This window comes from Anabrus simplex, chromosome 10 (genome assembly GCF_040414725.1).
Source record: "Anabrus simplex isolate iqAnaSimp1 chromosome 10, ASM4041472v1, whole genome shotgun sequence".
NCBI lineage: Eukaryota > Metazoa > Arthropoda > Insecta > Orthoptera > Tettigoniidae > Anabrus > Anabrus simplex.
The window spans coordinates 19,617,214-20,770,646 of NC_090274.1; the positions used below are offsets into that span (position 1 = coordinate 19,617,214).

At 39.4% G+C, this 1,153,433-nt stretch overlaps 6 protein-coding genes and 1 pseudogene across 11 annotated transcripts; 2 read left to right on the plus strand and 5 right to left on the minus strand.

Annotated features, from left to right (window-relative positions):
• Positions 1-3,930: 3,930 nt before the first annotated feature.
• On the minus strand, positions 3,931-73,714 carry HPS4 (Hermansky-Pudlak syndrome 4 protein). 4 transcript variants are annotated; one of them, XM_067154845.2, is made up of 12 exons: positions 73,617-73,714; positions 73,218-73,513; positions 72,998-73,064; positions 62,638-62,872; positions 57,041-57,268; positions 52,585-52,679; positions 52,242-52,311; positions 38,483-38,644; positions 33,442-34,758; positions 28,871-29,097; positions 23,490-23,641; positions 3,931-4,137 (listed from the first exon to the last, which is right to left on the minus strand). In XM_067154845.2, the coding sequence occupies exons 3-12, from the start codon at positions 73,003-73,005 to the stop codon at positions 4,073-4,075; spliced, it is 2,559 nt and encodes an 852-aa protein (XP_067010946.2). In that variant the 5' UTR covers positions 73,006-73,064; positions 73,218-73,513; positions 73,617-73,714; the 3' UTR covers positions 3,931-4,072. The 4 variants fall into 4 exon arrangements, with proteins under 4 accessions (XP_067010946.2, XP_067010949.2, XP_067010948.2 ...); XM_067154848.2 differs by adding an exon at positions 17,763-17,907 and having other exon boundaries at positions 3,931-4,134; positions 73,218-73,690; XM_067154847.2 differs by having other exon boundaries at positions 3,931-4,134; positions 73,218-73,690.
• Positions 73,715-95,812: 22,098 nt separating this feature from the next.
• Positions 95,813-137,025, minus strand: Rad51D (Rad51 recombinase D). 3 transcript variants are annotated; one of them, XM_067154432.2, is made up of 5 exons: positions 136,762-137,025; positions 136,516-136,634; positions 109,041-109,251; positions 106,731-106,920; positions 95,813-98,460 (listed from the first exon to the last, which is right to left on the minus strand). In XM_067154432.2, the coding sequence occupies exons 1-5, from the start codon at positions 136,903-136,905 to the stop codon at positions 98,135-98,137; spliced, it is 990 nt and encodes a 329-aa protein (XP_067010533.2). In that variant the 5' UTR covers positions 136,906-137,025; the 3' UTR covers positions 95,813-98,134. The 3 variants fall into 3 exon arrangements, with proteins under 3 accessions (XP_067010533.2, XP_068085617.1, XP_067010535.2); XM_068229516.1 differs by lacking the exon at positions 136,516-136,634 and having other exon boundaries at positions 136,762-136,995; XM_067154434.2 differs by lacking the exons at positions 136,516-136,634; positions 136,762-137,025 and adding an exon at positions 128,068-128,195 and having other exon boundaries at positions 95,814-98,460.
• A 172-nt stretch (positions 137,026-137,197) lies between these two features.
• On the plus strand, positions 137,198-622,513 carry dom (domino). The gene is made up of 45 exons (XM_067154429.2): positions 137,198-137,393; positions 137,742-137,979; positions 186,981-187,851; positions 213,341-213,561; positions 220,423-220,608; positions 222,985-223,125; positions 231,652-231,868; positions 235,977-236,188; positions 242,070-242,216; positions 259,444-259,552; positions 274,310-274,455; positions 274,548-274,646; positions 294,519-294,696; positions 309,517-309,654; positions 356,975-357,149; positions 357,238-357,424; positions 370,121-370,257; positions 380,646-380,832; positions 403,913-404,198; positions 408,835-408,915; positions 420,783-421,058; positions 425,556-426,004; positions 438,456-438,763; positions 451,761-451,963; positions 458,099-458,268; positions 467,479-467,675; positions 476,121-476,235; positions 476,328-476,447; positions 490,938-491,174; positions 493,437-493,658; positions 526,567-526,602; positions 532,638-532,806; positions 539,698-539,936; positions 550,021-550,157; positions 554,835-555,225; positions 568,122-568,430; positions 570,002-570,140; positions 570,269-570,543; positions 573,331-573,519; positions 581,789-582,037; positions 583,827-583,952; positions 584,346-584,474; positions 597,993-598,163; positions 604,446-604,592; positions 615,203-622,513. Exons 2-45 carry the CDS (start codon positions 137,794-137,796, stop codon positions 615,212-615,214), a joined length of 8,919 nt encoding a protein of 2,972 aa, XP_067010530.2. The 5' UTR covers positions 137,198-137,393; positions 137,742-137,793; the 3' UTR covers positions 615,215-622,513.
• On the minus strand, positions 472,506-473,190 carry LOC136882214 (uncharacterized; annotated as a pseudogene).
• Positions 622,514-631,087: 8,574 nt separating the features above from the next.
• On the minus strand, positions 631,088-653,546 carry RpL19 (ribosomal protein L19). Its single transcript, XM_067155130.2, has 6 exons — positions 653,488-653,546; positions 652,183-652,289; positions 640,964-641,127; positions 634,917-635,025; positions 632,190-632,271; positions 631,088-631,332 (listed from the first exon to the last, which is right to left on the minus strand). The coding sequence occupies exons 1-6, from the start codon at positions 653,490-653,492 to the stop codon at positions 631,200-631,202; spliced, it is 600 nt and encodes a 199-aa protein (XP_067011231.1). The 5' UTR covers positions 653,493-653,546; the 3' UTR covers positions 631,088-631,199.
• Positions 653,547-665,216: 11,670 nt separating this feature from the next.
• On the plus strand, positions 665,217-741,351 carry LOC136882056 (acyl-coenzyme A oxidase 1). Its single transcript, XM_067154559.2, has 13 exons — positions 665,217-665,638; positions 676,306-676,462; positions 693,462-693,630; positions 694,821-694,944; positions 695,334-695,453; positions 695,540-695,664; positions 700,411-700,571; positions 710,804-710,966; positions 712,963-713,153; positions 724,670-724,822; positions 733,140-733,245; positions 734,869-735,015; positions 740,122-741,351. The coding sequence occupies exons 1-13, from the start codon at positions 665,512-665,514 to the stop codon at positions 740,380-740,382; spliced, it is 2,004 nt and encodes a 667-aa protein (XP_067010660.2). The 5' UTR covers positions 665,217-665,511; the 3' UTR covers positions 740,383-741,351.
• A 20,814-nt stretch (positions 741,352-762,165) lies between these two features.
• LOC136881995 (solute carrier family 35 member G1) lies at positions 762,166-794,407 on the minus strand. Its single transcript, XM_067154475.2, has 6 exons — positions 794,278-794,407; positions 786,223-786,358; positions 782,085-782,378; positions 774,021-774,242; positions 773,469-773,779; positions 762,166-766,045 (listed from the first exon to the last, which is right to left on the minus strand). Exons 2-6 carry the CDS (start codon positions 786,352-786,354, stop codon positions 765,889-765,891), a joined length of 1,116 nt encoding a protein of 371 aa, XP_067010576.2. The 5' UTR covers positions 786,355-786,358; positions 794,278-794,407; the 3' UTR covers positions 762,166-765,888.
• Between the last annotated feature and the right edge of the window lie 359,026 nt (positions 794,408-1,153,433).

The window sequence follows — 1,153,433 nt, forward strand, 5'->3', positions numbered from 1 at the left end:
CTACCAAGTTGGGGTCAGAAGACCAGCGCCTCAACCGTCTGAGCCACAGCCCGGTGATCAAAATTCTACCAACAAGTATGAACATTTTTATGGGATGACACGATTCCAAAACCGGCCAAATTGATGATGTTTAACAGCTATTTCATACCAATATTGACCTATGGTATTGAAGTGTGCACCCTCACAAAAAGAGATTCATCAAGACTACAAGCATCAGAGATGAAATTTCTTAGATCTGCCATCCAGAAGACCAAGATGGACAACTTAAGAAATGAGGATGTGAGGAAAGAAGCCGGAAAAAAGACATCCCTATTAGACCGAATCGGCCCATCCAGACTATGGAGGTACAGGCGTGTGATGAGGATAGAGCCTACAAGAACACCCAGAATAAATTTGGAAAGACAGGTGGAGGGGAAAAGACCTGCAGGAAGACCTAAAACCTGATGGATGGACATGATCAAGGTTGATCTAGTTACCAGAGGATGGACAGTGGACTGGAAATGTACAATGATAATGATGATGATGATGTTTGGCTTGTACACACCCCAGCAGTCTGTACCTACCATTCTGAAACACCCTGAAGAGAAAGACAGGAACACATAATAGAAGCAACACAGTGACAGCAGCAGGAGCAACAGAAAGAGGCAAGGACGAAGAGCAGCAACTTGCTAGAATGAGGCCAACAGCGCACACACGATGGGTCAGGACAGGAGAGCATAGATGAGTTTTTTCTTTGTGTGAAATGCTGGGAGAGAAAGGTATGGGCCTTGTGATCCTGAGTGCAAAATACAATGTCCAATTATAATTTCACCGTCACTCGAGACGTGGCATTTCCTCGATGTTTAATTTCATCTCCTGTTCCTTTCTCTTGTGGCAGTCGCAGTTAGATTATGTAATAAAATATTGATAATAATATACACCATGAATTAGAGAAGCAACTGGGGATTTCAGAGGTCTCCGTAGTAGGTGCAGGACAATAAATAAGTAAGGAATAGTCTTAAGTACAACATTATATTAGAACATATATTTTAGAACTTAAAGTAACAACATTATGCAAAAGAAGGGAGAGGACCCGATTTGACAACCATTTAAGAAAAGATTAACAGCGAGTAAGAAAAGATCAATAACATTATCAAATGGAGCAACAACAACAACAACAACAACAACAACAAGCGTTCTCAACGAGGAATTCGAGCCACATTTACAACATTGAAAAAAGGGGATATAACCCAGAAACACAGTATTCGAAGTTTAAATTACAAAGAAGACAAATGTAATGAAAGACACAGAGATCTGAAATAATCTAACAAGACACAGAACCCTAACTGGAGGAGGGAAAAAGGGACGGGGACCAGGTGCATGATGGGAGGAATTGAGCGCAACACTTTATTAGAAATGTTTGTAGAAAATATGAAGACTAGTTCACAGATGATGAAGCTAATAGCCATAGATAAATGACCTTAAAGTTCCTTTTTACTGGTACTGGCAAAATTCAGATATAACAAACAAGATTTAGAAAATAAAACACTACGCACTCGCGAACAGTTCATGTCCAGAGAGACTGATATACACAGCCAAAGTAATGCTCTAAAATATAGCCTGAAGGGCTGTGGGAACGAAGTCCCGAAATAAACAACGAAAAGCCATTTTGCTCACCCAAGTTCTTGTAGATAAAGTTCAGCCGGTCTGGAGATAAACAAGAGCATGTAAAACACGCAATGAGCGTAGGTTACTGCACCACACCGGAGTCGAAAGCAGACTGAATTCCAAGTGGATCAGGTGGTCCTTTTATACAGACTGGGTGAGAAAAGATGAGAACATATCTAGAAGAGAGACTGTTCCAGAAGGTGATGTCAAATTGACGTCAGAATCACGTGGCAAACAGCTGAGATGAAGAGCGGAGTGTTCAGATATGTAAAGGCAGAAGGCGATGGCGGGTGGAAAGAGCGATTCGGGGCGTAGAAAATCGAATCAAGGTAGCTTTTTCTTGTAGATTAGCAGGAGAATATTACGCCCTGACTTCCCCATGTACTCCAGCAGTGTCCAGGGGTAGCCTCATCCCCCATGAGTGGGGCAGTAGAATATATTGACAGTCATAAAAGCGTGTGTCTACTTGAGAGTGTGGTATTGCTTCCACTTCTACTAGTCTCCTCACTTTATCTTTCCTATTTGATCTCCCTGGGTTAAATATTGTTCTCTTGCATTTTCATGTTCTTTGTGCCCTCTACGATCATAATCTAAACAAATTTACACACCTTCAAGGCTCTTAGTTTCAAAACATTTCCTCCCACTGGGGCAGTAGGTGTGTGTAGCCAGAGCTCCAGTAGCGCTTAACTTGTCTGATGACACTCCAGTGCCTTTGAGACATTCCTGATAAGCCTTTTGATGCTCGGCTCTATCCCTGCAGATGCGTTTTCAATTTTGAAGCCATTTATTTTCAAAATATCACGATTTCTTCACAGCACAGTTTTCTCAAACATTCACCACACAATTGTTTTTGCATTGCATACCTGTAGAACTCGCAGACACAGTGTGCTACCATGCTGTGACACAAGGGAGAAATTATTTCCATTTTAAAACTTTCACCAACCCAAGTGCAGCATTCTACGTACAAAAGAACAGGCATAAGCGAGCCTAGTTATTTTGAGACGAGGGTGAGAATGAACAAGTACAGTATTATGGAGGCCGTCAGAAATAAGTGAATGCGCAGTTGCCTGGGTTCTGCTTTCTTGATTGTTGTCATATCATATTAGTAGACATCTTAGAGCTTAGATGGGAGTAGTAGACTTATTCAGCTGCTTGAACGTTCTTACCTTATATGTGAGCTCTCTTGGGGCCCCTTAGCCGAGTCCTGGCATTCCTTCCACTTACTTGTTCCAGGCTCCTCAATTTCATCTATCCTATCCGACCTCCCATGGACAATACTTGTTCTTTTCCGACCTGACGGTATTAGAGCACTCGCTGTCTAGGGAGTCTTTCATTTTCACGCCCTTCATAGCCCTTGTCTTCCTTTGGTTGCCCAGTTGTTCTTCCTCTTAAAACAATAATCACCACCACTACCTTACACTCAGCCTCGGATATTTTAGATTCCTTTTGACTCATTCTTTATTCTTATATTTGTTTGTGAAAATTACCGAAATGCCTCAGTATCTTAATTTAAAGAAAGTTCAAACATATTGCAAAGTTCACAACTACTTCACAATTTTTCACCCACTTTGTCAAGAGTTCTCACAAAGATTATTAGAGATATTGATAGATCTCATGTAGACAAAACGAACGACACCTCGTAGTATAATTTTAAAGCATACTCTGAGCTTCAATTTCAGCACGAAATGGCGGTAGGCTCACTGCTGCACCATCAGACCTTCAAAGCTATTTGGACCTCTTTCTTTCCAACTCAGTTCTTACAGTTTTCTAACTTTTATACTTTTTAAATTACTGGAGGAAGTCCGAAGTCCAGTATACACTTTGAGACGCAAATATTTTCCAAGAACTCAGTACAGAAATGAAACTGTACACGTATTCTAAGTTTCCTATGTTTTACAAGACCTATTTCATCCAAGTTTTGACATATTATGGAACAGAAACAAGCGTAACAACCGCCAAAGTAGAAAGTGATGAAATGCAGGGAACTGAAATATATCTTCTGTGAAAAAAAAAAAACAGATCGTATAAAGAACACAGATGACAGACTAGGACTGGAGAATCTTTAGAGATGATATGCCATGTCAGAAGGATGCAAGAAACAAGAATTCCACGAATAATGCTGAAATGGACGGTGAACAGAAGTGGAGAAAGAGTTGACAGAAATGAAAGAGACTGATCAATTATCCCATCCCACAGGGAGTCTGATAAAGGGATTAGGAGAGGAAGAAAAATATTTTAAAAGCAGGCCAAACCTCATTATGGCTGAAGAAGGAAAAAAATAGATATGAAAAATATGCAGGTATTTATTCCAATTATAATACTAACAGGTTCTATTGTTAAGTACAACAGAAAATTAAAAAAAAAAATGAGTTGTTAAAATACAGTGGAATAAAGAGTTGTGTGAAGAGTTCTTGACAGTCTTCATTCAGAGCAACCACGTGGTGTAAACAGGAGTTCTTAAGCGGCGTTTCTTTTGCAGTACTCCACCTGCTTCAACACAGAGACTCAAGTTAATAGGAGCATCGGCAACAGAACAATGTAACTGTTACATAGGCCTAGAGTACAGGAACTGTGGATGTAGGAACATGGAAACAAGGCTGGGTTCTGGTGAAGGTTTGTCCCTCTCGTTTTTCGTGACAATGTCATGGCTTGTTAGATAGTGAGGCCATACCGTACCAGCGAGCGTATGGCCTTATTCTGTGGAGTTATAATTTAGATGTTAAGTTCTCAGAAGAGTTATGTAGAGTGTCTGCCTCCTATGATGGCAGAAAAAAGGCCATTTGTCACACCATTTGGTGTTTACTCAATAAAATTAAATAAAAGATCACCCAACAGAGATCCTGCCATCTCATAGAATAAAATGCAACGTTAAAGTTGATGCACAAGCAGCCTAGATCACATCAAATTAAAAACTTTGCACTCTCTGGCTGCGGTCATATGATTTCCTTTTTCCAGGGATACCATATATAATAAAATTTAAAAACATTTGGTAATTTTCTAAATTTCTTATACCATGATTCTTCTGTCCTTTTTGCCCCAAGTCTACCACAATTGTACTGTTATAATGTTGGCTCCATGGCTGAATGGTTAGCGTGCAGGCCTTTGGTCACAGGGGTCCCGGGTTCGATTCCCGGCAGGGTCAGGAGTTTTAACAATAATTGATTAATTTCGCTGGCACGGGGGCTGCGCGTATGTGTCGTGTTCATCATCATTTCATCCTCATCATGACGCGCAGGTTGCCTAAGGGTGTCAAATCAAAAGACCTGCATCTGGCGAACCAAACTTGTCCTCGGACACTCCCGGCACTAAAAGCCATACGTCATTTCATTTTCTTTCACTGTTATAATGGTCATGACAATGACAAACGTATCATTCGTCAGAATTTATATTCAGTCAGAAGACCATACGAAGCAACTTAAGACATTCTCACATCATAGACCCGCACATAACTTTGTCCCTAATGATCATAGGAGAACCAATGTGGTACATCATCTCAGAATTCAGATACAGTTTTCTCATGACATCTCAGATGAAAGACACTACAACAGATGTTTTTGTTTTTTCCCCCCGAAAAATTCCCTCTTAAGATTTTGGACCACTCCCTAACAGTGTTGTTATTCTTTTGGGATTCTGATCATTTTGTTGTGAATGTAAGGTGTCTTATGACTTTTGGTTTTAGTATTATACATCGCAAAGCAACCAGCCCTCCCCCCACCCTCATATTCATATTTTCTCTAGTGTACCACGTTTCCTGAATGCAAGCAGTGTCTTGATGTGGGAAGTGTAGACAGAAGGAACTCCACCAATAAATTACAGGTAGTACAAGCTAGGAGTGAAAATTAAAAAATAAGTGAAGACTGACTTGACGACCATGGATGTAATTTTGAAACATGGGTTGAGAGAGCACCCACAATGAAGTGGACATGTTGGTAAATCTGTGCTTTCATGGCAAAATATAAATTTGTGTCCTCATCCTGGGGTGGAGCAACTCTTTTCAGGTACAACTCCAATGGAAGTGAGCTGCATGTACCTATTGAACCTCACACCAGCACTTCTGCCAATCTTAAAATTCTGACAGTATCAGGAATAGGACATGGGCCGCCAAGGATGGCAGTTAATAGCACTAACCATTAGACTATTGAGGCGGCTTGCGAGGACAGGGAGTACAGCCAGAGTGACTCACTAACTGAACTACCAACGAACTAGGTGGTAGTCCACTTCTAACCAAGTCTGTATCTCTCTGTCATTAGAATGAAATGTACTACAGTGAGGACAATTCTTGCCTTGTGTACAAAGAATATCAGGAATAAGTAACTGAAAAATTGGTGCAGCAGGCAGCTACAGCCAAGTGTTCAGTTTGAAATAATCTTTATTATAGCCCATTCACCTTAACAATTGTATACTTTACCCTATAACAGAGTAGACTTGTCTACATGTGTAACATAATACCACCTACCAATGTCACATTTCTGAAACCTGCGCTGTGAAGAACAGGTCTCAAAGGTCTAATACACAAAATACAAAATCTCTTACATGCTTATTTCTAAACTAGGTGATGCAATACCCAACAAATATAAACCGATTATCATGCTTTGTTCAAATATATCATACATATAGGCTCCAATCAGTTCCAATATCCATGCATGTTACCTAGAACATCAAGATACTCAAGCATATCCCTGAATGTGGGGAATTCCTAAACATGGATACTGGAACAGTCAAGTACAACCTCATAACACATTACTCCACACCGACAGCATTGCGCCAAAAGGAGACCAATATTGTATTCAATTACAGACACATTTCCTACTTTTATTACAGACACACTAACATAATCCTACAATGGCCTAGATTTTTATTGATGCTGTAACTTGTGGCATCCTGAGTCAGAGTAGTCTTCTATGACCAGGCTGAATCTACTGATCAATATTAGAAACTTCTTCAGAGCAGAAAATTAAAAATTTTCCCTAATACTTTCTGAACTACAGGAATCCAAACCTTGGCCAACTTAGTGAAAAGCCAGTGTTTGCGTTGCTGGGCTATCACCGTCCTTCCCTCAAAAGCGTCCATTTTCAAACACCAAGCGAGTTGGCCGTAAAGTTGGGGTCGTGTAGCTGTGAGCTTGGATTCGGCAGATGCTGGGTTCGAATCCCAAATCAGCAGCCCTGAAGATGGTTTTCCATGGTTTGGAATTTTCACATCAGGCAAATGCTGGAGCTATACCTTAATTAAGGCCCTTTACCGTCCTTGCGTCGCTGAAAACCTTGTGCTGGTGCAACGTTAAACCACTTAAGAAAGGAGGGGGGGGGGGGGAAAGAAAAAAAAAGGTATATTTTCAAGTTCATGACCCTTCCCTCATTCATCAAAGAGTTGGATAGTCTGATAAGAGTTAGAAAAGGATGCTTTCACAGCTGAAATAAGGTCTGTCTAGCAAAATCGCTCAAACCCTGCTGACCTAAATGAAGTCTTAGAATAACACCAGAGAGGATCTTGCTTTCTTACTGCACTACCTATGGAAGTACACTAAGGTTGACCATCATACCAAGTCAACAAGGAGACCATCTTATATTATTCTAGTCATCACTACTTCAATGTTGTCCAAAATAAATACAAATTTATCACAATTTTGCAGATAGAAACACATTTAAAAATTCCTATCCAACTTGAACTGGAAGAGGAATACTGGAGGCACGACGGTGTCATGAAAATAGCCATGGACAAGATTGTAATCAATGGTACTGCAGATAGCAGTGACGATTGTGAAAATGAAAAACTGAAACTGAAAAAGGGTAAGTAGCCTACATATTTCAAAATTAATGTATTCTTTGCAAGTGTTCATGCATGCAAAATAAGTTCCACCCCTTCAATATCTTACAAGTTTCCAAAGCAAGGGTGTACAAAGATGTCAAAGTTACATTTGGCACACATATATTATCTGCAAAACTTTTAGTGATATGTACTTTGTTTTACGGGGGTGAGGAGTAAGGAGGGTGCTACCCTGGTTCCAGCAATACTGCCAACTGATTGGAAATAAAATCTGAATTGAATCGATAGTATGATAGATCGATAATGAATTTTCTAAACCTTTATTATCTTAAGCCAACAACTGTGACACACACATTATATAACATTATATAACATTTATCGATGTGAATCTTGCTCCTAGCATGAATTCTCAGAAATATCATTTTCACAATCGTCACTGCTATCTGCAGTACCATTGATTACAATCTTGTCCATGGCTATTTTTATGACACCGTCGTGCCTCCAGTATTCCTCTTCCAGTTCTTTCACCTTTCTGCAATGCCCCTCTCAATCTGCAGCAGATACTGAATGGAATGCCTCGACGGTCAGTCGTCGTAAGTTAGCTGCTGAAATGTCTCCCTTAATATTTTCCTCACTCATGTTCAATCCTAATATTTTGGCTTTGTTGTGTAAACAACAACAGTACGTAAAGTGTTGCAATTACACTGCCAGATGTCTCACGGCGATGCATAATCGATTCATAGTTTTTGTGTCAAAGGTTGCCAATATGAATCTGGAAGATAACCGAGGTCTACCGATTCAGTACTAGGGAAGTATCATTAAAAGTTTTGCGGATAATACTTTCTTTCCCTCCTTTCTTTAGTGTAGTGTTTGAACACACATGGCAATATCTTGCAGAAAATTTCTTCTGAGGAGTAGGTGGCAATTTGTCACTCGCTCGCTTATAGGTTTGGGGTAAATTTCTCTTAAGAGTTTGAGCTGAAAATCAGCAAGTGAAACCTTTTGTTTGACAGTTCCAGTTCAATAGAGTGTTCTGCATAAGGGCTCATCATATCAAACTCCCACTTCTTCCTCGCCTTTTTCCAATTACCTGACATCGGTACTTTCTATGGATTTAGCCCACTTTCAATATACTGAAGAATACAATCTGGTCATTTCTGTCATTTGTATGCTGCGATCTCATGACCAACATGTTTTCTAGTTTAATTTGCCCCAGTTGTAGCCTCTTTGTAAATTTAGGCATTCCCTTACAGTTCCTCTACTGTTCCACATATGTTGTTGTTATTATTATTATTATTATTATTATTATTATTATTATTATTTATTTTCCACTAATTGTAGGTACAAATTAAGGATGGTGAATGGAGAAAGGGCATAGCCCCGCATACTCGAAAGTGCCACCATATCTCTCTCTCTCTCTCTCTGATCCCCACATATACCTTAGCTAGACTGGCTCACTCATACCCACATACAATCTCACTCACTCGGGATCCCATAAATTTTCATCCGTCCTCCCACTCATACTGAACATTCACACAATAGAAAAATTATGTTATGTACAGAAGGTTTTGTTATATATACATACTTTTTACATCTTTACAAAATTTTTCTGCAGTTAGTTCTTTTATCTGTGGTGGGAGTTCATTCCACAGTCGAGCAGAACGAATAAAGAATCCACTTTGATATGATGCTGTTCTTGCAAATGGAGGGAAAAGGAACACACCTAGACCTCTTTGAGCGGAACGATATGGAGGCACAAATACCGATTATCGAGAACGGGAAGTGTACTGGCCTTGAGAGCGTACTCTGGAATTGTCAAACCAAGCGGCTGCTATTTTGTTGCATTATCCCACCCACTCAATACGCTGTGCTCTGTGGAAAATTCGACTGTGTTAAATACCACTTGTGCTAGACCAAAATATTTTTACTTCATGAAAACAACCACTCAGAAACAGTTTCCCATATGACACATTCTATAATTATTGAAGAGGGTTTAGTGAAGTTTTAGTCCATTCCAAAGTGGGTGTAGAGATAAAAAAGGAAGTATGTGTGTGCCAAATGCGACGTTCTTTGCTGGCGGATGACATAATTTACTCATCCCTGCTGCAGATCTCGCTACCAACTTGTGTACTATACATTTCACAGCTATTAAAAGCTTCTCATGAATGAATCTGAAGATAATCATAAAAAAAGCCTTAAATCTATTGCAGAGGCAGCCACACACGTCCACGAAGCTTTAATGCTTTCCGTCATCAAAATTGCGTATTTATAAATGGACGTATGTATCTCATAATAATATACGTGCAGCAGAGCAGCAGTCATCCTCCGGGTTCGCAAATGCAGCAATCTAAAGGTTACATCAATCGCACCACACAACTATCAGTCCCCTCTGCATTAAATGCATACACAGTAATTTCACGTACAAAATATGCAGCTGCCACAGAGAACTTCCCTATTTCTGTTATTTTTATCAGTAACTAATTGGGGGAAGATCTTTAAAAAGAGAAGAAATGTGCCAAAAACATTGGTCGGTCCTTTTGATTCAAGACTGTCAACATAAAAAGACTCTGACAATACAGCTACCTTATGGAAACTAAATTGTATTGCAAGAATACAGTATAACAATGATAAAATAATACTGCCCAATGTTCCAGTTTGTCACATGCAACACCCAAGTCTGCCATGCAGACCATGTTCACTGAGAAGGGATAGAGATGGTCGATAAATCACAGCCTGTTACTTTGTCACTGATATTCAGATACGCTGTCATGGTAGGATCTGTGACAAAATACCGTTCAAGTTGTGTACTTGGATCACGTTCACAGGGCTATGTTATCTGCTGTAGGTCAAGGTCTATATCTGTTTTTCATTTAATAATAATAATGCTATTTGCGTTACGTCTCACTAACTACTTTTACGGTTTTCGGAGACGCCAAGGTGCCGGAATTTAGTCCCGCAGGAGTTCTTTTACGTGCCAGTAAATCTACCGACACGAGGCTGTCGTATTTGAGCACCTTCAAATACCACCGGACTAAGCCAGGATCGAACCTGCCAAGTTGGGGTCAGAAGGTCAGCGCCTCAACCGTCTGAGCCATTCAGCCCGGCCGTTTTTCATTTACCAGTTACCTACAGCGATATTAAAGGGGTTAAATCATACATTTGATCATAATTACTGAAAGTGAAAACAAAATGTCAATATCTTTAACTGTTCACAGTTATTTGAGATGAACAACTTTGCTGAAGAACCCTGTATAAGGGAGGAATCTTTGTATTAAGTTCATAAATTTATTCTTTTTAGTCATTTTATTTTTAAACCTACATTAAGTACTGTAAATAATTGTTAATCACATTCCGCCTGTTAATTTAGCGTGCATCAGGTTAACAACCTTTTCTCTGTGCATTATCGAAACTTCAAATTATAAATTTGAATATTATTTTACCCGTTTCTTATGTCCCGAATCTTCTGAAAAATACTACCCGACATTGTCATCATATCAACTAGAAGTATTTCAATACTGGCTCCTGCGACCAAAGAGTGATCGTGGCGATAATCATATGCTTCCTGTGACTGAATCACAGATAAAATTCACAAATATTCTGAAATGTCATTTAAGCTCATCTCTACTTGTGGATTTGTTGAGGAACCCATAACACACAACAATGATGGGTTCAAGGTAACATCCGCAAATTATTACGTTTAGCAATCACCTGCAGCCCTAGAACAAGGATGATACATCTGGAGAGCATGCGGTTCACAGCAGAGCCTCACTATCTCAACTTTGTTGGTTATGCATTACTGTCTGGAGAAGTAAGATTGTGTGTGACATCAGGAAGGGTTTTTTTTTTAGTCATGGATAGAAATACAGTAACATCAAAACAAAACACAGAATAGGAAAAACACAATTACATGTCAGTACAGGAAAAGGGGGGAATAGAAAGAAAAAACGAAAGGGCAAAGACAATCTCCACTTCTTCATTGATTGCTGTCTTGTCTCTCTCCTCTCCAGATTTTCTACACTGATCTCTTCTCAGACCCGATGAGCTCATTCTTGTTTTCCAGCTTTATCATGAGGGTGGGTTTCAACTCTCATTGAGGGACCATCTTGACTGATGTTCAGTATTAATGTAGGAAGTGTAGGATTAGATAAAACAGGAAAAGGAAAGTCACATGGTAAAGATGAAAACAGGTGATGAAAGAACAGGAAGAGAGGACCAACACAGGAGGAAAAAAGTCTATCGCGAAGTAATGGAAAGGAACAAGCAAAAGCAAATCACTTGTTCATTTGTTTGTTTGTTTGTTTGTTTGTTTCCAACAGGCGTCTTGTGATGTTTTTACATGGTTTAGAATGAAACTATGGCAGTTGGGAAAAAGAATAAAGCTTTTAGAGCAGTGAATTTTCACAACCGCATTGTAACCGAAATAGACTTTCAACCTATTAGATGGTGTTACGAACATACAGTATGTGTTGAAGGTGTGTAAAGTTCAGAACAAAAATGGCCAACCAGACACCAGCATCTGTTGCTCTACTAATTCAGCTATGGTGGTCTAGGTCATCTTTGTTCTGTTGGAAAGGATTTAAGCTACAGGTCTGGCACTACTGCCAACACACTGCAGAGTGCATGCAAGTCGCCCGTTGTGAGCCGAGTCAATGAATATTGAATGTTCACGACCGCATTGTAATCAAAATAGCTTCCAATTGCTGCATCCTCCTAAGCTGAAAGCTTTGTCAAGATTCTCGTTGAAAATTCGACCTTGTTACCCAAGAACAGGTCTCTGGTGTTGTCTTTCTCTCTAGCCTCAGAACCCCTTAGTGTTTGTTTTTCGTAGCCATCACACATCTTCACCCCCTGCCAGTTGTAAGAGTCACCTAAAAGTGGGACTCCTTGAGGTTTTAGAGCATGAGATGGTGACCATAGGGTCTGGAGCTGTATCTTGTGCCAGTCTTCCTGTGTCAACTTTTGTTCTCTTCTGACTTTGATGGTATTATGTTTGCAAGGAGCATGCCTTTCCTTTCCATTCAATGAAACAAACTTCTGTTCAGAATCACAGCGCTTTTGTGTGTGGAGGGAGACACTAATGGCTGCTGAGCACAAAAAGCATACGGAAGATCCATGCCACCCTCTGTATGGACATCATCCAGCTAAATGCCACAAGAAGTTTTCACTAGATCCCCGGCTGTTCAAAGATCTCAAGAAATCATTCACAAGGAAGGAGAAGCTGAATCATCCAGAAATTCAGGGAAGGGAAGAACTAGCCCCGAGAGGAGACCTCCGTTACACCATCTGGTGTTTCAAGATGCAAAGTGGAAACTACTTTCGGCAGGAAAAACCATCGCCAGGACCAACTACATCTTCTAGTCTGTGGGAGACTTGGTGAGGTACATCCTGTACAAGGCCATATTCTGACTGGGATACAGAAATTAAGTATTATTATTATTATTATTATTATTATTATTCCATTTTTCCTCTGGTTAGTACTGCGAGAGGATGGTCGCCCAATCTGACTACCTCTTAAAAAATATAATCACCATGAGATACAAGACAGTAACTAATACACTTACTGTTGAGTTGAGTGTCCTTTCCGGACACTTGGAGGCACCTACATCATGTTTACACGCCTTGTCTATGGCATAGCTATTGCATGGTGTTCTAAACTGCAGAGATAGCTGAACATATGGAGGAAGAGTCCGGCTCCATGGCTAAATGGTTAGCGTGCTGGCCTTTGGCCACAGGGGTCCCGGGTTCGATTCCCGGCAGGGTCGGGAATTTTAACCATCATTGGTTAATTTCGCTGGCACGGGGGCTGGGTGTATGTGTCGTCTTCATCATTTCATCCTCATTACGACACGCAGGTCGCCTACGGGAGTCAAATCAAAAGACCTGCACCTGGCGAGCCGAACTTGTCCTCAAACACTCCCGGCACTAAAAGCCATACGCCATTTCATTTCATTTCATGGAGGAAGAATCCTTTCCTGTCTGCATCTTGCCCCAAGAAACCAGACAACACCAGTAATTGCTTTGCAACTGTTTCAGGAGGAAAATCTGGTGTAAAGGTACAGTTACACAATACAGTTGAACCTGACTTATACGTATATCAAGGGGAAGAGAAAAAACTACTTGTAACTCAGCATTACGTAGAAATCAGACTTACACAATGAATCACATATTTACTGAAAAACCAATGGAATAGACATACTTGTGTAAATCCTTGCAAATAATAAATACATTAAGACAGAAAATATTATTTTGAACTTGGTCCAGCTTTAAAGAAATCAGACAGTTTGGCTTGTTTCACTTTTCTTGCATTAAGAGTATAAACCTTTGCAAACTTAGTAATGAATTCAAAGCATTTCCACTACAACTTTTTGCACCAATGTAACACCCACACACACTGATTGCACTTAACACTTCATTCAGTTCAGGTGTTTCAAGATTCAAGTAGTTATCTCCATCCATTACCATCAAAATGCACAAAGTATCAACTTCTACACCCTCCGGTAGCATTAGCTCATTGCCAGACAAAACTTCGTTCCCATAATCATCATTAGTTGCAGTCTCTTCTAGTAAGACACCAGCTTTGCGGAAACAGTTGCTGATTGTGGAGGACGACAGGCAGCTGAAAGAAAGTCCATGCTTTGTAGCAAATTAATGGAGAGAGGTTCATTTCCTGCATCACTGTGTTAAAAACATATCAGATGTAAGGCTTTTCCGGCGTTTGCTCTATTAACCAGCGTTTCGTCTTAGGTCTGACACTAGACTCATCAGAGTGGGATGTGTCAGACCCTACCCACTGACGCTGGGGTGTATGCAGGTGAACTTATCAGAAGCCCTTATAAGAGGCACAGTCTGATAACTGCATATGGGAGATAAATCTCCACAATGGAATTACTGTCCGCCTAGCAATTCCGAATGGATGCCTAAATCAAGTGGTTGTAGAACACTGGTACAGTTAGGAGGGAAAAATTCCACTCTGACATTCTCCAGAACGATTTGAGGTGGATGTGCTGCACATCGATCCATAAGAAGAAGGATCTTCTTCTGTTTCTTTTTCATTTTAATGTACAGTTTTTTCAATCACTGTTCCATTAGAAGCACAGTCATCCAGGAATTTATGTTGGATTCATATTCCGTAGGTTTTGTTTTTGCACCCTTAAAACACCTCGGATTCTTTGGTTTTCCTACCACAAGTGGAGGAAGTCTGTCAATCCATCTGCATTGGTGGTGAGAAGTACTGTTACACAAATTTTATTTTTCTTCCCTCAGTGGCATGAGTCACCTTTTTCAGTTAATGTTTTGTTAGGAAGGAGATTGTAGAATAGGCTAGTCTCATCACAACTGTAGATGTTTGGAGGCTGATAATTGCTTACGATACCCGGCAGAACCTCTTCTTTCCAGTGTTGCACCGTGATGTCGTCCATGGCTTTTGAGCCACTGCAAATTATTCTCTCTGCGATTCCATGACGATCTTTAAATCCTTGCAACCATCCTGATAAAGCCTAGAAATTAGCAGTGATCCTCATCATTTTAGCTAAATCTATCACCTTTGCCTTCGGCATGTCTCCACTAATTGGTAGAGCTGCAGTCCGCTTTGTTGAAACCATGTGAAAAGTGCTTTCTCCACAGCTACGTACCTTCCTTCTTGCTGACTGTTGCGCTTTGCTGATTTTGAACCCAGTTTTAAGAACTGTGCATAGCGTGGTATAAGCAGTCCCTAAGTCTGAAGCAATTTCAGTTTTTGTTTTGTGTGGATTAGCGTCCACTTCTCGTATACATTTAACCTTTTCATCTAGGGTATAACTTTTCCTTTTTCTGTTTTCCATGGCTAATCAAAAGCAACTGAATGACAAAACTACTTTTCAACAGTAAACACCAGATACCGGCACCATGAACATTTTACTTCTCTGTTGTTCCCACAAAAGAAATTCTCATATTCAAACAAATTTACTCTATTTTCTTTTGTTTCCACACTGAAACCGTCCACTATGCTTGTAATGTAATCTTTGGCGGCATTGTGAAGGTAAAAAACAATGAAGATTGAGGAGGAGTGAGATAGAGAGCGAAGGGGAATCGCTCGGCCGACCTTTGTTAAGCCGCCAGTAAGTAAGGGTCAACAATGTCACTCGGCGAAACTCTGTGTTCTGTTTCAGCACCGAAACCCGACCGCTCCACTTCTGCTTAGGCCAACAAAGAGGAAACTCCGTAAATACAGTAGTTTCTTTTTTTTAAAAAAAGCATGTGCTCATTACAATTATGCAAAACTCAGTTATATTTCAATAACACTTAATATGTATAACAGTGAATTATGTATAAACGGATTAAGTATAAGTAAGGTTTAATAAACACACTTTTAAATTACAGTTTGCCGGGACCTAGAGGAAATTACATACAAATATGAATTACGCAGAACAGAGTTACGTATAAAGCAGGTTCAACTGTATTTCCATAAATGCACTCTAATGTTTTCGTTAACTTTGTTAATAAACACCATTAACCAACAATGTTCACGAACATTTTTGTCTGTTAAAAAACAAAATAGACTGTTGGTTAACTTTTCAAGCACGTTAATAAACAGAACATCTTTGACTTCCGTGAATTATACTTTTCATGAACTTTTCGTGTTTTCATTAACATTTTGGTTCACACATGCACAAGGATGCAAATTTGTTGCGCAGAATACAATGCTTTCTTATTTCTTCTAAAAATTGACTTATCAAATTGCAAACGAAAGTTCTAATATACAGTATTTTTAATTCTATATGATACTCTTTCAGCTGTGTTCTAATGTTTTATTTCCAGCTTCGCTCTTGGATGAATAATCTAACCTTCCATAACCACTTGTATATCATCAAAATAATTAGGTTAAATGAAGATTTTATTATGTACCTTTACCAATTCCTTGAGATTGTTGTATAAAGCTTCAAACACCTCAGGCACAATAACTGAAATTCCTTGTATTGACACACTAGACAAATATATAAATGAATGTTCGAGTCACCATCTTACAGTTATACCTAGCCTGTCATTAGTGGCTTTCCGATAATCTATCATTTCTTGCAATTTCAGGCTCAATTACTGTTAACAAGAACTGAAAGTCATGTGGGGGCATTCTCAAAAAAATTTGAAAGCCTGCTGCATAACAAATTAAAAGTTCTGATGAAAGTGTTCTCTCCAAACTCAATTCTAAACGCTTTTCCAATATTTTTCCTTGCCACACTTTGGATCTACAGTAGAGTCTTGTTAATCCGAACTAATTGGGACCGGAGTCTGTTCGGATGATGAAATTTTCGGATTAACCGGAAAATATTTTCTGATAATAATGTTATTGTTTTTACGTCCCACTAACTACTTTTACGGTTTTCGGAGACGCCTAGGTGCCAGGATTTTCTCCCGCAGGAGTTCTTTTGTGTGGCAGTAAATCTACTTACGCGATGCTGACATTTTTTGAGCACCTTCAAATACCACCGGATAAAGGCACGATTGAACCTGCCAAGTTGGGGTCAGAAGGCCAGCGCCTCAATCGTCTGAGGAAAATAGTTTCTACAATACAGTACAGTAGTCCTGTAATTTGAAATGTCCATTCTTTAGCAGTTACATTAATAAAATACTGTATAAAATTACAGCAGGGTAGTTAAGAACCCGTAGAGGAGAAAATGACTAAAACTAGGTTAAAACTTGTCTCCTAAAACTGCTAAAATACGGTAACGGGTTACACTTTTGCATTGTGCCCAGGATGCGAAGAGCTGCTTGTGATGTTTATTTAATAGTTCTGCCGCTCTCTCAGTGGTAGTGATTTAACACTGCATCTGCGAGTAGGTTCCAATCGCTACGGCAAAAGAAACCAACAGACTTTGTAAAGATAAACGACCAGTGATTGATGGTTTATGATGTGTAATTATGTTTACATTAAATATGACTAATAAAATGCAAGTAAATCTTCATTCTATACTAATGTTCTTTCATCTCAATAAGGAGAATTTTTAAAAACATTGAATATTTAAGCTCGGATTAACCAGATATTTGGATTAATAGGGTTCAGATTAACGGGACTAAGCGTATTTTCTTCTTCCTGACCCTATGCATCGTAACCTCACAAACAGCTTTTCTGGTGTGGACATAATGTTGAAGTTTGTTAAAGAAAGTTGATTAACTATGTTGAGAAATGTTTTCAATGACATTGTTTATTAACTCTAGTATGGACTAGCCATAATGTTGTAAAGGTATACACACAGGACAGAAAATTTTACTTAATATGTTCTGAGGAAAGGAACTAAATGATTTTACTGATATCAACCGTCTAGTCTAGTTCCTCCAGAAACGTTTGAAGCAGCAGCGAAACACACATACTTTACCTTTAATTTTACGGCGTAAAACACTCTGTTGTTGCGGACCTGTCGAGGTAATAATGGCAGCTAGTGAATGCTCTTTTCATTGTAGCGCACGACTAGAAATGGTCTGTGCCTCATCACAGACCAATAATCTGTCACTAACTAGAACCTAAAAGTCACAAACAGTTCAAGTTGTTACATAGCCTTGAACAAAAACTGTGTTCCATCAACAAATGTTAACGTAACAATTTGTTAAAAAATGTGTTGAACATCCTCAGCACCCTGTGTTAAACATCTAACCTTTGCTAACTGTTCCGAAATGGCTTCTATGAATCGTGCTTTGGATGTGGAATTGCTGTATTTAGATCTTTTGAGTAATATTTCTGATAGATGAATGTAACTGCTACAGTATTTTTACAAAGATACAGATTACTGAAGAGAATTGTTAGTAATTAGTTGATAAAATTCACAACTGAGGTTAGAATATCCCCCAAAGAATATCCCATGCTGCCGTTATAGTACTGATTAACTGAAGATTTTATGCCACTAAGTCTATTCATGTAATAGTTGGAGACAATGGTACGATTATTAGTAGAGTCTCTGCAACAAGAAAAAGGTACAGTATCTAACATTTCCTTCAGTAGAATAACGTCAACATATTATCTAAGAATTCTATGAAATAGAAATTGTACTTTAGGTGGAAGAGCTTGAACACACGTAAGAACCCAATCAACTGAAGGCTCAAATACAGCACGTGGAAAGGTGATTTTTCTGTTAAAGTTCAAGTGATTAGTGATGTTAGCGATGTAGTTGCTAGAAGGCTAGGTTCTTAACACAATATCAGAGCACTGTTTAAACTCGGGACAGTTATCCTGTTAGGTGACAGTACTCACATTCTGTAACAAGACCTCAGAATTGTTATAACACACATCAGGACATGGAACTGTGTGGAAAGGATGACAGGGGTATGAAAATAGTGTTCTGTTCTTAGCTTGCAAATCCAAATTAAATGTCAAATAACATTTTTATGTTCACTTCATGCACTATGTTTTACAGACAAATGTGTTTTGAAATGCATCATAAAAAAGCAAGGTTCTGCCATTGCCTTCTTGAACTGCATTGTTCATAATTTTTGCAACAGTTAACAAAGAAATACAATAATCTTAACACGCTACTAACAAACAACAACTAACAAGTGGCAATGAAACCAGGCTCAGGGTGATAAATAAACACACGTAAATTAAGTCCAATCCCTTATGCCTCATTTCACTTGGAATGTACACTGTAAGTATTCACAACCATAGTTTTACCCAGTCTAAAATGAATCAACAATCCAATAACAGAATTATTTGGTCCCCACATAAATGTTACACCAGCAGAATACCTAAGAATCACAGCCAGTTGAGAAATTAAACTGTTTGACTACAACTGGAAATACATGGGGCAGTTAATATGCAAACGATCCCAAATGGAGAGAAAATATAGGACTAAACCTGCAAATCTTCACAATATGCCCTATTTCTTGTTATGGTCATTACCACATTTTAAGATTGGCAGCATGAAGGATGTTGCCCTCAGAGCAAAGTTGAATAGAAGTTTTGTCTGTGGAAATGGTCCAATTAATACAACTCTGAAAACATTTGTTTATAGGTGTTCCTTCTTCCTATATTAAATTTTGCTTGTCACTTAACATGACACTGAATATGTATTAAGAAAACTTTTTCTTATTTTTAATTTGGTATACAGTAGAACCCTGGTAATCTGAACCTTGCAATTCCAAAATTTTAATTCAAATAGAATCACTGAGAGAAGAAAAATGTTTAAATCCCACTTGCAATGTATGGTTGATCATAGTATGTACTTAAGGGGGCTCATACACCATGACATGTCAAAATTTCCATTTTCTCTTTTTTGGATTTATATGACTTAGCACATATGTTAAGTTTCATAGCTAAATTTGGCATTTTGGCAGAGATATAGTGTATTATGTGAGGCCATGTGAACATCTACAGATATGGTGTTGAACTTTCAAAGTTACTTTCCCAAAAGTTGGTTTTTTGGAGGGAAAACACAATATCTCTGGAACTATTTGAGACTGCATGAAATTTGGCATAAATATCCCTATTAAAGGTCTCTAGAGGATAAAGAGGTTCATGAAGTTATATTTTAAAATAACTCAGATATACTTTTAAACAAAAAAAAAAAAAAACTGCTAGATTTTTGAGAGACAATTTTAATTTTTAATTTTTTAAAAATATTTTCCATTATAACATTCATAGTGCTTCATCCTTTCGATTTAAGCATCTTCTTTACACGAAAAAAGAATCAATGCAGATCAGTATTTTTGTTACATTGTTTTTTGTGATTTATGAAGTTAAAAAAGACAAGAATATGTTTTTTTAATAACTCATGTAATACTTAATATGCTGTTCCCACTCATTTATCAAATGGAAGCGCTATGTGTCTACTATAAGTATGTCAAGTTTTCTTAATTCTATGTTGCATATTAGCGAAACTATAACGTAATATTTATTTGAATGCGGGGATGGAGGCTGTTCCGTGTACGTGGGGCCTGCCGTTTCTCCATCTACCATACAATTTTTTAAGGAAAAATAAATAAATAAATAAATAATGACATCTCGGGGTGTATGAGCTCCTGTAAACATTATTATTTAAGCTTGCATCTAGCGAAATGAAGTCAAAATACAATACACTACACAGCTAAGTGTTTTCAGTGTGAATCACAATCTTCCACTCAATCACTATGCTACTGTTCCTTGTGGCTACTAATACTGCCACGTCTTTTATCAGATAATCCGAATAGACCACATTACTACGGTTCTACTGTATGTTGTAACGTAACACAGTAGTAAAATCTATATACCACCTTTCTTCAGCTTATTCCAGATATTTCTGGGGTCTTGAAGTTTGTTTTTGGCCAGAGTTTAAGGCCTGGTACCCTTCCCAACACATCACAAGATAATTCCAACCCAGGATTCGAACCTTAGCCATTCGAGCGGCAAGCCGGCAAATAAGTGACTGAACCCCCAGAAAATAAATATATGATTTATAGAAATAATCATTTTATGTTCAGAGCTTTAGCAGATTTGAAATCATAAAGAAATGCAAAATGATTTTGAAATCAACCAAATGTGGTAGAATTTTGCTGCAGTAATGACCGGCAGATATGGGATGTTTAGCATTATTACACTTTAAGCCCAGGGATATAATAAAAACAAATTAAAAATACAATAATGTGAATGTCATCATCTCAATAGCACATATCCTCTCAGTGACAGAAACACAAGACATCACAAACACAAAAGTAGCCTACCACCTTATTTCTCTGAATATAAGACAGTAATTTACTTCCCCCCCCCCCCCCCCCCCCCCAATCAAAATACTCCATGCACACTAACTTATTGTTTTCTGGTTTGAAACTTGACTGTTAAGGGGAGTAAAAAAGGGGGTATTGGTAAAACATTTTTTAAAAATTGTATATGGAAAATTATTGTTTGGAGTTTCCTCTTTATTTTGATGTATGTTTCATTGATTTTGGATGACTGTAACTATTTATAAATCTAAACAAAAGATGTTACTGCAGAAGTCATTTCTCCAGTTTTCATGAGCACTTGTTCAGTGTAGATATCTCAGCAACTATTTGTTATAGAAGGCGGTAATTTATGGTGATTTATAGTAAACATCCTGTTGCAAAAGTTGGCTGCATTGGTTGGTATGATACCACTTCATTTCTGGTGTTTATGTGGTAAGAAACATGACAGCATCCACGTTTTGTAAGTGGCCTTACACTTTCAAGTGAGATTTCTGAAAAACTAGGGTTTTTTTTTTGCAAATGTTTCCTATTTTCTCAGAAACTTCTGAAGATAAATCTTTGAAATTTCTCTCTCTCATTAACAGCATTATTGTTTTTATATTGATCTACAATGATAGAGATACCACACATAGTTTGATCAAAATATTTTTTTAAATAAATGAATTTAAAAAGACATGAAGCTGATTTAAAAAAATCCATATCTTGATTTTTAATAAAGCTAGAACCAAGAAAGTACATCATTAAATGTATTAGAAGGTCAAAGGAATAATTTGTAGCATTACATTTGTTATTAATTAAGCTATTTTTTCAACAACATTTTAAAAATATGTAGCGTCACATCTTAAAAACAGAAATTTTTCCGAGCTTTAACTAAAATTGATGAAAGTTAAAAAATATGAATAAGGGATTTTACAACTCATATTGGTGCACAAAGTTTGAAGCTAATCAGATTAAATCTGGTTTGTCTGGACCATTTTGAGCGCTTCGGAGAAGAAGCAAGGTTGGAGTTGGTGTGCCCAGTTAAAGGGAACTGCACGTGTCATTTAAATGTCTCCACGGGACCTTTAAAACTGACCTCACAAATAAAAACAAGGTACTACCATGTGCCACGACTGTCTACTAGTACCAAAATCTCAGTTTTGATTTTTTGTCCATTTTTTGTCCAATATCTCAGCAAGTTCTCCCTTAAAAGAGTAAAGAGTGGTAAGTGTGGGAATACTTACATAATATCATTAATTTAGTGCTCAAATGTGATGCAATATCTCTGTGGAGAGAAGGTCAAAACCAAAGACAAAATGCAATGTGGAATTCAGGAGTGGTGCCTTATGCAACATTGTAAACATAACTTGAAACTTTGAGGAAAATTAGTCTACTGGATGATTCAAAAGTCTGCACAGGAATTGAAGTAGCTCATAGAGGAGCCAAAGTACAACATTTGTCAGGGCAATCCTGTGTATGTAGAAAGAACCTAATGGAAAATTTTTCCTTTTCTTAAAATGCTCTGACATTCCTAATTAATGAAGTTAGAAACTGGAACAGGGTTTTGTCCTAGACAGGGTTTTGTCCTAGAAAGTTCTCTATAGGTTACTTCAGTTTCTGTGCAACCTTTTTAATCGCCTGGTATATACAATCTTGGCACACCCCCGACATATAGGTACATATATCCCTCAAGTGTACCATCACTGCATGTGCTTGCAGTGATGTCAACATGCACTAGCTGCTAGCACCTTGGAGAGGTGAGGCAATCCAACTGATTAGCCTAATACCACACTGGAAATAGACAGTATATATTTTAACACAGTTTCATTGTTATTAATGTGATTTTAAATGTGATGAAGTAGATGTCGATAAACTTATATGATTGCCAATTTTTCTAAAAACCTCTGTTCAGCTGATGATGACGCAGTATAGTTTCGAAACTAGTACTGAATTAAACATAATATGTTGTAATTACATCTATGCAACAAAATTGTAAGGTATTGAATAAGGTGGACTCAAAAAAATTAATGAAATGTTATATTAGTTCAATACGGACAAAAATGAAGTTAATAATTTAAAAGGGAATTTCACGACTGAAAAAATGTGAAGAGCTTTAATACTTTTATAATTCTTACAATCTAAAACAAAGAAGACTACTTCTCATTGTTTTCAACCATGATATCAGGTGTTGTCTTATATTCAGAAAAATATAGTATAGGACAGCACAAAACCTATTTGTCTCAGTAAGTTTGTTCTCACGGACATTATTTTACAATCAATATTTACACATAAGCGCTACACTAAATTCTTGTACTATAAAATTAACAGACAATATTCAATTACTGTCCACGTCATACTAAAGTAAGTAAAAAGCTGCTGATCTATAAACAATATTCACATCATCTTCTACAGTTAAAAAGCTTAAAGCAGAATGATACCATGGTCACGTTCCAACCTCCTCCTCGCTTTCAGAGGCACAACACCCATCAAGTCAGCAGGAGTGGGAAGCCCGGCAGTGATGCCTGCGGGCTGCTGGTAGAACACTTCAGTCTTGCCACACTGATAGCCGTAAACTGTGCTGTCTTCACACCTGCGGGGAACAACCAATAAATGAAAATTCTATGCATAGGTTTCGCTGCCCCCATCAAAGTTTAGATGAACTAGGTGAGGTAAAAATGTTGCAATTCAATGTTTATAATCATTGCCCCTGTTTGGCTGAAATAGTATTGTAATATAAAGGAGTGGAAGGAGTTGCAAAATGTGTAAGAGTTTAGCAATGGTCATTTCCAGAAGTATATTTCATACCATTTTTTTCTACAAAAGTGACCTAATTTAACCCTTAATCATGGGTTTTCTGTGCAACTGCAGCTATTTTCCCTTTCCTCTCAAGAATTTGCTTGTTTATAACATTGCATGTTACAATGAGGGTGACCCACAAGTCAGCAGTTCTGTGTGTAACAATGAGTCAGCGACCAGGTACCTCAGCATGTGCCCAGAATTATGAAAACATTTTTATAGAGTAAATAAATTCAGGTAACTCACCAGTGTTTCTTGGGCTCACCGCACCTCTCCAAGACAGTGAAGTGAAACCACTGCAAGCTATCCTACGATAAGTACACTTGTCATATTTGCCCTCCTACGAGATATGTCTCTCCCCTGCATTGTGCTCATCTGTGTGTTAGCCAGCCAGAGTTTCCAACCGATGAACCCAAGCCACACTAGTGTTTTTATGATTGAGTTACCTGAATTTATTTAATTACTTCCAATTGGAAGCAGTATTTACAAAATGCTCAAAAAAAAAACTTTCAATGTATTAGGTCATGTTCATAAAAATATTGAAGAGATAAGTACAGAACAAAGGGTCACCCAGGAACCAGTGCAATCTGAATCCACAACCTCCTGATTTTGAGCCTGCTGGTTGTGGGTTTGGTCTGATTGGCCATTTTTGTTGAAAGTTTATTTTGAGTACAATGCAGTTGTGAAAATTCAATATTCATTCACTAAGTTTTTTTTGCTAGTTGCTTTACATTGCACCGACACAGATAGGTCTTATGGCAACAATGGGATACGAAAGGGCAAGGAGTGGGAAGGAAGTGGCCGTGGCCTTAATTAAGGTACAGCCCCAGCATTTGCCTGGTGTGAAAATGGGAAACCACGGAAAACATATTCAGGACTGCCGACAGTGGGGTTCAAACCCACTATCTCCCGGATGCAAGTTCACAGCTGCGCGCCCCTAACCGCACGGCCAACTCGCCCGGTAAAGTGGTTTTTAACAAAATACAAGTGATGCAGATGAAGGGGAGAAGAAAGAGAAAGTGATCTTTTTCCAGTTTTATGACCGGACTACATGTGGCGGTTTCTAAATGAAGATGTGTTTTAAGATGAACCCATCTGACCTGGCCATTACAAGGAGCCAGGAAGAAATCATAATATCAATACTGTGACAAGCAGAAAAAGAGGAAAATAAAATTTGTAGGTCACATTCTGCAGGCATGCAACATCTTTGAAGGATAAAGAGGAAGAGGACAAACTAGTGCATCTTAACTCATGAACCAGCTTCCGAGGATGAACTACAAGACCTATGTAGAGTCTAAAAGTCTGGCTGGCTGCAGCGACAGATGTTGATGGGAAGAGTTTCTGTGTAACTGTGACTCCAAAATAAACTAGTCCCTTTCCTCTCAAACACACACTACCGGCAGGTGTTGCAACAAGCCCGAAGCGAACAAAGCCTGGATGGAGAGCGAGTAGGTTTACATCGTTCCAGTACATTACAATAAGAACATCTATCTTGCACTCATTCCAGGGGCAAGGCGGGATTGTTTGATCCGCTCTGTTTATATATGGCCAAGCACCATCAAAGGACAAGCCTGTACAACTAAATTACAGTTCAACGGGCAACGTTTCTCTAAACAGATCTTATTAGGTAGAAAGAAATTCAGTGGAGGATAAGAACATCTTAAATGGATTTTTAACAGCAAGCAAAACCTAGATGTTAATTGTTTTATTTTGATTTAATTCAAGAGATCAACAATGGTTTTAATACAAATTTTTAAAAAATCTTCAACAATAAGGATAAATACAATATTTTTTTTTTTAAATAACTTGCTTTACGTCGCACCGACACAGGTCTTATAGCGACGATGGGACCGGAGAAGATTAGGACTGGGAAGGAAGTATCTGTGGCCTTAACTGAGGTACAGCCCCAGCATTTGCCTGGCATGAAAATGGGAAACCACGGAAAACCATTTCAGGGTCACCAACAGTGGGGATCGAACCCACTATCTCCCAAATACTGGATACTGGCCGCACTTAAGCGACTACAGCTATCGAGCTCGGTCAACAAATATTAATGCTGTTTAGATAAGCATTATTAAGGAAACTTTTTAGTGTGTGTGTGTTAAAAAAATTTTATGATTTCAACTAGTTATGTTCCTAGTGTAAATTAGTATAATAATAGATCTTAGAATATGAGGAATTTTGTTTTGGGATGTCAAGTTTGCTGATGAAGAGAGTGGGCCATCTCTTGAAACATGTACGAGAAGTAATTATGTAAAGTTATGAATTCTATTATATATACTGACAGGGCGGACCAACAATTAACCGTGGCATTATTCTTCATGAGCTTAGTCAATACAGACCAACTGAAGACCAAAAATGGTCAAATTTACTGATTCTGGCATGCAATGTTTTGATAAAAATTATTTTTATATAAATGTTTATCTAATCTGTAAATAAATGTTCAATGTTCATACAAAATGGTATTTTCACAGCTATTGTGATGATTTTATTAATTTTATCTGTAATTTCAGCGCAACTCCAAACCTTTGGGAAAAAATCCACTTAATTTACACAGCTTGATTTTAGAACAAAAAATATGGGTAGAAAACTGAAAATTACATAGGCAAATATGATATTCCAGGTTCATTGAAAGAGTTACCAAATCAAAGAGGAAATTATACAGTTCAGAATGAGTGTAATTTTTTACTTGGGACAGAGACCTTCAGAAAGGTGTATATAAGATATGTGCACATTTCTAGAAGACTGATCTCCAAGTCAGGTTTGTTCCATGGTTACAGAAAGGAAGCATGTGAAAAAATTGTTCACCTTCACTGCAAGATAATAAATTTTCAGTGGTAATTTCCTTTATGGAAACACGGTCTCTCTGCACTTTCTGATAAATGTTCTGTTCGTTTACCTTTTGAGTTGTTATGCACTGAGCAACTCGTGTGGCTATATACTTACATTCAAACCTCACCATCAGCATGTCTAAAAATGGTTTCCCAAAGTTTCACCATTTTTACACCAGGCAAATCCTGGAGCTGTCTCTTAATTCCTTCCCTTGCCCAAAACCTGTATGATTTTGAGCAACATTTACCCTTATTCTCACACGATGCCTATATACCCATCAACGGTATTCTAGACAGCAGTAAATGTCATTTTAACTTTGTGTGGCTATTTCTAGACGAGAGCAGCCCTAGTAAGGCAGACCCTCCGATGAGGGTGGGCAGTAATCATCATAATGACAAAGTATGTCATTATTTATCTCCAAATGTCTCAATGCTTTGCAACTGTACATATGCTCCCTGGAAACAAATGAATATCACTGAGCATACTTGTTTACCTCATGGCCGATGTGCGTGTTTATCTTACAGTGTCCTGTTTGTTTTTGATATTTGGGTAGTTTAGTGAACTTGCTTCGTGCTCATTTGAAATTTAGTTTGTTTATTATACTACCTTATTTTGTGTTCACGTTTCTGTGTGCACTGCTGTACGGTATTGTAGGTACGCCAATGATAATGGTGATGTCTCATTTTGACAGATGGAGCTCCTTATCAAAATGTTGGTTGTGTTTTCAAGTGATAATATCCCTCTGATTACTTCACAGCTGAAATCCACATTATGTATTTTATAAGTGTGTTCATTATCATCATCATGGCGTGTGGCCTCCGGAGAGGCCTGGTGTAGGTCTTTATTGGCGACTTGCATGTTGGTGAGGATCAGACCTTACCTAAGTGGAATTCTAAGACGGTACAAACACCCAACCCCCAAGCCATAGGAACTAACGTATGAAAGTTAAATTTCTGACCTGGTCAGAATCGAACCAGGGACCTCTTGAACAAAAGGCCAGCCATGGAGCCGGACATAAGTAGAATTCACTTTCAACTAAATCTAGTTGCCCTACAATTCACAGGTGCTAGCAAGAGCATCCGAAACTTGTCCTGAGCAAGGTTAAAAACTAGTCTCTCCGTGACTCAATTCATTCTGCTTCACATACATCATTATATTAAAATCTTTTACCTAGGTCAGGTTAGCACTCACAAGGGAACCTTCTCATTCGGAAGATTTAAACATTCTACCCATCACAACACATTTAAGGAGGAATTCATCTAGAAGTTATAACAAATTATAGATGATGGAACAAACAAAAACAGTTTGATGTGAGGTGAGATACGATAGTATATAGTCTAGCAGATGATTATTTTGTCGAGCTTTCGCAAGGTTGGTCGTTTCTCTCTAATCTCGGATGGGATTCATTTTTTTAGATTTTCAAATGCTGGTTGTAGGTCAAGCTCCCTGACTCTGATATGGCAGAGGTGGTTACATTTTTGAATGGTATACAATGTCCTCTGAACATTGAAGCAAATTAAATATAGCCTACCTTTGTGTCCTATAAGGTCATCAGCCCAGAGGCTGGTTGGATCCTCAAATAGCACCACCAAAGGCTATGAAGTTATAGGGAAACCACAAAAACCAATGGCAGAGCCCAAATGAGGCGTACTAGGCAAGATGAGGAGTGAGGTAGTTTGCCATTGCTTTCTTCACTGGGCCAGAGAGTGCTACTGCAGCACGACTGATCCTATGAGCAACACCTTTCATAACACTCAGACACACTAGTTGTGCTCCAAATGTCATCACTCAGCACCACTCATACCCCCGCAGCATCCATATTGTCACAGCCATGGACGAAAGTGGGACTGCGGTGGAAGCTACACTTTGCTCTGGCCTGTGCCAACAGACGGATACAAAAAATACTGCGTTCATCAAGAAATGGCAACAGGCAGCAATAACTTAAATATTTCAAATATTAACTTCAAATCAGATGTTTCATACCTTGCGAGGGTTAAGGGGAAAGCTATGAAATTATCACAGCAACAAACACTGATCATAGGAGAATGAAGAATTTCGACCTCTCAAAGAATCAGGGCAGTGTCAACAAGAGAAGAGGCATACTGGATTATTGTCACAAGCAGAATTTATTATGAGAAGTTACTGTTAAGCCATAATATCTACCAATATAAAAGGGTGAGAGAATACAAACCTTACTACAATTTCGGTGAGGCTGTTGGACTGGGTGAAGTCGTGGTGCATTGAGCTGACGACATCGAGCTCGACAGATCCCCATGGCCCTCCTCTCTGCAGCATATCCCACCTGGGATCAAGACATATGTAACTGTAGGGCTCGATGCCATCGTTTTGAGGAAAGTGTTCGAGACACTGTCGCAGGTGGATCTCCAACCGTCCCAGTCCGTTCAGGCTTGTTTCCCACTGGAAGTGCATCAAGTCATGAGATTCCATTACTTTTTTTTTTTCCATAGGATAACTAGTATCTTCTTCACACAAATTTCCTATTTCTGACAGTGACAAAGCAGGAAGAATTCAAAGAGAGATGCTGAGTAGAAAATGTAAATGCTGTATATGGAAAGAGACAAAGGTGGAAAAGATCAGTGGAAGAAAAAAAAAAAAAGACCAAGGTGATAATTTAAAAAATGTCAAAAGAAGACCTGTAGTTACAAATCAGAGGAAAGAGAAGCCGAGGAAAATACAGATCAAAGATTAACTCACTGGTATATACTCATGGCTCCCAGCTATGCAATGTATACACAAAAGTAATCAATGCTGCAATTGTCAGCAAGCGCTGCTATTTTGAAATTCCAAATAGAAGCAAGTGAAAGTCGGAAATGAAAGTGCTGGGAGTGTTCGAGGATATGTTTGGCTCGCCAGGTGCAGGTTTTTTGAATTGACGCCCGTAGGCGACCTGCACATTGTGATGAGGATGAAATGATGATGAAGACAACACACACCCAGCCCCCGTGCCAGCGAAATTAACCACTTATAGTTAAAATTCCTGACCCTGCCGGGAATCGAACCCAGGACGCATGTGACCAAAGGCCAGCATCTAACCATTTAGCCAGGCGGTCAGAAATGTCAGATTTTGAAGATTTGTTAACAAGTGATAGTGGCAGATCTGAGGAAAGCGACAGTGAATACGGATGTTATGTGGTTAAAAAGAGTGCAATTGGACTTGACAAAGGAGTGACTGAATGGGTGGCTATGTTTCTAGAAAACAGAACTCCGAATTAGAGTAGGTGGAGCTTTATCTGTCCCTGTAATAATTAAGAGGGGAATTCCTCAAAGCAGTATTACTGGAATTTTATGTTTTCTTATATATAACAATGATATGTGTAAATAAGTGGAATTGGAGATAAGGCTGTTTGCAGATGATGTTATTCTGTACAGGGAAATAAATAAGTTACAAAACTGTAAGCAACTACAAAATGACCTCGATAATGTTGTGAGATGGACAGTAGGCAATGTTATGATGATAAATGGGGTTAAAAGTCAGGTTGTGAGTTTCACAAATAGGAAAAGTCCTCTCAGTTTTAATTATTGCGTTGATGGGGTGAAAGTTCCCTTTGGAGATCATTGCAAGTACCTAGGTCTTAATATAAGGAAAGATCTTCATTGGAGTAATCACATAAATATGATTGTAAATAAAGGATACAGATCTCTGCACATGGTTATGAGGGCACTTAGGGGTTGTAGTAAGGGTGTAAAAGAGAGGGCATACAAGTCTCTGGTAAGACCCCAACTAAAGAATGGTTCCAGTGTATGGGACCCTCAACAGGATTACTTGATTCAAGAACTGGAAAAAATCCAAAGAAAAGCAGCTTGATTTGTTCTGGGTGATTTCCGACAAAAGAGTAGCGTTACAAAAATGTTGCAAAGTTTGGGCTGGGAAGACTTGGGAAAAAGGAGACGAGCTGCCCGACTATGTGGTATGTTACAAACCATCACTCTCATTTTTGTTCCGTATTGAAAACTGCGATCTCACTTAGTTTACAAAAGGAGTACATTTATTACCCCACCTATTCAATACAATTAGTACCATGTTAAGTGGTTAATTAAACATAGAAAATCTAAATATTATGGGGACATGTTTCGCCCTTCGTTTATTGGGCATCATCAGCGATATTAATTTAATCTTAAAACAAACATTGTTTAGAGGACAATGACATTTATAATTTGTAAAAATTGAATTATGATTTCTTATGATATTAATGTTATGGAATAGTAGTTATAAAATATGATGTTGGGACATGCCATATACAATACATGTTAAAATCATTGTAAACAAATTTAAAATCTTGTCCAAAAGAAAACTTGTGTCATATAAAATTCTAAAAACGGCACATGTCTGGTACTGAAATGGATCCCCTTTGTAAGAAAATTCAGCGTATACTTGCTGGGGCAGTTGTCAACATAAGATTTCAATAGACTAGAATGGTTGATAACTTGAGGTGAATTTTGTTTATATTTTGCATTCCAGCGCTATAAATTGGCCAAGAGAAAAGGCAAATGTTATAAAATTATCTTAATTAAGTTGATTGATCTAAAATATTATCTTGGTATAATCAATGCAAGCAGCTACAAACAGCACATCAATTTTAAATTTTAAATTTGTTTACAATGATTTTAACATGTATTGTATATGTCATGTCCCAACATCATATTTTATAACTACTATAACTACTGCCCTAAATGCAGATCAGTAGTGACTGACTGATTAAACGTATCTTCAGTATCTTAGAGGTGAAGCTTCCATGGTGTGTAGAATTGTTTATTTTATTTTACGGGTTGAACCGTATTATTGTTGGCTGTAGATCACGTATAATTTGCAGACGTTTCAAATACATTGCAGTATTCTTTGTCAAGGCGACTGTAATACCCCTACTCGATCCGAGGTAGTAAGTCTCCCAGTCCCCAGTTTCTGGAGTAAATGAAACTCAATTTTTAAGCAAGTTTATATACTTTAGGGATTTTCAGTTAATGTCTTAGCATAGTACCGAGGAACGATTACTTTTATCCAATTACGAAATTCACGCAAGCGAAGCCGCAGGTAACTGTTAGTTATGTTATATAAGTTGAAAAGCTAGTAAATTGGTTCCACCTAGTCAAAATAGCTGGGTTAAATATAAATAACCTGAGATATGCAGATGATGCTATTCTGATGGCAGAAAATGAAGAAGAATTTAAAACCCTCTTACTGAAAGTGAAAGAAGAAAGTTCAAAGGCTGGACTAATGTTGAATGTCAAGAAAACAAAAATTATGGCAACTACATCTGTCAATTCATGGCATGTAGGAGGAGAAAAAAATGGAGGTAGTCTCCGTTTTCAACTATCTTGGCTCACAGATTTCTGCTGATGGTGAATGTAGCCATGAAATCAAAAGACGATTGCTTCTTAGTAGAAAGGCAATGACCAATCTTGACAATATCTTAAAGAGTAGAGACGTAACAGTAACAATAAAGATCCGTATAATAAGGGCTATGGATTTTCCAGTTGTGATGTACGGATGTGAGACCTGGACTATAAGAAAAGCTGAACGCCGTAGAATAGACTCCTCTGAATTGTGGTGTTGGGAGGAAAATCCTTACCGAGTCCCATGGACTGCGAAGAGAACAAATAGGTCAGTCTTACAGCAAATAAAACCAGTGTTCCTTGGATGGCCTAATCCTGAAACAAAAAACTAAGCTACTTTGGACACATCATGAGAAGACACAGTTCATTAGAAAAGACCTTAATGCTGGGGAAGATCGAGGGCACAAGGAGAAGAGGGCGGCAAAGAATGAGACAGATTGATGGCATCACAGAAGTACTAAATTCCAGCTTGGAAGGCAGTGCAGGACAGAAGAAATTGGCGTATTTTAGTTCATGGGGTCACGGAGAGTCGGAATCGACTAAACGAATAGAGAGAGAGAGTCAATACCTATAAGTTAATGTACAAATCAAAGATGTGAAAACATCATATTAAAATAGCAGGACATGTTTCGGCCACATTAGGCCATCTTCAGCTGTCTACAGTAAGAATTAACTTAAAATCAATATACTAATAGTTACAAAACATGAATAAAATTCACACTAATATGATATACAGTATTTATAAATTAAGATAAATGCATGTTGAATCATCATCAGATGAAGTTGCTAGATGTAATGTGATTCTTAGACAAAATACTGCAGGGTTCTCACTGGTGCAGCTAGATTCAACAATACTTCCCCTAGTCTAGTGAAACTGTCATTGATGCGACACAAGGCAAGGAATAACCACCCAGCTTTTGTTCCCAAAGTCAGCCTGAAACAGACCAGTGAGCCAACTTGTTTTTTGTTTACGGAATACCATTGAGTTTCACTGCTTCATTTGATTTCACTTACTATACTACCATCCATCCACCTGCTCCAGTTTTGTATTCCCTATTGACATCACTTTAGTCTTGGAAATCGTTCTCGCTGCACCCATTCTCAAGTCCCAAGAAATTAGACTCATCCTTTCAGCACAGTCGGACATTGGCAAAACTATTTACTATATTTCCACCCAAAAGAATTCCTCCCTACCATTTTACACCTTCCAGTAAATGATGCATGCATGCTACAAAAAAAAAAAAAAAAGTGAAAGATTACAGTTTTGTCAAACCCCTGTTACTTTAAACGAAGAATTTATTCTTATCTGAAAATATAATTTATGCAAATGCTTACAGTCCAAAATGTACTGGGAACGTTACCATTGAATGCAACATTGGTTGCGTACAAGGTACGGTACTAGAAACTCACCAAAGAATGTATGAGCTCTGGATCTTGTCCCAGCTTTTCCTCCAGGAGCAGTAAGAGAGCCATGTTCTGCTGACCACACACAAACATCACGGCCTTCTCAGGAGTTCCTTGCTGCTCTGGTCTGCTGTTCACCTCGCACTGCATGTCTTCCTCCTGCTTCTTGTCCGTCCTCTTAGATACGCTGCTCTCGCTGCTCGTACCAGGAAAGCCAGAGTCTCTGAAGTCACCCGGAGTGGTCTCTCGACTGCAAAAGCCACTAGTTCTGTCCTCCATAGCCAGAATGCTCAACTTTGACATCAAGGGCGTCAGCTGCAAACTACCTAGAGTCCTCCCCCGCACTGAAGGCGATTCCATATTCGCAGAGTTTTTCATTTTATCATCACTGTCACATCCATTAGATGAGAGGGTTTTTAAGGGTAAACTAAGCGATCGCCTATAAAGTTCCTGCTTTGTAGATCTCGCTTCCTTTCCATTTAAAGGAATAATTTGATCTTTTTCACAAGGATTTCCTACTTTGTGCTCATTTATGCCATTAGTCAATTTGATATCCATACACAATTTATCCTCAACCAAATCATCTGCAGAGGACAAGGAGAAGTCCAAACTCCCGTTCTCAACAGGACTTGTATCTGGACTTCGAGCCATGTTTAGCAGCTGATAATGGTGAGAAAGGTATTCGTCGAAAAGAGAACGGGAAATTGGAAGACGGTTATTACGGAAAAAGGGATGCAGAGGGTCGGATATGGTGTTGTAAAAACGTTTTCCTGGAGGGAGTTTCTCAGTTGGAGAATCCATCACATCCTCGTCTTCGCACATGCTGTGAGTAAGACGGGGCAAACCAAAACTATAATAACGCAGAGGTATTCGTTTCGAAGACCGAGATATACTCTGATTCAAATCGTTCATGCTTAGACTACGTATCTCACTGTCACAGTAGTTGACGTGAAAATCGCCCAAACACTTGGCATTCTTTATTCTGTCAGCCTGGGGCTTTGTTTTGCCGTTTAGAGTCATGGATTGTGAAGACTTCATCTTTCTACCACTGTCTTTGATGGCAGAGTTGACAATGTCGTCCTCTGAACCTCGACAAATAGACAGAACTTTGGCATGAAGCACTTTGTCCACGTGGGGAGTGGGACATTCACTAGCTGAGTGGCGCCTGTTATTCTGCGAGGAGAGCATCCTGCTAAGGCCAGTAACACTATCTTCTGTTTCGCCTTCCTTCTCTTCCACAACTGTGAATATTCTTGAAGTATCTCTCTTCATGGATGATATCGGTTCCTTGTTCACAGCAGGTGGCATCTTCCCAGGAGGAGCCTGAATCAGAAATAAAACAGACTTTATTCTGTTTGGAACACACAAACAGTAAATCAAGTCATTATGCTATTTGCTAGGTTTTGCTCATGGCTTTGCATGTGTGGAAATTAGCCCAATAATGACAGGTTTAAAAACCTTGAGAGCTCACTTAGAAATCAATGAATCATAGATGTCATAACTGCAAAAGTAAAGTACACCTGCAGTTTTCCCAAAGAATTGTATGAGAAATCAGACCTTAGAGTTAGGTTGGAAAACATCTGACAGAAGACGAACTGTGTTTTAGGAATATCAGACTGAGTCCAACGAATCCCCAAATGGTTAATAACAATGTAGTAGAACATTGATGAAGGGAAGGGAAAAATTGATGGCGTGTGTCCTCCAGAGAGACCTGGTGCAGGTCTTTCGAGTTAACACCTGATAGGCGACCTGCACATCTATGAAAATGCGGCCCTATCTATGATGAATTTTAAAGTTCAAGACATGCACAGCCGCCGAACCATTGGAATTAACCAAGGACGGTTACAATCCCCGACCCATTCGAGACCCCTCTGGACCAAAGGCCAAAACTCTAATCATTTAGCCATGGAGCCCGACGTGCTCATACTATATACACTACAACATCAGAATATTGCAACCACGATACATACGATTAAAATAAAAAGCGTGAGTTTTAAACCACTTTGTTTCAGTTTTCTTTACGTCTCATAATGACAGAAAACCTTTAAGGTCAGTTCTCTTACTGCATAATGATGTATGTGGATATTACAGCGGTAACCTGCATTTTGGTAAAGATTCCATAGAACCTTCGCGGACGATAGGTTAGAGATCCAACATGGCACGGCTCGATGTGACAGAGGTTAGAAATTTAACACGTGTCTCGGACCAGTGAACTCAATGTCTCGGATAATGTCACAGCGGACTATGCAAGGCTGCCGACTTAAGAACTAGTTACAAGACCAGCTAGTGAAAAGACCATTGGTCTGGATTGGGGCAACAAAGCAGTCAACAGGCCTCTAGCATACTACACACTCCACAAAGTACGATGCGATTAATCACCCTACGACTAATTAGAAAGTACCCAGCACACACCTTGACTATTTTAAACTGTGCAATTTTCTTGTTTTCAACGAAGGTGGCAGCCCTAGCCAGCTGACAGCAACACAGAAAATGGTGGTAAATTTGAGTTTTACAGCGTCTCCATTTTAAGTCTTCTAGAGGTCAGTTAGTAAGCCAAGAAACGGTGGTGCCAGGAGGTCCATAGGCATGGTTAAATAGTGTGGTTGTGCGTGAATAACCTGCGCACAACACTCCAGCCTACAAGATCCTTGCTCACGACCAGCAACACTGAATCGCTCTTAGATTCTCGCGTAACAGGTTGCCGCTATTCTATGCTACAGTACTGAGCTGTTGAATCAAATTCAACAAACTTTTGAGTATATTTTTCTTATTAACGATTAATCAACCGGGAAAATTGTGTCCAAGGGCAAATATTTGTTTTTGCCGATAGATTTAAAGTAATAAACTTCATGGTTGGGTTCCGTATTGAGTTAAGACTTAACTTAAAATGAATACAAGATTTATTGCTCCACCTTCTCAATACTTAAAATCATTTAACGTTTATCAAAACATTACAATATGATAGTGTCGGGTACTAGTTTCGGTCCGTTTTTTTGGACCATCATCAGCCTAGCCAAAATTACAAGCAAAAGACATAATCTAAAATGATATGGATGAACAAGAGGATGGATGGTGATGGAATGACACACAAGTAAAACCTTATACATAAATTACACTGAATATAACCAAAATATGTTAAAATTAACAGATGAATAAAATCATTGTGATGTCGCTTAAAATTTCTTGATGTCAAAGTCTTTTTTTTTTTTTTTTTTTTTTTTTGCTAGTTGCTTTACGTCGCACCGACACAGATAGGTCTTACGGCGATGATGGGACAGGGAAGGACTAGGAGTGGGAAGGAATCGGCCGAGGCCTTAATTAAGGTACAGCCCCAGCATTTGCCTAGTGTGAAAATGGGAAACCACGGAAAACCATTTTCAGGGCTGCCGACAGTGGGGTTCGAACTTACTATCTCCCGAATACTGGGTACTGGCCGCACTTAAGCGACTGCAGCTATCGAGCTCGGTGTGTCAAAGTCTTAGGTTGATGGTTGAACACATGTTGCACACTTAAATTTGAGTGAAATCTTAAGTTTCTGGAAAGTTATGAGAGCGAGTTCCACTATGGCGCCGAGGGAATTGTCCAATATGACCAATATAGACTTGGCGAATTGAGAAAGCTGGACTTGTTCTATGTAGTATGAACAATTGTTGTGTTTAAAGGAAGTCTCAATTCAGTCGGAACCCACAGAACCTGAAGAACAAAATTAGAATTAACTCGAAAAATCTAATAGAGAAAGTAGAAAGGGAGGGAGGGGGTTGAAATAACGAGTACTCACCTTGCGCTTTTTATGGAACAAGCTGCTGGAAGGAATGCAACAGGCTGAGTGAGTGTCACGCAGCGTAGATCAGCAAGAGAGGAGAGAGGGATAAGGAGGGGAAGTATGACGTAAGTGTGGAAGGAAGGGGAAATGGTTCAGGGCGGGTTAGGAGAGAGGGAAGTTAATGGTATTTGTGGGGGAAGAGGACCCTTAATTGATTTAAAGAAAGGGTTATGAACAGATGATTTGTTTTTCTTATAATAGGAAATAAAAAGATCGAATAAAATGTTGGATTTCTCGGTAATTTCGTTAAGATTGTAGTTGTCATTAAAATATTGATCCAAATGTATGTAAAAGCTCTCAGTTATGTTGAGTAGAGGTCCCTTTTTAACTATTTCGAGTATGTCCATGTCTGTTTCAATGCTCGTGAAACTATGGTTATAATCGACCATATGTTGGCCGATGGCTGAAAATTTGTTGTATTTAGCTGCGTTAAAATGCTCAGAGTATCTAATATTAAAACTCCTACCGGTCTGCCCTATGTAAGAAATATTTGAACATGTGTTACATCTAATTCTGTAGACACCCGATTTTGAGTATCTATTTATTTTAGTAATATGTGAAGTGTTATGTGAGATTTGCATGTTGTTGTTGCTGGTTTTGAAGGCTATTTTCATGCCTTTTTTTCTTTAGAACATTAGTAATTATGTGAATTCCACTGACATAGGTAAAAGTGGAGAAAGAGTCATGTTTAGATGGTTCTTTTTTAAGCGTGGTCTTAGGTTGGAATTTGTGTTTACTAATGATATTTTCTATGAATTTATTATTATAGCCATTGAATCTAGCGATGTGATGGATAGTATTCAGTTCAGTGTGAAAATTTTTTTTGTTCATGGGTACGTTAAATGTTCTATGTATAAGACTATTATAAGTTGCTTCTTTGTGGGGGAAAGGATGGAATGAATCTTGTCGGATTGTGACGGCCGATTGGGTGGGTTTTCTATATATCTTGTAGGTTAAGGATTCCTGTTGTCTAGTAATGGTGAGATCCAAAAAATTAATTTTTTGATCTACTTCTGACTCCAAAGTGAACTTAATGTGAGGATCGATGTTATTTAATGTCTGAAGTGTGGTGTTAGCATCTTGAAGGTTCTCATTAATAACTGCAAGGACATCGTCGACGTATGTTGAGTAGAGGTCCCTTTTTAACTATTTCGAGTATGTCCATGAAAGGTTAGTGTAAAAGAAGAATGTAATTCACATGGGTTTTATTTGCTAATATCTTACCTTTCTTGGTTTGGCCTTCTGGAAAGCAACAGATTCGAACGCTGATCTCAATGAAGCAGAATTTTGCAGCAAATTTTGATAATCCTTGTTCTCTACGTAGACGTACAGGAGCTGAACTCCAACAGGCAGGTGGAATGGAGTCTCCACTGCTTCTGCTGGGATCTGTATACATAGAGCAAACAGATGAACGTTATGTTTAGAACAATTAGGTTGTGTAAAATCAGGAACACAATGACTGATTAATTTATTTATACAACAATAAATACAAACACAGCAATGGAATGAACGTGTGTGGGAAGAGAGACGACACCAACAATCTTCAAATAGAAAGATGGTTTGTTTTAATTTGGTGTTCGAGCAACAGTTGCGTTGATCCAGACTAATGTGTTCAAGCAGGTTCTCAAACTAGCATCTGTGACTATCACAGCAATCAGAGGTTCAGAAGAAAACTAGCGATCAGACACAGGCATATTAACGTATATTTAAAGTTAAAAACTTCATAATTGATCCGTACTGAACTGAGAATCACAATGCTAAAAAGAGAGATGTTCCACCTATTCAATACAATGATAAACTGTTGCACAAATTAATGTCACAATATTTATAATTTGGTTTGGGACCGGTTTCGACACATATCTATGTCATCATTGCCGACAGAAAAAACATGGCAAGAAGTACACAATTATCAACACACACACAAAAAAAAAACACATTAAAGGATAACTAACACATGACACTTTCTTGAAGAAATGAACAATCGAAGTTCATGTAGTACTTTTCCGATCTAACAGTCCAAAGGTCCAGAGCTTGAATGACCAGGCCGCAGACAGCCGTGAATACTCCTCTGCGATTATTCCGTTAAATATGCACACTGCTCATTCCACTCGCCAACGGTCGTAGCCGTGTTGAAACGCTGGATCCCGTGAGATCTCCGAAGTTAAGCAACATTGGGTGTGGTCAAGATTTGGATGGGTTGCCACGCGCTGTTGGTAGGGGGTATGAGAATGGAGGAGCGAAAAGGAACTGGCCACCCTACCGCACGTTAACTCCGGCTCAGGCACACCTCTGTGGAGGTTCGGACCTGCCTTCGGGCAGAATACACCCTTACCTACCTCATTCCAATCAGTGCCTCAGAGTAGGGATTGAATAGCTCGAATGCTATGATGAACCAGTGTGCTACATACCAGTAGTATCAAAAAATTTATGAACCAGAGAAGTGGCATGCTAAAGAAGAAAGTTATCAAAATCCCCAGCTACTTCCCGCCAATATTCAGGCAGGCTGTTACAATAGGTACGACCGGGCAAGTTGGCGTGTGGTTAGGGGCGCGCAGCTGCGAGTTTGCATCTGAGAGATAGTGGATTCAAACCCTACTGTCAGCAGCCCTGAAGATGGTATTCCGTGGTTTCCCATTTTCACACCAGGCAAATGCTGGGGCTGTAACTTAATTAAGGCCAAGGCCACTTCCTTCGCACTCCTAGCCATTTCCTATCCCATCATCGCTATAAGACCTATCTGTGTAGGTGTGACGTACAGCAAATTTAAAAAAAAAACTTGGTACGCAGCAGTAATCCTATCCATCGGAGATGAGTGGCAACAGAAGGCACAAAGCACATCACAACAAACAATAGTCAATGTAATGTTATTGTTGATCAATTTTACGAGCTTTCTATATTGTAGGCCTTCACACTTTTCTTTGATTTTAGGGTGTCTTATAAAATTATATATAGCGTAGACTGTAGTTCCTTATTCTCCAACTTTACATATCAATTTTCATTAAATTCTGTTTACCCATTTTCTCATGACTCAGCGCTGATATGGCTTTAGTAACAAAAATCCAAATTCATGATTATCTCTGTGATCATAGTCGGTACGGTAACAAAGTATAAGACATAAATGATCAGAAATTTAATAATATATAACTTTAGTTATGTAGTATTTATCGATACGACCACCAATAACCTAAATATTTGAGAATTAAATTTTAGGCCTTCCCCTAAACTATCATTTTTCTCAGCGTGAATATAATTATTTATGACCTAGATTTTAGCGACTTATTCTCCGACTTCGCCTACCGATTTTCCTTAAGATACGGCCACTAATAACAAATTTTTGACAATTACATTTTAGGCCTTCCCCTAAACTACTATTTCAGTCAGCGTAAATACAATTATTTACAGCCTAGACTGTAGCGACATTCCTTGACTTTGCATACCAATTTTCATTAAATTCTATTCAGCCATTTTCTAGTGATGCGTGTACATACGTAGACAGACAGATATTACGGAAAATTAAATAGCGCATTTCCTTGTTACTGTGGACACGAGTGATACAGAAATACCATCCTTTTTAAATTCTGAGCAGTGTACAGACAAAACTCTTATTTTATATATATATATATATATTTATTGAACGGATCAACGACTTCCCGCAATTACGGGTTGCCACAATGGACAAAGTAAAGCATATCAGGATAGAGAAAGTTTTTATCACATAGAAATATAGTGATAACAAGGATTTCTTAGATTATGGATGTCCGAACAGGTGAGATTTCAGGATTTGTACAGATCCACGTATGGTGGTGGTAACTATTCTTTCAATGCTGTTGATGGGCAGGTCGAACTTTTTCCAGAATTCTCCGAACAAGGCAGGTATTGTGCCACGAGCACCAATCATTAGGCCGATAATCTCTACTTCATTCAGCTGGTATTTATTTTTGTAGAACAGAATGGTGGGCGGGTAGATGTTCTGCTTTTCAAGATGAACTTCAGTAGACTGGCCGACATGGTGCTCGAATCGGATAGTCGGATCGATAATGAAGCCTTTCGTGTCGTTATCTTTAAAGGCAATTGTGTCAATTCGTCTTGTGCTCCCTGTCGTAGACAAACCGTGGACTTCTTCATATACACGGAAGTTTTTGCTACGGAGTTCTTCTGCAATCAGTGATCTTATCTTGTGGTGACGTGAGTTTCTCAGTACTTCGCCGTAGGGGCAAGAACCCTCTCTGACGTATCTGCGACAGAAGTTTCCGTCCTGAGTTCTGTCCGGGATAGTTCGTACTGCAGAAACATTCGATGTCATCTTGATTGCCTCTCGCCATTCGCTACAAGAAAGTCCCTGGTGATGCCTAATCCAATTATTGGCCGGTGTGTAGTCTTTATACAACTCTACACCGATCCCCTTCTGAGGCAAAGAGCACCAAGTTGCCATTTCACGACTTCTTAGTTCTTATACAATAATAAAGTTTTATTATGAATCCACCTGTTCAATACATTATAATGTTGTTACATTAAAATAACTTCATTAGTTAAAAAGTTACATATGGGACATGTTTCGCTCTCTTATAGAGCATCATCAGCCAAATCCGAATCTCAAACAATTGTTATTTACGTAACAAAGACTTAAGAACCATTAGAACACTTTTGACAAACTTAAAACTTATTCTATTCAAAAATCATAAAATATAAAATCCTTGTATACATGGCTCAATTACATGTGCTTAATAGGAACATACATTAAAATTATGGAAAAGAGAGTACTAAAATATAAAATAAATAATATATATATCATGTCCAAAATCCTAGAAAGATGTGAAGATCAATCTTAGGAGCAATTTGTGGATCTTCTTAGTAATGAGATCTGGTAAAAAAGTTATTTATCCCTTGTGGATAAGAGTCTATAAAGATTCAAAATTTATCGTCAAATTTGATGATTGAACTTATAACAGGATAAATGTTAGTTCTTGGCAGAATTTTCTTGGATTTGGAAGGTCACTGCCTTTATTGGAGAATCGGTTAATATCTGTGATGTTGAGAGCCTGTAGACAATGCGTCGTTTCGGATGTCAGATCACGCATCTTTAAAATGTAGCTATTGCTGGCTCGGCGAAGAGCGTTGCATGCGCTTATTTGTTGCAGGGGTACTTCCCAGGTTGCTTGTTATATACCCAATAGAATATTATTAAATATAGGACAAATTTACGGATACAATGAGACTGTGACAAATTAAACTTTTAAGCCATTTGGAAAAATTAATAACAAAAGACTTACATATCAAATACACAATTTTTTGGAAATCAAATGTACAAGATGGTATAAGCAAGTACAGCAAAATACTGTATCACTGAATTCGGATCACCAAATCTGCAGGATAGGAATATATGAAGGGTGTGTGCAAATGAAAATCAGGTAAACTGGAAAATTGTTCACACAAGGCGATTTGAGGAGGACGAGAAGAAATCAACACAATATACATGGTCGGAGGAACAGAAATCATAACAATAGATGAAAATGAAGAAATAATGGGCAAGGAGGAAAGGTCAACAAATGTTGAATCCGCGTGGTCCTAAGTCACCCATTTGCGTAGAATAATAATAATAATAATAATAATAATTTTTAAAAAACAGGACAGTCCATACAAGCCTTCACAATTTTTATGACAACTTTTGAAGCAATATTAGCAAACATGATCAACATGTTCTGAATTCTGTGCGAGATTCCTTTTCCACCTGCATCCATACACAGCTGTACTCATCGTACCATACTCTGTGTATATTCGTCAACGTTACGAATTACATTCCTAATGGCCTCAAATGACTGAAGTCTGTTCTTTAGATAGCCCCTTAAGTAGATCAAACAGGTCAGACATGACATGTTGCTGGAAATAGCCTCCTGTCAATACAATGCTGTCCAGTTGTACCATGCCCATAAAACTGTGTTTATTGTATTTTTTTATACAAACTTTTTAAAATGCTTCCTCAACAATAAGAGAAATACAACAACTATTAATGCTATTAATATAAGCATTAGTAAGGAGAAATTTTAGTGTGTGTTTTTTATAATAATAATATTTTACTTTTAACTACAGTGCAACCTCGATTCTCAATTTTTGGAGGGACCATGAAAATAAAACTTACAACATGGAAAAACTGAAAATCCAGGAATGAATGAAAACCATCAACAATTAGCTAAATATCACAAAATTGAAATATGTATAATTATAATCTTATAAACACACCTAAACCAAACCAAACTACAGCCTCAATGGGCCTTTGCCTGCCAAGTGACCGCTGCTCAGCACGAAAGACTACAGATTATGAGGGGACACATGGTCAATGTGACGAATCCTCTCGGCCGTTAATCCTGGCTCAAGACCGGGGTCGCAATCTCACCATTAGATAGCTGAGTGGACCAGGAACCAGCCCTTATATCCAAGTAAAATTCCTGATCTGGCCGGGAAACAAACCTGGGCCCTCCGAATGAGAGGCAGACAAGTTAGACTGCGAAACCACCATCAAACATTAATTACCGGTACGCAAGTTCAAAATCTCCATACTTTATATTCAGTTTTACAGGGGAAACTACCTTCTTTTCTTAATCTTCCATTGTAATTTGGTCTCCGATATACTGTTCGTAGTCAGCTTCTAGAAAACTTGTACCACGGAAATTAGGCCTACGTCCACTTTTAAAGGTTATGCTGAACTCTAGAACATGGTTTCGAATGTATGTATCTATTCTCTAAAGTTCTTGAATGCATTATATTCATTTCTGCCCATCACTAATCCAATCAAATTGGAAAGAAAAAGAAAATCATCAAAACTTCAGAAATTACGGTTATTTGTGACCTTGAGCTCAGCTGGAAAGCGCACTCGCTGCACAGGCCAGTACAAATTGGAAATGATACAAACCATTTAAATGTAACGTGCACAAATAAAACGGCTGCAGTTTTTGACATTTTAACACGAAAGCGTAAAATTCTCAGTCTTATATTAGGACCGAAACAGTAGTAGGCAATCCCAAGACCTCCCATGGCTTTTTGTATGTTAGGTGCAACATCTGTTCTGGTCTCGATAACATAATCGTAGGGCTTATACAATAATAATGACATATTCGATTTGTGTTAAGAAGGAATAGTTTCGATTACTGCCTGAAAGTCCAGTAACTATACAGTGCCCTGAGGAAAGTGCCGAAAACCTGTTCAGAAATATAATCGAAAAAGTATGTCGTAGGTATGACATCGTAACCGACGTAAAACCTTCAATTATTGTGTTTAATATATTTTAATTATAGTTTATTTAATGCTAAATTATCTTTTATTAAGTGTTAAAGATGACTAGTATATGGTTTCTTTGTAAGTATGTAGTATAAAATTGCATAACCTAAAATACGTATTGTTTAACCTCAAAATCTATATGGACGAAAGCTGTAGAAAATTCTATAATGTTCGTATATTAGACTTATTGTACTATATTTGGTATATCTGAAGGGTTCTGGAAACTTACAGTAAGGTTTTATTATCCGGATACATGTAGAGACATTACGAATGTTGTAGATATTTCCATGTACATTTTTAAATATTGAAAGAACATTTGAGTACCCATTCGACTAGCTGGTCGATCGATGTTTCGAGTGTGTTTCATTAGAGTGTTGGAAGAACCCTTCCAGAAGTCTATCATTCTAGATGGTTAATCGAATAGTATAAATATCGAACTGTCAGTCAGTGAAGGCAGTTCTCAGTTCTAAGTTCGCAGATCTTGGTTCTTGGGACTCAGGCAAGTGATGGACTGGGAGTGACAGTTGGGCTCCGAGGTGGAGTCAGTCAGATCATTGGACTTGAGTGAGTGAGTGAGTGAGTGAGTGAGTGAGGCGGGGAATTCAAGAGAGAGCATGTTATAGTGCGCGCGTCAGTTTGTTGATATCTGTACTTGTCAGAATCGACTTTAGGGTACTCCGCTATTGAGTGTTGTATATAGTGTCATTTGCTACTGTGTATAATTGTGGGTTGTGACATACAGTGTAAATAAAGTAATTTATATAAGGAAGTGAACGTGTTCTCGTGTGATATTTATGTCAAATAAAATCGTAACGTAGAACGATCAGTATAACAATCTAACCCTGGACATAATGTGGACGTTTTATAAGTGCGAACATTTGACGAAACACGTTCCGTCTTAAAGCAGAGCTGTCGAAATGCGCTGTGTCTCCGTACAATTGTTGTGGTCACCCTCTGCTTTATGATTTCTGAGATTCTCTCAAAAATACCACCCGAATGCGATGCTAAGATGGTCCCTTATGCAAGTTCACCGCCGATCACTTTTGCAGGACAGTACTTGTTCTAATTGTTGCAATGACTGGGCGTTAACGCCAAGATCTGTAAGTATGCCATAGCCGTCCTTTCGTGAGATACAGTTCATTGAAAAACGTTTCATCGAGAATTTAGTGTTAACGGGACTGAAATTACTGGACGGTTGATCCAGGAAATCGTTTCTTCGAGGAATGGATAATGCAGGATTTTTACAACATGATTTAATTAGGATGCTTGCGGGACCACGCAATTTGAACGCACAATCCGGGAAAACGTACATTCTGGGAACAGATAATCAAGGTTCCACTGTATTTATGTTTTTAGTGTAAGTTAGTATTGATAGATCTTAGAATATGTAGAATTTTGTTTTGAGATGTCAAGTTTGCTGATGAAGAGAGTGGGCCAGCTCTCGAAACATTTACGAGTAATAATTATGTAAACTTATGAATTTTATAGTAAATATTGAAAAGGTGGCCCAACAAATAACCGTGGTATTTTTAAAGAGCTTAGTCAATACAGACAAATTCGGGACCAAAAATGGTCAAATTTATTGATTCTTTATTGTATTGTCATAGAAAATGGGTCTAACAACTTCAGTAGCTGATACAGGGCATCAGGTTCCAACCTTCTCAGAATGTACTAATCTATCCTATCCGACCTCACTCAGTCAACTCCTTTTCTTTTCCAACCCTGGTGGTACTGTATTACGTATGGAGGCGTAGGGAGTCTTTCATTTTCACGCCCTTCGTGTCTTCCTAGGGCTGATAACTTCATATTTTGAAGTGTCTGATCCCCTCCATTCTTTCTCTCTGATTAGTGTTATACAGAGGATGGTTGCCAAGTTGTATTTCCTCTTAAAACAATAACCACCACCACCACCACCACCACCACCACCACCACCACCACCCTCAGAAGGTAGGATATTCTAGCCCTTTCATTTCCTGCACTGCATGCAGCCTGGTCGTCATCAACACAATCTTGTGTGTGTTTTTCCAACACCCTCAACTAAATAGCTGGCCCGCACACAGAATTCTCTTCGAAATGTCCCTTGCATTTCAATCAAAGAATTTGTCTTCAAACAAGTTTTCACAATAAAAAGATGCTGAAAAAGCGAGTGCTACATGTTCGTGTTATGATCACAAAAACGGGAGCTGATGAAATAATAGATAACCGTCAACAATGGATGGTAAGAACCACTCAAGTTGAAGTTTACATAAGCTTTCAGAGAGAAATGATTGCTCATTAAAATTATAAAGGTTCATATGGATCACTCTGCCTCAAGATACCATAACGTAAAGAAAAGGAACACATAATAGCGCAAACACATTGGCAGAGGGCACTGCTGACTTCAGATAGGATCTACATCCATCTCTTCTCAGCCCGTCTTCATCTGGAGGGCCATTCTGTCAGGAAGTGTCGGATATGAAGAAAGCCAGATAAGTACAGGAAAGGGGAGAAATACAAGCGCAAGCGGTAAATGATCAGGAACACAAGACAAACACAAAAGGAGATAAAATATAAAAATTATTATATTTCTTCCCTTTTCCTGTGCTTATCTGGCGTTCTTCTTGTCCTTCATGAAGACTGAAGATCTGACAAGTCCGTCCGTCCTAATGAAGTTGGAAGAACTGGGACTGTCGAGAAGATGGCAGTGTATGAAGATTTTCCTTGTGTCCTCTTCCTCTGCCATTGTGTCCCTTTTCTTGTTTCTAGATACAGCTAGATTTGACACTTATTTGTTCCTTTCCAATTCTCGTAAATTTCCATATCTATTCTGTACACACCAATATTCATACTTTCGCCTTTAATAGGTTTACTCATTTCCCACAGTTTTATTTGGAAAAATTTAACTGTTGGTAATCTTAGCTGCTGTTCTCTGTAGTCCACATTATATTCCCAGTACTACCAGAAGTTTAAGGAGGGCTGGTGTGTGGTTAAAATGGTACACACAACTCACAACCATGGGGAGGGGCTGATATAAGGAGCTGAACCACCTTGGAACGAGGTCATGAATTTAGAAGGCAATCTTTATTATTGTCACATTACTTGAAAGAGTTCACAACCCTAAATACCTCATGGATCATGCCATAACGTATATACACCAGAAAGTCAGTTACACTAGATGGGGAGTGCAGTCTAGTAAGGGATTCTGCCCATGCTAGCCAGGCGGATATGGCATCTGGTACCACTTGCTTTTTGGAATGGTGAATATTCTCAATCAACTGAGAAGTGGAGTTTAATCATAAGTAATAAATTTCATTGTGGTCCGTATTGACGATTGATCACTTTCCAAGAAGGGGATGGGAAGGTCCACCCACCTATTCAGTACCAATCAGATTGATGTTATTTTCTCTGTGCAATATTAGGACTAGTTTTGACCTTATGATATTGGGTTATCTTCAGCCATTATCAAAAGATGGAAAAGATAGTACATGCAGTTATAAACACCATAAGATATTACAATTTGTGTGTCGAAACTTGTTAACATAACGTTGTAATTACATGCGAGTCTTAATCAAGTTGATGTTTACATATGTATTCGTAGTTTAATAAGGTAACTTGACCTCATTCAAAAAATTAGAGTCTTGATATAAAACACAATTATTTATTTATTTTATGTGTATATAAAACAGTGCAAAAGAACATGAACACTATAATATGACACAATGAAAATTTTAAATATTAAGCAGAACTTGTGGATCGAATATATCCTCCACATACATGGCAAATATTTAACATCAACGCTAATGTAAGACTCAGAAAACATATCAATGAACATCGCAATAATTATGCAATAATAGAAAAAATAATTTTTAAATTTTATTTTAATTCTTTCCTAATTGTGCAGTATTTACATTCTTTTGTACTGTCTCACATCAAGACTAATTTTCTCAATGAGGTCTTTACCCCATTCAACTCCAGAAGCATGTGTAAACTATGCAAGATTTAGAATACATACGAAAGGACATCATATTTATTATACAATGATACAAGAGGTTATTAATGTGTCATTTTTATCCCCTCTTTTAATTGTGGTGTTCACATTCTTTCATACTGTTTTATATTGAGACTAATTTTTTCAATGAGGACAAGTTACCTAGACTCCGAATACATACGTAAACAACATCAACTTGATTACGACTAATATGTAATTACAACAGGTTATGTTAACACATTGCTGGCCGGCCCATCCGACGTGTAACTGGCCTCTGTGGCTGGAAGGTTTTGGCAGAGATGGAGTTGTTAGAGTTCATTCACAGTTATATCTGTTCACTTTAAAGTTTTTGGTGAAATTTTATAGTTTGATTCATTCTGGTAATGATATCTGTTTGAATCCTCCACCATATACTCCAACAAATCATCGCCAATGAGCAACTTGACAACACAACCTAAACTTTCAGCTTTATTCGGCAAACTTTTAATGCCAGGTGTCCCCGAGAAAGGCTCCAAAACCAGTATAATATTTTGTACAGACCACTTACTGCCAGAAATAGGGAGAATATTATCAAAGTTCCTTACATCTAGATCATCGCTATCTGAAGCAACAGGTTGTTGTTCTGACTGCCCGCATGGTGCAATAAATGTGTCATTCACAACATCACTTCCACGTAAATGCATGACACTAGCACTAGAATTATCATTAGACACTTCATCTTCACTCTCCTCACAATCATTGGGAACACCTGACAAGTTATCAGCGTATAATTCACGTCCGGGAGTCAATCCACTGTTTACCAGTGCTCCCATTTTTGTTTGCTAGCACTGATGTATACACGGGAGATATTCAAAGGCAAAAACAAATGCCACTGATGCACTAAAACGGGGAAAACTAGTACTATAAGAAGCGTAGATTATGTACCGTTTAGGTACATCAACGTTAGATGGCATAAGAAGACAGAGCTGCACCAACACGTATTCATTTGTGATCAGCGGAAGAGCACCATGCTTGAAAACACGTATCGCTACATGAGTGGATAGCAATGTGTTAACAAGTTTCAACACAAATAGTAATATCTTATGGTGTTCGTAACTGCATGTATTATTTTTTCCATCTTTTGATAATGGCTGAAGATGACCCAATATCATACGGGCCAAAACTAGTCCCTACATTTCATAAAGATAATAACATCAATATAGCCTAACTGGTATTGAATAGATGGATCTTCCCATTCCCTTCTTGGATAGTGAGAACAGGAATAGCACGATGCAAAGTCTGATGAACAATGTGAATATGACTAGAGGCAGGCTTCACTACACCTGCTCACCTGTGCCCATCTGAATAAACCTCTCAGCAATGACTACTCAGTGCAAAAGACTAAGTCTGGTAATCACTGGATAGGAATATATAGAAATATATTGACTGTACAACATTTCTTTGTAAACATTTTGTGTGTCAGAAATAAATATGGGAAGAAAGACTTAACCTCTTCAGTGGCACGCCCGTGAAATTCTCAGGTGGCACACGATTGCCCATAACGTAACCACCCGAGAAATTCTCGTTTAGCTGCAGTGTTCATTTCGTGATCGCCCAATAATTTCTGGGGTACTGTAATCTCTTTGGAAAATGTTTTCCAGCATTTTCAACAGATGGCGGGAGGGTTTCCAGCTGTATTCATGAAATCTCATTACCAGAGGTGAGTGGGATTGACTGTTTTGATCTGTTTCTAATGGATGAAGTTGTAAATTTGACAGTGACCGAAACAAATTCGTATGCTAAAAGTGCATTGAAAACCTTGTAAATAAATCTCCGCATGCAAGGGCACAGAAACAAATTCTTATGAAATTCAGCAGTTTATTGCGTTAGTGTTGTTGGTGTGAATAATACAAAAGCCTGAAATAAAAATGTATTGGTCAAAGGACAGTATTCTCAAAACACCAATATTTTATGAAACTATGTCACAGGCCTACTGTAAAAAAAGTGTAAATAGAGTGTAACGTAAGTTTTTATTAACCTTGAGTAATATATGAATGTGTTCCCTTTATAATTGTTGCTCATTCCTTGCATCCTAAAAATAAATAATTTCCTCCGAAAAAACCTCACCTTTCTGGTACAGGAGGTCTGCCCGAACATGCCACTGAAGTGGTTAAAGAAAGGGGTCTCCAACACGAGATAAGATTAGGTTCAAAGCACAAAGGTATTGGTGTAAACTGTTTGGCCTTTGCTGATGACATAGCAATCCTCTCTGGAAGTATAGAGACTGCCGTAGAGCAAATCAACCTTCTGAAAGAAATAGCAGGAAAAGTTGGACTTCAGATATCTTTTGAAAAGACTAAATTCATGTCAAATATTAGGGATTCATCTACAGTGCTAAAAACAGAGTATGGGAAAATCAACAAGGTTAATAAATTTAAATACCTAGGCGAAATAATTCAGGTTAATGGACTCGATAACGAAGCAAACTGGAACTAGCATACCAACTCACTAAGATACCTACAATAAGAAGAATCTCTCAAGGAAAACTAAAATCAAATGCTACAACACAGTAATTAAACCAGAGAGTTTGTATGCCACAGAATGCATGTTCTCTATGAAAACTGGTGAAATAGAAGAGATAGAGAAAAAAGAAAGGAAAATATTGAGGAAAACTTGGGGACCATTGAAAACGAAGGATGCAGAGTTTAAACGTAGGAGGAATAAAGATCTATACAAGGATAAAGAAAATGAAAGACAGATCAGAAAGAGGAGAATTAAATTTTAGGCACATAATGAGGATGGATAACAGTAGATTGACAAAACGAGTGTTTAACGAGGTTTACAAGAGCAACATGGCAACCAGTGGATCCAAGGAGTAAAAAAAGATATGACAGATTGGAATAACATACAATGTAATACAAGAGAGAACAACTTTCACAGGATTGATACAAAACTTCAAGGGTTTCCAGGAGAAGAAGAAGAGGAAACGTAATAACAACATCTGGAAACAAGAGAGGAGGAAACAGCAAAGTGAAAGGATGAAGAATTATTAGAAGTCAAGAAATGAAGGATTAAGATGAATGCACAGGGTTACTTTCAGTGGTCCTGAGATGGCCAAAATCGAACAAAAATAAATAAATAAATAAATAAATAAATAAATAAATAAATAAATAAATAAATAAATAAATAAATAAATAAATAAATAAATAAATAAATAAATAAATAAATCAATCTGTCATGAACAACGAACATCGTGATTCCATCTTCAGATGGCTAATACAAGAACTGACATCTTCTAGCGATACTCTTTATTACATTTATTACGTGGTGCTAAACAGATCTTTCAAATATCATGTAACAAGGTTGCAATTAATCCATCTTCCATAACAGAACTTCCTGATCTTGATTTGACATTTTTTATTCCTTTCCAATACATAGGGATATTTTTTTCCTTTTTTGTTTGTCCTGTGTTATTCATCTTAGTTTCCTCCGTTTTCCTCTGTTTATCTGGCTTTCTTCTTATCCTCTACTACCTGTCTTGAAATCTATCAAGACGACCGGTGGAAAGCACAAATGACCACATCGGGGGCTGAGAGGAGAACCGGGACTGATGCTGACAGTAGTGTTTCTGTTCCTCGCTCTTCCCACACTATGCTGTTTATTTTATTACGTGACTTTATTTGGCACATGTTTCCAACATTTATACCAGAGACAATTTTTATAATGTCAAAGCTAAGTCTGTTAGAAAGGTGTGCAACATCATACCTTCAAACGATAGGGATCAGAAGACACGAGCCTTTTCGTAAGATCACAGCCGAGTTGAGTAGCAACGACCCTGGAAGCAAATACCACAACAAATAACATTTTTCTAGTTAAATTTTACGAGTATACTTCATCAGCTTCAACAAAGCTTTAAGCCTAGAGCAAGGAAGAGAGCACCAAAGTATATATTTGACACATAGTTCATATACTTTCTAATGACATACAAGGAAAATGGTCAATTTTAATTTCACCAAAGCAAAATCATCACCTTCATGGACTTTGGGGTCAGCATCACCGTGTTTATGGCCTATGTGTTGTGTATATATGAGTATGGTAATAAACTTACTTATTATGATAGAGCACAATGCCACCCAACACTCCACCTTTTTCCTGACAGCACTGAAGAATTTGTAGAGCCTCCAAGTAAACATTACTCGCACTCTGAAAATGAAAGAAAATACACTCAAAATAAAGCAGAAGTATGTAACATGGTACAAGACCACACAACACATACACAGTTTGTACCAAAACATAGATAGCAACTAGTAACAATCGGACTTACAATCTATCCTTCATGTCTGCAGAGCAATGACCACAGACTATGTATGTACTGTATTAGGTTACAATGTTCTCATATGTTTACGAATTACCATATTTGGAGCAATTAAAAAAACTAATCTTATTTTTCATATATGTCCACATGTCCATATTTCCTGCTTTAATACATGTTCTTACATATTTGAGGAAAACTCACATGTATGTGTATCTAACCCTTGTTCAGTTCCTCTACGGTGTTAGGTAAAAATTGAGATGAATCATTTTAGATGAATTGAACGTCGTGATATATGATAGTAGGAAGGGAGAAGGTGGAATTCCAGTGCCGGCACTTAGCCTATTCCTATCAAATAGCACCAAGCTTAATGTCCTCATCCAACGGACGAATCACCAACAGCGTCAAATGCCCACTCCACATCAACACTGCGGAAAGGTATGGAATAGAATCCAGGTTTTTGGCAAACAATCTAGTGATTAGTAATTGTATACCAGCACCTCCTTTACTCTGCCAGCCCAAACTCTGATGGTGAAAATGTTTTAGATCAACAGGACTCAAACCGACTATCATGGCCATCAGGCGGGCTTGAGGAAAACTCCCCTACTTTTACATAATTTAACATTTTATTATAAATATATTTTGGTTTCTAAGTTATTTGTATGTACAGAACACGACCTAACAGGTTGGGAAAGTTAACACTTTAGCGTCGATGTGCACATTTGCTTTTTTCGTGGTAAACTGCTGAAATACGATATACATTTTTCAGGTTGTTGTGGGCTACGGATGTTCGTAATTTCATTCTTAGATGATAATCAGAGACATAATTTATGTTCAAAGTTACTATATTTGTGTCCCCCCATTGGGGCGACATATGGTTATCATGTTGACTATGCAACAGGGGTGACTGCCTTTTTACCTTTGTTGTTGTGGAACACTGTGCTCTGTGTTGTGAGCTGTTGATTTACGCATCTTTCAACGAGTTCCTTGTAATTTACAGTTTTGTGACAAGAATTTAATTCATGTTATGTGTTTCTGTGTTGAGTAAGCCATGATTACCGATAGAGAGATAGAACAACAACTTGAAAAGGGTTCGAATATTGAATCAAGAGATGTTGACATTTAGGATTTGCAATGTAATGCCACCTTTTCCGAGTCGCAATTCGACAGTAGTTTGTGTAGTGAGGACACTAGCAAAGATTCCGGTGCTGTATCGGACGATGATTCAACCAAATCACCAGCCAGTGACAATTACTGGGGAACATTCTCAGGTTTGCAGAAACATTTTTTTATTCACGCGTAGCTCCAGTTTACAACTTCATCTGAGTGCTAAATCTCAACCAGTATGTAAGAATAAAGCAATAATAAACGGGGTGACGAATGTCGGAGAAATTCCACTGTGTGTTGCGCAATGCACAGCATGCTGAGAAAGGAATGGGCACTGCTCTGCACTCTATGAACACCTTACGTGAACAAGCAATGCAATACAACAGTGAATGGTAGCGCTAGTTTCGTGCGACAGCCTAAAGTTGAGAGGCCTGGACACACTACCGTGTCACCCCATGAGGGGTGACATACTATATTTTGTATGAGAGTCCGTCACCCCACATGGGGTGACATCGTCTTCAAAGTGTTAATTTTGATTACAATGTGGTCGTGAAAATTCAATATTCATTGACTTGGCCCACAACGGGCAACTTGCACGCACTCTACAGTGTGATGGTAGTAGTGCCAGACCTGTAGCTTAGATCCTTTCCAACAGAACAAATATGACCAAGCCCACCACAGCTCAGTTGGAAGAGCAACCAATGCCAAATCGGAAGGTTGTGGATTTGGATCCCACTGGTGTCCGGTTGGCCATTTTTGTTCTGTACTTAACATCTCTTCAACACATACTACATCTATGTAACAGAATCTAACAGGTTGAAAGTTAATTCCAATTTTTAACTTATGAACCCCAGTCGATCTATTGAAGTTGCCTTTTGTCATCGCTTCTATGTCATGTCAGGAGGTCGACCTCCTGACAGCTTCAACAACGGCTATCCTAGTTTAGTTTTCATTTCTTAATTTATGTATTTACTTATAATTTACATCATTTCTGTGTTTTTGTATTTTTGCCTTTCTATTTTTCTGTATCGTACATATCTCTCTTGATTTCTACTTTATGTTTTACCTTGACTTTTTATATTTATTCTGTTCTGTAAATTATTTGTTGCTTTTACAATGTTACTCAATTTGTGCGCACCTTAACTTGTACCATAAGCTAAATAAATATGTCATGTCATTCTTATAATAACAAATAATTTCCTCCATACTATACTATACTCGCCTAGACACTACAGTCATTTTAACCTCTAAAAGTCAAGGAGTGCTAATGGTAATTTATGTGGTACAAAACCTAAGCTTACAATATACACCTGTGACCAAATAAAAGAAGATTTTAAAGAAGGGATTTAGACCATAGTGTTGGACATTTTTTTATCGCATGTGCTTTATTTTATTATATGAGATAACTACGAAAACTACTTGCGATCCATTCTTTCTTAGCTTGCCATTATCCAACATATTAATACACTAAAGTTCACTATTAGTGAGGATATGTACTGCGTTTAATGACTTATTCAAAAACCCTGATATAGATCTGTCAATGTCCCTACCAGACTTTAATGTCTACTGAATTACTTCAGCAAATATATTTAAACCATCTTCACAAAAATCAATTTTATACAAAGAAAATTGAATTCACTATACAATATGATTGTCAATTATACAAACGAACATAAATTGTCTGTAAACTTTGGGATTTTATTTCCACACTATTAAACATGCATCTAACCTCTCAGTATATGCTTGTGCCTGCACATAAATATTTTGCTATTTCTCGTCAGTAGCCAGTAATTGCAACACAAATAGAATCTACTCTAATCTAATCCAACAACCTATTGCAAATTTTTGGTGATTTCTTCCTAATTCGCATTGTCTGTTAATAAAATAAATAAATAAATAAATCAATATCAATATTTTTCTATGAGCTTGGCTGATCCAAGTTGCTGACCTAACAGAAATTTCCATCGAAGAGTGACGAAATTTCTCCAGTAAAACTGAATTTAAAGTATCAAGACTTTTAACCCTTGTACAGTAATTTATGAAGGAGTTTTTGTACGATTATTATTATTATTATTATTATTATTATTATTATTATTATTATTATACATACGACGGAAATTATATATCTGGATAGAAGAATAATATAAAAAGAACAAATTAACACTGACAAAATACAAGAGCAAACCACAACACCATCAAGAGAATCTGTTATCATCTTGTCACTGTCCATCGTCCTTCCACCTTTTATTGTTCTTTCATACCACCAACATCAGCATCACACACATTTAATTATTATGATGTTTAAGCAAATTGTTGATGGTTTTTATTCGTTCCCTGATTTTCAGTTTTCCGATATTGTATGCTCCAACCTCCCCCCCCCTTCTTCAGGAATGCCGCCAGTAGGGTTCAAAATCCACTATCTCCCAAATATGCATTTCCTGCTGTCACATTAGGTGACGCGATGACATTACACTGTAATTTCTGCCAATAATCCCCCAATGGAGGAGAACAGATCAAGTAGCTGAAAGCTTGCATTTGAAAGACAGTTTATTCAGTTCCCTATAGTTTCCCATTGTCACCGGGTGAGTTGGCCGTGTGCGTCGAGGCACGCGGCTGTGAGCTTGCATCTGGGAGATAGTAGGTTCGAATCCCACTATCGGCAGCCCTGAAGATGGTTTTCCGTGGTTTCCCATTTTCACACCAGGCAAATGCTGGGGCTGTACCTTAATTAAGGCCACGGCCGCTTCCTTCCAACTCCTAGGCCTTTCTTATCCCATCGTCGCCATAAGACCTATCTGTGTCGGTGCGACGTAAAGCCCCTAGCAAAAAAAAAAAAAAAAAATGTTTCCCACTGTCACACCAAGCAAATGCAAGGCCATGTATTGCTACCTTGCCATTCCTAGCCCTTTTTCATCTCAACATAATGTTACACAAAACAAAGCCTGAGTTCTAACAGCAACACTTACAATTGCCTACTTATCTCTTTCTTTATCCTTTGATTTGTATTGCATAAGGCTAAATATTAAGTTACCACATGTCAGTCAGTGTATTCCTATCGCTTATGTCCAGCCCATCTAGCTAGATGAATGCTTTAAATACACTAAGCTATCTGGATGAAGAAACAATTCCCTATAGAAAGGCTTACCTTGGGAAGTCTTATAGTTGGTATATTTCCAAATATGTTTCCAGAAAACTGTACAATGGGAACATAAACTTCAAATATCTGATTCAATTTGCTGAGAAACTGATTTTCACTGGAAATGGCAGACGACATGGTGTCGAAATCCTTGTGATAGAACTGAACCAACTGGTGCAGTGTGTCTGCTCGGTGTTCCAGAATCCAGTTAGGAATGTTGCGATCAGTGCCCACCGTCTAGAACAAAAGTAATTTTCAGCTTTGTCACAAGAACAAAACACATTCTCACTGAAGAGAGAAAGGTTGGAATGTCATATGGTAAAAAGTGGAATAATAAAATAAAGAAACTGGAAGGAACAAACAAGCAACGGAGAGACAGGAACAGAAAAAGTGGGCTAGGATAAAGATGAAAACACAAAATGGCAATCTTCAAAGAGCTGATATCTTTCCTCATCAATCCCAATTCTTATCTTTCTCCGACAAGCTAGTTTTTGCTTCCCAGCTCCACCAGGAGATCGCCGCCTTGACAGTCTCGATGTGGGTAATGTAGGATACTCTAGAACAGGGATGGCGAACCTATGACATAAGTAAACACAATTTGTGTGGCGTGCCACTAACATACTAACATATTTTAACAATATGTTTTAATAAAGAAGTATGTTACAATTAGTTCTATGACCTTTTTTCTTATTAGGTTAAAGCAGAGTCTCCGTGGCTCAGGTGGCAGCGCGCTGACCTCTCACCACCAAGTTCAGGGGTTCAAGTCCCGATCACTCCATGTGAGATTTGTGCTGGACAAAGTGGAGGCAGGACAGAATTTTCTCCGGATACTCCAGTTTTACATGTGATAATTCTCATGTTAGGTCCGTATTGAAATGTACGTAAATACAAAGTATGTTACAAGTGTTATAATTTTTTTAATATCCACCTATTCAATACAAAGAGATAATTTTTAGAAATGAAATATTATTGTAAAATGTTAAGGGATATGTTTCACCCATATTAAGGGCATCATCAGTCTCAAACTCAAACCTGTATGGTGAAAAATCAGGATCCTGATTGCTTTTACAAGTCATAAAAAGAGGATATCAATGTAGGTGTCTGTCCAAACATAAAAATTATTAGAACGTCCTTGGCTAAAATCGCAGTATCAAGCTGCATGTCAAAAGTTCACACGATTATACTTTCCGGAGCATTGAGTCAATGCGCCCAAAAATTTTTTTCGTGATCTTCGACAGGACTAGGCTAAACTAAAGTTAGGCTGAAGGAAGAATCCCATCTTCCAATACTTATTTGTTTTTAACTGCTAGTTTATGTGATTATAAAACATATTCCAGCTTAAAATTTAGTTACATTATTTTTAAAAGTACAGGTTTAGTTTCTAACTAGCTGATGTACCCGTGCTTCGCTACGGGATTCTCAGAAAGACTGACTTTGTGGTTTTCCTAACTGAAATCAACATAGGTCATTACAAAAACGTAAGTATGAATGTAGCGATTGAAAGCAATGCTATCGTATAAAATACTCGATCAAATGGAAAGCCGCACGTTTTATCACTTTTAACGAACAGTGCTGCGGTCCAAAGTTCCAGAGCTGGGATGACCAGGCCGCAGATTGCCATGAACACTCATCTGCCATTATTCCGCTAAATATGCACACTGTTCATTCCAATCAGTGCCTCAGAGTAGGGATTGAATAGCCCAAATGCTATGATGATCCAGTGTGTTACGTACCAGTAGTATCAGAAAATTTATAAACCAGGGGAATGGCATGCTAAATAAGAAAGTTATCTAACTCCCCAGCTACTTCCCATCAATATTCAGGCAGGCTGTTACACTCTGTACGACTGGGCGAGTTGACCGTGTGGTTAGCGGTGCGTAGCTGTAAACTTGCATCCGAGAGATAGTGGATTTGAACCCCATTGTCGGCAGCGCTGAAGATGGTATTCCGTGGTTTCCCACTTTCACACCAGTCAAATACTGGGCCTGTACCTTAATTAAGGCCTAAGGCACTCCTAGCCCTTTCCTATCCCATCGTCGCCATAAAACCTATCTATGTCGGTGTGACGTAAATCAAATAAAAAAGTACTCTACGCAGCAGTAATCCTATCTACCGGAGATGAGGGGCAACAGAAGACACAAAGCACATCACTACAAACAATGGTCAATGTAATGTTATTGTTGATCAATGTTATGAGCTTTCTATATTGTAGGCCTACAGATTTAGTTTTCTTTCGACTCTGTGATTTGTAAAATATTTTATACTGTAAACTGTAGTTTCTTATTCTCCGACTTTACATACCGATTTTCATTAAATACTGTTTACCCGTTTTCTCGTTACTCGGCGCTGATATGGACTTGGTAACAAAAATCCAAATTCATGAATATCTTTGTGATCATAGCCAGTACGGTAACAATGTATAAGACATGAATAATAGGAAATGTAATACTATATAACATTAGTTATGTAGCATTCATCGATTACACCTCTAATAAGAAATATTTGAGAATTACATTTTAGGCCTTCCCCTAAACTACCATTTCACTCAGCGTGAATAAAATAATTTACAGCTTATACTATAGCGACTTATTTCCTGACTTTGCATACCGATTTTCATCAAGACAGGACTACTAATAACAACAATATTTGAGAATTAAATTTTAGGCCTTCCCCTAAACTACCATTTTTCTCAGCGTGAATACAATTATTGACAGCCTAGATTGTAGCAATTTATTCCCCAACTTTGCATACCCATTTTCTTTAAAATACGACCACTAATAACATAAATAGTTGAGAATTCAATTTTAGGCCTTCCCCTAAACTACCATTTCACTCAGCGTGAGTAAAATGATTATAGCCTAGATTGTAGAGGCTCATCCCCCGACTTCACATGCCGATTTTCATTAGACCACTAATAACATAAATAGTTGAGAATTCAATTTTAGGCCTTCCCCTAAACTACCATTTCACTCAGCGTGAGTAAAATGATTTATAGCCTAGATTGTAGAGGCTCATCCCCCGACTTCACATACCGATTTTCATTAAATTCTCTTCAACCGTTTTCTCGTGATGCGTGTACATACATACATACAGACAGACAGACAGACAGACAGACAGACAGACAGACAGACAGACAGACAGACAGACAGACAGACAGACAGACAGACAGACAGACAGACAGACAGACAGACAGACAGACAGACAGACAGACAGACAGAAATTACGGAAAAGTAAAAAGTGCATTTTCTTGTTACTATGGACATGACCGATACAGAAATACCATTATTTTCAAATTCTGAGCAATGTACAGACAAAACTCTTATTTTATATATATAGATGTGGAACACCTACAGCTGAAAATGGGGTACACAAATCGGCACAAACGAAATAAAAACACTTACGATTATGACGATGATGATAATGATGAGATAAAATGTTCTTTCATGTTGAGCCAAAACACTCAAGCCAATGTTCAAGCTTGAGATAAAATCTGTAGGTAAGGGATCTTCTTTCTTGACAATGCTGGAGAAATTTGTACTTTAACACGTTGGGTGCCACGTGCCGCCATATGGCGTCACGGTGGTCTTCAAATTTGAGATGGCGTGACGCCATATGGCGGCACACCGTTCTTGAAATCAGAGTTGGCGTGACGCCATATGGCGGCACAGTTGAGTTTCAGGCGATGCACCATAGATAATCAGCTGTGACATCTATGCGCGTAAAATTGGTACTACGTGAAGGGCGAACTTCAGGGTCTATTCCAGCTACGTATTTTTACTCTATGCCACCATGTGGCGCCACAGTATTCTTCCGAAGCCACTGACTGGCCAGTGGTCATTGTCACAGGTGAAAGCGCGCCAGGCATTGTTTATTCCTCGTTTATGTACGTATTATCACTCAGTTTATATAGTTGTGCAAAAATATAAAAAATGGAAGATATTGGCAATAACCTTACGAGGGAACACATACATGTGTTACACTCGGATTCGGTTGAAATTTGGTAGGAATATTCGTGGGAGGCAGTAGAATGCTAAGGTGAAAACTGCATGTACCCAGCGCAACTTTAAACGCCAAAATTGAACAAATAACTAGTCATAAAATTAGAAGTGCCGCGGGAGTATCGGGGTGTGGCGGAGAGGTAGGGAGGAGCGAAGCAGCGGACGTGAGCCAACCGGGCTGTGCCGAGCTGTGCTAGCAGCCAGGTAGCGTATAGTTAGCGTGTTCCCCTTAACTTCCCGATGAGATGTGCAAAACGTAAATATAAAACTTGCACATGAAACAAGTGTACAAAGGACGATGTTTGAACAACGATGCCAATAAGGTTTGAAAAATTAGGAGTAACAAGAACTCGGGCGTGCCGAAACGCATATTTTAATTGTTTAGAGTTATCAGAAAACTGTTGACAACAATATGTAATGTAATATAAGTACTTGTTTTGCATTTTACTAGGTTTTCATAAATATTGCGTTAATTTGAATTAGCAAATAAATATCCCGTATTTGAAATTCGTATTGCACATTCCATGACAAAAAATTCTGTGACACCATATGGCGTCACGCTATATTTTACCTTTCCTAAAAATTGATGTGACACCATATGGCGTCACACATGACCATGGTATGGTGAGATAAAATTTACTTAGTACATCATATAAATACATCCCAAGATTATATAAACAAACTACAACGCGTACAATTGCTTTGGCACCAGCGGAATGCAATTCAAAAACATGCCTGGCACCAGTGGAATAGTGTGCTACAATCGGCTCGGCACTCAACGTGTTAAATAATTTGAGGATAGACTTCAAATTTTTAAAACTTAAAATTAAAAATATGATGGCCGGGGGAACCTCCTAAGAATAACAGAAGTTGAGGTAAGTTTTTGTTTTGTTTTAAACTACCGTATTATAAACTGACAGTCAGCTTCACAATTTGAATTGAGGGAAGGCTCAACCTATTCAATACTATGTATGTCGTATAAGACGTTTACAACATGTTATTTATTGTTACTAGTACCGGTTTCGACGCTTGGTGGTGTCATCATCAGCTAGAAGTTACAAAGTGGACAGGGTACATAACAGAACATAACATAACTCAGGCAGATGGCGTAAAGGAAGAAGTAAACATAACAGAACTGGCTGGGAGACTCCCTTCAACATCTTAAACGTCCCAAGTTTTCAGTTTCTCTCCAACTTAGGTACATAATTTATAGGCAATAGTCCCAAAATGAGATGGTTTGAGCACCTGTATACCAATAAAAGAGTTTGAAATTAGAGTAAAGTAGAGTAGGGGAAGAAGAACTTTTTGATCCGTAACAAGACCCAAACTTAGGTGGAGAAGAACTGTGATAAAAACCATGCGAAAGTTACTAAAAACGAGGAACAAACGTATGACACAGTCAACATAGCAAGTGACGAACACTTACAAACACATCTTTTGAAGTAGTAGAGATAATTAAAAACAATTTCACCACAGGAGAGTGTATTCTATAAAGATTTTTATTTTTATTTATTAACCAGTAAAGATTTACCCCCCGTTAAAGGACACATTATTGGTATGTTTCTTGTGTAGCCTATATGCTGTTTAGCGATGCAAAACTAGGCTTACCAGGATGTAGCGACCACACTTGCGAACCACAAACTTGCCGCTATTGAGGGAGAGTATCCGAGGACAACTGAATGCAGAGAGGAAGAAATGCGTGGCTCCCATGAGCTGACCGCAGAGTGCCAATCTCTGCTGATCGCTGACCCAAGCAGGGTGGAAGTACAACACTGCGTCTTGAGGATCGTCCTCCTCCCTCTGACAGCGCTGGGTGTCGTACACAAACATAATGAACAGCTCCCTGCAACAAAACATCTCAATTACAGTCTTGTGCATATTAATGTGAACAAGTGTCAGGTAATTTAAAAAAAAATGCTATTTGTTCAGGGCATCGACACATGTGGGTCTTTTGCCCCTACTGGCACCATATTGTATGAACCTGCATGTAATTGGAATGGCAGTAATGTGGAATGTTGTGTGTGAGGAAAGGAAGATTAAGGACGTCACAAACACCCAGTCCCCAGGCCAGGGATATTAATAATTACAATTAAAAACTGCTGACCTGGCCGGGAATCAAACCTGGGGCCGCCACGTGACAGGCGGACGCATTGCCCCCTACACCGCGGGGCCGAACAAAATTTTGTTTTGTAAGTAATAAAGAGGTAACAACTGTTTCCTGCCAATTCTTAACAACAGTATGGATACCCATTGTTGAGAAACGCAATTGTAGTTAATACTCTTATTGTTTGTGTTTGAAAGCGTTTGGAATGTGTTTGTAGTTGTTTGAAACAGCATTCAGTGAGTATTAACCCTTTCACTCCAGTGTAGCTAGTATGGTATCATGACCCTCTGGAGTGGCTCACCGAGCCTGCTGTACGGGATAACTTGTCTCGCTCTGCTCTCCCGTCCGCATGCGGTTCGAGATGTGAGGAGAGAACAGGAAGAGGTTAAATGTATTTTATTTTATTTTTAATGTGGAACTCCACCTGCAACCACATTCTGAGAAAAGTATCTATTAGTCTCCTCACAGAGAAAAATTATGATACTCGTGTTAAAAAACAGCTGAAAGAAACTTAACATGCTAGCATGGTCCACTAAACTTTTCAGTTCGAAATTAGCTGCGTCAAAATTGTGTTTCTTCGGATTCAGGTTCTTTTTCCAATTTAGTTTTCTGCTCGGTGGTTCAGGCATCCGGTCTTCATCCTCTCACTATCTTAATCTTCAGTCGAATCGTCGAAGTAGGCTGACCTTTCAGAGGGCAAAGCGGTAACAGAAGTAGAAAATGTGCCTGAAGTAGGTGAGATTGAAGTCATTCCGTCACCAGAATCAGATGATGAATCACTATAATCGTCATCATCTTCAAAGTCACAACCCAATATGAGGGCAAGAGCTTCCTCCGCAGTATATCTTTCCTCCGTCATTAGGCCTTTCACAATTTAAAAGCAACTGAAAGCTAAATCGAAAAGCACAAGCACGTCAGCACAGGGGAGAAACCAGGCGTGAAGTGAGTAGCATACCGGATACATTCCATTTGTCTTCGAACTGGTTACTCCTGTCATCTGGTGATCATAGCTGTAACTATAGACTAAGTCAGCCACGAGAGACCACCAAGGTCAAACTTCCCCAGCAGTCTATCGTAGGGAAATGAAGAACAGCCGAAAGACACGAATTCTACAGCAGTCGACTGGCTATGAGGCACAGCTTCAGCTAGGCTGCTAACAGCAGTCCACTGGGTGTGCAGCACGGCTCTCTCTCAACTGCTAGAGCAGTCGATTGGAGTGAAAGGGTTAACCAGTCATAATGGATATCACATCAAAGAAGAGAGGTAAGATATTTTTTTTTTTTTTTTTTTTGTCATTTGCTTTACGTCGCACCGAAACAGATAGGTCTTATAGCGATAATGGGATAGGAAAGGCCTAGGAATGGGAAGGAAGCGGTCGTGGCCTTAATTAAGGTACAGCCCCAGCATTTGCCTGGTGTGAAAATGGGAAACCACGGAAAACCATCTTCAGGGCTGCCGACAGCGGGGTTCAAACCCACTATCTGCCAGATGCGAGCTCACAGTTGCGCGCTCCTAACCGCATGGCCAACTCACCCGGTAGAGGTAAGATTATAACCCTCAATGAATTTAGTGGTTTGACTCAAGAGACAAATATCAGCTGAATGTAATGTAAGTCTGGGTGCTGTCTGTAATATAATTAGGAGGAAAAATGAGAAAGAGTCCATTTCACCTCAAGGGAAAGGGTGATGTGGCCGAAAACGGAAAACTTTGAGCAAAGCGTTGCCTTATCTCATCAGAACAAGTAAAATTAATCCTGAAATTAATAGTTTCGATTTTTAAAAAAAACCTGAGCATGCAGGAGTAAAAACTGATGCTTCAACAGTGCATAGGCAGCTTTTAGAAGCTGGAAGGAAAGCTCAATGACCTTTCAGAAAACAGCTATGAACGTGTTCCATGAAGAAAGAAACATTGGAATGGGCAAGAAAATATCAGAAATGGACAAGAAGAGTGCATCTCACATATAAGGAGAAGCAATAACTAGAAAGTCTTGCCGAAGCACATGAAACGTACAGTCAAGTTTAAAAAAAAAAGGGTTATTTTATATTCATGGGCTCTAAATTTTTGGTTTCTGTTAATGGAATGATGAACTGCAACAGGTACATCCCAACTCTAGAGCGAAAAGCTGCTTCAGAACTGAAGAGGAACTAACTGAACGTCGAACAAGCGATTTTTCAGGAAGATCTCGCCATGTATTGAAAAACGTCGAAGGCTTTATGACGAAAAATTGTTTCCGGTATTTGGACCAGCCTGGAAATTCACCGGACATAAACCCTACAGAAAATCTTTGGACAACTATCAAGAAACTGATGAGGAAAATGGATTGCACTACCAAGGAAAATATGTTTTGTGCTGTAGTGAAAGTGAGGTTCCATGACCAAGAAATAAGGGAAATATGTATGAAACTCATTGACTCTATGCTGAAACGAGTGAAAATTTTAATTAAAGCCAAAAACATTGTTTAATAAGAAGTAACCTATATGATTTGTAAAAGAATTTAAAAAAAAAAAAAAATTATATCTATTTTTCACATTAACCCTTGTCTAGTCGCACATGGAGGTAACCTCCGGATTTAAAAATGCCTGTCATTTTCATCCTTTGAGATGTTTTGGCATGTCTGTTTGCAGTATTCTTCGGTATAACTAAAAGAAACCCTTTTAGGTACTTGTTGGTTATTTTTACACAGTTTGTTTGATCTGAAAGCAGAATACTGTAGACCTTAACTATGTCGAATGATCTTCTGATATTAAATTTGTGAGACTCGCCATTACCTACGACGATCACATCATATGAAATATGAAATAATATTTTTCTAACATAAGTTTTGAACAAAACAACAAGGTCATCGACCTACAAAATAAAAAATTATGCACTAAAATATAAGGTAATTTACTTAATCGCACACGGAGGAAACGTCCAGGCGATGTCACTCGCCACAACAATGATCCCACATTATAAGTTAAAAACTTCATTTTCCCGTATTGAACTGAGATTCACAATTAAAATATCAAGGAAGGTTCAACCTTTTCAATACAAAACGTGTTGCATAAGATGTTCACAACATAATATTTATTAAATAGTTAGAACCGGTTTCGATGCTCATTGCGTCATCATCAGCTACAAAAATCACAATGGGCAAAGTACATGTCATAAAAATTGCATTAATAACTCTTGCATGGCTGAATACAAATGGTAGACTGCTTTTTCTTAAAAGCTAGAAGAACTTGAGTAAAATATGATGATGTGATGTGACACATAAAAGCATAGTAGTTTGATGGGTAAGTATTGTGCATAAAATTGAACTGGTGATGATGCTTGTTGTTTAAAGGGGCCTAACATCGAAGGTCATCGGCCCAGATTGAACTGGTGCTTTGAACATAAAAGTCTGAATATGATGATAAAACGATGTGGTAAAAAACAAAGTAGTAAAATAGTCCACTCTTCTGATGTTCAATTCAGGCACAAAAGTCCAGGTCCGATGTTATATAGCAATACCAACAATACCAACAAAACTCTTCTTACACCACACACTCAGCACGCTAAACAAGACTCGCCGCCCTGTTGAGCTGAGACTAATTCGAAGATCAACCTTATTCAATCGCCCAACATCAGGTGTCCCGGCCTCGACAAAATCTTTTTGTTGGTATTGCTATATAACATCGGACCTGGACTTTTGTGCCTGAATTGAACATCAGAAGAGTGGACTATTTTACTACTTTGTTTTTACCACATCGTTTTATCATCATATTCAGACTTTTATGTTCAAAGCACCAGTTCAATTTTATGCACAATACTTACCCATCAAACTACTATGCTTTTATGTGTCACATCACATCATATTTTACTCAAGTTCTTCTAGCTTTTAAGAAAAAGCAGCCTACCATTTGTATTCAGCCATGCAAGAGTTATTAATGCAATTTTTATGACATGTACTTTGCCCATTGTGATTTTTGTAGCTGATGATGACGCAATGAGCGTCGAAACCGGTTCTAACTATTTAATAAATATTATGTTGTGAACATCTTATGCAACACGTTTTGTATTGAAAAGGTTGAACCTTCCTTGATATTTTAATTATGATCCCACATCGCACACAGGATACACGATCACGCCAAAATGCTGACAGGACGAGTCCAAATGAACAAGGAGAAAGGTATAAGGATGGGGAGACCCACAGTTCAATTGGGAAGTTCAGTACCATGCAAAATGTAATCGGTCCGGAGGAAATCTCCGTGAGCGAATAATTAAAGGTTAATATGCACAAGACTGTATTTAGGTGTACTCAATCAAAAAAAAGAATAATCCATGCTCCTCACATTTAACTGTAAGATAGTTCATCCCCTGTACACTGCAGAAATATCTACAGGTTTCTGAGAAAAGTGTACCTGCGAGGAATTTACAGTATGTACTAGAAGTTCTGATCTTTTACATTTGATGTGCTTTTACTGTACGACAAAGATCAACACAAACTTCTAAATATCTTATTCAAATGAGTTGGAAAGAACTTGCTAGCAACATTAGAATTGAACAGATTAGTGCCAAGAGGGATGGCAGTAAAAACTGGAACAGCATCTTTGGTTAGACAGAGCAAACTGAAAGACTCTTACTGTCCAAATTAATTGGAACAGGTTCTTTCTTTTCCCTATGTTTTGCAACAGGGCAACAGTGTGCTACACAGCTTATTTATAGATCCTGTACAGTGTCACTCACTGGTAATTAATCGGTGTGACTGAGTGGATAAGACTCCCAGGAAGCATGGTGTGATTATAGAATATAGATTATGATATAGTACGCGAACCTTTTCTTGATACCAAGTTTTACGGGGGTGAGGAGTAAGGAGAGAGCTACCCACGTAATACTGCCAACCGAATGGAAATGAAATCTGAATTGAATCGATAATATGATCGATCTATATGAATTTTCTAAACTTTTTTTTTGGTGCTTGTTGCTTTATGTCGCACCAACACAGATAGGTCTTATGGCAACGATTTCTAAACTTTTATTATCTTAAAGACAACAACTGTGTCACACACACACATTATATAACATTAAATAACATTTCTCGATGCGAATCTTGTTCCTAGCATGACTTCTATCAACCGGCTTTGCTGTGTAAACAACAGTACTAGCATGTAAAGTGTACACCAGATGTCTCACGGCGATTCATAGTTTGTGTCGTAATCTATGAGCTTCATATCAGTATTGACGATTCATACAACATGCTCCCAAACCATATACAACCTCAGAACTACAACAGCACTAATCATTACACTCTCACACAACTACAAAAAGGGAAGGAGCTACCACTCTGGTTTAATGCCATAGAATTTTCATTTTCATGGCACAGGACACCATGACTCATCTTTTAATGTAAACAACAGGATTTTATATATGGCAAGCTGTAATCTCTACACTTCCGTCCAAGCCTCAACTGAATCTACACTACTTCAATGTTTTTGCTTTTTAGAAATGTAAAGTGTTTCTTACCCTTCATGTATATATGGTGACAAAAATCTTTTAAAACGAGAAATTGGTATTTTTAAAGTGTATCTCACATCACAATTCAAGCCATTGAGTTTTTTATATAATGTACAGCTATGGACAATAAGCCTTAATTATAGCAGTCAAACTGAAGAATCAAGAAACAGTGCAAGCCATAAACTCAAACATTTACAAGCATGAAAGTGTTTTACATATATATTGTTTTTATTCTATGTATTATTTAGAATATTCACTTCTCATAGATGTACATTCACGCATGTTACATAGATAAATGATAACACACAATTTCCAATTTGATGAATGCCCTACTCATGAGTACAACCTGACGTGTTATCGTCACAAGATATTTGTTTTTAGATATGGTTATGTTTGCAATTGCACGATGTGTTATATGTGTATGTGTGTTCAGCTGAGGATGACCCGCTAGAGTTGAAACCGCGCAGTCTCGTCCGGACGACCTGTGACTGTCAGAAGTGAATGAAAAGTCCATACTCTAGTTGGGGTCTCACCAGAGACTTATATGCCCTCTCCTTTACATCCTACCCTCATAACCATGTGCAGAGATCTGTACCCTTTATTTACAATCATATTTATGTGATTACCCCAATGAAGATCTTTCCTTATATTAATACCTGGGTACTTACAATGATCCGCAAAGGGAACTTTCACTCCATCAACGCAGTAATTAAAACTGAGAGGACTTTTCCTATTTGTAAAACTCACAACCTGACTTTTATCCCCGTTTATCATCATACCATTGCCTACTGTCCATCTCACAACATTATCGAGGTCATTTTGCAATTGCTCACAATCTTGTAACATATTTATTACTCTGTACAGAATAACATCATCTGCAAACAGCCTTATCTCTGATTCCACTTCTTTACACATATCATTGATATATATATAAGAAAACAAAAGTCCAATAATACTGCCTTGAGGAATTCCCCTCTTAATTATTACAGAGACAGATAAAGCTTCACCTACTCTAATTCTCTGAGTTCTATTTTCTAGAAACAGAGCCACCCATTCAGTCACTCTTTTGTTAAGTCCAAGTGCACTCATTTTTGCCAGTAGTCTCCCATGATCTACCCTATCAAATGCCTTAGACAGGTCAATCGCGATACAGTCCAATTGACCTCCTGAATCCAGGATATCGGCTGTATCTTGCTGGAATCCTACAAGTTGGGCTTCAGTGGAATAACCTTTCCTAAACCCAAACTGCCTTCTATCACTGAGCACAGAAAGCCACATAACACTACCTCATTGTGCAAAACCAAGCAGTAAACTTGTTGAATTATGTAAATATATTACTTTTGCTGAATGAATAAAAGAATTTTTTTTTAATGGATATAGACTGTCATTCCCACCCAAGAAATTGTAAATTGTAGCTTGTATGCTTGAACCCTATATCTTTTTAAACTGTAACACAACAATTATAACATGTCACTTTTCTTTGAAGCATAATTAAATATAAGAAAATAAAACCCACCATTTATCTCAAGTACAGTATAAATCAAACCAGAATATCTTAGAGGTTGGTTTCCTTGCGATTATAATGTCTTTTTTAAAACAAATACTGTACTCCAATCAACATTTTACTGAATAGTGAAAGAAAGCTTTGTAGCCACGATCTAAAGTCACTGCTCCACTTCCCTGCAAAGTGTGTCCGCTTTCTCGCGTCACTGTGACGTATGCTTTCCACGTAAGCTGCCTGCATTTACGTCAGGCCAGCCTGGTTGCACTGGACTAGCCTCAACAGGCACCCGGCTGAGCACCTCTGGTGAAGACGCTATAAATAGCGACACAAACAGATAGGCTCAATCTCACCGAGGTGAAAAAGGAAACTGTGGCAGGAAAAATAAAATGATGCCAACTGATGAAGGTTTTTTCCTCAGAAGAAGCAAATCAAATTACAGGCTCACTGCTGTATAGTTAGCTTGTGAATTGGGGAAGAGGGAAGTGAATTTGCACATTTCTAATGTTCGTAATAGAGCCCGCAAACCTGAAGAGAAACGTGTTCACAGGAGAAATGTGCAGAAAACATCTCTTGTGGACACAGTCATCAGGATTGGAAATTTGCTTAACGTCACACTGACACAGAAAGGTCTTAAATGGTGACGATGGGATAGGACTGGGAAGGAAGCTACCATAGTCTTAATTAAGGTACAGCACAGCATTTGCCTGGTGTGAAAATGGGAAATCATCTTCAATGCTGCCGACAGGATAGTTTGAACTCGCTATCTCACGAATGCAAGCTGACAGCTACAAGTCCATCAGGATTGGACAATGGAACTCTGGAAAAAATATTTTCTCTGATGTGAATCACTTTGCAGTGCAGGGGCAGAGGGCTTGATACAAGTGCCGAGCCAACACTTCAGCACTTTGGCAATAGATCACAAAACATTCTTTGAAAAAAAGATGTTTTGTTGGTGTTTCACTCATGAAGGTTAGTACCAGCTGACCAGTACATCCAACTACTGGAAAGGACAGTTTTGGTGAGCATCAGAAGAGGTTTCGAGATGCTGATGGAAATTTCCAGCAAGATTAGGCTTCTTACCATACTTCAAAGAAAGTGAAGAAATTCTTCCGTGAGAACAACTTTGATGGGCCAGGGAATTACTCTGACATTAATCCAATAGAAAACTTGTGGGTTAATTGCAAGAGGAGTTGTGCAAAACTTGATTGTTTCAAAAAAATATGGATAATAAAGTGTCTAGTTACATGCGGTAGCATGATGATGAACTTAAAAATGTGTGCTCAAAAAACTTGTAGAATATTATAAAACAGAAAGGAGGGCATATTAGCTTTTAACAAAGATTAAAGGTATGTAGGTATTAGATGAAAACCAAACCAAACCAAACCCCATGGTGCAATAGCCCCAAAGGGCCATGGCCTACCAAGCAACCGCTGCTCAGCCCGAAGGCCTGCAGATTATGAGGTGTCGTGTGGTTAGCACGATGAATCCTCTCGGCCATTATTCTTGGCTTTCTAGCAATATAAATATTAAATTAATGTAGTAATGGTCCACCTTTCAATATTATAATATGCCATATTCTAAATTACATTAATTAGGGACTAGTTTCGGCATGGGGCTGACCATCTTCAGCCTTTTACATTTCTACATTAATTTAATAATTATATTGTAATTACAATTCAATACGGATCAGAACCATGAAGTTTATAACATATGATTGCCTTTCTAGACCGGGGCCGCCATTTCACCGTCAGATAGCTCCTCAAATGTAATCACGTAGACTGAGTGGACCTCGAACCAGCCCTCAGATGTAGGTAAAAATCCCTGACCTGGCCGGGAATCGAACCCGGGCCTCCAGGTAAGAAGCAGGTACGCTACCCCTACGACGCGGGGCCGGCAGGTATTAGATAAACAAGAGCAAAAAATATATAAAATGTGTATGTTATTAAACCACGCCTGTATTTTCCAGGCTTGTAGGCTGTGGTCCAGGAGCATGTGATGGTCCCGACGTTTCATCGAAGACTGCATTCGGCATTATCAAGGATTCTGACCGACTTCAATGACTTAAGCTCACATTTGAATGGAGTGGTGTTGCAATTCCACAGTGCAGGCTACGGTGTGCTGCTTGCCTATTGGTCTGCCATGCTGAAAGGGCAGTCACTGACTGGCTGTTCTTCGGCCAATGATTGGAGCATCAAGGAGCCCAACCTGCCTTGGCGGAGATAGGTAACGGATCACCTATCACTTTTTCTGGTCTGTTATGGCCATCATGTCCTCCAGGATTTAAAGCTTTCAGGACTTAATGCCCAAAATTCTTTCTTCAGTTAATACAAAATGCTTAACAAAATGTTGATTTCCTTGAAATGCTCTTGTTGCAATACTTTTGTCATGTTAAAAATAAATAATTTTATTTACAAACACTTGTGAGTAAGAATCACATTTTACCCATTACAGCAACTATCAGCCAGTAGGTATATTAAATAAATAAATTCACACTTTCCAATTGTTTAGCTTGTCCTGTGAAACTTACTCTGTTCCAAACATTTAAATACTGTATAAACCCACCTCATATTATGGTACTGCTGTGGTAGTTAAACATAATGCAAAGGGATGTCCCAGATTTTAATTTTGATTGGATCTTGACAATGAAATAGGACAGATTAACCTTTCCCAATGATTCTTATCCCAGTAAATTAGATGAAAATCGAGCAGAAAAAGATCTTTTATCTGCAGGATTTGAGTACCCGACTTCGCGATGATCGTAACAAAATCCATTATGAATGAAAACATTAGGGCACGTAGGAGAAAGTTGCTTTTGAGAGGCGTAGACATGGAAGGGGGTGGGGCTCTTTATAAGACAAATTAAAAGTAAACTGTGACTCACTCACTTTGCCATGACGTCTAGTAGAGGCGCGCGACTTCTCACTTTAAATTTCAGAAAAATGTTGTTGACGCCTGGAAGGAAATATAAGCAACATTAAGGTTATGCACAACTTACGTAACAAGCAAGTTATTTCAAATAAATAACAATGCAAGGCTAGAAAGGTGAAGCAAGTACTTCAAAAGCCACTCACACATCTCAAGCTGTCACTGTGCAATGAAGCTTACCAAGTGGTTTTCCATTCGAAACTGACAGAAAAATGAAGTATCAGCTGAGGAGTAGACATCGTAAATGCAGCATCTGGGCATTTCTCTTCATCCCATTTTCATTCGATCACTCTGTTTACACTCAATTACGTGCTAACTGGCCACGATCTTTGAGACGAACTCAGCAAACAGTACGCAGGGAACATCAAATGACTGAACTATAGGGCGCAAATGACGTTCAGATGTAATCACCTGCTTTGCAGCTCGCCATTGACTTCGTTTGCCAACTAAGCCGTCCCCCTTTCCCCAACGTGCGCCTGCGGGCAAAGAGTTTAATGCGACCTGACCGTAAGACCACAGAAAGACAGTCAGTTTTAAATTACTATTTCAACAGGTATTAATATGACGAATATGTTTTACCTTTAGAATGGTAATGTTCAAGCATTTGCCACACCTACACAATACCACGGGGTCAAGCGTGTCACTACATGAAAGGCGCGATGCTCCTAAATATTTCCTTGTCGTTTTCAAGTGCCTCCCCTCCCTTCCCAACTCCACACAAAATTTCGGCAGCATTCCTACCTTGCAGCGATGCATAAATTACGACTGACCTGTGCGTTACGTAAAGATCGGGTTCTGCCCGTGTGTATAACAATATACAGACCAATCCTCTTTGATACAGACACGGGTATGAACATTCGTACCGGTACAGTAAAACATGTTATAGTAAGCGACTTATAACTCAATATTTCGTGTGCTTAGTCTATAGCCCCCTTGGGTAACCTGTAAGTAACTAAGTATGAGATTTCCCGTTAATACCACAGATCAGCCACAAGTGCAAGGCCGCATTCTGTGGGGAAACGAAAAATGTTTACACTGTAACGTCCAGTTCTTCCCGGACAGATGTACCGTATTCATACACTTGGGTGTGAACAGGGAAATAACAAACTAGTTGTCTACCACAGTTTCTCTCAGGCGTTATCAAACGAGGTGTACTGAGTGATTGGTTGGACACAAGTCGTTGAAATGGGTCAGGCAGGAAAGAAAGCTACAGCGGATATGAGGCGGCTGATTGTGTCATGAACTTGTAAAGGTAAATCGTATATTAAAATTACAAACATCATTGGGAGAAGTCGTTCGACTGTCCAGAGTATAATTAAGCAATTCAAAGAAACGAACTGCTAATAAACAATGAAAGTGTTGCCCACAAGAACTGACTACCAAGGAAACGAAGCATGTGATGCAAATGACCAAGGACCCAAAATCTAAAACTGGTGCGATATCTGTTTATTTTGGAGAACAGATCGGAAAGCAAGAAACACGCCGAGGAATAGGGCGTCTCATCAATTGTGCAAGATACAGAGCTAGGGTTCCCAAAAAGAAGCCCTATATAGACAAGAAGAATTGGAAGAGCAGATTACAGTTGGCAAAATTTATGCAGGAAAGGACAGTGGAACAGCGTTGTTTTCTCTGACGAAAGTAAATTCAACCTGTGAAGGGTTGCCATAAGGTTCAGGATGGAATTCAGGAGACCACATAAATGTAGGCGCCGACTCCACGGGAGCACTTGTCTTCATGCATATATATATATATATATGCATAAAAATATTTTATACATTCATCCTTGCTCCAGTGCTCAAGACCAAAAGTTGGCGTCTGTGGTTCCACCGAGTGTATTTGGGTAATTCCATGTGAACTGTCCCAACCATTACCAAAAGACACACTTGTTATATGATGCTAATGTTGAAAATCAAATAGAGAAATAACAAGAAATCATATTTTAAGTAAAATACGTACCTACTTTACACACCGTTCCAAAATTAAATAATATTCAATAGTATTTGCCTAGATTTTTAAGTAACAGATGGGACATTCCCTTTCAGAAGCATTTGAACAAAATTTTAAATAATTTGCTTTGAATTTGAAAATTCAGGACATTTGGGGATTTTTAAAAATCCAGTCAGGACGTCGGTACACATGCTCAAATTCAGGACAATCCCTCTTTTTCAGGACTCATGGCAACCCTAAACCTGTTCCATAACAATGACCAAGTTTTGTATTTGAAATCCAGAATCTTCACGCTACTGTGAAACATAGCATAGAAGCGATCTTATAGTCTAGGAGTGTATGAGCGTTTCTGGTGTCGGGGACCTAGTTTCAATCAATCAGTCACTACTGATCTGCATTTAGGGCAGTCGCCCAGGTGGCAGATTACCTATCGGTTATTTTCCTAGCCTTTTCTTAAATTATCGCAAAGAAATTGGGAAATTATTGAACATCTCCCTTGGTAAGTTATTCCAAAGCCTAACTTCCCTTCCTATAAACAAATATTTGCCTCAATTTGTCCTCTTGAATTCCAACTTTATCTTCATATTGTGACCTTTCCTACTTTTGAAGACACCACTCAAACTTTTCGTCTTCTGATGTCCTCCCACGCCATCTCTCCACTGACAGCTCAGAACATACCACTTAATCGAGCAGCTCGTCTCTCAAACTTTACAACATTTTTGTAATGATACTCTACGAGACATTAGGCACAGTAAAACTTAACAGTTCAAATTTGTTTAGATACGCGCCCCTTCACTAGTTGTAACTGAGAGCCGTGTAAGTAGCTGCTAGGCTGTACCTTACGTGAGAGCGCATACTCTTGAGCTGGAGCGTTGCTCATTGACCCGAACTGTGCCCGCATTTGGCTTAATTAACTTATTTTAACAAGAAACCAATTTCTCGATCATGATCTCAGTTTGCACAGACTACGAGCCTAGGACCCGGTCCAGTCCACATCCTTTAATCTCTTGCTTGATTTCCTATTTTCCTATATGGAGGATGTAATCACGATTGCGTGTTATTGTGGCGGTTGTCTGAATATGAGGAGAAAAGTTTCAGGGCAAACACAATCACCCAATCCCCGGGCCAAAAAAATTAATCAAAGGAGATTAAAATCCCAATCCGACCGAGGATCAAATCTGGGACCCTCTGATCCGAAAGCCTCAACGCTGACCATTCAGCCCATAAGTCGGACAGCAAGTAGATATACAGTACTTATGTGTTCAAATATATCACTTAAGTCATGTTATTCCCGGTATACATGACTGGATTGTTGATGAATTTATCAGGGCATTTAAACTCAATCAACAACACGCACAGTTTATCCGTTTTACTCCTTATGTTAGGAATGTTTGTAAAGTATACACCTCTTAAAATATAATAGTGAACATCGTAAATCATTGCGTAGGCTACCAGAATATTTTGAGGTGCGCGTAAGGTCTTTGTTGTATCCGTTCAGTATACGTAAACAGAGCAGGAGCAACTAATTTCTTTCAACGTAAGTTTGAAAATGACCTGGATTTCTGTCCACTAGAAATTAAAAAAGATAATAGTGCTATCATTGACCTTCACGGCCTGTGACGTAACCACAACGTTGCTGTCGCTGAAGCGCACACACTGATCGCTCGCCCGCCCACTTACATGGCGTGAGCTCACCCGCGGGCCGAAGCGCACCTCTGATCTACAATGAGTACACAATGATTTTCCTAAAACATCACTCATTCCTCCTTTCCCCCTCCTATGAATACGACGCTTTTGATGGTTATTCGTCTGTCGGATGGAGACGTTAAGCATTGAGCAGACCCCTTGGTGTTATTGGGTTTTTCATCTTCTCTCCCTACCTAAATATAATGCTCATCATTTCACACTCGCAAATAAATAAATAAATAAATAAATAAATAAATAAATAAATAAATAAATAAATAAATAAATCAATCAATCAATCAATCTAGAAATGCTACTTCAACTTCTGAGGGGGGACATGTTTCTGGGTTCATTCAGTATACGACTTAAGTGTGTGTCCATGGGCGTATAACAGAGTGCATAGTCACTGACTTGTCATCGAGGCGACCGGGGTTCGAATTCCAGCTAATGGAAATGTGACTATCCTATCGGTACTCTGACATATATCTTCTCTATTTCTTTAAAACATAATTGAAGACTTCGGGAGTTCATAATGACAACCCGCATTTTGCAAGTCCTGATATATAAAGGAACGAATGTTCACAAAATATTTACTGCTAAAATGTTGAATCTTTGAAACATCTTACTCAATGCAATGGCATATGCAACCCTTCTTTATATAACATCCTGAGAAAAATGCATACAGAACCAGTATTATATAGGTAATTAGAGTATATTAAACACTGAATATGCCTATCAATTTGAGGGTTGTAATTGTTTGCATGCAATATTGATAAACATAGTAAACTGACAATGAAAGAAAACATCTGTTTCTGAAGTTCTGGCTGAAGTGCTTTGTTTACCGCCCTAGATAAGGAAGAACAAAAAGGAACTTCATGTTGGATATAACTGTTTAAATAAAGACTTGAAAAGCCAAAAATATGAGGGTTATCACTTTTTACCCCCCCGAGCGTCTTCAATTATTATTACGGTACTCTCTGTTTGATAAGGGACACACCAAGCTCAGAGGAACCCCCTAGCTCCAGGTTTTTCGAACAGGGGTACGCGTGCGTGGTTGTCGGCATCCCGATATGATAAGGAGGACGTGTCATCAGATTCATAGTGGTTGTCCGTATGTCCAGATGGAGTCTCGTTTCTCGGAAGTACTCTTAGGTTCCCCTCTTCAGCTACTGGTCATCCGTGGAGGTTAAGGGGAAGGAAGAAGTTGCCCCAGGCAACCGTAGGCACAGTAGAACAAGATATATATACTAGCTGATGTACCCGGGCTTCGCTACGGGATTCTCAGAAAGACTGACTTTGTGGTTTTCCTAACCTGAAATCAACATAGGTCATTACAAAAACGTAAGTATGAATGTAGCGATTAAAAGAAATGCTATCATATAAAATACTCGATCAAATGGAAAGCCGCACGTTTTATCACTTTTAACGAACAGTGCTGCGGTTAGATTGTGGTGCCAATCTAATAGTCCAAAGTTCCAGAGCTGGGATGACCAGGCCGCAGATTGCCATGAACACTCATCTGCCATTATTCCGCTAAATATGCACACTGTTCATTCCAATCAGTACCTCAGAGTAGGGATTGAATAGCCCGAATGCTATAATGATCCTGTGTGTTACGTACCAGTAGTATCAGAAAATTTATAAACCAGGGGAATGGCATGCTAAAGAAGAAAGTTATCTAACTCCCCAGCTACTTCCCATCAATATTCAGACATGCTGTTACACTCTGTACGACTGGGCGAGTTGACCGTGTGGTTAGCGGTGCGCAGCTGTGAGCTTGCTTCCGAGAGATAGTGGATTCGAACCCCATTGTCGGCAGCGCTGAAGATGGTATTCCGTGGTTTCCCACTTTCACACCAGTCAAATGCTGGGCCTGTACCTTAATTAAGGCCTAAGACACTCCTAGCCCTTTCCTATCCCATCGTCACCATAGAACCTATCTATGTCGGTGCAACATAAATCAAATAAAAAATACTCTGTACGCAGCAGTAATCTTATCTACCGGAGGTGAGGGGCAACAGAAGACACAAAGCACATCACGACAAACAATGGTCAATGTAATGTTATGAGCTTTCTATATTGTAGGCCTTCACATTTAGTTTTCTTTCGACTCTGTGATTTGTAAAATATTTTATACCATAAACTGTAGTTTCTTATTCTCCCACTTTACATACCGATTTTCATTAAATACTGTTTACCCATTTTCTCTTTACTCGGCGCTGATATGGACTTAGTAACAAAAATCCAAATTCATGAATATCTTTGTGATCATAGCTAGTACGGTAACAATGTATAAGACATGAATAATAGGAAATTTAATACTATATAACCTTAGATGGCCTAGGGAGCGGTGATAAGGGAACAGGGAACTGGAAATCAAGTAGGGATGACATAAAATTGTTAGTGTTGAACTGTAGAAGTATTGTAAAGAAAGGAATAGAATTAAGTAATTTAATAGATATATATTTACCAGATATTGTAATAGGAGTTGAATCATGGCTGAGAAATGATATAATGGATGCAGAAATTTTCTCACGGCACTGGAGTGTGTATCGTAGAGATAGGATAGGAAAGGTGGGAGGGGGAGTTTTCATTCTGGTGAAAGAAGAATTTGTAAGCTACGAAAAAGTTAAAGATGAGACACATGAAATTCTAGGTGTAAGGCTCATTTCTAAAGATAATAGGCAACTTGATATATTTGGAGTGTACAGATCGGGAAAGGGTAGCACTGATGTGGATTCGGAATTATTTGATAGGATAGTCAGCTATGTGGGAAACGACATGGAAAGAAATGTGATTGTAGCGGGAGATCTGAATTTGCCAGATGTCAATTGGGAAGGAAATGCGAACGACAGGAAGCATGACCAACAAATAGCAAATAAGTTAATATGGGAAGGACAGCTGATTCAGAAAGTGATGGAACCAACCAGAGGGAAAAATATTTTGGATGTGGTGCTGATAAAACCAGATGAGCTCTATAGGGAAACTGAAGTAATAGATGGTATTAGTGATCATGAAGCTGTTTTTGTGGTAGTTAAAAATAAATGTGATAGGAAGGAAGGTCTTAAAAGTAGGACTGTTAGGCAGTACCATATGGCTGATAAAGCAGGTATGAGGCAGTTTCTAAAAAGTAACTATGATCGGTGGAAAACGGTAAATAAAAATGTAAACAGACTCTGGGATGGGTTTAAAGAAATTGTTGAGGAATGCGAAAACAGGTTTGTACCTTTAAGGGTGGTAAGAAATGGTAAAGACCCACCTTATTAAAATAGAGAAATAAAGAGACTAAGAAGGAGGTGCAGACTGGAAAGAAATAGAGTTAGAAATGGCTGTGGAAGTAAGGAGAAATTGAAGGAACTTACTAGAAAATTGAATCTAGCAAAGAAGGCAGCTAAGGATAACATGATGGCAAGCATAATTGGCAGTCATACAAATTTTAGTGAAAAATGGAAGGGTATGTATAGGTATTTTAAGGCAGAAACAGGTTCCAAGAAGGACATTCCAGGAATAATTAATGAACAAGGGGAGTGTGTATGTGAGGATCTTCAAAAGGCAGAAGTATTCAGTCAGCAGTATGTAAAGATTGTTGGTTACAAGGGTAATGTCGAGATAGAGGAAGAGACTGAGGCCAAAGAAGTAATAAAATTTACATATGATAACAATGACATTTACAATAAGATACAAAAGTTGAAAACTAGAAAAGCGGCTGGAATTGATCAGATTTCTGGGGATATACTAAAGACAATGGGTTGGGATATAGTACCATATCTGAAGTACTTATTTGATTATTGTTTGGCCGAAGGAGCTATACCAGATGAATGGAGAGTTGCTATAGTAGCCCCTGTGTATAAAGGAAAGGGTGATAGACATAAAGCTGAAAATTACAGGCCAGTAAGTTTGACATGCATTGTATGTAAGCTTTGGGAAGGCATTCTTTCTGATTATATTAGACATGTTTGTGAAATTAATAACTGGTTCGATAGAAGGCAATTCGGTTTTAGGAAAGGTTATTCCACTGAAGCTCAACTTGTAGGATTCCAGCAAGATATAGCAGATATCTTGGATTCTGGAGGTCAAATGGACTGTATCGCGATTGACATGTCTAAAGCATTTGATAGGGTGGATCATGGGAGACTACTGGCAAAAATGAGTGAAATTGGACTAGACAAAAGAGTGACTGAATGGGTTGCTATATTTCTAGAAAATAGATCTCAGAGAGTTAGAGTAGGTGAAGCTTTGTCTGACCCTGTAATAACTGAGAGGGGAGTTCCTCAAGGCAGTGTTATCGGACCTTTATGTTTTCTTATATATATAAATGATATGAGTAAAGGAGTGGAATCGGAGGTAAGGCTTTTTGCGGATGATGTTATTCTCTATAGAGTGATAAATAAGTTACAAGATTGTGAGCAACTGCAACGTGACCTCGAAAATATTGTGAGATGGACAGCAGGCAATGGTATGTTGATAAACGGGGCTAAAAGTCAGGTTGTGAGTTTCACAAACAGGAAAAGTCCTCTCAGTTTTAATTACTGCGTTGATGGGGTGAAAGTTCCTTTTGGGGATCATTGTAAGTATCTAGGTGTTAATATAAGGAAAGATCTTCACTGGGGTAATCACATAAATGGGATTGTAAATAAAGGGTACCGATCTCTGCACATGGTTATGAGGGTGTTTAGGGGTTGTAGTAAGGATGTAAAGGAGAGTGCATATAAGTCTCTGGTAAGACCCCAACTAGAGTATGGTTCCAGTGTATGGGACCCTCACCAGGATTACCTGATTCAAGAACTGGAAAAAATCCAAAGAAAAGCAGCTCGATTTGTTCTGGGTGATTTCCGACAAAAGAGTAGCGTTACAAAAATGTTGCAATGTTTGGGTTGGGAAGAATTGAGAGAAAGAAGAAGAGCTGCTCGACTAAGTGGTATGTTCCGAGCTGTCAGCGGAGAGATGGCGTGGAATGACATTAGTAGACGAATAGGTTTGAATGGCGTCTATAAAAGTAGGAAAGATCACAATATGAAGATAAAGTTGGAATTCAAGAGGACAAACTGGGGCAAATATTCATTTATAGGAAGGGGAGTTAGGGATTGGAATAACTTACCAAGGGAGATGTTCAATAAATTTCCAATTTCTTTGAAATCATTTCGGAAAAGGCTAGGAAAGCAACAGATAGGGAATCTGCCACCTGGGCGACTGCCCTAAATGCAGATCAGTATTGATTGATTGATTGATTGATTGATTGATAGTTATGTAGCATTCATCGATTACACCTCTAATAAGAAATATTTGAGAATTACATTTTAGGCCTTCCCCTAAACTACCATTTCACTCAGCGTGAATAAAATAATTTACAGCCTAGACTATAGCGACTTATTTCCTGACTTTGCATACCGATTTTCATCAAGATAGGACTACTAATAACAACAATATTTGAGAATTAAATTTTAGGCCTTCCCCTAAACTACCATTTTTCTCAGCGTGAATACAATTATTGATAGCCTAGATTATAGCAATTTATTCCCCAACTTTGCATACCCATTTTCTTTAAAATACGACCACTAATAACATAAATAGTTGAGAATTCAATTTTAGGCCTTCCCCTAAACTACCATTTCACTCAGCGTGAGTAAAATGATTTATAGCCTAGATTGTAGAGGCTCATCCCCCGACTTCACATACCGGTTTTCATTAGACCACTAATAACATAAATAGTTGAGAATTCAATTTTAGGCCTTCCCCTAAACTACCATTTCACTCAGCGTGAGCAAAATGATTTATAGCATAGATTGTAGAGGCTCATCCCCCGACTTCACATACCGATTTTCATTAAATTCTCTTCAACTGTTTTCTCGTGATGCGTGTACAGACAGACAGACAGACAGACAGACAGACAGACAGAAATTACGGAAAAGTAAAAAGGGCATTTTCTTGTTACTATGGACATGACCGATACAGAAATACCATTATTTTCAAATTCTGAGCAATGTACAGACAAAACTCTTATTTTATATATATAGATTGCAATTTGTTTTACGTCGCAGCGACACAGATATGTCTTATGGTGATGATGGTAAAGGAAAGGCCTAGGAGTAGGAAGGAAGCGACCTGGCCTTAATTACGGCCTGGTGTGAAAATGGGAAACCACGGGAAACCATCCTCAGGGCCGCCGACAGTGGGACTGGAGCCCAGTATCTCCCGGATGCAAGATCACAGGTGCGAGCCCCCAACCGCACGACCAACTCGCCTGGTAGAACAAGGCTAGAGTAAGCATATTTCCTTTCTATAGGATGCGGTTTGTGTGTATTTTTGGAAGTAATCTAATTTATAAGGAGACAGCTCTGTAAGATTATGGGTAATAAATTCAAATTGTATTATTACTCTCTATTCATCTCAAAATATTTTCAGACTTATAGAATCTACTGTAAATCTAGTCCTGACAGCCCCTATTCTTCTTCTACCACTTTTCCCACTCCTTGGTGGAGTCGCCCATGAGGATTTGGCCCAGTTTTGCGGCTGGACGTCCTTTCTGACGCCAGCCGTATGTGGGGGGATGCAGCTCTCTACCCCTTCGTTCTGTTTCCTGCTACGGAATCGGGATGTGGTGAGATGAAAGATAAAGATTATTATTATTATTATTATTATTATTGCTTAAAGGGGCCTAGCATCTAAGTCTTCGGCCCCTATAATCTCCACGTAATGGTAAAAAATAAAACGAAGTGAATTAATGTTTTAAAAACCAGCATAAGTACAAAAATTAAAATGAATCCAATATATAGGGCGTGATCAAAAAGTTTCCGTATGAGGGCGGTGCTACAGCGGACATGCAACGTAGCGCGACTCCGATGCGGGTATACAAGCACGGACATGTAGGTAAGGGGATTCATGTGGCAGTCGTGTCGTGCCGAGGTGAATGCGTTAAATGCGGCCATTTAAATATGGCAACGTTATTACCAAATGCGTCCAAACAGGACCAACGTGCTCTTAATCTGTTCTTGGCTGACAAAGGACAAACACCGGTGGACATCCATCGGAGAATGAAGACTGTGTATGGGGCAGCATGTCTGTCGAAAACCACCGTTTTGGAATGGTGCACCAAGTTCCGTGTGGGTCGCGTTTCGACACAAGACGCCGGGCGATCTGGGAGGCCAGCCTCATCCATTACGCCAACTCAAGTGGGAGACACTCGAGCACCCGCCCTGTAGTCCTGATCTCTACCCATGCGATCATCACGCATTCGGTTCCCTAAAAAAAGGCCTTGATGGGTCGAAAACAATAACAAATCCACAGATGTGGATGGAGAAGTCTTTCAAAGATTAAAAGCATTTAAACATCTTGAGGCAGTACTCAGTGAGAGGAATGAAACAGACCAAGAAATAATGGCTAGAATTCAAACAGGTCAAGGTTTGCAGTCGGAAAGCTGCTCAAGTCCCGGCTTCTATCGGGACACACGAAGATAAGGATCTACCGGACTGTAATACAACCCGTGCCCCATACGGAGCAGAGACCTGGACTCTGACTCAAAAGACAGAAAGAAAACTCGTAACATTTGAGAATGCTGGGCTGAGACAGATTTTTGGACCAGTGAAGGATAGAGGAGAATGGAGGAAAAGGAAAAACCTAGAACTTCAGGAATTGTACAAATTGCTACACATTGTGGCAGTCATTAAAGAGAGAAGGATGAAGTGGTATGGACACGTAATGCGTCCAGAAAGTCAGGTGACCAGGCAAGTGGTGGAAGAAAACATCAGTGGCATAAGACCAAAGGGAAGACCATCACTCAGATGGATAGATGGGGTCAGAGAGGATATGAGTAGAATGGGTCTAAACGAAGAAGAATACACGGATCGAAAAAGGTGGAGGTGGCTAATTTGCAAGGCCGAAAACCGACTACGGTTTTACGTAAGTAAGTAGTAAGTTTAAGGGGCGTATAACTGGGTAACAACAACTTCGGAATCTCAGCAGGCAACCAGCAGTCAATGTAAGCAACATATATGAAATTTTCTTGAACCGAACCGTCACACCGCTGCTCATTACTTCAACGTACAAACACCACATCAACAAAAACATATAAATACAGGGTAGCTTAATTACAAATGTTTATGCACTGGGGAGAAAATAGTTTTAGTTTCCACGGAAACAGTTCTGATTCTTTGAATAATAGGTATTGTTATTGATAACTTATTTATTTTCGACTATGAAGATTCTGAACTAATTAAATTTGTTTAGCCCTTCGTGGAACTTAATAATATATGATTATATGACAAATATTTTGTGAGAAATAGTAACATACGAAAAGTGATACTTAACAGTAAAATGCAAATAAATCCCGAATAGATTTACATTCAGTTTCAATGAAAATCCGCCATGTTCTGTATTTGCTTATAGTATTTACTGCATACTGGCATATATTTGTTTAAATATGAAAGAAATATCTGACACACAACCCATCAATAATCAATTAAAAACATAGGGGGATTAAAAATACAATTATACAAATGAAGGAACCCCTAAAAGATTTTCTTCTCTGGGAACATTTAACGACCGAAGTAAATAATAAACTTATTATTGCCGTGCGGCGCTGTTCACAGTACGATCCGCACCTTGATTACATAAGGAGTACGATCTTCAACAACGCATGTCAATAATGTCATACGAAGTATTATACCTGCTGTGAGGGCTTAGGGGCCTTCTCCATGTCGGAAGTTACACTGCTGTTACAAGAAGAAGAAGGTCAGCGAGGTAGTTTTATTTCAGTAACCGAACTCTTTCGATAGCAGAACTGCTGTATGCAACCAACATCCTCCAAAGTTGTTACCAAGATGGACGTGAAGTTGACTGTCGATGGACATCAGATGATTCTGAAGTCTCCACCTAGCCATCAGAAGATTTTGCAGTCACCAGCTTATCAATAAGAATAGTTTGGAATCGCTAGCCGACCATCAGAAGATTTTGTAGCTGCCAGCTTATCATCATAAGGTATTACAGTCACAAGCCGATATTCAGAAGATTTTGGAATCGCCAGCCGATCACAAGATTTTGGAGTCGCCAGCAGGCCATCAGAAGATTTTGGAGTCGCCAGCTGACCATCAGAAGATGTTGGAGGCGCCAGGTGACCATCAGAAGATTTTGGAGTCACCAGATGATCATCAGAAGATTTTGGAATCACCAGATGATCATCAGAAGTTGTGAATTAGCCTAAGATGTGTGTTTGTATGTGTGTGGGTGTGTGTGGATAGGTGGGTTTGTGTGTGTGTGTGTGTGTGTGTGTGTGTGTGTGGGTGCGTGGGTGCTGGGTTTTACCGGAAGTAATGTACGAACGTCATTATGTAACAAATTTCATACATTAGAATATTATTGGGTAAGGGAGAATTTATTAATCGGTTAGAGTGTCTGGCTGTTGTATGGGTGGTACTGAGTTCAATTACGAGCCCTGTACAGGGTTCTTCTCGCCTAAGGTGGTGCCTGCTCTGCCAGGACTCACACAGCCCAGAATAAATAATTGAGGTACTACTTATGCAATCGGTACAGAGCTCCAGGGGCGATCAATGTAGAAGGGTCTATTTATCTGGGGCTGATGACCTAGATGTTAGGCCCCTATCATCATCATCATCATCATCATCGTGAAAAACACCGGCGAAGGATAGCTGCACTACAACTGAGATCAGCTTTAAGAATTACAGAAGGTGGCTTACGAAAAACGAATGGAACGATGGCATCAAAGATGTCAGGAAGATCCACGAGGAGAATGGATTAAGCGGCTGATACCACGTTGAAGTTAATTATTACCTTACGTAGCTCTTGACAGGCCATGGATACTTTAGAAAGTTTCTACATAGAACAGACAAGCGAGCAATCCGTTGTGTGTTTATTGTAATGATGCTGACGATGTACTTGTATGTGAGTATTGATCTACATGAAGATATTTAGAAGTTGAGCAAGGAGAACTGAGACCAAAATCTATTGTCCTAGTGATGTTACGAAACCAGGAATATTGAGATCAGATAGCTGCGTAAGCAGCAAGTATTCTACGAGAGAAAGAGAGTGATTTGGATGCTCATGAACGTCAGTAAATAAGAAACGAAGAAAGAAGCAGCCTGAGTGGGCAAAAGCACGATGCCGCCCTGAAGTAATGCGAGAGCGGATTCCGGGGCGGACGTGCACAACGTGGGAAAGGGTGTGTGGTTTTTAGTGGGTAAGAATCCCACACGCTTGTGGAGTGCGGACCCTTCACAAGTGTCTCATGAAAGATTTTCCACACTCCCTCGTAAAAAAAAAAAAAGCATCATCATCATCATCATAATAATACATTTCATTTAAAATCAACGCAATATCTCCCTCCCACCTTCAGAAACTCATTGTCCTCGTATGACGATATACGGGCAGGCGGAGGCGACATATTACATTGGTTGGTCGCCACCCTTCTGGGGGAGCGGGGTGCTGCTCTCCCAGCCACACAACACTCAAAAGGCTTTGTGAGTGCTTTCCTCTCAATTTGTGTTTGAACGAAATCTGCTGCTATTTAAAAAATATAGCCCAATCTACTGCTGTACTAAACTGTGATGTGTCACCCAGATCTCAGAAGACTTAAACCAAATGTAATATTCTCAATAAATGTAATGTTTTTACATGTTTTACACTGTGACAATAAAACTGATTTTATAACTTTAACAACATGTATTTCTATTTTATGCGTAACATATGTGTGTGTAATTAATTCGTACAGAGACGGTCACATTTACAATTTAAGTAAGGTGGTTGCTGACATAGAATATAAATGCAAACGTTGATACGTTGAGTGAATATCGATGACCTACTTCTAATAAGACGTACCTGAGAATGCACTTCCTATCCAGTAATTTTCTTAAAACTCTTCACGCTTCCCAGTCATATTTGGCTATGCAATCTACCAGAACAATTTTCGTTGTGTTCCTTTTTCCCTGCACACGTGTAAATCGATGAAATCGTACAAGTTAAATCCCAAACATCTATAGCATTCAAAATAGAAACAGGCGTAGTTCAGGGTTCAGTCATAGGGAATTTTCTCTTCGTTGTGTATATAAATGATAACAAATGATATTGTAACTTACCCTGCAGTTCAGCACTCTATGCAGATGATATTGCTGTCATAACAAGTGGTAAGGAGTTAACAAATGTGGAAAATAAAAGGTTAGAGATGCTACAGAAATCATCCAATTGGTTGCAGGCTTTTAATTTCGTGTGGCTATTTCTAGCCGAGTGCAGCCCTTGTAAGGCAGACCCTCCGACGAGGGTGGGCGGCATCTGCCATGTGTAGGTAACTGCGTGTTATTGTGGTGGAGGATAGTGTTATGTGTGGTGCGTGAGTTGCAGGGATGTTGGGGACAACACAATCACCCAGCCCCCGAGCCACTGGAATTAACCAATGAAGGTTAAAATCCCCGACCCAGCCGGGACTCGAACCCGGGACCCTCTGAACCAAAGGCCAGTACGCTGACCATTCAGCCCACGAGTCGGACGGTTGCAGGCTGATAAACTATTTTTGAATAGTAACAAGACAGAAGTTATTTCTTTTCACTTAATTAAATGAACTTTAAATGAGAATGAACATAGTTCTGTCAAGTTATTGGGAATACATTTGGATTCTAAATTAACCTGGTATAGGCCTACTCACAAAAGTTACGTAAAAGACTGTCTAGAGGGATATTTTTACTTAGGAGGCTGAAAGAGTCAGTTAATAGTAATCAGATGTTGTGTGTATACTAGGCTTTCTTCCATTCACATTTGTTATACTGTACGGTACTATATTATGTGGAAATTCGACAGACGCACATGTTGTGTTTAAGTAGTAAAAGAAGGCAATAAGATGTATAAAAGGAAAGGCCAACAGGGAGTCATGAGGCCTATGTAACAAAGAACTTCCTATTATGACTCTCCCATCACTATACATATTTCATTGCATTCTTAATTTCAAAGAAAAACTCGATGATCTGACATCTCGTAGAAATATTCACTCATACGATACACGAAGAAGGAATGACTCAGATTTACCACACATTAGATTGATAAAGATGTAATTAATTTGAATTTACTTTATTATAAGACACGTCTAAAAATAAAATATTAATATTCAAATACGAAGTATAGCAAACTTACACCTAATAAATGAATTACAGCATCAACCCTTCAAGTACACTTGGTTTCCACTGAGGGAACTATGGACAGATTCTGAAAGAAAATTTGAAGAAAAGAGTAGAGAAACAGGGTTTGGGAAACGACTGCGGTACTACCTCCAGTACAATACGACAACGATACCAAGCATACAGCTGAGATTGTCCGACTGGGTGCTTTATTATGTGTTAAGGTCATCAGCCTAGAGGCTGGTTGGATCCTCAAATAGCATCACCAAAGGCTATGCAGTTATAGGGAAGCCACAAAAACCAATGGCAGTACCAAAATGAGGCGTACTAGGCAAGGCGAGGAGTGAGTTAGTTTGTCATTGCTTTCTTCACTGGGCCAGACAGTGCTATTGCAGCACAACTAACCTTATTAGCAACACCTTTCATGACACTCAGACACACTGGTTGTGCTCTGAATGTCATTAATCAGCACCACCCATACCCCAGCAGCTTCCATATTATCACAGCCATGGATGAGACTGGGACTTCAATGGAAGCTACACATTGCCCTGGCCTGTGCCAAGAGATGGATGCAAAATACTGTATCCATCAAGAAATGACAGCAGGCAGTGCTTTGTTATATGGTACCTCAAACCTATTGAGACCCTCTGGAATGAACTGGAAAGTGTACGAAAACACCCACATCTCTAGTAAATCTCGGCTAAAAGAATGGCATAAAGCTGGAGCAGAAAAAGCTGGAAATCTGCTGCACAGTATGAGCAAGGGACTGAGGGAAGTGATTCTCAAACACGGTGACAGTACAGTAAGTACACCAAGTACTGCGGGACAGAATTCACCATTGTTTTTCGTTTGATAAGATTAATACCACGTGAGTGTACGAATACTTTTTCCGGCTTAAACCTCGTATTGAGAGAATACCTTTTTCTTTGTATGAAGAAAGTTAACATTCTACCATTGCCGTCTCCATACGTTCAAGTGATTATTATATTCATGTCGGTAGGCCTATATCAGTCCGACTCGTTGGCTGAATGGTCAGCGTACTGGCCTTCGGTTCAGAGGGTCCCGGGTTCGATTCCCGGCCGGGTCGGGGATTTTAATCGCTTCTGATTAATTCTTCTGGCTCGGGGACTGGGTGTATATGTCCGTCCCAACACTCTCCTCATCATCTTCAGACAACATACTACACTACTAACCACCACAGAAACACGCAATAGTGCTTACATCCCTCCATAGAGGGTTGGCGTCAGGAAGGGCATCCGGCTGTAAAACAGGGCCAAATCCACATGTGCGACACAGTTCGCACCCGCGACCCCACAGGTGTGGGAAAAGCGGCAGGAAAAGAAGAAGAAGAAGAAGAGGTAGCCCTATATCAGAAGTACCGGTACGGTATTTGTACTGAGAGTTGTTTCGTAGTGGCTTACTTACGTCCATGTCTGTAGCTACTACAGTGTGTTACTCAGGTAGGCTACATGTTCAGCTTTCTCACACCGAGTCGTGTTGAAAGACACAGTTTCTCTTCAATACTGGTGCCATGCGATATCTTAAAAGCTTTCTCTATTCTCTGAATTACACGTACTGATACAGGCAGCCTTACCGGTGTCATATAAAGATGTCTGAGGCTGATACTTTTATAAATCGGTGTTTGAGGTACATTATGAGAATATGGTGGCCAAAGACCTATGGGAGGACCAAGTCAAAGTCCCATACAGAAACAGATAATGGGAATAAAATGGAGACCTATCAGCACCTGACTGTCTAGTTGCTGTCCATGATGCGAAGGGCAGTTACTTGGGATACTAACAGGTGGTCATAACGATGTGGTTCGATTACAAAAAAGGGCTAGGATAGGGAAGGAAGCAATCATGGCCTTTATTAAGGTACAGTCCCAGCATTTGCTTGGTGTGAAAATGGGGAAACCATCTGCAGGGCTGGCGACAGTCATGAATGCAAGCTGACAGCTATGTGACCAAACTACGTAGCTTGGTATGAATGATGTAGAATTGATAGGTAATGTCTAACAGTACCAGTTTATTAACTGAATGATCAGTGTAATGGGCTTTGATACAGAGGTCCTGGGTTCAATGATTGGTCTGATCAGGGATTTTAGCTCTGTCTGGTTAATTCAGGTGCTGGGTGTTTGTGTCTGTCTTACTGTACAACTATTAATTTATATATAATACATAATATAAAATTAATTAACATGAGCAAACTGTGTATGGATGGTAATGTTAGCTGTGTTTTGCTCAAGGGTAGAAAATCAAGTTCCTTCCAGAATAAAACTGGTCTGAGAAAAGGGGATGCACTATCTCCTCTTCTATTCAACATTGCACTGGAGAAGATTCAGGAAATTAGCTCTTGTACCTGCTGGCATCATATTGCAGATACAACATAAAGTCCTTGCATATGCGGATGATATTGTTCTTATTGGCCGCAATGAATTAGAAATTAGGCAGTTATTGGTGGAACTAAGGAAAAAGCAGCAAAAATTGGCTTACGGGTAAATGATAAAAAGGTTGTATAGAGACTGAATCATGAGGAAGTTGACAGGTTGCCTTTGAAGATGGGAAATATATACTGTATTATAAAGATTCGAAGCCTCCGTGGCTCAGACGGCAGCACATCGGCCTCTCACCGCTGGATACTGTGGTTCAAATCCCGGTGACACCATGTGAGATTTGTGCTGGACAAAGCGGAGGTGGGACAGGTTTTTCTCCGGGTACTCCAGTTTTCCCTGTCATATTTCATTCCAGCAACACTCTCCATTATCATTTCATCGCATTTATCACTCATTAATAAAAATCACCTTGGGAGTGGCGACCCCATTGTAATAACAGCCTACCGGGCGAGTTGGCCGTGCGCGTAGAGGCGTGCTGCTGTGAGCTTGCATCCGGGAGATAGTAGGTTCGAATCCCACTATCGGCAGCCCTGAAAATGGTTTTCCGTGGTTTCCCATTTTCACACCAGGCAAATGCTGGGGCTGTACCTTAATTAAGGCCACGGCCGCTTCCTTCCAACTCCTTGGCCTTTCCCATCCCATCGTCGCCATAAGACCTATCTGTGTCGGTGCGACGTAAAGCCCCTAGCAAAAAAAAATAAAAAAAAAAAAAAAAAAAAAAATAAAAATAACAGCCTATATATGTTTCATTCATTACATCCCTGACCTGGTCGATGACTGGAAAACAGGGTGTAGGTTTTCATTATAAAGATTAGAGGAGTTTAAATTCCTTGATGTATTAATCGATGAGCAAAACCGAAGGCAGCAGGAACACCAAGCTAGAATTAAGAATGCAAATAAGGCATTTTACTCTGAAAATGAAAATCCACAGCCTGTTTCCAGTTATTTGACCGGGTCAGGAATGGAATGAATGAAGCCCCCTTCTAGCGGCAAGGATGGGAATTGTGTCTGTTGCTGAAGTCTGTTGCACTCCTCTGGGGCAAAGATTAATGAATGATTAATGAAATGATACCGGAGAGTGTTGCTAGAATGAAAGATGACAGGGAAACCTGGAGCACCCGGAGAAAAACCTGTCCCGCCTCCGCTTTGTCTAGCACAAATCTCACCAGGAGTGCCCGGAATTTGAACCACAGAATCCAGCGGTGAGAGGCCGGTGCACTGCCGCTTGAGCTACGGAGGCTAAGCATTTTACTCTATGAGTCCTATATTAGTCTCCAAGTTTTTAACAAGGAATGCAAAAATGATTATCTACAATACAATCATTCGACCAGTGCTTCTGTATGGTTCCGAGACATGGACAACTTCACAGGAAAGAGCAGCAGCAGTTGCAAGTCTTTGAGAATAAAGTAGAAAAATATTTGCCTATGGATCGATCCTATCTCTCAAAGTTGGCAGAAAAGATCTAATTATGAGATTTACACCCTCTCTCAACAGCACACTATAATGGGTGTGATAGAATCCAACAGACTGCGCTGGGCTCGACATGTACTGAGGATGCAGGATAACAGAGCACCAGTAGATCTATACAAGGGATCTCTTAATGGGAAAAGACCTTCAGGAAGATCCTGAAGCACCTGGAAGAAGGAGATCAACAAAGTATGCTGGATTCTCCAAACTGATAACTGGGAAAAGCCGGCTCAAGATCGAAAAGGATGGAAGAGGATTGTGAGATCGGCACGGGAACTTCACGTCCCTCAGAAGCCTACGGAGTGAGCGAGTATAATACATAACAGTGGCCAGGAAGGATTTCCAGTCATAAGTCCTCATACAGTACGTCTTGCAGCATCAAACAAGATGATGGTAATGGGGTTTCTTGACCAAAAATTTCCATTTCAAAACAAACATAATTAAAATATTTGACAAAAACTTCACATGATCCCATAGTAAGATATCCTTCATATATTTATATACAGCATATATATATAACACACTTATTTTATGAGGTGCTATAATATTCCTTTATGGAATAAAACAATGGGAATATCAATTGGGAAATGAAGACTCGGAGACAGCCTATATATATTTTTTTCGTAGTAAGACGAAAAAAATGAGTATACTGTATATGGTACATGATGAACAGATGTTAAGTCATCGTCGTCATTGCTCCAGCAAGTCGTTTGTTCTTTCCATCCCTAGTTGTTGGTTCAATACAACATGAAAATTCACAAATTGTTTTTGTTTATTTCTTCCAAACATAACACTGTCTTCCTCTAGGCATGTTCTTCGAGTTCTATTCACATACCCATACCACTGTAATCTCTTTCCAGTCCAAGTTGCTGTATGTTTTATACATGGTACGGTAGCAACTGATAAATTGGGAAGCTGCTTCTATTGTGTCGAGGAATTCCAATCTGCCAATTCATGGAGATATACCCTACGCCTTGAACAACAGACTTCGGTCCAGAAATCCACCAATACGGACTGCCAAAATCCTGGTTGACAAATTCAGCCTGCAGCAGGATTGGTTTCAAGAATGGACTTCTATGGCTCCAGCTGAGTATCAGAACTTCCCCTGTATAACAAGTATACCAAAAGGATTTAACCTACCTCGCAAAACCTGGACAACCCTCAATTGTATCAGGGCAGGCCATGGAAAGTGCGCTGACTTCCTCTATAAATGGGGCAAACTTCCCTCCCCGGAATGTAGCTGCGGTGCCCCTAAGCAAACAGTTCGTCGTATAGTGGAACAGTGCACCCTGAGTGCTTATCAGGGTAACCCAAAAGACTTTCTTGACCCAAATCCTTCTTGTATAGACTATTTGCAGAGCTTGATGGTGAAATTGTAACCTACATAGTGTACTGGATATTTAATTTGTGATTGTGTGTTTTTTATTTTTAATGTCATACGCTAAATAATAATAATAATAATAATAATAATAATAATAATAATAATAATAATAATAATAATAATAATAATAATAATAATAATAATAATAATGTGTTGCCATTTCTTGTCGAAGATTGATGAGAGTATCTATTTCATCAGTTCCAATTCTCAAATGGACAGTTTCAGAATTCCTAGTCATCACCAAGCTGATAATGTCCCATTCCTTTAAAATTCTCTTTGCCAAAAGTGAAGTTAGACTAGTAACTTTGAAATATTCCCACCCTTTTTATAACATCATCAGCAAACACCGAGGCATTTGTTCTCTCGTCCTTCCTTTTAACTGCTACCTCATCCATTATTATGCTGAAGAGAACTTGTTTCAAACCAACCAGTTCCCCTCCCTGGATTTGTACACAAGTCTTGGTTTCTTGATATAATGTTACGTACAGAACAAAAATGGCCAACTGGACACCGAAGGGAACTGAACCCTCAATCTTAGAAATTCGATTCCGATTCTGTCCCGATCGAACTCCAGTAGCATCAGTCCTTGTTCTGCTGGCAGGGCTGTGAGAGTCACCTGGTGTGAATTATTCAGTAGACTGCAGTGTAACTGTAGAGTAGTACGAACCCTGGATATATTAGAAAATGAAATACCACAAATTAACCTGTAATAAGGATTGATAAAAAATCATGTAATTTAATTAAGTTAATACATATCATAAGCTTATAGTTAAGAAATGAGGAAGATTGTATATATTATGATGTTATTTGGTATAATTCAATAACTTAGGTGGGAGGCCATATGTGTGGAGTGGTCGTTAATATTGCTCAAGATTATGTAACTTGGGAAAGCAGCGGCTAAATTGGGAGAGGCAGTTGAAATCAGATGAAAATATCTGGAAATGTTGCATCAGTTTGAAAACCTGGGTGGCAGTTGGGACACATAAGTTAAAGATATGAAACAATCGAGTAATGCTAAGCACATTTGTAGTGACTTCCCAGTGTCCTGACTGGCCACTGGGAATATTTAAAGTTTGAATGAGATCTCATGGATTGTAAGATGCTCGTAGACAAGTTGTTTGGGATGCCACCACCTCATGGTTATCAGGCAAATATAAGCAGGCCCGACCACTGTTATTACGTGATGTTATGTAAAGTTATCACTGAGAGACTGTACTCCTGTGAGATGGTTTTTAAGAGACGGTGATTCTGTGGTGATATTATGAGACCCTTTTTCTGAGATTTAAAGCAACATCTTTGGGTGTGCTGTGTGGCAGCGTAGGTCAGTATAGCCGAGTGGAGTGTGAATCCTGTTGTGTCATGTCTGGGAGCTCGGATAAATCAACCAGTGAATTCCAACAGATGTCGATGACAAGACACAAGGTCCTGAACGCAAGAGTGAAGCATACATGTGACAATTTTAAGTTAGGGATCACACTGAGTAAATTAGTGTGATCAGACATTGAGGCAGATGGTGGTATCTCATCCTTATAAAGAATATACTGTGAATATATTCATGTTACCTAGATTTAATTCAGGGAGTTAGTAGGTGGCTGGTAAGATTAGGGAGCAAATCTGGAGACTCGTCGCATATGATCAATGCCCTGGGAAGAAGAAAACTCATGCTCTACAAATTTATTTATTTAATTCTGTAGTTACATTACAGTGGCACCCAATTCCAATTTCTGGTTTTACATTAGGAAGTTTATTTAATAGTATGGGTGGAGGGGGTGAAATTTTTATGTGAGCCCCAGCAAATTTAGGTCTACATATCGTTCCTGGAAAGGCAAAGTATTGTAAGTGACAATGAATTTTACAGGGGATGATAAAAATGATTAGCGAGTCGAGTACTTACAGTTTAGGCAGTTTCGGTATTTATTCTACTCCAGAAATGAAGTTTTCAGTAGGTTACGTATTTATTCAATCGTAGCGAAAAGGAACTTATTTAAAGTTATGAATGTCACTTACGATTGTTTGCTGGTTGTTGTCGAGTGCAATGTTTAACAAAGTGGTCCTCTTACGATAGATTCTGTAGCGCTTACAATATTTTTGAGGGATTTGTTTGAAGGAATGTAAGGCATGACAATAATAAGAGATTTTCTTAAATGACTGTATAAAGAAATGTAAAAAACAATAGGAGAATCAACGTTGAAATTACGCTAATTGTAGTACAATAATTAGAAAGGAACATTTTTATCAAATCAATATCTCTTTATTTGCTAATGAGGGGTCTACCTCGGTGGCAAATGGTACACTAAAATACATTATTGTCAAGCACTAAATTTTAAATTAACAAGAGAAGAAGAAAATTTTCCTAGAATACAATATTATACAATTTACGCCAACAATTTTTTCTATTAAACACACAGCTCATCCTTAATAAATTTATATTGTTTACAAAATACTACTTATAATATCTCCTGTACTTACAAACATGGTCAATATACAGTATGTGGAATTACTTCAAATAATACTATACAACTGGTATAAGATTAAAATTTACATTGCATTTTTTTTACTTATTTATTTTTTTACCCATTTTGTAACCGAAGTAGCCTAACGACCTGCTGCGTCTTAACCAGAGCCCCTTTTGCCACCACTTTTCAGAGTTCCTGAAGGGCCTTCACAGCTACCGTAGCGGTCCCAGGGCCCTCAAAGTCCCCACTGTACTTCACCCCTACAGGCAGTCCCCTAGTTCGGCTGTCCAAACTCCATTGACCAGGGGATGGAATTAATTTATTCGCACACATTTTTAAATTTACAATAACCTGCACTGGTCGAATGGCCTCTAACATTTCATTTATTTTCTCTGTTGCTGTTTATTCTCTTCTTGAAAATCTGTACAGATTTTAGAGAAGGATCAAACACTACTGAAATCCCCCGTTACAAATCTTTCTGCTTTCCTCTGCACACTATCTATTTCTTTTATTAGGTATTCTTGGAGAAGGATCCCAAACACTGTTTGCATATTCCAATAATGGATGAACCATACTTAAGTAACTTTTTTCTTTTAATTCTTTGTTGCATCCTTTAAGTAGCCTCATTATGACATGTAACAATCTGTATGCTTTCCCAACAATGTCATCAAAATGACCCTTCCAGTGCAAATTACTTTCAAATCTCATACCTAAGTATTTGCACTTGCCATCTTTTGGGATAACTACCTCATCCAAAGTATAATCAAATTCAGTTTTAAAGCTCCTGTTTGTATATTTTGTAACAGTTGATTTTCCTCCATTAACCTTCATATTATTTTCTTCAACCCATTGCTGGATACTTTCAAGGTCCCTTTGTAATTCTGAACAATCCTCAATGTTATTTATTACCCTATAAACAATTATGTCATCTGCATACAATCTTATTCTTGATGTTATATTGTTCCCTAAATCATTTGCGTATATTAAGAAAAGTAACGGACCGATTATACTACCCTGTGCAATTCCCTACCAAACTTTCTCTTCCTGTGATATATTTTCTCCTACTTTGACTTTCTGAACCCTTGAATTTTTTTTTTGCTAGTTGCTTTACAGTTAAATTGAAATAATAAATATGGTAGTTAAACCTATTCAACACAAGTAAATAAGAGATGTAGAGATTACAGTCTTATTTAATTAAAAGTGGAAATGGTACCGGTTTCGACCCCAGTCTGGGTCATCATCAGCCGATTATAACTCGAAAAACAATGCATAAGTAAGAAAGAAGTTAACGGTCAAGTCCACAAAATATCAGTTGAAGAGGCGATATAAAAATGACGGGGGTAGGCACTGTAAAAATTCAGACGAAGTGGAATGTAAGTCACTTAAAAGATGTAATGCGTAATTTTCCAAGCATCAGCACGGCACACGCAATGTTTGGCACTGTCTCACGATGTTCACGAAAACCTGAGAACAGTTAAATGAGCCAGACTGCATAAACCGTCAGGCACAAAGTCACAACACAATCCAAATATGAAGATTAAATGATGGTTAAATTTCCCGGCCCTGCCGGGAATCGAACCCGGGACCCCTGTGGCCAAAGGCCAGCATGCTAACCATTTAGCCATGAAGCCGGACAACTTTACTAAGACTTGACATCACTCCACTCCTCTACTGGATATAACGACGCTGCACAACTTTCCAACTTTAATACGTGTACTTTTTATGACACTTATGACAACTTCATCTGATTTACTTTTCTTCTCGAGGAATAAACGCGTACTAGGAACGTGAAGCCAATATTTTCCAAGAGTTGGTTTGATTGTTTCTGAAACGTCTGAACTACCATCGTCGTTTTCATCATCATCTCCAGGTGCTACGTCACCATGCCATCGCGTAGCAAAATTCACGAGTAAGAAGGCAATGTGAAACTCCTGAGCAATGTACTTCATGGTACTAGCCAAATGGTTCATCAGTCCAAATCCTGTAAAAATAAAACATAACTATTTAAACCAAAAAATCACTTCATAATGTTTGGGAAGAATTATAACTACAAAGAAGGATGACAAGAAGGTACGTAGTAACTATCGAGGAATCACTCTCATATCGCAAAGTAGCAAAAATACTTTAAAGGATACTACTAAGGAGAATGAGAAGAAAGACAGAAAGACAATTAGAAGAAGTGGAGAATGGTTTTAAAAATGGAAGAACAACGCTATATCCTTTCTTCAGTACGAGACTGATGATGAAAAAGTAATGGGAATATGGAAGAGAAATGGTGGATAGGAACACACTTGAGGAGCAGCTGGATAGAGGAAGATGGACCCAACCCAGCTGGGCTTGGAAAAGGGAAATAGATGATGAGACGTTGTTTGTTCCTTTCTGACACATCATCACAGTATACAAAAGTACATTACATCATCCAATAACTATAGGGAGGAGACATGGGAACACAGCGACATCTTAATACATATGGGCTCCCTTGAGCTTGAGGGCAACCAAGTCAGGATAGAGACATAATACAGGTGGTAAAAAGACTATGAGCTGGCCCCATGGTGTAGGGGTAGCGTGCCTGCCCCTTAACCGGAGGCCCCGCATTCGATTCATGGACATGTCAGGGATTTTTACCTGGATCTGAGGGCTGGTTTGAAGTCCACCCAGCCTATGTGATTACAATTGAGGAGCTATCTGACAGTGAGATAGCATCTCCAGTCTAGAAAGCCAAGAATAACGGCCAAGAGGATTCGTTGTGCTGACCACACGACACTTCGTAATCTGCAGGCCTTTGGGCTGAGCAGCAATTGCTTGGTAGCCCAAGGCCCTTCAAGGGCTAAAGTGCCATGAGGTTGGGTTGGTTGGTTAAAAATACTATGAACTCAGAAAAAATATACAAGGAGCAAAAGATACCAACATATAATGTGAATAACAGAAAGGATCCAACAAGGGTCAAATCAAGTTGTATATCATTACTAGACATCGGATTTGTATGCAAATACATATTTTGTTTGACGAGGTATAGACCTCCAAAAGTGACAAACATGTGCGTTTCAAGGTGAAATTGGACAAATTAAGTTTAACAGTGCATATACAGATATTTATATATACATATTTGCATATATTTGTGATTAGTGCATACATATCAAAGTTTGGATTTATTGTGCAGGTTTTCAACTTTTATTATGCATATTGTAACATGTTTTACAAGCAGTGTTCAAGAAAATGTGAAGTAATTAATGCTGTGAACTCTTTCAGCAATTAAACTGCTCAGAGGGAACTGGCACTTACCAAGCAAAAGCAAGCAGTCATCTCCGTACAGGCCATGAAGGTCCTTGGAGGGGTGGAAGGTAAAGGCTTCCACTATCCGTAACCTCGGCACTTGATGGGGTAGAGTGGTTAGCTCTGTGCCCGGCCGCCTTTGCCCCCCAGGAATTAACATGGTACAGTACTCATTTTTGGTGTAGGCTGAGCGAACCTCACGGCCATGTGCACCTCCGGAAATGGAAATCTCATTTCTTAAATTTTACGACTTCCTGGCGGGGATTCAAACCCCCGTCGTTCTGGGCGAACCGAGCATGCTTTTACTGCCTCAGACAGGTAGCCCCTGGCACTTATCAACAAACTTCAAAATCATACAAGCTAGAATCAATCAATACTCTAGAAACACGTGGGTCGTGTCTTCATGATTTGCTGGATATTATGGAGAAAGTGAAGCGTGAACTGGAAGGTATCACAGGACTCAAGTCTGCAAACAAAATATCGTGATGTCGTTAAGCGAAATCCGGGCTACAGCATCATGGTAGCTATAAACAAATAGTTGGCTGGCATTCATAAAGTGGATCTACCAAACATTTAACACCTACACTCGCTCCCAATTCAAGTACTGTCCTGTTACATCTGTAGATGTTCTCCGCACTAAAGATAGTTTTAACAAGTGCCACATACCTATACCAGAAAACTTGGAGAAGAATGTTGTAGTGTATTGCAAAGCTAATTATGGGCAGGAAAGTAGGGTGTGCAGTGTAAAATGGAAGAGGAATGTGTAGTTAAGTGTGTTTCTTGAAGCTTTTGTATTTTTAAACAGTTTTCTTACAACCTTGCTAATGGATTTATCACGTGTATTAATTAACACACTGTGTCTTATCTAGAAGACATATTCACATTGTTTTAACAGTGAACACGTCTCACAAACTATGCATGGATTGTTTGTACTAGTGGAAGAGCCACAGCTGTAAGTAATGTGGTTTTTTGTTTATTATTGTTTTTTAATTCATGATCATGATTTTATTTATTGGCGTGGGTGAATCATGTGTTTATGAGTGTTTAACAGCAATGAAATTAAGTGCATATTTCTCCACTTTTTGCAGCATAGTTGCATGCTTATATTGGTGACTGATACAGCATAGATTAACATGTGTAGAATGTAAATGTTCATATGTTGGCCAAACTGGCCGTAACTTTCTCACAAGATACTTAGAACACGTTAATGCTACAAAACACAACAAACATTCTGCGATGAGTGCTCACATGAGAGAGTCAGGCCACCAATTTACAACCATAGAGAAAGACCTAAAAATTATAAAGAAGATAGTAAAAGGTAAACTAATGACAGAATTAGAAAATATTTATATCCACTTAGACCAGTATTTCTTCTTCTTTTATGACCACATAGGATCACTTTAGTCAGTCCGTCGTTCAGGTCTCTTTGAAGGGATTGTTCGGGCTTTGCGGTCCTCCCAGTACTTCTTCAGACGCTCCGATCTTCGTGCCCTTTCCTCAGTTGAAAATGTGCGTGTTGTTGGTTTGTTTTGTGTAAGGGTAAAGCGGAGGTTTGTATTCTTGAGTTTTGTATTCAATTTTATCTTATTTTTGGTGTCTTCTGTTGTAAGGCCTATTTCCTTCAGATCCTCTCTTACTTCTCCGATCCATTTACATCCTGCCGAAAAATCAAAACAAATTGCCTGGGTTTTGCTGACGATTCAGCATTACTAGCAGTGGACATAAAAGAAGCAAAAACCCAGATATCAGAACTTCAAAACATTGCAAATAAAATTGGCCTCAAAATATCATTTGAAAAAAAACAGAAATTATGCCCCAAAAACCAACACAGCTAAAAGAAGTCACCATAAATGGTAATAAAATCAAAATAGTAACTCAGTTTAAATATCTTGGAAAAGTAATAACACATAACTTAAATGAAAAAATCTCAATCCAAGTAAGAACAAATAGATTAGCTAAAGCACAAAAATTAACATGGGATATCTACAAAAAGAAATGTCTATCAATAAATACAAAAATAAAACACTACAACACAGTTATAAAACCGGAAGCTACATATGCAGCAGAAACACTCTTTTACCTGAATAAACTATCAAAGACTGACAGACTTCAGAAAATTGAAAGGAGGATTGGAAGAACCTGTATCAACAAAAAATATCAGAAAGATGGACAGTGGCGGTTAATACCTAACAAAGTCGTGTACAAAGAGCTAGAACCCATTACAGATACTATGCGTAAGAGGAGACTGGGATTCTTTGGACATATCATGAGGATTGATTTTCACGTCTTTCTAAGATTTTGGACATGATATATATATATTTTTATTTAATTTAATATTTTAGTACTCTCTCTTCCATAATTTTAAAGTATCTTCCTATTAAGCACATGTAATTAAGCCATGTATACAAAGATTTTATATTTTATGATATTCTAATAGAGTAAGTTTTAAGTTTGTCAAAAATGTTCTAATAGTTCTTAAGTCATTATTTACGTAAATAACAATTATTCGAGATTCAGATTTGGCTGATGATGCTCTATAAGGGAGCGAAACATGTCCCATATATAACTTTTTAACTAATAAAGTTATTTTAAATGTGACCACATTATAATGTATTGAAGGTGGATTCATAATAAAACTTTATTATTGTATATAACAGCATAGAAATCTGATATCTAAACATCACTTAAGAATGGAGACCTTGTTTGTAACAAGGACCTGATTTAAAAGGAGAATGAAAATACCGTCCTAATTGTAGGAGAAGAAAAGAAGCCAATTTCAAATGGTGAATTAAATCTGATAATAAACACATTCTTCTTCTTGTAATACCATAATATCCTCATCGGATGTTGGCTGTCATCACGGCGATCTGGTTCATGTTCTTCGCAAGTCCGCCCGTCCGTCCGTCCGATCGATCGATCGATCAATCAATCAATCAATCAATCAATCAATCAATCAATCAATCAATCAATCAATCAATCAATCAATCAATCAATCACTACTGATCTGCATTTAGGGCAGTCGCCCGGGTGGCAGATTCCCTATCTGTTGTTTTCCTAGCCTTTTCTTAAATGATTGCAAAGAAATTGGAAATTTATTGAACATCTCCCTTGGTAAGTTATTCCAATCCCTAACTCCGCTTCCTATAAATGAATATTTGCCCCGATTTGTCCTCTTGAATTCCAGCTTTATCTTCATATTGTGATCTTTCCTACTTTTAAAGACACCACTCCAAATTATTCATCTACTGATGTCATAGTTAAATTGAAATAATAAATATGGTAGTTCAACCTATTCAATACAAGTAAATAAGAGATGTAGAGATTACATTCTTATTTAATTAAAAGTGGAAATGGTACCGGTTTCTGCCGCAGTCTGGGTCATCATCAGCCGATTATAACTCGAAAAACAATGCATAAGTAAAAAAGAAGTTAACGGTCAAGTCCACACAATATCAGTTGAAGAGGCGATATAAAAATGACGGGGGTAGGCACTGTAAAATTCAGACGAAGTGGAATGTAAGTTACTTAAAAGAAGTACTGCGTAATCTTCCGAGCATCAGCATGGCACACGCAATGTTTGGCACTGTCTCACAATGTTCACGAAAAGCAGAGAACAGTTAAATGAGCCAGACTGCATACACCGTCATTCCACGCCTTCTCTCCACTGACAGCTCGGAACATTCGACTTAATACAGGTTAATCTTCATGGTTAATCCGTATTGAATACTGTTATTAACAACAATTATAATAGGAAATTATTTATTGTTCACCTATTGGATACTTTCCGCCTTTAGGTGGTTACAGTTTCATACAATTATATCTCTTTATGGGACATGTTTCACTCACTTAATGAGCATCTTCAGCCTTAACTTAAGGTCATCATTTTAAGATTAAGTTAAAGATGAGGATGCTCATTATGTGATATAATTGTATGTAACTGTAACCACCTAAAGATGTATAGTATTGAATAGGTGGACAATAAATAATTTCCTATTATAATTGTTGTTTACATATCACTTAGTTGAGCAGCTCTTCTCGTTTCTCCCAAGTCTTCCCAGCCCAAACTTTACAACATTTTTGTAACGCTACTCTTTTAATCAACAAATTAATTTAAAAACCACCTAATCAACACTTTATTTTTGCCTTGGGCAAAATTAAAAATACGTTAGCACACGCAGAACATGTTTCGACCACTTAGTGGTCATCTTCAGCTGTATAAAGATAGCTTAGATGAAAACATTTGGACAGTAAGCACATTAAACCTTAAAACTATATCCCATAAAAACCAAACCAAACCCCATGGCACTACAGCCCTTGAAGGGCCTTGGCCTACCAAGCGACCGCTGCTCAGCCCGAAGGCCTGCAGATTACGAGGTGTCGTGTGGTCAGCACGACGAATCCTCTCGGCCGTTATTCTTGGCTTTCTCGACTGGGGCCGCTATCTTACCGTCAGATAGCTCCTCCATTCTAATCACGTAGGCTGAGTAGACCTCGAACCAGCCCTCAGGTCCAGGTAAAAATCCCTGACCTGGCTGGGAATCGAACCCGGGGCCTCCGGGTAAGAGGCACGCACGCTACCTCTACACCACGGGTACGGTTTAACTATGTCCCATGGGATCCTAAAATATGTATATTAGTTAATAAGTGTTTTTAAACACAATTGTAGATGTGAATTGTAATTTAAGTATCATCCACACATTATCTTACCCCCCCAACCTCCCCTTCTTTTAGAGCACCTAGAGCAATAGTTTTTAGGATCCTATGGGACATAGTTTTAAGGTTTAATGTGCTTACTGTCAAAATGTTTTCATCTAAGCTATCTTTATACAGCTGAAGATGACCACTAAGTGGTCAAAACATATTCTGTGTGTGCTAATGTATTTTTAATTTTGCCCAAGGCAAAAATAAAATATCGATTAGGTGGTTTTTAAATTAATTTAGATTGTACTCATCAATACGGTCATGAAGTGGACGGCTTGCAATACACTACTCTTTTGTCGGAAATCACCCAGAACAAATCGAGCCGATATTGTGCATGACCTCCACCTCTTTGTGTAGGTGTTGGAGTACTTCTATAAATCCATGATACTCTAAGCAGGTGTTGGTAGTCCATTGATGGTGTTCTCTTGAATGGAACATTTTCACTCGGCACTTACAAGGTATCTGTAGTCCGGCTCCATGGTTAGCGTGCTGGCCTTCGTTTTAGGGGGTGCTGGGTTTGATTCCCGGACAGAACAATTCCTCTGGCTTGGGTGTGCAGACTTCAACGTCAGAATTAATCTTAGCTGGGCCCCATTCTCAAAGTCGCATATATGAGGTTAACTCGAAAGACCTGCATCTGGCCACATGCACTGCCTTCGTGTCATACAGTCGTACTGTAGCTGTGGTGACGTCACGCTTTGGGTGGGACTTTGAGGCGATACGCATCCGCTCCACTTGAATAACACACTCGTTTAAATTACTTAAAAAAATGTTAACACCTTATAAAACCAAAAATTATTTATAAATATTTGTTAGTTCTGACATACAATGCATATCCTTCCCCATAACTTTCTATTTCTCGCGTATATACGTTTGTTTCCATGAGTAGAGGCTAACACTTTGGGACATATTCTTACAATTTCTAACCATTTTCTAGTCAACTGGAACATTCACATAATACACACTGATAGAAAACAAGCAACCAATTACCAATACATTATACTACAAATGTAAATTATTTCTGTACCAGCAATTCAGTACCTACAAGAAAGATTACAGGTAAGCTACCATTCAACAGTAACAAAACATTTACTGTCACTGTCATGAATTTCAGTTATTGTTTAAAAATGTAGAGTTTTAAACAGCAAATAATGCCTGTACAATTATTCTCATATTCAATTATCATGGAATAACCCTGTTCCATTGCCTATGATATGAAATTTGATAGAAAAATCTCAGTAGTGTTATTTCACAATACATTTCTACCTAGAATGGTAAAGTGCATAAGTTAGACTTGAATTATCAAATACACAAGCCGTTAGTCTGATTACATAAAAATATATCTAATGTTACGCAGGATTTTGACATACAGTAATAAGAAATTTAACTAGCCATCTGGACGAGACCTCTTATTTCCCCTCAGGATTTAGTCTTCAGGAAAGTGGTTGATACACACAACTGTGTGGCGATTAACTATTATTATCTCCCTAGGAATAGCCTTCTTCGAAAACCTAACTCTTTCTTCATCAGAAGGAAACACAAATACTGGAGTGTACTCTCCTAGTTTATAATTGGCTTTGCAGCTAGGCACACAGCAGCTCTTAGCATGGTGATTTCACTCACCGATAACTTATAATTCAATTATATACACATTGTGGTTGATAATAACATGCTGAATGCACTAACTCAATTCATTTTACACTATGGAAAACATTACACAAATAAACTACAAAATTAAAGCACTACGGAGTGATATTCTTAACCTACAGCCTCAGATGAATACACGCTCACACTAAGTTTTCTATACTAATTAAGGACTTTTCACTTAATAATGCAGTCGATAACAACTTAATCTGATATATATCTGAGTAAAAATGTGGCCAACGTTAAAAATTTCAATAAAACAGTGAAGAATACACATGTAACTCAACTAATTCACGTTCTTAACTTCCCCTCTAACGATCAGCCGAATGCTTTCCCGCTAGTGCTACAGTACGGCCTGTACTTCACGAAGGCAGTGCCACAAGCCATTATTATAGGTATCTGTGGACAAGTGTTATAATACAGAAGATCAAAGGTTCATTTTAAACAATTCTATTGGATACTTTGTTATGAGATTTCCACAGATTGGTCCGGAGTCTTCGTATAGCGACAACAAAAAAAGATTTCAGAAAACTTGTAGATACGAGATCTCCACTCTTAAGCACCAATCATTAGACTGAGATTTGGAACATCCAGATAGTGTTCTTACTGTACATGTCAACACATTACACTCACCACCACTGTGAGTTTCTCCAAGGAACGGGAAGAAAATTGTAGGCAGGGAATCAATGATTATGAGTCGTACCCCCGACCTTTCATCCTGCTCATGTTGTAAACGCTCCTTCAAGCTATGGAGGAACGAAAATAGCTGGAAAACATCTTGAATTCTTGTCACCTTAATCTTTTCCATAACTTCTCCAATGAGCTGAAAAGAAATTGAAATCTCAAATAAACTACTTTCATTTGGTATTCACATTCAAACAAATAAACCTTCAAGATAGTCCTAATTCAAAGAAGGTGAATTTTTCATGATGGAAAAAAAAATCACACATATATACACTGCCTGACAAAACGAAATTAAGCACCCTGAAGGAGTGGCTGAAAGTGAATGAAACTACATATGCTGAAAGAACATGTGCCTTTGTTGAACTGATTGCAATATAGGATGAAAGAGACAAGGCTATTGGCAGTTACAGGTGGAATGTTGGCACCAGGTCAGTAGGGTATCGCACCCCTCCTGGTCGCAATGTATGTCCTTATGCGGTTTGGACTGGTGTCAAACAGCCTTTGGATCCTCTCCTGAAGCAAGTTCGTCCACAGTTGTTGCAGCTGTCCCTCTAGATCCCACAGGTTGGTACTGGGACGGAGACCCTTCCAATGTCATCCCACACGTGTTCATGATGGAGAGGTCTGGAGATCTTACTGGCCATGGGAGGACCTCAGCATGCTGTAGGCAGTCCAAAGACATACATGCTGTATGTGGATGTGCATTATCTTGTTAGAACACTGTCCCAGGATGCTGTGCCATAAAGGGTAGGACGTACGGACCCAGAATGTCTGCGACATATCGACGTGCCACAAAGTCAGCCGAAGTACTATTAGAAGCGACCTGAACGCATATCCTATGATTCCTCATACCATGATGCCAGGGATTAATGCTGTGTGTCCTTCCACAATAAGGGCAGAATCTGCCCTCGACACCGCCAAATCCGCACACAATGTTCATCGGAGGTTATGGAGAAGGGGGACTCATCACTGAACTTGATGCAATGCCAATCGTCCTCTGTCCATGCCTCCCGGGAAAGGCACCACTCCAAATGCAGGCATTGGTGTTCTGGTGTTAATGGCAACCAACGCATGGGGCGGTAGGACCCCAATCCGGCGGATGCGAGTCGTCACGACACTGTGCGGGAACTCACAGAATGTTGTAGAGTCTCCAGTACATGTTTGCAAATGGCGGGTGCTGAAGTTATTGGATCCCACAGTGCTTGGTGCACCATACGACGGACCTCCCTCGGAGCGATGTTTCTAGGTCGACCTGAACCTGCACTACGTGATTTGGTGCCCACATGTACCCAGCGAGTCCAACATCGGGCCACTGTGACATCTGAATGGCCCACATGCCTGGCAATTGCATGATATGACCAACCAGCCTCATGCAGTCCCACAATGCGGCCTCTGTCAAATGCTGTCGATTGGTGGATAGGCTGTCTAACGCGTCTGCGAGGCATCGCGGCTGCTCTCTGCACTCACAGCAGTTGATTGGTAACAACTTCTCAACAACACGACAGTGCACTCTGGTGGGCGTTCTACACATTACAGATCCTTGTAAATCTAATCATTTACTCGCACATCAATGGTATGCATGTATACCAAAATGGGATAATATTGGACCACTCCTGGGTGCTTAACATTTTTTGTCAGGCAGTGTATATAACTAGGATTTATTCACTCACTCTACACTTCTCAGATTCCTGGGTTGATCATCAGACAAAGTACATACATACATAATTCTGACTGTTATGCCTTTCAGTGTTTAGCCTGCAAGCATCTGTGTGAATTTACCAACCACTGCCACAATCCTCTATTTGTAACTAGTTCTGTGGCCTCGTTTATTTCTATACCTCTTATCTTTAAATCATTAGAAACCGATTCTAACCATCCTCGTCTTGATCTCCTTCTACTTCTCCTACCCTCCATAACAGAGTCCATTTTTCTCCTAGGTAACCTATCCTCCTCCATTTGCCTCACATGAGCCCACCACCAAAGCCGGTTTACCCGTACAGCTTCATCCATCGTGTTCATTCCTAACGAAGTATACTTAAGAAATTTGAAATCGGTTAACATTTTGAGTGTTCATCATGGCTTTCTTCTGAGGCAACACACACTCAACACACTACCAAACCAACAGCTCCTGCTTTTACTTAGGAAGGATTCACCAGCACTTACCAGAAATCTCTAAGATTTTGCATTTGCACGTATTTTCAAAGTTTGGTTATTTTATAATCAGGTCTCATATTAAAGAAATAAAGGAACACTACTAACCTCCTCATCACATCCTCTGCTTTCAAGCATAGCCTGAACTCTTCTGCCAGAAAAGTCTAATTTAGCATCAACATAATGAACTTGCTGTTTCAAATACTGCGTGACGTTTGTAGCTACTGTAAGACAAAGCTGTGTCTTTCCACTACCTGAGAACCCACAAAGCTCGTACAAACTTCCCGTCAGCAAACCTCCTTGTAGCATGGTATCAAGACTGGAAAGATTAAAAAGAAAAACACTTATACAAATAAGTTGTGACATCAGTCCGGCCACGTTGTAGATATGAACAAAGATGAAAGAGGAGTAAGACAGAAAACTTCCATATGGCAAAATTATTAGCAATTTTAATGATTAAATTGTATTTAATTTACATTAATAAAATTATAATTTTGTCTGTACACTTCAAAATTTTGCCTCAAACCGTACTTTGGTTTTATCTCACATTACATATAGGTTCAGTTCAATTGTTGTAGACATGAGAACTTGAAGTTCAGGGAGAGCTGGGGCGTGATTAGTGTAGGGAACAAAACAATAGCTGTACTGGAAAACAGTACGTTACAAATGCTGTGGAAACTATAATTTCTGATCCTTTATATATTGTGTGTTCTTGCTGTATGAGGAGTAATAAAGGAGATATTCACGATTATTACACTTTTAATCAAATTACAAACATCTATGGAAACGTTAGATCCATCTACAATGTGTACATAGTTAAAATGATAGAAATAATTTGCAATCTTTTAAGTTTGAGATATTTTTATCAGTGATATGGAAGTCATCAACTCAGTAGTATAATGAAATGGCGTACGGCTTTTAGTGCCAGGAGTGTCCGAGGACAAGTTTGGTTTGCCAGGTGCAGGTCTTTTGATTTGACACACGTAGGCGACTTGCGTGTCGTGATGAGGATGAAATTATGATGAAGACCACACACACACACGCCCAGCACCCCGCCAGCGGAATTAACCAATTATGGTTAAAATTCCCGACCCTGCCAGGAATCAAACCTGGAACCGCTGTCATCAAAGGCCAGCATGCTAGATGCTGTTTAAAAACAAAAAAAGAGAAAAAAAAACAATCCACTGTTGGACGCACTTGTCTTTCCGCAGTGATAAACAAGTTAACACCTATTAAGTTTGTTTAATTTTGTGTGAAAATCTTAACTAACAAGTTAAAAGGTAGTTGAGATTTTTACATACTGAAGATTCACTATGGATCAATATGAAGTTTATAACATGTATTTTTGTGCATACGTGATCCATTTAGTGCAAAATAAACACTGGTGTCTTAGTGTTTATTGGTAGTAATCAAGATCAGTGATTACTTCTTACATTTCATATTGAATAGTTCTGTTGGTATTCAGTAGATTATATATGTTAGATTTAGTTTGTTTCATCTCATTATTATGCCATCTTTATAAGATATCTGAAAGGCTGCTATTGAAGCGCCTATCACCAGAGATTGACAATTTACTTATACCTGAACAGGCAGGCTTCAGACCCCAGAGGAATTGTACAGCACAAATAACTCACTTAACACAACACATAGAGGATGGGTTTTGAGAAGGGGCAGATCACTGGAGTGGCACTTATTGATCTCTCATCAGCTTATGATAGAGTCGAACACCGCATAATGCTTCACAAGATCTACAGCTTGACCCTGGACTTTGGTTTCACTAGAATAATTGCCACCTTATTGTACAACCAAAGATTCTGCGTTGAATTCCAAGGAAGTCAGAGTCGTTGGAGGATCCAAAGGAATGGCTTACCCCAAGGGAGTGTACTGTCACCAGTACTCTTCAACATTTATACATTTGATCAGCCCAGAGCTCATGCAACCAAAAGTTTCATATATGCCGGCGACTTTGCTTTGATGGTACAGACAAGTGATTTTGAAGAAGCAGAACAGATGTTTACAGGAGCTCTAGAAACCTTTTCTGACTACTACAACAACAAGAACCACCTGAAGCCAAACCCACAAAAGACTCAGGTCAGTGCTTTCCATCTTTGAAACAGACAGGCAGGAAGAAAACTGAAAGAGACTTCGGAAGGCACAGAAATGGAGCACTATTTTATACCTTGGAATTACCTTAGACAGGTCATTCACCTACCGGTGGTATTGCCTAAACACCAAACACAAGGGGTCAGCCCGTAACAACATCATTCAGAAACTTGTTGATAGTAATTGGGGTGCTGAACCCCAAGTGGTCCGTACTTCTGCCATGGCACTTTGCTTCTCCGTCGGTGAATATGCCTGCCCAGTGTGGTATAAATCCGCCCATGAAAAGCAAGTAGATGTGGCACTTAATGAAACTTCGATACTAATTACTGGATGTTTGAAGCCAACTCCAGTTGACAAACTATATTGCATGGTAGGAATTGCTCCTCCTGATATACGCCAGGAAGTAGCTGCAAATGCCGAAAGGAAAACAGTTGAAGAAAATGAGCTACATCCACTACACAGACACACTCCACCAAAGCCGAGACTGAAATCTAGGAGGAGCTTCCTACAGTCGACATCTCCACTAAATACATCTTCAAAGAAAGCCAGAGAAAAATTGTGGGCAGCCAGAACAAGTCATCTTCAAACATGGACAAAACAAGCTGAATGCTTACCAACCGGACACAACTTGGACTGGATCACATGGAGATCACTGAACAGGTTAAGAACAGGTGTTGGAAAGTCTAAGGACAACCTAGTGAAATGGGGATATTTGGATGTATCACCACTATCTGAATGCGGAGAGGTGCAGACTGCCAAGCATCTGTGTCAGTGCTTGCGTTGCCGTGATACCTGCAGTGAGGAGGATTTGCTCAAGGCACAAGGAAATACAGTCGCAGTTGCTTGCTTCTGGGCAAAGACTATTTAATACCATTTTGGTATACATGTGTAAAAATTCCTTCTGTTTTATTACTACAGTAAATTGTAATGTAAAAACCAAAACAAAAAAGTTCTAATGTATGCTTCTGACTCGAGTAAAGAAAAAACTTTGTCTTATATCTGCAATGGAAGAAATAGGAAATAATATTCCATTTTTTGGTTTAAATATCCATAGTTTTGTTGGTAGGATAAAGATAGTTTATGCCTTTGTGCCTTCCGCACTCTTTAAATTTACATTCATATAGGTATTAGCACAATATTTCCTACAGCACTTCCATTGCACCTACCACGAGGTTGGCAGCCTTGAAGACGGTTTCCCATTTTCACGCCAGGCAAATGCTGGGGCTGTGCCTTAATTAAGGCCATGGTCGCTTCCTTCCCACTCCTAGCCCTTTCCTGTCCCATCGCCGTCATAAGATCTATCTGTGTCAGTGCGGCGTAAAACAAATAGCAAAACAGAATTTTAGTTAAAAATAAGAGGGACTTCAGGAGAATACAAGGCATTTCGCGGACAAAATAGTTAGCATTTTTTTTTTTTTTTTTTTTTTTGTTGACGATTAATTCTGCTCTTCGAATTCATACAGTGAAGTAAGTCAGCTGGTATTTGTAGGTTAAGTCTCGGCCTAGTTTTGAGGAAAGTTTTAGATGTCTTCCCTAGTATTTTAGAAATTTCAGGAATTAAAGGAAGTTTTTTTTTTTTTTGGGGGGGGGGGCATAGGTAGGAAAAGGAATAATAATCTAAGTAACAAGTACTTAATTTTAACTTCATTTCTACTGTTTCAGTTAACCTGTTATAATTAGGATATGCCTAAAGTGCAGTTTAGAATTGTAGTACAGTTATTTTATTAGGTAGTATTTTACTTGTTACATTGGCACCATCTTTGTGTAACCCTTTTGATATTTCAGCATTTAACTTCACGGCAGTTTTCATTTCTATTAGGCATAGTAGGTTAAAATAATAATAATAATAATAATAATAATAATAATAATAATAATAATAATAATAATAATAATAATAATAATAATAATAAGTCATATCTGATGAAGAAAGGGCAGCCAGGTCAGCCAGAATGAAGAGGTTTTGGGAAAGGAAGAAGATGATGCAAGCTAAACCTTCAGTTAATTCTTTGTTAACGTAAATGTATTTGGGTTTGATTTAAGTGCTCCAATGTGGGCGTAAACTATGTAAATAAATAAATAAAATAATAATAAGTATTATTAACAGCAAATGCTATTCAGTGTCCCCTAGATAGAGCTTGCCCAGTAGACAAAGCATGCCGAATATCAGTTTTATATACAGTGTGACACAAAAGTCCCTTAAGATTTGATGAGGCAATACTTCACGGAATATTGGAAGTATCATTTCAAAATATGACACAGTAAACCAAGAAATACATAATAGGACTTCATAAGTTCCTCAATTTTATTTTCAACTGAGAAATCGACTCTGGGATGATAAAATACAAAACTGACCATGTTTTATACCTACTTCATTCCATTTCTCACATATGGACTCGATAAATGTACCCTGCATTACAAGGCAAATAGAAAAATCCAGTCAACAGAAATGAAATTCATCAGAACAATGAACCAAAAGACCAGGAAAGACAAGATTAGAAATTAAGCAATCAGGAAGGAGGCTGGCATCAACATAACTGTTACTGAGCTTTTAGGAAGACGCAGGCTACAATGGTTTGGGCATGTTGTGAGGATGGACAGAACAAGAACAGCAAAGGTTTCGTATCTTAGAAGTGAAGCTTCCACGGTGTGAAGAATTATTTAATTTATTTTCCGGGTTGAACCGTGTTGTACTTGTACGCATATCACGTACAGTTTGCCGACGTTTCGAATACATTGCAGTATTCTTTGTCAAGGCGACTGAAATACCCCTACTCGATCCGAGGTAATCAGTCTGTTAATGAGTGGCTTGTCTGTGAGGTTTACTATTACATTCTTCTTCAGTGGAGCAGGTGGTTTCGGTTTCTGTTTTTGTAAGAGGCGGTTGAATTTCTTGTTTTGCTTGGCAGTGGCTAGTTCCAGTGTACGCTGGGATTGTGTGTTGCTAATGCTGTCTAACGTGGTCCAATCATTGAGCGACAGAGTGCTGGCAAGTTGCAGGTGGAGATGAAATAATTTATTGTTGAGGTAGTCCAGAGTCTGTCTTGTGTCACTGATCTGTTCTCTGAGGAGTTTTATGCTGGTTTCGTGAAGAATACGGTCAGTCCGTCAGTTCTTGGTGTGATATTTCAGTCTCACACATGCTGGTATAATGCTGTTGTCCCTGCAGCGTTTCAGAAAGGCGAGTCGAGCCAGGTAGTTACTCATTTTCTTCCGAAGGTTGTCGAACTGCCTAGTAGCTTTGAGAATATCCTCCCCGTAAAGGTTCCGTATCTTAGAAGTGAAGCTTCCACGGCGTGAAGAATTATTTAATTTATTTTCCGGGTTGAACCGTGTTGTACTTGTACGCATATCACGTACAGTTTGCCGACGTTTCGAATACATTGCAGTATTCTTTGTCAAGGCGACTGAAATACCCTTACTACCTCGGATCGAGTAGGGGTATTTCAGTCGCCTTGACAAAGAATACTGCAATGTATTCGAAACGTCGGCAAACTGTACGTGATATGCGTACAAGTACAACACGGTTCAACCCGGAAAATAAATTAAATAAATAAGAACAGCAAAGAATTACTTTGACAGAGAAGTGAAAGGGAAGAGGCCAGTTGGGATACCAAGGAATCGATGGATAGACACAGTGAAATCAAAATCAGAGATCAGCAAGAGGAATGTCAAGTGGGAGGACATAGAGCAATTGAAAGTATACTTTGACAGGAATAAGTGGCGAGCACTTGTACACCACACCAGGGAAACTGGAGCTGGAAAATGATGATGATGATTATAGCAACAGTTCATTGCTGTACCCTGTTGTATACAAGGAATTGGTATACAGAAAACACAACATAAATTTATTGTTACATTAAGTTTTTACACAATATGTACATAAATGCAACTAAATTTTCTTGAAGTTGGATGCACTTGTAAGCAATTAATGATGATATTACTGTAGACTGAGGGTCTGTGGAAATATACACTTTATATACATGAGAGTTCTATATACACACAAATCTATCTTGCGGAGATAGTCTGTCAATTAAGAGAGAGTCCAAGATAGTCGAAAACTATCTGCCTTGAAGAATTACTAGTATAACTTGCAATGAAAGTTCGTACTAACAGAATGCTAGTAGTTGCCGTAGGCTTGTCATGAGCTGACATAAATATTCACAATTAGTAGAATACTAATGTTAATGTCGGAGCCTAAGTGAGGACTATGGGATGAGTAGAATACTGACATCGGGGCTTGACTTGGTTACAGGAAGCGGGAGGTGAGGCAGTGTCTAGAGATGATACCTCACAACCAGAATTTCAGTCCACCTGTTCGATACACATGTTTAAGAGGGATAGCCTCCATGTTCGACTTGCAGTGCAATCTGGTGTTAGACACTGAGGAGTCCTCCTAAGGAGTGAAATGGAGCGTCCTTTTATAGCGCTGGCTGATGTCACAAGCAAGCGCACTGCAGTACCTCGTCGAGTCTGGAAAGATCCGGGCTGCGGCGTGTTGCGGAGCTATCAGGCGCAGAGCTGAGATTGCAAAGGACACACAACATACCCCTTAGCACATTTGTGCAAATCGTTCAATGATGCAATAGAGGATAGAGTCATTATGTATTATAACAGCACTGGATCTTGCATCTTCTCATTTTAGCTATAGGTCGCCTCCCTGCGACTTCATTCACATTTTTGACCCTAGCGTACAACAGCTGGATTCAGTCTGATCGAAAGCGGACAGAATCAGGTGCGACACCAGTAGGACTCACTCAGCTATACATCAGTTGGGCTGGGTAGATTCCCCATTGTGGAGACCATCCAGCATATCATAAACAGGAATGCCCCATGTATGCATTCTCTAGGTCTCTGGATGACTACATACACCCACCCCAGAAGCAATCTCCTGGATAGCACCTTTCAAGATAAAGATTTCAGATAGTAATCTTAATACCAAAAGCTTGTATATATTTGTATAAAGAGTATTAACTTGTTAATTTTTGTTGTTGTTGTTGTTAAGATTCATTTTGAATGCACTGTCATGTATGCATCATAATTATGCCAATAATAATAAAAACAACACGTATACACAAATCTGAGCTTTTAAATTTTACCCTGCTTGACATTGTGAATTCCACACTGAATCCAAATCTGCCATGAAAATGTTGCATCATTCATCATTATTCTATAATATCATTTTAAAGTTTTTTAAAATTATAGTATTTTTATTGTAATATTATGTCGACATTTAAAATGATTATTTTTGTGCATTTTGCTGTTAAATATATTTTAAATATAGTATTAAAATTTAATGTTTTAAAAATAGCAATTCTCTATAAAGAGATTATGTAAAAAAAAGTTAAATATATTATTACTTACATTTTTAGAATTTATTACAATTTTATCCTTGAACTCCTTTGTTTGAAAGAGGCACCAGAAAAAGCAATCTGCTAACATGTTCTGTAATGGCTTTCCCGCAAAACTTTTCTGCAGCAATATCCTGTGAAACCTTTCGCCTGCTCATATCTGACTGTGCCCAGAGTAGGAGGGAAGTCCAAATGGGAGTGTAAAAGGTGGATTTTCGATGACATATTGCATCCCATATGCTGATTCGCCGTCAAGTTCCCAACAAATTCCTAATATTTGTCGGCTTACACATTTCCAAGAAAATTAGTGCTTACTAGCCTGAAAGCTACCTAAGTGTTTCTCTCATTTTCTGTTAGCAACGTACATGTCAGTGTTCTCCCCAGAAATCTTCATCAGCCAGGTGGCAGGAATACTATGTAAAAAAAGGAAATCATAAAATTTCAGTTTATTCCCCTCGGGGCTTTAGGAGTAATAGGCAAACATTAACTGCAAAACTGAACCATTTTAGTGATCACGAACAAGACATAACAGAGTATTTTGAAATTCTAGTGTTGTACTGCTCGTTCCTAATCATGTAACACCGGGGCTTACCACTCGGTTGCTGTGGAGTGCCATACGGGTTTGTGATGTGCAGAATCGAGTGCTCGCATGCGGTTTCATGCTAATCCAGACACCGCTTGTGCACGACACTGCGTGATAGTCAAGCTAAATATTTAAACTCCGATGTAATTGGCACAATCATGCTGACAGTAAATAATATTTATCATTTAAATGAACTCTTTTACAGTATTTACATTTTAATTTGGAGCAACCAATGACTCAAATATGTATTAATATTATGTAACTAGCACACATCGAGGTTACGTTAGCCGGGCGGTCTGTAAGAAAGGCATAAAAGGTCCTAGGGAGAACTCTGCATATCATCATGAATGGTCTTATGAAACTGAGGTCTGATAAATATGCCCTCTTTTAACTAACAATATGAAATTTTGTTCTCAAATAATGAAATTCCCAACCATGTTTTTCGAAAGCTTTAATAACATTTTTCATTAGTCCTAAATTGATACGTAGTGGTGGCATGAAAATGTTTATTTTCTCTACTAAAGGGTCATTCTCAGTATTGGAATAGATAGGTTCTTTCCTCATCAATCTCTTCTCAGCCCCCGACGAGTTCGTTTCTGAATCTCAGCTTCATCAGGAGGGCGGGTATCAACAATGAATGAGAGGCCATCTTGACAGACAGTTATTCCAGTGGAGCTCAACTTGTAGGATTCCAGCAAGATATAGCACATATTTTAGATTCAGGAGGTCAAATGGACTGTATTGCTATTGACTTATCCAAGGCTTTTCATAGGGAAGGTCATGGGGAGATTAATGATGAAAATGAGGGTTAGTGGACTAGACGAAAGCGGGGTTGAATGGGTTGCTATCTTTCTACAAAATAGAACTAAGAGAATTAGAGTAGGTGAAGCGTTATCTGATCCCCTGGTGATTAAGAAGGGGTCCTGCAGGGCAGTAGTATAAAACTGGAATCACAGCTATTTGAGATGGTGTTACACTGTACAGAGTAGTAAATGAGTTGGAGGATTGTGAGCGATACACAGCATATAATGATAATGGTATGAACGTAACTGTGATGAAAATTCAAGTTGTAAGTTTCACCAAGAGGAAAAGTCCTCTCAGTTTTAATTACAATGTTGATGTAGTGACAGTACCTCATGGGGACCACTGTAAGCACCTAGGTGTTAATACAAGGGAATGATCTTCATTGGGGTAATCATATTAACGAGGTTGTTAAGAAAGGTTACAGATCTCTTTACATGGTTATGAGTTGTATTTAAGGATGTAAAAGAGAGGGCGTATAAGTCTCTGGTAAGACCCCAACTAGAGTATGGCTCCAGTGTATGGGAACCTTACCAGGCCTACTTGATAGAGAACTTGAAAAAATTTGAAGGAAAGCAGCATGGTTTGTTCTGGGTGATTTGCGTCAAAGGAGTAGTGTAAATACAGTAAATAAAAATACGATTGGTGGATGTTCCTCCTAATCAATACAATTTATATTTGGTACAGAATATTATATAATGGTACTAGTTTCGGCCCAGCACGGGGGCATCCTCAGCCATATAATGATAAATATCTTGGAAAAGACTAATTAGCCCAAGCATAAAAATGTTTCTCAATGTACACACTTTAAAAATCTTGTCAGTTTATTACATTAGGGCTTGGTAAAATGAGTCTATGCTTATGATCATGACATTTAAAATTGTTTTGTACACTCTTGAATTCTAGCTTCCCTTTTTACCTTGTATAATTCCCACTGTAGCAATTTCAGTTTCTCCTTATCTCCTACTGCTTTCCTAATTTTACTCCTTGTCACCCTACATTTCCTTTTTATTCTTTTGACATCCCTATTTTAGTATGATGTGTTATTTGTAATACAAACTGTTTTAATCAGTACATACACTCTTTCCCCTTCCAGAATTTTTGAGTCCTCCCCATAGCAATTCTACATTTTTGCCTCCATTTATCCACTTATTATTATTTTTTTTTTTGTTGCAAAGTAAGAACCTATTGCTTCCATGTTTGCCTTATCATACATTTAACTATCTTCCTTTCTCTTTTCTCTCCTCTTGCTTCAATGTTAATTTCTAACATAACTGCACTATGATTGCTCATTCCTTCTACAGCGATTTTCTCTCACTGGTTGGTTGCCAGGCGCTCCCAGAGCTTATCTGCCTCCCGAGACTTATCACTCCCCGTTCTGTGGCATAGCGAAAAGGACAGCACTTCGCTCACTTTAAAACCGTGAATGGTATGTGATAACAATTAAAATTAAGAAAATAAGCTCGTACCTTATGACAGGAGATGTTGGAAATGTTCTCCTCCTGCATCCACAAATTTCTGGCATTGTCTTAGGAAACTCCAATTCACATGCATAACTTTGTCTTCCGTAATTGAGGCTATTTCTCTCTAGATATGTTCTTTCAGTACGTACAATGTGTGAAGGTTTCTTGTATACACTTTATCTTTTAAGCTCCCCTATCCATAAAAGTTACAACAGGTAAACTTGGGGACCATGACGGCCATAAGTCCATACTAATAACACAGACTTAAAAAATTTCCACTGTATGTGCGGTGGCAGAGTCTTGCTGAAAATAACCATTTCTACAGTCTGTGTCAGTCAGTTCATCAAAAAATGGTTTGTGTATGTTATCCCTGTATCTTTGTGCATTAATTGTGTCCTGAAAAAAGTTAGGTCCTATAATTCTGTATCCATCCACTGCTCACCATACTCTGATCCATTCGTCACATTCCAATATTTGTTATACAGCGTCAAAACATGCCTGTGTAAATGGAACCATGCTTCGTCAGAGAAAAATATTAAGTGTGGATAAATTATTTCATCATGAATGTTTCTCAACATCCAATTACAGAAACATACCTGCTTATCATGATCACGTGGATGCAGTTCGTGTACTACAGTTACCTTGTATGGTTTTAATTTTAACATTTTCATAGCTCGCCATGATGAGCTCTTCGAAACCCTGGCTTCTTGTCCAAGTCGTCTTAGGGATTTTGTAAGCGTATGATTTTTTTTTTTTTTTTGCTAGTTGTTTTACGTCGCACCGACACAGATAGGTCTTATAGGATATGAAAGAGCTAGGAGTGGGAAGGAAGCGGCCGTGGCCTTAATTAAGGTACAGCCCCAGCATTTGCCTGGTATGAAAATGGGAAACCACCAAAAAACAATCTTCAGGGCTGCCGACAGTGGGGTTTGAACCCACTATCTCCCGGATGCAAGCTCACAGCTGCGCGCTCCTAACCGCATGGCCATCCCGCCCGGTAGCATATGATCTAATAATTTCTGCGATTTCATTTTACTTTTTCTCCGGTAAGTACACGTTTTTTTTCAACACTTTGCTTCTTATCGAGTAAAAAACCAGCCTCTCAATTTGTTTATGAGTTTCTGCACGGTCTCTCTATGTGGATGGCGTAGACCTGGAAATATGTGGATGGCATAGACCTGGAAACTGAGTTACAAATCGCTGAATGACTTCCCTATAAGACTCTGTTTTCACGTAATTATAGTACTTAAATACCCTTTTCTCTACCGTGTACACATGTGGAGGCATTGTGAGAATTATACCCCGAGTTAACACTTCACAACTCGAGAACAGTTGGAGTGACAGATCAACAATTAATACACATTCTAAGCTGCTGCTGCACTGTGTAATGGGGAGTGACGAGGCAACAGGAGGCAGATAAGCTGGGCGCACCTGCCAGCCAACCGATGAGAGAAACTCACTGCATTACCTCTGTTTTATTAAAAATTTCTTCAGGTTAGACCTGGAATACATCCAGCAAGTTATTGCCCCTTGTATTTTCTTTCACTGGTTGGGTATATCCACCTTCCCAGATCAACTTGTTAGATATAAGTTGGGCACGTCTTTCAGCATTTAAACTTCCCTCCCATACCATGTCTGGCATATTTAGGTCACAACCAATGATCATACTTCTACCACAATCCTCAGCCTCTACCCCATACTGTATTCACTAATTTTTCATCTCCCCCTTTCCGTGTTCTGTATGCCACATAAATGTCCACCTTTCTTTCTAAAACTCCATTTTCATTACATTTTAATATTTTGTAACTTGCATTTATTTTCAACAAATATGTACAGGATAAGAAAAGTCGGATAAATAGAGGAAGTGGGAAGAAACATAAGATAAACATGAATACAGGTGGTATATGATTAGGAACACAGGGAAACACAAAAGGAGAAAAAGATCCAATGGGATAATACTAGTCGTCGGCCGATACTCGCATCCGAGTTTTTGTTTCTCGCCTGCAGTTCCATAATCCTTAGTCCACACGATGAAGGTGGCGCTGATGGCTTCTCAGACCAATTCTTGCATAAAACATGCGGCCACATATGTTGCATCAATGGAAGGTGGGGGATGTTGCAGTGTTTGACGTAGCTTCTTTCTCTGGCGAGTTTCCTTTTCCTGTCTTCGACGTTTCTGCTCAAACTGTGCAACTGCAGCTGAGATGGTAGCACACCAGCGAGGGCGATCCAACGCAAGAGTATGCCAAGTACTTGGGTTTATATCTACTCTTCTCATGGTGTGCTTGATTTGGTCTTTACGTCGCTTTAGAAGAGCATCACGAGTCCTTTCGCCAGTGCTTCGATAGCGAACGGAAATGGGTGGGGCTTTGAGAGGATGTTTGTGGGGATCCGCAGTAGGAGTCTTGATGTGTCACACAACCACAGAGCGACCGCTCACTTCAAGATGCCACGAGCGAGCAAGAGGAACACAGGTCCGTTGTGCAGCGCATCATCATCATCATCATCATCATCAAATTTCAGGTGAAAGAAGGCTCCGTGCACGGGTTGGGGACGCAACTCTTTCAAAAACCTAGGTGTATGTATGGCACAGACAATTTTTGACAGGGTTGGAAGAAGTGGAAAACGAGCCTCACCAAAGACGACTGCGGACAAGCATAACTGCAGACAACATTCATGGTGTACGTGACCTTATGGAAAAAGATAGGCGCCCCCAAATATTTCTGAAATTGCTTCACTCATAGGAATAAGCTTTGGAAGTGTTCAACCCATCATCAATGATGAACTCAATCTTCAGAAATTGTCTGCCTTGTGGGTTCCTCGTCTCCTCACCCAGGAAAAAAAGTAATTCAGCCAGGATGTTGGTCGGAAGCATCTGAATCGCTACGAGGAGGAAGGATACCTATTATTTTTTGCGTTGCATTGTGACTTTTGATGAAACTTGGGTTCATTGCACCCCAGAGTCAAAATAAGCAAGCATGGAGTGGTGAGAACGAGGCGCAGCTGGCCAAGCCAAGGTCAAAACATGCCTTTCTGCTGGAAAGGTACTTGCAACTATTTTTTGGGACTATGGAGGCATTTTGCTTGTGGATTTCTTGCATGAATGAAGACAGTGAATGCAGCCTATTACTGCCGTCTTCTGGTCGACACAAAAGCTGCGTCTCGTAATAAACGTCGCCGGCAACCGATCTGAGATGTTCTTCTTCTGAACGACAATGCAAGGCACACACTCCTGTTGTAACATGGGAAAAACTGGAGGAAATGCACTGGACACCTCTGGAACATCCTCCTTACAGTCCAGACTTGTCACCCTGTGACTACCACTTGTTTGGACCAATGAAAGAACTGAGAGGAAAGCGATTTTAAGATGATGCAGCGGTAGAGGAGTATGTGTGCAACTGAGTGCACACATGCTCTTAGTTTTTTCGAGGACGGCATAAAAAAGTTGCCAATCCGGTGGCAAAAATGTGTCTCAAATTTGGGAGACTATGTAGAAAAATGAAGTCCTTGTGTATTTGTTGGAGGATTCATTAAAATTGTAAAAAATAATTCCGGTTTATATTCGATTCACCTAGTACATGATATGGGAAGAAACATAAGATAAATATGAATACAGATGGTATATGATTAAGAACACAGGAAAACACAAAAGGATAAGAGGATTCCAATGGACAGTGACAAACAAGAGTTAAATTAAGTCATAAAAAGACAACAGAATGAGCACAATGACAGGTCAGTTTAGGAAGAGGGAGCATTTATTTATCCATCGCAGGGAACAGCAAATACCGGGTGCCAGGTCGCCTAAAATTCTTTCCCTTTCAAGCCGAGTATGATCTCCCTGTTTATATATCTACTTCCCAGTTTGGTGCTGCTGAATTATTGCATGAAATAACGCACAATCCCTTGACACTATTTAGCGAACTCTGTTCAACAAGAGAATGGGGTTAGATAACGGCGGGGGTCTTGGCAAGTATGGGTGATTTTTGCCTTCATATTAATGTTATTACCATTTAAAATAATGATCAAGGTCACATTATATAAACAACTGAAGAAAAATTAACGTTAAATTTGAATGTTTGGGTGTCGAGAAAACCTCTCGTACAGAAAGTATTACCGACATAGAAATAACTCCAATATACTTCAGGTGTTAATGACACAAAAAATATCCTGTGATGCTTCTCTACTATCAAAATAGAATCTCTTGATTATTTCAACCGAGCTGTAATTGTAAAGTGGAATGTACTTTGGCAGAATTTATTTCCGTACGGTGACACTATACGAAGTTCCTAGGCATGTGCATGGACACAAAAGGCATAATAAGCATGTCTTGTAAAGTGTGAATGTTTGGATGGTAAAAGAGGTGTCAACATTGGAGATAAGAGAATTGAATGCATAAGATTTGCTGATGATATGGCAGTAATAGCTGAAAATGTGAAGGACCTCAGCAAAATGCTGTGGGAATTAAATAAAAAGTGTAATAATAATAATAATAATAATAATAATAATAATAATAATAATAATAATAATAATAATAATAATAATAATAATAATAATAATAATAATCGTATGGCCTCAGTTACCGTTTGCAGACATTTCGATTTGACGCCATCTGGCTGTCTGCTCATCAATTTCGACGTTCCAGTTTACTCTGTCTGCCATCTAGCCAGTGGCGGCGCGTGGATGAAACATCTGGGGGTTCACTGTTGTGGAAAATAACGTGTTCAGATTAATATTGTTACTTGATGTTTACATAGATGTAAAATAGTGACATTGCTTGATTAGAAACGCGACTTTGCTTTGCAGAGACACGACTACAGCTCGAAGAAGTTACCAAAACAATGAAGAATGAAAGACAGAGAATATGAGGTGCAATTACTTTAAGCTGATCCAATTTCCCCTCATTTTGAAGACGTTGCTTACGTAGGAATAACTTCTTCAAGAACATGTTAGGCAGACTACTGTTACTTATGTGTTGCCGTATTTTGCCGTTTACTTTTCATACAGCACATATTACTAATGAAAAGTTTCATTTAATTGCATAAACTTAGTTTACGTACGCCTATTGATGCTATACAAACCGTAGTTAGCAAAATATTCTGGCCCATTGCGGTTAATTACATCAGAATGGCAAAATTGCCAAATTAAAATCCCTTCAAAACCTACCACGTACGGCAAATTTTAACCGCGCGCTCTGACAATGCTTCGGCTAATTTCGGGACTGCTCGATGTAACTCGTGTCTATCGCTGGTCCAGTTGCCAGCGATTCCTGGGCTATGTTTTCCCTGGTTTTCCCCGCTACTCATAACCCCTCGCCTTGCGCACCCTCCTTACGTCTCACGGCCCCGAGCGTTCAGTCCTGAAATTGAACCTCTTCGCTGGTTCCGGAGAGCAACCGAATGTTGATGTCAAAAATACCGCTACGCGCGCTGATATACGGAGCAAATTTAAGGAATAGGCTCTGATAAACCATTTTACCTAGACTTATCTATTTCTAGGGGGTTCACTGAACCACTGAACATATAGAACGCGCCGCCACTGCATCTAGCGGACCTAGAGTAAACCGGATCTCTCTTGGGCGTCTATGGCTGAGATTTAATTAATTTTGTCGGGTAAATATCAAATGTATCACCAGAGATCTTTTACATGCCGACATCGTACGGCATGGAGTGTCGAATGGACTTTTTTCCACCCTTCAAAAATCCGACTACCTCTGCCAGGTTTGAACCTGCTATCTTGGGATCCGGAGGCCGACACTCTACCACGGACCCACAGAGGCAGCTAATAAAAAGTGTGAAGAGTATGGAATGAATGAACATAAACAAAAAGAAAACTAAATTCATGATACTTGGAGGTAAAGGTGAAAAAGTGACAATCAAGATAGGGGGAGAAATTATTGAACAGGTGAATAAGTTTAAGTATCTTGGAAGACCGTCACTCTATAACAGACATCAAAGCTTGAATTGCCTTAGCCAAGGAAAGATTCAACAAGAAGAAAAAACTGTTTTGTGGCCCGCTAGAGAAAGATCTTAGGAGGAGACTTGCAAAATGTTAGGTATGGATTATAACTCTATATGGTGCAGAAACATGGATATTAAGGGAGGAAGAACAGAGAAGAAGAAGAGGCATTTGAGATGTGGTTTTGGAGAAGAACTGAAGGAATAAGCTGGGAGGAGTCCGGCCCCACGGTGCAGGGGGCAACGCATCCGCCTGTCACCTGGCGGCCCCAGGTTTGATTCCCGGCTGGGTCAGGGGTTTTTAATTGTAAATGATTAATATCTCTGGCCTGGGAACTGGGTGTTTGTGTCGTTCTTACCCTTCCTTTCCTCACATTCAACACTCTACACTCCGCAATTACACTTACACGCAGGTTCCTGTCATATAGTGAAAGTAGTGGCAAAAGATCTACAGAGGTTGACGCCACGAGCAAATATCATTTAAAGAAAAAAAGCTGGGAAGATAGAATATCAAATAAGGAAGTTCTGAAGAGAGAGAGAGAGAGAAGTGAGGAGCATGCTGACCGTACCCGAAAAAGGAAGAAAAATTGGACAGGGCATAATCTAAGACATAATACTTTACAACAAGTAGCAATGGAAGGGATGATAACAGGAAAACGAGGAAGGGGAAGGAGATGATATCAGTTATTAGACAGCATTAGAAAAAGAAAGGAAGATTATGCAGAAGTGAAGAAAAGGGCACAAGATCGAGAGATATGGAGGTCACAGCCATGATTGGACCCGCCGAATGGCAGAACAACCTATGATGATGATGATGTAAAGTGTGCGTTTTTCCTTGTACCATTCTTTTTAGAAAGGTTGATAAATAATGTGTAAGCTCTAAGTTATTAATCCTTTCACATGTCAGACTACTACATATGAAGGAATTGTACAATTTGGTGCTGTTGACAATATCCACTTTGCTATTTACGTTTTACAATTTACAAGTTTCTTAGAACACTATCAAAATATAAGTATGCAACAATTGGCTAGTTTCATAAATTTGTATACATAGCGGTATGACTTATTTAGTTCAGTGTCCTTGTGTGGTAATCTTGTAAAAACCAAAGTCATCTCCGTACAGGCCCCTGGAGGGGTGGAAGGTAAAGGCTTCCGTAACCTCGGCACTTCATGGGGTAATGAGGTTAGCTCTACGCCTGGCCGCCTTTTGTCCCAGGAATTAACCTGGTACTCATTTTTGGTGTAGGCTGAGTGAACCTCAGGGCCATGTAAACCTCCAGAAGTGGAAATCTAGTTCCTTAAATTTTATGACTTCCTGATGGGGAATTAAACCCAAGTCCTTCTGGGTGAACCAAGCACGCCTTTACTGCCTCGGCCAGGCAGCCCCTGTAATCTGTTGTAGCGTATAAAACTATAAAATAACAATACCTATTGCTATTACTAGCATATTTTATTTTTCAGAAGGCTAGACGCAAGTATGTTAACGACGCAGGTATTAGAAAAATTACCTGGCTCCTAGATTTAAAAACATTTGTCATGGCCTGATTTACTGTATGGCTTTTAGTGTCGGAAGTATCCAAGGACACGCTCAGCTCCTCTGCGCAGGTCTTTCTATTTGACCTGCATGTCTGTATGTGGGATGATAAAAATGATATAGGGAGAGAATGAAACACGGTACTCCAGATGAATAGTACCAAGAGGTCTGCTCAAGGCTTTAACGACCCCATCAGATGGACAAATCACCATCAGCAGTGTCATATTACCTCACACTATGTGAACATCGTGGAGAGGATTGGAACTGAATCAAGGCTTCTGGCTAGGGATGCCATGGGTCCTGTTTTTTCCAAGACATCTCTTTTTAACAGCACAAAAAACGTCCGGCTGTATTTTCCAATAACTTGAGTAATGTCCTCTTTTTGGAATAAAAAAAATTAAACTTCACGCAGTGTTTAGTTATCAACTTCACTGCCACATTTAAATAGAGAGAATAGAATAGAATATATTTATCACCTACAGGATGTCCCAATTACAGATGATGTAATAGAAAAATTAAATAAAAAATTAAATTAAATAATTAAATTAAATAAAAAAATAAATTAAATAATATACATACAAATATACTTATAATATACAAGCAGATATAAATCTTCACGATTTATACAACTATTGTTTGCTTCCATTTTCTTCCTAGCTCGGCGTTGTTTAGAGATTGTGTCTGTGCGTAAGTGGTATATAAATTGAGTTCTATAAATTCATTAAGTATTATTTTGCTGCAAATACTAATTATTTTTTCGTATTCCAAGTCATCATGCAAACAAAAAGCGAATATTTTCATTGCTTAATTCACAGTGGACAAGAGGCAGAAACAGCTTCACAATCGAGACTGTGAAAGGTGTAGTTTGTAGTATAACTTGAAACATTTTAGTTGCATGCAGTTTCACCACTATTTGTTGGTGAACAAAGTACTTTTACAGAAGATTTCATCTTCAGAAAAGTGCCAATGAAAAAAAAAAAAAAAAAAAAAAAAAAAAAACGCATTAATGTCAAGGGTGATAGGCGAATGGTCTGCAATAAGCAATAAAAGTGATTAAGGTGCAGTGGTTCCATCAGTAGACTGAGCCCTCTTTTTTCAGGTTGATGGTCCTCTTTTTCTTAGATTGGTGATATGGCATCCTTACTTTTGGCAAGCAAACTAGTAATCAGAAATTTATTCCACCTCCTCTTTTACCCTACTGGGCAACATTCTAATGGTGGAAACGTTTTCCACCAATGGGACTTGAACCGGCTAACCACTGTGTCAGATCATAAAGACTTGATACCTTAATAATCATAGCTAGAGGGAGCAAGAGAAGACAAAAGGATGATTTTTTATGTTCTACTTACCAGGTATTAAGTTTTGTTGCAATGGCCAGACCATGATGATATAATGTTAATCCGCTGCTTGGCTGTTCCATTCATAAAGGAAACCACAACTTGTGTTGATGGGTAAATACTGCCATCATGCAAGACTATGACGGCAAGTATCTGCAATAAATTTTTATAATAAAAAAAAAAGTATGCCTTTGCTGGCAGGACGTAGTGTTTACAGTGCACTATGTCTTCTGGTATGGGCTAGAGCAATATTGTTACTTTCATTGATCTGTCTCAGCATTATCCTTGGCTTGGCCTTGACAAGATGAAAGTGACTGAGGTATGAGTGATGCTAGTAATGCCATTCCTTATGCAGCCAGTCCCTGCTATGAATGGTGTGAAAACGTTGCTTGTAGGGTCAGTTGGTGCATGCATTTCAGTGGACTTGGCAGACTGATATGTAATACCAACTTCTGGCTCAGTGAGGAAAGCAACGGGAAACTACCTCACTCCTCATTTCCCTAGTGTGCCTCTTCAGTGATGCCTAGGCCATTTATGACAGCTGATGGCAGAGCTGTTGAGGATCAAACCAGCCTTCGGGCCGAGGACTAAACATACATACAACAACAAAAAAAGTACACACTTTTTATTGATATAATTTTTCAACATAGTCACTGTGCATTTCAATGCACATGGTCCACCGTTTCACAAACTTTTTGATACCCTCTGCAAAAAAACTTTTTTTTTTCCTACAGCAAGCCACATATGCACCGTTTCCTTCACATGTTGATCGGAGCTGAACTGACGGCCTCTTAAGAGCATTTTTAGGTGGACCAAACAGATGGTAATCCGACGGGATGAGATCGGGACTATACAACAGATGCTCCAACACCTCCAAACGCAGAATGTAATGAGTTTGAGCCAGAGCCATCTACATTTAAAGCCGGTAGGTACGCTTGGCAACGCTGTATCTATCTGTCAAGTGGAGGCTGAGAGAAAAGGGGGCGTGTCTGATTTTGAAAGACTTCACTCATATTCACTACATTCAGACCAACATGATTAGTATGATAAAGGCACACTCTTCGGAAAATGTAGTAAGAAACACACACACCAGAAAATGCATTCACTGGAGTTAGAAATACACATTTTACAAGAATAAAAACAAAACACTTTAAGAACAATACTCACAAGCTCAATTATTGTGAGCGATGACAGGCTCCTCCGCTTAGTGTTTTTAACCTCACTGCTGACATAACTCGTGTTCTTCATCTGCTTTCAGCACTTATTTAACACGACATTGGAAAATGTAGACAATAAACAATCTATTGCACCATTATTGTCACGCCCACAATAACGGTGTGCAAATCAGAACTGTTGATTGTCATCTCTTCCTAAAGCAGCTCAGGATAGAGAGAACATAAATTCTTTATAATTTTCACAATCCAGGTAGTCTTCGTTTACCACTGTTCTGCAGACACACACAACACAATGCGATGCCACCACTAACCCACCTCTGAAGTTCTTCAAAAAATTTCTTGGCAGTAAATAATTTGCTTTCACAGTTCATAACGAAACTTTTCGTCGGGCCTAACTCTTTTTCCTTTTAGTGCATATAATAATAATAATAATAATAATAATAATAATAATAATAATAACAATAATAATGTTATTTGCTTTACGTCCCCCTAAATACTTTAATGGTTTTTTTGGAGATGCCGAGGTGCCAGAATTTAGTCCCTCAGGAGTTATTTTATGTGCCAGTAAATCTACCGACATGAGGCTGACGTATTTAAGCACCTTCTAATACTACCGGACTGAGCCAGGATCGAACCTGCCAAGTTGGGGTCAGAAGGCCAGTGCTGAGCCAATCAGTCCGGCCCTTTTAGTGCAAAGTTCGAATTGTTCCCTCAAAAATATGAGGCAAGACAAAGAGTGTGCTTTCACTACTTACCTCACGATACTCTATGCGATTGTGAAGCATTTTAATAGATTTATTTGTACACATTTAACACTAACACTACAAGAAGTGTTTCCTATATAATTTAATAAATACCCATTTAGTTGAGACCACTTTGATATTTTACCATCTGCTAAACATGTAAATTCTTTTAACAACACCTGATAACATATATAGTACAGTGACATTCATATCTTGGTGAATTTTGAGTAAATGGGTTACATTTGGCATATTATCCATCTTCTTGTTTACCCTACTCTACATTTCCAGGCTCCTACCTTCAGGATCTTTTCTTTTAACACTTTTCGATGACAAATATTTTGGCAAATTTGGGAAAATAATTGGACATGCATCAGGGAGAAGATCATTAGGTTTTGGTGGAAGTATAGTTACGTTGACTTTACTATCACAAATTTTATCCCCTGTTGAAAAACTTTCATGTGTGACATATTTTATGCATGCGGCTGAATCCTTCCCAGGTTCCCAATTATCCCGTTTAAAATGACAAATCCATTTTTGTTTTAATTTCTCGTGTGAAGGAAAATTAAACGAGGTAACAAAACCTTTTTTAATGCTATAGTTGTCACGATACATGGAAAAACAACATTTTCTAGGCATCTGCAAATTCATGAAATATTTTATTAATAAGCCAAATTCAGTCTGCACCTTCACAAATAATGTTATTGATTTAACAACCCACTAACTATTTTTATGATTTTTGGGAGATGCTAAGATGCCGGAATTTTGTCCCGGAGGAGTTCTTTAATGTGCCAGTAAATCTACAGACACGAGGCTGACGTATTTGAGCACCTTCAAATACCACCGGACTGAGCTGGGCTTAGAAAGCCAGCTCTACAGTCCAAGCTACTCAGCCCTGCTTAGCTTTCACATTTTTTTGATAATAGGCTCTACTTAAGCTTATTATATCACTTATCTTGTTATATTTACTGGAACCTATCTCCGTGAAAAATTTAACAAAACACGAGACGAAGTTCACTAAACATCAACATACATGGATAGATCCTGCGCTTTCGCCTTGGCCTCCACTGGACATTGCCAAACTTACAAGACTCTGGTTTGTAACTGTAGTCGGCTATGGTTTGAGCGGTGTGGGTGGCAGTATGTGTACACGCATTGTCATGCAACAAAAGAACTCCTTCCAACAATTGACCTCTGCGTTTGTTGCAAACTGCAGGTTTCGGCTTGTTTACCAGCATACACTGTAATGTTCACTGTTTCGTCCCTTTTCCTGGTAATGTTCCAGGATTGGCCCTTGAGAGTCCCAAAACTCTGTGAGCATCACCTTTCGTGCAGAAGGTTGACTCTTGAATTTCTTTTTGACTGGGGATCTAGGATGCTTCCATTCCATGCTCTGGTGTTTGCTCTCTGGTTCGAAGTGGTGAATCCATGTTTCATCTTCAGTGATAATCCGTTTCAGAAGCGTTTCACCTTCATTAGTATGACAGTCCAGTAGGTGCTGACAGATTCTAATATGATCACACTTCTGCTTTTCATCGAGTTGGTTTGGAACCCATCTCGAACAGACTTTGTGAAAGTTAAATCTGTTATGCATTATTTCATATGCAGAACCATGGCTAATGTGCAGATGCTTTGCCACGTCATCAACAGTGACTCATCTGTTATTCAGGATCATATTACGCACCTGTTCAATACTGGCATTAATTACGGCTGCAGATGGATGCCAGGATCTTTCCTCATCCTTCACGATCGTGCGATCTCTTTTGAACTGTTCAATCTACTGGTAAATACTGTGCTGTGGCAAAACATTGTCTGCGCATTGTGCTGAAAGTCTTCTATGAATTTCTGCACCTGGTACACCCTCAGACCACACAAAACTGATCACGGAACGCTGTTCTTCCTTGCTGCAAACAGAGAGTGGCGTGGCAATCTTTATGTCAGAACAGTGCAATCTGTACTGATCTAATAACGCTGAATCCTACTACAGAAATAGACAACGGTACCATCTAGCGGCTGGTGAGCACACAATGCCATAGATCCAACCTAAAGACAATTAGAGCAAAATTACAGATACTTATTGACTTGCCTACATACTTCTTTTAAATTAACCTTACATGAATCTAAAATGCGTCTCCACTTTTTAGGATTATGGCGGCTTCCTAGCTCTTGAAAGGAGACTAAGTTATTACAATAAGTTAAATCATTACTAATAGAAAACAGATGTGTCAGCATCGCTACTGCTTTCAAAATGACACGTTAACACCTTATTGCAATAAATTTCATCCCAGAAGACGAGACCTCAACAATTCTGCACGACTTCAAGATTCAGGCCTCTCACTAAATTATTTTAAGTCTTATTGGGAAATTCTATGAAGTATATTTGGTTTTGAAGAATTTGGACCAATGTTTCAACACTGCTTAGTTCCTGTTCATCTAATGTATAACCATGATTTATAGGTCTTTGAACTGAAGGAAGACTGGGATAAATTATAGCATGTTTCGAAGTTCAATTATGTCCATCTATCTTAGTTAAACAAAAGTAGCAATTAGTAATATGTTCTCTCCATAACATTAAGTTTTTGAAGGGCATTGCTTTCCAAGTATCAGAAACTTGTCCTTGTCAACTTTAGTTCCAAAATATACCAAAGAAGTGTTAGATTTTCTCTGTGACGTCAGGGAATAATAATCATGAATGAATCAAAACAAACTTGGGTTATGAACATAGTTTTATGATGTGATAAACACAACAAAAATAAATAAGTGTATAAATACTGGTAATAAAAAAACATTGAGTTAGATCTATGTACATAACTTATATTTCACAATTCACATGTGTAGATTCAGTGTCACAAAATACACGGTAACATCATGAAGCACAAGATATATTCAGAGGCATCGTGAAATGTTCTACTGTCAATGAGGACCATACTTCAGAAAAGAACAGTGTTTGTCAAACTTAGGTTATTTATTTAAGTAACTATTAGGCTAAGTACCATAAAATTGTGGTATCCTTCTTGTTTTGTTTGCCTGGCTGAATATGCTAACTGGAAACCTGTGAAATGAAAAAGCGTAGGGCTTTTAGTGCCGGGAGTGTCCGAGAAGTTCGGCTCGCCAGATGCAGGTCTTTTGATTTGATGCCCGTAGGCGACCTGCGCATCGTGATGAGGATGAAATGATGATGAAGACGGCACATACACCCAGCCCCCGTGCCAGAGAAATTAACCAATTAAGGTTAAAATTCCTGACCCTGCCGGGAATCGAACCCGGGACCCCTGTGACCAAAGGCCAGCACGCTAACCAATTAGCCATGGAGCCGGAAACCTGTAAATGAGCTCCATAGTGCTGAATGGGAACTTGGGCTCGAGAAAAGGTTCGCGTACTATACATGGTTCTAAAAAAACTTAGGTGTTACAACAAACAGTGTGAGAAATCTGAAATCAGTACATAGAAATACAGTAGAATCTCAGTTTAATTTAAAGAAAAATGTCATTACTTAATTTGTAATTGTAACATTAGATCATTGCCCTCTGAATTCTCAATGAGAACCGTTGTGATTTTTCTCATTTGAGTACATTTAAAGACAGCATGTAAAGGAGAAATTCTTCCACATTAGAACATCTCAAACATAATATATTAACAAGAGAGCTACAACAAAGGTTGTTGTTACAATTACTTTAGGTCGCAATGGCACAGATAGATCTTATGGTGACGATGGGATAGGAAAGGCCTAGGAGTCAGAAGGAAGTGGCCGTGACCATTTAAGTCTAGGTGTCCTAAGTCTTTCCTTCATCGATTCATTTAGACCTAGGTTATATCGTAGGGCAGTTCTAAGAAATTTCATTTCACAGGCTTGAATCCTACTACAATCTTTTGATGTTAGTGTGCAGGTTTCCAGAGAATATGTAAGGATGGGAATGAAGTATGACTTGTACAGGATCATTTTTGTTCTTTGTGGGAACTTCTCATCCCATAGTAGGTGTTTAACGATACTGTAAGGGCGGCCACAAAATGAGACGCAGGTCTGTGAGGTGACGCAGGGTGACTCACGTCGAATTCTTCACAGCAGAGTGAGTCACGGAAACAATCGTCACAATCTGGATCGCAGTTCCAGGACGCAGCTTACCACGAAACTACAAAACACAATATGAACAACAAAAATCACCGTGAGTCTTGCAGGAGACTGCGGTCCACAGGGTCACCAACTGTGTCACGTCACCCTGCGCCGTAACATGCGCGGGTCCAGTTATTTCTGTGGTTCGCAAAAGACTCACTGCGAGTCACCCTGCGTCACCTCAGCACCTGCATCTCATTTTACAGGCGGCCTAAAAGTTAGAGCCTTTGGTTACTCTGTTATTTCTATCTCAGCTCTATTATAACTAGCTATTACGCTTCCTAAATATCTGAATTGGTGCACTACTACAACTTTGTGGTCCTGTATGTTTATGTTGCATTCTGTACTATGTCGGGTGATTTTCAATGCTACTGTTTTTGATGTGTTCAATTTCATTTCATAATCATGAAACTTACACCATGCATTCAGATTATTTTGCACTCCCTCCTCTGTTTCATCCCATATTGCCACATCGTCTGCAAACACCAGAGCCTGAAGATCTTTATTACCTTTTCCTTTTAGTTCCTTTAAAATGGTATCCATAACTGCTATGAATAGCAGAGGTGATAAGGCACTTCCGTGTTGTACTCCTTTGGTTGTATGGAACCATTCAGAGTGACCATCAACAATACTGACACAGCTTTTGCAATTAATATATAGCATTTGGATCTTCCTGATAAGGTACTCTGGTACACCCAGACAATCCTACTGTCCTATATATAGAACAGTATATGTTTTGGTAGTCTAGTCTAGTTCAACAATTCTCCAGCGAGTGACTGTTGTCTTCATACCCTTGTTATGGTGTTTTGTTCTTGTTTGTGAGAGTTCCAGCAATGTAAGTGCTGACACTATTGTGCACATTGTGTTCTGATTGGAAGGTAACAAGATCCTATATAAAGGACAGTAGGATAATACAAAGAAATTAGTTCTAAAACGATATCTGTTACATTTTATTACAAAACTTTATTTTTTTTTGTTAGTGGCTTTACATCTCACCGACACAGATAGGTCTTATGGCGACGATGGGATAGGAAAGGCCTAGGAGTTGGAAGTGACCGTAGCCTAAATTAAGGTACAGTCCCAGCACTCCTCATATCCCTAGTATGCCTCTTCGGTAACACCTAGGCTATCTATGACAGCTGTCGGCGGAGCTGTGGAGGTTCAAACCAGCCTCCGGACTGAATAACCAACATACATACATCTTAGAAACAAATAAGTGCTCAAGTAAACCATCATGAATGGAGCACAATGGTTCTAGGTATGACTGGCTAGAACTTTTTGATCATCCCTTAAGAATCTCAAACAAGATGTTGATATTGTCACCAGAAGACGACAAAACGGTGTAGAAAGTGTAATGTTGGTTTGCATTGTCAAGTGTTTTACGGTGTATCAAACAAAGGAATAGGTGCAATGCTTGATAACTTTTATTTGATTGTGTGATTTATGCGATTCTCTGATAATTTGTCAATAATTATAATTTTATGTTACATGATTAAAAATGTAATGTTCTTCTCTGAAGTCTACCGTCCTATATACAGGACACCATTTATTTCACAGAGAAGCCTTTGAATGACCGAACGACTGTTTTACAGTCGTGTTTAGGTAACTCCATTGAAAAAATTTTGAGAGAAAATAAATTAATCTGTGAAAAATAAGTTTCAGGTTTATCTGGGTTAATTAAGGTACAGCCCCAGCATTTACCTGGTGTGAAAATGGAAAACCATGGAGCTACAATAAATAATGGAAAATATTTTAAAAGAAAATGCATACATTTCAGTATCTTCTTGCTAAAACTGGTTACACATACAACTCAAACTGGCAAGCAATGTGGCCAGTGTTTCAACCGTTGTTATGCAGGTAGCAAGTTGTACCTCGTAACAGATCGTCATGATGCAATGCAAGCGGTGGTTGTGGTGATTGTTTTATGGCAATCAATATAAATAGAGTTTACAGATTTACCGGTACATGTATGCCTTGATGCAAGTTATAACACAGTCTGTATTTTGGCCATGTGATGTTAAGAGACAATATGCTGTATTGAGTCAAGTTGAAGAAAAGTTGACCCGCACCAGATTGAACATGTTAACTTGGGCCCAGAAAACCAGCGTTCCACTGTGTGGGCTACTCAGTGGGGCAATAATATGGCTGATTATCCTACTTTGCCCTCTGGATAGGTTGAAATGTTTGAATAATTTGAAGGACAGAGAAGAAACCCCTTAGAACATTTAAAACATAACCTGTCAAGAAGAGAAAAAACCCACAGCCTGTTTCCAGTCATTTAACCGGGTCAGGAATGAAATAAATGAAGCCCCCATCTAGCGGCGAGGATAGGAATTGTGCCGGCGGCCGAAGCCTGTCGCACTTCTGTCAAGAAGACTTTTTTTTTTTTTTTAATAACCTACTTCTCTCTAGTACGAATATTGAAATATTTTACCTTTGAATTCCAGTTGCAATTAGGGCAGAATTCGTGACAAGATCATTATAGACATTAATACCTTTTTGAGGAAATGCTGATGTATTCGCAATGATGGTATGCCTTATTTGCAAAATTTCCTGAAACAAACAAACAGATGTAAATAGCCTATGCTAACGTGACACAAATTCGCACACTGGGATGGCTTAAAAGATGAGGAGAGAAAAAAACAAACAAAAAAAAAAAAACGAAAGGTCAGGATGTTACCTTATACGGTAGCTTCGAAATATACACCAATTTCTCCGGATCTTCGTGTAAAAAATCGAGTACAGTAAATATCTTTCTCTTATGTAACATTTCGAGAACATTTTCTGTTAAATGTATAGATATTTGGGAACACAGCTTTGCCATATTTAAATGGCAATTATATATTCATTATTAAAAATTCTCATTTAAAGTACAGTATTACGATGTCACAATCACTTTGATACTACGTATAGTATATTCTCATCCGTCACATCAATTTCCCGCTTGTTGACCATGATGCACAACGTATAAATGTCAGGCTACTCTTTGACGTTACCATTTAACATTCTAATGTTGGCTGCAACCACTCTCATAGCGCCTCTAGGGGCAATACAACCTACAAATCCATATACCAAAAAAAGAAAAACGAAGGTTTCTCATTCGTATCTTGTGAGAATTCGTCGCCATGTTGGAATCGGGTGTAGCGTCGTTGTTGTAAAACGCTAAAATGTCGTTAAAAACGGTAGATATAGTTTGTAACTTGAAAGTTACGTTAGGTACCTAATAACTACTTATATTTTACTGATCAATAATATGTATGAATTGAATATGGATGGGTAGGCTTCGCGGTAAAATTTTGTGATAACATAATGGTAAGTTTGCTGGTCGGCTATAAATGCCAATATGGCGGAAGGCAATGTATGTGGAATTTCCTTTGTGTTTCAGGAAATACACAATTTTTGTAATATATGATGAATTTTTATTTTGAGCCAATATATTCACTTATATGACGTAGAAAGGGATTGCTGTATATATACTAGTTTGTTTTTATGTTTATTTAACGTATTTTGTCCCGCGATTTGTTTAGACACAAGGTTATGTAGATATTCAAAATTTTAATTGAATACAGTCGTATAATAAATGGAGAAAGGTTTCTGGAGTATTTTCACAGGTTTACATGCGTATAATAAAATTTTTACTTAGCTTTTTATTGATGCTAGGGACTGAATTTTCTTCTATATCGTCTTGCGTATTTCGATAGTGTGTTAGAAGATGAGCGATCATCACGCAGGGACGGGCTCGCATCCGTCCCCGCAAGCTCTGAACGTGGCTGCTGGACAAACTGTAAGATTACAACAAGTATTAACTGCAACAGGCACTCAGAATGTGAATCTTTTAACTGCAAGAGGACAGCAATTTGTGATAACTTCACAAGTCAGTGTTCCTGGTTTAACCCAAGTGAGTGCTTACAATTAATTGATGTAATAGTTGTAGATGACGTTATCTACACGTGCTTTCGCTATGATAACTTTATCTTATGTTTGCTTATTTTCGTAGTGTGAAATCCTAATGAATGCTAATGGTGTGTAAAATTGTTTCCTTTCGAGTGTGGTATTATTGCCAACGTTATACTTTGCTTGTTACTTTTTAATAACTTTATTTTAAATTTCAGTCTTTTCATGAATTTAATTCGCTTTATTGGTCACCTACTTATATTCTAATATGTGGTGATTGGAATTGATTTGACTTCATATTGTTCAGCTTTTTTTTTTTACCTACTTTCTCGTGCCCTGTGTTGCTTAGTCTTGTTACACTCTGGTGTTGGGAGGTTTCAGCATCGAATCTGGACAGGGTTGGTCAACATTTAAGGGTGCTTTAGTGCATGCAAATATTAGTACACTAATGAGCACATTGAAGTTATTTCAAGGTGAGATTCTGGCACCTAAATTCCTCAAAAGATCATTGGCAGTTTCACAGGATTTAGGTATTATTGTATCTCTTCCTTGTTCTAGCTATAAATGATAGTCTTTGCCATACTCTTTGTTAACACAAAATGGTATTTTTGGGACTGCTTGCTTTCTCGCCTGTCATACGTAATGCATTACGGCCTGTAAATCGCCTAGTTTTTGTTCAGTTAATTTCTTTTAATGGTGTTGAATGCAAAGTCAGAAAAGTGGATAAATCGTGAATAATTTAAAGGGATAAAATTATTAGCTTAAGCCTGTCAGCAGTTGTGGTGTGTGTATTCATATAGTTCAGTTAAAAAGTATGCCATCTTTAATACCCATAATGTGACTCTATAGCAGACATAAGATGTTGATGAATCTAATAACAGTTATTAAGGAGGGAACATTTTAAGTTTTGATTTGAGATTTAATGAGTTTATTGTGTATAAGCAACGCAGTTTTGCTTTGCTCTGTTGTGTACTTGTGGTGTAATTGGTAGTTTGAGGGGGTTAACAATATTTTTCATTTTGATATTCACTCCAATTACAGGTTTTTACACTAGGCTTGTGAGGGAGGTTTATAGTCTCTGATAGGCATTTTAATGGCCTAGCTTTTGCTCTATATAATTTATGTACTGTGAGGTTGTACTTGACAGACGAAGGTTGCCAAGTTTAAAATGAGGAACGCCCAGTATTATTTTGGTTTTAATGGGGATCCTAAGCGGTTCGGCTTGCTGTGCGATGGATGATGCCCGGTGTATTGACATGTCTTGTAAAGGTCATTGCTGATTCCATAATAATTACATCATTGCTTAATAATCTTATCTACAGAGTCATTATTACTCCAGCCCAGCTGTCACGATTTTTTGCACCCGCGCAACGTCTGTCGTTCGACTTCCCCACCTGCGGAACGATTATCGTTTGTTTACACACTTACAGCCTTCTTGGGAAGGACGTTGTCAGTCGGTGCTCAGTGCTGACGACCGTACTTAGGAACTAATGAGTGAGTGGTGCGTTGATAGCTGGAGGGACAAGCGAAGGGGCTGGGGGTGCGTAAGCTCCCAGGTTAGAAGCCGCAAAGTGGCCCTTTAGTGTGGAAATACGATTGGTCTGGACCGGTTCTTGCCATGCGGACGGTTAGGATAGGACCTGGACAAGACCATTGGTCTGGAGTGGTTCTTGCCGTGCGGACAAGGAAAGGACGCCCCCAGGTTAGAAGCCACGAAGCGGCCCTAGGCCTGTACTTTTGTGTGGAAACAATTGGTCTGGACTGGTTCTTGCCATGCGGATGGTTAGGATAGGACCTAGACAAGAGCATTGGTCGGGGTTGGTAACTGATTATGATTAACATTATTGACGGGAACGAGATCACGTGCCACTTCACATTGGCCAATAGGAATGCAAGTAGCTACTTAAGAAATGAAAATGTCGTGTAACAGTCTTCATTAGGTTATAAAAATAAATGTACTTCTTCGGGTGGGATGGTGGGTTCCTGGACATTGCATTGAACACATCTCTCCTCTTGGATGCTCTCCAAGTAAGATTTTGTTTATTTCCACTTAATATAACATTACAAATAAGATGACAGCCAGGCTGGAGTAATACCGTAGAATTGATAAAGGCAAGATTTCTGAAGTAATAGTGACACGATTGTGATAGGTGTATGAATTGGAACAAGAACTTTTTTTTTTTTTTTTTTTTGAGGGCATCAAAAATACTTTGCTACTGTCGAGCACATACAGGATCCTTTAACACAAAGAAAGAAAAAGAGTGGAAATATATGAGATTTTCTAAGCCACGGACACCATGATGAACACAGGTTGGTAGGGACCAAACAAGGAACTATGGATTGCTATCACACGACTGGCTTGAACGGGTCATGACATAAATTCTGTGAGAAATTGTATTTTCATCAACTGGGTGCAAGATTCATGTACAAGCTCTGCAGGAAATTATGAGACTTCACTTCCAAATGCCACAAGCATACAAAATCTCTCACATCATGCAACCAAAAATAGATTAGATATTATACTATGCACATTCGTGCACTTTTCTGTTAATAATAATAATAATATTTTCACACGCTAACTTCACATTTTTTTATTTCGCTGATGAACCCTTAATTCCAAAGGATGATGGTAAAGTATATAATCGCGCGCGACTGTGAGCTTGCATCCGGGAGATAGTAGGTTCGAATCCCACTATCGGCAGCCCTGAAGATGGTTCTCCCTGGTTTCCCATTTTCACACTAGGCAAATGCTGGGGCTGTACCTTAATTAAGGCCACGGCCGCTTCCTTCCAACTCCTAGGCCTTTCCTATCCCATCGTCACCATAAGACCTATCTGTGTCGGTGCGACGTAAAGCCCCTAGCAAAAAAAAAAAAAGTATATAATCCTTTATATTCAGAAACTGACCCTCAGCGTGTTTGCTATAAGACACTGTATTGTAAGATTTTTATGTTTTTAAAGAATATAAATTGTTCCTTAAAAGAAGTACAAACCCATGCACAGCCGCCTATGCAATTGTGGCTAGGTAGCTTTCCTTGGGGACAAACCTCCCTTGAGGACAAACCTCATCCACAGCTCGGCCATCATCCCAAGTATGGTACCTCTTGCACACACGGACAATCCTTACATGGTGATGGAGTTTACAATATTTTTCCTTGATGAAATTTGATACTGGAACATAAATTGCCTGCTTTTCAGAGTGCAGATTGTGTGGCTGTTGTTCGTCTGATTCTAGCCGCACTGTTGGGTCCAGTATTACAGAACAATCTCTCAGTTTATTATTGGCTAGGATATTACTCTTCTCGTGCTACCATTTTCATCTAAGCAGTTAACTTATTTATTTCCCATCCGTTATCGTGAAAGGCCTCTGCAATAAGATCGTGAAGTGTGTGATGGCGAGTATTCCTAAGCAGTGAGCCAAATGGACAGTAGGCGAGAACATGGCCATGTTATATCCGCTCTTGATTCGCAGTTGAGTCCATAACTTTGTCTACTGCTGGCACCTTCATTAAAACGATTCATAATGTCTATTGCACCAAAGTATATTATTTTGAAGCCAATGTAGCTTTTTTTGGCAAACGTTCTTATATTATGACGTAACATTGTAAAAACTTTCCTTCGGATTTTGCATTTTGCCACGCAGAAACTTTGAGGGCAAAGAAAATTTTGCAAGATCCCTATAATAGGCTTAATTGCTTTAGCTACACCATAAGCCACAGCTCGGCAATGAGGGGTGTGCTGTTTCGCTTCGAAGGCCTGCTCCGTGACGCCCTGACGAGTAGGAGCACAAAGACAGTCCATGTAGAAATGTAATTGTGGAGAATTAAGTTTATTTCAATATTCATGGCTTTTATAAGAGGCGTGCCAATTGCACGGGTGACTTTAAATGCCATTTAAAGAACTTGCAGCGAAGCATAAACTATACAAACCATGTATATTCTGATTCAGAGAAGTCTCCTCTTTCATTTACAAGAAAAAATTAAAAAAATAAATTACCTTTTGGCCCATGTGTCAAAGGTCCCCTTAAAGATAACCCATCTGGCCACCGTATGTTGAAGCCTCCTGTCTCACTGAACTATGCAGTATATACCGAAGAAATAAACATCAGAAACGCTTATGCAATAAAAAAAAGGGCTGACTTATTACTATCGCTGTGAATCACCCGTCGTCACCTCATGGTTAAGAAAGCCCAATGTCCGAGACACTTCTTTCCATGCAGTGTTACCGAATAATTTGTGAACTAGCGTTGTCCTCTGTTGTAAATAAAACATTTTTTCTACAAGTTTGCTTTACGTTGCACCAACATAGATCTTATGGAGACGATGGGATAGGAAAGCCTTAGGAATGGGAAGGAAGCGGCCACGGCCTTATGTACAGCCCCAGCATTAGCCTGGTGTGAAAATGGGAAATGATGGAAGACCATCTTCAGGGCTGCCGGCAGTGGGGTTCGAACCCACTACCTCCCGGATGCAAGCTTACAGCTGCACACCCCTCACTACTTAGCCAACTCACTTGGTTAAAACATTTTCTCATAACTTGTATATACAGTATGTAGCCTACAGTGGAATCACTTATAAGCTCATGCAATTTGTGTATGAATAACATACTGTCAACCTAATAAGAACTTGGATTTTAATACATGTGTCTGCCTGTTACATGTTTTGTCTTTAATACATGTGTCTGCCTGTTACATGTTTTGTCAAATAATGCAGTGGAACCTTGATTCTCCATTTTTGGAGTGAAGGACCCCGGTAAAAGAAAAGTTCAGTATGGAAAATGGAGGAACGAACTAAAACTATAAGCATTTTGGCTAAACATCACAATGAAATGGTTATAATTATAATCCTAAAAACCCTTTCAAACCAAATTACAGTCCTAATGTGCCTTGGGCTACCAAGCAACTGCTGCTCAGCCTGATCGCCTGCAGATTAAGAAGTCTTGGCCATTATTCCTGGCTCTTTAGACCTGGGTTGCCATCTCGCTGTTAGTTCCTCAATTAACAGTAATCATGAAGGCTTAGCGGACCTAGAACTAGCCCTCATATCTTAGGTAATAATACCGGACCTGGTTGGGATTTGAACCCTGGGCCTCCAGGTGAGAGGCAGGCAGCAAGACTGTCTAGTTAGCTTCAACTGTTAATTGCATCATTTAAAAGTCTCAATACTTTACACTTCCACAGCAGAGCCACTAGGAATGTTTTAAGTCTGCTAAAAAAAAACTTGGAGATTTTTGGTAGTATGCTAAATGCAACTGCGCCAGTTTACTTGGCTGTTCCAGCATGTATGAGGCTTCATCGGTCCATTGAATGCTTTCCAAAAGATTATTATTAGCTTTATGTTTAATGAGATACCTTTTGCCAGATTCCAGACAATCATCCGGGTGTTTTTCATGCAGAGTTTGCAAAAGCTTTGATCTATATGATCTGTTTCAAATTGTGGTGCATAAGCCTAGAACTCCAAGGAGGGTGGGGGGTCATCGAGCCCACCAGAGGGAAAATTAAGACCAGTACATGTAAAACATAGTTTATGATCTCTAGAAAATGTTCCTAGCACGCAATAAGTTTGGTAATATTGAAAATGAATTAATAGTTTACGCCTTGCCACTCAATATTCGCCACATTTAGCTACACACAGAATGAATCTTGTTTGTTTACTTCTTGTGGAGGATTTGGTCAGGCAGTCAACAATATTGCCAACCTGTTTACTTAGGAATTAAGATCATTCTGTGGCTGAATTAATTTATGATTCTGGCTAGTGACAAAACTATTGGACTATGACCAAGTAAAGGGGATCTGGGGGCATAAGCCCACATGTTATGGTTGCAAAGTGGCTTTTAGGTTTCTAGCATCCTATAGGGCAATACCAGCACATTGTATGTTGGACAATGGCAAAAGCTGAATAAATCTATAATTTGGGTCAGTGACAAAGCGATTGGTCTGGATTGGTTAGGTTCGACTAGTGACAAAACCATTGGTCTGTATTGGTTAGGTCTGTTTAGTGACAGTGACTAAGGAAAGGGGGCTGGGGGCGTTAGCCCGCAGGATGGGACCATGAAGCGGCTTTTAGGTTCTAGCATTCTGTCGGGCGATAACAGCACATTCCATTTGGCGTAGCGCGATAGCAGAGCATTCTTTGTGGGTGATTGCAGTGCAGTTGATTTGACGCATCCCCGCGAATATTTGCTGTTCTATATTCTACATCGTTTCTTTTACATATCCTATTTATTTGTGTTTTCATTCTGCCTGGGTTGGTAACACAATATAATTATCATTGATAGGGATGACTTCACATCCCTTTTCACGTTGGCCAATAGGAATGCAAGTAACTACTTCAGCAGTGGACAGTGGTGAATGCTGCTCTTTATTAGGTTATAAAAGTAAATGTACTTCTAGGTGTGGGCTGGTGGGTTCGTAGTCATCGCAATGAACACATCTTTCCTCTGTAAGGAGTGCCGACAACCTCCTAGATGTTAGGACCCTTTAAATAACGAGCATCTGTGAGGAATTTCCTGTAGGATTTGCATAATTTATACTTCCTTATAATGTTACAAATGTGGCACTGTGTCAATTTTTGCCGAAATCTTTGTCATGGGAGTAATAGTCATATTTAGCAACGTGGTGCAATCATCTGTTTCAAGGCAACTGACACATTTACAAGTTTTTCGGAGAGTGCATTACATACATGTCTATTACACTGCACAATACTGCTTTGGCTTTTGCAAATTCTTGTACTTTTTATTTCTGATTTTTTACATTTCTCACACAAATGTAACACCGGCCTTTCCCTGCAGGAGGCTGATCTCAATTGGGGTCGTTCCAGATTTATTTTCCTATCTAGGATTGATTCCATTGACTGCATAATCTACTTGGAAAGCCCTTTTGGACTTACACTTCTGTCTTCCACTTGAGATGTCACCATTTTCACTTTGTCTTGCAAAAGGAATAGCTTTTGCCTGTTATGCTCTCTTTCTTTCCATTGTGGGTATTCTATTATAATTTTACCTTCCGCAGCCCAGTACTCGCTACATTCAGCAGCGTGCGGAACGACTGTCGTTTGTTTATTTAAAGATAAAAATTTCATGATGTTCCATATTGAACTGTATCACCTTATTTATTATTTCAATTTAATTGTTTGTTTACAAGCTCGGGATGGATGTTGTTGAGCAGTGCTCAGTGCTGCCAACGTCTGTACTTAGCAACTGATGAGTGATTGGTGCTTCGATAGCTGGTGGTGGTGATTATTGTTACACGATTGGTCTGGACTGGTTCTTGCCGTGCGGATGGTTAGGATAGGATCTGGACAAGTCCATTGGTCTGGACGATTAGAAGCCGCGAAGCAGTCCCAGGCCCGTAGTTTCGTGAGGAAACATAACGTTATCTGGACGGAAGACGATTGGTCTGGACGGTTAGGATTGTTGCCGTGGACAAGACGATTGGTCTGGACGGTTAGGATCAGGGGGGTGCATATCAATCAATCAATACTGATCTGCATTTAGGGCAGTCGCCCAGGTGGCAGATTCCCTATCTGTTGCTTTCCTAGCCTTTTCCGAAATGATTTCAAAGAAATTGGAAATTTATTGATCATCTCCCTTGGTAAGTTATTCCAATCCCTAACTCCCCTTCCTATAAATGAATATTTGCCCCAGTTTGTCCTCTTGAATTCCAACTTTATCTTCATATTGTGATCTTTCCTACTTTTATAGACGCCATTCAAACCTATTCGTCTACTAATGTCATTCCACGCCATCTCTCCGCTGACAGCTCGGAACATACCACTTAGTCGAGCAGCTCTTCTTCTTTCTCTCAATTCTTCCCAACCCAAACATTGCAACATTTTTGTAACGCTACTCTTTTGTCGGAAATCACCCAGAACAAATCGAGTGAAAGTCTAATGGGGCTTATGGTCCCAATCTGTAGCTAGCTTCAGGTAGTTTTAGTCTCTCCTTTTAGATGGCGCTGGAGGTCATTCATAACGTGTAAATAGTTATGTACACGTTCTGTAGATGGCATGCAATTAAGCATGAAATGAGCAATGTTAATAATTAAAGGCAGTTTGTCTCGAAGTGAAGTATTTCAAGTCTAACCTCAATCAGTGGGCCCTTCTAACAAATTAATTATGATGCTACAGTATTTGTGTTGTTTGAATTCCAAGTGTTCATGTGCTTGTGCTGTAAATCTTAGTTCCTTGTGCTTGTTTATTTGAAATATATCTTCACCAGTCCTCCTGAAATCCTGTATTTCCTGTTTGAGTACACATCAGTGGCTGAAAGCTGAATGGTTTTATTAATGTAGTTCTATATATTTCCTGTCTCAGTACATTTAATTCTGTTATTTTTATTTTCATGTGGTACTTGGATATTGATGTGATACCCCATTCTCTTGCATATGGTGTGCTCTGCTGTCTTGCTTTTGAAGGGATTTCTTATTTGTTATAATATCAGCTTTGTGTTGAATGTGTCAATCATTCATTTGAAGTTAAAGCTGCTTTGAGGTGTGTGGGTATGTTCTCAGTAACGTAGTATGTCATACAAACTAGGGGTATCAGATCATTGTTTACAACATAGTAAGTACTTGGAAATAAAAATATATGAATTACAATGTATTGGGCATGGAAGTAGTAGAACTGCATTATTATTGTCTTTGGGTGAGGGGCAAGGGAAAGGAGGGGGGAGGAGCTGTAAGCATACCCGGATGTGCGTCACTGCGCCGGATGTCGCTTCTCTGTGCTATCTGTTGATAATAGCGGTAAGATAGTGCACAAAATGTGCACTGTGACGCTATCTCTGATGAGAGACTGAAACTGCGAGTGGCTTGGTACCAAAATTTATCATAGAGTTTCATCTTTATTCTATTCTCTTTGGTTAGGATTCTTGCCATGGACAAGACGCTTGGTCTGGACGGTTAGGATTCTTGCCGTGGACAAGACCATTGGTCTGGACGGTTTGAAGTTGTGAAGCACCCCTAGGCCCCTAGTTTTGTGTGGGAACAAGATTGGTCTGGACCGGTTCTTGCCGTGTGGACAGTTAGGATAAGACCTGGAAAAGACCATTGGTCTGGACTCGTTCTTGCCGTGCGGACGGTTATGATAAGATCTGGACAAGACCATTGGTCTGGACGGTTACAAGCCGCATTGTTGTTTTACTTGGTGTTTTTTGTTTGTGCTTTTATTCAGCCGGGGTTGGTAACGCAATATATTTATCACCATTCATGGCAATGATGTCACATTCTGTTCACATTGACCAATGAGAATACAAGATGCTACTGTAGCCATGGCCGATGGCAGGTGCTGCTCTTTATTAGGTTATGAAAGTAGGTGTACTTCTTGGGGCGGGATGGTGGGTTCCTAGACATCACAATGAACACATCTCTCTTCTAAAAGGAATTCTAAGTAAGATTTGCATTATTTTTGCCTCCTTATAATGTTATAAACTCTGGGCTGCAGAAGGTAAAATTATACCGGTATTGTTTGATGAAGGGGGTGTATGCATTGATACCACAGATGTCTGTGAGGGAGTAAAATATTTACACTGGCCATTTCCTGGTTCCTCTCTTGCACATGTACATTCCTTTCTTTTAAACATTCCTAACTACTTCTGCTGGGTTTGAAAGTGGCATAGACTGCACCTTTACTTGCATTATAATATGTTTTTATGTGGGTTTTCTTCTCTCCTTCGATACCACAATTCTTGTGCATTGTTGACAGCAGACAGATTCTTGCTGTTTTGTTTTGTGATGTATGACAAAGCAACTGGTGGCCTGTGCCCGATTTTGGGTCAGTAAACAAAAACAATGATGAAGGAAGTTCTAGACTAGTTTTGACTTGTGGTATGTGCTCCCTGTTTTACTGCCGAGTTCCCACTGTTGTATTATTGTATTCTAGGTACAACTGTTTTGCCAAATCCACAGAGGTGTAGTATCTATCAGTCGGAATGTCTATTGCACCTGATGACATGCGTATTAGAATGCCATCCTTTCCTGGCTTATCTTTCGTAAAAGCTTTGAATGAACATCGTGACCACAGCAATATATCTATGATGAATAAAGTTGCGGGTTCAACAAAGGAGTCCTAGGGTTAAAATGAATTCACTAATCCTCAGTCCGTGGACTAATGACACAGCTATGGGCCTTGCGATGAACATTTCCTTCCGCTCTTAACAGTTCGTGGTAGCAGTTGTTTCCTTAGTTTGTTCAAATTTCTTATCACTTTCTAAGGTGGGGATTGAATACCAGAAAATAGGTGAGGAAACAATACTAAACATGAAAAACACAATGTTGGTTTAATTTACATTTCATTACAATAAACATGAATAGTTATTACAGGCAGAATAAAAATAAAAAAAAAATGTTGACAATCCAGGTTAGAAAATGCAGGAAATGCCCTCAATGTGGTTTGCAAGTTTGTTCAAGTTATGAGAGCTGTTTGTATTACATGGATAGGAAGTGTGAAAACTAGAATGAATTTTTGGGGGAAAGGCGACGACTCTAATTGTATCCTGTATATTACATTTATTTCTATTGACTTCTCTGCACCATATGTGCTGGGTAAAATAATAATGATTATGATGATTATTGTATTGACAGCTTCATGTGCAGTCATTTTGACTTAACACAGCATAGGCTGCGTGTGTGTCAACTTTGATCTGCTTCTTGGCAGAGAAAGCAAGACTCTGCCTGACAATGTTGCTGTATTTTAATTACTTTTATCAACTTAATGTTGAATGTGCACTGTAGCTAATTTTTTTTTTTTTTTTGCATCCCCTATCTTTCCTTTCAAAAATTCAACTACTTCTGCTGGTTTTGAACCACTGATCCTGGGATCTGACAGCTAAAACCCTAACACTGACCCGTCGAGGAAAATGTGCTGACTGATGTAGAGCGTCGAACTAGTGTGTGACTAATTAAACCCAGGAGAGTCCATGTGTACTGGAGAATATAAATGGAAGGAAAATGGGTAGGGAGGTAGATCATTCAATTAGCTTGGTAGTATCAAAGTATCAAATATTGTCCCTTTGGCCTAATTCTGTAACCATACAACGTAAAGGAGCAGTGCAGTGTAAAATGATATAAAGCTGAAAATAAAAGGTTTCATAAAAGAACACAACCATATTTTCCACATAAGAATCTGATCATGCGTTTGTGATGTCACTTGTACCATTTGCTAGTTCAACGTCAAGCAGTGGTGTACACACAGAGTTTACTGCAGATCTTAAATAAATCTGTGATAGTTTCAAAATGCTTGAAATGATTTGTGTTTGGTTTCAACTCTAATCAAGGGAAATTAAAATGGCTGGACAGAACTTTCGGCCTTCTAAAGCAAGTGATTTTGTCAACTTCACATTGGACAACTTTGGGACTTAAACAAAGGAAATTTAATGAAGGACTGTTTACTTAAATATGTATTGAAAACAGTAGCGGTGCTGACTCTATCTAAATGGGAAATTTTCTGATTTACGTTAGTCTAAACTTAATACTAGTAACTTATCTGAATAAAACTGTTGTTGCCGAGGTAGTAGCTGGTACAAGTAAAGATAATCTTGAAATCTTGCAGATATCGCTGAAACTACTTCTGAATATATGAAAAATAATTTGACTCAAAAGGGAAGTTTGGGAGGGGGGGTTATTTTCTATAATGTACAGGACTCGAGCGGAGATGGACAATTGGACCTGGTTACATTTTCCTGAATTGAAGACGTACAATTAGAATGGGAAATACCTGAAAAAACAACAGCTTAAGATTCTAAAGATGTGTTTTTCTGCAAGTTCATATAAACACTGTTATTTTTTTATGACTTCTGACTTACCAACTAGGCTGTGTGGAACCTCTAAGATGTCACAGAATGTTAGTATGAGTATGAGAGAACTAAAACCATATTGTCTTGAACCCGTCAAGAACAGTATGCATGTCCAACCCTTGTCCCGTTCCTCTGCGGGATCGGGTATGAATTGAGACGAACGTTCGCAGTAAGTTTTTATGACTGGATGCCAGGAATGACGTCAACCTCACCAGAGGAGTTAATGAGTTGAAATGCATGGACAAATTGCCACCAACAACGTTATGCCCTCACTCCATGTGAGCACCGCGGAGAGGTCTGGAATTGAATCCAGTCTTGGCATGCAGTCTAGTGATTAGAAATTGTATACCACCACCTGCCAGCCAACATACTGATGGTGAAAATGTTTTTTACTAACGGGACTCAAACTGGTTAACAACGGTGTCGGACCATATAGGTTTCAACGAATGATTAGGGCCACGAGGTGTGTCCATCAAGAACAGTACACAGTCAAATAGCGATGAGGAAAATCCATTGTATGTCCAACCCTTATCCTGTTCCTCTATGGGGTTGGGTATGAAGTGAGATGTATCTTAGTAATGATTTTTTATGACCGGATGTCCTTCCTGCTGTCGACCTCATCAGAGGAGTTAATGACCAAATCAAACCCTATGGTGCAACAGCCCGAGAGGGACATATCCTGCCAAGCGGCCACTGCTTAGCCTGAAGGCCTTCACGTGCCATGTGGTCAGAAAAGACCATTCTGCAAAGCAAAATTGAAGGCTCCAGACCAAGAGGCAGAACAAGTAGATGGTTAGACCAAGCAAAGATCACCGGTCTACCTCTTAACAATATCTTCTCTCCTCTAAATGTGTCCCAGGAACTGGAGGTAACTTTCACTAACGCGGGAAGATCAACTTTTGTGATGCTCGGTTCTTTTACAATGGAGGCATTTGTTCTTTTTTCTCTCCATGGTATACGGAGCATTTTCCGCCAACACCACATCTCAAAGGCATGTGTTTGGTTCTTGACATTCTAAACAATAAAACACCAGATTTTCTGCCAAGGACCAACATATGTTGGAGTTTAAGCTCAAATTCAGAAATATTGGGCAGGATTTGAAAATTCTTAAAGTAGCTGAGCCTTACTTAACATCATTGAAATATGTTTTATTCATTTAGAGCAATATTTAAATCCTAATTTTAATGTCAATGAGATTTTTGAGAAAGGTAACATTTTATTTGATGTAATTTTTCCGATGTATGATAAAAGAAAGTCCGATAAAAATCGAAACTCCAATTCTTAATACTTCATCATTACCCATTGTCCGGCTCTATGGTTAAATGGTTAGCGTGCTGGCCTTTGGTCACATGGGTCCCGGGTTTGAGTCCTGGCAGGGTCGGGAATTTTAACCATCATTGCTTAGTTCCGATGGCACGGGGGTTGGGTGTATGTGTCGTCTTCATCATTTCATCCTCATCGCGATGTGCAGGTCGCCTATGGGTGTCAAATTAAAGGTGAAGTTATCCTCAGAAAGCTCTGTCTCCATCTGCAAACAAAATATAATGATGTCCTTAAACCGAAATCTGGGCCATGACACCGTGGTAGTTATAAACAGATATTTGGCTGATAATGATAATGTGGATATACCAGAATGTGTAACACCTACACTCGCTTCTGAATTCAAGTACTGTCCTATCATATCCATAGATGTAGAGAGATCCTTCTTCGCGTTGAAGTTAGTCTTAACAAACGCTACAGATTATACCAGAAAACTTGGAGAAGACTGTTGTAAGGTACTGCAAAGCAAGTTATGGACAGAAAAAGTAGCGTGTGCAGTATAAAATGAAAGAGGAATGTGTATTTGTGTGTGCTTCACCTCATTTGTGCTTTTTTACATGGTTTTCTTACATCCTTACCGATTGATTTATCATGTGCATTAACACACTGTCATATCTATACTGAGAGTCAACTCAAGACCTAAGCGGTCCCTTTGATGTTAGCCAGACTTTTGGTCAGTGAAGAGGCTTCTGCAGCAGTAAATAGTTCCTATGTTTGTTGCTGCACTCAGGAGCTTGCCTCAGTTTGGTTAGATATTCTGGTGAACTGACTTGACCAGTTACAAATTTTTGTACTGTAAAAATATGTATGTTATTCGGGTTCGTTACAAACTCTTATTCCATACGTAGATGGCTGTGAATAATTATTGTTCTCGGTGATGTATATAGCAAAATAAATAATTATTTAAAATGAGTTTGATATCTTATTGCATTGTGTTCTTTTAAGTTTTGTACAAGTTCATTCCATTGCTGTTTAGATTGCATAATTTTTACGGCATTGAAGATGGATCCAAGAAAACTGTTGGCAGTATTGGCTATAATAGCATGCATGCTCAATATTCATAATGGCTGCCAGCCTTGAGCAACACTTGGGTGATGCTGTGACGCTTGAGTCACAAGTGAAATACTTTTAACTCTTTCACGCAGGTTGCGCAGTAAAGCGTTCTGGAGTCGCACATTGTCTCCCGCGGGTTGTGTAGTGAAGCATACTTGATTTTCAAACCGACTTCCTCTGCCATCTGTCTTGTAAACATATAACTTTTTGGAACCAGTGAATTCTCTACGCTTCCTAGATACAACTGGCATGCACGGCATCCTAAAATAAAGTGTTCTTTTATGTGTGTCCTTAGAACAGACAGCTGATTGAATGTAAACACAGTGCAGCAACATGGCTGCACATAACCAGTTGAGTGAATAGGATATTTGTTACAAATTAGATTAATATGTTGACGAATGCAATGGTAGTGAGTTTGACGTCGTAGGTATGATGATAAAAATTGTGTGGGAAGCAGTTAGGACAGGATATGAATCTGAGGGAAATCTAAATATGGGACAGTACAGGAAATGTTCATTCTGGTACAGTCTCCTTTTAAAATATTAGGCCTACTTGTACAAAACGTAAATTATCAGTTTTAATTCTCCAGTTAATTCTGTTTTGGACTATGGGCCTCTACGTAATTACATAATATTCCAACTGTCAGTTTACCTTCCAATCCCATTCAGTGAAAAATTGTTTATAATTTGTATGTCCGAGAGGAAGTTTGATTTGCTATCTAAATGTCTTCATCTGACGGATCCCGAAAATGAAATAAATTGGGGGATTCAGGGTGAATTCCTGCGTTCTTTGTATTATCAAGAAAATATGAGCCCCATCAGGTCGATCAATTTGGACTGACTTTAAGAACAAGCAATTTAACATTATGCACTATATTGGATTCTTCTTGATGTATTGTCCTGAACGGGGGTGGCGGGTTCCTGCATGTAATTAGGTGATCTTGTATCATTTTAGAATGGCTATAGTGTATTTTCCATTGTTACAAAATTCGAAAGCAATACCTTACGTGGTTTTTACAGAATAAATTATTTAATGAAGGTACAGGAAAGGCTTTAACACGGTGTGGGTATAGGATCCTTAGCGTACTCTAAATAAGAATGATAATTGATAAAATTTGTACTTTATTTTCGTAACTGCCCTGTATCTGCAGAAATGTTGTCATGAGGGGATTACAAGTTCGTTTCCATCTTCCAAATGAAGAGACTACAATATTTAAAACATTCCTGGAAACACTGTATTTTGCAATCCCATTCATAGGTGGGTTTTCAACTTGTTGAACTGTGAGAAACTGCCATGGACAGTCGTTGCATGAAAGAGGAGTCGTATACTTATGTCATACTTTTCGTTGTAAGTCCCCATGTTTCTCACACAAATTGCATTATGAAATAAAAATAAACCTTGCTTCTCTTGCCTTGGTGTAGGTTTTTACATGGTCAATAAAGGAGTAAGTAGGTATGGTACGTAATCAAAGTACAACTATGCGAAAGGAAGTGATTTCTTTTGATCCTACACCATTTGAGAATGAAGTACTTGTCAGATAGACGTACAACGTTAATAATAAGCTGGTTGTGCCGTATAAGGAGAACAGACGGGAAGGGGAAGAGGGGACGTGCTCACATGGGGAAGGATTCTTTTCTTCAGCTCTTGAGTTGACTTTCAGTATAGGACATGTGTGCATAATGTTTTAACAGTGAACACTGATAGATTAATGCGTCCTCAAACTATGCATGGATTGTTTATATTAATGAAACAACCACAGCTGTAAGTAGTGTTTTTTTTCCATTGTTTATTCGTGTTCATGATATTATTTATTGGCGCAGGTGAGTCGTGCAAGTTTAGTAATGTTCTGTTTGCATTTCATAAGTGTGTTTAATAGCACAAATATAAGTGCATATATAAATGCATATTTCACCACTCCTAGCAGCATAGTTGCATACTTATATTGGTGATTTATACAGAATATAAATGTGTCTACTAATCAGTGTACAGGTACCGGCGAAAGTTGACACTGTGCGACCCAAAGTTTGTAACATTATAAGGAAGTGAACATTCTGCAAATGTTACTTGAAATTGCTTTTAGAGGAGATATGTGTTAATTGCGATGTCTAGGAACCCGCCTCTAGAAGTACATTTACTTTAATGACTTAATACAGAGCAGCACCTGCCATTGTCCATTGCCAAAGTAGCTACTTGCAATCGTATTGGCCAGTGTGAAAAGAATGTGTTGTCATTGCCATCAACGATGATAATTAGATTGCATTACCTACCCCGGCTGAATAAGCACCAAGTAAACAATGTGAAATACACAACAGCAATAATTTTATATAAAACTTACTTTAATGCAATGGCGAATACAGGGTTGCGGCAGCCGTAGGAATCCATGCACCCTTGCGTCTAGAGGGAAGGAGCTCTTAAATACGGATTAGCCTGCTACCTTAGGCGAAATAGGATGCGCTGTTATCGCCCTACAGAATGCTATGAGACCTACAAGCCCGATTGCGGACCCAGGACCCCTTTGCTTAGTCACTGTCCAATGGTTTTGTCACTAACCGGACCTAACCAATCCTGATCAGTCGCTTTCTCACTGACCCCAAACATATATTAATTTACCTTTTGTGTACTGTCCAGCATAGACAGCGCTGCTATCGCTCTACAGAATGCTAGTGACCTAAAAGCCGCTTTGTGGTCCCAACCTAGTTCCCAACCAAACAGGTTGGCAGCATTGTTTATCGCTCGAGCACATACGTCCTTTAAAGTTAAAAATTTCATTAGTCCGTATTGAAGAATATTACAGTTAAAATTGAAATAATTGATAAATAGATTCTACCTATTCAATACAAAAGAATAAGAAATGTAGTAAATTACATTCCCATTTAATAATAAGTAGAAATGGTACCGGTTTCGATCCTAGTCCAGGTCATCGTCAGCCGATTAAAACATGAAAAACAATGCATAGAAAAAGGAAAAGATAAAGTACACTCCGGATCAGTAGAAGAGGCAATATAATTGAACGGGGGTAGACACTGTAAAACTCAGATGAAGTATAATGCAAGTCACTCAAAAGAAAACAGTGCGCAATTCTCTGAGCGGCAGCATGGCACACACAGCGCTAGGCAAAGTCCCACAATGTTTACGAATAGCGGGGAACGGTTAAATGAGCCAGTTTTTAAACACTGTCAGGCACAAAGTCACATCACAATCAAACACATACGAAGATCCATATCGTGCAGGAGTTGAAGACGAGTAGATCCATTGAAGCAACTTGCCAGTTCCTGGTGATCAGCGTGACACATTCAGTATCAGGCACTGTGGTTTCAAACGCCAAAGTAAAATGGAGAATAGCTTGAAGATCCAGTAATTTTCCTCGGTCGCGGGAAATTAAGTATATAGATAAATATAATACAATTCAGTATAATTGGATAAGTAATTGTGCTCCTATAGAATGCTTAGAACAGCGAGAAGGCCGTGAGAAAAGTAAACAAATGACAGTCTTAGTGCGTACAGCTGAATGTAGTGATTATTGGGTAGCACGGTGTCAACTATTGATCAGCTATCTACACAGTAGCCATAGTAAAACTTGATTGCTGCAAGTTTAAACTTTTATGCAATTTTCTGTTATTTTATGCCCTGCTGTAACACGAAATCATACGGAATGGTGAAGTATGGTAATTTTATTGGTTTTACGGCCCCTAACTACTATTGCGGCCTTCATGGACACCGAGGAGCCGAGATTTTGTCACATAGTTCTTTTATGTGTCAATAAATCTACCAGCACGAAATAAAGTTATTGAATTTTGTTTATCCTTTAGTCAACTATTATATTATCCTTGCTTATTCTTTCATTAACGGATCAGTGATTGTTGACGTCGTGCAGCGATGATATGTGTTTTAAAGTTCAGGTATGTGCAGAGTATTTCAGTATTTTTAAATAACAAAAATGTCGTATAGACTAGTAGGTAATGTGTTAAATATTCTTGATCTGATAAATGTTATCACGCCAGTTGATGTTTCGTATATGTCACAATATGTTGTAAAAAAAATATCCTGAGATTTGACTTGAAAATTGACATGTCCAATGTTAGCCCGATAGAGGTCTCAAGTGACGCAATGTTTACGGAACATCATTAATTAAATATTTTCAATAAAATTCTTCTGTTATCTGATAGATTAAAATGGAAGGTTGAAATTGATTTACAGACAATTGAATAAAATGATGTTTAAAAATCCTGGACATTGTAACAGAGCAAATTATTATTATTATTATTATTATTATTATTATTATTTTCTTGTTTAATATAATAGAAAGAAAGAGGGGACAAGGACAATATCCACATTGTCGTCGTAAAGATGAGCTCTCTCCTTACCACTATCAGTTCTTTTAAATTTTTTAATTTTTTTTATCAGCTCTTCACAAATTTGTTTCTGTTTCCCAGCTTCATTGGGAGGGGTTACCTTCACTTGTGCAAGAGCCATTTTAACAAATCTGCAGTACTCAAATGGGGGATTAGCCCTTGTCTCCATAGTGTCATATGCAGATGTAAGGTCCACAAATACTGCAAAGGTTGTTAAGATTTATTGGCAACACACTTCATTGTAGGTAGTCAGAACAGGAACTTACTCTTTGCAGGTACGCTCAGGTCTGAAGCAAGCTTGTTCCATGGGAACTTGTTTGAGAATTTTAGGTACAATTCATCGAGCAATCCACGTTTAAATTCTGATAGTTTGTTTTTATTACCTTGTACTTTCAACATTTTATTTAATTTTATTTCGTGTAATGCTATATGCTAAATAAATACTCATATGGGAAGAAGTGGATGAAACGAATGCTGGATAAACACAGGAAAATGAAAGAGAGGAAATGGTAAAGGTGAATGTAGAAGGCAACTTACAGTCGCAGTAGAGCAGAAGTATGGAAGGAGAAAAATGGACCTGTCTGGGATTGATGAGGAAAGAGCCTATTCATGTGAAGACAACATTTTATGAATATAGTCCTTTTGCATTTTCCTATTTGGCCCTCTTCTCCCTGCTGCTCCCTGTTATAGATGCATACCTACCAACTTTCCTGATTTAGGCGGGAGACTCCCGATTTTCGACACTTTTTCCCGCCTACTGATTATCTATTATTTCTCCCGATTTTAGCTTTTTTGGTGAACATTAAACATTTGTTTTCAAATCCTGCAATTTCAGCTTTTTACGCAAGTGACCGGAAGTCCTCGGCTCATTGGCCACTCAAATGAAATATCGACGTTTATTAATTCGAGAAATGCGCGTGAATGTGCGATGTTTATTGATACCTGTATATCGCGCCAGGTATATCGATTGTCATCTCTCGTTCTTGCGTGCTATGTTTGTGTTCGTTCAGATCAGTCTAGTCGATTCTAGAGACTAGTCGCTAGATTTGGAGTCCTTTTAAGTAATTTAGTGGCAGAATTTCAAAGATAGCAACTAGTGACTTTTCTAGAGATTTTAGGAGCCATTTGGAGACAATTCTGGCGAATTTTAATTTATTACTTGATAAAAATAACATTGCGCTCGCATAATCGCGCGGGCGCTTGATGCAATATATTAATGTATGAATTTGCTAAGTAATGGCATCTGTGTGCATGTCTGATTCACACATGTGGAGCATGAGTTCATACTATTTTCAGAAGACTTATCAGATACGATTATCTCACTTACTTCCTGTGAGGGAATAGAGAAGTGTAATTTTTAAGCCGTTGTAGCCTCGTATAGAAACAGTCGTGTTTTGAGACAATAAGGCCCGATTGTATAAAACAGTTGATCCTAGATCAAGGCGTAAAACTGATTCTAGATAACGTTGATCCTCAAATTTGTGTTGTATAAACGTTGATCCGAGATCATTTTTCTTTAATCACGAATCAAAATTGATCCAACGATTTCCTTGGATCAAGCCTTGTGATCCGGATCAAGTAGTGTTCTTGTACCGGTATTGTAGGCCGCATTTATCAACGTGAAAAGAAGAGGGCTTTTGTAGTGCAAAATAGTGCCGTAACAATAATCACGGTAAGAAAAAGAAAAGATGTTCTGCATTTTTACCGGTATTTAATCTGATGAAGGGATTTTTATCGCGATTCTGTCTTTGAATTACAGATGTCTGACTTCTCCGATTTTTCTTCAGATGACGATATTGAAGAATTTCGGCGGTCTCTCCGAGTATTCCAAGAAAGAGGAAACCCATTCTTAGAACTTAGTGACAAAGCTTTTAAGATGAGATTCCGTCTAACCAAACACACTGTTGAGGTTATGGAAAGTAGACTTCGAGACTCTCTAATGAGACGAACGAATAGAAACCAGCCACTTACTCCAATGTTCCAGATTCTATTGACTCTGCGATTTTACGCGACAGGGAGTTTTCAAATCGTAGTTAGTGATTTATTCAAAATTGATAAAGCTACGGTTTGTCGAGTCATCCACAAAGTAACGCGAGAAATTGCTGCGTTGAGACCTCAATTTATCAATATGCCGACTGACCAGAGAGAAGCAAGGAGAATCATGCGTAATTTCTATGACATAGCTCATTTTCCAGGAATTCTTGGTGCTATAGACTGTACGCATGTGCCTATCATATCGTCAGGGGGTAACAACGCCGAAGTGTTCAGGAACAGGCACGGATGGTTCTCCTTGAATGTACAGGTTATATGTGATGCTAATCTGCGTTGTCTAGACATAGTAGCAAGGTGTCCTGGATCTGCACATGACAGTAATATATTCGATAACTCTAGAATTCATGCTCGGTTTGAGGCGGGGGAAATGCCCAAAGGATTTCTTCTCGGAGACAGTGCCTACCGTTGCTGCGAGTACCTTCTCACTCCAGTATTACACGAAGCGACACCTGCAGAGATGGCATATAACAGAGCTCATAAGAGATCGCGATCCACAATTGAAAGAACTTTCGGGCTTGTTAAAAGACGATTTCCCTGCTTGAAGATGGGTCTTCGAGTGAAATTGCTTCGGGTTCCTCCTATTATAGTGGCAACGTTTGTCCTACATAACATGGCCTTAGATTCCATAGATGGTGAACCTGAAGTAGAAGGAGATATTTTTGTAGGAAGAAGGGTTTTCGAGGAACTTCCTGTCTTCGAGGAAGCTGGGATGAATGGAAGAAATATTGCTGTTAGGAATGAAATAATTAACAACGTGTTCAGGTATGTTTTTAATATTTCTAAGTACTAACAAGACTGTACATTTGCTTTGGCTTTAGCCGTCGCTAGCTCATATTTTTTAATTTCCTGGTCTAGTTTGAGATTTTCCATTTTAATGGCGTGTTCTGCCTCTAGACATTCCAGTCTTCTCTTGTAGAAGTTGTCCCTTAAACTTCCCTCAGCTTCAGCTCTTCTCTTTTTAAGAGGTGAGGTTCGGCTGCTGGGGCCAGGACTGACATCTGTATCTGGTACTTGTTCCTAAAATCAGTCAGTCAGAATTGAAATACGAGAATGTGATGATAAAGAAGAAGAAGAAGAACGGTCGTGCTGTAAAAGCTAGTCGAATAGTAATAAGGAACAGTTAAGCGTGTGAAAAGTATATTTGATTTATGACCGGTTTCTGGAATGACAGTTATCTATAGATGAGTAGTTATCAGTGACCGAACATGGTGATACATTTAAAATGAGTTTCCGAAACAACAGTTATCGGCTTATTCACAGTTATCTGCGCAAAGACTGGTAACTGCAGCTAGTGCTGTAGGTACCTCTATGCTAGAATTGATCCCAGCAAATTAGTTTTGTAAACATTAGTGATAATGAACTGACTATACTATATTTACAGTCATTCATTCTAGTTTTAACGTGCTTGGGTGTGCTAGAGTTTACAATATTTTGGTCCGTAGGTTTACTTCCACTTTATCACTGGCTTAGTAACTGATTCCACCTGTATGGTGTCATCTGTCCCAGCTGTTTCGATTACAATCACCTCGGAGCATGACGCTCCTACTGTAGATAAATATTCTAACACGGGAAATAAATCGTCAAATAAAATGGAACTCAAATCAAACGGATTTTTACCAGGCTCAAATGTTAAAAATTTCTTTCATCAGGCTTTGAACCACGAGTCTCACCAACAATTCGTGAACACCCAATCTGAAATTAGGGAGTATTTACCATTAGCATTTACATTTGTACTAAATGATCTCTTAGGTACCGGTATGCACTTACTATAAGCCTGCTGAACAATAAATAGTCTACCGATTTTTGTTGCTTTTTTTAATGTTACCGTATTATATCTTTTAACCGGTGACGTGAGGTCTGATAGACTCCCAATAAACATAAAACATCTGGACTTCTTTAATTAAAAATCTCGCAGGGAGCTGTAGTTTATGTTAGCTTCTTATCTGTGGACTTAACGTCAGCAGTTGCGAGAGTATTTTTGTCAAGGCATGTTGCGTGGTCAGTGTAAGTAAAACTTCTCAAGTGACTAGTCCGTTGCAGTTATAAGAAATACAAATCCTCAGTTCGAAGAGTACATTACGGAAATACTAAAATGAAAAATGTAGTGGTACCGGTATCTATTTTCTTTTGGCTATTGAAGATTGCAGTTTGTAACGCTTTTGTATTGTTCAAGTTGTGCCGTGAAAGCCCAGAAGAAATGGAATTCTTGAAGAGTTTGGCATCTGATCAGGTGAAATTACATGCACTTTTTTCATTTATATTATTATTGTTTACGCTTGTGTTCTGGATCAGAGAAAAGTGATCTGTTTGGTAATCGCGGTGTATTTCTATAATTTTAGTGACGAACGCATCTAGGTGAAATTTAAGACTATATATGCGTGCTGTGAATAAGAAAGAAGGGGAAATATAACTAGTTTTTGCGTTATTAGATCAGATATATTCTTATTATGAGAGATTATTACACGCTGAATCAGATTGATTGAAATGACTGTGTACATATTTGCCAACCAGTTCTCATTATAGGAAACTTCTGCTAGTAAAAGTAACTAGATATTACCAAAATTATCCTAAAAACATTTGCGTAGATACATCTATTGGAGGACGAGAAATACTAAACATGACGATATCTGTACTGTTCATTACCAGGGCTTATTAATATGGATTTAAGTTTCCAGTTAACAGCGCAGTTAGTTACAAGCACATTTAGGTAACTCATAGGGAAATGTAGTGTACCAAAAACTGGCCATTATATGTAATATCTATCTGAATTAACACCCTTAAGTTTTTTGCAACATACAGTAGTCACGTAACTTGATACATTACCATGTTGTAAGAAACCCCACTGACAGCTATTTCCTCCACGAAAGCAACGGATTGAGTTTGTGATTCGTTCACTGCAGTTTCCATTGCAAGTGCAGGATCCTCCACATCACATTCACGTACATCTAAATAATAAAATTAGACATTATGTACTTCCATAGTAAATGTGCACTGTATTTAGTTAACCTGTCATTCGTCAACAAGGGGTAGTTTGTAATTTTTTATTGGAGTTACCAATGATCGATTAATTAAGGTAAAGGGCTTATCGCAATATTTACTACAACGAAAAACAAACTAACATCAGACATAGTCCTGTGTATCGGTAATTAATTTACAATGCCTTATGCTTGTGAAAAGCGTAGCTCTGTACGAGTCTACACTTCGAACATCCTGTACCAGTATTCCTAATTATTTATACCAGGATTTCAAGATTAACTTACCAAAAATAACTTCTTGGTGGAAGTTCGCATCGCAATCGGACTCGCAGGCTAGTGGAAGGAATTGGGGTTTTAATGCTGCTACGAGTTTCCGTCCAGCTTCATCCACCGTAGGTTGTACGAATGGACCTCCGCCTGTTTTATGAATGCTGACCTAGTAAGAATGTACAGTTGGTTAAGTACGATACTCCGAAGTCTCAACTAGTGATTAATACGCAAATATGTATTTCTTTACTTACTTTATCGTCTGCAGCCGACTTCTTCGTTCGTCGTTTTACATTCTTGTAACATAACTGCAATGTTTTCCAATCCCGTCGCGCCACATTTGCGTGGGAATTGAAGTCTGAAGCTAGTGCTTTCCAGGCGTTTTCCTTCTCTTTCGTACTTACAGCATCAGTCTTTTTATTTTCAATCATATTCTTATATTTAGTAACAACTAAATCAATCAACAACTCCTTTTCGTATGCTGTAAAATTCGGCGCTCGATTTCTTCGCTCATTGACATCCAAGTTCATGTCCATTTTTCAATCGGTGTTTGAGATCTGATTGACACCAAGATTGACACTACGTCACAGAGATTAAAACATGAAATAACGTGACTTTACTACCAACATACTCCTGATTAGTACGAATTTCCCACGCTGTTTACGACGTTGCCAAGCGAAATTCTACGATGGCGGATCAAAGTTGATCCGGATCATGAGATCCGAGATCAATGTTATACAACACAACAAGCAGCTTGGAAAGGATCATTTTCTGATCTCGAATCAAAATTGATCTCGGATCAGCTATGTTTATACAACCGGCCCTAAGTGTTATAATAGAGTCTACCACAGTACTCCTGTATTGCGCAACACATGTAGAATAATAATTTTTGTCCGGTTTTATCTCCTGATTCCTCCCGATTTTTCCTGATTTTCGAATCTAAATCTCCTGATTTTTGGTTTTGTAAAGTTGGCAGGTATGTAGATGTTCCTATCTTCTTTATAAAGATCCCACCTAATAGTATTTTTTCCGCTTATGGCAGGTAGAATTTGGGAAACAGGAACGTCTTTTATAGTGAAGTATCATTTAAGACACAAGATATATAAATCAGCGTTGACCTACCACTTGTTTGTGGGTCATGAAAAGAACATATTTTCTTTCTTTTTCTTACGAGGGAAGTATTAGGCTATTATGTACTTGCCTGCTCGTGTTTCTGTTGATGTGCATGTTGAGAGAATGTGCATGTCTAATGCTTGTTTGTTAATTGTACTTGTATACTAATGCTTATTTCTTACATTTGTTATATCTGCAGTATAGATTTTGTAACATTGTCTTTTATTGAACATTGTTTACAAGTTTTGTTTACTAATTCTTTTATGTTGCACATGAGACAGAAAGGTCTTACGATGACGATGGAATAAGAATGGGATGGAAGAGTCTGACTGTAATTTACTACTTAACGTACTTTGACGGATCTCTCCGTCCTGGCTCTCAACTGCACTCTGGTACAAAGACGGATCTCTCCGTCCACGCGTAGTGTTTATTTCCGGACCCGCTTCAAGCCGGTTTCCTTTGTGAAAGGATTTGATATTAGTAAGGTAACCTCTTGACAGATGGAAGCACTGTTTTATTCCATTGATGTATTCGACAAACACTTCTGTGTAGTTATTCTGTGGAAAGAATAACCTGTATCTTAGCAACCTCATCATAAGCGAAATCATGGCTGCCTCCTAGTTGAGTGACGAAGCAATTATAACGGAATTTTTAGAAGAGAGTGGCATTGATATAGAAATAAGCGACGGAGAATTTAATGGAAGTTAAAGTAGTTCGTGTGACAGTGGCGTGAGCGTTGGGAGGGGTGAACAAGTGCTGTTTTGGCGTCATGTGTACTGAATTTTAGGGCTACATCTGATGCCACCAACAGCTTCTAATCATATTTTACACGATAGGGAATGGAACTGGGAGTACGTAAGTAATACTCCAGAGTATCATTCATGCATCGCACTAAACGTCTTATGGTTAGCTGTTTTCACAAATTTAGACTGGGAGTATAATGGTCTGTTTAGTTGAGTATTGATGATTTCTGTTAAGTTTGTTTTAATTATCTTGTTCGTTTAACCTTTGTATCCCCTGGCTCACTAGGCAATTCCATAGTCTGTGTTCTTGGAATTACTTCATTCACAGGGGTAGAGTAACCGTCTCTTCAAACGCATGTACCTGGTGCTATGAGTCTGGTATGTGTATCCTGTCGGAGAGAACAGTTTTCTAACAGAATAAGTTTTCCTATTTTAACATTGATGCTTTCATGGCCCGTACTTGTAGATATGATATGGGCTTTTGGATTTATGCTGTGTTAAGAAAACAAGGTGAAAATATTTGCATTTTTCAGTGAACTTTTGCTTCGCGTCTTCAGAAGTAAATCTCGACTGTTCACGAGGAAGACTTCTGAAGACGCGGAGCTAAGTTCTTTGCAAAGCTGAAGAGTTACACCCTGTTTTCTTGACACGGCATTAAACTCAAAAGCCCATATCATGTCCACAATGTTTCCTATGTTAGAATATTGTGCTAAGAAATTGGAGCATAATGCTGAGTTATAATGTTGGGCAGTTGGCAGCCACCTCCTTGGCCAATGGGTTAGCATGCTAGCTTTTGGTCAACAGGATCCTGGGTTCATTTGTCGGCTGGGTCGAGAACCTTCCTTGGTTAATTCTGCTGGCTCGGGAACAGGTGTTTCTGCTGTGTTCTTTATATATCCTAGGTAGGGCTCATCCAGACATGTGCAGGTCGCCCACGGCTGTCAACTCGAAAAACCTGCCTCTCTTCTAGGGCACAGGACCTTGATGCTCTGTGGAGGCTTTTGTGCTTGTTGATCCCGAGGACTGTGCTAGCTGAGGGTTACCCTTTCTGGATTTGCCTCAGAGTAGAGGTGCCCGCCCCTCCGAGCTGCATGAGAGATCCTGTGACCTATTTCTTCCTTATCTATCTTAACCTCTACATTTCTCTGTCTAGCCGTCCTCTCTGTCTTGGGTAGAAAGTTTGTTTTAGAGAGGGAGAGTGAGTGTGTGTGCATTTTTCATCCTTCTCCATTCGCAAGTTGCAGGATGCGGTGAGGTGATATTTGCTGCTGGGAAAGTAGACGATAGCGGCACACTTCCAGATTGAAATAATGACATTAAGTTATTTATTAGACCACCTAATCAATACAAAATCGTCTTGGATGATTTACATAAATTTGTTAGCTAATAGTGGGACATGTTTCGCCTTCTCTGAAGGCATCATCAGCCATAGTCTTAACCTTAAATTAAAAATAAGCGTCTAAATAACATGTAGTGATGAAATGAATTTTAAAATCTTGAAGAGATTTGAAGTAAAATAACATTAAAAATAACAATGATGGTTTGAAAATACAATGTGATGAGATACAATAGTGGAAGTATTAACAAAATTAACCTTAGAAGGTTGCTAAAATAAGTACAATGGAATAAAACAACAGATTGTTATACAACAAGTAGTAAGATTGCATAAAAGTAAAGTTGATAGTAATGGCGGTTCTAATTAGACGATGGCGAAAAATCTTATATAATCAAAGTAAAGAGGAGAGAGTAAAAGTCAAAGTTAGTCGAGAGATCCGAAGTTCATCATGATCTTGAAGATAAAAGACGAAAGTCAGATGCATATGGTGAAGTTGTAGAACACGTTGAGGATATGAAGTTGGTGAATAGAAGTTGAAGAACAGTTTCAAATAGGATCACTAGGGACCATCTCAAAATTTGAAGTGATGTTCAAATGTTGTAAATTGTGAGTTTGTAGATATTCTAGTTGAAAAAGCATATACAAGTGGAATCTGTAAATGGAAGCAAGAAACGTAGAGTTAATTGTGTGAAAAGATATTTGAAAAATATTGAAGTAGAATCGTATGCATTTACCACTTGACGGTGACAAAGATAGCTTGTAATATTATGAGTTAGAAGTATTTGCAACAGTAGACTTCTTGCTACGTGTGTTATAACTGAAGTTTTGTGCTGGAGGGGGATCTGTTTGCGTTGACGTAACTATTAGAGGGGGGCTGCTATTGGTGGGAGGGAAGGAAGAGAGTGTATTACTGCGCGTGTTGTAACGGTGTAAGGCTATTGGAGGGAGCGATGTTCCGGTGGGTGTGGCTATGGGTTTATTGGTTGTATTTGAATTAGAGGTACTAGCGGCGGGGGGAAGGGAGGGGGGTATATTAGCTGTAGGGGAGGTGGGAACTCTAATTGATGTGAGGTTGAAGATTTTTAAGAATTTGTTGGTGAGGGAAGTTGATTCTCGTAATAAAATAAGAATCTGTTCATACAAGGGGCTTTTTTTATCAATAGTGTCATTTAGATTTTTATCTTTATTAAAATGTTGGTCGAGGAAAATAAATAAGTTTTCATATTCTGTCATGAGTTTGCTTTTATCAACTCTTTTTAGGATATGGAGGTCTTGTTCTATTGTGGTGAATTTATGCCCGGTGTCCCTCATATGGTTGGCCATTGCGGAGAATTTGTTGTGTTTTTGGGCATTGTAATGCTCGGCGTATCTGGTAGAGAAGCTGCGGCCAGTTTGTCCAACATAAGAAAAATTACATGTAGAGCATTTCAATCTGTATATTCCTGATCCAGAGTAACTATTGTCTGTGATGTTGATAGAGTTGTGATTGAAGAATAAATTGCGATTAGTGTTTTTTGTTGTGTAGGCTATTTTTATTTCGTGCTTCATTAATGAATTGGTTATCGGGTAAATGCTATGGTTAGTGAACGTGAATTTAGCGTATTTTGGTTTGACGGGTTTTAATGGAGTTAAATTGGTAGCTAGTTTTAGTTTGGTTTTATTGATGATTTTATCAATCATATTCGTGTTAAATCCATTGAATTTAGCTATTTCCTTGATGAATAGTAATTCTTTCTTTAAATTAGTAGAGGACATAGGGATCTTTAATGCTCTATATATTAAACTGTGATAAGTGGCTTTTTTATGTGAGTTGGGATGTAAAGAATCATTTTTTATGGTTGTTGGAGAAAAGGTGGGTTTTCTGTATATTTGGAAGTCGAATTTGTTCAATGCTCGTGTGATTTTGATATCTAAGAAGTTCAAAGAGTTATTGAACTCATCTTCTTTAGTGAATTTAATATTATTATCTAAGTTGTTGAGGAATGATAGTATGTTATTGCTGTTGTTGATTTGTTTATCAATGATAGCTATGGTATCATCAACATAGCGATGCCAAAGACAGAGTCCGTTGATGTTATTAATAATCTTATTATGTTCGAGATTATCTAAGTATATGTCGGCTAGTATTCCAGATAACGGGTCTCCCATCGCTAGACCTTCTTGTTTGTAAATTTTCTTATTGAAGGTAAAATAGTTGTTGTCTAAAACGAAATTAAGTAATTTTAACCATTCATCAATTTCGATTTTACTCAATGTGCTATGTTTCAACAGATTGTTTTTTATGATGTTAATAGTATTGTTGATAGGGATATTAGTATACATGTTGGTGATGTCAAAAGAACATAAAACGTGGTTTGGTTGTAGACTGAACTTATTTAGGGAATTACAGAGTTCGATCGAGTTCTTTATGGGGTTGGAGTTGTGAAATTTGAAGTGTTTTTTTAGGAATTTGTGTAGGAATTGAGAGGTTTTATAGGTAGGACTATTGATACTATTAATTATAGGCCGAATGGGGACATCATTTTTATGAATTTTGGGCAGTGATCTGACTGTAGGTAATTTTGGGTTCATTACAGTTAATTTCTGATAATCTTGATCATTTAAAATGAAGTTAGAATTTTTCAGAAGGTTCTTTAAGTTACGCTGTATTTTGTTTGTTGGATCTTTGTTAATTAAGGTATAGGTATTGTCTGAAAAAAAGGTTTCAGTTTTATTGATGTAATCTTGTTTGTTCATTATTACTATGGTGTTGCCCTTATCTGCTTTTGTAATTACTACGTTGTTGCTATGGATTTTGGATTTCAGGTTTAGAATTTGTTTCGAGAGATTGTGGTTATTATTAGATGTTATCTCATTAATCAAAGTTGGGAGTTTCTTTTTTACTTCATATCGTACGTCATTCTGTTTATCAATTGGGATTTGTTTATCGATATTAGTTTCGGTTTCAGCGATGGTAGTGATGATGTCTTCTGCCTTTTTGTGATTAGGCCAATTATGTTTGATGCCTTTATCTAATAGATTTAATTCTTGGTTAGAGAAGGTTGCATTAGATAGGTTGATTGTAGTGGGAATGTTAGTCAAATGGGAAGGGGACACTTTGTTGTTTGTATTTTGGTCAGGAGTTTTACATTTGTTTTCTTGAAGACTAAGTAATTTATGGTTTAGGGTTTTCTGTTTCTTGTCTAATACGTAAGATAGTTTGAGGTCAGTGTACCTTAAAAATGAGCTCCATTCAAGTGGGGGTAATTTCTGAGAGATGGTCAAATGAGTCCTATATAATTGTAAATTTAGTAAAGATTTCTTCTTGTATAATAGTTTAATTTCATTTTTCAACCATATGTTGTTTACTTTCTTTTGAGTGGCATTAGATTTTGAATAGGGATGACTTTTTCTTTGTAAAGATTTGAGAAATTTAGGTACCAACTCTAATTTCAAGCAATCTTTAAGAAACTTGATATCTCTAGAAATCTTGCCTATTTTAATTTTTAGGTTCAAGTACTTGTTAGGTTTTACTATTGCCTGGTTGGCATTGACATTACATGTAATAAATATCATTTTTGGTCCGTATTGATGATATTAGATTGAAATAATAACATTAAGTTATTTATTAGACCACCTAATCAATACAAAATCGTCTTGGATGATTTACATAAATTTGTTAGCTAATAGTGGGACATGTTTCGCCTTCTCTGAAGGCATCATCAGCCATAGTCTTAACCTTAAATTAAAAATAAGCGTCTAAATAACATGTAGTGATGAAATGAATTTTAAAATCTTGAAGAGATTTGAAGTAAAATAACATTAAAAATAACAATGATGGTTTGAAAATACAATGTGATGAGATACAATAGTGGAAGTATTAACAAAATTAACCTTAGAAGGTTGCTAAAATAAGTACAATGGAATAAAACAACAGATTGTTATACAACAAGTAGTAAGATTGCATAAAAGTAAAGTTGATAGTAATGGCGGTTCTAATTAGACGATGGCGAAAAATCTTATATAATCAAAGTAAAGAGGAGAGAGTAAAAGTCAAAGTTAGTCGAGAGATCCGAAGTTCATCATGATCTTGAAGATAAAAGACGAAAGTCAGATGCATATGGTGAAGTTGTAGAACACGTTGAGGATATGAAGTTGGTGAATAGAAGTTGAAGAACAGTTTCAAATAGGATCACTAGGGACCATCTCAAAATTTGAAGTGATGTTTTCCTCGACCAACATTTTAATAAAGATAAAAATCTAAATGACACTATTGATAAAAAAAGCCCCTTGTATGAACAGATTCTTATTTTATTACGAGAATCAACTTCCCTCACCAACAAATTCTTAAAAATCTTCAACCTCACATCAATTAGAGTTCCCACCTCCCCTACAGCTAATATACCCCCCTCCCTTCCCCCCGCCGCTAGTACCTCTAATTCAAATACAACCAATAAACCCATAGCCACACCCACCGGAACATCGCTCCCTCCAATAGCCTTACACCGTTACAACACGCGCAGTAATACACTCTCTTCCTTCCCTCCCACCAATAGCAGCCCCCCTCTAATAGTTACGTCAACGCAAACAGATCCCCCTCCAGCACAAAACTTCAGTTATAACACACGTAGCAAGAAGTCTACTGTTGCAAATACTTCTAACTCATAATATTACAAGCTATCTTTGTCACCGTCAAGTGGTAAATGCATACGATTCTACTTCAATATTTTTCAAATATCTTTTCACACAATTAACTCTACGTTTCTTGCTTCCATTTACAGATTCCACTTGTATATGCTTTTTCAACTAGAATATCTACAAACTCACAATTTACAACATTTGAACATCACTTCAAATTTTGAGATGGTCCCTAGTGATCCTATTTGAAACTGTTCTTCAACTTCTATTCACCAACTTCATATCCTCAACGTGTTCTACAACTTCACCATATGCATCTGACTTTCGTCTTTTATCTTCAAGATCATGATGAACTTCGGATCTCTCGACTAACTTTGACTTTTACTCTCTCCTCTTTACTTTGATTATATAAGATTTTTCGCCATCGTCTAATTAGAACCGCCATTACTATCAACTTTACTTTTATGCAATCTTACTACTTGTTGTATAACAATCTGTTGTTTTATTCCATTGTACTTATTTTAGCAACCTTCTAAGGTTAATTTTGTTAATACTTCCACTATTGTATCTCATCACATTGTATTTTCAAACCATCATTGTTATTTTTAATGTTATTTTACTTCAAATCTCTTCAAGATTTTAAAATTCATTTCATCACTACATGTTATTTAGACGCTTATTTTTAATTTAAGGTTAAGACTATGGCTGATGATGCCTTCAGAGAAGGCGAAACATGTCCCACTATTAGCTAACAAATTTATGTAAATCATCCAAGACGATTTTGTATTGATTAGGTGGTCTAATAAATAACTTAATGTTATTATTTCAATCTAATATCATCAATACGGACCAAAAATGATATTTATTACATGTAACACTTCCAGATACCGGGCATCCTCTGGAGTATCCAGCCCTACCTTGCAATGCTGAGCTCTGCCGAAGGTTGTTTTATTTCTATACATAACTACTCTTGGGACCAAAAATGGAACCTCCTGTTTGTTCTAGTGTTGGCTACTGAATGCACGATTCGAAGCAGTGTGTCGATTCGTTCGAGTGTGCAAGTGAATCGATTCGCAGGAACGGCGAGCTCACGGCACACGATTCAGCTTACTTCCAGCGGAGAGTGCTGAGTGGTGTACTCACTGGACGTTAACGGGGAGTCGAGCTTTCGCTGCAGCGAGACAGTGAATCGTGGCACATCGAAAGAATCGTGAACAAGCACGGCTCAGTGAGACACAAGATACACACGGCTCCTTAGCGGTACACTGGACACTGGCAGAGACCCGAGCTTCTGCTGCAGCGAGACATACAGGAGCCATGCTACACTGAAAGAATCGTATGCTATAACGGACTCTTGAGCTCAGCTCATTTGAAAATAATACCCACTTGCGTTCACTGTCCTCTTCTTACAGGGAGGTTTAAATAATAGATGGATTTATTTTCAGTGTTAAGAAAGTAGTCAAAACATAATTCTGAAGTAGCTAGTAAGTAGGTATGCTATTAGGTTATACTATTTGTTTAATGAATCTTAGTATTATAACTTGGTTGACATTTGACAATTAAACTCGACTCTAGCCTGCCCTATGTCTGAGTCATGCTCATGACCACTCAAAAGTACCTGTTTTATATTGGGAAGAATGGCTCAGTATTCTCTCAGTTCATATGTCACATCGTTGCACAAGACTTCAATCATTTGTGGACAGTGAGTGAGCCGACTGATGCATTAACTTAACCAATAGTATGTTGAATCAGAAAACCAGCGGGCTACTGTACATCTCGGGTAGCCTATACAAAATATGAAGATAAAAAAAATCTTCAGCTGATAGAGAAATACATATTTTCAAAAATGACTGAGCAAGCTGGATGTGCGGTTAGTATCGTGTAGCTATGCGTTTGCATTCAAGAGATGGTGGGTTCGAATTCCACCATCGGCAGCCGTTAAGATGGTTTTCCGTAATTTCCCCATTTTCGCACGAGGAAATGCTGGGACTGTACCTTAAGGTCATGGCTGCTACCTTCCTTCGATGTATTAGGGTGACTAGCATTTTTTTTTCTAAGAAAGGAGTTCATAGTATGAAGACCAGATGGCAGCTGCGATCACTGAATGCTGTTGCTGCTGTCTTACCAGTACATACTACACAGATGCAGTAGGAGCTGTGACTAATGTGCCGTGAATCGGATCACTGTATAGATTCAGTAACGTGGACGGAATCAAATTAATCGATTCAGTAAAATGAGTCGAATGTCCCATCACTAGTTGTTCTACAAAGGGTGGCAACCTCAAAATGATGTCCTTGATATTTAAGAAGCAAAAACGATATACTCCAGTAATGAGAAATGCATTCCTCGATTCCGGGTTACTTCCAGGGTTGATGGAAAGAGTTTCCTAGATGAGAGTTCTTTTCTGGTCTGTAATGTAAAAGAAATTATTGCTGGTGAAGTTGACAAGATGCGAAAGGTTCAGGGCGGATCAATAATTAAGTCATCGATGGCTGAACAGTGCAGACGGTCACTTAAAGCCAAAATGTTCAGAAAGGTAGAGGTTAATATCGAGAAGCACAAATCCCTGAACTCCTAACAAGGAGTTACCTTGTACAGGAATTTGGTTAAAACTTCCGGTGATGAAATGATCAGGAAAATTTTCAGTCTGCGAAGCACTCAATTTCAATATAAAGTTTACTCTATAACATACCTGTAAAAGAATGCATTATTAAACAAGGAATAAATACACACTATGAAACAAAGAATGACATGTTTCGTTCTTGAAAGAACATCAGATTCTATCAAGTCGCATTCAATATTTGGAAATATTTATCTCTGTTCACCTGTATGAATCTAAAATTTGGAACTTTGTGAAGCCCTGCTTTATCACCATTCCAGTATACTCTGCGAGGTGTTCGAAAATCCGGTGCACTTTCGTTGGTTGGCTGTCAGTCTGCTGTCCCTGCATTACGTCACGCCTTCCACCCTTGTCAGGTCATTGACGTGCTGGCCTTCCCCTATAGGTGCTTTACCCTTATTGTTCCCTTAGAATTATCATTGTTGTTGCTATCTTTTATTATTATTTCTCATATTCTACTCTTTAAAAATTGTGTTAGGGTTGTTAATGAGCATTTAATGGTCTGCCTATTATAACAGTATTTTTAATTCTTGTAAGACGTTACTTTTAGTGATGATAACCTGTTTAAAAATAGGCTCAAGTTGCAAAGACGGTGCGTAAATTTCCGGTAATTTACTACAGACAAGAATATCCTAACCCACGTTCTAACATCTGTTATGATAATTGCTGCTATCCTTATTATTTCTCATGTTAGTATTTATTAAAAATTTATGCAAGGGTACTTAACCCCTCAGCGCCGACCTCTATACGTGGTATAGACCCTCTTCCGTAGCCGCCTACCTCTATACGTCATATAGACCCACACATGGTTTCACATTTACGACTATAGCGCGAAGAGTTTTGTAGTTATTGATATGCAAATTTTTTTGTTTCTAAGAAGACATTTTCAGGTTTATCAGTGGTGTAAATAAGAATTGAAAATCGATATAATGTAGTTGTTTTTGCAAGGTTAATTATTTGTCAAGTAAATCTGAGCACCAATTTCTGCTTTTTTTTAAAAAAAGGTCTGTTTGCTTCATTCTTTCCCACAGAAGAAAATAAAGAAATGATCTGAGAAGTTAGGCTTTTCGCGTGATATTCTTTGCTCTATTTGTACATTGGGAGTGCGGTTTATTTATTATATTTGTCTTTATATCTCAGCTCGTAATATTTTCGTAACTCTCCACGAGCGCTCTGTGTAGGCATCAGCAAGTGCTGCTTTTTGTCATATGATACGAGAGCCAGTTGTTCATGGTACATATCTAGCTTGAAAGACTATGTCTCGACCTTTCATCTGAAATATGTATCGAGTTGGTTTGTTTCGCATACAGTAAGTGTTATTCCCCTCATTCAGTTTCGTCCTGCTGCTTTCGGTCTCGCTGCAGCTTTATCAGTCCGTGTGGCGCTCGGCCGTGGTTTGACTGACAGTAACGTGCTTGGAATATTGTATAATTCAGATGAACGTTTAGTCGGAAGTAGTAGTGACAGTATTAGCAGCACTGATAATGAAATAGATGATGTGGCGGTGGTAAATGATGAGAGTGACGATGAGGAGGAAACAGTACTTGGAAATTTTGTGTAGGAGACTATAGATAATTATACAGGTCAAAGGGAAGTTTTCAACAGTGAATTATGATTCCTAAATTCTCTAATAATATTCACACATGTCACAGAGACAAATATTGAGCAATTAGGGGTACCTTATCGGAGCAGCTGGTGAAAGGTTTGTTTACAAAATACGCTCGCTCGGGCGGGGAGAGAAATATTCAAGGCCGGCGCGCATCAGATAATACAGTTCCAAGGTTGCAGAAAAGACATTTTATCAGGAAATTAGCACCGAAGAGTGAGAAATCCAAACCTCAGAGACGTATCGTGTGTTACAAACACGACGAAAAGAAGACATCAGTGTACTGCTGAAAGGAGTGTAACTTGGGTCCCTGTCGCGAAGGGTGCTTCGAACTCGATCACTCGGAACTAAATTACTAAGGAAATGTGAAACAATTATGTAATTATCTGCACGTACTTCGTTCTGTCATGAGGAATTCCAAATTTGTTGAATATCGGGCTACTCTTATACTCGTAAGTTGTTGTAAGTGAATCGATGTATTTCAGTCGCGCGTAGTTGAAATCTCATCCGGCCGCTCGGTAGGAAGCTCTTTAAATGGCTGCGACGCTGAGGGGTTAATGAGCATTTGTCAGCCTAGTATACCGGTAATTAATTTTTATTATGTTGCTGTACATTCAATGACAGAATCTATTGTCAATATATATATATATATATATATATATATCTGTTGTCAGAATATGGAGGAATGTCTCAGCAATCTTCTTACCTTATTCAGCAGAATATGGCGTGAGGGAGAGTTTCCATCTCGATGGCTTGGGGGAATTTTAATATCAGTTTCCCGGTAACGATACGATGTTACTGTTTAATTATAGGCCAAATTGTCGTACAAACGATTTGTTTAATCTAGTTGAACAAATGGTGAACTGGCGACTTGTGTGGGTCCTGGAGGCGAGAGGTTTCCTGACCACCTACAATTGAGGCTTTTGTTCTCGTTGGTCATTGATCATCTGGTACGATTGGAGGGTGCCATTCAGGGGGCCTTGTATTGGAAGGAACACCTAGTTATGGTGTTTTTTGACCTGTAAGAGGATTTCAACACTACTTGGCAATATGGTATTGTCTCCATCCTACTCCAGGAGGGATTTGGGGGCATTTGCCAAACTTTGGGAACTTCATGCCTCATGGCTCTGTTGGGTTCGAGTAGAGAACGCATGTTCTCAATATTACATCGAAGAAAATTGTGTACCACAGGGATTTATTTGTTCTGATCATCACACTGTTCGCAGTCACCATCAACATAGCTGCTGCTGGGTCTGCAGTCATTCCATTGCTGTAGGTGGTAGGCACCTGCAGGTTCCAACTGTCGGCGCGGAATGTATGTGCATCGAGTTTAAACGGTAATAAAATTTGAACTAGTCCACCAATCTAAAATGAAATCACACCATCGTAAAGCCTGTTTTATTCTGCATTCTTTGGTGGTATTTGCATATTTTTATTAGGTTTCCTGGCAAAATTATCTTAGGCAGAATGCAAATAGTACCTATTTTCACGGCCTTTTTTTGGTAAACAACTTTGTAGTACCATTACACGTAAACGCACTGTCTGATTTTCATGAAATTTAGGTGGATTATGGATTATAAATGTATTTCTGAAATTTAATTATTTTACACACTTTGGCAACACGTAAACGCACTGTCTGATTTTCATGAAATTTAGGTGGATTATGGATTATAAATGTATTTCTGAAATTTAATTACTTTACACACTTTGGCAACAAAGTTATAGTTTTTTTAAAAGGTTGTATGTTTGATTATGGGTGGTCTTCCAAAATTGAGAATGAATTCATCAGAAAGGTCTGAAGTTTTTTGTTTCAAATTGTTGTATAACAAAAACGTACAGTGAATTCTGTAATTTATAACAATTTTTATTTGAAAGCGAGCAAGCGATATGCACTCACGTGTGTCAAGCAGCTTGAACAAAGGGTTGTCCAGTAAGTGGGCAAACCCCGTTGCGTGAGCTCTTTCACGATAAGATGACAAGCAGGTGAATCATGGTATTTCCAGGCTTATTTGTGGTGTAGATATTTGCATTCATCTGGGCTTTCAGTATCAGCCTGTATTGGTCTGAGTTAAAGATGCATCCGAGGTTATGTTTTACAGAAGGTGAAATACGTATGATAGTAAATGCAATTCGCTTTTTCACACTAGAGGGTGCAAGGCTACATGAAAACAGATATCCTGTGTGCCAACGAGTGGCAAATATTCTTTTTATTTCGCTCCAATCAGTGTAGGAACTTCAAGTGGAAAAAGCGAAAAATTTGTGTGTTGATTTATCGATCTCGCCTAAGAGGAAGAGGATATTGAGCTGACGGCCGAGTATGCAAATGGATCAGTTCAATATTAGAGTAATTCGCCGGGCTATTCACAAGTTCTTTCTGGAGAAACTGTTTCCAACTATTAAAACATTGAAGGATAAACATGAAAAAAATATGCCGGACTTCCCAGTTATGTCATGTATAGAGTTTTGTCAACTTATTAAAGTCATGGATTTTATGTTTAAATTTAAAAAGAAGCCTGTCCTTATGGAATCAGTGTCTGTTGCTGCTTTACGTCATGCAATTTTAAGAAAGATACGACTTGGGGAAAGTGGCTATAAAGTATATTGCACAGATAAGACTTGGTGCGGTCAAAATCACCTGGTTAAATATGCCTGGCAAGAAAACTTAATAGAAGCGTTGATTTGAGTAATTCCTCAAACTATGACTACTATCGTGGTTATTTACTGTAAGTTTCTGGATGGAGAGGGGTCTTTAGAACCTCATCTGGTGCCGGAAAACATGTCATTATTCTAGATATAGGTAGTGAAGACCGTTGTTTGGAAGGGGCAGAACTTTGCTATGTAGGAAAGAAATTAACTGGAGACTATCACAAGATGAATTCTCGGCATTTTGAGGAATGGTTTCGCGAGATTTTAATGGAACTCCCACCAAAGTCGGCTATTGTGATTAAGGCATTTTACTATCCGATACTTGACCCGGAAACGAAAATTCCAATGATGGCTTGGCTGACTACCGGTACTATTTCCTGGATAGAGAAAAGGAACATTTCTCTGCCTCCCGATGGTTCCATCTACAATTTATTAACAAAAGCCACCCGGATTGATCACACTAAGCCTTGTTTTGGAATTCCGCAAAAGAGACTACCAAATTATGAAAGAATTGCGCCAAGATGTTGAATTGGTGTGGTTGTCTGCCATGCATTGTGCGTTAAATGCCATAGAACTCGCCTGGGCTTATGTGAAAAATAAAGTACGGTAGCAAGTGTTTATATGGCAAATACACAGGAAAAGGGGAACCTTGAAAGTGTAATCGGAGATCTGTACGAGGAAACGTTACATTCCGTGACACCTGAGCTTGGGAAAAAGTGTGTAACGCATGTACAAAAAATTGAGAATTATTATTGGGAGAAAGATCATCTCTCAGAAAGTACGTTAAAGACACAGCCTCTAAATATTGATCTTGAGGACTCGGATTCCGAAAGTGACCATAATTTCCATTTCATTGATATCGGATGTAGGCTAGATGAATAGATCACTTATGCAAACAGATGCTTACATTGTAAATAGTAACCATTATACAGTACTTTATATATATTGTACATATTATATTCTAAATCTACAAAATACGAAAAAACAAAAAACTATAAAAATAAACTAACTTCATTTTTAAAGCTGCCGTTGGAGGTCCAAAGCTCTCGTGTAAAGCTGATGGGATGCTGTAAGTATGCGACAAGTCAGTTAGAAACTTTCGCTTATGTAACATGTGAGCGCCAGAATATAAGTGAAGACGTTCAGGTTTGTGCTAACTGGCCTTGTCTGTTAGTTGTACTTCCCTTGACGAAAGCGAGCTGATTTCATGCTGGAGCATCTACCACTCGCTTTCAAATAAAAACCGGTATAAGATACAGAAATCATTGTACGTTTCCGGTATACAACGATTTGAAACAGAAACTTCAGACCTTTCTGATGACTAAATCCCGATTTCGGAAGTCCACCCAGTATCAAACGGACAGCCTTTAAAAAAACAATAACTTTTTTGCCAAAGTGTGTAAAGTAATTAAATTTCAGAAATATATAATCATAATCCACTTAAATTTCATGAAAATCGGTACTTTTTTGTGTAATGGTACTACAAAGTTGTTTACATAAAACGGCCACGAAAATAGGTACTTTTTGCATTCCACCTGATATAACTTTGACAAGAAACATACCGTCAACTGGGGTTACTATGGTCACTTTTTTAAGTTTTTTGTGAATATCTTGCACATTTTATGAGATATCCATGTAAAAATGAAATATGATTTAGTATAAAGTGTTGGGTATCATCTCCTTACTAAAATAAATTTTTCGAACATCCGGTAATTGTCTCACATCTGAAAATGTAGTGACCATAGTAACCCCATGGGGTGGGGACACTATGGTCATATATTAAAATCACTCAAGAATTGTTACTAAATATGCAGGAATTAGCAGGAGGCAACTACGGTCAAGCAGAACATGTTTTTACAAGCATATTGATGTAAGAAATCTTATATTTAACTATAGTCTAAAGCTAAAAAGTTACAATTATGACAAACATTAAAGAAAAATGTTCAAAATGTGTTTAATTTGTTCTTTTCATGTATAATTGTCTCATTTCAAGTTGAAGCCAGTAAACTTTATTATAGAAGCTTAGCTTACCCCCACCTCTGCTCAACTGGAGGTGGTAGTATTTTAAGAATTTCACTTTGATAACAGAAGAAATGTATGCTTCCTTTGGTCACACAAAATATTCATGACATCATCTAAGAAATGTAACTTTCACTTCATCTTCTTGATAAGTACCATCATCATCTATCACTTTACTATGTAATGCAGTTTTTTTTTTGGTACTAAACTCAACCAGAACATAGTCTCCTGCTGTTGGTTTCCTACAGCATTCATCATTATCTTCTTCTGCCATCCTGCCTACTTTAATCTCTTCCCAAGTTTCTTCATCACTTCCATTTAAATGAATTTCAACATCATTTTCAGAGTCTGATGAATCTTCTCTTGTATGCCTTTTCTGCTTCTTTCTGAAGACTGGTAGCACTGATGTTTCACCACTTGTTCCTGCTTGAAACTGATCTTGAAGAGGGGGACAAGGTTCAATATCCTCCAAAGAGACACTTTTTTCTGGCTCAACAAAACATCTCTTCTTTCTTATGGAACCATTTCTTTACTTTGAATAGCACATTTCTTCCAAGAAACTTATTTAAAACTGACTCAGCAATGTCACTAACAACTGAAGAATTACTGTCAGTTTCTAGGACAGACCTCACTATTTTGCCACTAACACTGAAATAAAAAGGACACAAACATGAAGTATGAAAGAAACAAGGGAATAATAAAATATAAATGTATTAATTGTATACAATATTTAACAAGAGTAATCTAATATTACCCACAAGACAATTGAAGACCTGAGTGCAAGAACTAGCTAATAACCCAAAGTTAAGTTCTGAGAAAAACGAGAAAAACATTGAAAACTATATAAATCCTATAATTCATTAAAGGTTTCAGTTTAATATGAAAGTATATATGAATATACACTAATGTTTCATTTTTTAACCCACTACTCCATTTAGAAATAATAAAAAAACGAGAAAATGTGTGATGGAATTATCCATATCTTGCACTCAGATGTTTTAAGGAATGTAAAAACGGAATAGAAATTGGATAATGAATGCCATTACATGTTTTAATGTTTAAATTATGAAATATTGAGTTTTGAAAGGCCAGTGCATGACATACATAATACGTATTACGTAAAATATGGTTGAAAGCCGTTTTTAGAACTCGTGGCATGATGCCTCACTTTTAGAGCCATATTCTTCATCCTCGCGTTCACATCTGGGATCAGAATACCATTTCATGTGTACAGGAGGAATATACTCTGTGCCAATTTCATCACATCTCTGCACTTCTTGTTATTCAAAGGCAGTGGAGTTTGGTACAACTTGGCGGGATGCAATATTGGAGTACGTTTCGTCTTGAACAGACAAAATTTTGTATGAACAAAAGTGTTTTGACCACCGGAAACAGACAGCTCTCTCCCTTCATAAACAAATTTATAGTACCTACAGTACTTATTCTTAATGATTCGGTACCATTCTTTATTATTTTCTTAAAATGTGACACCAAGTGTTGTTTAAAATCAAATGCCATGTCCTGGTGTACTTTCACCATAGCAAATTTTTGGGAAGCAGATGAAACAATATCGCACCATTCCTGAGGGACAAACACGTACTCTTTCTTGCGTTTTAGCTTCTCAATCTGTGCGAAGGTACGATCACAGGGCATGAACGAATGTCCACGTTCTGGAAAATGGTGATATATTTTGACAAATCTTCCCGAAGCCGCTAGTGTACTTAAGTACTGAACCATCAAAATATTCTTGTTTTGCCCTGCACAGTTGTCAATAAAAATTTGCAGAGTTTTAATTTCATGCGGAGTGTAGTTCTCTGCATAATGGTTCTACACCTATTTCTTCATCCTCATCTTCACTATCAGTTTCAATGTTTCTTGCAGCAAGCTGCCTCTTCCTTCTCCACTTCATGCTTGTGCCTTCTGCAACAAAAATATATAGCATTGTTGTGTGTTCAATGCTCCTACAAAATATATGTCTAAAACTAATATTTATTTAAAGCTTACCTTTGAATATTATGTGAGATTATTAAGCCCACGAGATGTTCATCCTGAGCATTCTTCTCACTCATTTTGTTGAAATTTCTAAGAATTCGTTCCTTAATATCTTTGGAGAACTTGGCTGTACATTTTCTCTTACAAAAACAATCTGGAGCAACTGTCTTTGCAGGCACAAGTTTCCCTGTTGTTGATATATATTCTTCTCCATTCAACATATTTCGTTTCCTAACATTCCTTTGCCAGTTATATTCTTTTCTTGTTCTTTTCTTACTCTTTACCGGAGAAGAATCAGTTGAACTTGGTAGCGGTATCTAAAAATTACAATCATTTATAAAAGCATAAAGTGTGGGCTTCAAACTTCCACATTTATTGGAATGTAATATTTTAGTCTAAAATATTGTTGTATAATACAATGTAACATTAAACTGAATATTCTGTAATATACATTCTATACATTTAGCACTAAAATACAGCTCTTAATGGAACCTACCTCTGAATTAAAGCTTGCATTTGCAGCACTCAATAACTCACTGCATACAGCCACCTTCCTTACTCTTCTTCAGCACGAGGGCAACTGAGAGCAAGAACTAGATAATTCCGGTTATTATCCAAGTCTTGCACTCAGAAAGGAACCAGTTGAAACTTCAAGGCCATCTAGCGAGAAAAATAGGCACTTTCTGAAATTAACTTCTATAGTAACTGATAGAGGGCAGTTAAGGCTACAAATAGAAGTTAAAAGCTAATTTTTGCTAAATGTGGTCATTATCTAGTTCTTGCACTCATGTCTTCAATTGCAATGAGTTGATACTCATGACCATAGTAACCCCAGAAAACAAGACAATTATACTATTGTTTATAAATTTGCACTTTTAAGGTACAAAACAATTTCTTATAAAGATAAAATTACATACATACCTTCACAAGGAATAAACAAAGGTGAACAACACTTTCAGATTACATTTAGAAGTGATGACCTAGGAGCAACAGTTTAGCCAACTGTTATTTTTGTCAAAAAATAAGTGTTGAAACAAATGATAGTCAGAAAAACGTATTTCAGGTTAGAATCACAAGTTTTCCCTTTCTGGAAAGAAAAATGTGCCTAGATTGGAGGGAAATTTGAAAATTGAGATTTTAAAAATATATAATATATAAATAAGCCTCAATAACATTTTCCCTCAGTTTTGACCATAGTCACCACTGGGACCGTTGTCACCCCGGCTGACAGTAAAAAAAATACGCAGATACAACCAGAGAACGCAGAATAAAACAGGCTTTACGATGGTGTGATTATATTTTCTACTGGTGGACTGGTTCAAATTGTATTAGCGTTGAAACTGGACCGCATATTCTTTCTGCGCTGGCAGTAGGTGTCCATTTTGATGAACAACTAATGTGGCAGCACCACATTGCCAGTTGAATGTTGTCTATTTGAAGAGAAGTTTCTTAGTGGCACTTCACGTGGGTTGAGTGGCTCAGGCGGTTGAGGCGCTGGCCTTCTGACCCCAGCTTGGCAGTTTCGATCCTGGCTCAGTCCGGTGGTATTTGAAGGTGCTCAAATACAGTGGCCTCTTGTCGGTAGATTTACTGGCACGTAACAGAACTCCTGCGAGTCTAAATTCCGGCACTTCGGCCTCTCCAAAAACCGTAAAAGTTGGACGTAAAGCAAATAACATTATTATTGGTTCTATCCGGAATGGATTATGATGTTGCGGTTCAGCTTTGCTGAACATTTTACGTAATGGAGTTATGCTGTCAACCAGAGCTTTCTGTACTAGTCCCATTCCCAGCCTGTTGCTGAATCAGGATTTCAGTCTAGTTCTGCTAGTTCTGCGGCCGGATGTAAGACTAAATCTCCTCTATGGATCCAAGGTGAACTTGAATGTCTTTGTTCATTTGCAGTATTTCCAGGACTTCATTCACCGGTATCTGGACGTGCGATGTGTTTTCACAGACACTTCTGAGATAGGAGTAAAATGGAGAATGCTCTTACATTTCTGATAATATTAGCATGAAGAATTTGCTGCCAAGAGTGGGTACCGTTTATACCACGGAGCTCTTTGCTATCTTAGAAACTCGGCCATTTGCGCTGAGTGATCAAAGAGTCTACTTTCTTTTGTGTACAAACTCCTTAAGCTCTCTGCAGTCTATTGATACCTGTTTTCCGCAACACCCACTGGTACAGCAAATTCATAACTTTGCCTGGTTGTATGACAAAAAATTTTGAAAGAAACTTTGTGAAACAGGTCCCTATTTAATACAATTGTCAAACTATTTAGTTATAATAAATATTTATTTGATGTTAGGATGTGTGTCGATCCTTGTGCGTGCGGTGTACGAGTTGCAGGAAAGCTGAGGACAGCACAAACACCTAATCCCCAACCCAAGGGAATTAACTGTTTTAAGATTAAAAATCACTCGTCCCGGCTAAGAATTCGGCCCAGGATCCCCTGAATCGAAACCCTTGACGCAGACCATTCAGCCAACGAGGTGGGTGCGGAATCTTTGAACAATCCTTGCTCTCAAGCATTTTCATCTCTAATTCTGAACTGTAAAAGACAAACTGCGTACTGCATTTCCACTTAAATAAATGGTTCCCAACTATTTTCTACCATTTTATAATGATCCATGTAAATGAACAATAAGTGCATTTTTGTACAGCAATACTTAGTAATAATAAAGCTTTGAGCTCATAATTGCTTCTCCTGCTACTGAGATCCTAGTCTGGTTTATTTCTCTTCTGCTGCTAGCGGAGGTGCCTGGAACTGTATAGTCTATTAAATCTTGCTTCAGCTTGGTACATAGCGAAGAACCTTAAGACAACTTAACTATGATCTAGTGGGTGACATACTAATAATAGTTCAGAGATCTTTTTAGTGTACAATTCCGAATTTTTTATTAGCATGTTGTAAATGGCCTTCAGATTTCCATTTTCTGTTCATGTTTGTCACTTCACGTACCTTCATTTAAACAGATGTTCCTATAAATATTTTGGCATCATAGAAGCTGAACATGGCTTATAATTGTTCTATAATACAATCTAAAGGGAACAATGGTGGACTCTGAATGAAGAATGAACTGCAAATCATGTTTCAAACCCTTGGAGAAATTCACATTATTGTGTTTGGCTGGGAGGTGATTGGACTGTTGCTTGACGCATGGGGAACGCTTTTTTTGGTTGTTACTAGACATATCTCAATTTTCTGGCACCCTCCCTTCAAAACATCATATTCCAAATATGTTATGGTAAAATAAATTTCCTTCTGGGGATTTTTATTGCTTTAGGATATCATTATAATAAGTACTGTATTGTTACAAGATGTGAATATTGTTACGTGTTTAAATATGATTGCACTTGGCCATGCTTATTTACGCCCGGTAATACAGAAACTGTACTGATTGTTACGGATTTCACAATGTCCTCCTCCCATGAACATGCAAAAAAGAAAGGTTTCATATGATACAGACTCAGTGTTAAAGAACAGTTTATGAAAAAATAATGAAATAACGTAATTTGTGTAAAACTGTTTTTTAACAGCCATTGTAACATCTTTGATGAATGTTAATTTCCAGCATATGTGCCAGTCTGTTCTATTGCCTATGATTTAGTAATGAGTTAGTTGTCTGTGCTGGTTAATACTTCTTCGCATGTTTTTGCTGCAAATTTGTTGTTTAATACAAGCATTTATTTTGGTTAAGAATACCATAAATTAAAATAACAAGAAGTTGTGTAGTAAGAATGATGAAGAGTAGGTGATTGTGGACAAAAATGATCTGTAGCGAATCAGTATTATCAAATGCAGTACACAGGAGTGTATTCATGCCTAGTACTATAAAAAATTTCCCTGAAACACTTCACAGTATGGGAAATCATCATCATACTCTGAAGGCAAAGCCTTGTCGCTGCAACCATGCTCTCAGTCCTAAAAAAAAGACATAAAGAGTGTGGATGCGTTGAAGAACAGTGAAAGATGCTCTCATGTCTTTTTATGGTAAAACGTGACAGTGGGCTAATAGTGTTCTTTGGGCTGAATGTTATTTCATACGTTTTTTGGTTGAACACAATCTTATCTGCAGCAGACCATGGCGCTATGGACAACCACCTTTGAAGTTTGGTATCTCTGCTTTTGCTTTTTCTGTAACGTTGTAGGACTCTCAGTGATCAATACATATTCAATTCTGAAATTGCCCTATTGTTTTACACATTTGTAATGCTCGCAGATATTTCTCCGAAATTCCATTTTGTCATGTTGGTAACGAAAGACTCTTGATGTCTCTATTTAGACCACTAATCTGCCTGCTCTTCACATGTGGGCTAATATGCTTTTTACTGTTGCCAACTGCTATTGTTCTTAAGGATGATAAATCAGTTCTCTTTGAGTGGAAAAGTAGTTGACATATATTTCTGCAATAATTTCTCATGTTGAGTATTTTTTGGTACTTTTCCAGAGATACTTACAGGAGCATAATGGGGAATTACAATGGTGGTGTCAAGAGCTTCTTTGTCGCTAGGCTGTGTACCTGTTTGTTACGTGATGTTTTCTATTCTTAGTGCAGGACATTGGAGTGCAGTTATTGCTAACAGTTGTGGTAAATTTCCAGTAAGAAGTTTTAGGTGACACTCGTGTTGTGAGGCTGTATATTTTGTGATCAATATATTTTTCTTTCTATGGAAATTCTCCAAGCCCTTAAATGACTCTCTTGTGCCCTGTTCTTAGGTGAGGATTGTCCTGAGCATTGGAAAGTTACCGTAACCTGCTAATTATGTGGGGACAAAGACGTAGTGCGATAATACGAGGAATATGCAAAAATTTCCGTACGAATTGATATGACTGCTATTCTGTTGTTATAGGTTCAGTATTATTACAGCAATGCGTGACTATGCTTTCATTGCCACTTTAGGTATTCTGTGTTAGCCATAGTTAGGACACTTTGAATTTTGTTTGAAAAATCTGGAAATCTTTTCTTGTGGCTAAAATACACATTTTTTGTACGTGTTAATTCATTTTATCTGTCTATTTATTGAACATTTTAAAGCAGTGGCCGCAACATGTGGTGTTGTAAGATCTACCCTTGAACACAAGCAAGCAGAAGCATGGCAACATAACACGTACCTTACCCAACTCTGCCTGTAATTGTCGGTATTGATTTAAATATTCTTAAAAATATTGATCCCTATAAATGTCCACTTCTCTGGTCATTTGCTGCCAGAATCACTGCTCTGTTCAGACTTTCATCTTTGAGAGGTATTTAAAATAAATAAATGAACTTCCTTAAAATCCACTAGATTTGGCAAGGTTAAGACTTTCACAAAGTAGAACTCTATATACAAATGTGAGCCTTCATACACGATCAGTGGCTACTTCTGAGGAAGTTTGAAAGCCTCTTGAGGTGCATTGCATGTTCCAGTGTGACAATGACTAAAATAGACGAATACAGTAAAACCTTGTTAATTCAAAGTTGTTGGGACTCTAAAATCGTTCGACTTAACCGCCAATTCGTAATTTAGAAGTGCAAACCCTTGCTGCGTTTCAAAATATTCTAAGGCCCGTTACTGCATGCAGTTAAGCTTGATTCAAAGTTTACTGTACTGTTTGCATTTTAAATGCCTTGTAATTGCACGGAAAGTGCCCAACTCACTTAAAACATTGTGGCGTATACAACTTTCCTATGACGAGGGGATAAAGTTTCTCACTTCAGTGTGCATTGCAGCTCAGTACAATGACCACCACCCTTGTGCGAACTTAGCAGTTATGAAGTACACTGTAGACACACCGAAGTGAGTGTAAGTGCGAAAAACAGCCTCTCCACGTTCCGGAACACGTGTTCTATCTGGATAAATTTTGAATTTAAATTACTCTTAACATACTATTGTTTTAAAATGTGAAGGCAGTTTCGAATTAAAAGTCTGAATTTCGGTAATGGGGTTGGCGTTGTGCTTTGAATTACGAATTTCGAATTAAACAATTTAAATATCATGCAAAACCATATCTCATGTTTCAGAGAACGAAAGCTTCTTCGAATTAGGCGGGATTTTGAATTAATCAAATTCGAATTATCAAGGTTCTGCTGTAATGGAAAAGCAACAGAATTGGTGAATATAGATAAAATGTATTTAGACATGATTTTCATTTTCCTTTTTGTTATTTCTCTGTTGTGAATCCAACTCTATGCTCTCCATCACTACAACGAACGAGTTCCACCTCTAGCCTTCACTCTTACGTCGAGCAGATAGTATTTGCAATATATCATATATCGTGATGTTTTGCCACCACTGTTTGTAAGGGGTAAACATACTCTGTTTCAGCCCTCAGAAAGTACGTAGTCCATTCTCAGGAGGTTCTACAAGTGTAGGTCTCAGTAGCATTTGTGTAGCCTAGAAAACACCATAGTAGTTCTGGATTGACTGAGTTGTGAAAAGTGGTACGTGCTTACCTGTTTTGCAAGAGACTTCTCAGAATGTTAATAAATTAATAAAATTTGTTTTCATTATTTATTGCAGGTTATCCCAACAATAGCTACGACAAATGCTGCTCTACAGCAGGCTGGTGTTACACGGATCCTGAATATAGCGCCTTCGCCGCGAGTGAATGTAGTGGGTGTTTCCCAGGTACCGGGACGGACAGGAACCTTACTAGCTACAAGCAATGCGGTTAATAGTGGGACGAGTGATATACCTGGGAGGGGAACAGTTTCGCTTGTGGCCATTAGTCAGGCTGCCACAGTCAATGCCTCGTCGCATCCGACTTTGGTTAGTACTCTTTCCTCCCCTCCTAGACAGAGGACCGTGAATAGTGCCCTGGGCATGGTGCAATCTTCTCCAGCATTAGTGTTAACTACATCCTCACCAAACTTGATACGGACCTCGGGTAATAATGCATTTGCCACTCCAGTGCTTGCGGCATCTTCTAGTATTGCTCCGCCCACATCGCATGCTGTGTCGGGGAGAAAGAGGTCACGTCAGGACCTGCAAGAAAAGCCTCCTGCCAATGAGGAGGTTGCAGCAAAACGAAGAAAGGTGTACGAATATAGATCTGCCCAAATGCGTAAGATCAAGGAGGACTATGCTGAATGTGTAGCAGAGGTTTTCTTTCTCCAAGCTTGTGGAAATATGATGGACTATTACGTGTGGCGAAAGCGGCCTCCCTCAGCTCAGTTCCTGCACTTCCTTCGTGCTCATCGTCTTGATCCAGATGATGATGACGAAGATCTTTCCCTCTCGCTGTCGTCGGTTCCAGGGAGTACGACGACGGGCTTGGAAGTGAAGCCGCCATCTTCTCTTCCAACACCTGTAGCCTCATCACCTGGTGTCACTGTACCTGTATCTACTCCTGCCTGTGTTCCTCCTGCACCGATATCATCATCCCAACAAGGTAAGACACTTTCATATAGCAATTCTGTAGGCGTTAGAATTTCCCAATTCAACCAAGATAATTTTAGATGTGAAGCTTCCACAGTGTGTTAAATTGCTATTAAGTCTTTTTCATTTCTCTGGGTTGGACTGTTTTATTTTATATAACTTATATACAGGTTGCCTATGTTTTGAATACATTGCAGTATTCTTTAATTGGTTTTACTGGTTTTACATCCCAAAAACTATTTGGATGGTTTTCGGAGATGCCGAGGCGACGGCAATTTGTCCCACAGGTGTTCTTTTACATACCACTAAATCTGACACAGGATCAAACGGTCAGGTTGGGATCACCCTGCCAGCGCCTCAGCCGCCTGAGCTACTCAACCCAGTCGGTATTCTTTATCGAGGCAACTGATATACCCCTACCTTGATCCAATTCGAAACATTGGCAACCTTAACATTAGGTTCATAAAGCAACACTATCCTTCAGATTTGCATTTTGATTTCAAAGTTGTTGCATTCTCAGTTAAAGTCTGCTTTGGCATAACTAAAAACAAAACACAGGACTAGACATTTGCACTGTGACCCAGTGTACTTGTGAGATGGGGTAAACACTAGCAGCTGCCTTGCTCTGCTGCCGCAGACACGTGCGGGGAACGCTAATTACATTTGTGAATACATGTGGTTCGCTGAGGCAAGTTCCGTTATGCAAAATAAAGATACGGAAACAGCTAAGAAATACAATAAATATTTATATTAATGAAATAACGGTAACAAGATAAAACCAAACTTAACATAACATAAACTGGCTCACCGATGAGTCACTGCCTACTATGGCTTCAGTCCCTTGCATAGTGTCACCCAGGTTGACGACAAAGCGTTCCATCACATCCTCTGCAAGCTCGAGATTCTACATGTTGCCTTCCTCAACGTTGATGGCATGTTGAACACACGACTTCCACTGATCTGGCAGCCCTTTGATCAGCATCGTCCTCACTTCACCATCGTAATTTATGATTTTAATGTTCCTTGTTGATGATTTCCTAATTTCATGAAAGTCCCTTAAAAGGATATTCCACCTAATCAACACTATATCAGTTGTATTAAATAGACTGTTTTATTATTTCAGGACTAGTTTCGGTCTCTATCTAGGACCATCTGCAGCTAACATACACAAACTTAAAAACCTATAAATAGCACACTTATATACAATAAACACAATATTTAAATTCATTAAAGTGAAATGATGTATGGCTTTTAGTGCCGGCAGTGTCTGAGGACAAGTTCGGCTCACCAGATGCAGGTCTTTTGATTTGACAACCGTGGGCGACCTACGCGTCGTGATGAGGATGAAATGATGAGGGAGACGACACATACATCCAGCCCCCGTGTCGGCGAAATTAACCAATTATGGTTAAAATTCCCGACCCCGCCGGGAACCGAACCCGGGACTTCTGTGACCAAAGGCCAGAACGCTAACCATTTAGCCATGGAGCTGGACATTCATTAAAAATTCACACTTCACTAGAATTTTATTTTGTCATAAACATTGAATACTTGACAGAAGTGTTAATCACTGATGTCTCCATGACCTGTTTCTTGTGATTTATTGTTCACCATGTTGTGAAATATTTTCTCTAATTAAAGGGGTATGTTCTCACATTCACATCTATGAGAAATATGTCTGTCTTTTTGATATTGTTTGTTGGTCTAGTAGTTTTCATAAAAACCTAAACCCTCTTGAAGCTGATGTATTAATAATGTGAAAATGTACCTTGTTAATGAATAAGTATTTAACAGTTGATTCTATAAGGTCTATTATAAAGTCTTTTTGATTATTTTTTGTTGGAAAATGATTTCTGTATTTAGGCTCTGTTCAAAATCTTATTTTGATATTGTGTTATTACTAGAGGCGAGAATTATAGGCACTAAAACAGTTAAAATAGGCAGGCATACAGGCTCTTAAATGAGCCAAAGTAGGCATTTATATAGGCACTAATGTGTAAAATAGGCAAAAAAATAGGCATGAAAAAATGACTTATAATTTAATAACATTCAATTACTATAAAAGGGATTTATAAGCAACGTTTCAGTGTTTTCTGGTAACAATATTGTTCTCTCACGCATAATGTTTCTGTACTGAAAGAAAGATCTGTCGACATCACATGAAGTGATAGACAAAACTTCAGTGAGGTCACTTCATCTGTCAGTCGCTGCCTCCTCAGAGGTTCGGATAAAACTTCCCCTGACTTCTTCCACAATCCTAAATGACTCCACCAGTTGCGTGCCACTCTTCTCCAACTTGGTGATTGCTCCTGGCAACTTGTTGAAATTTGAAGATGCTCCTGTTTATGCAGGGGCACGTAGCTTCCAACATTGCTGTGCATAGGTCTGAAGAAAATGGTTGTTGGTCACTCCACAAAGTGGACTGGTAGAAAGCTTGCGATGATACAGATTTCTGTACTCGTATCAGTTGCATCACAGTATTTCTAAGTTGATCTATGTGATATTTTTCTCACATTTGATCTGGAAGTAATAAAATTGACATAAATTACATTGTCCCTATATCTTAAATTTCTACAGCTGGGCTAATTGGCAATAATGTTAGGTATATATCATGCAATTGTTTCATACGGAAAGACTGTTCGAGATTATGTTTTTAGAAGTACAAAACTTTAAAGTAGGAAGAAGGGAATTAGTAATTTACATGATAACATGCCCTCAAGGATTTTCAGTTATAATTTGGCAGTATCGTGTCAAGTTTGCCGGGTGAAAAATATAATAAAAAAGACTTGAAACGATACCGTAGTAGCGTAGAGGAGAGATCCGTCATTTATGCTTGCCAAGGACCAACCAAGCTGGCCCTAGCAGTATTCTTACTTATATAGAAGAATAAAAGTGAAACTTAGACACTACAGCACAGTGCTAAAGTCAGAGGGTCTCTACGCTTGAGAGAGCCTGACAATGAATAAAAAGGGTGAGCTTCAAGACCTCGAAAAAAAGGGGAGGAGAATCTTAAGGGAAATATTAGGACCACAGAAAAATGCTGTTGGGGAGTGGAGGAACAGAAAAAATGATGATCTCTACAAATACACTGAAAACAATCACTGTCACCATGCGAAAGCGAAGGCTAAACTTCTATGGGCATCTAGAAGGAATGGATGAGGAACGGCTAAGAAAATATTCAAGTACATCACTGGACTGAAAGCTTCGACGAAGTGGATAGAAGATGTAAAAAGAGATGCAATAGGAAGTGGACTTACAATGGATACGATTCACAACAGAATTTAGAAGCCGAGTGTACAGCATCAAAACATTCCAGGAGAAGCCACCAAAATGTAGACCCAAATTGGTCATAATTGAGAAATAAAGGAAAATTAGAAGTGAAAGGATGAAGAGGTTCTGGGAGGAGGAGGGGGGGTAGAAGAAGGGAAAGTCTTAGGTTCAATGCGATCCATATGTGGCCAAATTCGGAAACAAGAAGAAGAAGAAAACGGAAGCACTATAAATCTCAATTTGTAAACATTTTATTTGTTTCTATTCGCCAGCTTTGGTCAGCCTGGTCAGCTGTCATGAAGACTTCTCTGTTGCCTGCAGTAGATCCTGCATCATGTTTGCCCACAAGGCCGCCACCTTCGTTGAAAATTAGAAACCACGTAATTTGAAATTGTCTTGACGTGCCCATAACCTTATATTTGTCACAATTTAGTAAGACTCTTGAGGGGATGCTAGAGGCTTGTTAACCTGGGAGCTTACGCCTCTGTACTGTCTTTGCTTCCCCCCCCCCCCACGCACAAAGGATACTAACCGGACCTCACCAGTCCAGACCAATGGACTTTTCGCTGGCCTGGTCTTGTAAAGATAGTCTTGGCCACCTTGTAAAACACACTGTGGCATTGTCCTAGCTGGGCTATATAGGATCTGCAACCTGTGTTTTGCGAAGGCTTGTCAGAAGTGTAATAGAATTCACGATTTTTGTTTGCAGGTTGCTTTACGTCGCACTGACACAGATAGGTTTTATGGCGACGATGGGACAGGAAAGGGCTTCGAGTGGTTAGGAAGCGGCCGTGGTCTTAAGGTACAGCCCCAGCATTTGCCTGGTGTGAAAATGGGAAACTGCGGAAAACCACCTTCAGGGCTGCCGACAGTGGGGTTCGAACCCACTATCTCCTAAAACTGGATACTGGCTGCACTTAAGCGACTGCAGTTATTGAGCTCGGTTCACAATTTTTAAAGGGAGTGTTAAAATTGCATTTCGGTTGTAAATCTGTATTTTTCACTGGAAACGAATCACAGTTCAAATTACCGGTTTAATTTTCATCCATTCTGTGACGAGACCACCAGCGTTCTAACTCCTCGTTCAGTAATTTAATGATATAAATTATAGCAATATAAACGATTAATTGAAAGTTCTGCAAAATAGTTTGATGTTGATTGCTTCTCGCATATGTCTTAGGAGGTTGGAGGGGTTGAAGGCTTCAAGGTCAAATTGTTCCTTGTTTCTCTTGATGGATATTTCCCTAGAACTATTTTTGGTGACTTCTGAAAATTCCCATTTTTGTTCGTGGGGTAAACAGATATTGAAAAAAGAGAAGATAATACTGTCGATCAAACTAGCTACAATATCGTGCACTGGAAGAAAACTGAATTTTTAAAAATACAGTCAAAAGGCATCAAGTAGGCATTTATAGTCCAAATAGGCACATACCTTTGAAATGGGCATTTATAGCCACAATAAAACCAATGAAATATAGCTAAAGAGACTCTAAAATGGATTTATATCTTAAAAGCCTACATTTCTGTACACAGGAATAAAATAGAACATCTCATCACAAAACTCAAAGAAATTATGGATGAAATCTGGCAAATTGAAAAAAATCCGTGGAGAATAGAAAATGGCGAACATACGTCCACTTTTGTCAAAAACATATCAGATGTAAGGCTTTTCAGGCGTTTTGCTCTATTAACCAGCGTTTCGTCTTAGGTCTGACACTAGACTCTGAGTGGGATGTGTCAGACCCTACCCACTGACGCTGGGGTGAATACAGGTGAACTTATCAGAAGCCCTTATAAGAGGCACAGTCTGATAACTGCCCGCCTAGCAATTCCGAATGGACTGTACAAAAAAAAAAAAAAAAAAAGGAAGCAAGACAGACCCCAACAATTATCGTGGAATTTCACTGCTGTCAATAGCCTATAAAATTCTATCCAATGCTCTCATGAAGCGTGGTGCAGAATCTCAACTGGATCCAGAAATTGGTGAATATCAAGGTGGATTCCGAAAAGGACGATCATGCGTAGAGTAAATTATAAATCTAAAAAACAATGAAATATGTCCACAGTTCATTAAACAAGAATTATGTCTTCACAATCGTCGACTTCAGAAAAGCATGCAATAGTATAATCACTTCTTCAATTATTAGCAGAATTTGGACTTGATCAGAAAACAGCAAACATTATCAAAGAAACCCTCATAGAAACCAAGTACCAGGTGAAGTTTATGGGAGAATTGAGCACAGAATTTCAAATAGACACAGAAGTACGACAAGGCGATGGGCAATCCCCGTTGCTCTTCAGTTGTGTGTTTGAGAAAGTTGTACGGGAAAGGAGAAAAGCTGGTGCACCAACCCACCGACTAGGGCCAAAACTGAAAGGCATAAAATTAGACTGCTTAGCATTTACTGATGACGTGGCACTAATTGCCAAAAATTCATGTATTTTTGACGCACAAATACAACTTGAGCTACTACAAGAACATGCAGCGAAAATTGAATTACATATCTCGCTTGAGAAAACAAAATATATGACCGATACCTATTGTAACATATGGACTAGAAATGCTGGTAACTAATAAGAGACAAGATAGTAAGATCCAAGCACCGGGCGAGTTGGCCGTGCATGTAGAGGCGCGCGGCTGTGAGCTTGCATCCGGGAGATAGTAGGTTCGAATCCCACTATCGGCAGCCCTGAAGATGGTTTTCCGTGGTTTCCCATTTTCCCACCAGGCAAATGCTGGGGCTGTACCTTAATTAAGGCCACGGCCGCTTCCTTCCAACTCCTAGGCCTTTCCTATCCCATCGTCGCCATAAGACCTGTCTGTGTCGGTGCGACGTAAAGCCCCTAGCAAAAAAAAAAAATAATAAGATCCAAGCAGTAGAAATTCAATTTTTAAGAACATCGGTTAAAAAGACGAGAAGAGATAGAATTCAAAATATTAAAATCAGAGAAGAGCTAAATATGGAACCATAGTACAGAACATACAGAAAGCAAGACTGAGATGGTTTGGACACGTAAAAATAATGGGAGAGGAACCGGTAGCAAGAAGGGAATTGGAAAGAGAAGTTAAGGGAGAGAGACCAGCTGGAAGACCGAGAAGAAGGTGGCTGGATCAGATTTGGAAGGACATTAGCAGGAAAAGTGGAAGGACATAGAGTGGAGGGAGCTTGTTAACCAGACCCAGGCGACTGGAGTGGGACATTGATGATGATGATGATGACTGACATCAAAATCGCATCAAATGAACTCCTAATTGGCAATAACAAGGTCTTTAGAGTAAACAAATTTAAGTATTTAGGTGGATGGATTACAGCAAACTGTAACGGAAAAAAATACAGTAAAACCTCGTTAATTCAAAGTTGTGAGGTTGGAAAAATCGGAATTCGAATTACGTGATTTTGATTTAACCGCCAGATCCATTACTGCATGCAATTAACCTTAATTCCAGTTTAAACCTCTGAAATGTCATGGAAAAAAATTATTTCCAAAATGTATCCAACAAGGAGCATTTACAGTAAGCATTCAAATAATGCACATTGATAACTCACTGGCAAGCACAACCTCATGCAATGAAATCAAAAGAAAGCATGTTTCAAAGACGACCGGGCGAGTTGGCCGTGCAGTTAGGAGCGAGCGACTGTGAGCTTGCATCCTGGAGATAGTGGGTTCGAATTCAGCTGTCGGCAGCCCTGAAGATGGTTTTCCATGGTTTCCTATTTTCACATCAGGCAAATGCCGGGGTTGTGCCTTAATTAAGGCCATGGCCGCTTCCTTCCAACTCCTAGGCCTTTCTTATCCCATCGTCGCCATAAGACACATCTATGTCGGTGCAACTCTGTTTCAAGACACTCTAATCTGCAACACAAAACATTAAATACCAAATAGAAGTGAAAGAACGTAAAATGAGAAAAATTCTTGGGCCAGGAACCAAAGACGGTGTTCATTGTCCAAAGCCTAACACAGAAATATATAAAAGAAATCCCGAAATCACAGACACAATGCAAATGCGATGAATTCAATTCATGGCACATTTAGCAAGAATGGACCCGAACAGACTACCGCAGAATATACATACATTCATAAAGATCAAGGCTACTAGACCGAATTGGTACAAGCTTACAGGACGAGACCCGAAGGCATTAGGGTCACGAAACCTGCTTGACCGGAATTAAATCAGGAAAATCACCCTCACATGGGGTTTCGAGGAAGAAGAGAAGACTACACAAAATACATGGTCAGAGCAACAAAAACAGATCCAATCGTTGCGTATGAAGGAATACTGGGCCAGCAGGAAGGTTAGCAAGTGTTGATTTTGCGTGATCCTAAGCGACCCATTTGCGAAGAAGAAAATAAGATTAATCCCTAAGGGTGTTAAATGGGCGTTAAGACCTGAAAACTAAAATATTCAAAACATTCCACCCCTAAGGGATTAAATGAATTTAGCTCCGGAAACAAAATTATTCACCCCTGCAAAACCATTTGACGTACGAAGCTGAGGAGTGTGTATTCAAACGATGCTATTTCCAGCCTACGAAAGTTGCAGAAAAATGCAAGGAAACGTGTAATGAAAGGCACATGGAACGTGCCTATGATCGGGTATGGTACCTTCAGTTATATGTATTTCTGATTGCAGATGTTGTTTGATCCTATTCAAGTACTGCAACGCATGTGGACGAAATACTAATTTTTTTAAAAATGTTAATAGCCCCTTTTGAACAGACACTGCTCAGTTGTGAGTACAAGAATGTTATTCTTTCATGTCCCAGGTGTCAAATTTCATGTACCTCAAAATGTTTTAAATAATAATCATATTGTTTTTACGTCCTACTAACTACATTTATGGTTATCAAGATGATGATGTACCGAAATTTAGTCCCGTAGGTGTTCTTTTGCATGCTGGTAAATCTACCGACGTGGGGCAGGCGTATTTGAGCTGCTTCAAATACTACCGTACTTGGCCAGGATTCAACCTGCCAAGTTGGGTACAGGAGGCCAGTGCCTCAACTGTCAGGCATTTAGCCCAATAAAAATCACTAACCAGAATTGAAAATGAAGTTTCAAAATGCAGTCATAACTCTCCTTGATATTATTTACAGGTAAAGAATTCAGAATTATTTACAGGAAGAGTGACACATGGAATCAGCACAAAATTAACTATTGGATTTTATGAATTTAGCATAGTGCAAGTAATAACCAAGAGCAAGGGACTTTATGAGACGTATTAATATCTGCTTTAATAATTACTGTACTTACACCACTGTCATTCTCACTGTCAAAAAAATCTTGCGCAGTGTTTTCATATCCCTGTTAGTTTTTATTCGTGTTTTAAGTAGTACGTTTTCTTGCATAACACTTTTCCTTGTCCCTTGCAGAAATGCCGTAACGAGGTTTTACTGTATTCAAAATATTATGATTATACAGAAATTTAATAGAATAAGTTGTCAGTCTACTCTAGGCTTTTTTGGCATTGACGTTTTGCTCCTGAATGATACAGTAAAACCTTGTTAATTCGTAGTCATTGGGACACTAAAGTCGGACTTCGAATGACGTGATTTCGAATTAACCACCACCAACTCGAAATTCAGAAATGCCAACCCTTGCTGCATCACAAAATATTCTAAGAGCCTTTAATGCATGCAATCACCTTTGTTCACAGTTAAATCTTTCAAATGCCGCGGGGGAAAAATGTATTTCCGAAATGTATCCAACGAGGTGCCATTGAAATGATGCTCTTGGATAACGCCATACACTGTCAAACGTAACCTCACACTCAGGAAAAATAAAACACATTTCAAATAGTGATCTTCTATACGCACGGCACAATTTAAGTACGGTATAAAGCACTTGCACTGGGGAGCCAACAACACTGTCCAAATTGGAAAAACATGACACCAACAAAATAAACTTAAAAAAACCCATACTCATGTTACACAAATATTATGAATAAAAAATAACTTTGTCAAGTACCTGAAAAGTTCACAAAATCTTAATGGTCCAGTAGGGTTTTTTGTCACACATAGGGCTTATTGCCTCTAACACACTGGAGACCGTGTCTTAAGGGGCATGTGGGCAGGCAGACCGCCATATTTTGAAGGTTTTTAAAAAATTGTAGAAAATAGTAGGTAGGTTGCAATTGTAACGCATATATATCATGAAAAAATTAAAAGTGTCTATTCTACAGATTAAAAAGTTGCATTAAGATCTACTGAGTACTTTTCACATTACACATTTTCCAACGGTAGGCCTTTTGCAACAACAACAACAAAGTCTTACAAACGATGAGCTTGAGTGCAGAATAGTTTGAAGCATTCAGGGAGACACAGTGCTAAAGAACGCATTTGATACCACCAGTACGTCTCTTTCCTTGTTACTTTCCAATTTTCCGCTTTTCCTTTATCTGCACGGGCGTTGCAAGTGCATCCAAATCACCACAAGTACCCGGCGAATGTGAATCACTCCCTGCCTTTGAATTATCATCGCTTGCGTCACTTCGTTCTAAATGAAAATCCAGTCGTATGAAGATCGCGAAACATTAGCTAAATAAACTACAAAGTGGAAAATCACACCTGGGTAGAATATGATAGAGTAGGTTATAAATACATCACTAACATGAAGTTTGATATCAGGGTCTATATCTGAATCATCTACTTCTTCTTCTGAACCACTGTCATCAAAAATATCTTCTAAAATCTCTACAATTCCACCTTCATTCAGTGATCCAATAATTATAGCAGAAACAAAACGCAGTCTAAACAGTTCACACGATGTAAACAAAACTCTGAAAGCGCGCGCCTTGAGCAGCTGGAAGCATGGAGTGTAGAAGCAAACTCGAGCAAAAATAAGCTGCTATAATTTAGAGAAAATGACAGGGGACACGAATGCACGGTATAGCTGTTATAAAAGTATTTTAAAGTGGTATGTATACTTTCCGAGCGAATCTCGTCCCGGCTGTGTTGACAATATAACAAATACGCAGGCCCGAGTTAGCCTCGGGCGTGGTCAGTCTGAGCTGTTACCCGACCTCGATACACACTCGGGCTCGGTCTCCAATGTGCTAAAGAATGTATGAGAGGTTGCTTCATTTAAAAAAATAAACACTGGCTACGAACTGCTCCAAATGGGCCATAGCCTTAATTGCAGCGTCGTTAGCATCACTTGCACTTACCACAGAATCGAACATGGCTAGAGCGACAAGTACAGCATTTGTTGCGGAATAATTGCCGCCTGCGCCATAACTGTAGCTGCATCTCCCTCTGGAGTCACGTGATCATATCCGATCATCGTGGCGGGATCCAGCTCTTCTGAAGTAGTCTCCGCAGGGTTTTTGGCAATGTATTCGGCGAAAGTTATACCGACATCAGGCTTTTGCCGTAACTCCTCCCATTCATCTCCATTGTCTTCTACTTCATTTAAGAAACCAAAACCGCGCTTGACAAGCAGTTCTTGATTGTCGATGAAGGAATAGTGTCCCAGGCAACTGTCACACTCCACATTGCATCAATCACGCTCCACTTGTGTATTTCTAGCAGCTTCATGGAGAAAGTAACGCACCAGTCGCTTTCTGTAGGCACGTTTCAAAGATGAAAGTATACCTTGTTCTACGGGCTGCAAATAGCTTATAGTGTTGGCCGGCAGAAAAAGGAGACTCGCATATTTTTAAAATTAAATTATATTTGTGTGCTGTGCACTGATCCAATAACAGTAGTACTTTTCTGTCCTGGCATGCCATTTTGCGCTCAAGGCATACCAGACACTCCTAAAAAATTTTGCCTGTCATCCAGGAATTTTTAGATGACTTGTATTTGCACGGAAAGTGCATGATGCCCTTAAATATCGTGGCTTCTCGAACTTGCTTATGACGAGGGGAGGAATTCTCTCGCTTCCGCCTGCATTGCAACACATGACTGTGACCCTATCCTTGTAAGACTTACCGCCATGGCACTTCTCTCGTTTAAAACCATAAGTCCGTTATGGTTCGGCATTAAAAATCAATGCAGTCTCATTGGCAATGAAGATATTGTTCGGTGCATACGAATTGATTATGTGAGTCATGCTTTCTTGCCTACTGTCTGCATCGGTAGTTACTGGTTCTGCTTCTCCACACACTTCCTGCCACGTGATATTGTGCCGTTCCTTAAAACGCTGAAGCCACCCGTTTGAACACTGAAACTCAAGCCCTATCTTAACGTCAGTTAATTCGCCTTTTCCTTAACAATCTCGCCATCAACGGTGATAGTTTTTGCTCGAACATGCCGAATCCACTCAATCAATTCCACTTCCAAATCAGAGTTTTTAGCTCCTCAAATGCGCATTTGCTTTGCTGTATTTACACCGTGCATTTCTTGAGCTTCTATGTTTTCACGATTTTTTAAAAGCGTGGACACAAGAATTTCCAAGTCTATAAGCTATTTCAGTTTTTGTCCTTTGTCGACCTCCCTTATAATTTTCATCTTCTCGCTCAGTGTCTTGGAAGAGTGCTGGCGCTTAGCCACGTCTCAATACAAAAAAGGAACACACATGTCCTAATTTAAAATACCATAGCTATATACTAAAACAAAGTATTATTAAAATATAACTTCAAAGATTATAACTGCACACTAAAACTTAAACGTAAAATGAGTAACTACAAGAATACAAAATAACTATGATTTCACTAGAACGCTGTAGCATACCAAAGTTAAAGATACCCCTGAATGTTCCGGAAGACGCATTCTATCATGATGCGGAGAATTTTTAATTTAAATTACGCCGTGAAATATTATTTAAAAAAAAATGAAGGACAGTTTTGAATGAAAAGTCTGAATTGCAATACTGGGACCGACATTGTTCTTCGAATTATCCGTATTTTGAATTAAACAATTTAAATAACATGAAAACTGTACCTCGTGTTTCCGGGAATGAGAGATACTTCAAATTAGGCAGCATTTTGAATTAACAGATTTTGAGTTATTGAGGTTCTACTGTATATAATTTTTTTATGAATGACCTATGTCCACATACGTATTGTTCTTGATGTTTGTGCATACATTTTGTACTTGATACTGGTGTATTATGTTCTTCCATAATGATGTAGCAAATAATCCCCTGTGCTCACAAAGTAAGCCATGTATGTTATATTTGGTTTTACTTATTATTCTGGGGTATATTAATTTCCTTTTTAAACTCAAATGCTGTGTGTAATTCATGGCTTTTGTATCCTGTCGGGGAAAACATTTTTTTTTTTAAATTTTTTTTTTTACTTATTATTTATTGAACATACTGTATCTTCCTTCTGGAACTTAAAATTGTTGGTAGATGTGTTTGCAGATGGTTCTTAATCTACTTGGAAGTTCACACTGGTCGCAGTTTCTTCACAAATATGAATAAATTATTGGTCCCTTTTCATTTTACTGCTTACTGTATAATACAACATTTTAATATCCAGTTGACATGTCATCTTCATTGTCTCAGAATTGGAATGTTAAGTTAGCTCAAATAAGTAAAAGGAATAATTTGTTTGCTGCTAACCTTGATATTTATGATTATCTTCCAACATAGAAGCCATGTGATGTATTGTTCTTATGCACGCATTTATTCCTTTGCCCTGGTATATTCAGACATATTGTAATATTAGCTAGATTGGATTGACATTGAATATACAATATATACTTGCCACTACTCATGAATCAACAAAATTTATTCACAAGTATGGGTTGAACTTGATATTATGTGGATGCCCAAGGATAAAGTTAACCCTGGTTTGTTAGACGTAATACAATGCAAGTTTAGGCAGAGAGAAATGGACTTCAAATAAAAATGTAAAACCTTAACCTTATTGTACATTATTTTCATATATAAACTAGCAGTTTCCCGCTGGCTCCGCCCGCAATGTACATAGTATGGTGTTGTTCGTTACTATCCTCACACATATATTTGCAAAGTTTCGAGTTAATGAAATAAAGCACATGATCTGCTGTGGTAATAGAATGTAATATTATGTCAACAAAATACTTGAAAATACATCACACAAAGAAATTGAATTAAACGTTCCTTGGAACAACACTATGTACCGAACTGTTAAAAAGTCCTTCAAAGATCTTCGTCATGGAGACAAATGTACTCATAACTTTTCCCAGAATGTACCAATTTAAGCAGTTATTACCTCAAAAGAAAGTGCTTGATTCATTGAGTGTTTTTAGACCAAAACGAACTGTGTACCTCAATTAGAACGAATGATATGATTGCTTCAATGAGAAAATATGTTGAAGAAATGAGATGTCAAATTAAATGTGCACTCATAACTTTCCTCAGAATCAACCAATTTGAATAGTTTAAAGCTGAAATGAAAGAGCTTGATCCACTGAGTGTTCTTTGGCCAAAATGAACTCCGTACCTCAATTAGAACCAAAGATATGATTGCATCAAAGAGACAAAAAGTTGAAAAAATCAAATAATTTGAGGAAGGCAAAAGTTAAGTGATTTATAGTACCTGATGACAAATCTGTGCATGAATACCTTTCAGTATAAAAAAGAATGAAGGAAATCAACCTGATAGAATGGCTGGACTGACTTTAGTTTTCATAAATTTTTTAAATATATAGATGTGTTAATAGATTGCACAATACTGTGTTTTACTTTTGAAGATACTTCTGTAGCAATATGATACACACTGGCCAGAAACTTTTAACTCGTGTCCGAAATTCTCTATATATTCTTGAAGCTGATACTCTTTTTATAGATTTGTGGAATTTTTGCTGTAGGTCTTTGGTCATTCTGATGTAGTACGCATTAATACATACATACATACATTATCATTATAGACTGTTATGCCTTTCAGCGTTCAGGCTGCAAACCTCTGAGAATTTACTAAACATCGCCACAATCCTCGATTTGCAACTAGTGTTGTGGCATCATTTAGTTCTTTACCTCTTATCTTTAAATCGTTAGAAACCGAGTCTAACCATCGTCGTCTTGGTCTCCCTCTACTTCTCTTACCCTCCATAACAGAGTCCATTATTCTCTCAGGTAACCTATCCTCCCCCATTCGCCTCACATGACCCCACCGCCGAAGCCGGTTTTTGCGTACAGCTTCATCCATAGAGTTCATTCCTAAATTAGCCTTTATCTCCTCATTCCGAGTACCCTCCTGCCATTGTTCCCACCTGTTCGTACCAGCAATCATTCTTGCTACTTTCATATCTGTTACTTCTAACTTATGAATAAGATATCCTGAGTCCACCCAGCTTTTGCTCCCGTAAGGCAAAGTTGGTCTGAAAACACACCGATGTAAAGATAGTTTCGTCTGGGAGCTGACTTCCTTCTTACAGAATACTGTTGATCGCAACTGCGAGCTCACTGCATTGGCTTTACTACACCTTGATTCCATCTCACTATATTACCATCCTGGGAGAACACACAACCTGAACTTGAAATTATTGACCTGTTCTAGTTTTGTATCACCAATCTGACATTCAATTCTGTTGAATTTCTTACCTACTTACATCAATTTAGTCTTCGAGAGGCTAATTTTCATACCATACTCATTGCACCTATTTTCAAGTTCCAAGACATTAGACTGCAGGTTTTCGGCACAGTCTGCCATTAAGACCAAGTCGTCAGCATAAGCCAAACTGTTTACTACATTTCCACCTAACTGAATCCCTCCCTACCATTTTATACCTTTCAGCAGATGATCCATGTAAACTACGAACAGCAAAAGTGAAAGATTACAGCCTTGTCTAACTCCTGTAAGTACCCTGAACCAAGAACTCATTCTACCATCAATTCTCACTGAAGCCCAATTGTCAACATAAATGCCTTTGATTGATTTTAATAATCTACCTTTAATTCCATAGTCCCCCAGTATGGCGAATATCTTTTCCCTCGGTACCCTGTCATATGCTTTCTCTAGATCTACGAAACATAAACACAACTGCCTATTCCTCTCGTAGCATTTTTCAATTACCTGCCGCATACTGAAAATCTGATCCTGACAGCCTCTCTGTGGTCTGAAACCACACTGGTTTTCATCCAACTTCCTCTCAACGACTGATCGCACCCTCCCTTCCAAGATGCCAGTGAATACTTTGCCTGGTATACTAATCAATGAGATACCTCGATAGTTGTTGCAATCCTTCCTGTTCCCTTGCTTATAGATAGGTGCGATTACTGCTTTTGTCCAATCTGAAGGTACCTTACCAACACTCCATGCTAATTTTACTACTCTATGAAGCAATTTCATCCCTGCCTTCTCACTATACTTCACCATTTCAGGTCTAATTTCATCTATTCCTGCTGCTTTATGGCAATGGAGTTTATTTACTATCCTTTCCACTTCCTCAAGCATAATTTCACCAACATCATTTTCCTCCTCCCCATGAGCTTGGCTGTTTGCAACACCACCATGATGATTTCCTTTTACATTGAGAAGATGTTCAAAATATTCCCTTCACCTCTCCAGTGATTCCCTGGGATCTATTATGAGTTCACCTGAATTACTCAAAACACTGTTCATTTCCTTTTTCCCTCCCTTCCTAAGATTCTTTATTACTGTCCAGAAAGGTTTCCCTGCTGCTTGACCTAGCCTTTCCAGGTTATTACCAAAATCCTCCCGAGACTTCTTTTTGGATTCAACAACTATTTGTTTCGCTCTGTTTCTTCCATCTACGTACCAATCCCTGTCAGTCTCGGCCCTTGTTTGGAGCCATTTCTGATAAGCCTTCTTTTTACGTTTACAAGTTGCTCTCACTTCATCATTCCACCAAGATGTTCGCCTTTTCCCATCTTTACACATAGTTGTTCCTAGGCATTCCCTTGCTGTTTCTACTACAGCATCCCTGTATGCCACCCATTCACTTTCTATATCCTGAACCTGCTTACTGTCTACTGTTCGAAACTTCTCACTAATCATATCCATGTACTTCTGTCTAATTTCCTCGTCCTGGAGATTTTCTACCCTTATTCGTTCGCAGACAGATTTCACTTTCTCTACCCTAGGCCTAGAGATACTTAGTTCACTACAGATCAGATAGTGGTCTGTATCATGGAAAAATCCGCGAAAAACTCGTACATTCCTAACAGATTTCCTGAATTCAAAGTTTGTTAAGATATAGTCTATTATGGATCTGGTACCCCTAGCCTCCCATGTGTAGCGGTGAATAGCCTTATGCTTGAAGAATGTATTCGTAACAGCTAAACCCATACTAGCACAGAAGTCCAGCAAACGCTTCCCATTCCCATTAGCTTCCATATCTTCCCCACATTTACCAATCACCCTTTCGTATCATTCAGTTCTATTCCCAACTCTCGCATTGAAATCGCCCATTAGCACTATTCTATCCTTGCTGTTGACCCTGACCACGATGTCACTCAATGCTTCATAAAACTTGTCAACTTCATCCTCATCTGCACCCTCACATGGTGAATACACGGACACATCATTCGCTCATTTACGGCCTAACAGAAACTATGTTGCGTGCAGTGGTATTCCTGATAAAGAGCCCTACCCCAGACTCTGCCCTTCCCTTTCTAACACCCGTCAAGTACACTTTATAATCTCCTATATCTTCCTCATTATCTCCCCTTACCCGCATATCACTTACTCCTAGCACATCCAGATGCATCCTCTTTCCTGACTCAGCCAGTTCTACTTTCTTTCTTCCATAAGCCCCATTAATATTGATAGCTCCCCATCGAATTTCATTTTGTTCGCCAAGTTGCATTAAATTTTTAAAAAATATTTAACCCTCACCCCTGGATTTAAAGTTCTCTGTGTTGTGTCTACTACTCGTATTTAAATGTGAATTATCTTATATGATCTTTATTAATCTTTCACGATTTTGCAGATAGCATTTGCTTTTAAATGGTGTATGAAATTCATAACCATCAAAGTATTTAGGTTATACGCGTTTTAAGCAAGCTGTACTGGAGCAAATCAAATAAAAGCGATATGTGCAATTTAAGACACATTATTTTGCATTATTATTATTATTATTATTATTATTATTATTATCAATCAATACTGATCTGCATTTAGGGCAGCCGCCCAGGTGGCAGATTCCCTATCTGTTGCTTTCCTAGCCTTTTCCTAAATGATTTCAAAGAAATTGGAAATTTATTGAACGTCTCCCTTGGTAAGTTATTCCAATCCTTAACTCCCCTTCCTATAAATGAATATTTGCCCCAGTTTGTCCTCTTGAATTCCAATTATTATTATTATTATTATTATTATTATTATTATTACTATCGTTATCTCATACCGATTGGTTTCGTTAATAATTTCACTGAATGAATTATCGGTAAAAAGCAATTGAAAAACTGGATTCAGTCTCTGGTTTCATACCTCACGGTAGTTTGTAGGCTAAATGGCGATTTCTTGAAATCAGGATCAGTTGATATATAATTGTACCAGCCATCAGCATCAGGCACGTTAGGTTATGGTACACAGGCCGAACATCGCCTGTTCACTTTTAGGGTATAAGCAAGGTGAAGAGGTGTGAAGATACTGTGGTTTTGTGTTACCCGACATATACAACATTGAACAGTGAACTATATATGACTAGAAGAGCACATGGCAACCATGTTTGTTTACTATCGCTCAACCTTCTGTGCGCGTGAGTGGACCGCTGACGGCTACACTGCCCTCTAAATAATAGATTATTGACTGACTGTCCAATAGTATCTGGATTCTACAAAGTGCCACGCTGAACCAAAAGATGGCAGTACAGTATAGCATCGTTTATTTTGATGGCCAAAAATCAGCAGACGAGCGGGGGTGATACAATGTCATCTCTGGTCTTGCCTGGCATGCGACGGGAACGTGGGGGAGTATCCTAATGTCGGGCCTCACCCGACAGGCGAGTGGTAAGGGTTACTTCGTCCTCATGTCGGTAAAATTATTGGCACGTAAAAGAACTGCAGTACAAAATTCTGGCATCTTGGCATCTCCGAAAACTGCTAAGTCATTAGTGGGACGTAAAAATAACATTAATGTTGTTGTTGGTCCGTCTTTACTATGGCTCACAGAGGGTAAGAAGCACGAGGGTTAAATGGGTGAAGAAAGCAAAACAAAAGTTCAGGAAATCGAGATGATAATGTCTTCGTTAAAATTTGGAAAGGTTTATATTTTCTTTCTCCTTTCAGCTGATTAACAATTTAATATTGCAAAAACAATAAATAAACTATGAAACGTTTGAGCTAAAAGCTCAGGCAACAACAATATTTAAGAGAAGCTCCATAACACCGCATAGCTTTGTACCTAAGGAAGAACTAGGAAGCTGTGAATGAATACATTACGCCATGACACCTCAGGGGAAGGTGATAATTCACATATTCAATGACCAGAAGTATCGGTACTTTGCAGTCAATAAGGGTGAAGCCCCAAGCAAATACAAGCATAGAAGCTTAGATACCTATCCTTATAATATTCAGCTAAACTTGATCTTTACAAGGTCACACACAGTTACGATTAGGCTGGCCTGTACAGTTTACCAAACTATTCTTGAAATAATTAAGTAGTCCTTGCCCCTCACGTCATTACAGAGGTTGGGACTCAAAACTTGTTGCCCATTTGACCAAAGAGAATACCGTATTTACGTGAATAATACCTGCACATTTTTTTAAAAAAAAATGGGGTGCGCGTTTTATTTGCGTCAATATTGGCATTTTAAAAAAATCAGCCTTCCTAAAGTTAGGGTGCGGGGATTATCGCGTAGATACGGTAATACAGTTGCTTAAAAGCTAGCTACACTCTTTATTTACAGGTGAAAATACAAGAAAAATGGATTGAGCAGTACAAGTAAGCAGGAGCAGAAGGCCCATATTACATGACCGTGAAATGGAATATAAAAAACGGTTAGGTTAAATTATCCTAAAAGCTGAGGGTAAAATGAATAGACTAAAATCTAATTATTCCAGAAAAGTTTACATTAAGTCCCTAACCGAGCGTAAGGCTTCACGAAGAAGTGGCTGTTCCATTCTACCAGTTATAGAAAAGTTTAAAGGCCGAAGGTATTTAAAATTAAATGTTTACAGTAAACTTGGTTACCAAGTTCATAGTTGAGGAAGTTAACGAGGATGCCTCAATGGTGCTTCCTTTTATTTTGCGAAGAACCATCTGTGAAAAATTCAGAGACCGAAAACTGAGAAAGAAAGTCTACATAGAAGTTGGTTACTAGAAAGATTCTTATCCTTGTACCATATCCTCATTCGCTGTCGGCTGTCATCAGGCCGATCTGATTCTTGTTCTCAACAACTTGAAAAGGAGCGGGGGTACCGAGCCCGTACCATTCTCATAGATTGTGTAGCCAACATGCTCTCCTTCTCCTTCCGTTAATTTTACCTTTTAAGTTAAACTGAAGGAGTGTATATTTATCATTTCGATAGATATGGGCAAAGTACAAAAGTTTCTTAGTTTTGACGTATTCTGGCAATCCATGCTGTTCCCAGCAGGCGTTGGTAGCACCAAATCTCAAGGAATCTTAAGTTTCTTGGAGGTATTCTCTGTAAAGGGTCAAAGTCTTGGCACCATTAAGTAAGACAGAAAATACTAAACACCAAGGTAAATGGAGACTGAGATTGATCTTAAAGTCCCTGTTACTGAGACGTTGGTCCCTTTAGGTTGTCGATGAAAATATATTAAAATTAACCACGTACCTTAAGAGCAGAAACCCAAATTTGAAGTGACTTGAAGACATAATAAATGTAGTCTCGTCATTTTTACACTGTAACAATGGCACAGGGAACACTCCTTAATATGTTCTGACATTGGTTAAGGACATTTCTCTGTATGTGTACACGATAATCCCATTCCTGGATACGGGTTTGGGGATGAGGTGATATGAATTCATGTGACTTGTTTGTATGGTCGGGTGCCCATCCTGATACCAACCTCAGTTGAGGAGCTAATGAAGTTGAAATGAATGGTGGTGAATGAAATTGGGTAAGTAGGTGGAAAGAAGAAAAACCCAGGTGAAGGTGCTAACTTCATTAAAAATGAACAGGAGGAAGTGATGATACAGAAGCAGGATATTCTGCAGAGGTGGGGAAAATACTTTGAACAGCTTTACTACGTGCAAAATACCTCGGCACAAGGAGAAATCGAAGAACCAGATTTAGTGCAGATTGAAGATCAGGAAAACAAGGTGTCCATGGCAGAGATTGAGTGGGCCACTAAAAGAATGAAATAAGGCAGGGCAGCTGGAATTGACAAGGTCACCATAGAAATGATATTAGCAGCGGGAGTAGTTGGTCTACAGTGGTTGTATAGACTCTTCAGAGTGATATGGAGAGAAAAGACTGTTCCAAAAGAGTGGACGAAAGGGGTCAGTATACCAATTTTCAAGAAAGGAGACAGGAAGCAATGTGAAAATTACAGAGGAGTGACACTGATACCTCATACAGCTAAGATCCTTGAAAGAATCTTGGATAGATGAATAAGATTTTGAGTAGAGGGAAAATTGGCAGGACACCAGTATGGATTCAGAAGAGGCAGGTGCACATTTGCCCCAATATTTACATTGCGTCAAATGATGGAAAGGTATTGGGAATATGGGAATATGGAAAGACCATGACAGATATTGAAAGGGCATATGGCAGTGTCCCAATAAATTTGGTATGGAAAACATTGACAGAGGCACAGATTGGGAATGAAACAATGCAGATGGTAATAGTATGAAAATTGCAAAAGCTGTGTTAAAACCAAAGTGGGTCAGAGTTGAGACAGGCTTTTAAGAGAGGGAAGTGTATTGTCTCCCTTACTCTTCATTAGCATCATGGATAGAATTCTACATAATATCAAGGATAAGATAATGGAGGAGCGAATAAAGTCTATGCTCTTTGCTGATGGCATTGTAGTTTGGGGAGATAATGAAAAGGATGTACAGGCACAGGTTGATTTATGGAATGAGGAGATAAGAAATTTTGGTATGAAGACTAGTACTGCGAAAAGTAAGACTTTGATCATGACAAGAGGTAACAGAAATTCCAGAAGAGTGATAAAAATACGAAATGAACCTTTTTTTTAATATTTGGAAATTCGGATGGAGAAATTGTTTTAAGAATACAGCAGTCAGCAAGTTTCTACCAGTGTGTGACACACATTGTTTGGAACAAAGATGTGCCAAAGAAGTGCAAGAAGGTTTTATACTCGTCCTTATTATAAACCTATACTGACCTATGCTTCAGCAGCCTGGACGTTAACTAAGCGGAACCAAAGTAAGATACAAGCAGCTGAAATGAGGTTCTTGAGCATGCAGGGAAGGACAAGATAGAATATGAAATGAGGAAATTAGGAGAAGCGTGGGAGTGTGTAAACTTCAAGAAGAGGTTGATATAGGAAAGATGAAATGGTTTGGACAAATGATTAGAATGACAGGAGACAGAATACCAAAGAGAACATTCATGGATACAGAGACTGGAAAGAGGCCTATGGGGACGTCCTAGAGTGAGATGGAGGAGCTCTGTTTTGGACTGTATTGCAAATAGAGGTGTCAATAGCAAAAAAGTACTAGAAGAGGAATGGTGGAAAGATCAAGTAAGATGGAGGGCTTTGGTACACTTCCTTACCCAGAGAGAATCTGGAAAAGGGAATGGATGAAGAAGAAGAAGAAGAAGGTGGATGGAAACGGCTGTGGGCTATGAATAGGGATTGTCCCGCCATTTGCCTGTAAGTGAAAATGGGAAATCATTCTTAGGACAGCCGATAGTGGAGATTAAATTCGCGTCCTTCAAATGCAGAGCTCGGCTGTTGCTCTCAGCACATTTAAAAGTATAAGCCACTTGCATTCACATTCCTCTTCCTCCAGGTAGGTTTAAATAAGAGTTGGATTTGTTTGCAGTGTTAAAATTTGGTCAAAACATAATTCCAAAGTAGCTGGTAAACTTTTCTATCATAATGTTATAACTTAGTTGTCATTTGACATTCAACTCAGCTCTATGGCCTTCTCTGACAGGGAGTCATGTTCATGACCATGAGTTTTACTTTTGGAAGAAACGCTTACTATGCTAGCGGTCCCAGCTGCATAATATCCTATTTCTAATTTCTCTGACAATGTCCAGGAAGGGCTGAACCTTTATTGCGGAGCAGTAGTGGAAAATTAAAATCGAAGATGGGGAAATTACGCCAGGATAAAACATTTTCGGAAAACCGTTAAAACATTCAGTTAAAAAACTCCTTAAATATGGATTATGCCTTCCTCCCCCCCCCCCGCTCCCCCTCCACAAAAAAATTTGAAAACATGCTCAGAAGAAGTACTCTTATTTTGGAAACGCAAAGTAATAAAAATGGTAGTACTCTGTTTGAGCTGTGTCTTAAGTTCCTATGTAAAAATGTATTCGCATGAAAGTCTAGTCTACTCATCAGCTTCTCAACCATAAACAAACTGAATCTGATTTTATCACAGTCAATCACCATATAAATTCAAACAGGCTGGTATATATAAAAATGCCTGTAAAGTCAGTCTGTGCTTTTTCATTGGACAGATTGGAAGAGAATTTGCCATCAGATTTCAAGAATGTTTGCTACATAATGACAAATTAGCAATTGCTGCGCAACTACATGGTTGACATCGGATGTATATGCTGTATAAGTCTCCAATATAGGCATGTACGAAGATCGATCAAATATAAACGGACGTTTTGTTCCTGAACTTCAACAGTTGATAGGACTGGCCCCGCGCTTCTGCTAATCTTAGGCGGGACCGTTGGGGGTGACGAGTGCGTGCCGTTAGATATTTCCCGACGTTTCATCAGTAACGCTCACGATGTCGGAACAACAGGTGCACCTCTCCACTGCGCAACGCATAATTATAAAATTTCTTGCTGGTGAAGGAGTTACAGCGACAGAAATATCCCAGTGATTGACTGCTCAGTTTGATGATCAAACATTGTCAAGGACGCGTGTGTTTGCCTTTCATAAAAAGTTCAAGGAAGTTGGAGAACGTGTGGAAAATCAGCAGCACTATCATCGTCCTCGGACCAGTCTTATGGACGAAAACATTCGTGTGGTTAAAGACATAATTGACAATGATCGACGGGCACGAGTGATGCGCAATGAATGCTGCGTACTACTGTGAGCTGTTGAACAAGACTAGGGTTGCATATTGCTGCAAAAGACGAGACCAACTGATTTGACAGGTCATCCTCCACGACAATGCGTGGCCCCATACTGCAGCTGTCCCCAAGCTACAGGAAATGCACTGGACTACACTTGATCATCCTTACAGCATGGACTTATCGCCCTGCGATTTCCATTTGTTCGGACCGCTTAAAGAAGCTCTAGGAGGGCAACGATTTGAAGATGACGAGAGTGTGGAGGACTTTGTCCGCAGCTGGCTCGTGACACGACCCTGTGCCTTTTACGATGAGGGCAATAAAAAGCTGCCCATACGCTGGGACAAATTAATTTCCAAAGCAGGAAAATGTGGAGAAATAATTTGTAATTGGCTTGTGTTTTTCAAGTAAATGAATTTAAATGAAAATTAAAACCCCATTTATATTTGATCCTCTCTCCTAAAATCTGTTGCAAAAAGTGGTGAAATATGCATTTAAGTATACAGTTATTTTCATGCTATTAGACACTCATATGAAATGCAAATGTAACATTCTTTTACTAGACTCACTCGATTCACCTACACCAGTACATAAAAACGTGATCATGAACAAACAGCTGCATGAAAAACAAGTGACACTACTTCCAGCTGCGGTTGTTCCACTAGCTCAAATCATCCATGCATAGCTTGAGAGACGTATCTGCCTTTCAGTTAACAATCTGTACATGTTTTCCAGATGTGGTACAATTTGATACACATGATACATCCATTAGTAAGGTTGTAAGAAAACTGTTCAAAAATACAAAAGCATGAATAAACAGACTTAAAAATACACATTCCTCCTTCCGTTTTACCCTGCACACCCTACATTTCCTGTCCATAATTAGCTTTGCAATACACTACAAAAATCTTCTCTTAAGTTTTCTGGTATAAGTGTGTGGTATTTGTTAAAACTAGTTTACATGCAGAGAACATCTGGAGATCTGAAGGGACAGTACTTGAATTCGAAGTGAGTGTGGGTGTTTAACATTCTGGTAGATCATGTTTATCAATACCACCTAAATATTTGTTTATAGCTACCATGATGTCGTAGCCTAGATTTCATTTAAGGACATCATGATATTTTGTTTGCAAAAGGAGTCTGAGGTGTCCTGGGATACCTTTCAGTCCACGCTTCACGTTCTCCATTATGTTCAGTGTATCACCAAGATGCAACCCACGCGTTTATAGCCCCTTAGTGATTTTGGTATAGTTGAAAGTGTTTCTTGATAAGTGCTAGTTCCCTTTGAACGCCGTCATTTCCAGGAGAGTTCTTGCCATTAATTGCTTCATATTTTCTTGACTGATTGAAAAACATGGTATAATATGCATAATAAATGTTGAAAACCTGCACAGAAAATCCATAATTTGAAATGTATTCACTAATCTACAATATACTGCAATGTTAGTTTTTTTTTTTTAATACATCCAATTTCACCTTCAGATGCACTTCCTTGTCATTTTGGAGTTTACATGTCGTCAAAATATGCATTTCCATACAAATCCGATGTCTGTACTTGTCACAGGTCATGCAGTGTCAGGTATACAGAATTCTCTCATGATTGTACCCTTCATGTTTGAAAGGCATATCATTATTTTAGAAACACTAGAAATTTATAGACATTAATTAATTGATCCAAAACATATTCTCAATGACAATTGAAAATGAATATACACAAACTTCTGCTTTGCAGCAACTTGTGTATTTTTGAGTTGTTGCAACATAAGTATAATACATTTGTAATGCACATAGCACCTAATATTAAATGCAACAGTATAATATACTCTGAAAATAATTCTGTAAAAGTAGAGGAGCAATACGTCACCGTTTCACCACCTGACGATGGAGCCAAGTCTTTGAAATGTGTAGTGGAGTGAATCATGTAATAAAACTTTATCCTGGTAACAGCTTTCATTATTTCATAAAGAATTATTTCGTAGTCACAGGCAAGGCCTACGTAAAGACGATTGTGTTTAAGATTGTAATTGATTATTATAAAGTTAAGTTTTATCGGTGTATATAATTTGTTAGTGATATATATATATATATATATATATATATATATATATATATATATATGTAAATAATTTGTAGTTTTGACTCTTGATGGATAGGTAGTGTTTTATGAGTTTTTTAGAGAGTAAATTGGGCCATTTATTTTCTAGGAGTCTCGTCAGTTGCTTCCAGTTCTAGTGGTAGTCCTGGACGAGTACCTGGGCCTGGTGGTTTAGTTAACCAGAACCTTTCACCCAATATATCTCCAGTAAAACATAAGTTGCCATCGTTTTCTAGTGCAAATCGTCAGCATACACGGCAACATTCCATTTCAGCAGTGTATGATACATCGCTTGGAAGCCAAGAACAGATCGCTGAAAAGGCTAAACAGGTTGGTTTTTTGAACTGTTAATTTTTATGGGTGATTGGAGGTACATTCATTATTACAATTTCAGTTTTTTTTTTTTCATTTTTAAAAAATTCCCAGGCTGTTGTTTTGCATGGTAAGCATATTTTCTGTTCAAATGTATGTTAATCAGCAGCTTAAGCCAGTGGATCATGTCATATATTGCTGTTGCTCTTGCAAAATCAGGCATGTGATTTTAATTTTATTTTATTTACAGCAGAAGGAAAAACCTTTTGTTGGCTGTATGGTAGTATAGAACCCAAACAATGCTAGTAATCTCTGTTGCGTTAACAATCACCCCTGCACCTTCACTTTCACGAACACGGGTATAAATATTATATTATTGGTAAATACCTTATTACTGCCAAGCGTGGCCTTTTGTACCTCCACCCACCCCTGTCATAGCGATTTCCTCCTTTAGATTAAATGAGATGGTAAATAACTTGTTTCTTATGTTTGAGTGACCAGATTTTTAATATAAATAAGCAGGACATTTCTGGAAATAAAAAAAAAAATGGGACGAAACTGGACACTGGTTACAAATGAAATCATTTTCAAACTTTAGATCCCCTGGTCCATCTGAGGCTTATTTTAGGTTTGAAAGCAGTATATTCATACTCAACTGTTGACTTGCTCGACCTAACACAGGTAGGGATTTTCTTTTGGGGTTTTCTCCCTTAGCCCTTGAAGATCCCTCTTCTCCACAAGGCAATGGTGTCCTCTTCTAATTTTCTCCAGGGAGGATGGGTTGCCTCATCCGCCATCTCTGCCATTCTGAAGGTCTCCTTCTCTTCTAAATATGCCGTTAAGGTCTTCACCCGTAACCCTGGGTATGGGTTCCACGTTATAGCCCGTGGTGCTGGGTCCCTGTCTGAACTTAGCCATCCTTTCACACCGGCCTACTGATGTGGAGGATGCCCACCCCCGCAGCATGGATGCGCCAGGCAAGAATTACTCAAGTGGAGAACAGGGAAGGTGACCCTCTCTCCCTTGAGCCGGGTTAATGGTTACATATGATGCCACAACCAAAGGACTAGATAGCGACCAACGGCTATTAATTGCTGACCTAAAAGATGTTCATGTACCCAAAATTAAACAAAAGAAAATGCCAAAAATTAAGACATGGCAGTTGAAGGACATGGAGAAGAAAGGAAACTATGAAGCAAGGATAACAGCTAAATTACCCAAAACTGAGAAAGGGGGAGTAGAAGAATGGTCCTTATTCAAAGAAACCCTTGTAAAAGAACCCACTGAAATTTGTGGAAAAACAAGTGCCACAGCAAAAGAGAAGAAAACACCTTGGTGGAATGACCGAGTGAAGACAGCAGTAAAAGATGGAAATATACTGAAAAGATAATTAGACCTCGAAAAACAGAAAACAGATGATAGACGAAATGAATTAGAAATTGAACATCTAGCACAGGAATACCAGATAAAGAAACTGGTTGTAAAAAGATTGATCCAGGAAGAAAAGGATAAGTGCTGGGATGACTTTACTACACGGATAGAGGAAGACTGTCAAGGAAGTAGGAAACTACTATACAAAATAGTAAACAGTAAAAGAAATGAAAATATAAACATCCTTGCACTGGAAACAGATGATGGTAGCTCAGTACAAACAGAGGAAGGGATCAGGGATGAAATGAAGTACTTCAAACATGCTGTTAAATGGAGATGGGGGGCAACACCACCACCACCAATGATTGTAGTGTAGATGAAGCCAAAAGCAACGAATACCCATTAACATGGCTTGAGGTAGAAACAGCGCTAAGAAGTCCCCAGGCTTTGATGATCTCAGCTCAGACATGATAAAGGCAGCTGGAATACCAGGCTTGAATTGGCTATATGGAGTGTTATCAGTTATTTGGGAAAGTAACAAAATTCCAGAAGATTGGAGTAAAGGAGTCATCATCCCGCTGTTCAAAAAGGGCAACCGACGGAAATGTGGAAATTACAGAGGCATCACGCTGTTGTCACACTCACTGAAGCTGCTGGAAAAGATCATAGAAACAAGACTTAGGAAGATAGTGGAACCTTTGCTTGAAGGAGAACAACACGGGTTCAGGAAAGGTCGAAGTACTGTGGATCTTATCTTTGGAGTAAAGATGATGACAGAAAAGTACTGGGAATACGGAAGAAATCTTGTGATTGCATTTGTGGACATTGAAAAAGCATATGATAGTGTTCCTCGAAACAAGAAATGGGAATGTCTGGAAGACCTTAAGGTGCCAAAGTACTTAATTGACAATGTCAAATGCTATACCAGAAGTACTACAGCTGTGTCCATATAGGCAGCGGACGATCAAAATGGTTTGAAACAGAGAGGTGTCCAACAAGGAAGTGCTGTTCATAATAGTAATGGACAAGGTCATCAAATCTATCAAGAAAATGGACAGTGAACCAAATGCCCTTTTATTTGCTGATGATGTGCTTTTGTGGGGAGAGACAGAAGCTGAAGTTCAGAAGAAACTTAATGAATGGAACAACACATTCAAAAATTTTGGACTGAAGATGGGCAAAACAGAGACAATGGAAATGACCAACAGGGAAGGAACAACCTCAGATATATTTCTGGAAGGAGCAAAAATCGAATCAGCTTCCCACTTCAACTACCTCGGAAGCACAATATCGAAAGACAACACTGTTAGGCAGGAAATTCTCAGCAGGACACAGAAAGCATCGAACTTCTACAGTCAAGTTAGAAATCTCCTCTGGGACTGCAAAATACAACAGAAAGCAAAAACAGTTATGTACCACACTTACTTTGTACCAATCCTCATGTACGGTTTAGAGACGTACCGTACTAAACAAAGACTTCAGTAGAATCCAACCAACTGAAATGAGATTCATTAGGACCATGAACCAAACAACCAGAAAGGACAAGATCAGAAATGAAGTGAATAGTAAAGTAGCTGGTATTGAGGTTCCTATTATCAGTGTATTAAGAAACGCAGACTTCAGTGGTATGGGCACATAATGAGAATGAACAGGGAAAGACCTGCCAGAAAATATTTCGACCTTAATCTTGTAGGAAGAAGACCAAGAAAACGTTGGATTAGAGACTGTAAGATGAGATGTGGAGGGGAGGGGATACAAATGGCAGGATGTACTGGATCAGAAGATGTATGAAGACAGGAGATAGCGAGCGCTTGTACACCACACCCGGGAAACTGGAGTTGGGAAATGATGATGATGAGATTCCCTGGTGGAGTACAAGCGCTCGCCGTCATTTCCTGTATGCATACATCCTCTGTTCCAGGACATCTTGTCATTTTAGACCTCTGTCCTACAAATCTGTTTTGAGTGTGTCTCTCCAGCATTTCCGGGGCTTTCCCCTTGGTCCTTGGACAGTAAGTTTGAAGTATTTTCTGGCAGGTGTCTCTCTCTTCGTTCTCGTAATATACCCATACCATTGATGTCTACGCATCGTTATTACAGTGGTAATTTGGACCTCAATGCCAGCTAACTTCCTGTTTTTTTTTGTCCTTTCAAGCAGTTTGATTGATAGTTCTAATGAATCTCATTTCTGTTGGCTGTATTCTGCTGTAGTCATCGTGTAGCAGAGTGCATGTCTCTACACCCTATGTGAGAATCTGTAAGATTGTAAAAGTTGATGCTTTCTGTGTCCTGAGTAATTCTTGCTTGACAGTGTTGTCTTTGGAGATTGTGCTTTCAAGGTACTTGAAATGAGAAACTGCTCCTTCCAAAAAGACTTGTGAGTTTGTACCTTTCCCTTTGGTGGTCATTTTGCTTTTTGAACATATTCTCAGTTTTTTCTGTACATCAGCTTCTGTTTCTCTCCATAATGGCACATCATCAGCAAATACCAGGGCATTTGGTCTGCTGTCTTGATAGTTTTTACAATCTTATCCATTGCTATTATGAACAAGAGTGGTAATAGGGCACTTTCTTGTTGGACACCTTCTTTCTCAAACCATTTTGTTTTTCCATTGCCTATCTGAGCACAGTTCTAGCAATTCTGGTAGAGCATCTTCACTTTGTCATTCAGGTACTTTGGCACCTTGAGAGTCTTCCAGGCATTTCCAGATCTTGTTCCGAGGGACACTCTTAGGCCTTTTCAATGTCGAAAAATTTAATTGCAAGACTCTTTGCATGTTCCCAGTACCTTTCCGTAACCATTCTTCCGGCAAAAATTAGATCCACAGTGCTTTGATCTGTCTTGAATCTGTGTTCTTACAAATAAAATATACTTTGTATATGACTCCATTGATTTACTGAAATAAATGTAAAAGAATTACACATAAATTACAAAAAAGGAATTCCTTTGCGATAAGCTAATGATCATGAATATGTCTTTCAATAAATAAAACTCAAATATTGATAACAAATGACAGTTGGTCGTGCGTTGAGGGGCACTCAGCTGTGAGCTTGCATTCGGGAGATACTGGCTTCAAACACCACTTTCGGCTACCCTTAAGATGGTTTTCCCATTTTCTCACCAGGCAGATGTACTTTAGGGCCACGGCCGCTTCCTTCTCACTCATAGCCCTTTCTTACTCCACGTCGCCATAAGACCTAGCTGCATTGATGAGACTTAAAGTCGATTCTAACAAGTAAATGGTAGACGTCAACAACCTGCTGAACATGAACTTGTGGCTTCTGAATCAGGAATATCACTATTAACTTTGTACTTACCAGAACACCTGATAAACTGTAAACTACTATAAAGATAAATATCACCTAGACCATATTTCCGTCCATGGACTCGTGATCGGAGCTTGAGGCACAATCCCTAAATTTCTTGTACAGCTGTGGGATTCTCTCGGTCTCAGCCGGACACGACGTTGCTATCGCCGCAATACGAGGTTCAGTGACCATACTCCGCAATCATCCATATAACATCTGAAGAACCGTATTGCAAATTTATTCCTTAGCCTTGTGGTGAATTTTCTACCTGGCATGCTAGCAAAGTCAACAGTAACTTAGAAAACAAAATACTGTGTAAATGTATAATAAACTATTATAAATAGTTATATTATACATTCAGACCAGTCAATACGGACCAAACACAATATTAACCTATCATGGTTAAGTTTATTAACAAAATACTGTGTAGTCGACATACTTTGTCCTTGTTGCAGCCTCCGCATGGGGGAAGTTGTAAGAATAATAAGAATAATCTTGCAAGAGCTTTGAATTACTTAATAGCAGGTTGTAGAATTCCTTACAGCTAAGGTCTTGAGAATGAGCCTTAACAATTACAATGGCATGAATGGTTTCGGTAGTAAAACTGTTTTTTTTTGTCAATCCAAGGGGAGTTCACAATTGAAAAGAGACTTTCCAGTACAGCATTTGTGTCTGGTACTGCCAGAGCAAAACTCACAACCACCCTTATGTTTTTATATGGAATGCCTATGCTTTTAAGTATATGGAAGACATCACACCATTTCTTATAAATTTCCATGTTACCTTTTCCCCATTCCCCCGAATTTTCTGGTTACAATATTGTTGACATGTCCTATCTATGAAGTAAAATAAATATTAAAATTTTATTTATTCCACCTATTCAATACATAGAGATTTAAATTAAGAAATTAAATCTTGAATAAAATTATAGGGACATGTTTTGCCCTTTAATTAAGGGCATCTTCAGCCTTAATCTCAATCTGAAAGGTAATTAATCAGGTACCTGATTGTATTAAAATTACATATGAATGTGAGGATGATGTTGGAAATGTGTTTCAAACAGTGAGCAAATGGTTAACAATAGTTATGATATTCTTAAAATGAAGCCTTAATAAAGTCTTAAAAAAACAAATAGTCATAAATTTATAGACTTTTTTGAATGTCCTTGTTTAAAAATTGGTAACAAATTGTATACTGGTAATTTTATAAGAACGTAAAAAGTTGCGCCCTTTAGAGGTTGAGGGCGTTAGAATAATGATAAAAGAAAAAATGTAGTTGATAATTCCAAATGGAGTTATTAAAACATATTAAAGCTAGTAAAGAGATGTTACTGTTACTCACTTCAAGTGAAGTTTATAATAAAGAGGTAAGCCTTTTTACCCACTTTGATTTCTCTTTGAACTCTCCTTTCATTCAAATTAATTCTTTAACACGTGTTTCTCCTATTGTTACAGACTTCAAACCTAATTTCCCTTTCGACTGTATACAATCACTCCTTCCAGCTAATATTTAACACAGCTGCTTACCATCAAGCACTCTTCTTCACTCATGCTTTTAGAAGACTACAGTTTTATCTATTCGCACGAGAGTTACAACATTGTAACCATTTTTATATTATTATAAACCCCACTTGTTCTGAGCAGCAGAAACGTCTCTTTACTATTTTTAAAATTGTGTTTAAACTCCACTAGGAGTTATTAACTACATTCCTCATCATTATCCTGACGCTTGAACTGTTCAAAACCCGATCATTTTATCTAACACCCTCAACCATCACAAGGCCCCGTTTTACTTGTTCCAGCGTAACAGTCTTTCCAGGTCAGGTTATGATTCTGACCAAAAAATTGTATGTGGGCTGAATATCCTCAAGTTGTAGTTGTGTAGTTGTATTTTCTGATGACTCTTACAATGTTTAATATCTGAAACCTGAACTGGCCTAATAAGTTGTAGCATTTAATATTAACTGTAAAATAGGAAATAACTCTCGTTTTTTATGAATGGGAAATGCTAGTAATTTTTAGGATAACCAGAGTAGAATATTGGTATAGAGATATTTGTCCTTGTCTCTCGTATATCCTCCTCCTCCCTCTGCTTTTTCTAAATAGTAATGATGCTTTTCTTTTGTTGTGTTACTAAATCCTTCCTAGCTTCCTGGTTTTGATGTACGTGATTTTAAATCTTGTTTGTTTTCTGTACCAGGAGGCATATGTTATGCAGAGGATAGCAGAATTGCAGAAGGAAGGACTTTGGTCTGAGAAACGACTCCCCAGAATTCAGGAACCACAAAGACTTAAAGCTCACTGGGATTACCTGCTTGAGGAGATGGTTTGGTTAGCTGCTGATTTTGCTCAGGAGAGAAAATGGAAGAAGGCAGCTGCTAAAAAGGTATTAAGATAAATTTTCCTTTTACAGCTCCAGGCGGGTCGGGATTGAGTGTCACCTTCCCATCTTCCTCTATCCAACCACCATTGGTACTGCTCAACTTATTTCCATTGTGTAGGCCAAATAGAGATGTTAATGTATTGAATTATAATTAATTAGTATATGTTCTGCCATCAGTGATGTCGTAATACGTCGCGATTCGTTGCCAAATTTCTTCTAATTTCTTACATTTGAAAGTTGGCTTGTTTCTGTTATGAGCATGTTTAGAAACTGGCATATTCACACTGGGGCAAAAGCAGCCAGGAATGAGTTAGCTGGAAACTTTATAATGTGCATTGAGCGACCATTTATGTTGGTATTATACTCACTCACGCCAATTTCAACAGTAAGGTCCCTGATGTACACAGGTATCAGTTTGAAAAGTGATTGACTGATGGCTTGGTGTGCAATGAAGTTAATCTTTGTTGTTCGTAGTGTTTCTTGTAATGGCTGTTTACTACCAGATTACCAGTAAACCACTTCACTTTATACGATGTAGCTTTTTAGACTTATGATGCATTATTTCAAGTTCTTTATGCCATTGTAAGTGTTTGTGTATAACGTGTTTCAAGATGATTGTGTATAATGTGTTTCAAGATGATTCCAGAGTATGATAAACATACTTGACCGTCAGTTTTATGTATCATGTCCCACTAAATTGAATGCAGGGAAAATTGGTATATCTTAGGGAAAATGCAGGAAAAACAAATTTAGGTTACTAGCCGGCACTCTGTATGAAGTTTGCAATACGAGAACTGACCATGAAGGTTTTCAATAATTGCGAGATGTAAAGAAAAGTGAAACAAACGGCGTAAAAGTCACGCTTTTTATTTTCATCTCATATATATTGTTTGCAATATTTTGTGTATAGTATGAGCATGTCTGGCTCCATGGCTAAATGGTTAACGCGTCCTGGCCTTTGGTCTAGGGGTCCGGAATGGGTCGCATTTTTAACTGTCCTTGCTTAATTCCAACAGTTCAGTAGCTGTGTGTGTTCGGTCTCATTATTTCTATTATGAGATTTCCGTAATGAAAAGTGTCTAAATACAGTACCCGTATTTTATTATTTTGCCTTCCCCTATTTTCAATATTATCCGCACTTTCTCCCTCGCCCCTTGAAAACTGTTGCATCAGCTTTTACTTTATTTCTTAAGGAGGATAATCTACTGCCTCTCTCCTGGAAATTGTATCATTGCTAAGGATCAAGATGGATTTGTACGAGTAGTCAATATTAATTCTAAAACGGAAACAATAAAACGTCCCATCAGTAAAGTTGTGTTACTTCCTTTTGATCAGTGATGATCACATTGGGCAGGTACAGAATTCATGCCATGTACTAATGTATAAATGGTGTTACGTTATTCATATTACGTTCAGCTTTTGTCTTTGTTTTAAAGATTTTCATATATGGTTGTTGATTGTATCCAATCGGGGAGGGAAGAGTAATGAATAAATGTTGATAACGGTCCTTGCAGCAGTCATATTCTCTCTCTCTGCGTATGTACTGAAAAACCAGTGGAGATCTTTATTAGAGACAGACTGCATGAATTATGGCCAATATGAATGGCCGAGGTCTAGAAGATTTTGAACAGACAAAATCATCAGAAGGATGTAGATAGAGTGGTTGAACAATTGAATTTAATTCTAAGAAACATATTTCAGTAAGTTTGGCTAAAAAGTAATCTGGGCTTTGTGTCCTAGTATACCGAAATTGCTGCCAGTTCAATATAGTGTTATTGTGCTAGTGTTGCCAGTGTACTAGGGTCCAGAATTATGCACGTGCCTTTCACCAAATATGAGGGCAGAGGTGCTGTATGTATTATAGGGGAAGGATTATGGGTGACAGTTCGACTTTGAGGTGAGCGCGGGCATGCATATTGATAGTTGAAAAAAATGCCGATGCAAGATTTAAGTGGGCGTTAATTTCCTCCCGCAGTTCCCTATAAATATTTAGGGTGTATGATATGCGCAACTAAATACAGTATTATTGCTGTACTGAGTAGCTCAGATGATTGAGCACTGTCCTTTTGGTTTTGAGTTTGCAGTTTCAGTCCTAGCTCAGTTTAGTGATATTTGGAGGTTCTCAGATACATCAACCTCTTGTCGGTAGATTTACCTGCACATGAAAGTACCCCTGTAGAATGAAATTTCTGCACCCCAGGCAGTGAAAAATCTGTTAAAGTAGATAGTGTTGTGTGAAACCTAGATGATTATTATTGTTATTATGTAACAAGTAAATATGAAATTGTATTTGGGAATGAATCTTGATAATTTGGTTTTATTTTTTGTGGGATTTTGTTGAGGATTCCGTTTCGCTTGAAACAGATTTTTTTCTTTCAGGTTTCTAGGAATATTTTAAAATACCACCAAGAAAAGCTTCAGAGACAACAGAAGGAGCAAAAGGACCATGATCAACGGTTGAGAAGGATAGCAAGTTTCATGGCTCGTGAAATCAAGAACTTTTGGGGAAATGTAGAAAAGGTGAGGTTTTGTTTTTAAGCCAAATTTGATGCCATTATATAAAATATACCTCCATTAAATGAATAGTGATGGAAATCATTCCTACCTTTAAAAATTATCCTGTTTCACCCCTATTGATTTTAAAACCTGCAGATTTATTTCTGTCAAAGGAGTTGTTCAGAACGGTCTAACAAAGTGGCTTCCGAGTTGTCACGTTATCCCTCCCAGGCAATGTGTTTTGCTCCACTGAATATTTCTCTTAATTGTGCCTTGTGCCTAATTAGCAATATATTCTTTGCCTCATGCAAATGACTGCAAAGCAAACTAATTACCATTTGATTATGCTGTGATATTCTAAGGAATAAACATGGCAGATATGGAAGTATGATAGATTTGTTGGTATGCCACATGAATCAGCTGATCTGAGGGCTATTGGTTTATTGTGCTATTACTAAACATATTTTAACTATTGAAAAGGAACAAACCAATGCCAAATCAAGGCTTATATAGAGTGGTATGAACAAGGAAAGTGAGACAATTGGAAAAACCCAATGGTAGGTCAGTGTGGGAAGTGGGAGCAACACAAAGAGGAGACAAGGACAAACATAACAGCATAAGAGGGCAAGGGCAATCTACTCGTCAGTCCCAGTTCTACACCCATCTCAGCCCCCCAACGAGTTTGTTTCTCCTTCCCGGTTTCGTCAGAAGGGTGGGTATTGACACTTGTTGAGGGACCATTTTCAAAGATCATCAATCTTGATGTGAAAAGTGTGGGATAAGAATAGTGCCAGATAGAGAGAGGAAAACACCATTTAAAAAAAAAAAAAAAAAAAGACAATTACACAAGAACCTCGTTTATCTGGCCTTCATTCATCCGGATCGAAAATAATAAAAATGTATTTTTAATTGTACAGTATTTCTTTTACGGGATCGACTCTTCTTGAATGTCTTTTCTGCCAAGGATAGTTAAGGACATGAATTGGAAGTAATTCGGCCACTGTCCATCAAAGATACCGTCCCGGCATTCGCCTGGAATTGAGAATGGGAAACTGAGGAAAACCATTTCCGGGACGGCCGAGGTGGGATTCGAACCCACGCTCTTCTGAATGCAACGCACTACCAATTCACTGATGGTGAATTCGAAAATGAAACGGGCGCTCCATCAGAAGAAACAATGACTCGTGGAGATGCAGCAATGCAGCTGGACAAACTGATGGCCTATTTAGAATCCTAGACTGAAACCACACCAACGTAACTATTGTTAGTAAAATGTCTTTGTTATCGTGCTGCGTGCAAACTCTATACAAATTTAACACAGAAAAAATTCACACATTATTTTAGTGCATAAAAAAAGAGTCTTAAATGTAAGAAAAGTGTTCTTATATTTTTTTGTACTATTGAAAAAAGGATATTGCTGTAAAATTTATGTTAACAGATAATATACCATGTACTGTATTTTTTTTTTTCCAGTTTTCCAGATTATCCAGATTTTCGATAATCCGGATCAGTTCCGGTCCCACCTAATCCGGATAAACGAGGTTCTTGTGTTCTAATAATTACAAAACTTATAGTAAATTATTAAGCAAGACAGTAATATTGAACAACAATTCTAGGAAAATCTGGACATCAGTACAACAGGAGTTCAATATTCCTCTTAGTAAATGGTGCCTAAGCAAACTTAACCCCCTTGGAGCCAAGAGCCGATCTGGTCGGCCGCTCCCCATCAGCTGGAAGAGGCCAGAGCTCCGCCTCCACTCTACTACTGTAAAGTGCCAGGCCGTTTTCAGTGGAAATACATGTATTTTAAAATTCGCGTGTATCTACCGGTGTATAGCAAATACCGGCATGAAATTTTCTACATATCGACTATGTAGAATAAGAAACTGGTTTGGAGTGATATAAAGAGTCGAGGACGTTTTATTGTTGATTTATAGGTGTCGATAACGTTTATTTTTAGGAAGAGAAAAATATTTTCGCACTTTCTCTCTCAATATCTGCTTTGAAAAAATTATTTACGATACAAAAGAATATACGTAATTATATATAATGTATTTCTAAATACAATTCTATAGAATAACTAATTTAAACGAGAAAAATAGAAACGTAAAAAATAAAAATTCAAACATACGTCACTAATAAAAACAACACAATTTTACTCACCGATAAAATTCGCATGTATGTATCGATGTTTGGAAAATACTGACAACAAATTTTCTACGTGCGGACAACACAGTATTAAAATAATTCTGAATTATTAAATAAGTAAAAAAATAGTAGTTGATATTATAGTTTTTTTTTTTCAGAAAAAATAGTCTCTCCTTTTCGGTTGTAGTATATATTAGAAAAATAATTTTACAATACAACAGAATTTACGAAATAAAGAAATGCATGGCACTAAAGCCGTGATTTGCTTTGACCTACTAAGCGACCGCTGCTCAGTTCGGTACCTGCAGCTTACGAGGTGAATCATGGTCAGTGAGACGGATACTCTCAGTAATTATTCTTGGTTTTCCAGACCGGGGTCGCCCTCTCGCCCTCAGATATCTCTTATTTAGTATTAAAAACTTCATTTTTTGTCCGTATTGACTCAAGATTTTACAATGCTTAGTAAAGCTAAAGGTTCCATCTATTCAATACGTTATCTTTTTTTTTTTTCTGAGAGCATTATTATTTCTTCTTGGTCGAAGTTAACTTTTGATAACTAATGATAACGTATTGAATAGGTGGAACCTTTAGCTTTACTGAGCATTGTAAAAACTCCGATATCTCCTCAATTGCAATCACTTAGGGTTACTTAGATTGAGTGAGCCTCGAGACGACCCTCAGGACTAGGCGAAAATTCTTGACCTGGGCGGGATTCGAACCCATGACCTCCGGGTGAGAGGCAGGCACGCTACACTTGGCCCGCGGAGACCGGCATTTAGGTAATGATAGAGGACTATATGTCACTATAAGGTTAAGCACAGAGTAAGTTAAAAGTAAACTGAAGTGTGATATGGGCGGAGAATCGGACGGTAGGGCATGTTTAGACCCAAGAACTTCCTTGAAGGAGACAGGAGGTTGAGGAATGTTGTCGGTTTCATCGGGACAAATTTCCACAAAATGTTCTCCAGAGACATCATCATCATATTCGTTATCACTAGTTTCATCTACCACCATATTCAGAGTAGCTTTAGTCCTGTTAGTCACAATTAAATGTCCCTTCTTTAGCTGCGGTAATTCTGCGGACGTGTCCGGTATAATTTCGTCGCTACTCTCTGAACTAAATTCCCTGTCGCTATCCGATAAATCATCCGTGTTAACTTCGCACTGTTCTAAATACTGCATTAATTTATTGTCATCAATACATGCTGAAAAATGATCACGTGAACAACATGCCATTTTCATTTTCATTTTCAAATCCACTCACTGCAAGGAGCAATCTCTTACTGACCGGTTAGCGGTATTTGTAAACACAGGAAACAACTCTTGTGAAAGGTATAACACCCTCTTAGAACTGCCAAAGCAAGGCCAGGCACACAATAACATGTAGCCCCTTTACTACAGGTTGTGACAAAAGTATGCACGTCACTATAGGTTGCCTCAAAATTATGTATATCACAGAATGTTAAGCCGGCCGATGTAATCGGCTCTGGCAACTTCCGACTGGATTGTTAACGGCCGACCAGATCGGCTCTGGCAATTTAAAGGGCGGATGCTTCCACCATCGCCTGGCACCAAGAGAGTTAACATACAAAAACACAAAGAACGTGTATGGGACAGTATTTTAAATTTAGGAAATACAAAGGTTGTTTACAAAATATATTTCAATAAACTATTAGGCCCTACAAAATACAGATTAACTAATGCAGTAACCGAATTAGAACATGGCACTGGGCACGCCTTCACTGATCACACTGTCATGCTTACTGGTTTGAAGAAACTGCTGTACAGATTAAAAAAGTATGTACAACACGTGTTTCACAAAGGTTGCCGTCCATCCAGCATGCTTTGTGTCAGTAAATCAGATCGCTGTTGCTGTGACATTGTTCCCCCATGACTGTAGAAAATACATTAACCTTAACTTTGATGAACCGATGATTAGATAGAAAGCAGATAGAAAATAATAAAATTTACTTCCTTGGATTAGGTGTTGAAAATACTCTCCATCATTGTGTAGATGAGTGTTGTGATGTATAATAATATTCTGGTTCCCTCTCTGCAGTTCAGCCTTCAGTTTTGATGTGAATTGCATTTGAAAATCTGCACCACATGAAACTACCTGGTTCAGCTCTTGATTCAGAAGCCAGAAATGCTGTAAACTTTTGATGTATTGCTGTATAAGTAGCAGTCACGTTGTAGGGAAGGTTATTGCAGACAAACTGAGACAATGACATCACTGGGCGTGCTATGCACAGTCCACTCGGCCAGAAACTGCATAGGAAAATGTTAATGTGGCTTTTTATTTCTAAAATCTCATGTCACATTGGTTGGGGTTTGAACCATATCTGCCTCACTGTGGCAGTTAGTCTGCCTAACAGTGAGGTTAGGGTACTTGCTTCGCTAAGAGGGGGCGTGTGATGGAAAGTTCTGCCACCCCCAATGTGATTCTCTACCTTTTTGATTTTGTGAAGGAACAGATAACAAGTCCTATGGTATAAGACTGGAAGACATTCAGAAAGCCTACAGGTTGTTTTTATGAAGTTCTAAGGCAAGGATATTTTCAGTCGTGCAGAACGGTTGGAACGTGCAAAGAAATGTAGATTATTTTGAAAACTGATTAACAAATCGTTATTGCAGAATTGTTTTTCGTTAGTTTATGTTCGACCCTGGTATTTTGTTGCCGTGGTTGGTGGAATTTATCAGAGAGTACTGTGTATTTTGTGTAGTGGTTGTATAGTAATATTTGTGGAAATCCATCCATTATCTAAAGGCTAAGCCTTGTCGCTGCAGCCACATCCCACGGTCTTCATCAGTCCTTTTCATCGTGACATACGAAGCAAAACCCAGCCGAGTGTCCTAAGGTATGAGAGATGTGGTCTTCCTCTTGACTTCTTCCCTAGTACCTTTCCTTCAAAGACATTCTGGAGAAAGGTGTCATGTCGTAGGACGTGTGCGAGAAATTTAGCTTTCCTCTGCTCTATTGAATAAATTAAGGTCAGTTTCTCATTAACGTCATTCAAGATTTGGATATTAGCCTTTTTTCCTGTCCAACTTGTCCCTGTCAGTCTTCTCCAGAACCACATTTCAGCAACTTCTAGTATTGATTGTGCTTGTTTTCCCGAAGTCCAGGTTTCACAACCGTAAGTTAGCACACTCCAAACAAAGGTTTTAACAAATTTCTTCCTGGTTTCAATTCCAATGTGCTTATTTAACAATAGATTTTTCCTGCTTTGAAACACTTGTTCCTGCAATTCTTCTTTTGAGTTCTGTCAGGCACTGATTATCATTGGTAATAGTACTACCCATATAACAAAAGTCTTTAACCTGGTCTATTTTTTCACAGCCTAATTTAATGTTTGTTTACAATTCAGTCTTCTTCTTTGGAGCGACCATCATTTTAGTTTTCTTTGTGTTTATTTTTAGCCTGAACTTCTCTAACTTGTTTAGTATACCGATCATCTTAGTCATTTTGTGCTCTGAATCAGCTATCAATGCAATATCATCTGCAAAGCGAATACTATGAATTTGTTTACCATTAAAATTTATCCCTTTGGTTGTTTCTTTTACTGTTCTAATAGCAAAAATTCTATGAAGATATTAAAGAGATAAGGTGATATGGGACAGCCTTGCTGCACTCCTCTTCTTATTCTTGCTTCTCTTGTCATTCCATTGATGTTTATTTCTGTGGTTTGGGCTCTATACAGGTTAAAAAGCAAACATCTGTCCTTCCAATCAAGACCCAACGTTCTCAGAGTTTGAAATAATTACTTCCAGTCAACCTTGTCAAATGCTCTCTCTAAATCCACAAAAGTTACATAAGTTTTCCTGTTAAATTCCAGTCTTCTCTCCAGGATTTTACTCAGAGCTAGAATTGCTTCTCTAGTACCCTTACCTGCTCTGAAGCCACATTGGTCGTAATCTAAATTCTGTTCAATTTTCCTACTGATTCGACCTTTAAGTATTTAAAACTTTAGAAGCATGGGATAGAATGGCTATTGTTCTGCAATCTGAACAGTTCTTGGCATTTCCTTTCTTAGGGGGTGTTAGTGTCCGGCTGTTTATGTAATCAGGTGGTATGATTCCTTCTTCATAGCATTTTGTAATGATATCAAACAATCTTTCTTTTATGATGTCTCCACAGTTCTTAAGGAGCTCTGCTGAATTGTTATCAGCGCCTATGGCTTTTTTTATCCCTTAATAATTGTAGAGCTTTATTAAACTCACTTTTTGTAATTGGTGGGCCTTTCCTGTCTACCTCAATCAGGCTCTAATCCTCTACATAATCCTGAATGTTATCCATTTCCTGACCTTCATATAGATCTTCAATATATTGCTTCCAGCGGTTACCTACTTCATCATTTTCAAAAAGAATCATTCCTGCTTGTTTTTAACCACATTACTTCTGGTTATTTTCTTGTTCTGCAATGATTTTATTTTAAAACATGCCTTATCAGATTTTCCTGCTTTTAAATCTTTTTCAATGTCCTCGCCAATTTCATTCATCCAGCTGTCTTTTGCTAAGCGACACTTGTCTGTTAAACATTTTAATGCTCTATATTGTTCAAAATCCCTGCTTCTCCTTTTGTTCCTCTGTTCAATGAGATCTAAAATTTCCTGAGTCATCCAAGGCTTTTTTGGTTCCAGTTTTCTATTACCCAATATTTCTGAAACGGCTGTCATTAAGCTGTTCTTGACATTTTTTTCCCATCCAGTACTTTCACTACCCCCTGCGGGTGGGGGACGCACATGTAGAATACACCCGCGGTATCCCCTGCCTGTCGTAAGAGGCGACTAACAGGGGCCCAAGGTGCTCTCAACTTGGGAGTGTGGATTGGCGACCACAGGGCCCTTAGCTGAGTCTTGGCATTGCTTCCACAGTGCCAGGCTCCTCACTTTCGTCTATCCTGTCCGACCTCCCTTGGTCAACTCTTGTTCTTTTCCGACACCGACGGTATTAGAGCATTCGAGGCCTGGGGAGTCTTTCATTTTCACGCCCTACGTGGCCCTTGCCTTTCTTCGTCCGTTACTCTCCTTTTTTCTCTCTTCTTACCCCCTGTGGGTGGGGGACGTGGACGAATAATACACCCACGGTATCCCCTGCATGTCGTGAGAAGCGACTAAAAGGGGCGACCAAGGGATGATTGAATTAGAACCATGAAACTACTTTTTATTCATACCATCATGCTGGGAACACCATGGGGTTCCTGTACTTGCGAGTAGTACCACTAAATTAGGTACGAAGTAGGTTTGTGATTAGTAGCAGTAAAGATCCTGGCCGGGTGGTTTCCAGTGCCCATGTGTCGTGCCCATGTGAACAACACCGCGGGTCTGGGCGTAGCCTGTGAGTTGTACCGCTATATGAGGGGCACTGTGGGTCAGCGTTGCCTGTGATTGGTACCCACTATGTTGAGGAACAGCATGGGATAGTGCGAGTCCCTATGGTTAGTACACTCGGTGAGGAGGCTTTTCGGTTTGCGTTGGCTATGAGTGGCGCTGTGGGTCAGCGCTGCCTGTGATTGGTCCCCACTATGTTGAGGAACACCACGGGATAGTGCGAGTCCCTGTGGTTAGTTCACTCGGTGAGGAACCTTATCGGTTTGCGTTGGCTGTGAGTGGCGCCATTGTGTTAGACACACCATAGGTCTGCGTTACTTGTATGATGTACAATACTTGTGAGTAGTACCATTTTGTGTGGAACACCTTGAGTCTTCGCTACTTTTGATTAGTACCCCAACATGACAAATACCATGGTTCTACTTTACTCGCGACATGTACCATTCAATGGGGCCTTAGACATGGATTTTGCACCCCTTTAGTCATCAAGCTTCATTGTGCTTTCTAAGTGGTCCCTTGGTCTGTAATACTATTATTTCCGATCTTTTTTGCATCTGATCCACTGTTTTTCCTTTGTTTTTTTTTCTTTTTTGTGTTCATGTCCATCCATTCATTCTTCATCGCATTTATAATTTTATTTTGGTCAGTGGATGAATGTGCACTTTTCGTTATTTCATTTTGTACCATTAGGGGCCGATGACCTCGATGTTAGGCCCCTTTAAACAACAAGCATCTTTATCATCATCAGTACTTTCACTGCTCAGTTGATTGGTTTTCTCTTTGAATTTTGAAGAAGCCAAATCTGCAATGTGTAAGTTATTCAAAGACCATTTCTTCCAACCGCACGCTATATGTTTTCTGAATTTAATACTGCACTTCGCTGCAACTAGTATGTGATCGCTGTCTACATCAACCCCTGCGTAACTGTGCCTAAAATTTAGAATACAGCTGTTACACTGGACATCCCCAGTTGTTCGCCACTCTTCAGCAATCTTTATTAATGCCCTCCACATTTTATATCTTTCTTTTTGTGTGTTTTACCTATAGTGAATAATATTAATTTTATTTCAGTTGGTGGAGTTCAAACATCAAACTCGGTTGGAAGAGAAGAGGAAGAAAGCCCTGGACCAACATCTCAAATTTATTGTGGATCAGACTGAAAAGTATTCAACTTGGTTAGCAGAAGGAATGAACAAGTCTAATGTTACCGAAGTTAACACAAGTGTTCCAGCTTCTGCCAGCTCGTCCCGACCCTCTTCACCAGTGAAGGACTCCACTGTGTCTGATGGTAAACATTGCACTGTAGAATATCATCTATAGAAAGATCGGTGTATGAATAGGGACACACAATGGGATAAGCACAAGTGACAGATCATTATTGGAAGAGGGATCATTATGTAAGTAGACAAGGAAAAACATGAAAACACAAAACGACAGTGACAATATCCACATCTTCATACACAGTAGTTTTCAAATACAAGGCTATCTCCTTATCGGTTCCAGTTCTACATCCATCGCTTTGGTTGCCTAGTTGTACCTTCTCTTAAAAAACTAATCACTACCCCCAGTCAATGATCTCAACCCTGACATGCTCATTTCTGCTTCCCAGCTTCATCAGGAGGGTGAGTACAGTAGAACCTTGATAATTTGAAATTGGTTAATTCAAGATACCGCTTAATTCGAAGCAGCTCTTGATCCTGGAAACTTGAGGTACGGTTGTGCGTGTTTTTTTTAAATTGTTTAATTTGTAATACGGATAATTCGTGATTCGAAGAACAGTTTCGGTCCCATTGCCGAAATTGACTTTTAATTCAAAACTGAAGTAGAATCCGCGAACACTGGCGATGCTGACAGTTGGCGAAGAAGTGTGCATACAATCTGTACGTACGCACCGAACAACTGCCAATGCCTATGAACCTGCAACCTGTCCCTATTGTACGGGACATCCCGTATTTGAGGTGAAAATTTTGCGTCCCGTATTATGAACTGTTGTTCTGTAAAAACAAGCGTTTGTCCTTCTTTGTCTCAAAATATTTTAAAATCTGTATTCGATTTGAGCGCGATTGAAGTTCAAAGTAGATCCAGTATTTTTTTTTTCTGTTTGGAACCTCGGAAGAAGGAAATTAATTTCTAATACTGTAAGGTTTTTTATGTATGTTTTGTCATACCAATGCATACCTGCCAACTTTCACGATTTAAGCGTGAGACTCCCGATTTTCGACATTGTTTTCCGCCTCCCGATTATTCTATTATTTCTCCCGATTGTAGCTTATTTTTTGTTGAACTAGACATTTTTTTTTCAAATCCCGCCATTTCAGCATTGTACGCAAGTGGCTGGAAGTCCTTCGCTCATTGCCACTTTCAAATTAAATATCGACGTTTATTAATACGAGAAATGCGTGCGAATGTGCGATGTTTATTGAAACCTGAATATCATGACGCATATTTCGATCGTCAATCTCTCGTTGTCACGTGCTACGTTCGTGTTCGTTCCCATCAGTCTAGTCGATTCTAGAGACTAGTCGCTAGGTTTGAAGTTTTTTAATAAATTAGTGACAGAATTTCAAAGATAGCGGCTAGTGACTTTTCTGGAGATTTTAGGAGCCATTCGGAGACAATTTTGGCGAATTTAAATTTATTACTTTGAAAAAATAGTATTGCGATTCGCATAATCGCGCGGGCGCGTGATGCAATATATTAATGGCATCTACAGTAAATGCATGACTGATTCACACATGTGGAGCACGAGTTCATACTATTTTCGGAAGACTTATCAGAGACCGAACATCTCACTCGCATACTTCCTTTGAGGGACTAGAGATGTGTAATTTTCAACCTTGTAGCGTCGTATAGCAACAGTCGTGTTTTCAGACAATAAGTATTATAATATACCATAGTACTCCTGTATTTTGGTTTTGAGCAATTGTATCTCCTGATTCCTCCCGATTTTTCCTGATTTTCATGTCCAAATCTCCTGATTTTTGGTTTTGCAAAGTTGGCAGGTATGCTAATGCATTGTACTGTATGTACTGTTAAGATGGTGTAAGTTAGTTTCTTGTATGCATTTCGATTGATTATCTTAATCTGTTAATGAAACTAAGTATGACCTAATTGAAATTGGTACCTTGCATTCTGGGGATAAGTCGGTTTGAACCCCACTGTCGGCGGCCCTGAAGATGTTTACCCATTTTCACATCAGGCAAATGCTGGAGCTGTACCTCAAGTCCAAGAGCGCTCCTAGCCCTTTCCTATCCCATCGGCACCATAAGATCTATCTGTGTCGGTGCTACATAAAGCATATTGTAAAAAACAAGTCAAGGTAGAGACCGTATGATTTTAAAGTGTTTATGAACTGTCCCTTGTTTTTCTGAATAATCACGTATTTTATAGGTAAATGTCCCGTACATCAAAAAGTGGCAACCCTAATGCCGAGCCTAAACGGATTTATGGTTTAAAGGCAGACTATGAGCTCAGGCACATAACGATTAAATTAGGAACACACGGTTTTCATTACCGTATTCGTGCTAACAAAACCCTGAGAAAGGAATGCATGTGTATTGTGCGAGAAGACTTGCGACTTATATCATGTTGTCAAGTGTACTAAGACAGATTGGACTAACCAAATTCTGTTTAATGTAATTGGTCATGTAAACATATTTTAATGGCCATTGGCTCCAGTAAAATCTTTATTTAAAGGAGAGAAGTGTCAGCCGGGAAACTGCACTCTATTGCAATGCACACGGAAACGAGAGTCTTCCTTTTCTTCATAGGAGAGTTCGCAAGCGCGTCAGGCACTTTCTGTGCAATTACAAGGCATCTAAAAAATGCAAAACAGTACAGTAGACCAGGAAGCGTCTGAAGAAGTACTGGAAGGACCGCAGAGCCAGAACAATCTCATCAAAGAGACCTGAACGATGGACTGACTAAAGTGATCCTATGTGGTCATAAAAGAAGACCAAGAAATAAGCATTTGCACAATGGAGCCAGCATAATTTGTCCTTGTCTTTGAATCCTGTGTGTGTATTTCTTTCGTTGCATAAGGTTAGGTTTGTCAGTGATTTACCCAAGTGCATTATTTGAATAATGTAAATGCACCTTTTTGGGTACTTTTCAGAAATAGCTTTTTCCATATCATTTGAATGCTTTAAACTGTGAATAAAGGTGATTGCATGCATTAATGAATCCTAGAATACTTTGTGACACAGCAATTACGAGAAGAATTACAAGAGAAGTACCATAAACGGAAATTGTACAAGTTTAGAGTCATTGTACAGTGTTGTAAATTGGTAACCCAGACGGAAGCGAGAGGCTTTCTCCCCTTGTCATAGGAAAGTTCGGTAAGTCACGATGTTTTAAGAGCATGGGATACTTTCCATGCATGTACAATAGAGGACATCTAAAATGCACACAGTCCACTAATCCAATGAATAAAGGACTTGCACTGGGGAGCCATCATAGATTTCTCCTTATCTTTAATTCACGCTTGTTTTTCTTATATTGCATGAGGTTATGTTTGTTAGTGAGTTATCCAAGTGCGTAATTTGAATGCTGTAAATTCACATTGTTGGATACATTTTGGAAATAGCTTTTTGTATGGCATTTGAAAGGTTTAAACTGTGTGTCAAAGTTAATTGCGTGCAGTAACGGCTCTTAATAATATTTTGTGATGCGGCAAGGGTTGGCATTTCTGAACTACGAGTTGGCGGTTAATTCGAAATTACATAATTCGAAGTCCGATTTTTGTGTCCCAATGACTTCGAATTAACGAGGTTTTACTGTAATAGCACTTCTTGAGGGGCCATTGTGATGAATTTCGATCATGATGAAATGGCGTATAGCTTTTAGTGCCGGGAGATCCCAGGACGGGTTCGGCTCGCCAAGTGCAGGTCTTTTGTTTGACTCCAGTAGGCGACTTGCGCGTTGTGATGAGGATGAGATGATGATGAAGACAACACATACACCCAGCCCCCATGCCAGGGAAAGTAACCAATGGTGATTAAAATTCCCGACCCTGCCGGGGATCGAACCCGGAACTACTCTGACCAAAGGCCAGCATGCTAACCATTTAGTCATGGAGCCGGACTTCATTCATGATGTAGTTATCGGACAGCTGCTTAAAACTAATATAGCCTCTTCATTGTCACATTTTGACACATCGTACATTCTGATGAATGTTGTAACTTGAGCAGTGAGTCTCTACACTGTCTGTCAGGAGAAAGATGTGGGATAAGAATGATGCCAGAAAAAAGAGAAGAGGAAGAATATAAGATTGCATGTTCCTATTTTCTGATCTTGGGATGGTGTTGGGTTTCTTTCTTCTTCGTTCTTTCTTTTTTCTTTTTGTACACCATCAGTTTTCTTGTGATAGAAGATGTATTATTGTTTTGAATTTTCAGATGACTTCAAACCTGGTCAGAGTTCTTCAGATGATGAGGAGACTATTGCCAAAGCAGAGGAAGATATGGGGACTATGGGCACCTCAGAGGAAGTTGAGATGCTGAAACGAGAATCTGAGCTTCCTCTGGATGACTTCCTGAAAGAATTGCCTGCTAATTATTTAGAAACAAGAATGAAGGAGGAGCCTTCAGGAAGTGAGGAAGTCAAACAGGTAGGTATAGTTGATTATGAGATCTGGGTTCTATTACAATGAAATCTCCACAAAATGATAATCCCCTCTCTAATGATAGAATATTCCTGTCCCGTTCCATTCAATTTAAAATTCGTTTTGTTTTTCTCCAAACCATAAATGTCTCCATTACAATTACCCTTTCAGACCCAGCCGATCTTTCCTTCTGGTACTATGATAATCCAAGCACAAAAGTAATTAGGAACATACAATGAGTGAACTACTGTGTAAGCATAGCAGGCTAGAGTTTATAGCTTCATACTTACCAGAGGGGTGGGTTTATTGAGCAAATCTAGGAAATTTGCAGCTATGGATTTGCAGTAAGATGTAGGAAGTGTGTAGGTAGAAGGATTGAAACAGAAGAACTGTATCTATTTAGACAGCTGCTTAAAACTAATACACTAGAGTCCCGAACCCTGTTAATCCGAACTGAAAACATTCATTTAAAAAAATTCTCCGTATTGAAATGAACGAACATAACATAGAATGAATATTTACTTGCATTTTATTAGTCATATTTTACTAGAATAAATTAATGTAAAAATAACTACACATCATAAACCATCAATCACTCATCGTTTATCTTTACAAAGTCTGTTAGTTGCTTTTGCCATAGTGATTGGAACCTACTCGAAGGTGCAGTGTTAAACCAGCGTCTCATGAACATCACATCAGTGTGCGTAGCAGCGGAGTGTTTCTCGTCGTAGCGTATGGCAAGTTCTAAGACGGCCTTGGCATTTGAATGTGACACTAGTTGTTCATTGTGGTCTTCTTCGTCGTCACTCTGTTCTTCAACAACTCCAGTTTCTTTGTCCACCATACCTACAATTACTTGGTCTGTTTGTAATTGATGACAGTCAGCTTCCATCCACTCCCTAATGTCGTTTTCATTGTCGTTTTTTCCTTTACGGGTTCTTAACTACCCTACTGTAATTTTAGACAGTATTTTATTAATGTAACTGCTAAAGAATGGACATTTCAAATTACAGTATCTACTGTACTGTATTGTAGAAACTATTTTCCTCAGACGGTTGAGGCACTGGCCTTCTGACCCCAACTTCGCAGGTTCGATCCTGGCTCTGTCCGGTGGTACTTGAAGGTGCTCAAATACGTAAGCCTCGTGTAAATAGATTTAATGGCACGTAAAGGAACTCTTGCGAGAGAAAATCTAGGTACCTAGGCGCCTCCGGTAACCGTAAAAGAAGGTAGCGGGACGTAAAAACAATAACATTATCATTAGAAAATATTTTCCGGTTAATCTGAAAATTTCGTGATCCGAACAGTCTCCAGTCCCAATTAGTTCGGATTACCGAGACTACTGTATATCCTCTTCATTATCATGTTTTGACACATCGTACATTCTAGAATTTATGAGCTTCATGGTCCGTATTGATAGTTTGAGCACACATTTGACCTATTTAACAGGTCAAAGCCAGTATTGTCTTTTAATCTAAAAATCTTTAGACACTTTGTAAAATAAAGTATTGATTAGGTGAAAAACTTCCATCCTTCATACATCGTACATTTTAAGGAATGTTGTAACTTGAGCAGTGAGTCTTGACATTGTCTGTCAGGAAGAATTTGAAACACCGTCATTTCAGATCTCCTATTTTTGGTAGTTTAAACACGTGGAGTCCTACATAATGTGAACAAGAATTCTTTGTGAGAAATTAAGATTACATGGTCAGTATGAATTTTTTTTGTATGTTTCTGTCGTCACAATCTTCATAATACCCTATTGGGAATGAAGTGATCTGATGTGGCAGATACCGTATTTTCTTGCTTAATTAACACACTTTTTTGATAAAAAATACAGGCGAAATCTTCAGATGCGTAAATTATTCGAGGAATTCAGATATATAAAAAAATATTTACAGTTCATTTACATTTAAAAAATACATAATAGATATATAACATAAGCGCAATGGGTTCTACTCGTTTGCGGATAATCGTTATTTGGTGTAAAATTCCAGCGTGAGATTTTTTTCTGCAAAGTCAAATAGGGTACATTAGGTAATTTGTACGCGTGGGTTTGAAGTACATCATCATTTCTTCGCTCTAGCACGTCGGGTGCGGTTGTGTACGAGCCTCCTCCAGTTATCCATCCACAGATACTGTTCATATATGCGATGCCAGATTCACATCTCTATAGTTCAGTTATTATCAGTTTCCACTTGACGTTTGAGCGCTGCCTTTTGGCGGAGGATACGCGAATTAATCAACAGCCAATCATAGACAGCCGATCGCTCCGATAGAGCGCGTTAGACTCCAGTTGCGGTTAACAGTGTTGTCGATTTGTTGTTTACTGTAAGCACGTGCTATCAGCTGTGTGTTGTATCCTGCATAGCTCTTTTTGCGGTCTTTGTGTGTCTCTGTGCTAGGTTGTTGTTCGTTTATATTTAGCAGTGTAGAGTTTATAAATGTATTGTTTAGTATTTTTAATAGTATAGCGTGTTATATTGTAGTATATAGTGTATAACAGGTGATCTATTTTATATAGTAGCTTAGTTTAACATTTCGTTCGGTAGTTATATAGTAGGTTAATTTTAGGCCTGTGTGTGAATTTGATGTTCTGTCATATCGATGCCTAAGTTTAAGGATGAAGCTCCCAAGAGAAGAAAGCCCTTCGGAGGAGGTACTCCACTAAGGAGCCGTGCCTGGGAAATTATTTGTAATGTTCGGGAGTCATTCTTGACAAAGCACCAACAACGGTGGCTAGAAAGAATGAGTTGGTTAAGTGGTTGAAGAAGCACAATATTTCGGTTCGCGATGACATGGGGAAGGGGGATCTTACGCATCTCTTGAAACAAAACAAGCCCCAGTACCCAGTTTATGTGGTGGATAGCCAGAAGGAACGAGCATAAAGTAGTTCAGATGATTATGTTGAAGACTTTATTATCTCTTTAGGGTCAAGCGAGAGTGAAACCTCAACAGACGATGACAATGCCGATAGTGACCGAGAAATGACTGGTATATTCGCTTTGTAGGATTATTTCCTTCGTTACGGGAAACTGAATCTAACAGCAATGCGAGATTTTGTACAGGGTGAGTAGAAATTTAATTCAATTTTCTCACGGTTTATCTGTCCGAGCATTGACATATTTTTGTCTTGTAGCCTTATCCTAAATGTGTTGTGCATTATTGATCTTACGTGAATCATGTATGCTGCTACAAAGAATAACCGATTATGGACTTGTATTCCAGTATTTACATTTCTGTTCCTGTTTTGTATCGTAAATCAGCTGTTTGTATTCCTGACAATTTGGCACCACCGGCTGACTTCCGGTTAACTGTCAAGTCGAAACTCATAAAAACGGAACTATAATTTCCAGGTCCTTTATTATGTTTTCCCCAAACATCACAGGTCTTCCTCTTGGTCTCTTCCTGGGAACATTGTGGTCAAAGTATGTTCGAGGAGTCCTGTGAGGTTTCATTCTTTTCATGTGACCATACCATTGCAATCTCTTCACTTCTAGAGTCTCCAGCAAGCTTCTCTCCAATCCAAGCTGTTGTCGGATATCCACATTCCTTATTTTATCCATTTTTGTTTTTTGTAGACAAAATATGTCAATGCTCGGACAGATAAACCGTGAGAACTTCATTTCCGTTGCCTGAAGACGACTCTTTGTTGGTCCAGTAAGTGTTGCTGCTTCCAGGCCATACGTCAATATAGGTACTAGAAATATTTTGTACAAGCTGATCTTGGAAACTAACGGAAATGTTTCATCCCAAAGTATTTCACGTAGAGCATGATAAAATTTGGAAGCTTTCTGTATTGTTACTAATCTCTTGATGTATGGTATTGTCTGATGACAGAACACTACCTCAATACTGGAAGTTATCTACAATATCCGTCTCCTCATCTCCAATTCTTAGATGAACAGTTGGAGAGTTTCTACTCATCACCAAGCCGACTGTCTTTGTTTTGCTGATTTTGAGACCTTCATGCCAGAGACCTAGTCTTGTTTGTTCTTCTGCTTCTGTCTCACCGCATACCATCACATCATCAGAAAAAACCAGGCCATTAGTTGTTGGATCCTTTCTCTTAACTGCTTTTAAAACTTCAACCATTATGATTATGAAGAGAAGTGGTGAAAGACAACTTCCTTCGTGGAAAATATTCTTCCCCTTACGAGCTCATAGTATGACCTGAAGTGAAATAAACGTGTACTAATGAAAGTACAATTCGTGTAAGTTTATAATAATGACGTGCTGGCAAAAAACAAAAATTGTCCAACACGGGTAGGGCTGGCCATTGGTATATCTCCCCAAACCCTTCGTGTCCATCCACCCTTGTTCTTAGATACGAACATGCATCCCTCGCGGAAATTTTACTTTAGGCATTGGTTTTCGTTTTTTAGCAACGTTATGTACAAGCTTTCTCCCATAACCTGCTACAGCAAGCATTGCCAAAGAGAATAGCATTGCTGTATATTGTTCTTTTTCGCTTTCGGTAGCGCATACGACAACACTCGGTGTCCCTTTCTTATCGATTGTTCGACCTTGAGGCATATGGAAGCTGATTGGCATCTGACCTGTGGGTCCTATTTGGGAGACTAAATATTCCTTCAATTTACGCTTAATCATAAAGCGATGAAAATCAATTACTTTTTGGTTGAAATCATTGGGTATTTTATGGCATAATTGTATTCTCCTTTGAAGAGAAAGTCCATTTCTCTTCATAAAATTAATCATCAAGCCTTGGTTAACCTTCAAATCCGAGACACTGATTCCATGTGTAGCAGCTATTTCTCATCCCTTAAAATACAGCATTTATCGGCAGCCCGAAAATGGCATTCCGTGGTTTCCCATTTTCACACCAGGCAAATGCTGGGGCTGTACCTTAATTAAGGCCACGGCCGCTTCCTTCCAACTCCTAGGCCATTCCTATCCCATCGTCGCCATAAGACCTATCTGTGTCGGTGCGACGTAAAGCCCCTAGCAAAAAAATAAAATACAGCATTTAGTGAGAAACGGCATATCCAACGTTGCGTAACGAAATTGCATATTTAAGCAGATCCTCCCCTACTTTCAGATACTTGCAGCTTTTTTGTCCGTGATATGCTTTGCGAGATTTGTTGGTCGCTTGATGTGCACTTATCTTTTACCGCGGTAGCGCACGTTGCATTCGACAATGAATACAGGCCCATTGCCCTGTTCCCGTATGTTTCGGTGTAATTGATCACTGCAAGTTTATATGGTGCAGTATTAGTCTGATGCTTGCTCACTGTGGACCAGCAATTCCAAGATCAGAGAAAGCGCATGCCGTGTACCCGAAACACTCATAAAATTAATTCTTACCAGACTGGAAAAGAGGGTCACTAGTCACTTATGCGCAGATTCTCTCACTGAAGGCTGCTACCTGAGTCGTTGACATCTTTATTTCGAAACTCATCCGGAACTGCGTGATGGATATTCGAAGAATACGTCAAATACGTGAACATTTCTTTTTCTCCACTTTGGAACCAAAAATATTGGGGTTTGTAAATTATACGAGAAAATGCAGTAGTTAGTGTAATTCAGTTTTCAGATGTTATTCTATTCGCCAATTGACATGAGAACTTTTATTCTAAATCCCTTTTTTATAACAATAACTCCCTAGACGACAATATTTTTCTTGCCCAGGCTGCATTGTGTAGAGATTTCACTATACTAAATAGAGTGAACTTGGGAATTATTGTTCATATCATAGTGATTAATTTAAAATTGTTTGCATAATAGTTACTATCTGTGCATGACATTTTGTAATATCACAGTGCATTTTCACTCCTATTCTAATGCCAGGATTTAATCTACCATATGTTGCCATCTTCTCAAGACCGGAACTGCTGTTTATTCTGTGGTGTGTTTTTTCAATAATCAGGAAGAAGATTACGAGTCCAGTAAAGGCGATGATGAAGAGTTCACGGTTGCTTCTGACAAGGACTCTGCAGATGATGAGGATACCATACAAGAGCAAGAAGCGGTGGAAGGAACTGTTGACCATAAACAGGAGTTGGAAGATCTGCAGGTTAGGAGGTGTTCACTAGACACTAATACATGAATTAGTAAGCTAGGATAATATAAGGTTTATTATTTTAGTTGATGCTATTTTTAAGACTAGTCTTCAGTGGAATATCATTACAGTAGAACCTCGATAATTCGAAACTGGTTAATTCAAAATCCCGCCTAATTCGAAGGAGGTCTCGTTCCCGGAAACGTGAGCTACAGTTTTGCATGTTATTTAAATTGTTTAATTCGAAATTCGGATAATTCGTAATTCGAAGTACAATGTCGACCCCATTACCGAAATTCAGGCTTATAATTCGAAACTGCCTTTGCATTTTAAAACAATAGTATGTTACAGAGTTAATTCAACTCGAAATTTACCCGCGTCATAATAGAACGCATGTTCTGGAACGTGGGGAGGTTCAACATTTAATATGTGGAGAGGTACCGTAGCTTTCCGCATTTACACTCATTTTGGTGGATCTACAGTGCGCTTCATGATTACTAAGTTGAATGAAATTCAAATTCTCTTGGATTCAACCTTTTAAGGTACGCCGTAATATCACGCAACAGGCAGTGTGCGGAAAAACAGAATCCGCGAACTCTAGCGATGCGACAGTTGAGGAAAAGTGTGGCTCATATCAATTCGTACGCACCAAACAATATTGTCATTGCCAATGAAACTACACTGCTTTATTTTCCCGAGCCCAAACGGTCTTATGGTTTTAAATGAGAAAGTGCCATCCGGTGGATCGTACAAGTGTGGGGGATGGGGGTCATTGTAGTGCATTGCTATGCACATGGAAGCGAGAAACTTTATCCCCTCGTAGGAAAGTTCGATAAGCCACAATGTTTTAAGGGCAGCGGGCACTTTCCATGCCAGTACAAAGCATCTAAAAATGCAAACAGTACAGAAATCCAAAAAATAATGCGTTTGCACTGGGAAACCAGCATAATTTGTCCTCGTCTTTGAATTTTGTGATTTTTTTCTTTCATCGTGTGAGGTTATGTCTGTCAGTGATTTATCCAAGTGCATTATTTGAACATTGTAAATGCACCTTGTTGGATACATGTCGGAATTTTGTGTTCCCCTTGGCATTTGAAAGGTTTAAACTGTGAATCGACGTTAATTGCATGCATTAACGGGACTTAGGATATTTTGTAACGCAGCTAGGGTTGGTACTTCTGAATTGCAAATTGGCGGATAATTCGAAATCACGTAATTCAAAGTCCGACTTTTGAGTTCCAACAACTTCGGTTTAACGAGGTTTTCTGTAATTTAAAATTAAAAGCCCCAGAAAGTAAATTTCTAATTAAGCTGTATAATATACTGTATTTAACTGAATCTTGTGCGTTTCAATTCCTTATTGGATTTTCATCAGTAGCGAAGGCAAAGGAAAACCTAGTTGTTGTCGATTAATCCATTTGCAAATGTATGTCCAACGCTTGTCTTGTTTCTCTTTTGGGTCTTGTATTAAGTGAGATAAACCTTTGTAGCAACTACAAACCTATGTGAATTTCGTGTGTCCATAATCCCCTGTTTGCAACTATAGTACCTGACATGTAAACTCATACACTAAAGGTACAACCTTACTGTTTTTCCCCTATTAAGGCTGAAGGTAGTGATTTATAGTTGTTTTCTATCTGTTGGGTTCGATTCGGTGTCACTAACCATTCAGTTTAGGGACCTTACTTTCTGGAACGTCTTACAGTTACTGTTAATCTTGCAGGTTGGCACTGTCTAGTCAATATTTTATTTCCCACCCTGATTTACAAGATTGAACATACTCCCACTAGAAATGTGAAAAGTGGGCGACCAGCAACCAAATACATCACGATAGCGACCATCAATATGGTGACACTAGCAGGGAAAGGAGAAGAAGTTGTAGATTTAATGGTTGACAAAGCTATAGCATTGCTGGGAATCCGTGAGACCAAATGGAAAGGCAAAGGTGAGATGAAACTGAATAAAGGATACACCTTATACTATAGTGGAGGAAGAGAAGCCAAAAATGGTGTGGGTCTCATAATTAGAAAATACCTAAAGGAATACAGTAGAACCTCGATAATTCAAAATCATTAATGGTTATGAACTTCATGTTTTTGGTCCGTATTGAACTGAGGTTATCAGATACCACGAGCACACTAACGCAAGAAAATACAACAGGTTTTCAGCTATCGGCCAACACATGCAAGATTATAACCATAATTTCACCAATATTGAACAAGACATGGACATCCTCGTATTAGCAAACAAGGGCCCTTTACTCAACATAATGGAAAATTACTACATACACCTAGACCAATACTTTAATGCCAGTCACAATCTCAATGAAATCTCAGAGAAACCCAACATACTCTTCGATCTATTTATCACTTTCCTCAGAAACAATAATGCAATCAACCTAAACTCAATCCTAAATTTAATCAAAGGTACTTTTCCAAGACAATTACACTTTCAGCTATCGGCCAACACATGCAAGATTATAACCATAATTTCACCAATATTCAGCCCCACCTTACGCCCTCTTCGTAAGCCATATTTCAGATTCACAATTAAGTATTTATTTTCCACCTAGTCGATACAATGATTGCTTAAGGCAATTTTTAATGGTCAAAAGTGGTACATGTTTCGTATATTATCAACATCTTCAGCCACATAACACTGCTTAGATGAAAAATGTATAAAATTGACAAAGTAATGCTTTAGAGGAAGTGTCCTTAAAATTAACATAAGGACACTTCCTCTAAAGCATTACTTTGTCAATTTTGTACATTTTTCATCTAAACAGTGTTATGTGGCTGAAGATGTTGATAATATACGAAACATGTACCACTTTTGACCATTAAAAATTGCCTTAAGCAATCATTGTATCGACTAGGTGGAAAATAAATACTTAATTGTGAATCTATTGAAGTGCGATACGGACCATGAAGCTGATTTTATGTAGCCATATTTCATTTCAATACAAGAACTTACTGATTTCCATGATTATAATTTTTACAACACCCCATTTATACTTTATTCTTTGTTAAAAACCTCTTAGTATGTATATTCCTTGTATTATTAACTATTACCATAATAACATCTCATTTCACTTGTTATTCTTTAAAATAACATTTTCTTAGGATTTCGCCAAAAGTGATCTTTGCTCCAATACGGCTGATGATGACCCCTAGATGGGTCGAAACTAGTACCGTGTAATTTATAATTTTGTGAATACATTTTAGCAGGGGTCGAAAAATACCGGGCGCCCAGTCGCCATGGTGCCTGAAATTTTTTATCTGGCGCCTGAATTTTGAAATTCGATTTTGAAAAATTATTTTCCGAAATCCAGAGCTCCTTTACATGTACGTCCCCACCACTTTGTAAAGTAACAAGTCGTAACTTATGGTGTTTCTCGTGTTTACTGTAGCTCATATATTCTAATATCTGCAATAAACATTTTCACTGCTTTTGGCAATCTTGGAATTCTGTAATTGGCGCTTCGTACCTTGGAACTTGACGTTTCAGTTCTGCGCGAGAGCTGCCTCGCGATCATGAGAGACATCGTTGTAACCCGTCAAACAAGTAGCTTTTCATGTGGAAATATCGAGAAATGCAGAGAACTACTACGTTAAATAATTCTACGAACATCATTTTACCGCCTTCGTTCCCGTGACTAGCCGACTTCCGTCTAACGACTGACACTCAGAAGCCGTCTCAGCTATATTCGTTGTTACTCAGCTCATTTACATTAGACGTTAAAATAACACATTAAAATACGCAACACAAACTAAAATGAAGTCAATAAGTTAAAAGCGCAATGGAAACAAATACACGAAGACAAAGGACATCACTAGACACGGTAAAACAGACCACTATCCCTCATAAAGCGGATGACGAGGTCTGCTGACTGCTCGTCATCTCGCATGATAAGGGAGATGGTACCTGGAAGGTTAAGACTACGGCGAAGATCGACCAGGTCCACACACTCCGTAAGGATGTGTACCACGGTAAGATGGTCGCCGCAGGTACACACCGGAGGGGGTTCTCCTTTCAAAAGATGCGAGTGAGTTATGATACCGTGGCCGATCCGAAGACGACATAATACCACGGCTTCCCTTCGCGAAGCCCGAAGGGAAGTCCTCCATACCTTCGTTGTTCCTTTTATCGCTCTCAGCTTATTGGGAAGTGGAATGGCCTGCCACGCCATCTCCCAATGAGACATGACTAGATGTCTCAGCTGAGAGCGAATATCACTTGCTGGAACCTTGAAAAAAACGGGGGCAGTGTAACTGCCTCCTTGGCAGCCCGATCTGCTAACTCGTTTCCCTCGATACCCATGTGGCTTGGAAGCCACAGAAAAGTAATTCTGGTGCCGGCATCCAAACACCCGGCCAGCAGGTCCTGGATCCGCTGCACCAGAGGGTGACGAGGGAAACAGGTATCAATAGACTGGAGTGAACTCAAGGAGTCAGTACACACAAGAAAGTGACGGCGTTCATTGTACAGTGCGTACCGCAAAGCTCTACAGAGAGCATAGAGCTCTGCTGTGTACACACTACAGGTTTCCTGGAGAACGAAAAGAAACCTATCATTGTCGACAACGAACGCACAGCGCACCCTCGTGTCCGTCCTTGAACCATTCGTGTAGACGACGACTGAGCCTGGATAGCGGCCAACGACGGACAGGAAGAGCCTCCGATAAATCGAAGGGTCCGTGTTTTCCTTCGGGCCAGTGTGTAGGTCCAGAATTATTTCAGGTCGCCGTACTACCCACGGAGGTACCCCACTTGGTTGTCTGACAAGGCAAGGAACCGAAGGTACGTCAAACAATCTGTAACTGCTATCTAAACGTATTCCAACCGGCCGCGTTGCTCGGGGACGAGCGGCGTACAGCAAACGGTTGCCATTGTTGAAAACGCTAGAATAGCTTGGATGTAGTGGCATTTGGCGCAAATTAGCAGCATAGGTAAGAAGCAGTTGCTGTCGCCTCAGGTGTAACGGCGGCACACCAGACTCAGCGAGCAGGCTAGCTATGGGGCTTGTACGAAAGGCTCCCGTCGCCAACCGAACCCCGCTGTGGTGAATGCTGTTTAGCTTCGCAAGAACGCTTGGTCTTGCTGAGCCATATGCTGCACTGCCGTAGTCTAGGCGAGATAAAATATGAGCCTTATAGAATCGTAGGAGCACCGCGCGGTCAGCCCCCCAAGAGGTGCTGCTAAGAAACTTCAGGATATTAAGCTTCTTAGCACATTGCACTTTCAACTGCCGCACATGTGGCTCCCACGATAATTTATTATCGAAAAGGAGCCCAAGGAATCGGTAAGTGTCAACTACAGGTATAGCTACATTTCCTAAATAAAGTTCAGGAGGAGGGTGAAGAGAACGTTGGCGACAAAAGTGGACAACACAGGTCTTTGTGGTGGAAAAACGAAAGCCACACTCTAAGGTCCACTGCTCTACCCTCCTAATAGCTTGCTGACCGGGCGAGTTGGCCGTGCACGTAGAGGCGCGCGGCTGTGAGTTTGCATCCGGGAGATAGTAGGTTCGAATCCCACTATCGGCAGCCCTGAAAATGGCTTTCCGTGGTTTCCATTTTCACACCAGGCAAATGCTGGGGCTGTACCTTAATTAAGGCCACGGCCGCTTCCTTCCAACTCCTAGACCTTTCCTATCCCATCGTCGCTATAAGACCTATCTGTGTCGGTGCGACGTAAAGCCCCTAGCAAAAAAAAAAAAAAAAATAGCTTGCTGTAACTGTCGCTCTGCGACTGCCATACTGCACGAGCTATAGTGCAGAGCAAAATCATCCACATATAGGGACGGTTTTACGGCTGGACCAGCAGCAGCGACATTACCGTTTATGGCAATCGCGAACAGAGTGACACTAAGAACCGATCCCTGTGGGACTCCATTTTCTTGAACGTGGTATTGCGAATATGTCCTCCCTACTCGGATACGGAATAGACGGAGGGACAAAAAATTTGCAATAAATACCGGCAAGTTACCTCGGAAGCTCCATTGATGCAGGACTGAAAGGATGCCATATCGCCAGTGGTGTCGTAGGCCTCCTCCAAGTCAAAGAAGACAGCTACCAGTGCTGTTTGCGGAGAAACGCATCCTGGATAGAGCTCTCCAGGCGTACCAAGTGGTCTGTGGTGGATCGAGCAGCTCGAAATCCACATTGGTACTCGGATAAGAGTCCTTGTTTCTCCAGACACCACACGAGTCTGCGATTTACCATCCTCTCAAATAGCTTACCCAGGCAACTTGTAAGACAAATCGGTCTGTAACTTCCTGCATACTTAGGATCTTTGTCAGGCTTGAGGACAGGGATGACTATGCCCTCTCGCCACTGAGACGGAAAATCACCCTCTGTCCAGATTCGGTTGAACACACGAAGGAGATATAATAAACTATCATCACTAAGGTGTTTCAACATCTGGTTATGGATGTTGTCCGGTCCAGGAGACGTGTCCTTGCAAAGCGCTAAGGCGCTGCGGAGTTCCCACTCCGTAAAGGGCACGTTGTAGTCCTCTGAAGCTTGGGTGGCAAAACTAAGGTGATGACGTTCTGCCTCCCGCTTCAGAGGGAGGAAATCAGGATAGTAATTCCCGGAGCCAGAGACATCCGCGAAATGACTAGCGAGATGGTTAGCAATCGCGAGGGGATCAGTGGCGACACTGCCTGCAATGGAAATTCCCGGTACAGCAGAGGATCCTTGAATACCCGAAATTCGTCGAAGTTTCGTCCACACTTGAGATGATGGAGTATGTGACGTCATAGACGACACATATCTCTCCCATGAAGCCTTCTTACTTTGTCGAATAAGAACTCGCGCCTTAGCGCAGAGTTACTTAAATGTTACCAAGTTGGCCACAGTAGGCTGTCTACGGTAACGCTTATGAGCGAGACGGCGTTCTTTGATGGCTGCTGCTATTTCATCGTTCCACCAAGGAACGAGTTTTCGGCGAGGAGTCACCGAGAAAAACGGAATGGACTCCTCAGCAGCAGCAAGAATAACTTGGGTGACGTAAGTTATTTCCTCGCCGACGGTCCGCCTGACATGATCGTTAAAGACAGCTAGTGATGTGTACTTTGGCCAATCAGCATGTTTAAGAATCCATCGAGGGGGAGCCTCGACGTGTTTATGTTTCAACAAGGTAAGAATGATGGGAAAATGGTCACTGTCACAGAGATCGTCGTGTGCATTCCACCGAAACAGTGGAACGAACGTTCGGCTGCATAGACTAACGTCTATGCGAGAGTATATGCCGTAACATACACTAAAGTGAGTTGGTTCCCCTGTGTTCAAAATACATAAATCCAGATCTGATAGAAGTGTTTCCAGCTCTCTTCCTCGGGGGCAAGGCGTCTCAGAGCCCCATATGGGGTGATGGGCGTTAAAATCGCACAATAAGAGGAAGGGTGGTGGAAGCTGATCTATAAGATCAGCGACAGCTGCCCTGGTGGAAGATAAACATTACACACTGTTGCTATGACAGGCAGCGAGACGCGAACAGCTACAGCCTCAAGAGGGGTTCTTAATGGAACCTCTTCGCTGTAGCTATCAGAACGTGCAAAAATGCCAACGCCTCCGGAAGCCCGGTGAGCATAGTATCGTTCTGATGAGTATAGTTTGAAATTCCTCAAGACCGTGTGATGACCAGGTCTGAAATTGGTCTCCTGAATACAGACTATACTCGCTGCGTACTCACTAATAAGCTGACGTAACTCGGCAAGATGCCTGTCATAACCGTTACAATTCCACTGTAACAGTGCCATAGTGTGGACTATAAAAGGAGTGTTAGGTTATGAGCGACAAAATGCTCGTAAGCCTAAACACTATCTAGTTCTACATCCGTAGATGTAGAGGACAGCGCGACATCCATCCCGTCATCAAAAGATGGCAGGGGTGCCGCCCAGAACTTCGACGCTTTTAGGGCGCGAGGGTGTCCCCTACGAGGAGAGCGCGCAGGTTTGGGAGCAGTAGTGCCTCCCGGCGCAGACTCATATCCCCCAGATGGAGGGCATGACTTCTCCTTCGCAGGGGAAGTCCGAGAGCGCTCAGGACGGGCGCTCTTCTTCCCCTTTTTCTGTTCTAGTTTAGACGGGCTGGGAGATGGTTTCCCAGCCCTGGTCGACGATGCCGCCTCCGCCGGCTGGGGCACGACTTTCGTCGACCTCCTAGGAGGGGGGAGACTTAGTCTTCCCCCCTTGCTCTGCCGGCTGGGAACTGCCAGCCTGCACAGACTTCTGGTTGGTCGAAGGTGGGGAGGTACCCCCCCCCCTCGAATTTTGACTTTTTGCGACGTTGCTGGGAGCAGCAACAGTCGCCTTGTGCGCAGCGGTCTGGACAGGTGTCGAGGTTGTAAATGACGAACCTGGAAGACTCTGAGATATCAAGCTATAGTCAAGTGTACGGGCAGGTGCATTCGTAGAATTAAACTTACGGCGAGCTTCCTGGTAGGAAAAACCATCCAGGGTCTTGATCTCCTGGATCTCCTTCTCACTCGTGTATGTCGGACAATTCCGATCCCGAGGAGAATGAAAACCGGAGCAGTTAGTGCACTTGTATGGAGTTGTGCACTCCTCCGCGCCGTGAGCTACTCGTCCACATGTACCACATACAGCCTGATTCGAACAGCGAGTTACCATATGTCCGAATCGCTGGCATTGATAGCATCGCATAGGAGGCGGGATGTACGGCCTCACATCGCAACGATAAGTTGTTACCTTGACTTTCTCTGGTAACACTGACAACTTGAAAGAGACAATGAAGGCACCAGTGGCAACGTCTTCACCGTTGACCTTGAGCGTAACGCGCCGGACGTGTGTCACGCCAAGGTTCTTCATGTCTTCCATCAACTCGTCGTCAGTGTTCAAAATAAGGTCGCGGTGAAAGATGACTCCGCGAACTAGGTTCAAGGACTTATGCTCTTCCACTTTGACTGGGAAGTCGCCAAAGTGCTCGCACTTAAGCAACTGATCAGCTTGCAGTGATGTACGAGTCTTTAAAAGCAAACTACCGTTGCGCATTTTCTTAAGTTCCTCCAGTTCGCCATAGACGCCTTCGATGTGTCTACTAAACAGGATCGACTTCACCAGCTTAAAATCGTGCCCACCGGTTCTGGTAGCGACCAGAAACCTAGGGAAGCTGGATCCCATTCCTTCACGCTGCGCATGTTCCCAGGGAGTAGAACCTCTCAGGGAAGCAAAAGTTAAAGACTTAGGTGGGCGACCACCTTGAGAGAGCCGACTTCGTTTGGAAGCCATGCCCGATAGCTTCCTCCCCGAATGCCACCCACTCCGATCAGGGGTCTCTGTAGCCGAACCAAGCAGCCAAGGCAATACCCACCTGGTCATAGCAGGTACTGCCCGGGGTCCGATGTTGAACGATACCTAATACGGGATGACTGAGGCAATGAGCACTAAGACTCCCTTCCTCCAGTCACCCGCAATAGCATGTACCCCATAGCGTGTACAGAGCACTAAATATAGAGAAAATAAAGAAAAATAATTAATAAGAATATGTCCTTCTGGCATTCGGCTGTGCGGGGACCTGCGTTGTCAGGCGGATACTACTGCCCGGGTACATGACACTCCCACCCGCCGCGTCCTGGGTGATTGCTGGCACGGGCTTTCGAGCGTAGTCGCACACATAGGAGCTCCATCGCCGAGCAGCACGCACATCAAATTTTAGAATAGTCTACATCTGACCCTCGGAAAAATAATAAAAAATAAAGAGGGGACCATGGCCACATGACCCTTTAAGTCGCCTTCTATGACAGGCAGGGATTACCTGTGAATGTACTCGACCCCTCCCATCCATAGGAGGTCCAACACATTATACCAAACCGCAATCCATGTCAGCACCTAGGTCGCCCCTTTTAGTCGACTCATACGACAGGCAGGGGGGCACCGCGGGTGTATTCTACATGTGCGTCCCCCACCCGCAGGGGGTAGTGTGTTTGGTCCGCGAGAGGTACTTTTTCCCCTCAAGTCCGCCGGCAAGCCGGTTAGGACACTCCTATCCGCCACCTGGGACGCGCCACGTGGGAGTATCACCTCTCCCCCCTGCTACGCCTTCGTAGCAGGTTCGTGGAATACGGTTGTTTTCATTCCTGTGCGGCGGTGGAAAATTGGCAGCGTTGCATCAGACATCGAAGCCCGCGAGCTCGTAAGCCATTTAACTCTGGTGATTTATTGTAGTCTGTTACGTGTTTTACGTTTCTGTGTTATACTTCAGAAAATTGGCAAAATGAAACGAACAAAGCCGCATAAATTGACTGATGCGAGTACAAAACAGTGTACTCTTTCAGATTTCTTCATAAGTAAATGACAAAGTGATACAGAAGAGAGTAAATGTGAGAAAACACTTGATGGAAGTGCCAATTGTAGTGTTCAGGACGACAATGACCAGAGTGAAATTTGTGGTGTTCAAAACAATGATAAGTCAAACATTAAAAATACGTCGAAATTTCAGTCAGGCAAACGGAAATTTCAGCAATCGTGGCTTTGATTACTACCGTGGCTGCGCTATAAAGAAGGAATTGCGAAGTGTGAATTATGCAGTAAATTTCCTAGTATTGCCGACCAAAATTCTAAAGTTGTATCCGGATTTTCAGCACCATTTAAACTGGAAACTTTTAAAAAACACGAAAAATCCTATCCTCACTCGCAGTGTCAGGAGGCTGAAAGTTTCAAGAAAAATCCCGAATGTGCACCTTTAGCTAAGTGTGTAAAGAAAATGGATGCTAATATGTTACAGCATATGAATGCATTGTTCATGGCATCTTACCATATTGCAAAAAATAACAGACCCTACACTGACTTTGAAAGTTTGGTTGCATTGTTGAGCAAGTTGAATGTTACTGATTCTAAGAAATATGTGAATGATAAACAATGCAGAGAATTTATTTCATACATTGCCTCAGATCTTTGTGAAGATTTGGTATGTGAAATTAAGGAAAGTTCATATGTCAGTATCTTACTCGATGGATCAACAGATAAATCTGATGATGAGAAGCTCATACTTTACGTTCGTTTTTTAAAAGAAAATAAGGTGAAGGAGACATTTCTTTCTATTGTGTCATTGGAGGATGCAACAAGTGATGGCTATATGGAAGCTCTGGAAACAGAATTGCTTCAGTTAGGGCTTGGAGAACTCTTCACAGGTACAAAACTAATCGGCATAGGAACTGATGGAGCACCATGTATGATTGGTGTTCGTAATGGTTTGGTAACAAAAATATCTGAAAAACTTGAGAACTTGATAAACGTTCATTGTGTTGCACATCAACTCCAACTCACCGTTCTTCACTCACTGAAAAATGTGAAACTTAAAATCATTGATGAAATTGATTCTATACTCAGGAAACTATACAAGTTTTATCGACATTCGCCGAAACGACTTCGCGAACTGAAGAACATTTCGGAGTTACTGGAGTGTGAAATATCTAAATTGCAGTACTTACACCAAGTTAGATGGGTAGCAAGCAAATTAAATGCTTTGCATGCAATTGTCAAAGACTGGGAATACCTAGTGGTGCATTTAGAGAATATTTCTGAAAAGAAAGGTGAAGAAGGAATCACGGCTAAAGGTCTTCTAAAGAAGATCAAGGACTTCAAATTTGTCATCACAATTCACTTCTTGTATGATTATCTGAATATAACCAAAAGACTTTCACTTGTATTTCAGACGCATGATCTGATTTTAAGTCAGATAAGAGTGCATGCAATAATGCAATTAATTCATTGCAGCAACTTCAGAACACCAAGGGCCCAATGGAAGAAAAATTTGTTTCTGCTACAACACTTTCAGGAGTTTTCAATGGAATACAGTTATCAGGTGTGTCGGATAACAATTTCACGACAGACAAGGAACATATTTTGGCAAGTGGGATTAACTTTCTGAAAAACACATTTCTTCAAAATGAAGATATTCAAAGTGCCACTGATGTTTTTGACACATATTCCTGGCCTTCAGGAAAACAATTGGAAAATTATGGTAACAGTGAAATACAGCTTCTTGCCACTCATTTTTCAAAACACCTTCAAATTGAGGAGAACAACGTAGAAGACATACTGAGCGAGTGGTACGAGTTCAAAATAATCGGGAAAGATCTTCCACTGAGTGATCTACATGAAAAATCGCGGACTATGAAAGGATGATTTCTGATTTTAGGAAAGCTCCTCAGTATAGTGGCAACAATTCCTGTATCGACCTCATCATGTGAGCGAGGGTTCAGTACAATGAATATAATTAAACACAAACTGCGAACCAAGCTTGCTGTGAAGAACTTAAGTGATCTCATGATGATATCTTTGAATGGACCATCTATAAAGGACTTTGATGCAACAAAATGTATTGATCGTTGGTATTTTGGTGGGAAATCAAACAGGCACATGTAGTATAATTTAAAAAGATCTTGACCTTGAAGGCGACTGGTGACTATTTGGGTTAGTATTTCTTAAAATATAAACTGTTTCTATTCCATTCTTATATGAATTAATAGACTAGACTACTTAGGGACACACTTCAAAAACAATACATAGCTTAATCCTAGTCTAACCTGTGGTTTTTGTAATGTTTATTTGCAAAAAATGTGCTGGCTCCTGATAAAAAGGTGCTGGCTACTGAATTATTTCTACTTTTTTCTACCCCTGCATTTTAGTATTGAAAAGGTGGAAACGTTTACGTTGTTATTATTATTACTTATATAATTCAAAATCAGTTCATTCAGATCTCGCTGGGGTAACTTTGCGCTTTTTCACCTACTTCGGGGTGTCTACAGTGTGCTTCATATTTACTAGGTTTGAGTGGAATCGTAATTATTTTGTATTCGGCGTTTTAAGGAACGCCACAATATCAGTGTGCGGAGAGGTAGAATCCGCGAAAACTGGTGATGCCAACAGTTGACGAAAAAGCGTGGCTTATAACCCATAATCAGTTCCGTGCCCAAAAAAAAAATTGTCAGTGCCGATGAAACTGCATTGTTTTTTTTTTTAATGCTGAGGGCAAGTGGACTTTTGGTTTTAAAGGAGAGAATTGCCAGCCAGGAAATGTACTGTGTTGCAATGCAGTGCACATGGAAGTGAGAGACTTCCTTCCCCCGTCATAGGAAAGTTCAAAAAGCCACGATGTTTTAAGGGCGTCGGGGACTTTCCATGCCAATACAAGGTATCTAAAAATGCAAACAGTCCAATAATCCAAGAGAGAAAGCATTTGCACAGGGGAGCCAGCATAATTTTTCCTCATTTTTGAATAGTGTTTTTCTTCTCTTTGTTGCGTGAGGTTATGTTTGCCATTGTTTTCTACAAGTGCATTATTTGAATAATGTAAATGCACCTTGTTGAGATACATTTTAGAATTTTTTTTCCATGGTATTTGAGAGCTTTAAACTGTGAATCAATGTTAATTGCATGCGGTAACGGGTCTTAGAATATATTGTAACGTTGCAAGGGTTGGCAATTCCAAAGTACGTGTTGGTGGTTAATTCGAAATCACATAATTCGATGTCGGATTTTTGCGCCCCAACAACTCAAATTAACGATGTTTTACTGTACCTAGAATTGGTCAAAAGCATAAATGACAGGTTGATTAAGGTCAGATTGAGACTTGAAACTGCTGTTACCGATATAATTCAAGGGTATGCCCCACAAACAGGAAATGCAGATATGGATCTAGAGGAATACCTTGAATATCTGGAAGGCCATATACAGGACAAACAAGTTGTGATCTTAAGAGACATGAATGCTCAAGTAGTTCAGGGAAGAAAAGGAGATGAAGGGATTATAGGACCATTTGGATATGGGAAGAGAAACAAGGCTGGAGGTATTTTTTTTTTAGACATTTATAGAAGAAATGAGTTGATTCGGCCAGAGTGTTCGCCCTGTTATGACTTACAGTTGTGAAATATGGACATTCAGCGAATTTGTTAAGCAAAAACTAAGAACAGCCCAAAGAGCTATGGAACGGTTTATGCTAGGCTTCACGAAGAAAGACAGGAAGAGAGCATATTACATGAGATCAGTCACAAAGGTTAGCGACATTTTAGAAAGTGTGGCTACCCTAAAAATGGCAGTAGGCAGGCCATGTTGCTCAGAGAACTGATGGTAGGTGGACAAAGCTTGTGCTTGAGTGGAGTCCGAAAGATCATCTGAGATCAAAGGGAAGAGCATCGGACAGCTGGGATAAAGTCATCCAGAAGATTACTGGGGTCAATTGGCGGAACACAGTTAGGACCGTCCCAGATGGAGAGACTTAGTGAAAATCTACCTTGTTTGGGAGTTACAGGTGCTACATCGCAAAAACGATTGAATATGGTTGATAGTGATTGTGCCTATTTACAACATTAACACCCCAGTTATTACTGATGGAAAACTACACAGTCACTTCTTCCTACCAAAATAGTCTGGAATCGATCTTTGTTTACACTTCTTACAATGTTCTGTATTTGTTTTTCAAGTTCATAAAAGTTACAAAAATTATTTTCTCCCTCTACAGATGACAGATATCTATGTAAAGTGTCCACTGCTGCATTTGACTCTGCACTCGTAGTCATCACTGTATGCTCAACTCCTGTAAATTTATCAAGAAGGAAACCCGCTGGTCGGAGTTATCATTCATTTTGCATGGCTTCCTCTGATATTCGTAATCGGCTAGGTTTGCCCATTTATTGTCATATAGTGTGTGCTGTCAGGATTAGTCATCATATCATGGCCACTCAAAACGTTATTAAGTAGATCCCGGATTTCCATGCAAATGCATGTTTTTGAATAAGCTAGTTACATTTCTTAAACTTCGCAAATATTTGTTTTATGACTTCACACTTCCAAATAACCGTTCTTTCTCCCTGCAAGTTTACATGTTTTATCCTTTTCAGGAGAAAATTCATTTTCAATGCATATTTTGAGGATTTTGTACTTAATAGCAATTATTTGGACGTTTATATTGCATAATATGACTTTTCTTCTGATTTTGGTGCATATGTAACGCTAACTTGCATGATGGTGCCTTTTATGAATGTTGGTTTGCAGAATTTGGGACAGAGAGAATGCATCTTATCTGGCAATCAAAGTTAGTATGTAAGATAGTGATCCTATAAATCCCTTAACCAAGCAATTTCTTATCTGTTGCTTTTGTAAACATTGATATAAGCGGGAAGGCTCCACGTCGATCTCTGTAATTTTGAGGAATAAGTTATCCCAGTTATAAATTGCTATAAATTGAACCGTAAATTGTGCAATACTAAATGACGGCTCATTTTTTTTCGTATGTTAGATGAACTAAACAAAACTTGTATCACGCTTCTGTGATACCGCGTTACTGAGGTATTAGCATACAAACATGGTTTTGCACTGAACCTTCCATTGTTATCCTGGAATTTCCTGCCACACATGTTTATTATTGTAGCTTCAATCTTTAGCAGTTATTGAGGACATCATCTGCAATCATTGCACGGAGAAGTAGCTGCGGCACCTAGATATCAGCTGAGCAAAATGCTCCGTTCAAATACTGAGTTTGAATTTGTCGTACTCATAAAAGGCGTATTATGGTGAAAATGCAAATACGTACAATTTGACCTCACTTTGTCCCAAATGTCTTTATTTAGTTATACACCTGTCACTTCTTGTGGCATAGAAAGGTCGTATTCTTGCTTAAGAATGTGCTGACAAATAAACAGATGAGGTTAAATCAAGACAATTTGACGGCGTTAGTTTTTGTGCAGTGTTTCAAAAGGAACTGAATTTTGATTGTGCATGTTTTCCGGTTTATTGTGCATGTTTTGCCACTTGATAGTGCATGGGTGCATGCATATTTTGAGATTTTTTAGTGCATGGAAATCCAGACTGTAGTTATAATTTAGTTGTGACGCCATTTTTCTTATTTTTTTTTTTTTTCCGCCTTGAACAGCCTGACGTGTAAATGGTAGGAAGCTTAAAATGTCGCAAACGTAAATTTCTCTCTGTGGTCAATTATGAAGCGAGACAAGTCTTCGTAGAGAGTTTTTATGACCGTATGCGCTTCCTGACGTCAACCTCATCAAAGGAATTAATGGGATGAAACAAACGATGCAATATGAATAATTAAAAAAGACTATATTTACTCTAACTTTTATGTAGGTCTAAATGTTGCATTCACCATTTATTGTTTTTTTACATTTAGAAATACTGCCTTCCAACGAAAGTAGCCAGTATAACCCGAACATATTCTTAGATTTGTTGAAGAATAGTGTACAATATCTACATGTACAATTTATAGCTCTTTATAGCCTAGAAGGCATTTGTTCACTGCACTAAATTTGAGGTTATCGCATATTGAACCCATCTTTAGGTTTTTTGGCTATAAAAGTGGAAAGAATGGGGGTCTAATACGTGAGTAAATATGGTATGTGAGTCGACAATAAATGTGCTGAACGTTGTAAGTCATCAACATAGATTTGCAGAACTTTTTTCGGAGTGTGTAATAGCGATACCTTCCTCTCCTATGCTTTTGTTTCCAGCATCTCTCCTATGCTTTTGTTTCCAGCATCTCTTTCCATACGCTTGGGATCACCTTCCTCTCCTATGCTTCTCTTTCCAGCATCTCTGTCCATATGCTTGGGTTCATTTCATCAGGTACATACAATATTTGACTTTTTTTTAAATCAAAGGAACATATTACTGTAGAAGCCTTTACGAGAAGGAAAATGTGGTATTGATAGATATTAACTAATCCAGTATATCATTTTAAAATTCAAGGTATCAGTGCGCATATTTGACGTTATACAACCGTAAATTTTAAGCACTGTAGGTGCTATTGAAAGGATGTTTGTGTTTTGCGGGTAACGTTTTCTGTAGCATTTGTGTTCATGAAGTTAAACTATGTTAGACTAGTACAAGTGATATTCAATTCTGTGAAATTTGAAAGGTTTGTAGAGTGGGTGGGAGAATGGCGACAACATGGACTTGTGGTTGGAAAATTCTGAGTAGTCTCTCTCGAGGCAAAAATTCTTTCTACTTGACACAGACTATAGTTCATATGATATTTAGCACAATAATGTTCATGTATTACTGCATCAGATTTTTACTTATTTATGAAGAAATAATTTTACTAATATTAACGTGCAGGTCTCGGATGTTTCTGTAGTGTGTACTCTGTCCATGTGATCTTGTGTATCAAGTAACTGCTCTCTACCTGTTTACTTGAGCAGAGATCATTTTCATCATGGTATCATAGTTAATTTATATGCTTGAATGAGATGTTCTTTGTTTACAGGTTGAAAATCAGCTCAGCGTTGATGAACTGTTGGCCAAGTATGGTGCTCCTGGTTGTGAAGCGCTGAAGTCAGATCATGAGTCTGAAGGGAAAGATGACTCAGATGATGGTAAGGCTCATGTGGTTTTCTTTGTGGTATGTAAATCGTTGCAACTTAGGAGTTGTAAATTAACTAACTGTCCTGAATAAAGTGTAAATCTATGTAGTGTGTAATATTGTTTGAACGGAAAGAGGACTAACCAAGTGATTAAAGGAACATACAAGGCAAGAAGGTAGGAAGTAGGATAGAGGAATCATTTTGGCGGTTCAGTACGGGAAGAGGGATTAATGAAAGAGAAAGTCTAGGGTAAAGATACGCAAATTTTTAAATGAAAAGTTATGTCCCGATGGTTTGTGTCTATAGTTACAAAATCAACAGTGATTTAAAACTTAGCTTATTGTTACTAAGACAGTCATAACACTAAATGACAACAGCTTAATGCTGTCTTCATGCACCACAGTTTTCCAAATTAAAACTTCTTTGAGATTCTTATGAATAGATGTTTTGTTTTTGTACACTTCATCAGTACTGAAGCTCTGATGATGTCGCACAATTTAAGTGACCAGACGAGTTGGCCATGTGGTTAGGGGCACGCAGCTGTGAGCTTGCATCTGGGAGGTAGTGGGTTCGAATCCCACCGTCGGCAGCCCTGAAAGTGGTTTTCCGTGGTTTCCCATTTTCACACCAGGCAATGCTGGGGCTGTACCTTAATTATGGCCAAGGCTGCTTCCTTCCAACTCCTAGGTCTTTCCTATCCGTTTGTCGCCATAAGACCTATCTGTTGGCGCGACATAAAGCCACTAGCAAAAAGAAAAAATAAGTGACTGATTTCGTGTCTTGACCCGTTCATTGCAAGCATGAATCAGTCATGCTATATGTCTGTTTTGTACATGGATGAAAACAAGCAAGCCTGTAATTAACCATCAGAGGACAGAATTTAATATATTAAATCGTGGATCAGGTTGCATGCGAGCGGAATTTCAACCATCAAAGATAGTGTTACTGCACTTGTTGCATTTTCATTAGATGTTACTAAATTAAACTTTTTGCTCTAGCTGAATGGACAAAATTGAGTGCCATTATAACTTTCTTGGCTTACCATACATATGTGAATGATCCATAGCATAGAATAATCAGCACACACTAGTTGTGGGAGGGAATTCAAACTAAGAGATATTCTTTTTGATTTTATTTATAAGAAATAAGTCCTTTGCAATGTACTCCAAACCTGAACAGAAAAAAAAAAATTGTTTTAACCTCTTGCCTTACTTCGACGGAATGTTCCATCCAATGATTGAGAGGTGCGAACATACTTTCATGGACACTTCCATTCCTACACGCGTTTAGCTACAAACTTGTATATGCGGTCACCAAACCAGTGAGGCTTGTTCTAAATGTTTCAGAATATGACCATTAGGTGTCTCATTTTTATATTGTAAGTGATTAATCCATTCCGGAATACGAAAGATAAAACGCACCTTAATATGTGTCATTTGTAAAGAAAAACAGAGTGGCGTTGATGATATTCGTTCTTGTTTTGATCCATTTGCAGCTGAGTGCTTGAACCTTATATAAACAGGATTGTTCAAGAAGTTTTAACTGCTGGTGAGAATGAGGAAGCTACTGAGATCCGAAAGAAAGGGGTGGATCATACAGGAAGAAAGGAAACCAGGAATTATAATTCAAGGTGGAAATGTTGTCAATATACCATCCGCATGAGGAGAACAATGCTTGTCGGACATATCTACAGAATGAACCTGGGAAGACCGATCAATAAGATTTAAAAAAATTTTATGCCACGAAAACTAAGGTGCCCTATCAGGAGTTAAGTACCTGGAAGAAATGGGAATACAAGAAACAGAAATCAGCAACGTGAATGCTTACAAGTCGAGGATGAAGGCCGCCAAGTGGTTTTAATACAACGTTGGATCCCATACCCAAGCGCCGTGGGCAGTAATGAGGAGGAGGTTGCATGAAGTATGAAGTACTGTTCGAGGATCAAGGCCAAGTAACAGATGAAGATGAATTCGAATTCACGTGGTCCATAGTAGTCCAAAACTTATGAAGAAGAAAGACCAGCTGACGATTTGAGACAAAACTTAAGCATGTGAATAAATTAGACACGTGAGTGTCCAAATTGTCATTGCCCTTTTGGATACAGTGACTGTGGAACTCATCACTGCCTTCTAAATACTACTTCGAATTACTTGTGAGGGGAATACAGTAAAACCTCAAGATTGAAAATAACTACAGATGCGGGAAAACGATAGATGCAGGCGACATAAAAATTAGGGGGAGGGGAAAGTAATAATATACGGATACTTTATCTGGACATTCTTCGTCATGTAAATATAATAATCATAATAATAACAACAATAATAGAACAATAATAAAAATGTTGTGTGGCCTAGGAAGCCAGGCGCAGGTCTTTAGAGTTGTCGCTTGATAGACTATCTACACGCTTACAAAAATGCGCTCCTACCTATATGAATCCTAATGCGTAAGTTTGTGCACAGGCACAGCCCCTGAAGCGTTGGAATTGACCAACAAAAGTTAAAATCCCTGACCCGATCAAGACCCCTTGAACCGAAGGCCAACGCTCTAAATATTTAGCCACGGAGGCGAACGTGCTTAACGGTATCAGAATATTGCAACATTGATATACGCCATGGAAATAAAAAGCATTACTTTTATGCAGTTTCTTTTCACTTTCTTTACATCTTGTAATAACTTTGAGGTTAGTTCTCTTATTGCAAATTAATGATATATGTGGACATTGTGGCAATATCCTGTAATATTGTAAACATTCCCGATATGTTAGAGATCCTACATGATGCGGCTTTGAGCGATTTGTCTTGGATGACGGTGTGTCTTGGATGATATTGCAGCGGGCTATGCGAGGCTGCCAACTTAGTTTCAGTACCAAGCTAGTGAAAAGATTATTGGTCTGGCTTGTAACAAGACAGTTGGGCAGGAGGCAACAAAGCGGTTAACAGGCTTCTAGCATGCCGCACTCCACAGGTATGACGCGATTAATCGTCCTTTGACTAATTAAAACGTGCCCGGCGCCAGCCGTTATTATTTTAAATTGCGTAATTTTCTCATTTTCAATGAAGGTGGCAGCCCTAGCTAGCTAATAGCAACACAGAAAATGGTGGTAAATTTGAGTTTTACTGTGTCCTCGTTTTATTCCTTGTAAATAAAAATACTTCTAGGGATCGGTTAATGGGTCATGGAGAAGCGTTGGCACCAGGAGGCTCGTTGTGTGGTTGTGCATGAATAACATGCACACAGCAGTCCAGCCTACAAGATCCTTGCTTGAAACTAGCAAATCTGAATCGCTCGTACATTCTCACCAAACAGGTTGCCACTATTATATGTTGGGAGTATCGAGCTGTTTCTTCAAATTCAAAAAAGTTTGCGAATATTTTTCTTAAGATGATCGATACATACGGGAAAATTGTGGCCAAAGACAAATATTGTTTTGACGATCAATGTGATAAAACGATAGTTCGAAGAATGATATGTGGGGGAATTTAACATTGGTTTTTATGGACAATTTTTGTGACCTAATAAATTGAACGACGAATACTGGAAAACGACAGTTCCGGGAACATTCTACTGTAATAGCAAGAAAGATAAGCATCAAGAGTCGGCGGTTTCAAAACAGAGATTAGCAGTGTTAGAGCAGGTTAATGACAACACGGTGGTAGGAGTTTTACCATAGTTTCATAGCACGTTATATTTATTAGGAATGATGCACTTTATTAATATATGTGTGGAGTTTTCTAAACTATAGTTCACAGCATGTGTGAAGTTTTATTGATATTAATATGCTCTGGATGATTTTGATGTTGCAAATCTTATGTGTGATTTTGGATTGAGATAAGAAAGCAAGTTACTGCTGTTATAACATTTGATTGACAATTTGCTTTCTGATTAAAGGAAAAGGAAGAAATGTGTGTACTGTATTAATCTGAACTTTTTTTTTACAATTAGCCTTACGTCGCACTGACACAGATAGCCTTTATGCTGACGATGGGATACAAAAGGCCTAGGAGTGTGAAGGAAGTTGCGATGGCTTTAGTTAAAGTACAGCCCCAGCATTTGCCTAGTGTTAAAATGGAAAACACAGAAAACCATCTTCATTGTTGCTGACAGTGGGGTTCGAACCCACTATCTTCAGGATGCAAGCTCACAGTCGTGCGCCCCTAACTGGATGGCCAACTCGCCATTTAATTTTCATGTTAGGTCCTCAGTATATATATTGCCGTTCTTTCTTGCTTCCTATGTTTGATTGTATTCATTATTTTCATTGTGCTCGTATCGGTTGTATTTATGCAATAAGTGCCAAATATTTTACTTTCTTAAGGGAGTGTTAATTCAGCGAGGCATATGAAGGCAATAGTATGTGCACATCGTCCCTGCCCTTTGCTTCATAATCGCTTGTTTATCCTTGTGCTGCTATCTCCTCCCACACTGACCTGTTGTTCATGTTCTGATTTTCCTACGTATGACTTGTTTTGTCATTTATTTGTTCCTTTCCATTTGAAGAGATTTAAGAACCAAGAATTCTCAAAAATGGTGCTGAAATTCTATGATGACCGAGTAAATGTCTGAACTTCATAATTCCATTCACTTATGAAGTTCTTTGTTGACAAGAGGCATTTGTCTGAGAATTTGTATCAGCATCACATAAAAGTACAGTCAAATCTCTATGTATCAGTTTTCAAGGAGGAGGGGGAATATGAGGATGGATGTGGAAAAACTTTAAATGCGAGTGTCATAAAAATAGGGCAAAAGCGCCCAAACCCGTTATTGGGCGAATTCCAGATCGATCATGTCGCAATCTCCAGAAAGAATATGTGTGAGATCCAAAATGTTAAGAGTACGGAAGGGAGTTGTCGACTCAGACCACTACCTAACACAAATCAAAGTGAGATTCCAACCCAACAGATGCAGATCTAAACACAAAAGATCTCTAAGAGTTGATCCAGAATGTCTTCGACAGAACGCCACGACCTTTCTACAAAACATACGAGAGCAGGACCCCAAGGACTGGCCAGGCCCTCGTAAAACACTTCTGACATCAGCCATGAAATTAGGTCAGCCTCCAAGGAAACTCAAACATAGGTGGTGGAACATGACCTGTGATAAAGCCATTGATGAACGGACGAAAGCATGGAATCTGTGGAATGGACATCAAACAACTAAGAGATGGGAGACCTTCCTAAAAGTTCAGAAAATCTCGTCAAAAATAATCTGCAGGGAGAAACAAGCCTATGACAAAAATAGACTCGTAGAAATCGAACAAGATTTCCTTAGAAACAATTCCAGGAATTTCTACAAGACCTTCCGTGAGAATTTTTCCAGTTTTCAACCACCATCTTTATGTTTCCGTCGAGCAAACGGAACATTAGAAATGAGCACCAAAGAGTACTGCACCATTCTAGCTGACTACTTCTGAGACCTCCTCAATTGTGATCCTCCAAAGGAAAGACTGAACTTTGAAAAGCCCATGCCCAACCTCGATTCACAACCACCGACAATACAGGAAACAGCAGAGATCATACGATCGCTTAAAAATAATTAAGGTCCTGGAGAGGACGGCATCACTGCGGAGATGTGTAAACTTGAAGATGATCTTGTAAGCAAAATTCATGCAATCCTAGTAGAAATATGAGAAACGGGAATGATTCCACAGGATTGGAAGTGTGCATTAATACACCCATTGCACAAGAAAGGTGACAAGGCAGATCTAAACAACTATAGAGACATATCTCTACTGCCAATCGCATACAAAATTCTTTCCAAAGCTCTCTTGAACCGGTTAGAAAAACAGGCAGATCACCTGATTGGCGAGTACCATGCGGGTTTCAGAAAAGGTCGATCATGTGCAGAACAAATATGGAACTTGAAGACGATATTAAGCATTCGCCGAAGTGCCAGCTCTATCGTCACCTTTGTGGATTTTAAGAAGGCGTATGACTCTGTGGACAGACAGACAGTATTTGATACTCTAGAAGAACTCAGAGTGGACAAGAAGACCAGATCACTTATCCACCAGACCCTCACAAATACAACCTCTAAAGTGAAATTCCTTGGAGAAATCTCTGAGCCTTTTGAAATATGCACGGGCGTTCGTCAAGGTGACGGCATCTCCCCTATTCTGTTTAACTTAGTTCTAGACAAAATTATTAGAGAGTGGGAATAGGATATCAAGGGTGTGAACATCAGAAATTTGGGAAGCAAGGTCAATGTGAAATGTTTAGTATTTGCTGATGATCTCGCAATCATTACTAAGACCAAGGTTGAAACAAGGTATGCCATACAAAGACTACACAATATAGCATCAAAGGCAGGCCTCCAGATATCCTACGAGAAAACCAAGTACATCTACGTCAAAATAGCAAAAGAACTCCGCTGGAGATGGAAAACGGCACAATTTCACAGGTGCCCTCCTTCAAATACCTTGGAGAAATTATACTGCCATCAGGATTAGACAGTAGTGCCAATGTAGAAACAAACACCAAACTACATAAGGCATACAGACTGACGTGGAATTACTACAACAAAAGTGTCATATTGCGTAGTGGAAAATTACGACACTACAAGACAGTTGTATTGCCTGAAATCATATGCTTACGTGGTCACTCTATAAGTAATTGAAAAGCAGGAGCGGAAAATTCTCAGGAGAATTTATGGTTCGAGAGAAAATGGAATGTGGATTAAGAGGAGAACAGCGGACCTCTACTCCTTCACCGACAGGTTTACTGATGCCGTACGGAAAAGATACCTTAATTTCTATGGCCATATCTACAGAATGAACAGTGGCAGACTAACTAAAAGATTATTCAAAGTAATCAACTCAAAGAAGGTCAAAATGGATAGAAGAAACTAAGGCGGACCTCCAAGAAATAAATATCACTGACATCATGGAAAATTGTGGAGCTTTTAGAACAAAAGTAGCCAATCGTAAATTTAGGGAGAAACCCAAAAAGACAACTGGTAGGAAGTAGTCGACAGAACGCAAGATTCAACTCAGTGCATTCATGAAGAGATTTTGGGAGTATAAGAAGGCACAAACCATCAAACCAACTAACAAGTTCAAACGCGCTCTATGAATGGGCATAACGAAGAAAGAAGAATAGTGCGTATGGCCTCTGAAAGGAAAAAGAGAAAGAGAGAAAGATCTGGAAGAGAGACTGCAGGGGTGGAATCAGGAGTTTGAGAGAGATGAATTAAACATCAGCAAGGCTAAAACAGTGATGTTAAAGGTACGGAAGGGTGACAATCAGCCAGAAATGATGCTAAATGGCACTAAGCTGGATAGTGTCACAGAATTTAAGTAATCGGTTAGTATTGTATTGAATAGGTGGTAACTAACAAAATTATAAGAATTTGTATCACATCCCACTTAATCGAGCAGCTCGTCTCGTTTCCCCCAAGTCTTCCCAGCCCAAACTCATTTTTGCCAGTAGTCTTCCATGATTACCCTATCAAATGCCTTAGGTAGGTCAACCACAATACAGTCCATTTGGCCTCCTGAATCCAGGATACTTGCTATATCTTGCTGAAATCCTACAAGTTGAGCTTCGTGGAATAACCTTTCCTAAACTCAATCTGCCTTCTGTCAAACCAGTTATTAATTTTGCAAACATGTCTAATATAATCAGAACGAATGCTTTCCCAAGGCTTACATTCAATGCATGTCAAACTGACTGGCCTGTAATTTTCAGCTTTATGTCCATCACCCTTTCCTTTATAAACAGGGGCTACTATAGCAACTCTCCATTCATTTGGTATAGCTCCTTCAACCAAACAATAAACAAGTACGTACTTCAGATATTGTTCTATATCCCAACCCACTGCCTTCAGTATATCCCCAGAAATCTTATTAATTCCAGCTGCTTTTCTAGTTTTCAACTTTTGTATCTTACTGTAAATGCCATTGTTATCATAGGTAAATTTTAATACTTCTTTAGTATTACTCACCTCCCCTGTCTGGACATTATCCTTGTAACCAACAATCTTTACATACGGCTGACTGAATACTTCTGCCTTTTGAATATCCTCGCATTCACACTCCCCTTGTTCATTAATGATTCCTGGAATGAGCTCCTTTGAACCTGTTTCCTTAAAGTACCTATACATACCCTTCCATTTTTCACTATCCTTAGGTGACTTCTTTGCTAGATTCAATTTCCTAGTAGGTTCCTTCAATTTCTCCTTCCATAACCATTTCTAACTATTTCGTTCCAACCTGCACCTCCTTAGTCTTTACTTCTCTGTTATAATATAGTGGATCTTTACCATTCCTTACCACCTTTCAAGGTACAAACCTATTTTCACATTTCAACAATTGCTTTAAACCCATCGCAGAGTCTATGTTTTTATTTACCATTTTCCAGTGATCATAGTTAATTTTCAAAAACTCCCTCATGCCTGTTTTATCAGCCATATGGTACTGCCTAATAGTCCTAATTTTAATATCTTCCTTTCTTTCACATTTATTTTTAACTACGACAAAAACAGCTTCGTGATCGCTAATACCATCTATTACTTTGGTTTCTCTATAGAGCTCGTCTGGTTTTATCGGCACCACTTCCAAAATATTTTTCCCTTTAGTTCCATCACTTTCTGAATCAGCTGCACTTCCCATATTAACGTATTTGCCATTTGTTGGTCATGCTTCCTGTCGTTCGCATTATCTTCCCAATTGACATTTGGTAAATTGAGATCACCTGCTGCTGTCACATTCCTTTCCATATCATTTCCAACATAGCTGATTATCTTATCAAATATTTCTGAATCAGGATCAGAGCTACCCTTTCTCAGTCTGTATCAAAGACATCAAGGTGGCTTTTATCTTTAGAGAAGAGCCTTACACCCGGAATTTGTTGTTTACAAATTCTTCTTTCACCAGAATGAATACTCCCCCTCCTACCATTCCTATCCTATCTCTACGATACACACCTCAGTTCCGTGAGAATATTTCTGCATCCATTATATCATTTCGCAGCCATGATTCAACTCCTATTTCAATATCTGGTAAGTATATATCTATTAAATTACTTAATTCGATTAGTTTGTTTACAGTGTGTGTACAGTTGAGCACTAACATTTTAATGTCATCCCTACTTGATTTCCAGTTCCCAGTGTGCTTAACACCGCTCCCTAGGCCACTCCATTTCCCTGAATGTACCTGCCTATAACCCTTCTAAACAAGTTTCCTAACTTATATGTACCACCGCAGTTTAAGTGAAGGCCATCTGAGTGCAGATCCCTGGCTCCTACCGACCCATTAGGGTCTAGAAATCTCTCTCCCAGTTTCCCACATACCCACTCTATAGTCTCGTTTAAATACCCAATCACCTTCCAGTCAGTATCTCTCCTACATAGTATTCCACTGATAACTATCTCCGCTTCCTACATTAACAAGAAAGGACATCTCGAAACTCCAAGTAGCAGAAATGAAGTTCTTAACCTTTTAAGTGCTGAGTTACCAGTTGACTGTTTGGTACCTCGGTGCTGAGTTTTTAAATTCGTATGTAAATTTTTTGAAGAAGCCTCAATTTTTAACTTATCAGTGGGGTGATTAGCTTAAAATGTTTATAAAAAGTTGGTTTTTTATAAATCTAAATGTAAATTGGAAATCCTACACTTATGTTCAATATTATTTTGAGAGAAAACAAAATTACAGTTGTGTGCCCGTGCATGCATTAACGTTATACAAAGGAAAGAGCCCAAAATACTATTATTTCCTAAATTCTGTAGGCAACTAATACATGTAACTTCTTAGAAGTATGTAAGTTGATATTTTAAAATACTTTGCAAACCTGGAATGTGGAGATAGTTAAATGTTTTCTACTGGTTTTTGTGATGCCGATATGTTCAACTATCTGCACCAACTCCACTTTCACAAAAGTTTGAAAAACGTCAATGATTTTCGGGTTGTCATCAAGGACTACTTGGCCCTCAGAGCCTGTCACAGTTACTTGAAACTCTGGTGAAGAAAAGTAATCAATCTGCCACAAAAATGGTGATAAAATAGCTTTTGTACTCGCCGTGTTTTTCTTCTTTCGTTTAGAAGGAGGCTCTTTTTCTCTCTCACATACAATATTTTCAGCACACTGTCTATCAATCTCACTTTAAAAATCGCTTACCAATTCATTAAACTGATCATCTCCATTATCACTTTCTGCTGTGGTCAATAACTGAAAGATTCTGTGAACCGAAGTAACATCGCTGCAAGAGCAAATAGACTGTTGTTCCACCATGTTTGTTTACATCACAGATGAACTCCACAGATGTCTACAAAAAGCTCTGTAATTTACTTCCTGAAGCTATATCCTCTGATCAATTAGTTCTACGTAATGCTCAATAGATGGCAGAATATGTTAAGAGATCAAATTCCCACTCGAAAGAGAACTGGGAAACTAAAAAGAAATTAAAATTCTCGTGCACCGTCTATAGGCGGGCGTAGCAGTGGTGGACCGGGCACGTCAGCTTGTCTATAGGCGGGCGTAGCACTCATCGGGTTAAGCACAATGATCCAGAAGACCAGAAGGGATAAAATCAGGAATGAAAAAGTCAGAGAAGACGTAGAGCTAGAAGACTCCTTACTCCAGAAGCTCCAAAAGGCAAGACTGGATTTGTCATGTGAAAAGAATGAGTGCCAACAGGTCTGCAAGAAAGGAGCATGAAAGAGAAATAATCGGGAAAGAGACCATTGCTCAGACCTAGAGAAAAAAAGACAGAGTTAGTGAAGAAGGATGTAGCGGAGAGAGGTCAGGATTGGGAGTGTATTGTGAACGAAGGGTGATTCATGGACTAAACAAAATGGAAGGGGCTCATATGGCACACCTGGAAAACTGGAGTGGTCAACGATGATGATGATGGCCTCTGAAGCCGGGTGCAGATCTTCAGAGTTGTCGCTTAATATGCGATCTACGCGCTTATGAAAATGTGGGTCTACCTAAGATTAATCCTAATGCGTAAGTCGGCACTCACACACACAGCCTCCGAAGCATGGGAATTAACTCAGGAAAGTTAAAATCTCCGACCCGATCAAGACCCCTTGAACCGAATTAGCCATGGAGCTGGACATGCTCTTACCATACATAACGGTATCAGAATATTGCAACCATGATATGTGCTATGAAAATACAAAGCGTGACTATTATGCCGTTTCGTTTCACTTTTCTTTACATCTTGTAATAACATTAAACCTTTAAGGTCAGTTTTTTTTTTTGCAAATTAATTATGTACATGGATATTACGGCGATAACCTGTATTTTTGGTAATATTCGTGAATGGTAGGTTAGAGATCCCACACGGCACTACATGGACAAAGTCACTTAGGTTAGAAATTCAATATGGTGTATCTTGGACGATGTCACAGAGGGTCATGCGAGCTGCCAACTTAGGAATTTGTTTCAAGAGCAGGCTAGTAGAAAGATTATTGGTCTGGCTTGGTTAGGTCCGCCTTTTAGAGACAATTGGGCAGGGGGCAACAAAGTGGTCAACTGGCCTGTACTATCCCACACACTCCACAAGGTATGACATGATTATTAACCTTATGATTAATTAAGATATACCCCTGCATGCCATGAGTATTTTAAACTGCGGGATTTTCTCATTTTCATCGAAGCTGGCAGCCCTGGCAAGCCAATAGAAACACTGAAAATGGTGGCAAATTTGACTCTTATGGTGCCCCTGTTTTAATTCTTGTAAATAAGAATACTTCCAGGGGCTGGTTAGTGGGTTGAGAAGCGTTGCTGCCGGGAGGCTTGTAGTGAGGTTGAGAACAAATAACCTGTCCACAGCACTCCTGCCTACATGATCCTTTCTCAGTACTTGCAACGTATGATAGGTCGTACATTCTCGCACAACAGGTTGCTGCTATTATATGCTAGAGTAAATAACTGTCTCTTTAAATACTGCATATTTTTTTTCTTAAGTAGGGTCGATCCATGCGGGAAAATTGTGGCAGAGGACAAGTAATTTTATGACTATAGATGCGATAAAACAATAGTTCGAGGAATGATAGATGCAGCAAAATTTAACATTGGTTTATATGGAACATTTTTGGGGCCGAATAAATTGAATCGATGAATACGGGAAAACGACAGTTCCGGGAACGATGCTTCGAGGTTCTACTGTAGTTCAGAAACCTTCTGAGAGAAACTGGAATGCGGCCAAAATGTAAGAAAAAACGCAGGGTTAATTATTTTAGAGCCTATTGATTTTTGCTTCTTTTAGTTTACTTCATTATTGCCTTATCTGCACGGTGACTGTGTGCTTCCTAGTAGTCATTGTGGCTTTTAGATCCGTTTCAATCATGTTCAAGTACAGACCCCGAAAAGTGAACAAATTTATGGAAAAGTTGCGTTTAAATCTTGGCCAAAGTAAGTTAAGAGCTGCAGTAAATAAATTTATGGTAAATCGGTGCTAGAAGAAACATGTAATTGTTCAAATAATGCCATATAAGCTCATATACACACTAACAATACTAAGAACCTAAATACACCTATGACATTTTTGGACATTGGTCTTGAAGTCTTAGGATATACCCATAATATGAGGAAATAGTACATTTAGTGTCCATATTTGAACACTGCATCCAATGTGCCCTCCCAACAACTGTCAACAAATAAAATGTGCTCTTGCTTCAGGTTCCTCATTGCTTCTTGTACTCCTGTCTGCCGTCCATTATGTGTTGTAAGTCTCTGTGTTTCAGTGTGTGCCCCATCCAGGTGAATCGTCTTTCAGGGAGGCGTTCAGGAAGTAGTCGTTCACCAGATTGAGTACATGGTTATTTGTTGGGAGCAGAAAATATTGAATTTTGCGTTAGCTGTGAATTTTTATGCAAATTTCAACTGAAAATGCGAAAAAGGTGAAAAGCAAAAACCTATGAAATGCGGAAACTACGTCGGAGCCAACTGCGTCCTCCACCCACCTTTAGATATGATCTGGGTGGCTGCATGTTTCGTGTGAAAATTGTCTTCATCAGTCATCAGTGACTTCTCCAGAACCAACAGACTTTCATTTAGCGTATTCTCGGAAACGAGTAGTGCCCGATGATGGCAATGGTCGTACTACTTTTTATCAATTATTACTGATAAACCTTATCTGCAAGATGTGCATAGTGTGTTCTTCCTGAATTCTGGTTTCATGTAAATTTTTACGGAAAAGCTGTGTTTCTACTTCCCATCGTTCCTGTTTGAACTTCGTTGTTCACAAGGTGAAGTGAATAAATCTCCGTTAATCATTGCGGCTATGGGGCGCATGGCCATAAATGCCCATGAGATGGCTTGGCAATATTCTGTTGAAGTTTTACATGTCACACATTTATTTACAAAGTTTCACAAATTTTGTAATTGCAGAGGTGTGCAGGTAAAGGACAATATTTTAAAACATTTTAACAGTGAAAATTACATATCAACTTGGTGAGAAATTTCTATCGCTATCACTTGTCTATTTCAATCTCAAACAGAAACAGCCCTCTATTATGGAGCGATTGGACAGCTGCAAATGTTAGTAAAAACTTCCAGAGATCACTTGGCTTGTTTGATCTGATTTTATAAAACCTAATTTTCAGAAAATGTATGCTAATTTAAAAAACCCTGTGAGTAGGGGACGCAGACGAATACACGGTATCCCCTGCTTCTCATAAGAGGAGACTACAAGGGGCGACCAAGAGATGATTAAGTTCAATGAGACTACTTGTGAATAGTACCATCACGGGAGGAACACCATGAGTCGCCTTGACTTGCAGTTAGTAGCACTATATTAGGTACACAAGTTTGTGATTAGTAGCAACAGAGCGGTTCACTGTGGGTCTCCAGCACCTGTGATTAGTACCACTACATGCGGAAAACCATGGGCTTATGTTGCCTGTGATTAGTACCATTACGTGAGAAACACCACGGGTCTGGACGCTGTCTGTGATTAGTAGCACTATATGAGCGACACCATGGGTCTGCTTTGCCTGTGATTAGTACGTACTGTGTGAGGAACACCACGGGATAGTACGAGTCCGTGTGGTTAGTACACCTATATGAGGAACACCATTGATTTGCGTCGCTTATGAGTGGCGCCATAATATGAGAAACACCATAGGTCTGCGTAACCTGTGCGACGTACAATACTTGTGAGTAGTACCATAATATGTGGAACACCATGAGTCGACGTAACTTTTGATTAGTCCCGCTACATGAGAAATACCATAGCTCTACTTTCCTACCAATAAGTACCATTATGAGGGGCTGTTGACTTGGATTTTGGACCCTTGTGACAAAAAGCGTAATTGATTCAGGATTGTGCTTGGGACGCAGTCCCTTGGTCAGTAATATTATTTTTGTGGGAAGGTGGGGTGTTGCCCGTCAGATCCACGGATTAAGTTCATAATCAATGTTAGTCGTCATTTTGAATCCTAGTCAGTGAAATTATTTTTAATTTTCAGTATTGTGAGCTGCCGATTTGGTATTTCATCCTATTTTATCGCGTCCCCTTTTAATTAAAATAGGTAAATATAGATAACAACTGTAAAAGTAGGCCTTTTAAAGGCTCTGAAATTATCTATTATGATTTTGTATGTGAAACAGATGTGTATAAACAAATTTCTTTAGAAATAGATACTCAGGAAAAAAATGCTTGTCTATTTTTCATTTACAACATACTGTACTAACAGAGTTAAGCTGAGAAATTGAGACCTCATTGGAACATAAACATGTAAGAATTCCTCTTGCATGTCATGAGAGTAATTACCTTTATTTTGTTGTTCTTGCATAGTCAAGTAGTTTTTCTTTCTCCTTTGTATAGAAGCAAGTGTTTCTGGAAGTGAAGAGGTGGAGGATGAAGAGGAAGAGGAGAGTAGTGATGAAGAGGAAGAAGAGGAATTGAGTGATGGAGGAGGCATTGGTTTAAAATCCTTGCTGGATGATACCTTGGAGACTTCTGGCACAACCGTTCGTATATTTCAATCATTTGTATTAAAATTTTACTTACAAGTACAATTTTTCGTTAGCTTGCTTGCTAAAATTTATTTTTGGTATTTTAGGGGCAAAATGACAATGAACGAGCTAATAAGGAAATTACTGACGTTGCAGCATTAGCTGAAAGTATACAACCAAAGGGGAACACCCTCTCGTCAACTAGTGTAAGTATTCTATTCCTAGTTGCTTTCACTCTTGAGTAGACCTTATTAAGATGTTATGACTTACATGCTGGCTGCCTGAACAGGGATCATTGAAGCTTGTCTCAGAAATTGAATTTTGAATATGTTATTCGTAACGGTGATGCAAGAATGCGTTTTATAATAAGGATTTTATGAGATGATCGTTTTGCATTCCCTGAAAATTTATCCACATAACACACTTTTTCCCATAAATTTTGCATTTGTTATGGGAAGAAAAATCTGTAATGAAGAAATTAAGACGTATTGAAACAGGCACGATCTATAGCGTGAAACGGTCGATTACAGTCATGACCGGAATTGAGGGCGTTGACTGTGTGAATTGAGAATCGGGCTTACATCGTATGCAAGAATTTGATTCCTCGTGATATCACATGCCTGTGTGCCACAATCTGAAAAGTAAATCCAGTGGTAGATGAGTACGGAAGAGTCATAGAATTCTAGACATTTGGAATACTCCATGTGTATTGTAACTCTAGCCAAACAACCTCCAAAATAACCACACAACAGCAAAGTTTAAATACTAACATCAACACAAGGAAGAAATTGATTACTTACCATGCTACAGTATGTTTAATACATGCGTGACGGGAGTTGCTGGAAATAGCCCAAAATTAGAAGGAAAAAACGCATGAACAGGGAGGGATCTCTAATCAAATAATGGTAGCAATCAGAAACTAAGGGACACCAATCTTGGAGAATGCAATAAAACAAGTCATCAATTAAATAAATAACTTAATAACCCGAACAAGTTACAATACGTTAAAATTGCCTCCAAAACAGTACCTTGTTGCCTATGGGAAATTCTCTATAATTAGTAGGTTCTTCTTAATTTACAAGAACTAAAAACCAACTAAAATAAGGAAATGCATAATTGATAAGATTCCTCTTAAAAATTTCTTTTACTGAAAACTTATGATTAATGAATGTGAAACCAGAAGAAAAGATGTATTATCATAATGCACTTGAATGGAAATTAACATTAAATAAGTAGATTGATGAGTGAGCCAGACAATTAATAAAGGATCCCATTGGATAACACAGACAAAATAACCCAAGGTAATCAAACACAATCAATTAATATCAGTCCAAGTAACAATAATAATAGTGAAAGCAAGAGAACTACGGGAAGAAAAACCCAAGAAAACTAAGCCCCAAGGAACCTTTAAAAAAAGAAAAGGATAGAGAAGTATTCATAGCAGGAAATTAACAGATTAAAACAAATAAGTCCGCGAGTAATGCCTTCGAGTTTCACTCACATTAATTTTACTTACTTCAAACTCCATTGAATGAAATAAATTCAACCTTTTGTTTTGAAATGATCAATCATACAAGATATCGGTAGAATGTTTCTTACACCTTCTGACTTCTTTAAAAAAAAAAAAAAAAAAAAAGACAATTCCTAACGATCCTTCCATGTAATTACTTCACGAACACCATTAGCGCAAGTTAACTAGAACTTTGAACCACCAAATACAGAAACATAACTCAAAGATCAAGAAAAATTTCAAAAACTTTCAAACCGACGTATATGGTAACAAACAGAATTAGGAACGTAAGGAAAGGATAACCTAACCATAAAATGAATCAACAATCATCAACTGGAAATATGTCTAAACCGAGGGCAAATTATTTATGTCAATTAACTAAATAATTAATAGAGATTCACTTAGTAAAAAGGATTATTCAACAGGAATCTACATTTCGCAATGGTTTACAATGTTAGATCTTCTTAGTAGTAGTTTCTATACAGTAATGTAACTAATGCGTATTACCATCTAATTATTTAACCAATTCAGAAGTTTGATGCTTAATTTTCAAATTCATTTTCATTTCTCATTACATACAATTTTATTTCAAATAATCAAATGTCTCCAACGCAAGTGATATATATCTGGTATTCACAAGCTGATGCATCGAAATCTTGAGCATCTTGTACATACACGACAAGGAATCGGCCATTACGAATAGGCAACTTTGGAAGATGCTCGTTTTCATATACCCTGCCCGGCTCGCTGGAAGGGCAAACTGATGATGATGATGATGATAGTACTCGGGATGAGTTCCTCAAATTTATTCACACAGAAGATATGTTAAACTTGATAGAGATAGTTTTAATCGTGTTATTCTTTTCGAATCCGTGGTGCATTACCATGTGGTACTTACAATTCACATCATGCAAAGTTGATCACAATCCTAGGGAAATATAAGTTGTTTATTGCATAGCACCCAGACTGAAAACAAATGACAGTGGAGTAGCAGGATAACCAATAAAGAGCGAACAGGGAGACTGTGGTTATATCAGCACCTTCGACTGTCATTATAGCATTAAAAAATAATTCATTCGCATGCAGTAAATAAAATAGCTGTCAAGAATTTCATAGTTTGGTCCGTATTGAATCTAGATTCACAAAGCAATGAATGGATGTATGGGCGTCCACCTATTCAATACAAATTATGTAGGAGTTTTAAATCACCACATTATTATTTATTGCATGGGGCTAACTCAGGGCGAAACGCTGGCAACCAGGAATGAGTTAGCTGGAAAATTTATAATGTCCAATAACGGACCGTTTATATTGGTATTATAGTGGAACATGTCGTCATTCATCTATTTTAATATCTTCATTTAAGGTGGAGGCAATCTGTGACCTCACTTGAATATGTCTGAAATTTTGACTTTGTAAGTTAAAACATCAGAGGGCCTTGGTGGTTGGTGAAGTCATCCTTAGGTTTACTGCAATGTTCCGGAATTTTTTGAATTTGATCATAATCAAGATGAGTAAGGTCAAGGTGTATCCCAGTATCATCATCTACACGTTCAAAGGAGACCAAAATAGAAAATTTAGAACACGTTACGCTAAAAGGAATTAATGGAGTAGGTCAAAATTAAAAGGTAAACACCCTATCTTGAAAGGTCAAGACAATACCGAGGTTGGCAGCTAAATTCCACTTTTGAGGCGGATGCTGTTTCTGATTATTATGTTAAAGTATCATGTGAACCTCTTGTACTTCATTGAACATATTCTATGATGACCATACTATGTCTGAATGTTGCAGATGGTGTTTTACCTTTATCTGTGACCTTGTTGTCAAGAGGCATTTGTCTGAGAATATGTTGTTGCTTTGTGGAAATTCTAGTCGTACTGTTGCAGTACGATTATACGGCAGATATGCAACAAGGTTGCACCTAGGATAAATTGGCAAGACAAATAACTATGAAGCATTTAACCTTCCAAGTAAATTTGCTAATTCTAATCTTAACAGTAATGTATCCTGATGTTTTATGTCTGTTTCCACCCGCACCAACACAATCAGCGACTTTAGGATTAATTTTGGGTAGCTTACATGAGCAGTAGTGATAATCATAAAATCTTAAAGTGGATTTAATCAGACTGAATTCAACTTTATGTTTGGAAATTTAATATGCACATAAATTGCACATTTATTTTTTGATGCTACTGTCATAGCTGGAAACTTCATTTATTTTTTAATTTTTATTTGTGTGTCCGGAGAACAGGGAAATGGTACAAATTCTTATAATTTTGTTAATTACCACCTATTCAGTACAATAAAAACGTAATATAAACTTACATATTTATTAAGATGTTGATATGGTACATGTTTCGCTCCTTTTTCGTGAGCATTATCAGCCAATTATTATTTACTTAAGGTTATATAAGATCATGAAACAATTCTTTTGGATTAAGATTATGCCTATAAACCTGATTGACAAATCTTATAATATTTTGCAAGTCATATAACAATAAAATTATGTCTAAGTTAAAACATATTTGTCTGAAATCTATCTAAGTCTAACGAAACTCATCTGGTGAACATCCTTTAAAATTATTTTTAAAAAATAAAAAAATAAAAAAAACTTTTGAGATCTGGCTAATTGTATTGATTCAGTGTTGCTTAACTTGTATGATTGTCGTTAAAACTTCGTTAACTATATTGGACATTTTTCTGCAGTTGATGTCTATGTTATGGACATTTAATTTGTTCTCGTTGTTGCTGGAGTAACATTTATACAAATGTATTGGCATTAATTTTATATTGTCAATACGAGAATATTGTTGATGAACAAACTTGTTGATGAAACACTTTTAAAATGTTCTCGTCTGTTCCAAAATGGGCTTGTTGGTATATTTTTCTTTCTGCTGCACAATTGTCTAGTATTACTCCTAGCCTCTTGAGAACTACTTGTTGTTGTTCTGTTTGCACTCCTTAAGGAGTAACCAAAATATCTGGAGTTTTGGTGATTTTTTTTTTTCTCTTTCCAATGTGCTTGTGATTAGCGATGGGCAGAATTTAATATCTAATGCGTTGGAGAACTTTTTAGAATCAATATTTACATTCAAAACCATTTTCTCTAGTTCAACATAACCTTTAAAAGTCAATGTAGGCCTAATTCACCCAGTACAAGCTTTCCAGAAACTTACTACAGTGTACCGGTGACCAAATTATAATGCAAGATAAAAAAAAGTTATTTCGCCATCATATTGGGCGGTTACTTTATTTTATTAGATTAGAGAATTAAAAACTACTAGTTATCGATTTTTGTTCAGCTTGGGCTTGCTTATTAGATTTTTCGACGAGCATGGACGATCATAATTGCTAACATGAAAGAAGTTTTCACGGGAAACTGTCAGTTTCCAACTGAATGTAAAGTATCGAGATTTTAACTCGTGTAATTAATGTTTGAAGACGGCTGTGCGGCCTATCTTGCCTGCCTCTCATCTGGAGGCCTCGGGTTCGATTCCTGGCCATGCCAGGCGTTTTTACCTGGATATGAGGGTTGGTTCTAGATCCACTCAGCCTACGTGATTACCGTTAATTGAGAAGCTATTGAACAAGATGGCGACTGCAGTCTAGAGAGCCAGGAATAATGGCCCATGAGATTTGTCACACTGATCGTGCGTCACCTCGTAATCTGCAGTCCTTCGGGCTGAGCAGCGGTCACTTGGCAGGCCAAGGTCTAATAGGGCTGCAGTTTGGTTTGTTTTCGGAGTGTTTGTAATATTATAATTATACATATTTAACTAGCTGATGTACCCATGCTTCGGTACGGGATTCTCAGAAAGACTGACTGTGGTTTTCCTATCTGAAGTTGATATAGGTCATTACAAAAACGTCAGTAGGAATGTATTGATTAAAAGCTATGTTATCATGTAAATAATCAAATGAAAAAGTGCACATTTTCTCACTTTTAACAAACAGTACTATGGTTCCGATCAAACAGTCCAAAGTTCCAGAGCTGGAAAGACCAGGCCGCAGACAGCCGTGAACACTTCTCTGCCATTATTCCGTTAAATGTGCACACTTCTTGATCCAATCAGTGCCTCAGAGTAGGGATTGAATAGTTCAAATGTTATGATGAACCAGTGTGTTACGTACCAGTAGTATCAGAAAATTTATGTAACAGGGGAATTGCCTGCTAAAGAAGAAAGTTACCTAACTCCCCAGCTACTTCCTGCCGGTATTTAGGCAGACTGTTACACTTGTATATGACTGGGTCAGTTGGCCGTGTGGTTAGGGGTGTGCAGCTGTGAGCTTGTATCTGGGAGAGTGGATTTGAACCCCACTGTCGGCAGCCTAAAGATGTTATTCCGTGGATTTCCATCTTCACACCAGGCAAATGCTGGGGCTGTACCTTAATTAAGGCCAAGGCCACTTCCTTCACACTCATAACCTTTTCCTATCCCATCGTCGCCATAAGACATAACTGTCAGTGTGACGTAAGGCAAATAAAAAAAATCCTATCTATCGGAGATGAGTGGCAACAGAAGACAAAGCACATCACAACAAAAAATGGTCAATGTAATGTTATCGTTGATTAATTTTATAAGCTTTCTATGTTGTAGGCCTTCACATTTAGTTTTCTTTCGACTCTGTGATCTTAGGGCGTATTATAAAATCATTTATAGTGTAGACTGTAGTTCCTTATTCTCAGACTTTACATAACGATTTTCATTAAAACCTGCCAACCCATTTTCTCGTGACTCGGCACTGATAAGTACTTGGTAACAAAAATCCAAATTCATGAATATCTCTGATCATAGCCGGTATGGTAACAATGTATAAGACATAAATGATCAGAAATATAATACTATATAACTTTAGTTGTGTAGTATTTATCGATACGACCACTAATAACATAATTATTTGGGAAATGATTTTTAGGCCTACCCCGAAACTACCATTTCATTCAGCGTGAATATAATTATTTATGGCCTAGATTATAGCGACTTATACCCTGACTTTGCATACCGATTTCCATTAAGATAGGACCACTAATATCATTGATATTTGAGAATTCAGTTGTAGGCCTTCCCCTAAGCTACCGTTGTTTACAGCGTGAATACAGTTACTTATGGCGTAGATTGTAGTGACTTATTCCTTCACTTCCCCTACCGACGTTCGTTAACATACTACCATTAATAACAAATATTTGAGAATTCAATTTTAGGCCTTCCCCTAAACTACCATTTCATGAGAATTCAATTTTAGGCCTTCCCCTAAACTACCATTTCACTCAGCGTGAGTAAAATTATTTATAGCCTAGATCATGGTGACTTATTTCCCAAATTTGTATACTGATTTTCATTAAGATATGACCACTAATAACATATATATTTGACAATTAAATTTTAATAATAATAATAATAATAATAATGTTATTGGCTTTACATCCCACTAACTACTTTTACGGTTTTCGAACACGCAGAGGTGCCAGAATTTAGTCCCGCAGCTGTTCTTTTACGTGCCAGTAAATCTACCGACACGAGGCTGACGTATTTCAGCACCTTCAAATACCATGGGACTGGGCCAGGATTGAACCTGCCAAGTTGGGGTCAGAAGGCTAGCGCCTCAACCATCTGAGCCACTCAGCCTGACAGAATTATATTATGAGGCCTTCCCCTAAACTACCATTTCATGAATAAAATTATTTATGGCCTGGATTGTAGCGACTTATTACCTGACTTTTGTATACCGATTTTAATTAAATTCTTTTCAGCCGTTTTCTCGTGATGCGTGTACATACATACATACATACATACATACATACATACATACATACATACATACATAAATTACGGAAAAGTAAAATGTGCATTTCCTTGTTACTGTGGGCATGACTGATACAGAAATACCATCCTTTTTAAATTCTGAGTAATGTACAGACAAAACTCTTATTTTATATATATATATAAAATTGTAATATTTAGCCAAATTGTTGATGATTTTAATTTGTTCCCGGATTTTCCGTTTTCCTGTGTTTTAAGTTTTTTCCTGTGGCTCCGCCCAAAACTGAGACATAAGGTTCCGCTGTAGTCATGGTTTTTTCCGTGATGTGTGAGATTTACGTATTGCCACTGCCGTATTGTGAAAATTACTGGTGTTATGTTTGCGGGTGTAAATAAAGCCTATTTTCTTTTTCTGTTGGATAATAAATCTGAGTAATGCCAGGTAATAGAATTGTGCCATGTTTGAATAATGCATTTAATAACGTAGCTTGCAGCAGTGATGAGCCATTAATAAAATTAGAAAAAGGAGAATGGGAGGCGATAATTGCTTTTTAGTGTATAGGTTTACGTGAGAGGTACTATAGCCAAGATCCCACTTGCCCTTCTTATAAATTCAAAATGTCCATTTTCATGAAATTTCTTCAAGCAGCTTTCCTGTGATGTTATAACAAATACATCGATCATTATTTGTCCTATCTGGTATTTAGTGTTCAAAAACTACTGAAATTATGTATAGATAAAATATGATCATATGCAAGACTCGTCTCCGTGCCTTGGGGTGTGGTGCAGCTGTTTTCAGGCACACTCGCAATGGAAGAGAGCTGCATTTACCATTTATAACTGCATACCAACTCACCTGCCATTTTTAGATCTGTGGCAGTACTGGGGATCGAACGCACGCCACTGAGGTCTGCAGCTAAATTCCACTTTGAGGCGGATGCTATATCTGATTATTATGTTAGGGTATCTTGTGAAACTCTTGTACTTGGATGACCACATTCTATGATGACTAAACAATGTCTAAATGTTGCAGGTGGTGTTTTACCTTTATCTGTGACCATGTTGACAAGAGGCATTTGTCTGAGAATATGTTCGTGCTTTGTAGAAACCCTAGTTGTACTGTTACGCTATGATTATATGACGCATTGATGGTTATGAATTTCATGTTTTTGGTCCGTATTGAACCGAGAATAATATATAAGTAATAATAATAACGTAAACGTTTCCACCTTTTCAATACTACAATATATTCACAAAATTACAAATTATACGGTACTAGTTTCGACCCATCTAGGGGTCATCATCAGCCGTATTGGAGCAAAGATCATTTGTGGCGAAATCCTAAGAAAATGTTATTTTAAAGAATAACAAGTGATCTTTGCTCCAATACGGCTGATGATGACCCCTAGATGGGTCGAAACTAGTACCGTGTAATTTGTAATTTTGTGAATATATTGTAGTATTGAAAAGGTGGAAACGTTTACGTTGTTATTATTATTACTTATATACAGTAGAACCTCGATAATTCGAAATCGGTTAATTCAAAATCCCGCCTAATTCGAAGAAGCTCTCGTTCCCGGAAACATGAGATACAGTTTTGCATGTTATTTCAATTGTTTAATTCGAAATACGGATAATTCGTAATTCGAAGTACAATGTTGACCCCATTACCGAAATGCAGACTTTTAATTCGAAACTGCCTTTACATTTTAAAACAATAGTATGTTGCAGAGTAATTTCAACTTGAAATTTATCCGCTCCGCGTCATAATAGAACGCGTGTTCCGGAACGAGGAGGGGTAGGTTTCCGCACTTACACTCACGTCGGTGGGTCTACAGTGCGCTTCATGATTGCTAAATTGAATGAAATCTGAATTCTTTCGTATTCAACCTTTTAAGGAACGCCGTAATATCACGCAACAGGCAGTGTGCGGGAAAACAGAATCCATGAACACTGGCGATGCCGATAGTTGACGAAAAAACGTGGCAAATATAATAAATTCGTAGGCACCGAACAATATTGTCATTGCCGGTGAAACTGCATTGCTTTATTTTAATGCGAGCCCAAGCGGTCTTAGGTCTGGTTTTAAAGGAGAAATTGCCAGCCGGGAAATCGTACAGTGTGAGGGATGGGGGTCATAGTAGTGCGTTGCAGTTGCAATGCACATGGAAGCGAGATACTTTATCCCCTCGTCATAGGAAACTTCTATAAGCCACAATGTTTTAAGAGCGTCGGGCACTTTCCATGCCAGCACAAAGCATCTATAATAAAAATGCAAACAGTAAAGAAATCCAAAAAATAATGCATTTGCACAGGGGAACCGGCATAATTTATCCTCGTCTTTGAATTGTGCGATTTTTTTTCTTTCGTTGCGTGAGGTTATGTTTGTCAGTGATTTATCCAAGCGCATTATTTGAACATTGTAAATGCACCTTCTTGGATACATTTCGGAAATAATTTTTTCCATGGCATTTGAAAGGTTTAAACTGTGAATCGGGGTGATTGCATGTATTAATGGGTCTTAGAATACTTCGTGACGCGGCAAGTGTTTACATTTCTGAAGTACGAAGGAAGTGCCATGGTGGGAAATCGTACAAGGATAGTCATAGGAAAGTTCGATTTTAAGGGCATCGGGTACTTTCTGTGTAAATACAAGGCATCTAAAATGCATACAGTATAGTAATCCAATTAATAAAGCACTTGCACATGGGAGCGAGCATAGATTTCTCCTCGTCTTTGAATCGTGCCTTTTTTTTCTTTCTTTCGTTGCGTGAGGTTATGTTTACCAGTGAGATATCCGAGTGCATTATTTGAATACTGTAAATGCACCTTCTGGGATACATTTTGTAAATAGTTCAATTTTCATGGCATTTGAAAGGTATAAACTGTGAATCAAGGTTAACTGCATGCAGTAACGGGCCTTAGAATATTTTGTAACGCGGCAAGGGTTCTGAATTGCGAATTGGCGGTTAATTCGAAATCACAGAAGCAGTTCGTACTACATTGTGTGCAAGAACATAGAAAAATTTACCCAGACTAAAAAAATTAGACTTTGAAGAGGAAATATCCAAATGAATAACTATAAAAATTGTATCTTTTTTTGTTACTTACAAGAAGAGCATTATATAAATTTCTGTTTTCATTTGTATTTCTCGAAGTCCGATTTTTGAGTCCCAACGACTTCGAATTAACGAGGTTTTACTGTATTATATGACGCATGCGACAATTTTGCCATTTCTAATTCTGATTATATTCTACTGTCCAGTGATATGTGTTTGTTGTTATTATTTATTATTATTATTATTATTATTAATACTGGAAAACTGGTTGAACAAATGCTCACACATATACAACCTCAGCAAGTGAAGTTTCTAAATGAACTTTCAGACCACTTACAATGAAGGCAGGAGTTTGACATCTTGATGGACATTCATTAGGGTGTCCCTTAAAAGGGCAATTTTTTTTTTTTCATTTATTGAAACGCATACCCCGTTATTGTGTTTATTAGTTTATTAGTTACCCAAATACAGAGTTTCAACTTTCTACATTAATTGAGAAAGAAAGATGAGAGAAGATTGGAGGCACTAGAGATGTGGGTATGGAGGAGAATAGAACGAGTGAAATGGGAAGACCGGGTAAGGAATTGGGAGGTATTACGAAGAGTTTGAGAAGAACAAAGTATGTTACAAACCATTAGAAGGAGAAAAATGAACTGGATCGGACGTTGTTTGAGGAGGGACTGTTTACTGAAAGAGGGAATAGAAGGAATGGTAAAAGGCAAACGAGGAAGAGGAAGGAAAAAATATCAAATGTTGGACAATATCCAAGGAAATAAATATTCGGACATGAAAAACTTGGCGCAGGACAGGCAACAGTGGAAGAGGTTCATTCCATGACAAGACCTGCCATAAGGCAAAACATCTAGATAGATAGACATTAATTTTAATCCGTGCCGACAGGGCCTAAAAGTTTTAGAAAATAGCTGCTGAAAGGGTCTCTTAAATGTAGTTGATAGATTATTTTAGAGAAATACAAATGAAAACAGAAATTTATATAATGCTCTTCTTGTAAGTAACAAAAAAAGATACAATTTTTATAGTTATTCATTTGGATATTTCCTCTTCAAAGTCTAATTTTTTTAGTCTGGGTAAATTTTTCTATGTTCTTGCACACAATGTAGTAAGGACTGCTTCTGTTCTTCATCTGCGGTAATCAAACCTTGAAAGTCTGTCATTAGTTTAACAGCTCTTTCAGCTGTGTCATTAACTGCTTTTAAGGTAGAAACCTTCTTTTTAGCTTCCACAAACGCTACGTTGTCTTTACATGAAGGTACAATTTCTTGAAGTCAAGTTTCAGTCGTGAAAATAAATCTTTACTCTTGACAGAAACCAAATCACTCAAAGATTTCCCTGAAACAAGATAAAGATACTTGTAGTGCCTATAAAGAAAACAAATAAGTCCTAATTTACATACCAGATTACACTACGGGCCGATTGCAGAAACGATGACTAGTTTTAAGCCTTAGACATCGTCCACCTAAACATCTAAATCATTCACGATCTTCCATTGCATAAACAATGTCGGATGTTTAACTAGACACCCCTTAAGGTTTCAATTTTGGTTTGAAAATGGAGACAGAAGTATCTTTCATGCAACTCTTTGCTTGTCGCAACCAATGAAATTCGTCGGTGCGCGCGCCAAACGCCAGTCAGCTGTTTGTCTTCCTACACATTACTCAAATATGGCTGAGCCTGGCTTGCCCACAGATAAGAGTGGGTGCAAATTAAATCTCATAATATCGACACTAAAGCGACACTCCACCGTACGGGGAAGTGTAGCTTACTCATTCATTGTTACAGTGAGTGTAGTTTACTCATAAATACAGTAGCTTCGACGAAGAGAAGATTAAGCAATAGTAATGTGTAACAGTGTGTGTTGTACGGGCCATATAGATGTAGCTTGCATTCTGGAGATCGTAGATTCGAAACGCATCATCGGCAGCCGTGAAGATTGTTTTCCATAGTTTCCCTATTTTTATACCAGGCAAATACTAGGGCTGTTATTATGGCCACGGCTCTTCTTCCCCAGTCCTCTTTAAATGATTATCACCACCACTTGCCTTTTCCTATCTGATAGTTGCCGAAAACCTATGCGATTATATATATATATAAATCCCATACAACCTACTTTTTAGTTTTTACTATTATGTGTCTTTACTTGGCAGTAAAAATAAGTTAATCTCTCCTGGTTGATGTATGTGACAGCCCTCAGACGATCGGGACACGTAATTGTGATATGTAGGCCTATGTAGTCGAAGTGACCTATAATTCCATGGAAATTACCCCATGTATATAATAAAATATATCGATTGCCAAGAATTTATTCAAGTTGACTGTTACCGGACTGTCACTTTGTCAGTCTCAAGAAACAAGTCTCGCGTAAAGCGAAATTTTTTTTTATGATTACCTCCCCGTGCGTGTCAAACGAATTGCTGCGATTTAGCAGTGGGCGACCCACAGAGAGACCGTCGGACTAACCTTTCTTCCCGGAATCGTCTCGACGTGATAATACAAATAACGTATTTCACGGTACATAACCGCTGAATGTGATTCACTCCTGTCATTTGAGGTTAAACAGTGCTCTCGGCAGTGTTTTAAACATGACCGGTTGAACATCGGTTTTAGACAGTGTCTAAGTGATAAATAACGTTTCTGCAATGCGGCAGCCATACTTAAGGCATTGTTTAACCATAGACATCGTCTAAATGATTTTTTTGCAATCGGCCCTACTAGTCTACTATGTACCATATAGAGAGCCAGACGTCTCTTCTTTCGATGGAACATATCTCTTTCCGGAATCACCAAAGCTTTCTTTTTGTAAGTTTTCTACAATGTTTCCTTTGGTCTGCTCATCAACTTCATCAAAAATTGAAAGGATGGCTATTTCCTCTGACAAGTACCACAAGTGTTGACTGAACTTGTTTAAAGCCGCATTGGAAATCAACTTGTCAACTTTCTCGTAATCTTTTAAGGTCTTTAAAAACCAAAATCTTGATTCGGCGCTTTTATCGCCAAACTACATCCAAGCCAGGGCTTCACATAAACTGTCGCAATGAATAAACAAACATCTTGTAAAGCATGTTTGTCCTTAGCGCTCATTTTAAACTGGGACTTCAGTAAATACATTTTTAAGGAGTAAATAGCTCTTGCGATCCATTGTGCTTGATGCATTGCACCAGGAGGTCTGATTTTTATTTTATTTTTAATGTCTCCACCCAGAAAAACAATAGCGAGCTCATTTTTTGAGCTTGCGATAATCATCTCGTACAGTCAATTTTGCCAGTTCATTGTTAAAAAACGTCACCAATTCAGTAATATTTGCCTCACAGAGATGTTGGACAAAATCAGTGCACGGTTCGATGGCATTAGGATTAATACTTCCAGTTGTCTCTAAACTTTTTAAACAGCAGAATATCAGGACTGCTAGTGATTTGCTGGATCTTTGATTCAAACACACTTTTGAGCACCATTTCGTAAATATGGCGGCGACAAGGAAAGAGTAACAACTCTCTTTCTAATTTTTGCTCTAAAAGCATACAAGCTCGTTCAAGTGTCCTGTATTAGATGCTGTTGTATCACAGCACATCATTTGTACCTTATCATCCAGGTTCCAGTCATGAAGGGCATTTGACACTGCTTTCGCTTGCTCTTTGGCAGAAAAGTTATCTAACTTCGGCACAGCAAGAAGTTGTTCTTCCTCGTCATATGAAATAATAATTGGTAGGCGTTCTTCTTTAGAACTTCTTACGTCCAGAGCAGGTAACAATTTTCCATCCCAATGAACAGTAACTATACTTCGGGCACGTTATTCTGAAAATCGGATTTAATGGATATCGCTCCATCTTTTCTCATTTGTGTTCGAATGCGTTGAATAGAAGATTTGTTGATCGGGTAATTGTCAGAACTAAGACCATGTGCTTCTACTACAGACCGAATTATATAAACACAATCTCTGATGCTGTCTAAAGTTGCAACTAATTTAGATGTGATAAAATCTTTTCTTGCTCTTCTTGTCGACGAAGCTAAAGAACTTACAGATTGAGATGTGGATGGCAGAGATTCTTCCAGGCTTTCTTCAGAGCTTGTAGATTGTTCTTCTATGTCTTCATGTGTATCAAAGGTCTGTAAACTTGCAGATTCCAATGAGCTCACGGAAGGCATTTGCTTTAGTCTCATCTTCTGCGAGTTTTCTCAGCCTGGCCCTTTCTTCAATTTCAGCCAACTTTTTGTCAACACCCGCTGGCTCTCTTTGCTTTTGCAAAAATATTTTATCTTCTTCGATTTTTATTCTTTCAAGAGCATCAGCATGTGCGATATCGAATAAATTATCTAATTCAAGTTGAAAGTTCACTTTGCGGCGCCTCTGTAAATGCTGAATCTTCTTGCTATTTTTTGCAGTTCTCACCAGACCTGATAAAGATCCACTAACTTCTTAACACAATTAGGCACAGCTCTGGTAAGTATTCTAGCCTTTTCCCAGAATATATTGCACTCCCGAATGACAAGATTTGCGCTTTCACTAACAGTCAACTTAACCTCACGTATGTTGAAAAATAGAACTGCAAGAACTTGACGATTAGAGGGTAATTTTGCGCCTGTTATTTGGTGATTTACTTCACCAACCAAGAAAATGCTTTTTCTTTTCATTGCTCCTTAGTTCCACTGACATCTTCGAAATATAAAACAATCCGTGCTAGCTAGTGGCAATAACAATGAGAGCGCGCCACCCTTGTGACGCAAATTGTATGGACATGTTTGCGCGTGAGTCGGCACGGGTTGCGCTTTTCCAAATAAGGAAAAAAAAATTGTTTTCGGGTGTTTTAGGCCCAAATGAATAAAACAATAACCTATGCATTGCAAAATTAAAACTTTGAAAAATAAGGGACACCCTAACATTCGTGAATCCTCTTTCATTTGGTATTAAATAAAATCATGAGCGAATGGGAAATCACACTAACCAGCAAAATTAATGGGTCAAGTAAATTTTAGAAGAAAAAGGCTTGTTATGTTTTGAAACAATTGTTTTATTATTTACCTATGAGTAGCACCCCTCTATGAGGAACACCATGGGTCTGCGTTGCATTATAGTAGAAACATTATGTGAGGAACACCAAGGGTCTGTTGCCTGTGGGTGGTACCATAATATGTGATACACTGTGGGTCTACATCGCCTTTGATTAGTACCACTATGTGAGGAACACCATGAATATATGTGGCCTGTGAGTAGTACCACTATGTGAGGAATACCACGGATCTAGGTGACACCTATGATTAGTCTCACTATGTTAGGAACAACATTGATCTGCATTGCTTGTGAGTAGTACCCTTGAATTGAATAATAGTCACATTTTTTGAAGAGAGAATCTTTCATGTATGTCTGATGTATTTTTTCGGCAAAATGTAGTACGTATCCTTCCTTAAAATGATCACCATTTCCCTTCGCACAGACCCTAAGTCTCTTCAGCCACTTGTCAAAGGCGTTGCGCAGGGTCTCAACGGGAAAATAGGCCACAGCCTTCACCTAGGATCGCTTAATGCATTAAATGTTTGGGGTGTTTTTTTCATACCATTCCCTGAAGTACTGCCCACAATTTTTAGCATAGCTCTGCAATTCCTGCCTTGTGCTTGGAGCTCAACCCTCTCTCAGTGCTCCATTGTTGGTTTGTGAACAGGATATCTTTCATTGGCTTCATAACAGTGTCCTAATGCAATTAATCAGAAGTCGTCGCCCCTCTCCCGCATAAATGGGGCTGTGTGATATTGCCGTCGGCCACTTCGCCAAACCATGACCAAAAGCTAGATGATGGTACCCCAGGAAGCTACGAGCTTTCTCATGAGCTTGTCATGAGTTTAAAGCATACTGAAATATTGTGATCTGAATGACTTGTTTTGTTGTTTGTTTTGCCAAAAATATTTCCATCTATGAAGACAATCTCCCTGTCACCTTTGTGGGTGTAATGCTGAAGGAGAAGTTTTGATTGAAACTTCAGTTGAAGAGTTAAGGAGTAATCTGTACTGTGTACAGCAGAAGTAGAGAGCTTGTTGCTATTATCTTAACAGGAGTCTTGGAACCTCTTGGAACACACTCATGTTTCACTCAGTGCCATCACACTACCCAACAACTTTAATCCTAACTATTTTGTGATTATTCTTGATTGGAAATTATCAGGATCATCTAATCCATAATGGTATTTTTCTTGCAGTAGGGCTGAACAACCCTTGTGTCAAAAAGATTGACACAATGCTGAAGGTAGGATAAGAACTACACTAACCTAGTCACTGTAATCGATGCCTGCGATATCACAGTTATAAATTGAAAGAACTGACTGAATTGTTGTATGCCGACCCCGTGGTTTAGGGTTAGCATGCCTGCCTCTCGCCTGGAGGCCCCGGGTTCGATTCCCGGCCAGGTCAGGGATTTTTCCCTTGACCTGAGGGCTGGTTCGAGGTCCATTTAGCCTACGTGATTAGAATTGAGGAGCTATCCGACGGTGAGATCGTGCCTCTGGTCTCGAAAGCCCAAAATACAGTGGAACCTCGATTATCCGTTCCCGGAAAATACGTTTTCCCGGAATATGAATTCAAATTACGTGGTCCCGCGAGCATGGTAATTAAATCACATTGTAAAAGTCCCGCATTATCCGTTCCTCGAAGAAACGATTTCCCGGATCAACCGTCCAGAAATTCCAGTCCCATCAACGCTAAATCCTCGATCAATCGTTCTTTAATAAACTGTATCTCACGAAAGGACGGCTGTGGCATATTTATGGATCTTGGCGTTATTAAAGGAAGTACTGTACCGGTACTGGAAAAGCGATCGGCGGTGAACTTGCATAAGGGACTATCTTAGCGTCGCATTCGGGTGGTATTGTTTAGAGAATCTCGGAAAATCATAAAGCAGAGAGTGGTCACAACAATTGCAAGGAGACACGGCGGATTTCGACACCTCTGCTTGAAGACGGAACGAGTTTCGTCAAATGTTCGCACTTATAAAACGTTCATATTATGTCCATGGTTAGATGTTTATATTTTTACATTTTTTCGATCGTACTGTCGAAGAGGTTTTCGGCACTTTGCTCAGGGCACTGCAGAGTAACTGGGCTTTCAGGCAGGAATCGAAACTGCTCCTTCTTAATACAAATTCAGTATTTTTGATATTATCGTGCATGATTATGTTAGCGAGACCAAAATAGATGTTGCACCTTACATTAAAAAAAAAGAAAGCTATGGGAGGTCTTGGGATTGCCTATTACTGTTTAGGTCCTAATGAAAGACTGGGAATTTTACGTTTTCGTGTTAAAATACCAAAAACCGCAGTCGTTTTATTTGCGCACGTTACGTTTTAAATGGTTGGTATCATTTCAAACTCGTACTGACATGTGCAGCGAGCGCGCTTTCCAGATGACCTCAAGGTCACGAATAACCGTAATTTCTGAAGTTTTGATATTTCTTTTATCTTTCCAATTTGATTGGATTTGTGACGCGCAGAATTGAATATAATGCATTCGAGAACTTTTAAGAATCGATACTTACATTCGAAACCGTGTTTTCGAGTTCAACATAACCTTTAAAAGTCGATGTAGGCCTAATTTGCGCGGTACGAGATTTCCAGAAACTGACTACGAACAGTATACCGGAGACCAAATTACAATGAAAGATTAAGAAATGAAAGGATTTCGTCATTTTGGGTGCTTTTGTACCTAATGTGCTTTATTAGATGAGAGAATTAAAAACTACTTGTGGTCATTTGGCTTGGCGTTATTAGATTTTTCGAAGAGTTTGGCTAGCCTAATCAAAGTTGCTGAACTGAAGGAAGTTTTCAAGGGAAACTGACGAAGATTCCCCTGTAAAATTGAATATAAAGTATCGAGATTTTGAACTCGCGTACCGGTAATTAATGCGGTTTCGCGGTCTAACATGCCCGCCTCTCATCCAGAGGGCCCGGGTTCGATTGCGACCAGGTCAGGCAATTTTACCTGGATGTAAGTCTGGTTCCAGCTCCACTCAGCCTACGCGATTACCTTTAATTGTGGAACTATCTAATGGTGAGATGGCGACTCCGATCTACAGAGCCGGGAATATCGGCCGAGAGGATTCGTCGCACTGACCAAGCGCACCTCGTAATCTGCAGGCCTTCGGGCTGAGCAGCGGTCGCTTGGCAAGCAAAGTTCCACTGGGGCTGTAGTTTGGTTTGGTTTAGTTTAGGAGTTTTTGTAAGAATATAATTATACATATTTCATTTTTGTGATGTTTAGCCAAATTGTTGGTGGTTTTCATTCATTCCCGGATTTTCCGTTTTCCCGTGTTGTACGTTTTATTTTCATGGTCCCTCGAAAAACGGAGAATCGAGGTTTCACTGTAATGGCCAAGAGCATGCGTCGTGCTGAACACACAGCCCCTTGTAATCTGCAGGCCTTTGGGCTGAGCAGCGGTTGCGGGGCAGGCCAAAGCTCTTTCAAGGGCGTTAAGTGCCGTGGGGTTCGGTTTGGTATTGTTGTATCCATAGTTGTAACGATCTCAGTAACTTCTTTGCTTCGGTTGTGTACCTGGTCTGGGGCTTCATCAGGCAACTGTCTGTGGTTGCGTGGTGTGAAGTTATTTTCCACACAGTATTTGTGTTTGCAAATTATTATGGGTTACTAGTATAATTGGAGAGATGGACAGATAGGTATCCAGCGAGTCCTTCCCTTGGAAATGATAATGAAAACCAAGTAAATTAACCAGAATCAGGTAAGTTGGCCGTGTGGTTAGTTGCCCGCAGCTTTGAGCTTGCATCTGGGAGTTAGTCGGGTAGAACCCCACTTTTGGCAGCCCTGGAGATGTTGTTCGGTGGTGGTTTCCCATTTTCACACAAGGCAAATGCTGGGGCTATATCTTAATTAAGGCCACGGTCGTTTCCTTCCTACTCTTAGCCGTTTCATGTCCTATCGTCACCATAACACCTATCTGTGTTGGTGTATAAAAAAAAAAAAGATAACCAGCAAATGATTACAAAAACATGACAAATGTAAAACTTCGTACTCAAAAGTTAGTGCTATTGTGGTTGGAATGAAGTAGAAATGTCAGAGTTCATGATTGAAATGCGACTTGAGAATTGAAGGGTGTTTTTCCAAATGCTTTTAATATTTTCAAATATTGTAAGGATTTTTATCTTCAGCAGATAGGTGTGTCTTCTTATTCTTGGTATTTTTGCATTCCAGATGTCAGATTGAAAGTACAAAAAATAACTGTATAAATTAATAAAAGCAAGACTGTATTTTATTTTGTTTGTTAAAAGTTGCTAGATCATATTGCCATTATTCACATTCGACATGAACATATTTAGGTTTCTTATCACAGCTGTCACAGACTCCTGTTGCACTTACCAGTAATATCAGGTGAATCTGACCTTGGATGTATTAAACTAGATGGGGTTTTGATCTGTGAAGATCTACATTTTTACCATTCTCTTTATAGTTGATTTAATTACCATAATTTTCCTAATTTCTGATAGAGAATGTCCACTTTGTTACCCACTACTTTCTGCTTACATTGGAAAAAATATATATATTTTTTTAGTGGGTATTGTTACTTATTATGTACTGCAATGAGAAAATTAAATTGTAGCACATCTATACGTCTCTGAAATGAATTTATTCCTATAAATTTGTTTGCTTACAGCTATTATATAATGATTGTTTTTTAATGTGAAATATCGAATGTATTTTCATTTTATATTCATTTTTTTGCAATCTGCTTGCTCACAGGTTGTTACAACGATACCATTCCTCCTCAAACACACACTGCGAGAGTACCAGCATATAGGTTTAGATTGGTTAGTCACCATGTTCGATCGTAAACTAAATGGAATTTTAGCTGATGAAATGGGTCTTGGCAAAACCATCCAAACCATATCTCTTTTGGCTCATTTGGCTTGTGAGAAAAGTAAGTATATTTTCAGATAAATATTAATATTTGTATGATTTAGTGTTGGTCTTCACAAAAAATGTGAGATTATTTGAATAATTTTTTTCAATCAAAACAGTATGATGTATGGATTAAAACAGTATTGTAGCTTTTTGTGGACTAGTGATGTGAGAACATATATTAATGCAGTTTCATTATTATTGATATTATTGATATGAATATGATATGAATAATTCCACTGTTACCATCTTCATAAAAAGCAATCAAGGCATCTGTGGTAATTAATGTGGCATATCCCTGCTCTTCATTGCTCGTAAAATATTTGGTAGAATTCTGTTTAATAGTCTCCAGGTAGTCCTCCAGAAGGTACTTCCTGAATCCCAATTGGAGTTCCTTGGAGAGTCACTCAATATGATCTTCTGTGCGATTCAACTTGAAAAGTGCAGAAAACAACAAAAGCATTTGCTTTTTTGAGTTCTACTATCTTGAAAAGTTAGTGTCGATGGTTTTAAGGGAATTCAGCTGCTCGTATCACTTTGTTAGATTGATACAGGCACTCCATAATGTGCGTGGACAAGTGTTGCACCAAAATGAAACTTCAGAAGAATTTCCCATCACTAATGGTCTTAAACGTGGCTGTGTACTCGCACCAATACATGTGTGGAACTTAACTATAGTCTTGATGGAGGGTTACTCTTGGCCTAACAATCAACATTCCTAAAACATAGATACTCGCACAGCCAGCTCCTTCAACTGCCATTTTAGATTTCAATATTTCTATCTCCAGTATGCCTCTATAACAAGTACATGATTTTGTTTAGCTAGGAGGTATTCTCTCTAGTAACTACTCAATGGAGGACGACATGGAGACCAGAATACTGGCTGTCCATAGAGTTATGAGTTAACAAGAATGAACTCGTAGTATTGGGCAAGTTCCTTGTAGACAGATTTTTCTCACAAACAATTGAACCTTGTCTACTGTGTTTGAATCTACATGGGAGGTGAAACATAGTTTGATAATTGAAGTGAAGTCTGACAAAATATTAAATTTGTTAAGAAGGAAGCCATACTTTCCAGTGTCGACTTGGTTAAATGTAACTTAAAAGCTTTCCAGTGTGTTGAACACACAAGCTAAATATTGCACTATAACATACCTGTAAACAAAACAAATTATTAATTAATAATAGTGTGTGTTTTTATTCCTTGTTCAATAATGTGTTTCTTACTGGTACATTATAGAGTTATATTTAACTTGTGCATTCAATAGACTGAAACCCTTAAATATATTAAATGGGAGGAACATACAATCGTGTACTAATTCTGTTTTTGGGTGACATTGCATGAAAGAACACTGTAGAACGTATTAGAACTCTATAACTGATTGTGGAATCTCCATTGCTGACCCATTTTGATCTACATTTTTTCTTCAAGGTGAATTCTGTGCTCCGCATCCTTCTGTTTCTTAGCTCAAGGCACAATCACTGTTCTGTGTGGGATAGATGTTATCTGTTGTCTCTACAGTTATGAAATTGGTGTTGGTTTTTCAAAACACCATCTCTGGTGGCATTAGTGTTTTCTTTTTTTTCCCCTTTTAAAGTACGATTTTTCTCTTGTGGCATTAGTGTGTATCATTGTTGGTAGATGATAACAGGGCAAGCAGTTCGTAGGTTGGTATTTGGGGTACATTCATCGTGGTAGTCTTGCCATTATTGACAGGTGAAAATTTATTGTAGAGAAAAACGTGTGAGAACTGTAGATGTAACCACCTGAGTGGCATGCGCCGATCAGACGGCTTTCGCTCCTCACGCGAAAAGTGCCAGAGCCGACTGAATCGGCGCAATGATTTCCTAGAGTTTAACGGCTTCTGCTAATGGATGCCTCTGGGTGTTTCGTTCCGTTAGCAAGCTGAGGTTTTGAGCTTTCACGAGTGTGGCATAGTTTTGGCCTTTGACACGAACGGAGGGAGTTAATCTGTGATGTTCACAAGCTTTTGAGTTGTTGACAACATGGCGGGCTGTAGTAGAGATAGTTTGGTTGCCGGCGTGGATGACGATAAGCTAATAGCCTATTTGGAGGACAATGATACAATAGCAGATGAATTAGAATCGGAAAGTGATTTTGGTAGTGACGTGATGCCACGAACACCGCCATTATCACCAGTACCGAAAAGGAAGTGCTATTCTGGCCGCAGTACATCGGGTGTTCAGGTTAGTACTCAATGCAGTCTGTGGAACCGACTAAAAATTCACTGCCAGTTCTGAGTGATTCAGAAAGTGACGGTAATGATGACGGAGCTATGGAAGATGCGAGTGATGACAATAATAATGAAGGCAATGTGAATGCTAATGTTTTTTTCCGAGAATTTTTTCCGAACCAGTCTGATAGGTCTACCACTCCCGTCGTTTACATGGAACTCGCTGGGCCTAAATATGCGCCTCCACGTAATGCCCCTCTAATAGATTATTTTCAGATGTTCTTCACTACTTCATTGCTAAATTTGATGGTAAATGAAAGAAATAAGTATGCCCAACAATTCATGTCAATATATGCCTTTTCACCACTATCAAGGGTTAAAGTTTGGCGGGCTACTTCTGTATTGGAAATGAAAGCATTTCTGATAGTAATTTTTAAGGGTGTATATTGTTGAAATATGATCATTGTTACAGTTTTCACTAATAATTATTGTGTACTCCAAAAGGGTTGTGCATTAAATTATTGTTAAATGCCAGGTACGATTGACAGTGGAACAAAAATTTCACTGAGGAAAATGGTGAGTGCAGATTAAAAAAAGTACTTTTTGGGCTGGTTGTAGTTAAATTAAATTTTTAATGACGTTTTGTTTAGAATTGTGTGTGTATTTTACCTATGTTCTTGGGTTGAGGCAATGTCACAAACTGAATTTCCAAAATTAGACTAAAACTTATAGAAAAAAAATTAACAATTGTTAAATTGTTGTCACTTTAAAAATAAATTGGGTATGTTTTTCAAATTTATAAGCATTTCTTGGTAAAGTCAGAAGTATATTTTATATAATACTGCAAGAATAATGCATATATTTTAAAAATAAATTTCGTGTTTAATATTTTTCTGAAGTCTGCAGAACCACTAAAAATAGCTTGGCATTCTTAGCCAGAATTTCAGAAAATGGCTTGACACTAAGAGGGTAAAAAAAAAAAAAAATCAGAATGGTATAATGATAGGAACATGAAGATGTAACAGGACAAATACAATGACAGATCAGTGTGGGAGGAGGTAGCAGTTGAAAGAGGACAACCAACATGAAATCGCAAACGAACAATTTCATACATGTAGTCTTCAAACATGTAGGTTCTCTCCTCATCAGTTCCAGTTCTTCTACATCCATCTTTTCTCAATCCTCATCAGGAGGGTGGGCATCAACATTAAGGGGCTATCTTGACAGATCTTTAGTCTTGATGTGAGTAATGTAGGGTAACAGGAGCAGGTGGTAAAAGATCAGAAACACAGGGTGAACACACGAGGGGAAAATGATCCCAGTGGGTTATATAAATATTCGAAATTAATGAGAGAATTTGATAAGTCGTATAAAGATAGGAATGTGAAAATGGACACGTAATAAAATGAACACCTTGATGGGTCGTGGAAAAAGAGGGAACATTTGAAATATTTTACTAGGACAAACATGAAAACACAGAAGTGAAAGGATAAACTCTACATCTGATGTAGATGTTGATTCCCATAGGGAACCTAAAATATTTGTCCTGAATGAGTAAATTTATAATACCAATATAATGGTCCGTTATTGGACATTATAAATTTTCCAGCTAACTCATTCTTGGTTGCCTGTGTTTCGAAAGGCTAGTGCATACCGTGGAGGCCACTGCATAGGCTATTTGAAACCACCAGCAGTGCCAATGCACTATGAGAGCTACGTCTCATTTCCAAAAAATAGATGCCTGCCTGGCCATCAAATGATGTAGATGTTGATTCCCATAGGGAACCTAAAATATTTGTCCTGAATGAGTAAATTTATAATACCAATATAATGGTCCGTTATTTATAATATATTTATATTTATGATGGCAGTGAAAATAAACAACCGTATAGCTGATGACTGGCGAGTCAAGTTGTGACCTCTCAGACTTCGTGGACAGTGATTCCGATGCTCATGACGAATCCAGTACCGATTTCACCTCGGACAGTGTGTGTGGAATGTGACTGTACGTAACCAAGTGAGTGATAGTGATGATGTTGATAATTATAGTGACTGGGAAGAAAGAAATATTGACCAGAACAATCCCGCACAGGCTCCGCAATATTTCCTGGACTTATCAGTTCTTTAATTTCCTACTTTCTTACACCACTTTTATTACACTTGACGCCATGCATTTACAAGTTGCGCATAAACAATCTCCAGGAACTTTAAATATCGTTGATATAATCAAAAGAAAACAGAAGAATGTTGTAAGCTTGAATTATCTTTAATGGTCGTGCCAGTTTTGGTCTATAAGCCTATTAAATAAAAAAGGAACGAAGTGTCTCTCTTAGTGATGCTCTCAATATTTGTTCTTTTTTTTTTTTAAGGATCGCTCGTAGTGATTTCGTCACTAAAGGAGTGAAAAAAGTTATGGCAAATAGGCATACATTAATCTTCATTAAAGACTCTTATGCCTTTTAGCATTCAGTCGGTAAGGGACAATGAACTGACTGCCTTCCGCAATCCTCAGTTTGTAACTACCTCTCTGGTACCGCTCAGTTCCTAACTATATCATTTAAATCATTAAAATCTGAATGTAACCTTCGCCTCCCTGATCATTTCACTTTTCTTACCGTCAGTGACAGAATCTTTTTTTGTTGTTAATTAGATGTGGCTATCGGCAGTTGTCTTGAGTGGGCCCATAGCAAAGTACCTCCGTGGCTAGTTCCGCAGCCGGATGTATGGCTAGATCTACTTTATGGACCTAAGGTGAACACGGACCCCTCTATTCATCGGAGTTATTTCCAGAACTTCATTCACCTTTATCTGGCCGTGTGACCTGTCTTTGTGGATGTTCTAAGAGTGGGGTAAATGTAGGATTCCTCTGAATATTGAATTTTTTCGACCGAATTGTAATCAAAACCGGCTTACAACCTATTAGGTTGTGTTATGCACTTTTTTTTTTTTCTAGTTTTACATCGCAGTATATGTTGAGAGATGTTAAGTCCATCCATCCATTTTCTAAAGGCTAAGCCTTGTCGCTGCAGCCACATCCCACGGTCTTCAGCAGTCCTTTTCATCGTGACATAGGAAGCAAAACCCAGCTGAGTGCTTATGTTCCTAAGGTATGAGAGATGTGGTCTTCCTCTCGACTTGTTCCCTAGGACCTTTCCTTCGAAAACATTCTGGAGAAAGGTGTTATATCGTAGGACTTGCCCAAGAAATTCAGCTTTCCTTTGCTTTGTTGAATAAATTAAGGTCCGTTTCTCATTAACTTCATTCAAGAGTTGGATATTAGTCTTTCTTTCTGTCCAACTCGTCCCTGTCAGTCTTCTCCAGAACCACATTTCAGCAGCTTCTAGTGTTGATTGTGCTTGTTTTCCCAAAGTCCAGGTCTCACAACCGTAAGTTAGCACACTCCAAACAAAGGTTTTAATAAATTTCTTCGTGGTTTCAATACCTATGTGCTTATTTAACAATAGATTTTTCCTGTTTTGAAACACTTCTTGTGGCATGGCAATTCTTCTTTTGACTTCTGTCGGCACTGATTATCATTGGTAATAACACTACCCAGTTAACAAAATTCTTTAACCTGGTTTGTTTTTTCACAGCCTAATTTAATGTTTGTTTTCAATTCAGTCTTCTTCTTTTGAAAGACCATCATTTTTGTTTTCTTTGTGTTCATTTTTAGCCTGAATTTCTCTAACGTGTTGTTTAGTATACCAATCATCCTAGTCATTTTGTGCTCTGAATCAGCTATCAGTGCAATATCATCTGCAAAGCGAATACTATGAATTTGTTTAGCATTAAAATTTATCCCTTTGGTTTTTAAGTACGGAACAAAAATGGCCAACCGGACACCAGTGCGTTCCGAACCCACAACCTCCCGCTTTCGCGTCGGTTGCTCTACCAGTTGAGCTATGGTGGCCGAGCCCATCTCTGTTCTGTTGGAAAGGATCCAAGCTACAGGTTTGGGTTCGGATCCCACTGGTGTCCGGTTGGCCATTTTTGTTCTGTACTTAACATCTCTTCAATACATACTTAATGTACATAACACGACATAAATGGTTGAAAGTCGGTTTTGATTAGGATGCCTCCGATATTCGCACGAAGATCTTGCATCCCAGTGTTTGTAGCATTTATACTGCGGGGCTTTTTGCCATCTTAGAAGCTGTGCAGTTTTCATTGGGTAATAAGAGACCACTTTCTCGTATGTACTGGCTTGCAGTTTATTGATATTTGTTTCCCAAAACATCCACTGTTACGGCCGATTCATGACATTCTAGCCAGGTTGTGGGATGCTGGCACTGGAATCACTTTCGTGTGGCTCCTAAGCCACGTTGAGATTGCAGGGAATGAACTTGTGGATGAAACTGTGAAAGAAGTGGCACTTTGACTATCTACTGCAATGAACGTACCTGCTACAGATATTTGTTCTCAGCTACATCAAACCACCTCGAGGCCCTGGGCTAGCTATCCAAACTCCTAAGTTGAGAGCACTTAAGAAGATAACTGCCATGTGGTGGTCCTCTTTCTGACCTTTACTTTTACATATGTTGAGGATAGGTCATGGAAGATCTACGCATTCTTCCCTGTTGAAGAGGGAAGATTTCTCCACCCCCACCCCAATTGTATTTTTATGGTGCTGAATTCACCGTTGCCCACATCCTCACGGTGTATGCTCATCTCGCTGGTTTAAGATGGAACCTCAGTCTGCAACAGACATCCAAACTCGTACTTGATTATGACGGGAATGCTGCTGATCTCGACATTCACTTTAGTGCGAGAAAGGGTTATTCAAGGACATCTAAATTTCTAGTTTTCAATATTCTTTCTAGTTTAATAAAACCTTTTTGCTTTATTTTTAAAATTCTTTGTTTAGTAAATAGTTCTAATTTTATTTTTTCATTTTTTGTTTCCACTTAATTTTTTGGGAGTGAATGGTTACCTAGTTGTACTTGCTCTTAACAGAAAAATCACCACCACCACCACCACCCCTCCATTTGCCTCATTTAACCACATGAGACAACCTGTTTTAAATGTTCATCTTCATCCTTTCAGTTTATTCTCAACTTAAGGGATGGTCTGACAATAAAATATTTTTGTGAGGTTTTCTTCTAAAATATCTTCATTCATGTATGTGCTTTCATAGTACAAAAGGATTTTGTGAAATTCGAAAGAGATATGTAGGAAAAATGTAATTAAATACTAGCCTGCAGCTGAGGAGTGGGCGTTGCATCATATGACATTTGTCACAGTTTTACTTGTTTCCTCTGAAAAATAAATCTGGACTTTGGTGCCATCTCTTGAGCATTCTGGGTATCTCTTGAAAATATGTATGTGTTCTTTGAGAAGCAGGTATTTATTTTCATGCTCTGTGATCGATAGTTCTTTGAAGTTGCTTGTAAACAGGCTTGTCAGAAATGTTTCGGTGGTTTTATTTCTGTTATTCAGTGTTCAATCATGCCTAAAGTCAGAGGTAAAACTGCACTAAAATGGAGAGCAAAAGAAATGCTTCCTAGGAGGTGGTCTACAAACCACACAGAAGAAACGCCCACATGTGAGATTGAAGTAAATATTTCTAAGGGATCAAATGAACCTGAACTTGAAGGTGAAGGCCAGTGTATGTTTATTGATATACCTTTTCTAAGATCCCGGTATTAAAATGTACTTGTAAATGTTTCAAGGCGCGTGTAACTACACAAATAATTTTGGTTTTAATAGAATATTGGTTGTGAAATGTGAAAACTGTGGTTATGTTGTGAACCAAATCTGCACATGCTCTCAGAAGCAGAAATCTCAAGATAACAAGAGGTTGTATGACATAAGCAAGAAAATGTGGAATCTTTCAACAGTTTTGGTAGGAGACATGCTGCTGTGGAAATATTATGTTTAGGCATGGACATGAATATCATGAGCAGATTTACTTCCTGGAATATTTAGAACCATATTGGAAGGGAAGGAAAAGTTTTTGCCAATCATGTTTTGGAAGAATCAAGGCGGCGAGTATGCTAGGGACATGTAAAGGAAAATATTGTTCTTGCAGGTGCATCCGTCGGTGACATTTCGGTCAGCTACGATGGTACTTGGCTTGAGAGGTTTTACTTGTAACTTCGGAGTTGGATGTGTGATTGATATTTTGACTGGTTTAGTGGATGATTGGGAAGTTTTATCCAAGTATTGTCACTTGTGTACTGCCGGGAAGAGGGACTTGGGTGAAGAAACTCCAGATTTTTATTTTTGGTACGAGGGTCAACAGGCACACTGTGATCGAAACTACAGTGGATCATCTCTAGGCATGGAAATGTCAGCTGCGGGGAGGTTATGGTTGCGCTCAGAAAATCTAGGTTGTCCGATGGAAGCTGCAAAACACACATTCACCTGCGGAAACTGAAAGTTTATGGCAACACAGAAATTGTGATGGAAGAATGTGTGAATCATATTGCAAAACGACTTGGGGCAGGATTAAGAAATGTGGTGAAGGAAAGTCGGGCACAAAACGCGACTCTCGGTGCGAAAGCACATGAAAGTTTGAAGGAGGAAATAATTGTAAAGCTCACTCATTACTATAGAAGAACCACTGTTGACAATGCTCCAGGTACTAAGGTAATGAAGAGTGCAGTCTATGCAACACAGTACCACTGTATGAGCACTGATAATGAGGGACCACAACATATGACGTGTCCGAAAGGCAAGTGATCTTGGTGTTCTTTAATCGTGCCCTTGCCAAAGGAGAGCAACCAGAATCACTCAAAACTGCTATCCATACTGCTCTGAGACCATCTGTTGTTAAGGATGATATCAGTTTATCAGAGGCTGGCATCTGATACAATTCTCTCCAGATGCACTGCTGGAAAGACTTAAAATGCAAATGAATTTGTCCATAGTATAATATGCTCAAAGTGCTTAAAAGATGTATTTATATCCAAGAAAAAAGTTCGAACTAGCTGTGACGGAAGCTGTTTCACAGTTCAGTCAAGGGTGCTATCTGACAGGAGCAACAAGAACAGAGGCCACTCCAGCAAATAAGGAATAAGCAAAGTTGGGGACAAACGACGATGGAATCAAAAGGCAAGATGGTGCTTATAATTCGGGAGAAGACGACGACTTGCATCCAGATTGACGGCCATACACACCAAGGAAGCTAGAAAGAGAAAAGAAGGAACAACATACAGCCCAGGTGGATTTTAGAGCAAGGAGCGGTGGATGATTTGGTTGTGTAACTTTGACTGCGTTTAACTTTACTTTGTGGAATTGAACATTTACATATAACTTTTTTGTAGTAAATATTCTCCAAATTGGTTGAATTTTTTAGAGGTAACTCCTACTAACACTGCAAAGAGTCTTGCATATCATTTTGAAATTATAATTTTGAAACGTGATATTGACAGACATGCAATTATTTCCATAAATAGATTCAAAATTTTGAATGAATTTAAAGGTCAGCACATTAGATGCCCCCAAAACCTTCTGCTGAACTGTTTGACTATATTACGAGACAATCTTCAATTTTTCAAACACATAGTAATATACTATAAAAAGATTTTTCAAAAATCTCTTTAAAAAATAAAAAAACCTGTTGGATCAATTGAGTTGTAAGTTTGGTTCTGTGTTTAATAATACTCACAAATTATATGTTTAAAAATTTGAGACCATTTGATAAATTAGGGTATTTTTTTTATTTTTTTATTTTATCAGACCATCCCCTTTACCTTTATTTAAATAACCTCCTGCCATTGCTTCCACTTGATTGTACTAGGAATCATTCTTGCTACCTTCATGCCTGTTTTCCCCTCCTCCCCCCTCTTCTCATAGCTATGTACCAACTGAACTATTGGGATTTTATCAGGCCCATTGGAATAAGAACGATGCTTCCCTGACCAGATTTGTGGAATATTAATTTGTTCATTTTCTGGCTTGTTTTTATGTTGTACGAGCACCATCGATCAGTTTACATGACTGTTCATGTTGAACTTTTGCAATGGTGCGAGATAAATACTGAGCAGTCACCAGCTTGCCTACATGATATTATTGTGGGCATTCTAGAACATTGCTTACAGTTCTTATTTTTCTCTTGAGCCTACACTTAAATCACACTGTTTTGTTCCTTAATTTTTTTTTCTTATGTTTTTTATTTAACTTTTCTAGTTTACTTTTCTCAATGTTATTAAAGTTGGAATGATATATTTTTTGTGCATGTGTCTTGAATTGTGAGGAAAGCTAATTATAAGAGATAACAGAAGATCTTGCAGTTCCTTAACTCGTTAATAATCTAATGAATTTGTTAACAATCTCTTCACTGTGTAAGGTGCCCAGCAGATAAATTTTTACAAGCGAGAGGCCAGGGGAGTGCGACGGTCTTCGGCAGCCGGCACAATTCCTATCCTCGCCGCTAGGTGGGGGCTTCATTTATTCCATCTCTGACCCGGTTGAATGACTGGAAAGAGGCTGTGGATTTTCATTTTCAGATGTATTTATATCCAAGAAAAAAGTTTGAACTAGCTGTGACGGAAGCTGTTTCACAGTTCAGTCAAGGGTGCTATCTGACAGGAGCAAATAATGCCTTTGAAAACGGTGTTAGATGATGAATGTTGTGTGTGCGCCAAATGTGTCTGTTGTAAAAATGTGCTAAAACACATATCAATTGATCTGTAATATGTTATTGATAACTTCTGCAGACCATACAGGTATCTCACCGAAACCTTGATCAATTTCCTCATTGATGGTTATGAATTTCATGTTTTTGGTCCGTATTGAACAATATATAAGTAATAATAATAATAACTTAAATGTTTCCACCTTTTCAATACAATATATTCACAAATTTACAAAATTATACGGTACTAGTTTCGACCCATCTAGGGGTCATCATCAGCCGTATTGGAGCAAAGATCATTTGTGGCGAAATCCTAAGACAATATTATTTTAAAGAATAACAAGTGAAATGAGATGTTATGGTAATAGTTAATAATACAAGGAATATACATAATAAGAGGTTTTTAACAAAGAATAAAGTATAAATGGGGTGTTGTAAAAATTATAATCATGGAAATCAGTAAGTTCTTGTATTGAAATGAAATATGGCTTAGGAAGAGGGCTTAAGGTGGGGCTGAAGGGTGCGGGAGAAAGTGTAATTGTCTTGGAAAAGTACCTTTGATTAAATTTAGGATTGAGTTTAGGTTGGGTGCATTATTGTTTCTGAGGAAAGTGATAAATAGATCGAAGAGTATGTTGGGTTTCTCTGAGATTTCATTGAGATTGTGACTGGCATTAAAGTATTGGTCTAGGTGTATGTAGTAATTTTCCATTATGTTCAGTAAAGGGCCCTTGTTTGCTAATACGAGGATGTCCATGTCTTGTTCAATATTGGTGAAATTATGGTTATAATCTTGCATGTGTTGGCCGATGGCTGAAAACTTGTTGTATTTTATTGCGTTAGTGTGCTCGTGGTATCTGATAATGAAGTTTCTCCCGGTTTGCCCGATGTAGGTTTTTTTACAGGTGGTACATTTGATCCTATAAACTCCTGATTTTAAAAAACTGCTGGTCTTGTTGATGTGTGAAGTATTGTATAAAACATTCATGTTCTTATTGTTGGATTTGAAGGCTATTTTAACGCCTTGTTTCTTAAAGATGTTGGTTAACTTGTAGATATCATTGTTGAACGTGAAGGTGGAAAATGTTAGAGGTTTGGTTATTTCTTTTTTGAGGGTAGTTTTTGGGCGATGTTTGTGTTTATTGATTATCCTTTCTATAAAATGATAGCTGAAGCCGTTGAATTTTGCGATTCCGTGGATTGTGTTGAGTTTGTTTTTTAGATCTTTATTGGACATAGGTATGCTGAAGGCTCGGTGAACTAGGCTGTTGTATGTGGCTCGTTTGTGGGACTGGGGGTGCACTGAATCTTGGCGAATGGTGGAGGCTGTTTGAGTGGGTTTTCTGAAAATTTTATAACTGAAAGAATCTGAGTTTCTAGTGATGGTTAAATCTAGAAAGTTGATTTTTTGATTTGATTCGGATTCTAGTGTGAATTTGATATGAGGATCAATATTGTTGAGTCTTAAGAGGGTGGTGGGTGCGTTAATTGATTTCTCATTCATGATTACAAAGACATCGTCGACATATCTGGCCCAAAAGAGAATGTTTTCGAATTCGTTGTCAATTTTGGTGTATTCGAGGAAGTCCAGGTATATTTCTGCTAAGATACCTGAGGCCGGTGACCCCATTGCCAAACCATTTTGTTGATATATGACATTGTCAAAAGTGAAGAAGTTATTGTCCATGATAAGTTTTAATATTGTGATAAAGTCTTGTATCTCTAGTTTGCTTAAGTGGCTGTTTTTGTTTAAATTGTTTATAATTATCGGAATTAATTTTGATACTAGACCAATACTTTAATGCCAGTCACAATCTCAATGAAATCTCAGAGAAACCCAACATACTCTTCGATCTATTTATCACTTTCCTCAGAAACAATAATGCAGCCAACCTAAACTCAATCCTAAATTTAATCAAAGGTACTTTTCCAAGACAATTACACTTTCTCCCGCACCCTTCAGCCCCACCTTAAGCCCTCTTCCTAAGCCATATTTCATTTCAATACAAGAACTTACTGATTTCCATGATTATAATTTTTACAACACCCCATTTATACTTTATTCTTTGTTAAAAACCTCTTATTATGTATATTCCTTGTATTATTAACTATTACCATAACATCTCATTTCACTTGTTATTCTTTAAAATAATATTGTCTTAGGATTTCGCCACAAATGATCTTTGCTCCAATACGGCTGATGATGACCCCTAGATGGGTCGAAACTAGTACCGTATAATTTTGTAAATTTGTGAATATATTGTATTGAAAAGGTGGAAACATTTAAGTTATTATTATTATTACAATTTCCTCATCCCAAATCGAGCTTGCCCGCTGTCTCGGAGGGCAGTGTAATACGTCAACGGTATCATCTGCCTTTTGTAAGAGGCAACTGAAAAGGGGGGGCTATCCATCGGCTCTCAACTTGTTCTTGTTGGATAGGAACTACTGGGCTCATCGGGGCCTGGCATGGCTTCCACTTTTCTCTGTCAGGTCCTCATTTTCACTTTTCGTTCTTGACCCTCCTCGGCCAAACTCGCTTGTAGTGGATTTGCAAGCCTAGAGAGATTTTCATTTTCATGCCCTCTTTGGCCTTTCTCTTTCTTTTGCTGATAGCCTCATTCTTCCATTTTCAGTACTGATTTGTTTGAGAAAGGATGATTGCCCAGTCGTACTTCTCCTTAGATCTGATATTGCTTCGGTTTTATATATTAGTTTATTTTGAATAATATGCCCATCTAACCACAAGGCATTCTTTGAATTGTGAATATAACAGCTCTGTGAATTTTTGTAAAATTCTATTGATATTGGTGGAGAATACTTTAGATCAAAATGTAGCTGCATATGTTAAGAGTACAACCTTACTGTTTCTGCCCTGTTAATACTGAAGGTAGTGATTTATAGTTATTTTTCAACTTTTGGGTTCAATTCATTGTCTCTAACCGTGCAGTTTATGGACCCTACGTGCTGAAACGTCGTCTTACTGTTACTGTTAATCTTGCATGTTGGTACTATGTAGTCATGATTTTCTCGTGGCTTGTGGGGTTATTCGTACTGCCACTGCTGTGTAGTGAAAATCACTAGTGTTACATTTGCAGGTATAAGTAAAGCATATTTTCATTCTCTGTAGGATTGTAAATCTGTTTGGGTAATACCAGGTAAATAGAATTGTGGTATGTTCAAATAATGCCTTTGAAAACGGTGTTAGATGTCGAACGAAACATTTTATTAATACTGTCTTGTTTTGTCCAATTCGTGTGTATAGAATTCAATTAGGATGTATATGATGCAAGACAAATCTGCAAGAACTCCCCTGAAAAGGAAAGCAACGACGTTACCTTCTCTGTAAAGATCAATTTAGTCGACATGGAAAGAAATTTCCTGATCAACCTAACCTTTTCTTGTCATGACTTTGGTATGTTTTGCGGACTTAGCCTGTATGTATTCTTAATGACTTAGTGCATGTAATATGGTTTCACTTCTGTCCGACAAGTAATAGCAAATATTCAAGAAAGAAGCTGAATTATTTGCACTGGGCAAACACCATAAATATTTTTATAGTATATCAAAGTGAAGGCAGAAATAGATAACATTAAATTGAGTGAGACTGAGGGAGAGTTTTTATTTCCATAGTTCCTCATTGAGTTTGAAAACTAACTTAATTACGCACATCTTAATTAATCATTTATTGCTATCAAAGGGTAGAGAAGAGTCTACCTTCTCTAGCCTATGATAGTGATCAGTTGTCAATACGGACTATAATGAAACTCATAACTTGGGATTATAATTATTTATTGGTTAAGGGAACCTTTATTGTTGTTACTTACATTGAGGTTAGTTGATGGGTATGTATCATGATTTCAAGATATAAGTCATGTTGGCAGCAGTGATGAGTCGTGAAAGAAAGAGAATAGGGTGGTTATATTCCTTAGTGTATAGCCATACGTGCCGAATACTATAAAGCAAGTAATTTTGCTGTAAAATATTTTCTAAATTAAGTCCCCTGGTAATTTGCCTAAATACTGTTTCGAGATTGAGATATGATAAATATTATTTCCTTTTTTAGGTAACTGGGGTCCGCACTTAATCATAGTTCCTACATCTGTGATGTTAAACTGGGAAATGGAGTTCAAGAAATGGTGTCCAGCATTCAAGATCCTCACCTACTATGGGACTCAGAAGGAAAGGAAACAGAAGCGAATTGGTTAGTAGATGTTTGAATGTCTTACTGAAAGTAATCCCTTTCTTATCTTAGGTGGACTGGTATTTTCTAACTAATCCATCGACAAAAAGAAAGGAGAGCAAAGTGACTATTACCAACCAAACTGGCTATTTTCTTCTGCCAGGTTTGGGTGACAAGTTCACTACATGTTCACATTCCAGTTTTATAGTGGTGATCTTTGGAATACTTGATCATAGTGTATACATGTATTACAATATTTTTCTGAAGGCATGCATTGAAAGTTGTGTTATGTCGAGTTTTTACAGCAGTTCTATTTGAACTATTTGGAATGTACCTGTTCTTACCTTGGTTGTTTCGTAATAGAGGTAATGTCTTGAAAGATGAGAACGGGTCTGTTACAAAGGTACACATAGGCCAGTTGAAAGTTATGATTTTCTGTAATGATTGAGATTAATGAATTGTGAAAGTAAAATGGGATTTTGACGCAGCCGTGTTTAACACTTTGGGGTCTAATATCGGACTGTGTCCGACTGTGTGAATTTTCTGTTCCTGTCGTATGCCTGACCTAGTTCGACACAACTGTTAAAGTTATACGTTTTGTACGTTGGAGAGAAAATGCTGCCAAGCTGTGTGCAGTGTAGAGCTTGGGCATTTCTCAATTTTGTGCTGCCATCTCCTGTTAAAATATTTGAACTGAATTGCTTTTTTCTTTGGAGATAGTTTGTTCCTGTTACTGTTGTGTTTATATTACTTGTGATCATGACGCCCAGATGTGGCATTGAACGTGATGATATTTACAAACAGTTGTGTGACAGTGGCGGTATCGATTTGTTGGTGGTTTCTGAAACTAACATTAGTTTTGCAGTATCACTGGTCCTTCGTTGGAAATAGTAAATCTTGCATCCAATTCGCTCTTGGTTGCCAGCATTTTGCCCCAGTTTGCCAATTTTGGCTCATCAGTTGGTAATTAGAACACCTACCACTACTTGCGCTAGCCATTCATTTTGGTAGGTGTGCTAGTTACTAACATTATGAGCCCAAATTGGCACACTGGGGTGAAACAGAGGCAACCGGGGAGTTGGCTGAAAAATGTCTAATTTGAATTAGTAGTAGTAGTAGTAGTAGTAGTAATAATAATAATAATAACAATAATAATAATAATAATAATAATCGTATGGCCTCAGCTACCGTGTGCAGACATTTCAATTTGACGCCATCTGGCTGTCTGCTCGTCAATTTCGACGTTCCGTTTTACTCTAGGCCCCCACTAGATGGCAGACCAAGTAAACTGAAACTCTCTTGGGCGTCTATGGCTGAGATTTAATGAATTTTGTCGGGTAAACACCAAATGTGTCACCAGAGATCTTTTACATGCCGACATCGTACGACACGGAGTGTCGAATGGACTTTTTTCCGCCCTTCAAAAATCCGACTACCTCTGCCGGGTTTGAACCCGCTATCTTGGGATCCGGAGGCAGACACTCTACCGCTGATCCACAGAGTGATAGACCAATTATGTTGGAATTATGAATTTTCTCATTCATGACAAATATTTGAAGTTCCCTGTGGAAATGGAAATATTTAACATCAGTTGATGACATTGATGAAAAATATGAAGGGGGGGGGAGGTGATGAATGAAGGTGACTGCAATTTTTTCAGTTTTTCTCCCAACAGTGCTATGAAATACATGCCTCCTATTACAGGAGACGAGCCTGGTAGTTTTGGTGATCATTGAAAGGAGACTTCATTTTATTGGGAGACTGTCTATATAACTCACAAAGGAAGTACCCCAGCTCGAATGGCTGAAATCGATTGGAAGTGCACTTAACATACAAAGATATGTCTGTTCTACTACTCATCAAGGGCATTTATCTGTAAAACCCCGCATTAGTGTACAATCAATGTTCGGACGTTACGGCATACGAAGATTCCAAAAACACAATTCGCAGCAGAAACTACCGTGCAACAGGTACTTTGGACCATTATAGTAACAAGAAACAGATGTGGTGCAGTATCATCCGGCAAAAGGTTGAACACGTGCTTGCAACAAGAACTCAACATATGCAGTACCGTGTTGAAGTAGTCATCTTTCCCACAGTAGAAGATACTGAGTTGTCCTTTGTCCTTTGACGTTGACAAAGCTTGATAGCTGCAGTCGCTTAAGTGCGGCCAGTATCCAGTAATCGGGAGATAGTGGGTTTAAATCCCACTGTTGGCAGCCCTGTAGATGGTTTTCTGTGGTTTCCCGTTTTCACAGCAAGCAAATGCTGTAAAGCTGTACCTTAATTAAGGCCACAGCTGCTTCCTTCCCATTCATAGGCCTTTTCTATCCCATGGTTGCCATAAGACCTATCTGTTTCAGTGCGATGTAAAGCAAATAACAAAAAGTGTGCTTGACGTCGAAGTGTAAACGTGGTGTTTCAGTGAAGTGATTAAAACACAGCGGAATGGAACAGTATGCACACTTAACGAAGGTAACATGTAGACATACTGCATTATTTACAATGTTCCCGCATGGCAATAGTCCAAGCTCAAATGCCACAGTGATCACATTATCAAACGAAGCAACACGAACATCCACATCATAACCTGATCTTTGCCATGAGTATGTTAACCTAGGTCTGTATCTCGGTGCAGATAGTTGGTTGTAGATGATGGAGTGAAGACGGATGATGAAGTATCGATCATGTAACGTGGCCTGCGTGGTATCCATTTGCGAACGTACAAAACCAACAAGATGTCTGGCAGAGCTTGTATTGCCTGAAAAAATATACATCCAGAGGTTGACAGTATTTAGTTGTCTTTGGTGGCAATATCTTTACTGTAATATGTATTTGGAAAATATTCTTAAATGACGTTGTAGTCTTTGTGTCCTGACCAGGAATCGCAAAGTAATAGACCTCTCTCACCAACATGTTCAGCGAGAACCGAATTGAAAGAAGCTCTTCATATGTGCTTTAGTCATTTTTCCAATTTTACTCGCTTCGGCATGGATGTTCTGTGGACACATTGCTGTCTTTTTCTCTGCAACCTTCGGACCAAACATTCCTGCAGACAAATGTAAAGCTTGGTCTTTAATTTGCCATTCATGGACACAGCCATATCTATTATGTAACTATGCATAGAACTATTCACAGACTGTACCAGACCAACTGTTGATTTTTCTCCTCCGTTTGAAAGAGTTGCAGAAGACGTTACTTCATAAAAAAAATTGGCTCTAATCACTGTTCCACATGCATTCCTTCAATATATTCGTGTCTTGTATAAACATGTTCACGTCTGCCACAAATGTTTCTGCTGTTTGTATAATAACATGCTCATCTTCAATATCTTTGCGAACCATGAACATAGTGATATGTCTGGACAAGATATTATATATATATTCGTCTTTGAAGGCTCTGAAAAAATGCAATGAATCTTAAAAATTGTCCAGAGAAACTGCTCTAGTGGCCTCCAGAGTCCACGCTTGAATGTGACAGTAGTGGACCACTGATCCATGTATCTCTAGCTCTGTCAAATTGTGCTTTTACAGACTCTTTTAAAGCCTTCAATTTTAATGTTTTGTTTCCCTTGAACAGACCTGGGTCTTGCCTTTTGCTCATCACATAATCTAAAATCACCTTGCAGTTTGTTTTCCACCTAATACAGCTATAACGCTTCATTAGTTTCTTATAAGAATTGTAACTGCGATTATAATAATCCTCATAAATGTTGTCCAAAGTTTGGTTATCAATACTCCGTATCACACTTGTTCGTACACGTTTTGGGGGGTGAAGGAGTGAAATCACTTGTTACGTGTAGTTCCTTCGGCTGCTGGATTGTCGGTAGGTTGAAACCCTCATACTTGTGTGCTGTTTCTTCTACGCCGTCTGCCTCACAGTCACCATTACTCTCCAATGTGTCATTATGTGGTTCTGTTACAGATCCATTGCATTTCTGCGTTATTATATCATATAACATGCATGCAAATGGCCCATCCTCCACTCCACTTACATCTTCATTATCCAGTGTGTAGCGTTAGAGTACCTTTTTGCGCAGCAACTTCACAACATTCACGGGATTGATTGGCTTCCACCTACTCATGTCGGACGTTTGTGTGTGCACCATACTATGACACACTGCAACGGACTAACAGGCACTGCGTGTACATCCCCAATGCAGCACGATCTGTGCGCTGACTGTCGGATGGCGCTGGCGACTGAACACATACTTTAATAGATGAATGGCCTTGATAGCTATTAACCCATTTATGCCTGGAAATTTTTATTTGATTTTTAAAATTATAATCATTTTATTAAGTCAAAATGAGATATATTTATTAAATTTAGAGTAATTTCCTCAAATATAGTTATCTTCACGCAATACGGGTGTGGGTATGAAAGTGCCCATTGATCACGAGTCCTATTAGAATACCACAGAAGGATATTTTGATTATAAATGTAGTTGATAATGATAAATTACATTTCTTTACTGTTATATAACTCTCTTATTTCATTACAGACACTATTTTACAAATCTTTTATTATATCATCCATTTCAACTAACGTTTGAGTGTAGTCTCAAAGTTAACAAATCTGATATTTTCATCATATTCGTTTAGAGTATATGACACAAAAGTTTTCTCTTTGTGATATTCAACAAAGCAATATCTGTAAAGTGGGACTTGGCTTCTCTCATAAGCCATTACCGTCTTCACCTTGTGACAAAGGGCACATCTTTTAGCTTGACCTTTTTTGATGAGATGACTTTCACGGGTCTCATGAGCAGGTTTGCTTTTCCAAAGAATATCGCATTGGCCCTGGTGTCTTCAGAGCGGTGTCATACTTCTGTAGAAGTGTTGTCCAAATCTTCATCTGAGCTACACTTTCATGAGGTTCAATACAAACGTCAGCATCAAGAGCATCTGGCATATCTAGAGTCTGAAGCTTCTCAGTTATCTTTGGCACAGTAAATGCCATGTGCTAAAAGATGGATGTTGAGATACAATGGTAATATTCTGTGCAGGAACATAACAGAAACAAGACCAAGGGTGCTTCATAAGCAGGCTAGTTATCCTTTGAAATTCAACAGAAACAACAAACATACTGACATCAAAAACATTTTTTAAAATCTGATTTTGATATTTGGATCTTTTTCTTAATTATTTTGTATCAAGGTTTAGATAATTGTCGGACAACCATATCTTCAGGCATTATATGCCAGAAATATTGTAGTTACTTTGGTAAAAAATGCCTAATAGGTTACAAACATGTTTGTTGGACTCATGTCCAATGGGCAATTTCATGCCCACCGTAATTTTTTCGTTTCATTGAATCACTCTGACACAGTCTAGTTACAATTATATCATTGCACATGTTGGTATGATCTTTCTCAGCTAAGAATTCAATTAGACAGATTATAGTGTGTATGAAGCTTACCTTGTCTTTGGAGCTTGTGATGGCATTCCAAACATCCTTCCTTACAATTGTCAATAAGTGATCAAATGTTATAGTTGATAGGCACACACGCATACATGCTCATTGTTGTGTCTATTTCTTGCTGAGAATGCCCAGCCATATTTAAAGCATCGTACATTCCTCTAACAATTAACACATTCAGTACCTGCTTCTGAGCAGGACACTTGAATGCCTGGACCAGCCATTTTCATGTCCGGCCCTCTTGACGTGCATCACTTAATACAATTTACAATTACTCCTAACCTATAAATGTCAGAAAAATGATACTTTGTGCTTACCTCTAGTAAATATTCAGGGTGTGATATCTGCTGTCACAGGTTTCAAAATACGTCTTATTTTATACCGCCTCTCTATATTTTCGGCATAATGATTACTTTCACTGAAGTGAAGACATGAAAGAATATGACGGAAGAGTATTCGGAACATTGTATTAGAAAATATCGGAGTATGAAAAACAGGGTCTTCGGTCCAGTACATTTTAATATCAGGATTTGATACTAATTGGTTTCCACGATTGCGTGAATGAATTCTCTGTGAAAGGCCGGGGCACCGCACTTATCACTTGACTCGCGAATAAATTGGTCTGCTCACACACATACTGATAAAATTCGTCATTCATGAAAATACTCGCGTAACTCAAAATATCCTGCTTATTTTATATTTGAACGTTTATATCTGAATTCTCTGTAAATGGTGGAACGGGTGGGCAATAACTAGGATGATCTATAGGCCTATCGAATTCGGGAATCGGAATTTCTTTGTCACTCTCGCTTTCACTATCTGAGTCTATTTCAGGAATAAGTTCATCACTAGAATAATCACTGTGAACAATATCTAATAATTAATCTTCCGTAAGAAACTTTGTTTTAAAGCCATTATACTACACTCGGTAAGAACGACACGCACTGCATTGTAATCTCAAGTACCGTCTTGAGGCGCGCAGAAGAGCTGAGATATTCCCGCTATAACAGCTAAGATAAACATGAGCCCACTCAACACGAGGGTTATCTCAAAAAGGTCAACCAACTTCCTGCTACAACCAGTAATGCTGACTAAGGTGTAAGAATGCATAGATGACGAATATAAACAGCATTGCTTAGCGCGGAACATTAAACGTCTTACGCCGTCCATGGCCCGCAGCATAGGAGCAAGCTTATACGTCATACGCCGTCCACGGTCCGCAATGAGTTAAATTTCCTAGAGGGCACAAAAGTGCCCATTGAGCACAAATGGGTTAACATAGGTACAACTGTATGCTTTAAGCCCACTTTCTGTCAGTTTTAGCCGTTCGACATGGGGTACTTCCCTCGTCAGAACCAAATGTTTCTGGAAGTACCACACTTTGACAAAATTCTGCTAGTAATTTCTTTTACATAATGGGTAATAAAGAAATGTGCAGTTCATATTTTTAATGTAAGAATTCAGCTTCTTCCTCCCCCTCTCCCCCCTTTTTTAAATACAAATATTTCCAACACTTGTCCAATTTTAAATTGGTGTCTTGCAGGATTCAGGCAGGAAATTAATTGGACCTCAAAGGGTTAATGATGTACAGTCTTTCTTGTACAAGATCATATTCTAAAATGTATGGTTGTTAGTACTCTATCATTGACATATTAATGAAATTTGTAGTTAAAATTATTCTTCCTGAGTTGATTATTTGCATAACTATTCACCATTGCTGAGAAATGCTATATTTATAGACAGGCAGCATGTTGCGTAAGATGGTTACTCCAGTAGTTGTAAATTTCTATTTGGTTCTACTGCTATTGTTTCAAGATGGTAAACTTATGCATGTCCTTTTTTAATACAATCATAGGTTATCGTACAAATATTGCATAAGCTTGTTTGGTAGGTAGATAAAGAAAGATGTTTGGAGAATGAGAATTGTTAATAAAATTATTTTTGTTAACCGTATAAGCAATGTGCCAGTGGTGATGTGTTAACGACCTTTGCTATGGTTGACAACTTTTGCGAATTACTTTAAGGACTAGGTAGTGTTAGAAAGGAAATTAAAAAAAGCAATATACACACAAATTAGAATCATTTTAATGCACATTTTGTATTTTTTTCCATGTTGATAATTTTACATTGTATCCATAACATGTTTGCTATGTTGAAGTTTTCCGACATGGTATTTCCTTACGTTACAGTGGTTATAATTTTTTTTTTAAGTTTACCATAATTATATATTTTTTATTTTTTATTTGAATGTATCACCAGTCTTAAGTTGTATGTGGGCTGTGTACCTTGATGTTCAGTTTATTAAGGCATTAATTTCAAATATATCTTATTAGTTTGTAGTAAGAATGTTTATGTTACTGTCATATTTGTTCATACATATTTTACACCTCATGATGAACTGGTAGGTCATTTAAATTTTTTTTACTGCTTGTGCTTGCTCTTGTCCTGAATCTTGTGTTAAGTGCTGTTTGTGATCGGACCTTTCCTGTGCAGCGTCTAATTCTTCCTTTCTCTTTCTTTATACTTTCTTAGTTTCATTTCTGTACTCGTCTAGCATTGAATATATCCTCTGGAGACTTACCTTAATTGCCAACATCATTAAAATGAGAAATTGACTGGTGGGACATGAATTGCTTTGATACATCTTATTTGGGAATGTATACAAGGGGCGTAGATTATTGAATTGAGATTAATTATTTGTTCTAGAAAGGAGGGCTTGTTTAGGTAAGTAGTTTATTAAGACCTGAGTAGAGTACAAAGTATGTAAGGATGAAAAGAGGGGTAACTTTGTTAATCTCTACCAGTCTATTGTGAACTGATTCTCTGTGTTGGTGTAGATTATGGCTGCCCAATTGTATTTCCGTTTGAAGAAATGATCAGCACCACCCTCTCTTCACCAGTGGGAGCTCCATAGGGAATAGGGTGGGGAGATGTGAACTTCAGACAGAAAGGCAAAGTTAGAGGGCAAATTGGGCTATGCCATATTCTCAATTGTTGTTTCCTGCTGGGCTCTTGTGTGCCAAGCTACCTAGGTGTAAAAGTGTCGTGCATAGAAAGATAGGAACTTTGAAATGCACATTACCATATAATCCCAAGTATTACCCGCTCCTGAATAAGAACTGCACACTGTATTATGGTCAAATTAAAAAAAAAAAATTCACGCAAATTTATAATATTTGCTACTCAACAAGAATGTCATTTCACTATCTATGTTTCATGAATTTAAAATAGTTGTACAGTTTTGAAGTGTTCTTGAAATAAAACCCACTAAACTATTTTGAACACACACAGAAAAAATTACCAATCATAGGACGATAGTAAACACTTCATTCATCATCAGAAGTACAAACGTCAAAGCTTTCAGTATGACTTTGACCACCACTTACTCACACAGCGTCATCTTTGCTACCATCCATAGCATTAGAAATTCCAATCTTCTGGAAACTATTCCGGGTGAGGTCACCAAAGATACGATCCCTTTACCCACAAACAAAGCAGTCGAATTTCTGGGCGCTTAATAATACCAGTTGGCGTCCTTGCACGATTGTCAGCCACCACCCACTCAGTATACAGCTGTTTCAAGGCTGCTTTGCACGGACGGTTTACGCAGACATCCCATGGTTGTAACCCCAGAATTATTTCTAGATTGGTTTTTGCATCCTTGGTTTGCTTCTCCACAGCTTGTATTGTGTGACCATGGTAGCTGTCGATAACAAGCTAGATTTTCCTGCCAAGCAATGCACCAGGGTGTCCTTCTCTTCAGGACAGCGTGCGATGGAAGTTTAGTTCCATCGGGAAGTATGCATAACATTACTGTACACCACTGTTTTTCATTACCACCCATTCTGATGGTAACCTTTTGACCCCTTAACACTCACAGTACTGTCCAATGGCATTTCAAAATGGATGGGCGTCTGATCTGCGTTTCCAATTTGGGAAAGCAGTTATGAATTTTTATTTTGCAGACAAATTTTTTGAAAAGAATGGCATTTGAAGGAAAACGGTGTTCTTTGTATGCAGTAGGAACACTGTAAAATTGTGGTATGCCTTCTAATCCACCCTTGACTTGTTTCAAACTCTGATGTAGATTGTTCTTTCTTGATTTCTGATGCTTTTAATTGGCGCATTTCTGTAGATACTAAGAATGTGACACTGTAGACTTACTGCTGCCGAGCGTTTTCGGTAAAAGTAAAATTATAAACGTGTGTTTGAGGGTTGAGTTTTGTCTGTATATTGCTCAGAATTTACAAAGAATGGTATTTCTGTATCGGTCGTGTCCAGAGTAACAAGGAAATGCACTTTATTTTCCGTAGTGTCTGTCTGTCTGTCTGTCTGTCTGTGTGTATGTATGTACATACGTGCTCCAGGAGAAAGCGGCTGAAGAGAATTTAATGAAAATCGGTATGTAAAATGGGGGAATAAGTCACTACAATCTAGACCGTAAATAATTTTATTCACACTGACTCAAACTGTAGTTTATGGGAGGCCTATAATTTAATTCTCAGATATTTGTAATTAGTGGTCCTATCGATAAATACTACATAGACTCAGATTTCCTTTCTCCAAAGGTTTCCTTCATTTTCTTGTATGCAGCATCTACCTTTCCCAGGACCATACAGCCTTCGACATCCTTGCACTTCTCCTTCAGCCATTCTTCCTTAGCTACCTTGCACTTTCTATCCACTTCATTCTTTAATCGCCTGTATTCTTTTCTGCCCTCTTCATTTCTAGCGTTCTTGTATTTTCGTCGTTCAATCAGGTCTAGTATCTCCTGAGTTATCCACTGATTCTTAGTTGATCTTTTCTTCCTTCCTAACATTTCTTCGGCAGCCCTACTGACTTCATTTTTCATGACTCTCCACTCTTCCTCTAAAGTGTTTCCTTCAGCCTTTTCGTTTAGTCCTTTTGCAACATGTTCCCTGAAACAATCCCTCACACTCTTTTCTTTCAACTTGTCTAGATCCCATCTTTTTGCATTCTTTCCTTTCTTCAATTTCTTCAACTTCAGATGGCATTTCATGACCAACAAGTTGTGGTCGGAGTCCACGTCAGCTCCTGGGAAAGTTTTGCAATCCAGCACCTGGTTTCTGAATCTCTGCCTAATCATAATGAAGTCTATTTGATACCTTCCAGTGTCTCCAGGTCTCGTCCACGTATACAGCCGTCGTTTGTGGTGTTTGAACCAAGTATTGGCAAGGACTAAATTATGATCAGTGCAGAATTCAACCAGCTGACTTCCTCTTTCGTTCCTTTGTCCCAATCCAAATTCTCCTACTGTACTACCTTCTCTTCCTTGGCCTACCACTGCATTCCAGTCTCCCATCACCATTAGATTTTGGTCACCTTTTACATATTGTATTAAATCTTCTACCTCCTCATATATTCTTTCAATTTCTTCATCATCCGCTGAACTAGTAGGCATATAGACCTGCACTATTGTGGTGGGCATTGGTTTGGTGTCTATCTTGACGACAATAATTCTTTCACTGTGCTGGTCGTAGTAGCTTACCCGCTGCCCTATTTTCTGATACATTATTAAACCAACTCCTGCATTTCCCCTGTTTGATTTTGTGTTGATAATTCGGTAGTCGCCAGACCAAAAATCCTGTTCTTCCTGCCAACGTACTTCACTTATACCAACTACATCTAACTTTAGCCTATCCATCTCACTTTTCAGATTCTCTAATCTACCACAACGATTCAAATTTCTAACATTCCACGCTCCGACTCGCAGAATGTCAGTATCCGTCTTCCTGATGATCGCTCCCTCTCGTGTAGTCCCCACCTGAAGATCCGAATGGGGGACTAGTTTACCTCCGGAATATTATACCCGGGAGGAAGCCGTCATCAGTACATCATTCATACAGAGAGAGCTGCATGTCCTCGGGAGGTAGTTACGGCTGTAGTTTCCCGTTGCTTTCAGCCGTGTAGCAGTATCAACACAGCTAAGCCATGTTGAGTATTATTACAAGGCCGTATCAGTAAATCATCTAGACTGCCGCCCTTGTAACTATCGAAAGGCTGCTACCCCCCTTTCGATGAACCATTCGTTAGTCTGGTCTCTCAACAGATACCCATCCGATATGGTTGCACCTGTGGCTCGGCTATCTGCATCATTGAGACACGCAAGCCTCCCCACCGCGACAAGGTCACATGGTTCGCAGAGGATAGGATTACAAAAAACATAAATATTTGAAAATTAAATTTCAGGCCTTCCCCTAAACTACGATTTCTATCAGCGTGAATAAAATGATTTATGGCCTTGATTGTAGCGACTTATTCCCCGACTTTGCATACCGATTTTCATCGAGTTCTCTCTGGCCGTTTTCTAGTGATGCGTGTACATACATACATACATACATACATACATACATACATACATACATACATACAGACAGAAATTACGGAAAAGTAAAAAGTGCATTTCCTTCCTACTGTTGACATGGCTGATGAAATACCATTCTTTTCAAATTATGAGCAATGTACAGACAAAACTCTTTATTTTATATATATAGATTATTTGTATGTCTTGTTAGTGAAAGTTGTGTTTAGAATCGATGTATATGCTGTCCTACAGCAGAGAATCTATTATAATTTAAAGCTTTAACATGTTCAAATATCTAATATTAAAGTTAAGTCCGGTTTGGCCTATATATGTGGAATTGTAGTTGTTGCATTTAAATCTGTGAACTCCTGATTTTGAGAAGAAAAACACTCCATTGCAGAGTTTTGCTTGTAGCGAAGCATTTCAGCCACTAACAGGTGCATGGTATCTTAAATAAAAAGCTACTATTTAATTTGAGCTGCTATCATTGAGATTACTGGCTTAATACTATTATGCATATTGTGATTCACTTCAGTGGCAGTTGTGGAGATAACCTTGTTTCAAGAAAAAAGCTAGAATTTTTACAGCAGATAAACGGTAAATCATGCTGCAGGATGAAGGTCTATACAAACGTAGTATCTTCTGTACTGAGGTGTTTCTGGAAGCCTACATACAGCAAGGGGGAAGATATTTTGAAGGGAAAACATTTTGCAGCGGATGGTCATTAGATTGGTGATTCAGTAGTATAGCTGTGTAGTGATGACAAAACTCGATGTGAAGTATTTGTGTAAGGGTTGTTCAATTGAAACCAGAACATGCATAGCACGATCACAGGGTTTGGTGGTGTATTAACAGTTCAGAATGTGTTCAGTCCGAGACATCCACTTGCTAAATAGAGGGGGGAAAGTTATAATATGGTGTTGCATTGTTATGTCCTAACAGTACAACTTGGCAGATTGTGCAAAGGAGCTGTCTTGGCTGGGAAAAATTTGAGTGTGCTTGGTTCTACTGCAGCATGCTAACAGTCGACAGTTGGTGTTTTCTTCATGGGCTGCTGGAGAAAGCCATGAAGACTAAGCGCTTCACAACCGATCAAGCAGTTCTTGATGCTGTCAAAGAATTGTTCAACCTTTATTCTCCATTGTGGAGGGTACATGTTCATTGTAGGGGCAGCCACCTGAATGGTTGGCCTAATCTGTATACTCTCTCAAACTAATCATCTGTAGAGGGAGACATTTGACATTGGTCAGTTATATTTTTCCTTTCCCCTTTCAGGGTTGTGCTGAATTTTTCATGAAACTTGGTGAAACATGAAGCTGCATGGTTTGATATCGGTATGAATTTCATCGTGAGATTTGTCTGATAATTATGAATGCTGCATTCAAAAACAGATAGCAATATTTTTCTCCAATGTCTCTCCTAGTATTGGATTACTTCTGAGACTTGCATGGGTGATTTTGGATAAACATTAACTCTTATACGCTCAGCGAGCCGATCTATCGGTTCGGGTGGTATCGCTTAAAACACTCAGCGTGCCGATCTATCGGCTTTGTGTTCGGATGGCTGTATAAGTACCTTATTGAACCCCCAGATGTCAGGAAAACACATCAATAGTAGCTTTTGGATTTGGTTTACACTTTTCTCGAGAGATAGACAGACTAAGCTCACCTGTTTGGAACAAATGAAGTTATCAAACCGCGTATGTTCACCGCATGGCGAGTTGAAGTGTGCTGCTTGTGAGTACAGTCTCATTTAAGCTTCAAAATACGTGTTTTCCTTCGTTTTATTGTTTCCATTTTAATAATAGATTATTGTTAATTATATTTTGTTTATATTCTACATTTATCGGTGTTCTCAAGTGAATTTTGGTTTAACATTTTGTGTTATTAGATTTTTGTGCCACGAGTAGCCCTAATTTTTTTTACATGGCTGGGCCACGTTCTAGGCTAAATAATTCCAATGTTTTGGATTATTTAGATGCTTTAGACGATGACGGTGACGTTATAGCCGATATTGATTCGTATTTCAGTCCGACTCATTGGCTGAATGATCAGCATTGAGGTCTTCAGTTCAGAGGGCCCGGGTTTGATTCGCGGCCAGGTCGGGAATTTTAATCGCCATTGATTAATTCTTCTGACCCGGGGCCTGTGTGTTTGTGTTTGTCCCAACACTTTCTTCTTCATATTCAGACAACACACTATGCTACAAACTACCACGGTAACACGCGATAGTGATTACCTCCCCCCCATATAGGGTTGGCGTCAGCAAGGGTATCCGGCCATAAAACACGAGCCAAATCCACATGTGCGACACAGTTCGCACCCGCGACCCCACAGGTGTGGGAAAAGCTGTAGATAAAGAAGAACTGATTCGGATTTTAGCGGTACTGATGATAGGAGAATGTTTTCCAAAACACAAATGCTGACTCCGGAAGGTACGTGTACAGTTCTTTACGTCAGATGCTATAACTAATGACTAAACAAGAATACAAAAAACTACATTATATCATGTTATACAGAATTAAATGCTCTTATTTTCAGAGGGACTGAACAACAATATCACTAAAGAACATACTACATTTTTAGTATTTAAAAACCGATTTTTATTTTTTGTAATATATTTTCAAATTTCAAAATTTATTTTGTAATAAAATATGCCATGAACAATTTTGGGATATTTTTTTCCTAAAACGATATTAAATAGTGTACCACTGTGATTTTTTTCTATTTTGTAATTCTGGATTTCTTTATACGGCAATTTTTTACGTTTTAACATGCATAATCATGAAAAATGGCCTGAGTGTTTTGGGCTTGACTGGTGAAAATAGCCTGAGATCAAAAGGGTTAACCCTATTACCAGTAAACGCTGCGATTATGATGTATTTCCTTGTAGCTCTACCGCTAAAGTCGCATTTATGGCGCATTATGTCAGTGGTTACTAATGTCATGATAGCAGAGGTGGCAACTATGCTGGATTATCCGTAATTATTACGGATTTCACCTCACGATTATGGCATTATGGTCTAAGGGGAAAATATTACGAAAAAGCTGCAATATCAAGAAAAAGTAATTTTGTAGAGCAAAGAATAGGAAAGCAGGAAAAAAATCCTTTCAAGCATTATTGCTCAACCCTCCTCATTTCAACGCTTGTGAGTTGGCAACGATATATCGATTGTCACTTCCTTTTGCTACTTGGGAGCCTTAAAAATCATTGTGATTGAACGATCTCTTCAACATTAGAAAACCTTAGGTAATATTGTATTTGTGCAGTATTAAGTATACCTGACAGTCACTCTCCCACAGGAAGGGTTTTCATTGTTGATAGGACGAATCGGGAGGGAATTCAGGTCTACATTAGCACATTTATACTGGAAACTCATACGGTTCAGAAAGCGAAAATGCCATCACAGGTGGAAGTATGCTTCAAGAAAATCCACACTGAAAAGCAGCTGCTGAGTGCAGAACAAGTTGCAAAGAATGTTTTATGACAGAACTAACTGGTAATGTGCAAATTTTATTTCGTAATATGAAATACTACAGAATAGGTTGCTGTCGGGAGGGGCAAAGGGGATATCATTATCCGAGAAGGTAGGAGATACTATAGATTTCGCTCGAAAATTTCATGGCCGGGGGTTTGGGTGGGTGGCGGGCGAAGGGGATTAAAAATTGGTACCTCTGTCATCCTTCATTATCAATGTATTGATCAGATATTATATCGCTTTAAAGAGGAAAGTCTGTTGATAATTATAACACATTGGTAATGTAATTTAGATTCATGGAAAAGGTTGGCATAATTGCAAAAAAGAAAGACCTTACATCTTTGTTGCTGTTGCCTTACACATGTCCCTCGTATTTGCATGTAGAATGAGTGAATTATCACGAAGCAGTGAAATTTGTGGCTGTCTATTCGATTTAGAAAATAAAGAAGAGAGAGATGATGTTCTGAAAGTAAGAAATTATAATTTTTACATCAGCCAGTACTCCTTGCAGGAAGGAAGCTGTGCTTGTCTCCAGTTTGCTCAATTGCAGGTAAAAAATGTAACGCAGTCAGTTCTGTTGCGTAGCATGTAATTGATGTGTCCATTGACAAAAAGCTCCAAGGACAGCAATGAATGTAAAGAAAGAAATTGTGACATTGCTGTCCCTATTGCTTTTTGTTGAGAGATTTAGGCTTCAACCTTCTTTCACATTGGACCACTGTCTTCTACCTCCTTGTCAGCATAAATTAGAACATTACTGGGGACCCCTCAAGGTAGGAAGAAAGATAAGCAACCCTGAGATGCTGAGGATGTGTCCACCTAAACAGTCTGTGTTCTGGAGTTATGTGCATGTATATTATTTTGTTCTTTTTTATTTCTCTTATTTTTACAACAATTAAAGAAAGTGAAAAATCAGCATAAACTGGTGCACATTTTGTATAAAACATAACGGTGATAAAGCTGTTTTTTTTTTTTTTTTTTTAACATCTGTGTTGCCTAGAACTTCATGGACTATTTAGGTGTGGAATATTTTATCGATACACCCTTAAAGTACTAAATTGGTGAGTTTGATTTCTTACTATAGTCTTTTTTTACGAATAAAACGACAATATTAGTCGTTTTTTGTGTGATTTTATGAAAAGTTGCTTGCAAAACTCTCAGAAATACTCAGCAGTTGGAGGTATAGTCACCTGTTAGTGTTAATAAGTAAAGGGATTTTTATGTTAAATTATTTTATTATTTATGTTTCATAGTTCTAGAGAAGGCATATGATAAGAGTACAGAGGGAAAAGATGTTCACCGTACTAGGGGATTAAGGGTAGATTATAAAAATCAATCAAAGGCATTTATGTGGGCAATTGGGCTTCAGTAAGAATTGATGATAGAATGTGTTCTTGGTTCAAGGTATTTACAGGGGGTTAGACAAGTCTGCAATCTTTTCACCTTTGTTGTTCATAGTTTACACAGATAATCTACTGAACAGTATTAAGTGGCAGGGAGGGATTCAGTTAGGTAAAAATGTAATAATCAGTTTGGCCTATGTGGACAACTTGGGGGTAATGGTGGATTGGGCCAAAAGTCTACAGTCTAATATCTTGGAACTTGAAAATAGGTGCGATGAGTGTAATATGAAAATTAGCCTGTACCTCACTAAATTGTCAGTAGCTAAGAAATCTGATAGAACTGAAAGTCAGATTGGTGATACAAAGCTTGAACAAGTAGATAATTTTAAGTATTTAGGGTGTGTTGTCGCAGCGTGGTAATATACAAAGGGCACTAGGAAAGTTTTGCAATGTGTGTGAACGCTTTAGACTCTTTCAAAATAATTTCCACCACACTCAATACATTTCTCCATACGTCGAAACCAGTCACTGAACCAACTTTGCCACTTTTGTTCGGTTACATTTTCACACTCTTGATCCCATGCTGCCAGAAGCTGCTCATTGGATGCAAAACGCCGCCCTTTCAGCTTCATCTTCACGTCTGGGAAGAGTGCGAAGTCATATAGGGCAAGATCAGGACTGTATGGAGGGTGATCAAGCACTGTCAACCCCGATCTGGCAAGAAAATCCATTGTTACATTAGCACGATATGCTGTAGCATTGTCGTGATGCAAGAGCCGAGTGTTGAGCTGTGAACTTGGATGGAGCTGCTAGAGAGCCTGGTTGACCTGAGGCAGACAGGTCTCACTGTACCACTTCGCAGTAACTGTCCATTGTGTTTCTAGCACAACCCGAGTCAGGATGCCCCATTTAGTGAAGAATACTGCAATCATTCTTTTCTTCACTGACCTTGACTTTTGCACTGTCACAGGAGTACCCTCATCTTCAAACAGCCACACCTATTTCCGGGATTTTGTTGGGACATCGTAATAATAAAGCAGTTTCGTCACCTGTAACGATGCTATTGACGTTACGCGAAGTCCCATTTTCAAACTGTTTTAGCCTTTTTCGGCATCATTTCACTGGATGTGGCCTTTGTTCCTCTGAAAGTGAATGGGGCACCCAAAGGGAACAAACCTTTCTAACGTGGAGATGGTCAAGTAGAAGTGGATGAATAGTTGGTTCAGAGATGTGGAGGGTCTCTTCTACCTGCCGATATGTCATCCGCCTCTCTTGCTGCAGAATTTTTTTCACAGCTTTGTTTTCCTCAGTAACTGATTCAGACGGTCGCCCAGAATGAGGTTTGTCTTCAACCCCAAAAATTTCCCCTCTGGAATTCTTTGTACCAGCGGAAAATTTTTGTCCGATGTGGACAGCCTTTCTCCCAGCACAGGAGTCATTTCCTCCAGGCACTGGTCAACAGTTAATCCACGAGCAAAATTGTAGAGGATAATTGCGCGATATTCACCTTTAGACCCCACTGACATCTCAACTTGCTTTCATTCCCACTGCTTGGTAACAACTGGTGGGAAAATCGCGCCTTGCTGTCTTCTAGCCCAGTTTTCACTCCCGTTTTCGTCCCTCACCATAACAGGGGTGTCCAGTCAACTGTTTTTGCGCATTGCATAACTTTCCTAGTGCCCTTTGTAGTGTGATTGAATCAAGGTGCAGTAAAGCTAATGCAGAGAGCTTGCAGTTGCGGTCAACAGTAAGAAGGAAGTGAGCTCCCGGGCGAAATTATCTTTGCACCGGTCTGATTTCAGACCAGCTTTGCTTTATGGGTGTGAAAGCTGGGTGGACTCAGGATACCTTCTTCATAAGGTAGAAGTAACACACTTGAAAGTAGTTTCAATGATTTGCTGGTACAAGTAGGTGGGAACAATGGTAGGAGGTGCTTAGAATTAAGGGGTATAAGCTATATTAGGAATGAACTTGATGGTTGAAGCTGTATGTACAAACAGCTTTGGTGGTGGTGATCATGTGAGGTGAATGGAGGAGGATAGGTTACTGAGGTGAATAATGTACAAAGAAGTAGATGAAGACCAAGATGATGGGTTAGATTCACTTTCTAACACCAAGTTGTGGACGACAGGGTAATTTGGTGGCTAGATCTTTTTGTTCGACAGTAAGTACATCAGCAACATCTGGGAGGTGGAATTTTCTCAACTTTTTGCTTCCTGAAGGAGATTGTACTTATTAAACTCTACCAGCAAAATAGATGATCTGAGTTTTCGTTGTGCATTTCACTGAAACAGAGTCGCCAATGCTCAGTTCTTCATCTGCATTGTTTACAAATGTCATTTTCTTTCTTTCATCCGTTTCATAACTAGATTCAACGCAGCCGTGTAGCTGATCTACATACGGCATATTCTGCACGCCCCTGATTTGAATATCCTTGCTTGTAGGCTGGGGCGATTAAATGCATCCACAGTGTGTGCTACTCATCGGAAGAGGCGATTTTGACCCTTTCAGGGCTATGTTTGTTATGTATACGTACACCCTCTGTGTTTGCTTTTTCCCAAGAATATGCAGTTATTGAAAAATAAATTTACTAGTTATTTAACTGACATTTTAGGTACTAAATTGAAATTAAGCATAAATTTACAACGATGTCTAAGAATGGACATTACTGCGGTATTGTTCAAAGTGAGGTATAACACACAACCCTAGATTGTACGGGTGACACACAACGGTTTTTCAGCCTATCTTGGGCATTGCAACTGCAAAAAACACACGTTTCAGTTCACATTTGCATCATTCAACTTCTGTAGTTGTAGAACTTGCGTAAACTGGTAAGACCTTCCTGGAATATTCATTGATAGCCTCCTAACTAACCTGTACCAGTGCAGAACTGAACAAACAGAGAAAGAAATGGTTTTCAGAGAATCATCACGTAATATAGTGTCTCCAACACCTGAAGAATTGCGTGACCAGAAAATGAGAAGTATTGGAGTAAAATGACCAGCAATTCAAGAAAATTAGGTTTATTTCTTATTTATTTATTTATTTATTTATTTATTTATTTATTTATTTATTTATTTATTTATTTATTTATTTATTTATTTATTTATTTCACAGGTGGAGGTCAATTCGTTTCACCGTCTTCCTCACTGACGTCTTTTTCATTGTCATCATATTCATCACTTCCAATGTCAAGAAAGTTATTTTCCGCATCACTATCAACTGAAAACTGTTCAATTTCGTCATTGCCAAGGCATGTCTTCTTTCACGATATATCCATGGAAGCATAGAAGTTGCATATTTCATCGATCCTAGGAAATAAAATCTAACATAAGTACGAAGAAAAGTGAACTATCTCTTCCTTAGAAGATCACTGAATTTCTGGCGCAACATTCGAACTGATCGGTTGCTGCACTTATTTTTATTGGCTTAGCAAAGTGAGCACTGCACAAAAACTTAAATTTATCGCTTTAGCATGGGCGGCTTGTCACCGCACAGCATATATTTAGGGGTTTGACATTGATTGGGTTAAACTTTTCCAAATTACCATGCTTCAAAAACTGGCTTTGCTTCTGTGTTACTCATTTATATATAGTACTCATATTTAAGTGAAGTGGGTAGCAGGTAGGGACCCTCTTCGGAGGCAGCCCTACCCAGGGAGTGACGCCCCTGCCTGTGTGAGTCCCAGAGCACACCGACCCGGCTCAGGGTTATGAGTGAAGACCTCAACGGCATCTACGGCGAGAAGGTGGACTTCGGTACGGCGGAGATTGCGGAAGGGGCATACCCGTAGCGTCTATTCTCCAGAGGAGCGGCTACGAAAGGCACCTGTCTCCATGTTAGGGGCGGCCTAATTTTGAACCTGGCAGTAGGTACAAAATGCCTTTGGGTGTGGCGAGCCCATCGTAACAATAGCCTATATGGACAAATCCGATATGGTGCCTCGGAAAAGGTTAGGACGTCCCCTGTTAAAAGCGATGCGCAGCTCTTCGGGTGCTGGGGGAACTGTGAAAAATGGGCAACCAACACCAAACTACATCAAAATTGCAACAGTAAATGTACTGAGACTGACGGGAAAGACAGAAGAACTGGTTGACTTCATGATAGAAAAAGATATAGCCATACTTGGACTGTGCGAGACCAAGTAGAGGGGTACAGGGGAGATCCCTCTGAGAGAAGGATACAGGCTGTATTACAGTGGACGACCTGAAGCAAAAAATGGAGTAGCCATCATACTTAAAAAAGAGAAAGCCAAGAATATGTGGAATATACAAAGTATGTCAGCGATAGGATGATGATGATGATGATGAGACTCCAGTTTGAAAATGGCGTGAAAGATCTATTTCAGTTGTATGCCCCACAAACTGGTTGCATAGATGAACATCTAGAGGACTTCTTAGAGGAAGTGGAGAGAGAGATACAAGATAAGGAAGTACTATTGATGGGAGATCTAAATGCACAAGTTTGAATGGAAAGACAAGGAAAGGAAGATGTTGTAGGGCCCTTTGGATATGGAAATGTAAATCCAGAAGGCGAGTTGTTGGTGGATTTTTGCATGAGGAATCAAATGATTGTTAGAAACACCTGGTTTAGGAAGAAGAACAGTCAGAAGATTACAAGGTATGGTTGGGGAGACAGACAAAGACCATGATTGATTATATAATCATAGAGAAAGAACACCGGAAGAACCTTGTAGATGTAACAAACATGCCTGAAGAAGCCTTTGGTGGAGACCATAGAGTTGTGATAGCAAAATTGAAAGTTGGAAAGATTGAAAAACCCCAATTAAGAAGAGAGAAAGGAATTAAAGTATGGAAGTTGAAGGAGAAAAGCATACAAGAAGAATTTCAAAGGGAAATACCCTTAGTACCCAGGACAGAGGTGGGGAATGTTGAAGAGGAATGGAAAAGATTTAAGGAAGCACTGGTTGGATGTGCAGAAAAGGTGTGTGGTTGAACATCAGGAAATGTGAAGGACAAAGAAACACACTGGTGCAATGATAGGGTAAAGATTAAAGTGAAGGAAAAGAAAATGGCGTGGAAAGCATGGAAAACATGTAAGACTGAAGAAAGTAGAAGAAAATATGTGGAGGCAAAGAATTTGGCCAAGAAAGTAGTGGAGGAAGAAAAGAGGAAAAGCTGGGCCTTATTCACACAGAAATTGAGAGATGATACGCAGGGCAGCAAGAAATTACTGTATGGTATCTTAAGAAACAAAAAGAGAGATCAAGTGAACACCAGATTTGTGAAGGATGAAGGCGGCATAATTTGAACAAACCCAGAAGAAATAAGAAATAGATGGAGAGAATATTTTCAGAAGCTGCTGAGCATAAGAACGGATGATAGTCATTCAATGGACGACCAGGAAAGGCAATTAGTTGTTGAAGAAATGGATAAGGAAATTACAAGGAATGAAATTGAAATGGCAGTAAGATGAAGAATGGAAAAACTGTTGGAATACATGAAATTTCAGTGGAGATGATAAAGGCAGCTGGAACTGTAGGCCTGCAGTGGACATGTCGGGTTCTCAGGAATGTCTGGGAGAATAAGGAGGTCCCTGAGGATTGGCAAAAAGGAATAATCATCCCAATTTTCAAGAAAGGTGATAAAGTTTTGAAGAACTACAGGGGAATTACTGTAATATCCCATGTTGCTAAGATAATGGAAAGGATACTGAAAAGTGGAATAAGGTTGAGGGTTGAGAATCAGATACAGGAAAATCAGTTTGGTTTCAGAAGTGGCAGGTCAACAATAGAGCCCATTTTCATTATGAGACAACTAAATGGAAAAGCATTGGGAGTACGGGAATGATATGGTGATGACATTCATTGATATTGAAAAGGCATATGACAGTGTCCCCAGGACGAAAGTTTGGGACAGTCTGGTGCAAAAAGGAATTGGACAGGGATGAATAAAAATGATCATGGCATTGTATAAGGAATGTTGTAGTTGCGTGCAAACACAAGTTGGCAGGACAAGTTGGTTCAAAATAACTAGTGGGCTGAGACAGGGAAGTGTTCTATCACCAATCCTGTTTACAATAGTAATGGATGACATCATGATAACAGCCAAAGCAGCATATGGAGGAAGAGAAATAAACATAATGTTATTTGCAGATGATATTGTGATTTGGGGAGAAGACGACATGAAGGTTAAAGAACAGTTGAATGTGCTGAATGGGAAGATTGAAGAATGTGGATTGAAAATAAGTGTAGAAAAGAGTAAAACTCTTGTTATGACTAGAGGGGAGAAAGAAGGGAAAGGTCAGATTAGACTTGCAGACAAGCCCCTGGAAGTAGTGGAAACGTTTAAATACCTGGGGAGTAAATTAATGGAGAATGCTCGACTGGATGTTGAGATTAGTAAAAGGATTCAAGCTGGAAGTTGTTTCTATCATAGTGTAACGGAAGCAAAGGATACTATGTACAAGATGTATTACGTACCCATAACAACTTACGGAGCTGAAACTTGGACAATGACAAAGAAGGATGAGAGTCGAATACAGTCAGCCGAAATGAAGTTCTTGAGGAGTATGATACAGAAGAGTAGAGACAAAATAAGGAATGAGAAAATCCGGGAAGAAATTGGAGTGGAAAAAATGAATGATAGAATAGAGAAGAGCCAACTAAGATGGTTTGGGCACGTAAAGCGAATGAGTGACGAAAGAATGCCAAAACAGGTGATGGAAATGCAAATCCAAGGAAGGAGAGGCCGTGGACGACCACGATTGAGATGGAAGGATACCATCCAACGCAGCATTATAGAAAGAAACTTGGACAGGGACACAGTGTTGGAGGAGGAGTGGTGGAAAGACCGAAGAAAGTGGAGAGGAACCATATTTGCCCCTACCCGGCTACAGCTGGATAAAGGGAAATGATGATGATGATGATTTAAGTGAAAACCTAAATATTGTTTCAGAGTTCTTTCTAGGCTGTAATGGCTGGTGCATGCTGGATATTTGACGATGTGTTTCTTTATGTCATCAGTCGGATCAGTTTCGGTAGCCGGTGAATGTTTTCCTTTCTGGTCAATTTTCACCAGTCCTCCAGTTCCTCATGATTGTGCAGTTTTTCTAAATTGTTCACTGACTTGACAACGTATTGAGGTACATTGTCTTGCAGATTTTTATTTTCTTGTCATTGTTTAATAGGAGCTTATAAACATTTGTCTTTTGTTCTCTCTTGTATTATCATTTGGTGTGTTTCTTTGAAGACTTAAGTGTGTCAACTGTTGATAATTCTGTCTTTTCAAATTCCATGTCTGACTTTCATTTCAATAGTTGTTGAATATTTTTATTCCTTTCGTCATCAGATACCTTTGTTGTACATTACCACCTCATATTAGGTTTACAAGGTGGTTTCTTTTCCCTCTTTGCACCATTCTTTCCACTGGGAGAAACATACTCTTGTCTAGATCATTTTCTCTTCCTTAGGGATTTTGTCTACTTATGCATATTCTTCTTCCTTTTCCTACTTTCTATTTCCTGATATTCAGAATCAGATTCTGAATCAGAAAACGCACCAAGAACAAACAGGTGGACACAAATGTTTGTTTTCTGTGCCCTATGAGAAGAAACCTTACTATTTATTTCAACAGTTGGTTCGTGTGTATTCGACTTCTTGGATCTAAGTTCATAATCATTGCTGCTACTTATAGTTATGAATTTCATTGGGTTCTGTATTGAAGTGGGAGTACAGTAAATTAAAATTCTTTCACGGTCCACCTATTCAATACAATAACATTTAATTGTGATGCAATCACATATGAAATGGTACTAGTTTTGGCATCTATGTGCCATCAATCTGCCTTAAGTACAAATTAAACAATTACATACATGTGCCTAAAATATGTAAAACACATTTAAACACATTATAAAATACATTACTGTAATGATACATGAGATACGTTAAAATTATGTTACAATTGAATACTGTAATATAAAATTCTTAAAATTCTGGCAACTCCTTATATAGTCCAGCCTGTGTACATCTGGGTTAAGTGAATTCGTGTTTTTTTTTTTTGCTGTCTGTGTGGGTGACACTTGTTCACTTGTTTAAATGTGTTCCAGGGATGTTTAATTTGATCATGTAAGATCGTGATATAAATAGAGTTGAATTCCCACTTCAATTTAAACCTGAAGAAGAAATTAACCAAGTTAGACGTTGGAAGCAATATATAGAAGTTACTAGAATCATTAGAATCATTAAATGATGATTGACTTACCTTGAACGGCATATCGAACGTGTTTGTTACACAGACGGAGCCGGACGATGTGTGTATGATAGCTAAGGTAGGCAGAAGCAAAGCAGGCGAGGGGAAGGAAAGAGGCGGGGCACTACTACTCTGCCATTCGGAATGCACCTTTTCACTTGGTCATTGTTTGAGGATTGTCCACTTGGCAATTCAGTAACGGATGAAGTACTTTGTGTCTCTAAGGGGAAAGTAATCGCATGTTCACTGACAGAAACGCTATTGAATCGCCCAGTTGCCTCAAGGTTCTCATGCACTAAACGTTCACTAGAGATTTCACATTATGTAACATAATCCAGAATGTCAAATGTTGTGGCTTTGTGTTCATTGTAGAAGGTTCCTGATAACAATCTTAAAGAACACCATTTTGTAGAATTTTCGTAAGTTTTGCGCCTGAAACAGGTTGTCTGTCCAGAATCCTTTTGATCTGGAATTATAGCTTCATTACAGTCATTCTTAGGCTTAGCTAACACTGACATGCATACTGCGGAATTTTCATGTACTTTGTATTCACATGGCCCCCCTAAACCATTGTACAATTAAACGTAAGTCGAGTACATTGTACAAGTTTAACCATTAGCAGTCATCGTAGTATATTTTACCATTGTGATATTTGGAATATGTTACTCAGTAATTATTTGTAATTAGAACATTGCTTATTATTAAGTACTTTATGCTTAACTTCATAATGTGAATGAAACTGTTACTAACGTTTTAGCAATGCCAGAGCCAGTATTTTTCTTGCTCTGCTAGTCATAACATATGATGATGTAAACCAACTTATCAATAATACAAGTTTATTTCACATTAAGAACAACGGTCGTATTAGCAACTTAGTTCCCTCCAATTATTCCAGTGTGATACCAACCCAAATCTTTAGAGCCAAACTATTGTAACAGAACTAACTAGATAAAAAGTCATTAAACCAGTGTATCTTATGTGAACTTGTGATAGCTTGGCTCTAAACCGGAAGGGACTTGCAGTCATAAAATGCTGATTATTTCTGTTACTAAGCATTTGTTTGAAGATACGTGAGTTAACTTTGGTGCACTAAGTCTTGGATTTTTCTTGATTTCTCCCTTAATAAACCTTTAATCTTGATTGGTCAATGCCTGAGGATGACCACTCCGCGGCCTGTCGGCACTTTTATAACGGAGTAACATAAAGACCAAAAATCTCAAATTTTGGACTTGCAGTGCGTGGCTCTGCGGTACAGAATTAGATGTTGGAAATACCCAAATTAAAAACTGGGACTTTCCCCTTCCACTATTCATACCTACATTCATAACCAGGTCTGTCCCATCTCATAAAGTCACTTGTTTAAATTTGTCAACCTATCTTTCCAGTCACTCTGTTAAGTTATAATGTCCATTGGAAACACAAATAGTAGATTGGATTAAATCTCTCAAAACAGTCGGCTTTTTCTAGGTTTAATATGTGCTTTTCTGGTGTGAAGAAAGCTTTCCTTTGTCCAAAATTTCACTTGTGCATTTAAAGGATGTTGTTCTGACCAGTCTCTTTGCTTCTGGAGTTCATATAGTCCTTCATGACGTGTAATAAGACCAACCTGGTTCAGCACACTGTAAGCCTCCCAAGAAACTGGCACTTTGTAATTTTTTAAATGCAGTCACCAATGTAAAATATATCCTTAAGCCATTAACAAATATTCTTCTAGTGCTTTTTCCCTCTGGTCATTAAAGACATGGCTTTTGCTAAAGTTAGATTCACCTGCCTGTGCAAAATTGCTTTACTTTTTTTTGATAAGTTTGCCAAAGTTGTCCTTTTCAATTCGTTCTCGTGAGTATTGGACAGATTGACTGGCCCCTCTATGATGGCTTGTATAACTGATTTCATGTCAGCAGCTGAAGGAGTTGGATTCTTTTTCTTGCATTTCCACAGCATTTCTAAAAAGATAAAATTGCTTAAGTTATCCAGCAAGTACATTGAAAGTTCCGGTGTGAAGGGGCGACTTTAATTAAAAGAATGTATTGGAATATTGCTTAGCCTACTAATCAACCTGTAACAGGTAATGATCGTACACTTTGCCTCTGAATGAGAATATAATGTCGCGCCAACATAAAACATAAAATCATGTATTGTACTTTTCCCTACAGTTTGCTTTCTGCATAACAACATAGAGGTCAGTATGTGGCATTACAAGTATAGTCTGTAGGTCCGAAGTGCTGCTGGAAATAATATGGTGAGAAATTTGAAGATGTCCAATGTCTTTCTGCCCTCCCTTAACCCATTAGTGCATACAGTTAATTTGTTGTGATTTATTTCAATTTATTTACACATTTCTACTCTTAATAATTGCAGAAACACATTCCAACAATCAGAAAGTACATACAAATGATAGTTTCATTTACACAGGCCGTCGGTTATATCGGATGCTATGCAGTCAGGTCAGTACGACAACACTAGCATTATATTGTACAATAATGTTGCAAGCTAGGTAGCGTTAGGCTGGCCTCACGGTGTAGGGGTAGCGTTTGTGGTGTAGGTTTAGTGTGTGTGCCCGTTTCCTGTAGGCCCCGAGTTCGATTCCCGGCCAGGTCAAGGATATTTACCTGCATCCGAGGGCCGGTTCGTTGTCCACTCAGCCTACGTGATTACAATTGAGGAGCTATCTGATGGTGAGATGGCGGCCCCGGTCTAGAAAGCCAAGAATAATGGCCGAGAGAATCCGCCGTGCTGACCACATGCCACCTCGTAATCTGCAGGCCTTCGGGCTGAGCAGCGGTTGCTTGGTAGGCCATGCCCCTTCGGGGCTGTTGCGCCATGGGCTTTGGTTTTTAGGTAGAGTTAGAGAGTTGGATTAGCTTATCCAATTTACACTGTAAAGTAGATCTTCAATTTCCACTAAAGGCTTATCACAATACTGTAAACTCTATTTATGGTTATGTATTAACTGATTAAGATAACCACAGAAGCATTGCCGGTGAAATCCAAACTGATCAAGCAGATGCCACTATAGGACATGAACAGCTTTCATTGCTGTACGGACATTTTGCATACTTTTTTTTAACGCTGGGCCACGTTGATGCAGCGCTTATCTCCATCTGTTTGTGGTTCTTAGCAGCAGTCACAACACACTTGTCATTCCACTGCACTAGTAATGCACCACCAAAACTCTTGCACCCATATGATCCCCTTCTGTTTCCTGCCTGCCTTTCTTTGAAGGTGGCACTTCTCTGTCTGGTTTTCTTGAAATGTATCTGTTGCACTTATTCCCTTTGAAACCAGATGCCTTACCAATTTCAGGAATGTAAAGTAGCTGTCAAAGAATACTGTATGCCCCCTGTTTCAGTTCCACCTGTATCAATGAGAGGTACGACTACACTTCCTCCAAGTCCTAATTCTTTCAGCCTTTAATTTTACATTGCTGTATACTCTTGGAAAGGTGGAAAGGTATCCTATAACCACTAGCAGAGAATTAAGTCTAGCGGAATTTCAAATTTTGTGTATCATCTTTTGAGGGGGGGGGTAGTGGGGGAGGAGTAGGAGACAGGAAAACAGTCACTAATCTTGTCCATTACCAGGTTGCTTCTTTTGTGTAACAATTTGACCTACTAATGGTTTTGAATTTTCTATCAGGGATATCGGGGAACAGGGGTACTGGCCCAATGTTACGTATGACTCTCTTTATGTTTGTATGACAGCTTCCTTTTGCTTGGCTTTCTGGTTTTTCAGTTCCATCTGTACACTTTCAGTATACCACTGGACTTAGCCTTTACTTTTTCATATTTTGCTGAAACAATTTGCCCCTCATATTTGTTACAAGTTGTCCATTTCATGACCGTATCGATGTTTAATCAAGAAGTAAGTATAAATAACCACCTAATCGATACTTTATTAATGCCTCAGGCAAAATTGAATAAAATTAAATCTTACAGGCCATGTTTCGACCACTTAGTGGTCCTCTTCAGCTGTATAAATAAAGAACTGAAAAGAAAAACATTGACAATAAGCACAAATAAAAGTTCTTTGGAGACTCCTTTGATAAAAATGGAGGTCGTCAGAATAGGTCATCTTGCCTTTCGTTCTTGTTTGGAAAAGATGTTTATTCTGCGCTGTCTAGAGGGTCTGTCTTTGAGCGCGACCTGGTGAAGTAACGATGTGATACAGTTTGACAGTTCATGGAAAGCTCTGGAGAGAAGGGAAGTAGAGTTTCATCGTCATCTAAAATAACATGTGAGGGAGGAGGGAGATTGGGCTGTGCTTCTGCGATGTCGTGTTTGATTATATCTCTTGTTCGTCTAGTCTGTTTCATGTCTACCCATTCTAAGTATTTGCTAATATTCTCATATAAGATGTTTTTATGCTCGTTGTTTTCGTTGAGATTCTCTTCACCGTTTTCCAATTTATCAAGAACGATGTGGATGTTTTCCAGGTTGTTCATAAGATTACCTTTATTAATCATACAGATAATTTGAAGGTCCTGTTTTATATTGGTGAATTTGTGGTTGGACTCTTTCATATGGGATCCCATGGCAGAGAATCTTTTGTATCTTTCAGCATTGACGTGTTCTTGATATCTAATTGAGAAGTTCCTTCCAGATTGTCCCACGTAAGTTTTTTTACATTGAGCACAAGTCAGCTTATAAATACCCGATTCCTGGAATTCGTCATCTTTAAGTTTATTAGCTTTATTATGACTAAAGAACCTATGTTTCGTGTTGTTGTTTGTAGAGAAGGCTACCTTGGTATTGTGTTTCTTGAATAAGTTGGCGATTTCGTAAATCTTCGGGTTATTAAAGGTGAATTTTACATATCCTTTTTCTTTTTCTGAATGCTGTTTAAGTTTAATTTGTTGTTGGTATTTGCATTTAGTGATGATTTTATTGATGAATTTCAAACTGAAACCATTATGTAGAGCCTGTTGACGAATGAAAGAAAGTTCCTTTTTTCTGTCTGTTTCTGTTAGCGGAATTTCAAAGACTCTGTTGACGAAACTATAATAAGCTGATTTCTTTTGCGAGATGGGATGTAAAGAATCACTTTTGATTGTAGTCGGGGTAAAAGTGGGTTTCCTGTATATTTTAAATTGGAAATGGTTGTCTTTACGAATTGTTTGGATATCCAGAAAATTGAGTATGCCTTTCTCTTCTTCTTCAGCTGTAAATTTTATGTTTGGGTCTAAATTATTCAAAGTATTAAGGATACTGTGACTATCATTTATTTCCTTGTTAATTATGGCATAGGTATCATCAACATATCAAAGCCAGAGATCGAGTCCTTTAATGTGACCTACTATCTGAGTGTGTTCCAAAAAGTCGAGGTAAATGTTAGCTAAAATTCCAGAAGCCGGCGCTCCCATTGGAAGTCCATCTTGCTGATATATTTTATTATTAAAAGAGAAGAAATTGTGGTTCAAAACGAATTCCAAGATAGTAATGAAGTTTTCTATTTCAGGTATACTGATACGTTTGTGAAATAATAAATTCGTCTTTATAATCTCAATGGTGTTCTTAATAGGAATGTTCGTGTACATGTCCTTGATGTCGAAGGAACTTGTTACATGAGATGAAGTTAACTTGAAATCTTTAATAGCAATGCAGAACTCTCTGGAGTTTTTTATCGAAGATTTGGTATAAAATACGTAGTTATGAGTTAAGAACCTATGAATAAATTGGGATATTTTGTATGTGGGGCTTCTCCGAAAATTAATTATAGGTCTCATAGGTGCATCCTTTTTATGTAATTTAGGCATAGCTCTTGCTTTAGGAAGTCCTGGATTCATATTAATGAGTTTTTGAATATCTTGGTCGTTAAAAAGGAAGGAGCTTTGCTTCAGTATCCCTTTCAAATTCTTTTGAATTTTTAGGGTGGGGTCTTTCTCAATTACCTTAAATTTGTTGTTAGTGAAAAAAGTTTCTGTTTTATTGATATATTCGGTTTCATTTAATATTACTACTGTTCCACCTTTTATCAGCTTTCGTTATCACTACATCACTTTGTCTAATTTTACGCTGAAGATCCTTCTCGATTTTAGTGTTTGTGGAATTGGTTAGTAACCCTCTAATTATGGAGGGAATTTTTTTCTTTGCTTCGTACCGTACGTCATTCTGAATGTCGACTGGAAGGGTTTGTATGGCTGTCTCTGTTTCTGCTAAAGTTTGTATTAATACTTGTCTGTTATTGAAACTATGCCAATTGTGATTAGGCCCTTTGCTTAATAATTGTAATTCTTGTTCTGAAAACGTCGTGTTCGACAAGTTCATGACGGGGGGTGGGAATTCTTCACAATTAAAAGAAGATTTAGGTTGATGCTTATTTAGATTTGTTGGGGGGTTGTTTTTTAGGTTTTCTAACTTCTTATTCTAAGTTGTACGTTTCTTGTTTATTAGAATTTCAACTTTATCTCTGCCGTATTTTTGTACAGAATCCCATTCTAGCGGAACTAAGTTACTAGAAGCAGAAAGGTGCGCTAGGTAAAGCTCCCGGTTGAGGAAGGATTTCTTCCTATACATAAATTTAATTTCTCGTTTAAGCCATATGCGGTTAACTGTTCTTTGTGTGGAAATTTGGAAAACTGAGCGTATGTTGTTCTTTGTGCCCCTTTTAAGAATTTAGGAATTAGATTATTGTTTAGACATTCTTTAAGGAAATATATATCTGTGCTTACTTTTGCCTGGTCGAAACATGTCCTGTAAGTTTTAATTTTATTCAATTTTGCCTGAGGCATTAATAAAGTATCGATTAGGTGGTTATTTATACTTACTTCCCTCATATTTATTCAGGAGTAAGTTTCTACCAAGGTAGTTTCCCCTCGTACTCATCTGTCATTATCATCAACTGTTTCACACCCATCAGGAGGGTTGATATGCTGCTCCTCTCCAAACGTCTGTTCTTCCTGCAAAACTTCTGGTATTTCACTCACCGTCAAACTGGTAAGGACCGGGCGAGTTGGCCGTGCGCGTAGAGGCGCGCGGCTGTGAGCTTGCATCCGGGAGATAGTAGGTTCGAATCCCACTATCGGCAGCCCTGAAGATGGTTTTCCATGGTTTCCCATTTTCACACCAGGCAAATGCTGGGGCTGTACCTTAATTAAGGCCACGGCCGCTTCCTTCCAACTCCTAGGCCTTTCCTATCCCATCGTTGCCATAAGATCTATCTGTGTCGGTGCGACGTAAAGCCCCTAGCAAAAAAAAAAAAGGCAGCAAACTTGTAAGGGAATACAAATGTCTTAAGACAGTAGGACTCCCTGTGCATAGCGTCCTGTTTTCAGGACAGCTATATTTTCAAGCCTCTGTCATGTCAATAATAAGACATAACTGACATCTTTGTGTTGGCAGATTCAAAGGAGTGTCAACAATAGGGTCCATACCAAAGTTCCAAAGTTTACGATTATTGGAAATATTTGTCAATTCATAAATAAAAATCGACTGTTGCACAGAACTCTGTAAGATCTTGCCGCCATGCTCGTTATAGATTCACAATTTATTTATTTATTTATTTTTCACCTAGTTGATACAATGATTGCTTAAGGCAATTTTTAATGATCAAAAGTGGTACATGTTTTGTATATTATCAACATCTTAAGCCACATAACACTGTTTAGATGAAAAATATATAAATTGACAAAGTAATGCTTTAGAGGAAGTGTCCTTAAAATTAACATAAGATTGACAATGTTATGACAAAGAATACTGTATGCCCCCTGTTTGATTCAGTTCCACCTGTATCAATGAGACGTACGACTACACTTCCTCCAAGTCCTTATGTTAATTCTAAGGACACTTCCTCTAAAGCATTACTTTGTCAATTTATATATTTTTCATCCAGTGTTATGTGGCTCAAGATGTTGATAATATACAAAACATGTACCAATTTTGACCATTAAAAATTCCCTTAAGCAATGATTGTATCAACTAGGTGGAAAATAAATAAATACTTAATTGTGAATCTATTGAAGTGCGATACGGACCATGAAGCTGATTTTATGTAATGCTCATAATGTGTGAGATTCAACAATGAATGATGTGGAAAAAGAATGATTTCTTTTTGGTTCTTGTTAGCTACAGCCATTCTCAAGCACAAGAAAGTATCGTGCGCTTAAAACCATGCATAAATATCACACAATTTTATTTTTTTACAACATCCGATATTTCGGGCGCTATGCACTAATGGGTTAAGCTGTCATTTGGTTATGGTCTATATCAGGTGTGCAAATATTGCCAGCCCACCAAAATATCAACAGACCCATTTTTTATTACCTGATTTACTGCTTATAGCAAGGCGAGCATGATTACTTGAGAAAGCAGTTTTGAATGGGTTCATTCAAGTCACTCAAGGTCTCTTGCACCTACATAGGTCTTAAACATTTTTGTCACCGTTTCTTAGACATATCTGTGTTACTAGTGAGGTATTTTCAACTGGAGTAATTTGTATGCTTTCCATGTCTTCATTGACTATTTTATACTCTGTTTATCGCAAACATCATGAACATTGCGCCACATTCACGTTTGATGATTACTACAGTCAGTACCGTAGAACCTCGATTATACGTTCCTGGAAACTACTTTCTCCCGGATATTGGTTCAAATTACGTGATCCCGCGACATCCTAATTAAATTGCGTTGTAAAAATCCTGCATTATCCCTTCCTCGATGAAACGATTTCCCGGATCAAACGTCCAGAAATTTCCGTTCCAAGATAGAGGTCAGTATGTGGTATTTTTCAAGAAGCTGTATCTCACGAAAGGATGCCTATGATATTCTTATGGATCTTGGCGTTATCGTCACGTCGTTGCGATGATTAGAGCAGGTACTGTACTGGCAAAGCAATCGGCGGTGAACTTGCATAAGAGCAATTTAGCATCGCATTCGGGTGGTAAACCTGTTGTTTAGAGAATCCTCAGAAATCATAAAGCAGTGAGTGGCCACGACAATTGGAAGGAGATAGATTGCATTTCTACAGCTCTACTGATAGTTCGAACTAGTTTCATAAAGTGTTCATATGGTACTTGTAAAGTGAGTACATTATGTCCGGGGTTAAATGTTTATTTATTAATTTTTTAAAATAATTTTTTCGTTTTCATCGCTGAACAGTTTTTCGGCACTTCCCTTGGGGCACTGGGCTTTCAGGCAGGAACCGAAACTGCTCCTTAACACAGACTTACTATTTCAATATTATCGTTTATCGATTGTTATCGAGACCAGAACAGATGTTGCACCTTACATAAAGCCGTGGGAGGTTTTGGGATTGCCTGTTACTGTTTTGGTCCTTATCAAGCACTCGGAATTTTACATTTGTGTGCTAAAATATAAAAAACTGCAGTAGTTTTATTTTGAGCATGATACATTAAGAAGTTTGTATCATTTCCCACTCGTACTGACTGTGGGACTTGTACAGCGAACATGCTTTCCAGCTGAGCTCACAGTCACAAATAACCCTAATTTCTGAAATTTTGATGATTTTTTCCTCTTTTCATTTTGATTGTGATTAGTAATGGGTAAAAGAGGATATAATGCATTCGAGAACTTGTGAGAATTGATAATTACATTCAAAACCATGTTCTCGAGTTCAACATAACCTTTAAAAGTCGATGTATGCCTAATTTACATGGTAAAAGAGATCCAGAAACTCTGTACGAACAGTATATGGATGACCAAATTACGATGGAGGATTAAAACGAGGGATTTCGCCATCATGTTGGATCACTTTTGTATCTGACGTGCTTTATTTTATTAGATGAGAGAATTAAAACCCACTTGTGGTCGATTGTAGTTTGGTTTGGCGTTACCGGTGTTGGTATTAAAAATTTTGAAGAGTTTGGCTGATAGAGGTTGCTGAACTGAAAGAAGTTTTCATGGGAAACTGACGAAGTTTCCCCCGTAAAACTGAACGTGAAGTTTTGAGATTTTTAACTAGTGTAACGATAATTGTTTAAAGCCGGACCTGTGATCTAACTTGCCTGCCTCTCACTGAAGGGCCCGGGTTCGATTCCCGGCCAAGTCAGGCTTTTTTACCTGGATATGGGGGCTGGTTCCATGTCCACTCAGCCTATGATTACATTTAATTGAGGAGCTATCGAATTTTGAGATGGCGACCCTGGTCTGGAGAGCCAGGAATGGCCGCCGAGAGGATTTGTCGCACTGACCATGTGTCGCCTTGTAATCTACAGGCCCTCGGTCTGAGCAGTGGTCACTTGCTAGGTAGTGATGGGCTGCGAATGGAGTTGCGAAGAATCGAGTCTGGGACTGTAAAACTCGAGGTACTCGAAGCCGAGGACGCTGGTAGTGTTACCTGCGAGCTGTGTATTGAAACAACACGATGCATAATATTGTAGGTAGGCCAAGGACAAGTATTGGTTCCGTTTCCCAACAATGCACAGTGATATAATGTACAAACTAATGTTGCGATGCGGTAATGAACATCACTTTAAAGAAGTGTGTACACAGTCACCCTTTGAAACAGTCATTAATCCCGAAGCAAACATATAGTACCTTACTGAAAAAATAAGTACGATATTATATGGCAGGACAAAATACCGGAGGTGGAAACAATATAATTATGTTATTTTTCGAATCCTCATCAAATGCCCGGAGCATTCCTTCAATCAATTGAACGTTGTGGGTGTTCAACTAGGGCATGCATTTTTCTACTGCACCAATAACATATACAGCCGAACATGTACATTATGCCATATTTACATGAATGTATAGGCCTACAGAACAAAACCTTTTTGTAACGTAAACTAAGGAACCTGTGGACACAGGTGCTTATGTACCACAGTATCTACGGCTGCGTGGCTAAATGGTTAGCGTGCTGGCCTTTGGTCACAGGGGTCCCGGGTTCGATACGCGACAGCGTCGTGAATTTTAACCATCATTGGTTAATTTTGCTGGCTCAGGGGCTGAGTGTGTGTGCGGTCTTCATCATAATTTCATCCTCTTTACGATGCGCAGGTCGCCTACGGGAGTCGAATCGAAAGACCTGCATCTGGTGTACCAAACACGTCCTCAGACACTTCCGGCACTAAACGCCATACGCCATTTCATTTTACCGGTGGTGTGAAATTTTAGAGATTAGGCAGGACAAAAGTACATTTTCGACTAATCTGTTTCTATTATAAAGGGCATTATTTTATGCTCTTGACTTCCTTTGGCCATTACCTTAATTTTTCGACGTTTAGGATCCCTTCCATTTTTTCTCCCTGATTCGTGTTATATAGAAGATGATTGCCTAGTTGTACTTCCTCTTAAAACAATCACCACCACCACCACCACCACCACCACCACCACCACCACCACCACCACCACACTGGAGGAAGTATGTAATACCTACAATGAATAGTTAAATTATATTCCTAATCTTCACTCCGTAAGTCAAGTTAGCAAAGGGCGATATAATGCAAAAATGACAACTCATGTCCTCATCCCGAAGTGGTGCAGCTCCTTTCAGGAAAACTGCCATTGCAGGTGAGCTGCACATACCAGCCCTCCTGACATTCCGAAATTTCTGGCGGTACAGGGAATCGAACCTAGGCACCCAAGGATGGCAGTTAACAACACTAACCGTTACGCTACAGAGGCGCTGTAATGACACAGCCCAACTAAATGTAGACGAAAGAGAAAACTAAGAATATCATTGTGCCACAAACTAAACGAATGGCATTTCGATACAAATATGTTACGGTCTTACACTAGCGTGTTGCACGTTATGGTCGTCATTTACTTAGCTGTTGTAATAGTACTTAATGACTGGAGTATTTATTCTGACTGCTCGGCAACAGGTCGCAGTTACGGATCGTGACGTCACCGCGGAGACTCAAGTACATCGCACGAGATACTCAGAGAGGCTCAGACTCGCCAGACTCGATTCTCTGCGTGTCCAAGCGTTACTCGCGCACATCACTATTGTTAGGTGCGTCCAAGATTGGCCGAAAACTCAAAACAAACTGCCTGGATTTTGCCGACGATTTAGCGTTACTAGCAGTGGACATCAAAAATCCAGATATCAGAACATCAAAACATTAAAAATAAAATTGGCCTCAAAATATCATTTGAAAAAAAAAAAATTATGCCCCAAAATCCAGCACAACTAAAAGAAGTCACCATAAATGGTAATAAAATCATAATAGTAACTCAATTTAAGTATCTTGGAGAAGTAATAACACACAACGTATATGAAAAATCTCCGTTCAAACAAGAACAAAGAGATTAGCTAAAGCACAAAAATTAAAATGGTACATCTACTAAAAGAAATGTTTATCAGTAAATGCAAAAGTAAAACGCTACAACACAGTTATAAAACTGGAAGCTACATATGCAGCAGAAACACTTTTTCACCTGAATAAACAATCAAAGACTGACAGACTTCAGGAAATTGAAAGGAGGATTAGAGGAACCTGCATCAACAAAAAAAATCCCAGAAAGAAGCACAGTAACGGATAATACGTAACAAATGTAATAAGTATCATTTATTACATGTAATAAATAAATTTAATAAATAACTTACTGTTATTATTGTAATAATACATAACAAAGTCGTGTACAAAGAGCTAGAAGGCATTACAGATACTATGCGTAAGAGGAGACTGGGATTCTTTGGACATATCATGAGGATGCAGGATTCGAGACTTCTGAAACTAGTACAACACAATCTCATCTCAAAAAATACCACAACAGGATGTAAATGGATCAGAGAAGTAAGAGAGGATCTGAAGGAAATAGGCCTTACCACACAAGATACCACAAATAAGATAAATTGAATACTAAACTCAAGAATACAAACCTCCGCTTTACCCTTACACGAAACAAACCAACAGCTCGCATATTTTCAACCGAGGGAAGGGCATGAGGATCGTAGCATCTGAAGAAGTGCTGTGAGGAGTGCAAAGCCCGAACAGTCCCTTCAAAGAGACATGAACGATGGACTAGCTAAAGTGATCCTATGCTGTCATAAAAGATCATGTCACAAAATAATTTGTTTTCAAAATTGATCTTCATTGTAGAAGGTAAATTTTTCAGCGATTTTCTCTAAAATTCTGTTGCCCATGGAAATAACTTGGACGCCCGGGGCATGTGGGTGTCCAGTTATCATCCCTGGTCTATATTCTCCAATACATACAGTGTAAGTTTCTAGATGCCAAACTATGAATTGAACAATCTTTATGAAAGGTAGTGGTAATACTGTATAGTTACTCAAGAAATAAGTATTATTCTTGAATTTTTGGTAGTAATATTGACAGTTATGTAATAAGTTCTAATTTGTTTTAAAACAGTTTTCAACGAATCAACTCGAAGGACATCATGACATATCCCACTGCCATTGCTTCTAACCTGGGGAGACAAATTACAGGCTTATATTGTTGATCAGTGCCATATTAGATCCTTGTTCTGAGAGTCTGACTCAAATGAGATTTAATGTAAGGACACATAGGGTAATTTTATGCATGTGATGGTGTGTCACATTTTTAGTTTGTTGGCAAGGTAAGTTGTCATATCCAATCCTTCCCACTTCCTCCACCTGTGGAACTGTTCCATGTATGTGCTCTGCTAACACTATATTAAAATCACTAACACCTTTAACAACCAAATCGCAGGTGATTCAGTTACTTATGCTTTTTTTTCTATACCTTCTTTTGTTTTAAAGCTGGTGCATGAGGGACAGGGCTTCAAAAATTGCTCAGGACTCCCTCGTATAGCCAAAGGATAAACGTGTACACTAGCCGAAAGTGATAAGTGTAGTAGTTGGTTTAGTATTTTAGAATGAAACGCCAGTCTAACCTAAGGTAAGAGACTTTATTAAACTTATTTGGTGTAATGAAATATGTTTGGCAAAATTTGACAGTTGTCTGAAGTGTTAGTAGAGTCTGAGAAATACCGCACGAAACTTCAAATTACATGCAGAGTAAAACTATGACTGGGCAGTTGTGTTATGAATTTTTTAATACACCATACACACACACAATATTGTGGAAATTACTTGTTATGTATGAGAACTCGTAACATCATTATCTAATTTTTTGTTCATCATTAGTTTAAATCAATTGAAGGAATAACATTTTCAGGGACTCCCCGGCCCCATTTGAGCTTTCTCTAAGAGACCACTAGCCAAACTGCTTTTTGCATTATTGTAACCCTTGTCAACTAGATTACATTTTTGGTTGTGAGCATAATTATAGTGATTTTAATTTTATTGTTAACAAACCCGAACAGTCTGAAAATATAACTAGTTAATTTCAATTTTTTTATTACATGGCATGAGGCACGCCCACAGTAGTTTCGACTAACATCGCAAAACACTATTTATTTTACATCTATAAAACTTGGTTGGAATTCACTCTCTTGCGTACTTAATAATTCATTACCACTAATACTGTAATTATTAAAATTGAAAAATTCATTAATAGTTATGCACAGTATACTATGTGTGTCTAAATGGGGAAGCAAATTGAAACTTTGATAAACTAGAAAAGTTTGCAGTCCTGGTTCCTGATTTGTAACCATACCATTCTGTGCTTTCATCATCACTATTATCGTGTCAAATTCTCGTGACTAGTTCCACCGATAATACCTAGGTACTCACCATATCGATCTGTCTTGTCGCTTATGTTGTTCTCGCACTCACTAGCATAAATTTCACTTTTTTTTTTTTTCTTTTCCCCCATTATTAATCATTTTTGAGTATTCATCAGATCTATTTAGTAATTATGACTATTTCAGACTCGTTTTGAATTCTTTTTTGGGATATAATGCCTAGTTTAGCTGACACACTAAAATTTACAATGTCAGAATATTCTGAGAAGAACATCACCACAAAAATCACACTAAGCGAGCACAACCTTTCATTTTTCATCCCAAACACGTGTGTTAAGCCTAACTAAGGGCTCCTGACATCTGTCGGCTAATATAAACATAATCTAAAACTTATGAACACAAAAATACGTAAATAGAATTTACAGATGAAGAAGTCCTTTGCTCTCGCGTGTTCATATGAGTTCTGGATAAACACGTGTAAGCTTGGCTAACATTAAAGTGGATCTGAAGTGAAGAATAAATTGTTTGGTTTAGGAATATGCTCATTTTCAATCATACCGTATTGTATAAGGAGCGAGCGCTTGAGAGAAGCAGCCCTTGCAGGCATCAGTATAAAGAAAATTGATTTAAATTTTCATGCAGGGTGTTGCCCTTACAGATAGTGAAATATCGTCTTAAATTTGGAAAGCAAGAAAACATTTGTTCACCTATCTTCGATACACATGTCAAAACAAAATTACACCACCTGAATGGGTACCCATACGTTTATTGCACTAAGAATGGTAAACCTTGCTGTCGATGTTTTTGCAATTTATACGGATTCGTCGCCTTATGAGCAACGGTTGCTGAGTTGTGCTAATACAGGCTCTCTCTTGTTAATATATACTATATATGGCAAGAAACAATTATGTATTAAGTGAAAGTCCCCACTAGTGTCTGCTATGTTTCTTGAGAACAACCAAAAGATTATTATGAGATTTTTATATTAAAGATAATTTAGCGAAATAATTAGGTGTATGGAACATTAATCTATGAAAATATGAACACGAACAGTGGTGATTTTAGTAAAGAAAGTCTGTAAAAAAAGAACCATACAAGTCCATTGTTAGCGTACACTTTCTGGGCCATCATTGAAGGACATGAAGTACTGTCTGGAAGAATTGAGCATAAAAAGCTTTGCACAAAACTCCTCTGCAGTATATTTATGTCTATGAAAGATAACTCTTAATGGGAAATTTTATGTTATATTTTGCAGATTAAAGAAAGTGAACTTGAAAAATGAAAAACCATATTTTGAGATTAATCTCATAATTCTTATCAAGAATTGTGTACTTATCTCGGTAATCTTAGGATAAAAATGCCCTGTAAAGTATAGAATTTTTACGAGATGTTTAGGAGACATCATTTTAGCTTGGGACTAGTCTACGTATCGCGTGGAGAGAAAATGTGGGCTAACAGGCTGGTGGCTGGGAAAATCTTGATGAAATATCGCACTAATCTACTTACCTTGTTAGGAAAAATGAATTAATGTCATATACCAAGGAATATTATAAGGCTCACAGCAATAAAGTCAAATTGCTTCCATACGAAACTAGGGTGGGTCATTAGCATTTTGTTAGTTCAGTGGTTTCTTTGTACTGCTTTGTACTCCAGGGGGATTGATTTGGGTGCATCTCTGATGTTGGTGATAAACTGTTTTGTTGGTGGCAATCTTCAACCCTACAATAGCTGCTATGTGCTCAAGAGATGATGGTTGATGGATAGCTTCTTCCACACTCGATGCCAGGAGTAGAAGATCATCTGCAAAGGCTAAACAGTTGACTGTTAAATATCCTTTCTTGTAGGTTATTGTCAATCCAGAGTCAACCTTTAGCATTTTTGTCCACTCACAAATGAACTTTTTTGAGTAGGCAGTTAAAGAGGATAGGAGATGGGCCATTCCCTTGTCTTAACACTTGTTCTGATCTCAAAATCTCTGGGACAGCTTCCCTCTGAATTTGATTCTTGCTGTAGTGTTGGTAAGAGTTGCTTTCACAAGATTCAAGGTGTTCTTATCTAGTCCCAGTTCAGCAAGTGTTTGGAAAAACGACAGTTGACAATTTGTTACATGTGAGTAACCACCTTAAACTTTTTTTCTAACCTCTCGCAACATGGAGAAAACTACCAATGTAAAAAATACCCCCAGTGGTATAAAATCCACCCGAGTTTTGATGGGGCAAGCAAGCCTTTGGATTCTGGGGAGCTTGCACCTTCATGTAAGACGAAAAAACGTTTTAAATACAGTCTTTTATTTTTATCAATTCAACTATAGGTTATTTTTGAAAGATTCATTCATTAAATCCACTTTTACTCCTGAAATCTTGCAAATACTATGTTATTTTATAACAGTAAAGCTTCATTTATGTTTTTTAGTAGCCTTAAGACAAGTTAGAAAAATGTGTAAATGAAAGTGTGTTCAGTATATGAAGATAAAAAAGAGAGAGGCGAATATGTTGCATTGAAACTTATATATTTCAGTGTATATAAACCCACTGCATACATTATACAGAATTCCTTAGTAAACCACACAGAAAAAATGTGTTATTATATACTGTTATTGCATGTTGGTATGGCATTAACTATACCCTCAAATTGTGATAAGTCTTGGATTATTTCACCAGACATTATGATTTGTCAAAAATGTTGATCGTTTGGCGAGAATTAACAACCTCTATGGCCGACCATCATCGTTGTCATCTCCCTCACCATATTCCTGCCAAATGCTTTCAGGAATTTTACTGATGGTCATTGGTTCCATTGTTATGACTGTCTTGTCTGTTTATGTATTCAAATAAAAGTGTCCGATCTCCCTAGGAGTTTCATTCATTCATCATTAGCACTGACAGTTCTGCCATAATTTGCATTGCCCAAGTTCAGAAATAGCTGATTCCCGCTTCTGAAAATGGGTTGCGAGACTCGTCTGTAAACTGTGATCGAATATATTCTCAATTGAAGATATTCAGCAGTTACATGTGTGTACAGCTGCTGTATTTCGAAGATAGTATATTAATGTAAATCCCTTTTTTTTTTTTTCCTTTTTTCTTTTCTCACCTATTGTTAATTTTATACTGAATAATCCTGTTGGTAGTGAATGTGTTATCGATAGGAGTCAATAGCGGGCTTCAGTTAGCGTTAACAAAAGTGTGTGAAAACATCTGATATTCGTCTGTGTCCGTGACATTATTTACTAGGGAGAAAAAGAAAGGGAAATCTTAGGTTGTAAAATGTGGATCTTCATGGCTTCTGTTTTTCCTATATCTGCACAGCAGATGGCATGTAGCATCAACAACCTGTAACAGTACAAGCTGCAATTGCGACGATGGTTGGCCATTACACACTCGACTCTGGAAATTTTCTGATAGTTCTAAGTCATTGATCATCTCCAGATTTAGGGATTGCAGATTGCTTGAACATAAACTGCACATCAAGTTATGGGAATAAGCTATACATTCGTTGATTGCCAAGACACCTTCCTGTTTTGTTCCCATATACTGCTGATCGAACAGTGAGAATTTTATCCATGTCTTTTGACTGCTATCATTAGTTGTGAAAATTTCATGTTTGAGAAGGATTGATATTTGTTTGATTCCCCAATCACAAAGGAATGAATTTTCTCAGAACTATTTGCATTCTTCCTGTATGACAGTGATACGCCTTTTTTTAATTCTGCTTGCCAGATAGGCTTTCTTTTTGTTAAGCGAGAGTCCAGTCTGGCCGGAGGCTTCGGAACTGACTCTTTTCAGTCACACTGAAAGTGTTATAAAGTTTCACAAATTTCTGAACCTTTGAATCTTCCAGGTGTGAATCATCCGCTCATTTACACTGTTCTATTCCCCCCAGATATAACCGTCTACACAGTAGTGCGCCTTACTTTTAAAAAAGGGTCTATACAGCAATTTTAAGTTGTAAAGTGTTTTATCCGCTGCATGATTGCCACTTTGCAAAATTTTCTCTCAGTAATACACCACTGTGTATAACATCTGCCATTTACACTCAATTTCTTGTTTGTCATAGTTGAGATTTTCTTTCCAAATGTGGACTGCATACAGAAGCACTTCATTGGATGGCATGTTTTTCATTATTGGGTTCATTGTGTACACGGAGATGACAGTTTCCTTCGAAAGCGCAACGTTCTTCCTTTCTAGTGAAAAGAAAATCCACAGTCTGTTTCCAAACGTTCAGGTGGGTCAGAAATGTAATGAATGTAGCTTCCACCAGCGGCAAGGATAGGAATTATGCCGGCTGCCGAAGCTTGTTGCACTCACCTGGGGCAATGATTAATGACTTGACAGGTGAAACGATCTGATATTGGGGAGTGTTGCTGGACTTGAAAGAAGACAGGGAAAACCATAATACACAGAGAAAAACCTGTCCCACCTCTGCTTTGTCCAGAACACATCTCAAAAGGAGGGATCTGGGTTTCAACCATGGAACCCAGCGGTGAGTGGACGGCACTTTGCGACCTGAGCCACGGGTGCTTTCTTTTCATGTGAACAAGTGGAAATGACTATTTGTTCATCTTTGAAATAACGTTGTACAACGGATCACTTTCGCCAACCAAAACACACTATATTTCCGAATACAAATTATGCAGATAACTTTCCATATAATGATCAAAGACAAGGATGCATTTGAATGTCTACAAAATAGTCAGGCAACAATCTAGGAACATGAGGCGAGAGAATGTCCCTGTTCAGCTTCATTTGTTACTGCAGTGCAGGACACGTAGTTTTATTAGTTTCCAAGACCATACCTAGTACAAAGGTCGATCACATATAAACGGGATATTTGTTTCTGAACATCAACAGTTGGCATCCCCCTGTGGTTGAGTGCAGTAGAATAACACCCACAGTATCCCCTGCCTGTCGTAAGAGGCGACTAAAGGGGGCCCTACGGACTTTGAACTTTGGATCGTGGGATGGCAACTACGGGGCCCTTGGCTGAGTATTGGCATTGCTTCCACTTACTTGTGCCAGGCTCCTTTCATCTATCCTCTCCGACCTTCGTTGGTCAACTCTTGTTCTTTTACGACCTCGATGCTATTAGCTTTCCGAGGGCTAGGGAGTCGTTCATTTTCGCGCCCTTCCTGGCCCTTGTCTTCCTTTAACCGATATCTACATTTTTTGGATTGTCAAATCCCTTCCATTTTTCCTTCTGATTAGTGTTATATAGAGAATGGTTGCCTAGTTGTACTTCCTCTTAAAACATTAATCACCACACCATGACCTCAACAATTGGTAGGACTGGACTGCACATTTCGGTGATCAAACATCGTCGAGAATGCATGTGTTTGCCTGGCATAAAAAGTTCAAGGAAGGGCGAGAACTTGTGAAAAATCAGCAACACTATCACCGTCCTCGGACCACCATTACAGACAAAACATTCATGTGGTTAAAGACATTATTGACGATGATCAACGGGCGAGAGTATCCGAAATTTCCAGAACAAGTCTGAATCAGTTACAGGAGCTGTCAATCAATCATCACAAACGACCTACAGTTCCATAAAGTGTGTTCCAGATGGGTTCCTCGCCTTCTGACTGAAAATCTGAAGTTGAGACGTTTGGAGGTTTGTTAGAGGCTTACGGCAAGCATACCTGCCAACTTTCCCGATTTTTCAACAGTTTCTCCCGCCTCCCGATTATTCTATTATTTCTCCCGATTTTAGCTTATTTTTTGGTGAACTTCAAACATTTGTTTTCAAATCCCGCCCTTTCAGCTCTTTTACGCCAGTGGCTGGAAGTCCTTTGCTCATTGGCTGCTTTAAAACGAAACATTGACGATTATGAATGCGAGAAATGTGCGCGAATGTGCGATACGACACGTATATCGATTCTCATTTTCGCGTGTCATTTTCATGCAAGACTGACTACATTATGGTTCGTGTTCGTTCTTAGTCGATTCTAGAGGCAAGTCGATAGATATGGAGTCTTTTTTAGTAATTTAGTGACGAAATTTCAATGATAACGACTAGTATTTTTTCTAGGGATTTTGGGAGCCTTTTGGAGACCATTCTGACTAATTTTAATTTATCTCAATGTAAATAAAATAAGAGTTTTGTCTGTTCATTGCTCAGAATTTTAAAAAATGATATTTCTGTACCGGCTGTGACCATGGTAACAAGGGGAAGTTCACATCTTTAATTTTCCGTAATTTCTGTCTGTCTGTCTGTCCGTACGTACATACGCTATTCATGAGAAAACGGCTGAAGAGAATTTAATGAAAATCTGTATATAAAGTCAGGGAATAAGTCGCTACAATCTAGGTCATAAATAGTTTTATTCATGCCGAGTGAAATGGTAGTTTAGGGGAAGGCCTAAAATATAATTCTCAAATATTTGTTAGTATTGGCTCTGTCGATAAATACTACATAAGATATATATTATTAAATATCCTATCCTTTTTGTCTTATACATTGTTACTGTACCAGCCGGCTATGATAACAGATGTTCATGAATTTTGATTTTTGTTGTAAATCCATCAACACCAAACCACGAGAAACTGGGTGAACAGAATTTAGGAAAATTGGTATGTAAAGTCGAGGAATAAGGAACTACAGTCTACGTTATAAATAATTTTATTCACCTTGTTCGAAATGGTAGTTTAGGGGAAGGTGCCAAATATTAAATTTTTAATTGTTTATCTTATTGGTCATATCGAAAAGTACGACAAAAGTTATAGAGAATACAATTTCCGATGACTTATGTCTTATTCAGTTTTATCGTACCGACTATAATAATATTGGTGGTGATGGTGATTAAATTGTGGTGGTGATTATTACAGCCGCATATAGTGTATAACAGCCTACTGGTATGTAATACACTGAATCATCATAGTATTCTAGCTATTCGATCCCTACTCTGAGGCAGTGATTGGAATAAGCAGTGTGCACACTTAAACAGAACAATTACACAGGAGTGTTCGGGGTTGTCTGCGGCCTGGTCATTCTAACTCTGGAACTTTGGACTGTTAGATCGACACCATAGTACTTTTTGTTAAAAGTGATAAAATGTGCTGTTTTTCATTTTATCGAGTATTTCATATGGGAGCGTTGCTTTTAATTGCGACTTTCGTACTGACGTCATTGCAATGACCGATGTTGACTTCATTTGGGAAAACTATAAGGGCAGTCTTTCTGAGAATTCCGTAGCAATACACGGATACATCAGCTAGCTATTTGATACAAATAGCATTGCGCTTCACATAATCGTGCGGTCGTTTGATGCTATATATCATGGGTTCTCAGTTTTGCTCATAGGAAATCCTTCAATGTGTGAAGCTTGGCAGTCATAGTGGCCGCTGTAGGAATGCTGATTTTACTTTTTCCAGGTCAGTCAGATTACCCTTTATCAGGCTCGCCAAACCCTTTTGATTTTAATACGTTTGAACTGTAATATTTTATTTACCATTTTATTTCAAAACTCTGAGTGGGGGTCTATGAAATAATTTCTGTCCTAATTGATCCATGAACTGGAAGGTTGGGGAGTCATTAGAATACATAAATTTTCAAGATCTGTTGTGTGGTAAAGAACAGATTTTTCTGTTAACGTTATTTCCTTATAGTACCTATGCGGCACCGTTATTTTACTAGATGTCATCAACTTAATGTGAAATGTCACATGGTATAGTAAGTCCACTTTGCCACATAATACTCCTCGGTTGAAGTTTAATTGGATTGTTAAATTAAAACTTGTGTATGCATTTATAATACAACCTTTTTCTCTCTATTACAGGTGGTTTTCAATTGTTTTCACATATTATTTAACAGCTCGGGGATGGCCTGCACAAAAGAATATCTTTTGCTTCCCTGTTTGAACTAATGCTGCTTAGATCACAAAGACGAAAAAAGCCATTAGGCAGTCCCAGTAGGTTCCCTGTGCCTCTGCTTTTCTTTCATACCTCTTTCTTTCTTTCTCTTTCTTTAATTTATTAATCTTGTAAATGTTTCTCCATCCTGTGACTATTTCTTACTTAACCAGCCGTGTTAATTGAATTTTTCAGGGTGGACGAAACCGAATGCCTTCCATGTATGCATTACATCATATAAGTTGGTCATCCAGGATCATCAGAGTTTTAGACGAAAGAAATGGAAGTACTTAATTCTTGATGAAGCTCAAAATATTAAGAATTTCAAATCTCAAAGATGGCAACTATTGCTGAACTTTCAGACACAGAGGTAATATTATATATTCAAATATATTTTGTAGTGACAGTGCAATCACTTTTCATTTGAGATGAGCAGCAAATATTTTTTCTTCTTTCAGACGTCTTTTATTGACGGGTACTCCATTGCAAAACAATCTGATGGAACTATGGTCTTTGATGCACTTTCTTATGCCCAATGTGTTCCAGTCACATAAAGAATTTAAGGAGTGGTTTTCAAACCCTGTGGCAGGGATGATTGAAGGCAATTCGGAATACAACGAATCAATCATCAAACGTCTGCACAAGGTCTGTGGAGATGTCAGCCTATTGCATTTATTGTAAGCTTCTTGTTTTTAATTGACCTGTTAATTAATATTAAAGAACGCCCTGTTGTTGGCTGTAAATTAATTCTTTTTGAAATAATATAAACTGTTACCAGTTACAAGTTTTATTAAATGATTCATTTCACGTGTTTTAGAAACTTAGCTCTGTGTCATCTGATGGTGAAGATGATGACATTTAATTGTTGCTCTATTTGATCCACAATTGTCTTCAAAGAAGATTATACTATTGTGTTTAAGAGTTGATGTTATGTGCGTTATGAATTTATAACATCAGTGTTGTGTCAACTATGAATTTCAAAATGTTAAGTTTTGTCCCTTTTAGATGTAAAATGATGATAGAAATTTGCTTTTTGATACTTTATGACCTGTGTCTTGTAGATGTGCCGCAACTGCTGATCTTTCATGCTTATGTAGCCGAAGTACCGCTATTTAAGCTCGAAATCTGATGTTTGTCCATTCTAAAAATGTTCAGTTTTTGCAGGTGATGGTTTTATATACTGCAGTTTCTCTTAAATTTGTCTGGTGTATTGAGTGAGTCTGGTGGGATCTGACCCAGGTTGTTTATGGTTGTTAAGCTCGAGGACATGCAGCTCTCTCTGTATGAACGATGTACTGATGATGGCTTCCTCTCGGGTAAAATATTTTGGAGGTAATATAGTAAACCATTCGGATCTCCGGATGGGGACTACACGTGAGGGGGCATTCGTCAGGAAGACGCCACTGACATTCTGTGAGTTGGAGCGTGGAATGTTAGAAGTTTGAAACGTTGTGGTAGGTTAGAGAATCTAAAAAAGGAGATTGATAGACTAAAGTTGGATGTAGTTTGTATAAGTGAAGTACGTTGGCAGAAAGAGGAGGTTTTTTGGTCAGGCAATTACAAAATTGTCAATATGTAAAAGGTAACGGGAATCTAATTGTGATGCGAGACTGAAATGCAATGCTAGGCCAAGTAAGGGGAAGGTAATACAGTAGGAGAATGTGGATTGGAACAAAGGAATGAAAGAGGAAGTTGGCTTGTTGAATTCTTCACCAATCACAATTTAGTCCTTGCTAACACCACAAACGGCAGATGTATACATGGACGATGCCTGGAGACACTGGAAGGTATCAAATTGATTTCATTATGATTAGGCACAGGTTCAGAAACCAGGTGTTAATTTGCAAAATTTTCCCAGGAGCAGACGCGGACTCTGACCACAACTTGTTGGTCCTGAAATGCCACCTGAAGTTGAAGAAATTGAAGAAAGGAAGGTACCGGTAGGCAAGGAGATTGGAGGTAGACAAGTTGAAGCAAACGAGTATGAGGGATTATTTCAAGGAACATGTTGCACAAGGACTGAATGGAAAGCTGAAAGAAACGCAATAGAGGAAGAATGGACAGTCCTGAAGAATGAGGTCTGTAGGTCTGCTGAGAAATATTAGGAAGTAAGGAAAGATCAACTAAGAATCAACGTATGACTCAGGAGACTCGACCTGATTGATGAACAACAAATGTATAAGAATGCAAAAAATGAGGAAGGCAAAGAACGACGAAAATACAAGAATGCTAGAAATAAAGAGTTCAGAAGAGCATACAGGCGATTAAAGAATTAAGTGGATAGAAAGTGCAGGACAGCTAAGGAAAAATGACTGAAGGAGCAGTGCAAGAATGTTGAAAGTTATATGGTCTAGGAAAGGTAGATTTTGCATACAGGAAAATCAAGGAAACCTTTGGTGAAAGGAATACTAGGTGTATGAATATTAGGAGCTTCTAGGGAAAGAAGACAAGGGAGAAAGATCGCAGGAACATATCCTACAGTTATTAAAGGCGAAGACGTAGATGATGTGGGTCTGGAACAAGAAGAGGCTGTTGATGCTGATGAAATGGGAAACCCAGTTTTGAGGTCAGAATTTGACAGATCTTTGAGAGATCTGAAAAGGAACAAGGCACCTGGAATTGATGACATTCCCTCTGAATTACTGACTGCCTTAGGAGAAACCAGCATGGCGAGGTTACTTCATTTAGTGTGCGAGATATATGAGACAGGAGAAGTGCCATCCGATTTTCGTCAGTATATTATACCTATTTCCAAGAAAGCTCTTTGCTGACAAGTGTGAACACTACCGCACCGCTACTTTAGTATGTCACGCCTGCAAAATTTTAACATGTATTATTCATTTTGCTTCTTGAGGGCTCTATCTGGTATGATGCTCTCCCAAAGAATGGTGTGCTTTTATACTTAATGTCTTGTTTTTTATATTCCATGATCTTGCATTGGTTTTTCTGAACATTTTAGATACTCTAGAAATTTATTTTTGCTAGGGGCTTTACGTCGCACCGACACAGATAGGTCTTATGGCGACGATGGGATAGGAAAGGCCTAGGAGTTGGAAGGAAGCGGCCGTGGCCTTAATTAAGGTACAGCCCCAGCATTTGCCTGGTGTGAAAATGGGAAACCACGGAAAACCATCTTCAGGGCTGCCGATAGTGGGATTCGAACCTACTATCTCCCGGATGCAAGCTCTCAGCCGCGCGCCTCTACGCGCACGGCCAACTCGCCCGGTCTAGAAATTTATAGACATTAGGTAATTGATTCTCAACACATGATCAATGATAAAATTGAAAAGAAATATTTAAACATGTTCCTGAGATGACACTGTAGTAGACCGAGCATAGTGTTATAAATTCATAATGTACATAGCACTAATAATACTATAGTATACTATTTGAAAACAATAGTGTCTGTACTGAGAGTCAACTCAATACCTAAGCGGTCCCTTTGATGTTAGTCGGACTTCTGGTCGGTGAAAAGGCTTCCGCAGCGCTAAATAGTTCCCTAGTTTGTTACTTGTTCCTAAGTCACGAGCTTCCTTAAGTTTGGTTAGATATTCTGGTGAACTGACTTGTCGAATTGGAACTTTTTCCCGGTATAAATATGGAAAATATATCACAGCTTTTATCTTACTCGGGTTCGTTACCAACTCATACATCATACGTAGATGGCTATGAATAGTTATGGTTCTATGTGGCATATGTAGCAAAATAATAATTAATATGAGATTGATATCTTCTTCCACTGTGAACTTAGTAAGCTCTGTTCGAGTTCATTCCATTGCTGATAAGTTCGCATAATATTTGCGACGTTGAAGATGGATCCAAAAAATTGTTGGCAATACTGGCTGCAACAGCATGTTTAGTATTCATAATGGCTGCCAGCTGTGAGCTACACGTGTGATGTTGTGACATGAGTCCCATGTGAAGTACTTCCAAGCTAACAAAAGTAGACAAAAATTAAGTAGGAAATCTAAACAAATGTCGCTCAACTAAGCTGCATTCCACATTTATGTGATAGAAAATGTTTGCTCGTTTGGCTGTTCGTCAGTAGGCCTATGTGTCAGCTCAGTTCGAAATATGCACTTGCCGTAAATAAAACGGGAAGGGCCTCAACACGGTATGGGAATAGGATCCTTGGCATATCCCATGCATGGCATTAATAATAAGCTGGTTGTGGCGGATGGAGAACAGTGACAGGAAGGGGGAACCGGGGACGTGGTCACATGCGGAAGGATACTTTTCCTAAGCTCTTGAGTTGACTTTCAGTATAGTAGAGCCGTGTCACAATTTGCACTTGACAAATGGAGCTAAGTTGTGAAATAAACCATTTAATAAAACTTGTGACTGGTAACAGTTTATATTATTTTATAAAGAAGTTTAATGGAATTGCACAGTTTTCTATTAAATATAAAAAGGAACTTATGATCCAATAAAAAGTAATCAAAGTTGTGTAAAGCACCTGACTTTTGTGAAAGCCTTTTATTTGTTAACAGTTTCACCAAAGTATGCAACGTGAAACTACCGTACTCCTAATTTTCCTAGTATGCCTCCTAAATAACGCCTAGGCTACTTTTGGCAGCTGATAGTGCATCCGTTTGATATCAAACCAGCCCTGGGAACCAGGACTGAATAATTTGTATTAACATCATTGTTCTGATGACGTCAGGCTAGTGGTGTTTTTTCCATGTAGCAAACCCTCACGAAGGAACTGTTGGTCAGATACCTTTCAGTGCAATTGTGGCTTTCCAAATGGGAAATCATGTCCCTGTAGCTTTGGTATCATTTCAAACTGCTGATTATGTACAAGATTAACAATAGCAGAAAACTCTAATTTATTTGTATATTTGCTATTATGCATGTAGTATTTAGGATGGTAGCACAGGTATTTCGAAAGGGATCTAGCGTTGTAAAGTTGAGATGTAATGTTTGACCTGTGTTCAACACTGAGTGATGGAGGTACACTGTCCAATCTTGTGTTTTCTACCAATACATTTAGAATTTCTCCATTAACAGGATTTGATATGTTGTTCTTTCTAAATACATATGCATCAATGGCAGAAATAATAGGTAATGCCCCGTGTTCACAGTCAAATAATTTGATGACGTATTCCCAATATAACGGGTTCAAACCCAGCAGAGGTGTTGGATTTTTGAAGGGTGAAAAATGTCAATGTCGGCATGTAAAAGATCTCTGGTGATACATTTGGTGTTTACCCAATAAAATTCATAAAGAAATTCAGTCATAGACACCCAAAAAATTCGGTTGACTCCAACATCTAATAGGCCTAGAGTAGAAACAGAATGTCAAAACTGACGAGAAAGCAGTCATGGTGTCAAATTAAAATCCTTGTATTTGGTAGCTGACGCTGGTTGATGATGATGATGATGATTATTATTATTATTATTATTATTATTATTATTATTATTATTATTATTATTATTATTATTATTATTATTATTATTATTATTATTGTAACCTATGGCTTTATTGGGAAGTAACTCCAATATTAGTAGTAGTAATAATAATTTTATTATTATTGAGCTTTATATGTACATGCTGCATGTGGAACACGAGCAATATATAGTAAAACTAGCTGACGTACCCGTGCTTCGCTACAGAATTCTAGGCTAGGTAGTGTACACATTGTGAGCAGGATTGTATTAAATTGCAAAGTTCTTAACGTTACCCTAGAAACACGACGGTGAAGTCAGTAAAGGTCTTTCCTCATATGAAGACTGGGTTAGGGAATTTTCATTTTAATGGTAGGCCCGCTTGTCTACCATCAGTCACAATCAGGTTGGGGAGTCTTCATTATAATGGCAGATACTCGCTCTCCACCTGCCTTTTTACATCCTCAGAAAGACCGTCTTAGTGCTTTTCCTAACTGAAATGAACATAGGTCATTACGATGACGTCAGTAGGAATGGCACCATCAAAAGCAGTGCTTTCAAATGAAATTCTCGATCGAATGAAAAACCATACATTTCGTCACTTTTAACTAACAGTACTACGCTGCCTGTCTTAACAGTACAAAGTTCCAGACCTGGAATGACCACGTCGCAGACAGCTGTGATCCGTGAACACTCTGTCTTTTTTCTCCGGGGGGGGTCAAACAGTGGAGATTCCCAGCTGTTTCCTAGGAGTACCCGATGAGTCAAAAAAATCTCAGTTCAGTCCAATGGTGGCGAAAAAATCTGACTTTGAGGCAAATTATTCCTTCAAGCCAGAGAAGAAACCACCTCTTCACTGCTAATTTGGAATAAAATGAATATAGAATTTAATAAATATGAAGAGGGAGAAGCTTTTTTTAAGACACGGCTCTCTTCAGTGTTGGATTTTGAGTTATTTCGTGAATTGTGGTGCTATAAGTTGGAAGAGGCCTGAATTGTAATGCTAGACCAGGTCATACTACTACCACTAAGCGAGCCTCTGCCTTAAGTGTGCACACTGCTCATTCAAAATAGTGCATCGGAGTAGGGATTGAATAGCTGGAATAGTATGATGAACCAGTGTGTTACGTAGCAGCAGTATCAAAAAAGGTATAAACCAGAGGAATGGCAAGCTAAATAAGAACGCAGCTATTTCCCACCAATATTCAATCAGGCTGTTATACTCGGTATGCAGCAGTAATTCCATCTATTGGAGTTGAGTGGCAGCGTCAAAGACAAAGAACATCCCAAGAAACAATGGTCAATGTAATGTTATTGTTCATCATTGTTATGTGCTTATGATATTGTAGGCCTTCACATTTAGTTTTCTTCTGACTCTGAAATATCACTCTTATCATAGTCATTACGGTAAAACTGAACAAAATATAAATGATTGTAAATTGTATTTTTTGTAACTTCTTTTTTGCTAGTTGATTTACTGTTAATAAACTTAACCATGATAGGTTAATATTGTGTTTGGTCCGTATTGACTGGTCTGAATGTATAATATAACTATTTATAATAGTTTATTTAAATCCGCCTTGATCAATACACTGATGAAGGGAATGGTTGAGATTTCCCGAAACGTATGGTTTAATTAATAATGTTTCTTTCATTTAATGAGTGTATTGATCAAGGCGGATTTAAATAAACTATTATAAATAGTTATATTATACATTTAGTTTATTTACGTCGCACCTACACAGATAGGTCGTATGGCAACGATGGGACAGGAAAGACCTAGGAATGGGAATGAAGTGGCCGTGGCCTTAATCAAGCTCAAACCCCAGCATTTGCCTTGTGTGAAAATAGGAAACCACGGAAAACTATCTTCAGGGCTGCTGACAGTGGGAATCGAACCCCACTATCTCCCGGATGGTAGCTTACAGCTCCACACTCCTAACCGCAGGGCCAACTCGCCCGTTTTTATAGCTTTTGTTATGTAGTACTTTTCAAATAACACAGGTATTTAAAAATTACATTTTTGGCTCCTTCCCCTAAACTACAATTTCATCCAGGGTGAATAAAATTGTTTATAGCTTAGACTGTAGTTTCTTATTCCCTAACTCTATATACTGATTTTCATTAAATTCTGTTCACCCATTCTCTCGTGGCTCGGCTGTTATCATAGCCAGTACGGTGAAAATGTGTAAGACATAAATGATCGGAAGTTTAATTTATATAACTTTAGTTTTGTAGTAATTATCGATAGGATCACTAATAATAGAAATATTTGAGAATTATATTTTCGGCCTTCCCCTATATTACCATTTCACTCAGCATGAATAAAATGATTTATAGCCTAGATTGTAGTGAGTCGTCCCCCGACTTTACAAACCGATTTTTATTAAATTCTCTTGAGCCGTTTTCTCGTGGTGCGTGGACATACATCCATACATACAGACAGACAGAAATTACAGTAAAAGTAAAAAGTGCATTTCCTTGTTACTGTGGAGATGAATGATACGGAAATATCATTCTTTTCAAATTCTGAGCAATGTACAGACAAAAATTATTTTATATATATAGATATGTTTTGCTAAAAACTGATGTATAGATTGTTGGGTATTCTTTCTACTAGGGCTGGATGTTAATGCCCCATGAAATACTCAAAAGTGCACTTTGAAACAATGCAGCTGTGACCCAGTAACCTCAAAAGGAGGTCTTATGAAAAGTATAAAATGCCTTTAAAGCTGCAAGCATGTTATTTTAGCAGTCGTTTAGAAAAGGTTTGCTCACTCGTGTTTAAAAACGAGTCAGGTTTTACACATTTCACACAAATACTTAAGTTTAACTAAACTTCAAATATAGGATTGAATCATTGACGCGGTTGATTTTGCTAATTCTGCATTTTTAGTTTTTTTACACATACACATTTAGTCAGTCCTGTAATTGACTCTTGTGTTGTCCAGGACGAAACAAACACTTGGATACAGACCAGGTTTCTTTTCACAATTTGCACAAAAGTTACACAAATGATTGTCACTATTCATTAATAACGTTTTGTTCAGTGTAATTACCTTCAAGAAACTTAATTGTCATTCTCAGTGCTTTGAAAATTATGGTTGTTAAACATCTTCTGCAAAGCTGAATATCTGTTGTATTTTTATAGCTTAAGAATGTTCTTGGTATAGCTGAATTAGTGATACTCTATTCCTTGCTGTAAAATGATATGCATTACAAGTGACCCCTATATACCCCGAATTTTTGTAAACAGCCTTTTTGTTGACAGTATTTAAATTGTAGTTTTGTTGTGGTGTTTTGTTTTTAGTTCTCAAAGCTGTTTGCAACCAATAAAAATGTTTAAATTACTCACAATTTTTAAAATTTCACTCCCTAAATGGCCAAATGTTACGTTATGATTACAATCATAAGGTTTTTCTTCACTTCGTTTCCTTTTTTATGTGTTATTCTGACTACCATTCCCTGTCTGTAACAATTCACTACTACAGTTTTTTATTTTTATTTCTTTCAATCTAGTTTCCTTACTGATGCAGATTCGTAGCAGTTTTTTAATGTAGCTGTTATATGCTGCTTTTGTGAGAATTCATGGGTGATGGAAATTTTTGTTAGTGGATATATGTAATAGATTGTTTGGATTTTCTGAAAATATGAAAATCTGCACTATTGTATTTTTATCGGTGTAAGATCTAAAAAATGTACTTAATATTTTCTTCTCCCATTGTAAATTTGATGTTATTCCTTAGTGTAAACTAGATATGAACTGAACACTTGTGTGCTGTTCGAATGTTTAATTTTAATGTAATAATAATACTATTCATGTAGCTAAAAGCTTTTAATATATTGTTGTCATTCCAATGGGTCATTTATCACTATTTCCCCTTCTCCAGGTGCTCCTAAGTCAGAGCAAATTCCAACACCACATTTGGGTCCAAATTTCATTGTCTTGTACTTTTCTTAACCAAATGGATTTCCTTTTGCAGTTTCTTCTTGCATCCTTGCTTTCAGGGTTTGCAATTATGTCTGTACCCTTCTTATCTTTGACAGAGTGAAGCATATTGTTGCTACTTTGTTGACTAAAAGAAGGAAGAATAAAAGTGTTCATGATAACCAAATTGGTTCCAATACTGACCAGTTTGGAGAGACGTACACAACATATCCGTGACATGTTTTTTCCTTTGTACTTATGCCATGCTCCCCGTAGTTTTAGCATTTTGTTATTTTATGCAAATCTGTAATGTTACATCATCTCAGTTGCTTACCCAACTTAATTGGTACACTCTGGTACAGAAAAATAAAAATGAGACCAATTTATAGACTTTCAAGGTTGATGCTTTCAGGATCCAGATTAACCCTTTGATGCCCATGGACCTAGTTTTCTTCACATGCTGCCAAACTTCAGCCTGTAAAATTTTGATTCTGTCATGATAGTGATGGTATAACTTTATAGCCAAATAACACTTCCTTCGTTCTTTGCAAGAATCAGCCCAAATCAGATTCTTTTTCTTTCATATAAATTGACATAGTCTTACTTTTCCTCTTGAGAATGTATAGGCTTAACTTTCCTACCTTTCTGCTACATCCGGATATATTTGGGGTCCACTACATGATGTTCCCTTAGGTAGGTTGATGGTAACTGCTTGAACTTCCAGGGTTATGTAGACCGAATGTCCTGTTTGCTTTCAATCAGTTCATCAATCACCATCAATCAGCAACTACTGATCTCTATTTTGGGCAGTTGCCCAGGTGGCAGATTCCCTATCTGTTGTTTTCCTGGCCTTTTCTTAAATGATTGCAAAGAAATTGGCAATTCATTGAACATCTCCCTTGGTAAGTTATTCCTATCCCTAACTCCCCTTCCTATAAACGAATATCTGCCCCAATTTGTCCTCTCAATTCCAACTTTATATTCTTATTGTGATCTTTCGTCCTTTTAAAGACACCAGTCAATATATTCGTCTAGTGATGTCCTCCCACGCCATCTCTCCACTGACAGCTCGGAACATACCGCTCAGTATGCTTACAATATTGTGATTTTTTTATATCCCACCTTTTCAATATAATTTGTTTTATGTTGTTAGATCATAATGCTACAACACTGTTTTATAAGGACATGTTTCGCTTGAATTTCAAGCATCTTCAGCCTATATAATCATCTCAAGGTTAAGACGTGTCGTATTTGATTAGTTTTGACAAATTTATGCTTAATTATAATTCTAACAATAAATTAATAAATATATAAACATAGGAATTTCTGAACACGTTAATAGTTAAACAATATGAAACCATTAATTCTAAAGATATTGACGTCCAAAACACTGTCTTCAAATGTTGAAAATTTAGCTAAAATTGTTTTCTCAAAGTTCTAGTTTATTAAAAACAATTGTAATTTGACTTCTATGTTAAAACTTGAGTAGCAATTATAGTTGAAACTTATTTGTGTCTTAAGATTAAAATCTTGGTTCCGTTTGGAATTCAGCTTCTTATTTTAATTTTGAGGCTTGCTACTGTAATTTAATAGTTTTGGGCAGTAAAATGTTGAATTAGTTTGTTTCATCGAACTAGTCTTGCTTTTACGATCAGATTTTCCATTGGTAGTAGTTTGTATTTATGAGGTATTTAGTCAAAAGGGACGTCAATCCAAAATCTTGAGTTGATTTGTTTATTTCATAATATTTGAATGATGGCTGAATTCAAGCGAAACCTGTCCTTATAAAACAGTGTTGTAGCATTATGATCTAACAACATAAAACCAATTGTATTGAAAAGGTGGGATATAAAAAATCACAATATTGTCAGCATATCATAGCAAATTCAACACGCGTCTAATCATGAGATTGTTTACATGTAACATAGCACTTTGTCGAGCAGCTCGTCTCCTTTCTCCCAAGTCTTCCCAGCCCAAACTTTGCAACATTTTTGTAACCCTACTCGTTTGTCGGAAATTGCCTAGAACAAATAGAACTGCTTTTCTTTGGATTTTTCCAGTTCCTGAATCAAGTAATCCTGGTAAGGGTCCCATACACTGGAACCATCTCTAGTTAGGGTCTCACCAGAGACAAATATGCTCTCTCCTTTACATCCTTACTACAACCCCTAATTACCCTCATAACCATGTGCCGAGATCTGTACCCTTTATTTACAATCATATTTATGTGATTACCCCAATGAAGATCTTTCCTTATATTAATATCTAAGTATTTACAATGATCCCCAAAGGGAACTTTCACCCCATCAACACAGTAATTCAAAGTGAGAGGACTTTTCCTATTTGTGAAACTCACAACCTGACTTTTTTCCCCGTTTATCATCATACCATTGCCTACTGTCCATCTCACAACATTATTGAGGTCATTTTGCATTTTCTCACAATCTTGTAACTTATTTATTACTCTCTACAGAATAACAGCATCTACAAAAAGCCTTCTCTCTTATTCCACTTCTTTACACATATCATTGATATAATATAAGAAAACATTAAAAGTCCAATAATACTGCCTTGAGGAATTCCCCTCTTAATTATTACAGGGACAGATAAAGCTTCATTTACTCTTAATTCTCTGAGTTCTATTTTCTAGAAACAAAGCCACCCATTCAGTCACTCTTCTGTCAAGTCCAGTTGCACTCATTTTTGCCAGTACTGTAGTCTCCCATGATCTATTTTTGCCAGTAGTCTCCCATGATCTATCCTATCAAGCGCCTTAGACAGGTCAATTGCGATACAGTCCAATTGACCTGAATTCAGGATATCTGCTATATCTTGCTGGAATATTACAAGTTGGGCTTCAGTGGAATAACCTTTCCTAAACTCAAACTGCCTTCTATCGAACCAGTTATTAATTTTGCAGACGTCTCAATGTCTCGATACTCCTTTCAAAACCTTAAAACATTGTACAACTTTTAATTGCTTGGTTCATAGTTTGAGATGTGGCAGTGCAGGAATGTCAGGGTAAAAATAGAATGAAAGTGAAGGATTAGACGTTCTGAATGGATCAGATCATAATTGCATCACCCACCCCAAACTGATCTACTATGATAAGATGATGTTCATAACCACTAAACAGTGTGGTCTGCCGCTTTGCATAACATTGAGGGTGCACTCTGCGTTTTATACTAGGTGATGGTTAAACACCTCAAAATACAAGTCCTCTTTCTCAAATGTAGTTCTTCCATTAACCTAGGATTTGTATTGAATGAATTTTTCTCAAGCTTTTTCACACTAAGTTTCTGAGGCAGCAACAGCACTACCACATTTCTTCCGGTATCCGTGTCTTTCCGAGACAAAGGAGATGAAAAAATTAAAGAGTTTTTTCAAGACCTCTCCCCTCCGATGCAATTCGTCAGAGAAGAACAATGGTACAGGTCGATGGTACTGCCTGTTATTTCTCAATAGTTCCTCTTTCGAGCAGAAATTAAGAACATGAGGGGGTGTTTTTATTTTGTTGCGGTAACGCAACGGTTTTCTTGGCTTCTACTGGGAACGCGCCGGAGTGCTATCACGTTGCAGTTCATTTTAATAGCATTAGTCCATTGGGAAGGTGAAAGTCCTTTCTTCGTTGTAATTCAGGTGTTGATTGTGTCCATTCTGAAAAATCCGAGACTCTTTTTCCACGGTGTGGTAGCTTTTTCCATGTTTCGAACTGCAGATCTGTCAGTTTACATGAGAGTTTGTTAAATTACTGTATATTGTTTATAGAAAAGCTTGAATATGTTATTATATTGATGTCGTATGTGAGGCTATTTCATATTTGAGCCAGTGCGGTATGTCATCGTACTTACAGCAACTGGCACCTACAGTATATGATATTTTGTTGATGTGTAATATTTTTTATTAGTTGAAAACTGTAGTGTACAGCTAGCTGTTCTAGTCTCCTGACGTATTTTAAATATACATTTTATCAATATATTATGTTGTCAGTACTGATGGTTTATGTTTTGTCATGTCATATGTAGGTCTTGAGACCATTTCTGCTACGCCGATTGAAGACTGAGGTCGAGAAGCAGTTGCCCAAAAAATACGAACATATTGTCATGTGTCGTCTGTCTAAAAGGCAACGGTTTTTGTACGACGACTTCATGTCCAGAGCAAAGTAAGTTTCCCTGAAATTTATTTCATTCCTGCTCTAAATGTAGAAGCACCATCGATCAGTTAGCATGATTGTTCATGTTAAACTTTTGCAATGGTGCGAGATAAATGCTGAGCAGTCACCAGCTTGTCCACATGATATTTTTGTGGGCATTCTAGAACGTTGCTTACATTACTGAATATGCGTACTAAATATGTTTTCTTTGTGTAGGTAAATACAGTCCTGTTTACTCATATAAAGTCTAGGGTGCCTAAAGAATTATGAATGTGCTTCCCCTCCCCTCCCATGTCATAATTATCACCACCACCACCACGAAGTACTGTAGCAGCAAAAATTTGTACAATTCATTTATTAACTTGTGTCGGACACATCATAATACAGATTGCATGTAACAATTTTCATTAGAGTGGTAATATATATAAAAAGCAACACTTGCCCAGTAAAGTGCAACATACAATGCCTGAAGTGTAACGAAAATTAATTGTTCACTAGAGCAGGTTAATGACAAGTAGAATAGTTCATACTAGAGTTCTCAGGACCGAGCTCGATAGCTGCAGTCACTTAAGTGCGGCCACTATCCAGTATTCGGGAGATAGTAGTTTCGAACCACACTGTCGGCAGCCCTGAAAATGGTTTTCCGTGGTTTCCCATTTTCATACCAGGCAAATGCTGGGGCTGTACCTTAATTAAGGCCACGGCTGCTTCCTTCCCACTCCTAGCCCTTTCCTGTCCCATCATCGCCGTAAGACCTATCTGTCGGTGCGACGTAAAACAACTAGGGGGGGAAAAAAAGAAAAGGATACCTCTTCTGATGGCTCAATCCAGTTTGCTATGTTGGAGAATCTGTACCTCCATAGTTGAATGCTCGTTTTCCTTCAGGGTATGTCCAATATGGTGGACATTTTAAGAAAACTCTTCCTCTAATTAAGCAATTCTTGAGCAAACATGGTGACCATGGAGAGGATGAGACTGTTGATGAGCAACCTCGTATCTCTCCACATTTGCCTTTCTGTCATCATGGGGGGCAAGGCCTGCCAGGTGTAATCAACCTACATGTCTCTTTTACAGCCGTATCCACTCTCTGTACATGGGTATATTTATACACCTTGGACTGACCTGTTCTGCTTCAGAATAACAGAAAGTATGTGCAGTAGTCTTCACTGTAGGTGGGTGTGCTCCCCTGGTAGGAAATGTTATCTTTCGAAGATTGTTGTTCTCTGCATTTTCTTTAACCTTTATGTTAGTGTTGCTTGTAAGTAAGAGTACAGTTTAGTGTGACACCCAATTATCTTGGATTCGCAAGTGTTCTCTAAACGTACTCCTTGCCATAACATCTCTGATTTTCCAGAAGTCTGTTTGTGCTATAGATGGAAGGCAGTGAGTAGCATCTTTGTTGAATTAGGTCTTAGCTGATAGTTGTATTTTTACTTACCAAGTTGTTCTAGTGCTATATGTAGATGTACAACAGTATCAATTGTTCTGTATTGGACTTGTTTCCTGCAACACCCACCTATGCTGCAGACCTTATAGCCTGGTTGTGCAATGCGGGCACCGATGCTAGCTTCCAAGCAATCGTGTGATTGTGGGAAATGAACTAGCGGGCCAGCTGCAAAAGAAGCTGTGCATTTACTACCTAGACCTGTGAACATACCTGAATAAGGACATTCTCCTCAGCTATGTCTGTTTTGGCGTTCTGGGAATCTGACTGATTAGCTTTACTATCTCCCACCAACCTGACAGCACTGAAGAAGAGAGCTGCCGTGTATCTGTTCTCTATCTGGCCTTCATGGAGAGGGCCTATAGTTTTGCGTAGGGTGGGGGTAAGTCATGGAACACCCACGCACTCGCACGCACTAAAGAGGCAAGACCACCACCAGCTTCTAATTGAGGTGCTGTATACACTGTGGCCCACCTCTTCACAGTGCGCCAGTCTGGCTCGCCTAAGGCAGAACCTCAGCCTGCAAGAGACACTCAAACTCATACTAGCCGATGAAGAGAATACTGCTGATCATGCCATTTACTTAATTTGTGAGAGTGGATTAATCAGAGAGTGTATAAATTTGATATGTTTTTACGAGTACGTTTCCCATTGTTTGATGATCTTGTCCAGGACATTTAAACAGAAGTGGAAATAAGGGAATCTCCTTGTCTTATGCCTGTCTTGACTTCTAAGGGTTCAGAGATCTCATAATTTTATTACTAACTTCAAATTTAATTTGAGATAAAACACACACAACTATCATGTAAATAAATAAACTGTAAATCATCTACAAGTCCCCAAAGTATGTGAGTGGAAAAGTCCTCCAACACTCATGTCGGATACGTAATTGGATTATAGCAATCCAATGAACTTCAGAAAAGTGAATTTTGAAGAAGTCAGTCGCGAATCCACATAACTCATAGTGCAGGAAAGTGCAGAACATGGACAAAGCAGAGATGCCAACTATTATGATTCAATCGTAATAATTAAGAATTACCCATCATAATTACGCCTTTACGAATCCCACACCACCAATTACGATTTATTGTTGATTTTTAAATCTAAGTGTGTGAAGTGTTCAAAAGGATACGGTACACAAGGAATGCTTCGGATTTCTCAGTAATCATTTATACTCATTTCCTGTCCCTCTTTTAAGAATAGTTCGAGTTTTTACGGGCCAGACGCAGTGTGTGCTTCCAGTACTGGAAAAATAGCCACATGTGAAGTGGTACATCTTGCGGAGTTGTTGTCTTTGTTCGTCACATGATCAGACTTCCATGCAGTGTGCGAGTTCTTTTGTCTTTGTTTTGGCGCAAAGTGGTGACAATCTCTGTTTCATTGTGTACTGTGTGCATGACTGTTGAAGTATTTATTGAGATTTTGGTTGCCAAACCTCTTCTAGGATATATGCTAATCGTGTGTTGCGAAATGAGAAAGGTCTGAAATAATGAAGCAATTTCTTGTGCAGGAAAATACGTGTGATTACGTTACCGTGACTAGTGATGCTAGTAATAAACCAAAAATAGTTTGAAAATTTAGAAAGGAATACTCGAAAGAATGGCCCTGTTTATTGCGTTCCTCAAAATCTCATTCACTCGTGTTTTGTAGTGTGTGTAGCCGGGATTTTTCAGATGCGCATGAGGAAGAACAAGCCTGAATTCCGTGCTAATATGAACACCGAACTGTTAGTGCGTAGAATGCACATGATATCAAAAGAAAAAGCATGTCACCAGTGTACATTTAAGAAACAGGAACTACAAGCTGCTAAGGGAGCAACTGCAGTACCCAACAAAAGAAATAACCCTTGAAGGATTTCGGGGGGAAAATTCTGTGCCCCCCCCGTCCCTACTGGCTGCATTACGAATTGCCTTTCTTGAACAGTTTCACCAGGCAGAAATCCTCTCTCCAACAGCAGCTGAAATCCGACTGAAATATGAGTTCATATGGCCAGGTTATATTGGAAAGTTGGAGAGATGTCTTTGGGTGGGATGAATGTAAGATAACACGCTTTCACACAACCAATAGACAGCTGATCGAACTCCCAAAGAACTCTTGAGGCTTCGAGACGTATGTAGAGGAGGCTTCAGTAGAAGTGCTGCCGGTGAGTAATGCAGTTCAAATGCTGACGTTGAGAATGATGGAAAGTAATGTAGAGACTTTCGAATATGGTTGGGGATTACGTAGCATGTCCATAGTATACGGCATTTATACGAGGGCTATTTTTTTTTTTTCATGGTCTGATTGGTCACGAAATGAAACAGCAGTACAAATTTGACACTTTTCTATTAGTAACACTTACTGATACATCACAGATATTTTTCAACATAGTCGCCTCGTAGATTGAGACATTTGTCGTGGCGTGGTACCAGCTTGTCAATGCCCTCTTGATAGAACGTCGCCGCCTGCGCCTGTAACCTCTTTGTACGCTGGTCTGCAGCGCCTCGTCGGTGTCAAAACGCTGTCCTCATAGCCAGCCTTTCATATGAGCAAAGAGGTGAAAATCTGATGGAGCCAGGTCCGGACTGTATGCTGGGTGATCGAAAACGTCCCACTGGAAACGCTGCAGGAGGTTCGTTGTGGCAGCTGCAGTGTATGGCCGAGCATTGTCATGGAGGAGGACAATGCCTGATGACAACATCCCTCTCCGCTTATTCTGAATTGCCCGTCGTAGACGTGGAATAGTCGCACAGTATGCGGCTGCAGTGATGGTGGAACCACGTTGCATGAATTCCACCAACAGAACTCCTTTCCGGTCCCAGAACACCGTAGCCATACACTTTCTGTTGGAGAATGTTCGCTTGAATTTCTTTGGCTTACTCGGGGAGTGCGAATGCATCCACTGTTTGGATTGCTCTTTTGTTTCTTCCGTTTTAAAATGAACCCATGTCTCGTCCCCTGTGACAGTTTTGTTAAAAAAATCCGGTCCTTCATCATGGTAGCGCTGGAGAAACGCTAAAGCGGCGCCCATTCGCTGTGTTTTGTGACGGTCAGACAGCATCTGCGGAACCCATCTCGCACAAAGTTTGCGGTACTGAAGTGTCTCACTCACAATTGTGTAGAGAGCTGACCTGTAAATTTCAGGAAATGAAGCACTCAACACAGAAATTGTGGACCGACGATTTTCTCGAATTGCCTGATCCACACACTGAACAAGATCATCGGTTGACACACGCTTCCTTCCCTGGCCGCTTGCATCATGGACGTCTGTACGCCCTGCTGTAAAGTTCCTGCACCATTCGTATTCTATAATCTTCATTTCCGTATTGACGAATTACACAATTAAAAATAGGAAAGAATTTCCACCAATCAATACTTGTTTATTGCTTATATTAAGCTACAGGACTGGTTTCGACCCCATATACAAGGTCATCTTCAGCTGAACCATGAATACATATCTATATGATGAAGCTTTGATTAAATTGCATTGTCAAAGGAATGTCATATGATGATGTGCATTTAGTCACATTCAAATGGGGCATGTCTTAACGTGAATTGGCATATATGTCAGTATGTACATTATTGCAACTGTATGTCTAAAATATTATGTTGAGGTCCTAAAATTAGTGTATAAAACATATCTTCACTTAAACTAACATATATATATATATATGTACAGGATAAAATACAATATATAAAAAACATTTCGTGCACATGAACATTTGTATCTTGCTTGTTGGTCAATTCTCGTATCTTGCTTGTTGGTCAATTCATCAACTCTCGTATTTAAGTCCCATTTACAGTTGTACACTCAGCTGCTGTTCTTGGAGTTTAAAAGATATGGTTGTAAAATTGCATGAGTAAAAGATTTAGTCTGCATGTGGGATAAAACACTTTCCAATTTTAAAAAAAGTTGCCAGATGTATGGATAAAATTCGGCTAAAATATGTTCAGCTCTGCTATGTATGTTGCCGTATGTTAGAATCAAATCTTGTTGTCCTGTGGTGTCCGTAAAATTGGGTTCAAAGTGGCTCCTTTCCTATTTGTAGCTGTATAATGGTGTTATGTTTATTATTGTTGGTGTAGCCGAGTTGCGTTTGACTCTGTACTCTGTACACTACAAGCTCGCACTCCTTATCGTTGTTTCTTTCAAAACTCTATAATTTTAAATGTTTGATTGCTACATTGGACCATCAAGTTTTTAATGTCACTTTAGTATGCCATAGTACTACAAGTTTGAACATAATCATTGCTTTTGTATCATGAATTTTATGTAAAGCCAAGCTGATACCAAAGTTGAAAAAATTGTCACTTAGTGACGTTTTCAAAGATACTTTTTTCACAATTTTGAAAACTCTAAAGCTGTTTACTGTATTTTGCATTTTAAAGTGGGAAATAATTTTATATTCAATAGAAGTATCTTTGCGAATCAATGATAATTTGTATCTGTAAAGAGTATAGGTTATTTATATATTCAGTTTAAATATACTATGTCTTCTTGTCTTGGTCTGTTTTCTGTTTTCAATTTATGTCCTATATCCCTGTCATCCTGTTCTGCGTGTGCATAATTTCTTGGGAGCGTTTAGTATTTATTGCGCTCTTCTGCGTCTTCCTCGATCATTCTTCCATTATTGTGTTCTTGCCCCACAGCTGGGCACTTTTCGAAACTTTCCTTGTATATTAATAACTAAATCTCCTTGACACTGTTGTGAAAAACTTCTGGTTACAAATTGGCGCAATTTACGATTACATATGTTAAGGAATTCATTCTTACGTTCATTTGCACAGTATTTCAATGGACTGATCATTAAATTATCTCAGTATTGAATAAAACTTGAACTGACATTGTTTCGTGTTCAGAATCTGCATCGTTATTACCATCACTGCCTCCATTGACAGATTGATCATAGGATTTTCTAATCATATAAGAAAGGGGGGGGGGGGGAACCAAAGAAAACATTATTCAAATATGGCATATGGCAAGCAACATACGGTAAGGGGTGTATCATCAATCACAATCACTCTTACCTTCTAAGAATTGTTACACTGCTCTTTCATCCCAATTAACCCTGATGTCATGAGTGCATACCAAATTTTCAGTCACGCTTAGAGCTGCTGAATCTGTCTGATACTCTGTCCATGTCAGAGAGAACATTCAAGTTCAACACTGAAACAGGATCTAAACCTCCAGGAAATTCTAAGGATTGGGAAAACCTTGTTAATCTTTATTGCCCAAACTTTGTTGAAACCAAAGTGATCAAAGAAATAGCACCACAAATGGTTATTTTCTTTGCTAAACCTGATGAACGGTCAACTTAATCCTTACGTGCAATCGCATAACGAAGAGCACCCTCGCGGTAGCCTAAGCATAAAAGCTTTGATAATTCCCTGATCAGGAAGTTGTAGTTCTTCAGTTGTTAGATGCAGGAACTTCAGTTTCACTTCGAAAAATTTCCCCAGTCATTCATGCTTTCTTGTTTGCCATGTAACCTCACCCATCTGTCTGAGGAGTTTATGAAATATCTAGAGTGGTCATGTGAATACAATCGGACTGTGCGTAAATCAAACTCGGAAACTGACAGTGGCCCGTCATTAGACGGTAGCAGGAAATAAAAGGAATGACAGAGGACAAGAGGGATAGGTAGACTGACAGAGGAAATTCTCCAATTATTTCATAAAAGACTGGACAATACTTATCTGTTCATCGCTGAACAGTCATTAAACCAAGCAGTTACTACAAGTTGGAAAGGTCTCCAGTTTATGCAGGGCACAGTTAACCCTTCGTTGTGAATATTTCCACGTGCACACTGGTCTGACTTAAACAATTATTTTAGACTGTAAAGTTAAAGAAAAGAAGTTTTCATCTATATTGTAAATAATTTGCATTGAATCCTTTACTAAGAGGGGACGTTCTCTCTGATCTTCACAAATCTTGTCATTTAAAATTCCTGCCTCAACACTTATTGCCCAGAAAACAATATATTTTTTTTGCAGTCTGAATCTTTCAAGAAAACCGTTCCTATCAGTGAAATCCAAAACCTCAATTTGTTTAGCGATTTCTGAAGTCTTGTATTAGAGGCCCACTAATATGAATGTACTTCAACGTAGTGCTTGTAAGACATTCTGCAATTAATGTTGTAACTGTTCGACCCCTCATCAAAACACTTGGGGAGATGAAAGTTATTATCTTGGGACACATGAATATCAAATAAACTATTTGTGGCTTGCCCGGAAATTGCCACGCAAATAGAAACAATTAACAATCCATGGTTTCCCATTTCTCTATGTGATGTTTGGGCGCCAGGGTTACTGTTTTAAACAAAACTGTAAACCAGAATTTATATTTACTAGCATAGAGACTTATACTTAAATCACAGGGGTAGGATTTTAAATAATTAACCATTAAGTATCGCTTAAGAAGGAAAATTAACGCAATGTAAAATACAAATGAATTTATTATACAAAAAAAATGAGATGAATCGGAAAAGTTTCCTTAAAGCGTGGAGGAATTTATAATTTACTGAATTTACTAATTGTTTGCTTTATCTAATTGAAGCTCACCAATTGCAGCTTCCGTTGAAGTCACCTGGTTTCCGTGGTTACTCGTTCTCTTCTTCTCGATGTAGAATTTGCTGCATGGGCATCCTTCCTTCTCTGATATGGTATGGGCTATCTGGACTAGCACCCCCTACTTGCCTAGTCTTTAAATTAGACATTGGCACTATACTTGTAAAAACTGATCAGCGTTGATCGTAAGAGGAGAAATTTCAGAGATCTGAATTTTTCCATATTAGTAGAAATCTCAATCCAACTGAGCTATACTTTTTATACGGTACAGACTTGTACCATATTCCGTAGACTTGAACTAAACATAGTTCTTCGTCCAGAAGATTTACTGAAAATAACACAAGCCGTAAGCTTGTTTCGTCTCACGCAGATCCGATAACATTACCGCACCTAGGTACTGTATCGAAGCGACAACACATTGTACAAAAATTACTATGTCGCGGAGCGACCACACACTGTCTCAAAAATCAAATAACGTCTTTCAAGGTAGATGTTCACAGTAGAAGTAGTAGTGATGGAGTATCCGTAAGTATCTCGCTCCGCACTTGATAATATCACCCGGCTCCCCCACTCTAGGTAACAGCTTAATCTCAGATCTCTATATAACAAAACATCTGATTCGTAGATCGTATTATCATCTCCCCTTCTCTTCTTCCTTGCCGAGTCCAGTAGGCGTGGTGATGATGTACTCTGACCAGCTTGCAAGCCTCGCGCACGGGTCGCTGTTTACTGCCTTCCCCAAACCCATGAGTCACGCAAAATCCCCAGCTTAAAGAATAACCCTCCGTATACACAAATATGAGATGAAATGAAAACAACTATGTCTCAACATATTGACCGTATTTACAACATAATGAATTCCTATCCTACATAATATAATAATTTAAATAATAAAACGATGTTATCATACATACAATATGATTCTAAAAGGCCTTGATTACAAATGATTGACGTTGAATAAATATATTATTACGAAAAATTGCCGATGGCGGATAAACTTGATATCAAATGATATGGTGTAAAATGATATTATATTAAGTTAGTAGGGCTGGAGAAGCCTGGACGGTTACAATGTGTTAACATCATGAATATTTTCCTACTGCTTCCTTTTTATACAGTGTCCTACATTTGAATTCCGAATACCTAAAGTGTTGTCCGATTTGAAAATCAAATTAATCTTGAGTTTTGCTTTATTTTAAGTTTGCTGTTAATATTAGTTCCGATACTCCACTCTCACACTTGTGAATGTCTTCAACATTTTCCTCTACTGATAATACACTTCTCATCTGAATTACAATTTTGCACTACTTCAATCTTTGCTCGAATATTTTGAAACTGTGAAACATTGTCTGACTGGGTATGTCACACCGCTCCCATCATCCTTTTTTTGTACATGCTGCCTGCTGCCTTATCTCATCAAATTTTCCTAAGCATCGTGCCTACAAGATTAGTGGATAGTACGTACAATACGAACAGTTTGTGGCGTTGCCAGGTTTTAATTTGCACGTGAATGGAGACTGTATACAGCAAATCTGGGCTTTTAAAGGGAGTAAAAAGAAAACTGCAATTCAAGGGTGATGGGGGAAAGGTGGTCTTTAGTAAGGAGTAAAAAGATACTTTGTTCTGATGGAGTTATAAATCATTTTTTAACTCAATCACTTCGGGGTTTGGTCTCCTAATAGGAGTAATTTTTCAGACAGGTTTTACTGTGGTATATGTTATCACTATACAGATTGTAAATGAAGTCCCTCTTTTCAGTTTTGAATTAATAATTCATGTGTAGTTTATTGGTGTAAATCTTATCCGTGCAGATTTATTTAGATCTATCTCTTAATGTTTTGTGCTAGAAATATAATTTGTATACTTTTATCATTATAGGCAACCCATGATTATGGGAAGTATTAATAAATAAATAAATAAATAAATAAATAAATAAATAAATGACTCTTAGGACTCGCGCAAGACGGAAAGCGAGTCTACTTTTGAACGATAGATCATAGAGCATTTGGTATGTTGAGCTGAATGACTGCAGGTGTTCTGTCGACCTATTAAATCAAACCGTTGTGAAGGTTAAGCCATACCTTACGGTTTAGTAAGGAGGAAGTGTCCTATCTTTGGTACATATATTCTTGCCTTTGATGATTGGAAATCTATATTTGGTGTAATGTACAGGGAAAGCAAGTCACACGCACTGCTCGTCTGTGTTCATTTGCTCTCCCCCCCATTTTCTCATTATCTCAACTGTTGTGTACAGCATTGTTCCTCATACTTTTCTGAGACAGACCATAATTATTTGCCTCATGCATCACCTTTACATTAGAGTACTTGAAATCTTTCAGAAAGCTCTTGTTCATTTTTGATAGGTGATTTAATGCGAGCACTAATATAATTGCTTGTCTGTTTGCAGGACAAAAGAAACGCTTGCTACTGGCAACTTGTTGAGTGTGATAAATGTGTTGATGCAGCTGCGGAAAGTCTGCAATCATCCCAATCTGTTTGAAGTGAGACCTACCATCTCTCCATTCCAGATGGAAGGCCTTACGTTCGATACTGCGTCGTTGGTGTATAATGCCTTGGAATATGATCCATTCAGAGTAAGCTGTTTACCTTCTTTGTGTTGGTTAATGGTTGGGTTAGAATAGGTCTTACAATTGTAGATAATATTATGCTTTCATATAATGAAAATGTGTGCAGAAATATCTATCATTGTGTCTGTTAGGAGCTGGACAGTTAAATTTTTACTCTCTTGTATCGACAATATGTCTGTGTAGACAAACAAAACACATTAGTTATCCCGGTTATACCTAACACTAAGTATTTCTAATGCCTGATGACCTAGATGTTAGGTCCCTTTTAACAAAGGAGATATCAATTAATGTCCTACAACTGTGGCTGGCGTGAAAAAACTTTGGTAGAATCTTCTTATTTATAAGAGTGAAAGGAGGGGGTCGTAGCCTTGAGGTACAGCGCCAGAATTTACCTGGTGTGAGAATAGGAAACCATGCAGAACCATCTTCACGGTTGCCGACGGGGTTTGAACCCGTTATCTCCTCAAGTACAAGTCGAGAGCGATGCAACCCATAATATAAACTAACTGTTGAAATCAGCGGTGCAGTTTGCAATATCTTGAGATGTATCACATTCTCACTTAAATTCAGTATACAGCATTAAAATTATGCAATTGTTTACTTCAGCCTTTATTTCTAACGAGTTAACTGCTATCGGCCACAGTATTTACACATTTACTACGAAAACATGTTCTCTATTTTCGAAGTTTCTGTACGGAAGAGCAGTCAACGGATAACACTAATAGACTTTAACATCACCCTCGAACGTTGCTGAGAGCGCTTGGTAGTGCATATAACGAGAAAGCGATACCGAAGACGATTGATCGCATTCTGTGGCAAACTTTTCACTTCTCTAATTCAAATAGTGTCACTTACTCTAACATAACCATATATGTATCATGAAAACAGCGCCAGTAGACAAATAACTTTCTCGGTATAAATTTACATGGGAATAGCCTTTCCACAATTTACTCAGGCTCAAGAAAATATAAACTTTGTTTTTACAGTTGCCGTTACTTTACACGGACACAGATAGGTTTTATGGCGATAGTGGGATTGGAAAGGGCTAGGAGTGGGAAGGAAGTGGCCATAACCTAAATTGGATATCTTTAAGGTACAGCCCCAGCATTTGCCTGGTGTGAAAATGGGAAACCACAGAAAATCATCTCCAGGGCTGCCGACAGTGGGGTTCGAACCAGCTATCACTCGTATGCAAGCTTGCAGCTGCGTGCCCCTAACCGCACGTCCGACTCACCCGGTAAAATATAAACTTACCTCTGAAATCAGTGAGGCACGCTGCCATATCTCGACATGTATCACTTTCTTACCCACTTTTTGTAGATATTATTAAAATCACATTCTTACTCACTTTTTGTAGATATTATTGAAATTATGCGATCTTTTTCTTTAGCTTTTATTTCTAATGAATTAACTGCTATCAGCCATATTATTAATGCATTTAATAGAGAAGCATTCTCCTCCCTCGTTAAGAGTTTTCTGTAGTGAACAGCAATTGATGGGTATTACTAATGGATTCCAACTTCACCATGAAGGGTGAGAAGGTCTACCTCTTCAATACTGTATATAATATGTTAATATTATTTATTGCATCGGGACTAGTTTCAACCCTTGTATTGGGTCATCCTCAGCCTTAAATTATAAATGGAAAAGAACATTACATGTAACTTGCAAACACCAACACCTAATATAACACTATTGGCATGTCTTGAAACATAGAAAAAATATTTTGTGCTTACGCGAGGCCATTAAAATTGATGTCTCTTGCCCATATCTCCCGATGTGATAATTAAATAAATAATATTAACATACTGTATACAGTTATATTATATATTATATCCATATTACATACTTCTCATCCTTGTTGATCGTGACAAATCGTCAGTATGGACCAAAACGAAATAAATTTCATCTGACATCGCATTTGAATGTAGACAAGAGAGCCTTGTTTCTTAAAGATGTTAAAATAGCCTTCAAAACCAACAATAAGAACATGAATGTTTTATACAATACTTCACACATCAACAAGACCAGCAGTTTTTTAAAATCAGGAGTTTATAGGATCAAATGTACCACCTGTAAAAAAACCTACATCGGGCAAACCGGGAGAAACTTCATTATCAGATACCACGAGCACACTAACGCAATAAAATACAACAAGTTTTCAGCCATCGGCCAACACATGCAAGATTATAACCATAATTTCACCAATATTGAACAAGACATGGACATCCTCGTATTAGCAAACAAGGGCCCTTTACTGAGCATAATGGAAAATTACTACATACACCTAGACCAATACTTTAATGCCAGTCACAATCTCAATGAAATCTCAGAGAAACCCAACATACTCTTCGATCTATTTATCACTTTCCTCAGAAACAATAATGCAGCCAACCTAAACTCAATCCTAAATTTAATCAAAGGTACTTTTCCAAGACAATTACACTTTCTCCCGCACCCTTCAGCCCCACCTTAAGCCCTCTTCCTAAGCCATATTTCATTTCAATACAAGAACTTACTGATTTCCATGATTATAATTTTTACAACACCCCATTTATACTTTATTCTTTGTTAAAAACCTCTTATTATGTATATTCCTTGTATTATTAACTATTACCATAACATCTCATTTCACTTGTTATTCTTTAAAATAATATTGTCTTAGGATTTCGCCACAAATGATCTTTGCTCCAACACGGCTGATGATGACCCCTAGATGGGTCGAAACTAGTACCGTATAATTTTGTAATCTTGTGAATATATTGTATTGAAAAGGTGGAAACATTTAAGTTATTATTATTATTACTTATATATTGTTCAATACGGACCAAAAACATGAAATTCATAACCATCAATCATAAATTGTAGGTACAGTGTTCTTGACCGTATTTTGACCGCCAGATATCAGTTATAAAATGAGTACACCTTTGTACTTCCCTTAATATTACCATATGCTTCAAATTTAAACCGACTGTGGCTGCTGTTGTATAGTAGCGAACCCTGTTGATGTGACAATATTACGCCATTGATAATTCTTATATTAATTTGTGCAATATCCTTCAGCAACATAGAGAAAAGTTTTACTGATTCATCAGTTATTATGGGCAAATTCAGACGTGTTAGCTTTTCCGTTATCAATATTCATACACTACTCCAGCATTGATATTGAATGCAATCAATCGTCTTCTGTAATGATTCCTAGCTACATGCACGAGCGAGCTCTCCCCGACATTCAAAGGCCCTGTCATACCTGCCAACCCTTCCGATTTACCCGGAAACTTTCCGGTTTTTAACTCGTCTTCCGATTTTCCGATTTATTTTTACTTCTTCCGATTTTTGACTAATATAACCTCTAGTACCGCCAATACTCTTCCCCTTCGATGAAGGATAAATTCTTACGTACTTGTGTAATTTACGAAACCTTATTCTCAAGCGTATTTATTTGTTGCTTTATTTCGTGAGTGTTTCGTCCGTCGCCTCCGTGTATCGTGTTTCCCGCACACCACAACAGCGTGCGCGCTTTATGCAGCTGGGGATTCGGGGCGACAATCGTCCCGCAAGCAAGATGCCAGCGCGCGCTAGCGACTCAGTTAATCGGGACGAAAGAACGAGTTTATTGTGCTGTTCGCGCGCTGTTGACATTTTTTCTGTGCACAGTTTCGTCGGAGTGGTAGGCCACGTGTTTTTCCCCCTCTCTGTCAAAGTCGTTTGTTAATAATGTATGGGACATATTGAATTGTTTTGCATGTGGTAGTTTCGCGTATTTAAGTGCATAATTTTAATGAATTTAATGTTTTTAAGGGGGGTTCTTGTCGGTGACAGTTTCTGGCATTTTCTTTTCTTGTTATGGCCAAAAAATATAACAAACGTTATCTCCAAGTGTTCAGAGATACCTATAAATTTCCGTTCATTTTACCGTATAAGGGAAACTACCGTGTTTTTCGCGTAATTAACGCCCTTGCATAATTTACGCATCCCAATAATTTTGGGTCCAAAGTGGAGAAAAAGAAATGTTCACGTATTTGACGCACCCATAACTTCGAACATCCATCACTCAGCTCCGCATGCGTTTCGAAATAAAGATGCCAACTACTCCAGTAGCAGGCTTCCTATCGCGAAGCAGGCATTCCAGACATAACTTGCTGTTATTAGCCGTCAGGAAATCCCACTACACTAGTTTTTCGAGTGTTTCGGGTACGGGACCTTCTGTGATCTCAAAATTGTTTGTCAGTACACAGTATTCCAGTAATACTGCATCATACAAACTCGCGGTGATCATTTACGTCGAAACATACGGGAATAGAGCTGCAGGCAGCAAGTATTCAGTGTCCAAATGAAACGTACGCTATCGCGGTAACAGAAGTGCACTTCAAGCGGCCAACAAGTCTCCCAAAGCATTTCGCGGACCAAAAAGCGGCAAGTTTCTGCAAGTAGAGGATTATCTGCTTAAATATATGATTTTGTCGGGCAATGTTGGATAAGCCGTTTCTCACGAAATGCTGTATTTTAAAGAATGAGAAATAGCTGCGGCACATGGAATCAGTATGTCTCAAGTGTTATTACAATATTATAAGTCCACCTGTTCAATACAATACAATATGATCCACTATTTCATATGGTCAAATGTTTTTTATACATAATACATAAAAGTCAAAGGTACATGTTTCACCCTCCTTAGGGGCATCATCAGCCTATATCAATCTTAAAAAATAATAATACATATACTTATAAATTATAGGTTAAAATGTTGAAAATGGTTTCGTAAAACATTATACAATAACATCTAAAACAACGATAATGCACCAAAGTATGTTAAAAGAGAGTGAAATTAACAGTTTGAAGATTAAAACGTGATTAAACATGAGATTTTGAGAGTCTAAAACTAAAATGGATCCATATTTTTATAATATCATTAAGACTGTGAAGCCTTGAGTATAAAAACAATCATCAAAGGGGGAGGTTTCTTCAATTCCCAAGTTGAATCCAAGATGGTAAAATCACTTTCAGTTATTTAAAACGGAAGTGTGAATGTAATAAACAAGTTTAAAATGTATATGATTGGGATATCTGAAAGTCAAGAAGAAAATGGAACTTCTGTAGAGGCGATGCTTGTGATAAAACGTATGTCAAAGCTAGCAGAGTTCGGAAATTATGGTAGTCGAATGGATCTAAAAGATAGTCAAGTTGATATATAATTCCGTTGAAACATGTGTTGGAAGAAATGTTCAGGATTTTCTGAAACAAAATGTAGAAGAAAGGATGTTAATAATACTGTACTGTACAAGAGACTTCCCGTACGTCAAAGATGGCTAATGCGGTACTTACTCGTACGGAGCGTATTAAGTACGTCAGGTTGTTACAGCAGCGCTAGCTTGACTGGGTTTTCGACTTCTAGTATTATAACGGTGTGGCTGAGGCAGTGAAGGGCATGGAGGGGGGGTAATGGTGGGTGGATCCTTGCGCGCATGTGTTGTTATTGGCGGGCTGTTAGGAGCAAGATGGGCGGGCCTATCATTTGACGAGGTGGTGGAAGCTTTAGAACAAGAAGTTCTAAAAGTTGGCGGGATTGTATTATGTTTTGAATTCACCATGCCTAATAACTTTGGAGTTAGCTCATATAAAGGATTTTTTGTTTCCGTGATATCGTTAAGATTATGGTCTTTGTTATAGGCTTGGTCTAAAAAGATGTAAAGATTTTCTAATTCATTCATAAGTTTTCCTTTGCCTATGCATTTTAGAATAGTGAGATCTTTATCAATTGATGTGAACTGATGTCCTGTTTCACTCATGTGTGAGCTCATCGCTGAATATTTGTTGTGCTTTAAGGCATTATAATGCTCCATATATCTCGTATGAAAGCTGCGCCCAGTCTGTCCAACATAACTAAATCCACACTGAGCACAAGTGAGTCTGTAAATACCAGATCTCGAAAAACGGCTGTTTTTATAATTGACTTTATTATGATTGAAAAATATACTTTGATTTGTATTGACTGTTCTGAAAGCAATATTAGTGTCGTATTTCTTCAGTGTGTTGGCGATCTGGTGGATGGCTGGGTTATTGTATGTATTAGGCATGGTGAATTCAAAACATAATACAATCCCGCCAACTTTTAGAACTTCTTGTTCTAAAGCTTCCACCACCTCGTCAAATGATAGGCCCGCCCATCTTGCTCCTAACAGCCCGCCAATAACAACACATGCGCGCAAGGATCCACCCACCATTACCCCCCCTCCATGCCCTTCACTGCCTCAGCCACACCGTTATAATACTAGAAGTCGAAAACCCAGTCAAGCTAGCGCTGCTGTAACAACCTGACGTACTTAATACGCTCCGTACGAGTAAGTACCGCATTAGCCATCTTTGACGTACGGGAAGTCTCTTGTACAGTACAGTATTATTAACATCCTTTCTTCTACATTTTGTTTCAGAAAATCCTGAACATTTCTTCCAACACATGTTTCAACGGAATTATATATCAACTTGACTATCTTTTAGATCCATTCGACTACCATAATTTCCGAACTCTGCTAGCTTTGACATACGTTTTATCACAAGCATCGCCTCTACAGAAGTTCCATTTTCTTCTTGACTTTCAGATATCCCAATCATATACATTTTAAACTTGTTTATTACATTCACACTTCCGTTTTAAATAACTGAAAGTGATTTTACCATCTTGGATTCAACTTGGGAATTGAAGAAACCTCCCCCTTTGATGATTGTTTTTATACTCAAGGCTTCACAGTCTTAATGATATTACAAAAATATGGATCCATTTTAGTTTTAGACTCTCAAAATCTCATGTTTAATCACGTTTTAATCTTCAAACTGTTAATTTCACTCTCTTTTAACATACTTTGGTGCATTATCGTTGTTTTAGATGTTATTGTATAATGTTTTACGAAACCATTTTCAACATTTTAACCTATAATTTATAAGTATATGTATTATTATTATTTTTTAAGATTGATATAGGCTGATGATGCCCCTAAGGAGGGTGAAACATGTACCTTTGACTTTTATGTATTATGTATAAAAAACATTTGACCATATGAAATAGTGGATCATATTGTATTGTATTGAACAGGTGGACTTATAATATTGTAATAACACTTGAGACATACGTCAACTTCAATACGGAACCAAAATGAGAATAGTCACTTGTAACATGGAATCAGTGTCTCGGATTTGAACGTTAGCCGAGGCTTGATTAATTTTCTGAAGAGAAATGAACTTTCTCTTCGACGAAGAACAACATTATGCCAAAAAATGATGAATAATTTCCACCATTGTCATCGCTTTGTGATTGAGAAGCGTGAAATGAAGGAATATTTGATCTCCCTTTATAGGAACCGCACGTCAGACGCCAATCAGTTTCCGTACGCCACAAAGTCGAAGAATCGATGAGAAAGGAACATATAGTGTTATCGTACGCGCTATCGAAAGCCAAAAACGATGTACTGCAATGCTTGCTGATGGCAGAAAGGTTACACTTTACATTGCTCTAAAACGAAAAACAATGCCTAAAGCAAAATTTCCGCGAGTGATCCACGTTCGTATTCAACAGAAAGGATGGATGGACACGTCAATCGTACAAGATTAGATACGAACGGTTTGGGGTAATGTAGCAGGGTCCCTTCTTCGATGCCCGGCCCTTCTCGTGTTGGATAGTTTTTTTTCTTTTTTTTTCGGTATGCCATTCAGGTCGTATTTTCAGCTCGTAATGAGAAGAATATTTTCTAGTGTCGGTACTTGAAACCCACGTGTCTAACTTACCTGATGTACCCTATTTGACTTTTCAGAAAAAATCTGACGCCGGAATTTTACGCTGTATGACGATAATCGCAAATAAGTTGAACCAATTGTCTTTATATTATATTTGATGTATCTTTTAAACGTAAATGAATTATAAATAATTTGTAAAGATCTGAATTCCATGAATAATTTACGCATCCGCAGTTTTCGCCTGTATTTTTCGTCAAAAAAGGGCGTTAATTACGCGAGAAAATATGGCATTATGGATTTTGTTGTGTGTGTCGGTGTGACATAAATATTATTATTCGTATGTAAGTGTCATAAATGAGAGTGATTAGGTACATTTTCTTGTAACCATTTTTATGTTTTCTTAGTTTAAGATTTTAAATTTAATGATCAATTCGCATTGTAACTGTAGGTATGTATGCCTTTTATCCTGAGCTATTTTCACGTAGACTGTGGTGAAATATGCGTGATGAAATCCAAGAATAAAAAATCTTCCTATTTTTGGGTTCTAAAAGTTGGCAGGTATGCCCTGTCGATGTCTATTCATAATGACCCAAAACTCCGACAGGTGTAAACAAACAAGCACATCAAGTTGTCCCAGTAACTTTTAGTTGAAGTTTAGCTATGATTTATTTTAATGGCCAGTGACCTAGATATTAGGTCCCTTTAAACCACAAACATTAATATTTTTAACTCCTGCTACCCAGCTATGCCAAAATTGTTAATAAAAATATGAGTTGCAAAAATTCCTCGGTGTGGAAATATTGTCAGAAGATTCAATCTTAATTCATCTTAAAATTGAACTGAACGACATTCACATTGAAAATGGTCTTTAAATGCACAAATTAACGTGTGGACAGTTATTATTACTTTTCTGATTACTAGTCATCAAAGTTAACCTAGAAATCGCTGGTGTAGAAGAATGCAAGTCTCGCACAACATGCTATAATTCTACCCGTCATTCAAGACACAAAATTACCATTACTAAGGTAAGAACTGAAATGGAAAGAATGCTACTCGATTGTTGCATCTAGTAGAAATTTACTAAAAGAAGGATATTATATTATACGAAAGATAGACAGAAACTATTACAAAATAGTTCTTGACTTTGGTTATGGGATTCGATGTCGTGGTGATGGCTTCGCTCCTCCTGCTGTTGCATTTGTAGAATCATGACAGCGCTCATATTTTTGCTGGTCTTCGTAGTAAAGGATTCTCAAGCTGAAATGCTCTCCATTGTAGTGTAGATCCTCTTGAAAGGTGTCTACGGGCACTGCTAATTTATTCATCCATTCTGGATATCTCTTTGGTTTCGAGCAAGCTGAAACTGACATAACATTAAGATATGCTCTGACCATGTGATAATTCACTGTGAAGGATATTTAGCTTGGATTGAACTATCAATAAGAGGAATGAGGTCTCTCGTCGTTGGCTTTAAGGTTTCACATTCCTAGAGGAGTGTGGCAACAGATATTACATTGGTTGTTCTGTAACAGTTTTCAGAGTCCGTTGGGTCACATCCCGCGTTTGGCATAACCCAGTCACGCTGACCTGGACATTTTCCACACATTCGCATGCTATAAATTTCTCCCTTGCTGTGTTGAGCTTACAGAAAGAAAAAGACATCATACTTGGTAAACGAGATAATACCTGGCCACTAGCTTTATCAAGCCTATCCCAATAGGAATATAAACTTTTCTACATAACGAATATTTTGATGCTATCTTACTTTGCTCACAATTTTCTTACGACAAGACTCCTAGAAATGAGGGTTTTTTGGTTATGTATCTTAACGACACGACAAGTTGAAGTATTTCAAGATTGATCTTGATTCTTGAATCTTGGGGCCAAAGCATGTACAGTTTATGTAAATTTACTAGTCTTTTTTAAGACACATTCTGTTTTGTTGACTAAGTTGGAATAATTACCTATTTTTTTAATAGCACTGATTCTCTCATTCTTAAAATTACTTGTCTTAGAACTCAGTGCACTGAAAGTCGATATAATGTAAGTTATTTGATATATTTCACAATCTTTTATATATGTAATTTATATAAGTACTGTAATAGACACGGAATTTATAAGTTTACAGATATTTTCATGAAGTGTTTTTACTGATCTCTATGGTTTTGGTAGATAGTACAGTAAAACTTTGTTTATACATTTTCCAGGGGACCAAAGGAAAAAGAAAACCATATAAGTGTGAAAAACACTTACATGAAATTCTGTAAATATGAAGATGAGTTATGTTCCAAAGTATATCTGGCAATATGAAACAATATAAACAGAAAAGAAATCCACGCAATACCGAAAGAGGGAAAAGGGTCACTTTATTGAATAAAGTAGTCCGTGATTTTGGTTGTGTTTTTTTGTTGGTCGTGGCCACGGCATGAACTGCATTCGCAAACCAGTACATTTTAGCCATTAATTCCTCAGAAACGTTACGGCGCATCACAAAATGTTTGACAGCCCATAGAGCATTGACAGCATCATTAAGGGTCACTGATTATTCTGTGGCTTTTTGGTAACATCGTCGTAGCCTTCATGATTACATTCCTCACTCAGACCCATTTGTGAGTCTTCAGCAATCTCTGAGATGATGGCTTCTGCAGTAATGAGCTTAGCGTCAACATTTACGTAATCGTCGAATGATGCCTCCTGTTCCCATTTCCTCCATTCGCCGTCATCAGGAGCATCACCATCATCTTCGGTGATATTACAATTATCATCAGAACTACCTCCAATTCCAGCTTCTCGGAAACGATTTTGAACTGTTAAGTCATTGCGGATCGTGGACGGCGAAAGACGTTGAAGATTGCTCCTATACTCTGGGCCGTGGACGGTGTAAGACGTTTAATGTTCCGCGCGAAGCAACGCTGTATATATTCGTCATCTATGCATTCTTACACCTTAGTCAGCGTTACTGGTTGTAGCAGGAAGTTGGTTGACTTTTTTGAGACAATCCTGGCGTTGAGTGGGCTCATGTTTATCTTAGCTGTTTTAGCGGGAATATCTCTGCACTTCCTCGCGCGTCAAGATGGTACTTGAGAGTCCAGTGCAGTGCGTGTCGTTCTTACAGAGTGTAGTAAAATGGCTTATAAAAAGAAAGTTTATTACGGAAGATTAATTATTAGATATTGTTCACAATGATTATTCTGGTGATGAACTTATTCCTGAAATAGACTCAGATAGTGAAAGTGAGAGTGACGAGGAAATTCCGATTCGCGAATCCCGTAGGCCTATAAAGGAAAGTGAAGTGCCGGATACATATCATCCTAGTTATTGTCCACCTGTTCCATCGATTAGAGAGGATTCAGGTATAATTGTTCAAACAGAAAATGAGCAGGATATTTTGAGTTAGGTGAGTATTTTCATGAATGACGAATTTTATCAGTATGTGTGTGAGCAGACCAATCTATGTGCGAGTCAAGTGATAGGCGCAGCGCCCCGGCCTTTCACGAAGAATTCGTTCATGCAATCGTGGAAACCAATTATTCCAAAATCCTGATCTGAAAATGTACTGGACCGAAGACCCTGTTTTTCATACCCCGATATTTTCTAAGTCAATGTTCCGAACACGCTTCCTTCATATTCTTTCTTTTCTTCACTACAGTGACAGTAATCATTATGCTGAATGTACAGATAGGCTGTATAAAATTAGACGTATTTTGGAACCTGTGACACCAGATATCACACCCTAAATATTTACTACAGTTTAGCACAAAGTATCATGTTTCTAACATTTATAGTTCAGGAGTAATGGTAAATTTTATTAAGTAATGCACGTTAAGAGGGCCGGGCATGAAAATGGCTGGTCCAGGCATTCAAGTGTCCCGCTCAGAGGCAGGTACTGAACATGTTAAGTTCAGAAACACGGTGCCATGGTGCTGTGTTATAATGCATTGCTTATCAGAAGAAAAGAAAACAGTTTATTTTAATTTATTGTTTTTAATTTGAAGACTCAAGATTATTATAACAACTCAGAGAATCATGTCTTTCAGGGCCGCTTCACACTAGGTAACCGAAATCAGCTACAGAGTAGCTTATCTGAATTTCTTGTCGCCGAGCGGTAGCCCGCTGCGCTTCTTAGCAGTGTTCCTCGCCCTAGTGCCAGCTTTCATCATCTTCTTGCCTCTTGTTATTGTTGAAAATAAAGAAGGGAAGAGAGTGTCATAGGTTTCGTTCACATCCTATGTTGAAAGATCATTTGGAAAAGGACTATTCTATAAATTATTCGATTATATGCGTGATAGGTTTATTAGTTACTTCAGGATGTCAAGCAAACATTTTGTAAACTCTTCGAAAGTTTGAAAGATGATATTACGGCAATGAAGAATTGAGAAAAAATAACTTCGAGGAGGTAGTTGAACTGAGATGGTCATTACATGAGGCCATGCATTTCTCTTCTCAACTCTGTTGCTACATTCGTCACATTTTAAGTCCAGATGGTTGTATAATTCGTGCAGTCGAACCTCCCTTCTGCGGACACCGTCTGTTCCGAGGAAAAATGTGTGTTACGAGAGGTGTCCACTAAAACAAGTTTGTAAAATTAATCGAACATTTTAACGGCAAAGAACCTTAAATATAAGAATACATGTCTTTATTTTTATTATTCTAAGTCATTTCTGTGTTAGTCTTTCATAGAGAATTATTATAAGTGATTTTACATTATTTACAAACATTACAACTTCGTGAAGCTTCGTCTGTGTAAATTTAAGCACGTTTTCTTAACTGCGATATTCTCAAAAACAGAATTAAGTCTGTTAAATGGTTCCATAGTGTTCTCGCTGTAGTCGCGGTTCAGCGTGACACACAAATTATTTATCTGTTTAAGCATATTTTGTCCCTGCTTCATTGACAGAACGTCTTGTTCTTCTTCCGCCTCACCGTCATTGTTACTTTTTGTTCCTGATTCGGGCTCTGTAAAACGATAATAAGTTTCATTCAAAATGATCCTTTTATACGATGAATGAAGTCTGCTATGGATAAATAGAAATATTTACGAAGTGCAATGAATTAAATTAAAGCAGAAAATTTAGCTTAAAAGAATTAAAAGCTGTCTATCACAAGAGGAAAATGAATGAGGAGTTGAGGTGCAAACAAACATGAACCTTACAAGACGTGCAACACACAATTACTGTATAATTTTTTAAAAACAGAAAGCTTAAAAAAAAAAAAAAAATTTAAATCAGATGTAAGGCTTTTCGGGCGCTTGCTCTATTAACCAGCGTTTCGTCTTAGGTGTGACACTGGACTCATCAGAGTGGTATGTGTCAGCCCTACCCAGACCTAACCGCAAAGTGCATCCAGGAGACGGCACTGCCAGTCGCCCTCGAGATCATCACAGCAATCCAGCGTCCGTTGCTAAAGTCTGAAGTTCATCATATTCATATCGAACCTCTACCTCTGCTTGTTCATTACTCTAGATATATCAATGCCGCGTTTTGCAAGGCATTTCCTGATTGTGGTTTCGCTGGCGGCATTCCAGGCTGCCATTGGGTGGTATGAATAAAAATTAGAATATAGTATGTACTGAAATTTTCTGAGTATATACTCCACTTCATAAGAATGAAGTTCATGAGAATGTACTCACTAGCGGAGTATATACTCGTGTTATGGAGATGGTGTAGTATATACGCACCTTCCTAAGAGTCTGAGAGTAGTTTCTCATATGTGCTATGAATAAAAGGGGGTACCTTCTCAGATTGACGAGTATATACTCACTTTGTTTTGAGTATGGCTGATAGTTGTCTGAAGCTTGAGTATATACCAATTTTTAGCTTCTGAGGAGAAATAACATGCCTGAGTTTATTAATAATGTGGTGCCTCCTGGAAAATTTACAAGGAGAGAAGTGAATATGTAGACTCTAATAATTTTAAAAGTCTATATCGTTTTTCCAAAGTTAATGTGGACTGGTTAAAACTATACTTATTTGGACTGGAGAAACTGGAAACAAGAGGTAGTGTTGTTAAAAACATAGTAAAATTAAAAGCATTTTTAAGATTGGTAGGTGACCCAGGATTCCAGTGTGGCATAGGAGAAGATCTTGGAATCCACCAAACAACTGTGTCTAAAAATCTTGTTGAGGCTATGGACCGCATCATGGCTAAAGCTGCAGTGTAGATAAAATTTCCTCAATCAGATATGGGATTTGAAGTTGCAAAACAAGAGTGGCAGGAAAAGTATTACTTTCCAGCAGCGGTAGGTGCTCTGGACTGCACTCATGTTGGAATTAATAAGCCTACACATAATGGTGATGAATATATAAACAGGAAAGGTTATACAAGTATTACTGTACAGGCAACGTGGAATGCCAAGGAAGTTTTTACCAGTGTCGATGCATCGTGGCCTGGATCTGTGCATGATTCTCGAGTCTGGAGAAATTCAGCTGTCCAGACAACAGTAAGTCTGAATAGGGTAAATGCGTTACTGTTAGCGAATAGTGGCTATGGTATTGCACCTTGGCTTATGACACTGTTCAGAAATCCACAAACATCTCAAGAAATTGCTTATAACAGGTGCATTACCAAAGAAAGAGTTGTGATCGAACGATGTTTTGGGCAACTAAAACATTTCCCAATTCTTCAGCACTAATTACGCCTATCTTTAAATAAAGTGCCAAAACTGATCATTTGTTGCTGTGTGTTGCACAATATTGCCAAGTACTTACAGGATGAGGACCCTGAACAACAACAACCATTAGGTGGCAATGTAAGGTTAGAAGATGGAAATGAGGATGACATGGCAGCTGCTGCAAATATCAGATGGAATGGTGAAGCTAGATGAAATGAATTGGCAGAGATAAAATATCAAGGTGTTTTTGAGTTGCAGCAAATACCAGTGTCGCTCTGTTTATTGTTCACAAAAAAAAAAAAAAAAAAAAAATGCAAAACAGTTTATTTTAAAATATATATATATATATATATATATATTCGACTATCATTCTTTCATCTCTGATTTTTTTTCTGTGAGTTCCAACACTCTTATCTGCTTTAACAGCACGAAGCGCTGCAGGTCTGTGTATTTAGAGTTCTGATTTTGTCATTTTTATAGTTGTCCAAAACACTTCATTTTCGTTTAGGGGTCGCTACTTTTAGAGAGTTGACGATTTCTACAGGACTCCCTTCTTCTCCCTCTTCCAATACTACAAATTCCACTACAGGTGGAGGAATATGTTGTGGCTGAACTTCAGGAAGCCCTACTCCAACCGCAGTTGCTCCTACGGGGAAAAAAGAAAAGAAAAAAAAAACCCGTTTTAATTCACTAATTCAGTTCTCTACGGACAATTGAATTAAACGGAGCTAAAATTCCGGGCCCAGAATTCAAACCCGGTACTCTGAACCAAATGCCTAGGTGCTATTTGGTTCTTATAAAGCAACAAGTAGAAATATCTTAACCTTAAAGTTTGTAGTGTTGGCACAAAAAATACTGAACTTTCTACAACCTCTATAAACCTGTTCAAGAACATAATCGTGAATATACTGTAGGAACATACCTGGAATTCGTGTCAATGTTGGATTAGTATCCCCATGCAACAGCTCGTGGATAATATTCTCCCAGTCCTTCAGCACTATCCTTTTATGCCCGGGTGGTTTAGGTCACACTTTTGTTTCACCCTCATTTTCATATTGTTTATCCTTTTCGTAATGGTGCCGATCTCAACTCTCTTGCCGCACATGGCTATCAATTTCGTTTGAATTGCCTCCAACGATTCGGATTTTTCTTTCCGAACCGCCGGCAGTTGGGACTTACTAAAAAGTACCGCGTGTTCCCGCAATATATTTGCAAATGTTATCGGATGATTACTTTCCATATCGACGAACTTGATGAACAATCAGTGCAAACTACAAACTAAATTGGATCCAGTTGAGGTTATGTTGCGATTCGAACCAAACAAGATAACGGTTGACGATCGTACACAACATGAGTATCTACTCAGTTTCAAACGATCTACATGGCGGTGCGCTTGAGTATCTACTCCATCGGAGGAGAATCTTTTTATTCTTACCAAATGGAGTACATATTACTTGGGCTGAGAATATACTCCTACTAAATGCGCATGCTCATGAGTATATAGTTTAAGTGCTCACGTTTTATTCATACCACCCATTGTCCACGAAACTTCATCGCCAACATTGATCTTCTTCATCAAATCAAATGCTGAGTCTCCTTCATCCATGTGTGCCACTAACGACCGTAAAACCCTTTTACAATAGTCTAATTTGAATGCTTGAATTATTCCTTGATCATGAAGATGAAAAGTGGTTTTGGGTGGAAGGAACAAGACTTTTACATTTGAAAGCTGTATTTCTAGATGACACGTAGCATTATCTAGCATTAAGATCTCGTTACAGTTTCTGGCCTTCATCTTGGAATCTAAAGCTAAGAGCCAATTCTCGAATATTGCTGACGTCATCCATGCCTTTTTATTTGCATACCATTCGATACCAAGACAATGTAAATCCATGTTTTTACAGCACCTGGGTCTAGAGGATTTACCGATTATTAGAGGATTTTCCTTTTCACCGAGTGCGTTGAACGAAACATGATTCTTTCTTTTAACATTTTCGCACACTTGCACCTTTCATTTGGTAAAGTTAGTGACTTCTTTGGGATCGCCCTAAAGAACAGACCAGTTTCATCAGCATTCAAAATGTCTTTCAGTTCGGAACTATTCAAAATGTCTGGTAACCTATCTTTCCAATCTGTTACTTCACTCGCAGACACATCACCACCTTCTCCACAGTCTGTTTTGAAACTAACGTTAAGGACGTTTTCTAAAACAATCTAACCAACCATTGCTAGCCGCAAAATTCCCAACTTTCAGATTATTTGCGATTTCTTTAGCTTTTTCTTGTAAGATTGGTCCGCCCACACACGGTTTCTTCACTCGAGCACACTTGAACCACTCATGTACCGCAACGTTTACTTCTGAAAAAAAAAACCTGACTCCCACTTTCTTTTCACTCCTCGATTCCTATTTTCCTCCCACTCCTTTAAAATTTCAGTTCTATTCTTCACAATAGTGTTTGAGATTTCCCGCTGTTGAATTTTTCGGCAAGCTTTCTCACTCAAAGTCCCTTGTCACTTTATATAATCATATTTCTTCTTGCCTCGAGATCTAAACACGATCATCCCTTGTTACTAGTGTTTAACGGACAATTGAAATTCCACGGTATTTCTGTCACGCTAATTAGAGCCTGTCCTGTCTTTTCCTTCTCATGTTGACCACCTGAGCTCGACCTTGTCGGCGACAATCCAAGTTATGAATAGAATGATGCAAGAAGGGAAGAAAGTCCCCAGGTAACTTGTGAGTTAGTAGTCTCTGGCAGCATTTCTGAGCAGTTAGAATTCTCGGAATAGGCCTATACATCACTAGGTAGAACTGCATTCCGATGTACCGTCTCTCCCCTTGCACTCGAAATACAGTAGAAATCCGCTATAGCGAGTATGGCATATAACAAGAACTCCGTTATAGTGATGACTTTTTCTGTCCCTTCAAAATTCCTATATTAAACTGTGTATCGTCCTTCGGTTACAGCGAGAACCAAATCACTGACGCATCCGTTATTACGAGCGATTAAGCGCGGCCGATTTTTTCCGTTACCGATATTTATGCACCCCAGTGATGATATTGCATGCGATCGATTACTTTCGGCATCGTGTCCTCGCTATGTGCACTAGCGAGTTCTGTCGTCGTCATTTGAAGGCTATGTTGGAGTTGATAAGTAATACCCTTTGACTGCTGTTCTCTAAAGAAAATTCAAAATGAAAGAGGATAACACGTTTTCGTAATAAATGCGTAAATAACGTGTCCGATAACGGTTGTTAACTCATTAAAAATTAAGGCTGACTAAACCCCCACTTGATTTAAGGATAAATACTGCAGTTAAGTAAGAATGGGGTACACCTTGAGATATGGCAGAGTGCTTAATTGATTTCAGAGGTTAGTTTATATTTTGTCGCGTCTGGTTAAATTACGGAAATGCTATTATGAAAATTTATAGCGAAGGTTTATCATTTCCCTACTGGCGCTTGAAATGTGTTTTCATCATACGCATAGTATGGTTAAGTTAGGATACGTGACGCTGTTTGAATAAGAAAGCTGAAACATTTGCAACAAAATGCGATCGATAATCTTCGGTACGTAATAGTTTTCTCACTTTGTGCATTTGCGAGCTTTCTCGTTGACATTCAAAGGCGATGTTGGAGTTGATTAGTAATACCCTTCGACTGCGTTTCTCTAAAGAAAATTCGAAATGAAAGAGGATAACACGTTTTCGTAATAATTGTGTAAATAACGTGGCCGATAGCAGTTGTTAACTCGTTAGAAATAAAGACTGAAGTAAATTATATCTTAATTTTAATGTTATATACGGAAATAAGTACTAAGAATGTGATACACCTCAAGATATGGCAGAGTGCATCACTGATTTCAGTGGATATTTCATATCTCCTCGCGTCTAGTTAAGTTTCGGAAATGCTATTTAACTTGCATGTAAATTTTTTGCGAGGAGGTTATTTCTTTACATGCGTTTCAAACATGTTTTCATGATACATATACGGTTAGGTTAGGTGACTCTGTTGAAGAACAAAGCTGAGGTATTTGCCACAGAAGTCTCTGGAGTTATACCCTATTTCTCCAAATCCAAGACTTTTTTTTTCTTCTAAGAATCCCATGCGAAAACTCAAGGGTTGTTGCATTTTGGGCCTAACAGAAAGTTAATGGATACCACTGGCAACTACCGCGGTAACCACGCTTCTTTTCACACGCGCACAGAACTTGTTGACGATAAACTACCACCTCTTTACTATGCATTGCTAGCCGCGACAACCGGTTGTTCAGTGCCTGTGTTTTTCTCAAATCTGCAGAATGGCATCAACACGCGATCCTTCGAATTCTTAGAAAAGCCATGGCTACTCAGTGGCAGAGTTATAACGCTTCTATTGTACTTGACGCTTAGTAAAATTAAGTTTTATAGACAGCAGGAATATTTTCGTGATGGATAGTCGTACTGTAAAGGTACGTGGAAAAGGTATTGCCGGCAAATTCTCAACGGGTTCTAGTCGATATTATGATACCAATTTTAAGTTAATGGTTATTAAACACTCGGAAATGTAGAATAATTGTACAGCCGCAAGAAAATTCATTGTAATCCATGTATGAATAGACCTTAAGGTTACCTACAGGCTGATGATGTCCTCAACAAGGGGCAAAACATGTCCCTGAGAAGTGTATAGAGTATTATGTAGATTTCATCCACATAGCACGTGGCTTGTATTGAATAGGTGGTGATAATAGAATAAATTATTTTTGTGATTATTTGCTTATTCAATTTTACCGTTCCAACTATAATAATATTGGAGGTGATGGTGATTGAAGATGAGTATAAGAATGAGAAAAAAGTCGTGAAGGAATGATCGATTGATTAATAACCCAAGAGGGAGTCATGAAAGAAAGGACGAATCACTTTACATTAGGTGCTGTAATATCACATATTCGGAAGAAAACTAAAATGAAGGCCTCCAATATAGAAAGCCCATACAATTGATCTACAATAACATTACATTGACCATTGTTCTTGTGATGTGCTTTGTGTATTCTGCTGCTATTTATCTACGATAAATGGAATTACTGCTGCATTTCGACTATTAACAGCCTGCCAGAATATTGGCGGGAAGAAGCTGGGGAGTTGTGAGTTGGATCTCTTTCTTTAGCATGGCATTCCTGTGGTTCATAAATTTTCTGATACTACTGGTACGTAACACACTGGATCATCATAGTACACACTGGATTATCATAGTATTCCACCTATTCGATCCCTACTCTGAGGTAGTGATTTGAATGAGCAATGTGCATACTTAGACGGAATAATTACACAGGAGTGTTCACGGCTGTCTGCAGCCTGGTCATTCTAGCCCTGGAACTTTGAACTGTTAGATTGACACCGTAGTACTTTTCGCTAAAAGTGAGAATATGTTCTGTTTTCATTTTATCGAATATTTCTTATGAAAGCATTGCTTTTAATTGTGACATTCATACTGGCATCATTGTAATGACATGTTGCCTTCAGTTGGGAAAACTATAAGGACAGTCTTCCTGAGAATTCCATAGCGAAGGAGGGTACATCAGCTAGTTATTTGATCTTCGCATAATCACGCGGGCGCTTGATGCAATATATTAATCTATGCATTTGCTAAGTAATGGCATCTAAGTGCATGACTCTCACATGTGGAGCATGAGTTCACATTATTTTCGGTAGGCTTATCGGAGACTGATCATCTCACATACTTCCTTTGAGGGAATAGAGATGTGTAATTTTTAGCCTTGTAACCTCGTATAGCAACAGTCGGGCTTTGAGACAATAAGTGTTGTAAATATATCGTAGTACTGTATTGCGCAAGATATGTAGAATAAGCAATTTTGACCAATTGTATCTCCTGATTTCTCCTGATTTTTCCTGATTTTCAAATCAAAATCTCCTAATTTTTGGTTTTGTAAAGTTGGCAGGTATATCGTACTATATATTTTCCTTCTTCTATTGCGTTTCCCACAGTGGTGGGGTCGCGGGTGCGAACTGTGTGCCCATGTGAATCTGGCCTTATTTTATGGCCATGTACCCTTCCTGATGCTAACCCTATGTGCATTCACTATTGTTTGTTTCTGGAGTAGTTGGTAGTGTGCTTTGTTGTATGAGTATGAAGAGGAGAGTGTGGGCACAAACACAGACCATACTGTAAACAGTTAAAATTTCCGGACCCACTGGGAGTCAATAGGAAGCCGATAGGTTTACATTTAGCCAAGGATCGGGACATCATTAATCTATATACATATATATAAAATGAAGAGTTTTGTCTGTACATTGTTCGGAATATGTAAAGGATTGTATTTCTGTATCAGTTGTGTCCACAGAAGCAAGGAAATGCACTTTTTAATTTTTCGTAATTTCTGTCTGTCTCTCTGTATGTATGTACACGCATCACAAGAAAGCGGCTGAAGAGAATTGAATGAAAATCGGTATGCAAAGTCAGGGAATAAGTCTCTATAATCTAGGCCATAAATAATTTTATTCACGCTGACTAAAATGGTACTTTAGGGGAAGGCCTAATATTTAATTTTTAAATATTTATGTTATTAGTGGTCCTATCTCAATAAAAATCGGTATGCAAAGTCAGAGAATAAGTATCTATAATAATAATAATAATAATAATAATAATAATAATAATAATAATAATAATAAATAATTTTATTAATGCTGAGTGAAATGGTAGTATAGAGGAAGTCCTAAAATTTAATTCTCAAATTATGTTATTAGTGTTCGTATCGATAAATATTACATAACTAAAGTCATATAGTATTAAATTTATGATCAATTATGTCTTATACAAGACAACCCTTAAGTTTTCGCATGAGATTCTCGGATTCGGAGAAATACAGTTTCACTCCAGACGTTTCTGTGGCAAACACTTCAGTTTTCTTCTTCAAACGGCATCACCTAACCTATTATTACATGTGATAAATATCATTTTTGGTCCGTATTGATGATATTTGATTGAAATAATTACATTAAGTTATTTATAAGACCACCTAATCAATACAAAATTGTCTTGGATGATTTACATAAATTTGTTAACTAATAGTGGTACATGTTTCGCCTTCACTGAAGGCATCATCAGCCACAGTCTTAACCTTAAATTAAAAATAAGCGTCTAAATAACATGTAATAATGAAATGAATTTCAAAATCTTGAAGAGATTTGAAGCAAAATAACATTAAAAATAAAAATGATGGTTTAAAAATACAATGTGCTGAGATATAATGGTGGAAGTATTAACAAAATTAACATTAGAAGGCTGCTAAAATATGTGCAATGGATAAAACAACAGATTGTTATACAACAAGTAGTAAGATTGCATAAAAATAAAGTTGATAGTCTGGCGGTTATAATTAGACGATGGCGAAAAATCGTATATAATCAAAGTAAAGAAGAGAGAATAAAAGGCAAAGTTAGTCGAGAGATCCGAAGTTAAGCATGATCTTGAAGATAAAAGATGAAAGTCAGAGGCATATGGTGAAGTTGTAGAACACGTTGAGGATATGAAGTTGTAGAATAGAAGTTGAAGAACAGTTTCAAATAGGATCTCTATGGACCATCTCAAAATTTGAAGTAATGCTCAAATGTTGTAAATTGTTTGTAGATATTCTAGTTGAAAAAGCATATAATAGAGGTATCTGTAAAAGGAAGCAAGAAACGTAGAGTTAATTGTGTGAAAAGATATTTGAAAATATTGAAGTAGAATCGTGTGCACTTACCATTTGACGGTGACAAAGATAGCTTGTAACATTATGAGTTAGAAGTATTTGCAACAGTAGACTTCTTGCTACGTGTGTTATAGCTGAAAGGCATAAATTCACCACAATAGAACAAGACCTCCATATCCTAAAAAGAGTCGATAAATGTAAACTCATGACAGAATATGAAAACTTATTTATTTTCCTCGACCAACATTTTAATAAAGATAAGAACCTAAATGACACTATTGATAAATAAAGCCCCTTGTATGAACAGATTCTTATAATATTACGAGAATCAACTCCCGTCACCAACATATTCCTAAAAATCTTCAGTCTCACATCAATTAGCGTTCCCACCTCCCCTACAGCTAATATACCCCCCTCCCTTCCCCCCGCCGCTAGTACCTCTAATTCAAATACAACCAATAAACCCATAGCCACACCCACCGTAACATCGCTCCCTCCAATAGCCTTACACTGATACAACACGCGCAGTAATACACTTTCTTCCTTCCCTCCCACCAATAGCAGCCCCCCTCCAATAGTTACGTCAACGCAAACAGATCCCCCTCCAGCACAAACCTGCAGCATTGTCCTTTTCTTGGAAATCATACCTTTACGCGCAAGTTTGGTACTGTGAGCAACTCACTATAATACATACAGGATTTTTTTGGGACCGGGAAAAAACCCGGGTATAAGTGTGAAACATATAAGAGTTTTACTGTAACAAGGATGGGAAATTGCCGCCTGTCGGTCGGACTTTGTAATGATGTCAAATATACTCCTGTAGCTTAATAATTACATAAGTGACGTGCATTAGCCTAAAAGTAGATGTTGCTTTATGTGTAACTTCCCTGTGGCAACACAGAAGTTACTATGCGGCAAATGTAGGGTTAATGTACCTCTGAGAACTGCACTTTGAGAAGCACTTATCAGGAATGTAACTGGGCTATTTTAATAGGACAATGTTGGCAGGTTGCTTTTTTCCCAGTGATTTTGGGTAATGCTTTTCTCTCTCTTTTCAGCATGTGAGCTTGTATTTTCTCAATCTTCTTTTGGTTGAACTGGAATTCTCCTGCTTAGCGTATGTGGCGCATCGTGTCAAGCGAGCCAAAGTTCCGAAGAAGTTGATTGAGGAGATTGACTCTGCTCCAGAGCCACCTCCTCGCTGCCCCTCAGGGCAAATTCGAATTCATGTACGTCAAAATCCTTCTGTTGGTTACTTAAATGGTGGACCTCCTGCGAACATGATGGGTAATCGGCCAGGAATATCCCCTATGGTGGCTGTTCCTCCACAAGGAATGAGTCAAGGTATATTTATAAGCTTTCACATTTGAATAAAGTTAGAAATTCATGTAAACATTATATCCTGTAGTATTCTCTTTTTATACCCTGTCATATATCCTTCCTTCATAAATTTAATATGAAGTAGACATATAACTCTGGAAAAGTATTTTGCTAATATACGAGAATTGTTTGGAATAATAAGGTTGCAAGAGAGCCTCCGTGGCTCAGACGGCAGCGCGTCGGCCTCTCACCGCTGGATACCGTGGTTCAAATCCCGGTCGCTCCATGTGAGATTTGTGCTGGACAAAGCGGAGGCGTGACAGGTTTTTCTCCGGGTACTCCGGTTTTCCCTATCATCCTTCATTCCAGCAACACTCTCCATTCTTATTTTATTGCATCTATCATTCATTTATAAATCACTTTGGGAGTGGCGACCCCATCGTACTAACAGCCTATATCTGCTTCATTCATTACATCCCCGACCCGGTTAATAACTGGAAAACAGGTTGTAGGTTTTCATTTTTAATAAGGTTGCAATGATGCAGTAAAGTTACAAAATGGTTCTTTTATCAGAAAGACATAAGACCTGGAAATGTAAATTTTACAGACTCAAAAAAGTTTTTCCTCCAATGTCTACCACTTAGTCGCATCTCCTGATAAGTTGTCGATCACAAGTAAACACTGACCTTTCATTGTGTTTTCCTGTTCTGTGTTCCATTCATTTTGTCTGACTTTCTATAGTAGACTCGAATTGCATTTGTGTGTTCCTTTCCTATACCTAACATTACAAAGCTTTTAAAAGTTTCAGGGTCCACCTAATTCAGTCCTATACCATTTGCTGTGTAGGTTTAATTACAACATATTTTGTTTATTCAGAACTAGTTTTGACACTATACTGTGTCATCAGCTGAACAGAGGCATTCGAAAACTGGCAATCATATAAATATTATTAACATTATCAAAAATTAAAGTCATAGTGCTTCATTACGCTTCGCTGAGTCAACGACCTTCTGAGGTGAACCATATAAATATTTGTTATTGGACACGATCTTATATCTTGCTTTCCCTTCAAGACATAACTATTATATTTATTATTATTCACAGGTTCCGCATTTAAACTGGGAAACGTAGTTCTTGTTAATAGCTTAAGGACTTAATTTGTACGCTTCTTCCTCATCAGGCCCGTTTCACAGAACAATACTGTCAAAAAGGACACTACATAACTTCCTGAATCTGTTTTTATGAATGCACTATACGCAGAATTACGAGGTGTATTTAATTAAGCACAAAGTGTTTTATGAATGGATCTATTTTAATAACTTTGTTAATGAATTTTAATTTCAATTCACCATAAATTACAAAAATTACAGCGAACCTGATCGCATAGGGTTTCAATAATTTGGTGCAACATCCCCGCAAGTCTTCGACTTGTTGAGAAAGGAAGGACAAACACTATATCTTTTTAAATATATATATTCATTTTAATTGTAAGATCATAAGATTTTAATTAGTGCTAATGTTAATGATAAAACAGTAAAAGTCCGTTATAGCGAGAATTCACAACGGCGAAAAATTTACTCGCTTTAGCGGATTGTCGTTATATCCGATTTTTTGTAAGATTCGGGAAAACCCCCAATCACATCAGTATGAAATGGCAATCAGTTTGTTAAAAACTTGCGTTTTTGCGGGTAATATCCACAATACGGCTTGTCGTTTTTCGGAATCCGATATTGCGTGGAAGCGTGTTTAATTCGGAAAATAATATATTAACGTATTTCTCCGAATCCAAAACGATCCCCACTTTTTCCTTCAAAAATTTTTAATGAGGCTTAAAAGTGCTTTGTAAAATCAGATGAATGTCTTTCTTACAGAGTACGCATTTTTAGACTATTTGTAGACGTTGAACATTGGCTTTAGTTATGCCGTATTTTTTGCGAATGTACATTTATGCTTTATTTCAGCGGGTTTAATAACCATTAACTTAAAATTGGCATCATAAGATCGAAGGGATCTTGCTGAAAATTTGCCGCAAATACACATTCCACGCGTCTCTACACTATGACGATCCATCAGGAAAATATTCTTGCTTACTATAAAACAGTTGCTTTCACTCAGCGTCTGATATAACTGGCTGCCGCTACACGCACGTCTTGCTTGCCAGATTCGGCCAACTTCAGCGCCTAGCGATGTATAGGTCTTAATCGCGGACTTTGAAAGTCAACGAACGAGTTTATTGTGCCGCGGTATGGCAATTCCGCCCTTGCATTTTTGTACACATACCACACAATTTCATCTTCGGCTTCTTTAGAGCGTCCTTGTTGCAGGCCACTGAATGCATTTTTTGGCAGTACGCATTTTTAAGCTATGTTTGTCTTCACGGTAACTTGATATTGGCTTTAGTTAGGAATATGCCGTATTTTCTTGTGGCTGCACAATTATTATAAATTTCCGAGTGTTTAATAGCCATTAACTTAAAATTGGCCTCATCACATCGACGAGAACCCGTTGAAAATTTGCCGGCAATACCTGGTCCACGTATCTTTACAATACGATGTTCCATCACGAAAATATTCCTGCTGTCTATAAAACTTTATTTTACTAAGGGCCAGGTACAGCAGACGCGATATAACTCTGGTAATGAGTAGCCGTAGCCTTTCTAAGAATTCGAAGGCTCGTATGTTTTGATGCCATTCTGCAAATTTAAGAAACGTTTTTGTAGAGGATAACAGAATGTCATTCTTTCTTCACTATTTTCCGAGAAATACGGTATCACACCAGAGGCTTCTGTGGCAAACATTTCAGTTTTCTTCTTCAAACGGCTTCACCTTACCTAACCGTATATGTACCTATCATGAAAACCTATTTGAAACGCATGTACAGAAATGATAACCTCCTCGTTAAAAATTTACATACCGGGCGAGTTGGCGTGTGGTTAGCGCGCAGCTGTGAGCTTGCATCCGGGAGATAGTGGGTTCGAATCCCACTGTCGGTAGCCCTGAAGATGGTTTTCCATGGTTTCCCATTTCCACACCAGGCAAATGCTGGAGCTGTACCTTAATTAAGGCCACGGCCGTTTCCTTCCCATTCCTAGGCCTTTCCTATCCCATCGTAGCCATAAGACCTATCTGTGCCTGTGCAGTGTAAAGAAAATAGCCAAAAAAAAAAAGACATGGGAATAGCTTTCCGAAATTTAACTAGACACGAGAAAATATAAACTATCCTCTGAAATCAGTGATGTACCTTGCCATATCTTGAGGTGTATCACATTCTTACTTAATTTCAGTATACGGTATACCATTAAAATTAAGAGATCGTTTACTTCTGCCTTTATTTTTAACCAGTTAACAGCTGCTATCGGCCCCGTTGTTTTACACATTTATTACTAAAACATGTTATCCTCTTTCATGTCGAATTTTCTGTAGAGAACAGCAGTCGACGGGTATTGCTAATCAGCTCCAATTTCGCCTTCGAATTTTGAAGAGAGCTCGCAAATGCAATTAGCGTGAGGACTATACCGTACCGAAGATGATCGATCGCACTTTGTGGCAAACGTTTCAATTTTGGTTTTTTTTTTTTCAATACTTCTAATAGTACTGCAATACTACTTAACTGTACTATACATATGATGATTATATACTTTAAACGCCAGTAGAGAACCTACTAGTCATAAATTTACATGATAATAGCCTTTCCGTAATTTAACGGACGCGAGAAAATATAAACTAACCTCGTAATCATTGACGCACTCTGCCATATCCTGCAGTGTAGGCCTATCTCATTCGTACTTAATTTCGGTATTTAGCATTAAAATTAAGGGATTATCTTTAATGAGTTAACAACGGTTATTAGACACGTTATTTACGCATTTATTACGAAAACACGTTCTCTTTCATTTTCCTTGCGGAAGAACAGTCGACGGGCGTTACTAATCGACTCCGACATTGGCTTCTAATGTCGACGAGATAGCTCGCTGGTGGGCATATCGAGAAACGATACGGTGTCGAAGATGATCGATCGAATGCAGTATAATGACTGTGTGCATAAATATCGGCAACGGAAAAATCGAGCGCGCATAATCGCTGGTAATAACGGATGCATCAGTGAAAGGGCTCTCACTGTAACCGAGGGATAATACGCGTTTTAATATAGCAATTTTGAAGGGACACACAAAAGTGATAGTTATAACGGAGTTCTCGTTATATGCCGTACTCTCTATAGCGGACTTCTACTGTATATATATCATTGCCAGTTTTCCAATGCCTCTGTTCAGCTGATGATGACGCAGTATGGCATCGAAACTAGTTCTGAATAAACATAATATATTGTAATTACATCTACACAACAAATTGTATAGTATTGAATAAGGTGGACCTTAAAACTTTTAAAAGCTTTGTAATCTCAGTTCAATACAGAAAAAAATGTTTATAATTTTAAATACCATACTACAATTTGTGTCTCTAGGAGTGTAATGAGAATCCAGTGTGGTTGGAATAGAATTCCAGTGGTTAAAATCTTCTCGTAGGTTGTTTTAGATAATTTGCATGAATTTAGACCTCGCTGACTCGTTGTAAGCGATGAATATTTCTTCTCTCAAAACTTTTACAACAGGTTGTGAAATCACCTAGTTTGCAAATGCTTATGCATTATTTTTTCTCATTAGGTGTGACCATAAAAGTTACTGGAGGACCTCAACTTCAGGGATACTCTGTGCAGATAGTGTCTCCTACACCGAATATTAAAGGTAAGGATGGTTTTGTTTGAAAGAGAAATGTCCAGATATTAAGTTTTAGAAGGGGATTTTTAAAGTCTTAATATGAAATGGTTTTGTGTTTAAAATTCTTCAATACTGCTTTGTTGTTCTTGAAAGATATTTTGAGCCATACTTTTTACCCAAGACTTAGGACAGGATCGTTTCCTAATATCCCATTTTAAAAACTTAGGTCGTACTCAATTTCTTCCCCTTCCCCATGTGTATTATTCACATTATAGTTGTTAATATATATTTTGAATAAACTTTCTACCTCACTGTTCTTTTCTGCTATACCTCAATACCTGCTAGTTGTGAAAATATTTTTGTCTGGGTGTTCAGAAGCTTACCACTGGCCGCAAAAAATATCCTGATACGGTACAATTGGTGATAAAATTTGCACAAAAAAATTGCTATTGGACATGTAAAGCAACTCTATGCCTTCATACCGCATGAGAAACTAGTAATCAAGTCTTTCATAATGGCATTTGGCCTAGAGAAATTACAAAAACTGGTCATATTTGGAGCGTTAGATGGCACTGTGTTTTTGATATGTATAACATTTCCTGGGCTTGTGTAATTTTTAAACTCTCTCTTTTATATCTTTTCATGGGGGTGATAAAAATATAAATTATTTTAATATTGTGAGGCTATGTAGTGGGAATAATATTTCTGGGGGAGTTGTCTACTTCTTCCTCTTCTACTAATTCTTCCTCTTCCTCCTCCTCATGTCACCGGCTTGACCGCCCATCACAACATAAAGCAATCATACGGGTTACTGCGGACAAAACATGGTATTTTGTAATGTGATTCACGCATCCCAGTACAGTTATTTGATAATTCGAACTAGCATTCGAACTTTGCTTGTTGTGGATGCAAGATATGTTTTTTATGTGTAATTTAAATTACTTGCTTCAAAATACAGAAATCTTATGGGCACATTTCCGTGAAGACCACAGTAAAGTAGTAGAATATCACTATTTTTGCTGTTGTAATTTGAACACACATACTTCATCCAGGTGGACTAAAATTATCATGTGGAATAAATTAACATTGTTAGATTATCATTAGCTTATTAGTTACTGGCTACACTTCATAGTAAATTTTCTATGACTGTTTAGTCCTGGTAATTTTTTTAAGGCTGCAAATTCGCTCCAAGCTGTCAGAAGGATAAACTCTGAAACTACTTACGAGAAATTACAGTGTGGCTTTACTGCTACTACCTACAGCATGTAGACACAAAGTAGACTACAGTCGTGATAATTGATAAAATAGGGTGTGTTTTTTCGTAGGACACTTTCAAATATTGCTATACAAATTTTCTCTTAGCTACAATATCATCACTGCACAGGCAAATCCTAGTATCCCACAATGCTCTTCCCATTCATTATTTTCCTTAAGACTGGTCACGCCTCCCAGCCGCATATGGATATCAGTCCTTCAGAACAATTTTCGTTGAGTTCATTTTCCTATGCCAATTGTAGAGGAATATAAGCCGTACTGTACTGTAGGAATGTATGTTTGCACAGCGTCTTTACACATTCCTACAGTATAATGCATTTAGGTTCATTTCCCTGTACACCTACGTATAGAAAAATGAGCACGGCGAAAATTGTTCTGAAGGACTCCATATCCTGATGTGCTTGCGAGGCATGACCAGTCTTATGGAGGAATGTAGATCGGAAGAGCTTTGTGGGGTCGGAGCTATTGCTCACGCACCGTCATCATGTTTTCCCTTTTTGTTTGAAAAAGCAGTGTGGGTTACTGGAGGAAATGCCGTATTAGATTAACCCTAGAACTGCTGCAGGTTTATCTCTCAATTGCTGCAGTTATTTTCCTCAGCATACACAAAGAAAAGAAAATCATCCCTGTAAACTCATATTAATTCCAATAAATCCATATTGCACACCAATAGAAAGCTGAAAGATTGTTCTACATGAAGATGTCCGAAGTAATTTAAAAAATTGTTACGATTTCTAACTATCAAAATATAAGATTGATTTTTTTTAACAAAGGGAATTGTCGACATATTTTGCTCTCAGATAATAATTTCTGATAGATAATTTATATCTGAAACATGATATTCTGAAATACACAGGTATGTTCTTACATTTTCCCCACACAATTCTTCTAAGTAAAACACATTTTTTCTCAAAACTGATTTTGAGTTCTTTTCACGAATTTTGAACCTACAGCTTATTTTGGTTTTCTTAGGGCAGTTTCTTTTTTTGTGTATTGCTATCAAAGTATTTATAACAATATACACAAACATCAACAGTTCACACTTATCCCTACACTGGTTTCTCCAAATATTGACGTACTGTCAATAATAATTGTTACGGGGTTACCGGTGGAGCAGAAAGAGGTTAAAGAAGATGCCGGCGGGCGAGTTGGCCGTGCGCGTAGAGGCGTGTGGCTGTGAGCTTGCATCCGGGAGATAGTAGGTTCGAATCCCACTATCGGCAGCCCTGGAAATAGTTTTCGGTGGTTTCCCATTTTCACTCCTGGCAAATGCTGGGGCTGTACCTTAATTAAGGCCACGGCCGCTTCCTTCCAACTCCTAGGCCTTTCCTATCCCATCGTCGCCATAACACCTATCTGTGTCGGTGCGATGTAAAGCCCTTAGCAAAAAAAGAAGGTGCCGGGGCAATAGGTCTATCTACAATATCAAGAATTGAATTAAAATTGTAAAAGGTTATATTTTTCTTTTAGAATTTCAAACTTAACAATCTTTCACTGAGTGAACACAATAATATATCAGGTACAATGACAATCTTAAAACACGTCAAGGAAAATACAAAATTAGTGAATCCTACAGGTCCTGGGCTTCAAGCCCCTTACTTTACAATTCCTGAGCTCCCAGCTCAAATTTACAAAAGAGCACAAATTTATTCAAGGGCAGAAATTCCCTAATTCACAGAGCACTTGCTCCCTAAATACGATATCTGGCCTTCTAGAGGCACTCTTTAGAGTTACGAAACTTTGAAAAAGAGCCAACAGGCTTACTGCCTACTCAGGGCAACCTTACATCAATCTCTTGCCTCCCTAACCACCACTTTCAAATTGAACTTACTTTACAGGAGTATTTAATACTCAACCTACTGGGCCTTCATGGAAAAAGAATAGGTTAGATAACTGGCGCACTGCTTTCCAAGATACTGAACACTTAAAATCCTAAAGGGCTCTGGGCCGTTGAAACAGGGGCTATTCCCAAACTACTGAGGTGACTCGTATAGAGTTGACATTACCACATTACAGAAGGAAAAACCGTTACAAAACGTAGTCACCTCAAACCAAGATGAAGCGGAGCTCGAGGGGGTTATTCACTCTCTATCCCCGATTTACAATTGAAGGGTTTACGAAATTTTTACATTAGCCGAAGGATGATTTACATTGTAGAAATGTAAGTTACATGGTTAAAGATTTGGACCTTTCACTTAGATTTAAACTGCGGAGGTAGCAAGAAAGAATAAAGTTATGTGGCCATTACCTTGTAGATGTTCTTGCTGCCGACGAAAGAGGCCACCCGCCTCCTGCTTAACACACACACTCAGACGTTGATCAGTTGGCCAAGAAACGTGAAAATCCGCAGTTTATAAACCCTCAGGGAAGGTTTGAGAGCATTCAAGATTAAACAGGACACACACCCTTAATTTTATTGGTTGAGTTCAAAAGTAACACAAGAAACCTGTGATAGGTTGAAATTTAATTACAGAAAATTTTCATTGGCCAGATTCAAAACTGGCGTAACTAATGGTTATCAACCGACAAAGTCAAATACCAATCCAAATAACAGGATGTCTGAAAGTTCTGAGGTTTGTGAATGATTGTGTATATCTGGGCTCCATATTCAGTAACACGGGAAATCGTGATAAAGAAATAAAACGACGGATTGTCCTAGGTCCGCAATGGTTAAACTCGCAAAGATCTGGCACAACTGGGCATTATCCAAAACAATGAAAATAAGATTGGTGGAATCACTGGTGTTCTCTGTTTTCCTATACAGCTGTGAGACCTGGACTGTGAAGGCTAGTGACAAGAATCGAATAGATGCCTTTGAGATGTGGTGTTGGTGGAGAATGCTCCGTATACCATGGACAGAAAGAAGAACAAATGCCTCCATTATAGAAGAACTGAGCATCACAAAACGTTTATCTTCCCGCGTTAGTGAAAGTTACCTCCAGTTTCTGGGACACATTTTGAGGAGAGAAGGAGACAATTTAGAAAAGACCATTCTGCAAGGCAAAATTGAAGGCACCAGACCAAGAGGCAGAACAAAAAGTGGATGGTTAGACCAAGCAAAGAAGATTACCGGTCTACCTCTTCACAATATCTTAAGAGGAGCTGAAGACCGCTCAGTATGGAAAATCTCGTTAAGGATGCAGTTACTAACGAAGTGAAGAAATGAGGTTACGACTCTCAGCAATGAGTAAACCAATTGATGATGATGATGATGATGATGAACTTAGCATGTTAAACTTTTTGTTATTGTACTCTTGACATCCAATATTAACTTTATGTGGCATATGTAACCTTTCCTGCCCAAATGCCAACCTCACTTTCCCAGGATGAGCAAACCTGTTTCCACAGACGAGGCTCTGTCGACTGAGTCACGGAAGTGTAACCGTTACATCAATTACGGAGAAATGCTGTAATTTCAGCTAGTCCATTAGCTGAGAGGTGGCAGCCCTACCAATGGTCTTAATTCCTTCAGGCTAGCAACCTGTCGGAAGGACATTTGATTGCTTTCAAGTCTTGCAAAAGGAATAGAAACCGGACGGATATGAAAGATAACGAACATGGCAAGGAAACGGTTAATGATAAGGATAATAAGTGGAAGAAAAAGAATAAAGTGTGGTACATGGAATGTACAGGGAGTAGCACACAGACGATCAAGTAGATAACATTCTCTCAAAAAAGGACATCTCACTTCAATCTCTGAAACAAAACTTAAACTGCAAGACTTATAGGAAACGATAAATTACCTATAATTCTGTAGTGGGGTCAAACAAGAGGATAGAGGCCATGCAGGAGTCATGATCATGATACATAAAACACTAAGATCGAGAATAGGTAACTACACTTTCTGGAATGAAATAATTATTTCGATAAGGCTAAAGCTATCCACCGAACTCGATAGCTGCAGTCGCTTAAGCGCGGCCCGTATCCAATATTTGGGAGATTAAAAAAAAAGGCTATCCAGAGGCTGTCGGAGTATCATAGACTATCATAGGTGTTTATGCCCCAGTAGAGGGATGATTAGAAGACCATGATAGTTTCTATAACAATTTACGGAAAGTAATTAACAAAATTAATATGCAAGATGTGATACCTTTACTGGGGGATTTTAATGCCAGAGTAGGAAATCGCAAAACTGAGAATAATATAGGAACAAATAGGAGGAAACTTGCAATAGCAATGTAAGGAAACTTACTTTGTTCTCTTCTATCAGTCAAAGACAATGACCAGTTTCCACACAAAGACAGTCATAAGTTCACATGGTCAGCTAGGAATCAGCGCTCTATTGATTATGTCATCTGCAACCAAAACCTAGCAGATTTAATTTTAGATGTTAAGAGTATATCGAGGTCCTGAAACGGAAACAATAATTTCTTAGTAGTTTCACCAGTCAGCATAAAACCAAGATGGATGTAGAAAAAATAAACCCTACATGGAACAAAAAGAAACAACTTAAAAAATTGGTCTTTTAAGAGATCCAAGCATAAAATGGCTACACTGAAATACACTTAATAGTCTAATTCAACCAAAACCAGTGAGAACAAATGTAGAGGAAGAATGGTGAAATATTAGCGTAACTTTGAAACAGGCAGCTTTTGAAAGTTTAGGAATAAAAAGAAAATGGAAGAGAAAGGGCTTGAGAATCTGGAATGAAAAGATAAAAATGGTGTTATCAGAAAAAAAAAAGATGCTTACAGGAAATTTCTTTCAATTGCTAAAATAGAAGATAAACTAAAATACAATTATAAGAGAGCAGTAGCTAAACGAGAAGAAAGACAAAAACATAGAGAAAGGTAGGAAAATTTTGTATCTACATTGGAAACAGACTTAACTAGACCACGACCACATACTTATAAAATTCTGAAGAAATTAAGCAGGGAAGTAAAGGAAGACTTAAAACATGAAATAATACCACCAAATGACTTTTTTAATTATTTTCAAACACTCTGGACAAGTTCGAAAAATGAATTGTTAACTTTACTAGTATCTAACAACTTTACATTGGAATCTATAACATGAGAAGAGCTAGACCAAACTTTGAAGAAACTAAGGAATGGTAAAGCATCTGGAGAGGATGCAATACATGCTGAACTTCAAATATTCAAGTAAAACTTTCAAACAAAGATTCCTCAGCATTTTTAATCAAATTTGGAATGGAGACAATCCACCAGAAAGTTAGCAGAAAGCAATAGTTATCCCTCTTCATTAAAAAAGGTGACGTAAAAAATCATGAAAATCACAGAGGAATTAGCATATTTAACTCAGGTTATAAAATATATGCAAATATCATTAAAGATAAGTTGCAGCAAGATTATGAAGATAAATTGGGGAATGAAGAACAAGGTTTCCGTAAAGGGCGCTCCTGCACTGATGCATATTACACTATGAAGAAATTAATAGAATAACGTAGAGAACTCAATTTGTAAACATACATTGCATTTGTGGACTTCAAAAAGGCCTTTGATCGAGTAAACAGAAACAAATTGCTTGAAATTTTAAAATAAGACAATGTCTCTCAACAGATTATTAACAATATCTACAATATCTACAAATCCAATCTCATTTCTGTAAAATTGAACAAGAACCAGACCGAGTGGAAATCAATAAATGGTGGTGTAAGACAAGGTTGCGGACTCTCCTCTCTACTTTTTATAATATACAGTAGAACCTCGATAATTCGAAATCGGTTAATTCAAAATCCCACTTAATTTGAAGAAGCTCTCGTTCCCGGAAACCTGAGATACAGTTTTGCATCTTATTTGAATTGTTTAATTCGAAATGCGGATAATTCGTAATTCGAAGTACAATGTCGCCCCCATTACCAAAATTCAGACTTTTAATTCAAAACTGCCTTTACATTTTAAAACAATAGTATGTTACCGAGTAATTTCAACTCAAAATTTATCCGCGTCATAATAGAACGCGTGTTCCGGAATGTGGAGGGGTAGCTTTCCGCACTTACACTCACTTCGGTGGGTCTACAGTGCGCTTTATGATTGCCAAGTTGATTGAAATCAGAATTCTTTTGTATTCAACCTTTTAAAGGAACGCCGTAATATCACGCAACAGGCAGTGTGCAAGAAAACAGAATGCGCGAACGCTTGCGATGCCGACAGTTGACGAAAAAGCGTGGCTCTTATAATAAATTTGTAGGCACCGAACAATACTGTAATTGCCGATGAAACTGCATTGCTTTATTTTAATGCGAGCCTAAACGGTCTTCTGGTTTTAAAGGAGAAAGTGCCAGCTGGGGTATCGCACAAGGGTGGGGGATGGGGGTTATTGTAGTGCGTTGCAATTGCAATGCACATTGAAGCGAGAAACTTTATCCCCTCGTCATAGAAAAGTTTGATAAGCTACAATGTTTTAAGGGCATCGGGCACTTTCCATGCCAGTACAAAGCATCTAAAAATGCAAACAGTACAGATATCCTAAAAATAATGCATTTGCACAGGGGAACCAGAATTATTTATCCACGTCTTTGAATTGTGTAATTTTTTTTTTTCGTTGCGTGAGGTTATGTTCGTTGGTGATTTATCAAAGTGCATTATTTGAACATTGTAAATGCACCTTGCTGGATACATTTCGGAAATAGTTTTTCCATGGCATTGGAAAGGTTTAAACTATGAATCTAGGTGATGGCATGTATTAATGGGTCTTAGAATACTTTGTGACGTGGCAAGTGTTTACATTTCTGAAGTATGAGAGAAGTGCCATGGCAGGAAATCGTACATGGATAGAGTCATAGGAAAGTTCGATTTTAAGGGCATCGGGTACTTTCTGTGTAAATACAAGGCATCTAAAAATGCATACAGTATAGTATTCCAATGAATAAAGCCCTTGCACATGGGAGCCAGCCAGCATAGATTTCTCCTCGTCTTTGAATCGTGCTTTTTTTTCTTTCTTTCGTTGCGTGAGGTTATATTTGCCAGTGAGATATGCAAGTGCATTATTTGAATACTGTAAATGCACCTTTTTGGATACATTTTGGAAACGGTTCTTCTCTCATGGCATTTGAGAGGTATAAACTGTGAATCAAGGTTAACTGCATGCAGTAACGGTCCTTAGAATATTTCGTAACGCGGCAAGGGTTGGTACTTCTGAATTGTGAATTGGCAGTTAATTCGAAATCACGTAATTCGAAGTCCGATTTTTGAGTCCCAACGACTTTGAATTAACAAGGTTTTACTTTATATGATTGTGATAATGGAAACAAAGTCGCCTCAAACACCTAGACGCCGTATTATATGCTGATGTTGAATAGCTGGCTACGACGGAAGGTGACCTACAAAGATCAGTTTACAATCTAAAAAATGTTTCCTCAGATTTTAATATGATTATTTCTCAAGAAAAGACAAAAATAATGGCCTTCAAGGGAAGCGAACAGATTCCTAGTAAAATATGTTTAGGTAATACAACATTGGAAAGAGTAAATGTGTTCAATTATCTCAGGTATGATTTATCACATGAATCAGAATTAGATATACCAGCAAAAATTAATAAATTCACAAAAACTACAGGGATAATAAACAATCATGAAACCATCACTTGTTCAGAAACATACTCGATTGTGCCTTTATAATACCCTAGCTAAACCAACACTTTGCTAATGACGTGAGGCATGGACGTTAAGATCTCGAGACTTCTCTCGAATTACAGCACAAGAAATAACATTCATGCATCGTACAGCAGGGTATACAAAATGGGACCAGAAAAGGAATGAAGAGGTGCTAAGAGAACTGAAAGTACAACCGATAACTGACTACTTCTACAATATCGGGAAAGCTGGAAATATTAATTACAAAGGATAGAACCTGGCAGATTGCCAAGAGAGATTCTTCGATACCAACCCAGAGGAAAAAGATCTGCAGGGCATCTGATGAAGAGATGGAGGGAAAATGCAAGACTGTAACGGGACAAGTGGCCACATACTTGGAAGGAAGATGATGATGATTGCCTGCTAATTTTGTTCAGTCAGAGGATAAAAGTAGCAAGTTTCAGTAAGCCTTACTTATTCTGCACAAATTTGGCCTACTCAACTTTTAATAGTTATGTCGAAGTCGAGAATATAGCTTCAGATTCAAGTACCGATTCTTAAACGTTCTTGAATGCATTACATTGTATTTGATTCCTCTTGTCACTATTCACAAGCAAATTTGAAAAGAATCCTCAAGACTCAAAATATTTTGATTAACAGCCTTAATACAAAACTGTACAAACACATCCAGTAACTAAAACAAATGTACAAACACAAACAAATGACATTAAAAAGTGTTAAAAAAAACATCTGGAATGAACTATTTGTACAACATGTAAAATGTGATGAAATTAAAATAAGGCTCTAAAATTCTCAGATGCGTTGCATCATGTTAAATTTTTCCATTAGTGCTTATTAAAATAACATGCAGATGCTGAAAAGTTCCTGTGTTGGACATTGTCAGTGGTGGAATGAATGAACAGCACATGAAGATATCGTTCCGCTTAGGTCCGTATTCACAAACGCGAGTAAAATATTTTTTCCTTACTTGAAAGATAAAGGAACAGAGATAACAGTTATATTTATATTCACCAACAACATTATCTGGGATAACGGTATTATCTTGGTTTAAAATTTTACCGGAGAAAAGTTGGCCGTTAAAATAAGAAATCTAAGGTGATAGCTTTTCAAGATGGCAGTGGGTAGAAGGCTGGAATATTTAACTGAAAGAAAATCAGAGTGATGAGGAATATAACCAGGATTATTCAATAGAAATTCCTACGTCTAAAAAGAACGCGCTACATATTTTGAAGACTATGTTGACACTGATTTTTGTAACACACACTAGGTTTTCTAACCCTTCAATATTGTCGTCATCCATGATCAAACCTGCCCAGATATTCCTAACAGATAGGTAGGCCTAACATGAATTCTCGATCTTGTACGGTACACAATTGGATGACCTTTTTAGTGAAGAATTGCGTTAGTTTTGGAGTGAAATATACAGTTGTGTAGGCTACAATTTTTTTTTAAATTCTCAGTGAAAATTCAGTAAAGTCATATTAGACTTCCTTCTTCGTTTGTGGTCAATAGCGGACAAAATTTATGATAAATTATTTGCAAACCCCAAATAAACTTGAAACTTGTTTACATTTTGTTGGTGGTAGTAGCACAGTTATTTGTTTTCCGTGTGTTCGTATGAAAATTTTAACGTGCAAATTCAGATTGAAAGGAAAATTTAGTTTCGGTAAACCGAGATAGTAAATTCTGTGGTGAATATAGAAGTAAGCATTATCAGAGTTTTGAAAATCTCTGATAGCAGCAAAAGTAACCGACATTTGTGAAGACGGGCCTTAGAGGTAAGCTAGGGCCAACGTTAGTGGTAAGAATATATCTTAGATCGTGAGACTTGAGAAAGCTTCCAAGGATATTGTCTACTCTCAAGAATCTAGTAAGATGTCAAGTAAATAAAAAAGCATTTGATCAGAGATTTAGCATTGATAGGACTGAAATTTGTGCAAGATTGAAATGGTAAGTAGTTTCTTTGAGAAACGGATAATGCAGGAATTTTAAAACATTATTTAATTGGGGTGCTTGTGTGACCACTATTTGAACAAATAAACCAGATTTTTTTTTTTCTGAAAATAGATAATTGGGATTTCACTGTTTTTCTACAGTCCATAAGTAGCTATCCCAGAAATGACTTTTTACGTGGGGCAGTCTCAGGTTGTTGTTTTTTAGTATTTTGTCCTAGTATCTCAGCAGTGTCTCGGTGGGATTCAAAATGTCCAGGTTTTCCATTATGAATTGCTTGTATACTTTTTAATTTCCTACTTTGGCTAGACCCAATAGAGTTTTCATATCAGAGCACAGTATTTTAGAAAACTTTTTCAAGGAACTTATATGCCTAGGTTTTTAAAAATTATACCGTGTGTATTAAACTCTTGGAAGATACTTGCTCTTCTGAAAAGTATGCTAGCCCTTCTTCCTCCCAGTCAACATATTTGTCTGAGGTCGAGGACTGTAACTGGCAAGTACTGGTGGGGACAATGTTAATAGTAGGTTAAAATGCACAAGAGCATTATTTTATTGAATTAGATGTATTTTTTATGAAATTAAATATAATTGGGTCTTTTAAACTTTTTTGTTTAAAATACTTTTACTTAGTTATGTATATTGTGTGTTTAGAAAAAAAATGATCTACATAATAACAAGGAGTATATGTTTTATCAGTAATAAACCTAGCCAGAACAATTTACTTTTAAACTCGAAATCTTTCAGTAACGGGAAAAGTTAGCACAGGATACCCTGGCATGTTGAGCTGCGTCAGAGCAGTGTACAAACTGATGAGAGCAAGCGCCACCAAGTAAATATGGTGTAGAAAACTTATAATTTTGTGAAACTGAATTTTGTCAATCTCCAGGATCATGTTGTTATATTTATAATCTTAGAACATTTCACTTACATGAATTTTTAATCTGTTTGCCTAATTTTGTTCGCAATTGCCGGTGAGTCAGATAATTATGCCTTTGACCTACTGGATCATTGCAAGGAAATGTATGAAAGGTGTCCTGTCTGGTTGAAAAGTATTGATTGAATTCTGTATTCCGATCAGCTCACCCCTAATGGTTGTCTTATTTTGAAGCCAACCCTGCATCTCCCGTGAGTTCCACTTCTCAGCAGCAGGTGTCAACATCATCATCCATTCCATCCTCACCACAACATCTACAACTGCAGCAGCAGTTACATTTACTTCAGCAGCAGCAACAGAAGCAGGGCGATGGGATTCAGAGGATCACTGTACCTGCTGGATTTGCACAGTTGGTGCAGACTACAACGGGGCGACACATCCTGTTGACATCTTCTCCACAAGTTGTTCAGTCCATGGTCAGTAGCCAGGCCATCCAGGGATGTACAACAGGTTTGTAGCCATAGGTCATTACTTGAGATTTCTATCAAGCGACACTATCTCCGGCTTCTCACCAAGGAGGCTGTGGTTTAAATCCCAGTCTGTGCAAATTGTATTTTTTGAAATGGAAAGTTTGGATTCCATGTATAAAATTGGTAATCTCATAATTGATTTTTATGATTGTCACTATGAAAAGGGATTAAACTATTTTTAGATTGCAATGGTATCTTTCAACCGTATTAGCTGCGGAGTAGGAGAGGGAGTGAAAAGGTGGTTTTTTATCCCTAATGAAAAGCACGTCATAAAATGCTTCGGCAAGAAAAAGAAATGCATTATCTGACACTGGTTTGTGTGGTATACCAGTAATGGGAAAAATTTGATTGACTAAAAGATTTATTATAGTAGTAGAGGAAGCACGTCTGTTGGAACTACCAAAAATTCCACTGACGGTCATTCAAATTTGGATTGGGAGCTCCCTTCACTAACACTTGCCTTCAATTTGAGAACGATTCTGCTAAGCACACTCCCGCTAGCTTATTTATTGGGCAAGAACTTCACTATCTTCTAGTAAAGTGGACATATATACATTTCCTATGGACGATCTGGTTAAGAGGCCCACAACATCAATATAGAAGACCTCAGTGGGGTATGACAGTAGTGCAGCAGAACCAGAGGTTAGTGTGTTACATGGTTTGGCCTTCTGGTAAGATGAGCAAATTCGCTCTAATCTGAACAGTATCGTGCTTTTTAGGCCAATAAAATTGGATGAGATGCTGGAATAAGTTTTGATATTCCGAAGTGGCCTGCAATACAGAAGCCATAGTAATAAGAAAGAACCATACTTTCTAATGCCCTGGGAAATATGAGTTTCAGTGTAGATTTTGGGGTGGGTTTTATACCACTAGGCCATTAAGAGCACAAAAGCATCTTTTATATTGGATACAGTAACGGTTGGTAAGTTGAAGGCTCTGGCATGATTTGAGGAAGGCAAGAAAATGGACTGAAGAGATAACAGCATTAACATCTATGGAGGGGGATAATGGCAGATTAGAAAAGGAATCTAAGTTAGAACCACCAGGCAGATCATAAAGTCTGAAAGTGATCCCATTAATTTTGCCAGTCAGTCCATATTTTCAGGTGGTGGAGTGGTGACATCAGTAACAATTATTGTTGCTCTATTTGATATACAGTTGTTTTCAGAGAATTCTTTCATTGATGGAAAGGGACCGTGTGCATTATGGATTTATGTCTATGTTGCGTCAATTATAGGTGTATCATCTCAAAAATATTATGGTGAATTATGTCCAAATGAAGGGCTAACTTGTCACCCTGGCCTTTGGTCCAAGGGGCCCCGGGTTCGATTCCTGGCCGGGTTGGGGATTTTAACTTTGGTTAGTTAATTCCTCTGTCTTGGTGACTGGATATTTTTGCCCTCTTCACAATTCATCTTCGCTGAGGCTCCATTTTCACAGACATGCTGGTCTCCTATATGGCGCCAACTCGAAAGGTGTGCGCCAACCCTCTCCAAAGGACACACTATTCTTCTTTTATGACCGCATAGGATCACTTTAGTCAGTCCATTGTTCAGGTCTCTTTGAAGGCATTGTTCAGGCTTTGCGGTCCTCCCAGTATTTCTCCACATGCTCCGATCTTTGTGCCCTTTCCTCGATTGACAATATGCGTGCTGTATTATTATTATTATTATTATTATTATTATTATTATTATTATTATTATTATTGAGAACGGTGACATTGTTATAGCATGTAACACAAGTAGGGTCCTGATTCTGTCCATGGCCATGCACTGGTTAATTACTGCACATGAGGCATCAGTCCGGAAGGTAAAGGGTTTTCTGGGCTTCTTTTTCCATGTCCGTGGTCAAATGCTGCTACCCATCTCGCTCATCGTGTTGGTTCGGTAGGGCATTATATCCCACAGCTTCCACAAGCTCTCTATGAGATTCTTTGGCATTACAACCATGGTGAACAGCCAGTTTTACATACACACACGATTCTTGCCCATCATATCTTTTTGCACAAAGCCTGACTCACTTATTAAGACTTACTGTTTTGTGTGTGGTACCTTTCCAACACCGAATCATCTCTTGCTATGTCTATGTACATTGATTTTTATGCCTTCCAGAACAGCACCATTAAGTGGAACCTCAAATGTCCATTTTTGGAGGGACCAAGGAAAAAATGTACAACACGGGAAAATGGAAAACCCGGGAGTGAATGAACCATCAACAGTTTGGCTAAACATCACAGAGATGAAATATGTAGGCTACACATATAATCTTACAAACACCCCTAAACCAAACCAAACTACATCCCCACTGGGCCTTCCGCCTACCAAGCGACCGCTGCTCGGTCCGAAGGCCTGCAGATTGCGAGGTGACACATGGTCAATATGACGAATCCTCTTGGCCGTTATTCCTGGCTCTCTAGACCAGTGTTGCCATCTCACCATTAAACAGCTCCTCAGTTAAAGGTAATCGTGGAATGACTGAACCTGGAACCAGCCTGATCTGACCGGGAATATAAACCGGCCCCTCCGGGTGAGAGGCTGGCAAGTTAGAGCTTCAAACATTAATTACCGGTACGCAACTTAAAAATCTCAAAACTTTACGTTCAGTTTTACTGGGAATACCGCATCAGTTTCCTCTGTAAACTTCTTTCAGTTCAGTAACTTTGATCAGCCAAACTTCGAAAAATCTAATACTCGTAACGCCAAGCCAAACAATATTTGACCACAAGTAGTTTTTAATTCTCTAATCTAATAAACTAAAGCACATTAGATACCAAAGCGCTCAACATTGTGGGGAAATCCCTTTTTTTAATCTTTCATTGTAATTTGGTCACCGGTATACTGTTCGTAGTCAGTTTATGGAAATCTTATACCGCGTAAATTAGGCCTACATCGACTTTTAAAGGTAATGTTGATTTCGATAATATAGTTTTGAATGTAAATATCGATCCTGAAGTTTTCGAATGCATTATATTCAATTCTGCCAGTCACTAATCACAATCAAATTGGAAATAGAAAAAAAATTTAACACTTTCGAAGTTATGGTTATTCGCGATGATGACTCAGCTGGAAAGCGTGCTCGCTGCACAAGTCGGTAAGACTGCGAAATGATACAAAGTAACATGCGCAAAAAAGAAGACTGCAGTATTTATAACATTTTAACACAACATGAAATTCCCAGGACCAAAACTGTAATGGGCAATCCCAAAACCTCCCATGACTTCATGTACAGTATGTAAGGTGCAATATCGGTTCTGGTCTCGATAACATAATCGTATACAATAATATTGAAATACTAAATTTGTGTTACTTGAAAGAAGGAGCCGTCTCGATTCCTGCTTGAAAGGCCAGTGACACTACAGTGCCCTGAGGGAAGTTTTGAAAACCTGTTCGGCGATACACTAAAAAAAAGTAAGAAAGGAAACATTTAACCCTGGACATAATGAACAGTAGACGTTTTGCAAGTACGAATATTGACGAAAATCGTTCGTTTTCAAGTAGAGCTGCCGAAATGCGCACGGTCTCCTTCCAATTATTGTGGAGACTGCTTTATGATTTTCTAAGATTCTCTAAACACCACCACCCGAATGCGATGCTAAGATGGTCCCTTGTGCAAGTTCACCGCCGATCACTTTTCCGGTATGGTACAGTACTTTCTCAAATTACTACAATGACAGGACTGTAACACCAAGATCTGTAAGTATGCCCCAGCCTTCCTTTCGTGAGATGCAGTTTCTTGAAAAACGCGTTAGGGAGGATTAAGCGTTGATGTGACTGAAATTTCTGGACGGTTGATCCGGGAAATAGTTTTTTCGAGGAGGAACACAAATTGTGGGAAATAATGTCGTTAAAAGTTTTGAATGGCGTTACAGTGTTTGCAATGGAGAATAACATAAATGCTAAGAAAAGTAATTGCAGAAACGAGAAAATGGAAGTGTACTATGTGTATGTAAAATTTTCTGGACTGGAAGGTCTCTGATTTATTTTGAACTAGCAGAAAAGTTGTGACTTTACATACCTGTCAGTAAAATATGCAACATCAGCTCATATACCTTTCCATCAAAAGATCTCTGCTCATTATAATTAGGGCACAAAAAGGTACAAATATTGGTTAAAAATATGATACCAATAAGATTATTTTATGTCTGTGGTCTAATGATGGAAGGGCTTGGCTACTTGACGTTTTGTGGTCAAGGATACCACATGGTTAATTGATCAAAAACTGCAGTGAACAAAACCAGCCTATAGCTTTGTTTTAGCAACTGAAGCATAAAGAGTTAATGGGTATACACGGTAGTGTAATACACGCCTAAGACTATTGCTCTTCTTCAGGTCAAAACTATATTTCCTTGATCTTCTTAGAAATTTCCTCTCAATTCCAACTTTCTGTGAATTATCACTATTACTGTATTTATTTCACATTTGTAATAATCTTTTAAGGTTTAATATTCTGATATACTATATTGTTTTATAATTTCTAGTCATGACTGCAAGTGGCCAGAGACTCACTTTGCTTCCGAAGTCTGTGACGGGTATAACAACCACAACAACAACTTCAACGTCGTCGTTGAGCCGTGTGGTAACGTCTTCTGGAGTAGTGACACGTCCCGTTATGAGAGTTCCGCCTCTGAACGTGACTGCTCCCGTGGTGTCCACTGGCACAGTGGTCAGTACTATACTACCAGGTACCACAACTGTCACAACTACTACAACAGCAACGCCAACTAAAACCAGTGTAGCATTGTCTCAACCGGTGTTGACTGCTGTTGTCCATCAAAACAGGAACAATGTCACGTGCAACTCCACCTTCTCCAGTACACCCCCTTCAGCTGTGTCGGGCAGTATGAAGACTAGGAACGACTCGAGATATCTTGAGAAGTTGAAGAGGCGGCGAGAGGAACAGGAGGAAAGCAGATCTGTATTTTATCTGGTAAATACCAAAAGATGTTCGTAAGTTATGAGGGCGGTTCTGAATTTCCAATCTTTGTGATGTTCTGCCCGATTTACACCAAATCTGTTGAGACAAATATAAATAAGAAAAATTCAAAATGTGCTATAAATTGAACTATTTTTCCGAGAATTTTGCCTTTTTAAAAAAAATTAAAATACTTTTTCAAAAATTTGTACACATAAACATTTTGGTTTCTTGTTGGGTTTGAAACATAGTAAAAACATTAATGCTGAGATACAGTATTCCCCGGAATCACTTTTCACACTACTGATGACCAGCTTTGAAGTTTGGCATATGTGCTAATTAAAGAGCTATAGCTCTTGCATTTCAACGAAAATCTGCTGGACACCAGATAAAGAAAACTGTCGCATACCAGTTATATGGTAGTCACTTTATAATCCAGTAGACATCAGTCCTGAGCCCTGCCCTATTACCGAAAACAAGGGTTTACTGGAAATCGCTAAGAATAATGCTTTTAAACAGAAAAAGCTATTACTTCCGTATTATATGTAAACAGTACAGTGTTACACAGAACAGAGCACACTATGAAACAGTAATACTGTATTTTGTATATTAAAATAAAACTTATAGTACCGTGTTGTTCTGTATTGATAACCTGCATTATTCTATTGAAGAATAAGGCATAAAATAATTTTCTATTTTCTGCTGGGGTTTTTTTCATCATTTTAAATGACATTTATAGCACTTAACTATCAGCAAGGATGAGGAGGTCCAGTTATTCAATGCTGTATATAATATGATATTATTTATTACATCGGGGCTAGTTTTGACTAGTTTGTATTGGGTCATCTTCGACCTTAAATTTTTAAATGGAGAACAATATTCAATACTTCCCAGGAAAAGTTGTCAAATCGTGTCAAAGATTGTTCTACATTGCTGAAAGTTTAACAAGATTTGTCTAGGTTTAATGACTTTTTTAACAAGGAGGAAAGGGAAAACGCAGACTTGGTAGTTACACTAGCAGTGGGATATATAATCTTAATAAGAAGAGAAACGTGCATTAAACAACAATTTACATAGGGAAAGTATTAATGTGTTTATCTTCACCATAAGTTTTGCAACATATTTTCTGTCATAACATCATTTGCAGAGGTTATTTTATCGGTATATTGCATGTACTCACATTCATTCATTCTTCTTCATGAAATGTTTGGGTTCTGCATTTCGCCTCCTTACATTAATTGAATAAAAATTATAGCAATGCAATCGAAATTTATATTTTATATGGAAACATATTGGGAATTCCATGAAAATGATATGTGAAGATCATCATAAATTGATCATTGCTGCCAATTTTAACTTACAGGTTACCATACGTTTATACCCATACTGTCCACTTCCTTGAGATATTTCTCTTGCAGTCTCGTTGTACGCTACCGTTTCATTCATTTTATTGTGATACTCTGCAGAGTCTACTGAATATAGGCAGGGATTTGGCCCGCAAGTAATACACATACAACATCCCTGAGTTTTGAGGAGGTTATTTCTCTTGTTTTGGATCCCATCCTGGCAATCCTAGCATGCCTAGCGGCATTGGCCACTCTGTTATTACTCGAATTCCATTGGTCATTTCTTTCGAAGACTTGGCAATTCTTGGTCGATTAGAACATGATGCATAGTTTGTTGACCCATAAATTGTTATAAAATAAACACACCATTTAAACAGTCGGCAGAATGAATCAAGAAAGTATTCCCATACCTGCCAACTTTCCTGATTTAAGCGGGAGACCCCCGATTTTCGTCAGTTTTTTCCGCCTCCCAATTATTTTATTATTTCTCCCGATTTTAGCTTATTTTTTGGTGAACATTTCAAGCATTTGTTTTCAAATTCTGCCATTTCAGCATTTTTGTGCCAGTCGCCGGAAGTCCCTCGCTCACTTGCCCCTTTCAAATGAAATATCGATGTTTATTAATGCGAGAAATGTGCGCGAATGTGCAATGTTTATTGAAACCTGTATATCGCGACGCGAATATCTGTTGTCAATCTCTCGTTGCGTGGTATGTTCGTGTTCGTTCGCATCAGTCCAGTCTATTCTAGAGACTAGTTGCTAGATATGGAGTCTTTTTTAGTAATTTAGTAACAGAATTTCAGTGATAATGACTAGCGACTTTTTTAGAGATTTTAGGAGCCATTTGGAGACAATTCTGACTAATTTTAATTTATCTCAATATAAATAAAATAGAGTTGTGACCGGTAATTAATTGATACCCGAGAAACGATGAGTCTTTGCCGATCACTAGAAGTTGAGTTTTTCGGTTGCCGTCATATTAGTTTCCAGCTTTACTGGAACCCTTTCATTACTTGTTAACTGTTCCTCACAAACCACGAATGTCGTATTGCACAGTTAATGTTGCACAAAATTTGAGTTACAGAGTATTTTTTGCCTTAATGGAGGAAATGTTTGCATCGAGAAATCTGTATAACCGAATTTCGAGAATAGAGAAATAACTACACATCAAAAATAAAACAAACGACCAGAAAATCTAAGTTAGTTTGAGATACCGAAAATTTGAATGATGGAGGTTAGAGGTATCAAGGTTCGACTGTATAATAATAATAATAATAAATAAAATTAATAATAATATTCATATGTATGTCATAAATGAGTGATTAGGTAGAGTTTCTTATAACCATTTAAATGATATTTTTAGTTTAAGAATTTAAATTTAATGGTCAGTTCACATTGTAACTTTGGATATGTATTTTTTTATCCTGTCCTTTTTTCACTTGGACCCTGGCACAATATATGTGATAAAATCCAAGAATTGAAATATCTTCCTATTTTTGATTTCTAAAAGTTGGCAGCTATGTATTGGTCATATAAAAAAGTACTACATAACAAAAATTTTAGAGAATACAATTTTTGATTATTTCTTATTCAGTTTCACCATACCAACAATAATAATATTGGGGGTGATGGTGATTAAATTGTGAAGATGATTATAAGAAAGAGAAAAAAGTCATGAAGGAATGACCGCTTGAATAATTTTTTTTAATTTTTATTATTATTTATTTGCTTTACGTCGCCCCGACACGCATAGGTCTATGGCGACGATGAGGGAGGAAAGGGCTAGGAGTGGGAAGGAAGCAGCCGTGGCCTCAATTAAGGTACAGCCCTAGCATTTGCCTGGTGTGAAAATGGTAAACCACGGAAAACCATCTTCAGGGCTGCCGACAGTGGGGTTCGAACCCACGGTCTCCAGAATACTGTATACTGGCCGCACTTAAGCGACTGCAGCTATTGAGCTCGGTGGTTGAATAATAACACAAGAGGGAGTCATGAAAGAAAGGAGGACTCTCTTTACATTAGATGCTCTAATTTCGCAGAGTCGGAAGAAAACTAAATGAGAAGGCTTGCAATATAGAACAGTCATAAAATTGATCAACAATAACATTACATTGACCATTGTTTGTTGTGATGTGCTTTGTGTATTCTGCTGCCATTTGGGATTACTGCTGCATACAGAGTATAATAGCCTGCCTGATTATAGGCAGGAAGTAGGTGGAGAGTTAGATCTCTCTCTTCTTTAGCATACCATTCCTCTGGCTCATAAATTTTCCAATAATGTTGGTACGTAACACACTGGATCATCGTAGTATTCCAGCTATTCGATACCTACTCTGAGGCAGTGATTGGAACGAGCAATGTGCACACTTAAATGTAATAATGACACAAAAGTGTTCGCAGCTGTATGCAGCCTTTTCATTCTAGCTCTGGAACTTTGAACTGTTAGATCGACACCATAGTACTTTTCGTTAAAAATGAGAAAATGTGCTGTTTTTCATTTTATCGAATATTTCATACGAAAGCATTGCTTTTAATTGTGACTTTGACTGACGTCATTGTGATGGCGTATGTTGACTACAGTTCAGAAAATTATAAGGACAGTCCTTCTGAGAATTCCGTAGCGAAGCGCGGGTACATCAGTTAGCTATTTGATACAAATAGCATTGCGCTTCACGTAATCGTGCGGGCGCTCGATGCAATATATTAATCTACGCATTTGCTAAGTAAAGGCATCCAAGTGCATGACTAATTCACTCGTGTGGTGCATGCAAGAGTTCATACTATTTTCGGAAGGCTTATAAGAGACTGATCATCTCACTCATATACTTCCTGTGAGGGAATAGAGATGTGTAATTTTAAGACTTGTAGCCTCGTATAGAATCAGTCGGGCTTTCAGACAGTGTAAGTATTATAAATATATCATAGTACAGTTTATAGAAAGACACGTAGAATAAGCAGTTTTGACCAATTGTATCTCCTGATTTCTCCTGATTTTCATATCAAAATCTCCTGATTTTTCGTTTTGTAAAGTTACCAGGTATGTATTTCCATAAAAGTAATTCTGGAAGTTACTGTACTCATTTAGGTTAGTAGCTCAATCCCATCCATAGAATCGTAATAATTTTCAGTCTCCCACACACAGTGCGATGAGTTCATTGTTATCTTCTAGTTCGGGTCCAAGGCTAAATGGTTGGCGTGCTGGCTTTCGGTCACCGGATTCCCGGGTTTGATTCCTGGCAGGGTCGGGAATTTTAACCATGTCTGGTTAATTTCACTGGCATGGAGGCTGGGTGTATGTGTCTTCTTCATAATAATTTTATCCTCATTATGACGCGCAGGTCGCCTATGGGTGTCAAATCAAAAGACCTGCACCTAGCGAGCTGAACATGTCCTCGGACACTCCCGGCACTAGAAGCCGTGTACCATTTAATTTTCCACTTGGTCTATGGCCCACACTCGTTTTCCTTCGTTCTCGATGAGATGTTTTTCACACATTCCTCAACATTTAGGAGTTGCTAGTTCGATGTCTTCCAGCACCAGCCAGCAACCCCTCATGCCGTTGCTATGCGCCTCACTGCTCTTTACTTGGCTCCACAGACTTTCAGTGGGTTTAAAATCAAGGCTATGGGGTAATCTTAAAACTTGCTTTTGTAATTGGAATGCAATATCATCCATCTGATATGCTCCCCACGAGTCCCTCACACTCTAGAGGATGTCGATAAAGAAGTTCCACCTCAACGGATTCCCTTCCTGTCCAAGTACTTGCATTCCCCTTACTCCACAATTGGTATTACAGTACAGTTCCACAGTTCTGACCAAATGGTAACTTGTATTGGGTTTAAGATGAGAGAATATTAGCTAAGCATTTTTTTAATAATTCTCCATTCATTTCCTCCTAATGCAAATTTTTGTAGAGTTAGATTTTAAAACATGGTCACCATTCTTCTGCAAAACCTTTCTCATAGGTGATATACAGGTAAGTGACTATCAAACATTTCCCATTTCCCCAAGGATTCTTTATATTCTTCAAGATTTTGAGCGATAATAAAATTGAACGAATGGGATGCAAAAGAGGTTGTGTTAAGTGAAAGCAGTGGTTAAGTTGGAAGTGATTACACTAGTTTTATACGCATAATTAGCATGCCGCCGTTGAACTCAGGTAAATATATTATGCGCGGTAATAGGATTGGACTTAACAGTGATTGAAAATTGAGATTTTGGTGTATAAGCAGTGATCATGCGATGACAATAGTTTGTCAGTATTCAAAAACAGTTTTCTAACTCGTGCAGAAAAATGTCACAACTTGATGAGAGTAGGCGAACCATTAACACTTTAGGGTCCAATTGATTTTCCGCCTGCATCCTGCACAGGTCCAACTTGACATTAGGCAAATATGGGAAGTACTTGCATTAAAGCTGAATTTTTACATTAATAATCCGAACTGCAAATAATTTATTATCAGTCAAGTTCACCACATTATCAGTGATATTTTTTCAAAGTATGGTACTTCCGGAAGCATTTGTTTGGGTGTAGTCCTGGGTTCTCTAGACAGGTGTAACAAAAAAAGTCTCCTTTCTGCCTCCCTTCACTTTTCTGTCGGAACACGCGGCACAGTCCTTGGTTCCCCCCCCTCCCTCACGAGCATCTATAATGTGTAGCTTCCCGTTCAGTCAAAATTCTTCGTCCCAGCTGCTCCGTCGGCCGCGCTTACGGGCATTTTTGTTCCTAACAAGTCCCATAATAATTCGTTATCTGAAAGTCTTGTGATTCACCTCGGGCTTATTTTCTACCTTTTGTTGCAAGTTATATAGGTGAAAACTGTTCCAAAGCTACCTCCAACACCCAGAATTAAACTTCCTCCACCACTTCAGGCTTTTCACTACAAAACCATAAGATGGGCAGTAGTGATCAGCATGATCGACCCCTCCCATTTTGACTGTGTAATCTACAATGACAACAGGCTTCAAAATTCTTTCTTCTCCTTGCCCATTGCTGTTGTGTCTGACTACCTCCACCATTGCTGGGTTGTGCCACGTACTAAGAACTGACACAGTACACTTGTCTTTCCACGAAAATACCATGAACTTCTTTGCATAGAGCACGGATTTCATGGTGCTTCAGATTTAGTCTCCCATCTTTCAGCTGAGATGGTAGTCCCTTCAGATTCAATAGCGCAGTCCCAGTTAGGTGAATTTTCCTTTTCAACAGTCCTCTTGCCAGGTCCATACTAGTATAAAATCGATCAGTAAACAAATTATAACCTATTGCTTGAGTAACATGAAGTACATCTGTCACCAGCTGTAAAAGTATTCTACTGCCAAATGTCAAACCAGGGAAAAGTAAATTTAGCGTAGTAAACGAGCCAAAGTAAGGAATCCTGGACAAGACGTACCCATTCAATACATCAGCAATAACATATATCCTAATCCCCCACTTTGTTGGTTTTTGTGGATTATACGTTTCGAAAAGGACATGCCCATTGAAGCTTACAGTCGATTCGTCAACTGACAGATACTAACTTGGCCTTTAAAATTCCAAGAATGATTTCCCTATACATTCTAAGACGCTTCTAACTTTACTCGTTTTTTTAACCATTGATTGTGGAGGGGGTGAAATATGAAAACCCCAGAATGTCTGGAGAAATAGTTTCCGAGAAAAAATATCCTTACAGAAGGTTGATGAATAGAGCCACAAGTCTGAAAAATGTACTTTTAGAGTTTTACTTTTTGTATGTGCCATATTCAGCAGATCACCATGAAATGCCATCATTTCAGCTACGGTAACATCGACCCAGTCCCACCGTATGGAATGTTGCTGCAACGGCATAAGTGTGGCAATACATTCCTTTAATACCTGTTAGTTTCCTTACATATTTCGGAGTACAGTGAAATCAGGAGCAGCAACAAAAAGAAATCCAAAGGAGTTACCGGCTTCTTTCCTGTCGTAGGAGGCATGTATCCCATAGCGCTGTTGTGTGAATACTTGGAAGGAACAGTCACCTTTTCCATAAACTTTCCATTAGTTACCCCCTACATCACTGCTTTCACCACTATCTTCCACCTCAATTTCCTCCTCCTCACTCGAAATATCATTCTCAGATTCAGGAATACTAATGTCCCCATCAGAATCCGTCAACAAATCATCGTCGGTATCACCACTGTCACATGACTGTTCGTAAATATTATTAGGCTCCATGCTGCGGCTGCTGGACGCCGTGTTGATAACAAAAGTAAACACAGCAGTGACAGTGAGGAATTATCTCCAAAAAAAAAAAAAACATAATTCAGCTTAAAGGAATGAATAGCAGTTGGCAGTAGGCAAGAGAGAAATGCCAAGGTTGTATACTGCATAAGGCTCTGCGCCATTTCTGCTCCAGCATACGAAATATATAACCTTAAAGTTGCGTCGGATATAGTCCGACACGGGACCGGAACTGAAAATTAACGATGAGTCCGACATTGGACCTTAAACAGATATAAGTTGGTGTGTAGTCATCAACATCATCGTCCCACTCCAGTCACCCGGGTGTGGTTTTGGGGTATATTAAATAATAAAATAATTCTCCAATTATTCCTTTCATTGGAATGTTGTATATTTCCACCATTCAATACTTAGTAAGGTATAAATACATACATTAGAACATGTTCCAGAATTCAGTAGCTTAAGAAGTTGTCTCAGGCAGTTGTGAAACTAGCCAAGGATGAACGTGCCCTCTGTTTCTGGTCATCGTTCTCTTCGACTCCAACCACCACTCTTCACCCCCCTCTCAATAGCTGCAAGTTTTGTATGGTATTCTTATTATTCATGAACCAAAATGGGTAGAGATTTTCAAAGGAGGGCACTTCTTGTACAGTTTCATAGATGGGCAAGTATTGATGGTAGATTTTTGCATGCAGTGATTGTTGGCCTGAGTAAATTGTGTAGAATTGATGGTCCTTTCTGGGCCAGACATAGATGCTTTGCTTTCTGATCAATACTCCTGTCTTAGCAGTTGCTATGCATCTTTCAAGCAAAGACAAGTTTTGTATTTGGTACAAGAATGTACTGTTGGCCTTTGTATGGATAAGAAATTGCCAGTTTTCCTCTACTAGCAGCACTTGAAGAAATCAATTTTGGGTAATGCAGGCGGCTGTTAGCTTGGTGAGATTCTGTGGTGTATTCCTTGGATAGGTTCTATGCAGATGCCCAAATTTGCCGCAGTTTCTTTTTGTTTCTCTGATTTTCTGTGAAGTTTGTATTTCTTTAAAACAATGTGCAGTTTTATCAGCTATTAGCATCAGTTGCAGAAATGTTTGGAGGTGGAAAAGAAATTGTACTGAGATGGCTGCCATGTAGACTGTTGTCAACATGCGAGAATGGGCTAAGAACCCTGAAGATAATACCAGTTTTAGGAGCATTCATTATTTCCCTACACGTGCCCTTACGATTATTTTAAAAATTTTAGGCTAGTTTTAATGCTTTATTCTCTCCTTGCACTTGTCTGAAGTGTTTTATTGCTAGTTCTTCAGTATCTCTAAACTCATTCCTTGCTAGTCCAACATGGAAGAGAGTCAACTTAAGGGCTTTTGGGCTTTTAGGTCTTTTTTCTTGTGTTGTTCATCATTACAACAGCCACTTATCAACAGTGCTTGGGAGCTTGCCTAAGTGTTATCGTTTTGAAGTACAGTTCAGTCTCGGTAATCTTGCTCTCTCAGAAATGTAGGTATGCCAGATCATCCTCCTTTCATGTATTCGGCCATGTGTCCCATTATAGTCTTGTGTTGTTGCACCGCCTCTTCATCAGAGGTCATATAGAACTTTTTCCCTTGAGTTGATATCGGAGAATTTCGTTTGAAATCTCGTAGGTTCCATCCTTTGTATACGACTCTTCCAGTTTTTCTGATAACTGTGGATGTAATCAGTTACTGGTTTATTTTTCAGTACTTTTAGCACCTCGTCATTCTTTCTATGATTTTGATGCGTCCATCAGTATGGCACATGAATGTCATTTCTGTTGCTGTGATTCTTGAAATATCCCAGGTTCTTAAAATCCATGCTTCACATCCATAGTAGAGGGTTGGCCTAGCAAGTTTGTTATAAACGCTTTGTGTGTGTGCGTGCGTGCGCGTCTGTCATTCGACATAATAAATTTTCCAGCTAACTCATTCCTGGCTGCCAGCGTTTTGCCCCACTGTGTTAAGTTGGGCTCATCAGTTGGTAAATAGCACACCCACCAAGACGCATGGCTAGTGCATACCGTGGAGGCCACTGCGTTACTGGCATGTTAAATGCAATGTAAGGTTTTTACACATGTGTTGTAGTCTCTCTCTACTAAGGCCAGGCGGGCATCAATTTTTGGTAATGAGACAGTCTCTCATAGTGCATTGGCAATGCCGGTGGCTCCAGGTAGCCTACACAGTGGCGCATAGTCTTTTTTGCCTTCCCCTGTTCCACATGCTGCAGTTTCTTAAAAGTTCCCATTTTTGCCGGGTTCTTATTAAAATTGTTTATTTTTGCAAGGCCAGCACTATAATGCGGAAAGCAACGGGAAACTAACATTTCCCTAGTATTCCTCTTCAGTGACACCTGGGCTATCTATGACAGCTGTTGGTGGAGCTGTAAGGGATCAAACCAGCCTTTGGGCTGAATACTCAACATACATACAGCACTATAAGGGTTTGCTAAATGTTGGTTTTCACCTCAGTCCAATTTTTTGAAAGGATATTGTTATTTTCACTTAATGATAATGTTTTGTGCTTTTCAAATCCAGTAGTTTGAATATTATACACCTGAGGAAAAATAGTGATCAAATTACTGAACATGGTGGACTGCTGAACAGGTGGATTTTAAAGTTTGTACCGTTCTGCTTGGTAATCCATCACAAAGACATCAAGGTGGCTGTTATTTCTTTGTGGAGGTTATATTTTCTCATCATGCATAAATATATCCTGATTTTGAAATATATCAAATATTACCTGAAGTTTAAAATCGATGTAACAACGGAGGAATGATGTAAGGAGAAAAACTTACGAATGTGAGGAGGCGGTGATTTTAATCCTATAATGCTCCTATAGGAATTTCTGAAATGTATGAGGGCAAGTCAGTAAGTGTCTGCATTTTTGCTCTAATTCATAGAACAGTCACTAGTCTTTTATTCAGGATCATATCACGCACTTGTTCAATATTGGCATCACTTACGTTTTTTTCAATCAATCAGTCACTACTGATCTGCATTTAGGGCAGTCGCCCAGGTGGCAGATTCCCTATCTGTTGTTTTCCTAGCCTTTTCTTAAATGATTGCAAAGAAATTGGAAATTTATTGAACATCTCCCTTTGTAAGTTATTCCAATCCATAACTCCCCTTCCTATAAACGAATATTTGTCCCAATTTGTCCTCTAGAATTCCAACTTTATCTTCATATTGTGATCTTTCCTACTTTTAAAGACACCATCCAAACTTATTCGTCTACTGATGTTCTCCCACGCCATCTCTCCACTGACAGCTCGGAACATACCACTTAGTCGAGCAGCTCTTCTTCTTTCTCTCAATTCTTCCCAGCCCAAACTTTGCAGCATTTTTGTAACGCTACTCTTTCGTCGGAAATCGCCCAGAACAAATCGAGCTGCTTTTCTTTGGATTTTTTCCAGTTCCTGAATCAAGTAATCCTGGTAAGGGTCCAATACACTGGAACCATACTCTAGTTGGCGTCTCACCAGAGACATATATGCTCTATCCTTTATTCTTACTACAACCCCTAAATACTCTCATAACCATGTGCAGAGATCTCTACCCTTTATTTACAATCATATTTATGTGATTACCCCAATGAAGGTCTTACCTTATATTAATACTTGGGTATTTACAATGATCCCCAAAGGGAACTTTCACCCCATCAACACAGTAATTAAAACTGAGACGACTTTTCCTATTTGTGAAACTCGCAACCTGACTTTTATCCCCGTTTTATCATCATACCATTGCTTACAGTCCATCTCACAACATCGAGGTCATTTTGCAGTTGCTCACAATCTTGTAACTTATTTATTACTCTGTACAGAATAACATCATCTGCGAAAACCCTTATCTCTGATTCCACTTCTTTACACATATTGATATATATAAGAAAACATAAATGTCCAATAATACTGCCTAGAAACAGAGCCACCCATTCAGTCACTCTTTTGTCAAGTCCAATTGCACTCATTTTTGCCAGTAGTCTCCCATGATCTACCCTATCAAATGCCTTAGATAAGTCAATCACAATACAGTCCAATTGACCTCCTGAATCCATGATACCTTCTATACCTTGCTGGAATCCTACAAGTTGGGCTTCAGTGGAATAACCTTTCCTAAACCCAAACTGCCTTCTATCAAACCAGTTAATAATATTGCAAACATGTCTTATATAATCAAAAAGAATGCTTTCCCAAAGCTTACATACAATGCATGTCTGACTGGTCTGTAATTTTCAGCTTTATGTCTATCACCCTTTCCTTTATATACAGGGGCTACTATAGCAACTCTCCACTCATTTGGTAAAGTTCCTTCATGCAAACAATAATCAGACAAGTACTTCAGATATGGTACTATATCCCAACCCATTGTCTTTAGTATATCCCCCGAAACCTTATCAATTCCAGCGGCTTTTCTAGTTTTCAACTTTTAGATGGACAGCCGTATCTTCCCAAATCCTTCACGCTCGTGCGACCCCTTTTGAACTGTTCAATCCACTGGTAAATGCCTTGCTGTTGCAAAACATTGTCCCGATATAGCACTGAAAGTCTTCTATGAATTTTCGCTCCTGGTACACCCTCAGACTACAAAAAACGGATGACGGAACGTGGTTCTTCCTTGATGCAAGCAGAGAGTGGTGTGGCCATCTTTACTTCGCAACAACGCAAGCTGTATTTATCTGATAACGCTGAAACATATCACAAACGTAGACAATGGTGCTGTGTAGCGACTGGTGAGCACACAATACCATAGTGTCAACTTGAAGACAATTGGCTCAAAATTGCAGAAACTTATTATTGACTTGCCTTCCTAGTGTCTCTTTTTTATATCTACCTTGTTTAAAATTTGTACAATATGAGTTCAACATATTGAAAACTAATAACTGATCCAGGCTTTGTTTTACAGCCGGACCTGGAAGAGAAGAAACTGAGGAGAAGGAGGGAGAAACTAGCTCTTTTAAGGGATATCAACGAGAGACGCTGTGAGGTCTGTCCTATATATGGTGCCGACTTAATAGCGTCTGTCCAAATTGTGGATCGCTTGAAACCTAGTCCCAGTCCTATTTTCTTTAAGGGCATTGGTTATTCCCATTGCCTTAGAGCGAAAATACCACATAGAAGACTTGATGAGTACTTTTCTCAAACTGAAGCACTTGTCTCAATTGTGCATAATCCTGAGGAGTATGTGGATGAACTTCGTGATATATTTTCAAGGTGAGTTAATGAGTTGCTTGGTTAGTTAGGTAGGGTTGAAAAGTAATACTGCTCAGGTTATAACTGCAGAAATTGAGTATGGTGTGTAATTTATTCCATTACTGGCCAGTGTTGAGTTATTGATGTGTTAACCTTTTCGCTGCTAATATTGTGAGGGACTATCGGAACCCTCCGTGCTGAATTCTTTTTAGAAAATATGCCTCAAAATACATGAATAATATGAAAATTGTGCAAGATATTTCGCATGAACTGGCAATTAGTTCTAGAACAGCTTTCAGTTTTATTTTTTGCACAAAAATTAACAGAAAAAATCAGGGTTGTCCGTGTGAGTCAAAAATGCACTTTCCTATAAAAAGTTCTTTATTCTTCTATCACAAGTGCTAAATTCTCACCAAGTTGTGCAACGCTCTTTCAACAATTACGAATGTGAGACATTTTAGCTATTTTTCAAATCAGGGTTGTCCATAATAGACAAAGTACTCACTGGTCATCGCCTTGAGTAGATCGGTTGTGACCAATTATTTCCTAATAAAAATCAATCAGAGAACATTTCATTATTACAGTAATGTTAAAAACTTACAGACACTCCAATGTGTCCATATTCAAAACTTCACTAATGTGTGGTATATTTCGAAGCAGGAGTGAACACAGAGGGCCACGTCACATTTGATGCACATGTACCAGGTTTCTCACCTCTTCTTTTCGCCAGTTGTTGTGTTGGAGCAAACATGGCCGAGTCTTGTAGGAAATTTCTTCTTTGGAGTAGGTTGTACAGGGGATGGGAAATGTCGCTCCGTCAGTCTGGGTTGTTGGTCACCAGATGTAGGACATCCTCTTTCACAGGTTTGTCTAGATACGTGGTACTTCTGGATGAGTTGCCTTATAAGCTGTAGCTGGAAATCTTCCAGAGATATGTTCTGTCCAGTTTTGACATAGAAGAGGGCATGAGAATTTAGAGCAGTGATGTCCAGCTGGTAGAAAAAGAACTTTCGGTACCATTTAGTTGACTTCCGCACACACTCTAAAGAACTGGTCATCATGTCTGTCCGGTCAACAGGACGCATGTACTTATTATAGTCAATAATGAAATGGGGTTTCTTTACAGGCAGTCTTGTCTGTCTGTCCGCCTTCCCTGTAGGTATTATGTCGTCTGTATGTCGCGTGGCCAACATACAAACTTCCTTACGATCGAACCACCTGATGGCAATCATGTTATCTGTCACTTCTGATTCAGTTGTCCTTTCTTCAGTTTTAGTAAATTTCGGCATACCCCTCCTGTTTTTCCTGATGGTACCATGTGTGTTGGTTTTGTTTTTGTGCAGGTGATCGTACAGTTGTGGACTTGAATACCAGTTATCTATCCACAATGTATGTCCTTTCTGCAAGTACCTTTCAATTAGTGTCAAGACAACTGCACCTGATACCCCAAATTCACGTTCAGGAATTATTTCTGTAGTTGACCCCTGTAAACAATAACATCCAGCACATATCCAGTCTCACAATTGCAGATAACAAATGTCTTTATTCCAAATAAGTTTCTCTTAGATGGGATAAACTGTATGAATGAAAGCCTGCCTTTGAAAAGCGTCAAACTTTCATCAATGCAAATGTTTTCAAACAGGCTTAACATTTCTCTGAACTTGTTTCTGAGATGGTCAATTACAGGCTTTATTTTATCTAGGCTGACTGTTGACATTGAAATGTAACAACCACAATAATAAGAGATGCCTGTCTCTGGACATGAAATCCAAGAACTGCGGGGTCATTATTAGAGGATCAGTTAGCCAGTATTCAAGAATTGCAAGTTTCTTCATTCTTTCCATAAGCATTGTCACGGCGAAAAAGACGTACAGTTCTTCAGGTGTGGTTTCCCTCCATTTCGGTAGCCTTGAACTTGGAAACGGTGGCATTGTTTGCGTAACAAATACAAAGTACTAGTTTGTTTCAACTGCTATGTGTTCCGTAATTTCTCGTGAAAAGAAGCACTGAAATACGTCTAAAACCGTTGGTTCATCATGAATCACACCGAATGATATGCCCGATGAACTGTCATCAAAACTGTGTATTACCCATGCGCCATTGAAATAAATCAGGTTCGGAATGAATTCTTTTCCAGGTTTGTGGAGCTGGAACTAGAGGCTCAGCTCTATCACTGTCACTAGGGCTGTAATCACTACTGAAATCACTGATATCTGAGTACTCATCTTCCGATTGAAGGGTATTCACAGTTTCTATAAGTTCAAACTCGAAAAGAACATGCCGTCCACTACTTGAAGCCATTTTTACAAACCCTGGATATAGCTGCTTTGCGGGACTGCCAACCTTGGTTGCGCGCTGAGCTGAGTGCATTATTTCAAATATATGACCGCAGATAGCGTTAAAATGCAGTCTCCGTTTTGACTGATGGTCCATTATGCTGCTAAAAGACGTAGCTTGTTGCCTCTCAGGTTTGAAAAACAAAGGAAACTCCAGAGTTATATATTTCCTTTTCAGAACTTCAGCTAAAGTTACCGATGAGATATCCTGGGCGCAGCAAGGACGTGAAGCATATCCACGCCCGAGATATCTCGGGCATAACAGTGTAAGGGTTAAATGCAGTGTAAGGTCTTTACACATGTGTTGTAGTCTCTCTTTACCAAGATTAGGAGACTTCTTCAAAAATTAACTTGCTGCAGGTGGAGGGGGGCTTACCTTCAGCCTGTTTTGCTTTGTATCCTCTTAATAAAATACTCCCAGCCCCATTTCTGTTAGTTTGCGTGACTGCATGCACCTACTATTTCAGTTCGATCTCTTCGGTTGACAGAAATCGTCCTTTCAGAGCAAGTCAGCTTGCTACGGCAAGTGAATAGGGTGCACGGGAGAGCTCAGTTTCGCTTTTGTCAAAAATTCACAAATCAAAAGTGATAGTGAAGCTGTCACAGTGGAGGCTCCAGGAAATATTTCTCTCAGACCCAAGATTTCCATGTAATACCAGTGGTTCGTCATTTTGCCTTCAGCTAACACTTCACGGTGCATAACACTCTCAAGACTTCCATGTAATACCAGTGGTTTGTCATTTTGCCTTCAGCTAACAGTTCACGGTGCATAACACTGTCAAGAGTTCCATGTAATACCAGTGGTTCGTCATTTTGCCTTGAGGTAACAGTTCACGGTCCATAACACTGTCGATGTTACAATAAAATTACAAATAGCCCTTTCACATTTGACATGCCACGCTTTCTCCTGTCTCAGCTTCATCTTTCCCACACCTCTCCAGTTTTGAGGCAGTAGCGAATGTTGATACCTTGCTGGACAGTCACAATACAAACACTATTAAGTTGTAAATTAAAAAGCTCTTGAGTGTTAACGAATCGTTTCAGAAATGCATGGCTAATAGCTAGTTACTAATGAAGGATAGCACAATACAGCATCACTTTCCAGTACCTGCTAAGACTTCACATTTTCAGAGTAGTGGAGTAGTGAAAAGTAATGCCCCTGAATTTATCAATCACTACTGATCTGCATGTAGGGCAGTTGTCCAGGTGGCAGATTCCCTATTTGTTGTTTTCCTAGCCTTTTCTTAAGTGACTGCAAAGAAACTGGAGATTTATTGATCATCTCCTTTGGTAAGTTATTCCAATCTCTAACTCCCCTTCCTATAAATGAAAGCCCCAATTTGTCCTCTTGAATTTCAGCTCTATCTTCGTATTGTGATCTTTCCTACTTTTCAAGACACCACTCAAATTTGTTCGTCTACTGATGTCATTCCATGCCATTTCTTCACTGACAGCTCAGAGCATACCACTTAAATGTAAAAATACAAGTGTTTATTTGTAATTTCACCTATTCAATACATAAAATACATTTATAATTAGGACTTCATCCTTGTTGTAAATTCTGTATTTGGTACATGTTTTGCCTGTCTACCTGGCTTCATCAGCCATAATAATGTCTCAAGGTTAGTTCAGGATCCTGACTTTAATCTATTTAAGTTATTTGCACTTAATTACGGTCTTAAAACTAGTTTACGAAAAAATTATATTGTACTTTAAGATCAGTTATTACATAGTATATAAAATAACAACTTGGTTGTGAACAAGTAAATTGACAGTTCTGTGCACTTTCAATTAGGTTAATTACAATAAAATTCTTGAATTCTTTTAAACACTGAATGACTAAATCTCAATACTGTTGATCAGACTTGAAATGGTGAAGGAAGACAATTATGTTGTAAAACACTTTAAAGTTTAGAGCGAGAAATCTGGCTAGAAGCTTCATGCGTTTCTTGGAACTTTTAAAATTGTTGAGTCTTTTTGGCCTTCCTCTTAACATTTACGTTCTACTTATTTAATTATTTGCAGCCATGATCAACACAACAAGTTGTAGTTTGGTCCCTATAAATTGTGGGGAGGGTGATCAAGTGTAGTTCTGTGCATTTCCTGTAGCTTGGGGACAGTTGGAGCTGCAGTATGGGACCGTGCATTGTCTTGGAGGAGGATGACCTGTCGAATTGGTTGGTCTCGGTCTTTTGGGGCAATATGCAACAGCTTGCAGTGGTAAGCAACATTGATTGTGCGTTGCTCATGCAAAAAATCAATCGGCAAAATGCCTCGCCGATCGAACAAACGGTTGCAAGAACCTTGCCGCTGACTGTCGAGTCTTGGTTTTCACTGGTGCTGCCTCCCCTTCCCTCTGCCACTCCTTACTGGCCTGTTTGGATTCGGGAGTGTAGTGGTGGACCCATATTTCGTCGCAGGTAACGATCAGACTATGAAAATGCATCACATTCTTTCGCAAGCCTTCCTGTAAGCCTGTGACAGACCTCCAAACGTCACAATTTCAGATTTTCAGTCAAAAATTGAGGGATTCAACTGAAACACACTTCATTGAACTGTAGGTCATTTGTGACGATTGCTTGACAGCTCCCATAACTGATTCAGACTTGTTCTGCAATTTCTAATGCTCTCGCCCATCGATTGTCGTCAGTAATGTCTTTAACCGCACAAATGTTTTCGCCTGTAATGCTCTTCCAAGGATGGCGATTGTGTTGCTGATTTTCCACACTTTCTAGTCTTGAATTTTTATGTCAGGCAAACACGTGCGTCCTTGACAATGTCGATCACCAAACTGTGCAGTCAATCTCTGGCAAATTTCCACTGCTTTAACTCCTTCATGAGCTAGAAATTTTATAATTATGCGTTGCACAATGAAGGTGGTGATTCAGCGGGAAATATCTAACAGCACGCTCTCGTCACTCCTAATGGTCCTGCCTAAGCATAGCAGAAGTGCGGGGCCAGTCCTACAAAACTGTTGATGTTCAGGAACAAAGATCCTGTTTATATTTGGTCGACCTTCGTATGAATAAAAATTTTCACCCTCCACTGAATCCCCCACCCCTTTAGGGACGTTGGTGTGGTGGCTGTTTTGCTTGTTGATCCCGATTGGCCCAAGAGGTGTCTGGTCTTTTTTCATCATTTGTCTTCCTACGTTTCTATCTTACCTTTCTTCAATTATATTTTTCTTACTGTCTAGCCAATCTCTCTGCCTTGGATAGTTTTTATGTATGTAGCTTTGACACACACACACTCACTCTCAATCACAAGTTTTGGTTCGTAACGCAGTGATGCATTTTAGTGACCTCCGCCGGATACCAGGCGCCCTCATGGGGTATAAAGGCTTACCTTGGCATTCTGGACTCTGCTGAGTGTGGACCGAATATTTCCCCTCGCTACTTACGCGACCAGTACACAGAAAGGAAGTGACTGAAGATTGCCTGCCTTGATTTCTTATTGTGACCATGGTTGTTTGACAGAGCTTTCTTCTGGATAATCCCTTCTTGATCAGTACTGCTGTGGAGAGTGTCGTTAGTGAACTGGATGAAATGAGCAAATTCCGGTATGGTTGTGTGCTTATGAATACAACTACGCTATACCAGAGTAAGAAGCACTTTAAAGCTACTATATTCAGGCCGGTGCATGCTAAGATTGGAAAGGTGAAGTCCCTTATTCTTATCCTATGCCTTATTCGTCGAAGTGTTTCCAACGTAAAACTCTGAAGAGGCGTGTTGATGACACTGTCGTGACACTGGCGCTTTCATGTTAACTTTTCAGACACACTGCCAGAATGTATTAAGGTGTTGATTTATACCCGCACTGTGAGACCGTACTTTCCTTCACCCTTTATGTGCTGTAACTGCCTGCGGTTTAGCCACGGCTCACCATGCTGCCAGTTATCAACAACATGCACAATATGTGGAAAAGGGGTGCATGCCGGTATGGAATGCACACCACCACCAGTGTCCATTAACTGCACTGTTGAACTGGCCCCTCGCTCCAAGGAATGTCCTACATTTAAGGAGAAAAAGATCCTGAGGTTAAGACCTTGGATAAACTTTCTTATCCAAAGTCATGGAGGAAGTTCCAGTCAGTTGCTCCTCCAGAATTCTTGGTCTCCTTTGTTTTGTAGCTTCCACACCACAAGCAAGCCAACCGACGAGAAAAAAATCTAGAATGTTACCCAAAGGACAGCAGATCAATGCAAACCAACAAGTGCGACATTGCCAAAATTGTCTGAGAAGAATTTTTCCCAGGCACATCCCGCTGGGAAGTCCCCCCAACAGTTCAGCGGGAGAAACTTCAAGGGCAGGAAAATCTCCTTCCAGCCCTCCTTCAGCTGCCCCAAATAGCGAGAAGTGAAGCCAAAGCGTTCCCCTATTCGGTTGGAGAAGACTGCTCCACCTCGATCAGGGTTCTGTCATCCTCAAGAACGACTGGCGAATCATCAGCCAGTTCTCCCCTAAAAGTGCTGAAATGGGGGGGGGGGGGGTTTAGAGAGAGGGATTTGGAATTTCTCTACGTGAACCTAGTTCTCAGAGGAAGAAGGCTCGCCACTCACTGATCACTCAGATTGCGGTGTGTCCAACTCTGTGTGCCTCTCGCTTCTGAGGACATCATTGAGGCTGAACCACTCATTATCGTGGATGATGATGCCAATACTGACAAGGATGGCAAACAATGGAAACAAGCAATTGACATAATTTCACGGACATGCCAACTCCCCCAATTGAAGCAGGAGACACCGTATTTTTGGTCCTTCCTCCCTCTCTCCTGGTCGCAGAGACTGATCTTCTGATTTTCAGAACAGATTTAGTATATCTGTATTTTTATGAAAATCCCACGTTTTCCCTTGTTATTTAAATAGCTGGAGAGAATTTGTATTCATTGGGCACTGGCAAGACAGATGTAATATCCCGGTGGTGTTATTAAACATGACAGAATCTTTAAAGTAATGCTGTTTTATCCTATCATTTCCACATAACAATGCCAACTATGAAACTATTTTTCAGCATATTTATAAGGACGAAAACTCAATTCAGATCAAAGCTTTCCAAAAAAGAATTCTGGAAAAAATTAAACCTTAAAACCCGTTCAACAAGGCAAGTGCTTTGAGCATAAATCTAGTTTGGTAAGAGGCCTAAGGCAGTTACAATAGTCAGGTGTCCTAAAGCTTATATACATGCTGTATTTCAGTATTTATAAATTACAAGCAATATTTCATTATGACATACTGCACTGAAAAACAGGATATAAAGAATATGTCTTGTTGATACTATGTTAATTAATTGTACATGTTTCGAGAACATATCATTCTCCTCTTCACCGGAAGTACTTCACAATTTCAAAGAATTTATTAAAATGAAAATAAATCGATGTTCAATTATTATTCTAACATTACTTAGGCACTTGAAATATAGCTATTACATAATGTCTTTTTTTTCTTTTTTTTTTTTTCTCCGTGATCGGAGATGTTTATCTAATAAAACGGTCCACTATAAAACAATAAATACTTGTTCTTCTGAGACTGTGAATGAAAATTAGCTCTGGTACCAATGTAATGTGGCTGACTTCTTAATTCTTATTGGAAGAATGTTCTGAATCTTGATAGGGATTAAGGTCATAGACTCATTACTACAGTGAAACTCTGTTAAGAAGTTTTTCAAGGAACCACAAAAAAAAAAAAAAAAAACTTACATACATGTGAAACATACAGCCAACAGATTTCCTTGTTTGTGAACAATACCGAAATGGCGTGATATATAAGAGCTGCTAAAAGACAGCCACAATATAAATACAGTGTTAGATTATGATTAGCCGGGCTGAGTGGTTAAGGCGCTGGCCTTCTAACCCCAACTTGGCAGGTTCGATCCTGGCTCAGTCCGGTGGTATTTGAAGGTGCTCAAATACAACAGCCTCATGTCGGTAGATTTACTGGCATGTAAAAGAACTCCTGCGGGACTAAATTCTGGCACCTCGGCGTCTCCGAAGACCGTAAAAGTAGTTAGTGGGACGTAAAACGAATAACTTTATTATTATTATTATTATTATTATTATTATTATTATCATGACATGTATTTTTAGAGGTAAAGTAAAATACTGTAATTGAACATACTGTATTATAAAAATTCTTGATAAGAGAAGGGAACATATTACATAAAACCTTGCACAAGAGATAAAAGAAATACTAAGAACATTAAAACGGTAGATGGTGACTGTACGTAAATTCCATACTGCATTGGACATTAAATACATTTCCAAACACAGAAGTCTAGGCTCCTACTTGGAAAAGAAATTGTCCAGGGTTGACTGTTTTTACTGCTTTCTTGAACTATAAACCACCAAGCTGGATAGCTGCAGTCGCTTAGGTGCGTTCAGTATTCAGGAGATAGTGGGTTCGAACCCCACTGTCGGCAGCCCCAAAGATGGTTTTCCGTGGTTTCCCATTTTCATACACACAAATGCGGGGCTGTACCTTAACTAAGGCCACAGCCGCTTCCTTCCCATTCCTAGCCCTTTCCTGTCCCATCGTCGCAGTAAGACCTATCTGTGTCGGTGCGACGTAAAGCAACTTACAAAAAATATATATATATATAAACCCTTCCCTTTCCCACATTACGTTCCATGTGTTCTGAGGCACGCTGACTGAACATTCCATAAACCGCTCAGTTTTTCGCACCCCCCGACATCTGCTTCAAGTTAATGGTAGCAGACAGGACATCAGCAACTTATTCTTAGATATTCTTGGAACCTATTCATAGGCCTATATCGCCCCTGCATTCCTACTGGTTGTCACGGCCACGGGCATAGTTTCTGGCTGTTTCGCAAGTACTGCATGGACAAGCCAATATTGAGTTTATTCTGCTTTAATCCTCTGCATGCTAAAGCTAAATCAGATCAAATATTAGATGGATGGCTTTTCCGGCGTTTGCTCTATTAACCAGCGTTTCGTCTTAGGTCTGACACTAGACTCTTCAGAGTGGGATGTGTCAGACCCTACCCACTGACGCTGGGGTGTATGCAGGTGAACTTATCAGAAGCTTATTTATGAAGCACAGTCTGATAACTGCATACAAAATCAAACTGGTTAGAATATTCGATTTTGTGGTAGATTAGGCCAATACGGTACTTCATTTTGCAATTGTTGGAGTCCAAATACAGTACGGTATGTCGGTACAATAATTGACATGGCTTGGAATGTACAGTATTTTCCGTGAACAATTTTGTAAGTGGCATTCCCTACGGTTGTCGTTCATGTATTCCTAATAAACAGTACTGTAATGCATTAGAAGCTGCTGTGTTGTGGACAAATACATTTTTCGGTTTTTAATTAATGTTGATGCCACCTCGATTAATGACCCCATCGCGGCATCAACTTACTGCATTAATGTTTTATGAAACCATCCATTGCATGCTTTGTGTTTCCCGCGTAGAATCCCATTCGATTCTATTCTGCTTGATGTAAATGGTGGAGTGGAAATTACGACTGATGGGTTCGATTCAATTCCACAAGGTGAAAGCGAGCATCTGGTGTTGGTGTTGTCATAGCGTGACGTGATATGGCCTTGGCAAGCCCGGAGAGGCTCCATGACAGGCTCAAAACGGTCTAACACCGGGTTCAACTTGCACGGGGACTGGAGGTTTCTAACCAGGAGCTGCTTTGAGCGGACGTTTTCTGTCTCAAGTGGCTCTAAAATTTGAACTGTTTTACCGGGAAAACTTCTTACGCGGGAAGTTCTTAACCGAGTTTCACTGTATTTAATTTTTTTAAAACATAATAGTTTGCCAATTTAAACGAGTTTTCTTCTGTTGAAATTTCCTTCAAATTGAATTTACTATTGCCTTTTTGTGTGTGACAAATATATGAACAGTTCTACCGAGTTTTATCATTCCATTCAAAAGTTAGAAGGTAATGACAGTAGAACCTCGATTATACGTTCCCGGAAACTACATTTTCCCGTAACATTCTTTTAAATTACGTGATCCCGCGAGCATCCTAATTAAATGATGATGTCTACAAGTTAGACGAAACATGTCCCGTATTATTTAATAATGTTGTTTAAATAAATAGACAATGAGCTTATGGTATTGTAAAGGTGGAATATTGACTTAACCTTAAAGTATCGTTTCCTCATACCGTTGTGGTGCAGCTCCTTTTAGACACCTCCCCAGTGGAGGGAAGTTACATGTACCTTTTTTTACCGCATATCAACGTTCCTGCCATTCGTAAATCTCTGGCAGTACGGTACCGGGAATCAAAATCAGACTCACGAGAACGGCAGTTAATTGTGCTAACCATTATGCTAGCGGACACACTTAGCTTTAAAACAGATGTACCACATGACTATGACACGTGTTTTCATTGTGTGGGTCGCGCGGACGAAACTATTCACAAATTTGTGCGATGTCATCAGAGCTGCAATAAGAATTGTACCAGCTTCAAAGCGGAATCGTTGTTCTTCTCTTGACGAATTATATTGGGGGGTCTTGTATGAGAGATTTATTTTTTTCATTTTCTTCATCTCGAAAAGCCAGGAGGGTTGTAATACACGAGTTAATACTGTAATCCACTCACCTGAAATTTAAGCTAACATTTGTTTTAGAAAGCCGGCCTCGCAGTGTAGGGGTAGCTTGGATGCCTCTCACCCGGAGGCCCCAGGTTCAATTCCTGGCCAGGTCAGGGATTTTTACTTGGACCTGATGGCCCGTTCGAAGTTCACTCAGCCTACATGATTAGAATTGAGGAGCTATCTGACGGTGAGATAGCGGTCCCGTTCTATAAGGCCAAGAATAACGGTCGAGAGAATTTGTCGTGCTGACCACTTGGCACCTTGTAATCTGCAGACCTTCGGGCTCAGCAGCTGTCGCTTGGTAGGTCAAAGCCCTTCAAGGACTGTCGTGCCATGGGGTTTGGTTTGTTTTATAAAAAGTGCGAGATGCAGTGATACGTTCATATTTTTATGGGCCGCCATTACAAATATTTTTATATTTGTCTTGTGTTTTACACACCTTTTAATGCACTGTTGTTATTTAATATGGCACATTGAAAAAGGTTTTCATATTTTCTCTCTCTCTCTCTCTCTCTCTCTCTCTCTCTCTCTCTCTCTCTCTCTCTCGTTTTTTTCTCTTTTTTTCCGCCCTTTAATCATCTCATGTCTAGAAATGGTTCATACCCTGTATCTTTCACTGTGCACGGACATACACAACGAAAAACTGTTTTATAATTTTTTTGTGCCCTTAATTGTTCATTTTCTTGCTTAACATGTGTTCTTTGTCTCTTTTAACTACCTCATGCCTGTCGGATTATGGTACTGCCTAATATGCATACTATTGCAGGCTTCCTATCAACCCCCCCCCCCACAATTTTTTTTTTTTTTCCCTTTTAAATCTTCCCTCTAGTTGGTTCCATCACCTAGTTCAGTTTTTCCTTCATGTTTAAATTATTTTTACCATTAGTTTGTCATGCTTTCTTTCAGTTACATTACCATCCTAGTTAACATTTTGTAAATTGAGATCGCCTGCTACAATCACGTTCCTTTCTCTGTTGTTTTCCACGTACCTGATTATCACATTCCTTACTCCTGCATCAGCATCACCCTTTCTGTGTGTCTGCACCCAAAAAACTTCAAGTTGCCTGTTATCTCTAATAGATGAGCCTTACACTCTGGTTTTCTTCCTTAACTTTTGCATATCTTTCTAATTCTTGTTTCACAAGAGTAACTACTTGCCCTCCTTTCAAATCTGTTTTCTCTCAGCAATGACATAGATGTTGATTCCTGTAGGGAATAACGGTCCATTTATGTTGGTATTATAAACACTAGGGTTCCGGAGAGAATTTTCGCATCACTTCTGCACCGGCCCTGTGGTGTAAGGGTAGCATGCTTGACTCTTACCCAGGGGCCCCAGGTTTGATTTCCGGCCAGGTCAGGTTTTTTTTACCTGGATCATCGGGCTGGGTCCGAGGTCTGCTCAGCCTACATGATTACATCTGAGGAGCTATCTGATGGTGAGATGGCGGCCCCGGTCTAGAAAGCCAAGAATAGCAGCCGAGAGGATTCGCCGTGCTGACCACACAACACGTCATATTCTTCAGGTCTTTCGGGCTGAGCGGCTATCGCTTGGTGGGATGGCCCTTCGGGGCTGTTGCGCCATGGGATTTGGTTTGATTTTTATAGTTATCGTTTGTGGACTGTGATTCATTTGCTATTATAATATTTATTTATTTACATCGTTTACGCCCACATTGGAGCACTTCAATCAAACCCAAATACATTTACGTTAACAAAGAATTAACTGAAGATTTAGCTTGCATCATCTTCTTCCTTTCCCAAAACCTCTTCATTCTGGTAAAATATATATCAGATATTCAATACTTCTACAGTTTACGACTTGGAAGTCCTTACTCGAATTCCAGCTTCATGTAATCGCAATACCCCTCTCTGGCCCACGCCATTCCCCAATCTCCCTATGATCCTTTTAAGCTTACCTCCTAGCATTTCTTTCCTATTGCATTATTTTTGAACTTTTACCTTTGTGTGTGACACTGGTCGCCATGTCATATTGCTTCATGTACTAACTATTGAATTGTTCCTGATCGATGTTCTTAATGTGCTTTGAAATGTAATTATCTATCTACTGATCTATTTTAATGGTATTGTTTATTATTGTGTGACATTTCCTTTTAGGTTTGTGTTGTTTGTTCCTGCGGTGGCTGCACCAGTCCCTAAATTCCACGTATCCCATCCACCTCCGTCTCGACTCTGGGAGGAGAGAAGAACTCAGGCGATTTTGCAGCAAGAGTTGTCGTCAAAGTGTGCATTACTTCATCCTATAGCAAGTGCAATGATTACTCAATTCCCTGACCCTAGGCTTATTCAGTACGACTGTGGTAAGTGAAACTCTGTAGCATTATTTCTTATTGCATGGTATTTCAACTGTGTAATGTTGCACTAACACAGCTATAAATTTGTTCCTTGATTGAAAAGTACTAAGACAGGAAAGGTACTGACTGTGGTGTTCAGGTTTGACCCTGGTATTAGCTAGATGGGATGTGTGCTCAGTGAGGTTGAAACTTTGGAAATTGATTTTCTGTGCTGTTTATCGATAAGTGTAAGCCTCCCCCTTTTATAACACAAAGTTTCGGCCTTGCCAACTTGCTCGTTGTCTGGAATGTTGTTGTTACTTGAAAATATTTCCTACCCAACAGTATTTCTCCTTAACCGATTGATACCGATCTCCATATGTCGTATAGACCATCTCTTCTTCGCATGCTGCCAACCTCCATGCATGGCATAGACCCATGTAAGACTAACTTCATTATGTTCTAACTTTTAAAGTTTTATAATACAGTAAAAGTCCGCTATAACGAGTACGGTATATAACGAGAACTCCGCTATAGCGACGATTGTTTTCTATCCCTATATAAACACGTTGAGTGCCGAGCCGATTGTAGCACACTATTCCACTGGTGACAGGCATGTATTTGAATAGTATTCCGCTGGTGCCAAAGCAGTTGTTCGCATTGTAAGCTGTTTATATAATCTTGGGATGTATTTATATGATATACTAAATAAATTTTATCTCACCATACCAAGATCATGTGTGACGCCATTTGGTGTCACATCAGTTTTTACGAAAGATAAAATATAGCGTGACGCCATATGGTGTCTCAGATTTTTTTTATTTATTTATTTATTTATTTATTTATTTTTTGACATGGAATGTGCAATACGAATTTAAATACGGGAGTTCTCCCTTCTTAAGCTTTGCATTTACAACATACTTTGGTAAACCTTTTCGATTTTTCCTAAGTGTGCCAAGAAAATGTGGCTTACGATCCAGTAGCACCTCAGCTAACTCAATTGATGTATAATAATTGTTGGCGCAGAGAAAGCGACCACTGTCCAGATACGGGTCCATAAGTTGCACTAGAACTTGAGTAGCCATGTTAGTGTATTCTGAGCATTCAAGGTACCTTTACCAGCGTATACTCTGGTTTTGTAGGTGTAGCCCGTGTCGTCGCACAGCTTAAATTGTTTTAACACCATACCTGTGTGCCTTATCAGGCATAAATCGCCTGAATTGATAAACGACCCCTCCATGGAATCATTGATTCCTCAACTACGAGGTTTTCACCTGGAGTTTTGACACTCTTGAAATTCATATTCATTATATCTAACTGTGGCTGAATCTTGCACAAGTTTCCAGCCAAAGCATCGTTGGGTCCAAAGTAGTAACTGAAAACGATTTTTGGCATTGCCTTACCAACTACACTACTTTCCATTTACAGAAAACTGGCTCCACTAATTTGATAATGAAGGCTTTCTTACAAGACCCATCCACAATCTCAAACCTATAAAAACTTTTCATTTTCTCCTTTGTAGTATGTACCCACTCCTTCAAACGGCTAGACCGCTTAATACATATACAGACACTAGTGTTTGATTTGCATCGATATTAGTTTGTAGTACCATCAAATCAAGAACTTCGTCTGTTAAGAACAGTCGGTTAAACTCCTATGGTGTGGCTGTAGAAGTATTAATTTGAAGATTTAGACGCTCCTGGTTTGTAAATGGAATATCTTTCTGTGCCCCTACACAAGGACCCCAGGCATCATTGTTCACACTATTGTCTACACCATTTGCACCAACACCGTCCCCTCCTATTAAATCACCATCAGTATTGTGCCGAAACCGGTCCCATAATGTATACCATGATATTTTAAATAAACATGTGATGTTTTAATTGAATTATGTTAATGTATTGAATGGGTGGAAACTTTTAACTTTATAAGCATTGTAAATCTCGAGTCAATATGGACAAAAAATAAAATTCTTAATATTAAATCCAGTGTCAGACCTAAGACGAAACGCTGGTTAATAGAGTAAACGCCTGACAACCCTTACATCCGACATGTTTTGACGTTTTTGACAAGCTCTCTTGTTGAAAAATATCTAATTCCCTTCATGGGAATTTAGAATTTTCCATTCGGAATTGCTAGGCGGACAATAATTCCATTGTGGAGATTTATCTCCCGTATCAGACTGTTCCTCTTATAAGGGCTTCTGATAAGTTCACCTGCATACACCCCAGCGTCAGTGGGTAGGGTCTGACACATCCCACCCGTACATCCAATATGTTTTGACAAATATGACGAGTGCGGTTTTATAAGGAATTTTTAACATAAAAACGTAAACGTAAAAATCTCAGTCTTATATTAGCACAAAACAGTAATCGTCTCGTATGTTTAACATTTCTTCTGGTTTCGAGAATGCAATCGTATCCGATCATATTAAAATACTAGATTTGTGTTAAGGAGCAATTTTGATTTCTGTGTGAAATCCCAGTGACTATATTATATAGCGCCGTGTGGGTCATGCCAAAAACCTGTTCGGCTATACGATAGAAAAAAGTCAAAAAATAATATCTAACCCAGGACATGATGTAGATGTTTTATAAGTCAAACATTGGATGAAACTCATTCAGTCTTCAAGTAGAGCTGCTGAAATACGCTCTGTCTCCTAACAGTTGATTCAATCGTAATAATTACGAATCACCCACCATAATTACGCCTTTACAAATCACACACCACAAATTACGATTTTTTATTGATTTTTAAATCTAAATGTATGAAGTGTTGAAAGGATACACAAGGAATGCCATTACAGCTCGAATTCTCAGAATATTCTTTTTGGATTTCTCAGTAATCATTTAAACCCCTTTCGTTATGAAATATTTTGAGTTTTCACGCACCAAACGCAGTGTGTGCTTCTAGTACCGAAAAATAGATACCTGTGAAGTGGTTTATCTTGCGGAGTTGTCTTTTTTCGTCACATGATCAGACTTCCATGCAAGTATGAGATTTCTTTTGTCTTTGTTTTGGCGGCAAAGTGGTAACAAATTCAGTTTCATTGTGAATACTGTGTGCGTGACTGTTCAAGAAGTATTTATTGCGATTTTGCTGGCCAAATTTACATATATTGCTCTTCTAGGATATATGCTAATCGTATGTTACGGAATGCGATAGGTTTGAAATAACGAAGCGGTTTCTGGTCCAGGAAAATATGTGTAAGGACGCTACCGTGACTAGTGACGCTAGTACGGTAATAAACCAAAAATAGTTCAAAAAAATGAGGCATGGATACTGGAATGTATGGCCCTGTTTACTGCGTTTCTCAAAATCTCATTCGCACGTGTTTTGTAGTGTGTGTAGCCGCGATATTTCAGATGCACGTGATGAGGAAGAACAAGACTGAATTCCGTGCTAGTATGAACTCTGAACTGTTAAGCGCTCTGTTAGTGCAAAGGATGCACATTATATCAAAAGAAAAAGCATGTCCCCAATGTACGTTTACCAAACAGGAACAACAAGCTGCTAAGAGAGCAAGTACAGTACTCAACAAAAGAAATGATCCTTCAACTTCCACTCAGATGTGTACTGCAGATTACCTGTTACTTTAGAAAAAATCATACACTCTTTATATGCCAGTCTTTATAAATTTTTACGTCTGGTGGAATTGTATGTTGTTCATTACTTTTTCAATGATATGTAAGTTTGTAAGATCACGGGGAAAGAAATTATAAGCCCCCTTCCGTGCCCTAACGGGTGCATTACGTATTGCCTTTCTTGAAAGTTGGCATCTCTGGGTATGTCGTAGCCCTCCCTTCGTGAGATACTTTTTTTCTTGAACACTTGATCGAGTATTTAGCGTTGATACGACTGAAATTTCTGGGCGGTTGATTCAGGTAATCATTTCTTCGAGGAGCGGTTAATGCAGGATTTTTACAACATGATTTAATTAGGATGTTCGCAGGACCCTATAATTTGAATGAATAATCCGGGCAAGCATAGTTTCCGGGAATGGATAATCGAGGTTCCACTGTATTTTGAGAAAGAATTTGTATGGAAATTATTCTTATTTTGTAAGATTTGCAATTTTTTGCCTTTATAAAATAAGATTCTTTCCCCTCATAATTTTGAGCTGAGTGGGTTTTTTCCTCTCTCCACCATCAATGAAGCAGGCTTTCTGGATAGGAGCAAGACGGTTTTGTAGGTAATAAGTCTGAAAAACCGAGCCATTTCTTTCCAACAGCAATCTGGCAACACTAGGTGACGTTATTATCCCCATCCGAGTAGGCCAGAGCACCTCTACTGCACACTAATCAGTGGCAGTGTGTGTGTCAGTTACTGTTGTTAGGGCGCGACGATACTTTTGTCGCTTCATGGCCCAGGTTGGTGTGGTGTTTCTATAACTAGTAGTATATTCAGATACAGTAACGAGTGATTTGGTTTGTTCTCAGTCAAAAGGTTTCATGGAGCTTGAAAAACTGAAATGAGTTTTAAAATCTATTTCATTAGATATCGTATTAAATATTATCAAAATTTAGTGTATAAAGTCAGCGACGTAAACTATGCCTAAACAATTCAGGGGAAGGTTATATTTAAGCTTGAAATATGAATTACATATTTTTGCATTATATTCTTCGTATCGTGCCTCTCTCTCGTATTATGTTCTTGAGTAGAATGAATGGTGACCAGCCATCTCTCGTAGATAGAAAACAATGAAAACTACAGGGGTCCAAAACTTTCTACTGCAGCCTTGTAGATATAGAATAAATATGGAGATGACCATTGTTGATAAATAAACATTGTAGTAAGGTAACAATACGGTTTATATATGTGAGATGAGAGGATGGAAAAAAGGTGTAGTCATGTAATGTTCACACCATTCGCTTCCCTTGCCACCAACTTATATCCACATTCAGAATAATTAAGTCCAACAGTGTGGGGAGAGTTGGTTAATTGTTTGAGGACTTTCAAGTGTAAAACAATGGTGAAATATTGAAATCGACTTTCAACCTATTAGGCGCGACATAATAGGTTGAAAGTCGATTATGATTACAGTGCAATCATGAAAATTCAATATCCAATCATGAAATATGATTCAGATTGAATTGCCATGAAAATGAATCTCTAAAGAACAATCTTAGGGTTTTTGTAGGTAGTCACATATTCATTAGCCAAAGTGCACTAACCAACTTTGGGTTGAAAAGCAGCATTTGCATTGATGTTGGCAGAAAATAACAAATTAAGTGATCTATGTCTACCTTGTTTGGAGTAACATTTCAGACGTTCTCTTCTTTCATATGTGGTTTTTAAATATGTTTGGTTTTTGCATTATTATTATTATTATTATTATTATTATTATTATTATTATTATTATTATTATTATTATTATTATTATTATTATTATTATGTGTGACTGGGGAAGTATGGATGGACGGACGGACGGATGGATGTTCTTGCAGGGGAAAGAGACAGCCTCTGACAAACTTACTTGTGCTTCAACCTTGTCATGGATCTGGTCATCTACACTCCTTGAGGAGGCTGCTCTTTAAGAGATGTTCTTGGCAAGGGACTTACAAGAGTGGAAGTAAACCAGGTAAACCTGGGATTGTTAATGAGGGGATAGTTAGGTAGTTGATGATGAACGTGGAGCAAACTCAGGTGATAAAGAAACCAACGTAGGTTTAAGAAAGGTTACTCTGTATGGTTGGGATGAGTGACTTCATGTTAACAGATTGAGAAATGTATAGTTATTCCCTTGAAAATATTGAGGTTTACCGCAGTTAGAGACATGGCTTAGAATATCTGATCACACATTTACTTTCTGAATCAAGTGCATGAGACCAGTCTAGAGATACGGTAATACGAATGGGATTTTTGAAAGGAAACATCGCTTGCATTCCATGTAAAATTGATGGTTCTATACTTAATGACTAAATAAAGTGGTTTAAAAGTTTGAGTTAGTAAATGACTACCATGTGAAGTTAATTTACGATATTTTTACATTGTTTTATATATGTGCGCTGTACAAAAGTATTAATTTATGCTGCAAGTATTTATATCAGGTCTTTGTTATAGCGATGATTGGCCCTATGTTTGCTACAACTCAGTGTCATATTTTTTTATATATTGCGTTATTTAGTTCATATCATAACATGTACATGTTGTAATTTGCAGGTAAACTGCAGGTGCTAGACCGATTACTTCGGCAATTAAAAGCAGACCACCACAGGGTACTGATATTTACCCAGATGACAAGAATGTTGGATGTTCTCGAAGCATTCCTCAATTTTCATGGCCATATCTACCTCAGGTTAGATGGCACAACCCGTGTAGATCAGCGGCAGGTATGTAAGCACATTTCCTTCTTCGAATTCTTAATTTGGAATACAGTAAAGCCTCGTTAAGACGTTTCTGCAGGGGACAAAAAAATGTTAAGGGATGAAAAGTATTGCTGAATATGCGAATAACACTTATCCAACAGGGATATGGAAACACTACATCATTTTTTTCCGACATGAGGGCATTTTATGCCGTGAGAAACCTATTTATATATATAATTTCTCAACAGGAAAGTATTAAAGGTGTGAAAAACACGAGAGAACAAATACGAAAACATATTCTGCTGGGGCTTATAAATTAACGGGTGTGCTGTAAGGTGTAAAAAACACCAGACAACAAATATGTAAACATGAATGGGGGGCCAATAAAAACATCAAAAGTATTATTGCAGATCACAGTCTTTATAAAACAAATGTTTGTAGAAGCATTTTCTGATCACACTTTTAGACAGTGAGATTACTCTCGACCATGTGCGACTGGGAGGAATGGCTTTAGTCGTCATTTTTAATCAGACACTCAACCAACTTGTGTCATCGAGTCGAAACTCGATGGTGCGCGTGCAACATTCGTGACTTTCGCACATTTTAAGGTGTGGACGCCAGTCCACTTTCTGACGGATTTTAATTTTGTCTTCATTAATATGGAATTTAAAGTCTTTTTCTGTATTCTTTACAAGACAAATATACATCATGCTAGTCAGTTTCACACGGTTATGTTCCTAATCCATATATAGGGTAACGTATCATGCTACAAATATTCGCTACATTTCACTGTCTTACGAAATTAATTTAATTTTGGCCCATATTGATGATTGATAATTATACTGTATTGAATAAGTGGATCATCACATCCTTGTTGATACAGTTCACTGAACATGAAATAAATTCCTAACTCTTGGATCAAATGTGAAATACAAACACAAGTAAGCTCACTGTGTCATTCAGCAGTCTCACTGCTAACCGTCAAACAATGAACATTCCTGAGGCTAACGGCTTGCTCCCCGAAAGTGCAGCTTATCCTGTGAAGTTCAGGAATTCAAGGGCTTTTCCTGTAATCGCGCAACTATGGCGACGGCTCTTACCCGAGTTTGAAATCATGTTTCTTTCACAAGGGATGACTAATAACATTTTGAGCATTAGGAAAAATGTTATCATACAAAGTGGTAATAGTGAAAATTTGTGATGTGATAAGTGAGGTATATTTATATAGATTTAATACGATGAGAATCGGGACTTCGAATTTAGGACATACTAAGTGGGAGAACGTGTTAATGACTAACTCGCTAACGAGGTTTCACTGTACACTTGTGTGGAAGGTCATCTTTGATTGACCAAATCCATTATTTCCTTGTGGCTTCATATGTTTCTGCAATACCTGATAGGTTTTCATAATCAAAGGAGGCAAGTTCGATTGCTAGTTATGGTAAGAATTGTTCTCATATCAAATGTTACTTGACTGCTCATTAGTTGGTAGCCTTTGTTAAACAGTTTCCTTTAAATTTGCACAATTTATTTTTCAAATCTTGGGGTTAACATCACCTGGAATGACCCACTATGAAGATTAGCATTTTTGGTGGAATGTGCTTGGCATTATCCTCTTTGCACATTATGAGTTATCTCCACCAATGACATGTGTGTTTAAAGAATCAGGATAAAGCTCTTGCCTCTTTCTTTCTCACATTTACAATGCATTTAACCAAGACTTTCATACATTGTTCCAACCACTGGCAGAACATGTCATTGCGATTGAGATCTTTACATCATGATAACTTCATGGACTGAGCCAAAAGATAATAGAAGGCTAATCCTAAGCAAGGAGAAATATATAGTTGCCTTAAATTCAAATGTTAAAAATGTGTAATTCCAGCGGTGGAGAACATTGCATATCCACTACAGAAATTATTTTGTTCATTTCACGAAATGGTTACTCTGAGAGTTGGAAGCAGATATATATACCTAGTCTTGTCATCATAAATACTGTTACAAGGTTTTGAAAGAAAAACATGAATATACAGTGGTTAAAGATATTTTATTCTCGTAATATATTTATATTACACCTATTATAAACACCCACCACCAGTCATTTCTCAAAATGGTCACCGTTTGCCTTTATGCAAACGGCTAGTCTTTTAAGGTAGTCATCTAAGGAAGCACACACGGTCTCCATAGGAAAATCCATCACTGCTTTCACCGGGGAGTACTTCAGGCTGTCAATACTAGGTTGTCTCGTCTTGCAGACCATCTCCTCAAGCACCACAGTCTGTAATCCATGGGATTGACGTCTGGGCTGGGGGTAGGCCAGTCAGTTTGTGGTATGAATTCGGGAACATTGGCGTGAAGCCACTCCTGGGTGGTCTTGGCCGTATGTGCTGGCGCATAATCTTGCTGGAAACTCCACTCTTGATTTTTAAAAGAGTGTGTTACTTAAGGGCTTTTCTACTGTCTCTAACACTGTCTCTTTGTAGACTTTTGCTGAATTTTTTATCCCTTGTTTGCAGAAATGGAGTTCAGTGGTGCCAGAGTAGCTTTCACCCCACAAAACCATTACTGAAGCAACATTAGGGCCTTGCTGGCTTCTCAGAGCTCATGCATGGGCTTCACGAGATGATAAATACATCTTGTTGTTTAGGAAATTAAAAGTTTCTTCGATCGTAAACATTTTATCATCTGTAAAAAGAATTGTGTACCCATTTCAAGCATACCTCTGCGGGAGGCGTTTTGATTTTAGCTTCCTCTGCATCTTCAGCTGTGCTTTGAGGAAGTATCCTGTGCTTTGCTGGTAAGCTTTCATCCGAATACTTAACACACAGAACCTATTTATTTTAAAATTGTCCCTCCCCCTCCAAGACATTTAGCTTACGAACCATGTCTGATTGTGTCTGCACTGCATTTATGCAAATACGAGCCACCACTGCTTTCACAAGTGCTGGAGGCCTGCCGGAAATATTCCTTGTCTGGCCTGGTCTGTAAGAGTCCCAGTCTCAAAGAATCGCCTGATAGTGCGGTATACAAACATTCCACTAATTTTCAATGTTTTTAATGTCTTGGAAATATCACATGCAGATTTGCGTACCTTGTGAAGGGCTATTGCAGCCACAAGCTTCTCATACTCTCCCAACTCGATCATAAACACTTCAGAGAAACAACCTCTCGCTTAGATACCAAGGCTCTCAATGCCAAGGGTGACTTGTGGCAAGGAAACGATTGCAATAAAAACCTGTTTTACAGTACAGCTCAAAAGTTTATAACAGTATTTATGACAAGAATAGGTATACTCCGCACGGCCTTACTTCTAAATTGAAGTTTCGCAAAACAAATTAGCATCGCCTTCCCTCTGTTGCCAGCACGCTACGCCTGCGAGAACAGCTGATGCAATATGACCGCGGTAAACAGCCCTTTTAAATTGTAATACATACTCAGAAAAACGAATGAATATGGATTGAAAACAAATTCACAAGAACTACACTTTCTAACAATATCTGGCACTAAAAGAGAATATATTATTAACAATAAAAGAGAATGAGGAAATAATACATCACTAACGGCTGATGGCTGGCACAGAAAGGAGGTTATGGCCTACAAAGGGAACACTCTACTGACCTCAGTGTCACTGGAACCCTCCTACAATATGAAAAACACACTAAATATTGAAGGAAAATGCAAAAGGTCGTGAACCGTACCGAATACCATACACGCTGAGCGAGAGAGATTAACCACGTGGCGAATGTAAATATTAGCAAATACAGTAGAGACACTGTATTTGATATTAGAGTTGGCAACTGGGTTTCGAGATCGTGCTCTGCCGATATAAATCGATATGAATGGCAGCTTGGGATTGGTTGGATGTCTATGCTTCAGCGCATAACCACCAGACAGAGCCAAAATCTGATAAAACGTCAATTTAGAAGTAGAGCCGTACGGAGTATAGAAGTGCTTGCAATAGCCAGTGTCCAAAATTAGCCATATTATTAGCAACAGTACGAGCAAGGCTTAATGGGCATCTTCGTGTGTAGTTTTGTGTTATTCTATGGTGATGTAATGAGTTAATAAATCATTGTGTTCTTATAAAGAGAAATCATTCTATTGCTTGTGTACATGCACGATCATGTTTTTACCCATGTTCTTGAATGTTTGTAATTTTATGTTGTATGTTCTGTTGCTAGTTGATTTAGTGAGCAAAGAACAGCTGGTGGAAATCTTGTTTCCATGGTATACCGACTGCTTTTGTTGGAAAGTATAATCTAACTTGCCTTTGTAATCCCCAGTGCTCACAACCAGATCTTAGCCTTTCTTGGGGAAGATCTGGCCTTACATTTTTGGGGTATATAAAATGTCTCTTTAAACTCAGGTGTCAGAAATTCCTATGACACTTGTATCCTGTCGGAGACTACAGGTTTCTTTTGGTTTTCTTTGATTTTCAATACAATGTAATTAAAACTTGTGAAAATTTAGTTATTTTATTACCTTCATTATACTCTTATAAGATAAAATGGGTAATCGGAAGGAAAATCTGATAAAGCACTGCTGCTGGAGTTCTTTTACATGCCGGTAATTCTGTTGACACAGGACTGACATAATGGAGCCTCTTCAAATACCACTGAACTGATTTGGCATCCCACCTGCCAACTTTGGTTCAGAAACCCAGCACTGTAAGTGTCTATAAGCCATTCAGTCTTGTGATTTATTAAAAAATGAAAAGTCTGAAGGAAACAATAGATGAATAGTGGACATTTGTGAAGAATGTGATCTGTAGGGCTATCGAAGGAAATTTAAGGAAGGAAAGTTCCACTAAAAGTCAATGAATAACTCAAGTGATAAAATATCAAGAGCTTAGATGAAAAAGAACTTCATGGATAAGAATGCATCATAGAAAGATGGCAGGATGATATCCAGCAGTTGTATCAAGGTAAAGAAGTAGATGATACTAAAATATGGTACTTTAAGTACGTAGGAGGCCATTTGTGTAGAGAAGAAAGAGGACATGATGAAATTTTGTGTGTATTGATGTTACCAAGATACGCGGCCTTATCTACGCTTCCCCTGTCAGGACTGAAGATCTTTGTAGATGGTCCCTTGCAGAGCGTTTATGTCTGCTCTCACACTGGAGCTGGGAAGCAGAAATGCTCTTGTTGGGGGCTGAGAAGGAATGGATGTTGAAAATAATTCCCATTTTGTCACACATAGTAACGTAGCATAAACACGATGCCAAGTCTGTACGGAAAGACCTCGGTTTGGTCTATTTATTCCGTCTTCCTAACTTGTTCCCTTTTTCCACACTGGTGGTTGTGTTTATATTTCTCTCCATGTTCTTATCCTCCTTCCTGGATTTCTGTATTGAAGGTATGGGTAACTGTAGTACACGTTGTTGAAGAGATAATCGCTTACTCTGTGCGTTGTTACAGTGTTGGTCAACCCCTCATACTGATCCTGAAGTTCTGAGGGACGTAAGTGTGAATGGCTCTCCCAATCAGTAGCTTGTAGTAATGTACTCACTTCCTTGCTCTCTTTGCAGTTTCAAATTTTGTGCAGTATTGCTGATCTTGATATGATCTCTTCCTTCCAGTATGAAAGAAAGCCAAATGATGGTTAAATATTTAAAAATTCTGGCATGTAGAAGGCCTTCATTCAAACTTTTCGGAATGATCTTTATAGCTATTCTCTTTGCCGTGTAGAGCTTCAGTTACTGGCTCAAGGGCTTGAATTTTTACGTGACTGCCACTGATTTCCTGTATTTATCACTGTACATGAAAGAAAGCCTTGCACTATTTTAGTTATACTATTTTAGTGAATAACCAACCATTAGCGACATCGAAGTTTATGCTTGAGGTCTCTTCTGCTGAAAATGTTTGAACAACTTATAGCTAAGATCCTACTTGTCCTTCTGAACAGAATACTGAGTTTCATTAAAATCCATTTTCCCATGATGCTTTAACAGATGTTTGGGTCATCGATTCATAGACTGGTTTGATGCAGCCTGCCATGCCACCCTATCCTGAACTAACCTTTTCATTTCTATGTAAATGCTACGTCTACTGTAATCTGTTGGTCATATTCATACCTTTGTCTATCCATGCCATATTTACCGCCTACACTTCCCTCAAAAACTAACAGAACACGTCCTGGGTGTCTTATGATATGTCCAGTAATTCTCTTCTTCTGGTCAAATTTTGCCAAATTGTTCTCACCTCGCCTATTCAATTCATTATCTCTTTATTTGTGATTCGATCTACCGATCTCACTTTCACCATTCTTCTGTAACACCACATTTCAGAAACTTCTATTACACTGTCCAGCAATGGTTTCATAGCTGCCATTGAGTATTGCTTTTTAGGATGGCTGAATCAGGATCCGATGTTAATTTTTCCCCATGACATCACATTTTCTAAAAAAAATCCTATATTACATTTATTTCATCACATGCACAAGTGCACTTCTTACATTGTTAGGAAAAGTGTTGCTTTAATTTAGATATCCATATTCTTTTATTAATTTATTTGATTCTTTTAGGGCCGGTTGCATAAAAGTTAATCTAAGTTCAACCACCTGAAACTGATCTCCAGTCAAGCTGAACTTAGAATTTTGGTTGTATAAACATTAATCCAAGATCATGTCTTCTTGATGGAAGATCAAATCTAACTGGTGAATTTTCTCAGATTAACCTGGTTGAACTAAGTTCACAGAAGGAATATAATTATTTTTGTGAGAAATAAATCTGTTTAGGTGTCTATAACACAATAACAAAGAAAATAATAAATAGGCCTACTGTTGATTAAAGTAAAATGGAAAGTAATGCTAATTGTAATTATTTAAACAATAATCCTACTATTAACAAGTTGTTTGTTCTCCACTGTTTTATGCGTAGGGCCTATAGGTTATGCTATTTTCAGATTTCAGATTACTCTGACGTTTCATCTGAGAATGGAGAGTTTGAACTCCAAAGAGCTCCTCGCGTGTTTCAACATAGAAGGAATCCCTTGTTAGAACTAAATGATCGACAATTTAAATACGGTTTCGATTACGAAAACGTGTAGTTGAAGAACTAGAACAAAGATTACATCTACAATTAAGGACACAAACTAAACGAAATCATGCACTGAATTCAATGTTCATGATCCTTCTCACACTAAGATTTTACGCAACTGGAAGCTTCCAAATAGTAAATGGAGATGTATTCAATGTAAATAAAGGAACTGCAAGTAGGACTATACACAAAGTCACTAGAGAGATTGCAGCTCTAAAACCTTAATTCAACAAGATGCCTGCTGAGGAGGGTAAAGTAAGAAGGACATATATTTTTCCTCTTTCTTAAAATTTGCAGTATGCGTCTTCTTGTTACTCATCTTTCTTCTCCATTTTGCGGCTTTGTTTACATATCGCAGACAAATGAATGTCGAATGGCGTCGAGAATTGTCGATCGTTTCTATCTAAATCGCATGTTCGATACAACTCGATTCGATACAATCGCAATTATCTCTCTTGTTTAGCGATGTTGTCAACTCTGTTTCGTCGACCTTAGATCAAAATTGAACTTGGTTCAGTGATCTCAGATTAGTGTTATACAACTCACGCAGAGAAAAGAACGAAGTTCATTTCCGATCTTCGATCAAAAGTGAACTACAGTTAGCGATTTTTATGCAACCGGCCCTTATTAGTTCGATGTCCTCTAGCCATCTCATAGTCCTGTATGACAACGCTCAGAGTGTAGTGCCGGAAACTATGTACAACGTAGCCGGCAATGCACGGTTTGGCTGAGTGGCGTTATTCTCTCGTGCTTCGTCCGCTACAGTCTGAGTTGTGTTTCGCTTGCTAGTGAAAAGAGATTTATCTTCATAAGGGGTCCATATGCGAGTGACGTACTGGGTAAATATTTTTATTGAACTTACATCTATCAACATGCCACGACATGGCTGCAAGATCAATCCAGATACATCCTGCTATGTATGTGGAAGTTTCGTGCCGATGAGACAGCGGCGCAGTATAACCAAATTCGTGAGAAAGGCCTACTATGCCTACTTTGGCTTGAAACTTGGAGACCAAGACAAGCTGTGGGCACCACATACTGTTTGTGGAACCTTTATAGAGCAGTTACGGCAATGGGTGAACGGTAAGCGAACTGCATTGCCATTTGGTATTCCAATGGTGTGACGAGAACTGCCAGACCACAGTACTCACTGCTACTTCTGTTCTGTGAATGTGAAGGGATTTAACAGCAGCAACGAAGGTAACATTGTGAATCCAAGCAATATTCGATCTGCAATTTTACCCGTTCCTCATGGTCCTGATACACCAGTATCACAGCGTCCAGAACATTTACAGGATTCTGAATCTGATGCAGAAATGACAGGCACTAACTCTGACTGCGATTTCTCTCCTGAACGTGTTGACAAAGAATCGAGACTGTTCGAGCAAAGTGCATTAAATGTGCATCATAGTTTTCTTCATGACTACTTGCACTTTTTTCTGAAGAGCTTTCAATGTCGAACTCGCATTCTTGAATGTCACTTGGGGTTCCGAATACTTGCAAATGAATCATAAAACGCAGAACGAAAAGAAATATCAGCATGGTATAACAAACACTCGACACAGATATCCTTTCGAACTTGACCACCAGCTAGTTTCAGAAAATCCCAACAGATGTCATCAAATGTACAGGTCTCTTGAACTCGGGTCATCTTTGGACGTACCAGCAACGTTCGGCTAACCAAACAAGAGTAAACTCTGAATCCCATCAGCAATGTGTCGAGGATTATGAAAATGGCTGAAGTTGATATTCTATCCCTATGAAGATCTATCACTGCCATACTGTTTACATAATCACCCCAGTCTATTGTACTACATCCGAAAACAAACTTCCTCTTCTACAGCTAACCTCAACTGACCTTCAGAGTACAGACTTGGCAGGTTTGATCCTGGCTCAGTCCGATCATACTTGAATGTGCTCAAATATATCAGCCTCGTGTCGGTAGATTGCCACATAAAAGTAGTTAGCGGGACATAAAGCCAATAACATTGTGTAGCTACACTCAGACTGTCTAATCCCCTAATGTATTGTTGCAAGGCTGGTTTCGGCCTTGAAAACCAGTGGTATTTGAACAGTAACAGGAAGTTGATGGTTTAATAAATCATATTGCTGTCTTTTTTTCTGGTATGAGTATGTAGGATTTTGTCATTTAAGAGTGTGATAATAATTCTGAAGTTTTGCATTGTTTACTTTAGATCCTCATGGAGCGTTTCAATGCAGACAAGCGCATCTTCTGTTTTATCCTTTCTACTCGTTCTGGTGGGATTGGCGTGAATCTTACCGGAGCTGACACTGTGATATTTTATGATAGTGATTGGAATCCAACAATGGATGCTCAGGCTCAGGATAGATGTCATCGGATTGGCCAGACTCGAGATGTCCATATCTATCGGTAAGGCTTTTGTATCTTCACTTGGTCTTGCCTGTGGAAAAATTATTGTTTGTTCTGGAATGAATTGTTAAGTATTCTATGTGCTGGGAAATTCTGCTGAAGAAGAGAGGGAATTTAATTCAATCTAGAGGAAATTTTCATTTGCTTGATGAATAACAAATTGAACACATTTCATGTATTACCTAGCTGCTATTTCATGGAGGATGGGCTAATAGGTGAAAAATGTGGTGTAAGCATACTCCTTACTGACCCCTTGCTCGTTGTTGTATTTCTGAGTATGGAATGGAAGGGAAGAAACACATGCAATTCAGTTCCGGTATAAGAAGACAGGAATAGATGGAGCACATAGGATGAAAACACAATGACAGGTCAGTGTCGGAAGAGGGAGAAATAGAGAGAAAACATGAAAGAACAAGAACAATCCACGGATATATTGGCTCTCTCCTCATCAATCCCAGTTCTTCTACGACAGGTCTCCTATTTTTGTGTGTTCTCACGCTGACCTGTCATTGTATATTTCCTGTTATGTCTCCCTTTCATTGGACCTGTCTTTGTATACATGACTTTGAATTGCTTTTGTTTGTTCCTTTCTATTTACTACTGATATTGACCATTTGCGTTCTTTTCCTCCTTTTGTCTTTGTTGTGTGTTCCTATTCTTTTGCTTTCTGTTTTCATCTTATTTTTTCCCATTGTTTATCCGGCTTTCTTCTTATCTGCCACTTCCTACATCATGATACGAGTTGAGGCACCTGTTTTTTTTCACAACATGCAAAATCACAATTATTCTGCAAAATTGAACAAATTTGACTCATAATGCATAACTGTTTACCTTAAAGCAAAATTTGCGAAATAATTGAGAGAATTATGGTGAATCACTCTTCGATCCAAGAATTTTAATGGATGGTAATTTAGAAAATAATGAGGTGTCTCATCTAAGAAAGCAAATTCCTATTCTACGAGAACATTCAGAATCAGAATATCTTGAACCTTGCACGGTGTTTAAGGATCTATTTAGTAGTTCATGCAAAGCAGGTAAAGATATTGATGTGATTACCATTCTTCTTTCTCTGAAACCACTGGGCGAGTTGGCCGTGCGGTTACGGGCGCACAGCTGTGAGCTTTCATCCGGGAGATGGTGGGTTCATATCCCACTGTCGGCAGGCCTGAAGATGGGTGTTGTGTGGTTTCTCATTTTCACACCAGGCAAATGCTGGGGTTGTACCTTAAGGCCATAGGCGCTTCCTTCCCAGTCCAACCCATTTCCTATCCCATCGTCGCCATAAGACCTATCTGTGTTGGTGTGACGTAAAGCAAATAGCTTTCCCTGAAATCGGAATATGGGCATTTTGTGGTGGGAACTGCAGTGAAGGAGTTTGGATACCAGTCCGTAATGCTGATAGAGGTCATTTCAACGTATTGTAATGTAATATCTGACAGCAGAACAGGTCTGACTCCCAGGAACATAGAATTCATGGTATCTGTCTTTTTCAGACTGATGTGTAAATTATGTACGTAGGCTTAGGCCCTGCTTGTTAAAGTGACAATATATTTTTTCTTAACGCCCATGCTTTGATGTATATGTAATACCATATTGAGCCGAATAATCCCCGCACCCTAACTTTAGGAAGGCTGATTTTGAAGAAAATGCCAACATTGACTCAAATAAAACCGGCACCCCAATTTCGTGCCTCAATTTTTTAAAGAAAATATGCGGGTATTATTCGCGTAAATACGGTATGTAATTTCTGCAGAAGCATAACTCTCATGTTTCTTCCACATGTATACTATCAACTATGTTCAGTTTTATTCCTGAAGAATGGAAATAAAATTTAGTGAAATTGGTGAATTAAAATAAAAATAGGGGAAAATATATCAGAGTAACTTCAAAAATGGTGAAATCAGGCAAAAATAATCGCTATAATCATGTGTCTCTAACAATAAGTGTTGGAGCCTGCCCTTCAGGTGAAACCACAGAACACCAATATATAACAGAAGTGCACAGTCCATGTTAGAGCTTGGAAACAAAGATGACTGCAGCGCTCGTAGTGGTCTGGATGCTAAGTGATAGCACAGCCGAATGGATTCCTTCCTGCGCTAGCGAGAGCGACGGATCAAGTTGGCCGTGGTTATAGGTATGAGAATCTTAGCTTGCAAATTACCTCCTGGTATAAGAACTTTCATTTAGTTATATAGGACAGGTCGCCTTCCCACACGTTTCTCAATATCTTAACATGTTGAATAATATGTAATAGTCTACATTTTTCCTCTCATAATGAATATGGCATGAATGAGCAATATGTTTTACTACTGGTTCATAAATTACTTTGTATTTTCAGACTTTCGTATACACAATGAAACGGAATTCAGTTTGTTAAAATACTGAGAAACGTGTGGGGACGCAGGATATTCTAAATAACAAATCAAAAGTTTTCATGCCAGGAAGTACTCTGCAAGCTAAGATTCTCATACCTATCACCGCGGCCAGCTCACTAAATTCGGAAACCTACAAGCTGAAAAATAAACTTTGTCATTGGGAACAGGACCACAACGTCGCATACAATGACATTGTGTGTTCAGTTTGGAATGAGGAGCTTTGAGTGGTTTGTATTCTGTGGGAGAAACACTAACTTAATCTTATCAATCAATAAAAACAAAATCATGATGACATTTGGAGTTTATTGAATTGCAACTTAATACATTGAAAACACTACAAACATTATAAATAACAGGAAAAGCAGATGAAACTGATCTTTCCATCAGAGAAAGGATAGGTACATGAAAGAAGACAGTCTGTCAATCAATCATCAGCGATCTGCGTTTAGAGTTGTCGCAGAGGTGGTAGTTCCATTACAATGTTTACCACCATACAAGTCTTCAAATTGCCTAGGCCTTCATCAGTTAATGAAGACTACAGTACCATGGTTTCAGCAAAACTACAAGCATCAATAAAATACATATATTTTCATTATAGACGGTTAGGCCCTTCACCGTTCACCCTACAATCCTCTGTGAATTAACTATGCCTCTTCAGAGCCCTCTTTTCGCAATTAGCTCTGTGGTTTTGTTTAGTTCTCGCAACTAGCTCCGTGGTTTCATTTAGTTCTACACCTCTGACTTTTAAGTGTTGGTTATGGTGATTATTGATTTGAGAAGTAGTACACATAACCAACCATCCTCTATAGGCCTATAACACTAATCAGAGAGAAAAAATGGAAGGAATCCACCACTTTGAAAAGTGAAGATATCAGCCAAAGGAAGACAAGGGCCATGAAAATGAAAGACCGCCTAGGATTCGCAACCTAGTACCGTCAGGGTCGCAAAGAACAAAAGCTGACCAAGGGAGGTCTGATAAAATAAGATGAAAGCGCGGAGCCTGACAAGTAATTGGACGCAATGCAGTACTCAGCTAAGGGTTCCATGGTCACCAACCCACGCTCCCAAGTTTGGAGCCACTAGGGCCACTTTTAGTCGCCTCTTATGACAGGCAGGATATACTGTGGGTGTTATTCTATCCCCCCCACCCCCCCAAAGGTGAACCTGACCTTAAAATCCCTAAGAATTCTATCTAATCATTGCCCAGGTCTTACCCTCCATAACCAAGTCCATTATTTCCCTAGGAATCATCTTCATCCATTAGTTCCTCCTGTGGGTGTGGCGATAGAACAACACCCACAATATCCCCTGTCTGTCATAAGAGACGACTAAAAGGGGCCCTGGAATTGCGAGCGTGGGTTAGCGACCACGAGGCCCTTACCTGAGTCCTAGCATTTCTTCCACTTACTTGGACCAGGCTCCTCACAGTCTATCCTATCCAACTTCCCTTGGTCAACTCTTGTTCTTTTCTAACTCTGATGGTATTACATATGGAGGTCTAGGGAGTAATTCATTTTCCTGCTCCTTGTGGCCCTTTCCTTTCTTTGACAGGTTACTTCATTCTTTGAAGTGTCGGATCCGAGGACTCTCAGGACCACTCAACCTTTGCCCAAGGTTCACGAACTAGGATGTGACTACAGAAACCCACACCATGAACCAATACAGCATATACAGATAATATTTACAACCACACAAGTCTTAAAATTCCTCAGCCTACGTATGACAATGTGTAACCTAATCAATGAAGGACAAGCAGTAGGCCTGTACAATACGCTATACATATATAATGCTTACAACCACACAAGTCTTAAAACGAAATTACCTAAGCCAACATATGGCATAGCAAACCCAATCGACCAATGAAGAAAATATATTGGTGCCAGCAAATAGGACAAGCAATCATATAGTCTATACAACTGCACAAGTCTTAAAACTACCTAAGCCTCCATACAGCTAACCTGATAATAAATTCTAGCAAAATTAACACTGTTTACAAACACAAACTAGGATTTGAATTCTTCTAAACCTTTTTGTCATGTCCAGCTGAATACTTTCTCTCAGCCAAATGTTTACACTCTTTTAAATGAGAAATGGAAGAGCTGCCTGCAAAATTACATTTTCAAGACAATGTTTCCTACAAAAAGAGTAGGCTGGCCTGGAAAATACACCTTTAAGGCTATCTTCTAATGCTTCTGTATGACCATATGTGTCCAAAAATATATACAATGGGTCATGAACATGAAGCAGAAAATCTTTCATTTGTTCACTGGCATACTGCAAGTTAGCTGATGAACTGTTTTCTTTGAAATATGTAAATAAATGGCCTTAAGTCAAGTTAGGTGAATATAGATTTCCCTTGCACACATCACACTCATTATTTATACCTAACACTTTCAAATATATCCTTCTACATACGTCACAGCTTGATTGTCCTCTTAAAAGTTCAGAGTGGGATTTACTGGTCTGGCTTGAGACAGTAATTTATACCTTCACAATCATCAGAGCCAGTGCCACATATGTACTCCTGGATTGTCATCATCAGCACTTTTAAAAACTGATATAAATTGCTAAAGGGAAAACAATTATCACTGTCACATTTACCCATAGTCTTGAAGGGCAAAGCCATATTATTTGCAATACAAGTTTCTAAAGGTATTACAAACTGAAAACATGTAGGATTTGTGTTGGAAATGCCATGCTGTCATATGCAACATAATGCATTCTCTAAGGGCTCCTGATTGACAGCTTTCATATTAAGATACCTGAATCCTACTTTCTTCTACCTATTCCACAAAAACATAAAAGATCTTATAGTAATCTGCCACCCATCAATGAAACTGAATGTGCATGTCTTATGTCTACCTGTTTTAAGGTCTCTTATTTTCCAGGTACCTATCTCTTTTAGAATAATGTTCCAAAACTCAGTGTGTGGAGAATTTCCTGAAAGAGCACATCTATACATCTTACTTTCATGGGCATTCTGGTTACAACTGTTCAAAGAATCCAGAAGGTTGTCACTTACTTCTACAAATTCTGCTATGTATATAGCTTCTGAGGGCAACACTTCGAGTAGCTACATATGTTTCAATTACAGCTGCCACAGTATGGCTTAACAGTGCAGCAGCAACTTTAACTTGAATTCACATAGCCATCCTGGAAGTTTAAATGTTTTTTCTCAGTTTGGACAAAGACGACAGACTAGGCAAACTGGAGCAAATATTCATTTATAGGAAGGGGAGTTAGGTATTAGAATAACTTACCAAGGGAAAAGTTCAATAAATTTCCAATTTCTTTTAAATCATTTCGGAAAAGGCTAGGAAAACAACAGAAAGGGAATCTGCCACCTGGGCGACTGCCTTAAATGCAGATCAGTATTTATTTATTGATTTAAATCTTTTCTCTTGGTCTATGTTGAATATTTAATGTACTTAAATTTTACCACCCTGTGATCATTAACCTGAATCTTATTTTCATTTAACGCACTTCTGGTATTTTTCAGAAGGGGAACATGATACATGACAACAATTGGTTCACTATTCACAAGAAAATGGAATGGACTGGGTCTATCTAAATTACCTTGACAATGCTTTCTGATTTTTCAAGCCATAGTCACAAATTGTGCAAACAACTTTCAACCCTTACTTATAACAAATTCAATCAGCTGTTGTAAGGCTACATTACATGCTGGTACTGAATTTGTGGTGAAATAATAGGCAGTTACAGTACTTGTTTCCATATTCTGTGAATACCTCTTAACATGAAAACTAATGCATGATTTGCTAGAACAGATGACCTTCCTAAAAGACCAAAAACTTTATACCCACATCTGTCTGTTAGGTCATCAGCCCAGAGGCTGGTTGGATCATCAAATAGCACCACCAAAGGTTATGCTATTATAAGGAAACCCCAAAAACCAATGGCAGCACCAAAATGAGGCATACTAGGCAAGATGAGGAGTGAGGTAGTTTGCCATTGCTTTGCTCACTGGGTCAGAAAGTACTATTGCAGCATGGCTGACCCTATGTGCAGCACCTTGCATAACACTCAGATGCACTAGTCATGTGCTGAATGTTATTACTCAGCACTACCCATACCCCCAGCAACTTCCATATTGTCACAGCCATGGATGTTGACTGGGACTTTGGTGGAAGCTACACTTTACTCTGGCCTGTGCCAAGAGATGGATGCAAAAGTATTGTATCCATCAAGAAATGACAGCAGGCAACATACCCACATATACCTTGTTTATTAGCCTCATAATATAAACCCTTTCCTAGCAACATTTCATCAAATAAGAGGGCACAGTATTTGTCAATATCAGACATTTTAGAACTTCTACTTTCAGCACTCCAACTATGGATGGATTCAGACCAGTGTCATAAGGTACTTGAGATGGTAAAGAGTTCAAAGGCCTGACAGAGGGAAGCTTATCGAGTAACCAAATATTGATATAAGCGAAGCCCACATTTATAAATTGAAAGTGCCATAACCTTATCCTCATTCCACCACATACCATATAGAGCTTTGTTAGCATTCTGTAACTGAGCACTGATAAATGATTTACTGACAAAAAAATGATACTCACCAGTTTGTGTGTTTTCTCCAATCTCAACCTCTTCAACATCACGTAATACTGAAAGATCTAGATTACAAATCTTGTTTGTGAAATTACTGAAATTTAATTCAGGAATACATTTCTATTTTATGCCATGCTATTACTTGACACAGGCATGTCTAAGTTACAGGGATTATAGCGGATAGTTTCCAGATGTTTAATATGAAGATAAGGGTGGAATTCAAGAGGACAGATTGGGGCAAATATTAATTTATAGCACAAGGAGTAAGGGATTCGAATAAATTATCAAGGGAAATGTTCAATAAATTTCAAAGTTTGTTGAAAATATTAAAGAGAAAGCTAGGTAAACAATTTATAGGTAATCTGCCACTTGGGCAACCACCCTAAATGCAGATCATTGATTGATTGATTAATTGAACGACATTAAAATTTAACTGGTGCCTAGTGTGCCGGTAGTTAATAAGGTCTTTCTCAATAAAATGAACTTCACAAACATAAAAACTAGAACAATTTACACCATCACTCACACGACACACATGCTTCCACTGCTTCAGAGAATCCTTATTTATAAAAATGCTTGTTCTTGATGTTGAGATTGCCAGTCATATAGACATAATAGCCACTTGTACATGCTGAAAACTTGCAGGAGTACTTTAACCTCAAGGTGTTACCTCTCTGAAATAAAGAACATGACGTTTATAAACAAAGTTTCAATACCGAAAACAAAGAAGGGGAACGAATGAAAAAATATAATTTAATACACTATTTACAATTTTATTTCCATAACTTACCTTCGCTGTACTTAGCATCTTCGGGCAGAAAATAACAATGTTTATGTTCCGATTACATGTAGCTTACAATGAAATTGCAAAACTACAGAACTCAAACATACAGCAACACTTGGACATTAAGCGTACCGTATCTAAAAATTTTAACCCGTTCCTTCTTCTTTGCAACTTCTTGTCATAACCATACAGAATTAAACAGTAATAAACAGTACAGAACTGAATCTCCATTTTCCATTTTACGAGCATAGGCCACGAGCACGAGGCAAGCCAGCCAATCAAGACGCTACTCTACACCCTGCAGCGCTTCCAAGTCGTCGGGACCTGAAATACGGCCTGTTGTACTTTTGTCGTATCTCACCTTCACCCCCATGGGTGAAACTGGGAAGCACAAACGGGCTCGTTAGGGATTTAGAAGAAATGTAATGTTGAAGTGCGAAGGAGGGGGGCAATCTATCTGTAGACAGCAGTGTATGTAGATGTGGAGTTTTTTTTTTTTTTTTTTTTTTTTTTACACCTGTGCCCATATTTACCTGATATTTACTTATATTGTCCTTACTAGCCTCCTGCTTATCAGTAAAATAAATTACGCCTGGATATGATGAAACTTGTCTATCTGCTTTCTCTGCAAGTTAGAGGGGATACTTTGATTTGTAGAATGTTGATTGTTTTTCAGTACTATTTCTGTACCACTGCTGTTTCTTTTCAGACTTGTTAGTGAAATGACTGTTGAAGAGAACATCTTGAAGAAGGCAAATCAGAAGAGATTATTGGGTGACCTTGCTATTGAAGGAGGCAACTTCACCACTGCATATTTCAAGAGTGTAAGTGGTGGATGTAGATTTTTCTTTATCTCATTTTGGTTCATATCTTGGTATTGATTCTGAGACTTAATTGATCTTATTTAATGTTTCAGTCTACGATCCAGGACTTGTTCAATATAGATGTTGCTCAGAACGATGCTGCAATGAGAATGTCAGAAGTATTGGACAGGGATAATGAGCGTGAACGAAGAAGACAGAGGGAGGATACCCAAGTAAGTAACACAATAGATTTATCTTGCGAACAAATGGCAGCCCTTTCTCCGAGTATGATACCACTTGATTTTTCTTCCAGGGACAAAGCTAAAATATATCATGTAAAGGAACTTACTATATGGCATGCAGCATTCTTTGTGCATGAGTTGTAGCAAGTGGCCATAAATTTGAACAAAACTGTAAACATACAGTTGTGGTATACACACATTCCATATTACAGATGGTTCAAGTTATGCTCAGTACTCAATATTCAAATGACACTATTTTGTTTGCTCTTTGGACTAGGATTGTATGATAGTTGACATTGCAGTATTAATACTACCTGTTTCTATTTTCTTAGTGTCAGTAGTCTCTCTTACTTTGGAAGAATATTGGCATTCTGCTAGTAAAGCACTTGTCATTGTTGGAAGCTCTCTATGATTGGCATTTCGATTTCTCTTTGGTAAAAATTGTGCCCATCTTGTCTTGAAAATATTCATGGTGGTTATTTTAGGTGATCCATTCAGTATAAATACGTGTATAAGTATCTTTTCTTCTATATCCAGTCGTTTCCTCCCAGACTTCTCCCCTTTGTCATATTTTTCACTAGCGTATCACACTCATGAGAAATTTCAAGAATTTCCTGATTCTTGCCAGACTAGGGTTTCGTGGAGTATCTGTTAACCCAATCGCATTATTTGACGACCCTAGCTCGTCATAGTTACTCATGGCATATGAATCAAATGACGGGCTCTGCTCGCGGCGATGCACAGCTGTACATCAATCCATATAATTCAGTCACTAACCCACGGACACCACTTGTATGCATTCTGAGCTGAAGTTTACACATGTGGCTTCGGTTTTTACCCTTTCACCAGGTTCTTGCACACTTGTGGAACAAGAGATAAGAGAATCTTTTTTCACATAATTTCGCTCTTGTCAGTTGCCATCATGGCGTCAAGCAGATATGCTGGTGCAGAGATGCCAACTATTACGATTCAATCGTAATAATTACGAATTACCCATCATAATTACGCCTTTACGAATCACACACCACAAATTACAATTTTTTGTTGATTTTTAAATCTAAGTGTATGAAGTGTTCAGAAGGATACACAAGGCGGCGTGAATTCTCGGAATATTATCCTCGGATTTCTCAGAAATAATTTATCCCCCTTTCCTGTCGTTCGTTTAAGAATATTTCGAATTTTCACGCGCTGGACGCAGTGTGTGCTTTCAGTACCAGAAATTTAGGCACCTGTGAAGTGGCATATCTTGCGGAGTTGTTGTCCTTGTTCGTCACATGATCAGACTTCCATGCAAGTATGAGAGTTCTTTTGTCTTTGTTTTGGCGGTAAAGTGGTGACAAAGTCTGTTTAATGGTGAATACTGTGTGCGTGACTGTTGTAGTATTTATTGCGATTTTAGTTGCCAAATTTACATATATTGCTCTTCTAGGATATATGCTAATCGTGTGTTACGAAATGCGAAAGGTTTGAAATAATGAAGGGATTTCTTGTGCTGATTACGTTACCGTGACTAGTGACGCTAGTAATAAATATAGTTGAAAATTTTGGGAGGTATACTCGGAAGAATGACCCAGTTTAATGCGCTCCTCAAAATCTCATTCACACGTGTTTTGTAGTGTGTGGAGCTGCGATGTTTCGGATGCGCATGATGAAAATGAACAAGACTGAATTTCGTGCTAATATGAACTCCGACCTGTTAAGTGCTCTGTTAGTGCAGAGGATGCACATGATGTATGTATGTTTAGTCCTCAGCCCAAAGGCTGGTTGGATCCTCAACAGCTCCGCCATCAGCTGTCATAAATGGCCTAGGCATCACTGAAGAGGCGTACTAGGGAAATGAGGAGTGAGGTAGTTTCCCGTTGCTTTCCTCACCGAGCCAGAAGTTGCTATTACATATCAGTCTGCCAAGCCCACTGAAATGCATGCACCAACTGACCCTATGAGCAACATTTTCACACCATTCATAGCAGGGACTGGCTGCATAAGGAATGGCATTACTAGCATCGCTCATACCTCAGTCACTTTCATCTTGTCAAAGCCAAGGATAAAGATGAAACAGATCAATGAAAGTAACAATATTGCTCTAGCCCATACCAGAAGTCATAGTGCACTGTAAACACTACGTCCTGCCAGCAAAAAAGAAAAAGGATGTTACCAGTGTATGTTCACCAAACAGTAACTGCAAGCTTTAAATTATATGTAAGTTAGTAAGATCACGAAAAAATCTACGACCCCCCCCCCCCCCCCCCCGGTGCCCTAACGGCTGCATGACGAATTACCTTTTTTGAAAGTTGGCATCTCTGCTGGTGTTGATGAAGAAGGAATACAGAAGCTAATAGAGAGTGTTTTAGAGAGTGATATTGAAGGCAGTGATGTTTGTGACGACGAAATAGACCCTGAAGTCCATAGTTCAAGTACTAGCGATGCGTATAATAGTTCTGGGGCCTGTTCCACAAAAGTATGGTCTTGTACATTACAAGTAAATTCTCTAGTAACTTGTACAAATACCAGAGTTTCTGTTCCACAAAAGAATTCTCTACAGTTGTACTTTGCTACTCCATACTTACAAATTACTAGTGAATTTTTATAGGCGTGTTCCACAAAAGTACTAGTACTTGTAACTTACTAGCGAATTGAGAAGAATTCTCTACCAGTGAAAGGACAATAATATATAAATGTACTAGTGCTATTTAAATACGCTTATTTTGGATACATTTTGATAAATATGTGGTCTAGCAGTAGTGATAGTGATGGTGATGAAAATGAAAACTATCGTCTGTACAGGGAAAGAATAAACTTCCAGTTTAACACTGTATTTGAATAAAATGAACGTTTTAGGTTAAGCACAGTACAAGTGGAAGAACTTTTGATAGATATTGGCTATAGTTTAAAATATCCTACGAACAGAAATAAATCTCTCTCTGCTAAACAACATTTACTAACAACATTGCATTGGCTTGGGATGGCAAAATCTTCGGTCTGTGGTAGCTGCAATAAATGATATAAAATTTCCTCAAATTGTTTGTTGGCCTGAAAATACTGAAAAAAACATATTCCAAGAAGGACATTCCTGGAATCATTAATGAGCAGAATATCTCTTACATACGTCCAACTTTTCCCCTCAAAAGCTCCATGAGCTTTTCCCAAGTCAAATATTTCCATCCAACCATTTATTTTGTCTTGTTTTTTCAGACTCTCGCTGAATCCACCGAAACAAATATCTTTCCTACCTTCTATTTCCTTCAAAATGAATAACTTTGTTTCTCTTGACATCCTTTTAACAATTCATGCAGAGTTTGCAATTTCGTAACAATTAAGTTTGGCGGCCGAATATCGGTATTAGCGGCATCTGATTCCTAATGACAGGCCAAGGTAGGTATGTTAGACTCTCGTAGAACATACGCGAGGATCGCGGAAGAACAGAATGGGTGATAATAACGGAGTAATTTCCTATCATCAAAGAAATAAACTGAAAAATAACATCGTAGCATTAAAAAATTCACAGGAATATTAGTTCTTTCAATCTTTGCTGCATAAGTTACAGTAAAATACGATATTACGATAAATGAGGCAAGCATAACCTAATTCAACGAATGGAATACGAAGATAAACAGCTGATTCATGCTATGACGTAGTATGTTTATTGATATGTCGTCACTTGTAAAACTTGTAACAATTCACTGGTAATATACAAGAGACTATCAATCTTTTGTGGAACAGAAATGTACAACTCCATACATTACAAGAACCCACACTAGTAACTTGTAATGTACTAGACCATACTTTTGTGGAATAGGCCCCTGATGACACGGAAAGTGAAACAAATAACGACGGTGTGCCGAGTCTTTCGAAACGAGCTCGTACCTCGGCACAGACTAACTTGACTGACTGGAACTGGACAAAAAGTGACAATAAACCTGTTCTACATAAGTTTAGTGAATACAGTGGGGTTAGTGAAAATTTATTCAAAAAGTTTGATACGCCGCCACTATCTGAACTCTCAGTTTTTTATGAATACATGAACCCTTTGTTTGACAAAATATCTGTCGAGACAAATTCATATGCAGCAAAACAGTTGAGCAATCCTGACAGAAAAAAGTTGAAAGACGATGACAAATGGTTTGAGACTACACCCGACGAAATTAGGGCATATTTTGCGTTAGTTATACTAATGTCACAAGTGCGAAAGTCAAGAATACAGTTATACTGGAGTAAAAACAGGTCTATAAACACTCCTATTTTTCGTGAAACCACGAGCAGGGGAATATTTATTATAATTTCACGATTTTTATGTTTTGTTGACAAACTAAGTAAGATTAGGCCTATAATAGAACATTTCTGCTCCAAATTTTCAGAATTATATTTACCTTCACAAGACATTGCTCTAGATGAAAGTCTAATGAAATTTAGAGGGCGCCTTTCATATGTCCAGTGTAAGAGGTCTAAACGTTCTAGGTTTTGAATAAAAATTTTCAGAATTGTGAATCAAGTTCTGGCTACTGTCTGTCTTTCAAAATTTATGTAGGTGATGATGTAACAGATCCAAGTCTGCCAGCAAGTACAAACGTCGTGCTCAACATGTGTGAGCCCTTGTTAGACCGAGGACATACATTGTTTTTAGATAACTGGTATTGTTCCCCAGATTTATTCAAAAGGCTACACGACAAGCAGATGAATGTAATTGGAACTGTTAGACAGAACCGAAAATAAATGCCTCGTGATATCAGTAAGAAGAAACTAAAACGTGGAGAGTAAGAGACGTGGGCTGCCAACAGTATGTTGTGTGTGAAGTGGAGAGATAACAAGGATGTTCGCTTTCTCACCACTAAACACAAATCAGCTGACATGACAGGGACAGGGAAACTCAGACGAAAGAGAGGACAAACCCCGAGGAAAGAAGTGATAAAGCCCAAGTGTGGCCTTGAATACCAGAAGGGGATGGGTGGTGTTGACCTTCAGGATCAGGTTACAGCTGTGTTCCCCGTCATGCGATGCACAGTGAAAGGATGTAGGAAAATATTCTTTTACCTCCTAGATATGTGTATTTTCAATTCCTTCCCTGTGTATCACAAGATCGATACTAACAGAAAGACGAGCTACACGGACTTCCAAACTAGCATTGCGCAGCAGCTACTAGAGACTGTTCAGTTACCGGAGTACTTGGTTCGAGATCGACCTTCAGCGAGCACCACCCCAACCGGATTACTAGCTATATCATGCGCCCACTTTCCCATGCGTGTTCCCCTACAGAGATGAAATCAAAAGTCACAAGATGGTGTGTTGTGTGCTACAGCCGGGGTAAAAGAAGCGAAAGTTGCTGGCAGTGCGAAATGTGTGGCATAGCTCCTCACTTAGAAGAATGTTTTGAGGTGTACCACACCCAGCAGACGTACTAAAATAGCGACATTGGTAAGTTTATTACATCTTTATCATGCATGCAAATTTTCAGAAAGGAATATTTACTGGTTGGTTTTGTATGATTTTCTAAATAATAGTGTGATGACGACGGCCGTAGAGCGGTATTTAAATGTGAATTCTTAGTGAACTCCTATGGTATTTAAATGTGAGGCGAATGGGTTAAGGATTATAATTCCAATCATCGGCAAACATAACCTCACATAAAGAATTTTTTTTTAAAGGAAAAAAATGATTAAAACAGAGTAAAAACTGTACTGGCTCCCCTGTGCGAGTGCTTTATTCATTAGATTACTGTACTGTGTGCATTTTAGATTCCTTGTATGGAAAGTACCCAACGCCTTTATAACATGATGGCTTATCGAACTTTCCTATGATGAGGGGACTCATTAATGCATGCAATCACCTTGATTATCAGTTCAAATCTTTCAAATGCCATGGAAATGTATCCACAAGGTGCATTTACATTATTCAATAATGCACTTGGATAACTGGCAAACATAACCTCACGCAACGAAGGATAAAAATTCAAAGTTGAGGACAAATTATGCTGGCTCTCCTGTGCTAATGCTTTATCTGTTTAATTCCTGTACCATTTGCGTTTTTGGATGCCTTGTACTTGCACGGAAAGTACCCGTCGCCCTTAAAACATCCAGGTTCATCGAACTTTCCTATGACATGGGAAGGAAGTCTCCCTCTTCCGTGTACATTGCAACACAGTACAGTGTCCCTACCCTTGTACGATTTCCCGGCTGACACTTCTCTCCTTTAAAACCTTAAGTCCGTTTGGGTTCGGCATTAAAAAATTTAAAAATGCAATTTCATCGGCACTGACAATATTGTTCGGTGCATGCGAATTGATTATGTAAGCCACGCTTTTTCTTCAACTGTCGGTGTTACCCGTGTTTGCAGATCATTTTTCTCCCCACACTGTTTGTTGCGCGATATTGTGGTGTTCTGTAAAGCGCTGAATACAAAAGAATTGCTATTTTACTCGAACTTAGCACGTATGAAGCACACTGTAGACACACCAAAGTAGTGAAAGTGCGGAAATCTACCCCTGCAGATTCCGGAAGACGCGTTCTTTCATGATGCGGAGAAATTAAAAAAAAAAAATGTAAAGGCAGTTTTGAATTAAAAGACTGAATTTTGGTAGTGGGACATTGTTCTTCGAATTGCGAATTATCCGTATTTCAAATTAAATAATTTAAATAACATGCAAAACCGTACCTCATGTTTCCGGGGACAAGAGCTTCTTCGAATCAGGCAAGATTTTGAATTAACATATTTAGAATTGAGGTTCTACTGTACAGGAGTATAGTACTGCTATCGACCGCTCATCAAGGTTGACACACAATAACAAAAGTAGTAGAAAGTGAATGAATGGTTTGGAACGTAATGTGAAATTGCCGTTCTAAAATTAACAGGATTTTATGATCAGGTAGACATTACAGTGTGTGACTTGTTCAATAGAGCGGCGGTATATAGCATATGTTCCAAGATAAGAGTTATTGAAATCTACTTTTAACCTATTAGTTCGTGTTACGTACATATAGTACGTGTTGAAGAGATGTTAAGTACAGAACAAAAATGGCCAACCAGACACCAGTGCGATTTGTAACCACAACCTCCCTATTTGTGTCTGTTGCACTACCATTTAGCTATGGTGGCCTAGGTCATACTTGTAGAATATGCTTTGGCATAACAGCAAGTTTCATAGCCTGAGCAACGTCATGTAAGATAAGTCAATAATGGTAACGAATACTTTTGCTACGCTGCGAGGAGGAGGTTAGACTCTATGATCGTTAGAGACGAGAATTATAGGCACTAAACACAGTTCAAATAGGCAGGCATATAGGCTCTTAAATTAGCCAAAACCGGGCGAGTTGGCCGTGCGCGTAGAGGCGCGCGGCTGTGAGCTTGCATCCGGGAGATAGTAGGTTCAAATCCCACTATCGGCAGCCCTGAAAATGGTTTTCTGTGGTTTCCCATTTTCACACTAGGCAAATGCTGGGGCTGTACCTTAACTAAGGCCACGGCCGCTTCCTTCCAACTCCTAGGCCTTTCCTATCCCATCCTCGCCATAAGACCTATCTGTGTCGGTGCGAAGTGAAGCCCCTAGTAAAAAAAAAAATTAGCCAAAATAGGCATTAAAATTACTTATAATTTAATAACACACTCAATTACTATAAAAGGGATTTACACGCAATGTTTCTATGTTTTTCCGGTAACAATCTTGTTCTCCTCTCATGCATAATGTTTTTGTATTGAGAGAAAGATCTCTCAACATCACATGAAGTGATAGGACAAAACTTCAGTGAAGTCACTTCATCTGGTTTTATTTCGCTGACAGCGGCTGCCTTCCCAGAGGTTCGTACAAAACTTCCCTCGACTTCTTCCACAATCCGAAATGACTCCACCAGGGGCATGCCACTCCTTTCCAACTTGGTGATTGCTCCCAGCATCTTGCTGAAATTTAAAGATGCTCCGGTTTATGCAGGGGCATATTAGCTCCCAACATTGCAGTGCATAGATGTGAAGAAAATGGTTGTTGATCGCTGCCCAAAGTGGACTGGTAGAAAGGTCCTTTGATATGAGATTTCTGTACTCATATCAGATGCATCGTAGTATTTCTAAGTTGATCTATATGGTATTTTTCTCGCATTTGATCTGAAATATAATATTGACATATAAATATTGACATAAATTACATTGTCCCTCTATCTTAAATTTCTACAGTTGGGCTAATTGGCAATAATGCTTAGTATATATCATGCATTTGTTTCATTAAAAAAACTATTAGAGATTATGTTTCTAGAAGTACAAAACTTTAAAGTAGGAAAAAGGGAATTAGTAATTTACATGGAAATATGTTCTCAAGGATTTTCAGTTACAGTTTTGGCAGTATCGTGTTGAGTTCACCGGGTGAAAAATATAAGAAAAAAGACATGGAACGCTACCGCAGTAGCGTAGAGCAGAGATCCTTCCTTTGTGCTTGCCAAGGACCCATCAGGCTGGCCCTAGCAGTATTCTTACTTATATAGAAGAACGAAAGTCGAAGCTTAGCCACAGCACAGTGGTAAAGCCAGAGGGTCTCTTATGCTTCAGAGAGCCTGGCAATGAATTAAAAGGGCGAGCTTCAAGATCTCGAAAAAAAGTTGAGGATATTAAGAAAAATGTTAGGACCCCAGAAAAATGCTGATGGAGAGTGGAGGAATAGAAAAAATGATCTCTACAAATACACCGAAAAAATCACTTGTCACCACGCAAAAGCGAAGGCTGAAATTATATGGGCATCTAGAAAGAATGGATGAGAAACGGCTAACTAAGAAAATATTCATAGGGGCAAAAGATCTTCTTAGGTTGACGCCTCGAATAAATAGCATTTGAAAAAATATTAAAGTACATCACTTCACTTAAAGCTTCGACGACGTAGGTAGAGGAGGTAAAATGAGATGCAATAGAAAGTGGACTTACAATGGGTATGATTCACAACAGAAAAGAATTTAGAAGCGGAGTGTACAGCTCAAAATTTTCCAGGAGAATCCACCAATTTGTAGACCCAAATTGGTAATATCTGAGAAAGAAAGGAAGATTAGAAGTGGAAGGATGAAGAGGTTCTGAGAGGAGGAGGAGAAGAAGAAGAAGAGGAAGAGAAAGCCTTAGGTTCAATATGGTCCATAGGCGGGCAAATCCGGAAACAAGAAGAATTACAACAGAGGCACTCTAAATCTCAGATATGTGAACATTTTAATTATTTTTATTCGCCAGCTTCGGTCACCCAGGTCAGCTGCCATGAAGACTATTTTCTGTTGCCTGCATCATGTGTGCCCACAAGCCCCCCCCCCGTTGAAAATTGAAAACCGCGTAATTTGAAATTGTCGTGACATGCACCCATAACATTATTTTTGTCACAATTTAGTAAGACTCTGGAGGGGATGCTAGAGGCTTGTTATCCTTGGAGCTTATGCCCCTCAGACTCTGCACAGTGGTTACTAACCAGGCCTCACTAATCCAGACCAATGGTCTTTTCGCCAGCGTGGTCTTGTTAAGATAGTCTTGGCAACCTTGTAAAACACGCTGTGGCATCGTCCTAGTCGGGCTACATCGGATCTGCAGCCTGTGTTTCGTGAAGGCTTAGCAGAAGTGTAATAGAATTCACGATTTTTTTTTTTTGCAAGTTGCTTTACTTCGCACCAACACAGATAGGTCTTAAGGCGACAATGGGACAGGAAAGGGCTAGGTGTGGTTAGGAAGCAGCTGTGGCCTTGATAAAGGTACAGCCCCAGCATTTGCCTGGTGTGAAAATGTGAAACAACAGAAAACTATGTTCAGGGCTGCCGGCAGTGGGGTTCAAACCCACTGTCTTCCGACTACTGGTTACTGGGCGCACTTAAGCATCTGCAGCTATCGAGCTTGGTTCACAATTTTTTGAAGGGAGTTTTAAAAATTGCATTTCAGTTGTGAATCTCTATTTTCACAGGAATTGAATCACAGTTCAAAATACCGATGTAATTTTCATCCTTTCTGTGACAGGAGACAATTATTATTTACATTTTAGCAATATAAAAGAATATTTGAAAGTTCATGACTAATACAGCATTGCAACAAAACAACTTGCCACAATACATAAATTAATAGGGCTATATATGTTACAATGAAATGCAGTCATAGTTCTCAATCACAAAGAAAGAATAAAGGAACAAACGAACTTGCCTCCTTACTGCAAGCTTGACAGACTACCCTTCCATCCGTAGTGAAATTGGGATCCCCTGTGATCCACTGCTTCAGCCAGTAGGACTTTGACGATTTTTCTTTGGGTATTGCCGCATTTTTCTTTTCTTCTTCCACTTCACAATAAATCACAACACGTTCTGAACATACAGCATACACATACAACAGTTCGCATCGAAAGGGAGGTGCAGGGCATATGGGTTGTGCAACATAGTTCGACATTGACTGGTTCTCGCATATGTTTCAGGAGATTGGCTGGGTTGAAGGCTTCGAGGTCTAATTGTTCCTTGTTTCTCCTTATGGAAATTTCCCTAGAACTATTTCTGGTGACTTCTGAGAATTCCCATTTTTGTCCATGGGGTAAACAGATATTGAAAAAAGAAAAGATAATTCTGTCGAGCACACTAGCTGCAATGTAATAAATTGGAAGAAAGTCGAATTTTTAAAAATACACTCAAAAGACAGTCAAAAGGCATCAAATAGGCATTTATACTCCAAATAGGCACAAACCCCCGAAATAGGCATTTATAGGCACAATAAAACCAACGAAATACAGCTAAAAGGGCCCTAAAACAGTTTTATGTTTCAAAACCCTACATTTCTGAACACAGGAATAAAATAGGCAAATTCCCGTCTAATGATCGTATATCCCTAGATCCTTAATGCCAAGATTTTGTTGTTTTCTTGCCTGTAAAGGAAGAAATGTGGCTTATGATATGATTATTCACAGGTGCAGAAATAAAAAATTTAAAGAAGAATCATAATATAGTCGTCCAATCCAGTAACATTCTTTGTGTGCATTGTTATTTTGTTTGGTGTTTCAAGTAGGTTTACCTATTTCTGACGCTTTAATTTTTCGGTCTTAGTCCATGCCACAGAACTTTCCTTTTATTGCAAGTCCATAACTTTCGAGATTATTGCACAAATCTGACTCTTTACCACTTTTTTTTGTATTTATTATTTTAACAATTGTGGTTTTATTTACTGCATTTCAGTGCCTTGCAATGCAGACTTCTTTTAATGCCTTCTATACTGCCTTCAGTAGACCTAATGTACACCATGCACGACAGTTACAACACAACGGGTCATTACAAAGCAGCACGCATGACTAGACAGCGGAGTATTAACTTATGCACTCATCTGTCCTTGGGACAGGAGCTCTGGTAGTAGGGATTAGGCTACACTGGATCATTCAGGGTATGCATGCACGGCCAGACGTCTTCCTAGCTGACCCAATCTGTATTTTAGTGGATATTTCAAAAACTCCAGCGCAAATGATTGTTGATCGGCATGAAAATGCTGAAATGGAATTGGACCATATTTTTTTGCAGGCAGTAGAAAGAATTTTCTCATAGTCCGGGTAAATGAAGTATTAAGTGTTGCTAATATCAGTTGGTCTTGATGTGACTCCATACCGCAGTATGAAACACCTTGAGCTTATGAGCCCTAGATGGCTAGATTTGTGCACATGGTACAAATAGGGATTGATATGCCTTATTGGGTGCTTGATGTAAGGCACTAAAGTACTGTGCACAGAAAGAAATGGTGAAAGAAGGCCGATGGAAAAGACACACTACTAAAAATACTCGCCTCTGGTTGGAATAAACCTTCATTACTACCCTCACTTTAGAAGGTGCGGCAATTCACTTCTCTTGATATTTCCTTCACCCAAAAAATAAATATGAAATGAATGTAGTGAAATGCCATTTTGGGTAAATATATGACGATGCGAATTTCAAAACGCAGTCTGAAAATATACCGTTGCATTGTGGCCTATTCCTTTTAACATTTTTTCAAATGTAGCGTCTACACGTTTGATGTTTCAGCATACTAACGAACTATATTTGATGAATTTAGACTCTCTACTACCAAAGTCCCACACATTGAAAAGAAAACATTGGAGAAGATGCGCTGATTTTCTTTGCTGCTCTTCGAATCGAGCAACCATATAAATAATACACGAGATTGTTGCATGTACTAGCTGAACTGATATCATTAACTAACAGATCTATGGGATCGAGGCTTGGTTCGATATTTGTCGCTGTAGTGGTGTCCCTTATCTGTTAATGAATATTGTTCTTAACCCCCTCTACTTCTCTCTCTTTCAACTCATTCCATTGATCTTAGTTGTTGTGCAAAGGAACATGTATGGTCACTAGTACCGGTTAAGGAGCTGGCTTTCTGAGCCCAAGTTGGCAGGTTCGATCCTAGCTCAGTCCGGTGTTCAAATGTCAGCCTCGCGTCCGAAATTTGGCAGTACATGAAGGAACTCCTGTGGGGCAAAATTTCGGCACCTCGGCGTCTCCGAAAACTGTAAAAGTAATGAGGGGAACGAAAATGAATAACATTACCATCATCATCACTGTTAGGCATAATTTTACGAAGAGGGCCGCAAGGATTATAAACACAAGCCACTATTAGGTGGCACACGCACATTGACTGTCCCACTAGTAGCGCTGATAGGGAGTGCCGAGAGGAACAACAATGCTGCAAACTGTTGGTTGTGGGTTTGATATGACTATACTTTGTTTTCTTGGCGTGTGGACAGTATGCGCCGCTGTGATAGAAAAAGCCTCTTGAAGGGAGTGTTGCCCCGATACGGGCACTGTTCTCAAGACAGAGACTGGCCTAAATGGGCAAACATACGTTTAAGACCTTTATTTCTCGCCTTAAGCCTCGAGATTAAAGGAGGAATTGAGAAAGTGTAAGGTTACCATCCGATGCCTACCTTGTTCCAAAATCACGCCAGCGCTTTTAGGCCTAAAAACTTGTTTATTTGCTTTGTATGAGAGAATGCTTTCGGTCGTTGAGCAGAATTATGCCGAATTCCTGTCCATTTATTACATTTACTCAAAAGATTGCGAAATATATGTATCCCCATTCTAAAAGTGTGTTGTTAGAAGACTTAACATGAGCAGTTAATTTTTTTTTTTTTTTTTTTACTTAACTGCAGTTGAACACCGTCCTATCTTATCGTGCATTTATCCCATATTTCCTCATTTCTGGGCTTTCTTTCTACTGGAAAGAAACGTCTCAAGTATACTGTAGTCTCTGAGAATTTTTACATGTAAGAAATTTAAACCATATCTATATCGACACAGTTTTAAAAGTCCCCTGTTTACATTGATGAGCACCGAGGAGCAAGCTTTTTGCCAAACGGCTGAGATTTCAACATGCTCTGCTGACTACATGATTCTCTTGCAGACTGTGGTGCCACTGCTACCTCTAATGTATTATTTACTAACTCTATGGTTATGACAGAATAGAGGGAGATAAACGCAGGGGATGTCTCGATAATATGGGTGAGTTTATTGAAAATAAAAATTATGAAATGAAAATCAGTGTGAAAAAGAGTAAGACTGACGTTGAGTGGAGGAGACAGAGAAGGTAAAGGCATTGTAAAAATTAGGAGACAAAACCTTGAAATTTTGGACAGCTTCAAGTACTTGGAAGCAAACCGATGCAGGGCTGGACATGGAGATCAGTAAAAGGATTCAACAGGGACATACATTCTACCAGAGTATGAGAAACCTGGTGTGGAGGAAGTACCAATGAAGTGTAAAGAGGTGCTGTATAAGATGTATGCAGTGAAGAAAAGATATGTGAATAAAATCCAGGCTTTTGAAGTGGAATACGAGAGATAAGACAAAGGATAGAGTGAAAAATAAGGAAATCAGAGTGAAAAGGCTTTAAGTTAGAATGGAGAGGGATAAATGTAGAAGATTTAATGAATACGTGTTCAGGTCAAACAATGTATGCATTGTATGGTGGTAGAACATGGAACTTCCTTCTATGGAACACGGAGCCTGTGAAATTTCAACACTTCACAATCTACTCAGCCTGTCGTGGTATAAGAATATTTTATGGTTTAACGTGAGGTTTCCCTCCCAAAAATCTTGAGAAATGTGTGATAATGTGGTACATTCATGGTGCAGTGAAAGTTGACTGGTTTGAAAGGGAAATAGAGTATTCTATTTCAATGTTGTATATCTAATTATTTATTTCCTTTGGAGGGGAGGAATATATTTTTCTATTTTAGTATATTTATTTTTGCCTTAGTCTGTCTTACATTTCAAGTCTGTTTCTTATATTTCTTTCTGTTTTGTAAGATTGCTGTATACATTTCTTTTCCCCTTCTCCAACCACCAGGTACTCTTGTTATGTGAGAAATCCTGGTTTTTATTTGTGGGGAATATTAATCTCTTATTTAAACACACAGGTTGAAGTAAATAAACCTAGTGTATCCTGTCTAAGAGAACACACATATATAGGTATTATTTTGCTTTCATCATCAGGAAGGCTCGTTTAATAATCTGTATTGTTCTCTTTTAGCTCCCACCATCTCCTGCGGAGGATAAGGCTGCTCTTGGTGCATTAGAATCTGCATTAGCTGCAGCTGAAGATGAGTCTGATGTGCAGGCAGCTAAGACAGCAAAGGCAGAAGCAGCTGCTGACTTAGCGGAGTTTGATGAAAACATTCCTCTCGAAGAAGGAGAAAATGGTACTGCTGTTTCTGCTGAACCAGAAATAAGCAAAGCTGAACTGGAAGTAGAAAATCTAGTAAAACAAGTAAGTTGTTGCTTTGTAATGTTTTCTTATCTATTCCTACATACACACTTTTTGGAAGTGTGATACCACAGTGACATTGTTAAATATATGGCTCAGTCTAAAAACAGGTGATTCACAAAAAAAAATTTGTTAATCTTTTCAACTAACCTATCTTCACAGTTGGCCAGTCCTATATAGAAAGAAGTTATACTGCAATATTGGTGACTTACGGTCAATACTAGAATCTGAATGCTTGGCAAAATGCCCTCTCTTCCTCTCCTCTCGCCTCTCCATCCTCTCTCTCTCTCTCTCTTCTCTCTCTCTCTTCTCTCTCTCTCTCTCTCTCTCTCTCTCTCTCTCTCTCAGCATAGTGCCATATATAATAGCATAATCAGAGAAAATTTCGTACAAAGAAATTGCTCTAGTCCAATCAACCTATTCAATAATATTCTTACTTTGTATTTGCCAGCCATTGCTGACTTTTGAAAACACTTGGTGCTAATTGGTGTGTGTGGTGGTGTTTTTAACAAACACGCATAATGTTTTGTTCTATTTTATTATCTTCATATTCGAAATATACAGTTCTAATGTTCGCTGTCTAAAATTCTGTAATTCTTGCTTCGGTGTGCAACTCGACCTCAGCTCCTCCTCCCCTTCCTCGCTCTGTCATTGATATACTTCTTTGATGATGTCCTCATTGTGGAGCTGTTGCTGCAGATCCTCCAGTGTTAGCAGAATGCACTTACCCTTTGATGTTGGAAGCTGCTTATGTTTCTCAACATCAGTGGAGCCATTTAGTTGATGTCCCTTTATATGTTCGACCTGTCTGGGTCTTCCTCTTTTTCGTACCCTGGGTAGCTTTTTTGGCTACATGGCTTTCGTCCTGTTCGCCCACCTTCTCATACCGTCATCTTTTCACGCTGAGCCTTCTCCACGACTGTCACCTTCAAGTGTAATGTGCTTTTAATAGGCTGATTTTGGATATGTTCTTCCCTTAAAATTCCTACTGACATTCTCAGCATCTACATCTCATTTAAATACTACTTGTGGTGGTTATAGAATGTCTTGCATATATGGTGGGAATTAATTAAGGGATGTTCTACTATTCAACTCAGTGTATAAAACATGACATTTATTGAGCGAAAACCACTTTCGATTCCCTTGGAATCATCATAAGTTTGCGATAAATAAAAAATCAAAGGATCCTAACAACAATCAACATGAAAACTGCCTTAAATACATTTTCAATGGTTGCCATAAAATACATATGACCATAGAACATATTACTATTTACAAAAAGTTCTTGGAACAGGTCACAGGTAACTGCAGACACACATCACAAAAAAACACATTAATATTTACAGAAAGTTAATTGGATTTAGGTCTCAGATAATTGCAGTGCATTTGTACACTGTTGAACAGAGCTTTAGGAAAATGTGTAAAAACTTGGAGTTGTAGAATACTGTGAGGTTCGTATTTATTACAGTGGGTATAAAGGGCCTACGCAGTGGCCTCCACGGTATGTACTAGCCATGCGTCTTGGTAGGTGTGCTATTTACCAATTGATGAACCCAACTTAGCACACTGGGGCGAAACTCTGGCAACCAGGAAAGAGTTAGCTGGAAAATTTATAATGTCCAATAACGGAGAACTATATTGGTATTATAACTTTACTCATTCAGAACAAATATTTCAAATTCCGTGGTCCTGCGAGCATCCTAATTAAATCATGTTTAAAAAATCCTGCATTGTCCGTTCCTCGAAGATACGACTTCTCTCATCAAGCATCCAGAAATTTCAGTCCCATCAACGCTAAATCCTTGATCGAGTGTTTTTCAAGAAACGGTAACTCACCAAAGGACAGCTACGAATAACTTACATACCTTGGCATTAGCATCCTGTCATTGTGGTATTTAGCGCGAGTACTGTACTGCGAAAGCGATAGATGGTAAACTTTCATTTAACACACACACACACACACGTGTCCGCTGCTTTAGATACCACGATACACTAAAGTCATTGTTTTGAGCATCTCACCTACAGTATGTCTTGTATAGGATGGGCCAGCAGGCTTGGGGAGTGGGTATAATCTTGTTTCAAAGACCTTCCGCTCGCTTTGATGCTGGTTGGGGATATAATACGCTATATTTGTTGGATGACAATCCAGGAACTCCCTGGATAAGGGTTACTGACGAAGATATATGAAGTGAATTTCATCACTGCAGTTATTTCTTTCTCTTGTCTGGAGATATGTTGCTTAGTTCTCTCTTGTTCTTTTTTCAGTTGACTCCTGTGGAGCGGTATGCAATGCAGTTCATGGAGGAAATTGAAGGTGTTGCAGCTGCAGAACAACTGGCTGCTGCGGAGGCCCAGATAGAACAGCAGAAGCGGGAATGGGAACAGAACAGACTACAAGCTCTCAGGGACGAAGAGGAACGGCGTTCCAAACTTGAAGAAGATGACGAGGAGCTGCTGACATATTCTCGAGAGGATGCGCTAAACCAGGTTAATAGCAATACCAAAGGGAGAAGGGTATCAGGTGGCAGAGGTAGGAAGGGTAGAGGAGGAGGGAGACGGAATAGGATACAGGTGGTTGAAAAATCATCGGATAGTGATAGTGAAGATGAATCTCAATCTAGTGTTGACAGCGTGTCTTCAAAAGATCGGGATAGTGATAGTAAAGATGATGTATCAGACGAGGGTTCTAGTGTGGAATTAAGACCCCGGTTGAATGCTAAAACTAACACCACTGTTAACAATCATGTTATTTTGAAAGAAGACACTCCAAGGACGCGTTCAAGGGGTTCTGTTGCCATCAATCTTTGGACTCTTGATGTTAGCCCAATTTTACCCGGAATCAAACCCGTTGGTGGTCCATCAGTTCGTAATTCCACATCACATTCACGTGGTGGAAAGACCCTCTCAAATCGTAATAAATCTGGACGTGGAGTTCGTAATCCTTCACCACCACCTCCTCCAGAGAAGCCGCACATATCACCGAGGCGTATATCAACCGGCAGTGTTCCTAACATTCCTTTTAATTCTTCTTCCCCATACACCCCATATTCTAATCCCAATCTCGTTATCAGAACCCGAAGATCATCTGGGACACATGTTGTGGCCACCGAAAATGAAGTCAATGGGTCTCTGTGCAATGAGTCGTCTGAACTTTTCAGCCCAAAGAGGGGAGGTAGGATCGTAAGGGCAATACGTAGATCTGATTTTAGTATTGAAGGAAATGGACCTATTACTTGAGTCATAGTATTCAACTTGGCTTTATTATCAAGAACCAGTCTCATCTCGATGGGGATGAGGCAAACAGTAGTATTACTGTCTATCTGTTCCTTAAACTGGTGTAATACAGATAGTCTAAGCTAACAGGTTGCTGTTAGGCCAATGAAATATACAAGCAATGGGTAACTGATGCGACTGTCAAAATGTATAATGGTGTAAATATTTAGTAAATAATTTTTTTACTTCATTTTAATTTTAATAATGAATGAATTATTGTATATAGAAGACCGTCAAATTTTTCCACCCCAAGAGTAAATGCATCAAATCTAGGAAACTGATCACAAACCCAGTTATAATTTAATGTTATAAAAGGACTGTTCATTTTCTTCTTATTTTCTTCTATGAAATACATAATTTATGTGAGCAAGTGTGAGTGTGTGTTGGCATGAAAGAGGTTTTTCCCTACCATGTGGTCTTTGTGACTGTGTGGTTTTGTAAAAAATAATCAATAAAACAAATAGCTTGTGACATGTTGTCACGTATAAAATTATCTGTGAACTAGTTCTAAGTGAAAAGATAAATAAAGTGATTTGTTTGTTTCCTTGCTATGACCTGTGTTTTACTTATTTCTTGGTATGTTTCCAAGTGAACTTACGAAAGGTTGAGCTCTGTTTTGGTGTCAGGCTTTGCTCGGTGTGCTTGTGTATTACATATTCCTTGCATTGGCTGTCCAAATTAGTTTGGTATGGCATAGGCTTGTCATAATCTTAACCTCATAGTTTAGCATGTAAATGTGGAACGAAAAGGGTTTTTAAAAAAGAGAAATTTAAAAAAACCTGAAGAATTAGGGATATAGCTTTAGGGAGTGCACCACATTATGCATATTAAATACAGTGCAGAGATAGTGTATTGACTATCTACCAAGTGGCAAAAGTGAATGTAATGGCAGTAATTTCCCTCATGATTGAACGTTTGTGCCACTAATTGAAACTCTGTGCGAAAGCACGCGTTCATGTAAGACGATCCAGGGTTTTGACGCATTGTATTTTACAGAATTCCTATGCTATGTATTTTCTTGTGATTTAATTTTGAAGTGGGTATTATTTTACTGCCCTTTTAAAGTAATGCCTTGTTAAACTGTATAACTGCTTTAGGTTCATAAATTCTCTGAATAGAATAGACCTTATCTATGCCACTTATTGGCAGTCTTCAAAAGTAGTCTACATTCTTTTCTTATGATCATGTTATCAGTAATGGTAATGGTTCAGTTTTTATTTATGAATTAGTTCATTAGTGTTATATCAAGTTCTAGTTTTGTTGTTAAACATACATGAGAAATACTTTCATCAACTCTCTCTTAGCTGTAGATACCATTTATTTGCTTGCTGCATCCACTTGGTTAGAAATAGTGCGTACATTTGCGTTCAAAATTGTACCTTGCCTCTGGGAAGTGGGTGAATTATCATGCATTCAGAAACCCTGGAAAGGTTCTTCTCATACTTACCACTTTATGTACTGGATGTGGTATGTGCATTGTGGTATAAACTTTCCTTTAGCTTACAAGTATTAGTGCAGGATTTACTAGTACCTTTAGAGTGCACTAGCATGGAGGTGTTCATAGAATAATGGGAGAAAGTTACATGAAAGGCAGTACACCCAGGGACCTGGCTCATTCCCTAAACTTCATTGATAATGTTTGAGGCCACTTTCATTCAGAATTCCTTTAGGATCGTTCATTACATTCTAATTGTTAAGAGATTCCACCTGGGTGGAGGTGGGGGAGATTAGTGGCCATGTTTTGAACATTACGTGGCATATACATTAAAAACAGTAAAATTTGTGTGCTATTTACAGTGTACATTACTGATTGTCAGACATGGCTATGAAGGTCGTCTGATCTTTTACTTTGCAGATTGATTGGTCAATTCAACACTAATCTATTTGTAACAGGCTTAGGTTGTGAAGGAAGTTAATGGTTTTAACAAATAGGAGAGTAATACACAGGAGCTGACATGTCTCTTTCAATGTAGGATTGAGCTTTAGACTTTGTACCTTCGTAGTAGCAAGTTTAAAAAAATAAATCAGTTTTCACATGAAGCTGTAAGCTCTGGTTTATTTACATTATTGACTCACAAAGATCATATTTCTACGTAATGAGAGATGTTGGCTTCACATGTACAAAAAAGTATTTCAAGAGACCCAAGTAGTTAATATTAGACTCTTGTTTTACTTGATAACTAAGAAAATTTTACTCTCATTTTTAAAATAGTGTAAACTTGCAACTGTATTTGAATGCTCAGGATAGGACCACAGGAATTTTCAATGATTTCATGCCACTAACAAGATAAGGATCTTCATATACCACACACTTTTCTATTGTTGCTGGATTAATTATCTGCTGGGTAAATTATCTGATTACACATCCAATATTTATACATCTGTTTTTATTAGCATTTACTTAGAAATGTAAACTCTCTTAAACCTGGCTGGAACTTGAAGTTTTTGGGTGGGGGGACTAGTCTGTAAAGCTGAGTTGTGAAGTAATTTTGGCATTCCTTTTCCTCACTGGGCCAGATGTACTATTCATGCTGTGATGTAATTACTCAGCAGCTTGCTTACTGTCGACAACAAATGAGATGAGACTTTAGTGGAAGCTACATTTTACTTTGGCCTGAGCTAAGAGGCTAAGGCAGAAACGCTCCATCAAGAAGGAACTCCTATGAGTGAATGAAACCCCTTTCTGAATTAAAAATTGACCACACGTTCTGCTTCTTACTTCAAGGATTTATTTACTTGAGAGTGAAGCTATACAAATGTTAACATAATTGTGTAAAGTAATGGAATATTACAAAGGAACAATGAAATAATTGCACATAAATCAGACATCTCTAAGGGAATAAAATTAAATGATCTTTGCACAGAATCAGGCAACAGCCAATGCATTTTCTTCAGCCTTCATTAACTCTGCATCACGGCGTGAATTAAGACAAAGTGGGTATTGGCATAGGTGAACCATTGTCAGTTCTTCTCCAGTCTCATCGTGTTAGTTCTTTGGAATGGCCACAAGGTTGTCCCTGGATTTACCAACACCTGATCATAGTCTGTTCAATGATAATAGTATGTCATTTAATGGATAAAAACTCTTGATAAATAAAGATAATTAGAAGGCCAAAAAAAAATCTCTAATTTTCTTACTAAATAATCTGAATAAACCAGTATTATTCCAGCAACCTAGGAAATTGTGTTTTTCATTTGGCAGGTCTTGTTTAAATGGATTGTGACAAATCAATTAACAACTGTCCATTTTTACCATTTGATCATTATGTGTAAACTACTGGAGATTGTATTGAGGATTCTTATGAACTGCACCTGAAAATCTAACTTATGTTCCTGGGACAAGATAGTCCAGTAGTATTGGTAACTTTTGCGGCATGAAATGGACTTGGTTTTTCTTAAAGTTCAGATTATCCAAAGAGAAAATGCGGTAGGGTGCGGGAACTGTACTATTTTCAGTAATTCAATAAATTGGGAGAACTTTGGTTGTACATGGGTTGAAATGTAATTGCTTGCATTCACGAGTGCATGAGACACACCTGGAAAAGTTAAAACACCGTTCATATTGGGAATGCCACGTAACTGTAATGTTCTCTTCAATTAGTACAATTTCTAACAGATTAATTATTTCTATTATTTTCTTTATTGGCACTGAAGGGAGAGAGGTTTTCTTGAAACTGATTTGTGTATACTGTCTTAAAGGGGTGGGAAATATTGAATGAAAAGCTAATATTTGGTTTAAGTGTTCTCCCCTTACTTTGTGATTAATCATTCAGAGAGAATGTTACTGTCCTTGTACCTTTATGAAAGTGGCACCAAAACTCTGCCTTTGCCATTCCAAACTTGGAGACTACCAAAGATAATAAGCATGCACAGCGAGCAAGAAAATCACTGAGGGAAAAATGGTTTGCCTGCTATTCACTCAGTCATTTTCATGCAGATCATGGTCCAGTATTCAATGTCTTCTCTCTGAGATCAGATACTGGGTGTAAACCAAGGCACCAGAGTCTCTGAATATGTTGGATGTATTTTTGGTAGCACAGAACTTAACCACAGCACCTGAGCTTCCTTTCCTTGCAACCAGTTTCATCTTACACACCACACAGCACAGGTATTGTCCATAACCTGGTCACCAGTCTGTTCGTAATATAGGTTTGTAGTCTTAATAATTTTATGGCTCCTTGTAATTGTTACCTTTACCTAAAAGGCTATTTTTGCCAGAATAAATTTTAGAATTGAAGGCAAAAGAATAATTGCTTACTATGTGTCGTGGAACATATTTTTAATAAATTCTATCACATAGTGTTTGCGTCCTAAATTCATGCTAGTCATGTTTGATGACTAAAGACATGAAAATATTGCAAATGCGATAAAAATGAACTAGTATTTCTTTTGCAAACTTTTTAACTTTTTCTTGTATCTCATCATGGTGGAACCCTTTAAGAAGGGTTCTGTTATTGAGAATTAATATCAGTGGATATAACGGCCTTAAATATGTTTTCAGCAAAATATGAGCAACTGCGAACAACGCATAATCATTTATTATTGAAATTAGAGAAATAAATTCGTACTGTTTTTTGTTCTTTATGTACAACATGGCTGAAAACATAATCATCAAGACAGATTATATTCTCTTAAACTGAGCATGTGCAGTATTGATCTTTGCTAAGGTCTGATACAGACCACATAGACGGGAGACTTTAACTCCAATAGCCTTGCTGTCTGACATAAATGCTCTGGTAGAAAGTTTGCAGGAGTGAAATATATTTATGTATAGAAAACCGGCAGAGAGTAGCAACTTACAGTGTTAAGACAAGTGTGGGTAGACTACATGCAAAAGTTAGACATGGATCCAAATTTTTCAACTGCAGCCTTCATCAGTGGAGTGGTCATTGTTGGCAAGTAAGTGTTGTATGAGGTAAAGGGAATGGGGAGACAGACAAGAGAATAGAAAAAAGGAGCAGTTATCTAATATTGAGGCTGGGTGCTTTGCTAATGTTCAATGTCAGAATCTCTTAAGGGCATGACGGAAAAGTTGGGGGTGGGGTAAAAAGGACTTCTAAGTAAGAAACTATCATCGAACGTGGTATGGAAGCTACTGCAGTGGCTGCATGTTTATTTGGTTAGTGTGTGTGTAGTTAAACCAATGTAGAAAGCTGGGCAGAATCTGCATTAAAGCTAGTAGGTGGCATTGGATCAGGTGCAGTTATGACCTGAAGGTGGTGCTAGGTATATGTAGACAGTAGTTCTAACAGTGGCCAGGGAAAGCCAGAGTGGGAGTGAAAAGGTTTTTGATGTTACACGAGTGCCTGATTGTGACCGTGGGGCTTTTTGGAAAAAAGATTGTGTGTGCAGGCTGAGGATGACGGGATGATTGAATGGTAGTTTTAAAATGTGAGTGATTTTTTTTGCAGACCAGGTGCCTGTTCCACGAACGAACTTTGCACTTTTCAGTTCAGATTTTGTTCCACCATCACTTTTCAGATTTAGCTTGCGAAGTGAAGAGTTATGAATCTTTTCACTTTTCAAGCCTGTTATGTTCCTTTATGTTCCTCCATTGGTACAGAGATGGTAAGTGCAAAGAAATGAAGTGAAAAGTTTTCATAAATCTTGCAAAGAGATGATTCCCTTTTCATCTGTTAATTAAGTATGTACACTACTTTCTCGGCGTAGAATATTATTTAGTGATATAAACATGTTACGATGTGAGCTTTTATTAGCATCAAGTGAGGACAGTGATGAAGAATACAATAAGAGAACGTACAAAAACTAGATTCGTTTTCATAACCTTACTCCGACGGATTTTCGCGAGTGAGTTCGTTTTACCCCAACACAGGCTGACTACATTCTTGAAATGATCAGTCATTTATTGAAACATGCAACAAAATGAAGTCAACTCCTTTCGAAAAAGAACAAATACTTATATGCATACATTGGTTAGTAAATGGTGCCCAGCTGCACGGTGTAGCAGCAATGCGTAGGACATCAGAATCAATTATTTGCAGAACTGTTATCAAAGTCGTAGATGTTATAGTAAATGTAATATTTCCTAACAGTAGGTTGGCCTGGTAATCCACATAATATAGCGACAAGATTTCTAATGAAGGGTGAATTTCCTTCTGCGTGTAGATGTGTTGACGGTATTCTCGTTAACATTGATGTGTGTCATCATTTGAGCGGTTATCTTTAAAGTTGTCAAAAAGGATGTCACGTTCCTCCTTGACAACTTCCAGTACAGCCAGCTTTTTGTAATACTAACCTTACTTAAATGGTACCACAATTATACCGTCAAGATTGCCGCGAAAAGTAAAGCATTACAGTCATAGAGTATTAGGCATATACATTTTGCTCATGGAATAAACTCGATCAGATCACTCTTTCACAAAGACTTTTCACTTTGCGAAGAAATTGAAAAGTACAACCTAGATCATGGTGGAACAGAAAAAATTGAAGAAGAATTGAAAAGTGCAAAGTTTTGAAAAAGTTGCAAAGTTCGTTCGTGGAACAGGCTCCAGAATGATAGGTGGTTATGAAGTGTAGGGGGTTATTTTGTGTATGGAGTCGGGGGACAGAGTTTATGCCTCGAAAGAACTGGCAGTGAAGCTGTTGGATGGGATAACCTCTCCTGGTAAAGACTTTACCTTCGGTTGTCATTGAAGGAGGCATGGGCTTTAGGAGTTGAACCAATTTGCCCCGGATAGAAAGGCTAAATATTAGATCTCGTTTTGTGTAATATGGGTGAAAACTGTTGAAATAGAGATACTGCTGCAGGTGGGTAGGCGTGGCATTTTCAGAAGTGTTGATTATGCCATTCTGCGGGTGGAAAGTCGGCGAATTGGGGGAATCTGCCTAGTGAAATGGACGCAGTAATTTGAGTTGAGATGGTGGAGGAATGAGTGAAGTAGTCTTGTTTCATTGTTCCTCGGAAGAATGGTATACCATCAATGAACCTCTGCCAGACGTGGGGCTGGAGAAGTTCAGTAATGCGGAAATCCTCCTCGAGTTTTCCTATGAAGAGCTTGGCATACGATGGGGCCATATTCTTCCCTATAGTTGTGCCGCGAATCTGGTTGAATAATTACCCTGTGAACTTTAAAAAGTTGTGGGTTAGGATATATTCAGGGTTATTCACCTAAGATGTTACACGGAAATAACGTCTAAACAGTTAAGGATATCGGTATTCTGTTTTCATATCCGTAAATGATAGGGGCTTGTAAAATAATGTGCTACTAATTCTCATGGGATGATTAATAACGAAGATATTGATACTAACTCGAAATTTTTAAATGGAATGGCACAAGTTCATACAGCTGCCTAAAAATTCAATTGCGTACAAGTTCAAATATGTAGGTATTTTCAAAATCAGACAGTTACTTTTTGAGATATCAATAAAAACCGCATTTGGGCTTTTGCATGCCCCAACAGACAATGGGTGGTCGGCCAAGGGCGTATTGGCACGCAAGCTGTTTCCTGGCATTGATTCCAGCCCCAGAACAGACACCAGGCATGTACTGTAAATTATCGTACACATAATGTGATGTAGCGTACCGTATCCTGGGTTTGCAACATTATTCTATGACTGGCGAACACACAACGGGGAAGGAAGATTCCATTTTTGTTTTGTTTCAAATCCATGTGTAACAGGTTGCGCTCAGTTTGGCGCTTTTCCCCCACGGATGGGAATGGGAAGGATTGGGAAAGGACGTCGGCCGTGGCCTCTTTCAAAGGTACGAATGTATTTATTTTATTCCTTATTCCTGTCATGAGTTTACCTGTCATACACACTTTGCAGACTCATCACATGTGTACGATATGCTTACATGCCTGGTATCCATTCTGTGGTTGAAATCACACCCAGGAAACTGCTTGCGCGTCAATATGTCCTTCCCTGACTGCACGCCCTCTGATGCAGCATGCAAAACCGCGCATGCTGTTCTTTCTGATATCTCAAAAGGTAACTATCAGATTTTGAAAATACTTACATATTTGAACTTGTACGCAGTTGAACTTTTTGGCCAGCTGTATGAATTTGTGCAGTTTCATTCAAAAATATGGAGTTAGTATCAATATCTCGGTTATTAATCCTCCCATGAGAATATGTAGCACATTATTTTACAAGCCCCTGGGTATCATCTACAAATGTGAAAACACAATGCTGATATCTTTAATGGTTTAGAAGTTATTTCCGTGTATCACCTTAGGTGAATAACCCTGTATATACATCGTGAGGTAGATGAGGAAGTAAGTCCAGGGCATTGGGTTGTTAGGTGTTGAACGATTCAATGGTTGGAGGGATGTTGGTTTATAGCAAAGAGACGTCAGTAGAAATTACGGGACCAGCTAAATTATAATTCCGGTCGTGTGCAGAGAGCGTATAAATCTTTTGAGGGAAAATTCCATCTCTACAATACTAGGATAGAATTTGAAAGTCATGCTAGAATAGGGTTATCTGGAACATGAATATATAAAAACCAGCATGTCGAAGGTCAGAACAGCTAAAAACAAACAGAGATTCCAGAGTGTTGATTGTAAAGTACTCTGATGAGAAGAAGTGGAAATACTTTGTTATAAATTAAGGTAGGACAAGCTGGTGTAAGAGAAAGAAATCTATGCCAATAAAAGAAAGGAACATCTGGATCAAATGTCGGTAGAGTTTAAATTGTGTTTGCGCAACGGGAAGATTTTAGGATAAGTAATGACTTGAGAAGATTCAAGAGAAGAGGCTGGCAAGTTGGAGTGTCAGTAAATATGAACAGAGACAAGGAAGAGGAGGTTCTAAGTGGATATCAAATGAACGAGGGAAATGCGTGGGAATGTATGATAGGATATGAAAAACCTACCCTACCTACAACAGATCTCTTACATGCTTTCAAACTCTCCATATTACGAGCTCATACTCTCTGCTTTCCCGCCTGCCATACGACACCCTGTTCTCGCTTTCTGCTACCAGCCTTCCTTAAACCTCATCAAACTAATACTCTTGCAAAAGACTGCCCTAATGCACCACCACCTCTCTTGTCTTCTCTCATTCATTAAAATTCACGTCTCATCTTGGCTGAAAACTTTAACACCAATTTCCACCAAAATTTGCAAGGCCAACCATGATCTTTTCCAGCATGCTACATAACACTTCCATAAACTTGGCATCGAGCGCCAGAACAGTCCACTCGAACCACCAGCTGAATTTCCCATCAGACCACAGCGGTCCACAGGGGACGCTGAGTAAGCCCCGAACCTCTTGTTTCCTAGAGACCAGAGGACCACTGCAAAATGGAAATATCTTAAGCTATGGACCACTGTGGTCTGTAGAAAGTTCGGTATGTCTGGGGTGGGGGTAGGGATGTTGTGAAGTACAATATTCATCACCATTTTATTAAGTGTTTTGTTCATCAAGTATTACATACATGACTCAAAACATGAAATGGAAAAAGTTTTTTTTTTTTCCCGTAACAATATTCAAGGGACCACCTTAATCGTGTCATAAATTTTCTTGCAGGGTAGCGGTATGCGAAAAATTCCTCACATTTGTAGGAAATACTTTTGTTCAGATATTTTTGGGTCATTTGTGCTTCAACACATCTGAATGAAAATATTTCCTATAAATGTGAAGGAAATTCACCCGGACTGCTGGTCCCAGCAAGACATTCTTACGACAGGACATTGGCTGTCCCTAGGGACTTGTACGAATATTGTAAGGAAAAAGCTATATTTTTCATTCCATTTATGTGTATTTATATTTTAGCCCATAGTTTTCTACATTTGAGAAAAAGCAGTCTAATAATAATTTAGTGTGGCTATTTCTAGCCGAGTGCAGCCCTTGTAAGGCAGACCCTCCGATGAGGGTGGGCAACAGTCTAATAAAATGGTTTTAAGAAATTCGTCTGTTGATCAACGTGTTAAAACACTTTGTATGGGAACTCTTAAAGCAGATATCTCCCGTCCCACACCCAGCATATGTACCATTTGTTCATCAGCGAACTAACTCCCATCTTTTAAGCCCAACTCTATCCCTGGCAGGTCTCTTCACTCTACCTTAGCCAGCCGCATAAATTTCCAATCTTCCCTAACCTCTTCCACCATGGACACACTCAAAATATCTTTGTCAGAAACCCAGACTGATTGTGCAACCCATACTGTTCTGAATCTCGCGTCTCTCACACCCACACCGACTACGAAACATCTGTCCTGTCCTGATATCTTAGTTTCTGCCCCTGTAAAAAATTTGCTCCATTTCTAATTCTTGGAGCTGCTCACTCTTGCGTAAGGGAACTCCACTGTGATTTTCATCACTAAGTGATATCGAGCCATTATTAACTCACTTTACAAGCCCATCTAATACTAACCTTAACACCTACCCCTTCAGGCAGTTAATTTCCTCCTACCCAGCTTAGCTGGCTCCTAATTCCTAGCCTCTCTGCCTACCCAACACAACCTGACTATGCACAAATTCCATACTCGTGACGGGACAGCGAGACAACCTGGACATCATCCTTCCCGTCGACATAGTGTCCACAACAGCTGTCATAAATCGCCAAGATTATGATCACAAGGCCTTACAACAACTCTTGACATGACCACGTCTCCCTCAATCGAAGACCCCACACATGATCAGAATTCTAACTTAGCCACTCACATCAAACTCTGTCGATCACATGAGGGCCCTTCTCGATTTTTCCATCAGTCTCCTCATCCCAAACCAGGCCTGTATTCCGAAGTTCCACATGATTTATGGCCAACAATTCATGTCGCCCTGTCGTTTCTACACAAGATTTTTTCATGGAACCCATTTCAGCACTGGTTCACATCTTCAACGCTTTGTGCATTCTGTTGACTTACATTCATGACATGGGTCATTTTGTAGAACATCTTGCCACTCTTCCTGAACCCCTCCCCCACAGACTCTCTTCTAGTTTCTATTGATGTCACTTCGCTATACACGATTATCCTTCAGGCCATTGAGTTCTTGAATACTTAATAACCCTGCACTGCATCTACTTCCTCGCACAGTATATCCCAACCTACAACTATGCAACTTCCAAGGGGTAATTATTTCAGCATATTCACAGCACCAGGGTGGACCCATCCTATGCCACCCTGTGCGTAGGAAACTCCAGAACGATTTCCTCGACACTGAAGCTCTCCAGCCCTAATCTAGTAGAGGTTAAATGATGATGCACGTTTCTTCTGTGGAACCATGAAGCAAGCCTACTCGACTCTACCTCACCTTCAGACTCTTTCCCTCCCGGACATAACTGCTGTAAGACTTATTTGCATATTCCTCCAAAAGCAGCATTACCATTAACAAGTCTTACCCCATACAAGGTCATCCTGGCTGCACCTCATCCAAAATCATCTACTTGCTTCAGTCCAAACTCAGCCCATCTTTCTACATTTGCTTAACTACCAACACTAGCCAAGGAAATATGCAGCCTCTGAAGTACCCATTAAACCCTTAATATGGGCCTACCTGTCCGCATTCACACCCAACACAATCAAACCATATTTGATGATAGTTTTACAGTGAAAGTCCTTGTTACATATACACCCAACTTCCACCCTCTCGCTCTTAGAGATTTTGAAATTTAACATCAACTGGTGATCAGGTCTTGAGAAGCACCAATCCTTAACATTAGCACATTGGAGGCAGCCGTATTTGCATGTGCTACCCTCTGGAAATAGCAGGTTTTTCTTTTTTTCTAGTGTACGAAAAACAATGAATGTAATAACTTTTTGAATATTTACAGAAGGATCACTCATTCTTCTGCTCAAAAATACGTTTTAATTATCATAATAATACAGTGAGAATTGTCACCCAATTCAAATACCTATGAGAAATAATAACAAACAGCCTAAATGATAAAAACTTTATCCAAATAAGAACAAACAAGCTGGCTAAAGTACTAAACTTAACCTGGGACATATACTAAAAATTATATATACCTGTCCATACACACTTCTGTTATGTTTTTCAGCATTCAGTCTGCAAGCCTCTGTAAATTTACTAAATGCCGCCACAGTCCTCTATTTATAGTTCCGTGGCCTCATTTAGTTCTATACCTCTTATCTTAAAATCATTACAAACTGAATCTAACCATCGTCGTCTTGGTCCCCCTCTATTTCTCTTACTCTCCATAACAAGAGTCCATAACGGGCGAGTTGGCCGTGCGGTTAGTAGCACGCAGCTGTGAGCTCGCATCCAGGAGAGAGTAGGTTCGAACCCCACTGTCGCCAGCCCTTATGATGGTTTTCCATTTTCACACCAGGCAAATGCTGGGGCTGTACCTTAATTAAGGCCACGGCCGCTTCCTTCCCATTCCTAGGCCTCTCCTGTCCCATCGTCACCATAAGACCTATCTGTGTCAGTGCGACGTAAAGCAAATAGAAAAAAAAGGGGGGTCCATTATTCTCTTACGTAACATATCCTCCTCCATTTGCCTCACATGAACTCACCACTGATTTCGTTTATGTATACAGCTTCATCAACAGAGTTCATTCCTAACATTCTTTCTTCTCCTCTTTCAGAAAACCCTTCTGCCTTTGTCCCCACCTGTTTGTACCAGCAATCATTCTCGCTGTGTTCATGTCTGTTGCTTCTACCTTACAAATAAGATGTGCCGAGTTCCCCAGCTCGTGTTAAGCAAAGTTGGTATGAAAACAGACTGATGTAAAGTTAGTTTCAATTAGTAAATATTCAAGATAAACTTATATATTATAAGTGAAGCTTCCACGGTGTGAAGAATTATTTAATTTAATTTCCGGGTTGAACCGTGTTGTACGCACATCACGTACAGTTTGCCGACGTTTCGGATACATTGCAATATTCTTTGTCAAGGCAACTGAAATACCCCTACTCGATCCGAGGTAATCAGTCTCCCAGGCAGAAATTACACTACCAGAGTGGCCTTGATCTTGGCCTTTTATATCCTAGCCTTTCTGGCTGACATAAGCCCTGGCTGCCTCGTGAGAATTCTAGAAAGTATGTGTCACAGCCAGGTAGTGGGGCTTGCCCGCGCTGTTACGTAATGGGGTTGCGGCCCGTGTGTTTATGTTGTGGTCTGTATGTCTTAAACTATGAATGATAGGCATCCAAGAATTACTGATTTTATATCCTCCTCCTAAATTTATGTTGTTCGGATGTTTTTTGATTTCGATAGCCTCGCGGATTTTCCTTTCCAGATTCCAAGGGATAGCTGCTAGGATCTTGGTCTTGTCAAATGATATTCCGTTCCTAGTTTCGTAGGAATGCTTGGCTACTGCTGAAATATCTGTGTTTTGATTCTTGGTGTGCCGGATATGTTCTTTTAGGCGGGTGGAGATCAGACGTTTTGTCTCACCTACATAACAAGCTCCGCAGCTACATTCAATGTGATATACTCCAGGGGCTTGTAATTCTATTGTATCTTTTACTGGTGGTAGATAACGGGCTAGCTTCCGGTGAGGTTTATAGATAGTTCTAGTTCTTATGTTCTATTTGTCCAGTATCTTGCCGATCCTGTCTGTAGTGTTTTTAATGTATGGCAGTATCGCTGTTTTCTGGCGGGTCAGTTCTTCTTTCCCGTTGTTTTCTTCTGCGGCAGCCTTTTCTTTGTTCTCTTCTGATTTTTTAAGGACTTGTCGGATGTTATTGAGGGAGTAGACATTTTTCCTAAGGGTTCTCGTGAGGTGTTCTTTCTCTTCCTCGAGGTGCTCTGCGTCAGATATCGCTATGGCCCTGTTCACCAGTGATGTTAGGACAGCCTGCTTTTGTGTTGGGTGATGGTGAGACGAGGCTTGTAGGTACCTGTCTGTGTGAGTGGGTTTCCTGTATACTGCGCGACTCAGCGTCCCATTGGGGTTGCGTATTACTAGCACATCCAGGAACGGTAGTTTTCCGTCTACTTCTATTTCCATGGTGAACTGAATATTTACGTGTATGGAGTTGAGATAGTCGAGAAATAGCTGTAGATTATTGCTCCCGTGAGGCCAAATTACAAAAGTGTCGTCTACAAAGCGGAGAAAACATTTCTGTTTCAGGGCAGATGTAGCTAAGGCTTTCTGTTTGAAGTGTTCCATATACATGTTTGCTATTATTGGAGAGAGTGGCGACACCATCGCGGCCCCTTCTGTCTGTTCATAGAACTCCCCGTTGAAATAGAAATAAGTGGCGTTAAGGCATTCTTTAGCTAGTGTTGACAGGTCTTCTGGAAGTTTCTGGTCTAATAGCGGAAATACTTCTGTTAGCGGCACCTTGGTGAAAAGTGACGTGACGTCAAAGCTTATTAATAGGTCCGTACTTTCAATTGATTGGTCCTTAAGGAGCTGCATGAAATGTCGGGAGTCCTTCACGTAGGTTTCAGTGTTTCCTGTAAGTGACTGAAGTAGTCCAGCTAGGTAATGGGCGATATCGTGCATGGGAGATCCTATAGCGCTCACGATAGGTCACAGAGGTATGCCTTCTTTATGGATTTTAGGAAGGCCATACAATTTAGGAGGTATCGGGTCCGAGGATATCAGCTTATTCTGTATTTTGGCTGGGATACTGGAATTTTTTACTAGTGTGTGGAGTTTGTTCTTAATGCGGTTGGTAGGGTTCCTAATTTTCCTGTATGTAGAATCGGTGATTAATTGTTCTATTTTCCGAGTGTAGTCTGTGCGTGTCATTATCACCGTAGTGTTGCCTTTATCTGCGGGTAGGATAATTGTTTCCGTATCGTGACGTAGTGTTTTTAGGGCATGAATTTCTTCTTTAGTCAAATTGGATGGCGGCGGCTTTGCGGTTTTCAGTAGACGCTATATATCCTGTCTGATCTCCTCTGCAGATTCAGTAGGAAGGTGTCGGATTGCAATTTCTACTTTGCTAATTATTTCTTCCACCGGTATACTATTCGGAGCTACTGCGTAGTTGAGTCCTTTTCTCAAGACCGAGGTAGTGGGTTCACTGAGTGGCTTGTCTGTGAGGTTTACTGTTACATTCTTCTGCAGAGGAGCAGGTGGTTTCGGTTTCTGTTTTTGTAAGAGCGGTTAAATTTCTTGTTTTGCTTGGCAGTGGCTAGTTCCAGTGTACGCTGGGATTGTGTGTTGCTAATGCTGTCTAACGTGGTCTAGTCATTGAGCGACAAAGTGTTGGCAGGTTGCAGGTGGAGATGAAATAATTTATTGTTGAGGTGGTCCAGAGTCTGTCTTGTGTCACCGATCCGTTCTCTGAGGAGTTTTATGCTGGTTTCGTGAAGAATATGGTCTGTCCGTCGGTTCTTGGTGTGATATTTCAGTCTCATACATGCTGGTATAATGCTGTTGTCCCTGAAGCGTTTCAGAAAGGAGAGTCGAGCCTGGTAGTTACTCATTTTCTTTCGAAGGTTGTCGAACTGCCTAGTAGCTTTGAGAATATCCTCCCCGTAAAGGTTTCGTATCTTAGAAGTGAAGCTTCCACGGTGTGAAGAATTATTTAATTTAATTTCCGGGTTGAACCGTGTTGTATGCACATCACGTACAGTTTGCCGACGTTTCGAATACATTGCAGTATTCTTTGTCAAGGCGACTGAAATACCCCTACTTGATCCGAGGTAATCAGTCTCCCTGGCAGAAATTACACTACTAGAGTGGCCTTGATCTTGGCCTTTTATATCCTAGCCATTCTGCCTGGGAGACTAATTACCTTGGATCAAGTTAGGAGTATTTCATTTTTTGCTAGTTGCTTTACGTCGCACCTACGCAGATAGAGGGGTATTTCAGTCGCCTTGACAAAGAATACTGCAATGCATTCGAAACGTCGGCAAACTGTACGTGATGTGTGTACAACACGGTCCAACCCGGAAATTAAATTACATAATTACATATTATAACTAAGAGGTCCGCCTATTCAATACAATATATAATTTATTATAGTTAGTACATGTTTCGTCCCCTAAGGAACATCATCTGCTATAATAAATTAACATTAATGTATCAGAAATACAAAATAGATATTATTAAAATTGGAAAGACACATTAAAATATTGATGTATGGTTACGACATTTAAAATGAGATCTTAGATGCACACTTACCTCGGTAGAAGTGAGTCCACTGGGCGAGTTGGCCGTGCGCGTAGAGGCGCGCGGCTGTGAGCTTGCATCCGGGAGATAGTAGGTTCGAATCCCACTATCGGCAGCCCTGATGATGGTTTTCCGTGGTTGCCCATTTTCGCACCAGGCAAATGCTGGGGCTGTACCTTAATTAAAGCCACGGCCGCTTCCTTCCAACTCCTAGGCCTTTCCTATCCCATTGTCGCCATAAGACCTATCTGTGTCGGTGCGACGTAAAGCCCCTAGCAAAAAAAAAAAAGTGAGTCCTTCTCCGCACATCAGGGCCAATAATAAGGAATAAAATTATATCCATTACTACAAAGAACTTTGCCACTGCGGCCCCGAGCTGACTTTGAATTCTGAAGCATTCAATATATTACACTATCTAGGGAATGCATATCACAGATTTAACAAATCTTTCATCAAGAGATTCAAATCAAGTGTGCTATTTACAACAATTGATCAGTTAAGATTTTATAAAGCACAACTGGTATTTTCCAAGAATATCATCAAGAGTATAATGCATAATTTAACTGTTTCATCTATCATATGACTTACAATTTTATCAAAGTTTCTAAGATCTCATTTTAAATGTCATAACCATACATCAATATTTTAATGTCTCTTTCCAATTTTAATAATATCTATTTTGTATTTCTGATATATTAATGTTAATTTATTATAGCTGATGATGTCCCTTAGGGGGCAAAACACGCACTAAATATAATAAATTATGTATTGCATTGAATAGGCGGACCACTTAGTTGTAATATTACAGTTTATGTTGAATATTTACTAATTGATTATAGCCAATACGGGATTAGTATTACTTAAAATGAAGCTGTTAAAGCTTATCACTTTTAAGATAGTTTCATTCGGAGCTACCTTCTTACTGAATACTTGTGATTGCAATTCCGAGCTCGCTGCATTAGCTTTACCATGCTGCAAGAACACGCATCCTAAATACTTAAAACTATCTACCTGTTCCAGCTTTGTATCTCCAATCTGACATTCAGTTCTCGTGGATTTCTTAGCCAATGACATCAAGTTAGTCGTGGAAAGGATAATTGTCATACTATACTCATTGCACCTTCTATCAAATTCCAAAGTATTAGACTGCAGACTTTCGGCACTATCTGCCATTAAGACCAAGTCGTCAGCATAGCCCTAACCGCTTATTACATTTTCACCTAACTGAATCCCTTCCTGCAGATGATCCATCTAAACTATGATCAACAAAGGTGAAAGATAACAGCCTTGCGTAACACCTGTATCTTGAACTACTCCTAAGCATCAATTCTCATTGCAGCCCAATTGTCCACATATATGCCCCTGAATGATTTTAATAATCTACCCTTAATCCCATAGTTCCCCAGTACGGGGAACATCTTTTTCCCTTGGTACTCTGTCATGTCTTACCTGGATCTATGAAACCAAGATAACTGTCTATTCCCCTCATAGTATTTTTCAGTTACTGGGGTGGTGGTGGTGATTATTGTTTTAAGAGGAAGTACAACTAGGCAACCATCCTCTATATAACACTAATCAGAGAGAAAAAATGGAAATGGTCCGACACTTCGAAAAATGAAGGTATCGGCCAAAGGAAGGGCCACAAAGGGCGTGATAATGAAAGACTCCCTAGCCCTCGCAAACCTAACAGCGTCGGGGTCGGAAAAGAACCAGAGTTGACCAAGTGAGGTCGGACAGGACAGATGAAAGTGAGGAGCCTGGCACAAGTAAGTGGAAGCAATGCCAGGTCTCGGCTCAGGGCCCCGTGGTCGCCAGCCCATGCTCCAAAGTTCAGAGCCCCTGAGGCCCCTTTTAGTCGCCTCTTACGACAGGCAGGGGATACTGTGGGTGTTATTCTACCGCCCCCACCCACAGGGGGGTCAGTTACTGGGGGCATACTGAAAATTAGTATAGAAGTTAATAGGGTTTTTTTCAAGTTTAAAGGTAAATTTTTAAGGTAGAATTTTGATTTTACGTAGAACTTGGAAAGGTAAATGAAGTTTTGAAAGTTGGACTATAAACTAGGTTTTCACCCACCTTCCTCTCAACAACTGATCACCCCATCCCTTTCAAAATGCCAGTGAACACTTTGTCTGGTATACTGATCAGTGAAATACCTCGATAGTTGTTGCAATCTTTTCTGTTCCATTGCGTATAGATGGGTGCAATTACTGCTTTTTTTCCAATCAGAAGGTACTTTACTTACACTCCATGCTAATCTCATTACTCTATCAAGCCATGTCATTCCTGGCTTCCCCCTATATTTCACCATTTTGGATCTAATTTTATCTTTTCCTGCTCTTTTTTGACAATGGAGTTTATCATCCTTTCCACTTTTTCAAGCATAATTTCACTAACATCATTTTCCTCCTCCCCATGAGCTCTTTTGTTCACGGCATTACCAGGAAGATTTCCTTTTACATTTAGAAGATTTTCAAAATTTTACTTCCACCTGTCCAGTGATTCCCTGGGATCTATTACGAGTTCACCTGATTTACCCAAAACACTGTTCATTTCCATTTTTCTTGCCTTTCCAGGTTATTACACAAAAAACTAAAACAGTACAACACGATTATAAAACTGGAAACAACATACGCAGCAGAGACCCTTCTCGCCTGAACAACCAATCAAGGACTGACACTGTAGAAGATCAAAAGAAGAATAATTGGAAGAACCTCCATCAACAAAAAATACCAGAAAGACTGATCGTGGTGGATAGTACACAATAAAGTCTTGTACAAATTGTTGAAACCATTACTGATTCTATCCATAAGACGAGATTGGGATTCTTTGAACACACGAGAAAACAGGATTTGAGACGTATGAGACGACAACTGGTACAGTATATCTCAACTGAGAAAATATAACAGGATGCAAATGGATCAGAGAAAGAAGATAGGATCTCAAGGAAATAGCCTTACAGCAGAAGGCACTACAGATAAGATAAAATTATACAAAACAAAATCCAGCACACAAACAACAGAAAGGGCACAAAGATCGGAATGCATGAAGGAGTACTGGAAAGGCCGTAAGGCCCTCACAGTCCCTTCGAAGGGAGTTGAATAATGGACTGACTAAAGGTGATCCTATGCGGTCATAAAATTGGAAGTAGTAGTAGTAGTAGTGTTGTTGTTAGTCGCTTTCGACTCTCCGTGACCCCATAGACCAAAGTGCACCATTTCTTCCTACCGTATACTATTTTCCGAAGTCTTTCTAAATTGAGAGCTATGGCTTCCTTGATGCCATCAATCCACCTCATACGTTGTCACCCTCTATTCCTGTTACCCTCAGTCTTCCCCAGCATTAAGGTCTTTTCCAGTGAATCATGTTTTCTCATAATATGACTGAAGTACTTTAGTTTTTGTCTGAGTATTTGACCTTCCAGTGAACAGCTTGGGTTGATTTCCTGTAATATGGACTTATTAGATCTCTTCGCAGTCCACGGAACTCTAAGGAGTTTTCTCCAACACCATAGTTCAGACGCTCAGCCTTTCTTACTGTCCAGGTCTCGCTTCCGTACATTGCTACTTGGAAGACCATAGCCTTCACTATATGAATCTTCGTTCTTAAAGTTACGTCACTACTCTTGAAAATGTTATCAAGGTTGGCCATTGCCTTCCTCCCAAGGAGCAAGCGTCTCTTAATTTCGTGGCTGCAATCGCCGTCAGCAGTTATTTTGGAGCCCAAGTAGATGAAACTAGGAACAACCCCCATTGTTTCACCATTTATATGCCAGGAGGTGATAGGTTTAGTTGCAATGATCTTTGTTTTCTTGACATTCAACCTTAGTCCAGTTTTTGCACTTTCTTCTTTCACCTTCATTAGTAGATACTTAAGTTGCTCTTCACTTTCTGCCAACAAGGTTATGTAACATATAACACAGAATTGAAGAAACCGGGCATAAAGGTTTTCGGCGACATAAGGATGCAGATTGCATTCATAGCTTTAACTACATTTGGTTCTTCGTTCCTTTTCTGCAAATACTTAGTTAAAATTTCATAACTGAATACAAAAATTTTATGGAAGAATAGTGAAAGCTTAACTCAGAAGAATAGTTCTTAATTTTTATTTACATTATTCGCAAGTAATATTTTAAACTAGGTTTTCTTTCTCTCATATCTTTCTACAGATAAGCAGTAATGTGAATCTTATCCAATTCTCCTCAAATGTTAGGTTGCTCCTGTATGAACACTTACTGTAGCTTTGTCACAAACTGCGTCAAAAATTTCGTGCTGAATTTCCACAGGACGGTTTAGGCAATGGTACAAATGCTCCAGATCCTGAAAAGGACTAGTTACAGATGCCATTTTTTTTTTTTAGCATGGCAATAATTCTTGCCATACCAGTTTTTATCCTGGTAAGTGTTCTCCATACTGGCAATGGTTGTGAGGCACAAGATGGAGTTCCCTCCGTTGGCTTATAGGAGTCCACTAGTATCAAATGTTGCTGCCAGTACTGGCTCCTGAGAGCACTTAGTTTAACTGCTGTAGACTTGATGCTGTTCATGAAACTCTTCCGTGATCTGAGACTTCTTACTGCTTAAGTAACATTCTTCTTTCAATTTTAAGTTTCAGCTGCTACTTGCTGTCAAACAGTGAGTGGTAGCATACCACACCTTTTCAACATTTGTAGGTCTGAAGCATCCAGATACAGCACAGCACGTCTCATTAGGCAGTATCCACTTTCCTGAATACACAAAATTGGCCCACACTGAAAATGCCTTCTTAGCTGTGCTAAGTCTGCAGTTTGCACATTTGCTGGATGTGCTCCCCAAGTGGACCTTGTTAACACCCTAGGTAAGCTGCTCCTTGCTCAAACCTTCATGCTGATGGAATTGCAATGTCCTTATATGTGCGAGAACGATCAAGTTGAACTCCGATGTAGTTGATGGCTGGGGAAAACTCAAGTTGGCTCAGCCTTCAGAAGGACTGAATGATTGATAACGCCCATTGTATCGATATTACCCCACATTACGGTACTTGCAGTGATCCCCATGCGTTCCTGTCATTCCATCAACATTGTAATTAAAAGTGAGAGGACATCCCCTGTTAGTGAAACTTACCATCTGACTTTTAACCATCATACAGTTATTTGCCATCCATCTCTCAACTTCGTTGAGGACTTTTTGCAGTTGGTCACAATCCTGTAACTTGAAGAAACTGGGCATAAAGGTTTTCAGAGACATAAGACTGGGGAAAGGCTAGGATTCGTATGTTAGTGGTCATGGCCTTATTTATGGTCAGCACTCCATACAGTGCAACGTCTGGAAAATCCTTATTTGTGATTCTAGTTCCTTACTCATATCATTTAAGAGTTATTCTAAATACCTATATTATCATTGGTCCTATCAAAAACTACTACATAACAAAAGATAGAGAATACAATTTCCAATCATTTATGTCATACAGGTTTACGGTACTGATTGTGATAACAGAATTCATGAAAGACTTCTGCTGCCTAGTCCGTAGCAACGCTGAACATTGGTATCATGGAAATTGTGTTACTGGTGATGATGGTGGGTTTTATGATTGCCTTGGTAAGGTGTCAAACTGCGTGGTCAATGGTCTGAATTGACAAGGAAAATTGTGAAGATGATTGTCACAATGAGAAAAAAAACGTAAAGGAACGATTGTTGGAAGAATAGGACTAGGGCGTCATGAAGGAGAAAGGGCTGGTAGATGCTCTAATATCAGAGTCAGAATAAAACTAAATGTTAAGGCTTATGATATCTAAAGCTCATGAAAATGATCACCCATAACATTACATTGATCGTTGTTTATTGTGATGTGCTTTTTCTCCTCTGCTGCCACTCGTCTCCAACAGATGGGAACACTCCTGTGTTCCAACTAAAACAGCCTGCCTGAATATTGGCTAGAAGTAGCTGTGGAGTCAGATAACTTTCATTTTTATTATGGCATTCCTTTTGGTTCATGCATGTTCTGAAACTGCTGATATGTATATAACACACTGGTTCATCATTTAATCCCATATACAGCGTTTGAGCAGTGCTTGGGCTTGGTTTTCTTAATAAATAGATCATCACATGCTGTAAATACACCAGTATCTCTTCTGGTAAACATGATGACATTACATACAGTTCTGCATACTGCTGTTAGATGGAAGCACTGACCCTTGCTGGAAAGAATTTTAAAAAAGAATGGTATTTCTGTATTGGTCATATCCACATAATAATAATATGCAATTTGTAATTTTCTGTGTCTGTATGTGCGCGCTGAACAGAATGTGATAAATACTTCATATTGTTTGAGTCATCAGTCCAAAGACTGGTTTGATGCAGCTCCCCATGCCACCTTATCCTGTGCTAACCTTTTCATTTCTACGTAACTATTGCATCCTACATCTGCTGTAATCTGCTTGTCATATTCGTATCTTGGTCTGCCCCTACTGTTCTTACCACCTACACTTCCTTCAAAAACCAACTGAACAAGTCCTGGGTGTCATAAGATGTGTCCTATCATTCTATATCTTCTTCTCGTCAAATTTATCCAAATCGATCTCCTCTCACCAATTCGATTCAGTATCTCTTCATTCGTGATTCGATCTATCTATCTCACCTTCAGCATTCTTCTATAACACCACATCTCAAAAGCTTCTATTCTCTTTCTTTCTGAGCTAGTTATCGTCCATGTTTCACATCCATACAATGCCACGCTCCACACGAAAGTCTTCAAAAATCATCTTTCTAATTCCTGTATCAATGTTTGAAGTGAGCAAATTTATTTTCTTAAGAAAGCTCTTCCTTGCTTGTGCTAGACTGCATCGTATGTCCTCCTTACTTCTGCCATCGTTAGTTATTTTCCTACCCAAGTAACAATATTCATCCACTTCCTTTAAGACTTAATTTCCTAATCTAATATTTCCTGCATCACCTGCCTTCATTTGACTGCACTCTATTACTTTTGTTTTGGAGTTATTTATTTTCACCTTGTACTCCTTACCCAAGACTTTGTCCATACCATTCAGCAGCTTCTCGAGATCCTCTGCAGTCTCAGATAGAATAACAATATCATCGGCAAATCTCAAGGTTTTGATTTCCTCTCCTTGGATTGTGATTCCCTTTCCAAATTCCTCTTTGATTTCCTTTACTGCCTGTTCTATGTAAACATTGAAGAGGAGGGGGGACAAACTGCAGCCTTGCCTCACTCCTTTCTGGATTGCTGCTTCTTTTTCAAAGCCCTCGATTCTTATCACTGCAGACTGATTTTTATACAGATTGTAGATAATTCTTCGTTCTTGGTATCTGATCCCAATCACCTTCAGAATCTTAAATAGTTTGGTCCAGTCAACATTATCGAATGCCTTTTCTAGATATGATGATGATGATGATTGTTGTTTTAAGGGGCCTAACATCGAAGGTCATCGGCCCCTTTTCTAGATCTACGAATGCCATGTATGTGGGCTTGTCCTTCTTGATTCGATCTTCTAAGATCAGACGTAAAGTCGGGATTGCTTCACGTGTTCCTACATTTCTTCTGAAGCCAAATTGATCTTCTCCCAACTCAGCTTCAACTTGTTTTTCCATTCTTCTGTAAATAATACGTGTTAAAATTTTGCAGGCATGAGATATTAAACTAATGGTGCGGTAGTTTTCACACCTGTCAGCACCGGCTTTCTTGAGAATAGGTATAACAACATTCTGCTGAAAATCGGATGGGACTTCTCCTGTCTCGTACATCTTATACACTAAATGAAATAACCTTGCCATGCTGGTTTCTCCTAAGGCAGTCAGTAATTCAGAGGGAATGTCATCAATTCCAGGTGCCTTGTTCCTATTTAGGTCACTCACAGCTCTGTCAAACTCTGACCTCAAAATTGGGTCTCTCATTTCATCACTATCGACAGCCTTTTCTTGTTCCAGAACCAAATTATCTACATCTTTACCTTGATACAACTGTTGGATATGTTCCTGCCATCTTTCTGTTTTGTCTTCTTTCCCCAGAAGTGGCTTTCCATCTGAGCTCTTAATATTCATTCACCTAGATTTCCTTTTTCAAAGGTTTCCTCGATTTTCCTGTGTGCAGCATCTACCTTTCCTAGAACCATACAAGCTTCGATATCTTTGCACTTCTCCTTCAGCCAATCTTCCTTAGCTACCTTGCACTTTCTATCCACTTGATTCTTTAATCGCCTGTATTCTTTTCTGCCCTCTTCATTTCTAGCATTCTTGTATTTTCGTCGTTCATTAATCAGGTCTAGTAACTCCTGAGTTATCCACTGATTCTTAGTTGATCTTTTCCTCCTTCCTAACATTTCTTCAGCAGCCCTACTGACTTCCTTTTTCATGACTATCCACTCTTTCTCTATTGTGTTTCCTTCAGCCTTTTCATTTAGCCCTTGTGCAACATGTCCCTTGAAACAATCCCTCACACTATTTTCTTTCAGTTTGTCTAGATTCCATCTTTTTGCATTCTTTCCTTTCTTCAATTTCTTCAACTTCAGATGGCATTTCATGACCAACAAGTTGTGGTCAGAGTCCACGTCAGCTCCTGGGAAAGTTTTGCAATCCAACACCTGGTTTCTGAATCTGCCTAATCATAATGAAGTCTGTTTGATACCTTCCTGTGTCTCCAGGTCTCGTCCACGTATACAGCCGTTGTTTGTGGTGTTTGAACCAAGTATTGGCAAGGACTAAATTATGTTCGATGCAGAATTCAACCAGCCGACTTCCTCTTTCATTCCTTTGTCCCAATCCGAATTCTCCTACTGTATTTCCGTCTCTTCCTTGGCTTACCACTGCATTCCAGTCTCCCATCACAATTAGATTCTTGTCACCTTTTACATATTGTATTAAATCTTCTGTCTCTTCATATATTCTTTCGATTCTCTCATCATCTACTGAACTACTAGGCATATAGACCTGCACTAATGATGGGCATTGGTTTGGTGTCTATCTTGACGACAATAATTCTTTCACTATGCTAGTCGTAGTAGCTTACCCGCTGCCCTATTTTCTTATTCATTATTAAACCAACTCCTGCATTACCCCTGTTTGATTTTGAGTTGATAATTCGGTAGTCGCCTGACCAAAAATCCTGTTCTTCCCGCCAATGTACTTCACTTATACCAACTACATCTAACTTTAGTCTATCCATCTCTCTTTTCAGATTGTTTAGCCTATCACTACGATTCAAACTTCTAACATTCCACGCTCCGACTCGCAGAATGTCAGTATCCATCTTCCTGATGATCGTGTAGTCCTCCACCCGGAGATCCGAATGGGGGGCTAGTTTACCTGCGGAATTTTTTACCCGGGAGGAAGCCATCATCAGTACATCATTCGTACAGAGAGAGCTGCATGTCCTCGGGAGTTAGTTATGGCTGTAGTTTCCCGTTGCTTTCAGCCGTGTAGCAGTATCAATACAGCTAAGCCGTTTGAGTGTTATTATAAGGCCATATCAGTCAATCATCTAGACTGCCGCCCTTGCAACTTCCGAAAGGCTGCTACCCCCCTTTCGATGAACCATTCGTTAGTCTGGTCTCTCAACAGATTTCCATCCGATATGGTTGCACCTGCAGCTCGGCTATCTGCTTCATTACACGCAAGCCTCCCCACCGCGGCAAGGTCACATGGTTCGCAGGGGAGGAAATACTTCATAAGAAAAGTTGTATAGAGTACAATTTCCAATCATTTGTGTCTAATACAATTTCACTTAACATTTGAAAACGCAGTAATTTCGATTTGATGCTGGGTGCTAGTTTTCAACCCTAAAGGCAAGGATTCCAGTAGTTTCAAAGCAATACCCTTGTTTAATAACTGATATCAAGTTCTCCTACAAACGAGGGATTATTGTCCAACATAAAAAGGAAGAAATATCTACTTACAATAATATTGAAGAGAATACTTAGAAGCTGCCATTTTCTTGTCCCTTAGATCCCAAGCTCTCAGTGGACACAGTAAGTACACTATCGAGATCATTTATAAGATAGAGGTTATACTACAATAAACATTCCATGAGTAATAGTAAATATGCCCAAGAGTGCCATGGTTGCGAATGTGACAGACCTTGGAGGATGCCACTAACCGACGGTGCTAATGCTTAATATCCTTAACCTGATTATCATGATATAAGAATGAATGACAACAATGCTGACAGTAATCATGGGATATCCATTCACATAAGTAGGTCCCATCCTAATATTCACCAAAATATTCTTGTTCAGAGGCAATCCCAAATTTTGCACAGTTCATGGATCATGAACAAGGTTAAACACTAATGCTTCCTACTTGAAAGTTGAAGGATGCCCCTCAAAATATAAGCATCTCTTTCTGAATTTGAAGGTTAAATTTGCCGGTGATCTTGATATCACTCAATTCAGTCAAAGTGTAAATGATCTTCTGATACTTTTATTCCATTCATTAACTGTTCTTCCTGGTCACAAGCATCCAGCTATTAAATGTTATGAAACACAGCGAAATTGAAGAAATGTAAACGTTCAGCGTAAATGTGCAAATAGCTCTAATTCAGAAAGAGGCACAAAGAGACTGAGAAAAGCATTATGGAAAGTACAAATACCAACTTGCACAATATCATTATTACAGTCAGAGGTGTAAAGCAGTCAGGTCAGTAATTGAACCACATAATCCAACACAGTGCTTACTCTTCCCATTTCTCATGAATATAGCTGCTCTTTAACGGAAGCAGAAAGACTCGAATTCAATGGGTTGTTCCAAACAAAGGTTGCTAAATATGAGATCTCATTGGTAACAAGTGGCATAGCTATTGACACTGCCCCAGGCCCTGATCATGTCTTGATGGTGTCCATTAAGGATGAGACTGTATTTAAGGTTGCCGATCATTATCTGCTCTATTTTGCGGAGATTTATTGACCAACTACTGGTGAGGCTTCTTAGGAAGTACATATCATTCAGTGATTGTCAACGTTATCATTCAGTGATTGTCAACGTGGATTTACCAGCTCAGCGGGAACCTTTCTCGGTACAATTATTCTCCATTCAATTCTAGCAGACAAAAGAGAAGAAGACCAAACAGTATGATTGTATTCTTAGATATATCATCATATGATATATATTCTCACAATGATCCATATTGACAGGTATTCCATGTTAAATGGGGTATGAGTGGGTCCACTTATTCAATATGTAATATCAATGACAATGTGACTCTATTTTCATGAAAACATTGGCTATATTCTCATTAAAACATTAACAGTACTAGTTTCGACTTTACTGGTGATGATGTTTGTTGTTTAAAGGGGCCAAGGTCATTGGCCCGTCGACTTTACTTGAGGTCATTCTCAGCCATTACCTAATCGAAATTGACATAATTAAAAATACTGAAAAATATAGAACACCCTCGAAAATAACACTTTTTTTAAGAAAACATGATTTCTTGGTGAAAACTATTTTTGAAGAAATAGTGTTTTTAAAGGTTAATGGCACTCTTTTGTTCCTAATAACACTACATTATACAACAAATGATGGAAAGCTGGCCTGAGTGGCTCAGACGGTTCAGGCGCTGGCCTTCTGACCCCAACTTGGCAGGTTTGATCCTGACTCAGTTTGGTGGTATTTGAAGGTACTCAAATAAGTCAGCCTCATTTCAGTAGATTTACCGGCACTTAAAAGAACTGCGGGACTAAATTCCGGCACCTCAGCATCTCCAAGAACTGTAGAAGTAGTTAGTGGGACATTAAGCCAGTAATATTATTATTATTATTATTATTATTATTATTATTATTATCTAATGAACATTGGTATCATTCTTCAAAACTTTCTTGGATATAAGAAAAAGAACTGGAAAATGTAGGACATGCACATCTTTGAAAGACTCTGCAATCCCTGACTATTTCAAGCAAGTTAGCTGGTCTAATATCAAACCTTTGAAAACATAACTTCACAAAAATTGAGGTGAATCACAAAATGACCTAGACAATTGAACTGAAACTGTGTGTGATGTAACATTCATCACTTTCACCTGTACTTTGCAATCTTGCTACAGATCATACTGGACGAACTGAGGAACCAGTCACTGATGAATGTGGCTACTGTGGTTCTTAGCTTTACAGATGACAGCGTTATTGTGGATAAAGATAATTGGTCTGCTATTGAGCTAACTCAATGGCAGTCCTGGGTTTTAACAAGATTTGTCTAGAGCCGAGATTTTTTTAAAATATATTGCAATTAGCATCTACAAAGAAAAATTGCAGAATGACACTCTAAAAATTTTTGGTGACACCACCATACCTTCCATATCACCTCGTGAATACATCCGCTATCTCGGTGTAAACTTTGCTGATGACTGCATATTTGATCTTAAGTCTGCTCATACTGCACTCAAGACCGATTGGGAGGTGACATCTTCACCTCTGGTGCATCCTGACCAGGTGTTTAGTACAACCAACTCATCAATTTGTCCCTCTTTAGGCCTAATTCATGTATTTCAAACAACACATCTGGCAAAATACCTCAAACATTCATTATCGTTGCAGACAGGATGATCCAAGAAACACTGAAGGAAACTGTACAGATTCCCATAGATACACCCGACTTGAATATAAAGGTCTTGGTTTGTTCAGAGCGGAATTGTAAGGTTTTATTCTTTATAAAGACTACACTCTTGCTAATACTTGGATCTGGCACCACAATGGACTATCTTGCTCTGAATGGAGAGATGCTCTGGTTGCTGCAGTGCCAGAAGAAGTCTGGATGGTAATCACTGTCGGCATAAAAACCCTTCCGTACGTCCTCATCTTTTGCCTGCACAGTGTAACTCTTTGCATTGCACATCACCACACCTTTTATCGCAGGCTAGCAGACTCTTTACAGAGGAGAGGATATCGCTACAAATTTCATTTTATTTTGTAACAAGGTAGAGAATATACCACTCATGAGGAAGTTTTTGGAGCGTGAAGCAAATAAATATCATAGTCTTTAAAGCTGACTCCAAAAAAAAACCCTATACTAGATCCAACTGTGAGGTTTGAACTGAGTTCAGACCAACCACAGGAGACTGACAGTGAGGAGGAGGCCATTGCCCTACTATAAGTTTGGATCACCTTCTTGCAATATTTACAGAAAACGTACACTAGAAATGATAGGTACAACAGTTTATTGAAAAAATAATTAATAATTAAATTAATGGATTAGTTGGAATGCTGTGGAATGCAAAGCAGTGGAATCTAGGAAAAATAAACTTGAACTGGCCTTCGAAGCAACAAAAGCTACATACAACAAGAAATCCCTTTCATGGGGGTCCAAAACTAAACATTTTTAAACTGTGATTAAACCAGAAGCACTACATGCAGTAGGAACACTAAACATGCATTTCAAAGGCCAGATGGGAAAGTAAGGTAAGGGTTATTCTGCCCGAAGGCAGGTCCGAACCTCCGCAGAGGTGCTCCTGAGCCGGAGTTTACGTGCAGTAGGGTGGCCAGTTCCTTTCCGCTCCTCCATTCCCTTACCCCCCACCAATAGCGCGTGGCAACCCATCCAACTCCTGACCACGCCCAATGTTGCTTAACTTTGGAGATCTCACGGGATCCGGTGTTTCAACGCGGCTACGGCCGTTGGCTCAGGCTAAAAGAAAGGAAAATTTTAAGAACATAGGACCAAAATTTCTGAATAATGATATACATCAAGAATGAAACACACTATAAGAAAATTGAAAAACTCTCAAGATACTATGCAAAAAAAGGCGGATAAATTTTTACGGTCATCTTCTGAGAATGAAGTCTAATAGATTAACCAAACAACTCTTTGACGTCTTCCATAACCGCAAAACAAAACCCAACTGGTTTAAAGAAACTGTAAAAGGCCTAGTAGAATTAAAAATTACAGAAAATTCACTATTCGATCGGTTCCAAGACACCTCCACATTAAAAACCAAACCTGTTATCTCAGAAGATGAGAGGAAGCAAATATCAGAAAGAATGGAGAAATACTGGGCACTTCGAGAAGAGAAATGGTTGATCCAACGTACCCCAAAGAGGGTGAAACGAAAGAAGAAGAAAAATTGTAAAAAATCTTCATCCACTTCAACTAAAGAAATGATACCGAACATTAGATTACCAACATTTTTGAGAAACATAATTTGAATATAGCTCACAAAACTAATAACAGTTCTTCCATCTTTTACACCACACACCTAATCAACCCATATAATAAATTCAATTCTGGAGCTTATAAACTTACGTGCAATAACTGCGGTGCAACATATGTTGGTCAGACAGAAGCTTCTTAGCACGTTATTTAGAGCATGTTAATGCTTTAAAAAAAAAAAAATTCTGCCATGGGTCAACATACAGTATGTCTGATTCCAATCATCAGTTTACTTCTATTAGCCAAAATATGGACATCTTAAAGGTCGCAGACAAATGTACTCTGCTTAGTATTCTCAAATTGTTTCATTTGTTTAGAACTATTTTAATTCCAAGTACAACCTCAATGAAAAGCCTACCATTTTATTTGATTTAATCATTCTTGTCTACATTAAACACACGTTTAATGCTAACAGAAAGTCCAATACCCCTACCAGCTTCTCACCATTCGTACATCTCCTTACTGCTTTCCCTCCTCTGCCCCTCCCTCGGGCTAAACTCCTACCGCCAGCCTCAGCTTCAATATAGCAATCATTGTGATGCACTCCACCTTAGTTGAAGCTATGTGAGAGCGGGGGTAAGTCTCATATAATACACGTCTTTTTCATTTCCTTTTCTTCAACCAAACAGCGGTTTGATTCTTTTTTTTTTTTCCCCTAGACATATATTCTGGATTGCACACATTTGATCCATGTTGTAAAATATCTACTGGGCCACTGTGTTCCACTGTTTTATTTCATAGTTGTTCCTCTCAGCCAGTTTTCAAGTTTATTAAATACATTCTTATATTACAAATCAAGATTATGACTTGTTCCTACGGCTACAACTTGAACAAAACAGCGCCATTTAACTTAACAAACATTTTCTTCTGAATAACATTACATCATACAACAACTGATGGACATTGGTGTGAATCTTAAAAAATTTACTGTTTCAACAATTCAGCTTAGATTATTTTCAAATGTTTACAGTAGAGACTCAGAAGAATGTGCTTTACATTTATTGACTTCGTATTTACCTGTTAGTTTACTCATGGAGAAGAGACCTTCCACATTTTATACAGAATGAAATTGATGGTCTTGTGTTTGCATGGGTTGTTTCATAAGGCAGTGTGAACTAGAGTAATTCAAAGATTCATTTAACAAAACTCTCAGGGTAATGGAACGATCAGTTCATCAGAAAGAGGGTATGTACTTCGGCGTGTTTCATTGTCCATTGCTTGGTCTTTTGCATCATGAACTCTCATTCCGTATGTTCTGCGTTCACTCTCGCTTTGCTCAGTTCAGTCTGTTGTAGTGTTGTTATCATCTGATTTATTAAATCTTAATTACTTCTTCTCTTTCGTTCAAACTGTACTGTGCCACACACTATTGTATTTCAAAAGGAAAGAGAATCAAGTAATTAAGAGTCATAAGAGGTTTCAAAGTCCTCACTAGATGATGCCAACTTGCATATCATTGAAAAGATGGTGATTTATACAACTACTACTTAAGGAAACATCGTGTAGTGTTACATACATCCGCTAGAATCCAGCAGAAATTTAAGTCTATATGCTCTTAAGCGAAAAGAGGTCAAACTATATCAAAATCTTAGAAAGAAAGAAAAAAAGGAAATGGTTATTTGGGGTGATTCTTACATGCAAGAAAGGCAGAGATCATCACTTTCAAAGATATACCATTTCCATCTCAACAACTTTAAAACTTCACAAGCTAAAACAAAGTGAAGTTCGGCCTATAGGGGTCTATATCATGCATGGAGGTCAGCAACATATGAAGAAAAGGTCTGTATGACATATGGAGATCAGCATCATGAGGTTAAATTTCTCCATTACTCCTGATTGTAATTGTTCCCTTTTCTTCTCTCTTGTCTTCACCACATTGATTCTCTCTCCCTGCTTTTAAATCAGGCTGTTTTCTCATCCTTTCTGCAAATTTATCATTGTCAGCCAGTAATACTATGTTCATTCCTCTAATATTGATACTTTTCTTGTTTGCAGGTCTGGGTGTCAGACAATCAGAAGGAACAAATGCCTGTAAGTACCTACCGATACCTTTAGCAACATTGTTTGTCTATCTCGGATGAAGTATACTAAAGTAGGCTTAGTTCAGTTTTTGTGTCTCTGTTCATTACAAGGGCTCCGGTTTCTGTGACATATTTAAATCATGGTCTGTTTTACAAACATCAGTAACAAGAATCATATTAGCTGCCTTTGTGGATCAGTAGTAGTGTGTCGGCCTCCAGATCGCAAGATAGTGGGTTGAAATCCAGCAGAGGTAGTCGAATTTTTTAAGGGCGGAAAAAAGTCCATTCGACAGTCCACGTCGTACGATGTCGGCATTTAAATGATCTCTGGTGACACATTTGGTGTTTACCTGACAAAATTTATTAAGGCCCGGTTGTATAAAGACATCTAATCGGAGATCAATTTAGAACCTAGTTCTGAAAATGAACTGATATTATGACTTCGTTGCATTGTATAAAACTGAACTCGGTTTGCACATGTGTAGTTCAAATGTAATCTGAGTTCATGAAAGTGGATGTTGCAACACCGCAAAACAAATGAAATACGAAATAGCTTTGCCTGTTGTATAATACTTAAATTGTGGGATTGACCTAGCCGTGACTGTCAACAAATGAAATACGAAATAACTTTGCCCGTTGGATAATAATTACACGATGAATTGAGATGGCAGTGACTGTCGGCAAATGAACATCGTTTGCAGCATGTACTGGAATTTCTCCATATTGTTTTCTTGCAGCAAACACAGGTGAAGGAAAAACGGATCTTTGACTTTGCTCAGTCAACCCTTGGTGGGTTTTTTTTTCCTGATTCCAGCGGTATTAGATTTGTGAAGCCTAGTGAGGAGTCTTTCATTTTCATGGCCTTTGTGGCCGCTTTCTTTCTTTCTTTCTTTTATTCATTCTTTGAAGAATCGATTAGTGTTAAGAAGGGGTGATTGCCCAGTTACACTAGGCTCTTTCGGTCTTGTGTGGTTTAATATCACGTCAGGAAAAAACTGTTGTCACATACAGCCCTTCGCATGTCTGTTTACGGTACCTGTTACCTACGGCGATATTAAAGGTGTTAAATCATACCTTTGGTCATAGTGCTTTTACGAGGCACAGCAAAGCGAATTCGTAGCTGTCAGGAAAAGATGAAGCAACTCTGCATGTCAATAGCTAGCTCATGTTTCATATGTAGCGCGAATTGAACAGGGCAGTCCCTAGCTGGCAAATGAAGCACATTTGAATACATTACATTTTCTCTAGTAGTAGTTTGATCGATTTTCGGAATAATCACAGTACTGAACTTGTAATGTTCACAGATTCAAGGGTAGGTGTAGAAAACAGGGTTGTTCCATTTTAAATACGAAGTTAATAACATTATCTCAGAGGATATTGACGCCATTCTATCTTGAACGGTCCATAGAATATGCTGAATAACCCTCTATATACCAGTAGTGAGTCATCTGAAAACATGAATGAGATAATGTAATATTGTAAGAAATTCATAGAGGTTATGTTGTAGAATTATGTTTCATTGCATTATAAGAAGCGTAATATAGCTTATATAAGGACAAATGTATTAGGTTTAGTCTTTTGTGTATTTTCTTATGATTCATCGTAACAACACAGGTAATATTTTCACAATCAGCTGTCCTTATATCTCGAATATAAAAAAAAAACGCCTTGAGCTGAGATCAAACAACTTGATCGGAGAAATTTCTCCAGTCAAAGTTAATCCTAGTTCAGTGCGAATTGATCTCAGATTAATGTTTATACAATTAAAAAATCAGAATTTAGTGCGAACTGAGATCAATTTCATCTCTGATCTTAGATCAAACGTTTTATACAATCGGCCCTAAATCTCAGCCACAAATGCCCGAGAGAGTTTCAGTTTACTCTGTCTGCCATCTAGTAGGCCTAGAGTGAAACGGAACGTCAAAAATGACTAGCAGACAGTCAGGTGGTGTCACATTAAAATGTCTGCACGCTGTAGCTGAGGCCATACGATTATTATTATTATTATTATTATTATTATTATTATTATTATTATTATTATTATTATTACTACTAGAATCATATTTCTAGCTTTTGTGAACACAATGGTACAGGTTTTATTGGTCATATACTGTAAATGCTTTTTTAAGTATATTTTATCATTAAGTCATGTTTGATCAAAGAATGGTATAAAGGTGTATTTTAGGTCACATTACAGTAAAACCTGTCTTAAGCTGAACCTTTATGAACCAGCAGAGTGTCCTTATCAGAAAATTTTCCCCGTCCGTTGAATAATAGTTTGTTATTCTTGTAAGTTTGTCTGTATTTAATCGAAGCAGAAGGAAATTTTGCGTATATAACAGAAGAAATGTGTAAATTTCCTCCCCAACCCTTTTCCATGCATGTGTATTCGAAATGGATTAAAGATGGAAAATATATCTTTTGGCCAGGTAATGAACTTAAGACTCTCTGGTTGGAAGGCGGCAACTCTATCTGTAAACCATAACAGAGATATTCCGTGTGGTTTGGATATCCTTTACTGCAGGAAAGACCAAAACTTAAGGCAGGAAACTTAGGGGCCTACTTCATCCCTTATTCAATTTTTTCATTAGGGGAGTGTAACCTTAATGATTTGTTGACTAAATGAACGCAGGAACATTGCAGTATAGTTTCCCTAAAAGGCAGGAATGAATGAAGGGCCGTTATGAGGAAATGGAGCAGTGAAAGAAAAGGTCGGAGTAACTGGGAATAGTTTGGGAATAGTTTGTTAGTGCAAGAGTAAGAAATTTGCCCATTTCGGGGACTGTGCTACAACACCACACAAGAGAAGTTGCAGAAAAGCTCAGAAAGAAGATTTTACCACTTCAGCGAGTGTTTTATAAGACAACATCAGATAGTGTTGAAGGGGGTCTGCAGCGGGGCTGGAGACATTGCTGATTAAACATTAGCAGACTGGACTTAAAAAATTGGCTCTCTAATTAAAGACTATGATTCCCAGAACATAGGTAATGGTGATGAAACCGTACTTTTTCCAAGCACTACCTAGCAAAATGTTATCTCTGTATAGGGGGGAAGCTTTCCAAAGAGAGAGAGAGAGAGAGAGACAGTATTTTTATCTGGTTTTCTTTCTGGGGAACTTGGAAGGATATTTAGTTACAGGAAAAGCAGCAAAACCCAGATGCTTCAAAAACATTGATTTAAAAAGGGCATGGATGACGACACCGAATGTAATAATGGTTGATGTCATTCAACTCGAGAATGAAACAACAAAACAGGAACGTCATTCTATTTATCGAAAATTGTACATGCAACTGTACAGCATTCTAACGTTAAGCTTGCATGGTTCCCGCCGAATACTTCTAATGTAACTTAGCCAATGGACCAGGGCGTCATTAATTATTTTAAGATTAATTACAGCTGATAATGTTATCATTGCGTGCAAAAATGGAATCGCAGCCTCTGCCAACAAACTAAATGTCTCTCTGTACGTGATGCTGTAATTTGGATTGCAGAAGCAGTGAAAGGGATATTAAGAAATATAATACATCAGAGCTTTTTCAAAGCCAAGTTTGTCTTACAACCTGATAAAGGACCTGTATTAAACAAAAATACTCATGTGTTGCAACAAACTCTCAGACAGAGTAATTATGGTAATGCCAGTGCAGAAGATTGAAAGATAAGAATTTCATTTTGGTCCGTATTGAACTGAGACTGCAATTAAATTAATAATATATTATGGCTCCACCTATTGAGTACAATAACACTCAGTAATGCGAGGTTACATCACAAGTCGGATCACAAATGGTACCGGTTTCGACCCCAGATCTGGGTCATCATCAGCCGATTGTTCAAAGATACAAGATAAAAGCAATGCACAGATGAATAACAAGTAATCATCTTCACATCAAGATTTTAAAGACATTTAAAACCTAGTTCTTTATACGCAAGTGTTATATAGCTCCACATGAACTTTCATCTTCAATAAAATCTTTATATCTTCTACGTTACTTGTTATTCATCTGTGCATTTCTTTTATCTTGTACCTTTTTGAACGGTTGGCTGATAATGACCCAGATCTGGGGTTGAAATCGGTACTATTTGTGATAAACCTGTAATGTAACCTTGCATTACTAAGTGTTATTGTATTGAATATGTGGAACCATAATATATTATTAATTTAATTGTAATGCAGAAGATTACATAGACATTGATCTAGAAGTTGAAACAGAGGGTGGTGTTAGAAAACAGTTCATCATTCATCACTTCCAAGTAAATATAACAGAAGTTGATGGCGAAGACTATGAAGTTGGCTTATATAACATCAGTTCCCACCGATATACCCTATCAGCCATAAAGGACATTCCGTTTCCTCCCCCGCAAGGAAGCACCGGAGAAGTTTTAAGCGAGAAAAGATTTGTGTTAGTGCTGGTGAGCTGGTGTACTGTATGTATGTGATTTGTATCATTATTGTATCTACTACCACATAAAATCATTTAAATCTACTGCTGGATTGTCTAACGGAGGTATGTACTTATGATTTTTATTTTATTTTTTAACCACCTTTATGAACACAAATCCCGCGTACAACAGAAAAATTTTCCAATCCCTTGGGTTTCCCCTGAAGACAAGATATACTGTTTAATAGTTTTAGTCATTCTCCAAGTATTATTCAGATATTTTGTACCAATAATGCGATGGGATTTTGTTTGTGTTTTGTTATTTTGGTTTTGTTTCCTTGGAAATATTTTTTTTAATTTTTACAATTGGTTTTACGTCGCACCGACACAGATAGATCTTATGGGCGATGATGGGATAGGAAGGGCCTAGGAGTGTGAAGGAAGCGGCCATGGCCTTTATTAAGGTTCAGCCCCAGCATTTGCTTGGTGTGAAAATGGGAAACCACGGAAAACCATCTTTAGGGCTTCCGACAGCGGGGTTTGAACCCGCAATCTTCCGGATGCAAGCTCGCCCGGTAGAGAAAAATTTTGTGGTGAAATGAAGTTCAAAGAAAGTTAGGAATGTAGCCAGTTTTTTTTTTTTTTTTTTTTTTTTTTTTTTTTTTTTTTTTTTTTTTTTTGTGCCTTTCTAAGCATATTTTGCACAACATTTAATTTATTTTGCTCATAGGGTCGATTAGTGCATGCATTTCAGTGGGCTTGGCAGACTGATGTGTAATAGCAACTTCTGGCTCAGTGAGGAAAGCAACGGGAAACGACCTCACTCCTCATTTCCCTAGTACGCCTCTTCAGTGATGCCTAGGCCATCTATGCCAGCTCATGGCAGAACTGTTGAGGATCCAACCAGCCTTCGGACTGACAACTAAAAACACATTTCATATTTAGTATGTTTTAGGGCCAACTCCCCTGATTTGAGCGGGAAACTCCCTATTTTTGGTCCTTACCTCCTTCTCTGATTGCGGAGACTTATCTCCCGATTTTGAGAACAGATTTAGGTGGTTTTTTTTTTTTAAGTAGCTAGAGAGAATTGATGTTGAGTGGACACTGGCAAGACAGACACAACCAGCTGGTGGTGTTCTTAATTATGACAGAATCTCTAACATAATGCTTTTTATGTTATCATTTCCACATAAGTATGCCGACTGTGAAACTATTTTCTAGCTTATTTACAAGGAGAAAACTCAATTCACCACAAAGCTTCCCGAGGCCGATGTTTTGAACATAAATCTAGTTCAGAAATTCATGAAGAGGCCTAAGGCAGGTACAATGAAGAGTCATGTGTTCTAAAGCTCAGACACATACAGTATTTATAAAAATACCTGCACTATTTCAGTATAAGATAAATTGCATAATTGAGTAGTATAATATATTGTATATTATTAAAAGTTAGTCATCAATGGTGTGTTGTTACATGTCGGGATATGCCGAAAAAGGAATAAAATCTCCTGATTCATGACTTTCATGGTTTTAATGTCGTAGAAATCCCAGCTCTAATCATGTCGGCCCAACAGAATTTCTTGAAAGTCTGTATTTAAGTTCAGGAAGGTGGCATAAAACAGGAAGTGTATGAAGTTGTTATCCAGCGGCAGTGTAATTTGCCCATTTCCAGATCTGGTGTCCTCCAACTCCACCGCAGGGAGACAACGATGTCTACATTGACCACTCAATTGGATTCCTGTACGAGCAGTCAATCATGTCAGAGGCACAGCTACCACCCATCTACGTACGTAAGGACCACAAGCGAAGGCTGGATACTTCTCCTGCAACTGACCGTGAAAGTACGTACAGTGATTTTCCTGAGAATTTGAGACATTTTCCTACTGATATTGACCAATTTCATACCTTATAACAATATGATTCAAAACCCAAATTGATGATGGATATGTCATAAACCTTAATTTTTTAGACAGGTCTACCTTTTCAGTACTATATAATACATTCTCGTAATTTAAAGGAACCTGTTTTGTCTTTACTTCAAGATATCCTCAGCTGCAAAGAACACCAAACCAAATTCTAACATTTTGAAAAGAGATGTGATCTCTTTCATGAAATTATGAAAATATTTTTCACAGGGAATATTTATGAAAGAATAATTTTTATTTCCTTCTGTTCTTCAATCTTATTTTTCTTTCTGTCTTAAACAATCAATCAGTCTATACTAATCTGCATTTAGGGCAGTCGCCCAGGTGGCATATTCCTTATTTGTTGTTTTCCTAGCCTTTTAGGGCAGTCGCCCAGGTGGCATATTCCTTATTTGTTGTTTTCCTAGCCTTTTCCTAAATGATTTCAAAGAAATTGCAAAACGTCTCCCTTGGTAAGTTATTCCAATCCCTAACTCCCCTTCCTATAAATGAATATTTGCCCCAGTTTGTCCTCTTGAATTCCAACTTCATCTTCATATTGTGATCTTTCCTACTTTTATAAATGCCACTCAAACTTATTCATCTAGTAATGTCATTCCACGCCATCTCTCCGCTGACAGCTCGGAACATACCACATATCACATGTAACATACCTGTTAGTCGAGCAGCTCTTCTTCTTTCTCTCAGTTCTTCCCAACTCAAACTTTGCAACATTTTTGTAACGCTACTCTTTTGTCAGAAATCACCCAGAACAAATCGAGCTGCTTTTCTTTGGATTTTTTCCAGTTCTTGAATCAGGTAATCCTGGCGAGGGTCCCATACACTGGAACCATACTCTAGTTGGGGTCTTACTAGAGACTTATATGCCCTTTCCTTTACATACTACAACCCCAAAACACCCTTATAACCATGTGCAGAGATCCATACCCTTTATTTACAATCCCATTTATGTGATTATCCCATTGAAGATCTTTCCTTATATTAACACCTAGATATTTACAATGATCCCCAAAAGGAACTTTCACCCCATCAACGCAGTAAGTAATTAAAACTGAGAGGACTTTTCCTATTTGTGAAATTCACAATCTGACTTTTAACCCCGTTTATCAACATACCATTGCCTGCTGTCCATCTCACAACATTTCGAGGTCACACTGCAGTTGCTCACAATCTTGTAACTTATTTATCACTCTATAGAGAATAAGACATCATCCGCAAAAAGCCTTGCCTCCGATTCCACTCCTTTACTCATATCATTTATATATATATATAAGAAAACATAAAGGTCCGATAATTCTGCCTTGAGGAATTCCCCTCTTAATTATTACAGGGTCAGATAAAGCTTTACCTACTCTAATTCTCTGAGATCTATTTTCTAGAAATATAGCAACCCATTCAGTCACTCTTTTATCTAGTCCAATTGCACTAATTTTTGCCAATAATCTCCCATGATCCAGCCTATCAAATGCTTTAGACAGGTCAATCGAGATACAGTCCATTTGACTTCCAGAATCCAAGATATCTGCTATATCTTGCTGTAATCCTACAAGTTGAACGTCAGTGGAATAACCTTTCCTAAAACTGAACTGCCTTCTGTCGAACCAGTTATTAATTTCACATACATGTCTAATATAATCAGAAAGAATGCCTTCCCAAAGCTTACATACAATGCACGTCAAACTTACTGGCCTGTAATTTTCAGCTTTATGCCTATCACCCTTTCCTTTATACACAGGGTTTACTATAGCAACTCTCTATTCATCTGGTATAGCTCCTCCGATCAAACAATAATCTAATAAGTACTTCAGATGTGGTACTATATCCCAACCCATTGTCTTTAGTATATCCCCAGAAATCTGATTGCTGCTTTTCTAGTTTTCAACTTTTGTATCTTATTGTAAATATCATTGTTATCATATGTAAATTTTATTACTTCTTTGGACTTAGTCTCCTCCTCTATCTTGACATTATCCTTGTATCCAACAATCTCTACATACTGCTGACTGAATACTTCTGCCTTTTGAAGATCCTCACATACACACTCCCCTTGTTCATTAATTATTCCTGGAATGTCGTACTTGGAACCTGTTTCTGCCTTAAAATACCTATACATACCCTTCCATTTTTCACTAAAATTTGAATGAATGCCAATTATGCTTGCCATCATGTTATCCTTAGCTGACTTCTTTGCTAGATTCAATTTTGTAGTAAGTTCCTTCAATTTCTCCTTACTTCCATAGCCATTTCTAACCCTGTTTCTTTCCAGTCTGCACCTCCTTCTTAGTCTCTTTACTTCTCTATTATAATAAGGTGGGTCTTTACCATTCCTTACCACCCTTAAATGTACAAACCTGTTTTCACATTCCTGAACAATTTCTTTAAACCCATCCCAGAGTCTGTTTACATTTTTATTTACCATTTTCCACCGATCATAGTTACTTTTTAGAAACTGCCTCATGCCTGCTTTATCAGCCATATGGTACTGCCTAATAGTCCTACTTTTAAGACCTTCCTTTCTATCACATTTATTTTTAACTACGACAAAAACAGCTTCATGCTCACTAATACCATCTATTACTTCAGTTTCCCTATGGAGCTCATCTGGTTTTATCAGCACCACATCCAGGATATTTTTCCCTCTGGTTGTTTCCATCACTTTCTGAATCAGCTGTCCTTCCCATATTAACTTATTTGCCATTTGTTGGTCATGCTTCCTGTCATTTGCATTTCCTTCCCAATTGACATCTGGCAAATTCAGATCTCCTGCTACAATCACATTTCTTTCCATGTCGTTTCCCATATAGCTGACTATCCTATCAAATAATTCCGAATCCGCGTCAGTGCTACCCTTTCCCGGTCTGTACACTCCAAATATATCAAGTTGCCTATTGTCTTTAGAAATGAGCCTTACACCTAGAATTTCATGTGTCTCATCTTTAACTTTTTCGTAGCTTACAAATTCTTCTTTCACCAGAATGAATACTCCCCCTCCCACCATTCCTATCCTATCTCTACGATACACACTCCAGTGCCGTGTATTGTATTTAATTATATTGAATATTTGGTAATTAACAAAATTATAAGAATTTGTATTACACACTCCAGTGCCGTGAGGAAATTTCTGCATCCATTATATCATTTCTCAGCCATGATTCAACTCCTATTACAATATCTGGTAAATATATATCTATTAAATTACTTAGTTCTATTCATTTCTTTACAATACTTCTACAGTTCAACACTAACAATTTTATGTCATCCCTCCTTTATTTCCAGTTCCCTGTTCCCTTATCACCGCTCCCTAGGCCACCCCGTTTCCCTGAATGTACCTCCCTATTACTCTTCCAAACAAATTTCCTAACTTATACGTACCACTCCTTTTTTCAAGTAATAGTCCATTCTATGTTACACATCTACACGTTTCTTCAAATTCTGACGTGTTTTTCTATCGGATTGTGTTTAACTCAAAGATAACTCACCACCAATCTTTTAGAGGAGTTCCTGTAGTTCATTTTGTACTATTACACATTTAAATATACCTCCTCGTTCGAACTGGAATGTTATATTACACTATCCAAAATTGTGTCAACATATCATCAAGACATCTTAAGGATAAATGTTAATTTTTAATGTGTGATTAGTTTTTAATTTAAGTGCATGTTTTATGGTGACAGCAGTATATTTGCCCCTTTACAAGCACTTTGACTTTTACATCACAGCATTATCACAATTTTAAGATTTCAAGCACAACATTGTTAGTTATGCACAATGCTTTCAAGAGAACTATTTTTAACCTTCAAATTTATAGCTTTTTAAAATGTTATAATTTTTTTTCTGATGTACTTTGTAACTGAGGATGTTCTGAAGTAAGAACGAAACATGTACTATTTATATTAAGTACTTAATTTAGGGATATTAGGTTGTGTAATGTTTAAAATGTGCTGGCACGTTTCAATCCTGCGACCACCATAGTCTTCAGAGCAATAACAAATAATGTATAGACAATAGTCGCTTCATAGTAACCAGACATGAGATAGAGAGATCCTGTTAGAAATATAGTTCATTCGGGGGCTTCCAGAGTTAAGAAAAAAAGATGTTGACGAGTTAACTATGGATGCTAGCCATGATCTACTCAGTATATAGCCATCACCTTTATTAAAGTTATTCGGTGTTTAGCAATTTCTATCGCCTCATGAACGATTCCAGGTCAAAATGTTTATCTTTATAAATGACACATGGTGCATCAAAAATGATTTGATCATCATTATGTATGGCATGTTCTGTTGCAGCAGACTTCTCTGGCTGGCATAGATGTAAGTGCCTACAATGTTCTTTAACCCTCATTGTTACCTTCCTATATGTTTGGCCAACATAAAATAATCTACAGAAGCAAGGAATCATATATATTCCAGCACAGTTTAGACCAATAGGATCTTAACAGATCGCAGGCAATTGCCTATGTTGACGTTAGGCTTAAAAATGGTCTTAATATTGTGCCTTCTGAGAATATTGCCAGTCCTATCCGTGACAGATTGTAGGTATGGCAAGAAGGCCAGGCTCAAAGGACGAGAATCACGTGGCAATCTTTTCTTAAGGTTTAGGATGTATCACTTTATCAATCTGTTTCCTTGAGTAGCCATTGCTCAGGAATGTTCTGGTTCCTCCTCATAAACCTCGACTGATAAGGGTGTTAAGCACTGCACGTTTTTGGCAAGGATGGTGATGAGAGGACCCACGAAGATATAGTACATATTATTAGTATGGGTCGATTTACAGTAAACCGAATGACCTGAAGTTCCATCTGATTTCCTAGAAACCAAAACATCCAAGAATGGCAAACATCCTTCACGTTCAGTCTCCATGGTAAATTCAATGTTTGGCTGTATGCTCTGCAAGTGATCGAAAAATATGGGTAATTCATGTTTACCCTGGGGCCAGGTAACAAATGTGTCATCGACATATCTCAACCACATGAAAGGGTTGAGTATGCAAGATTGAAGACAACTCTCTTCAAAATCTTGCATATAGAAATTAGGGATGACTGGTGCCAATGGTGATCCCATGGCAGCGCCATCTATTTGTTCCTATATTGTACCATGAAAACTGAAATACGTGGCGATGAGAACAAGGTGAAACAGATTAACAATGTCACCAGGAAATATTTTATCTAGTAGAGACAAGGTGTCCATGATTGGAACCCTAGTGAACAGAGAAACATCAATATCACTAGGAGAGACACGCAGATTGCATAAAATTATCCAGTGCTGAAAATTAAAATCTAAAATTCCATATGCAGGGCAAAAGACCACGCTTCAATCTACATTATTACGGCCTATATCACGCAATGTGAAGTTTTGTGTCAACACTCTGCCTGTTCAGACACAAATAATGTAACTCATATCAGATGCTGCTGCTTCTCTTGCACAGCTGGTGAGCATAATTGTCCAGTTTTGACATAGAATGTGGCCTAGAAAGCAGGAAGAAATAAGGCACATAAAAAGAAAAATTGTATGAACGAATATATCACTATTACAGATTAATCAAATCTGACCCAGCCGCAATTCCAGGTATATGTAGATTTTTCTCTAAATGTGTTGTCCCCAGAAATATGTAGGCAAGTCAATAATATCTGCAATTTTGCTCTAATTGTCTTTAAGTTGGCTCTATGGCATTATGTGCTCACCAGCCGCTAGATGGCACCGTTGTCTACATCTGTAATAGGTTTCAGCATTGCGATGTAAAGATGGCCGTGCCACACTCTGTTTCACCAAGGAAGAACAGCGTTCCGTAATCTGTTTTTTGTGGTCGGAGAGTGTACCAGGAGCGGAAATTCATACAAGACTTTCAACACAATACGGGGACAATGTTTTGCCACAGTGAAGTGTTTACCAGTGGATTGAACAGTTCAAAAGGGGTTGGACGAGCATGAAGGATGAGGAAAGATTCAGGCGTCCATCTGCAGCCGTAACTGATGCCAATATTGAACACGTGCGTGATATGATCCTAAATAACGGACAGGTGACTGTTGATGGCGTGGAAAACCATATGCACATTAGCCATGGTTCTGCATATGAAATCATACATAACAGGCTTAACTTTCACAAACTCTGTTCGAGATGGGTTACAAAACAAGTCATTGAAGAGCAGGTGTATTGGAGCATCCTGTGTAGTCCCGATCTCGCCCTGTCAGATGACCCGTCTGTTTGGTCCACTTAAAAATGCTCTAAGAGGCCGTCGATTCAGTTCCGATCAATAGGTGAAGGAAGTGGTGCCTACGTGGCTTGCTGCACAACCAAAAAACTTTTTTGCAGAGGGTATTGGAAAGCTTGTGAAAAGGTGAACCATGTGCATTAAAAAGCAGGGTGACTATGTTGAAAAATGATATCAATAAAATGTGTGTACTTTTTTTTAATAAATTATAAAAATTGATTGCAGATGCTTAATGACTTGCCCTTGTATGAAATTATGTGCTGGTCTTTATTACAGTTATTGATGAAAAGTCAAAAATCCAGGATCCCAAGTAAAACAAAAAGAACAATATAAACAAAAGAATTAGCAAACGTTCCGGTAATAACTCAGCCGCAGTTCTAGTGTTAAGTGATAGTCATCTCATATCTCATGCACAACTTCTCTGGTTATAAGATTTGAGCATTTTCTTCAAAACTTGTGGTTATTTATTTTATTTTTTTTCTCTCCGAGTTCTTACAAAAACTTCCTAGTGCACAAATAGGGTCTCTAGCTGGTATGATACTTGTGTTACCTTTAAATAAATCCTGTCCATTTGTGTATATAACTCCTGTTGTGCAGGTCGCCGACCGCTCAAGCGATATAAGGAAGACTCGCTGTATGCTCCGAGATCTCTGTTCGACCGTCCGTCTCCTGCCCTCATAAAGATGCGCCGAGACATGAAACTGCAGAAGTATCGTGGTATAGTGAGACCCCCTATCCCTATGCCAGGGTTGAAAACTCCAACCATGGCCAAGCCTGTCCCTGAGCCAGACCATGTTCCTGAATGGCTCATTCACGAAGATTATGGCATTTTACAGGTTTGTACTCTCATAGCAAGTATTGTCCTGTTGCTACATGGTTTAGCTCGGACCTGTTTGAGCGTAATCATTTTCAAGAATTCCTAGTTATAAATATCAGCCATCACATTATTAGTAGGGACCTGAACATTTAACATTTTCAAGTTATGGGCTAAATATTGATTTATTTTTTGTTACTGTGGACACTAATGTGAATTAAGGTGTCAACTGTACGTTTGAGGGTTAGTTGTATGATGGGTAAAAATGAAGATGATAACAAACATCCAGTCTCGAGATAGAGGAATTAACGAAACGTGTTTATAGTGGCCCTCCGGGAATTGAACACAGAGCCCTATGAGCCAAATGCCACAATGCTGGCCATTCAGCAAGGGAGCCGGACTAATTATTCATTTATTCTGGCAAGATTAAGACCATATGGCCTTCACCTACATCTGGCAAGTGGGCAGACACTGCAACCAATTAGATCTGTTGTGCTTCCCCCATAGGGAGAGGGTGAAGCCTGATGTCAACACGTAGCTTCATACTGTCCAATAACACTAAGGGGGCTGCTTCAAGGCATTACATCCCCGTTCACAACACACATGCCCCCACTCCATGTGAACACTGCGGAAAGCTGTTGGCTCCTTTGGGTTGACAGGTTATTTCCCACTGCCCAACACTCGGTGTAGAAACAGTGGCCGTACGGTCTACTCTATTACTGTAGCAGGATGACCTGGCCAGATACCAATTATATCCTTTTTTAAAAAGTCACCTGTGATTGTTACCTGAAAATAGATGCAAATTCAGCTGGAAGTAGATGCTAATTTTTCAGGTCCTAACTATTAGGCACAGTTTATTCATATGGAACTTGAACTATGCAATTTTGCAGCAAAGACATAAAGTTAACAGGAAAATAGATGAGGAGCAGTTGTTTGGCAGGTAAGAAAACATCTATAAAAACACATTACATAGATGCTAAATTTTCATTTGAAGCTGTGTGTTGTTTCTTTTGTGTATTTTCTCTTTGTTTGATCAGAATGACAATGGAGAACCTGACGTTACTTTTGGGAAGTGGTAACTCTCCTTTTCAGAGGTGTACAGACTGATGATTGAGCATGATGAGGATTTTGTTGAACCATTTACAGCTTGGAAGGGGAATGATATCAAAAGGATTAGTTTCATCTAAACCTTGTTCACTTGTGTTTGGTTGAACCCTCACCTCAACTCTCGTTTTATTATCTTCTTTTGGTACACTGTTAAAATATTAACATTTAATTTTACCAGTTATTTCCATTTTTTGCACATAAAAACTTAAGTTCATAATTTTTTACAAACATATGTACATTCCATTAAGTGATTCAGTGATGATTTTTCATTAATGCTTTGACTCACAGGATCTCATATGTGGCGTAACATACCTATGAGCTCACTCTGCTAGTAATTTCTAGTACTCCCCACTTAGCCTTAGGATGGTGGCAATGTGGCGTGGCATGGTTCCCCAAGATACTGGAAGCATTGGGAATCAATACTGATGTATGACCGCTACACAGCCTCCAATAATGCATTAAGATTGGTCGGAGCAGTGTCGAGGGCGTGACCGCAAGTTCCTACAGGGGAAACTTGTTTCTGTGTTTTTGGAGGGACCCTAGGAAAAACATGTACAATACGGAAAATGGAAAATCCAGATACGTATTAAAACCATCAACAATTGGCTAAATGTCACAATAATGAAATAGGTTTTCATTATAATCATACAAAACCTTGTAAACCAAACCAAACTCCATGGTGCTAAAGCCCAGTGGGACCTTGACCTACTAAACGACCGTTGCTCAGCCTGAAGGCTTTGTGATTATGAGATGATGTATGGTCTGTGCGACGAATCCTCTCAGGCGTTATACTAGGCTCCCTAGATCACAGTCGCCATCACACTGTGGGATAGCTCCTCAGTTGTAGAGCTCTACAAAAAATTATGGCAAAAACATGGAGCAAATTTTATACTTGCTTTTAAGGAATTGAAGATTTAAAATGTATTGAATAAGAATAAGAAGGTGGAACCTTGATTGTTTCCTTTCAAGGAATATATGGGTGATGTCAATAGAGAGCAAAAAACGTGAGATTTATAAATTGTACCGGCAATCTGGCAAAGATCTCATGTCTTACGCTTCCTGTGCTCATTCCATAGCTCCATTTCAGTGAAGATAAGGACATTGTACATGGTATCCTCTGGATGAATATTGTACAGCCCCTTAGTTCATTTGTTAGAGGAGGCTAGTTAACTCCCAGTCCCTTCCCCAGTCTGCATTACTGTTACTGTATTGCTGCAAGATTGAACACATCTTGTAACCCCCACTAAACGTGGCATGTAACAGTATTGATGTAGACATCTGGAAGAAGTTGAGTTACCACATTTCCTGCAACAGGTAAGGTTATTATTAAGAGTAGATGAGTGATACACTACAACAGTCTTTCTCAACCACTTTTTGCTTTCTTGTACCAAAGTGTAAAATATAAGAGTGTGGTTTTATATACAAGACTACAGGGAATACGTTTATAGTAATGGTTACTCAAGAAGTGGGCACTTTGAATTCAGTAGTGTTAAGAAATCCTCCATTTGATATCTCTCTCTTTAAGGTTACTGATAATCTTGTTGGGCCTGGCATACAATGCATTGTCTTCATTTCCTTACCTTACATGTCTCTTTTGCTGTCAAGTGCCTTTCTCCTCCAAAATAAATGACTCAATGAATGCAAAATAAATACAGTAAATACAGTAAAACCTCGTTAGGACGTTTCTATAGGGAACAAGGAAAAAGAACGTGTTAAGCAAGAAAATATACTAATGAATACATAGATAGATAGATACATACATACATACATACATACATACATACATACATACATACATACATACATTATCATTATAGACTGTTATGCCTTTCAGCGTTCAGTCTGCAAGCCTCTGAGAATTTACTAAACGTCGCCACAATCCTCGATTTGCAACTAGTGTTGTGTCCTCATTTAGTTCTATACCTCTTATCTTTAAATCGTTAGAAACTGAGTCTAACCATCGTCGTCTTGGTCTCCCTCTACTTCTCTTACCCTCCATAACAGAGTCGATTATTCTCCTAGGTAACCTATCCTCCTCCATTCGCCTCACATGACCCCACCACCGAAGCCGGTTTATGCGTACAGCTTCATCCATCGACGTGTTAATGAGGAACGCACTAACAAGGTTTCAGTGTGTTCGGGTAAGGGTTTTAATGTTGACATACAGTAAAATATGCGTTTAACTTAACTTTGTAAAAGGAGACGAGGATTGAGTCCTAGTCATATTGTGAATGAAAGGAACACATGCACAACTGACATCTTCAAACAGATCTTCTCTCTCTTCGTGGTCTCAGTTTTTCTTTATCCTAGACAAGCTTGTTTTTTCTGCTTTTTAGCTTCATCAGGTTGGTAGGCATCAAGGTTCATTAAGAGACATGTGAGCACATCTTCAGTCTTGATATTGGCAATTATAATTTAAAATGAAATCCAGATAAAGACCAAAGAAGGGAAGAGACGGAGATGAATACAGGTGGTAAAAGAGCAGCGGCAAAGGGAGAAAAGAATCCCAGTAGGAAAACGTAAGCGGCGGAAAGCAACAAGCAAGATATATCAAAAGATAGGCACATGAACTGAAAGTCATAATTGGACAAGAAAACCACTGGTATGATTTCTGGAGTAGTTAGGCTCCTTGATTTATTTATTTTCTGGAGAATATATGCTGTTTTATTTATTGATTGAGGTTGCTGAATCCAGTGAAATATTTACTATTAATAGAGTATATAAACCACAGTCTTGTATTTTATAGTCTCTAGAAGAACAGTGAAGAAGGGAAATATATGGTATGTACATCTTTTTAAAATGCAGTACCCTTTTTTCCACAAAGTAGTAGTTATTTTTAACTTTCGTGCAATTTTGGACAAAATTCTTGAAAGGAAGAAGACTTTGAAGTGTGTCACAGATATGTGTAGGTCATTGTATATTTTCACTTGGGTATTATTGTATGGATTTCTACTACATTGTTATTTAGATTTGTTTCTATACCCCATTTTACTTCCTTTCTTGTTATACTACATATACTTGTGGAAGGATATGTGCTACTTGAAGGTGTGTTGCATCTTTCAAAGTGACAACTTCTCCTCTGTACTGTAGCATGAGATGCAGGATGTTGAGGCTCTCACGTCCTATGCAAGTCAGTCGGCGAGAGAACCTCAAGTAGTTAGACTAGTTTCGTGTGGCAAGTTGAAGAAGAGGTGTTGTTCTTGAAGAGAGCACAGTGGTTGAGAAACTCTGTTCATAGAAGTTGCTGACATTCCTAAAAAATATAACACTTTGTTTTCAATTTCTAGGCTGATGATCTGCGTCATGATGATAATCATTCAGTGTAAATGTAATTCTGTGAGCCACAAGGAGAAGGAAGCTCAAGAAAGACTTTACATAGAAAGTCTAAAAATTTAAAGAAATTGGCAGAGCACATCCTGTTAACCAAGCAGAAGTTTATAAGGAATACAGCTTTCACTTGTACTGGGCCTGCAGTGTTTGGGGATAGAACTGTTAAGATCCCCAGATGAAGCAAAGTATACTGTATTTGTAAATGGATACCATATGTGGGGACTAAGTTACAGCCACACGGATAAAGACGATATTCAGCCATCCAATTGAATCATGGTGGCCACTCGAAAGCATTGTCAACATCTGCCGATAGATGTACATTTTGACCAGTTGTATGCCATTCAACAAAATTGGTCTTCAAATCACAGTTAAGCATGATTTCAAATATGTTTTTAAAAAAATTTAAAAAGCAATGAACTTTAACTCAATTAGTGGAAGTTGGTATGAAGACTCAGAACTGAAGTTTGTCCAGTTCCAACACAAATCGAAGACATTTCCACCAAATTTATTTTTTCAAAATGGAACATAATACAATTCATTGATAATTAACTGCACAAAAACTATGGGAAAGAAGTAAGTTGAGATGACATATTCACGGAATACAGAACTGTTTTGTGTTTGTACCCAGGACTTGGGAATGTGGTCATGTTTTACATGTTCTGCTCTTCTACTTGTATGTTGGATTATGTGTACATTATAATCTGCTGTGATAATTTTGAAGTTTGAGATTCTAACAATATAATTGATACCACAGTGCAGAGTGATATCTGTAGTTGACATTTCAGTAAATTCATTCTGTTTACCTCCAGAAATCATCAAAAGCAGGTGCTTGCAATGAAAATGTTTGTATGAATCTACTGTCAACTCCTGTAATATTTGAACTTACTTCTCCAATAATAGGCAAGAGGATACAGGTTACATCAAAATTCTACCACTCCATTCGTCAACTACTTAGGAATGACACATTTCCCCAAGCTTCAAAGATACACTGTACTAAACATATCTTGTACCAATTCTAATGTACAGACTGGAAGCAGCAACCTGCAAAACGTCACCTACAGGCCCCATTGCAATGAAGTTCCTCCAAAAGACAAGAAGAGGCAAAATAAAGAATGACAATCTTAGAGTTTAAGCAGATTACAGTGGCATGGATAAATGAGGAAGATGGCTGCAAGTGGACCTCGAGAGCATACCATGAAAGAGGGAGGGCTCTTGAAGGTTGGAAAAGTAAATTTTCAAAGACTTTGCCAAACGTGATGTAAATTGGTAGATTATCATCAGCTGTACTGTAGATGGACAGGGCAAACTGGAGGAGGCTCATAAATACCGGCGCCTGGCTTGACAGGGTTGAGAATAGATGATGATGATGATGATGATATTGATTTCTCCAATGGAATGCCCAGGCCATTTCTGTTTTGAGATCTGAAAGCAAAGTGTAAGTCCTAGAATACACGTGATGGGACCAGGAATGAAACATAGTCAAACAAGTAGAAAAGGATGAACCTAACTAAAATGGCCAGGAACATGCTGTACAAAATGATAGACCTTATCAGCAGTATTGGACCCTAAGCAAATCCTGTAATAGAAGCCTGAATGAAGGCAATTTACTGCCTAAAATTATAAGTCTGTTTGACAAGGGGCAGAGGTATTACATTTTCAGATGATAATATTGTTGATGCCCTTTTGTACAGAAGAGACCAAGGAAGAAGGTAGGCAGTAAGGAAACAATCACTTCAGATATTGAAAGTAGGATGTACATTCACATCTTTCTCTAGAACTAATTCAAAAATATCTATTTGTTGATGGTTTTCTGTTGACTTCCTTGCCAGTCAAAATGCCGTTAAACTATTTTAGAGAGAATTTGATGAGTTCATTCATTTGCCCTAAAAAATTTCTGTTCGATCGTCATAGAGAGAATTTTGTGAAGGAGATTGATTGCCATACAAAATACTGTTAAAACATTATGGTGATGAAATTTTATGAAGACATTTCTGTATCCTATTAAACACCATTAAAACAGAAACATTCGTGACTGATGACTGATATGCTCCTACTTTACATATGATAAAATTATTATCCAGGATTTGTACAAGTATTAATCAGATATGTTGAAACATGCTAATGGTGAAATATATAGTACCAGCTCTCATGTTTCCTGTTAGTTCCATCAAAATCAATTAAATTATCAGTATTCTTCAGAGAATACAAAGTGGAACAACCAAGCACAAATTCATAAGATGGTGGCTAAATTGAAATGCATTGTAGTGATGCTATTGGAAGAAACTATAACTGGTAAATGATCTGCAGTGAAGAAGTAGTTTACTTGGCTTTGATCAATATTTTGTTTCCAGTAACATTGTAGGTGAAGCAACTGGGAGCTCATTTTTTTAAAAGTATATATACGTTATACTTTTGTACAGATTTCCTTGTGAAGGAACTTGCAGCCCATACCCATTTTGAGATAATTTCATGAAGGGACTCAATTGCCCTAAATAACCTTGTCAGCCTTTATAGATTGTTGTCTTACATTCCACGCTTCATTCTTTAGATTATTTCATTTTTATTTATCCTATGGTGTATGCACAGATTCTTAAAGAAATATAAGTAAGACTTAAATACAGTATACCAAAAAGGTGAAGGATCATAAGATGAAGAATTCCAGAATTCCAGCCACCGTTCGACCTCATCACATAAATTGATCCGTTGAATGCTCTCTTCAGCTATTCACAGTCACAGTTTCCTATTTTAATCCAAGTCTTTGGTGAGAGATTGAGTGATCAAAGCCTGAAGGATGATTATTCTCATTAAACACAGAGGAGCACCATTCACTGATTCCATTTTTGCCTCTGAATATAAGTTGTTGGTCTGTTTTCACTGAAGTTAATACAGACTTCCAGCACTATAAACTTGCTGCTAAATTTGTGCGGATTGGCAGACATATTTTGAGAAACTTCACTGAGTTCCCAAACTATATATATATGTATATTTAGATAACTAAGCAAGTTACAAATAGAAGCTCTTGACACAGTGAAATGTCGGAAGACCTCTGGAACTAAACTAACTAGATTGGCAACAAAAGGAAGCGAGTTATACATCACTAGTGTTTATAGTAATATATTTTTTTCAAAGCTGTGGAATAGAAATATTGTGTTCATCATCTAGTCTGTCTTAATTTTATCAGTGCCTGTATGTTGGTCTATGATGTGAGGCTAACATGAATCTGAAAACGTGCCATCAAGGCATCGGTTGAGACACTGAGCGATCAACATTAAAATAGAGTATTTCTTTCATTAACATGGAGATACTGAATTATGTTGGACACAACAAACTTTGCAGCATTTTGAGATAGTACATGTTTTTCTTCATAACATAGCTGAAATCTCAGTAGAACATTCCGCTGTGAAATATACTTTCATATAATGCTACGGGATGAATCTTGAAGTTATGAAAAATTGTGGAAGTCATTGATAAACTAAGTCATATTCACATGTTTGTTGCTGAGCATTTATTTTCAAAGTGTACAAATTATATATTATAATGCCAAATGGATGAACTAGTCCGTTGACAATCACAGAGATCTAGTCGTAAAAAATAATGTAATGTCTTATTTTTGTAAACAGAAACTATTGAAACTCCAACTGACTGGTAGTAAATTAAGTTCTCAGCAAAAAAAAGGAAAGTCTAGACTTTGTAATTTCATTTAGTCATGTGTTGGATGCAGTTATTTTGTGTTAGTCTCTAAGACAAGACTGAAGATTTGCTGTGAAGATGGAAGTGTATGCGAGGTTCATACATGTGATTGTCTGGAAAGTTTCATGTTGCTACTGAACAACTGTGGAAGACTCACCAAGAGTCGTGTATGGTTCATAACCGTGCAAGAGGAAAGAGAGGAAAATTATTTGATGTTATGAAATATGTCATTGACACCAGTATGTTGTTGTGATTGGAGAACTCGTTCATCCAGCTTTACCATTTTGTATTTTGTCTCTACAAGGAATCTCACCACAAGCAGGTAGCAATTCCTTATCTTTTCTTACACTCTCATTAGTTGTTAAAGGGGTGTGGCAGGTTTTATCACATGATCTATGAATGCATGACTTGGTCCATCTTTGGGCAGTCTCTATTTACTTGTATACTCCCTTGTTATCCTTTAGTCTCAACATTTTGTAGTCATTGTCCCTTCACTTCTCTAATAATCTTGATGATCATAGAGCACTTGTAGTGGTCCATGGGATTGTTGTATAAATTCATAAGAATTTATGCAAAGAACTTCAGCAGTGAAATAAGTTTGACTGGTTACATAAATCTTTTCGTATTTATTTTTCTGACTGTAAAATATTCAAGTTCTTTACCAGTGTTACACCCCAGTGTGGTATTGGGCTCATCAGTTGGATTACCAGATGCTGACTGCTAGTGTGCTATTGTACAGCATTGCATTGAGAGTGCACTAGGGGAGATATGTACCTGGACTTACTTGTATTTCACTTTTGTATATTTTTTAAATTGTTTCTAGAAGGAAATCATAATTTCATTTCACAGATCGTAAATATTAAAGTATTTGGTGGAGTATTAAAGAGGCCACTGCTACACTGGTGCTAAACACTGGTCATTTCACAGAGTAGACCCATCATGTTTTCAAAATTCATTACGTTCTTTTTCACCTCATTCATCCATTGATCTCTTAGTGTAGTATCCGTTTCTTTCTGTAGCCATATTAATATGTCCAGAGCATGTTGATCTTGCTATAAATTTAATATGGGGTTCGTCAATTCGTATCTTGAATTTTTTTTTTTTTTTTTTTTCATTTTTGATTCCGTTCTGGACGTTTTATGGGCTAGTGTCCTAAGAACTGTGTAACCTGCTTTTGGTTATTTTTGATTTAACACACTTTTCCCGTGGTTTAGAGTTGAGGGAATACAGTATTTCTTGTACAGGATTTGGTGTTTATTATTTTATTTTGAATTCTTCCTACATCTTAGTGTCATACTATTGCCGTTTCTGAACTGGGTCGTCAGATAGTATTTAAGGTTTCTCACTTTCTAGAATTATGTTCTTTCAAGAGTTTAATTCTTTCTGCTAAGAACGGACAATTGTAGAGTTGACAGAACCCACAGCGTAGAACGGTTTCAGGTCCAGAGCAACATGTACAAATTATTATGTTTTGCCACCGTTCATAGGATTCTAATAAGGAATTTATGTTTGTTTTTGTTGAAAGGAGTGTACAAAGAAAGGATGGAAGAGTTTGATACTTTACAGCAAAACTGGTTCTGTTGCCATTTTGTATGTTCTCTGCCACATGAGATTGAAACAGTATTCAGAGTGACACAAACTAATAGCCGTATATTGTATACATTTTCTGGTGTACACGTCACTTTTGAGTTCCCAAACATATATTGATTTTTAAATAATATATCCCATAGTGGTTGAATACATCATACAGTAGGTACCAACCCAGCCCCATCAGGAGCTGCAGGCAGTTGCAAAACTTAATACGTTTCATATACTGCCCTGGAATCATAATCATACTAAATTGAAAGTTTCGTTAAGGTTTCTGTCATCAACTCCACAACTGTCCCTGGTAAGAAAGGAAATGCTACTGTTTATCCACTTTAATTAATAGGTAAATTATGTGATGTTATTTTTATAAAGTTCCTGTTTTCTCCCTCTAGGCTATTCAGAATTACCTTGAACTACCTCTGAATCTAATGGTGCTGTCACCTGCTCAAACACCCAACTGGGATTTGGTAGCAGATATTGTGAACAATGTGTCACGGACTTACCGTTCACCAAAACAGTGTCGGAACAGGTAAGGAATACCATCTATGGTGTTATCATTGCAAGCTTAAGCATTCTTATTAAAAGAGTAGAACCTCCTAATTTGTCACCTTCGGGACTGAGGGCAGGGTCTGTTTGAATATCAAATGGGAGGATTATGTAACCCATGTTAAAGTTCTTGATAGGGCACAGATAAACAGTATAGAAGCCTCCATCATCAGTCACCAGCTCAGATGGATTGGAGATGTCCCACACCCCACACACAAGTGACAATAGACTACCTCAGCAGTTACCATACAGTGAAGTCATTTTTGGCAGGAGTTGCAGTGCCCCTCTGAAAACACTACAGGGATCAGCTCATAAAGACCATGAAGAGCACAAACATTTACCCCCTCACTGGCGTGCAACTACATCCACTGCTGTCCAGTAGATGGCTCATCGTAGAAGAAAACTCAAACACTCAACCACGTCCATTCGCCTCTCTCAGGTGTACCAAATCTGGTCTCACGTTCTATGCAAGGATTAGCCTGTTGAACCATCAACATTATCTGCACAAAGCGGACTAAACATGAACTGCAGGTAAAAAGCGTATACTCGGATATGAGTAACGGCCGACAACAACGAATAAAAATACAATAATAATTAGGCATACTTAAGAATGAAGAAAAATAGTAATGCTCATTTCTCTGACGGATGACATTCTAGATTTTGCTGCTATATACCTCTATTTCCTTATCCACAAAACGTCCGTAGGTGTGGAACGAAAATTTTGTTCAATGTACAAAAGAGCTCAATCGAAGACTGCTTGGTGTCTGCATTGGATACTCCACCAGGAGATTCGTAGTTTTTCATCATCGTCTTCTTTTTCAGTATTTTCTGCACTCTGAATAACAGTTGTGATGATCTGGTTGTCTAGTTCTTCTTCCATAGTGCAGCCGATATCAGTTTCAGAAAGCTACTCGTCAGCATTCTTGGTTTGAACATCAGGTTTCAATCTTTGCAAACCGTGGACAATTGTCCTTGTATGAGTCAAGTGATGTTGGGTGGAAGAAGTACAACTTTTATTTCCCCCCCTCCCTTGAGTTCCTGTTCCGGTGGATGCAATTGTGCATTATCCAACACCAAAACGACACACACAGGGAGTTGTTTTACCTTCAAATGTTGTTCAGTTGCAGACTGCTCAAAGAACCATGATTTAAATAGGTTGCTGTTCATCCAAGCCGATTTTTGTTGGTGATAATATACAAGCACAAATGGCAAATTATTATTAATAACAATGTTATTTCCTTTATGTCCCACTAACTGCTTTTATGGTTTTCGGAGATGCCGAGGTGCCAGAACTTACTCTCACAGGAGTTATTTTACGTGCCAGTAAATCTACCAACATGAAGTGTGACGTATTTGAGCACTTTCAAATACCACCGGACTGAGCCAGGATCGAACCTGCCAAGTTATGGACAGAAGGCACAAATTTATATTCTTGAAAGCCCGGAATGTTTTCGATTTGCCGATTATAAAGAGCTGTGATTTATGACTATGATTAGCACAAGTAGCAAATGTCATTCTGTCCTTTTCAATTTTGCGCTTTCACATTGGTGTTCGGTGCAGTAAGAGTTCTTTGTGGAAGCATCTTACAGTTCAGGCCCGATTCAGCAATGTTATACATTTGATCAATGTTTTTAAAATAGTGAAACAAATCCACTTGGACAAGTTCAAAACATACCACTTAGTCGAGAAGCTTGTCTCCTTTCTCCCAACGTTTTGTAATGCTACTCTTTTGTCGGAAATCACCCAGAACAAATCCAGTTGCTTTTCTTTGGATTTTTCCCAGTTCTTGAATCAAGTAATCCTGGTGAGGGTCCCTTACACTGGAACCATACTTTAGTTGGGGTCTTACCAGAGACTTACATGCCCTCTCATTTACATCCTTACTACAACCCCTAAATACCCTCATAACCCTTTATTTACAGTACCATTTATGTAATTACTCCAATGGAGATCTTTCCTTATATTAACACCTAGTACAACTAGGCAACCATCCACTATATAATACTCGTCGCCATAAGACCTATCTGTGTTGGTGCGACGTAAAGCCGCTAGCAAAAAAAAAACTATATAATACTAACCAAAGCGAAAAAATGGAAGTATCGGCCAAAGAAAGAGAAGGGCATGAAAATGAAAGATTCCTTAGGCCTCACACATCTAATGTCATCAGTGTCAGAAAATTACAGGAGACGGTTGGATAGGATATGTGAAAGTGAGGAGCATCGCACAAGTAAGGAGAAACAATGCCAGGACTCCGCTAAGGCTCCTTTTATAGTTACATGCCACATGCTACACGCCACACGCCAAGCATGTGAATTAACATTGTTTAAATGGGACCATTTTATACTTACCTGCTCGCGTCTCGCGGTCGTATTCTCCCGCCAGGCATGTGACTGAGGCGGGTCGGGACGAGCAGGTGGCCGCCACGCCTGACATGTCACGCCGCGTGGGTGGGACCAAAACCTTATGGGAATGTTTATAGTTGATGCTTCATGCCGAGCGGTTCAGTGCAGTTTGTGGTCTAGTCGAGTGCTAACCAGGGCAATGGATGCTGGATTAGATACGGAACTGCTCATTAGCGAATGCAGTGTAGATCGGTATTATGGGATCCAGGTAACGAAGACTACAAAAATCGGCGTGGGAGTAAATCTGCAGCGTTATCACCCCTACGTATGAAGAAAGATTCATATAATGCACACTCTCGAAACCAAACCGATTCGGGTCAGTCCCAATTGAGTTATGTCCTCCCAAATCAACCTTCTACATCTTTGTCTGATCCAGATCAATTCCAAATTTACTATAATGATCCACATCAACGCCGGCCATCATATATTTGCCTAGATGAATCTACACATTCTTGGAAATCAGCAAGTTCTGAAGTCATGAAATGATTAGTCAGCAATATACAAAGGACATGAACTTTACTCAAAGCTAAAGTTACAAACATAATGTTAGAAATAATCTACATTTAGTTTTTTACATGGTATTTTATACAATGCTCTTTGTATTTAATACATCTGTAGATTGTAGTTTCACAGAACCGCTCTATTGGACGAATGGGCAGGAAGTCGTTTTCTTGTAATATGGAACTGACATTATATTTTTCCAAATAATTCATCAAATGATTTTGGGGTTATCCTATAGTAATTAAAAACATTGTTTCGTCCTCTCGTAGGTCAGTTTAAAGGATTTTGAAAGCTCCTATCATATACTGTATATTTGAATGTTCAGAGGATGAAAACTGAAATGCCTTTTCCTCTTTTTTTTTTTTCCTGCCCTTATCTTGCAGAGGTATGCAGCTGCGAATATTTTAGATGTAAACTCTGCCATTGTACCTGCTCGACAGATACGAAACTATAAAAGGGTCCTTTCCAAGTGCGAACGCCACTTGCCTGGCTTCAAGCATGTGGCATGTAAGTATAAAAGGAGCCTTAGGGCCCCAACGTAGCTCCCAAGTTAAAGAGCCTCTTACGTTAGGCAGTGGATACCGTGGTTGTTACTCTACTGCCCCCACCCAGAGGGAGAGGGTCAGATTAACAGTGTACATAAAATTGTGGGAGTTCAGTATGTAGTATGACCTTGTGAGATGGCTCATTGTTCAGATCATAATTTCAGGACCTCTGTAAAAAGAAAAATTTGTTGCTCTAGGTATCATGTTTCTTTACATAAAGAAATAAAAACGGTTCAAGAACCTCTGAATTTCCATGGTAATAATGTTAATAATAGTATGGCTTCAGCTATCTCGTATGCACATTTTTCTTTGATGTCACTTAAAACTACCTTTACATCAATCTTGTAATTCCATTTAATTTACAAGATGTTAAAGCAGAACAGATCTCAGTTAGCAAGTTTAGGCCTGCCTGTTGAGGTACATATTATTAATTGTATGGCATTACATCACTTTACAAATCAGTACTGTAAATAAACAATTACTTTACAGACATCTTGGCATCCAGAAAGTCTTGTGAGGGCACCAGGGTAGGGGTTCAGAGGACACCCTTCAACAACATGTGTGACTGTCTGCCTTGGGAGCCTGCACTTACATTCTGCTGAAGGGATTATGCCCCCATTTGAAGAGTAAATCACCACACCTGTCATGATTGGACCATATTCTATTTAGTGTTGACCACACCTTGCAAGGCTTGTTTCTGGCACAGAGAAAACTGTGGAGCTGCAAAGATACACTGTTGCACCATTCTTGAATCCAGGCCTGTTTAAGATTTAAATTATGCTCTACGAGGCTGCTGGCTCTTCTCATTGGTGGACGTCTGCTGCTGATGTCCTCGTAGATTGGTAACTGTTGATTCGTTGAAGGTTTCTTGAGTGGTGGTGCCCGTGCATAGGTACTTGGACTCAAATATCCCATACTGAACTGAACATCAGCATTGTCATCTCTTGGCACACCACGTCACTACAACTGTTGAGATACAGACTTTATCCGATGAGTGTGTTCAGTCAGACGTTAGGACATTACCTGCCTCAAGTAACACGCAGGAGCACACGTCTGTACATACCATTTCTTAGTAATGAACTCCTATGAGTCCATTGTGGACTACATGAGAATCTCACCTCTCTCTTTTCACTGATTCAGCTGTGTTATGCCTTTGGAACCACAATATTTTGAGCTCCTGTACTAAAGATGAAATTATCTCTGTTGTTTCAGGTACGAGTGTGTGATTGCTCCTCGTGAAGAGGGTAGGATTGTGAGCGATCCAAGCACAAAGAAGCAGAAGAAGAACAAGGCTCTCCCCAAAACTCTCCAACAGACGAAAACGAACCGGCCGATGAGGACAGCACAATTGTACGTCCAGGATAACCACCAGTCCTGGAGACAGTTGATGCAGCAGCGGTTTGAAGTGATCAAGGCCATCGCTAGCAAGAGGAAGCCTACCGTCAAGCCCTTGCTAGTGAACCCAACCATGAGGAATCCAAAGCACGCTGCTGTGCTAGCTGAATGTGGCATCAACTACGATGTTCCTCTGACTCCTATAGAGATAGCTAACAGAAGGGCTGAGAGGATTGCAAAGGAAAAGCAGAAGAATGCCCAGGCCGCAGTAAGTTATAGCCTTCCTTCCCTTTATTATGTCAACTTCTAATTAAGCAAAGACAGAAATCTATGACGGGTCTATGTGGTTAAGAGTGGGCTCTGTTCTCATCTGTCCCTGTTCTTCTAATGTCCTCTTAACAAATTGACAGCCAACATTGTATTTCTATGAATGAATTGTGTAGAGAATATACAGCAGTGGCAGCTCGTGACAAAGTTTTTAGGGGGTTCACAACAACATTTTTGTTCATGTCTCAAATCAGCAAAAAGTAACATAGGTACATAAATCACTTCACTAAAAGTTCCTTGTATGGTTCGTTTTTCACAAATAATATGGTAGAACCCCTATAACCAAGGATAAATTTTATACTAGACTAATCTGTTAGTGTAGAACAAAAGGAAAATTCATAATAACTTTACTGCACTGCGAACATTGAAGGAGGCGAGCCCTATTCTTGATTTTTAAATAGCACGATTTTCACCTGGGTGTACCGTATTTACAAACCAATTTTTTAAAATAATTGTTCCCGAATTGACCCCAATAGTCTCCACATTATCTCGGTTAATCAGGGTTCTACTGTAGCACATGTTAATTATTCTCGTCTTAGAAATTATAGACAACACTAGCATAGGAAATTCAATACTCACGTTTTTGTGTGCATGAGAATTTTCATGTTTATTTATTTTTGCACTCAAATGAGCAAGGTCTGTGCACCCAGCTGAATTCCATACACATCTTTCTTTGCTGAACAATAAACAGGGCAAACAAAAAAGCGCATTCCTAGATCTGCATCCACAGAGCCACTTGCGTGTTTCGTACAATTCTCTCTTGCACCTATACTCGCGTTTATTAGTTTCTGTAACTTTTCGATAATCAAATCTGGTCTTATCCTGAGATTAATATTTCGCTGGTTAAAACTACCTGAAATGAATTCATTTCCTCTTACACAAAGAATACCATGGTTACAAACCATACAAACAGAGAAACAAAACATAACACTCAAATTTCACTTGAAAAGATTTTCCAATCACAAGTCAAAGCAAATTTCTTCCCACAATTACAAACACCTGTACACAATGAGCCAGAAAATGCCTATTCAGAATTACTAGTGAAATCTGCCAGTAGTGTAATGCAATAGTAGCTCCTGGGAGGCTGTGGCTAACCGTAATAGGAGAGGTGGCAGACCCTTGTGGTCAACTGTAATACTGCCACTGGTTTGAGGGTGGCTCTAGATGGCAAGGCACGTACCTTACCGTGCTCCTCAGTAATGGAAATATCAGTGCATAAACCATAACGTCATCTGCTTTGCTCATGCGTGTAGTCTTCAGCACAATAGCGCATTATCTAGTGTGCTCGCTTCACTGTCAGTCAAAACGAACCACTGTCAGTGTAACGGAGCTTCGAAATAAGTCGAATGCTTTCGATCGATTGTCGAAATCAGGTCAAAAGAAAGGAAAGTTTTAAATTATCCATGAATGCGTAAAGATGTATTAAAACTGGGTGTTCGTGTACTCGTGTGCTCCTGAGAGCCCACTGCCACTGCACTATCAAGCAACTGAGAAGGAAACTGCAGTAGGTTGTCAATTTCTTAGAAGCATTTAAATGCTTATTGGAGAGCTTTTTCAACAATATTTCGCATTTTTCATACCAAGCGGAGTATATCTCGTGATTACAGTAGAACCTTGATAATTCGAAATCGGTTAATTCAAAATCCCGCCTAATTCGAAGAAGCTCTCATTCCCGGAAACATGAGATGCAGTTTTGCATGTTATTTCAATGGTTTAATTCGAAATACGGATAATTCGTAATTCGAAGTACAATGTTGGCCCCATTACTGAAATTCAGACTTTTAATTCGAAAGTGCCTTTACATTTTAAAACAATAGTGTGTTACAGAGTAATTTCAACTCGAAATGTATCCGCTCCGCGTCATAATAGAACGCACGTTCCGGAACGTGGAGGGGTAGCTTTCCGCACTTACACTCACTTCGGTGGATCTACAGTGCGCTTCATGATTGCTGAGTTGAATGAAATCGGAATTCTTTTGTGTTCAACCTTTTAAGGAACGCTGTAATATCACACAACAGGCAGTGTGCGGGAAAACAGAATCCGCGAACACTGGTGATGCCGACAGTTGACGAAAAAAAACACGGCAAATATAATAAATTCGTAGGCACCGAACAATATTGTCATTGCCGGTGAAACTGTATTGCTTTATTTTAATGCGAGCCCAAACGGTCTAATGGTTTTAAAGGAGAATTGCCAGCCGGGAAATTGTACAGTGTGAGGGATGGGGGTCATAGTAGTGCGTCATAGGAAACTTCGATAAGCCACGATGTTGATGTTTTAACGTCGGGCACTTTCCATGCCAGTACAAAGCATCTATAATAAAAATGCAAACAGTAAAGAAATCCAAAAAATAATGCATTTGCACAGGGGAACCGGCATAATTTATCCTTGTCTTTGAACTGTGCGATTTTTTATCTTTCGTTGCGTGAGGTTATGTAGTCAGTGATTTATCCAAATGCATTATTTGAACATTGTAAATGCACCTTGTTGGATACATTTCGGAAATAGTTTTTCCATGGCATTGGAAAGGTTTAAACTGTGAGTCGAGGTGATTGCATGTATTAATGGGTCTTACAATACTTCGTGACGCGGCAAGTGTTTACATTTCTGAAGTACGAGAGAAGTGCCATGGCGGGAAATCGTACAAGGATAGAGTCATAGGAAGGTTCGATTTTAAGGGCATCGGGTACTTTCTGTGTAAATACAAGGCATCTAAAATGCATACAGTATAGTAATCCAATTAATAAAGCACTTGCACATGGGAGCGAGCATAGATTTTTCCTCGTCTTTGAATCGTGCTTTTTCTTCTTTCTTTCGTTCGTTGCGTGAGGTTATGTTTACCAGTGAGATATCCGAGTGCATTATTTGAATACTGTAAATGCACCTTCTTGGATACATTTTTGAAATAGTTCTTTTTTCATGGCATTTGAAAGGTATAAACTGTGAATCAAGGTTAACTGCATGCAGTAACGGGCCTTTTGTAACGCGGCAAGGGTTGGTACTTCTGAATTGCGAATTGGCGGTTAATTCGAAATCACGTAATTCGAAGTCCAATTTTTGAGTCCCAACGACTTCGAATTAACGAGGTTTTACTGTATTTGAACAGTTGTGCAAATAAATCAGATTTTATGGTATTTCCAAGTTCATTTTGCTAAAAATATGGTACTTTAAGTACATATAAGGTCATAATATAGGTAAGAAAGAAGATATGAAGAAATGTGTGCATATCACTATTACCCGTTACATATAAACAAACTCACAGTCCCTCTTTATACAGTATAACCTTGATGCATCGTTCCCGGAACTGTCGCTTTCCTGTATTCATCGTTAAATTAATTTGGTCCCAAAAATGTTACATATAAAGCAATGTTAAATTTCCTCGCATTTTTCATTTCTCGAACTATCGTTTTATCACATCAATCGTAGAGAAATGATTTGTCCTCGGCCACAATTTTCCCGTTTTGATCGATCGTACGTAAGAAAAATACACGCAAAAATTTTTTTGAATTTTGAGGGACTGCTCAATACTCTTAGCATAAAATAGCGGCAACCTGTTATGCGAGAATGCACAAGCGATTCTGGGTTACTAGTCTTGAACAAGGATCTTGTAGGCTGGAGTGCTGTGCGCAGGTTCACGCGCAACCTCACTACAAGCCTCCTATTGTCAACGCTTCTCCTCGACCCACTAACCGACCACTAGAAGTATTCTTATTTTCAAGGATTAAAACGTAGACAGCATAAAACTCAAATTTGCCACTATTTTCTGTGTTGCAATAGGCTGGCTAGGGCTGCCAACTTCCTTGAAAATGAGAAGTCATGCAGTGCGGGAGATACGTTGTAATTAGTCACAGGGTAATAAATCGCATTGTACCTTGTGGAGTGTGTGGGATGCTGGAGGCCTGTTGACCGCTTTGTTGCCCTCTGCCCAATAGTCTTGTTACAAGCCGGACCTAACCAAGCCACGCCAATAATATTTTCTCATAGCCTAGTCTTGTAACTAGTTCCTAAGTTGGCACCCTCGCAGAGGCCACTGTGACAACGTTCGAGACATGCTGCGTTAAATTTCTAACCTCTGAGACGTCTTTTCTGTGCACAGTTTCGTCGGAGTGGTAGGCCACGTGTTTTTCCCCCTCTCTGTCAAAGTCGTTTGTTAATAATGTATGGGACATATTGAATTGTTTTGCATGTGGTAGTTTCGCGTATTTAAGTGCATAATTTTAATGAATTTAATGTTTTTAAGGGGGTTCTTGTCGGTGACAGTTTCTGGCATTTTCTTTTCTCGTTATGGCCAAAAAATATAACAAATGTTATCTCCGAGTGTTCAGAGATACCTATAAATTTCCGTTCATTTTACCGTCTAAGGGAAACTACCGTATTTTTCGCGTAATTAACTCCCTTGCATAATTTACGCATCCCAATAATTTAGGGTCCAAAGTGGAGAAAAAGAAATGTTCACGTATTTGACGCACCCACAACTTCGAACATCCATCACTCAGCTCCGGATTCGTTTCGAAATAAAGATGTCAACTACTCAAGTAGCAGGCTTCCTATCGCGAAGCAGGCATTCCACACACAGGGCAACGTGCTGTTATTAGCCGTCAGGAAATCCCACTGCACTAGTTTCACAAGTGTTTCGGCTACGGGACCTTCTGTGATCTCAAAATTGTTTGTCAGTACACAGTATTCCAGTAATACTGCATCATACAAACTCGCGGTGATCATTTACGTCGAAACATACGGGAATAGAGCAGCGGGCAGCAAGTATTCAGTGTCCAAATGAAACGTACGCTACCGCGGTAACAGAAGTGCACTTCAAGCAGCCAACAAGTCTCCCAAAGCATTTCGCGGACCAAAAAGCGGCAAGTTTCTGCAAGTAGAGGATTATCTGCTTAAATATATGATTTTGTTGGGCAATGTTGGATAAGCCGTTTCTCACGAAATGCTGTATTTTAAAGAATGAGAAATAGCTGCGGCACATGGAATCAGTGTCTCGGATTTGAAGGTTAGCCAAGGCTTGATTAATTTTCTGAAGAGAAATGAACTTTCTCTTCGACGAAGAACAACATTATGCCAACAAATGATGAATGATTTCAACCATTGTCATCGCTTTGTGATTGAGAAGCGTGAAATGAAGGAATATTTGATCTCCCTTTATAGGAACCGCACGTCAGATGCCAATCAGTTTCCGTACGCCACAAAGTCGAAGAATCGATGAGAAAGGAACACATAGTGTTATCGTACGTGCTATCGAAAGCCAAAAACAACGATGTACTGCAATGCTTGCTGATGGCAGAAAGGTTACGCTTTACATTGTTCTAAAACGAAAAACAATGCCTAAAGCAAAATTTCCGCGAGTGATCCACGTTCGTATTCAACAGAAAGGATGGATGGACACGTCACTCGTACAAGATTAGATACGAACGGTTTGGGGTAATGTAGCAGGGTCCCTTCTTCGATGCCCGGCCCTTCTCGTGTTGGATAGTTTTTTTTTTCTTTTTTTTTTCGGTATGCCATTCAGGTCGTATTTTCAGCTCGTAATGAGAAGAATATTTTCTAGTGTCGCTACTTGAAACCCACGTGTCTAACTTACCTGATGTACCCTATTTGACTTTTCAGAAAAAATCTCACGCCGGAATTTTATGCTGTATGACGATAATCGCAAATGAGTTGAACCAATTGTCTTCATATTATATTTGATGTATCTTTTAAACGTAAATGAATTATAAATAATTTGTAAAGATCTGAATTCCGTGAATAATTTACGCATCCGCAGTTTTCGCCTGTATTGTTCGTCAAAAAAGTGCGTTAATTACGCGAGAAAATATGGTATTATGGATTTTGTTGTGTGTGTCGGTGTGACATAAATATTATTATTCGTATGTAAGTGTCATAAATGAGAGTGATTAGGTACATTTTCTTGTAACCATTTTTATGTTTTCTTAGTTTAAGATTTTAAATTTAATGATCAATTCGCATTGTAACTGTAGGTATGTATGCCTTTTATCCTGAGCTATTTTCACGTAGACTGTGGTGAAATATGCGTGACGAAATCCAAGAATTAAAAAATCTCCCTATTTTTGGGTTCTAAAAGTTGGCAGGTATGGGTTTGGCTCTGAATTGAGTGAGTAGGGGCTAATTGTAACCCCGCATAAGATACTGGGGTGGAGGACCTCAACCCCGACACGGCGCGTCCCAATGGCTGATAGGGGAAGTTCCTGTAGATGTGCAGGACAGGTGTGAATAAGGCAGTGCCAAATAAGCACCCGCAGATCAAGTGGGTTCAAGAGAAAAACGGTCAACGGTCTCAACAGCGGAAGAAGAATCTCATTTCTCAGCGGCTGAGAGGGCGGAAGAACCTAGTAGAGTCAACCATGAAAAACAATAATTTCAGACTAACAATCTGATCTTACTTTGGAATGTTAAACGAAATTCAAATCTTAGCAGTACGAGAGACAAAATTTTTGGATAAGAATGTGACAGAAACAAAAGATTATCGAATCTTTAAAGGTAAACCTGCTATTAAAATTATTAAAGGAATGCCACTCTTGGGAACAGCTTTTTATGTCCATAAAAGATTATTAGACAATTCAACTGAATTCAAATCCCGCTCAGAACGGATATCTCTTTAACAATGAACTGCAAAAATAAAAAATATACTTTTATTAATTGTCATGCACCAATAAATGAAGACAACAAAAAGAAGCCAAATAAAGTAGAGGAATTCTGGACACTCCTGGATAATAAATTATCTAAAATTCCAAAATCAAATGTGGTGATATTACTTGGCGATTTCAATGCCCAAGTAGGAAGAGAGAAAATTTATAGACCAATAGTGGGAGAATATGCCGCACACCAAAGAACAAACATCAATGGAATGAGATTAATTACCATCTGTAAAAATTTTCAGCTGAAGTTAATGTCAACTTTCTTCAAGAAATTGCCAAGGAAAGCTAAAACATGGATTTATCCAAATCCATTACTAGGTGAATTTCAACTGGATCATGTAGCTGTATCCAAAAGAAACATGAAAGAAATTATGAATGTCAAGATAGTAAAAAGCAGAGAATTTGATTCCGATCACTACTTGTCTGAAATCAAACTAAAATTATTACCCACCAGAAATCACAGAAGAAGGAAAAGAGTAAACAAATATAACACAAACAGACTTCAAATTACACAAGAAACATTGGAAGCTTTTCAGGAAGAAATAAAAGTATTTCATCATGGGAAGTGGCAAGATTTATCTAAAGAAATAACCAATACAGCCCAAAAAACATTTGGGCTAGTGAAACCTAAAAAGAAATCTTGGTGGAATCAAATATGTGAAGATGCATTACAAGAGAGAATAAAACAATGGAAAAATTGTAAATCCTCTGGAAAGACTGAGCACTATGACAAATTCAAACAGCAAAGGAAAGACACTGCTAGAATAATATGGGGAGTTAAAAGAACTTTTGAAAAATCACAACTTATTGGCCTGCAAGACAGTTTTGTTAAAAATAACTCTTGAAACTTCTACCAGACTTTTAAGAGTCAGTTAAAGGGGTATCAAGCACCTAGCTTATGCTTCAAAGATGAAAATGGTAGACTTGACCTAAGCAGTGCTGAAAATTGTGAAATACTTGCAAAGCACTTTGATCAACTTTTAAACTGCCCTGAACCCGGCCATAAGTTGGAATTCTCTCAAACAACTGAAAACCAAGCTCGATAGCTGCAGTCGCTTAAGTGCGGTCAGTATCCAGTATTCGGGAGATAGTAGGTTCGAACCCCACTGTCGGCAGCCCTGAAAATGGTTTTCCGTGGTTTCCCGTTTTCACACCAGCTGTACCTTCATTAAGGCCACGGCCGCTTCCTTCCCACTCCTAGCCAACTAGCAAAAAAAAAAAAAAAAAAAAAAAAAAAAAAAAAAAAAAAAAACAACTGAAAATCTGGAATAAGATATACCACCCACTGTTGAAGAAATTAGAGAAGTATTTAACAATCTGAAAAATAATAAAGCTTGTGGAGAAGACTCTATACCAGCTGAACTTTTCAAATGGTGTCAGTCAAAAGTCATTGAAGAGCTGCAGTTAATCTTTGAAGAGATTTTGGAGAACAGAGATCCTAACTTCTCATAATACATCCATTGCATAAAAAAAGGCGACAAACAAAAGGTTGATAACTACAGAGGCATCTCTCTTCTGCAAATCGCATACAAGGTATTCTCAAAAATATTGCTGAATAGAGTAGAAACATCACTTGACAAGCAACTGGATAAATATTAAGCTGGATTTCAAAAAGGTAGATCTTGTTCAGAACAAATATTTAACTTAAAATCCATAATTCGCCATAGGATATTGAATTCAAAAGACATTGTTGTGACTTTTGTAGATTTAGAAAAGTCCTTTGACTCAGTTGATAGAGAAACCATAGATAAAACAATTTGTGAATTTGGAGTGAGAACTAAATTGGCAAACCTAATACGTGAAACCCTTACTGACACAATTTCAAAGGTGAAATTAAGGGTGAGATATCCAAACCTATTAAGATAAATACAGGGGGTACGGCAAGGTGACGGTCTGTCACCCCTTCTATTCACCTGTGTTCTAGAGAAAATTGTAAGAATTTGGAACGTAAAGCTTAAAGAGCATAACATTTTGCCAGTAACTTTGGGGAGGAAAAACAAAGGCATTGAAATAAATTGTCTAGCATTTGCAGATGATTTTGCTATATTGTCAGAAAACCTAACAAGTGCAACAACACAAATCAATCTCTTGGAAGAAATAGCCAACAAGACAGGTTTGAGAATCTCCGTAGAAAAAACAAAATTTATTACAAACATTAAGAATGCTCCAAAATTTTTGGCAACAGATATTGGTCCAGTAGAAAGAGTAACGAAGTTCAAATATCTGGGAGAAATAATTCAAGAAAATGGTTTAGACAAATCTGCAGTAGAAGAAAGGGTACACAGGATGGAAAGAGCATATGGTATCACAAAGAATTGTTATAACAAAAAGTGTCTATCTAAAAATCTTACAATAAGGCACTATACTACAGTGGTGAAACCGGAATGCTTATATGCAAGTGAATGCCTGGTACTAAACTATAGATTAGATAAACTTGAGGTACTAGAAAGGAGAATCATGAGAAAAATCTTAGGCCCTGTGAAAACAACAGAAGTATGGAAATTAAGATCCAATGATGAAATATACAGGAACATAGAAAACATAACAGAAACCATAAGAAAAAGGAGATTGCAATTTTTCAGACATATTTACAGAATGGATGATTCCAGATTAACAAAAAGGCAACAACTAGCTGGATTCAAGAAGTAAGGAAAGATTTAAAAAGAAATAATATAAGAGAAGAAGAAACTATGGACAGAGAAATTTTTAGAAAGAGGGTAGTAAGTATGGAAGGATTCCAAGGAAGATTGAACAAGAAGCCTGGTGTGAAGTGGTCCAAGGACAGAAGCAAACGGCATAGTGAAAGGATGAAAGAATATTGGAAGGAGCGGAAGAGAAAACAACACAGTATGAAGAACTGAATTGAAATTGGAACGTGGTCCTTAGCAGGCGTCATCGGAAAGAATAATAATAATAATAATAATAATAATAATAATATATTTACGTAACGAAAATTGTCCAAACACAGTCATCATCATCATCATCAATATCCCACTCTAGTCGCCTGGGTGTGGTTAACAAGCCGCCTCCACTCCTTTCTGACCTTCCACTTTTCCTGCTCCATTACTTCTGCCACATCCAATCCAGCTTCTCTAATGTCCTTCCAAATTTGATCCATCCACCTTGTGCTCGGTCTTCCGACTGATCTCCTTCCCGTAACTTCTCTTACCAGTTCCCTTCTTGCTACCCGTTCCTTTCCATTCTTTTTACATGTCCGAACCATCTCAGTCTTGCTTTCTGTATCCTTTGTACTAACGGTTCTATATTTAGCTTTTCTCTGATTTAAATATTTTTAATTCTATCTCTTCTTGTCTTTTTAACTGACGTTCTTAAAAAATGTAATTTCTGCTGCTTGGATCTTCTATCTTGTCTCTTATTAGTTACCAGCGTTTCTAGTCCGTATGTTACAATTGGTATGAAATATTGTTTATATAATGTTAATTTCGTTCTTTTGGGTACTTTGTCATCCCATAAAAGCTCTCTGACTTGATGATAAAATGTTGTACCTTTACTTAGTCTGTTGTTAATTTCAGGGTTGATTTCATGACTTCCATTAATAATGTTACCCAGATATGTAAACTGTTCTACATACTCCAACCGTTCTCAGTCTATGTTCACTTGGCTTCTCTTTTTCTCTTTTCCAGAGTGCATGACTACAGTTTTTTTTTTACTAATTACCGTTCCTCACTCCTTCAGATTTTCATTCCAAATGTCCAGTCTACTTTGTACTTCCTTTTCTCCCTTTCCCCATATCACCATATCATCTGCAAATACAAACGCATCCCTTCATCTCTACTGATACTCTGTTTTACACATTTTATGATTTCATCCATCAATATAATAAACAATATTGGTGACAGTCAGTGCACTTCCTTGCTTGAGACCCTCTTTTTTTTTTTTGTATAAAATGTTTCAGAGTCACCACTCTCATGATACAACATTTTTATCTTGTTAATTAATGATTTTGGTACATTCCTTTTCAGTGGGCATTCCCATACATGTTTTCTCTTAACTATATCATAAGCTTTTTCCAAATCCAAAAATATGAAGATGATATCCTTATTCCTTTCCAGATGTTTTTCCATTATCATTCACACTGTAAATATCAAGTCTATTGTTGATCTATTCGGTCTAAAGCCATATTGTTCTTTCTCTAACTGTGTTTCTATACAGTACAGTACCCGTATTTTATTATTTTGCTTTCCGCCTATTTTTTATGTTGCCCGCATTTGTTTTCCCGCATCCGTCGTCATTTTCCCTCTCACCCCTGAAAAACGATGCATCGAGGTTTTACTGTATAATTGCATATAATTCATTTTCCAACAATCATAATTACTTTTAAAATAGTTCCTCATGCCTTCTTTATCAACTACTGTATATATGGTACTGCCTCATATTCCCACATTTACAAACTTCCTTTCTTTCACATTTATTTGCAACTATGGCGAAAACAGCTTCATGATCACTTATGCCATTTGTCAGTTCAGTTTCCCTATAGATCTCTTCATCAGCACCACGTCCACAGAATTTTCCCTGTAGTTGGTTCTGTCACCTGGTTCAACTGTGTTCCCATATTAACATCATTTGTTGGTCACACTTTACCATCCCAGTTAACATTTGGAAAATTTATTAAATAATAAATAAAGTCCCTGCCTCATCACTATGTTATATTGTCTTGTAGCTGTATACTATATATATGGTAGCCTAACAAAGAAAACTTTTTTAACATTAATGAGTGGTGGTTCTGGTTTTGTTGTTACTAATTCCAGATCTGACCTCAGTTGTTTTCTATCACCCATGGTTTTGTTACAGTGTGACTTTGTTACAAACCAGAAAAGTAGCAGGAATGAAAACTGAATTAATTGTTACAATATGTACGAAGCTTTTATTAAATCTGAACGTGAAAATATCTCTTTATTACATGGGCTTGTGTGTCCATTTTCTTATACAGTACTTCCTTTTACCTTTTCTCGTTAAAGCTTCCGGTCTAGCTTTTTCTCCTGTGAGTCGCTTGCTGAAGTGCTCAACAGTAATCTCCCATCATGCTGGTATTCCAGCGGCCCTGATACCTTCTTTCCATCACTTTGATATCTTGATGGAAGCTCTCACCTTCCTCCTCACTCACAATTCCCAAAATTGTCTGTAAAAAAGTCAAGTTAACTGTTCAAAAAGTGAATATCTAACATGTGGACTACTATAAAAATATAATTTGGGTCCTTATTATTGCTGAAGAACTTAGTAACAACCTGCTTGAATGATACCCAAGCCTTCCTCTCATTGACTTTCAATCTTGGTTCAAACTGGGAATCGAATTTCATTTTTCAGGTATCAGGTCCAACAAACCAGTCTTCTTTCAATTTTGCTTCTGATAAATGAGGAAACTTCTCACAGAGATACTTGAAACATTGCCCATCTTTGGATAAGGATAATGTTTTCCAGATCCATGAGATTCTTGCACGAAAAGAAGAAAAATAATAAGCAAGAGGGCTGTGATCTAACTGTCCATATATACAAATCCACTGTAACCACTGCCGTCTTAATTTAAACCCATTTTTACCTATTTCAGTAGTGTGTAAAATACCTTTTGAATTTGCTAGAAATTTAATTTCCTAAAATATTTAGTTTTGAAATGTAAGAAAATGGTGGGTGATAGAGCTTTTTCAATTGTCATATTCTGATTTAGAATACTAACACCGATAAGAATATGGCAAATTCATTTTTAAAAGTTTTTACACCATTGGTCTGTGTTGTTACTTGTTATTTTCAGATAATCTGAAGACCGGGCGAGTTGGCCGTGCGCGTAGAGGCGCGCGGCTGTGAGCTTGCATCCGTGAGATAGTAGGTTCGAATCCCACTATCGGCAGCCCTGAAGATGGTTTTCCGTGATTTCCCATTTTCACACCAGGCAAATGCTGGGGCTGTACCTTAATTAAGGCCACGGCCGCTTCCTTCCAACTCCTAGGCCTTTCCTATCCCATCGTCGCCATAAGACCTATCTGTGTCGGTGCGACGTAAAGCCCCTAGCAAAAAAAAAAAAAAAAAAAGATAATCTGAAGAGTTTATATTCCTAATTAGTTCAGGTTGCTGGGTTTCCTCTTTTTTTAAAAAAGTATTTTTAAACTGCATTCATAAAATTGGCTAAACAAGGAATGTGCATTGTATTTATGATCAGGTGCTGACAGCAGAGCAGCTTGCTGCCCAGCGTGCCCAACAGCAGCAGCAACAGCAACAAACAACACCTGTAACAGCCAGCAAGGCAGTGGGTCCTTCAACAAGTCCTCAAATACAAGTACCTCTGTCTCCAGCTTCTGCTTCGACTTCAGCTGCCAGCCCGACTCCTCAAGCCGTCGTCGTAGGTATCAGTCAGGCTTCCCCGACATCGCAGCAGATTGCTACCGTGGTGTCGACTGTCATCACAGCGGGCACAGTGACTACTCTATCTCCTGGTCTGCGAACACAGAGGGCAGGCACTAATCTTCAGGTTGGTTTTCAGTAAAATTACAGTAGATACTGGTAAAGAGAAACGGAACTAATTACTGTATAATAATTCATCTTATAAACAGTGATCGGAGGCTTATCCAGTTGTTGCTGGCACCATTAGATGGTGGCATGTCAGGTGTAGCTGCTGTACGAATAGTGTAAACTGTGTACATTGGCATCAAGAGGAGAATTAATGTTGTCAATATATTAGAGACTAGGTTGTAATACGCTGAATATGGAAATGCAATCCGAGTCAAGGACATGGAGCTCATGAATAGATGTACACTGTTTGTGATATGGATTTTTTAAATTTATTTATCGTATGGCTTTTAGTGCCAGGAGTGTCAGAGGAAATGTTCGGATGGCCTGGTGCATGTCTTTCTATTTGATGCCCATAGGTGACCTGCGCATCTGGATGTGGGATGATGATGAGGTAGGGAAAGGGTGAAACCCGTTGTTGGCATGTAGCCTGCTGCTCTCATATAACACCAAGGGGTCTTCTCAAAGCTTTCTGTCCCCATCTGATGGACAAATCACCACCAACAGCATCATGTGCCCTCCAGGCTTTTGATACACGATCTAGTGACTAGCAATTGTATACCACCACCACCTCTCCTACCTTGCCAGCCAACATTCTGATGGTGAACATTTTTTCGACCAATGGGACTCAACCACTTAACCACTGTGTCAGACCCTATAGACTTCACTGCCTTGACAATCATGGCCACAAAGTGGGCTCATGATATGAAACTATTTTAAAATTTCACCTTACTGTATGTCAAACCCTCCTGTTCATATGAAGAGGGATACTGACAAACAGCAATGTCTACCAAAATGTGTACAATTACAAGTTTAACAAGAAAACATGGGAATTCTGTATTTAAAAACATTGTTTGATGGTGAGAACCAAGTGGTTGATTTCGCTAGGATCTGCCCTTGCATTTCCGGTAGATTTGAGTGATATGTCTCGCTACGTATTTCCTAGTAGAAATGACACTGTTGCCCTGTTACCGTATGCCTCTTCAGTTTGCCATGAGTTTCATATTAGTTTAGAACGTACAAGTAATACAAACAAAGGAGGCTATCCAGAAGAAGACATAGATTGAGGTTCAGGACCAGATGTAACATTTATGTTCTTACAGCAAGTCATTCCACAACGTGCGTAATGTTCTGTTTACGTAACATTTATATTTTTATATGAAATTAATTGTATTTGAGTAATGTGTTTCTAGTTATTTCTTGAATACCAAGAACACTATATCATACAACACACTCATGAGAGGTATACAACACCATATCCATAAAAAATCCGTAAGTAAAGAAACAAAGAGCATTAAATCTAAAACACCATGATACTTAATGAACAAAGAGTTAATTGGTAAAATGTTTTTAGGAAAATACTTCAGATAAGCAAGAAAATGAAGGGAGAGCAAAGTCAAACTTCTTCAAACTGCTCTGCTGTAAAATTTAGTAAATGTGACATAATGACCTATACCTCTGAGGTACAGATTTGAAGTTGGACCTGTCGTTCCATAGTTATTAATGAAAGGAATGTTTACAACTTGCTCCCAGGAGATGGTGGCTGGTCAGGTGCGCACGAGTTCTCCTGCGATCGTATCTGTAGCCAGTCTCACTCCAGCGGGCCAGCGACTGACCGGAGCGACCCTCGTCTCTCAGGCTCAGACGGTCGTTTCTGCAGCTGTGGCAAAAAGTGAGTTAGATTTATTGACCCTTTTTTGTACAAGAAGGCATTTCCTATATTCTCAGTTAAAATATGAAGTGTGTCAGTTTTGCATGTATTTTTAGCTTTAGTTGAACTGGAATGTCTTTATGTCATAGCTGTGGCTGGAGGAGCTGTTACGGCATCAGGGAAGACTCTGACCGCCGCTCAAGTTCAGTTCTATCGATTGCGACAGCAGCAGCAGCAACAGCAACTTCAACAGCAGCAGCAACAACAACGTTTAGCTTCTCAACAGCAGATGAAAGTGCTACAAACTGGACAGGCAGTTGCTGCTCCAGGGCAGAAGCTGGCTGTTGCAATCACGTCGGGAACTGTTGGGACAGTGACCGCTGTCCACGTGTCCCAGGCAGCTCAGCAACAGCAACGAGCTCAGGTAATACCCTATCAAGATGTTCTTGTTTCCATCAGTTCCTGAACTCCTTGATGCCGATGTCCATACCTGGCCTCATTTTCATAGCGCTCTACTGGGTAGTGTAGCATTTAAATGTTCTGCATCACTAAGGGCCAATTGTAGAAACATCATTGACTGGAGATCAGTTTTAATCTAAGTTCAGAAAATGGTCTGAGATCAGACCGGTGTCATGTTGTATAACACTGATCTAAGATCAACTAATCAAAGTTCAATTTTGATCCCAGTTCATATGTGAGCACTTGGCAACAGCGCAGAAACAGATGAGTGTCGCGTTGAGTAGTGTGAATCTGTTTTCCTTCGTATTCTGTGTGCTGAACAAAAGAAATGTCTCCTGTTTTGTACTGAGCATGCACTCATAAATTAATGAAGATATTGCTGTCATGAGCAGATCCTGGGGCCTGTTCCACGAACGAACTTTGCAACTTTTCACTTTTCACTTTGCACTTTTCAGTTCAGATTTTGTTCCACCATCACTTTTCAAATTTAACTTGCAAAGTGAAAAGTGAAAAGATAGGAATCTTTTCACTTTTCAAGCCTGTTATGTTCCTCCATTAGTACAGAAATGCAAAGTGCAAAGAAATGAAGTGAAAAGTTTTCATAAATCTTGCAAAGAGATGATTCCCTTTTCATATGTTAATTAACAAGTATGTACACTAGTTTCTCGGCGTAGAATTTGGTTTAGTGATATAAACACGTTACGACGTGAGCTTTTATTAGCATCAAGTGAGGACAGTAATGAAGAATCCAATAAGAGAACGTACAAACACGAGATTAATTTTCATAACCTCACTTCGACGGACTTTCGCGAGTGATTTCGTATTACCCCAACACAGGCTCATTATATTCTTGAAATGATCGGACATTTATTGAAACATGTAACAAAAAGAAGTCAATCCCTTTCCGGAAAAGAACAAATTCTTATATGCTTACATTGGTTAGTAAATGGTGCCCAGCTGCACGGTGTAACACCAATGCATGGGACATCAAAACAATTATTTGCGAACTGTTACCAAAGTCGTAGATGTTATAGTAAATGTAATATTTCCTGACAGTACGTTAGCCTGATAATCCACTCAATATAGCGACGGCATTTCTAATGAAGGGTGAATTTCCTTCTGTGTGTGAATGTGTTGACGGCAGCCTACTCTCGTTAATATTGATGTGTCATAATTTGAGAGGTTATCTTTAAAGTTGTCGAAGAAGTATGTCACGTTTCTCCTTGACAACTTCCAGCACAGCCAGCTACTTGTAATAACCTTTTTTCCCATGATAAAAACGTATACTGTACGACAATTATACCGTCAAATTCGCCGCGAAAAGTAAAGCATTAAAATCGTAGAGTATTAGGCCTATACAGTTTGCTCATGGAATAAACTCGATCGTATCACTCATTCGCAAAGACTTTTCACTTTGCGAAAAAATTGAAAAGTACAACCTAGACCATGGTGGAACAGAAAGACTTTGCACTTTGCAAAATTTGAAAAGTGAAAAGTGCAAAGTTGAAAAGTTGCAAAGTTCGTTCGTGGAACAGGCCCCTGGACATCTTGCTATGATATTTAAGGACCTGAGCCGAGCATCACAAATAACTTGAACATTTAACGAAAACCACCCATGACGATTCCTATAAACTTCTGGGTTATCACCCCCAGGGACGTGTTGTACATCGAAAACATCATGCATAATTTTCCTCAACGTCAATTTGTTCGGAAGGCATTTTGATAAACTCGTGTTTCAGTGCAGCAATAAGGTTAGATACACGATGAATGGCTCTGCAGGCTGTCGCTGCATCTACATGCAGTAAATCACCAACGACTCACAGAAGACTTCCCGTGGTGAAGAATCTCAAAGTTAGTAACAAAATGTACATTGGGTTGTTTCTCTTGGTAGGTTTAACTAGAATATCATGCAACCTGAGTTCTAGCTGTTCTACGGTATCTTTTCCCAAGCGATCCCTCAGTTTAAACTTCTTATCACTCAATTCTCTCATTGGATCGGAGAAATTTCTCCAGTCAAAGTTGATCTTAGTTCAGTGCGAATTTATCTCAGATTAATGTTGTATACAATACAGATGTCTGAGCTTTGCGTGAACTGAGATCAATTTCGTCTCTGATCTAAGATCAAACGGTTTATACAATCGGCTCTAAGAGATTCTGGTAATGTTAGCATGTGTCAGTTGTTCTTTTCCTCTCCAATTAATTATTGATATATGAGAAATTGAAAATGTCCCGGAACTTCTGGCCTGGGGCATATCCATAAAAAGTAGCCGTCAATAAGGTTTGCAGGTTTGTTTGCAGTAAAAGAATTATAATTTTTTTGAAAGTGCAGAAATGGTTTAAATATTATATGGGAATAAATGAGCAAAGTAACATGCAGGCAAGCGACCAGAAGGGTCTTGGAAAACCTTGCCCATACATCAGGATAATCTTAGTAAATCTCACAAGGCCTTTTACCATAAGTTCAAAATTGTTCCCACGCAAAGCGGAAGTGTGTCGCTAGTATGCATATAAAATGGTTCAGGAATCAGCAGGACAACATCAACTTATTAGCTGGAGAAATCTCACAGTGAAAATCAGTGAAAATTTTGTATTCATGATCTGTATCCTTTTCTTCCCAGTTCAGTGACCTCCTTCTGTTTCCTTAGTATGTACATTCTGCTCCTTTAAGTTTTCTTGAGATTTCTTAAATCAAGTATTGTTAGATTTAGAAATAGTCTATAATCCCATTCCAACTCTGAGCCATTTCTTGCAGTTCATGAAACAGACTGCTGGCGGAAAGCAGACCATGTCTCGCACTGTATCGGAGTCTGAGATGACAGCCATGATCAAGCGTCAGCAGCAGCTCGTGGCTCAGCAGAAGGCAGCAGCAGCTCAACAAGTACAAGTAACCTCTCAGCCTGGCTTGCCCCAGGCTCACCTACTGGCTCAGGCTGGTCTGCAGGTCAGTTTATTCAAGTCATAGAATTATTATCTCATAGGGATCCTTTTCCCCTGTTGTGTTTGTCCTGTGAAAATATTTTACCACCTGTATTTATCTTTATCCTATGTTTGTTCCCTTTTCTATTTGGCTTTCTTCTTATTTCAATAAACATCCCCCATCAAGACCGAAGATTTGTCAAGATGGCCCTTTGCTGGAGCTGGGAAGTAAAAACGAACTCATCGGGGCCTGAGGAGAGATGGGTGTAGAAGAAATGGAATTGATCAGGAAGGGGGCTGTTCATGATGATATTATCATATTACGGAAACTGTCCTTGTCCTTCCGTGTTTGTGTTTCTCCTCTTTCTGCAGCTCCCTCTTCTCACACTGACCTGATATGAAGTTCGTCCTTCAATGTGTTCCTTTACTTGTTCTGAAACCGACGCGTAATCAGACGTCTTTTAAGAAAAAATATGTAAGAGAACTGCTTACCTGCCTCACATACGTAACATGATGGATCATATTGCTAAAATCTTACTTAGGTACAATGTATGAACTGTATTTGGAACTTCAATTAAGATTAGGCAGCTCCTGCGACCAACTAAGGATATTCTTACAAAATTGTACTAAACAAGTTTTTAAAACGCATGGCGAGATCTGGACTCCGTAATCAGAGAACACGGGTGATACAAGCGGGCCACGTAACATAAGTTAATTCTCGTTCTTAATCTAAATGTCGTTCCTGTTAGTCACCATTTTTCAACCTTAATACGATTTTTATTATCCATTTCACAGACCAAAAATCAACTTCAATTATGCTTATGTACTGTATATCAGTCCATGTCGGAACACAACAACTAAGCCAACAGTATACAGGTACCAGTTGAACCACACCAAAGGACAAAAACATTGAAACAGAAAGACCTCCAGCTCAAGACTGTTTTAACGATCAACATTTCACAGTTTTTAACCCTCATCATGCTTTTTTAAAAACTTTCTAATTAACATTTCATTTTGTGTGTTTCCTATATTTTTAATTTATTATACAGTGTAAGAAACATGTTATGGCACAAAGACGTGCCAATTAGTGATGGGATATTCGATTCATTTAACTGAATCGATTCATTTTATTCCGTTCACATCACTGAATCGATACAGTGATCCGATTCACAGCTCATTAGAGTCACCGCTCCTACTGCATCTGTGTAGTATGTACTGATAAGACAGCAGCAACAACATTCAGTGCTCGCTGCTGCCATCTGGTCTTCATACTATGAACTCCTTTCTTAGAAAAAAATGCTAGTCACTCTAATACATCGAAGGTTTCCAGCGACGCAGGATGCAAAAGGTCTGGGATTAGGAAGGTAGCAGCCATGGCCTTAATTAAGGTACAGTCCCAGCATTTCCTGGTGTGAAAATGGGGAAACTAACGGAAAACCATCTTTACGGCTACCGGCGGTGGGATTCGAACCCACCATCTCCCGAATACAAGCGCATAGCTACACGATACTAACCATACGTCCAACTCGCTCAGTCATTTTTGAAAATATGTATTTTTTAATCAGCAGAGGATTTTTTAGAAATCGTCATAATTTGTTTTACCCGAGATGTACAGTGACCCACTGGTTTTCTGATTCAAAATACTGTTGGTTAACCCTTTCCTGCCCATATTAAAAAGCATGTTTTCCCCAGAATTAAAGCAATTCTTTTCAGCCATCATTATGATAATGCAGACATTTATAAAAAGTAAGCAGCATGCTCATTCATTTTCTGGGCAATTAAATCGAAAATGTTTTCATCAAATATAAGGGAGAAATACTCTAATGCTTTACTACCCACAGGAAGAGAATGGGAAGGTCCTACCTCTTCAGTAAAGTCCGCCGGTCAACGTAAGACAATGTATTTGTCCACTGGAAATTATGCCTACAATCTGTCATCATGCATGTGTACGTTGTCATTTCATGAAATATTGTCACTTTCATTTTCACTTTCATTTTCACTTTCCACTTCACTGAGTTCACTTAAGCCACTACTAACAGTTTCACAGTCAGAATTATCGTTCACCAAACGTTCAATATCGTTATCGCTTAAAATATTTTCACGCTAATTAAGCATCGACATGTTTGTTTACATTCTGTCACTGCCTTCCGTATTTCGTGTTCTAATATGCCTGCTAAGGTTTTAAAAGAAGAAAACTAATATCTTTGGTCTCTAGGAAGTGCACATGCTAGTAACAGTAAGTTATATTTGTCTATCGGCTGATAGATGGCTCATACATGCGACTAGAAGTACAAGTACACTTTACTATGCTATGGGCGGGAGAGGGTTAAGTTATTGCGTCAGTCGGCTCACTGACTGTCCACATATAATTGAAGTTTTGTGCAAGGATGTGACATACGAACTGAGAGAATACTGAGCCATTCTTCCCAATATAAAACGTACTTTTGAGTGGTCATGAGCATGACTCATAATCATAGGGCAGGCTAGAGTCGAGTTTAATTGTCAAATGTCAACCAAGTTATAATACTAAGATTCATTAAACTAATAAATAGTATAACCTAATAGCTTATCTACGTACTAGCTACTTTAGAATTATGTTTTGATTACCTTTTTAACACTGCAAATAAATCCATCTATAATTTTAAAGGAAATCATCCTGGTGGTGTTGCGAACAGCCAAGCTCATGGGGAGGAGGAAAATGATGTTGGTGAAACTATGCTTGAGGAAGTGGAAAGGATGGTAAATAAACTCCATTGTCATAAGGCAGCAGGAATAGATGAAATTAAACCTGAAATGGTGAAGTATAGTGGGGAAGCAGGGATGAAATGGCTTCATAGAGTAGTAAAATTAGCATGGAGTGTTGGTAAGGTACCTTCAGATTGAACGAAAGCAGTAATTGCACCTATCTATAAGCAAGGGAACTGGAAGGATTGCAACAACTATCGAGGTATCTCATTGATTAGTATACCAGGCAAAGTATTCACTGGCATCTTGGAAGGGAGGGTGCGATCAGTCGTTGAGAGGAAGTTGGATGAAAACCAATGTGGTTTCAGACCACAGAGAGGCTGTCAGGATCAGATTTTCAGTATGCGCAAGGTAATTGAAAAATGCTACGAGAGGAATAGGCAGTTGTGTTTATGTTTCGTAGATCTAGAGAAAGCATATGATAGGGTACCGAGGGAAAAGATGTTTGCCATACTGGGGGACTATGGAATTAAAGGTAGATTATTAAAATCAATCAAAGGCATTTATGTTGACAATTGGGCTTCAGTGAGAATTGATGGTAGAATGAGTTCTTGGTTCAGGGTACTTACAGGGGTTAGACAAGGCTGTAATCTTTCACCTTTGCTGTTCGTAGTTTACATGGATCATCTGCTGAAAGGTATAAAATAGCAGGGAGGGATTCAGTTAGGTGGAAATATAATAAGCAGTCTGGCCTATGCTGACGACTTGGTCTCAATGGCAGATTGTGCCGAAAGCCTGCAGTCTAATGTCTTGGAACTTGAAAATAAGTGCAATGAGTATGGTATGAAAATTAGCCTCTCGAAGACTAAATTGATGTCATTAGGTAAGAAATTCAACAGAATTGAACGTCAGATTGGTGATACAAAGCTAGAACAGGTAGATAATTTCAAGTATTTAGGTTGTGTGTTCTCCCAGGATGGTAATATGGTAAGTGAGATTGAATCAAGGTGTCGTGAAGCTAATGCAGTGAGCTCACAGTTGCGATCAACAGTATTCTGTAAGAAGGAAGTCAGCTCCCAGACGAAACTATCTTTACATCGGTCTGTTTTCAGACCAACTTTGCTTTATGGGAGCGAAAGCTGGGTGGACTCAGGATATCTTATTCATAAGTTAGAAGTAACAGACATGAAAGTAGCAAGAATGATTGCTGGTACAAATATGTGAGAACAATGGCAGGAGGGTACTCGGAATGAGGAGATAAAGGCTAATTTAGGAATGAACTCGATGGATGAAGCTGTACGCATAAACCGGCTTCGGTGGTGGGGTCATGCGAGGCGAATGGAGGAGAATAGGTTACCTAGGAGAATAATGGACTCTGCTATGGAGGGTAAGAGAAGTAGAGGTAGACGAAGACGACGATGGTTAGACTCGGTTTCTAAAGATTTAAGGATAAGGGGTATAGAACTAAATGAGGCCACAACACTAGTTGCAAATTGAGGATTGTGGCGACGTTTAGTAAATTCACAGAGGTTTGCAGACTGAACGCTGAAAGGCATAACTGTCTATAATGATTATGTATGTATGTATGTATGTATGTATGTATGTATGTATGTATGTATGTATGTATTATGTAAACCTCCCTGTAAGAAGAGGACAGTGAATGCAAGTGGATATTATTTTCAAATAAGCTGAGCTTGAGAGTCCATTATAGCATACGATTCTTTCAGTGTACCATGGCTCTGTATGTATTGCTTCAGAGGAAGTTCGGCTCTCTGCCAATGTCCAGTGTACCGATAATGAACCGTGTGTGTGTTGTGTCTCGCTGATCCGTGACTGCGTACGATTCTTTCGGTGTGCTGTGGCTCACTGTATGTCTCGCTGCAGCGGAAGTTTGGCTTTCCGCCAGTTTCCAGTGTGCTGATAAGGAGCCATGTGTATCTTGTGTCTCACTGAGCCATGCTTGCGCACGATTCTTTCTATGTGCCATGATTCACTGTCTCGCTGCAGCAGAAGCTTGGCTCCCCAACAACGTCCAGTGTCCCACTAGTGAGCCGTGAGTGCACCGCTCAGCACTGTCCACTGGGAGTAAGCTGAATCGTGTGGCGTGAGTTCGCCGTTCCAGTGAATCGATTCACTCAGGGCACTTGAATGAATCGATACACTTCTTCGAATCATGCATCCAGTAGCCAACACTAGTGCCAATGGAAGCAAAGGAAACTATGTACAAGATGTATTACGTACCCATAACAACTTACGGAGCAGAAACTTGGACAATGACAAAGAAGATGAGAGTTGAATACAGGCAGCCGAAATGAACTTCTTGAGGGGTATGATACAGAAGAGTAGAAGAGACGAAATAAGGAACGAGAAAATCTGAGAAGAAATTGGAGTGGAAAAAATGAATGATAGAATAGAGAAGAGCTGACTAAGATGGTTTGGGCACATAAAGCAAATGAGGGATGAAAGAATGCCAAAAAAGGTGATGGAAATGCTAATGCAAGGAAGGAGAGGCTGCAGATAACCACAAGTGAAACGGAAGGACACAATCCAACGCAGTATTAGAGAAAAAAAACCTGGACTGGGACACAGTGTTGGAGGAGGAGTGGTGGAAAGACTGAAGAAAGTGGAGAGGCACCATATTTGCCCATACCCGACTACAGCTGGATAATGGGAAATGATGATGAATAAGTGTCTTAATGAGGATGACCCAATACCGGGTCAAAACATGTCTATTTATGTGTGAAATTTCGTCTTAATTTGGACGTAAAATATATAGTATTGACTAGGAGGATTAAAATAGTTTTCTACAATTTTTTAAGAAGTTCAACCGTCGATATGGATTTAACATTAGATTCATAGTCTGTAACAACTAAGGATGGTTTGCCTAAGTTGCAACAACCTGGTATCTACAGAGTTCCCCGTACTTGTGGCAAGTTTTGTGTTGGGCAGACTTTGAGAACGATATGTAATCGCATTAAGGAACATAACAGGTGTATCAGAGTCAACCAATTGATAAATCAGCTGATCATGCCTTAACAGCTGGTCATGATGTCATGTTCCAAGGAGTGGATGTTTATAAAACATCACCCCAGAATCATCAGGGAGGCAGTTGAAATACGTAAACACCCAGATAATTTCAACCGTGATACAGGCTACGTTCTCAGTAAATCATGGCTACCTATGATCAGAACCATCAGAAAATTATATGCTTTACTGTTGCCATCCATTGTCCCTAGCGTGGGGCTTAAACGGCATCCCTATTACATCTTAGGGTTTCTTGCTTTCTCTTAGCAACCTTTGATGCATCGTGTTTTCCTTTTTTTCTGATGAAGAAAGGTAAGGTCCCTTTTGAGACGCGTTGAGAGTTTATATATAGTTCATTACACCGCATAAACGCAAAATATACATCCTGAATAGTTACACAGGCCGTGAAAGCATAAATGATAATACAAATTTGTCAAACTTCACTACAACCACTCCAAAAAAGGTCATTTTTATGAAATCCCTTTCTGAGTATCATGTTCTCCTGTCCTTCATTCTATTTATTAGACAGTGGTATAGCTTTGCACTAGACATAGCAAAATGTGTGAAGATCTCCATTGTTACAATGTCAGGTTTACATCATTATAGACGGCTGTCATTCCGTCTGCAAGCCTGACATAAATATAATACTGAAGGATGTTCCTCCTAATCCATACAAGTTCAGATTAGAACATGGATATATTATTGTATACAGGGTACTAGTTTCAGCCCTGCAGTCCTGGGCCATCTTCAGCCGTATAACTATAAACTAATTAGGCTATGCATAAAAATATTTTTGTAAATATATGCTTAAAATCTTTAGTCGTTTTTTTACATTAGCACTTGATGAAACAAGTCTTTGTTTATGTTCATGACATTTAAATAATATACACTTTTGTCAGTTACAGTAGCATTTGCTGAAATGAGTCTGTGTTTGTGTTGATGACATTAAAATAGTTTGCACACGCATGAATTATTGCAATGGTATTGAGCTTGATGTTGACATTATATAGTTAGTGTTGTCCATATTTTAGATGGATTAAATTCACAACGTGGTGCAAGTACACATGTAGATATTAACAAGTAGTTCTACATCGTTGTGTGGTAAGTGTCTCTTTTAAATCGGTTAATGGCTAGGAGAGAACATCTTTCTCAGTTCTACTTCATGTGGTTGAATGGAACATGTGATCATGTTAAAATCCAAGGTTGTAGGTCATTCGTGTACAGGTTCTCTCATATAAACTCAGGTGTGGCTGCCCTGCTTTAAGCATGTATACAGTCTTATATGAAATCTTACCTTATAGAAGATGCTGGAAGTGCCGCCCTTCCTGGGTTACACGGGTATTGTATCTGGTAACTACATTCTCGCTGACGCGAGAGTGTTCTTCTACTGCAATGTTACTGATTTCATTTTTAATGTTTTCTTTCAGTTTACCCCACAAGTAAAAAATCACACACTGTTAGATCTGGAGAACAAGGGGGAAGTAGACCAGTACTGATCACTCTGTCTGCAAACGCTTCCGAGATTGTAAGAATATAATTTTGTGCTGTATCTCATTGAAACCACCCATGCGATTTTTCTTCTTCCGTTAACTGATGGAAGAACGGCGTCAAAATGTCATCTTAGTACCTCTCTGCATTTACTGCCGTCTCAAACAAAATAGGCCCAATTATTCGTCTTGCACTAACAGCACACCAAACACCAATCTTCCTATCATAATGAGGGACTTCGTAAACACCATTAGGATTTTCTTACACCAATAGCGAGAGTTATTACTGTTCACACTGCCATTAAGATGAAACCAGAACTTTTACGTACGAAAATACGGTGTTGCAATGATAAGTGTGTCACCTTGTTAAAATCGGAGATTCAGACTCTGGGTTTATTTGAGAGACCCTGTATATCTAGATTGGAGTTGCTGGATCTTCTCTCTAGTGCAGGTCGTCTTAATACCACATTTGAGTCACATTGTCTACTGTCATCTGTATGAGATGACTCATACTCATGACCTATCCGGAATACCCCCCACATTCTTCACATATTTTCTGAATTTTAAGTCGGTTATGATATAGTCTATTATGGATCTGGTGCCCCTACCCTCCCTTGTGTAGTGGTGAATAGCCTTATGGTTGAAGAATGTATTCATAACTGCTAATCCCATACTAGCACAGAAGTCCAGTAAATGCTTCCCATTTGTATTCTGGTTTCCACATCTTAAAAAACACAGATATTCCACTAGACTTCTGATGTATGCGGTTTCAATATATTGGGATAATATTGTGCCATAAATCAGAATGTAAACGTATTTTTCAACAACAAAAATCGCCTACTGCTAGATGTCCCCATTTCATAAGATCAAGCAAAGATTTAACCAAGGACCACAAATTAGACCACAAGGGCAATAAATAGAAGGATTTCATAAGTTTTATGTTATTCTATCTTTGACTTCAAATGCATAAATAATCACTTTTTTAATTTCTTAAGGCGTCTCGTGTTATAAGAAATACGACAGAGAAATAGTTAAACTCTGGAGTATTCCAAAAGACTTTAAGACTGACATCTGCACCATTTTCTTATTCTTCTGCAGATGCAACAAGCAGGCACTTCAGGCCAGACACAGATGGCAACCTTGGTGAAGACCGTGTCTGCTCCTGGTGGCTCGTCCCAGAGTGTGACCATCCCCGTGACCAGTATGACCATACCGCAAGTGAAAGCTACCCTCTCTCCTGGCGTGAAGTCGGCCACGCAGCAACAAATACGGCAGCTCACCCTGCACCACCAGCAGATCATGCAGCAACGGAAGCTACCAATGCAGAAAGTGGCTCAGCTAGCTCAGGTACTATGTTTTATTTATATTTTCTCTCTTAAAAAGTAAAAAAGCAATAGTTTGTGTTCAAACATAAGCAATCCAACTTTTTACCACTGGAACAGTGGCACACAGAACTGATCCATTATAACTATAGATACTAGATCACGTCTAACAACATGTAATATCGCCTGTCTCAGATTGACTTGCGTTCAAGAGAGTGGCTTTTTTTAGACACGTCCTTTTATGACAATACCGGAATTAACGGTTTACAGTTTCTTATAGCAGTACTGCCAAACACCAAAATAATAATGGTAGTTTAGTAATACTGTCTCTGTAGATGAGTTTGGTGGCATGATCCTCTCAAGGCGTTTTTAGCCATGCATGGGAAACACCGTTTTCAGCTCTCATTTGCTAGCAGTAAACCTCTACACCAGGAAGCTGTTGCTGTGGAACCATTGTTCGTATCAGGAAATGGATGCCTTTTTTACTTTTATTTTCCCCCTCCTGAGAGGAACATTTTTTTTTTTTCTATGCATTTTCTACGTAATAAACCTTGCAGAGGAGGCAAAGTGTGAAAGGTTTGCACGGGGTTACTGGTTGTGACTCATCCAGATAAAACATTAGTTGAAAATAATTACAATTTTGTATTTAAAGTAAACTTATTAAACACTACACTTAGCCATGTGTAAATTTCAACATTATAATTTGGCTATTAATGTGGAGATGCAGGGGTTTTGGGAAGGGGACGGGAATATCCATTATTTACAACCTGGAAAACTTGTGAAGTACCTTGAATTTGAAAAGCCTGTAATGATTGGAATTCTTGTAAGCATGCATTCATGAGGCGCTTCCGTGCACTCCCAAAACTTTGGTTCTCACCAATGCGGCCACAGCCATTGCATGTGGAATGAGTTGCACGACTTCGGTAAAAGGGCAGAAGTTTGTACTTGCTGTATTAAAACGTAGACTGAGCAAGTGGCTGTTCGGTTTGGGTCACGTAGCTGTCAGCTTGGATTCCGGAGATAGTGGGTTTGAACCGCACTGTCAGCAGCCCTGAAGATATGGTTTTCTGTGGTTTCCCATTTTCACATCAGGAAAATATTGGGGCAACGATCGCTTCCTTCCTACTCCTGGCCCTTTCCTATCCCATCGTTGCCATAAGGTCTATCTGTGTCAGTGCGACGTGAAGCAGACTGTAAAAAGAACACATTATTATTATTATTATTATTATTATTATTATTATTATTATTATTATTATTATTTATTGATTTAATGAAGAATACACAGTGAAGACTCATAATTTGACATAAAATAAAACCAGGTTAAAACAAACCCTTGGAAATTTCTTTTGGAAATTTCTTTGCATCCAGGCGTATGTTCTTTGTTACAATTCGCTGCACAACAGTGGAGTTTTATTTCATTCAAATCATATTACTAAATACTGTGCTACAAGTCACATATCCAACATTCACTACAACAATGTGTAATCTGAACTGTGTAGCAGGGCACCACTGTCGCTAAACACTCAGTGTGATGTACATCGATTGCTAAAGTGGAACGATTACAATTTTATTTCAAGATGTAAATTTTGAGTTATGTTCTCATGGAAAAGTCAGTGGAAGGTAGAGGTTGATGTGGTTCATAGCGAGGGAGCTGATTTTGAGGTTCGGTGGGTGCCTGAATGAGACACGGAATTCCCCATACATGTTCAGTATATCATCAAGTGTGAAGTTCTTCATTCTTCTGATCTGTTTTAATAGGAATGATGATCGAAACTTTCTCAGCCTTTTTAACGTTTACATGTGATGTGTTCTAGGTGGCTGGTAAAGGGGGAGTCCCAGCTCAGTTGATAGTTCAGTCTCAGAAGCCTGCCACTATGACAGTTCAGCAGATCCAGCAGGTCATCAAACATGTCCCCCAGGGAGTTCAGCATATCGCTCATGTAAGTAACAGGTTCCGAAATGTAATGTAATGTGTTTTCTTGTTGCACTCGGTCAAACCAGTGATTCCTGTTTAAGGTAAGGTAGCACGCAAAATCGACTGCTTGGTTGATCAGTCGGTCTTCTGTGATACAGTGATTCCTTTTTACCACTTCCTTTTTCACTACTATCAAAATCCACATCAAACTTAATTTCTTCCAAAAAAGAAAGAATTTCCTCAGGGTGCATACTATTGCTGCAGGTGGAAGTCAGGATGGACAACAGTGTGTTTACAACCAAGTAACAGATTCTGCCATCTTCTATACATAAACACAGAAACTAAGTAGTGTAGATCACATCGGCAAATCTCTTCTCTTACAGTATGTGTGTTTCATGATGTTATTTGATATTTTTAGGTGTCTGGATCCCAGGCTGTAGTGACACAAGCTCCTGGTGTGCAGGTAGCTGCTGGAGGTCAAGCCCTGCAAACCAGAGTGATTCCTTTGTCAACCGGACAGCCTCAAACTCTCAAACAGACTATTCAGGTAGACATTTCTGCTTTCCTTCTTTGTAAGATACCATTGTCGAGACTGTATGGAACAAATGCATTGTACAAAATTCTTGAAACACATTTGGTTCCTGTTGCAGTTTTCAAGACATTCTTACTTTTGGAATTCCAACTCTTACATCTACAATGAGAAATATGTTATTTTTTAAATGATTAGTTTGGTATAAAGAGAGCTTTATTCCTTTCACATAATGTTCTATAGTCCAGTATTCATAAGAAAGAACTCAGGACTAAATACTCGTATCATCAACATATTGAGCCTTAGTATTCATGGTAGGTATATAAAATTTAATTCCCATGTTCGGTGAGATATTCTGTATATCAGCTTAAAAAATTTTCAGAGAAGTCTTCCCATTGGAAGCCTCTATCTTGGTGAAATTTTCCGTTGAAAGTAAAATATTAATTTTGCAACACTTCTTCTACCGCTTTTCCCACACCTGTGGAGTTGCGGGTGCAGACTGTGTCGAGCATGTGGGTTTGGCCCTGTTCTAAGGCCGGATGCCCTTCCTGGCGCCAACTTTATATGGAAGTATGTAATGCCTATTGTGTGTTTCTGTGGTGGTTGGTAGTGTAGTGTGTTGGTCTGAATGTGAAGAGGAAAGTGTTGGAAAAAACACAAACTTCCAGTCCCCGAGCCAGAAGAATTAAACATGATTAAAATCCCCGACCCACCTGGGAATCAAACCCGGGACCCTCTGAACCGAAGTCCATTCACCATTCAGCCAATGAGTCAGGCATTAATTTTACACCACTAATTTCAGTAAACTTGTGGTTTCATTTTTTTTCCATTAGAGTACTGTTGTTTCCTTATTGGAATATTCGAATACATGTTTGTAACATTGTAAGATATATACTGTCCTTGACAATTTCTATTGACTGTATTTGAGTAGCAGCCTTTAATGTATTAGAAATTGATCTGCTATTCTCGGTGATTACGTGTTGCTGTAAATATTTTGTGAAGTCTGAATTACAGCATTCTTGTGGCAATTGACAGTAGACCTAACAGGATGACTCTCTTCATGGATTTGCAGAAGAAGCATCGTGGATTCATGGGAGTTAATTCCCATTTCCATTTCATCTTCATTCAATATAAAGCATTTTCTCTTTAAAAGTTCACTGCATAGGTTCTTATTGGGGTCCTTTACTTCTTTTATGTTGTTCTTTTCAAAAAATTTACAATTATAATGTCATTATTTTTATTTATGACATTACCTTTATATCTGCTTTGGTTATGGTTTGCTTATTTTGTTCAATTTTTTAACTGAAATTGGATATTCTTCTCCTTAATTTTTTAACAGATTTAGTTTCTCAATTGCATATGCCATGTGTTTGCCGCGTCACAAAGTATTCTAAGACCCATTAATGCATGCAATCCCCTTGATTCACAGTTTAAACCTTTCATATGCCGTGGAAAAAACTATTTCTGAAATGTTTCCAACAATGTGCGTTTACATTATTCAAATAATACATTTTGATAAATCACTGGTAAACATAACCTCACGAAACGAAAGAAAAAACATGCGATTCAAAGATGAGGACAAATTATGCTGGCTACCCTGTGCAAATGCTTTATTTTTTGGATTACTGTACTTTTTTGCATTTTTAAATGCCTTGTACTTGCGGGGAAAGTGCCCGACTCTATTAAAACATCGTGGCTTATCGAACTTTCCTGCGACGAGTTAACGAAGTCCTTCGCTTCCGTGTACATTGCAACATAGTACAGTGACCTCCACCCATGATCGATTTCCCGGGTGGCACTTCTTTCCTTTAAAACCCTAAGTCCATTTGGGCTCGGCATTTAAAAAAAATGCAATTTCATCGGCATTGACAGTATTCTTTGGTGCGCACGAATTCTCGGTATTGCCATTGTTCGCAGATTCTGCTTCTCCACACACACTCTGCTACGTGATATTGTGGCATTCCTCAGAATGCAGAATACAAAAGAAAGACGATTTCACTTTACCTTATGCAAAAATGAAGCACACTGTAGACACACTGAAGTGAGTGAAAGTGTGGAAAACTACCCCTGCGCGTTCCCAGAAGATGTGCTCTATCATGACGCAGATAAGTTTTTAATTAAAAGTCTGAATTTCAGTAATGGTGCTGACATTGTTCTTCAAATTACGAATTATCCTAATTTTGAATGTTTCTGGGAATAAGAGCTTCATGAAATTAGGCGGGATTTTGAATTAACCAATTTCGAATTATCAAGGTTCTACTGTACATATTATTTGATCGTTCATGTTTCGAGAAAACATCGTTCTCTTCTTTGGTGAAGAAAATATTTACCAATAAGTAATGTGCATTAAACCGTTTTTTTGTATAGTATTGACAAGGCAGATGGTATTATCTCCTGTTTTTCAGTGTATTTTGATTGTTACTAGGTCTCCCACTCGCTTTCTTGCCCTTGAACTTCATCTCCATCATCTGTTTTGGTATTCTTTTCTCCTCCACCTTCTTTACATGTCTAAATCATCTCACTGTACTTCTATCCATTCTCTCATTAAGTATTCAGTTCTCAATCTGTCTTCTCTTGTCTTTCCTGTAATACAGTAGAAGTCCGTTATAGCAAGAATTCATAACAGCGAAAAATTTACTCGCTACAACGGATTGTCGTTATATCCGATTCTTGTATGAAATTCACAATTAAGTATTTATTTTCCACCTAGTCGATACAATGATTGCTTAAGGCAATTTTTAATGGTCAAAAGTGGTACATGTTTCGTATATTATCAACATCTTCAGCCACATAACACTGTTTAGATGAAAAATGTATAAAATTGACAAAGTAATGCTTTAGAGGAAGTGTCCTTAAAATTAACATAAGATTGACAAGATTAAAACACCCATGCATATTAAAATCAGTATGAAACGGCAATTATTTTGTTCAAAACTTGCTTTCCGCAGATGATATTCACACTACGGCTTACTTGTTTATTTTTCGTAATCCGATACTACGTGAAAGTGTGTGTTTAATTTCGTTCTGAAAAAATATATAGTACCGTATTTCTCTGAATCCAAGACGAGCCCTACTTTTTCCTTCAAAAAATTTAAATCAGGCTCAAAAAGAACTTTGTAAATTCATATGAATGCCTTGTTGTACAGTAGGCCTACATATTTTTAGACGCCGAACATTTGATTTCGTCATGCTTGTCTTGGATTCGGAGATATATGGTATCACTCCAGAGACTTCTGTGGCAAACACCTCAGCTTTCTTCTTCAACAGCATCACCTAACATAACCGTATATGTATCATGAAAACATATTTGAAACACATGGTGTAAATAGCATTTCCAAAATTTAACTAGACGCAAGAAGATATGAAATATCCTCTGAAATCAGTGATGTACTCTGCCATATCTTGAGGTGTATCACATTCTCACTTATTTCCGTACATAACATTAAAATTAACATATCATTTACTTCAGTCTTTATTTGTAACGAGTTAAGAACTGCTATCGGCCACATTATTTACGCAATTATTACGAAGACGTGTTATCCTCTTTCATTTCGAATTTTGTTTAGAGAACAGCAGTCAACGGGTATTAATTATCAACTCCAACATCGCCTTTGAATGTCAGCGAGAGCGCTCGCAAATGCACAAAGTGAGAAAACTATACCGTACCGAATATAATCGATCACATTTTGTTGCAAACGTTTCAGTTTTCTTATTCAAACGGCGTCACGTATCCTAACTTAACCGTACTATACTTATGATGAAAACACACTTCAAGCGCCAGTAGAGAAATGATAACCTTCTCGCTATAAATTTTCATAATAGCCTTTCCATAATTTAACCAGACGCAACAAAATATGAACTAACCCCTGAAATCAATTAAGCACTCTGCCATATCTCGAGGTGTATCCCATTCTTACTTAATTACAGTATTTAGCCTCAAAATTAAGTGGTTGTTTAGTCAGCCTTAATTTTTAACGAGTTAACAATCGTTATCAGACACGTTATTCAAGTATTTATTACGAAAATATGTTCTCTTTCATTTCGAATTTTCTTTACAGAACAGCTATCGACGGGTATTACTAATCAACTCCGACATCGCCTTTGAATGTCGACGAGAGAACTCGCTAGTGCACATAGCGAGGAAACCGATGCCGAAAGTAATCTATCGCATGCAGTATCATCGCTGGGATGCATAAATGTTGGTAACGGAAAAAATCGCGCCCGCTTAATCACTCGTAATAACGGATGCGTCAGTTATATGGTTCTCGTGTAACCAAAGTACGATACAGAGTTTAATATAGGAATTTTGAAGGGGCTGAAAAAAGTCATCGCTATAACGGATCACTCGTTTTATGTCGTACTCGCTATAGCGGACTTCTACTGTACTTCTTAGGCATTTCATTTCACTGGCTTGAATTATAGTCTCATCCCTACTTGTCATTGTCCAGTTCTCAGCCACATAAGTCAATATGCATGCATAATATGTTTTGTATACTCTTTCTTCTCACTTCCGTGGTCGTTCCTTATTCCAGACCGGGTCTCTTACACACTGATAGAATGAATTGTCCTGTTGCATCCTCTTGTTAATCTTCATGTCTAGCCTTGTAAATGAAAATCCGCAGCCTGTTTCCACTCACTCGACCGGGTCAGGAATGGAATGAATGAAGCCCCCTCTAGCAGCAAGGATAGGAATTGTGCTGGCTACCGAAGTCTGTCACGCTCCACTTGCGTAAATGATTAATGACTGACTGATGAAATGACACTGGAGAGCATTGCTAGAATGAAAGATGACAGGGAAAACTGGGGTACCCGGAGAAAAACGTGCTCCGCCTCCACTTTGTCCAGCACAAATCTCACGTGGAGTGACCAGGATTTGAACCATGAAACCCAGCGGTGAGAGGCCAACGTGCTGCTGCCTGAGCCACGGTGGCATCCAACTTTGTATTCTGCATTAATTCACTCCCTAGGTATTTGAAAGTGTCGTAAATTTCAAGGCTTTGACCACCAATTTTCACCGTGCCTTTCCCTTGTCTTTTTCCTCGTGATATTACCATGCTCTTACTTTCCTCTGTGCAAGTTTTCATACCTTACTTCTCAGTTGTCTCGTTCAGTGCAACATCAACTTGTTCTTGCACTTCTTTGCTGCATAATTTAGGCCTACGTGAACTTCTAAAGGTTATGTTGAACTCGAGAATATGGTTACAAACGAATGTAAGTATTGATTCTCAAACGTTATATGCATTATATTCAATTCTGCTTGTCACTAATCACAAGCAAATTGGAAAGAAAGAAAAGAAAAAAAAAGAAAAGAAAAGGAAAAAAAATCTCACAAAACTCCAGAAATTTTGGTTTATTTGTGACTTTAAGCTCAGCTGGGATGTCTGCAATTTGTCCTTTCCACCAGAAAGTAATCAATTACTGACTTTACTCTTCTCTCACCCCAGCCATATCTTGTAATTTTCTTGCTGTTTTTCTTCCAAAACCATTTGTTGCCCATCAGTTTTCTCCTTTTGTAGTTTCTCAAGGAATTCCTCAATATCCTTCTCTTTGTTCTCTGTCTGTGGTGTATACACTTGTATGAAGTCCTTCAGTTCATTCCTCATTCTCAGTCTAATTTTCATTATCCTGTCACTGATGTACTCTACCATATTCACATACTACATACTCTTCCAGCTGTTTTGATATTATCAGGCACATTCTATTTTTCACCTCTCGGCCACCACTCCAGTGTAGTGTATATCCTTTCCTCATCCTCCTCTGCCGGGCTGAGTGGCTCAGACAGTTGAGGCGCTGGCTTTCTGACCCCAACATGGCAGGTTCGATCCTGGCTCAGTCCGGTGGTATTTGAAGGTACTCAAATACTTCAGCCTCATGTCGGTAGATTTACTGGCACGTAAAAGAATGCCTGCGGGACTAAATTCCGGCACCTTGGCGTCTCTACGAAAACGCTAAAAGTAGTTGGTGGGACATGAAGCAAATAACATTAATTATTATTCATTCTCCTCTTTCCTTTCCTCTTCCATTAACTTTTGCTTAACACTGTCATTTTTGTACCCTCTTTCTCTAAAATTCACCACATCCTTTGCTTTTCTTGCCAGGGTCATTAACCCTTAATTAGTCGTGTCAGGTCTCGGATTCTTGCCAGGGTCATTAACCCTTAATTAGTCATGTCAGGTCTCGGAGATCCCAGTGAAATTTCTTTTGATATGTGGTAATATTAAATATCGCTGGCCCAATGTAATTTCAGCTGCTGTTGAGTTATTTGTCATAGAGCAGAACCGGTCATTGTTGACAGTAATTCCTTGCCCATCTGCTATTGTTACGAGATTCAACCCACAAATGTGGGTGTGTTCTGTTAGAAAGTATACATAGAAATAACTGGAAAATTAGTGAGCGGCTGAACAGACTTCTTATGTTATGTATAAGTGTTACGGTATGGTGTGGCTCCATGGTTTAATTGATGAGCATGCTAGCCTGAAGTTCAAGGGTTCCTGGGTTCGATTGCCACTGGGGCGGGGGTTTTGACCTTCATTGGTTATTTCCTCCAGCTCGGGACTGGGTGTTTGTGCTGCCTTCACCATTAGATTTATTGCATGTATTTCCTCCCTGTCACAAGTGGGGAGATCGCAGCAGACCTCTCTAGAGACTGCACACCCTTATATCAGTGGACAACGAATTAGGAATTTCCAAAAATTCTTATATTTTATAACTTTATTTCAATTTGTACAATATATTTACAATGCTTTTACCATGTTTCATAACTAATGCACTTATTTTCACATCATTTGAGACAGTCAGTACTTGGTAGTACCACCTTTAGCTTTAATAACAGCCATAACACGCCTTGGCATGCTTTCAATACTCCGTGCCACCATTTCAGTAATAGCCGCATCATGTTGCCATACTCGTTGCAGACGCTGTTTTAATTAAGGAATATTAGTGCACATGGGACTACTGACCTTATTTTTCATAATATTCCATATCCCTTCAATGGGGTTCAGGTCTGGGCTGTTCCCTGGCTAGTCCAACACTTTGATTCCTACCTGCTGCAGATGATTCATGACAAATTTTGAAGTATGGCAGGGTGCCCCATCCTGCATGAAAATTCCATCATTTTCTGGATACCACTCATTTATTTGAGGAACTAGGCAAGTATCCAGGACATGTTTGTATTGTTCCTTCCTCATAGTACCCTCAACAAAATACAATGGCCCAGTGCCATGGACAGATATCACATTCCATACCATAATTTTACCGGGGTATTTAACAGTTTCCTTCATGCACTCGGACATCAACTGCTCTCCACGTCGTCTCCACACATGCTGCTGACGATCTTGCATAATTTCTACTGTCGACTCATCCGAAAAGCAAACCTGCAACAAGGAAACGTATGGAGTAAAAAGTATTAAAAAATCAGCGACTCAAATTCTTTTTGAAATTTGATAAAATTTTGATAAAGCCGACGACAAAGTGTGGTCAAAGGGCTGAATTAATTCACAAAACAATAGAAAAAATGAACTTACCTTTGACCAATCACTTGCAGTCCAATCTTTATGCCTCAATGCCCAAGATAAGCGCTTTCTCATCATGGCTGGTGTTAACTTTGGCTTTTTTGTTGGACGGCGAGATCGTAAACCGGACTCGTGAAGTCGCCTACGAACTGTCTTCGCGCTTAAATTACAACCTGCATCACTCAAGGCATCTCTAATGTTCGTAACAGTAATCTTTCGGTTACACAAAGCAAGATTCCTAAGCATTCTTTCCTGCCTTGGCGTGGTCTTTCTCAGTCCCCTACAGTTTTGCTGCTTTGTTGGTGTAACTGGTTCACCTAAGTCCACCTTTCTTTTAATTCTTCCAACACTTTGTGGAGAAACATTACATTTTCTGGCAATTTCATATGATTTTAAGTTTGAACATTTCAACATATCCTCAATTTCCTTTTTCTTCCTTGGACTCAGGTCTCCTCTTTTACCCATTGTTATGTTTTCCTTATTAATCTCAGGAATAACAATAAATTAATATTATATTCACTTGGAAAACTTTGACACCTAATTAAGTTCAAAAAAACAACTTCCTTTATCAATATTCTGAAAAAAACTAAGAGGCACAAAACTAGACACACTTTCACAATGGCAGCACTTACACTATCTACTGGGAAAACTTGGAACTCTAAGACATCTAGCGGTGGAGAATTGAGTTATTACCACATTCAAACCAAGAGAAGAGCCTCACATTCATTTCCACCCGAACAAATAACCTAAGTGAGTAAAAAGTTGATAAAAAGTCCTGAAACTGAATCAAAATTAAAAATTCCTAATTCGTTGTCCAGGCACTGTATATAAAGTTCTGTTATAGGTGGCAGTGTAGTGTTGTATTAAAACGGACACAAACATCCAATCCCTGATCGAGTGGAATCAACCAACAAAGTTAACTTCATTGGCCCAGCCATGAATTGAACCCAGAGCCCATTGAACTGAAGGCCACTATGCTGATCAGGATTCCTATTATGCATAGATATGAATAATTTTGCTCATATTACTTATATTCCTTCATTTGCAAATTTGTGTCAAAAAGATGCGAATGTTTATGTACCTTTTTGTTACATGATTTCTTAAGGGTTAAGGTTAATTATTCCCATCATGATATTGGCTACTGGTTGCCTATTTTTCACAGTTCTCTCAATACCCAATGAACTGTGCATCGCTTGCAGGGTACACCCTAACCTTTCCTGAGGCAAGTTTAAAAGTCCATATTTGTATTTAGACTATTATTAAGGTTGGGTGCCACTACCAGAAACATTTTATACCTACTGCCAAGTGTAACTTTAGGTCACTCCTCAGGAGCATGCAGACTCGTTTTGCAACCTATTCACTGAAATACAGTTGTTGCTGACAGGAGAAAGTTCTTCTGTTTCATCTGCCATTGGGACTGGTGTCCTCTTCCACCATCTAAAGCGTTGAGCATGTTCTCCTTTCTGATGAATTTATATGACATTTCCTACACAAAGGCTTCCCTTGCCCTCCAAGGGAGATCTTTCTTCTCTGCCCGTAACAGCTGGTCTCTCCTTTGGGTGTCAAGTTCGGTAATGACCGCTCAACCCATGGCGAGACAGCCGCGGGTATTTCCGTCTGCTGTCAGGATGATCCTGATGTGACAGGAAAAAATCGAAATATTTACGTAAAATGCTAGGATATGGGAGGGGTTTGATGGCACTGTTGTTCATGTGTAATGTGCATTTGACAGCCATCCAGTTGGGAAAGTTGTTGATGTGTGGCATTGAAGTGAAGAATGTCCATTTTACCGCTCTAAAGCAAGTTTTCACAGGGTGATCAGCGTTCGTGGATTAAAATCGAGGTTGCCCATAGCAAAAATGCATCAGAAAGTTGTGAAGCCTGTGTTGAGAATGCATCACCTACCGTATAGGGCGGTTGCACGATGGGTCAAGGAGTTTCGTGCGGGTCGGAATGAGACTGTGGATTTGCACTGCACATGTTTATTGCGAGATGTTCGCCCTGTCGTGTGCATGACAACACACATTGTCATGTCGCAAACAATCAATGGTGGCGTTGGGAGGTCTTGGAACACCCTCCGTACTCGCCACACGAGTTCTCATGACTTGGACCTATTTCCGAAGTTGAAGGAACTCCTCCGAAGCCGCCGATTTCCTGACGTGGCATCTGTACACCATGCAGTAGGGCGCTCCGTCACTGTCGTCAAGAGGGACCACCTTGCCAATGGCTTACCAACATTTGGCAAAAGGTAATAGACTTTGTGGGTGACCACATTGAAGGAATGTAATGCAGTTGTACTTGTTAGTTCATTAAATATTGCATACTTTATTTACAGCCCTCGTATTAGTCTCCCAAGATCAGTGAAATGCACGCACCAACTGACCTGAAAGCGGCATTTTCTCACCAATCTAAGAATCAAAGAATTGTTTAACCACGTAGTCGATACCTTTATTTGCCTTTGGCAATTTTAAACCAAATAAAAATATTATTTAATCAAAGTTCAACCAATCGTTTGCCGTATTATATCAGAAGTTTTTGAAATGATGGCATCGCACATTAAAACATACTATTTACATTTTATTGGGGAAGTAAGTAGGCCTATTACAACGTAACGGCTGTGGCTGTATTTGTCAAATCATAAAAAACGTTGTAAGGCTAGATATTGTACATTTGGATGAATATTTGTATTGGTTCAAGTACCTGGATAACTATAAACATATTATAAGAAGAAAATTAGACTCTGGGCATTTTCGTAGTTTGCATTGTCCACAACAAGTTTTTCCCACGTCATTCATATTCTGATTAGAAACTGCGTCGGTCTGCTTGTTCTATATTATACGCATGTTCTTGCAGGTGCCATCTCAGCTCTGTGTTTTGTTATCCGTTCTGATAACCAAATACAGTATAGACGATCTTTTAACATCAAATATGTCACGCACGATCACGCAATGTCCTTCCATAAACAAAACACAATAGATCATCCCGCTATTTGGTAGCCAGAACTACACGATCCAAGAAGCATGGGCATAATATACAGCATTGCCATATCTCCAGTGAATACTTACTGTATCAATGAGCGTGCTCTTTAAGTGATGTCTATGAGATGTAAACTCATATAAGTGAATACTTTTTATAAGTGATCCCTTATACTTAAGGGTTCCACTTATGTATAAGTGCTGACTATGAATTCGGCCCTGAGACAGGTCAGTGTTTTACCACGTACCAGAAGACAGATGTGTCATGCCAGCAATTGATGGTCTTAACTACAATCGATCAATAACTAGCGTTAAGTTATGTAACAAAACATAGCAAACAGTAGAAGTGTCCTGTAACTTAAAATTGGAAATAAAGTACAGTAGATCCTCGATTATACATTCCCGGAAACTACGTTTTCCCGTATTATCCGTTCAAATTACGTGGTCCCGCAAGCATTCTAATTAAATCACGTTGTAAAAATCCCGCATTATCTGTTCCTCGAAGAAACGATTTCCCATATCAACCATTCAGAAATTTCAGTCCCATCAACACTAAATCATCGATCACGCGTTTTTCAAGAAACTGTATCTCACAAAAGGACGGCTACGGCATACTTGCGAATCTTGGTGTTAATGTCCAGTCATTGCGGTAATTTGAGGAAGCAGAAAAGCGATCGGCGGTGAACGTGCATAAGGGACCATCTTAGCATCGCATTCGTGTGGTATTGCATAGAGAATTGAAATCATAAAGCAGAGTGTCCACGACAATTGGAAGGAGACAGAGCGCATTTTGACAGCTCTACTTGAAGACGGAACGAGTTTTGTCAAATGTTCGTACTTGCAAAGCGTCTACATTATGTCCAGGGTTAAATGTTTACTTTCCCCCCCCCCCCGAGTGTATCGCCAAACAGGTTTTCGGCACTTCCCTCAAGGCCCTGTATAATCGCTGAGCTTTCAGGCAGGAAACACAAATTTGGTATTTTAATATTATCGTATACGATTACGTTATCGAGATCAGAATAGATGTTTCACCTTACAGACATAAAACCGTGGGAGGTTTTGGGATTGCCTATTACTGTTTTGGTCCTAATGTAAGACTAGGAATTTCACGTTGTTGTGTTAAAATGTGAAAACCGCAGTCGTTTTACAGTATTTGCGCACGTTACATGTAAAAAACTTTGCATCATTTCGCACTCATGCCGACTTGGACAGCGGAGCGAGCTTTCCAGCTGAGCTCAAAATCGCGAATAATAAATTTGGAAGTTTTTATGATACTTTTTCTCTTTCCAATTTAATCGTGATTAGTGACAGACATAATTGAATATAATGCATTCGAAAACTTGAGAATCGATACTTACATTCGAAACAATATTCTTGAGTTCAACATAACCTTTAAAAGTTGATGTAGGCCGTAGGCCTAATTTGCACGGTACAAGATTTCCACAAACTGACCTCAAATAGTATACCGGTTATTAATAATCTTGACCATGGTGGTCGGGATGGATCCGTATTGACTTAGTAACAGTAAATATGAATTTTTAATGGGGGCCCCCCTTATTTTAATCAGGTCTTATTGTATACTGAATTTTAATCCACTAGCTGAGGAAGAGAATGCATAATATTCTCGAATCATGTACTAGATGGTAAGGTGAAAGGTAAATAAATAAATAGTATTGACTAGGCGGACCATCTTCCAACATATTTACTAGTATACCGGTGACCAAATTACAATGGAAGATTTAAAGAACAAGGGATTTCGCCATCATGTTGGGCGCTTTTGTACCCAATGTACTTTATTTTATTACATTAGAGAATTAAAAAATACTTGTGGTGGATTGTTTGGCTTGATGTTATTAGGTTTTTCAAACAGTTTGACCGATCAAAGTTGCTGAACTGAAAGAAATTTTCACAGGAATCCGAAGAAGTTTCCCCAGTAAAACTGAATGTAATGTTGCGAGACTTTTAAGTCGCGTACCAGTAATTAATGTTTGAAGCCGGCCCCGCGGTCAAACTTGCCTGCCTCTCACACGGAGGACCCAGGTTCGATTCCCGGCCAGGTCAGGCATTTTTACCTGGATATGAGGGCTGGTTCCAGGTTCACTCATTCTGCGATTGCCTTTAATTGAGGCGCTATTTAATGGTGAGGTGGCGACCCCAGTCTAGAGAGCCAGGAATAACGGCCGAGAGGATTCGTCACACTGACCATGCGTCACCTTGTAATCTGCAGACATTCGGACTGAGCAGCGGTCGCTTGGTAGGCGGAAGGCCCATTGGGGGTGCAGTTTGGTTTTGTTTGGTTTAGGGGTGTTTGTAAGATTTTAAGCATACATATATCTTTTTTTGTGATGTTTAGCCAAATTGTTCATGGTTCATCCATTCCTGGATTTTCCATTTTCCCGTATTGTACGTTTTTTTACGGTGGTCCCTCCAAAAACGGAGAATCGAGGTTCCACTGTATACCACCAAACAAAATACCACCAACAGTTTATTGCTACTATTATGGTAAACTTAACCATTTAACTTTCCGACCTACAGAAACGTTGTTCGTTAACACAACCGACTACTGCAAGTGTTCCAACTCTTGAGTTATTAGCCATTCAGTGCATTTCTTATCATCCTGAATAAATACTTCATACTACCGTCCACTTCGCACATAAGCTATGAAAATTATTGCTGTCCTTCGTAACAGAGTCTGCTGCTGTTTACTCGTTACAATACATACATCAGTCTATCCAATTTTAAGATTTAAAATATACTTTTTTAAAAACATGAAACACATCCATTGTACAAGTAAAAAGTGTATTTTGTTCAAACCATATATATGTGCCTGTTAAGCATGTTCTGATCAATTTGCGGTGAAGGGTTGGGCACCATTATTCTTAAACTTTACTGGAAGAGGGGATTGCTTTCTTAACTGCTTCCTCTAGAACTACCATTTCTTCTCGGTATTTTTCATTATCCTGCTTCTGTAAATATCTGCTTACCTTTCACATGCTATGCGTTTGAAACCTTGTTGCCTACATGTGGAATCCCACTGTTCAACTGTGCAGGTTGTAACTGCAGCTCCCGGCGGTGTGCGAACGTCCGTTCCTAACGTAACCATCGACTCGAGTGGGCGTCCACAAGTGAGTGTTGCGTCTACGTTAGCGTCAGCACTCGCCGGGACCATCAAAGTGGCCCCGTCCGTCTCCACAGCTCAACAACAGGCCATTCTCTCGCAGGTATTCTTTCTATCTTAGTTTGCTGCTAATCAGCGAGAGAAAATAATACCTGCTGTTGGTAGGAAAAGTGAAAACAATTATGACAAACTTGTGGTTTCGTCAGTCCTTAATTATGTTGTGTTATTTTTTCTGACTGTCTTACCTATTTCTTCTCTTGGAATTCCGTAAGTATAGGAATTATTTTCAGTGCTCTGCCTTGTTCTTGTATATAATTCTTCAGGTCAGAATTTCAAATAAATATGGAACATAAAAGTATAATATTCTTCTAAGTGTTATGTATGATTGTATAATAACCACTGATATGATTTCCATGATAGATGCCTTAAATGAAAACTCTGACCTTCAGGTCCTAAAAATGACTTTTTCGAACTAAAGTACTGGCTTGTTTATATTGGCATACCTGTCAGCTCTTCTGATTTAGGTGGGAGAAAAGTCAGTGACTGCAGAACTTGCAAGTCATGCCATTTGAGCATGTTGCTTCACTGTCTGAGGTCCTCCTATTCATCATCATCATCATCATCAATGTCCCACTCCAGTCGAATACCAAAAATCCTTCACTAACTGTGATTGCCAGAAAGTGGTTGCTATGAGAAATCCTGTTCTCATTGAGTATCATGATGTTCAGATCTGGCATATCCTTTTTCTCCCTTGCATTGCATGGTGTTTTTGTTTGCCATTGTCATTTTTGTGTTCAGGAGTTTGATCAGTGGAAGTCCAGTTATTGTGATCAGTTGTTGAAGCCGTTTTGATTAGAAAATGTGATGTGTGCAGATATCCCAACTCTTATGGTTAAGAGGGAGGCTCCTGATTTTTTATTTCCTGTCACTTTCCTCATCGGAGAAACCTATCTCGAGAGCAGTTTTAGTATTCTTATAATGTTTATAAACCTCACGTTTTTCCCTCATTCTTTCAATTACCAGAGAGAATCTATTTTCATTGGGCATTAGCAGGGCAGATGCAATTAGTTGGTAGTGTTATTAATTATAACAGAATCTCTGATGCAATGTTTTTTTTTTCCACATAGCAGTGCCAACTGTGAGAGTATTGTTAGTACATTTTCAATAACAGAAACACTGTTCAGATCAATGCCTTGCAGAAAAGAACTTTGGAAAGAGCTGTTAATGTTCAGACCTGTTCAGCAAGTAGGGTACTTTGAGCAACAAAACAAAAAAAAACTGGTTCGGAGTGCAGTTACGAGGAGTGAGGATATATACTTTAAGGTTATTTAAATGTAAAGATTCGTGTCACAGGCTTCTGATAGGCAAGAGGGATGCATCGTGTAAGAAAGAACCTACCATACAGAATCCAACCTTGGCCAAATTATATCTGTACCATGGAAATACCTCCTGCATCTCTTTCCATAAACTCAGCTGTAAAAGTTCCATCTCTTGGTAACAGATCAAGGTAATTTATTCGCTCACTGATAGAAGATATTTGATATAGATTTTGATTCCTTAAGGAACTTGTCAATAATGGACCAATTATATTGCAGTTAGGAAATATTCACTAAACCATTAAAAGATGGTGGCCATCATTGCATTGTTTTTGTAAGCTATATCTGGTACCAACTTCAGTCTTGCAATAGTTCTTGGTTTCTTCCCAGCGCTGTGGCACATGACATGCGTCACTACTTAGCTCATTATAGCTCTAGTTGGCCATGCTCAGGTGTTAGTAGTTCTAGTTGTGTGCATCAACAGGTCGAAGATGAAATAATCGCTTCAATGGAAGAAACATTCATTTCTTTAAAAGGTTGAAAAGTCATAGTTGTGAGAGGTGAAGTGGAGGTATAAGCTCTTATCTTTTTTTTTTTTTTTTATAGGGGCTTTACGTCGCACCGACACAGATAGGTCTTATGGCGACGATGGGATAGGAAAGGCCTAGGAGTTGGAAGGAAGCGGCCGTGGCCTTAATTAAGGTACAGCCCCGGCATTTGCCTGGTGTGAAAATGGGAAACCACGGAAAACCATTTTCAGGGCTGCCGATAGTGGGATTCGAACCTACTATCTCCCGGATGCAAGCTCACAGCCGCGCGCCTCTACACGCACGGCCAACTCGCCCGGTTCTTATCTTTTGGTAATTTCAACTGTTGAAACATTGTTTTCTCAATATCACTGTAAAAGATAAGACAAAAATTTGGATCTTGGATATATAGAGATGTTTGGACAGAAAGGGTGGAGTATGTATTGGCAGAAAGAGAATATAGTGTATTAGATTTGCTGATGATGTGCTAAAGGCTGAAAGTGAAAAGGCATTAAATGGAATGTTAGTAAATCTGAACTAATGTTGTCAGTGGTTTGGAATGAGGGTTGGCTCCGTGCGAAAAAGAAACAGAGAGTATGGTGATCAGGGGAGCGAAGAGGGCTGTCGTCATGGTAGGCCATGAAATAATTGAACACGTTCTAGATTTCAGGTACATTGATAGTGCAATAACTGAAGACTTCATTGCCTCCAGGAGGTGAAAACCCATATTGCTGTTGCCTACAAAAGGAAATTAAGACACTTGTGTGGGCAGCTGAATGAATGACTGAGGAAAAGTGTTTTGCTTGGAGCGTGGCACACTTTGGAGTAGAGTCAGGGATGCTGCGAAATGAGACTGGAAGCATTTGAGATGTGGGTATGGCAGAGAATGGAAAAGATAAGCTGGGTAGACAGATAAATGCTGGGTGCTAGAAAGAGACGACTACTACAGGGTATAAGAAAAATAAGACAACTTGAATTATACACTGGATGAGACGAGATTGCTTCCTTAGTAGATGCTTTTGAAGGGTTGTTGAGTGATAAGAGAGGAAGAAGGTGGAAAAATTGTCAGATAGTGGAGAAGGAAGAGAGTAGCACCAGATCGGAGTGCTACCATGTAAATACCTACCTCAGGGTAGAACGTGACAATAATTAGTGCATGAATAATAATAATAATAATAATGTTGATTTTACATCCCAGAATGCACTAGAATTATAATTAGACAATTCATCTTCACTCTCCTCACAATCACTGGGAACATCTGACAAGTTATTAGCGTGTAATTCACTTATATCACCGGGAGTCAATCCACTGTTTACTGGCATTGATGGATACACAGGCAATATTCGAAGGCAGAAACAAACGCTGAGATTCCGGATTGTTGCCTTGCAAGAGTTCTCTTACGGGCCAGTAACTCAACTGACACACGGCTGACGTATTTGAGCACCTTCAAATACCCCTGGACTGAGCAAGGATCTAACCTGCCAAGTTGGGGCTCAAAAGGCCAGCGCTCTACCATCGGCACAGTGTATAAAGATGTATAACAAGAACAACACAGGAGCACCAATTATCCACAGCACTACTGTACAAAATAAGATGATGAACACTTGTAGGTTATTTACATTCTGAGGACTGTTCAGACTACTTTTCTTCGGTGATATATTTGTCTTACCATGCACAGGAGCGAATTGGCTGTGTAATTACGCGCATGGATTGCTGACACAATCCAACAAACTGGTGGTGATACCATCCACCCGAGCAAATTGGTTGTGTGGTTAGGGTCTGGAAATGATGGGTTTGAATCCCACTGTCAACAGCCCTTGAAGATGGTTTTCCATTTTCACACCAGGCAACTGCTGCGGCTATACCTTAATTAAGGCCATGGCCACTACCTTCCCAATTGTAGTCCTTTCCCATCCTTGTGTCTTCGAAAATATTTGCTGTGTTAATCATCAGGTTAAACCACTATTTAACAAAAAATCTAGCCCAGCACGAGCTAGAACTCTGCTCACTGCGGAGGGAGTGTGGAGTTTTGAGTGTCATGATAACAAGCTAGCGTGCTCATGATAACAAGTTAGCGTGCCGTGAGAGAGCACATTGCCCAGCATCTGTTAACACACTGCTGTCCGCTTACGCAGCGATACGTGTTTTCAAGCACGATGCTTTGCAGCCGATCACGTGTGAATACGTGTTGGCGTGGCCTATCTTCTGATGCCATCTAATAGTTATTGAGGAACTACTTGCAGATTATCACTGATGTACCTAAACGGTAGAAAATATACACTTCTTTTAGTACTGGTTTTCCCCATTTTACTGCGTCAGTGGCATTTGTTTTCGCCTTCGAATATCTCCCGTGTATCCATCAATGCCGGTAAACAAATGTGGCCGTGCCGGTAAACAGTGGATTAACTCCCGGTGATATGATACGTGAATTATACGCTGATAACTTGTCAGATGTTCCCAGTGATTGTGAGGAGAGTGAAGATGAACTGTCTAATTATAATCGAAAGCGACTTTCAACCTATTAGGTCGTGTTACGTACATTTAGTACGTGATGAAGAGATGTTAAGTACAGAACAAAAATGGCCAACCAGACACCAGTGGGATCCGAACCCACAACCTCCCGATTTCGCGTCGGTTGCTCTACCAATTGAGCTATGGTGGCTTAGGCCATCTTTGTTCTGTTGGAAAGGTTGTGGGTTCGGATCCCACTGGTGTCTGGTTGGCCATTTTTGTTCTGTACTTAACATCTCTTCATCACGTACTAAATGTACGTAACACGACCTAATAGGTTGAAAGTCGCTTTCGATTACAATGTGGTCGTGAAAATTCAATATTCATTGTCTAATTATAATTCTAGTGCTAGTGTCATGCATTTATGTGGAAGTGATTCTGTGACACATTTATTGCACCATGCGACCAGTCAGAACAACAAACTATTGCTATTTGCTTTACGTCACACCGGCACAGATACGTCTTATGGTGACAATGGGACAGGAATGGCCTAGGAATGGGAAGGAAGCGGCCGTGGCCTTAATTAAGGTACAGCCCCAGCATTTGCCTGGTCTGAAAATGGAAAAACATGGAAAACCATCTTCAGGGCTGTCGACAGTGGGGTTCGAACCCACTATCTCCCAGATGCGAGCTCACAGCTGCGCGCTCCTAACCGCACGGCCAGTTCGCCCAGTACAACCTGTTGCTTCAGATAGCGAAGATGATCTAGATATAGGTACTGTGATAATATTCTCCCTATTTCTGGCAGTGAGTGGTCTGAACGGGATATTATAGCGGTTTTTGGAGCCTTTGTCGGGGACGCTTGGCATTAAAATTTTGCTGAGTGAACCCGAAAATATAGGTTGTGTTGTCAAGTTGTTCGTTGGTGATGATTTGTTTGAGTGTGTGGTGGAGGAATCGAATGGATATCATTGCCAGAATGAACCGAAACAAACAATCTGACCAAAAACTTTAAAGTGGGCGGATATAACTGAGAATGAAGTCAAAAATTTCTTGCAGTAATTTGAATGTTACCCTACAACAGCTTCATGTCTCTGCCAAAGTCTTCCGGCCACAGGTGCCAGTTACACGTCAGATGGGCCGAACAGCAGTGTGTTAAGACCATTAAAGCAGATAAGCATTAGAATGGGACAAACAAATATGGAATCTAGTCGTGTATAGGAACACATAATAGGATAAGACAAACATGGAAATGACAAAGACAGTCTCCATATATTTGTACATTGTTGTCTTCTCTCCTCATCGGTCCCATCTCTTCTGATCTCCCCGGTGAGAGATGGTTTCTGCTTCCCTGATGGGAAGAAACATAATAATGGTTAAAGATCAGTAAAAGAGGCCAAATGCAAAAGGGGCAAAGAATCCCAACAGGATTGTGTAAGTATCAGAAGGGAACAGAGAAGCGTCTCTTCCTATCTTTGTATATGTAAACACAGATGACATGATTGAAGGAATTCAAGGAAAATAGTTTGATACATTTCATATGGATTTTGAGGTAAAGATGATTTATTGTGGAACCATCAACTTCCTTTTCAGATATTTTTAACCTTTTCTCTCACAAGTTTTATTCCCATCCCAGGTTTTTCGGGAAGTTTTGACAGTGGCTGAAATAGGCTAATTACTTTTGCATTTATTTACCCCTGGTCTGCATTGAGGGCTGCCACCCACATGGCAGATTCCCTATCAGTTGTTAGCGTACTTTTTTATTTCTAAAATTATTTGAAAGACGTTTGAAATTTAGCAAACATTTCCTGTGATAAATTATTCCATTCCCCAACTCCCCTTCCTATAAACAAATATTTGCCCCAATTTATCCTCTTGTATCCGAATTTGTCTTATTATGATCTTTCCTACTTTAAAAAAACTCTATTCAAGCTTATTTGTCTACAAATGCCTCTTCTTCATTCCTTTGTAACTAAACAACATTCAGGTTCATCATCAGTCCCTAAAGGCCAGGCTGACTGGTAATGATTCCTCTTATCTGTAAATAAACATCAAGGGAGAAAATGTTGATATTTGGGACGATTTTTCAGGTGAATGCTGCCCTGCAAGGCCAACAGTTACAACAAGTACGTCAGGCTGGTCAGAGCCCACTACGCATTCAGGCTGTGGCAGTACAACAGCAGCCAGCTGCTCAACAACAGGCCACATCCACGACCTCACAGCCTCAACAAGACGGTGTAAGTACCTCATTATTCCTGGAATGTGCAGGCCAATTCTATAGGGGATGTACTGGTTAGGGACGAGGACTAGTACCTCACTCACTGTCCCTTAAATGCATGGAGTAGAATATCCACAACATCGTTTGGGTGCCTATGGAGATGGGGGGGAATTTTGTGAAGTAGTGCATGCTTCCTACGTCCTCCATGCTCTACGGTATCTACTGATGAGGGGAAAGAGTGATTTTAAGTTTGGAATTCGCAATACCAAATGAAATTGTTGATGCAGTGGATTTCTACCAGTAGCCTGGAGCGAAATGGAAAATAACTGGAACCAAGAAAGTACTACATCGAGCTTCCCTCCTTGATGTGGGTTTGGCGCAATCTGACAGCTACCGAGCTCAATAGCTGCAGTGTCACTTAAGTGCAGCCAGTATCCAGTATTCTGGAGATAGTGGGTTCAAACCCCAATGTCGGCTTCCCTGAAGATGGTTTTCCGTGGTTTCCCATTTTCACGCCAGGCAAATTCTGGGGCTGTACCTTAATTAAGGCCATGGCTGTTTCCTTCCCATTCCCAGCCATTTTCTGTCCCGTTGTCGCCATAAGACCTATCTGTGTCAGTGCGACGTAAAGCAACTTGTAAAAGATAGTCTTGCGGCTGCGCCGATCCTGTATGTTTCATAAAACAAACCAAGCCCATGGCGCAACAGCCCTGAAGGGCCATGGTCTGCTAAGTGACTGCTGCTTAGCCTGGCGGCCTGCAGATTGGGGTGTCGTGTGGTCAGCACAACAAATCATTTTGGCAGTTATGCTTGGCTTCCTAGACCGGACCGCCATCTCACCGTCAGCTAGCTCCTCAATTGTAGTCACGTAGACTGAGTGGACCTTGAACCAGCCCTCAGATTCAGGTAAAAATCCCCAACCTGGCTGGGAATCGACCCGGTGTCTGTGGGTAAGAGGCAGGCACATTACCCCTACACCGTGAGGCCGGCACATTGTATGTTGTGTTAAGACTATTAAATTGAAATAATAAATTATTTATTATTTTTTATTTCAATTTGTGATGCAGTTCAATACGGAACATCATAAAATGTTTATCTTTAAGTGTTAAGACTAAACAAACACACACACCCCCATTCCCTAAGGCAGGGTATTTAACTAAACATACCTAGTCAAGAGCTTTCTGAACTGAAGGCCTCAGTGCCGACTGTTATGCCAAGGAGAATAAAGATGTTTCTAGTTTTACATTCCCCATGAGAGAAGAAGGAAAGGGTAAATAGCAGTGTGTAGTGTGCTACAGAAATAACTGATTATTTGTGCACTGAGGACGAGGCAAATGTGTAACGGAGCAGATTGCAATGTTAATTTCTGGAGAAAATTAAAATTAATCAAAAGCAAGTGTGTCTGGTCCCTTCTGCATGAAGATAAATGCCATTCTGGAGATCCAGAGCTCTACTTCTACCTGCCTTTGCGAACCAGGCTTCTTTCAAATGGAAGATGTTTCAACTTTAAAGTGAAAGGTGAACGGCCAGACTTCCAGGACTCACATGTAGATGAAGATGGACATAGGTCAGGAAATGCTTCATTTTCATTTTAGATATGCATTCGAGAGCTGCGTTAGATAAATACAGACCATGCGAGGACGCCGCCATGTTGTTTACAACGATCGACATTGATGAAACAAATTCTTTTTATGCTAACACAATGCTGCATTATGGTAGAAGATACTCCCCTGCATAGAATAATACCCTGTGTTGCAAGCTGTGCTAAAAGTTCACATTGACAACCAACAGATGGCACGCATATGTACATATAAAACATCGCTCGCCTAGTCCGTACACGTACATATTGAACCGACTTGGGCGGTTAATAGCCCCAAGAGGCTGTGGTCTACCTTGAATATACACCTGAAATAATTCCTGATAGGCTTTATCGTGCAGTGTGTACATAAAATTTCTGTGAACTATGGCAAACCACAAATTAGTTGTAATTTCAAATTCTTCTTCCGGGCCGTTTTTCCAAATTATTGATGTGCCAGATTTACCTATCTTTACATCTGCAGCAGAACCTTGATTCTCCATTTTTGGAGGGACTTCGGGAAAACGTAAAGTCCAGAAACGAATTAAAACAATCAACAATTTGGCTAAACATCTCAATAATTGAATAATTATAATCTTACCATACAAAAAGATTCTTCATAAATTACAAGTTTAAAAGCTTGATAATGTAAATGCATTTTTATTATAGAAACTACGTCAATTTTCTGTGAAAACCTCTTTGAGTTAAGTTAGTCTAAAATATGTTACTAAATAACGCCAGTCCAAGTAACAGTTGTAAGTAATCAGTGCGTGTTGATTTTGTCAACTGTCCGAGTGAATCGAATCACTGGTACAGGGAGCTCATGCCACACAAGTCAGCAGACAGTCCTGAGTGGCTAACTCACAGATCAATGAAACGCTACAAACCTTTCATTGTTGGAACACAGGACATTGGCTGTGTAGTGTGCACATAAAACTATTGCGATTTTTATAAGGAAATTTTAACATAAGAATGTAAAATTAAATCCCCAGTTCAGTATGACAATATCCCAAGTCCTCTCATTGCTACATAACTACTTTTAAGCCAAGTATCAGTCGGATGATAGGAAAACTGGATGATAGGAAAACTTAAAACGGTCCACCTTTTCAATACAAAAATGTTATAGTTTATTTATAACATGTATTTGTACTTGGAACTAGTTTCAACGTTGATTTGCATCATCATCAGCCAAAATGTGGGAATAGGCAAGCATTTAGGCATTTATATTACACAAGGCGTTACATTAAACAATACACATCTTACAAGGAGATAAAAACAGGGACGAGTATAGAAACAAATGAATCGTTGAGAAAACAAAAGTTATACATATTAAAAGTAACCTTAACCACACATCTTGCAGTGCGAAAGTGTTCTTCTTGAATGGTTCCTGAATATAAAACACACGTGCACACATTTCTGAAGAGCCAGCAGGCAGGACAAAGTAAAGTGATACCTTAAGAGTTCTCATTTTTCTATGTTCTGACTAACAAATGAAGTCTCCCTTGAGTTCCTGACAAACATACAAAACAGGAAATTCTCCTTCACTCTCAACAATAGCTATAAAGACCAACGGTAAAATTTTCATTTTAATTATTGTGCAGAAGCGTGAAAGCATGATTTTGAACATGATATAACTCCTTCATATAACCCAGTTTTTTACACAAGGTGTTACATTAAATAATACACGTCTTATGAGGAGATAAAAACAGGGACGAATGTAGAAACACATGCATCGTTGAGAAGGTAAAGTTATACATATTAAAAATATGCTTAACCACACAACTTGCAGTGCGAAAATATTTGCCTTGAATGATTCCTGAATACAAAACGCACGCGCACACACTTCTAAAGAGCCAGCAGGCGGGGAAAAAATAAGGTGAAACCTTAAGAGTTATTCTGAGAAGAGTTCATCATTCTTTCTATGATCTGAATAACTAATGAAGTCTCCCTTGAGTTCCTGATAAACATACACAACAGGAAATTAAACAATACACATCTTACAAGGAGATGAAAACAGGGAAAGTTATACATATTAAAAATAACCTTAACCACACATCTTGTAGTGCAAAAATATTCGTCTTGAATGATTCCTGAATACAAAACACACGCGCACACATTTCTGAAGCGCCAGCAGGCAGGAAAAAGTAAAGTGAAACCTTAAGAGTTCTTCTGAGAAGAGTTCATCATTTTTTCTATGTTTCGACTAACTAATGAAGTCTCCCTTGAGTTCCTGATAAACATACACAACAGGAAATTCTCCTTCACTCTCAACAATAGCTATAAAGACCAACGGTAAATTTCATTTTAAATATTGTGCAGAGACATGAAAGCATGATCTTGAATATAATATAACTCCTTCATTTAACCCGATTTTTTACACAAGGTGTTAAATTAAACTATGCACATCTTACAAGGAGATAAAAACAGGGACGAATGTAGAAACAAATGTATCGTTGAGAAAGCAAAAATTATACATATTAAAAATAAGCTTAACCACACAACTTGCAGTGCGAAAATATTTGCCTTGAGTGATTCCTGAATACAAGACGCGCGCGCACACATTTCTAAAGAGCCAGCAGGCAGGAAAAAGTAAGGTGAAACCTTAAGAGTTCTTCTGAGAAGAGTTCATCATTCTTTCTATGTTCCGACTAACTAGTGAAGTCTCCTTTGAGTTCCTGATAAACGTACACAACAGGAAATTCTTCTTAACTCTCAACAATAGCTATAAAAGACCAACGGTAAATTGTATTTTAAATACTGTGCAGAGATGTGAAAGCATGATCTTGAACATGATATAACTTCTTCATTTAACCACCTTTGAAAGTCTCTCTCTATATTACATAGCTTCATTAACACACCATTCTGTAGGTGCACAAAATAATCTTGTAATCTTCAAAGGTCCGGTATTCAGCTCGACAAGAATATAAAATAGGTATTAAGGAATACGTTGTTGAGAGTTTGGAGGATGACTGTGCCAGTATTTGTGGTGTATTGTTGCAGCGTTACGTGTAGGGTGGGGGCAGGTTTCTATGATGTTTATTGCGGGACATGAGGCGGTAAAGCTATGGCGCGAGATGAAGAGGAACAGAGCGTGTTGGATAGTTTAGGTCTCGGGAGCAGCCGTTGTTGGATTAGGAGGGGAGAGGGGAGGAGGAGTGGAAGGAGGGGAAGTATGGAGGGAGATGTGGTGAAAGTGTGTGGCGTGACAAAGTATTATGCATAATCTGAAAGACAGATCTGTTTTTCGGGATATTCATGTTTTTGAAAAATTCAATGAGAAAGTCGAATAGGATCTTTGGTTTTTCTGAGATATCATTTAAGTTTAGGTTGGGATTGAAATATTGGTCTAAATGAATATAGAGGTTTTCAGTGACGTCTAGGAAAGAACCTTTGTTTAGAATATCTAATACCTCAAGATCTTGATTTATTTCAGTAAAGTTGTGCTTAAATTCTTTTATATGTATATATATGTATATGTATATATCAGTCGATCACAAATAGTTTTTTTTTAGTTCTCTAATCTATGAAAATACAACAGTCGTCAAGACAGAGGCACTGTATAGCTCAAAATGCCTGGTACCAAATAAGAAAATGGAAATTGGGGAGCTAGAGAAGAAAGAAAAAATTGTAAGGAAGTTCCTAGGACCAGTTTAGGGAAAAGAGGTAATATGCAGAGACGATTAGACACAGTACACAACAGAAGATTGTGAGACTGAGTGAGAGTGGGCTGACTACATCACCAAAGTAAAAATGGGTTTAGGAGGTAAGTTGGGATCCGTACAAATGAGATCTGCAATCGATGAAAGTTTCAGACTGTTTATAAATTCAATCACAAGCCACAATTTGGAACAATAAGTCATCATACTTGAGAAATTTTTGTTTATTTGTAAACTTCAGGTTGGTTGTGAAGTGTGCACATAAAACTACTGCGATTTTTGTAAGGATATTTTAATGTAAATATATAAACTTAAATCCCCAGGCTAATATGGCAATATCCCAAGACCTCCCGTGACTACATATAATATAAAGTGCAGCATCTGTCTGCATTACGAGAACACAACCTTATATAATGTCTGTGGGTGCCTGAAGAAAGATAGGTAACACGTCAAAATGAGTAAACATGCAGAGAAATTATATTTTGTAAAGACTTTGTCCCACTTATCAGAAGTGAGCCATGACCACCCATAGCAGTAAGAATATGCTATCTCAGGCCATGAGAGATGAGGAAGCTTCCAAGCATATTGCTAACTCTCTAGACTCTATATCCTATCTAAAATAACAACCTGGAACTGAACAACAACAACAACTCCGGTCACATACATGTTGCCATACTACTTGCATTAAAATATCGGGCAAGAATCCATGAGATTGATAGGTTGAATAACCCATGATTAACATGCTATGAAAAAAATACAACATTTAAACAATCACCAGAATGAATCAAGAAGATATTCAATATAATTCTGAAGATTAATGTATTCACCAATTTAATCGCTGGGAGAAAGGTAGGTTAGGTACTCGGTCCCGTTCGTAGAATCGTAATCACTGTCAAGAGTTGTTTGCGTTTATTATGATGCGTTCAATGGCATCTTCTACTAGCCAGTGGTCTGTCCCATATTAATTTTCCTTCATCATCATCATCATCATCATCGTCATCATCGTTTCCCCTTGTCCAGCTCCTGTCAGTTTGGAGTTGATGGCACCTCTCCACCGTTGCCCATCCTTCCACCACTCCTCTTCAGTAATTGTATTCCAGTCCAGTCTTCTTTTTCTTATACTGTTCTTGACAGAGTCCATCCATCTTGCTCTGGGCCTCCCTCTTGACCACTTTCCCTTTATCTTAGCCTCCAACACTTGGTTTGGTAACCTTCCCTCCTCCATCCTCATAACTAGGGCCCAGATTCATATGCACTAAAATAAAACAAAATACACTTACAAATGCATTATTTAATTTCAACTCAGTGCTAAACTGATAAACAGTTAAATTACTTGCAAAATGATGTATGCCAGTAGCTTATCAACTGTTTTCAATGTTTTCAGGGGTCAGTGACTTTCTGTTGTCGGACATAATTAATTTATATATACATTGAAAATGATCGTTCCACGTCGATGGCCGTAACTGGGCAACACTTGTACGCTGGCACTGACTGCTCGAAAAATTATTCCGGCAAAGACTGTCTGATTCCACTTATCTTCTTCAGTCGTGGGTTTGAGTCCAACACCACACTGAGTTTCTTTTTAACCTTTTCGCCAGTTTCACCAGGGACACAATTTAAAGAACTAATGGTATTTTGATTTAACTGAAGGGATTCGTGTAGGGGTGCACCGCAAGTTTCTAGGTCCTTAATTGCCATCTAAAGTAATGAATAATGCACATAGATGAAACTCATATCTTTATATACAGTTTCAGATTCAAAAGTGCATTTTGCTTCAAAAACACACACAGTGTGACTATCATCAATACTTTTAACCCGTATACTGGGGAGCGCAACTTAAGTTGCTCGAGGAAATAACCAGCCAGGTGGGGAGAGCGACTTCAGTCGTACGCTGCTATTTTATTTTTTTCCTCGACTCTCAGCTTAGCCAGAGTTATGAAATTCAGTCCTCGTTATCTGCATACCCCTGTCATCAAGTGGTATTTTTAGTAAGTACTTCCGCTTAACAGAAACAGATCAGAGAGAGATGTATATCATTGAACATAATTCGCTTCCGTGCAAAAGCGCGCTATGTGTTCGCCTCGCACGGGAACTAGGCTAATCAGCTGCGTCCTTGTTATGTGCTTACTCGAATACTTTAGTGTTTTATGAGACTGAGAACTGTATAGTATATCAGTGTGAAAAGGAGTACTGTAATTTCGGGGAGGAGTGAATTTGAACTTATAGATGCGTTGCACTTCTGTTGTTTCATAAGAGTACTTTTTAGTCGTAATTATGTCTTCTAAACGACATCGAGTTGAAGAATTACGTGATGACAGCTTGCATTCACTTGTACATGAAATGTTGGAGTTTAGCGACGAGGACGATGACTTCAGTGACTTCCATTCAGACAGTGAAGATAATTCGTTCTCTGGAGAAGGAGGCACATGTGGTACAGGACAGCATTCTGGTGCTATCATAGCGAATGGTCGCGGGTTCGAAAGTAACACCTCGGGTGACAACAATGACGATGGAGAGATACAGGCAGATTCAAACTGCAGTGATATGTCAGGGCCTATTACGTGGGTAGAAGATGGACAGAAAAGGAGTAGATTTCCAACAAAGTTCATTCCTGGAGTAAAAGGACAGTTTATGGATGTAAAGACTCCTGAGGATATTTACGAACTGTTTGTGGACGATACTATCTGTCAGTATATTGCTGAGTAAACTAATATTTATGCGCAGCAGAAAATTTGTGGGAAAACACTGGTTCACAAAATGAAACGGAGGAGTAGGGAAAAAGACTGGATACCTACAAATAAGGATGAAATAAAACTTTTATTCGGACTTTTGCTTCTTCAAGGGATTATCCACAAACCTACAATGGGGCATTATTTTTCTCGTAACAAGTTACTGGCCACGCCCATATTTTACGAGACCATGATGGAAAAGAGGTTTTTCCTTCTCTTGAAATTTCTCCATTTTTCTGACAATGAGGCCTACGATGGGCAGATGCCTCCTAAACTATACAAGGTAAAGCCAGTCTTCGATCACTTTGTGAAAATGTTTCAACAGGCTTACATCCCGGATGACCAGCTATCCATAGACGAAAGCCTTCTTCTATGGAAAGGTCGCCTTGGTTGGAAGGTATACATTCCAAAGAAAAGGTCCCGGTTCAGAATGGAATCTTACAAAATTTGCGAAGCGAAAACGGGTTACGTGTGGAATATGTTGTGGTACATGGGAAAATCAACAGAACTCAAGAGTGAAGTCCATGGCATCGATCTATCACAGTCTTCCAAGCCGACGAGAATTGTGTGTACTCTGGCAGATAATCTACTGAAACAAGGATACCTGATAGGAATGGACAACTACTATAGCAGCCCTGAATTATACGACCTGCTAAATGACCTTGATACTGACGCAGTGAGTACAGTAAGAACCAACCGGAAAAATCTCCCTAAGGAACTTATGAGTAAAAAGCTGAAGAAAGGAGAGGTAACGGCTGCTTATCGAAAGAAACTCATGGTTCTAAAATGGAAGGACAAGAGAGATGTTTGCATGCTCAGTAGTATCCACGATGCTGAAATGCGAACTGTCCCTATCAGAGGAAAGGACGAAACCAAAGAGAAACCTGTAGTTTGCATAGACTACAATGATTCTATGGGGGGAGTTGACCTTTCCGATCAGTACGTCATTATGTACTCCACAGCAAGGAAGTGAATGAAGAAATATTACCAGAAAATTTTCCGGCATCTTCTGGACCTCGTGGTATTCAATTCATTCATCATTTTCCGGCAACATGGAGGAAAATGCAATCACCTGCAGTTCAAAATTCACCTCATCGATAAAATCCTCGAAAAGTACACAGGTTCAACCCCCGCTGAAGCAATGCCTGTCCTTTCAGTTAGACCACTTCCCGCTGCTCCCACAGAAAGATTCAGCGGTAAGCATTTTCCTGATGTGAATCCACCATCGGGAAGAAGGCAGCATGGTGTGAAGAGGTGCGTGGTGTGTCTGGCGAAAAGAGAGAGGCGTGAAACAATCTACAGACGCAGTGACTGCGACGTCGCTCTCTGTGCAGCTCCATGTTTCCGTGCTTATCGCATGCAAGATGTGTAAAAACAGTGCGCGAGATGTAAACTGTGTGACTAGTGTAAATAATATAATTAGTGAAATCAGTCCTGATGTGTAAATTCATTTCGATAAAGAAGTAATTATTGTGAGAAGACGATTAGAACCAGGCTACCACTGTAAGTACTTACTCTCAACTTATTACTGCGATTGCAAACCCTGAATGAAATGTATTTCTCTCAACTGCGGTATTTATTTCAGAAATTGTAGATTAGTTAATGATAAAGTGTATTTGCAGTGTATAGGCTTTTAATTTTCCTGAAATTAATATGAAAATATAGATATTCCGAAAAGAAATTTATATTTGTAATATACAGAAGTTAGTACGAGACTTAGGTCGTTTTTGCTCCAAAACTATAACACCCACAAATATTAACAAATAGGCAAAAAATCACTTTCTATATCAGAATTAGGATATACGTAGCATTTTATTATCAAGTATATCAAAATTTGGAAGGTTTCTTGAATTTATTTGATTATTTTTTGAGTTGCGAAAATTCGTCCCCACCAGAACAGAGTTACCGTATCACGCGCTCCCCAGTTAACCGGTTAATTACATCTTTTACTTGATTTAAGTTCTCCTGGTAGAATAATACTGCGGATAACCAAGTTCCCCATCTTGTGAGAACAGGTTCCGGTGGAAATAGCTGTTGTGAAAAGGGTCATATTTCGTGTATCTGCTTATATTGCGACACTGAAAGCACTTCCCTTGATCGGGAAAGGCTTCTCGTGTTGCCAGTGGATGTACAACATATAGAGTTCATTAGATTTTGCATTTCGTTCAGGAATCTTGGATAATTGATAACAATATAAGAGAAAAATATATCTATGTATGCACTTACATTCAAAATATGCACTAACCTTCAAAATATGCATTTGCATATGCGCATATGCATATTTTTTAAAATCTGGGCCCTACTCATAACATGTCCTCACCATCTCCGGTCATCCATCCCTCTCCATTCTGTCGTTAAAGCTTTTCCATTCGGATTTCCTTTATTATGTCCTCATTTTTGACTCTGTCCTTTCTTGTTTTTTCCTATCATACTTCTTAAAAATTTCATTTCACAGCCCTGGATTTTCTTCTCTCATCTTTTTGGCACTGCCCAGATCTATGCTGCATATGTCGGTATTGGGCAGTAGTACATCTTATGCATCACCTTGTTATACTTCATTGGTTCATTTACATCATTTTAACACGTGTGTTGAATAGATGGACCCTTTTCCATCTTATTGTTGTTTACAGATTGTTTTACTTATGTATTTGTTTTCTCTCTTTTGCAGTCGCAGTCGTAACTGCCAGCGATGGGCAATCCCTGAAGATGATTTAACTGTTCCTATGCAGTGTCCAGTAGCTGTTTCTCTTCATAGGTGTGACATAATGTGTGTTTTACTCTTTGGTACTTAGCATACAGGACAACAAGTTTTGGTTTGCCAGTATTGCACTGAGAGCATAATTTTGTATTGTCTCATTTAAAGAAATGTATTTTTTACCTGTATAGTACGTCTACGATCATCGGTGGAATTCCAATGTTAATATCCTGTTTACTCTTCTGTACGATAATTGATTATGTTTTAACTGATAAAAGTAATGCTGATGTAAGACTGTGTTCTTCAAGAACTGCATTTATCATCATTAGTGATGAGGATTTGTGCATTATTTTGAAAATAGTTACGAAGTTTGAAATCTGCATTTTGATTAATGAAGGCAGTTCATTTTTTAATTATTATTATTAACTAATGACACATAAGAGCCAGTTTCACAGGCTCTACATTTTTGTATCCTTCGTCTTTGTTAACCTCCTTTGCGGAAATATCACTAGTAGAGTATTTAATTTTCTATAAAGGTTCTTTTTCTTATAAACAGCCAGCCTGGTCGGGACTAGACCCTTCATCAGATGGTGAAACGGCCGGTTAATATTAAAATAAATGGCATATTCAGTCATTTAATATATTTCACCATGTTTGAAAGTGTATATATATTAAAAGAGTTTACTAAAAACATATTTGGCAAATCCATCTGTCCAATATACTGGACCGATTTGCTTCATTTTTGTTTTATACTCTCTGGAATTACCTGCTGGTGAATCAGGAGACATTGATAGGACTCTTCAGTTCAGTCAACTGTAAGTAATCATAAATCAAATCATTAAATGATCACTCCAATAATTGCAGGCGAAAGCTTACTGTAACCCGCAATGCATTCTGTACTTTAACGGGTTGCTAAGCGACTAACGCTTCCAGTAATATTCTGATATATGTGATTTTCATCCTTGGTAATACCATTGCATGCAGCCATGTTTGATTACTACCTATAAAGCCAGACACTATACACTTGTCTGATCACGGAATAATACTATTCCCTGCTAGGTACTCGATGATTCTCTAACCTTTCCCAGCTTCCAAGATGACAGAGCGTTTCTAATAACTTACATGCAGCTGAGAGAAAAGGTCTACCTACAGACAGACACCAACATGACATGCGCCTTAGACATTACCTGGGAACACTTATCGAAGCATAACCTAGCTATACTAGAAAGAGTGAAGGCCATGTATCTTAAAAAAGTTCTCTGCCTGGCAAAAAGCACTCCTTGGAGTCTAACCTATAAGCTCACAAGACAACCGTTCTATATAAGAAGAACTGCAATTCAAAATTCCATTGCCTTCTGCGACACAGTATCAAGCTTTACATTGAGAACTGTAGGATAAAAAAGTAAATATATGGATAGATTTTTTTATTAAACAGACTGCATGATGACTTCAGAATGGGTGAGTGCTGACTACGAACTGCGGCATTCCATAATGCGCTTCTTATTAAATGTGCATAAAACCGTTGAAAAAGGCAGGCAATAAAATATGACTAGGACAGACATATCAAGACGAGTTATCTTACTTATTCATATCAAATGCTGCAGAGCAGCACGGGTCCTCTTAGTATTATATTACAGTAGAAGTCTGCTATAGCGAGTACGGCATATAACGAGAACCCCGTTATAACGACAATTTTTTTCTGTCCCTTCGGAATTCCTATATTGAACTGTGCATTATCCTCCAGTTACAGCGAGAGGCTTATAACTGACGCATCCGTTATTACGAGCGTTTAAACGCGTGCGATTTTTCCCGTTACCAATATTTATGCACCCCGGCGATTATGTTGCATGTGATCGATTACTTTTGGTATCGTTTCCTTGCTATTTCTACTAGCAAGTGCTCTCATCGACATTCGAAGGCGATTTCGGAATCGATTAGTAGTACCCGTCGACTGCTGTTCCGTAAAGAAAATTCTAAATGAAAGATGACATTTTCATAATAAATGCGTAAATAACATGTCCGATAACTTGTTAACTCATTAAAAATAAAGGCTGAATAAACGATCACTTAATTTTAATGCTAAATACTGCAATTAAGCAAGAACGGGATACACTTCAAGATATGGCAGAGTGCACAATTGATTTCAGGGGTTAGTTTATATTTTCTTGCATCTGGTTAAATCAAGGAAAGGCTATTATCATGTAAATTTATAGTGAGAAGGTTTTAATTATACTTATAGTACGGTTAAGTTAGGATAGGTGACGCTGTTTGAATAAGAAAACTGAAATGTTTGCCACAAAATGCGATCAATCATCTTCGGTACGGTATAATTTTCTCACTATGTGCATTTGCGAGCTCTCTCGTTGAAATTCGAAGGCAATGCTGGAGTCGATTAGTAATACACGTTGACTGCTGTAATCTAAAGAAAATTCAAAATGAAAGAGGATAACATGTTTTCGTAATAAATGCGTAAATAACATGGCCGATAGCAGTTGTTAACTCATTAAACATAAAGGCTGAAGTAAACGATAGTATAATTTTAATGTTATATACTGAAATTAAGTAAGAATGTGATACACCTCAAGATATGGCAGAGTACATCACTGACTTCAGAGGATAGTTCATATTTTCTCTTGTCTAGTTATATTTCGGAAAAGCTGTTCACATGTAAATTTTTAGCGAGAAGGTTATAATTTCTCTACATGCGTTTCAAATATGTTTCATGATACATATAGGGTTAGGTTAGGCGACGCCTTTTGAAGAAGAAAACTGTAATATTTGCCACAGAAGCTTCTGAGTGATACCGTATTTCTCTGAATCCAAGACTACTTTTTTCCCTCAGAATTTCATGCAAAAGATCAAGGGTTGTCTTGCATTCACGGCCCAACAGTAACGAATACCACTGGCAACTACTGCAGTAACCACACTGCTTTTTTCACCCCCGCAAGTGCACGTACACACAAAACTCGTTGACAATAAACGACCGCCTCTTTATTATATATCGCTAGCCGCGACAACCGGTTGTACGGTGCCTGTGTGAAACATCACTGGATCTTGGGCAATAGTGAAGAGAGAATGACGTTCTATTAACCTCAACGAAAACGTTTCTCAAATCTGCAGAATGGCATCAAAACATGCGAGTCTTCGAATTCTTAAAAGGGCCATGGCTAATCAGTGGCAGAGTTATAACGCGTCTACCGTACCTGATGCTTAGAAAAATTAAGTTTCATAGACAGCAGGAACATTTTCTTGATGGATAGTCATTTTGTAAAGATACGTGGAACCAGTATTGCCGGCAATTTAACAACGGGTTCTCGTCGATATTATGATGCCAATTTAAAGTTAATGGTTATTAAATACTCAGAAATGTAGAATAATTGTGCATAGGCCTAACTAAAGCCAATATTTGACGTTATCGTGAAGACAAAGATAGCTAAAAAATGCGTACTGTACAAAAATGCATTCAGTGGTCCGCAACAAGGGCGCTTTAAAGAAGTCGAAGATGAAATTGTGAGGTATGTGCATGATAAACTCAAAGGCAGGCCATACCATGGCCCAATAAACTCATTCGTTGACCTTCAGCGTCCGCGATTAGGCCTATACATCGCTAGCCGCTGAAATTGGCTGAACCCGGCAAGCGAGATGTGCGCGTAGCGGTAGCCGGCTATATCTAATGCTGAGTAAATGTAACAGTTTTATAGGCAGTAAGAATATTTTCCTGATGGATCGTTGTATTGTCGAGACACATGAAATAGGTATTGCCAGCAAATTTTCAATGTGTTTTCTTCGGTATTACGATCCCAATTTTAAGTTAATGGTCATTAAACCCACGGAAATAAAGAATAATTGTGCAGCCCCAAGAAGTACGTCATAACGAAAGTCAGTGTTTGGCGTCTAAAAAGCGTGCTGTACAACAAAGGCATTCATATGATTTTACAAAGCACTTTTTGAGCCTGATTTTAATCTTTGAAGGAGAAAGTGAGGTTCGTCTTTGATTCGGAGAAATTCGGTACCTACTGTAATTTTTTCAGAATGAAATTAAACACACATTATCATGAAAAATAACAAACAAGTAAGCTGAAGTGTGAATATCATCCGCGGAAATGCAAGTTTTGGACAAACTGATTGCCTTTTCATACCGATTTTAATGTGTATGGGGGTTTTTCCAACTTTTATACAAAACCGAGTATAACGACAATCCGGTATAGCGAGAAATTTTTTCGCTGTTATGAATTCTCGCAATAACGGACTTCTACTGTATTTTTCTTTGATTAAATTAGCTATTATACTTTAACTCATTTGCTGTGGTGGGGTCTGCAGATAGTTTTTCACCACAAACGTTAAGAACGTTGACACCATGCAGTCTTTTCCAGTGGCCAAGCTATTCATCACTGGCTTTGAACTCGCCCCCATTTCTTTATATCTTTATTTTTAAATGATGCAGTACAGCCTTTTCCTTCAGTATTGATCTGGTAATTGGAGTTCCTTCTGCAAGCCATCCTTGATGATTTCATTTGTCAGCTTCTTTAAAGTAGATCCAATAGAAAATATTTTTTCTGATTCCACCCTAGTACAATAATCCTGCTAATCATTTCCTGAACTCCACCATTACCTAAACAGTCTAATGCATGATGAATGTGCTGGATACACCTGCTTACTGACTAAAAATGGCACCCACTATTATAAGCAGTAAGCAACCCATTTATTGTCTGTTGACATGGACCTGAAACAGCTTGGTCTTTATTTCATGAATGTACGACCCTAAGGATAAAATATATTGATATCTCTATTATGCTACAATGAGTGGTACTGTAGAATTCAGTATCTCTGCCAGCTATTGCCTGTGGTCGGCAGGGTGGGTGGCAGCTGCAACCTTGAAAACCGGAAGCAATTTTATTTACCGAGTTGGCTTGTGTCTTCTTTAACCCTAGAACCGGCAGCCATTTTGTGTGAATCCCTGATGGATTCTTATTTTCATCCCATTGGAACTATGTTCCATGGCACTGTTGCATATCGTTGGAAAGCTAATAAACCACAGATTCAGATGGTAAGGTTAACTTTTCTAAAATTACACTGAACATATTCGAGAATCATTCTGTCATAGGATGAAATCCTATATCTCCTTTAAACTTCTGATTACATTTTTACAAGTCTTCACTCTGCACTCACATCACTTCTTTAAATACAATGTCATTGTATTTTTTCTTTTCCTCTTCTTCATTTTCCTGTTGTGAAAACTGCTGACACTAGTGGTGATTAACAAAGATGATTGACAGATACTTACAGAGTATACAGAAAGTAGATTGTCCAAGCGAGTCAAAATAAATACTCAGCAGTTAATCCTCTAAACAAAAGAACTGGAAAACAAGGAATATACAGTGCTTACTGTGTACATAACTTGCCCTTCCATCATAGCCTGTCTGGAATGTATAGGACGTTTAGAATATTGCCCAATGATCCATTAAGAGGTGGGAAATTTTCCGTTCAAGGGCATGTTTTGACTTCTACTTTTGCATTTGACAGTTCCTGCTTAATCCAGACTGGTTAGCATTACACTCTATGCATCCAAGTCAAGGGACAGGGGTAATTTTCCATTGAAGGCATATTATTTTCTGCTTAGTAGAAGGGCCATTTAAGGCAGGTTTTACTATATAGTTTTGTGTCTGCTTCTGTTTGTGTGCTATCGTACCTGCTACATTGCTGATCTCTATCTGCCTCCTTGTCACTTGTATGTTAGTTAACTTTCCTACCTCAGTATTAATACCATAACTTAGAGCTGTGCAAATTGTATTGACTATTCTGTCTTGATTTAGTATTTTATTCGATATTCTGATGCATTCTTCACTGTTTTTACGAGGATGTTTGTATGTTAGTTGACATTAGCTGTTGTTGGGTGTAATAATATGTTGGATGTACCAACATAATTTCTCTGGTAGCAGAGGGACATTTTTGTGTACGAGGGCAGGTCAATAAGTATCTGCAATTTTGCTCGAATTGTCTTAAAGTGTGGCTCTATGACGTGTGTTCACCAGCCGCTAGATGGCACCTTGTCTACGTCTGTGGTAGGTTTCAGCGTTATCAGATCAGTACGGCTTGTGCTGTTGCAATGTAAAGATGGCCGCACCACTCTTTGTTTGCACCAGTGAAGAACAGCAGAACCATGGCTAATGTGCATATTGTTTGCCACGTCATCAACAGTCACTCGTCTGTTTCAGGATCATATTAACTTGCTCAATATTGGCATTAGTTACAGCTGCAGATGGACGCCCGGATATTTTCTCATCCTTCACGCTCGTGTGACACCTATTGAACTGTTCAATCCAATGGTAAACACTTTGCTGTGGCAAAACATTGTCCCCGTATTCTACCGAAATCTTCTATGAATTTCTGCTCCTGGTACACCCTCAGACCACAAAAAACGGATTACGGAACGCTGTTCTTCCTTGGTGCAAACCGAGAGTGGTGCGGCCATCTTTACGTCACAACAGCGCAAGCTGTATTGGTCCGATAATACTGAAACCTACCACAGACATAGACAGCGGTGCCATCTAGCGGCTGTTGAGCACACAATACTATAGAGCCAATCTAAAGACAATTAAAGCAAAATTGCGGATACTTATTGAATTACCCGCTTACATGCAAGTTTATTAATTGCTAGAGAAATTTATTTTGATATGTCAGCTGCAGACTGTAAATACTTATTAATTATAAACATGTTCCTGTAAGTTCATCTTGGCCAGCTTATGAACTGTATTGAGAAATGGCCGTTTATCAAAATGTTTTACTTAGTTTCATTTATACAGGATGGCCCACCTAGGTGGAGATAGGAACACGTAGCGTCCCTTGCTTTGGTAAGTATTAAGTTGCATACAGGCTGCCACATTCAGGGATACGTTGCAAACGTTATGTTTACTCTCCCTGGTGGGATGAGTCCCGTCGAACTCTTAACACTCCAGTGTTACAGTTCTGACTGGACGTGGCCGTGCGGCAGTTCTATTAAATTAACTTGGTATCGCTTCTTATTAAAGCACAGGACGCTACCCTTTCTTCAACAAGTCAGAAATAGGTGGACCGCCTGGAACCCGCAGTCACTGTATCTGGATGTACTCTTAACTTGGATGTGTTTGTTTTCTGGAATCACTCGTAAGTAGCAAACCTCATCACTGATGGTTATAAATGCAGACAGACAGACAGACACCTATTGGTCTACAAGTTTTATGTGGATAAATGTGATATTTGATTGTATGGTAAAGACATTTCACTGTAAATAAAGAAACCATTCAACACCCTAAAGGTAGTATTGTCCATCCTCATTCCCAGCATATACAACTCCCTCTGTCAATCACTGGCAGAGTGAATCCCACAGCTGGCAGAGGTAGTCCATGTTGTAAACCACGTCTGGTTAATTAACCTTTTGTGGACGTATTTCCATATATGATCGACAAGCGTAATATGTTTCCACAGTTGTTTGTCGAGGTATAGTCTACATCTCACATTTTCCGTTCTCTGTGGTCGCTTGTTGCTTATAGATTGCAGTGTCCCCAAGGGATGTGTTCAAGGAGCCATGGAGTAGCTTTTGCTGCCATCTCTACGCAATATAAGACAGCTGCAAAGAAAATAAACTACGAGATGCAGCATGTGGTCTGTGCCTCTTTGCAGCTGGCTTTTCCAGGTTGAATAGAAAGCGATATGATAATTTAGATGAGGAACAGATAAAAGAAATGTTAGGAGAACAATCCAGCGGTGATTGTGATTTTGAGAACGAAATACAAGGGACAGATGAACAATTGAGTGATGAAAGTGTGGGAAGTTTGCCGTATGTTCACGGGTGGAAGGAAGTGGAGTCTGATGATAGGGAACCGAAGGAACACGCATTCTGTAATAATTCTGGACTTAAGACGAACTTGCCATATGATGCAGAGTGTACTGACTATTTTTCCTTATTTTTTGACTATGAATTGCTCAACAAGTATAATTAAAGAACCACCTAATCGATACTTTATTTTTTGCGTTGGTTGAAACATGTTCTGTGAGTGATAATGTATATTTAATTTTGCCCAACGCAAAAAATAAAGTATCGATTAGGTGGTTCTTTAATTATACTTGTTGATTATACTCATTGATACGGTCATGAAGTGGACAACTTGCAGTCATTTCTAGTTATTCTTGTTTTTCTGCTACACACTTTTCTTTCCATCTTCTGCTCTGTCCTAATCAGTCTCCATTCCACTTTATTTGTATTTATTTCTGCTACAACTTTATTTTTTAGTTCACAACACACATATGATTGAACAAGGAACATTGTGACAGGAACTAGATGATGCCACCTCCGAAAGCTAGCGCACAGTGAGCCACGAGAGTACCACTTACAGCACACCAACGTTGAGCATGCTTGACCCTATGCCTCTCCTGCCTTGCCGAACGCTCCAAAGCGCTGTCACATGTGTGGTCATTAGAAATGTTATCATAAGCAATTAACTTCATGATGACCTGTATTGAAGAGCAATTACAAATGTGAAAGCAAGAGCTAGAGTTTCCACCTATTAAATACTCATTTACTGTAACAATAATTACGAGGTGTGTTCAAAAAAAGACAGAACTTTGTAAATTGCGTGCAAACCGCAACATTGAGCGAGTTGTGACTGTGGCGGCGCCTAGCGGCAACTTCTGACAACAGACCGCTGCTTTCCGCATTCCATTGCATGCATTATCAGTTGAGTTAGAGCCTCTGAAGTGATTGCGTGTGTCACATGTTCGTCCAATTCTATAATGAAACAGCTTGAGGAACAACGTGTGTGCGTGAAGTTCTGCTTCAAAGTTGGGAAAACATTTGTGGAAACACTGGAGATGAGACGTGGGTGTACGGTTACGATGTCGAAACCAAAAGGCAATCATCACCGTGGGTGGGGAAAGGTTCTCCTCGACCGAAAAAAGCACGAATGAGTCGTTCAAACATCAAGGTGATGCTGATTGTGTTTTTTGATTGGAAAGGCATTGTCCATCACGAGTTTGTACCCCGAGGCCAGACAGTGAACAAAGAACTGTACCAGAATGTTTTAACGCATTTGAGAGATGCTGTGCGCAGGAAGAGGCCTGAACTGTGGGAAAACAAATCCTGGATGTTGCACCATGACAGTGCGCCAGCACATGCCTCTCTCTCGGTTGACTTGGCTCCAGCAGACTTTTTCTTATTCCCCAAATTGAAAACCACCTTGAAAGGACATCGTTTCCAAGACATTGAAGAGATCAAGGAGAATGCGATGAGGCAACTTCGCGCCATCAAAGAAAGTGCATTCCAGGAAGCATTCCAAAAGTGGAAGAAATGTTGGCAACACGCTGTTGATAGTGCAGGGGACTATTTTGAAGGGGACAGTCTGTGAAATGATGTAAGCTAGCCACAGTTCGGTCTTTTTTTGAACACACCTCGTACATAGATTCGGGACTAGTTTCAGTCTCTCTGGAGACCATCTTCAGCCAAAATTAAAATAAAACAAGTCCTGACAAACAATAATAAAATAAGTGTTATACACGCTAAAAATCACAATGTAAGAAAACATCATCAATATTTTAAATTGAAGGCTTCAACAAGTGCAACCTTTTATATCTGACAAACTGTGATGAACATTTTTAATAATCTGGCCTAGCACCACAATTACGATTCGTAGCTGGTACAACACTTATTTTATTCAGTGTCCCCAACCGAGCAATATTTTATCCGCTAAATTTCGAATTAAATCAAAATAGCATATAGGAAATTGAAGTCAACACTCGCCAGTTTTAGAACACTGTTTCATAATCTTCTCCTCTCCTGTGGTGTGGGTTTTTTTTTTTTTTTACCTATTGAAACTGGCTGAGAGCTCTTTCAACAACAGCATTAGATCAATATCCTAACTCTTTCTGAGCAGCCAAAGGAACTTTCCATCAATTTTGCAGCTCACCAGCAATGCAAATTTTAAATTTTCAGATTTATTTCGAAAGGTTTTTCACCTTCATCACAGGTTTCATTGTTTTCATAGCAAAGAGATATTTAAGGAAATTTATATTTACTCAAGCCATTTGGAAAGGACACGATTTCTTGCGACTTGAATAGACAGCCATTTTGTGTTACTTTGCTGCACCTTTCCTTTTGGCATAGGAACATGGTATCAAACACAACACACCCAGCTCACCATGATTTCAGCGACGATTACAGCAGCAGCAAACAATGATGGTTTCTATTCAGTGAGTATAGCAAATTTTAAAGAGAGTTCTATATTATTGTTTTTCCTTACGATGAAACATGATAATGTTACCGCTGAAAACTGTTAACATAAGTTTGAAAATCCATCAAAAATTCCGCCAAATTTAGCGGAAAATCTGCTGAGTTGGCAGCACTGATTTTATTATTTTATGTCAAGACCTGTTTTTGACTGAAGATGGTCTCGAGAGAGACTGAAACTAGTTCCGAATCTATGTAATTATTGCTAGAATAAATGAGAGATTAAAGAAATAAAATGTACGTCCTCCAACGAGGGTGACCATTCACATACATTAAGTAATGTATTACTTGATACGTTGTATTGAAAAATGAAATGGCGTATGCCTTTTAGTGCCGAAGTGTCCAAGGACATGTTCGACTAGCCAGGTGGAGATCTTTTGATTTGACACCCGTAGGTGACCTGCACGTCGTGAAGATGAAATGATGATGAAGACGAGTGCCAGCGAAATTAACCAACGATGGTTAAAATTCGCGACCCTGCCGGGAATCGAACCCGCGACTCCTGTGACCGAAGGCAAGCATGCTAATCACTTAGCCATGGAGCCTAAAATGGTTTTGAAAATAATTGCACTTCAATACAGAACAAAAATGAAATTTATAGCTTATAATTACCAGGCCTCTGTCTGGCTTGTTGTCTGAATGGTCAGCATACTGGCCTTCAGTTACGAGGGTCCCAGGTTCGATTCCCGGACGGGTCAGGGATTTTAACCTTAATTGGTTCATTCCAGTGGCTCGGGGGCTGGGTGTTTGTGGCGTATTCGACATTAGAAATCATCCTAGGTAGGGCCCTCATCCTCACAAACATGCAGGTCGCCTAATAGGCCGTCTACTAGAAAAAGACCTGCACCAGGCTTCTTCGGAGCCCATACACCATTATTATTATTATTATCAGGCCTTTGACAATCCACCAATCATTAGGTACCGTATTTTATACTTTAACAGAAAAGAGGGAAACTTTTTAGCTCTTACTTTCGCATTTGTATTGGAAGTGTTAACGAAAATGTAGAAGGGTCTCGTGAAACCACGGTGTATTTCCATGACTTGGCAAGCTTTCAGCACTTCTGTGAGCCATTCCTGTGTGTACTTCAAAGCAGACCTTGTTTATAAACATCATATTCTGGTTAGGGATGATTTATGTTGAGTTCTCATCATGTCTACTAATTGCAGAGAAGTGTCGCAAGATTTGAAAAAATGCAAAATTGGAGTACGTTAGAAATTAGTGGAGATAGTAAACTTTTCAGCAGAGGTTCAGAATAATATTCTGATGTATTTCGTAGTGATGACTCCTAGAACCATGAAAAACATTTGACAAATAGTGTGAAGAATGACGGACAGGACTAGAGATATGTTAATTGTAATATCACAATAATCATTCCAATGAACCGAAGATGGGAAAACAATACTAGCTCAAATCATGATTTACCTTCCAGTTTAGATTTTTTTTTTCAATTGTTTGCAGAATGGGAATTTTATAAGTTTCTAGTAAAGCAAATATTCACGACAAATATTTACAAAGAAAACTGGCATTGTGGATACTACCTGGCAAAACATTATGGCAAGAATATAAGGGTGTACATGAAAATTAAAATCCTCAGCCTGTCATTCGACCAGGTCAGGAAGAGAAGCCCCCATCTAGTGGCGCAAGGATAGAAATTGCGCCAGCAACCAAAGCCTGTAATGGTGCACGTATTTGTTCTAATTTGTGTTCAGTTGCTTTAGCTGAAACTGATGATTACTTCTTAGGAGACATCTTGCCTGTGTCTGGTAGTTAGGCAGGCAATGAATGATATGGTTTAAGAAACTAGGACATTATTTAGATTCATGAGTGAAACTCTGTTAAGAAGTTTTTCAAGGGACCACAAAAAAAAAAAATTCTTAAGCAGGAAACTTCTTAAAAGGGGGTAATGCCCGAAAACTTATTCTGTACTTTGACAAACATGTGAAACACACAGCCAACAGATTTCCTTGTTTGTGAACAATACCAAGATAGGCTGATATATAAGAGCTGCTAAAAGAAAGCCACAATATAAATACAGTATCAGATTATCATGACATGTATTTTTAGAGATAAAGTAAAATACTGTAATTGAACATACTGTATTATAAAAATTCTTGATAAGAGAAAGGAGCATATTATATAAAACCTTGCACAAGACATAAAATACTAAGAACATTAAAATGGTAGATGGTGACCATACATTATGTAAATTCCATACTGCATTAGACATTAAATACATTTCCAAACACAAAAGTCTAGGCTCCTACTTGGAAAAGAAATTGTCCAGGGTTGACTGTTTTTAGGTTTTTTTACTGCTTTCTCGAACTATAAACCACCGAGCTGGATGTCTGCAGTCGCTTAAGTGCGGCCAGTATTCAGTATTCGAGAGATGGTGGGTTTGAACCCCACTGTCGGCAACCCTGAAGATGGTTTTCCGTGGTTTCCCATTTTCACACTAGGCAAATACTGGGGCTGTACCTTAATTAAGGCACGGCCACTTCCTTCCCATTCCTAGCCCTTTCCTGTCCCATCGTCCCCGTAAGACCTATCTGTGTCAGTGTGACGTAAAGCAACTTGCAAAAAAAAAAAACTATAAACCTCCCACATTCCCTTCCATGTGTTCTGGGGCACACTGACTGAACCTTCCATAAACCACCTCAGTTTTTCACACCCCCCGACATCAAGTTAACGGCAGCGGACGGGACGGACCTATTCATAGGCCTATATCGCCCCTGCATTCCTACTAGTTGTCATGGCCACGGGCGTAGTTTCTGGCTATTTCGCAAGAACTGAAAATCTTATCAGTTTAGGTCCAAAACGTAATTTCCTCTATGACAAGACCCATAAGCATTATTGCAAACACAATGTAAGAGAGAATGTCTGGAAGTAAATAAGCAAGGGAATGAAAAACCGAACAGGTTAGAATATTCAATTTTGTGGTAGATTAGGCCTACATGGTACTTTATTTTGCAATTATTGTTGACCTTATTTCGAGTGGACATCTTAGCTGAATAATCCTGCATAATTTTTGAATAACCTAAGATAGGATGTACACCTACTTGGATACTACGGGCGTGCATCATTCGAACTTGCGACGGGAAAGATGTGCTTTGCTATGTATGTAACCCCCATTACACGAGTGGAATGTGTAATCTAAAATGCACGACTTTGCTCCAGTTCTTTCTTTTCCGCTCTCGAGACCGATTCGGTCCGGCTCAATGGCTAGCGTGCTGGCGTTTGGTTCAAAGGGCCCTGGGTTCTATTCCCGTCCTGGTCAGGGATTTTAACCTTAATTGGTTCTTTTCACTGGCCCGGGGACTGGGTGTGTGTGTCGTCCTTAAACAGATAATAGGCTACAAGAAAAACAAAGAGAAAATAAGAAAAAGGTATCCGTAAAAGTCTAAAATGTATAAAAATACTTTTAAAAAATAAAAAAATCCTGTGTGCTGCGAGCTGTAGGATGTAAACCTGCCTGGATGCCTCGCAATCGTTGTCGACAGGGTAGCTTTTTGTGATACAGGCCGGACCAGATGTGTTCTGTGACTGTTCCTCTTCATTTATATTATGTGGTTTTAAGTGTCAGATCATCCCAGAAGTATTTTTGCCAACGAATTTTACTTCTTTTGAATAACACAGCGGGCTGTGCTGTGTGGCATCTCTTCAAAATAACCAACATCCACGACTTATGTTGCATTTCAGACATCGTCTTCGAGTTGTCGCGTACAACTAGACAGAATCACACATTGTACAGTCTTATACCGAAGCACCTATTTTTTATTATTATTATTATTATGATGATGAACAAATACATAGCAAATGGGAAATATCCCGGTGGCAGTGGTCACTTACGGTAGTGTAATAATAACAAGCATACTGATGTGGGCAAGTTATCCTTCGTAAACAGGACCATAACGGATTGCAATAAATAACCTGCAGCAGTCTGATAGATTCTCTTCCAGTATCAAGTCGTTAAAAAGATGACTAGTGCTAGTGTAAAGTAAAAGCTTTAAACGATGGACACTGAATTTGTGATTATCTGCTGGATTTAGAATGTTAAACTAGTAGTATTTTCTCTCCATGGAATTTCTTGTACTCTTGTTGGGTAATTATGCTAACTTTACATGAAGCAAATACTCTATAACATTGTAAGGAATTATTTCCTTCACCACCAAAATATCAGTAAATACAAGCAGTGGTCATAATATATTGAATGTGGGGTCTGATAACGATGTACACCTACCTGTCAAAAGAACTGGAGCAAACTCAAGCATTTTAGGCTACACATTCCACTCATGCGTAATGGTGGTTGCATATGCAGCAGACTGCATCTTGCCTCGTCTCGAGTTCGAATAATGAATGCCTCTAGTATCCAGGTAGGTGTACCTACAGTAGCCGTCGGTTTCCGTACTTAGCCTATTCATTCATGTACTTACTACACCACTGCATACAAGACCAGAATGCGTACCCTTTATAATTGTTATACTGCGTCCAAATAGACCTCGCTAGAAATGAACGCCCTAGTCGCTTGTTGACACGTATTTACGGAAAGGAGGTGCGTGGTTTGCTATTCGCATACTTGGCGAAAATAACATTCAGCTCCGCCTACCTGTAGGCCTACGACACGCTGCTCGCCACACAATGTGGGGACAACTCTCTCAAGATCTCTTGAAATTCCTTACGAGAATTAGTACCTGCGCTAGTCTCGAGAAATCTCGAGACTTTGTCTCAGACTGCCCATCACTAGTGCAAATAGTCTAACAGGGTTCAACTTGCATGGGGACTGGAGGGTTCTAACCATGAGCTGCTTTGAGCTGACATTTTCTATCTCAAGGGGCTCTAAAATTTGAACTGTTTAACCGGGAAATATATTTACAACAGAACACTTCAAGCAGGATAAATATACATATATCTTAATACAACCAATCAAGGGACTAAGAATATCACACTTCTTAGGCGGGAACTTCTTAACTGAATTTCACTGTATTTGATTTACATTCCACTAACCACTTAAGTTTTTATAGAGGAAATGACAACTTTGTTCCATACGAGTTCCATTACGTGCCAATAAATCTGGCATGGGGCTGACATTTGAGCACCTTCAAATACCACTGGACCAAGCCAGGATTGAACCTGCCAAGTTGGGGTCAGAAGGCCAATGATGGGCGACAATTATGCTTTTGCATCTACTGGGATTGCAATGCCAGTCAGAAAAATTACATTCCAGCCGGGCAGCCACCCTTAAATGGGGAATGGCAATGGGTTAAATTCACCCTTCAATGTTAGAGCAGTCTTTCTCGTGAACGGATGATCTTTTCTTAAGTTGCGAAGCAAAGTTCTCTGCGAAACGCAAAGAATTTCACCTTGTCTTCTAACATGACAAAAGCCAAAAGCTTACGTTTACAATTACAGGCAGTGAAAGATCAATCCAAAGGTTAGCAAAATTAGAATTACACTATTGGGGGGGGGGGAAGATTCTACAGTTCTGTTTAGGAATAACATAAAAGAGAAGGCTGCTACTTATGTCAATGTACATTTAATTGCTGAAAAACAATGACACAAAGGTACTGTACAAAATGTGTTAAAGGTAATCAACAAAAATTAATATCTTTTATAATTTTTATTTCGTGTTTTACAGCATATAATTATATTTAATTTCACATAACATCCAAAGAAAAGAAGGAAAATGACACCTTTGCTCCAGCAAAGTGCGACATTTACTTCTTAGCAGCAGCAGCGTCATCCTCTCGTTGGTATGACTGAAGGAGCTCTTGTTTCTTCTTAGTGATGCGCTCCTCGCGCCGCTTTCTCGCTTCTTTCACCTTCAACCTACGGGCCTCTGCTTGGTCCCTGCAAACAAAAACAATTTAGCATTCTTGAAAACCGTGCTTACATTCCTTTATCTTTTCAAGCACAAAGATTGGATGTGTGCTTATATCAATACTCATTGGTGAGCCATCTATATATTTTCATTTTAACCCTTTTAGTGCACAAGTCACTGAGAATGATACTCAGAAAATTCATGAAACTTGTCAGCAACACAGAGAATCATAACAGGCCTTATGGAGCAAAAATGGTGTTTACAAGTGTTCATGCAACGGTGACTGTTTTGTTTTTGATACTAACAGCGAGTTTACACTGCTGTTTATTAAGAGATTTGCTTTTCGCCCCGCAAACGCAAGCACAGTTTCAGAGAATAGCAAGCACTCGTTAGACAATGAAATCAAAGATATAAGTCTAGCAAATGTTTTTATTAATTTTCAATGATAAACATTGAACAGGAATGCCAAATGAAATTTTCCCTACTCTTGAAAAATCTGAATATTTGTGGCAGATTGAGGCCAATGACAATGTTCATAGCAAGGATACAGTTTGAGACAGAAACACAAGGTCTGTTCTAAGTATATGCTCCACAAACTGGAAATAAAAAAGAATACAGAACAATTCCTTGAAGGAGTTGAGTGAGACATACATAGAAGATAAGTAATTATAATGGGAAATCTACATGCACAAGTTGGAAGAGAAATTTATGGGGGCTTAAGGATACGACTAGAATAATCAAGAACGGGATATGTTGAACATCTTTTTGGTCCCTATTAGATCATGTCTACCTGAATCCAGTGTGTATCCATCCTCCCTGAATGTGGTTGGAATGGTATGAATTTGAATATTTTGGTTTTAATAGAGTAATATTTTAAGATACTCACTTCAACATCTTTGTCCTGGCCTTCTCTGCCTTCTTTTTGTGGATGAATTCCATCAACACTCTCTTATTCTTGAACACATTACCTGAAAATGCAATTCTACATTAATCATTATAAATGCATGAAATGCACAGAACAAGTGACAATTTACCATGAGAAGTCATATATGTAAAATTTGAACATTTCTGTGCTAAAAGAATCTTTGAACTATTGCCTCCAACTTCTCACAAAAATTTGAGGCAACTGGAATTGTATGCTATTTCTGAACTTGCCCCAGAAGAAGTTAGGGTGTACCCTGATGCAAGTGATATGTACCTTGGACATTGAGGGAATTGTCAAAAATGGGCGATCACTAGCGCACATCATGAAGGTGGGTATAATGAACTTTATGACCCTGACAAGAAAGGCAAAAAAAATGGTGGATTTTATATAGAAAGAGGGTATAGAAATGATGGGGTTGAGCAAAGTTAAATGGAAGGCAAAAGGAAAGAATATACTGGAGTGTACGCAGAGGAAAAAATGGAGTGGGCCTGATAATTCCAAAACTGGAAAAGTATGTGGATATGGTAAGAGTATATCAGCGACAGGATAATGTACACTAGGCTGAGAATGAGGAACGAGAAGGATATTGAATTCCTCGAGAAACTAGAAAAGGAGATGACTGATGCAGAGGCAAATATAATGAGAGCCTTACAATGCAGAGGTGGGAAACGAAAAACAAGGAAAGGAAGAGGTAATCGGACTATATAGATACGGGAAAAGAAATGAAGGGAAACTAGTAGAGTTTTGTGAAAGGAATGGAATGATTGTGGGCAACACAGGTTTTTGAAAAGAAAAAAAACCACAGCAGTAATTTATTACTTTCTGGTGGAAAGTACAAATCACAGGCAGCTGATGGATGAAACAGCTTTACCAGTACGAGCATTCGATGGAGATCACAATTGTGATATAAAAAATGAGTGGGAGAAATGGAAAAATTAAAGATCAAAGGTAGTAACATGAAAGTGTGAAATTTAAAAGATATGTACTTCAATAATAATAGCTTTACGTCCCGCTAACTACCGTTACGGGTTTTAGAGGCCGAGGTGCTGGAATTTAGGTCCGTAGGAGTTCTTTAACGTGCCAATAAATCAATATATACTTCAAACATTCAAGAAATAGTCCATAAAAATTTACACACTTGATTTTAGAACTAAATCCTTGGATAAAAACGGTGCAAAAATTACATAGTCAAATACAGTAATTGTCAGCTGTTCTATTGTCAATGAAACGAAGGAATCACAGTAGAAAGATTGGGAACTTCAGAAACGCATGCTAACGGTAATAATTTTTCAGAAGGGGCAAGTGCGAAATACCCATGAAGACACCGAGACCAAGCACCATATACATTTTGTCACGGCCCCCCTTGTCCTAGCTTCCAGGCACTTGCTTGTGTGGATTGCTCAGTATATCCGTTTGTCCACTACTTTATTTATGAATGAATAGTAAAAGTGCATTAAAAAACCAGCAAAATCCTTCTGTGGCCTTGGATGTTCAGGAAAAATGAATTTTCTACTCGCAATACACAGTGTACAACTCCTGCCATGCCCACTGAATGTCACTACAAGCAGATGTTAATTACAAGTGTTCATTTTTTTCTTCAAGAAGCAAAAATTCTTCTTGAACATAACATAAATAACTTTCTGTAAATTCTACATTACAAGTAGGCCTGCTTTCACTATTCTGCTGTCCTAATGGAGCACCTTCAATTTCAAAACTCTCAAGACTATACAAAGGCCCTACCATTTTTAATGGAAGCGACCCACCAGTACTTCCCCTAACATTATTTCCTCTTTTAACTAAAAAAGTTTAAATTCTTAGCAAAGCCGGCATTGAAGAACTAGGCATCTAGGAATTGATAATATCTACAGGGTCTCAATATAAAATTATACCTCACTTCAATGACTAGTAAAGCAGCAAGATTATGGAAGAATTTTGTTGTGAAATATAGGTGGTCAGGAACATCAAGGCTTCTAGGTCTCATTGAAGTTGCCAAGAATGCTTCATAGATACCATACAAATGTAGTTTTTATGTAGAAATGGGTAGAGCTTACATGTACATGGTGCACTGCTGCAATGGTTTTCAATCACAAGCATACTACAAACATGTAGAAATAGTCTGAGAGGTTAAAAGCACAATTCTTAGTTGCAAGATGAACAGGACCAGACTCTTGAAGCAGAAAGAGGCAGGCCTTTCTACTCAGATACAAAACCTTTTAAGACTTGACTCTGCAGCATTTTGAACATAAAGCTTACCCAGTATTAGAATGATGCCACAAAATTATGAACCAAACTGAAATATATGGAACTGCAACAAATTTATTTTACAACAATACAATTTTGTGAACATAAACATAAAATTTGTCTTTACAAATTAATCCATTTCCTGACAGTGAGAAAAGTAACATGTTGCTAAAAGACATTTGTACCAGACATGGTTTGTCTCCCTGGTCAGAGCCCACATGGACTCCAGGAAGTCTATGGAATATGCCGTGTCTCTGCTCACCCTGCAGGCAGCAGGTGGCAAAGTTACTCTACGATGCTGCTACTAGGAATAGACTGCACGGAATCAAGCAGCTCCACGTAGCCAAAGGACACTGCTCATACTAGCTAAAGCTAGCAGAACATGCCAAGCATCGAAAATATTAAACATACGTGTACACAAGCTTATACATTGGTCACAATACTTACCCTTTGCCTTCATATACAGCTGGTGGTAAAGATGCCTATCTATCTTCTTTGCTTCCCTATATTTCTTTAGAAGCCTTCTTAATACTCGCATGCGGTTGATCCAGAGAATCTGCACAAAGTTGAGTTTTCAGTAGAATAATTCATATAAAATATAAATGGAAAACTGCTTGCATTACACTATCTTAGCATGTGAATATATGGTAACTCTCTCAGCCCCAAGTACAATAGTTGACACTTCCCTTTTACAGTTTTAATTACCATGTCAATGGCAATAAGAATAAGGTTAAACACTAAATCCATTTCCTGTCAAACAGTGAGAAAAGTAACATGTTCCTAAAAGACATTTGTACCAGACATGGTTTGTCTCCCTGGTCAGAGCCCACATGGACTCCAGGAAGTCTATGGAATATGCCGTGTCTCTGCTCACCCTGCAGGCAGCAGGTGGCAAAGTTGCTCTACGATGCTGCTACTCGGAATAGACTGCACGGAATCAAGCAGCTCCACGTAGCCAAAGGACACTGCTCATACTAGCTAAAGCTAGCAGAACATGCCAAGCATCGAAACCCAAGCATTGTAACCAAAACTTGCAACATCAATTTTGTGCACAGCAGACACTAACTAATCCTTAACATTAACAACACCCCATAATGTATATTTTCTTGTCCGTTACATATCTTTTGAAAATTCTGATCAAATCTTACAGTGCACTGCTGTAACACACCAACACTAGTTCACATTATTTGTACACTGCTGTGCAAAACTTAAGGACGGGATAGATAAATCATAACTGCTCTGTGGAAATGAATGAAAGTGCGGCAACATGTTGCCAGAGGTCTCCTCCATGTGCATAGAAAGCTGGCATGAGGTCAGCATAACTACAGTGCCGAATGAGCCTGGCTCCGCAAAACAAGGCAGTTGAAGGAACAGGACAAGACGGTGTGAGTCAATCAGCGAGCTGTTACGGTGCGCTGTATTGGTGTTATTCATTACAACATGACCAGGAGACAACATTTGGATGTCTTCACACGAGGAAGAATCATCGGGGAACTGGAAGAAGGACGAAGTGTGAAGAGCGGTGTCTCGTGCTCTTCTCGGATGAGAACAGATTCAGTCTGAGTAGTAATTCTAGACATACCCCTTATCTGGTGAGAGGTGGGAACACATAAAAGCATCCAGGAACATTGTCGAACATGATAATTTTAGTGGTCAAAGTGTTATGGTGTGGGGAGGCATAATGTTGCATGGGCGAATCAACCTCCAAGTCAATGAACGGGGTATACTTGCTAGTCAATGTTATTGTGACCGTGTACTCTTTCTCGATGTGCATTCGGGCCTGATTTCATTTTTATGGATGACAATGCATGACCGCATCGAAAAGCACAGGTGGAGCAGCTCTTGGAACAAGAGGATATTCGGTGAATGGACTGGCCTGCCCATTTCCCCCCACCCCCAACTCAAATCCCATGGAGCACGTGTGGGACATGTTGGATAGATGTATTGCAGCACGCCCACATGCACAACCAATCATCCAGCAGTTGTCAACCGCGCAGGTGGAGGAACGGAACACTCTATGATAAGAACTCGCTCACCAATCTTGTGACCAGCATGGGAACACATTTCTGAGCATGCATCGCTGTCCATGGTGATCACACACGCTTTTAAGAACTATGTCCCTTCTTTCGTGATGTCCAGGGGACCATCACGAGTCGCAGTGACGTGTAATTTATTGCCCGTGTAAAAGTGTCATTTCTGTTTGTCACATCGCATATTCCTTTCAGCTGCCTACCATACCATACTGCAGCAGTTCTTCCTATGTATGGTTCACATTTCATCGAGGTATGTTATTCGGCAGTGATATAAAACTTTTGTCCTTAAGTTTTGCACAACAGTGTATCTCCAAAAAACACATACAAAAACAACAACAACAACAACACCCTCAATACTGCTCAAGTGAGATGAAAGTCTTGCTACAATGAGTGGCACAAACAATGCAACACCCAATAAATGTGCAATTATCTATTAAATCAAAATGAAGCACTTCAACTAATTTAAGATGTATGTTATTGAAGATGATTTGCGAGCAAACAATGAAGTGCTGATTGTTTACTGCACTAGCCTCAATTGTTTTCCCCCCCCTGTAACCTGAAAAACACATCACTGGATGTGAGCCAATAATGTTTTCCTGCTCTTGAAGAGCTTATTATTGTACCTTTAATTATTCCCCTTTCAATCACGTGTTTGTAGGATCATTCTGTGATTGTTTTATAATCAGCTTCGTGGAGTGAACATGCCATTAAGCCCTGAACAAACTGCGAAAGCTGTTGCTTTGGCAGAAGATGGTTGCAGCATGCATTACGTTGCAGAAGTTTTCAGGACTACACTTTCCACAATTTCCAGATTTATGTAAATTTGATGATAGGAACATGAACAGTCGTTCTTCACGTGACAAAGCATGGCTCGTAGTGTTATCAGTAGTTTCATTTCTTTTGGGTGAAACTGATGACTGGGTTTTCCTTTTAACTGAGGAGCCTTCAAAGTACCCATCTGAGAATCCCTACGCACAATTTCGCTCCTGAATGAAGTAACCAAAGGGTCCCACTGCAGCAAAATCGTAACTAAACACCCTCTTAGGGATATCAATCAAGTAGGCATATGCTTCAAAATTTTCTTGATTTCCGTGTTGTGTAAAGTCTGAAATTCTCTGGACTTTTCTTTCCTTTTTGCCCTCCTTTCCAGATAATAAAATACTGTATTTACGCGAATAATACCCGCATATTAAAAAAAAATTGAGGCACAAAATTGGGGCGCAGGTTTTATTTGAGTCAATGCTGGTATTTTTTTTTTAAATCAGGCTTCCTAAAGTTAGGGTGCGGGGATTATTCGCGTAAATAGAGTATATCAATTATACTTTCATCTACATTTACAAGCAAGCACACCGTACCCTTCTCTGGAGCAAGATTAATTAGGTGACAAGAGCAGCTTACGAAGACTACGTTACTATTTCCCCGCTTCAAACATCCTGTCACACCATTCTTTAATCCTACCATTACTGGAGCATTATCTGCACCAAGAGCTAGGTAGTTTTTTAATGGAATCCAGGATTCCTGAAAAGTTGAGAGTAAAAGATGGCAATTTTAGCTCCAGTAGCATCCCCTTCTAAATTAGGCACAGAGTAGACAACTCAATTCCATAGCAAGGCCTAAAAAATGTTACAATAGGATATATTTACAAGTCGCTTTTAATGCTACCATCAGTAGCAACAGAAAATGCATTCATGCAAACGTGATACAATTTTGTTCCTTGCACATTTCTGTAATGACAGCCGCTGTTTTCGTTCTAGCACACCCATACAGTTAAGCAATTTCCGAATAAGGAAACATTATGCGAAACAAAGGTCCCGCGTGGTCGTCACAATTCACAGGCAGGTTATTGTTCCACAATAAATGACTTAAATAAAGGCCCGGCATTCGTCACAGGATTTACATCTTGTTTTTTTTACATGAAGGGCTCAGTTTCTGGTTTCTTTCTACACAATGGACACTCTCCTTATGTTTTTTAGTTTGCACACGTTTAAATATATCGCACTTCCTGCCATGCACAACTGAAAAACCACAACTACATATAGTACAGAACGTGAACGTTGGTCCCTTCCTGGATTGACTGAAACGCAGAAACTCTTCTCTGTAAGAGCTTTTAAACACTGCATCTTTTTTTTTTTAATTTTTTTTTGACATTTTGGGCAAAACACATTAAGACATACTACCAAGAAGCACTACTACGTGATGTAACACAAGCACTTATGCAGGTCCTGCTCCGGGTAGACTTCTATGGTGCGCTACTTCTGAGGTTAGGTTACTCGCAACTTCCACTTGCTATTATTAAGCTAAATGAATATTTGACTCTTTTACAGAACAAGGAGCACATGGCTGGCCACCGTGCCCTGTACTGCCATTTAGTTGTGATTATTAGAACTACTACAAACCAGCCATCACTCAGCCATATAAATGATAGAATGAGGAAACGTGCGGGAATTTAAAATATAAAAATTACTGAAACTGTTCTGAAAATCAAGGGATCAGTCCCAGCGATTGGGAGAGTTTGCACATCTGTGTGTAGGATGCACCTGTCTAACAAAATCTTTAAGTGTATTTGAAAAATAAAATAAAAATAATTAATGAAATAATCTTTCATTTATATTCGTAAAGGTCCTGTACCTGCAGGAAATCTGTCATCTTGAAACGATCATGAGTTTGTTTTTATAGTTTCCGAATGAAGGGACTACAATTTAAAACGTTCTTGGAAACACATTGTATTTTGCAATTGCACTCACAGGCAAGTTTTCAGCTTGTTGAACAGTGAAATACTGCTACTTGAAAGTCCCTGCTCGAAAACAGCACCTTACAATTTAGGTCATTTAATAAGTCCCCATGTGCCTCATACAAATCACATTACAAAATACAAAGAATCCTTGCTTTTCTTGTGAGAAAAATACAGTTGAACCTGACTTATACGTATATCAAGGGGAAGAGAAAAAACTACTTGTAACTCAGAATTACTTAGAAATCAGACTTACGCAATACATCACATATTTACTGATAAACCAATGGAATAGAATTACATGTGTAAATCCTTGCAAATAATAAATACATTAAGACAGAAAGTATTATTTTGAACTCGGCCCAGCTTGAAGAAATCAGATAGTTTGGTTTGTTTCACTTTTCTTGCATTAAGAGTATAAACCGCCTTTAACTTTTTTTTAAAATGCAAGTTGCTTTACGTCACACCGACACAGACAGGTCTTTTGGCGACGATTGGACAGGAAAGGGCTAGGAGTGGGAAGGAAGCGGCCGTGACCTTAATTAAGGTACAGCCCCAGCATTTGCCTGGTGTGAAAATGGGAAACCACGGAAAACCATCTTCAGGGCTGCCAATAGTGGGGTTCGAACCTACTATCTCCCGAATACTGGCCGCACTTAAGCGACTGCAGCTATCGAGCTTGGTAAACCTCCTTTAACAAACTTACTAATGAATTCGAAGCATTTTCACTACAACTTTTCGCACTGATGTAATGCCTACACACTTCGATTGCACTTAAAACTTCAGGAAGTTCAGGTGTCAAGATTGAAGTCGTTATCTCCATTTCCAATGTCACTATCGCCTGTAGCTTGTCAATCACCGCCGCGTTGTTGGCATACATCAGCAATAATCTCTTCATCCGGTGGTTCACCACATACAGCCAGATTGTCTTTCGCGGCGTGCAAAAAACGACGAAGGTAGAGGAGGAGCGAAGGGGACCCGCCTTTGTTAAGCCGCCAGTAAGTAAGGGTCAACAATGTCACTCGGCAAAACTCTGTTCTGTTCCAGCACCGAAACCCGATCGCTCTAATTCCGCCTACGCCGACAAAGAGGAAACTTCGTAAATACAGTAGTTTCTTTTAAAAAAAGCACATTCTCATTACAATTACGCAAAACTCGGTTATATTTCACTGGCACTTAATACGTCTTACAGCGAATTACGTATAAATAAGGTTTAAATAGCACGCTTTTAAATTAGGCTATATTTTGTCGGGACCTAAAGGAAATTACGTACAAATACGAATTACGTAGAACAGAGCTACGTATAAAGCAGGTTCAACTGTAATTAAATTAAACCTCACTGCCTCAGTATCAGTCAGTAATCTATAGGTTACATGATATGAGCATAGTGCAAAAAATAAAGGAATAGCTACGGTACACAAAGTTCATTGGTGCAAAAGGGAGTCATTTCTTTTGATGGTACACAATTTGAGAATGAAGCATTTGCTTGATGTGAGGCAGGCAGAGCCGAGATGTAAAAGTGGAAAGAGAGAAAGAGCTCACACATCGAAGGATGCTTTCCTGTGTTCTAAGTCGACTTACACCGCAGACAACTGACAGGGCTAGAAGACTGAAAGGTAGAACAGGCAGTACCTAACTTCTACCAAGAAGTAATTCAATGAACACGAAGACATGTAATGAAGTTCCACACAGTTTAATAAACAGTGAATAGCCTTAAGAATCAGACCAACCTTTTGGGGCATACGGGCATTTGCAGTACCCTTCCGCTTGCCAAAACCACAGTGACGTCCTTTCCTTCTAGCTTCAGTGTTCTTCCTGACACGAGCCCTTGAATGTACTGCCACAGGCTTCTTAATTATCACACCATCCTTGATGAGCTTACGAATGTTTTGTCCTGGAAGGAAAAAAAAAAAAAAAAGATGCAGAGGTTTAATGAAACGTTAGAGAAATTCAGTCCTAATTTATTCCCAACAAGCAGCACAGTTCTTACATGACTGAACTGCTTTCAGATAAGGAGTCCATTTTAACATACATTTAACTCATGCATCCAGCTTTGAACTAGGAATGTGAAGGACCATCTGCTGGGGTGACAATTTTGTTCCATTGGGAACAAGCGATATGGAGTAGTCACGTTTAAACACACTAAAATCGTGCACACACAGAGAGAGCAAGAGAGAAGAGGGGACGACAGTCACAGACGTGCCAACCTTGAAAAGTCAAGAATCAGGAGACTGTCGCATATCGTGGTACATTACGATCCATAATTGGTGACCCAACTTGCATCAATTGAATATTTAACATATATTGCTCGATTAAATAATTTCTCTTATTTATTTATACTGCATGTTACTGTATCTGAAGTTTAGAACACTACTCTTCCATCGTAACTGCGTTAGACCTCTTAATAAATTCTGCCCTAAATTATTTACTCAAAGCACTTGTCTTGCTGAATATACTTTAAAGTTAAGTTTTTCTAGGATTCTTTTTTCAGGAAGCATTGAACTGAACTGTGATTTTGTCCTTGTAAATATCCTAAACCGTCTCACAGTCAGCACTGCTATATGGAAACGATAAAAGAAAAATCATTACGTCAGAGATTCTGTCATATTTAAGATCACAACTAGCTGATTACATCTGCCCTGCCAGTGCCCACTGAAAATCAATTCTCTCCAGCTACTTCAAAAATGAGGAAAACATGGCATTTTCAAACAATAAAGAAATCTGCTCTCAAAGTCGGAAGATAAATATCTGGTCAGGAGAATGGGACGAAGAACCAAAAATCGGGAGTTGGCATGTCAGTTATGTGCACTTAGCCGTCTTCACTGTTCCCTTCCTCAGACAGGCAGCATATGGACTACTGCAGTGGTGACTGCAGACTGGGTCATGCATCACCTGCTGCAACAAACCACTATGGCAGTGGCTGCACTTGTCACTGTATTTCCTGGTTGTGGTACAATTCTCAAAGTTTTTCCAACGACCTTGTAAAAATACGATATGAAATGTATTGTCAAATTATTTTGGAAAATAATGGCTCTTTCTCCATAATAGACGTCAGCTATTCCTTCCAACAGGGTTCATCACATCAATTATGGGAGCATACATCACACTCAACAATACATATTCTCAACTTATTCGATGACTTTACTAACCAGGGTGCATAAGAGAAGTCTGAAATGCAACAATCGCACAGTCACACCACGCCACATTAGGAACTCAGGTCCAGCTAGCGGCATGACAATTGGGTTGGGTACAAGCAAAGAGGGTCTTGGATCATTAAATACCAGGTTAGAACAGCAAGCACTCTGATCTCGCACACGCCACAACACTTTCATCAAACTTTGCGGTTTCATTATTTACACAGCCCCATGTACAGATATGACGTGAGCTCTATCGAAGACAATATCAAAACCTTGAGGCCAGAAAAAAAGCATTGCAGAAACAGTTGCCTGTCATCACCAAAGCAAGTTGGCCAACACCACATTGCTTCAATAATTGGCCATAAGAACAGCCAATCAGCGATCCTCCACCACGGCAGACCAATAGAAGAGTAGTGCACTGTGGCATGCACTATATACCGAGGTGGAATTACAATACTGCTCCATTCGACTGAGACCTTCACAGCAATCAAACACAGCAGAAACCATGAAAATGCCAAATGTAGTTTTCGATTTTTGGACCATGGGGGTTTGGAAAAAAGTCAGCCATTGCCAAGTCTGGTTTCAGAATTTTTTAAATCAAAAGGGCAAATTCTACTATGTTCAAGAACTTAGATGCAAAATTGATTTTTTTTAAATTTGTAAGTGATTATTTCATCAAAAAATTTGCCAAGTGGCACTGCCTTCGTGATGTCCAGGCCGTACTGTAACGAGCGCGGGAAAGCAATCAGCTGATCGTTAGGGGGGAAGTTTAGCACGAGTTAGTAGAGTTAAACATAGATTTTCGCAGTTTTATTGAAATTTTTAACGATGACCGCATGTTCACTCAGATATATGTGAGAATGAGTAGTCATCGACTGCATTATTAAGTGGAAAGTCGTTAATTAGTGAAGAAAACTTAGTGTGAGCGTGTATTTATGTGAAGCTATAGGTTAAGAAGATCGTTCATTGTTTTAATTTTGTAGTTGCCGGGCGGAGTGGCTCAGATGGTTCAGGCGCTATCCTTCTGACCCCAACTTGGCAGGTTCGATCCTGGCTCAGTCCGGTGGTATTTGAAGGTGCTCAAATACGTCAGCCTCGTGTCGGTAGATTTACTGGCACGTAAAATAACTCCTGCGGGACAAAATTCCGGCACCTCGGCGTCTCCGAAAACCGTAAAAGAGTAGTTAGTGGGACGTAAAGCAAATAACAATATTATTATTGTTATTATTATTATTAATTTTGTAGTTTATTTGTGTAAAGTTATATCTATAGTGTAAAATTAATTGAGTTAATGCATTCTGCGTTTTATTATTAACCACGAATTGTATATACTTGAATTAAGATGATCAGTGAGGGAAATCACCACGCCTAAGAGTTGCTGTGTGCCTGGCTGCAAAGCCAATTATAAACAAGGAGAGTACACGACGGTATTTGTGTTTCCTTCTGATGAAGAACGAGGTAAGTTATGGAAGTAGGCTATTCCCAGGGAGAATTTAATAGTTAATCACAACACAGTTGTGTGTATCAAGCACTTTCCTGAAAATCACACCCTGAGAGAAATAAGAGTGTCTCGTCCAGATGGTGAGTTAATTTTTTTTATTATGTCATAAACATGGGTAACATTAGGCAGGCCCTATATTTTTATGTAACCAGACCTACGGCTTATCTGAATTCGGTGTATTTGAAAATGCAAGTCTTATTTATGTGTATCACCGAGATCGATAGCTGCAGTCGCTTAACTGCGGCCAGTATCCAGTATTCGGGAGACAGCGAGTTCGAACCCCACTCTCGGCAGCCCTGAAGATGGTTTTTCCGTGGTTTCCCATTTTCATAGAGGATGGTTGCCTAGTCGTACTTCCTCTTAAAACTGTAATCACCACCACCACTTTCCCCATTTTCACGCCAGGCAAATGCTGGGTTTGTACCTTAATTAAGGCCACGGCCGCTTCCTTCCCATTCCTAGACCTTTCCTGTCCCATCGTCGCCGTAAGACCTATCTGTATCGGTGCAACGAAAAGCAAATAGCAAATATATATATGAGTATCAAACAGCAGTGTGTTTTATGTAAATCTTATCTTCTGACAGATTCAGATCTTATTTATGAATTACCTCCAGAAGTAAGATATCTGAATTTCCTAAATCGAGGGGGCTTAAAGTATCCATCAGACATGTCAATAGAACTTGGAATTGAGGTGTACAAAGTATTTTGTATATATATTTGTAGTATATGATGGTATTTCCAAATTCAGACAATCCTAAGTGTGTCGCAAAATCCTAGGCTTTGGAGTCAATGCAGTTGGCAGATTCCCTAGTCATTTGTGACTGCGGGAAGAAATTGGAAGACCTGGCCGGACAGTGTATATATATTTGGGTGAATATACTTTTAAATAACTTTTCCAAAATTCACACCGACTTGTGTATTCAACAAAGTGCTTCAAAGAGAACAGACCTACTCCATACTGGTGTAACTTCCTGTAAGAGGTCCAGGAAAGCAGCAGTGTTCATGGAGTGGAAACAGTGAGGTACAGAAATAACTTATATTTGTAATAAATAGTAATGGTATTTGGCTGCATGTTTTCTGTCCGTGTGTATGATCCAGTTGACCAGAAAATGGATAAAATCGCAAGAATATGTCTCAAAGTGTTAGGCTGTACTCACGCAAACGAACGTATATACGCGAGAAATAGAACGTTACGGAGAAGGATATGCATTGTGTCAGAATAAACAAATATTTGAGGATAGGTTTTGGTCTTATAAGGTGTTAACAGTTCTTTAAATAATTTAAACGAGTGAACTATTCAAGAGGAGCGTATGCGTGTATTGCCTTCAAGTCCCCCCCAAAGCGTGACGTCATCAGAGGTACAATACGGCCTGGACATTACGAAGGCAGTGCAAGTGGACACGAGCCACTAATTAAATGTCAGATCTTGAACTGACAGTAATGGTACCATTATCACGGGCACATGGTGATGGCAACCTGTTGAACTGCAACTAATTGCCACCCCTCCTTCGATCTACACATGAGCACGAGATCTTTCAATAGAAGTACCTACACAAAAAATGTTACCCCTTGAGGATAGAGGAAATGGATTGTGAAACAGCAGCCTGTTTCAATAGCATGAAGCAAAATACAACAAAATCACTCAGTAAAAAAAGCAACTCGCTCTCCTTATTCAGAGGGCCACAGAGCTACTTTGTGCAGTATCGAGTATCCACGCTTCACACAACAAATTCATCTATACAATGCGAAAGGGCTGATCATGACCTAAAAAATGCACTATGGGCAGTCAAACTCCACACACTGCCAAACGATAGGATCCGAGTATTATTCCACTTACACCTCGTCACCAGAAGAACTGCTTAAATCAGCTCCAGTACCCTTCAACTGCATTTGTGTGGCTGTATTCCACAGAACCTGAACACAATAAGCTGCCCATTCATCAGTGAAAAGTGTTGAGTCAGGAAGTATGTACTGCAGTATTAACATAATGAAGGCTCTGGTTCCTAGCAGCAATGTAGAGAATTAAGTCTCGCTTCAATACGGAATCACAGATGCAGAGTACCCATTTTGCTGGTACCAATACCATGCATACTACCCATGTGTAACCACAGACTCGTCAACCTGCACGACACCAGGGCAACCAAAACAGTACCCATCAACGTTATAGATTATCTTCCACGAGACCAGTGCTCCACAAACTTTATAACGCACCTCTCCTCCTGGAGCATAAAACTCCCCCACCCCCTCTTCCAACCCCTTCTACCTCGCGGTACCAATTATACTCTGCACGGCTTTACTTCTAAACTGACAGTCTGCGAAACACTTCAGCATTGCATTACCTATGTTGCAAGAGCTCTAATGCTGTAAGAACAACTGATACAATACGACCAAGGCACGTTTGTATCGTCACATGTAATCTAATCTCGAGACTCCCCCTAGATCCCCCCCAGCTTTGTGGACCACTACAGGGCGATATCTCTCAAGAGAGTGAAATACTGGACTACAGTCGCCTTTGTAGTGCTGGACTGAACCATACCCATGCCAACAGTACAGCTGGCAGTAGCCCACAAGTACATTAACAGCAGAATATCACGGCCCATAAGGTGTGTTTTCTCTAAGGTGGTGCCTTTGGCTAAAGACTTGAGTCTTCTTACACGTCAGGGACAAAGGACATGGCCGAGATGGGCAGTGATGCTCTTTTCTTCTTCCCCATCACATGCTTGTGCAGGTCCCCAATTATATTTTTACTGCTTTGGTGTTCTAAAAAATGAAATACCATGCAAATTATCTTTTACACAAAACTCCATAATAAACATCTAATCTCATCCCTAACTTCCCACAAAGTATACGAAAGGCTGAGATAAAGTCCTACAGACGATTTCCATTTCGGATCGTCATAATTCTGGCACATTTCATAGAAATCAGGTGAATGCCCTGCCCTCCTCTCAATCCCCAAGAACACACTAGTTACAAGTTCAGTGATCCAAATATTTTAACTTAAAAATTGATCTTTTATTTTTCATGGTACACATTTTTATAATAATCCACTACGTGCTGCAGATACGTGCATATTTTTGTAAACTCAAGCTCATAAGGACCACAGGAGTTATGCCCCCTTCCTTCCACAGAGTTGGCTGCCCTGGCTTGCGTCACATTCTCACAGATGTACGACGTACTGTCAATAGAAGAAAAATGGGCAGGAACACTTTTTTTGTCTATGCTGAAATGTTAAATTCTTTGCGCATGCACAGTAGCAGTAGTTTTTTTTTTTTTTTTTTTGCTAGGGGCTTTACATCTCACCGACACAGATAGGTCTTATGGCGACGATGGGATAGGAAAGGCCTAGGAGTTGGAAGGAAGCGGCCGTGGCCTTAATTAAAGTACAGCCCCAGCATTTGCCTGGTGTGAAAATGGGAAACCACGGAAAACCATTTTCAGGGCTGCCGATAGTGGGATTCGAACCTTCTATCTCCCGGATGCAAGCTCACAGCAGTAGTTTTTGGATAATACCCTGCCTCTCACACTCTAAGACAATCACCTCTCAGTTACCCAGTAAATATAGTCATATATAGTGAACTTTTTCTTACTACTTGTTCACACTAACATATTGCAGCTTTTTCGGCGACAGAAGCGCAGGAAAGGGTTAGGATTTGGAAGGTAGCGGCTGGGGCCTTAAGGTACAACCTGGTGTAAAAAGGAGAAACTACAGAAAATCTTCACGGCTGCCGACGGTGGGATTCGAACCCACTTTCTCCCCTATGCAAGCTCACAGCTGTGCAACCCTAGCCATATGGCCAAGTCGAGTGGTAGATAGTGTACTGTTCAATGCAGTATGTCAGGTAATTGTATAGAAACAGTATTTCTGCACCTCTACTCGTTCAATAGGATCGCAGAAAATAGCTACATTTTGCTGATTTATATGGTTTCAGCTTTAATCTTCGTACCGAGTTAGGAATGCTTCTAGGGGAGGGTTTTAGAGTCCCTGGCAAGCATAAAGGAAGGATCTCTCCGCTCTTGCTACTTCAGGTATCGTTTCACATTTTTACAGGCTTCTCGTTAATAAACGTGACTGCTATCACTTAAAGTGCACTGTGCATGCAATTTACTTTTTAAAATGTAATGTACTCTAATAAAAATTCAATTCAATTACAGCAAGGAAACTGACAACCTTCACAACAGAAAAGTGAGTATCTTCCAGTTAAATCAAGAGTAGGGTATTGTATTCTGTACATAGTACCTTAGGGTATGCAATCAGCAATTTTTCTGTGCAATACAGTGAAACCTCGATTATCCATTCCCCGAAACTACGTTTTCCTGTAATATTCGTTCAAATTACGTGGTCCCGCGAGCATCCCATTTAAAACCTGTATTAAAAATCCTGCATTATCCGTTCCTCGATGAAACTATTTCCCGCATCAACCATCCAGAAATTTCAGTCCCATCAACGCTAAATCCTCGATCAAGCGTTTTTCAAGATTTTGAGAATGGACGGCAGGAATCTAATTTGAGAGACTAGTGTATTTTAATTTCGTCAGATACCTTGGGCGATCATACTTACGGAACATTCTGTACCACGCCAACAATGAAGGCCTCCGCCGGCTTGCGCTTTGTTAAGAGGTTTCTGTTGAATGTTTCGTTCAGTTGGCTGTGTCACTAGCTGGTGAAAACCAACAATTTACGCAGTAGAGTTTCGGTTTGCTTACACAGTACAGTAGTGAAATGGCGCGACCTGTAAAGCATGTGAAAACCCTGCAAGAAAAACTTCAGATTATAGAGGAAGTTGAAAGAAATCCAACAGAAAAAAAAGTTGACACCGAGAAACGTTTAGGCTTACCTACTTCGACACTGAATACAATAATAGGGGAAAAACAAGAGATACGTGAACAAGTAAAAAAATGCAGATCCTCCGCAAAGAATAGAAAAACGGGGAAGGAATCGAGATATTCCAAAATGGAAGCAGTTCTTTTTTCTTGGTATCAGCAAGCTCGGGCGTCGAGAATTCCTGTGGATGGTAACATTTTGTGCGTAAAAGCTTGAAGCATCGCCGTAAGAATGGGTGTAAAAAAAATTTCCGCTTCGAATGGATGGATTTCCCGGTTTAAGAAGCGTCAGGGGCTGGTGTATAAAAAGCTTGCCGGCAAGAGTGCTGCAGTTGACGCTTCGGCTGTGGAAGATTGTGGGAAAAATCTCCCAGAGCTGCTTGAAGGATACAAACCAAAGAAAATCTATAACGCGGATGAAACCGGCCTATTTTTTAAATGTTTACCGGATCGCACGCTGGCTCTTAAAAGAGAATCTTGTCATGGAGGCAAAAATGCGAAGGACCACATAACTGTTTTGTTGTGCTGTAACAGTGACGGGTCAGACAAACGTATCCCTATCGTTATAGGCAAAGCAGCGAAACCGAGCCCAGGAACATATTTTTTCCTTTTATTGCACTGCCTACTACGGAGAGTAAGTTACCTGCCTAAATTTGCTATCTAGTGAGTAGCTTGTGAACTTAACAAAAATCGTAAGGAATGTTGTTAAGAACAATCAAATTTCAAAAAAACGTAACGTAGCAGTTACGTTGTCACGGTTGATTATTTCACAGTCTGGTGATCATGTTTACATTTTGTTTCAGATATTTTAAAAATATTTCTTCACTAAAAAAAAAAAGATTAAAAGGTGAGCTGCTGTCACTATTAACTTTCGAATTGGCACAAAAATGTTCATATCTATATATATAAAATAAGAGTTTTGTCTGTACATTGCTCAGAATTTGAAAATAATGGTATTTCTGTATCGGTCATGTCCATAGTAACAAGAAAATGAACTTTTTACTTTTCCGTAATTTCTGTCTGTATGTATGTACACACATCACGAGAAAACGGTTGAAGAGAATTAAATGAAAATCGGTATGTGAAGTCGGGCGATCAGCCTCTACAATCTAGGGTATAAATCATTTTACTCAAGCTGAATGAAATGGTAGTTTAGGGGAAGGCCTAAAATTGAATTCTCAACTATTTATGTTATTAGTGGTCGTATTTTAAAGAAAATGGGTATGCAAAGTTGGGGAATAAATTGCTACAATCTAGGCTGTCAATAATTGTATTCACGCTGAGAAAAATGGTAGTTTAGGGAAGACCTAAAATTTAATTCTCAAATATTGTTATTAGTAGTCCTATCTTGATGAAAATCGGTATGCAAAGTCAGGAAATAAGTCGCTATAGTCTAGGCTCTAAATTATTTTATTCACGCTGAGTGAAATGGTAGTTTAGGGGAAGGCCTAAAATGGAATTCTCAAATATTTCTTATTAGAGGTATAATCGTTGAATGCTACATAACTAAGGTTATATAGTATTAAATTTTGCTATTATTCATATCTTATACATTGTTACCGTACTGACTATGATCACAAAGATATTCACGAATTTGGATTTTTGTTACTAAATCCATATCAGCGCGGAGTAACGAGAAAACGGGTAAACAGTATTTAATGAAAATCGGTGTGTAAAGTCTGAGAATAAGAAACTACAGTTTACGGTATAAAATATTTTACAAATCACAGAGTCGAAAGAAAACTAAATGTGTAGGCCTACAATATAGAAAGCTCATAACATTGATCAACAATAACATTACATTGACCATTGTTTGTCGTGATGTGCTTTGTGTCTTCTGTTGCCCCTCATCTCCGGTAGATAGAATTACTGCTGCGTACAGAGTATTTTTTTATTTGATTTACGTCGCACCGACATAGATAGGTTTTATGGCGACGATGGTATAGGAAAGGGCTAGGAGTGCCTTAGGCCTTAAGGTACAGGCCCAACATTTGACTGGTGTGAAAGTGGGAAACCACGGAATACCGTCTTCAGCGCTGCCGACAATTGGGTTCGAATCCACTATCTCTCGGATCCAAGCTCACAGCTGCGCACCGCTACCCACACGGTCAACTCGCCCAGTCGTACAGAGTGTAACAGCCTGCCTGAATATTGATGGGAAGTAGCTGGGGAGTTAGATAACTTTCTTCTTTAGCATGCCATTCCCCTTTTTTAGAAATTTTCTGATACTACTGGTATGTAACACACTGGATCATCATAGCATCCGGGCTGTTAATCCCTACTCTGCGGCACTGATTGGAATGAACTGTGTTCATATTTAGCGGAATAATGGCAGATGAGTGTTCATGGCAATCTGCGGCCTGGTCATCCCAGCTCTGGAACTTTGGACTACTAGATTGGCACCACAATCTAACCGCAGCACTGTTCGTTAAAAGTGATAAAACATGCGGCTTTCCATTTGATAGAGTATTTTATGATAGCATTGCTTTTAATCGCTACATTCATACTTACGTTTTTGTAATGAATGACCTATGTTGATTTCAGTTAGGAAAACCACAAAGTCAGTAGTCTTTCTGAGAATCCTGTAGCGAAGCACGGGTACATCAGCTAGTCTGCTATAAATTTCAAATTCGATTGTCATATAGTTTTGACTGGTAAGTTTGAAGAATGTACGTTACTTTCTCAAAACCACAGTTAAGCATCAGCAGTAACCTACTGAAGTTTGGAAAGGATTAGTAGGACAGTGGTGTAGCATTTTTTGACTGTAACCTATAAAAAGGATTTTACTCTTGTTAAAATACTAGCGATTACCTTCAACATTTCACTTCTTGTTACTTGTAAAGCAGTAGCAGTTACAAAGAACATAAGGGAATGTTCATCTGAGTCCATAGTTTCGCTTTCGGCTCTCAGTCACGTGGTAATCGAATGAACAAGTCATTCTGGTGAATCGTTTTAAATGAATCAATTCTCCTAAATGAATCAGATTCCCTATCTCTAGTACTGACGCTCACAGATCAGAAAATCCGGATCAGCATCAGTACTGGCCTTCATTCCATCATTCCAGCCCAAACACGATCAGTATTACTGTCATTTTTTGACTGTGTAGGGTCTGTTTAAGGGCAGGATGGTGGGTTTCTTGCAAGCATAATGGAAGGATATTTCCTTTCTGCTACTTAAGGTATCGTTGCACATAATTTTTATATATCTTTATCATTCCTAAGTCTGCACGCCGAGTACGAAAGAGGCACCTCTGGAGGTAGTCATCAGATTATCTTTCTGAACCCAAATAACCAAGCTGCAATGAGGAGCCTAGCAAGGTGCAGGCAGGGGACTACACTGAAAACAAGTAGTAGGGCTACAAACCCTGCTGTTCCACTCAGGCAAGCTATGACTTACCAAAGGAGAACCTATCACTAAAGTTAGCACTTCTGACATCCTGAATGGAGGATTGAGGCAGTGTGAGATACTCTGATACAGACTGACATACTTACTGGAATTGGTGTTTGCAATCTCGTTGATTTCATTAGGATCCAACCACACCTTCTTCTTGCCACATCGCATAACCGAGGCGGCAAGCCTCTTCTGTAGTTTGAGGGAACTAAACAAGAATACAAACCCAAGTCAAAACATATAATTCACAGAGACAATGTACAACAGTGACAACATTATGCAACAATGAAAAAGAAAACAAAGGCACTCATCCTACCAAATTCTATGTCCAAGCAAATCAATAGTCGCAAGAAAATGCCTTCATAAAGACCCAGTTATACAAGTTTTAAAAAAAAACAAGAATAAAAAATATTACTAGTATAAATACAATTAGGGATTCCAAATCCATGGTAGAAAGAGACCTGCAGATCCCCTCAAAGAGAAAATGTGACTAAGCACACATCTAAGAAAGAAATATTGTTTTGATTATGATGTGTGTTGCGTAAAGGGGCCTAACATCTTAGGTCATCGGCCCCAAAGATTGTTTTAAGGGACCAAACGTCTAGATTATCAATCTTGGGAGATAAACAGATTGGTATTTTACTCAACATAAATTGACTTTATCAAGACGATAATGAAATGAAATGGCGAATGGCTTTTACTGCCGGGAGGACAAGTTCGGGTCGCCAGATGCAGGACTTCTGATTTGACCCCCGCAGCTTACCTGCTCGTCGTGATAATGAAATGATGAGAAAATTACAATGCCCATACACACGTCACACCAGTAAACAATGTTGAAGAGAACAGGGAATAAACATTAAAGTGTCAACACTTCTCAAAATTATGCAAGACATATTTAAAGAGTACATATTAGAGCTAGAAAGAATTTACCGTCATAGCATGACATCTCGGCTTGAAATTGAAAACTGAAAACAAGATTTGTACGAGAAAACGCACGTCGCACCAATCTGTAGATATTCTTAATGCATCATCATCTTGTTGTTGCTGTCGTCGTCGCCGTTCTATAATAATCACTGTACTACCACCAGCACGATTCAAGCCTCGCACAGTCTTTCTAGTAATCTTCTTCTTTTATAACGAATCGCAGAAACTACTAGTATTATCGCAATTTAAGCCTTGCACTGATTATTTAGCCGATCAAAATCTTTCAATTTCACTATGATAGCCATGTGGCTGGACTGACCCCAACTTATTTGAAGGCACTAGACACCAATATTGAGCGTTCTCGCAGTAGTAAATTAGATAGAATTATTCATTACAATACATTAAGTTCAATGATTTGCCGATTGAAGTTTTAAGACCAAAATAAACTCTTATTTTTTCTAAATAAAACGCACGATTCGTACCTCATGGTTATGAGTCCTCAGTTGTCTTGCACGTAGAGATCACAATATGGCGTGGTTAGCATGTGCACGTAAGGACATAAATAGTCAACTACACGTTTTAAATAAAGAACATAGAGGATATTACAACAAATAACTAAAATAATTGAAAATCCCATATTTTTTCATGAATAAAACTGCTAAAGAATACTTTAAGTTGTATATCCTCTATACGTTATAGACATAAATTTTTTAAAAGTAGTATTTTAAAAAAAGTAATGAAATGAAACACAAGTTGTCCAATGTTGCACCAGATAAGGTAAAATCCTATATTTTTTCATGATGAAAATTGCTAAAAAACACTTTAAGTTATATGTTCTCTATTTGTTACAGATATAAATTTCTTTAAAGTAGTATTTTAAAAAAAGAAGTAATGAAATGCACGCCGACTGGGTAAAATGAAACACAAGTTGCTCAATGCTGCACCAGATAGCGTAATATATTTTAAGCTTACGATCAGCTATTGGGTTGCACTCAATGATCGTTTTAAATATATACTACTGTATTTATTCGATAACCTTCCCTTTCCACGTAATGTTATGCTTGCTGTGATTTACTGGAAACTATCACGGGTATAAAAAGTTGTCCGTTTTCACTTATTTGAGCTAGGCTCCAGACATTCGTTTTTTCTCTTATATTATCCTTGTTTTTCCTACACTGCACTCTGCCTCACTTGAGCAACTCTTGTTCTATTCCGAAACCGACCGAAATTCGTTAGGACTATACAAGGCCTATGGCTTTCAATTTTATACATTGTATGGTCTGCTGGTTATCTACTTGTACATTTTCTTAGAACTATAATCACTACTACTACTACTACAGATGCTCATGTAAGCAGAAGCAGTAACGTAGATTAGGGGACATCAGCCCCCCCCCCCCTGGCAGGGACACTTTGCGGAGAAAACATTACATTTTATTCCATTTCAGCTGGCTGAAACTAGAAGTTATAGGCATTATTTAAAAAAGCAATTTGTACAAGCCTTGTTGTCTTAAGAGCTAATTCTTTACTTTATTTAATTGTTAACTAAAATGTTTAGTAAAAATATACACAAAACATCGTTTGTTGCGCCAAGCCGATTTGTATAGCGCCACAGTGAGTATGGGAGACTTTGCATGTGCTGAGAGCAATATTGAAGTCTTTGGCTGTGAGGAAGGGTAGCAGGGATTTTTTTTTTTTTTTTTTTTTGCCAAGTTCATGAACACTGAGATATGATTCACCCACAGACATACAGAAAACTGTCAACCTTTACCGCTCTGTCGAAATACTCTCAGAGAGCATTAACAACATATCATGTTGCAGCTTTTTTTTATTTTTATTTTTTTCGGTTTTGATGGGAACTCATTCTTTCTAATTACATTAGACATGTTTGCTAAATTACACTAGTGTCCAAAAGTTAAGCATAATCACTAAATGAGGCGATACCGCCTGATAGGAATGTCAGACGGATTGCTGAACAAACGGAAGCTGATTCACACACCATATGTCATACAACTTGTCCAAAAAAAACCAGTGTCAGAAAGGTTCTGATAGCTAAGGTACACCTTTGACAACAGCTAATAAAACTTGGCAATGACTTCCACAACAAAATGTGCTATTAATAGGGTCCATGGTTACCCCTAACGGCCACACATGCTTCGCAGCGACGTGGCATGCTCTCTATCAGATGGTCCAAGAGCTCTTGCGGCAGCCGATTCCATTCCTCCGAAAGGGCAATGCGAAGGTCTTGGAAGGTCCTTGGTGGAAGCTGAATGGATGCAATTCGCCTCCCCAATTCATCCCAGGCATATTATATAGGATTTAGATCCGCAAACCTCGCTGGCCAGTCCATGCGATGAATGTCTTTCCCAGCCAGAAATCCATCCACCAGAGCAGCGCGGTGCGGTCGGGCATTATCGTCCATCAGGAGGAAGTCTGGACCAACCGCACCTCTGAAGAGTCGGACATGTGGTTCCAGTACCTCATCCCTATATCTCTGAGCGTTAACAGTGTTCCTTGGACCACCCATGAAGATGCGCAGGTCCGTACGGCCATTCAACATGATGCCGCCCTACACTATGACACCTCCACCATACTGGCCCCGTTCCAGGATGTTCCTGTGGTTGTATCGGCTACCCGGTTCTCTACAGATTAATGAGCGATGGGAATCGTTCTGAAAACTGAAGCGGGATTCGTCTGTGAAGAGCACATGCCTCCCTTCATTCATGGCCCAGTTTCGATGTTGACGGCTTCACAGCAAACGGGCCCGTCTCTGTGCTGGAGTGAGCGGGACGCACACCGCTGCAGATCGGGCAAACAGCCCTGCTGTTCTGAGCCTCCGGTACACAGTTTGCCGCGAATAGGCAGCCCCTGAGACGGCTGCAAGCTCCGCCGACAATTGTCTTGCAGGTGCACTCCGATTTCGTCGGGTGGTTAAAGCCAGATATCAGTTCTGCTGTGGGGTGGTTACTCTTGGTCGACCTGATACTGACCTACGACTAACATCTCCTGTGTCTCGAAATCGTCTCCAAAGCCTGGAAATGACATTTGTGGCACATTCAAGGAAACGGCGACTTCGATTTGTGTCTGGCCTGCTTCCAGGCGGCCGAGTATTCTACCCTGTAAAATGGGGTACAAATGGCGAGGTTGTACCATTATGTTGTCACGTTCACCACAAGGCTAGACTCCGCACACAACAGGACAAACACGACTGAGGGAATATGGAGCACAGGCACTGGCTGTGCTTACCTTGCGGTTACGCCGCTAGTCAAGGCAGGGACCAGGGAACACTCCTTTCCTATACAAAGCGAACACGTAATGTTAGTAGGTGCATGCGTCGTGCGATTTGCGGTCTATTTGCTGATGCCCTGCTTACTCGTAACTTTTGGACACTAGTGTAATAACTGGGTCGATAATAGGCAGTTCGGGTTTAGGCAAGGTTATTCCGCTGAAGCTCAACTTGTAGGATTCCAGCAAGATATAGCAGATATCTTGGATTCATGAGGTAAAATGGACTGTATCGCGATTGACCTGTCTAAAACATTTGATAGGGTGGATCATGGGAGACTACTGGCAAAATTGAGTGCAATTGGACTAGACAAAAGAGTGACTGAATGGGTTGCTATATTTCTAGAAAATAGATCTCAGAGAATTAGAGTAAGTGAAGCTTTACCTGACCCTGTAATAATTAAGACGGAAATTCTTCAAGTCAGTATTATTGGACCTTTACGTTTTCTTAAATGATATGAGTCAAGCAGTGGAATAAGAGATAAGGATTTTTGCAGATGATGTAATAAATAAGTTATAAGATTATGAACAACTGAAAAATGACCTGGATAATGTTGTAAAATGGACAGCTGGCAATGGTATGATGATAAACGGGGTTAAAAGTCAGGTTGAGAGTTTCACAAATAGGAAAAATCCTCTCAGTTTTAATTACTGCGTTGATGGGTTGGAAGTTCCTTATGGGGATCACTTTAAGTATCTAGGTGTTAATATAAGGAAAGATCTTCGTTGGGGTAATCACATAAATGGAATTGTAAATGAAGGGTAAATACCACTGCACATGGTTATGAGGGTGTTAAGTGGTTGTAGTAAAGATGTAAAGGAGAGGGCAAATAAGTCCCTGGTAAGACCCCAACTAGAGTATGGTTCCAGTGTATAGGACCCTCACCAGGATTACTTGATTCAAGAACTGGAAAAAAATCCAAAGAAAAGCAGCTCGATTTGTTCTGTGTGATTTCCGACAAAAGAGTAGCGTTACAAAAATGTTGCAAAGTTTGGGCTGGGAAGACTTGGGAGAAAGAAGACGAAGGCTTGTCTAAGTGGTATGTTCCGAGCTGTCAGTGGAGAGATGGGGTGGAATGACATTAGTAGACGAATAAGTTTGAGTGGTGTCTTTAAAAGTGGGAAAGATCACAATATGAAGATAAAGTTGGAATTCAAGAGGACAAATTGGGGCAAATTTTCGTTTATAGGAAGGGGAGTTAGTGATTGGAACAACTTACTAAGGAAGATGTTCAATAAATATCCAATTTCTTTGAAATCATTTAAGAAAAGGGTAGGAAAACGACAGATAGGGAATCTGCCACCTGGGCGACTGTCCTAAATGCAGATCAGTATTGATTGTTTGATATATATCCCTCTCCCACTTCTAATGCCCAATCGCCTCTAGGCCTACTGCTTGTAAGATAATGTTTGTGTGACTGCGAGTGGGGAACGATTACCGTATCATATAACTATCAGCTAAATCAAATTATGTCTTAGATGGAATCCTCACTATTTATGCTGTCCTGTTTAAGAGCAATACTACCACGTTCGAGGTTTTTAAATACCACGATACTTGTTTAACGTTGCAGTAACTCATCGAAAGTTTTCGGAGACAGGAGGGTGGGAAAACGCTAAGATTGGGGAGGTAGCAGGCGTGGCTTTAATGAAGGTACAGCCCCAACATTTGCTTGGTGTGAACATAGGGGACCACGGATAACCATCTTCAGGGTTGCCGACTGTAGAATGCAAGCTCACCGCTGTGCGATCCTAGCCGCTCGGCCAACTCGCTTGGTAAAATATCACGTCCAGAAAATGTTTTTCATATTACCATATCACAGCATCTCAAACACAGTTATAGTATGCGCTGTAGACCAGTGTCTGAGAAATTATGCTGTCAGCTGCTGGGTTCTGTAGCCTGCTGTAGAGAAGTCATACCATCTCGTGAGGGGCAGCGTACTGCTTTGTGTGAAATTGACAACGCGCAGTTCGGGCATGTTTCCCGTTTGGGCAGTACCACGCAGTCGCCGGAGCATTCGGCGTACTCTTCACCAATTGTTTACTTTTCCACACAGGCAAATATCACAGCAACTATGGTAACAATGCAGTGCTTGACGTGTAGTCAAAGATGGAGCGTTACTCGTCACGAGAGTGACACTATATCAGAATTAGAATCGATATTTGCCTGATGGGAGGCATTTTTCGTGTCTGTAGTCGATGGTGAGATTGGCGGTCGTCACTTTAAACAATTACTATGAGCTACGTTGTTGTTTTGTGGTGTCGGCTGTGTATGTTCATAATACAATAAATACGCATGTCCGACCATTGGTTCCCTATCTCAATATAATCGGTTGTGAACCCACTATCAGCTGTTTCTTTTTTACATTGGCTTTACGTCACATCGACACAGACAGGCTTTATGGCGACGATGGGATAGGAAAGGCCTAGGAGTGGGAAGGAAGTGGCCATGGCCTTAATTAAGGTACAGCCCCAACATTTCCCTGGTGTGAAAATAGGAGGCCACTGAAAACCCTCTTCATGGCTGCCGACAGTGGGGTTTGAACCCACTATCTTCTGGATGCAAGTTCACAGCTGCGCGCCCATAACCACATGGCCAACTCCCCCGGTATCACCTGTTTCAATTTGACCCAAAAGTTTTGAGACATCCTGTATTGTAGCTATCAATCATCTCGGATCACCTATCAACTGATCGCTCAACCAACCTTTCAAGCTAGCTACCCTCACTCTATTCCCCAAACTATTAGCATGAGTTCACTGGACGATCCGGGTATAAGACCAGTCGCGCAGTTCAACTCACCCCGCAGTAGATCTGAGAGAACCAAACTTGGGCCTTTGTTTTTAAATCTTATTACACTGTAATTCTCGACCCGGGCTCTGAAGACTGCCCGAACACCACGTTTAAATGTAAAGGGGCCTAACATCTAAGAGGATAATTCTTTTGGAGGGGAGGGGACAAAAGAAACTTTGTCCCCATGGGACCATTTTTTTTGGGGGGGGGGGGGGACAAAAACACCATACCCCCAAAGTCGACGCCGCAGTAATTGTTAATATAAGGAAATATTTTCATTGGGATAATCACATAAATGGCATAGGATTCGGGTTATTGAATGGCGAAAATGTCCACTCTACGTCGCATAAATTTAGTATTCACCCGACAGCATTAATTGAAATTCGGCGTTAGATTTCTCAGCAGCAGATATAACTGATATTTTAATTACAGGAGTTCAGATAGACTGTATCACGATTGACCTCTCTAATAGACTGATAGAGTAGATCATGAGATACTATTGACAACAATGAGTGCGGCTGTACTAGATAAAAGAGTAACTGAATGGGTGGCTTATATTTCTAGAAAATAAATCTGAGAGAATTAGAGTAGGTGAAGCATTATCTGATCACGTAATCATTAAGTGGGGAATATCTCACGACAGTATTATTGGTGCTTTATGTTTTCTTATTTGGATATAAATGAAGTGCTTAAATAAATTAAATCAGAGATATGGATTTTTGCGGATGATGTTATACTGTATAGAGTAATACAGAAGTTACAAGATTGTGAGCAACTGCAGAGAGACATCAACAATAGCATGAGATGGACAGCAGATGGTAAACGGAGTGAAAAGTCACGTTGAGAGTTTCACAAAAAGGAAAACTCCTCTCCGTTTTAGTACTGCGCTGATGGGGTGGAAGTTCTTCATGCGGTATGATCATCGTTGAGGTAATTTCAAACAGGATTGTAAACAAAGGTTACCTACGCTGAGTGGTCAAACGTCGTGAGAAGACACTTAACGTGATTGATGTTAATAACGAGTTGCTCCCCCGCGAGCCCTCAAAACGGTCTCAGTACGACGAGGCTGCGACTCTGCAAGGTGCTGGAATCTTTATAAACGGATCTGGACCCAAACATCTTGCACTGCTGCCCACAATTGGTTTTGTGTACTTGGTGCGGGGTTCATGGGGCGTACACCAGCATCGACAGCATCCCATAAATGTTCGATTGGATTAAGATCGTGAAATCTGGAGGGCCAATTCATGGTCGTAACTTCACTGAAGTGATCCTCCAGCCACCTGCGTGCCACTACAGAGCGGTCCTGTTGAAACATGGCATCTGCATCAGGGTACTCTAGGGATGCAGATGGTCTGAAAGAAAGTCCACATAACGAGCATCTGTCAGAGCACCCTGAAGCCAGACAATGGGACCTAATTGCGGCCATGAGAACGCCGTCCAGACCAGAACTCAGCCACCTCCCGCCTGGACACAACCTTGTTGACACGCAGGATCCATAGCTTCATGGGTCATACGCCGCACTCTCAGCCTCCCATTAGCTCGATACAACTAGAACCGGGATTCATCGGACCATACCACACGCCGCTACTGTTCCATGGTCCGTTGCTTATGTTCGCGGGTCCATGCACGTTGTTGAACTCTGTGCCGAGGTGTCAAAAAAGGGGGGGGGGGGCACGAGTTGGTCGTCGGCTGGTGAAACCTGTGCGATGCAGTTGTCTCTTTACAGTCCTGGTAGAAATCAGTTCCTGACTCCCAAATGGGCGGTGATCGGACTCACAGTAGCCCGTCGAGCGCCCAGTATGGTTCTGCGGAGGCGATGTGATGACTGTTCATTAAACACCTGTGGTCTTCCTATGCGACAGTTTATGCGGGTGATAACATTCTCACTGCGATATTGAAGATCCACCCTCAACACTGTTGACCTCGGAAACCCGAATTCGCGTGTAATCTCAGCAATGCTTTGACCAATGCACCGTGCGCGATGATCACGTTCAAAGTCGGTTAACTCACGACGTGTTGCCATCTCACGACACTGGTATCTGTGACCATCGCCCTCTACTATGACTGCGCTAATACGCCTTCTCATTCGCCCAGTCACACATGTAAACGAGCGAACACGGCGTAGTTACAAGTTCAGGCGCTTGGAGCGCTGAGAAGTTGGTATTAGTCTGCTTGACGAGACACGCTCAGTGATCATTGCTAATAGTTCTGGTGTTATTTGAGCCTGTGTTTACCTTATTTGGCTTGTTTCGTTGGTCGTGAACCGTTTTAATGTTTAATGTACCGTACATAATATTGTTTACTACTGTGTGCCTTAATGTGAGATGAACAGCAGATCGGCAAGTGGGATTTCGTTTCATGAATCTACTTTCAACGAGTAACGTCATAAATGGCTAAATGTTACTTCAAAACAGAATTTCCCGCCGAATTTCAATTCAGTATCATCGAAACGATATGTTTGGCACACCGAATAAATCCACACTTTCACGCTACGCAGGAGATATAAAGTGCGAGACTGGAATAACACTCTTAAAGTAAAGGAGAGCCTCTTAGATGAAAGTCGATGCGTAAATGAAGAAGAGAGATTGTGATTGTTGGTAGTCCATCGAACAACAGATGTTATATGACAAGAAACTCGACACCTTCTTTCAACACTTAGACGCTTCATTCCCTGTTGAGCGAATAAAAACTACTCAAGATGACTGTCATGCAAGCGAAAGTAGAATTCGAATTACCCTAGTCAATAACCTTTTCTGTTTTATAATTTCTGCTGTGACAGCAGCATTTTTATTGTTTAAGAGGCTTTTAGGTATAGAGCTATATACTTTAACACTCAAAACAATGAGGTTTTTCCTTGTTGCGCATTGTGAGTGACAATCGTAAACTTCCGTCTAGCGCCTGACACTCAGGAGCCGTCATCGGCTATATTCGCTGTCACTTGGCTCATGGTGCCGAACTCATCGTGTCGTCACAGATCACGCTTACCTTTGCTTACTTGCGAATCTTGAAGTGAAACCAATTAAACTGGTGTATTATTTAATTCTAAAGTAGTCAAAAATAACTTCGTGTGTCCATTATGTTCTACCCGTACTTCATTTTATTATAGACAAGACTTTCTTTTCTTTCTTGTAGTGTACGCATTCTCGAAGATCCCGCGCGAACAGATGCTTTCAATCAGTAATCTGTAGCTTGGGGCAATGAGGTGAAGTTTGATAAAATGTGGACTTAAGTATTTTCTTTGAGAATTTTCAGTGAAATTATTACTTAAGCTAGCGTATTATTTAATTCTAAAGTAGTTGTGAATAACTTCGTGTGCTCAGTATGTCAGTATGTTCTACACCCTTTCATTATAGGAAAACTTGAATCATCATTTTAAGACAAAACATTCAGGTGAAAAGTGATATTTACAAGTCACGTTTTCACCTACAATATGACATGGGCCTCCATCATAACGATATAAATATGATAATATTTATATTTGTAAGTAGATGTAAGTGTTTCGTAATAATATTAGCGAGTTAGTTTCTCTTTAAGGTGTTAGAAATAATAAATTTGTACCAAGTGGCATTAGAACCGATCACAAATTTGGCACGCGATAGCATTGTAAGCGTTCAATTATATCACTGAGCCTGTAATTCTGTTCACAATACACTCTGGACTCGAGGAAAGTGAAAATCATAAGTTCTGAAAAGCTCAAGCAGAGGGAGAGTGTGGTGGCTAAATAGCCTGCTGCGACGATCATGCACGAACTTAGCCGATGACGGCTCCTGAGTGTCAGGCGCTAGAACAAAGCCAATCGTAAGACTAATGTTAGCAGAAAAAGAAGAATGTCTTCCTCAAAACACATTAAACCGAAGATCTGTTGTCCTGTTGATAGTGAGATGCCTCTTCTTGCTTTCGACATATGGCACATTCTGAAAAGTAAAAAAACTCCTTACTTAAAAAATCTCTGTTTGATGGTTTCCAGGATATAAAAAGGTGATTTTATCAAGAAACTGTATCAGATGCAATCAAATGAAACTGTGATACAGGTTCATTTTTCTTACATGCAAAACTTCGAGCCGTCTAAGTTTAAGAAAATGAATGTGCTGTGCGCGAAAGATATTTTCGCGACTGAAGTAGTAACAGCCCTAGAATATTTAAAAGACCAATCGTATACAGATATGCACGATTTTTTTAATGCAGGTACCACTGTCAAATACAAGTTATCGATTAAAAAAAAAGGCTTGATTCTTTTGACAAGACCAAGGTGTTCAACAGTGCTAATGGACTTGATATATACAAGAGATTAAAACAGCAGGCTGCAGTACCCATCTGATTTGCCAGTGTGGATTTTGAAAATTGTTTGTGCATAAAAATCCTGTTGCATCTATGAGTGACTATTTAGTGCCTGTGTGGCGTGATTTTCTTCACTTCAGTTGTCCTGAAATCGGACATTCATAGTTATTGAGTGAAGTTATTTGCGAGTGTGCTATTCCTGTATTCTTTGATAACATAGCCACATAAATAACAGAGATCTTTGAAAGATTTGAAAGCGAGAACGCGAAACACTTAAACAGAAAAGTGTGTGAATATAATTTTCTACAGTATTTACTACCTGCCGTTAACATTATTTTGTACAGTTTTCCGCTGCAGACGGGTATGTTCTTCACTGAATTTCTTTATCAAGGTGTAAGGTATGTTTCAAATTTGTTTTTTGAGTGATTGGCTATATTTTTGAACATAAATATACTAAACACTTAACGTGTGCTGTAATGAACAATCGTATTGCAATGCCAGCGAAGCAGCGGTCGGTGGTAGAAATGGGAACTAGGCCCATATCGCTCATATTGCTGTATTGGGAAGGCGTATTAGAGCAGTCACTCATAGTAGAGGACGATGCCGTGACAGACTGCTCAGCTATGCTGCAGCTAGCCGCAACGCTCAGGGGTCATACACTGCACATTTTCTGATGGGGCACCCCTTCCCGTGACTTTTGGCCACTCAGTGGATATCTTCATATTGTTATGAGGGCATTTAAGGATTGTATTGAGGATGTAACGGAGAGGGCGTATAGGTCTCTAATAAGACCGCAATTAATTATAGTACCGTATGGTTCCAATGTATAGGGCCCTCAACAGGATTACTTGAATCGAGAACTGAAAAAAAAAAAAAGCCAAAGAAATGCAGCTCAATTTGTTTCGGGTGATTTCCGACACCTGGGCGTTACGAAAATGTTGCGAAGTTGGTGCTGGGAAGTCTTGGGAGAAAGGAAACGAGCTGCTCGACTAAGCGGTATGTTCTGAGCTGTCAGTGGAGGGGTGGTGTGCAGGGACATTCGAAGACGAATTTGTGTTTTTAAAAGTAGGAAAGATACAATATCAAGATAAAGTCTCAATTCGAGAGGACAAATTGGGGCAAATATTCCTTGATAGGAAGAGGAGTTACGTGTTTGGAATAATTTACCACGGGAGATATTCGATACGTTTCCAGATTCTTTCAAGTTATTCAACTCTGTGGCTGAGGCCATACGATTCTTATCATATCAAGTATGTAGTTATCTATCCCACTGTATATATTAGACACCTGCGAAAGCTCCTCGCATTGGTTTCTGTAGCTGTGTTACGAGCAGTTGTGTATTGCAAAGAATAGCTGTAAAGCCCAAGATTTACTATCGTAGTTGGTCTTGATTAAGCCCAAATACAGTAGAGACTCTGCTGTATTTATTAAGCCGAGTTGAATGTCCCACCATCGCTTCACGGTCGAACGCGTCGAAAGCTATTGAAATCGATCCAGGATTGTATTTATACGTGACATTTTTTAAAAATACTTAAGGATCTCAGTCTCTTTTATATTCGTAACAGATAGCGTAGGCTACTATCAATAATAATAAATTATGTTCTGCATCCGTAATCGTATAACACATATTTACAATTGATTTTGACAAGTTTCTTCTCGATAATTCATGTGTGTTTTCAAAGCAATAAAACTTCGTTGTCACTGTCAGCTGATACGTTTGCTTGTTTAATAGCTGTCACCCATCGTCTTTGATAGCTGTCGTTTTGCTTATGAGGTTGGATGTCTTTAGTGCTGCTCTTACATAACATGATCTTTGTTTCATCCATCTCCACTGAAACATGTATTTTGCTAATTCCATTCGAATGTATCCAAGCAGGATAGAGAAACCTGTTATGACCCTAATAAGATGAATTGCGAACTGCTTGTTGTTCAAGATCGGCGCTTCTATGAGTTTGCGATTTTACTCGTTATCTTAAGCTTTGAAGATGTGCTTAACGGTACTTTCATCAGCATGATTGGGAGTTTCTGACTCGCTTCAGGGTACAAAGGGCATGACGACAAAAAAACTAAGGAGTGGATAAGGAAAAGTGTACTTCTAGTTCTTTTGTGCAGTTTGCTTTTCGTGTACCCAGTCCATTTCTAATATACGCATTATAGTATGAAGAAAACACGCGTATGTAACGAGGATTTGAAGAGAGAACGCAGCAAGTGTTCTTTTGATCCCGAGGAGTTGACAAATCTTTTGGATGGAGGACCTGATAAAACTGAAGAAAGACGAGAAAGACGTAAGATATTGTATCTGCACATTATGTTGTATTTAACACTTACCGTTGTGATGTTCTCTATCTTTAGTTTAACCTCTTATAATATTCTCGATTGTTATTTTCAGTAGATGCTGCATAATCGTATAAACCCACACGACCTGTATAGTGTACCCCATAAGACATGGGCTTTTTATAACGCGATTCCTTCCTTTTCATTAATAATTCATGCTTCTCGATAACTGTCGTAATTAATCTATGCGACTGACGTTTTTATTGACCAAAGTGAAATGATTATACCTTTGATAGAACTTTACTTATGTATTAACCTAACAGTGATATTATCTTCAACTGTTGGCATACTTGGAAAGTTTAATTTTCCCACCGAACGTCTTAACAAAGACGAGCGAATTGGGTACGCATTTTGGATCAAGTGGTTGTGACCTTACATTCGGGAGATGGTGGGTTTGAACCCCACTGTCGGCAGTCTTTAAGATGGTTTTCCGTGGTTTCCCCATGTTCACACCAGGCAAATTCCATGGTCGCTTCCTTCAGTCCCAGCTTAGTCCTGTCCCTTCCTGATGATGATGATGATGATGATGATGATGATGATGATGATTAGTATGCTTGTTTTTTAAAGGGGCCAAACATCTAAGGTCATCTGCCCAAACGTCCCTTCCTATTGTCGCAGGAAGACCTGTCTGTCTGTCTGTCTGTCTGTCTGTCTGTCCGTAGCAACGTTAAGCAAACGGTACCAAAAAAGTGTCCAACGAAGTTAAAAGTTCATAGACATTCGTCAACATTGGTTTGTTATGATATTTATTCATTCAGAGCCAGAAAGTGAAATGGGACAAGCATTGCCATGGTTACTGATACTGCAAAATTATGTTTCAATTTTTCCTGAATGAATAGAGGCAGCAAACTTATGAAGGGATTGTATTGACATTTTTCATAGATGGTTGTGTGGAGGCTGGGACATTAATTTAATTATTTCAAAAGGAATTCTAATACAGATATAATGAAAGTAGGCTAACGATGGAAGTCCAGAAAAATCAAAGCCTTAAGCACCAGCAATATAAATCCCTAAGTTATGTTTCTGCCATGTATGATTAGAACATAGCATAGATTTATACATATAAATCATACATCTGCTTTATCAACCTTTTTTTTTTTTCCATTGGCTTTACATTGCACTGACACAGATGGGTCCTATGGCGACGCCCCCAATCAAGGTACAGCCCCAGCATTTGCCTGGTGTAAAAATGGGAAACCAGGGAATTATAGACCATTATGCCTTTCAGCATTCAGTCTGCAAACCTCTGTGAATTAATGAAGTGCCTCCACAATCTGTATTTGCAACTAGCTCTGTGCTCTATTGCCTTGGTCTTCCTTTACTTCTCCTACATTACCTATACTCCTCCATTTCCGTCTCACAACCCCACCCCCCCCTGTGGGTGGGGGCGGTGGAATAACACCTACGGTATCCCTTGCCTGTCGTAAGAGGCGACTAAAAGGGGCCCCAGGGGCTCCGAACTTTGGAGCGTGGGTTGGCAACCACGGTGCCCTAAGCTGAGTCCTGGCATTGCTTCCACTTACTTGTGCCAGGCTCCTCACTTTAATCTGTCCTGACTGACCTCCCTGGGTCAACTCTTGTTCTTTTCCGACCCCGACACTATTAGGTTTGCGAGGGCTAGGGAGTCTTTCATTTTCATGCCCTTCGTGGCCCTTGCCTTCCTTTGGCCGATACCTTCAATTTTCGAAGTGTCGGACCCCTTCCATTCTTCCTCTCTGATTAGTGTTATATAGAGGATGGTTGCCTAGTTGTACTTCCTCTTAAAACAATAATCACACCACCACCTCACAACCCCACCTTCGAGACTTTTATGCGTAGAGCTTGATGTTTTTATGTCTTGGCCTTCCCCTATTCTTCTTCTTCTTCTTCTTCTTCTTCTTCTTCTTATGTGCAGTTCCCTATAAAATTATTACATACCTGTTGTGATAGGCTATCACTCTTGTCTTCCTCGGGTACCAGCTCGTGCTTGGCGATAGAGTCCTATTCTGGAACTGCAAACACTTCCAGTGTCAAAGTCAAAAGCCAGTTGCTGAGGAGTGCCTGCTCTTTCCCAGCATTTCGTTTTGTCAATTTGGAGTCTGTCACAAAGTTAAGAAAGTTGCATAGTTTTTTGGACAAGTCAGTGCCATTCTGGGCTGTGATTTCCCAGTTAGCAAAATTGATTTTTTTGACATTCATTATTGGATTTTAGAATATTTTTGTAACTTTTTCTTTACTGCCTCTTTGAGATCTTTGGCCATCTTTCAACTGAAAATACCTGATCACCTTTGGAAGATAAGGACGAAATTGTGATATACGAACATGACCTATCCATTGAAGTTACTGTTTCCATAATCAGCCTCGATATTGGTAGTACTTGCTTCTTCCTACACACTGATGTTAGTCTACGGAACTTGCCATTTACTTCCAAAAAGCCTCCTTGGAGAGTGCTAATGATATTTCTCCACGCTTGTTAGATACACCTGAAGCTTAGTATAATAGTCAAAGACCGTTTTACGAAGATGAACAAACCCTGCACTAACAGGTTTCAGACAGTATTGAATTTCAGGATTGATATTTGCTTTTTATTTTGATGAAGCGACTGTCAACATATGTAAAGTGCTTGATATTCTGCAATACCTCACCATGAACCGTGAAGGTTGGAGTAGCAGAGTTGGGTGGAGGTTGATGTATGGTCTGTGTCATTTTGATTTTGAGGCTTACTCCATTATTTTCACATGCTTTGGTAAACACATTTAAGATCGTGTGGAGGTCTTCTTCTGAGGTGGCCAGTATGACATAGCCAACATTGGCTGACTGACTACCTATTTTAATGACCATCATCTGTGGATCTCTCCATGGATAGGTGTCTATTGAATTGTGCCCTCTAAGCACTTCTGTCTTCAGTGCCTTCTTTCAACTGAGCTTACATTTGACTCCTCTTTAAATCTGTTATCAGAGCCTCCGTGGCTCAGGCGGCAGCGTGCCGGCCTCTCACCGCTGGGTTCTGTGGTTCTAATCCTGGTCACTCCATGTGAGATTTGTGCTGGATAAAGCAGAGGCAGGACAGGTTTTTCTCCGGGTACTCCGGTTTTCCCAGTCATATTTAATTCCAGCCACACTCTCCAATATTTCATTTCATTTCATCTGTCATTCATTAATCATTGCCCCAGAGGATTGTGACAGGCTTCGGCAACCGGCACAATTCCTATCCTTGCCGTTAGATGGGGGCTTAATTCATTCCATTCCTGACTCAGTTGGATGACTGGAAACAGGCTGTGGATTTTCATTTTCATTTTTCATTAAATCTGTTATCAGCACAATTCTTTGTAATCCACTCTGCCCTTTTATTTTCCCCTCTGTACTAACTTTTTATAATTTTTTTTTCGGTATACGTTCTCTTCTCAATATGTGTCCTAGCCAACTAACTTTCCTTTTCTTATTGCCTTCAGTATACCTCTTTCTTTGTTAACTCTCTTGAGAACTACTTCATTCCTTAGCTGTCCATTTTATTCTCTCCAACCTTTTCTATAGCCACATTCAAAACTTTGCAGGTATTCCTTTTCTTTCTTTTTTTCTTTCTGAGTGTCTATGTTTCTGCACTATTTAAAATGATACTCCATAGAAAACATTCATCAGATATCTGTTTTTTTGGCATTAAAGTCTTAGCCCTTGCTGTGCAATTTTTCCTTGTGTTATCCTGTTCTTTATCTTTCCTGTACAGTTTCCAGTCCATGATACAGTACTTCCCAAATGTCTCGGAGACTGTTGTTCCTTCCATCTCTACGTGGATATATCAGGTTGTTTTGAAATTTTCATCACTTTTGACTTTATGATGTTGATTTTCATTCTGTACTACTCGCCAGTTTCTTTTAACATGTTCCACAATCTCCTGTAATTTTGTTCTTCACTTTCTGCTATTACTGCTTTGTCATCTGTGGCATTTGTACTGTATTTCCTCTTCGAACTACTATCACACAGATGCAGGCCCGAAGCCAGCCTTATGGTTCAGGGGAACTGGGCAACCTAGATTTTAGAAATTGCATCAACATAACCTCCTAAATAATAATAATAATAATAATAATAATAATAATAATAATAATAATAATAATAATAATGAGCAAAACTACCAATAACCTTGGACAACCTTGAAGGAAGAGACGACATACATGGTGGAATACTGAATGCGATCTTGCAGTTGATGAGCGCGCCACAGCCTGGATGAAGTGGTACTCGACTAAACGAAAGGAAGACTGGGAAAATTTCAGTATGATGCGGAAACTGTCGAGTAAGACCATCAGACGTGTGAAAAGATCTTACGATCAGTCAAGACTGGAGAAGTTAGATGAAGAATTCAAAATGTACAACACCAGAAACTTTTATCGGGCCTTCAAAGAGGAACTCTCGGGTTATAAACCACGATGTCTTCACTTAAAGAATACAGACGGGGAGTTCCGGAACGTGGAACTTTTGGCAAACTACTTTGAGCAGTTGCTCAATTGCGAAGAGCCCACGGAAAGATTACCTGTTGAAGATCCTCGAGAGATATACCTCCCATCTAACCCACCAACAATGCAGCAAATTGCTAATGCCATCGGACATCTTAAGAACTGCAAAGCACCCGGGGAAGATGGCATCGTTGTGGAAGCTCTAAAAGCAGGTGGAAATAAGATCTCAGAGGCCATACACCAGATCTTGATAGACTGCTGGGAGACTGGCAGGATCTCTGATGACTGGAAATCAGCTATCATACACCCTTTACATAAAATAGGTGACCAGTGGTGTCAACAACTACCGAGGGATATCTCTGCTGTCAGTAGCATACAAAGTGCTGTCAAGGATTTTACCGGACAATGTGGAAAGCCAATGTGATCGAACGATTGGTGAATATCAAGGAGGATTTCGGCGGGGACAGTCCTGTACCGAGCAGATCTTCAATCTAAAAGCCATTCTCCAAGTAAAACAAGAAAGGAGTATGAACATCGCTGTGGTTTTCTTTGACTTTAAGAAAACTTATAATTCCATCGACCGCCAGACACTCTTCTCCGTACTGCAAGAATGAGGTGTCGATTACACCACATGCACCCTCATCTAACAGACTCTTACGGATACAACATCTAACTAAGGTGAAGTTCAGGGGAGAACTATCTCGGGAGTTTCAAGATAAAAACTGGAGTACGACAGGGTGATGGCCTCTCACCCATTCTGTTTAATCTAGTGTTTGATAAAGTCATCAAGAACTGGGAATGTACACTGAGGAATCTAGAAATCAAACCAGTTGCCACTGGAGCCGGGACCCGAAAAATTGAGATCAGGTGCCTAGCATTCGCAGATGACATTGCAATCCTAACCAACAACTCTAAGGATGCTGTCATTGCTATCGAAGCCCTGCACGAGATAGCGGTGAAGGCAGGATTACATATATCGTATGACAAAACTAAGTACTTTGAGACTCGGCATCCCGGAAACCCCCCTTTGACGACCATACATGGAACGATTGGGAGAGTAACTCGCTTCCGCTATCTTGGTGAATGGGTCCACCCCAATGGTAGAGACGGTATATCCATCTTAGAAAGATGTAACAAACTCAATGTGGCGTACCAACTATTCCACAACCATTATAATAAGAGGTGCGTTTTGAAAAATGCTAAAATGTGTCATTACAAAACTGTTGTCAGACCACAGTTTTCGTACGCCTCAGAGACCCTCCTGATGAACAAAAAAGGCACCATGGATAATCTAGAGAAAGGCGAAAGACGTATTTTCAGGAAAATTCATGGACGGAGATTGCTCCCAGATGGAACCTACAGACTTGAATCGAACTCTGAGCTGTATCGACAGTTAGAATCAGCCAATACCAGCATGCGACGCAGGAGGCTTAAGTTCTACGGACACCTACAACGAATGGACAGCAACAGGCTTACCAAGATCATCTTCTCTTTGGTTAAAAGCTACAAGACTAGAAGCTTGTGGCTTAATGAAGTACAGAAGAACTTGGGTTCGGCTGGGATCTCAGACATTGATATAGAAGATCGTTCCAAATTTTGTGCTATGGTACAGTCTTGGACCCCATCACCTAGAGTCCCTAGAAGTCGGAAGCCCCTTTCACAGGAGATAAAGGAGAAATTATTAGCAGGGCTCAAGAGATATTGGGAACGAAGAAGAGCATCGAGGAAGAACTAGTCATCAGCGCTCCTTAGTGGGCTTAAATCAATAATAATAAATAGTGGTGCAGTCTTGAAAATGAGACTCGTCCATTGACATTGTTTTTCGGAATGACAAGGTTGTAGAAATCAACAAATTAATATAAAGAACCACCTAATCGATACTTTATTTATTGCCTCGGGCAAAATTAAATATATATTAACACTTACAGAACATGTTTCGACCACTTAGTGGTCATCTTCAGCTGTATAAAGAAAAAACTTAGATGAAAAACATTTGGACAATAAGCAAAAGTGTTACTCTTAGGTTATGATGAAAAAATGCTGTGTTGACTGTTTGGTAAAAGTTCTTTGGTAACTTCTCTGTTATAAAATGGCGGTCATCTGATCAGGTTGTAGCAGTCAAATGTAAAATACTGACATCTGATATGTAAAATTAACACAATTTTTAAATAAAGGAAATTCAGTTTATTATGTGCGTATGTTTCTCAAATCTAACCAGTCAGCAGTTGGAATTTCTAGGATATGCTAAAATAATGCTGTTATGCAATGAAAGATACTGATTTGTCATTCAATTAAAAATACTGTTGAGGTGAGGACAGAAGTGAAAGGGAGAGGACATTGTGGGAAAAGGATTGGGATTTATAACGGGCACTTCATAATTTTGTTCAAAGCTATAAATTCGTACAAGTATACTATGTTCTTGCATCCTCATGCATATCGACGGCTTTCTTTTACAACCTCGTATGTCCTGATGTTGTTCCTACTCATTATCTTCCTTAAGAGTGGTCATGCCTCCCTGTCACATATGAATATAAGTCCATCAGAACCATGTTCATATTCCTATGCTAATGTGTAAAGAAAAATGAACCTTAAATACAATACATTATACTGTAGGAGTGCGTAAATTCGCTATGCAAATGACATCCTTTTTTCTCTACACATTAGCATACAAAAATGGAGACAACGAAAAACATTTTGATAGACTGCATATAAGTGTGCGACTGGGAGTCGTGACCAGTCTTGAGGAATATAATGGATAGGAAAAGCATTGGGACATACGGTACAAGGTTTTAAAAGAAAGCCATCGATATATTTTAATATAATCGTTTGCACTTGAACTAGGTAGGGCAGAAATTATGTCAGTATGGATCTGCACTCCCTGTGCTCCAATGCTTTTCAACACCTCTGTCAGTTTTTCTGCATATGTATTGAAAACACCATGTAGAGTTGTGTTTGTAGAGCCAACGTTGAGGTTGGCTGAGTTTTACTTGGTTCTCTGGTTCTCATCTGACTGCAGCAATATTGGGAGTAGGTCGTCTTACATTTTCGCTTCCTTTGTTGTCCTTCCTTCTCTTTTACCAATACACTTATTCTTCCTATTTTTGTGTTGATGATGGAGATTATTGTTTTAATAATAATAATAATAATAATAATAATAATAATAATAATAATAATAATAATAATAATAATAATAATAATATTTACTGGCTTTACGCCCCATTAACTACTTTTTTCGGTTCTTGGAGACGCTGAGGTGCTGGAATTTTGTCCCGCATCTACTGATGTGGCTGATGTATTTGAGCACCTTTAAATACCATCAGACTGAGCCACTTCCTCAACCGCCTGAGACACTCAGCCTGGTGATTATTGTTTTAAGAGGAAGTACAACCTCTCTTAACATTAATCACGGTAAAAATGGAGGAGTGCTACACAACCCATCCGTGCTAGCTTAAGAAGAGTCCAGTACTCAACCAACCATTATGTTTTTGCTAAGTCCTCAGCGGTTACAAATATAATTCTCAAGGATACTGTTATCAGAGAGAACTAGGGAAGAAGGAAATGTTTCAACCTCTTAGCACACATTATAATATTCTCAACCGTATTAAGTTATAGAACAAATTCTGGCCAAATTATTTCACCACTACGAGCAAGTTGGCTACACAGTTCGGGTGAATGCTGGTGGGGCTTATCTTAATTAAGGCCATGACCACTGGAGATATGAAGACTATCCTCAACCATTTTTTTTTTTTTTACTTTATTAGCTTCATTAGCTCCGTATTGATAGTTCCATCAATCACAATTATAAACCTGGATTTCTCACTTAATATTTGATTTATTTTTGATGTATTCAATACATTTAGCAGTACCAGTTTTGAAATCAATCAATCAATCAATCAATCAATCAATCAATAATCAATCAATCAATCAGTCAGTCAATGCTGATCTGCATTTAGGGAAGTCGCCCAGGTGGCAGATTCCCTATCTGTTGTTTTCCTAGCCTTTTCTTAAATGATCGCAAAGAAATTGGAAAATTATTGAACATTTCCCTTGGTAAGTTATTCCAATCCCTAACTCCCCTTCCTATAAACGAATATTTGCCCCAATTTATCCTCTTGAATTCCAACTTTATCTTCATATTGTGATCTTTCCTACTTTTATATTAAAAGACACCACTCAAACTTATTCGTCTACTGATGTCCTCCCACGCCATCTCTACACTGACAGCTCGGAACATACCACTTAGTCGAGCGACTCGTCTCCTTTCTCCCAATTCTTCCCAACCCAAACTTTACAACATTTTTGTAACTCTACTCTTTTGTCGGAAATCACCCAGAACAAATCGAGCTGCTTTTTTTTTTGGATTTTTTCCAGTTCTTGAATCAAGTAATCCTGGTGAGGGTCCTATACACTGGAACCATACTCCAGTTGCGGTCTTACCAGAGACTTATATGCCCTCTCCTTTACATCCTTACTACAACCCCTAAAACCCTCATAACCATGTGCAGAGATCTGTACCCTTTATTAACAGTCATATTTATGTGATTACCCCAATGAAGGTCTTTTCTTATATTAACACCTAGGTACTTACAATGATCTATTAGAGCTGAAGAACCTTAATATGATATAACAACATACAATAATGTTAAAATACTAGGTCTATTTATTTCTAAGTTTAAATAATACAATTTGTAATAAAACTCATGTCAAATTGGAGTTATAAAGGTCTAAAATTATGTCTAAAAGTTAATTTGGGAAGTGTCACTGGTATGGCACTGTGGGTTTAATTGTCCTATGTTTGGAAGTAAAATGGTGAGAACATCCCTTTGATTTTGTTTGTGTAAATTTTGATCTGTTGGAAGCTGGTAACGAGTTGTATCGGAATATTCTCCTGTTGTATTGCTTGCATGCTTGTCAGGAGCATGTTGTGGTATAAGACAAATCTGATGTCGACAAGCACCCAATTTTAGTGATAAGATTTTAACTCATTTTACTCACTTTACGAAAGTTTGCATCCTTCAAAACATGCAAAAATCCATACTTATTTTAATATAAAAATGTTCAATTCATCAAGTGGTTGTAGATAGAATATCAATGCCATACCAGTGACACTTTACAAATTAACTTTTAGACATAATTTTAGACCTTTATAACTCCAATTTGATGCAAGTTTTATTATAAATTGTACATATTATTTAAACTTGGAAATACGAAGGTCGATCAAATATAAACGGGATTTTTGTTCCTGAACATCAACAGTTGGTAGAACTGGCGCTGCACTTCTGTTATGCTTAGGTGGGACTTTTAGGAGTGGGGAGAGCGTGCTGTAAGATATTTCCCACCGTTTCGTCAGTAAAGCTCACAATGTCGGAGCAACAGGTGAACCCCTCTACTGCGCAACACATAATTATAACATTTCTTGCTTGTGAAGGAGTTACATCGGCGAAAATTTGCCAGAGATTGAATGCACAGTTCGGTGATCCAACATTGTCAAGGACGCGTGTGCTTGCCTGGAATAAAAAGTTCAAGGAAGGACGAGAACGTGTGGAAAATCAGCAACACGATCGCCATCCTCGGATCAGCATTACAGACGAAAACATTTGTGCGGTTAAAGACATTATTGACGACGATCGACAGGCATGAGTGATGCACAATCAGTGCTGTTTATTTCTGCGAGCTGTTGAACAAGGCGAGGGTTGTATATTGCCGCAAAAGACGAGACCAACTGATTCGACTTTTCATCCTCCTCCACGACAAAGCGCGGCCCCATACTGCAGCTCTGTCTCCAAGCTACAGGAAATACACTGGACTGCACTTGATCATCCTCCTTACAGCCCGGACTTATCGCTCAGCGATTTCCATTTGTTCGGACTGCTTAAAGAAGCTCTAGGAGGGCAACGATTTGAAGATGACGGGAGTGTGTTAGACGTCATGTGCAACTGGCTGGTGACACGACTCTGTTCTTTTTTACGATGAGGGCATCAAAAAGCTTCCCATACGCTGGGATAAATGCATTTCCAAAGCAGGAAACTATGTGGAAAAATAAATTGTAATTGCCTTGTGTTTTTCAATAAATGAATTTAAATATAAAAATATAATCCCGTTTATATTTAATGCCCCCTCGTAAGTAGTGTTTTAACATTATTGTATGCTGTTTTATCAGCCTTTTCAACTTCACCTATTTAATGTTACAGAACGATTCTTCCTGTCGGATCCCTACTTGAAGGATGAATTGCCACCGGAATATATGAGCCACAAAGAGAAGTATGAAAATGCAGTAAAGAAGGCCTGCTACTTGTTCAGGCGAGTCAGAGAGAGCCAAGATGGAGGTGGCGGCATGGAGAGTTTCAGGTAAATCAATATACAACATGTCATGTTTATCCTATCTGCGACACTACAGCTGTCTACTGAGTTCATTGAACAGGAGATGCGCAGATATCTGTCCTGGCCTTGGTCACAGGGCAAGCTTGTGAGTGAGTATGTGTCGAAAGTTGTGTTTGCGAGTTGTGTGCTGTTCTTGTGTGTGTGTGTGTGTGTGTGTGTGTGTGTGTGTGTGTGTGTGTGTGTGTGTTAAATCACACGGTGTATTATGGCTCTATACAGAGTTTCTCTTATAAACCCAGATCGTCCAGCAACGTTTCTACTCTCCAAGAGCTAAGCAGCTGTACGGGAGGCGCGCGCATAGTTCTTGACCTTGCAAGGAGCGTGCTTGTGTTTGACCTAGCATCAGTAGCCAGTCTGTATCTCAGTGGGTAATATGTTGAGACAGTTATCATTGCAACACTGTATTTTTGTATGTTAAAGTTATTTTATGATGATGATGCTTGTTGTTTAAAGGGGCCAAACATAAAGTTATTTTAAGTACGAGTCAACTCGACGGGGACACTACGCATTTGTTCAGCAATTTCCTGGTGAAGTGCCACCTTCATGAGCACAGATTCACATAACTGTAAATAAATTTGAAACTACTGACTCAGTGCTCAATACAAAAACATGCACTCACGCGAAGAGTTTCTGTTTCTATCAACATACTATGTCCCAATAATGTTGAGTCCCCAAGACTTGTCTGGCAGGTAAAGTCTCAAAGTGGTGACTTATGCTGTTGACAGCGTTACCCAGGAATGGTCAAGTTATGCGTTACTGGCCGTTTACCTTGTACTCTGGTAGGCTGCGAAGTCTTGTTTCTGAACGTTTTGACTTCCTGATTCAGTCCAATATTTTGTCACATATTCTCTCAGTTTAGCTCATTTCTTTCCTCTCACTTTCTTCACAGTCCTTGATCTCAGTCTGCCAGAAGGTGAACAGACACATGACCTCCTTTTCCTGGTGTAGTCAGTGAGCCTCTGGTATTTTCCATCTTCCAGTACCAAGCCTAGGATATTTCTGAAAATTCTTCTCTCTCTGACTTCCAGTTTTTCACTTTAGCCTTTTCTATGATCCATTTTGTTATTAATAATGTTGTGTAGAATCATGATAAAGTATACACAGAAACAAAGTGAAATCTTCTTTTCCACCAAGAATTATTAATTTATTTTTCAGCCATATTGCTCTTCAGAGCAAAGGAGTGTAAATTTTTTTTTTTTTTTTTTGCTAGTGGTTTTACGTTGCACCGACACAGATAGGTCTAATACCAATATAAATGGTCCGTTATTGGACATTATAAATTTTCCAGCTAGCTCATTCTTGGTTGCCAGCGTTTCGCCCTCGTGTGCTAGGGTGGGCTCATCAGTTGGTACCTAGCACACCTACCAATACGCTGGCTAGTGCATACCGTGGAGGCCACTGCGTAGGCTAACTGGAGCCACCGGCAGTGCCAATGCACTAAGAGACTTTGTCTCATCACTAAAAATTGATGCCTGCTTGGCCATCAGATGATATAGATGTTGATTCCCATAGGGAATCTGAAATATTTGTCCTGAATGAGCAAATTTATAATACCAATATAAATGGTCCGTTATTGGACATTATAAATTTTCCAGCTAGCTCATTCTTGGTTGCCAGCGTTTCGCCCTCGTGTGCTAGGGTGGGCTCATCAGTTGGTCCAATAACGGACCATTTATATTGGTATTATAAATTTGCTCATTCAGGACAAATATTTCAGATTCCCTATGGGAATCAACATCTATATCATCTGATGGCCAAGCAGGCATCAATTTTTAGTGATGAGACAAAGTCTCTTAGTGCATTGGCACTGCCGGTGGCTCCAGTTAGCCTACGCAGTGGCCTCCACGGTATGCACTAGCCAGCGTATTGGTAGGTGTGCTAGGTACCAACTGATGAGCCCACCCTAGCACACGAGGGCGAAACGCTGGCAACCAAGAATGAGCTAGCTGGAAAATTTATAATGTCCAATAACGGACCATTTATATTGGTATTATAAATTTGCTCATTCAGGACAAATATTTCAGATTCCCTATGGGAATCAACATCTATATCAACAGATAGGTCTTACGGCGACGATGGGATAGGAAAGGCCTAGGAGTTGGAAGGAAGCGGCCGTGGCCTTAATTAAGGTACATGGAAAACCATCTTCAGGGCTGCCGACAGTGGGATTCGAACACACTATCTCCCGGATGCAAGCTCACAGCCACGCGCCTCTAACCGCACGGCCAACTCGCCCAGTGGAGTGTAAATAACTGTTGCCATTGTTAGATATTTCCATTGTATAACAGATGTGACTCTAACTGTTAATTTGAAATTATGGTAATGTAAAGATAAATAAGCACATATTAGCTTTAAAGAAATAAATCAATCAGTGTAGAACTTTCTGGAATTTTTCCATTTAAACACTTCCCTTGGAATATGGAAAGAGTAATGAAGATGTAGAGGAATGTGTTAAGCGTGGATGATACCTGGTTCAGGAAGAAGAATAGTAGAAAGATTACAAGATATGGACAGGGAATCAGAAGGACGGCAGTTGATTACTTCCTGGTGGAAAGAGCAAATCGTAGACAGTTGTTAGACGTAACCGCTTTGCTGGAAGTAACTTTTGATGATGACCATAGGTATGTCCAAGCCTTGTCCTGTTTCTCTGCGGGGTCATGTATGAAGTGAGATGAATCTTCGTAGCAACTTTTTACGACCGGATGCTATTTCTGACGTCAGCCTTATCAGTGGAGTTAATGGGATGAAATGAATGACATGATATATGATAGTAGGAAGGGAGAGGGTGAAACCCGGTGCTGGCACATAGCCTACTCCTGTCGAATAACACCAAGGGGTCTGCTTAAGACTTAACATCCAATGGAGGCCATAGAGTAGTGGTAGCAGAAATGAAAATAGAAAAATTAGTGAATATGAAAGAAGAAAATAAAAGTAGGGAAATTTTAGTGAATGCACCAGAATGGTTTATTGGGAGAAAGGAGTGAACTTGCACACAGGCGACTAGAAAGTGCTTCGAAATATGCCACTCTGAGGTACGTACATACATCAGCACGAAAGCGGCTAATGTAGTCTACAAGAAAATTTTATAAAGACCATCACCATAAACTCTAAATTTTTTCCATATGAAGCTGGGACTAGTCTCTAGTTAGCTCTTGATATAATACCAACAGTAGTCTCACCATCAGCAGTGAAAAGCATGGTTTCTTACCAATCATAATACGAGGGTGAGTTAAACGTGTATTAAAATGTTGCGGCATGGTTGTGTCCATGGCACTAAAAGTCTTTCAAGGAATATCGTATTGGGATAAGCATCATGCTTTACAAGTGCTTGAGAACTTGCACTGTACGTAACGGAGACTACATAGAAAAATGATTCAGTTGTGAACCACTTTTGCTCAATAAATTACATACGTACATACATTATCATTATAGACTGTTATGCCTTTCAGCGTTCAGTCTGCAAGCCTCTGTGAATTTACTAAACGTCGCCACAATCCTCGATTTGCAACTAGTGTTGTGGCCTCATTTAGTTCTATACCTCTTATCTTTAAATCATTAGAAACCGAGTCTAACCATCGTTGAGGTTTTGACTTGCCCTCCTACTTAAGTAACACCTATGATAAGATGAAAGCTCGTAAAAGACTAGGAACACGTTCTACGGTATCTGTCAAAACAAACAACACTGAAATTATTGCTGTCCAGATTTCTGCAGCAACAAAGTTTTTCGTGTAATACTAATTCTGGCCATACAGCGTGGGGAGAAGGGGCTGAGTTGCTTCATGTTGAATAACAGTACAAGGAATGAACCAAATATCAGAACAATGTCAGCTGGCGTTGATAAGTTGTCATAGAGAATCAGTGAAAGGGGAGAATAGGGCATCACAAACGACAGTAGTTGAAGACTTCTCCAGCATGTGTTACAGTCGCTTACCCTTCTGCAACAACACTTTGGAAATAGCCTAATGTTCATTAATCTTCAGAAACATTGTGAAGAATGTGTACTAGGAAATTAACCACACTGATTGCAAGGAAACTTTGTGAAAACATCATACAGTTAACAGTAATAGTCATTGTACTACAAAGTAATAAATGATAGCAATTTTGAATGGAACGTGATGTATCGGAGACATCAATTGCAGTGAGACTTGGTAGACATCAGAACATCACTGCACAACTGCTATTGTAACATAGGCGAGCTACAACATGACGAAATGAGCGGTTCTGAAAAAGAATCTGGCAGTTTCCTCATTTGTGCTAATAATAGATTATATTAATAGCAGCATGTGTTTAGATAATCAAGATTTCATACCACACAATATTTTAGCTTTCATTACAAGTGGTACAGAAGTATTAAAACTCTAATATTTTGATATATTCATATACTGTATAAGTTAGTAAATTAGGTTCATGATTATCATCATCATCAGTGTCTGAAGGCAATGCTTGTATATGCAGCCAATGTTCTCTGTCCTCAGCTCCTCATTTCATTTCATAATAGGATCCAGAATGAAGACTCTGTGCCAAGTCTTGAAGGAAGTTTTTCCTCGGTTGTCCTCAGACATTTTCCTTGTGATTTTCCCTTCCAGCAGATTGGTAGGAAAGGTATTGTGTTGCAAGATGTGGCCAGTGAATTTAGCTCTTCTTCTCTGTATCGTTAGCATCAGTTCTCTCTACCCTTGAATTTCTTGCAGAACGCTTTTGTTTGTTCTCTTATCAATCCATTTAATCCTTAACATTCGTCTCCAGATCCACATCTCAAACGTTGCTAGTCATTTCCAATCCTCGTCTGTGATCGTCCAAGATTCACAGCCATACAATGGCACACACTATACAAAAGAAATCACAAATTTCTTCCTAATTTTAAAATATAAATTTGCACTGATAAAAAGATTTCTCTTATTTGGCAAGCGCTATTCACCTTTTGGTCTCTTTGCTGCACCTGTTGTCATCAGGCTTCCTAGATAAGGGAAACTGGTGACTTGTTCCTATTTTGTCAGTAAGCTTGATGTTGATGTGAATTTGTTCAGGGTGTTTACTCACAAGTAATACCTTGGTCTTCTTAACATTGTAATATTTCATAGTGAGTGAAATTCTGTTGGTGGCTGGTGTTAAAATCTTAGTTTTGATATAGAGTATTTTATGTAACTGTATTTCTAGAGTGCACTGAGCAAGTTGGCCATGTGGTTAAGGGCGCGCAGCTGTGAGCTTGCATTCGGGAGATAGTGGGTTCAAACCCCACTATCGGCAGCCCTGAAGATGGTTGTCCGTGGTTTCCCATTTTCATACCAGGCTGTTAATTAAGGCCATGGCCGCTTTCTTCCCACTCCTAGCCCTTTCCTTTCCCATCATGGCCATAAGACCTATAAACAAGAATTAAAAGGTTTCCACTTATTCAATAATTATTTATCATAACCTAAAAAAAATATATATATATATATATATATTTGAAACTAGTTTCGGTCTTGCTAAAGACCATCATCAGTCAAAATCATGAAGTTAAGACAAGACGTGATTTATAATAGATAAAATTTATGAAATACTAGCATGTGCCCACGGCTTTGGCCGCGTTTTTTAATTCAACCGTTAGATGTTTCTAAACTATATATTTAAAAGCAAATTAAAACATAATTATTAACTCACATCGTTTTGACGTAAATTGCATGAAGTACATTATTTTATTTTTATTCTTCTTCTTAGGACGCCGTCTCCGAGCGGAGGTTGGCGATCCACGTAACTAGCTCTGATCTTGACAGCGCAGAATGGAATGCCATTTCTGAAGTACAGCAGTGCCATCTTCGAAGGTCTTTCAGCCACGAATTTCTTCTTCTCCCAACAGATCTCTTCCCCTGTATCTTCCCTTCGATAATAAGCTGTAATAACTGATACCTCTCACCTCTCATGATATGTGCTAGGTATTGCGTTTTCCTCTGTTTTATGGTGAGCAGTAGTTCTTTTTGCTTTTTCATCCGACGAAGGACCTCGGCATTTGAGATTTTCATTACCCAGGATATCCGCAAGAGACGGCGATACAGGAACATTTTGAAGGTATCAATACATTTTTTTCTATGATTGGATCCAGAGTCCAGCTTTCACATCCATATAGGAGAACAGAAAATATGTAGCAGCGGATCATACGAATTCGTAGTTGGAGACTGAGATCTGACCTCACAAAGAATTTCTTCATGGTAATGAATTGTTTCCTGGCCTGCTCAATTCTAGATATTATCTCCCGTTTGGAGTTACATTGGTCATCCAAGATGGTACCCAGATATTTGAGAGAAGACACTTGCTGAACTATTTTATCTTTTATTGTGAGATTTGTCCGAATTGTCTTCTTAGAGAACACCATCAGTTTCGTCTTTGAGGGGTTAACATATAATCCAAACTCTTCACTGTGCTGAACTAAGGAGTTTATCATGCACTGAAGGGCAGGCATGTCATCAGCTATGACAACAGTATCATCTGCATATATGATGTTGTTGATGATTTTCCCGTTAATTTTGATCCCACCATAGTCTGCTAATGTTTCTTTAAAGATTGCCTCTGAGTAAATGTTAAACAACATAGGTGACAGTACACAACCCTGGTGGACGCCCTTCCTGATCGAAGCAGTTTCTGAAGTTCCTTGATCAGTTTTGACATTTGCAAACTGATTCCAGTACAGGTTACTGATTATACATAAGTCACCGGAGTCAGTACCTGCTGATCTCAGAATCTCTATCAGCTTATTGTGCCTGACACAATCAAAAGCTTTTTTATAGTCTATAAAACAGGCATAGACATCAACATTCATATCTGTACACCTCTGTAACAACACATTTAACGAGAACAGTGCCTCACGTGTACCAACGCCATTTTGGAAACTGAACTGATTCTGATCCATGTGGGATTCACATTTTTTGTATATTCTAGTGTGAATGATGTTGTAATCTATCAGTTTCATGTCCGTATTGATACTTGGTATCTACAATCACAAAGAATGGGTACTGTCCACCTAATCAATACTTTATTATATCTTGTTACTAAGCAGTACCGGTTTCGACCTTCACCTTCGACGGAGCAGTACACGACGTGCTCCCTAACTGTACACATTCGACCAGTCAACAGGATTATATTACTGAATGTCCAACAACAAAACTACAAAAAGGGAGCATCTGCACCTACTCAGTATCTTTTAACGAGATTAGTACCAAGAAAACTAATGACGCACCATAATATTTTGATGTTCATCATCCAACATTTTTAATCATATGAACTTAAAAGAAAAACAATATACATAGTTGAATATTCTAAAATGCTTGGTACAAACATGCCTGTGAACGTACAAAATTAATATAATTCCAAAACGTACCGCAAGAATACTGTGAACATTTTATCGTATTTTAATGTATTATTTGATAAATTTTTTTACATCCATATCATAGAATGTTCCAGAATGTTTAGTATAAACATACCATTGAATGTATACAACGATTCACCAATATTAACTGAACTTCAAAGTGTAACTCAAGAATGCCATAAACATTTTACTTGTTGAAATTGTATTTCACCAAATTATCTACTACTCCCGAACAGTACACTAGAATTTTATGTAACATATACATGTTGTTTTTAAACCAGAAGACACATCGTATCATTGTATATTTTATATTGTATATTTTAATATCACTCACAACATGTGACATTCTTCATTAGATTTAGTAGTGTTTTTAAAATTATATGTTAAGTTAACTTTAGATCCTATGACCAGCTGAGGATGACCTCTGTGAAGGTCGAAACCGGTACTGCTTAGTAACAAGATATAATAAAGTATTGAGTAGGTGGACGGTACCCATTCTTTGTGATTGTAGATAGTGTGGATGATTCGCAAGAATATTTTGAGCACGTGAGACATCAAACTTATCATACGATAATCATTGCACTGAGACGAGTTAGGCTTCTTCGGTAGTGGTATGAAGGTTGATTTCAGCCAGTCTGATGGTATTTCTCCTGATAAATATATTTGATTGAATAATGATGTTAAGATATTGAGGCTGGTAGATTCCTGTTCTGTTATTACTTTGAGAATTTCAGCGTACACACCGTCAGGTCCAGTTGCTTTACCATTCTTTTGAAGTTTTATGGCATGTACAACTTCACTTTTTGTTATTTCAGGGCTATTTTCATTTATTCTCTCGTCAGGTGAAGGAGGATCATTTCTGTCATCTTTGAAGAGATTTTCTATACATTCCTTTCATCGTTTGAGTTTCCCTTCCACACCCAAGATGATTTCATTATTGGCATCTCTCAAAATTTGACCATATCGTCTCCGTTTCAAACCAGCAAGTTCTTTCACTTTCTTATGCAAGTTAAAATAGTCGTGCTTCTCTTCAAGGATCTCAGTTTCTTTACATCTATCTGTCATCCATAATTCTCAGGCTTCCCTTCACTTTCTGCGTACAGCTTTGTTTAGAATTTTGTATTGAATGTGATCTGTACTTTTGTGCTTTCTCCTTTCATCCATAAGTTCTAGAATTTCATCTGTCATCCAGCTCTGTCTTTTGATGTTGTTGCAGTGTCTAATTTCATTTTCCTGGATTTCAATCGCACTATCTTTAATGGCGTTCCATGTGTATTCTACCTCTGATGATTCAGTGTATCTTATTAATTCCATCTTCTTTTCCAGTGCAGTTCCAACATTAGTTCTTGCTTTGGGATCCAGTAGTTTCTTAATATCTATATGCTTGGATGGTTTAACATTTCTTTTAATTTTTCTTAAACGTATCATTTTAACGTCCATTACAACTGGATTGTGGTCACTATTTACATCAGCACCGGGATATGTCTTAACGGATGTCACATATTTCTTTAGTTGTTGTTTTACCAAAATGGAATAAGTTTGATTTCTTATGATCTTTTCGTCGTTATTGGAGGGTGACATCCATTTATAAAGCCACGGAGGAGGAAGTTTGAAGAATGTGTTAGAGACAAACAGATTGTGCTCCATACAGAACTGAACAAGTCTATCTCCTCTTATGTTATGTTCACCAAGACCATGGCTGCCTACAGTATTGCCTTCAATGCCAGCCCCTACTTTTGAGTTGAAATCACCCATGACCAATGTTATTTCTCCATTCTTAGTTATTTTCATAGCTTCCTCTAAGGTGTCATAGAATGCTTCTACTTCATCATCTTTATCGGCAGTTGGTACATGGACCTGAATAATGTTCATGATCCGGTGTGATGTTTGTAACCTCAGCAACATTACTTTATCACTAAGAGGTACAAAATCTAGAACTGAATTTGTGATCATTGATGAAATAAGCACAGCAACTCCGTATCTGTGATTGGTGTCAGTTCCTCCCGAGAAGTACATCTATCCTTCCTTCGTGTTCTGAATTCCTGATCCAGTCCATCTTACCTCACTCAATCCAAGGATGTCTACTTTCAATCTACATCTTTCTGCTTCCACATTTGCTAGTTTTCCACTAATATACAAACTGCGTACATTCCAAGTAGCAACTCGTAATTTCTTGTCATAGATTTTGATTTTCCTAGCACTGTCAAGTACACAATAGTTCACAACTATGTTCGCAGCATCCCCCCCCCCCCCCCCCCGGAGATCCGATTGGGGGAATAGAAACTCCGGATACTAATTTCCGAGCCATGTTATGTGAATTTATAGGGATGTCCTTCAGGACCTTTAATGCAGTGGTTTTCCGTTGCCTTCTGCATTCTACTGCCGTTGACCACACTTGGTTCCTCCGCCTTTAGGGGCAATTTCTTACCCCTTGGACAATAGAGTGCCCAGACCTACACCCGCTCATCCACTCTCAAGGAGACTGTTGACATCTGGTGTAGGGGATCTCCTTATACCAGGAGATATTCGGTCCCCTTTTAGTCGCCTTTTACGACAAGGAGAGGTTACCATGGGTGAAATTCTAACCCGCAGACCACACCTTCCAAAAATGAACTGTAGAGTAGACACTATCAGTAAAATATTCTACAATATGAATTTTGATTAGTAGTATCCTTCGGAATACGACGTAGTGTATGTACATTATTCTTACACGAAGCCGGTTCCTCATAGAAAGAATTCCGTGATGTCATTATCATACCATCTCCTTTAATAGGCTTATAAGAATGATTTTAAGACCAATGAATACGAAGACCTTTCGTACCTTTAACGAATTTATCGCAGATAGGACAGTTTTATTAATTCGCACGATGGACACAACCACGAGTCAGCAGCGCTAGTAAGACCTTAAACTTCCACATCAGAGATGCCAGCGTAAACTCCGTGAATCCTCAAATTACATATCTCACAGAGAAGTAATGCAGTGAATATAACGTCACCTTATTTCCCACACCGACGTCAGGCAATTGTTCGTTATCTTCTGTCTGACACGCACAATAACAAAGAATAACTTATTTTTATTATATTGTTACTTTCAATGCTTAAGATACCGGGTTGATGGATGGTACAAATAATATTAAAACAATGTAAAAGACCATGTTATATAATGCAAAATATATTGTTTCCTTATAGAGCTTTGGGATAAACTATATTAATGTCCTTCCGTTTGGAGGTAAGATGTATACTGTATTGTGTTTGCCTTTCGAAGTCTTGAACAATCCATGTACAGTTTACAATGGCAAAAGCACCGTTTTTGAAGATGGAGTCCTACAACTTTAAGCGATTGTCCTATGTCAAAATTTCAGATCTCTGTGTGTCGTAGATTTGACTGGGCTTCGCGCGCGCGTGCGCACACACACACACACTTCCGAATATTACGAGCTGATGGCTCCTCGTGTCGCGGACCAAAAATGGCTTCCTACTCAATGGACTTACAGTCCGAGGAGTACTACTTCACCCGTGGCATGCTCAGTCATGATGGTGGCTTCAATAATATTCGTCATCAGTTTCAGAGCTGTGTTCATTGCAGAGGGAAGGATTCATATTCCTGAGAAGGATAATCGGTGCCACAATCATCCACCCCAAGATGTTCGAGGGTACTCCAGGTGACTCCAAATTGTTCAAAATGTCTGTCGTGTAGTTGACAGACTCATCTGTATGACATGTCATGTTGATAGATTTTTCAATTTATAGAAAACCGGATAATTCTTGTGAGTGTTGCTTGTTGATGACGTTGACAGCTTCATGTCTTGGTGCAAGAATTGCTCTTAAACACAGCCATGCATCTTGGGTGAAAACCTGTGTCCACCTATGACAAACATTTTAGATCTTTGTTTGTCGTGGATTTGGCTGGGCATCGCACACATGAACACAGGCAGACAGACGTCATGGACTGAAGAAAAATGGCTTCCTATTCCATGGACTTAAAATGGCATCTTGACTGATATATGTATTATTCCTTGTTTATTATTATCGTCTATCTTGTGTCCTATGTTTCCTATAAATGTATACGTGTCCAACCCTTGTCCCCTTTCTCTACGGGGTTTGGGTATGAATTGAGATGAATCTTCGTAGCGAGTTTTTATGACTTTCATGACGTCAACCTAATCAGATGAGTTAATGAGATGAAATGAATGACATGATATATGATAGTAAGAACGAAGAGGATGAAACCTGGCGCCGGCACATGACCCACTCCTCTCGAATAGCTCAAGACTTTACGTCCTGATCCAACAGACGAATCACCATTAACAGCGTCATATGCCCTCACACCATATAAGACCAAAAACGGCTTCCTATGCCCTGGACGTAAAATGGCTCCTTGAATTGTGTTCTCTACCTATCTTTTGTACGTTGCCTAGCGACAATGACTCTATGCATTTAGTCTTGGTGACAGCACGTTGGATTGTCATATCCCAATACATGTTTTCCGATGGTTTTTCGTTCATAACTCACCAATGAAAGCGAAAGTGAAAATTCCGGCTTTGAGGTGCATTCGAACCTCCTTCCATCTACCCATGTTCAAAAGTTTAGATCTCTGCGTGCTGTAGATTTTTCTGGACATAGCACACACGCAAATCACAGACAGACAGACAGACAGACAGACAGACAGACAGACACACACACATTTCCTTTTGTTGTTATAGACTAGCAGGTGCGCGTGGCTCCACCCACATTTATTAATGCAGTCATTTTTCTAAAATGTCGTTTTCTATTATTTTAATATTTCACCCCCTTTCAACCCCCGCTCGTAGTGGTGTCTTACCCTACAGTTTTCTTTCCCAAACAGTAAGTCATATGAGTATCATGTTTGGTTGAGAGCTATAATGGAATATGCACACGTACATCCATGATCTCGGTCATTTTGGACATTCCTTTCACCGTTTCTAACCCCCATCCTGATTGGGAATGAACTTTGGCTCAAACGGCATCCAGAGTGTCACGGTTCATCTCAGCTACCCCAAAGACTATGAACTCACCATTGATATCGCCCACTTTTAGGATTTTTATATTTCACCCCTTCCTTTAGGGGTGTTTAGGGATTTCTTGCCCCTACAGTAATTTTTCCAGATATTAAGTCATATGAGTATCATGTTTGGTTGAGAGCTATGCTGAAACATACACACACATTCACCCGTAATCTGTCATTTTTGACATTTTCTTTCTTTACTCCTTCTCATCCCCTATGCCATGGAGACTGAACTTGGACTTCTCATTTTTATATACCGTTTAATGAAGAACAAGAAGAATAGTTTTAAGAAACACATAATAATTTTTACATACTGTTGGTTAGGCAACCTGCTGATCAGACTTGTCATGCGGTTTACTTACCTTCCCCTTTTTCTTTTTTTACCCTTCTCGCCCCCTATGCCGAACTACACATCAGATTTCGTTCAAACCACTTCCTAAACACTCCCAGGGGTACTAAGAACAAAGTTGTGGAATTTTAAGCGAAATTGGTCCAGTAGCTTTGGGTCTATTCAAGACGTGTTTTTTAAGTAAGGGCCGTTTTGTTGTAGACACTTGTAGTTCGCGCACGCACGCGTGCTGTAATGAGCACGTGTGTCGTGTGCCGGCATGCCTCGGGAACAATTGTGCTCAGTTGCAGCTCTGTTGCTAATCTGTACGGTTTTGTTCTGTACTTGCTCAAATGTTCAAGATTTTTGACTTGCCTGCCCCGTGCGAGGTTTGGTCAGTGATGCGGTTTTTGTTGGCAAGGAACCTGTCTGCTGCAGACATTCACCGACAGATTTTAGAAGCGTACGGTGCTAATGCTATGAGTGAAGGCAAAGTGCGTAAGTGGGTACGAGACTTCAAAGATGGCCGTGACAACGTCCATGATGGGGCCCGCTCGGGTCGGCCATCTGTGATCACAGACAATTTGGTGGCTTCAGCTGAATATTCGTGAGGACAGACGCTTCACAATAACAGCTCCCTCAAATGCCTTTCCTGACGTGTCTAGGCCGTGAAGTCTTGGTTATTGGAGCAGGCGGCAAGTTTATATGAGGAGGGTATTCAAACTTAGTTGTAAGGTATGATAAGCTGCCAAGTTTGTTAAAAAACTTGGCGGCTATGTTGAAAAATAGAGTAAAGTATGTAGAATCTGCAAATAAATGTGGTGTTTGAAAATAGTCTTTCGTTGTGTAGTTATTTTCAAACGGCCCTTACGTAAAAAACATGCCTCGTATATACTGTACCGGGAGGTACACCGCTATGCCGCGCATTCAAAACTAGCGCCTAAATGAACTCCATTGGTAAAACAGTGAAACTGAAACTACACCAACTTGGAATTTTAATCAGAAGATGTCACCACTAAAATATTGAGTAATTTTGTTACTGTGAAGTTCCCTAAACGGACTGAATTTCTCCTAGTTTTGTTTGCTATACATCAAGAAGTTTGGACATTTTTCCACAGATGACACCACTAAAAACTATGATCATGCACCCTGGTGCGAAGTGAAAGAACTTGTAATTTAAAGAAGTTTTGTATTTCTAGTTTTTTGTAACTGATTGATATTCATTTATTTTTGGGTTGGCAATGTTTCCTTTTTATTTCTGCCAGTTTTGAATCCAGCCAATCATTTATTTATGTAATTAATGATCCACCTATCACAGGCTTCTTCTTCGATTCTGAGTGTAACTTTGAAATTGACCAATAAAATTGCGAGGGTGTGGATGGTTTAGTCGTGAAAGATCTCGAACCTTCCCTGAGGGTTTATAAACTGCGGCTTTTCACGTCTCTTGGCCATTTGATCGTCATCTTACTGAGTGTGTATGTGTCAAAGCAGGAGGTGGGCGGCCTCTTTCATCGGTCAGCAGAACATCTACAAGGTAATGGCCACATAACTTCTTTCTTTCTTGCTACTTCCGCAGTTTAACCCGAGGGAAAGGTCCGACTCTTTAGTTATGTAACAAGCTTTTCTAAAATGTAACTTCTTCCGGCTAATGTAAAAACCTTCACCAATCTTTAACTATAAACCGGGGATAGAGAGTGAATTACCCTCTCGAGCTCCCCTTCATCTTGGTTTGAGGTGACTACTTTTATAACTGTTTTCCATTCTGTAATGTGTTAATGTAATTCCGTACGAGTCACCTCAATACTTTGATATACCTAGGTATAAATATAAGGAAAGATCTTCATTGGGGTAATCACATAAATATGTTGTTGTTTGTCCAACCCTTGTCCCGTTTCCCTACGGGGTCGGGTATGAGGTGAGATGAATTTGTCGTGGCGGTTTTTTATGACCGGATGCCCTTCCTGACGTCAACCTCATCAGAGGAGTTAATGAGAGATGAAATGAATGACGTGATATATGATAGTAGGGAGAGGGTGAAACCCGGTGCCGGCACATAGCCTACTCCTGTCGAATAGCACCAAGGGGTCTGCTCAAGGCTTAACGTCCCCATCCGACGGACGAATCACCATCAATAGCGTCATATGCCCTCACTCCATATGAGCACTGCGGAGAGGTTTGGAATTTAATCCAGGCTTTTGGCACGCAATCTAGTGATTAGAAATTGTATACCACCACCTCCCCTACCCTGCCGGCCAACATTCTGATGGTGAAAATTTTTTCGACCAACGGGACTCGAACCGGCTAACCTCGGTGTTAGACCGTTTTTAGACTTCAGCGCCTTAACGATCATGGCCACCAGGCGGGCTGGGTAATCACATAAATATGATTGTAAATAAAGGGTACAGATCTCTGCACATGGTTATGAGAGTATTTAGGGGTTGTAGTAAGGATGTAAAGGAGAGAGCATATTTGTCTCTGGTGAGACCTCAACTTGAGTATGGTTCCAGTGTATGGGACCCTTACCAGGATTACTTGATTCAGGAAGTGGAAAATATCCAAAGAAAAGCAGCTCGATTTGTTCTGGGCGATTTCCGACAAAAGAGTAGCGTTACAAAAATGTTGCAAAGTTTGTGCTGGGAAGACTTGGTAGAAAGGAGACGAGCTGCTTGACTAAGTGGTATGTTCCGAGCTGTCAGTAGAGAGATGGCGTGGGAACACATCAGTAGACGAATAAGTTTGGATGGTGTCTTTAAAAGTAGGAAAGATCACAGGAATTCAAGAGGACAAATTGGGGCAAATATTCATTTATAGGAAGAGGAGTTAGGGATTGGAATAACTTACCAAGGGAGATGTTCAATAAATTTCCAGTTTCTTTGCAATCATTTAAGAAAAGGCTAGGAAAACAACAGATAGGGAATCTGCCACCTGGGCGACTGCCCTAAATGCAGATCAGTAGTGATTGATTGATTGATTGATTGATTGATTGATTGATTCATTGATTGAGAATAGTCCCTATTTCATCGGATTAGAGCCCTGTAAGTTTTAAGTTCATTTTCTTGGAGCGCAGTGAACGCCTCCATTCACTTTATGTTTTGGCCATTAATTTAACCTGTTATTATTTTTCCATGAAGGGGCCATGTAAGGCCAAAGAGTGTAAGAGTTTTGGTGTTGCCTTGAGTAGCTTGAGAAACTGAGAGCCTATTAGCTCTTTTTCAAGTTTTGTAATTGTAAAGAGTGCCTCTGGAAGGGAGCAAGGGCTCCATGAATTAGGGGATTTCTGCCCTCAAATAAATTTGTGCTCTTTTGTGAATTTGAGCTAGGAGCTCGGAAATTGTAAAGCGAAGGGCGTAAAGCCCAGGATTTCTAAAATCACAAAATTTTGGGGTTTCCTTGTCTGGTTTTAAGTTTGTCATTGTACCTGATCTTTCATTGTCATGAAAAATTGTTAAGTTTGAAGTCCTAAAAGAAATATAACCTTTGTAAAAGTTTCAAAACAATTCTTGATATTGTAGTTAGACCCATTCATCCTGGCACCTTCTTTAACCTCTTTCTGCTCCATGGGTATCCCCGGAACACATACAAACATTAATTTTTATATATATAGATAGAAGAGTGTGTTGTTGAAATTTGGTGCAAGACAGGTAAAGAGTTGAATGATAAAACACTCATCACAATCACCTTGTTCTAGTGTAAGTTCTCAAAGTTTTCTTCCAATTTGAAGAATGCACCTCAAAGAGAGAGAGAGAGAGGGGCCAAACACTATAATACTAGCACTTGAACAATCTTCCTGAATTTAGTTCAGTTGAAACAAGTGTGAACAGAATAATATTGATAATAATTTTCATTACGGATCCTTGAAAAAGTTGAAAGAGCAAAAGCTATATCTATATCAAAAATAAGTTTTTAAAACCTGCCTCCGATAGAATTTCAAGGATCTCTAGCAAGACCAAAGCTAGTTTCAAATATATGTAACTTTTTTAAGGTTACAATAAATACGTATTGAATAGGTGGAAACCTTTCAGCACTTGTTTTACATTATATTGCTCTTCAGTATGGAATAATATGAAATTTATTACCTATGAGACCTGTTTGTGTCAGTGCAATATAAAGCCAATTGTAAAAAAAGAAATTATAGAGTGCAACTAATACACGTCCATTGATTTTATGACCATTACATTAACGTTATGTTAATTGATCATTCACCCAAGATGTCTTCTGCAGTTGCAAATTAAACTTGAGGGAAGAGCAGTTTGTATGGTGTTTTGTATTCCAGGCAGGTGCTGGGTGGCATGCTGGGCAGTGCCATTCTCAAGGACGGGAACCCATTCGCTCTTCACTACGTTATGTTCATCCCGACTCTCATGGGACAGGGTACCATAGATCAGCAGGCCTACTGGATTGAACGAGCGTGGAAGCTGGATATGATTGGGACCTACGCTCAGGTAAACACCCTGCTTCACTTGTTCTTCTTCTCCTCCTCCTCCTCCTCCTCCTCCTTCGTTCTGGAGCTGATGACAGGTCAGGTTCTGTTCCATAGTCGTAGTGCTGCAGGATTTCAGACTTCATTAATATTGTTTTTCCAAATTTTTTCCTGTGTAGCAGTGACTTGGGCTTGTAGGTCGCTCTCAATCTGTTTAGCCAAATGTTTTCTAGGATGCTGTCTTTTTAACTTTCAACTGTGCTGGTTGCTGTTGCCATCTGTTTCCTCATCTGCCTTTGTTCAATAGTTGGTTCTTCATCACATGTACTCATGGAGAGCAGTGTCAAGTGTCTCACTTCAGATGGGTCCATACACCAGATCTAATGTTATCCTTGCGCAGGCAAATGTTGCCGCAGTCTGTCCTATCCTGTTATGTTTTCTGCGGCACTCAGTACCTCTGTCTTCTCCAAGATCAGTGAATCCATTGTCCCTACCTAAAGCTCATATTTAATTGTGTAGTTGTTAAGTCTTGAACTAAGAGTTCATTGTGTGGAAAGGTCAAGTGCAAGTTATCGGTCTTGTCTGGAGTTGAACAGCAGTCATGATTGTATGGAGCTGTGGTGTGTGAGCGACCGTTCCAGGTAAAGACTGCCAGCTCAGGACAAGAGACTAAGTGTTGATCCTCGTTTAAATTAGTTCAATAAAACAGTGAAATTTCATCTCAAAAATAGCACTGCATGTGAGAATTGATGGCAGCACTTCACTTGGTCAAGTGGTCTAGTCCAGTGAAGTTCAGAGTGTGGTACATGCATCACTGGGAGTACCCAGGTTCGTCTCAAGGGGTACACAAATTTATCATAGCTTCTGTTTTTTCCTAAGCAGTTCAGAAAAGAGTTGAGCCAGCTCACAGGGTCTCCTTCCTGAACTATTAATTCTAAAATATGTATCGGTCGTACCTCTCTTAAGTTCTTCACAAACTTGTGTTATTGGAGTTACTCAGTTCAGAGATGGCTCGGAGTGAGGCATTTTAAAATCGCAGTACATAACTGGTGTAGAAATAAGGTAACTTATTTTCAGGAGCTGAATGATTCGACAATTTCCTTGATGACCAATAATTCGGCGAAGTTACCGGCATCTTGACTACTGTGGATAGCACGTTATTGCCTTTGTGTTTGTTAGGTTTACTTATTTGTGTTAATGTTCTATTTTCAGACAGAGCTGGGCCACGGGACATTCATTCGGGGTCTGGAAACCACGGCTCACTATGATCCTAAGACCAAGGAGTTTGTGCTGAACAGTCCTACGTTAACATCGTACAAGTGGTGGCCTGGTGGACGTGAGTATCTTAACCACCCTCCCTTTTCAGAGGAATGAAGGTATCAGCCTCACAAACCATCTGAGCGTATAACATCAATGGTTGCTTATATCAAGCTCGCTAGTTTAGAGCTTTTACAGTGAGCGGGGGGGGGGATGTTTGTGTTTTGCATGTTGTTGGGAATGTGATTTGAAGTTTGTATGGAAAAGTTAGGGGTTATGGACGTTTCAGTCCTGTGAAGATCTTTCCTTGTATTTGGCCAGAATTCGAGGCTGGTTTGAGGGTGTCAAAAGGCATTCTGTGGTTTCTTGTGTTAGATCCTGCCGTATGCTCTTGAGATAAATATCTTCAATATTTTAATGTACAAATATATCTGTGTTTTTACACAATTTCATTTATTTATTCCACAGTGGGTCAGACTGCAAACTATGCCGTTGTAGTGGCTCAACTTCACACACAAGGCAAATGCCACGGCATCCATCCGTTCATTGTTCAGCTTCGTGACGAGAAAACTCACAAGCCTCTACCAGGTATGTACTGTACTGTACATTGGAAGTTGAATGCATATTAAGTCGTTTGACTTCCCATTACAGTTGTCTGACTTACTTTATCACAGGCATTAAGATTGGCGAGATAGGCACCAAGCTGGGAATGAACGCCACCAACAATGGATATCTGGGATTCGATATGGTACGAATTCCTCGGGAAAATATGCTAATGAAGAACGCTCAAGTCCTGGAGGTAAGTGTTGTGTGCTCCTGGGAGCAGTTGTGAAGGATTCCAGGTCTATGGTGGAGTGAGAGATACCCGCGATCGAACCTTGGAGAACACAGATCTTATGTAGGTCCCAGATCACAGAGACTAGAATTGACGTTTGTTGGCATTACAGTGTCCCATAACCATCTCCTTTGTTCTTCAGATGTACTTTTGGTCTTATTCAATTCCTTATTCAGTTTCCTACTGCATATGTTTTCATAGGCTTTTACCCACTTATAATTAGAACATTTTTGTGAAGTACGACATAAATATTTGATAGTTTTTATTTACATTCACATTTTAATTTCTCTGGTGTTTTCTGATAGATCTCACAGAGACGAATGAGAGAACACCTCATTTGTCTCGGCCTGACATCTGTACAACAAACTACACTGTGAGGCAACTGACTTTTGACAATCAAAACTTGTATTATGTAGATCACTTTAACCCCCCCCCCTTATTTCACTGAGGATGGCTCAAACGAGTCAAAACATGATTGAATTTTATTGCTCCATCTAATGTTGTAATTATGTTTTGTATTCAATAGGGATGTATCACGCAAAACTTGTCCGCTAGGCAGCGTAATGGTAGTACCCGGTATGCGCTTTCCGCTGCTCGATTGTTTTACACGAGACTTATATGGAGTATTCCTACAATCGCGGTAATCGAAACGAAACTTTTGCTTTAAATGCATTAAAATGGAGTTACCACATTCTGCTAATGTTTTCAACAAGACGGGGAACGGTATAGGTGCAATGACGATTGCGGATTTGAAAGCAGAATTGAAGAAAAGGGGCGAAAAAATATCTGGAAAAATGCAAGAGTTGATTGAAAGGTACCAGTAAGGAATAAATGCAGCAACTCCTTCTTTTAGCGTTTTTGTTAAGATTGAATTCTTAAAGTACAAATAGCATTTTGAAAACATTCCTAATACGGTATTTTTTCTTTTCTTTGCCGGTGATATGTGTACATAAGGCACGACATTGGTGTGACAGCAGTGCCTGGGGCTACGTCCAGTGCAACTGAACTTCATTTCCGTGTAGCGCACGAGTTTCAGGATCATGTTTTGGACCATAAGACAAATACCGGTATAAAAATTTCAAATTTGGAAGTAGTGTTCAGGAAGTCTGAAATTGATGGTGCTCCAGTGTCAAATTATAGGTCACTGTGTGATTCAGGGTACCGTACCGCACACGGTGTTATGGCTGTTTACCTACTTCTATATCTTCTTGTTCTCGGAGTTATTTCCAAGGTACCGGTGCCATACCATGACAGTATCGAAGGTACAGCGTTCTCCTTAAGTCTTCGTCTTTCGCCTAAAATTATTGAAATAGGTCATATTGACTTTTCAGAATGTACTACCTTATTATAAAATTATTTCTTAATTAGTACTAATTTGCTTACTTACCAGTTTCAGTACTGACATAAACTTCAACTGTAAAATGTTTCGAGCAGACTTTGATATTAGGAGTCATATTTTTATTTCGTAGGTCCTGCCTACGAATCACATACAACCATTTTTACGGAAAGCATCTTGCTTAGGAAATGGATGGTATGAATACGGTCGACTTTGATTGTGGGACATTGGGACACAGCAATTATTAGGCATCACAATTTTCTTGTCATCTTTGTTGTCGTAACGATATATTAAATCTTCAACTTCAGCATTTAACTAGGTAACTACCATTAATAACGTATACAAACAAATGACGATCGATAAGCGCATACCGGGTACTACACGTGAGACATCTATCGGTAGTGTTTCAATACATCCCTATTAGGAGGATACATTTAAATTTTTCCTTTGTAAAATCAAAACTACAGTTTATGAATCCTCTTGAATCTCTTTTCATTTTTTTTCTTCCAAGGGAATTTTGTATATTACCAAAACTATTTACAATTATGCTGGCCCCGTGGTGTAGGGGTAGCGTGCCTGCCTCTTACCTGAAGGCCCTGGGTTCGATTCCCGGCTTGTTGTTGTTTTTTGTTTTGTTTTTTTTGTTCATGTCCATCCATCCCTTCTTCATGACATTTAAAAAAAATTTTGGTCAGTGGATGATTTTGAATTTTTTTTGTTGTCATTTCATTTCGTACCATTAGGGGCCGATGACCTCGATGTTAGGCCCCTTAAAACAACAAGCATCATCATCATCAGCATCGATTCCTGGCCAGGTCAGTGATTTTTACCTGGACCTGAGGCTGGTTTGAGGTCCACTCAGCCTACGTGATTAGAATTGAGGAGCTATCTGACTGTGAGATGGCGGCCCCGGTCTAGATAGCCAAGAATAACGACTGAGAGGATTCGTTGGGCTGACCACATGACACCCCGTAATCTGCAGGCCTTCGGGCTGAGCAGCGGTCACTTGGAAGGCCAAGGCCCTTCAAGGGTTTGGGTTTATTTACAATTATACAATTGGATGTTGCCACCTAATCAGTACTGTATATAGTGTTGAATATATTTATATTTAAAATGTATATATGGAAGACTACTGCCAGGTTGTGTAGCTCAGACGTTGAGGCGCCGGTCTTCTGACCCCAACGTGGCAGGTTCGATCCTGGCTCATTCCGATGATATTTGAAGGTACTCAGATACGTCAGCCTTGTGTTGGTAGATTTACTGGCATGTAAAAGAACTCCTATGGGACTAAATTCCGGCACCTCGGTGCCTCCTAAAACCGTAAAAGTATTTAGTGGGACGTAAAGCAAATAACATTGTTATTGCAATCTAGTTTCGATCCATGGATCACCCTTAACTGCTGTATCACATCGCTAACAATTAAAATAGCACATTCACTTTTGTTAAAAGTCACTCTTCCCAAAGTTCTATCATAAATTCACAGTCTTAAAATCTAATGACACATTTGTAATTCATTTCTATTGATATGCTACATCAATGTCTTGATAAATGGGGCATCTCTAATATCATGTGAAAACAAAACTACAGTGAAACCTCATTAGTATAATGCCCAAGGTAACTTAGCTAAATATGAAGTAAACAGTCGAATCAGCAAAGCAACACATTTTTACCTCCAAGTAAGACAGCTACTGTGGGATAAACAATACCACTCAAAACCAAGATGACACTGTATAAATCATACTACACCCCTATCCTCACATACAGCCTGGAAACCGCTACATTAACAAGAAAGGACAACTCAAAACTCCAAGCTGCAGAAATGAAGTTCCTACGCACAATGATCCAGAAGACCAGGAGGGATAAAATCAGGAATGAAAAAGTCAGAGAAGACGTAGGACTAGAAGACTCCTTACTCCAGAAGATCCAAAAGGCAAGACTGAAGTGGTTTGATCATGTGAAAAGAATGAGTGCCAACAGGTCTGCAAGAAAGGAGTATGAAAGAGAAATCAGGGGAAAGAGACCAGTCGGCAGACCTACAGAAAAATGGATAGACTTAGTGAAGAAGGATGTAGAGGAGAGGGGTCAGGATTGGGAGCGGATTGTGAATGAAGAATGGTTCATGGACAGAACAAAATGGAAGGGGCTCGTATGCCACACCTGGGAAACTGGAGTTGGTCAACGATGATGATGATGATGATGATGATGATGACGATGACCTAGTTTTAATAATAATCATCACCACCACCACCACCACCACCACCACCACATTTCTCCCAGCTAGTCTCAGGAAGGAAGCAGGTGCATTACGATCACTCTGAGGGTCCCATGTCCTACATAATGTTTTGTGTATAACTTCTGGAGAGGAGCGTGACCATGAAGTTCCCTCAGCTTTTACCAAAAATCAGTACCAGATTAATTCCTTGGATCATGCCACCTACAGTGCCTGGATTACACATTACCTTCCTCTTCTCCCCTCCACCCATCCCCCCTGCCCCACACATCGCAGGCGGCTCCATGGCCTGTGTACAGTAAGAGGATAGATTTTTACTTTTCACACTTATACCATATTGGTCCACATGCATGACTATGTTCCTTTTATGTTTAAATGTACTTATAAAGTTGGGAGATAGTGGGTTCAAACCCCACTGTCAGCAGCCCTGAAGATGGTTTTCCGTTGTTTCCCATTTTCACGGGGCTTTACCTTAACGCCACGGGCACTTCCTTCCCACTCCTAGCCCTTTCCCATCCCATCGTCACCATGAGACTTATTTGTGTCAGTGTGATGTAAACAAAAAAATCTACAACTACTACTATTTTTTTTGCTATTTGCTTTATGTTATCTTATGGTAGCATAACATTTAAGATGACTCTTTTTTTTGTGAAGGTGTGTTTTTATTCTTCTCCAACTGTTCTGGTTTATACAGTGGGAGTCACCATGCACATTGCAGCAGAGCTCAAGTTCACGAATAAACCAATTCCCCAATTATTTCACGTTGCAGTTTTGGTCGTAATTCCAGTCATGGTGGACGTGTGGAAGGGAGAGTGTCACTGTTACTTCAGTTAAATAAAGGAGAGAGAGAGAGAGAGGGGGGTTATGGTACGAACGTCACGTTTCGGGTTTTATGAATGAAATTGGGGTTCATTGCATCCTTGTCATCAGAATTGGCTTGTGGATCAGAGGTTTGAAGGCATAATGCAGGTCTGCTTACTTGCTAGGGTTTTCACTGCTGGGTGAGGACAGTGGATATAAACACTGCCTCGGACTACATGGTAGTTGCGAGTGTAAAATGCAATGCCTCTGATTGGGTTCCCTGGGAGCGTTTACTATAATATTGGTAACCTTGACTCATGTGCTCCTCTGTGCTGTGTTTAAGGATGGGACTTACACCAAGTCTAAGAGCGACAAACTGACCTACGGCACTATGGTCTTTGTGAGAGTGGTGCTGGTACAGGACATGGCAGGCTATCTCTCTAAGGCTGTGACCATCGCCACACGATACAGTGCGGTACGCAGACAGTCCGAAATGAAGCCAGGGTAAGTGTATTCTTTCTTCTGCTCTTCAGGTATCGTACTCGTCACGTAAGGTTGTACACTAAAAGACAAATATCGCCACCCTATTCTCTTAATGGCTCATCACTGCTGCCAACTTGACTAGTTACATATTGAAATCACGAGACATAACTATCAACAAACTAACTTCAATGTAAGTATCAATAATGGTGGTTCCCGTACCCAAGAAAATGGTAAGAAATGATCAATCAAGATATTAATAATTAAGTCAGTTTTCAAGCTTAATGTGGAGTGAAGAAAATATGCACTCTCTCTCACCCTCGCTCAGTTTAATGTTATAAATTTCTGCCTTTATTTTGATATACTTCTTCTTTTCTAGCCTATTTCAATCCACTGCTGGATATAGGCCTCTTCCATATGCTTCCTTCGTCTTCGGTCTTGAGCCACTTGGAACCAGCATGTTCCAGCCAGCAGCTTTGTCATTGAGCCATCTCTTCTGGGGTCCTCCAGTGCCTCTCTTGTGTTCCCATGGTCTCCACTGAACAATCCTAGTCCACCTGTTGTAGTCTTGTCGAGCTACGTGTCCTACCCATTGCCATTTTAGTCTTGCTACTCTCTCTAGGATGTCTGTTACATTTGTTGTTCTCCTGATGTTATCTGAATGGATCTTACCCTAAGGCTGATCCCTAACGTCTGTCGCTCCATGGCTCGTTGTGTTCGCTGAAGCTTGCGAGCAGTTTCCCTCGTCAGAGTCATAGTTTCCAGACCGTAAGTAGTAACTGGCAGCACACACATATTATAAACCTTGGTTTTCAGGTTAATTGGAACTAGTGATGGGTCGTTCATGAACGAACTGGCTCTTTTGAACGACTCATTGAAGAGAGCTAGCTCTCTCAATGAGAGTCGACTTTTGTAAGAGCTAGCTCCCTCCTTGCTCCTTGAGAGCTAGTCGTTCAATACGAGTCGACTCTTGTATGAGCTAGCTCCCTCCTTGCTCCCTGAGAGCTAGCACGAGCCGACTCTTTTATCAACAGCGACTCCAAGAAAGAGCTAGCTCGTCACATCGACTCTCGTTCATTTCAAGCCAATGCCATGCCTCAAATAATCACGTGACGTACAGAGGCCGCTTTCTTTTTTGTAGGCTGCCCAGTCTAGCCTCTTCCCGCATTCAGTCAGTGCTCTGAGTCAGCTCTGAGTGCAGTGGTTGTGGTCTGTTTGTTAGGTACGTTTCTGTGCCATAGTTCTGGCAACCTGCAACGTAACGAAACAATGAAATGAAATAAACAACATGTTATTGAGCAATACTTACCTGTTCACTTCCTGTATGCACTCATAATCTATGAAGGATATAGGGCCTAGTATAGATCCAGTAGGTTAGGAGCAAATAAACGACACGAAGTTCGGGTTAACTAACCTCAACTAAGCTCGAACAAACAGTCACTATCCAGAATACTGAATATACCACTCGGCAAGCAGAAACGGCGTAGTTTTATTCTGTCTGAAATAATTAAGAAATACTCTGACAAATCCTCACCTGTTTCTTAAATGCGTTCGTAGTTATGAATTAACATATTGCCAAAATCTTTCGGTTTTACGGTACAGTGGATAAAATAATATACCGTAGTTTTAAATCGAATTAAGGCAAATAGAAAATAACACTAGTTTTGGCTTTAAAATATAGGCTAAATAACTCATACCAAAGTGTATACCGCAGTACATTTTCAAATAATTATTTATTGACGTGTAAGAAGTCCGACTCCTTAGCTGGATGGTCAGCACTGAGGCCTTCGCTGCAGAGGGTCCCGGATTCGATTCTCGGCCAAGTCGGGAATTTAATTCTTCTGGCTCGAGAACTGGGTGTTTGTGTTTGTCCCAACACTTTTCTCTTCATATTCAGACAACACACCACAATACCAACCACCATAGAAACATGCAATATTGATTACATCCCTCCGCATAAGGTTAGCATCAGGAAGGACATCCGGTCATAAAACAGGGCCAGCCGGGCTGAGTGACTCAAACGGTTGAGGCGCTGGCCTACTGACACCAATTTGGCAGGTTCGACCCTGGCTCAGTTCGGTGGTATTTGAAGGTGCTCAAATACGTCAGCCTTGTGTCGGTAGATTTACTGTCACGTAAAAGAACCCCTGCGGGGCTAAATTCTGGCACCTCGGCGTCTACGAAAACCGTAAATGTAGGTGGTGGGACGTAAAGCCAGTAACATTATTACTTATTATAAAACAGGGCCAAATCCACATTTGCGGAACAGTTCGCACCCGCGAACCCACAAGTGTGGGAAAAGTGGTCGAAGCGGAAGAAGAAGTAAGTTTAGATAGTGTAAGGAATGCCAATATATCGAACATATACGACTCATACGGTTTAATCGTTCTTGAAAAAAAAATAAAAATAGAAGAGACTGTGACCATACTGTACAAGAAAAATAGGCAAAATGCTATGCGTACTGTAGTATACTTGGTTATATGTACATTTGTGCTGATAGTAGTTTCCATTATTTTCGTTAAAAATCGCGTTTAATCAGCTATGTTTCCTACGCTGCATTTATGAATGAAAGAATCTGTTGTTCCAACGCGGAGTGTCGAAAGAGGATATTCTGATGACATCTTTTGAGTGAAATGTAAACTACGTGCACAGGTATAGAAATTCTTCTTATGCTTATCTGGATTGCCGGGGTCGAACGGAAGTATAGCCAATATCTCGAACATACGTCCCGTACGGTGCATTCAATCTTGAAAGACATCATTTTAAGGAGAATGGAAGTTAGGCAAAGTAATATTAGATGTCATCAATCAACACTGTATATTTGTGACACGTTTCTTCGTTACTGTGTATAAAACTTTATCATTGAATTAATTGCGAATGTTGCCAGCAGTGTACATTTGTTTTATTCCAAGAGTAGCGTACCAAACTGTACATTGTGTTGCCATCTGTAGTGGAAAAGGTGAACTATCTCGCACCATCTCGCTCCTTCAAATAAAAATGGGAGTCATGATTAATCTAGAAAATGGAAAATCACGCTATTTTGGGCGTTTATGAATAAATAACTCATGGCTTAGTGTATACTATAGTAACTTACATCCCATTACATTCTTAAACAATTATTTATTAACGTGTAAGTATTGCCAATATCATGAACATATGTCTCGTCACGGTACATTCAGTTTTGAAAAGCATCATTTTAAGAAGAAAGGAAAATGGGCAAAGTAATATTAGATGTTATCCATTAATACTGCATTTTTGTTGAACATTTCTTCGTTACTGTATATAAAGCTTTATCGTTAGATTATTTGCCAATGTTGCCAGGAATGGCATATATTAGTTGTTTATTTGTTTTATTTCAAGAGTAGCTTTCTGAACTGGACGTTGTGCTGCCATCTGTTGTGGAAAATATAAACTAGTTGCGCTATATCGTTCGTTCACGGAAGTCATACAGAGCTATCGGAAGTCATGAAGAGCGACCGGAAGTCATAAAGAGCCGTCTGCCCTAAACCGGATGAACGAATGAACGAACGAACCTGGAGCGGAGAGCGGCCTCTGACTTCTTGGCTCGCTCCTATCTTCCCGCTCCCAAGAGTCGACTCTTTTGAACGACTCTCAGTTAGGAGCGGGAGCGAATGAGCTAGCTCCCTCAAAAGAGCTAGTTCGACCCATCACTAATTGGAACATCCTTGTTGGTCAGGATGAATCTTAGTTTTTGGAATGCTATCCAACTCATACCTATTCTGCGAGGAATTTCTGCATGTTGGTTGTCTTTTCCAAGTTTAATCTTGTGTCCAGAATAGGTGTACGCGTTGGCAGCTTCTGTATATTGGTTTCCCATTTTAAGTGGTTGACTGTCTGGGCTTAGTATTTTCATTTTACTAATGTTCATTTCCAAACCAATCTTAGCAGAGGCAGTTTTTAATTCTTGGATCATGCTTTCTAGCTCGTCTAGATTTTTACTTATGAGCACAATATCATCGGCAAAACGCAGGTGGTTCAAATATAATCCGTTGATTTTTATTCCTTTATTATCACAATGAAGGGTTTTGAACACATCTTCCCAAGCAAGGGTAAACAGCTTTGGAGAGATTGTGTCGCCTCGTCAAACTCTTTTGCCAACTGGGATTTTATTGGTGATGAGGTCTTCGTCGACTCTGACTACCATTGTTGCTTGATCATAAATGCCTTCTAGGAGCTTTATATACCTTGAGTTTATCATGACATTTTGAAGTGCCTTCATGATTGCCGAAATCTCCACTGAGTCAAAAGCTTTTTTATAATCAATAAAGGCCAGATGAATCTTTATGTTGTACTCAGTGTTTTTTTTGAAGACGACGACGAATAGTCTGTATGTGTTCAACATTTTTTTTTTTGATATACGCATTACTATAACTGTATTTTTTCGGTGTTTGCCTTCTTGAAATTTACTATAACTTGTCAGACTGAAGAGAAACCATGCTGTAAGAATACACACAAGCAAATATCTTACATGTTCATACGCCATAATTCAATAAGAATATACAAAGGCTAAGTCTGCAAAACATATCAAACCGGGCGAGTTGGCCGTGTGGTTAGGAGCGTGCATCTGGGAGATAGTGGGTTCGAACCCCACTGTTGGCAGCCTTGAAGATGGTTTTCTCATTTTCACACCAGGCAAATGCTGGGGCTGTACCTTAATTAAGGCCACTGTGGCTTCCTTCCCATTTCTAGGCCTTTCCTGTCCCATCGTCGCCATAAGACCTATGTGTCGGTGCGATGTAAAGCAAAATAGCAAAATAAAACACATCAAAGTCGTGACAGTTGGGTTGATAAGGAAATTTCCTTCTAATTTATCTGATCTTTAAAGAGGCGGTAATGTTGCTTTCCTCTTCAGAGGAGTTCTTGCATATTTTTCTTGCTTTTTTGACATCGTAATCGAATTCTGTACGTAAGTATTGGACGAAATAAGAATGTAATTGATAAAATGCTGCGTTTGTCATTTCATACCAACTAAGTTATCAAATGCATTATTCAAACGTGCCACAATTCTACTTATCTGGTATTACCTAAACATATTTACAATCCCACAGTAAAATAAAATGTGTGTGGCAATATGTAGTTCTCACAAGTCATAAAATAAACCATGACTGCATAGTGCCAGCGTGCCAGATTAACAGTAACTGCAAGACGTCGTATCGGCAAGTAGGGTCCCTAATCTGTATGCTTAGCGACACAGAATCAAACCCAAGAGTTAGAAAATAACTATAAGTCACTACTTCAGTATTAACAGGGGAGAGAGAGTAAGTTTGTACCATTAGTATATAGTCTTACGTGCCAGGGAGTATGTACTTGATGACCTTGGTTCCCTAGCATAAAGTACTCATTAGAGCCCAAGTTACCTGTACTGCATACAGTAGAAGTCCGCTATAGCGAGTACGGCATATAACGAGAACCCCGTTATAATGCTAACTTTTGTCCGTCCCTTAAAAATTCCTATATTAAACTGTGTATTATCTTTCGGTTACTGCGAGAACTCTATCACTGACGAATCCGTTATTACGAGCGATTATGTGCCCTCGATTTTTTCCGTTGCCGATATTTATGAACACAGTCATTATACTGCATGTAATCGATTATCTTCGGTACTGTATCGTTTTCTCACTATGCCCACCAGCGAGCTCTCTCATCGACATTCGAAGGCAATGTTGGAGTCGATTAGTAATTAATACCTGTCGAGTGCTCTTCTGCGAGGAAAATGAAAGAGAGAACATGTTTTCATAATAAATGTGTAAATAACATGTCGGATAGCCGTTTTTAACTCGTTAAAGATAAACGCTGATAAACGATCGCTTAATTTTGATGCTAAATACTGCAATTAAGTAAGAATGAGCTAGACCAACACCTCAAGATTATGGCAGAGTGCGTCATTGATTACGAGGTTCGTTTATATTTTCTCGCATCCGTTAAATTACGGAAAGTCTATTATCATGTAAATTTATCGCGAGAAGGTTATTATTTCTCTACTTCCGCTTGAAGTATGTTTTCATCATACATATAGTACAAATAAGTTAGGATATGTGACGCCGTTTGAATAACAAAACTGAAACGTTTGCCACAAAATGCGATCAATCGTCTTCGGTACAGTATAGTTTTCGTGCTACGTGTATTTGCGAGCTCTCTCGTCAACATTCAAAGGCGATCTTGGAGTCGATTAGTAATACCCGTCGACTGCTATTCTCAAAAGAAAATTCAAAATGAAAGAGGATAAGACGTTTTCGTAATAAATGCGTAACTAACGTTGTCGATAGCAGTTGTTAACTCGTTTAAAATAAAGGCTGCAGTAAACGATTTCTTAATTTTAATGGTATACCGTATACTGAAATTAAGTAAGAAAGTGATACACCTCAAGATATGGCAGGGTACTATCACTGATTTCAGAGGATAGTTTATATTTTCTCGCGTCTAGTTAAATTTTGGAAAGCTGTTTCCATGTCAATTTTTAGCGAGGAGGTTATCATTTCTCTACATGCGTTTCAAATAGGTTTCCATGATGCATATACGGTTAGGTTAGGTGATGCTGTTTGAAAAAGAAACTGAAATGTTTGCCACAGAAGCCTCTGGAGTGATACCATATTTCTTCAAATCCAAGACTACTTTTTTTCCCTCAGAATCTCGTGTGAAAAATCAAGGGTCGTTTTGCATTCGCGGCCTGATAGTGATGAACACCACTGGCAACTACCGCAGTAACAAAACCACGCTGTTTCCTTTCACCCTCGCGCGTTGACAATAAACAACTGCCTCTTTATCATAGGCCTACATCGCTAGCCACGGCGACCGGTCGTACAGTGCCTATGTGTCACGTCACTGGATCTCGGAAAATAGTGAAGAGAGAATGACATTCTATTATCCTCTACAAAAACGTTCCTCAAATCTGCAGTACGACATCAAAACATACGAGCCTTCGAATTCTTAGAAAGGCCACGGTTATCAGTAGCAGAGTTATAACGCGTCTACTGTACCTGACGCTTAGTAAAATTAAGTTTTATAGACAGCAGGAATATTTTCGTGACGGATCGTCGTATTGTAAAGATACGTGGAATAGGCATTGCCGGAAAATTTTCAACAGGTTCTCGTCGATGTTATAATGCCAATTTTAAGTTAATGGCTATTAAACACTCGGAAATTTATAATAATTGTGCTGCCGCAAGAAAATACGGCATAGGCCTAATTAAAGCCCATATTCGGCGTAACCGTGAAGACAAAGATAGCTTAAAAATGCATACTGCACAAAAAATGCATTCAGTGGCCCGCAACAAGGAGGCTTTAAAGAAGTTGAAAATGAAATTGTGAGGTATGTGCACAAAATTGCATGGGCAGAATTGCCATACCGCGGCGCAATAAACTTGTTCGTTGACTTTCAAAGTCCGCGATTAAGACCTATACATCGCTAGCCGCTGAAGTTGGCCGAATCTGGCAAGCAAGACGTGCGTGTAACGGCAGCCAGTTATATCTGATGCTGAGTGAAAGTACTGGTAACAATTTTATAGTAAGTAAGAATATTTTCCTGGTGGATCGTCGTATTGTAGAGACGTGTGGAATGTGTATTGCTGGCAAATTTTCGAGTTCCCTTCGATATTATGATGCCAATTTCAAGTTAATGGTTATATTAAACCTGCTGAAATAAAGCATAATTGTACAGCCGCAAAAAATACAGCATAACTAAAGCCAATGTTCGGCGTCAACAGTCTAAAAATGCGTACTGTATAAGAAAAGACATTCATATGATTTTACAAATCACTTTTTAAGCCTGATTAAATTTTTTTAAAGGGAAAAAGTGGGAGTCATCTTGGATTCGGAGAAATACGGTAATATATATTTTTCAGAATGAAATTAAACACACACTTTCACGTACTATCGGATTTCGAAAAACAACAAACAAGTAAGCCGCAGTGTGGATATTATCCGCGAAAACTCAAATTTTGAACAAACTGATTGCCATTTCATACTGAATTTAATGTGTATGGGTTTTCCCCGACTTTTAAAAAATCGGATATAACGACAATCCGCTATAGCGAGTAAATTTTTCGCCATTATGAATTCTCGCTATAACGGACTTCTACTGTATTTTAATTTCTGCTGTATTTGTGTAGTAAAGCTACTCTGGAGGCACGATTCGCTCTGTGGATTCCCACTTGGAAGACTGGGGTTCGAACCCTATTCATCCTGGGTTGAGAATTTTATCTCAAAAATCACGTGCTGTCATGAAGGGAATTCAGCCTTAAACCCCCAGCCAAAATCAAAATGAGCCTGGATGGCTCCAGTGACTCCCGGAAGCTGACGAATGGAATATAGTAAAGCTACAAGTATGGAAATATAAATAATTTAATTGTTTAAGTGATTTGGAACGTTCCCAAACAAAGACACTAGATGTTAAGTGGAGCAGTTGACTCTGTATAGAAATCTCTTACTAATTTCTAATAATTCAGGATGCTGATGAGTGATGTATCACTCTTTATATCATTATCATAATCATTTCCCCTTTTCCAACTGACACCAGGTGGGCTCCTATGTCATAATTTTCACTTCCCCTTGTACAGCCCCTGCCAGGTCAGTGTGTTGCTGGCACTTATCGACTATTGTCTCTCCTTCCACCACTCCTCTTCAGTAATCCTTTTCTTATACTGTTCTTGACAGAGTTTATCCATCTTGCTCTGAGCCTCCCTCTTGCTCTCTTCCCTCCTATCTTAGCCTCTGACACTTGTTTTGGTATCCTACCCTCCTCCATTCTCATAACATGTCCAAACCATTTCAGTTTATCCTTCTCCATCCTATCACTCAGTTTTTCTACCCCTTCTTTTCTGACCTCAGCATTTCTTACTCTGTCTCTCCTTGTCTTTCCTACCTTACTCCTCAGGAACTTCATCTCACTGGTCTAAATTTTACTCTCTTACAGATTAAAGGAGAGGTGGCAGCTTTGTGGAAGAAAAAGAAACTGTGCAGTTTCTATGTTCGTTTGTTTTCATACTGCGTATATAACAATTTCTTTGATTGTTTTCTTCTTTGCAGTCATGTGCTTCTCATGTGTTCATAAGAATAATGGTGGCCAACTCTTAATGTGGCCTGCCCATCCTGCTGTAGGTGTAATGTCTGAGAGCAGTAGTCTTAAAAAAAGTTATCCTGGGTACTATATAACATAGGACGGTAGAACATTCTGTGGTGACGGGCAACAAATGAGGATCTCAAGAAATACAGAAATTAGAAGAGTGCTGTCAATTTTATTTACAGGGTGACCCAGATGTCTGTTAACATTTGATGAGGCAGTACCTCACGGAATATTGGAGGTAGAGAGATAATAATTGACACACATGCCTGGCATGATATGGGGATTTATTGACACCAAAATAAAGTAAATAAAGCTTCACTAACAGTGCCTTTTCTGGTAACGTCAACATGGTGCGATTGCAGACGCTCTCCCCGACAACAGCTACTTTTTTTTTTTGCTAGTGGCTTTACGTCGCACCGACACAGGTAGGTCTTATGGCGACGATGGGATAGGAAAGGCCTAGGAGTTGGAAGGAACCGGCCATGGCCTTAATTAAGGTACAGCTCCAGCATTTGCCTGGTGTGAAAATGGGAAACCACAGAAAACCATCTTCAGGGCTGCCGACAGTGGGATTTGAACCCACTATCTCCCGGATGCAAGCTCACAGCCGCGCGCTCCTAACCGCACGGCCAACTTGCCCGGTCAGCTACTTTTATACTGTACACGGGTCTCGTGCGGCATCACTGATGTGTTGCTGTCCAGCGCCATCTGTTGGCCTGTTTGTGCACTCGTTGTTGGTGTCAATGTCATGCCAATTATGTGTGTGAATTATTACCCCCAATATTCTGTGAAGTATTGCCTTGTCAAATGTTAACAGACTTTTGGGTCACTCTGTATACATTTTGAGTAACAAAGTCGATTATTTTATATTTCCTTGAATGTGTAACTGGTCATGTTCTTTCTTTACTAGTTCTCTAAATGGCATGTTGATATGCTGACAGTTTGGTAACATTTTCAAGGAAATTGCTTAAAAATTAAGGAAGTTGTGCTTGCATCTTTCCATGTCTGCATATTAAGCTGCTTTTTTATTGACATTCCTAGCACACACATGGGGTCCAAGGCTAGCACTAAGAAGGGTTAGTAGGGCATATACCAATAAGCATAAAAAATGTCTTTGACTGACGTACGCAGACACTCTCAGATTCTGGCCCATAGTCTCGTCTTGTCTTTGCAGGGAACCCGAGCCACAGATCATAGATTACCGCACCCAGCAGTACAAGCTCTTCCCCAACATAGCAGCTTGTTTCGCCATGAAGTTCTCTGCCCTCTGGCTATGGGACATGTACAACAACGTGACCTCAGAACTTGAGGCTGGAGACACAGAACGGCTCCCTGAGGTAAGTTTTTCTTCACACAGATGAGTGGAGTGATCACAAACATAGCTATCTCCTTTTTTATTTTTTTTCTCTGCAAGATTTCTGTATGGGTTCTAATAGAATTTCTTAGGGAGATTGCAGTTTTTAAGTTGACATGTTACAAGAACGGCCAGTAATGTGTTAACATTTACAAATAAAATGGCCACCGAGCTTGATAGCTGCAGTCGCTTAAGTGCTTCCAGTATTCGGGAGTTACAGTAGTGGGTTCGAACTCCACTGTTGACACCCCTGAAGATGGTTTTGCGTGGTTTTCCATTTTCACACCAGGCAAATGCTGGGGCTGTACCTTGATTAAGGTCATGGCTGCTTCCTTCCCACTCCAAGCCCTTTTTTTAATCAGCAATTTTCAGTTTGTTTTTGTGGTGTTGGTGAAGTACTGTAATCATTCAGAATGGAAAGTTAATAAACTGAAGCAAATGTTGATGATGTGACAGTTAGCAAAATGGCATAATCTAGAAAATGGGAAACAAATGAAGACTCGTATTATTTCTTACAAAACAATTTGAACCTTTTTAGCGTGATAAAACTTTTAGTTAACATTGTTAAGGATGTTTCTGCTCCTGTATGTTTCCAATATAAAATCATGTTCATTTTATAATATTTATAGATGAAATTACTACAGGTGCAGTTAGGGTCGCATAGCTGTGAGTTTGCATTTGGATAAAGGTGGGTTCACATCCCATTGTTGGCAGCACTGAAGATAGTTTTGTTTGTTTTCCCATTTTTACATCACGCTGTACCTTAAGGCCACAGCCACTTTCTTTCCCTTTCCCATACCACTTCTTTGGTTGAGGTGGACCAAGACCTGCTTTCTTACAACAAACTAGCCATTACCTGAATGCTCAACAATGGAACCAAAGTGACAAATTTTTAGCGGATATCTTCCCGTAATGTCCATGTGACCACACACACTTTGACCCAGCCGTCATACCTGTACTACGGAGGGACAGGTACTTTACCGTGTTTACTCTCTTGCTGTCTTTCTCATTACCTGTAGGACACAACAGTAACAGAACTGTTGTCCACAGAGGCACATGGGGCTCTGCGTACAGTTTCTTCATCGGTCCCTTCCCTAATTGTTGTTGCTCGCCCTTTGGATTTATGGCTTCTTGTCCATCAGGGTTGTTATGTCATGAAACAAAGAATACCACTTGTGGAACATACAAACATACGGTGCATTTCCTCAATAACCACTTTGATGCTTTAAAGTGTCGGTGGCAGTGAATGTTAATAGGTAAATAGAACTTGTTCTTGCCTGAAAAACAAACATCAGCATTATTATAAATTATTATTATTATTATTATTATTATTATTATTATTATTATTATTATTATTATTATTATTATTATTATTATTATTATTATTATTATTATTATTATTATTATTATTATTATTTATTATAAATGGTATTATAAATTTACTCATTCGGGACAAATATTTCAGGTTCTCTATGGGAATCAACATCTATATCATCTGATGGCCAGGCAGGCATCAATTTTTGGTAATGAGACAAAGTCTCTCACAGTGCATTGACACTGCCGGTGGCTCCAAGTAGCCTATGCAGTGGCCTCCGCGGTATGCACTAGTCATGCGTCTTGGTGGGTGTGCCATTTACCAACTGATGAGTCCAACTTAGCACACTGGGGTGAAACGCTGGCAACCAGGAATGAGTTAGCTGGAAAATTTATAATGTCCAATAACGGACCATTTATATTGGTATTATAAATTTACTCATTAGGGACAAATATTTCAGGTTCCCTATGGGAATTAACATCTGTATCATAGAAATAGCCACATGAAATTGTTACTAGTAAATGAAATGATGTGTTTTTTCAAATTACATTAAAATAATTAACCTGTCAGCTCATTTCTGTAACACATTTATCAACTATAAAAATGTGTCCATGTTGAAATTTTCTTTTGCCATATGACATGGCTCAGACTGTCTCTGTTCCAGCTCCATGCCATCTCCTGCTGTCTGAAGGCGGTGAGCACAGCAGATGCTGCAAGTGGCGTAGAAACCTGCCGACTAGCTTGTGGTGGACATGGCTACATGACCTGCAGCAACTTGCCAGCAACCTATGGCCTCGTGACTGCAGCCTGCACGTACGAGGGTGAGAACACAGTGCTTCTCCTCCAGACTGCTAGGTGGGTGTTTTACATATAGCCAAGGCTCATCATAGGTACTGTCACTTAGTCTGAGGTGTAGGATTTTTCAATAAATAACTCTGAAAAGTGGTGGCAAAAGGGGCTCTGGTTAAGACGCAGCAGGTCGTTATGCTACTTAGGTTCCAGAACGGGTAAAAAAAAAAAAAAGTAAATAAGTAAATAAATGCGATGCAAATATTAATCTTATACCAGTTGTATAGTATCATTTGAAGTAATTCCACATACTGTATATCAGTTGACTATATTTGTAAGTAGTACAGGAGATATTATAAGTAGAATTTTGTAAACAATATAAATTTATTAAGGATGAGCTGTGTGTGTAATGGAAAATATTGTTAGCGTAAATTGTATAATACTGTATTATAGAAAAATTTTCTTCTCTTGTTAATTTAATATTTAGTGCTTGACAATAATGTATTTTAGTGTACCATTTGCCACCGAGGTAGACACCTCATTTGCAAATAAAGAGATTTTGATTTGATTTGATTTGATTTGATTTAATCTTGGTCAAGCAGTCTGGCTCCACGGCTAAATGGTTAGCGTGCTGACCTTTGGTCCAGAGGGTCCCGGGTTTGATTCCTGGCCGGATCCTTCATTGGTTAATTCCAGTGGCTCGGGGGCTGGGTGTGTGTGACGTCTTCGTCATTGGAATTCATCATAGGTAGGGCTCCATCCTCATAGACGTGCAGGTCGCCTGTACGGTGTCAATTCGAAAGACCTGCACCAGGCCACTTCGGAGGCCACACGCCATAAATATATCTTGGTCAAGCTCGTTGTAAACACTAATTTTGCAGCCACATCGCTAAATTATATATCAGACAGGGACAGCTCATCATTTGAAAGGACTCCACCTTCCTCTAAAATCTAAAAATGAAATTTAGTAGAAGTCCGTTATAGCGAGAATTCACAACAGCGGAATATTTACTCGCCATAGTGGATTGTTGTTATAACCAAATTTTGTATAAAATTCGGAAAAACCCCCATACACATTGAAATCGGTATGAAATGGCAATCAGTTTGTTCAAAACTTGCGTTTCCGCAGATGATATCCACACTACGGCTTACTTGTTTGTTATTTTTTTTAATCCGACACTACGTGAAAGTGTGTGTGTTTAATTTCATTCTGAAATAATTACAGTACTGTATTTCTCTGAATCCAAGACAAACCCCACTTTTTCCTTCAAAAACTTTAAATCAGACTCAAAAAGTGCTTTGTAAAATCATAAGAATGCCTTTGATGTACACTACACATTTTTAGACTATTTTTAGACGCCGAACATTAGTTTTCATTATGACGCATTTTTTGCGGCTTTATTTCCGCGGGTTTAATGACCATTAACTTAAAATTGGCATCATAATACCGAAGAGAACCCGTTGAAAATTTGCCGGCAATACCTATTCCACGCGTCTCTACAATACGGCGATCCATCAGGAAAATATTCTTACTGTCTATAAAACTGTTACGGTACTTTTACTCAGCATCAGATATCTGTGGCTTGGTTCTAAAAGGGCCAATGTCATGTCAAAAAAACCTGTTTTTGAGCTATGAGCATTTGAAGTTTTGCTTATAGTTTTCCAATTATTTTTTTCAACAACTAACTTTAAATAACTTTAAACTTTCTTTGTGGAAGTCACCTTATTAAACGCTAATTTTTTCTATCGTATTCTTTAAAAATTGCCAGGTCTCCAATCTTTATTGGTAATCTAACATTGTTGGCAAGGGCTTATTTAATTAAACGTTAACTGTTCGTTTAGTACTTAACAGAGACATTGGCCCTTTTAACATGTTGTGAGCCAGGATAAAACGCGTTTGTATCAGTTAATATCTCAATTTCGATAAAAAATGACATTGGCCCTTTTAGAATCAAGCCACAGATATAACCGGCTACCTCTACACGCACGTCTCGCTTGCCGGGTTCGGCCAACTTCAGCGGCTAACGATGTATAGGCCTAATCGCGGACGTTGAAGGTCAACGAACGAGTTTATTGCGGCACGGTATGGCCATTCCGCTCTTGCGTTTTTCGTGCACATACCTCACAAGCGTCTGTTGCAGACCACTGAATGCATTTTTTGTACAGTGCACATTTTTTTTAGCTATCTTTGTCTTCACGCTGATGCCAAATATTGGCTTTGTTTAGGCCTATGCCATATTTTCTTGTGGGTGCACAATTATTCTACATTTCCGAGTGTTTAATAACCATTAACTTAAAATTGGCATCATAATATCCTGTTGAAAATTTGCCGGCAATATCTATTCCACGTATCTTTACAACTATCCATCACGAAAATATTCCTGTTGTCAGTAAAATTAATTTTGCTAAGAGTCAGGTACAGTAGATGCGTTATAACTGTACCACTGAGTAGTCGTGGCCTTTCTAAGAATTTGAAGGCTCGCATGTTTTGATACTATTCCGCCGATTTGAGAAACATTTTTGTAGAGGCTAACAGAATGTCAGACTATCTTCACTATTTCCTGAGATACAGTGACGTTCCACACCGGTTCTCACGGCTAGCGATGTACAATAAAGAGGCGGTCGTTCATTGTCAACGAATTTTGTGTGTGTGTGCGCGTGCGGGGGTGAAAAGAAGCAGCGTGGTTACCGTGGTAGTTGCCAGTGGTATTCATTACTGTTAGGCCGCGAATGCAAGACAACGCTCGATTTTTTGCACGAGATTCTGAGGAAAAAAACTTCATCTTGGATTTGGAGAAATACGGTATCACTCCAGAATTTTCTTCTTCAAATGGTGTAACCTAACCTAACCGTAGGCCTATGTGTGTCATAAAACATATTTGAAGCGCATGTAGAGAAATGAGTTATCCTCGCTAAAAATTTACATGTGAATAGCCTTTACAAAATTTAACTAGACGCGAGAAAATATGAACTATCTTCTGAAATCAGTGATGTACTCTGGCATATCTCGAGGTGTATCACATTCTTTCTTAATTTCAGTATATAACATTAAAATTAAGAGATCGTTTATTTCAGCCGTTATTTTTAACGAGTTAACAACTGCTATTGGCCACGTTATTTACGCATTTATTACAAAAACTTTTTATCCTCTTTCATTTCGAATTTTCTTTAGAGAACAGCAGTCGTCGTGTATTACTAATAGACTCTAACATTGCCTTCGAATGTCGACGAGAGAGCTCGCAAATGCACATAGTGAAAAAACTATACCGTACCATAGATAGCATCACCTATCCTAACTTATAGTAACCGTATTATACACATGATGAAAACATACTTCAAGCGCCACTAGGGAAATGATAACCTTCTTGCAATAAATTTACATGATGGTAACCTTTCCGTAATTTAACCAGACGTGATAAAATATAAACTAACCTCTCAAATCAATTATGCACTCTACCATATCTCAAGGTGTATCCCATTTTTACTTAATGGCAGTATTTAGCATTAAAATTAAGCGATCGTTTAGTCAGCCTTTATTTTTAACGAGTTAAGAACTGTTATTGGACATGTTATTTACGCATTTATTACGAAAATATGCTCTCTTTAATTTTGAATTTTCTTTACGGAACAGCAGTCAACGGATATTACTAATCGAATCCTACATCGCCTTCGAATGTCGACGAGAGAACTCGCTAGTGGACATAGCAAGGAAACGATACAGAAGATAATCGATTGCATGTAACATAATCGCTGGAGTGCATACATATTGGTGACGTAAGAAGTCGCGCACGCTTAATCGTTCATAATAATGGACGCGTCAGTTATAGGGCTCTCGCTGTAACCAAAGGAAAATACACAGTTTAATATAAGAATTTTGAAGGGACAGCAAAATATTGTCTGTATAACGGGGTTCTCATTAAATGCCATACTCGCTATAGCAGACTTCTACTGTACTAATAATATACTCCATCATATGTTGCAATTTTCCATTAGCAGTGTCATCCCCATTCTTTCTGTACATGATCACAATGCTTCTCAAGCCACCACCAGACCAATATCTTTCCAAAGACATTGAAGGAAGGGTATAAAGCAGCATAATTCTGCCATATATTTGTGTCCTGCCAAACTATAAATACCAACTCGTGATGTAAGTTCAGGACGTTGCAACTTGTGTTCTCTCTCTCTCTCTCTCTCTCACTCTACACCTAGACTCTGGACACCAGGTCTCCACAAGAGTCTCTCACATACACTATGTGATCAAAAGTATCCGGACACCCCCAAAAACATACTTTTTTCATCTTAGGTGCATTGTGCTGCCACCTACTGCCAGGTACTCCATAGCAGCGACCTCAGTAGTCATTAGACATCGTGAGAGAGCAGAATGGGGCACTCCGCGAAACTCACGGACTTCGAACGTGATCAGATGATTGGGTGTCACTTGTGTCAGAAGTCTGTACGCAAGATTTCCACACTCCTAAACATTCCTAGGTCCACTGTTTCTGATGTGATAGTGAAGTGGAAAAGTGAAGGGACATGTACAGTATGAAAGCGTCCAGGCCGACCTCGTCTGTTGACTGACAGAGACTGCCAACAATTGAAGAGGGTCGTCAGGTGTAATAGGCAGGCATCTATCCAGACCATCACACAGAAATTCCAAACTGCATCAGGATCCATTCCAAGTACTATGACAGTTCGGCGGGAGGGGAGAAAACTTGGATTTCATGGTCGAGCGGCTGCCCATAAGCCACACATCACGTAGGTCAGTACCAAACGACGGCACGCTTGGTGTAAGGAGCATAAACATTGGACGATTGTGCAGTGGAAAAATGTGCAGTGGAAAAATGTTGTGTGGAGTGACGAATCACGGTACACAATGTGGCGATCCGATGGCAGGGTGTGAGTATGGTGAATGCCTGGTGAACATCATCTGCCAGCGTGTGTAGTGCCAACAGTAAAATGCGGAGGCGGTGGTGTTATGGTGTGGTCGTGTTTTTCATGGAGGGGGATTGCAACCCTTGTTGTTTTGCGTGGCACTATCACAGCACAGGCCTACATTGATGTTTTAAGCACCTTCTTGCTTCCCACTGTTGAAGAGCAGTTCGGGGATGACGATTGCAACTTTCAACACGATGGAGCATCTGTTCATAATATACGAAACAATGTTCGTTACCTTTTTAGTTTGTCCCAGCCCCAGTTACGAAATTCCAGTTACCTTTCTAGTTTGTCTCAGCGATGGGTTTTGAAAGTTGCAGAACAGCTTGCGTTCTTCTCGTCTGTAGAGAGGGTGTTTCTTCCCGAGTAATGAGTCTTAGCATCATTTAGGACCATTACCTTCAAACCATATTTACAAGGCTTGCTCTTGCCTCTGAACCCAACCAGCATGCGTACTCTCCTATACAATAATTCCTGGCAGCCAGAATTCTTGGATCATCTTTACTTCTCTCAGCCCTGTCAGGAGAGTTTAAAAGCGGAGGCACACTAAAATGACTGATAAGCGCTTCAGTGATATTACGCAATGGAAGATGTCTCGACTGGTTCTGTTTGTTAAAAACAGAGCACCTAGGTCTTCACTGTTGGATTTGAAGACCGCAGTAAGCATTAGGAGTCTGAAAAAGTCCTTCTATTCCTCATTCCACAGATCTCTGTAATTGACTGTTTTTGTCGGCCAACTTCTCTCCGATAAATGCAAGCTTCTCATTTGTTCTCAGTGCTACTTCAGCCGTAATTTCTTTGGTGAAAAGCAGTTCCGATGCAGACTATTGTGTGCAATATTTTCCAAGCTGCTTTGTGGGTCCTGTGATCCCTGGAAAATGTGATATTAAGTTGTGAGCTTTGGTCCGAACATTAACAGCTCGTGCTGCAAAGGACCATTTGAATTTGTTCTTTCCAAAGCAGCTCTTTTAATTGATTTATTCTGAGTGTTGTCCCAATGAGCTATTAGCACAAACAAGGGACTGCCCTTTACAGTTTTGGGTTTACAAATAACAGTAAAAATGTTTAATATTCATAATATAATATACGTTGATCACAACAATGTTGGCAGTACACTGGAGATAATTAACAATTATATTTAACTGTGGCAATAATAATTAATACATTCCTATATATTTTTTATATTTTTGTAAAACATATTTAAAAACAGACTTCTTTTCTTAAATAGAGAATGTTTTTAATACTCCTTAACTCAGTTGGCAGTTTGTTATATTTTGTCTTCTTAGGTGTGGGTTGTTGTTCTCCTGCATCTGATGTGCTTACTACACTTGATGAAGATATGACTATTGGCGAATGTAATCTCTTGGGTACATGAATCTCTTGAGCAGGATGTTCATCATCATCAGAGAGTCTTTGTTCTGATGCACTATCATGCTGGCTGTGAAAATCACGTTCAACACACTCTCCTTTTCACCACTGAACTCGCTCTCTTCATTGTCGAGAATGTCGCTGGCCCACTCGGCTAATGCCGGTCATTTTCTCTAACAAAATTCTTTGAAGCAGCTATAATTCACTGGAACATTGAAAACAGGGTGAAAACTTACATAAACCCTTGAGGTGTGGATTGATAATATCCCATGCGCCGGAAAAATAACAATAAGCACGGATTACCTCAACCATTGTAACCGCTGCGACATTCACAGAGCAACTGGCTTCCCCAGAGGTACAAGCAAACAGCAAGACATTTCACTGGCTGGGGTACTCACAGCCACAACCTAACTGGACATTATGGGCCGACTGCAGAAACGATGACTAGTTTTAAGCCTTAGACATCGTCTACCTAAACGACGTCTAAATCATTCACGATCTTCCATTGCATAAACAATGTTCAGTCGATGTTTAACTAGACATCCCTTAAAGTTTCAATTTTGGTTTGAAAATGGAGACATAAGTATCTTTCATGCAACTCTTTGCTTGTCGCAACCAATGAAATTCGTCGGTGCGCGCGCCGAACGCCAGTCAGCTGTTTGTCTTCCAAAACATTACTCATATATGGCTGAGCATGACTTGCCCACAGATAAGAGTATCGCTTTCAGTGGAAATTAAATCTCATAATATTATCGACACTAAAGCGTCACGCCACCGTACAGGGAAGTGTAGCTTTCATTATGGCGTTGTTACAGTGAGTGTAATCTACTCATAAATACGGTAGCTTTGATGAACTGAAGATGAAGCAATAGTAATGTGTAACAGTGTGTGTTGTACGGGCCATATAGTTGTAGCTTGCATTCTGGAGATCGTAGATTCGAAACGCATCATCGGCAGCCGTGAAGATTGTTTTCCGCAGTTTCCCTATTTTTACACCAGGCAAAAACTAGGGCTGTTATTATGGCCACGGCTCTTCTTCCCCAGTCCTCTTTAAACGATAATCACCACCAGTTGCCTTTTCCTATCTGATAGTTGCCGAAAACCTATGCGATTATATATATAAAAATCCCATACAACCAACTTTTTAGTTTTCACTATTATGTGTGTTTACTTGGCAGTAAATATAAGTGAATCTCTCTCGGTTGGTGTATGTGACAGCCCTCAGACGATCGGGACATGTAATTGTGATATGTATGTACTCGAAGTGACCTGTAATTCGATGGAAATTACCCTCATGTATGTAATAAAATATATCGATTGCCTAGAATTGTATTCAGGTTGACAGTTACCGGACTGTCACTTTGTCAGTCTCAAGAAACAAGTCTCTTGTAAAGCGAAACCTTATTTTATGATTATCTCCCCATGCATGTCAAACATATTGCTGCGATTTAGCAGCGGGCGACCCACAGAGAGGCTGTCGGACTAACCTTTCTTCCCGGAATCGTCTCAACATGATAATACAAATTACATATTTCATGGTACATAACCTCTGATTGTGATTCACTCCTCTCATTTGAGGTTAAACAGTGCTCTCGGCAGTGTTTAAACATGACCGGTTGAACATCGATTTTAGACAGTGTCTAAGTGATAAATAACATCTCTGCAATGCGGCAGCCATACTTGGGCATTGTTTAACCGTAGACATCGTCTAAATACCGTTTCTGCAATCGGCCCTATATAAGTAAATTATAATTATTTTTGTAACATCATGTTGTATTATCAGTACAGTAAAATACCAGTATAATAAAATTTTGGGGACCTCAGAAATTAATTTGTTATAGTGGAATTTTGTTATACTGAAATAAGTTGATTCTTAAGAACTCGCCCATTGCTGAACTTGTTGAAGAATCTACATTATTTCAACATGAATTTACACATTTAAAAAACCTTAATACTGTATTTATTAAATGAGAGGAAAATTAGGGTAGATATGTATACATGAAGTAATGATATAAAGTACAGGTACTTGCAAGAAGTTTTCAGCATCTCAAATTTTACCCTTTACCGGTACATTATGTCCTCGACTTTATTTTTGACAAAGTCTGTGATTTTCTTCGGAACACTCCCAGACAAATGAATATTCAAAGTAGTCTTGAGTACTGTTGTCGAAGTAAACTTAAAATGTTTCTTTAAAAAAATCTGTACAAACTTTGCTGCCATATAGATTGGACTATTTCTAAAATTTACTATTGAACTTACGAGTGTGTTTATTTTATGAATGATAAATTGTGTGTTTTTATTTTTAATGTCATATGCTAAATAATAATAAATAAGTGTAGTTTTAGTATTCTTTTATGACATTGGTGATGTACCGTAAATTCTGGTTAGGACATATCTGCAGGCGCAACAAAAAAGAACGTATTAAGCGAGAAAACGTACTACTGAATATAGGTATGAATAAAAACTATCCAATAGGGATATAGAAACACTAAATATGTCTTTTTCCGACATGAGGGCATTTTACTTTGTGTATTCGCGGGTACAGTGTGAACTGTATCATATCTAAAGATGAGAAGAAAGTATTATTAAAAGGTCTGAAAAACACAAGAGAACAGATATGAAAACCTTTTCCACTGGGGCTTATAAAATAACAAGTGCACTGAAAGTTATGAAAAACACCAAACAAATATGAACACACGTGCACGGGAGCCAATAAAAAATATCAAAGTATTATTACAGATCACACTTTCTAAAACAAATGTTAGTAGAAGCCTTTTATTTCGGAGCCGGGGGTGATTAAACATTATTCTCTGGTCACACTCCTTGACATTGAATTGGAGGTTACTTTCGACCATGTGCGACTGGCAGGGATGACTTTGCTGCCATTTTGAATCGAACAAAACTTCGACCAACTTGAGTGATCGAGTGTGGCGTTCCTACCCAGCCAATAGTGTTACTTCTTACGTGTTGGTTACTTTGAAATCGATATCCAGCTCGACCAATTGCATACATGTATGGAAAATGGCTACCTGAACCGTATTCTGTAAATGCGAATATTGTAATCCAATTTGCGTACATATTGTTTGGTTCAGACCAGTGTTATGCCATTTGAATTTGTGGAAAATTTAGTTGAAACTGAAGAATTGGACGATTAAGACGACTGACATGGTTGGACACGATTAAGACTAGAAATTTCCGAATTATATGAGAGGTCTCAGAAATATAGCTAACTTACAGAAAAAGTTTCAGGAAGAGAGCAGAAATATTTTAAGTTCAACAGAGTGACTGACTTAATAGGTGTTATTTATTTATTTATTTAAAACAATCTATTTCAAGTGTTTTTATTAAATGACAAAGTAAATGTAAACTTAGACACAAAGAAACATTTTAGTTCTTTTTAGATGTAATAAGGACGTAAGTTCAAAGGGCAGAGCAGATTAAATTTTTTTAGCATATAGTTTACTAATTTAATAGATATCCATTTTATGATTTGAAAATTTCTATTTAAAGTCTGTAATAAATTGACATAGTAAGTAAGTAAGTTGAAACACAAAGAAATATTTTAACAATTGTTAAGTATATCTGTTACAATGTATCAAGTCCAAAGATTATTGATGTTTTGGCATAGCTGAGGAAGAGAGTAATTGGCTCTCGAAACATGTATGGGAATTAGGTATAATAAAATATGTAAAGTATTGACAAGGCGGGAAAGTATTTTATAGAAATTTGAATATAAGTCAATATGGACAGAAATAACCAACATGGTGAAAATAATCAATACGATTATGTTATCAAGACCAGAACAGATGTTGCACCTTACATACATAAAGCATTGGGACGTTTCGGGAATGCCTATTACTGTTTTCGTCCTAATATAAGATTGGGAATTTCATGTTTTTGTGTTAAAATGTTATAAAAGCTGCAGTCGTTTTATTTACGCACGGTACATTTAAAAACTTTGTATCATTTTGCACTCGTACCAACTTGTACAGCGAATGCGCTCTCCAGCTGAGCTGCAGGTTGCTAATAATAATTATAATTTCGGAAGTGTTAATGATATTTTTTCTCTTTTCAATATGATTGTGATTAGTGATGGGCAGAACTAAATATAATGTATTCGAGAACTTGAGGATTGTTACTTTAAAAGTCGATGTAGGCCTAATTTACACGGTACAAGATTTCCATAAACTGATTAGGAACATATACCGATGACCAAATTACATTGGAAGATTAAAAAAAAAAAAAGGATTTTGCCAACATGTTGGACGCTTTTGTATCTAATGCGCTTTATTTTATTAGAGTAGAGAATGAAAAACTACTTGTGGTCAATTGTTGTTCGGCTTGGCGTTACGGGTATTAGACTTTCCAAAGAGTTTGGCTGATCAAAGTTGCTGAACTGAAAGAAGTTTTTATAGGAATATGACTAAGTTTTCAGAGGAAACTGACGAAGTTTCCCCAGTAAAACTGAATGTAAAGTTTCGAGATTTTTAAGTCGCGTACCGGTAATTAACTTCTGAAGCCAGCCCCGCGGTCTAACTTGTCTGCCTCTCACCTGGAGGACCCGGGTTTGATTACTGGCCAGGTCAGGCATTTTTACCTGGATATGAGGGCTGGTTCCAGGTTCAGTCATTCTACGATTACCTGTAATTGAGGAGCTATTTAATAGTGATATGGCGGCCCCGGTCTAGAGAGCCAGGAATACGGCTGAGAGGATTCGTCACACTGACCATACGTCACCTCGTAATCTGCAGGTCTTCGGACCGAGGGCGGTCGCTTGGTAGGCGGAAGGCCCATTGGGGCTGTAGTTGGTTTAGTTTAGAGGCGTTTGTAAGATTATAAGTATACATATTTCATTTTTGTGATGTTTAGCCAAATTGTTGATGGTTCATTCATTCCTGGATTTTCTGTTTTCCTGTGTTGTACGTTTTTTTTCCGTGGTCCCTCCAAAAACGGAGAATTGAGGTTCCACTGTACCACCAATTTTGTTTTCTGAATGTTTTTTCAAGGCCAAACTTGTTGCTTAGTTAATTGATGAAATTGAATGTCTTCTAAATTGTCAGCAAGAATCAGTATCATTCACACAGCAGATGGTGTAATTTTTCTTTCTGTTTTGCAATATTTTCTTGTTTGGAATATCATCAGTATTTTATGTTAATAACAAGTAACTGCTTCTTTTAGTAATGAAAATGACTTCTCTCTCCCCAGTTACTGGTCACTGAAATTGAGGCAGAAGGATTATATGAACAGTTCCACCCAGGTTTCTCACAACATTGTACTTTCAGGTTCCTGATGAAGGCATGGCAGCAGGCAGTCACTGGCCAGCAAATGACACCCACAGTCAGTTATCTTCAGACTGAATCCTTGTACAAGCAGACGCAGAAATGGGAGGCGTCCCTGTCAGGCATTGTCAGGGCGTACAAGGAAGTGGCTGCTGGGTAAGTCTGATATAGCTATGATGTTTATTTTCGATTTCCTTTCCTTAGAAATATTTTGTGCTTAAATGAAGTTCGCGAGCAGTAGGTTGTTAAAATATGAATGTGACCATTATGTAGTTCCAACGCTGCTGTATAACTCTTCGTATATCTGCAAAGGCATTGCCATAGTTGTGTAGAGGACAGGTGCTCTTTGATCTTCTGTACAGTGAAGTTCATTTTCGTGGGTAATTGTATTCAGTGTTTTTTTAAATTTTTTTATTTTTTATTTTTTATTTTTATTTTTTTATTTAATGGGGTGAACTCCGCTGTGGTCAAGAACAGGGAGTTAATATTCACATAAATTTATACAATGATGAATGATGCAAGTCTCTTCTAAGTAACTTTTTGACACTAATTTCTTTAGGGTCATATTTCCACACTTTTATGTTTTATTTTGTGGTATTTTGTTTAGGGCATAAGTGCCTACATATTTCCGGAGTTTTTAGGTTATAGAATTCCGAGCCCTAGGGTGGCGTGCACCATCTTGGAGTAAATTACTACGGAAGTAGCGTTTACTAAAGAAGTCCATACTACAGAAGTAAATTACTACGGGAGTTATTTACTCCGGAAGTAACGTCGGAGAGTTGAAGTACAATTTACTCTTTTAGTTACTACTACAGAAGTAGCGTTCGTTACTCGTGGAGTAGTGCTGTGTTCGTGTATCTTCTTTAAAGAAATCCAAATAGATAAGGTTATGTGCGATAGGAAACGGGGGGAAAAACGTAAGCGAAAAAGATAAATGCTTGTTAATAGAGATAATGACCATCTATGCAAAGGATATAAGGTGTAAGAAACACAACATAAAGATGCTGGATAAGAAAGGAAATTCATGGAAAGTTGTGGCGAAAGAATTCAAATCTTCGAGTGACGGAAAACGCAGTGAAAAGCAAGTTAAGATTCTGTAGAAGGACTTTAAAGCAAAGACGGAAGCAAAGCAGAAAGTCATTGACACGCGGGAAAAATTAAAACTGATGGCGGTTTCTTCATACAGATGGCCTACATCCACAGCGAAATTTTCCCATTTTCACACCAGGCAGGTAGGCCCTACCTTAAGGCCACGGTCGCTTCCCAATCCCTAGGGCTTTCCTGCCCTATCGTTGCCTTAAGACCTATCTGTGCCGGTGCGACGTTAAGCAAATTGAAAAAAAAAAATCTTCCGATTTCTGAAAGTTCACTGTTGTCACCGAGAGGGCAATAAATGGGAATATGCGCGCAGTCACAGTCAATTGCACCCATGACGTGTGGAAACCTGCCAATGTGAAGAATATCCTTTTATTTTCCGAACGATCATCATCGTTTGCAGGCGTACCTCCCTCTTAGCCTCAACTACTGCTTTAACCACGCAATGAAAGATACGGCTAGCAGTTGTGCGGTAAACGTTAATTAGATCACCGGCAACTGTACTGAAATGTTACGGTACGAAACACTCGTAGGGCACACAGCAACTGTAATTTTAGATATACAACAAAATTAAGACAAGAATTCAGCTGTAAGTGATCTCCAAGTAGATTTAGAAGGAAAGTAAAGGATTCCTTCCTAAGACCAAAAACGTTCATGAAACTCGCCGTGTTCACATTACACGGCTATCGCCTTTCACGCACTGTAGGCCTACGCACTATTACATTTCCCATCGTTTACTGCGTCGAGATCGCCAATATAATTTAAGTAATCCATAAACACGTTTGAAACGTCTTTCCTCTCATATACAGCACGATATTATCATTAGTCAACAAGTCTAAACTTAGCTTACTCCATGCACGACGTGAGAGTAAATTCTAACCTATATTCGTACGTTATTTACTTCTTTAGTAATATACTACAAGATGGTGCTCTTCAACATTTTACTCTTGTAGTAATTTAGTCCAGGAGTATCTGAAAGGACTAAAATACTTCGGAAGTAATTTACTCTCGTGTGGAAGTCGCCGAATGCTGACTTCAAGAGTACTTTACTACGGAAGTAGAACTTACTCTTGGTTGGTGCACGCCACCCCTAGTCTAATTGTAGGAGGAAGAGGAAGAAGAAATCTGCTAAAAATTAGAAAGGGCTACGAAAGGCTGAAAATGAAAGATCCTCTTATATTCTGTTTGCTCTTGGTTACTGCAGTCTCAGTTGTGCTTGTAAATCTATATACTGGTATTTGGTATTAACTTTTGTAAATAAGCAACATACCTTATTTGGCCCCAACATATGACTATGCTTTATGTTAAAATAAAACCATAGCCGTCTTTAATGCACAACGTAACATTTTGAAATAACTGATTTTCATGAAGGTATGTTTGTATCTTTCCTCTACTGTACTGGTTTTTGTATTATGAGTCACCACGCACATTACAGCCAAGCTCGAGGTCACAAATAAAACATAATTTCTCAAGATGTGACCATTTCCCCCCCCGCCCCCAATTTTTGGCTTGTTATATACTATATTGTTGCTTGACGTGATTGCGTCATTATTCCCACCACAGTGGATTGTAAGCATAGGTGAGTGGCTTTGCCACTTCACTTCAGTGAAGGAGAGAGAAAGTTATAAAACTTCAAATTGTTTTATGTCCAGGCTGTGAGAAATTTTAGTGTTTTCGAATGAAACATATGATGTTTCTGGAAAGATGAAGAAAAGGTTAAGAATGTTGGCAGTTCTAGAAAAGTGTTCAGAGGACCTAGGACAGGAAATTGAAATGAACTTGATAGCCTTGTTACAGAATTTGTGCAGGGGAAACAATATCAGAATAATCCCATCATTCGCAAAGTTATCAGAATGACTATTAATTTAATGCATACCTCGTGTGGGACTGTATTTATGATGCGTTACTATTGCACAGCCAGCAGATTATGCTGATAAATTGGTCGTATTATGCAATAAAAGTGAGGAAAGTCCACTATATATTAAACTATTGTTTGTAGATTTACTTTTGGGCCCACAAAATTACCGTATTTACGCGAATAATCCCCGCACCCTAATTTTAGGAAGGCTCATTTTGAAAAAAAATAAAATTAAATGAACTAAAATTCCTTTCATCAAAAGATTAACATAGGCATAAACAAATATTTCATATTACTCCGCAAATATGAACATGTAAATTTAGGGTTATAGCAGCTTTGGCTGAGATGATAAAATACATTATCACTGCTATGAAATATATTTGCCATGAAAATTAGGTAGTACGTTTACTTACATGACAGATATTTAATTAATCTGAACTTGCAATAGACTCAATTCCCTGTTGATCGGAAGATTCGTTATCTCTTGCATCACTAGAATCCTCTCCTAAATGACTTACAAATTTGTCACACTCGATGTCTAAAACACTTCTCACACGCATTCTCTTTTTATGTGGATAGTAACACGACCGGTGGTGGATAATTCTTTCCGTGCAATGTAAACACTTGAAAAAGACACACTGGCGAATTTGGACGTTAGTTTTGCGATGCAGTAAAACCGTCTTAGGAACGCAGAAATCGGATTTCGAATTAACCACCAACTTGTAATTAAGAAAACCTGGTGAACCTAGAGCTTGTTGCCAACCTTAATGCAAATACAACCCACACCCCAATTTCGTGTCTCAATTAAAAAAAATAAAATGCGGGGATTATTCGCCTAAATACGGTGTCTTTGTTATAGGAAAGCTTGAACGTGTAATTAAATTCATTATTTAATTTTTCTTGTGAGTACTTTCCAAAAATTCAGGGTCATCTTTATGTGAGGTCATGTATGGGACGTTTCTTTAATCCCTGACCCTGTATCAGGAAGCGGCACTAGGGATATACGTACGTAAGTACGTATGTACATACATTTTCTGGGCAGAAAAGATATTCTTGGTTATAGGACGTATGTAGAAGTAGAGAAAATGGCTGAGATAAGAAATAAAATATAAAACACAAACACACAGGACAAATAATAGATCTAAGTAAATAAACAAAATTGATAGCCAGAAAATGTAAACTACTTCGTAATAATTCTTTTTAATCTAAGAGCGTACACTTCTTGGACATGCGACATGGGACAGGAGACACAACTGAAGTAACTTATCCTGTTCCGTGTCCCATGGGCCACGTACATGCACATCTGTGGGTCATTACTTAAGATGTCCTCTAGTGATTTGGAAGGCTTGTTGGTACAGTACTTCGGGAATTATGAAGAAAATGGAGGACTAGAAGAAAAAGGAGATTTTGGGTCAACTCATATAATGTGGACTGCCAAGAAAATGGTGCTTTCATGTTGGCTAAGAAACTTAAGAAAATTAAGATCCTTCACAATTTCATACATTTTATAGAATGAACTGGGAGACGTTTCAAGAGTTACTACATATGGTAAAGCCACTAATTTAGAAAAAATTATACCAAATTCAGGAATCCTATTCTGTTTGCTGAAAGATTATTGATAATACTCATGCTGAAAGCTTCTCCTAGTTCTCGCCAGATATTTTCACACATGGACCTATTTGAGTAATCCTTTAATCTGTAATTATACAGCACTTCATACTTGTCCACTTCCGCTATAAAATTTATAGTAATTGCCTCTGTTGAGTTCCACATACTTAAATCACTATACGTAACTCACGCGCGAAGTGATGGGACATGTCCTACGAAGTGCAACAGGCAGTACCTCGACAGTATGTGCCCGCTGACACATGGGATAGTCCATGCCCTTGACCAATAAGTGTGCGGGCTTCCTCTTGATTGCACGTGCTGCATCCACTTGGAACATTTCCTTTTTGTTGCATCCCATGTGTCGTGTCCCTTGTCCAATAAGTGTGCGCTCCGCCTAAGAATAACTGATCATAAACGTGCTAACTATTGTCGTGGCCACCAAATTAGGCGGGTGAGGAAAACTGCGCTGTTGTCAGATATGGGAACGGCGAAGCGACAGATGGTCGAGAGTCGCTTACCTCCAAGCACAGATTGGCAACGCTGATCGTGCAGTGCTGTCTAGTTGAAGCCCATCCGCTCCAGGCCACCTTACCGAGTCATTCCCTGTCATGCATCTGTTGAGCTCGCACCGTAAGTGCAGTTAAAGGTGGATAGTAAATGTGTTCAGCCTGGTGTTTTTCGGGTCTGTTATCTGAAAAGGACGAAGTAAGTGCGAGAAACGAACAACAAACTCCTCTGAAGCGTCATCGGTTGGAAGGGCTTAAGAAGAAGGATTTAGCCAGCCAGACAACATCCGTAATTGTGAATGTATTGCAATACGTGCAGAAGTTGGCCGACTCAAATATTTTGCAGACCATGAACTTCAATAAAAATCAAGAATTGACTGCAAAATGTTTAATTTTAGCCTTCGTTCAGCCCAGAGATGTGTTAATGAAGCGAAATATTCACCCAACCATAAAATACATTCATCTTCAAGGAGAACTTGATAAATTAGCTCCCTCTTGGGGCCATGATGTAGTAAGGTTGCCACCCTACCACTGCCAGTACAACGCAATTGAAATAATTTGGACTCAAGTCGAGAGAGAAGTGGCAGAGAGGAACAAAACATTCAAAATAAAGAACGTAGAAAAACTCACGTCAGAAGCCATCGACCGTGCGACTGCTGCAGACTGGGAAAAGCGCTTCAATAGCGCGGAAAATCTTCAAGCAGATGATTGGGCCAAGGAAATAAGGGAAGAAAGAATGGAGCCAATCATCATCAGTGTAAATGACGACTTGACTGATAGTGAGATGAGTGATGACAGTGACTAAGGAATCTTAGACTGCCTTTTAGCTAGAAACCGATTCTTAATTAATTGTAAATTAATGTAAACCTTTCTTTAAAGTAGTTATTTTCCTATATTATTCAGTACAATATACATTATTCAAATATTTAAGGTTATAATGTAATAAAACTCATACAGATTAATATGTACTCCGAAAGTACTTAGGCCATCCTGCAGCCTGTGCTTGCGCGCACACCCCGAACTGGCTCAGCTAGCGTCATTTACATGATCACTTTCTGGGCAATTTTCCAGGAAAACTACAAGACTCACGGAAATATGTTTCAGATAAAATATATAAGTTAGGCGATTTTTTTTACATTTTTCCCAGAGACAAAATTTTATTGGCTGAAGAAATAAAAACTTGGCCGCTTACTGAAATCTTCAATACATGATTCTACGGATTTAAATTTACTTGTTCAAGATTTTATTTTTAATTATTATTTAAAGTGGTTTATGTGTAAAATAGTTATACCACTGAAATCAGCAGTCTTTTCTGAAGCTTGTAGTATAATTTGTTTCGAAACATTGTATGAAGTAACATCAGGAGGTTGAGAGAGAACAACTTGCCTCGCGCTCCGAAGTGATGTGTTCAGTTAGACATTTCTTTGCCAGTTGCTACATAACCTTGGCAATAGCGTAATTTCTCTGACCCGCCTAATTTGGTGGCCGTGACAATAGCTGATGCTACGGAATTCTACATTGTGTGTGGAATATGCATCAAGAATCTCAGTGCTTATGACACTGTTGTGATTCTGTTCTTGAACCACAGTAAGATGCGGGCATGAAGCAAACTCCACAGTGTACATATAACTTAGGCCAAACATAGATCCTTTACTTTTAAATGCAAAACCCAAGCAATAATGTCACGTCCATCTTACGGCTTTTGTCTGACATTTAATACCTCTTATATCTCGGTCCATTTTGGGTTACATGTAAATGTGGTGAATATACCAGGACGATCATACTGAGGTAGGGCCTGCATATGTCATAGCGCCCTGAGTCTGCTCCTGCATGTAATGGAGCCCACTAGTAAAATTTCAATGTAACACAACCATCTTGCCTAGGTTCCCCCTGTGGGTGTGGGTGGTACAATAACACCCACGATATCCCCTGCCTGTCGTAAGAGGCGACTAAAAGGGGCCCCAAGGGCTCTGAACTTTGGAGCGTGGGTTGGCGACCACGGGGCCCTTAGCTGAGTCCTGGCATTGCTTCCACGTACTTGTGCCAGGCTCCTCCCTTTCATCTATCCTATCCGACCTCCCTTGGTCAACTCTTGTTCTTTTCCGACCCCGACGCTATTAGGTTTGCGAGGGCTAGGGAGTCTTTCATTTTCACGCCCTTCGTGGCCCTTGTCTTTCTTTGGCCGATATCTTCATTTTTCGAAGTGTCGGATCCCTTCCATTTTTCTCTCTGATTAGTGTTATATAGAGGATGGTTGCCTAGTTGTACTTCCTCTTAAAACAATAATCACCACCACCACCACCACCACCACCACTCTTGCCTAGGTCAGAAACATGTCCATTTCCTTTGTTCATGGCGTCCCACAGGTATAAGTAATTTTCCCATCGCAGTTTTCTTTGGTTGTGTCTAATGAAATTCAATCTTTCTGCTCTTATCTCGGTGTACATATCAACCAAATACTGATTAAGGAGACTGGGGTAGAGTAAGATGTAGTTTTCTTAACCCTATTCTTCCGTGATTTGATAAGAATTAAAAATCTGAAGATTTATTTATTTATTTATTTATTTATTTATTTATTTATTTATTTATTTATTTATTCCTTCATTAATAGTTCTCTTTGTCTTTCATTTTAAGTCAGTCCGAACCAGTGAAATCTCTACATTTAAATGTGATGCAACGGTTTGCAAAATTCATCCATTTTGTTTCTCTGAATTGCATCAGGTTAACGTTTAGTTAGCTGGCCCCACAGTGTAGGGGTAGCACACCTGTCTTTTTCCCGGAGGCTCCGGGTTCGATTCTTGGCCAGGTCGGGGATTTTTACCTGGATCCGAGAGCTAGTACGAGGTCCACTCAGCCTACGTGATTACAGTTGAGGAGCTTTGTGATGGTGAGATGGTGGCCCCAGTTTAGGAAGCCAGGAATAACGGCCGAGAGGATTTGTCGTGCTGACCACATGGCACTTTCAGGCTGAGCAGCGGTTGCTTGGTAGGCCATGGTCCTTCAGGGCTGTTGTGCCATGGGATTTGGTTTGGGTTGGGTTTGTTTGATTTGGTTTTTAAAAATGTTTAGTTGTTTTCATTTGGCTGATGGATTGCACGCACAACAAAATCACAGCTGACCAAGTCACAGTGAGACGGGGGTAAACCCGGCTGCCATGTGGAGGCAAGGCTGGGTCATCTACTTTTCTTCAGAATTGCTTCCACTTTCCTCTTATAATTTGTCCATTAAGTGCTGAAATTAGAAATTGGTTCTAATGTGAGTGTACATATGTTGTAAATCATAAATTGTATTTCTTCATAAGTATTTATTTTGTTTACAAAAATTAATTTACATATTTTGGTTGACAGAGGGTCAGTTAACGGAGATGTATATTACAAACTATAACTTTGTTGTGTGCAATTGATAGGAAGATCAAGTCAGCTGCAGAAAGCTTAGAGAGGAGGACGAGGGGAGGATATTCTCCTGAGGATGCGTGGAACATGACATCCATAGAGCTGGCACAGTGTGCTGAGGTAAGTGGGGTGTTCTGTCTGGACAGCTTTTTAGATGTCCACATTTATTGTAAATATATTGGAGCATTATTGAAAACTCAGCTTTCTTCTTAACCCTCTTTGTACCAAATAATTTTCTAAAATTTTGGCTAAAAGTGCAGAGTGCTTTTTAATGGCAGAAAAATAATCATAAAAAATGGAATCTGTATTTTATGAAGAATACTTCATGCTTTAATAACAAATGCTCAGAAAAGAAAAAAAACCCTTCCATATGACTTCTAAATTGGTATCAATTTGACAGTTTCTAGTCATTTTCAGAGGCTGAGAGAATTTGTGTACTGGGTGTAGAAAAGGACTTCCTCTTCGTTACTGTTGACGGTGGTGTTCCTGATACTATGTCACTGTCATAATCACTTTTAGAATCTAGTTCATCTCATATTATATCATTTCCCTCTAAATAGGCCACCAGTGTTTGACCATTCATGCTGGCAATAAAACCATCTGTTCTAGAGCTAGTCATGTTGATGACTTCTTTAGCTCACCTTAGATATTTTGGGTCTCAGCATGCTCACCCTGCATATTTCCACTGGAGACTTTGTTGCTTTGACTCAGGTTCGAAGTTTCTTTGTTTCTTTTTGAATGGCCCTCGTATATCAATTACTAGAAAGTAGTGATTACAATTTTATTTCAAGTAAACATTACTGTTTGTAAAATGTAAGGATTATAAGTAAAAAATTGCTAAGAATGTAATCGTTACAAGTAATCCGATTACATTTACTCAATTACTTGCCAACTCTGTATTCTCTAGATATCAAGTGATCACAAAATCTAGGAAGTGTTTTAGCAACATTAAGGGCCTTTCCATAAACAGCAGAACTGTACCATGCACATTATGGTCGGGACCACTGCAATTTCTTTTGTTGTTAGCTGATTAGTTAGTAACTTGCACATATGTTAGTTATGCTACCAACTGTTGTCAAAATGCCTCTAAGTGACAATCCATTGGACTAAATTGTTACAAGTGTATAATAAAAAGCTTATCTGGCAATGGAAACGGGCACGTTGCTTCATTTTACAGGCCTATTCATTTGTCGCGGTTTATAATCATACCGATCTGTATTGAATTCTGGGAGCAGGGCCAATCTTTCAGCCAATGGGAGCGACTGTTGACATGTGTGGAATGAAAAATGGTGAATGTTTTGAAATTATTTTGCTATAAAAGTAAAATACATTTTTTGACAATGTACACATCGTTTTCCTACAAATAATATGAGGTAGGTTTATATATGATGTATATTTTGGTGGATAGTACAGTTTCACCCAATAAACTACCAGGCACAGAAGTTGAGAAGTCAAGACCTAGTCTGGACATGTTCCATAGACCATGACAAGGAGACTTCTCAATAGCTTAAGAACAAGTTTTGGCATTGCATTAGTGTATAGAATGTCCAGGTCTGGTGGAGGTCGGATTGTTCAGCATGTGCTATGCCCAGGGTTGTCAAAGGAAGATACTTTTTTTCCTGCATACTTGTACTGTACGACGAACGAAGCCCATACTTTTTACTTGTCTCCAGAATCAAAATAGTTTGTTATTTTCAAATAACATTTGGAAAATGTTATATTTGGTGCTGTTTTCTGTTTCAGGCTCACTGCCGAGCCTTCATTGTGGAGAAGTTTGTGGATACTCTTCCAACGCTGAATATTTCTGATCCACTGCGAGCGGTGCTCACTCATCTGTGCGAGCTGTATGCTGTGTTCTGGCTCCTTCAACGATCGGGAGACTTTCTTAGGGTGAGCTCATTTTTGTTTTAAAGAAGAGTATGTAATATGAGGTAGGATCCACTAAATGTTTGGGGACATGGGTATATCTTCTTACCACTGAAATGAAAACTATACTGCCTCTGTGAGGTTTCAATTCATGAACAGGCCCCAACAAAGTCAGAGGAGAAGAAAATCTAGGTGGCTGAAAATATCATAAGGAACATTGCATGATTCCAATATAAGAAACATTTGTCAGAAGAAGTCAAACAGAAAGAAACGAGAAAATGGCTCCATATAGGGGAGTCCAGAAAAATGTAGACACTCTTTAATAGTTAATATCTTTGGAACAAAATGACATATCGTTGCAATTCTTGCGTGGTAGCGTAGTCCATTGTTTTCTCAACAGATAATGGTCACGTGAATGGCACAACAATCTTGGCGCACGTTTTCCAGCAGATGATAGTGCAGCAATGAATGAAGTAAGATTGTCATTTGAGCAATGCAGGTTCGTATTGAAGTGGTACTGGAAGTATGAAAACATGATGAAGGTACAATGGCAATGGCATAATGTGTTTGGAACTCAGCCACCAACACGTATAACAATCCATTGTATTCAGGACACATTTGAAGCGGGCAGTACTGTTCAGGATGTGCATAAGAAAAGGTCTGACTGACCAAAAACATCAATAAGTCCAGCTTCCAGCGCTGCTGTGTTGCAACATTTTACTAGGTCACCTCAAAAATCTTTGAATCAGGGTGCACGTGAAAGCAGGGTACGCCAATTAACCGCACGATGAATTCTGAAGGCTGCAAAGTGGAGAGTGTACATTCCAAGATCGCTGCACGTTATGAACGAGGACGACCTGGATCGAAGGCTGGAGTACTGCGAGTGGTTTGAAGATATGTTTTGCGAGGATGAATGGTTTCCAGGAATGGTTATCTGGTTTGATGATGGCGCATTTCAAACTGAACGGTACTGTAAACTGCCACAGCTGCATGTACTAGGCTCCTGAAAATCCTCACGTTCACCTGGACAAACATGTTAATCTACCCGGTGTTAATGTGTGATGTGGTCTCTGTCATCGCGCAGTTCGATTGGCCCATTCTTTTTGAAGGTACCGTAACTGATGAGGTGTATCTTCATATGCTGCAAGCATTGATTTTATCTGCCATCCGAGAGGTGTTTGGAAATGAAAGATTTTACCTACAAAAGGATGGTGCTCTGCCTCACTACCACAGATTTGTCAGAGCGTACTTGGATGAAAATCTACCTGGACGATGGATAGGTTGAAGGGGAGCTGTTGAATATCCACCACAGTCTTTAGATCTTACACCTCTTGACTTCTACCTATGGGGGATCTTGTAAACTGAAGTTTATCGACAGAAGCCAGCTACACTGAATGAGCTACGAGAAACCATCGAGGTGTCTTGTGCGACCATCACACCGGCAACACTGACAGCCTAGTTCAGTCAGCAGTTCAGCGGCATCGACGTTGTTTGGCTGCTAATGGGGGTCACTTTGAACACACAATAACCTTCCCCCCATTCAAGAATTGTAAGGGTGTCGTTTTTTTCCATTTATATTGTGAGTGTTTTCATTTTTCTTGACCCCTCTGTATTGAGATGTTATTCGGTGAGAATGCCACAGTCAAGATGGCTCACTGAAGAGGTCTAGGTAGACCAGAGGTGCTGTTCGGTGAAGCCTGTTGACCATTGGGAGTCCAGAAAGACGTGGCAAAGAGCAGTAGGGAATGCAGTAAGATCATTATGTACTCTGACCCTACCAAATGTGGGATAAGGGAGTGGTGTTGTTAGTGATGCTGATGACTATGATTTACTTTAACTCTCCTAGTATTGGCAAGATATCTACTTAAAAAGAGTGGCTGTCTAGCAGGGGCTGCAGTGGAAAGACCAAAGTGTCTCTAAAATATTTTGTAGTTCTTATTTATAAATCCGTAGTATAAGGTGTAATTAAGTTTTCTTGATGATTCCCTGTGCAAAATGTTGGTAAGATCACGCTTATTTACGCGTTATGTCAAATATTAAGATCATTGAGTCTGCGAAAGTCACCTCAAGGGTGCCAACACTAGGTGGTTAGGGGCGCGCAGCTGTGAGTTTGCATCCATCTTTCCTCTTTCATTGTCGCCATAAGACCTATCTGTGCCAGTGCGGTATAAAACTAATTTTAAAAATAAGGTGCCAGCGTGCCATACTTCTTCGATGCTAAGAGTAAGGGACTAGCCCACTGAGAATTTGACAGTCAAATTAAACCGGATTGAGTAAGAGTTTGAATTCATCGTTGGCTATCACTTGTGTTTTGGAATCGAGCTGATGTGGACGAGATATTACAGGTTGTCCTTTAGTAATGATGTGGTACTTTACATCATGCTTGATGTTAGTTGAGAAAACACTGGGGTTGGTGATGTTTGGATTACTTGCATGCTTAAAAAGTCCAAAGATTTTAGGTTGTTTCATAAAGTACTGACAACATTACTTTTCAGTGATTCTAGCCACATTACCATTTTGTACTTAAGGTCCACCAAGTCAGCACCCAAAATACCTTTGCTTACTATAGAAGGCCCTGTGAATGATACCAAAAGTAGGAACCACCGTTCTATTGGCAGCATAAAACTTGAAATCATTGTAATCCTTTTGAATGTTCTACTTTGAGACTGGTATTATTGATACTGTCGACAAGGAAGCTCAATCCCGAGTTTTTGTCAGCAACAGTTAAGCAGAATTTGCAACAACTTATTCGATCTTCTGCAGCACATTAAGCCGCTATTTCTGCCGAACCTATTTGCAGGTTTTTTTTTGCTAATAAAATAATGTATTAGCATCCCAGATTGAAACTGACAAGAAACATCTGTCAGTCATCTGGTATAACTGTTTCATAATTTACATTCTTGATCTTTTTCTTACCTTTATCATGATATATTTGCATTCACTTTGGTAGTGGAAATTATTTTAGATGTTCCTGTAAATGCCGATAATTTATTAATATGCTCTTTTAAGTCCTTACCTAACTCTGAACTACAATTTACCAACTCGCAACAACTCCCCAACCTAGACAACCTTGTTACATTGTTCATGTTTTCATTTGATTTCACTTGCTTTCTTATTTTATTTGTCAGATGCACAAGATCTGTAACACCGTTCTTTGACCAGGAAGAGGGAAAATGCATTTTTCTCATCACAGCCACATAACCACTTGTTTTTTGCACTAGGAACAACACCTGGCATTAAACAGCTGGTCAGAATCCAAAACAGGGCGTGGATCTCGTGAGGGACTGTTACTGGGTTCGTATCACAGCAGTCATGGATGAAATCCAAACCAGCGCATGTGGTACATTGGAAATGAGAGATCATATATCCATAGTTTGGATTCTTCATGAAACTAGTGGTCCTGTGTCTATGATCACGTCATCAGTTGCATAAAACGTTAAGTTTGCTTTTACCTCGATAAGGTGAATGAAATGCAAGAGCAGTGCTATGGATCTTTGACCTGTCATTGATTGCTGCAGGAGTATATTTCTCTCTATGAATTAGGAATCACGTTATCACAGAAATGTTTGAAGATCATAACTTTGCCTTTCCCTCTACGTACCTTTCCTTGTGTTGTCTAACTCTTAAAAGTGAATGCTACTTCTTTAGTTGGGCCGAATGTGTGAACATTTCACTAATCTCGCGACCAATCGTGTATAATCTGTGATAATTCTAGCTGTTTAACCAGTTGTTGACAGGTTGAATTTTATACACTTGCAGCAGTAATGCCATCTCTCAGCATAATGTTTTAAGCCATTGCAGCTTGGTGATAATATGGTACAAATGTATGAGGCACAAATTGTAGTTTCTATGACTTTTGTTTATATACAGGATATAGATGGAAGAAATATTTCTTGATCAGAATGATATTTTACGTAATTTCTGTACTTTATAGTTCATTGATACAACTAATATTAATGAAGAAATGTGACTTTTCCTGTTTTGGTCCCTTTGCCACTGTATGTAACGTCATGCACTCTGGGGATATGCCTGAACTTTTCCCATGATGTTCACGCTGTCAGTCAGTCAGTCAGCCAGCCAGTCAGTCAGTCAAAAATGGTACTGAACCCACTTTTAACTTTTGTGTACCTAATCTGAGATAAAATCTTGAAGTGTCCGAGCAAAATTGTAATTTTATTTATGAAAATGAAAATCCACAGCCTTTTTCCTCTCATTCGGTTGGGTCAGGAATGGAATGAATGAAGCCCCCATCTAGCGGCGAGGATAGGAATTGTGCTGGCTGCCCAAGCCTGTCACACTCCTCTGGGACAATGATTAATGATTTGACAGATGAAATGAAATAACATTGGAGTGTGTTGCTGGAATGAAAAATGACAGGGAAATCCACAATACCCAGAGAAAAACCTGTCCCTCCTCCGCTTTGTCCAGCACAAATCTCACGTGGAGTGATTGGGATTTGAACCACGGAACCCAGTGGTGAGAGGCCGGTTCGCTGCCGCCTGAGCCATGGAGGCTTCAAAATTTCATTTATATTGATTGATTTTATGAAACGAGTTAGACAAGGTAAATTCTTAGTAGAACAGAACAGATCATGATTAGTTTTAATGCTGACAAACATTTACAGTAATTGTAATCAGTATTAATTTGTGTTTGAATTTTTACTTTATATAATTATGAAGAGTGTAGTTTAGCCAGATAACAGCTGTGACTGACAAATCGTGTAAAATATATGAACTTTAAGTTTTTAAATCTGTCAGAAATAATGCAAGATTAGAAAAACATTAGAAAGTATGTGGAAAAGAAAACATTTTGATAGAATCTGATGATCTTTCAGGAATGAAGTATTGAATGTTTTATTTTCCTCGCATTAGGTTCAACACACTGAAAAATTTAAGGGTTATATGTTGACCAGGTCGAAACTGGAAAGAAAATGACTTTAACAAATCTTTTTAAACTCGTGTGAGGTGAAATGCTCATGCACAACCAAGTGCTTGACCTTAGACTTAGCGACAGTGATGGGCTATATTTCATAATTGTATGTACATGGTTTAGGAGGCTTTGCTTAATACATGACCTCTCATGGCTTACCATGTTGCCTTCATTTCAATGATGATTTTACCATCCTTCCAGTACTCCTGCGTGACGGCCAGAGACATGGACAGTATCCAGTTGTGGCTGGAGACTCTTCTGATCCAGATCCGTCCAAATGCTGTCGGCATCGTAGATGGCTTCGACATCTGTGACGAAATCCTGTCCTCCCCTCTTGGAGCGTGGGATGGCCAAGTATACGAGAGATTATTTGAGGAAGCTGCCAAGAGTCCACTGAATAAGGAACCTGTCAACATATCCTTCAAGAAGTATATGAAGCCATTCTTTAAATCAAAACTTTAAGGTTGCAGGTCGTGTTAAAGTACAGCAACATTTCTTCAGGGTGCGTCCACACCAAAGTGTTTTCATGCTATTTCAACCATTAGTGGGATAATTGAGACTCGGTGCAATTGTGAGTGAGGATGTCTGTTTTAAAGATTATTTTTTCTGTCTCCTTTTTATTTGCGTAAAGAGCATATGATTTTGCAATGTATATCAATCACATGAATGAGAGCAGTACACTCTAGTGTGAAGTGTACTTTATTTCCTTTAGCCCCAGTAAGAATCTTTACTCATTTCATTTTCTGGATCCTTTATTCTTCTCTTCTTCTTTTCATTCTGTTCAATATCGTCTTTCTTTCTTCCAATGGAAGAATTATAATTACACTCATGAATATTCCTTTTCTTCTTTTTGCTAATCACGTACAGTAAAACCATGTTAATCCGGACCCTGATAAGTCAGACTTTGTTTAATATGGACAGCAGTATGTATATTTGTAAAAAAAATACAGAATGCACGGTTTCGAAAGTGGCTGGAAGTCAACAGTTGCATGTGTCACACATGAAGTCTTTATACAAAATCTTGTAAAATATTACTCAGGAGAACACACTGAAGCCTACATCTGAACCTCTCCAAGTATAGGCTGGGGACACATTTCCTGTGTTGTAAATTTGTGAGTAGGAACAGAATTCGGATATGGGTTGCCACAGATATTTTTATTAGTCTTTAATGCTGTTGATTTGTTGCCACCTATCAATTTTAGGAAATATAAGACATGCATTGCACAGCAAGATGATCTTGCACCATCTTGGTAGAAGTTGAAGCAACTGTTTTTCATATGTCCTCATGTTATTCGCCTGTATTTATTCATAAGTGCGCCATAAATACCATGAGTTCTTCAAATTGATAATGAAATTGAGGATGTTCCAGTAGTAGTGATTGACAGTTCCGATTATGCTCATTTCACAGATTTTTCCTCATCATAACTTAGTGTTTATCAGATAAATTTAGAAAATCAAATATTGTTGTTGACACTAGATTCTTACCTTCAGAAACATCTCTCATCCTACTTCTTTCAGGATATGGTGATGGTTTTTGAAAATGTTCACAAAAATCTTTTACAAAGTGCCTTGAAGTAGTTTATGGAATGAGGGGTGAGGAAAGGGCTTATTCTTCTCTCCATATCTAGCAACTTAGCAAGCAGCTTGTCATTTGTTTGGAGCAAAATGTGCAGTATCACGTGGTAAGACACACCTTACTCCGACTCTCGCACGCAATTGAAAGTTCTCCACCAGAGGCAAATTCTTCCTTGGCTTTCAGGAAAGAATCATCCAGCTTGTTACTCCATCTTACAAGGCAGTTTTCTTCCTGCATCCCTTTCAGGATTTTGGTTCTTGAGAGGAAGCCGTTCCTTGGCCTAAGTCTTCATCTGGCTGGCCTGCTTTGTCTGTTCTAGGGCTAGGACTTTGGGTGTTAAACGTATTTTAATGCACTTTCTACTGCTCTCTTGGGTCATAATTCAGTCAATTTTTATCTCTGTATAGTGGAACAGTTGCAATGTTACCTGGAAAACCATACATAGTGTTATTTCATCTTGTCCCGGTGGTTTTACATTTATTTCTATTTTTTTTTGTTAAAAATTAAGTCTTTCCATTTTGTCCTTTCTTTCCAAATGTTTTTACAAATAATTCAGGGTGGCAGAAAAGTAACTTCACATTTAGTAAAATATTCAATAAAACAAATTATTTCACATCACTTCTTGTACCCGTCTATTCTTGATGACAGTATTACCAACTTACAAACATACGGTTTACACAAATTAAAATAAAGCAGTGAATTTCACCAAGAGTAAAGTTACTTTTGCTCCACTTTATATTTTGAAAGTTTCTGCTCTCAGATCCATGTTGACGATGAGAACAAATTTGTATGTACCACTGATCATCTCGCTACTTTCATGTCTGTTACTTCCAACTTACGAATAAGATATTGTAAGTCCACCCAGCTTTCCCTCCCATACAGCAAAGTGTCAAGATAATTTTATCAGGAAGCTGACATTCACATTTGAAACTCTTTTTTTCCTGTATAGAATGGACAATTTTAGTTACAAAAATATAGGTATATTATTACTTCATCATATCAATTTTCAGTTTAATAGATTTTCTGGCAATTTTTGAAAGATAGTATTAATTTCTAATGTAAGGCCTGAAGGTGGGAAGTTTGTAATTTGATGTTGAGTCAAATAAAAATCTTATGAAGATTGCAGGAATGTTTCCGAAAAGGTTGATGTATCTTGGTGGTGGTGATTGTTATTTTAAGAGGAATAATTGATTACTGAGGTGCCAATACAATATTAAAAAAGAAATCAAAAATAAATAATTGAATTTGTTTTCATGGTATTGCATTGAAAAAGAAAGAACAGATGTTCCGTTTCGATCCTTCAGAAATGTGGTTCCCTGTTCATAGGGGAATTCCCAGTCTGTCTGTTGATAATTGACAGTTCTCCCGCCTGCTTCTCTCTTTGTACTTGTCTCTAGGGCTTCCTTGTGATCTCCTTTTTGCCTGGGACAATCTGGTCAGATATTACCATATCACTCCATTGTCTTGTCGTAATTTTGAAATAGCAAGAAAGAGAATCTCTCCAAATGCATCATTAAAGTGATGATCATATTGGAGAAGATTCCAGCTTTTGTCTTGATTTTATTGTTAACTTTGCTGTGGACCTGCCCTTGGTAACCTACTTAAAATTGCTCAATTAAGGCTGTGTTTTAACCTAAGACAGGCTTGATCGATTGTGAGTCAGCCAGTCCATTAAGGTGCATGTCCAGTATCAGAAATGTCTACAGTTGGTACACGGCCATTGTCAGAAATATATATTCGATGTAACAATATTGAATGTATGCTAAATGTACGATACTGTGCAGCGTAAGTTGAATTCTCTCTAATGTGTACAACTGTACAGTCCGTTCAATTTACCTGTGATTTGTGATATACTGTATTTCTGTGAATCCAGGACAACGTTTTTATTTCACAGTTTCATGTAAAAAATCACGGGTCGTCTTTCATTTGCGACATAACAGCAATGAACACCACTGGCAGCTACCACGATCACCGCGCTGCTTCCCTTCACCCCTGCGCATGCATAAAACTCGACCTTCAACGCCTGCATTGCTAGCCGCGGAAGTTGATTGTACAGTGCCTCTGTGCAACGTCACTGGTTCTCAGAAAATAGTGAAGACAGAATGACATTCTACTAACCTTTACAAAAACGTTTCTTAAATCTGCAGTATGGCATCAAAACATTAGGCCTACTCTGTTGAGCTAATTGCAAGATCGACCATAATCTACCGTACTTCCGATCTCCAGCTGCACAGGAAATATAATTCAAATTGGAATAGCAAGGATGCTACCCCTAAAATTCTTAAAAAGGCCCTGGTCACTCAGTGATAGTTATTACGCAACTACTAAACTAGACACTTAATGAAAATATCCATTTTATAGACAGCAGAAATATTTTTTGCGATGAATCGTCGTATGTTAGATACACATGGAACAGGTATTGCTGGCAAATTTTCAACACGTTCTCTTTGATATAATGATGCCAATTTTAAGTTATGGTTATTAAAAACATGGAAATGAAAAAAAATATTTATGTATCCATGTATGCTTTCACGGCCCATACTTACAGACATGATATAGGTTTTTGAGCTTATGCCGTGTCAAAGTAAGGTGAAATTCTTTACGTTTCGCAGAGAACTCTGCTCTAGTGGACAGTCAAGATTTTCTTCTGAAGACGTAGGGCAAAGTTCTCTGCGAACCGTAAAGAATTTCACCTTATTTTCTTGACACGGCATAAGCCCAAAAGCCTATATCATGTCAATAATTGTGTAGTCACAAGAAAATAAGGCATAACTAAAGCCAATGTTCAGCATTAGCGTCAAGCCAAAGATAGCTTAAAAATGTGTACTGTACAAAAAATGCATTCAGTGGCCCACAACAAGGTCGCTTCACGGAAGTCAAAGATGAAATTGTATGGTAAGTGCGCAAAAAACTAAAGGGCAGAATGGCCATATCACAGTGCACAAAACTTGTTGAGCTTCAACGTCCATGTCTTTATTACACTGTAGGTCTACATTGCTAGCGCTGAAGCGAGACGTGCATCTAGCGACGGCAGGTTGTACCTGATGCTTGGTAAGAATTTTTTAGACAAGAATATTTGCATGATGGATTGTTGTATTGTTTGGTCACGTGGAACAAATATTGCCGGCAAATTTTCACCGGATTCTTTTCGATGTTACGATGCTAGTTTTAAAGTAATGATTATTAAATGTGTGGGCTCACGAATAGAAATTCCCTGAACTTTCAAAGTCGGTATCAGGTACCTCTAAGGAAAATGATTAGGGAAGAAGAATATTAGAGAGAATTTTATTTCTCAAATTAAATTTGAAATTTGCTGTAAATAAAATTGATTTCAAAAAGCACTTCTTAAGCCTAATTTACTTTTTTTGAAGGAAAAAATGTTGGTGGTCTTGGATTCGGAGAAATATGGTACTTCTTATTAGTGGGGCCATTTTGAATTCTCTGTGTGTGCAAAATTTGAAAAGATGATATGACCATCGGTACAAGAAATAAACTCATTCAATCTCTAGTCTTTTCAGTCTTTTTGTATGGCGCATCCTAGGTCGTGATCATGCCTCAATAGAAAGCTTCAAAATGTGCTGGTGGAGGATTTCTTGGATCATGTTTATTATAAATATTTGTCGTGCAAAGTCTATCAGAAATATAATGCGCCGAAAAGGTAGCTTTCAAGAATTCAATTGTCACTCTTGATCTGCATTTAGGGCAGTCGCCCAGGTGGCAGATTCCATATCTGTTGTTTTCCTAGCCTCTTCAAAGAAATTGGAAATTTATTGAACGTCTGCCTTGGTAAGTTATTCCAGTCCCTAACTCCCCTTCCTATAAACACATATTTGCCCCAAGAGTTAATTGTTGAGGATGAGTACCACCAACACGATGGATCAACATAGTCCCTTATAGAGTTCAAACCATACTGAAGAATGGCGATCACCCAGCTGGCAGCCATGAGGAAGTCTCATTGTGTTCTCTCTAAATCTCTGTATGATGTCCAGAAAGTTACCAGTGTGGACATTTCTGTATATTGTACATTTTTAATTGTGATCTTAATTGATTGGACTTCAGTACACTGGACATCCTTGATCTTATTTAATCACCTGTGTCATTGTTTTAGCCTTGTGTATATTATCAGCCTGCATTTATTTGTACTTCAGTATTACACCATGCCATGGTTCAAAGATGTTGGCAAGTTTGAGTTTCTGCTGCATGAGGGTAACAGTATATACACTGTCCTGGGATACACGTTGCCATCACTCTGTGCTCCCTCTATTCCACAATATGGTATAAAAGCCATGTCTTGCAAATATACATGGTAGAGACAAGTATGTCTCTTTGCGTAGCACCCCTGGGTTCATTTCTCGGCCACATTAGGAATTTTAACTGCATGTGGGGGCTGGTTGTTTTGTGTCTTCATATACACACAACACATTCCAGAAATGGTATTTAGACGATGTTTACAGTTAAACAATGTCTTAATATGGCTGTTGCATTGTGGAGACATTATTTATCACTTAGACATGGTCAAAAACCAATGTTCAACCGGCCATGTTTAAACACTGCCGAGAACACTGTTTAACCTCAAATTTTAGATGTGAATCACAATTTGAGGTTATGTAGTATGAAACATATGACACAAGTGACAGTCTGATAACTGTCAACTTGACTACAGTTCTTGGCAACCGATATATTTTATTATATTTGGGATAATTTCCCTGCAATTATACGTCATTTTGACTACATCCATATCAGAATAACTTGTCCCGATTATTAGAGGGCTGTCACATGCATCAACCAGGAGGGATCAAGTTATTACATTTACTGCCAAGTAAAAACACATAATAGTGGCACTACAAAGTAGATTGTATGTGTATTAACTTTTATTTGTGGATAATCATTGCGCTAATTCAGATAACTTTTCAGAAACTATGAGATAGGAGAAGGCAAGAACTGGGAAGTCCTCCAGCACTTACAAAGTTTATGGATTCTTCTTGGTGGGGGGAAAGAAACTTTGGTTGTCTGTACAAAAAATGAAATGGCGTATGGTTGTTAGTGACGGGAGTTCCGAGGGCAAGTTCGGCTCTCCAGATAAGGTCTTTCGATTTGACTCCCGTAGGCGACCTGCGTGTCGTGATGAGGATGAAATGATGAAGACACCCGGTCCCCGTGCCAGCAAAATTAAGCAATTATGATTAAAATTCCCAGCCGGATTTGTCTGTGCAGTCACTTGTGCATGGCCTTCATCTTCATCAGAACAGAATGTATTTCCTCCCAGTAACAACCAGGGGCGAGGTGGATGTTGACGACACTTAAAATGGTTGCAACTGTTGCACGGGCAATATGAGCTCGAGCGTTCTCATCTCGCTGCTGTGACAAACGTGCATCACCATACTGGATTGTCATTCACAACGAAGTGCAATAGATTTCACACCTTCACTCTTCAAAAAGCAAATAACAGACTGCTTTGCTTCTTTTGTGCATATCTGACATGGAACAGCTATAATTACACAAGTACTTTGATGGTGTTTGCTTGTCTGCACAGTGTTGCTAAGTGGATATTCATTAAAGTCTTCGGGCAGAAGCGTATTGCAACATTTTTATTACACTTTTAGGATTTCATTCAGTTCGCCCTCATATATACGCTATGTAGGAACACAAAGCATCAAAAGTTCTCCACGCCAAGAGGTTTAGGGACTGATTGTCAATGTGTACCCGGATGGATAATAACCACACCAGGTTGGATCTCGAGTGAACCTTCAGGTCCAGTATAACATTAGCATTTTGTGTGGAAAGCCAAGCTTGCTTTCATTTTACCTCTGGATATCTTGATTGGTGGTAACCATTGTACTTGTGTCCCATTCACAATGAAAATTAAACATTAACACAGTGACAATTCACAATGAACAAAACAAATGTAAGTATTAGCCAATGAGGAAAGAGAACAAAATGAAATATGTCATGTATGTATATTAATATAAACTACATTTTCTTATTTGCTGTTATACTTCAGTTCAGGTGAAATTGATGCCCATACATAGCTTTCAACATTACTTTTTTGTATTATCTATTATTCTTATCAGAGAAGCAGGGATGAGTCTGACAAATTGCAACCGTCCGATGATGTCATTGTGCAGTACGTTCTGATTGGCTGATTTCTTACGTTCCACACGAACTTAAGCGCAGAAGTTTGGACCTTGCAAGCTCCTATGTAATAGTGTAATTGAAAGTTTATTTTCATGTTTTTTGTGATTCATTGTGAGCATATTCACTGTATTACTTAGTATCTACCTTTTATGTTTACGTTTAATCTTCTTTGTGAATGAATGGGGCCGGATGTGTTGTTTTATATTTCAGTATGTGAATGTCAAGTGAATGAAATTATGAATTAAATTCTTTTGAAGCATTGTGCTATGTTTTTCCTACATTTTTATGAATTTGATGATAGCCTGCTTACCAGGAATGAACTGATTGTGTAATTGTTTATGTTGTAAATTAACCATTTTTGAGCATGTTAGTTGAGATTGCGATGTTTAGTCCTTTGACTTTTGTTTCTGGAAGGGTAATTTCTCTGTTGGTTATAAAATTAAATATATTTTTATACACCTGTATACAGTACATATATTATTGTTGTTACCATTATTAGGTGAAATTCTAACAATACAGTTATATGGTGCCTGTTACTTATTAGCTCATTTTGTTGAGCTTAACAAAATATCTTGTACTACAGTGGACACCCTCTTAATTGGCCTCCTCAGTAGTGGACCAATGGATAGATAACGAAATGCCCAGTTAAACCCATAACCTTAAAATAAAGGGCCTAACTTTAAGAAATTTCATCATGTTTTAAACAGTATTTCAAATCATATTGGGCTTATAAAGTGTGAATCTGCAGTATTACAAATTATTTAACCCCTTAAATGGATATCTCTTCTTTAGACTTTTTCACGCTGGGCTTCTATGGTGGGTAGGTCGATCGTAAATTTTTTGCTTATTTCTCTTGGGAGTGGTGGCATATGATGTCGCCATAGAGTCTACTGTATTAGTTGGTATTTTTCCACGATATTATGCTGTGTATTGTATAGCCGTCACAGCCCCCTAAAATGAATTGGTTTTGGCGCCTTGCACGACGCTCCTGCGCAGCCGTTTATGTCAAGGAGCATGGTTTCCAATGTAAAATAGATCAGTTTGATTGTGCTGGTGTTTTGGCAGTTCTAGAAGCAGAGGGTAATAATGAGGTATTGTTTAGCAAATGATGAGTGGATATATATTGAAGAAGAAGAAGAGAGAGCAAGTGACCCTGAAAGTGTAAAGTGAAGTGGTTCCAAATGAATCAAATGATAAGGAAGACGTTCATAATGTCACAGCCACCTCAGTTCATTGCTAATACTGTCCCAGGACCAAGATTTGCTTTTACAGTGGTAAATACGATAAATATAGTTTTAGTAATGTACCTAATGCCAAGAAATACCTCGGCACGTTCGTAGATGACCTTATTTCTGTCTATACCACACAGATAATAATCTACAAAACCTATAATCACCTAGATACAGTAGAGTCTCGCTCAACCGACCTTCGCTTATCTGACACTCCGTGTTATCCGACACTGGTAGTCTTAATTTGAACTTTAGGTGGATGCAATTCTGGGACACGGGGTGTGGAGGGTGCGACTGTGAGACAAGTACTGGCAGTCATGCGGTAGGATTGTTCAGTGTAGCATTGGTTGGGTGCGGATGTTATAGTTTTCATATCCTCTGTGAGTATGGCGAGTAAATTTAAGAAAGTGATTGTTTTTGTGGAAGACAAGTAGAGTGGGTTAAAGAGACTGGACAAAGGGTAAACTCTCCAAAAAGTGGCTTCAGATAATGCTGTTGGACGTGTTACAGTGAAAGACTGGATACATACGAGGGAATAAATTAAAAAGTGGTGCTATACCAGAGCAACAAGTGATGCACTGAAAATTAGAAAAAAAAAAAAACAATGAAAAATGTGAGTACGAAAAAGTAAGTGAAGCACTATTTCTTTGGTTCACTAAAAACCAGGAAAAGGGATTGTCAATATCTGGCCCCATTCTGCAAGAAATGGCGGTGTATATCCAGAAGGAGTTTAATAAAAGGACCCTAATTTTACTGCCAGTGCTGGGTGGCTTGATCGGTGGAAGAAAAGGTACGGCATTGGGCAGCTTAATATCTGTGGAGAAAAACTGTCAGCTAAATCCGATGAGGTTGTGAAATGTAAAAGACAATTTCAAGAAATAATTCTTGCTGAAGGATTATCTGGTGATCAGATTTTTAATTGTGATGAGACTGGGCTGAATTTCAAGATGCTGACATCAAAACTCTTGCAGCCCAAGCCAAGACATCTGCACCTGGCTACAGGTGTAGTAAGAAAAGAGTACTGCATCTACTGTACAATTGAATTAATAAGACAATAAATAGAGTCCCGTAAAACATAGTACGTTATACAGTACAGCCTTCCTGTTTGTTTCAGTTCATTTTCAAAGTTATTCCGTATTATCCGACATTTTCGGTGATCCGACGTACTCCAGGTCCGGTTTAAGTCGGATAATCGAGACTCTACTGTACATAAACACATAAATACCATTAGTAACCCATTATTGAAGTATAATAGTCATAATCACTATCATATATTAAACTAATTGTGACCAACCTCGATAGCTGCAGTCGCTTAAGTGCGGCCAGTATCCAGTATTCGGGAGATAGTAGATTCGAACCCCACTGTCGGCAGCCCTGAAAATGGTTTTCCATGGTTTCCCATTTTCACACCAGGCAAATGCTGGGGCTGTACCTTAATTAAGACCATGGCCGCTTCCTTCCCACTCTTAGCCCTTTCCTGTCCCATCGTCGCCTATCTGTGTCGATGCGACGTGAAGCAACTAGAAAAAAAAAAAAACCTAATTGTGTACACATTTTTTGAAGGAAATATTTAAATATCATAAGGGTGGGGGAATGTACCCATGGCAGGTTACACATGTAGAGAACTTAGTACCCAGTTAATGGGTTAATACAGTATAGGGGTACAGTATTAACGCACCAGTTCCAGATCCATTCCTTGGCCATCATTTGTATTTTTCACTTCACAACTGTGATTACAGTCAGAGTTTCCTGAATGCATAAAACATCGCTGTTCTTGGCATAGTTCGTATAGCAATTGTTGTTTCGGTGATGTTCACTGAGATTACAGTCAGAGTAGGTTCTGAAAAGAACCGTGTATTAGGTCCCATGATTGGATCTGTATATCTTGCTCTGTTACTCTGCAGCGGAATATGCATCCCCAGTATGGTACAAGTCAAGTTACGCCAGGAAGGTAGATGTTGCTCTAAACGATACCTGTCGCATCATTACAGGCTGTCTAAAACCTACTCCGTTGGACAAATTGTACAGTCTTGCTGGTATTGCCCCTCCTGATATCTGTCGAGTGGTTACAGCAAAAAATGAGAGGAAGAAGGCAGAAACATCTGAAGCTCGCTCTCTGTATGGATACAGGCCAGTTACTCCAAGACTCAAATCAAGGAAAAGCTTCCTCAGAACAGAGGCTCTTAACGGGACACCTCAGCAATCCCGAATTGATACGTGGCGTGCAAGTTGCACTCGCTCCAAAGAATGGCTGACGCCAAGTGAAGAACTACCACCTGGTCACATGGAGAAATGGAGTACTTGGAAATCACTGAACAGATTACGGGCAGGCGTGACAAGATGTAAAAGCAACGGGGTTTCAACATCGAGTCCTCATACATCTTGTCCTCATTGTGTGAGTGTGGTGCGATCCAGACGACGTCTCATTTGTTGCAGTGTAGTAGGTGCCCTAAAACATGCACAGTACAAGATCTACTTCAGGCAACAGAAAACGCACTAGATGTCGCCAGTTTCTGGGCAAAAGTAGTATAGACCTTTTTTTTTCTTGATAAGTGTGACTTTGTCTATAATCTATATAATTCAGTAAGAGTATATATGTATTTATAGTATTGACGCTTCTGATACAAATAAATAAATAAATAAATAAATAAATAAATAAATAAATAAATAAATAAATAAATAAATAAATACTTCACAACTACATGAACTTTTTGAAACAGAAAATTGAGAATCTCTCCTTAAACTGATAAAAGCTGCATTACAATAAAATGTGCTTAACCCTTGTCAAGCAGATTAAGATTGGGCATAATTAATTTTTGTGTTCTATCATTGTTAACACCCATAAGCATTCATACCCAATTTTATCAGAACAGATTGCAGGCATCCATTCATTCTTGAAGAAATAAATCTTCAACTGCCTATGTTTGTGCAAAAATGGTACATTGCCTACTTTGTAATGCAATATCACCAATGCTATAGTGTAATAATTGAAAATTACAAATTCGCTAATAGATATGTTGAAATGGGAAGCAAATTGAAACTTTTATTTATATCGTAAAGTGGATTTATTTATGGTTATGATTTGTGATTTCATACCTTACAATGCTTTCCTCTCCACTATCACTATAAATAGGTACTCATCATGTGAATCTGACCTGACACTTGTGTTGTTCTTGCAGTCACTTGCATCAAATTTCACTTTTCTCTACTTTTCCACAAATAGTCTTTCATTTCTGAGTATTCGTTAATACTGTTTAGTAATTATGACACCATTTCACACTCCCTTTGAGAATATTTTCAGGACCGAATGTCTAAAAAAGCTAAAACATGAACATTCACAGTGTCAGCGAACTTTTGAAAAGATTAATCACCATGGAAATTGTACTTAAGAGCTAATGAATTCTCCAGATCCCTGTGTTTAGCATAACTAAGGATCCTGTGTATATTCACCTGACATCTATTAGCTGATAATATTACCATAACTTAAAACATATGGTTACAAAAGTGTGTACTGTATTTTAAAATTACTTTGCTCTTGCGGGAGCAGGCTGGTTCCGGATAAACGTGTGCAACGCTCAGCTAAGGTTAACACTTAAAACTGAATTTTCTTAAAGTAATCTGTAATGGTACTTTGCCATTTTTTGTGTATGCAATGATTTTTTTTCTGAAGACAGTCACACTATTTTCTCATAAACATAACATCTGTAGCTAAGAATTCTTCCTTCTGTTCAACGAGCGTGGGAAATCAGATACGACATATTTCACTGGGTCGGCCAGTTATTCGGATGACTGCTTAATCTGATGTCGGTTGAGATTGTGTCCACTGTATTTTATATTTTTTTTTTGTTTTTTTTTTGTTTTTTTGTTTTGTTTTGTGTTTTAAAATGTTCAACATTGTCTGTAGATCACCATCTTTTCCTTCTTGTGCACCCTCCTCCTTTCTGTGTTCGCCTCTGGATCCCAAGATCATTCATCACTCCACGTTATACGATATCGTAATGTAAAAGATCTCTGGTGCCATCTCTTTACAGAACGACCATCACAGAGTTATTTTTCTTATTTTGCCTCTTCTGTATCAGTGTTGCTGTGCCGAGGCTGTATCAGACTGTACTTGTCATTCCAGAAGACATGACGGAAACAGGCTGCTTTCCTGTTTGCGAGGGTTACATCTTCATGTGATTTCCTGGCACAGTGTAATGCCTCCTCGTTGGCGACGTGGTCCACTCGTGGGCTTAAGTGTTCTGCAATATATTCACGTGTCAGAGGCTTTCAGTTAGTTCGATCTTCAGCGTCCATCCTTCAGCACCATAAAGGACTACCTGTAACACGACATGGAGACGAGATCTCATGTTAACGTACACCCTAGCTGACTGAAATGTGTTACTGCCTAGAGCAATGATAACAGCGGTGGTGGTTTTATGTTTGCAGATTAAGATTAATATTTACCTAGTAGATTTCCCAATAGAGTTTGGAACATCAAAACTGAAATGCAGGCAGCCTAAGTAACGTCAAATCAGCAGCTGTGCTCATGCAGTCATTTGATTACTCCTGTATTTCAATCCAGGTGGCTTACTGGGTCAGTGTTTATTTCCTTACTTAAAGGAGCTGATGATCCTGTTATTCAGAACTGTCTGACAATTGGTTTCGTTCATCACAGCTTTCAATTTTAAAAATTTATCTGTCCAGATTCTCTTGTCTCTTTCCCCCCCCTCTTAATTAAAGGATCACTTTTCTGCAGTTGGCTCTTCACTTCGTACAATATTTGGCACCATTTAAAACTACTGCTCCGTGGCATTGTTATAAATAAGTCGGATAACTTATCTTGGTGTGCCTGTTGTAGTCATATTGTTTTGCCTGCCCTTTCCAATAGTTCTATGAACATTTAATACCATTACATAATAACTGTTGCATTCGTAATGTAGTTTATAACACTTCTTTCCATACAGTATTCACTGTTCCTCGACCATTCAGATGTATCCGGATCTTAACATTTTCAAACGATCTTGCCCGAGATAATGCAACATACAGTTGGCCGTGACTGCATACTAGTAATGGTCATGCAGGAGGCTATTCGACTTGATACCTTCCCGTCTGTGAGTACGTCAATGTTTTCTTTTAGCTGCATGTAACTTATTAGGAAAGTTCTGCCATCTGTTGAGTATATTTAGAAGCTGGGGAAGGTCAGAGAATCGAAGGACATATAACACAGAATAATACACTTCCATGATCAGAGGAAGTGTATACTATCTGGCTTGACAGGAAGTAATTAAACATGACTGCATGCAATGACAGTAACTAAGGATGAAAATCACATATATAAGAATATTAATGAAAGTGTTAGTGTAAGCTTTTGCCTCCAATTATTGGAGTGATCATTTGATGATTTGATTTTGTGATTACTCAAAGTTGGCTGAACTTAGAGACCTATCAGTGTCTCGTGATTCACCGGCAGGCAATTCCGGAGAGAATGAAACAAAAATGAAGCAAATTGGGCCACTAGAGGGGACGGATGGATTTGTCAAAACTGTTTTTAGTAAACTCTTTTAGTGTATAGACGTCAAAACAGTTGGACTCGAAATTACAGATGCAGAAAACAAGAATAAAATTACCACCCTTCTTAAGAATCACAAATTTCCAACTGAAATGATGCACAGAAAGCCTGTAGAGATTTCAGAAGAATTAAGAACAAATGAAGAAGTACTAGGCACATAAGAAGAATCAAACAGTACAACCTTCAAAGAAAAAGTGCACATGGAAGACTCAAGTGGTCCAATGTGGCCAATAAAGTTAATAATATTATTGCACATGTCTTCCTACTGTGCCACTGTCAACCCATTTTTCTTTGCCACATTCGTGGTTGACTGCTCTTAGGTTTCAAATCTAATGCTGTCCTATATGCTATTACTGCATAACACATTGCTAAACCATCTCCCTTGTATTCTCAGAAATTGGGGCCATTCCAAGTGCCATACAAACATCCTGTGGCTCAATTTAGTGAATCCCAGAGGCAGTGCCATCAAGTTTCTTTGTGCCTGGCTAGCACTTCGCTCCATATGGTGCCACTTGTTTTATAATTTTGGTCTTCGGTGGAAATAGTCTTGTAATTTGATGCCTCTTTGTCCAGAGGAAGAATCTTGGATTATATCTCTCTATTTTAAGTAATGTTCTTCCCTTTCTCCTGTTCATAGATCTTCTTTTCTAATCTGTGCCTTGTCTCGTCTTCTGTAATGTATTTCTCAGAAATGTAATATTGCTGGCTGTATCTCTTTGTCTAGAAGTTATCTTCGCACTGGGACTGGTGGTGATCTTGCATGATTTGTTTCTTGTTATTAAATCCTTCGATCTAGAAAGAAGCTACAGACATACAGAGAAGGAACAGGCTTTGCTTCCGTGCATGTTATAACTGTATATAGTAGCAGCTAGTTTTTTTTTTCTAGAATTGGTTTTAAGTAACAATGGGTAGATATTTCCTCTCAGATTAGTTAAAATTGTGCATTTATCATGTCACTATGCAAGATGTTGATGTATATACGATGATTGTTACATAAGTCATGGCTTCTATGTTGAATCGTCCGATACAGCAGCAGTAATGTAATGCGTTTGAAGGAAAATGACCGAGCGAGTGGCTGCGTGGTTTGGGTCATGTAGCTATCGGCTTTCATCCAGGAGAGAATGGATTTGAACCCCACTGTTGGCAGCCCTGAAAATATTTTTTGTGGTTTCACATTTTCACACCTGCAAATGCTATCCCATCATCATGATAAAACTTATCTATGCTGATGCGACATAAAGAGTGGCTCAGATGTTTGGGGCGCTGGCCTTCTAACCCCAACTTGGCAGGTTTGATCCTGGCTCAGTCCGGTGGTATTTGAAGGTCCTCAAATATGTCATCCTCGTGTTGGTAGATTTACTGGTGCGTAAAAGAACTCCTGCGGGAACAAATTCCGGCACCTGAAAACCATAAAAGTAGGTAGTGGGACATAAAGCAAATAACATTATAAATATTATTATTTAAAATATTTGAAGAGAAATGCAATGTGCTTGTGAATGTTTGCACCAAATTGGTTCTGGATAAAGAAGCTAATGGCAATTGAAAGATAAGTAAATATAAATCATAGTTTTATTATGGACAAAATGAACACAAATCTGCAAGTTGTGTCGTAAAATTTGGAACACTGTCGACTGAAAATTTGTGGATAATTCCTGCATATTGCTACGCATGTAGTCTGTTTTATGGTGTCCTACAATGGCCACTTCTGACTCTGTGCGTGGGCTCTGAGTCAGTTCAACAGTTGTTAGGTGTCATGTTTGAAAGCCTAAATCCAACATGCAGCAGTACCGGCACGGAAAACTGCAAGTTTCATGTATAATTGCTGTTGACCTTTACTTACATCGACCTTGGAGCATGGCCAGTATCGCACTAACTTTTTCATGCGTTGTTAACTGTCCGAGTCATTCAGTTGTGTGTGATGCAGGTTTCCATGTTTTTCATGTTCAGAAGATATGCCATGACTTTTGAAACAACCCTCATATAATAGATTTCCTATATTGTTGTAGCTCTCAGGAAATAAATCAGGTTTGTTTCTCCTACCAGTGTTTGCTGTTTATTAGTCCCTTCAAGCCCAGTGATGCCATATTACAGCATCGTCATATTTGTGTTTATAATTCATTAAGTTAATAATTCAGTTAATTTTTTTAAATTTTAATTTTCCTTCCTTCCATCTCCACCAGGGTATTTGATGGGTCACAAATTTGTCTTGCCCTCTTGGTGAGTGTCGTGAGAATGCCTTGTTTTTGTGCTGGATGGTGGTGAGAATCTGCATGAAAATAGCAATTTGAGTGGGTAGGATTACGATAGACGGTATGTCGTAAGGAGCCGTCTGGTTTCTTTCTTACTAGAACATCCAAGAAAGGAAGGCATCCGTCCGACTCCATCTCCATAGTGAATTTAATTGAAGGATGTTGCTGATTTAGGTGGTTTAGAAATAGATGAAGTTTCTCAGGAGACATGACCGAGTCAATCAGTACTTTAGTGAACAAGGACTCCACATCGAAACTGTGATATGTTATGAAATAGAATTCCTGTCTGATTTTTATTAGATTGTATTGTTCTTAGTGTTACCTGAGAGACACCATAAGGAGGTCGCCAGACATCGTTTCTCATGTAAAATACGGGTTGGGGAGTTTTCATTATTATCGCAGGCCACACACATTTCCTACTGCCAGGTTGGGGAGATTTTATTTTAATGGCAGACCCTTTCGCCTACTGTCAATCACAATCGAGTTAGCGAGTGTTCGTTACAAGAGCAGGTCCCCTTTCCTAGTTCCGGTCATATTTGAGTTGGGGAGTTTTCATAATAATTGCAGACCCCATTTCCTACTGCTAGTCACTATCGAGGCAGGGTGTTTTCATCACAATGGCAGACTCTCTTGCCTACTGCCAGTCACACTTGAATTGGGGAATTCTCTCATTGTAATGACAGTCTCCCTTGCCTACAGCCAGTCACAATTGAATTCTACTACTGGTCAAATTTATGTTGCCCAAGGTGATGGTTGAAGTCAGGTTATTTTATAAAACATCCTTGTAAAGTACATTTTTCATTCATGCTTGTGGCTGCAGAATCACAAGGCTGTCAGAGAAGCTTACACGTAAACATCCCACGTAAAACTGGCCATGGAAAAAACAGTTAATTCCTTAAATTCAGACCAGCAACTTTTAACGACTGCCTCTGAGCTTTGTTTATTGCCATTGTGAAGTATAATTTAATGGTAAATCGCAGTCGTTTGAATAGGAAGTAATAGTGGGAGGGAATCAAAGGAATGAAAACTGTTTCTCCCCCACCACATCCGGTGAAGATGGTTACTTCGACCATGTTATTATTTAAAGACTTCACTTGCAGCCTGGTGCCATTACAAAACTTAGGAGATATCAGATTTCGTGGCAGCGTTATAGGTGCTCCAACTTTCAGACTTAGATTTTGAGGTGGAAAGCCTGGTGGACTTAAAGTATGGAGGAACTCCACAGGGTAGTGGACCACGTCCTCTATTTCCACCATGGAGTCCAGGCTTACATATCACTATCTTTGTAGGAAGTTTGTCCAGTAAGGGATCATTGATGCTTGCTACAGTGAGAATAGCTGTCTCCTTAAGCCAAATCGGTCAGCGATTAGTGTTGTACATTCAGTAAGATGAGGAATAGAAAAAAAACAGGACCTGTATCTTTTTGTGCATACAACCCGGTGAGGTACAATTTTGCTGCCTATAGCAATGAGCTCCATGCCTAACGAATCCTACTATGAAAAAGAAAAGAAGAGAAAAATAGAATCAGCTGTGAGAAACAGGAACTACACAATACAGGAGCTGTAGGCAAACAGAAAGGAAAACCTGATAGAGCAATTATAGCATTGTTTCTTACAGTAAATGAGCCTGAAAAGGTGGTTTGTGTGGATTTATTGGTTTTGTTCCAACGGTCCCCCGCTGTAAGTGTGCAATTCTACCTGGTACATCTATCTTGCTTCACTTAGAGTTGTTTGCACTTTGCACTGATTTTGGTTTATCTGCTGCGAGAACACTGAGCAATACATGTTTCTAAACATTTATTAAATGTCCACATTTAGGAGTGTCATCATTTACAACTAACTGAACATATGCACTGTACATGGCACATTCGGTATGACAAGAATTTTGACAGCAGCTTTTCTGTTCGATCCATTCTCAGCCACTTGAGCTACAATCTTAGAGAGTCTGGGACAAGCCCCAGTTACTGAGTCACTCTGTATGGGCCGAGTCCTGTAAGCTTGGTAGAATTGTAGAGCTAAGCAGAGTGTATCTTGGTTCAAGTTCAGAAACCAGAATCTTCTACTATTGGTAAGGGTTGCACCAAACAAGTGGGCACCTGATTTGGTCACGTAGCTATCAGCTTGTATTCGGCAGCTAGTGGATTTGAATTGCACTGTTGGCAGCCCTGAAGATGGTTTTCCGTGTTTGCTGTTTTCACACCAGACAAATGCTGGCTGTCTTTCGTTGCATTTTATTTCATTTTATTAGTTTCTGTTTATTTCTTCTATCACATTTATCCCTGATTCGTCTGATGTTCTCTCTGTTACTTCTCATGCACACACGGTGTGATAGAACATCTTAATTGGAGCTTAATGTTGTTCCGCTTGTAATACCAGCACTGTGCCACCATACAGCGAGCCACCTGGTGGCGAATTAGTGTACCACTATAGCTCCAACGATAAAGCATTCTTAAATTCAAACCCTCATTATTGTAGAAGACTTCCTCGTGATCAGTCGAGATTTTCTACTGAAGACGCGAAGCAAAGTTCTCTGCAAAACATAAAGAGATTCACTTTGTTATCTTGATGCGGCTGAGCCCAAAAGCCCTTATCATGTCTAGTCACATTTTATTAGGTGTAACATAATTCTTCTTTCATCACCCTTGCCCAGGACAATGCGGGGACGGTGCACTAGGGGAAGCATGTGTCTCCATTTGTGGCTTGCAGTTTTGTCTCAACAGCGCACTAGCCGCCAGCGTCTTCGAAAGGTGTAGCAATCCAGCAGGTTAAGCGTTGTGGTAAAATATGACACCATCACATAGAAATTTACACACAGTTTACAGAATGCTGGAGTCTATTCATGAAGCATCTTATATTTTTGGCAAAAGGCTCTAAGGCAGCTGCAGGTAATACATTCCCATCATCAATTTCCCTGATTTACAAATGAATGAATGAATGAATGAATGAATCAATCAGTCAATACTGATCTGCATATAGGGCAGTCACCCAGGTGGCAGATTCCCTATCTGTTGCTTTCCTAGCCTTTTCCTAAATGATTTCAAAGAAATTGGAAATTTATTGAACGTCTTCCTTGGTAAGTTATTCCAATCCCTAACTCCCCTTCCTATAAATGAATATTTGCCCCAGTTTGTTCTCTTGAATTCCAACTTTATCTTCATATTGTGATCTTTCCTACTTTTATAAACGCCATTCAAACTTATTCGTCTACTAATGTCATTCCATGCCATCTCTCCGCTGACAGCTCGGAACATACCACTTATTATTTATTACATGTAATAAATATCATAACATAACATAAAGAGATTCACTTTGTTATCTTGTTATCTTAATGTTATTATTTCAATCACATACCACTTAGTCGAGCAGCTCTTCTTCTTTCTCTCAATTCTTCCCAACCCAAACTTAGCAACATTTTTGTAACGCTACTCTTTTGTCGGAAATCACCCAGAACAAATCGAGCTGCTTTTCTTTGGATTTTTTCCAGTTCTTGAATCAGGTAATCCTGGTGAGGGTCCCATACACTGGAACCATACTCTAGTTGGGGTCTTACCAGAGACTTATATGCACTCTCCTTTACATCCTTACTACAACCCCTAAACACCCTCATAACCATGTGCAGAGATCTGTACCCTTTATTTACAATCCCATTTATGTGATAACCCCAATGAAGATCTTTCCTTATATTAACACCTAGATACTTACAATGATCCTCAAAAGGAACTTTCACCCCATCAAAGCAGTAATTAAAACTGAGAGGACTTTTCCTATTTGTGAAACTCACAACCTGACTTTTAACCCCGTTTATCAACATACCATTGCCTGCTGTCCATCTCACAACATTTTCGAGGTCACGTTGCAGTTGCTCACAATCTTGTAACTTAATTACCGGTATCACTCTATAGAGAATAACATCATCCGCATAAAACCTTACCTCCGATTCCACACCTTTACTCATATCATTTATATATATAAGAAAACATAATGGTCCGATAATACTGCCTTGAGGAATTCCCCTCTTAATTATTACAGGGTCAGATAAAGCTTCACCTACTCTAATTCTCTGAGATCTATTTTCTAGAAATATAGCAACCCATTCAGTCACTCTTTTGTCTAGTCCAATTGCACTCAATTTTGCCAGTAGTCTCCCATGATCCACCCTATCAAATGCTTTAGACAGGTCAATCGCGATACAGTCCATTTGACCTCCAGAATCCAAGATATCTGCTATATCTTGCTGAAATCCTACAAGTTGAGCTTCAGTGGAATAACCTTTCCTAAAACCGAATTGCCTTCTATCGAACCAGTTATTAATTTCACAAACATGTCTAATATAATCAGAAAGAATGCCTTCCCAAAGCTTACATACAATGCATGTCAAACTTACTGGCCTGTAATTTTCAGCTTTATTTCTATCACCCTTTCCTTTATACACAGGGGCTACTATAGCAACTCTCCATTCATCTGGTATAGCTCCTCCGACCAAACAATAATCAAATAAGTACTTCAGATATGGTACTATATCCCAACCCATTGTCTTTAGTATATCCCCAGAAATCTGATCAATTCCAGCCGCTTTTCTAGTTTTCAACTTTTGTATCTTATTGTAAATGTCATTGTTATCATATGTAAATTTTATTACTTCTCTGGCCTTAGTCTCCTCCTCTATCTCGACATCATCCTTGTAACCAACAATCTTTACATACTGCTGACTGAATAGTTCTGCCTTTTGAAGATCCTCACATACACACTCCCCTTGTTCATTAATTATTTCTGGAATGTCCTTCTTGGAACCTGTTTCTGCCTTAAAATACCTATACTTACCCTTCCATTTTTCACTAAAATTCGTATGACTGCCAATTATGCTTGCCATCATGTTATCCTTAGCTGCCTTCTTTGCTAGATTCAATTTTCTAGTAAGTTCCTTCAATTTCTCCTTACTTCCACAGCCATTTCTAACTCTATCTCTTTCCAGTCTGCACCTCCTTCTTAGTCTCTTTATTTCTCTATTATAATAAGGTGGGTCTTTACCATTCCTTACCACCCTTAATGGTACAAACCTGTTTTCGCATTCCTCGACAATTTCTTTAAAGTTTTCTGCGATCTACCTAGAGAAGAGGATCAAAGCTGTATTAGCACATTTCAGATATTATTGAATTTTAACACTGTTATGTGCATTTGACGAGAGGTGACTACCAAGATATGCAAAGTTGTTGATGTTCTGCAAAACTTTGCTATGGACTGTGATGGTTTTAGGAGTAGGTAGCATTGGACTTTGATGCAGGTTGATGTAGGGTCTGCTTCTTTTTGATGTTAAGGCTTAATCCAATACTCTCACTGGCTTCAGTAAACACACTTAAGATAGTCTGGAGGTCGTCTTCTGAGTTGACCAGAATGATACTGTCATCTGCATATTGCAGTTCAATAACATGAACTTTAGATACCTTCATCTTGGCTCACAGTCTCCAGAGATGATTATGTAAAAGGTAAATAAAAAAGAACACAGTAATTTAAAAAAGTTCTGTTTTATTTATTTTCTGTTATTCATCAGTGGTAACAGGCTAGATAACATTAATGTATAAATTTAATTGGTATGATAATACATTTTATTAGGGTGTGTAGAAGATGATACAATTACAGTCCATATAGCAATTGAGCCTTCCCTTGATGTTGTGGTAATGAAGAAGGTACAATTGAAACTTGGGGCACACACCGTACCGCAAGCTGACCCACAGAGACCGCTATCTTCAGAAGATGTCTAACCACCACCGACGACAAAAGTACAGAGTGATTAAGATGATAGCCGACTATGGAAGGAGAATTTGTCAACCTCAGCACTTAAAACGATGAGCTCAGCCACCTCAATATGGCCCTACTCGCTAATGGGTACAGCCATAAAGATATCCGGCAAGCACTCCCTGATGTCCAACAATCATGGAGAAAGAAGAGGAACGGCCGGTAGCTAAAGCCGTTCTGTCGTATATTGGGAAGACAACCGATAGAATAGGGAGGCTACTGGAATCCCATGGGGTAAAAACCACATATAGGCCAACAAAGAAAATCCAGGAATTACTTAGGTCTGCTAAAGACATGCGCCATCTTCTCTCCACAGCATGGGTCTACAATATTCCGTGCAGCTGCGGCCAGGTATACATAAGCACTACAAAACGCAGCATCACCTCACGATTGAAGGAGCATAACAGACATGAGTGGGACTAGCAGTCGGTGAACACTCGGTTCTAGCAGGCCATGACAAACAGTACAGCTACACCAAAGTACTGTCAACTAGTGTGTCTTATCACAAAGGGAAGCCATTGAAATCCTGAAACAGACAAACAGCTTCAACCGTAAGGAGGAATCTGAACGGGTAAACAAACTCTGGTTTCCAGTCCTGAAAGCTTTAAATTCTGAAGGACACAATAGTCGTGGCAGAACCAATAAAAGCAACGGTCGATCAGTTGCCTGTCTCTAGCATCAGGCTTCTTAATGCTTCAATCATTGGCTGAAGAACAGCCAATCAGCGACCGCCCCTCCAGCATGTTGGACCAATAGGCGAGCAGTGCACTGTAGCCTGCACTATATAGTGAGATGGAATTGCAACACAACTTCATTCCACTGCGAGCTTTGCTGCTATCAAAGTCAGTCAGAACCCTTGACAATGCCAAACGCAGTCTTCGGTGAAACGTCGGGGCCATCACATGCTCCTGGACCACGACCTACAAGCCCGGAAAACACTGACATGATTTACAGTTTTTTCTTCATTTACGTCCCATCCTCTGTCTGCTGATGTAATCTGGATAAAAAGTGTAGCTTCATGGCATTGGTGACTTATAGTTAGATCTGAATTGATCCCTGAGGAGTGTTTCTGACATCATAACTTGTCGTAGAGTCACAAAACAGGCATTATTAGGTTATTAGTGCCTTTAACAAGACAAGCAGTTTTATTGAATGATGAACACAGTTTGACTTGCCAAATAAAGGCAGAATACTGACAGTAAAGCAAGACCCATAATGTCTGCATCTGAGAAAGGGTAAAAATAATGATGGTGTTGATGATTAGTGAAGCTGGGAAGATCAAGTTATTAGTGAAGGATATGCTTGTTTTAAAAATAAATATTTTGACATAATATCAATTAGCTCTGTACAGGATAAATCATAAACATGGCTACATGTTTGATGACATAGTGTGTTGACAGTATAATGGCTGCCTGAAGTGAGCCAATACCACTAGACAGGCAGTTCTTGAAATTAAAGAACAGTACATCTCAGCTGTGTTGATTAACGTTTGTATTTTCGTGGACCACAGTTTTCTCAGAAGGGCACAATTTGTTAAATCAAAAATTCATCATTTTTCTATTCCCTAAAGAAATTCACACAGTTCTAACCTTCCTCAAGTTCATGGACATGAATTGGTTTCAAAGCACGAGAACTGGAGCAACTGATAACAAGCTCATGTGCACTTTGGCAGATCGATTTCTATGGGCTGTTGGCAAATACATCCACAATCCTCACTGAGGTTACTGTATTGGCACTACTGCGAGGCCATCCAGGTGGTTTTACTTCCTTTCCTTTTTATAAGAATATTATTTTAACCTATTAATAATATTTTAAATTTGGATAATACAGCATACCTTGTTGCTTTAAAATAATTGTTGTTCACCAATTTTTAAAAATTCTAATATAGTATAATGGGGTGTGGCCTGTGGAGAGGCATGGTGCAGATCTTTTGAGTTGACGTCGTGTAGGGAACCTGGCCATCTGTGAGTATAGGGCCCTATGCCGAAGACGGCACGTGAGTCATCGGAATTAACCAATTAAGGTTAGAGCCGTGAATCAAACCTGGACCCTTTGGACTAAAGGCCAGCACACTAACCATTTAGCCATGGAGCCAGACTAAATTCTAATGAAAGGAGGCATACATTTTAAATTCCATGGAGGAGAAATTTTTACCTGAATTTCATATCTTTATGGACAGATGACTTCGATGTTACGCCACACCCAGAAAGAACGAACATCTGATAATGATATTGTAGATGCTGATTCCCATAAGGAACCAGAAATGTTTGTCCCGAATGAGTCAATTTATAATATCAATATAGTTGTTCCGTTATTGAACATTATAAATTTTCCAGCTAACTCATTCCTGGTTGCCAGTGTTTCGCCCCAGTGTGCTAAGTTGGAGTCATCAGTTGGTAAATAGCACACCCACCAACACGCATGGCTAGTGCACACCGTGGAGGCTTCTGCGTAGTTTACTTGGAGCCACCGGCAGTGCCAGTGCCATGCAGGTATCAATTATTGAAAATGAGACAAAGTCTCTCATAGTGCATTGGCACTGCCGGTGGCTCCAAGTAGGCTACACAGTGGCCTCCATGGGGTGGGTGAATTCAGAGGGAGTCTCTGCCCACAAGTGGCCATGGCTGGTCCATGGTCCAACAGCTCTGCACTCCGACCGGATAACCGAGTGGAGGAGGGGTGGCCACGGCTCTACCATGGCTCTATGTCTGTGCATTTGGGATATGGGGCAGGGCTGGACCTCACGGGCTGACCCCAGCCTTCGACTGTGCTGAGAATGGTTTTCCGTGGTTTTCCATTCTGCTGCACTAAGGCGAATGCCAGGACAGTTCTTATTATAGGCCATGGCCACCAAACTCCTCATCTTCTCTGTGCATCTCTTTCATCGTAACAAATCTCCCGGTCTGAGAGATGGTGTTACCATCTAAGAGGCCTGCCTCCCCCTTCAGGGGAGGAATGAAAATGTTTTAGTAGCAGTAGAGGCCTCCATGATACGCACTAGCCATGTATCTTCGTAGGTATGCTATTTACCAACTGATGAGCCCAACTTAGAATACTGAAATGAAACGCTGGCAACCAGGAACGAGTTAGCTGGAAAATTTATATTGTCCAATAATGGACCAACTATATAGGTATTAAACATCTGATAATGTAATAACATTTCTTTGTATTGTTATGTATATGTCTCTCTTGTCTTTAGGGTTATTTATTTTCCTCTCTGATTCTACTCTTCCAGCTGAACTATTTGCCTGTGTTTTGTCTTTGACATGTTTAGTTTCAATGTTATTTACAAAATGTAACATGGATATGATTCTGATGGTAAGCAGCCACAACTGGGCTTAATCACTTACTACAGTAGTAGTCACAGAGCCACACGAGGGACCCTAAGAACTTATATTAACTTTTCATAAATTAAAAATCAACTGATATCTTGCTATTATGGGACAAGACCGGCCAGATATTGGACTTGACTTTCAAGCCCCATGCCCAGAACGCAGACTAAGACAAGTGAAGCTCCAAGTATGCTCATCCAATCAGGTATTTCACCAAATGCAAACACCTGCAGTACAAAAGCCAGCACAATATCAAGTGATCTGAAACAAGACATAAACATTAAAAATGTATTAATTTAAATATACCAGGAGGGAATTAAAGAATGTGTTTTCAAACAAAGAGGGCATAATTTACATGCATGGATACAATGTTTTATGTTTCCATTACAGAATAGAGAAGTTCAACTCTTGAGGGTATTTAGGGGTTGTAGTAAGGATGTAAAGGAGAGGGCATATAAGTCTCTGGTAAGACTCCAACTAGAGTATGGTTCCAGTGTATGGGACCCTCACCAGGATTACTTGATTCAAGAACTGGAAAAAAATCCAAAGAAAAGCAGCTCGATTTGTTCTGGATGATTTCCGACAAAAGAGTAGCGTTACAAAAATGTTGCAAAGTTCGGGCTGGGAAGACTTGGGAGAAAGGAGACGAGCTGCTCGATTAAGTGGTATCTATTGTAAATTCTAAATTCCCATGGAGGGAATTGGATATTTTTCACCAATAGAGCATGTCAAAAATGTCAAAAACATATCAGATGTAAGGCTTTTCAGGTGTTTGCTCTATTAACCAGCGTTTCATCTTAGGTCTGCTCTAGACTCATCAGAGTGGGATGTATCAGACCCTACCCACTGACGCTGGGGTGTATGCAGGTGAACTTATCAGAAGCCCTTATAAGAGGCACAGTCTGATAACAGCATATGGGAGACAAATCTCCACAAATTTTCCATACGGAATTGCTAGGCGGGCAATAGTTCCATTGTGGAGATTTGGCTCCCATATGCAGTTATCAGACTGTGCCTCTTATAAGGGCTTCGGATAAGTTCACCTGCATACACCCCAGCGTTAGAGGGCAGGGTCTAAAAGCCTTACATCTGATATGTTTTTGACATAAGTGGTATGTTCCGAGCTGTCAGTGGAGAGATGGTGTGGGAGGATATCAGTAGATGAATAAGTTTGAGTGGTGTCTTTAAAAGTAGGAAAGATCACAATATGAAGGTAAAGTTGGCATTCAAGAGGACAAATTGGGGCAAATATTTGTTTATAGGAAGGGGAGTTAGGGGTTGGAATAACTTACCAAGAGACATGTTCAATAATTTTCCAAATTCTTTGCGATCATTTAAGAAAAGGCTAGGAAAACAACAGATAGGGAATCTGCCACATGGGTGACTGCCCAAAATGCAGTTCAGTAGTGATTGATTGAAGTCTCTGGTAAGACCCCAATTAGAGTAGCCTATGGTTCCAGTGTATGGGATCCTCACCAGGATTACTTCATTCAAGAACTGGAAAAAATCCAATGAAAAGCAGCTTGATTTGTTCTGGGTGATTTCCAACAAAAGAATAGCGTTACAAAAATGTTGCAAAGTTTGGGCTGGGAAGACTTGGGAGAAAGGAGATGAGCTGATCGACTAAGTGGTATGTAATATTGAAATATTCAATTTATTTTAAAAAAGGTTCCACCTATTCAATGCATTTGTTATATCTTAAGCTAGGACTTATGCATTATTATTCACAATCCTAATATATACATGTTTCGCCCCATATATTGGGCATCATCAGCCTCAAAATCATGAAGCATCGGGATCCCAATTATGTATTAATTGACCTCATTATTGTTTAGGCATAATGGATGTGAATTGAAAGGTACATTTTTTTATCACTCTTAGCTGACTAGTTAAATATTACAAATTTTATATAAAAACACATAAAATGAATGTTGAACACTCTGTGAACAATTAATTAGAAATATGTTAAAACGTTCATTCAACTGTATTGACCAGTTCTTAATCTTTGGTTTTGTTGTCTTTTAATCAAAACGAAACACAATTAAACACTTATAAATAACAAACATAATGGTCATTTAGGAGGCTTAGAATCTGGTTAAAGATTTCTTAGTTTTGTTTGTTATCTTTAATGAACACTATTATTGTCTGGGATATCCATATAAACATTCTTTTAGGTAGTAAAAGTTTGGATGTCAACTATAACAGCCCTAAAATTGAAGGGTTTGTCCTAACTTGTGAATTTTATTAGAAAAAATTTGCACACCTCGTTTCTTGTTATTATTATTATTATTATTATTATTATTATTGTTATTATTATTATTATTATTATTATTATTATTATTAGTTATAGTGATGTCAAAACTGGCATCATTTTTATTAATCTGAATTTCCAGTAGTGGATGGTAGTTGTCCAAGTGATGTGCATTTGTTATGCTGAAATGTAAATTGCATGCCACTGTTGTTGGCGCTGATTGAAAGGGAGACTTCTCCAATTTTATGTTTGATGGAAACTACTAATTTTCACCATCGAACATAAGATTCAAGAAGTCTCCCTATCGATCAGCGTCAACAACAGTGGCCTGCAATTTACATTTCAGCATAACAAATGCACATCACTGAGACAACCACCATCCACTACTGGAAAATCAGATTAATAAAAATGACGCCAGTTTCGACATAACTATAACTAATATTAATAATAATAATAACAACAAAAAACAAGGAGTGCAAATTTTTTCTAATAAAATTCACAAGTTAGGACAAACCCTTCAATTTTAGGGCTGTTATAGTTGACATCCAAACTTTTACTAACTAAAAGAATGTTTATATGGATATCCCAGACAATGATAGTATTCATTAAAGATAACAAACAAAACTAAGAAATCTTTAACCAGATTCTAAGCCTCCTAAATGACCATTATGTTTGTTATTTATAAGTGTTTAATTTCAAGGAACAGGCTTACAAAGAATGGTCAAATTACTGGGCAACAACTCAACGCATCAAAGGCAAGCATTACGCCGCTATCCAGAGACACATCCCACAGAGACCATGGTTCAGTCTACTATCTCTAACTCGCCGCCATATGACATCAATTATCAGAATGCGACTTGGACATGCATCTTACCCCAGTCATCTGTTCAGACTCAAAGTCATAGACTCCCCAAATTGTCCCTCTGACCCCAATCAAGAAGCAGACCTCAACCATACAATTTTAGGATGCACTAGATACAAACCACAAGTGACCAATTTATATCAAACGCTTATACAACTGAAAGTTCCACTTCCCACTTCCGTTTTGTCGTTGTTCAGCAGCTATGACATCCGTATATATCAAGCAATAGCCAAATTTTTAAGTGAAGCCAATTTAACATTGTGATATGTTTGTTCTGAAGTCTGTAGTTAAACTGTTCTCATCCAACCAAAGTTCCTGTACCGTGGCTTTCCATCACCAATTAGTCACAATGCCATTAACGGTCCCATGTTGTAAAGATGTTGCTCTTTGACTTTCCTGTTTTCTAAATGTACAGAGCTGGCAGCATGGTCTTACGGACCAAATGCCAAAATGCTAAAAAAAAAAAAAAAAAAAAAAAATGTTTAATTGTGTTTCGTTTTGATTAAAAGACAACAAAACCAAAGATTAAGAACTGGTCAATACAGTTGAATGAACGTTTTAACATATTTCTAATTAATTGTTCACAGAGTGTTCAACATTCATTTTATGTGTTTTTATATAAAATTTGTAATATTTAACTAGTCAGCTAAGAGTGATAAAAAAATGTACCTTTCAATTCACATCCATTATGCCTAAACAATAATGAGGTCAATTAATACATAATTGGGATCCCGATGCTTCATGATTTTGAGGCTGATGATGCCCAATATATGGGGCAAAACTTGTATATATTAGGATTGTGAATAATAATGCATAAGTTCTAGCTTAAGATATACAAATGTATTGAATAGGTGGAACCATTTTAAAAATAAATTGAATAATTCAATATTATATAGACATTCAATACGGATCAATAATGAAATTTATTACTTGTAAGTGGTATGTTCCGAGTCGTGGATGGAGATGTGGCATGGAATGGCATTAGTAGATGAATAAGTTTGAGTGGTGTTTTTAAAAGTAGGAAAGATCACAGTACGAAGATAAAGTTGGAATTCATGAGGAAAAATTGGGGCAAATATTCGTTTAAAGGAAGGGGAGTTAGGGATTGGAATAATTTATCAAGGGAAATGTTCAATAAATTTCCATTTTCTTTGCAATCATTTAAGAAAAGGCGACTGCCCTAAATGCAGATCAGTAGTGACTGCTTGATTGATTGAGGGGCTGTTAAACCCACTAACCTTCCCAAAAATTATATCTTTAATTTTTAACAACACTGCATTATTGTCCTGAGTACAGTTACTACCTTGACATGCTTATATCCCTCATATCGATGTATTGCTACTGAATCCCTTGTCGTACGGTTAGGGGCGCGCAGCTGTAAGCTCGCATCCGGGAGATAGTGGGTTTGAATCCCACTGTTAATTTTTAACAACACTGCATTATTGTCCTGAGTACAGTTACTACCTTGACATGCTTATATCCCTCATATTGATGTATTGTTACTGAATCCCTTGTCGTACGGTTAGGGGCGCGCAGCTGTAAGCTCGCATCCGGGAGATAGTGGGTTTGAATCCCACTGTCGGCAGCCCTGAAGATGGTTTTCTGTGGTTTCCCATTTTCACACCAGGCAAATGCTGGGGCTATACGTTAATTAAGGCCATGGCCACTTCCTTCCCATTCCTAGGCCTTTCCTATCTCATTGTCGCCACAAGACCTATCTGTGTTGGTGCGACGTAAAGAAAAGCCAACTGAATCCCTTATAGTATCTTAGTTTGATGATAATGTTAACGTCATGCACCACCTGAAAGAAAAGCTACCTGATAAATATCCTAATAACATCGAAGATATAAAGAAAACAAACTGTAAATTTAGCAGACTGCGTAGCTGTGAGCATGCATCCAGGAGATGGTGGTTTCAAATCCCACCATCGACATCAGTGAAGATGGTTTTCTGTAGTTTACCATTTTCACACCAGGCAAATGCTGGGGCTATGCCTTAATTAAGACCATGGCTGTTAGCTTCCGAATCCTAGCCTCACTGTTTCGCTGAAAACCTGCTGTGTGTCAGTACGATGTTAAAACACTAGCAGAAAATGATTGGAAAAATATCATTAGCGCTGACTGAGAAGAATCTGTAGAGTGAAAGGACAAGATTGGTAGACTGTCACCAGTGTCTTGGAAGAAGCAAATATTACTGGTATTGAAGCTATAATACCAGGTGCATGCATAAGTTTTTGCCGGTTTTGGTGGTAAAGAGAACACGTAATTTTCAAGGGAAATTCAGTTTTTGTTTATTCAAAATATTGGACATCGGCTTCTACACACTTCGCCCATCTTTCGGGTAAGTTATGAATACCATGCCAGAAAAACTGCTTGTCTTTTGCGGCAAACCATTCGTCGAGCCATTTTCCAACATCCTTGAAATTATTGAAGTGCTGCTCTGCGATCATGTGCCCCATTGATGCGAAGAGATGATAGATGGGGCCAGGTCAGGAGAGTACGGCGGGTGCATAAGGATGTCCCATCCAAGCAATTTCAAGGTGTCTTTCACTGATTTTGATGTGTGAGACGATGCATTGTCGTGGAACGAAATCACTTTGCAATGTCTTCTGGCCCATACCGGTCGTATTTCGATCAATGCGTGATTTAAATTAATCATTTGTTCACGATAGCATTGAGTTTGAGTTGGTTCATCATCCAGAAACGTCTGCAATTGCTCGTCTTCGCACTTTTGTGGTTTACCAGAGCGCGCACTGTCTTTTACAATGAAATCGCCACGTTTAAATTGTCGAAACTATGTCTCACGTGTTCTAATCGATGGAGCGTGTTCATCATAATTATGTTTCTACCAGCAAACGATGACTTTCCACAGCCTTTTTCTTTTCATTCAATAAGAAAAGCCATGCGTGCCACAAATGTTCTTTGATTGTCAGTTTTACTCTCTATGATTACTCTTTACATAGGCTTGGTCCTCTGGCAGTGAGACTAAAATGTACTTCAGTTGCTTTCGGCTCATTAAGATTGTCAGTTTTGTTAGGACAACTACCTGTTTCACTGTTTCAGGATTGATTCATTATTTCAGAGTGCCTTCTAAGGTATCTGGAGTAATCATTTGTAGATTAATCTTTCTAAAGCAACAATTTTTCAGGTATCAATCATCTTCACCATCCAAGTTTCTGTAGGAAAGGGTGCGATGGTGATTGAGAGTTTGTGAAAGTTTCAGTTTCATCTTGGCAGTGAGGGAGGTGTCATTTGAAATTGGAGTAGGTTTTACTGATTAATTTGTCATCATCACAGTGCATCTAGAGATCTCTCTCTCTCTTTTTCACAATTTGCTTTACGTCACACCGACACAGATAGGCCTTATGGCGGTGATGGGATAGGAAAGGCATAGGAGTGGGAAAGAAGCGGCCATGGCCTTAATTAAGGTACAGACCCAGCATTTGCCTGGTGTGAAAATGGGAAACCATGAAAAACCATCTTCAGGGCTGCCGTCAGTGGGGCTCAAACCCACCATCTGCCAAATGCACAGTGGCGGGGTTCACAACAAAATTTGTGTTCACGTCTCAAATATACGGTACCAAAGTAGAATGCACATAAGTACAAAATCACTTACTTAAATCATTTCGCTAAAAGTTCTTTGTACGGTTGCTTCTCGACTCATAATAACTCTTATAACCGAGGATGCATTTTTCCAAGACTAATCTCTGAGTGTACAAGAAAACTAAAATTACGACTGCTGTGCTGAGTCGCTCATGATTTGGCTGAGGCTCTGGCTTTCTCTTCCCGTGATTACGAACACCTGTTCACAATTAGCTACTAGCGAAATCTTCCGGCGATGTAATGCAATAGTAACTTCTGCGAGCTGTGGCCAACAGTAACATGGGAAGTGGCAGGCCCTTGCGGTCAACTGTAATACTATCTCTTGTTTGAGGGTGGTTGTAGACGGAAAGGCACATTCCTTACCGTGCTCCTCGCTTATGGAGATATCTGTGCATAAACCATGACGTCATCTCCATGCGCATGCGTTTAGTCTTAAGGCTCTTAGCAAAATCTCCAGTGTGCTCCATTGTCTGTCAGTCAAAACGAACAGTTGTCAGTGTAACAGTGCTTCGATATAAGTCGAGAATGCTTTCGATCGATTGACTAAATCAGGTCGAAAAAGGAAAGGAAACAATTTTGAGTTACCGGCATCCATGAATGCGTGAATATGCGTTAGAACTGGGTGTTCACATGCTCATGTGCTCCTGAGAGCCCACCGCCACTGCAAATGCAAGCTCACAACAGCGCGGCATTAACTGCACGACCAACTCGCCTGGTCTCTACAGATCTCTGGCTCACAGTTTCCGGTATTAGTGATTACGGATCCCAAGTACTTGAAACAACTGATGACCTCATAATCGGCAACTCTTCTGGTGTCAGGTCTATTGTTATCGGGACAGTGTACGATCATCACTTTGTTCTTCATATTTCATTTCTGATCTCTTCATGTAGCCTTCGTTTGTAGGAATCAGAGCATTTCCACGCAGTGCTACTTTATGGTACAAAATTATGAATACTACTTGAACTTACCTGGTGACAGCCACTTTCCCTGCCCCTTCCATGCCGAGGGCTTGTGCTACCAGCACTTGTCCCGACAGTCCCAATATGCTGACGACCACTGCCATACCCCATTCGAACCAGTTGTGGTGAGCCAGGTTATGATGATGTCCTAGAGTGGCAAGAAGGATACTGGCAACAAGCAGAGACCAGGCTGACAGCTGGAATACCACGACGGCGAAATGAACGTCTTTACACTTGCGCATCACCACCATGTTGAGAGCTGTGAAGAGCGTTGCCGTGATAGCGCACGCGTAGCCTACCATGTCGTAGGAATGTTCACTCTGTAACAGGCATCTCCTATTTCAATATTTGAAATGTTTCTGCATTTCAGACACTTATCTTCAAGATTAATTTGTGAATCAATCCATCCAAAACATAATGACAAAAAGTTAAATGTAAATACCAATTATCCATCCCTCAAATAAACTGTTTGCCAATTATTAACGTAAGAACATTTATAAAATCAGCAGAATCATTAAGTATTTTAGCTGAATAATTTAGTTAATTACATACAATACTTACATCGATGTGAAACAGGAACGGTGGTTTGGAAATGAGAATAACTCCTGTGATGAGCATGAAGATGACCAAAGTCCGGAAGAAACCACATGGTTCCTTGAGGAACAGGAATGAGAGGATCATTACTACGACGGGCGAGCTGAAGATGATAGTGGTGGCGTCTCCTAGTGGCAAGCGTCGGAACGAGTAGAACAGCAGCACCAGAGTAACACCACCGACGACTCCCTGGAGAATAGATACACTCACTAACTGTAGACTAACTCATCATCGTTTGGTTATTACATGATACACCAACATGGTAGTTGTGTTGTTTGTGTCCTATGAGGTGTACACCACTTACGCTTGAACTGAGATGCGTTCGACACCTTCATGTCTGTTTCTTCTAACTTATGAATTAGATATCCTGAGACCATCCAGCATTCAATACCCTAAACTAAACTGGGGCTCTTAACTTGGGAGCGTGGGTTGGCGTCCACGGGAATCTTAATCGAGTCCTGGCATTGCTTCCACTTACTTGTGCCAGGCTCCTCACTTTCATCTATCCTACTCTGGTTATTTTCCGACCCTGATGGTTTGTGAGACCTACCTAGATATGTCTATTATTTCTGGCTGTGAAAGGATCAATCTGCACTAGTGCCGTCTACGCTCCCGCCCTGCGCGTCGAGCGTATAATAACTTGATGTCATGGCTAGGGGGGAAGGGAAAGATCAGCAGTCTGGCCACAGGACAGCAGCACAGTTACCTGCCGGTCTGTATACAAAGAGATTTCAAGACTTTGAAGGACTCAAGACTGATTTTGATTTACCTATCAGACCTTTCACGCTTTTGACTGAGAATATTTCCCATTGCTTCCAGGTTGAGCTGATAGATTTACAATCCAGTAACCAATTCAAGTATAAATTTCCGCAATCCCCAAATGTATACGATTTTTATAAAATATTTCCTCAACAGCAATATCCTCAACTCTACGAGGTAAGTTGTCGAAGTTCTTTCAGTTGTGACGGACCTCTTTATCAACTTCGGCTTGTCACCTCAAGTTCAGTTAGTTTTTCCGTCGCACAAGCAATCTGTGCTTTGTGTCTCAGCATGGTATGTGTCGTAGGACGTGAGAAATGTTCGCGCACGCGTGATTACGGCATTTTTGTGTCATCATTTTCACCTGCCTCCTGTTGCATACATTTCCGTTGTCTTGTTGACCAGTGCTTCGCAGAGCGAACATCGCCGTCTGCCAGGCGGTCCAAGATAAGACCTGTCTTCCTTACTGGTAGTCTGCTTTCTTAGTCAAGAAAGGTGCCCTTAATCACTACAGTAATAAGATATGTGTCGTATTTCAGTGGTGCCACTGTTTTATTTATTTTAAGATTTTATTTTATTTTCTCTATTTATTTTACGTTTATGTGCTGTCACATTCAACAACAAAGTAGGCCTGCTGTGACATTTTTGGCGACATTACTTATAGAATTTTACAGTGACCCTTTCTGAACATTTAATATGACTTGTATGGACTTTATATACCGGTAAGAAATATCTTCGATAAAGCAATCCAAAGGAGGTATATTTGTACTGTATATTTGTAGTCATATCTACATTTATGTTAGAAAGTTAACCTTCCTTTTTGTGTGTGTGTAAATTCTGCTTTAAATGTAATGCATCCACCGGGTGAAATCTGTTTATTTGGTCACCCGGCGGAAGCAATTTATTGGATGTCGGAATTTCCTGTCGAAGATTTAGTGGTACTCTTTAATCGTAATGTATTTTATGTATTCCTGGTTAATATTTCATCATATGGTCTGCTTTAGGTAAAATTTCGTAGTACCGGTACTACTTCAGAATTAATTTTCTCAAAATTTTGTTTGTTTTCTGAATTTTGGTGCAGGTTTCACTTGCTTCATGCCCTTCTTGATGATGATGATGATGCTTGCTGTTTAAAGGGGCCTAACATCTACGTCATCGGCCTTGCCCTTTTTTGATAGAGCGTGTTTGTACTGTACCGTATAATTTCATGTACTTCTTGGCTAGATTTATTATGTGGTGCTTGTTTCCTTGCGTGGAACTGTCTGTATTCTATACCCTATTTCCTTCAATTTTCTTTCTTTCATAGTTCATTGGATTTCGTATGAATTAGCCCTAGTAATTAACTTTATTATTGAGTTACGTCCATTAAGTACATCCTTTTTGGTTTGATATGAATTGCCATTATTCATGCTTGGCAATATTCTACGCTGTTATTATTGGCTTACTGAAGCATATTTGTTATCTTACTTTGTTTTTACCCTCCCTCGAAATCCACAGCAGTTGGATCCATGCCCTCGCTACACGACTTTTAACATTGCTACTCTGCTTGAGTCCCCTGACCTTGTGTATGACGTGCTTGCACTGTTTCGCATATAGTACCAAATACAGTAGAGACAATACACGACACTGAGCGAGATATCGAGGGACAGCTATTGGAGCACACTCTAGCGGATAGACCTGAACGGTACTGATTCTGTCATAAGAGCACGTGTATTTTTGTGTGAAGTTTTTGGTGTTATTTATGCGTTTTCAGTGAGTTGACATAATTAAATAGTAGCGTGTGTCATTCCTTGATATCTCCTCTCAACATGAGGGGAAAGGTATGTGCTGTGTTTGGCTGCAGTAATTACGAAGTAGAGAAAAATGCGCGGTCGTTCTTCAGGTTCCCTCGTGACAAGAACATGTAAGTAATATTGTGTTTGCATATATATTCTTCCAGTGACAGAGATTTTTATAGTACTTCATAATCTTCTGACCTGCTCGACCCATGTTTTAACGGGCTTAAAATATAATACGTATATTTTATTGTATAGTGCAGCAGTTAACCTTCAATACCGATGTGTTGTTGTAGGTGTGATCTGTGGGTTTTGAAATGTCACAGAAGCGATTTGGATAAAGTGTACAAGAAAGAAGGGACGTTACGCTTGTATAAGAATTATAAGATCTGTTCAGATCATTTCCAGGCCAGCGACTTTAAAAATTCTCGACTATACAGCCAAGGGTATGTTACATTTTTACTCTAATTGTACGTAAATATTCCTCAAAGCATCACTATCGACAACATTTTCAAACTTTTCTTTCTGTTAGTAGGCTTCATGTTAAGAGGAAAATTGTCCAGCTATTAAATGTTAATTCATTGCACCATATGTGTAAGGAATGTGCCGATATTTTTATTGACAAATGTCTTAATGTGATGATACATTGTTTTTAAATGAGGAAAAAAGACAAATCCAACCATAAGATTTCAGGCAGGTATGCTAAAGCTAAAAAAGATATGCATAAATGAAAGATCAAGCCATTTCACAGCAGTCCATTTCACACCTTGTTTATATGTCTAATTTCAGTCTTTGAATAATAACCTTTTAAATAATTCTTCATTCATCTATCCAGAATTGCTTTAGCAACTTCGAAGTTAATATCTTAATACCACTTTCTTTCTAGACGTAATTTATTTATCCATTTCCGTATATACATTTCCATTGATATTTGAATTTAGCGCGATTTGTTCAGGTCAAGTCACTAGGAGCGCCAGCGTCGAATTGTCTCCCATTTTAGCAAGGCGAAATCCGTAAGTGTCGTGTATTGTCTCTACTGTATTTGATAGTACCTCCCATTCACAGTGCAAACGTAAATAAACTAACACACTGTACATTCCATATCAGGCCAGTATTCTTTGTTTTGGCGAAAATTGTCCCCAATTACTACGTTGAAAGCACCGTTTGAATATGCCCTACAAGTAATTAAAAGTTTGTTCATGGGCGAAGAGGGAAATTGTAACCAGTCTAATAACCTCCACACTGTTTCTTTAGACACACAAAATAGTTATTCCAATAAGTGGATTTAGGTCATGTTTCAGATGATCAAGATACAAAATTGAATCGTTAATGCCATTCAAAATATTGAAACGTGCCGCCATCTTATTAGATGTCCGGATTTGACCCACCAAGCCAATCTATGGTCACTTATCACTGCCGTCATATCCTTCGTACAGCCTTGATCATGGCCAGTAGCGGCGCTACCTACTCGGTAATGTTGTGAGATAGACAACAAGCAATGGTATGATGATAAATGGAGTTAAAAGTCAGGTTGTGAGTTTCACAAATAGGAAAAGTCCTCTCAGTTTTAATTACTGCATTGATGGGGTGAAAGTTCCTTTTGGGGATCATTGTAAGTATCCGGGTGTTAATATAAGGAAAGATATTCTTTGGGGTAATCACATAAATGGGATTGTAAATAAAGGTTACAGATCTCTGCACATGGTTATGAGGGTGTTTAGGGGTTGTAGTAAGGATGTAAAGGAGAGGGCATATAAATCTCTTGCAAGACCCTAACTAGAGTATGGTTCCAGTGTATGGGACCCTCACTAGGATAACTTGATTCAAGAACTGGAAAAAAATCTAAAGAAAAGCAGCTCGATTTGTTCTGGGTGATTTCCGACAAAAGAGTAGCCTTACAAAAATGTTGCAAAGTTTGGGCTGGAAAGAACTGGGAGAAAGAAGACGAGCTGCTCGACTAAGTGGTAGGCTATCAAATACAGTAGAGACAATACGCGACACTCTGCGAGATATCGAGGGACAGCGATGAGAGCTCTATCTAGCGGAGTGACCTGAGAGGTACTGATTCTATCATAAGAGCACGTGTATTTGTCTGTGAAGTTTTTAGCGTTATTTATGCGTTTGCATTCAGTTGACATAAGTAAATAGAAGCGTGTGTCATACCTTTATAATCTCCTCTCAATATGAGTGGAAAGGTATGTGCTGTGTTTGGCTGCAATAACTATGAAGTGCCGAAGGATTCGCGGTCTTTTTTCCGTTTCCCTCATGACAAGAAAATGTAAGTAAATACTGTGTTTTCATACATATTCTTCCAGTTACAAAGATATTTTTATAGTACTTCCTAAACTTCTGACCTGCGCGACCCACATTTTAACTGGCTTAATAGTCTGATTTTTATACAAGCTAATCGCCCTCTTGCTATAACCCTTATTATCATTGTACAAACATGCATTATCTCTATAATCGTTGGGTTAATATCCTCCTCCTTCTGATTTTCCTACATGCTATTTTTGATTTTCTTAGGGGGTATGTTAGTCCTTTTTATTTACATTACTAGTTTGGCTTCTAATGAACTATTTTATACTTCTATAAAAACTCTTGTCATTATCGCACTATCAATCACCCTTATTCTAATAATTTCATCAATAAGAGATCCATATTTTACCAACATACTTATCAAAACATGGATCTTATATCTATTGATCTAATATCTAATTCTCTAAATACAGAAGCCACCCCTCATTTAATCAAACTTTATAATAAACCTAATCACCTAATTACCTTAATGTTGGTAAACTATTTATTTCTTACTTTAATTGTAATTGTAAAAATCACAAACATCTTCCAAGGCCCTTTACGACAAAAATTCTAATGGCCAAACCTATACGAGTATCACAGCCTTTATTTAAAGTTGCTAACAATGCTTTAGTAGACCTTCCAGCCCCTTCCAATATTTCTGCTTGATGAAACTTTGGATCTCTCCTCGGCCTTTATTTTATTGTATAGTGCAGCAGTTAACCTTCAATACCGATGTGTTGTTGTAGGTGTGATCTGTGGGTTTGATTTAATTCAGGAAAATACTTACACATATGAGTGTGGCTGGTTGTGTTCCAAGTTACCCCATTTGGAATGCCGTAATGCGTTGTCAAGCACTGAAGAAAATATGGATGATTTAAGAATTGTACATATTTTGTTGAAATAATATGACGATGCAAATTTGCTTTACCTTAATGTTATGGCATTATGGCAGGTATTGGTTATAGGGAAAGTTTGAATGTTTTTGAGACTAAATTTATAGATTTTCATTCTGTCAGTATACTTTAAGTTAAAAGGAAAATTGTTCAGCTCTTAAATGTAAATTCATTGAATTATATGTGTAAGGGATGTGCCGATATTTTTATTGACAATGTTTCATTGTGATGATACAATGCTTTTAAATGAGAAAAAAGACAAATCTAGTCGTGAACGTTCAGGCAGGAATGCTAAAGCTAAAAGAGTAATACATAAATGAAAGATCAAGCCCATTCACAGCAGTCCATTTCACATCTTGATTATATGTCTAATTTCAGTCTTTAAATAATAACCTGTTAAATAATTCTTCATTCATTTGCTTTAGCAACTTTGAAGTTAATATGTTAGTAACACTTTCTTTCTAGACGTAATTTATTTATCCATTTCCGTATATACATTTCCATTGATATTTTAATTTAGCGCGAATTTTCAGGTCACGCCACTAGAAGCGCCACTTGCGACTTGTCTCCCATTTTAACAAGGCTAAATCCGGAAGTGTCGCGTATTGTCTCTACTGTATTTGGTGGTATGTACCGAGCTGTCAGCGGAGAGATGACGTGGAATGACATTAGTAGATGAATAAGTCTGAGTTGCATCTTTAAAAGTAGGAAAGATCACAATATGAAGGTAAAGTTGAAACTCAAGAGGACAAATTGGGGCAAATATTCATTTATAGGAAGGGGAATTAGGGATTGGAATAACTTACCAAGGGAGATGTTCAATAAATTTCCAATTTCTTTGAAGAGGCTAGGAAAACAACAGATAGGGAATCTGCCACCTGGGCGACTGCCCTTAATGCAGATCAGTATTGACTGATTGATAGATAAGAAACTCGCCCCCCACCGCAATAATTAAAAATGGGCTCCTCGTTTCTTGCTAAGGAAAGTTACTAGTTTATTTCGTAGTACAAGGTTGTATATTATTAAAATGAATCACAATGATGGTATAATAAATATAATAATAATCATCATAACAATAAGAAGTACACAATTTACTTTTCAAATCCGAAGGAATTAAAATAATAAATTTATAATGTATGAACACACACACACAGATGCACACACGCGAAATGTGTATTCCATTTATTGTAACCAAAACACGCTGACCGTCACAATATTAAGAAATAATCTTGTTCCTAGGACTAAATAACCCGGTCTAGAAAGCCAAGGATAACAGCCGAGAGGATTCGTCGTGCTGACCACACGACACCTCATAATCTGCAGGCCTTCGGGCTGAGCAGCGGTTGCTTGGTAGTCCAAAGCCCTTCAGGGCTGTGGTGCCATGGGGTTATAGTTGGGCCCACGAGAGTTGTGAAGTCTGACGTTTAGCGCCACCGGCGAGAAAAAGTTGACTGACGCAGGTCGAAAATGGTCTGTTGCTATGGCAACGATAACAGAGATGCCACATTTAAGGAAGCTATATCTCCACGTGGGTTGGCTTGCTCTCAGTTGCTTTTGTGATATTATTGAGTAGTACTGTGTTAGCTGTGTTAGTTGTTGCTGCTTTATTTACCGTAATAATTTAAGTGCTTGTTTCCTGAATATTATTTTCGTTGTTAATTTTTTAAAGTTAATTATTTTTATCGGCAATGACGTGTTCTGTCTTAAATGCCGAAATTATTAGTACGAGCTTGGGAACTGGTCAAAGTTTATTGAATTGCATTAGGCCAACATAGTTGATTAAATATTAAGCCTGTATGAAAGAGTGATATGTCGCAGATCGAGGTAACTATGAGAACGCAGTGTATTTCGTAGTTACTGGTTACGCCGCTCAAATGTCAGACTTCAAAAGCCTTCTTGATTGTTGTGAGTGGCAGCAAGGGATGTTTATTATTGTAACAGGTTGGGAAAAAAAACATTCTTTCAGAAATAACTACCATACTCCTACTGACGAATGAAACTCTGCACTACGACGGCCTAAGTTTGGAATAACCTTCTGTGATACAAATAATACTGTGTTGTGTGCTGTAGGTTTATCATTATGTAAAACCAATCTTCAGCTACTGAATTAAGAAACAGTCATTGGCCCCTCATAAGCCATGGGTCGCTCGGCCCCGCGGGGTCTGCGGGGTACTTATCGTCGCCACTGATCATGGCCGATCCGCCAGAATTTTGAGTTGATTAGGGTCAAATGCGAATATGACTACGATGAATGCCGCATTCGCCACGCAGTGTAGCAACATAATTATAATACAACTCAAACTCACCTGTAGTTGAAGAAGCCACCGATAGCCCTTCATCCCTAGTGGATTGTCTCCTCTGTGAACTACGATTGCCAACATTACGAGTACTTGCAGCACAGAACGGATGACGAGGAGTTCCATGGGATCTACACTGCGGAGAGCTTTAACCGCTGCCGAGCTCAGTGTGAAGAAAGCACCAGACATGAAGGCGAGTAGCACGCCGCACCAGTTCGTCTTATGAGGGTCTCTTTCCTTCTCCTTGATTAGCAAGGGCTGCCATTCTGTAGGTGGAGGCGGTGGAACTTGCAGTACCGTCACCTGTGTACAAATGGAACATCTAAATCTTCTGACAGTGATCGTAATAATAATATGTTGTTAAATCTGTATGCAACAGAAATATTGGATATGATTGGAAAAGTGACACGGTTGTATCGTGTTCTTTTGCCTTCTCCTCTAACATTTTCGTTCTGGCCTATTTGCCGTAGAAATATGTGTCACGTTTTGTTTAATTCCCAACTTTTCTTCCAATTATTTCTCTGGGTAACGGGTCGGTTAGTGGTAGCAGAGCGTGGTTCGATCCACGGACCTCTGGGTTATGGGCCCAGCACGCTTCCACTTTTGTTGTTAATGAACTAGTGCATTTGGGTAACTGCTGGTTCGAAGTTTGACTGCCGTTAGCGTAGTGTTGGTGTTTGACTACGCAACGGGTCAAAAGGTAGGCTTGAAGATATCCGGAAAAGAGAGAGAAAAATTTTAGATCCAAATGTAAGAAAAATGGAATGAGTGGTGTCAAATCTAATAAAGCATTTTAACAAAGAACAGAAGGAGTGGTTGACTTGGTGAGGAAGCGAAAGTTACAGTTCTATGGACACTTGTTGAGGATAATCTTTGAGTTCATCAGGAAAAGGAAGACAGGGCTGAGTTGCTTTTGAGAATTGAGGTTGGACTTAACGAAGATGGGGGTTTATGAAGATTACATCATGGGCAGAATTCGATTTAGACAACTCGTCAAAAAGTTCCGTGGTTTCCACGAGACTGGGGAAACACTACCGAGAAAAGGGAGGTCCTATACAGAAGAAGGAAGTAAAAGATTGTTTTACAATTGGCTTCACTTCCACCGACACAGATATGTCTTATGGCGACGGTGGGTTAGGAAAGGTCTAGAAGTGGGAAGGAAGCGGTCGTGGTCTTAATTAAGGTACAGCCCCAGCATTTTCTTAGTGCGGATAGGGGAAACCACTGAAAACTATTTTCAGGACTGCCGACAGCGGGGTTCGAACCCACTATCTTCCGAATGCAAGCTCACAGCTGCGCGCCCCTAACCACACGGCCAACTCGCTCGGTGGGAAGTAGAAGAAAAAATGAAAAGATACTGGCAGAGAAGGCTAAAAATACCGCAAAGATTATCAAGCGTGGTCCATAGATAACAGAAACTAAGGAGGAAATAAAACAAGTTTGATCCAAAGGTGAACTGCAGACGTCTATAGTCACGCAGATAGTTTCATCAATAGTGTACAAAGGAGACATTTCAGAAAATTTTGTACTCATTTTAAGGATGGATAACAAGAGACTCGCAAGAAGATTATTCAATATAATAAATTCCCAAAAGAGGAGAATAAACTGGCTTGAGGAAACAAGAGGAGACCTGAATGAATTGAACATCGGGGAAGACATCATGAGAAATCGCCAAGTCTTGAGGACTTCAGCAAATAAACACACATTTAAAGCGAAAACTAGCAGCAGGACTGGTACAAAGTGGTCAGAAAAACGGAAGAGACAACACAGTAAGTTCATGAAGAAATTTTGGAAGACTAGGAAGGTGAAAGCCATCAAGCCAATAAACAACTTCCAACGCGCGCTATGAATGGCACAACGAAACAACAACAATAATAAAATAACTAGTGGACCCGCGCTGCTCCGTGGATTAAAATTGAAGTCGCCCGTGGCAAAAATGCGTCAGAATGTTATCTATGATTACGTGAAGCCTGTGGCGAGAATGAATTACAGTATAGTTCGGTTGCACGATGAGTCAAGGCGTTTTGTACGGGTCGGAATGAGGTGGCGGATTTGCACCGCACAGGTCGGGCGTCCATTCCTCAAGATGAGATCGACATCGTGAGTGGTCACGTTTCCGCAGACCACCCATGGACTGTCCGGGAATTACTTCAAACGGTGTGGCACATACGTCCCGTTGCGTTCCACGTCAACTCATTGACGTACAGATATGGCACCGGTATGGACTGGCTGGCATCCATCTGGACAGATACCGCTACGAAGGAGACGCATTTCTGCAGTGTATTGTCACCACTGATGAGACGTGCGCACGAGCCTGAATTAAAGCGTCAATCGAACGTATGGCGTCACCCAGTTTCGCCACGTTCACAGAAATTTCGACAGGAACCTAGTTGGGTGTAGCTTATGCTGATTGTGGAATACGACTTCGAGGGTGTTATTCTGTGTCTGAGGGACAAACCGTCAAGAGTGACTACTATTGCCAATTTCCGGAACGAAATCTGCGTCAGGCTGTCCACGTTTAGTGCCAGACGATCGCCCTATCGTGTTGTCTGACAACGCACATTGTCATGTCACAAACAATGTCAACTCTTATTACAACTGTGGCATTGGGAGGTCTTCGAACAGCCTCCGTACTCACCAGACATCAGTCCTTGTTTCTGAAGTCGAAGGAACCCCTCCAAGGTCGCCGATTTCCTGACGTGACATCTGTACTCCGCTCTAAAGATGGCTGAAGAATAACGTAACAGTTACTTTGTCACAGTTACATGCCTGTCATCGTTACAAATGAAACGAGGACAAAAAGTAACATGTTACCGAGTAACGACAAAAGAATAACGTACTGGTGAAAACGGTAACTGGAAAGTGACAACTGTCACTTGTAGCAGCTTACAGACACAGAATGTGACCTTCAGAGTTCAGATAGTACGCATGTCTCCCAAGTGAGAGCGCTTTCGTAGGAGATTGCTTTAAGTCAAATACACTGTAGTGTATAATATAGTCAATAGTGTATTTGTTTAAGTTACTGCTGACATCTGGTAACTAAAGTGTAACTGTTATGACATTTTCAACTGCTCAGGGGTAATCGTTGACTCAGACATCGCGTAGGGCTACCTACATTATAATATTATTATAAGTTTCACCCGTATAATTTTTCTTGTACCATAAGTAAATTAGTATTCTAACTTTCCATATTGATATTATAGAAAACATAACATTACTTCATTTTACTTAATCGATCCCGTTGTATCGGTTTGTATCGAGGTTTGGCAGACAGATCATCATGTTTTCTTGTGTTCTATCCTTCATCGGGACATTGTCAAACTCACTCCTTTAGATTTCAGGAGGGCCGATGACCTTCGATGTTAGGCACCTTAAAACAACAAGCATCAGTAGATTTCAGGAAAGACGCTATGTTGTCTTCTCATTTCGACCATTGTCTGCCTCTCGTTAACTTTATAGCAAATAGGAATGCGAGTTTTGCTGCACCGACTTTCAACAGTGTAGTGATGTGTGTGCGCATGTGCGAGTGAATGAATGGGACTTCGCAACACAGACAAGCTTGAAGCCGTGACCAATAAAAGGTGAGTAACGTTGGACGTTATTTTTAACTGTTACTTTTCACAGTTACTTTCTTGTAGCATGGACAGATGTAACAATTCACAAAAATAACCGTTTGTCACACCTCTACTCTGCGCAGTAATGTGCTCCGTAGCTGTCATCAACAGAGAACGCTTTGTCAACGGTCCCCAACGGCTTCCCGACATTTGGCAAAAGAAAAAGCGGGTGATTACGTTGAAGAAATGTAATGCAATTGTACTTGTTAGTTCATTAAATGTTGCGCTCTATCAATATTTCCATCACTTTATTTACAACCCTCGTAGAAATACTGTAGGCCAACAGAAAAGCATGTTTAGGAGTACAGCAGACACAGTGAACGACAAACGAACAGTCCGATTGTATTGCCAGGTTGCAATGCTGTGGCTTTGCTTGCGCCTTGACTGCCATCTAGTGTTTACAGCACGAACTACTAGAAGTCAGCCATTTTTGGCTCTTCCCGGGCTCTTGGAGCGCTCTCATTACCCAGCTATGCCCTAAACGAATTCAAAGAAAAATATTAACGGTGAAGTAGAAAGAGAAGTGTACTTACCTCGGGGGCAATAGGCTGGTAGAAGCAAGGGGAGTGTTCTTCGGGCAGGTTGAACACCCTGCCATTCGGCTGCAACTCCATAGGGAGGGAGAAAATAGGCTCTGCTCCACTCAGTCTTCGTTCACCGTGCATCGTTCTAAAACAATGAATAATATAATCAGCACGGTGGCGTCCTCTGTGGCTCAGTGGTAGATTTTCACCGTCCATACCTCAAGATCGCGGGTGCAAGTCTGGCCGAGATAGTTTGCTTTTTGAAGGGAGAAAAAAATCCATTCGATACTCCCCATGCCGTGAGGGTCAATCAATCAATCAATCAATCAATCAATCAATCAATCAATCAATCAATCAATCAATCAATCAATCAATACTGATCTGCATTTACGGCAGTCGCCCTGGTGGCAGATTCCCTATCTGTTGTTTTCCTAGACTTTTCTTAAATGATTGCAAAAAAATTGGAAATTTATTGAACATCTCCCTTGGTAAGTTATTCCAATCCCTAGCTCCCCTTCCTTGTAAATGAATATTTGTCCCAATTTGTCCTCTTGAATTGCAACTTTATCTTCACATTGTGATCTTTCCGACTTTTAAAGACGCCACTCATACTTATTCGTCTACTAATGTCATTCCACGCCATTTCTCCGCTGACAGCTCGGAACATACCACTTAGACGAGCAGCTCGTCTCCTTTCTGCCAATTCATCCCAGCCCAATTTTTGCAACATTTTTGTAACGGTACTCTTTTGTCGGAAAGCAGCCAGAACAAATCGAGCTGCTTTTCTTTGGATTTTTTCCAGTTCTTGAATCAGGTAATCTTGGTGAGGGTCCCATACACTGGAACCATACTCTAGTTGGGGCCTTACCAAAGACTTACATGCCCTCTCCTTTACATCCTTACTACAATGCCTAAACACTCTCATAATCATGTGCAGAGATCTGTACCCTTCATTTACAATCCCATTTATATGATTACCCCAATGCGGATCGCCGGGCTGAGTGGCTCAGACGGTTAAGGCGCTGGCCTTCTGACCCCAACTTGGCAGGTTCGATCCTGGCTCAGTCCGGTGGTATTTGAAGGTGCTCAAATACGTCAGCCTCGTGTCGGTAGATTTGCTGGCACTTAAAAGAACTCCTGCGGGACTAAATTCCGGCATCTCGGCGTCTCCGAAAACCTTAAAAGTGTAGTTAGTGTGACGTAAAACAAATAACATTATTATTATTATTATTATTATTATTATTATTATTATTATCCAATGGGGATCTTTCCTTATACTAACACCTAGATATTTACAATGATCCCCAAAAGGAACTTTCACCCCATCAACGCAGTAATTAAAACTGAGAGGACTTTTCCTATTTGTGAAAGTCACAACCTGACTTCCAACCCCGTTTATCAACATAGCATTGCTTACCATCCATCTCACAACATTATTGAGGTCACGTTGCAGTTGCTCACAATATCGTAACTTATTTATTACTCTATACAGAATAACATCGTCCGCAAAAAGCCTTACCTCTGATTCGATTTGTTTACTCATATCATTTATATATATATATATATATATATATAAGAAAACATAAAGGTCCGATAATACTGCCTTGAGGAATTCCCCTCTTAATTATTACAGGGTCAGATAAAGCTTCACCTACTCTAATTCTCTGAGATCTATTTCCTAGAAATATAGCAACCCATTCAGTCACTCTTTCGTCTAGTCCAATTGCACTGATTTTTACCAGTAGTCTCCCATGATCCACCCTATCAAATGCTTTAGACAGGTCACCCTCCAGAATCCAAGATATCTGCTATATCTTGCTGGAACCCTACAAGTTAAGCTTTAGTTGAATAACATTTCCTAAAACCGAACTGCCTTCTATCGAACCAATTATTAATTTCGCAAACATGTCTAATATAATCAGGAAGAATGCCTTCTCAAAGCTTACATGCAACGCATGCCAAACTTACTGGCCTGCAATTTTCAGCTTTATATCTATCACCCTTTCATTTATACACAGGGGCTACTATAGCAACTCTCCATTCATCTGGTATAGCTCCTTCAACCAAACAATAATCAAATAAGTACTTTAGATATGGTACTATATCCCAATCCATTGTCTTTGATATATCCCCAAAAATCTTATCAATTCCAGCCGCTTTTCTAGTTTTCAACTTTTGTATCTTATTGTAAAGGATAGGGCAACACTTGCGTGTTACATATTGTAAAGTAGCAAAGCATCGCCATTGCTCTGCAAATGGAAGGAATTCCATTAAATGTGAACACCGTTGTTGCGTTGGTTGTTTGTCGTCATTGTTGTCAAAGAAAATATTGGATCCATCGTATAATAAGTGACAGGTCATAGAGTGGACAATTTGTGCTTCTGCAAAATAAACTAAAAGACAACAAAGATACATTTTTGAGAATTACATAAAGTTTGTGTACTGATTTGAAATGCTTTTCTGTTTGTTGAAAAATGCTATCAACAAAAGAAACACGACTCCTTCAACACAGCGTCCATTGCTGATAACCACGCATCTCTCTTCATGTCTCTATTTTGAATTCTTGGTCCTTTGTATCGTAAAAGCACGGGTACCTTTGTACCTCCAATATTATTAATTCACTGTCTAATTCCATTTTGCAAAGTGAAAGTACAACACGAACGCAGATGGACCGCGCAGAGTATTCAAACAAGAGCGCAATACCGCAAGTGTAGCCAGGCACTGACCGGGAAAACACGCTGACAAAATGGACCTCGGCCCATTCTCGAGCTTGCGACCTTGAAGACGCGCCTTGTCTCATGTCCCGCGGCGGGAAATCACGCTGTGTGTGGTCGGTTCCGCCAAATTAATGTTGTGCATTTTTGACGCGAGGTTTCACGCAGTGACGCAGCGTGAAATTATGCAAGTGTGGCCCTAGCCCAGCGTTGCCAGGTCTCCCGAAATTCCAGATCTCCCAATTTTTTTGCAACACACCAGAAAACCCGAAAGAACAAACAAAAATCTCCCGAAATTACTTCTAATCGAAATTTAAGGGAAATTAATAATAATTATTGTAAATGGTGCGTAATATATTTATGCCGAAAACTCTTTCCTCGTTCCACTGCGTGACGTTTTATCGATAACGTCACTCGTTAGGTTCTTCCCCGCATTCATTTTAGGCTCGAATTACGTAATCTCTTTCCTCTTACTGAACTCAAAACTCTCGCTTGACTGCATCATTCGAAGGGAAATCCCCGACCTGCATATAGAATACAAAATCTGGATCCTGGTACCACTTCAGAATTGGCACACAGTGTCTGTACCTGATGCATAACTACATCTACAGGAAGATTGGGGAGAAAGAGAAGAAGAAGAAGAAGAAGAAGAAGAAGGAAAAAAAAGAAGAATCGATTGGCCAGAGATTACGGGTGAGTGAAGTTGCATATTTTTCTCATAATAACTTCAAATGACTATTGCATTCTTTAATTTAGTTACATTATAACATTTCGGTGCTCGAGAAACTACCAAAATTTTTATTAAAACTCCATAAAATTTTTACTTAGAACCTACCCATTTTTTATTGTAGATCTGGCAACACTGCTCTAGCCTAAGGGTTCTCTTCCGGGAATGAGTTCAGGAAAAGTATCGGCGAGGAATCGAAATGAGTCAGTGCGGGCAGAATAGGAGGGGGAAGACAAGTATTGCGAGGCAAGAGAAAGAGAATGGGAGGAACGGGAAACGAAGAATAGAGGATGGAAAGAGGGACGTGAGATAGGGTCATAAGAGGAAGAGAAAAGAGGAAGAAGTAGGTTCTGTAGCCATCAGGGAAATCAGGAGCGGAGGTGTCGGCATGTAAAAGATATCAACTCGACAGAAGTCATTAAAACGCCCCCGAAGTCTCGATTTCTCTGCCATCTGGTAGAGTAAGATGGAACGTTGAAATTGGCACGCAGGCAGTCTAATTGGCGTTAAACAAAAATGCTTGCACACTATAGCAATTATTATTCACCGTATGACCGCGACTACTCTGTGCAGGTATTTGTATTTTAACGTCATCTAGGCTGCTTCCGCGTCAATTTCAAAGTTCCGGTTTACTCCACAAGACGTCTAAATAAACTGAACCTCTCTTGGGCGATCTACAGGTGAGTTTTTTTTAGACTGATGTTGTCGGGTGAACACCAAATGTCTCAACACCGCCATCGTACGAAATGGAATATCGAACAGACTTTCTCCCACCCTAAAAAATCTGATTACCTCTGCCGGATTTGAACCCGCGATCTTCGGGTCTGGAGGTCGAGACTTTTTGTTTTGCGCCGCACCGACACAGATAGGTCTTACGGGCTTTGATAATAATACATTTGAAAATTGAAATTAAAACGTGTGTTAGGCAATAAAATGGACTCTCACCACTCTTGTTCAACTGGTGAAAGTAACACAGGAGTAACATCGGTTACTACAAAGTAGATACTTATTAAACCTTCACCGATTGGGACGAAGAAGAACGGAGTAGAAATCGACTGCTTAGCTTTTGCCGATGATACAGCAATAATGAAAGAGCATTTTGAAACTGCAACAGAAGGTAATGCGCTGAAACAGGCAGCAGAATGAACAAGCTTGGGGATATTCTTTGAAAAGGCGTTAAGTAACGTCAAACATTCAAGACATGACCCAAGTGAACACCAAATATTGAACAACAGACCGTGTGCATAAGTGGATCCAATCAAACGGACTAGATACAGGGGCCTTACCGGCCAGAACAAAAATTTAAAATGGAGATAGTTTCCGAAACCATCCGGAACATACACAGAAAAGGATGCTTTTCTATAAAAATCAAAATTCATCGGGGTGGTATCTCCCTGTGTGTCAGAATGCCTTATCCTCTCCCAGAAATGTATGCTTGCTAAGTAAGAGCAAAAAGAGAGAAACGGGACGTACAGTACATACGAAAATCCAAGCAAGAAATCTACTCTAAGATAGTGAAGATCACGGACACAATGCGCATGACAGAGCTCGCCTCTACGGCCACTAACGACGGATGGACAACGGATGGACAACGGATGGACGACTCACAATGGACGAAATGCATTTTTAACATTTTTGGCTCAAAAACTCCCTGGTACGAAGAAGTGGGCCTATGATCAGTTGACGCGCACAAACGGGAACTTTCCAGAACAACCATTGTGACTTTTCCGGATGCGAAGTGGACAACTGGTGCAAAGTGGTCGGATAAACGGCGTGCTCGACACAGCAAGACAATAAGTTAAATTGTACAAGATCCACCTTTTCAATACAAGATATGTTGTTGATTAAAAATTACAACCTCATTTATTAAATGGCACCGGTTTCAACATCCATGGGCGTCATCATCAGCCAAATAGGGTAATTATACAAAGATACCCATTAAAATACACAAAATTGACCCTCGTAATTAAAACTGTCTATAACAAGTTAAAATACAAAGCATATTTATGCTAAATGTCCAGGTTTGAATATATGTAATTATTACAAGTTTGACAACTTGTTAGTGCATACATTTCTCTACATACGTTGGCTGCTAATGATGTACAAAGCACCCACATCTACAAATTTTAAGACTGTCAAAGACTTCGAAATTATTTTCTGCGAGGCTTCTCAGCTTCAATTTTTTATTTTATTTACGACTAACAAGTTGTCAAACTTGTAATAATTACATATATTCAAACCTGAACATTTAGCATAAATATGCTTTGTTTTTTGACTTGATATAGGCAGTTTTAATTATGAGGGTCAATTTTGTGTGTTTTAATGTGTATCTTTGTATAATTACCCTATTTGGCTGATTATGACGTCCATGGATGTTGAAACCGGTACCATTTAATAAATGAGGTTGTAATTTTAATCAACAACATATCTTGTATTGAAACGGTGGATCTTGTACAATTTAACTTATTGTCTTGTAATCTCTATTCCATACGGACCAAACATGAAATTCTTGACTTTAAACGACACAGCAAGCTCATGAAAACCTACTGGATCACTCGAAAACTGAATAAACGCCAGATTGTATAATGAAACTTGTGGTCACTAGTTGGCCGATCAGCGAATAAATAAATAAATAAATAAATAAATAAATAAATAAATAAATAAATAAATAAATAAATAAATAAATAAATAAATAAATAAATAAATAAATAAATAAATAAATACATTACACTACTGTAGTGAGACCGTCAGTACTATGCGCCTCAGAATGCCTAAACATGGTAATAAAAGGGCAACTTAGAAAACTGGAGCTGAAGGAAAGGAAGATCTTGAGAAAAATCATGGGCCCTATTAAAGAAGAAGGCAAGTACAGAATCAGGCACAACAACGAACTCTACCAACAGTTGGAGAGCATTACAACATCTATGAGGAAGAGGATATTGAACTTCTATGGTCATCTCACGAGAATGAACAATCAGAGGCTCACCTCCAAAATCTTCCACACCATATTTAGAGGGAAAGCGGCTAATGCCAAGTGGGCAAGACTTGTGAGAAAAGACCTTCAAGAATTGGACATTTCTCCCAGTGAAATTTATAACAGGAATAGGTACAGAACGTTGATCAGAACATTAAACTTTCTCCAGTCACTAACAGAAAAACAGTACGTCCGGGAGGAGGTGTGAAATGGACTCAGGAGCGGAAAGACATTTACAGTGCAAGAATGAAAGAGTTCTGGTCAAAGAAGAAAGCTGCTGGAGATAAGAATCCCGTGGTCCATAGGAGGCCCAAACAGAACTAACTAACTAACTAACTAACTAACTAAATAAATAAATAAATAAATAAATAAATAAATAAATAAATAAATAAATAAATAAATAAATAAATAATATTGGGAGAGCAAGCAGCAAAAATAGGACTTTAAACTCTCATATAAGGAAACTAAATTTAAGACAAATATCAAAACTGCTCCTCCTGAATTTACCATTGATATGAATAAAATTGCAAGAGTGAAGTAATTTAAGTACTTAGGTGAATGGAAGACTGAAAATGGCAATGAAAATAAATCAGCAACTTCAAGAAATCAGAAAATGGAAGTTGCTTTTCAACACACAAAGAATGTTTATAACCGGGCGAGTTGGCCGTGTGGTTAGAGGCGCGCAGCAGTGAGCTCGCATCCGGGAGATAGTGGGTTCGAATCCCACTGTCGGCAGCCCTGAAGATGGTTTTCCGCGGTTTGTCATTTTCACACCAGGAAAATGCTGGGGCTATACCTTAATTAAGGCCACGGCCGCTTCCTCCCCATTCCTAAGCCTTTCCCGTCCCATCATCGCCATAGGACCTATCTGTGCCGGCGCGACGTAAAGAAAAGAAAAAGAGGAATGTTTATAACAAAAGATGCTTGTCCTGGAACAGTAAAATTCGTGATCTAACCTGAAGCTCATATGCTTCAGACACGCTCAATTTTCATTTTATAAATTTAAAGGAACAATTAGAGATTAAAGAAAGAAAAATCGTGAGAGAATTCATAGGACAAAGAATTAAAAATGGAATACTCGGAAATATACTTCAAAATATCTAAACTTACTGATGTAATGAAACTGCGACGAATTAAATTTATCAGCCATTTGTAAAGAATGAATTAGAATAGACTTACTTATCGAATGCACACCTTTTTGTAAATCAAATGTACGGGGAGATCAAAATGGTATAAGCGAGTGGAGAAAGACCTCACTGAATTAGGATCACTAAATAATCTGCATGATAAGAATATATTCAGGTAAGTTGTTCACACACTTTGATTTGAGGAAGACAAGAAGAAAACAACACGACGTTCTTGGTCGGAGGAACAGAAATTGCAACAATCGATGGAAATGAAGAACTGTTGGGCAAAGAGGAAAGCTCAAGAGATGTTGATTCCGCGCGGTCCTAAGTGTCCCATTCGCTAATAATAATAATAATAATAATAATAATGATAATAATAATAATAATAATAATAATAATAATAATAATAATAATAATAATAATAATAATAATAATAATAATAATAATAATAATAATAATAATAAACGTCTGAGTTAAAAACTGGTCCAATACAAATTCACATCTTTACTCCGCCGTACTTACCTGCAGCTTTTGTCTGCCAGGAGATGTTACTGACGTCTGCCAGCGCAGTAGCTAGGACGTTTGAGAAGATTATTGTGATAATCTGGAGGCTGCAGACCAACGTCACGACTGGATTAAGAAGTGAGGACCATGTGTGGTAGCACTCCTGTATCTTAATGTTAATATGTTCGTTGGCACGCTCCTAGCCTAACATTTCTTACTCTAGGTTGTCTTGTGAGCATGTGTTAGTGACGATGGTGTCCCAGATAAACCCCGTACTACTCTACATTTCTTGTTCCACTCCCATCTGTTTCATCTTTCCAATCCGAACTTCTTTGGTTATTTTCTCCTAATCTAGCGAATATTTATTTATTTATTTATTTATTTATTTATTTATTTATTTATTTATTAAATTTATGTAGCGTATAGCTTTCTCTGCGAGCCTCCGTGTCTCAGGCGACAGCGCGACGGCCTCTCACCGCTGCGCTCCGTGGTTCAAATCTCTGATACTCCATGTGAGGTTTGTGCTGGACAGAGTGGAGGTAGGACAATTTTTTCTCCGGGTACTGCGGTTTTCCCTATCATCTTTCATTCTAGCAACACTGTCCACTATCACTTCATTTCATTTATCAGTCATTTATCATAGCCCTAGAAGAGTGCGACAGGCTTCGGCAGCCGGCACAATTACTTTTTTTTTTTTGCTAGTTGCTTTAAGTCTTGCCGACTCTGATAGGTCTTATGGCGACGATGGGATAGGGAAGGGCTAGGAGTGGGAAGGAAGCGGCCGTGGCCTTAATTAAGGTACAGTCCCAGCATTTGCCTGGTGTGAAAATGGGAAACCACGGAAAACCATTTTCAGGGCTCCCGACAGTGGGGTTCGAACCTACTATCTGCCGAATACTGGATACTGGTCGCACTTAAGCGACTGCAGCTATCGAGCTCAGGCACAATTACTATTCTCGCCGATAGATGGGGGTTCATTCCATTCCTGAACCGGTCGAATGACTGGAAACAGGCTGTGGGTTTTTATTTATTTATTTATTTATTTATTTAGTGTATAACTTTTAGTGCTGGTAGAACATGCTCGGTTGGCCTTGTTGTAGGTCTCTCTATTTAACTCCCGTAGGCGACCTGCGTTTGTGGGTAGTTATGATAATGAGGAAACGAAGCGGGTGAAAGGTTGGCGGATACAGAGAGAGAGAGAGAGTCTCGGCCCACAAGTGGCCACGGCTCTACCGTGCCTCTGTATTCGGGAGACGGAGAGGGCTGTCCGGAGAATGGTTTTCCGTGGTTTTCCATTGTCCTGAACTACGGCAAATGCCGCGGCCACCGCCAACACCTCACCTTCTCCGATACAAATCTCCCGGCCTGAGAGACGGCGTTACCGTTTAAGAGGCCCGCCTCCCCCCTTCAGGGGAGGAATGAAAACACTTAGTATTAGTAGAGGGTAAAACCCGGTACATAGTCTATTCCTGTCGAATAACATCAAGGAGTGTGCTCAAGGCTTAAAGTCTCCATCCCGTGGTTGGATCATCATCAACAGTGTCCTATGCCCTCACTCCTTATGAGTACTGCGGGTAGGTTTGGAATTGAACCTAAGCTTTTGGGACATTATCTTTTGATCACCGAGCGAGTTCGCCACGCGGTTAGGGGCGCGTAGCTGTGAGCTTGCATTCGGAAGATGATCGGTTCGAATCCCTCCGTTGCCAGCTCTGAAGATGGTTTTCCGTGAATTCCCATTATCAAACCAAACAAATGCTGGCGCTGTAATTAATTAAGGATTCTGCTATTACCTTCCCAGTCCTAGTTCTTTCCTGTCCCATCGTCGCCATAAGAGCTATTTGTGTTGGTGCGACGTAAAAGCCAATTGTGTAACACTTCTTTTCCTAATCTAATATTTCCTGTATTACCTGACTTTGTTCGATTGCACTCCATTACTTTTGTTTTGGACTTATTTATTTTAATCTTGTACTCCTTACAAAACACTCTGTCCATAACATTCAGTAGTTTTTCCAGATCCTCTGCAGACTCAGATAAAATAACAATATCATCGGCAAATGTCAACGTTTTGATTTCCTGTCCTTGGATTGTGATTCCTTTCCAAACATCACCTGCAGTGTTATGAATCGAGAGCTTTGCAAAAGAAGCAGCACTCCAGAAGGGAGCGAGGCAAGACTGCAGTTTGTCCGCCCCCCTTTTTTATATAGAAATGGCGGTAAAGGAATTCAAAGGGGAATGTACTATGTAGAGTTGTTGACAATGAGGTCTAACATCGTATTAAAGCGTTTCCGGACCCATGACCATATAACATAGTGTTACGTACCAGCCCTGTGGTAGGCCCTCTTGGTTACTCACACGACGTTCTCGTCGGCTGGCTTACCTGTTAGTGTCTTGGAGATTCAATGGGAATGTTCTGCCTCTAGCCACCTCCTGAAAATTCTGGTACAAATTACCCGAGCTATAAAAAAAGAGTCTAGTCGCGGACAGTCATTCAGAGTTTGGCTCTGTGGTGGAGTCAGTGTGAGACTCAGTGCGTTGGCGTTCGGTAGTTGGGCTGACCGCGACAGAGGTGTTGGCTGTCACTAATATCCCACCGAGGTCTGAGCGAGGAGGTGTTGTTGTGGTGTCGGAGAGACCAGTGAGTAGGTGGGCTGGAGATGACGCGTGAGTCAGCGAGGGAGTGTGAGGGTAAATGGACGTGTGTTAATGTTCGCTGTTGTGAGTATCGTCCTGTTGTTGAATACTGTAGAGCTGTTTAGTTGCTTTCACTGCATGTGACTGTGTGAATTACTGGACTGTCTGTGGCCCGTAGACCTGTGTTCAGATCCAGCGGTCTACACACAGCTGCCGTATGAGGAGACTGGAGTTGGGAAACTGAAAGTAAGAATTAAGCGTCCGCAGGTATAGCAACGGGCTCGACCTCCTACCGTGCCGTAAGGAAGAGAGAGATAAGAATTGTGAGAGTAATGAAACAGACGGGGTTTTATTCGTAACAATAGTTTCTTCTTCTACATGTGAGAAATGCGCCCTGAAGTTTGGCCATATCTCAGTGTTACACCCTGTAGCATATCAAACAAGACCTATATAAGACAACGGTCGAAGGACTTGAGTGTATCTTGTGTATTCTGTTAATGAGACAAGTGTTCTTTAAGCAGTCCCAAGGACAGTCGCCTGTGCTTCCGTCGTCAAAGTGCGTCGCAAGCTGTTCTGAGAAGGATAACCTGCCCTCGTCGGAGCAATCGAAACAGGCTTAAATATTCAGGAAACGAAGTTTTTATTATGTTAACATATGTCGTAAAAAAGTATTTCTGGTTTACTAGATAGAATGTGGCTCACAGATACGAATTGGTATGATATGCAATGGGATAGAATCTGTATTTCAAAATGATTAAAGAAAATGAAGATAATAATGATAATTACGGTCCCGCGGTGTGGGATTAGTGTGCCTTCCTCTTACCCGGAGGTTTCGTGTTCGATTCCCGGCCAGATCAGCGATTTTTAGCTGGATCTGAGGGCTGATTCATGGTCCACTTAACTTACTTGATTACAATTGAGGAGCTATCTGACAGTGAGACGGCGGCCCCGGTCTAGGAAGCCAAGAATAACGGCCGAGAGGATTCGTCATGCTGACCACACGCACCTCATAATCTGCAGGCCTTCGGGTTGAGCAGCGGTCACTTGGTAGCCAAAATACTCAGCGAGTTGGCCGTGCGGCTGTGAGCTTACACTTGGGAGATAGTAGGTTCGAACTCCACTCGACAACTCTTAAGATGGCTTTACGTGGTTGCCCATTTTCGCCCCAGACAAATGCTGGGGCTGTACCTTAATTAAGGCTATGGTCGCTTCCTTCGTACTCCTAGCCCTTTCCTATCCCATCGTCGCCATAACCTATCTCTGTCGGTGCGAGGTAAAGCAAATTTAAAAATAATAATAGTAAGTCTGTGGTGTCCTTCCTGCAGTCCTTTACATGTCTTAGGTTGCTTAGAAGACACCAGTCCACGCTGATGGCCTGCAAGCATTGAAGTGTCACGACTTTCTCAACCGAATTGCTTGAGTTCTTAATCGGGTCTCCTGCTTCTCATACCGAGCAGCTCTTTAATTGAACTACCTCATGTGGGAGGCAGAATTACCGTCATGCTACCGCTACCTGTGCTTAAGTGCGGCCAGTATCCAGTAATCGGGAGATAGTGGGTTCGAGCCCCACTGTCGGCGGCCCTGAAGATGGTTTCCCGTGGTTTCCCATTTTCACACCAGGCAAATGCCGAGGCTGTACCTTAATTAAGGCCGCTTTCTTCCATTTCCTAGGCCTTTCCTATCCCATCGTCGCCGTAAGACATGTCTGTGTCGGTGCGACGTAAAGCAAATAGCACCGCTACCTGTGTAAAAGATGACTGAAAAGCGAACCATGAGGGGCTCTCAACTTTAATAATAATGTTATTTGCTTTATGTCCCACTGACTACTTTTACGGTCTTCGGAGACGCCGAGGTGCCGGAATTTAGTCCTACAGGAGTTCTTTTACGCGCCAGTAAATCTACCGACACGAGGCTGTCGTATTTGAGCACCTTTAAATACTACCGGACTGAGCCAGGATCGAACCTGCGAAGTTGGGGTCAGAAGGCTAGCGCCTTAACCGTCTGAGCCACACAGCCCGGCGCTCTCAACTTTATACCGTGAGTTGGTGTTCTTGGGGCACCTGGCTGAGTCTAACTTTACTTCTACTTTCTTGTGCTAGTTTCCTCACTTTCAGCTTCCCTTAATAAACTCTTGCTTCCTCCCGCCCTCAGTGCTATTAATCTTACGAGGTGAAGCTTGTTTTTTATTTTTATTTTCACGCAATACATGGTCTCTCCCTTTCTTGTGACGACACTTTTTTTTTTGCAAGTTGCTTTACGTGACACCGACACACATATTTTTTATGGTGACGATATTATAGGAGGGGAGGAAGCGGCCGTGGCCTTAATTAAGGTACAGCCCCAGCATTTGCCTGGTGTGAAAATGGTGAAACCGCGGAAAACCATCCTCAGGGCTGCTGACATTTTTGGTAAAAATCCAACTAGAGTATGGATCCAGTGTATGGGACCCTCACCAGGATTACTTGATTCGAAAACTGGATAAATCCAAAGAAAAGCAGCTCTATTTATTGAGGGTGATTTCCGACAGAAGAACAGTGTACGAAACATGTTTCAAACTTTGGACTGATACTTGGGGGGTAAGGAGACGAGCTGCTCTGTGAAGTGGTATGTTTCGAGCTGTCATTAGGGAGTTGGCGTTGAATGATATTAATAGAAGAATAAGCTTGAGTGAAGATTTTAAAAGTAGGAGAGATCATAATGTGAAGGTGAAGTTGGAATTTAAAAGGACAAATTGGGGGAAATACTCGTTTATGGGAAGAGGAGTTAGGGACTGGAATAATTCACCAAGGAAGATATTCGTAACATTTCCAAGTTTTTGAAATTTAATTTTTTTAAAGGCGTGTGGCCTCCAGGGAGTCCTTGTGCATGTCTTCTTAATTGACACCCAATAGGTGACCTGCGCATCTGTGAGAATGAGACCCTACCCGTGATTCGGCTCCATGGCTAAATGGTTAGCGTGCTGGCCTTTGGTCACAGGGTCCCGTGTTCGATTCCCGGCAGGGTCGGGAATTTTAACCATCATTGGTTAATTTCACTGGCACGGGGGCTGGGTGTATGTGTCGTCTTCAATATCATTTCATCCTCATCACGACGCGCAGGTCGCCTACGGGAGTCAAATCAAAAGACCTGCATCCGGTGAGCTGAATATGTCTCGGACAATCCCGGCACTAAAAGCCATACGCTATTTAATTTCTACCCTTGATATATTCTGATGCTGAATACGGAACACACACCCCGCCTCCGAACCATCGGAAATTAACCAATGAAAGTTAAAATCCCAGACTCCGATGGGATCGAATCCGGGACCCCTTGGACCACAGGTAGTGGTGGTGGTGATTACTGTTTTAAGAGAAAGTACAACTAGGCAACCATCCTCTATATGACAATGATCAGAGGGAAAAATGGAAGGGATCCCACACTTCGAAAAATGAAGATATCGGCCAAAGAGAGACAAGGCCCACCAACGGCGTCAAAATGAAATACTCCCTAGACCACGAATACTTTAATACCGTCGAAGTCGGAAAATAACAAGAGTTGTCCAAGGGAGGTCGGATAGGATAGATGAAAGGTTTTTTTTACAATGTGCTTCACGTCGCACTGACACACACAGGTCTTATGACGACGATGGGATAGCAAAGGCCTAGGATTGTGAAGGAAACGGCCGTGGCATTAATTAAGGTACAGCTCCAGTATCTGGCTGGTGTGAACATGGGAAACCACGGAAAACCATCTTCAGGGCTGCCCACAGTGGAGATCGAACCCACTATCTCCTGGATGCAAGATCACAGCTGCGCGCCCCTAACCGCACGGCCAACTCGCCCGATATTGATGAAAGTGAGGAGCCTGACACGAGTAAGTGGAGGCAATGTTGGGTCTCACCTAAGGGCCCCGTGGTCGCCAATACACGGTCCCAAGTTGAGATCCCCTGGGGCCCCTTTTAGTTGCCTTTTACGGCAGGCAGGGGATGCCGTGGGAGTTATTCTACCGTCCACACACACAGGGCGTCCTTGGACCAAAAGCCAGCACGGTAACAATTTAGCTGGACATTGATCGATTAACTGATTAGTTAATTAATTAATTGATAGGGCAGTGGTAAATATTGGGTTAAAAAGTAAGACGTGAAGTATTTTATTATGAATCACCAGAGTTCGGGACGAGATAAACTAAGTTTATCGCTGATTGTTTTTGTGTCACGAAATGTGCAAGAAGGTGATCGTATAATTCTCTCTGTGGCGCCAGGCCGAGGACGAGACAATATCCACAACAGAGTAACAAGTTCTCTGTAACACAGTTCTCGCTTTGAACGTGCCACATAAGAGAAGGCAACTTTATTTCTTCACGTACAAGTCTGCGCCATAAAAATTACAATAATAATAAAAACTAGACGAGTGGAATACATAAAGAACTTTCTGTTCTACGAGTTACCTCAAGTTATGATACTATCTTCAGGATGTGGACAGTTATTCACAGTTAGATGTTGTCTGAAGAATGGAATTTTATCTGTTCCATCAATCATGAATTAATTACCTCAGTAAAATTGAGAGAAAATAAGAGAAATTACTATTACACAGATGCTTTGCAAATGATATTTAGTTTTATATTGCTGGGAGCGCTCGGTATATGTCTGTGAAGTTGGCTGATAGTCTTGCTGATAGTCCTAGGGACCCGGTTTATTCAAGCTCAGTTAAGAGTTAACTGCATGTTAAAATAATTTAACAGTGAACTTAACCAAATTAGCATTTAATCAACACTTGTTAAGATTAACAATCTGTTAAACTCTCAGTTAACTTAATTGTCCAGGTTCAAGCACTTAAATTCTCTGTTAGATCAAAATATGGTAGCTGCATTAGATGCATAACTTTTCCAGAAAGAGCTAGGAATAGAAGAAATGATTTTCATACAGTTGATTCAGTTGCTTGATGGCACGTTGGCTAGCGTCAGTATGCACATACAATTCACTACAAATTTTCTGTCAACCGTCACTTTTAGCATTAGTTTACTTTCTATAATAGGTAAATACTTGGAAATAACTTCCAAACGAAGAGAAATTTGAACCACGTATTCTCTTCTCGGCTTTTTTCATATGGGTCTACAGAGCAACAGAAAATCCACGCTCAAGACAAAAAGTTCTAATAAATGTCACGCGCGTTGGTTTACAGCTGTATTCAAACAAAAGCGCATCGGAGCGCGCTCAAAAACTGCACAGCTCTGCCACTGCCTTCTAGATTCTCACTGATTGCGACTCTTGTGAGAGGTAACACCGTGTTAGCTAACAGTTCCCAGGAAATGTTTGGATGAACGCAAGAGTCTTAACATGCTGCTAAAGTTTTAACGCTATGTTAACAAACAGCGCGTTAGTGTTCTGTTAACTGAGATTGAATAAACCGGGCCCTAGTGTGATGTTTCAATCTAACGGTTTAGGTATCATCGGTTGTTAGTAAAATCCTAGACGCCTGAATGTAAGGAGGGCTACAACTTAGAACATATTCGAGATGCCTATTCCTGTTCCATAGCAGCCGGTCTGGTATCCCGACTGTCAGTATCACTAACTAGGCCACTCAGCCGTTGCCCTTGGTTCAAGAAACAGCTCATTAGTTTCAGTCCTTAGATTGGTTGACAACAATTTTCCATGCTTCTTTATTATGGAATTTCCTGTTAGTTTCTAGGTAGATGTTGCATCTGGCATTGTTGATAATCTGGCGAATATAACTATGTCGCGGCCTTCATCTGGAGCTCTTACCTTCCATGATAAAGTGCAAATATAGATTCGTAAATCTAATTTAGAATCAACCGCGCTAGGGCATCCCTTACTAAACTATGATCCCGAGTAATAATAATAATAATAATAATAATAATAATAATAATAATAATAATAATAATAATAATAATAATAATAATAATAATAATAATAATAATAATAATAATAATAATAATAATAATAATAATAATAATAATCGTATGGCCTCAGCTACCGTGTGCACACATTTCAATTTGACGCCATCTGGCTGTCTGCTCGTCAATTTCGACGTTCCGTTTTACTCTAGGCCCACTAGATGGCAGACCAAGCAAACCGAAACTCTCTTGGGCGTGTATGGCTGAGATTTAATGAATTTTGTCGGGTAAACACCAAATGTGTCACCAGAGATCTTTTACATGCCGACATCGTACGACATGGAGTGTCGAATGGACTTTCTTCCGCCCTTCAAAAATCCGACTACCTCTGCCGGGTTTGAACCCGCTATCTTGGGATCCGGAGGCCAACACTCTACCACTGATCCACAGAGGCAGCTTGATCCCGAGTATTTGACACTTATGATGTCAATGTTGCAACAAGGATCCTCGTACACAGTTCAATTGTAGTTGCTTTATATGGATCTAAATTCTGGACATGCTACAGACGATATATTAAACAATCTGGAACAATATTACCAGCGATGTTTAAGGAGAAGCCTGGCAAAACAGATGCACAGATGTCAGTGTACTTGAAGAGCCACAGACCACCAGTATAGAAGCCATGGTTTAAAGACGTCAACTACGATGGGCAGGCATGCAATACGCATGCCCAATAATCGTTTTACTCTGGGTGAACAGTGGATAAACGTTGTTTGGGAGGACAGAGCAAGCGATTTAAGCACGCAATCAAGTCTAACGTGAAGATGTGCCACATTGACGTTAACAACTGGGAGACCTTAGCCCTCAACGGTTCATCCTGGAGATAATTAGTTCATCGCGGTACACTACGTTTTGAAGAAAACTGTAGGCAAATAGCGAACGATAAGAGGCAACGTAGAAAAGAAAAAGAGCGAAGTAGGGGAACAGTGGGACTATCTGTGGCCTCTGTTGGTCTTTTGAGTACTTCATTTTAGTGTCAATAAAACCCCATGTCATGCCAAGCACGTGTGTCAATTATTACCTCCTTACCTCCAATATTAGGCAACGGCCGTAGCCGTGTTGAAACTACCGGATCCCGCGGGATCTCCGAAGTTAAGCAACATTGGGCGTGGTCAAGATTTGGATGGGTTGCCACGCGCTGTTGGTGGGGGTAAGGGAATGGAGGAGAGGAAAGGAACTGGCCACCTTAACGCACGTAAACTCCGGCTCAGGCACACCTCTGCGGAGGTTCGGACCTGCCTTCGGGCAGAATACACCCTTACCTCACCTTGCCTCCAATATTACGTGAAGTATTGCTTCGTCGAACGTCATGGCACTGTTGGGTCAGCCTGTATATTATACGTGAAATGTTTTAGTATTAAAGGCGGCGACTGTGAAGAAAATAATCTGTAATATAATGTTAAGTAATTTATTTCTGAGACCATGATGTCTGTAGTTATGTTCTCTTCAACCTACATTCGCGTCGTATGTTTGTAAAAGAAACCAAAGACTTGAAAAAGAAATACTGTACAGTATTTCCCTGTGGTCTCTGGAGTGACATTATAAGGAAGAGAATGATTATGCCTTTCGGGTCGAAGAAAAGAAGAAAAGTTGCTAAGCGAAGGAAGACGGAGAGAAAGAACTTCGTCTGCTTACTGCTTCTAAAGCGAACACACACAGAGCGAACGGGTGAGTTGTTGGTGGTAATACAATTTGTTCTCGGTAAATATCCTTCTCAATGTGGTCTTGCTTTCGGTTCCGGACGTTGATCTCCGACAAGAGGCAAGAAGGGGATTGACTGACTGGTCTCCTACATCTCTCGGCCGCCAGGATACGTACATTCGGGTAATTTATTTGGTATTCGCTCAGCCGTGATCTGTTCTGCGCTGCTACTCTTGACAATAAAACTACCACCGTGCCGGGTCTATCGTAGGGAACCTTGTTAGTGTCGGAACATTCCTTATTGAGACACCCATACATATCAATTACCCTTTCACTCCTGCTTTTTTGCATATATAATACTCTGTGATACACTACTGCAAGAAGGGTTGCATAACAGTCTGTTATTTAAGGGGACAGTAAGTCTTTCGTGCCAGTTATTGATCATTATTTTGCTGTGTTAACTTAGTCTTAAAACAGATAAATATGCTTGAAATAAATGTCGTTGGAATTTAAATTATGCAACACCAAGAACTTATGTAGAATGCTTTGATTATGCGAGGACATGTTCATGAGTCACATACCTTATAAACATTAAAAATCCATAGTTCCAGTCTTTCAGACAAGCAACTCAATGTTGGAAACATCCTAGGGATATGAGCTACAAATTTTAGGCAAATAAAATGTAATAAAGTATGAGAATATGTTCTATATTTATTCCTAAAAATTACAATACTTTTCTTCATAATCGTTATCCGGTCGATTAGATTAGCAGTTTGCCTTTTTCTACCACTACGAGTGCTGACGTGAGTCAGTGCAGAGTTCTTTAAGCCGTCATAACTACATTTGATGCGAACGTTTAAAAAAAATAAAAAACACCAGGATATTGAACCAAGGGACACATTACAGAAAGGATTATGTAAATAAGTTAATTTGGCTAGGATATGAATTAAAAATCGATAATTTACGCTTCGCTGATGATGCTACACTCATTGCAGGAAGTGGACAAGAACTTGATGAATTGCTCTCTAGAGTGACAATCATTAATTCTGATTTTGGTCTAGAAATTAACATGAAATGGACCAAAATAATGGTTATCAACCGACAAAGTCAAATCCCAATCTAAGTCACTTTTTTGTTAGTTGTTTTACGTCGCACCGACACAGATAGGTCTTACGGTGACGATGGGACAGGAAAGGGCTAGGATTGGGAAGGAAGCGGCCGTGGCCTTAATTAAGGTACAGCCCCAGCATTTGCCTGGTGTGGAAATGGGAAACCACGGAAAACCATTTTCAGGGCTGCCGACAGTGGGGCTCGAACCTACTATCTCCCGAATACTGGATACTGGCCGCACTTAAGCGACTGCAGCTATCGAGTTCGGTGGAAATAGTTAATTTGTTTGCGAATTTGTTCACGACGATGCTGGATTTAGAATGTTAAACTAGTAATAGTACTACTTTTAATATTTTCTTTCCAAGGAGTTGCTTGTTGTAATTTTATTCTTGTTGTTGTTGTTGGGTAATTATGTTTTAACTTTATTACAATACTATAGGTTGAGCTTACTACTAGCTTAACAACACCAACTACAACACCAAGAGTACAACAAGCAGCAATTCCATTGAAATAAAATTTTACGATGGTCATGATGATGCTCCTGAAATGATTTCTCCTAAGATGGAGAATACCTTTATGGGGCACCCTGTACCTGTGTTTCTAGCAGAGGAACTCTGAATTTGATTGGCTTTCATCGTGGTCTCCATGCATATCGACTCCATTTTGATTAAAGCGTAGGTTTAAAGACTCATTCGCCATACATTTCTTTTATTCTTGTTGGCCAATAGATATATCACTAGCACTGAAGAAATGGCTAGACTTTGTCCCCCGCCTTGAGACACCCAGCAGCATTACTCTTTAAGATTGTGAATTTTAAAGGTTTCTTTGATACACTTGAAGAGCTTGTACGTAGAGCGAGGCTTTCATCTTTCTTTCTTTTTTTTTAAAGAGTCTATTTCTGTTCTAAAAATGGAAACGTTGCTCAAATACGGCTCTGTTTCTTTTTAAACTCTCTCCTGTCATAGCGATTATTTCTCATTCAAATGTTCATTTGCTGTGGTCTCCGCCATTTGTATGCAGGGTGTAGCAATAAAGTATGTGCAAACTTTCAGAACACATGTCTCACATGTAGAAGAAGAAAATATGGACGTCGGGTCCTGAAACTTTTTATTTCCACGTTAGAAATCATTGTCTATAACTTTACTTAGTACATCAATCCCTTGATGCCGACCTCCATACACCGCCGGTCAAAAGTTTCTGGACAAGCATGGAATTGAGATTAAAAGAAAACAACATAGCCTACCTGTGCAAGGATTGACAAATTCACAGTGTTATACACCTAAGATGTTACACGGAAATAAAGGTGTCGGTATTCTGTTTTCTATTCGTAAATAATACCCAGAGACTTATAAAATAATGTTCTACTTATTCTCATGAGGTGATTAGTAACCGAGATTTTGATACTAACTCATTTGCCGCATCAGACAGCGTGAGGTCGGCCAAGGACGTATTGCCACGCAAGATGTTTCCTGGCATTGATTCCAGCCACAGAACGGATGCCAGGCATGCACTGTGCCCTGTGTTATGTTTATTTCTCAATTCATACAGTAGTATGTACTGTACAGTCAAACCAGTGACAATTACAGCATTCGTTATGTTCCTTTGAAGTCAAATTAATTATGTTATTACTATTAAAAACATCAACCCTCCCTGTCCTGTCATGAGTTCGCCTGTCATACACACTTTGCAAACCCATCACGTACGTACGATATGCTGACATGCCTGTGGCTGGAATCACACCCAGGAAACTGCTTGCACGTCAATATGTCCTTGCTCGACTGCACGTTGTCTGATGCGGCATGCAAAACCGCGCATGGTGTACTTACGAGTATTGATTTCTCAAAAAGTAACTGTCCGATTTTGAGAATACTTTCATATTTGAACTTGTACGCAGTTGAACTTATAGGCCACCTATGTGAATTTGCGCTATTCCATTTAAAAATATAAGAATACGTAGCACATTGTTTTCCAAGACCCTGGGCTTCTTTTACGAATAAGAAAACAGAATACCGATATCTTTAATGGTTTAGATGTTATCTCCGTGTAACATCTTGATGCTTGCTTGTTGTTTAAAGGGACCTAACATCGAGGTCATCGGCCCATGTGTGTGTAACATCTTACGTGAATAACTCTGTGTATTCTAAAACTAATATTTTTCAATAAAACTATGATTTTAAAATACATCTGAGCAAGAAATATACGATATGTACACATTTACTCCCGCTGATCACCAGAAGACATTAAACTCTCTTGTCAGCAAAGAGTACACTTTCAACTATTCTCGCCTTTCGTAGAACAAGTTTTTCTAACACTGTTGCAGGTATACTTTGCCAGGCATTCTGCAAGATGTCCCGTAGCTTTTCTGATGAAAAAGGACACTGTTTTCGGACTTGCCGATCCAACTCCTCCCACAGCAGCTCAATTGTATTTAAGTCCGGGGATTGGTGGGGGTGGGAGTTTTCCATTAAAGAATTCCCCAGAGTTTTGTTTGTTTTGCAGATAATTCATGCAATAGCGAGACGTGTATCTGCGGCCATTGTCTTGTTGGAGGACAAACCTATGGTGCTGTCCAGACGGAGGGCATAACGAGATAGGATGGATTGGTGGCCGTTTTTGTCCAGTGTTCCTTGAATTAGGTGCAGTGTGAAACAACCACAAACTATCACAGAGCGCCTCCGTGTTTCACTGTAGGTGTTATACGGTAGGATGCAGCTTCTGCCCGATGCTGAACGTCGAACATTAACTCGTCACCGTTGCCCGAAAATCTTTGAAACTAGGTTACAGTAATATATTCTGTCAATAAACAATCATTAAACATATTTGTGCGGGTACATATTGTCCTAGGAAAAGGACCATAAGAATGGTCTTAGGGTGGGTTCGTTCAGTTCTTAGGAACCGGTACACAGAAAGTAGTTCGCAGTGAGAAATAATAGATGTTATTTCTCTAAGATTAAATTTATTTAACTGATATGATGCATATATAACCTCTTTACTACTTCGCATTTGAAATAAGCAATAAACTGTAACTCTTTTCTGTTGGATTTATTATTGCTTTTTGTACGCAATGTTAAGAATCTTGATAAATGCTTGTGACGAACTAAATTTTGATGATGATGCTTGTTGTTTTAAGGGGCCTAACATTGAAGGTCATTGGCCCCTAACTAAATTTTGAAATAAATGAATCTTCTTCCTTAACTTCAGAAAATATATGAAATAAATATTGCTTCCTAGAGTCTTTCTAAAATATCACTTGAAAACCTAAAACCTAAAGTCCCTCTATAATTAGCACTTCATATTCCTAAAGTCTTTTCTAGTATAGGTGGCTGGACCTGGGGGAACTCCTCTCAGAAACTCACGTGAAGAAATTTTCTGTAGAATCTCAACTGGTAAAAGTAATGTTGGATGGACTCTTAAAAGATGAGTAATGTAGAATGATTTTATAGCCTGAAGAAGGAGAAGTTCGCCGCCAAGCTCCTTGTGCTGATGACGAATTACTCGTACTTCAAGTGTATTTATGTTAATGATATCTCATTGCCATTCATAGGCATACATGCCTGTTCTTCGACATCAAGAATCATGTTTAAAAAAAACCGTTTAATGTGAGGTGGCTCGTATTATTATAATGGTATGTATTTTTGTGGGATATAATTTTATTCAATGCATATCTTTCTACTGTTTTTGGAAATGTTCTGTCTTAATTAAGTACCTGAAGACATCGGGGAAGAATGGATGAAACATTTCCTAATGGACATAATCGTATTTCCACAAGTCAAAGGATCGTTAGCAATAGTAAAAAATCATGTATACTCTTAGCTATATCTTTGTCCTCTGAGGAGTTCCTCATGGATTTCAAAATTATTGACTGATGCACTTTGTTCTTAATATTATTAATGACATATTTTAAACGAGCCTTGTTCGTGGATCTAAAGAAAGCATATGACAGGGTACCGAGGGAAAAGATGTTCGCTATACTGGGAGACTATGGAATTAAAGGTCGATTATTAAAATCAATCAAAGCCATTTATGTTGACAATTGGGCTGCAGTGAGAATTGATGGTAGAATGAGTTCTTGGTTCAGGGAACTTACAGGAGTTAGACAAGGCTGTAATCTTTCACTTTTGCTGTTCGTAGTTTACCATCTGCTGAAAGGTATAAAATGCCAGGGAGGGATTCAGTTAGGTGGAAATGTAGTAAGCAGTCTGGCCTATGCTGACGACTTGGTCTTAATGGTAGATTGTGCTGAAAGCCTGCAGTCTAATATCTTAGAACTTGAAAATAGGTGCAATGAGAATGGTATGAAAATTAGTCTTCCGAAGACTAAATTGATGTCAGTAGGTAAGAAATTCAACAGAATTGATTGTCAGATTGGTGATACAAAGCTAGAACAGGTCGATAATTTCAAGTATTTAGGTTGTGTGTTCTCCCAGGTTGGTAATATAGTAAGTGAGACTGAATCAAGGTGTAGTAAAGCTAATGCAGTGAGCTCGCAGTTGCGGTCAACAGTATTCTGTAAGAAGGAAGTCAGCTCCCAGACGAAACTATCTTTACATCGGTCTGTTTACAGACCAGCTTTACTTTACGGCAGCAAAAGCTGGGTGGACTCAGGATATGATATCTTATTCATAAGTTAGAAGTAACAGACATGAAAGTAGCGAGAATGATTGCTGGTACAAACAGATGGGAACAATGGCAGGAGGGTATTCGGAATGAGGAGATAAAGGCTAGATGAAGCTGTACGCATAAACCGGCTTCAGTGTTGTGGTCATGTGAGGCGAGTGGAGGAGGATAGGTTACCTAGGAGAATAATGGACTCTGTTATGGAGGGTAAGAGAAGTAGAGGTAGACCAAGATGACGATGGTTAGACTCAGTTTCTAACGATTTAAGGATAAGAGGTATAGAACTAAATGAGGCTACAACACTAGTTGCAAATCGAGGATTGTGGCGACGTTTAGTAAATTCACAGAGCCTTGCAGACTAAACGCTGAAAGGCATAACAGACTATAATGATAATGTATGTATGTAATTATTAATCAAATTTTCATGTAAGCTTTGTCTTTCTGGCAGCCTCCAAATGGGTAAAGCAGACATAAATGCATTTCTCTCTCTTTCTGTTAAAGAAGTGGACTTCTTTCAAAAAATCTGTACGATAACATTAATCACGGTCAATACGGGCTTTTTCAACCATTAGATTTATTTCATTCAATATTAAAATAATATAAAATGTGTTGTTTATTTAAATCGCCTTTGCACGGAACCTCTTGGCTCTTGGCTGCTTACCAAAACACTTGCAGTTAGGAGCACACACGCCACTCTGTTGGGCTGATCGTGGTGGAAGACAGAGATACCTTCACTCGTAAACATGTTGCCGATAAAGTACAATAGGTCACAAATCACAGATAGAGTGAATTTTTGAACGGCATGTTAATCATAGAATTATTCCCTTTCTCTCGAACTTCAGCTGTTAACAAAGTTTTGTTTCCAACTAGATCAGCCAACAAAACCGGACTACAAGGTTTGCTACTAATCTGGCACTAAAATATCATCGTTGAGCCTACGAGAACTGCTATTATTATTATTTAAAAATTAATTAATAAATAATAAATTTATTGATTTTGCGTTCCACTAACTAATTTTACGGTTTTTGGAAACGCGGATGCGCTGGAATTTCATCCCACAGGTACTCCTGTACGTGCCAGTTAATCTACCGACACGAGGCTGACGTATTTGGGCACCTTCAAATACGACAGGACTGAGCCAGGATCGAACCTGTCACGTTCAGCTTAGAAGGTCAGCACTCTACCACACAAGCTACTCAGCCCGATTATTATTATTATTATTATTATTATTATTATTATTATTATTATTATTATTATTATTTATAGCGTTATGCCCATCTGTGGAGTACGATATAACTTATTGATTTTTTCTCCTCCCAAAATCTCTTCATCTAGGCCAGGGCCTCTCAAACGCCCAACATTTCACGCGTGCAAATCGAGGCGCAAGAGCTCCGTGCACTGTGCATCGCTCCCGCTCGGCACGGCTCGGACCTTCGCTTCGTCTCTGCGCTACTCGGCTAAGCTCGGCTCAACTCGGCTCAATTCGGCTCGGATTTGGAGCGCTACGCAGCAAGTGAGGAAGAGGAAGACAGGAGGAGCGAGCGAGACAGGCGTGGGGAAAGAGAGAGACAGCGCTATTGCTCCAAATCGAGGAGTGGGGGGGGGGGAGTCTGCACTCTGATCAACCAAGCGAAGTCGTCTTTTGCACCGTGCACAGTGCATGCACCAAGCGCATGCACCCTGAGAGGCCCTGATCTAGGCAATGAACATTTTCCTCCTTGCTTTAGTCCATGACTTATTGGTCCTGGTATTTATTTTCTCAGCAAAATGATGGTTGTTGACTGCTTATTTGAACTGGAGTCGATCTTGAATAATTTCCTGTGGGATTCAAACATCGTGAAGGCCTTTTTCTATTTCACTAAGTCAGTTGTTGTTGACTTTCATTGAGAGAGGAAGGTTGTGAATCCTTTTGGTGAGCCTATCATTATTAATTCTGAGAATGTGGCCATAAAACTTTAGTCGCTGTTTCCTGATAGTGTCTGTGATCTTTTGAGAGTGTTGAGAAAGCTCCAGAGACTTCTGTTTCATCCAGATTCCCTCTGAGTATACTGAACCAAAGATTTTCCTGTCGTGTTTCTCTATGTCTAAGTGATTTGCTTCCAATGATCAAGGTGTCCGAGGCGTATAGTGCTTCAGGTCTGACAAAAACCAAACCAAACCCCATGGCACAACAGCCCCAAAGGACCATGGCCTACCAAGCGATCGCTGCTCTGCCCGAATTCTTACAGATTACGAGGTGTCGTGTGGTCAGCACGACGGATCCTCTCGGCCGTTTTTCTTGGCTTTCTAGACCGGGGCCGATATCTCACCGTCAGGTCGCTCCTCAATTGTAATCACGTACGCTGAGTAGACCAGCCCTCAGATGCAGGGAAAAATCCCTGACCTGGCTGGGAATCGAACCCGGAGCCTTCGGGTAAGAGGCAGGTACGCTACCCCTACACCACGGGGCCGGCGCTTCAGGTCTGATAACTGAGTTTCAATGTCTTAATTTTGCGTTTCTGAATATTGATTTTGTGTTATATCTGTTCCATGCGAATCTGCAGACATTCTGTAATTTTGAGATCCTCTCCGTATGTGCTTCACGATTTAAGCCTGATGGCTGAATTACTTCTTCTAGGTACTTGAACTTGAACTTATTCACTTGATTTAATTTTGCTGAATGTAGTCTTTAAATGTTTCCCATCTAGATTATTATTATTATTATTATTATTATTATTATTATTATTATTATTATTATTATTATTATTATTATTATTATATGTTTGATAGAAATGCGTTGGCTTTAATGTTACAACTTACAAAAACTATTTTGAACAGATTCAAGGCAAAATCATCAGCGTACGAGCCATGATCAGCTTTGATGGAGTGGAAAGGCAAAGGCTTCTCCTCTCCATAACCTGGCCACTAAGTAGAATAGAATAGTTAATTTTATGCCCAAATTCCTTTGCCCCTTCAGGATTTAACCTGGTACTCATTTTATTTTGGTGTAGACTAAGTGAACTTCAGCTCCACATAAATCCCCAGAAATGAAAAAAGAAGTAGTTTCCTAAATTTTTGACTCCTTGACGGGGAATCGAGCCCTCGTCCTTTCGGGCGCATCCAGCACGTCTTTAAAGTCGCGGCTAAAAGGAAATTTCCTCCCTAATTCTTCCATGCCAGCAGAATTCTAATCTGCTTGTAGGTCCACTACTATTATTTTGACTGGATACAAGTTCGAAGTTGTACAAGCGCACTTGAAACTCTCTCTAGTACTACCCAGTGCTGCCAACTGTCGGCGACGCAGGTATATGCGTTACTAGGATATCAATAGGAGCGTGTTGCGCAGACGCTCAGGAGGAGCAGAGAGTATTTGGTGGTTCCTCGCAGTCTCTAGGCTGACCCGCTCCACTGTCCATCGTTCGATACGCGGCGGTCTGCTGCTACTGCTGGCGGGCGTGCGGTCGTGGTGGAGGTGGTAGCGGGTTGTTTCTTGTGCACAGTGATTTTCATTGTCGGTCCGTGGGTGCGCGTACAATGTCCAGTGGTAACATAGTGGTGGAGTGGTTGCGATCCTTACACCTCGGCCAGTACGCAGAGTCCTTCCTCGACAACGGCTATGACGACCTGGAGATTTGCAAGCAAGTCGGTGATCCTGATCTAGATGCGATAGGAGTGTTCAATCCCACTCACAGAGGTCTTCTTCTGCAATCAGTGCGTGCTTTGAGGGAGGAAGGGGCCGCGTCTGTTTATTTCACCCTGGAGGAAACGGTGGCAATACACGAAGAGTGTCAGTGCGATAGTTCCAGTGCGAGATCGTCAAGAACTTCCTCAGGACACCATGGCTCTACGGACAGGGATTTACAACACCCGCGTAGTCCTACCTCATCTTCAGTGGATAGTGCCCAGGAGCTGGGGAAATATCTGGATGAATATGAGGAGGGCATGACAGAACTTGTAAAAATCCCAAGAATACAGCTTAGCCATTTGTTGATGGAGAGGATGGCACAGGATGGAGTTCGACTGAGTAACCAACCGTATTCAACCAAGGTAAGTTCCGTCAGTCACAGGTTTTACTTTACAATCCAGTTGCTTCTTACTGCCTTATTCGGGCTGTTATGATCTCCTTTTAAAATGGATATGTTTTGGTCTGGTCTATTCTGAAGTTAGCGTCATCAGTAGAGCCGGATTCTTAAGCAATTACATATTACACTCCTTTACTTGCAGACAACTGAAAACGAAAGATGTTGGCGAAATGTTGTTCATTTGACATATTTTGTACATATTCTTAGTAATATTGGACATTTTATATATTATGCGAAAAAATATAACATTTTTTGTTCATAGAAGTGTTAAGTAAAGTTTGTTTTTTCATTATCAGAACACAATAATCATCATCATAAAGGTATTCTGCATTATGGCAGGTCTTGTCATGGGATGAACCTTTTCTACTTTTGCCTGTCCTGCGCCATGTTTTTCATGTCCGAATATTTCTTTCCTTTCATATTGTCCAACATTTGATATCTTTTCCTTCCTCTTCCTCGTTTGCCTCCACCATTCATTTTTTTAGTAAAGAGTTCTACCGGGCGAGTTGAGCGTGCGGTTAGAGGCGCGCGGCTGTGAGCTTGCATCCCGGAGATAGTGGGTTCGAATCCCACTGTCGGCAGCCCTGAGGATGGTTTTCCATGCTTTCCCATTTTCACACCAGGCAAATACTGGGGTTGTACCTTAATTAAGGCCACGGCCGCTTCCTTCCAACTCCTAGGCCTTTCCTATCCCATCGTCGCCATAACACCTATCTGTGTCGATGCTACGTAAAACAAATAGCAAAAAAGATAGTAAAGAGTCCCTCCTCAAACAATATCCGATCCATTTAATTTTTCTCCTTCTAATGATATGCAACATACTTAGTTCTTCTCCAACTCTTCGTAATACCTCCTAATTCCTTACCCGGTCTTCCCGTTTCACTTGTTCTATTCTCCCACATACCCACATCTTTTTTTTTTTGCTAGGGGCTTTACGTCGCACCGACACAGATAGGTCTTATGGCGACGATGGGATAGGAAAGGCCTAGGAGTTGGAAGGAAGCGGCCGTGGCCTTAATTAAGGTACAGCCCCAGCATTTGCCTGGTGTGAAAATGGGAAACCACGGAAAACCATCTTCAGGGCTGCCGATAGTGGGATTCGAACCTACTATCTCCCGGATGCAAGCTCACAGCCGCGCGCCTCTACGAGCACGGCCAACTCGCCCGGTATACCCACATCTCTAGTGCCTCCAATCTTCTCTCATCGTCCAAGTCTCTGCACCAAATATAACACTTAGCAAGTCTTCTCCTTATTCTTTAGTGGTCCACTAAGTAATTTCGATTTTCTCTCAAAGCCTTCTTTTGCAATGGCAATTCTTTTCTTAATTTCTGTCGTGCAGTACATATCATCTCTGATCATACTTCCCAAATACTTAGAGTTACCGACTTGCTCTATTTCTTCTCCCTTTATACTAATACGATAAGGTTATAATTATTATGATAATTTCACTATACATTTAGAGAGAGAGAGAGAGAGAGGGAGGGAGAGAATCCACAAAGGATAGGGGTACTGTATGGTAACAGCATCAAATATATAATAATTTCCTCGCTGTTTATCTTAGGATAGAACGAGGTTATATACTTTTGAATTTTTGAAATCCCACTGTTGTACAGCTATCCCCGACTAGGAAAACTTTATTTTTCTTTAAATATACCATATAAACAAATATCTTTTAGAAACGAAATAGAAATGCCAAAACGAAGGAAGAAATAAACTGAAAATTTTGTGACAGATCCTCGCGCACCAAAGAGTAACCCAATCACCTCCCAGCAACTGGGCGGGTGTGTGATACTTTTCTTCAAAGTTCGTAAAACAGGGTTCGTAGTGTGTCTTCTTTTCAGAATCAACTTCTTTGTCGTGTGAACTGTTACTCTGGATCAATAACAACGCTGATGCTCCTTTTCCTGTCAATCGTCTGCACGTTTACTGGAGCCAGTGCGCGTCTTCGAAGACTTCAAATCTGGCAGAAGTTGAGGAACACTGCTCCTGAGCCTATGGTGCCTGTTATTTCTCGATAGTTCCCCTTTCAGGCATAAACCAAGAACATGAGGGAGGGTTTCTATCTCGTTGCGCCTCGCGGAGCGGCTGCACTGGATTTGATTGTGATCCCCGACCTCATTGCGTCCTTTATCTCAACTTGAAATGTGGCCCATTAGGGCGTAGACTTGTGGTTTGATTTGCTGTGCAAATTCCAGTATTTCGGAGAGGTAATAGGTGACGAATGTGAGGTGATTGAAATATGGTGGTGGCATGGAGACTTTATGCTTAGGAAGGTGCTTGTCTTCTGAAGGGATTGGATGGTATTTAACTTAGGGTTTGTGGGGCATGCAATGTTTCTGGTGGAGGGGGGGGGGTATTTGATTTATGTGGGGCTGGTTAGCAGAAAGAGGAGGATTTTGAGAAGTTCTACGGTGTTCATGGTTTGTGAGTTACGGTTTGAGTGATGTGTGATAGCGAGGGTGAGGTTGAGGTTTAATAGGGACGGGATTTGTTGGTGGGACTGTTGTGAGGGGCGGAGGTGCTTACTTGCTATATAGTGGGCTTTAATGGCTTTTATGCTGAATGGACAACCAGGATATGATGCGGCGTGTTGGCCTTTGCAATTGGCGTATTTGGGCTGATCTCGACGAAATGGGCAGACAGAGTAATGTTTGCAGTGACGGCAACGGTTTTCTTGGCTTCTACCTGGAACGCTTCGGAATGCTATCACATTACAGTTCATTTTAATGACATTACTCCATTGGGAAGTTGAAAGTCCTTTCTTTGCTGTAATTCAGGTGTTTGATTGTGTCCAAGCTGAAATGCCTTTCCTGTCCCATCGTCGCCACAAGTCCTATCTGTGTCTATCGAAATCTTTCGTCACCTGTTTCGAGAGTTATCATAATCGTGGGCAAAATGCGTCAGAAGAAGAAGACGAAGAATAAGAAGAAATTAATTAAATAGCTAATTATATATTTTATCCTTCATGACTGTGGAAGGATATTCTTTTTCTTCCTTCCTCTCTTTCTTTCTTTCTTTCTTTCTTTCTTTCTTCTAGTTTGCTGGTTAGCAAATCTTTCTCCTCCTAGAATTTCTTCTCCGGAGACCGTAAACGTAGTGAATTATTATTAAAATTTCTTCAATCTATCGCCTTTCCTGTGACGGGGTAGTCTTTGTTGGCTCTTGCACTTTGTTTTCCTCAAGACCGTTGAATACTTCATCCTTCATTCCGAACAACTCCCTCTCCCCCTTTTTCTTTCTATAGATCCCAACTTTCTCCGTGTCTTTTCTTGATTCCTCAACCTGTTTTGTGGTCGCCCTTAGATTAGTGATACAATGTAAGATTTGTTATTGTTAGTCTACATTCGCAAGAGATTCGTTCAATTCTTCAGTTTTTTCTTGCCTATTGTATGATCAATCAATCAATCAATCAATCAATCAATCAATCAATCAATCAATCAATCAATCAATCAATCAATCAATCAATCAATCAATCAATCAATCAATCAATCAATCAATCAATCAATCAATCAATCAATCAATCAATCAATCAATCAATCAATCAATCAATCAATCAATCAATCAATCAATCAATCAATCAATCAATCAATCAATCAATCAATCAATCAATCAATCAATCAATCAATCAATCAATCAATCAATCAATCAATCAATCAATCAATCAATCAATCAATCAATCAATCAATCAATCAATCAATCAATCAATCAATCAATCAATCAATCAATCAATCAATCAATCAATCAATCAATCAATCACCACTGTTCTGTATTTAGGGCTGTCCATCAAGTTACAGATTTTCTATCGACTGTTTACCAATTCTTTTCTTAAATGCTTTTAAAAAGTTGGAAATTTAGTGGACATCTCCCTTAGTAAATAATTCCAGTCCCTAACTCCTCATCTTATAAACAAATATTTGTCTCAATTTGTCCTCTGGAATTCCAACTTTATCTTTCCTACTTTTAAAGCTCCACTCAAGCTTGTTCTCCTGCAATTGTCATTTCACTGACAGTTCGGAACATACCGCTTAGTCGAGCAGCTTCTCTCCTTTCTGCCAAGTCTTCCCAGACATTTTTGTAACACTCCTTTCCTTGTTAAAAGTCATCCAGAACAAATCGTGCTGTTTTGCTTTCTATCTTATCCATTCTTTTTGTATCATCATAGCTTTAGGCGAATTCGTCACCTTTTAACGTCATTATATTTTGTCACGCTCAATTCGCCTCAGGTGTATATTTACTACATATGATTTATTGGCCACAATTTTCAGTTCTGGACGAAGATGTTCTCTCTTGGTGAGATGCAACTTACCGGGTGTGAGCTTACTTCAGGGAGGTAGTGGGTTCGAACCCCACTGTCGGCAGCCCCCTGAAAATGGTTTTCCGTGTGTGGTTTCGCATTTTCTTTAGAATTAGTTTTACGTCACAGCGACACAGATAGGTCTTATGGCGACGATGAGACAGGAAACGGTTAGGAGTGGGAAGGAAGCGGTCGTGGCCTTAATTAAGGTACAGCCCCAACATTTGTCTGGTGTGAAAATGGGAAACCACGGAAAACCATCTTCAGGGCTGCCAAGAGTGTTTTTATTTATTTGTACTTCCCATAATACCAGGCGAGTGTGCCTTGCGGTTAGAGTCGCCCAGTTGTGACCTTGCATCCGGGGATAGTGGGTTCGAATCCCAATGTCGGCAGCCCTGAAGATAGTTTTCCGTGGTTTCCCATTTTCACAACAGGAAAATGCTGGGGCTGTACCTTATTTGAGGCCATGGCCACTTCCCTCACACTCTAATGCCTTTCCTACCCCATCGTCGCCAAATGACCTATCTGTGTCGGTGCGAGATAAAGCAAATAGAAAAAGAAAAAACTTCGTACAATGATAGACTGCCTAAATCTGACAAGGTGTACCATAACATTTGAATATTGTATGTATATGTAACCACGAAGAGTTTTGTGGAGTTAATCCTTCCCGTATGCAGTGCTATAGAGGTGATTTCTGACAATTTCGGCGGAGCCTTTAATGGCTAAGACAGCTAAATCACAGTACAGATTCTTGTGAATGCTGGCACTTGAAAATCTCAACTAAGAATTTTGATGTGTTTCCTTTTGTTCCGATGAAAAATCCTACAAACCTTATACAGCACTTGTTGTATAATTCCTTGAACTAGCTGATGATTGGTTCATAGATGGCTCGCTTCTCCACGTCTACCTCTGCTGGCTGACTTGAGTCGATCTCACATCTAATGATGAATATATGCAAAGTCCTTTCCTCGGTCAGTTGAGGTTATATCTATATCTCCGGTTGCTTCCACCGCCAGCAACGCTTGGCACCTCTTCATGAACCTCGTAACCTTTCTGGGAGAATGCTGCTTCAATTCTAGATCTTATTCTGTTGTGTATAACGTCCTAAGCAAGGCCGCCCCCTGGGCATGAACCAAGAACATTAGACTTTATTTATTCTCCAGTTCTTTCTTTTATTTCCCTTTTCTTGCTCTGTATCAAGCATTCTGAACTATAAAATCTTCCTGGCTTCACCACCCCGATGTAGTGTCTGATCTTCGCGTTGTAGGAGATGGTTTTCTATAGCTATTCCATACCAACCTATACACTAGTTCTATCCATCTGGTTCGTCCTTTGTTTGATTATTAATTATCGAGTCCATTCGGTTGGATCCAATTACATCTTCTCTTGATTAAAAATCTTGTATTCAGATTCGTTTCTGTGTCATGTTTATATTCCACGTAAAAAGAAACTCATTAACAGAGGTTGTTGTATTTTGTTTGTGTCATCGCTCAATAGATTGGATTGATGCAGCACTCCATACTGCCCTATCCCGTGCTAACATTTTTAAAAATCTCAACGTAATTACTATATCCTACATTATTGTAATATGCTTCTCATATTCATGGCTTGGTGTTCTCGTACCGTTCTCATCAGCTACACTTCCCATCTGAACAAGTCCTGGGTGTCTTAAGATGTGTCCTTTCATTCAACTCTTCTTCTGGTCAAAATTCGTCAAATGGATCTCCTCTCACCAATTCGATGCAGTATCCCTTCATTTGTGATTCGATCTACCCATATCATAGTCAACATTCTTCTGCAACACCACATTTCAAAGGCTTCTACTCTGTTTCTTTCTTGAGATAGTTATTGTCCATGTTTCACTTCACTTCCATACAGCGCGGAAGTCTTCAAACACATATTTCTAATTTCTGTATCAATGTTTGATTTTTTCTTAAGAGATGTCTTCCTTGCTTCTGCTAGGTTCAATTTTATGCTCTCCTCACTTCTGCTATCGTTTGTTATTCTACCGCCCAAGTAACAATAGTTATCTACTTATTTTAAGACTTCATTTCCTTAACTAATATTTCCTGCATCACTTGGCTTCATTTGACCGCACTCCAGTACTTTTTGTTTTGATTTGCTATTCATGTTGTACATCTCCAAGACTGTGTCTACACCAGTCAGCAGTTTCTCAAGATCTTCTGCAAACCCAGATAAAACAAAAATACCCTCGGAAAATCTGAGAGTTTTGATTTCCTCTTCTTGGATTTTAATTCCTCCTCCAAATTCCTTTTTGATTTCCTTGTATTTTCTGTAGTATATACACTGACTGACAGAGCAAATGCAACACCAAGAAGGAGTGGTTCGAAAGGGATGAAAGTTGGGGAAAAAACAGAGACGGCAGGACGAATAATTGATGTTTATTTCAAACCGATATGCAGGTTACACAATGCGCACGGCATCGACTCAGTAGGATGTAGGACCACCGCGAGCGGCGATGCACGCAGAAACACGTTGAGGTACAGAGTCAATAAGAGTGCGGATGGTGTCCTGAGGGATGGTTCTCCATTCTCTGTCAACCATTTGCCGCAGTTGGTCGTCCGTACGAGGCTGGGGCAGAGTTTGCAAACGGCGTCCAATGAGATCCCACACGTGTTCGATTGGTGAGAGATCCGGAGAGTACGCTGGCCACGGAAGCATCTGTACACCTCGTAGAGCCTGTTGGGAGATGCGAGCAGTGTGTGGGTGGGCATTATCCTGCTGAAACAGAGCATTGGGCAGCCCCTGAAGGTACGGGAGTGTCACCGGCCGCAGCACATGCTGCACGTAGCGGTGGGCATTTAACGTGCCTTGAATACGCACTAGAGGTGACGTGGAATCATACGCAATAGCGCCCCAAACCATGATGCCGCGTTGTCTAGCGGTAGGGCGCTCCACTGTTACTGCCGGATTTGACCTTTCTCCACGCCGACGCCACACTCGTCTGCGGTGACTATCACTGATACAACAGAAGCGTGACTCATCGGAGAACACAACGTTCCGCCATTCCCTCATCCAAGTCGCTCTAGCCCGGCACCATGCCAGGCGTGCACGTCTATGCTGTGGAGTCAATGGTAGTCTTCTGAGCGGACGCCGGGAGTGCAGGCCTCCTTCAACCAATCGACGGGAAATTGTTCTGGTCGATATTGGAACAGCCAGGGTGTCTTGCACATGCTGAAGAATGGCGGTTGACGTGGCGTGCGGGGCTGCCACCGCTTGGCGGCGGATGCGCCGATCCTCGCGTGCTGACGTCACTCGGGCTGCGCCTGGACCCCTCGCACGTGCCACATGTCCCTGCGCCAACCATCTTCGCCACAGGCGCTGCACCGTGGACACATCCCTATGGGTATCGGCTGCGATTTGACGAAGCGACCAACCTGCCCTTCTCAGCCCGATCACCATACCCCTCGTAAAGTCGTCTGTCTGCTGGAAATGCCTCCGTTGACGGCTGCCTGGCATTCTTAGTTGTACACGTGTCCTGTGGCACACGACAACACGTTCTACAATGACTGTCGGCTGAGAAATCACGGTACGAAGTGGGCCATTCGCCAACGCCGTGTCCCATTTATCGTTCGCTACGTGCGCAGCACAGCGGCGCATTTCACATCATGATCATACCTCAGTGACGTCAGTCTACCCTGCAATTGGCATAAAGTTCTGACCACTCCTTCTTGGTGTTGCATTTGCTCTGTCAGTCAGTGTATAAAAGTATATATTTAATGAAGTTGAGTCTTTTCCTGTCTGATAACTACACTTCATTCCGTTCGGCATGCTTATTGTTCAGATAGGGGAGACCGGGGCATGTTGGCCAAAGGGGCACGTTGGTCCAACAACTTTAGTCCCCCTAGCAGCCGCCAGAATGCACCGAGAACCATACTGAATGCTGTCTGAACTGTCGCCCCCGCTCTTTCACAACTGCCAGCTCAGTTTCTCTGATCTGTCAGGAACGGTGCCAGTTAATCGATTTTGTTATCTTTCTATAAATTTTTCTTGAGTTGGGTTGAATTATTATATTTCTCTGCAAACACTGGTCAAGGAAATGGGTAGTAGTGTATCGAAAGCTCAGAAAGTAAGCATATTTCTAGTGTAACAACTGAACTGAACCTTGTGTATGTTTTTCTAAAACTGTAAAACTAACATGGCGATGGGGCAGGTTGGCCCACAAGCATCGGGGTGCTCCGTTGCTTTTTTGTTACAAAATTAGTTATTTTGATAATGGCACTCTTTAATGCTAGTGCGTTGTAAAACACGCTTAATTTATATTCAGATTGTAAATTTTGATGTTTAAATATATAAAAAGGCAACTATGTCTGTTCGCCGTATCGAGATAGTGGAAGTAAATACAGCCATGCGCGTGATTAGAATTGCGTCACACCGCATTAATTTTAGATATAGTAGCCAGGAATGAAAATAATTCACATAAAAGGAAAAGAACATCTGCCATACTGACAGACACTCCACCGAGCTCGATAGCTGCAGTCGCTTAAGTGCGGCCAGTATCCAGTATTCGGGATATAGTAGGTTCGAACCCCACTGTCGGCAGCCCTGAAAATGGTTTTCCGTGGTTTCCCATTTTCACACCAGGCAAATGCTGGAGCTGTACCTTAATTAAGGCCACGGCCGCTCCCTTCCCACTCCTAGCCTCTCCCTCTCCTATCGTCGCCATAACACCTATCTGTGTCGGTGCGACGTAAAGCAACTAGCGTAATGACAGACACTCCTGTCGAAGAAACAGTACAGGTTGAACAAAGGGCAGCGAAAGAAAGAAATACGATCAAAATTGAAAAAGGAATAGACCTATAAAAGAAGAATGAGAAGAAAAAATGGACAAAGAAAAGCTATCTGTTACGAGGAATTTGTTCTTTGACTACCCGAAACAGCCTGGTGGTAGTGGTCACAAGCGCCGAAAAAGGACTACTAAAAAGTTGATGGGGTTGACGAATATGAAGATAATTTATGCTTACGTTGCTTAAAAGTGTTCAATAAAAGTACTCCTGGGGCGGAATGGATCCAGCGCACCAGTTGCAGACATGTGCAGTGTGTCAAAGGAGAAATAAAAGGAGAGTTTTTTGAATGCATTCATTGCGGTGACCCTTTAGTAATGGAAGGCAGTGCTTAAAACTTCATGCACTAAGCCAAACATAACCTTACTTTCTTCTATAGAAAGAATTTTGGTTGAAAAAATTATAAATGAGTTCGTTATGCAAATTTACTTTTATTTATCTCCTAATACAACAGCAAAAATGTGAAGTTCTGGATGGGTCATCGTGCCCCACTAGCTGGGGCTCATGATTGTATTAATAAAGCCTTCAGCAGTTAAAATTTATCAAACACATAATTTTTATTTGTAATAAAATACATTGGAAATTGTTACAAATTATTAATACGATATGTATGTGTGTATGTATGTATGTATGTATGTTTGTTGGGTATTCAGCCCGAAGGCTGGTTGGATCCTTAACAGGTCCACCATTAGCTGTCATAAATGGCCTAGGTGTCACTGAAGAGGCGTACTAGGGAAATGAGGAGTGAGGTAGTTTCCCGTTGCTTTCCTCACTAGGCCAGAAGTTGCTATTGCACATCAGTCTGCCAAAGCCACTGAAATGCGTGCACCAACCGACCCAATGAGCGACTTTTTCACACCATTCATAGCAGGGACTGGCTGCAGAAGGAATGGAGTTACTAGCATCGCTCATACCTCAGTCACTTTCATATTGTCAAAGCCAAGTGTAAGACTGAGACAGATCAATGAAAGTAACAATTTTATTCTAGCCCATACCAGAAGACATCGAGCACTGTAAACAGTACATCTTGCCAGCAAAGGCACATTAACACGGTAAAAGAACGAAAGCTTTTTTTTCTAAAAATAAATGAATGAAAACTGGGCCGACGTGGCTCGGTCTCCCCTAGTGTGAGAGTCGAGGTTACCAGGACACCCTGCTATGGCTTATGCACCAACCTCGCGTACTGTTGACTTTCTTCCTTTTAACCCTAGAATGGTAACAAGGAAATTTAACGCTTATTAGTAACTATACGCTTCCAAGGCGTTCACGGCGCAAAACAACGTCTGTACTGTCTCCTATCTTTCTATTCTCCAACGTTCTTCGTGTTAACTACATCACTAAGTATCTTCTTCTTCTTCTTCTTATTTTCTAGCCTATTTCAATCCACTGCTGGATATAGGCCTCTTCCATGTGCTTCCATCGTCTTCGGTCTTGAGCCACTTGGAACCAGCGTGTTCCAGCCAACAGCTTTATGTCGTCGAGCCATCTCTTCAGGGGTCTTCCAATGCCTCTCTTGTGTCCCCATGGTCTCCAGTGAACAATCCTAGAGGCCCATCTGTTGTAGTCTTGTCGAGCTACGTGTCCTACCCATTGCCATTTTAGCCTTGCTATTCTCTCTAGGATATCTGTTACATTCGTTCTTCTCCTAATGTCCTCTGAACAGATCTTATCCCTAAAGACTGATCCCTAGCATCTGTCGCTCCATGTCTCGTTGTGTTCGCTGAAGCTTGCGAGCACTTTCCTTTGTCAGAGTCATCGTTTCCAGATCGTAAGTAGTAACTGGCAGCACTCACGTACTGTAAACCCTGGTCTTCAGGTTAATTGGAACGTCCTTGTTGGTCAGGATGTATCTTAGTTTTCGGAATGCTATCCAACTCATGCCTTTTCTGCGAGGAATTCCTGCACGTTGGTTGTCTTTTCCAAGTTTTATCTTGTGTCCAAGATAGATGTAATCATCGACAGCTTCTATACCGTATATTGGTTTCCCATTTTAAGTATAGAGGTGAATTAAATTATATTTTCTTTCTGAAACTTGAATTAATTATTCTATTTCCAACACAAGATATACAAGGCACAAGTGGTACATAAAAATAAACATCAGTAAAGAAAATAGACTCTCAAGACAGTCTTACTAGCTTGTTGAAAGTAAATTCTTGTTCCATAAGTAACTCAAGTATAAGAAAAATAACCTACAATAAATTTGATAAAAACTCAAATGAAATAAACTAGAAAGAATCACACCAATTGATGGTAACTATGCGCCTCTCAGGCACACTACATTACGTAAGAGGGTTATTACTCATCGAACGTGGATAGGAACCCGGATGGGAAGGGGGGGGGGTGTTTGAAGCATAGCTGGAGGGTAGGGATGCCCTGTCACGGTCACTCGCTTTGGCGGGCATTTGCATTTGCGTGTACGTCTATGAGGCGTATTGTTACCATTCTGGGGTTAATACGGTGTCCCTGTTAATACGCGGTTAACATATGATCCCTGGCAAAGTATTCTACCGGTTTTTTCTGTGCTTGCTGAAAATTTTTGTGATGTACTGTGTCCGGTTAAATACTTATCAAAACAGAGTTCAAATCTGTGCGAATCGATACAAAAACTTTGAGCTGCATATTAATGCAGAGAGAGTATATCCTCTAGTACATTGCTTTTCATTGTCTACTTCAGTTATAATTATAGTCGCATATTATCAATTAGTTAATTTTAATGCCAAAACGTCGGTGGCTTCGATTGACGCTCTTGGACACGCCAGATGGCTTACGATTCGCCATCGCGACTGAATATTAAAATATTAGAATCACGTCGGATATTAATATGACATGCCCCCACGTAGCACAAATGGCAGTGGTTTAGAGAAAGGGTCTTGCCGATAAGAATTCTCAGCAGAGAATATTTCCGCGATCGTGCCCTGCTCACTGATGATTTCTTCTTTTTCTCCCTATCGACTAGTTTCGCTAACTGTGGAGAAAACACTTTGTCGGTGATCCTTACAATACGATAATTTTGAAATTCAGGAAAATGCTGAGATGGTTCATTTCTCACTTATCATAGTCGGATTTTCCTCATTTCAAAGTGATGACTGCATTTTTAAAGTTTAATTTACTAGGAATGTGAGGCAAGCGACCGTGGTCTTAATTAAGGTGCATCCTGGTATGAAAATGGGAAACCACGGAAAACCATCTTCAGGGCTGTCCACAGTGGGGTTCAAACCCACCATCTCCTGGTATGCATATTGTTTTAAGGCAGGGGTTTCAACATACGTACAGAATGTAGCTACTGAAACGTAAATTGATATTTTCTTTACACTTTGTAGTGTGAAGAGAAGTCAGTTTCGAATAAACATAATATGAAGTTCGGTACAGTATGAAATATAATAAACGGGCCAAGTTCGCCGAGCGGTTTGGGGCGCGCAGCTGTGAGCTTGCATCCGGGAGATAATGGGTCCGAACCCCACTGTCGGCAACCCTGAAGATGGCTTTCCGTGGTTTCCCATTTTCTCACTAGGCAAATGCTGGGACTGTACCTTAATTAAGGCCACGGCCGCTTCCTTCCTATTCCTAGGCCTTTCCTATGCCATCGTCTCCGTGAGACCTACCTGCGTCGGTGCGACGTAAAACAAAATTTTCGCATTCTACCCGTGATAAGGATTCAGGATTCTTGTAGAGGTTCTGCACGACATTGTTTGAAATACCGTAGTGAGTTCATTTCTCGATATTGTTCACCCCGACGAGTGCGGCGCTAATCTTGCGAGCCAGGCCCGGCTGAATATGACATTTCTTATTTAATCCCGTGTCGCCTTCGCAGAGTCACGTCCAACACGTGTGAGTATGGTCGTGAGGATCTCAATCCATGAGCCCAAGAGAGCGAAAAGAAAAAAATAGAAAGAAAGCTAAATGAAGTTCGCAAAAGACGCAAACATCACATTAAAAGAAATGTTATTGCAATAGATGTAGTGTTATATTCTCATCTCAAAAATTCTAACTTCATTTGAATGCTTATAAGTTTGTAAAAGAGAACGTGACGTACGCTTTGTCATCTATACGGCCGGAGTAGTGTGTGACATCATCTACGGGCGGGTAGCCGGCAAAGAAAGTTTTCTGCTGGTTATAAAATCACTATGAGTGTTTTTTGAAATATGTCTTATGGCTTGGGGTCATCAGAACATTTGCGTTACGGAAGTTAGCGTGACAGAGGCGTAACCCTAGCAACCGTGCAGGCTGTGATGTAAGGTATGGATGGATGGCCAGACAATGTTATCTTAGCAACCGTGCAGGCTGTGATGTGAAGTATGGATGGATGGTCAGACAATCTAGCAACCGTGCAGGATGTGATGTAAGGTATGGATGGATGGCCGGACAATATTACCTAGCAACCGTGCAGGGTGTGATGTAAGGTATGGATGGATGGCCAGACCGTGTTATCTAGCAACCGTGCAGGATGTGATGTAAGGTATGGATGGATGGGCAGACAATGTTACCTAACAACCGTGCAGACTGTGATGTAAGGTATGAATGGATGGCCAGACAGTGTTACCTAGCAACCGTGCAGGCTGTGATGTAAGGTATGGATGGATGGGCAGACAATGTTACCTAACAACCGTGCAGGCTGTGATGTAAGGTATGAATGGATGGCCACACAATGTTACCTAGCAACCGTGCAGGCTGTGATGAAAGGTATGGATGGATGGCCACACAATGTTACCTAACAACCGTGCAGGCTGTGATGTAAGGCATGAATGGATGGCCAGACAGTATTACCTAGCAACCGTGCAGGCTGTGTTTTATGCCTGGTTGCCATCTGAAATTAGCAGCTGCTGATGAATGCCCATGACCGAGAGACATATTTATTTATGATCATTTGATTTTCGCAAAGGGAATAATGTTTCTTGATGATGATGATGATGCTTGTTGTTTAAAGGTGCGTAACATTAGGTCATCGGCCCCTGAATAATGCTTCTTAAAAGTTTTTTGGTTGTTGTATTGGTCCGTATGTTTACACATAAATTTACATTAGAATTGCTGTTATTTATTTATTTATTTTTAAAGGAAATCCGTAGAAATACTCTGATCTATACTATAGTGAACTCTGGTGGTCAAAAGCTCTCAATCTGAACCCATTCAGTTAAATAGAACTTCAGAAAGCAGTCATATTATCTACCTGACTCACCGCCCGAAAGTTTTTGGAGAAGGAACATCCTCTACATGACTCCACCATGCCAATAATCAGTAGTTTTGTAAATAATTTGTTTGCTGTTGTTGTCTTTGTTTGGGTCAACAGTCCATAGACTGGTTTGATGCAGTCTCCATGCATCCCTACCCTGTGCTAACCTTTTCATTTCTACGTAACTACTAAATCCTACATCTACTCTAATCTATTTGTCATTTTAATACCTTGGTATAACTCTGCCGTTTTTACGGCCTACATTTCCCTGAAAACCCCTGGAAAAGTCCTGTATGACTTAAGATGTGTCCTACCTCTTACCTCGTTTTGTGGTCAAATTTCGCCAAATCGATCTCCTCTCACTAATTTGACTCAGTATCTCTTAATTCGTGATTCGATTGACCCATTTTACCTTCAGCATTCTTCTGAAAGACCACACTTCAGAGGCTTCTATTCTCTTCCTTTCTGAGCTAGTTATCTACCAAAATTTGTATGTAAGTATATATTTATAAATATATACAGTGCCTCGTCCTTTTATCTGGTACCGACAATTTGTGATAATAATAATAATAATAATAATAATAATAATAATAATAATAATAATAATAATAATAATTTTTACGGAAAAGTTATGGAACAGTGAAGTGCAAGAGGGTGCTAGGGTGTATGGACGGACAAGGAAATGACCAGAGCGTAAGTTAAAGCACTACATTTTATTTATTTCTTTCTTTTTTTAAATTTTAAAATGTGATCGATAGGAGATTTGGAACAAATAACAGTTAAATAGAATAACAATTGAAATCGTCAGCTCTGATAACAACAGCGGATTATAAGTCCGAAAATCAGGTACAATAGCTGGAGAGAATTATTAACAGGATAATATATAAGGTATGAGCATTATAGCTCTGAACAGGCACACTATAATAAGAGCATGTTTGCTCCACTAATTTACATCCGAGGAGATTGAGCTCCAAAAGTTAGTGTAGTCCAGCCTCTCAGAGACACAAGTTTCTTACAAAATTATGCCTGATAAACTTCAAATACTGTGTTTACAGTCACCTCTACTCAACAGTCTTTTACACACTCGTCTATCAATAATTACAATTTAAACGGGCGCAATGATTGCCCATACTAAATGGTCTTAATGTAATAATAAGAGGTTTAACACTTGCATTCCCTTTAGAAAAATATTAAATATTAAATGCCGAAGGAGTGTTAAGAATTTAGAGTTTTAGAACATTTTAGTCACATCATACCAAGTTGAATGGGAGTCAACAGGGCGTGATCATTCTTTGTTCCATTAATTTACATGTTTCGCAGCAGGAATTTGAGTAGAGTCCTCAGACTTGCCGAAAATCTACATTTAAAACCTTAAATTACGACTTTACATAAAATTAAAGAAATTTGAAACCTTCCTCTCAAGCTATCTGCCTGGAGATATCACATGTTAAGAAATTTCTGCCATTACCTTGAATTGTTAAACCTTCCAAACGCCGCCCTGCAGTTCCTGTCTCCGAATAACTCGCCGCACACACCAGAGCGGAGCGGTGAAGATGACAGTACGGCCTTAAAGCGCTCAATTTTTAAAGCATCACGGCGGGGAAGTTTCCAGAACTCTTGTCAGATAGGCTGTACACTCCCCGAATTTCAATTGGCTAGCTAGAGAATATTCACAAAAATTCCTGATCGGTTAATAACTAAGGAAGAAGGAAGCAGTAGGAGTGTTGACAACTTTGATATATGAAAAAATCTAAAGAAACTAAGGTTAATGAACTTTGAAAATTGAAATTCCCTCAAGAATTAACTGTCCTTAATTCCGCCAGAGGGGCACCTAGGCCGATGGTAGAGACATCTAGTGGTTGAAAGTCCAGGTATCTTGTATTACACTAGTTCCAGTTTCATGACATAGATGGCCTTATAGAAGGCGCGTAGTTTAACCCGTTGGCCATGGTTGTTACAACGGCAAGTCTATATTGACTCACAAGGTAGGAGAGGTGGTGGTAAACAATTTCTAATTCCTAGATTGCGTGCCAATGGCCTGGATTAAATTCCAAACCTCTCCACAGTGCTCAGATGGTGTGAGAGCGGATGATGCTGTTGATGGTGATTCGTCCGTCGGATGAGGACTTTAAGCTGTTTATAGGATTAGGCTACGTGCCGGCACCGGATTTCACTTTATCTATATAAATAAAATCGTAACGACCCTGTGTCTGTACATTGACTTTTTTCGTTCAGTTATCCGTTTCAGGTGTAATAATGACCATCTACATATATTTTGGATTTCGTGTCTGTTCGTTTGTTTGTCTGACTTGTTGCGTAACTTGAAAACTACTGGATATATTTCTACCAAACTTCATATTTAGAACATATCTCTCCTTGGGTAGGCTTTAGGGCAAATATTGTTTCTAAATCACTCAACTTACTGGGGGTTTATACAAAACCGAAACCGTGATTTTGTACTCTCACGAAATATCTTCTTCTTATTATTAATCTGTTTAGCCTTCAGGGTTGGTTTTTCCCTTGGACTCGGCGAGTGATCCAATCTCTACCGCCTCAAGGCCAGTGTCTTGGAGCGTGTGACTATGGATCGGGGGATGAAACTGGGAAGAATGACCAGTACGTCGCCCAGGCGGCCTCACTTGGGAGGATGGGAGACTGGAAGGGATAGGCAAGGAAGAGGGAAGCGGCCGTGGCCTTAAGTTAGGTACCATCCCGGCGTTTGCCTGGAGGAGAAGCGGGAAACCACGGAAAACCATCTTCAGGACTGCCGACAGTGGGTTTCGAACCCACTATCTCCCGGATGCAAGCTCACAGCTGCGCGCCCCTAACCGCACGGTCAACTCGCCCGGTTATTACCAGTCTATTCCCTTCATAATATCATATATCATGTCATTAACTTCTCTGATGAGGTTCACGTTAGGAAGGGCATCCAGTCGTAAAACCTCGCTACGAACATTCATCTCGCTTCATTCCCGATCCCATAGAGAAGTGGGACGAGGATTGGATAATAATAATAATAATAATAATAATAATAATAATAATAATAATAATAATAATAATAAATAAACCGAGCTCGATAGCTGCAGTCGCTTAAGTGCGGCCAGTGTCCAGTATTCGGGTTCAACCCCACTGTCGGCAGCCCTGAAAATGGTTTTCCGTGGTTTCCCATTTTCACACCAGGCAAATGCTGGTGCTGTACCTTAGTTAAGGCCACGGCCACTTCCTTCCCACTCCTAGCCCTTCCCTGTCCCATCGTCGCCATATCCTATTTGTGTCGGTGCGACGTAAAGCAACTGGCAAAAAAAAAAAAAAAAGAACATAAAAAGTTGTTGCATTGAGAGAAAATTGAGATACTTCACTCCAGGACGAGAGAAGTTTTAATCTCAGACTTGGAACATTGTAAATTCAGCCAGACCTTCATTAGACCTCGCACTCGTCTTCAACCGCAGACGGGAGTGATTTCTATAGAAGAGGAGAAGGATCTTGTTGAGTGATGTCTTGGGAAAGCAGACCGAAGGAGACGAGGTTGGAGTATTCGAACTAATTAGAATGATTCCTTTATAATGAACAGGATGGATACACGTAATTAGTTTTGTGAGGTTCCAGCGTCTCTGTACTTATCGGATGATGAAGACTTCGTCTGCTTGTTATATATTCGCAAAGAAGCAGGACACAAAACAAATCCGACTAGATTAAACAGGTCTCTATGGCAACCTACTGTACCTTTCTTTTTTGCTATTTGCTTTACGTCGCACCGGCACAGATAGGTCTTACGGTGACGATGGGATAGGAAAGGCCTAGGAAGTGGAAGGAAGCGGCCGTGGCCTTAGTTAAGGTACAGCCCCGGCATTTGCCTGGGGAGAAAATGGGAAACCACGGAAAACCATCTTCAGGGCTGCCGACAGTGGGGCTCGAAGCCACTATCTCCCGATGACTGGATACTGGCCGCACTTAAGCGACTGCAGCTATCGAGTTCGCCACTGTACTTTACCCGAACATTACTGTACACAGAGTGTCCAGGAGAATTGTTCAATATTCTGGGATATGACAGAAACGACCATTTGAAGCACAATACTTCCTATGAACATATGCCCTGCTCCGAACGCTTTCCGATATAGTACACATTTAATATACGAAGGGCATACTATCTTGTTTTACACTTTATTTTTTCTACCCAAATAAAGTAGATTACACATCAGTTGTTACGTCCACCTTCTCAACATAATCTCCTTGTAACTGTACGCACTTTTGCTATCGATGTGTCAGTCTCTTCAGACCTTCCTGAAACCATTCTTTCGGAGTGCTGCGTACCCATGCCTTGACAGCCATGTCCAAAACGGCGACCACGCAGAGATTTCTTCATGTGATTGTTCTCAGATGTTACTGGTGAGTCTATGAATTCTTAGCAGACTGTCCCCGGCCACAAATTCTTCAATAATGGTGGCAAACATTGCCAGCGTTGAGATCCAGTTGTTAAGGCCTGAGGAACGCCCGCTTTTTCCGAGCAATTCTCTTCTCAGTTTCAAATCTCCGGCGTTGTTGTTCGAAATTCTTAGGGCCTTCGTGGATAAGACTGCGCCATACCAGGTGGTTAGCTACTTTTGTTCCCAGTTAGTGGTGTTTATGTGGCAATTCTTCCTGTCTCATTTTAGTACGTCCCTGAACCTTTTTTTTGTGCACCCTGGTGTAGACGGCCACCTTCAGTTGAGCATACACTATTTGATTTGGGAGGCGACATGACCTGTCCAACGATGTTTCATGATCATGGCCTCAATGCTGATGGTACAGGCTTCTTCTTCCAAGATTTTGATGTTAATCGATGATCTTGCCATTAAACCCTAAGGATCCTCCTCACTGATGATATTTATCCAGCATTAGAGTCAATACTGATCCTAACCAACCGACTGAACATTGTGACGTGCCTGTATCTGAATACTATAAATTAGAAAGGGTCTAAGTGCCAAAATTGAACATTTCAGGTTTTTCAATTAGAAAGGTTCTATGTTACATCGCAATACATGTGTCAAGGGCTTGTAGCCAGGAAGTTGGAGGCAGTAGTTTTTTAACAGCCTAAAGATGGAGCTAGATTTATCAACAGCAGAATGCGTGATAAAAAAAGCGTCTGAGTTCCACGTCTCCTCACAAGATTAAGCTGCTTCCAATGTGATCAGATAACTTCGTAAATATTTCAGTTGATTATTACTGGAATGCAAAAACCATATTTGTGCCGAAAGACCCAGACACTTTAATGATACTTAGCTGACAAAACTGTCCATATGTTGCTGAAAATGTGGTGTAACCTGATTTCAAGGGTTATTGTAAAGCTTCAGATCACTGTGTGAATACTGTAACGTTAAATGTTTCTCAAGCTACCTGGAAGTCATTTAATGATGTTTCTAATTCGATCACCTGCAACATTACAAGGCGGCAAGATCAAACAACTACGGAGAAGTAGAAACTTGGGCGCATCAGAAGTAATAAGAAAAGGGACATGAGAAAAAAAGATGCCTTACTTGCCAGAAGAACTCAAACAGTGTAATTAAACAATCTCACGGTGAAGGTTTGCAGTTTTGTGTGTACTAAAATTGTGGCTTTGTCAATATTACAAATATAATCATTGTGATGCCGAAAGATGAGACATTGATTAGTTATTAGATCATGGTACACAGATTCATTCTTATGCCTACTGCTCACGGTAAAATTATTTTATAAAAATCCATGGAAACATCGGGATGACCATCTATGAACTCACTTCGGAACTAAAATGTATATGTGCTGCCATCTATCAATAAACTTATACACCAAGAATCAGCTGTTCAACTTACAGTGTGTTTGAGAGTATGGCTCCAATAAACAAAGCAAAACTTGCTGCTTTAGCTGCAATTATATGTTGTACGGTGTAAAAAAAGAAGAAAATAAATGCCAGGAAATGCTGGACTCGGGATTGGATCAGAAGAAGAGAAGAAGGTACAGGATTCCTGTCGTTGGTCGAAAATTAGTTGAGGTTAGAAGACCGGCATCCATATAGGAATTTGGCGATTGTGTTTTCTGCCTCTTTTCTTGCATTTCTATTGTGGTCAAGTGGCGTTTTAACTTCGTACAAACAAGGATATTTCTGGTATTCGTCCAGTAAAACACTAACAGCTTCCTTAGACCACCCGGATCCTGCCATTTTACAAAGAAGTGTTTGTTTACAATCGAGCTTCACAATCTTCACACGACGTAGCGCCAGCATCATCGTGATGTCATCTTCGCTGATTGGTTCGATTCGTAAAATTAATTTTACGGAATAGAACATGTCCTATTTTATGAAAAGTTTTATCAAAAGTTTTATAAAACTTGAATTTGACCGTGAGCAACTGAAATTTTATAAAATTAAATTATTGTACAATAAATTTGACAGAAAATTTTACCGTGAGCAACAGGCATTAGTTTTCAGTTTTCATTCATGTGTTTTGTACTGAACTATTTCTTTCTTTGCAAATATATTTGCTTAATATGTCTCAATGTATCTGCATTTTTGTAAAACTTTCTTGCTAATAATGTTTTGAAATATTACAGTATAATTAAACTTATTTTTGTGATTTCCTCCGATTGTACATTTTTGCTTTTAGAACCTTTTTAGATTATAGAATTCAACTATAGAATCGACTACAAGATATTGAAATTAAATCAGCGTATTGAGAAAGCTAGTTGGAATGCATAATATATCTCAATTATTGCTGGGAATGAAATTTCCTGCTTTGAATAGTAGTCCTCTATCAAGCAATTCCTTTTAAAAAAGCTAGGGAAAGCGGGATTTGTTTTTTTGTAACTGTCCACACAATGACCCACATTCACCTTTATTCACAGCGCAATGAGCGTTATCATTGGCCGTATCATTGCCGGTTTAATTGTGCTATACAAAAGTGTTCACAAATTAAAGCGTATGCCTTTCCATTATCGCGCGAGTTAAAAAAATATCTGTACAGAGAGAACGAGAGGACGCTATGGTTTCGTTAGTGCTGCTATTGGCTGTTGCCTGGTAACTAAACCTAAAACGCAACTTGCATATTACGTCAAAGAGCCTATTAAAAAAAGCAGGTTTATATGCTTTAATACTTAATATGTATCTAGGCTAGACCGCACAACAATTCAGTACGGTGTGTTGCATAAGCATCGGGGGTTTACGACAAGTATGATGAGGCAAAGTTTTATGTATACCAACGTTTCTCATTTCGTTCCAGTAATCGGACCGTGGGTAAGAAAACCTGAATGCCAAAAAATATGTACTCCAGACTTCCTTCAATAATTTTAAAACTATAAAAAATAGCAAAAAGGTATAACTGACCCGAAAAGTGGGACGATCCAAAGAGTTAGCTTTCAAGGTAATTGAATTGACAGGTGTCATTCGTTTTATTTACGCGAGATCTACTAGTATCTCTAATAATATTACCATGGCACATCTCTCAAATTGCGACAGAGGGGGAGTTCTAGTGAAATATCGATTTAATACTTTTCATGAAACAATTCAAAATATTATAACTCAAAATGTATTTTATATATGGGAAAGGTTTATATATTTTAAAATAAAAGTTGTGACCACGGCAACTGACCTAATGCGCATGACATCACCTTAAGATGGCCGCTATTTTAAGGCATGTTTTGGACAGTCGTTACTTACTTATCGTGCGGTGTAACTTGACTTGTAGATGTCGCGTAGAGGTGAGTGGAGCGCCATTTGATCTGTCTCTACAAAATCTATCAGAAAAGACCAGAAAAATCAAGAAGTATTCGCTGGAGCTAACGGACGTTTATCAGCTTAAGATAAGTATAGAAAACGTTCTCGAAGTTACAAAGGTGACAGTGGAAGACTTCAGTATTGATAAACTTGTCTTAGTTTTTCGTAACAAGTCATTTCTTGTTTATTAGTGCGTTAGATGAGCAGCAACACAGTTTGTTTTTACTAGAGTTCTAAAGTAATTTGCAATGCATAATACCGCTGAAAGTTTAATATTCTCATAGCCTACTGAATTCATATCATGCTTAAACATTAATAAGTCCATGTGTCACATATAAATGTGAAGTACATATTGTTTTAGGAAACGCCTGGAAGGTGGCTAATTTAAAATTGAAATATGTTGTCATAAAATTTAAAAATTCATAAAATGTCTAAGTGTATGGCCATTTGAAAAAAGGGCATTATAGTTTCCGTTACAAAGCACTTTAGTCTTGAATTGACGTTGAGTCATTTGGAACATAAATTCTAATAAAATGAAAAAAATACAATGGTACGATATGGGTAATATTCAGGAGATTTGACTGCGATTTGGTGTTCGAGGAGTGATATCTAAATCTGCGTGTACTTCTTTCGGAGCTTTGGAATTAGTATGTTGAAACTTGAAGATCACTAATATTCTCAGGGAGTCTCTTCAAATTGTAAATCACCATTTGTATAGTACGACAAATTAGAAATGGAATGAATGTTTATTTCGAGAATAGATGCCTCTTTTCGCGAATCTGAAAAAAATATTGAATCAATTATTTAATATTTTATTCGTTTCAACCCCTAGGATCTCAAGTGACTTGTTCAGCACCTCTTCGTTCTTCCCAATACCTCTTCATTCTTTCACTCGTCCCATTTCTCTCCGCTTCTGTGATTTGGATCTTGGTCTTAGTATTGGTCCATTTGTGACTTTTGACGAGCTTTTTGTAAGCGGAGCTATCCTGCACAGTCGTTAGTGGATATTTATCTGTTATGCCAATAGCTTTCCAACCGTCCCTAACTTCCCTTCATCCAGTTACTGTATTTGCCTTAAGCATGTCGCATTCCATGTCTTCTTTTTTAACCTGTTGTCATCCATCCTCATCATATAGAGCCCGGATTCTTATGCATTAATAGGTTAGAGTGCAAACTTCTTCAAGCGATTAGGAAGTATAGTCCACCATCACAACGACTGTGCTGTGGGGTTTGCATAAACATTAGGGGTACGGCCAATCAGAACGCCTATAATTTATGTTACTCTTGCTACATTATGGAAGAGCGGGTGGCCGTCACTTCCTACTAACCAAATTAGTTTGCAATCTAACCTGTTACTACATAAAAATCCGGGCTTTACCATCAAATGTCTCACGAAACTCAACCTTCTTTTCCGTAATACACTTGAAGTTGGTTCTACTTTCTCCTGCCTTGATCTATGCACACATATTTCACGCTGCCTTTAGGTACCCTATATATCTCTCAGGACCTTTCTTTCCTCCTTTTCCAATCGAATACAAGCTCTTTTGCCGAATGTCGTGGTCTCAGTAGCGTACAATGCAGCGTTCCGGAAGGTCATCGTATAGTGTCGTAGTTCGGCGTTCCTCGATAGGTTCTTCCCAAAGCGGTCTATGCTGCGAATCGCAGTTTCTGTAGGAGTTTTGCTTTGTTTCCCGCACTCTTATTATTTTATAGTCTGCCTGTTATATTCTCACCTAGGTACCGGAAACTGTCGAGTCTCTGTACTACTTCATCTCCAACCTTCCCGATGACCTTTTCGTTCAGTTATTGAATCAATAATAGAGACTTTAATTCAAAATGATATTGAAATACTATCTAATCTACCAGTTTCTCGTACGGATTAATGAGTAAGGATTAAAGTAATTAATGACTATATTCGGGATTTTTAGGTAGTAATAGGCTAGAATAGAGCCTCCGTGGCTCAGATGGCAGCACGTCGGCCTCTCATCGCTGGATACCGTGGTTCAAATCCCGGTCACTCCATGTGAGATTTGTGCTGGACAAAGCGGAGGCGTGACAGGTTTTTCTCCGGGTACTCCGGTTTTCCCTGTCACCTTTCATTCCAGCAACACTTTCCATTCTCATTTCATAGCATCTATCAGTCATTAATAAATCACTTTGGGAGCGGCGACCCCTTCGTACTAATAGCCTATATCTGCTTCATTCATTCCATCCCTGACCCTGGCAATGACTGGAAAACAGGTTGTAGGTTTTCAATAGGCTAGAATATACAAGTTAAATCTTACGGAAGCGAGTAAGAAGTATGTACTATCCTGCACTACATTTATGCTATTCGCCAGTAGCACTGAGTGCTGATGGCTCTTCTTTTAAAAAAATCATTGCTGACGACTGGTTCGTCTAGCCGCCGGTGAAGATCGGTTCACCTGCGTTTTTTCCTGCTAGTCATCGAAATTTTATGGCTGAAGGCTCTAAATGCTGGTATCTGGTTCTAAAGAGTTTTACTGAACTTTTTCTCCCTGGAGAAGTGCTACAAACTTTTCTCTTCCAGATCCTGTAATCCAGTCAATTAGCTTATTTAAATTTTTTTTGTCAATCTATTTTCTTTTCTCTATTTAAACTTAACGTTTTCTTGTAATCTTTAATTCACTTTTGTAACTACCGGATGAGTTGGCCGTGCGGTTTGAGGCGCGCGGCTGTGAGCTTGCATCCGGGAGATATTGAATTCGAACCCCACTGTCGGCAGCCCTGAAGATGTTTTCCGTGGTTTCCCATTTACACAAATGATGACGAACATGGCTTCACGTGGCCCCAACGTACGCGTTAATACATTAGTGTACATTTTACATTAGTAAAGGTGAACACAGCAAAACAACAAAATCAAACAAGAAAGCTGAATTTTCTTGTAACAAATTTAATTTACTACGCACGGTATCTCCTGCCTATCGTAAGAAGTGACTAAAGGGGGCGACCAACGGATAATGGAATTGAAACCATGAGATTACTTGCGATTAGTACCATTATATGAGAAACACCATGGGTCTGCGTTGCCTGTGGTAGGTACCACTATGCGAGGAACACCATGGGTCAGCTTTGCTTGTGAGTAGTGCTTTTATGTGAGGAACACCATGGGTCTGCGTTGCCTGTGATAGGTACCACTATGTGAGGAACACCATGGGTCTGTGTTGCCTGTGATAGGTACCACTATGTGAGGAACACCGTGGGTCTGTGTTGCCTGTGATAGGTACCACTATGTGAGGAACACAATGGGTCTGTGTTGCCTGTGATAGGTACCACTATGTGAGGAACACCATGGGTCTGTGTTGCCTGTGATAGGTACCACTATGTGAGGAACACCATGGGTATGCGTTGCCTGTGATAGGTACCACTATGTGAGGAACACCATGGGTATGCGTTGCCTGTGATAGGTACCACTATGTGAGGAACACCGTGGATCTGTGTTGCCTGTGATAGGTACCACTATGTGAGGAACACCATGGGTATGCGTTGCCTGTGATAGTTACCTCTATGTGAGGAACACCATCGGTGTGTGTTGCCTGTGGTAGGTACCACTATGTGAGGAACACCATGGGTATGCGTTGCCTGTGATAGGTACCACTATGTGAGGAACACCATGGGTATGCGTTGCCTGTGATAGGTACCACTATGTGAGGAACACCATGGGTCTGTGTTGCCTGTGATAGGTATCACTATGTGAGGAACACCAAGGGTATGCGTTGCCTGTGATAGGTACCACTATGTGAGGAACACCGTGGATCTGTGTTGCCTGTGATAGGTACCACTATGTGAGGAACACCATGGGTATGCGTTGCCTGTGATAGGTACCACTATGTGAGGAACACCATGGGTCTGTGTTGCCTGTGATAGGTACCACTATGTGAGGAACACCATGGGTATGCGTTGCCTGTGATAGGTACCACTATGTAAGGAACACCGTGGATCTGTGTTGCCTGTGATAGGTACCACTATGTGAAGAACACCATGGATCTGTGTTGCCTGTGATAGGTACCACTATGTGAAGAACACCATGGATCTGTGTTGCCTGTGATAGGTACCTCTATATGAGGAACACCATCGGTGTGTGTTGCCTGTGGTAGGTACCACTATGTGAGGAACACCGTGGATCTGTGTTGCCTGTGATAGGTACCACTATGTGAGGAACACCGTGGATCTGTGTTGCCTGTGATAGGTACCACTATGTGAGGAACACCGTGGATCTGTGTTGCCTGTGATAGGTACCACTATGTGAGGAACACCGTGGGTCTGTGTTGCCTGTGATAGGTACCACTATGTGAGGAACACCATGGGTCTGCGTTGCCTGTGATAGGTACCACTATGTAAGGAACACCGTGGATCTGTGTTGCCTGTGATAGGTACCACTATGTGAAGAACACCATGGATCTGTGTTGCCTGTGATAGGTACCACTATGTGAGGAACACCGTGGATCTGTGTTGCCTGTGATAGGTACCACTATGTGATGAACACCATGGGTCTGCGTTGCCTGTGATAGGTACCTCTATATGAGGAACACCATCGGTGTGTGTTGCCTGTGGTAGGTACCACTATGTGAGGAACACCGTGGGTCTGTGTTGCCTGTGATAGGTACCACTATGTGAGGAACACCATGGGTCTGCGTTGCCTGTGATAGGTACCACTATGTGAGGAACACCGTGGGTCTGTGTTGCCTGTGATAGGTACCACTATGTGAGGAACACCATGGGTCTGTGTTGCCTGTGATAGGTACCACTATGTGAGGAACACCATGGGTCTGCGTTGCCTGTGATAGGTACCACTATGTGAGGAACACCGTGGGTCTGTGTTGCCTGTGATAGGTACCACTATGTGAGGAACACCGTGGGTCTGCGTTGCCTGTGATAGGTACCACTATGTGAGGAACACCGTGGGTATGTGTTGCCTGTGATAGGTACCACTATGTGAGGAACACCATGGGTCTGCGTTGCCTGTGATAGGTACCACTATGTGAGGAAAACCGTGGGTCTGTGTTGCCTGTGATAGGTACCACTATGTGAGGAACACCATGGGTCTACATTGCCTATGATTAGTACCTCTGAAGGAGGAAAACCATTGTTCTGCTTTACCACTGGTTAGTACAATTACGAGCGGCCGGTGACCTGGATTTTGGACCCCTTTGGCCAACAAGCATCATCTCAGAAAGTGAGGCATTGTGAACTGGATCACAAACAGTTTTGGATTCATGACCTTTTTTCATCATCATTCCTTTTAGATCTTAGTCAGTGGACACATTTTCATATCGTTCCACCTCGTACCATTATGGACCGATGACCTAGCTGTTAGCCCTTTAAACAACAAACATCATCATCATTGTCAATTTATTTGAATATCAGACGGTGCACTTTACTTTAGGACAGGGCCATCCGCCTATCACCTTGTCTAACTCCTGTATTAATTTCGATTCAATTAATTACGCAAAATTTTGGCACCTGGCCCATTCTCATTTAACTGATGAAGAGAAATATATTAAGATGAACACCCATATGAATTTAAAATCCCAGAACCGGCTGGGAATAGAACCCTGGGCCCTCTGAACAGCTGACCATTCAGCCAACGTGCCTGTCATATAACACCGGTGACAAGTTTAAAATACACTGTCTTCTGTAACTTGTACTTAACCTGTTGTTTAATGTTGCTTTGTGGTGTTTCTCGCGGTTTGTAAAGTTGGCGCCTTCTAGATGAAGAAGGAACGGAAACAAATCATCCAATTTGCAATTCAATATCCTCGTTGTGGCGCGGGACAAAGCCGATAAAAGTCTATCTTCCTTTTCTCCTCTTTCTCCTTCCTTGCCTCACTTTTAAGTGGAGGTCCACGGGAACGAATTCAAATCCTCTGTATATATACCAAGTAATATTCCTCCGCTTACTTTGATTACGTGCTGTTGTAAGTTTTGCATATTTTTCACGAAGAAAAGAAATGAGATGGCCTGAAACATGTTACGAAGACTAAGATGATATTATTCCCAGAAGTTTGCAAAACTTGTTTCCAAAAACGAGTTCACTTTTGTCAGAACAGCGGCATTAATTAAGATTTTAATTTCAGTTCTGAGAGATCTTTGGTGAAGTTAAAGATCTCTACTTATTTGAAGAGGTCAGGATTATTCATATCTCTCTTAGCTATTATTTTACTTTAGCAAAGCAAAGTCACCTCCGTACAGGCCATGAAGCCCCTTGGAGGAGTGGAAGGTAAAGGCTTCCACCTTTGTTAACCTCGGCACGTGATGGGGTAGAGTGATTAGCTCTATGCCCGGCCGCCTTTGCCCCCAGGAATTAACCTGGTACTCATTTTTGGTGTAGGCTGAGCGAACCTCAGGGCCATATGCACCTCCGGAAGTGGAAATCTCGTTTCTTAAATTTTACGACTTCCTGACGGGGAATCGAACCCACGTCCTACCGGGCGAACCGAGCACGCCTTTACCGCCTCGGCCAGGCAGCCCCTATTATTTTACTTGCCCCAACATAATGAGGATAAGGTTTTAACTGAGTTCTCCGGATTATTCTGAACGCATTCCTGCATGCCCGCCTCTATGGTGTAGTAGTTAGCGTGACTAGCTGCCACCTCCGGAGGACCGGTTTCGATTCCCGACTCTGGCACAAAATTTGAAAAGTGGTACGAGGGCTGGAATGGGGTTCACTCAGCCTCGGGAGGTCAACTGAATAGAAGGGGTTCTTCGATTCCCACCTCAGCCATCCTCGAAGTGGTTTTCTGTGGTTTCCCACTTCACCTCCAGGCAAATACCCGGATGGTACCTTACTTAAGGCCACGGCCAATTCCTTCCCTCTTCCTTGTCTATCCCTTCCAGTCTTCGCTTCCCCCCACAAGGCTCCTGTTCAGCATAGCAGGTGAGGCCGCCTGGGCGAGGTACTGGTCCTCCTCCCAGTTGTACTCCCCGACCCAAAGCCTCACGCTCCAGGACACTGGCCTTGAGGCGGTAGAGGTGGGATCCCTCGCTGAGTCCGAGCGAAAAACCAACCCTGGAGGGTAAACAGATTAAGAAAGAAAGAAAAATAGAAAAGAGAATAAAAAGGGGAAAAATAGTAAAAGAACAAATAGGCGAAACCTCTTCCGTCTCCCTATTTCCGCACATCCCTTTCCCATCTCCTAAATCCCTAACTTCAGCTTTATACCGCCCTAATCTCCCGGCCAGAGAGTGGCCGTTTCGTTCTAGGTGGCTCGCCTCCCCCTTCAGGGAATGACTGAAAACTTGCTTAAATAAATAAATAAATAAATAAATAAATAAATAAATAAATAAATAAATAAATAAATAAATAAATAAATAAATAAATAAATAAATATCTCTCTCTGTGGTGCGTTGTACTGTATTTCCCTCCAAATCACAAAGTTATTTCTGGTTACCATTATGCTACAATGGCAGAATTTAAATGCCTTTCCAATTTGCGCAATTGTTTATTTATTCACAGTAGTTCTACCGATATCGTCTAATATTCAAACAGGAGAATCGGGATTACATAGATCGTTTGGAGGAATGATGCCGCTGAATGCGCTCTCAATATGCGAAGTTTTAAGATAGTGGAGTAATTAACGCAGATCCATAAGTCATAATGTGTATGCCTGGTTAATTGATTGTATTTGGTAATGTGAAACAGTATTCTCTTCATTGATCCCAGCTAGTATTTACCAATGTTTCATATCCAAACAAACATCCAGAGCTAAGGTAAATACTGACACTAGCTGATAACAGGACAATCGATTGACTACGCTTGTTTCAAACCGCTGCTGGAGCAGTCATCCCCAATCGAGTGGAGCTCGCTTTTGGACTTCAATGGGCTTCAATCGCGTGACCGTGTACAGAGTGATCCAGTATTATGTCGCTGGTTTTATTTCGTTATAGATCTGTCATAAATTTTGTTCCATGGTTAATTTCACTTGTATCATGTACTACAGTACCTGGCAAAAGTTTAAGTCCACCAGCAAAAATCAGTTAAAGAACTCCTGGTCCTACATTTATTGAGTCGGTCTGAGTGGCTCAGACGGTTGAGGCGCTGGCCTCGTGACCCCAACTTGGCCGGTTCGATACTGGCTCAGTCCGGTGATATTTGAAGGTGCTTAAATACGTCAGCCTCGTGTCAGTAGATTTACTGGCACGTAAAAGAACTCCTGCGACTCTGAAAGCAGTAAAAGTGGTTAGTGGGACGTAAAGTCAATAACATTAATTATTAGTTACATTTATTGTACGAACTGGTCTGCAAAGTAATGCCCCGAAAGTGGGGGTACTTTTATAGTTTCTCAAAACGTTTAAAGTTATAGCTTAGAAATATCAGAAGACAGTGTCCCTCATCTTACGCAAAATAATAATGAAATCGCTATATTGTGCTGAGACATGGACGTTAGCCAGGAGTGATATTAGAATGCTAGAAGTCTTTGAGATGTGGTGTTGGCGTTGGCTGCAACGGTTAAGTTGGGTGGAGAAGAAGACGAACAGTGCGATATTGAACATTGTCCAAGAAAAGAGACAGCTGTTGCGTGAGATTAGGAAGAGGCAACTTTCTTGGATGGTACATAGGCTTCGACATAGGAATGTGTTGATCGGAATTTTGGAAACTAAAATACCAGGGAAATGCCCTCGTGGAAGACCAAGAAAGACATTCATGATGACATTTCTTGTGAACTCCGGATACACAACATACTGCACAGGATCGACTCAGTTGGAGAAGACTCATCGCAGGGGCAAATCAGTAATTAGACTGAATTACTTAAAGAAGAAGAACAATAAAAAGAAGCACATAAACTTGATTCGATATTTCAACGGAACTGTTTCATAAGTTGTACGCCACACGAATAAGCCAAAAAAGGTATTTGCAGACCAATTCATACAAGAAATGTAGGACTGGGAGTTGATTAACTGATTTTCGCCGATAGTCGTGGTCTTAAACTTTTCTTAGGTACTCTAATAGTCCTTACCATTTTATGTTTCAACATAGATACTAGCATTAGTAGCTTACTGTTGCAGTCGAGGTACAACGTGCCTGATAGACCGTTGCAACGTATCGTTTGGTATACACACGCTAATCACTTCTTCCCAAGTGTCCAAATCACGCGGTTTTCTGGCGTACATTTCCTCTTTCAGATACCCCCAGAGAAAAAATCTAATGGGATCAAGTCCGGTGGCCACTCACCATTTCCGCGACGTCCAATAACATGGCCTGGAAAAGCGTTCTCAACCTATTCTCGTAAAATCAATGCAAAGTGGGGAGGTGCGCCATCCTGTATGAAGGGCATATTGTCCACATCGTTCCAGTTTGGAACAATGGGATGAACGAAACTTTGAAGCATGTGCACATACTTCACCGCATTCATTGTTTCACGAAGAATATACAGACCAATAAGAGTATCATCACGGATACCACACCACACTATGAACGATGAACGTGACTGAAACTTTTTAATTGTAGCTTCAGGATTGTTTCTGCTAGGGTCCCAATAATGTCAGTTATGGGCATTTCTGAACCCATAGAATGTTAGTCAGGATGTCTGGTTCCTCCTCCATCCATCGCAACACAAATTCAGCAACATCCATCATAACATAATTGTCCTCCGGTGACAATGCCTGAACGAAGTGTGGTTTCCGTGGCCTCCAGTTGATCGTCTTCTATATCCATGGACTGAATCATACGATGAACCGAATTCCCTCCGATTTTGTCTCAGGAACTTCTCGGGACTTTGCGCAAACGCCGCAGCAGCTGAGTTAGCACCAGCCTCTTTAGTGATAAGTATACCTCGGATTTGTAGCTGGTAATAGGTTAGAATGCAAAGTAATTTGGTTTGTAGGAAGTTTTATGCAACCCGTTGTATCAAAGTGTAGGACGAGTAGCATAAATTCAAGGAGTTCTATAGGCTGTACCCCTAATATCTATGCAATTCTCATAGCATAACCGTTGTACAGTGTAGGGTACACTTGTTACTAGCTTAAGTAAGTTTGCATTCTAACCTATCAGCAGCTAATAATTCGGACTCTAGTGATAACTCTCTTTGGGACCCAGCACCTTTCTGGCGACTAACCGAATCCGTACCCAACAAATTCGCATGCAGTCTCCAGGGTCGCGTGTCTCTCCTTCTCCCGTCCCCACCATCTCAGCACCGTTGCAGGCGTTTATTATACTGCCATTCTAACTGCAATCTGAGCATGGTCATCCAAGATGGCCTATGCGCCATCTTTATTTAACAGTGGTTAGACCTGGAACAAACAACAGTTATGAAACAATTTATTTCATTTGTTTCATTCTACCAACAGAGATGTTTCTCCAATTACAGGTGACTTAGTCACTATGCATCGATTATTTAAAATAAAACTTATTAGAAAGAACCTAAATATGTAAAAAGAATCTGAATCTAAACTCTAAATATCTAAAAGTGAAGACATACACAAATGTATTAAGGAAAAAGTTGTAATCGGAATTTACAGTATATTAATACTTTTTCAAATTCAAACTTGACATAGCGCCTACAATAGAATGCTGATGGTGAGATGAGTAGATCGAATCACAATAAAAAGACAGAAACGAAAAGACAGTGAAAGTAATGCAGGACGTACACATGTAGAAACAGGTCTAGAGGAACACAGAGATCTAAAAGGTTCTTATCCTGAACTGCACTGTTCTAGACATTGCATAGCCTGTATAGTGGGGAATTTCTGTGAGCGGTTGTTCCTCGCCGTAATTCGGGGTACGTGAAAGCTCAAGAGGCATGAAAAGTCACGGTTGTGAATTACGGAATTTACAGTTTTGTACAGAAACTTCATGTCATTCTTTTTTATCCTCGGTTTCAAGCTTTTTATTTCAAGATATGATAGGAGACGTCCGTCGGATAATTACCGTTTCTTTTTGAAATGTGAGTATTTTAAATATCCCTTTTTTCGATCTGTGCATTATATATTTTGTTTGCTAGATTCCATACAACGCTTGCGTATTGGAGATATATAGGAGTGTATACAGGTTTTCAAGCATTTAAAGGGTTTGACATTCCTCATCACAAATTCTATGTCCTGTATGACTCAGAAACTACCGTACCTTTTTTATGTGTAGTGTGAAGGTGAGTACTCGGTCTAATAATAAGCCGAGGTCTTTAACCTCATCTACTGGATACATAATGGCATAGAATGGAGCGTAATGTAATGATGAAATTATTATTAGTAGAGGGCTCGTACTGATCCACAGCATTCAGATATAAAATTGCTCCATGCATTATTTTTTTGTATTTGTCCGACTCGTTGGCTGAATTGTCAGCATACTGTCCTTCTGTTCATAGGATCACGGGTTCGATTCCCGGCCGGGTCGGGGATTTTAATCGCTTCTGATTAATTCTTCTGACTCGGGGACTAGGTGTTTGTGTCCGTCCCAACACTCTCCTCTTCATATTCAGACAACATACCACACTACAAACCACCACAGAAACACGCAATAGTGATTACATCCCTCCATATAGGGTTGGCGTCAGGAAGGGCATCCGGACGTAAAACAGGGCCAAATCCACATGTGCGACCCAGGTGTGGGAAAAAGCGGTAGGAAAAGAAGAAGAAGACCACAAGAGACATCCACAATATTTATGGATTACTCTTGACAGAACTCTGTCATTCAAAGAAACATCTTTAGATGCTAAGTTACGATCAAGAAACAACACCTTACAGAAGCTGTGTGGAACCACCTGGGGATCATTACCATCTACTCTGCTGCAGAATACTGCTGATCGATATGGCTAAACAGTAGTCACACCAAATTAATTGACACTCAGCTGAACCACACTATGCATATGATATCAAGGGCGATTAAATCTACTCCCACTTTCTGGATACCTGTTCTGTCACATATTCCACCACCTCACCTCCGTCCGGAAAATGTTCTCCTACGAGATTGTAAGAAAATAACTAACAACAGTCAGTTGCCAATCCATGGTGACATGAATGATGCTCTTATTAACAGGCTAAACTCTAGACACCCCCCTGTCATAACAGCCAGAAACCTAGTAGACACTAACTTTAATCTGCTTCAAGTATGGATATCCAGTGCTCCATCAGAATATCACAATCTATCATGGCTGAATAACAAACCAGAGGAAGACCTGGACAACTGTCAACAGGATTCGCACTGGCCATGGCATATGTCCCGACTCCCTCCATAAATAATGGGGAATACTTAATTCGGCGGCGTGCAGTTGTGGTGGTTTGAGGCAAACAGTTCGACACATGGTGGAGCAGTGTGCTCTCACCGCCTACCAGGGAAACCCTAGAGACTTTTTCCGGCTCTCACATTTGTGTGTCGACTATGTAAATAACTTGAACCTGTAAATACTTCAAACTGTAAACATTATATATTACTACTGTATTTATATGTAATGTGATGTGTTAAACATTTACGCTTAATAACATTAATAATAAATAGTATTTTTATTACCTGTTATATGTGTGAAGTGTATTTTTGTAGATTTATTTATTGTGATGTTAACTGATAATTTACTATTTTCTTCAAATTGTTTTACGTTGCACCGACACAGATAAATCTTCTGGCGACGATGGGATAGGAAAGAGCTTGGAGTGGGAAGAAATTGCCGTGGCTTTAATTAAGGTAGAGCCACAGGATTTACCTGGTGTGAAAATAGAAAACCATGGAAAACCACCTTTAGAGCAGCCGAGTTTGGGGTTCGAATCAACTCTTCCCCTAATGCAAACTAAAAGCTGCCTCACTCAAACCGCGCAGCAAATAGCTCGAATATTACAAACTATTTTGTAGCCTTAGTGTTATTGCTGTGTGTTTTAGTTTTATATTTTTGCGTGGAACATTGTCCTTGTGGCAGCCCAGATTGTCTGGAAAGTATAAGTAATTGATAATTTTACCAACAATTTAAAAAAATGCTGTTGAGGATTTTGATTCCAATGAAACTTGTTAAGGACATCCAGACCAAAAATGTGAAGATAGCAAACCTAACTGTGAAATCCCAGGCGTAAACCCATGGAAATTCAAATTACTGAAACTTGACAGCAAATAACATGCCAGATTAATTATACCTCCTTTCCCTCAATCTTATCTGATGCCATTGAAAATAAACTGATTTAAAAAAATACATCATTACGTGTACATTTAAAGTTGATTTCTCCACTTTATAATAAATCGATAATGGCAATTCATTGTACTGGAGTCGGTGTTTTGTGTTTTTTCGTTTAAGTATATTTTACGCTGTTATGATATGATTTTCAGTTTTACTGTTTTTGGGGTTACTTGGGTCCAGTATGTGTTCGTGATTTACATAATTTTTAAACAATAAATAATATCAATTCGTGGTTTTTATACTTTGTAAACGTAGTTAATGTTGAATATAATAATTCTTCTGAACATTACCAGCGTTAATAATTTAACCTGGACCTTACGTCCATCGCTTTACTTTTGCTTCACAGCAGACTGCAAATCTACGCCAAAGGCAATGGCCCAAGGCAATCGACATGATGAATTCTGTATTGCGTTCTTATGTATTGTAGTTGGCCTTATACCTTCCCGTCTGTTTGTACAGAGACTTTTTCTCTTCGAAGCATGTAAGTTATTAGAAACGTTCTGCCATCTGTTGAATGTATTTGGAAGCTGGAAATGGTTAGAGAATCAAAGAGTATCTAGCCGGCAATAGTATTCTCCGTGAACAGAGGAAGTGTATACTCTCTGGCTTGGCAGGTAGTAAGCAAACATGGCTGCATGCAATGCCATTACTAAGAATGCAAATCACACTTATCAGATTATTAATGGAAGTGTTAGTCGCCTGCAATTATTGGAGTGATCATTTAATGATTTGACTTTATGATTACTCTAAGTTTGCATAACTTAGAGATCTATTATTGCCTCATGATTCAGGGGGTGGTTATTCCTGAGAAGGAAATCGGTCCAGCAGAACGGACGAAGGGATTTTAATATGCAGACTAGTGGAACCGTGTTGCTATAAAAAAGTCAGATAACTTGTCTTGATATGCCTGTCATAGTCATATTGTTTAATGAACATGTAGTTTATAACACTTCTTGCCACACAGAATTCACTATGCTTCGACCATGGATCTTAACATTTTCAAACGGTCTTGCCAGAGATAGTGCAACATACAGTTGGCCATGACTGAATACTGGATTGGGTAAGTAGACACCCCCTTTTTCAAGAGTTTCTCCCTGCGCTTTTTTTTACTGGTAATGGTCGTACAGAAGGCTAGTCGACTTGATAACTTCTCGTCTGTACGTACGTCGATGTTTTCTATTAGCACCATGTAAGTTTTTAGCGCAGTTCTGCCATCTGTTGAGTATATTTAGAAGCTGGGGAAGGTCAGAGAATCGAAGAGTATCTAGCAGAGAGTAGTATTCTTCTATGATCAGAGGAAGTGTATAATGTCTGGCTTGACAGGTAGTAATCAAAAACAATCTGCCAAGTACGGAATGTATTGCGGGTTAGAGTAAGCCTTTGCCTGCAATTATTTGAGTGATAATTTAATGTTTTCATTTTATGATTACTTAAAGTGGGCTGAAATGAGAGGCTTATCAATGTCTCATGATTCACAGGCAGGTAATTCCGGAGAGGAAAAACAAAGAAGCAAATCGGTCCAGTAGAACAGACGGACAGTTTTGCCAAAACTGTTTTTTTCTTTTGCTATTTGCTTTACGTCGCACCGACACAGATATGTCTTACGGCGACGATGGGATAGGAAAGGCCTAGGAATTGAACGGAAGCGGACGTGGCCTTAATTAAGGTACAGCCCCAAAACTATTTTAGCAAACGCTTTGAATACATATATTATATCGTGTGTGACAGAATAGAAGTGAAATAGAAATAGGGTTATAATAGTGGATCACCCTGTAGACAACTTCGCCAGCTAAAAGGTAATAGCATTGCAATTATATATAATAATTCTGTGTAGATAATTATTTTACAGTAATAAATTCATGTGGCAATTAGAAGCAACTGCATACTGCGTGGTGAAGTAGGATGGGATGTGAACTACGTGTTAGTATATTACAGTGTGTGAGTTTCAGGAATGTTGGGAACGGAGCAGAATCCAACGAGCATAGATAATTAAAACCGTGAATCGACCGAGAATCGAAGCCGAACCGGAACATCATGGCATCAAGACGAAAATAGTTATCATTAAGCCATTGCATCACTGTATTCTAGAGTAAAGGCGTTGCTGAATGTTTCTTCAAGGGGCTGTATTCCAAGAGAATATGAAGTGGGGGATTTATCCTGGTTTTGGTGAGTTGGGACATTTAAGGAAAAGAAGGATGCAGGTTCAAGAAAACGAAATCAACCGTTAACAGCGTTATATAGGAATCTATGGTCGGCTACTTTCCTTCGAGTAGATAACGGGCGAAGGTTTAACTTATCTATTATCCTATTGCTGCTCAAGTTTCGATAATTAGATACTCTGGCTCTAACAATGGCACAAAAGAATGACTACACGCGGTCAATATGCTTAAGATTAGTGCGTGAGGAGTTAGACCAAATGGAGACGCGAATTCAATACTTGGTAGGATGCAGGATACATAGTAGGCTCTGAGGGCGTGCATATCGGTGATGTCAGAAAATATATGTACAGGAAACCGAGGAGTGACATTGATCGTTAGGTTATCTTTTGTATATGGGGGACAATGTTCTGTTAGGAACGGGTTAGCGACGGGGGAATATTTACTGAGACTAGGGGATTTATGAAGCGTGGTTGATACAGGTACACTCGGCAGAATTCGGTATAAGACGCCATGTAAAGTACCATTCAGAAGGAGCATTAAGCTCATTCCATAAGGAGTTTACGCCTGTTAAAGCGTCGATTTGTTTGCGTAAACGTCCGCCAAATGCACGGTTCAAAAAGTATCCCTGCACATAACACTTGCCATTCAATGCCATGCCAATGACACAGCCTGGCTACTGCTACCACTTTACTGCTGTTTCTAATGGCAGACCGTAGCTAGGCACGTTGTAGAGAAAATTCCCTGGCGAATTGCAGATCTTACAGGAAAACTATCAAAAAACCAGCATAACTTAACCTAATGAAAAATAACCTCACCGAAATTAACCCATCAATATATAACTTTCAGTCTAACGGAGTGTAAAGTAATATAACCTAACCTCTTCCCTAACATAATACAACCTAACTTAAACTTTACCCAAACCTAACCTAACCTAACCTAACCTCTATCCTGACTTAACCTAATCTAACTTCTACCGTAGCCTAATATCACCTAACCTAACCTAACCTCTATCCTATCCTAACCTGACATAACCTAATCTAACCTAACTTCTACCCTAACCTAACACACGACCTAACCTCTACCCTAACCTAACATAATTTGACCTAACCTCTGTACTAACCTAACAATAGCATCACGTAATCTACCCTACCCTAACCTAACACGCGACCTAACCTCTACCCTAACCTAACATTATGTGACCTAACCTCTGTACTAACCTAACAGTAGCATCACGTAATCTACCCTAACCTAACCTAACACACGACCTAACCTCTACCCTAACCTAACGTAATGTGACCTAACCTCTGTACTAACCTGACATAACATCACGTAATCTACCCTAACCTAACCTAACACATAACCTAACCTCTACCTTAACCTAACCTAAATTAATCTAATCTAACCTATAAAAGCTAATCTAAGGGACTTATAACTGAATATAAATAATTTCCTTATGCAATTTAGCTAACCGTTATCACCGGCATCATAAAAGTTCAAAATTAATTACAGTTGCTTGCAGAAATTACGAATATGCAGCGACATGGAAAGTAGAATGGGAACAGAAATACAAATGAAAATTAGGAAGTCACTGGGAATCGTTAGGTATTTTCGTAGCGGTGAAAATATTCTATTCTGAGTAATAAAGGTATTAAACTCTAAATGTTAGTTAATCTACGGTCTTGGCTATCCGTACGATTATGCTGGTAACATTTTGTTGTCTAATTATGCTGAGCTTCTTGGGAATACATAGCTTACCACTTGTCACATTAAAGTTGGAGCACTCCCGTTTTAGCGATCGTTAAATATTCATAGTTCCATCTACATACTCTATAAAGGGCAACCGACGCGTTGTTAACAGGATTTTTGAGCTGCAATAGATCGGTAGAGTCGGTAGGCCTGCACTGCTAAAGTTAGTTTGTCTGGTACTGAAAGTATTCTTTACGTGTGTATGTGTTCAGATGAGGCATGTAATTAGCAAAATAAAAGTTAAGTCTCATGAATGGCAGCAGTAGTATTTGTTAGGAGCAGTTACTTCTAAGACCAGTGATATTAGTAACATTTACTATTGTGTTTCAAGAACTGTGTTACTGTAAGAAACATTGGAGTTTACATAGGAGAACATTTTGTTGGTGGTACCAGGTATTTTTATTCGTCAAGAAACATGACATAATTCGGAACAGTTACTTTTCGATGTGAATAACTGCGACATTTTAAAGAGTAGTTACTTTTGGTCGTGAAGAACTGTGACACTCTTAGGAGTAGTTAATTTTACTCCCGAAGAACTGTATTATTGTTCATTTCAGTCGTGAAGAACAGTGACACTAGTCGGAGCAGTTATTTTACACCTGAATAAATGTAAGAAATTTAAGAGCAGTTACCTTTACTCGTCAAGAACTGTGACAATGTTAGGAGCAGCTATATTTTATTTCTGACTGTGAATTTCTTAGGGGCAGTTAGTTTCTCGTGTAGAACTATGATAGTTTTAGGATCATTTGCTTTATCTTGTGAGGAGCAGGATATTAAAACAGTTACTTTCATTAATTAAGTACAGTGACAATTTAGGAGCAAATAATCATTTTTACAGGAGAAGGACCGAGCTCGATAGCTGCAGTCGCTTAAGAGCAGCCAGTATCCAGTATTCGGCAGTCCTGAAGATGGTTCTCCATGGTTTCCCATTTTCACACCAGGCTAATGCTGTGGCTGTACCTTAATTAAGGCCACGGCCCCTTCCACCCCACTCCCAGGTCTTTTCTGTCCAATCGTCGCCATAAGACCTATCTCTGTCGCTGCGACGTAAAGCAACTTGTAAAAGAAGGAGAATGATTCTGACATGTTACTTGTTTGTAGCCGTTAATTTTTCTATCAAAGAACAGTGACATTCTTAGTAGAAACGAGATTGGTAAATAACAGAGACATGTTTAGGAGAAGTAGCTTTAACTCGTTAGGAATTCTGACAGCGTTAGAAGCAGCTACCTTTGCTCTTGAAGAACAGTGACATTTCAGGAACAGTTATTTTTACACGTTCGAAACTCGAGAATTGCCGGCACGCAAAAGAACTGCCAGAGAAAATTCCGGTCCTTCAGCGTTAATGGGACTTACAACCAATAACATATATTTCATTTTTACATGTGCTGGACTCTGATAATTTTAGGGCGATTGATTTAACTCTGAAGAGTAATTATACAGCGTGTCCTTGAAAAAGTTTCCAATATTTACAGAGGATGCATTACGTAACAAATGAAGCAAGAAAGGTCCGATAAACATTGGTCGCAAAACCAGTGTTTTTGGAGTTACGGGGCGTTACGAATACTATCAATGATCACCATGTCATGTGACTGCCATCCATTGCAATGCATCCTTTCATCCTACGTCGCATGGAGTCACGCATTTATTGGAACACCCCTGGCTGTTGCCGGATTGCATCACAGGCATTGAACACGGGTTCTCGTAGTGTCTCCACATCATTTATGGATTCGTATACACCATGGTCTTTGCATGTCCTCAAAGCCAAAAATCTGAAGGAGTGGCGGTTCGTGCATGAAGTGCTTTTGGGCGCCGCCCCACCGTTACATTATTACACTCTGTAATTGATTACATAAAGAGACGGACAAATGTAGCGAAGTCGAACTTACGTGGTGTGCTATTCAGTTATACAGTGCCATCTTTATTATTTCGGCTGTAAACATTTTGTTTTTCTATTTTCAAGGAAATGGCAAAGGCTTTCAGACCGTGGCTGCCGTCCAGCAAGCTCGATGTTTTCTCTTTAGTCTTGATGCGCGCGGGCTGTGGTAGCAGAACCCTCAGTAGGTCCCAAGACTTAGCAAGTGTGCGGGGTGCGGGAGGAGCCAGGAAGGACGATATGGACTTGTCAGGGGAAGGAGGAGTGCAGGCGGGTGTAAGCGCTGAACGGCGGAGCTCTCAGCAACATTGCCAACCACTTAACAATGTACTTAGGCTTTTTCCTCCAAGTCGTCTATTAATTATTGTTAGAGATTTACCGGGCGAACTGGCCGTGCGGTTAAGGGGCTTGCGGCTGTGAGCTTGCATCTGGGAGATAGTGGGTTCCAATCCCACTGTCGGCACCTCTGAAGATGGTTTTCCGTGGTTTCCCATTTTCACACCAGACAAATGCTGGGGGTGTACCTTAATTAAGGACACGGCCGCTTCCTTACAACTCCTAGGCCTTTCCTATCCCATCGTCGCCATAAGACCTGTCTGTGTCGGTTCGACGTAAAGCCAGTAACAAAAAAAAAATGTTAGAGATTAATTTGAAAACATTTTGCAAAACAAAAAAATAAATAAAAATAATTTCGCATGGCTATTTCTAGCCGAGTGCAGCCCTTGTAAGGCAGACCCTCAATTGAGGGTGGACGGCATCTGCCATGTGTAGGTAATTGCGTGTTATTGTGGCGGAGGATAGTGTTATGCATTGTGTGCGAGTTGCAGGGATGTTGGGGACAGCACAAACACCCAGCCCCAGGGCCATTGGAATTAATCAATGAAGGTTAAAATCCCTGACCCGGCCGGGAATCGAACCCGGGACCCTCTGAACTGAAGGCCAGTACGCTGACCATTCAGCCAACGAGTCGGATTCAGTTCTATAAAGAAGCTACAATAAAGTTTCAAAATGTAACCATAACGTGATGATGCTATTTGTAGGGTGGTCAAGTTGTTAAATACGTACTTTGAAATTTGAGCAAGGAGAGAGAAATTCGGGAGTGCACTGTTTATTTGTTTTCATGAATGTCGTTATTATAACTTATGATTGTGATCTGTGAAACAATGCAGTGCCATAGTATTTGTTCTAAATAGTGGTTTCCTTTAATTCTGAAGAACACGGATAATGTTTGCTTTGTGATGATGCCTAACATCTAAGGTCATCGGCCCCTATATTGTTTGTTAGCGATTATGTTTGCTCACAAAGAACAACAATGTATGATGTAGTAACTTTAATTTGAGATATTTTTAGGAACTCTCACTCGTAAAGAACGCCGATAAGTTAATTTTTCACCTGCTCTGAAGGCATAATTCAATGTAAACTTGAACTGTCCCTTGAGTAGATCAGTCAGTGCGTCAGATCCATGTTGATTTAAACAAAATATCTGGATGGGTGTTATGGTCGTTTAGAGGAAATTTGCTCTTGGTTCCATGATCCCTTGTTCGATTCCTGGTCATGCCGTGCCCTTTTTTGTTCTGTATACTCCACAAACTGGCAGCCGAAGTCCTATAGAGATCGTCAGTAGTCCGTTCTGACCCATCACCCTAGCGAGTTGTAATTGATTTATTGCGTTCAAACAGCACAGCTCATATATAAAGATTAGAGGTGCTGTTTGCGTTCTCCATGGACCATTGGTTCAATAAAATACGATCTAGGTCAGGCAGAAAGGACGGTGGGTTAAACACACCCAAGGAAATGTTCATGTAACGTCCTCTCTGCGAGTTGTACTAACAGATGTGAAATGTTAGCATAATCTACTATCCACTTGTAAAACATCTTCACCGTAATCACAAACACAAAGAAGTAATTACAAACTGTATGATTAGTTTTAAAGAATTCCCGTGGCATGGAGGAAGAACATCTGCTCCTTATCCAAGCGCTGACGGTTTTATACCGGGTTGTCCAAGAATTTCTGCCCTGGATTGAAAGTTGGAACCGGGTAGTCTGCTCGGGTGATTGGTCAATGTCTTGGTGTACGGTCTTCGGGGTCCCATGATCATTCACGACGGGATCGTTGTTGGAAATACTAAGCGTAAAATCGAAAATCCTTCAGTAATAATACTTAACGAGTTATCTTCATCTTACACATCGTCATCTTATACAGGATTTAAACGGAATGATTCACATTGATGGATCATCTACGGCATTGAAACTAACCCAATAATAATAATAATAATAATAATAATAATAATAATAATAATAATAATAATAATAATAATAATAATAATAATAATAATAATAATAATAATATAAATAATAATAATAATAATAATAATAATAATAATAATAATAATAATAATAATAATAATAATAATAATAATAATAATAATTGTACCGGGAGGTACACATCAACTCCCCACATTCAAAAGAAGCGCCTTAAAGAACTCTATCTAGCAAAGAAAACGTGAAACAGCTACTGCATGAAGTTGGGACATTTATCAGAAGATGTCACTGCTGAATAACTGAGAAGTTTGTCATTTCTAAGTTTCCTAAATTGATTGGATTTATTTTGTTTTATTTTGGTGTACATCAAGAAGTTTGAACTTTTCTCCATAGATGTCTCTACAAAATTTGAGGTCACGCACTCTGGTGCAAGGTGGAATAATTTGTTATTGAGAGAACTTTTGTGTTTATAGGTTTTCTCAAGGAAATTAACTTTCATTTATTTTTTTATATATTTCAAGGTTTGCAACACTTCCTTCTCTTCCCTCCAGCTTTGGTGTCTGGCCAATCAAATTTTTCTGTAATTATTTTTCAGCCTATCACAGGCTTCATGTTGGTTTTTTGGTGTAACTTTTGATTCTGCCAATAAAAATGAAAGGGTGGGTCCGGATTTTGTCCAGAATCCTCTCGAACAATCCCCTTGGGTATATAAGCTGAGGCTGTTCTGGCTACCTTGTCTCATTGATCGTCGAAGTTCTGAGTGTGTGTGTTAAGACAGGAGGAGGGGTGCCGCATTCTTCGGCAGGCAGAACACCAGCCCAGGTAATGGTCACCAATTTTCTATCTTTGTAGCTGCCTCCGCAAACTTATCCGAGGGGAAGGTTCTAAACTTTAACTACTTAACCATCTCATTCTGAAATGTAATAGTCTTCTTTTCTAACGTAAACTTCATAAAAGTCTTTAAGTGTAAATCGGGGATAGAGAGTGTGTTACCCTCTCGAGTCCCCCTTCAATTTATCGTGAGGTGACTACGATTTTGTATCTGTCTCTCTTTTCCGCAAACCATTAAATTAACCCTCATTCGAGTCACCCCAGTAGCTTGGGATTAGCCCCTGTTTCATCGGCCCGAGAGCCCAATTAGGGTTTTATACTAATTTTCTAGGAGCGTAAGTGCACGCCTCCCATCATTTTGTGTTCGGGCCAGTTATTTAACCTGTTTTTCTTTTCCACGAAGGCCCAGTAGTTTGGAGAACATGTAAGCTCTTTTCTGAGATTCCTGTATCTTTGAGGGATGCCTCTGGAGGGATATAGATTTGTAACCTTTGGAGCAAAGTGCTCTTGAATTGGGAGATTTCTGTCCTAGTCTTAATAATACCACATTTGTGAAATTCTAAATTTGTAAACTTAGGGCTTGAAGCCCAAAAACTGTTAAATTCCTTATCTTTGGGATTGCTATTTTGTACCTCCTTACCAGTACCTGAAGATATTGTTTGTTAAGTTTGAGATTCTAAAAGAAATATAGCCTTTATTTAAAGTTTTAAATTAATTTTTGATATCGTAGTTAGACCCATTTAAGCCCATACCTTCTTTCACCTCTTTGCGTTCCACAGATAACCCCGGAATAATAATAATAATAATAATAATAATAATAATAATAATAATAATAATAATAATAATAATAATAATAATAATAATAATAATAATTGTACCGGGTGGTACACCTCCACACCGCTAATTTAAAATGTGCGCCTGTTGAAACTCCTCTGCTGGAGGAGGGCTGAACTTTATCTACGCTGTTAATTCTTTACCTACTCAGAAGATGTCACCACGTGGAAAATTTTGAGTTTTTGAACTGTGTCATTTTTGATGTGTTTTTGTTTCGCCTGAAGTAAGAAGTGTAAACTTTCTCTCCTAGAGGACACTACTGAAGATCTACAATAGTGCAACCTAGTGCGGAGTCAAAGAACTATTTTGTTGGAGAAAATTTAATTTCAAGAGTTTGTTCTTTGTTAAATTTCCTTCTGTCATTGTTTAAGTTGGCAATATTTACCCCTTTCTTCCCCTTGTTATGAATGTATCCAATCCCGAAATTCTTCTATTAATTTCTGACCAATCTGGTGTATCTTCCCCCAACTTGTATCGGTTGCGGGGTCCTACCCAATAAAATTATTGTGGGCGGGTGTTTTCATTCCCCTAACGCCTAGAACCTTCCGCGAGAGGATATAAAATGCTGATTTTTGGGTCTCAGCGCCACTTCTGTTCCATCTTTCAGTGTGTTAAGTACATAGCAGGAGGCGGGAAGCGCCTCTTTCTCCGGCAGCGGTCAACAACAAGGTAATGGCCGATTAATAACTTCTTTCCTTGCTAGCTCAGCAGTTTAACTTTCGGGGCGGGTTCTAAGCGTTCAACCATGTAACCTTTTCCTAAAATGTAACTACTCTTTTCATATATTCTCTTTTAAAGTTTCATACTGGGATAGAGAGTGCTAACCCTCTCGAGCTCCCACTAATATTGTTGTGAGGTGAACTTAGTTTTCTCAATCTATTCTTCGTTAACGTAAAACAAATTGTTCTCTTCTTAAGTCACCTCTTTAGTAGGGGATTAGCCCTTGTATTAACGGCCTAGGGCCAAGTAGGTCTTAATCAAAGTGTATTAGGAGTGCAAGTTCGCCTCCTCTCAAATTGTTTTAGAGGTCATTTAATTAACCTGCTTTTCATTTAATAGACCTCAGTAGATTGGGTATTTTACCCCTGTGTTTATGTCCGTTGAGGACAGCTTGAAGGTGGAGTTTGGTGTGGCCTGGGAGAGGCTTAAATTAAAGAGCGAGTGGCTCTTTTGGAAACGGAGTGTTGTGTGCCTCGAGGAGGCTTTACTGTGTAATTTGGAGCAAGTGCTCCAGGGTTTGATTGGGGTCTTCTGCCCCTTTGTTAAAATTTGTATATCGGAAAGTTGGGCTAGTTGCTCAAGAATTGTGAACTCAGGGCTCGAAGCCCAAATTCTGTAATCCCTGTAATTGTACATTTCAAATTGTGTTTCGGCTACTAAGTACCTGTTCTTTGTTATTACTTAATCTTGAAAAGAAAATATAACCTTGTTAAATTTTACATTAACTTTGATTCCGTAGTTTGAGACCCATTCACGCCCGCACCTTCTTACACCTCTACCTACCACCAAAACACGGTAACAATAATAATAATAATAATACGTACCGAGCGAGCTGGTCACCCGGTGAGCGTCACGTAGCTATGACCTTGCATTCGGAAGATGCAGGGTTCGAATCCCACCGTCGACGATCCTTCGTCGTTTCTCATTCTGACACCAGGCAAATGCTGGAGCTGTTTCTTAACTAAGGCCATGGTTGCTTCCTTCCCACTTATAACGCCTTCCTATTCCAAAGTCGCTATAAGACCTATCTGTGTGGGAGCGATGTAAAACAAATGGTAAAAAAATCTAATCCGGCATAACCTAACCTAATTTAATCTGGATTGACGCAATCGGGCGTAACGTAACGTAACCTAAATTAACCTAATCTTGCGTAACCTAACTTAACTTAGTGTAACCTAATCTAGCCTAATCTGGCATAAGCTAGTTTGATCAAACTTAGTACAATCAAAACTAAGCTAATCTAGTCTAACTTGATGCAATCTAAATTAATCTAACCGAACATTCCAGCCATCCGTCTGGGCAGCAGCTGTCTTAGTAGGCCAAGGTGCTTAATGATATGAATGTACAACAGGTGGACTTCCACTACGGCATTACAAACTAGAGGGTGGGAGTCGTTCAAAATCGAACATATTGTCCTGTGTTACGTTCACTGCTATATCGAACAGAGACGTGCGTGTGGCTGATGAAGTTGTTACATCATGCCTTAGAAGATTGCTCTGTTGATGTGGCTGCATTGCCCCAGGTACGACGCTATTTGTTGTACATGTCGGCTGTAACTCTATGTAACATAATTACATAAAGGTCAATTGTTCTAGTCCCGAATAAAAATTAATGGCATCTATATTTATAGAACACAATTCTGCCTCTATCAGGACAAATAGCAAAGAAATCAAAATAAAATAGTTTGACTACTGGTGCTGGTTGATATGATCCATCACTAGGTGGCGCTACTGTAGCTAACGGAGAACAACTCACAGTAAAAGAGTTTTTAAATGAGATATAAAATCGTTTCGATTTGGAATTTTTCCTTTAAATAAATAATTTAAAACAGTGTGTTCATTACTGTGCTGTTTCAAGATTGTGGTCTTTATTTGCTGACCCGTGATTGCTTCTTTTTTATAATATCTGTTGAATGAAAAATAGCATACAATGTCCCGTGTTTCGGAAGAAAATTGTGAGGAATTCGGAGTAATTATTCCACAATGAGTAACAAGTAGAGTCCGGTTTTTTGGGCAGTGATAGGTGAGAATATACAATTACTAAGCGGGTAACAAATATAGTCTCCCCAACACAACCGTCATGTTATGAGACTTGCATAAACTTTAGGGGTACGGTCCATTAGAATCCCTAGAAATTATGTCACTCTTCCTGCATAACGGAAGAACGGGCTGGTTGACATTTCCTAATAGCCAGATTAGTTTGAATTCTAACCTGTTACTTCCTAAAATTCCAGAGTCTAGTAATAACTTCACGATACAATTTCAGAAATTGTTTCGTCAGTAAGGTTATCAATACCTGAAACTTTCATGTGTCTGGTTAAACTAAGTGATCTTTGAGTACCTAATTCAGCAAGAAACTGGTTTCTCAGGTTTGCACCTGTGTGAGCTTACATTCGGGAAATGATGGGCTAGAATCCCTCCCTCGGAAGCCTGAGAATTGTTTTCCGTAGTTTCCCATTTTCACGTGAGGTAAATGATCGGGCTATACCTTAATTAAGGCAACGGTCGCTGCTTTTTCACTATTAATTACAACAGATACAAAAGAGATACATGTTACCAAGTTTTGATGTCCTTAAATTACAAACATTATTTACAACGCATTGCCATCAATGAGGGAGTCCTCTGATACCTTCAGCAGCGCGTGTTGTGTTGATAGTTTGAATGGAGCGGTCTACTGCCTGAGGGTTCTCTGGAACAGTTCTGAAGCGAGTGCAATTGAATATGCCAGAGGTCGTACAGTACGACAGTGTCATCAAGGTCTTCAAGAGCCTTGTGGGGAATCTGCATTGCCTTCAACGAGGGACGCCAGAATTTGGAAGATATGCGTCGGCCAGGTCGTTTTAGTGTCAGTGAATAAGAAGTGAATACTCTTGCCACGTTACTGGACACTGGTCGACGCCATGCGATTCGTGAGCTAGCCCGAGACACCGGATTAGCGAATACGACTGTGCCTCACAATCTGAAGGAACGCCTGGCTATGAGAAAATTCGTCATTTGAAGATTCCTAAATATTTAAACGATGGTACAGTTTCAATCTGTATAATTTTTGTGATATCAGTAATCAGCAGTTCTCCTCTCCTTCTGAATTTACCACCTTTGTTTTTGCACTGTTAATTCTCGTTAGCACTTTTAAATTGACGAAAAGATAACACCAGATGATTAGCGAATTTACTGTTTCCTCAAAAAAAGAAGGTCGCAGAATGTTTCATACACACTGCCGTTTAACCGGACAAAACGCGCGTCTCCTTGCCCTCGTAGTGACAGCAGCGCTGGAGGCGGTAGAGAACATTCACGCACTGCCTGGTAACATGTGATTCAGTAAGGGTCATTTCTATTCGTCCTTCCTCTAGCTTCATACCATGATGGTAGCCTGAAGGTTCATAGTGGACAAAAGATGACCTCATACCATCGTGAGATTTTCAGTCTTGTAAAGGAAAAGGTAGGTTGAAATTTCGCTTGGAACATATTTATAGTCGGAATTGAGAGATGGACAGTTGGTAAGAAAGGAAAGCAAACAAGAAGGCGCCGTAGAGATGAGAATATAGTGGAGGACGATTTAAAAAGCTGACGAAAAAGAAAAAATCGAAGTATTGAAGGACGCCGTTGAAAAAGAAAAATAAACTTAACGGAAAATAAAAAAAGTACATTTGTAGGACATGAACGGTATTTGATTTCGCCATGTGGCAACACAGACGAATGTTGTAAATCTCCTAGGTTCAACATGCATGCTGCATACGAGCTCGCAGTAGAACAGAAACACTGGTTCTTACCAAAAGCAAAGAAGATAGCCTGCCTTTGTGGTGCAAACTACAGCAATTCATAGCTGATTTGGGAGGGTAAAACCTATAAAAAAGAGTTAGAATACGAGTGTCTTGCCTTATCAATGTCAAAGTGAAGAGGCTGACAACAAATAATTGTAAGCAAGTCTCGTTCAGCTAGGGCTTCGTTGCCGCTAACCCGCACTCCTATATTGAGAGTAGAGAGCTGATAAATGCACAATGTCATCGGTGTATGCTTGGCCGGTCAGAGAGTGGACGACAAGGTCACAGATCGGGCCGAATATTCGAACTTCTATCGGTTATTCTGATGTCCTGTGTGTTACATAGAATATTAACAGGCGCTTGACATTTATCCCGTATAAACTAAGTGAGAAGATTAAAAGTTAATATTTCGGCTTTCAAAGTAGATGAGTGTTATCTGTTGGCGCAGATGAAGAGACATTTAACTGAAATTAGTCCAGATTTGATTAAACTAATTGCGAATGCTAAAGAAATGAAATGTATTCTTACTCCAGTTCAAAGTAGCTTACATATTTTTCCATAACCGGCGAAGTATTTTAAGTGCCATTTCCTTAAGTTCACAGGAACTAACCTGATACCAAACCATGATAAGACCATTTAATAATATTCGATTCTATAGTTGTGAGGAATACTACTACATATATTTTTTATAAATTTTGGGCAGGAAAGTAGACTTAAGGTGTTTTAAATCGCTCTTTTTGATGGATTGCCTTTACCAATTGTTGACCTCGCGAAAACATTGCACTGCTAAATTTGATTTACGGATCACACGAACAGTAATATTGTGTGAAAATAGGAAATAATAATAATACATTACTAGAGAGATGCAACTTCATCAACAGCGTGTTGGAATATCGTACCTGGCTTAAGATGTGAGGTTTGCGATACTCTCTAATTTTGTTAGTTACAGGGACGATGTTCTGTACTGTTGCTTACGATCGCGCTTTCCACGTTTAATGTGTCGCTTCGAATATATGAGTCTGTCGAGGAAAATTGCGGAAATGATTTGTGTTTCCACTTAAAACACTTGATGAAAACATTCCTACCGACATGAAGTCTATCGTCAGACCCATACCAAATTGTTTAGTCATTTTGTCGCTTTCGATACTTTGCATGTAAGGGTACAATACAAATCAGTATTTGTCTAAGAGTCGGCATCCGCCCCTCAACTCATTGTCCGTTTGCGACTCTATCTACCAGCACATTCCGAACTACCTGGTGCTTGCTGGCTCTATGGTTTTCTTACTAAGTGCTTCGGGGTTCGTCTTGTACTGTACTTACTGTAGAAGTTGGCTTGACTTTAGCTGTATTATTGTAGTGTTGCTCCAGTTTCATAGACGACCAGTAATGATCGACTGCGTAGTGGGTTGCTTCACATATATTACAGGCGCTTGAATGCTTTCTGCGAGATGTCGAGCACAACACTTGTTCCCATTTCATTCCTAATTGCTTCTCTTATGTCTTGAACTGAAATTATATTTCATGCAAAATCCAGGCCAAGGAGAGATATTAACATCAGAGCAAGGAATACTGTGCTAAAACTTGCGAGAAGAACTAGTACAAGTAATATATAAATGAAAAGAGATCACAAGAAGGAGAAGCGATACAGTAACGGAGGATTTTAATTACAAGTCGTTAAAGAGCGAGTAGATGGCACATTTAATGTTGCAGTAGTGTGCATTACATTGTGAGCGAAAGGCGTTGGAAAATGAACAATAGATGTAAAATATTACGGAGCTGATAATCAACTATAACAGCGGTATTCTAACTTTCTGGTTGGCGTACCCCCAAAATCCAATTTATTTTACCTTCTTACCCCCGAAGTACTACAGTATTGCGATTATACCAGAAATGCCAAATAATAATAATAATAATAATAATAATAATAATAATAATAATAATAATAATAATAATAATAATAATAATAATAATAATAATAATAATAATAATAATAATAATAATAATAATAATCTTATTCCGCGGTATATCCTGCAGGGTCGCCGCACACACTGATATATGGAAGAGTTGTGGCCGGGAAATTAAGGTCGCATGCCCTTTCTGACAGCACGGGATTATCACCTAAATATCGCACCCGAACATCACCGGGAATCAAACCAAGGTCACCTAGGTGCAGGCAAGAAGCTAAGCCGCTACACCACCCCGTCCTCCAAGAATTTTCTTTCTTTCTTAATCCATTTACTCTCGGGTTTTCCCTCGGAAGGTCTCAGCGATGAATTCCACCTCTACCGCCTCAAAGGCAGTATTCTCGGATGCCAGACTTTGGGTCGGGGGATACAACTTGGAAAGAGGACCAGTACCTCGCCCAGGCGGCCTCACCTGCTATGCTGAACAGGGCACTTGATGGAGAGATGGGAAGATTGGAAGGGACATGCAAGGAAGAGGCCGTGGCCTTAAGTTGGGTAGCATCCCGGCATTTGCCGGGAGGAGACGTGGGAAACCACGGAAAGCCACTTCAAGGATTGCTGAGGTGGGAACCGACCCACCTCTACTCAGTTGACCTCTTGAGGCTGAGTGGACCCCGTTCCAGCCCTCGTACCACTTTTCAAATTTCGTGCCAGTGCTGGGAATCGAATCCGGGCCTCCGGAGGTGGCAGCTAATCACGCTAACCGCTATAGCACAGAGACGGACACCCAACACCAACAATAACAGTAATAACAATTATGCATTGTATATATATCGTCGTTGGGCGAATAAAACCTCGTACCTCCTTCGGAGTAAAGTTAACGGGAGAAGTCCAAAACCGTGCAGTCAGAAATGGCGGGAGAACTGTTCCCGACATTTTCACTGGTTAACGATAGCCCAATTATTCCAACATTGGAGTTTTCTGTTCCGTTCTCAGGCAACGCTGTAAGCCTTCACAAGACAGATGGAGAAAAGTGGTTTTCTTGTGAGTGGAATTCTCATTGTGATGGTAGGCCCCTTGCCAACCATCAGTCACAATCAAGTTGGGGAGTTTTCATTATAGTGGCAGACACTCACTCTCCACCTGCTTTTTTACATCCTCAGAAGGATTGTCATAGTGGGTTTCCCAACTGAAATCAACATAGGTCATTAAAAAGACGTCAGTAGAAATGTCGCGATTAAAAGCAATGCTGTCATATGAAATACTCGATCAAATGAAAAAAACCCACACATGTTCTTATTTTAAAGAACAGTACTGCGCTGCGCATCTAACAGTCAAAAGTTCCAGAGCTGAAATGACAAAGCCGCAGAGAGCCGCGAGGACACTTTAATTTCAGGCGGGGGGGGGGGGGGGAGAGTGGAGAGTACCAGGGCAAAAACTGGGCCCTTTTACTCTCTGCTTTCAAGGAGTCCCGGATGAGTCGGAAAATCTCAGTTCACTACGTTGGCGGGGGAAAAATCTATCTGACTTGGAGGCAAAAGTTGCCTCCAACCTAGAAGGGAAACCCCTTCTTCAATGCTTATTTGAAAAAAAAAAATGTACAATTTAATAAAAGTGAAGGGGAAGGATTTTTTTCATAAGAAACGGGTCTTTTCAGAGTTGTCAATTTTAAGTTGATGGATGGCCAGACACTTTTACCTAGTAACAGTGCAGGCTGTGGTATAAGGTGTTGATAGATGGCCAGACACTTTTACCTAGCAACAGTGCAGGCTGTGATATAAGGTGTTAATAGATGGCCAGACACTTTTACCTAGCAACAGTGCAGACTGTGATATAAGGTGTTGACAGACGGCCAGACACTTTTACCTAGCAACAGTGCAGACTGTGATGTAAGGTGTTGACAGACGGCCAGACACTTTTACCTAGCAACAGTGCAGACTGTGATATAAGGTGTTGATAGATGGCCAGACACTTTTACCCAGCAACAGTGCAGACTGTGATATAAGGTGTTGACAGACGGCCAGACACTTTTACCCAGCAACAGTGCAGACTGTGATGTAAGGTGTTGACAGACGGCCAGACACTTTTACCTAGCAACAGTGCAGACTGTGATATAAGGTGTTGATAGATGGCCAGACACTTTTACCCAGCAACAGTGCAGACTGTGATATAAGGTGTTGACAGACGGCCAGACACTTTTACCTAGCAACAGTGCAGGCTGTGATATAAGGTGTTGACAGACGGCCAGACACTTTTACCTAGCAACAGTGCAGGCTGTGATGTAAGGTGTTGACAGACGGCCAGACACTTTTACCTAGCAACAGTGCAGGCTGTGATGTAAGGTGTTGACAGACGGCCAGACACTTTTACCTAGCAACAGTGCAGACTGTGATGTAAGGTGTTGGTGGATGGCCACGACTGAGCGAATTATAGGACATATTTATGATCATTTGAATTTCCCATACGGAAATTTAACACATTTAAGCATGGATATGGTTTTGGGTTGGAGAGAGGCCATTCTGGAACTCTTCTTCTTGTGGCATATCCTTATTGGGTGTCGGCTGTCATCAGGGCGATCTGATTCTTGTTCTCAGCAACTCGGATAAGAGTGTGGGGTACTGAGCCAACACCATTCTCGTAGGCAAGACATTATCCTTCTTCCCTTCCTTCTCCTTCCTTCAATTTTATTTTGAAGGAGTCTGTATTTATAATTTCGAATGATATGTCCAAAGTACTTAAGTTTATTCTTTTAGATCTTGTGCATGACCTCTAGCTTTTTGTTCTGGTGCTGGAGTACGCATTCTGACAACCCATGGTAGCACCACATCTCTAAGTATCGGAGTATTTTGGTAGTGTTTCTGTTAAGGTCCAAGTCCCGGCACTGTACAATAAGACAGAAAACACATAACACCGAATTAAACAGAGACGGAGATTAATCTTAAAGTCCCTATTACAGAGAAGTTTGCTCATTCTCTTGAAGGCAGTCCTTGACTGTTCAGTCCGGGACCTAATTGCAACAGCATTGTTCCAGCTGTGATCAAGTAGGCAGCCACGATACTTTGAGCTTTGGTTTTATTTAAGTGATGTCAAGCTAACGGGTTGAATGACATGTGAGCTTATGATCATTAGTTTTGTCTTTTTCGTTTTTAAAAACAGACCTGCCGCAGCACTGTGTTTAGTAAAGTCTGCAGATCTTCAGCACTTGTTTCAAGCAGTTACCATCTGAATATCACATATTATTTACTGTGATCCCGATAAAAACGGTGCCTGATGTTTTCGTTCCAGCGCTTCAGAAAATATCCTTTCAGAATAGGTATTGAAGAGGAGTGGTGATGGACAAAACTTTGGCTCACTCCTTGCTTTATTTCAGTAGCACAGGTGTCTGTGCTGTCTACCTTAACTGATGCGGTCTGATTCCAATACAGGTTGGCAATTAATTCACGTGTCTCTATCATCCAGGAGTTAGTAATTAATACACTAGAGGTAGCATTGGCGCCACCGAATGCGAGAGAATCACTATAGCGAGCGGAGCATGTTGAAATCGCAGCTGTTTGGCAAAACGCTCACTCCGCTGTACTCATCAATGTAAGTAGGGGACTGTTAAAACTGTGTGGATATGGATAAGGTTTAAAATTATTTCATGTAGACATTTATTTATTTATTTATTTATTTATTTATTTATTTATTTATTTATTTATTTATTTATTTATTTATTTATTTAATACATGTGCCACCAACAGAGACACGCTCCAATTATAGGTGGCTTTTACAAATTATTTGAACAAATAACATAGAAATACCAAAAAGAAGAAAATGTGAAAACGCTATGTAAATGAGATGATAATGCTCTGTATGAAATGGATGAAACAATATATTGTATACAGAAGCCTGTTAATAAATAAAACAAAAAATTGTAACAAAATCATGTAAATATTATACATATAAACAAATCACTTCGACGAGAAAAATTCTTTTAATATATTTACATATGTGTCATATTCATAAGCAAAGTCAAGATCTATATGATACTTATTAACTAAGTTATTGTATGTTTCACACATATTGATAAACGGAGAGTTCTTAAAAAATACAGTTTTGGAGATTGGAGTAATAAACAATTGCCGAAATCTTAAATTTCCTTTTCTAACATTAAAACATAACTCGTGAAGCGAACTATTATCGTCAATTAATGCATTAACCATCTTATAGAGATAAATTTGTTGGGCTATTACACGCCTACTGGCTAGCGATACATATTTAAATTCATTCAACAAAAATTCATATGAAACATAATTTCTAAAGGGGAATATCTTATATTTTTTATAATAAATATATCTTAAAAAGCGTTTCTGCACCCTTTCAATTTGATTTTGGAAAGATTTATAACATGGAGACCAAATTATACATGAATACTCAAGTTTTGATCGGACAATACTATTGAATAATAAGGTGAGTGCATACGTGTTAGAAAAATCTCTTGAATTCTAAGATATTACAGTATATTTGCGATGCTTCTCTCCAGTAGAAAAGAAAGCCCTAAAAGCATAAATACAGGAGAAATGCGCGATAAAAGAAGACGGTGTTGTTCAGGTGCAGTTAAATAATACAAAACTGTTCATATTAAGTCTTCTAACAACATACATTTAGAAGCAGAGTACGTATATTTGACTATATTTTGTGTAAATGACCAGGACTTTGCTGTAATTCTGCCCAACGACCGAAAATGTCCTCTCTCGTACGAAGCGGATGAGTGAGTTTTTAGGCCTAAAAGCATTGGCGAGATTTGGGGGTAAAGTAGACAAAATATTGTCATCGCCGGTTTAGACGCTGGCTTTCTGAGCCCAAGTTGGCAGGTTCGAGCCTGGCTCAGTCCGGAGATACTTAAAAGTGCTCAAATATGTCAGCCTCTTGTAGATAGATTTACCAGCACATGAAAGAACTCCCGTGGGGGTAAAATTCCGAAACCTCAGCGTCTCCGAAAACCGTGTAAGTTGTTGATGGGACATATGGCCATTATTATTATTATTATTATTATTATTATTATTATTATTATTATTATTATCATCGATGTTTTCTAAGCGTGATTACAAGCGGATGACACTTGGTTGTGGTTTCAGCCTATTATGGAGTTTTTTTTAGCTTTTCCTGAAACGTATGATTTGCTTTAAGATTTTAAATTGTAAAATGATTTCCGTTAATGGAAAGGGAGAGTGGTAAATTATATGATTGAAGAGAACTGAAAAAAATACTTAGAACAATGTTTACAATTTGCCGACACACATAGGTCTTACGGTGACTATGGGACAGGAAAGGGCTAGGAGTGGCAAGGTAACGACTGTGGCCTAATTAAGGTACAGCCCCAGCATTTGCCTGGTGTAAAAATTGGAAACCATCTTCAGGGCTGCCGAGAGTGGAGTTCAAGCTGACAGCTACGTGACCTAAAGCCTGCAGCCGCTCGCTCGGTATCATGCACATGGCCATTTAGTGAAATAAAAATGTCATCCCTTATATTTCCTAAAACATTAATTTCAGTCTTCAAGGAAAGACCCGAAGAATCTCATTCACGCCATAGCGGAATCAGTCGCGAAGTCAGCCCAAGTAGGCCAATTCACATGGCAATAAGTGTAACGCAAAATATTATTTTATAGGCAAGGAAATGAATTTCAAGGAAACATACCTGTGAAATGATACGCCACTGCCCTTTGTGAACCTCTCTATGCAGCACAGGAGACTGGCATTTTCCTTCAGAGAAGTATATACTTCAATTTATCGGGAAGCCCCAGTAGTGACCATAGAGTTAGTATATAATACACTAGAGGTAGCATTGGCGCTGCAGTCGCGTGCGAAGTTGAACGAGCGCGCTGTTTGGCAAAAGCTGGATTGTTTGGCACTGTCACTAATGGAGCTTCCCAATAAATTGAAGTTTATACCTCTTTGAAGGAAAATGTCAGTCTCCTGTGCAGCTTATGGCTGCATAGAGAGGTTCATAAAGGGTCATAGCATATCATTTCACAGGTATTTTTCCTTGAAATTCATTTTCGTACGTATAAAATAATACTTTGCATGACACTCATTGTTATGTAAACTGGCCTACTTGGGCTGACTTCGCGACTGATTCCCCTGTCGGCGTGAATGAGATTTTTTGGATCTTTCCTTGAAGACTGAAATTAATGTTTTACGAAATATAAGGGATGACATTTTCCTTTCACTGAATGGCCATGTGCATGATACCGAGCGAGTGGCTGCAGGCTTTAGGTCACGTAGCTGTCAGTTTACATTCAGGACATAGTGGGTTTGAACCCCACTATCGGAAGCTCTGAAGATAGTTTCCAATTCTCACACCAGGTAAATGCTGGAGCTGTACCTTAATTAAGGCCACAGTCGTTTTCTTCCCATTCCTAGTCCTTTCCTGTCCTATAGTCATCGTTAAGACCTATGTGTGTCGGTGCGACGTAAAGCAAATTGGTACAAAAAAGAAAATAAGGAAAGATATGCATGATAGCCTGGAATTGTGGTCCGTTTTTCACTTTTTGTGTGTATTTATAGTAGGCCTATTAAAAGCTATTGAATATATTTTCTGTATCATACAGTTTGTTGTTTTCCCTTCATACAATGCGTGTAGGAGTCACCATTCATAGCTTACCACATTTTACAATGTAGAGACTAGATGTTCCACACCGTGTAAACATCTGAGTCCTTTACTTTCGTCAATATTATTATTCCTTTAAATACCATACAGGACTGTATACAAGCATAATGCATAATAGACTGAACGAGTTTGCGGTGCGGTTAGGGCCTCGCAGCTGTAAGCTTGCTTTCGGGAAATAGTGGGTTCAAACCCCACTGTCGGCAGCCCCGAAGATGATTTTTCGTGTTTTCCCATTTTCACACCAGGCAAATGCTGGGGCTGTACCTTAATTAAGCCCACGGGCGCTCCCTTCCCTTTCCCAACCCAGCATCGCCGTAAGGCCTATATGTGTCGGTGCGATGTAAATCAAATTGTAAAAAATATTGTAACTACTTTTTCAATTCTCTTCAATCATATGTTTTACCACTCTCCCTTTCCATTAACGGAAATCATTTTACAAGTTAAAATCTTAAAGCAAATCATACATTTCAGGAAAAGCTAAATAAAAACTCCATAATAGGCTGAAACCACAACCGAATGTCATATTTCCACTTGTAATGATGTTTAGAAAACATCGACAATAATAATAATAATGATAATAAAAGTGGCTTTACGTCCCACAACGTACTTGCACGGTTTTTGGAGACGCTGAGGTGTCAGAATTTTTCCCCACGGGAGTTCTTTCATGTGCTACAAGAGGCTGACTTATTTGAGCACCATCAAGTATCACCGGACTGAGCCAGGCTCGAACCTGCCAACTTGGGCTCAGAAAACTAGGGTCTAAGTCGGTGATGATAATATTTTGTCTACTTTACCCCAAAATCTCGCCAACGTTTTTAGGCCTAAAATCTCGCTCATCCGCTTCGTACGAGAGAGGACATTTTCGGTCGTTGGGCAGAATTATACCAAATTCATGGTAATTTACACAAAAAATAGCGAAATATACGAGCCCTCCTTCTAAACGTATGTTGTTAGAAGACTTAATATGAACAGTAAATTGATTTTTGTTACTTAACTGCACCTGAACACCGTCCCCTTTTATTACGCATTTAATCCTGTATTCATGCTATTTTGGCTTTCTTTTTTACTGGAGAGAAGCATCACAAGTATACTGTAGTATCTGAGAATATTTACATGTAAGAATTTTAAACCTTATGTATATCCACACAGTTTTAAAAGGCCCCGATTTAACATTGATGAGTACGGCGAAATGAGCTTTTTGCCAAACAGCTGCGATTTCAACATGCTCCGCTCGCTACACTGATTCTCTCGTAGACGGTGGCGCCAATGCTACCTCTAGTGAATCATTTACTAACTCTATGGTAGTGACAGTGCCAAACAATCCAGCTTTTGCCAAACAGCGCGCTCGTTCAACTTCGCACGCGGCTGCAGTGCCAGTGCTACCTCTAGTGTATTATTTACTTTTGTTTGCTATTGGCTTTACGTCGCACCAACACAGATACGTCTTACGGCGACGATGGGACAGGAAAGGCCTAGGAATGGGAAGGAAGCTTTTTTTTTTGCTAGTTGCTTTACGTCGCACCGACACAGATACGTCTTACGGCGACGATGGGACAGGAAAGGGCTAGGAGTGGGAAGGCAGCGGCCGTGGCCTCAATTAAGGTACAGCCCCAGCATTTGCCTGGTGTGAAAATGGGAAACCACGGAAAACCATCTTAAGGGCTGCCGACAGTGGGGTTCGAACCAATTATCTCCTGAATACTGGATATTGCCGCACTTAAGCGACTGCAGCTATCGAGCTCGGTGTATTATTTACTAACTCTATAGCCAATATCATGTAGGATATGCAGCAATGTTTCAAATGTTCGAAAGATGTTTCATAATCTATAAAACAAGCATATACATCCACAGACATACGTACCTACGCATCTTTGCACTAAAACCTGCATCCACAAAAATGCCACACTGGTGCCAAATCCATTACGGAATCCAAACTGGATGCCATCTATGCATGATTTATATTTGCTGTATATTCTTGCATGTATTAGTTACATCTAGAGTTAACGTATACAACTTTGCGTCAACAATAAACCGACACAGTATTATTATTTAATCTCCAAAGTGCTGTGAACCCTGTTTTACCATAAGGTATGTTAGGGTTGTTGTTTATACAAAATATACCATTTATCTGATAAAATTCAATACATTCATTCATTCATAGGTTGTTCTGCCATCCGGTAGGTCCAGTCATGTCTGTGACCTCGATACCTCTCGATCTTGTGCCCTTTACTTCACTGCTGCATAATCTTCCTTTCTTTTTCTAATGTTGTCTAATAACTGGTATCGTCTCCTTTCCCTCTCTCGTTTTCCTTTTATCATCCCTTCAATTGCTATTCGTAGTAAAGTGTTGTGTCTTAGATTATGCCCTATCCAATTTTTCTTCCTATTTTGGATTACGGTCAGCATTCTCCTCTCTTCTCTCACTCTCTTCAGAACTTCCTCAATACATAAACAGTAAAATAGACATGAACAGAAATGGAGAGATAAAAGTATGATAGTACGATTCGTAATACTAGAGCACCAATATTTAAAATACCGACACAATAACGAGACAACCAGTGTGCGTCATACTGATGGAAGAACGACGCCATTTTGGTGGACGGAAGTACAGGTTGATGTTGGGTGTATTAGACCTGTAAAGTGAGGCTGTACACAAAGCAATGCCGAGCGATTTTAACGGGAAAACATTAATTAAAACTCTGAACACTGCGGAAGGAAGAGACACTTATTGGACATAAAATCCTGCGCTTTGGACGAATGGAAGGTTCTATTTTACTTTCTCGTAATGAGGTAGTCATTTCTTCTTTGCAGCACTACCATGGTTCCGTTATTCCGTCCACCAAAATGGCGCCGTTGTACCACCATTGTTGAAGATTTTTCTTTTTTCCCTTGTAAGTAACGCCTAGAATTTAGAAGGAGGAGACATTAAAGTGCAGTCCTACAGCTACGCTATGGTAAGTCATATCCATGATTTGGTGTTTCTCTGTGTATCTGAGAAAATAGTAACATATTCATGTTGAAAAGATTTCTTAACAGACAAAGTAGGGCTCCCCATGCTACGAAAAACGTAAAATTAAGTATTTTTTCAATTGTGACGAAAGTTGAAGAGCTAAAAATCTCGGAAAGGTTTCAAATTATGAGTCTTGGACACATTTTGAAAATCACTCACGGCCTAAATGAAATTCCAAAAAAACTGCCTAAAAAGCTTTTTTTTTACTGGTTTTCTTTTTTAATTCAAATCCTTGCCAAATTAACTTATTTACATCATAATACCCTCAGACCTTTACTGCTTTTTTGGAATGTCTCCACACCGAATATTGTTATAAGGGGTTAAGTGAAACTCTGCATTGACACACATTAGCGCTCGTTGTGGCAGAAGAAGGAAAATTGCTCATTTAATCGACCGGATAACGTTGACTGAGAAATTGTTTGTAATTTTTAGGAATAAATTAAGAATATATTCTCATACTTTATTATATTTTATTCACCTAAAATTCGTAGCTCGTATCCCTAGGGTGTTTTGAACATCGAGTTCTTTCTTTCGTTCTTAATCCTTTTATTGTCCAGGGTTGGTTTTTCCCTCGGACTCAGCGAGGGATCCCACCTCTACCGCATCAAGGGCAGTGTCCTGGAGCTTCAGACAACGGATCGGTGGATACAACTGGGGAGAATGATCAGTACCTCGCCCAGGCGGCCTCATCTGCTATACTGAACAGGGACCTTGGTGGGGGATGGGAAGATTGGAATGGATAGACAAGGAAGAGAGAAGGAAGCGGCCGTGACCTTAAGTTAGGTACCATCCCGGTATTTGCCTGGAGGAGAAGTGGGAAACCACGGAAAACCACTTCCAGGATGGCTGAGGTGGGAATCGAACCCACCTCTACTCAGTTGACCTCCCGAGGCTGAGTGGACCCCGTTCCAGCCCTCGTACCACTTTTCAAATTTCGTGGCAGCGCCGGGAATCGAACCCGGGCCTCCGGGGGTGGCAGCTAATCACACTAACCACTACACCACAGAGGCGGACGAACGTCGAGTTGATAGCCTGAAAGGCTAGAGCTGTAGATTTCTGTTTAAAATTTTTCTCACCTTCAGGGATATATTGAGCGGTAAAATGATTGAGGCTAACGCACACGGAGAATAGAGGACCTTACTATAAAGTAACCGTTCCTTCAGGACCGTATTAAGTAGAGGATAGTTCTCATTGTAGCTTAGAGGAGGAGAAACCGTTTCCTTTATGCTATTACATGCTAGTGTCACGTGATTCATTGCGCTGTTATTTTTCTCATCTCGCTTTTGTTCCCAGGGATTTACCTTCTCTTTCCGTGAGCGGTGCGATAAGAGGAGAGATTTACAGTCCGTGTCCTGTTCATTTTTGTTCTGTATTACGTTTGTAGTGAATATGTTCCGAGTTGCAGGCCTGTGTCTTAAAACTTCTCCCAGCCTGGGACCAAATTTGTTCTTTAAAACATTTTCATTTTGACGACGGGTAATAAGAAAAATCACATTCTTGCATGTACATTGGTGTGGCAAATGTCATGGGATAGAATTATTTAAAGGTAACAGTGATGCTACCGTACTGTGACGTCTTGGAAGTGACAAGACCTGTAAATTCCGTCCCCGCATCTAATTTCATCCTCCTTGGGATTTCCAGTTTGCACGGTTGGTACCTAATGTTTAGCCTCAACCCGTTGTCTTGTGACAGTTGTTTGTGTGCAGAACAAACCCCTTCATGCACGAATTATTTTTAAATATCATAAAAAATAATTTTTCAGTTTTTTGGTAACCTTTGGCCTTTTGGAACACAAAAATATTAATGTTGAATTTCCCGATGCCTAACTTCTGTAAACAAAGATGTGGCGTCCTATGACACCTTCATGCAATAAGGGGTTATGCATAAAATAAGACTCTTACGTAGGAAACATGTATTTTATTCCAAATAAAACAGTTAAACAATCATGATAATATTTACCTGTAGTAAATAATAAAGAAAAGTTAAATTTGTTTTCATTTCAGTTCAATTTTTCTGCTGCTGAAAATCCTTCTTTTCGAGTTCAAAAATTATCGTTCTTCAGATGCTGCTAATTTCAGTAATACCGGGCGAGTTGGCCGTGCGGTTAGGGACGTACAGTTGTGAGTTTGCATCCGGGAGATAGTTGGTTCGAACCCCACTGTTGGCAGCCCTGAAGATGGTTTTCTGTGTTTTCCCATTTTCACATCACTTCACGCAATATTTGATTGATTCATCTGACATCACAGGCCCATCATCCGTTGAAAATGAAATGTCGTATAGTTTTCAGTGCCGGGATATCCCAGGAAGAGTTCAGCTCGCCAGGTGCAGGTCTTTCTATTTGACACCCGTAGGCGACCTGCGCGTCGTGATGAGGATGAAATGATGATGAAGACAACACATACACCCAGCCCCCGTGCCATTGGAATGAACCAATTAAGGTTAAAATCCTCGACACGGCCGGGAATCGAACCCGGGACCCTCTGAACCGAAGGCCAGTACGCTGTCCGTTCAGCCAACGAGTCGGACCATCATCCGTTTCATTTGTATCAATGCTGGTAGCTTCAACACTTTCCCTATTGTTATACTGATATTCTTCTATAATGTGCCCCAACTCATCAATAGAAACCAGTTCATCACCTGAGAGGCTACATTTATCAGCTTCATATTCTAAGGGGATGTCATCTTCGCTCCTCGATTGACGTAAATATGTCTTAATTTCCTCTGAAGATAACATTTTAAAGTTAAAGTCACCTAAAGTAAACAAGTAAAATGTGTTTGGTCACACAAGCTTAAAAATTGGGTGGGAACTTCTGTTTACCATAATTGCTTGAAGGTGTCATATACCACCACATACATTTATAGACATACACTACTTTTAGTATAACATAAATCACTATTATTATTTCTGTTGCCTTTAATTCTCTATATCAATAATAATATTCTAGCTCGTTGCTCTATATAGATGAACCACGGCCGACTGGATCCCTCGCTGCGCTCCTTGAAGCTAGCTAGAGCGACGCATCATGTCGGCCGTGGATGAACAAAATAATTTTTCTTACAAAAAGAAACCGAATTGTTTTTATTGCGAAGCAGCTTCAAAGTACCTTGACAACAGTTACCACCAAGGGACATAATATCTCAGTTGGTAAACATGGAGGGAAACCATGACTGATTCAATATATCATTGTTAAATTATAAAATAATGCGCTCTAAACTTCAAGTAACAGAACTCAAATGTTGGGATGGTGGTGGTGATTATTGTTTTAAGAGGAAGTACAACTAGGCAACCATCCTCTATATAACACTAATCTGAGAGAAAAAATGGAAGGGATCCGACACTTGGAAAAATGAAGGTATCTGCCAAAGGAAGACAAGGGCCACGAAGGACATGAAAAATGAAAGACTCCCTAGGCCTCCATACGTAATACCGTCGGGGTCAGAAAAGAACAAGAGTTGACCAAGGGAGGTCGGATAGGATAGATGAAAGTGAGGAACCTGGCACAAGTAAGAGGAAGCAATGTCAGGACTCAGTTAAGAGCCCCGTGGTCGCTAACCCACGCTCCAAAGTTCAGAGCCCCTGGGGCCCCTTTAAGTCGCCTCTTACGACAGGCAGGGGATACCGTGGGTATTATTCTACCGCCCCCATCCACAGGGGGTAGAATGTTGAGACAAAGACTTGCTTAAGTGTCATTTGACACCACCATGCAAGAAGAAGCATTAAGTAATAACTGTGTACAAGGAGGATTCATTTTTTACGCTGAGCTGAGTTAGTGTAGCATTCAAATTAAGAGCCTGTTATTCCTAGAGTCAGCACTGGTATGTGTGTGAAATACTGGACTGCATTTCAGTCGTGTGGTGTAGTTCCTGGCGTGTAATCACTACAGTGAAGTGGTCCGCGTGAGTTACTGTAGCGGCCAATATAATAAATCAGAGAATGTTCGTAATTTCGTCCCCCTTCATTTTGTTTTATTTATTATTATTTTCAGATAGGAAATCGCAAGCAGTGGGATAAGGAGGCTGTGAAAAAGGCTGTTAAGGCAGTGAGGGACAGGATAATGGGTTATAAATGTGCGAGTAAAGCGTTGAACATCCCTCGAACAACGCTGAAAGACTATGTTAAAAAGAACATAAATGGCCTTCAAGTACTTAATTACAAGGAAAGTGTTTGGTAAGGTCAGAAAGGTAAAACAATATTAAATTTAATTATATTTTTCATAAATTTGGTGGGGGACGAAATCACGAACAAATTTTCGGCAGTTATGTCAAATGTTGAATACCTTACGTTGTAACAGTTTCATTGCAACTTGCCCGTAATTGGAGAATATATTCTGTAATAAATATACAATTTCTAGCCTTGTCCACAATATTCCTGAATTTCTACAAGTCCTTAAATACTAGGGGGACGAAATATGGACCCCCTACCTTATAGGTGTCCGACTCGTTGGCTGAATGGTCAGCGTACTGGCCTTCTGTTAAGAGGGTCTCGGGTTCGATTCCTGGCCGGCTCGGGGATTTTAGCCTTCATTGGTTAATTCCAGTGGCCCGGGGGCTGGGTGTTTGCGCTGTCCCCAACATCCCTGCAACTCACACACCACACATAACACTATCCTTCACCACAATAACACGGAGTTACCTACACATGGCAGATGCCGCCCACCCTCATCGGAGGGTCTGCCTTACAAGGCCTGCTCGTGTGGCTTGAAATAACCACACGAAATTATTATATCTTATCAGGTGTAATCTCGAAAGCGAGTGTAATCACCGTCGTTAATTATCGTGTTTTGAATGGGGCATGGTACTGGGGGCCAGGCGAATGGAACCATTACCTACATTGTCGAAGTTGTGTGGAAATTTAATATTTCTCGATCGACGGTGTCACGTGTGCATCGGAAATAGCATTATGGATATAGCTCGATCATCGTTTATTTCATTGGAATATGTCTTGTAATTTAGAAATTCTAGGCTTGCAAATCTCGCCTGAAAACGTGTGTTGGCCAACTTTCTGGGATGATACTCTTTCACGTCAAAACAGAGCAATATGCCCGACGATGTTATAATTTAGACCAGGCGAAAATTCATTATTTGCCTTTTTTAGCAAGTAGATTTAGGTCGCACTGGCACAGATAGGTCTTATAGCGACGGTGGGACAGGAGAGAGAGGAGACCGTGGCACTATTTAAGGCACAATCCCAGTAATGGCGTGGTGTGAAAATGGAAAACCACTGAAAACCATCTTCAGGGTTGGCGAAAGTGGGGATCGAACCCACTATCACCCGCGGCCCTAACCGCACGGTCAACATGCTGTGTTCCTTTTCACTCAGACTATGTATGTTTAGATCATGGCGTATCAGCTCAAATAACTCCAGTTTCTAAACTTACTATGGAGTGAGAAAGATGGGAATTCTATTTTGTGATATGGTTTACTATTTCCGCAGCACACAGCACGCCTGCACAATCGCCTGCCCGATAAAAGGGAGAAAAAGTAAAATACAATTGGAAGCAAAAAGAAATACTCACATATATTCCCAGAAAGACCTCTTCTCCTGTCTTCAATTTATCTCTGTGCCTCCAGTTCTCTCCCGCCTTTGTGTGTCTGCAGGCTGGCGAGAGAACGGGAGAAGTGTTCCGATAACATTCGCTCCTCAACTAGCGGTGACCAAAGTTTGTGTGTGTCTCCAGTGTATCGTGAAATATTACTTCCTACAGTCCGGCTCCATGGCTAAATGGTTAGCGTGCTGGCCTTTGGTCACAGGGGTCCCGGGTTCGATTCCCATCAGGGTCGGGATTTTTAACCTTAATTGGTTAATTTCTCTGGCACGGGGGCTGGGTGTGGGTATGTGTCGTCTTTATCATCATTTCATCCTCAGCCGGACTGTAGGAAGTAATATTTCACGATACACTGGAGACACACACAAGGTTTATCTGACCCTGTAATAATTAAGAGGGGAATTCCTCAAGGCAGTATTATCGGACCGTTATGTTTTCTTATATATATAAATGATATGAGTAAAGGAGTGGAATCGGAGGTAAGGCTTTTTGCGGATGATGTTATTCTCTATAGAGTGATAAATAAGTTACAAGATTGTGAGAAACTGCAACGTGACCTCGAAAATGTTGTGAGATGGACAGCAGGCAATGGTATGTTGATAAACGGGGTTAAAAGTCACGTTGTGAGTTTCACAAATAGGAAAAGTCCTCTCACTTTTAATTATTGCGTTGATGGGGTGGAAGTTCCTTTTGGGGATCATTGTAAGTATCTAGGTGTTAATATAAGGAAAGATCTTCATTGGGGTAATCACATAAATATGATTGTAAATAAAGGGTACAGATCTCTGTACGTGGTTATGAGGGTGTTTAGGGGTTGTAGTAAGGATGTAAAGGAGAGGGCATATAAGTCTCTGGTAAGACCCCAACTAGAGTATGGTTCCAGTGTATGGGACCCTCACCAGGATTACCTGATTCAAGAACTGGAAAAAATCCAAAGAAAAGCAGCTCGATTTGTTATGGGCGATTTCCGACAAAAGAGTAGCGTTACAAAAATGTTGCAATGTTTGGGTTGGGAAGAATTGAGAGAAAGAAGAAGAGCTGCTCGACTAAGTGGTATGTTCCGAGCTGTCAGCGGAGAGATGGCGTGGAATGACATTAGTAGACGAATAAGTTTGAATGGCGTTTATAAAAGTAGGAAAGATCACAATATGAAGATAAAGTTGGAATTCAAGAGAACAAACTGGGGCAAATATTCATTTATAGGGAGGGGAGTTGGGGATTGGAATAACTTACCAAGGGAGATGTTCAATAAATTTCCAATTTCTTTGAAATCATTTCGGAAAAGGCTAGGAAAGCAACAGATAGGGAATCTGCCACCAGGGCGACTGCCCTAAATGCAGATCAGTATTGATTGATTAATTTCACTGGAACCGGGGCTGGGTGTATGTGTCGTCTTCATCATCATTTAATCCTCATCACGACGCGCAGGTCGCCTACGGGAGTCAAATCAGAAGACCTGCACCTGGCGAGCCGAACTTGTCCTCGGACACACCCGGCACTAAAAGCCGGATTTTTTTTTTCATAAGACATATTTATGTCAAACTGTTCTATGAACATAGCCTACACCCGGAAATAGTTCATTTAGAAGGTATTATTGAAAGGAAAATTTACAACCACACAGTATCAATTTGATTTTGTCTACTAAAAGGAAGTGTTGAACTCATAGTAGCTTGAAGAACATATTCAGAATATCCTCCTAGTGTACGAGTTTCCAGCCGACACCAAATGAAGGCATAGCGACAGTGGCACCACCTGGAGGGTGTAAACTGGAACGCAGGTGTTCGTGCTTTGCTGAGCGTGGGAATGGCCTGCTGCTCCTTTACCATGTACGACATGGCATATTGTGTTTTTGCCACCGCGCACACATCTTTGACGCTAACCACGCACCAATGTTGCTGGAGTGTGCCTCGAACATACACTCTAACTAACATACCAACTGATTAAAGATATCTACAATGAGAAGGATCTCTCAAGGAAGACTAAAATCAAAGGCTACAACACAGTAATCAAACCACAGAGTCTGAACGTCACAGAATGCACGCTCTCTATGAAAACCGGTGAAATAGAAGAGATAGAGGACAAGAAAAGAAAAATATTGAGGAAAATCTGGGGACCATTGAAAACAGGGGAAGGAGAGTTTAGACATAGGAGGAATAAAGATCCATATAAGGACGAAGAAAATGAAAGGATGTCAGACGCATAAGGAAGATAGATAACAGCAGACTGACAAAACTAGTGTTTAACAAGCGCAACCGGTGGATCTAAGGAGTAAAAAAAAAAGGTATGGCAGAGATTGGAATAACCGAAGATATATTACAAGACAGAACGATTATCAGAAGATTGATGTAATATTTGAAGGTTCCAGGATATAATAATAATAATAATAATAATAATAATAATAATAATAATAATAATAATCTCGGAGCCTCCGAGCCTCAAGCGGCACGCATCGATCTCTCACCACTGGGTTCCGTGGTTTAAATCCCGGTCATTCCATGTGAAATTTATGCTGGACAAAAGCGGAGGCGTGACAGATTGTCTCAGGGTATTCCGGTTTCCCCTGTTCTCCTTCATTCCACCGACACTCTCCAATAAAATTTCATTTTTAAACTGTTGCATTCATCATTGCTCCAGAGGAATGCGACAAGCTTCGGCAGTCGTCACAGTTCCCATCCTCGCCGCTAGATGGGGGCTTCATTCATTCCATTCCTGACCCGGTCGAATGAATGGAAACAAGCTGTTGATTTTCATTTTCAATAATAATAATAATAATAATAATAATAATAATAATAATAATAACATACATACATTATCATTAAAGACTGTTATGCCTTTCAGCGTTCAGTCTGCAAGCCTCTGTGAATTTACTAAACGTCGCCACAATCCTCGATTTGCAACTAGTGTTGTGGCCTCATTTAGTTCTATACCTCTTATCTTTAAATCGTTAGAAACCGAGTCTAACCATCGTCGTCTTGGTCTACCTCTACTTATCTTACCCTCCACAGCAGAGTCCATTATTTTCCTAGGTAACCTATCCTCCTGCATTCGCCTCATATGACCCCAGCACTGAAGCCGGTTTATGCGTACAGCTTCATCCATCGAGTTCATTCCTAAATTAGCCTTTATATCCTCATTCCGAGTACCATCCTGCCATTGTTCCCACCTGATTGTACCAGCAATCATTCTTGCTACTTTCATATCTGTTACTTCTAACTTATGAATAAGATATCCTGAGTCCACCCAGCTTTCTCTCTCGTAAAGCAAACTTGGTGGCCGCTATAATAATAATAATAATAATAATAATAATAATAATAATAATAATAATAATAATAATAATAATAATAATAATAATACCGAGCGAGTTGGCCGTGCGGTTAGGGGTACGCAGCTATGAGCTTGCATTCGGGAAATAGTGGGTTCGAATTCTACAGTAGGCAGCTCCGTCGTTTCTCATTTTCACACCAGGCAAATGCTGGGGCTGTACCTTAATTAAGGCCACGGCCGCTTCCTTCCCACTACTAGCCCTTTCCTATCCCATCGTTGCCATAAGACCTATCTATATTGGTGCGGCGTAAAGCAACTTGTAATAATAATAATATTGTCTGCCTCTGTGGTGTAGTGGTTAGCGTGATTAGCTACCATCCCCTTTCACCGGGGTTCGATTCCCAGCTCTGCCACGAAGTTTGAAAAGTGGTACGAGGGCTGGAACGAGGTCCACTCAGCCTCAGGAGGTCAACTGAGTATAGCTGGGTTCGAATCCTACCTCAGTCATCTTCGAAGTGGTTTTCCGTGGTTTCGCACTTTTCCACCCGGTAAATGCCGGGATGGTACCTAACTTAAGGCCATGGCCGCTTCCTTCTCACTTCCTTGTCCATCCCTTCCAATCTTTCTATCCCTTACAAGGCTCCTGTTCAGCATAGCAGGTGAGGCTGCCGGGTCGAGGTACTGGTCCTCCTTCCCAGTTTTATCCACCGACCCAAAGTGTCACGCTCCAGGACACTGCCCTTGAGGCGGTAGAGGTGGGATTCTTTGCTGAGTCCCAGGGAAAAACCGATCCTGGAGGATGAACGAATTAAGAAACGAAAGGAAGAACGAAAGTAAGCTATCAGAAATGTTAGTCGATTTACTGTTATGCGTATCGCTTAAAGAATATTTCAGGATGCAAGATATGAATTTTTTTATGACAAAGGTTGTTCCCAAGATTAACCTGATATCTTTGATGAGTTCCCGTATGATGAGAGTATGGAAGTGTGAATTCAACGATCCCAAAGCAATAGTGGGTAAACTGTACCGGTATTTCTATATTTTCGGGAATGTGAAAATCCCGTTGCCTACGTTATAATACAAGGCCTGGAAATAGAGCCCGTAAAACGCTATCGAAGTGGTCACACTGAAGTTCAATGCCGGGCCGCTAGGGTCGCTTTTTTGCCCCCTGTCTACCAGGTTCGCGCCTTTAAACGTGTTTATTAACTGAGTTGGTCTTGAATGTATTATGTATTCGTCTGATGTTAAGCATTCGCAGTTCCAGTCATGGTTTAATCACGAGAAATTAAAGGTAGTGTAATTTCGTTTCACAAGTTTCCAGTGAATGTTCAATGTTCGAAACATTATACAAAGGAAATATTAGGCATGAGATACGACTTCAAGATGATGAAATTAGACCTCTGCTCCTAAGTTTTGATCCGAGTTACGTCATAAGAATCGGGCGATCCCAAAATTTGTCACTGGACTTTTTTTTGTAAACAGTTAAGCCTCCGTGGCTCAGGCGGCAGCGCGCTGGCCTCTCACCACTGGATACCGTGGTTCAAATCTCGGTCACTCCATGTGAGATTTGTGCTGGATAAAGCGGAGGCAGGGCAGGTTTTTCTCCGGGTACTCCGGTTTTCCCTGTCATCTTTCATTCCAGCAACACTCTCCATTAACATTTCATTTCATCTGTCAGTCATTAATCATTGCCCCAGAGGAGTGCGACAGGCTTCGGCAGCCGGCACATTTCCTATCCTCACCGCTAGATGGGGGCTTCATTCATTCCATTCCTGACCCGGTCAGATGACTGGGAACAGGCTGTGGATTTTCATTTTCACTTTTTTGTAAACAATGCTACCGTGACCGGCGATCATTTGAGAGGCCTCTTCAAACTCAGAAATCTTAAATTAGGAAACCAACCAGAAACATAATTTGCCCAACAAGTTTGGAGAAAATGAATGTAACAAGAGCTAAAAATATTGTATTTTCCCCTGAAACAATCCTGGTTTGAAAAGTATGGAAGTGGTTTGTCCCGAGAGCATTAAATACAGTTTAAAATAAACCATTTGTTTTGTGGAGCATTTTATGAAATTATTCGATGCGCATGACGTTTGCAACACCTCACATGGGACATATTCCTGGAATGAGAACAAACGAGCATCTTTTAGTACTGAAGATGAACGCCTCAGTTGGTTAATTAATTATTTCCTGTCATATATTAAGAAAATTCAAATGCATTCAGAGAAAGTAAAATAGATTCATGAGAGAAATGTATCAGGCATAGATCTTGACTACCCAATCCACTGTGGCCGGCGTAAAATACCTCATAAGTATACATTTGCATTATGCATTGACGAGGAACCTAACAAGCGATGATATCGAGTTCTTCTTCAGCTACCTAAGACGCTAAGCGGAATACAATGTCATTATGGTTCGTGTGGCAAAAGAACAAACAGACTGTAAAGGTTGTTTAGAACATATCTCTTCCCCAACTACTCAAAGTCCAACATTGTGTCTTATTCGTTTTCAAGATCGAGGAGCCCTCAGATACCGAAAATCATCGTCTGTGGCACTTCTGCAGTGAACGATGGAATTTGTCCGCTACGCAGTACTTGTCCCGAAGAAAGTTACTAAAAGGTGTACGTATTTTTCGAAAAACATGTTCAACAACGAAATTAAGTGTAGAAAGTGTAAAGACGACAAACCACCTCTTTTTTTACTATGAAAATTTCTGAGACCTCTGTTAGACAACATTGCTCAAGTAGAAGAGAGAAAGTTTTGAAACTTGATAAGAAGCCCAACAGAAGGAAAGTTTTGAAACTTCAATGACATATCCAAGCCAATGCACCACCGCTCTAGAAATAAAGTACTGTCAATACTCGCAAAAACATGCAGTTCGTTTTATTTAGGATATAATTTACTTATTGACACATACGGCCATGCGAATACAAGGGGGCAAGGACGCGATCCTAGCGGCGGAATGGTGAACTAGGATGTCACCCGTTTCCATGAGTGCATTTCAAGGCCTTGTATTATAGCGTAGGCAACGGAAAATCCACTGCCTGTTCTCAGCAATAAAATGGATGAAGCCCCCATCTAGCGGCGAGGATGGGAACTGTGCCGGCTGCCGAAGCCTGTCGTAGGCCTACTCCGCTGGGGCAATGATCAATGACTGACAGATGAAATGAAATTATATGACAGGGAAAACCGCAATACCCGGAGAAAAACCTGTCCCGCCTCCGCTCTGTCTAGCCCAAATCTCACGTGGAGTGACCGGGATTTGATCCACGGAACCCAGCGGTGAGGGGCCAGCGTACAACCGCCTGAGCCACGGAGGCTTTTTCGGAAATACAATGAGTCCTATTATGCTGGGGCTGTACCTTAATTAATTAAGGCCACGGTATCTTCATTTCCACTTCTACCCCTTTCCTAGCCCATAGTCGCCGTAAGACCCACCTGTATCCGTGCGACGTAAAAAGAAAAGTCCTGTTATGCGAGATGGATAGCTAACATTTTACCCTGACATAAAAGTGCAACCGTTGCAAGTATTATATTCATTATATTCGTACCGGGCGAGTTGGCCGTGCGCGTAGAGGCGCGCGGATCTGAGCTTGCATCCAGGAGATAGTAGGTTCGAATCCCACTATCGGCAGCGCTGAAGATGGTTTTCCGTGTTTTCCCATTTTCATATCAGGCAAATGCTGGGGCTGTACCTTAATTAAGGCCACGGCCGTTTCCTTCCAACTCCTAGGCCTTTCCTATCCCATCGTCGCCATAAGACCTATCTGCGTCGGTGCGACGTAAAGCCCATGGCAAAAAGAATAATTATATTCGTGACGTCTTGGTTGTAAAAAATCAATACCAGGAGTTCATCTCGTAGTTGTGACATTTAACAGGGTAGAGTCCAAGAAATTCTTCCAGAATTTCAAGCATGTTTTTTTATAGTTACGTGTAAAAACAGGTAGGATTTCAAAACAGGAATTAAAAGCTCTATGGCATTGTTTTTGTGTATTGTGATTATTTGTACATGATAAAGGAAAAAACAATGATATGCTTTTGTGTCATAATTGGGCTATCTTCACGTTTGATTATCTTTGTGTAACCTGAAACACGCGAGTGGTCGTTCCCATAATGCGCCAGTATCAGTTTGTTGTGTGCCGTGTGTGGGTGGGTGTGTGAACGTTCGTGAGTGATCTGTGGTGAAGTGCCTGTCAAGTGTGTTACTACTGTGTTGAAATGTGCCGTGGGTGGTTGGTCAAGATCATTGTTTTCCCTGCACAGTATCTTCTGTATCAAGGTATGATCTTATCAAATTGTAGAAAGAAGACAGTCTTTAGTGTCACATTTATATTGGGTGTTTTGTTAGTAAAATGGGAACTCTTCCTGTGTGTTAACGGAAAGGATGGTAGTTTGAAGGTTAATTTTACTGTCCTGTCAGTGCTATATATTCCTACAGAGTATTATGTCCCTAGTTCCTACCCCGACAATCATAGTTTCCAATATATATATAAAAAGAGAAAGCACCTGTCGTGCCATTTCTGTTACACGGTGCTGCAACGTCATAACTAAACTGAGGGTGGCTGTAGAATAGGAAATGTTTAGGCCTGGGAAGGAAGTGTGAACGGCCTTTAAGGTACATTCCGGCATTTCTCACCATCTCCCTCACGCAAGCTTAATTTGAGGCAACTTACTTTCCTGATCTGTACCAAACGAATAGCGAGTTGCTATAGTAGCCCCTGAGTATAAAGGAAAGGATGATAAGACATAAAGCTGAAAATTACAGGGTTCGTTCCCCACTGTCGGCAGCCCTGAAAATGGTTTTCCGTGGTTTCCCATTTTCACACCAGCCAAATGCTGGGGCTGTACCTTAATTAAGGCCACGGCCACTTCCTTCCCACTCCTAGCCCTTTCCTGTCCCATCGTCGCCGTAAGACCTATTTGTGTCGGTGCGACGTAAAACAACTAGCTATATATATATGAAAATTACAGGCCAGTAAGTTTGACATGCGTTGCATGCAAGCTTTGGGAAGGCATTCTTTCTGATTATATTAGACATGTTTGTGAAATTAATAACTGGTTCGATAGAAGGCAGTTCGGTTTTAGGAAAGGTTATTCCACTGAAGCTCAACTTGTAGGATTCCAGAAAGATATAGCAGATAATATCTTGGATTCAGGGGGTCAAATGAACTGTATCGCGATTGACCTGACTAAAGCTTTTGATAGGGTGGATCATGGGAGACTACTGGCAAAAATGAGTGTAGTTGGACTAGACGAAAGAGTGACTGAATGGGTGGCTATATTTCTGGAAAATAGAACTCAGAGAATTAGAGTAGGCGAAGCTTTATCTGACCCTGTAATAATTAAGAGGGGAATTCCTCAAGGCAGTGTTATTGGACCTTTATGTTTTCTTATATATATAAATGGTATGAGTAAAGGAGTAGAATCAGAGGTAAGGCTTTTTGCGGATGATGTTATTCTCTATAGAGTAATAAATAAGTTACAAGATTGTGAGCAACTGAAAAATGACCTCGATAATGTTGTGAGATGGACAGTAGGCAATGGTATAGGTGGTAGAGGTGGGATCCTTCGCTGAGTCCGAGGGAAAAACCAACCTTGGAGGTTAAACCGATTAAGAAATAAAGAACAGAATTAGGCGAACTTATCACCAAAATGCGTATTGAACAAATATACTGTATATTAAAGAATAAGGCATCAAATTATAGGAACCAAGACCACGATTCACTCATACAAATGTTTTTCTCATGAAATATACAGTACGAATGATGGTGTGAGAAATTATCTTCAAAGTTGTTTACATTAGGTTGTTTAGCATTTGGATACACATGAATGATCTAAAATATTAGGTAGGAAAGTGCTAGTGCTGTCCAGTCTGTTACTTAAAGTGCCTTAATATTATTTTTCCCCATAATTTTGAACATTTTTCTGAAGTACTTCGTCATTTGGAGATATGAGAGGAAATAGTTTATTTTGTTATGGTATTAAATGCGTGTGCGGCTGTTGAGTAATATTTTGTGAATGGATTATTTATTTAAGTACTATTATTTTATAGCTTGTGTTTGATAGATATGTCATATTCTATTCTTCCACATGACTCTGTTGACACGCAAGACCAGTTCCACTGACCTAACCCCCAACTCCATTCGACTGGAACACGCGGTAGTGACACAGGTGTTCACGACAATGATATCAGACATACAGAGGTGGCATTTTTAGACAGCTTGATATTGTGCGAGGGTGTTTTAGCTTAGCTTAAGGAAGATGAGGAATTGGAATCATTGACAGTAACTAATATTTAACTCACTATTTAACGGGAAAAACAAAGCCAGACATCACACGAGACGAAATGTCGTTTACAGTGTATTAGTAAAAGTTTATGATATGTAATAAAAGTTGACCTTGAAGTTAGTGCATGAAATCAAGCTTTAAGGGATCTTACACTAACGGTAGGGATAATAATGCCGGTCACACTGACACAGTCAGTTAATCCTTGTCTTTTCCCTAAGGAGCAGGTTCGATCCCAGCTGAGTCCGATCGCATTTGAAGGGGGTTCAAATTGAATTATAGGTTTCTGGCATGTTAAGTAATTATTTGCGAGACGAAATCTAACATCTTTGTCTTTCTCTCTGTGTGTATTGAAATCTGAGAACTTGAGGTAATTTTAACAAAAATTGATAATAAATATGATTCACATTCGTACAATTTTCCGCGCCACGCCCGAAAGCACAGAATCATGGATATGCTTTTGGACTTAGGAGAGAGAAAGAGAGAGAGAGAGAGTAGAGAGTATTTGGTGGTTCTCCTCTTAGTAGCTTCTTGCCGGACTGAGTGGCTCAGATGGCTGAGGTGCTGGCCTTCTGACCCCAACTTGGCAGGTTCAATCCTGGCTCAGTCCGGTGGTATTTGAAGGTGCTCAAATACGTCAGCCCCGTGTCGGTAGATATACTGGAATGTAAAAGAACTCCTGCGGGACTAAATTCCTGCACCTTGGCGTCCGTAAAACCCGTAAAAGATCTAGCGGGACGTAAAGCCAATATTATTATTATTATTATTATTATTATTATTATTATTATTATTATTATTATTGTTGTTCGAATAACCCTTTTCAGGGTACGATACAACAACTTTGGTTACTTTTCTTTGCATTTAAGTTTCTTCGTTCCCAAACTTCCTTCATTTTCTCGGAATGTTGCTCCTTTTCCTCTTGAGTCCATTTTCTTCCAGTTGTTAATTTCTTTCTCTCCCGAAACCCTGCCTTTCAAGTTACTTCTCTGAAACGCGTTCTGTTTTCTATCGTATCTATTTTAATTCCAGCGTTTTTCATATCCTTTTCAATTTCAATAAACTACGTTGGCTTGGATTTGTAACTGTTCAATAAGTTGAAAATTTATTTAGTTAGTCTATTGTTATTAATTCTATAAAATAAATGTGTCCAAAAAACTGGAATCCTCTTTTGCTTATTACAGTTGCCAGTTTTTCAACTTTTAAATATAGCTCTCTGATCTTAGTCTGAATTCGGCATGGCTGTTTCTTATAGGTCCCTGTATTTTTCTGAAAAATTTCAAGATTTCCAGTTCTTGTAAGGTTAAAAGTTTCTACTGCATATAAAATTTCTGACCGGGCTACTGTTTGATAATGTCTTAATTTCAAGTTCCAGAATAGGTATTTCTTATTGTATATATTTTTTGTCATATGAAACATCCTTTCCATTTTGTTTACTCTTATATTTATAGGCACCATTTCTTTTGTGTTATTTGTTATCCATTCTCCCAGGTATTTAAAGCAATCTGTCCGGGATATTATGTTATTGTTAATTGAGGAGCTAGATGAGGCATGCTTCACGAGCGGCACGTTCAATTGCCGCCAGTTCTTTGGCTGGAGAAGATGTCAGCGAGTGGAAGAGAAGGTTTTGTGGCTGGTGCAGACAAAAGGGTTGATGTTCTTTCACTAATGAAATACTTAAAACCTGAAAATTTTGAGTGATGTATGAAAGTCATGTCTGTGTGTAATGATTCCCTAGAGTCTGCTAATGCAGCATGTGAAGATGAATCATCCTGATTTTGCTCAATTTGAGTATTTCAAACAAGTAAGACACACACTGTCTAAATCCCAATTATATACTTTTGATCTGTTTTTTTTGTTTCTTTCCTTTTAGGTTTAGGGAATCACTTTGTAAATGAAAATAGGAATAAAAGTTGTTCAGTAAGGAATGTTTCTAATTTTATAACATTTCAAATATTTGTTGGGGAGGGGGTGGGCAATTACCGTAGCCTAATATCATAGTTGGGGAGAGCACTGTAACAAACCTCTTCCGGCCTTTTACGCAATAACGAACGAAAAAGGTGAATATTAAATAAAGAATAAGCTTAATTTTTTACCTAGTTGACAAATTTTTGCTTTTTTAAAAGGATTTTGTACTTGATTTTAGTAAGTTTAGATATTTTGGAGAACTGAGGTGGGATAAACTGCCACTTCTGTTCCTCTATAGTGGGCGATCATGCTTTCCTAACTCCCTGATCAATACTGGTGTGTGGCAAAATATAATATTCCTGCTCTTCATGCAACAGCAGCGTATAAAAGGAAAGTTTAAATAACTCTGTGCTTCTTATTACCTAACAGATCAATAAAATTCTTTGGGAAATACATTTTTCGGCTCTTTTAAATGTCTTTAAATGAAATTCAGGCTGATTCCGAACATTACTTTTAACTCAGAACATTTATAAACTTCAAGCTTCTGTTTCTCAAAATAACGTAAATCTACTTACGCTGTTATTGCATCCAACTCCTCAATTATGATATTTTGAGGAGCATTAATGATGTTGTCATGAACTTTGTTTTCCAAATAATTGCATATTATTATTATTATTATTATTATTATTATTATTATTATTATTATTATTATTATTATTCAATCCTATAGTGTAGAGGCAGCGTACCTGTCTCTTATTCCAAGACCCTGGGTTCGTTCTCCAGCCAGTTCTAGGATCTTAATACTGGACTGAGAAGTAGAACGGGGTTCACTTTATACGGGATTTTCTCAGGCTTTTATTTAGTTACAAGAAAAAAGCGCACAGTGATGAAGATGGCGCTACTGACCTGGTATTCATGGACGAACACCGGTTGCCATGGTTACAAGGGTGTCTGGAGATCGGTGATATAATTTGCAGATACACATCAAGCCCAAAAATATATCAGAAAATTTCGGTATCTCGACGTCTACGAAAACCGTGAAAGTAGTTAGTGGGGACGTAAAATCGATAATATTATTATTTTTTCGTTTAGGGCTGTTAGGGACACGCCAATTAACTATAAGGAATTTCTGGAAACATTTTTGCATCCCGAAAGCATTGCATTTTTTCTCTGGACGCCTGTCTTCTCTCTTCTATCCAGTCGCTGTTCAGCTTTTCGCTCATCGTGGACGCCCTGAAATGAAATGGCGTATGTCCGAGGACAAGTTCGGCTCGCCAGGTGTAGGTCTTTAGATTTCACGCACGTAGGCGACCTGCGGGTCATGATGAGGATGAAATGATGATGAAGACGACACATACACCCAGCCCCCTTGCCAGAGAAATTAACCAATTAAGGTTAAAATTCCCGATCCTGCCGGGAATCGAACCCGGGACCCCTGTGACCATAGGCCAGCACGCTAACCATTTAGCCATGGAGCCGAACGCCTCATCCCGTTGTCTTGGTGTGAGAGTTGGTTGTGTGCACCACAAGGAGGATTCATTTTTCATGCTGAGCTGAGTTAGTGCAGCATTCAAATTAAGGGTCTAATATTCCTAGAATGAACACTGATATGTGTATGAAGAAGCCTCCGTGGCTCAGACGGTAGCGCGTCGGCCTCTCACCGCTGGATACCGTGGTTCAAATCCCTGTCGCTCCATGTGAGATTTGTGCTGGACAAAGCGAAGGCGGGACAGGTTTTTCTCCGGCTACTCCGGTTTTCCCTGTCATCTTTCATTCCAGCAACACTCTCCATTCTCATTTCATAGCATCTATCAGTCATTACTAAATCACTTTGGGAGTGGCGACCCCATCGTACTAATAGCCTATATCTGCTTCATTCATTACATCCCTGACCCGGTCAATGACTGGAAAACAGGTTGTAGGTTTTCATTTTCATGTGTATGAAATACTGGACTGCATTTCAGTCGTGTGGTGTAGTTCTTGGCGTGTAATCGCTACAGTGAGGTGGTTGGCGTGAGTTACAGTAGCGGCTATTATGATAAATCAGGAAATGTTCGTAATTTCGTCCCCCTTCATTTTACTTGTTACTTATGGAGATGGGAAAACGCAAGGAGTGGGATAAGGAGGCTATGAAAAACGCTATTAAGGCAGTAAGGGACAAACGTGCAAGTAAAACGTTTAACATTACACGAGTAACGCTGAAAGACAATGTTAAAAATAACATCAGGAAAACATTTTTTATAAATGGCCTTCAAGTAATTCATTATAGGGAAAGTGTTTGGTAAGGTTAGAAAGGGAAAATTTATTAAAATTAATTATACTGTTAATAAGTTTGGTGGGGGACGAAATTACGAACACATTTCTGGTAGTTTAGTTTTTGTAGTGTGTATGTCAAATATTGAGTACCTTACGTTGTAATAGTTGCATTGTAACTTGCCTGTAAGTGGAGAATATATTCAGTAATATATACCAATTTCTAGCCGTGTCCACAATATTCCCGAATTTCTACAAGTACAAATCTGCTAAGGGGACGAAATATAGGCCCCCTACCTTATAGGTGTTCTCTTCCTCGGAGTCTTAGGACCCATAATTTTGCGAAGGATGTTGCGCTGATACTTCTCTGCTTCTCTGAGACCTGTCTTTCCTCTCATTCTGAGGCATTTTACTTTGCCCACCCGGTAAGAGAGTAGTGCAGGTAATGTTGAGAACTAAGTACATGGAAATGATCATAAACTTACTGTATACAACTTCTCCTGAGGTATAGTTGAGTTGCTTGAGGAAATTTCCTCGACGAATCGATTGATCCAATTCTCGTGGCACAGATGTTTCCCTCTGCACAAACAGGGATGCACTTTGCGAAGCAGCCGCAGTAAAAGTTAGGGTGGAAAGGGCGTTCTCCTCGCACACATGTGAGGGAGACTGTTTCTATCTGCTTGTGTGAGTGTAGAGAGAAGGACGAAGAATTAGATTCTATTTCCCTTAGCAGGAAGTCCCCGATCCATCTCCATCTTGTGCGAGAGGGAATAGAACTGAAGTTTGATGCATTTGACACAAAGTACCTACTGTGCGGTATGGCATAGCCCCCGGTCGGAGTAATATTTCTTACGTCGCTGAAGAGGATATGACATAGCGTTGAGAAAACGAGACCATGCATGAATGTTATTGAACAGAACTAGAACAGGGGGAATCAGTAATGACATCCACCTCAAATATCAGAAGATTCATTAAAGAAATCGATATCCTATCTCCATATTCTTAAACGTTACTTACTTACTTTGTTGAAAACGTTTCTTGAAAGTCAAAGCAGGGGAAAAATTAAGCAATTTCCTCAATTGTGCAGAAAGTTCAAGGGCTAAAGGGTCAGGACAGCTTTCAAATTGTGAGTCTTGGATTGTTCTATCAAAATAAGAAAAAACAAATCTCGGAGCGAACTTCCAGCGTAAATGCAGTTCCGGAAAACAGCCTAAAATCGCTTATTTCTTTACTCGTTTTCTTTTTGATTCAAATCCTAGGGAAATGAACTTATTTACGGTCCGGCTCCATAGTTAAATAACCTCCTGTGGGTGGGGGACGCAGATGAAGAATACACCCACGGTATCCCCTGCCTGTCGTAAGAGGCGACTAAAGGGGGCGACCAAGGGATGATTGAATTAGAACCATGAAACTACTTGTGATTAGTATCATCACGCGGGGAAAGCCATGGGTCGCCTTTACTTGCGAGTAGTACCACTATGTTAGGTACACAATAGGTTTGTTATTAGTAGTAGCAGAGCGTGGTTCACTGGTTCACTGTGGGTTTCCAGTATCTGTGATTGGTACCACTATATACGGAGCACCACTGGTTTACGTTGTTTGTGATTTGTAGCCACTATGTGAGGAACACCACGGGATAGTTCGGGTTCCTGTGATCAGTACACCTATGTGAGGTGCACCATAGTTTTGCGTTGCCTATGAGTGGCGCCATTGTGTGAGAAACACCTAAGGTCTGCGTTACGTGTACGACGTACAATACTTGTGAGTAGTACCATAACGTTTGGAACACCGTGAGTTTAAGCTACCTTTGATTAGTACCGCAAATTGAGAAATACCATGGTTCTACTTTACTAGCGATAACTGCCATTATGAGGGACCGCTGACCTTTAGACAACAAGCATAATCGATTCAGGATTGTGCTTTGGGAGCAGTCCCTAAGTGATTAATATCGTTTCTGGGAAGGCGAGGCATTGCGGGTCGGATCCACTGATTGTTTTAAATTTATATTCATCCATTCATTGTTAGGCATCACGTTATGAATTCTGGTCGGTGGATAAATTTTGTAGTTTAAAATTGTCATTACATTTCGTCTCATTTCGTACCATTAGGGACCGATAACCTAGATGTTAGGTCCCTTTAAACAACACCAAGCATCATCATGGCCAAATGGTTAGCGTGCTGGCCTTTTTCACAGGGATTCCGGGTTCGATTCCCGGCAGGCTCGAGAATTTTAACAATCGTTGGTTAATTTCGCTGGCACGGGGGATGTTGGTATGTGTTCTCTTCATCATTTCATCCTCATCACCACGCGAAGGTCGCCTACGGGCAATCCAATAAAAAGACTGCACCTGGCGAGCCGAACATGTCCTCGGACACTCCTGGCACTAAAAGGCACACGCCATTTAATTTCAACTTATTTACTTAATTCTTTCTGTAATGTGTTCCTTGGTTCAGAACCCTCAGGCGTTTGCTGATTTTTGAAAAATGTCCGAACCAAATGTAGTTATAAGGGCTTAAGTGAAACTCTACATTGAATCACATTAGCGCTCGTAGTGTTGCTTAAGTGAAAGAATGCACTGGTTCACATTAGCGCTCGTAGCGGTAGAAAAAAGGCAAACTGCTAATGTAATCGACCGGATAACGATGATTAAGAAAAGGATGGTCATTTTTAGGAATAAATAAAGAATATATTCTCATACTTTATGAATTTTTATTTACGTAAAATATCAGTTCATATCCCTAGGATGTTTTTGATATTAATTACTAAAATTAAGAGTTATATAATCTCCCGTACTTTGTCGTTTCTTATTCCTTTCTTTTGCTCCAATTTCATATCCGTTTTGCTACTGTAAATGACGGTGTGTTTTAACGTTTATTGCAGAATTCGGGGACTGGTATACCAGTATACTTTTACTACAATGTACATAGCGGAACACGACTTTATGGCCTCCCTGTAGGCTACGAAGGAAGACGAAGAGGTATTTTATGACTTTTATGTTTTCCTAATCCTCCCCTCTTCATCCTTATTTCCACTTCCCCTCCATTCTAGCAAACTACCCACGGCCGATGAATATTAATTCCAGTGTAATTGCCTCCCCATCAGGATATCACTCTAATACGAACGTTTGTGTACATTTTATTTTTGGTAAATCCGCTTGCTTTTTCTCTGCAGCAAGAAATCTCCGGATATTGAAAGCGCCAAGGAAAGGGTTTTTTGGTGAAGTAAGTTTAGGAAAGGGAGCAAGTGGAGGGCGGAAAGCAGCAGTAATGCTTCTGGTTATTGGATTTCCGTGTGAAATACAAGAGTTGGGCGCCCGTAACTTCAGACGACGAGCGTTTATGGAGATGAATGAGAAGCGAATAGCTCAAGTCCCGATTTAACTCCTTAAGGTCTCGCTACCCGGGAATATCGTGTCGAGAAAGCGTTCCTTCAACCAGTAATGAAACACAAATCCGCGGTCTAATTTGATTTTCACCTGGGAATTTCGCTCTTCAATATGGAGGCCACATTAACCACTAATGAGGTGTACTGTGAACTTGCTCTTCTGGTGTGAACTGGAATGAGTTTGTTACTAACTTCAGTCTTTCATAATCTTATTATTCTGTAGTTTTGAGTTAGTTTGGTGTTCCACCGAGGTATCCATCCTATCGTACTTGCAAGTAGAGTCTGTACTAGAGCGTTCCAAAGTGCGTGGCACGGAGCTCAAGGGTGCAGTGTTGCCATTTTTACACCAGGCAAATGCTGGGACTGTACCTTAAGTAAGGCCACGGCCGTTTCCTTCCCATTCCTAGGCCTTTCCTGTCCCATCGTCGCCATAAGACCTATCTGTGTCTGTGCGACGTAAAGCAACTAGCAAAAAAAAAGTCCGCCTGCGAAGCGTAACGGTTAGCATTATTAGATACCGTCGTCGGGGGGCCCGCCTTCGATTCCGGGTACTGCTAGAAATTTAAGGATGGTAGGAGGGCTGGTATGTGGTTGAAATGGTACATGCAGCTCACCTCCAATGGGGGGTGTGCGTGAGAAGAGCTGCACCACGTCGGGATAAGGACACGTGTTTTACTTTACTTACCAGGCAAATGCTGGGATTGTACATTAATTTTTTATGCTAGTTGTTTTACGTCGCACCGACACAGATAGGTCTTACGGCGACGATAGGACGATATGACAGGATAGGAGTGGGAAGGAAGCGGCCGTGGCCTTAATTAAGGTACAGCCCCAGCATTTGCCTGGTGTGAAAATGGGAAACCACGGAAAACCATTTTCAGGCCTGCCGAGTGTACCTTGATTAAGGCCACGGCCGCTTCCTTCCCATTCCTATCCCTTTCCTGTCCCATCGTCGCCGTAAGACCTATCTGTGTCGGTGCGATGTGAAGCAAATTAAAAAAAAATCATCAATGATCTGTATTTAGGGCTGTCGCTGCGGTCGCGGATTCTCTATCAGTTGTTTACCTAGCTTTTTATTACACATTTTTCAAGGAACTTTTGAAATTTATCGAACATTTTCCTTGATAAATTATTCCAGTCCATTACTCCTCATCCTATATATAATCACAGTAAATTGGAGGGGAAAGGCATTCCTCCGATTATGTTCCAAGAAACAGAAATCGGTCTGAAATACCACGTGAAGAATCTTGGCCGAATCATTGACAAAATACTAACCTGGTCTGAACACTTAACAAAAATGTGCCAGCGAACTTTCTACTCATTACACTCATTTAAAAGGCTAAGAAATTACTTATACAAAGTTTAATTCTACCCATTTTCGACTACTTGTAATTTGTACCATCATGCAGGGAACACCTTTAGTTGAGAGTAGCGCCACTATGTTAGGTACAAAATAGGTTTGTGTGAATCAGGGTGGGATTTATAGTATCCGTGATTAGTACCACTGCATGTGGAATACCACCTGTAATTAGTACGCTTTAAACTTAATGTTACAGACCGCTACTTATGCTTTTGTGGATCAGTTCAGACAGTAAATCATTAAATATTTGAGTGTCCAGTGTTTGAAATGGGAAGATATTTTTTGCAGTATCACCTGAATGGTTGTAACCTGGAAATTTCTAAACCACTGTATAATGTACTCAAGAGACAATGCTGTTATGTGCAGTTTCTCACATTCATTAATTTTTTTTGTAAACTAAATTAATAAGAACATCTCTTTGTTGTGATTTTAAACTATAACCCTAATATACCTATGGTAAAGTAGGGTTCCTGTATTTGTTTTGATATTAAATAAATAAATAAATAAATAAATAAATAAATAAATAAATAAATAAATAAATAAATAAATAAATAAATAAATAAATAAATAAATAAATAAATAAATAGTACACGGGATAAATATGGGAACGAGAGATAAGCGAATCAATATTATGTGTCTTGCCTTTGTTGACGACCTAGCAATAATCACCCGCACTCCCGAGGAAGCCAGAACCGCTCTTGAGAATCTGCATGAGATTGCTATTAAGTCTGGCCTCCAAATATAATATGAGAAAACACAATACATGGACTCCAAGAACACCAGTGTGGAATCACTTGGGACCAAATATGGCAATATCACAGGAGTAAAACATTTCAAGTACGTAGGTGAAATTATCGGAAGCACTGGTAACGACGGGATAGCCAACAAAACCCGTGCCGAAAAATTACGTAAAGCCTACACAGTCACCTGGAATATCTACAATAAGAAATCCCTTTCCATCCAAGCCAAGCTGCGTCACTACCATACAGTAGTTCTTGCTGAAGCACTCTACGCGATTGAAACATCAACACTGACCATCAATATCAATGGCATCGAGAAAATGGAACGGCAAATACTTACGAAAATATTTGGACCAAAGTTCCAAGATGGAATATGGATGCGAAAAAGCTCGGAAGAACTCTACTCGCTGACCGAAAGATTCACTTCAATCGCCCGGAAAAGACGTATGCAATTCTACGGACATCTAGCACGAATGGACGACTCGCGACTGACCAAGAAAATCTTCCTCATTATCAGCGGAACCCGACAAAATAAAGTACGGTGGCTTGCTGACACCCAAAAAGATCTCGCAGAAGTCGGCGTTGACCCACTGACAACTACACGGGCTACATTTAGACACAAAATTAACTTGCACAGCTTTGAAGCCAAACAATGTACAAGAAACTTGAAACTCCAGGAGGCATGGACTCAAGAAAGACGACAGACTCACAGTGCGAGGATGAAGAAGTTTTGGGAGGATAAGAGAAACAAGAAGAAGAATGCTAACTAATGGTTCTACGTGCTCCTTAGAGGGCCTAACGCATATATATATAATAAATAAATAGTAAAACTATATGAGCGACATCGTTGGTCTGCGTTGCCTATGATTAGTACCCACTATGTGAGGAACACCACGGGGTAGTATGAGTCCTTGTCATTAGTACACCTATGTGAGGAACATTATAGGTTTGCGTTGCCTGTAAGTGGCGCCGCAATGTGAGAAACGCCACAGGTCTGCGTTACATGCGCGTATTACATTACCTGTGAGTAGTACCATAATGTGTGGAATACCGCGAGTCTACGCTGTTTTTGATGAGTACCGCAAAATGACAAGTACCATGGTTCTACTTTACTAGTGATAAGTATCATTATGAGGGGCCGATGGCGTGGATTTTGGACCCCTTTAGACAGCTAGCATCATCGTTTCAGGATTGTGATTTAGAGGTAATCCCTTGGTCACTAATACTATTGTTTTACGACAGCTTCTGGGAATATGGGCGTTGCGGGACGGATCTACTGATTGTTTTAAATTCATATCCATCCATTCTTTCTTCGTCATCACGTTTTGAATCCTAGTCACTGGTTGATTTTGGACTTTTAAATTGTCGTTACGTTTCGTCTCATTTCGTACCATTAGGGGCCGATGACCTTACATATTACACCCCTTTAAAACAAGCATTATTATCATCTTAAATTATTTCAAACGATTTGGAAATTTATTGTTCCCTGGGTAAATTATTTCTAATTCCTCGTCCCATAAAACGGATACTTGCCCCAGTTTGTCCCCTACATAACATCAGCTGTTAGGGTGAAGATATGGCACGCATGGCAAGAAATATTTCATCTGTCTTGTTTTATCTCCCTATTCGTTTCATGTACGATATTTTGCGTAGATTCCTCTTGCTGCTGTACATTTTATTCATCCCATTCTGCTGCAATATTCGTACATTAGGAGAATTCCAAATTCCTTCCCCTGGCTTGGTTTAGTCTCGCTCTTTATTGTCTCTGGAATTGATTTGTGAATATGAGACACGAAATGTTATTCGCGAGATGCTGTCGCAATATCTCAGTTTCCCGCTTTATTGGATCACACTTTTAGAATGCAATAAGATGGAACAGTATTCATGTGGCATTGGATTAACTTCCAGTTGTTCTTTCTGTGCCACTTACCGTCTGTTTGAGGTATGCAACTTCTCCTTTCGTTAATAATAATAATAATAATAATAATAATAATAATAATAATAATAATAATAATAATAATAATAATAATAATGAATGCTTGTCGATGAACTGCAAGCTGGAGAAGCTAGAGGTACTGGAAAGAAAAATCCTTAGAAAAATTATGGGAGCTGTCCAACCTGAAAGCGGATAGAAACTTCGGAGCAACAAAGTAGTTTACCAGAAGGTGGAAAGAATCTCAGCGACCATGAAGAACAGGAGACTGGCGTTTCTCGGACATCTGTACAGAATGTACGCAAACAGACTTACCAAACATATATTTGATTACTTCTGGAGAGAAGAGACCACTACAGCATGGATTAAGGAAACGAAGAAGACGACACTGTAGTAAAAAAGAAGTTCTCTAATGCCCCTCGATGAATTGCAAATTGGAGGAGCTGGGGATCCTAGAAAGAAAGTAATAAGGAAAATCTTGGGCCCAATCCAGAATGAAACCAGCTGGAAACTTCGGAACAACAATGAAGTCTACAAGAAATGTGGAGAAAATTTCAGAAACCATGGAAAAGAGAAGGTTATCAATTCTCGGATATTTGTACAGAATGGACAAAACCAGACTAACGAAAAAGTTATTCGACTACCTGTAGAACAAGGAAATAACGGCGGCATCCATTAAGGAATTTCGTAAATTCCAACATCCAGGAATTTCAGGAAAACATTTCAGACCGTGATTCAAAATTTGGAAGGGTTTCAAGTTGAAAATACTGGAAGATCCTGGACGTATGAACAGAAGAAACAGCATAAGCGCCCATAGGAAGGAGTACTGGGGGAAGAGAAAACTTCAAAGAAAAAATGAAATTGTAGCGTTATCCTAAGTTGTCAATTCGCAAATAAAAATAATGATTAAGAGGTCTAGAATGTCTTTCACTTTTTGAGCCTTCAGTTTCTTTCTGTTTTTATCGGAAATATTTACCTCCCCTGTGGATAGGGTCAAACAATGCATTATCAGTACCAACTGCATGCTGTAAGATGCTACTAAGAGGGAACAACCGAGAAAACTGCACTCGCTCTGTTGTCTTCTAAGTGAAAAAATAAAAGTAACATTAATCTTTAATATACCGTGTAAGGGGGGGGGGGGGTACTGCTTTCTGGAAGATCTCGTTCATAGAGATCTCGTTTTTGCGAGACATGTAGGCTCATTCGACAAGTTAAAATGCGCGATAAATGTCTTTCAATCACAAAGAATACAACTTAATTGTGATGGCGTCGTGAATTTTACGTCAGATCCCGTGAGCCCCCGTGTAGGTGGGGGGGACCCAGACGAGGAATACATCCGCGGTATCCAATTCCCGTCGTAAGACGCGACTAAAAGGGCCGATCAAGGGATAATTGAATTAGAACCATGAAACTTCTTGTGATTGGTACCATCACGCGGGGAACACCAGGGATTGCCTTTACTTGCGAGTAGTACCTCTATGTTAGGTACACGGTAGGTTTGTGATTAGTAGCAGCAGAGTGGTTCACTGTCGGTTTACAGTACCTGTGATTAGTACCACTATATGCGGAACACCACGCACTTACGTTGCCTGTGATTAGTACCCACTACGTTAGGAACACCACGGAATACCGGCGCCCGTGATTAGTACACCTATGTGAGGAACAACACGCACTTACGTTGCCTGTGATTAGTACCCACTACGTTAGGAACACCACGGAATACCGGTGCCCGTGATTAGTACACCTATGTGAGGAACACCATGGGTTTGCGTTGCCTATGAGTGGCGCCATTATGTCAGAAATACCATACGTTTGTGTTACCTGTGCGATGTAGGCCTACAATACTTGTGAGTATTACCATAACGTGTGGAACACCGTGAGTCTACGCTACTTTTGATTAGTACCGCAACATGACAAATACCATGGTTCTACTTTACTAGCGATAAGTACCATTAGGAGTCAGTGGATCGAGTTTGGAATTATTTCCAACTTTCAGTATTGTGAGTTGGATCCGCTGATTATTTTCAAATCATATTCATCTATTCATTCTTCATCAAGTTTTGAATTATGGTCAGTGGATGCATTTTGGAATTTTAAATTTTCATTACATTTCGTCTCCTTTCAAACTATTAGGGCCCCTTTAAACAACACGCATCATTATCATCAGATCCCGTGCCCAAGTCTTGTGGATACACCCTTCTGGTATTTTTTTACAATTGGGTTTATGTCACCCCGACACAGATAGGTCTTATGGTGACGATGGGACAGGAAAGGGCTAGGAGTGGGAAGGAAGCGGCCGTGGACAGCCCCAGCCTAATGTGAAAATTCGAAGCCACGGAAAAGCATCTTCAGGGCTGCCGACAGTGGGGTTTGAACCCACTATCTCCCGAACGCATGTTTACAGGTGCGCGCCCCTAAACACACGTCCAACTCGCTCAGAATCGTTTGAATATTTGCTGCTCATTGTTGTACTGACATTGACAGCTTTGACATAATAATCTGGCTTTGTCAGTAGCATCGGAACTGAAAATAATCTCGGTATTTGTAACTACTGTTAGGTCACGTACAAGCTGTTCTAATTTCACAGCGAAATAACTTCGTTCGCTGAGCAGAAAGATGATTAAAGATAAGGCGTGCAACGGAGTATGAACTCTCTCTGCTGTTATCATGCGGAAATTAATTTAATTTGTTCTGGAGAATTTTCCTCTTCCTTCAACTGTTGAACGCCTGGGCTGGTCCAAATACGCTTCTAGTAGAAATTACTTCAGATTTTTTAATGTGAAAAAGTTTTCATAACCTGATATTGTGACAAGTTATCGGGATTTAAAAATTAAAATCACTACTACGAATCTACGAATTTGATGACCTTTAGATCTACGTGACGTAATTATTTACTGAAGCATAGAACTGCCTTTGTGAATAATGTATCATTGTGTGAGTAAATGGCAATAATTGTCATTAAGATTTTAAGTTACACTAAACAGATGTACGTACTTACAGTATTTAAATGAATTTGCATTTGTTACATAAAATAATACCGTACACATATCGTACGACAAAACTAAGTACTTTGAGACTCGGCATCCCGGAAACCCCCCTTTGACGACCATACATGGAACGATTGGGAAAGTCAATCGCTTCCGCTATCTTGGTGAATGGGTCCATCCCAATGGTAGAGACGGTACATCCATCCTAGAAAGGTGTAACAAACTCAATGCAGCGTACCAACTATCCCACAACCATTATAATAAGAGGTGCATTTCGAAAAATGCAAAGATCTGTCATTACAAAACTGTTGTCAGACCACAGTTTTTGTACGCCTCAGAGACCCTCCTGATGAACAAAAAAGGTACCATGGATGATCTAGAGAAAGCCGAAAGACGTATCCTCAGGAAAATTCATGGACCGAGATTGCTCCCAGATGGAACCTACAGACTTAAATCGAACTCTGAGCTGTATCGACAGTTAGAATCAGCCAATACCAGCATGCGACGTAGGAGGCTTAAGTTCTACGGACACCTACAACGAATGGACAGCAACAGGCTTACCAAGAAGATCTTTTCTTTGGTTAAAAGCTACAAGACTGGTAGCTTGTGGCTTAATGAAGTATAGAGGGACTTGGATTCGGCTGGGATTTCAGACATTGATATAGAAAATCGTTCCAAATTTTGTGCTATGGTACAGTCTTGGACCCCACCACCTAGAGTTCCTAGAAATCGGAAGCCCCTTTCGCAGGAGAGAAAGGAGAAATTATCAGCAGGGCTCAAGAGATATTGGGAACGAAGAAGAGCATCGAGGAAGAACTAGTCATCAGCGCTCCTTAGTGGGCTTAAATCAATAATAATAATAATAATAATAATAATAATAATAATAATAATAATAATAATAATAATAATAATAATAATAATAATAATAATAAATAATACCGTTGTTAAGTTTAAATCCTTTGTTTGTAATATATCATCAACCTTTTATATTATATTTAAGTGTAAGAGGGCCAGCAGCCATAAATTCGCCATTAATAGTCAATAATAATAATAATAATAATAATAATAATAATAATAATAATAATAATGGTCCGACTCGTTGGCTGAATGGTCAGGGTACTGGCCTTCGGTTCACAGGGTCCCTGGTTCGATTCTCTGCCGGGTCGGTGATTTTAATCACTTCTGATTAATTCTGCTGGCTCGGGGATTGGGTGTATGTGTCCGTCCCAACACTCTGCTCATCATATTCAGACAACATACCACACTACCAACCACCACAGAAACACGCAACAGTAATTACATCCCTCCAAATAATAATAGTAATAATAATATTAATAAATCTCTCTCCTATCAAGCCAAACTCGGACATTATAATACCGCGGTGAAACCTAAATGCCTCTGTGCAGCAGAGATAATTGCCAGAAAGAGGAATACCGACATAGAAAAGAAAGAGCGTAAATTTCTGAGGAAAATTCTTTGGCCCAAGAAAGCAACAAGAAATGAGTCTATCTTCCGTTTGAGATCAAATAAAGAGCTGTATGAAAAATGCGAGAACATTTCGACCTCGATAAGATAAGAGAAAGGCAACTGACTTTCTATGGACACCTGAGAAGAATTGGACCGGACCTCCTAGCAAATAAGATCCTCATCTTCCAGGAAAGTAGAAAGACCCAAGTACCATGGCTGAAAGAAGTTCATCAGGAACTTTAAAAAAAATGTGGCATTGAGGAGGGAGACAGTACAAACAGAACAGTGTTCAGAAGGAAAACTGCGGAGGTAACGGATCTGTTCGTAGAGAAACCCAAGAGAACAAAAAGGTTGTTCTCGGATGAGGAACGAACAAGAGCGAGCCAGAGAATGAAGGAGTATTGGTGTAAGAAGAAAGAACATCAACAGTCAAGGATGAAACGATCCTAAATAATAATTTATTTATTTATTTATTTATTCTCGTGTCAGAAACATATACAGTTCAAATATTATATTTTTTGTGACCAGAACTTGGCTACTTCCAGTGCATTTATTGTGGAGTAATGGTCTTTCTAAGTACAGGAGACTGGACACTGTTGGTATTGCAGCAAATATTGTACAGTACTTCTCCACATTCACACTGAATATCATTCTTATCAGAGTATCTCCATCTGGGTAAATTAACCTTTGATCTGCCCACTCCAGATCTCAGTCTATTCAGGGACTTCCAACTCAGCCATTCCTCGTCATGGCCAGGAGGCAAAGTTTCTGAGATTCTCCTCCAACCAGTGGGAAGGTAGGTCGTAGTCTTTCACAGTTGTAGCTTAGCTTCTTCGGCGGTGGTTCCAAGTTCCTTTGATTTTCTAAGGAAGCTCTTCCTTGATTTCAGTCGTCGCGGAAGTCGTTTGTACGCATGCAAAAGATGGGTTCTCTGCTGCTCCACTGTCTTTCTTTCTCTCTTTCCTTACTGGCACCTATTTCTCATCGAATAGGAGGTGTTGCTATTCCTGCGAGGTGGTAAATCCGTTCAACAGTAGTTGAATTCAAGCAGTCTGTTATAATTCTACCGGATTCATTAAGAGCTACATCCAACTATTTGTCAGGCGCTAATAATAATAATAATAATAATAATAATAATAATAATAATAATAATAATAATAATAATAATAATAATAATCAGAGGTAGCGTGATTTGCAATTCACTACATTCATTGTTGTGTTCTCCACACAACAGTTTTTACCCAGCAGTATAATCGATACAGCCTCGCTCTCCAACACGGCCTCTCGCAGAGCAGTTCACTATCCAGTGTGTATGAACACTCAACGGCAAAACATCAGGAATGGATTCCCCACATAGAGGTAAGAAAAATAAATGGTACGATATCATCCGTCCAAAAACGCATAATCGAGGAGTTATGATATTTGTTTGGCCGCCAAGCTCTCCTGATTTTTGACCATTGTAGACACGTGAAGTCTATCATGCATTCGAATGATTACGAACTCTCCGTGCGCACATTGTTGCAGCCTGTCAAGCATTACTGATCTTGTTCGACACTCAGTCGTTAGCAGCATTTCAAAATGTAATACATCCATAGGTGCTATCAATTCAGTAATGAAACTGTCTAATGTTCAGAGAAACACAAGATAAACCATTTATAGACCAGTTCTCTTGTACGTAAGTGAAGCAAGGAACATCAGGAAAAGAGATCAATCCCGAGAGATGAGACTGAGTTTTACAGCAGGAAACTCGCAATGGAACCACAAGAGGAACGAGAAGGTGATGGAAGAACTGAAGGTAGAACCCAGGTTAAAATTTCCATGAAGATACCTGAAGATATGGAACGAACATGCGAACGGAATGGGAATCAATCAATTAATGCTGGTATGCATTTAGGGCAGTCGCCCAGCTGGCACATTCCCTATCTGTTGCTTTCCTAGCCTTTTCCTAAATGATTTCAAAGAAATTGGAAATTTATTGAACGTCTCTCTTGGTAAGTTATTCCAATCACTAAGTCCCCTTCCTATAAATGAATATTTGCCTCAATTTGTCCTCTTGAATTCCAACTTTATCTTCATATTGTGATCTTTCCTACTTTTAAAGACGCTACTCAAACTTATTCGTCTACTAATGTCATTCCACGCCATCTCTCCGCTGACAGCTCGGTACATACCACTTAGAAGAGCAGCTCGTCTCCTTTCTCCCAAGTCTTCCCAGCCCAAACTTTGCAACATTTTTGTAACGCCCCTCTTTTGTCGGAAATCACCCGGAACAAATCGAGCTGCTTTTCTTTGGATTTTTCCAGTTCTTGAATCAGGTAACCCTGGTGAGGGTCCCATACACTGGAACCATACTCTAGTTGGGGACTTACCAGAGACTTATATGCCCTCTCCTTTACATCCTTACTACAACCCCTGAACACCCTCATAACCATGTGCAGAGATCTGTACCCTTTATTTACAATCCCATTTATGTGATTACCCCAATGAAGATATTTCCTTATATTAACACCTAGATACTTACAACGGTCCCCAAAAGCAACTTTCACCTCATCAACGCAGTAATTAAAACTGAGAGGACTTCTCCTATTTGTGAAACTCACAACCTGACTTTTAACCCCGTTTATCAACATACCGTTGCCTGCTGTCCATCTCACAACATTATCGAGGTCACGTTGCACTTGCTCACAATCTTGTAACTTATTTATTACTCTATAGAGAATAACATCATCCGCAAAAAGCCTTACCTCTGATTCCACTCCTTTACTCATATCATTTATATATAAGAAAACATAAAGGTCCGATAATACTGCCTTGAGGAATTCCCCTCTTAATTATTACAGGGTCAGATAAAGCTTCACCTACTCTAATTCTCTGAGTTCTATTTTCTAGAAATATAGCAACCCATTCAGTCACTCTTTTGACTAGTCCAATTGCACTAATTTTTGCCAGTAGTCTCCCATGATCCACCCTATCAAAAGTTTTAGACAGGTCAGTCGCAATACAGTCCATTTGACCTGAATCCAGATATCTGATTTATCTTGCTGGAATCCTACAAGTTGAGCTTCAGTGGAATAACCTATCCTAAAACCGATCTGCCTTCTATCGAACCAGTTATTAATTTCACAAACATGTCTAATATAATCAGAAAGAATGCCTTCCCAAAGCTTACATGCAACGCATGTCAAACTTACTGGTCTAATACCGTTTCCTTTATACACATGAGCTACTATAGCAACTCGCCATTCATTTGGTATAGCTCCTTCAAGCAAACAATAATCAAATAAGTACTTCAGATATGGTACTATATCCCAACCCATTGTCTTTAGTATATCCCCCGAAATCTTATCACCGAGCTCGATAGCTGCAGTCGCTTAAGTGCGGCCAGTATCCAGTATTCGGGAGGTAGTAGGTTCGAACCGACTGTCGGCAGCCCTGAAGATGGAATTCACCCATGGTATCTCCTGCCTGTTGTAAGAGGCGACTAAAAGGGGCGACTAAGGGATGATCCAATTAGAACCATGAAACTACTTTTAATTAGTACACGCACGCACATTAATGGTGTCCCGACATAAACAAGCAACACCGCCCCACTTCAATACTGAAAAGGAGGGGAGAGAGTAAAGGGATAGTGTTGAAGGCCACTCCAGTGCTGAAAAGGAGGGGAAGGGAGTGAACAGGAAGTGCTGAATACACTGTGTGTGTATTCAGGCGTTATACTGTAACATTGTGTAATAAGATGGCTCCTATCCTATCACAGGTGAATCGAGGCCGTATTATTGGCATGTGGGAGGCTCACATGGTCCCCCAAGCAATAGCACAAGCAATAGCACAAGCAATAGCACAAGCAATACCATGCAGTCTTAAGAGAGTTTGGAGGTGGATGGAAATATGGCAAGAACGAGGTGAAGAAGGATTGGTAGACCCGATATAACGCAGCCACAAAATATTCCTAACTAGTATAAAATACTTTTCGGTTAAAAACCTCCTTTACCTCTTAATACTGTAATTAACAGAGTAGGCTACTTTTTAATTTTTTATGTTAAAATGCTATTTGTTCGGGGCACAATATATGAACCTGCATGTAATTGGAATTGCGAAAGTGTTGAGTGTTGAATGTGAGGAACATTAAGGACGACACAAACACGCAGTCCCCAGGCCAGGGATATAATCATTTACAATTAAAACCCCCTGACCCGGCCGGGAATCGAACCCGGGGCGGCCGGACGCGTTGCCCCGTACACCGCGGGACCGGACGAGTAGGTAACCTAATGCTGTACTTCAATACATCCGCCACTGTGCCCATTTCGATCACAATGAAGTCTTGTAGCGGGCTGTCTGCATGCAGTCCATGCAGCAATGCGTTAAGCGAGAAGGTGAGTCATTGTGCCTTCGACACTACCCCTTCACTCCCTACCCCCATGTGTTGTACTGGATTGGCCTTCAACACTACCCCTTCGCTCTATCCCCTTCTCTTCAGTACTGGGGTGGGGCAGTGTTGATTGTTTATGTCGGGACACCATTAATGTGCACGTCTGTACCATCACGCAGGGAACACCATGGGTCGCATTTACTTGCGCGTTGTACCACTATGTTAGGTACGCAATGGGTTTGTGATTAGTAGCGACAGTGTGTGAATCAGGACGTGGGTCCTACAGTACCTGTGATTCGTACCCCTATATGAGCGACACCATGGTGTTAGCGACACCATGGCTCTACCTTACCTATGCTCAGTTCCCACTATGTGAGGAATTCCACGGGATACTACGGGTCCCTGTGGTTAGTCCACTTATGTGAGGAACGCCATAGGTTTGCGTTGCCTTTATAGGTTTGCGTTGCCTGCAAATAGCGCCGCAATATGCGAAACACCATAGGTCTGTGTTACATGTGCGCATTACACTACCTGTGAATAGGACCATAATCTGTGGAATACCGCGAGTCTCCCCTACTTTTGATTAGTACCGCAACATTACACATAGCATGGTTCTACTTTCCTAGCGATACATACCATTATGAGGGGCTGATGACCTGGATTTTGGACCCGATTCGACTATAAGCATAATCGATTCAGCATCGTGCTATAGACGCAGTCCCTTGGTCAGTAATACTATTGTTTTATGCCAGCTTTTGTGCATGTGAGGCACTGTTGGTCGGATCCACTGATCGTTTTAAATTCATCTCCGTCCATCCATTCATTCTTCGTCCTCATGCTTTGAATTCTGGTCAGTGGAGGATTTTGGAATTTTAAGTTGTCATTTCATTTCGACTCATTTCGTACCATTAGGGGCCGATGACCTCGATGTTAGGCCCCTTTAAACAACAAACATCAATCATCAATCAATCGATATTTCGATTCCCTAATTGGAGCGCCTATCAAGTGGATTATCTATATTTATTTATTTATTTATTTATTTACTTACCGTGCAGTTAGGGGCGCGCAGCTGTGAGTTTGCTTTGAATTCTTATATTATTTCTGACGATGCGACTTAATTCCAGTTATATTTATTTATTTCTTTTTAAGTATCTTGATCGGACGGAATGTTCTCTTTCTATTCTAACATGTTATCCTTTCAAAGTAGAATTGATTGCTGTAATTTCTCCCAGCCTTTAAAAATGAACAAGAAATGACTAATATGTACCGGGCTCAAACGGTTGAAACGCTGGCTTCCTGGTACAAACTTCCAGGCTCGTTTCCAGCTCAGTCCGGTGGTATTTGAAGATGCTCAAATACGTCAGCCACGTATTGGTAGATTTACTCGCTTAAGGCGACACTTCGGATATAAAGATATTTTTACCTAATGTATGGATTTTCACGAAACTTTGTGGGATTTAATTTTTAACGTATGGCATATAAATATATACAGAAACAAGAAAGCAAGTACATTATATTTTAATGTCCAAAGATGTTATCCATTCTAGAGCCTCTGTATTGGCCTCTAGAAAATCAAACCAATCTCCAGGGTAGGCTCTTCTGCTACACTCCTTTACAATGTGTTCGATGGTTTGAAAAGGAGCACCACAGTCACACTCGGGGGATTGTATCTTTCCCCATGTATACAGGGACGTAGCACAGACACCATGACCACATCGAATCCTATTAAGGATGGTCCAAGTTCTTCTTGGGAGATCAGACCTCGAATTAGGTGGGAAGAAAGGCCAGAGATGTTCACCTGTTTTTTGAGATCCAATCTTCCCTCCATTGGGCATAGGGGTTGACATTGTCTTGTGTGAGCTTCTGAGCGAACTTAACTGGCGGATGTCTAGATTTCAACCGGTTCCTCTGAAGGTCAGGAATATTGGAGCGAATGGGCAAGTCAGGGTTCTCATTTATCTTGGAGTATTTTCTCAACAGTGCTTGTGCTCTACGGAATGAAGGAGGCATGATGTTGCTCAAGACAGGAAGCCAGTGGGGAGGAGTTGATCTTATTACACCTGAAATAATCCTCATTGTGTTGTTGAGTTGAGTGTCAACAATTTTCACATGGCAGCTGTTGATCCACACAGGAGCACAATATTCTGCCGCTGAGAAAACTAAACCAAGGGCAGAACATCTCAAGGTAGTTGCAGAAGCACCCCAGGTTGTACCACACAACTTCTGCAGAATGTTGTTACGACTCCTAATCTTTGCTGCTGTATTTACTAGATGTTGCCTGAAGGAGAGTGTCCGATCCGATGTTATACCTAAGTACCTTGGGTAATTATTGTGTCTGAGGACCTTGGAGAGTACAGTTTGCCATTTTGTTATTTAGATGAAAATAGGACACCTCAGTTTTGCTGGTGTTTGGTTGGAGTCTCCATTTCCGAAAATAGTCACTAAGAATGGAAAGGTCATCAGTTAAAATGTTCTCCGTTTCTTTCAGGTTACTATGACTTGTAGCTATCAGGTATTTTTTTCATATACAATTAAATTTTTTCCAAAATATTTCTTTAAATTTTTAATTCCATTTTTTCATGAAATTTAATCAACATGTTAATGTAAATTGGTAATTAGGTAGATAATACTTCTTTTAAAAGCGCTAAGTATACATTTTTTCTGTATATAATTTATATAAGGAGATATATCGTACTAAAGTTTGTGTAATTACGTTCTAAAATTTGGGACTTAAGAATCCCTACTACTTGAAAAAATTCTGCAGTCAAATATTCCATACGCAGGTTTCTTAATATAGCTGTGATACAAATACCATACAAATTTTATTACATTTGGCAGAATATTATGGGAGAAAAACGGGATTTAAATGTAACATTACAATTGGCGAACAAAGCATTATTACAGTGATGAATTGTTTGAATTGAGCGGAATAACTTCGTGAGAAGAAAAAAGAAACTAAATCCTTTCAATTTCATTCATTAAAACAATTTACCAAAATGACAAAAACATTGATTTTTATCTCCGGACTGTCGCCTTAGGTGCAGCCAGTATCCAGTATTCGGAAAACAGTGTGTTCGAACCCTACTGTCGGCAGCCCTGAAGATGGTTTTCCGTGGTTTCCCATTTTCACACCAAGTAAATGCTGGGGATGTATCTTAATTAAGGCCGTGGCCACTTCCTTTGCACTCCTAGTCGCTTCCTGTCCCATCGTAGCCATAAAACATATCTTTGTCGGTGAGACGTAAATCAATTTGCAAAAAGAAATGATTTACTTGCAATAAAAGAACTCCCGCCAGACTAAATTCCGGCACATCAGCGTCTTTGAAAACCGTAACATTAGTTGCTGGGAGGTAAAAACAAATATTTTGATTGACTAATATATCAGGATTGAATTGTGTGGCTTATATATTCACCTGTTAAGTCTTTATCGAGATGATCCACCTGCTGCTAGTTGATCCTCACTTGCTGCTGTCTCTTTGCCTCTCCTGGCCGCAGACACTGCTAATACCCAACCAAGCGGAGTAGGAAATTGGCTCCCTTTAGATTTCATGAGAACAATACCGAGTTAACTCTGCTAGTTGAGGTTGCGATCACTGAAGTTCCGTTATCGTACTCAGCAACTTGGCTTCAACTACTTTCGCGGTTTCCTCAAGGAAATTGAAGTTCCTTCCCGTGTTAATGGAATTGCTTCGGCTGTGCAAAACAATACATGAATGAACGGTGAGAAGGTGACATTTCTTTCTCTCGTGTACATGCAATGAGAGAAGAGTGCTTATCATGTACGTAAGTAAAGGATGTTGTTAAGACTTCTGTCGATAACTTCAGGTAGATTTGTGGACAAGATATCAGGTAATTGTACATTATTTAAAATAGAGAGGGCTCTAGTAAGAAAGAATTACGCTCGCCGGACAAGGAATTACTCACCCTAGTGAACACATGGATCGTTAAGTCTGTAGAGATGGCGCAGCAAACGAGTCTTGTGCTGAACCGCATGCGCAGTGCCTCTACGTGAACATAAGCCAGTGTATGGACAGTGTATGGCAAAGAAGGGCAATACGGTGCGTGAAGTTGCTGGATTTGTTGATGTTTCGCAGCGGACGAGCAGTGGTGTACCACACGTGTCCACGAAACACGACGTCAGAATTGTGGTCGAAAGAAAATCCTGACTAAAAGGGACCGGAGACGCGTTTTACGGCTTGTGAAATAAAATCGGTTATAAACCCGATAGGAATTGCTGCAGTCAGTGAATGAAGGTCCATCCAAACCTGTTCAGCAATGAAGACTTGGAGTCGGTCACCTCGCACCTGGCACATAAAGTTGCGTGTCCTCATTGGGCTAGAAATAATCGAACGTGGACAATCCCTGATTGGCGGAACCCATTAGGATCAGGCAGAGTGCTTAGAGGCACTTGAGCAAAAGTAGTACAGGGACCACCAGACTTAAGTGAACGGATGGAAGAAGCAGGCAGACAGCCACAATATGAAAGCGTATTGTTCCAAGAAAAAGGAGAAGACTATAGCTAAGTGTTAAGTAGCCCCGTGGTCACTAGTCACTAGTTTCAGGGTTTCATTATTATATTCTGGGCTTTCTTTCTGTCTTCACACCAAGTTGTTCCAGTCTTATTCTTTGGTCTTTCCTCTAGTCAACTTGCCATTTGTGAATTTTGGATCTGAAGATTAACCTGTTTTGGACATCATCTGGTGTAATTCCTGCCTGTTTCAGGTCAGTTTTGATTTCACCAACCCATTTCATTATGTCTATTTTGGCTTTACTCTTGTCTTCATAGAATTCGAATATTTGTTCTGTAAGTCTGTCTGGTCCATTCTTTTAATGTGTCCATAGAATTTTAGCCGGCGTTTTCTAATGTCACTCTGAATATTTGTCTATTGTTTGATTTCCTGTCTGCTTCTGAATCGGTATTGTCTGTGTGGGAGATTTTGTCCTAGAAATTTTTCTTATGATTTTGCCTTTCTTTCTTCTCAGTGTTTTCAATATCTGCTTTCCTGTTCAAAATTAGCGTTTCTGATCGATAAAGACATTCTGGTTTAATATCTGTATTGTAACTTATTTTTTGTTTGTTTTGGCCTACTAGTGACCACGGGGCTACTTAACACTTAGCTATATTCTTCTCCTTTTTCTTGGCGCAATATGCTGTCATATTGTGGCTGTCTGCCTGCTTATTCCATCCGTCCACTTAAGTGTGGTGGTCCCTGTACTACTTTTGCTTGTGAGGGACAGTGGGAAGACTCTCTGTAGGATGGGCTGTTTGTACTGAGATCAGTTCTTTGTCGTCTCTAGTGAGACCCTGTAGGTCTGATTTTAAAGAGATGATCTACTTGGTCTTGGAAGCCTTTTCCTCTACTTGTCACTGTGAGGATTCTGTTGGTGAGCTTGCAGGGTTTCAGGCGGCTCATCTGCCTTTTTCTCATACACGTGATTATGTCTTCCTGATGTTCATAGATATCGTTGTTGTGCCATACTGTTCTCATATGGCTCCTAGTATCCTCTTAAGATCTTCCTGTCTTAAGTTCTAGCCTCCTGAATCGCCCTTTCGATTCACCAAGAGGCACTCAGAGGCATATAGTACAGTAATGTCTTTATTATTATTATTATTATTATTATTATTATTATTATTATTATTATTATTATTATTATTATTATTATTATTTCTGATGAGGCCTGCTAAGGATCACGTGCCAATTTAAGTTCAGTTCTTCATACTTTGTTGTTTTCTCTTCCGTTCCATCCAATATTCTTTCATCCTTTAACTATGCTGTTTCTTTCTATCTTCGGACCACTTCACACCAGACTTCTTGTTCAATTTTCCTTGGAATCCTTCCATACTTACTACCCTCTTTACAAAAATCTCTGTTCATAGTTTCTTCTTCTCTTATATTATTTCTTTCTAAATTTTTCTGTACTTCGTGAATCCAACTAGTTGTTGCCTTTTTGTCCCAAAGGTACTTGAAAATTCCTTTTGTTAATCTGGAATTATTATTATTACGTGTGGTGAGGGCTTTTCTCTCTCTTGGTAGCTCTGATCGATATTAAGGCGAAAGGAGTTGTGGCTGTGATAGAACTGAAGACTTCTGAGGTGGAAAGAAAAGTCTAGTAATGTTGTGAGGATTAGTTTCAAAGAGGGCGCAGAGTGCCGTCTTCGTCCTCCTCCTCTGAGAACAGTCGCATTGTGAAAGACAACATTTCGTTCCACAACTTCTATCTGTTCTTCTGAACGCATTTGAAAGACTTCTATTCCCAAGAGACCTAAAGGCTAACCGAACACAGAACTTTATAGTATCCGCTAACTTCGTACGTAAAGTTCTTCTTGTTGTACAGTGCTGCTGTAACCATCTGAGACATAGATGTTGCGAATTGCTTTGTTCTAACGTATGCCTCAAAAGTGAGGGGCGTAGTCTCAAATCTGAGCTGTTTACTTGCCCATGGAGATGGATCGAATGCTGTTTTTATGGACCTTAGCCCTAATGTGTATTCAAAACTCATAACATAATCGTTGTGCAGTTTAAAATATACAGTAGAAACCGCTTATAACACCTAAGAAGCGACCGCCAATCAAAGCTCGTTATAAGCGGTAGTCTTATAACCGGTTATAGCAATTAAGAAGGTACAACCAATTAACGTTCGTTACAAGCGATAGTCTCACAAACAGGTTATAACGACTCCGAAGGGATCGCCAATTAACGTTCGTTATAAGCGATAGTCTCACAGACCGGTTATAACGAGACCGAAGGGACAGCAAATCAACGGTCGTTATAAGCGATAGTCTCACAAACCAGTTATGACGACTCTAAAGGTACCTCCAATTAACGCTCGTTATAAGCGATAGTCGCACAAACCGGTTATAACGAGTCCGAAGGGACTGTCAATTAACGGTCGTTACAAGCGATAGTCTCAAAAACCGGTTATAGCGAGTCCGAAGGGACTGCCAATTAACGGTCGTTATAAACAATAGTCTCACAAACCGGTTATAATGACTCTGAAGGTACCGCCAATTAACACTCGTTGTAAACGATAGTCTCACAATTCGGTTATAACGAGTCCGAAGGGATCGCCAATTAACACTCGTTATAAGCGATAGTCGCACAAACATGATTTCTGTAGTTATAGCAAAAATGTCATCTGTAAGTTTTAAGCTGCACACTTACATGGTTAATTAAGAGAATAAAGTTAATACTTCAAAAATATAAGTGAAACTTGCATACGTACCCGTTCTTCGCACGGGAGTTGGTAATTGATTTTACGATCCCTTAATGAATTTATGCGAAGTTACATGCCTGTATTCAAACGTTTAATACGGCATGTTAAACTGATATTCTCCTACGAAAGCACGTGACAGTACCGTGAAGTACGATACAGCTGAAGAAAGTGGAGACAGAATGGGGTAGATCACAGTGTTTGTTGAATGATACAGTTCCTGGTCCGAAGTTGTGTGTAAACATCTTAATAATGACATTGTCCTTGAAAGTTATGGACGAAACTCATCTGTTGACCATCATTTTAAAACATTTAAAACCATTTGAGATCTGGCTAATTATATTGATTCTGTTTTTCTTGACTTGTGTAATTGTCCTTGAATTGTCAAAAACAAGACTTGTATTGACAATATTGGATTTTGCCAATACAAATTGTGTTGGTGTTACTAGAGTAACATCGAGAGTAAGACAATGGTTCTTAATAGGCAATTATTAACTCCATAAAATCGTTAATATATACAACGAAGATTCAAGGTGTTTTAACTTAAAGACATACGTTTTATTGTTACATGATCTGAAAAAATTATTTTGTCACTCATGCTTACAAAGCATATTTTAGCTCAATAGAATATGTTCACGATCTTATTAAACCTTGGGTAAATGTTAATTGGCTGATGATGCTCTCAAAAAGGAGCGAAGCATGTACCATGTTAACAATTTAATAAGGATGTAAGTCCTCATTAATTTATTATGTATTGAATAGATGGTTTTTAATAAAATTATAATAATTTGTATCACTGATCTACACTTCCATGAAAAAATGAGTGTAAAAGCAGAATGGAGACAGCATTGGGAACAATGTCCACCCACCAAATCCTTTCTTATTAAAGACCCAATGAAGAAAGTGCCAGGTTTCGATCTTCCTCGACATGAGTGGTCAAAACTCAACCATTTCAGAACAGGCCACGGCAGGTGCCGATATGTGATGAAAAAGTGGGGATATAGTGAAAGTGTGAGTGTGGTGCTGAGAAGCTTCATGTTGTTGACAGCTGTCCACTGTCAGCATTTAAGGACTGTTTACAGGCTCTGCATGAATTGACACCAAGTGCAGTAGACTGGTTGTCGAAGCCGGACATTCTAGTTTAATTAATTATCTATTTTAACTTTTATGTTCATTGTATATTTGTGCACATTATGCTTGTAAATGCCATACTATTACTACTACTACTACTACTACTACTAATGCCTAAATATCTTGCTTATGGATATAACACCCTCTCCACATTTACAGTATGTCCAGGAACAGTGAAGTAATACCCTGAAATTCTGAGCAATTCAGAAGAAAAATATCAGTGCAATCGTGGCACAGAGTAACGTATTCCTTTATGATCAAAGATAAACCTTTGTTGCTGATGACTTTTGTACGTTTGATGACAAATTTAAATTACCCAAAGCTGACTTCCAAAAGTTCTAAAAGACTACAATTAAATATCACTGACCTTTGCCTTTCCTACTGGAGGGTCATCTTACTCCATAAAATCGCGGATTGTCCGTGAAATCCGTGACATATAACTACTCTAGATGAGGGGAATAATCAGGTTGGTGACATTCATAACTCGGTAAGACATGGAATTTTGTTAGAATAAGATGTCATTCTTTCAGAATGATCTCCTCACAGTGGAGATATGTTTTCATCTCGAATTAGTAGTATTGTTCACTGATCTCTCTATAATCATGTCTTCAGTTCCATATTACCAGCAATGACATGTAATTTCCAACCTTGCTACCTACTTGTGACAGGTGTGTGACATCTCATGTACAAGGGAGCACTGACAGGTCGGACAGATGAATGAAGAGCTAGGCTGTCTAGTGACTTTGAAATGTCTGTGCCGAAGGACACTGTTTCTCTAAATATTGTCAAAGCGTTAAATAACGATATATGTGGGACTCGTGGCAAATTTTAGACTCTTGAAGGGCAGAATAAATATTTTTCTTATGAAACACAACATTGATTTTGGTTTTTCAATTTTTTTGTCTGGGTCACCAGTCCATAGACTGGTTTGACGCAGCTCTCCATTCCACCCTATCCTGTGCTAACCTTTTCATTTCTACGTAACTAATACACTCTACATTTGCTCTAATATGCTTGTCATACTCCTACCTTGGTCTACCTCTACCGTTTGTTCCGCTTAACACTTCCCTCAAAAAGCAATTGAACAGATCCTGGGTGTCTTAAGATGTGTCCTCATTCTATTTCTTCTTCTGGTCAAATTAAGGCAAATCGATCTCCTCTCACCAATTCGATTCAGTATCTCTTCATTCGAGATTCAATCTACCCATGTCACCTTCATCGTTCTTCTGTAACACATTTCAAAAGCTTATAGTTTCTTTCTTTCTTTCTTTCTTTCTTTCTTTCTTTCTTTCTGAGCTAGTTAGCGTCCATGTTTCACTCCCATACAGTGCCACGCTTCAGACGAGTCTTTGAAGAAATTTTTCTTCTTCCTGTATCAGTGTTCGAAGTGAGCAAATTTCTTTTCTTAAGAAAGGCCTTCCCTGCTTGTACTAGTCTGAGTTTTATGTCCTCTTTACCTCTGCTATCATTTCTAAATATCAAGACAAGAACTGTTCCAATTACATTCCTGCGATTTCCAGAGTTCGATCTCGTAGACTGTCATAGCAGATGAACGCCGTACGTAATTACACAGTTTGAATATGTAGTTATATTTTAACCGTAATTATTTTATGTATTATATTTCTGTAAATATATGATTACATTACAATGAAAAACTTGATTTAGCCAACGCCGATAATAATAATAATAATACTAATAAAGGAATAAGGGGTTCTGGGCCAGCCAATGGATGTGGATTGTAAAATATATCCGCGGTATCCCCAGTCTGTCGCAGGTGGGAACTCAAGGGCTTTCATATTGAGAACGAGGTTTGGTGACCACGGGTCTCCTAGCTTCACTTGTCAGGCTCTTCGCCTTTATATTTCCTGTTCCATCCCTTTTGGTCATCTCTTGTTCTATTTTGACTTCGAAGGTCATAGGTGATTTACTATCTGAGTGCACTCCTTACTGTACTAGTAAGTACTTCTTCCCACCGTCAACCGCTCTCTTTCCTTCATCGATATTCTGTTGATTTGTCCTTGTCGGTCTTACGTTTCTCTTTGTTTTATTTTAATTATTTCTCCTACCGCATTCCTTCGCCATCGTCTTTGGTTAATCTGATGACCTTGCCGTCTATTTTGTAACACACGCACGTACTGGACGTATCCAACAAGAAACATGCTTCCTTGAACTAAAATGACGTCGACACATCCCTCTCGGGAGGCGAGTGTACACTGAGTCATCTGGTGACGAACGAGAGTACGCCTACCCAGACCAATGGCTCGGTATTTTCATGTTCAAACTGTCATTGTTAGGGAAGTCTTCCTCGTGGACTGACGTGTTTTCTCTTCTGCAGACGTGGAGCAAAACCTTTGCGAAGCGTAAGAATTTCTTTGTTTTTCTTTGACATGGCAACTCCTCTTCTAAAACTAATATCATGCCTAAAATGTTACTTAGTACAGCGCAGGCTCTGATCTAAGGTATAGATGGACGGCCAGGCATTGTTACCTAGCAACCGTGTAGACTATGCCTTATGGCTGGTTGCCATGTGAAATTAGCAGCTGTTGATGGATGACCATGACCGAGAGACATATTTAATATCATTTGATTTTCACAAAGCGAAAAGTCTCTTCAGACTCGCATCTCGAGGTGCGGTTAATTTTGCTTCAAGATACTCATACAGGAATACACTCCAAATGTAGGTTTTCATGGTACTTGACCCTCTTTGGAAGTTTCCTTTAGTGTAAATAATGCTTCGCCATACCATGTTGAATACATCGGTTTTCGTTCAATAACCACAGTTAAACAATGTTGGGTGTGGTCAATATTTGGATAGATGACCGCCATTGACTCAAGTCCTTTTTGGGTGCGGAACATTCTGCAATTGTTCGACGCCTACGAAACAACAATTAAGAACAAGAAAAAGGACGAGTTTCTAATTTAGTCACCACTGGTACGTTACAGAGCTTAATTAAAGTAGAGAATATTGGCACACTGCATTGCTATCTTACTTCCAACTTCATGCGGTGAATTTTGCACATGTTAGGCATAAATTACTGGTAACAGGGCGTGGGATGTAGTCTCTGATGTGTGCTTGTCTGCGAGCGACAAGCATTCAAAACGAACTTAACAGCGCACAACTTTATACAAACTTTGACATACGGCTGGAGTTCTCATAGAGAAGACGAATTTCTAAGTTGGAATCAGACTAGACTGTTTAATAAGAATCTAATACAAGGCGGAACATCGAACGCTTGCCTCCGAAAATGTCACAAATGTCACATTTGAGTGAAGACTGGAGAAGTCAGGAAGCTGACACAAGGATGGTTTAATATAAGACTTTGGGGATCGTGGAAACTAATAAGGGGCACTATCCAATTCTACTTCTTCAAATAGGATGAAACTCCGTTAAAATGATGCGTTTGGGTATTGCTGTGTTTCGGCTTATTGTGCTTCTACTACTCACCAGTCGCTGCTGGTTTTGTGAATTGCGGTTGGCGGAGGTTGAACAAAATTGATAGTAAAGTGCTTCGAAGTCTTCATGAAAACTTTTCATATACACTGTGTACGATTAATTTTGATACGCTTTGGAGGTATTTAGAGAACTACCGCATTTCTGGGAAGTTAAAATGAAGCCAATTAGACCACACTGAAGAACAGACATGTTGTTGAGGGAGCGGACCTGTCTTCTACCGGGAGTGCCGGCTTCAATTTTCGGCCAATATAAACAATATTAATTCTTCACTGAAAAAAGAACTCTTCCAAATCGACCCATCCCAACAGATACCGAAGTGAATGTGTAAATACAGGAAAATAGTCTGATGAGTAGTGAACTAAGTACAGTAAAACTTGCTGAAAGCAGAACTAGAATTAAGTAGTTACTTGTCCTCTACAGAGTTTTTCCTTGGTCCCGGTGAAGCTTCATCATCATCATCATTTTCCAACTCCAATTTCCCGGTGTGGTGTACAAGCGCTCACCATTTCTTCCTGTTAGAGTATAGTTTCTGTTGCTCTATGTCCTCCTACTTGGCATTCCTCTTGCTGACCTACGATTTCACTGTCTATCCATCGATTCCTTGGCCTCCCATCCGGCCACTCCCTTTTCACTTTTCTGTCAAAGTAATTCCTTACTGTTCTCGTTCTGTCCATCCTCATAACATGTCCAAACCATTGCACATTGTAGCCAGCTCAGTAACAGGTATTTTAATGCCAGCCTTCTCCCGTTTGCTTCATTCCTAATCTTGGTCTTTTGTCTGCATAAATCACTCAGGATTATTTGAAAAAGGTACGTATTCTTGCGGTTATTGTGTCTTTTCTTTAATGCTGTACTCCAATCAACATTTCATTGGCAGTGATGCGAGGAAAGCTTCGAAGGTGACAATCGCATGTTGCTGATCATATGCCATGCCGAGTGTTCGCTCTATCGCTTGACTGTGACGTACTCCTAGCATGTAGGCTGCCAAGCCAGCGTGGCTGCACTGCGCAACTCTGATCTAAAAGAGTACAAACTGAGCAATGTGTTTCCGTTTCAGCGACACGATTGTCGTGGGACAAAGTGTTCTTAGTCACAAGTAGGCAATTAGAGAGCCCAAGTCTTTGAGCTAACGGCATGAGCGGGGGCAGAGCCGAGAGCAGTTGGGTGAAATAATAGTGGTCCGGAAAACATTTATAAGACTAACGCGGATTGATCCGAGAACTACCCGTCACAGGAAATGCCGGAAACCGTGATTTCGTTGCACCTGTCTGTAGGTGTCACATGCCTGCTCCCGATTACGTCGTGTGAGTGAGAGGAGCGGACGTGTTCACTGACAAGTGTTATGCGAAGTGCGATTCATGTGAAACTTTTGCGGAACGGTTTGCGCAAGAGTTTAAAAATTACCACCTGCCGTAAGAGGTGACTAAAAGGGGCAACCAAGGAATGATTGAATCACAACCCACCGGGTGTGAAAAATGAGAAACCACGGAAAACCATCTTCAGGGCTGCCGACAGTTGGATTTTTACCGAGCTCGATAGCTGTAGTCGCTTAAGTGCGGCCAGTATCCAGTATTCGGGAGATAGTAGGTTCGAACCCCACTGTCGGCAGCCCTGAAGATGGATTTCCGTGGTTTCCCATTTTCACACCAGGAAAATGCTGGGGCTGTACCTTAATTAAGGCCACGGCCGCTTACTTCCCACTCCTAGCCCTTCCCTGTCTCATCGTCGCCATAAGACCTATCTGTGTCGGTGTGACGTAAAGAAAATAGTAAAAGAACAATGAGATTCGAACTCAGTATCTCCCGGATGCAAGCTCACAGCCATGCGCCCCTAACCGCACGGCCAACTCGCCCGGTAATAATTAACTTTGAATAATATTTATTTTACGTCCCACTAACTACTTTTACTATTTTCGGAGACGCCAATGTGCCGGATTTTTGTCCCGCGCAGTTCTTTCACGTCCCGGTATATATACATATGCGGGGCTGACGTACTGTATTTGAGTAGCTTCAAATGTCGCCGGACTGTGCGAGGATCGAACCTGCCAACTTGGGCTCAGAAAGCTAGCACCGTAACCGTCTGGGCCACTCAGCTCGGCTAATTCATTTTGTTTCCTAGTGTAACCTTTCGTGGTATCAGTACATCAATAGACCATAATATTCCCGCAACATGACGTTAAAATGGAACACCTTGGATGAGGCCTTCGACCGGGCGCAGCGCCGAAGACCCCTTCTCCCCTACTAGCGCTACAAAGCACTAGCTGAGCCGGTAGAGACATACGGGTCGCAGTCTGTCCTTACTGGGCAGTAATCTAATAATTTACAGTAGGGGAATCATAATAATGAGAGGAATACTATTTACCTATGAAATGAGAAGAATGAATTACGTTTCCTTTTTTAAAAAAAATTTAATGCCTGAGAAAACACGTAGATAATTTATACATGGATATGCCACCATATTAAACCTATAAATTAGACACCGAAAATTTCCTTGAGTGTGTAACTGTCCTCTCTAGTCCTTTCCCTAGAATTGCAATTCACTCTGAAGATATTCAAACACATTATGCACTAGTACCGTTGTACACAGAAATAATTGGATGATGGCGTATCTTGTATTACTCGCCTTATTTACATTATTACACTATATATTCAAATACCAAGTCGTAGTCCTATTGGCGAGAATTAACATTAGCTATCGAATGAACCAGGTGAGGCGTATTTGATATATGAGCTTGTCTAAAATACCTGAAAGTCGTCTCACTTATTAGAAAGAAAAACACCTATCTCGCTATCTCATGAAATAAACAAATAATACACATCGTATGTTCCAATGGGATGTCACTTAAATATATACACGAATTCGACACTTATACAACGATGGTTCCTAAACGAATCATATTTAGCGAAACAGAAAAACAATACAGTATTCAAATACATATCACACCTGTGGAAAGAAGACAATAAATACACTCGACATTCACAATATAAATCACGGACCGGAGCATCCGCCCGTAGCTGATGGTAGCAGCATAACTGCCTCTGGTGCAGATGAGACATGAACTCATGTCCCATGACAATTGTGAAGTGTGACTTCCACTCTGAAAATCCCTAGTCGTTTAAATTACATAAAGAAATGGGGGAATTCTCTCATTTATTGGAATTGTAGGTCTAACCAACGGTGTTTATTTCTGACTGGTTGCATGTAATATCGATGCCGGAGAGAAAGAGAACGAGCCCTCTAACACTAAGTTCCTCTCACAGCGGTGATAGTATTTCACATCCCTCCTTACCTGGCCGGACTTTAAATCTCACCAGCCAGCTGTTTACACTGTCCTCACCCTGCACTTTCACTTTCAACACAAGGGAACTCGGTCCCGTTATCTAGCCACCTCGGCATTTCGCTTCAAAATATCATTATTCATTGGATGCCACACGCATCAGTTAAACACATCGGCTTGCATCTAGCCTACTTTATACCATTAGCACGGGATAAACAACCTTGCGCATACTTTGCTTATATTTCATCAACACCGCATTCGATCTATTCCTTATCAGCTGGAGTAGCTCGATCTCACTTCTCGACATAACCAATACACGCATATTATGGAAGAAAGAAGGGCCCTAGCATTCGGGACAAAGTATGCTAACACTCGCGTTCTAAATAAATTCACACATTATCACACTTCACTTGTCATATCGAGGTTTCTTCTTCGCCATACTTAATTTATACAGGGGATGACCTAACACATTACGTGAAGCATCTACTACAGAAAACCTTGAAATTTCCAGATGACTCATATTACTCGTATCTTTTTATCGATGGTACAGGGAATGATTTTCAAGAATATTAAATAATCCCTTTTAATTCTCATAGTGCTCCACGGTAAATCAAATCTAGGGTCTTAAATTACCATGCATGAATTCCCATATTAAATAAAGAAATACGGTCCCCGACCGTGAAGAAACATAAACACTAGCCCTATCAATAACTACTGCCATCCCTTTGAGAACAACGAAATCCTACCCTACATTTCTAAAGAATCTGCATGCATTAAATATTTACATTTTTACAGGAAATAGACTTTCAAATATTTTCACAATACTCATCTGCCTGGATCACCCCACAGCTCACCCAAGAAGGCACATCTAGTCGTTTAGTCGTCCATTACGACAGTATCAGCAACCTGGAGTCCGGTGTTCGGCTGCCGCTGGGTGGATGGCATGATGTCTTGATTCGCCGTACACAGTAGGAAGTCCTTGAGGTTCCACGGCGTCTTGATTAAGTGCGGGCCTCCCGTTGATTCTCTTCTTTCTCGGAGACTGATGTCACTGGCACACCACAATGAGGGAATCTGACTTAATTATAATTGTGATAATTGGCAACACATTATAATTTTCTATGATCAGAGAGACTCATAGGCTCGAGTCCTCTAACCAAGCACCGGTAATGTTTGTAGCCCGTTGCTTTCCCTATTGGCTGTCTATCCCACTGTCGGCAGTTTAGGCCCTAATTATCACGTTCGCACTTTCACTATTATTAGAAGTCCGAAAGCTACCCTTACGAACGTGGTTTGACCTTGCCTAATTCAGCACTAGTTTATATGGGAGTACAGATTAGCTACTACGTCTGGGATTTTGGTTTTTTTTTTACCGATATCGCCCTGAGTTTACGCGTCACCACTGAGCCGCACTTTCTCCTACACCTGATCATTCATCATTATATGGTTACTGGATCTCCCATGTTATTTCTTCGGCAATTAATACACTCGTGAATTTACTTACACGATTTCACAGCCTACTAGCGTTTGATTTACGTTTTCTTTACTCATATATTCATACACATAAGCGCTCTGCATATCATATGACCGTCATGGTTAGGGTTAAATACCGCACTCTGTTAGTATCACTAAATCTTCACTCCACTGTTACATAATCATATCACTGATAGAATTTCAGCTACATAAACACTATTCAAATGATTATTGACTGGTCACACTTTGTAGCACTGAAGCAAAGAATACCGAAGAGTCACTCACATTAGGTACCACTTCACTATGCCACTGGCAGAATAGAACAAGATGCTTGCCTCAGTTCGCACCCCCTTTTATCATGAAACGTGTCAGACTCGAAAGAGAGGGTAAGACTCCTCCTACCTGCAGAAATCGGTCCGGTGGCACGTGGTTTCCAGGATCGATCAATGCATCAAATTAAAGCTCAATTGCGCGAGTTTTTACTGATCACTTGTCATTTTGATTGCTTCACGCATTTTGCTTTAATCTCGAAAGCGTCCTTTGATATCCCAGTGAGGGAGGGGCTTGCAATTTGGCGGTTCCGTGGCTTCGGTCACCCTAACAGCTTTCTCCAGATGGTGAACACCTGTGGGATGTCCGTAGACTGCGTAGATTATTCCATTAGAATCATGTAAAGGACTTCTTGGTGTCAAAATTTTCTATAAAATTCGCCGCTTTTAATGAACCTTGAGTCATGAAAATCTGCCTTGTAGTATGCGAGTTATGTTAATTTCTTTCCTGAAAACAATTGAAGACAGGTTTCTGGCAGCGGTGTTTCCGCGGGAAAAGGAGCGGAAAAGTGATATTTGCCAACGCTGGGCACGACCTCCGTGACCTACTTGCTGTGGGAGTGTTTCTTTCTCTGTCGCGCCTGAGTGAGAGCGCTTCTGGCCGGAGGCGAAAATATGTCTCGGTACAGTACTTACGCGCAAAGAGAGTTTGGTGCGTGGGGCTGACAGCTCGCCACTCGCACCCCGTGGAGGGTGGACGTGCGCTGACTTGGGCGCTAATTAACGTATGAAAGCGCGGAAAACGGCATATTTGAGCGGCGGAATGCCACAATATATTGTTGATGATGTGATGAACGGTCACACTAGTGATAACCTAATGAAATAAATACCTTAATTTCTTTTCTCACCATAATCTAACGCACTGAGTACAACAAGACGTTAGGGACAATAAAATTGTTTACTAATACTAAATGTTTTAATTCCCCCTGAAGGGGGAGGCGGGCCTCCTAGAGGGTGACGCCGTCTCTCAGGCCAGGAGATTTGTTAGGGTGAAGGGGATGTTCGGAGATGAGGGGGTTGGCGTTCGTGGTCTATACTGGAAACTGTCCCGGCATTCGCCTTAGTGCAAGAGAATGGAAAAACACTGAAAACCATTCTCAGGACAGTCAACGGTGGGAACCAACCGCTCTCCGTCTTCCAATTACAGAGGCGTAGAGCCATGGTAGAGCCGTGACCAGCCCTTCTCAGCTCGGTTGGTCGGTTGGAGGGCAGAGCTGTCGGACCAGCTGAAGCCCACTCGGGAACCGCCGTATAAAACTGTTAACAGTTTACATCTGTTTAGGTATGCTCCTCTTCAATAGTTGTAACTGAGAGCCGTGCAAGCAGCTGATAGGTTGTACCTTCCGTCAGAGCGCATACTCTGCTCCTTTACCTGTCTTGAGCTGCAGCGCTGCTCATTGAACCGTGCTGTGCCCGTCTTTTTTGTCATGTACAGGCTAAAAGGGGCCCCAGGGACTCTTAACTTGGTAGTGTGGGTTGGTGACCACGGGACCCTCAGCTAAGTTCTAGCATTGCTTCCGCTTACTTTGTGCCTGGTTCCTCACTTTCATCTACCCTATACAACCTCCCTTGGTCAACTCTTGTTCGTTTCCTACCCCGACGGTATTAGCCTAGGGAGTCTCTCATTTTCACGCCTTTCATGGGCCTTGTCTTTCGAAGTGTCGAATCGCTTCCATTGTTTCTCACTGATTAGTGTCATATAGAAGATGGTTGCCCAGTTGTACTTTTAAAACGGTAATCACCATCACAACATCTCACCTTCCTAAAGAAAAGTACAGTCAACAACGTTGTAAGATTTCAATGTAGTCTCTATATTATTTCCGACCTTTCTCGAAGCAGTGTTATGAGAACTAGAGAATACAGGTCAACTAACCCGCAGGATTTATTCTTACACCACAAGTAATCTAATTACTTTAAGAAAACTTGAGCTGTAAGCTCGTGAGTTCGTGATTTAATAAATCATACGGAACGTGAGACTAAGAAAGTTGGACAGATGTAGGAAACCTGTTCTACAATTGGAGATAACTTAAATGAGCTAGCGTACGTGACAGATCTACTTACTGCGATACGTAATGGCCTTCTAGATTGTGAACTCTGGTTTATTTTACAAAGAAACGTAAAGCGGAATTGAGTGGAATAAAATGATGGCGTAGTTAGCAGTTCTAAGGTACTCCATATATTGCTGAAGTGGACTTCGGGTATGCCGGTTATCGGCAGTATGAAAAACCCAGTAAACAAACCCTTTTTATTTAGCTTCCTAGTGTCTGGGTGAATTAACAAAGATTTTGCCGTAATAATCTTTGCTAGTAGAGATGAAAAATAAAACTATTCTCGGACAAACCTTGCATAGCTGGGGAAGAGAAGGGCCTAGCTATCAAAGCAAAAATAAATGGTTTTCGCCGGATTAAGAAATGAAGCTACACTGAAAATTAAGAGAAACAAAGCCAAAAAGTGAATAAATATCATGGTTGTTGGAAAGCAGATGATTGGAACCCAAACTTGGAAATCATGAGCCGGACAGATATTGCATGATCAATATTCGAGAAAATGAAGATGTTTTGTGATCTCGCATGCTTTTGGAGCGTATGATTAGAACATTGCTTTTGATCTATTCTGCTGTATCAGGGCGAAGCTCGGACATTAAATCAGGCTATAATTGAACGACTGGTAATTTGAGAACTGCGGCTTCAACACTTTACACTTACGCCATTTACAAGTAAACGCAGGTTCACAACATATGGTGCAAATTAGGGCAAAGGATTTCTTAGGTCGACACCCCGAATAAATAGCATTAAAATGGCTTCTTAGAAGAATACTATTCAGTCTCGCAGGACGAACATGCCCATAACGAACGGGTATTAAAGAGGAAAAACCATAAAAGGGAACAGAAGACCACCATCAAATACAGAAAATGAGTTTCTCTTTGGGAAATTCAAATCACCATAAATGTTCTTTATATAAAATGTCTGGCGCGATGTTACACAGAAACCGTCAGATTGTGTTGTGAAGTGTTGATAGGTGGCCATGACTGTGCAGCTCTCGAGGTACTGTTGCCAGGTAACATCGCGGCTTCTTATATAGAACTAATTCTCCCATGAAACTGTGAAGCCATTTTCATTCTGAAGCTGCATTATTCTTAGAAAGTGGATGATTCAATCCGTGCTTTGACGCCAGACGGAAAGCCATTCCTTTAGTATCCTTTGCAGCAAGCTATAAAATAGCTACTTCATCTCTAAACAACATTACACCACAGCGGATTCCAGTTGATACGGTAGCAGAGGTTTCCTGTCAAATGATCGATATTCTTCTATTTACTGTTTCCTTTATGTAGGTGACATCTTGAATTTAATGAATCACAACATAACACACAAAATTAAGACTAGTACCTACCTATTTAAAAAACAGTACCAATACATACATGGTCATACAGGGCACATTTTCTAATGGGACACACCTTTCTGTGACTTTTGGCCACTCAGCGTATATATGTACACCTCGTAAACGTACTAGGACATTCCACATCACCTTACGCCCCCACTACCATCTGTATACTTCCATTTGTCTGGTAGATCCCGCTAAGAATAGTTCCCATGATTTACACCCCATCCCTCGTATTACTTCCACTTTCAAAAGATGGACTAGGATGAACGATAGACACCATTAAGATCTACATAAACATCATTAGTGTGTTGTGTCTAAGCGAAGTATTTTGTGCTGAACTCCTCAAAGTTATTCAATATAACATTCGCCATCTGTGCAAAGAGGAGCAGGCATACAGCAAACTGGTTCTGCAGCTATTAAAACTTCCGTTACAGCCAAAGTTCTGTTAACCCTCCTTTCCCCTCAAGCGAAATCTCGGCTTATCCAAGAAATGTCTTGTAACTCCAGGAAACAGTTCAGTACAACGAAAGACTTAAAGCAGTGGGTAAATGGAATGTCCATAGTGTGATAATTTTTTGTCTAGTTGTAACGTGTTCTCTATCTTCCTCCTCTGTAGACCATTTGGCAAGTTGATGGTTTCTTACTGACTTATGATTGAAGGTTTTTGCTCCGTTGTGAAATGGTGGAACAGTGTTAGGGGACAACTGTTGACTAGGGCCAAACTGTTTTGGCTATAATAGGTTAAGTTGGAGCCAAATGTGGGCAGTAGGAAATGTCGTGTAGTCCGCTCATCCGTAATGTAGCGAGTGTAGCATACATTCTGGGGATTCTAATAGACCGTGCCCTTAGGGATATTGCGAAATCATCGATATGAGTAAAATAAATACCTTTATATTGATTTTAAGTATCAATATTTTGTTTCGATATTTTTGTGGTATCAAGATTCATTCACTGATTCATTTTTTTCATTTCCCTTTGTCAAGCTCCTACCAGGTCATGGTGTTGATGGCACTTCCCCATCGTTGCTTCTCCTTCCACCACTTCTCTTCAGTAATTGTATTCCAGTCCAGTCTTATTTTTTCCTATACTGTTCTTGATAGTCCATCCATCTTTCTCGGGCCTCCCTCTTGTCCTCCTTCCTTCTATCGTAGCCTCCAACACTTGTTTTGGTATCTTTCTCTCCTCCATCCTCATAACATGTCCAAACCATCTCAGTTTATTCTTCTCTACCTTATCTCTTTTCTGACCTCAACATTTCTTACTGTATCTCTCCTTGTGTTCCCTACAATACTCCTCGGCAACTTTATCTCATTGACTTGAATTTTACTCTTGTTTCTTACCGTCGAAGTCTCTGATGCATACGTTAATGCACATGTTGTACATGATCTCTTTACATTTCATAGGAACTTCTCTGTTCCACACCAGGTTCCTTACATTCTGGTAGAACGTATTTTCGCTTGTACCCTTCTGCTGATCTCCTTATCCAACCTTGCATCTTGCATTAATTCACTTCCGAAATATTTGGAGTATTCAACAACTTCAAGCTTTTGTCCCCTGATACTAACGATTCTTTTTACGTCTCTTTTTCCTCTTGTCTTCATACGTAACCATTATAAACGTAAGTGGGGACAATTATCTTCCCTGTCTTAATCCAGTTTGGTTTCTAAACCAATCTGTTCTCCCCACTAGAGTTTGGACGGAAATGAAACAATCTTATACATTGCTTTCACTAGTTCACTTGATTGACATACACATCCTTTTCTTTCCAGGATCTCGTACACCTTTTCTCTATTAACATTATCGTAAGCTTTCCATAGATGGAGTGCCATCACAAGCTAATTTCTGTATTCCCACCGTTTTCCATCAGTAATCACATGGTGAATGTAGGGGGTCTATTGTTAACCTGTCCTGTAGAAAATCCATACTGCTCTTCTTCTAAACTTCTTTCCACCTTTCCTCTCATCCACATTTCTATTATTGTCTGCAATATTTTGGGTGCTTGAGACAACAGTATATCGATACTATTTAATGACATTACTGATATTGGAAAGACCTCTGGGAAAAATTAAGTAATGGTGCTATTAATCAAACGATGGGTAGAAAATTATAAGGTAGTGTAAAGACACGAAGCATTTTAATATAAAAAATATAAAATTTGTTACGGCCGCAGGGTTTTTAGAGTTTTGTAGTCTTTGACAAATATTATGTGGATAATAAATTCATTATTGTATAAAACTGAACACGACGGCAGCTAACCTCCAACTGAGCGTACGAGTCAACACAGCGCCATCTTAGAACAGAGTATGCGTGTGACGTCACATATTTAGCACAAATTTTGCCTTGCTATTTCATGAAAACTACGTTTCAGGTTTTCAATTTTTGTTTTGCAACGTGTAGCCTCCTCCTTTATCTGTCAATTGAGGCATTAAACATAATCGCAAGTTAAATACTGAGCCACACCCTCCCCATCTATCACTACATAAATCAGCGATTCAAGCAATAACTTAGTGAAATATTCACGGGGAACAATATTTGAGGCCCGGATCGTGTCGACTGGGCAAGGCACATACATAACCCTGAGCTGAAAACCCCCCCTTGTAATCAGGCAACAAGGGCAAGACTACATCTAATTGAAATAAAAGAAGAAATGGTTTAAACCAGGGGATTTATTAAATAAATATGAGAGAAAAATTAAAGCAAGAAAAGAAAATCACACAAAATAAATAGGGAAATTCATCGTAATACTGATGGACATACCTTGTTCTTTCTCACATAGTTGAAACATGGCGTGAAAACTCACTAATACTCTTAAAAAAATGATACGTAATTTAAAATGCTCACTGCTCCTCGACACATCGCTATTACAATACCAGCAGCTTCCTTTCATCATAAACTATTCAACTAGGTCGCCCGTTTTACCAAGATTCAAATATCCAAGGCACTGCATCATGTATTCATTAGGCAACTAACAATGCGAAAAGTTCGCATAACAATAAGCCGTGCCGGGGAACAAAAGGCAGATAAGAATAACGACAGATGAGACTGGGCACAGCCTCCATGGACCAATCAAAGCCAAGACAAGACCCAAAGAATACAATAGGTACGCCCATGCGCAAATATGAAACCAACATGGCGGGTACTCAAGCTGAGCATCGGCCATGAATAATAAATAAATATAACTCTGCGCTGAAAACCAAACAAGGCGCAGAATTTGAAAGACAAATACAACAGGTCAATCGGCATACCAACCTTTCCTCTCCCACACATTCGAACTCACATGCATACCACATTCACGCACACACAATGAGGGTATCGGGAAAATAAAACACGAACGGCCGTTCAGATTTCGTGGTCAAATACAAACCATAAATTAAGACTCCACGGTCATTATCAGTGGGTCTCAATTACTCAAATGTTTGCGTGCGGCGTGCAATTACACATAAGGTCAGAATTGGACATTACTTTATTCACATCACTGGCTTGTTGCGCCTCGTACAACCAGGATTGGTGTCTCCTGCGGTCGAGACAAGGGGCACATCACGAGGATCACGCAGTATTAAAGCACGCAGTGCACCAAATCATAACCACAGAGACCCTTTTTCAATTATAACGACAAGACCACAAATACATTCATCCAAGCACATCGTATGACTGAGCGGAAAGATGTACGCCATCGACCGTAACATACGGGAATAAAACGTCACCAAATTTAAATATAAACCAAGTATCACATACCTGTGATTATCAATAGTAAAATCGAATAGCAGTTAGCGTGAAAGGTCCAGGCTTGAACACATTGAATGAATATTTGAGGCATAAAAATGCCACACCGAACATAGCGGCAGCCATTGTTAGTATCTGCCCCACATAGAACAGCAAAAGAACTCCACAGAGTAAAAATTATCGCTCAGCAAAACGAACGACCTCACAGATAAAAACATAGCGTGTGCTGCTCCCTACTGGACGTCATTAGACTGACACATGTAAACATTGAAAGACAAAACTGAAGGAAGCCATTCACATAATTAAATGTCAAATCGTGGAACATGCGATAAGCATGGTTCAAATATCCAGCGGCACCGCCTTTTAAAATGCTCCGAAACTCGTTGATCAGACGAGTGGACGCATTTTAAAAGAGGTCCATAACTTAAAACTACGAGCGCGCGCCCACTTAACCTAGGTACTTATGAACTACTTATATCTACAATTATTTACGAACACATGAAATTTACAAGAACAGTCACCACATTATACATTTTAAATGAGAAAGTCTGCCTCATGGGAGGTCTGTATTAGCTTGTCACGTGCAACGCTGATTTACATCAGTCCATTATTACACTGTTTCATTCGCGCACTCAGGTTGAAATCTAGGCATTCAAAAGACAAGGCGGTTGGGTATAATATTTCCATGCACTCAGGGATCTGGATGTGAATTCAGTTCAACTCCAGCAATTCGAACCACTTCCCTTTTTTTTTCTATTTCCTTTCTTTCCTTTCTTTCATTTCCGTTCTCATTCATGAAACACGAATTTTTACCTGAAAGAAAAGGCATGTTAGAAAACTGGGAATTCATTAAGGACAAGGTTAATATACACCACTACAGATACGTAAGATATGGAAATATACGAGGTTTACTGGCTTCTTTGACGGTAAGCCTTTACCATCGAGACGTGAGCTTTGCTCACCCTCTTACTTACTACGTCTTCCAGTTCTACTGTCACAGGTCCCAGGAATCTGGTTACCTTTTTAGGCTGAGACCATTTATAACATAATTTGGCCGTGACTTGATTTGCCGTTGAGCTCAATGGAAAAACTTTCACTACGACCAAGTCTCCAACTTCAAGCTTTACTCTCTTTCTGTTCCGATTGTACCTCTCAGCCACACGGTCTCGAGCCCTGGTTAACTGTGTCACTGCTTCCTTCCATTTGGCCTCTATGTCCATCGTCCTGGACGGTTTGGACAGATACCCAATATTCCACTTCAACTGCAGTGGGTCGACAAGATCTCTACCTAGAAATAGAGCAGCCGGGGCTTGCCGGTGCGACTCATGTACACTGCTGTTGAATGCTAAAACAAAGAAATCAAGATTACAGTCCCAGCTGCGCTGGTCAGCATTGTGAAAGGCCGTCAAACAAGCTTTGAGATTTCGATGGAACCTTTCAACGTGCGAGGGTTTGGGATAGTGAGGGCTTAAAAACACATGCTTTATTCCCCACCCAAAGCATAAGTGTCGGAGCTTACGACAGTTAAAGGTGGACGCATTGTCGGTCACTATCGTCTTAGGGGGTCCGTAAATTCCCAAAATGTGCCGGGATAAGAAATGCACAACGTTGTTCGAATTTATCTTGCGCACGGGAAATAGCCAAACAAATTTTGAAAATGCATCAACGACGGACAAGATCCCAACGTTGCCACTCTTGGACTTGGTGAGGGGGCCAAAATAGTCAATGAATAACCTTTCCCCGGGGCATGTCGCTATGTCAGCAGAATGGGGTCCAACGAGAGAAGACTGCGCGGGTTTAGCCCTCTGGCAAACATCGCAACTTCTTACATACTCCAAAACATCACTTTTCAAGTTAGGCCAGAAGTAGTCGCGAGAGATTCGATTTAAAGTTTTATATTGACCTAAATGAGCGCCCAGATAGGAGTCGTGATAAAACTGAAGTAGCATGGGCCTTAATTTCAAGGGTACGTAAATTCTGTCACTACCATTTTTCCGACTTCGACGGCACAACAATCCTCTCTTAACACTATACGACTCGTCTTCAAGAGAGCCATCCGCGATTCGTTTCAACAACTCACGACACTCGGAGTCGTCCTTCTGGTGTTCGGAGATATCCGTGAAGGACCATGGGAAATTTTGCAAAATACTAATGGTGTTATCTTCTTCGGTTGGGACACGGTCTTCCTCAGGTTCGACCGCACTCTCCTTCACTCCCTCGAACATGCGCGACAAGCAGTCGGCTACAGCATTGTCCTTTCCACGGACATGTACGACAGTAAATTTGTACGCAGATAATCGGAGAATCCATCTGGCGGTTCGACCAAGTCTTTTCACATTAGCGCTCATCCACGAGAGAGCTTGATTGTCCGTGTGGATGTAAAAATGGCGGTGCTCAAGATACGAGCGAAACTTTTCGACACCCAAAACTACTGCTAGGCATTCTTTTTCGTAAATGGAATACCTCAGTTCAGCTCCATGTAGTAGTTTACTGAAGTACGCGACGGGGACTAGCTTACCCTGCTCATCGGCTTGATTGAGCACCGCGGACACAGCGAGCTCGCTGGAGTCGCATTGCAAGGTGAAATCGCGGGAAAAATCCGGACTATGCAATACAGGGGCTTCACAGAGTGCCTGTTTCAATTGTTCGAAGGCCTGGGTTTGATCATGGCCCCAGACAAAGCGACAACCTTTTCTTTTCAGCAGGTTTAAAGGGGCCGAAATCTGAGAGAAATTTTTGATGAACCGGCTGTAAAATCCTACCATACCAAGAAATCTTCGCACACCGCGAACGTTTTTGGGCGGGGGAAAATCTTTGATGCACTTAACCCGATCAGGGTTTACAGCGATTCCAGAGTCAGATACAACGTGGCCTAGAAAATTTAGCCGTTTGGTACAAAGAGAGACCTTCTTTGGGTTGATCGTGAAGCCGTGCTTGCGCAACCGACTGAGAACTTCGCGAAGATGGGCCAGGTGCTCGTCAAAGCTGGGCGAAAAGATTAGAAGATCGTCCAAAAAATTAAATACACAGGAAAATTTGAGGTCACCGAAAATTGAATCCATCACGCGGCTAAGCGCTTGTCCTCCCACAGAAATGCCCATCGGGACTTTATTGAATTCGAACAATCCAAACGGAGTGGCGAAGGCAGTACAGGGGCGACTTTTAAGGTCCAAGGGGATCTGATAATATGCGGAATTGAAGTCAAATACAGTGAAGTACTTGGCGCCATGAAAATGCTGGAAGGCACTTTCGATGGTGGGTAATGGGAAGCTGTCGAAGACAATGTTCTTGTTGACCTTTCTGTAGTCTATCACGAATCTCAGTTTGCCGTCCTTTTTAGGGATTAGGAAGGCGGGACTACTAAAAGGGGACTTGGAGTGACTGATGACCTTCTTATCTAGCAGGTCGTTGACATATTCCCTCATAGCGGACAACTTCGGGGGCGAACAACTGAACGGAGGGGACCTCACAGGAGTGTCATCTTTGAGTTCGATGCAGTATGAAAAATTCTTAGCACACCCAAGCTTATCGGTCAAGACGTCGGAAAACTCCTCTAACAGGCAGTTCAACATGAGATTTTGGTTTTCGCTGAGCTCACATGAGGCATTGATAAGAGGAGGTTCCGTCAGAGCGGACACAGTGGGACGCTGAAATGGTGTCTCAAAGGGGTAACTGACATCAGATTTAAAGCGAAAGGCAAAGGATCGATTAATGAAATCGAGGGACAAGCCGGTAGCCAACATAAAATCGGTGCCTAGTATGATCGGCGCGGACAGGTTGGGCACAACATGAAACGTCCAATCCCACGACAAACCATGTATCTTGATATGGCACTTGGTTCTACCAACGGGACACACCTCACGACCATCGACAGACACGTACTTTCTCGGGTTCTCACTTTCAGGAAGATACTCTAATTTCATAGAAAGCACTAGGGATTTGTCTACAAGAGAAATACACGAGCCGGTATCCAACAAGCCATACAATACACGAGACCCAATATAAACTTTGGCCCATGGGGTAGATGACGGAAGGCCCCAGATCCTTTTATTGAGACCGACCTTAGGCGCCAACGGCGGGCCATCACGCCGGCGCGCCTCTAGTTTCCCTGCTGAGGGTTACAACGAGGACACACGCGCGCTGTGACACCAACAAGACCACACTGAGAACACTTTGCAGGAGGCCTGGACCAACAGTTCTTTGAGACGTGGCCTAATTTACCACAATTCCAACATGACTTGACTCTACCACCCTTTACAGGAGCTGTGTTGGATGGTTGGGTTGCATTGACATTAAGCGGGGGCGGAGTTTGAGGGCTGGGCCTGCGTTCGGGGCTACGGACGAGACGAGACGGAGGAGGGGAGGTACCAAAACTAACAGATTTGATGGGCGTACGACAAGCGACGTCAGGAAAAGAGCACTCGGATGGGATGGGAGGCGGACGGTATTGTTTGTTTTGGCTAACTACCCCCTCGAATTCGCGACCCAGGTTGATGATGTCGTCGACGCTCTGAACTAGAGACCGTTTAATGTGTAGCTTGTAGTCGGGGGCAAGATTTCTATAGAATTGGTCGAAAATCTCGTCTTCGGGCACCTTAACATTCATGCGGTTAAATAACGTCAAAATCCCAGTGGCATAGTCGTCGATGCTTTCACCTACTCCTTGCGTTCTACGGAAGATTTCCTGCTTCAGACAGTAGTCCATATCAGATACCCCGAATCGCTCCTTTATGCGGCTGGCGAATTCACTCCACGTTATGATACTCCCTTTAATAAGCCTATACCATTTTAGAGCAGGCCCTTCCAGCATTCCCGGGATGACGGGCACAAACAAATCGAGAGGTAACGAGCTACACTCAGCTATGTCCTCAACTCGCTCCAAAAATTCAATTACACTGGAGGTTTTCCCTTCACCAGAGAAATTTAACCTCCATTCTCTCACAATTTCAAACACGGGGTTCACTTCAGCATGCCGGTCGGAACTGGGCCTAGGAGATGGGGAAGTTAATCGCTTACGATTTTCGTCAGGAATACGATTACGAAAGGTAATGACATTGTTATCGTCAGGACATAAATCAGCGATTCAAGCAATAACTTAGTGAAATATTCACGGGGAACAATATTTGAGGCCCGGATCGTGTCGACTGGGCAAGGCGCATACATAACCCTGAGCTGAAAACCCCCCCTTGTAATCAGGCAACAAGGGCAAGACTACATCTAATTGAAATAAAAGAAGAAATGGTTTAAACCAGGGGATTTATTAAATAAATGAGAGAAAAATTAAAGCAAGAAAAGAAAATCACACAAAATAAATAGGGAAATTCATCGTAATACTGATGGACATACCTTGTTCTTTCTCACATAGTTGAAACATGGCGTGAAAACTCACTAATACTCTTTAAAAAAAATGATACGTAATTTAAAATGCTCACTGCTCCTCGACACATCGCTATTACAATACCAGCAGCTTCCTTTCATCATAAACTATTCAACTAGGTCGCCCGTTTTACCAAGATTCAAATATCCAAGGCACTGCATCATGTATTCATTAGGCAACTAACAATGCGAAAAGTTCGCATAACAATAAGCCGTGCCGGGGAACAAAAGGCAGATAAGAATAACGACAGATGAGACTGGGCACAGCCTCCATGGACCAATCAAAGCCAAGACAAGACCCAAAGAATACAATAGGTACGCCCATGCGCAAATATGAAACAAACATGGCGGGTACTCAAGCTGAGCATCAGCCATGAATAATAAATAAATATAGCTCTGCGCTGAAAACCAAACAAGGCGCAGAATTTGAAAGACAAATACAACAGGTCAACCGGCATATCAACCTTTCCTCTCCCACACATTCGAACTCACATGCATACCACATTCACGCACACACAATGAGGGTATCGGGAAAATAAAACACGAACGGCCGTTCAGATTTCGTGGTCAAATACAAACCATAAATTGTGACTCCACGGTCATTATCAGTGGCTCTCAATTACTCAAATGTTTGCGTGTGGCGTGCAATTACACATAAGGTCAGAATTGGACATTACTTTATTCACATCACTGGCATGTTGCGCCTTGTACAACCAGGATTGGTCTCTCCTGCGGTCGAGACAAGGGGCACATCACGAGGATCACGCAGTATTAAAGCACGCAGTGCACCAAATCATAACCACAGAGACCCTTTTTCAATCATAACAACAAGACCACAAATACATTCATTCAAAGCACATCGTATGACGGAGCGGAAAGATGTACGCCATCGACCGTAACATACGGGAATAAATCGTCACCAAATTTAAATATAAACCAAGTATCACATACCTGTGATTATCAATAGTAAAATCGAATAGCAGTTAGCGTGAAAGGTCCAGGCTTGAACACATTAAATGAATATTTGAGGCATAAAAATGCCACACCGAACATAGCGGCAGCCATTGTTAGTATCTGCCCCACATAGAACAGCAAAAGAACTCCACAGAGTAAAAATTATCGCTCAGCAAAACGAACGACCTCACAGATAAAAACATAGCGTGTGCTGCTCCCTACTGGACGTCATTAGACTGACACATGTAAACATTGAAAGACAAAACTGAAGGAAGCCATTCACATAATTAAATGTCAAATCGTGGAACATGCGATAAGCACGGCTACATATGCGTTCAACCCAAACACTGAAAGAGTCTTTTAAAACCTATTGTCGAGGAACGTAAGTCTACGTTAAAATTTGTGACCGAAGACAAGGTTATCCTTCTGTACGCCAAGCGGGGTACAACCGTACCCCAGTTGTCAGTTTAATTATTAGAGCACAGATTTTAAGCAGTCATAGGTTAGAATGCAAATTTGCAGAGGCTAGTAAGAAGTGTTCTCTAAACGCACAACGGTTCTGCTATGGGAGTTGCATAAGCGTTAGGGGCATGGCCTATTAGAACCCCTGGAATTTATGTTACTCCAGGAACATTTTGGAACAATGGGCTAGCCGACGCTTCCTACTTGCCACATTAGTTTGCATTCTAACTTATTGATGCCTAAAAATTCGAGCCCTATTAATTATTATATGTAGGCCTACTACATTTTTTGTAGGTTTTCCCTACATTTACATCGTTAAACGTTGCTGAACATCATGATAAAACACGAAGGAGCATGTTTTAAATTATGCATGAGAAAATGATGTGAGGTATACAGGGTGTACCTGTGATGATGATACAAATTTTCAGGGGTGATGGAGGACGGCAAATGGATCAATTTGAGATCAATAATCGTATTCCGAAACGATCGAGTCAAAATTTAAGCAAAATTGTAGTCTTTTAAGTCAGTTTACCTACACAAGTTTCACAGGTTGATCCATTTACAACAGATGTTCGAAATTTCGTCCCCCTGTGGCAATACGGGCATGGCATCGTCCCACAAAGTTCTGTCGTGCCCGTTCGAATAACCCCGGTGTCGTTTGAATAGCGTTGCAGGTAGCGAGAATTATTGCCAGGAGAACCTCTTCAGTCTCGACATGTGTCTCGTACACAAGGCTTTTCACATGGCCGCACAAAGAAGAAATCAAGTGGGGTGAGATCAGGTGAACGAGCGGGTTACGAGACAGGACCCTCTCTTCCTATGCACTTTGCAGGATTATTAATAAATTTCGACCCGAACGTTTCCAGACAACGGTTGCTTATGTCAGATCGATCAATTTACCGCCCTTCATTATCCTTCAAAGTCTGTAACATCATCATGGATATTTCCTCTTTGTGCCAGCTTTGTAAAGTACGGACACTTTCTATTTTTCTGTGTCTCTTCCCAACATTGCCTGCTAATTATTTCTTTTCTGTATCAACATTGCAATGTGCGTTTCTCTGACAACAATGTGTAATGGCGATGTTATAGACGAAATCTATTTTCAGCCCGAAAGTATTACAAAAGTTGACAAAAAATTAGAAATTATTTCTCGAGCATCTAACATCAAGCCAATTACAGAGATGGATGAGAGCTTGTACTTTTGCTTATAGAAGAACACAGTTTCTTCATAAATTCTTCTTTTTTCGCAAGGCTAATTGTTCCATCAATGATGAAACATTCTGAACAGTATGGGTCAAAAGAAATAATGTCTGTGCGTCTTTTGCTTTCTCTGTTGGAGGGACCGTGTACTTCTTCATAGACATTAGAACCTTGTTAGCTATCATCACCCCCTGTGGGTGGGGGACGCAGACGAAGAATACACCCACGGTATACCCTGCCTGTCGTAAGAGGCGCCTAAAAGGGCGACCAAGGGATGATACTACTTCTGATTTGTACCATCACGCGGAGAACACCATGGGTCGCCTTTGCTTGCGAGTAGTACCACAGTACTACAATACTCGGGTTAGAGTACCTGAGATCAGTACTAGCGTATAGGGAACAACGCGGGCGTACGTTGTCTGTGATTAGTACCCACTGCGTGAGGAACACCACGGGATAGTATGAGTCTCTGTGATTAGCATACCTATGTGAGAAACACCGTGAGTCCACGCTACTTTGATTAGTACCGCAACGTGACAACTACCATGTTTCTGATTTCCTAGGTATAGGTACTATTATGAAGAGCCGTTGACCTCGATTTTGGGCCACATTAGTTAACAAGCATAATCGATTCAGGATTGTGCTTTAGAAGCAATCCCTTGGTCAGTAATATAGTTTCTGGGAAGGTGAGGCATTGCGATGCGGATCCACTGGTTGTTTTAAATTCATATTCATCCATTCATTCATCAGCATTACGTTTTGCATTTTGGTCAGTGGATTAATTCTGTACTTTTAAATTGTCGTTGCATTTCGTCTCATTTCGTGCCATTAGGAGCCGATGACCTAGATGTTAGGCCCGTTTAAACAACAACAACAATCATCATCATCATCATTAGATATCATTGATCTGGCTACATAATGGCGTGAGGTGCGTAGTAAATAACCATGTGGACAGGCTCCCAGGACACGTGAAAGAGTTTCTAACTCTCTGTGGCATCGCCGACTGAGGCTGTTGTCTTGGGATCTTCCAGGTACAGCTCGCACATCAGAGACACTGGCATTCATTTTTATTGCCTCATATGAGAGGAACGGGGTGAGCTCCTAGAGCATTTAGAAAATTGATGGTGTACTAGATCAGGGAGTGAAGCAGTTGCTTTTCTCACTGAGCCAGGAGTTGTTATTGCAATCCCACTAAAATTCACGCACCAACTGAACCTATCAGGGATATTTTCACACCATTCATAAGATACTGGCTGCATACGGAATGAAATTACTAACATCAACAGATCAATGACAGTAACAAACTTACTGTAGCTCTCGCCAGCAAGTACAGTCCTTCACTTAATATATTATATTTAATTAATATCTGTCGACATCAATACTCTGCAGATTTGCTCCTCTTGTTTTTATACATAGTCATAAAATGATTTAGTTTGGTACTGACGTATTCTTGATGGGATATGAGTGTCCCGACCTGGATAACATGTAATTCATTCATTCTTATCGTACTTATCCGTGTGAAATGAAGATTTACGGATTCTATGTGGATCGAGACTAGCTTCTGCATCGCTATTAACCGAACCAAGGCCTTTCTTTTCTTTTGAAAATTTGCTTTAATCGCATCGACACAGATAGGTCCTATGGCGAAAAAGGGATAGGAAAGGGATGGGAATGGGAAGGAAGGGGCCGTGGTCTTAATTAATGTACAACCCCAAAATTTGCCTGGTGTGAAAATGGAAAACGACGGAAAAACCATTTTCAGAGCTGCCGAAAGTCGAGTTCGAATCCACTATCTCCCGGATGCAAGCTGAATGTTGCACGCCCCTAATCGCATGGCCAACTCTCCCGGTGATAAGTTACCGGTATTCAATTCCCTAATTCCTATAAATTAATATTTGTCATAACTTTTACTCTTGAAAAGCTCCAGTCAAGCTTAGTCTTCTACTGTTTTTCCACCCCATTTTTTCCACTGGCAGCTTGGAACATACCACCAGGTCGAGCAGCTCGTCACTTTTCTCTCAAATATTCCCAGCCCAAAATTTTCAACATTTTCATAACACTACTCTTTTGTCGGATATCACCCAGAACAAACCGTGCTGCTTTCCTGTTGACCTTTTCCAGTTCCCATATCAAGTAATCCATGTTTCGTTCGCCTACACTAATTGGGGTCTTACCAGAGTCTTAAACGCCCTCTCCTTTACATCCTTGCCACAACTCCTAAGTACCCTGTAAACTTAATTTTCCACCTCATTTATGTGATTTCCCCAATGAATATCTTTCCGTGGTACTTGGAGTGCTTTTCATGAGATACCATCGTCCCATCAACACAACAGAGGGGACGTTTCCTCTTGCTGACACTTACACCGTGACTTTTCACCCTGTTTATCAGCTCTCAATATTATCGAGATTTATTTTCTATTCGCTTATAATCCTGTAAGGCAGACCCTCCGATGAGGGTGGGCGGCATCTGCCACGTGTAGGTAACTGCGTGTTATTGTGGTGGAGGATAGGGTTATGTGTGATTTGAGTTGCAGGGATGTTGGGAACAGCACAAACACCCAGCCCCCGAGCCATTGGAATTATGCAATGAAGGTTAAAATCTCCGACCCGGCCGGGAATCGAACCCGGGACCCTCTGAATCGAAGGCCAGTACGCTGACCATTCAGCTAACGAGTCGAAGTTACTCCGTACAGTACAACATGATCTCCAAAAAGTCTTTGTATGTTATTCCAGTATTTTACTCATATAGCTATGTCATCATCCAACATATGGACTGATTGTAGTAAACAAAGAAGATGATGTGGACAAAATTATGTGAATTTCTGTAAAATAATGATGCTGCCAGATGATACTCCAAATTCGATGCTGTATAGTGATGGAAAGATCAGAGGGATGGGAATAATTTGCGCAGAATGGGAAGCCGGTATACAACATTATAATATTTGTAATCGGTTACTCCATATTCAGAATGTTCGTCTACAATACGTAAGGAAGTTATACCTGAAGAACAAGATATGGCACTCCACGGACTTTACATATATCTTCCCTCAAGAGGCTGACGGAAGAATACTCCCGTGAAATTATGAGAAATCGATCCTTTCAATCGTGGTGCCAGTTACCACATCAAGGAAAGGAAGTAGTGTTATATTCAGGCTGCCCGAATGCAAACTTTTGGATGACTCATAAATCACCTCTTTTCTGTCCGGCTCCATGGCTAAATGGTTAGTGTGCTGGCCTTTGGTCCAGAGGGTCCCGGGTTTGATTGCCGGTCGTGTTGGGGATTTTAGCCTTAATTGGTTAATTCCAATGGCTCGAGGGCTGGGTATGTGTGCCGTATTCAGCATTAGAAATCGTCCTAGGTAGGGCCCTCATCTTCACAGACATGCAGGTCGCCTAATAGGCCGTCTACGATTAAAAGACCCGCACCAGGCCTCTTTTCTCTTCTTAATACATAAACATAGTGAAGATGTCATGCACCCTCACCGCTTCCCGGTAGTTATTATTATTATTATTATTATTATTATTATTATTATTATTATTATTATTATCATGACCCGCCATGGTATGGTGGCAAGCTCATATGTCTTTTGAATGTGAGACTAGCATAACGGAAGACGAAGACAGGGCAACTTAAAATTTAAAATCTATTTTGAACGGCTAACAATGAAAAGATGAATACACATACGAACAAATTTGCTTTTGGGGGAATGAGATAAGGGTAAATATCCAGTTTGGAGGTTTTTCAATTGGCTTGCACGTTGCCCTACGACAATAACAGAAAGAAGTGTCAATTGTGTTTACATGTGTATGTACAGATGACTGACATTTTAATGGGGAGAAGATAGACATATATCTAGTTCGTGTTAGTTCAAGTGCAGTTGGTAGCAAAGGAGGAAGCTTCTTTTGGTAGAAGACTCAAACTCTGTGTGGAAGGTTTTAATAATTTTCGGTGGAAGAGACACTTATATTAGTGCAATGAGTAGAAGTTATTTTGACAAGGCTGGATTGTAAGTAGAAGAAAATGTATTGAAAGTGGTAGATGTCATACAAAAGAAAATGAAAATTAATTTCAGTGAGGTCGATATAGACAATGTGGAGAGAGTTGGTAAGGTGGGAGGGCACAGGCCCATAAAAGTGTCGCTGCTATCTTCATTGATGGCAGATATAGTGACAAGGAACGCTGGTAATCTACGGTGTGAGAAAATTGGAATTAAGAGGGATTTCGGAAGAGAAGAGAGTATGAATTTCAAAATTCTTAAGAAACATTTAGTGAAAGCAAAAATTCGAGGGTTGAGAGCATATATTAGTGGCCAGATACTTGTGGTGAGCGACAGGAATTGGAGCCGAAAGTGGACAGTGTCGAAACTGAAATCAATGGATGAGAGTTTGAGGCAAGAAGAAACTAGCAGGGCTGAGAGTTCGAAGCAAGAAGAAACTAGCAGGGCTGATGTGCATATTAACAAGGAAGGAGCACCGAGCAGAAGGGGTTCCTTGGAAGCGATCGTAAAAGGAGCTGAGGAAAGAGTAAATGCAAGGAGGATGGAAGAAGTCAGGAAATTAATGAACGAACTAGTGACGGAGGTCAGCGTTAGAGAAGAAAGCAGGATGCAGGAAGAGAAGATGGAAGAAGAAACACAGGGGATAACAAGTGGACATAATCAGAGCGAAAATAATGGTTTGAGGGAGGAAGCAGAAGTAAGAAGTGCCGTGGCTAAAGGGAGAAGCTTGAGTTTGAAGGAGTTATGGGGTAAAAACGGAAAAATGGAAGAAGGAGTAATTACGAGAAGTAAAAAGACAAGTAACAGTAGCAAGTAACCTGGTTCGCTTGTGTTATGATGGATGATAAGAGAGGTAGCGAAGTTTAGATGGTATTTACTCAAGTAATGGTGTCTGTATGTATAGTGTAATTGTTATTAAAGTGATGGTGTCTTTAGGTACAAGATGGATGGATTGTGGAGTTCGATGGATGGATGATAAGAGAGATAGCGAAGTTTTGATTGTATTTATTCAAGTATGAAAGGTGATGATGGATGGATGATAAGAGAGGTAGCACAGTTTAAATGGTATTGGTAAGTGATTTATTAGTTAATGGTGGATCGTTAAGCAAAGTTGGTTGTAGATGATTATTTAAATTAGATTAAACATGGTTGGGTAAGACGAGCAGGAACAGATAAGTAGTGCAGTGATAAAGTTGCAACGTGAGCAGAATACGTAGTAGCAGAATGTGAGTGCAACGGAAGTATGGAATCAGCAACCCCGAGGGAGTCAAGTAGAGGAAATGTAGGAGGAATGGAATGTGCAAAAGTTTGCGTGTATACTCATCAGGGGCATGAAGGTCTGTGACATTCATAATACCGCTTAAATTGCATATCCGGGGAAGACAATAGAAATATTCAGGAGAGAAGTTGGACGTGACATGGAGAGGCCGAGGATGACTACCGTGGTGACCTTCATTTGGGGAGTCACGTTTCCGGAGTATCCGAGGGGATCCATGCCATGCCCGAGGAGTATCATTATTTTAGTAAATTGTTCTATTGATTTTCTGTTCATTGCGTGTATTATTTTCGTTCTTTTTCTGCACAGTTCATGGAGTGTGAATTTTGGCTTAGGTTGGGCATTGTTATTTTTCTCTTTGAACGGATCAAATGGGTATTATTACTGTAGATCTGAGAAAAATAATAATAAATCAATAAGAGAGTGTATTGTTTGATTATTAACACAGATTGTAGTTCAACTAGGAGATGTTAGAATGAGTTACTTTGCAGGTTATAAGTAGAGTTGTAATCATATGACGGTGTATATTATAATGTTATAGATAATTGGTCTAAGATGATGCTCTCGAAACAAGTACGGGATGTAATGTGGTAATAAGCATTTAACGTATACTTTTAGTATTGATTAGGCTGATATATGTATGTGTGATTATAATTATAGTGAGATTGTAGTCAATGCGGACCCAATATTTAACCAATATGGTTAAGATAATAAGATCGGTTCCTGGTAGGTCATTCAGCCAAAACGGCTGCAACGAAGCAGAAGCTCTTGGATATGTGCTGGGATTCTGCGGGAGCACTGAGCTAATACGTGCAACCATCCACACCACTGTGTAAGAACGTCGATTGAGACAGCGTGGATGGGAGGTGTACGAGGAAGTTCACTGCATGTCTACCCATGACTCTAATGGGAGGGCTGAAATCATAGCCATCAACAGAAAGGACAGTAAAGCAATGGTCTTAGATCCCACCGTTCGCTTTGAAAGAAACTCAAATCAGGCTCGGGATGTGGACCTAGAAAAGCAAGCTATTTATATTCCGTGCTTGTCTTACCTGTCAGCAAAGTACAAAATACCTATCGATCGGGGGATTGTCAGAGGCTTACTATTCGGAGCGAGAGGAACCCTCCCTAGTCAGATATCGAGCTTACCTTTAACAACCATTCTGCGAAATAGGAAAAGAATAGCAATACGGACACTGAGAGACTCTCTAGAAATAATTCATTTCCATGTATACCTGAGAACGTGATTAAAATTCCTCCCCCACTCCCCCTGGAATGAAGACTATATTATCAGCATTAACAATTATACATTTCCACATTTTGATGTTAGATTCTGTTGGAATAGTAACCTCACTGTATTGCGGATCTGAAAGATCACCTTCACTGGAGGACGAACGATTGATAATTTCTTTAATAAATAGCTTTCTCTCTCTCTCTCTCTCTCTCAACTCTACCTAATATCGAAATGAACATTGTATGAGTAAACGTGTAATGGCCAGAGTGGTGCGCGGAATTTTAGACAGAGACTGTAAAAAACTAAGAAAGAGGATAGATATTTCATCGATATGAAATGAACAAAACAACACGACACGAGATACAGAATCGTACCAGGTCTCTTTCTTACATCGGTAGACGCCTGCAGTCACACATAAGGACTGGATAACGTGTACGACTCGCGCGGAAAGGAAACAACAAGAAAGGAACGAGCTGTGAGGAAGGACTACAACACAGCACGATGAATTATGGAACACCGGAGGCAGAGAGAGTGCTACTGTGTATAGTCATTTCATTCCAGATTCAACTTATACTCCGAACATGTGATGAATAATGTCGTTCTGAAAGCTGGTCTGTAGAGAGATGATAATGGAGAGTTCTTCAAGCATGTGGGAATTTTTGAAACGAAGTCATGATTGAAGAAAGGATTTTGAAGCACTGATAGGTTAAAATCTAAACGTATTGGAACAAGGCGTAAGTACCATCTAGCCACTCCACAGTTATGTAAGACGTATTGCATACATTGTAGGGGTTCTGATAGTTCAGATCGCTAATATTTATGCAAATCTCAATGCAGAAACGTTATACGGGTAGAAGACCCTTGCGCCTTGCACCTTGTTCAAATACGTTTACATTCTAACTTATTGGTGCTTAACAATCCTTTAGCTAATGATGATGATGAGTAGGGCCTGGATATTGATGCGTTAATAGGTTGGAATGCAAATTTACTCGTGAGTGTAACAATCCTGTTATGTTGTGTGCATAAAGACTAGGAGCTCGGCCTCCTAGACTCCCCTGAAAGTTATGTTACTCTCGTTACGTTACGGAGGAACGGGTTAGATCACACCTCCTATTCGACAAATTAGTTTGCATTCTAACCTATTGCTGCATCAACCTCCGGGCTCTAATGATGACTTTCAAGATGATGTCTCTACTTGTTCGAAATATACAGATCTGTTAACTTGCAGATTCCCCAAATATTTTAAATCAAGGAAGTAGTAAAGTGGGACGGTCGCCGTGATTACAAAATCCCATACTTAATCATAAGTAGGAAATTAATGCAGAAAGGTTTCTTTCAGAAGTTGTATTGAGCGCAGGGTCGCTTGAGTGACCTGTGATTCCCCTGGCTCATGAATGTGTAACGGCCAAGGGAGTGTCGAGGTTAACCACAGGCCTCATTTACTGTCCGGTCGTCAGGAAGTTAACTAGACTATCGACTTGCCGTCCACTCCGCCCAAGTTAATGCTTAACCCAGATGTACATAGAGGAACTTCCAGTTGAAATTTTTCTTTAAGGCGACACTCCGGAGATAAAAATATATTTTTACCTAATGCATAGATTTCCACTAAACGTTGTGGGAATGTCACCTACGTAAAAGTAGAGATATCACGAACATTTCTTTCATATACAATTAATAGTTTTCCCAAAATAATTTTTGGAAATTTTTTATTCTATTTTTTCATGAAATTTAATTAACATGTTAATGTAAATTCGTAATTAAGTAGATAATACTTATTTTAAAAGCATTACGTATCAATTTTACTGTACATAATTTATATAAGGAGATATATCGTACTAAAGTTTGTGTAATTTTTACGTTATAAAAGTTTGGACTTAAAATCTCCACTACTTGAAAAAAAATCTGCAATCAAAAATTCCATACGCAGGTTTCTTAATATAGCTGTGATACATATACCATACAAGTTTTGTTACATTTGGCAGAATATTATGTGAGAAAAATGGTATTTAAATGTAAAATTACAATCGGCAAACAAAGCATTATTACAGTGATAAATTGTTTGAATTCAGTGGAATAACATCATGACAAAAAACCTCAATCCTTTCAATTTCAGTCTTAAAAATCACCAGGTGAGTTGGCCGTGGGGTCAGGAACGGGCAGCAGTGAGCTCGCATCCGGGAGATAGTGGGTTCGAACCCCACTGTTGGCATCCCTGAAGATGCTTTTCCGTCGTTTCCCATTTTCACACCAGGCAAATGCTGGGGCTGAACCTTAATTAAGGCCATGGCCGCTTCCTTCCCATTCCTAGGCCTTTTCTGTCCCATCGTCGCTATAAGACCTATGTGTGTCGGTGCGACGTAAAGCAAATAGCAAAAAAAATCACCAAATGACCGAACTATAGATTATTATCTCCGGATTGTCGCCTTAATTCCGATACAAGTTGATTTTTGTTTGAACCTTTTCACTGCTACGATCGAACGTACTCGATCTGCCTTTTAACTGTGTTTTCTGCGTCTGCCATATATTAACCCCACTTGAAATCAATTAGTTTATATTATTAGTTCCATAGGAAAACGGTTTTCTTTTGGCACAGTGGTAAACATCGTGTTGGGATGATGCCTGCCGCGTACGAATGTAGGGTTCGTCCGGAAGAAATATTACACATTTAGAGGAGATTGTGTCCGATGTGGTGGTAGTAATATTGAGGATATTAATGATGGATTGATTGCGATGTTGATAGTGGTGATGATTTGCTGTCAGAGGGAGGAAGAAATGATACTGACCTAGGGCTGTCCACGTGGTCGGACGACGAGTTTGCGACGAACGCACACGCATTTCAAGCGCGAAACCTAGCTATGTGAAGTAATAACTTGACCCCTAAATACCCTGAAATTGGTTATTTCGATGTATTTATGAATGAAGGTGTTGGAAATGGTAGCGGACTCAACAAACAGATTTTTTAGACCGACAGTTGAAGCTAATATTTTGTGTTTAATATAATATCTCTGCTTTATGGATTGGTATTGTGCATACATATAGTAGACACAGCTCATAATGTAAATGAAAACTTCTGGGCATCTTCTTAATGGACGAAATTTTCGCCACCTCGTGTGGAATCGAACCCTGGATACCTAATATGAACTGTCACCAATACTGTATGAACAAACTGGCGAGTTAAAATAGTATTCTATAGTTAGTGCTTGTATTTTATGTTGGGGTTGGTTGTGGTGATTACTGTTTGAAGAGGAAGTATAACTAGACAACCATCCTCTATATAAAACTAATCAGGGAGAAAAACGGAAAGGGTCCGACACTTCGAAAAAATAAGGTATCGGCTAAAGAAAGACAAGGGCCACGAAGGTCGTGAAGATGAAAGACTCCCTAGCCGTCACAAAACTGATAGCGTCGGGGTCGGAAAAGAACAAGTGTTGACCAGGGGAGGTCGGATAGGATAGATGAAAGTGAGGAGCCTGGCACAAGTAAGTGGAAGTAATGCCAGGACTCAGCTAAGTGACTCGTGGTCGCCAAAACACGCTCCAAAGTTCAGAGCCCCTGGAGTCTCTTTTAGTCGCCTCATATGACCGGCAGGGGATACCGCGGGTGATATTATACCGCCCGCACCCACAGGGGGATTGAGGTTGATGCCTGAAGTAATTCAGCGCTGGGGTGACGCCAACATGTCCAAGAAATCAGCAGTGAAAAGGTTAAATATGGATTTTGGGTGACCATACTGTGTATCCCATCACACGTCACCGAGCCGTGAGCTTGCATTCGGGAGTGTTAGGTTCGAATCGTAGGAGATCGTTTTCTGTAGTTTCTCATTTCGTCTATCCGGAATTAGCATAATAGATTTTCCGACACCATTCCAACCATTTATTTATTTATTTATTATTAATTTATCTATTTATTTACTAGCAAATGTACCCATGCTTCGCTACGGTATTCTGCATTTATACGAATATTGAAGTAAATACTGTACAGGCAGTAAATAGGATTGTTTTAAAATTGCATGTCTCTTAGCGTTATCCGAGAAAGTAAAGTGTTTGTTACGGATTTGTGATGATAACGGGAGGCTGACTTGCCTACTGCCATTCGCAATCGAGTTGGGAAATTTACATTATAATTGCAGGCCCCTTTGCTTACTGCGCGGTTACAATCGGTTTGGGGAGTTTTCGTTACAATGAGACCCCTTTCCTACTTCCAGACATATTACAGTCGAGGAGTTTTTATTATAACGGTAGGAAACTTCCCTACAACCAGTCAAAATTGAGTTGTGCAGTTATCATTATAATGACAGGCCCCTTTTCCGACTGTCAGCCAGCTTACTGCCAGTCACACCGAGCTGGTGAGTTTCCATCAAAATAGCAGGCCACTATGTCTAATGCCAGTCATATTTTAGATGGGTATATTTGTTTATAATTGTGGGCACGCTTGCCTGCAACCAAACACAATCGAGTAAGGGGAGTTTTGAACAAAACTGCATGCTCCCTTGCCTTCTGCAAGTCAAATCGTGAAGTGAATTATTCATTACAATGGTAGGCCTTCCTTATTAATGCCAGTTACACAGGAATTGGAGAAGGACCCCATTCCTACTGCCAGTCAAAGTCGGTGTGGGGAGTACTGATTACAATAGCAGACACACCCTTTCTCGATGGCTACAAAATCGACATAAGTGAATATATATAGATTGACATACGAAAGTATGTGCTTGTTTACAATATTGCAGACCTTCATTTACAGATTAACTGCTGCTAAACGGTACATCATATCGAGAAAGGATTGTACCATAAGACGCCGGATTTAGCGGCCTAAATTGCTGGTCTTATGATATCTCATCTATTCATGGGTCAGATTGAGTTAGAAACGTGGAATAGGGTAAAATTTGTGTAAGATTATCTCACATTGCATTGCTTTTCGGATAATTGACAGCTACATACATAGCATTTGGTTCACATATGGCTACTGGGTGGGCCAATTTTCGTGTAGAGTTTGATGATTCTATCTTTCCTATAAGTGATGGAAAGTATGAATTATGTATGTGAAAAGTCCAAATTTACTTAACACCGAGAAATAGAGAAAAATCAAACGTAAAAGGGATGCAGATACGACAAAAAGTCGTAAGACCAAGGTTGTAGATCACTCCAAATTGAACGGGGATTGTGCCATCTGTTATGTGATAATACTTCCCGAAGGTCTACACCATCTTTAAAATTGCCTCCATATTTCGATATTCTTCAGAGATAAAAAGGGAAAAATTTAAAGATCTTGGAAGGTTTCCGTCCGTTACAGGCTAAAACGTATAATTTTGCCAAATTTCAATATCCTTCTTCGACTGGCAGATTATGCCGCAATCTGGATTTTTGGTGAGGAGGGTAAAAATTAGGACTTTCAAGAAACTAAACCAAAGTATGCAGATGGTCATTATTACCCCTTAAACGTGTAGCTGTACGAAAATTTCGCCAAAATAGTCAATGTACAGGCACACAGTCGTTACGATTTTATTTATGATTTTATTTACATAGATAGATAAGGAATCTGCTCCACGTACAACACGTTTTGGGTTATATCCGCTGGACTTAACCTGTACAACGGTCCGTTTATGATATCTCCCTTATTAATCCTCCTGTCCAAAAATACACATGAAGAAAAGTTTTTGAAATGGATTTCCATCAAGTTTGCTCGATGTCCAGTCAGGTTAGTCTTGTACTGTATATGTTGTGTAAGAGTAAAATCACCATTTCGGTTCCCTATAAACCGCCAGTCCATTCCGGGAACATGAAATGTTATTGACCATTAACACCTACCGTTTGACTCAAATATCTTCATTAGTTTTCAAGTTGTAAAAAATACGCTTCTCACGCACCTGCTCTTGAGTTTAGTCCGGTGGGACTTGTACCGGAAAACGGTCCGTTAGTGACATCTCCCTTCTTAATCCTTGTATTGAAATGATTCACATGAGGAAAAAGGCTGAGAAATTCATTTCCATTAAGGTAGGTAAATTTACACTAAGTTTGGTTGTGTATATTTTGTGGGAACTTAAAATCACGGTTTCGGTTTCGTATAATTCCCCAGACAATTCAGGGATTTAGAAACAATATTTACCCTAAAACCTACCCAAGGACAGGTGGACTCCAAATATCAAGTTTGGTGGAAATATATCCAGTAGTTTCCAAGTTATAGACAAACAAACAAACAAACAAACAAACAAACAAACAAACAAACAAACAAACAAACAAACAAACAAACAAACAAACAAACAAACAAACAAACAAACAAACAAACAAACAAACAAACAAACAAACAAACAAACAAACAAACAAACAAACAAACAAACAAACAAACAAACAAACAAACAAACAAACAAACAAACAAACAAACAAACGAACAAACAAACGAACAAACAAACAAACAAACAAACAAACCTGAATATATGCAGATGGTCATTATTACACCTGAAGCGGATAACTGTACGGAAATTTCGCCAAAATAGTCCATGTACAGAACACTCTACAAGTGCAGAACTTTATTTTTAGGGTTACTGCTTTGAAACTCTACGACGTATCTACAAACGGACTTTACCATCAGACGCCTCTTTCAGTGCTCTACATGGTTGGTCCTATGTCATCTTCTCGTATCTGCTGTATTTATGGGTTAGATTGAGTCAGATTCATTGAATGGGGTGAAATTTTGTACAGTTTTCACATACTACTTTATATTTTTGATACTCATGTGACAGCTAGAATCATAGAATTTGGCTATCACATGGCCACTGGTCATGTCAATGTGCGTGCCGAATGTCATGATTCTACCTTTCCTATAAGTGTACCGAATGATAACATACGTGTAAAAGTACAAAATAAACTTGAAATCGAGAAATACAGCCCTGTTTAACGTATTAGGGATAGAAATACGACGAAAAGTTATAGGACAAAAGTTGTAGATCTCTCCAAAATGAAACGCCATTTGCTTTCTGTCTTGTGATACGACTTACTGATTAGCCACCAATTACCCCGAAACGAAGGTCTGCACCGTCGTTAAAATTGCCTCCATATTTCTGAATTTTGCTGGGCCAAAAGTTACACATTTGCATAGCTTAGAATATTTCCTCAAAGAAAAGAGTGTCCATTTTCCGGATTAGCACTCGCATACATACGTGGTAATTAAGGAAGAAAATAATACAGTTTAGTAAGTTGAAATTAATAGAAAATGGATTATAACTGAGGATATTCGGATGAAGACAAATATGTAAATACCAAGTGAATGTATTGGAAAATCAAATGCTCCTCAATAAATTATGCCCGTGTGAGTTATGGATATAAGAAAGCGGTAATCGGAGAGAAATTTAGACGCAGGGATTCTTAGGTAATCAGATATGAAGATGAATATTTGTGTTATTACTTAAGCTATTCGAGGACGGTTATAACCTCCAATGATATTCCGCCAATATCGCGCAGAATGGCCGATTGACGACTCTTGCTTTCTACCCAAGGAACAACCACGAAATTAAAGGAATGATAAGGAAAATGGCAATACGTTACTTCCCTGCTGGCAAGCAGTCAGAGACGTTGCCATGGTAACCCATATATTCGTTGTGAGTCTGTCAGTCACTCAATACAGAGCATGGTATCGGCAGAAAATATTAAATTTCTCCGTCATTTGAAGAATAAGGTAAATTATGAACATAACGAAAGTTGTTTATAATGAAGAGGCCTTTCAAATACGGTCCACGGAGTTTACAGAAAATCAATAGTGTAAGAGAAGATGGAGGAAAACCGTTGTGGTTTTCCTATAAAACCCCCGTCTATTCAAAGTTTTTAAAATGATATGCATATCGAAACCTTCCCCGGGATGAGTATACTCCAAATATGAAGTTTAGTTGAGATATATCCAGCCGTTTCGACGTGATGGTGGAACAGACAGACAGACAGACAGACAGACAGACAGACAGACAGACAGACAGACAGACAGACAGACAGACAGACAGACAGACAGACAGACAGACAGACAGACAGACAGACAGACAGACAGACAGACAGACAGACACGAAAAGTAAAAACCACCGATTCGGTCTTGAGTTGACCTAAAACGGACAAATATCTGAAAATTTTGCAAAACAAAAGGAATTACATACAGCGGACCCCCTACAACTTTATTCATATAGATTCTACTGTTAGAAACATATACACATAAGGCACAATTCAAATATTATATTATTTGTGACCAGAACTTGGCTTCTTCCTGAGCATTTACTGTGCATTTATGAAGGTCTTCTTGAGTACAAGAGGCTGGGCACAGTCTGGACTTCTACAGATTCACACTGAATATCATTCTTATCAGTGTGTGCCCATCTGGCTAAATTAATTTTTGAACTACCCACTCCAGATCTCAATCTTTCAGGGACTTCCAAGCCAGCCATTCCTCATCATGGCCAGGAGGTAAAGTTTCCGAAATTCTTCTCCAACCAGTGGGAATCTAGGTCGTAGTGTTCCATAGTTGTAGCCTAGCTTTTTCAGCGGTGGTTGTAAATTCCTTTGATGTTCTAAGGAAGCTCTTCCTTGATTTCAATCGCTGCGGATGTGGTTCGTACCCATGCAATACATGGGTCCATTCCTGCTCCACATTCTTTCTTCCTTTCTTTCCTTATGGGCAGCTATTTCTCTTCGATGGTGCTATTCCTGCGAGGCGGGAAAGCTATTCAACAGGAGCGGATTTCAAGCAGCCTGTTATAATTCTACAGGTTCCATTAAGAGCTGCATTGTAACCATGGTAACCAGTGTACGTCATCTTCTCACTGTGCGCTTTCTTCTGTAAATAAGAGCTTGAGAAAAGCTCGTGTCAAGTGAGCCCCGTTCTACAGGATAGACAAAATGAAACTGGCCTGGAGAATATTTATAATACTGACGTGGAATTGACCCTTGTTAACTGCCCATCAGAGAAAATGCTGTAAACCGCGATTTCCATGCACCAATCGATTGCTGTCACACGTCTCATCTCCCGCATACTCAACACGCAAAGGTTGGTGACATCATGAGAAATTTCTTACGATAAATATCATTCATCATCATTTTCACTTCTCCTTGTCGAGCTTCTGCCAGGTCGGGGTTTTAATGGCACTTCTCTACCGTTCCCTCTCCTTCCACTACTCATCTTCAGTAACTGTATTCTAGTAAAGTCTTCTTTTTCTTCTACTGTTTCTGACAGAGTCCGTCCTTCTTGCCCTCGTTCCTTCGATTTTAACCTCCACACTTGTTTTGGTATTCATTCTTCCTTCATCCTTATAACATTTCCAAACCATCTCAATTTATTCTTCTCCATCCTATCACTCAGTTTTTATACCGCTATATCTTTTCTCACCTCAACATTTCTTACTCTGTCTCTCCTTGTCTTCCCTGCCATACTCCTCAGGATCTTCATCTCACTGGCCTGAATTTTACTCTTATTTCTTGCTGTCGAGGTTCAAGTCTTTGATGCATACGTTAATATAGGGATATAGCACACCTTGTACATTATCTATTTACATTTCATAGGAACTTCTCTGTCACAAACCATATTTCCTCTTTGTACTCTCCTGCTGAACTCCTTATCCAATCTTGCATCTTGTGTTATGTCACTTCCCAAATATTTTAAGTATTCAACAGCCTCAAGGTTTTGTCCCCTGATACTAACGATTCCTTTTCCTTCTCTTTCTCCTCTTGTCATCACCACAGTTTTGCTCTTCTCCACACTGATTATCATGCCATATTTCTCAATATTTTCATTGAAGTCTTCCAGTTGGATTTGCACTTCTGTATTGTTGATTCCCCAGATCACTGTGTCATCTGCAAACAATATTTTCATATCCCCTCCATATCTTGCCTTTAGAATTTCATCCACAACCATTATAAACTTAAGTGGAGACTATAACCTTCCCTGTCTTAGTCCAGTTTGGTTTTTAAACCAATTTATCCCCACTGAAGTCGGGACACAGCTGAAACAATCTTATACATTGCTTTCACTAGTAAAGTACCTTTCCAGCGTTTCCCACACCTTTCTTCTATTAACACTATCATACGCTGATTGCTGTTTATTATATCCATGTACGTTCTAAAGGGAATACGACACACATTTATTTCATTGGAATCTTACATTATTTCTGATATACCTTGCACAGTTGAACATATAGTTTTACTAAATTTTATTACCTTCAGAATTTTATATGCTATTCTTGATGTTTTTCATGTTTGACTTGTTACAGGTAAGGACTTTCTACCGACATTTTTCACTCGACTAGAACTGCACGATTCGTAAGTTGGATATTATGATAATAATTACTGAATGTTATTTGTGTAGGTGTGTAGTTTGAAAGTCGTGATTAGTGCACTGTCTTAACGGCCCATTTTTTCTTCTATGCCCGTAGTTTGAATCCCAACGCGTGTCCTCTTGAACTTTTTACGACAAAAAAATCGCATGGTGTGAGGGATGTTATCCAGCGCCAATATCTTCGCGTTCATTCTGATTAGATGACCATAAAAGGTTAACATTTGTTTTTTCATAACGCTGGTGATGTTTGTGGGAATCTCTCATACAGTTCTTTGTTTGACCTCAGTTGGAAGACTAAACCCTCGCACTTTCTTATGTCCCAACATCTTTGTGGAAATTCCTTTCCTTATTCTCTTGCATTTCTGTAGCATAAAGGCTTGCCGGTATTATGATTATTATCACCTGCTTCTACCAGGAATGTTTCTCGCGAATTTCATGTCTGACATTTCCAATTTTTGAAAACGATATTCGGATCGGCCCAGATTCCAGTTGTGTACAGCGTAGTTGATCTGGAAACAGAACGATATGCAAATTATTGAATATACTATACTGTCTTCCTAAAATATTTTGTGTGCAAAAGAAAATCGTAAATCTTACTGAAACCATAACGGTCACTTAATTTTGGTTCAGTGATCTTCTAATGTATGATTTGTCTAGAGACAGACTGCACTTACTCCAAAATAGTGAAAAATGAAGTAATTGCAGGATTCAGTGTAAACCATTTCAAGGGAAACAATAAAGCTAGTTATCTGCTTTAAGGGGGGAGGTACACCTTTACTGGTCAAAAAATATCATTTTTCAATTTATTTTTTTCTTTATAAAATAAACTTTTCTCGTTAATATGTTGAAGGATATTTGTAAATATCTCTAACGGTATTCAAGATACGTCCCGTAATCTGTACACGTTACGCAGCCTTTTCCTCCCATTGGCAAGCTTAAACCCCATTCTCCAAAACTTTAATTTTTACTTTTGTTTTCGTTCATAACTCAAACATTTTTGGAGCTATCTTGATGACATTTTTTATGCAAATGTAGTTTTTGCTTCTCAACAATGTGAACTAGAACCTTTGCTGTAACTTTTGTTTCTGGCATTTTTTTGGGAGAAAATACTTCAAGAAAATGCTGAAAATTAAACTACTCCTGTAAAAAAGGAGAAAAAATATTGTTTCAAAGGATTACCGAAAGATCATAGTTCACATTGTTAACACAAGCATTGTAAACATTCTAAAACAATAACATTCCAGGAATATGAAAATTTGTGGACATTATCAAGGAAAAGCATAATAAATGTATAAATTAGTTCAATATTTTGAAAATTAATTTTTATTAACATGGGACCATTAATTACGAATGTTCAAACGGAATACTAAAGAAGAAGAACAGTACTATGAGTGTGTAAAATTTCATTTCAACAGAACACAGTGTTGCTGAGAAATAAAAGGTTAAGTATTGTCGATTTTTATTCTTGTAAAGGTGTATCTCCCCCCTTAAGTTTTGTGTTAAGTGGATTACTTCAACGCAAACAGCACTTTCTCCAGAATGGACAGCGTAGTCTCGTCTTCTAAATCACAGCCTCTCATTTTCTAGCCTTAGATCCTGCTCGCTTAGAGTACTGCCAGCGTAAGTTGTGCGGCTCCATGGCTAAATGGTTAGCGTGCTGGCCTTTGGCCGCAGGGGTCCCGGGTTCGATTCCAGGCAGGGTCAGGAATCCCCATCAGTGGTTAATTTCTCTGGCACGGGGGCTGGGTGTATGTGTCGTCTTCATCATCATTTCATCCTCATCACGACGCGCAGGTCGCCTACGTGAGTCATATCAAAAGACCTGCACCTGGCGAGCCGAACTTGTCCTCGGACACTCCCGGCACTAAAAGCCATACGCCATTTCATTTCAGCGTAAGTTTACTCACAGTGGTTAGACATGTTTATGGTGATATTTTACATCTAGTTCAAGATGGAGGTTTGTCCCTAACTAGTCTCCGGATTTTTAGGCGGTATTAGGTTATAAATGAAATGAAATGGCGTATGGCTTTTAGTGCCGGGAGTGTCCGAGGACATGTTCGGCTCGCCAGATGCAGGTCTTTCGATTTGACACCCGTAAGTGACCTGCGCGTCGTGATGAGGATGAAATGATGATGAAGACGACACATACACCCAGCCCCAGTGCCAGTGAAATTAACCAATGATGGTTAAAATTCCCGACCCTGCCGGGAATCGAACCCGAGACCCCTGTGACCAAAGGCCAGCACGCTAACCATTTAGCTATGGAGCCGGACATTAGGTTATAAATGACAATCAACAGCCTATTTCCTGTCATTCCACCGGGTCGGGAATGGAATGAGTGAAGCCCCATCTAACGACGAGGATAGGAATTGTCCCGGCTGCCGAAACCTGTCACACACCTCTGGGGTAATGATTAATGGCTGACAGATGACATAAAAAAATATACTGTAGTGTGTTGCTGGAATGAAAAATGACAGGGAAAATCGGAGTACTCGGAGAAAAACCTATCAAGCCTCGGCTTTGTCCAGCATCAATCTCACATGGAGTGATCAGGATTTGAACCACAGAACGCAGCGGTGCGCTGCCGCCTGAGCCACGGAGGCTATACAGTATTACGTTAGAACTGAAACTAATTTGGTTATTAGAAAATGCCGACCAGCCCGCTCTTCCGTAATGTAATGACAGCTACATAAATTTTAGGGGTTCTGATGGGTCTTACACCGAATACTCATAAAAAGCTCATAGCATGCGTGTTGTCGAGGCTAGACTTTACTTGTTACTCCCTTCAGTAAGTTTACGTTCTAACCTATTATTGCCTAAAATTCCGCAACTTCGTAAGTTCGAGATAAATGGAACTTTCTCCAAAGTTTTCTCTCAAAATTCGTAGAAGAATGAACACACAGTTCTCATGTCTGAGAGAATATATCATCTTAGCTTTGAGATATGGTGGAATCGGTTTCTCGTCTCAGATAAATGACCAGATATTTTGAGGAAAGTACGGTTTTATTCCAGAAAACTCATCTGGTAAATACAGAAATATTTCTTAGTTCTTTTTAAAAATAAATCTGGAGTACAGGGATATGAGTTTGGTAGCGTAGAGCGTAGGACGTTCAAAATTACCTTCTATGTCTTCGTGCTGGGCTGATTTTATTCTCTAGAAAATAACAGAAATGTAGGTTATTAGTAGTCGATGGGTACAACTTCTCCAGGTCTTATGCGAAAAGTAATTAAGGCATACGGCGATGAAAATAAATGACATGCTAACTTTGTGAGGGGAAAAAATGTCAGAGGTCATACGAGAGCGCTTCATACTCCACGCATGTGGATTAAAAGGTAGCTAATATGCATTCTGCCCAGCGGTTGCTGCACGTGTGAAAGAAGCAGTGCCACTTGCTACAAGTGTGTGTTAATTGGCGCTCTTCACAAAGTGCCCCTTTTTGTCGTTAAAAGTACAGCGTGCGCAGGAAATCTCTCCAAGTGTCATACTCAGTGATAAAAGGATCATTCATTCGTTTGTTCGTTCCTTTTTGGTATTTTATTAATTCATCGATTCTTCTTATTTTTGCGTCTGTTAATAATAATAATAATAATAATAATAATAATAATAATAATAATAATAATAATAATAATAATAAATTTGCCATTGATGATTTCACGGCCCATACTTATAAGCCTATATCATGTCAATAATATTAATATGATAACAATGAAGTCTGGGCTTCAGTTTTTTTTGACCGAGCGAGTTGGCCGTGCGGAGAGGTGCGCGCGGCTGTGAGCTTGCATCCGGGAGATAGTGGGTTCAGATCCCACTGTCGGCAACCCTGAAGATGGTTTTCCGTTGTTTCCCATTTTCACACCAGGCAAATGCGGGGGCTGTACCTTAATTCAGGTCACAGCCGCTTCCTTCCAATTCCTTGGCCTTTTCTATCCCATCGTCGCCATAAGACCTATCTGTGTCGTAAAGCCAATAGCAAAACAAAAGAAATCTTTTGAGAAGACTGAGTTAAGCCTCCGTGTCTTAGGCGGTAGCGCGCCGGCCTCTCACCGCTGGGTTCCGTGGTTCAAATCCCGGTCACTCCGTGTGAGATTTGTGCTGGACAAAGCGGAGACGGGATAGGTTTTCCTCCGGGTATTCTCTGTTATCTTTCATTCCAGGAAAACTCTCCAATATCATATCATTTCATTTCATCTGTCAGTCATTAATCATTGCCCCAGAGGAGTGCGACAGGCTTCGGCAGCCAGCACAATTCCTATGCTCGCCTCTAGATTGGGGCTTCGTTAATTCCATTCCTGACCCGGTCGAATGACTGGAAACAGGGTGAGGAGTTTTGAGACTGAGTTAAAGGCCAACATTAAAGAGGTTTCTTAGCTGACAAAGTTAGAAGACTAAAAAGTGAAGGGAGTTAAGAAATTTAAGTATTTCGGGAAATTAAAAATCTGTGAGGAAAACGGAAATATTTCAAAAGACGAAACGACTACAAAAACCCCCTATTTTTCCCTTTCTGAAAAGCTAGTGATCATGAATGTGCATTTCATATAAATAAATCTCAAATATTGATAACGAACGATTTTTTTTGCAAGTTGTTTTACGTCGCTCCGACACAGATAGGTCTTATGGCGACGATGGGATAGGAAAGGGCTTGCAGTGGGGAGGAAGTGGCCGTGGCCTTAATTAAGGTACATCCCCAGCATTTTTCTGGTGTGAAAATGGGAAATTACCGAAGACCATCTTCAGGGCTGCCGACAGTGGGGCTCGAACCCACTATCTACCGAATACTGCATACTGGGCGAACTTAGGCAACTCCAGCTATCGAGCTCGGTGAACGAATTATTTGCATCCTTTCACAGTGATGTGTACAGAGGTTATTTTTAAATACAAATCTACAGTCCGTGCACTTCTCAAGGTCACATAAACGGCTGGTAATTACAGATGACCGCCAGTCATAAGACATAGCCTATACAGGAGGCTGTGGGTTTACATATCGATGGGTTATAGGCCAATTGGCGTACCCCTCCCAAATTTCCAAATTGAATTTATGTGTGAATCAAGTTGTTAACACTGTAACGCACATTCTGGTAAATTGGCGTAACTCTTAATGCCTTACTTCAGTGCAAAAATGAGGAAAGTTGAAGGCGTAACCCTACGCATGGCAAGGTCAGTCAAGCCACTTGGAATAACCAAGTAGTTGTAACCCACAGTTAACGGTAGGTCGTACCAGGCAATTGGCGTAAACCAGTATTCTTGTGACAGCTATGGTCTTAATATTGAAAGATGGATTCTGACAATTCTTAGGAGGTCCGTTTACTGTCTACCCAAGTGGGAAGTGTTGTATGTCCGGCGCTCCCTTCTCGCTCCGCCAGCCAGCTACACGCGCGCCAAGTGTCATTCTTCTAGCCTCGACGCGCAGCCCTCAGTGCGCTTGCCTGAACAGTCGTGTGTGTACTATAAAGAGGAACTCCCAGCCTGTCCTGATGCCCACTTGCCCCGGTGTCCAGCTCCAGAATACACCCTACGTCGAGCACGGAGGCTACTCCTCTTGAAAATGTGCTTCGGCCAGGTGGACTGAATTTCTGGCAGTACGAGGTCTCACCTCTGGTCACCGCTCCTCTTATTCCGCTGCCCATATCCAGTCATACTATTACATACCGTTATATTTCCCTAATTAATGCAAGCTCCCTTGGTTTCGCCAAGTAAGAATTCTTTCAACATTGAACTTGCTTTTATGAACTCAGCAAGGAAGGACTTTCCAAAACATTTATGTCAGTACTTCGGATAGTTTTCGACTATCGACTTTTCGTATCAAGGACTATCTTTTCAAGATAGTAGTGGATGTAAATACTGCAAACTTGTATATAGTGTACAAAAGATAGACTCTTTCTCAAGATTCCTAATTCATTTTGCTTCAAGTTAAATTTCAGTTTTATTTGTGTAAATAGTGTATTTTGCATTTGAAGCGAATAATAAAGTTGTGTTTTGTAAATCTCAACCTTGGTTACAACAGGAAGAACGGAGTATGGGGGTATTGTTTCCATGGAAACGTGGGCGTGCCCACTGCGGTTGCCATGGAAATAAGCCTGCTGGCCGGGTCGAGTTGCTTGGAGTTGCCAAACATTTCACTTCTGAGCGGTCTGAACGAACGAACAAGTGAACTGTAAGCGAGGGGAAGGAGAACGGAATGTAGGAATGTGGCAACACCGTACCGTACAATACTCCTCCTTCCATCACGTCTGTCAGAATGCTTCTTTCAATGTTACGGTATGCGTGTCTCGATCTCTCAAGCCTGCGCAAGCCAGCTGGCGTAACACAGTGTCTGTCTTTGTTTTGATTAGTGTGTCTGATTTAGTTGTCACTACATAATTCAGTAATAGTATTTTTGTCATACAGTATACAAATACTTATTAGTATACGATGCTAATTCAGTTTCGTTGTGAATTTGGGTGTTACTTCTGTGTGGGTAATTTATTTAAATAAGTCAGGATATACATTTGTGTTTTATAATAGTTTTTTAGTCTTTATTGTTTATTCTTTCACATAATAAATAATAAAGAATTACCGAGCTCGATAACTGAAGTCGCTTACGTTCGGCCAGTATTCAGTACTCGGGAGATAGTGGGTTCTAACCCCACTGTCGGTAGCTCTGAAGATGGTTTCGCACGGTTTCCCATTTTCACACCTTGAAAATGCTGGGAATGTACCTTAAATAAGGTCAGGGCCGCTTCCTTCCCACTTACAGCCCTTTCCTGTCCCATCGTCACCATAAGATCTATCTGTGTCAGTGCGACGTAGAGTAACTTGCAGGAAAATACCGTTATTATTATTATTATTATTATTATTATTATTATTATTATTATTATTATTATTATTATTATTTATTCCAATTGGTTTAACCCAAAATACACATTGTTTTAATCAACATTCAAGTTGTATCAGTCGCAGTAAAATGACGTGACCGTCAAATTTCACATTAAGGATTTAATTTGAATGAACTGTATGATCGCACACCACATATTTCAGTATAATACATTATAGAATTGAAATGAACAACAATTAAGAAAGATCAATGCCTGTAGTGAGGTGCAAACTGTTTTCTGTCTCTCCTGAAAATTTGCTTTTTGTGAGTTACAATTTAGTTGGCTTGACACCGTCGATATTAGTTCTAGAGTGTGTGCCGTAAGAAGGAGGCCATGGATCTGATAGTTAGTACTACCACGGCCAACTTGATGCAGCATAGATCTAGTTGGCTGTGGTGCTACACTACAGTGCCTTCTTCTAGTTCAACACACTCTATTTATACAGATCTACAGCCTGTGCGCCCCTGTAGGTCACTGTTGCTAGTTTAAACATTTTGTCATGTCACGCAGATTTTCTGATAACCTCCTGAGCCTTAAGACATAATCATATGAAAAGATTCTATCGTATGGGGGTATGTAGACATTGTTATTAAACCTGAGTGTCTGTATTGAGCAGAAACATTGGATATGATTGAAAAAATTTGTCCGACTCGTTGGCCGAATGGTCAGTGTTCAGAGGTTCCTGGGATCGATTCCCGTCCGAGTCGCAGAATTTAACCCTCATTGGTTAATTCCAATGGATCGGGGCTGAGTGTTTGTGCTGTCCCCAACACCCCTGCAACTCACACACCACACACACGAGACACAACACTATACTCCACGCAATAACACGCAGTTACATACGCATGGCAGATGCAGGTGCCGCCCACCCTCATCGGAGGGTCTGCCTTACAAGGGCTGCACCCGGCTAGAAATAGCCACACGAAATTATATATTATATTGAGAAAGGTGTTATTGAAGATAACCGGAGCAGAGAAAGAAAAACGTTCAAAAACATTTCTAGACCCAAATATTTTAAATGGGGAGAGGTGACTCTGATAAAAAAAAATATTGTATCAAAGAACAGAAGAAGTGGTTCAATTGACAAGGAAAAGGGTAAATGATGTTAAGGATGGACAATAAGAGACTGAAGAAGAGAATCTTTGAATTCTTCAGAAAGAGGAAGACAGTACTGAAATAGTTTTGAGAGTTGAGGTTGGATTTGAGCAAGATGGGGGGGGGGGGGTTACAGAATTGTGATTTATAATGGACAGAAACAGATTTAGACAACTCGTCAAAAATTTAAGCGCTTTACAGAAGACTGGGGAGACACCAGTGAGGAAAGGGAGATCCTATAGAAGCATTCTAACCTATTAATGCATAAAAATCCGGGCTCTATTGATCACTATATTCAGACTTTCTGTGGACATGAAACTTGAAAATTCCAATTTGAAATTTAAATTTTACCCATTTTGTCACACCGACATAAAAATGTACAGTAGTCATTAGCATGTCGCTGTTATTAGTTGTGGCTATGTTGGTCGGAGACTTGAACGGAATTCTCATGTGTGTCTGACAAAGTTGTGGTGGCATGCATGTCACCCGTGAGTCACATCGATTACTTTCGGAATCGACCTGAATTTCTGTTTATCTTAGCACAGACCAGGAGGGTTTGTGTTCGGATTTAAACATGATAACGCACTATCAATTAAGAGTCATTTACACAGCATTGCTGCTAGCTGCAGATACAATTCATTATAAATTACGCCGAAGCAATGGATGAACATTCATTAATTCGGATCACAACGAACGAACTAACTCAACATCATTTTACCCAGTAATCGCCAGTGACATTTTGTACGTTGAAGCAAAACAGACTTAGTTTGTCACCCTGACAGAAGATATTAATGAATTATATGTTGGAAATCGGTAATAAATCACTTCATAGGGAAAGCTGCATCCATTCTCTGGATTAATTTTCAGATCCTGATAGCTAGATGATGACCACGTAAGTTGATTTGCATAAACGGCCGGAGATATCAGAAAGAGATACTGTCGTGTATGTACTTTCACTAAGAAATCTGTACTGCGGCTTGTAGGACTATGATATTTTGTTCTGGAAGGATATGTGTAAATGTAGCAACCTATAAAAATTACAAGCTAGTTGCGATAAATATATCTCTGGGCAGCGGCTTCCGAAACATACGATCTTGAGTTCACTCTTTAGAAGTAGTTGAATATTTGAAGTGCAGATAAGTTTATTCCACTCAAGTTGTACTATTGAGGTATCCTTCCTCCTGTCGTAATATTTCTCACATCACTTAATTTTCCTTCTTGTTCTTTCCAGTCGTTTCTTTTGTATTTTAATGCATTCTCATTTGTTTATATCGCTCTTTATGTGGATATATAAAATATAGGATTGTACAGTCACTGAATGTAATTTGTGTCATCTGTAAATGTTTGTGTATTTTTCATTTTAGATTAAGAACTACTGTACATATTTGGGATCTTTTCAATTCCATTCGTCATTAGGCTGTTGCTGATATTAAATAAATAAATGAATGAATAAATGAATAAATTAATAAATAAACTGTGGCAACACATTTCGTGTTTACTCGGCCACATTAATTAAAACTTAGGAATAGTTTGCCCAATTGGACTCTCAGGTCTATCTGCCAAGTTTAGAGTTGTACTGTGGATGAGGGCATAGAACTCACCCACGGTATTTCCTGCGAAGGTTAGATTCAAGTCCAGCTGACTGAGCTATCTGCGCAGCGGGCAAAATTGTGAACACACAATGATGCTTCGTTCTGACTGAATTTTTACAGCCAGTCCTTTGCTTTAGTTGGTGCCGGTACCTGGATACTGTAGTCTATATGCTTATCTCTTGCTTACTTGCTTATATATTTATTTTTTCATCAATTCAAGTAGCGGACATACATTTGTTTAATTTGGATTTACGGTTTCAGTATTTTGTTAATACAAGAATTCTGTTCTCGACAGGATCATATTCATCCAGAAACTAAAGAAAAGGTTCTCTTTTTACTACTATGTGAAACTTCAGGACTATCTGAGATTGGAAGCAAACATTCCAGTTTGTCTTGTATTCCTAGAAATTTTTACCACAAATATTCGTCTTTATCTCTCCCAATTCTTGCCTATATACGGGTTTGCTCTTATCCTAAACTTTCCGTGGAGAGAAAAAGATCCTCTATGGATAGCAGGGAAATGGCGAGCTGAGTGATCACAACTTGACAGGCTTGATCCTGGCTCAGTCTGGTGATATTTGGAGGTGCTCAAATACACCAGACTCTTGTCAGAAGATTTAATGGCACAAAATGAATTACTGTGGGGGAGCTGCATCTCGGCGTATCTGAAACCGGAAAAGTAGTTGGTACAATGCAGCCAGGTATTCCCTGCCTGTCGCAAAGGGCGAAGAAAGGGGCGACCAAAGGATGATGGATTTGGAACGATGAGATTAGTAGCATCACCTGAGGAACACCATGGGTTAACGTTAACTGCAATTCGTACCACTATATAAAGAACACTATAGGCCTGTGATTAGTGTCATTTGTGGAGGAGTACCATAGGTTTACATTTCCTGTGATTAGTACGACTATGAGGAACACCAAGGGTCTGTGTTACCTGTGAGTAGTACCATTATATAAAGAACACCACGGGTCTGGGCGTTGCTTGTGGTCAGTGCCATTATGTGAGGAACAACATGGTCCTACTTTACCAGTAATTTTTAGCATTATCAGGGGCTGGCGACCTGGATTTTGGACCCCTTTAGACAACAAACATCATCGCAGAAATTGAGGAATTGCGAATTGGATCCGCTGATTGTTTTTGTCTCCTGGTCATTTTTCATTATCTTTCCTTTTAGAAGTTTTAATTGTCATTTCATTTCGTTGTCCCTCATACCGTTTAGGACCGATGACCTAGCTGTTACGCCCCTTTAAACAAACATTATATTATTATTATTATCATCATAATCATTTAAGAGATGTTCTGACAAAAATCTACCTTCGTAGTAACAAAGTGTCGTTTTCCTTTGAATGCGGAGTCGTAACAAGAGAGTGTGGATTATTGATGAAACGAGCATAAACGACGGAAATGTAAAATAATATTGTCTTTATCTCCGCGTGGCAACTTGTGTGCAGGCATTCCTCTGTTTATGAAAAAGTGTAGCGGTAACCACAAACGGAATCCAGACAGACTTTTAAAACAATTTAATGTAATTTCATATCCAACAGCGCTGCCACCAGTTTTGCTTTTTATGAAACAAAAAAAATGAGCACTGCAAACGCACACATACAATCCTGCATGACAAATTGTATTCCTTGTTTAACAGAGAATAAAACTAGCGTTGCTGATGAGAACAAACAAAATGCATTTGTTTACAGAGTAGAGTGGGAATAAAGTTTGGAAACGTACCTGTAAGAGTGGAGGAAGACTTTATAAAATCATATTTGTAATTCCACACAGCACCTTGTGAAGAATTTGTCTGCTGCACACAAAGTGAGTTTACCTTACGAAAAATTAGTCTCGGAATTTGTATAGCTCATTCCTTGTTCTGCCGTAATAAAATAATTGATATAATTCTGCACTATACACTATCTGCCAAAAACATGGGGTAGGCTGCAAGATTTTAAAAGTGAATAAGTGTTGTCAATGAAGGGATTTTTGTTTAAGAAAGAAGGCGTATTTTCCAGTGTCGATTTATTAAATGTAAAAAAACTTTCCAGTCTCTGACACACACCAATTGCAAATGCAAATTAAAACAATATAAGCATACCTGTAAAAATCACATATATTATATACATAGAATGACATGTTTTGTTCTACAAGAACATCCTCAGGTTCTTTCAAATCACAGTGTAAACTTGTCAATGATATGGAGTTAGGTGATAATATGAACTATATGTGAGCAAAAGTGATTGTATGGAAAACGATCAACACCGTACAATGAAATATTTTGCACTTACCTACACTGTTCAATTCCACTCACTACGGTAATATGTATAACAACTCGCTTGTACCGAGGACCATATGTTCCTGGAATTCTCTCCCGGCTGAAATTAGAGAGAAAAGTAACCTTAAGCTATTCAGAAGAATGTGCTGAAAACTGTACCTACATTGAGATTGATTTACTCTAAGAAGAACCCTCAAATGTTAGATTATTAAGTTAAATAAAATGGAAATGTAAGGTTAGTAACACATTTAAAATTTTTCGAGATATAGTTTAATAATACTGTACTAAATACTATAAATTCCTTTAACAACATTAAAATAATTTTAAAGATACCTTAAATTTAGTTAAATTTCATTTTATGTTAGCTTTAAATTTATATTAAATTTATTTTTAACTTTAAGTAGTTATAATTCTCAATGTATTATGTTCATGCAGGTGTATAATTATACGGTTAAACATAATAGAAGGATTCATAGCCTGAGCACCGCCATGTACCGAAAGTCAATCAATCAATAAATAAATAAATAAATAAATAAATAAATAAATAAATAAATAAATAAATAAATAAATAAATAAATAAATAAATAAATAAATAAATAAATAAATAAATAAATAAATAAATAAATAAATAAATAAATAAATAAATAAATAAATAAATAAATAAATAAATAAATAAATAAATAAATAAATAAATAAATAAATAAATAAATAAATAAATAAATAAATACATAAATAAATAAATAAATAAATACAAGCTCACAGTTGCACGACCATAACCGCACGCCTAACTCGCTCAATGCAGTCTGTACGATCCACCCGAATACAAGCCGACAACTACGCGACCCTAACAATGCAGCCATTCAAACTGTTTAAATAATCTTATCCATGACAAACTAACACATAAAGCAATTTATTTACGAAACACAATGAGCAATTAGGGCGACCACTCATGTTCCCAAAAATCACGCTCTTGTTCTAAGGTCAATCAAACCTCTCAAAGTGTGGACTTGCGACAGCAGCTTGTCGCTTCTTGGCAGTGAAGGACGAGACTAGCTAGGGGATGCTTATATCTGAGCTAACTTTGTCGTGTTGTTAACTTGGTTAAGACTCGATTAGGAAGGAAACCACTCCATTTAAGGAGTTAGCCTGCTAGAGGAGTGGAGTGGTTTATCCCTCCTGATTAAGCTGACAACCGGTGTTCGCCCTGATTACAATATTAATGAATGCTTAGACGAGTTTTTCAAGGAAATTCACTGTTGTGGTGAGCTTGGTAAAGTTGTGATCAGTTCATACGAAAGGACTTGGTTTCATTTTTTTCTGTCAGGAACCCCGAAAATGAATAGAAAAAAAATTACGTATTTAGAGACGCTTGTCTTTGGAGTTCATCCAGTCTACGCAAGGAATGAATAAATGTTAGACTCCTTTCCAATTATTTGGGTTTCTACGTATGTGAAGTCCCATACAGGACGAATTAAACAGGAATATTCATATAAATTCGATTTCCGTATTGAAAGAAGAGCAACCGTATGGTTCGGCTGGTAATATGGTCGTTGTATGAGGAGGAAAGTGTTGACTGAAGAAAACGTTTCGATGCGCTCTTGTACTACGAGAATTGTTCCGTATGAAGTATAGTCAGTCGAGTTGGAGTATAGTATCTGCTACTTAAAACCAGGTAGCACTTTAATGCCATATTAGTATGCTTACCATTATAGACAAGGTGCCTTCGACTGGTTTTGTTTGACCATAATAAAATGTATAAGTTTTGAATTTTTACAATATATCTTACCTTCTTCCTTATTTTGAGAAGAAAACGGTGACTATTCAGGTCGTTCTCGACTTTTGCCGCAGGTGACAGGCATGATTTGTACTGAAAATGAGTGTTCCTGACTAGCTGGACAAATGGTGTCTATGGTTCTGAATAGCATTCACTCTTTTGTTAAGTGTTAAGTGTGTTTTGTTTTTGTTCGACAGCAGTGACCTCTTCCTTATCTTCTCTGTGACGCAACCCAGTGACTGGGAATTATAAACAGAGGGTAGAATAAAGGGTTTAAACCAAGTGTAGAATAATTTGTTTTATCCTCCATTAAGGTCATTCTGATGATAATACTGGACAACTCGACAACTCCCCCCCCTCCGACACGCTATGCACGGAGTAGGGCTGTAGTTTTGAGATTTTCATCTCAAAGCATGAAATACTACACCATAAGACAGGGCCTCTCAGGGTGCATGCACCTGGTGTATGTACTGTGCCCGGTGCAAAAGACGACTTCGCTTCGTTGACCAGAGTGCAGACCCCCACTCTTTCTCTTTCCCCACGCCTGTCTCGCTCGCTCTCCCTGTCTCCCTCTTCCTCACTTGCTCCGTAGCGCTCCACATCCGAACTGAGTTGAGCCTAGTTGGTCCGAGCCGAGCGAGCGGGAATGATGCACTGTGCACAGCAACTCTGCGCCGCTGTTTGCACGCGTGAGATTTTGGGCGTTTGAGAGGCCCTGCCGTAAGTGTTCCCGACCAGTTCAACAAATGGCTTGTACCGAGGAGGGCCGTGGTTTCAAGATTTTAACCTCAAAACAAGTCTAAAATACATGCAATGAACTCAATTTATTACCATATTAAAATTAACAGGAACAACATTTGATTTATTTTATATACGCATGTGCAGTTTATGATGTTTATGTGGGAGAAGGAAGTGGTAGAACAAACATGTTTATTTTGAAATAATTTAAATCCTTGATCATATGAATAATTGAGAAGTGGTTCCAAGATCCCCAACCTACTCGCTATTTCAATCAGCGGATGAACAAGTAGGTCCCAATCTGGTCTCATCTTCAAAATACAACTGAAATGACTCGTGTTCGTGCCCGTGGACTAGCGCTGAGAAATCCAGAAATCTATCGTCTGAGTTATCCAGTCCGGCTATTCTTTATTTATTTATTTACACTGACTGACAGAGCAAATGCAACACCAAGAAGGAGTGGTTCGAAAGGGATGAAAGTTGGGGAAAAAACAGAGACGGCACGGACGAATAATTGATGTTTATTTCAAACCGATATGCAGGTTACACAATGCGCACGGCATCGACTCAGTAGGATGTAGGACCACCGCGAGCGGCGATGCACGCAGAAACACGTCGAGGTACAGAGTCAATAAGAGTGCGGATGGTGTCCTGAGGGATGGTTCTCCATTCTCTGTCAACCATTTGCCACAGTTGGTCGTCCGTACGAGGCTGGGGCAGAGTTTGCAAACGGCGTCCAATGAGATCCCACACGTGTTCGATTGGTGAGAGATCCGGAGAGTACGCTGGCCACGGAAGCATCTGTACACCTCGTAGAGCCTGTTGGGAGATGCGAGCAGTGTGTGGGCGGGCATTATCCTGCTGAAACAGAGCATTGGGCAGCCCCTGAAGGTACGGGAGTGCCACCGGCCGCAGCACATGCTGCACGTAGCGGTGGGCATTTAACGTGCCTTGAATACGCACTAGAGGTGACGTGGAATCATACGCAATAGCGCCCCAAACCATGATGCCGCGTTGTCTAGCGGTAGGGCGCTCCACAGTTACTGCCGGATTTGACCTTTCTCCACGCCGACGCCACACTCGTCTGCGGTGACTATCACTGACAGAACAGAAGCGTGACTTATCGGAGAACACGACGTTCCGCCATTCCCTCATCCAAGTCGCTCTAGTCCGGCACCATGCCAGGCGTGCACGTCTATGCTGTGGAGTCAATGGTAGTCTTCTGAGCGGACGCCGGGAGTGCAGGCCTCCTTCAACCAATCGACGGGAAATTGTTCTGGTCGATATTGGAACAGCCAGGGTGTCTTGCACATGCTAAAGAATGGCGGTTGACGTGGCGTGCGGGGCTGCCACCGCTTGGCGGCGGATGCGCCGATCCTCGCGTGCTGACGTCACTCGGGCTGCGCCTGGACCCCTCGCACGTGCCACATGTCCCTGCGCCAACCATCTTCGCCACAGGCGCTGCACCGTGGACACATCCCTATGGGTATCGGCTGCGATTTGACGAAGCGACCAACCTGCCCTTCTCAGCCCGATCACCATACCCCTCGTAAAGTCGTCTGTCTGCTGGAAATGCCTCCGTTGACGGCGGCCTGGCATTCTTAGCTATACACGTGTCCTGTGGCACACGACAACACGTTCTACAATGACTGTCGGCTGAGAAATCACGGTACGAATTGGGCAATTCGCCAACGCCGTGTCCCATTTATCGTTCGCTAAGTGCGCAGCACAGCGGCGCAATTCACATCATGAGCATACCTCAGTGACGTCAGTCTACCCTGCAATTGGCATAAAGTTCTGACCACTCCTTCTTGGTGTTGCATTTGCTCTGTCAGTCAGTGTATATCAGTACAGCCAACTGTGGACTACGTTTACAAAAGCTACCTGCCTCTCTTTCTTAGGCTTATACATTTTTATTTTTCAACCTATCGCTCCTTTTTAGCCGTTATTCCGCCGAGATGTTAACAGATTCTTTCTCCGAATCATTCCTCAACCCCGCAACTTTTTCCTAAAGATGCTCCTCTCCATTATGTCCTCTAGTCTTATATCATTTACCCGCATATCTTTGTACACCACCACCTGCCAGATATTTTCCATTATTATTCTTATTCTTATTCTTATCCTTATTCTTATTCTTATTCTTATTATTATCATTATTATTATTATTATTACTATTATTATTATTATTATTAGGGCTCGGATGTTTAAGGAAAGTCATACTCTTTCTTTGTCTGTATTTTCTTGCCTGATTAGATTTTGTTGCAAATCGGGTGATTATCGTCACAGTTAAGTGATTTTTATTTGTCATATAAATGCATATTTTGACTATTTTTTGTTATAAGGTCATATTTTGAGCTATTTTCGTAGAAACGTCACGTTCTGTCCTATTTGGCGGTCTGACGATAGCTGTAGCTGTGCAAAATCATCTTCAACTTATCGAATGCGAACTAGTGTTCACAAAACTGCTTTTCGGTATCACATCTGCAGTTAATGCAAGTGGAATACCGTTTGTATAGAATGAAGGCCATAGACTTCACTGTACCTTTTACATGATTTAAATATGCACCAATAACCTTGTGAGGTAGAAAGGAGATTTTCTTCTTACAAGAATATGTTAAGTGATAATCGGAGGTGTTTCGATTCTGATGATTTGAAGATGAAACTCGTCATACAATTCAATTCCACCCGCGGAGAAGAATGAAAAAGGTATGTTAGTTTGCACTATAGAACCTGTCGCCCTACCATAATGTATTGAAAGACATCTATTTAATTCGTTTCGTGGTGCTCAATTTAAACTTTAACGCATTTAATAATACTAATGAAATCTGGGCTTGAACGTTCCAAAATATTTTAAAAAATAGATAGATTTCTAATGTTGTCGTATTTCAACCCTCCACTACAGAGTGCAAACATGTTTTGACTTTAAAATATTGTGTGATCTGATAATCTAAGCGAACTTAGTACAGAGCACGTGGCTGTCAAAAAAAGCACGTGGCTTTGTTTACCAATTCAAATTTCCCGTGGGAGGAGGAGCGGGCCCATGGGAAGGCCTCCCTGTATGTATTCACAAATGTTCGGTACGTGAATCAAGGATAATAGACTGTGAATAACTGCTAAACATGTATATTCAAAAAATTAATATGAAAGTAAGAATAAAGAATTTAGTTAACAAATATGTATCAAAGGAATTGCCCTTTCGATTTATAATTTATAAAAAAATGTCCACCGGGCGAGTTGGCCGTGCGTGTAGAGGCGCGTGGCTGTGAGCTTGCATCCGGGAGATAGTAGGTTCGAATCCCACTATTGGCAGACCTGAAAATGGTTTTCCGTGGTTTCCCCATTTTCACACCAGGCAAATGCTGGGGCTGTACCTTAATTAAGGCCACGGCCGCTTCCTTCGAACTCCTAGGCCTTTCCTATCCCATCGTCGCCATAAGAGCTATCTGTGTCGGTGCGACGTAAAGCTCCTAGCAAAAAAAAAGTCCATATTTAGATTAATCATTTTCGGGTCATATTTGTCATTCTTACGTCATATTTCTCCATTTTGGGGTCATATTTCGTCACTTTTGAGGTCATATTTGCTTGTTTATTTGGGCTATTTTTAGGTCTTAAACATCCGAGCCCTAAGTATTATTATTATTATTATTATTATTATTATTATTATTATTACATACTGTACTAGAAAGCTGAATGATAGACTGCTTACTGTTCCATATTCGTATACAACTTCGTTGTATAATTTTACATACAAATGGGCTCATACGTCGTCGTCGTCCTGCCATGAAGTTTCGATAGAATTTGGTAGGAAAATTACCATATGTGTGTTCTCGGCTCACATCAGCCCACTATGCTGTTCCCATTCGTTGAAATAACCTCTGCCCCTGGAAAGAGATGACCTCCAGCTGTACGAACCTATTATCCGTGCAGAGCAATTTGCATAGCTTCTAGGAGAGTTGTTCTACCGTCTAGAAATAGGGCAGAGCTAAATTAATTAAAATTTATATCAAACAGAGGTGAATGCTACAGTTTATTGGTTCTGTACGAACTCACTATAGTTTTTTATGTGCCAGTGTAGACTGCACATTGTATAAACTGTCACAGCTGCGCGCGTAACCGAACGCAGCACATGGTGACGTGTTTGCAGTGTATGTTGAGGAAAGAAGGGAGGTTACAGAAGCCTATTTTTCTTGCTACCTGTTTTACGTCACACTAGCACAGACGGATGCTATGGCGACGACGGGATAAGAAAATTTAAATATTTTCGTGTACGAACGTGTTTGTAAGGTAGGGTTATTGGGCGTGAAATTCTGTTCGTGTCTTCGAAACATAATTTTCGGTATGTGTTGAAATGAAAATCCACAGCCTCTTCCCAGTTTCATTCGGGTTAGGAATAGAATTTATTGAGGGCCGATGAACTTCGATGTTAGGCCCCTTAAAACACCAAGCATCATCATCATCATCATCAGAATTTAATGAAGCTCCCTTTTAGCGGCAAGGATAGGAATTGTGCCGGCTGCCGTAGCCTGTCGCACTCCTTCAGGGTAATGATTAATGAGTAAAAGATAAAATTAAATGATATTGGAGACTGTTTCTGGAATGAAAGATGACATATAAAACCGGAGTATCCGGAGAAAACCCTGTCCCATCTCCGCTTTGTCCAGCACAAATCTCACATGGAGTGAACGGGATTTGAAGTGTGGAACCCAGCGGTGAGAGGCCGGCGCGCTGTCACCTGAGCCACGGAGATGCAATAAAAAGCGTTTGAAGTTGACTGAAAATGTACCTGTCGGCTTATGTTCTAGAATGTATACTCAAGAACATACTACATCATAATTGGAGCCCGATTTCTATGCTGTAATAGATAAGAATGCTAACATTCTAACCTTGTACAAACGTTATGGTATGAGTGTTGCATAAACAGTAGGCGTACGGGCCATTATAATTCCCTACAATTTGTTACTCTCGCTACATTACGGAAGAGTGAACTGGACAACACTTACTAATAACCAAATTAGTTAGCGTTCTAATGTGTTACTGTCTAAAAGTCCGGAGTCTTGTCATCTTCAGATAACTATTTCGAGTCACCCAGTCTGTAATTAATAATAGCACTACCGCTGTCCGGCTAGTCGGTTTAATGGTTATCGTATCGACCTTCGGTTCAGAGGTCCTCGGATTAGGGTCAGGGATCTGAACCAAAGCTTGCGCTAAAACAAAGATATCAGAGACATCTAGTCATCGGAGGAAAAACTTCTATGATTTCACGAAGTTCTCAGTTTTTACTAGATATGGATGCACAGTAGGAGAAGGCACTAATTTGAAGGAGAGGCTTTACCCATGAAATAATAATAATAATAATAATAATAATAATAATAATAATAATAATAATAATAATAATAATAAGTCCTCTATTTTTTTACAAGGCTGAAAGAGTCCCCAGGGCATCGCAAGTCGATCAAAGCAATTCTGTTCTGTGCTGTAGATGTCTTATTGAAAGTTAATTAATAATTAACAAAGAGATGAAGATACCACTCTTCTGCGCCAAACATCCTCTCCAAGACGGATACACATTAGTCCACATTAGTGTTTTCTTCGTGTTCAGGGGCCAGTCCACTTCATTTCTTAATAAGTACTTCGTAATAATCTGTTTGAAAGAAGGACTCCGTGTATGTCCCCCATTGCACCTTCCGACCTTCCGATGACACAACCAGTTCTACGTGGCCGCTATGTGGCCCATTCATTTATAGAACTAAACTATTCAACTTCTGAACTGATAGCAACATCACTGGTTGGACCATTCCATAACCGCGAATATGCGGGATAGGAACACGCAGGTGTTGTTGGACAGGATGTTCCGACAATACCTCAAAAATCATTGCAGATTGTACGTCATCTCGCTACCTCTGAATATTGCAGGTTGATGTGAAACTGTCTGGTTCAATACGCTGTACGTGTGTGAGAATGAATTCAATCGTAAGAAAATGAAAACGCTCATGTAAAGAGTCTGCGCAAAATAAATGGACAGTAGGATTTTCAGTCGGAGACAACAAATGACACAATGTATATCTGTTAGGTCATATGGCCAAAGGCTGGTGAGATCCTCAAGCAGCACCAATAGAGATGAAAGATTGGCGGAGATACTGTAATGAGGCGCACTAGGCCAGGTGAGGATGAAGTTAGTTATCCGTCGTCTTCTTCACTGGACAAGAAATTACTTTTGCAGCACGGCGGAACCTGTGTGTAGAATCTTTTAAAACATCCTGACTCTCTAGACGTGCGCACTCATTGCGATTACTCTGCATCATCCATACCTCAGCAGCCAGCCCCACGGTGTAGGGGCAGCGCACCTGCCTCGAACCCAGAAGGTTCGGGTTCGGTTCCCGGCCAGATCAGGAACTTTTAATCTTAATTTGAGAGCTGGTTCGAGGTCCACCCAGCCTATGTGATTACAATACAGGAGCTAACTGACGGTGCGACAGCGAGCACGGTATAGAACGCCAAGAATAACGGCAGAGAGGATTAGTCATGTCGACCACATGAAACCTCGTAATCTGCAGGCTTTTGGGCTGAGCAGCGGTCCCTTGGTAGGCCATGCCCGTCGGGGATGTTAGCCATGAATTTTAGTATTTTGGTGTCCATACCTCAGCAGTTTCCATACTGTTACATCCATAAATGTGACCGGAACGTCATTCGAGTCTACATTTTTTTCTGTGGCCTGTGGCAAGAGATGTATCATATATACAACACAGCAACACGCAGTGGAACACAATATCCAAGCCGATTCTTGGCCACTAAATTTTCCGTATTGGTACTGACAACCAACATAAGGTAAGCAGGAATATGTACCAAGATAGTTGGGGGTGTGTGAGTCCTGGTTACGACAGCGCAGGAGAAGTTTAAGGGAACGAAGATTACAACTTACAAATCTCTGTTTTGGTCCGTATTGGCATAAACTCAACTAAGGTTAGGTTGAAGGAAGAATCTCACCTTCCAATACTGTGTAATCATAAAACACATTCAGCCAGAAATCTAGTTCAATGGTATTAGAAAAAATACATGTTTAGTTACTGATTTGGAAAATATTCGGATAAAAAGTGTGTGAATTTACAAAAATTGGCATATATTAAATAAAAATACTTATGATGATGATGATGATGATGATGATGATGATGATGTAAAATGTTCCTTTGTATTGAGCTAAAACATCAACAAGTCAATGTTCAAGTTTGTTATAAAATCTATATGTAAGGGGTCCTAGAAAGTCATCTTCTTTCTTCAAAATGCTGAAGAAGTTGCTATGGTATTGTAGTGTGTACTTTAAATATTTTGTAAATATGTTGTAGATGATGATAGACTTAAAATTTAGAATACAATGACCGGGAGACTCCTGTCAACACCTTAAAAACTTAATATCAATATTTAACCTCAACTTCGGTTATTATTACGGAGTTTCCCTTCCGGTCATCGTAATTTAAATTTCCAATTTCTTTGCTATCATTTAAGAAAAGGGTAGCGATACAACAGATAGGAAGTCTGCCACCTGGGAGAATCCTGTAAATGCAGATCAGTAGTGATTGATTGATTGACTGACTGGGGAGTGTCTGTTCGCAAGGCGCTATTTCCACCCTAAGAATGTTATGAAAAAACACAAGGAAACGTATAAGAAAAGGCACACCGCCGGGCTGAGTGGCTCAGGCGCTGGCCTTCTGACCCCAACTTGGCAGGTTCGATCCTGGTTCAGTCCGGTGGTATTTGAAGGTGCTCAAATACGTCAGCCTCGTGTCGGTAGATTTACTGACACGTAAAAGAACTCCTGCGGGACTAAATTCCGTAAAAGTAGTTAGTGGGACGTAAAGCAAATAGCGTTCTTATTATTATTATTATTATTATTATTATTATTATTATTATTATTACTATTATTATTATTATTATTATTGTTACCGTGTTTTTGCGGTAGGTAGAGGTGAAAGAAGGTGCGGGCTTGAACGGGTCTCAAACTACGGAATCAAAGTTAATGTAAAATTTAACAAGGTTATATTTTCTTTTCAAAATTAAGAAATAACAAGTACGGCAGGTACAGAGTAGCAAGGCAACAAAAGGTGCAATTACAGTATTTACAGTATTTGGGCTTCGAGCCCCGAATTCACACTTCTGGGGCAATTAGCCCAACCTTACTCCAAAATAAGTTTACCAGAGGGGCAGAAAACCCCATTCATGTTCAGGAGCACTTGCTCCAAATTACACAGAAAAGCCTCCTCGAGGCATACAACACTCAATTTTCAAGAAAGAGCCACACGCTCTCAAACTTCAAGCCTCTCAAAGGCCACACCAAACTCCACCTTCAAGTTGTCCTCTCAGGACATAGACACAGGGGTAACATACCCAACCTACTGAGATCTATTAAATGAAAAAGGTTAATGACATGACCACTAAAATAACAATTTGAGAGGAGGCGATCTGCACTCCTAATGTATTTGTTTCAAAACCTAATTTGGCTCTAGGCCACTGATGCAAGGGCTAATCCCATACTACAGAGGTGACTTTAGAAAAGAACAATTTACATTACATTAAGGAAGAATCGGTTGTGAGAAATAAGTTCACCTCAAAGCAATATGAGTTGGAGCTCGAGAGGGTTAAGCACTCTCTATACCAATATGTAGCTTTAAAAGAGAATAGACGCTAAGAGTAGTTACATTTTAGGAAAGGTTACATGGTGGAAACTCTTCGGACCCGCCCCGAGAGTTAAACTGCTGAGCTAGCAAGAAAAGAAGATTTTAAAAGGCCATTACCTGGTTATTGAGCTGCTGCCCGAAGAAAGAGGCGCTTCCCGCCCCCTGCTATGTACTTTACACACTAAAAGTTGGAACAGAAGTGGCACCGAGACCCTAAAATCAGCAGTTTATATACTCTCGCGGAAAGTTCGAGGCGTTTCAGGGAAGAAAACACCCGCCCACAATCACTTTATTGGTTAGGGATAAGCAGCATATTCAAGTTGGGGGAAGATACATCAGATTGGTCAGAAATTAATTAAAGAAATTCGGGATTGGCTAAATACAAAACCAGGGGAAAGAGAGGGGTATACAGCCAACTTAAACAATAACAGACAGAAATTTAACAAGAAACAAACTTTTGAAATAAAAATTTCTCCAAAAAGCAGTTCTTTCACATGGCACTAGGGTGCACCATATTAGTTTTTCAGTAGTGTCCTCTAGAAGAGAAAGTTCACACTTCTTACTACCGGTAAAACAAAAATTCATCAAAAGTGACACAGTTCAAAAACTCCAAAATTTCCAAGTAGTGACATCTTCTGAGAAACTTGAAAATTAATACCGTCGATAAAGTTCGGACTTCCTCCAGCAGAGGAGTTTCAACTGGCGCAAATTTTAACTTAGCGGCGTGGAGTTGTACCGCCCGGTACAATTATTATTATTATTAAAGGCACATGAAACATACTCATGATCGGGTATGGTACTACTTTTAAGGAATTACATCTTTATGGTCCATATTGCCCATGACGAACGATAGTGGTAAGCTACTGCAATGCATCTGGTCGAAATACTAAAAATATTTTTGAAGCGGAAATTGTTCTTTTGAAACAAACACTCCTCAATTGTGTGCTATAACAAAATAATACAGAGATCGATAGCTGCAGTCACTTAATTGTGGCCAGTGTCCGGTATTCGGGAGACAGTAGGTTCGAACCTCACTGTCGGCAGCCTTGAAGATGGTTTTCCGTGCTTTCCCATTTTCACACCAGGCAAATGCTGCGGCTGTACCTCAATTAAGGCCACGGCCGCTTCCTTCCCACTCCTAGCCCTTCCCTGTCCCATCGTCGCCATAAGGCCTATCTGTTTCTGTGTGACGTAGAGCATGGTTCTAGATTTCACTATAACAATATGATAAACACTAGCAGACATCCATCTTTTCTCAGAAACCGGAGAGGCATTAAGTGTGCGTTAGGTAGAGCAAATCCCTGTACTTGATGACTAAGTTCTTTCCGGAGTACTCTTCTGATCACTAGAGCCAGGATTTTAATGCATTAATAGGTTAGAATGGAAACTTACTGAAGTGGGTAGCATGCATAGTCTACCTTCAGAACGATTGTGCTATGGAGATTGCATAAACAGTAGGAGTACGGCCCATTAGAACCCCTATAATTTATGTTAATCTTACTACATTATGGAAGAGCGGGTGGCCGACACTTCCTACTAACCAAATTAGTTTGCAGTCTAACGTATTACTGCATAAAAATCTGGGCTTTACTGATCACTTTAAGCTGAAGATATCGTCCTTTTCACAATTTATACTTCCTATCGTTATTCTTCGCAAAGAAAAATGATCCTTCCTCGGAGATATTTTTATCCCTTCTATAAAGAGGGAAATCAGGTTACTGCGGCACCTTCTCCTGATAGAATTACGCAGTGTTTGATTTATAGGCCGGTTCCCTTACTAAACCAGAGCACAGATATTAGCTTTGGCCCGTAAGATGTGTTTACCGAATAAAATTCCTTTCATACTCGATCTATATGTAGAGAGCAGAAATTGGGCCGTAATGTAGCGATAGCGACAAATTCTAGAGATTCTGAAGAGCTGCACCCCTACAGTTTATGCAAAACTCGTAACATAACAGTTGTACTGGCTGAGGGTGTACGAAAATATATTCCAGTCATTGCAGAGATCGGGGTAATTTTTGCACTACCCCTCGTGGGCGGGGGCTCAGACGAAGAATACACCCACGGTGACCTGGATTTTGTATCTCTTTAGATAATACGTATCATCCCAGTAATTAAGACATTATGAATTGAATCCGCCCGCCTCTGTGATGTAGCGGTTAGTGTGATTAGCTGCCACCTTCGGAGGCCCGAGTTGGATTCCCGACTCTGCCACGAAATTTGAAACGTGTTACGAGGGCTGGAATGGGACCCACTCAGCCTCGGGAGGTCAACTGAGTAGAGGTGGGTTCGATTCCAACCGCAGCAATTCTGGAAGTGGTTTTCCGTGGTTTCCCATTTCTCCTCCAGGCAAATGCCGGGATGGTACCTAACTTAAGGGCTACGGCCGCTTCCTTCCCTTTTCCTTGTCTATCCCTTCCAATCTTCCCATTCCCCCCACAAGGCTCCTGTTCAGCATTGCCGCATGGGCGAGGTATTAGTCATCCTCCCCAGTTGCATCAGCGATCCAGAGTCTGAAGCTCCAGGACACTGCCCTTGAGGCGGTAGAGGTGGGATCCCTCTGAGTCCGAGAGAAAAACCGACCCTGGAGCTAAACAGAAGAAGAAGAGGAATTGAATCCACTCACTGTTTTCGTTTCACGGTCATTGTTTCTTCATCATATGTTTTAAATTCAGGTCAGTGACTTTTCGAAGTTTTAAGTTCATTGCGTTGCACCTCGTATCATTAGGAGCCAATAACTTAGCTGTCAGGCCCCTTTAAACAACAACAATAATCATCATCATTATTTTACATCGCACTTACGCGGACAGGCATTATGGCGACGATAGGATAGGACAGAGCTTAATTAAGGAACATTTTGGTGCGAAAATAGGAAACCATCTTCGGGCTGTCAGCACTGGGGTTCAAACTCACTATCTCCCGTACCTACGCCACCCAAACTCTAAATGTTATCTTCATATTATGTCCTTTCCTACTTCTAAAACCTTCACTCAAGCTTATTCCTCTACTAATGTCATTCCAACCTAGTTGGAAACTTTCCGCTTAGTCGAGTTCTTCGTACACTTTCTCCCAAGTCTTCCAAGTCCGAATTTAGGGAATAGGACAAGAAATCGTTCATTACTAAACAGGAAGGGTCGTCTAGTCCGCTCTTCCGTAATGTAGCGAGAGTAACATAAATTCTAGGGGTTCTAATGGACAGCACCCCTAATGTTTATGCAAAACTCATAACATAAGCGTTGTACTTGTTGCCCGCTGCAGTAAGATTGCTTTTTAACCTATTACTGCCTTAAAATACGGGCTCTATTAATTACTAGGGAAAAGATTTTTAGGCACTAAATTGCCGGGCTGAGTGGCTCAGAGGGTTGTGGCGCTGGCCTTCTGACCCCAACTTGACACGTTCGACCCTGGCTTAGTCCGGTGGTATTTGAAGGTGCTCAAATAAGTCAGCCTCGTGTTGGTAGGCCTACATTTACTGGCACGTAAAATAAATCTCGCGGGACGAACTTCCGGTACCTCGATGTCTCCGAAAACCATAAAAGTAGTTAGTAGAATGTGAATCCATCAATATTTAATTACGTACTAATAATACAGTAGGTTAGAATGCAAACTGTATTTGAACAACGCGCAAGTGTCATCTAACCGTCCTACAGTTACGTTGGCAAGTTGCATAAGTATTAGGGGTTCTGATAGTACAGATCGCTAATATTTATGCAAATATCACTACAGAACCGTTATGCGGGTACAAGACTCTTGCGCCTTGGTTAAATACGTTTGCATTCTAACCTATTAGGTACCTAAAATTCCTTTCCCTATTTTTTACTTCAGTCTTACTAATAAAAGGTGTATAATATTTATACGAGGTTTATAAACTGCTTATGTGCAATTTGTTGGTAATAAACAGTGTATAAGCCTCCTGTATATGCATCTATTACAGTTATTCACCGAATTACTTACCCAGACCAGGACCCTTGTATAAGCGTCGTATAGCAGCGAGTGACAAAAAGGAAACAACGAGCGATCAGTTTATTATAGCTGAGTCCCGGCATTGCTTCCACTTACTTGTGCCAGGCTCCTCACTTTCGTCTATCCTGTCCGACCTCCCTTGGTCAACTCTTGTTCCTTTCCGACCCCGACGGTATTAGATTATTCGAGGCCTAGGGAGTCTTTCATTTCACGCCCTTCGTGTCCCTTGCTTTTCTTTGTCCGTTACTTCATCTTTCGAAGTGACGGATCCCTCCTTTCTTCTTCTTTTCTCTCTCTCTTAACGCCCTGTGGGTGGTGGACGCAGACGAAGAATTCATCCACGGTATCCCCTGCCTGTCGTAAGAGGCGACTAAAAGGGGCGACCAAGGGATGATTAGAAAGATGCAACTACTTGCGATTAGTACCACCATTCGGGGAACACCATGGGTCGCTTGTACTTGTGCGTAGTGCCACTATCTTAGTTACACAATAGGTCTGTGATTAGTAGCAATAGAGTGCGTTGCCGGCTTTTACAGTACCTGTGATTCGTACCCCTATATGAGCAACACCATGGGATTAGCGACACCATGGTTCTGCCTTGCCTATGCTTAGTACCCACCCTGTGAGGAACACCACGGAATAATGCGGGTCCCTATGTTTAGTCCACTTACGTGAGGAACGCCATAGGTTTGCGTTGCTTGTAAATAGCGCCGCAGTGTGCGAAACACCGTAGGTCTGTGTTACGTGTGCGAATTTCATTACCTGTGGGTAGTACCATTTTGTGTGGAGTCTACGCGAGTCTACGCTACTTTCGATTAGTAGCACAACATGACAAATACCATGGTTCTATTTTCCTGGCGATAAGTACCATTATGAGGGGCCGATGACCTGGATTTTGGAACCGTTTCGACTACAAGCATTATCGAGTTAGTATTGTGCTTTAGAAGCTGTCCCTTGTTCAGTAATACTATTGTTTAACGCTAGTTTCTGGGAATGTGGGGCATTGCGGGTTCGATCCACTGATTATTTTAAATTCATATGCATCCATCCATTCTTCGTCCTCACGTTTTAGAATTCTGTTCAGTGAAGAATTATGGATTTTTAAATTGTCATACAATTTCCTCTCATTTCGTACCATTATTGGCCAATAACAAGCATCATCATCATCATCGTGAAACCTCGACTCCTGCCTTGTTCCATCTGTTAGTCTTCTTTCAGATGAGTAGCGATTCTGTCAGAAAGAATGAATCACAGTTCCGTTTGTGTCTGACTAATCGTCTTATCCCGCTGATCCGTTCGCTCCGTGTTGAAACTATCAATGGGCTACTTAAAGGGGAGAGGATAAATTTAACGGGAACTAGTGGAGAGTGCTTGCAGGTCATCACAACAATTAATCAAGATAATATCTCCAAACCTCCTCACTTTACGTCATAACACGGCCATAAATCTACGTCTACTAGAGAATCACAATGCCGCACTTCAATAAATTTTATCGCCGCCGCGTTCGATAGAGAGAATGGGAGGAGGAGGAATGGTGACAGGCTAGCTTAAACGTTCACACTTCACAGAAGGGAAAAAACTGCAGTATAAATTAAAGTTCGAGAGTTCATGAGGGTAGATCCATTGGCAGGTAAAAGTGTTGTTAATGAAGATGGACACTGAAAAGGCAGAGACTTCAACCTGGTGATAGCGGTGATTATTGTTTTAGGAGGCGAAGGCAAGAGAGATCAACTATTTGCAAGGGTTAATAGAGAAGTCGAGAAGATATTTTTAGTAGTAGTAGTAGTAGTAGTAGTAGTAGTAGTAGTAGTAGTAGTAGTAGTAGTAGTAGTATTATACTCTCATGCCCCAGTTTCAGGTATTTCTTTTAGTATATGCATTTTATTTTCCATGCAACAAATCAACGCCGTACTATAGGAGGGGAGGTTAGAGCGGTTCAAACCCCCTCCAAAATAAGTCAATTAGACAAATATAAACAGGTTCTGAAATAGCGTACAATAAATTAGAAAAGTTATAAAGACAAACATTTGAAAATTAAACAGTTGAATTTAACCTTTAAAATCTGTGCCATATTCAAATGTTTCTCTATGAATATCGTTAAAAAATTACTGAAAACTTACATGGAAACGAAATTTTTGTTCTTGATACATTTTGCACCATTCAAATCAATTTCAAAAAAGCCTCCGTGGCTCAGGCGGTAGCGCGTGGGCCTTTCACCACTGGGTTCCGTGGTTCAAATCCCGGTCATTCCTTGTGAGATTTGTGCTGGAGAAAGCTGAGGCAGGATAGGTTTTCCTCCGGGTGATCCAGTTTTCCCTGTCATATTCCATTCCAGCAACACTCTCCAATATCATTTAATTTCATCTGTGAGTCATTAGTCATTGCCCCAGAGAAGTACGACATGCTTGGACGGCCGGTACAATTCCTATCCTCGCCGCTAGATGGAGCCGTCATTCATTCCATTCCCGACCCGGTCGAATGATTGCAACCAGGGTGTGGATTTCCATTTTCAAATCAATTTCAATAAACATACAGAAATAATTTCATGTTATCGAGTCACTAGAAGACTTAAAAAAACAAACCTCGAAATATTTTAAATACTTACAGTGAACCATATTCTTACACCTATTTTTAAACAAATCTTTGTGTCGCACTGCACGCACGTGTTAAAGCGTGTTTTGCCCACCAGACAGCTATGGATATACCATTTTATTTCACACACTTAGTTGTAAAAGGTACTGTTCTAAAACTATTTCAAACCATTCTTTCTGCCACGAACCTACTACGCTGGCGAAGCGGGGGGAGAGGTGATACTCCCATGTGGCGCGTCCCAGATGGCGGATAGGGGGTCCTAACCGACTTACCGGCGGGCTTGAGGGAAGTAAAATGCCTATCGTGGACCAAACACACACCTCTCTGTGGGTGGGGGACGCAGACGGAGAATACACCCACTGTATCCCCTGTCTGTCGTAAGAGGCGATTAAATAGGGCGACCAAGGAATGATCAAATTAGAACCATGAAACTACTACACGCGGGGAACACCATGGGTCGCTTTTCCTTGCACTTAGTACCACTATGTTAGATACAAAATAGGTTTGTGATTAGTAGCGACAGTGTGTGCTCAGGATACATTTTACAGTACCTGTGATTCGTACCACTTCAGGAGCGACACCATGGTTCTGGCTTGCCTATGATTGGTGCCTAATATGTGAGGAACACCACGGGGGTAGTGCGAGTTCCTGTGGTTACTGCACGTATATGATGAACACTATAGGTTTGCGTTGCCTGTAAATGACGCCGGAATGTGCGAAACACCATAGGTCTGTATTAAATGTGCGAATTTCATTACCTGCGAGTAGTACCATAATGTGTGGAATGCCGCGAGTCTGCGCTACTTTTGATTAGTACCGCAACATGACAAATACCATGGTTCTACTTTCGAGCGATAAGTACCATTATGAGGGTCCGATGACTTGGATTTTGGACCCCTTTACACTACAAGCATCATCATCATCATGTCATCATCATCATCATCATCATCTTTATTTCTGTGAAATCTATTTGAAAGTAAAAATATTGTTTACCATTCCCCCCCCCCCCTCCGCACTAAATCCTAACCACCTCCGAAAAAATTTCTCGGCACTGACTGGTAACACACAATTTTATCTACGTATTTCTATATTGAGGTGTTTATTGCCTCCCCTAGCAATTGTTAGTATTTTTAATTTTTTACTAGTTTATTATTTATTAATATACGTTCTTTATGATATTAATATTATATACTAGTGAAACTGACCAAAAATCGCTACTAAACTTAATTAATAAAATCTAATCTAATCGTAAATATCACCTCCTTCTCAAAAATAGTTTACTTCAGATGGGTCCAAACTTCTTACCAACTTACTGTACATCAACTGTACTTAACTCAAATACGAACGAAGAACCGACCTCCCGCCCTTACACCTCTGACGGCAAAGAACTTAAAAATTACTACTCAAATAAAACCTTTACATTTAAAATCATTCCTAAATGTTATAGTAAATGCTAGGACAAGCACGTATACTAACGCTAATTGGTTAAGTTAGTGCTTGTTTTGTTTTTTCTTATTTTCATTTGTAATATATTTTTAAAAATTACCAGTGGAATCCTCTCTTTATTTAATCATTTTACAATTCTATGGCATTGTTTCTGTTTTTACACTTTTTATTTATATTCACCCTAAGTGAAAATCTCAACAGATGAGCCTCCTCCTTTTTTTCTCCACGTAATAAACAAAGGAATATCAAAGAAATATCAAATGATTATAAATATGTCATATATTTTTCTTGGTCATGGCCAACCATCTACACCTTACATCACATATTGTACGGTTGTAGGTAACACTGTCTGGCCATCCATCTACACCTTACATCACATATTGTACGGTTGCTAGGTAACACTGTCTGGCCATCCATCTACACTTTACATCACAGCCTGTGCGGTTGCTACGTAACACTGTCTGGCCATCCATCCACACCTTACATCACAGCCTGTGTGGTTGCTAGGTAACACTGTCTGGCCATCCATCCACACCTTACATCACAGTCTGTAGGGTTGCTAGGTAACATTGTCTGGCCATCCATCCACACCTTACATCACATATTGTACGGTTGCTAGGTAACACTGTCTGGCCATCCATCTACACCTTACATCACATATTGTACGGTTGCTAGGTAACACTGTCTGGCCATCCATCTACACCTTACATCACATATTGTACGGTTGCTAGGTAACACTGTCTGGCCATCCATCCACACCTTTCATCACAGCCTGCGTGGTTGCTAGGTAACATTGTCTGGCCATCCATCCACACCGTACATCACAGCCTGTGTGGTTGCTAGGTAACACTGCCTGGCCATCCATCCACACCTTATATCACAGCCTGTGTGGTTGCTAGGTAACACTGTCTGGCCATCCATCCACACCTTACATCACAGTCTGCACGGTTGCTAGGTAACACTGTCTGGCCATCCATCCACACCTTACATCACAGTCTGTAGGGTTGCTAGGTAACACTGTCTGGCCATCCATCCACACCTTACATCACAGCCTGTGTGGTTGCTAGGTAACACTGTCTGGCCATCCATCTACACCTTACATCACAGTCTGTAGGGTTGCTAGGTAACACTGTCTGGCCATCCATCCACACCTTACATCACAGTCTGTAGGGTTGCTAGGTGACACTGTCTGGCCATCCATCCATACCTTACATCACAGCCTGCACGGTTCCCAGGCAACATTGTCTGGCCATTTATCCATACTTTACATCATAGCCTGCACGGTTCCAAGGAAACATTGTCTGGCCATCCATCCATATCTTTCACCACAGCCTGCACGTTTGCTAGGGTTACACTTCCATTACTCTAACTTTCAATTATAAACTACCGTAATCAAGTCCCGCACACTCATCCATTTTTAGCCGGTCAGTAATTTCTGAAGTTTCGTCTTGTTAACCTTTGCGGGTAAATCTACTAGCCTGCAGCAAGGCAGTCACGTCTTCCTCGTGAAGTTCTTTGAAGAGCAAGGAGAGTGAAGGGGCGCGGATTTCTCCCAGTAATTAAAAGTAACACAATTATATACCGGCGAGCTCTGAACACGGAAGGAAAAGAAAACAAGAGAGACAAAAGCGGAGGATGGAGAAGCAGCTTGTTTTTACACACGTCTACTGTCGGCTTAGCTTGATGGCTAATTGAGTTTGTCAAGAGCTGTGTACTTATGACAGCAATACTACGAGAACTCAAGAGAGAATTCAAGATAGGCCTAATACTCATAATTGTGACGACAATTTTCGTTTATCTTGCAATTCTAAATGAAGGGTATTTTCAAGGATCGTCCCTCAACGCCAACTGCAGTAAGATTTATACTGGGATCTTAGCAAGAAGAATTATAGAATGGTCGGGAAATTACTCTATAATTTCACTGTACCAATCAGGATTTAGGAAAGGAATGAGATCAATATACAATATACTTAGAAGTAAAACAATAATAGATAAACACTTATAAATAAAAGGTAATAAACAATACATCGCAGCTATAGACCATCAAAAGGCTTTGGATTCTGTGAGCAAGCGGGCTGTAATTTCGAAGCTGGCTAGAATAGGGATGTTAAACAAGATGATTCAGGCCAAGGAAAAACTACATGCAGAAGTGATACGCTCGATTTAAGTAAAGGCAGACTTAATCGTAGGAAAGATACATTCAAATATTGGAGTTAAGCAAGTACGTAGATTATTTCTAAAATTGTTCGTACTGAAGAATAAACACACGGTATCCCCTACCTGTCGTATGAGGCGACTAAAAGGGTCGACCAAGCGATAATTGAATTGGAACTATGAAACTACTTGTGATCAGTACCATCACGTGGGGAACGCCATGGGTCACCTTTAGTTACGAGTAGTACCACTGTGTTACGTACACAATAGGTTTGTGATTAGTAGCAGCAGAGCGTGGTTCACTGTGGGTTTACAGCACCTGTGATTAGTATCCACTATGTGAGGGACACCACGGGATTGTTCCGCTCCTTGTGATTGGGCCACCTAGGGGAGGAACACCATGGGTTTGTGTTTCCTGTGAGTGGCGCCATTATGTGACTACTCCTAAAATAGTTTTCAATCCTGCCCTGAAGGAGCAGGCGGGCCTCTCAGACGGTGACGCCTTCTCTCAGGCGGGGTGATTTGTTACGGCGAACGAGATGCTCGGAGAAAGTGAAGGGGTTGGCGGCCGTGGCCTTTACTGGGAACTGTCCCGGCATTCGCCTTAGTGGAGGAGAATGGAAAACCACGGAAAACCATTCTCAGGACAGCCGACGGTTGGGGCCAGCCATGAGGTCCAGCCCTGTTTCGTCTCCCGAATGCAGAGGTATCGAGCTACGGAGCAGCCGTGGCCCCATTATGTGAGGAGGACCATAGGTCTCCGTTACATGTGCGACATACATTACTTGTGAGTAGTACCATAATGTGTGGAGTCTACGTTACTTTTGATTAGTACCTGCTACATTAGAAATACCATGGTTCTACTTTACTAGGGATAAGTACCGTTATGAGGGGCCGTTGACCTGGATTTTGTCTCCCTTCAGACAACAAGCATCATCAATTCAGGATTGTGCTTTGGAAGTAATCCCTTGGTAATTAATACTAATGTTCATCGTTGTTTTTTAAAATTCTAGTTAGTGGATCGAGTTGGGAATTATTTTTAACTTTCAATATTGTGAGTTGGATCCGCTGTTTACTTAAAATTCATATTCATCGATCACGTTTTGTATTCTGGTCAGGGAATGAATTTTGATCTTTTAAATTGTCATTACATTTCGTAGCATTAGGTGCCGACGATCTAGATGTTAGGTGCAATGAAACAACAAGAATCATCATCATCAAGCACAAGGTCTTTAGACAGGAAGATGTCAAGAATTGAATACAAGTTACATAAACATATCTTGCATGCGCTAGTGATATCAAGTGCCTTGTATGGAGCAGAAATATGGGGTATTGAAGTAGACAGAGAGGTTTTATATGTTAAGTAATACATTCTGTAAAATAATAGTGGATTTTACAAAATGTACAGTAAATAGTGAAGTTAGAAGACTATGTGAAGTTATCATTCAAGCAAATATAGCTAGGAAATTAGTAAAATACTGGTTAAGGTTAAGAAGAGGAGGCGGGAGGGAAATATTGAATGATGATTATTGGCTAAAGGAAATGAAAGGAATACTGGACGGAATAGGACTGGGAGACTACCGCAGTAAACAAAGAACAGAGACGAGAAACTTAGCAATAAATTAACGATTAGGGAGAAAGATATTGAGAAGCCCTGAAGATGGTTTTCCGTGGTGCTGGGACCTCGGTCGCTTCCTTCCCACTCCTAGCCCTTTCCTATCCCATCGTCGCCATAAGATTTATCTGTGTCGGTGCGACGTAAAGCAAGTTGTAGAATGTAAATTATTGAGCGTTTCTCTTCTTTTTGAGAATATATCCCACCTCTAGTTCAATAACCAAAACTGATGCTTGCCTCGCCTCCTTTTAAAAATAATATGCTCTCAAACCTAGGCAAATCTTCTCAAATCTTATCAAACCTTCAGCAATGTTGAACAACCTTTGATAAGTTTTGAAAATTTTAAATACCTTTTCAGTCTAAAGTATTAGTGTCTTGAATTCCTTTCACCAGTAATGATATATCTGCATTTGATATAAAGCTAACTTAAAATTTCAACAAGTTAATTAATATAATTAAATTTGCTCTCTAAAACACTTAATAATATCATTTTAAGTGCCTAATATAAATGAAAAATACATTGGGACAAAATGCCACCTTTGCTCAGACGTAGAACGGCTAATACCTTACTTGCCCGAGTTAAATGCAAGTGAATGCTCGGTTGGACAACGTAGCAAACTTCATAGCCTGAGTCCCACTATTTAAATAAAACTTTTAATATATTGAAACAACTCTTAAAAATCTCTTAAAGGCAGGCTCCCAGCATAGCGAACAAAGCCCAGTAATTCAGAAGATAAATTCCAAAGTCATTTAGTAATATAATCCTATAGACCTCAGAAGCGCCACTTCTCCGCTGGTGGCCACCGCTTGTTTAAACACCACCACATTTGCATCTTTATTAATTCCCGTAAAGACTGGGTTCATTACGGAGTCTGATCTCCTTTGTTAAGGACTCAAGAACAAACCCGCCTAATTTTCAGCTAAGTGAAGATTTTCTCAGTCCCCTTCGAAATCACACTCATTGTCACTGATTTAATTCACGCAGCGAACAATAGACGTGGATTTGAACAACACTGTGCTTTAAGCAGTGTTTTTCGCTTAAGATGCTACAGCGAAATAAATCACAATGTGTAGAAAATATCGTTATTCTGTTTTCATATTCTTTAATTCGATTAAAGGGACTGGAGTTGGTTAATGACCTTGTATTACCTTGGATCATGTATAAGTGACACAGGAAATTGCGAGAAAAGATAAAGAGGCCGTCTTGGATCGTGCAGCCATGAGTAAACTAACTAAGATCTGGCAGAAGAGGGCAATATCCAAAATCACGAAGATTCGATTGGTTGAAGCACTAGTACTTTCGTGTTCTTTTACGGTTGTGAGTCATGCGTCGTCTAAGCTAAGCGCAAATACCACATTGATGCCTTTGAAATGTGGTGTTGACGTAGAATGCTACGTGTAGCTTGGGCCGAATGGAGAACAAGTGAGTCCATCATTAATGATCTGAAAATAGTGAAATGACTGTCTACACGGGTCAGTGAAAGAATGCTTCAGTTCCTTGGACATACCTTACGGACGGATGGAGACAACCTGGAGAAATCTATCATAGAAGACAGAAGACCACGTGGAAGGACAGCAAGCAGGTGGATAGATCAGGCTAGGAAGATAACTGGCCTTCCTCTTCAGAACGTCGTAAGGAAAGCTGGAGTTTGAATGGCGACACTATGCGAAGCATGTAACTCTCCAGAGACAAAACAATGGTGTCACGTCATGACACTCCGTAACGAGTAATACGACTGATGATGATGATGATGATGATGATGAATTGCACTGAAGGGCTCGTAATAAGTGTGTGCTGTGTTTTTCCATAGAATGATTAACGAATATATCAGATATTTGGAGAATTTGTTAACATGGAATGGAATTTGTACAGAAAATATAAGAAGCTGAATATCTATGGGAAAAGAAAAACTGTTGGAAAGATGAGAATTCTTTAGACATCTAAGGCAATCTCTATTAATTTGAGAAAAAGGTTTGCTAAGTGTTTTGTGTGGAGTGTGATGTGATACGGAGCTGAAATATGGACATTAAGGAAGAACGGTACAAGCATTCGGAAAGGTTTGAAACGCAGTTGTGGAGAAGAATGGAAAAAGTGAACTGGACAGATAGACCTCAGAAGAGTAGGAGAGAAGAGACACCTGATGAAAACAACAAGAAAGTAGAAAATATCCTGATTGAGTCACATACTACGTAGAAAGTTTGTTCAACAGAGGGTGATGGAGAGGAAAATAGATGGAAGAAGATGAACAGGAAGAAGGTTTGGAATGTTAACAGATGGCAAACAAGGTAGAAGCTATGAAGAACCGAAAGAAAACGGGCTCGAGGGGCTCTCAACTAGGGAGCGTGGGTTGCTAACCACGGTGCCCTTAGCTGAGTCCTGGTATTGCTTCAGCTTGCTTGTGTAAGGCTTCTCACTTTCGTCAACCCTCCGGCCTCTCTTGGTCCACTCTTGTTCTTTTCCGATCCTGATGGTATTAGAGCATTCCAGGCCTAGGGAGTCCTTCATTTTCACGCTCTTCTTGGCCCTATGTCCGGTACTTCATTTCTCGAAGAGTCGGGTCCCTTCTTTTCCTCTCTGTCTCTCTACCTCTTGTGGGTGGGGGACGCAGACGAAGACTACACCCACGGTATCTGCTGCCTGTCGTAATAGGAGACTCAAAGTGGCGACCGAGCGATGATGTAACCATGTGGAACGTTATGGGTCGACGTAACTTGCGACTAGTACCACGTTTCAAGGAAAACCATGGTTCTACCCTATATAGGAGCAGTAAAATTATGTGGGGAACACTATGAGTCTGAGTGTTGCTTGTGATAGAAGACATCATGTGTGTTCCACTGGTCGCTTCCACTATGTTCAGAATTAGTCTCCGTTATACTTCCACTTTATGAGAAACACCATGGGTCTACGTTGCCTGTGGTTGTTACTACTGTGTAAGAAACAACACGGGTTTGGCTGGCTCCCGTAATTAGTATCACTATGTGAGGTAAACCATTTGTCCGTGTTGCCTAAGAGTAGTAGTATTATTATATGAGGCCCACCACAGGTTTGTGTTGCCCGTGGGTGTCACTATGTGTGATACGCCGTGGGTCGACATTCCCTATGATTAATACCACTATGTGGGCGACGCCATGAGTATACGTAGTCTGTGATTAGTAGTGCCCGGATTTTTATGCAGTAACCGCTTAGATTGCAAACTAATTTGGTTAGTAGGAAGTGTCGGCCACCCGCTCTTGCATAATGTAGCAAGAGTAACATAAATTATAGGGGTTTTGATGGGCCGTACCCCTATTGCTTATGCAAGCCCCGTAGCATAGTCGTTGTGAAGGTGGACTATACTTGTTACTCGCTTCAGGAAGTTTGCATTCTAATCTATTACTGCATAAACATCCGGGCCCTAGTGATTAGTTCCACCAAGTGAGGATCAATTCCACTTCATGGGTTTGTGTTACCTGCGAGTGGTGCCATTGTGTGACATTCCAAGAGTCTACGTTACCTGTGAATAGTACCACTGTGGGGGTGGGAGGGGCGGTGACCTGGATTTTATCCTCCTTTAGATAATAAGCATCATCCCTGTAATTAAGACATTGTGAAATGGATCTAATGATGGTTTTTTTCACGATCATTTTCTCATCACCATTCGTTTTAGATTCTAGCCAGTGGACACATTTCGAAGTTTTTATTTGTATTTTGTTGCACATCGTACCATTAGGGGCCGATTACCTAGCTGTTAGGCCCCTTTAAACAACAATCATAATCATCATCATCATCATCATCATCATCATCATCATCATCATCGTCGTCGTCGTCATCGTTTTGATGTTGTGCATGACCTCTAGATCTTCGTTCAGGCGTTGGAGTACTTGAGTGTTACGTCGCCGAAAACTTCCAGTTTATTGCATTAAACCACAAGCAAAAACAAAGCATAATGTATACAAGCATAAACCATTTAAGGAAGAACCAATATTTGAAAACAAGCTCACCTACAGTAGTCATAGATACTGTTCTGGTACGAACATTTTCATTCGAAATCTTCAAGCCATAATGACAGAGATTCTTATATTGAAGATGATTTGGACTTCAGTGCATCCAGTTCTCTCATTGAATAACCAAGTTCATGCAGGCCGGTTCATATCCAATAGTTTTCACATAAAATTGAAATACAAGGGGAAGAGGACTGGATCTCATCACGCTGTGAGTATCAATATTTGCTGAAGACTCTCTCTACCCCCCTCAACCACCACAACCACCACTAACTCCTCTTCTCTAGTTCAATATTCACCGCAGATCAAATACGTTGCTTAGCTACGAGAAAGTTAAATACCATTTCATTTATCAAATATTTAAAGGTTGGCAACTATTGCAGCATTCTGTTTAATTTTGTGCATCGGAAGATTTCTTAGTTTACACAATTCATACCCTGACCTTTGAAACACTGTCTGATGGAAAGACAAAGCTTGTAAAATTTGACGTACTGTAACACACAACTGGCCAACGGAGTCGTTCTGCAATCCTCCATCCAAAATTATGGACTCGTGTGTCGTGTCATGTTGGAATGTGAAGTACTCAGATAAGTCAACCTGTGGGTGGGAGTGATTAGTCGTAATACGTTAACCAGATTTTTAGGCAATAATAGGTTAGAATTCAAACATATTGAAGTGTGAAACAAGTATATGCTACTCTGCACAACGGTTATGTTTTGAGTTTTGTATAACCATTTTGTTGTACGGTTCATAAGAACGCCTGGAATTTTGTTACTTTCGCTACATTATGGAAGAACGGCTTAGACGACACTTCGTAATAACCAAATTACTTTGCAATATGCATTACTGGCAAGAGCCCAGAATTTAGTGGGTGGGGGACGCAGATGAAAAATACACCCACGGTATCCCCTGCCTGTCGTAAGAGGCAATTAAAAGGGGCGACCAAGGGATGATTGAATGAAACTAGTTGTGATCAGTACCATCACGCGGGGAACACCACTGGTCGAGTAGTATCACTGTTACGTACATAATAGGTTTGTGATTAGTAGCACCAGAAAGTAGTTCACTATGGGTTTTACGGTACCTGCGATTAGTACCAGTATATGAGCGACATCGTGGTTCTACGTTGCCTGTGATTAGTACTCACTATGAGAACAACACGGGATAGTACGAGTCACTGTGATTAGTAAACCTATGTGAGGAACACCTTGGGTTTGCGTTGCGTATGAGTGGCGCCATTACGTGAGAAACACCATAGGTCTGCATTACTTGTGTGGCGTACAATACTTGTGAGTAGTACCATAATGTGTGGACCAGGCGAGTTGGCCGTGCGATTAAGGGCGCCCGGCTGTGAGCTTGCATCCGGGAGATAATGGGTACGAATCCCACTGTCAGTAGCTCTGAAGATGGTTTTCCGTGGTTTCCCATTCCTACACCAGGCAAAATGCTGGGGCTGTACCTTAAGGCCACGGCCGCTTCCTTCCAACTCCTAGCCATTTCCTATCACATCGTGCCATAAGACCTATCTGTGTCGGTGCGACGTAAACCACTAGCAAAAAAAAAGCGTAATGTGTGGAACACCATGCGTCTACGCTACTTTTGATTAGTACCGCAACATGACAAATACCATGATTCTACTTTACTAGCGGCAAGTACCATTATGAGGGGCCGTTGCCTGGATTTTGGACCCCTTTGACAACAAGCATCCTCGATTCAGGATTGTGCGTTAGAAGCATTTCCTTGGTCAGTAACACTGTTGTATATGATAGTTTCTTGAAAAGTGGGGCATTGCTGGACGGATCCACTGATTGTTTCAAATTCATATCCATCCAATCATTCTTTATCACGTTTTACATTCTGGTTAGTGGATGATTTTTAACTTTTAAATTGTCATTATATTTCTTCTCATTTTTTACCATTAGGAATCGATGACCTGGTTGTCATCACGCATTATTATTATTATTATTATTATTATTATTATTATTATTATTATTACTATTAATTAATAATAATAATGGGGAATCATAAATTAAGTTTTCAGAAGTAAATCACGACTAAAGTTTATCGATTGCGGATGTTATAAATCTACAAGCTCTTCAGACTTTTCCAATCGTGAAATTACCAGCTGGTATTTTCCGTTCGACTAGCTATTTTTATGGTATTCAGAGATGCAGAGGTACCAGAATTTATTCCGCATTACTTTGTATATGTGGAGGTAAATATATATCTATATATATAAAATAACTTGTCCTGACTGACTGACTGATTCATCATCGCCGAGCCAAAACTACTGGACATAAAGAAATGAAATTTTGGGGATATATTCATATTAAGATGTAGGTGCTCGCTAAGAGAGGATTTTTGGATATTCCGTCGCTAAGGGGGTGAAAAGGGGGGTGAAATTTTAAAATTAGTGTATCTATATCTCAAAACTTCAAAAGTTTACAGATGTAAAAATTGGTATTTAGAATCTTCTTTAAAAATAAGGAAACACGTATTTTTTTGTTTTCAGAAAATCCCAACAGGAGGGGTGAAAAAGGGTGAAAATGGGGAAAAATGGGTTGAATGCCTTTAATCAGGATACCGGTACTTATATCTCAGAAACTGAAGATATTACAGACCTGAAAATTGGTACTTTTGATCTCCTTTAAAAATAAAGAAACACGTATTTTTTTGTTTTTGGAAAATCCAATTAATGGGATGGTGAAAAGGGGGTGAATTTTTAAAATGAGTGAATCTATATCTCCAAACTTTTAAAGTTTGCAGATGTAAAAATTGGTATTTAGAATCTTCATTAAAAATAAAGAAACACGTACTTTTTTGTTTTCGGAAAATCGCAATAGGAGGAGTGAAAAGGGGTGAAAAAGGGGTTGAATGCCTTTAATGAGGCTACTTATATCTCAGAAACTGAAGATATTACAGACCTGAAAATTGGTGTTTGGGATCTCCTTTAAAAATAAAGAAACACGAATTTTGTTTGTTTGTGGAAAATCCAATTAAGGGGGGGTGAAAAGGGGGGTAATATTTTAAAATGAGTGTATCTATATCTCAAAACTTTTAAAGGTTATAGATGTGAAAATTGGTATTTAGAATCTCCTTTAAAAATAAAGAAACACGTATATTTTGTTTTCGGAAAATCCTAATAGGAAGGGTGGAAAAGTTGAAAAATGGGTCGAATGCCTTTCATGAGTCTACAGTACTTATATTTCAGAACCTGAAGATATTACAGACCTGAAAATTGGTGTTTGGGATCTTTAAAAATAAAGAAACACGTATGTTTTTGTTTGTGGAAAATCCAATTAATGGGGGGGGGGGGTGAAAAGGGGGTGATTTTTTAAAATGAGTGTATCTATATCTCAAAACTTTTAAAGTTTATAGATGAAAAAATTGGTATTTAGAATCTCCTTTAATAATAAAGAAACACATATTATTTTGTTTTCGGAAAATCCCAATAGGAAGGGTGGAAAAGAGTGAATAATGGGTTGAATGCCTTTATTGGGGCTATTTATATTTCAGAACCTGAAGATATTACAGACCTGAACATTTGTATTTTGGATCTACTTTAAAAGTAAAGAAACACGTATTTTTCGTTTTTTGAAAATCCAAATAATGGGGGGTGAAAAGGGGGGTGAATTTTTTAAAATGAGTGTGTCTACAACTTAAAACTTTAAAATTTACAGATGTAAAAATTGATAGTCAGAATCTCCTCTAAAAATAAAGGAACACGTATTCTTTGTTTCCTGTAAATCCTAATAGGAGGGGTGTAAAAGGGTGAAAAATGGGTTGAATGCCTTTAATGAGGATACATATATCTCAGAAACGAAGGATATTACAGAACTGAAAATTTATATATGGGATCTCCTTTAAAAATAAAGAAACGCGTATTTTAGTTTTTGGAAAATCCAATTAATGGCGGTTAAACAGGAGTGACAAATTGGGGTGAATTTTTTGAAAGACTGTATCTACAGATTATCTTGGAAACGTAAAATGTTACAGACGTAAAAAGTGGGTGTTTGGAGTCTCCTGTAAATGTAAAGAAACAGAGGTGATTTGTTTTTGGAAACTCCACTTAAGGGGAACTCAAAAGGGGTGAAATTTTAAAATGAGAATTTTTACAGTATATCTAAAAAAACTTAACATGTTACAGTAGTGAAAAATGGTATTTTTTATCTCTATTAAACATAAAGAAACGTGTATTTTTAGTTTTCGGAAATACCACTTGGGAGGAGGGGGGTTAAAGTGACTGAAAATGGTGTTGAATTCTTTTAATTAGGCTACTGATATCTCAAAAATGAAGATGTTACAGACGTGAAATTTGATATTTGCAATCTGCTTTAAAAGTAAAGAAACACGTATTCTCGGAAAATCCAATGAAGGGTTAGGGGGGGGGGATGAAAGAATTGAAAAATTAATTGACTTAATTGTATGAGAATACATACATCTAATAAAAACTAAAGATGTTACAGACGTGAAAATTCGTATTTGGATCTCCTTTAAAAACAAAGAAAAACGCGTTTTGGGGGGAAACCATCTTGGAGGGCGGGAGTGTAAAGGAGTTGAATTCCTTTCATGAGGACACATAAATCAAAAACTGAAGAAGTTAGAGTCGTGATAATTGGTATTTAGAAGATCCTTTACTATTAAAGAAACAAGTATTTTTCACTTAGGGGGGCGGGGGGGAGGGGAGTAGTGTGAAATGAAGTGAATAATGTAAATTATTTTTATGGGGATACTTATATCTCAAAACTGAAGGTAATAGACGTGAACATTGGTGTTTGGAATCTCCCTTAAACATATAGAAACAAGCCTTCTTGTAATTTTTTTTGGCGGGGGGGGGGGGCGGTGGTAAATAAACTTAACGGCGGTAGGGTGTAGAAGGAGGCGAGACCAATTGATTTTACTGTTATTAATGTACTTATAAGGATCCTCCGTTGCTCAGGCAGCAGCGCGCCGGCCTCTCACAGCTGGGTTCCGTGGTTCAAATCCCGGTCACTCCATGTGATATTCGTGCTGGACAAAACGGAGGCGGGACAGGTTTTTCTCCGGATACTTCGGTTTTCCCTGTCATCAGCCATTCTAGCAACAAATAATAATAATAATAATAATAATAATAATAATAATAATAATAATAATAATAATAATAATAATAATAATAATAATAATAATGTTCCGGACCGTCATCAAATGTGCGGACCGCGCTGGAAACGGCTACTGGACGGGTAATGACTAAGAATACAGTCCGGCCGCCGGTCCAGTGCCGCCAAGGCACCCAATATAACAGCACGCCGGATCTCCTGAAGGATTTTATCCATATTAAAAGTATTATAGGAAAAGATGGTAAAGATTTACGTACCCAACTGACCGGGAGGAACACCTGAGCCTAGCCCGGGAAGTACGAACTCGATTGCTGGAAAGGAAGATTGAAAAATGGGAGGAAACGTGCCGTAAAATAAGAAAAAACGAGTCAGATCGGGAATTTTGGTGGATTCTCGCAGAAAACGAGTCAGATCGCGAATTTCGGCGGATTATATATCTAAAACAATAAGCATTCAATTATAAATTTCAGTATAATACCGTAGCGAAGCACGGGTATCTTGCTAGTGTATATATATATATATAAAAGAGGAGGCTGACTTAGGTAAGCATTTTCAAATACCACCGGCTGAGGTAGTATCGAATTCGGCGACGTAGGCTCAGAAAATCAACGCTTTACCTTGAGAGTTACTAAACCTGGATATTTGCCTTAAATATGGCTTTGAGGTGAAGTTCTCCGCAAATGTGCGTAACGAAATGGTTTCATGTAACAAAATGTGTGACGTGACGTGACGTTACCTGGCAACAGTACCTTGAGTGCTGCATAGGCTCATGTCATGGCCATATATCAGTACTCTATTACGTTGCTAGGTAACACCACTTCACACATTTTACTGAAAGACACAATTATAATCATATGATTTTTCAGAGAGATCCACGAACTATTCTTTGTCCAGAATAAATGTCGGAAGCAGATGAAAAAAGTCACAGTATGGGATTGTGGAATACACCGATGGAGAAATTTATATCTTCCTGTCCTATTTTAACATCGATCATATTCGGTTGGATGAATGCCTTCCACTACATTACCCTTACAGAGAGAAAGCTTAAATATTAATATTTGTGCTTTCATGTCTTTGTATACCCTTCCATGTCAGCTGAATCAAACACCAGTGCACTCTGCAAATATAATATACCAAGTTTACCGTGACTGTGATGATATCATTTGTGAGTGTGTGTGTGTGTGTGTGTCTCATCTCTTGTAGCGTGCTATTACAATTACACACATTTGGCGTACATATGTGCACGCGCACTCTGGCAAAGGGCAAAGTGCATGCAATATAGCTCGCTATAGTGAACTCCTAATACAATTGAAATGTCACCCATTATGTACCACAAATGGACAGAAAATTGTTTGACAGACTGTGTCACACAATCAGGTGACTAAGATTGCTTGGTATTCCTCCCATTTGTAATATTCAGTACACAACAACCAAATGTTTTTTTTCAATTCAATATTTCACAAAAAAGCATGGTCAAATCTTGTCAAGGAGTGGACAAGATTTGAAAACATTTGACAAGGTTTGATAGCATTGTTTTAAAATGAAGGAAAGACAAGCAGCTGTTGTGGTGGGGATAACACGCAATAGAACATAATTTACATGGCGAAAATGTGGTTACCTTCAACATAATATTTGCAATGCATTTACTGCCGTAATATCATTTGCTGATGTTATGATTCATTTGCTCACATGAATTGAATAAAACTGATAGCAATACAGCGGAAATTCATATATTATTATTAGAGTCCGGATTATTAGGTGCTGATACGTTAGAATGCAAAGTTACTTAAGCCAGTAACAAGTATACCCTACACTGTACAACGGTTATGCTATGAGATTTGCATAGATATTAGGGGTACAGCCTACAGTACTCCTTGAATTCATGCTACTCTTCCTACATTGTGGTACAACGGGTTGCATTACACTTCCTACAAACCAAATTACTTTGCATTCTAACCTATTACCACCTAAAAATCCGAGGTATAATTATTATACGAAAACATTGTTAGGAATTCAATAACAATAATAATAATAATAATAATAATAATAATAATAATAATAATAATAATAATAACTAGAGGACCCATGCCTCTCCGCAGCATTCGTAATAAATAAGTCAGATAACTCGTCTTGATGTGTCTGCCGTAGTCATATTGTTTTGTCTGCCCTTTTCAATGGTTTTGTGAACATTTAATAAGAGCGTCATGGTATGCCGCTGTTCGTAGTCAGAATTCATCCATACTGACGTCATCATGCCGTCTGTTTTGTAAATATCTATCCATATGTTCCCTTTTCTTTATGCTGCACTTCTTGATGTAAAGCTTGGTATTGTGTTGTAGAAGGCAATTGTATTTTTAATAGCAATTCTTCTATATAGAACGTTTGTGTTGTGAGCTCATAGGTCAGTCTGGAAGGAGCGTTTTTTGCCAGGCACAGGTCGTTTTTAAGATACATAGCCTTCACTCTTTCTCGTGTAGCTAGGTTACCCTTCGACAGGTGTTCCCAGATGATGTATAAAATTATGTCATGATGGGTTCTGTATGTACGTAGAATTCTTTCCCTCAGCAGCATGTAAGTTATTAGTAAAGCCCGGATTTTTATGCAGCAACAGGTTAGATTGCAAACTAATTTGGTTAGTAGGAAGTGTCCGCCATCCGCTCTTCCATAATGTAGCAGGAGTAGCATAAATTGTAGGGGTTCTGATGGGGCCGTACCCCTAATTTCTATGCAAACCCTATAGCACAACCGTTGTGAAGGTAGACTATACTTGCTACTTGCTTCAGTAAGTTTTCATTCTAACCTGTTACTGCATAAATATCCGGGATCTAGTAATTAGGAACGCTCTGCCATCTGTTGATTATATTTGGAATCTGGGGAAGGTTAGAGAATCAAAGAGTATCTAGGAGGAAACGGTATTATTCCGTGGTCAGAGGACGTGTACACTCTCTTGTTTGACAGGTAGTAATCAAACATGACTGCATGCAATGGCATTATTAAAGATGAAAATAAATAAATCAGAATATTAATGAAAGTGGAAGTCGCTTAGCAACCTGCTAAGCACAGAATGTATTGTGGGTTAGTGTAAGCCTTCGCCTGCAATTATTGGAGTGATATTTAATAATTTGATTTTATGATTACTCAAAGTTGGGTAAACTCAGAGACAAATCAATATCTCATGATTCACCGGCACGTAATTTCGGAGAGAATAAAACACAAAATTGAAGCAAATCGGGCAGTAGAACGGACGGACGGATTTTCCAAAGCTGTTTTTAGTGAACTCTTGTCATATAAATAATAATAATAATAATAATAATAATAATAATAATAATAATAATAATAAAATAATTAGCGAAGATCGGCGTAAGTCGAACATAGCCGATAATGTTAACTTATAGGTTACCGTACGGCAACAAACATGACACCTGTCTACTTCCTTGCGATATTTATCTAGCGATCTACTCGTACGCTGCCGTTTCCTTAATTTTATTGGGGTACTCTACGGAGGCCACTGATAACAGGAAAGAATGTGCTCGCCCCCATACACATCCTCCGACCATGATGACGAAACCAGATTTATTATTTTGATTCGCAGCAATTCCAGCATGCCTAGCGCGGACCATTCATACTCGAATTCTATTGGTTAATACTGTGTGAGACTTTGCAATTGGAAAACACTAGAAGGAACCGAGCAGAAGGAAGAAAAGTTTTTTATTTACCTCGAAGAATATATAACAGGAAATAACAGGAGCAGCGAGAGGATAAAAGAGAGGGTGAAAAGGTTGAGGCAAATGCTCTCTCAAAATGTCGTGAAACATCTCGGCGGTTCGAGCAGTTGCTTGTACAATCCGCTGCTGTCATCTAGACTTCCCCCTCCGGTGCGGCGATCGTCTTACTGTGGTACACATCCTTACGGAGGGCGTGGACCTGGTCGATCTGCACCGCAGTCTAAAACTCCCGAGTACCATCTCCCTCCTCCTGCGAGGTGACGAGCAGTCAGCAGACTTCGTCATCCGTTTTATAAGGGATAGTGGTTTATTTTATCGAATCTAAACGGTGTTTCGTATTAACCTTTGTATTATTGTTCACTACGTTTCACGGTTGTGATACTTGGACTTCGGGCAACCAAGCACAATCAATACTAGAAGCTGCGTAAATGTAGTTCTGTAGAAGACTGACAGGGACGAGTTGGACAGAAAAAAGACTAATATCCAAACCTTAAATGACGTTAATAATAAACGGACCATAATTTTTTCAACAGAGCAGAGGAAAGATACATTTCTTGGGCACGTCCTACGACATGACACCTTTCTCCGGAATGTCATCGAAGGCAAAGTGATAGCGAAGAAGTCGAGAGGAAGACCACGTCTCTCATACCTTAGGAATATAAGCACTCAGCTGGGTTTTGCTTCCTATGTCACGATGAAAAGGACTGCTGAAGACCGTGGGATGTGGCTGCAGCGACAAGGCATAGCGTTTAGATAATGGATGGACGTTTTATTAATTTGACTCTGTTTTAGTTTGTATTTGAATATTTTAATGTGGTTTTAAGATAGTAATATGCATGATATATTACTGAATTTTAAGGCATTGTATTATTCTACCATAGTCTATCACCTATCATTTTAACGATTAGATCCATTGATTATTTTAAATTCAAAATAAATGTTCATCTTAATTTGTTTCAAATTCTAGTCAGTGGATACATTTTAAAATTTTAATTATTATATCATGTCGTCCATCTCGTACCATTAGGGGCCGATGAACTCAGATACTAAGTCCCTTTAAACAAGTATCATCATCATCATCATCATCATCCAGACTGCAGCGAGGATGAAACTCTTGGACATGTGCTAGGATACTGCAGCAAAGAAGAATTGCTGAGGAACACCTGTCATCACATAGTGACAGGAACCATAGCCACTGCACAGAGATTTGAAGTGGAGAGATACAATATATCTCTTCAACGGGGTATAACAGGAGAGCAGATATTATTGCCATCCGCCAGCAGACTCGAGAAGCTTATGAAGCATGAATTGATTTTGAATCCATCCCATACCTGAGTGACAGACATAACACTCGCCCAGAAAGCTGGTCACCTATGGGTGCTGTGCTATTTGAAACCAGCGGCAGTGTTCCTAACAGTGCGCGGCAAATCTTGGGAAAGCTTGTAATCCAGCACACAACACAGGAAAAAATTATACTGGGCATTTTAAAATATTCGGTGACAATCTTGAATCATCACTTATTGTACTCCTAAATGATGAATCGTTTGGCGTTTTTTTCTTGACATTATTGTAATAATGTAGCTGCGGCCAGGTGTATATAGGCACTACAAACGCAGTATCGCCACACAACTGAAGGAGCACAACAGATATAGCCGGCTAGAACAGGCAAATAGGTCAGTCGCTGAACACTCGCTGTTAGCAGGCCATGACATACAGTAATGAGCTAGAGACAGGATTATTAGGTGCTGATACGTTAGAATGCAAACTTGCTTAAGCCAGTAACAAGTATACCCTACACTGTACAACGGTTATGCTATGAGATTTGCATAGATGTTAGGGGTACAGCCTATAGAACTCCTTGAATTCATGCAACTCTTCATACATTGTGGTACAACGGGTTGCATTAAACTTCCTACAAACCAAATTACTTTGCATTCTAACCTATTACCACCTAAAAATCCGAGGTATAGTAATGACGCACCAAAGTACAGTCGAAGTAGTGTCTTATCACACACGGCTACAGAGGAGAGCCATTGAAATCCTGAAGCACACCAACAGCTTCAACTGTAAGGAGGAGTCTGAACGGGTAAACAAAGCCTTGTTTCCAGTCCTGAAAGCCTTAAATCCTGAAGGACACGATGGCCGAGGCAGACCAGAAAAAGGAAAGGGGTGATCAGTTGCCTGTCTCCGCCAATGGAGGTCGATGTACATCGGGCTCCTTAAAGCTTCAACCATTGGCCTAAGGACAGCCAAACAGCGACCGCCCCCCACAGCATGGCAGACCAATAGGCGAACAGCGTAACGTAGCCTGCACTATACCGGGTGGTCCACCAGCCCCTTGTGATCCAGTTTTATGCATCCCTTCACATTAATTACAGTTCTGAAAGACATCGGTCCCTCTCCTCAGAACCGGGGTAATACAACGAGATGTGTGTTTACGAGCTAGAAGACAGCAGGAATCGTGAGCGCCACTATTAATTCATTACGGGTACATGGAATGAACCCGTAAAACGAGTACAGATACGCAAGCACGAACTTCAAACCAGAAGGTGGACGCACAGACCGGGAGTACGGTACTGTATAGGCTGGGAATTGGGCTCCGTAGGTCAAGAGGTGTAGTAGCTCACATGGCAAGCAGGCGGGGTGGTATGTGATAGTGGACAGTCAGTCGGAACCCTTGACAAAGTCTGCGGTGAAACGTCGGGACCTGGACCACGGTCTAAAAGCTCGGAAAATACTGACATGTAGGTTATTGTCGTCTAAATTATAAAAATTCAAGCAGTACAAGGCAACAGTGAGGAATGCGGTAATGTACGCAGCCAAGACGATACTAGGGGCCTTGGTGCAGAGCAACAGGGGAAAGAAGAGGGAAACATCCCGAGGAAGATACCGGAACCAAAAAGAGGAGGCGAAAGATGGGAACGAAGATCGAGGGACGAACTGTACCGATACAAACTTTGAGGAAAAACTCGGGAAGAAGTAAGACATAGGGATGGACATGGAGAGAACGGCTAGAAGAGTGGTGTGGGAGATAACTGGGAGTACGAGAGGAAAGATGGGGACTAAGTGAGTTGTCTAGACAGAGATGCGGATCAAGACGCCAACCAATAAGCCGGATTTAAACGACAGAGAAAGATACAGGAACAGGATGGAGAAGGACCAATGCGGGAGACAAGGGAATGGGATAGGCCCTACTCATTATTCTCTCGTTTAACAGCTGAGATTTTGAGAGAGAGAGAGAGATAGAGAGAGAGAGAATGAAGAGATTCTGATCTGATGAAGCTACCCGTGGTCCTTCAGAGGTCATGATGATAGATGCAGCAGCGAAAGAAGAAGGAGAAGAAGAAAACATGATGTCCACTCGTCCAGCCACTTTCATAGTTTTGAATATCGGATGGTGAAATGTAAATTGAAGAAACAGTTTCTACCTGTACCAAGATCTTACGTAATAAAATCTGAGTATTATTGTCTTACTCTTACATTTACTTAGTGCATAGTTTTCCAGTTAATTCTATGTAGTTCTGTTGTCGTAGGAAAGTGGCAAGAAACATTCAGGACTACCTGTAGCAGTGGTGCCAATTTTGGGGTGGGGTGGGTGTGGGGGTAAGACGTTTTCTGCACCTCAAAGGGATCTGAGGGGGGAAGTGCCATTTTCCCCCTCTACCCCCCAAAATTCTCCTCTTTGATGTTGAGTGGAGTTTGGTAGTCTTCGGAGGCTGCAAAGACGTTAAATCTGGACGTGTTTGTAGATGGTTTATATCAAGAAGTTAGATTAGAAAGCGGGCATTCCATCAGAGATCTAAATTTCCCAATAAAGACTGTTCTGGTGGTAGAGCTTTTCACATTTCGTAACATGAAATGTATAATATGCAGTACGGTAATAGAATATTTATGAAGCAAGTTATAATTTTTTTGCTTGTGATTATTTTTGATAAATTCGTACATAAAATATTTCTTCAAAATATTTAATGTATTTATGAATCAAGTTCTATTTTTCTGTTCACTTGTGAATATTATCGAAAACTCCGCACAGAAGACTCGTTCAGAATTGTATGTGAGAAACAAGCTCCATTATTTTTCTGTGTTTTTCTGTTTGTGAACATTCTTATTATATACGAATGTTTGCATTAATGGTTGTCCATCATTTCACATACCGCTGTTTATGTTAATCATGCCCCCCCACCAATAATTACCCGTAGTCGGCGGGCGCGCCTGAACTCTAGCGAATGTTATAATTTAAACATCACTATATATAAATTCGAAAAGAAGGCAATCTCAGTTGCACTTCTTTCACATAAAGGAATTTATCATATGATTCCAGGTTATCTGTACAATCCATCAAGTTGAATAAAAACTATCCACAATAAAAGGTACAGATACACAAAATACACATCTCAGAATTCCATCCGTCAACAGTTGAATTCACACATAATTTTTCTGCACAGCTTCACGTACATACACAATTATTGACTAGTTAAAACACCAAAGTATCCACACATTTCTCTGTGCTTTTATAATTTGAATTACATTGTACAGGAATAATTTTCCATTGGCGTCGAAGTGGCTTTTCAGTAACAATTACGAGGAATTCAGTAGAGGATTTTGTTAAAACTAAGTGATAGAGCACCTTAAATGAAAAAAAACGTATATAAATGCATATATAATACATATTATATTTAATTCACTATGGCAAGCCTTAATACAAGTTTAAATTAGTATACTGTATTATTCTGAAATAAACAGAGTATGTGAATTATCCAGTATATAGGATAATTTACTCGTCGTTAATCTCAAGTATCTCAATGGTTACAGACATTCAGATTAGTTAATTTTTTGCAATAAAGAACTATGCCGATGATGGGCGAATGGGAATTAGTTTGTTTTCTTAAATACTGAAAACAATCATAAATCACCGAACGAGTTGGCGGTGCGCGAGCTTGCATTCGGGAGATAGTGGGTCCTAACCCCGCTGTCGGCAGCCCTGAATATGGTTTTCCATAGTTTCCTATTTTCACATCCTAATTAAGGCCACGGCCGCTTCCTTCCCACTCCGAACCCTGTCCTATCCTATCGCCGCCGTAACACCTGTATGTGTCGGTGCGACGTAAAGCAACTTGTAAGAACATAAAAATCAGAAATCTGTCTTCTAAAAGAAAAAGAATCTGAGAAGACTTAGAATTATGCTGGCTTACAGATATTTTTATCTTCTAGCGAACGTAGCAGACGGAATACTTGTTCACTAATTAACGTCGTAGTTTCTAAAGCACTTAGAATACTCAGTTAATGAATGTTCTTAATAGGAAGTGTTGTATTCATTCAGAAAGCAGACTCTTCAGTGCAAATTACCGGAAAAGGAATTAGTACTATACCACTTCACGGATTTTATTCATTATTTATGTGAATTTACTCATGAAACAATGCAGTGAAAAGCTATTGAGAATTCTTCATTAAATGAACAAACTCTCCCGGAGGTTGAACTGTGATATAATATAACTTGTGGTATTTGGTTTGATTACATCAGCAATCAAATAAGAGAAGGTAGTGATAGTTTGCTGTAACACAAGCTGAATATTGACAGTTAATATCATGTTATCCAGTTAAAATGGCGCCCCAAGTCATGCACGAACTGCATCAAGATCTAATAATGTCTATTGCACGCTCCCCGCCCCTCAATAACATATGGCCCATGTACAGTAGATGTTGGTCGCCTCATCCCATTCCCGTGCCAATCAAATGTATTATTCAGCTCAAACTACTGATAGTGTTCCGGTCAGTGTGCGGCCAGAAACCAGTGGTAATTTGTTATCCTTCAAGCTGTCATACTGTAGTCGCATATTCAGGGAAGTCCACGTTTCATAAGCAATATATTAGTATTAATACCGCCGAAACTCTAGCCATTGTTGTTGCTGTAAAATATGGTCTAGCTCGTCACTTTCAGAACAAACTCATGTCAAGGAACTAATTTTTATTCACTAGTAAGATTGTAAACGAACCTGAACAAGGCGCAAGTATTCTCTACCCGCACAACGGTTATGCAGTGAGTTTTGCTTTAATATTAGCGATCTGAGCTACCAGAACCCCTACAATGTATGCAACTCGCCTACGTAACTGTAGAGGGGCTAGCTGATACTAGCGCCTTGTTCAAACGCGTGTGCATTCTAACCTACTAGTGTCTAAAATCCTTTCCCTGCAGTCGTATTCACGGACGCGGCAAGTTTGATGATGATGATGATGATGATGACGACATTTGTTGTGTGAAGGTTCCTAATATCTAGGTCATCGTCCCCTAATGAAACTTGAGGCCCCCTGCAGTAATCCGAAATGTACCCCTGTGGGTGGTGGCAGTAGAATAACACCCACGATTTCCGCTGCCTGTTGTAAGAGGGGACTAAAACGGCCCGGGGGCTTTTACTTGGAAGCGTGGGTTGGCGATCACGGGCCCTGAGCAGAGTCCTTGCATTTCTTCCACTTACTTGTGCCAGGTTTCTCACTTTCATCTATCCTATCAGACCTCCCTTGGTCAACACTTGTTCTTTTCCGACCCGATGATATTAGAGCACTAGAGGCCTAGGGAGTCTTTAATTTTCATGCCTTTCGTAGGCCCTCTCTTTCTTTAGCCGATACCTTCATTTTTCGAGGTGTTGTATCCATTTCATTTTTTCTCTCTGATTTGTATTAGAAGGATAACTGCCTAGTTGTACTTCCTCTTAACCCCTTCAGTCCTGAATTTTTCTGTTTAGAAAGAAAAATCATTTCTGACTGGATTTTGATTTTAGGTCATACTGGGGATGTACTTACAAAATTTGGTTGATGAGAGACCTCCCGTTACAAAAATATATCATGTACAGTATACTGTACATTTGGTCTCAAGTGTTGCTGAATCCTAAACTTTTACCTTGGGATGGCAACCTTCTTAGGACAGGATTTGGAGGTATACATTGTTTCTACTGTACTAAATAGTAAGCCATGCATTCCTATAGAACTGAAATTGTCTATTTTTGAGATATTTTCATTGTTTACAGAAAATTACTTACAAATATTCATATTTTGTTCACATGTTACCGACAAAGAAATGCTTCATAACAATTCACATTCATTTCATTGCTTATGAAATGCTTCAAAGCAGTTCCTGTTCCTATTTATACAAAGATGTACTCCACACGTTCTGCAGATAATGTGTGATCGCTGGGTGCAATTAATTTTCTTGCATCGAGTAGGTTCTTTATTGCCATCATGCTCTGGTAAGTGATCAACACTATCCTGCACTTCCCTCTATGGTCTCCTCTCAGTTGTTTGTTTTTTATTAGTTGAAGGTGATGTTACAGGGCTTGTAGATAGCCTTCCTCTTTTGGTACACTTGAATTGGTTATCAACCTTCAGAAAAGCTTCAGATACCCTAAGCCTGAAATCTAACCAATCCATTATCTCCTTCTGTGCCAACCCAGCATTTCTAGCATTTTGACTGTACTCCATCACTCAGAGAAAACAAATATATGTGCACTTCAGAAAGACGTGACATACAAGCCAATCAAACCTGAGGAAAGTAATTAAAGTGTTGTTTGGTCATGGGAGCAGAATATCAGGCCTCTGTGTCAGGAAAATATCTTCAACAGAAAGTTCAGCATCTCCAGAAGTACCAATAGTATATCCATTGCCACTTGCCTCGGTTGGGCTGCTTACAGATATCATCTCAACATCAGCTCCTGAAATATATCGCAGAATAAAGCTGTATTTTAATAATTATTAGTTAAAAATTTGGGCAACTCAGTTTGCCATAAGAGTACTGGAGTTTCATAATGTGTAATAATACTGAATGTGATAACGTACCAATGCGCTGTATTTTTGGCTGGTTTGTGGTTCATCCTCATCATCACTGGCTAGTTCCTCCACATCAGACACATCTCCATTCTCCAACAACTTCAAAATCATATCAACGTCACTTGGGTTCATTTTCATCCTTGATGTGCCTGAATTTCAACAAAAATATATTTTTAGGGAACTCAGAGAACAAAAACAAAGTTTCTTTTTACATTTCTAAGAGACAATCTAGAGTATACAACACTTAATCTTCTTCTGTATTACTAGAAACTACCAGGTATATAAATAAAACTTTGTGAAAGATAATGAACTCAGTCACACTATTTGCAACACTTGAGACCCCATGTACAGTATACTGTACATGCTAATATACATGGATGTTATGAGTCAAGGTATATGAAAGGCTAACTATAATTAGTATGCATATTCTATTCAAACCTTTATCTTTAACCCCCAAACAGAACTTTACCCTAAACAGAATAAAATGTTAAAAATAAAGAAAAAAATTTTCCCACTTACCTCCACTATCAGCATGCTTGTCTGCCATGTTTTTTGTTTATCTTCATAATTCACTAATGTGTTGGTAGATGTCACTTCAACCAATTGAGAAACAAAGACAAAGCATAGAAGTCTCTAGCAAGATAGAGAACTCCCCTATTCACTAATAATTCTTGGTGCTATAAGCTAATGAATTTGATGTACAGTATACTGTACACCTGGACTGAAAGGGTTAAAGCAATAATCACCACCACCACGTGAATTGAAATGTAATAATGTATAAAATATACCCACAGACTAGAATTTGAAAAATGATGATAAAGAAAATGATTATGAGTTCAAAAATAATCAGAGGATCTAAATCTCAATTCTTATATTCTTATAAATTGATTTAAAAATATATTAAAATGAAATATTAAAACGTATCTGAACAAGGCGCAGGTATCCTCAACCCGCACAACGGATATGCAGTGAGATTTGCATTAATATTAGCGATCCGAGCTATCAGAACCCCTACAATTTATGCAACTCACCGAACATAACTGTAGAGCGGCTAGCTGATATTTGTGCCTCGTTCAAACAGTGTGCATTCTCACCTACTAGTGTCTAAAATCCAAATTAAATGTTTAAAACAACGGAAAGTGTCTTAAAAAAAATTCAACACTCAACTCGAAACAGTATCATGCATCCTTCCATTTATGACCTACCTCAACAGACTTATTAATCATTCAAATACACTTTTCGTGGATAGGAGGGTGCATTAAAACAAGGGACAATTAAGTTGTGGATCAACTCTAGAAATGAAACTTACCATAAGAGGCGTGTTCCAAGGGGTACAACTTACTCACACTGACATATTTACGCACCTGAATGAAGAGTCTCTGTCCAGTGGAAAGATAAATGTACAAGAAATAGCTATCGAGGAGGAACACATTACGCAACAATACAGAGAACAACCTTGTTCTGGAAGTATAACATCGTAAGCAGAAAACTTAATGTCCACCATCAAGATGAGGATTGATCATGGATGCTACCCTCACTGCAACAGAGTGACTAACTCGAAAGGTTACCCACGTGACGAATACGATGTTTATAATCCTGTATTTTTTCTTGTTTCGGATATAAGCAACAATGAACAAAAATTTTCACACAGCTCCGGTCACTCCAGGTCTCATTCCCCACAAATGTCAACGTTCTGCTTTAATATCACGGTAGAAAAATCTAGAAAGAGCTGATCCACTTCCTTCAATATGCCAAGAAACTACCCAGTGAAAACAGTTAAAAAAAATACTCTTTTAACCGTACCGGCCACTCACTACTACCCTTATTCCACGGTCTTTCCACCTTGTAGTACCGCCATGACAGGCCTCATGGCGAGAAAACGTTGCACCAATCCCTATACCTTATCACTGCATACTCGATTTCTAGGCAGTAATGGGTTGGAATGCGAGTAACAAGTGTACTCTAGCCTGCACAAAAGTTACGTAATCAGGTTGTCATAAACATTAGGGGAACGGCCCATCAAGATCCCTATAATTTTCTGTTACTCTCGCTACATTACAAAAGAGCGGGGTAGACAACAATAGAATATGCAACAAGGTGCCATGTGACAAAAGTGAAATTTTACAGAAACACAAGAAACTGAAAATCATTTTTAACGTTTCAAAGAAAGAATGGAAAAAACTTTATTTCTCGTATGCATTCCTTATAACGTCATGTGACTTGGATTTCAATTCACCAGCAATTCTGGCTCAAAAATACATTTTTATTTCTTACATGCCACCTTTATGCACATTTTCATTTTTCTGAACTGAACTGTATTATATACTTCCTTTCAACTAATGTGATCACATTTGAAAAATCAAATATATATATGCAATACATAAAAATATAAAAATCAACAACAACTGCCAAATAATCTCAATAAAACACGAATGAAAGACATGTTTAACATATTTCCATATAACACAGTTTGATTTGGAAACATCTTTGATATTGTGCATTTCTCATTTTCATCTATTTAAATCCCCTGATCATTGACCTATTTTGATGATGTTGGCCACTGTAAGAGTTCCTTATGGAAGTCCATTTCTGGACAGTATTTCCTTACCTTTGTAATGTCGGTCAATTTTTTCTATTCAATTGGAATTCTCTGATTGTAAGCTGCTTCTGTTGGTAGAATGATGGCTCTATAGTACGAGATTTCAATATAAATGTATGTGATATGAAGCCGTCAATGAAAAGCCGTGCAGTAACCTTTTCCTTCATGCTGGTATCATAAAACAGATAGTTGTATTTAATTCTTTGAAATGGCACTTTTTGACTTCTTGGAATATGTCCGCCATAAGATTTATCTGACCGAAAATTTCTCTATAATATTTGGGCCACTATAATGCAATAATATTGATAACTAATCCACATAAATACGAAAACTCATGTCACCTTTTTGCAACCATGAGCCACGAATCGTTAAATAAACGTGATTACTTAGGGCACGCGAAATTTTTTACGTGCTGTTATGGATGAGAATCTTGGAGCAAACTTTATACATTTCACCCTCTTTTCATTCGACACTTCTACCACCTCTATATTTTGCGATTCATCCTCAAATTATGTATCCATATGTCATAATATTGCAAGTTAATTTAATTGTTTGCAGCAGTGCTGTAGCAAATGACTCATGTCTGATTTAATGGCACGATAATATATCATAATAAACTGATTGCAATCAAATATGTATCGGTTGACTAGGATAAATGTACTCAATAATCGATAACCCACCAATCATCCAATCTACTCTATTCTACGCACATAATCAGCTAATGAAATAATCTTACCCGGCATTTGCGTTTCAAATATCGCTTTAATACCGGCCGATGGTCCATGACAACCGCCATCAGAATATCAGAAATTCCAACGTTAAATTGAATAGACATCTATGCGCTGATGTACTGTGAAAACAGAAAGAATAAAAATTATCCATCGATGTTGAGGTGAACACTTTGACAATGCATGTTGTCGTTGTAATTAGGAAAACGACTATGTGATAATATTTAAGTTTAGAACCCTGGCCAGTAAAGTTCTGTCATCTAGGTTTCAGTACTACATAAACTATATCAACGAAATTTCGTTCTATAGTCGGGGCCACGAGAGTTGAAGTCTGACGTTTAGCGAGAAAAAGTTGACTAACGCTGCTCGAAAATGGTCTGTTGCTATGGCAACGATAACAGAGATGCCACACTGAATTTTGCAATTGCCATGTGGGTTGGCTTGTTCTCAGTCGCTTTTGCGATATTATTCGTAGAAGTACTGTGTTAGTTGTTGCTGGTTTATGTAATAATTTACCTCTTTGCTTCCTGGATATTATTTTCGTTGTTAGTTTATTTTTTTGTAATTTATCAGTGGCTAGTTGTACAATTATATTCTATGTTTAACATGTGCATTTATTGAGGTTATTGTCAGTTTAGTGAATGACGTGTTCTGTGTTAAATGTCGGAATTATTAGCTCGAGCATAGAAACGGGTCAAAGCTTATTGAATTTCATTTCCGGGCGAGTTTGCTATCCGGGAGATAGTGGGTTCGAACCCCACTGTCGGCAGCCCTGAAGATGGATTTGCGTGGTTTCTCATTTTCTCACTGGCTGTACCTTAATTAACGCCTATCCCATCGTCGCCATAAGAGCTATCTGTGTCGGTGCGACGTAAAACAAATAGTAAAAAAATCATTGTATGTCGTAGTATTGTGATACTCTGGTTTTTCTAGACCGGGGCCGCTATCTCACAGTCAGATAGATCGTTAGTTGCAATCACGTAGGCTGAGTGGACCTCAAACCAACTCTTCACCTGGTTGGGAATCGAACTCGGGTCGTTCGGGTAAGAGGCAAGCAGGCTATGCCTACACCACGGGGGCGGCTGGTTATTAACTACAGGTGATTATTATAATTTCGATCCAGCTAGAGGGCATTGCATTGATTTGACGCTATGTTGGCTGCCTGAATGTCAATTTCGACGTTCTGTAATTTTACTCTGCCAGATTGAACTGAAGGGCGATCGATAACTTAGTTTTAATTACATTCTTCTGGTAAGGTCCAAATGTTTCAACAGGGATATTTTTGTGCCAAAATCGAGCACTTTTTCGTACTCTTGAAAAACTCGACTACTTCTGACGGGGCTCAATCCCGAGATCTTTGGATCTGGAGGACGACATTCAACCAATGATTCACAAAGGGAACAATTGTTACAGATAGAACATAGTGAAGGGTTTTCGCCATGAATAAACACTTTAATTTTCAAAGGAACTTTACGTCATTCCCTTTACTTGATTTAGTGGATTCTAAAGATAATTTAAATGTAAATTTTTTGTATCCCAGTTCGGTTGTGAGGACAGCTGTAAAGTCACTTTCGTTCTATGGCAGGAAAGAATTACGCGGCGGTAGGGAATGTAATGTTTTTCCGATGCCATTAGAGCTCTTGGAGGATATAATGACCGTAATGTGTGGTTGCAATTCGCAATCGAGGCTTACTGACGTACGTTAATGAGAAGTAATGGGGCAATAAGGAAACACAAAAAACGATACGCTCTCCTCTCTGTAATTTGTCTGTTTCTGAAGAGGAGGAAAAGGTTGTTCTGGTTGTTACACTTTAGAAGCCTCTATTTGTTTCCTCTCGTACACGTAATGTGTGTTTGTAAATTCTCTCTCTGAAGGTGTGTGCATGAATACGGTAGGTTAGTTTTGTAATCTTCTTGAACGAGCTCCTGTGATGGCTGAAACCCGTCTAACGATTCTGCGTAAAGATTTGCATAAGTGGCAGGGATTATGTCTTCTAACTTCCCTAAATAGCTATTTTCACAAACAGGAGCGTTAACTATAGCCTGCTTATGGATATACCTCAAGACAACACTTATGACATAGTATCAGGAGACAAACCGCGTGGGGGTAATACACCCCTACCACCCTTATGGGCAGGGGGCGAGGGGTAAGGTGTAAAAATAATCTAGAATAGTATCGAATCCATAGTTTTCGTGGTCACTGAAATGAATAGTTACACTCCGAATTTTTTAAAGTCAATGTTCATCCCCCTTTGGGGTGGGGGTGACGGGGGAGTGAGATGTAAAAATAATCGCAAATAGTATCGAATCTACGTTTTCGGGACCACTGAGATGAATGGTGACAATCCAGATTTTTTCTCTCTTAGAGGTGGGGACGAGAGCGGTACAGCTTCACTGACAGTTGAAATCCTGTACATCGTATTTATAGTGCGACGGATAAATATATATAGTTATCATCACTTATTAATTTTTGACAGGATCAAATACTTCAAAGTCAATTCGAGCTTCCATAGGGACAAAGTTTTACTCGAAAATTAAATAATCTAAAACTTGAAATCAAACACATCTAAATAATTCTAAAACTACATAATATAGCCTATCGTAACATATCAATCTGCAAGTCAAAAAGGAATTCTATAAAAATTAACTTCACATATAAATAACTGGTAATACAAATCTTAAAGGTAATCATTCAGAAACTATCCGGGCAACGCCGGGTACTACAGCTAGTTTATGATGTATAGGTTGATCCAAAAGTCCGTTAACATTTGACGAGGCAATATTTCGCGCAATATTGGGGAGAGAGAGAGAGAGAGAGAGAGAGAGAGAGAGAGAGGTAATGATTGACACACATAATTGGTATGACATGGGGTTAAATGACCAGCAGATTACGCTTCATACGAGACACAAACAATAATTAGCGTAACAATGGAGGGTTAGCAAAGATGATGTTCTTTATAACACATGTTCAACATGTCGGCTGTCATACATCAACAATACCTGTAGTCGAGGGACAATGTTGTGAACAGCACTGTACAGCATATCCGTAGGTATGGTGAGAAATTGCCGTAGGATGTTGTCTTTTAGCATCACTAATGAAGTCGGCCGATCGCGGTGGATTTGCGACTTCAGGTAACCCAACAACCAATAATTGCACCGATTGAGGTCGGGTGACCGGGGAGGCCAAGAATGACATGCCGCGATTGCAGGCGCATCAGACGCCCTTTCTCACGACAGTCACTTTTATACCGTACGCGGGTCTCATGCGGCGTGACTGACTTACTGTTGTCCAGCGCCATATCATTGTTGGTGTCAATGAAACCCCATGTCATGCCAAGTATGTGTGTGCATTTGTACCTGACGTGTTGCTATCCAGAGCTATCTGTTCGTCACTTTTAGCACTTTATTTTCGTGTCAATAAAACACCATGTCATGCCGATTATGGGTGTCAATTATTGCCTCCCTGCCTTCAATATTCCGCGAAGTATTGGCTCGTCAAATGTTAACGGACTTTTGGATCTCCCTGTATATGAGATGTTTACCTGTAGGAAGTAGATCAACCTATACAGTAGTCACCATGGTGATAGCGGATGATTACTTGTGCTGGGAATGCAGAGAAGCCAGATGGGTATGGAATCACAGTGCTGCAATCACGCGAAGAAGCAATTCAACAAGTTTAAGTTTGGTGTTCTGTGATTCATCATCTCTCTCACTGTCAGTGTTTGCATTACTGTAAAGCCTAGTTCAGCCAATCAGAGACGAATTCTAATGAAACAGTGCTGAAAGTAATTACTATACGGTAAAGTGTCATTTTCTGTACAGTTTTGAGTGCGGCAAGAAAGCAATTACGTCATATTATGAAATACATGATTACGACTTCCCATTTGTAAGCGAACTGATTTAAGAAAAATAAGAATTTTACTAATTAATACTATTTATTTTTGGGGAGACATACTCTTCGCCGCGTTATATTGAGCTGCTTCTGCTGTATATCCAATCAAATGTGCCTTATCCAAATCTGGCGAATTAATCAATACTCCCCAGTTTGCTCAAAGGCCACTGATCAGTCATCCCGAGACGGAGTTAGCATACGCTGCTCCTCTAGTCAACAACACACGAGCTGCTCATCCAAGTGGTGAGCACGCCTGAAGTCGCTTATCTTGTAAAATCTCACGGGGTCCATTGTTTCAACAAAACCTCTCCATTAGGTTGCTCATATCTGTACGCCTCGTGTGACACGCTGAGGAACTGGCTGATATGAGAGATTCGTATCATTCATTGACCCCGTAGCACCGCAGTACCTGTAGGCCATCTAACTATGTTGCACAGAGTGAGTTGTTTCCGTGGTTTGAATCAGGTAGCTGTGAGCTACCATTTGGGAGATGGTAGTTTCGAGCATGACTGTTACAGCCCTACATATTGTTTTCCGTGGTTTTCTACTTCCAGACAAGACAGATTCTTAGGTTGTACCTTTATTAAGGCCACGGTGTGTGTCCTCAAAAGCCTAGTCCTTTCCTATCCCGTCATAGCCATAAGACATCTGTCAGCTAGTGCGTCTTAAAGGCAATAGTAGAAACAATGGGCTGCAGTCGTATTGGTAATCCACGTTCCTCATGGGCTGTATACGCAGCGCATTAATTTTTCAACCTATGGATTTTAGTGGCGGAAGTGTCGTAGGACGTGTTTGGCTTGTCAGTTCTGTACATTCTTTTCCCGGTGAGGTACATGTTCCGCTGTGTGAGGGTGTTGTTCATGGGTGTAGGTGTAATTATACGGGCTTGGAATGTGAAGGAAGTGGCCGTGCCTATCCTTGAATTTGCTTGGAGTTAAAATGAGTAACCATATTAATTTATTTCTAGGGCATCTGACAGGATTTGAACCAACTGTCATCCGAGCATACAACCAGCAGTCGTAAGTGGCAGTACCGCAACGAACTGAGTGAGCCTCGTCGGAATAATAAGGAATTTGATATGAAATTGAATATTAATAAAACAAAAGTCATGAACAGTGTGTGGAGGCAAAATTAATGAAAATGAAGGCAGCCTACATGAAGACTCTTGAATCAGATTAGGAAGAGGCAACTTTCTTGGATGGTATATAGACTTCGACATAGGAATGTGATAGTGGAAGTTTTGGAAGGTAAAAATACCAGATAAACGCTCTCGTGGAAGACCAAGAAAGATATTCATGATGACATTTCTTGTGAACTCTGGATGCAGGACCTATGCAGAGGACTATGATGGGGAGCTAAGGTCAGACACTTCCAGACAATTGTAAGACCAGGAGTTTTATACGTATGCATCAGAAATACGAGCAGAAATACGTATTGAGCTTGAGAAAATAAAACCTCACAGCGAGAACGGGAGAACATAGAATTAAGGATGGGGAGAAAGATCTTAGGACCCATTAAAAAGGAAGGAATATGAACGCTCAGCAGAAATCAAGTGCATGGCAAGGTGGGCAAAGTAACGGACGTAATGAGGAAAAGGAGGCTGATTTTCTTCGGTCTGACAGGAGACTGATGAATCAGATCCTAACACAAGTTTGGAATCTCAAAGGCAAACTCAGATGACACCAGGGAGTGGCTGATAATTTGAGGCTGAGCGGGATAAAGCAACAAGATGTCCTAGATAGTCCCATCTTTAAACAAAAGAATCCGGGATTGAAGGGTACCTGAAGATGTCAAACCAGCAAACCTACTTCCCTCGTCGGAGGACGAAACAAATGCTCATATTAAGAGAATGAAGGAAATTTGGGCAACGTTACGTAAACTTGGTTGGAAACCCGAATAACGTGGCCTAACGAGGCCGTAACTATGTTTATAAACAATAATGATGATTAGTAGGAACCCACGTCCATTGCATGAAATGATCAGTGGTGAGCCTGTACAACAAGTAGCACAGTTCAAATACCTCGACCAGATCTTAACAGAAAACCTTCAGAGATAGTCCCTTCTGTGCCAGAAAATAATGTCCCTCACCTTACGTGGAAGAATAATGGAATCCTATGTTTCGTCCCTTGAGGTGTATTGTGCTGAGACTTGGACGTTAGCCGAGAGTGATATTAAGAGGCTAGAAGCCTTTGAGATGTGGTGTTGGCGTCGACTGCAACGGATAAGTTGGGTGGAGAAGATCAGCACTGAGGTAATGAACATTGTTCAAGAAAAGACAGCTGTTGAATAAGATTAGGCAGAGGCAACTTTCTTGGATGGTACTTAGATTTCGACATAGGAATGTGATGGTGGAAATTTGGGAAGGTAAAACACCAGATAAACGCTCCCGCGGAAGACCAAGAAAGATATTCATGATGACATTTCTTGTGAACTCTGGATGCAGGACCTACTCAGAAGCAAAATGTACTGAACAGGGTCGACCCAGTTGGAGAAGACTCACCGCAGGGGCAAGACAGTCATTCGACTGAATTTCTCCAAGAAGAGAATAATAATAATAATAATAATAATAATAATAATAATAATAATAATAATAATAACTGCTAAACTGCAAAGGGCTTACAAAATCACATGGAACAGATACAACAAAAGATGTATATCAAAAAATGCAAAATTACGACACTACAATACAGTCATCAAACCAGAGGCACTTTATGCATCTGAAACACTGATCATTGGCGGCAGGTCACAAATGAAAAGCATTGAGAAACAAGAGAGGAAAATTCTCAGAAAAATCCTAGGACCAAAGTTCGAAAATGGAATTTGGATAAAAAAGAAACCACACGAAATTTTTCAATTCACAGAAAAAATCACAGATACCATCAGAAAGAGACGACTAAAATTCTACGGACACCTACACAGAATGGATAACAACAGGCTGACAAAGAAAATTCTAAATCTAGCTCTAACCCTGAAAATCCGCAACAATTGGTTAGCAGAAATTCATGAAGATCTACAAGAAATGGGTATTGAGGACGAAACCATTCAAGATAGAATGAAATTTAGAAGCTTAGTAAACAAACATAAATTTGCAGAGAAACCAACAAGAAAAATACAGGCTGGACAGAAACACGCAGAAAGGAACACAGTGAAAAAATGAAGAGATATTGGGAAGAAAAGAAGAAGAAACATTGTGCAAAATAAGTTCAAACGCGCTCCACAGCTGGGCACAACGAATCAAAAAAAAAATAATAATAATAGTAATCGATTCTGTGGATCCCATTGCATAGAATATCAATTCATTTTCAGCTGTACTAATTTCCAAATCTGCGTTGTGTGCAGGGCGATAAGGTAATTTTTATTATAGCGGATTGCATTACATCGCCAGTGAAATCTGCCTGCTGTGTTGTGTTCCGGAAGTAGTACACAGTTTAGGTAAGCCTCGTTACATTCTGCTAACAACGGCTTCTCTTTACCACTACGAGAGTACTAATGACTATTTAATGCACCCATCGCCTCTCTTTTTTGTTTTTACATGTGGATTTGGAGTGTTTGTCACCACAGACGTTAAAATTAGGTGCCCTGAAAAAATAAAATAAAAGTAAAAATTTGAACTGTTTAATTTATTATTTAAAACATGGTCTTTCGTTTCCGTTGTGGATATAGAGTTGGCCTATTGATATCCCAGTCAACAGAATAAGAATAACCGAGGCTATCGTACCACAATCGGGAGGTTGATGTTTCCGTTCCAGTTAGTGTTCACCTCTTCGGAGAGATAAACAATTATATTCCTTTGACAGTATATCGTCCTTGTGCCTACTTTAGCCTACAACTCTGGCCAGAAAGGTTCTTGTCATCTAAGTAAGGTTTAGTATTGCATGAACTACAGGGTGCACACGAAGTCCGTATACCCCTATATTAAATTACATTAAACTCAAACTGCAGGATATAAAAGTACATATACTCATTATTTATTTATTTATTTATTTATTTATTTATTTATTTATTTATTTATTTATTTATTTATTTATTTATTTGTACTTATATCTTACAACTTAAGAATCTAAAACATCCGTACGTGTCCCTCCATGGTCTCTGCACAGCTGAATACGCTACGATGTTCTGATGCTCATATTAAGCTAACATCCTTGGGGTCACTGTTTGGAAAGATTCGCGCACCGCATTTTTCAGATCATCAATTCCAACATACCACTACTTCCTCACCTGTTCCTTGATGTATCCGCAGACTGCGTTTTCGGGTGTCGTTAGATCAGAGCTTCTTGGTTGCCACGGAAGAGGAGCTGGATCCTCGACCGATCCCAAAGACTACGTTCAGACGTTGTCGAACAGACACTACGAAGTGAGCCGTCGCCCCATTTTGTTGCAACCAAACAACATCTACGATTCCCACATTTTGCAGCTCTGGAATGAGCCGGTCATTAATCATCTGGAGGTAACTGCTCTGATTAACAGAACGTTCAAAAAATATGAGCCAAACAGATGCGTTTGTGTCATTCAGGCCCAGATCAAGACGTGAGGTAGGTTACGCTCGATTTCTTGAAAAAAATGTGGATTTTCTTTTCCCCGGAATTAGTCCTTGCGACTACGAGAGTTGCGATGAATCGCACATTCGTCAGTGAACATGACTTCTGCATCCGACGACAAGTATCAATGCGCCTCTCCAATTCATATTATAATTCATTGACACTCAGTGGACGCCAACACCTCACTTTCAGATCCACTTTGATGTGTTCCCTCATGGTTGATTCCGGTATCCCCAACTCTGTCGTAGTCTCCGTATGGATTTGACCGGAGATTGTTCGATAGTTTCTTCCACGTTAGCACAAAGTTAGTCTATTGCATGGTCTTCCATTTCTCGGCGTATCGCGGACACTGCACGTTAAAAATGCTTTTCTTTCCGCGCTAAGAACGTCGTCTTTCACAAAATTTCGCAACGAAATCGTCCCTCACATTTTAAATTGATTTGCCGATAATTTCATGCTCATGAATCCACACAGCCTCCAGCAAACGTTCCTCAATCGTAGAATCACTTTCTTTCAATATCCTCGCACCAACTGGTGTCAACAATCGAAGTCGATAACAATGGGTACCTGACAATAGAAGTAAATGAGTAGGGGTATACGGACTTTGTGCGCACGTGTGTTGTGGGTCAGTATTTTGTCCCCTCAATATTGTCACATAACTGCATTTTAAGAGTGTATTTATACAAAGAGGACAAGTTTGGGAATGAAGAATGGCTTATGGATTAATCAAGATGGAAGGGGGTTCGTGCACCAGACTTGGGGTACTAGAGTTTGTCAGTCTGCCGAAACTAATTGTTTATGCATAAATTTTATAAACCAGAAAAAGAACACAGATGGTAAAAAAAACATAAACTACATAATTAAATTAGAATGGCATGCTTAGTTCTTCAAAAAACACCAGATTCTATCAAATCACAGTCAAACATATTTAGAAATACATAAACATTTGTGTTCATTTCTATTTAAATTCTCAAATAATTGACATTTGGAACTTATCTTAACGAAGTCCCCACCCTAGCATAGATTGTTTTAGTATAGCATCAAGAGGATAATTCTTATGGTAAGTGTGGCATTACTTAATGCAAAATAAATTCTTGAACAAGCCATATCTCCACAAAACCTAAAATTCTCCAAGTTACTGTTCGTCATAAATTTTACTAAACAATATTTTACAGTGGCTCCAAGAAGTATTCGTTTCTTAACCTACGTTATGTTATGAGTTTAATTATGACGTCCAAATATACCAGGTGTATGCATAAGTTTTACCGGTTTTTTGGTAAAGAAAATGTGTCATTTTCAGAGGAGGAAATTAATATTGTGTTTATTCAAACTATTGGCCATCGGCTTCTACACACTTCGCCAATCTTTCAGGGAAGTTATGAATACTATGCCAGAAAAACTGCTCGTCTTTTGCGGCAAACCCTTCGTCGAGCCATTTTCCAACTTCCTCGAAATTGATGAAGTGCTGCTCTGCGAACGCGTGCCCGATTTATGAGTGAGAAGAGGAGAGATTAAGATGGCGCCAGGTCGGGACAGTATGGCGGGCTGGGTAGGATGTCCCATTCAAGCGATTTCAAGGTGTCTTTCACTGGTTTTGCATGCGAGATAGCGCATGGTCGTGTAACGAAATCACTTTGCCATGTCTTCTGGCCCATTCCGGTCGTCTTTCGATCGAAGCGCGATTTACATTAATAATTTGTTGGCAATAGCGTGTGCATTAACGGTTTCGCCGTGCGTCAAGAGTTCATAGTCTTCGCGCGCATTGAAATCACCACGTTTAAATGGTCGCGCATATTCTAATGGATGGAGCGTGCTCACCATTTGTTTCTATCAACAATACGATGACTTTCCACAACCACTTTGCGTTTTATTAAATAAGAAAAGCAATGGGTGCCGCAAATGTTCTTTTTTTCAGGCACGAACGTCGACATGTTCATTGAACGATACAGCACAGACGCTAGTGTTTGGCGGACTCATCTTGTGTGTATTGGTGAGTTGATGTCAGACAAACAAACTGACGTATACGTTAAATTCATACGCTGCGTATTGTTCGCTGGCGCCATCTCTTAGTGAAGCCGGAAAAGACTTCCGCATACACCTGGTATAATGCCTTACCGACGTAAATATAATATAAGTTGAACATGTACGGCTTCAAAGCCAAAGGACAGCAATAATCGTAAGGTATTTCTATTAAAAACAAATCTCAGTGACCTTCACCCTACAATATGTATTCGTCCGCATGCACTAATTCAAATAACACAGGATATTCCGCATTCCATCCAAGGTAGACACCGACGTCATATCGAGCCAGCAGTGTGTTATTGTTTGTGCAAGGCGTAGGGAAGAAAAACAAGGAAACAGAGGAGAAACGCCGGATTGCCATACGTCAATTTAAAGCAGTTAAATCTTACAAAGACATTAGTGGACTCTTCTGCAGACCAATTACAACGATAAGAAGCATAATATACATGTTTACTAAAACACAAACATACCAGAATGCTCCCCGAAAAGGAAGTCCATATATCTTGACCGAGAAGGAAAAGCCGGCAAGTGGTCCGTTATGTTAAAAAGGATCCAAAATTGAGTGCCTCGAAATTAAAAGTTCAGGTCGCAAATGAATTAGGAAAGACTCTTTCAGAGAATATACTGTAAGGGATGTTCTCTACGCAACTGGTTGTAGAAAGCCATACATTAACAAAGTGAATAGAAAGGAGAGACGTACATTTGCAGAAACCAACAAAAATAGAGACTTCGAATTCTGGAAAGAGGTCTTCTTCACAGACGAAACTAACTTTAATATTTTGTAGTCGGATGAGAGAGTGACAGTTTGGAGACAAAAGAACAGTGAGATGGAAGAACGGAACTTGACCGCTACTGTCAAACACAGCGGGGGCTCCATGCAAGTATGCGGTGCATGGGTGTGAGTGGTGTTGAGGAATTGAAGGTATCTTGGAGCACAGTGGATATATTCAGATTCTGAAGGATCATGTTGTCAAAAGTGTAATAGATACGGGCCTGACAGGGGACTATATTTTCACCCAGGATAACGACTCTAAACACACGGCTCTTAATGCCAGGCTGTAGCTGCTTTATAAGACACCAAGTTATATGCAGACAGCTTCTCCGTCACAGGACCTCAATCCTATTGAGCATTTCTGGGATGCTTTGGAAAGAAACATAGGGAAAATGTGTATTTCCAACAAGAATGAGTTCCAGGCAGGATTGTTGAAAGAGTGGAAAGATATCATAAGGACCACGACTGAAGAGTTGAAGTACGTGCCTCGGCGACTGGCAGAAGTTATATAAAAAAAAAGGTGGCCCAACGAAGTACTGAACGCCAAAAGTAACGTCTGAATAGCCAGAGGAAGGCATGGACGAATACTTCTTGGAGACCACTTTACGAACTGTTATGCTGTTTTGTCTGGTTTTTCAATTAACAGGAAAAAATGTGCAGTGTTTTTTCCCTTGTGGCTACTATGCTTTATAGATATAAGCAATGTCCAGTTCATTGTCTGAATTTACGGTTTCATTTCAATAAACCGTCTTGTGTTCTGTCAGAGCGACGAATACTTTATGGAGTTACTGTATACAAAAATGACACCGTACACTTTTAACGTCCTTATTACAAATATCAACGGTCTGAGCAGAAACAGAACCCGCTAACATGGTCTCAGAACAATAATACTTCTACCCGACTATTTGTAGAGATGTTTGCGATGCCATGTAAGTCCCTTCTACTAGTATAACACAGTTTCTCACTTACTGGGAGACTTCAATGCTCGCAGTCAATTTGCATTCAATTTTATAAAATACGAAACAATAGCTTTTTAATTCATACATAATTTCAATTAAACTGTAGCGACAGTTTAATGACCGGAAATTGGAATTTAATTGCACATACATGATTAGTTTGTGATTGACTGAAATTCAAATAGTATGTGAAGCAGTTGTAATAAACTGTCGGGATTACTTGTCTATAATGAACACTTGCTACTGACAGTTCGTGTGATTCGAAAAACCGAATTTAATACAAATAATGATGGGAGGATCTGAACTGTTAGTACACCTATATATGAAAATAAGGGCTTTGTCTCTACATTGTTCAGAATTAAGAGAGGATGGTATATCTCTATGTCTGCATGTATGTATGTACGCGCATCACGAGGATATGGCTGAAGAGAATTTAATGAAAATCGGTATGTAAAGTCGGCGAACGCGACACTACAATATAGGCTATAAATAATTTTATTCATGCTGAGTAGTTTAGGGGAAGGCACCTAAATTTTCGTGTTTATGATATCTCTGTTATTGATCTTATCGAAAAGTACTGCATGACAAGTGTTTGCAATTTCTGATCATTTATGTCTTGTAGAGTTTCGCCGTAGCAGTCATGATAAAATAATTCATGAATTTAGACTTCTGTTGCTTAGTCCACATCAAGGCCTGCGTGGTCTTCGGTCCAAATCGACGAGAGAAATCGTAAAGGAAAGATCGCTTGAAGTATAAGACAAGAGAGAATGTCATGAAAGAGGGGAGGACTCCTTTCATATTAGATTCCTTAATATCTCAGAGTCCGAAGGAGACTAAATGTGAAGGTGTACAATATCGAAAGCTCATACAACTGATCGATAATAATATTATATTGACCATTGCTTGTTGTGATGTGATTTGTCTCTTCTGCGGCAACTCATCTCATTGCTGAAGAGGCCCGACTAAAACAGCCTGCCTGAATATTGGTGGGGAGTAGCTGGGGAGTTAGATAACATCTGCTATACGAATGTCCCATCAAAGACGAGTACTGAAAGCAGTTTATTATTATTAATTAATTTATTTATCTATCGATACAGCCAACTTTGGGCCACGTTTACACAATCTCCCTTCTGTCACGCAGACTGATACCCTTCTCTTTACACTCTCGCCAAATATTCTTGAGTCTTTGACTTCTTCTTGCTCGTTCTTCCACCGAGATGTTTCGTGGCTTCGCATGTTGCTCTTCAGACGCATCCCTCATTCCCGCAAACTTCTTCCTAAATGATGTCCTTTCTTTTATATCCTCCTCCTTGATACGTATTTCTGCAAAGTCATTGTGCGCCTGTGTAAGCCGTCCCGGTTGTTTTTTCCACTTTTCCTGCAGAAGAAGTATCCTGTTGGCCAATCTCTCAGGGTTCATTCTTTTGATATGTCCATAAAACGTCAGTCTCCTTTTCCTCATCACAGTCGTGATCGTTTCTAATGTCTTGTAGAGCTCCAAATTCGATTTCAACCGGAATGTGTTTTGGTCACTCGTCGACTTTCTAGGGCCTAAGATTTTTCGTAAGAATCTTCTTTCTCTTTCTTCAAGGACAGGGTCAGCCATCCTCGTCAAGGTTTCTGCTCTGTTCTAACCACTGTGCAGTAATGTTTTAACTTGGCCTGAATTGAGAGGGACTTGGATTTACAGGTGTCATGACATAGTCTGAAGGCAGTTTGTTATATTGTTGCCTCTTCTCCTTCAGCAATACCACACGTAGCTGAGTTTACAGAGCACATGTCTTCTTTTTACAGCAGTCAATCTTTGTTGTTCCTATTCTTCTCCAGTATGGCCTCTCCTAGTATGAGGAGTAGCCGGGATTCCCGATGATCTGATCGACGAACTCCAGTCTGGGTCTGCCCCTCGCATTGGTTCCTTCGAATGCTCCCTCCACGAGCGTGGGCAACAGTCCTTCGTCCCTGAAGTTGCGGCCCCACCAGGATTTTCTCCATGAGCAAGTAGTGTTCTACAGACAGGATACCCCTTAATTGGAAAGCTTATCTACCCACGATACTTTGAGGATCCTCCGGTAGCAGCACATCACGAGGACAATTCTCATCCTTCCCGCTGAACTATATATATAATTCTACATTTCGACTATTGTGATGTTGATTTTAATGATGTGAGGCCAGAATTGTCCGTAAGGCTACAGCGGGCTCAAAATGTATGAGATACAGTATAATAATATAATTTAGGAGAATATGACTGTATCATCTTTCCTAGAAGCAGTGTGGTCATGACTCCATGTTTGTCGCTACCATCGTACTTAACCTCTCCTCCACAGAGTTCTTAATATATCTTCTCCATCTTCACTTTATTCGCATTTACACTACTTATCAAATGTTCATAACAGAGATACAAGGGCTCAAACATCAAACATTCTCATCATTCCTTACCATTTTACTGCCGCACAAAACAACTCATTTTCTGTGGGTGCCGCGCGAGAATGGAACCGTTTACTGGATAACCACGGCGTTATTTAAATTATCGTTAAGAGGTACAGCAGGATACAGGAGAACTGTGTATTTCTGTTGTTCCATTAATCGTCCTATTGCCATGTTATTATTACTAGTTATTATTATTACAACTATATATCCCCGTATTTACGCGAATAATCCCTGCCACCGAATAATCCCCGCACCCTAACTTTAGGAAGGCTAATTTTGAAAAAATGCCAACATTGAATCAAATAAAACAAGCACCCCAATTTCGCGGCTCATTTAAAAAAATATGCGGGTAATATTCGAATAAGTACGCCGTATTGGCAACATTGACTCAAATAACACCCGCACCCCAATTTCGTGCCTCAATTTTTTTTATAAATATCAGGGTATTATTCGCGTAAATACGGTAATTCGATTATTAAATATTTTATTTGTATTGAAGTAAATGTGCTTTATTTAGTATTAGTTTTGAGTCCAGTGTACAATAATTGGTTTAGTGTATGGAAAGGCTTAATGGCCTTTACTACGCCATTTTTTGCTAGTGGTTTTACGTCGCACCGACACAGATAGGTCTTACGGCGACAATGGGATAGGAAAGACCTAGGAGTTGGAAGGAAGCGGCCGTTGCCTTAATTAAGGACAGCCCCAGCATTTGCCTGGTGTAAAAATGGGAAACCACGGAAAACCATCTTCAGGGCTGCCGACAGTGGGATTCGAACCCGCTGTCTCCCGGATGCATGCTCGCAGCTGCAAGCCTATAGACTATAGAAAACCCTACATTTAAAATTTTAAGGAGACCTGAAACTGAAAATTAAATTCTAAAAGGGGTCGTATAAATCTTCCCTAAATACACACGCAGATAGTTCACATAATAGTATCTGCCCTACCTCATAGCTGCCTTATTTACGCTGTCCGCTCCCCTTCCTCCAGCATTTCCTCCTTTAGTCTTTGGTCGAACTCTCCTTCCCGTAAGACTATTAAGATTTCACTGCCGCAAGACATTAGTTTGAGGAAAAGAATAATAGAACCCAGAAGGAATAAGAAAGAGTAGACATGATTGGAGGATAGGATTTAGCAGAGAAGCAATATGATCGTAGGGTCATTTTAATAACGGGAATCGGCAACATAAAAGTAAAATGAGGCAGATAACATGATCAACTTGAAAACAAATTATTTCTCAATAATTGTTACATCTTTTTAAACACTATGCTACGTTAGTGATTAAATACTACAGACCTGATAGTTCATTAGGTATGATATATATTACATCACTGTAGAGCTGGTGGAATGTTTGATTAGCCGGAGGGACCCAACTCATGGTTCAATAATAATAATAATAATAATAATAATAATAATAATAATAATAATAATAATAATAATAATAATAATAATAATAATAATAATAATAATAATAATACGCTAAATTGAAAGAATAAGACAAGATTATTAGTAAAATCAACGGGTAGAGTTTATTAACTAATAATTGATAATGCAATTCCCTCTTCAAAAAAAAAGAGTAAATTCTTTAAACACCTACCTTAGAAGCTTCCCCAGCACGTTTGCAGCCTTGTGTTAGGAGAACCTCATCGTACGTAGTACTAACCAAAATAGATATACAAGGCCAGAGATTGCTCTTATTTAAATGGGCGATCTGGGCGATGATTGGTTCATTTAATTTGAAATCACAGTAGTGGCAACTTAGAAAAAGAAGACATGTCCTATCTTGTACCAACTCCTTAACAGTTAAAATTCTCGACTCTGGAAAGTTCATCTTGGTGGCACTCCGAAACTAAAATTAATGACATCTGTTAATACACTTCAATACTATGTGGTTTTCATTAAGTCTGAATCTACGGGACTTCATCAAATTCAAGCGTTTAAGGTATTGCCTACCACTAGGGCAACTGCCTTACTGATATTATTATTATTATTATTATTATTATTATTATTATTATTATTATTATTATTATTATTATTATTATTATTTTAAGTAGTGGCGATAAAACTTTATTTCTGTTCCTTGTTTCTGCGAGTGCTTAATTAAGTTGCAGCGTGTGAACTTGTGACTGATGAATGTTCTAGACGACGAGGTAGAGTTTACGACCAAGTGACAGCTCGGCTTGATAATAATTAGCAAACACTGCCCTATATACTGGCTAGAAGTTAACTATTAACGTGTCAAGTCTAGCCACGACAAACTCCAATCCATCTCCGGGCAAATTGTGTTCGCAAACTTCTATCAGGGATCATCATAGATTGCGGTCGGCAGAGTTGCGTGACGTTATACTGAATTACGGCGGCATTAGCCAGACTGCTGTACATGATATACACGGCTTAACAATTCTTAAATTATGTATTTTGTCGTAATACCAGTATTTTAATCCCGCTTTACCCGAGTGGATTATTTTCTACCACCCACGGCAATATAACCCTGGGAGTACTGAAGTGTATCACGAGGATACACGAAATGGTTCTTTAAGTTTCTGCATAAACCATATTTACTTATTTCTTTACTTATTTATGTAATTGTTTATTTAATCGAGTAGCAATTTTACAGGGCACGTTAAATCAATACTTCTACCACTGTGGGTGGGGGACGTAGACGAAGAATACACCCACGGTATCCCCTACCTGTCGTAAGGGGCGACTAAAAGGGATGGTTATATTAGAGCCATGAAACTCTTTGTGATTAGTACCACCACGCGGGGAATACCATGGGTCGCATTTCCTTGCGCAAAGTAGCACTATGTTAGGTAGTTTGTGATTGGTAGCAAACGAGAGCGCGACGGCTTTTACAGTACCTGTGATTAGTAGCACTATATGAGTGACACCATGGGATGACGGAACCCATGGTTCTGGCTTGTCTATATTAGTACCCACTGTATGAGGAGCACCACGGGATAGTACCAGTTCCTGTGGTTAGTAGACTTAGATGATGAACACCATAGGTTTGCGTTGCCTATCAATGGTGCCGCAATGTGCGAAACACAGTAGGTCTGTAATACATGTGCGAATGTGGGTATTACCACAATGTGTGGAATACCACGAGTCTACGCTACTGTTGATTATTACCGCAACATGGCAAATACCATGGCTCTACTTTCCTAGCGATATGAGGGGCCGATGACTTGGCTTTTGGACTCCTTTCGACTACAAGCATCATCGTTTCAGTTTCGTGCTACAGAGGCAGTCCCTTGGTCAGTAATACTATTGTTATAAGCTAGCTTCTGTGCACGTGAGGCCTTGTGGGTCGGTTCCACTGATAGTTTTAAATTCATATCCATCTACCCATTCATTCTTCGTTCTCACGTTTTGAATTGTGGTCAGTGGAGGATTTTGGGTTTTTAATTTGTCATTTCATTTCGTCTCATTTCGTACCATTAGGAGCTGATGACCTAGAAGTTAGGCCCCTTTAAACAAAAAGCATCAACCAACCAACCAACCAACCAACCAACCAACCAACCAACCAACCAACCAACCAACCAACCAACCAACCAACCAAGCAACCAAGCAACCAAGCAACCAAGCAACCAAACAACTAACCAACCAACCAACCAACCAACCAACCAACCAACCAACCAACCAACCAACCAACCAACCAACCAACCAACCAACCAACCAACCAACCAACCAACCAACCAACCAACCAACCAACCAACCAACCAAACAAACCCACCCACCCACCCACCCACCCTTGCTATGTTCCTTCTTCCTCTCCACCCACATCTGTTTCGTCCGTTCTTATCTCTGTTTCTAGAGCTGTTGTATGTTATTTGGCTGATTTTTTTCTATTTTGTTCATCCCTGAAGATCACTTATCGTATTTTGTGTCCGAATAACTTCCTATTATGTGTATCCTTAATGTCAATGTTTGCTTCTCTGAGATCCTTTGCTGTTTGTGTAAACCATGCTGGTTGTACTTTAAGCTTTATTATTTTATTAAAAATTGTTTTGTCAGTCTTTCATTATTCATTCTGTTCAAATGTCTGCAAAACGACAATACTATTTTACGCATGGTGCGTACTATATTCTCCACATGTACATAGATTTCATTATTTGATCGTGGCCTGTCATATCCTGCTTCTGTTGTCGTTGGGCCAAGAATGCTTCTGTGCTTCTTCTTTCTATGTCCATGATTTTGTTTTATTTCACCTCTCGCATTAGTTGTTGTGTTTCGGCTCCATAGAGAGCCGCAGGCCTCACCACTGTATTGTAATGCTTAATTATGGTGTCTAATGCCAATGATTTTCTTGTACACAAGCCAGAGAGGGAAGATTTTGATGCTGGAGAGGGCGAGGCCGCGTTAGACACTTCATGAACAACCTAAATCACCCTTCGTATACTTGCCATACTTCTTACACCCATTTTTTTTGCAGAATCTGTTACATGAACATAATGAGTTAATATCTCCTCTTGTACATTTAGACAGAGATTGAATTTTTTTTAACAGTCAAGTGGATATCGGGAGAATATGGGGGATCACACACCACTCTTGTTGCATCCGCGTGGGAATCGCTTCTTCCGAACAACTGAAGACGTTCTGCAGACAATCGATCGCTCTCTTCACTTCATTTAGAGATTATACAGTACCGACGGTATCGAAAGGCTTCCGCATCCCTGGGAACACTTTGTACGCAACACTGGTGGCTATATCGAAGGGATGTAAAACCTAGAACCTTGCATCTATGTTGTGTATAAGAAAATAAATAGTTTCCGGTACTAGAAAACAGCCAGTTCTACTTTCTTTTTTCTTTTCTTTTCTTTTCTTTTCTTTCTTCCATAAGCCCCATTAATATTGATAGCTACTCATCGAATTCCATTTCGTTCGCAAAGTTATTTCCAATGAATGTCTCGCATGTCAAATGGGAGTGGGACTCCGTTAATCCCACAGATCCGAGACTTGCTTAAAACGTCCTGAGCGTGCTCGGTGAAACGTCTGTGGACCAGGATGTTACCCGTACTTACACATAGTCCAAGTGAGGATCTCTCCTCTAACGGGTTAGTGACCATCGGCGGATTGTATAGTCCTAGCCGCCTGAGCACAGGGAGGGCCATATCTCAGATTATGTCCGAGATGCCCACTCCCATTCCGTAATAACTGGTATCCCGATCCTCAAGATCACTCAGTAGGCCACTCAGCCGATGCCCACGGTGACTACATTAACCCACACCGTGAAGCTTTACTTATAAAGTGGCTTCGGTGGTGGGGTCATATGAGGCGAATGGAGGAGGATAGGTTACCTAGGAGAATAATCGACTCTGTTATGAAGGTTGAAAGGATTTAGATGGAGACCAAGGCGACCATGGTTAGACTCAGTTTCCAACGATTTCGATAGAAATAAAAGAGGCCACAGAACCAGTTACAAATAGAGGATTTTTCCGGCAATTAGTAAACTCACAACGGCTTGCAGACTGAACGCTGAAAGTCGTAAGTCTATAATAATGTATGACTTGAAAACAAGCTGTGTATATCTGACTTGAATATTATAGTATAACATTTGAAACTGTGTTTCACCTGTCTTCTGTATTTACGATACTTTTACTAAACTTTATTGAAGATTTCGGCTTCATGGAGGTTGGTAACTCTTCGATGGGACATCCTATGGTGTCACTAGTGGGGGTTTTTATTGAAAGAAATGTGCACTTTGCGACATTGTGCATATTACTGGTAATGAGGGAATAGTTCTGGTAGGCCACAATAATCAGGAGAAGACCCGAAGCTAATTTCAGTCGACCACCAATTACAGCAACTATTATGTAATATTGATGAAAAGGGATGGTCGCAGCTCGAATACAGACCGCAGTCGTTGTGGTTCTGCGATTAATGGTAAAGGTTCTATTCCCAGCTACATTCGTCAGCACTGAATAAACTATGAATCTCCTATATCAAACACAGATTGCATATAATTTAGTTCGAACACAGTAGGATTCGATGGTATTATTTTTTGTATAGATGCATCGACGTGGTTTCCATGTTAGCCTGCGAAAAATGTGTGAAAATAATGGAATGGTTATCTGTGAAGTTATATAAAAACAAGTTGTAATAATGGTCGTTTTTTCTCTCTAGGGCACCGTAATGAAATATATTCACGTTATTTCGAAACAGTAATTTTCTCTCTCTCTGGTAGAGATATCCACGATACTGGGTGGTTCACCAGCCCCTTATTTTTTCGGAGGTAGGTAACCCAACTAACGCGTATATTATAGTCATCCGAAGAAAGCATTAGTACCGGCTTCTTTATGACCTATTTACGACCATACCGTTTATATAATGCTCGCAATTATGGTAGAAATCATTAGCGGCAGTGTTATATCTATTTTTTAAACTATATTGTATAGAGAAAACTATCATAGCTGCGAATAACACTATCTTACGTTTGGACAGGAAGTGTTCATTAGGACTACGACGTGCTAGAAATGCACCGAGGATCGCGGTAGCTAAATCACGTATCAATGCTGTTGAATCAGCCAAGCTGTGTTGTTGTAGGTTCGAATCACAGGCTGGTGCATTCTTTTTATCGATTAACGCCGTTTACATTGACTGTAATATGGCCGCATATCATCCTGTTTCAAAGAGTTTTTATTTGGTCCTGAAGAGGTCCGAGTAACAAGTGTTCGAAATGTTGACCAGTTTACGTTGTTCATTCATTTAACTTTTTACCATTGCGGAGCACGTGGCATACTTTTAGATTTCTCCCTTAATTAGCAACAATTGAATGCACTCTTCGTAAGAATACATCGGGAGGGAATGAATAAGTGCTGTGATATGACCTGATAGGTGTGGATTATTATTTTCATGTTGGATTTGGTAGGTTGTGGATTCGAATCCCATGTTGGCCGTCCTAGAAACAGTTTTCCTCGGTTTCCCATTTTCACCACTAAGCAAATGCCGGCTTGGTACCTCAATAAAAGACCAATGCCTATTTCCTTCCCACCCATCCTTAGGGGAAAGACGCTAAATCAGAGGGCACATCTTAAAACCAATAGCAAAAATATGTTGAACATTATTGTATCCCCGCTAAAATGGACAATCTCTGTCGTTCAAAAACTTGCCTTATGCTGGATTCGAACTGCTACGCTGCCGATACTCATATATCTTATGCTCCAGACTTTAAACCAATTAAGTCATGAAGTCAACATAAATTACACTTGCTGGAGGTTTAGTACTTGACTACGGCCGTTCCACCTCTAAACTTAACATTCGTGTCAAAGTCTTCAATGAAGGTTTACAGTGTTCATTTAAATTTAACTTCCTTACGTTACAGAACACGACATAACCCATTAATTCGAATGAATTGCGAGCACCTGTGTTGTTCGAAGACGCAAGAAATCATATGTTTGTAGAATGGTCCTTAATATTTGGCACATGATTGTGCATAGTGATTTTTCCTTTGCTTGGTCCACGTATCAATTTACAGTGATGACACACACGTAGGGGAGAGCCTTATTGATGACCATAAGGAGAAATTTCAAGTTATTGGTGTTCATAAAACTAAATTTTAAGGATTTTTAGGTTATACGCGTTATTTGGGTTGCCTGTCTCCGAAAAAATAAGGGGCTGGTCAGCCACGAGTTTTGTCCGTAATTTGATCAAAATTAGACAAATATTCTCTGTTTCTTCTTCTTAATCTGTTTACCCCCCAGAGTTGGTTTCCCCTCAGATTCAGCGAAGGATCCCACCTCTACCGCTTCAAGGGCAGTGTCCTGGAACGTGAGACATTTGGTTGGGGATACAACTGGGGAGGAGGATCAGTACCTCACCTAGGCGGCGTCACCTGCTATGTTGAACAGGGGCCTTGTGGGGGATGGGAAGATTGGAAGGGATGCGGCAAGGAAAGGATAAGGAAACGGGCGTGGCCTTAAGTTAGGTACCATCCCGGCATTTGCTTGGAGGAGAATTGGGAAACCATGGAAAACCACTTCCAGGATGGCTGAGGTGGAAAACGAACCCTCGTCTAATCAGTTGACCTCAAGAGACTGAGTGGACCCCGTTCCAGCCCTCGTACCACTTTTCAAATTTCGTGACAGAGCGGGGAATTGAACCCGGGCCTCCGGTGGTGGCAGCTAATCCCACTAACCACGACAAATACTATGTGGATAATAAATGTTATTCAATAGAAATTTGTGCACTTGGAATATGGGTATAAACTCGGCCGATGATGACTTCGAACTGCGTGACCCAAAGAGCGAAGCCAACTCTGTTGGCGACGCGATGACATAAGTTGGACGCACTTGACGAGAAAACCAGTGATAATGGCGTCATGACTGTTATCAAGTTTTGATAATAAAATACCCCTCAAGGTAGTAAGACTTGAAAGAGAATTACGTTATACAGACGTTATAAAGCTATTGCGTGTATATAACATTACAGTTCTAACTAAAGTGACGCCTTCGTTTAGAGCGGAATTCAATTGACAATGGAAATTTCTCCCCTGTAGCACTTGTAGGAGTGAGATTACTAGCTACCGAAACTTGTGACTTTCTCCAGCTCTGTGCTAATTTAGAACGTTCGCAGGCTGGCTGAAGCGGAGTTCTCAGGCTTCAGTTTGAAATGTTACAGCGCTTCACACTTGTTATTCTACTACGTATTCCGTTCAAATTGTTTCCGGAATTATTGATGACTGATAACTAGACCTGGGATTTTAAGGCAAATGCCTACTTCGTTCCTGATGAAATAACATGATTTTTTAAAAGTATGTTGACGTTTCATGATAAATACCTTACATTAACAGAGTTTTATAGCGCCCTAAAATGCCTATTTGGACCTTTAGAGCCTATTTTACTATTTTAGTGCCTAAAATGCCTATTTTCTACATTTGAAATAAAATCCAACTTCTGTAATTTTTACAATCACACAATGGACATCCCTGGAATGAGCAGAACAGCAGAGGGTTGGTTTTTCGCAGAAATGTGCTCTTCCCAGACAACTGTCACCAAAGGAATGCTGAGTGAAGGGTGGAGGTGGAGGATTAGCTCAGAAGAACAACGAGCAGGTAGTAAAGGACGTACTGTGTCGAGTGACGTGGTGAGGGGGGAGGGGGGGATTGTCTAGGAAGAACAAGGAGCAGGTAGTAAGAAGGGACATTCTGTGTCAAGTCGCCAATGAAAGAACATTTGTTTAAGTGAATATAGTTCATCATGCCTAAAAGGAAATCATCTAAGAGTGCGCTTATACAACAATGGCTTGTACAATTTCCAGGGATGACTTTTGATGGCAAGATTATTTTCTGCCAGTACTGCAATAAACAGGTATGTGCATATATCGTAAATTTCATATTAATCTAAAACTAAGGTTTTTATATTGGCTCCTCTAATTAATTGTAGAGACCTAGTCCAGACGACCTGGGTTCGATTTCTAATACCGGCAGTAATTTAGAAATCTATGAGATCTGGAACGGTGTTGACCCAGCATCGTGAGGACAATTGAGAAGCTACAGTGGGCAGGGGTCACGGAGGCAAGGCAATACGGCTGAGGGATGTATCGTGCTGACCACACGCCACCCAATATCTGCAGGCCATGAGCTGGGCAGCAGCCGTTATTGAAAGCCAAGGCCCTCCGGGGACTGTAGTGTTCTTGTTCTTAATTAACTTTAGAGTAATGATGGCTTAATTTAAATAGTTCAAAATTACAAATTTTATTCAATAGCTCACCTTTTCTATTCCTCATCTTAGTCTCTAATTGACATCACTTTATTGTGTTTTAGATTTCACATGGGAAAAAATGCCACCTTCAGCAGCATGCAGATACTGCCAGTCACAAAGCGAAAGCAGCCATGAAAAGTAACATTAGACAGACTCTGCTCACACAAACTATATCTCATACAACCCATAATGGTTTCTATGCTGATATGTGTTGAGCCCTAGTTACAGCAAATATCCTCTGGAATGCTGTGCATAATCCAGTTTTCAGAGATTTTTTTAGAGAAATACACCAAGCAGCACATCCAATCAGCATCTACATTAAAGAAGAACTACTTAGATATTTGTTACAATGAGGTCATTTTGTCAATCAGGGAGGATATTGGGGAGTCCTGCATATGGTTGTGTGTGGACGAAACCACCGACTCTGTGGGCAGGTACATTGCTAACCTTATAGTAGGAAAACTGGAACCCAATCAGGCATCTACCGCTCACCTTCTTTGCTCTAAACAGCTTGAGAAAGTCAATAGTCAAAGCATTGCATACTTCATCAACAAGGGGTTGCAATTGTTGTATCCCGGGAGTGTTGATGATTCTAAAGTCCTTCTCCTTGTCTCCGATGCTGCTTCCTACATGGTTGCCACTGCACCTCTCCTCAAAACTTTCTGTCCTTCTTTAATTCATGTTGCTTGCATGGCCCATGCCTTGCATAGACTCACAGAAACAGTTAGGGCCGAGTTTCCTGCAGTAAATACTCTCATTTCAACAATGAAGAAAGTGTTCTGTAAGGCTCCATCAAGAATAGCCATCTTTCGAGAGAAACTCCCCTCTATTCCCCTTCCACCACAGCCAATCATCACCCGTTGGGGTTCCTGGATGGAAGCTGCCCTGTATTATGCAGAACATCTTGAGGAAATCAAGACTGTGATAGACAATTTGCCTTTAACGGACTACTCTGCATGTGTGTCGTCTGTCAAAGAGCTGTTAAATGACTGTTCCAGTGTTCAGAGAGACATTGCGTATATTCTGGCAAATTTTTCATTTCTTCCAGTCACCATTACAAATACGATGGAAAAAAAGAAATAGTCTCAAACAGCAATTTTCTGTAATTGAGGAAGTTGAGAATAACATACAAAGTGCTAGGGGCAAGGTAGGGGATAAAATAAGAGACAAGTGGTCTAGTGTACTGCAGAAGAACCTACGTTATTCAGTGCTGAAAAGGGTACGGTACGTCAGGTAATGGATGGGGAAAAGGTAGACTTACCAAGTGAAATTGAATTGAATAATGTAGGTAAATTTTCCTATGCCCCTCTAACATCTGTGAGTGTGGAGCGCTCTTCTTCTGCTTTCAAAATGATTTTAACAGATAAAAGACACAGCCTGACTGTGGAAAATTTGGAGAAGATTATTGTTATGTACTGTAAAGCAAACTACGAATGAAAGTACTGTAGGAATGTTCCTCACAAATAATAAACACATACTCCATTCGCGTTTACGCCGTTATTGGATGCCTACAGTGCTGTAATTGTGTACAGTGATTTTAGTATTAAGGTTTTAGATCAGTACTGATAATGGTATATCATGTAATCTATAACTTTTTTTGACACATGACTTTTTTATATTGTTTTTCATAAATGTCTTTTTTATTTTGTCTTAATTTTGCAGTTATTTTGGTTAAGAACAGGGATACCACGTTTGTTAAAGTAAAAAAAGTATCACGTTAGAGTTTAAGTGTATATTGTAATATTTTAAACTCTATTTCCTGCCTATCCACACATTTTAAAAACATATTTTAAGTGCCTATTTTCTCTTTTAAAAGCCTATTTACTTGTTTTAAAAGCCTATTTTAGGCGCCTAAAACTAAATTTTTTAGAGCCTAAAATCCCAGGTCTACTGATAACACAGAACAATATTTATAAACAAACACTATTGCACAGTATCCTCTTCAAAATAGTTCCCTTCTGAAACAACACACTTTTGCCAACTCCAACGTGGACCCGTGGTGTAGGGGTAGCGTGCCTGCCTCTTACCCGGAGGCCGCGGGTTCGATTTGCGACATTTTGTGAAATCAGTTTTTAGTGCTCCGTTGCGTTGACATTAATCCGATCATCAGCCTTGAATATCCTTCCTTTCAGATAGTTTTACAGGCGTGGATACAGAATGCAGCCGGCCCCGTGGTGTAGGGGTAGCGTGCCTGCCTCTTACCCGGAGGCTCCGGGTTCGATTCCCGACCAGGTCAGGGATTTTTACCTGGACCCGAGGGCTGGTTCGAGGTTCACTCAGCCTACGTGATTAGAATTGAGGAGAATTGGTGAGATAGCGGCCCCGGTCTAGAAAGCTAAGAATAACGCCCGAGAGGAATCGTCGTGCTGACCACACGACACCTCGTAATCTGCAGGCCTTTAATCTGAACAGCGGTCGCTTGGTAGACCAAGGCCCTTCAAGGGCTGTAGTGCCACAGGGTTTGGTTTGGTTTTGGATGCAGAATGTAATCAGGTGGTGAGGGATCAGGGAATTATGGTGGGTGCTCCTGTGTGTGACAAGACAATCTTTTACGATGACTGCTCGATGCGCAGGTGCATTGTCATGCAAAAGGAACCAGTTGTTTTGCTCCCATTTTTCAGGACGTTTTCTTCTCATTCCGTCCCTGAGACTATGAGGGATATCTACGTACAGTTCTTTCGTTACAGTAAGACCGTATGCAATAAACTCATGGTGGACGAGACTCTGAGAGAAAACTTCCAACATAACTTTGCCTTTGCAAGTATCCCTAGGAAAACTTTGTTTTCGAGGAGATGACTTCGATTTACGTTCACGTGACAGTCGTAACGCCAAGTATCATCACCAACAATAATTTTGTTCAGGAAATCATCTTCATCAGATATAGTGATCACATCTCCAGCAAGTGTCATTCTCGTTTCTTTGTGTTCAGGCGACAACATTTTTGGAACCGATCTCCGAAAAACGTGGCGCATGTTTAGATGTTTGGGAAGAATTTCGTGGACACTTTTTACTGAAATTCCGGCCTCTGCCGTTATCTGTCCTATCCTTTTCCCTCTGTCGCTCCTCACAGCATTACGCACACTGCATTGCATTTGATGGGCGGCCACCGCGTGGGTCATTTTCGACGCTAGCACGCCATTCAGAAAAACGTTTGTGCCAAAGGTAAACCTGGGTCTTTTTCATTGCTTCTTCAAACAATCTTAATGCAACAACAACAATTGCAATGATCGCTACGATCGTGGGAAGTTAACGGCAACGACGTGAAGATTGTTGACAATATTTTTTGATATGTACAAATACCTAGATATTTCGGTACCATTCCGGGAACATTTTGAACCTAGTAGTGTACCAGTGAACACGTTCTCACCAAGTCACCCTGATAGATTCCGACTAGAAAGGGAAATTGGTTAGAAAATAACCAAGCACAGGAGAAGCAAACAATGTAGAAAAAAGAACTGGAATAATGTGATATGAAACTTAATAGAATGCGCTGCAGTCTCCATCAGGAAAAAATACGAAAGGAACTTGTAATTCCACGAACCTACTACGCTGGTGTAGCAGTGGGGAGAGGTGATACTCCCACGTGGCGCGTCCCAGATGGCGGATAGGGGGGTCCTAACCGGCTTGCCGGCGGTCTTGAAAGAAATGAAATACCTCTCGCGGACCAAACACACAACTCCCTGTGGTGGGTGGGAACGCAGACGAAGAGTACACCCACGGTATCCCCTGCCTGTCGTAAGAGGCAACTAAATGGGGCGACCAAGGGATGATCGTCTTAGAACCATGCCACTACTTGTGGTTAGTACCACCACGCGGTGAACACCATGGGTCGCATATACTTGCGCGTAGTATCACTATGTTAGGTACACAGTAGGTTTGTGATTCGTAGCAATAGAGTGCGTTGCCGGCTTTTACAGTACCTGTGATTCGTACCCCTATATGGGCAACGCCTTGAGATTAGCGACACCATGGTTCTGCCTTGCCTATGCTTAGTGCCCACTCTATGAGAAACACCACGGGATAGTCCGGATCCCTGTGGTTAGTCCACTTATGTGAGGAAAGCAATAGGTTTGGGTTGCCTGTATATGTTTGCGTTGCCTCTTAATGGCGCCGCAGTGTGCGAGACACCATAGGTCTCTGTTACATGTGCAAATTTCTAATACCATAATGTGTGGAATACCGCGAGTCTACACTACTTTTGATTAGTACCGCAACATGACACATAGCATGGTTCTATTTTCCTAGCAATAAGTACTATTATGAGGGGCCGATGACTTTGGCTTTGGACCCGTTTCGACTACAAGCACCACCGTGTCAGTATTGTGCTTTAGAAGCAGTCCCTTGGTCAGTAATACTATTGTTTAACGCTAGTTCCTTGGAATGTGGGGCATTGCTGGTCGGGCCCACTGATTGTTTTAACTTCATATCAATCCATTCATTCTTCGTCCTCACTTTTTCGAATTCTGGTCAGCGGAGTATTATGGATTTTTAAATTTTCATACCATTTCGTCTCATTTTGTAGCATTGTGGGCCGATGACCTGGATGTTAGGCCCCTTTAAACAACAAATATCATCATCTTCATCATCATCATCATCATAGAACTTGTAATTCACATTTCCACTACTAGCCTACATATAATGCGCTATACCAATCCAGACAAATGGTCGCGTCAAGTGCCTACCCTGAACTATCCAGACCAATGGTCTTGTGCATGCTTCGCGGCTCTGATCTGTGGGCCCAGTTCCTAAGTAAACAGTTGGCAGCGTTGTGCACCGCCGGAATACGTCCCCCGCGAGAAGTAAACAGAGGGCAGTCGTTTCGCGTGGTGAAAGTTTGGTAGCGGGGGAGAAAAGATTTGGTGACGAGGGAGCAACTATTGATACCAATAACGCTGTTATTACGACAGTATTTTTTTCCATTACTGAATATACCGACCTCTTCCATGAAGCAACCTGGCGTACGAATCTGCTCCACTCTGAAGAGCAGCGCACAGTACATCACCTAGGTGACATAGAGCAATCCAGCTTGAAATACACTTAACACGAGGCACGCGCCGACTGCCAGATTTATTAGCCCGTGTTCCATAGTTAATTGCTGCGGCACCACACGTTTAATATTTTGTGACTGTCGTAATAAATTTCGCCGAATGTCCTCCTGGCGTTAGATCATAAATTTCGTGTCTTTTCGGGAGGTAAAAAGTAAATGTTAATATGCTGGACGTCTCTCTCTCAACAGATGCTTAACTAATTGCGTGTTTGAAGTTGTTGTAGAGTTGTTACGCTAAGAGGACAGCCATGCATCATGTGAGTATGACGTCTATTGGAGTGGACTCCATTATGAAATCAAAGCGTCATCCTGGCTGGCACAGGGTACATTTTATTCCTCGTAGTTTAATTAAGAATTGGAAGTTGCTTTTTGGCACTGCAGGCTTAAATCTGTATTTTAGTGTGTGTGAAGATTTCTATGAACTACACCACAGTTCTGCTAGGCAGGTTATAAAAGTAGTAGGTCTTTCGAAGCACTTTGACTCAAAGGCTTATGAAAATCCTTCTTCACACCCGTAGTATGTTGTAAAATATTTTCTAGATGTTAATTAAGATAATATAAATTAATACATAAATAATTGGTCTTTAATTAACATATATTCGATGTCAAATTAGGGTTGAAGATATTTTTTCAAGTAAAGGAATCTCCTTTGTCCAACCCAGCATACGCTTCTTTCCCACTCCTAGTTTCTTCCTGTCCCATCGTCGACGTAAAACCTATGTGTGTCGGTGCGGTGTAAAGCAACTTGTAAAATGAAGTGTAATTAGTCTATTTTGATTAAAGTTCCAACGCCGATAAAGGGCAGGAAATAAGTAGGCGATCTCAAAATGAGAATCGAAGCCAGAACTAAAATATTAGAGAATTTTTTCTTCAAATATGTATATAAATTTCCGTTGGGTACTTTCCAATTTTTATAATAATAATGTTGAAGCAGCAAAATCAACCTTATAAAATAAAATCTTCAAACAAATATGTATATAAAAAAATAAGTTCATTTTTAACACTTTATAATTCCTTCTCTTCCCAAAACTTCTTCTAGACAATCTTATTTAGGAAAAATCTTAGGCCCAGAGAAGTCTCTAGATTCATAAACCATGTTCCGATTGAGACCGAATCGAGAAGTTTATGAAAAAGTTGAGAAGATGGCCACTACTACGAGAGGATGAATTAAAATAGACTGGGACACAGCATACTTAGTCTTCAAGAGAAGTGGAATGCGCAACTTTTATGGGTTAAGGAAGTTCACAAGGACTCGGAAGAAGTGGGGATCCAGGAGGGAGATATACAGGAAAGAACAACCTCTAGGAAGAAATTTGAGGGAATGAGGATTGCACCGGAGAAACTCTGCAGGTCACGCAACATCTCGGTTGAAGGAGGACAAAGTATAATTCAAAGACTTTGGAAGGAGTGCCAAAAAGAAATGAAGGGAATAAGTTTTAGAGATAGATTGGTGGATTGTGTAAATGTGGTCCATAGATGACCGTAACGAATAAAGTAAAATAAAAGATTGGAAAAGTCAGTCAATTCCAGTATCTTGGTGAATGAGTCCACCCTAGTGCTAGAGACGGAGTCTACATCTTAGACTGATGTTCCGAACTCAACGCAGCATACAAATTGTCCCAAAATCGTTACAACAATAAGTGCGTTTGGAAGAACGCCAAGATATGCCATTACAAAACTGCTGTCAGTACCCAGTTCTTATATGCAGCGGAGACCTTACTGATGAACAGGAAAGGCATCATGGATGACCTGAAAAAATGTCGAATGAGGTATCGTCCGTAAAATTCATGGGCTAAGATTGCTCCCGGATGGAATCTACCGACCGCAAGTGAATTATGAACTGTACCAACAGTTGGGAACACTAGCATCTGACGTAGGCGGCTGAAATTTTACTAGGGGTACTTTCTGAGAATGGACAACGGGTGGCTGACGAATATGATTTCACTCTTCAAAAGCCTCAAGACTGGAACCATGTGGCTCAATGAAGTAAAAAAAATCTAAACTTAGCTTCGACTAGGATTTCTGATACTGCTGTCTCAGACCGTCCCAATCTTTGTAAAATGGTAAACTCGTAGTAACCTCTACCAAAGGTTGTTAAATCTCGCAAACCTATTTCACAGGAAAAATAGAAAAGATAGCAGCGCTCAAGAGCTATTAGGAACGAAAGCGGGCATCCAAAAACAACTAGTCTAATAATAATAATAATAATAATAATAATAATAATAATAATAATAATAATAATAATAATAATAATAATAATAATAATAATAACAGTTGAGGTAGAGACATTTCGATTTCTCTGTAACGACATAGGAGAATTGAACTGGCTGAATTGTGGAAGTTTAGAAAATACCTCATTTTTCAACTTCTGAAAGAAGATGGGTAACATTTTCAAGTCTTTACTAATAACATTGTATTGTAGTCTAAGTATATCTGTCTTATAATCATCACCTACGTCGGTAAGTCAGTGTCTTATACTGTGTGATTAATATAGGGACTTTGTAACTAGTTTCCAGTTGTAATATGCGCTACCTGTCCGAAGCACGGCTGGTACACATCGATTATCGATCAATCAGTCGTCAGTCGTGTCGTTCAGACAGATTTATTGTACAGTTCGTATCCTGAACTTCATAACTCATAACGAGAGCTATCGGGCCGTTGGCCTAGTATTTTCGTAGATTATCACGACAGACAACTGTCACTTCATTATTATTGAGTATCTAGATTTTGCAATGAAGTCGAGTTGGTCACTTTATTTTGCTACAGTGCAAATATAGAGACCAGCCCAATGAGTGAAGTAATATACTTAGAATTATGATCATTACGATGATAATATTTTATACAGTTCAAATAGATAATGCCTTTATTCGTGGCGAAGTTTGGTTTCAAGGTTCTCACGTGCACTTAACGACTGGAAGAGTACGCATCTACAGAATTTATTATTGCAAAAACAAACAATAGTGTTATGTGTCAGTCCCGTGGTTGCCACTTTTGGTACTTGCAGGAAGGTGCTAGTGACTCAGACGATCTGGGATGTCCCAGCTGGCATTTCCGTGTATTGTTCTTGTCGGCCGGCTGACTTGTGAGTTTCTTGGGGTTTCAACGGGAATGTTCTCCCTCTAGCCAGCTCGCGAAAATTCTGGCTCAAATTACCTGAGCTATAAAAAGGGAGACTGACCGCGGACAGTCAGTCGCAGTTGGGCTCAGTGGTGGACTCAGTATGAGACTGAGTGCGTTGGGGTTCGGTGACTGGACTGATGGTGTCAGAGGTGTTGGTTGTCGCTGGTGTCCCGGCGGAGTCTGAGAAAGGATCTGTTGTTGTGGTGTCATAGAGACCAGTGAATGGGTGGGCTGGAGACGACGGAACGGAATACTGTACTTAATGTTCCTGTGTTTCTGTGGACTGAGGCTCGACGTTGTTCAGCGAGGGAAGAGCTATCGCGAGTATTAAGTCCAGCCAGGGAGGTGTAATCGTGTGTTGTGTGGCCCTGTGTTCGAATTCATTGGTGTGCACACAGCTGTTGAGTGAAGCGACTGAATGTGGGGAAGTGAAATTAAGGACAGCAACGGGCCGGACCCCCTACTGTGTAATAAGGAAGAGAGAGACTTGTAAGTGGACAGAAATTGGTGAGTGTGGCCATTCATGGTTAATTAGAATTGTGTGGGTGTGTGCATTTGTTGGGTCATCCTGAAATTAGATGGAGTAATAAAACAAACGAAGTTTTATTCGTAATAATAATAACAATAATAATGATAAAAATTAGAATCCTTAATTTTAAAATACACAAAATAAAGCTCACTTAAATGACGTAACTACGGTAATAAATTCATTCATCTCATTCATTCCTTAATTCACTCAACAATTATCCAGCGAGTCAGCGGGATTTACTCAGCAAATGCTCGCGGCAAGCCACTTTAAACTTGTGATGAGAGGGATTGTCTCTAACGTTTGCAGGTAGCGACTTCCATGACCTGGACGCAGGAGCTGTTGTATACAGCAGTGAGGTTTACAGGTATGGCCAGATCTCGTATTGTGGTCATGATAGAACGTGAGGTAAAAAAAGAGGTTAAGAAAGATAGTTCGGAATATTAATGGAAAGTATTTTGTGCAGATGTGATAACTATAGTCCGGATTATTAGGTGCTGATAGGTTAGAATACAAACTTACTTAAGCCAGTAACAAGTATACTCTACACTGTACAACGGTTGTGTTATGAAGTTTGCATAGATATTAGGGGTACAGCCTATAGAACTCCTTGAATTTATTCTACTCTTTCTACGTTGTGGTACAACGGGTTGCATAACACTTCCTACAAACCAAATTACTTTGCATTCTAACCTATTACCACCTAAAAATCCGAGGTATAGTGATAACATGTGAAGTTCACGGCGCTGGTGCACTCGAGGAAAAAACAGCATCTTATAATAAGATGACGTATTGTATGAGCTTGACCGGCTTATACACAGTATCGTAAACGGGAACTATTACGTGCTTTCAGAACAAGTTTGAACGGTAACATTTGCTGCAAAATGCTGCTCTGACACATACTATGTACAGTTTACACTTCACTCCAGCTGATTTGCATGAAAAGCCTACGGGAAGAAGTCTGTTCATTATTTACTTGTTATAATAATTTCGTGCGGCTATTTCTAGCAGGGTGCAGCCCTTGTAAGGCGGACCCTCCGATTAGCGTGGGCGGGTAACTGCGTGTTATTGTGGTGGAGGATAGTGTTATGTGTGGTGTGTGTGTTGCAGGGATGTTGGGGACAGTACAAACACCCAGATCCCGAGCCATTGGAATTAACCAATGAAGGTTAAAATTCCCGACCGGCCGGAAATCGAACCCGGAACCCTCTGAGCCGAAGGCCAGTACGCTGACCATTCAGCCAACGAGTCGGACATTTACTTATTTATTTGCTTGTTTATAAAGTGGTCAAATAGTGGCCCTCGGCCCTCTATTGCACTTAATCACTTAACTAGTGAAAAATATGTTTAGGTACGAATAAGTTAGAATGTAAATGTATTAAACAAGGCGCAAGTGTCTACCCGCACAACGGTTCTGCATTGAGATTTGTATAAATATTAGTGATCTGACTATCTATCAGAACCCCTAAAAGTTACGCAAGCCACCTACATAAGTGTAGAGCGGTTAGGTGATACTTGCGCCTTGTTCAAATCTTTTGCGTTTCTTAGATGTTTGTACATTAATCTTAGATACTATGGTAATCAATTACAATTACTGAATAATAAAAGCAAGCAAGTTAAATTAATTACCAAACCAAACCCCGAAGGGCCATGGTCTACCAAGTGACCGCTGCTCACCCCGAAGGCCTCCAGATTACGAGGTATCGTGTGGTCAGCACAACGAATCCTCTTGGCGGTGATTCTTGGATTCCTCGACCGGGGCCACCATCTCACCGTCAGATAGCTCCTCGGTTGTAATCACGTAGGCTGAGTGGAGCTCGAACTAGCCCTCAGATACTGGTACAAATCCCTGACCTGGCCGGGAATCGAAGCCGGGGCCTCCGGGTAAGAGTCAGGCGCGCTGGCTCTACACCGCGGGGCCGGCGAAATTACAATTAACGTCAAAAATAGGGAGTTACAAAAAATCAATAACTGAAGAATGTCTAAAGTTTATACTGCAATATCTGGTAACTGTTTAGAATATAAGGTACAAAAGAGAACAATCTCAGTTCACTCAGAACCGTATTAGTACGTTACTATCTTTATTGTTAATCTTAAATGAGAAGCGTAAAACGCACTTGGGATAATCTTAGATACGTACGTTTAAAATAAGATAATTTAGCAGATTATTCTCTCTTATATTCATTCACGCTCATTGCATGTACTCTGGAAGAATTCGCGGCAGGATGTTTTAAATGTGTTAGACCTTGCTACATTAGTGTCACCTAGAGAATTCATCTGCAGTGTGGGACAAAATGCAAATTTTTGCGAACTTTTAAAGAAGAAATAACAGTACTCATCTGTTAAACAAAATGCATAGCCGGAAAGTACATTCGTATTTGTATATCAACGTAGCTCATTTAATAGGTAAGTTAAATCTTCCTTCAAATGTCAAATGCTTTGTTTCTAAAGTACAGGTTGTTACTGGAAATGTGCAGGTATCGCGAGATCATCAACCTAGTCCATAGACTTCCCTTCAAACAATTACGAACTGAGGGAACATGATTTGACGGAAGTTGGAAGAGTGAACTCCACACAGAGGAGAATTCTATAGAATTTGTAATCTTGCCATAAAGAGCCTCAGCGACCAGCCGTAAAAGCTCCTTCTCCTTCACAGACGACGTTTTATATTCATAAATAAGAGTAGCGCTATAATATTTACTGTGGGGTTTGAGCGAAAGAATAATTGGTCTCTCTGGGCCACCAAGTTTCACGTTAAAATAGAACATTTATATGCAAACGGGAGAAGGAATATAAGTCAACAATAAAACGATAAATAAAGGAACATATTGTGTGCAGTAGCAGGTCGTCCATAAGGGCAGCTCTGCGACATTTCTTCGCACTTGTGGAAGGTACCAGTTTATTCGCGACGGGATCACTGGTGCATTATCAGCAACTAATCAGGGCTTATTTTTAAGTTGAGTGGAGTTGGCAAGGGGACTCTGGCCCCTCTCGAAATATCTTCTTTCCTGACCCAAAAGCAGTGAAGTGAAGTTCTTCAAAGTCTCGTATTGTGAAGAAGTAGATGCAAATGAATATTCATTCTGGTGAGAATTGTCGTCCGGAGAAGTAGACATATTGGAGTGGATGATGCACAGTCTTTGAATTTTCCATATTCTTGTCTAGGCATAAGCTATTGTTATTAGTCCTCAATGCTTGTACAAGAAGTAGATTTCCATACTGACACATACAGTATATCCGAGAAGTACAACATCGAAATCACTATAAAATGAACTTACCTTGCAATCAATCCATTCTGGCATTCATGTGCCTACTGAAGTTCTATGTTTAGCTCCGTTCCTTGGAAACTTGAATTCGTACTTTTGAATTCTTATTCGAGGGGCAATAAAATTAAATCTACCATTGGTGACGCTTTGAGACAGAACGTGTAAGGTTTTAAGTCTATCGAAACTCGAAATTTAATCCTTAGAACGCTATAATGGACAATTACAAATTGAATCACGCAAGGTACTCTTTAAAACTTAACTGCACATTTATTCTCTCCACACCTATTACCATGCATTCATCCCATCGCACGGCTGGTCAGTTACCGACAGTCAGGAAAGCGCTAACATGTCTTATAGAACAAAGGAGGTATCCTTTCCCCGTATACCTCACCGGCAAGTAGATTAAGAAACCACTAACAGAAGCAACTAAACTGGACTCAGTCCAAACACTTAGTACCGTTGACGCCAGTCACAAGGAAACTTTCTTTAAATTTAATCACCCTTGCTGGTATTATCGCCATTTCACAGTCTGTTACAAACATTCACAATCTTTCACGCAACGTAAACTATATTATTTTTATATATGTATGGATAGAGGTGATTTGATAGAATCTGAGGTTATTCCTGTAGAATGAAACATGTTAAATCAAATGAAAATTGTCCATTTAAAGACCTCCTTAACAAAAATAAAAATAAAAAATAGAAATAAACGAATATTTCAAAGTGGACAAATGTTTTCTTGTTCACCGAGAAGTCGATAGAATCTCGGAAACAGGCGGTACAAGGCGTATAGACATGAAAGTCATCAACCCTGAGCCAACACAAGGTAGTAATACAGACCAAACTATAAGAACAGGGTCGTACCTCGAACACCGTCTGAAATGCACGACGAGAAATGCTCCATCTCTCACACAACCTCTTCCCCCTGTGGGTGGGGGCTGTAGAATAACACCCACGGTATCCCCTGCCTGTCGTAAGAGGCGACTAAAAGGGGCCTCAGGGGCTCTGAACTTTGAAGCGTGGATTGGCGACCACGGGGCCCTTAGCTGAGTCCTAGCATTGCTTCCACTTACTTGTGCCAAGCTCCTCACTTTCATCTATCCTATCCGACCTCTCTTGGTCAACTCTTGTTCTTTTCTGACTCCGACGATATTAGGTTTGCGAGGGCTAGGGAGTCTTTCATTTTCACGCCCTTCGTGGCCCGTATCTTCCTTTGGCCGATACCTTCATTTTTCGAAGTGTCGGATCCCTTCCTTTTTTCCCTCTGATTAGTGTTATCTAGAGGATGGTTGCATAGTTGTACTTCCTCTTAAAACAATAATCACCACCACCACCACCACCACACAACCTCTCCTTACTACAAGTTAATAATAATTTTTAGTATTAAACGCAATGTGTACATATGATTTTAAAAAATATAGAAATTCACTGTCAATACAAGGTTTCATCTTTTGCGTATTGGTAACGAGGATGTGTTCTTTATGTGCAGTCGAACAGGTGGTATATTGAGCCGCAGATTTCACAAACACAGTCAATGGATACCTGACGAAAGCAGCCGGAAATTGCTCCTCTTATGTAGAAATTACGTGGCTTAAAATTGGCTGCTTAATACCATCCAGGTCATCGGTTTGATGATCGACACGAGAAGTACGATTCCAAGCTTCTTCGCAAAGTTTTTCAAGTACTCTGCTTAAAAATTGCAGTTAATGTTCTATAAGCCTCCATCCATTACAGTCTCACAATCACTTCAACGGACCGTAAGACCGTAAGTCTTCTTTTTAAATATTTTCCAAACCATCTTATTTTCAATTATGAAATTAGTGTTCAGTAGGCTTTGCCTTATGGCAATCCCTGAATGGGAAAACATATCAGGCTATTAAAATTTAATTAAATGTCGTTTTATTGCAGTTATAACGGTTTGATAGAAATGGTTTGTGGAAGAAATGGTCATAAATAGATCCCGGATTTTTATGCAATAATAGGTTAGAATGCAAAGTGATTTTTGGTTACTAGGAAGTGCCAACTAGCCCGCTATTCCGTAATGTAGTGAAACGTAAATTCCAATGCTTCTGCTGGGTCGATCCCCTGATGTTTATGTAAAACTCTTAGCATAACAGTTGTGCAGGCTAGGGTACACTTGTTACTCGCTTCAGTAAGTTTACATTCTAACCTATTACTGCCTAAACATGCAGGCTCTAGTAATAAATAAATAAATAAATAAATAAATAAATAAATAAATAAATAAATAAATAAATAAATAAATAAATAAATAAATAAATAAATAAATAAATAAATAAATAAATTCACCTTATATAAAGATAATCTCCATATGTGGTCAGTCTCTTTGTGCATATCGCCGTGTTTCCGTTGTAAAGACAGGGGATGATAACTTCAGTGTACTGCTGTACATCCCTGGTGTCTTTACAACCAATCAGGTTAACTTTTCTCCTCTCCTCTCCCCTAGAGCTGACCTTTGTTCTTACATTAGTGTTTGTGTGCCTGAAATTACTTCAAAACGACTAGAGACTGTCTTATCAAGGGGTTGGTGTGGCCAACAAATGTTAAGAAGATATCGCATGTTATAAGGGAAAACACAATTGGAAATTAGCTTTATTGATAGAATTTCTTGCTCTCGGCTGTACAAATTATTGATGAAATATGCAAAAATGACACGTAGAATATTTCGACGCAAAGTGGCTCAATTCAAAACAGATCCTTTTTTTGCCAACACAGTGAGGTCAGTATAATTTCCAAAACATTAGTGCACAAAGAGAAGGGGCATATTGTGTCTGTTGTGACCTAGAGGTGTACCGCAGTTCATAATTTGTATTCCTGGCTGCATCTGTCATTAGCACCGTTCTCCAGGGCACATTTACACATTGTTCTAATTACCGTTTATATGCCCCACACATTAATCAACGTCGCGGAACACTTTCTCTTTCGCAAAATAAACCGGTAGTGGCGGGCGCGGCGTGACATATATTGTAACAGTGCGGATGCTGTCTTCCTCCAGTAAAAAAAACTGGATTTTAGCCATCTGTCCTGATTCTCTTCTTTGTTTGTTCTTGGGAATAGCCAACAGACTTGTTCACATCTTATCTTCCTTGTATACTTATGTAACAATTATGGACAGACACTTCGTTTCAATTCTTATGAATTTTGATTTGCGAGTCCACATTTCAATACTTGATAAAGTAATACAATTTAAGAGAGTCTTATTTTCTTTGGTACACGTTGCGACTTATTGTTTTCATCAACAGCCAAAACATATGAGAGAAACATCTTAAAATGAATGAATGAATAAATACAATGATGAATATCATCCAGAAAACTGTGAAAAAATCTTCTAGTTAAAATTTACAATATAGTTGCTGAAACGTTGTACCGCTTGGTTCGTAATCTTGGTTTACTATACTAATTTCCCAAGTTTTTGAATCATGGAAAACGGATTAGTGGTCCTAAGAGTCGAGATGCCAGTTGCTATGGATTAGGAGTGGTTATTTCGGATATACTCTGTGTCATGGCCATTTTTGCGTTCAGTTGGATAGGACTAAACAATCCACCGGAAGTCCCTGAACTGTTAAAAGTGAGATTATCATTAGGACTGTGTGTAGGTAGGACAGCCTCCTACTTCAAGGAAATTTCAAGAGCACAGAATGTTTAAGAAATAATAATAATAATAATAATAATAATAATAATAATAATAATAATAATAATAATAATAATAATAATAATAATAATTTTCTTCCGCCAATTTTTTTCGCTGAAGTGAAATTTCGAGTGTAGTCTGTGTCGCATATGTAGTCTTCACCCAGTTTTACTAGTGGGTGCTGTCCTGTTGCCAAATTTACGTGGATAAATGATTTAGCTACATGCCGCTCAGGTTTAAGGGCCCCTTTATCTATCATCTCCATCGTGTGGAGAGTCTGTTCCTCTGTTCTTGTCATAGATCGCCTATCTACTCCATAGTCGGTTACTGCGAACATCAAACCAAACCCCATGGCAGTACAGCCCTTGAAGGGCCTTGACCTACCAAGCGACCGCTGCTCAGCCCGAAGGCCTGCAGATTACGAGGTGTCGTGTGGTCGGCACGACGAATCCTCTCGGCCGTTATTCTTGGCTTCCTAGACCGGGGTCGCTATCTCACCGTCAGATAGCTCCTCAATTCTAATCACGTAGGCTGAGTAGACCTCGAACCAGCCCTCGGGTCCAGGTAAAAATCCCCGACCTGGCCGGGAATCGAACCCGGGGCCTCCGGGTGAGAGGCAGGCACGCTACCCCTACACCACGGGGCCGGCTCTGCGTACACCACTCTTATATAAATTTTGTGTTTAGATGTTCAGGCTTCATTATACCACAAAGAACGCCAGTGACTTGTCTCCACTTACGCCAGACTGGACTGGCTCTCACATGGGTGTCCAGAGTAAAATCGGCCGAAGATGTTATTGGAGTTCCATGGTATGGGTTTTCTTCAAATCTTGGTCGTCGAATTTGATAGTACCAACTGGTTTGACAACCGCTTTGCAGATAGTTCGATCGGGCAAGTTGGCCGTGCTGTTAGGGCCGCGTAGCTGTGAGCTTGCATCCGCGAGATAGTGGGTTCGAACCCCACTGTCCGCAGCCCTGAGGATGGTTTTCCGTGGTTTCCCATTTTCACACCAGGCAAATGCTAGGGCGGTACCTTAATTAAGGCCACGGCCGTTTCCTTCCAATTCCTAGCCCTTTCCTATACCATCGTCGCCATAAGACCTATCTGTGTCGGTGCGACGTAAAGCCACTAGCAGATAGTTCGCCTTTTGAATATTGAGACGCATGCCATTCTCTGTTCGTCTGTCTTTCTAACTTTGTGTCTGATTTAGGAGTGTCAGGCGGGTGGCCTGTGTACCACTTCGTCTGCATATAGAAGCGTCCAGGCATGTGGGGCTCTAAATCGCCCGTTACTGTGTCCATGCAAAGGATGAACAGTACTGGGGGGAGGGCTGAACCCTGAAGGACGCCAACAGTGATTTTAAAAGGTGGAGAGATCACAGTGTATATTCGTATTATTGATGCAATTTAAACAATATAAGAACAAATAATAATAATAATAATAATAATAATAATAATAATAATAATAATAATAATAATAATAATTTATTAGAATATTATACCATAGTAATAGTAGTAATGTTATAAGTACGTTGTAATCACTGAGCTATTTGGGCATGCTGTTAGGGTTGTACAGCTGTGAGCTTGCATCCGGGAGGTAGCGGGTTAGAACCGCACTGTTGACAGCCCTGGTTTTCCATATTTTCCCATTTTGACGCCAGACAAATGTTGGCGATAATGCACGCTCACTTTCTTCCAAATTTTAGCCTTTTTATTATCGCATAAGTCCTACCTGTGTCGGTGCGATATAAAGCAAACTGTAGTTAGTAGTTAAATTGTTAATGATGATGTAATACTAATAAAACGATAACAGCTAAGCTTTATCCCTTGGTGGTTGGGATAAGCTGAAATTCCTTTAAGACGAAAAGCGTAAACTAATATAAAATAAATAAAAATTCTTTCTCGTATTTGTATCCTTCGCTCGTCATTCAAAAGCTCATTGTTTGGATGATTTCTTGAAAACTGCTTATAAGTTACCAGTTTCTATTATTATTATTATTATTATTATTATTATTATTATTATTATTATTATTATTACATAAGGAAGCTAACCCACTGGCTTCCAAGAACTGTACCTCATTACTTCGAGAGACACTGTAGGCTTTCACTTGTTTCTTTGACTTGCCTTCTCCAAGGAGACACGGTCCACGGATCCAGCAGAGGAAGAGACACGTCTCCTTGAGTAGGGAGATCTTTGGAAAAGCAAACCAAAGGAAAATGAGGACTGCGGATGGAAGCTAAATAGCATTAGTTTTACTTAATGAATGGAGTACACGTAATGAATTTTGTGAGATTCCAACGACTGCCTGCGATGCATTTCGTAAGATAACGAATCTTCCTTGGGCTCATTAGGCCGCCATGACTAGTCCGCTGTGTTACCAAGGCAACTGGGAGTAGCACCTGCTGTAGCGCATGAAGCCCACCTCGACATGGAAATTTCGACCGCTGGTTAAAGGTGACGGACGTACATTTTCACAGCTAGCTTAAATTTAGTAAAATTACATTCTTATTTAGAATGTGTCGTATCATGCCGTTCGAGTCTGGGTTCCTGTATAAAAATCCGCATTGAATTGGATACTAAGTTTTCAAGCACGATCTTATGAGAGAAAACGAATAAACTGACAGCGAGAAAAAGGTTTAATGCCCTCGAATAGTCTTTAAATTAGTCTGATATAACCCGATGGATGATATGGTGATCATGGAGAATCGGTCATGTTAACTGGACAGTAATACGAGGGAACGAATGACATGCGCTATGGTAATAATGCGTAACTTCATGTAATTGAAACTACTGAATGGAAGCACGATCCTGTTCGACTCAGAGCTCTGAACAATGGAAACATTAATTTGAATCCGAAAACGAGGACTAAATATCAAATAACAGATAGTACGGGTACTGATCGATGTAATTAGTAGGGCCCGGATTTTTATGCAGTAACCGCTTAGATTGCAAACTAATTTGGTTAGTAGGAAGTGTCGGTCACCCGCTCTTCCATAATGTAGCAAGAGTAACATAAATTATAGGGGTTTTGATAGGCCGTACCCCTATTGTTTATGCAAACCCCGTAGCATAGTCGTTGTGAAGGTAGACTATACTTGTTACTCGCTTCAGGAAGGTTGCATTCTAACCTATTACTGCATAAACATCCGGGCCCTAGTAATTAGTATGTATCAAAATGTTTGGCACGGTCACATGAATGCATCCATGAATATATTTCGTAGGTTCGTAATTAATATATTAAGTCAGACACAAAATCAGACCTGAATTTCAACTTCTCGTACTTTGCATTATTCCTTCGATAGCTAAGTTACTTCAGTTACCTTCTTGATTCCGACAAGAGACCAAAGCATTTCTGTCTTTGTCTTTGTAAATTTACAACCACTTAAAAAAATCACACACGCAACACAAAACACTGCTAGACAAGAAGTTAGTGGGACGTTCAGTAATTTTTCTTCCTTTTCTTCTTCTTATTATTGATCGGCGTACTGTCCTTCGGTTCAGAGGGTCGAGGTTTCCATTCCCGGCTGGATTGGTTTTTAATCGGAAATGATTATCCGGGACTGGATATTCGTAATTTCTCCAACATTCTTGAAACTCGCACAATATACTCGTACACCACTATGATATGGAGTTTCTCTTACATGGCATATTCCACCCACCTTTGTCGGAGGGTTTACCTTCCAAGGGCTGCTGCTCTGTTCTGTTCTAGCCCATTTATTGGCCTTCTCAGACATCAGACCACTTTTTTTTTTCGGTGCCCATCTCTGAGGCACCATTCAGTTACCACCTTCGTCCACATCTTGGAATCCATTCTCACTCTATATGGCCTGCCCATCTCCACATTTTAGTTAAAATTCCTATTCCAGCATCCTTTACTTCGGTATTACGCCTGATTCAGAGTTTTGGTGAGGGCCCCTTAACGAACTTATTTCCATTCTTCTCTTGCAGACAACCAATTAACAGTCTATCTGTTAGAGACCAATTCTTGAGCACTATACGCAAGAACAAGCAGTAGGCACGTGTTCAATTTTGTCCCTGCATCCGGATATAAATAGCCACACTTAATTATTATTATTATTATTATTATTATTATTATTATTATTATTATTATTATTATTATTATTATGGAAAAGTGTTGAGGTAGGGAGATCATTTTCATATCAGAAATGAAACTCTTAAGAAAAAATCAATTAAAAATCATGTGAATATATTGATCATTACAATTTAAATATTTGTTCATAAACGGAAAATGTATCGTAAAGACATTTTGCTATATTGAATGATACGTTTAGTATTACATTTAGATCAAGGTGATAAAAACGCACTACATAAATAGAAATTGTAATGTATGATAATTTAAATGTAGGCATCTTAAGGTTTTAAGTAAGGATTGCATAATGTATGTCAATATGTAACAACTTCACCGACAGATAAGCATGTTAAGGCTTAGCAGGTTTAGATAATTTGAAAGATCATGAATACTATCTAGACTACGGATTTTTAAGGCAGTAATAGGTTAGAATTAAAATCAATTCTTTTATTAAGAAGCGGCATCTAGTCCTCTCTTCCGTAATGTAGCGAAAATAACATAAATTCTACGGGTTCTGTTGGACCGTACCCCCAATGTTTGTGCAAAATTAATGGCATAACCGTTGTGCAGGCTAGAGTAAACTTGTTACTCGCTCCGAAAACCGTAAAAGTAGTGGCGAAGTTAGGGCTCAAGGCCCTCTCTTACTCTTAACCACTTGAAGAGTATAGATCTACTTGTCTTATAATTACTCTGAGTCTCTGTGGCTCAGGCGGCAGCTCTCCGCCCTCTCACAGCTGGGTTCCATGCTTCAAATTGCGGTCACTATGTGAGATTTGTGCAGGACAAGGTGGAGGCGGGACAGAATTTCCTCCGGGTACTCCGGTTTTCCCCGTCATCATTCATTCCAGCAAAACTCTCCAATATCATTTCATTTCATCTGTCAGTCATTAATCATTGCCCAAGAGGAGTGAGACAGGCTCCGACAGCCGGCACAATTCCCATCCTCGCCGCTAGATAGAGGCTTCATTCAGTCCATCACTGGAAACGAGTTGTGGATTTTCATTTTTCAACTTATAATTACGAATAAAAATAAAACAAGTAATATTAACAGCAAGAACAATAGTGCTACTCACTCACTCTGCAGGCTTCTAAGGGATGTTAAATTCCCGTGCCGATCTCACAATCCTCTTCCATCCTTTTCGATATTGAGCCTCCTCTTCCCAGTTATCAATTTGGAGGGTACGGCATACCTTGTTGGTATCCTTCTTCCAGGTGCTTCGGGGTCTTCCTAAAGGTCTTTTCCCATTAAGAGATCTACTGGTGCTCTGTTATCCTGCATCCACATTACACGTTCAACCCAGCACAGTCTGTTGGATTCTATGACAATCATTATAGTATGTTGTTGAGAGAGTGTGTAAATCTCATAATTAGATCTTTTATGCCAGCTTTGGGAGATAGGATCGAACCATGGGCCAAATATTTTTCTATAAACTTTACTCTCAAAGACTTGCATCTGTTGCTGCTCTTTATTAATAATAATCCATGTATCGGAACCATACAGAAGTACTTGTCGAATTATTGTATATAATCATTTTTACATTCCTTGTTAAAAAATTAAGAGGCTAATATTGGGCTCTTAGAGTAAAATTCCTTATTTGCATTCTTAATTCTAACTGGGTGTTCCTGTTGCCTTCGGTGATAATGTTAGTAATAATAGAATCCTTAATTTTAAAATAACTAAAATACATTTAAATGTAACTTCAGTAATCCATTAGTCATCTCATTCCTTCGTTCATTCAATTCTTCAATAATTATCCATCAAATTAGCGGGATCTACTGTGGTGGTATTGCAGATACGTGAATAAATCGAATCGAATCGAATCGAATCGAATCAAATCAAATCAAATCAAATCAAATCAAATCAAATCAAATCAAATCAAATCAAATCAAATCAAATCAAATCAAATCAAATCAAATCAAATCAAATCAAATCAAATCAAATCAAATCAAATCAAATCAAATCAAATCAAATCAAATCAAATCAAATCAAATCAAATCAAATCAAATCAAATCAAATCAAATCAAATCAAATCAAATCAAATCAAATCAAATCAAATCAAATCAAATCAAATCAATATTATGGCTAGTTGCTTTACGTCGCACCGACACAGATAGGTCTTATGGCGACGATAGGATAGGAAAGGCCAAGGAATGCGAAGGAAGTTGCTGTGGCCTTAGTTAAGGTACATCCCCAGCATTTGCCTGGTGTGAAAATGGTAAACCACGGAAAACCATCTTTAGGGCTGCCGACAGTGGGGTTTGAACCCACTATCTCCCCGATGCGAGCTGACAGCTGGGCGCTCCTAACCGCACGGCCAACTGGCCCGGTATTATTATTATTATTATTATTATTATTATTATTATTATTATTATTATTATTATTATTATTCAAGGTAGTTTGGTGGGAGGAATGCAGCTATTTGACTGCTCTGGATATACGTGACCTCAGATAGGTGTGCCCCTGACAACAGTTTGAGGTTCGTAGAGAAGTAAATACCGGTTATTTTTATTACACTACTAGCTGTAGTACCCGGTGTTGCCCGGATAGTTTTTGAATATTTACTTTTAATATTTGTATTACCAGTTAGTTGAGTGTGAAGTGAATGCTTATAGAATTCTTTTTGAGATGTTGATTTTACGACTTATCATGTAGTTTTATAGTTATTTAGATGTATCTGACTTCAAGTTTTAGATTATTTAATTATCGAGTAAACACTAATCTCGGTCATTTTATACTATTTACTTTTAAGCCCTTCTCAGCTCCTGCCTGGATGGAGGCTGAACGTGGACTTAAACGCTATCCACAGCGTCCCAGGTCGTATCAGCGACACATAAACAATGGATTTCGACATTAATATTGGTTATTTTCCTTATTTTTGCACGTCAGCCCCTCTCATTCCCCAACACCAGCGGGGGCTAGGTGTATCTGACCTCCACAGTAATGTTTTCTATATAGTAAGTCATGTGTATTCCAAGTTTGATTGAGAGATATGCTAAAACATACACACATCCTTAAACTCTGTCCCTTTGGACGTTTTCAATTTTTTGCCAGTTCTCATCCGCCTGCCGAGTAGGACTGAGCTTTATCTTAAACGGCATCCAGAGTGTTACAGTTCATCTCAGCGACCCCGAAAACTATGGATTAGACACAAATTTCGGTCATTTTGGTTAATATTTACATTTCGCCCCTACTTTAGAGGCTAGGAGTCTCTTACCCCTAGGGTATATTTCTCCAGACAGTAGGTCCAGTATACACACATGCGTCCATTCTCTCGGTCATTTTCGAAATTTTGTTTTTCACTTTTTCTCACCGCTATGCGAAAGGAGGCAGAATTTTGACTTCTAAAATAATTGGAGCGTTACTATTCATCTCAGCGACCCCGAAAAGAATGGATTCGACACTATTTTCGATTATTTCTACATCTCATCCCGTCGTAGGTGTGCTAGGGTTGTCATACCTCCACGCACTTTGTCTCCTGATAATAAGTCATAAGTGACCAAGTTTGTTTGAAATTGTTCCCGTAGTCCCGAAACGTATGGATTCAACACTAATATCGGGCATTTTCAGTCTTAATTACATTTCGTACCCTTATCTAAGGCTTCAAGGGGTGTCTTGCCCCCTTAGTATTTTTTTCAGGTATTAGGTAATATTTGCATTAAGTTCTGCTGACAGTTATACTGGAACGTACAAAAACATCCTTAATCTCGGTCATTTGGATATTTTCTGTTCTTGACTCCTTCTCACCCGCCTGGCAATTGGGGATCAACTTGGACTTAAACGACAACCGGAGTGTCACTCCTCATTTAATCGACACCTAAAACCATGGATGTGACATTATTTTCGATTATTTTATATCTAACTCCCTTCCTAACCACTCACTACAAAAGGGGCCTTAATTTGGACTTTAAAAGTCCAGAGTGCCACTATTCACCTCAGCGACCCTAAAAACTGTGGATTCGACACTAATTACGATTATTTTTATATATCACCCCCCTTGCCCCCCACCCTAAAGGGGGCTGAACGTGAAATTAAGAATTTCCCGGGATGTCACTGTTCATCTAAGCGACACTGAAAAGTATGGATTCGACTCTATTTTCGTTTATTTTTATATATGACCCCCCTGCCCCTAATGGTTCCTGGGGTGTCTTATCCCCACGTGGTTTGTCTCCTGATACTAAAAATCCGGAGTGTCGCTATTCACTTTGGCGACCCCGAAAACTACGTATTCGACACAATTTTCGATTACATGTATATATCACTTCCCCCTCGCCCCAACGCCAAAGGGTCTGAACTTGGACTTTAAAAAATTGGAGTGTCACTATTCATCTCAGCAATCCCAAAAAGTATGTATTCCACACTACTTTGATGATTTTCATATCTCAAGCCCCCCGCCCCCACCCCTAATGGTTCCTGGGGTGTCTTATTCCCACGTGGTATGTCTCCCGATATTAAAATTCCGGAGTGTTACTATTCACCTCGGCGACCCCGAAAACTGTATATTTGACACTAAATACTTTTATTTTTATATCTCACCCCCCTTGCTCCCCGCCTAAAAGGGGGATGAACTTGGACTTTAAAAAATCGCGGGGTGTCACTATTCATCTAACCGACCCCAAAAGGATGCATTCGGCACTACTTTCGATGATTTTTATATCGCACCCCTTCGCCCCCCGACCCTAAGGGTTCCTGGGGTGTCTTACCCCCACGTGGTTTGTCTCCTGATACCAAAAATCCGGAGCGTCGCTATTCAGTTTGGCGACCCCGAAAACTATGTATTTGACACTATTTTCGATTATTTGTATATATCACTCACCCCTCACCCCCACCCTAAAAGGGGGCTGAACTTGGACTTTAAAAAGAATCGGAGTGTCACTATTCATCTCAGCGACCCCGAAAAGTATGGATTCGACACTATTTTCATTTATTTTTTTATATGACCCCCCTCGCCCCCCGCCGCTAAGGGTTCCTGGTGTGTCTTACCCCCACGTGGTTTGTCTCTTGATACTGAAAATCCTGAGTGTCGCTATTCACTTTGGCGACCCCGAAAACTATGTATTGGACATTATTTTCGATTATTTGTATATATCACTCCCCCCTCGCGCCCACCCCAAAGGGGCTGAACTTGGACTTTAAAAAAAATTGAAGTGTCACTATTCATCTCAGCGACCCCGAAAAGTATGGATTCGACACTATTTTCATTTATTTTTATATATGATCCCCCTCGCCCCCCCGCCCCCAGGGGTGTTTGGGATGTCTTACCCCCACGCGGTTTGTCTCCTGATACCAAAAATCCGGAGTGTCGCTATTCACTTTGGCGGCCCCGAAAACTGTGTATTCGACATTATTTTCGATTATTTATATATATCACTCCCCACTCGCCCCCACCCCAAAGGGGCTGAACTTGGACTTTAAAAAAATTGGAGTGTTACTATTCATCTCAGCGACCCCGAAAAGTATGGATTCGACACTATTTTCATTTATTTTTATATATGACCCCCCTCGCCCCCCCCGCCGCTAAGGTTTCCTGGGGTGTCTTACCCCCACGTGGTTTGTCTCCTGATACCAAAAATCCGGAGTGTCGCTATTCACTTTGGCGACCCCGAAAACTATGTATTTGACACTATTTTCGATTATTTGTATATATCACTCCCCCCTCGCCCCCACCCCAAAGGGGGCTGAACTTGGAACTTTTAAAAATATCGGAGTGTCACTATTCATCTCAGCGACCCCGAAAAGTATGGATTCGACACTATTTTCGTTTATTTTTATTTATGACCCCCCTCGCCCCCCGCCCCTAAGGGTTCCTGGCGTGTCTTACCCCCACGCGGTTTGTCTCCTGATACTGAAAATCCGGAGTGTCGCTATTCACTTTGGCGACCCCGAAAACTATGTATTCGACATTATTTTCGATTATTTGTATATATCACTCCCCCCTCGCCCCCACCACAAAGGGGGGCTGAACTTGGACTTTGAAAAAATTGGAGTGTCACTATTCATCTCAGCGACCCCGAAAAGTATGGATTCGACACTATTTTTATTTATTTTTATATATGACCCCCCTCGCCCCCCCACCCCCAGGGGTGTTTGGGATGTCTTACCCCTACGAGGTTTGTCTCCTGATACCAAGTCATAAGTGTATCAAATTTGGTTGAAATCGCTCCAATGGTTTGGGAGGAGATGTGGTACAAACCCACCCACCCACCCACCCACCCACCCACCCACCCACATACATACAATGACATTTATATATATATATATATATAGATAGATTTCAGCGAGTGGAGAAATAGTGTCAGTTGTATTGTCAGGTGCTCGAATATGGGGCAGTTCCTGACTTTCACAGGTCGTATTTCAGCGACAAGCCTAGCGCATCACCAGCAAATTGATGTATTGCGCTTGAACATCATATCCCCTATATATATATATATATATAAAGGTTACAGCTGGAGCCTGCGTTCTTCATGGAGTATTGGTTCAATAAAATATACATCCTGGGTCAGTGTGTGAGAGTGGGCGAGCTCGCTGCAAGTGCCTGCTACAGGGTGAGTAATAAGTAGGTCACGGGAGTTGACGAAGAATGCTTTTATTTCTCGAGTGTCCGAGCACGAGGCTCAACATAATATATGTTAATTCTGAGCCAGAAAATGGTGCGTTTATTTTTGTTGCCTTTTTGGACGTTTATTGACGTATTGGTCCATTTTTAGCCATTTTTAAAGTCTTAACAGCTTTTGTTTTATAAATTTGCCCTGTTTCGGCTACAATTTTACTGACCATTCTCAGTTCGAATCGTCATTAATTCACCCAGCACCTCTTAAGCATCTTTTCTACATAATATTTGAAAAAGAAATACGATCAAAAATGAAACTAGTGCTTGAAGAAAACCAGGGGTGTCAAATTATTTGCAAGATGAGTGAAATATTTAAAGGAGGCAATTTAGATATGAGTGTTTTCGAACATTTGACATCCGTTGGCGTGGAGAGAAGTTTCTCGAGGTTTCGCAACGTGCTGTCAGAAAACCGACCATCCTTTACACCTAAGAACGTGGAGATGATCCTCTCCATCCCTCAAAAATACCCTCGGTCGCTATCTTGACCGGTAAGACGACTCCTACGGGGCATGTGAGGTTAGGATTGCCCTGTTTCTATGGTTTCCCATTTTCAAACCAGGCAAATGCTGGGGATGTACCTTAACTCCACGGCAGTTTCCTTTCTACTCCTAAGCCTTTCCTATCCCATCGCCGCCAGAAGACTTATCTGTGTCGGTGGGACGTAAAAAAAAAGTAAATTGAGATACTACTACAAGCCAAATATATCGGACCTCCCGGTGAGTATTTTTTGTTTTGCTAGTGGTGAGTATTAACGATATTTATCGTGAAAGGTATACCGAATGTCAATGTAGTGTGTAAGTTGCAGGAAATTTAGAAACAGAAGAAACACCCAGCCTCCGAGGCATTGGAATAAACCATACAAGAACCCCGTATTTAAACCGGGAATCAAGCCTTATACTCCACCCCGCTAATCAGTCACCTATAAAATTAAACAAGTAAATTTGTGTCCAGTGAAGGAGAGATTCATGTACCTTTTCAACCACCCCATCAATTCGAATCTCAGCTAGGACTAGGAGTCCAACCCACGGCTCAAAGGATATTATCTAGTAGCTCTAATCACTGTACTTTGGATATGAACATATTTTTTATTTTTATTATAGAATTTGGACAATTTTAGACCGCTTAGAATCTAAGACAATGATACAGTGATTTTCTTTTCCTTCCCAGAATTCCTTGGCACGTTATCTAATCACCTGCCTCTATTCCTCCGATGACACCCTCCTAGAGTGACGTCGAATTCGCAAAAGCGAAATATACTCAGAAGTGATCTGACGCCGGAAGTCTAACCTGTTAATTATTATGTAATCTGCGATCTTCACTCTTTTTGAGATGCCATCGTATCTCTTTCAACCAATCGGCGGTATGTTTAAATTTGGAGATATAGTAAAAAATCCTCTTAGTTAGCCTGTCCTTTTTCATTCTGTGAAGGTGATCATAAAATTATAGTCTTCGTCTTGTCTGTAATTTTCTCCATATTGCGATCTTAAAATCGAATATTTCTGATGGATAAAAATGCCCTTGCCTGTGTAATTTTTGTTACTTCTGGTGCAAATTTAGTTTATAGAAAAAAAAAACACATTTTCCCTTTAAAATTGTCCGGCTCCATAGCTAAATGGTTAGCGTGCTGGCCTTTAGTCACAGGGGTCCCTGGTTCGATTCCCGGCAGGGTCGGGAATTTTAACCATAATTGGTTACTTCCGCTGGCACGGGGCTGGGTGTATGTGTCGTCTTCATCATCATTTCATCCTCATCACGACGCGCAGGTCGCCTACGGGAGTCAAGTCAAAAGACCTGCATCTGGCGAGCCGAACTGGTCCTCGGACACTCCCGGCATTAAAAGCCATATGCCATTTCATTTCATTTCTTTTAAATTTGCGCTTTTCTTATTGATCAAGAACCTCACCACTTCGGGTAAACAAGAGGATTTTATTCCCACCCAATTATCTGCAAGCCTTGCCCATATCACTCTTCGTACAACTGTACTCTGATCGATACTCTCTGGGAAGTAGCATCCCCGTGATCGAGGGATTCCAAGTTACTTTTTGCCAAACTCAAGTAAGAAAACAATCTGTTACATTCTTGTACAAAGTAAACTCGTCCCAAGACAGTAAAAGTACAGTCCTAGGTTTTCAAGTGATTAATTAAAGTAAGAAGCATGGAATGTCAACCTGCAGTACAGCTATCCTATGTAAAAGGTTAATTCCAACTTGGAAAGTGACAGACATCACTATAATTTTGTATACATATACAGACGCGCACTTGTGCTTACGGGAGTTGAGATTAAAGTTACAATTAAAAGTTACTTTAATAATCATAATAATAGTAATGCCGGGCGAGCTGGCCGTGCGGTTAGGGCCGCGCAGCTGTGAGCTTGCATCTGGGAGATAGTGAATTCGAGCCCCACTGGCGGCAGCACTGATGATGAATTTCCGTGGTTTCCCATTTTCATACCAGGCAAATGCTGGGGCTGTACCTTAAATAAGGCCACGGCCGCTTCCTTCCCACTTCTAAGCCTTTCCTATCCCATCGTCGCCGCAAGGCCTATCTGTCTCCTGCGACGTAAAACAAATTTAATAATAATAATAATAATAATAATGATAATAATAATAATAATAATAATAATAATAATAATAATAATAATAATAATAATAATAATAATAATAATAATAGCCAGCCTGCTGGCCATGATCGTTCACGCGTTGAAGTCTAAACGGTCTGACACAGAGGTTGGCCGGCAGAGTAGGGGAGGTGGTGGTATACAATTTCTAATCACTGGATTGTGTGACAAAAGCCTGGATTAAATTCCAAACCTCTCCGCTCATACGCTGTTGATGGTGATTCGTCCGTCGGATGGTGATGTTTAGCCTTGAGCAGACCCACTGGCGCTATTCGAGAGGAGTAGGCTACGTGCCGGCACCGGGATTCCCTCTCTGCCTTCCTACTATCATATATCACGTCATTCATTTCATCTCATTAACTCCTCTGATGTAGTTGACGTCAGGAAGGGTATCCGGTCATAAAAACCCGCCACGACATTCATCTCACCTCATACCCGACCCTGTAGAGAAATAATAATAATAATAATAATAATAATAATAATAATAATAATAATAATAATAATAATAATAATAATAATAATAATAATAATAATAATAATAATAATTGCATGGCTTCATCTACGTGCGCAGGCATTTTAATCTGACGCCGCCTGGCTGTCTGCTCGACAGTTTCGACGTTCTGTTTTTACTCTGGGCCTACTACATTGCAGAATAAATTGAATCGCTCATGGGTGTCTGTGGCTGAGTTTTTAAAATGAATTTTGTCCTCTAAACACCAAATGTGTCACAAGAGATCTTTTACATGTCGACATCGTACGACAAGGAGTGTCGAATGGACTTTTGACCGCCCTTCTAAAATCTGATTACCTCTGCCGGGATCTTCGGATCCGGAGGCCGACATCCTACCACTAATCACGATTCTCTCAAAATACTAGGAAAGGCAAAAAATAACCAGCATCAAATTTATTCAAGAAGATCTATGGATAAAAGAATACGCCAGTGGCGTAATGTACGACAGCATTGAACACGAGGAGCCAAACTGAAGGAGAAGAATATTTTTTTAAAAACAGAATAATACTCACAATCACCATGGGTTTCTGTTGCATGCAGGCATTACAACAATGTGAGACACACAGTGGTTCTACATTACCTGTGGTTAGTAGCACTATGTGAGCAATACCGTGATTATTAGGGCCCGGATGTTTATACAGTAATAGGTTAGAATGCAAACTTCCTGAAGCGAGTAACAAGTATAGTCTACCTTCACAACGACTGTGCTACGGGGTTTGCATAAACATTAGGGGTACGGCCCATCAAAACCCCTATCATTCAGAATATGGATGTTTTACATTTATATAGTGTCAATCTTCGCAATTAGCAACAGAGGCTAATATACTGTTTTCACCCTCCGGATGTGTCTCGATATACAGGTATTTCAAAAATGGGGGTTATAATTTCAGGTATGTATTTCTTACATGTAGACAATCAACATAGATCATTACAACATGTGTCCGGAAATGCTTCATTTCCGAGTTATGGCCTTCACAACACTGAACTACACCGGAACTTTTTTCTTCCGCAGGTCATTGTCATTGCAGAAGATGTTCAAAATTTCCACCTCCTGCTTGAATACAGACCTGACATCGATGTCTCATTGACTTGTATCGAATGTTTCCTGATCGATGGATAGGTAGAGGTGGCCCGATTGCTTGGTCTCCACGCTCACCTGATCTGAACCCTCTCCATTTCTACTTGTGGAGCCATTTAAAATCATCAGTGTATTCGTCTCCGGTGCCTGATGTGGAAACCCTTCAGAATCGAATTGTGGCTTCGTGTGAGGACATACGCAATACTCCTGGAGTTTGGGATCGTGTTCGCAGGTCAATGAGACATCGATGTGAGGTCTGTATTCAAGCAGGAGGTGGACATTTTGAACTTCTTCTGCAATGACAATGACCTGCGGAAGAAAAACGTTCCGGTGGAGTTCGGTGTTGTGAACGCCATAACTCGGAAATGAAGCATTTCCAGACATATGTTGTAATGCACTATTTTGATTATCTACATGTAAAAAGTACATAACTGAAATTATGCCCCCTATTTTTGAACACCCTGTATAGAAGGAGCGTGCACCAAAGCACACGGAGTGTACGCTCAACCGAGCGAGTGGGTGGCTGTGAGCGTGCGTTCGGAAGATGGTAGTTTCGAACCCCAGTGCCGGTAGTCTTGAATATGGATTTCCGTGGTTACCAATTTTCACACCAGGAAAATAATTAATACCACGGTAGCTATTTCACTTTTAGATATTCAGAATAAATTTCCCCTGAGGTCAAAAATGTACATTGTTGAGACATTCTTCCCGAAGGTCAGTTGCCTCCAAGCTACTGTATGACCCCTGTGGGTGGGGGACGCAGACGAAGAATACACCCACTGTATCCCCTGCCTGTCGTCAAGGGGTGATAATATTAGAACCATGTGATTTTTTGTGATTACTTCCGTTACGTGAGGAACACCATAGGTTGACGTTACTTGCGACTAGTACCACCTTGCGAGGAAATCCATGGGTCTACGTTAGATAGGAGCAGTGCTAATATGCCAGAAACACTACGGGTTTGGGAGTTGTTTGTGATAATTGACATGGTGTGCATTCCACCGGTCGGTTCCACAGGGTTCAGAATGGGTCTGCGTTACCTGTGAGTAGTACCACTTCATAAGGAACACCATGGGTCTACGTTGCCTGTGGGTGGCACCATATTGTGAGAAAAACCACGGGTTTGACTGGCTCCCGTGTAAAGTACCACTGTGAAGAAAACCATGGGTCTGCGCTGCCTGAGAGCAATACAATTATGTGAGGAACACCATGGGTTTCTGTTGCATGCAGGCATTACAACAATGTGAGATACACAGTGGTTCTACATTACCTGTGGTTAGTAGCACTATGTGAGCAATACCGTGATTATACGTGGCCTGTGATTAGTACCATTATAAGGAGCGGGTGACCTGTATTTTGGAGACCTTTAGATAATAAGCAACATCCCAGTAATTAAGGTATTGTGAACTGAATCCACTGATTGTTTTGGTTTCACGATAAATTTTTCGTATTCGTTTTATATTCTAGTCAGTGGATACATTTTGAACGTATCATTATTGGCCGATGACCTAGCTGTTAGCCCCATTTAAACAACAAACATCCTCAACGCATCTTCGTCTATCTAACTGTGGGACTGTTGATGTCGTGATACCGCACGATTCTCAGTTTTTCGTAGAATAATTCTGACAACAAAGAGTGAAATTTTATTTCCTAAGCCCTAATGTATTTGTCAGGATGCGAATAGTGAGGCCGCGTTTGTGAGAATACATTTGCAATTTCACTCGCTCTGCCTTCCGTTGTAAACCGCAATCAGGGTTAAAATCCTTTGTGTGTGCTGTAGGGTATTAATGTGTAAAGAGAAATGATTCAGTGTAAAAGGGGACAGTGACTGCAAGAGAACCAAAACTAGTCTGCACTACAGTTATGCTGTGAGGTTTGCATAAACATCAGGGGTACGGCCCATTATAAACCGTCGAATTTGTTATTCTCGCTAGATTAAGGAAGAACGGGCTAGGCTACACCAAATTAGTATGCTAACCCATTACACTCTAAAAGTCTGTGGTTTAGTCCTGATATATGGATAACGTAAGGTTTCATAACAATGGAAAACACATTCGCGAGGATGGGGTGAATGTCAGAATTCTCATAAGTTCAAAATCAACGATGTTGAGCGTTAACAGTCTTTTTTTTTTTTTGGAAACGTGTCAGTGTTAGGCAGCCGATCTTCGTGGGACAAATTCCACCCTGGTGAAGCCACAGCCGAGCAAAACTACTGTGGAAAAAGATTTGAAATTCCTGTATGCGAGCAGTGGTCACCCTGGTGGTGGTGGTGCTGGTGGTGGTGATGATGATGATGATGATGATGATGATGATGATGAACAGCCTCCGATGAAATCATGGAAGGAGATGACCTGCTCGACTAAGTGGGATATTCTGAGTTATCAGTGGAAGGAGAGATGGCTTTGTATGACATTAGTAGACGAATGCGTCTGAGCGGTGTTTTAATAAGTAGAAAAGATCAGAAGATACATTTAGAATTGAAGAGGACAAATTGAGGCACATTTTTATTCATAGGAAGTGGAGTTAGGGATTGGAATAATTTACCAAGGGAGATGTTCAATATATTTCCAAATTATTTGAAATTATTTATGGAAAGGCTAGGAAAACAACTGATAGGAAAATTGCCACCTCGGCGACTACCCTAAATGCAAATCACCGGTTACCGATTGACATATAGATTTAATTACTTTTATTCGCGACTGCTCTAAATTGTATGGTTGTTCCAAAGAAGAATGAAAGCATGGTTATATGTTCCTCACACTTACTGTTTTATCAGAATGAATTGTAACTCTCAAGATATAATTCACCTTCTATGTACATAAACACGCTGCGGATACCACAACGAAAATTATATCTATAGGTTCCATAATTTCTGAGTAGTATAACTTCAAGGAAGTAGCACACCACCGTGCACTCATCTTTTTTTCTTAAAGAGACTGTACTTCAATTTCTATCGATTTCCGACCTAAAGTTATATAATAAAAATATCTAATATATATTTCCCCCTCTATCACTCCTTGAAGTTTCGGTATTGAACTTCGATACACGCTGTAATATTACTATAGGCTATAATTTTCTCTTTTGAGATGGTCCTCTACCAACCCTTATGAAGACATCTGTGGTCGCTCTGCTCACAGCTATTCTGTGTGAAGGTTAGTTCATAACCATTTTTAAACCACTACTCTGGCTGTGGTTTTCCGTGGTTTCCTATTTTAACACCAGACAAATGCTGGGGATCTACCTTAAGGCCACGGCCTCTTCCTTCCCGCTCCTAGCCCTTTCCTATCCCATCGTTTTCATGAGACCTATCTGTGTCGCTGTGACGTAAAGCCAATTCTAAAAAAAAACCCACGGGAAATATTAAACACATTGAGTGCAAAACATACTTACATGTTCATTATAGACCATTATGCCTTTCAGCCTTCGGTCTGCAAGCCTCTGTAAATTTACCAAATGCAACCACAATCCTCTATTTATAACTAATTCTTCGGCCTTGATTAGTTCTATAGCTCTTATCTTTAAATCATAAGAAACCGAGTCTAACCATAGTCATCTTGGTCGCCTCTACTTCTCTTACCCTCCATAACAGTCCATTATTCTCCTAGGTAACGTATCCTCCTCCATTCTCCTCACATGACCCCGTCACTGTAGCCGGTTTATGCGTACATTTTCATCCACGGAGTTCATTCCTAATTTAGGCTTTATATACTCAGAGTATTCTCCTGGCATTGTTCCCAGCTGTTCTTACCAACAACCATTCTCGCTACTTTCATGTCTGTTAATTCTAACTTATGAATGAGATATCTTGAGCCCACCCAGATTTCACTCCCGTAAAGCAAAGTTGGTCGTAAAACAGACCGATGTAAAGATAGTTTCGTCCGGGAGCTGACTTCCTCCGTGCAGAATACTATTGATCGCAACTGCGAGCTCACTGCTTTAGCTTTAATGTATCTTGATTCATTATCACAATACTACTATCCTTGGAGAACACACGTCCTAAATAGTTGAAATTATCTACCTGCCCCAGCTTTATATCCCCAATCTGACAATCAATTCTTTTGCTTATTTCACCTACGGTCATCAATTTAGCCTTGCAAAGGCACCCATTTTCGAGTTCCAAGATATTAGACTGCAGGCTTTGTGCACAATCTGCCATTAAGACCAAGCCATCAGCTTAGACCAAACTGTTTACTACATTTCCACCCAATTGAATCCTTCCCTGCCACTTTATACTTTCAGCAGAACAGAAAAGTGTAAATTTGGTTAATGCAAAATCTACATTTTTCTCTGTATTTAGAACAGGCTAATTTCTCTCGTGAGTAACTATCGAAGGCTAGTTAGTAGAATGTCCTCTTGTAGGCGTATTTTTTGTTTCCTTTTAGTAAATGAGCTAGAATTTCATTTGCCGTGATACAGCGCTGGCGATAAATGGTTACGGTCCCTGGTAGGAACGTAAGGGGCAATTCTATCGCAGACCTGTTTTCCCAGTTCTAATATTTCCAGTCCTTTCTCCCTCATTCCTTCAGAATGACTTGTGTTCCGTTTTTCTTTCTTCTGTTCCCTTTTATGAATGCTTTGAAAATTCCTTCTACATTGAGTTGCTTCTCGTATTTTGATTCCTTCCTGGAATCCATTTAGTAAAAGAAAGTATCACAGTTACACAAAAGGCTCGTTCGCCGGGAAACAGCTCGCATAAATTGTGATTGACTGCGGAGAAGTAAATGTAATAGCAAAAGAGAATGTCCTATTTCATCAACTTCTCGAGGATAGCGATACTACCCCCTGTAGGTGGGGGGGGGCGCAGACGAAGAATACACCCACGGTATCCCCTGCCTGTCGTAAGAGGCAACTAAAAGGGGCGTCCAAGGTATGATATTAGAACCATGTGATTACATGTGCTTAGTACCATTACGTGCGGAACGCCATGGGTCGACGTTACTTGCGGCTAATACCACCTTGCAGGGAAAACCGTGGGTCTGCGTTACATAGAAGCAGTAAGATTATCCGAGAAACACTACGGGTCTTGGCGTTGTTAGTGATAAGTAGAGTTCGGATTATTAGGTGCTGATAGGTTAGAATGCAAATTTACTTAAGCCAGTAACAAGTATACCCTACGCTGTACAACGGTTATGCTATGAGATTTGAATAGATATTAGGGGTACAGCCTAAGAACTCCTTGAATTTTTGCTACTCTTCCTACAGTATGGTACAACGGGTTGCATGACACTTCCTACAAACCACATTACTTTGCATTCTAACCTATTACCACCTACAAATCCGAGGTATAGTGATAAGTAGGTGCTGATAGGTTAGAATGCAAGGCAGTAACAAGTGTACCCTACACTGTACAACGGTTATGCAATGCGATTTGCATAGATATTAGGGGTACAGCCTATAGAACTCCCTGAATTTATGCTACTCTTCCTACATTATGGAACGTAATTGCTTTTACACAAACAAAGTCAAAAATCTGCGGTAAATTAAGAAATAGTACGAAATATTTTACTTGCAGAGAATGGTATGGATACATACTTTACTACCTTACAACTATTTTTTCTGCTACGTCGCAGCGCTTCCGTATGTGTTTTGTTTGTCTAACACTTTTGTGTGCGATGTCTTTGCTCACTGAAGTCATTTGTATTAATTAGGTGTTGTTTTCTTCATGTTGCTCATTCGTTTTGTGCCCTAATTCATTCATTAAATGATATATTTATTGGTCCAGGGATCATGCTATTTTGCTGTTTGAACTGCCCGCGCTAGTCACATGGAAAAATATAATGGAGAATTCAGAAATAGCACTCCCATTCGTCGGTGCTAGCCCTGGACTTCAAGAAAGAAACAAAAGACGGCACGAGCAGCGAAATACAACATAAGGGAGTCCTGTCTACAGTCCATAAGTACGAATACATATTTCTCTAGATATTTGGCTAGTAACGACGGCATTTATTAATTTACCGCAGATTTTTCACTTCATTTATGTAAAAGGATTTATTTATTTATTTATTTATTTATTTATTTATTTATTTATTTATTTATTTATTTATTTATTTATTTATTTATTTATTTGTCTTTTTGAAAGTACACAGGCAGTAGGCCCAATACAGTACCTCCTTAACACAACAGTACTTATAATGCATACATGTAAGTAAAGATAATACATAATAATAATAATGCTGAAGATATTAAAGACAAGGAGGAGGAATGAATGGAAAACACATATACAGAGACATTGACAGTCCAAAGTACATCCATTATTATTTCTACACTATGAAAAATACTGGAATTGAAACAAGGATATAACTAGAGTAGTAAGTGACTATAATAATAAATACGTTAAAGAGCACCTATTATATAGAAAAAGGAGTCTGAATTAATAAATTAGAAATTAGAAACACAGGCCTTTAAATGTGTATTAATGACAGTGTGTGATTCAGAAAATAAATCTATTCCTGCAGCAAATGTGTTGTAACATCGTAGCATTTTAATAAATGGCGAGTTCAAGTGATGAGATGTTCTAGATCTTGGAACTTGAAATACTGTGTTAATGCGAGATCCAGCTCGTGGAACATAAAAAGATATAAATTTGAGCAGTTCTATGGAATTACATTTATTTCTTACGATTTTATTTAACGTTTTTAGAGAAATAATGATTCTTCTGTTGCGCAACGACGTGAGGTTAAGGTTACTTCTTAAATACTGTGCTGATGTATCAAAACGGCAAAATGTCTTATTTGTTTTATAATACAGATACCGCAGAAACTTGTTTTGAACAACTTCAATGTATTTGTTTTTTAGAACAAGGCTCCAAAATTACAGATGCATATTCTAATTTACTCCTAACAATCGATGCTTGAGTAAATAATTTAGAACTCCTTATTATAAACCCGAGCATACGGTTGGCATCGTTCGTTATTTTTGTAGTATGGGCGTTGAATGTTAATTTTTCATCAAATATTACTCCTAAGTCTCTTATTGCCGAAACTGTTTCTAGTTCGGAATCTTTTATATAGTACGACGCAATCGTACCTTTCTTTTTGCTGGTAAAAGTTACTGATTTACATTTCTTTACATTAAGAGACATGTGATTCATATCGCACCGTTGTACAACACGATCAATGTCCTGCTGTAGTTCATCCTCATCCTTCTTGTTACTTTAAATAGTTTCAAATCGTCAGCAAACAGCAAACAACTGGCACGACGAAGATTATTCGGCAAGTCGTTAATCAAAATTAAGAATAGAACGGGACCCAAATTAGATCCTTGAGGAACACCTGAGTAACTAATGAAGTTGTCTGAGATTTCGCCTTTAGAAGACACAAACTGACGTCGATCTTTCAGGTAAGTACATAACATTCGAAGTAGTGGTTCCGAGAACCCAAACTGGTGCATTTTTTGGGCAAGAATTTTATGATCTACTTTGTCGAATGCTTTTTCGAGGTCTGTATAGAGAACATCCGTTCTCATCCAATACATCATACAGTATCTCAGTAAATCCTACAAGATTTGTAATAACAGATCTATTAGGTAAATATCCATGCTGAAATTCTGAAATACCCGCCTTAATGTGATTATAGTTCTTAAAACATAATATATGTTCGTATTTTTGCAAAGGCGTCAATAATGGAAACAGGGCGGTAGTTAGATATATTTTCATGAACGCCTGCCTTAGGAACTGGTGTAATTTTTTATATTTTCCACCTTTCAGGCAAGCAAGACTTTCTTAATGAAAGTTTGAAAATGAAGGTTAGCTCTGGAACCCGTATTTCTGCACAAACTTTAATTATATAAGGTGGGATGTTATCTGGACCGCTAGGCTTTTTAGGTTTTAGTTTTCCAGTTATGACTCTTTTTACGTCCTCTTCTGATATAGAAGTAATATTGAGCACATCCATAGTTGGTAATATAGGCATCTTATCCAAGTCCATGTTATCGATATTATAATTAAAGTCCGGGATGGTATACACCGATGAGAAATATTGCGCAAATCCTTCAATTTCATACCTGTTGTCGTTAAAGAAATAGGCTCGATAGCTGCAGTCGCTTAAGTGCGACCAGTATCCAGTATTCGGGAGATGGTAGGTTCGAACCCCACTGTGGGCAGCCTTGAAAATGGTTTTCCGTGGTTTCCCATTTTCACACCAGGCTGTACCTTAATTAAGGCCACGGCCGCTTCCTTCCCACTCCTAGCCCTTCCCTGTCCCATCGTCACCATAAGATCTATCTGTGTCGGTGCGACGTAAAGCAACTAGCAAAAAACAAAAAAAACAAACCTCTTTTACTACTAGTAAACGTCCAGAAATTATTAATATTGTTTTTTATTCCATTTTATAAGTTGTGAATATATATTTTATAGGCAATGTTTATTTTAGATTTTAGTTCACATTATGTTCCATTATGTTCTATTTGAGACAAATATTACAGTGACATTTCGTAGATAGGCATGCGCTACATAACCAGTAAAATGAAGTAATGTTATCTATAATATCAATATGGAAAGTTAGCTTACTAATTTATGGTACAAGAAAAATTATACAGGTGAAACTTGCAATAATATTATAATGTAGGTAGCCCTGCTCAATGTCTGAGTCAACGATTACTCCTGAGCAGTTGAATATGTCATAAGAGTTTACACTTTAGTTACCAGATGACAGCAACAACTTAAACAAATACACTATAGAGTATTTGACTTAAAGCAATCTCCTACGAAAGCGCTGACACTTGGAAGACTATCTGAACTCTGAAGGTCACATTCTATGTCTGTAAGATGCTACTAGTGACAGCTACAACTTTCCAGTTACTGTTTTCACTTGTACGTTATTCTGTTGCAGTTACTCGGTAATCTGTTATTTTTGTCCTCCTTACATTTGTAACAATAAGAAGCATGTAACTGTGACAAAGTAACTGCTACGTTATTTTTCAGGCATCTTTAGTCCACGGGTCCAATGTAGTGGACGTATCAAGGCCTGGAGAAAAAATCCATTCCCACCTCATTGGAAGGATCTGCAGCGAAATATTCGGTTTTAAGCCTACACAATTAATAAAAAATTGGCTGTAAATCGCCTAATAGGGATCTTCTTTTGTCATCTTACAGAGAAAAAGGCAACTTTAGAATGGACGTGGAAGCTTCCCAAATGACGTAATAATAATAATAATAATAATAATAATAATAATAATAATAATAATAATAATAATAATAATAATAATCATTCTTTCAATTTTCTAAAACAAGAGTAATAATATTAACACCTACAGCCTACTAATCAACCGTCTCTGCCAGCATCTTTTCATTCTTTCTATTACTTCCTTCTCATGTCCTGCTGTAGAGGTTCTCCTTTCTCCTCACTTGTGTTTTCTCAGTCTCCTGGAAACCACGGAACTTTTTGACAAGTTGTCTGCATCGATTTCTGTCCATGATGTAATCTTCCGGAACACTGCTTTCTTCAAGTCAAGCCTCACCATTTCAGCTCTGTCTCCCTCTTCCTTTCATTCGCATCGTTAGTCTGTTACTGTCCATCCTGAACAAGTGGCCATACAACTGTAACCGTCTCTTCATCAATTCAACCACTCCTGTTCTTTGACACAATTCATTTTTGAGATTTGAGTCTCCGTATTCCAATGTTTACATTCGGACCTAGAATTATACTTAGCATTTTTTTCCTCTTTTCGGCATATCTTCAAGCCTACCTAATCAAATCATATCCAAAATTTCTTCTGCATGCAGATAATCAGGTTTAACAACAGTGCCTCAGTTTATCCCCGAAAGACAGAACCTTTGTTGTAGGTGTTTCTTGTCACTTACGATTATTATTAATATAATCACAGGAATTAACCTAGTACTCACTGTGGGTGCGGGACGCAGACGAAGAATACACCCACGGTATCACTTGCCTGCCGTAAGAGGCGACTAAAAGGGGATACCAACTGATGATTGAATTAGAACCATGAAACTACTTGTGATTAGTACCATCACGCGGGGAACACTATGAGTCGCCTTTACTTGCGACTAATACCACAATGTTAGGTACAGAATAGGTTTGTGGTTAGTAGCAGCAGATAGTGGTTCACTGTGGGTTTACAGTGCCTGTGATTATGAACACTATATTCGGAATACCATGGGCTTACGTTGCATATGATTAGTACTGTTATGTGGGAACCAACACGGGTTTATGTGAGGAACACCATGGGATAGTTCGGGTCCCTAGGTGAGGAACACCATGGATTTACGTTACCTGTGCCACGTACATTACTTGTGAGTAGTACCACAATGTGTGTAACACCGTGAGTCTACGTTATTTATGCTTAGTACCGCAGCATGAGAAATACCATAGTTCTACCTTACCGGTGATAAGTACCATTATCAGGGGCCGTTGATCTGGATTTTGGACCCCTTTAGACATCAAGATTTAGGATTGTGCATTGGAAGCAGCCCCTTGTTCAGTATGTACCATTGTTTTAAGATAGTTTCTGGTAAGATGAAGCATTGCGGGTCGGATCCACTGATTTTTTTTAAGTTGACAATCATTGTTCATCGTCGTATTTTTGAATTCTAGTCAGTGGATCGACTTTGGAATTGTTTTTAACTTTCAGTATTTTGAGTTGTATCTGCTGAATATTTTAAATTCTTTGTCATACTTTATATCTTCATCACGTTTTGAATTCTGGTCAGTGGATGACTTTTTCACTTTTCAATTGTCATTCCATTTCGTCTCATTTCGTACCATTATGGCCTGATGTTTGCCTGCTGCCATTTCTTGATGGATACAGTACTTTTGTATCCATCTCTTGGCACAGGCCAGAGTAAAGTGTAGCTTCCACCGAAGTCCCAGTCTCGTCCATGGCTGTGACAATATGGAAGCTGCTGGGGTGTGAGTGGTGCTGAGTAATGACATTCAGAGCACGACTAGTGCATCTGAGTGTTATGAAAGGTGTTGCTCACAGGGTCAGTCGTGCTGCAATAGTACTTTCTGACCCAGTGAGGAAAGCAATGGCAAACTACCTCACTCCTCGTCTTGCCTAGTACGCCTAATTTTGGTGCTGCCATTGGTTTTTGTGTTTTCCTTATAACCGCATAACCTTTGGTGCTGCTATTTGAGGATCCAACCAGCCTCTGGGCTGATAACCTAACAGACAGACAGACAGATGGCTTGATGACCTAGATTTAAGGCCTCCTTAAACAACAAGCGTCATCATCATCATCATCATCATCATCATCATCATCATCATCATCATCATTAACCCAGTACTATTTTGTGGAGTGGACCTTAGGGACGATGAAACTCTCAAGAAGTTAGCATCTCTTTTCTGAATTTTAAAATTTCCTGACGGGGACTCAGACCATCATCAACGAAACATGTCTTTACTAGGAAACTCCCTTTTTACATAAAACAGGTTAACAAACTGAACGACTATATGAACACAGTATTATTTTGTGAACACTGGAATACGATGCATGCTTTCAACCATACAAATTTTGCTTGAAACATTGTCATTTTAGGTAAACAGCGAATGAGTTACTGATTCTGTTTCACGATCGTAATGGGTCATGGGAGTTAATACGAGAACTAATAATGTGTTGTGCAAAGCATCTCTTCAAACACGCCAGCACAGCGTGTGCATCCCTTCAGAAGATCGCACGCGCGGGTCAATGGAATTTGTTGACAAACAAATTCTGTAATTCCAATCTCATTTAATGCGCACATATTTCAGTCATGATACGTGTTTCCATAATGGTATTTATAATTGAAGAGCCTTATTTTTTCAATCGAGTCGGGAATGATTTTTTCAAATTTGGTGTAATCTCCTTTTAATAAATAATCCTTTACCCATAAACAGAAACTGCGGTGAATGTGGTAATTTCCAGTAGTCCGCAGAGCATGAAATAGGTGATTATATTAAATTCAGAATAATTACTCAAAAGAAAACTCCACAAAACTCAGACACAAAACAACATAAATAATGAATTAGTCGTAAAATAATGTGAATGTATTTGTGAAGGCCTACACGATCAAGGGAATATGTATTTATTTTGAGAATTTTATCTAGCTCTGTGCGGAGTTTAGCAGAACATCATGTACTCTTTAGCAGAAGTTCGTCAACTTTTTACCTATGTAATGTCATATGTAGTGCACTATATTTGTGCTCTTTAAGGGGAGTAGTAATGCTGTATCTCGTCAATGTTACAATAGCTGAATAAATTAACCTTTTCCTCAGTAGCTATTAAATGTAGAAGGATGATTTTTTGATATGAAGTTTACTCATGTCTTTTACATACATAGGTCTAGAACAGCTTTAAAATATGTGTTAAGAAAAAGTTATGACATTTTTAAAAATATTCACCAATTTTAATATTTTCTGCAGTTATTGTATTGTAAAAAGTAAACTATTCAAGCAATGTCAAGCAATGTAGATCCATACTACCACACTAGTATCACGAACATTTGGTAAAAAATTCATATAAATATACCCAGTAGTTTCTGAGAAAAGGGAACATTTGTTTCGGAAAAAGTGACTTTGAGTAAATTGCATTAAAAAGGAAATGTTTCGGTAAATCTCACCTACTGCAGAATAGAAGCTTTAAAATACTCCGCCAAAACAACACTGCACCTTGTGACTGCAGCTCAAGCAGGATAATCAACTAATACAACGGATATTTCTCTTCAAAACTAACGAAACCCCAGCCTTCTAGAGTGAATAGTTCCTGAGATATGTGTAAATGGGTGATACATTGCACAAATCATGTTATGAAGCGCACCAATATATTAAACACATTATTTAATATAGTAAATATTCAAATATTTGAATGACCGGGCGAGTTGGCCGTGCGCATAGAGGCGCGCGGCTGTGAGCTTGCATCCGGGAGATAGTAGGTTCGAATCCCACTATCGGCAGCCCTGAAAATGGTTTTCCGTGGTTTCCCATTTTCACACCAGGCAAATGCTGGGGCTGTACCTTAATTAAGGCCACGGCCGCTTCCTTCCAACTCCTAGGCCTTTCCTATCCCATCGTCGCCATAAGACCTTTCTGTGTCGGTGCGACGTAAAGCCCATAGCAAAAAAAAATATATTTGAATGAAAAAAAAAACTGCCACATTAAACGGAATGTTTCACATGTTAATAAGATTTAAAAATTGAAAATGTCATTTTGCATTTAAGATTTCCCTTAAGAATTATAGGGTGATCGGAAAGAACGTCAACCGACTATATCAGCGTTAGATGCTGATAAATAATTCGAAGAAAAAATCAGTACATCTCGCACCGTTGTGATTTCATCAGCTGCTGAAGTTAATCAATCAGACCACTTCGCGGGCGAATTAAAATGGGCTTTGCGAAACGGTGTTGCTAAATCTGTAGCTACGTGACTTAAGACCTGGTTGAGAGGCGCGAGACGAAGAATAAAACTTATCCAGGGGAGCGGTTTGATTTACTTATCAGCCTGACCATACCAGGTGTATGCGTAAGTCTTTCCCGGTTTCACTAAGAGATAGCGCCAGCGAACAGTACGCAGCATATTAATATGACACATACACCCGTTTGTCCGTCTGACATTAAACTACTAACACACACGAGTTGAGTCCGGTCTGTGTTGCATCGTTCAGTGATCATGTCAACGTTTGTGCCTGAAAAAGTACATTTGTGGCACGCATTGATTTTCTTATGTAATCAAAAGAAACAGGCTGTGGAAAGTTATATTTTGCTGGTAGAAATAGATGATGACCATGCTGCATCGATTAGAACATGTGAGACATGGTTTCGACAATTTAAACGGCAAGAAGACCAGAGCGGTGTTGTGTATTATGAACTCTTGAAGCCCGGCGAAACCGTTAATGCACAACGCTATCGCCCAAAAATGATTAATTTAAATCACGCATTGATCGAAAGACAACCGGAATAGGCCAAAAGACAAGGAAAAGTGATTCTGTTACACGACAATGCGCCGTCTTATACAGCAAAACCACTGAAAGACACCTTGAAATCGCTTGGATGTGACATCCTTCCGTACCCGCCGTACTGTCCCGACCTGGCGCCATCTATCACCCCTTCGCATCAATGAAGCACGCACTTGCAGAGCAGCACTTGAGCAATTTCGAGGAAGTTAGAAAATGGTTCGCCGTAAAAGACAGGCAGTTTTTCAGGCATGGTATTCGTAACTCACCGGAAAGGTGGGCGAAGTGTAAAGAAGCCGATGGCCAATATTTTGAATAAACAAAAAATAATTTCCCTTGAAAATTACGTGTTTTCTTTACTACAAAAAACCAGCAAGAACTGATGCATACACCACGTTCTTATGGACCACTTAGTTGAAGATACGCAGATTAAGTGCCACGTGCTTCATATATACTGTATACAGCTCAGGAACAAACCAGGCCTGAAGTAACAGGTGCTTCCGAGAAGTAGACTTTTAATCATCGAAACTCCTGATGTGGCGGCAGCCCCTCTGATTTACCTACACAGCGGGACGGTCTACTCTAAAGTCTAATGCTGCTAGTTCATTTAGAAGCAAACGGGACTTACTGCGTCTCATAAATTGAACTTCGTGTGGTGTGTTGGTGGACGTTATAACTCCGTTCACAGTAGAATATTAGTGAGCCTTCCTGTTACATGTTGTTATTTAATGAGTGCAACAGACGCATGATACAGGGTGGGCAAAATTAAAAAGGATCGCAAAATATTTACAAGACTGACGCAGAGCTGACTCATGTTAATGAACAGGAGAACTGCCGTCAGTGGAAAGGCTGGAAACCGCGATTTCTATGCACGAATCAGTTGCTGTGCGTATGCACACTACCTGAGTACGTCACTGTGTCATTACATGTGATTGAGTGAGAGGAACAGACGTGTTTAGTGACCAGTTGAATGCAACACAGAATGGTGCTCACAAGTAAACAGCGCGTGTTCATTGTCGACTTAGGCGAAGCAGGATTCGTGGAAAACCTGTGCCGAATAGTTTGCGGAAGTGTTAAAGACTAGAAGTGTTTTGGCAAAGTGGGGAAGAAAGTGAGGAGAAGGGTAGAGGGAAAAAAGAATAAAATGAATGGATGGTTTGATGAAGACTGTAGGAGAAAACGTGAGGTTGTAATGAGAGCCCTAGCGGAGTTTAGGAAGGAGGGTATGCAAGAAAAAAGGAAGGAATATTGTAAATTGAGAAGGGAATATAAAGAGGTATTGAATGAGAAGAAAAGAGGATGGAAGGAGGCGGAAGCTGAAAAAATAAATATATATTGCAGAGAGAAGAAATTTGAGAGGATTTGGGAGTCAATAAACAAGATCAGAAGAACGAAACCGGAGGGGAAGGGAGATAAAATAGGAGAAAACGAGTGGGTTAGGCATTTTAAAAGGCTTTTAGAAGGGGAGAGGAAATTGGGTAGAGAAATAGACAAGTCACAAATTGGAAGGGAACTGGAAGTAGGCATTACAATATTAGATGGGGAGATAACAAGGCAGGAGGTAATTACAGTATTAAAAAATGCTAGACCCAAGGCTGCAGGAGGTGTGAATGGTATTTCCAATAGTGTATGGAAAGAGGTAGGGGCAAATGAACCGATGTTGAGAGGGATTGTGAAATTCTTTAATGGGTTGCTGGAAACGGGGAAATTTCCTAGAGAATGGAGGATGGGGGTATTATGCCCTATTTATAAAAATAAAGGAGCTAGTAGTGATCCAAACAACTATAGAGGAATTACACTCCTAGACTCGCTGTCAAAGGTGTACACAGGGGTTTTGGCGAATAGGATAACAAATTGGGCGGAACAGTACGGTAGGATATCTGAGTTCCAAAATGGATTTAGGAAAGGATGTAATACAGTTGATAATGTTTGGATTCTGGACACTTTGATTACAAAGTATGTGAGGATAGCAGGGCGTAAATTATTTATAGCAGCGATTGACTTAGAAAAAGCCTTTGATACGGTCAGTAGGGAGGCGCTATTTTTGAGATTAGGGGAGGTTGGAATGTCGAAAAAAATGAGGGTGGCAATTGAAACTATTTATGAGGAAGTGTTTGTGATGATTAAATTGCAGGATGGAAGGTTGAGTAAGTGTTTTGAATCGAAAAGCGGGGTGAGACAGGGATGTAAGCTATCCCCGATATTATTTATATTATTTATAAATAATATTTTAGAGGGTCATGGTGGAGACGCATGGCATTGCCCTTGGGTAGGGAAAATGGAGGTTCCGGGGTTGCTATTCGCGGATGACCTGTTGATTTTGGCTTTGACGGCAAATGGTTTGCAAAAAGGGTTGGACAAGGTAGTTGAATATACTAGGAAATGGTCTCTTAGAGTAAATGTAAGAAAGACTCAGATATTGGTGTGTAGGAAAAGGGGTGGGAGAAAGAATAAGGAAGTCTGGAGGCTGGAGCAGGAAGAAATTAAACCAGGGGGAAAAATTGAGTAGCTAGGTGTAATAATTAGTAAGAATGCTTCTTGGAAAAATCAGTGTAAGAAGGCAAAACTTAAAGGAAGAGGAGCGCTTGCGGTAGTAGGGGCATTAGAAAATAAATTTCCAGACGTTAAATACAAAATTCAGAAAACGGTGTTTAAATCACTGGTAATGGGCAAAATGCTATTTGGGGTTGAAGTATGGGGAATGGAGGAAGACAGGAGTGAACTAAACCAGGTGGTGGCGAAATTTAGCAAGATCATGATGGACCTACCGAATTGTACAGCCAATGCCGGGGCCAGATTAGTCTGTAAAGAATCGATAGAGGTTGAAATAGCTAAGAGGGTGTTCAAGTACTGGATTAGATTGGAGGAAGGGAAGGGTGGGGCGTTAGTACAAGAAACGTTTAATTTTCAGAAAGGTATGACGAATGAAGGTTACGGGGTGAATAAGTGCAAAAAATGGTTACAAAAGATTGGATTGGGGGTATATGGAGAGGTCTGGGGGGATGGTAGGAATAAATGGGTATGGGAAAGGATAAAGGGAAGACTACTAGATATTGAAAGACAGAGCTTAATAGGGGAATGTAGAGAGAGAGAGTCTCTTTATCAGTTTTAAATAAATTGGTGGAAGTAATAAACCCGAAAACGGAGTTTGAGGGTAGAAGGGATAAGAGAGGTTTGTATTGGTGGTTATTGGGTGTTCCGAGGAATAGGGGATGGGTAGGTAGTGAGAATAGGGATAGATGTGTGTTATGTGGAGAGAAGTGGGAGGACCTGCATATTTTTAATCAATGCCGACCTTTGGCGGAGATAAAGATCAAACTACTAAGTAAGAAGGAGCTGCATATGGTAGGGGAAAGCTATAAGATAACATCTTGGTTATGTAGAGAGTGGGAGAAAGGAACGAATATAACGAAATTCTTAAATGTGGCCAGAGCTATATTTATAAAGAAATTGAGGGAGTAACAGGGGTTGTACAGATAATGTGGTTTGTGCTGAGGGAGAAAGGGGGAAGGCATTCTGCTCAGAGGAATGGATATCCGCCCTGAGCAAATGCGGGAAGAGTATCATGGTAATCATGATATCAGAAGAGGGGGCTTTAGTGTTAGGGGAAAGGGGGAGAACACCTTGCCCTGTGGAAAGGTGATCCGTCTGGGGCAAAGGGAAAGCCTGAGAAAATTAGGTAAGCGTTGAGAAAAGGGGAGGTTGAGTAGGTTTGAGGGTAGTGTAAAGCTTAGTAAAAAAAAAGCGAGTTGACTGAGTGAACTAATGGGCTTGGAATGGAGTACTGTCTGTTGGTGTGTAAATGAGGAGTGAAAAAAAAGATTGTTTGTGAGGAAGAAGTATAAAGAAGGTATATGTGATAGAATTGAGATAGATTAAGTGGGAATGTAGTTAAGGAGAAAATGTTGGCAGTATGGAAATTATGAAAGTAGGTAAAAAAATATTAAATGGTGTAGATGCCTTCATGAAGGGTGTAAAATTGAGGGATTCTTGATGTTTATGTATTAAGTTTAATGTGTAATAGTAATTTAGATAGATTAAGGGGGACTGTAGTTAAGGAGAAAATGTTGGAAGTATAAAAATTAAGTCCAACGGTTTGAGGCAAGTGTGGTGTTGTAGATTGTGAAGACTGAGTGAACTGATGGACTTGGAATGGAAACTGTCTGTTTGTGTGTAAGTGAAAAAAAAAATTGTTGATGTTTAAGTCTTAAGTTCAAGAAGGTGAGATGTAGTGGGCGGGAATAGTGCGAGAGAGGAGAAGGTGGCGTATCAAGGGAAGAGGGACGGGTTGGGGCTTGACCCAACCCAAAGAAGCTAGGCTTTAGCATGTCTGCACGGCAAGAAAAGAAAAAGAAGAGGGAAGGTAGTGAGCTGACAATGAACAGAGGTGTGACGTATATAGCGGAAGTGTGTGACAAGCCATGTGATGGGTCTGGTTTCCGCCAAGCTGGCTTGGCACACATGGTAGGTAAGGAATACATTGTCAGCAGGTGTAGGTGAGAAATAAGATCAGTTCTCACGTGGCGAGGCTGGTCCCTGCGATTAACGGGTTGGTGGGCATGTATTCCATACCAGGGCTGACGCAGAGACCGGTCTACTATATATATATTTTTTTCTAGGTGGTTGGTAGGAATAGGGGAATAGGGAAATAGGGTAATTTGTAGTGCGGTGCTTCCTGCACGTTTGCCGGCTATCCGCGTGCGTGTGGGAGGACAATGAGTAGATTTAGAGGTAAATAATTTTGCTAAGTAGTTTTAGGAGATATGTAGTGCCTAGTGTTTGTTTGTTTGTTCTTTTTGTTTTTGGGTTTCGCTCTGTCTGTCTTTATTACCTGTAAAGCCGATGGTGTATTCTAGGGTGGGTAATAAAGATATGTATGTATGTATGTATGTATTTTCCACATATTTGTCCTCTATGTAAGTCTAGGAAACCATCAAAAACCCTGAGGCCGTTACAGTAGCGACAGCTACCGCCCATTGTTTTTATTAGCTCCTGAACTGAGCTTGGTGTCAGGAAGAACATCTAGCGGTAAAAGCATTACATTTAATTCCATCTCGCCTCATCCCCGAAGGCATAGCAGCAGATGGGACTAAGGAGTGGACATACCGCAGATTCTTATTAATAGGGGCTTTTACCCTTACAGTGAACCGTCCCGTTTGACCAGTAAAGCAGACACGTTGCTGACACATCGGGAGTATGGACCGAAAATCTACTTCTCCGAAGCACCTGTTACTTTAAGCAACCCATCTGATCTGTCATCCGAAAATTTGTGTAACGGAATAGTGTATGTGACAAAATGTGTGACGGAAGTTTTACCTAGCAACCGTGCTAGCAGTGGTGTATGGTATGGATGGATATGTTACCTAGCAACCGTGCTAGCTGTGATGTAAGGTATGGATGGATATGTTACCTAGCAACCGTGCTAGCAGTGGTGTAAGGTATGGATGGATATGTTACCTAGCAACCGTGCTAGCAGTGGTGTAAGTATGGATGGATATGTTACCTAGCAACCGTGCTAGCTGTGATGTAAGGTATGGATGGATATGTTACCTAGCAACCGTGCTAGCAGTGGTGTAAGGTATGGATGGATATGTTACCTAGCAACCGTGCAAGCTATGTCTTATGGCTGGAGGTCATCTGAAATTAGCAACCACTGATGGATGGCCATGGCCGAGAGATATAGGACATAGCCTATTTATGATCATTTGGCTTTCCTGCAAGGAAATTAGACATCAATTTTGTTGTTGTAAAATATTACAATTAAACTGGCATGTAACAGTTTTATTCTCAAGACACCTCACAAGTACAGTAAAATTCTTCTATGGTTGATACCTACAGTTCGTTAAGAATGTGTATTTCAAAAATACACTGGCAGTGTAGGAAAGGAAAAACTCTGAGCTACTGTATAATGAATATACATAATAGAAACAGCGGTTCCTTGAATTAACAAAGCACTACTGTACAGAGTTGTCTTACGTTTTATTTTGCATGTTGTACTGTACAGTCTTCTTCTTTTTCTACCGATTTTCCCACACCTGTGGGCTCGCGGGTGCGAACTCCGTCGAACATGTGGTTTTGGCCCTTTTTTACGACCGGATGCCCTTCCTGACGCCAACCATATATGGAGGGATGTAATCACTATTACGTGTTTCTGTGGTTCCTGGTAGTGTAGTGTGTTCTCTGAATATGAAGAGGAAATCTTGGGATAAACACCCAGTCCCCGGGCCAGAAGAATTAATCAGAGGCGATTCAAATCCCGGACCCGGCTGGCAATCGAACCCGGGACCCTCTAAACCGAAGGCCTCAACGCTAACCATTCAGCCATTGAGTCGGACGTTGTACTGTACAGTAGCCACCCTTTAATGTGTAGCGAAAAAAATCAGTCACAAGACTGTTTTACTTTTCGACCTTTGTACTCTCTCATTCTGATTCAGTTTTCCTACGTAATCCAAGTAGAGTTCCAATAATTTCTGGTTGGTTGTACACAAACGCATAATGTTCCAACTCGTGGCTCCTTGGGAACAGAAAGTGTTCCTTTTTCTTCCTCGTCTGAAGACAATTCTTCTTCTGAGGAAATTACTTTTTTGCAACAATCCATCGTGTGTTCTAGGAATATCATCGTGCACTTCCAACACATTATCGAAATCATTAAAAACATCGTCTCACAGTTTACTGCGAAGGAATCCAGGGAGACATCTCAATTTCTCTGTTAACACATTTCACAATATCATTGTTTCTTTCGACACGTCCATTCAAGCACAGTGGATCCAAGAAATTGCGTCGAGGACTATCACACATGCGTAAATTCGATTGCATTGTTACACTTTTCAGCCAAATTACAGGAAGACTCACTGTCTTCACATTATTGCTTTTTGGTACTCTTTGACAGGCATAATTTACAATGACAATGTTAAAATTGCTTGACAGAAAAACAAAATACTTGAGAACCTGTCTAAACGGTCATTTAATGGCTGTCCAATATCCGGAGTTGAGAAGTGTCCAATGTACAGACGAATTTTAACATATCTATATATATATAAAATAACTTGTCCTGACTGACCGACTGACTGATTCATCATCGCCGAGCCAAAACTACTGGACATAAAGAAATGAAATTTTGTGGATACATTCATATTAAGATGTAGGTGCTCGCTAAGAGAGGATTTTTGGATATTCCGTCGCTAAGGGGGTGAAAAGGGGGTTGAAATTTTTAAATGAGTGTATCTATATCTCCAAACTTTAAAAGTTTACAGATGTAAAAATTGGTATTTAGGATCTTCTTTAAAAATAAGGAAACGCGTATTTTTTTGTTTTCAGAAAATTCCAATAGGAGGGGTGAAAAACGGTGAAAACGGGGTAGAATGCCTTTAATCAGGATACCCGTATTTATATCTCAGAAACTGAAGATATTACAGACCTGAAAATTGGTACACATGATCTCTTTTAAAAATAAAGAAACACGTATTTCTTTGATTTGGGAAAATCCAATTAATGGGAGGGGGAAAAGGGGGGTGAATTATTAAAATGAGTGTATCATTATCTCAAAACTTTGAAAGTTTAGACATGTAAAAATTGGCATTTAGAATTTTAATTATAATTAAATAAACACGTATTCTTTGTTTTCGGAAAATCCCAATAGGAGGGGTAAAAAGGGGTGAAAAATCGGTTGAATCCCTTTAATGACGATACTTATATCTCAGAAACTGAAAATATTACAGACCTGAGAAAAGGTTTTTGGGATCTCCTTTAAAAATAAAGAAACGTGTACTTTTTGTTTTTGGAAAATCCAAATAGTGAAGGGTTGAAAGGGGGGTGAATTTTTAAAATGAGTGTATCTATATCTCAAAACTTTCAAAGTTTAGAGATGTAAAAATTGGTACTTAGAATCTACTTTCAAAATAAAGAAACACGTATTTTTTGGTTTTCGGAAAATCCCAATAGGAGGGGTGAAAAGGGGTGAAAAATAGTTTAATGCCTTTAATAAGGATCCTTATTTCCCAGAAACTGAAGATGTTACAGACCTGAAAATTGGTATTTCGGATCTCCTTTATAAATAAAGAAACATGTATTTTTTGTTTATAGAAAATCCAAATAGTGGGGGTGAAAGGGGGGTGTATTTTAAAAATGAGTGTAACTATATCTCAAAACTTCAAAAGTTTGCAGATGTAAAAATTGATATTTAGAATATCCTTTAAAAATAAAAGTACACGTATTTTTTTTGTTTTCGGAAAATCCCAATAGGAGGGGTGAAAAGTGTGAATAAGGGGTTGAATGTCTTTTATGAGGATACTTATATCTCAGAAACTGAAGATATTACAGACCAGACAGTTAGTATATGGAATCTCCTTTAAGAATACCGAAAAATTTTGTTTTTGTTTTTGGAAAATCTAATCAAGTTCGTGAGGTTTTTATATTTTATATTAATTTATTTTACTGTCACTGTCACGCACTATAACTCACAATCACTCAGTGATGTATTTACCTCCACTCTCCATGACATTCTGCCAACGTTCAATAAATTTCCGATTTCTTTGAAACAGGAGTGGCAAATTGGGGCGAATTTTTAGAAAGACTATATCTACAGTATATCTCAGAAACGTAAAATGTTGCAGACGTAAAAACTGGTATTTGGAATCTCCTGTTAAAGTAAAGAAACAGATATTCTCGAAAAATCCAATGAAGTTTGGGGGGGGGGTTAAATTTTGAAAAATTTATTGAATTAATTGTATGAGGATACTTGCATCTAATAAAAACTAAAGTTGTTACAGACGTGAAAATTGGTATTTAGATCATTTTTTAAAATAAAACGACGCGTTTTTGGAGGGGGGGGGGTGAGAATCATTTTTGGGGGCGAGTGTGAAAAGGAGTTGAATTCGTTTCATGAGGACACATCTCAAAAACTAAAGATAATCGGTATTTAGAAGATCCTTTACTATTAAAGAAACAAGTATTTTTTGCCGGAAAATTCACTTAAGTGGGGCGAGGAGTGTGAAAGTAAGTGAAAAAAGTGAATTTTTTTAATGGGAATACTTATATCTCAAAACTGAAGGTAGCACACGTGAACATTGGTATTTGGAATCTCCTTTAAACATAAAGGAACACGTTTTCTTTTTTTGGGGTGGGGGGAGGTAAATCAACTTAACCGCGGTGGGGTGAAAACGTAGGTGAGACCAATCGAGTTTACTGTTCCTAATGTACTCATAAGGAGCCTCCGTGGCTCAGGCGGCAGCGCGCTGGCTTCTCACCGCTGGGTTTTGTGGTTCAAATTCCGGTCACTCGATGTGAGATTTGTGCTGGACGAAGCGGAGGCGGGACAGGTTTTTCTCCGGGTACTCCGGTTTTCCCCGTCATCATTCATTCCAGCAACACTCTCCAATATCATTTCATTTCATTTGTCATTCATTTAATCATTGCCCCAGTGGAGTGCGACATGCTTCGGCAGGGCTTATCCATTCCATTCCTGACCCGGTTGAATGACAGGAAACAGGCTGTGGATTTTCAATGTACTTATTCTGATCATAAACCGATCATTTTTAATCTCTCCTGGGTTCGTTTTCAAGAGCCATCTTTTCCTTTGGAGAACCTTCTTAGATTACAGTAGATTCTTCTGGCATATAAATAAAAATGTAAACATATTTGAAATAAACGATAGATATATGATTGACCGTGCAATTGTTCACCTCTGTAATAAGGTCAATAATGCACGGAAGGATGTCATTCGTATCGCCAGAAGTCTTACGCACTTGCCTACGGGAGACAATGGTGCTGGTCATACTGTCATCAATGACAACGGCAGCAGATGTAATTTACCGCCAAGTAGAGGTTCACTACCGCTAAGGCACCCAAGACGACACCACGCCGGATCCCCTCAAGGATTTGATCCACATTAAAAATGCTTATAGGAAAAGATGGCAACGATTTAGGGACCCAACTGACCGGGTGGAATATCTGGACCTATCCCGGGAAGTACAAAATCGATTGCTGGATGAAAGATTGAACAATGGGAGGAACGTTGCCGTAATCTCTCAGAAAACAAGTCAGATCGCGAATTTTGGCTGAATCTCTCAGAAAACGAGTCAGATCGCGAATATCGGTGGGTTATATATAAAACGATAAGCATTCAATTATAAATTTCAGTATAATACCGTAGCGAAGCACGGGTATCTTGCTAGTAAATATATAGGACATTAAACGGAGCATTCAATGTATGTTCAGTCAAAAGAGGTGTCCAAGATGACCTGTGTTTATTCAATAAGAAATGTAATTTTGTCTCTCATCTCTAGAATTTCCAGTATTAAATTTTTATACTCCGTATATATAAGCGTATTTTACGTCAAATACACTTCTTGTAATGTAGACCAGAGTTCACAACGGTAGGAATTCAATTTTGCTCCAACATCTTCACCTTTTGAAGGTACGATGAAGAGAAACAAGTGCGCAAGATTGGTTTGTTTGAGTTCTCTCGTCGTTCAACTCGGTTTCTGTCTCTCTTGGCTGATAAGTGTGTACATTGGGGGTGTCAAGGAGAGTCAACATTAATGCCTGGGTGGGTGAGCAACATCAAATAGAGCGCGCTGTAGCTGTATGTGGCTCAGGTTACACCGCACGGTACACATACATGGGTTAGCAGGGAGATCTCGCTGCATTAGCTCTGTGGTGAGCGAGATGTCTCTAGGAATTAATAATACCGTAGTTGTTGTATGGAAAAACCATTGATTCAGACAATAAACTAAGTATTGGTCCTTGTTCGGTCTTGCACTTCACACAATAAGTACTCAAGATTCCTTTTCATCTTCCGGGTTTCATATCCTTCTCAGATTTTCCGCCTTGCGCGCTTCCTGTACCTTCTGTGATTTTATTTCAACGTGTCAGAAGCTACATCGGTCTTAAAAGTACAAGATTACCGAGCTCGATAGCTGCAGTCGCTTAAGTATTCGGGAGATAGTGTGTTCGAACCCCACTGTCGTCGGCCCTGAAAATGGTTTTCCGTGGCTTCCCATTTTCACACCAGACAAATGCTGGGGCTGTACCTTAATTAAGGCCACGGCCGCTTCCTTCAGTCCTAGGACTTTCCTGTCGCATCGTCGCCATAAGACTTATCTGTGTCGGTGTGACGTAAAGCCAATAGCAAAAAAAAAGTACAAGATTAACATAAGACTTTAACATAAGGTAAACACTTCGATGCATAAGTTCGTGAGGTTTTTATATTTTATATTAATTTATTTTACTGTCACTGTCACGCACTATAACTCACAATCACTCAGTGATGTATTTACCTCCACTCTCCATGACATTCTGCCAACGTTCAATAAATTTCCGATTTCTTTGAAATCATTTAGGAAAAGGCTAGGAAAACAACAGATAGGGAATCTGCCACCTGGGCGACTGCCCTAAATGCAGATCAGTATTGATTGATTGATTGATTGATTGATTGATTGATTGATTGATTGATTGATTGAAACGTTCAGGTAGCAGTTGAATGCCTCGCCTGTAGAAGTTTTTGGTTTTGATTGGAAGAAATCTGTTAGCCATTGGTCAGGAGAAGCTCCATAAGGAAATACTTGCCCCAAAATATGGTTAGAAAGAGACCGGAAAGTATGGAAATCTAATTGGGCAAGGTCAGGATAATACGGAGGATGAGGTTCCCAGCCACTTTCAACAATCACACCTTTGGTCAATTGCGCTGTATGCGGACGAGCATTATCATGGAGCAACAAGACTGATTGTTATCTTTATCTTTTGTTGTCAATAGCAACGGCAAGCCGTCTTAGCTGGTCACTATACACAGCAGAGGTAATTGTTACGTTTTTCGGAAGAAGTTCATGGTGAAGAATGCCATCTTTGTTCCACCAGACACACAACATGATTTTCTGTGGATGGGCACTATCCTTGGCGTGGGGAGTTGCCTCTTTTTGATGGGCTGACAAACAATTTCCTCTTCTTCATGTTGACATACAGGCACCATTTCTCGTCACCGGTGACAAGCCAACCGCTGCCGGGCAAGCAATGGCGAACAGATGTTTACTCGTTGATTTTTGTTACTGTCGCTTAGCACATGTGCTACCCATATACCCAATCTCTGTACCATACCCATCGAATGAAAATGGCGGACGATAGTTGACTGATCACATTCAAAAACTTGCGCCATTTCCCGCGTTGTTGGACGAGGATTCTCATGAAGAAACTCATTCAAGATTTTCATCAAAATCTGAAGATCTTCCAGAATGTGGATCATCAGACAAGTCAAACCGTCCTTCTTGAAAGCGGGAAAACCTTTTGAGTGCGGTTGCACTTGCAATTGCTTGATGAGAGTAACACTGAAGCATATGATGGGGCAACATACTGGTCACATCGTACTGTAATATCATATTCACGTTCTCTGTAAAGCAGTTGCTTCATTCCCATACACTTCACAAATTGTTCTCGCAGTTCCTGCTGCAATTGCCTTTCGTAAGAGGCGACTAAAAGGGGAAACCAAGGGAAGATGGATTTTGAACCTTTTTTTTTTTTGCTAGGGGCTTAACGTCGCATCGACACAGATAGGTCTTATGGCGACGATGGGATAGGAAAGGCCTAGGAGTTGGAAGGAAGCGGCCGTGGCCTTAATTAAGGTACAGCCCGAGCATTTGCCTGGTGTGAAAATGGGAAACCACGGAAAACCATCTTCAGGGCTGCCGATAGTGGGATTCGAACCTACTATCTCCCGGATGCAAGCTCACAGCCGCGCGCCTCTACGCGCACGGCCAACTCACCCGGTATTTTGAACCATAAGATTATCTTTGATTATTACCATAACACGAGGAACACCAAGGGTCGACACTTCGAGAAATGAATGTATCGGCCAAAGAAAATCACGAGCCCCGAAGGGCGTGAAAATAAGACTCCCTAGCCCTCGCAAACCTAATAGTGTCGGGGTCGGAAAGGAACAAGCGTTGACCAAGGAAGGTCGGATAGGACAGACGAAAGTGAGGAGCCTGGCACAAGTAAGTGGAAGAAATGACAGGACTCAGCCAACCCACGCTCCAAAGTTCAGAGCCCCTGGAGCCCCTTTTAGTCACCTCTTGCGACAAGCAGGGGATACCGTGGGTGTTATTCTACAGCCCCCACCCACAGGGGGTTATGTGAGGAACACCATGGGTCTCCGTTCCCTATGATTAATACCATTATACGAGGAACACCGCGGGTCTTTACAGCGCCTGTGATTAGTACCGCTACATGAGGAACACAACGGTTCTACTTTACCAGTACCGGTGATCTGTATCTTGGACTCCTTTGCCAGACAACAAGACTCATAGATTTAGGACTGTGCTTTGGAAGCAGCCCCTTGTTTAGTTTACACCATTGTTCTAAGTTATTTTACGGAAATATGGGACATTGCGGGTCGAATCCACTGATTGTTTTAAGATCATAATGCTTGTTGAATTCTAGTCTCTGGATATATCTTGGTATTTTTTAACTTTCAATATTGTGGGTTGGATACGCTGGTTATTTAATTCATATTGATTGATTGATTGATTGATTGATTGATTGATTGATTGATTGATTGATTGATTGATTGATTCATTCATCATCATGTTTTGAATTCTGGTTACTGGGCGAATTTTGGAATTCTAATTGCCATTATATTTCGTCTCATCTCGTACCATTAGGGACCGATGACCTAGATGTTAGGAACAAATAAACAACAAGAATCATCATCATCATCATCATCATCATCATCACCATCTTCATCTTCATCATTATAATAGTCATTCAGGCCATATTTCAGTCTTTTAGACACATTCGTAATTATAACACAGCCAAATAGTTTTGAGATCTATGAGTAAGCACTCTAAAGATCTGAAACAGCCATTTTGCATTCGGGAGATAGTGGGTTCGAACCCCACTGTCGACAGCTCTGAAGATGGTTTTTCGTGGTTTCCCAATTTTATACTATGTCAATGCTGGCTAGGGCTGTACCTTAATTAAGGCCACGGCCGCTTCCTTCCCACTCCTATCCCTTTCCTATTCCATCTGTGTCATCGCGACGTAAAGCAGAAAGATAAGAACAGAAAGAAAAAGAGAAAGAAATAGCCATTAAAATTATATTGAGAGAAGTTGTTTTAGGATGGAGTCTTACCTTAACGTGTTAGCTATTTTTCGATTTCGTTTACTTACGTGAAAACATTTTCATAATAATAATAATAATGTTATTTTCTTACATCCCACTAACTACTTTTCGGAAACACCGAGGTGCCGGAATTTAGTCCCGCAGGAGTTATTTTACGTGCCAGTGAATCGACCGACATGAGGCTGACGTATTTCAGCACCTTCAAATGCCATCGGACTGAGCCAGGATCGAACCTGCCAAGTTGGGGTCAGAAGGTTAGCACTTCAACCGTCGGAGCATCTCTGCCCGACAGAAAGAAATTTTTAGACAGTGTGACTTTCTACTTATTTACTTTAATTATCTACGAACAAGTATCAAAACTTCCTAAGTGATAATTTTTCCTATCATTGCTTGGCCTGTAGTTCTCTGAAGCACGCGAGGCACGGGGAAGTAAAGAGGCCTGCCAACAGCAGTAGTTCATCTCCACCTCAAGCGGGAGAACCAAATCGACAATCTGTCAATTCACAGCAAATTGTGGGAAGCAGCTTACTGGCTCCGGACAAGAACGCTTTAGAGGTTATTTCGAATTCAGGCTTGAGAAGATAAGCTCCCCTTTAAATCGTGTTCCACTTCCTCTGTCTATCTCGCAACACAAGGTGGTTCAAGAAGAAGAGCCGGAAATAAAAAAAAATGACAACTCTCCTCTTATTCCGAAATGGAAATTGTATTGAACAAGAGAAAGTTTGAAATGCTTCAAACGAACTACTTGGCTACACAGCATAAGTTCAACGTGTCCATTGGCAGACCTGAAGATAGATTACCATCGGTTCCTTAGGTCCGAAGGCGCTGGATATGCTGGAAGGTTTGTTTTGATCTTGCAGACGTGTTCAGCAATGTTTTAATGTTTTGGGCTTTTGACATAAACGTCTTACGGCTGGCGGTCATCTGAAAAAATGCGTTACAAAATTGGTGATTCGAAGTGTGTGACGCGATGTTACCTAGCAACTGTACCTGCTGTGAAGTGAAGTACTGATGAATGCCCATGACAGATGTGCAGAGGGGTCCAGAAAAATGTAGACACTCTTTGATAGTTGATATCTTTGTAACAAGATGACATTTCGTTGTAATTCTTGCACGGCAGTGTAGTTCATTGTTTTATGAATAGATGATGGTCACGTGAATGGCACGACAGTCTTGGATCGCGTTTTCCAGCAGATGACAGTGTAGCAATTTATGAAGTAAGATTGTCGTTCAAGCAACACTAGGCCGTGAATATTGAATTTTCACGACCGCATTGTAATCGAAACAGACTTTCAACGTATTAGGTCGTGTTACGTACATGTAGTACGTGTTGAAGAGATGTTAAATACAGAACAAAAATGGCCAACCGGACACCAGTGGGATCCGAACCCACAACCTCCCGATTTCGCGTCGGTTGCTCTACCAATTGAACTGTGGTAACATGACCTAATACGTTGAAAGTCTGTTTCTATTACAATGCGGTCGTGAAAATTCAATATTCATTGACATGCCCCACAACGGGCGACTTAAACGCACTCTACAGTGTGCTAGCAGCAGTGCCAGACCTGTAGCTCAGATCCTTTCAAACAGAACAAAGATAACCTAGGCCACCATAGCTTAACATCTCTTCAACACGTACTACATGTACGTAACACGACCTAATACGTTGAAAGTCTGTTTCGAACACTAGGCCGTATTGAAATGGTACTGGAAGTACGAAACCATGGAGGTACAACGGCAATGGCGCAATGTGTACGGAACTCAGCCACCAACACGTACAACAATTTATCGTATTCGGGATAAATTTGAAGTCGACAGTACTGTTCAGGATGTGCATAAGGAAAGGTCTGGCCGACCAGAAACATTAAGTTCAGCTTCGAGCGCTGCTTTACTGCAACATATTACTAGGACACCTCAGAAATCTGTGAATCAGGGTGCACGTGAAAGCGGGGTAAGTCGATCAACTAACTGTACGACGAATTCTGAAGGTTGCAAAGTGGAAAATGTACATTCCAAGATTGTTGCGCGCTATGAACGAGTTCGGCCCGGATCGTAGGATGGAGTACGCGAGTGGTTTGGAGGCATGCTGCGCAAGGATGAACGGTTTGCAGGGATGGTTATCTGGTCTGAAAAGGCGCAATTCAAACTAAACGGTACTGTAAACCACCACAACTGCGTGTACTGGGCTCTTGAAAATCCTCACATTCACGTGGACAAGCATGTTAATCTACGCGGTGTTAATGTATGGTGTGGTCTGTCATCCCACGGTTTGATTGGCCCATTCCTCTTTTAACGTACCGTAACTGGTGAGGTGTATCTTCATACACTGAACACATAAAATAACCTTTCCTCCGGGCAAGAATTGTAACGGTATGTCATTTTGTTCCAATCATATCGACTATCAGAGTGTCTACATAGTTCTGGACTCTCTGTATGTATGGAAGGCTCTTTTATCAAATAGGCCTCATTTCATAATGTACAGAACCCTGTTTTAATGTATCCAACAAATCAATATTAATGAAATGATAATTACGCCAGAAGTTTGACAAGAATTGAGTACTAAATATCAAAATACAAACTAAACTCCGTACGCCGACAAGCAGCCGCGGACTTTCATTACACGAATCGGAGGAAATCATTCGATTACGTAAATATTTCAGCTGTCTTGAATCTACTACATGACTGAACGTCTGTCAGAATTGTTCTTAATACTGAATATAGAAAATAACATTAATTAAATAGTGGTCGTGGCACATGCAAACAGTCGAATTTTAGGTTAATTAAGCCATTAATAATTCTGTTTCAGACATTAAATCTTATATGAGGGTATTTAAGTAATTTTTTCAAAACATTTCTATCTCCCCTGAATAATAATAATAATAGTAATAATAATAATAATAATAATAATAATAATAATAATAATAATAATAATCGTATGGCCTCAGCTACCGTGTGCAGACATTTCAATTTGAAGCCATCTGGCTGTCTGCTCGTCAATTTCGACGTTCCGTTTTACTCTAGGCCCACTAGATCGCAGACCGAGTAAACCGAAACTCTCTTGGGCGTCTATGGCTGAGATTTAATGAATTTTGTCGGGTAAACACCAAAGAGATCTTTTACATGTCGACGTCATACGACATGGAGTGTCGAATGGACTTTTTTCGCCCTTCAAAAATCCAACCACCTCTGCCGGGTTTGAACCCGCTTTCTTGGGATCCGGAGGCCGACACTGTACCACTGATCCACAGAGGCAGCTTCTCCCCGTATTATTAATGAGTATTACGAAAAGCCTACACCATTTTTTGTGTGTATTAGGTCCAAATAGGTAGTCATGTTTTGATAAATGATGAATATCGCCTCCGAATCGTGTAAATCAGGCATGTCGAGGTCAAACGCACGCCAGCCAAGCTGCGTGCAAGGAATCTTTACTCGCGTGCGTTCACGGCTGGCACACGCTGACTCGAGCGGAGAAATTCGAAGGAAATGCGTTAGGGGTGCATGGTATTCCTTCTTTCATTGCGAACAAAGTGCGCTTCCTTTAAATGAGAGCTGTCCTTCCCCAATATAATTAATAAGGCACCGTAAGTGTTTCATTTACATGAAATAGTAATAAACACAATATTGATAAACACAAAGACAATAGGATTGTAGAGTATTTAAATACTACACATATTAACCAAATATTGCGCGAAGAATCGAATTCATCCTTTGTGGGTGGGGGAGGCGGATTAAGAATACACCCACGGTATCCTCGAGGATCTGTCTGATATAAAAAACCAAACCAAACCAAACCCCATGGCACTACAGCCCTTGAAGGGCCTTGGCCTACCAAGCGACCGCTGCTCAGCCCGAAGGCCTGCAGATTACGAGGTGTCGTGTGGTCAGCACGACGAATTCTCTCGGTCGTTATTCTTGGCTTTCTAGACCGGGGCCGCTATCTCACCGTCAGATAGCTCCTCAATTCTAATCACGTAGGCTGAGTGGACCTCGAACCAGCCCTCAGGTCCAGGTAAAAATCCCTGTCCTGGCCGGGAATCGAACCCGGGGCCTCCGGGTGAGAGGCAGGCACGCTACCCCTACACCACGGGGCCGGCTCTGTCTGATATAAATCCGTACAAGAAATTCAGGCTGAAAATACTGCATCGGAAGGCCATCCTATTGGGCAGGTGACTCCTTGGCAGGCCACGACCAAAAGTTATTTATTCAGATCAAGTGCGCCACCAGATATATTTTATATGCTGACACCATATGGCATGCAGTTCGGTATGCATTCATTTCCACCCTCCATTAATTCATTTACTTCTGCCGGGTTTAAACCCACGTTCTGTAGATATGGAGACAGATCCCCTACCACTGATCCACGGAATGAGTTCCAAATTGATATTAACTGTTTTTATGCTGCTGCTAATGTTTCTATTATAAATTGCGGGTAGAAGGGAATCTCTGTCTTGCATTGCTGACTGAGTATAATGGCAGCGTGAAAGCGAGTCAACAATAGCAACATCAAACAGATCCGGCTGCATGTGGCTGCCGCATACACACAGACAATATCTCAAGCTCCTGTGCACACGCAGACATGTTCCAACAACAGAGAGAGACAAGATTAATAATTACAATTCGCTCACTTCGATCCAGAAGGTCAGGGTCATGCACAGTACAGTACAGTACAGTACAGTACATAAGAGTCCGAATATTTACGTTTCAAAAATTTGGCAGTGTGGTTCCCAAGTTCTGCATTATCTGATTGCTAGTCTTATGAGATAAATTTATACCGACTGTGAGAAAATATAAAGCACGGTGCGCGCTAAGTAGATAGCATCATAATACTTGCTGACAATTTGAAACTTCTCCAATTCGTTTAAGTCTGAAAATCACCAGTGATTTTATCAACCTCGACAAAAACACCATTGATATGGCGACATTAAAAAAAATACTGATAGTTGAACGTCTCCCTTGGTGATTAATGCAGTCCCTTGAATTCTAACGTTATCTCAGTATAATGATATTCCCTGCATTATCGTCGTGCTGGCTTCCTAGCCGGGGTCGGTCCATCAACAGTTACATTTATTCCAGCAATGGAAGGGACTATTCCCTACTTCATTTCATATATATGTGTGTGTGTGTGTGCCATACCTCTTCCTAAAATACCGCAGCAATTTCATGCATACTTGGTACACATATGTCTTTCTATATGGAAAAATTATTGCAGGGGTATGCCACCCCTAGCACCCATAGAGGCCAGGGTGAGGAGGGTGTGGCATGTAAAAATATAATCGATAAGAACCAATATTAGTGTAAAATCAATAATTTTTGAGGTCGCTAAAGTGAACGGTGACACTTCATATATTGTTTAATTCCAAGTTCAGCCCAAAGAGGGTGTAAAAGAATGTCCAGATTGACAGATGTATGTATGTTGCAGAATATCTCGCAACCGAACTTGGTAAAGGTATGTCTTAGTATCTAAAAAGAAAGTATTGTGGTTAGGGGGAGGTTAGACATCTGTAACAGCCGTGGGAGAAGGGGTAAAATGTAAAAAATAATCGAAAACTGTTGTATGTCCGGCGCTCCCTTCTCGCTCCGCCAGCCAGCTACACGCGCGCCAGTGTGTCATTCTTCTAGCCTCGACGCGCAGCCCTCAGTGCGCATGCCTGGACCGTCGTGTGTGTACTATAAAGAGGAACTCCCGGCCTGTCCAGATTCCTTTACCCACCTCCTTCTTCCGTCACATCTCCCCAACCTGCCCGCATCTCTTGGCCAGAGAGAGGGCGACACCCTCTAGGTGGCCCGCCCCACCCCTTCAGGGTGGGGAATGAAAGCATTTGAACAACAACACTGTCCAGATGCCCACTTGCCCCGGTGTCCAACTCCAGAATACACCCTACGTCGAGCACGGAGGCTACTCCTCTTGAAAATGTGCTTCGGCCAGGTGGACTGAATTTCTGGCAGTACGAGGTCTCACCTCTGGACACCGCTCCTCTTGCATATTCCTCTGCACATGTCCAGTCATACTATTACATGCCGTATATTTCCCTAATTAATGCAAGCTCCCTTGGTTACAACAAAAACAACCTATATTAGAACTAAATTCATAGTATTCGGAATCACTGGGATGAATTATGAATTATGTCACGGGGGTTGAGAACGGGTGAAAAAGAAAATGCCCAAAATAACAGAGATCAGCGTTGAATCCACAGTTTACGGGCTCGCTAGGCTGACTGGTGACAGTCACAATAGCCGTTGGAATCTTGTACGTTGTATCTATAGTTCCACACGTAAATGCATACAGTTAGCATTTAATTTTTGAAAGGATCAGGTATTTCCCTGACAATCTAGTCTTCCATGCCAGAAGTAAATTTAAAATTTAAACTGATGTTAATAACCGTAAAACCAAAAACATATTTCCTAAAATATCAATCACCGTCACAGGAAGGATATCTACAAACATTCACTTCACGCATAATTAACAGGTATTACAAATCATACAAGCAAATATTCAAAATTAACTACCTAAAGGCGCCCGGTACTACAAGATTAACATTTTAATTCGTGTGCGAAATTAAATTTATTCATTCTTTAGAGAAAATTTTAATTGATGTAGGTGATAGTGAGAAGTTTAACATTCTTGTCTGTTAGGTGTACATTTGTATGGACATTCATTTGGATATATAGTTATAATAATAATAATAATAATAATAATAATAATAATAATAATAATAATAATAATAATAATAATTTCGTGTGGCTATTTCTAGCCGAGTGCAGCCCTTGTAAGGCAGACTCTCCGATGAGGGTGGGTGGCATCAGCCATGTGTAGGTAACTGCATGTTATTGTGGTAGAAGGTTGTTATGTATGGTGTGTAAGTTGTGCCCCCGGGGCATTGGAATTAACCAATGAAGGTTAAAATCTCTGACCCGGCCGGGAATCGAACCCGGGACTCTCTGAATCGATGGCCAGTACGTTGCCCATTCAGCCAACGAGCCGGACAGATAAATAGTTGAGAATAATTCATATTTTATGTCTAGAGACCAGATGTATAGGCATGCAAACTAACAAGCATATTATAGCCCGGGCAACAGTCCTGTATGGAGACTTGCATAAACATTAGGGGCTCGGTGTTTCAGAATCCCTAAAAGTTATGTTACTCCCGTTACAATACAGAAGAGCGGGCTAGCTGACACATCCTACCTATTATTGCCTAAACATCCAGCTTTATGTCTATGAATGATAAATCTATGCTGAAAGTAAAATGACTGCTTGATGAAAAGGTCAGTATACTAAGGTAACATACACGTGCGTGAGAAATATCACCGCGTCTTGTACATTAATAATCTTGATGCTGACGAGCGATGGTGTACTCCATAGTACGTAAGAAGCTTACTGCTAAGGCGATTGGCTGTACGGAGAATGTTAGTTCCCACACTGACGTAGCTGCTTCGCCTTCCCGATAATGATATTCTTGTAGATGCAGAATGTGTTAAGCCTTAATATTGTAGGTCAGAGTCTAATGGATTGTAAAAGGATTTTGCAAAATTATCTCCTCAAAAATCTAGGAGATATGGAGCCGCCTATATTACCAATGTTAAACGTGTTTAATTCATGTTCCTTTTCCTCAGGATCTAATAAATTTATGAAAATTAAATTTGTCACTTTTCATTCAAACCTTACCTGACATAATGACAGGAAGTTTTTTTTGGACTTAAGGGGACTCAGATACATTTTTAAACAGTCAAGAAATTGAATGATTTTTTCCTAAAACAAAAACCTAGCCAAATCGCAAACAGTTGTATAATAAGGAAATCCCTCCGTTAAAATGTTGACCAATGTGAGACAAATTCATGATGAAAATTACACAGATCTGTGATAAATAAATACCTATAAAATGGAACATATATTTGAAAAATTAGAAACCGAGAAAATTGTAGTTAAAACTTTCCCTACGGGTGAGTTGGCCGTGCGCGTAGAGGCGCGCGGCTGTGATCTTGCATCCGGGAGATAGTAGGTTCAATTCCACTATCGGCAGCCCTGAAGATGGTTTTCCGTGGTTTCCCATTTTCACACCAGGCAAATGCTGGGGCTGTACCTTAATTAAGGCCACGGCCGCTTCCTTCCAACGCCTAGGCCTTTCCTATCCCATCGTCGCCATAAGACCTATCTGTGTCGGTGCGACGTAAAGCCCCTAGCAAAAAAACTTTCCCTTTTTCCATGAAGAGACTTCTCTAACAGCTGGAGGCTGGACAGATCTCTAAAAATTGGCTTCATTTTTTCCATACAGGCAAGAGGAAGGTTTGTGTGTTTGGAATGGTCGTAGAGAATTTCTTCTTCTTTTGCTCTTAGGTATGGCAATATAGTTCAAGTGGATTTCGCAGCCATCACTGACGATTTTTTCATTGTTAGCGCAAGTTTAAATTAAAACTGTGGCATCTTTTAATGATTGAACTATAATATATTATTCATAATTTTAAAGAGCAGACTTCCGAGATTCATAAAATATATAAAAGGAATAAATGATGTTTTTGACTAATTTAAATGTTCCGTATCCTCTTAAACAAAAACTGTATAAAATCACTCTGCAGCAATCCAGAAAAGAGTGAGGTAAGTCTGCGAATTGTTCTTCCTCCTTTCCAATGTGTATATGGAACAGGCGGTAATGAAAATCAGACAGGAATTTGGAAAGGAAAATACAATTCAAGGAGAGAAAATGAAAACCCTGAGATTTGCCGATGATATTATTTTATGTGAGACTGCAGAAGATCCGGAGAAATAGCTGAATGATATGGACGTAGTCTGAACGGATACTGTCCTAGTTCTAGCCTAATTTAACTACGAGTGTACCAACATTCTCTGACTACTTACAAAGGAGGATAAGACGGAGGTGAACTTGATTAAGATTCTCCTAAGATGCATGCAAACATCTACACTGCTCTTGTTTTCTTCCTTAAGACACGTCCTTACCAGAGTGGGCGCACTGGCCTTTGTCTCTTGGAGGCATGATAAGCAGATTAGCAGCAGCTTACACCAGCTAAGCTCGTTCTGATGTCCCGCCGCTTTAATTAACAGAGATTCAGACATAGAATGAGCTTGTTCGGCAGCTATATGAGGAAATGTTGTGCACAGCATTTGGGCGTCTCGTAAATGCACGAATGTTCTGCCTCATTATATTTCCAGCAACGTGGAAGTGCTAAAGATACTGGAAATCAGTTTGCCAGAAGTTTCATCGCATTTAATACCATCATATAATCTCAATAAATGACGTCAAAGATTTGATGTTGCAACGCTCTATGTCAGGAAGATGATGATGATGATAATAATAATAATGATAATAATAATAATAATAATAATAATAATAATAATAATAATAATAACACAGGACTAGTACAAGGTGATGGCTTATCCCCGTTATTGCTCCATCTTGTGCTTGAGAACGTAATGAGGGTTTGGAGAAGTGACACAAAGGGAATAACTATTGGTCTAGTACTCAAAAATGATGAGTCTGCAGTTCAGGCCCGTGAGAATTATCATGAAATTGCAACTAAGACTGGGCTCCAAATATAGTATGAAAAAAATCAATACATGAAAGGATCTGATCTAGATGGGAAGCCTCTAGAGACTATATTCGGAAGAATTTATCAATCAAGTGAATGCGTTGAAGTACTTAGAAGTAATTCAGCCATCAGAATGAATTGTGAAGCATATGAGGATCTTACAGACGCATCTCGAACCGATGTGACAAATCAATATACAGTACATGAATACAAAATTAAAACATTGCAAATCGGTTATCAAACCTGAAGCACCATACGCCTCGGAAACCTTGATCACTGGAGGCAGATCTCTTACTAATAAAGACGTAGGGAAATACGAGAGGAAAATATCGAGAAAACCTTTGGCCCAGTCTACTCAGAGTGAATCTGGATGAAACGGAAGTCTGCGGAGCTTCATCAGGATTCTGAAAAGATCACCAAAATTATCAGAAAAGGCCGTTGAAATTTCTATCGCCACATTCTCAGAATGAACATTGGCAGGTTCACCAAAAGGATTCTCAACCTTTCTCTCTCTATGAAAGTCAAGAACAACTGGCTTAGTGAAATAGAAAACGAATTTAAGGAAATTGGCATCTCATACGAACTTGGTTCAAGATCGACTCCAATTCAAAAAAAAAGCAGTGAACAACCATCATTTTACTGTGAAAATGAATACCAGGACCAATATATCATATAATGAAGAACAGAGGAAAATTTTCAGTACCGAGTTGAAGGGATTTTGGGAGAAGAAAATAATCTACAGCTGAATAAGTTCTATCGTCCTCCATAGATGGGCATAACGCTGTAATAATAATAATAATAATAATAATAATAATAATAATAATAATAATAATAATAATAATAATAATAATAATAATAATAATAATAATAATAATAATAATAATACATCTTTATTATACCCTGTTATGCCTTTCAGCGTTCACTCTGAAAGCCTTTGTAAGTTAATCAACAAACCTCAATTTGCAACTAACTTTGCGTGCTCGTTTAGTTCCCATTACATCATTAGCAACTGAGTCTATCATCGCCTTCCTCTCTATCTACTCAATTTACCTTCCTCCATTCACCTCACGTCATCCTACTACTGAAACGGGATTATTCGTAGAACTTGATCGATCGAGTTAATTCCTAACTATAATCATAATATTGAAAAATGCGTTATGACTGTTCTTTAAGGGAGGTCTGTTTACTGTCTGCTGGGTGAGGAGAAGGGTGTAGAGTGTATGGTTGCCATGGAAACGAGGGTGAACCCACTACGGTTGCCATGGAGATAAGCCTGCTAGCCGGCTTGTGTTGCTTGGAGTTGCCAAATCTCTCACTTCTGAGTTACGTACAAGAGATCACAGCGGTCTGAACGAACAAGTAATCCGGAAGCGACGGGAAGGAGGAAACAATGCAGAAATGTGGCAACACCGTGCAATGGCACGTACAATGCTTCTCCATCCAAACCTATTTGTCAAAACGCTTCTTTTAATATTTTCTCCTCACTGAGAGTAATTTCCTGCCATTTTTCTCGCGTGGATACCAATTATCATTGTCGCTACTTTCTGTTATTTCCAACTTATGGATTTTCGAAAATGCAGTCTTATAAGGATGGGAAGGAAACACAGGCAAACTGACTTAAAGTAGTCTTGGATCGGACGCTCTTGTAGAGAGTGACTCGTGTAAGTAACTAGGAATCCACGTAGGAAGTGCAATTTCCAAAGCGTACAAGTCCTTGCACTTCGTGATGAACCGGGTGAGTTGGCCGTGCGGTTAAGAGCGTGCAGCTGTGAGCTTGCATCCGGGAGATAGTTGGTTCGAATCCAACTGACGGCAGCCCTGAAGGTGGTTTTCCGTGGTTTCCAATTTTCACACCAGGCAGTGCTGGTGCTGTACCTTAATGAAGGCCACGGCCGCTTCCTTCAGACTCCTAGCCCTTTCCTATCCCATCGTTGCCATAATACCTATCTGTGTCGGTGCGACGTAAAACCATTTTTTAAAAAAAGCTTCGTGATGAGGGTGCTAAGGGGCAGCAGTTCTCAGGCGAAGGCGCAGGTGTATATTATATCATTGTTTAGGCCAGCCCTGGAATATAGAGTGGACATATGGGATCCATACCAAACACGATTCCTTAATGAATTTTATTTGGTACAGGGAAAGACTGAAAGATTCGTGCTTGAATGATTTCAATCCTAGAAGTAGTATGACAAGTATGATAAAGTGGAGGCGCTGAGGACTAGAAGGAAACGAACACGGATATGTGCTATGTGTAACGCCTTTGCGAATAAGACAATAATAATAATAACAATAATAATAATAATGTATGTATGTTTAATCCTCAGCCCGAAGGCTGGTTGGATCCTCAACAGCTCCACCATCAGCTGTCATAAATGGCCTAGGCATCACTGAAGAGGCGTACTAGGGAAATGAGGAGTGAGGTAGTTTCCCGTTGCTTTCCTCACCGAGCCAGAAGTTGCTATTACATATCAGCCTGCCAAGCCCACTGAAATGCATGCACCAACTGACTCTATGAGCAACGTTTTCACACCATTCATAGCAGGGACTGGCTGCATAAGGAATGGCATTACTAGCATCACTCATACGTCAGTCACTTTCATCTTGTCAAAGTCAAGGATAAAGCTGAGACAGATCAATGAAAGCAACAATATTGCTCTAGCCCACACCAGAATACATAGTACACTGTAAACACTACGTCCTGCCAGCAAAGGAATAATAATAATAATAATAATAATAATAATAATAATAATAATAATAATAATAATAATGCTATTTGCTTTACGTCCCACTAACTACTTTTTAAGGTCTTCGGAGACGCCGAGGTGCCGGAATTTAGTTCCGCAGGAGTTCTTTAACGTGCCAGTAAATCTACCGACACGGGGCTGTCATATTTGAGCACCTTCAAATAACATCGGACTGAGCCAGGATCGAACCTGCCAAGTTGGGGTTAGAAGGCCAGCGCCTTAACCGTCTGAGCCACTCAGCCCGGCAAGAATAAGACAGGTTGGGGAGAGATAGACAGTCGACTAGAAAAGCCCTGTTACATAAAGTAAAAGGTAGGTCGCAGAAAACTAACCATGGTTAATATTCTTTCGTAAATCGGCGAATTGATGTTTGGAATCCATTACCTGCAGCCATCTTAGAGCCGTCTGACTCGTTGGCTGAACGGTCAGCGTACTGGCCTTCGGTTCAGAGGGTCCCGGGTTCGATTCCCGGCCGGGTCGGGGATGTTAACCTTAATTGGTTAATTCCAATGGCACCTCATCAAGACGCTCAGCTCGCCTACGGGAGTCAAATAGAAAGACCTGCACCAGGCAATCCGAACCTGTCCTGGGATATCCCGGAACTAAAAGCCATACGACATTTCATTTCATCTTAGAGCCTTTTCCCCAAAAATGTAAGATGATTCAAGAATAGACTCAAGCCCTCTGTAAATTGTGTGTAAGTTAGGGCATCTAAACTAAGGTATGTGTGAATTTGTATGTGAAGGAGTTGCAATGTTAGGCTGGTTTTCAGTTTACTTAATGAGCATACTTGTGATGTGATGTGGAAAAATTAGCATTTAATCCTGATTCAGGATGCAAAAGTCATCCCAGAAAACAACACAGGATGGCAGGAATCATTGGCACAATAATACTTTTATACCATTTTCTTTGACTTCTCTAAGCTAACTTCTGCAATCTCTTGGATAGTAAGACGAGTGACTTGAGGGTGAATGATCAATTACAACGAGCAATGCCATTTACTCTGCCACCCCTGGTTCTAGAGAACTGTGATATGTGGTCGTGAATTACACGGACCACCATGCGGAGTATAAGTAGTAAGTGATCGTTGTCACCGGGATTATTCCCAGTTGTGATGTATCTACTATTACTAATAAGGATATACTGAGTCCATCGAGTTGGTCTGTGACCAGATAGATGTAAGCCGAGTCCTTTCCGAGGTTCACATCCATCTCACAGAATACCATTGATAACCACTGTGGATTCACTGCGTTACCTTTTCAGCAGTTTGATTCAATCTACCCGTTCCAGTTTTGTAATTCTTACCTGGCATTCAATCCTCGTAGACTTCTTCCCTAGTGACAAGTGGTTTTTTTTGGTAGTTGCTTTACGTCGCACCGACACAGATAGGTCTTATGGCGACTATGGGACAGGAAAGGGATAGGAGTGGGAACGAAGCGGCCGTGGCCTTAATTGAGGTATGAAAATTGCCTGGTATTAAAATGGGGAAACCACGGAAAACCATCTTCAGGGCTGCCGATAGTGGGGTTCGAACCTACTATCTCCCGAATACTGGATACTGGCCGCACTTAAGCGACTGCAGCTATCGAGGTCGGTACACAAGTGTTTAGTCTTGATAATGCTAATATTCATATGATACTCGTGCTTTTCAAACTCCAAGGTATAAGACTGCAACCATTCAGTTAATACCAAGTCATCGGAATAATTCGAACTGCTGACTACATTTCCAGCTATCACAATCCCTCCCTGCCATTTTATATTTTACAATCTTCTTCCTTGCCCGTATCCCATCATCTCGGGTCTGCTTTTCTGGTCACTCTTTTCCGATATTATCTGTCTTGTACTCTATCCTCGAGTATATTGAATTGTTCAGGTCTTTTGAAACACAAGCTTTGAAACTCATTTTCGGTCGTCGCAGAGATGGATTTCCCTCAACCTCCAAGCAGTCGATTTGATATGCGACGTTAATCTTCACACCGTCTATGAAATTGTCCTTACCACATCAATCCAGATTTTACGCAGTCGGGTTACGCCACGACATGGAGATTTTGCTCGTCTGTTCTTTCGTAGCCCAGCATTTACAGCCACGTAATACCATTTTATGTATTTTCCCTTTAATGTGGAGAGAAATGTTTTTGTCGTACCGAACTCCTGTTCCTGCCCGCCATCTTGACCTTGACCATCCACATCAATGTCTCCATCAGCCTGCACGACAGATCCAAGATAAGTGAAGGTACTTGTTCGAATTATCTTAATATTGGCAAAAAACACTCCTACAGTTATCTGGTCATAATATGATTATTAGGAAGTGTCAAATAGCCTGCTCTTTCGTAATATAGTGAGGGTAACATAAATCCTGCGGGTTCTTACGGAATAAAGTCATAGCAGAATTGTTGTGCAGGCCATGTACTCTGTCTTAGGATTGCTGATCTTTAATTCATTTTCCTCCAATACACCATTCCAGCTCGTAAATTTGTTTTGAAATTCACCTACATAATCTGCCAACAGCACAATATCATCAGCGAACAACATACTCCATGGGGCTTCTTGCTAAACGTACTTGGGATAGTTCGTCAATGATCATTATGAAGAAGTGTGGACCAAAAGCAGAGCCCTGGTGCAGGCCTTCTTGAACTGCAAACATTTTCTGTGGACCCTCATGGTCTTTTAACATGGTCCACTACGGCTGCTCTGTGTGGGTAGATATTCTGACACCTAATAGAACTCCTGTGTGACGAACTCTGCCACTTTCGACATCTCAGCTGATCGAAAAATCTAATTATTATTATTATTATTATTATTATTATTATTATTATTATTATTATTATTATTATTATTATTATTTACACACCAGATTGTTAGGAAGTAATAGGTTAGAATTCAAATTAATTTGGTTATTAGTGTCATCTAGCTCTCTTTTCCGTAATGTAGCTGGAGTAACATTCATTCTAGGGGTTTTGTTGGGCCGTACTCCTAATGTATATGCATAACTGTTAGCAGAACTGCTTTGCAGGCTAGAGTATACATGTTACTCGTTTCAGTAAGTTCGCATTCAAACAAATTAGTGCTTAAAATTTCGGGTGGTTATTATTATTATTATTATTATTATTATTATTATTATTATTATTATTATTATTATTATTATTAAGCAGCCCTATGTTGTAGAGCTAGCGTGTCTATCTCTTATAGCAAGGTCCTGGGTTTATTTACCGCTCAATTTAAGGATTTTAATTCTGGACTAAGGGGTGGAACGGGGCTCACTTGTTACGAGATTTTCTCAAGCTCTTAGTAACAGGAAGAAAATGCACAGTGAGAAGATGGTGCTACTGACCTATTGTACAGTGGTTGCCATGGTTACAATGGTGTCGAGAAGTTGTTGACTCTAATAAATATTACACATAGACCCTCAGCCCAAAATCATATCCATGTTGAAAATTATCCACAGTTTACCCATGAGTGTTCCGATGCGGAATAAAATAGAAAGCCGAAATTCACACGCAGGCTGACAGCAAATCAAAATGATTACAATTTGGTAGCTGAGCCCGTACTATTGTTATTGTTTATTTATCTGGCCTGCGTAAATGCAGACAAGCAACACTCAGCCCAGTGGTTGTCAACCCGCACTACTAAGGTGAGAAGCAATGCGGGCAGTGGACCACGTCTGTGTCGGGGCATCGATATTCTGAGAGCCGCAAAGTGTCGGTGTGGTTCCTATGGAAACGGGCGAGCGCGATTGAGAAAAATGGACAAGGGAATGTAGATAAAAAGAACCGCACATTACTCGACCATCCATTAATTAAATAAGAACAAGGGTTTGCACTAAGGGTACCTCATTATGTTGTAAGTATCAACCACCAGTTGTCTTCTTGTCTCCTGCTAGGATCAGTTACAATTACCAGAGAGCATTCTCTTGCGTATCATAAAGTAACACACATTTAATTTGATGCTAAAGTAATGAAGAGGTTATCCCAGATTCAATTCCATGCTTTGCCATTGAGGATTACAACCTTACTATGAGAGGCGTAGAAGCCAAGCGACATTGTCGCAGACAAGGGACGATGACCTAGATAATTATAATGGTAATAATAACAATAATAATAATTGCACGAAGCCGGACTACAAATCTCTTATGAGAAAACGTATTATATGGAAGGATGGCCAGAAAATAAATCCCTTTTAATCACACAATACGGCAAAATCGCACAGGTCATTTTAAATACCTTGAAAAAACTGTACATTCCTCGGGACTAAACCGGATCGCCAATGAACAAAGAATCACCAAGCTACAGAAGGCCTGCAACCTAATGTGGGATCACTGCAACAAGAAAAGCATTTCGATAGGTGAAAATTACGGCACCATAGAACAGTAACTCTTCCAGAAGCCACATATGCAGGCGAAACAGGGCTGATCGACGGTCATTCTAAAATTAAGGACATAGATAAACAGGAACGAAAAATTCTTCTGAAGATTGATGGGGCAATCAATACAAAACGGTATCTGGTAGAAAAGACCGGAGAACGAGCTCTACGAAAAGATAAACAGAATTACGGATGAAATCAGGAAACGCCGAGCAAAATTTTACACACACATTTACAGAATGGACAACTCCAGAACGGCAAAGAAAATACTCAACATCGTAGCAAAGGGTAAATGCGGTCCGGAATGGCTAAAATAGGTTCAGAGGGAACTACAACAGATCAACATAGCGAATCTCGAAGAGCGCACCGAGGGGCAAAATAAAATCACAAATATAAAACTCCAGTCAAGAACATCACGACAACTTCGGAAAAAGTGGACAGAGGAGCGGAAGAGGAAGCATTCAGAGAGGATGACGAGATTTTGGGAAGAAAGGAGGAAAAACACCCGAAGATGACATTCGTGTATTAAAGTTCAATCGCTTTCCTTAAGGGGAACAATCGTGTGAATAAATAAATAAATAAATAAATAAATAAATAAATAAATAGATAGATAGATAGATAGATAGATATATAAATCAATAAATAAATAAATAAATAAATAAATAAATAAATAAATAAATAAATAAATAAATAAATAAATGAATGAATAAATAAATAAATAAATAAATAAATAAATAAATAAATAAATAAATAAATAAATAAATAAATAAATAAATAAATAAATAAATAAATAAATAAATAAATAAATAAATAAATAAATAAATAAATAAATAAATAAATAAATAAATATAGCATGCCCAAGATTAGTTATTAATTAAAGAAAGGCATGACGTGCTTACATTTCGTACGGGATAATTAATGTCTTATTAGTTGTAGAAGAGTCCTGCAGCTTTCATTAGGAGAAAGTAGGTTATCTCGTTTGCTAGAGTGAACATCTTGGTGAAGAAAAGTGTAGGACTTGGAACAGTGAGAGTGATTTTTATTTATCTATCTCCTCCTTCCCTTTGAGGTTCATGAATTGTGGACTCTGGGAGTTAAGACAATAGGGGATATTATTTATTGCGGCTCTGAACAAGGGAAGAAGCTGCTTTCGCTGTTTCATCCTGTATAGCATTACGTGTTCCATAATTCATCTGGCTAGTCGTCTTCTGTTGCTACTTTCGTCCTGTTCTTTCTTGTGTTCTAAACCTAATTCGCAGTCGTGCCATTTAAGAATTGCTGTGAGGTAGTTTTACAAATCCCATATTGCGTAGTTCAATTCCCAGGCGCGACAGGTTTTGACGTAAGATTTGAATCACAAATTTTCGCTGAATTAATAACTTACTTGTGAAGTATTTTTTTAAATATCTTTCTTTCGTCGAATTTGGCCACCTTACTACCATGTGAACTGACTAAACGCTTTCATTTCAGTTCCCTTTCATTTCTTTCTTGGGTTTACTTACTTCATTGCTTGATTCCTAATTTGTATATTATTCGATTTCCTTCTTACTTACGTATTTGCTTATACAATTAATTGCCTATTAATGACTTAATAGGATATTTACTTGCTATTTACTTATATGCGTAGTTGCCTATGTGATTGTACGTTACTCACGTACTTACTTACCTGTTTGCTCCCTTTCTTACTACCTTTCTTTTCTTCTTTCTTTCTTTCTTTCTTTCTTGCCAACTTACTTGATTGCCTCCTTACTTAGTTGCTTGCGATTAATTACTTACCTATATGATTACTTACTAACTTGCTTGATTGTATCCTTACTTACTTACTTACTTACTTACTTACTTACTTACTTACTCGCCTATTTGATTACTTACTTATTTGCCTATTTGATTACTTACTTGCCTATCTTATTCCTTCCTTCCTTCCTTCCTTCCTTCCTTCCTTCCTTCCTTCCTTCCTTACCCAGTTGCTTACTTGCTCGTTTACTTGCTCACTACTTTATTTCTTTCAAACTTGCTGGATTGCCTCCTTACTTAGTTGCTTGCTTACTTGACTATTTCATTACTTACTTACTTGTCAAATTGCTTGATTGTATACTCTTTTAATGTTATTTGTTCGGGGCGTCGACCGTTTACCCCTACTTGCACCGTGTGATGTGAACCTGCGTGTAATTGGAATGTAGGAAGTGCAGAGTGTTGAATGTGAGGAAAGGAACGTTAAGGACGACACAACACCCAGACCCCAGGCCAGGGTTATTAATCCTTTACAACTATAAACTCCTGACCCAGCTGGAAATCGAACCCGGGACCGCCGGGTGACAGGCGGACCCGTTGCCCCTACACAGCGGGGCCGGACTGATTGTATACCTACTGACTTAATTATTTGACTATTTGACTACTTACTTAATAGTGATTTAACATTACACTAACTCAGGTAGGTTTACGATGACTATTGGTTAGAAAGGTCATGGACTAGGAAGGAACGAGTCCTAATTAAATTTTGTGTGAACATAGTAAACTATTTTCTGTACAGCCAATGACAAGTTTTGAAGCCGCCGTCTCTGCATTGCAAACTTACAGCTACACAGCTCGTACCAGGGAGCCAGCACACTCCGTTCTAGTCGATTAATGGATGATAATTTTCCAGACACGTACATACGTGTTCAATTTTAACGATGAATTTAATCGTTCCTATCTTTTAACTCCTAAATCTTTGACCGTTGTACTGTGAATGTTTTCGTAGCTGCCTTCGAATGCACTAACTGAGACGTCCATCCAGCTATCCTCTCTAGCACTTAAAATGTGGGGCTGTCGTCTTCATTGGCAGTTAAGATATTCTTTTTCCAAGGGATCAAGAGGTTATAGTATGAATGTAAATGAGAGCGCGTGGAGGTCTCTCACCAGACCTACTTGATACGAGAACTGGAAAACATCCAAAGGGAAGCAGCACGATTTGTTCTAGGTGTTACAAACATGTTGTAAACTTTAGGCTGGGAAGACTTGTGAGTAAGGAGACGAGCTGCTCGACTATGCGGTATGTTCCGAGCTGTCAGTGGAGTGATTGTGTGGAATGATATTAGTAGACGAATACGCTTGAGCCGAGGTTTCAAATGCAAGAAAGATCATAACATGAAGGTAGATCAAATTGAAGAGGACTAATTTGATCAAATATTCCTTTATAGAACGAGAAGTAAGGTATTGGAATAAATTAAGGGAAATCTTCGATACATTTCGAAGTTCTTTGAAAATTTTAAAGAAAAAACTAGGTAACAATTGATAGGGAATCTGCCCGCTTGGCGACAGTCCTATGTGCAGATTATTGATTGATTGAATCACAATTTTTGCCTTTATTGGGCTAAACCATGCACTAAGTTCGGTGTTAGAATCCACGGTAACATATTAAGTTCGTTGGTCACTCGTTCTGAATAAAAGATTAAAAAATTAAGCAGTTGTAATACGGTAAACTGCAGTGTACATTTTATTAAGCTGTAAACGTTTACGGTGATGGAGCTTAGTCTGGGGGTGAAGGGCAGGAGGAAGAAGGAATGGAATTCCCCGCGCCTTTGTTCTTTGAATATAAAGTAGGTAATTTGTAATTCGATGGCACACTGTTAGGCGTAGCTGTCCTATTTATAAAGAGTACAATTTTATCTTCTTTCCCCTTAGTCGTTGATATGACTAATATAGCGAAAATAACAGGTTAGAATGCAAACGTATATGAAGAAGGCGCAAGCGTTTTCTACCCGCACAACGGTTCTGCTGTGAGATATGCATACCTAATAGCGATGCGAACTATCAGAAACACTAAAGTGTATGCAACCCGCCTACATAGCTGTAGAGTGGCTACATGATACCTTGCGCCTTGTTGAAGTACGTTTGCATTCTAACTTATCAGAGCCTAAAACTCATAGGCCTAAAAATATTTAATATTATTGATTTTTCACTAGCTCAATATTTTTATATAAAAATAACTTAATGCTGTTTATTTTATGAAATACTTCCTCTCATGCAGAGGCTGCCTTGCGACAAAGTATACTTTTACATTTATATTTAGAAGAGAAATAGATACACTGTACTTGAGAAATGTTGAAGGTAACCTAATTGTAACAGTGATTTCTTAGAATTATCAGTGAGCCCCTTAAGGCTATGATGGCAATCTCCCGTAACGTTGTAACTGGCAGAGACATCTTTTACCGGAAATTAGCGGCAAAAGCGGGAATCGTTCCCCTTGCTCCAATCATTAGACCTACTGGAAGAACAAGAGTGGTATCAACTTATTTGCTGATTGTTGCTTTTAAGCGTAACAGTTTTATTGTTTTAGTCAGAAGTTAACTTGTGAGAATGGCTTGCATAAGTCGTGGGAATATGATAGAACATGAGTTAATAACTTCAGTTTTTCCCAGACATTTTCGGGGCCACTGGAGCACTCGGGGTAATTCCGGTTTTGGTTGGGCTACAAAGGCGAATTTCTTCCTGACGTAGAGGAAGATTACACACACGGTATCCCTCGTCTGTCGTAAGAGGTAACAAACGAGGGGTGACCAAGGGATGGTAGAATTCGAACCATGAGATTACTTGTGATTAGTACCATTACGTGGCGAACATACTGGATCGACGTTACTTGGAGTTAGTATCTTTATGGCTATGGTTAGTAATATCGTGTACATCCCACCGAGGTGGGGGTGCGGGCGCGCTCGACTGCATACACTAATGTCAATGCGTGAGAATTTTCCGTGCGCTGCGCTAAATTGTGTTGGTTTCCCTGCATTCAGAATGGGTCTCCGTTACCTATAAACAGTACCATTATATGAGGAACACTATGGGTATATGTTACCCGTGATTAGTACCATTATCAGGGGCCGGTGACCTGGATTTTGGATACCTTTTGGATAACAGTTATCATCTCAGAAAATAAGGCATTGATTGTTTTGAGTTCATGGCTTTTTCAATTAGCATTCGTTTTAGATTCTAGTCAGTGGATACGTGTTTAAGTTTCAATTATCGTTTCGTTTCACCTGGTCACATTAGAGGCCGATGACATAGGTGTTACGCCCTTTTAAACAAAAACAACTACAGTGATCATCATCGTAATTTTTTGCGTAAATTTCCAACCTATTATTGACCGCAATTAAAGCCTGAGCCGTCCGACTAGAATGCCAACAGATTATGCCCCTGAAGAGAAGATATTTATGGTAAATAATTAAACATTAAAAGTGATACAGATGGAGATAATAGCTGAGATTCATGAATTTCATCTCCTTGTAATTTATAACATTCAGCCAAGACAATTTCGAAGAGCCGTACAAAATGAAGTGAACTTCGCACCTTGTAATGTGCTTATCAGTTCTTCCCTTGAGTTGGTTTTATCTATCAGTAATGCAACATCATGCGAGTTCATTCCCAGGTACCTTAATTCTTTTTAAACCAATCCCTCGATACATCCGCATTAGATACACCACCTGACCGTTAGGTGGAGATACCGCTCGGGACATCCCTTAGATAACTCACTCACTTTAGTATTCCTCTTACCCGCTTCTTCATATCTCTCGTTCAATGCCATGTCTATCTGCTCAGAGCGGGCGGTGAGAGAGAAAGCCAAAGAAATACCCACATACATCCTCACAGGGAGGCCATTCCTTCAAGCCTTCAATTTATTTCTATGCTTCCAATTGTCAGCCTTTGTGCTCAAGTTAGGGAATCGCAGGGAACACTGACAGGGAAGTGAAGAAATATTCAGAGAGCTCACATTTTCTCGCTCCCTCGCTCGAATTCATCAGAAAGCCGGGATACCAGCCTCTGACTGTTAATTTTTTTTCTGTGTACACATTTTCATACTTCTTGTACGGAATGACTCAAAAATTCGTCCTTGGATGTCAACATAAATTCTAGGGGTTCTGATGAACCGAACTCCTAAAGTGTTTATGCAATGCTCGTAGCATAACCGTCGTGCAGGCAAGAGCATACTTGTTACTCGCTTCAGTAATTTTGCATTCTAACCTATTACCGCCTAAAATTCCGCGCTCGTATTATTATTATTATTATTATTATTATTATTATTATTATTATTATTATTATTATTATTATTATTATTATTATTATTATTGTACCAGGGGTACACCTTCCCCAGCTACATAAACTGCGCGCCTTCTCTACGGCCATCTATGCCAGCGGACATGAACTTTTAAAAAAACTTTCAAAAGCGCTCTTCTTCGACGGTTAGATGGCTCTACCATCTATTTGTTAGCGACAACTTATGGGGTCATCCTATGGATTGCCCAGTGTTATTAAGTATGTAAAAACAACTGATTGCCCGTTCGAGGCTAAACTCTTGTACATTGGAGCTGACACTCCTGTGAAGTGTATCTGTTCGGAGCAATTGTGCTTTTTCGAATGTAATTTAACGTCTGGGAGATTTCTCCCAAGTTATTTTGTACCCGATTTAGGACTTCTTAAGTCCAAGGCATTGTTACAACTTACGATATCGTTGTTAATATTTTCAGCTGTTCTTTGTACATTTGCCTGGTATGAAAACGGAAAGCAACGGAAAACCATCTTTAGGGCTGCCGACAACGGGGCTCGAACCCACTATCTCCCGGATGCAAGCTCACAGCAGCGCTCCCCTAACCGCACTGCCAACTCGCGCGGTCTGCACTTGTACTAGGCCCTGGGGTAAGTGTTTTGTCAACTGACATTTCCATCATGCTAACAAGTTGAAGATAGTGGGGAGAGCGATCGAAGTCGGCCTCAGGGATACAACCAAGGTACTGAGCCTTAGAGCTTGCCTCAAGATGTTTCCTGGCTGTTATTTTACAGCTTTAAGCCAGCCCTCCTCCTTTATCCGGGCTTGGGACCGGCAACAGCAACCACTGAGGTACTCTATTATTATTATTATTATTATTATTATTATTATTATTATTATTATTATTATTATTGTCGGGATGAGTGGCTCAGACTGTTGAGGCGCTGGCCTTCTGACCCCAACTTGGGAGGTTCGTTCCTGGCTCAGTCCGGTTTTATTCGAAGGAGCTCAAATACGTCAGCCTAGTGTTGGTAGATTTACTGGCACGTAAAAGAACTCCTGCGGGAAAAAATTCCGGCACCTTGTCTACGAAGACCGAAAACGTAGTTGGTGGGACGTACACTATTATTATTATTATTATTATTATTATTATTATTATTATTATTATTATTACTATTATTATTATTATTATTATTATTATTAGGATTGTCGGGCGTTTAGTAAATTCGCAGTCTTGCAGACTTAAGATATATGTATAATAATTTAAAATGTAGGTTAACAAGACGCACGTTTAAATGTATTGAGGAAATAAAATCTAAGGAAGGAACTTGCGAGAAGAGAAACAGTGGTAATGAACTCCCTGTCGAAGTTGGGAAGTTTTCTTTGCACTCTACCAATTGACTGGGCTGGTGTCCATCTGAGTCCAGAGAAGACCGAGCGGAGGCACTTAAGAAGTTCCGCTCCGCCCGCCCAACTCCTACAACTTGTCTAATCTCCGTCCGAGAGTGACGTAGAGTGGGCTTTAACCGAGTAATGCCTGTGTATAGTGGGGAAGAGTGTATTTAGACAGACATGTGTCTTGTTCATGTTCTCCTAGGAATGGAGTGTACGATCTCTAATGTTAGCCTGTTGTAATAGTAATTTCTGATCTCATGATCTCCAATCCTGAGCCAATACCACTAATGACTTTGGAACTGATAACTATACCTCGGATTTGTAGGTGGTAATAGGCTAGATTGCAAAGTAATTTGGTTTTAGGAAGTGTAATGCAACCCGTTGTACCATAATGTAGGAAGTGTAGCATAAATTCAAGGAGTTCTATAGGCTGTACCCCTAAAATCTATGCAAATCTGATAGCATAACCGTTGTACAGTGCAGGGTACACTTGTTACAGGTTTAAGTAAGTTTGCATTATAACCTACCGGTACCTAATAATCTGGACTCTACGTGATAACACAAACACTTCCTGCCCTTTCAGGTGGCCTAAATAGTTTGAAGAGTTAATAAGCACCATGAAGTTAAGGGCAGTCATGACTGAAATACTGCGATTTTTGACCAAGAATTCGATTGGTCAGTTTTTACCTTAAAACCTCCAATTCCTCCTTTTTTCAAATCCTGTTATCAATTTTCCCTAACACCATTGTTAAGGGTCTAGATGCTGGATTTAAAAAGGTAGCGGTACAGCGTATAAAGAGCAAAGCCCACGCCCCTCTGTCAGATAAAATTGGCGTTAACATTTTTTTTCGGACTAACATTTCAATAATTCCGCTGGAATATATTTACCTCAGTGGCGGCGATAAGGACTCCACGGGGTGGGCGGGCCCGTGGCTTGTGAGGGGCCCATGACTGTTTCTCACTTCAGCAGCTGAAGAGTGATTTAACATTTTGATAAACATTCGGTACACAACACAGTATTATTTTTATTACAGAGGGTTATTGGAAACATAGGCCGTCGTAGTGCAGACCTTTCGTCAGTAGGAGTACGGTAGTTATGTCTGAAAGAATTTGGGTTTCCAGCTTGTTCCAATAATAAGCATCCCTTGCTGCCACTCACAACAATCAACAAGGATTTTGAAGTAATTAGACAGTTCTGAGAACCCAGTAGTCAGCGACGATGCGATAACAAAGACATCCTCCGTATCTACGCTCTAAATACTGAAGTTTCGAGCCTGTTTATAATTTTCCGCAGTCAGTGTAGCTAAGTAGGCCTACGATGGACGGTTGAGTTGTGGACTGTTTGGTTTTAGGAACGGGATTATTTCTTAATATTTTGACGGTCAGCGTGTTTTAGCTACTACGTATATACTTAAGAAACATGGAGTGGAATGGAGAGAGGGAAGACTAATCAAGGAATTATATTACAACCAAACAGCACGAGTGAGAATAAGAGAAGAATTAACATAATAAATCAGACTGGGGAGAGGTGTTACACAGGGTTGCTGCTTATCACCAACTTTGTTTAATATTTACTTGAAGGAAATCCAGTTGATACCTGTCTAAGGACAAATTTAACTGAAAGAAAGAAGCTGTAGTTTATTATATGTTTGTGTTTTAAATTTGGTTGTGATAACTGGTAAATTGTATAAGTTTGAATTTTCAGCCATGACTCCCCTTGATAAAGGTGTATTTTTAAAGACTTAATTGTTAAGGGGAGTGTTTTATGTATAAATCGTGACCGCTCGAGCGCTGAAGAAAGGAAGGCAGCATCTCTCAGAATGAAGAATTATTGAGGTGATAGAAAAGCAAAAAATTCTATGTAGAATTGACTAGTAGTCCAATGTAGGCCATAAAAATATTAACTATTATTATTATTATTATTATTATACCGCAGATACTTAGGCAGTAATAGGTTAGAATGCAGCCCGCTCTTCCGTAGTGTAGCGAGAGTACCATAAAGTCTTAGGGTTCTGATGGGCTGTACCCCTAATGTTTATTCAAACCTCACAGCACACCCGTTGTGCAGGCTAGAGTATATTTGTTGTTCCTCGCTTCAGTAAGTATTCATTTTAACCTATTACTAACTAAAATTTCGGGCTCTAATGATGATGATGGTGATGATGATGATGATGATGATGATGATGATGATGGTTGTTGTTGTTTACTGCTTGAAACCCTCCCACAATTAACTGCCTGTAGGATAGCAAACTGTTTCTAAATCAATCTTGATCGTGATCTGCTCATTCTATGGGTTTTGTTATTTTTTCTTTCTGTTCACTGCCATTTCGTCTTCATGTGAAATTGCAGAGAGAGGTATCTGAATACGCCCGTTTACTTAATACTCCTATCTGTATGATAACATGTATGATGATATTCTCTGTGCTGGCAGTTGTGTGTGTATAATTAATTCGATCCGGATTCGGAATTTGCATGGGAAATGTTACTAGCAAGGCCGCGAGTAGAATTCGAACCCAAGTATTTCTCCAACTATTTTCACGATTGTAACTGTATGTGACGGACTATAGCCTAGTTGTAACCTCTGGATCTACTAGGGAATGTATTAGTCCAGGTAAAATGATAAAATACTTCATGTTTGGATGTTTTAAACGTTAACACCTATAGATAGCAACACTTTGACATTGATTTTACATGACTCTTCCTTCGAGGTAGTCACAACTCATTAGTAGGTCGCATCAATTATCTTTTCACTTCGACTCACCTAATGTAATTAAACTGAGTGCTCGTCTCTTCTTATTCAGCGTGTCTTCTCTGAGAGTAGGCATACTCAGATTTAATCAGAGAAGCAGTTAATATTATTGCATTATACTATTTATTAGCAAGTCATTACATTAAAAAAATATTTTAGCTCAAAATGCTGACAGTAGCACCATCGTATGTCTGAGCACAAAAAATCAATTTTATGTTTTCGTAGTTTTAGGATTACCAATGTTAGTTTTGCAATCCGGAAAAGCCTAGGAGCCAAACTTTTATCCCGGATGAGTTCTTTTATGCGGTGGAAAAAATTTATGCACCTTCAAATAACACCGGACTGTGCGCAAGGGAACCTGTCAGCTTGGACTTAGCTCAGCTCTTCTACTACCCCAGCCAGTAGACCCGGCCTTTATTTGACGAATATATTTTATTATATTTTTCGTAGTAATTAGTTCAGAACCAAGCCCTAGAGCAGTATAATAATTCAGAGGAAATCCTCGTACATCAAAGTGCAAAAGGCTGAATGTTATTGATATACATTATTTCAAAAATTATTTCACTATTTTTCATTGATACTATGCCTTTTGTAAAACGCATATCGCAGATTGAAGGCCGAAAATTATTCGAAGGACTTTGGCAGTGATACCTTTCTATGACACATTTTTATTTCCTGTTGATTTAGTTTAAATATAATTGATAATTCCTGAAGATGTGCTAATGCAAAGTTGAGAAACGTACAGTTTGAATAGCTCCTCTAGAAAAAGTTCACCAGCATTTAGTAACCTATATGTGAAGAGATGACGAGATACTCGAATTCTCCAACCTAGCATGCTCTTTTCTTTCTAATTGTTTCCCTAAACTGCACATGAAGTCAAAATATGCTGAATATGTCTGCACTAAATTCCTGAACAAATCAACTATTGAAAGTCTGTCTTTTTGTTTTGATTGTTACTCAAAGGTTTGGGATTACGGAATGATTAGAAAGGTAGCGACCATTGCCTTAATTAAGGTTCATACTCAGCATTTTCCTGCGGCAAAAATGGGAAAGCACGGAAAATAGTCTTCAGAATTGCCGACGTTAGGAATCGAACCCACTATCTCCCGAATGCAAGCTCACAGCTGCGCGATCCTAAGCGCACGACCAATTTGCTCGGTACTAATTATTGTTACTATTTCACGTGCTGTAATGGAAAGAGATTTCAAGAGACTTTGAAATGGCGAAATTTTGTCCTGTAGTTCTTCGACAGAAGAGTCATGTGAAATTCTGGGACAATGTCGGAATGTTAGTAGGCTACTAGGTGAGCTTGATGGTAGTGTATGCCATGTACAGACGTGTAGAGATACCGGTACCTATTTCGAACCCCATGTGGGCGGGGGACGCAGATGAAGAATACACCCACGGTATACCCTGCGTCTCGTAGGAGGGGACTAAAAGGGGCGACCAACGTGTGATCGAATTAGAACCATGAGACTACTTGTAATCAGTACCATTATCAGGGAGCACCATGGGTCGCCTTTACCTGCGAGTAGTAGCACTATGTTACGTACACAATAGGTTTTTGATTATGAGCAACGGAGTGCGTATCAGGGTGAGTTTTACAGTACCCGTGATTAGTACCACTATATGAGCGACACCGTAGGTCTGCGTTGCCTATGATTAGTACCCACTATGTGACGAACACCACGGGATAGTAGCATACTAGTCCCTGTGATTAGTACACCTATGTGAGAAACACCATAGGTCTGCGTTAGATGATTGTATTACATTACCTGTGAGTAATACCATAATGTATGGAATACCGCGAGTCTACGCTACTGTCGGTTAGTACCGTAACATGACAAATACCACTAGCGATAAGTACCATTATTAGGGGCCGATGACCTGGATTTTGGGCACCTTTAGACAACAAGCATCATTGATTCAGGATTGTGCTTTAGATGCAGTCCCTTGAGAAGTAATACTAATGATTTACGATAGTTTCCGGAAATGTGGAGCATTGTGGGTCGGATCCACTAATTGTTTGTCATATTCATCCATTCATTCTTCGTCATCACGTTTTGGATGGTTGGACTTTTAAATTGTCGTTACATTTCGTCTTATTTCGAACCATTAGGGGCTGATGACCTAGATGTTAGGCCCCTGTAAACAACAATAATCATCATCATCATCACCTATTTTGATCTATTTGTGATCTATATATTAATTTCCTATTTCGTTATCGTTTAATGAAGCTCATTTGTATGCTGTTGTAAAGTTATTGAACGGAGAATGGATGCACCCGGGAAGAATAGTATTCAACATTGTCAAGTGAATATGGAGAAATAAATTGATGGAGGTAAGAATTGATACATGCTAGTTAGTGACGGAATTGTGCCTAATGTAATCTATATGATGTAACTGTTGAAATCTACAGCTATTAAGCACATGTATTATATTTATAGCTTGTAAATAATGAACCGTCACATTCTATTTAAATTGCATGTTTTGATAAATCATTGGAGATGTTGGGACTGAACATGACCACATGGAAGAGGGGGTGGGGCGCGTTGGCACGTTTTCGGAATATCTGATGGACCTTTATAGCTTGTCTGAGAAGTCTCATGTTTTCTTTAATTGTTTTTGTCTTGCTTTTTAAAGTTCCATTTATTAACATAACGTTTCTAACATTCAATTCAGGCGATTCTTTCTCTGTTCAATTCCTAAATAATGCAGCTCGATAGCTGCAGTCGCTTAAGTGCGGCCAGTATCCAGTATTCGGGAGATAGTAGGTTCGAACCCCACTGTCGGCAGCCCTGAAGATGGTTTTCCGTGGTTTCCCATTTTCACACCAGAAAAATGGTGGGGCTGTACCTTAATTAAGGCCACGGCCGCTTCCTTCCCACTCCCAGCCCTTCCCTGTCCCATTGTCGCCATAAGACCTATCTGTGTCGGTGCGACGTAAAGCAACTAGCAAAAAAAAAAAAAAAAAAAAATTCCGACTCGTTGGCTGAATGGCCATCGTACTGACCTTCGGTTCAGAGGGTCCCGGGTTCTATTCCCTGCCGGGTCGGGGTTTTGAACCTTCATTGGTTAATTCCAGTGGCTCGGAGTCTGGGCGTTTGTGCTGTCCCCAACATCCTGCAACTCACACACCACACACTACACTATCCTCCACTACAATAACACGCAGTTACCTACACATGGCAGATGCCGCCCACCCTCATCGGAGGGTCTGCCTTACAACGGCTAGAAATAGCCACACGAAATTATTATCTAAGTGTTAACGCTGGTTTATTATGTTTTCCTGACACTTCTTAATTCCTGATTCCTTTGTGTTTTATAATTATGCTATAGGATATGAACTTTTGTATACTGCATGTACACAGAATAAGAAAAGATTACAATAAACAGCGCCCTTTCCCTGATCTGTGATTTCCGATATTATGGGAGACGTGTATTATCTATTTCGTTATCACTGAATATAGTGACAGTATCTAATCTGATATTTACTGACCTTTATGGAGTCAAGACGTGAATTATTCGTACTACAGACATTAATAAAGTATATTCTGTTAAAATATGGTTCTGATGAAGAATATTACGACCGCGTGAGTCGGCGTTGCGGTTAGGATCACGCAGCTGAGAGCTTGCATTCGGGAGGGACTTGGTTCGAGTCCTCAAGATGGTTTTCTATGGTTTCCCATTTTCACTCCAGGCCATTATTAAGGCCACTTTCTTCCCACTCCTAGCCCTTTACTATCTTTGTCGGTGCGACGTAAAGCAGATTGTGAGGAACACAAGTATTACGGATGTCTTGGACAGCATTTTGCACCAATGACTCCATCATTAACCACCTCAACCTCAAAATCAGATTACCATCAATATTTAAAACAAAGACGTTTACAATTTTGTGGACATACTGTACCACACGGGAATGACAGTGCAGAAAAACTGATCATCCTTAGAAATATTCCCGGGAAAAAGTTCATTGGCCAGTCTCACTCGAATGTAACTGTGTTGAATCTTTTTTTGTGAAGCGCATCTGAACATAGAGCACAAGAAATGGAGAAAACTGAACAATAGCTTCATCGGAGATCACGATCCTCAGAGTTGAGGGAACGGTGATACAGTGAGAGACAGAGAGAGAGAGAGAGAGAGAGAGAGAGAGAGAGAGAGAGAGAGAGAGAGAGAGAGATCTTAATTAGTGGACCGTCGTTTCACAGTTAAAAACTCAAAAAGGCCAGCTGTTCTGACCAGATAAGCTCTGTTCCCAACAAGCTATGTTATATAAAAATGAAACAGGACGTTGTAATAGACAATTCAGACGGACAAATGTTGGCGCACTCTCCTCGCACATCGCTGCTCCACGCTGAAATAATATAAATATATAAACACTCATACATACATATGTTTCCGTGCACTCTCAGTCAAATTCAGTTAACTGCGCCGTGTTCATATTTATGAATGACCGACTAAATGCTCTGTGCTCGTTCCATGAACGCTGGAAATTTCTCCACATGGATGACTTCAATCCAAACTGCCTAGTGCACCTTCCTCTCGTCGTATTCACATTCTGCAACACAGCGCTTATAACTCACATCTATATTCTTCTAACACTGCAACCCATGGATAAATCGAGGGAAACTGTTTCCTTTGGAGTGGCAGTGAACGATTTCCTGATGATACGACGTTAATGTACTTGATTAATCATCATCAGTGTCTAAGGGCAATACCTTGTCTATGCAGCCATTCTTTCCTGTCCTAAGTTCCTCGTTTCATTCCGTAATAGAGACACTGTGCCAAGTCTTTAAGGAATATTTTCCTCAGGTGTCCTCGGCTTTTCTTCCCATTGTTTTGGGAAGCCAGGGTCTGCCTGTCACAAGTTTGGACAAAGGGCGAGTGTTAGAGGAGTAACACCTCTTAAAAAAAGCCTTGGTCCAGTTTGCCCGGCTCGTAGCGCCTGGTAAAGGGCCCCTTGCCAGGCTTACAGGTGAAATCTGGTCAACATTATTGAAGGCGGAAAGGGAATCTTACTCCCAATGGCTGAGAGAGCGGAAGAACCTAATGGAGTAAACTCATTTGATTAATTGGTTACTTATATTTGAACTTTTCTTCCAAAATGTGTAATAGCTCATTTCTCTATTATGTAAAGCAAGACGACTGACTGACTCACTGACATTGTTTACCCACTTCCAGATGAGAAATTAGGTAAACTGATTGTTATTAGGCTGTAACCTAAGGAAAAATTCCAAAAAGCACACATTTAAAATTTAACCTCTCCCGTTCCCACAAACAAAATGGCTGACACAAACTTCCACATGCGCTAAAAATTGAAAGTTGGCATAATTGATGCTGTTGACCTGTTACTGACGGAAAACTATCCAAAGGTGGAGGAAGTTTTCATAATGGTGCAGACTATTGTTTGGAGACACTTTGTGGCTAGACGGTAAGTCATATCGCAAAACGGACAACATATCCGGTACCCATCATGAAGAGATGTACAACTTTAGTCCTCTGACTTTTAGCCTACATCGATTCATTATGTCTTAGATAGAGGTGCACTTTCCGACTTCAACTCAATTTTGTGCATTTTCCATAATTAATGTTACTGTTTAGCACACTTAAAATAATTGATAGAATCATGAAAAACGAAGGGAATATGTGAAAACTGTATTCAAATTTTAGCCCAATCTAAGTTTCTAAACCAATATAAGCTGTACCTGGTGCAGATACAACAGAACGTCAAAGAACCAAGAACCATCCACGTACGCCTCCCAAGTTTCAAGACCGTAGCTGTTCGTTAGGTGAGGAAAATAATTTATCATCTTGTGTAAAACGTACGATATTTGCCCCAGATGGAAAGTATTACCTCTACCTATGCTAGAAATCACCAATATGCGAGAAAGTGTTGTAGGACCAAATATATAGACAACTAATAGGGCCGTCTGGTGGCGCAATCCCTTTCGCAGTACGACGTACCGTTTCACCACAGCAATTTTCCAAATGACCACTTCTAATGAGGAGCAACTGGGGGTTTGCAGGCGGAGCCCCCAACGAGCAAAAGTCAGTATTATATATCTATTTACCAGGCGGCTAGCGAGCGCCGTACTTCCTACTTATAAATGTCCCGCATATACAAATGATGAATGGGGTGTCTACCAACTGATTTTCACTGGGGCACTGCTGCCAGCGGGCAGGTTACGTCAGAATAGGAAGAGATAATAACCGGACGGTCGCTCGGAGCATGTTACTTAGCGCTGCTGGTTAAAGCACACCTTGCATTAGTAAATCTCGTTTTTCACCGCATAGTTCTAGGCTGATGTGTGGTACAGCGCACTATATTTGCTGTCTGCATATCGGCAATGCCTAGTGTGTCCAGCAGCGACGAATACACAGACATTATTTTCATCTGGAGAATCTAGTCGGAATGCAGTCGAAGCTCCGAATAGACGTCTGCCTTCTACACACGTATTTCGCCGGACAGTATTAGTTTTTGTTTCATACAAACAAATCTTTTATGGAGTGGAATGTCTACACATGTATAAATTAATAAGTTACTAAATTTTCTTATCTGAATCTTTGGCGTATTTACAAACACTAGCGGCTATTAGGGTAGGGGGGGGAGAGCGAAGGGGTACAGTTGCCCTTCCTCCACTTTGTGGAGGAAACATTATATTTTTATTCCACTTCAGCCAGCTGGAACAAGGAACTATTTAAGAAACGCTATTTTCTTATCTGCTAAGTATTTCCTTTATTTTCTTTAGTTATTGACATAATTATTGGTGGAAATATGCACAAAATGCAGTTCGGCGAAATACGTGTGAAGAAGGCAGACGTCTGTTCGGAGCTTCGGCTGTATTCCGACCAGGTTCTCCAGATTAAAATGATGTTCGTGTATTCGTCGCTGCTGAACACACTAGCCATTGCCGATGTGCAGACGGCAAATATAGTGCGGCTGTACCATACATCAGCCTAGAACTGTGCGGTGGAAACCGAGGTTTACTAATCCAAGGGGTGAATTAGCCCGGCAGCGCTGAGTAACATGCTTCGAGCGACCGTCCGATTGTTATCTCTTCGTATTCTGACGTAACCTGCCCGCTGGCGGTAGTTCCCTGTGAAAATCACTTGATAGACATCCCATTCATTATTTGTGCATGCGGGACATTTATAAGCCGCCTGGTATAATGCGTTTTGTCCTTAAAGGAGCACGTACGACCATTATTTAGTGCTGGACCTCGTGCTTTTCTTATCTTCCTAAAACTTCCTCATTCTTCACTATGGGCTTATCTTCTCTCTTCTATCCAAGCATTTTAGAGTGTCAAGTTCCTGGTTGTTGGGTACTTGGATGTAAATTTATTTTCTCATTGAATGTGGTCCGTGTACTTGCCAATGGGGAAATATTAATTTCTGCAACGTCGCTTTGATTGTCTACGAACCAGCGTAATTTGGTTTGTCGTTAATGATGAAGACTTATTTTGGTCAGTCGAGAGTCGTCCATTCGTTCTATGTGTCCGTAAAATTTAATACGCCTCTTCCGTGCAACTGACCAGAATCTCTGTCATAGAGTACAGTTCTTCTAAGCATGTTATTATTATTGTTATTACTTTTATAATGATATCGACCTTATTGCGGTGTTATTCGTCGACATTCTGTTTCTAGGGGAGATTGTTCGACTGCTAATGAGTGAAGTGTTTTTCAGATCTTTAAAATGTTTCAAATTCGTTTCGAAGGTACATCACAGATTGGTACGTGATGAACTTACATGCCATTCAGCAGTCATTTTGCAAGCATCAATGTAGTAACACAGCTTCACAGTTATCTACTTCCGTCCCATGATCTGTCGGGTAAAAATTCATTTATACACGCCTGTTTAAGAAAAGTCCTTCACGATCCCGGCAGCTGATTTCGGCAAATAAAGCAACATATCCTGTTCACTGTATAATACTTTGCTTTCGAGATTTATTTCCGAGTGATCAGGTTGACCAGACTGTCTTATTGGCGATGAGTTCTAGGGTCCCTTATTAAACAGAAATTAACTCGAAAATTTTTGATTCACTGTGTTGCACTACCGTTATCATTACGAAAGCCTTCGAATATATTTTTGTTAGAAATGTGCCTTATGGCTGGGGGACAGTCAAAAGTTAGTGTATTCGAACGGACAACATGTGTGACGGATGTGTAACCGTAGCAACCGTGCAGGCAGTGATGTAAGGAATGGATGAATGGATGGATGGATGGATGGATGGATGGATGGATGGATGGATGGATGGATGGATGGATGGATGGATGGATGGATGGATGGATGGATGGATGGATGGATGGATGGATGGATGGATGGCCAGGCAATGTTACCTGGCAACCGTGCAGGCTGTGATGTAAGGCATGGATGGATGGCCAGACAATGTTACCTAGCAACCTTGCAGGCAGGGATGTAAGGCATGGATGGATGGCCAGACAGTGTTACCTAGCAACCGTGCAGGCTGTGATGTAAGGTATGGATTGATGGGCAGACAGTGTTACCTAGCAACCATACAGGCTGTGATGTAAGGTATGGATGGATGGCCAGGCAGTGTTACCTAGCAACCATATAGGCTGTGATGTAAGGTATGGATGGATGGATGGCCAGGCAATGTTACCTAGCAACCATACAGGCTGTGATGTAAGGTATGGATGGATTGATGGCCAGGCAATGTTACCTAGCAACCGTGCAGGCTGTGATGTAAGGCCTGGATGGATGGCCAGACAGTGTTACCTACCAACCGCACAGGCTGTGATGTACGGTGTGGATGGATGGCCAGACAGTGTTACCTAGCAACCACACAGGCTGTGATGTAAGGTGTGGATGGATGGCCAGACAGTGTTACCTAGCAACCGCACAGGCTATGATGTAAGATGTGGATGGATGGCCAGACAGTGTTACCTAGCAACCGTATAATATGTGATGTAAGGTGTAGATGGATGGCCAGGCAATGTTACCTAGCAACCGTGCAGGCTGTGATGTAAGGTATGGATGGATAGCCAGACAGTGTTACCTAGCAACCGTGCAGGCTGTGATGTAAGGTATGGATGGATGGCCAGGCAATGTTACCTAGCAACCGTGCAGGCTGTGATGTAAGGTATGGATGGATAGCCAGACAGTGTTACCTAGCAACCGTGCAGGCTGTGATGTAAGGTATGGATGGATGGGCAGACAATGCTACCTAGCAACCATACAGGCTGTGATGTAAGGTATGGATGGATGGGCAGACAATGCTACCTAGCAACCATACAGGCTGTGATGTAAGGTATGGATGGATGGGCAGACAGTGTTACCTAGCAACCGTGCTGGCTATTTCTTATCGCTGGTTGTCATCTGAAATTAGCAGCCGTTAATGGATGACCATGACCGGGAGTCATATTTATGACGATTTGTTTTTCGCAATGGGCAAATTGGTTTCGTTTCCGAATTGTCGACGCAATTTGATGTTTGCATGCTGATCATTCGTTATTTATAACTCCAGTTATGGAATTATGGAGTCTATTATGGAGGGAAGGAGTGGCAGGTCGTATACGAACATCACGTCGTCATAGTTTACTGGGTTGGAGCACTGTCCCTGATTTTTTTGAGTTTTAATTCGTTCATGTTCATTCTGTGTTTCATGAGGAAACCCTGCTCAAGTACCTTGCCGTAAATATTCACCAACTTGCAGATGTAATGGTGGTTTTCTGTTGTGAATATGCCATTTGATGTAACATAGCCTATGACGTGTGTTTCCCACTGGCAAACAATGCAGTAGTGTTCACCAGTTTGGAAACAGAGTAGAATTGTATTAGCTCATAGAGCTGTCTTATATGATGCTCGTGTGAAGCGTAACTTTACATAATGATGAGCAGAAATGCTGATTCCGCAGTGAGATTAGTAGCCATACATTTCATTTACACTCAACCAAGCGACCTTCTTTCAAGAATATAATGATACTGGTCAAAATATAATTTCAATTTCAACGCCAGGAATACATATATTTACAATTCGTTTTACGTCGCACCGATACAGATAGGCCTCATGGCGACGATGGGATAGGAAAAGCCTAGGAGTGGAAAGGAAGCGGCCATGGCCTTAATTAAGGTACAGCCCCAGGATTTGCCTGGTGTGAAAATGGGAAAGCACGGAAAACCATCTTCAGGGATGCTGACGGTGGGGCTTGAATCCAATATTTCCCGGATGCAAGCTCACAGCTGCGCGCCCCTAACCGCACGGCCAACTCGTCTGGTTCCAGTAATACAGGGATGGCCTTTCTCACAGTCCACTTCAATACATTTGGAGACATGTACTAAGGTGAATGGAAAAAATGTCTTTTGTTGATCTCATCTTGCATACAGTCCCGCTGTGTAGCGTGCCTGCCTCTTACCTGGAGGCCTCGGGTTCGATTCCTGGCCATGTCAGGGATTTTTACCTGGATCTGAGGGCTGGTCCGAGGTCCACTTTGCCTACGTGATTACATTTGAGGAACTATCTGACGGTGAGATGGCTAGGAAGCCAAGAATAACGGCGGAGAGGATTCGTCGTGCTGACCTCACGACACCTCATAATCTGCAGGTCTTTGGGCTGAGCAGCGGTCGCTTGGTAGGCCATGGACCTTCGGGTCTGTTGCGCCATGGGTTTGGTTTTTCTTGCATACAGTCCAGGATCTCCAGAATAGACTTTCCCCCCCAGATATCTGGCAGCTCATTTAAACTCGATAGTACGATATACCTAGCCATCAAATTTAGTTCGACCTACGTGTGTCCTGTATCTTGTAGCAGTCGGATATTTAACAGGAAGCAAGGGTGCGTTATAATTAGTGTATTCCAAAAAGCGACTGTGCTTACAAATTGTTCTAGTTAGTGATTAAAAAGGGTAGTGAGCACTGGGTGGATTCAGACCAGTGCTCTACCACCTAAGCTACTACATTCCACTGTCGCGAACAGGCCGAATATCCTACACTTAGCAAGGATGAATCTTATTATGGGGTTTACCTTCTTCACCCAGTGGTTTTGGGACGCTGACGAAGAATACACTCACGGAATACCCCATCTGTCGTAAGAGGCAACCGAGGGATGATGGAATTGGAACCATGAGATTGCTTGTGATTAGTACCATTACGTGACGAACAGCATGGGTCGACGTTATTTGCGATTAGTACGATTATGCGAGGAACATAATGGATCTAGGCAAAAGTTTGGATGCACAGTAACGCCCCAAAGAACAAGGTTATCGCAGACTCGAAATATTCTATATTTAACAGTCCGTGATAGCACTTCTGAAAAAGTTAAAACATTCATTTACTAAGGACATACAATTGCTGAGAATTGTTACGTACAGGACGGTAATCAAGAACCGGATTAATCAACCACAGCTTTATTTAATGCGGAAGGATAGTCGAGTCTTCTCTCACTCCAAACAAAATCCAGTGAAATAGAATCCAAACTTCTCTGATCGTGTTCTGTTTCGTATTTATGTAATTTCTTCCTGTCCATTTCTTTCTCTCTCTCTCACACACGTTTGTTTCTGCTGACTTGCTGGTTTTATCCTTTCTCTCACTCAGTTACTATCCGGTTGAAGGGAATATACGATGCTCGTTTAGAAAAGAAGGAAATTAAGCGGGTCTCCAATTAAAAGTAAACCAGATTGCGCATTAAGTTAATATTACAGAAGCTGAAAAAAAAGATCCCCGCCGAGGTAAATTGATAAGAATGCTGGACCAAGGTTGGATCCGTGTGGTAAGCCACTTGTGTCATTCTTAACAGCGAAATTCCTATTTTTACCGCATGTCCACAATTAAACTGACTGTGTTCAGCGCGGTACAGCACGGGCTACAATGATCATAGGAGTTTGAAATTTCGTAGATATGCTAAATAAGCAATGCGTTCATGAATTATGCTACAAAAATTATTAGTCCCAAGTCTTGCCACCAGGTGGAAATATGCCGCAGTAAGCGGCGATAGGGTCGCAGAAAAAGGCAGAAAAGGTGAAACACATAATATCGGTGGTTCTGGCTCATTTATTAGGTAACAAACACTGTTCAATATGGCGTTCCAACTGCGCTTCCGTAAGATGGCATGTTCGGCAGCTGTCCGCAACATATCGGACGAAATCAGAGCGACATGTTGTATGCACAGACCGGATATGACCAAGATAAACGCGATCTTCAAATATCCCCACAACCAGAAGTCACATGGTTTTAGGTCGGGGGATATTCAAAGGCCACTCATCTGGAAAATGCCCAGAGAAGATGCGGTTATTACTGATGGTTTGTCCCAACAATTCTTGCATCTGGCGAACGACATGTGGGGTTTCCCCAAATTGCATGAAAATAATGGTGTGGTCACGGTTCCAATGTTGGAATTACATGTTGCAGAAGCAGTTCGCTACGGCGTGAAGATGTCACTGTATACCTAACAGGCCTACGAGAGCTCATATCCTCAAAAATCACGGACCAAGAATGAAGGAGCATATAAAACCACACCAAACAGTCGCAATGGTTGTTCCTGCGATAACCAAGGAACTCTCACAACACAATTCCACAGGAAGAACATTCTGACGTCAGATTTACGGAAAATTGCATGTTCTGACTGCTTGCAGCGCCATGTTTTCTCCTGGTGGCAAGAATTAGAACTAATCATTTTGTGGCATAATATGCGAGTGCATTGCTTAGTTAGCACATCTAAGATATTTCAGGCACCTACGGTCAATAGAGCCCGTACTCTGCCACGATGAACACCGTCAGTTTAATTGTGGACACCCGGTGCAAATATGAAGCTCTCATTTAAGAATACTGTGTAACAAGTGGCTTACCACACGGATCCGAACTCGATCCATCATTATTATCAATGTACCTCAGAGAGGATCTTATTTTTTACCTTCTTTAATTTAAAGTTACTAGTGATATTGATATCGGTAATAGCTGTTTTAAGCGTATGAGTCCAGGATGTCTTACATTGTATTGTTCATGTGTCTCCTTAACAACGATCTGTTTACAGCTTGAGATAATGCGTATCCTTATCGTACATTCAACCGCAAAATATTTGTATCACAAATAAATATTTGATTTTATAAATTGTAGAAATATGAGGATATTCGCAAACTGTGGATAACGGGTGGCCAAAAAAGTTTAGTGTCCTACCACTTGCAAAACATGATAATCCTATATCAAACAAGAATATTTTGAAAGAGTGATATTCTGTGGTGACGATCAACTTTGTGCTGTTGAGTGTACATATCAGAGTATATTCCACATATCTGCAACTATTTGATGGCTAGCAACCCGTCGGAAGGACATTTGATTGATTTCAAGTCTTGCTAAAAGAAAAATACAAGACCGTAACGGGACACATGGTCCAATACTTGGACGGAAGATGATGATGATCTTGCAATTAAACCCACGTATACACTATCATTTAGGGTGTTCTCTGGTGTGAAGAAAAATCGATTCTTGAAAATCGATTGGTTATGAACGATTTTCCAAGAGTTAGTTCCCACATTTTGTGAAGGAAAGTGCAAAACGTTAAACTAAAATTAACAATTATTTCATTCCAATACAAAGCAGAGGTTTTTCGCTAGAGGATATACCACTGTGAGGTTAACAGGTACACTTATATAGAATGTAGAAAACTGAAGTGTTCATTTTTAAACGTATACATTAATTTAGTGGTCATTTCGTCCATAACCCATTTAGTTTTCTGAACGACCATTTTATTTCATCCTTGAGAACACTTTCCTCTCAGGAAAAGTTGAAAATTTTGAGGGAATCATACAGATGTATAATTCTTCATTTTGTGACGAAGAGACTGAATAATAGACCTCAAAGAACAAACATCATTCGAGGTAATACTTTGTAATTAATGTTACGTCCTGTCTACCCAGACTTGTCTTATGGAATACAACAGAGCTAATAATGGAAGGTAAGCATGTATCGTATAATAGAACATCTTACACCTGATATCGCTGTACAATGAGGGCAGAAGTCGAGAAGTGTACACAGTTTTAGATTTCCAAAGTATTTGGAACATTGGGGTGTTTGGAACGATTAGAAAGAGCAATTTCAGCAAGACTGAATCGTATCATCAGAATTCCTCCTCCTCCTCCTCCTTCACCTCCTCCTCCACCTCCTCCTCCTCCTGTGTAACCCCATACCTGTATGTTTATCCCGTGGAAAATATGAGTATGGTATGGTATGGTATGGTATGGTATGGTGGAGGAGTGGTAGAATTTTGTCCCGGAGACGTTCTTCATGTACCAGTAAAGCTATCGACACATAGCTGAGGTAAAATACCACAGAATGAACACTGTGGTGTTACTACCGTACTGTAATGACTATACCTCGGATTTGTAGGTGGTAACAGGTTAGAATGCAAAGTCATTTGGTTTGTAGGAAGTGCCATGCAACCCTTTGTACCATAATGTAGGAAGAGTAACATCAATTCAAAGAGTTCTATAGGCTATACCCATAATATCTATGCAAATCTCATAGCATAACCGCTCTACAGTGTAGGGTATACTTGTTACTGGCTTAAGTACGTTAGCATTCTAACCTATCAGCACCTAATAATCCGGCCTCTAGTAATGACTAAATCTGGCCTGATAAGATGCGGATTTTGATTTAGGACTGGCCTAACTTCAAACACTTTTTCTCCGTCTGGTCTTCAATTTCGCCTTTTTTTAATCGATGTTGGGGGTTAGCATATAAGCAAAGTTATTATTTACGGATAGAGTTTACAGTTCTCTGATCTGTGCTATCTTCATAAAATAATCAATTGCTGTACCAAATGCAATACTCTTCCGACATACTTCTCTATACACGCACCCCCCCCCCCGCCCGCCCGCACGCCCAACACGCAACCGGCATACATATCATGTTCTGTCCTCCATCGTCTCCCTACTCTTGGTAGCTCACTACCCTTCCCATCCTTCAAACACAAAATTAAAATATTACTTTGAAGCCCTCTCCAGGTTTCCATTTTCTTCCGTCTTTCCAACCTATGACCTTCTGTCTTGCTAACTGTGTAACAGACCCTTACCCTTCTTTTATATTGTCATTGTCATTAATTTACTGTTGATAAATACATACATAAATAAATAAATTTGCAAATCCCCTAAGGGCTATGGCCTCCTGCAATGCTCGGTTTAACAGGTCCTAGTTTGTTTCATCAGAACGTGTTAATGAATGTTGTACATTTGTGTAGTCTCACCTCCGAGTGAGTGTAATTGTTTCTTTCGAGTTCAACAATTCGCGAAAACCCATTGTTACATTCTTGACACTTATACAGTTTTTTTCCCTGGGAGGATTGAGATTCCTTCTTTGTGAAAGCGTACCCTGCACATTTCGTTCTTGCATAGCTTCTCCTCAGAATGTTTGTGGAGATCTCTTTTAAGTTCTTGAGCTTCTCCACACGTGGAAATGATCTAGAACATTCTGTAAACTTGTGTGTCCTCGCTTAATTGTGTGTTCCGTGACGGCTCGTAAGGTCACCACTACATGCTAACGTTTTAATGTCTATTTGACACTTGTCTTTCTGCTTCCAAGAAGATGACCATCATGATTCGCTCTTTGTGGAGGCGTACCGTGCAGTTGTATGTATATTTCACCCCTGTCCTGAGGACATACTGTAACTTATTTTACACTTGCGCGGCTTCTTTCCGCAGTGTGCCTGATGATGATTTTTATGTTTACCACTTTATAAAAACCTCTTGTTGTATTCTTGGCACTTGATCAGGATGATGACTTTCAGGTTTTCCTCTTCGTGGAAGTGCACTGTCATATATTACGCCCTTGCACAATTTCTATAATATGCATTTTACTCGACCTAACGTATTACAGGGCTTGAAACCAATGTGGATAACTCGTATAAGATTCGTGATTTCTGCACACTATTTTTCCTGGGTCTTCCCACTCTTGGCTTATCTGTGCTATTCTTGTTCCATTGTTTTCCTCCCCATCTCTGTTGATACTCAATACTAATTTTCTATATTAGTGTAAAATGGCTCTCCTCGGATGTATCTAATAAATAATAAAATAAATAAATACATTACATACATCCGCCCATATTCATTATAGATTGTTATACCTTTCAGCGTTCAGTCTGCAGACCTCTGTGACTTAACCAATCCCCGCCACAACCTGTATTTTAACTAGTTCTGTCGCCTCGTTTAATTCTATATCTCTTATCTTCAAATCGTTGTAAAACGAGTCTAACCATCGTCTTGGTCTCCCACTATCCCTCTTACCCTCTATAAGAGAGTCCACTATTTTCCTAGTTGAGCTATCCTCCGGTCGCCTCATATGACCTCACCACCGAAGCCGGTTTATGCGTACGATTCATCCATCGAGTTCATTCCTAACTTAGCCTTCATTTTCTCACTCCTATTACCCTCCTGCCATTATTCCCACCTGTTTCTACTGGCATTCATTTTCGCTACTTTCATACCTGTTACTTTTAGCTTATGAATAAGATATCCAGAGTCTACACAGCTTTCACTCCCATAAAGCAAAGTTGGTCTGAAATCAGACCGATTTATGGATAGTATATAAATAAATAAATAAATAAATAAATAAATAAATAAATAAATAAATAAATAAATAAATAAATAAATAAATAAATAAATAAATAAATAAATAAATAAATAAATAAATAAATAAATAAATAAATAAATAAATAAATAAATAAATAAATAAATAAATAAATTAATTAATAAAAAAACATTTCCCTGACCATTCTACAATGCCTTTTCAATCTGATATTTAACTCGCGGAATTTTTAGTACTGAAAAAAACAGTAACCACTTTTCACAGAAGAAAAATTCAACCATTGCATGTTAGGAGGCCTTTCTGCATAGAAACGGCTGCGACTAGTTAGTAAAGAAGCCTGTTGAACACAAAGATGGCCGTTTTTGGCTTGAGCGTTCCTGAAAATTTGTAAGCACGTAGTCGTAAGAGGAGGTAAAGAGAGATGAGTGTGAAGAGAATGTTATTAAAATTTCAGTGCCTTACTTTTGCTAACCTGATTTTCACGCTCCTTGGACATGCTAGTCGATAGAAATTCTTTATCGATGTTGATTCAACTCGACACAGAACATCATTGAAAGCGTGTTAACGTCGTTAAGTCCTTGCAGATTCATGAAGAGACTCCTTTTAGCCAGTAATTGCAATCTTGAAAGGGTAGAGCGTAATGGCTTTGAGCGAGCAAGACTCTGTTAACAGCTCAGAGCGACACCCTGATCGTAATCCTGGTACCGTCACCTAAAGGAACATGAATTTTATAGTCCTGTTAATTCGTTAAACAGGGAATGGAAGAGACTAGGGAGAACAGATAAACTGTATAATATCATAGGATCGAGAAAGCTGGCCGCATGACACGGAAGCCGAGGTGGAAGTTTGCATTCGGGAGAGTGTGGGTTCAAGCCCACATCGTCGATAGTTTTCTATACTTAACCATTTTCAATCCAAACAAATTTTAGGGCTGTAACTTCATGACTCGAATGATTCCTGATAAGTTCTAGTAGTTTCCTTTCGGTGAACTTGATGAAAATTCAGGTTGTAATTTCTACCAAGAAGGAGAACCCTCTCAGTTTTAATTACTGTGTTGATTGGTTGAAAATACCTCACGGGGATCGCTGCAAGAATTAGGTGTTAATATAAGGAAAGATCTTCACTGGGGATAATCACATTATCGAGGAAAAAATAAATGTTACAGGTATGTTTTTGTAGTTACAAGGGTATTCATGGGTTGTAGTAAGCATGTAAAGGAGAGGGTGTTTCAATGTATGAGACCATCACCAGGATTGCTTGATACCAGAACTGGAAACGATATGAAGAAAAGCAGCTTCGAGGCGGTGTTTCTAAATATATACGTGGCTTAGGACCACCAATCGAAGAAAAATCTTATCTAGGGCAGGAATTCGAACATGCATCTCCGAGCTAACAGGATCGCTCCATCAGTGAAACCCTCGGTGTGCTTGTCATCTCGGCATGCCACTAAAGCCGGTATTATATCATGTGCAGATTTAGGAACACCGCCCCGCAAAGCGCATTTGAATTCACCCGCGAAGTGATCTGATTGGCTGACTTTAGCAGCTGATAAAATAAGAACGGCGAGGACATCTAATTCTTTGTCAGTATGACCAACCTTCTCACGCTCATATTCCCGGCTCACGTTGTTTCCAACCATCTGTAAATAGAATTTCTCCCATACGCTCACATCTTATTACAAAACTGTTCATGGTCTGCCTTTTTAATTCCATGTAGATGGTAGTGAATCTACACAGTGCCTCTTTTTTTCTTCTACCTGTGAAAAGGAAACTTATATTTAGGCAGCCACTCGAGTTGGCCGTGCGCGTAGAGGCGCGCGGCTGTGAGCTTGCATCCGGGAGATAGTAGGTTCGAATCCCGCTATCGGCAGCCCTGAAGATGGTTTTACGTGGTTTCCCATTTTCACACCAGGCAAATGCTGGGGCTGTACCTTAATTAAGGCCACGGCCGCTTCCTTCCAACTCCTAGGCCTTTCCTATCCCATCGTCGCCATAAGACCTATCAGTGTCGGTGCGACGTAAAGCCCCTAGCAAAAAAAAAAAAAATAGGCAGCCACTTACATATTGTCTACAGGCAGTCCCCCCAAAAAACACCGACAAGGCTTAGTATTTTGTGCGCGTTTACGGACTGATCGGTTTTCAAGAAGAAACCCCTGTCCAGAAATGCATGGTTTGGGTGCTGGAGAGCGTCGAAGTCTGAAAACGGTTGTGACAATTTGTTCCGATTTAGTGTCTTAAATACCGAAGGTATGCAACCCTTTAACCAGCTGTGTACTGCAGATGGACCACCTCATCCTAATAACATTCCTCCACACAGTCGTTGGTGCGCATCCTACTCCGTTACTTGTGTACTGTAGTCTGCCAGTGCAGCAGTGCGACATGTACCGGTACACAGCTGTGGAAATGACTGGCATGGTGTTTGCATACAGCAAAGCGGCTCGCAATGGTAGAGCTGCTGCAAGATAGTATGCGGCACGTTTTCCAAACAGACGTACCCCACATAATTGCACGTTCGCGGCCATCGAGAGATAAGAGAAACCGGGCAGTTCTACGTAGGTAGTATGAAGAGTATGGTGTATGACACTCCTGTAACGTCAGCGGAGGACTTTATTGCTCGACTCCACGGAGCGATTGAAATTCTTCAAAGACAACCGCACGTATTGGGTCATGTGCGTGAGGTTCAGCACCGCCGATGTAGGTTCTGCAAGGACGTAAGAGATACACAGTTCGAACCCCGTTTGTAATGAGCCCGATGTTAGGCTCATATTAGGTTCATTGACGACATGGGGAACGCACACCCATCGCGCACTTCGATGGGCTATAGCGTTCAAGCCGTGCGTTTCTGGATATGGGTTCCTTCTTGAAAACATACTAAGCGTTGTCGGTGTTTTACTGGGACAACCTCTATAGCACCGCATGATAAATTCTGAAATTAATTGAGCAGGACGTGATAAATTTAAAAATTGAGCAAGACGTGATGAATATACAAATCCTGTGAACAATACGCGTGAAATTTTTTTAAAATTTCTTTGGCGATTGATTTAAACTATGTATTTCCTTTTGCTCTTAATTGAACTTCAAGCTATCTCGGACAGTATTTGGCGCGTTTGGGATGGTAAATGGACAGAAATGTGAATGTATCGACTGTGGCTTTATTTGCGGCACAACCGTACCATTTTTCCGCTTCGAAAATTGGGAACAACGGTAAAACATCTTCAGGGTGATATTATAACACACAATTCCCTGAACATGTTCACAACCGAGCTCGATAGCTGCAGTCGCTTAAGTGCGGCCGGTATCCAGTATTCGGGAGATAGTAGGTTCGAACCCCACTATCGGCAGCCCTGAAAATGGTTTTCCGTGGTTTCCCATTTTCACACCAGGCAAATGTCGGGGCTGTACCTTAATTAAGGCCACGGCCACTTCCCTCCCACTCCTAATCTTTCTCTGTTCCATCGTCGCCGTAAGACCTATCTGTGTCGGTGCGACGTAAAGCAACTAGCAAAAAAAAAAAAAAAAAAAGTTCACAGATTCATGGCCCATACCACATAGCTGTCTTCGTTTTAAACAACTTGAAAACATTCACCATGTAGGTGTAAAACATTCAGCTACAACGAGTGCGTTATTGAAATGACACATAATAATGTGATTGATTAAATAAAGTAATAAAAACATGATAAATGCTTGAGTATAAAGGGCATATATTAGATGGCATGCATTGAAATATAATATTAATTACACTTGTATGACTTTCTGTAATTTGATTTTGTTTCTTTTACAGGTAAGTCTTCCCCTCTGGTTCAATTACGGGTTTGATTTTATGGATATTATGGTGAGTTTGAAACTGATGTTTACTTTCTAGTCTTGATCTGAAGAAAATAATACCCTAGTATGGCAACAGATAGTACATTCCTCTATTACAGTGTTCGTTTCTGACTACAAAATTATAACAGGTGAAAAGAAATGAATAGAAACTTCTACTACACAGCATGCAACAGCCGATTAAGAATGATAAACCTGAAAGAAAACAGAATTTATACAACGGTTGCGTTCGTACAATATTTCAATTAAAATTGATTATCATTTATGAATGAAGTGGAAACTTGCAGTTTTATATTCGTTGTATTGCACAGTGAACCTGGATATTCATTTGAAACAAAACTTACACCTGGTGACTCTAATCGAGGTGCTCCTAGCTTCTAATTTCAGTAAATACCTGTGGAATTATATCAGTGAAAAACCAACTTCATTCTGATTGGCATTCTATGTAAAACCTCTGCCCGGAGCCTATGACACGGCATCAGGCGTGGTGTAAAATTGCAAGGCAGCTTCTTTGTTCTTTATTTATTATGGAATCCATTGGTTCAGTTCGCTACCTACTGTTCTGCATTGCCCTTACATAAACACACCACCTGGAAATACAAACCAATCTGTTGAATCCTACCTTAGCTTTTGTATCTTCATTTCGTTCACCATCCTGCTATTTACAACATTCAGAAATCATTATCGTTACTTACCTACATTCCCCCAGTTTAATTATGAGACATTCAGGGTTCACCCGACTTTCACTCCCATATAACAAGCAAGAGCGGAATAAGTAAGGGTATTGAATAACTTTACTTTAATTTCTATAGATTTTAAGACACTTCAGAATTTTGTTCTTCAGGAGTTTCTTTTAATGTGCTGGAAACTAACGATACCTTCATTAAACACACTTAAGAGTTCTTCTTGTTCTTTCTGTTCTTCTGGTGCCATATCCTCATGGGATTTTGGATGTCATCGGTGTGATTTAGTGTTTATACTGCACAATTCGCCAAAGAGTGGAGGTACTGGCATTGCAACAGTTCCATATTACATTTCAGCCATTATCGTCTTCTCTCTATTTGGATTTTACTTTGCGATATGACTTGAAGGAGACGATATTTATCACTGCACATCATGTGGAATTACGCGGGTACTGATCATAAGAATTTATTAACTTAACCATTGCGGTTTAATGTGTGGTGGCCCGTATTGACTTCAGTATATTCACGAATGAAAATTACTGTTTTATTTCAAAAAATCAGCCCTGTCAGTACTTTAAAATTATTAATTAATTAATTAATTAAATATTTATTTCATCATTAAAGACCATACATGCTTCGAGAACATATTACGCTCTCTTTCTAAGCGGTTCCAAAACTATACAAAATATTTCTTAGTCCTACGTATTACCTCATATCAATCTCATTACACGTTTATACGAAACCAAACCCAAACCCCATGGCACTACAGCCCTTGGAGGGCCTTGGCCTACCAAGCGATCGCTGCTCAGCCCGAAGGCCTTCAGATTACGAGGTGTCGTATGGTCAGCACGACGAATCCTCTCGGTCGTTATTCTTGGCTTTCTAGACCGGGGCCGCTATCTCACCGTCAGATAGATCCTCAATTCTAATCACGTAGGCTGAGTGGACCTCGAGCCAGCTCTCAGGTCCAGGTAAAATCCCTGACCTGGCCGGGAATCGAACCCGGGCCTCCGCGTAAGAGGCAGGCACGCTACCCCTACACCACGGGGCCGGCGTTTATACTAAACAACTCCAAATTAAAATATGTCAATCAATAAACTCTAAACTAAAGTTCTCTTACAATGCCAGCCTTGTCTATTAATTCAAACATTTAAAACTACATGTAATCAAAATTTCTTAAAATAAGTGCCTCTTGCACCTAAAACCAACAAAAATCTTACAACTCGAAGTTTACATCTACACTAAAATATTGCGGCTTCTTCCCTCTAAGATCCCTGTCTTCGAACAGAGTCTTACTGGCATGCTAACTTTTCAGTTCAGTAAATAAAGTTGACCTTAACCTCCGTTGATGTCTCCCCAATGAAATTAAGAATTTTGTAGTATTGTAAAGGCTGATTTGAAATACAACATTGATTCATATTAGTGAATAGATCATAAGTACTTAAAAAATCACAGATTTTTAAGAGTCCTAAACACCCTTGAACAGAAGCTTGAGATTAAGTCACTATTATCTCCATACTACAGAGGTTAGCATAATAGATTCCCGTCCGGCTGACACAGGTTGTAACTTTTAAATGTTCTGCATCAAAAGAACAAAAACAATTAAAGAATATGCAATCCAAGGCGCAAGCGCGAGTACAGTGTATATAAATGTATTGTTTTTCTCTCTTTCTGTATGGCTATTTGGCTGCAATAAATATATTATTAGTATTTATATAAATTGCTTATTAGTATCGCTTGCACTGTTTATCTCCTTGTTAGCAACAAAGTACGGTAAATATGAAATTAAGCATTTTCAAGGCGATGTTCAAATGGCAGCTTAACAATAAATATATATACGTAATTTCCTTTACGTACGTCGTACCGATACAGATAGGTCTTATGGCGGCGATGTGAAAGAAAAGTCCTAGGAGTGGGAAGGAAGCAGCTGTGGCCTTAATTAAGGTACAGCGCTAGCATTTGCCTGGTGGGAAAACGGGAAACCATCGTCAGGACTGCCGACAGTGGGGTTCGAACCCATTATCTCCCGAATGTAAGCTGATATATACGTGACTCAAACTGCACGGCTACTTGCTCGTTTTGTCAGGAATATGTCTCGAAAAATATTTGATATCAATTCATGTGCAATGTATATCATATACTAATATCAGCAATTTAGGAAAGTAAACCGTTTGGTTTATATATTTTCCAATCACAGTTATTCCGTACAACTGTCATCTTCTGCAGTTCGAACTGTTTGCGGTTGCTCCGTGTGTGCGGACGTGACTCAAGCAGTGCTGGCGAACTTACTCGTGTTTTATTGCCCGACACGTTCGGCGCACATATAAGACCGACTCAAATGGGGGTCGACAGTGACACATGTACTCACAACAGATACGTGGTCTATCTTAGCTAATGTAGTAGTTGATCTGTTCTTTAGAACATGGAGGCATTCACCCGTTAAATGCGATTTTCCCATGTAATTTAAACTGTTAGATAGGGTTCTTTAAAGCCAGACTCCTTGGCTGAATGGTCAGAGTTGAGAGTCCCCGGGTTCGATTCCCGGCCGGGGATTTTAATCACGTCTGATAAATTCTTCTGGCTCGGAGACTGGGTGTGTGTGTTTGTCCCAACACGTTCCTCTTCATATTCAGACAACATGCCACACTACCAACGACCATAAAAACACGCCATAGTGATTACATCTCTCCATATAATGTTGGTGTCAGGAAGGGCGTCTGACCGTAAAACACACTCAAGTCCATGGATGCGAAAAGCACCAGTTAACGGGGGAAAATAATACGAATTACACATTTAGAATAACTGTTGTTTCTTTTTGTTTTACATCTCACCGACGCAGAGACGTTTTATAGCGACGATGGGATAGGAAAGGGCTAGGAGTGGGATGGAAGCCATGGCCTTAAAGTAGAGCCTAGTATGAAAATGGGAAACCACGGAAAACCATATTCAGGGCTACTGACAGTGGGGTATGAACTCACTATCTCGCGGATGCAAGCTCACGGCTGTGCGCCCCTTACCGCACGGCCAACTTGCCCGGTTAACTGTTACCTATTTTGATCCCCAATTAACGATCAAACTTAAAGTAGCCTGTCCTTCTTCTTCTTCAAGAGACGAGTTGTACCGGGACATGAAGACAATCTCAGAAGAAATAAGACTCAAGCGAGAAAGGTTTGCTGGACATGTGATAGGGATCGACATTGAAGAGAATGACTAGAAGAGTATGGGGGACAACGGGTAGGACGAGAGACAAGGTGGATACCAAATGCGGTGTCGAAGTCCGGAAGGACTGAGCTGTGATGGAGATCAGGGTGGAAGAGACAGAGAACTGGAGAAATATTTAAACACCACCCAATATGCCAGAGCTCAGTGACAGAGAAAGGTACAAGCATGCGACGGAGAAGCACGAGAAGGGGAGACCGGAGAAGAGAGAACTGAAAATATCAGCTGAAGAAGAATAAGAAGAAGAATAAGAAGGTCCCCATAACACTTCCAGTGTTTCCTCTCCTGATAACGATGCCGATGCTCTCCCACAGATACTCAGTGTCTCGGCAATCATGTGTGATGTCCTGCAGCAGTGTCCCGATTTCAGTGATGAGGTTCGGCGCCAAAACATTTAAACAGAAAACGCAACGAAACCGTAATTATAGATAGGATATATATTCCTCTTTAAAAGAACGGCTGCTTCATCTGCTGACCCAGATACTTCAGAAGTGGGGGTTGTAACTGCAACAGTATTCACGCAAGTTGAACATGTAGTTTTCAATGATGAACCACATTCGCCTTTTCTGACATATCCGAGTGTTAAAACGTTCGTTCCTTGTACTTGGAGAGTTTTCATTCAACTTACGTATGCTTGCTACCTGAAGCTGCACTGCAGTGATGTACATTATGACCAGTGTTGTCAATTTATATTCTCAAGATCCGCTAAATACTACTAAAAATCCGCTAAAATTTGGCCAAGAAATCCGATAACAAATAATGATCAATAATAATATTAATAAAATAATAATAATAATAATAATAATAATAATAATAATAATAATAATAATAAATGTCTGCACTCACCTGATCTGTGAGTTTCACTGGGATTAACCCCCTGCCTGCGAGCCGGCGACCTAAAACTTGCAGGCGTTTTAGTGCCGGGTGCAAACTAGGTGAATCCCCTACCTCAAGGGTCACACTTAAAACAGGCCAGTTTATTAAACGGTCTTCCTTCATAGCATAAATATAAATGCTACTCTCTCACAGTTTCATTATCTGTCGTCATCATACGCTAATAATAATAATAATAATAATTATCTGTCGTCATTCGTCAAGTAAGAGATAAGTACCCTTTTCCCACGCATTAGAAGTGTATGATACCATGATCTCATAACATCAAATCCAAACAACATGTTTTCCTCACGTGACTGCTAGCTCCTGACAAGAAATACGGAATAGCTCGGAGACAGACTGGAGTACACATTATAAAAACGTAAAATGGATAAATCACTAAATTCCGCTATAATAAATCTAGAATTCCGCCAAAAAGTCCGATGTCCGCTAAATGATATATTTCTCCACCGACAGTTTTCTAATTCCGCCAAATTTAGCGGACAATCCGCTAAGTTGGCAACACTGATTATGACCCAGAATAAGGCAGGCTACAACGGATAGGGAATCTCCCACCTGAACGACTGCCCTAAATGCAGATAATTGATGATTGAAGAATGATCAACGTCCAGATGAAACGCTAATTCTTATGCGGATG

Coding starts and splice junctions, on each gene's coding strand:
- HPS4 (XM_067154845.2), bottom strand. Junction 38,645..52,241: donor CTGATCCCTATCGTTTGAAG/GTATGATGTTGC, acceptor CTATGTATACAG/ATCCCAGCAGAAGCAGTGGA. Junction 23,642..28,870: donor CTCACCGAAATTGTAGTAAG/GTTTGTATTCTC, acceptor TGTTCCCCGCAG/GTGTGAAGACAGCACAGTTT.
- Rad51D (XM_067154432.2), bottom strand. CDS start 136,905: ATGGCAAAGCTGTGTTCCCAAATATCTATACATTTAACAGAAAATGTT. Junction 136,635..136,761: donor TTTCGAAGCTACCGTATAAG/GTAACATCCTGA, acceptor TGTTTGTTTCAG/GAAATTTTGCAAATAAGGCA. Junction 98,461..106,730: donor TGGAGAAACTCACAGTGGTG/GTGAGTGTAATG, acceptor TTATTTTTACAG/GATTTGGACTGATGAACCAT.
- dom (XM_067154429.2), top strand. CDS start 137,794: ATGAGCGATCATCACGCAGGGACGGGCTCGCATCCGTCCCCGCAAGCT. Junction 467,676..476,120: donor CGAGATGTCCATATCTATCG/GTAAGGCTTTTG, acceptor GTTTCTTTTCAG/ACTTGTTAGTGAAATGACTG. Junction 582,038..583,826: donor AAGTGGCTCAGCTAGCTCAG/GTACTATGTTTT, acceptor GATGTGTTCTAG/GTGGCTGGTAAAGGGGGAGT.
- RpL19 (XM_067155130.2), bottom strand. Junction 632,272..634,916: donor GCTGTATATGAAGGCAAAGG/GTAAGTATTGTG, acceptor TTGCATTTTCAG/GTAATGTGTTCAAGAATAAG. Junction 631,333..632,189: donor GCCAGGACAAAGATGTTGAA/GTGAGTATCTTA, acceptor TTTTGTTTGCAG/GGACCAAGCAGAGGCCCGTA.
- LOC136882056 (XM_067154559.2), top strand. CDS start 665,512: ATGAAGAAAACACGCGTATGTAACGAGGATTTGAAGAGAGAACGCAGC. Junction 695,665..700,410: donor AGAACGCTCAAGTCCTGGAG/GTAAGTGTTGTG, acceptor GCTGTGTTTAAG/GATGGGACTTACACCAAGTC. Junction 713,154..724,669: donor CTTCTCCTCCAGACTGCTAG/GTGGGTGTTTTA, acceptor TTGTACTTTCAG/GTTCCTGATGAAGGCATGGC.
- LOC136881995 (XM_067154475.2), bottom strand. CDS start 786,354: ATGCACGGTGAACGAAGACTGAGTGGAGCAGAGCCTATTTTCTCCCTC. Junction 774,243..782,084: donor GGTGGCTTCTTCAACTACAG/GTGAGTTTGAGT, acceptor TCTATTCTCCAG/GGAGTCGTCGGTGGTGTTAC. Junction 766,046..773,468: donor GGGAAAGTGGCTGTCACCAG/GTAAGTTCAAGT, acceptor GTCTTGTTTCAG/ATCACTTGATATTGTGCTGG.